This window comes from Typopeltis vanoorti, chromosome 5 (genome assembly GCF_054136105.1).
Source record: "Typopeltis vanoorti isolate ZY-2024b chromosome 5, IOZ_Tvanoo_1.0, whole genome shotgun sequence".
Taxonomy (NCBI): Eukaryota; Metazoa; Arthropoda; class Arachnida; order Uropygi; family Thelyphonidae; genus Typopeltis; species Typopeltis vanoorti.
The window spans coordinates 91,620,034-92,726,668 of record NC_143553.1 but is presented as its reverse complement, the minus strand read 5'-3'; the positions used below and the strand labels follow the sequence as shown (position 1 = coordinate 92,726,668).

Here is a 1,106,635-nt window from a genome sequence, read left to right as displayed (position 1 = left end):
AAGGAGAATATGAAAAGCACTAGTGCTTCGCCCATCCTGTCAGTAATGTTATTGGTTATTGGTGTTTTCCACATAACGATTTGGATGTGAATCGACAAAAACGTACAAAATTCATTCTTCGGAAAAAGCGCCACAGGTATTTTATATTTCTATCTGTAGAGGGGTGGAAAACGAGCTTTGATAAGAAATATATATATATATATATTTCGTATCAACGAAATTCAGCCACATTTATGTAAAATGGTCATGGAAAATTTCCACAAAAGAGTGCGTACGTGCCAGCAAAGCCGTGGAGGCCATTTACCCGATATGCTATTCCATGCATAACCATATACTGTATACTTTATGAATCAATAAGAAATTACAATTTTTAATTAAAAACCTGTGTTTTCTATCAAAATTACTTCTTGCGTGAATTTTGGGACACCCTGTATATAGGATTGGTAGCACAGCATTGTGAAAATGAACACTTTTTTTTTTAAATAGTTTACTTTCCTTTTTGACAGAGCGATTGTCGAATTGTATAAAAAGAAATGGCTACACTATGATACTTTTGGAGTTTGTAAAAGCTTTCGTTAGGCTACCAGAAGGAAGTGCATTGAGTAAACGGCCACAACTAAGATATTAAATAACAGGCATAAGTAACAACATAACAAATGCATCTCAAAAATTTTAAATCCCAGACAGCGCTAAAAACGGCCTCGCCTACTCCCTATATATACGGGAATAAAAAGGCGTTAGCTGATTTTTTTTTTAGACAACATTCAAGCCCATAAACAAGATTTCCTTGATCCTGGCTTCCACTAAAGAAAACTAATTTGGTTAACCAGGGGTGTAATATCTCTTGTTCCTGCAATCTATCCTATTTTTGACAGATTGGTTTTGCTATAGACATTAAGCAATCAGAATGCATGGATTACCTCCATGTTTTCCATGATAAGAAATCTGGAAATATTGCTAGACACAGTATCCAATGAGACAACACAAAAATTATTCCAAGGCCTTTCAAATGTGGAAGTCTTCAAAAATGTTATGAAGCTCTACACATTCCACCCAATCTTAATCGAAAAGGTGATCTACAAATTTCTAAATTCTGAGAAAAGTGAATTTGAACTTTTACCAATAATATTAAAAAATTGTATTGTAGTAAGTTTAGTTTAATCCTTTATCCAAGTGTGAGCAAACAAAGTTTGTGCCTGAAAGTATCTTCAGGACTGAGCTAAGGTGGTGCAACACCAAGCCAACTCGTGGTCAAAGGTGGAGAAAGCTATCATCACTCCTATCTCAGTATCTCCTTGCGGATATGTATAATGATATGCATTAAGGCAAGGGCCACTACCCATACCGGTTTCGACCTTTATTGAGGTCTCGTCAGTAGGAGCTAGGCCCAGTAGAGGAGACACCAAGGCAGAAGCGATGAGAGGTCATCCCCACCTATAGGAGTTACCAAAAGGTGTACAAACTTATTATTAAATTACTCTGGATTCAGAGAAAGATGTTGAGGGTTTATTTTTTACTTGGTCAGATTATAATAACAGTCCTGAAGATACTTTCAGGTGCAAACTTTGTTTGTTCACATTTGGATAAAGGGTTAAACTAAACTTATTATAGTATAACCAAGTGAAAAATAAACCCTCAACAAATTATACTGTAGTGTTTACACAACCACATTCTTCTGTACATATAAAATTTGTTAATGATTTTTATTCTCCAAAGGGTCAAGCTGATTTACTTATATAACTTTTAGAAACTGAGAGGCAGTCAAACTCCACCTTTAGTAAATCAAAATGAGTTGCCAAAGTATCAACGATATACATACACGTGTATACACCATATATACATATATACAATTTCCATACAGTAAACAATCTGTTAGGATTAGTGACCACAAGATGGCGGCACCTGTTAGCAGTCTCTGTTCACCATTTGCCGCGTATGATGACTGATAATCTTGAGCCAGCTATATCTGATTAAATACAAGTGAATATTGAACTGTCCCCCTGTCCCCTCAGTCTCCAAAATTAGGTTGGGCTAAAACAGCATCCCTTACTCCCTATAGCACAATAAAAGGCGTTAGCTGATTTTATTTGATATATATATATGGTACACATATATGCCACAAAATTAGAAACCTTTATGTAGAGGTATGTGAACGTTACTTTCAGAACGTATATACACACAATACCTGATCACGTGTCTCACCACGTGTGGTGAGACACGTGATGATTAATGACTCACTAAAAAGCATAGATGAACGTGTTATTATTTCTTATTATAAAGCCTTCATACCACTACATTTGGATTACTGTGCTCAATTCTGGTCACCCTGGGTTTCTTGGGGATGAGGAAGTGGTGGAGGGGATCCAGAGCCAAATGAACAAGATGGTATGGTGATTTGGGGAGTGTTCGCTATGAGGTTCGTGGATTGCAAAAGTTTTTGATAGGCTAAAAACGGGGAATAATATGATAGAAAAGTTTAGTTGCTTAAAGATTTTTAAAGGATTGATGTAAGGATAGGCTGACCATACGTACCGTTTTGAACGGGACAGTACCGTTTTTTTTTTCGTATTTCCCGGTCGTCCCGTTGTTTTAATGAAAATGTCAGTTTTGTCCCGTTTTTAGTAAAAACTATAAATATACTTTATAGTTTTAATATTGGTCAATCATAAATTATTCTTCCTAACCTATAATCGTATATCTATATAATGGATACCAGTAATTTGTATAAACATGGAGTCGCACTGTTCGATACTAAATATTGATATCCGCAGTGATTTATTTAGTGAAAATAAAAAATACATGCTGGCAACACTTGGCGTCTCAGACGCGGCGTGTGTTCTGCTGTAGCGTTAGTTGTTGTTTTGCCCGTATGGTAACCGCTGGCGTTGTTATTCAATGACGGTGGTTTAAAGTTTTTTAAGTCTTATTTTTTAAAGCTTTAAGTCTATCCTTGCAATGTCAAAGAGGCGAAACTGCAGTTTTAATAACCATCTCCAGGAAGAATTCCAATTTATTAAATTAGATAAGGTGTGTAGTGATGGAACAAAAGTAGTATGCCAACATTGTAATGTCCATTTTTCCGTTGCTCATGGAGACAAAAGTGACATATCAACCAACATCTACGCAGCCAGAAACATAAGGATGCTGCAAAGACTCTAGCTTCAGTTAAAAACATCAGCACGTTTATGGTGAGACATGATGGTGATAGTGAAAGCGATAAAATTGCAGCAAGTGAAGCTCCTGTTGCTTATCATACTGTGCATCACGGCCGAAGTTTTCGCGCAAATAACTGCTTGTCAACATTGATAAATAAAATTTATAAACCAAAATGTTCTTCAGCACGTGCCAAATCAGAATATTTCGGCTACAGAAGAAGGCACGAACACTGAAAATTTTGTAAAAAAATTAGAGTCAGAAAAAGTGAAGTGTTTGTAACTACTGATGTCAAAAAACAACTAAAAATGTTAGTAGATTCAGCAGAAATAAATGAGGCTAAGTTTTTTGAGGTAGTTGAGAATTTCTATGAAACCAGCTAGAATATGTCAACAAGTGGAAGTGCAGTTTAGGAAACACTAAGAAGTTCAAGTGTGTGTTACTAAGAAAGAGATACAGAACAGCCGGAACGAGGAACTCATCACACGCACAGAAACAGGAAAAACTCGTGTATTTGATCAATGGATCCTCATAATTACAACTGTGGAGGGAATTTAAGGAGAAAGGTGACCTGCAGGCACATGAACGGTATAAAGCGCAGGCCAGAAGGGTAATGCGTGTGGTAAGAAAAGCAAAAGCAGATAATGAAAGAAAATTAGCCATGCAGGCTAAAGGGAATCCAAAACAATTTTTTTGATATGTTGCAAGTAAAAGAAAAAATGCATACGGCAGAATGTTTTTGAGGAATGCCGATGGTAGGGTGGTAAACGAATCAATTAATGTGGAATTACTGAGTGAGCACTTTGCAAGAGTATATTATCCAGGTGGTGATATTGCAGGAAAGAAGGAACCGACAGCTTATTCGGGAATTGTGGTGAACGAAGTGGAGGTGAATAGTCTATTACAAAACCTCAATGTGAATACATCTGTGCGATTGAATGGTATACCAGCTCGTGTCGTACGTGAAGCGGCTAAAGAATTGTCAGTGTCCTTGGGCATTTTGTTTAATTTGAGTCTCGGGTATGGGTTAGTCCCACGGTGGGGGTTGAAAGAGGGAATATAGTTCCACTGCATAAAGGAGGTTCCAAGATTGCTGTTGTAAATTACCGACCGATCAGCATATTTGGAGTCGTTGTCAAGGTCTTGGAGAAAGTATTGAAGAGGAAAATATAGGAATGGTTAGAAGAAAATGGGATACTGTATGGGGGACAGTATGGTTTTGTGAAGGGTAGAACATGCCTCAGTAACTTGCTCACCTTTTATAACACAGTGACGGCTGAACTGGATAAGGGTAATGGGTTTACAATGATTCTGTTGGACCTTCCTAAGGCCTTTTACAGGATACCAGATGGAATTCTAATCAGTAAACTGCAGCATATGGGGATGGATATGGCGTTGGTGAGATGGATAGGAGGGTGGTTGATGGAGAGATATCAGAGAGTAGTTTATTCAGGAGTAAAGTCCAAAAGACTTCCTGTGACTAGTGTGCCGCAGGGTTCTGTTCTTGGACCACTACTGTTTAATGTGTTCATTAACGATGTAGGAAAGGATCTGAGAAGAACTATTCGTTTGTTTGCTGATGATGCAACGTTGGGTAGAGCAGTAGTGAATGCACAGGATGTCCAAATTTGCAGGATGATTTGGATAGTTTGGAGGACTTAACTAAGGAGAATGAATGTCAAATTAATGTGGCAAAATGTAAGGTTATGCATTTTGAGGTGAAAATATTAGCAGCAAATATACCATATTGGTGGAATTGTACTCCAGGAGATTGACGAGGCCAGGAATTTGGGAGTGTTGGTGGATAGGGAGTTGAAGTTTAGGTGGAACATTGTAAAAGTGGCTAAATCAGCTCATCAAATCACTTGGTTACTAAAGAATACTTTGACGAACAGAGACAAGTAAGTTATTGTTCCTGTATCAAGCCTTGATATGACCTCATCTAGACTATTGTGCCCGGATTTGGGCGCTAGGGTTTCTTCTTGATGGGAAGGAGGTGGAGAGGATCCAGAGACGAGTGACAAAGATGATCGCAGGTCTATGGAATGAACCTTATGAGAACAGGTTGAAGATTTGTGGGTTGCAGAAATTGGTCGATAGGTGGAAGAGGGGGGGGGTGATATGATAGACATTCAAATTACTGAAGGGTTTCTATAAGATTAATTCAGAAGATATTTTTGAGAACAGGACTAGTGGTGGGAGGACTAGGGGGCCATCCATGGAAAGTGGGCAAGACTGTGGTTAGCAAGGGTGTTAGAGTTAGGTTTTTTTGCACGGAGAGTGGTGAATGAGTGGAATAAGCTGCCAGAGTCTGTCATGAGTGCTTGGCTGTGAATGAGTTCAAGGCGAAGTATGATAGATGCTGTAAGTGTTGAATAGTTGTTCTTGACATGATAATAGAGCATCCCTCGAAGAGTCTAAGGACTATTTGGAGTTGCTCGTAATAATAATAATAATAATAATAATAATAATAATAATAATAATAATAATAATAATAATAATAATAATAATAATAATAATAATAATAATAATAATAATAATAATATCTATAATTGTGAGGCAGTTGAATACACGGAATAAAGAAACATTCCTGTATCTGATGAATGGTTACAACTTTTTTCTGAAATGAGCGAAAAACATCTAGACTTTTAAGACTTTTCTAATATTGTAGAGTTTATTCTTTGTCTTTCAGGAAGTACAGCACCTGTTGAGAGAATATTTTCTGTTATGAACAGTATATGGTCAAATAAGAAATCTAGATTTAGTGTTGAGACAATGAGAGCTATGTTAGTTGTAAGACAAAATCGTGTCATGGAGTATGAGAAGTTTTAAGATAAGGTGTTGAAAGACCGAAATTTGTTGCATAACATAACTTCATTGGAGAAGTATTCATTTCATGATAGTGGTGAAATACAGTCCCTCCCTCGACGTCTATCAGAATTTTTGTATGGGTTCTGTCACTGAAGAATGATAAGCTCAATATGTTTATGTAATAAATCATTTTTTACTTTTCTTACTTTTTCATAAATACAGAATATTACATAATCCCCGTTCCGTTTTTGCCATCCCGATGTCTCGATTTTGTGTTAAGGAAATATGGCCAGCCTATGTAGGGGGATTTGCTTCAACCAGTGCCGGATTAACAGATAGACATAGTAGGCATTGGCTTATAAGCCCCACGCAGTTTAGGGCCCTGTGACAACGGATCAAGATAATATTGATTTGATATTGAAATAAAATTACAACCAAGCTTTCATAAATTGTTTCCAAAAGATAGAAAAAGTAAATCAACTCAAAGAAACGAAAACTTTACATTAATGTTATCCCACTGGAGTGCCCACAAGAGAAATCTCCAGAAAGGAAGTTTTGTTTGTTTATTAAAATTAAAAATTCCTTACCTTTTTAATAATGTAGTGTAATATTGTTTAAGAATATTTAATAATTATTGTTTAATAACATAATATGTTGATTTCTTTAATAACATTAATAATTATTAATGTTTGTTTTGTGTAAAAAATTGGTTTATTAAACTTGTTGGTTGGTAAAATTAAAAACATATTAGGAGATAATTTGCGAGAGGCGCCCGAGATTTTGATTGCCTTGGGAGGAGTCTCCACAGGGTTTAATCCGCAACTCGTTTCAACTTTGGCTAGAGAGAGCACAGTTTGCAGGAGGTCATGCCTGGAAGTTGGTTTATGGTTAGCAAGGCCGTGATAACAATATTTTCTGCTTGGAAAATGGTGAATGAATAAATGAAATGAGTAGCCTGAGTCAGTTTATGTGTTTTGTCTTTTAATGATTTCAATTTTTTATTTATTCGTATGGCATGAATATCAAAACATGCAGTACAATACACTTTAATAACATAAAATTAAAAGTCAAAAATCATTTTAAAAACCAATACAATTAAAAGGTTACATCCATATTGGTCAGATAGTTCATAGCTTCGGGTGTAGCACTTAAAAAGCCCAATTTGTCTCCTGAATATGCTCTGAGATAACACTGAGTCACAATATGGTTCACAGTTTGTCTCTGAGCTCCACATCACAATGTGGGGATGGTCGTTTACCCAATTTAAAGAGCATGTCTGCACATACACCATGACCAGTTCGTATTCTATTAAGCTGAGTCCAGGATTTTCGTGGGAGGTGTGAGCAAGCATCAAAACGTTCTTGTAATTCATTGAGAGAAAATTTTGTGATGTCATCTGTATGGCTCTCCCACTGTTCTTGCCACTTTTGCTTCAAGTCAAAGTTAGAATGTAGTAGTAGTTGGGCTAATTGTAATGGTGGATGTCTTGATCTAAATCGTCGTACACTTAAGGCTGGGAGATCTAAATGCATTGGAAGGGCTGTGTTCTCCAAGATTTTCTTATACTCATGTAAGAGAGCCTTAGTCCTGCGCAGATTCGGTGGAACAGTGTTACTAAGAGCTGGAAGCCAGTGTGTGGGCGTTGATTTAATTGTGCCAGAAATCATTGTATTATTTAGTCTCATTGTATTATTTAGTTGGCTATCAACAAGTTTAACATGTGTGCTGTTTAGCCACACTGGTGAGCAATATTCGGCAACAGAGAAAACTAGACCAAGAGCAGTAATCCGCAGATTATCGGCTGTTGCTCCCCATGTCGTGCCTATTAGTTTTTGTATTATGTTGTTACGGGTTCTTAACTTAGCAGAAACGTTTGTTAGGTGTTACTTGTAAGCGAGCGTGTGGTCCAGGGTAATGCCCAAGTACTTTGGAAACTTATTGTGTCGTAGTAAACATCCTTCAAAGAAGATATGTAAAGCGACATCTGCCATGAGATTATTAAGGTGAAAGCTTGATACTTCTGTTTTGTCTGGATTGAGCTGGAGCCTCCATTTTTTATAATATTCACCTATACTTTTCAGATCTTTTGTAAGTACGTCATCAGCCTGACTCATGTTTTTGTGTCGAATGGCAATTACAGTGTCATCAGCATAACAGAACTTGCGTGAGATGGTAGCAGGCAAGTCATATGTGTATAGGTTATAAAGTAAGGGTGCCAATACTGACCCTTGTGGAAGACAATTATTAAGTTTTCGTTGTCGGGATATAACTTATATAACTTGAAAGAAACGTTCAGTGAGCATGGAGGAAATTAAGTGTGCAGTCCGTTTACATGGGACAATGCTAAGAAATTTGTATATAAGACCTTCACGCCATACTGTATCATAGGCTGCTGTTAGGTCCAAGAAGACAGCTGATGTTTTTTCTTGCTTCTGAAATCCAGTGAGCACTCGATCACAGCAACCACATTTTTCACTAAAACCAGCTTGCTCAATCGGGACATGCTGCATAATTGGTGTGGACATTCTGTTGTACAGAAGGGGCTCTAACATTTTATAGGTGCAACTCAATAAAGCAATAGGTCTGTAAATTTTTGCCTCCTGGGGTAGTTTTCCAGGTTTAAGAATAGCAACTATTTTTGACTTCTTAAACTGGCTAGGTAGTCGGCCAGTCAATAATATATCAGAAAAGAATTCATAGAGCCATTTTATAGTATTTGGCCCGCTTTAATCAGAAATTCAGGATGGACACCGTAGAAGCCTGGGGCCTTGCCTGCTTTGATATCTTTTATAACGGCTTTTACTTCATCTATAGTGAAGATTGAGGAATATTGTGAGAAAGCAGGAGCATTTATTTTTAAAGCTCTCATTCTTTCTTAACTTTCTTGGTATGTTCACGGTCCCTAGGTGCTCTTGACATATTAACGATTTCATTAGCTATTTTCTCAGGGGAGATGATTGTGCTTTTTCTTTTGGGTAGATTAGTTGCAGATAGTTGTTGGAGAAGATTCCAAGCTTTTCTACTTGATCGTTTGAAGTCAAGGTTTTCAACCGTATCAATCCATTTTGTTTTTCGAAATGCGTTCAGGCTATGTAGTAATTCATCTGCTATTTCAGGATCTTCACTTTTCAGGAACTCTCCGTAGAGATGTTCACTCTCTTCATTCCATCCAGGGACATAATCTTTTCTGTAACCTCTAGGGATATATTTTTTCGCAGTTGATATGATTACTCCTACAAATCTCTTGTACTCTGCAACTCTAGCAGGTATCCACCGAACACATTTATCCAATTCTTTCGCAAAATTTCTCCAATTTGCTTTTTTAAAATTCTAACGCGGTCGTGGAAAGGATCTTGCTATAGGTAGTGTCATATCAATTTCCAGTAACACCGGTCGATGTTGACTGTGTGGGAAGTTAGAAAGTACATATCGTTTTGCTGGTAATGTTTGCCCTTCTGTGTTTATTGAAACAAAACCTAAGTCTGGATTAGACTCTGTTTGCCATGCTGATGATTTAAAGGTGTTTCTATCTTTGGCATCAAATACAAGGTATATATTATTTATTTCTGCCCATTGAACGAGGATAGTCCCGCAGTCGTTGTTATCACGGTACTTCCATTCCTCATGATGGCTATTAAAATCACCAATCCATACTGTTGGATGTTGATAAGTAGGTATCACATCTATAGACCATGATGTTAAAGGAGGTTTATAGACATTGACTATTGTTATGTTGTGAATTTTCACACTTACAAGATGGGTATCGTTATCACATCTCGTTGTCAGGACAGAAGCATTTTCTATATCATCCTTGATATATGTTGCAATGCCATAATTCCGGTGGTATGTAGCACCAATCAGAGTGTAACCAGTTATTTTTCCTCTTCTATTAAGGTCGTCTTCGTTTTCAGCATGTGTTTCTTGAAGAAGCACAATGTTAATGTTATTTTCTTGTAGTATTTTGCAGAGATAGTCACATTTTGCTCTGTTAATTCCCTCGATATTCAGTTGACACATCTTAAGGCTAAATCCCAGTTTTTTGTCAGCATCATCAATAAAATTAGAGAAATCAGTATTGTTTGACTGCATGCCTTAGCCAGGAGAACTAATTGTTAGACTGGCTACCAAATCGCTCTAGCTCAATTAGCGTTACCCAGGGTGCACCACGAGGAGGCGAGCTAGATTACACCCCAATGATTTCAAGGAGAGGTGCAATAGATATTTGTGTTGTGTAGATCGGGTCTTCCACGATGAGACCTAGGACTCAATGGACGTGCTTATGCAATAACAAGAACAACAACAACGACAATAATAATTGACAAAAGAAAAATTAAATAATCCATTAATGTCTTTAATTCCCTAATAGGGAATGTAGATTAGGAAGTATTAATCCTATCTATGTTTTGGTGACTGTAGGAGAATTTCAATCTCCACTGGTTTCCAAATAGTCCTCCCAAGTCTATCATTAATTAATACACTCTGTTACGGTTAGTAACGCAGTGTATTAATTAATCAACTCGCTTTCCTGTGCCCGGAGATCGACTAACTCAGGGACTGGCCGAAGAAAGTATTAGAGAAAAAAAAGGTTCGTATGTTCGGCGACTATATCTGAATTGAAAACAGCTTTCAGGCAGTGTAGTGCTATATGCCGGCTACAGCCTACCTGACACCATAGAGTAGTATATGGTGAAGAAGTATTATTTTCAGGGAAAATCTACTAGGACTATGTCATAGGACTCTGATCTTAACACCTTCGGCTTACTTTGTATAATTATGGTATCGGTAGTAATTTGAGGTGGAATATGCTGTTGTTTGCTGATGTCACTGAACTGAGAGAACAATAGTTAATAACGATGATGTAAAGATCCTGTACAATGATTGAAGTGAACTGACAATGAAGAAGGATAGTGTTTAGATAGGGACCACAAGAAGGCGCTTTGTTAGCCGCATCTCTTCACCTGAGCTATCTTTGAACAGTAGCTAATCTTTGATTAGCTACCGGGCAAAACTCCTCAGCATGACTGATTAGTGACATAACTATTTTATCTGCAACATTTTGCATTATATCATTGTTGCTCATATGAATGTGGTATCTTCTCTTTGTTCCCAGGTCATTGTAATGTGTAGCTCAGTGGAACTGGCATAAAGTGTATCCCACTTTCACTGAGCTACACAAACACTTTTCCACATGATGATTTCTCGTGAAAAAGCATTAGAAATCTGAAATGTTATGAAACAATATGCCACAGATTCCAATAATGAATGTAAAAGTAATATTTTGGGCTAAATAGGAAGAAGCCAAGTAGGGTAAAAATAATCATAATTATTATTACTATGTATACTATTTGGTCATACAGGTGTGATTAGATGTATAAAAGAAAAGGCAGTGAAAATATCTTGACAAAGTTCCATCAGTAACTTCAAGATCCAATGAGGAACTCTCTCCTTTGTAAAAAGTTCAATATAGAAGAATGGAAGTCCTTAATATTCAGTTTCCATCAAATTAACCAAGTTTAGATAGTTGTATGATGTGTGTGTGTGTCGAACCACCAAAATCAGTTAAGAATATAATTTCTGGAAGTAAACTTTCAATGTGTAATTAAACAAGAGTGTGCTAAAATGATTAATAATTTATATTATTTAGAACAGTATGACAAATGGAATAAGTTTACAACCTGAATGTAACTAGGAATATAATTATTATTATCTATGTCTTCTTATGAAATTTGAAATAAGTATGGAAAAATCAAAATATGTCACAAATGTAATACGAAATGTAAATAAAACACCATTAAAAAACAAATTGGTCCAACAAGAGCAGAAATGAATTTACACAAACCATAAGGGTGTGTAGGACCATACAATTGCAAGAGGCAGTTTCACAAAATTAAATAATTGTGACCAACAGCAGACCCATTGGGGTAAAAGCAACTGTATATATTGTAAGTTTGGTGTAATCAAATAGTCTCGATGGAAGAGCTGTGTGTTCTGTCTATCTATGGTGTTTAGACCACCCGCAGAAAGAGCGTCGTATGTTCAATTCCAGTCTCCAAATAAGGTAACTTTTACCAAGTCCTTTTTCGATGAGATCGCTAGTTACTCGATCTCTGGCACTGGCAAATGTTATTTTTTTTCTTCCAGAAACTCAGGTTTTTCGTACCGTAAACTGAAGAAAAATACGTAGAACCCAAACTATTTTCTGGCAGTAAACATAGTTTTAGGATTAGGGACCACCAGGTGGCGGCACTTGACAGCTGCCTCTTCTCTTCACCGGATGCCCTGTGTGATTAGTGATAGTCTTGGGCTAGCTATGATTGGCTTCAGGGGGAGATTGAATTCCCCTCCTTAGTTTCCAAAAGGTATATATGGCTAAAACGGCCTCGTCTTCTCTGTATATGGGAACAAAAGTGTTAGCTGGTTAACAATTAGCTGATTTTTATATACTATATATATACTATATATATATATATATATATATATATGTGTGTGTGTGTGTGTGTGTGTGTGTGTGTGTGTGTGTGTGTGTGTGTGTGTGTGTGTGTGTGTGTGGAAAGTTTTTTTAACTTGGGTATATTATGTATTCATGATAACAAGTAATTTTATATAAACTTGGTTTTTAATCCTATTTCCCAATTGAGCAAACAGACAAATAAGTCAATTTTGTGCTTGCACGTAGTGCAAGTCTGAAGCAACTCATGGTAGTGCCACTCTAGGTAACTCGTGGTAATGGTGGATTAAGGTCTGATCACTTTCCTTAGTATTTTCCCCTTAATCTAAAGAACATCCCCTTGCGGAGATGTATGATGCTATGCATTAAAGGCAATGGTCACTACCCATACCGATTTTGACCTTTATTGAGGTCTCGTCAGTGGGAGCCATATCTGACAATGCTAAGGTTGAAGTAATGCAGTGCTTATGAATTTTACCTAAACAAAAACCAAATTTTACCTAAATACAGGTGCTTTGAACTTATTAAATAAAATCTCAGGATGAGAGATAGATGTAGAAAGTTTTTTAACTTGGGTATATTAAGTATTCCAGATACCAAGTAATTTTATATAAACTTGGTTTATAATCCTATATCCCAAGTGACCAAACAGAAGTAAGTCAAGTTTGCACTACGGGTAACTAAGGGTAACAACAACCCCCCCCCTCCCCCCAAGGAACCACCTAAGAAAAGGAGGCAGGAGGCTTCTCCAAAAAAAAAAAGAAAAAAAGCATAGAACTCACTCTAGGAGAAGCACAGACACAACATCCGAGACCGAAATGGAGGTGGAAACCTCTCCCCAACGAAAAGAAAGTACTAACTCTAAAATAAGCAAATACACTGACTTCCAGTTTAAAGGATATGACTACAAAACGTCTGATAATAAGATCACCAGCTTCATAATAAAAAACAGTCGAAACGAATTCGAGGTCCTCTCGAGCTCGTGTACGAAAGTGGAAGCCAGTTTGCAGAGAGCTGGATATTCTGCCTCCCCCCAACAGATCGAATCCTTAATCAAGTATGTCAAACGGCTGCAAATTAAGCTTAGGTCGGGTATAACATCGTAAAGCCTCATGATGCCGCCACCCCTTCTATGTTTCCTCACTCAACATCAGAGAGCTCCGTTTGCCATCTAAACAAGAGGAGGTGTGGAAGCTAATGCTAGCTTCATCATGCTCTTGTTCCTGCAAGAAACACACTTTTTCCAATACAGGAACTGAGCCAAAAGTACCCCTTAATATCGCTCTGGCGCTTAGACACAGCACCGGGGTAGGGGTACTTATGCTAGCCTCCTCGTCCTAGGAGCCTTCCATAACATGCAGAGGGACGCCGATGGGAGAGTTCTCGCCATCGACTGTGCTTCGAGTTGATGGCAAGTCGAAGGCGTTCAGGATGTCAGATATTGTGGTGTATGTACACCCGCCTTCACTGATGGTGGTGATAGTTCGCTCCTGTCGAAAATTGACGTAGCGCCCGTTGTAGAAAGCAGCTGATTGCCTATCTTCCGAGCCCAGGTGGAGTCTGATCTTCCTGTTCCTTTCTTCCACCTGTTTCTGTCTCTCCATTTTCATGTCGAGATTAATGTCATGGATGGCATTGTGAAAAAGGCTGACAACATCTAAACTCGCTAATATGTCTGAAGGATCTATGTGTATATCTTTTTCGTTTTCTGTGAAGTCTGCGCTGTTCTTAATGAATTGCTGATGCCGCTGAAATGGGAGAACAATAGTTAATAACGAAGATGTAAAGATCCTGTACAATGATTGAAGTGAACTGACAATGAAGGAGGATAGTGTTTAGATAGGGACCACGAGAAGGCGCCGATGTTGTTTTTCCTATATGTGGTAAAATCAAGTTTATAAGGTTGTTTGAAAAAACATATATATACGTGTATATATTGTATATATATATATATATATATATGGAGTAAAAAACCAGGTTTATATTTAAAATAACTTGGTATCTTTAACGTATATTATACTCCAGATAAAAAACTTTTTACATCTATCTCTCATCCTGAAATTTTTATTTAACAAGGTCAAAGCACCTTATGGTAACTTGTGTCGGTAAAATACTTATAAGCTCTGTATTACTTAAAATTTAGTATTTCTTGGCCTGGCTCCCACTGATGAGACCTTAATAAAGGTCGAAACCGGTGGGGACTATTATGAGTTCGCTCTCTTAAGGTTTTTGCCTTAAGGGAGAAATTTGAGTCTCCAGGGAGTTTGAGTCTCCAAGTGTTTTCCGGCACGGCACGGTAAGGGGCTTTGTCGGTGAATGCTTTTCTTCAGAATATGAGTGGTTCTGCTCGGTGGTGGTGGGTGGATCATCACTGAGTGGAGCCAAAGCTGAGATGGACGGTCTCTCTCTCCCACAATTGAGTGGCCTAGGGATCGTCCGAATTTTTAGAGACGGCTTTACTTATTCATAAAGGTCGAAACCGGTCTGCGTAGTGGCCCCTTGACTTTAATAGATAGCATCATACATCTCCTCCAGGAGATGTGCTTTGCATTAAGGATAAATATTAAGAATAGTGATCAGAGCTTATGCTACATTTACCACGAGTTGCCTTTGACTTGCACTACGTGCAGGGTCAGCTAGACTTGCAACACTTGCAGGTGCAAACTTGACTGACTTGTCTGTTTGCTTACTTGGGAAATAGAGTAAAAAACTAGGTTTATATTTAAAATAACTTGGTATCTTTAACATATATTATACCCAAAGTAAAAAACTTTCTACATCTATCTCTCATCCTGAGATTTTAATTTAATAAGGTCAAAGCACATTATGGTAACTTGTGTTGGTAAAATATTTATAAGCTCTGTATTACTCAAAACTTAGTATTTCTTAGCCTGGCTCCCACTGATGAGACCTCAATACAAGTCGAAACAGGTCTGGGCAGTGGCCCCTTGCCTTTAATACATAGCATCAGGGCCGGCGGAAGCGGGCATATAGAGCATGCGGTGTAGGTGGGCGCCGCTACGATGGGTACGCCGCCGCCAGGGAATGGTTCATAAGTTAATTTTTAAGAAACAAAATTTTTATCATAAAAACAAAAAAATTCTTAGAATGATCAATATTAAAATAAATGAGACCGTATACACTTTGTACGTATGAATAAAAATTTTAAAAAAATTTATATTGCCGCCTCTTTACAATTTTGCAGCTAGAGCAGGCTAAATGCTTGCCTGCAGAATGTTGTGTCTACTGCAGTCTATCTAAAGTGAAACGGTGAATAGTTTTTATGCGCAGAAACGAATTTTCGTACAAAACATTTGTTGCTAGTTAACCAGTCATATGGTACGCATCTCAGTAGGCAACTGACAGTAGCGCAGTGCGAACTATTGTTTCGTCTCTGTGTCGTGTTGTGTAATAATTTCTTGTGAGTATAAAATAGAAATGGAATCAAAAATTTAAAAAAAAACGTTATCCTGTGCACAAAATCATAAGCGTCACGCTGCGACAGAAGCAGATATTAAGAAACAAACTGGGACTGTTAATAAATTTATTAAAATATTCTGATGCAGATTGTAACCAACTCTATACATCAGAAATCAGAGTTGAAGAACCGTGCACATCATCCAGTTTGCATGAAGATACTATTGCAACTATTGAACAAGTTAATTGAACATGATTTAAGTGAAAAATAGTTAGGATTTAGTCAACTACAACAAGATTTTGTTGTAGTTGACCACGAAACTAACATTGTTAGTCTCTGTGAATTTAGAAGATCCAGGTGATGAACTGGGAAATACTGATGAAAAATTACGAGTTGTGTTTTAATTGAAATGGGGCCTGTTCAAAATAAAAATATAATATATCCCAGAGATACATATGGTCGTAAATTTGGCGACACGTATTATAATAGAAAAATGGAAAACGGGAGCTCGTGCCAAGAACATGGCTCATTTATTCCGAAACTTTAAATTCTGTTTTTTGCTTTTGTTGCAAACTTGTCGCACCTACTGAATCAACTGAATCACCCACTGAGTCTTGTAGAAGGTAATAACGATTGGAGAAATGTAAGTACAACTTTATATAGACATGAGACTAGTTTAACTCGCATGAAAAGTTTCTTAAAACGGAAGGAACTTGATAAAAATTTAAAAAAACAAAACTACTATTGATTTCCAGACTCAAAGCATGTATGAAATGGAAAAGAAACATTGGACGAGTGTTTTAGAACGCTTCATTTAAATTATAAAATTCCTTGGTAGCCGAAATTTAGCTTTTCGCGGATCATCTGATAAATTATATGAAAGAAATAATGGCAATTTTTTAAAATTAGTCGAACTGTTTGGGAAGTTTGATCCCGTTATGGAAAATCATTTTCAAAGGGCCCTACAACGAAACAATAGGTTACACTATTTGAGTAAAGACAGTCAAAATGAAATATTGGAAACTTTAAGTAACGCAATCAGGGATACAATTTTATTATCAATTCTAAAATCTAAATATTATTCCATAATTTTAGACTGCACACCTGATGCAAGTAAAACAGAACAAATGACCATTATTATTCGCTTTGTTTCCTGTGACAATGGAATTGTCATGATCAGGAAAAACGTTTAGGTTTTGCAGATATATCAGATTCCACAGGACGTGGTTTATGTGCAACAATAATGGAACAACTGGAAAAATGGAACATTCCCATTGAAGACATGGGAGGTCAAGGGTATGACAATGGGGCAAATATGGGCTCCAAAATTTGCTTTTGAACAAAAATCCTCGAGCTTTTTACGTGCCATGTGCTGCTCATACTCTAAATTTAATCATTAACGATGCAGCCAAAGTGAATGCATATGCAATTAGTTTCTTTGCAATTATTCAAGAAATATACAATTCTTTTCATTCTCTTACAAACGTTGGGCAATCCTTTTAAAGTTCGTAAAAAAATTAACATTGAAACAGTCATCAGAAACGCGATGGGATAATAAAATTAATGCAATCCACCCTCTACGATATCAGTTAGGAGAAATTTATGATGCACTTTTTGAAATTTTAAATAATAAAAATTTTAATAAAGAAACTCAGCATGAAGCACAAACATTATATGCTAAAATAAAGAACTACACATTTATTTGCTTTCTTATAACTTGGTATGATTTACTTAACAGAATAAACCCTGTGAGTAAAATGCTTCAAGACAAAAATATGAACATTGCACTTGCTTTAGAATCTATCGAAAACTTAAAAATATTCTTACAAGAGTATCGATCAGATACAAATTTTAAAGAAGTTCTAAAAACGGCAAAATAACTGAGTGAAGAGATGGATGGAGAACAAGAATTTAAAACTGGTACGGAAGTTTGACGACGAAAGAAGACACGACAATTTGACTACGAACATCATGACGAAACGCCACAATCGTCAGAAGATAAATTTAGAGTGAATGTGTTTTATACACTTCTGGACGTTGCAATGTGTTCGTTAATAGAACGTTTTGAACAACTAAAAGATATGATAATTTCAATTTCTCATATAGATTACTACAAATTAATAACGAAGATTTAAGAAAAATTTGTGACTATTTAGAGATTCTCTTGAAGGACTGCGACAATAAAGACGTAAATGCAATAGAACTATATGACGAGTTATGTGCTTTCCGGGATATTTTTCGGATGGATAATTTAAATATTCAAAAGCTCTTTCGATATTCTTAATTTTATTGTGTCCAATAATTTATCTTCCCTAACTTTTCAATTGCTTTAAGAATACTATTAACCTTAATTGTTAGTGTAGCGAGCGGTGAACGTTCCTTTTCCAAGTTGAAATTGATTAAACCCTACTTAAGAACAAGTATGTCACAAAAAAGGCTTGTTAGTTTGGCGTTAATAGTAGCTACTGAAAATGATATATGTGCGTAATTAGATGTTAAGACCATTATTTCTAATTTTGTGAATATGAAATCAAATACCTTAAAATTTTAATAAAAAAAAATTCAAGTACATTTATGTAATTTAATTTATTTTCTGTTATTCTGTATTTCATTTTTTGAATACTTATATTAAATGCTCTAATTATTTCTGAATTCTTTTATTATTTTCTCATCTATCTTGAGTTTCTTTTAATTACCTAAAAGATAGTTCTACTTATAAAAATTATTACAAGTTACTAAGAATTTAGTAACTTGTAAAACGCAAGAATTTTTTAAACTTTAGTTCAAATAAATTTTAACTTTAATTAAAATTCATTTTAATTTTGTTAGCTATTCGGGTCGGTGAGAAGGCTATAATTCCTGTATCATTATATTCAACGATTAAAGTGAAGTGGCTTTATCAAAATTTGCTTTAACTTTTGAGAATTTTTTGAATATATGGGTTTTTAACGATTATCCTGCCTAGTCAACACTCCGGTTCGTTACATTTAGAGAACAACGCGTGGCTGTTCTGTCAAAATTTATTTAAGAAATTTCAAATAATTAAAATATTTATTATCGTAAAAGAACTACACACTCCCGGATCGTTACAGGGACGCTTAGATAGGAATTGCATGCGGGCGTCAAAGACCCTAGCGCCGGCTCTGCATAGCATCATTTATCCTTAATGCTTTGCATTAAGGATACCAAGTAATTTTATAAACTTGGTTTTTTACTCCTTCTCCCAAGTAAGCAAAACAGTTAAGTTTGCGCATGAACGTAGTTCAAGTCTAAAAGGTAGCGCAACACCAGTGCAACTCTTTGTAAAGGTGGGTAAAAGCTCTGATCACTATTCTTAGTATTTCCCATAATGTTAAACACATCTAACTAGAAGATGTATACTGTTATACATTATGGGTGGGGGTCACTTCCCAGACCGGTTTCAACTTTTTTTGAGGTCTCCTCAGTGAGTAGCTAGACCCTGAAATACCAAGGTTTGACAATTGATAAATGACATTTATGACTTTAGGGGTGAAGCAAGATGCTTTTCATATTCCCCGCTATCTGTTGTGGTTACAGTGAAGGTAAAATTTATGAGCAGATTGCTCGCCCTGAAAGGGCATGGAGATTATGCATCACTAAAGGAGGCTAATATAGCTTTTGGTCTTCTATATTTGAATATGTCCGTTGGATCGTATGCTGCAGCTTGCTGAACCAAATCGTTGGGATGTGTGGACGTCTTTAGGAAAAACTTGGATGCTAAGGATTGCAGAAAAGAGAAAATATAGGGAATATTTGTGTTTCTGTGGAGTTGATTGTTTCTAACATACCACGGGGCGTTCAGAATCATTCTCAAGCACTTGTTCTGCACTCGCTGTATTTTGATAATGTTAGCATTAAAGGTGTGGCTCCAGGCCGGAGAGGCATAGGTGATTATAGGATGAATTGTCATCAGGTATAGTTGTAACATTGGCCTTTTTGAGAAAAGAACGGCTGAGCTTTTCTGGGGGTTGACTTCCAATCTCCACTTAGAGAACCAACCCTCCAGATTTAGAATGTTTTCTTGAAGCTTTCTGGTAATTAAATGGGGTTTGAGAGATTTGGTTAGTATTGCTGTATCGTCCGCATACAGGGCCAAAATGGAAGTCATCGGATTGTGTGGGATGTCTGACATGTATATATAGAGAACAGCAATGGAGCCAGTAGAGTTCCCTGCGGCACTCCAGCAAAGATGTGGCGCTGGGAGGATGTAGAACCGTTGATTTTTACTTGCATGGTTCTATTCTGAAGATATGAATGGATTAAGTGAACCATTTTTTACTGAGGTACCGGCTGAGATAAGTTTGTGCAGGAGTCCAAAATGTCAGATTTTGTCAAATGCTTTGGATAAGTCTAGGAAAACAGCGCCTGTGCACTGGTGCCAGTTATAGCTGGTGGTGATGTATTCCACAATTCTGTGGATTTGCTGGGTAGTACTATGGTGTTGCCTGAAACCAAACTGTTCTTTAGGGAGGATATTTAGGTCATTTACTGAGGTTTGGAGTCGTGAGAGGATGATCTTCTATGCAACCTTACCCAGATTTGAGATAACACTGATTGGGCGATAATTTTGCGGTAGGTGTGGGTGTTTGCCTGGCTTATGTATAGGAATTACGTCAGCCCGTTTCCAGGTGGAAGGAAAATAGTGAAATCTTAAAATTGCATTTATTATACTGGTCAGGTGCACTACTGCTTTTCGGGGCAGAAGTTTTATGACCCGATTAGTAATGCCGTCTGGCCCAGGAGCTTTTTTGTTCTTTAATTTTTTAATAATGTCATATAACTCAGCAGGTGATGTTGGTGCAATATGGTCAGTGCTGGAGATAGGAAGTTTAAGTAAGTGTCTGACCTTGCTGTGAATCTTATATATGTGGTCAAAGTCAAGGTTTCCATACGAAGGCCTGCATTGCTCCTCTAAGTTGTGTGCTATAACTTCTGCTTTTTCTACATCTGTGTGAGTAAGGCCCTGGTCAGAGAATATTGGGGGAAGGGATCTGTCTTTGTTTTTGATATTTTTCAGTAGTCCCCAGATGGAGTGATCAGTAGGTGAAATGGAAGTTAACTTTACATCCCATACTTGGTCTCTATGGGCTTTGAGTGCATCTCTTACTGCCCCATTTAATCTGTTTAGATTTGTTTTATCTTGTGGTGCACACGTTTTACGGTATCTTTTCATAGCTCTGTTTTTGTCTCTGATCAAGTTCATGATGTCGTCAGGCAAACGATCTGGCTTGCGGGCAGATTTTTAGGAGGAAGCTACCTTTATAGCAGAATTAATTTGTTGTGTGAGATTTGTAACTGCAGTTTCTACTTCTTCTTTTCTGCGTATGTGAGGAACAGGTCCAATATAATCCTTGGGTGCTGCTGACAGTCTTTCCCATGCAATGTAGGAGTGAGAAGGAGGACATAAGTATTCTTGATTTCCCAGCTGTAGTAGAATTGGATTGTGAACGGATGATAGTTCATCCATAGATATGATGCTGAATTTAAGTTTAATATCCTGAAGGATAGCTATATCCAGAATGTCAGCAATGCCGAACGTACTGAGATGAGTTGGTTCGGTGCGGCCTGCCACAACAGCGTTGCTTGATCCTAAGTAATTGTAAAGGGGTGCAACCATTCTTGTTTGTGGGTGTACAATTCCACTCAGGGTGCTTGGAATTCAGATCCCAGGCAACAATGGTGGGCTCTCTGGTGCATCAGATGGCATTTAGATCAGAGTGAAGTAGAGATTTTTGGGAAGGGTTGTAAGCTGAGTAGATTTTCAGTTTACCAGTGGAGCTGGTGACTACTTCCACTCCGGTGATCTCAAGGGTAGTGGTTGAAGGAATGCTCACAGAGTGGTGCTTAATGTAGTTTTAATAAAGATGGCAGTGCCACCGCCTCTGTAGAGTAGTCTATCATTTCTGTATAGGTGATAGCCCCTTATTGTAGGATTGTCTGAGGGTTTTAAATGAGTTTCACTGATTAAAATAACATCTGGTTGACAACTAGATGTGAAGTGTCGGAGTTCCAGAATTTTGTTTTTAAGGTTCCAAGCAACTATCTGAAGAGATGCTGAAATGAGTTTGTTACTATTCATTTATAAGAGCTGTGAGGATGACCTGTGTTTCACGAAGAAATCTTTTAGTGGAGGTTTCAGTAGGGTTTGATAGGCTGAAATTTTGTAGCATGTTTGCTAGTGAGGCCGTAATAACAGCTGTTAGGTTTTGAGTTGCTGTTGGTTGATTATGTTCTGGAATTGGTCTAATTTTACGGGTAACATCGGCATAGCTTCTTGTTTGCTTTCGGGTGTCTCTATTATTGGAGGTCTCCGACTGTGGCCGCTGAGTATCCGGTTTTGATGTCTGGGCCTCTGGTGTTCTTGTACTGAAGGAGGAGGGCTGATTGATTGCCTCCATCCGTCTGTTCTTTGGGTGCTGAGTACATCCTTTGTAGTTCGCAGGATGAGGGCCACTGCAGTTGGCACATTTGGCCGAGGTAGTCCTCAGCTCTGTGCGGGTATTGGTTGGTGGCTGTCTCCACATTTTAAACATCTATATTCCGCTCTGCATAGATTCTGGGCATGGCCAAACTTCTGGCACCTGTGGCACTGCCCAGAAGACGATCTTTTACGGAGTGGTTCTGGTGTGACAATGAGACCACAGACTGTTTTTAAGTTGTAAATATCCTTGTATATTTTATGAATCTCAACAAGGACTAATGTCATGGGAGTCTTGTCTGCTTTGTACATTCTACTCACTTTGGCTGGAGGAAGATCCTGAGATTTAGGTCAGCAGCTGTTTTTGCTGTGTCAATTCTTCACAGACACCACGAAAGAATACTTTTAAGTTTTTTTTCAGGGCTGAGCGCAAAGGTATGATACTGGATGCCTCTGTCGTCCAGTTGTTTGGTCAATCTTCTGCAGTATGTCGCTGTTGCTGGCTGGATCTTTATGCCTTCATCCATGTTTTTGGCCTTAATGAAGCCAATATGCAAATTGGACATTGTGGATCTTAAAGCTGCCAACTTATGCTTTTCTCTAAGGATAATCGGCGGCACCTTTTCTTTGGGAGAAATAGCGGCGTTCGAACCCTGAGAATCCTGTTCCATTTCAGTATTGTTATTGTGCGGTTCATCTGTTGTTCTTCACTTTTTGCGTGCGCGCACTTCTACAAAGACTGAAGAAGTAGAAGGCACCGATTCTAAATGATCTTCAGCGACAACGTCTGAGACACATTCAGGGGGAAACGTGTCATACAATTTCACTTTTCCCTGCCAATTATCACTCAGCAGCTTTCAAAGTCTGAGGAATTCCTTATAAACTTCCTCAAATTTGGTTTCATACACAAGTTTAGCCATTTCAAGACACAGATGGAGAAAGAGTAGAGATTTCTCAGGTGTCACAAGCAGGTAAAGATAATCCTGTGGACTTTTGAGGGTGCACTAGCAATTACCGTAGACACTCTTAGGTGTCTACCAGCAATAAAATGTCACTATAAGAAACAAACAAAGGGGATACTAGCGGCTGTAGGCCTAGCGAATCGCCCTTGTAATTACAAATGACTTACCTGGATAAAGCACTATGGAAAATAAAGTGACTGTTTATGGTAGCAAGCAATTAACTACTATTACTAATGAATAAGCATAAATATAAATCGCTAAAAACATATCAATCCAATTCATAATTCATCATCAATAATACACGACACTGAACACCAACACACGAGCCGCCATCTTCATACCAACGTTTTTAGTAATACAGAGCCTTATCAACTTTACCTATACAAGTTGCTACAAGGTGCTTTTACTTTGAATAAGAAACTCTGGATGAGATAAAGATGTGAAAATTCTTTACCTTGGGGATAATATATATTAAGGATACCAAGTAATTTTATAAACTTGGTTTTTTATATATAAATTTTTTTATAAATTTGGTATCCTTAATATATATTATCCACAAGGTAAAAATTTTTGACATCTTTATCTCATCCAGAGTTTCTTGTTCAAAGTAAAAGCTCCTTGTATAGGTAAAGTTGATAAGGCTCTGTATTACTAAAAACCTTATTTCATGGTCTAGCTACTCACTGAGGAGACCTGAAAAAAGGTTGAAACCGGTCTGGGTAGTGACCCCCGCACCCATAATGTATAACAGTATTCATCGTCTAGTGAGATATGCTTTACATAATGGGAAATACTAAGAATAGTGATGAGATCTTTACCCACCTTTACAACGAGTTGTCCTGGTGTTGCACTACCTTTAGACTTGAACTACGTTCAGGCGCAAACAAACTTAACTGTTTTGCTTACTTGGGAGAAGGAGTAAAAAAACAAGTTTATAAAATTACTTGGCAACCCTAATATATATTATCCCCAAGGTAAAATGTTTTCACACACACACACACACACATATATATATATATATATATATAATAAATTTTTTAACTTGGGGATAATGTATATTAGGGTTACCAAGTAATTTTATAACCTTGGTTATTTAACTCCTAATCCCAAGTATGCAAACAATTAAGTTTGCACCTGAAACATAGTTCAAGTCTAAAGATGGTACAACACCAGGGCAACTCATTGTAAAGGTGGGTAAAGCTCTGATCACTATTCTTAGTATTTTCCAATAATGTAAATCACATCTCACTAAAAGATGTATTACATATTATTACATATCATTATTATACATAATAACTGCAATACATTATGGGTGGGGTCACTACCCAGACCGGTTTCAACCTTTTTTTGAGGTCTAGTCAGTGAGTAGCTATACCCTAAATACCAAGGTTTTAGTAATACAGAGCCTTATCAACTTTACCTATAGAAGTTGCTGCAAGGTGTTTAGGGTCTAGATACTCACTGAGGAGACCTCAAAAAGGGTTGAAACCGGTCTGGGTAGTGACCCCACCCATAATGTATTGCAGTATACATCTTTTAGTAAGATGTGCTTTACATTATGGGAAATACTAAGAATAGTGATCAGAGCTTTACCCACCTTTACAATGAGTAGCCCTGATGTTGTACCATCTTTAGACTTGAACTATGTTTCAGGCGCAGACTTAATTGTTTGCATACTTGGGATTAGGAGTTAAATAACCAAGCTTATAAAAGTACTTGGTAACCCTAATATACAGTATCCCCAAGTTAAAAAATTAATTACATCTATATCTCCTCCGGAGATTTTTATTAAAAATATTTCCTTCAAAAGAAAGATTTTCCTTTCAAACTCATCACTGCAACGGAAAATGTTTTCGGATTTATCCCAGCAAACTGAGTGACTATGTAGGTCATCATGAGGATTGTTTGAGAAAAGAACATGACTGGATAGGGCAGATGCATGTGATCTTTTATAGGAGATGTCTCTCTTATGCTCCTCAATACGAAATTCAACAGATTTGTTAGTCTGTCCAAAATAAGGAATATTACAATCGCACCATAACTTGTAAACACCAGGATATTTCAAGTTGTGATGAATAGGCTTCGGGTGGCTTATAAGAGAACGGACTTTAGGGAATGTAGCGAAAAATGTCCTGATGTATTTTTTAAGGACTTTAGCCAATTTATTGGAGACTGAACTAATGTAAGGTATTGAAATGCTACCTTTAAAAGAAAAGCGAGAGTGCGTTTAGTAGCCGATATTCTTTCAGACAGTAGGCCTAATTTATTAGACTGTCTGCGTTGTTCATAGTCCTTTAACCCTATGTTTAGTGTTTTTTCTTTTATAATGTCACCTGAAGAAGGCTGTTACAGGCCGAAACTAGTAGTGTCTTTATATTAAAGCCTTTTTACTTAAATCTCGGTTCTAGTCATTTAATTCTTCATAAAACTATGTATGTTAACCGAGTCAATGATCATTCTGTTATCTATAACCTTCATGACGAATCTTCTATTATCAATAATAAAAGAAACTTCAACAAGACACTAAAGAGGATCGGACTAAACATCAACAGGTTGGTCTTCTTAAAACGTTGCAAATTCCATGCTGTCTTTCCTAAATTTATATGCTTTAAAGAAAACATAACAACTGAACGTGCGATGAGAATCTATCATAAAGCTAAATTAGACCTACTGTCTGAAAGAATATCGGATACTAAACGCTCTCTCGCTTTTCTTTTCAATAAAAAAAGAACCATAGCTGAAAAACTGGAAGAATCTCTAGATAATGAAAGTTGGCATACCTTTAATACATACTGTGAATCTCAAGCAGCCAGAATACAATATGATAACAAAGTAAATTTTATAAGTAAATTTGAAGCATTAAAGAGATTACAAAATAAGAGGAACTCTAAACCACACATCAATATTGACAAAGTCGTTATCAACAAATCCTCCTGTATACTTTCAGATGTAGAACAAAGCATCCTTAGTAAAGGTCTAAACTTTATTCCTTCCCCAAAATTAATACCAAAGGAGACACTACTTACAAAAATAGAAAAAGCTGCTTCTTTTCTCCCTCCACAAGATGCAAACCTTCTACGTATTGAATCAATCTTTATTATCAATAACTCAAAACCACCTGTAGACAACATTACTTCAACTGAATGCAAAGCTATTAAAAGTTTAAAAAACAACAGAGATATAATCATCCTCCCTGCGGATAAAGGAAATGCAACAGTCATCCTGAACGCTGAAGATTACCAGAATAAAATGATTGAATTACTACATAATGATACCTACTCAATACTTGAGAGAGATCCAACTCGTGAACTTCAAACTCGTACAAACAACTTATTAAAAACAACAACTGAATTATCCCGAAACGTTCGTTTATCTCTACGCTCTCTCCATCCGTTAATTCCTCGCATATATAGTGTTCCTAAAATCCATAAAGAGAACACCCCATTACGCCCAATTGTAGAAGGTATCGATTCTCCTACATACAAACTTTCAAAATATCTTGCCAAATACCTCAAACGTTTTTCAGGGAAGTCACCATCCTTCATCAAGAACACTACAGAATTTGTTACATACATCAAGGATATTACAGTTGATGAAAATGACATCATGGCTAGCTTGGACATAACTTCTTTGTTCACTAATCTCCCTACAGATGAAGACATTTTTTGGATAACTTGTCCTTGAGTAATGACAAGTTATCCAAAAGCTGTTAACCTTGCTTACACATTGCATCAGGTCCGGTTACTTCAAATTTCAAGATAATATATACAAACAAAATCATGGACTGGCTATGGGTAATCCTTTATCCCCTGTACTCGCAAATATTTACTTAGGGGATTTTGAAACCAAGGCTATCTCTTCCTTTATTTTAACACCTAAAGTTTGGAAATGTTATGTGGATGATGTCGTCATTGTTTGGAGCCATGGACATGAATCCCTTATGGTTTTCCTCGAACATCTCAATAGCCGACATCAAAGTATTAAGTTTACTGCTGAGCTTGAAACCGATAATTCCTTGCCTTTTCTTGATGTCAAACTGACTCGCTCTTCTGGTAAACTAAAAATATCGATATATAGAAAGCCCACACATACCAACAGATATCTGCACAGTCAGTCTCATCATTTCCCTCCTCATAAGCTTGGAATAATTTCCACCTTGGGACATAGAGCCCGTTCTCTTCTTGATGACCCAAATGAACTGCTTACAGAAATAAACCATCTGAAAACTTCTTTCGAAGTTAATGGATATTCCAAGAAAATCATTGACAAATTCCTTCTTAATCCTCCTAGACATCGCTCAGAAGAAACAAATAGATTCAAAGGCAATATATCCATTCCTTACACAAGTACTGTTTTACACAAATTAGCAAAAGTTCTAAGAAATTACAATATCAGAACCTTGTTCACTCCACTTCCAAAGATCAGTTCCTTAATGAGCCACCCAAAACCTTGTCATCATCAACTCAAATACCCTGGTGTATATAAAATATTATGTGACTGCGATATTCCTTATTTCGGGCAGACAGACAAATCTGTCGAAATGCGTATGGAAGAACACATGAGAGACATTACTTACAAGAGACAGCGAGCGAGTGCATTATCAAGTCATATCCTTTTCTCGGCTAATCCTAATGATGATAACCAAAGTCACAAAGTCTGCTGGGAAAAATCGACTAACATCTTCCGTTGCAGTGACGAAATAGAGAGAAAAATTGTGGAATCTAGAGAAATCATCTTCAATCCTGTTCATCTAAATAACAACTTAAGCTACAACCTCCCAGATAGTCATTCAGCTGTAATCATGTACTGGCGTTCACGTGATGCAGCAAACACGCACTCTCCCAACAATGCAACAAACGAAAGAACGGCTTCAAATACAACTACAACGTTTTCATGCTAATTATGTATAAAGACTGTCTGTGTTGTTTCATAGTCTTTTAACCCTCAATGTTTAGTGTTTTTTCTTTTATAATGTAACCCGAAGAAGGCTGTTACAGGCCGAAACTAGTAGTGTGTTTATATTAAAACCTTTTTACTTAAATCTCGGTTCTAGTCATTTAATTCTTCATAAAATTATGTATGTTAACCGAGTCAGTGATCATTCTCACATATATATATATATATATATATATATATAAAGATAAGCCAAAATTTGAAACGTTTTTCTGTTACTCGAAAGGTGGATGGTAAATCCCTTTATGTTTTAATAGCCGGGTACAAAACTCGGATCGAAATCCATGTGATCATTTATACTTGGGCCTGCCGACGGTTTTTTTTTCTTTTTTCGGCATGAAACTCTATGGATTTCGATGGATTTCGATCCGAGTTTCGTACCCGGCTATTAAAACATAAAGGGATTTACCATCCCCCTTTCTATTAACATGTTCGCCGGTAAAATAGCCTTTCGGCTTATTAAATTAGTTTTTATGTCACGTTTTTTGTCTTACCAGCCCTACCGGCTTACCAGCTTAATCAAAGCTTACTGGCTCTTACCGACTTACCAGCCCGGAACTCGGGGTGGGAGGGAGGCGGAGCCCCTCCCCCCTAGTATATATATATATATATATATATATATATTTTTTTTTTATTTAACCTCATAAAATATATATACATTAGACGATAGGTAACAAGCACTATTTACATATTATGAGTACATAAGTATATATATTACAGAGAAATAATACATTTTCCTTTCGGGTATACAATAGGGAATGCAATAAATGAATTCAAAATTTACAGTTCATTTTCATTCTTAGTTATCTTTCAGATGAAGCGTGTTGTCGTCGTCAATCCAGAAGAGCGTACCATTTGGATTCTACTCCTCTGTGAATTTCGCGACAGTCCTTGTTTCTTTGTAGTACTCAAGTTCCTGTGAAAGCCTGCTTTTTAGTTTCCGACGGAGGATATACATGAGGGTTTGTGCAGTTTCAGTGATGAATGGGGGTGCTGGTTATTTCTTGTATGTTTTAGGTAGAAGCTGTAGATGACGGTCTTAGCGCAGAAGAAGAGGAAATTGTATATTCTGTGTCTGTTTTCTTCTGTGTAGACTAATATAGATAGATACGATTTATTTTATTTTATTTTTTATTGAACTTGATAAAATATACATTGGAACATAGATAACAAAAACGGACTATTTACATATTATAACACTGTATATTACCGGAAAAAAGAATTTTGTTTTTAGATATACAATAGCAATGAAGGGGAAAAGGTACATTAGCGGTGGGCAGGATGTGTCTTTTCAGTAAGAGTCAATATTACAGTTCAGCATCACTTTTAGTTATTCTTCAGCTGAAGTGTATTTTCGTCGGCAATCCAGAACACGGTGCCAGTTGGATTCCACTCCTCTATGAATTTTTTGACAGTTCCTCTTTCTTTGTAGTAATCAAATTCCAGTGAAAGCCTGCTTTGTAGTTTCTGCTGTAGGCTACACATGAGGGTTTGTTTCAATTCAGTGATGGATGGGTGCTGGTTATTTCTTGTTTGCTTAAGGTAGAAATTGCAAATGACGGCCTTGGCGCAGATGAAGAGGAAATTGCATATTTTTTGTTTGTTCTCTTCTGTATGGACTAAATTCTAGTAGTCTTCTTGGCTGTATGCGTAGTTACAGGTGCTAGAGGCTGTATTCAGGGCGTAGGTGATCATCGCTTTGTTTGCAGGACAAATTAGATATGTGTGTTCCAAGGTGTCTAAAACTTCGCAGAATAGACACTGATCCGATTGTCTTAGCTAAAATTTGTGGAGCTTAGTAGGAGTTGGCAAGATGTTATGCCATAGCCTCCACTGTATGTCAGAATCTGGTTTGGCACACCTCGATTTATATGGAAGATTCCACTGAAAACTTGGTGGCATATGTAGCTTAGTAAATGAGGGGTTAAAGAGGAATATATGAAGGGCGAATTTGAAGGCATTGATATGAGGAAGTGGTATATTTTCTTGTAGTTGGAGAGAAGTGAGGCTTCAGATGATGCAAGATGAAAGGTAGGCTCCCAGCAGTTTCTAGAAGAAATACGGATTTCCTGAGATGTAGCGATATTTGGATAGACTTTTCTAATAGCAGCTTGCATCTGTTGGTATTGCTTTTCAGTTTTTGGGTTCTTCATTGGTAGGCTTGTGAATGTTTTCCACTTTAGGGTCTGGGTCAGGAAGTCCCTATGATTCTTATTCCTGCCCGGTTCCATGTAGGGAAAAGAAAGGGCTGGCCAGTTGTCAGACTTGCTATATTTCTTTTCGAAAACAGTGGTTCTGATATTACAGCTCACTCTGTTGATCCTCTCAATGTGATGAAGTTCTGTCTTTTTCCACCGCTGTAGAGCATCTTTGTAAAAATGAGGTAGTTTAAGAGGAGATGGTATAGAAATGGACATTCGGAAGATTGTGGAAAGTGTAAGTCCTCGGGTGGATGATTTCATGATGTAATCGAAGGTGATTACGTAAGCATGACTGGACTGAAGTGTCCTTAGGAGAAGGATTATCCTGAAGGATGTAATCTTGTTTTCAAGGGAAGTCAGGCCTTGACCTCCTTTATTGTGTGGCTTGCAGAGATCAGAGTATGTTGTCCAGTTAGTATTGTTCCAGAGGAAACAATACAATTGTCTTTTGAATGTGGTGTATAAATTCTTCAGCGGATGTGAGTACTTTGAGGGTATGCCATAACACATTCGCAGCCATCTGGTTAACTATTGGTACTTTTCCTCTAAGTGAAGGCATGGAACGAATACTGTTCCATTTACCTAGCACCTGTTTAAAATGGTTGTGCAGCTGTGTCCAGTTCAGCATGTTATATATTCTGCTGTTGCCAAAGTACACACCTAAGTATCTTTGTCCTTCGCTTGATCAGGTACATTCGATCGGAGAATAATCAGTTCTATCCTTCCATCTGCCTGACCACAAGCCAGTAGTTTTTGAAGAATTTAATTTGGCCCCTGAGGCTTGTGCATATAGTCTGTGTGCTTCCTCAGTTACTATCATTTCTTCTTCATTTTGGATTATTGCAGTGACGTCATCGGCATATGCTGATAGGGTTATTGTTTTATGAGGATCTGTTATGCTGGTTCGTTTGGAGATGATGGTGTCGTGTACTCTTTTTAAGAAGGGTTCTATGGCCAGTGTGTATAATTTTCCAGAGAGAGAAGACATCCTTGCTTGATCCCTCGAGAGTATGACAAAGTGCGAGTGAGCCTGTTGTTGATTTTTAAACAGAAGTGTGCATCTCTGTATAGCAATTGCACTGTTTCAATGATGAGATGACCATAGCCAAATGTCTTTAGAACTTCATAAAGGTACTCGTGCTCTACCCTGTCGAAAGCCTTCTCCTGATCAATGCTGACGAGTGCTAGGTTTTCCTGTTGGCTGTTCGCGATGTGGATGAGATCTCTTATTAAATAGAGGTTTTCATGTATTGATCTTCCTGGGACAGAGTACGTTTGATGTTGGCCAATAACGTCTGGCAGTGTTGGCTTTATTCGGTTTGCTATAACTTTGGAAATGATTTTGCAATTGGTATTAATTAGGGAGATTGGACGCCAGTTTTGCATATCCGTATGCTCTCTCTCCCTTCTTCGGAATCATTTGCGCTACTCATGTCCTGATGGATTGTGGGAGCCCGTTAAGGTTTCTTGCAATGTTTTGAGGAGAAGTGGTCCGAGCTGATTCCAGAAGACATGGAAAAACTCTAACGCGAGACCATCAAGGCTGGGAGATTTGTTCTTTGGCAAGGATGTGCATGCAATTTTCAGTTCATCTAGCGTGATTTTGTTTTCTAAGTGGTTCCGAAGAAAATCATGGCTGGCAGACATCAGACAATGGACTTGCATGAGCTCTGAGGGACAGTTTAGAGTGGCTGAGGATCGCTCAAAATTTGCCAAGGTGGTCGCCGACCTCCAATAAGAGATGACTCTCAAAGAAGAAGTGGTTCCGGTCTGTTACAGAGATTTTTTTTTTGTTTCTTTCAGCATTTCGTGAATGGTATGATGGGATGTTCGTGTGGAACTGTATGCATTCTTGTAGTATTGTAGGATTTCAGAAGTGATTTTACTTGGATCTTCTGTGATGCTGCCCTCTTGAAGTCTGATAGCAGAGATGAAGTTTGCTGCTTGGCATTTTTTTTTTCCAAAGAGAAAAAATATTTTGTGGGGGCATCTGAAAGATTTATTTCTGTATGCCGCGATTGATGTAGGGCACCTTTTGCCGATAATTCTGCGTGTCTTTGCATGGCTTGGAAGGCAGAATGATTGGAAGGGCTTTCTTTTGAGATAATCCTTTGAGGTGATCAGATTCATCACTGTCATTTTAAACCGTACCACTTATAGAGAAAATATGAATCTGCTGGTCTCTGACAATAACACATACAAACTAGTTAACTACAACCCAACTAACAGAACAAAAAACAAAACAGAGAAACTACTGAAATCAATTACCACATGGCCCGAAGATACAGTCAAAAAACTGTTCCCCCATTACGCGCGCTCCCCTAGAATTTACGGGCTACCAAAAATTCACAAAGAAAACACCCCGCTAAGACCTATCGTTGAAGGAATTGATAGCTCGACGTATCACTTAGCCAAAAAATTAGCGGCAACACTCAAGGAGTTGGTAGGTCATTCCCCTTCCTATATCAAAAACACACCACTTCATTAACATCATCAAAGACATTACATTAGAAAAAGATGATTTATTAGTCAGTTTTGATGTCTCTGCCCTCTTTACGAATGTCCCGATCAATGACACAATCCTTCTCCTACAGAACAAATTCCCTCCAGATATCACGGCGCTTTTTGCGCATGTATTACGGTCTGGTTACTTTGTGTTTCAAAACGCCTTCTACTTACAAAAAGAAGGCACAGCCATGGGCTCGCCATTATCCCCCCCCCCATTGCTAACTTTTACATGGAACATTTTGAGCAACTTGCCCTAGATTCTTCCCCCTCTAAAACCCAAAGTCTGTCTTAGATACGTTGACGATGTTTTCGCGATCTGGTCCCATGGCCGCCAGACATTAGACACATTCCTTAGCCACCTAAACAAACAACACAAACGCATACAGTTCACAATTGAAATTGGAAAACACAACACACTTCCATTTATAGATACACTTGTTACACGTCTTCCCTCGCGCAATCTTTCCTTCACTGTCTACTGAAAACCGACACATACGGGACAATATACTCATAAACTCATACCACCACCCAACACAAAAACTAGGTGTCATCAACACGCTAAAAAAAAGAGCCCAGACGATTTGTTCTAGTGAACAGGCACTGAAAGACGAGTTTAAAACTATCAGTAATAATCTACAAAAAAACGGATACAGCCAAAATACTATAAACAAAATTCTCTACAAAACCATAATAAAAAACAAAGACAAACTAGACTACAGTAAAACTATAATCATTCCCTAAATTAAAGGAATATCAGACAAAATAAATAGAGTACTACAAAAGTACAACCTGAAAACCACCTTTAAACCTCCTGCAAAATTAAAAACTTACTCAACTCATCCAAAGACTCACTCCCTCCACTAGCTCACCCTGGAGAATACCGGATTTATTGTACTTGCAACATACTATACATAGGAGAAACAGGATGCACTATTCCTATTAGACAAAAAGAACATAAACGACACATTAAATATAATAATTATGATGAAGCTGGCCTTTCTGATCATGCCCTGAATACCTTACACAGAATTGACTGGAAAACCACCAGCTGTCTACATCACACTAGAACATGGTATGAACGGAAATTCAAGGAAGCCTGTGAGATTATCAGCAACCACCCCAATCTGAACAACAATGATGGTTTAAAAATCCCAAACATTTGGAAGGTATATATTCGACCTTCCTCACCAAGAACAACTATAAACAGGACTGTAGAAAATCCATTATTGTAAATCAAAAATAAGAATTGTAATACTAAAAATAGGACACCAATTGTTTCTGAAAGAAAACCATCTAAAAGAATGTTTATTCCTGTCATTGTAAAAATAGAATTTAGTTTGATGTAAAAATTTATTTTTTATTTTATTTTATTTTATTTTTTTACTTTATTTTTATTTTTATTTTTTCACCAGATGTCACGCCAGTAGAATAACATGTGATCAAATCATTGTTTCTCTAGCTTACAGTTAATGGTGTAACTCAGCTTGTTCTGTATACTTATGTACGCTCCAGATGATGATCTTGATGTGAAGATCGAAACGTCAGGATAATAAAAAAAGTTTTTTAACACGGTTGTAAATTCTTTGAGATACTTGCGCTATTCTTCAAGTTGTCGGATTCTAATGTTCCTCTGTTGACTGTAGATCTGCGTAAATGATTTTATTTGGGATTTTAGGTGGGGCCACCATGTTTTCATTGGTTTTGTAACCACTTTCGAGTGAGTGAGTTTGGTTATTAAAGCTTGAATGTTTCTTATGTAATTTGGATCTTTCAGGAGGGTGTTGTTGAAGATCCAATAGGCACTTTCTGATTTGGATGCTTCCAAAGATAAAGAAAGTTGCAGCTTGATGAAGCAATGGTCTGAGATGTAGGAAGGAATGTGTGAGATGTTTCTAACTAGAGGAAAGGTGTGTTTGGAAATATAGTATCTGTCCAGTCTTGCTTAGTAGAATGGCCTATTTTTCGCTGTGATTGCTGACTTCCATGTGTAGGACTTCTTATCTTGATGTTGATGCCGAAAGACGTCGATGAGTTCATCATGGTTTACCAGTGTTTGAAGTTTGTTTATTAATTGTCTACGATGTTCAGCACATTGAAGTCTGTCTTTTTCTTGGTTAAGAGTGCAATTAAAGTCTCCAGCTATTATGATATGTTCTTGGTGAATACTAGAGAGAGAGATGGTTTTGAACGAAATCTAGGATTTGTGATGCCAGAGCATCCTGCTGTGGTATGTAGATGTTGAACACGTGCAAGGTATCATGGCTGGGTGCTTTTATGTGCGCATACAAGGCATACCCTGGTATATCAGCAATCACTTTTAGTTTGTAGGGAAATCGATGATGTACACCTAAGCTAACTCCTGCTCCATGATGTTGTTGGATTGCAGAATGCTGTAGGTCAAAGGGCCACTCTGCCCATCTTCTAGATAATTTGGATGAGGAGTTTATATTTGTTTCCTGCAGAAGTAATAGGTCTATATGATGTTTTTTTATCTGGTCAAGGACTATTCTGTTGCATACAGCAGGGGCACATCCTCTTGCATCGAGAGAGAGCAAAGTCTCAAAGATATTAGGTTTATGAAAGTTTAATTGTAGGTTGAATCTAAGATTGGTCCTGGTATTCTGTTTGTAGCCCATTAATCAGGTAGTAGATCCGCTTACTCTCGTTAACCTCTGCTCTGCCCTTTTTACATTTTAATTTTGAGTGTAGATCCTGAAGTTGAGATAGATAGATATTTTTTTTTATTTTTTTATTGTGAACATAACAATCTTATATACAGGATTAACCGGTTTTTGGTTCTCTGCAGTCAGACAGAGAGGTTACATGCTCATACTCTTGTTGAGATATGTTACATCGAAGTCACTTATAAGGCTAATTACATTTTTTTTTTTTTACATAAATTAAAGCCATTAAGAGTTATTTTAACATGATACTGTATAAGAACATAAATGTGGAAGAACATAGAAGTTACTATTGCACAATATCATCTATTAACATGAGAGTGCCAGCTGATTAATTTTCGCACTGTTAAGCACAACAATCCTTCTTTCTTCCCCCCTTCTTTGGGGTGGGACGGTTTCACTTCTATGCTGGAAAGTGGATTATAATGCAGTCGCCCTGCTCAGCCAGGAGTTGATTCCGTGGATTGAGATAGGGATTGAGATATTTTTTTTATTGTAAACATAACAATCTTATATACAGGATTAACCGGTTTTTGGTTCTCTGCAGTCAGACAGAGAGGTTACATGCTCATACTCTTGTTGAGGTATGTTACATCGAAGTCACTTATAAGGCTAATTACATTTTTTTTTAATTAAAGCCATTAAGAATTATTTTAACATGATAACATAAGATCTTATTTTAACATAAGAACATAAATGTGGAAGAACATAGAAGTTACTATTGCACAATATTATCTATTAACATGAGAGTGCCAGCTGATTAACTTTCGCACTGTTAAGCACAACAATCCTTCTTTCTTCCCCCTTTCTTTATTTTTTGGGTGGGGTAAAGGTGTCACTTCTATGCTGGAAGGTGGATTATAATGCAGTCGCCCTGCTCAGCCAGGAGTTGATTCCGTGGATTCCATTCTTGGTGGAAAAGATCTAAGGTGTTGTTTTGCCTATGGTGGTGATGCTCGTATAGGATCCGACATCTCACCTTTTGTTGGAAGGCTGCAGTGAGTTGGTCAGTTGCCTCTCTCTGTGAAGTTGCTGTGCTGTCTGGTCTTGTATGTCTGAGGTAGAAGTTGTATATTACCGCTTTTGCGGTGATGAAAAGGTAATTGCAGAATGAATGGTTATTTGACTCCACAGACGAGATTGAAATATTCCTCTTCTGTATGAAGATTACCACAGGTAAGAGCTGCCGTTTCCCGAGTCAAACTGATTAATTTAGTATTGACTGGGCATTCCAAGTAGATATGCCGGACCGTTCCTAATTGGTAGCAGAAGAGGCAGTTATCTGAGACGTTTGAGTTAAATTTTCGTAATATAGTAGGAGTGGGTAATATATTATGCCACATTCTCCACTGAATATCTGCGTCAGGTTTGATGGCTCTTGTGCGATATGGTAGATCCCATTGAAATAGTGTTTGATCAGATGATGCAGGATTTTCCAACAAAGTGCTTTGGTTCGACTGTTGTGTTAGCGTGCTGTAGATCTTGTTGGTGTTGCTGGGTGTAAGTTTTTCCCATGAGTTATTGGTTTTTATCAGAAAGATAGATAGATAGATAGATAGATAGTTTTTTTTTTTTTTTGCAACAATGACTATTTACATATTATAAGTATATATTTACAGAGAAAGAAAACATTTTCCTTTCGGGTGTACAATAGAGAATGCAATAAATGAATATTCAAAATTAACAGTTCAGTTTCAGTCTGAGTTATCATTCAGATGAAGCACATTGTCGTCGTCAATCCAGAAGAGGGTACCAGTTGGATTCCACTCCTCTAGGAATTTCGCGACAGTTCTTGTTTCTTTGAAGTGCTCAAGTTCCAATAGAAGCCTGCTTTTTAGTTTCCGACGGAGGATGTGCATGAGGGTTTGTGCAGTTTCAGTGATGGATGGGTGCTGGTTACTTCTTGTCTGTTTTAGGTAAAAGCTGTAGATGACGGCCTTAGCGCAGATGAAGATGAAATTGCATGTTCTGTGTCTGTTTTCTTCTGTGTGGACTAAATTCCAGTAGTCTTCTTGGCTGTGTGTGTAGTTACAGGTGATAGAGGCGGTATTCAGGGCATAGGTGATTATCACTTTGTTTGCAGGGCAGGTCAGATATGTGTGTTCCAAGGTGCGTGAAACGTCACAGAATGGACACAGATCCGTTTCTCTTAGCTTAAATTTGTAGAGCTTTGAAGGAGTTGGCAAGATGTTATGCCATAGTCTCCACTGTATTTCGGAATATCGTTTGGCACATTTTGATTTATATGGCAGATCCCACTGAAAACTGTGTGGTATATGCAGCCTTGTAGATGAGAGTGTTAAGGCTGAATATAAGAATGGTGAGGATGGGGACACTGACATGAGGAAGTGGTATATTTTCTTGTAGTTGGAGGGAAGAATTTGAAGTGAGGCTTCAGATTGTACAAGATGAAATATTGGCCCCGAGCAGTTTCTAGAAGGAATACGGATTTCCTGAGGTGTAGCGATATCTGGATAGGCTTTTATAATGGAGGCTTGCAGCTGTTGATATTGCTTTTCAGCTTTTGGGTTATTCATTGGTAGGCTTGTGAATGCTTTCCACTTTAGGGTGTGGGTTAGGAGGTCTCCTATGACTCTTATTCATGCCCAGTTCCATGTAGGGAAAAGAAAAGGCTGGCTAGTTGTGAGACTTGTGATGTTTTTGTTTGAAAATAGTGGTTCTGTAAGTACAGCTGACTCTGTTGATCCTGTGAGTGTGTGATGGAGTCCTGTGTTTTTCCATCGCTGTAGAGCATCTTTGTAAAAATGAGGTAGTTTAGGAGGAGATGGTGCAGGACTGGCCATTCAGAGGATTGTGGAAAGTGTAAGTCCTCTGGTGGATGATTTCGTGATGTAATCGAAGGTGGTTACATAAGTGTGATTGCATTGAAGTGTCTTTAGGAGGAGGATTATCCTGAAGGATCGAATCTTGTTTTCAAGGGAAATCAGGCCTTGACCTCCCTTGCTGAGTGGCTTGCAGAGTTGAGGGTATGTTGTCCAGTGAGTTTTGTTCCACAGGAAACGTTTGATTTCCTTTTGAATGTGGTAGAGAAATTCTTCAGGAGGTGTGAGTACTTTGAGGGTATGCCATAAGACACTCGCAGCCATCGGGTTAACTATTAGTACTCTTCCTCTAAGTGAAGACATGGAACGAACGCTGTTCCATTTACCTAGCACATGTTTAAAACGATTGTTCAGCTGTGTCCAGTTCAGTGTGTTATATATTTTGGTGTTGCCAAGGTGCACACCTAAGTATCTTTGTCCTTCGCTTGATCAGGTACATTCGATCGGAGAATCATTTCTAGACTTCCATCTGCCTGACCACAAGTCCGTGGTTTTGGCAGAATTTAATTTGGCCCCTGAGGCTTGTGCATATAGTCTGTGTGCTTCCTCGGTTACTGTCATTTCTTCTTCATTTCGTACTATTACAGTGACGTTATCGGCATATGCTGATAAGGTAGTTTTTTGATGTGGCTCTGTTATTCTGGTTCGTTTGGAGATGATGGTGCGTGTACTCTTTTTAAGAAGGGTTCTATGGCCAGTGTGTATAATTTTCCAGAGAGAGAAGACATCCTTGCTTGATCCCTCGAGAGTATCACAAAGTGCGAGTGAGCCTGTTGTTGATTTTTAAGCAGAACTGTGCATCTCTGTAAAGCAATTGCACTGTTTCAATGATGAGAGGACCATAGCCAAATGCCTTTAGAACTTCATAAAGGTACTCGTGCTCTACCCTGTCGAAAGCCTTCTCCTGATCAAGGCTGACGAGAGCTAGGTCTTCATGTTGGCTGTTTGCGATGTGGATGAGATCTCTTATTAAATGGTGGTTATCATGTATTGATCTTCCTGGGACAGAGTACGTTTGATGTTGGTCAATAACTTCGGACAGTGTTGGCTTTATTCGGTTTGCTATAACTTTGGAAATTATTTTGCAATCAAATCGGTATTAATTAGGGAGATTGGAGGGAGAATATGTAGAAAAAATTATCTATATCTCTCTCTCTATATATATACATATATCTATTATATATATATATATATAAAGATAAGTCCGAATTTGAAACGTTTTTATGCCACGTTTTTTGTCTTATCAGCTTACCGGCTTATCAGCCTGGAACTCGGGGGGTTGAGCACCCTAGACGCCAGGGGGAGGATCCCCCCCTAGTATATATATATATATATATATATATATATATACAGGGTGTTCGGGATAAATTTGACAGTTTCGTAAGGAAAAAGAAAATCTTCTTTGTATCTATTAAATTTAATGAATTGACAAAAAAAACATTACAGGCAGAGTTAATTACAATACTATCAACAAGATTTACTCAAAATAACCACCATTAGCATCGATCACAGCTTCAATTCTGCTTCGGAACCTCGAACAAGCTGATGCTACAGTCTCCCTGGGAAGGGCCGCAAAAACTGTTTTAATTTTATCCATTAACTGGGCTTTTGTATTACTGGAAGTGCGATTGGTGTCTTTTTCAACTGCGCCCCATACAAAATAATCCATGGGGTTAAGGTCTGGGGAGTTTGGAGGCCAAACATTTGGACTGGTGAAGTCGTAGAAATTTTCAGACAACCATTTTTGACTTTTCCCAGAGGTGTGGCAAGGGGCCGAATCCTGCTGCCATACATACGGCCTACCATTGGCTACCCTTGTTATCCAGGGCTTGACTACAGTTAGCAACTCCACGAACAAAGCCCGAATTCCAATGCCAGGGTTCTTCAACACCTGTTCCTGCAGATTTGCGAGGAATTCTGCTGTACGAACGCAATCAGATCGTCTGCTAGGGATCTTTCTTCTTGCTACATCCTCGTAGTCACCATTGCAAGTCTCTAGTTCATGCCTGATTGTTTTTACTGTATTCAGGGAGCATTGGGCAGCAGTCGTAATATCCTTATTTTGATGGCGGGCACGAATCATCATGATACAAGTTATTCTCTTCCATGATTCAGGTGGGTTCCAGCTATCCATCCTTTCTGACATCTTGTATATGAATGAAGAAGGGTCCAAACTTTTAAATGAAGAGAAGTGTGTGTTAATACATGTAACTTACGGAAAAATATAATTAATTATAAATATGTCAAATTTATCCCGAACACCCTGTATATACACACACAAATATATATACACAAATATATATATGTATAAATTCATTGGCAAATACTAGAGTGAGACATGGATAATTTGAATTTTGATATGATTTTTAATCAGAAATCAAGTCAGCTAAGGTTTTTTTTTTTATTCCTGTATATAGGGAGTAAGCGAGGCCGTTTATCCCTATCTAACTTTTGGAGACTGAGTGGGAAGTTCAATCTCCACTGGTACCCAATCAGAGATTGCTGGCCAAAGGCTATCACTAATTAAGTGACAAGCAGTGAAGAGAGACGGCTCAGCAAGTGCCACCACTTGTATTTAATGTCTGAAATAATGTGGGTTCTGCGGTCGATTTTCTTGAGTTTAAGGGACGAAAAACCCGAGTTTCCGGGAGAATAAAACCCGCTTGTCCATGTCAGAGATCGACTAACTCGGAAACCGGTAGAAAAAAGTTTAGAAAAATTTTTTCTATTCCCCGACTAGATTCGAAACAAGAAGTCTTCCTTCGTGCGATCAAGCGCCGTGTGTGCAAACGCCATATCCGGAAGTTGTACTAACAGGCTATATATACTTTCTGAAAGTGCGATCGCTCGACGTAGAAACGGCATACATACGCCAAAAGCTAGTACCTGCCTGGGAATAAAGGAACGACAAGACACCCAGGTGCGAACGTGATGTTAATATAATTTTAAATATGGAAAGCATAAAGGTCAAATGAATAATATGCTTCACGCACACCGTTTTCTTTGATAAAAATTCATTGGCAAATACTCGAGTGAGACACGGATAATTTGAATTTTGATTCGAGTTTTAAATACAGTCATATATAATTCACATAGAAATCGGAAAAAGTAATCACTTGGGAAATTATTATTTTTTCCGGATTGAATCAAAGAAAGGCTGAAATAACTCTTCTACTTACTTTATTTATACCCAAGTTCCAGTCTTCTGTTTATCTTTAGGAATTGCGTTAGCACATCATCATAAAATGAAGGTGTTTCATTCAGTTCCACATTCAATGTCTTTTCAATAGCGATTAAGCTTAGACCTCACAGCCTTTCTTGTGTTTGTGTTCCTCTATAACATGTATGTATTATCTTCATAGCAGAAAAAGAATGCTCGACTGTAGAAGTAGAGCGCGGAATTGATGATAAGTTCTATTATCATATAAATTTCCGTGAATGCAACCTGAAGTTGATTTTCTTCCATGAATTTTAATAGGTGATGCACTTGTTTCCTGGCAAATTCTTCAGAAGAAAATAATAATTTCAGATCATTTTTCAAGCGAATTTAGTCAAAAACTGGGCCATAGAATTCTTTTAGTTTTTCTAAAATATCATCAGGAAACGTCTTCGCATACTGACCATATCTTTCACTACAAAGGAGTTGAAAAAATTAAAGTTTCGAAAGATAAGAGTAACTTTATTCCATCAGGCACATGCAATCTACTATTTCCTGGTAAAATCGAAGGCTCATGCTCTTCTTCGTCTCTTCCGTCCTTTTCGTCTCTTAGGTCTCGACTCATCAACTGCATGCTTCTCCTTTGATACAGAAACCAAATACCATGAAATCCATGTTCCCCGTCATTCCTAAGCTGCTTCATAGTGTCACGCACTTTTTTATAACAGTACAATATATCACAGGATGCAGTTTGAAGTATATTATTCAAGACATCATTATAGCTAAATAAAACAGAAAAAAATTTCTAGCAATAAAATTGTATGAAAGTCTTGCAAGAAATGCAAAAAAGCCACGAACTTTTGAATACAGGATCCATGTCCTATTCCCCAGAATTCTCCACTATGTGTTCAAAAAATTCAATGAGTTGATTTCTGTGACATTTTACTCTGCTCGTTAAATGGGAAGTAAAGTTCCATCTGGTTGGTGCGAGAGAGGGTAATTTTTAGCAACAAACTCTTGCAAAGCATTTTTTCTTTTCGATGATTTAGAAAAATATGCCGCCAATGCACTGATAGTATGGAAAAACAATCTATATTCCTTGATATTAGAGAGGCTTTGCTTCAGAACTAAATTCAAAACGTGGGCATGGCAATATGTAAATATTGCTAAAGGATATGCCGCTGTAACCCATTAAATGGCCACTCATTACACAGGCACAATCATAAGTTTTCTCAACTAACCTGTCCTTGATATTAAATTCCTCAACTATGTTTACAACATGTTTAAAAATACCACTAGACGTTCTATCATCACCTATGACTGTAAATACGATGAACCTTTCATGTACTTGTCCATTAACATTGGAAATTTTATTTGTTGAGACTGCACTACCAGTATTTCTATATCGGCATAAGACTCAGTAACACGTGCGATAGATCTCTCTCTCTCTCTCTCTCTCTCTCTCTCTTACAGCATAAAATTCCTTTACTAAAGTTTAAGTAAACAGTCATAATTCTCAAGTATTTAAAGTATGCTTTTAATGTCTTAGTTGTTTCTCACTCACAAGTCTGTCTTTATTTAGGGACAGTGCATTGTAAAAATTAATGATCAGGCATCATTCTATTGACATATAAATAAAACACATTTATTTACATTAATATCAAAGTACATTAAATAAACGATAGGGAGGTTACTCTCTCTACCTATCCATCAGGCCTTTAGCATAAAGAAACAAACTTTCCCTTTTCAATATTAAATAACTATACAATATAATCACTCAATTACTTCTCTGCTTATTAAATCAAATTATTGAAACTCTAATATACTCACAAGGAGGTTAGCTGATTATGCCAAGTTAGTTCACAATTCTTATGCTAATTATTAACATGCCAAATGACTCTCTTATGAGCACTTCTTATTACTATTAACTTAATTCTTATCAGTCCATCTATAACGTATCTCCTTGTTTATAAAAGGAAATGTACAAAAAATATAACACACTTACAGAGGCTCTGTATCGCAGATTCAATCAAAAGTCTTGCACTAAAGTCTCTATGACCTTTGTTTCATCTCAGGTCTTAGGTTTCCTTCAGTAGTGTCTAGCATCAGCAGTATCTCATCGGGAAGTGGCGGGCTGTGGACTGCAACCTGCGATGCTCGAATAGCTCAGGCAAAAGCTTTTAGCATATGGGCAAATTCTCCGGCTCTTGAAGTTCGCTTCTGCAGCTACTGGCTTCGGTTGATCTCTGCAGCAAAAAGAAAAACTTCCAAGTGAAACTGCCTCTGGTATTTACATTTGCTGTTCTCTCATCATTCCCATTTTTCCCTCTGGCATGGACTCACAGTAACTTCTAGTCCCCTGTATTCTACTCCCGGTATTTCTGCTTCTAACTGCTGACGACGATAACTCTAACTGACTCTTGCTCTTACTCTGATTGCCGACGACGAAAACACCCGCTCTCGATGTCCGACTCAGTCCCTTTTTATTTCATGTTCCCGAACCCTTGCGCGAAGGGTTGTAACCCCCGAAGAATTCGGCATGTCTCCTTGATCTTCTTTTAACCGACCCATTCTTTCTTCTCCTCCGTGCATTCCTTTGATCGTATCTTGTCGGGCAGCAGAAACTTGTCTGAACCTTTCAGATCTCTCAGAAACTGCTGTTTTAAGGATACTTCTGACATAAGACTGAATGATATATGAACGTAACCACAAGAAAGATATATATATATATATATTTTTTTTTACACTTTCCCAGATTTTTGATATAGATATACTGTCATTACGATTCAGGTTGGGATGATGGAGCAGGGCCTCCACGCTTTCCTTGAACAAACGTTCGAACCTATGATGGGATCTATGTAAGAGGCGAGTCCTGGACCAAAAGATGCTGTGGTCAGTTTCAATCCCGTGTTGAGCCAATCCAGACTTTTCAGGTTTGTTGTGAAGAATGGAGGATTGATGTTCTTGGATTCTTTTTTTCAAAAGAACGTCCAGTCTGTCCAAAATAGGAGAGATCACAGCTGCAAGGAATTTGATAAACTACAGGAAGAGATAAAGTTAAGCGTTTGTCTTGAGGAGAAGGAAAATGAGAAGACAATTTGTTAATAGGTGAATACGTAGCTGTCAAATCATATTTCTTTAAAATTCTAGTAGATAGTAGAACCTATCCAACATCTGTTGTTGGATAGGTTCTACTATCCAACAACACATGAAACTCAAAGCCATTGAGTTTCATGTGTTGTTGGATAGTAGAAAGTTCTTTCTGTAGATAATCAAAAGTATAACAATTAGTTTTGGCTCTTCTGATGAGGTATTTTATAATTCCTGTTTTTTGACATGGATGGTGGGCTGATTCTTTAAGAATATGACGACCTGTGACGTTGGTTTCCTGTATACTGTAGTTGTAAGAATATTTGAAGGTGACCGGATGAGGAGAACGTCTAAAAAAGATAACTGGTTATTTTATTCTATTTCCGTAGTAAACTTTATACGATGATGCAAGGAATTAATACTGTTTAAAAAAGAAGGTAAAGAGTTTTTGCTGTGAGGCCAAATAGTAAAGATGTCATCTATATATCTTACCCGAAAAGATGGTTGAGGGAAAATAGATGAGAAGAGGACTTTTTCTAAATGTTCTAAATATTTGGTTAAATAAATATCTTTCTTGTGGTTACGTGCATATATCATTCACTCTCAGACACTGACTTTGAAGGTGTTTATGCGCAGAGCTCGTAAGCAACTTTCTCATACACTAAAATCGTGAACAACTTTCTTATGCCCTCATATACAGCTATTATACGAAGTTCCATTGGCAAACATTGCCTTTGTTTTTGACATTCCAAAATATTCTTTTTAAAGGAGTAAACACAGTTAATCCCCATAGGGTTATTTACTATAATATCTAGCATAAAATATACAGAGAAAAACAAGGTTATATTTGTAGTAGTCTCATGGTACTTGACAAGAAGCTAAAATCTATGCCTGGTTTCAAAGCTCTTAACGATTCTGTTAGAGGGTAATGTGGTAACTGAAACCATTTATGATGTGGCACAGTGAGATCCCGCGAGCCTTCAAAAACATTAGTATGCATACTCTTGCAGTTAATTATTGGAGCAATAAGAAGTCGTGGATGACTCAAAAATTGGTTGCGGATGTCTTAGTCAACTGTTATCGAGTGAAGTGAAAACTATTTTGTCGAAGAAAATATTTTATTAATTCTAGATAATGCTCCAGGTCATCCACCTTACATCGGTGAACTTCACCCGACGTTTCTCCCTCCGTTCCTACAGTGTGTAAGGCTTATTATCTATGGAGAACTTTTTCAAAAGCCATTTCTGCCACCGAAGAAAATGACCAGACTCATGCAAATCTGGAAAGCATTCAATATTTATCATGCTTTTAAAAATATTGCTGTGGCTTGGGACAAAGTGACCTCTCAGTGAATGAGCACCACACACACATACACACACACACATATATATATACGGATGTGTGTGTGTGTGTGTGTGTGTGTGTGTGTGTGCGTGTGTGTGTGTGTGTGTGTGTGTGTGTGTGTGTGTGTGTGTGTGTGTGTGTGCGCGCTCACTGTACCTTTTTTGAAGGGAGGGGAGGGGAGGGGAGGTGTTGGACATGATTTGATTAATGGTATCGTGATGTCTTCTTGTGATGGTTGTTTAATTGGACTGGTGGTTTGATTATAGATGTCGGATAGCGACATTTTTAAACAAATGATGTCAGATAGTGAGATAATTATTTCCAATGGATTAAGTCTGTGGGTTTTTAAATATCATTAACTTTGTTTTTTTCGAGTTTCTGTGTGTGTGTGCATTTTTTTTTAATTATCGACGAGATTAATGTCATATTGCATATTTATTTTGGCTATCTTTGCATTATAATGGGATATCGTAGTGATTTAATTTAATTTAATTTAAGATTTAATTTTTTTAATATATTTTATATTTTTATTTTATTTATCTTTTACATAGAAAATGCTGCTGCTTGATCACTAAACATGGAAGTTTTCCTCTCTTCAGGCCATCAAAAAGCATGGCAATGGCCATCCATTGGTTGTTAAAATGCATCTCATTACTGCTCTGAAAGACAATCTTGACTTTGAAAGATGCTAAATGACAAAAGTAACAGATTAGTGATAAAAATTAATGAACAGGATTGCAATTAGGTGTACATATGAAATTGAAGCATATTTGACAAAATTAACAGAACAAAAGTTTTTTCATGAATAATTTAGTTTTACAAGTGTGTGTAAAATGGGGCAAATGGTCATTTGGTTCTTCAGCTGCATGAGACTGGCGAAAAGAAAAAACGATAGCCTTTACTACATGATATAAAATAGCTCAGGACAAATATTTGAAATTGGAAATGTTCTGAATATTGAACTGAAATTGATCTACTGTTCAACAGGTCCACACACAATGCCAATTACGCATTTGCCATCCCCCCCCCAAAAAAAAACACCAATTACAATGATATAATTTCATTACCGTTTCTTGGCTTGCTCCGTGAGTTAGCTAGCTGCATCTACCTTCAGGATGCTAGCTATCCTTTAGATTATTATTATTATTATTACGTGACACCTCCAGGGAGTCCAAAGACTCATTGAGGGAGGGAACTTACTCCACAACTCTCCATCTCCAATGTCTCCATCATCTACGTGCAGCAACACCATCTACTGCACCCCCCCCACACACACACCACTAGTATTTTCACAGACAATCACAAACGTCCATGCCCACGGCTGGACTCAAACTCACAGCCTTTTGGCTGGAGAGTAGATATGCTAACACTCAATCAACCACGCCGACCATTATATAATGGTCGGTGAACGTCTTGAAGCCAGGCAGTCGGAGACCAATTTGGGACGTTAGTGTAAAGTATTACACAAAGTCCTCTCGGCACAATGGGCGCAATTTAATGATGTAGCAAACATTTCCAGGAGCAGAGACATAGGAATGACTTAGCGTTGGTGCAGTTGTCAAGGCCGCTAGTAGAAGAATATTTCACCAATTATCGAAATTCTCACACCATAAAAGACTCTTAGTTATGTATTTACATGTTTGGTAATAGTCTGGCTAGGCTCCTAACAAGAAGTGTTCGTTGCTGGCTCTAACGTAAGATTGGATTGCAAAGATATATTATCACCCAATTGTCTCTTAAGGCTTCTAGAGACATCTCGAACAGGAGACTATGTCAATACAGATCAATTCAAATGGACTCCATCAAGAAAATGAGTGGTTTGCATTCCATTAATCATAATTTACCACAAAAATACCACAAAGCTTATCGAAACTAGTGTCACGAAGAAGAGAATGAAGGGATCCTCCTGACGAATGTAGTTCATTTCTGTTCTCAGATTGTCCAGATTTAGCCTACTAATCAAATGTAATTTTTATTTCTCTTGCTCAGAAGAGAACGAAGGATGTAGTGCATTCCCTCCAACATCAGAGAAACAGACACTTACTGTGGAGGTAGTATACTCGTGTAGGGTGGGGTGGCATAATAAACAACGGCCGCACCCTTCTTTCAATTGATAGGGATACCGCAACATCGTCGAAAGCTGTGCTGGAGACTTTATAGAGGTGCAGATGGTCTGGAGTTTCTTTTTACACATGGCAATGATACTGTCCATACAGATAAAAACAGGTATCTTCACCAAGAAGATTTCCAACACCTACAATGACTAACATGATAAAAATTACTTAAATCCGGTGGAACATTTGTGTCATGCTCTTGGACATCGCACTGCATGCCGACAGCCACTGCCTTGATCATTTGGTGAGATAAGGTCTTCTCCAATGGAAAAGTGGGACTTGTTGCCACAGAATCTTATCTTCTTCTTCGCCCATATTCTCGTAGACTGTTGGGGTGGTATAAAGGTGACAGTCCTAATAATGTTAATGTCTTGGAATCTCCTTAACAATGTGGAGGATAAAGAATTAGTTATATTGACCATGATCCAGTGAAGTCAGGCCCGTGAGCCATTAGACGGAATATCACGCCATACGGATACTATGCGACGATATTTACCGATTATATGCTGGCGATTTCTGTAATGTCATTTTTATGGTAATTCTTATAGAACGCTATTTACTGTCCCTAATGCCTCTATGTAACCCTGTCTAGCCCTGCAGAAACGGAGTTTGCATTTGTAATACTAAGTTGTAAAATAGACACTATTATAAGTTCAATCCTAGATGATGATCAGATGAATTCTTTCTGAGCATTTGTTCAACTTTAGCACAGGAAATTTTTATTATTTCGAAAAATCGGATTATCAACGATATTTCTTCCCGGAAACTCAACAAAATCGACCGTATGACTCACACTGTTTCATGTAACAATATATAGTATTGCGGATCTCGAGATGCATAGTTGTTTACAGTACTCTCCACCCTGGATAACAAGTCCCAAATAATCTTGGATTGGCTAATGGTGGAGGCTAGCAGGCCACTAGTCTTCAACAGATAGTTTTGGCTAAATAGCCTCACTTACTCTTTGGGAATTAAAGATGTTAGCGGGTTATATTTCTTTCTTTCTTAATCTTTCCCTCTTTTACCTTTTCGGTCTCAAGGGTTTCTATTCCTTTAAGGTAGTTGGCCCTGTGCCCCAAGGTGTATCCTATGTCTGTAGAAGCGTTATGTTCTCCAGGTGGATTTGCCTGCTTGCAGGAGGAAAAACACCAGATAAACTAAGCAGAAAATCCCTGAAGTTCACGCCCAAAACCAGCTAACTTGGCTATGTCTGAAAAAGCTCATAAACTTCTCACGTCACCGACGAGAATCGAACCTAGGACAGTTCTTCCCCGGGCATATGGTTGCGAAGCGCACAGCCACTCGGCTAACAGCGTGAACGCGGGTTATATTAATATATTATATTATACCTGTATATTTGTCGATGTCTCCTAATTTCATTTATATTAAATTGTACAAAACAAACATAACAATTTGTCCTAATTCATCATGAACTGCACGAGTTGCAGTTCATTTTCTAAGTCCTGTATAGATTTTTTCGACCAGTATAGCGCATATCCTACTAAAACTAAAGGCAGCGAATATAAATAATAGACTCCACTCTTAGGATAAATACGCATTGTTCAGCTTTTATTGATTGAAGTGAAAAAGTAAAGAATTATTCATCATAGGCCTAGGGTTAATATACGGGTGCAAGAGAGCCAGAAAGTATTACGAGAAAGAAAAGTCATATGGATAGCAAGGAAATAGAAAAACGGCCTGAGCTATTTTATATCATGTAGCTAAAGGCTATCGTTTTTTCTTTTCACCAGTCTCATGCAGCTGAACAACCAAATGACCAATTGAAACTAATGCCCAAAGATGCCTGATACCCAGGTGGTTAGCCTTATCTAAGCGTTGATTTGGCCTTCACCTAGGATTACTCTCCCGTCATCCCTGCAATTGACTCTAAGATCACAGTAAACTAAGAGGATGGAACCATTTAAAAAACTTCTCTCAGTGAAATTAGACAGAATTTTATCTCCCACTGGTGAATGTTGCATAATGTTTTGCATGATGCAAAATTTTTTATAAATATCCAAATTCTCTATTTTTTGAAATATATATATATATATATATATATATATATATTAGGAGTAAAATAACCAAGTTTATAAAATTACTTGATAACCCTAATATATATATACAGGGTGTCCCAAAATTCACGCAAGATTTAAATTTAGCGCCATTTGTGCGGTAAAGTGTTGCCAACGAGTAAAAAAAGACAGCGTGACAGCTGACAGTTCAGGGTTATTAAAAATGGAGCGCTACTCGAAAGAACAACGCATTTTCATTGTTGAGCAATATTTTAAAAATAATGAAGGTTTGCCAGCTACAGTTCGCAATTTTCGTACAAAATATGGTTGGAATAGTGATTAAGCTTCATCAACTGTGAAAAGATTAATTAAAAAATTCAAGGAAACTGGATCAATTAGTGATCTTATACACTCTGGCCGTCCTTCAACAAGTCGTTCAACAGAAAACATCGAAGCAGTTCGTGAGAGTGTTGCTGAGAGGCCAGGAACATCAATTCGGCACCAAGGTCTTGAATTCCGCATTTCGAGAAGCTCTCTACAGCATATTCTCACGAAATATTTGCATCTTTATGCTTACAAAGTTCAATTGACTCAAGAACTGACTGACCACACGCAACGAAGAGAGTTCGTTGAATGGATTATGGAACAACAACAACAAGTGGATGCTTATTTTTCGAACAAAATCATCTTCAGCGATGAGGCTCATTTTCATCTTGATGGCTTCGTTAATCGACAAAATTGTCGCATTTGGGGTTCAGAAAATCCACGAGTGATTGTTGAGAAACAAATGCATCCACAACGTGTCACTATTTGGTGCGGAGTTTGGGCTGGAGGCATCATCGGTCAATTCTTCTTCGAAAATGCGGCTGGTAAGGCAATAACTGTTAATAGAGCTCGCTATCACGACATGATAATCCAGTTTTTTGTGCCTAAATTGCAAGATATGGATGTGGGCGACCAGTGGTTTCAACAGGACGGTGCCACATGCCATACAGCCCGAGAAACAATTCACTTACTGCATGAATCATTTCCTGGTCGTGTAATTTCCCGTAGTGATCAGAATTGGCCGCCCAGACCATATGACTTAACGCCGTTGGACTTTTTTTCTTTGGGGTTTTTTGAAGTCTAAGGTTTATGCCAACAACCACCCACGCCTTGAAGGAGGAAATTGAGCGCTGTATCAATGAAATTCAGCCACATTTATGCAAAACGGTCATGGAAAATTTCGACAAAAGAGTGCGTATGTGCCAGCAAAGCCGTGGAGGCCATTTACTCGATATGCTATTCCATGCATAACCCTATACTGTATACTTTATGAATCAATAAGAAATTACAATTTTTAATTAAAAACCTGTGTTTTCTATCAAAATTACTTCTTGCGTGAATTTTGGGACACCCTATATATATTTACAACATATATTGTTATAATATAAACAATAAAAAATACGGACTTTTTTGTACCGTTGCTCAGTTAGTATAGAACCTAGTTACTATAGAACCAGTTACTATAGAACCTCAGTTAGTAATCGAACCTAAGTCTTTCCGACCCTTTGGTCGGAAAGACCTAGGTTCGATTCCCGTCAGTGAGGTGAGGAACCTTTATCTGGTCTCTTTCGATTAAAGTTGAGTTAGCCGGCTTCATACTGGGATATGGTATTTTTTCATCCGGAAACTCGTGTTTTTCGGTCCCCAGAACAGACAAACTGTCCACATTAACATACGCTTCTACAAACATAAGACATCCCCATGAATAAGGAGTAACCAACGTATTCCGTAGAATTTTGGTTCCGAATAGCTACACGGTAAAATGTGTACGTCTATATATATATATATATATATATATATATATATATATATATATAATAGTAACTATTAGAATAGATATGATATTTACTACAGCCGATAGATAAGAAATACACACACACACACACACACACACATAGCGTGTGATAATTAGGAATGCCCATGTCGCTTCACAGAACTGAAAAGTCTGAACTAGTTTATGGCATTTTATTAAGTCTACAAGGTGTGTAGGGTGCGTATTTCTCGTTCATAGTATCCTTATGGTCCTTTTCAGGCTACTGTAGTATGCAAGATGTATTCGAAAGGTAGCTTATGTAGCATACCTGGATTGTAAAAGATTCGAGTGACCTTTCCGTTATGATTATTATATTTAAATGTGAGAGAATTAGTTGTCTGAGGTCTTGTTATCCGGTTTGTATTTCTCGCTATCCTATGGTTCACATCAAAGTAATATATCAGCAGAGCAGCATGGTGAAATAAGTGTTTTGCTTTAGTATTTTATGTTCTGACATTGCAGTATGGATAACGCCGGTATCATCTCTTTGTTTCCAAGAATTAATCAGCTTTATCATTTTGTACCGTAATAATATTAATTAATTTAGTTTGTAATGTGCACAAAACGAGTAAGTTGTTATAGCATATCTTAGTATATTTTAGCACAGTGCTTTTATATTAGTGTTTTTATGCGTGTGGGAACTCTTTTATTCTGTGCAGTTTGCTAGTTATTGTCCGGAATTTTTTTCGTAGATGACTTCTAGTTCATATGTGCATCAATGAAATTCCCAAGTATCGTGTCGTTTCAACCTGAATGATGGTAAGGTATATATTATCAAGTGGTTGATCCAGTAGATTTTTGAATATAATTAATTTTTTCTTATCCGAGTTTAGGTGTATAGAGTTTTTGGCAAGCCAGTAAGTGAGTTACATGTTTGTTTGGGCTATGCTTGAAATATTTTGGATGGATACCACGGCTGTATCGTCTGCATATTGGAAGATCTTGCCATTGAGAGATACTTGGTTAATATCTTGCATATACAATAGATCTTGGATAGAATTGGGGAGAGAACAGCTCCCTGTGGCACTCTGAAGGCTTCTAGTAGTTTGACCCGATGTGTGGTTTGTTTCCTATTTTGAAGGTAGTTTCTAAACCACATGAGCAGAAGCCCACCTATTCCAACATATCTTAGCTTTTCTACTAACAATTCATGTACGAGAGTGGTCTAAAAAGTTCTTGGCCTAACTATGAAAAAACGAATTTATAATTTCAAAAGTATTTTTATTTTTCAACATAATCTCTCTTAAGACTAATACGTTTATTCCAGCGATGCTCCAACGCCATTATCCCGTCCCTGTGGTGGTTCTCAGTAAGATCTGCAAAATACCCCCTCTACAGCTACAATCACCTCTTGATTCGAAACAAAACGCTGACTAGCGAGGAAGAGTTTAGTTCTGGGAAGAGACAGAAGTCAGAGGGCGCCAAATCTGGGGAACAGGGTGGATGTTCCAACAATTCATAGTGAAGATCCCTTAATTTTCGTATCGCCAAAGCACCTTTGTGGGCAATATGAAATATTGTTATAATATAAATAGTATTTTATATTACAACGTTATCCAATAATATGAAATATGATATTTTTTCTTCTGCAAACCGGGTATTTCTCACGAATTTTTTTTGTCTAGTCTGGTTAAAAGATCGGAATAATATTCCCCGATTATCGTTTTACCTTCTCAAGATAATTAATAAACAAAATGCCTTATTTTCAATACCTTTAGCATCCTAAAACACCGATGCCATGACCTTTCGTGCTGATGGAACCGACTTTGTCTTCTTTGGCGCAGAACAACCGGCTTCTGTCCACTGTTTTGACTGCTGTTTGGATTCTGGTGTGTAATAGTGGATCCAAGTCTCATCCATATTAATAAATCGACACAAAAATCAGTTTTATTCTTGTTAAAGCGCTCCAAGCAATGTTCAGAGATTTTCATGCGAGTATTTTTTGTTTATTTTGCTTATTTGCTTTTTGCTTATTATTTGCTTATAAAATTCATATTTTATATGAATTCTTCATATAAAATCTATCTTACACGTTCTTTTGAAATGCCTATAGTCTCAGCAATTTCACGCAGTTTGACTAACCTATCATCCAATACCATATCGTGAACGTGATCAATGATTTCTGATGTTGTTACACTTTCAGGACGTCCTTCACGTGGATCATCTTCAAGGCTTGTACGGCCACATGTAAACTCAGCAGCCCATTTCCTAATTGTCGAAAACGAAGGAGAAGAGTGTCTATAGACTTTTATGAACTTTGAATGAATTTCTTTTGACGTTAAATCTTCTTTTACAAAGAATTTTATAACCGCACGATACTGAATTTTATCCATTTCAAGGATACCGACAAGACTTTTGCGCTTCAGACAGCTGTATAAAACAAACTGCTTGATAGAGTAACTTACAGTTTCACATGGATGTTTAAGACAGATATACCAACTTAGAAAAAAAAATTTCCGATAGTGTTGCCATCTATTGTCGAGGACGAGAACCTTTCAGACCATCCTCGTACAACTGTGTCGAATGCTTGTAGTCAATTCGATATAGACTACCATGAAAATTTTGTTTTTATCTAAAGAGACATTAATCACGTCTGTAAAATCTTCCAAGATATATATATATATATATATATATATATATGCCCCTTATTCTTCAGAAAACGGTACTGTTTTGTGGATGATATGAAAGTTCTCTGTATATATAACATATACATGTTTGCTAAGCATAATTTGATTCATAATTGGTAGTGTTAATACGGGGCTGTAATTATCGATTACATTTCTTTTTTCCATGTTGCATATAGGCGTGATTATGGCAGTCTTTAACATACTAGGTGTTTGTCCGGTTTCAAATATTGTACTTATTAATTTCGGTAAGAACAGGCCTAGGCTAGCTGCATAGCTTGATATCTTGTATATGCTGTTTTGCTTGATATCTTTAGGTCTAATGCCGTCGATTCCAAACCAAACCAAACAAATGTTTGATTTGGTTTGATGGATTACAAAGAGTAGTTCTCCTTCTTTTATACTTGGGAACCATAATTTCTGTTTTGCTTGTTGTCAGAGTGGAAGATTGCATTATGTGAGTGGAGGGATTTTTCTCTGTAGTTCTTGGATGGAGTCTACGAAGTAATCGTTAAACTAATTTGCTAGTTGAAAAGATTTGGCATCATTCATGAAGTTGTGTTTTATGGTTTCAGAGGAGGTGGTATCAGGAGTATAATCTAGCATCTCGTTGATCAGATTCCAGGTTTGTTTCCCGTCATTTTGTGCAGAGGTTAATTTGTCTCTGAAGTAGTTTCTTTTTGCATTTCTTATCTCAGTTGTAAGGCGATTCCTTGTTATCCTATATTCGGATAGGATATTAAAGTTGCATTATTTGGATGCCACTTTAATTGTTTCCATAGAATATCCTCTCTGTGTATATCTAGGATTATTTTGTGTTATCCAAAGATTTTGGCTTGTCTTGGAACAAATTCTGATTTTTTTTTTTAATATTTCATCCAGAGTGAGTTTAATGTAATTGTTTAATATATCTATTGAATTGAATATAGTGACGCCATGAGTTTCCAATCAATTTCTCGCATTTCATGGTTGATCTTTTTAAGAAAGAATCCATGCATTGCATGGATTCTTTCTTAGTGTGCAGGTTAAGAGGCGTGAAATAATGGTCTGCTACTTTGCACTTTATGACTGCTGCGGTGTCCGAACGTTTATATGATCTAGACAAGAAGCAGTGATAGTATTTCCGACTATTTCTTCTCTAGTGATGACGTTATAGTTGGAATTAGATTATACATGTGCTGTACATGGTTATTCATAATAAAACTCTATTGAACAGTTTTGTTACAGTTTGAGTTTGCACTGTTGATATCAATATCATTGATTATCATTAGGTATCCAGTGGAACATAATTCTTGGCATACAAATCAATTTAGAATTTTATCAAGTTTAAGTTTGGTGGCCAGTAAATAGCATTTAGTATTAAGAAGTAGCTGTTGATTGGCAATATTAATTATTTCGATAGAAAGGCTTTCAGCATGCCCAAACTTATAGATGGTTTCTTTTGTTATTAATTTACGTTCGGTAAATATTAATATTCTACCACTCATTTTGCTTATCCGCAGGATCTATGTTGTTGAAAGCCTGTAATTTGGAAGACTTTTACTTCATCATTAGTAATGGATACTTCCGTTAAGACCAATATATCAATGACACCAGTGCAATCTTTCAGATAAGCCTGTAACTTTAACCAATGTTTTCGAATGCTTCTGATATAATTTGCATTTTGTGCAGAGGTTAATTCATTTGATCTGTGTGTTATTTCCATGCATCGAGAGAGTCAAAAGTACAATGCTGGTGCATACTGTTATTATAACACCTGTCTGATGGTTCACATTCGTTTTCTGTTGTGTTCAGGTCTTCTTTTTTGATGAAATTAAGAATCTTTTGTTTTCAAGAATATCTAAGCATCTCTGTCCATAAGAATTGGTAATTTTTTTTTTTTTTTTTTCTTGCTTGGTATAACAGATTCTGATGTAAATCAACTAACCCAAGACCGGGTCGAAAAAGAGGCTTAGTAATAGTACCTCTACTCTGCGACTAGAACCGAACTATTATGGCGATCTGGATGGCATACATCACTTTCAGTGAGTTACACAGGTGGGGGGGGGGGAATAATAATAATAATAATAATAATAATAATAATAATAATAATAATAATAATTTTTATACATTTTATTATGTCTCAGTATAAATTACATACAATAATAATATTTACAATATTTACAATAAGGTTTATACAGAATTTTTGAATTTAGAATATTATTATAATAATAATAATAATAATAATTTTTTTTTTTTTTTTTTTTTTTTTTTTATAAACGACTTATTTGTTTTTACAATGAAAATGATAAGGTTTACTATCACACAGAGTATCTTCACACACACACAATGAAAAATATATTATCTTTTCTGTACAGTACGAAAATTCGATATACAAAATGCAGAGTACATTTTATAAATATGAATATACATTTTTTTAAACTAGCTAAATATGGATTGGCACCAATGTGCACACAATTCACGATACAATGCAGTAATGCAGCATACACACACAGTTCAATAATAATAATAATAATTTTTTTTTTTTTTTACATTTTATTATGTCTCAGTATAAGTTACATACAATAATAATATTTACAGTATTTACAATAAGGATTATACAGAATTTTTTTTTAATTTTTTTTTTATTTTTTATGTCTCAGGTGAATTGCATACATAGTTGCTGTAGTAATTATATGTATATAATATTTATAACGCATTACAAGTGTGTATAGCAGATACTTGCAAGTTAGTAATTTTCTTCCTGGAAGCTTAGCAGAGCTTATCTGAGGAAGATAATAGATGACAGAGGGTGGTGGTTTCATGGTTGTGTTCCTATAGTGGTCACAAGCCAGGTGTTGATTTTACTGTTTGTTGGTACGTGCTTGAAAGACTTCGACTGCTATTACATTTAACTTTTTTTTTTTTTTGTGCAAATAGGGTTGGATTTAGACATGGTGTGTTTGTTTCTTTCTGTTCTTGTAGTGGTGGTTTTTTGAGAGGGGGGGTTGTCGTGGTTTGTGTGTGTGTGTGTGTGTGGTGGGGGAGAGAGAAACAGGAATTGCTCTAATTTTCATTCTCGCTATAATATTTATATAGTGCCTGTTTCAGCTCTCTGTATGTTCCTAGGTTTCTGTTGTCGAACCTCAGTTTGTTTATCATGTCAGGTACGTAGAAGTTTCGGGTGGCTTTGCCGTGTTGATTATTGTACTTATATGTTATGTAGTTTGTTGACTGTGGTCTTGTTATTTGATATGTTGTTCTGGTTACCCTATATGTTGGGCTGTAGTAGTGTTTTAACATGACTGTGTAGTGGCGTAAGTGTTTCACCTTAAATATTTTGTGTTTTGTCCATGCTTCCTGCATAAGAGTGGGTTGTTCCCAGAATATCAGTTTTATCATTTTATCTTGCAACCATTGTAGCCTGTTAAGTCTGTAGTCTGCGCAGAATGCATATGATGTGATTGCATATCTTAAAATGTTTTCACATAATGCTTTATAGATTAGTTTTTTTATGTGGGTTGGGGCAATGTCTAATAATAATAATAACTGTATAAGACTACCACCATTAAAATCTTTATATATATGTAATCTAAAATAGCTCCTCTTAGACGCAAATGCTGTGATTAAAACCATCATAACTAACAGTATAAAGGAAACAAATCAGCTCCTATACAGCAAGCCTATATCATCACAGTGAAGCTTGGTTGCAAACCGCAAGAGCAAAAGCCGAAGATGAAACAATACGCACCACGGAAAATTCGGTTGGAACGAAAAGTCAACAAACTTCGAGCTGATCTGAGCAACTTAAAGAGTGTTAAAGAAGGATGGCTGAAAAATAAGAACATCAAATGCAAACTGATCAACACATATAAATTGCCCAACTAAACAATTGCCTGAAATTACAGAAAAACTAAAACAAAGAATTATATCAACTGCACAGAAAATTAAAAAATATGAATCAAGAATTAACTTATATGTACAAAATATACAGTTTCGACAGAACCAACGTCAACTTTTTCAGTCTTTCCAGATAAATACAAATACAAACAATAATTCACCTGAAAAAGAAGAAACACTGACATTTTGGAAATCAATCTGGGATAATATTATTGAACATTATAAAGATGCCTCATGGATTAATGAAACGGAATCAGAAATGAAATAAAAACAAATGCAAAATGTCGTTATCTCTAAAGAAATTATCAGTGCACAAGTTAGAAAAATTAAAAAACTGTAGTACACCTGGAAAAGACGAACTACATAGATTTGAGTTAAAGCATCTAACCAGTCTACATGATCGAATGGCAGAAAAACTTAATTATTTGTTGCAGTCAGGCTCAATGGAAGACTAGATGATATCTGGGCACGCTTTCTCTTAATGAAAGATAAGGGTAGAGACCCAAGTCACTATCGTCCAATAACATGCCTACCAACTATGCTTAAGCTGATCACTGCAATCATAGCAAATTCCATATACCACTACTTATCAGATAATCAGATTTATCCGATTGAACAAAATTTTCACCAGTACAGCCGCTCTGGGTTGGCAGACCATGCCTTAGATACCCACCATAAAATTCGTTGGAAGAAAACAAAAATAATCCATCACAGCAAGTTTAAATACGAAAGATTATTCAAAGAATCTTCAGCAGCTCTAAAAAACGTTCCTAACCTCAACAAATTTGGGTGCATGAAACTGCCCCAAATTTGGGAGACTTTCATTATGAGAACTTCAGCCCAACTGCCAAGACTACCAAATTAGCCCGCAAGAGGGCACCATTAGGACTTTAGGAACAAAATTAGTTTATTACTTTCTTCCTCATTTGCTTTGTTAGTTCCTTAGTGCACATACCATATCTTTATGTTCCTGAAGATGGCAATGTGACATTGCCGAAATATAGAAGATTCATTAAAGTTATCTTTAATTAATATACTTCATATGCGTTGTTAATTCCGTAAATTAATTACCAGATTGAACAAAAGGACAATTTTCAAAAATCTAGAGGGACAAAAGACCAGATCCTTATTAATAAAATGATTCTCAGAAATTCAAAAAGATGAAAAACTAACTTAAACATGGCATGGATAGACTATAAGAAAGCATTCGAATTCCTCCCACATTCCTGAATCCTAAAATCACTACAAATATTTGGAATTAGCAAAAGCATGCGTTCATTTCTGGCTGCTGCTATGAAATCATGGAAAACCACTTTAATGTTCAATAATGAACGATTCTGAGATATCAGCATTAAACGTGGAATTTTCCTTGTCACCATTATTATTCAACATTTCTTTGATACATTTGTCTATGATTTTGAAGAAAACAAAACTTGGATATGAAATTCCTAAATGAAATATTAATTGAAAATCGACACAGCAAAAAGACTCTACTGAACACATGTGTAGAGGCTTAAGTGCTGTGAGGACATTAAAAAAAAAAAAAAACTGTTACCAAGAGAGCCCACAATCTTTGTTCCAGTGGAACCGCCCTCACTACTGAGCTTAACCACATACACAGCACTTTCCTCTCCAATGGCTACAGCGATCACAGTATCAAAAAAATAATCAGTTCCTCCACCCCATTCCCCGTCCTTCTCGTCAACAAGATTTTAAAAATGCCATCACCATACCCTACATCCGCGGCACATCCGAAAAAATAGCCAAGATTCTAAAAAAGTGCAACCTACACACAACATATAAGCCCCACCGCAAACTTGCTACCCTTATCCGTTCTACGAAAGATCAGCTCCCTCCTCTCTCTCTACCTGGAGTTTACAAAGTACCCGGTTCCTGTAAGCTGGCGTACTTTGGACAGACAGGCAGATCAGCATCCATCCGCCTGGAGGAACACAAGTCTTACATCTGTAAACACAACTATGGTCATTCAGGCATGGCTGACCATGTTTTGGACACCACCCACAGGGTATCATGGAAAAAACCACCATACTCCACCACAGCAAATTCAAGAAAGAGGGACTATTCTTAGAAGCAGCAGCAGCTCTCAGAAACCAACCAAATCTTAATAAATACGGTTGCCTTAAGCTTCCGAAGATTTGGGAAACACTCATTGCCAGAGGTCCTGTAGGTGTCCTGTAATGTAAGGTGGGACCACCTTACATTACAGGCCACCTACTACCGCCCTTAGAGGGCGCTCCACCTAGATAGGCCTTCAGTGTCACCCACGTGGTTGTGCTTAGTATTGTATGATATTTGTGTTCATGTTACATTCGTTGTTTTTGTAATCCCCATAGATGTCCTAGTGACTAGGACGAAATATAGGAGTATTAAATTCTATTTTAATCCTTTTTGAGTGTCGTAAAAAATCCATTAAGCCTCCAACATGATCTACTGAACACAGTTCGTATTTTCAGTCAGGACATCAAAATAGAATTTGGTTTAGATAAATGCGCAATTTTATCTATTTACGAGGGAAAATTAATGACACAAGCAATTTTAATTTTGATCAAGAGAAATGTATAAAAGCAATTTCAGCTGACGAACAATATAAATACCTAGGAATATTAGAAGTCAATGATATTCTCTTCTCGAAAGGTAAACAACAGGCAGCAACAAAATACACCAAAAGAGTTAGAAATATTCTGAAAACAAAACTAAATGGATTAAACACAATTAGAGCAATGAATTATTGGGCTATACCAGTGACCCGATACACAGCTGGCATAATAGATTGGACAAAAGACAAATTGGACCACAAAACTAGAAAATTAATGACTACGTATCATGCATTAAATCCACGAAGTGATGCTGACCAGTTATACCTAAGGATAATAGGTGGACTGGGTCTGCTGCAAGTGAGACAGACTATGGAAGAATAAGAAATTAGCTTAAAAGTTACATCGACAATAGCTCTGAGCGATTTCTTCAAACAATTACACAGGAGGGCATTTTAAAAGCAACAGGAAACAAATCCAATTACAAAAAAGAAACAGCAAAATAACCGATATGTGCGCTGGAAAAATAAACCCTTGCATGGCCAATTTCTTCGAGATACTGAGGGAAAATTGACGGGAGCAAGACGTGGCATGGCTGCAATATTGATATATTAAAAAAGAAACAGAAGGATTTATTCTAGCAGCTCAAGATCAGGCATTACAAACTAATGCAATGAAAGCAAAAATTTTGAAAATCAATAATAACAGCAAATGCAGATTATGCGATCACAAATATGAGACTGTATAACATCTAATCAGTACTGCAGCAAGATAGTTTAAACTGACTATAAATACCGCTATGATCAAGTGGCCAAAATAATTAATTGGCATGTATGCAAAAAATATGTCTTTCCCACTTCTGATAACTGGTGTCAGCATAAAATAGAGACAGTGTTGGAAAAGGAAACAGCAAAAATGCTCTGGGACTTTAGAATATAAACTGATCGGCATGTGGAACACAATGCTGATAGACCTGACATCAGAATTATCAACCATCGACAAGTTTAAATTATAGATATCACAGTACCCAGGGATAACAACATTAACAACAACGAACTGGAAAAAAACGCTAAATATCGAGATCCGGCAATCGATGTTGGCCGGCTGTGGCTTTAACATACCAGAGTCATCCCAATAGTTATTGGTGCACTTGGAGCAATTTCAAAGAAGCTATCCAACTATTTGCTGCAATTAAACATCAGCGAAGTGACCCCGTGTGATCTACAGAAAACAGCATTACTTGGAACAGTCCATATTTTACGACGCTACCTGACAGACTATTTTTAGATTCTTGAGTAGAATCTGAATGGTTCTGTATTACCAGTCAAATTTATTATTATTATTGTTATACATCTCCAGGGAGTTCAATGACTCCTCAAGGGAGGGCATCTACTATACATGTTTCTGTCTCCACCACTCCACCAACTAAGGCTCTAAATAGAGCCTTAGTTGGTGGAGTGGTGGATCCGAATGGTCCGAATATACTGAATAAGGACTCGTGAACCAACAGGGACATAAGGGACAATCATCTTGATTGTAAACGAGGGAGGTGGCACTCCCATATACCCCTAGCTGAATCTATCCTCTTCTTCCTCTACTTTGAGGAAGATCCACTTACTTTAATCTTTTCTATAATGCCTTATCAGCCAACTCTTCTTATTTTATGACTCTTATGATATTAGAGTACTCGAGGGCCATGGGGTCTTTTCATTTCTGACCTTACAACTATGCCCTCTCTATAAACCTTACTATAATTCTTCTGTAAGCTACTCTTTCCCCCTTCAATATATACCCTATTCCCCCTTCAATATATACCCTATTCCTCCTATGGGTTTAAATTCGGAAGAAGGCTAGTTCAGAAGCCTTATGGTAGCAGCCCTACCACTGAAATATTCCGTCGTCAGGCTAGTCGCCTGATATGCAGAACATAATTCTACTTGTAAGCTGACAGAAAAAGATAATCGTATTGAATCTATGGAAAACGACCCTGGAATGGAAAAGGTAAAACAAAAATGGAAATGACAAAATATAATACACATAGCAAACTGAAATGTAAGAGAAATAGCATATAAAGAAATAGAATTAGACCAACTATTAAATGAAAGAAATTTTAAAATAGCAGTAATCACTGAAACAAAAAAAAAAAAAAAAGAAATTAAAAGGAACTATGAGAACTGAAAATTTTAAGATGGATATACAGTGGAGTTGGCAGAGACCAAAGAGCACACAAGCAGGAGTCATGATTTGGATTCATAACTCCCTTTCAAAACAGTTAAAACATTATAAATTATGGAATATAAATTATGGAATGAAAGAATAATAGAAGCTAGAATAAAAATAGATAGAGGCTATTTAACAATAATTGGTTTATATGCCCCAGAAGAAGGAAGAGAACAGGATAATATACATTTTTATAATCAGCTACAAAACATATATAATAAAATAAATAAAAATGATTATGTAATTTTAGCAGGAGACTGAAATGCAAGAATTTGAAACACGAAAATTAATAATAACATAGGAATGCATGGAGAACATACTCTAAACAGGAATGGTAAAAAATCGATTGACTTTTTAGTTTATAATAACCTAAAAATAATGAATTCCTTCTATAAACATAAAGACATAAATAAATATACTTGGGCAGCAAGAGGATGGAAATCAATATTAGATTACTTCATATTAATTGAAAAGACATCAAAATTTTCACTAGATGTTAGAGTTCACAGAGGATATGAAATAAGCAATGACCACTTCCTTGTTAAAATAAAATTAAGATTACCATCTAAATGGCTACAAGTAACAAGAACAGAAAGAAAAATTAAAACATTTGTTTATAAAACTAGGCTATTGAATGAGACAAATGTACAATGGCTATATGAACAAAGAATTAACCAATATCTAGATAAAATAAAACAAAATGAAGAAATAAAAACAGAATGGCTTAATTTAAAAACGATATTAAATGGCAGCAAATGAAAGCTTAGGAAAGACCAAAAAATTCAATAAAAGGAAAAAACTGAAGATCTGGTATGATACAATCAAAGAAATAATCAAAAAGAAAAAAGAAGCCTATCACGAATGGTTAAGCAGTAAAAGATTAGAAGATGAAATAGAATATAAAAGAATAAGAGCCATAGCTAAAAGAGAAGTCAGAAAAAGACAGAGAGAATCATGGAACAAATTAGTTTCTAATTTAGAACATGATTTATATAAAATATGACCCAATGTATGTAAGATTTTGAAGCACTTAAATGCAGATACCAAAGAAAACATAAAATTAAACACTGAATTGAAATTAGAAGAATTTCTAAATTACTACACAAAACTGTGGACAGACAAATATTTCAAAAAAGACAACTGGCAAACAATTAACGAAAATGAAAAGGAAATAACTAAAGAAGAATTAGAAATCAGCCTGAAAGAAACAAGAAACGGAAAATGATCTGGAGAAGAAAAGCTAGGTTCAGAACTATATAAATACGCAGGAACAAGATTCAAAGAAAGACTCTCATTATTTATAAATAAAATTTATTCATCTGGTATCCCCCCAATAGAATGAAAAAAAGCAATTGTGACTCCTATCTTTAAAAAGGGTAATAGAGATGACCCTAAAAACTATAGAGATATCAGTAAACTAAATTCCTGTTACAAAATATATAGCAAAATCTTAAATAGCAAACTAATGAAATATTCCGAAAACTTTATTTTAGAAGTACAGAATAGATTTAGAAAAGGACGATCACGTATAGACCCAGCCTTTTGGCCAAAATTAATAATAGAGAAAAGAAGAGAATACAATTTAGAAACACATATTGCATTTATTGACTTTGAAAAAAGCATTTGACAAAGTCAAAAGAAACATATTATTTAACATTTTAAAAGAAAGACAAATACCAAATAATATCCAAATGTTATCACAAGTATATATGAAAATAATCAAATGCAAATAAGATTAAATCACGAGCTGTCATATACGAGAGAGATAAACCAAGGGGTCCGACAGGGATTTCCCCTTCTCAGGGGGCATCCCTGTCGGACCCCTTGGTTTTATCTCTTAATATTTACTTAAATGAAATAATAATAACATGGAATAAAAATATACATCAAGGAATTAAACTTTCACCTACAGTGAACTTAAACACCCTCCTTTTTGCCGACGACCAAATAATAATTACGAATTCTGAAGATAACTTACAGAAAACCATTTTAGATCTAAATGAGATAGCCAACGATTATGGTATGATAATATCAATCGAAAAATCAAAAGCTATGGCCTTTAAAGGACAAGATCCAGCAAGAACTAAAATAATAATATATAATAAGATCTTAGAACTGGTGAATTCATTTAGCTACCTAGGATGTATGATCACATATGAAAATGCAAAAGGTATAAACGTAAAAATTGCAAAATAGTTAAAAATAACAGGTGTAATTAACTGTATATTTAACCCAAACCTAGTTCAAAAACAAACAAGACTAAAAGTACACAGTACATTAGCGCCCTACCAGTCTTAATATATGGAAGCGAAATCTGGACAATAAAACAAAAAGACAAACAAAGATTAATAAGAGAAGAAATGAAATTTATGAGAAAAACTGCAAAGTATACCCTATTTGATCACAAAAGAAACGAAGACATTATGAAAAAATTAAACCAAGAACCAGTAATAGAAAAAATTAAAAAATATAAACATAAATGGATGGAACACATTCAAAGAATTAAAACAGAAAGATTACCAAAACAAGCCTTAAAGTACAAGCCATTAGGAAAAAGAAACCCAGGACGTCCTCATAAACGATGACTTCTAAGGCCGGAACAGGCCATGCAATCCTTGATATGCATGATGATGATGATGATGATTATAGTAAAATTAAAGGAAAGGATTATTATTATTATTATTATTATTAATAATAGGCTACTCCAGGAAGTCCTTATTTTATCGAGGGAGGCCCTAAACATCATATCAAAAACTATCCAATATGTGTGCAGTATCTATCATATTTTGATTTGAACTCATTCACAGTCATGACACTCGCAACAGACTCTGGCAACCTATTCCACTCATTCACTACTCTCCAAGCAAAAAACGTAGTTCTAACATTGTTAACTACACTCTTCTGAGTTTTTTCAATGATAGCCCTTAGTTCTTCCACCACTAGACCTGTTCTGAAAAATTTCCTCTGAATTAATCTTGTGAAAGCTCCTGGGTAATTTTCATGTTTCAATCATACACCCTTTTCCGCCTATCAACCGATATCCGTAACACACAAATCTTCAACCTGTTCTTGTAAAGTTCATTCCATAGACCTGCTACCATCTTCGCCACTCGGCTCTGGATCTCTCCAACTCTTCTTCATCACCAGGAAACCCTGGCACCCAGATCTGCACACAGATCTGGGTGCTAGGCAATAGTCAAAATAAGGGTCTTATCAAAGCTTCCGTATAATAATTACCTGTCCTCCACTTATTGAGTCTATTTGCCTACTATCTCCATCATCTTTTCTATTTTCTGGTCAAAGCAGCACCCTATTGTATATTTTGTTCTCCTGGACTCTATTACAGACCAAATAGCCTCAATTGAGCTATTTTCACTGTCCTGCAGTTGAATTTGTACTCTCTTTGGTTGCAGTTCATCTATCATCAATAAAATTCTTCCTGCCATTATTTTTTCCCTATCCTGAACACCCTTCACATTCTAATTCTATCAAACTAACTATATCATCTTCTGTTAGCCATGTCTCACTAATGCCAATGACTTATGGCCAGAATGAACTAACTAATGCCAATGACTAATGGCCAGGATGAACTAACTAATGCCAAAGTTCCTCTTTGTATAACAAAATATACAGCATCCAACACCCAACTGTATATTTTGTTCTGCTGGCCTCTATCTCACACCGGATAGTCTCAAATATGCTATTTTTAGTGTCCTGCAGTTGAACGTCTACTGTCTTTGGATGCAGTTCATCGACTGTCATCAATAACACTCCTCTGCCTTTTTTTTATCTCTATTCCTCCCTGAACATCCTCTACCCTTCACATTCTATTCCACTAGCTATATCATCTTCTGTTAGCTATGTCTTACTAATGCCGATAATCTTTTATCGGCATTAGTAAGATAATTATTTTTAGCATTGGTTAATGACCAATGCTAAAAATAATAATTTTTAGCATTGGTCATTAACCAATGCTAAAAATTTCTCCTGCTTTTTACGAATGCTCCTGGCATTAGTGTGCATAAAGTGCAAAAGTCCTGTAGCCCCGTCGCTATCCTGACGGTTTATACTAACTACCCCATTCTGGTCTGTCACCCGTGGTACTAACTTAGGTATAATATACACATTGTCACACTCAACTTCTCCACTGATGTCTGCATATCCACTCAGCAGCTCCCCTCCCCCCCCCCCCAAAAAAAGCTCTAGATTCTGTGATTCGGCACATCCACTTTCATTTCATTCGACAACACTTTTTACAGTTTTCGAATACCAAATCCATTCATATGCAAACTATTCTTCTTGTATAAGTCCTTCTGACCATGAAACTAACTCCATACCACTCCTCCTGAATAACCTATGCATTATACAAGTAAATGTTTATGATGTGACTTGGTACTAATATTGTTGAAAAAGAATAGTGAGGCAGAGTATTCCCACTAACTTCGAAATTAGACTTAGCTTTTCTGAAGACGATGGGATTAACGATTAACATAACTCTTTATTATAGCGATGGCAGCTGTGGTTACTACGTTTTAAATAATATGAACACCAAGTTTTTCAGTACTATATATGTTGATACAATTTACACAGTTCTTGCTTTCATATTCTGTAACCTGTTTAGATGTTTTAGATTATATGGCATGTTTTTGAGTAGTGTGGGCATCAGATGCCCTCATCGCCTCTGAATACAAGTTGTTATAGTGACTGGTTGTGTGGAGGGTTGCGACTGGTTGTGTGATACGTATCTGCACTTTTATGATAAGGGTTATTGAAATAATGTCTTTGTAATAACAGGTAGTGTTTTTTTTTTTCTTTTTTATGCTGAGCATGTTGTGTTTTGCATTAGGAGCTCGGTTATTGTCTGGTTGTGTTGGGCCTTGAAAGCACAGTTGAAATTATTCTTTCATGAAATTTTACCGAATTTGATGAGTGACTGCTGTGTTTGCATAGACAGTTATACCATATGTCAGGATATGTTAGTGATTCGAGGGCCACGGTCAAAGATATTTATGTTTATACATATTAACATAAATTGGAGGTGTCATCCTAATATTAATAATAATGATAATAATAATAATACTTTTTTTTAATTTTAAAACCATATAGTTTATTATCTTTCCGAGAAATTACATGAGTGTAGGGTACATTTTGTTACATGTTATTAAAATAAATATGATTAGGACAATATAATACTATAATTAATGTTAACGTTAATAGTAATCCTAACAAAAAAAAAAAAAAAAACAATTTACAGTTACAGTTTTACATTAAAACAGTTAAACAGCTATTTTTACATTTTGCCATTTACATTTTAATTTTTGAGTTTATTTTTATTCACAATTCACATTAACAATTACTTTTTTTTTGTTAACATGCAATAGATAATGCTAAATGCATTCCTTTCACAATAATATTTTTTCTTTTAAATCGACTACAACTACAATGAACAATGAAGCTTGACAACTTTGCAACTTTACAATTCTGTACTAACCATGTGCACAATTCAGTACAATAATTTTGTATCACTTTATTTTCACTTTTTATTACCTCTCAGAGAAATGACATATATTTTATAATGTTTAGGCAACAGTGTTATAATTGTCTTAATATCTTTGTAATTTGCATAATGTGGAGTTCATATAACGGAATAATAATAATCACAGTAATTGTTTGCAAATATAGTTCACAGTTACACAAGGTAGATAATATGATTACATACTCCATTTTACATTTTATTATATACATATATTTGTTTTCCTTTCCTTTTTTAAAAAAAAAAAAATTGATAAAGTGTTATATATATAATACAGGCTATTTAGGTTATTCACATGATATATTTATATTTTCGGGCTTAGAATGTTATTATAATAATAATAATGTTGTTGCAGTTACTGCAGAATGTTATATAATAATAATAATAATAATTTTTTTTTTAAATTTTATAATATATAATTTTATTGATTTCTAAAATATTTACACATATACAATGATTATCTTGAGTGACATTCTAACATATAATGTTTACAAAATTCAGCACTAAGTGCTGTATATATGATTAATTTTCTACATTGAATTTCAATTTTTGCCTCTATATTATATATTTACAACACATGTTCTTCGAATATTAACAATGAAGATTGTACAGAATTTTCTGTATAATGAATGACTAATATAATAATGTTAATAATAATAATAATAATAATAATAATAATAATAATAATAATAATAGTATTTTTTTCACACTGAGAAGATTTATCATACATAGTATTTACGTATATATACATGAGAGATATTTTCTGTACATTACAAAGATTCAGTACAATATGCAGATTTTTTTTTTTTTTTTAAGTTTGAGTGATTTTTTAAGTTTAAGTGATTATACATACAAATTTTTGCATTTGCTTATAAGGATTACTTGTAGGTGAATGAGGCAAGTTAATCCCACCTACTTCGAAGCTTGGGTTAGCTTTTATGAGGAGAGTGGGATTTAGCCTTCACTATTTGTGTTGTTGTTACTGTTTATGTATGGGATATAGGCATTGGATGCAAGTGATTTGTGATGTGTATATTAGTGGTAATGGTTTCTTAACATTGTTGGTATATTTTCCAGAGTTCGTTTTTTAATGTTCTATAGTTATCTACGTGTTTTAACTTTCTTGGTAGGTTGTTGAGTTGCGTGGGTATCTGATGTGATCTCACAAAAGAACCGTATGTGTTGTTGAAGGGTGTGGGGATGTAGAGAGTTGTTGTAGGTCGCGTTATACGATATGTGTCTCTGTTGTTTCGATAGGTGATGTTGAAGTAATTCCTTGTTAATGTCATGTAGTGTATCAGGTTTTTAATGCTCAGAAATCTGTGTATCGCTATGTGCTTGTCGGATATTGGTTGTTGCGTGTAAGGTGTCCATATCACTGTTGACACGATTTTCCTGTGTAGCGTTTCTAATTTTGTTAGGTGCTGTTTGATGTATTTGCATAAACTGTTATTCTGTATCTGAATAGGGATTCGCAGATACCGTGATATAGGAGTTTTTTTATGTTGGGTGGAATAATGTCTTTAACTTCAAGAGTTTTGCTGCGATGATCCGGAGTTTGGTATGTAGGTATTCTATATGTTTTGTCCATTTAAGGTGGGAATCTATATAGAGACCGAAGTATTTGGCGTGTGTTACAGGTTTGATTTCGGAACAATGGCAGGTATTTTTGTTGTTAATGCAACGGTATGTGTGACAATGTATCAATAGTGATGCAGGGCGTATGATTCTTGGGTTGTGTATTATCAACATCTGTGTTTTGGTGCCGTTGATTAGAATTGCGTTTTGGTGGAAGTTTGTTGTGATTTCGTTTAGGTCGTGTTGTGCTTTGCAGAGAGCTGTGTTAATGTCTGTGTGGATTGCTAGCAGTGCCGTGTCGTCTGCGTATTGAAATATTTGACTTCTTATGGATATGTTATGAGCATCGTTAATGTATATGTTGAATAGAGTGGGTGATAATATGGCGCCTTGAGATACACCGTGTTTTAATTGTATACTCTGATTGTGACATGTACCTATTTTTGTTACTTGTGTTCTGTTTGAGAGGTAGTTCTTGAACCATGTATGCAGTGTTCCTCTTATACCTATTGACTATAGTTTGGTGAGTAGTATGTCATGTTCAAATGTGTCAAATGCTTTGGTTAGGTCCAGCAGTATAAGGACGGCGTACTTGTTTCTGTCGAGAGCTTTGTTTATTGTGTCGGCGATGTCTTCTAATAAAGTAATGGTGCCTTTTGTTTTCTGAAAGCCGTATTGGTTTTGTGAGATGATCTTGTACTTCTGTAAATAGTTCTGTAGTCTGGTGTGCGTTATTTTTTCTAGAATTTTTGAGATGACTGGTAGTGTAGCTATTGATCTGTAGTTCTGAATATCGTTTCTTCTGCCGTGTTTGTATATTGGCGTAATTACTGCAGTTTTTAGTTGTTGTGGAATAATGACTGTGTCGAATATTATGTTCACGAGTTTCAAAGGTATTGGATTTATTTGTTCAAAGTGTGTTATAAGGTCTGTGAGTCTTATTCTGTTTATTCCTGGAGAGGTCTTTGGTTTTAGTTGTAGGATTGCTTCTTTCAGTTCCTGTTTTGTTATGGGTGGAAAATACATCGTTTGTTGTTGACTTTGTGTAGGTAGTTTTTTGTTGATCGTTGGTATTTTGTCTTTTTTGAGTTGTGTGATGTTGTTTGTGAAAGCATGGTTGAATGAGTCTGCTAGTTCCTCTTGGTTTGTGTCCTAACCGAAACTTTTTGCAATAAAATTTTGTGCTAAATTTTTCTTTTTTCGGGTTACTAATTCGTTGAGTGTAGCCCATGTTTGCTTAATGTTGTTGTTATATTCCATGAATTTTTGGAAGTAGTAGCGTCTTTTTTCCCTACGAATTTTTGTTGTTAGTTTATTTCTTGTGTTTTTGTATAAGGTTTGTAAATGTGTGTTACTGGGTGACTTTTTAAGTTTTTTTCCATAGATTTTCTTTTTCAGTAATAGTATTTAGTATGTCGTCATTCATCCATGGATTGTTGTCTGTTTGTCGCCTCGTTTGTGTTGGTTTTGTTGCTTTTTTGTATATTTCTGTGAACTTTAGTTGAAAATTCTCGTATAATGTTACAGGATCGTTTGTTTTAAGTAGTGAATTCCAGTCTGTATTTTTTACTTGGTTATCGACAATGCTGTTTAGTATGATCGAGTTTTGTCGACTTTTGTAGTGGTGGGAGGGGGGGTAGGAAACGTAATAAAACGAAGTTGAGACAAAGTAGTGATCGGCAATTTTTACGTTAATTACTGACGATGTATATGTATGGATGGGAGCGCGTATGTTGATATGATCAATGCATGATTGTGTTAGTGAGTATTGAGTATTTCTTCTCTTATTGCGGAGTTAATGCTAGGGTTTATGTTGTACTGACTTAGTATATCAAGATATGTGTTAGTGGTTGAAGAAGCGTGGTCAAGAGTATTTATGTCAATATCTCCTATTAGGATGAGCCTGTGTGTAGTACGCGGTTCGATGCCGCTTAGCCATGTTTCTAACTCGTGAAGAAAACTGAGTGGATTATTATCTGGGGTCTGTATATTGTGTTTATTGTGTATTTGATACTATTGTGGCTATTTGTTAGTTCCAAAATTAGTGTTTCCGCATGTTCGAAGTGAGTTTGTTTTTCTGTCACATTGTATTTATCTTTGATAAATGGCACAATGCCACCTCCTCTTTTGTTCGGTCTGCATAAGTTGTAGGTTTGATATTTATTTATGTTGTATGCGTAAATTTCTGTGTCGTTTATTGCAACTTCGGTCTGTATTAGCGCATCTATGTTTATCATGGTATAATTAAGCTGTGTTATCAATGTAAGCCAGTGTTTTTTTATACTTATGTTTGTGTGTATGATTGTGAAGTTGGTGTTGGTGGAAATGTTGTCTGACCATTTCTTCAAAGAGTCAAAGACCTTGAAGTTTATGTTGTCTGACTGGATATGTTCGCCTATGTTTGAGATCTCCATTATGTAGTTTTTAAATGAGTTCTAATCTTATTCTTAAGGATGTAAAGAGTTAGTGGTTTATATTGGTAGGCTGTGTAAGTCGGATTCACTTGTAATTATGTATACTCGAGTGTTTTCATTCTTTCTCAAAAATATCTGGGATTTCTTTGTCCACAGGAACTTGTAGTTTTTCTCTGTTTTTGTCTTCCTTGCTTGGTATAGAAGATTTTTGAAGTATGGAGTCCAGTGTTCCGTTATATAGATTGGTGTTGGGAGTTTCTTATTAGTTAGGATCGTTGTTGTCGGCCTTGTTTTCTTGCTTGCTGTAAGAATGGAGTCTCTCAGATTTCTCTTGGTAAAACTAGCAATGATTGGTGGCGGTCTCTCTTTATTTTTTTTGTGGGCCTCGGTTGATATAGGTGATATCTGTGGTTCCGATTTGAATTCCAATTTTGCTGCCGATCAGTTGCATTATGTTGCTTAAGTCTTCTGTATTTTCTTTCGTTATTCGCTGAATTTGAAGTTCTTTTTTTCTTTCTTTTTGTCGCATGTGTTCCATTTGACACTTGAGAGTGTTTACTTCTTTCCGCAATTCTTGATTTTCGCGTTGGAGTGTTTCTTGCGTTTCTATCGCTACCGTTAATTTCGTCTTTATTTCTCGCACGGTTCCTAATATTTCTTCAGAGGTCTCGTTATTGAACTGTATGTAATGTTCATACGCCTAGAATTTTTTGTTAATTTGTTCCATGTGTGCATTTGATAAGTCTTTCACCATGAGTTTAAATGAATCAAAGTTATCTATAATTTTAGGATCCGGAAGCGGCTTACCTTGAAGTGCGTCAGTGCGTCGTTACTTTTCTTTGGTGTCTGGTCTTTGTTCTTCGTTTTCTCACGGCACTGTTGACATCGCCATTCGGTCCGTTTCACAGCTCCTTTTGCTTTCCACTTGTTTTCTAATAATAATAATAATAATAATAATAATAATAATAATAATAATAATAATAATAATAATAGGATGAGTACCTCTGTTGTCCGATTGTTGATGCCATTTACCGATATTTTTAATTCTTCAAAGAAACTGAGTGGTTTATGTTTTATGGTCTGTACATTGGGTTTATTATGTATTTTGTTGTGTCTGTAGTTCATCACGATCTCCAAGAGTAATATTTCTGCATGTTCGAAAGAGGTTATGATTTTGGTTCTAGTATGTTTTTCATTTATAAACGCCATAATGCCACGGTCCTGTTTTACGTGGCCTGCATACGGTGAAGCACTAGTAATTGTTAATATTATATGCAGACTTCTGTATCACTTATGGAAACTTTGGTCAAGATTAGAATATGAATATTTCTATCGAAAGAAGTCAACAGGATGTTGTTGAGCAGTGTTGACAACGTAACTCAGTATTACTTTATGCTTATTATATTTCTGTGTAGTGTATTCCAGTTATTTATAGATTCGAAAACAGCGCAGTTAACATCTCCGGCTGAATATGTTTGCCGGAATTTATGGAATCATTCCAGCAGTTTTTGTGAAGGATGATCGTTGCCTTCTTATAAAGGGAAAAGTTATGAGAGACCTTCAATTCCCTCAATTCGAGTGAAATCAAGAGAGGAAGAATTCTGTTAATTTCTTTTTCTAACGAAAATTTTATTCTAGGGAAAAAGTTGTTAATTTTATCTAAGAAATTTCTAATTCTCTATTTGCGTATTCTCTATTTAAGTGTTTTAAATAGCGAACGCATTAATATTGTTAACATTGTTAAGTCCAAATTACCATGGATGCGAAGTGCATATCTCATAAGGAGGTAGCAGGGTTTTTTTCTCCCGGAAACTTGGGTTTTTCATCCCGCATACAGACAAATCGGCCCTTCAGAACACACGCAATTTACAGACAAAAAATACTAGTTGTGGTAGTGGTGGAGGTGTGCGGTAGATGGCGTTGATGGAGATGATTCGTAGTAGCGGTTCGGTGTAGTAGTTGAGACAGTTGTAGGTGTCCTCCCGCGATGAGTCTTCATACTCCTTGGAGGTGTCACGAATAATAATAATAATAATTTTTTTTATATATATTTTTTTTTATTTTAAACATTTTATTATGTCTCAGTATAAATTACATACAATATTAATATTTACAATATTTACAATAAGGTTTATACAGAATTTTTGAATTTAGAATATAATAATAATAATAATAATAATAATAATAATAATAATAATAATAATAATAATAATTTTTTTTTTTTTTTTTATAAACGACTTATTTGTTTTTACAATGAAAATGATAAGGTTTACTATCACACAGAGTATCTGCACACACACATGAAAAACATATTATCTTTTCTGTACAGTACGAAAATTCGATATACAAAATGCAGAGTACATTTTATAAATATGAATATACATTTTTTTAAACTAGCTAAATATGGATTGGCACCAATGTGCACACAATTCACGATACAATGCAGTAATGCAGCATACACACACAGTTCAATAATAATAATAATAATTTTTTTTTTTTTACATTTTATTATGTCTCAGTATAAGTTACATACAATAATAATATTTACAGTATTTACAATAAGGATTATACAGAATTTTTTTTTTTAATTTTTTTTTATTTTTTATGTCTCAGGTGAATTGCATACATAGTTGCTGTAGTAATTATATGTATATAATATTTATAACGCATTACAAGTGTGTATAGCAGATACTTGCAAGTTAGTAATTTTCTTCCTCGAAGCTTAGCAGAGCTTATCTGAGGAAGATAATAGATGACAGAGGGTGGTGGTTTCATGGTTGTGTTCCTATAGTGGTCACAAGCCAGGTGTTGATTTTACTGTTTGTTGGTACGTGCTTGAAAGACTTCGACTGCTATTACATTTAACTTTTTTTTTTTTTGTGCAAATAGGGTTGGATTTAGACATGGTGTGTTTGTTTCTTTCTGTTCTTGTAGTGGTGGTTTTTTGAGAGGGGGGGTTGTCGTGGTTTGTGTGTGTGTGTGGTGGGGGAGAGGGAAACAGGAATTGCTCTAATTTTCATTCTCGCTATAATATTTATATAGTGCCTGTTTCAGCTCTCTGTATGTTCCTAGGTTTCTGTTGTCGAAAGGCAGTTTGTTTATCATGTCAGGTACGTAGAAGTTTCGGGTGGCTTTGCCGTGTTGATTATTGTACTTATATGTTATGTAGTTTGTTGACTGTGGTCTTGTTATTTGATATGTTGTTCTGGTTACCCTATATGTTGGGCTGTAGTAGTGTTTTAACATGACTGTGTAGTGGCATAAGTGTTTCACCTTAAATATTTTGTGTTTTGTCCATGCTTCCTGAATAAGAGTGGGTTGTTCCCAGAATATCTGTTTTATCATTTTATCTTGCACCCATTGTAGCCTGTTAAGTCTGTAGTCTGCACAGAATGCGTATGATGTGATTGCATATCTTAAAATGTTTTCACATAATGCTTTATAGATTAGTATTTTTATGTGGGTTGGGGCAATGTCTTTTAATCTGTATAGTTTGCTTGCTATTATCCTAAGCTTGGTATGTAGGTAGTTTGTATGGCTATTCCAACTTTGATCTGCATCGAAGTGAAGTCCAAGGTAGCATGTTGTTTTCACCTGTGTGATGGTTGTGATTTTAGGTTCTGCACTTTGTGTATAGGAGGATGAATGTTTGATAGTGAGATATTTAGTTTCTATGGGTAGGGTTTGGGGGTTTTTGAATATCATTAGCTTTGTTTTTCCAGGGTTTATATATATGCCGTTTTCGGTTAACCAGTTAGTGATTTGATTGATGTCGTGTTGCATATTTTTGTAAGCGATTTTTGCAGTGTTGTGAATGGATACTATGGCAATGTCGTCTGCATACTGGAAGATTTTACTTTTTAGGGGGAGTTGGCTTATGTCGTGTGTGTATATGTTAAATAGAATGGGAGATAGGACAGCTCCTTGCGGTACTCCACAGGTTACATGTACCTCTTTGCTGTGTGCTGATCCTATACGTGTGATGTGCTTTCTGTTTTTTGTGTATGCTTTAAACCACTGGAGTAGACGACCTCCAATTCCGATATGGGTAAGTTTCGCTAACAAGGTTTTATGTGTTAGTGTGTCAAATGCTTTTGTTAGGTCAATGAATACCACTAATGTTATTCTGTTTTTATCCAATGCAGCGTTTATTAGATCTGTGAAATCTTCCAGGAGTGTTGCTGTTCCTTTATTTTTTTGAAAGCCATATTGTGTTTTGGGTATGATTTGAAATTTTTCAACGTATGTGGAGAGTTTCTGATGTACAATGCGCTCCATGATTTGATTGATTACAGGCAGCGTGGCAATAGGTCTGTAATTACTTATTGTGTTTCTTTTTCCCTGTTTGTGTATGGGTGTGATTAATGCAGTCTTCAGTGTTTCAGGTATGTGTCCTGTTTCGAAGATTTTATTTAACAGTTTTTGTATAACTGGAAGTAGGTCGGTTGAGTGTTTCTTGATGTCTTTTGGTCTGATTCCGTCTATCCCCGGTCCTTTGTTAGGATTAATTTGTTGAATTGCCAGTGATAGTTCTTCTTTTGTTAGTGTGGGGAACCACATCGACTGGGTTGCTCGTGGACCTAGTGGAGAATGTTCGTATGTGTGAGGAAAGGTTGTTTCTTGTAGCTTTTGGACAGAGTTCACGAAGTGCTGATTAAAGTTGTTCGCCAACTGTTTAAGGGATTTGGGGTCGCAGGCAAAGCTGTGTTTTATTGTTTCTGTGGCAGTGGTTCTGTGTATATTGTCCAGCATTTCATTAATCAGGTGCCAGGTTTCCTTTATGTCATTCTGTGCTGTTGTTAATTTGTTGCTGTAAAAGTTTCTTTTTGCCGTTCGAATCTGTGTTGTTAGGAGATTCCGTTTTCTTTTGTATTCAGCTTTTAAAGCGATATTGATCGGTGACTTCTTAAGTTGTTTCCATAGGGCATCTTTTCTTTGTATGTCTGTTAGTATGTTGTCTGTTATGCATGGATTTTGTTTCGTTTGGGGGCGTATTTTTATTTTTGTTAATGCTTTGTTGTATATTGTGTTAAATGCAAGTTTAAGATTATTATATACAGCTTCAGCAGAGTCTAAAGATGCTATCTGCATCCAGTCTGTTTTTCTGATTTCATCGTTCACTATTGCTTCGTTTACAATGCTATGATACTGTTTTGTAGTCTCAGTGATTTTTATGGGTTCTGGTTCAGTGTGTAACTGCAATGCTGTGAAATAATGGTCTGCTAGTTTGCATGTTATGACGGCTGCTGCGTGGCTGTTTGGAGGGGCCCTTATATTTATATGATCAATGCAGGTTGAGGTTGTTGTGTTTCCGACTATCTCTTCTCGTGTATACGACTGTATGGATGGGATTATGTTATATGCCGATAATAGGTCTAGGTATTGTTCTGTGTTGTTATTTATGTTCCTAATGTTTATATTAATGTCTCCTATTATTATCAAGTATTTTGAGGTGCCTACTTTCGTGGCTGAAAGCCATCTGTTTAGTTCTTCTAGGAATTTTGTGGTGCTTAAGTTGGGTGGTCTGTATATTGCGTTTAATATCAGGGAGTTTTCTTGTTTGATGTTTTTAATTTCGATGCATATGTTTTCTGCGTATTCTAATTTATAGTTTATTTCTGTTACTTCTAGTTTTTGTTTGGTAAATATTATTATATCACCGCCACGTTTTGTTTGTCTGCAGTGTTTGTGTTGTTGGAAGTGTGGGATTTGGTAGGAGGATGCCTCTTCGTTTGTCGTAGATACTTCAGTCAGTATTAAAATGTATATTTCGTCTATATCTTCCTTCAGATAAGCTTGCAGGGTCAGCCAGTATTTTTGAATGCTTCTGATGTTGATGTGGAGAATAGATAGTCCTTTTTGGGGGATTGTCAGTTGTTTCCATTCTGATATTGATTTCAGAATGTGGCAATTATCATGTTCCGGGGTGATTACGTCTGCTTGATGGTGTGCATTCATGTTGGTTGGGGTGCTGGTCCTTCTTTACATGTTGTCAATATTCCTTTCAATGTGACAGCCTGTTGAGGTCATCTACGGATTTTATTTCGATTGGTTTTGAGTCTTGTGTCTTTCTAAGGAATATTTTGTTGTCTCTTATCCATATAAACTGGTAATTGTTTTCTGTTTTTACTTTCCTTGCTTGGTAGAATATTTTCTGATAGTGTGGAGTAAGGTATTCAGACAAGTATATTGGGGTGTTGTCGTGGTCTCCTTTCAGATCCTTTACTACTGGATTTTTAATCCTGCTAGCTTTTATAAGTGTTGTTTTTGTTAGGCTGTTGGTGAGTCGCACTACAACGGGAGAAGGACGGGTATTATTTTCTCTTTTCCTTTTTTGTGATAACCGATGCACTGACTGGATATCTCTTGGTTCAATGGGGGAGCCGATTTTTTGGCTTAGTTGTATTACAGTGTCTCTTAGAGGTTCCGTAGCTATTTCTGGGAGACCATTTATGAGGAGGTCATTTTTGTGCTGCTGTTGGTTTGAGAGCTCGTACTGTTGCTTTAGAGAGTTTAGTTCTTGCCGTAGGTCCGTTGTCTCTTTAATTAAATTATGCTGTATTTCTGTTAGCTCTTTGACGCAGTTTTTAATTTGTCTAACGGTCTGTAACATATCTTCTATCGAGTTATTATTAAATTTAATAAATGCCTCGTATTGGTTAAATTTTTTTTGTAATTTGTGCGGTGTGTTTTTTAAATAGTTCTCCAACAAAATCGATTAAACAGTCTTTTAGGTTTTGTAATCTATTTTCAAGTAATGCATTCAAAGATGGCTCTCCTGGGTTTCCGTTGTTGTTTTCTTTGTTTTTAATTCCCTCTGTTGTTGATAGCTGCTTACTGCCTGCGGTTGTTTTCTGCGTTGGCTGTTTTCCGCCTGCGGTCGAAGGCGACGTTCCTTTGTTATCTCTGCAATGGGGACACTTCCACTCGTCACGATTCTTGTTTGATTTTCGCTGCCAGGTAGTCTCGGACAATCCTGAACATAAAAAATGCATGTTTCTTTGGCAATTCCTACATGTTACGTGGTTTTCTTCCCCCGTTAGGTCTTTTTGACATTTGTAGCACCTCATACTTCTTGTTTGACGATCTTGCTGTATTTTCTAATATGGCGTCCTCCTTTGTTCTCTTCTCGCGTAGTTGACCAACGTATACTTCGAACTTTGAATACTTATATTTAACTTATTACTTAACAGATACTTACAGTTTTTACATCTATATGTTCGTCTTGAAGAACGGAGTTCACTGATGTACTTTAAATTTTTAATTCACAAGAAAAGATCTACTTTGCAACTTAAAATATGGGAGCATCGAAATAGCGTGCTTGCGACTGCTTGCTGCTAAAGCGCCCTCTCTAATAATAATAATAATAATAATAATAATAATAATAATAATAATAATAATAATAATAATAATAATAATACCATTGATATATACATTAAAATATATGATGGATACGACGCGTATGATGATGATGTGTATTTGGTCCATAATGGCGGTAAGGTGGTTAATTGATATTGCAAGTAATCATGTTATTCAGCGCTTGTGTGAAATTAACGATTTTTATCCGTTTTATTGCGTTTTTTTAATCAGAAAATTGGAGTATTATAGTGTATTAGTTTAGATTTTCGTGTTTTTAGAGTATTAGTATATTTATAACATTTTTATTCTGATTAATGTGATATTTTCGGCATGGCGCCAACACGACGAATAATAGCGGGAAAAAAAGAAAAAAAAAAAAAAAAAAACGTCCAGCGATTTGAATTTGCGAGATATTATACAGTGCAGTGTATGCGTGGAGAAAATTAAAGAATATATAGAAGGAAGTTGAAATTGGAAAGAGAATGTGTGTGTTAAGTGTTTTAAAAGTGAGTGTCTGTTAGTTGACGAGAATGCAACAAATACCGACGATGAGATTTAATATAATTTTCCATCTTATTATTATTATTATTATTATTATTTATTATTATTATTATTATTATTATTATTATTATTATTATTATTATTATTATTAAAGGAAATGGAGTTTATATAGTTGTTAAGAGATAATTACCTGAGACAGCATGTGATGGAAGGGACAAGAGATTCTAGAGTGTTAGATCTGGTCATAACATCGGAGAACATATCAATAAGTAATTTAGTTACAATGTCTCCACTTGGGGAAAGCGATCATGTGGTCTTGACCTGGGAGATTGTAAGATGTGCTGAATATTCTATTAAGAATGGGCATATGTGGAATTACGTCCGCGCGGTTAGCCTAGTGGCTTTGCGCTTCGCAACCATATGCCTGGGGAAGGAGTGTCCTAGGTTCGATTCCCGTCGGAGACGTGAGGAGCTGAAGGATCTTCCTCAGCCATAGCCAAGTTAGCCGGTCTTGGGCGCGGGCAGTAGGGTTTTTTTCGCCAGTTTATCTGGTGTTTTTCATCCCGCAAGCAGGCAAACCGGCCCCTTGAACACACAGGGATACAGCCAAGAATACCTTGAGGCATAGGAGTGACCATTCTATCCTCGTATTTCGGTTACGAAATCCAAGCATGCTTGGAAGGTTGTGGGCCTTAAAGGCCTGTTAAAGCCATTGGGATAGATAGATAGATATGTGGAATTACAAGGCTGGTGATTATGACAAGCTGAGAAGTCAGCCTTCAGCTGTACTATGTCATGAGAATTTCAAGGGTAGAGATGTTGATGGTGCGTAGGAGATTCTCAAGGAGTATTTGAAGAAAGCTGTATCAGACTGTATTCCCACAGTCAGAAGGAGATATCAAGTAGGAGTAAAATGGATGAATAATACTATTAAACAGGAGTTGCAGATAAAGAAAAGGTTGTGGAGGACGTATAAAGAAAAAAGGTGATGAGCGTTCCAATGAGCAATACAAGATACAGGCAAAGAGAGCAACCTGTATGGTAAGGAAAGCCAAAAGCTAATTATGAGAGGAAGCTAGCTGATGAATCCAAAAGAAACCCTAAAGAGTACTTTCGTTATATGGCTAGTAAAAGGAAGAATATCCATGGAAAGATTACTTTAAAAAGTGTTGATGGTAGGGAAATTACAGAAGCTAATCAAATAGTTGAGTTGCTTAGTGATCATTTCGTAAAAGTGTACCATCTTGGTAGTGATAGTGCAGTGTCATATGTGCCATTGACCGATGAGAGTCTAGAGATAGACAAAATTGAGGTGCTTAATATATTAAAGAAAGAACCTTAATGCTAACACTGCTATTGGGTTAGATGGCATATTGGCCTATGCGTTACGAGAACGTGCAAGAGAATTAGCAACTCCTCTAACCAGGATGTTTAATTTAAGCCTCAGTTCTGGTAAAGTGCCAATAGAGTGGAAAGAGGGGATAATAGTTCCATTGCACAAAGAAGGCCCTAAGACTGAGGTTGCAAATTATAGACCAATCAATATATCTGGGGTGGTGGTTAAGATTTTGGAGAAATTGGTAAAAATTAGAATTCAGGACTGGGTGGACTGCAATATGATATTTTATAAGGGGCAACATGGTTTTGTGAAGGGTAGGTCTTGCCTAAGTAATTTGCATACTTTCTATAAGAAAGTAACAGTGGAGTTGGATAAAGGAAATCCTTACTCAGTGATACTACTTGACTTTGCAAAGGTTTTTGAGCATTCCCTATGGAACTCTGTTGCATAAATTAGAGCAAATGGGTATGGATACAAAGATGGTGATTTGGATTAAAGGATGGCAGTGGTCAGATATGTAAGGATGGTTTACAGGGGAGCTGAGTCCAGAAAAAGGCAAGTGACTAGTGGTGTACCTCAGGGCTCAGTGCTTTGTCCTCTATTGTTTAATTTGTACATCAATGATATTGGAGATACCTTGAATGGAAATATCCACTTGTTTGCTGATGATGCAAAATTGGGAAGAGCGATAATCAATTCAAATTATGTACATATATTACAGGATAACTTAAATAGGCTGACGGTATGGACTAAGGTAAATGGCTGCCAGTTCAACGTGGCTAAGTGTAAGGTGATGCACTTCGGGAGGATGACATCACATGCTGTTTACAGTATTAATGGAATTGAACTGCAAGAAGTTGACGGACGAGACAAGAGACGTAGGAGTTATTGTGGACAGAGAACTTAAGTTTAAAGGGCATATTCAAAGATTGCAAAAACATCACATCAAATAACAAAGTTGTTGAGGAACACAGTAACAAGCAGGGATAAGGAAGTTATTGTTCCACTCTTTAAGGCATTAATAAGGCGGCATTTGGATTATTGTGCACTGATCTAGTCGCCAGGATTTCTTGGTGATGCGGAAGTGGTGGAGAGGATTCAGAGGCGGATTACAAAGATTGTTGCAGGTCTGGGATGTTCCCGATGAGGATAGATTGATGATCTGTGGGCTCCAAAAACTAGCTGATAGACGTAGGAGAGGAGATATAATAGAGATATTTAAATTGTCAAAGGGATTTTAGAGGATTGATATTGATGATATTTTAAAGACCAGTGCAGGAAGTGAGAGAACGAGTGGCTATCCCCGGAGATTGTGTAAGAGTGTGGTTAACAAGGGTGTTAGGACTAGATTTTTTACTTGGGGGTTGTGAATGGGTGGAATGCTTTGCCAGAGGTGGTTATGAATGCCTCAACTGTGAATGAATTTAAGGAAAAGTATGACGGGTATTGTGTAAATAATGTTTAGTGTGTCAATGTCGGGTCTCCCGCGATGAGTCTTTTGACTCCATGGAGACACCGTTAAAAAAAAAATAAAAAATAAAAAAAAAAAAAAAAATAATAATAATAATAATAATAAGATGGAAAATTATGTTAATAATTTCGATTGTGCGGCCATGGAAATAGACTAGAACGAAATGGATATCAATAAAGGAATAGCGCACTTAAATGTTATCCTTCATAGGACAAAGCGCGAAATTGAAAACTGCAGAAGTGTCAAGAGTTAAACAGGAAAAAAAGAAAGAAGAAAGTGATCCGAAAGAACAACAAAGACCGAACGAACAAACAAGAAAAACAAGTTAAGGAGAAATTTATGTATGGAGACTCAATATCAGGAGAGTACTTAACAAAGTATGACAAAATGTCTTTCCTGGTACAAAAATTAACAATATTAGCCATGCCATCCAGAATCAAAAAGGTAAGGCCAAGGAAATTATTCTCTTGGTTGGTACCAATGATTTGAGAGCCGAGAATTATTCTATGAGGGTGGATGTAAAGGAGTTGTTAGAAGAGGCAAAACTGAAGAGAGAAAAGGTGAACATTGTCAGTCATCTACCAGGCTATGATAGAGGTGAACTGAGGAGGAAGGCATTGATAGCCATTGAATCTATACATAGATTCTGCAAAAGGAATTATGTAGAATTTGTGGATCTGTGGTCTCTGTTTGATGGAAATAAGGACTTGTACAATGCGAATGGACTGCATCTGAATGGTTTTGGTGTTAGATATCTGGAGAGAGCTTTGTTCACTGAGAATGCTGACGTAAAATTCAGAGAAATTTACGCACGCATGGTGGAAGCAAGTGAGTTTGTGTGAAGGCAGCAATGAAGCGAATGAGTGTGAGAATGGTCAAGTGAGGAATCTAGTCTCTCAAGCAAAAGTATTGATAGGTTAGGCACCCAAGAAAGTAAAGTTGGGTGGAGGAAAAAAGAGATGTTGCAGTTTCTATACACCTGATACACCTGCCAGAAGTATCAGGAACAAGAAGGATGGATTTTTGGCATTGATTAGTGTAACTTCGCCAAAAGTTATAGGCATTAGTGAGACTTCGCTAACAGCAGATGATGTAGCCACAGGGATTGAATGTGAAGTTTATTATTTCCTGGAAAGATAGTATAGGGGAAGACATACTATTGATGAAACAGATGAATTGCAACCAAAATGAATAAGAGACAGGCGGGTGGGTGGCTGTACATTTGAAGCAATCTGGTGTGAGATTAAGACCAGTAAGATAAAATATAGAGTGAGTTGTTGCTATAGGTCAGGGAATTCCACTGATGATCTGGAAGATGTGCATCGCCAAATTATGGTTGACTTCAACTATGGAGCTAAAGAGGTATAGATATATAAGGATTAGTACCGGGACCAACGCTGTGTCATTTGTACATAAATGATATAGGAACTAGCGCGAAAGGATATATTCAGTTGTTTGCTGATTATGCGAAATTAGGTAGAATAATAGTTAATCAAGAGGATGTAGACTTGCGGGATGGTTTAAATAGGCTGTCAATATGGGCAAAAGTTAATGGGTATCAGTTTAATGTTGGGAAATGTAAAGTAATGCATTTTGGGACAAACAGATTACAAGCCATTTATCATATTGAGGGCACTGTACTCCAGGAAACAGATAAAGCTACAGACTTAGCAGGGGTGGTAGACAGAGAGTTAAAGTTTACAGGACATATTTTGCTAAGGTTGCACATAAGATTACTTGGCTACTGAAGAACATATTAACAAGTAAAGATAAGGAAGTTGTAATTCTTCTTCATAAGGCCTTGATAAGTCCGCATCTGGATTACTCTGCTGAAGTCTGCTCCCCCCTGGGTTTCTTGGGGATGTGGAAGCCGTGGGGAAAATTCAGAATTAAGTGAACAAGATGGTGAGTATCCTGTGGAATGTTCTCTATGAGGATGGATTGAAGGTGTGTGTGGATTGCTGAAGTTCGTTGATAGGAGAAAAAGAGGTTATTACTATTATTATTACTATTACTATTATTACGGGCAACTCCAGGGAGTCATTAGACTCATCGAGGGAGGCCCCAAATCATATTCATCACAACTATTTGACATTCATACAGTATCTATCATACCTCGCCTTAAACTCATTCACTATCACAGCATCCACCACAGACTCAGGGAGCGCATTCCACTCATTCACTACTCTAAAAGTAAAGAACCCAGCTCTAACACCTTTACTAACCACACTTTTGCCCAGTTTCCATGGATGTCCCCTAGTCCTCCCACAACCAGCCCTGTTCTCAAAAATATCTTCTGAATTAATTTTATAGAAACCCTTCAGTAATTTGAATGTCTCAATCATATCTCCCCTCCTCCGCCTATCAACCAATTTTTGCAACCCACAAATCCTCAACCTGTTCTCATACGGTTCATTCCACAGACCTACTATCATCTTGGTCACTCGCCTCTGGATCCTCTCCACCTCCTCCCCATCAAGAAGAAACCTAGGTGACCAAATCTGAGCACAGTAGTCTAGATGGGGTCTTATCAAGGCTCGATACAGAGGAACAATAACCTGCTTGTCAACGTATTCTTCAGCAACCAAGTGATTTGATGAGCTGTTTTGGTCACTTTTGCAATGTGTCCCCTAAATTTCAATTCCTTATCTACCAACACTCCTAAATCTCGTGCCTCATCAATTTCCTGGAGCACAGTTCCACCAATGCAGAAAACTGCCGCCAATCTTTTCACCCCAAAATGCATAACCTTACATTTTGCCACATTAAACTGACATCCATTCTCCTTAGCCCAGACTTCCAATCTATCCAAATCATCCTGCAAAATTTTGACGTCATCTGCATTCACTATTGCCCTACCCAACTTCGCATCATCCGCAAACAAATGAACTGTTCCTCTCAGATCATTTCCTATATCATTTATGAACAAATTAAACAGCAGTGGTCCAAGAACAGATCCTTGTGGAACACCACTAGTCACAGGCCGTCTTGTGGACTCTACTCCCGAGTAAACCACTCTCTGATATCTCTCCGTCAACCACCCTCCTATCCATCTCACCAAATCTATGTCCATTCCCATATGCTGCAATTTACTGATTAGAATTCCATGTGGAATCCTGTCAAAGGCCTTGGCAAGGTCCAGTAGAATCACCGTAAACCCATTACCCTTATCCAGTTCAGCCGTCACTGTGTTATAATACGTGAGCAAGTTACTGAGGCATGACCTACCCTTCACAAAACCATGCTGTCCCCGATACAGTATCCCATTTTCTTCTATCCCATCTTGTATTTTCCTCTTGACTATTTTCTCTAAGACCTTGACAATGATTCCTGATATGCTAATCGGTCGGTAATTTACAACAGCAGTCCTGGAACCACCTTTATGCAGTGGAACTATTTTCCCCTCTTTCCACCCGCTCGGGACTAACCCAGACCCGAGACTCAAATTAAACAAAATGGTCAAGGGTACTGACAATTCTTTAGCTGCTTCTCGTACAACACGAGCTGGTATACCATCCAATCCCACAGATGTATTGACATTGAGGTTATGCAATAGACTACTCACCTCCACTTCATTAACCACAATTCCCGTATAATCTACTGGTTTATTCGTTTCTGCAATGTCACCACCTGGATGATATACTTTTGCAAAGTGCTCACTCAGTAACTCAACTATCTCAACTGATTCAGTTACCTCCCTACCATCGGCATTCTTTAAAATCAATCTGCCATGTACATTTTTCCTTTTACTTGCTACATATCTAAAAAACTGTTTAGGATTCTCTTTAGCCTGCATGGCCAATGTTCTTTCGTAATCCTTTTTTGCTTTACTTACCACACTCGTCACCCTTCTGGCTTGCCGTTCATGTGCCTGCCAGTCACCTCTCTCCTTAAATTCCCTCCATAGTTGTTTCTTTTTTTGCAACTCAAGCTTAATGGTGTTATTCATCCATTTAACCCCTACTTGATTTATTATTCGGACTCTAGGTATACAGTCAGCCATTGCTTCATGCAAGCACTTCTTAACTACCTCCCATGCACTATCAACTTCTAGTCCTTGCAGTTGTACATGCCATGGCACTGAACCAATCAAACTCCTAAGCTTGTCATACTTTCCAGCCCGATAATTCCACATGTACCCTGTCTTAATTGAAAATTCTACACCTTTAGCCACTTCCCAAGTTAAGACTCTATGATCACTCTCACCGATTGGTGGCAATGTGGTCATATTTGTTACAGCCAAATCCTCAGATGTAATTACTAGATCAAGCACTCTCTGACCCCTAGTATTTTCCATTACATGCTGTCGCAGATAGTTATCCCTTAATAACTGCATAAAATCCAGTTCCTTCCTCCCGTGTGTCCTCTCCTCACTCCAATCAATGCGACCATAGTTGAAATCTCCCATAATAATTACCCTCCTTCCACCCATTTTTTCTATTTGCTTGTGCATACTGTCACCACCATCTTTTCCATCACCTGGTCTATAGCAGCACCCAATTGTATATTTAGTTCTGCTAGCCACAATCTCACACCAAATGGCCTCAAATGTGCTCTTTTCTCTATCCTGCAATTCAACTTCTATTCTCCTTGGCTGGAGTTCATCAGCTATCATCAACAATACTCCTCCCCCCGTTTTATTCTCTCTGTCATTCCTGAACACAGTATACCCATCACATATGATAGGATAAGATAGATGTAGTAGAAAGTTTCAGCATTTGGCTTGAGGGACCCGAACAAGAAGTCATCCCTGGAAGTTGAATAAAGGTATGGTCAGCAGGGGTGTGATGACTAGATTTTTTTGCTTGGAGAATAGTGAGTGAGTGAAATGGATTGCCACAGTTAGTTGTGAGTGGTTTTTCTGAAAGGGTTCAAGGAGAGGTATCATAGATTGGGTCTCCCGCGATGAGTCTTCGGACCACATGGAGGTGCCAGTATAGTAATAATAAATAATAATATAACGAAACTTAGTGGAGGGATAAGGAGTGATAGTAATAAAGAGACGTTTTTCCAAGTCTATCAATGAAATTATTTGTTAAAATTGATGACAAGGGGGAGCCCATGTTCACTTTTGGGTAAAAGATTAAAACAAGTAGTTATTGGTTTAGTGGAGGGACAAGTACAACATAAAGCCCACGATTATAATGAACTAACTGCAAACGAATTTTTAGATTTTTTTTTTTAAATTACAGCAATGAGCTGAATCATGGCATCAATGTACATTGAGTGAAAGTGATGGTTTCATTGTTGAATTTATTTCTCTTATTGACATCTCAATGTATGCTCATCATAGTTTTTTTATGACTATTCATTTCATGAGTGATCAGAAATCTAATGAACATCAGTAGAATCATTGGGCTGTCATGAACCCAGCTCTAGAAACTAGATGTGTTTCCTCCCCCCCTCTCTTTTGAAGGTAATTCTCTAAGTGCCTTTAAAAATGAAAAATAAAATATACTTCTAATAAGCAAGATGATAGTTTAAGAGCACTGACATTTAAGTGACACTAGGATTTGAACAGCTAGTTGCTTGTGATTATTAATATTATTATCATTAATATCTGCCCTGCATGGATTCAAAGGACTCAACGCAGGGGTCTATACTCTCTTATGCAAAAAAAATGATCGAACTGTAGCTTAAATCCATTCAGTTTCCTCACTCACCACACTTTCAGGCAATGCCCATTCTAATCACCAATCATTCTCCCTTCAAAGAACCTGCTTCTGACTCCCCTGCTGATGCATTCCTAATAAAGCTTCCAGAGATGTCCTCTACTTCTACACTTCACTCCCTCTATGAAATATCTCCTCTGCATTATTCTGGCAAATACTCCTCAACAACTTATATGTCTTACTCATACATTCCATAGACCTGACACTGGCTTAGTAAATCTTCTCTGTATCCTCTCCAATACATCTCTGAAAATCAGGTGAGAAAATATGTCTATATTTGTGTCTAGTAGTGTCTAGCAAATATGTGACTAGTAGTCTATATTTGACTTGATCAAAGCCTTAAACAGAAACCATAAACTGTTTGCTTCTGCATCAAATGTAGTCCTCATTATTGCCATAATCCATTGGGATGTTCTTACATTTTTATCAATGTGACCCTCAATTTAAGTTTATCCATCACCACTCCTAGATCTCTCATCTCCTTCAAAATTTCTTCCTTAATTGTATACTTTATATCCGAACCTTGTCTATCAGATTTCAAGACCTTGCACTTTGTAATATTAACCTAAACCTTCTCTCATTTGCCCATTCACATAGTCTATTCAGATCCTCCCGCTAGGCCACAACGTCTGCTCTACTTCTCAAAGCTACTCCTATCTTTGCATCATCGTGAAACAGGTGCACCTCTCCAGTTAAGCTAGTCCCAATGTCATTGATAAAAGAAATTAAACAATATGGTCAAAAGCATGTTCCTGTGGCACTCTACTAGTGAACTTCCTCTTTTGGGATATCAACTTCTCCATAAACAATCTGCTGATATTTGTCTGACAGGCAATTAGATATCCAAGTTATTAGTCTGTTATCGAATTTCATCTGTTTCAGTTTTGATACTAGATTGCCATGTGGAAGTCTGTTAAAGGCCTTTGGATAAGTCAAGTAGACCACTCTATAAGCATCTCCTTTATTGAGTGAATTTGTCACCTTGCTGTAATGTTTTATGTAAAAGGTCATGTTTCAGCAAACTGTTGAAACATGACCTTCCATAACAAACCCATGATAGAATACTGCAATTATCCACTCATGTCTGAATCCTATTCCCCATCAACTGCTCTACCACTGTAACAACTTGAAACACTCAGACTGGCCTATAATTTGTAGTCTTAGTCTTATCCCTCTTTGTTAGGTGGAATAATTTTCCCATCCATCTCTTCTTTGGGACTCGCCCTGTTGCAAGACTCATGTTAAATAGTTACGAAAGAGGTACCATTAATTTCGTAGGACATCCCCTCACGATACTTGGCGATATACTGTGAAATACTGCCGTATTAACATTACGTTTACTCAATTCTTTACATTTCCTGCTCATTTACCATCAGTCTCTCCTCCATCATACCCCCACACTCCAGGTTCTGCTAATGTTGCCTTCATGAGGATGAAATGCACTGATAAACTGATCATTAAATACTTCAACTATATCCTCTTCATTGGTTACTAATCTGCCAGTGTCATCAACTAGCATCATGTTCCCATAGTCCTTTTCCCTTCTTTACCTGCCACATATCAAAAGAACTCACCAGGTTTTTTAAAGCTTGATTGATAATTTAATCTCATACTGCACATTTATTATTATTATTATTATTATTATTATTATTATTATTATTATTATTATTATTATTATTATTATTATTATTATTATTATTATTATTATTATTATTATTATTATTATTATTATTATTATTAAGAGCCTGTGTAGCTCAGTGGATGTGGCGTTTGCACACCATCGCGCTAGGCTGCACGAAGGAAGTCTTGGTTTCGAGTCTAGTCAGCGACTAGAGGAAATTTTTCTAAGCCTTTTTTCGACCGGTTCCCGAGTTAGTCGATAGCCTTGGGCCATCTGTCTCTGATTGGGTACCAGTGGAGATTGAACTGCTCACTCAGTCTCCAAAAGTTAGATAGGGCTAAATGGCCTCGCCTACTCCCGTATATACGGGAATAAAAAAAAAAAAAAAAAAAAAAAGGCGTTAGCTGATTTTTTATTTTTTTTATTTTTTATTATTATTATTATCAGAGACGTCGTGAAGAATTTTGACGCCTATGGCCAGGAAAGAAAATTGCACCGTTTTCCAAAAAAAAATACTTTAAAAATCGAAATTTTTGCACCTATGTAAAGATAGCGCCTATGGCCACGGCCACATTGGCCATAGCCTCACTACGTCTCTGATTATTATTATTATTATTATTATTATTATTATAAAAAATCAACTAACGCCTTTTTATTCCCGTATATCCGGGAGTAGGCGAGGCCATTTAGCCCTATTTAACTTTTGGAGACTGAGTGGGCAGTTCAATCTCCACTGGTACCCAATCAGAGACAGATGGCCCAAGGCTATCACTAATTAAGCGGTACGCAGTGAAGAGAGACGGCTCAAATGTGCCGCCATCTCGTGGTCTCTAACCCTAACACAATATATTTAATGTCTGAAATAATGTGGGTTCTACGGTCGATTTTCTTGAGTTTACAGGACGAAAAACCCGAGTTTCCGGGAGGAAAAACCTGCTTGCCCGTGCCAGAGATCGACTAACTCGGGAACCGGTCGAAAAAAGGCTTAGAAAAATTTCCTCTAGTCGCCGACTAGACTCGAAACCAAGACTTCCTTCGTGCGGCCTAGCGCGGTGGTGTGCAAACGCCACATCCACTGAGCTACACAGGCTCGTGAGCTATTATTATTATTATTATTATATCAGAGAGGGCGCTGTGTAGGCAGACGAATGCATGTACGCTGTATCGCTGCTCCTTGTTTTATAGGTTTAAAGTGTTAATTAACTCATGTTTCTAACTTGAAAGTGCTACTATTTAATTCTACTAGTCACACTGAAGACAGGGACGTTCAAATTACCAAAATCGGATAAGTAAGATTCAAATTTTCAGTGTTGGAAGTTCTAGAGTGTACTGCAGTCACCAGCCAACGAAGAACAAAGGACGTTGCCATTTTAAAAGTCGCACTATAGTCGCTAACGGGAAGAAAGGCTAAAGGTCACCGAGACAGCAGAGTTCAAGCAAAATGAGCTGTAACAAATGCAATAAGCCATTAAGCGATGAAGGGGACGGGCCACAGTGTTCCGGATGTAACAAAAAACAACACTTCCACTGTTCAGGGATTTCAGAAAGCACGTGGAAAGCAAAAGGAGCTGTGAAACGGACCGAATGGCGATGTCAACAGTGCCGTGAGAAAACGAAGAACAAAGACCAGACACCAAAGAAAAGTAACGACGCACATCAAGGTAAACCGCTTCCGGATTCTAAAATTATAGATAACTTTGATTCATTTAAACTCATGTTGAAAGACTTATTAAATGCACACATGGAATAAATTAACAAAAAATTCGAAGAGTATGAACATTACATACAGTTCAATAACGAGACCTTTGAAGAAATGTTAGGAACCGTGAGAGAAATAAAGACAAGCAAGCAAGAAAACAAGGCCGACAACAACGATCCTAACTGATAAGAAACTCCCAACACCAATCTATATAACGGAACACTGAACTCCATACTTCAAAAATCTTCTATACCAAGCAAGGAAGACAAAAACAGAGAAAAACTACAAGTTCCTGTGGACAAAGAATTCCCAGATATTTTTGAGTAAGAATGAAAACACTCGAGTATATATACATAATTACAAGTGAATTTGACTTACACAGCCTACCAATATAAACCACTAACTCTTTACAACTTTAAGAATAAGATTAGAACTCATTTAAAAACTATATAATGGAGATCTCAAACATAGGCGAATATATCCAATCAGACAACATAAACTTCAAAGTCTTTGACTCTTTGAAGAAATGGTCAGACAACATTTCCGCCAACACCAACTTCACAATCATACACGCAAACATAAGAAGTATAAAAAAAACACTGGCTTACATTGATAACACAGCTCAATTATACCATGATAAACATAGATGCACTAATACAGACCGAAGTTGCAATAAACGACACAGAAATTTACCCATACAACATAAATAATTATCAAACCTACAACTTATGCAGACCAAACAAAAGAGGAGGTAGCATTGTGGCATTTATCAAAGATAAATACAATGTGACAGAAAAACATACTCACTTCGAACATGCGGAAACACTAATAGTGGAACTAACAAATAGCCACAATAGTATCAAAAACACAATAAACACAATACACAGACCCCCAGATAATAATCCACTCAGTTTTCTTCACGAGTTAGAAACATGGCTAAGCGGCATCGAACCGCGTACTACACACAGGCTCATCCTAATAGGAGATATTAACATAAATACTCTTGACCACGCTTCTTCAACCACTAACACATATCTTGATATACTAAGTCAGTACAACATAAATCCTACCATTAACTCCCCAACAAGAGTAGAAACACTCAATAACTCACTAACACAATCATGCATTGATCATATCAGCATACGCGCTCCCATCCATACATATACATCGTCAGTAATTAACGTAAAAATTGCCGATCACTACTTTGTCTCAACTTCGTTTTATTACGTTTCCTACCCCCCCTCCCACCACTACAAAAGTCGACAAAACTCGATCATACAAAAGAGCATTGTCGATAACCAAGTAAAAAATACAGACTGGAATTCCCTACTTAAAATAAACGATCCTGTAACATTATACGAGAACTTTCAACTAAAGTTCACAGAAATATACAAAAAAAGCAACAAAGCCTACACAAACGAGGCGACAAACAGACAACAATCCATGGATAAATGACGACATACTAAATATTATTACTGAAAAAGAAAATCTATGAAAAAAACTTAAAAAGTCACCCAGTAACACACATTTACAAACCTTATACAAAAACACAAGAAATAAACTAACAACAAAAATTCGTAGGGAAAAAAGACGCTACTACTTCCAAAAATCCATGGAATATAACAACAACATGAAGCAAACATGGGCTGCCCTCAACGAATTAGTAACCCGAAAAAAGAAAACTTCAGCACAAGATTTTATTGCAAAAAGCTTTGGTCAGGATACAAACCAAGAGGAACTAGCAGACTCATTCAACCATGCTTTCACACACATCATCACACAACTCAAAAAAGACAAAATACCAACGATCAACAAAAAACTACCGACACAAAGTCAACAACAAACGATGTATTTTCCACCCATAACAAAACAGGAACTGAAAGAAGCAATCCTACAACTAAAACCAAAGACCTCTCCAGGAATAAACAGAATAAGACTTACAGACCTTATAACACACTTTGAACAAATAAATCCAATACCTTTGAAACTCGTGAACATAATATTCGACACAGTCATTATTCCACAACAACTAAAAACTGCAGTAATTACGCCAATATACAAACACGGCAAAAGAAACGATACTCAGAACTACAGATCAATAGCTACACTACCAGTCATCTCAAAAATTCTAGAAAAAATAACGCACACCAGACTACAGAACTATTTACAGAAGTAGAAGATCATCTCACAAAACCAATACGGCTTTCAGAAAACAAAAGGCACCATTACTTTATTAGAAGACATCGCCGACACAATAAACAAAGCTCTCGACAGAAACAAGTACACCTTCCTTATACTACTGGACCTAACCAAAGCATTTGACACACTTGAACATGACATACTGCTCACCATACTATAGTCAATAGGTATAAGAGGAACACTGCATACATGGTTCAAGAACTACCTCTCAAACAGAACACAAGTAACAAAAATAGGTACATGTCACAATCAGAGTATACAATTAAAACACGGTGTATCTCAACGCGCCATATTATCACCCACTCTATTCAACATATACATTAACGATGCTCATAACATATCCATAAGAAGTCAAATATTTCAATACGCAGACGACACGGCACTGCTGGCAATCCACACAGACATTAACACAGCTCTCTGCAAAGCACAACAAGACCTAAACGAAATCACAACAAACTTCCACCAAAACGCAATTCTAATCAACGGCACCAAAACACAGATGTTGATAATACACAACCCAAGAATCATACGCCCTGCATCACTATCGATACATTGTCACACATACCGCTGCATTAACAGCAAAAATACCTGCCAATGTTCCGAAATCAAACCTGCAACACACGCCAAATACCTCGGTCTCTATATAGATTCCCACCTTAAATGGACAAAACATATAGAATACCTACACACCAAACTCCGGATCATCGCAGCAAAACTCTTTCAAGTTAAAGACATTATTCCACCCAACATAAAAAAAACTCTTATATCACGGTATCTGCGAATCCGTACTCAGATACGGAATAACAGTTTATGCAAATACATCAAACAGCCACCTAACAAAATTAGAAACACTACACAGGAAAATCGTGTCAACAGTGATCTGGACACCTTACACGCAACAACCAATATCCGACAAGCACATGGCGATACACAGAATTCTGAGCATTAAAAATCTGAAACACTACATGATATTAACAAGGAATTACTTCAACATCAGCTATCGAAACAACTGAGAAACATATCGTATAACACGACGTACAACAACTCTCTTTCCCCACACCCTTCAACAACTCATACGGTTCTTTTCTGAGATCACATCAGATACCCACGCAACTCAACAACCTACCAAGAAAGTTAAAACACGTAGATAACTATAGAACATTAAAAAACGAACTCTGGAAAATATACCAACAATGTTAAAAAACCATTACCACTAATATACACATCACAAATCACTAGCATCCAATGCCTATATCCCATACATAAACAGTAACAACAACACAAATAGTGAAGGCTAAATCTCACTCTCCTCATAAAAGCTAACCCAAGCTTCGAAGTAGGTGGGATTAACTTGCCTCACTCACCTACAAGTAATCCTTATAAGCAAATGCAGAAATTTGTATGTATAATCACTCTTTCTCAAACTTTAAAAAAATAAAAATAAAAGAAATAAATAAAAAATTATACAAAAAATTCTGTATAATCATTGTTAATATTAGAAGAACATGTGTTGTAAATACATAAATATAAATGCAAAAATGTATTAAAAATTTTAATTGAAATCCAATGTAGGAATTGCAGCACTTAGTGCTGAACTCTGAAAAATTATAAGGTGCAATGTCACACAAGATGTTTATTGTATGTATAAATATTTTAGCAATCAATAAAATATAAAATTATTTAAAAAAATCTAAAAAAAATATTATTATTATTATTATTATTATTATACTAAGATCCCATGGAGTCAATGACTTACCTAAGATGAATAGGAGGAGACATCCAAGACTCTCGTCTTTTGCTACTTTACCAACCGAATCGCCTTATTCCATATTCGCTTCTTTCAGATATCACGATTAATTTTCTCATTCATCCAACTCTTATCTTGTTTAGCATTACCACTTTTGAATGCACTCAGACAATGCTATTGTTAAATAGCTCTCCATCAATGCCCACACAACCTGTATCCTTACCACTCAACTGCACTTTCCATGCTATAATCCCAGTTTTCTCCTAAGTTTTCCATAATCGTCAGACTTGTAGTTTCACATAAAACCCCGTCTTGTTTATAAAGGTTCTAATGCAACTCTGCAGCCCAGATGATCACTTTATGGTTAGTCTCTCTCTCTCTCTCTCCGATTGGAGGAAGATTAGTCACTCCATTCACAATCACATCCTCTTATGATATAACTAGACCTAAGACTCTTTTCCCTCGTATACCCTCCGTTATATATTGCTTAAGATTGTTGGTTCTTAAGAAGTTGAGACATTTATTCTCCATTGAAGCTATCTCTTCATTCCAATCGATATTTCCATCATTGTGAATCATCCATAATGATCACCCTTCTCTTGCTTACTAAGGTAAGTTGCAGATACATTTCTTTGTCTCCACCTTCAACATTCCCTGACCTGTAGCAAAGCCTTACTAAATATTTCATTCTATTTACTACAACAACTCTCCACTCCAAGCTCCACTTCGCACTACTGCTTCAAAACCACTGCTACTTTTTCTCCTTGTATCTCAACCTTGCGCAAACATAATTCCTTTGCTGTTATCAGCAGCACTTCCCCTCTCTCTCTCTCTCTCTCTCTCTCCTTGCCTTCCTATCTTCACGAAAAATATCATATTCCTCCATTTCTATCCCTTCCAAGATGTCATTCTTATCCAACTATGTTTCACTTATTTCAACTATTTTTGGACACATAAACTCAATCAATGCATCAATTTCACCTCCCTTATTTCTGATACTCCTAGCATTCGCAAATAAGCATAACACTTCATTTCTTGGTCTCTAACAACTTCTACTCATGCTTCCCCATCTGACTTGCCCTTACCTGCTCCCACATACCCTCAGACTTCACCCTCCTATGTATTCCTGGCTGTTCCATTCCTACTCTGACATCCACATATATGCATTCATTGACACATTCAGAATCCACTCTCCTTACACTGTGTTTCAATGACCTCCAGCCAGCTCGGTTTGGCGAATGATTAGCGTATCCGCTCTCCAGCCAAGAGGCTGCAGGTTCGAGTCCCGCCAAGGGCATGGATTTTTGTGATTGTCTTACTAACCGGTTACCATATGTACTGCTCTAACCTGTGTCCTGGTGCAGCATGACCTTTGATGTCTTTGCGCAATAAATATCAAATCATACTCCATGACTTCCCTGACCCACCCCAAACTCCTGTCCAAATTGCATTGCCGTTTTCACATTCTCTTCTCCATTCCATAATGCATTAGTGTCAAGTGATGATGAAATCTCAGGTGTTAAAAAAATTGAGTGAATATATATATATATATATATATATATATATATATATATTTCTTTTCATCAATTATCAAAACTTGGGAAATAAAGGGCGTCAGCGAATTTATTATTTACGTTATTTGGTAACTTGTCAACCCTGACTTAAGCAGGTAACATGCTTCCGGTTGTACTGCAACTTGCATCAGCCTATTCTCAGCTGGTGAAAGACTCCTGAAGATTGTTGTGACGTAATCTATAGCGTCGACATCGGTTACGAATCTACGTGAGTTCAAAGATAAGACGATACTGCTTGTAAAAACATAAAGGTAGATAAAGCTTTGTGAATTAAAGTTTTTTTAATTATCATCAGAAATGGAATGCTGGGTGTCTCATGATTATTATTTCTTACTATAATATAAATTAATTTTTATCAATGAACGCACATATTTACACACATTTTGGTATCACATTCTGGAATTTCGTACACCCTAATCCATTCATAAATTGTTAGAGCCTGAGTACAACTAATGTCGCTTTTAAAAAGAAATACTCATATATCTGATTATAATTTCCACATTATTATTTTATCATGAATCGGTAATTTTTAAAAAAAGTCGCACCACCACCACCCTGCTTTGTGGCATTTGAAACTTTATTTTTTCTAAGAAATGCTGCATCTTCTGTAGCATGTTCATCATGACATCATGCAGTGTCATATGAACACTGCTGCTCACTACTTCAAATTAGGTGAACTTTGACTTCAATATTGTATAACGTACTCCATACTTTCTGTATATCTACAGTATCACTGTATGATCCAGATGGGTAAAAGGCTTGCCATGCAACCACAGTTACTTTCAAACAACTAAGACAATGATACTTGTATTCTGAGCATCTACTGATGAGGCCAGAGATGGCTGATTAGACTCGTGTGATATACGCAGGCTTCATCCATCAGTACCCCCAAGAGGCACTAACAGTTGAGTAGTATTTGTCCAAGTGATCTGACACTTCTTATTCTTCTATTTTCAGTCTGGTATGCTGTACAATTTCAAAATACTAGACCATGTAGATAGGTCATTTCTTTATTTTAACTTACGTTTCTTTTATTTCTGTAAATTGGTTGGTGTTGGCATTTAGATCAGGAGAATGGAAACAATTTTACCATGGAAAGGAAGAGCTTGGCAATTCATCTCATTTGGTACCATAGTCATTCCAAATGGCATGAGAATGAGGATGGCAGAGTGAAGGATATTCCATGGAAAAGGACAAGGCTAAGGTATGTATCACCAAGAAAAGTAATAACTACATTGTATTTGGAAGTTGAGCTGGCTATGATAAGGGCATTAGCAGGATGATGATTATCTGATGAGTTTTCTAGTGACAGACTATTTGTGTTAGGCAATTGTTAAGAGTAAGTACTTTGATATCTCTACTTGCTTGATCCATGGATTGAAGAGGGAAGGAAAACAAAATAAAATAATAATAAAAAAAAAAACACTATTTTCATTTTCTGAAGACTCCTAATTATAGTTCTTACTTTTTAGACCCCTGTATTTGCCATTCCACAGTTACTGTATTTATGACACATGACATTGTTTAAGGAAATTGACAACATCCGTAATGCAATTTGAAGAACAGCAGAACGTTGTGCCCTTCTATTGGAAAAGATCCAAGTTCGATTCTCATTGTGAAGAGGGGGGAATCCTTATATGGGCTTTTTCATTTGAAGGTGAGTTAGCCAATCTCATACACATAGCAGGGTTTTTCATCCTGCATACAGACAAATTAGCCTTCAGAATACATGCAATTTACAGACAAAAAAATACTGTTGTTGGTGATGATGATGTGGTAGATGGTGTTGATGATAGTAGTGTCGTAGTAGGAAAATGAAGTAATAGTAGAGAGGGTGAGATGTATTTAGTAAAGTAAAGTAGAGAGCCCTCCCGCAATGAGTCCTTGGACTCCCTGGAGGTGTCAAGTAATAATAATAATAATAACAACTAAAAATTTACTTATTTTTAATATTTCATCAAAGTTAAATTGTCATCTTCATAGGATTTATATCAATATCTGTGCGCACACAGATACACTTCACTAAAAGATAATGAACAGGGAGATATATGCCACCTACTGGCTTTGGTTGAGTGTTCTTGGCCATTTAGCTAATTGTTTACAAATGTGAGTTTCCATACGAAGGGCAGTTTGATGCAACGATATTTGTTTAGGTTGGAATAGTTCATGAGGGCAAGAAGATTTGAGGAAAACCTCTCAAATTAAATTTACTTGGGTGGAGTAAGGTGATAAAAAATAGATTAAGCATTCAGTCTGAAAGAAAAGGACATTTTGGAGTCTGTATAAGATGAGTAGAAATAGTTGGAGCAAGTTTCATGCTCGTTAGAAATTAAATTACACTGGACAAGAAATTGTATTTTTGTTTTTATCCTTTATCAAAGTGTGTGCAAATAAAAATGGGCATGTGAAGCAATATCAGGATTAGTACACAAAGGAATTGTTAGGCTGTTGGTGCATAGAGGCAAACTTTGTTTGCTTACACTTGGATAAAGGATTAAACAAGGATATTATTTCTTAGAATTTTCATTTTTCTGGTAATTAGTTTACGGAATTAACAACGCATATAAAGTATATTAATTAAAGGTAACTTTAATAAATAACTTCTATATTTCGGCAACGTGACGTTGCCGTCTTCAGGAACATTCTTTATGTTCCTGAAGATGGCATTTAATTAATAACTTACTAATTACCAGTTATTAATTAATAATTAATAACTGGTAATTAGTAAGAGACAATGCAGAAACTGACAGTTTGAGACTGTGGCTGAAGAAGATTTGCATGAGAGGTTATCAATCAACCAAACTGTCCTGTTCTGAATACCATAAAGAATTTTTTGAAGAGGTTTGGGAGCACCGCCCAAAATATACAAGCAGTATTTCAAGCCTAGATGGATCTTAGATTTGCACATGGTAAGTAGCTGTAGATGAAAATTAATGTCTTGAGCTTAAAAAAATTAAAAAAAAAAAGCCAAGTTTTTCCAAAAGTTGAAAATACAGAATGTTAGAAAAGTGATGTGATTATACCAAGAAAGACTAGGAGCAAAGATATGAATTGGAGAGAGAGAGAGAGAGATCTGGTTTTGATTAAGTTAAGTATCATAAAATATGAAGGAAGATGAAACTAAGTTCTTTTTTAAAAGAAGAAAAGAGAAAACTGTGTTTTGAAATCATTGCAGGTGACGACTGTTATCTCTCCATTGAGTAAGGAAGTGAGGATCAGTGTTTAGAGCACTTATTGTACATGATTTAGAAGTGTGAGATGTTTGTGGACTGCCAGATTTTTTGCATGAGTAGGATGATGAAGTGCTATTATCAGCAAAACTATGCATGGGGTTTGAAGTCAGTAAAAGAACGTCATTTATATATATGAAAAAGAGGATGGGTGAAATACCACATCTCCATACAACACATGCATTAGTTGGAAAATCTGAAGAGCAAGAAAACACCCTCCACAATTATATGTAGTGAATGATCTGAGAGAAAACTGACAGTTACAGAGGAAGGTAGATGCCAAGTCCTATAAATGCCTTGAAAATATCAGGTGCAGCAGCCCAGATTTCTACAAACATTTCCATGGCACATTAAATTAAAGATATCAAGAAATTATATACTTGATTTAATCCTTTATCCAAGTATAAGCAAACAAAGTTTGTGCTGAAGTATTTTCAGGACTGGGGCAACTTGTATATAGAAGCTAATGACTTCACATCACTTGCCTTGGCTTTCCTATAATGCAAAGCACATATCCTTATAGACATGTATAATGCTATGCATTATGGAAATGGTTACTACCAGACTCGGTTTTAGCCTTTACTGAGGTCTCATCACTGGGAGCTAGACCCAGAGGTGATACTAAGACAATTAACATTAATGTCTTTAGGGGTGAAGCAAGATGCTTTTCATATTCATGTATCTGTTGCCGCTACAGTGAGGGTAGAATTTATGAGCAGTTTGCTCGCCCAGGATGGGCATGGAGATTATGCGTCACTACAGGAAGTAGCAACGTATATATCCGTTGGCTCGTATGCTACAACTTGCTGAACTAGATTATTGGGGTGGACGTCTTTAGGAAGAACTTAGTTGCTAAAGACTGTAGGAAAGAGAAAATGTAAGGAATATTTGTATCTCAATGAAGTTGATTGTTTCTAACATACCATGGGGCATTCAGAATCATTCTCAAGCACTTGTTTTATACTTGTTGTAGTTTGAGAATGTTGGTATTAGAGGTGTGACTCCAGGCTGGAGAGGCATAGGTGATTATAGGATGAATCATCATCTGGTATAACTGCAATTTGATTCTGTTGCTTAGCTTGCTGTTTCTATTAATTAGCAGATAGATCTGAGCAATGGCTTTAGATGCCTTTGTGCACATAGACTTGATGTGTTGGTTAAAAGTTAATTTTTTGTCGAGCATCACACCCAGGTATTTTGTTTCTGTCTGCTGGGGAATTTTAGTATTGAATAGTAATATGTCTCCTGCAGGAGATTTTGTTCTTTTCATGAAGAGAATGGCTGAACTTTTGGGGGGATTTACTTCCAATCTCCATTTGGAGAACCATCCCTTCAACTTTAGAAGGTTTTCTTGAAGCTTTCTGATAATGAAGTGTGGTCAGAGAGATATAGGGCCATGATGGATGACATTGGATTGTGCAGGATATCTGACATGTATATAGAAAATAGCAATGGAGCCAGTAGGGATCTCTGCAGCACTCCGGCCAAGATATGGTGCTGAGATGAGGTAGAACCATTGATCTTGACTTGGATGGATCTGTTATGTAAATATGATCTGACTAGATTTACCATTTTTTAGTGAGATACCCGCTGAGATAAGTTTGTGTAGCAGTCCGAACCATATTTTGTCAAATGCTTTTGATAGATCTAGAAAAACAGCTCCTGTGCACTACCACCAGTTATAGCTGGTGGTAATGTATTCCACAATGCTGTGGATTTGTTGGGTAGTGCTATGGTGCTGCCGAAAGCCAAACTGCTCTTTGGAAAGGATGTTTAGTTCATTTACTGAAGCTTAAAGTCGTGAGAGGATGACCTTCTCTGCAAGCTTACCCAAGTTGGAGAAGAGGCTAATTGGACGATAATTGTGGGTCCTTACCTGGTTTATGAATCAGGATTACATCAGCCTGTTTCTAGATGCAAGGAAAATAGTGAAACCTTAAGGTTTCACTATTTTCGTTGCATCTAGAAACAGGCTGATGTTCAGGTGCACTATAGCTCTACGGGGAAGCAGTTTGATTACCCTATTTGAGATACCATCTGTCCAAGGAGCTTTTTTGTTCTTTAATTTTTTAATAATATCATATATTTCAGCAGGTGATGTGGATGCAATAGGGTGAGCACTGGTATTAGGAAGTTTTAATGAGTGTCTGACCTGGCTGTGGATTTTATATAAGTGATTGAAATCTAAGTTGTCATATGAAGGTTTGCATTGTTCCTCGAGATTCTTTGCTATGGCTTCTGCCTTGTCTACATCTGTGCGAACGAGGCCCTGGTTAGAGAATATGGGGGGGGATCTGTTTTTATTTCTGATGTTTCTCAGTAGTCCCCCAGATAGAGTGATCATTAAGTGAGATAGAGGCTAACTTTTCATCCCAAACTTGGTCTCTATGAGTTTTGAGTGCATCTCTCACTGCCCCATTCAATCTATTAAGAACTGTTTTGTCCTGAGGTGTGCGAGTGTTGTGAAATCTCTTCCTAGCTCTTTGATTAGTTCCATAATATCTTCAGGTAAACGACCAGGCTTGGGAACAGATTTGTAGGAGGTGGCTACCGTTATAGCAGACTTAATTTGATGGGTGAGGCTTGTAACTGCAGATTCCACATCTTCTTCTGTACATATGTGAAGAACAGGTCCAATGTGATCCCTAAGTACTTTTGACAATCTATTCCACGATATGCATGAGTGAGAGGGAGGAGACAGGTATTCTTGTTCTTCCAGTTGTAGTAGAATTGGGTTGTGATCCGATGACAGCTCGTTCAGTGATTTTAGGCTGTACTGAAGTTTAATATCTTGCAGGATAGCTACTATATTCAGGATGTCAGCAGTGCCAGACATACTGAGATGAGTTGGTTCAGTGGGGGCCTGCCACAACAGCATAGTTTGATCCTATGTAGTTGGAAAGGACGCAGCCATTTTTGTTGGTGGCAGGGTGTTTTGGATTTTATATACAATTCCAGGCAGGGTGTTTGGAGTTTAAATCGCCGGCAATAATGATGGATTCTCTGACTCCTAAAATGGCATTTTGATCAGAGTGCAGTAGAGTTTTTAAGGGTGGGTTGTTAGCTGAGTAGATTTTCAATCTGCCAACAGAGCTAGTGAATACTTCCACGCGTCATCTCAAGGTTAGTGGTTGGTGGGCTGTTTACAGAATGGTGTTTGATATAGTTTTTAATGAAGATGGCAGTGCCACCGCCTCTGTAGTTTAATCAATCTGTCATTTCTGTATAAGAGATAACCCCGTATTTTAGGGTTGTCTGAGGTCTTAGATATGTCTCACTGATTAGTATAATATCTGGTTGATATCTGTAGGTGAAATATTGGAGCTCCAGAATTTTGTTTCTTAGGCCATTTGCATTCCATGCAATGAAGAGAGGCTGGAATAAGTTTGTTTTTATTCATTTATGATTGGTGTGAGGATGGCCTGTGTTTTGCATAGAACTCTTTTAGTGGAGGTTGCTGAAGGGTTAGACAGGCTGAAATCTTGTAGCATGTTTGCTAGAGAGGCCGTAATAACAGCTGTCAGGTTTGTAGGTGCTGTTGGCTGATTTTGTTCTGATGTTGATTTATTTGTGCAGGCCACATCAGCATAACTTCTTGTTTGCCTTCCACTGTCTTTGAAGGTCATCGACTGTTGCTGCCGAGTCCCTGGCTGTGGAGCGGGGTCTCTGGTGTTCTTTTACTAGAGGAGGAGGATGGTTTTCTCCATCTGTCTGTTCATTGGGTGCTGAATACATCCCTTGTAGTTAGCAGGATGAGGGCCACCACAGTTGGCACATTTAGCCAAGGTGTTTTCTGCTTTGTGCAGGTGTTAGTGGGGTGGTTCTTAGCACATTTCAGGCATTTGCCTTGCATAGTCTTTGAGCATGGCCAAATTTTTGGCACTTGTGGCATTGACCAGAAGATACCCTTTTCCGGAGTGGCTCTGGGGTGATTCGGAGTCCACAGACTGATGTTGTCATAAATATTTTTATAGGCTTTATGGATCTCCACTAACAGCAGAGGCATAGGGGTTTTGTCCACTCTAGTCATTCTGCTGATCTTAATAGGTGGCAGGTCCTGGTGGTGGATGTCGGCCTCTATTTCATCTGTAGTCATATCCTCTGTGACACCCTGGAGGACCACCTTCAGATTCTTCTCCGAGCTGAGAGAGAAGGTATGGTATTGAATATTGCTCGAGTCTAGCTCTTTTGTCAGTTTCCTGTAGTCTGTCACAGTAGCTGGCTAGATCATGATACCATCATCCATGTTCTTGGTCGAGAGATACTGTATGTCGGAGTTTGTCATGGTGGATGATTGGTGGCACCCTCTCTTTCGGGGAGGCTGAGGGATTGGAACTGGGAGTATCTTCTTCCATACTGAAATCTATGGGAGGTTCTGTATCAGCGGGTTTTGCGCTTTTTGCATGCATGGACCTCTTCAAAGTCTGAGGGAGACTGCAACTGAGTAATGAGCTCCTCACTTATATCGTCTGTGTTATATTCTGCAACTGCAGAGGATGGGAATGTGTCAAAAAGCTTAACTTTTCCCAGCCAGTTATCACTCAGCAGTTTTCTCAGTCTGAGGAATTCATTATAAACCTCCTCGAAAATGGTCTTGTTCAGAGGTTTTGCCATGGTAAAGATACGTTCGAGCAAATTACAATAATCCTGTGGACTCTAGAGGATCCACTTGCAAATCCCATAGACACACACTGGTGTCTACCAGCAGAACGATAAGATATAATTTAGTATGCCCTGTAAATAGGCTTAGAAAATGGTTTTCGATGGAACTAAGATTTTGAAAGTAAAGTATTTACTCACCTAAAACTTATAAAAACTTTGCGTAGTCAAAATGCTTTATCAACACATGCTAACATAATTCTCATCACTAAAGCATTAATCATTAAAAACATTATCAAATTCGCAATTCACCATCAATAATACACGAAACTAACACGCAAGCCGCCATCTTGCAAAAAATCAACAACCTTTTAGGTGATACTAAGGTTGAAGTAATGCAGAAGTCATATTTTCATATATGAGCAGCCAAAAAGCGTCGCACCTTATTATTAAAATACTCTGGATTAGAGATAGTTGTTGCAAGTTTTTCCACTTGGTTATACTATAAATTAAAGATACTAAGAAATTATATACTTGGTTTAATCCTTTATCCAAGTGTTAGCAAACAAAGTTTGTGCCTGAACTATTTTCAGGACTGGAGCAACTCGTATATAGAAGCTAATGACTTCACATGACTGAAGAATTTTCCAGTATTTTACTGGTACATGTGGAAAATACTGGATGATTTGGATGATCTGTGAGATCTGCTGTGGTTCTTAATTGGCAGAATGAATATTGATGGTCAGTGATTACTACAATTCTAGGAGTCAAAGAAGTTGTCTGCTGATGACTTTCTCCATTACTTTTGACAGTGCTGAGGCGAGAGCAATAGGCCATTAGTTTGAAGATGCTGTTTTCACTCCCCTTTTTTTGAATTGGTTATATATGAGCTTGCTTCCATGCTACGGATGCATGCTAGCTGAGTATAATATAGAGATAATAAAGGACAGATGTTGGTTTAGGAGTACATCTCTTGAGCACAACAGATGAGATACCATCAAGGAAAAAAAAAGCCTTTTTGGTATCTAAGTTGTTCAAGATTCTTCTGATTCTTTCTTTTTTGTAGAAAGTCACAGAAGGCATGGGATGCACTATCCAAGGTGTCAGTCATACACTATCCATATGTACTCCATATGTATTCCATATGGAATGATACATATGGAAGTTTTTTCACTTGGTTATACTACTAATTATATATTGGGTTTATCCTTTATCCAAATGTTAGCAAACAACGTTTGCACCTGAAGCACATTCAGGATTGGGGCAACTCGTGGTAAAGGTGGTATAAGTTCTCATCACTTGCTTTAGTATCTCCCATAATACAAAGCACACCAGACTGGTTTCAACCTTTATCGAGGTCTCATCAGTGGGAGCCAGACCCAGAGTCTGGATTGTTGCCCTTCCCTTAATGCATAGCATTATACATGTCCACAAGGAGATGTGCTTTGCATTATGGGAGATACTCAGGCAAGTGATGAGAACTTATACCATTTTTATCACGAGTTGCCCCAATTCTGAAAGTGCTTCATGCGCAAACTTTGTTTGCTAACAGTTGGATAAAGGATAAAACCCAATATATAATTACCAGGTAAAAGAAGTAATTTGCCTTCTTCATCTAGGCAGGAGTTGGATGAGAAGAATGATGCAAGGAGGTCAGCTTTATGTTTAGGAGATGTTGCAATGCTGTCATCTGAGTGAGACACAGAGGTGGGGGCAGATCAAGAGAAATTGCATTCAGAAGTTTTTTCAAGGAACCAGAAAGCATGACTGCCATTGGCAAGGTGGAGATTTGCTAAATTTCTCGTGAGTCAGAATTAGTTTGGGTAATGATTGTTATGCAAGTATTGTAAGCTTCAGTTTACACTGTGAGTGAGGTTGAAGTGTTTGTCTGAAGTCACAAGTTATTCCTCCTCCTTTTCCAACTGTCCTGGCACACTTCTTTGAAAACCATGGCTTGATATTTGGTGGGAATATTTTTAATAGAGTGGGGAATGAAGGCCCACATTTCAACATATATGGCTACTTTGGAAACAACAGTCTGACATTGGTAAGGAGGAGTCAAGATCTTCCCACTTGGTGGTGTTATAGTGCCAGAGGACATGGAGTTGTAAATGATTGAGGGGAGAGAGTATTCTACTACAGATAAACTTGTGTGAGATTGCAATTTGAATTACCAACAGCAGTGGTCACTTCAACATTGTGTGCTTGGAGGGTAAACTGGTTTGGAAAAGATCTGGAGTGTTGGATGAGTGGAAAAGATTGTTGGGTTAGAAGAGGAATAGTTTGTTTTAGGTAATTGCATATAGAAAATATCTCAGCTTCTCTTTCAAGATCAGTAGAATTCGAGAAAGGTGTCATTTGTAGTTATGGACATTAAAGCCACTGAGGAATATGGCTTGACTATTAGAACAGTTGCATTGTAGGAAACCAGATTTCAAGAATAAGAAGTCAAAGAGGTCCAAAGAGTTTCAGAATTGTGGGTGGGAGGGGAGGCTGTAAAGATAACAAATGAATGATACATAATGAGGTAAGGAAATTTTAAGTTGCAAAATGTCAAAAAAGGAGAAATTCATGATTAGACATTCTCTGACAAAGGAATATCAAATCAGAGAGAATTATATAGGATGTAGTTTGAATTGTTGAAATGGGCTGTGGTTACTGTGTTAGTAATTTTAGATTATTCAAAAACAAGAGATTAAGTTTCATTGTCTGCAGGTGATTTTACACAACATTTAAGTTGGTGTTCATATCACGAATATTAGTGAACTGAATGGAACAGAATTTTTTTTCATAAAGTTTTTGGAGTGTTTTAATTTTTTAAAAAACTTTATTGGGGGGAGGTTTATTTTTTATTTTAACCACAGTGACACTATATTTATTTGAGTTTACTGTCATGTTAGTATTTCAGAGGTAGAGTGTAAAAGAGCAAGAGAAATATATGGCGATAAGAGATAGCTTACTGTCTCAGTACTATAATGTGCTTGACAGTGGTGGTGTTATAGTGCCTCTTCACATATCAGTACATGGCCTCAATCCAGGCATAATTATACACATCTGATCAGCAAGACTCCTAATGTGTTATTGTCAGGTTTGGTCTTGTACACTATCTGGTGACCAGCTGGCAGAATTGCTTTGGTGCTCTCAAAGGTGAGAATGAGGTTCTGGATCTTCACGGTCTGTTTGGCATGCCCTTGAAGGGTATCATTCACATTACATGTTACAAAGCCCAAGAAGAACAGAAGCCAGAATTCCTGCTCTGGCAACCAAATATGACAACTACTTCAGGCCTTTAATAAGAAAGTTAGTGGTATTTCACTGGGATCTTACGCCTAGTAGGTCTAGTTGACATTTTCTCCAACTAAGATGATATCCAAAAGGAAATCTTGCTAGCATTGCCAAAGCCCCCCCCCCCCCCCCCACAGTGGAAATGGGCTGCATTTGAGAACATAATAAGTTGATATGACAGGAGAATAGATTTAAAGCACAGTTTGAGTTTTATGTGATTGTGTGTACCTCTGCTGATATAGTGCACATCACTAAAAAAATACTAAAAATTAGTATTTGCATCCCTTTTATTGCATCCTGCTATAACTTTAGTTATAATTAGTCTATGCTTCCTCTATCTACAACTCATTTCATGTCTGCATTGTTAATCCCTCTGTCATATAAGCATTAAAAACAGTCCAGATTGACTAGGGTTGGTAACTGGTCTTTGGAATTTGGGTTATGAAGGGAGATTGAAGGAATGCAATTATTTACAAAGCCACATGAATTTGTAAATAATTGTAAAAGGTGGGAGAGGAGGATATGACTGAGATATTTAAGTTACCTCCTTATACCTTCCAGGGAAAACGAGTTCTTCCCTGGAAGGTGTTAAAGGAGGGAGTGAGGAGCAGGTTCTTTGAATGGAGAGTGATTGGCAAGTAGAATGCATTACCTGATAGTGTACTATGTAAATGTAGACTCGAATGAGTTTAATAGTTTGATGAGCTTTGTGTGTGATGGTGTGTGTGTGTCTCCCATGGTGAGACCTTTGATTCCATGGAGAACTGTTAAAAACAAGTATCTTTAAGAAAATTATTAACTAAGATGAGCTAACTAAGAAATTCTCCAAAAATTATCATTATCGTGTTTTGACTTTGCTCAGCTGATTGTATGCAATATATTGCTAGAACTGTCAGTTGTGGAAAAGATGCAAGGGGTTGGTGTTCTAATTTAATCCTCTTAGTACCGCTAAGAAGGGAACTAAATGAACCTTCAGAGAGTTAATTGCTATTATAGAGTAGTAAAGTCAGCAGTTCTGAGTTATGTTTTATACCTTTGTATTTTTTTGATGAAAGGGAACTGGATGAAAGAATAGAGATTGATCAGTTAGGCTTGTCAAGATATCTCACCAGCTTTATTCAAATACAATAGTGGGATTAGATAGAATATTTGCATGGGTGCTGTGTAAGAGAGTTAGCAATGTCCCAGACCTGGTTCAGCTTGAGTCTCGGTACTAACATGATTCCTAACGAATGGAAGGAGAGCAAAATTATATAAGAATGGATCTGGAACTGATGCAACAAATTATAGTCCAATAAGTATATCTTGTCTGGGCATCAAAATACTGAAGAGGCTGGTTAGAAATTGCATCCAAAGTTTGGTAGATAGACAGCACTAAAATACTCTATAGAAGAAAACATGATTTATTAAAGGTAGATATTGCTTTAACAATTTAATCCCATTCTATAATAATGACTACAGAGTTGGATATATCCCAGCTTAATTTTTCCAAAGCATTTGACAGGATTCCACGTGAGGTTGTTATACAAACTCAAAAGAATGGGTATGTGCAAACTAAACTATAGAATTGATAGGAGAAGTGGCTGACTTGACAGATATCAGAAAATGATTGAGTGGTATACTTGGACCAGTGTTGTTGTTATTATTATAATAAAAACCTCCATGGAGTCAAAGACATCATGGGAGGTCCACTGTTATACACACAGTTTATCATACCACGCCTTAAATATATTCACTGTCTCTGCACTCACCACACTCTCGGGCAATGCATTCCAATCACTCTCCATGCAAAAAACCTGTTCCTCACTCCCTTGCTCGTACTCTTCTTATACAGCTTCCAGGGATGACCTCTTGTTCTCCTGCTATCTTCACCCATTCTGTGCAAAACCTCCCCGACATTAATCTGGTAATAACCTCTTAACAACTTATATGTCTTGATCATATCCCCCCTCCCCTCCTCCTTCTATCCACCAATTTCTGCAAATTGCATTTTGTCAATCTCTCTTCACTCTACATTCCAGAGACCAGAAACCACCTTAGTCAATCACCTCTGAACTTTTTCCAACGCATTTTCATCTTTTTGAAAACCAGGTGACCAGATCACAGTAATCCATATGTGGCCTGATCAAAGCCTTATACAAAGGAACCATAACATCCTTACTTCTACAAGTCAGTGTCCTCCGCATCATTCCCATTATCCGCTGTGTTGTCTTCACAATTTTAGTAACATGTCCCAAAAATTTTAGGTTTTTGTTTACAATCGCTCACAGATCTCTCATCTCCTTTACCTATTCCAAGATATTTCCACCAATTGTGTACTTTACATCCCATCTCTGCTTCCCAAATTTCAAAACCTTACACTTTGAAACATTGAATTGACATCCCCACTCATTTACCCATTCAGCCAGTGTATTCACGTCCTCTTGCAAAGCTACAGCATCCGCTCTACTCCTGATCTGATAGCTCTCCCCAACTTTGCGTCATCTGCAAACAGACATCTCCAAATGATATTTGGAGAGGTCTGAACAACTGAATATTGCCATTCAGACCTCTCCAAATATCATTTACATACAAATTAAACATCAATGGACCCAAAACAGACCCCTTGAGGTACATCACTAGTAACTTTCCTCTTCTGGGATATAGCTCCTCCATAGACAAATTGCTGATACCTATCAGACAGCCAATCTCCACTCCAGCGAACTAATCTACTGTTCTGCTCCATCCGTTCCAATTTAATTACCAGCTTGTCATGTGGCAATTTATCAAATGCCTTTGCAAAATCTATATATACCACTGACACCCTTATCCAACACATTTGTCAGTTTATTATAAAAAGTAAGCAGATTGCTAAAGCACTATCTTCCTTTAGTAAATCCATGCTGGCCCCCCAAAGAGTATTTTTTGTTGTCAACCCAATTCTGAATCTTAGTCATAACTAACTTCTCTAATACCTTAACCACAACTCTAGGCACACACACTGGTCTATAATTCAAAGCCTTACTCTTATTATCTCCCTTATGAATTGGAACAATTTTACCCTCTTTCCACTCTTTTGGAACTTGACCCAGTGAGAGACTCATGTTGAAAAGATATGCAAAAGCTGTTAACTCTCTGGCACATTCCCTCAACACATTGGCGAAATAATAAGTCTCTTATCTTTGCCAAGAATTCCAGAGATTGTAATAACATATAGTACAATCCTTTGAATGAAGATAAAGTTGCATCTAGTATTATAGATGCACTTTACCTGTTTTTGCAGTTGTCTTACATAGTATTCATGCTTTTTTATATTACAACTTCAACTATCGTTTTTGAGGTTATTAAGCTCAATTGTAGTCTACAAATGTCCATCATGTAGGAGTAGAAATCGTAATCATACACATATTCCGTTCTTCTTAGAAATCCATTCCTATGGATTTCTTTTTCCATCGCGATGTGCCCGAGACATCCTTAATGTCCTGTGGTATAGAGCTTTCTTGAACTTTAGGATACATCTTGGCAATGGTCAATTGATAAACATGAAATTAAAGTTTAATATGAATTTTGCTTCTAGTTTCAGAAATGTAGCTAACTTTAAATATCCCCTCGACCAAAGATAATTTGAAATTTAATGTATAAGAAGTTTAAATTGACTGTTATTGACATCACACTACAAATGTAATTCTGATGATAGACTATTTTAATACCCAGGTAGTACGTGTTTTTTGTTACTGCACAAACTGAGGATTTTCAGTTGTTTTTCTACATCAATATGCATATCCTTTGTTCTTCGGTTGTTTTTGGACTTTAAAAACAGCGCAGACTGAAAGATTAACTAGAGCATTTTTTTTTTTTTTCTTTTGAGGAGGGTCAGTAAGTCAGAAAGCAGTGTGCACCAACTTTCTGTGGTTTCAGGAGCTGTTCGAATACAACCAGTGATCGGCACAAAGGACTTCAATTATGGGAGTGCTTTTTATGAAAGACTGAATAAAGCTATCAACTTCATAGGAGGTAGAAAAGGCAGTGAAAAAAGGGATGAGAAAGTCAGCATCAGATAGGCTGAGACCTGAAGGTTTGTCGGACTATGCTAATACCGAAAGAAAGCTCAGATATGCGACCTATATGCATTGGGTCTATGATCCTGTGGTTATTCTGCAGGAATAAGCTTGCAGCTGTTAAGCATGAACATAGGCAAGAAGGCTTTTCTAGAGGAACTTGTTATTCAAAACGTAGTGGTCCTTCATTCCCTGACAGAAATCTGGTGAAAAGGAAATGTCATTGTGGTGAATTTTTGCAGATGTATCGAAAGCCATTACTAATACAACTGTACAACTTCTGGATTTAAATGGAGTTTACCAGGTAGTCTGTAGCTGTAACTTTATGAACAGTGGCTTTTGGAAAAGCTACCTTACTCCAAAGCAGATTCAAGTTTGATATCCTTCTTTTCAAATCAGCTGCAGCTAACTCCAACTATCCCAACCTAAACAAATATGGTTGTATCAGACTACCCCTCATATGGGAAATCCTTATTCACAGAAAGTTAGCTCAACTCCCAAGGACACCTAACCAAAGCCAATAGGTAGCGTAATTGTGGTAATTGTAATAGCATTATTAACATGTATATTCATAATATTATGCTAAATGAGAGTGATGAGAAGATTACTGTTATAGAAACCTTGAAGACTGACTTCAACAGGCCTGTCATAAGATCAAATGACAATAAATGCTGATTCACTGTGGTTAAATTTAAGGTTTTGCATTTGAGATAGAGAATATTGCAGAATATTATATTAATGATATAATATAATAAGTAGTCATTGCAGCTAAAGACTTGGGGTGTTTAGCAGACAGAGCTGAAGTTTTTGGGCTGTAGAAATATACAGATAAGTAAGGAAATGTTAGAGTATAGATGGAGGTGGGATAGAAAAACTGAGTCATTCCTGGAGGCCAGGGCTGTGAAAGGTTAGGAAGCATGATGTTTAGACTTTTCTCATGGCATAGGGATGGAGTGGACTACATGTGGAGGGGACTACTGTATGAGATGTAGTGAGTGTGTGTCTGGTGAATATGTTTAAGAAAAGATATAATTGTTATCTAAGCATTATCTAATAGTTATTTAGGCACTGTGCAACCAGAAAGAGGTCCATCCTTGGAGAGTTTGTCCTTTCAGAGTTTGCATAATGATATTAATATCAAAATGTACTAGAATCATAGGGAATTGACAATACATGTTAATATATGAGTTGATGGTATATATGGAAGTGGTGTAATTCAATTATACTCCCTTTAGTTTACATGATATACAGTTTAATTTTATTTTTTATTTTTTATTTTTTTAATGTATAGGACTTTTATTTTGAATTTAACGCCAAATCTTTATCTTTCAGATATATATGATGATGGATTCTGATTCATTTCAGCAGCAACAGACATTGACACCATCTTCTGAATCTATTCTAATAAACAATAGTGAAGAATTAAATATTATTCAAAAAAAGCATGATGAGGCTTTTTTATATATATCTCAGGGTTTGACATATGAAGAAGATGGTCAGCTATTATTGGCAAAAGAGATGTATTTGAAAGGCATTGGGCAAATCAATGTTGCACTTAATATTAAATGTGATAAACCACATTGTGTTGGTCCAAAATGGGACTCTGCACGTAATATGCAGCATAAAATGAAGAAAACTCTTCAAATGGTAAATCATCAGTTAGAAACTATGGATGCATGTTATGCTAAGAAACCATATGTTGCTCCACATCCTTTAGAAAGCCCACCTTCTTATTCTGAAGCTTTATCTGACACACCAGTCTTGGAACCAAGCTTTAATTCACTCGCTAGTTCGTCAGCAAATTTGGACTCTAATGATTGCTCCATTAAAGATAAAGGGAATTTGCTAAAAGCTGAAGTTTACTGTGAAGATATTATTCGTGATACCCAAAATGATGATGAAGTTGAAATCATTTTTAGTATCTCTGATGTTCAGATGTTCTTTGTATCATCAGATGGCACTGTAACTGCTCCATCTAGTTCTTTTTCTCTTCACATTTATAAGTTTAAAGACACAAAATCACAGTTATCTTTCAGACCTCCAGCATGGCTGCAGATTAATGGCTGGACTTATCCTTTAATACCTGGACAATCCCCTACATTTCACAGCAGTTATGGAGCATTTGTATTTCCAGATATAACATCTACTCAGTCAGGTAACAATCAGTACTTTTTTCTTCTTCTTTTTAGCATAAAACCAGTTTGCAGATATTATAATGCAAAGAAGAAATAAATCATATTTATTATTGTTATAACAAATCTTCATAATGTCAGGGAGGCCTTATTTGAGCAACATACACTATTTAATCAAAAATATCCATTTGTAGTATTGGATATGGATTAAGACATAACAGCAATTACTCATACAGGTATAAAAGGAAGCACATAATGTTACAATCTTCATAGACAAACATTAACAGTAAAATGGACCACACAGAACAGCCTCTGACTTTCAATGTGGCACCATTATAGGATGATACTTTTGCAAACAATTCAGTGTTTGAAATTTTTGCCCTGTTACAGCTGTCCAAATCAACTGTAAGTAATGTTATTGTGAAGTGGAAATGCCTGGGAGCAATAGCAACACAATTGTGACCTGATAGGCAATATAAAATTACAGAGTAAGATTGCCAACTGCTGAAGTATGTGGAACGAAATAATCTTCTGTCTTTGGTTGAAAGACTCCAAGTTCTAAAATGCCTTTGCAAGCAAAGCCAGCACAACAACTATTTGTGGAGAGCTGAAGAACATAAGTTTCTTTGGCCATGCAGCTACACATACCTAATATCAGCAAGGTCATTGCCAAGTGTTGGGTGAAGTGGTATAAAGCTTTGCTGCCATTGGACTCTGGAACAGTGGAAATATTTTCAGAAGTGATGAGTCATGCTTTTCCATCTGGCAGTCTGACGTATAAGTCGGGGTTTTGACAAATGCCATTGCTTGTTTGAATGTGTTGCCAACTGTGGAGTTTGGTAGGGGAAGCATCATGGTCTGGGATTGTTTTTCATGGTTTGGGCTTAGTTCCCTAATTCCAGTAATGGAGAATTTTAATGCTTTGGCCTCTAATGATGTTCTAGATAGGTGTATACATCCTACTTTGTGGGAACAGTTCAATGAATGCCCTTTCCTGTGTCAACATGACAATACCTTCATCCATAAAGTGAGGTTTCTGCAGGAATTGTTTGATGAGATGGGTGTTGAAGAACTTGACTGACTTGCATAGAGACCTAATCTCAATCCCATCAAACACCTATGGAATGAATTTGAACATGATTGCAAGCCAGGCCATATCACCTGACATTAGTGACCGACTTCACTAATTCTCTTCTAGAAGAATGGAAGGGAATTATTGAAAATCTAGTGGAAAACCTTCCCAGAAGATTGAAGACTGTTATAGCAACAGAAGGTAGACCAACTCACATATGCCTTTCATATTAAAGTGAGAGTTGGGATGAATAGGCATCTGTGTATTTTTGATAGGATAGTATATCTATCATATTGAACCTCTGCCATTGGCAGTATTCACATTCCTAGGACTCATTAAACATTCCAATAGCATATTTTCACTCATTCTCTATCTAAAAAAAGTTAAATCTGAAAGTTGTTCACACAACTTTCAGATTTCACCTTTGGATTTCTTCCTTTAACTCTTTGTTCTATTTATAATCTCTTCTTTATTAATCTTATAAAATTCTCTCACTATCTTTTCCGCTATTCACTAAACTTTGTAATTTGCTGCATTTCTTCATCTGTTCCCCAAAACCAACATTCCAGAATCCTGATATGTCTTTAGTCACCCCTCTATATTTCACACATTACTATAGAAACATGACAAGACAACCAAATGTGTGTACAATAATCTGTATGTGGCCTGACAAATGCCTCATGTAGTGGCATAATCATCCTTATCTTTATTATGACAACAGTGCACTGTGTGTCTTTTATAATGCTTGCAATATGTCCTCTGAACTTCAGGTCTCTCTCAGCAATCAGCTTTAGATTCTGAATCTCATCTACCTGAAACATGTTTCCACCATTATGGTACACGATCTTTGCCCTCCAACATCTTACACTTATTATCATAAAAAATAACCCCATTCATTCATCTAAGCTAAAAATCTATCGAGTCTTTCTCCTATGTAATTTTTTTTTGCCAAGTCCAAATTTTCAATAATCTTTTCTTCTCCCTTTTCAACAACTGCATTCCAATCTCTCATCAAGGTCAAGTTTTTTTGATTATTTACTCTCATCAGTACTTCAGTACTGTTGGTACTTCTATTTCCTTGTCATGGTATCCTGCTGTTGGCATGTGTATCTGTATGATGACTAGATCTCTTGGTTCTGCTGGAATCTCAATCAGGATTATTCTTTTTCCATATCCCTAAATGCTTTTAATCTTAAGTCTTCATTTTTTATTTACCAGGAATCCAACACCTATGTCATTTAGGGAAACCGAACAGATCTTTCTGTAATCTCTTCTGTTTGGTCAACGCTCTCAGAAGAGCTGGTCTCCCTTACTTGACAATCCTTTAGTTTAGCTTTCATGCTATGTAGTTTTGGGAAAATAAGGTGGTTGGTTCCAATATCTTTCCACCTTGCAGTGATGTTGCCAATAAAACCCTCTATGGTCCATGCCTACATTTGTCTGGTCTTGAGTCTTTGCTGAATTATCTTTCTTCAGCCTCATTCCTGAACTGGTAGTGCTGCTGCTCAATGCCAGGGCAAGTGCTTTTATGGTGACACTCAGACACTCTTTGTAGTAATCTATACAAGAAATTGAAATTATCATATCTTTTAGTTGTTCAAAATGTTCTATTAATGAACACATTGCAACGTCTAGAAGTGTATAAAACAATTCACTCTAAATTTATCTTCTGACGATTGTGGCATTTCGTCATGATGTTCGTAGTCAAATTGGCGTGTCTTCTTTCGTAGTCGAACTTCCGTACCAGTTTTAAATTCTTGTTCTCCATCCACCTCTTCACTCGGTTATTTTGCCGTTTTTAGAACGTCTTTAAAATTTGTATCTGATCGATACTCTTGTAAGAATATTTTTAAGTTTTCAATAGATTCTAAAGCAAGTGTAATGTTCATATTTTTGTCTTGAAGCATTTTACTCACAGGGTTTATTCTGTTAAGTAAATCATACCAAGAGCAAATAAATTTGTAGTCCTTTATTTTAGCACATAATGTTTGTGCTTCATGCTGAGTTTCTTTATTAAAATTTTTATTATTTAAAATTTCAAAAAGTGCATCATAAATTTCTCCTAACTGATATCATAGAGGGTAGATTGCATTAATTTTACTTTCCCATTGCGTTTCTGATGGCTGTTTCAGTGTTAATTTTTTTTTACGAACTTTAAAAGGATTGCCCAACGTTTGTAAGAGAATGAAAAGAATTGTATATTTCTTGAATAATTGCAAAGAAACTAATTGTATCTGCATTCACTTTGGCTGCATCGTTAATGATTAAAATTAGAGTATGAGCAGCACATGGCACGTAAAAAGCTAAAGGATATTTGTTCAAAAGCAAATTTTGGAGTGCATATTTGCCCAATTTCCATACCCTTGACCTCGCATGTCTTCAATGGGAATGTTCCATTTTTCCAGTTATTCCATTATTGTTGCACATAAACCACGTCCTGTGGAATCTGATATATCTGCAAAACCTAAAACGCTTTGCTCTTGACAATTCCATTGTCACAGGAAACAAAGCGAATAATAATAGTCATTTGTTCTGTTTTACTTGCATCAGGTGTGCAGTCTAAAATTATGGAATAATATTTAGATTTTAGAATTTATAATAAAATTGTATCCCTGATTGCGTTACTTAAAGTTTCCAATATTTCATTTTGCAATAGTACCTTCATGCAAACTGGATGATGTGCACGGTTCTTCAACTCTGATTTCTGATTTATAGAGTTGGTTACAATCTGCATCAGAATATTTTTGCCCCAGTTTGTTTCTTAATATCTGCTTCTTTTGCATCGTGACGCTTATGATTTTGTGCACCGGATAATTTTTTTTTAAATTTTTGATTCCATTTCTATTTTATACCCACAAGAAATTATTACACAACACGACACAGAGACGAAATAATAGTTCGCACTGCGCTACTGTCAATAGCCTACTGAGATACGTACCATATGCCTGGTTAACTAGCAACAAATGTTTTGTACGAAAATTCGTTTCTGCGCATAAAAACTGTTCGCGTTTCACTTTAGATAGACTGCAGTAGACACAACATTCTGCAGGCAAGCATTTAGCCTGCTCTAGCTGCATAATTGAAACAGCTGGCTGATCAAAGAGGCGGCAATATACATTTTTTTTTAAATTTTTATTCAGTGTATACAGCCTCATTTATTTTAATATTGATCATTCTAAGAATTTTTTTGTTTTTATGATAAAAATTTTGTTTCTTAAAAATTAACTTATGAACCGTTCCCTAGCGGCGGCACCTCCATCATAGCGGCGCCCACATGCACTGCATGACTGCTTCTGCCGGTCCTGGTGACACTGACTTACCATGACAGTGCTGTCAGAGTTTTTGTAAGATTTTAGTTGAGCAGAGCTGTTGACTCTGTTTCTCCACACTCTAGTTGCGACTACAGCTGTTGGTTTGTGACTGCTGGATCTCTGCTTATGTTGCATCTAACCTCCATATCTGGAGGCTGCTCCACTATCTGCTACCTGTGGATGTTTCCAGTGGCAGTCAGCTCTTTTGGGGAGAACTTTTTCTCAGGTAAGAAATTTTGTGGAAAGGAAAATTGAAGAAAACAAGCTGGATTCAAGCTAAATACAGGTTGTCAGGATCAGGTTTTCACTTTAAGACAAATAGTTGAAATCAAGGGAATATAGCATGAATCTATATTTAAGTTTATCTGGAAATGGCAAATGACAAGGTACTGAGAAAAGCTGTTTGAAACATTACAGTTATGTTGTATAAATAGGACATTCTGTTGACAATACATAGTTTATATTGGAGTTGTAAGTCAGCAGTTAGAATTGAAAGAGATACAGGGAGATAATTGATGTGAAATCAAGTGGAACACTTGCACATTATTTTCACTGTTATTCATCATCTATATAGGTCACGTTATGAAGGAAATTTGCATTAGACCTGATATCAAAATCTGAGATATTCAACTCTCTACTTTATATAGATGATGTTATACTGTTAAATAAAATCCCTCCTGTACAAATCTGCAGGATTCCTTAAATAAATTGAATAATTGATGTTTTAGGCATAATTTTTAGCAAAGAGGAAAATTAATTACAAAAATAGACAACAGAATCAGTGTTGTAAGAAGTTAATTGAATAAATTTATATTATTATTATTATCTGAGACCTCCAGGGAATTGAGGACCCATAAGAGAAGCTATAAATCTTCCAAACCAGCTGTCATACCTTCTCTTAAATTCATTCACACTAAATGCACTCAATACCCATAAAGGCAAACTATTTCACTCACTCACTGCCCTGTGAAAAAAAAATTTGCTCTTATCCCTTTCTTGACTGTGAACAAACTTAACTTCCATGGATGCCCCCCTCAGTGTTCTTTCCCACCTTCATATAATGAAAAATTTCATCAGATCCTATCCTATAATATCCATTCAAAAAGTTTATAGACCTCTATCATATTACCCCTCTTTCTGCTGTTAAGCAGAGTCTGTAATCCACATACTCGCAGTCTGTCTTCATAGTCTAAATCGCATAATCTGGATATATTCTTTGTAACTCTTCTTTGCACCCTTTCCACAGCCTCTTTATCCCCTTGGAATCTGGGAGACCAAATCTGTGCACAATAATGCAGGTGTGGTCTTATCAAAGCCTTAGAAAGAGGCAAAATGACTTCCTTATCCTTGCATGCCAAGGTTTTCTTTAACATTGCAATTATCCTCTTAGTTGTATTTGAAACTTTTGCTATGTGACCTTTGAACTTCAAATTCTTAGCTGCCTCAGTTTCTTGTAGCAGGACCTTGCTAATATAATATGCCACTGGAAATCTCATCATGCCAAAGTGCATAACTTTACACTTACCAACATTAAACTGATAGCGATTTTCCTTGCCCAAATTTCCAGCCTATTCAAATCATTTTGTAAGTGCTAAATATCAGTAGGATCCCTGATTGCCCTGCCTATTTTTACATCACTGGAAAACAATTGCACATCTGATGTTAGACCCTGCCTGATGTCAGTAATGTATAGATTGAACAGTAATGGTCCAAGGACTGAACCCTGAGGTACACCACTTGGTCACCCTAAATCTGGCAGATTCATACCCACCAGAAGTACACCTTGAACTACACCATTGTTCAGTAAATGTCAAGAATTTGATAATTTTTCTATGCATTGTAGCAAGGGTCATACACCTCCTGTACTAAAAGAGAATGTATTGTCTAGTATAAGTTACTGACATGTTCAGTAGTGATAAATTAAGATTCATTATTATTTTTTAATTCTTAATTGACCTATCCTCAGTCCATAGCTGTTACCTAATTCTTTCTTCTTCTTCTTCAATATAACAAAAAATTTCATCTTACAATATCCTATAACACCCATTCAAAGTTTATAGATCTCTATCATATCACTTCCTCTTTCTCCTGTTAACCAGAGTCTGTTGTTCACATACTCTTCAAATCTGTCCTCATAATCTACATTCCATAATCCCAATATAGTCTTCAACTCTTCTTTAAACCCATGAGACAAAATCTGTGCACAGTATTCCAGGTGTGGTCTTATCAAGGCTTCATAAAGAGACAAAATGACTTCCTTATTCTTACATGTCACGGTTCCTTTCAACAACACAGTTATCCTCTAGATTGTACATGCACTTTTTGCTATGTGACCTTTGAACTTCAAATTCCTATTCCACCATAATGCCAAGATCCCTAGCCTCATCAGTTTTTTTTGTAGCATCTCATCTTCCTTTTCCCTCTTTTACCTTGCGGTGTTGAGGGTTTATTAATCATCAGACCTCAAACCGTTCACAGGATAAGGTGATCAGCCCTACACCCAGTGTATCCTATGTCCGTAGTGTTGAGTTCTCAAGGCCAGTTTACCTGCTTTGCAGGATGAAAAACCCCAGAATAAACTGGGGAAAAAACCCTAATGTTCACGCCCAAGACCGGCTAACTTGGCTATGGCTGAGGAAGATCCTTCAGCCCCTCACGTCACCAATGGGAATCGAACCTAGGACACTCCTTCCCCAGACATATGGTTGCGAAGTGCACAGCCACTAGGCTAACCATGTGGACTTTTTTGTAGCATAACCTTGCTAATATAATATGCCATTGGAAATCTCATCATGCCAAAGTGCATATAACTTATTATTATTAAGAGAGATCTCGAGGGAGGCTATACTATTTGCACCAGCTGTCGTATCTGTTATTTAATTCATTCATGCTACTTGCACATGCAACACCCAATGACTGTCCATGCTAATCACGCACCACTCTATGAGAGAAAAATCTAGCCATCACCCCCCTTCTTGACAGCATTCATTCTCAACCTCCAAGGATGCCCTCGTGTCCTTTCCCCACCCTCCATAAAATGAAAAATTTTACTGAAATTCTTTATAACCCTTTCAGGAGTTTGTAAGTCTCAATCATATCATCCCTCTTTCTCTTGTTTGCTAGTGTCTACAGCCTGCAAATTCTCAATCTGTCTTCATAATCAGTATTCCACAATCCTGATATCATTTTTAAACTCTCCTTTGCACTCTCTCCACCATACCAGAATCACCATTGAAACCTCAATACCAGACCTGTGTACAATAGTCTTTGTTATCTTTACATGTCAAGGTTTATTTTAGCATTGCAATTATTTTCTGAGTTATATTTTCAGTTTTTGCTATGTGACCCTTGAACTTCAACTTCCTGTCTACTAAAACTCCTAGATTAGTTAACTTATCTGATCAGTTTCTTCTAGCATAGTTATTTATATAAATAACTATGCTAGAAGATTATATATATATATATATAAAACATATCATCATCATACGTATCAAGGATTTAGGCCTAGTATGGCCTGTTCCGGCCTTAGAAGTCATCGTTGAATCGTTTAAGAGGACGTCCTGGTTTTCTTTTTCCTAATGGCTTGTACTTTAAGGCTTGTTTTGGTAATCTTTCTGTTTTCATTCTTTGAATGTGTTCCATCCATCTATGTTTATATTTTTTAATTTTTTCAATTACTGGTTCTTGGTTTAATTCTTTCATAATGTCTTCGTTTCTTTTGTGATCAAATAGGGTATACTTTGCAGTTTTTCTCATAAACTTCATTTCTGCTGTTGTTAATCTTTGTTTGTCTTTTTGTTTTATTGTCCAGATTTCGCTTCCATACATTAAGACCGGTAGGGCTAATGTATTGTATACTTTTAGCCTGGTTTGGTTTAAATATAGAGTTAATTACTCCTGTTATTTTTAAATATTTTGCAATTTTGATGTTTATATCTTTTTCATTTTCATAAGTGATCATACATCCTAGGTAGTTAAATAAATTCACCTGTTCTAAGATCTTGTTATCTAATACTATTTTAGTTCTTGCTGGATCTTGTCCTTTAAAGGCCATAGTTTTTGATTTTTCCGTTGATATTATCATACCATAATCTTTGGCTATCTTATTTAAATCTAAAAGAGCTTTCGTTATCTTCAGAATTTGTAATTATTATTTGGTCGTCTGCAAAGAGGAGAGTGTTTAAGTTAACTGTAGATGAAAGTTTAATTCCTTGATGTAAATTTTTATCCTATTTTTTTATTATTTCATTTAAGTAGATATTAAAAAGAGTTGCTGAGAGGGGACATCCCTGTCGGACCCCTTGGTTTATCTCTCTTGTATATGATATCTCATGATTTAATCTTATTTGTATTTGATTATTTTCATATATACTTGTGACAGCTTTTAGGATATTATTTGATATTTGCCTTTCTTTTAATATGTTAAATAATATGTTTCTTTTAACTTTGTCAAATGCTTTTTCAAAGTCAATAAATGCAATATGTGTTTCTAAATTATATTCTCTTCTTTTCTCTATTATTAATTTTAGGCAGAAGGCTGGGTCTATACATGATCGTCCTTTTCTAAATCCATTTTGTACCTCTAGAATAAAGTTTTTGGAATATTTCATTAGTTTGTTATTTTGTTATTTATTTAATTATATAAAATGGTAAAAAAGGTAATTATATAAAACATTTAATTACCTAAATTCACTGCTTCTATAATCAATTACTGAAGGCCATTCCATGTATTTTCAATACTAACAGTAAAATTAAAGAGTTAAAAATTAACCTGTTATACATGGTTTGATGTTCTTGATTAACTTTATTATTAGTACTACTTCTAAGCCTCCATGGAGTCAGAAGACTTGTGGAAGGTTGAACATTCACAGACCACAATAACTGTCATACCTTGCCTTTAATACATCTATTATTGGAGCACTCACCACCCATTCTGGCAATGCATTCTGCTCATTAACCACCTACCAAGACAAAAAATCTTCTTTTCTCTTCCTTACTCACATAATCTTTGTACAGTTTCCAGTGGTGACTTCTCGTTCTTGCATTGTCCATTGTTCTATCCAGTAATTCACCTGTATCTGTTTGATAGGCTCCTCTCATCAACTATGTCTCAATCATATCACCCTTCTCTTTCTATCTACCAAGCACTGAAGATCACATTCCCTCAATCTGTCTTCGTCTTCGTACTCATTATTCCAGAGTACTGAGACATTCTTAGTTATTCATCTCTGCACTCTCTCTCTCCAATGTGTTCTTATCTTTATTGTAGCCAGATGACCAGATCCGTGTGCAGAAATTCAAATGAGTGTCTTATATGGTGGAACTCTCATGTCCTTATCATACATGTCAGTATTCTTCACATTATAGCAGCAATTTTTTCTGGGTAATAACCATTACAGCTTACACAACATGTCCCCCAAACTTCAGTTTCCTATCCACCAAGATCCCCTAGATTCCTTGCCTCCTCCCAAAGCAAAGTTCCTCAGATATGGTAAGCATCAGTCCATCTTCTCTGGCCAAATTACATAACTTTACACTTAGCAACATTGAAATGACATCTCTTTATCCCAAAGCACCAACCTATTCAAATCCTCTTGTAACAACATGTTGGAACTTCCTTACATTGCTCTTCCTAATTTAGTATCAGCAAACAACTGAATACCTCCTTTCACACTGTGAACTTTTTCATTGATGTATAAGTTAAACCACAGTGGCCACAGAACCCTGATACCACCCCTCGCCACCCTTTTTTGGGACACTGCACTTGCTGGCTCCTATCGTTAACTGTCCCTATAACAAAGCTTCAAAATGATTATCATTCTCCATCCTATTCAATTTCAACAGTAGTTTATCATGTGGTACTCGATCAGATGAATGTGCAAAATCCAAATAAATCTGGTATAAGGGTCTCCTCTGTTCAATACATTAGTCGCTCTGTTATAAAATGCAATCAAGTTACTAAAGCATGACTTCTCCTTTACAAACCTATACTGTTCTCTCTCTCTCTGAAAAGAATTCCTTTGTTATCGAACCAGATTTGTATTCTGCCTCTAACACCTTCGCCACTAACTACACTTGTTATACACGCTAGCCTATACATGTTAAATAACTATTAATATCTACAATTACAAAAATCTCATTATGGAAGTACACTTGCCTATAGTTTGACACTGCTGATTTGGGGTCTCCCTTATGCACTGTCACTATTTGTCTCTCTTTCTGCTCTTCTGGAATTGTTCCTGTTGCTAGACTTCTGTGAACAGTTGAGTCAAGGACACTTTTGAATGGAATATCACCCTGCAGTGCATGTGGGGACATTCCATCTGGTCCCACAGACAAATTAACATCAAGGTTACTTAATATTCTAAACGAATATTAAGTTCCCATTCAAAAAATATCAGTTTTTCTGTCCATATTGCAATTCAACACCACTCTTAAACCCCCCCCCCCATACACACACACACACACACACACACACACACACACACACACACACACGAAATATATGAGATATTCATTGACCATTTTTCACTATATCTTCAGCAGATGTAATGCATGTTCCATCTTCAGTAACTAAAGTTCCTCTGCCTTTTTCATCCTTTCTTCTACTAGCAACATAACTGTAGAATTCTCTAGGATTTTTGCTTTACTGCTTTAGCCAATCTCTTTTCCAGTTTCTTTTTCCTTAGTATACTCGTCACCTTCCTAGCCGGCACCTTAAACCCTTCATAGTTGATTCATAGTGAAGAAACCTTAAACCCTTCATGCATCTGAGAGGCATCATGTTCTTTATATCTCCTTCATAATGTCCTCTTTCTCAGAAATCAGAAATAAGACTTCATCCAGAATCAATTACCTATAACAATGTCAGATTGTATTCCTAAGGTTTAGAGGATAAATAAATATTATTGGCTAAATAAATAAATTTAGCCAATCTCTTTTCCAGTTTCTTTTTCCTTAGTATACTCGTCACCTTCCTAGCCGGCACCTTAAACCCTTCATAGTTGATTCATAGTGAAGAAACCTTAAAGCCTTAAACCCTTCATGCATCTGAGAGGCATCATGTTCTTTATATCTCCTTCATAATGTCCTCTTTCTCAGAAATCAGAAATAAGACTTCATCCAGAATCAATTACTTATAACAATGTCAGATTGTATTCCTAAGGTTTAGAGGATAAATAAAGAGAAAGAGGACATTATGAAAGAGATAGAGCACCTCATAACTGATTTAGCCACTGTACATGATCCCTTCTCTGTAATTCCACACATCTCTCTTGTTCTGTGAAGCTTGTACCAGCTAGCCCACTCCCCATGTCAAAACCACATGATCCTTCTCCTAAGTTGATGGCATCATGATGACATCTATTATCACTGTATGAGATAATATTATTAAGTCTTGGCACTAAAGTCCCATGTGTTGCTTCATCTACATGCTGTATGAGATAGTCGTCCCTAAATAGCTCAAGGAATTTGATTTTTCTTTCTTACACATTTCTTGCGTACATTCAATGCCCATAGTTAATTACCCATTCTTATCACCCTCCTGCAGATCAGCAGTCTTATCTGTCTGAGCATTTCTGAATAATCTCTCTTTATATATTCCCTATCCTGTAGCAACATCCCATCAAATATCTAACCTGGACCTCATATCAAATGGCCTCAAAGCCATTATCATTATTGCTTTCTTCAAGTTCCACACTGAGGGGACAGAATTCTGAAATCAGTAATACTCCACCATATCTTTTATCTTTTCTGTCTTTTTTGAAAAATGCTGTAACCATCACATTCTATTCCTGTGAGTACATCATCTTCTATTAACCATGTCTCACTAATACACCTTGCATTGGTGTATAAGCACAGTAGCTTTCCCACAATTCCTTGCCCCATCATTCCAGTTTTCTGACTCTGCTCCCATTAAGGCCATCCCTTTATTCCTAATGACTTCACACACCAAATCTGGTGTCTTGCACCTACAGTCCCACTGTTTAGTTTTTTGTTTCCCTGACTGGCATACTCTTCTTCTTCTTCTCTCTTAGCAATCTACAAAGATTTCACACTACCACTCTTGCCCAAATGGAAACTGTATGTGGCAAACAACTCTTTCCTACCTTCAAATTTCTCCCATACATCCACTATCTCAAGTTCTCTGTTCTTGCACATTCTAGCTATCATGTCATTTGTGATCATTGGTCTTCTCCTTAGCTCTATTATCATATCCTCACTATACACTCACAATTCTCCCTCTCACACTCTTCTGCTTCACTGTCTCTCTCTTCACTCACAAATCCTGTTGAAAGTTTTTCCACTTATCTATCCTATTCTCTCAGCCATGCAGCTGGTTGGGGGTAGCTATATGCTACCATACTAGGGAGATGATTATGAGCAAGGTGGTTTGCCATAGTATATTTTTTATGACTAGCCATGTGTGTTCATGGGACTGGTTTGACTGTTTTGAGGGATGAAAAACCCATGTTACTGGGAGAAAAACCCTCCACCACTGTATGAGACCGGTTAACTCACCTTTAGTCAAAAGAGTTCCTCAGGTCACTGACAGGAATCGAACCCAGGTCTTTCCGACCAAAGGGCTTTGTCTATACTGACTGAGCTATGGAGGCTCCTTTTTCCACTTGGTTATACTATAAATTAAAGATGCCAAGAAATTATATTCTTGGTTTAATCCTTTATCCAAATGTAAGCAAACAAAAGTTTGTGTATGAAGTAATTTCATGACTGGACAACTTGTATTTCAAGGCTTCACATCACTTGCCTTTAGTATCTATCTATCTCTAATCCAGAGTATTTTAGTAATAAGGTGTGACACCTTTTGGCTAGTTGTATAGGGAAATATGACTTCTGCATTACTTCAACTTTGATATCACTTCTGGATCTTGTTCCCACTGATGAGATCCCAATAAAGGTTAAAACCGGGTCTCGGTAGTGACCTTTTCTGTAATGCATGGCATTATACATGTCCTTAAGGATATGTGTTTTGCATTATGGGATACCAAGGCAAGTGATGTAAAGTCGTTAACCTCTATATGAGTTGCCCATTCGTGAGGTCACTTCACAAGCAAACTTTGCTTACACTTGGATAAAGGATTAAACCAAGAATATAATTTATTAGTATTTTTAATTACCACTCCTTTGCTACCTCGTTCACACTTTCTTGCAAATCATTTGTTCTAACCAGTACAATCAACTGCTCCGTCTGTCATTCTTTTTATTGTTGCTCCTCTCAGACATACTTTTGACACTTGCTCCATTTTCACATCTTTCACTATAGACTCCCCATACAGCACTAAACTACTTTCCATCATTCCACCACAATCATTAATCAGACTCTCAATAGATCCTGATTCAATCATTTGTAATAAACTGCTACATGTATGCTGTATATTCCATGAATAAACATCAGTTAAATCTCTATGTCCTAGATAAAATCAGCAGTTCCAGCTAATTAATTGATTCTCTCACTATTATGACTCATTTACTCATATATGTAGGACAGTTGCAAAGATACTGTACATGCATATATTTACCATTTAGTTGGAAAGATTTGGATTTAAATACATTTAACTTTTATGATGACTTTTCAAAAGGGAAAACTTGTCATCTATACAGAGATAGCAATGGTTGTCCTTATGGAAATTTAGGGTTTTCAAGTTGAAAATAAATAAACTTTGAAGAACAAATGTGATCAATACACTAAATATACTGCCCTTTTAGGCTTGCTGCATTAGCTATAATTCTAACTAAGCCAAATCCACATTATTACTGAACCCTTTCTGAATATCCTCAGTTTTATTAATATGTTTTATAAATTTAGATGGTTTGTGACTACACTAAACTCGAATAAGGACAGGTTTAATTAAAAGAAGCTTAATATTATCCTGTAAAAAAATGTCATTTGAACAGTTCATTACTCAACCTAGCTTCACATTATCTGGCTTTTCAAAGGCTTCTTTCTTAAACACTTAACTACCTGTTAACCAATGTCTTATAGATCACATGCATGTAGGCACTAGAGAGAGGTCTCCTGACCTATAACATGGCATGCTGTGTGTAGTCAAGTGACTAAAGAGAAGAAAAAGGGGAGAAATGGTATGCAGAAGACTATTACAAAGAACAGAAGTATGTGGGGATGAAAGAAGAGAATGAGAAATAGGTTCAGTGAGTATGGACCTGTGTTCATACATGATAAGTGGGAAGTAGAGGAATAGTGTTAGCCAGTTCAGTAGAGCAGCATCCATGGAAATACTAACAAAGACATAATGCAAACACAGAACATTTATGGGAAAGCGATTGGAGGGAGTCACTGAGTGAAAGTTATCTGTTAGTGAATAGCTTTCTTCTGGATACAATCTAGCATTTTTGAGAAAGAGGTTTTTGGTGTACTAACTCAGATGTGAGAACAATATTTTGAGGTTGGGCGGATTTGGGATTTATACAGCATTATGAAGTGGGAAGAAGAAAGAAATGCTTAGAATGAAAAAGAATGCCAAGCTTTTTCAGAGGTAGAAGAGGCTATTATGCTAACATTGGCTAAATGTGAATGTCAGTCCAAAAAGAGAGAACTCTTCTTGGCTGCTGAGTAGGGCATTATCAAAAGTGAGGGAGAGTGACATGGTCTTTCTTCTGGGGATATTAGGCAGGATGTGTTTTGGTAGCAATAAAATTTATCAAATTATATTCACTCCACTTGAGAATGGCTTAAAAAAAAAAAAAAGAAGGTGTTTAAGGCATTGGCCATAAATCTTGAAGCTTGAGTCATCTGAATACTATAAAAGTTTTATGAATGACAAATAAGATGGAGTATACTGTCATCAGCAAAACTATGAATAGGATTGGACAATGCTACTCAGAGAAGATGTATAAGAGGTGAAAGCACAGAGCCTTGGAATACTGATGGAAAATTCAGATAAGAGGGAAATGTCCACCATGACAATCAATGAATCACCATAGAGGAGGCTGACAGTCACTCACTAGGAAGGAGACCATAAAATGGCTTGAAAATAAGAGTGCAATGCTAGACTCAATCAAATGCCTTGGAAATATCAAGAGCAATTAGGTGAGATGTTCCAGATCTTTCTATGGTCTGTGTCCAAAGGTAAAGTTAGAAGGAAGAATCCATATTGATCACTAATCAAATGATGGTTCTACAGGTAGTAAGAAGCAGGTTGTGATGGCTGACTTTAATTTCACTAAAAAAGAACAGACTGGATAAAAACTTATGTTCTTGTTGGATAGATACCATCTGAGTAAGATAATTTGTAAAGGTAGTAATACAGTTATAGTATTAATACTAGAGTTGAAGCTCTTAGTACAATAACTGGATGGTTACCATTTCAGCCAGAGAAGTTATTGGCATCAAGGCTATTGTTTTATTTATTTATTTATTTTATATTGTGACAGGTCAGATACTAATACAAAATATTCGTTTTATATTATTGTGACTTCCATTAAACAGTATTTTCTTATCAATACCTAATACCCTTATTGCTTTCAAGCAGTGTTTTCTTGGAATTCTAACCCTGATGCTACCCAGTTATCATTGCTTCCCTTAATCTTAATTCTCTTTTTAAAGTCAAATAATTGCTATCACATAGAAGCCCAGGTAATTAATATGATTCATCCTTTAATGATATTCTTCTTCAGTTCATTATACTTTCAACTGCAATTATTCAGAAATACTCTTCATCCATGTTTCCAGGTTACTGCCATAAATTTTCTTTGGTTTCATTGCTAAATGTTTTCAAAATGCTATGGATTTAATGGGTTTACTCATCTTGCTGAATTCATCAGTATATTGATGATACCATTGATACAGTACCACACCATCTGCAGTTCTTAATAAACAAACAAGACCATAAATTAATAATGTCATGCTCCTGTAGAGTGCATAGTCCACTTAGAATTTATTTAGCTGTGATTGCTTTAATCATGGATTCTTTACTATTAAACCTAGACATTAATGAATGAATGAAATAAACTTTTTTTTAACTTTTATGAGCTTCTGTGGTTCAGACAGTTGTAAATGAATATCCACTGACTGGAAAGACCTGGGTTTATATATCATCAGGGATACAACCACCTTTATAATGGTGAAGCTCTTAGTACAATAACTGGATGGATACCATTTGAGCCAGAGAAGTTATTGGCATCAAGGCTATTGTTCATCATCATCCTCATCAAATTCCTGACATGTACCCTCAAGAGGTGTACAGGATGAGATAGTACTACATGAAAAATTTACATCATTACTAACTTCCTATCTACAATTTTCCTCCAAATAAATCTGTTACTTGTCAAGACTCCAACATTATCAGATCTTATATTTCTATGGTCTAAGACACTTTGTACCGTATCAATCCACCTATATCTTGGTCTTCCTCTGGGTCGTTTCCTGCCAACTGGCAGAGGACACTTGTTTTGCTAATCTTTCCTCGCCCATTCTATTTAAGTGACCATACCACCTGACATTGTTAGCATCCAGGAATGTTAACGCATTCCTGGATGCTAACAATGTCAAGTTCTTTCCTAATACCTCGTTTTTAATATGATATTGCCATTGATGTCATCTGTTCACGCCTCTAATCTTTCTCAGGACTCTCATATCTGCATTCTCTAGTCTTTGGTCAAGTGTTTTACTTCTGACCCAGCTCTCAGATCCATAAGTTAAAACTGGTTTGAACACTGTCTTGTATACAGCTAATTTAGTGTTCTGACTAATTTCTCTCTTATTCCATATGAATTTATTCAATTGACTGCCTACCCTACCAGCTTTGTTGATTCTGTTGTCTATTTCCATATTTAAGTTACCATCTTCACTAAAAATCATGCCTAAGTAGCTGAAATGTTTTACTTGTTCCACAGGCTCTCCGTTCACAACACAGTTGGCATTTTCAGCAGTTCTACCTATTTTCATTGTCTTTGTCTTTTTATTGCCGACCTTCATACCATATCTATTACAACATTTATTCAATTTAGTCAGGGAATCTTGCAAACTTGTAGCGGATTTATTTAGAAGTATAACAACGTCTGCATAAAGCAAAGAGCTGACATTAACATCTCCAATTCTGATGTCATGTTTAATACCACTTTCCTTCATAATGTGATCCATATAGATAATGAATAACAGAGGGGATAATGTACATCCTTGTCTCACACCAGATTTAACATTAAACCGTCTTCCTGTACTTCCTTCAGTTCTGACTTGCAACTCAAATAAAGACTAAGTATTGCTTGATATAATGCCCCATTGACACCATATAACTGTAGCATATTGAATAGCTTCTCTCTTGGTACCTTGTCATATGCCTTTTCCAGATCGACAAAACTTAAATACAGATCTTTGTTATATTCCCATGCTTTCTCAACTATTTGTCGTAAAGTGAAGATCTGATCCTGACAACCTCTATTTGGCCTGAATCCAGCTTGTTCTTCACCAAGCTTTTCTTCCACAATTCTTCTCAACCGTTTCTCAAGTATACTTGCATAGATCTTGCTAGGAACACTCAGTAGAGAAATACCTTAATTCTCACATTCAGTTTTATATCCCTTTTTATATATAGGTACCATTAGAGCTCTACTCCAATCATTGGGAACTTGTCCCTCTGTCCAGGCTTTCTGAACTATGCAGTGCAACCGCTGTAAGACTTTTATACCACCATAATTCAGCATTTCTGGTCGAATATCATCTACTCCTGCTGCCTTTCCACATTTCAAGCCTTTGATGGCTTTTTCTACTTCCAGTATGAATATGTATTCCTGACTGTATGCCTGTTGAGTGTTTTTTTACCACTATGTTATCACTGCTTGTTTCATTTAGCAATTTTTCGAAGTAATTACTCCATACTTCAAGGATATCTTTTTCTCCCATTTTCATGTCACCTTTATCATCTCTAACTCCTTTTACAGCACTTTTTCCTCCATTTCTAAGCTTCAACAACCTCCAGAATATCTTACCATCTTCTTGATATTTATTTTGTATGTTCTTGCCAAAATCCTCCCATGACTTTTGTTTAGCTAGTTTTACACAGTGTTTTGCTTTCTTACATTTGTCTCTGTATTCTCTAAGAGCAAAAAAGTTGACTTATTTGCCAGGAACTTTTGATATGCTTACTTCTTTTCCTTCACTGCCTCTTTAACTTCCTGTGTCCACCATGGAGTTTTGATTTTTCTATCCTTGCAGACAACCTTACCACATACCTCTCTGGCTTAATCAATCAGGGTTTTCTTTAAGGCTTGTCACTCAATCTCCAAGGTTTGGTTCTTATTCTCAAACCCTTTCATTTTTTCTTCAACAATCTTTCTGTATTTTAGTCTACAGTTCACATCTGTGAGCTGCTCAACGTTTATTTGCTTTAAAACTTTCTTACAAGTTATTGTTTTTAATATGAAATTCAATTTTATCCTGCTCAAGACTAAATAGTGATCACTTCCAATTTCAAATTCTCTGTATATTCTGGTGTCCTGCACCAGGGAGAAAACATCACTATCAAGAATAGCATAGTCAATTAGACTTTTCTTATTCCTTGCCCCTTCTCTCTCTCTCTCTCCATGTGAATTTGTGCACATTTTTATGTTGTAACATGGTGTTAGTAATAACCAGTCCATGTCCTGAGCAGAAATCCAACAGGTATTTGCCATTATTATTAGCTTTGCTCTTTTCTCCAAATTTTCCCAAAATATTTTTGTATGTCTCACAATCATTTCCTACTCTGCTATTTAGATCCCCAACAAGGTCTAACTGTTCATTTTTCATTGTGTCAGTTGCTTTTTCTAAAGCATCAAAAAATTCCTCCACTTCTACCTTAGTAGAACCTTCTGTGGGACCATAGGCACAAATAAGTCTCATTGTCCAATTCCCCATTCTGATATTTGCCCACATCACTCTACTTGAGACTGCCTGCCATTCAAGATGATTAGCTTTGTATTTTGTGTTGAATACTATGGCTACTCCTTCTTTTCCTTGATTGTCATTTCCTGAATATAAGGTTATAAGGCTATTGTTTTATTTATTTATTTTATATTTGCAACTGGGGATGAAACAATGAAAGTGGCAATTTTATTTTAATAAAACTTGATAGGCTCTTAAGCCTAGCATGTTAAGAAGGCGACGAGATGGAACTGTAAATACAAAAAAAAAAATAAATAATAAATAATAATAATAATAAATATATAAAAATCATCTTCTGAGCTTTTAAATCATTCATTCTTTAAGGATAAACACTGCAAAATTTCTTTCCTTGTCCTTATACAGATGATGCTATTTAGGTCATGTATCCTAGCTTCTGGAAAGCATACTGAAGCTATTCAAAAAGTTCAAACCTCTCTTGCCATAGATTTTAATGCTAACATCTGTAGCAGATATTTTGTCTAACACAGTCAGGCAATTTGAATTATGACCACTTTTTGTGTATTAATTGATATATACAACATTAAAATGTATTAAATAGGTGAATTCCAGTGATTATGTATTTTTTGATTAATTAGTTTTAAGTGCTACGTAACTAGATCTTTATAATTTTCACCATACAACTGTCGTGGGGGGGGGTGCTACTTGATACAATTTGAAAATTGGGCATGTATGTTTGCAATTAGGTGGAAGATGAATTTCATTGTTTAGTGTGAGACCACGATCTTGTTTATTGAAGGCCTGAAGTTGCTTTGAAAAAGTTTCATGTTTGGTCCATAGAGCAGGATTTTCAGATTATGTAAAATAAAAATATTTTAAAACCTCTTAACCCACCACACAGTATTAATGCGTATAGGGTTACAGTCTTTTGTGAATGGGGGTTACATTAAAAAAAAAAAAGAAAGTTTTTAGCAGCAAAGTATTAAATAAATATTTAATGAAAAGTGAAAATCAGTTGAATATAATTTTTTAACAGGATCAGCTATTGGAGTGATTTTACCAGCACAAACACAGCAGTCTATATTGGAAGAATTTGAACACCTTCTAGTTGAACTAACCTCAGTTGAAGAAGCACAACCACGTGAACTAGAATCAGCATCATCGCCGCCACCATCTTACTCATTGGTGCAGTATAACTCTGGTGTGTTTGATTCTGCTCATTCTATTACTAATACTATAGTATCAGGTAATTACTGTTTTTTTTATTATTATTTACTGTGATTTCTTTGGAGTTCACAAAGTATGTCTGTTATGCCATTCATTAACTGCAGGTTATAATTAGAAGTTAGTCAGTGAAACTTAGTTGTAAAATGTACTGAAATTTAAATACATTACCCCACATTACTGTGCTTCACTTTACAATTATTCGCTCATATGACATTTTCAGTTATGACCAGTGCCCATTTATATGATGTCGCATTACATCGTGCAAAGGCACTGCGGAACTGCAACACCACCCCCAATTTTTCTCGATATATAAATATATTTATTAATTTATTTATATTTACTTGTAATATTTAATTTTATCATCAACAATTCTATACAATTATCTTATTTTGTATAAAAAATAATAAAAAGGCCATCTTGTAGCACTTAGGAGGGCGAAGGACGCTAGCAGCACTGTGTTTACCACAGTGTCATATTGCTAATATTTGCTATGCGAGCAAGCATATGCACATCATAGTGAGATGCGAGCTATTAGCATAATGCAGCACTGTCCATCGTGCAGTTCCACTGTTGCAATAGAGTATTCGTACTGCTTATCGTGTTTACTCTGTCTCTTTAAATATTTGGACATTACAATTAATGTCCAAATATGATAATGGATTTTATTTTTAAGTAATTTTGAATTATACCAAACTGTATAATTTTATCGATAATAAACAATATTTTTGCATGTTTAATTTTTTTAAAAATTTTTACCGTCATTTTGATATTTTATCCAAACACGTATACACTGTACTCACAGTGTGTATATATATATTTTAAAAGTTGCAGTCCCCACGATATCAAGCCACGAGCTGCCATTGCTCGCTACATCTCTCTGTGTTTTGGTGTGAATGATAAACTGTTTATAATTATTATTTTATGGTTGTTAATAATGGTAGATGAAATTCAAAGTGAGAGTGCTGTTGCTCCAGTGAAAAAAGAAGAAAACACTTACCCACCTTACTGGCCATTATGGATTAAATACGCATCACACTTCGTATCCATCATATATTTCAATGTAATACCAATGGTATTACAATTTTAATATGCACTTCGCATTCATGATGATAACCTTGACGTTATCATGGATGCGTCGGTATTCATGAAGTTATCATGAATACCAGCGAAGACGTCTTTGCCGGTAGCGTGGTTAAACCTATTACATCATGCTAAGATTAAAATGATTAAATTTAGTGACAGAGGAATATCGAACACTAAGAGAGGCTGCAGGCTAAACTTACCTTGCACTACTGTTGTTACATTTGTTAAAAATAAAAATAAAGTTCTAATTAAAGTGAAGGAAAAGCACTATGCTACTTAATGCTAGTTATTTGTAAACATGACAATCTTATTGCTGAAATGGAAAAAAAAAAAAAAAACCCTTAATGGTGTAGATTGATGAACAAACTGGTTGAGGTATTTCCTTAAGCCAAGTTATTCAGAATAACGTTTTTGTTTGTGAAAATTATTCTACATTTTTTGTTTGCATATCTAATGTAAATAAATGTTTTATTTGCATAATTGACACACATATATGACTGCTTAGAAATTACATGCATCTGCAAGTGGACAAAAACAGTGATTCACTATATGACAGTAGTGTAGAACCTAACATGTCATATGACCGAGATATGCATGTACTATTATTAGTATGATTTTAATATCCATAGAGATATTAAAATTAAGTTAATTGGAAAATATTGTGAAATAAATATAAGATTAGATTGATACATAATGCATGCAAAACAGATATTAAATTTCTATTATTTGTTGCAGGTTTTTGACAGTGTCCAGATCATGTGCAGCAATGAAATATCATTGAGCTCCAAGTCAAATCAAGAAAAGAAAAACCTGCAGAAATTAAATAAATATTCATACACACTGAATATTTATTTAAAATATTCAGTGTATATGGTATTGATATCAACAATGTTGGATGATGGGTTAGCAAAACAAAATTAGGGAGAATGCCAGGCAAATTATCGAACACCACCAATGAAAAGCAAAGAAACATTGATGAATATATTTGTCAAAACTAGCTTGTGACTGCTAGAGACATTCTTCAAGGCTTAGAGAATTATATATATATCCAATTGATTATAGAAAGATATGTTAGGTATTGTTTGTCATAAGTTCAGAGTCACCATATTAGGACAAAATAAACTATGATTTTTTTAAATTCTCATGATGATGTTTTGCTAGATTCAGAGCATCATCAGAATGCAGATGTACTTATTAGAAATGTAGATCACTACAATCAAGTACATAATGGCAATTGAAAATCCTAACACAAAATAGTCCCTTAAAGTCCTATGTAGACTTCTTTATGTCTGCAGAGAAAAATAATTTATGCCTAATGGTGCTGAAAGTGATCTTAGAATTAACCTCCCAAATTTTGAAGAAATGAATGCATCCATACTGGTTGAGAACAGCAAACATGATTAACTGCAGTTGCTGCCTGTATTTCTGATTTTGTAGTTGCTTCTGTGTAGTGATATTTTCTTCAGCTGATCTAATGTGAAGTGATGTACAAAGCATGATCTACTTGCAATGAAGATGATGATAGCACATGTATTTCTCATATGTAGATGTTCACAGTTCTTCCTGTTGTCCAAAATAGACCAATGTCCAGGCATGTGAAGTATGGTTAAAAAGTGGTTGTATGAGGATTATATTGCAGGTTGATTTAAATAGATTGGCACTGTGGGCAAAGGATAATGATTGGACTGATTGACAATTTAATGTTCCAAAATGTAGGTTTATGCACCATCATCATAATGCCAATTACAGATATAGACCATATTGGTCTCTTTATCCATCTAATATCCTTTTTTCAGGTCTGCCTGGCCTTCTCTTTCCGATTGGTTTATATTTTATTATTTGTTTAGGATATCGTGTGTTGGTCATTCAGTTTGTGTTTCTCGTGGAAAGGCTTAGACGTTGGTTATACATTCTTATTAAATAGCTTAAGGAAATTACAATGTACAATAGAATATATGGGTAGGGGGCTAGTGGGCCAAGTGGTACGGACACGATTTGAAGAGCTCCTGATTCAGATAAGTTTTATTAATAATAATTAAGTATATATGCGTAATTGTTTAAGTAAGAGCGACTGTAAACGTTGTACGCTACCAATATTATTAGTGTGGGGGTTTTTTTCTTGCCTAAACTAAATACGAAATCGTTATTATTAGACCTAGTAACCTGCAGAGAAAAAAAAAATGGCGGTGGCATTGTCATTCCATAATTTTAATTTAGATTTCGGTCGTTTCGTTAAGTGTGAGGTCTGTTATATGTATTCCTTCGATTACATAAATGATTTGTGGATGTTTAGTGCAGATGGAAGAAGGGTGTGTGCGAAGTGTGACCTGAACGAAGAATTGATGAATGCGAACATGAAATTGATGACAGAAAGTTCTAGTACCGATTGTGTCGCGAGTGCACGTTTGAAAGAGGATGGTGAGAAAGAGAGGCGAAAAAATGTTAAAAAATCAGAAAAAAGAAAAAGAGCGATTTGACAACCGTAACGAATGTTAAAAGGGATGAAAGTGAGGCGGAAAGAAACGAAATTGAGAGAACGAATGAAAGTAGAAATGGCGTGATGCAGAAATCGCAAGTAAAAAAAATTGAAAGAATGAATGATAGCGAAAAAAGAATGAATGATGGCAAAAGTTGGACGCATGTTGGCATGAAAGTACTGAACCAAAGAAAGATAAATGACAGTAAAAGTGAGAAGAATGATAGCGAAAGTTGGACGCATGTTAGTTCGAAAGTACGGAAACAAAGAAAGATAAATGAGAGTGAAAGTGAGAAGAATGATAGTGAAAGTTGGACGTATGTTAGACCAAAAGTACGGAAACAAAGAAGGATGAATGAGAGGGAAAGTGAGAAGAGGGGGTTGAGAGTTAGAAAGTTAGAAAGATTTAATGATAGAGAGAATGTGTCGCGAGGTTCGGAAGGTGAATTGGATTGGATGAAGCAAGAAATGAAATGGATGCGGAATGAAATTAAGAGAATTCAGGTCAAAACTATTAAAATAAGTCATGATGGCATGAAAGAGTTAACGAAAGATGAGCGAGTGGCGTTGTATGGCGACTCCATTATTAAAGGTGTGCTAGAGGATAAATTGCACAAGGTATGTTTTCCAGGTGGTAAAATGAGTAGAGTGATTGAGGCATTGAATATGAGGCGGGAGCAAGCAAAAGAGTTAATTGTATTAATTGGTACAAATGATTTGAGAGAGAACAAAGAGCATGTCAAAATGAATGTCAGGAGACTGCTTGGAAAGATAAAAGAGAATAGTGTGATAGGAATGGTAGTCAGTGTGTTGCCTAGGTATGATTGTGGTGAAATGAGGCGGAGAGCAAGGATTATGAATGATATTCTGGCTGAAATGTGTGAGGAGATTGGAGTACAGTTTGTTAATGTGTGGAATGAGTTTGAGGGACGAAGTGAGCTGTATGGGAGCGATGGACTGCATTTGAGTGGTTATGGTGTGAATCGCTTGGAGAGACTGCTGCTGGAAAGTAGAGAAGTGAATACAGAGAATGAATCAGATCGAGAGGGGAGTGATGTGGAAGAGCAGGAGAGTAAGACAGCAGAGATTGAAGAAGCGGAAATGAATGGGGAAGTGAGTGTTATGAGTATAGAAAATGAGAGAATGGGTGTGCAAGAGGAGCAGGGAAACGGGGAGGCTCAGGGTGGACAGGGGTACACAGCATGAGAAAGGTGGATGTTCCAAGAGGAGGTGAGAGCAATGTAGGCAGGAAAGTAATGGGATGATCAGGGATCAAAAGGAAACAGATGGAATTGCAAAGGGTTCTAAAATGAAGAAGCAGAAAGGGAAATGGCCCCAGTCCAGCATGGAGAGATCACATCGATTGAGTGGTATCAGTGGAACTAGCTGTAGATCCAGAAATGAGTTGTTGTGTTTGTATACCAATGCTAGAAGTATAAGAAACAAGGCGGATGAAATGGTTGCACTAATTGCGTCTGTGCACCCAGAGATTGTCGGAATAAGTGAGACATGGCTAGATGAGGACGACATCCTGACAGGAATAGAGATGGAAAGGTATGATGTGTTTCGTGAGGATAGAAGGGGTAAAAAGGGAGGGGGAGTGCTGTTGATGATAGAGAAAGAGTTATGTCCATACAAGGTAGAGATCCAAGAGGGAAATAGGGCCAGTGGTTTTGAGGCAGTATGGTGTGGGATAGAGGTGAATAGAATCAAATACTTGGTGGGATGTTGTTATAGACTTGGTAATGTGGATGGTGGTGATAGTGAAATGTATTGTCAAATAAGCCAAGCAGATAAGAAAAGGTTGATCATTATGGGTGATTTTAATTATGGCAATATAGACTGGAATGAAGAGATAGCAACTGGAAGTAAAGAAAATGAGTTTCTTATGTTTTTGAGGGATAACTACCTCAGACAGTATGTAACAGAGGGCACACGAGGATTAAGGGTCTTGGATTTGGTCATCTCATCAGAGGATGTAATTATTCATGAGGTGTCAAATCATCCACCAGTTGGTGAAAGTGACCATGAGGTGATTACCTGTGTGGTTGCCAGCAGTGCAAGGACCCCTGTGAAAAAAGGGTATATGTGGAACTACAAGGGGGGTGATTATGAAGAGCTCAGGAGACAGCTTACAGGTGGTGTAGCATGGAATGAGGAGTTAGCTGGAAAAGAGATCAATGCAGCTTGGGGGATTTTCAAAAACTACTTAGTAGATGCAATGTCTAAATGTACACCATGGATGAGAAGGTTAAATAAGGTAGGTGTGAGATGGATGAATAAAGAGATTAAGCATGCAATACAGAGAAAAAGGGCATTGTGGAGGCAGCATAAGAGAAGTGGAAGTAACCAATTTCATGAGGTCTACAAAGATCATGCAAGGAGGGTGACTTGGTTGGTGAGAGTAGCTAAAGAGAGGTATGAACAGCAGTTAGCTAATGAAGCCAAAAAGAATCCTAGGGAGTTCTTTCGATATGTAGCCAGCAAAAGAAAGAATGATTATGGAAGGATGACATTGATTGGAGGAAATGGTATAAAGACAGCTGTTGCAGAATGTGTGGTGGAGATACTTAATGAGCAATTCATAAAGATCTTTCAATCTTGTGAAAGTGACTTCATGGAGAGATTAAGGGCAGTTGATGATGGGGAGGAGAGACTGACTGTAAGTGAGCAAGAGGTATTTGGGGAGTTGAGTAAACTAGATGTAAATAAGGCTGTGGGAGTTGATAATATATCACCGCGTATTCTGAAGGAACGTGCCAGAGAGTTGACACCTGCCTTGACATATTTTTTTAATTTGAGTCTTGCACTTGGTCAAGTCCCTAAAGAGTGGAAGGAGGGCAAGATTGTGCCACTTCATAAAGGAGGTGATCGAACTCAAGCATCAAACTATAGGCCTATCTGTGTGTCAGGTGTTGTGGTTAAGTTGTTGGAGAAGTTTGTGAGAACTAGGATCCAGAGTTGGGTTGACAACAATGGTATAATCTTTGATGGAAAGCATGGATTTACTAAAGGGAGGTCATGTTTTAGTAATCTACTTACTTATTACAATAAAGTGACTGCTTCCTTGGACAGAGGAGAAGGATACACAGTAATATACTTGGATTTTGCAAAAGCTTTTGATAGAGTACCTCATGATAAGTTGACAGTCAAACTAGAGCAGATGGGGTTGGATATTAGATTAGTGCATTGGGTTGGAGACTGGCTATCTGATAGGTATCAACAAGTTGTGTATGGGGATGCAATATCCAGGAAAAGGAAAGTCACTAGTGGAGTGCCTCAGTGTTTTAGGGCCATTACTATTTAACTCTTATATTAATGATATAGTTGAAGATTTGGATGGAGATATTCAGTTATTTGCAGATGATGCAAAGTTGGGACGAACCATAAAGAGTAGTGAAGATGTTGTGGCCTTGCAAGAAGACTTTAAATTGAGTGATTGGGCAAGCAAATGGGGGATGTGAGTTCAATGTTGCAAAATGTAAGGTTTTAAAATTTGGAAAACAAAGATGGGATGCAGAATTTATGCTTGGTGAGAATATATTGTTGGAAGTAGAGGAAATAAGAGATCTTGGGGTGATAGTGGATAAGGATCTAAAATTTAGGGGACACATTGCCAAAATTGTGAAGACAACATAAAGACTTCTGGGAATGATGCGGAGGACACTGATGTGTAGAAGTAGGGAGATTCTTGTTCCATTGTATAAGGCTTTGATTAGGCCACACATGGACTATTGTGCCCAGATTTGGTCACCTGGTTTTCAGAAGGATGAAGAGATGTTGGAAAGGGTCCAAAGGCGACTGACTAAGGTAGTTTCTGACCTCTGGAATGTCGAGTATGAGGAAAGATTGAAAAGATGAAATTTGCTGAGTCTAGTGGAGAGAAGGAAGAGGGGAGATATGATAGAGACCTACTAGTTGGTAAGGGGTTATTATAAGATCAATGGTGGAGAAGTTCTACAGAGAATAGTGGGAGATCAGGGGAGAACCAGAGGTCATCCCTGGAAACTGTATAAAGAGGGTGTGAGTAAGGGAGTGAGAGGCAGATTTTTTTCGTGCAGAGTTGTGAGTGATTGGAATGCCTTGCCTGAGAGTGTGGTGTCTGCAAGGAGTTTGAATGTGTTTAAGACACGGTATGATGAGATGTGTGTGAGATAAAAGGACCTCCTAGATGAGTCTTTGACTCCATGAGGTCTTGTTTAGTAATAATAAAAAAAAAATCAGCTAACGCCTTTTTATTCCCGTAAACGGGAGTAGGCGAGGCCATTTAGCCCTACCTAACTTTTGGAGACTGAGTGGGCAGTTCAATCTCCACTGGTACCCAATCAGAGACAAATGGCCCAAGGCTATCACTAATTAAGCGGTACGCAGTGAAGAGAGACGGCTCAAATGTGCCACCATCTCGTGGTCCCTGACCCTAACACAATATATTTAATGTCGAAATAATGTGGGTTCTACGGTCGATTTTCTTGAGTTTACAGGACGAAAAACCCGAGTTTCCGGGAGGAAAAACCTGCATGCCCGTGCCAGAGATCGACTAACTCGGGAACCGGTCGAAAAAAGGCTTAGAAAAATTTCCACTAGTCGCCGACTAGACTGGAAACCAACCCTTCCTTCGTGCGGCCAAGCGCGGTGGTGTGCAAACGCCACATCCACTGACCTACACAGCTTAGTAATAATAATAATATATTAAAATAAATTTTAATACACTTCCAATATTTCGGCAATGTCACGTTGCCATTCTCACAGAAACTTAAATACAAGCCAGTGCACGCAGGCACAACAAACAGTAAATGAGGAATGAAGCAGGAAGCTATTCTTTCTCTTAAAAGTCCTGATGGTGCCCCTTAGCGGGAAATGTTGGTATTCTTGGCCGATTGGGCTGAAGGTCTTCTGATGTAGGTTTCCCAAATTTGGGGCAGTCTCATGCAACCAAATTTGTTTAAGTTTGGATTGTTTCTTAGGGCTAAGGCTGATTCCATGAATAGCCTTTCGTATTTGAATTTACTACGATGTATTATCATGACTTTACGGTGTATTAACAGGGCTAAACTTATCTGTTCAAATGACAATGCCCTAACCACAGAACTAAACCACATTCTCAACACTTTCTTAGCCAATGGCTACCCCCCCCCCCAAAAAAATCCAAAACATATTGAAACCAATAAACCACAACTCCCCCCCCCCATTCTCAACAAGGATTACTCTAAACCCATCACCATTCCCTATATCCGAGGCATCTCTGAAAAAAATTACAAAAATCGTAAAAATACATGACTTAACTTCTTTTTACAGACCATATAAAAAATTGGCATCCCTTATCTGCTCCACTAAAGACCAAGCTCCCCCCCAGGCAGGACAGCTAATATCAGAATTTCAGAACACAAGGACTACATCCAGTTTCATCCGTATTCTATGGCGGGAATCCAGCGCATAGTCTTGGAGACCATGCGCTGGATTCCCGCCATAGAATACAGTGGAAGAAAGCCACGATAATACACCGTAGTAAATTCAAATATATGAAAGGCTATTCATGGAATCAGCCTCAGCCCTAAGAAACAATCCAAACCTAAACAAATTTGGTGGCACGAGACTGCCCCAAATTTGGGAAACTTACATCAGAAGTACTGTGTGTTGTGCCTGCATGCACGTGTCCTGTATTTAAGTTCCTATGATAATGGCAACGTGGCGCTGCCGAAATATTGGAAGTGTATTAAAATTTATTTTAATGTATGTTCTATTGTACGTTGTAATTTCCTTAAGCTATTTAGTAAAACAGTTTACATGTTCTATCCATTTTTGTTTATAATTGTTTAGTTCTTTTAAAATATTCTTTGTAATTCTAATAATGATGTGTATTTTGCAGTTCTTCTCATAAATCTCATTTCACTTGTTTTTATTCTTTATTTATCTTGTTTGTTTATTGCCCAAATTTCACGGCCATATAATAATATGGGCACTGCTAAAGTATTGTATATTTTCAAGCGTGTTTCTTTTCGTACTATATTTGGATTCTTCTTCTTCTTCTTCTTTGGTGCATCAATCTGAAAATTGGTAAATATAGCAGCACATCACAACATCCTGTCTTTTATTTGGATTGAGTGTTCTTTTATCAGGCCTATAATCTGTAAAAATTTTGAAGTTTTTAATATTTTATTTTTTTTCTTCATATGATATTTCACATCCAAGATAACTGAAAGTATTTATCTCTTCTATTATTTTATTATAACTATTTTTCTTCTAATTGGAGTTTTTCCACAAAATGCCATTGTTTTAGTTTCTCTGTGGATATTTTCAATCCAAACTGTTCTACTATAATGTTTAAATTATATATTGCTCTTTGTAAATTTTCTTCCTTATCTGACATTATTACCTGATCATCTGCAAATAATAGCATATTTATTTTGTTACTCCAGGAAATTTTTTTCCTGGAGTAACAAAATAAATATGCTATTATTTATTTTGTTTATTATTATCTATATCTGGATTGTTTAAGGTGTTCCACTGTATTAATGTTTCATTAATGTGAATATTGAAATGTGTTGGAGACAGTGAGCATCCCTGTCTTATTCCTTGGTTTATAGATTGTTTTTCAGACATTTTTTTCATTTATTTTTATTTCATCATCATTATTATTATTACAGGTATCTGCATGGAGTCAGTAGACTTACCGCAGGAGACCCAAACTATCAAAACAATATCTATCATATCTCTTCTTGAATTCATTTACAGATGAAGAACTCGCAACTGAGTCAGGCAATGCATTCCATTCACCACCCTCCAGGCGAAAAACCTTGTTCCCACACCTTTGTTAACCACACTTTTCCTTAATTTCCAGGGATGACCTCTTGTTCTTTTATCACTATCACACAGCTGAAACATTTCCCCTGCATCAATCTTATAAAAATCTTTTAGTAATTTAAATGTTTCCTATCATATCCCCTCTTTTCTGCTTATCAACCAACCTCTGTAATCCACAAACTCTCAATCTATCAATGTAGAGAGCATTTTTTACATCACTCACCAACTTAGTCACTCTCCTCTGAACCCTTTCCACAACCTACTCATCTCCAAGGAATCCAGGTCACCAGACCTGAGCACAGTAATTCAAATGTGCAAGTATCAACACTTTATAAAGGGGATTAATAACCTCTTTATCTCTGGATGTTAGTGTGTTCCTCAATAACCAAGTAATCCTATGTGCAATCTTGGACACCTTAGCAATGTGTCTCCTGAACTTCATCTCCCTATCTACCAACACCCCTAAGTCCCTAGCCTCATCAGTCTCTTGGAGTACCGTTCCATCAATGTAGTACACAGCTGGTAATCTTTTAATCCCAAAATGCATAACTTTACACTTTTCCACATTGAACTGACATCCACTTCCTTTTGCTCATTTTACCAGCTTAAATTTACCAGTTTAAATCATCCTGCAAACTCTCAACATCAGCTTGATTTTTTTATTGCGCTACCCAACTTTGCATCATCAAACAACTGACTATCTCCCTGTAAGCCATTTCCTATATCATTTATGTACAAATTAAACAACAATGGCACAAGCACAGAGCCCTGAGGCATAACACTGGTCACCTGCCTCATCCTGAACCCAGTTCCTCCACACCACCTTCTGGTATCTCTCCCTGAGCCATTCTCCTATCCATATCACCAGTTTAGCATCCCTATCTGCTCCAATTTGTGTAACAGTATTCCATGGGGGTATCCTGTCAAAAAACCTTAGCTAAATTCAGAAGTACCACTGTGCAGCCATTTCCTTTGTCCAACTCAGATGTCATTCTATTATAAAAAGCTAATAAATTGCTAAGGCAGGATTGACCTTTAACAAAACCATGTTGGCCACTATAGAGTATCATATCCTGATCCACCCATTCTTGAATTTTGTTTTTAACCAACTTTTCCAATACTTTTACCACCACCACTCCTGAGATGGTGATTGGTCTGTTATTAACTACCGCAGTTTTAGAGCCACCTTTATGCAAAGGAACTACTTTGCCTTCCTTCCACTTCCTAGGGACCATAATAGAGTTCAAACTTAAGTTAAATAACCAAGTAAGAGGAGTTGACAATTCCTTTGCACATTCTCATGGAAAGGTTTTTAGACGTTGGTTATGCATTTTTAACTAAGTAATTTAAGGAAATTACAACGTCACTAGGATATACATTAAAATAAATTTTGGATAATATACTTCAATATTTCGGCAACATCACGTTGTCATTTTCAAGAAACTTAAGAACAAGACACGTGCATGCAGGCACAACAAACAGTAAATAAGGAAGAAGCAGGAAGCTATTATTTCTCCTAAAGTCCTGTTGGTGCTCCCTAGCAGGCAATGTTGGTATTCTTGGGCGATTGGGCTGAAGGTCTTCTGATGTAGGTTTCCCAAATTTGAGGCGGTCTCATGCAGCCAAATTTCTTGAGGTTCGGATTGTTTCTTAGGGTCGAAGCTGATTCCATTAAAAGCCTTTCATACTTGTATTTACTACGGTGTATTATCTTGGCTTTCTTCCACCGTATTCTATGGCAGGTAATTACAGCCACTCTGGTCAGCAAGACCAGAGTGGCTGCATTGGTGAAACCGGATGTAGTCCTTGTGTTCTGAAATTCTGATATTTGCTGTCCTGCCTGTTTGGTCAAAGTAGGACAGCTTACAGCTGCAAGGGACCTGGTATACACCAGGTAGGTCTGGGGGGGGGGGAGGTTGGTCTTTAGTAGAGCGGATAAGGGATGCCAATTTTTTATATGGTCTGTAACAAGAAGTTAAGTCATGTTTTTTTAGGATTTTTGCAATTTTTTCCGAGGTGTCTCGGATAGAGAGTATGATGATGGATTTAGAGTAATCCTTGTTTTGAGATGGGGGGGGGGTTGTGCTTTACTGGTTTCAATATTTTTTGGATTTTTTTGGGGGGTAGCCATTGGCTGAGAAAGTGTTGAGAATGTGGTTTAGTTCTGTGGTTAGGGCATTGTCATTTGAGCAGATAAGTTTAGCCCTGTTGTGTATTGTCTTAGTGACTCCATATTGTTGTGAGGAGAGGTGGTGGGATTGTTGGTGAATGTATCTGCCTGCACATTCCTTTGCACATTCACGCAATACCAGAGCTGATATTCCATCTAAACCTACAGCAGTGTTCACATTTAAATTTTGCAATATACTAAGTACCTCTGATTTCTTAACTTCAATTCTCACATTAGTTATTGCTACAGGTAAAGAGATATTCTCACTTGAGTGATAGACTTTTGAAAAGTGATCACGCAGTAACTCTACTATTACATCTGAATTGGTCACCTCGATACCATCAGCACCCACTAAAATTATCCTTCCGAAGTCATTCTTCCTTTTACTTGCCAGATAGCGGAAGAACTGTTTGGGATTGCACTTAATCTCCTTGGCTAAGGTCTTCTCATCATCTGATTTAGCTTTTCTTACTATGCTGGTAACCTTCCTAGCTTGAGCCTTGTACTGCTCATAGGTGTACTGATCGCCTTTCTCCTTGTAAATTCTCCATAACATTTTCTTTTTTTGCAAATCAGCTTGACACTATATTTTGTATATAGTGTCAAGCTTGATACTACTACTCATCCACCTAACACCTACCTTGTTTGTCTTCCTGACCATAGGGACACAATCTGATATTGCCTTCCTCAGATACCCACTGATTTTATCCCATGCATTGCTAATATCTTTCTCCTGCAATATATTCTGCCATGGGACTGCTGCAAGCTCACTCTGAAGCTTGTTATAATTGCCTAACCTGTGGTTCCATATATACCCCTTCTTAAGAGAGAAATCCACAAATTTTGCAACCTCCCAAGTCAATACCACATATTTGCTCTCACCAATTGGAGGTAATGATGATATCTTACTTATGTGCAAACAGTTATGTGCTGTTGCAAGTAATTATCTCATAGAAGATGTATGAATTCCATTTCCTTTTTGCCATGTGATATTTCCTCCTTCCAATTGTTATCACTATAATTAAAATCCCCCATAATAATCACTAACCATGCACTCATTGCACTAATTTGCTGATGCATGAATTCAATATCATCCCTATACCCCCCCCCCTGGCCTATAGCAGCATCTAACTATATATTTGGTTGCATTGGTCACTATTTCACACCAGATCACCTCAAATGTACTATCATTCACATGTCTATCATCATATGTCATCAACAGTACTCCCCCTTTTTATCTTCTCTATCCTCCCTGAAAATACTGTACCCATCACATTCAATTCCAGTGACCACATCTGCTGACAGCCAAGTTTCACTAATGCCTACAACTTTTGGTGAGATTGCACTGACTAATGCCAAAAATTCTTCCCTCTTATTTTGAATGCTTGTATTTGTATACAAAAATTGCAGATTCCCTTTAGTTCTTGTACCAGCTTTAAAACTGATATACATGTCACTAATTTTAGTAGTCCCATGCTGATTTTTATCCCCTCTATTCTGCAATTTATTCCACGAATAATGATCAACAATTATACAATCACTGCTTAAGTTTCTCCCTCTTACACTCAACCTTTTCAATTTTAGTTTCCCTGCCCAATTACTTCAACTTGTTCAGAAAACAGTAACTTCAATCGCTTATGACCTTCCATGTTCAGATGCAACCCATCTCTTGCATACAGCTGTCTTTTGCCTTCAAACACACTCCAGACATCAACAAATTCCAGACCTTTTTTTTTTTTTTTTGCACATTCTTGCAATCATATCATTCATTATCATTGCTCATCTACTAAACTCATAATTGTCAAAACGAGGCAGCACACACACACACACACTATTCTCCCACTGATACTTTTTTTCTTCACGATATCTAACAATGTTCTTAAATCCTTTGCTACCTGATTTATACTGCCACTCAGATCATTTGCAACCACCATAACTATCATCTTTTCTGCATTGTGCCTTCTCTTTATTACTAAAGCCACTCTTGGGGGGGGGTGGGGGGGGGGGGGGGTGGGGGGGGGGGGGGGTGGGGGGGGGGGGGGGTGGGGGGGGGGGGGGGTGGGGGGGGGGGGGGGTGGGGGGGGGGGGGGGTGGGGGGGGGGGGGGGTGGGGGGGGGGGGGGGTGGGGGGGGGGGGGGGTGGGGGGGGGGGGGGGTGGGGGGGGGGGGGGGTGGGGGGGGGGGGGGGTGGGGGGGGGGGGGGGTGGGGGGGGGGGGGGGTGGGGGGGGGGGGGGGTGGGGGGGGGGGGGGGTGGGGGGGGGGGGGGGTGGGGGGGGGGGGGGGTGGGGGGGGGGGGGGGTGGGGGGGGGGGGGGGTGGGGGGGGGGGGGGGTGGGGGGGGGGGGGGGTGGGGGGGGGGGGGGGTGGGGGGGGGGGGGGGTGGGGGGGGGGGGGGGTGGGGGGGGGGGGGGGTGGGGGGGGGGGGGGGTGGGGGGGGGGGGGGGTGGGGGGGGGGGGGGGTGGGGGGGGGGGGGGGTGGGGGGGGGAAGTGGGGGGGGGTTTTGGGCTATCCTGGAAATTAATTAAGTTTCTCGAAATTAAAACTTACAAAAACTTACACTCACTCTACAATGGCTCAGGAACGACTCACTGGTCTAGAAACAATATCTATAGAGCATGAAATTGCATCTACAATCAATATAGATGAATTAATTCAAAACTTTGCCAAAGCAAAAGCCCTAAAGATTAATTTTTCATAATTTTTGTATTTAAGATGTAATAATTTTCTTGCTATACAGATATTAGGAGTAATCATATATGTATACAAATGTATTGGTTTTGATTAAGAAATTTTTTTAATGTTCATAATGATATTATTTTTATAAATATCCACATGTGTAGGTGTACGTGTGCTTGTGTGAGTATGACATAATATATATAGAGAGACAATGTATTAGGGGGCATCTAAATTTTCTTTGCCTAGGGGCAAAGAAAATTTAGATACTCTCGGACCGGCCCTGACCTGTTCCACAGTCAGTTTATCCCCTTCAAATTCTAGGGACCAAATCTAAGAACAATAGTCTAAGTGTGGTCTGATCAGAGTCTTATACAACGGAATGATAACTCTTTTATTTCTGAAGGTCAGCAGAAATAAAAAATACTCCTTCTGAGTATTGCAGCAATCCTCTGAGTTACCCTCACTACCTTTGCAATATGCTCCCTGAATTTCAGTATTCTATTGATCATCACCCCCAGATCTCTTGTCTCCCCTACCTCTGCCAGTACAGCTCCTCCAATCGAGTATGCATCCTCCCATTGATGGATCCCAAACCCTCAAGACTACATTTTGCTACATTGAACCGATACTCCCATTCATTTGCCCATCTGTCTAGTTTATTCAAATCCTCTTGCAGGGCTGCCACATCTGCACTATTACTGATAACCCTTCACAGCTTCACATCATCCGCAAACAACTGAGTGTCCCCTTCCCCTTGCAATCCATTGACAATATCATTGATATAAAAGTTAAACAATACAGGTCCCAGTACTTAGCCCTGTGGGACCCCACTTGTAACCTTCTGCCTCCTTTATTTTGCCCCACCATACCCAGCTCTCTGATACCTATCAGTCAGCCAATCCTGAATCCATTTGACTAATCCGACATTTAAACCCATGTGCTGCAACTTAAATATCAGCTTATCATGTGGCACCATGTCAAACACCTTTGCAAAATAAAAAAAAAATGGCAGTATATGCCTTTCCCTCATCAACTGCTCTTGTCACTTTATTATAAAAGGCAATCATATTACTAAAGCAAGAGCGTCCCTTAACAAATTCATGTTGATTCTCGCAGATAACATTACTCTCATCTGCCCAACGCTGTATATAGTCCCTCACTAATTTCTCCAAGACCTTAACTACTGATGACACACAAACAGGTCTATAATTAGACACTTCCAGTCTGCTACCACCCTTATGCAGCGGCACTATCTTACCTTCCTTCCATTCCCTGGGTACCTTTCTCGCAGCTAGACTTTTATTGAAAAGCCAGGTCAACGTAATTGTCGGTTCTTTAGCACATTCTCTCAAAATCCATGCTGAAATACCATCCAGTCCAACAGCTTTTTTACTGGTATCCAGAGTACTCAATATTCGGAACATACTCTCCTCTTGCACCTCTAAACCCTGAACCTGCCCTATCCCTCTAGTATTAAAACCTCCTCCAGGATGAAATACTCCAATAAAGTGCTCATTGACAACTGCACTATGTATTCTGCATCAATCACTCTATTCCCATTTTTATCCCACAACGTCATTCTTTCACAATCGTTTCTTTGCCTACTGGCCACATAGCTAAAAAATTCCCTAGGATTTTCTTTGGATCTTAGTGCCAATCTCTTCTCATATTCCAGTTTTGCCTTCCTCACCATTCTGGTCACTCTCCTGGCCTGCGTCTTTTATTCTTTGTGTATCTGACCTCCACCCCCTCTCAATCTCTTTTTCAACTGCAGTTCGTGTTTGATACCGTTTGTCATCCACTTTACATCAAATTGTGTCCTCTTCTTCACTCGTGGAATACAGCTTACTATTGCTGCTAACAAATATTCTTTCACAATTTCCTAAGCACTGATGATATCCTGGCTTTCCAATTCTGCCCTCCATGGAACTGCCCCTTTTAGACCATTGTTATTGTTCAGATTGGGGTGGTTGATAAGAATCTCACAGGCTTCCTTAAATTTGCATTCATACCATGTTTTGGTGTGATGTAAACATTTGCACATGTATTACGTTCTGGTTATTTTGCATGGCAAAACGCTTTCTACCTACAAAAAGACTGCACAGCCAAGGGCTCACCATTATCCCCCCCCCCCCCCCATTGCTAACTTTTATATGGAACATTTGAAGCAACATGCTCTAGATTCTTCTCTTTTTTCTAGATTCTAGATTCTTCTCTCTAGATTCTTTCAAACCCAAAGTGTGGCTTAGATACGTTGACAATGTTTTTGCAATCTGGCCCCATAGCCGCCAGACACTAGACACTTTCTTTAGCCACCTAAACAACACAAAGGCATACAGTTCACAATTGAGATTGAAAAACAGAACACACTTTCGTTTCTAGATACATTTGTCACATGTCTTCCTTCTGGTAGATTTTCCTTCACTGTTTACTGGAAACCGACACATATATACACATGAACTCCTATCACCACTCAACACAAAAACTAGATGTCATTAATACTCTAAAAAACTGGGCTTTGAAGATCTGCTCCAATGAACAAGCACTGAAAGACAAATTTAAAGTTACAGCAATACTTTTCTTAAAAATGGTTACAGCCAAAACTATTAACAAAATTCTCTACAAGACCTCAACAAAAAACAAAGATAAACAGACTACAATAAAACTATAATCATTCCTTACATTAAAGGAACATCAGATAAAATAAACTGAATACTACAGAAATACAACTTCAAAGCCACCTTTAAACCTCCTGCAAAATTAAAAAGCTTACTCAACTTGTAAAATGAAAAATGTAAATAAAAAAATGTTTAAAAATATGCCACTTGGTCACTGACATTTGCTACACAGATGTCATTTCCTTCAGTTTTGAGAATAGAGGATATGCCGCCATTGTTATAATCTGCTTGCAGGCAATTTTTATGACCCGTCATAAACAGCGATATTCCCTTTCCCAAATGTTGAAAGGTTTCGATGTGTGAAAATTAATGATACACAGATGTTATTAGGCGTTCTGGGTCTGAGCTTTTTGACATATTCACAAATATTGTTCTCCTCAGAATATTTTTACTATAAAATATTTATTCGTGAAAAGTGCTTAGAAAACTAAAATGACAAATTCCAGAACTTCTCACGGAACACAGTTTGAGAAACCCTGATTTAGGCCATGATCCTGTTCTCCCATATCCTTGTAATCAATTTATGAAACACTCTTATCCCTTCCCCTGATAGCCATAAGCAAAGGTAAATAGAATTATAATATATTAATTGGAATATTCTTGACTTTTAATGTCCATTTTCAATATGGACATTATTTCATGTGTCATGATTGAATTCTATCAGGTTTTGATTACTAGTAATAAATGAATAATTATTTCATGTATAGTGAACAAGCTTGGAGAAATGACAATTCAACTAGCTAAATTTGTGGCACCACATGTATGTGAACAGGGGACTAGAATATTGTCAAGAGCAATGAGTGAAGATCAAGTAGATTCACAGGCAAAAATTCATAATGTGATGACTGTAGCTGCAGGAAGTGTTCAAGGTAACAAATTACTTTTTATATTATTAATTGAACATTCTTTTTCTTATAATAGTATTAATTTGATCAATGTTCTGTTTTTTACTACCAGTAATAACTTAGCCATGCTTTTTGAGAGAGAGAGAGAGAGGCGCCTTGTTGTTGTGCAATATGAATGCATTATTAATAGGGGGGTGGGATGTGTATGTGGCTGAAGTTGACAGTAATTGATAAATAACTAGTGAGTCATGTTATTTTATACATGCTGCTGTAGAAAATAAAGGTAGCTGTTAGAATGGTTAAGTTAATACTTTATCAGCAGTTTACAAAATGATTTCTTAATTTCAGCTGGCAATCTCCCCATATTTCTAATAAATAACTAATAGGCATCTAACAGTCATGCTATCACACAGCAGTAGATAAGGTCTCACCATAAGTTTTATGTATTTGGTTGAGTGATTACATTATAGTATAAATTTATAGAAATATCTTAAACTTATGAAGGCTATGAGAAGAAAAAAAACTGAAGAACAAGTTTCATCCTGAATTCAGGCTAAATAGGAGTTGCCAGGATCATATTTTTATTTTTAAGACAGTCAAGAGGTCATGGTAATATAATAAGGATCATCTGTACTTGAGTTTTGTAGATCTGAAAAAAGCACATGATAAAATGCCAAGAGGAAATTTATTCAAAATCCTATAAATATATGGTATAAATGGAAAACATTATACAAAGCAATATATAGCCTGTATTTAAGTTGTAAGTCTGCAGTAGAATTGAAGATTGTTTGATGTGAAATGAGATGTAAGACAAGCCTGTACTATTTCCACTCTTATTCATCATCTACAGTATATGGATCACACTTTCCTTCTTCAGAGGCAATGTGGCATTAACCATGGTTATGGTACTTATGTGCTGTAGGTCTTGTAACCCACACAGTCCAAGGTCTGATATGCAAATAAATATGTGGGTGATCTGAAAAGTTCTCAACCATAGATGGCAACACTATCGGCAAGATTTTTTTTTTCTAAGTTGGTACATCTGTCATAAACATTCATGTGAAATTGCAAGTCATTCTATGAAGTAGTTTGTTTTATACAGCTGTCTGAAGCAAAAGCATTGTCTGTATCCCTCGAAATGGATAAAATTGAGTATCGTACAGTTATAAAATTCTTTGTAAAAGGTTTAACCCCAAAAGAAATTCATTCTAAGTTCATAAAAATTTATGGGCACTCTTCTCTTCATGAGCATAATCTTTAATGAGCATTAAATATTAGGAAAGATATTTCTGTGGAAATGGAAGAACAGCATAGAAACAAAATGCACAGAAGTAAAGAATGTGGATTAAAAAATGAAACGTGATTGAAATCTGATGCAACATGATGCCACAAAGGCAAAATATAATGAAGTGGTTAGAGTAGAAATCAAAGTGGTTAGAGGAGCATTGTGATAATATCAGTAAATGCTGTGGTAAAGATTGAACAAAGAGAAATATACAAAATGATCAGAAACATCAAGAAGAAGTGAAACCCAAAACAGAGAACCATAAAAGATGAAAAGGATGAAATTTTCATGAACAAGAAGAGAGATAGACAAGATGCTGTTCAGAGTTATATAAGACGCTGTTCAGAGTTATATAAGACATAGGGAGATAGGTGTTGATATCCAAAAAAGATTGATTAATGAATTAAAGGAATATCACCACCAAGCACAGAAGGAGAGACTGACATACTGAGGGATGAAGTTGTTGAAGTAGTAGAGCATCTGAAGAACCATAAAAGTCCTGGGAATGATGGGATTACTCGAAAGATGCTGAAACTTGGACAAGATGATGATAGACAAAATATGCCAGTTTTAATAATTTGTGTGATTAAGAGAAAATACCAAAAGAATGGAAAAGATCGATTCAATACCCATTCACAAAAAGGAAGCTAAAAGGGCTGCAAAAATTGCAGAACAGGTTGCTCTCAAGAGTAATATAGGAAAAGTACTTGTGATATTAACAAAAAGAATAAGATGACTGATGGATGAAAATCTAAAAGATGAATAGGCAGGATTCAGAAGAGACAGGAATACTTTGCACCAAATAGTAATGTTAAGATTAATTGCAGACAAAGCTATATATAAAAATACAGCTTTTATATAAAATTGGGGGGTTGCCCCTCTTCCCCCCCCAAAGGAAAAGGGAAAAAACACTAGAAAATTTTCCAAAAATCTTTTCCTAATTAATAAAATTCATTTTTTTTAAATTTATGTTGTGTCGTATCTTCTATTTCTATACTACTTAAATATTAAAGTATTAGGAGTTTCAACCCTCAAAACTCTGACAGAAGTAATAAAAAAAAATGAGTAATGTGATTTGCCTTCTTAATTTTTATGATATACCAGTGGTCTAGGGTTAATAAATATTTACTAAATGAACAACAACTTTAGGTTCATTTTCATTTAAGGTTCATTGAACTTTAAGGTGTTCAACACTTATAGCCAACTGGTGTTGGTATTATTGTTTGTGGCAATGTTGCTTGAGTGGATAGCATATCTATTTCCCAGCTGAGAGGCTGTGGATTTGAATTCTGTCTGGTGCATAAATATTTGAATATCTTTAACTGGTAGATGAATTATAAGAACATTTTAAAAATATATGGAATTTACAACCGTGTTAAAAAAACATTTTCATTATCCCGACGTTTTGATCTTCACATCAAGATCATCATCTGGAGCATACATCAATATACAAGACAAGCTGAGTTACATTATTAATTGTAAGCTAAAGAAACAATGATTTGATCACATGTTATTCTGCTGGCATGACCTCTAGTGGGGGTGGGGAATTACATCAAGCTAAATTCTATTTACGATGACAGGAATAAACATTCTTTCAGAAACAATGATGTCCTATTTTTAGTGTTACAATTCTTATTTTTGCTTTTAAGATACTGGATTTTCTACAGTCCTGTTTATAGTTGTTCTTAGTGAGGAATGTTCCGTGGGTCAAATATATACCTTTCATATGTTTGGGAATTTTAGACCATCATTATTGTTCAGATTGGGGTGATTGATAATAATCTCACATGCTTCCTTGAATTTTCGTTCATCCCATGTTTTAGTGCGATGAGACAACTAGTGTTTTTCCAGTCAATTCTGTGTAAGGAATTCAGGGCATGATCAGCTTCACCATAATTATCATATTTAATGTGTCATTTATGTTCTTTTTGTCTGATAGGAATTGTGCATCCTGTTTCTCCTATATATGGTATGTTGCAAGTACAATAAATCCAGTGTACTCCAGGGTGGGCTAGTGGAGGGAGTGGGTCTTTGGATGAGTTGAGTAAGCTTTTTAATTTTGCAGGAGGTTTAAAGGTGGCTTTGAGGTTGTATTTTCGTAGTACTTTGTTTATTTTGTCTGATGTTCCTTTAATGTAGGGAATGATTATAGTTTTATTGTAGTCTGGTTTGTCTTTGTTTCTTATTGAGGTTTTGTAGAGAACTTTGTTACTAGTGTTTCGGCTGTATCCGTTTTTTTGGAAAGTATTAAAGATAATTTTAAATTTGTCTTTTAGTGCCTGTTCGTTGGAACAGATCGTCTGCACTCTGTTTTTTAGCGTGTTGATGACACCTAGTTTTTGTGTTGGGATAATAAAAAAAAGGTTTTTTTTTAACACGGTTATAAATTCCGTAAATTTTTAAAATGAATGCTGATCACTGTGTAACTCTAAAAGAAAGAATTATAAGAACACTGCAGTTATGCTTATCAGAGACCTGAAGTGACTTAACATTCAACATATTGTGTCTAGATCAGGAGAACCAAATTATCTAATGCTTAACTCATTCATAGTACAAACATTATTGTTAACTATTATTAATATACTGTTTTACTACAATTAGTCCATGGAGTTAAAATATGCATTGCAGGAAGTTCTACTGTCAGGCAAGTTCATCACACTATTTATTTATTTAGCACGTGGTAGTGTGTATATGTGGGGTGGGGGGAAATACAAGAAATTATTTAGCAAAACTATATACAGACTGACAATTCAGTTAACCAGTTGATATCAATATCTGAGAGTAAATGCAAGTTCCTGAAGCCTCAAGGGAAGGAGCATATGGGGACAGTCATCAGTGATATGATGCATAGTCTGCATAGTCTGGAATGCAAAAGGATGAATTCCACACAGATGTAATAAGTGGGCACATCGACTTTGTCCAGTCCTAATAATTGATAGTTGAATTTGTGATCAAGTATTTGTTTATAGTTCATTCCAGTCTTCTCCACCAGTCATGGGAGAATCACCATCATCTGGTGATTCCACAAGTCATATTGGAGATCTGGAGGCAAGGCAGTGTGCTGAAGGTGAAGAAACATCTCGATGTATGGGAAATACATGTTATTTCTGATGATGGCTTCTTCTTTTCTGAAGCATGAAAGAGTGATATGGGAAAGAACAGGTAATCCTAGGAGAGGAGTAGATCATAAGTACTATAGATGGTTCTCATTGTTATGTTAAGTGATGTGTCCACGACAGTTGTGTGGTGACTTTGGTTCCAAACTGGTGAACAGTACTCCACAACAGGGAAACTAGAGCCAGGGCTGCTGTTCTAAGAGTCGAAGTATTACAACTCCAAGTTGCGCCTGTCAGCTAGTTTATGATGTTGTTCCTGGCAGATATCTTTAATTTAGTTACTTAAGTATAAAGAGCTAATAAGCTTCATTTCGGCAATGAAAACATTACTTAAATTAAGGGGATATTAAATCCCGCATAGTTTTAAAACCGAATAAGAAACTCAAAGATCAGAATCAGAGAGTTTATTGCCGAATATAGTAAACTATAAAGTATCGGCGACACTAGCATTAGCCAATGCAAGTGATCATAGTACAATACCGGGCAACTCGTTGCAAAGGTGGAGGAAGTTCAGATCGCTATTCTTAGGTATTTTCCATAATGTAAAAACACATTTCCTAGGAAATGTATGCTGTTATTACATTATGGAGGGAGGTCACTACCCAGACCGGTTTCAGCCTTTTTTGAGGCTTCATCAGTGAGTAGCATTGAGAAGCCTCAAAAAAGGCTGAAACCAGTCTGGGTTGTGACCTCCCTCCATAATGTAATAACAGCATACATTTCCTAGGAAATGTGTTTTTACATTATGGAAAATACCTAAGAATAGCGATCTGAACTTCCTCCACCATTGCAACGAGTTGCCCGGTATTGTACTACATACTAGGATCACTTGCATTGGCTAACGCTAGTGTCGCCGATACTTTATAGTTTACTATATTCGGCAAGAAACTCTCTGATTCCGATCTTTGAGTTTCTTATTCGGTTTTAAAACTATGCGGGATTTAATATCCCCTTAATTTAAGTAATCTTTAATTTAGTTTTTTCTAATTGTTTTTGGTAAGTTAGACTATGGTCAAGTGTGACACCAAGGTAACAAGGGCTACTTTCATGGATTAGAGTCCTGTTGCAGAAATATATATTTAGTTTTCTATGAGCCTCGTGATTATTTAGGTGGAAAGCAGAAACAACAGTTTTGCTGGGATTAGGAGATAGTCTCCAGCTGTCAAAGTAATTTTGTAGTGAGCTCTGATCTTTGCTCAGTATTTCCTCAAGGCCTTGAAAGGTACTATCTTGGATGGAGATAGTTATGTCATCAGCATAGATAAGTTTTCGACTAGCTGTTGGAGGGACATGTCAGTGATCTCTGGATCCTCTTCAGTATATCTTCATTCCCTTGAAAACCTTGTCAAAAGCACCTAGTATTTCCATATGGTCACTTTCCCAAATACTAACCGGGCTCAGATTTGCTTTACTTCAGTGATCAGATGAGTACTGCTTCAAATGGATCAGGTTGCTGACTGTGTAGATTTACAACTTTTGTGGCTGGGATTATGACCAGTGATTACCACTGGACATAAATTCGTTTGTGGTAAAACTTGACACCATAAAAAAGCATATTTTTTAGCAGAAATCTTCATAAGACTATAGTAATCAATCGCTCAAATTATCCAGTTGTGTTGGGAAATCACTTAGGTACAGATGCAAAAGTGAGTTCAAACAGTAACCCATTATAATAAGTTTAGTTTAATCCTTTATCCAAGTGTGAGCAAACAAAGTTTGCGCCTGAAAGTATCTTCAGGACTGGGGTAAGGTGGTACAACACCGGGCAACTCGTTGCAAAGGTGGAGAAAATTCTCATCACTCCTATCTCAGTATCTCCCATAATGCAAAGCATGTCTCCTTGTGGATATGTGTAATGCTATGCATTAAGGCAAGAGCCACTACTCATACTGGTTTCGACCTTTATTGAGGTCTCATCAGTGAGAGCGAGGCCCAGTAGTGGAGACACCAAGGCAGAGGCAAAAGGGTGTACAACCTTATTATTGAATTACTTCAGATTCAGAGAAAGATGTTGAGAGTTTATTTTTCACTTGGTTAGACTATAATAAGTTTAGTTTAATCCTTTATCCAAGTGTGAGCAAACAAAGTTTGCTCCTGAAAGTATCTTCAGGACTGGGGTAAAGTAGTACAACACCAGGCAATTCGTTGCAAAGGTGGAGAAAGATCTCATTACTCTTATCTCAGTATCTCCCATAATGCAAAACACATCTCCTTCTCTTTATTGAGGTCTCGTCAGTGGGAGCCAGGCCCACTGACGAGACCTCAATAAAGGTCGAAACCAGTATGGGTAGTGGCTCTTGCCTTAATGCATAGCATTACACATATCTGCAAGGAGATGTGCTTTGCATTATGGGAGATGCTAAGATAGGAGTGATGAGATCTTTCTCCACCTTTGCAACAAATTGCCCGGTGTTGTTACTACCTTACCCCAGTCCTGAAGATACTTTCAGGCGCAAACATTGTTTGCTCACACTTGGATAAAGGATTAAAGTAAACTTATTATAGTCTAAACAAGTGAAAAATAAACTCTCAGTAACTCATTAAGGGGATGATTACTAAGGGTTTGGTTATTTGGAGGTTGAATAATTGATTAATCATTGTAGTTTGTAATTAAACTTAGAATTTGTAAAAATGTAAACCAATTTAAAATAATGAATTATTGTTCTTTTAGGATTTTCAACTATTTACATGGGTCTTGAGACTGCTGCAAGAACCTTAGCCTATGCACTGGCCAATGAAACAGTTCAAGTTGTAAATTACAAGTATGTTTTCAGTATTGATGTTTAAAGTATTGCCAACTTGAAGTATATTTTTTAAAGTGAAAAAAATACTTAGTTCACTAGCTGTCCCTCAACTTATGTCCGTTCGAGTTACGGCCTTTTGAAGATATATCCGTGATCCCATAAGGGAATAAATAACATTTTCGGCCATATATATAGAGGACCTGAACCAAAAGCACATACCCCTGTGACTATAACCGCTGAGGCACTAAGCCTCTTCAACATGTTGAAGGAGAAATCAGAACCCGATTATGACTTCGAATTCAACGCTTCTTCTGGTTGGTTCATGAGATTGAAGCAGAGTTTTGCGCTTCATAATGTGAAAATGTATAGGAATCTGCAAGTGCTAAGAAGGCTGCCAAGAAGTTTGTGGAAAAATTGGATAAATTATTACGGAGGAAAATTATTTGCCACAGCAATTATTTAATATGGATGAGACGTCCTTGTTTCGTAAAAAAAAAATGCCCGAGTGGACATTCATCCACAAAAAAACTGAAATCTATACCTAGTTTCAAATCTCTTAATGCCCATATTACGATTCTGTTACGGGTAATGTGACTGGATATAAACTGAAACCATTTGTGATATGGCACAGTGAGAATCCATGAATCTTCAAAAACATTAGGAAGCATACTCCCAGTTCATTATCGGAGCAATAAGAAGTCGTGGATGACTCAAAAATTGTTTGAGGATGCCTTAATCAACTGTTATGCAAGCGAAATAAAAAAAGCTATTGTGTGAAAGAAAATGTAGAATTTAAAATTTTATTAATTCTAGATAACGCTCCAGGTCATCCGTCTTGTAAGTCTTATAGCGGTGATCTTCACCAAGTTCAAGGTCATGTTTCTCCCTTTCAACACTACTTCATTGATCGAACTGATGGAAAATCAAGGAGTTCTTGAAGTGTTTAAGGCTTATTATCTATGAACAACTCTTTCACAGGCCATTTCTGCCACTAAAGGAAATGACCAGACTCTAATGCAATTCTGGAAAACATTCAATATTTATCATGCAATTAAAAATATTGTTGTGGCTTGGGATGAAGTGACCTCTCAATATATGAGTGGCATATGGAAAAAGACATAAGTTTGTGCATGATTTTGGAAGTTTGTAATAGTGGGCCTAGCAAACAATCTGAATCTCGAAGTGAATGATGACGACATCATTCAACTCATAGAAAGTTCCCCTAAAGAGTTGACCAAAGAAGAGTTGGTCGAACTGGTGTTGCAGAAGAGGAAAAACGAGAAAAGGAAGAGGGAAAAGAGAAACAAGGAGAGGTAGTTAAACAATTCACAGTGAAGGGTCTTGCAGAAATGTTCTCTGCAGTTAGCGATGTTCTCAAAATGGTTAAAGACATGGACCCCAATGTTGAATGCTGCTTGTTAGTAGAAATGAAAGTACATGATGCGTTTGCTGCTTGCCATGAACAAATTTATGATGAAAAGAAGAAGAGGGATAAGCAAAGCACATTGGAATAGTGGCAGTAACACACAGTACAGTTTTATAATAAGGTTTAAAAATTAAAATGGTTAAGTCCCTAACCCCTATAACTCTGTTGATTTAATGTATTGACTTACGTCCGATTCGACTTATGTCTTGTCGAATGGAACGGAACCCAGACGTACGTCGAGGGATGACTGTACTTACAAATGCTTAAAATATGTAATACTTGTTTTTAAAAAAACTAATAAGTGAACAAGCTGCCCACCTTGTTTTTACTGATTCAACTGACTTGAAAATGAATACCAGAATTGTATCTTCATAGACTGTATCTCACATATAAATTTACTGGAAAATTTGTTGAAAAAAGTCTTCTGGGAATGCAATAATATAGAACACAGCGATAATTCAGTGTGTTTGGGAAATAGGACTTAAATGCATAATGGTTAAATTCATAAAACACAACAGAACATGACTCTAAGCCCAGTGGCATTACCTGTGTCAAATGAGAGAATTTTGTTATTGCTACAGGAATTGCCTGTTATGTCTATAAAACCTACAAACTTCATTCAGGGGGGGAATGTGTGTGGGGGGTACATTAAACCTGGAAAAGTAGTATCCTAAATTATATTAACAAATTATGTAACAGATTCACTTATGCTCAGTGATATCTCACTAGGAAAATAACTTTTTTTGTAAGACAAACTCTCAGGCTATTTGGAGAATGTTCCACTACTGTAACATCATTTAAAAGTCATCATGATGGAAATACATATCAGTGTATAATCAAAACCCCTTGACAGAGTTTTGATCATACATTTAGAAACAAATTGAAAAGGTTTTATTTTCCTTGAAGCAAAAGTAGATAGATTTGATTAATCTGAATATGAGCTGAAAGTTCTCCTGTCACCTTCCAGTTTCTCAGAATCCTAATTACATGCTGACATACTATAGTATTTTAAATGAACATTTATATAAATAGGAAAGTTACTTACAGCTTGAAAAAAGTCTTCTGATTACAGTGGGTGCTTGAATTAAAAAATTGAAAATCACTCAGTTACTATTATTCCATATAAAAACCTTAATGATGGTAGTATTCTGTTTGTCTATCACTCCTGGCAACCAAGTTGGGAGGTGAGAAATCCAAATGTGCCTGCAGAAAGGGAACTTGAATTGTGTGTGTGTGTGGCATGTCTTCTATAAGATTTCTGTAATATCCACAAAATAAAATACATTGCTTAAATTTTTGCTTAGAATTCATTTCAAGTATTATTTACTCCATCATGAGTACACATTGTTTCATCCATGAATAAAAAATGTGGACTCTAAACACACACAAGATAGATCGCAAAACCTATACTACGGCACTGTAATGTTGTAGATCTTGCAATGTGATATTTAGCATGAATTTCTTGATTTTCCACTCAAAAGGTTATGGTTCTGAAAGGAAATACAGTAATGGAGAAAGAATTGAGGAAGTCAGCAAGTTCGAGTACTTGGGATCCATTATTAATGTGAAGAATTGCTGTTCAGAAGACATCAGAAGAAGATTACGAAGATTAGAAAACTAAACCAACAGTTAGAAACTTGTCTAAAATCAGTTGCTTTTTTTCCAACAGCAACTTATGTGAGACTTGGAACCTAAAGAAGTCAGATAAGAAACAGATAGCTAGTTTTGAGATATGGTTACAGAAGGCTGTTGAGGATATCATATACTGAAAGGCATACAAATAAATGGGTGTTAGAAAAAGATCAGTAGAACTTTAAGGCTCTTTAAGGATATTGAGAGAAGAAAGTTAAAATACTTTTGGACACATTGAAAGGATGGAAGGAGGACAGGTGTGGCACATCACTGAGCATCGGTGATGTGCCACAACAGATGATGATGAAGAGCTGTTATTTCAGCCTATCTGAATTATTTTTATTTCTTCATGAATGCTTTTTTCCCCCCTAAAAAGTTAGGAAAAGTTAGAAAAAAAAAGAAGCATTCATGAAGAAATAAAATGAGGCGCACATATTCTTGTACTTTTTCTTATTATGTTCATCAATCAGATTCCTGATATGTACCCTCGGGGGGGGGATACAGGATAATTATGATAGTATACATGAAAAAGTTACATCATTACTGACTTCCAATGAATAATTTTCCTCCAAGTTAATCTATCATGTCAAAATTCCAATATTATCAGATCTTATATTTTTGTCTTTTAAGACACTTTTTTACTATATCAATCCATCTACATCTTGGTCTTCTTCTGGGTCTTTTCCCTGCTAATCTGGCCAAGGACACTTGTTTTGCTAATCTTTTCACTCCCATTCTGTTTAAATGACCATACCACCTGAGATTAGCTCTGCTAATGCATTCCTAAATGCTAACAATGACAAGTTCTTTTCTAATATCCTCATTTTTAAAATATTGCCATTGATGCCTGTTCTGATCTGTTCACTCCATTAACCTTTCTCAGAACTCTCATAACAGAAGTCTCCAGTCTTTGATCAAGTGTTTTATTTCTTACCCAGCTTTCAGATCCTTAAGTTAAAATTGGTTTGAAGACTCTGGTATACAGCTAATTTAGTGTTTTGACTAATTTCTCTCTTATTCTATATGAATTTATTCAATTGATTTCCTACCATACTCTTATTATTGTCTATTGTGATTTGTTGTCCTTATTTTCATTTTTTTTATAATGTATATATAATTCTGCTTTTTTTTGATAGTGCATTTAATTGATTCATTATTTCTTTTAGTGCTCTTTTATTTGCCATTATTACAGTATTGCCAGTGCATTGTAAATGATTTAGATTTTGACCATTGATATTAATTCCTTTATTACTCCACTCTATTTCACTTAGGGCATATTCTGATACTGCAGTAGTATCTCCTTTATTTTGAATGGCCTGCTTTGTTTATATATAAGTATACTAGCAGTTTCTCTGCCAGGTTGTGTCTGTAGAGAGAGTGAGTGAGTAGTGATACGTGGAAGGCACTGTTGAGGCCACATCGTGGCAAGAAGGTCACTCTGTATGGATGTCATGTCCAAGAATCTGTCTCCTCTCACTGTATGTCCTCACTCTATCCTTCTATCCAATCACGATTCTACTAATGATGATGCTTATAAACAATGACAGTAACACTACTACAAAATGGAATCCACCTCATAAACTAAATTAGAACATACAACACACTTGTGTGTTGAATTTTTTCTTGACTTATTTATAAGAATATTACACTTTTTTTAATGTTTGTCAAGTAACTTTATTTTATTATCCTACGTGTTTCGCCAATTTTTTTTCTATCGGCATCTTCAGGGAACTAGTAAGCTAGATGAAGGTAACAGACCAGGTTATAACTGATGGTTCTAATTCATACAAAAAATTAGTATTGAACGAGGCAATGCGCATGTCTCAGGAACGTGATTTATTCATTATGGCTCATGATGTAATTGTTATGAAAGTTCATTTCTTTGATGTTAAATGATCTGATTAAAGCTTTCCAAATTTCTGGTAAGGTTAGACCTTGATTCTTGTTTAGGTTTTCAGTTTTACGGGCAACTGTAGCTGTTTCCTTGAAGGTTCTTGAATGGTAATTATCTTCTATATAGCGCATAAGGCTCTTCCCATTCAATGTGATGGTTAGTAGAAGCAAAGTGGCAAGAAAGGCCTGAAATGTCTAGTCTGTTGTTTCTGACATATCTTATGTGTTCTTTCTTTCTCGTTTCAAAGCTTCTAGAGGTCTGACCTACATAACTAATACCACATGAGCAAGGTATATTATATACTCCAGAGTACTTGTAGAATGGATGAGGATCTTTTGGTGATCTTAAAAATTTCTGAATAGTGTTGATTGGCTTGAATGCTACTCTGATATTATGTGGTTTCAGAAGGTTAGCTAATTTTTTGGAAATTCTGCTGACAAATGGAATAGTAATAGTACTGATGTATTGGACATCATCACGTTGTCTATGTGATATATCAGTCAAGAGAATCTTGTTGTAGAGTCTTTTTGGATAACCATTTAAAGATAGTTCTCTGGCTATTGTAGTTAATTCCATTTGTAGATCATTCTTATCTGTTGTGTACTGTATAGCTCTTTTCTTGAGCATATGGATAATGCTAAGTTTCTGAGTTATATGATGCAATGACACTCATTTACCAAATTACAACTTTACTAACATCTCTGGCATTAACACCAGCATTAATGACACTACCACTTACAGTCAATCACAAGACCATACCCACACCTCTTACTCTTGACAGAAACTCAAATGGTATCTATGTCCCATACTGTCCACTTCCAAATTCCACACTTCACAATTCCTTTTGCCACAAGGGTAGTACCCATGCCTTTGTGAGATTGAACATTGCATACTAGTGAATGGCTAATTTAGAATTCCCTGCTTTTGACCTCCTCTGGCTCAAGGTTTTACCATTCTCCAAACTCGGATAACCATTTAGACTTCTCCACATTTTTTTCCATGAAACTTGATCATCTGTAATCCAGCTATCCTAACAGTGAAGTCATATTCCAAGGTGACCTCACTCCTATATTAACAACAACACTTCATAAACAAATTAAAGACACTAGAAAAAAAGTGAAAAAAAAATGTCCCAACCAGTGACACAAATTCCCACCTGATATCACAGTGCTCTTTGCTCATGTACTACATTCTGGCTATTTTGTCTGGTAAAATACTTTTTAATTGCAAAAAGAAGGCACAGCCATGGCTTCACCATTTTATTCCCCCCCCCCCCCCCCCCTCCTCAATTGCTAACTTTTATACAGAAGCTTTTGAGCAACTTGCTCTAGATTCCTACTTTAAAACCCAAAGTCTGGCTTAGATACGTTGAAGATGTTTTCGTTATCTGATCCCATGGCTGCCAGACATTAGACACTTTCCTAAGCCACCTAAACAAACTACACAAACCCATACAATTGAAATTGAAAGTTCAGAACACACTAAACTCTTACCACCGCCCAACACAAAAACTAGGTGTCATTAACACACTAAAAACAGGGATTTGAAGATTTGCTCCAATGAACAAGCACTTAAACATGAATTAAAAGTGATCAGCAATACCATCCTGAGAAATGGCTACAACAAAAATATCAATAAAATTCTTCACTAGACTCCATTTAAAAATAAACTAAATTACAATAAAACTGTAGCCATTCCATACATAAAAGGGATATCAGATAAAATAATCAGAATACTACAGAAACACAACCCTAATGCCACCTTTAACCTGCAAAATTAAAGAACTTATTCAACTCATCCAAGGATCCACTTCCTTCGCTGGCCCACCCTGGAATATACCATATTCATTGCACCTGTAATTTGCTCTATGGTAAATCTGGCCTTTCTGATTGTGTCCTCCTGAATACTCTACATAGAATTGACTGGAAAGGCACCTGTTTTTTACATCACACAAAAATGTGTTATGAGCATAAATTTAAGGAGCCCTGTGAAATTCTTATCAACCACCCTAATTTTTAGACCATCATTATTGTTAATCTAAAAATCCCATGAATATGGATGGTACATACCCTTTTGCTCTAAGAGTTAATTATAATTAGAACTGTAAGTAATCTGGAATCTTAACTCTAACAACACTCATGTTAAATTATAGATTAGGCCACCACTTTTGCTGTCTTAAAACTATCTATATGAATTTCTTCTCTGATGGTGTTATAAATAGAATATAGCTTTGATGTATTTTTATTTTATTTTTTCACTAAACACCATGCTAATGATTTGAATAACGATTGATCAAAGATCAAATCATTGTCACTTTGGCATATTATCATCATCAAATTCCTGACATGTACCTCAAGGGGTATACAGGATATGATAGTACTACATGAAAAATTTACATCATTACTAACTTCCTATCTATAATTTTCCTCCAAATCAGTCTGTTACTTGTCAAGACTACAATATTATCGGATCTTATATTTCTATTGTCAAAGGCACTTTCTACTGTATCAATCCACCTATATCTTGGTCTTCCTCTGGGTTGTTTTCCTGCCAACCTGGCAGAGAACACTTGTTTTGCTAATCTTTCCTCTCCCATTCTGTTTAAATGCCATACCACCTAAGATTAGATCTGCTAACACATTCCTGGATGCAGACAATGTCAAGTTCTTTTTTAATATTTTTGTTTTATATGATATTGCCATTGATGCCATCTGTTCACGCCTCTAATCTTTCTCAGGACTCTCATATCTGCAGTCTCCAGCCTTTGGTCAAGTGTTTTACTTCTGACCCAGCTCTCAGATCCATAAGTTAAAACTGGTTTCAACACTGTCTTGTATACAGCTAATTTAGTGTTCTGACTAATTTCTCTCTTATTCCATATACATTTATTCAGTTGACTTCCTACCATACCAGCTTTATTGATTCTGTTGTCTATTTCCATTTTTAATTTACCATCTTCACTAAAATCATCCTAAGTAGCTGCAATGTTTTACTTGTTCCACAGGTTCTCCGTCCACAACGCAGTTGACATTTTCAATGATTCTACCTATTTTATTGTCTTTGTCTTTTTATTGCTGACCTTCATACCATATCTATTACAACAGTTATTCAATTTAGTCAGGGAATCATCCAGACTTTTAGCGGATTTATTTAGAAGTGTAACATCGTCCGCATAAAACAAAGAGCTGACATTAACATCTTCAATTCTGATATCATGTTTAATACCACTTTACTTCATAATGTGATGTTCATTATCCCCTCTGTATAATGAATAACAGAGGGGATAATGTACATTCTTGTCTGACACCAGATTTAACATTAAACCATCTTCCTGTACTTCCTTCAATTCTAACTGCTGACTTACAACTCAAATAAAGACTGAGTATTGCTTCATATAATGCCCCATTGACACCATATAACTGTAGCGTATTGAATAGCTTCTCTCTTAGCACCTTGTTATATGCCTTTTCCAAATCGACAAAACTTAAATACAGATCTTTGTTATATTCCCATGCTTTCTCAACTATTTGTCATAAAGTGAAGATCTGATCCTGACAGCCTCTATTTGTCCTGAATCCAGTTTGTTCTTCACCAAGCTTTTCTTCCACAATTCTTCTCAACCGTTTCTCAAGTATGCTTGCATAAATCTTGCCAGGAACACTCAGTAAGGAAATACCTCTGTAATTCAGTTTTATTTCCCTTTTTATATATGGATACTATGAGAGCTCTAATCCAATCATTGGGAATTCGTCCCTCTGTCCAGGCTTTCTGAACTATGCAGTGCAGCCACTGTAAGACTTTTATACCACCATACTTCAGCATTTCTGGTCGAATATCATCTACTCCTGCTGCATTTCCACATTTCAAGCCTTTGATGGCTTTTTCTGCTTTGAGTATGGATATGTATTCCTGTTTGTAAGCCTGTTGAGTGTTTTTTTACCACTGTGCTATCACTGCTTGTTTCATTTAGCAATTTTTCGAAATAATTACTCCATACTTCAAGGATATCTTTTTCTCCTGTTTTCATCTTTATCATCTCTAACTCTTTTAACAGCACACTTTTCTCCATTTCTAAGCTTCTTCAACAACCTCCAGAATATTTTCCACCCTCTTGATATTTATTTTGTATGTTCTTGCGAAAGTCCTCCCATGGCTTTTGTTTAGCTAGTTTTACACAGTGTTTAACTTTCTTACATTTGTCCCTGTATTCTTTAAGAGCACAAGCTGACTTATTTGCCAGGATCTTTTGATATGCTTTCTTCTTTTCCTTCACTGCTACTTTAACTTCCTGTGTCTGCCATGGAGTTCTGATATTTCTATCCTTGCAGACAATTTCACCAGATGCCTCTCTGGCTGAGTCAATCAGGGTTTTCTTCAAGGCTTGCCACTGAATCTCCAAGGTTTGGTTTCTGTTCTCAAACTCCTTCATTTTTCTTCAATAATCTTTGTGTATTTTAGTCTACAGTTCACATCTGAGAGCTGATCAACTTTTATTCGCTTTATAACTTTCTTACATGTTACTCTTTTCAATATGAAATTCAATTTTATCATGCTCAAGACTAAATAATGTTCACTTCCAATTTCAAATCCTCTGTACACTCTAGTGTCCTGCACCAGGGAGAAAACATCACTGTCAACAATAACATAGTCAATGAGACTTTTCTTATTCCTTGCCTCTTCTCTCCATTTGAATTTGTGCAAATTTTTATGTTGGAAAATGGTGTTAGTAATAACCATTCCATGTCCTGAGCAGAAATCCAACAGGTATTTGCCATTATTATTAGCTTTGCTCTTTTCTCCAAATTTTCCCAAAATATTTTTGTATGTCTGACAATCATTTCCTACTTTGCTATTTAGATCCCCAACAAGGACTAACTTTTCCTTTTTCATTGTGTCAGATGCTTTCTTTAAAACATTAAAAAAATTCCTCCACTTCTACTTTAGTAGAACCTTCTGTGGGACCATAGGCACAAATAAGTCTCATTGTCCAATTCCCCATTCTGATATTTGCCCACATCACTCTACTTGACACTTCCTGCCATTCAAGAAGATTAGCCTCGTATTTTGTGTTGAATACTATGGCTACTCCTTCTTTTCCTTGATTGTCATTGCCTGAATAAAGATCTCACCAGGTTTTTGTCTTTTTTGTTTCAGTCACCCCTATTATGTCAATGTGGTACTTATCTAATTCCTCAGCTGGCTCCATTTCTTTGCCATTCAGGCTTCTTATGTCGATAGTACCGATCTTTAACTCTGGTGATGTTGAGTTAGGGGTGTGCTTTTAAACTTGTTCCAGTAGCTGACTTTTCACTGTTCGCCCTGGTTCCATGGTGAAAACAATGGGGGCCTTGTTTAATCGAGCGACGCCCTAGCCAGCATGAAATTTTGTCATGTTGTACCATCATTTTGTATATTGGTTTAAGCCAATAAGAATACAATTTGGTCCGCTAATCACAAATTGCCAGCCCATCCTCGCTTGTTTAGTATCCAGGTAGATACCCAACTGGGTGCACCACGAGAAGGTGAGGATTGGTCAGAAACATTAAGTCAGAAGTCCTGGTAGGTTCTTCGCATTCCTTTAAAGGCTATGTGGCCTCTCAGTTATACAGCTTTGGCATATTTGAAAGGTAATATTGCTTGTCTCTATGTGTGAATACTCCAGATGATGACCTTAATACGATGGTCGAAACATCTGGAAATTAAGTAATTATTCCTGACACGGTTGTAGTCGCCATAATTTTACTGAAATGAACGCTGATAACCTGTAACACTAAAGGAAAGAATTGTAATATAAAGGACACAAGGCTAAGATTGTTGGGTGAGGGTAGGTCAATCTGTAGAAAAAGAAATGTGAATAAGTTATGGTTGAACTTGGCTAGAGGAAAGCTAACACCTACATTATATTTGGAGTGAGTGCTGGTTATGAAGAGGTGTAGACTGTTGCTGAATGATGAGGATTATTACCACCATCAGTTATTTTTGGCTTCCATTCCAGAGAAAAGAAGCTAGTTTGCATCCATTGAAGCTTTCAATTAAAGATCATCTCAAACATCAAAATTTGTGAGCATCCAAAAACAAAAGTTCACTTTGCAGCTGATAAATTTTTTTTATTATTTTTTAAAAAAACGACAAACTTTTATGAACTTAAGGAGCTATACAAGCTCATCCAAAGCAGGCTTTCATAAATACCCATGTCCACAGTGGGACTCGAACCCACAACCTGTTGATTTGAGAGTGCGTGTGCTATCCACTTGGCAAACTGGAAGGCCAACCAGGCCTTTTTTGTAAATAATAAAAGGCAGATTTAAATATTTATCTTAAAAACAGTCATTTTAGGAATTCCAAGGCATGCAGACCATCATTGAACTTAGTCTAAGAATGTATTTGTTGCTCAAAGTATGTTATTTTTGCTCTTGGTAAAAAAAATCACTCAAGGAATTGTTTCTTAAAATTTGGTAGATCCCTCTTAGGATACCTTGTGTGTGTGTGTGTGTGTGTGTGTAGCAAGGATGTCGTGATGAGAAGTAGCTGTGTATTTGAACAGTGTTACAATAAAGTGGTTTTTTCCCCCTTAATTATATTGTGTTGATTTTTATAATAGTGCTTTTGTGTGATAGTCAGACTGGATATAATCATTGTATTGTGGTTCTACGAGCATTTGCTTTGGTTGTTATTTTGATTAACGTAGAGGTGCTAGTTAATATTGAAAAATGGTGGCAGTAAAGAAGGGTACACCAGCAATGCAGAAAGTTTCAACTCAGCTCAAGTTTTTTCCTGTACATTTTGCAGTGGATATGATGCAATAATTCTTTTATGTATGCACCCAAAAAACATTAAAGATTTAGGGAGTGTTATATTAAATATAACATATATAATGGTATCAGTTACTGAATGGAAAAAATGTCAGCAATGCATGGGAATCTTTCAAAAAGTGCTTGAATGAGGCATATCTCAATCTATCCCTAGTGTTTGAAGACTAAACAGGTTGGCAGTGAAATGGATGTGCAGCCTTATTAAGCAAGCGATCCACAAGAACAAGATGATGCAGAAAGAATATCATGAGAATAAGAGTGAGAGGAGTTATGAAATATATAAAGCTCAGGCCAGAAAACGGGTATTGTGAGAAAAGCTAAAATGGAGTATGAAAAGAAATTGGCCATTGCAATCCAAAAGAATTTTATCGTTATGCTGCAAGCAAAAGAAAGAATAAATGTGGAAGAATAACTTTATTGAATGCAGATGGTACACGAGTGTTGGAAGCAAAGGAGATTGTTCAGTTAATGAATGCTCACTTTGCTAAGATATATCAACCAGGTGTATGTAGCATGGTGCACAGTGCTACTGCTACATTGGATGAAGAGTTAGAGGTTCATAAAAATGAGATTGAAGAGCTCTTGCATAACCTAGATAAGATTTTGTCAATAAAGATAGATGGAATATCAGCCCGTTTGCTAAAGGAATGTTCAGCTGAATTGGCTAGGCCTTTCACACATTTGTATAACTTGAGTCTCAGCTCAGGAATGGAAGGAATATATGATAGTTCTGTAAAAATAATCATATTAAAATTTTGAATATTTTTACGTATTAATTATGCTTGTTAGTTTTGTTTTCATACACGCAGTGTCTGCACTTGTGATGTGCTCATTATGAAAATGTTATATTAGAAGTAACATGTAAAGAAGTAAAAATATTGAAGTACTTACTAAACTGATTATTTGTGTTACTTATAAGAAAGTTTGTTGTATTTTAAAATGTTGAATTTTGTGTTTGTGAAAGACTTTCTTTTAGCGCTGATGGATACAGCGAGTCAACCATTTTATTGCAGTGCGTAGTTTCTGACTTTTGTGAAGTGCGCATGCTCCAGGAGAGAACTTGATGTGTGATTGACAGCTGACAAGGAAAGCGTTGCGTATCCAAGTGACAGTTGTAAACAAGAGAGCATTCGGAAGTTTTTTAGAACACTGGCCGAGATATATTCAAGTTGGGAGGAACTTGATTTTTTTGTGCGGCAGTCAGAAGGAAATTTCATAATGTATTCCGAACAGGGAATAGTGAAAATAATAGGTTTCAAGCAGGAATAAGTAAAGAATAAAAAGGAAATCTTGAAACTAAGTTTTTTAAACTGGCCGAGATATATTCAAGTTGGGAGGAACTTGATTTGTTTGTGCGGCAGTCAGAAGGAAATTTCATAATGTATTCCGAACAGGGAATAGTGAAAATAATAGGTTTCAAGCAGGAATAAGTAAAGAATAAAAAGGAAATCTTGAAACTAAGTTTTTTAAACTGGCCGAGATATATTCAAGTTGGGAGGAACTTGATTTTTTTGTGTGGCAGTCAGAAGGAAATTTCATAATGTATTCCGAAAAGGAATAGTGAAAATAATAGGTTTCAAGCAGGAATAAGTAAAGAATAAAAAGGAAATCTTGAAACTGTAAGTTTTTATAAATTGGCTGGTAAATATTCAAGTTAGAAGGAACTTGATATTTTTTTGAGTGTGGCAGTCGGAAGATATTTTATAGTGTATTCCGAAAAGGGAATAGTGGAAATATTAGGTTTCAAGGAGAAATAAGTAATGAATAAAAGGAAATCTTGAAACTGTAAGTTTTTATGGTGAAATAAGTTGAGACTGTCAATTTAGTATTGTGAATGAACGGAGAATTTGTTGCTTACATTCTAAAGTGAATGTTTTTCTTAGAGAAAATATTGATAAGGAAGTTTTATAAGTATTAAGAATGCCTGAAAGTGAAAGTTTAGAAAATATATTGATTAAGAAGATTTTTAGGTATTAAAGGTGCCTGATCTGATGAGTATAACTACTAAAAGGAAAACAGGATATAGTCAAGAAGACTTTATGTGTGTTATATTGATTGATGAAAAGGATCCTGATAATGAAGTACAGAGCCTTGTAACTTCTGGAAAAGAGCCTTAACAGAAAGAGAAAAAGACTATGAACATTTTTTTTTTTTTTTTTTTTTTAGTCAAGATTTTCCTTTTGGATTCTAAAATAGTTTAGTCATAACCAATCCTGTCGTCGACCTGCGCCATTGTTATTTATATATGTATTTTTATATATACTTCCCTCTTTATGTATATTATTATTCTCTCTCTACTTATGAGGTGATTTATTATATAAATCTCTTTTACTAACAATTATTTTTATTTTTGACTCCAAGTGTCCCTATATGTTATTATATTTGCACAAAGAGTTCACTCCAATTGGTGCAATGACTTTAACTCACTCTTTCAGAATCCAACTAATCATTGACTCAATACCAAGTACAAAATAAACACATTTAATAAAACTAAAACAATATATATACACTTCTAGTAATAATACATAACTATAACTATAGATTATATGGATCCAAGGCTTACTCTTAAGACTAAACACTTTTTCTTTCACAATCACAAAAAAATGTTCATAGTCTTTTTCTCTTTCTGTTAAGGCTCTTTTCCAGAAGTTACAAGGCTCTGTACTTCATTATCAGGATCCTTTTCATCAATCAATATAACACACATAAAGTCTTCTTGACTATATCCTGTTTTCCTTTTAGTAGTAATACTCATCAGATCAGGCACCTTTAATACCTAAAGATCTTCTTAATCAATATATTTTCTAAACTTTCACTTTCAGGCATTCTTAATACTTATAAAACTTCCTTATCAATATTTTCTCTAAGAAAAACATTCACTTTAGAATGTAAGCAACAAGTTCTCCTTTCATTCACAATACTAAATTGACAGTCTTAACTTATTTCACCATAAAAACTTACAGTTTCAAGATTTCCTTTTATTCATTACTTATTTCTCCGTGAAACCTAATATTTCCACTATTCCCTTTTCGGAATACACTATAAAATATCTTCCGCCTGCCACACTCAAAAAAATATCAAGTTCCTTCTAAGTTGAATATTTACCGGCCAATTTATAAAAACTTACAGTTTCAAGATTTCCTTTTTATTCTTTACTTATTCCTGCTTGAAACCTATTATTTTCACTATTCCCTGTTCGGAATACATTATGAAATTTCCTTCTGACTGCCGCACAAAAAAATCAAGTTCCTCCCAACTTGAATATATCTCGGCCAGTGTTCTAAAAAACTTCCGAATGCTCTCTTGTTTACAACTGTCACTTGGATACGCAACGCTTTCCTTGTCAGCTGTCAATCACACATCAAGTTCTCTCCTGGAGCATGCGCACTTCACAAAAGTCAGAAACTACGCACTGCAATAAAATGGTTGACTCGCTGTATCCATCAGCGCTAAAAGAAAGTCTTTCACAAACACAAAATTCAACATTTTAAAATACAACAAACTTTCTTATAAGTAACACAAATAATCAGTTTAGTAAGTACTTCAATATTTTTACTTCTTTACATGTTACTTCTAATATAACATTTTCATAACGAGCACATCACAAGTGCAGACACTGCGTGTATGAAAACAAAACTAACAAGCATAATTAATACGTAAAAATATTCAGAATTTTTAATATGATTATTTTTACAGTTCCATTGCACAAGGGTGGTGCAAAAACTGATGTTTCTAACTACCAACCTATTAGTATCTCTGGTGTAGTAGGGAAGATTTTAGAGAAGTTGGTAAGAACTTGCATACACAAATGAGTAGACAAGCCTTCTATACTTTGCAGGGAGCAGCATGGGTTTACTAAAGGAAGGTCATGTTTTAGCAATTTGCTCATTTTATAACAATGTTACAGTGGAGTTGGATAAAGGGAATGAATACCCTATGATAATGTTGGATTTTTCTAAGGCATTTGATAGGCTGTTGTGTAAACTGGAGAATATGGGATTGGAATATAATCTATTGACTTGGATCAGAGGATGGTTGACAGACAGATATCAAAACGTGGTATACAGTGGGTGTGAATCTGCCAGATTTAAGGTAACCAGTGGGGTACCTCAGGGTTCGGTCCTTGGGCCATTATTGTTCAATCTATACATTAATGACATCAAGTAGAGTCTGTCATCAGATTTGCAATTGTTTGCTGATGATGCAAAGATAGGCAGGGCAATCAGGGATGTTACTGATAATCAACAATTACAAAATGATTTGAATAGACTGGAAATCTAGGCAAGCGAAAATGGCTGCGAGTTTAATGTTGGTAAGTGTAAAGTTATGCACTTTGGCATGATTAGCGTTCCAGCAGCATATTATATTAGCGGAGTTATGCTACAAGAAACTGAAGAGATAAGGAATCTTGGTGTATTGGTGGATAAGAATTTAAAGTTCAGAAGTCACATAGCAAAAGTTGCAAATTCAACTCAGAGGAAAATTGCTATGTTGAAGCGAACCTTGACATGTAAGGATAAGGAAGTAATTTTGCCTCTTTTATAAGGCTTTGATAAGACCACACCTGGATTACTGTGTGCAGATTTGGTCTCTGGGGTTCCAAGGGGATAAAGAAGCTGTGGAATGGGTGCAAAGAAGAGTTACAAAGATATCTGGATTATGGGATTTAGATTATGAGGACAGATTGCGAGTATGTGGATTGCAGACTCTGGTTAACAGGAGAAAGAGGGGTGATATGATAGAGGTCTATAAATTTTTGAATGGGTGTTATAGCATTTCAAATGATGAAATTTTTCGTTAAATGGAAAGGCAGGGAGAGAATACGGGGACATCCATGGAAGTTAAGGTTGTTCACAGTCAAGAAAGGGGTAAGAGCTAGGTTTTTCTCCCAGACAGCAGTGAGTGAGTGGAATAATTTTCCCTTAGGGGTAGTGAGTGCATCTAGTTTAAAGGAATTGAAAGGAAGGTATGATAGCTTGGTTGGATAATTTACAGCCTCCTTTGATGAGTCCTTGACTCCCTGGAGGTCTCAGATAATAATAAAATGAGAAGAGTGAACATATTACAGTGTGTGAAAAGTGCAATGAAAAGTTAGGGTGTTCCAAATTCGAGTTACCCCATTCCTGAACTATTTTCAGGAATGGGGTAACTCGAATGGGGTTCCAAATGTTATGAGGATCATGTTACCAGGAATAATCAGAAAATGGATGGAAGTGCTTGCAATGATAATAATAGAAGCGACATGGAAGAGCTTAGGCAAGAGTTAATGGAAATGAAGACGTGTTAAATGTATGGAGGAGGAGGAATCGAACATTTAAAGAAGAGGTTAACTGATGTAAATAAGAAACAGGATAATATGAAGAAGCAAGTATCTTAAGATGATAGGGTGGCTTTATATGGTGACTAATCATTAAAGGTGTGATAAATAATACGGTACATAAGACATTTTCCAGGTGGTACAATAGAACAAATATCAGATGCTTTGTGAAAAAAGAAGGAACAGGCATCAGAATTAGTGGTGGACACAAACGACTTTGATATTGAGACAAAGAACATGGAAAGGGATTTGTAGCCCATATATGACAGTAGTGAACTGAGAAAGAGAGCAATAATATTACTGAATGAAAGATGGCTTGTGTCAATTATAAATTAAAGATACCAAGAAATTATATACTTGGTTTAATCCTTTATCCAAGTGTAAGCAAAATAGTTTGTGCCTGAACTATTTTCAGGAATGGGGTAACTCGTATAAAGAAGCTAAGACTCCACATCACTTGCCTTAATATGGCTTAGTATTACACAAATGGCTTGTGTCAGGCAAAGAGTGTTCAATTTCTGAATGTATGGAATGAATTTGAAGGGAAGTTTGAATAGTTCAAAGTTGGTGGAATGCATTTGAATAAGTTTGGTGTTGGTCATTTGCAGTGATTGTTGTTTATTAAAAGTACACAGGGTTCATACGAAATTGGTATTGCTGAGGGTCATAGAGAGAGAGAGGTTGAGAAGTAAGTTGTCAAATGACAGGAAGAAGAGGGACACCTTACATAGTATTGACTGGAAAAGCACTAGTTGTCTACATCACACCAAAACATGGTATGAACGCAAGCTTAAGGAAGCCTGTGAGATTATCAACCCCCCCCCCCCCCAATCTGAACAATAATGATGGTCTAAAAATCCCAAACATATGGAAGGCACATATTCGACCCACGGAACCTTCCTCTCTAAGAGTAACTATAAACAGGACTGTAGATAATCCAAGATCCTAAATCAAATATAACAATTGTAATGCTAAAAATAGGACATCATTGTTACTGAAAGAAAACTATCTATAAGAAAGAATGTTTATTCATGTTATTATAAATATAATTTAGCTTGATATAATTTCTAAATAATCAATTTTATTTTCTTTCATTAGAGCATGCTAGTAGAATAACATGTGATCAAATCATTGTTTCTCTAGCTTACTGTATGTAATGTAACTCAGCTTGTCCTGTATATTTGTATTATGCTCCAGATGATGATCTTAATATGAAGATCGAAACATCGAGAAATTAAAAGAGTTATTTATAACACGGGTGTAAAGTCCATAATTTCTAAAATGAAAAAGAAAGGGGAGAGAGAGAGGTTGAGAAGCAATTTGTCAAATGACAGGAAGAAGAGGGACACAAAGGTGAGAAAGTGATTAGGGCACAGCAGAGTGATGTAGTGCAAAATGGTGTGGGTGATAAGAATATGAATGCAAATCGGTCAGGATCAGAACGAAGAGAGGTGTACTATAGCAGAGAGAATATGGAGTGATGGTGTTGGCGGAATAGTTTCAAAGAGTGGAGAATTGTTATGCTTGTGTGCTAATGTGCGGAGTATCAGAAATAAAGGTGCTGAGTTTGTAACATTGATTGAATCAGTATGCCGAAAGAGAATTGGTATAAGGGAAACTTGGTTAACTGAAGATGATATACTGTAAGCATTAGAAATGGTTGGATATAGAATTTTCCAAAAGGATAGTCATGTGAAGAAAGGAAGGGGGGGGGGGACTGTGCGAATTATGTCCTTCAAAAGTAGAAGTGGATAATAGTAGTACATGTGAAGATTTTGAAGCTATTTGGTATGAAGTTGAGATCAATAGAATAGTGTGTGTATTCTGTTTTCTCTTTTCTTCAGTAGAATAGATAGTTAGACATACCATCTGTTCCTGTTAAAAGGAAGATGATCCTAATGGAGATTTTAATTACAGGAATTTGGTTCAGAAAGAAGAGATAACTTATGATAACAAGGAGAGTGAATTTGTTGAGTTTCTGCAGGATAATTATCTAAAGCAGCATGTGATGGAAGCAACACAAGGTTTATCAGTTTTGGATTTGATGATATCCTCACAGGATGTGGTGAATGAGGTTTTAACACTGCCACCTGTTGGTGAGAGTGATCATGAGGTATTGGTTACCTATATGTAGTTGTGTATATATGGAACTATAAGGTGGGTGATTATGAAGAGTAGTCAACTTCCATAGTCAGCTGGCATCAATAAATTGGTTGATGAATTGTGCAGAAAAGATGTTGACAATGCACAGGAAATTAGAAGGCAGTATCTAACACAAGCAATGCATAATTGCATACCAAGAGTTAAGCAAATAAATTAAGTAGGATAACAGTGAGATCAAGCAAGTAGTGTTACAAAATAACTTATGGAGGAGATAAAAGACAGTTTGTAGTGAACAGATGCATGAAGAAGATAAACTGCAGGCCAGAAAAGTGACAAATATGATTAAAAAAGAAAAAGTAGAATATCCAGTCTTTTAGAAGACACATCTACCTACAAAGAGATCACGCATAATCCTACGAATTCACAGATTAAACAATTAAATAAATTTCTTGATGAGGTCATCAGTTGGGACCCAAATTATGTGGATAAATTATGCACCTACTTTGGAAGATCTCCTCGTCTCTATGGTCTCCCGAAAATCCATAAAGAAGGCCATCCAGTACGACCAATCGTGAATTGCATTGATTCTCCTACTTACCGAATTGCAAAAGTCGTCTCGTTCTTTAAGTACTCTCACTGGACATTCAAGATCCTACATAAAAAATTCGACAGATTTCCTGGAAAAAATCAAGGATTTAAAATTCAAAGAGTCTGAGTTGTTAGTCAGTTTTGACTTTGTATCTCTGTTTACCAATATCCCATTAGCCGACACAGTCAATTTATTATATGAAGATTACCCTCCAGATATCGCAAAAATTTTCGAATTTGTTATCCATTCAGGTTATTTTAGTTGGAAAAACAAGTTCTACAAACAAGTTGAAGATAGTGCCATGGGTAGTCCTTTGTCTCCACCTGTGGCTAACTATATTTTGAAACAATTCGAAGAGACTATGTGTTCATCCATTCACCCCTCAACCATCTCTTTGGTATCGTTATGTTGATGATGTTTTTGCCATTTGGTCACATACTGAAGATGAGCTTTCTACAATAGATAAATAGCCTTCATCCTCGTATCCAATTCACCATGGAAAAGGGAAATTCTAGTACTTTATCATTTTTGGACATCCTGGTTACTTGAACTTCTTCTGGTACCTTATCTACAAGCGTCTTTCGAAAGCCCACATTTACTGGCAGATACGTTCATAAAAAGTCTGGTTACCATACATCTCAAAAATTTGGCATTCTTAAATCTCTAATTAATAGGGCACATAAAGTTTGCTCTTCTCCAGAAATCTTACAACAAGAACTTTCCATGATTAAAAAGTTAATGGTATCTAATAATTACAACCCTAATCAAATCCAACAGATAATTGAACCTAAGGTTTCTTCAACAGTTCGTACAGTTCCAATCCCCTACATTCCAGGAACCTATAAAAGTACCAAAAAAGTACCAATTGATTCCCACTTATATTCCTATCAACAAAATTTCTTCCTTATTGCCTTCTACAAAAGATAAACTGTCATCTCTGTCTTTGGCTGGCGTTTACAAAATTCCTTGTGAATGTGATGTTTCTTATTTTGGACAAACTGGCCATTCTGTGGAAAAAAGAATTAAAGAACATCAATATTATATTGATTACAACAAACCTCAGAAGTTTGGTCTAGCACAACACAGTATTACCACTACCCATAATATCCAGTGGGATAAAGCTATTCTACTTCATAGATGCAGGTTCAAATATGAACGCCTCTTTAAAGAAAGTTGTGAAGCTTTTTTACACCGACCGAATTTAAATCGAAATGATTGCACCCCCTTTTTAATCCAAGCAACACTTGGCACACCTCTGATTCTTTCACCTTTAATTCTACTAATCCTTGCCTCCCTTCTACATGTCGCACAGCATCATTCACACAACTGAGATATGCACCAAAGACGTGTTCATTAAATAATTCCACTATATCATTTGCTATGATTATTCTGCTACCATACCTAATCACCAGTATTAACCTATTAAAAACAAGTAGGTCCACAGTAATAACTTTAATTAATAAATAAGGTAGATATTTTGTACTAAAAATAATAGTACATCTTCAGTGTTACAAACAGATAGGAATAGAATACAAGTAACGAATATTCAGTGGATCACCTATTAAAATACAATGTTGTCGCGAGCTGGGAAATGAAAGAAATTAATAAATAATTAATATTTAAGATAATTAGTTTTTTAACGATTACATAAAATAAAAGTCTCCCAGATCTTCGAGAGAGAGAGGCAGGGTCATCTGTCTCTCTCTCTTCATCGAGTTCATCTGAATTCATCGAGTCATCTGAATTCAAGGAGAACCGGCCTACCAGTCTGGAACTTGGGGGGGGGAATAACCCCCCTTTCGAGTCATCAGAATTCAAGGTGAACTGGCCTACCAGTCCGGAACTCAGGGGTTTGGGCATAAAGTGGCAGAACCCCCCTTTCGAGTTTCCAAAATTCGAGGCATCAGAATTCAAAGTGAACCGGCCTACCAGTCCAGAACTCTGGGGTTTGGGCACCATAGGCGTCAGGGGCACCCTAGTGTGTGTGTATATACACACACTACTGACCATATATATATGGTCAGTAGTGTGATAAAAAAAAATAAAAAAAAAGCATTGAAAATCATTTAATAGATAAACACATTTCTATATATGATCAAACAATATCAATTATAGCAAATTTACTTACTAAAAAAAAATAAAAATAAATCTACTGTTAACTCCTAATCAAAGCTGCACAATGCAGTTCTGGAAAAAAAAAAAAAAAAATTCAGTGTGTGTTAATCCAATATAACAGGATTGCTATAGTGAGAGTTGGCTGCAATACACACACACACACATTGTTGTAATTAGGATTGACTCGGGATATATACATTTATAAGATTAAAATTTAACTGACTAGAACCTGAGAAAGTATAACAAAAATCTTTAATAAATCATGACTAGTTTCATCGGTATTCCGACTTCTTCAGGTGAGTAAGAAATAACATCTTCTTTCTTTTTCTTTGGTACATCAATCCGAAAATTGGTAAATACAGCAGCACATCACAACATCCTGTCTTGTGACTTCCTTTTTATCTCTTCATAACTCTTAGTGCCAGTTAGCATCATTATGTTATTTATATATGAAATTCTTGGTCTGCCTCGTGGGCCTCTTTCCTTCTATAGTCCCATCCATTATTTCTGTAATCAGTCCCCCATGCCTCAAATGGTGTCCAATTAGACTTTTTCTTCTCTTATTGATGTGTTTCATTAATGACCGCTCTTCATGAACTATATTCAGAACTTCTTCATTACTTTTCTTTTCTGTCCAACTAATTTTCATCATCTTTCTCCAGCACCAAATTTGAAATGCCTCCAACTTTTTCATGTCTTGTTTTGTTAGAGTCCAGGCCTCACGACATATAATGCAATGCTCCATATGTATGTTTTCACTAGCCTTTTTTTGAGCTGGATGCTAAGTCCTTTACTGGTAAAAATGTTTCTTCTGTTACAGAATGCTTTTTTGGCCAGTATTATTCGTGCTTTAATATCTAATTGGTTTCTTCCATCTTCTGTGATAAAACTTCCAAGATATTTAAAAGAGGATACCTGTTGTGGTAGGTTATTTATTTATTTCCAGGTTTATTTTCATTGGATTTGCTTTACTTATAATTAATAATTTTGTTTTCTTATAATTAAGTTTTAGGCTGTACTGGGTGAAGATTTCTTCCATCTTTGTTTTCGTTATCAGCTAAAACTGCTATATCATCCGCAAACCATAGCCAGTTAATATCAATTCCATTTATTTATCATTTATTGCATCTTCAATGTACAGATTAAACAATATTTTTGCTATTGCGGTTTTTGTTGTATTGCTGGCTGCTTCTATTAGGGCTTCTTGATGCTTGTAAAGATTAAATATGAGCCTTCTATCTCTCCAATCTACCTTTATTGTTTTTAGGAGATGAAACATTTGATTCCAGTCAATACTATCGAAGGCTTTCTCCAAGTCAAGAAAGACTATCAGAGTATTTTGATTCTTCTCCAATCTTCTTTCAATAACTGTTCTTAGAGCTAGGATTGCTTCTCTTGTCCTCTGCTGTTTCCTGAATCCAAACTGGTCATTGTTAACATGTTCTTCAACCTTTTTTGTTAGTCTGTTTTGTATAATTTTGAGTAGTATTTTTGAAGCATGTGATATTAAGCTTATTGTTCGATGATTTTCACACTTGTTTGCATTATTTACTTTAGGAATGGGTATGATAGAGCATTGTGTAAAATCTTTGGGGATGATCACTGTTTCATAAATATCCTTTATGATCTTGAAAAGGTACGACTTAGTTATGTTTCCTGAGTATTTTATTAATTCTGAGGGGATGTTATCAGTGCCTGGTGCCTTGTTGGCTGACAATTCATTCAGTGCCCATTCAAATTCATCTTTTAATATAGTTGGATCAATTTCTTCCATATCAAGTCTTGTTTCATCTTCTATAGCCTTGGCATCTATATCTTTTTCACTATATAGATCTAAGTACTCCTTCCATCTTTCCGAAATTTCTTCCTTATCTATAAGTATGTTCCCCTGTTTATTTTTGATAATTGTACTTCGTGTCTTGTTTTGCTGGCTTATTCCTTTTATAATGTTATAAGCTTTATTGATTCTTCCAGTCTTTGTTAGATCTTCTATTTCTTTACATTTCTCTGTAAACTATAATAAATTTAGTTTAATCCTTTATCCAAGTGTGTGCAAACAAAGTTTGCACCTGAAAGTATCTTCAGGACTGGGGCAAAGTGGTAGCATAATTCTCTGTAATAACGCTCTGTAAACCATTGTTCTTTTGCTTCTTTACACTTTCTATTTATCATATTTTTTATATGTTTATATTTGTCTTTGCTTTCTTCCTTTAGGGAGGTTTTGTATTTTCATCTTTCGTCTATTAAATCTAGAATGTCCTGGGTGAGCCATGGTTTTTTTATTTGCTTCTTCCTTCAAAAGTCCATTTCTCCTCTATGTTTTTTTTTTCCCTCTCTCCAGTTTTAATGCTTTCATCAGTTTGCTGTTTATAGTTTCTATGGTTTTCTTCTGTTTTCAGGTTACTTATGTTCCATTTGGGCCTCTTCCTTGGTTGTGACAACTTTTTAAATTTCAGATTACATTTCAATAAAACCAAATTGTGGTCACTATCAACATCAGCTCCCGGATAACTTTTGCATGATTTTACTTGATTTTTAAATGTATTTCTTGTCGTAATATAATCTATTTGGTACCTTCCTATATCCCCTGGCATTTTCCAAGTATATCTTCTTTTTGGTACCTCATACCAGGTATTATTAATGATCAGATTGAATTGGTGGCAGAACTCCAAAAGTCTATCTCCTCTTTCATTTCGGCATCCAAGTCCATACTTTCCCACCCATCTTTGTCTTCACCAATGACTGCATTCCAATCCCCCATGACAATAAGATTATCTTCCTTCTTGGTCAGTTTGATTAGATTCTCAATATCTACATATACTCTCTCAATTTCATCATCACTGTGGTCGCTAGTAGGCATGTAAGCTTGTATTATTATAATATTTGTTGGTTTTGCTTCTAGTTTTACCATTATTAAACTGCTACTACATTTTACTGAGTTGATTACTCTTCTTCCCCATTCCTTACTGAGAACCACCACAACTCCATTTTTTGCTGTCTCATCACCTGAATAAATGATTCTGTAATCACCACTCCAAAAGTCTCCAGTTGCAGTCCATCTCATTTCACTAATTCCCAATATGACTATTCTCTCTTCAAATTTTCCAATTTGTAGGAGGGTTCTCACATTCCACGTCCCAATGCATGTACAAGGATTTCGCTTGTTTATGACCTGGGAAGCCTTGCTTCTTTCCCTGCCGTGCACAAGTATTGAGCTATTGTGCGCTTTACTATCTTTTAGAATGTCCATCCATACTGCTATCTTACTAGGGAAAAATAGAACAAAGTGGTATCCCCTTGCCTTCCTTGTCCAGCAATAGCCTTCTAGAGAGGTTCAGTATGCTAGCCGTTTCTCATTCCTCGTGATTATCCGCCTACCACAGTATCCTTTATGCTGTTGTCACTTATGGTGATCTTCCACTGATCAGGATGAAAGTTGTTGCTGCTCCAACTTCCACGGGCTGTAACTTATTTAATGGGGGTTACATCTCACCATGTCACATCCCCGTCAGTGGAAATGTGTGGCTTTTTATAAAGATAACCATGCCACTATCTATCTCACCACTTCCTGTTGGTAGATGCCATCCCATTGTCTACAACTGCTTATTCACAGGTTTTCCTGTTTATTCGCAGCTAACCTCTGTATCCAGAGGCCATTCCCCTATCTGCAACCCGGGGATGTGCTTGGTAGCATGGTACCCATGCTCCAAGAAGAAATAACATAAGACTTATAAAAATAACAAGGTAAAAAACCTGGACTTTCCATCTTAATAAAAAGAAGCAGAATAGTAACAGTCATATTTGAATAGGTGACCGCGTGCTACTGTTGGCATGAGTAGAATGTGTGTGTGACAGCTAATTTTTGAACGTCAGTATTGGATTACTGCGCTATGGGAATCGGGCAAATTGTAGCTTAGATTGTTGTTCAAGTGTGAAGGGTACAGAACTATTTCTTTTGATTCTATAATACGTCTTTCAAATTCATCCTTGTATATATATAAATTGGTTGTGCGGTCCCAATCAATTTGGTGTGGCCGTTCTTTGAGGTTAGAGTGTGCGGAAAAGAGCACATGACTGGAAAGGGCACTCACTCATGTTCTACTGTAGGAGATGTCATGTCTATGTTCCTCAGGACGAAGTGAAACAGATTTATCTGTCTGGCCAAAATAAGGTCGACCACAGTCGCACATAACTTTATAAACACCAGGAAAATGCAGTTGGCTGTGTTTTGGTCAACTGAGAAAAGAACGAAGTTTTGGCAGAGTAGTATAGTCGGTCTTTATGTTGAATTTCTTCATAATCCTAGATAGTTTTGGGGTAATAGAGCTGATAAATGTTAACTGTATATGAGTGATAGGGTTGGATTCATTTTCTTGTCAAGGTTGTTGGCATGGTTTCAAACATTTAGTGATGTTACGAGATGAATATCCATTATTTAAGAACATTTTTGAAATCATAACTTTTTATTGAATTCAAAAAAGAGAAATATTCATACAGATCGTAATCAGTATGCTTGAGTTTCATATGGGTGTAGAAACATCATCCATGTATTTATATACATAATGTGATGTTTGTGATGGTTCAACATCAAACACACACTCAATATATGCACCAGTATTAGTCAGCTCTTCTTTTAAGCGAAACCACTTAATTGTCTTCATCCCATGGCAACTTCTGGTTGCCATGGGATGAAGACAATTAAGTGGTTTCGCTTAAAAGAAGAGAGTGTGAGGAATCATTTTAGGGAGAGAGTGTTAGAGAGGATTTCGGATGGACTGGAAAGTGTACAAGATTGGTGGAAACATAATTCAAAAGTAATCCTGAGCTGTGCAATCGAGGTGCTTGGTGAGACATCTGGAAAGATTAGAGAGCAGAAGGAGGGTTGGTGGTGGAATAATGATGTACAAGTGGCAGTGACAGCTAAGAGGAAGGCAAAGCAGAAGTGGGATGAGTCAAGAGTGGAAGAGGACAGAGAGGTGTACAAAGAGAGAAAGCAAGAAGCCAAGAGAGTTGTGGCACAGGCGAAGGCCATGGCATATCAAGATCTGTATGATCAATTAGAAACAAAGGAAGGACAGAGAAAAATTTACCAACTAGCGAAATGTAGAAATAAAGCAGCTAAGGACATCTTACATGTGAGGCAGATCAAAGATGCTGAAGGAAGAGTATTATGGAGGGATGTGGACATAAGAAACAGATGGAAAATATACTTTGAGGGACTTCTGAATGAGGAAAATGCAAGGACTCACAGAGGAGATGGGCAGCCTTCTGAGGGGATGGTGCAGAACATCAGTAGAATGGAAGTGACGGAGGCCATGAAGAGGATGAGGAATGGAAAAGCGGTGGGCCCCGACAGAATTCCAGTGGAGGCATGGAAGGCACTGGGGGAAGAGGGAATTGACCTGCTGTGGGACCTGTTCATGAAAGTTTGCCAACAGGAAAATATACCCGAGGAATGGAGGGAGAGTACTCTTGTTCCCATCTACAAGGGTAAAGGGGATGCACAAGACTGTAAAAATTACAGAGGAATAAAGTTGATGTCCCACACAATGAAGATCCTAGAAAGGGTTCTTGATGGTAGATTGAGGGAGGAGGTGGAGATTGCAAAGGAACAATTTGGCTTCATGCCTGGTAGATCAACAACAGATGCTATCTTTGGGTTACGACAGATGATGGAAAAATATCGAGAGAAACAAAGGGAGCTACATCTGGTATTTATTGATCTGGAGAAAGCATACGATAGAGTGCCAAGGCAAGAAATCTGGAGGTGTCTGAGGGAGAAGAAGGTGCCGGAGAAATATGTCAGGTTGGTGCAGGAAATGTACAGAAATGTGAAGACAAGTGTTCGGACCTGTTTGGGACAGACAGAAAGTTTTCAAGTAACAGTTGGCTTGCATCAAGGGTCAGCATTAAGTCCGTTTCTGTTTAATATTGTGATGGAGGTGGTAACAGAGGAGGTGAGAGAAGATGCACCTTGGACAATGCTGTATGCAGATGACATCTTGCTGTGTGTAGATTCAAGAGAAGAAGCAGAAACTAAACTGGAAAGATGGAGAAAAGTACTGGAAGAGAGAGGTATGAGACTGAGCAGAAGTAAGACAGAGTATATGTGTTGCGCAGTGGGCGGTGGCCAGGAGACAGACCTGGAAGGAAATGTCATCAGGAAGGTGAGAGACTTTAGATACTTAGGTTCGACAGTGGAAGAAGATGGAGGAGGTGAGAAGGAAGTGGAATGCAGGATACAAGTAGGTTGGAGGAACTGGAGGGAGATGGCTGGAGTGTTATGTGATAAGAGGGTGCCGATCAATCTGAAAGGCAAAATTTATAGGACAGTAGTGAGGCCAGCTATGACATATGCTATAGAAACTGTGGCCCTGAGGAAAAATAACATTAGCAGGATGGAAGTAGCAGAGATGAGAATGCTTAGGTGGATGTGCGGTGTGACCAGAAAGGATCATCTGAGAAATGACTATGTCAGGGGAACAGTGAAAGTTACGAACTTAGGAGCGAAAATACAGGAGGCAAGGTTGAGATGGTTTGGTCATGTGATGAGGAGGGAGGACGAATATGTGGGAAAAAGGGTCATGCAGATGGATGTGCAAGGAAGGCGGAAGCGTGGGCGGCCAAAGAAGAGATGGAGGGAGCTGGTAGAAGAGGACTTGAAGATGAAGAACTTGGATGTGGCGACAGCCCAAGACAGGAAGGTGTGGAGGAGACTCATAATAAACAATGACCCCACTTAAGTGGGAGAAGCTGCAGAAGAAGAAGAAGAAGAAGATTAGTCAGCTGGATTTCTTGAGGATCTGGAGGTAGGTAGGTAGTGAAGAGGATTCAGAGACGAGTGATCAAGCTGGTGACAGGTCTGTGGAATGCTCCTTGTGAGAATAGATTGAAAGTGTTAGAGTTTAGCTGACAGGTGGAGGAGAGGGACACGATAGAAACTTATAAGTTATTAAAGGAATTCTATAAGATTGACACAAAAGAAAATTTTTATACATTGTGAGTAGGGAGAGAACTAGGGGTCACCCTTGGAAGTTGCAATAATTTGTAGGATTTTTTTTCTTGGATTGTTCAGAGAGTGATGAATGAGTAAAATTAATTGGCAGGATAGTTGTGAGTGCCCCACCAGTGAATGAATTTAAGGAGAGGTATGTTAGGCTTAGTGTGAATAATGGTTAGTGTAAGCCTCCTGCAATGAGTTTTTTGACTCCATGGAAATATCTGTATAATAAGAGTGATGTCTCTGGTGAATGCTGTAGGAGTTATCCTACAGTGAGTCAAAGTACACTCTGATGATTCTTTAATAATAACTGGAGGATTAATAAAGTGTATTTATGTTTATTTAAATTAGTTTTTTTTTTAATATTATTTTTGACAAACTTTTTTTTTTTTGTATTACAGGTATGGCAGTGAAGTTGGTGGAGTTGTGGATAATGCTGTTAAGGCTGTAGGAAATATTGCTCTTACTACCCATAACATTAGTTCACTTGGAGTCAAAGGAATTGCAAAAAAAACTGCAAAAGATACAGGAAAAACTGTTTTAAAAAACTATTTAGAAAATTCTAGTAGTCCTGCAAGTGGAAATCTATAGTGCATTTGTAATTTAAAGTGTGCAGTTCTGAATTTGATGAGAGTGAAAGATATATTTGATAATTATAGAGATGACAGGTGACATAAATCTTCATAAATATATGAAGATTTATATTTTTCTTAATATGCTATATATAGGACTATAATAAGGTTGAATCTTTTTTTGATATGTTAGTGCTGTTTAATTCAATTTCTATTTTGATAGTTTAAGTATTATTTAGCTGTTGATTATATAACTGAAATGAACGTATTTATAATTATATTGTATAGCAGCTTTTACATAATTTGAATGTTGTATACTTTTTGAGCCGTATTTGCAATGTTAAGAAAGTTTTTGTTGTTAGATTTTGAATTTAGCACATTGTTTTTATCTGTTCATTCATACTCACTACAGGTTTGGCTGTGTATGAACATTGTCTTTGGGCTTCACCATAAAAGTTATGTGATACTACTGCAGTTTAATTATAGTATAGCACACTGCATTCCTTTTTTTAAATGAACACAGATCAAGAATGACAAAAGTGTAATTAGTTTTGATCATTGCTTGTAGGCTGGTATAACCAATGAAACCTATTGTACATTACCATAGGATAAGAGTTAGATAATCAGGAAACCTTGCTCTAGAGACCAAACATGAACCTCTCAAGCCACTTCAAGCCTCCAAAGATGGAGGATTAAACTTCTATATGATATCCAGTATGGCAACAAACCTCTTAGAATGGGTTGGAAGAATTATACTTCTGTTCCAGTGCCTTTTAACTAATTACTAGTCTTTTGGCAGGAAACGTTTGTTCATTTCGCTCTCTAGTCTAGTGGTCCCCAAACATTTTCAGTTCATGGCACCTTTAGTGTATCAGGATTTTTCCATGGCACCAAAAGTCAGAACATAGGCCTATTATTATAGAACTTACCAACCTAACAGTTGGTACAGTTAGGTTGGTAAGTTAAAAAAAAATAAATAAATGAAACACATATTTCAAATTCACAAACAATTTATGTAAAAAAGTATTAAATGAGTACATATTTTGAATCAAATATTACAATCAAATCATTGAATAAATAGATCATAATTAGTGCACTGCACTAAATAAATTGTGTGCTGCAGTGCCCCAGCACACAGTTTGGAAATCACTGCTCTAATATATCAAAGTCCACTGCAACTGAGTTTTGGAGAGGAATTATATAAACAAATATCTCTTGATTTTTATCTATGCTTCTCATAATAATGGATGAGTTTCTCATCATTTGAAGTATCTAGAAGACTCACTACTGGAAGCTTTGTTTAATGACATCAGCAATAGCTGCCACAAATTCTTTACATTCGTTTCATTTTGATACTGTTCTACTACTGACCCTGTGAAGTTTTGGAAATTAAATGGTTTACTGAATTTAGCTTTATAATAGGCTTTATTAAAAAAGGCACTTCATGCATTTAAATATTTTAGAATCTCTCTTTATTTGGAAAGTAATTAGAGATGTATTACAGCATTTTTGTGAAAATTTAATGTCTCGTGAAATTTAAATCTTTCCTCTTTAAAAGGGCCTGAAAATCTTCAGCCCCAGGATGTTTTTTGTACATTACTGAATATATTTCTGTCCCCAGCCTCAGGATGTTTTTTATACATTATAAAATATAACTCCACCTTCTCTTTGAGCCACTTGTCTTGGAACACATCCTTGTTTTTAGTTGATGACATAGCTGAACTGTTTTCTCGAGTGTTTTTAATACTTTCTGGACCCTTAACTTTGCCTTTAGTTTTGCACTTCAAAAAACTTAAAAAACATATTTTGCATTTCCTTTCAGTTGTTGTCCATAATGAAGGGTGGATTTATACAAATTATCCATAAAAATAATTCAATAGGAAAGCCAAATAATGAAGTTTATGAAAACAACCAAAAATAGTCATCACCAGCAGTGGAGCCAAACTAACTTTTCACAATGTCATGTCAATAATGTGATTCGGTTTTAGACTTCATCTTTTCAAGATAACTGTTTTTTTAAATAACACTATTAAAAACCCTTTTCATCATGTAAAATGTTCAAGTATATAATTACCCCTAGCTAATTTACATTGTGGATTGTTAAAATAAGATTACATCAACTTTTTCACGGAACAATTTGAACAGCATATCTCCGATAGCATTTCACCTAGACCTACATGTTGGTACAGATTTGTGGGTGTTTATGCAATCTGGAATGGCTCTTCCTCTGAGTTGTGGCAGTTTCTTTCCAAATTAAATGCACTTCATTGCAGGATCCAGTTCACCTTAGAAGAAGTAGTAAATAACTATTTAGCCTTTTTAAATCTTCTAATTCTTTGTCAACCAGGTGGAAGCTTACAATTTTCAGTATTTCGGAACAAGACTCATACAGGCCATTGTATTCATGCTGAATCTTGCCATCCTAGTCAAAAGGCTAGAACTATTAAGATTTTGTGCCATTCTTTATGTTCTTCAGACAAACTTTTACAGAAATACAACATATTAAGTCCACCTTTTTTATCAAATGCCAGCCTGGTTGGACGAGTGGTTAGCATATCTGCTCTCTAATCAAAAGGCTATGGGTTTGAATCCTGCCACTGGCATGGATGTTTGATTGTAAGTAAAAATACTAGTGGTGGACAATAGGTGGAGTTGGTGTAGATGATGGTAGTTGTGGTTCGCTGTAGTTAGTGGATTTGAGTGGTGGAGATGGAAAGTTGTAGAGTTGGTGCCCTCCCTCGATGAGTCTGCAGACTCCTTGGAGGTGTCATGTAATAATAATAATAAAATGGTTTTAAGGATTCTTTTCAGAAAAGTTTTTAACAGTTATAGTATCTGTACTTCTGATATGGAAAATGGATACATGACACTTCCAAAGAGTCCACAGACTCATCGAGGGAGGGCACCTACTCTACAACTTTCCATCTCCACCACTCAAATCCACATATCCCTTATGTGTGGAGCATTTCTGAATGCATAGCAAAAGTTTTAAAACCACCAAATATTTTTGTTGCTTTCACCCCATCAGAAAAATCTCCAACTTTCTCCCATCTCCTTAGGACAAGCTTCCGTCTCTAGGTTTTCCAGGCATCTACTAGATTCCTTGCTCTTGTGGGTTATCTTATTTTGGCCAAACCAGAAGATCTACTTTGATTTGTCAAGAAAAACACAAGTCTTAAGTTAAATACCATGAGCTTGAAAAGTCCGGACTTGTGGAGCATGCTATCAATACTAAACATAGTTTATTGGAACAAGACGAGTCCTTTATAAAAGTTGTTTCCTCATAGAATGTCTATAAAAAGAAAGGTGTGAAACTTTTTCTTCATTGTCATAACTTAAACAGATCCAACAGTCTACGTCTATCCCTTTTGTGGGAGATAGTACTTTTTAAATCTGCTGATCTTTCCTAACTTTATGTATGTGTGTATGTATATTATTTTTTTTTTAAGTTAGGAAATTATTGACCATATTCAGTTATCTTACATTAGCTGTTTAGGCAGTGCTTTATTATAGTTTGTTAGTTTAATTGCCATTGATCCTGTACTGAAGATTCCTATGACACTTAGGTGAAAATATCATGAAAGTTTTTTTACACGAGTTTTCCTCCATTTTTATATTACTCTTGAAACAAATGAAAATCAGTCTTCTTAAATTATATATATATATATATATATATATATTTTTTCTTTTCTTTCATGGCATCTCTGATATTTATAAGAATAGTGATGACTTGCAAGTTATGCAAAATAAGATGTTTGAGAATATTGGACTACTAATTCAAAATTAATCTACATACACAGGGTGAAAGATAAACAGTGTGACTTGAAGATACTCTTTGAGAGTATCTTCATGCTCCGTGCAAACTAACTTTTAGCAGGGACAAACAGACTATGAAGGAATTAACTTATTAAATTAATTAAATAAGATATTATCTCCTGGTTGAAAATAAAACTTCTTTATTACATTCGTTGGAGACTGCTGTGATAGTGAATGAAATAATGTTTTGAATGTATTTTGAACAAGGCTGAAAATTCGCTCAGCACTTATTTCTGGTAACTTGTGGTGAATGGATTACTCATGCCCTTAAGAGATGTAGTAATTACCTAGGCCACCCTACGCCTCTTGAGCAGTCTAATTCAATAATGCATTTGATCTCTATAGCAAGCCACTAATAGCTTGCTATAGAGATTACATTGCCTTGAAATAGGCTCTCTGTAAAGCCCAGAAATATGTTGACTAATTGAAACATAAGTAGGCATAATTTTTAATAGCATAAAATTTACATGTCAGCCACACTAATGACATTTTCATACTATAAAAAAAAAATTAACTAGCAAGGGCGCTATATGAAGGAGAACAATTTCCCATAACACCTTCTGATGATCTTAAGTTATCTTCCATAAAGAAGATAACTTAAGCCCATTAGATCTATTCAACTTGGAATAGTTTAGCAAGTTTTCACAGCTCTCTTTTTGTAACTACTCCATAGAAAATAGCTTTTATGCAGGACTTTAGTCTTTTTCTACAAAATCCTGTGATTGGAGAAAATGGCATGTTCATCAAGTTCAGATTGTTCCAACTTGTAGAATCTAATATACTGTAATCAGTGATTCTCAATGGAAAGAGGAAATTAGTTTTTGGTGCAAAAAATATTAGGAATAACACCAACTTGCATGTAATGCTATGAGATGAAAGTTAATAAACAAATAGGTATCTGTTAAATAACTTTTAAAATCATGAATAAATAATAAATATCCCTTTGATGCATGCTATATAGAGAATACATTGCCTGTGGTTCATAGGCAATATAGGCATTGCATAAAAGATATACTGCTTTTTTATCACCATGTTTCATATATGTCATCTAGTAGGAATGAGAAAATCGCTAGCCTCCCCATAGTCTTGCTTTAATATAATGATTTCTTTGTTCCTAATTGATTTCATAATTGAGATGATGAAAAAAGCACAGTAAACCCAGAAAATACTATATTGATTCTAGGAAATTATAGGAGGAAAATTATAGTAAAAAAATTAACTAAAAAAAAAAAAGTCTTTTAGAGAGCAATTACTCAAGAAAGGTTGAGAAACACTAGTTCAGATGTTCATTATAATGAACAGTTGCATGGCTATCTGGCAGTTTGGCTGAAGTATGATAAACCACAAGCACATGGTATCTGATAGACACTAGGGTAGGCCAAAGGAGGAAGTTTATTAATCGAGTGAAAAGCCCATCTGAGACCAATGGAATTAAGTAATTTGGAGATTCATTCAGAGACCTTTGATATAAGAGATGGCAATATGGTTAACAACTTCTTAGGAGACCAGAGACCATGTGAATCCATAACTGTTAATAACCTTATTTACCAAAGACTGAAGCTGTTAGACAAGGTGGTTTGATAAAATCTTTTTTCTTGTATTAGAAATGGCTTAGTGAATACAGAAAACAAGCTTAATGAATAAAAGATTTAATGGTTTCCGATTTTTGCCAAGGATGGAAGGATGCCAAGGAAATTGGTGTGTGGTGGTGGTGGTATATATGGATATAAAGTCCAGTATAGGTTTTCTTTCTAAAGACAGGAAACTGAAGAATCCCATCTGGAAGTATGAAACATAAGCAGGTCAAGGAAGGAAATGCATTTACCCTTTTCAGTTTCAAGTATGCAAGGATGAGCAGAGTGATCTTGTGGAAAAGTCTTGATGTTCAGACAGAGGGAAAGAACCTTGCCATGGTAAAGATATCCATGTCTCTGTACCATGCTGAGATTATAGGATGGATGTTAGAGTAGTCACTGTTCAAACCATTCCATAAAATAATGCAGTATCAGATTCATAAGCTAGAGCAATATGGACTTGCTGAACATGCCATTACTGCCTTGTGAATAGATTCAGTGGGCTTAAGTTATCCATTTTATGGGAAATTGTTCTTCACACAGCCCTCCTAAATTTTTTTTAGCACATATAAAAATGTTCTTTGGACTTCAGAACAGTTGAATAAAAGATTAAAAAGATAAAAAAATACTGTGCTAATCTACAATCTGCCCACAGTTTTGAGAACTGCAGCTGCATAGTGCCAAGAAGAATCAATTCATGTTAAAGGAAAGACAAGAATAAGGGATGTACGAATTCATCACCAACATGCAAAATCACATGCTTTATACATAATATTTTCCAACCATCATACAAGCAAAATAGTTACCACTTTGAAAACTAGAATGCTCATAAAAGAAAAGCTAATTTTCCGACATGTAATAATAAACACTCATCCCATGAAATGGATTGATTACTCCATTATCGGAATAGATTTGCCTTCTGTCATGTACAGAAGTGTTGAGGGTTCTCTCATCTGTGGTCGAACTACACTTTATTCATGTATAGTTGACAGTTCTTAAAGTTAACTTTAGGATTGCTAATACTTATTACAAGAAATTGGATTTTAATTAGTTATTAACAAATAAAAAAACATACAAAGAAACACTAACTGGTTTAACTATCATGAAGGTATTGAATATAAAGTATGTAAACATTTAAAAAAAACATCATGTGGATGGGGGGGAGGGGGGTAAGTTATTTGATGTACATTCAGAGAGATGAAATGAAGCATAAAATAAATAAAAAAATTCCCAGTAACAAGAAATGATGGAAAATGAAAAAGTAGAATTGGTTTAAAATTTAAATATATAGCACGAGACACATCAACTGAGAAATAATATTTCTTAGAAGAATCTCTTAAAAAAACAAGTCAGGAATTTTTGTGGATGCCGGCCTGGTTGGCCAAGTGGTTAGCGTATCCGCTCTCCAGCCAAAAGGCTGTGGGTTAGAATCCCACCGTAGACATGGTTGTTTGTGATTGTCTGTAGAAATACTAGTAGTGGTGATGGATGGTAGATGGCGTTGGAGTAGTTGCAGTTAGTTATAGTTGGTAGATTGAGTGGTGGAGACAGGGCTGTAGAGTAGGTGCCCTACCTTGATGAGTCTTTGGACTCCCTGGAGGAGTCAAGTAATAATAATAATTGGTATCTTACTATTTGACTTGATTAAAAATAATAATAATAAAAATTCTCTAAAGGCTTTTATTCCCTAAAGTTTTTTGAAGTTTTGAAGATAGATAGGCAGTCAGGTCTTTTAGCCTTCAGTATAGTGAGCTGCTTTCATTAGACTAAAGCTTTCAGGAAAAGGAAGAGGGGGGGGGCAAACAATTGAGATGCAACATTAAAACCCTACCATGTATGCCATAGATTGACTAACATGCAACTTGGTGAAGAAAGCCTAAAAACAAATTCCTCTGGTAGACAACTAGAACAAACCTATAATGGTCTTTATTCAGTTGGTGTTGCACTGTGAATGAAAATACTAATCTCGTACGTAATAGAACCTATAGCACATCATTGCTATATATAGGATGCAGTCAAGGGTTGAGAAAGAAGACATCTTTCTAAATGAAACTACGTTCAGATCATTATCATGGAAAAAATATTATTTTTAACTTTATAAATGGTGTCAAGAAATGAATACAAAGTGCTCATTATAACATTCTTTTCTCTCAATTTGTAATACATAAAGTTAGTAAATCTTTCATGGCAAAATTCATTATCCTTCAAAAACATGGAGTTGGAAATATAGTGAATTTGTCTCTAAACAGTTTCATTTAGTTTTCTTCTTTTTCCTCATTATATTTTAAACATTGCTCGAGAATATCAACATAATGGAAAATTTTTGTTTCATGTTTACTAGAATAAACAAAATTTTAAACATATCATATAATATCCAAGTTTAGAAAAGTTTCAGTGGTAAGCTTTATCTGGAGAAATAGAAGATTGCTTATTTTTTATTTACATATTATTTTATTTATTTTTTTCCCAAAACTATAGTACTTTCTCTAACATTTCTGAATGCTCAATAGCTATTATTACTGTCTCTTACAAAATATTTTAATTCATTTAAAATTTTAATCTAGAACAGCCTTAAATGAAATATTAACCAGACTATTGGAAGCCTGAAGTTACTTGAAAAAGTTCCATGTTTGGTCTCTAGAGTAGGGTTTCCAGATTATGAAAAAAAAAATCAAAAATACAAATATATATATATATATATATATATATATATATATATATATATAAATTTGATAAAAATAGGGGAAAACATTTTTTAACCCACTTACGTTACAAAATGTATTATAGATTTGCAAATAACCTTTCATGGGTGGGAGCAATATATATAAAAAAAATTATTTTTATTTTGTTTTATTTTTATTTTATATTATTGTCATCATTGAAAAATTGACAAAGTTGAGGATTACCCAGAGGAAAATGGAAAGATCATTTTCAGTGTTAATATTCTAGATAGAGAGCACAATATTTGGTTAGAGCTCAGACTAGGGTGAGAAACATTATAACAGCCATTAAAAGATCCAAATGGCAAAGGGCAGTCATATTTCAAGAAGTAACACTCAAAAATGGGCAGAGTTGATATCAGAATAGTATCCTAGAGATGGGAGGATGAGATTAAAGAGATGGCAGGAACTCAGTGGGGCATAGAAAGGCTTAAGATAGGAGTGAATGGAGGACATTGGGGGGGGGGGGGGGTCCTTTCTGGCAGTGGACAGAAAATGGCTAATGATGTTTTTTTAAAAAAAATTGCTTTTTTGATGCTATTTCTTTAAGAACATCTTCATTACTCATTTTGTTAAGTCTTTTTTGCATGATGTATACAGCATTATGCTTTTTTAATAATGCAACCCATGAAATATAATCAGAAACCAAATTGATTACTTACTAATTAATCTTAAGAAACATTAACAAAAAAGGTTTGATCTAGAAAAGTTAAAAAAAACCGAAAGTTAAGAAAAAAAAACTGAGTTAAGATCTGAATCAAGAGATAGCACTTATCAAGAATGATGGCGTCATGAAGCATTTAATTTTCCCATGATGCATCATGGGAAAATTAAAATCTGTCTTCATAGAGAAATGTGCAAATATTGTCCTAGAGCAGTAAAAAAGAAAGATTGGATAATTGACACAGAGAAATTCTGTCTCTCATGGATCAACACAGATCCATGAGACACAAAAATCATAGTCCAACAAAATATAAAGAGGTTCAGAAAATTATTAAAGACAAGATCAAAGCAGCAAAAGAAATCTGGATGAATGAAAAATGTAAAGAAATAGAATTTTTACAAAAAAAACAGGACATTTTTAACCTGCACAAAAAGCTGAAAGAGACCTCAGGTATATTTAAGAAAAAACAACTATGTATCCTTCATAACAAAAAAAAAAGGAGAAATAATATCCGAAAAGGATGATAAAATACAAGAATGGATGAAATATATAGAACTCTTTACTGATAACAGATAAGACTCGGAAAATACTTAGATGGAAGGTCCATGCATTCTAAGATCAGAGGTAGAATGTGCACTGAAATCAGCTAAAAATGGCAAAATATTAGCAGAAATAGCAAAGTTATTAGAAGGTGACAATATTACTATATTAGTAAAGCTATTTAATGAGATCTACAATACATGCATAATCCCTCAAGACTGGTTACAGTCGACCTTCATGCTACCTAAAAAAGGAAATGCAAAAACTTGTAATGACTATAGAATGATCAGTCTGAGTCATGTTCTCAAAATGTTTCTGAAAATAATTCAAAAAAGAATATACAGAAAATGTGAAGACACCATCAGTGATACCCAGTTTGGCTTTAGAAATGGTTTGGGAATGAGAGAGGCTCATTTTCTGTTCTCAAATCTTATTCCAAAAATGTAGTGGCCAAAACAAGGAAGTATTCATTTGCTTCATTGACTTCGAGAAAGCATTTGACAAAGTCAAACACACACACTAAAATGATTGAATTATTAAAAAGAATTGGATTAGATGGTAACGATATCAGGATCATTGAAAACTTATATTGGAACCAAAAGGCATCTGTTCAAGTTGATGACATTATTAAAAACTCCATTAATATCAAATGGGGAATAAGGCAAGGATGTGTGCTGTCGCTTATCCTTTTTAGCATATTCTCAGAAGCAATATTTCACAAAATCCTAAAAGGAGGGGTATCAGGAGAGTTCATCGAAAAGGCAATTAATTGAAAGACAATTCATCAAAAAAGCAATTAATTGAACGACAAGTCGTTGAAAATGCAATTCATAGAAAAAAACAATTCACCAAAAATATTAACTTTTCAAAAATGTTATGATAAAATTGACCCATTTAGAACAAATACTGAACCCTGCAGAGTGAGAAAGCAATGCTACTTTAATAGGGAATAATTATAGAACAATAAGGTTTCTTATTGTCTTTCTTGTCCGATAACTGTTTCATGTCTGTTCATGGTACTGATTTGCCTATCTCCAGGAGGAAAAGCCTAGCCTATGCAGGCTCTATTATTATTATTGTTACTAATAGTAATATGCGACTTCAATACAGCAATTATTATAGGATGAATAAAAGTTTCAAATAGCGAATCTGATTCAGATTCGCTATTTGAAACTTTTACAAGAAAATGTCGAACCGTTCCAGTTTTCAGTTCAGCTATATTCAGGGCAACAAAGAAATGTGTCCAAATTATGTATTACAATAACTCTCTGACTTAGCAGAATTAGTAGAAGTTGTCGGTACAAGAAGCTGCCTGCACGGTTTAGTTTTTGTTCTAAATGGATCACTTTTATCATAACATTTTCGAAAAAATGTTCAAAGTTTATTTTTCACTTGGTTAGAGTATAATAAATTTAGTTTAATCCTTTATCCAAGTGTGAGCAAACAAAGTTTGCACCTGAAAGTATCTTCAGGACTGGGATAAGGTGGTACAACACCAGGGCAACTCATTGCAAAAGTGGAGCATGCTACCAACACTCCTGTCTCAGTATCTCCTATAATGCAAAACACATCTCCTTGCGGATATGTCTAATGTTATGTATTAAAGGAAGGGCCACTACCCAGACTAGTTTCGACCTTTATTGAGGTCTCTTCAGTGGGAGCCAGGCCCAAGTTGAGATACCAGGCAGAAGCATTAGCAGGTCATCTCTACCTATAGGAGTTGCCAAATGGTGTGCCACCCTTTTTTAAAGGGTGGCGCACCATTATATTTTATGAAAAATAAACTTTCAACATCTTTCTCTAAATCCAGAGTAATTTATTAAAAAAGGGTGGCACACCATTTGGCAACTCCTATAGGTAGAGATGACCTGCTAATGCTTCTGCCTGGTATCTCAACTTGGGCCTGGCTCCCACTGAAGAGACCTCAATAAAGGTCGAAACTAGTCTGGGTAGTGGCCCTTCCTTTAATGCATAACATTAGACATATCCGCAAGGAGATATGTTTTGCATTATAGGAGATACTGAGACAGGAGTGTTGGTAGCTTGCTCCACCTTTGCAACGAGTTGCTTGGTGTTGTACCACCTTACCCCAGTCCTGAAGATACTTTCAGGCGCAAACTTTGTTTGCTCACACTTGGATAAAGGATTAAACTAAATTTATTATATTTTCGAAAAAAGGTTTTGAAATGATATTAGCAATTCCGCTTTGGCTGGATCAATTTAATGAAATTTTAGTTAAAATTTTCGGCAAATTGTTTTTCGATGAATTGCATTTTCGACTAATTGTCGTTTGATGAATTGTCTTTCAGTTAACTGTTTTTTCGATGAATTTTCATTGAACCAAGAGGAAGGGATTAATGTAAATAGTGAAATCATCAATAACATCTGATATGATGATGACGCAGTTCTCCTGACTTGACAATATTCAGGATCTTCAAAATCTTCTCAAACTAGTTAACAAAGAGGGTGAAAAAAAATGGGATTAAGAATAAATATCAAAACCAAATTCATGATCACAAGCAAGAAACCATTTCTTGATTCAGGACTTTCTTTAAATGGGAAACAAATAGAAAGAGTGACAAAATTTAAATATCTTGGATGCTGATTGAATGAAGAATGCAATCCAGAAATGGAAATAAAAGTTAGAATTGAAATGGCAAGAAAAAATTTTCTCCTGATGAAATCAATGTGGTGCAAAAACTTGGACTTTGAAGGCAGCATCGGAAAAAAAAAATTGAAGCCTTTGAGCTGTGGTTTTGCAGACAAATGTTAAAAATCCCATGAACAGTAAAACATCCAATCGAGAAGTACTGGAACAATTGGGAAAATCACGTGAACTTTTAGATACCATAAAAAGAAGAAAAACTGCATATCTTGGTCACCTACCTGCTTTGTAATGAAAAATTATAAGAAACATCAGTTGATTAGAAAAGGGAAGATAAATGGAATAAGAGAAAAAGGAAGATGAAGAAAATCTTGGCTGGCAGACATTATAGACAGTGGACTGGCATGAACTTTGAGGGACTGTTCAAAGTGACTGAGGATTGCTCAAAATTTGCCAAGTTGGTCACTGACCTATAGGAGATGGAACTTAAAGAAGAAGAACCCGTGAAATCTCTTAGCCCTCCAAGGTTGTAAACCTTGGATGGCTAAGAGATTTTTATAATTATATTTTTGCAAAGATATTTATTATTTTTTTATCATCATCAATTTCCTGATATGTATCTTCTAGGAATGTACAGGAAACTATGACATTACATCTTTAAGTTTATATTATTATTAATATTCTGTCAGTTTTCCTCCAAATCAGTCTCTCACTTATCAGCATGCCAGTATTGTTGAAGTATTATTCAATATTATTTTATTTATAATAAATTATTTTTTATATTTTTATTATATTAAATTATATTTTTATATCTTTTGTGTATTTCAATTATTTTTTCATAATCTGTAGAGTCTGCCCTAGAAACCAAATTAAATTTTTTTCAAACTACTTTAATCATAGTGATGGTCTTACACTGGGCAGTGAAATTTATCTCTCACCTAAAGACAATTACAAACTCCATCCATACCTACAGCAGGATTTTAAACTGCAGCCTGTTAGGGACATACTAACCGCTTGGCCAACAAGGTCAGCAATTACTTACACATATTTATATGAATATTTATACAGATTATGAATATTTAAACATTATTTTTGCATATTAGTACATAATTTATTTTTGAACAACTGCTTTTTTATGCTAATTCACTATATTCTTCTTATAAATATTTATGGTTGTTTTGTCTGTTTTCTTAAGGAGTATTATAACATCGTTGCTTTTTTTTTTTACTCAGTTTATTTAAGGCATTGATGATATTTAAGCAATAAAAAATGTAAAAACCAAAATGAAAACAAAATACTAAAAAACAGAAATTGCAGCCCACCCATGCTCTTAAAAAGAAACATACCCACAAATTGACAAAGCCATAATGTTAGACATACAGAAACACAAAACAATGTTAAGAATGTTGGAAACAATAGCCATAAAATGTGACAAAGCACTATGGCTAAATGTTTGGTTAGTTTATAGGTGGTGAGTCAATACCATCTACAATTGGGCATAGTGGTCTTTATGGATTTTTGTCAGTCCATAAATATGGGGGTGGGGGAGTCTGGAATTCTAAGGTTTTAGTTTGTCAGTCACATCTGCTGACTAGGAGTGACATTTTTTAGGAGTTTATGGATGGTAATGATCTGTGTGTAAGTGGGGGTCATAATGTAGTGGGTGGTAGAGGACTGGTTTTTTAAGAAAGGTGGTCATTTTTTTTTTTAATTGTAACCTGTATAGTTCAGAACGACAGTGGCTTTACCCTTGTCCACTTTCAGGATTATTAATTTATTTCTGCAATGTATAGAGGCTTTCAATTCTCTGTTGGATAGGTTGCTTGTAGGAGGTTCAGCCTGTAACATTGTGTTGGCTACGTCAAGCTTAATAGTGTTGGCATCACTGGTGGGAAAGTTATAGATTCCATGCTCTGTTTGGAAATCTTTGGTTCTTACGTGTCTGTGCATGATGAAGTTTTGGCCATAACTGAGTGTGTTGATGACATCTTCAAGAATAGCAGTGCATAGGTTAACAATGGTGTGTTCTGGTGGTCTTGAAGGCATAAGTACATTTTTTGCTAAGTTGCCGTTGATGTGCCTACTTTTTTACTTTTTTGAATTCTTTGGCAGCTGATGCATTTGAGACATCTAAGAGGATCATTCAAAGGTTAGCATTCAGCATGGTGGAAAGCTCCTCTTTTATAGTACGGCTAACTTCATTAATGTTGGCAAGCACAGCACGCATCATGCTGATTTGCTCCTGTAGGGCAAAGGTGCTTCTCTTGTAAATGTACACCTTGTTTGATATTTTAATTTTATACAGTTGAAAATGACTTTGTTATCCCTACACCATTTAAGGAAGGCTAACCTATTGAGTTCTCTTGATAGCTTCAGTTTTTAACTTACCAAACTTATGGGCCTTGCATGCAAATAAATCTCTGTGGTTAATAGTAATCCTTGTGTTTAGGCTTATGTTGATTCTCGTGCATTGTGTTGTTTCAGGAAATTGATAGCATAGCAGCAGATTTGAGGAAAAGCCTCTCTCTCTCTCTCTCTATTTTCACTGGGCATCTACAGATGCCTTATGGTCACTCCAGTGCTCAGTGATGTGCCACACCAGGCCACGCCATGTAGTTTGCTTTTCTGACAGCCTCAACTCTCCGAAGATCAGTCACTCCACACACACCATCCATCATCTCATTGATGGTCTATCCCTTCCTCTTTTTCCAGGAACTTTACCTTCTATTACTGTTCTGAGAAGTCCTCTTCCATCCTTTCTATGTGTCCAATATGTTAACTTTCTTCTGTCAGTATCCTTAAAGTTCTACTGATCTTTTCTAATACCCATTCATTTGTACACTTTTCAGTATATGATATCCTCAACAGCCTTCTGTAGCACCACATCTCAAAAGCAGATATCCGTTTCTGACTTCTTTAGGTTCCAAGTCTCATATCCATAAGTCGCTGTTGAAAAAACAACTGCATTCAAAATCCTGAACTTTGTTCCCATGGAGATAGACCCATCCTTCCAGATTTTAGACAAGTTTCTGACTTTTCTAAAATGTTTCAGCCATTCCTAACCTTTTTTCTGGTGTCTTCTGAATAGCAATTCTGTACATTAATAATGTATCCGACGTACTCAGACTTGCTGACTTCCTCAAGTCTTTCTCCATTAAAGTACACTTGTTTCTCAAGAGCTTCTCTGTTTGTATTTCCTTTGAGAACCAAAATCTTTGTCTTGCTATAATTGAGTTGAAGTTCTCTGTTATTACTGATCTTGTTAACTTTGTCAAGAATTAGTCCTGGTTCTTCCATGTCATTACAAAGGGGTACTGTATTATCAGCATACTTCAGATTACTGATCAATCTACCTCTTATCCTAATTCCTGTCTTGAGCTCATCCAATGCTTCACGCATGATGTCTTCCGCATATACTAAACAAGTGAGGAGAAAGTAAACATCCTTGCCTAATTCCTTTTCCAACTTGAAGCCAGTCAGTCAATCCAACACCTGTTCTTGCTGTGGCTTCTTGCTCCCTATACAAGTTGGCTATCAACCTGATAGTGTGTTGAAGAAAACCCATTCTTTACATTACTTCCCACTGTTTTACATGCTCAACACAGTCAAAAGCTTTAGAGTAGTCTAAGAAACACATTACCAGAGGGAGTCTGAATTCTTTATATTTTTCTATGATCTGTCTGAGGCAAAGGATCTGATCTCGATGCCCTTAACTTTCCTAAAACCTGCTTGTTCCTCGGGTATCTCTGCCTCAACTTTGGCCTCAATCTTATTTAGCATGATCTTCAATAAAATTTTGCTTGCATGAGATATTAAACTAATAGTTCTATAATTCTTGCAGCCTTCATATCACCTTTTTTATGTAGCGGTATGAAAACCAACTTCTTCCAGGGCCATGATCCTGTCTCCCATATCCTTGTAATCAATCTATGAAGCACTCTTATCCCTCCGTCCCCTGTGGCCTTAATTAACTCTGCTAGGATTTCATCTTCACCTGGGGCCTTATTGCTGTTAAGCTGCTCTTTCAACTTCATGCCTAAGTGGAGGAGGTTCCAAATCAAAATTTTCCTGGTGAGAGGGCTCCGCATTTTCTTTATCCACTCTGATCTACGGTTCATCACAGTATTCTTTCCATCTGTTTTTGATTTCCAACTCTTCTGTTAGTAATGCTCCATTCCTGTCTTTGATGACATTCGATTTAGGCATAAACTTGTGCTTTAAGTCACGAACTAAATAAAACATTCTTTTATAATTGTGCCTCCTCATCTGGAACTCTATTTCTTCCCATTTATTAGTATAAAACTTGTCCTTGTTCTGACCTCTATGTAATCTCTTGTATTCTTCAGTCCCTGTGTCTCTTTGTTTTTCCAACTGCCTTCTTTTGGTTAGTTCCCATGTTGAATCTGATATCCATGGGTCTCTTGGGCTTCTTCTTATTGGGCTGAGATACTTCTTCGCTGTATCCTGTATTATCACCTTGACTCCTTCCCAAAACATTTCTGGTGAGTTTAAGTCCCCTAAAATGTAAAGTATGTCTCTCCTTGGTAGGCAATTCAAAACAGTTTGTAAGTTTTCATAGAATTCCTCTCAAATTTAAATTTGCTGTGGTGGAGCAAAGTGACTTTTTTCCAGCAGATATCCTGTGTTGGGTATCCAGGGCATTGTCTACTAATCTTAAGCAACCATAGTGATGGAAATACACTGGTATTCAAAATCTAAGGATGAACATTATTTTTGAAAAATATAAACACAAATTCAGATGAATCAACTTATGGCAATTTGTATTACAGTATTACTGATTTCAAGTAGAAAGCAGGTACACATTCGAATTTTTAAATTGTGCACAAATAGGTCATGTGGTAGGCACTCTCAATAGGATAAAAGGTAAAGGCGGTGCTAAGCAAATTGTGTTTGAAGGAAGCTCTTTTTGTGAAGGAATAAAGTTGCAAACTTGAATGTCATGTAATGTCTCAGACATCATCTAAATGATTTCATGTGGAAAAAATCCTTGAATAGCTTGAAGTGTCAGAATTATTACCAGAGAGTTTGGAATCTCATAATGTATCCAGGCTCTGGACAGTGTTTCAAACCAATGGAATGTGCTCCACACATTTGCTAAGAAGTACACATTTGATGTCTATGACAATAGGCCTATATGCCCAAAGACCTGCAATCTCCATCTCTTTATCCATATAGAGCATCTTTTCAGATGCTCTGTATGGATAAATGGTGTTGTATCCATAAAAATTGGACAAGGCACCAGTGGGCCAATGTACTCCTCACAGATGATTCGTTTTAGTCTTTCTTCAGATGACTCTTTATCTGGTGTGAATGTGATACTGTTTACCATTGTGGGAATGTTCTTGAAAGGAATAGATACAGTGCTGTATCTATCCCTTTCAAGGTTTCCTTCCCAAACATGGTATGGGAAGGCATTATGATTAACAGATGCACCGGGCTACAAGTGCTAGATAAAGGGACTATGACTGGCGAATGATATTGCAATGAAGTTCAATTGTTTCATGGTGCTGTAGGTGAAAAATTCATGTTTACGGATGACAGTGCCATATCATATATTGTACACGAGCAGTGGAGATACTTCTGAAGACCAAGGATGATTGAATTGAGTGACTAGCATGCTCCATAGATTTCAACCCCCATAGAACATGTTGGACGCAATAGGGAAACTAATTTCTGCTCAAAATTCCCTTCCAGAGAACAAATAAACTAGGCCTTATCCTTGCTCTGAAGAAGGAGAAGTGAGCCAGTTTGCCTCTGAATCACTTCATACTAAGCATGGTATGATATTGTGAGAGCTGCATTGCAGTTCAGGATGGACATATTCCATAGTGAAATGTTTCTCATCATAGTTTTCTGTAAGTACTGTACATTAATTCCTTTACCATGTCCTTAGGAGATTTGTAACTTTCACCAAAAATGTATTGAAATTTAATTTGTACAAAATTTATAACACATTTTTTTGTATAATATAGTTTATTAATATGTATGCTGGCACAAAATTTATGTCCACATTTGACTATAGTCATGAAAATTTTTTCATATACAGGTATAATGTAGTTCATCCTTAGCTTTTGGACACTGATGTATTTCAGATATAGAAAAAGGTTATTTGTATACTAGATAAATATATAAAAAAGTTACTGAATATCACAAATTTCTAAATATACCACATTTGTATGGCACACATCATAGTTGATATAAAGGTGTACCAGCACAAAAGCACTGGTTATTACTATTATTTAGCAGCCATAAATGTACCTGTTTACTCACAAAGTAAGCAAATTAATGAATAGCCAATATGCAGTTGCACAATAGTGTGCAAGACAAGTCTTAAATAATGGGGATATATATGACTTTATTCTCCTTGCTGTGGGTCTGCTACCCAAGCATGTTCATTATGTTGCCATATGTGTATTTTGCTGCATTTACCTTGCATGTTTGAGAAACATTTTTATTTACAATTGTATATTTTCTGAATAAAAATCATGGTTGAATGATTTTAAAAACATAAAACAAAATTAAAAAAATGTGGCAGATATTTAGACCCATTTGCACGTAGCCCACTAGGAAATTCCTGGTAGCAATAGTGTGCAGTCTTAAATAATGGGGATATACATCTAAACAAGTCTAAATAGTGGGGATATACAACATTATTTTGATTGCCATTGGGCCCAGTACCCAAACATGTTCATTATATTGTCATATATTTTGCAGCATTTGCCTGGAACATTTGAGAAGCATTTTTCTATACAATTGTATTTCCTGAATAAAAATCATGCTTGAATGATTTGAAAAAAAAGAAAAAAAAAAAACATGGCAGATGTTTAAGTTCATTTGCAAGGACAGCCCACTAGGAAATCCTGGTAGTCCATTCCTGTTCCTGGGATTTATTTATTTTTTTAACTGTTGCTTTAGACGTAGTTTATAAGCTGCAGTGTTACTTAATTAAATCTCATTTGTTCTAGACATCAAAGGCATTTTTTTTAATTAGCAGAAATGATCTCCTACTGAGACATAGTTTGTTAGTTACTTTTACCAAATTGTATAAATTTTATATATGAATAAAACTAAAAGAGGACAGTTATTGAAATATTTCATGAATTTTGAAATCCATAATTTACTGCAGGATGAGTGATTATACACCCAGTTCAGATTGTTATGTAATTTATATTATATTTGCAAAAAAAAAAAAAAAAGAAGTAATGATATTGAACTGCATCCTTTGTCTCCAAAAGCTAGATAGGGTTAAAACAGCATCACATACACAGTAAATGCATGATGATTCCAAAAAAAAGTTTTTCTTATCACTTTACATGATTATATTTCATGAGTCATGAATAACTAATGGATCTATTGATATTAATTGAGAGAGAACAATGCATCTGTATTGACGAATGTATGATTAAACATTATCAGTAATGTAACAGAAATTAAAATCCTTTTGGTCGGTTTTCCGTATGAATACAACAGAAGTTTATTATATGGGAGTTGTACCAAAAGGTAATGAGCAAATATTATTTTACCATAAACCAAATTACATAAATTAATGAAACCATTATCGCTGGTAATAACATATGTTTACTTTCAAACAGTGCAAGAGCTTCAAATTCATACTTGAAAAGAAGTCCATGCAACCTGATGAAGTGGACACTGTAGCTGGTCACTTGCCTCCCCTCAAGACTACTTATTTGGACCATTCAAAGATCACATAAGGGAAATGCACCACAAAGGTCCAAATAAGTAGTCTTGAGGGGAGGCAAGTCCTGCAAGGATGGTGGAGGAGAGCAGTTCCCCAGCTGTTCTTTTCTATTATTTCTGCCACATGCAGCCTGAGAATATGCATTGTGAGGTGAATGTATTTTTGTGAGCATCTGAATATAGTAAGCTGCAGCAATGATCCTCTGGCAGATCATCCAGTATGCATATCAGAGAACAATTCTGGTTGAGATCATTGTTTTGATCTTCTTTGGAGAACTGACATGGTACCATTTCAGAAACCAAATGACATATGCTTAGCAAGAGAACAAGCTGACATATCTGAGGTAACACAGCTATGGTCTTTTCCAATAATGAGTCTTTTTGAGTTTCACATTTTGTTAATGAGTTCTTGGTTAACCGGGGTAAAGTTGATATCTTTGATCTTTTGATCCTTCATTGTTTCATCCACCTTCTGCCTCTACTGGTAACCAAACAGATATTTCTACATCATCAAAGTTAACCATGTTTTTATTTTATTTTTATTTATATGGCTCCTACCCCACAGAGAGTTGTACATTTATAGTATGTTAGTACCATGGGAGGGCTAAGAGACCCCCCATAATTTTTTTTATTTATCACTCCTTTCTAGAAACCTTCTTTGGTTTTTAGAACAGTGTTTTCATAATCTGCAAATTCTGTTCTAGAAACCAAACATGGACATTTTTCAAGCCATTTCAAGCTTCTAGTAAGTAGGGTGGTCTCACACCAGGAATGAAATTCATTTCATGTCTATAGATACAGCCCTCCATGCCCACAGGTTGGAGAGCAAATATGATAACTGCTTGACCAACCAGGCCAGCACTGGATTCTGTAGCCACATTTTACTTCAAGATTTTGATAACACAATGATGAAATGATATGCAGAGGTTCTCAGTTGGCTGTGATCAGTGATGTCCATATTACTATCTTTAAAATGTTTCAGTGAACTTCTGTCTCTGCAGGCAAATGCTTGTGTGAACATCATACACAACACACCAGAATGGCCTGCATAAGTAACATATATAGATTGTTCTCCTTCACCAGGATGATCATAGCACAGTGAGGAAACAATGTCACTGGTAACATTTTTCTGCACTATATAGAGGTGACATGAAGCAGTGCCTGATTTGTGGTTTATTTGTAACAAACAGATGTTGCTACTACTATATATTTAGAATTCCATGATAATATTCATCTCAGTAGATGTATGCATTTGGACTCTGCTCATTACTTTTGATACCGCCCAAGTACTCGGAATTCAAACTTCGATTTTTTTTTTAGTTCTGACTGCATTTTTTTAATTGTCAGAGTTCAAATTTTGCTTTATCTGAATTGCAGAAGAAAGTGATTTCGCTAGAAAATTGACTTCTGTGCAATCATATATAATCACATTGCTACATTAATTAGAGTTCTAAAAATGATCTAATATATAAGTATGTAAAATTTGCCAGTTCATGAATATTTGATTAAGGCTTGACACTGAAATAAGTTGATAACATTTATTTAATTAGTAACACGTTTCATCCCAATTGCACTGGATTTCTTCAGGTGTATATAAACAAACTAACAGAAAAAAACAGTAAAGACTAACAAAGGTAACAGTTGTTACACAGTTATATAAAAGAGATCGATTTACTTTTTAAAAATTATTTTTAATTGTTCCGTATGTTTACCCATTCACGTGAATGTTCTTGATTAATGAAGGCTGGGATGTATTCAGACAAGCTAATGCTTTGGTTAATATTTAAATGTTTAGATCTAATGTTATTTCCAAAGATTCCTATATTTTTCTTTCTGTTGTATCATAGCAATGGTCCCATAAAACTTTATCTCATTTGCAAAGCATCTTACGGGTCAGCTGAAGAGAGAGCACATGTGATGACAAAGCTGAGGTTTTATTTCTATGGTATTCAATATCTCGAATGTGTTCTTCAGTGCGTTGTTCAATTAATTTTTCTGTCTGTCCATAGTAAGATGACCAGCAATTGCTCCATAGCCCACTTCAATATCCGGGTGTTTATCAGCTATGTCGAGGTTTTGCGGATCTTAGTAGTGATCTCATCATGATAAAGGGGATAAATACTACTTTGATTTTATATTCCTAAAGTATTTTTGCTAGTTTTATGGACCCAGAGCTAATATATGGGAACCTGATGAATCCTCTGTTTTCTTCGTCATTAGAAATTTCTGTGGTCTCATGTCGGGAGATGGCATGCTCACCATTTTGAAGGAAAGTGTTTCTTAAATGTTGAAGTTCTTTAGCTAGTTCATCCTTATCAGTGACGAGTCAGCAGGCTCTTGCTCCTAGTGTGGAAATGAGACCAATCTTTTTTAGTCTATAATGATGGGATGAGGCATGTTGATATCTGTCAGTATGGTATAGGCTTTGAAAAATATAAACATTTTTAATTTACCTGATTCCTTATTTAGTAGATCTGTTGATGATTCAGGTACTCATGAAAAAGCAGAAGTGAAGGTAGTCCATGGTTCCAGACTAAGAATATATAAAGGTACAATATCGATGTACCTTTTCCATAATTTTGGTTTATGATGGTGTTCTTCTAGGGCCTTGTTTTCAAATGTTTCCATATAAAGATTTGCTAAAACTGGCAAAAGAAGACTGCCCAGAGGATGTACAAGGGTGTCTCATATAGATGTGGAGGAAGAGACCAGAGTTCTGTTTGTATATTGTATTTTTATATTTGAAGTATCCAGATGAAGTAATGTTTGAGGAGTGCCATACCTTCTTAGAGAATTTATCTTTAACCAGTGCAAGTACATCATCAGTAGGAACATTGGTAAACAAATCGACTACATCAAAGCTTACTAAAATGTCACGTTCATCAGGGATAATATTGCTGATGCGTGAAGCAAAATGCTCGGAGTTTTTAACAAAGGATAGTGATTGTCCTGTTAGGCCCTTTAGTAGTTTGGCAAGAAGTGTTGGAGAATCTATCCCTCTACTATTGGACGTAGAGGTGTGTCTCCTTTGTGAATTCTGGGAGTCTCATATAGACATGGAGGAAGAGGATGAAGAGAACAGAGAGCTAGTTTGGTTTCTGTTAAATTCATATTCATAGGTTGTTTTTAAAAGGTTATTGTTACAATTGGAAGCTCTCTAGTAGGGTTATGATCCATAATAGAGTAAGTGTGTTAAGAAGCTGTCTAACTTTATAGTCAATCATCTGAGTCAAGGATAACCATAGCATTTCCTTTGTCTGCAGTTAAGATCATGTCAGAATTGTTTCTAAGCTTATTGAGAGTAGCTCGTTCTAAAGGTGAAAGATTATGCTGCATTTATGGCATGTGCTGATTTGAATTGAGCCAGTGAACAAAATACAGAAGATAAAACCTCATAATCAACATTTCATTGAAAAAACAGTTGTTAATAAATCCAAGCATGTCTTGTCTATGGTGGAACAAGTCGTTCTCAGCAAGGGCCTTAACTTTGCAGTCTGTCCTGGAAAGTACCTAAAGAAATTTTGATAGCAAAAGTTGAATGAGTATGTCTGTGTTATGTTATCTTAGCCTTCATTAATCAAGAACATTTACATGGATGTGTAAACATGCAGAACATTCGGAACAATTAGAAATAATTTTTTTAAAAATAACATCAAACTCTCTTATATAACTGTATAACAGTTGTCACCTTCGTTAGTCCTTACTGTTTTGTCTACCAGTTTGTTTATTTACACCTGAAGAAATTCTGTGCAATTGGAATGAAACGTTGTGTTATTAAGTAAATAAATGTTATGAATTTATTCTGGTGTTCTGCCTTATAAACCTTACACATACACACACACTGAAAAGCCAAAACATTATGACCAGTGTATCTTCATACAAATCGAAACAATTGCAGGGTAATGATACTGTGTGTGTGCAGGTCATGAAACAGTATAAATAACACAATACTGTGCTCTGTTAATCAGTGTTATTCTTGTTCTACAGATGGGAAAGGCAAACAAGTTTGACAAAGACCAAATTGTGATGGCCAGATGAATTGGTCAGAGCATTGCCATGCAGGCAAGGCTTGTGGAGTGCTCATAGACAGCTGTGGTGAGTATCTTCAAAAAGTGGTCCGAGGAAGGAAACACTACAAACAGCTGGCAAGGTGTGGGCCAAACACAGCCCATCGATGCTCAAGGTAAGCTAAGGCTATCCTGGATGGTATGAGCCAACAGGAGGGTTATTGTGGCACAACTCGCCAGTAGTTTGAATGCCGGAGATGGGTACTATGTGTCACAACACAGTGTACATCAGACCCTGCTGAAAATGGGGCTGCATAGACCCATGGTAACTTCGATTCACCATTGAAAGTGCCTCAAATGGGCACACGAGCATCAAAACTATATTTCATGAGTAGGAGGAGGTTGTCTGGTCCGACAAATCTCATTTCCTGTTGCACCATGTAACTTGTGATACAGCTGATGCATGTGTGTGTGTGTTGTTTACCTGAGGAATTGGCACCAGGAGGCTACGTGGGATGAAAACAAGCCAGTGGAGGCTGTGTAAAGCTTTGGGCAATGTTCTGCTTGGAACCCCTGGGTCCAGTCATTCGTGTGCAGGAAACTATGGCATCTGCCACCTACCTAAACATCATTGCAGACCAGGTACATCCATTCATGGCAATGGTATTCCCCTCTGGTTGTGCCTTCTTTCAGCAGGATAATGCAGCATGCCATTATCTACTACCCAGATTGTGCAAGAACAGTTTGTGGAACATGAGGAAGACTTCCGAGTATTGCTGTTGCCTGCAAATTCTCCAGACATCAATCAAGCATCTGTGGTTTGTGTTGGAACAGTACATCTGCTCTGCAGCAGCTCAACCACATAACTTAAAAGAGTTAAGGGATTTGCTGGTTACCTGTTGGTACTAGATACAAGAAACATTTAGAAATTTTATAGTGTCAACCTCACCAGATAAGATCTGTTTTGGGGGCCACATATAGGACCAACATCATATTAGGTAGGTGGTCATAATGTTTGGCTATATATATATATATATATATATATATATATATATTATATTAGTCATTAATCAGATAAAGTTCTGAAAAATTAAACTGACTACATTCTTTAATATGCTTTTTGAATAATTAAATCTATTCTAATGAGGGTATGTTTCTTTTATAATAATCATTTGTCATTTGTAAAGTTTGTTTACAAGATATATATATTTATAAATAAAGGGGTTGAATCATACAAAGGAAATATTTTGCTTTGTATGATTCTCCATATGGACATTTTTTCTATATCACGGAGGATATTGCTCATAAATAAGTCCTGTGTGATTGACATTCTTTTAAGGTGAAGGTCTAAAAATATGGTTGCCAGTCACATCATCTTAGAAAATTGGCTCCATATGCAGAAATTTTGCTATTTTGATATGATTCTGATATTGTTGAATCAATTTCAACAACTGTCCCTGTGGCTGAGTGCCATCCATGAATTGCTGGATAAAGACAACTGGATTAAAAGCTTTCTTTCAAAATTGGCTTCAGTGAAGGTAGTTTTTTTTTATTATTATTATTTTATTGGTTCATTCACTTATGAAAGCAAATTTACTTGACCATAACCAATCATCAGGCTACATATGTAAGTAGAAGATATTGATGATAACAGTTCTTCTTACAGCTACACAACGTTGTATTATTTAACTAGATAATCTTAACTGTCTTCTTCGTCCGTCTAATGTTATAACTACTAGAAAAAACTGAACACTGGAGGCATCAGACCTTGTCCCTACTCAGATCATTTTAAAAGTGGCATACTTAAAAATTAGAATCAGCTCACTTTGTAATGAATATGCTACTCATAAACAAATGTAGATAAATGAAGTACATTTGAATTATGCATGCTCAAATGAAAGAACTACAGAAGCAGAATCTGTATTAAAAAAGCGTGTATTCATTTTCAGAGATGTTTATGAAATACTCCAGTAGAAGGCTATGCCATATTAGTACAAGGTTACCTTTTTTTTTTTTTTTTTAAAATATGAAGCATTGTGTTTTCATCAATTTTAACGAAATACTTCTATCAGCTGTTTTTTTGGTTTATTTCTTTATCGACTATGGAGTCTTTCAATTACTTCAAAATCTTTGAAGATTAAATTGGGAAACTGATACAAGATAACACAATTGTATTAATTGTTGGCAGGCAGTTCAAAATCAAAGTTTTGTTAACATATGAATGCTAATAGATAACATTAGTGAACCAGTTTATTAGTGTTCCAGTTATATTTATAACTTATGACTTATTTTACAACCAAATTTTTTTCTGGCTCATATAAAGAACAGCTGGCATGGGAGGAGGGGAATAGAGGTGTCAGTTTGGAAATATTATTACACCATCATGGGAGGACACTCCATTCTATACTACATAATCCTCCATCTATGCATGCCACCACTATCTCCTTCACATTATCTTATTTTGTGTCTCTAAAGTTTGTGTATCCTGCCCATATTATAATATATAATTATAGTTTTTTGCTATCTCTTAGACAGCAACAACTCTTCCCAATTTATTAACAGTGACATAAACTGAGGTTGATAATAAATTTGGCTGATGGCATACCTTTTATGAATTTTTTGGCCTGGACTAAAATACATAACTTATACATGTTCCAGAATATCTGATTTCTGTTCTTAATGGAACAAGCTTGAAGGTCATACCAACTAATCAGTGACCAGCAGTATGGATTTCACCACTCACCTCTGGACCTAAGCCATGGAGAAATTTGGAGAAACGTGGTTGCCCTCGACATTTCAAAGGCATTTGATTGGGTTTGGCACAGGGGTCTACTTAACAAACTGCCATCCTCACTCTACAACTGGATTGCCAACTTTCTCAATGGTCACTTGTTAAGTAGACCCCTCTGTCATGGTGGATGGTCTACTCTCATCAGATTTTCCCAGCAACACAGGTGTATCTCAGGATTCTGTTCTTTCACCTACTCTCTTCTTCTTGTATATATAAATGAGCTGCTCTCTCAGACTTCCAATCCTATCTATAGCTTTGATGATGACAGTACACTCCATTCTTCCTTTTCATTTGACAAACCTTGTAGTGATCAAGTATTAGAATTCTCAAGATTTACCATGACCAGTGACATAACTGAGGTTGACAATAAATCACGTGCAGCTGCTGCTCAACATCACTTGACAGTGCACCTTGAAACCCACAGAACAAGTTTCTTCTCCTCCTTCATCCCTGCAACTGCTGTACTATTGAACAGTTTTCCCCCTGATGCATTTTCCAAGGAATACAATATACAGACCTTTAACTGCCACGATACTAATTTTTTTTTTTCCATCTTCACAGGCCACTGTGGTGAATTGTCATATTATGTTAATCTAGTGATTATATTTCACTTAACTGTGAAAACAATTTTTTGTTTTTGTTGAGACGTTTATTCAACGTGACACACCTGTGTTTCACGTGGCCTGCTGAGCAAAGTAAGACTGTGCCAACAATAAAACACCACATGGCCATGTGAGGCATGCACATTTCACATATAACCTATCTACCAAGTTTGGATTTCTTAGTATATTTGTTTACCGAGTTGCGACAAAACAAAGTCACAACAACTCGGTAAACAAATATACTAAGAAATCCAAACTTGTTTTATTGCTAGCTAAGTGATATAGTGAAACAAAAAAAACAGATACTTCTTTTCATTATGTAATTCTGATGTAAAATATTGAAAGTTTTGAGAACATCATTATTTTAGTAATATGGGTGACTACGAGATATAGCAACAAAGATTGCAAAAACTTTTGGACGAATTGATGTCCGAAGAAGAAGACCATCCTTTTGAGGGCTCATCTGATGATGCAGAGTACGAGCAGGTGGCTCATCATCTTCAGATAGTGAAAGAGACCACTCTTGAAAAAGAAAAAAACACTGCCAGATGTTTCTCCTGTTTTTCCATCTTGTTCCTCATCCACAAACACGCCTACCAAAAACTATTTTACAGACGACCACATCACAGAAGCTATTGAGAAAGTTGTGAGTAATTTCTATCTAAATTATTCCTTAGAAAAAGAAAATGAATTATCTTCTCTGGTGTGGGATGAAAAAACTTATCTGTATCAGTGTCATAAACACATCAGTTCACACTTTGTATGCATAAAACAGGTGAAACTCAGGAAACAAAAACTCATGACAAATGACAACATTCAATTGAACTGCTTCATGCAATAACCAATCACAGCCATTAACGACTTCTGGGTGCTATTGTCTCATCACACATCCTGCCTCGCCTTCTAGGCTGTCCAAAACCACTGGAATGCTAAGAATTTGACCTGCTGCACCATCTGCATGTCTGTTTAAAGGGCTCAAAAGGTATCAGTATTTCTGACAGCAATGTTTATGTGTTGAAAAGTTGCTTCTTCATGAAGGTTTAATTTTAAGAATCACGTGAAGACAGGAAACAATTAGGGGAAATCTTTAACAGGAACAACTGCCAAGAATATTCAAAGCAGAACTTTTAGCAGAACTGCTAAATTCTATTTAGAATTTAGCAGTTCTGCTTGCCAGTCACTTGTTTTTGTACTAGCAAGGTACATATATTAATAAACTACTAATAAAATAATTGAATTAACATTCTAGCAATAAAGACATACAGTGAGAATAAGCAGTAATACTGAAAACATCAACTGCATCCTGAATAAAAAAATCTATAGTACAAGGAAGACATTTAGGTACAATTTTTTTTTAGTAAGGATGGCAAATTAAATATTGAAATAGAATTAGCAAAGCTGTTATGGTAGGCAGTCTGCTTAATAAATTTATATGAAATAGAAGAAATTAGTCAAAACACCAAACAAGACTGTGTTCAAACCATTTGTAAATTATGGATCTGAGAGCTGAGTTAGAAATAACACTTGACCAAAGACCATAGAGTTCTGAGAAAGATTAGGGGAATGAACGTGGCATCAATGACAGTATCATATTAAAAATGAGGATATTATGAAGGAACGTGACACTATTAAAATTCAGGAATGTTTTCATCGTATTGTTTTATTGTTGATTTTCAGATAAAATTTATTACAGCTGTTATTCAATTTAGAGAATTTTGTCAAACTGATATTTTAATCATCTAAGGCACTTCTTCAAGCAGGTAGGGAAAAGATCCAGGGGAATACCAAGATTTTAAGTAAATATACAGTAAGAAGTGCTTTGAAACACCAAAATATAAGATCTGATAATATTGGAGTTTTGACAGTTAACAGATTAATTCAAAGGAAAATTATTATTATTAAGAGATACCTCCAAGGAATCAGGAACTCATTGAGAGAGTGGCCATACTATTCACAACAACTGACATACCTGTTCTTGAATTCATTAATGCTACTTGCACACACAACATCCAATGGCAATCCGTTCCAATCACACACCACTCTATGAGAGAAAAATCTATCCTTTATCCTCTTCTTGACAGCATCCATTCTCAACTTCCAAGGATGACTTCATGTCCTTTCCTTACCCTCCTTAAAATGAAAAATTCCATCTACTGAAATTATTTTTACCTGACACCTCCAGGGAGTCCAAGGACTCATCGTGGGAGGGCACACTACTCTAATTGGTTAAATACATCTCACTCTCTCCACTATTACTGAATTATCCAACTATGACACTACTATCATCAACGCCATCCATTGCCCATCATAGTATTTTTTGTCTGTAAATTGGGTATGTTCTCTGTATGCATGGCCTCGTAAAGAGGCAAAATGACTTCCTTATCTTTACTTGTCAAGGTTCATTTCAGCATTACAATTTTCTGAGTTATATTTACAGTTTTTGCTATATGACCATTGAACTTCAACTTCCCCAATGTCATTAATGTACAGATTGAATAACAATGGACCAAGGACTGATTCTTGAGGCACACCACTGGTTACCTTCAATCTTAGTAATTCACATCCCCATATATACAACTTTTTGATATGTCAGTCAGCCATCCTCTTATCCATGCTAATAGTTTATAATCTGATCCCATATTCTCCAGTTTATGCAATAGTCTTCCATGCTGTATTCTGTCAGAAGCTTTAGCAAAATCCAAAAGTATCATGGTGTATCTGTTCCCCTTGTTAATTCAGTGGTAAGATTATTATAGAATGTGAGCAAGTTGCTAAAACATGATCTTCCCTTACGCTGTTTGTTGCAAAGTAGAAATCCTCTGCCAACCCATTTTTGAATGCAAGCCCCAACCAACTTTTCCAAAATCTTTACCACCACTCCTGTGATACTGATTAGTCAATAGTTGGATACACCAGTCTTTGCACCACTTTTGTGCAATGGGATTGCCATACATTCTTTCTGCTCCTGTAGAATCTTCCCTATTCTGAGACTCAAATTACATAGCCAGTTCAGCTGTGAATAACATCTTATGGAACGGAAGTTTGAGCCAAGTGTGATTTAGTTTCGTCATTCTCAGTGCTAATGGCTGAAAATGAATACTACTTAGAAGTGAGACATGAGTGACTGGCGAAAAGGGGGTAGGGTTGTTACGAATGGGGAAACTTGTGTATGACAATACTATATTGACTAATCAAAACGATTAGTAGTTAATAAGTTATCCCAAGATGCAAATCATGTACATTTTCTGCAATGCTTATTTTCATTATAAAGGTTATTGATGCAACTAGGATTGCAACGGGATGCTGATGGACAGAACATTACAATACAATAGCTCCTTTTTTTCAGTAACTCAGCAATATTAAAATGATTGGATAAGATACCAATTTTCATAAATAAATACATAATTTAATAGGAACTGCCTGGAAGTTTGCATTTCCGTTGATATACAGAAGCGTACATGTCTATCCCCTCAGTTCCTATTGCAGAATTCTTATTTAGTTTGTGCAATAGCTGTAGTATTTTCTCCTCATACAAAAAAGAGGTAGTGGCAAGTTCAGTGTTGCATATGCCAGGTTGATAACTTTTAGCAAAATGGCTACTCATTACTTGAACAATCGCTTCTGCATCAGTCACCTGCATTCAGTAGAGTTATTCTTTCAAATTCATTCTTTCTTTTACTTGCAGCATAACAGAATTCTTTTGGGTTGTGGTTAACTTGAAGAGCCAGTTTCATTTCATACCCAGACCTAGTTTCCCGTATACGACACTTGACTCTTCTGGCCTGCTACTTATAATTATCACAGCTGACATCATCCTTATGCACACAGTATTTCTTCCACATCATTCCATTTCACTCCTACTCTATTTATTCTTCAAACTGTGGGGACGCATTCTGATATCGCATCATTTAAGTATTCTTTAAACACTTCCTATGAACTGTCGATATCTTCCCATCCAACAACGGATACTATGGTGCAGAACCCAGCATGCTCCTCATGTGATCATAATTTCCTGCTTTATAATTCAGGACCTCTTAATCTTCCCAATGAGATCTGTGCTGAACTCAGGGATCAGACAGCGATGAGAAGAATCTTTATACATAGGAATGGGCACCTGATTTCCACCAGGAACATCGCATCATCATTACCTTCAGTTTCTGAATGGAACATTCATAAACTTAGCCACTTTCCAAGTGAGTACTGCATGATCACTGTCATCAACCAGAGGCAGAATAGGTTAAGTCGTTAACTGAAACCTACTCTAACACTATAATCAGATCTAACACTTTGACAACGAGTTCCTTTTGTCACATGCTGATTGAGAGAATGGTAGTAAAGATGTAAACTTTTTGTGGAGTACTATCATAATTATACTGTACACCCTCTTGGGGTACATATGAGGAATTTTAATGATGCTACACAAGAACTAAAATTTTAGTCCTAGAAATACTAGAATTATGAGGAAAGCATAATAGATTGTAGAAATAAATAGGTTACAGTTCTGCTATACAAAACCTTAATCAGGCTGAAGATGGGCTCTGAGTCTAGATAGATATGGTTACTTGGTTGAATGAGAAGGATGCTTGTGATGAGCTCTAGAATATCTGGTCAGAAGATATATTAAAGTAATTGAGACATAATATGGAAAAAGTAGCAAAATAAAAATATTTATTGATCCCTTAATTAAAATGTGAGATATTTCAAAAAGAATAACCTAATCCATCTGCAGTAAAATAAGAACTACATGCTAGCTTTAGCTTAAATTTAGTATAAGAGCATGTAACAATCTGCTAAAAGCAGGTACTACACCCAGAGATGATATGCAAACAGAAAGGAATGTATTCGGGTAACACACTGTGTAGAATGAAGTTTGACTCATAAGTGTTATGCACATTAATTCTGGTGTACAGTATCTGCCATGAATGATTAGCCAGTCATTATCTATTACACCTAGAGAGGATCACTTATATCTAGATCCTCAGAAATCCAGATGATCAAATTTGTATGTAGTGGTTCAATGTGGCAATATCAAGGCCTTATAAATGGGAATAATGCGACCCTGATTATATAAGGTGTAGAAGTTGAATTATTTTTTTGCTTAAGGACAGTGTATTGTTTATACATTAACATAAAAATGACCCCCCCCTCCCTCCTTGTAGTCATAGTTTTTGTTAATTTGAACCTAAATTTCTTATCTCGATGTATGGCTTGGAATTGCCACTGAGACTATGAGATATATGTAATACATTGTGTTTGACCAGTCCATAAACTGGTAAATAATGAGGCCGGAGAAGGTAAGGGCATATATTTCACTGCTGAAAGGTCTAGAAACCAAAATTACTATAAAATTGGTTAGTTAGGAGAATTTTGTCATGCATTTTATAAACCTAGTGGTGGTGAATGTGGGAAAAAACATAGTTGATAGTAAACAATCATAATATCTGGTACATTCCTTAATTAAGGTGGAAAAGCAGCTGGATAAATGCTTCTTCTAGAAGGTAAATATAAATGCTGAACTGAATTTGTGTTAATAAATATATTCTATATTTTGAATCTTAAACTGCATTTCGAATAATTTATTTACATAGACCTGTACAATTAAACATAGTCGGAACAGTTTTTTTGCATTTTAAACAAGTCAGGTCAGGGATACTCTTGAAAAATATAAGTATATTAAGTATGTACTGTGTTCGTAAACAAAGCATTTCCGATTATTTGAGTGGGTCATTAACTGAGATAATTTCGCTTCAAAATGAAGTCTTTTTTCTGAGTTATCAGAGTCTTCATCATTACAATATTCTGCTGGGTATGACATCTTCACAAATTGTAGTCTTGAGAGAGAACAAAGTCTGGGACCATGAGAATAGATAACGTCTGATGTTAATGAGTTATATGCTATATTCAAGTATCTGGAAAAATAAAAAAACTTGAAAGGTATGTAGAAATGAAACAAATTTAATATATAAGTTTATACTCAAAGAACTTGGTTGTAGCATATTTTACATTAAAAAAAAAAAATATATATATATATATATAAACTTCTGAATTTCCTCCTCTCACAAATGTATTTCTTCAGTTTGCAGTGTAAACTGCTCCACTAAAAAACAAAAGAAGTGTCTATTTGATTCCCGTCGGTGACATGAGGAGCTGAAGGATCTTCCCTAGCCAAATTAACTGGTCTTGGGCAGTAGGGTCCCCCCCCCACAAAGCAGGCAAACCGGCCTTGAGAACTCAACACTGCAGACATAAGATATACTGGGGCGTAGAGCTGACTACCTTATCCTGTGAACAGTTTGAGGTCCGATGATTAATGAATCCTTGACGCTGCAAGGTAAAAGAGTGAAAAAGGAAGACGAGATGCATATATATATACATGCATCTCATCATTCATAAATATATATAAGAGTGAAAAAGGAAGACGAGATGCATATATATATACATGCATCTCATCATTCATAAATATATATAAGAGTGAAAAAGGAAGACGAGATGCATATATATATATATATGCATCTCATCATTCATAAATATATATATATATACATTAAAATTTCTTACTGTAAGAAATAACTGGAATACTTGCATTTCCATTACTTTTTCTAGATGGATAAGTTTTAAAAGAGGTAAACCGTGAGTAGACATAACTATACATAATAAATAACGGAAAAACTCACGTAGAAATATTATTTAATAGTATAATTTTCGCCTGTGTGTCACAGGCATCTTCAGTACAATTAGGCAAAAAAATTAAACACTAACTGACAATTCCCAAAAGCACCACCTAAAGAACCCTACTGTTCTGGACTTGCAGAACATGCCATCTTCACTAGACACAGAGTTCATTGGAGAAAGACAAGAGTTCTTCACAAAAGTCAGTTTCTCATGGAACGCCTTTATAAAGACGCATGTGAAACTCTACTTCATTCTCCTAACTTAAACAGATCCGACGGCTTACGTCTATCCCCTTTATGGGAGATAGTACTTTACAAATCAGCTAATCTTTCCTAACTTTTTATTGTATTAAAATTTTTTTTTTTTTTTTAGGAAAGTTATTGACCTTTTTAGTTATCTTACACCAGCTACTTAGGTGGCGCTTTTTGGAATTGTCAGTTAGTGTTTAATTTTTGTGCCTAATTGTACTGAAGATGCCTGTGACACACAGGCGAAAATTATACTATTAAATAATATTTCTACGTGAGTTTTTCGTTTATTTATTATGTATAGTTCTAGATGGATATTATGAGAGTTCTACTATAGTCATCAGGAAATCAGTATCATGACTAGGTCTTTGAATTCCTTAAGTACCTTCATATGTGAATGTTATGTTTCCATATTTAAGATTTCTGGTTGCAGTACTGATTTGTACTGAATATTTTTTTTTATAACTGTTCTGCCATTATTTCAACTGATTTAATTATTGTTCTAAGGAGTTACTCCAAACATATGTCAGTGATTTGTACAGTTTTTTCAACAGCTGACTTCATGACAACCTCTTTAAATTTTTGAGTCCACCATGATGTTAATTTTCTATCCATGTAACCAACTTTGTCATTACTTTCCTGGCTAAATCAGTGTTTTCTTCAGTTTGGAAGTGAGTCTCCATGGTTTGGTTCTTGTTTTTAAACTTTTCATTTTTAATAGATATACACTGCTTGGAAAGAAGTCAATAGACACATCCAATTGACAAGGTGAATCATGCCATGCAATGAGTCACGTGTTTGTAGATGGTATAAATTGAAGGAATACAATGCTCCCAAGTCTGTGCACCTGTGTTCAGGTGAAATGACCACAAGAAGGGAACTAATGGAATTTCAAAGAGGCATTGTAATAGGATGCCATGTTCCAGGCCTATCAACTCAGTAAATTGTTGACAAATTGGGCCATCACAGGTGGATAATATGTAAAAACTACCATTCACACATTGAATGAGGAGTTCGGGGCAGCGAATATTAATCTGCACTGAGGCTTACAACATGTAGCATCATCTTCAGTGATGCAAAGGGTGTTCACAGTAGGATGTGGAAACTTGGAAAGCTGTGTTATGTGCTATACCAAGAAGATGGATGAGTTTGAGGTCCAATGATTCTGAAGAGTAGTTCACTGGACAGATGCACAGTGAACTACTCTTCCCAATGTGTGTGTGTAACCCCAACTATGAAATTCTCAGGTGGCAGTGTGATGGTGTGGTTCTGTTTTGGCTTTGGACCGCTGTTTGTAGTCCTATGAACATTGAACTACGAGAGTTATCTGAAGATACCGGACAATACAATGCTTCCTACTTTGTGGCAGGTGTACAGAACTGACCTTGTCTTTCTCTCTCAGCACAATAATGCACCTTCTAAGGCTGCTGCTGCAGTTGTGTGGACACGAACATCACCAACACTTGATTGGTCTTCACAAAGTCCTAGGCTCAGCCCTACTGAACACCTGTGGGATAAACTGGAGCATTGGGTGAGGTGAAGTGGCATCCCCACAATAGTCCAAGACCTCAATACACACCTACAGGAAGAATGGTCCAAAATTGACATTGATCATTATCATACACTTGTGGAAAGTATGCCCCGTAGGATTGTTGCTGCAGTCATCGCAGCAAAAGGAGATTCCTACATCATATTAAGGTAGGTGCCATTTCTGTATGTTCCTCACACTACAGTGTCCATAGACTCAGTTTCCAAGTATTTCAGTCTACAATTCACCTCTGATTCTTTTAACTATTTTTTTTCTTCAATATGATTATTAATTTTTATTATCCTTGTATCCTGAAAAGAATGAAAATATTACAATTCATAATATAGTTCAATGTTTATTTCTATCTTCTCTCCACATATTTATTAACATATAGTACTAGCGATTAGTCCTGAACAAAAATTCGGTAAATATTACTGAATTATACTTCTATTTTCTCCACATTTTCCAAAGACATTTACAGTGGAACCTCGGTTGTTGAATGACTCTCCTTGAACAAAAAATGCACTGGTAACCACGTGCTACACGGGCTGAGATGTATGGTAAGAGAGCATCAGTTATGCTGCAGCCTCTGCTCAGTGCAGACAACTGCTTGAATTTGCAGTTGTTTTTTTATAAATTATTACTAAATAAGTTATCATGGGGTCAAAGAAGGATAGTGTTAGCAGCAAAGTGACAAGAAAAATCTAAACATGAAAATGGTGTTCATGTATCGAATCTTGTTATGGCAAAATCAGTGATGTGTACAATATTCAAAATAAAGAAACAATCAAGGGAGCTGATGTTTCAAAAGGAGTGAAAGTTCCTACTAAACAAAGATCACAGGCAATTGAAGAAGTGGAAAAACTGTTGCTTATTTGGATAAACGAGAAACAGTTATGTGGTGATAGTGTTTCTGATGCTATAATTTGTGAAAAAACGAGCTGATTGCATGACCTTTTAAAGAAAAACCGTGGTATGAGTGCTGATATTGATGTGTTCAAGAATTCAGTGATAAAGTCTGAGGGTTAGTGTTCAACTGTGATGAACTGGCCTATTTTGGAAAAAATTGCTCAGGAGGAAAAAGCATTGCCAGGATACAAGCCAATGAAAGACAGGCTGACTCTTTTGCTATATGGAAATGCAAGTGGGGTCAAGCCATTGCTTGTGTACCACTCTGAGAATCCGAGGGTGTTTAAGAAAAATAACTTGTTATGTGGAGTTCTACTAGTAGGGCTTGGGTAACCAGGTAACATTTTATTGAGTGAATCCATGAAGCCTTTGCCCCAAGTTTGAGAAAATACCTTCAAGAAAAAAATTGCCAATAAAATGCCTGCTCACCCTTCAGGTTTGGAGGACGAGTTTGATTTTATCACAGTGAAGTTCCTGCCCCTAACATGATTCCTCTAATCCAGCCCATCAACCAGCAGGTCAATTTGAACTTTAAGAAACTCTACACAAAAGCACTGTTTCAAAGGTGTTTTGAAGTTACCTCTGACCCAGAATTAACACTCAGAGAATTCTGGAAAAATCACTTCAACATCCTCCATTGCTTAAGTATCTTTGACAAAACCTGGGTGCAAGTGACTTACAGGACCATGAACTCAGCCCGGAGGAAACTGTGGCCAGACAGAAACATTGAGATAGTTTTTGTCAATGATATTGTGTCTCTGGGCAAAAGTATGGGCTAGGAAGTTCACAATGCTGATGTGGAGAACCACAGGAATGAGCAGCCAAAGATAGTGGTGGAGGAAATGTCTTCAAAGGAAGGAAGGATGTTCCTAGTTGTTTGATCAATGAAATGTGTGCAAAATGGAGTGAGGTGCAACATTTTGTGGAAAGATATCACCCTGACAAAGCTGTAGCAAACTGCATCATAAACCTTTTCAATGACAATACCATGTCTCACTTCAGAAACATTTTAAAATGCAGGCAAAAACAAATCTTATTGCACAGGTTTTTAGTGAGACAGAGGCCCAGTGTGTCTCAAGTAAAGTCAAGTGATGTCTAACAAAATCAAATATATACCAGTATTCTTACAGACCTAGTAAATCATTGCTGGTGATGACACAATGCAGTACTAAATGAGTACTCATCATGAATGACTAATTATCCAAACAATGACTGCACAGTTCAATTTCAATCTTCTCATGAGAAGAATGAAATTCAATTTATTTAGCTGTTGCAAGACAACTTCCTCAAGCAGCATATGACAGAAGGAACTCAACATAAAAAAGAGCGTTAGATCCGATTTATTTCGTATGATGATACGACAGCTGTGAGCCCCTTTTATAGGTAGGTACGGCACCATCCCAATCCTCTCCCCCCCCCCCTTATTTTGTATCTGGACTTGGGGCTGGCATAGCTGATAAATCAGGCCAATGGCTGGGTCTTAAGTATTCCTGACTGTAATCTGTGTGAGTTCAAGAGGCCGGTTTGCCTCTTTTAGAGGACGAAAAACCAGAGTTTCTGGTGAAAGAATCCCCTACCTCCGTATGAGACTGGCTAACTCAACTTTTGTCAAAAGAGACCAGATAAAGGTTCCTCACATCATGGATGGGAATCAAACCCAGGTCTTTCCGACCAAGGGACTTCATGTATATTGACTGAGCTAGGGGAGGTTCTTAGATCTGCTTATAATGTCAAAGGAAGATTCCAATGATATGACTGTTCTGCTTCCTGACAGTGATCATGTTGTATAGACTTGGGAAGTAACTAAGTTTATGGATGTCCCATTTAGGAAAAGTTACATGCTGAACTATAAAGGAAGAAATTATGGTCATCTGAGTAGTATATTAGGATTTGATCCCATGATATTGGTAGTGCATGGAAAAAAATTAAGACTTTAATTATCCAAATACTGATTTTGGAAGATTTTTTTTCCACTTGGTTAGACTATAATAAATTTAGTTTAATCCTCTATCCAAGTGTGGTAAAGGTGGCCTCGTTACCTCCCATAATGCAAAGTACATCTTCTTGCGGACATGTATAATGCTATGTTAAGGGAAGGGCCACTATCCAGACTGGTTTTGACCTTTATTGAGGTCTTGTCAGTGGGAGCCAGACCCAGAGGTGGTGATACTAAGTTGAAGCAATGGAGAAGTCATATTGACCTATATGGGTTGCTAAAAGGTGTCTCACCTTAATATTAGAGAAAGATGTTGGAATTTTTTTCCCCTTGGTCAGACTATAATAAATTTAGTTTAATCCTTTATCCAAGTGTAAGCAAACAAAGTTTGCACCTATAGTATCTTCAGGACTGAGGCAAACGTGGACCAAATCCCCACTTATCTTAGTATCTCCCATAATGCTATGCATTAAGGAAAAGGCCACTACCCAGACCGGTTTCGACCTTTATTGAGGTCTCATTAGTGGGAGCCAGACCCTGGTGCGGTGATACTAAGGTGGAAGCAATGGAGAAGTCATATTGACTTATACCTATAAGTGATGATGAGAGCTTGGTCCAACTTTTACCACGAGTTACCTCAGTCCTGAAGATACTTCAGGTGCAAACTTTGTTTTCTTACACTTGGATAAAGGATTAAACTAAATTTACCAAATATTAATTGCATAGCAGTAAAATCTCATGAGAATAATAAAACTGAATTTATTGATTTAGTTCCGTGTTTTTCTTTGGAAGGATATTCAAATCCAATCTGCGAATTTTGATGGTGCAGTCGATATAAAAAAATTAATTTTCAGAATTCAATATAGAAAGACACCAGTAGTTCAGACAAAGGAATTGGCTCCAGCCAGAGGCACTTCCTTAGTTCTAAAGTTTCATGCACGTGAAGAAGCATAATTACGGCCTTGAGAAGGGGTGGGGGGGGATTAAAGTTGAATGAAAGGATTAAATATAGGAAACTAAATCAAGCAACGTATTAAGAGCTCGGAATACGACTGTTAGAAAAAGGAGAAAGTCAAAGTTATAAAGAACATAAAATGAAAATACAAATTTTACAGTGGTAAAGATTTTGGAAAATTTGTTAGGGCTCACATTCAGAAATGGGCCAACAGTTAATTTCTACTTTGCAATGAACAGCATCGGTTTACTAAAGGAAGGTCATGTTTTTAGCAACTTGCTGACATTCTATAATAATGTTTAGATTTTGCTAACACTTTTGACAGAATACATCATGGAAGAATACTGCATAAATTGGAATATATGGGTTTGGATTATAAAATATTAGTGTGGTTAAGAGGATGACTGACTGACAGATATCAAAAAGGTTTTTTTTTTTTTTGGGGGGGGGGGGGGTGAGTTTGCAAGATTTAAGGTAATTAGTGGTGTACCACAAGAATAAGTCCTTAGTTCACTGTTATTCAATCTGTACATTGATATTTTGATTTGGATGTGACAGGCGACATACAGCTATTTGCTGAGGATGCAACAATGGCTAGGGTAATCATTAATGCTGCAGTACTTGCAGAATGGTTTGAATAGGCTGGGAAAATACTTTGGGGTGGTTAGATGTCCAGTGTTGTATTATATTGGTGGGATTACACTAGAAGAAACTGATCAGGCTAAGGATCTTAGAGTGTTGGTAAATAGCAAGTTGAAGTTCAGGGGCCATGTAGCAAAGACTGCAAATACAACTCCAATGTTGAAATGAACTTTCACATATAAAGATAAGGGTGTCAATTTTCCTCTTTACAAGACCTTGATATGGACTACTGTGCACAGGTCTGGTTTCCGTTGTGATTCTGATACATTGGAGAGAGAGTGCAAAGGATAGTGTTAAAAATTATATCAGGATTATGGAATACTGAATATGAAGACAGATTGAATTTGTAGACAGCAGACAGAGAGGTGATATGATTGATAAAAGAATAATAGAGGATTTCGATTGATGGAATTTATTTTATGGAGGGTTGGGTAGGAACAAGAGGGTATCATTGAGAGCTGAGAATGAATGACACTAAGAAGGGGATGAGATCTAGATTTTTCGCTCATTGAGTGATACATGATTGGAATGGATTGCCATAGGATGTTATGTGAATTCAAGAAAAGTATAGCTGGTGTATGTGGCCTCACTCAATGAGTCCCTGACTACCTGGAGGTCTCTCTTAATAATAAATGTAATTATTATTTGTATTGAAGATCCATATGTGGAATGCAACTTTGTGGTTTCAGGTATGTATTTTGATTTGTTTTTATAACTGCAATGACACTAGTGTTTATCTGGTTGAGCTAGTACAGGAATCTTATACAGCAAATGAAAAGAACTTGAGTACCTAAATCCCATACAGGAAGTGCTTGGTCTCCAATCAAGTATATTTCAATTCACTTGAGGTATTGATCAGTTAGAGTAAGCAGCAACAGCAAGCAGGATTATCTGCTAGTTGATTGATAAAACTTCCAGATGCATTACCATCAGTACTAACTAGCAGCTGGCCTACAAAAACCACTTTACTGCTATACCCTCAAATAGCAATGGTGCTGGCTTCCTAATAACAGTAATGGCCTTGCTGAGCATGACCAGCAATACCATCAACCACACTATGTAAGAAGAAGGGAAAGAAGACCCTATGCTGGAGACAAAACATGACATTAGCTACTTCATGTCTCTCTCTTCATGAGGAAAGTCGTCTATCATTTCCTCCTAAAAAGATATGCTTATAAGACAGCAGTGATAATGTGGAGAAGCTGTAAGCAAGGAGAGGAGGAAAAAAATCCTATGCAAAAACGTAGCTCAAATTCACAAGAAGACTCTGGTAAGAATAAAGGAGATAAATACCACAAAGGTTGGTTGGTTTGTAGTTTATTGGTGCAAGGACAGAAACTTATACTGTGCCATTCCAACAGTTACAGCAAAAGAAAGTAATCAAATAATAAACACATAACATTTATTTACTAATTTATATATAAAAATCAATTTTAAAAATTAAGCAATGTAAAAGTTACAAACTTCATGCAGTTTGTCTGAGTAAAAAGATCGGCTTGAGTGTAGCTGGCTCAACAAAATAGTGAAAATTTCTTTTGGGTGAAGCCATGTTCCAAAGAACAGAACATGGCAAATAGTAATGTGAGGATGCATTGTTTGTACACAGCTGGACCATCATCCCTCAATACACAAAAATGTGTAAAATGACCTCTCATCTGTTTCTGTGTGACCAATATTAAGCCAATGCTTTATTTCAGGCTTAATCTCATCAATTTATTTGTGAGTGCTTCCTCTAAGATGACTCTCTGTTAACTTTGAACTTATTAACTGTCTGTATAGAGAACAGATAAACAGTACATAGAAAAAGTATGGGTAGACCTATCCAGTTGCATCTGTGGTTTCATTTCCCTTAATTTCAATGTAGGTGGGAATCAAGCCAAACCAAACATCAAAATTAAGGATCTTCATTTTATTCAACAGTTATAGAGTATTATAAAGCACTGGATTTGAATTGGACACAGGAGAGGCAAAGACTGATGAGGATCTCAAGGAGTCTGTAATGATCATACATTTTTGGTAAGGGTTTTTCTTTTACACATACATACAAGGGCAAGAATGGCATGCAGCTCAGCTGTATAATTATTACATTCAAGTGAAAGATTACTATATAATACACTCAGGAAGCAATGCAGCACAATGAACAGAGATCTCAGCTCTTAGTATAGATGGGTAAGAAAGAAAGAGTGCTTGTTCTGTGCACATTTAACGACTGCAGGTAGACAGATACCTCCTTAGCCAGTATAGTGAAAAGCTGAACGATAGAACACAAATCTGCCATGAAAGAATTCTATTATGTTCAGTGTAAAGTAACTGTTGTCAACATTCACACCAACAGCTTGCATAATACAAAATAGGCAAATGCCAGTCTCATATGTAATATGATACTGAACTTTAAAACAGAAAAAAAAAATACTAGTCTGCAATCACATTTTGGAAGACTTGGGGGGGGGGGGGGCATAGTCACGAGACAACTGTTTCTGTCAAAGCAACAGAGCTGGTACTTTGAATGGGTGATATGCAAAATGCTAGTAGCTGTTCAATATACCTTGAAGATGGATAAGATTCAACTACTGGAGAAAGCTCCTCATTGCAAAACATTAAACTTGGGTGTTCCATGTTCCACAACCAAGTGCAAAATAAAGGCAAAGCAAGGAAAATCAATCCACATCCCCCATTTTGCAGAGATTGAATATTCTTCACACACACACACACACACAAATAAATAAATAACATGAGAAAGATATAAATTCTCTTTTGCACTTCCTTCTAAGATGACAATGTTCTAGGGCTATTGAAAAGTTTAGAAATAGCAGAAGGAATACTGCAAAAAGGAATCAGAGATCTCTTGGAGATCTGATTGCTTTTTGCAGTATTCCTTCTGACATTTTTGGATTAATTACTGTGAAAGACTTCAGATGGAAAAGTGGTAAAGATAAATGCAATCAGAAACCTGCAATATGGAAAGTAGTATACAGCAATCCCTTGATTAGTGCACCTAATGCGTTCTTAAAAACAGGCACATTAATCAAACATGCTAATTGAATATAATAATCTATGGGGAAAAGTATAATTCGTTCCTCAAATTTCTTTTTTGAACCTTAATTTTTTTATAAAAGAATTAAGGTATGTCTCAGAGCCTAGTTAAAGGAAAACCATGAAGCTGAAAGACAATAAAACATATTCAGAATATAAATTTTATTATTCTACTTCTTAACAAAGAATTGAGCTAACATAGTTTGGATGGGAATTTTGTTTCTTTTTTTCATACAACTGACGGTATGGCCCTATTGCCTCTTCTACAAATTTTACTGCTTCTCTCTTCATCAGGGTCAGCCTCTAAGCATTGCTGCTTAAAAACTTCGATTGTACGAAAAGTATTTTCAAATTGTTTCTGTGAAATCGCTTGGATGACTATCGGTGGCTAAATTTTCTTCATATTCTTCGGAATCTTCCTGGTGTGCATCTAAATTTAGCAGGTCGGAATCACTCACTTCTTCAGTATAAGATTTAATTAACTCTTGGACGTTATCATTGAAGGGGGAAAGAAATGAAGGACGTGATTCCAACACGCGAAATCACGTGCTTTATAGATAAAATGTTCCAACTGTTATACAAGCAAAAATAGTTACCACTTAAAAAACTACAACGATCATAAAAGAGAAGTTAATTTTCCACCATGTAATAATAAATAACTCATCCCAGAAGACAATTGATTACCCTATTATCAGAATGGATTCTTCTTTTTGTGACATGCACAGAAGTGTCTCGAATCTGTGGGCGTACTATAGCAGATGGTAAAAATTTGGAAGTAGTGTAATACTATGCCATTAAAAATAACTTTGTAAAATGTTTTAAATTGGTAATTAAATTATTTTTCTGGTGAGTGATTTTTTAAAATAGTTTTAAAATAGACATGTATAGATAGAATATTTTTTAAAATGTATATAGGTGCACTAATCGAATTTGGGTATCGAAAAAAAATGACGCACTAATTGAGGGATTACTATATATGATAATTGTTCAGATATGAAGTATAAAAGTTTTACAGTAGGCACATTCATGCAGCCTAGTTAGAAGGTTGAATTCTGGATGATTGGAGTAGAACTCTTAAATGCAAGTTGAATGGATTTGGATAAGGCATACGATAAGGTGCCAAGACAAAAAAAGCTATTGCAAATTCATAGTGTAGAATACGGTTTGGATAAAATAAGGAGTAAGACAAGGTGCACACAACTACATAGATCACATTAGAGAGGAAATGACATTAAACTTGATATTAAATGTGGAGATATTCAACCCAGCTGATGATATATATACCTACTCCTCAATAAGTATAATGCAGGCAGGTCTCTATAATCACGGATTCATGTTTTTGCATTAGCAGTTGTAAAATCATGCATCTTCAGTCTTAAACTGAGAATCATCTGACTAGGATGGCTTGTGACATTTGTGAATACCCATGGGTTCTAAAGTACATTATCAACAGACAACAGCCTAAATAAAAGAAAGTGATGACTCTAGATACATGTCAAGAAGGGCTTCATATTTGGTATCAATAATAGTCCCATACAATATGTAAGAAAACAAACAGAGGCAGTACAAACTGGTGGAATTCTTACTGCTAAATACATGGCTTACATACATGATATAGTGATGCTAAAAATGGAGAATCCACTGTTTAAGTGGATTGAACAGTGCAAAAACTTGCTTGTGAATGTTGGTATGATTTCTGCTAAGGGGTTCTTTACAGATTTAAGCAGCAAACCCCTAGTACCAGAAACCTATAGAAACAACTTTTATTGAAGGAAACGGCTGGTCCCAGAAATTCAAGAGGCATTATTGACTCCATAATGTAAAGATTACAGGCAAGCTTCAGGTGATCACAAGGCTGCTAAGGCCTACCCTGCTGAACTCAAGAAGGTCATCGAGGAAAAGGGATATAACACGTTTTCAATGACATGGCATTATTCTGGAAGAAGATACTACAGTGCACCTATATAGTTAGCACACAGAAGAAGGCTCCAAGATTTGGATTATGCTTCTAGTTTACAGCAGTCAATATGACAAAGCCTGGCCTAAATTTCACAAAAGCTCTTGAAGAACATAAGAATATATATACTACCTGTGTACTGGATGACAAAGAACCTCTTCCTGAACACTGTTCATCAAAGTTGACTTCTCTTGGTATGGTCAAAGAATACTTGGAGGGGAAAGGACTTCCATTTAAAGTCCTTTTTGTGCCGAACAGTGTTCTGGGATCCCTAAGTGATGCACATGACAATGTAGAGGTGGTCTTTCTATCCCCTCACACCATCTCCCTTATCCAGCTGCTTGACTAGGGGGTAAACAAGGTTTTTAAGACCAACTACACAAAGCGGTCTATGGACTAAATTGGTGAGACCATGGGCAGTGACGACAACATCTATCTTATTCATTTTTGGAAGCACTTCACCACAGCTGACATCAAGGGATAGGTCTGTAAAAGCTTGCTGGAAGAACTTATGACCAAAGATTGTGTGTGACTTCAGTCCAGATGAACAGCACAAGAAAGCCATTGTAGATATAAAGCTGTTGGCAAGAAGAATAGGGAGTGTAGGTTTCTGATGACTTAGAGGAGGAGGACATCAACAATTTAACTAATGAACTCAAGGAGCTTGTTTGTTCCAACTTTGAGGATGAATTAGGAAGAACCATACCAAGAGAAGTCAACTAATGCATGATGCCAAATACTTTCTATGAATATGATGATGATTCGTGTAATTAAGTTCAAGGAAAGCCTTGACAATATTTTAGCACCATACACAATGAGTTCAAGCAAAAAAAAAAAAAAAAACTTTCCATCACAACATTCCTGAAATGGAAACTTCTTCGTCAATACCTAAGGCACCTCCAAACCAGAAGTCTCAACATTAGCCAACCTATACTACTGTGGTGAATACCCTAGTGCATAACTTGTTCTTAACTATGTAATAAAATTTTGATATATGGGTCTAAAATGTTACTCATTATTGTGAAACATAACAGAAATCTGCAATGGAAAAGTTGTCTGAGAAGTAATAACTGATTCTTTTAGATTTTTAGGTGTTGAGTTCAGAAAAAATAGTAAAAAAAATTCCATCTCCCACCAATTTTACCCAATTTCTAATTTTTATCAATTCAGCGTATTGGTATTTATTTTCATTCTCCTTTATTTACAACTAATCAGTTGTTAATAAAGGATTTTTTGAAGTGCCTTTTTATTCTAAATAAAGAAATTTCCACGAAACTTCTCATTCTTAAAATAGGAGAGGGGGGGCTGCAGATAAAAGTGCAGGCAGCTACTTTGAATCTGATTTGCCAAGATAACGGATGACTTTCCTGTTGTCATAGACACATTTTCTTGTGTGATTCTTTAAGTTGAACTTTAGTCATTGACTACTAAGGTTATCATATTTTCTAAGAAGAAAGAGATTTTCTTTCTTACTTTTTCAGAGGAAGGTGATTTAGTTTACTGTAGCAATATTCCCAGACTGATAAGCAAATTCAACGTAAAACATGAAGTCATCGATTAGAGGTTGTTTATCGAAGCCTCAAAGCTGTGCTTCTCCATAATTACAATAAGTATGCTTCACTACCAGTAGCACATTCCATGCATTTGAAAGAATATGAAAATTTAGCCTTCATTCTCAGCCAACTTAAGTACGATGATCATGGATGGACAGTTTTTTTTTTTTTTTTTTAATGTTGGCCCATATACAAGAGGTTTATATACTACCCATATATAGTACTTTAGTACTGTATATGGGTAGTGGGATGGGAAAGGAGGAACTTGTTAACATTCAATTTGAAAGCCTGTATATTGTATTCCTCGGGAAATACCTCAGGGGGAAGACTGTTCCACAGTACAGCAGTAGCAGGGATGAAGGAGGAGGAAAAGAAACTTGTTCTGTGGGTTTCAAGGTGTACCGTGAAGGGATGTTGGGAGGTGGCTGTACGTGTTCCAATGGGTTTAGTACAGAGTGAGGGAATTATTGATGTTGTTTCAGATGAGCATTTTCAATGAAAATATTTGTAGAATATACAAATTGCAAAGACTAAACGTCTATGTGAAAGTGGGGTGAGTGAGTTGGTAAGAGATGGATCATTTATCAGTCTAATTGCTCTCCTCTGTATCGAGTCGTCAAGCATTTTGAGGGAGCTATTAGGAGGCTCCACTCCAAATGTGAGAACAGTATTCAATAGCTGGGCGGATTCGCGATTTGCATAAGGTTAACAGCTGTTTTGAAATGAAGTAACGTCTTGAGCGAAAGAGAGCCTAGTTTTTTTTTTTGGAAGCTGAGGATGCAATGGTTGTGATGTGTTTATGCCAGGAGAGGCCTGATGTCATGCCATAATTCCGAGAAGAGAAATTTCATCTTGTCTGGGGGATTTGAGTGTTATCAAAAATAATACTGGGGGAAAATGGTTCTTTTTTTGTGGGAAATAAGACAGAACTGGGTTTTACTAGCATTGAAGTTGACGAGGTTATCTGAGCCCCACGGAGGATGTTTTGGAGGTCTGTGTTAAGGGAAGTTGTGGCTGAAGTGAGTTGTGAAGGGTAAGGTTTATCAAATGAAAGGGAGGAGTGCAATGTGCTGTCATCTGCAAAACTGTGTATTGGGTTGGAGGTCAACTGGAGTAGGTCATTGATGTATAGAAGGAGGGTCGGTGAGAGAACTGAACCTTGTGGGAAATCAGCATTAGTTGGATAGTGGGAGGATAGGGAGCCATCTACCATTACACATAGCGTGCATCCAGACCAGACAGGAAGCTGGCAATTCATCTTCAGAAGTCCTGAGACAGTCCAAATGATGGAGGTTTGCTTAGTAAGCCTTTGTGCCAGACCCAGTCAAAAGGCGTTAGAGATATCGAGTGCAACTACTTCGGATTTGCCAAATTTTTCCATGTCATACGTCCAGAGATGGGTGATATATGAGAGCAGGTCACCTGTTGATCGGCATCGGCAGAATCCGTACTGGTGGTCGATTAATAGCTGGGTACCTTCAAGGTAGAGTAGTAGTTGAGAATTGATGGTTTTCTCCAACACTTTAGATAGGATTGAGGTGAGTGAGATAGGGCAGTAGTTAGATGGCAGCGATTTGTCTCCTTTTTTGGGAATGGGTTGAATATAGGCCAATTTCCAGGCTTCTGGATATATACCAGTGGAGTAAGATAGTGTGTACAGATGGCAAAGGATAGGAGTCAGTTCTGCTGCACAGACCTTCAGGACAATTGGAGGAATGCCATCAGGGGCTTTTTTTGTTTCTAATTTTGACAACAGGTTTAGAATCTCTTTCTGGCAAAAGGATACAGGAGGCATTGTATGTTGGGCATTTGCCATTGTCGGTTATGTGTGAAGTCAGGAGATTAGCTTTTTCTCTGGGTGATGTTGCAAATGAGCCATCTGCAACATCACCCATATTGCTGATAGGGGTGGGAGTAGTGTAGGGCAAAAGTTGCGACCAATTGCTTTGGCAAGAGACCAAAAGGCATGGCTGCAGCTAGGACAGGCTGCAAGTTTCCTGCTTTTTGCCCGTTCAAATTCTGTTTTGGAATCATTTATAATTTTTTTGCATCTGTTTTGAGCTTCAGTGATCTTAGTCTATCTATGATTTTGGGACAACAAAGAGGATACACCAAATACCCGTGCTTTTTGTGCGAGTGGAACAGCCAAGATTGAGAGCAACATTGGATCAAGAAGGAATGGCCAGAAAGAGTAACATTAGAACCTGGAAGTAAAAATGTGTTACACGAAACTTTGGTTGCTCGGGAAAAATCCTTTTACTCCCGCTTCACACAAAGCTGGGATTTATGAAGCAATTTGTCAAGGCTTTGTCAAAAGAAAGAGTTTTAAATACATCTGTGCAAAATTCAAGAAGGTATTTTTTTTTTTTTATCAGTCCAGACAGCAGGAAACTTATGAAGGATAAACTGTTGGAAGAAAAAATGGCAACTGTTGAAAAAGAAGCATGGAAAGTTTTGAAAGAGGTGGTGACTAAATTTTTAGGAAATCACAAGGACTCCAATTATAAAATGATTGTGGAAGATGGAAGACATGCTACAGAAATTCAAGGATTTGGGATGCTCCGTGAGCTTAAAAAGTGCACTTTCTCAACTCTCATTTAGACTACTTTCCTAAGAATCATAACTGTCAGCATAGAGTGATTCCACAAAGACATCAAGGAGATGGAAAGAAGGTATCAGGGCAAGCAGAATGTCAACATGATGGCGGACTATTGCTGGATGTTGCACAGAGACGACTCAGGAAAAGAAAAAGACACCACAATGAAATATAAAGTATGTACTTTAATTAAAACATTTTTTTCAATACTTTCATTCCAAAAATGTCTACAGAAAACTTTAAATACTGCTATTTTACTGTAATATTAAGATCCATTTTGTGAACGATCCTACATGATAGAGAAAAATGGAAGAGATATCAGAAACAGTTAATAGTTTCCAGCGAATTTTGCAGGCCTGTAATTAAAACCTTTTAAACACATTTCAACATTTTTCTCTTAATTGTAAATAGTTGAGTAAGTGTTTGAGCATATGTAGAAAATATTGGAGGGGTGAGAGTACAGATGTTTGCAAAAAAAAAAAAAAATGCTGACATGCTACTCCTGTAAATATGGAGACTTGACTGTTCTCTAAATCAAATATGTATAGAAAGGATTAATTGTTGTTGTTAGTTATTCATGATATAAACACCAAGAGAAGAAAAAACGTAATTAATTTACTAATATTTTATTGGTTTTCTATCCCGCATCTTTAGAGCATGAATTGCAACTGCAACAAGTACTCAACTAAACCATTGTAAAAACAATTCAAATTTTAACTGAAAATGAACTAATGTCCTAACACAGCACTCTCTCTATGGGTCAGATAACCATAAAGATAATTTGGTGAAGTCAGGTTATCTAGTCTTAGAATGATTTTGAAAAATTAAAGACAAACTTGCCAGAAAATTTCACATCATCATCAAATTCCTGCCATGTACCCTCAAGGGGTGTACAGGATATGACAGTACTACATGAAAATTTTTTTATTTTGGTTTAACCAATAAGAATACAATTTGGTCGGCTAAATCCCAAATTGCCAGCCCATCCTCGTTCGTTCACTATCAAAGTAGATACCCAACAGGGTGCACCACGAGAAGGTGAGGATTGGACATTAGGTCAGAAGCCCTGGTCGGTTCTCCGCATTCCTTTAAAGGGGCTATGCGGAGGTCTCCTCTCAGTTATACAGCTTTGACCCTTAAGCACCCCGAAAATTTCACATTTCTATCTTTAATATTTCAAAGTATGACTCAGAATGAGTCTCGCAGATCTTTAACAAATTAATACAGCCATACTTGAATTTGGAAGAGTACTTCATAGTAGAGGCTGATTTTAAAAAAAAATAGTCTCAGATCTATAGTGACTTTATGTAATACTAATGTCATCTTCCATTTAATTCTACATGAAGGAGTGTCCAGACTTGCCATAAATCTGTGATTATCTGAGGGGGGGGGGGGAGCGTTTTTCCAGATAAGGAAAACCAACCTGACATAGTTTCAATCTGTATGCTGAGATGGAGGGAAGATTAAGTAATTTGTTAATCCTGTTGGAATTGAAGATAATATATGATTAAGAAATGATTATGTTCAGCATGAGGAATGTCTGGTTAGAACAGTCTTGTTCTAACCAGACTAGCTAGGTTTTTTTTTTGTTTTGTTTTTTAAAGAATAATATACTGAAAAGAATATGTGATTAAAGTATTAGAAAGGCCAAGCCATTGCTATTTTCTTTTTACATAATAAATTGGATTCTGGGGGTGTTGCCTGTTAAACCAGACAGAAGGTTTAAGTGTGTGTTTCATGAGCATGTTTTCCAAAATGTTGCATATAGAAACTGGCAAGGGGAGATGAGAAAGATAAGCATAGCGGTATCCTATTTGTATACTTTGTTCTTCTAAGCAAAGTAATCAGCATGAATGGTAAAATTGTAGAGATCTGTGATATCAAAGAGAGAAAATTATTATTTTTTTTTTTTATTAGTGCTACAAAAGGGATATCTGGGGGCTTTCTGTAGTTGAAATATGAAAATAGTGAAGCCATCCTTCTTGGAGACTTCAATAAGGAAAATGGTCACAACTGAAATTGACTTCTCTTCCCAGGTTCCAATGATTGAGAAGGCAGGGATGCTGAGGTATTTGTCATTAACAGTGCCCTAACATAGTCAATCTATTTACCAGAAACCAAACCACCTTCATCCACTTACCAACATCCTTGACCTCTTTTTAACAAGCTTCCCTTCCAAATACACTAGATATCAGTTCTCTTGGAAAACTCGGACCATAACCTCATTTAAGTCTCTTTCGCCATGGAACAACTTGCACCCAACAATTCTCAGTTCTGAGAATTCCAATATAAAGAATGGTGGAACATGCTCTAGAATACTCTATAGAAGGCGGCAAGTATAATTGAAATCACACTTCAATTATGATGTCACATAGTTATCTTCTATGATGAGATTTTGATTTTGCAAATAATGTAGTCCTTAATTATTATAATGATGATAACAAAAATAAAGGAAAATATAAAAAAAGTAGTCTATGAATACTATGTTTCTATAAAGACAGGGGAAGGATCTGTTTAAATACTTACTGAAGATTAGTTATTTCTTTGATGTGATCAAGCAAAGTGGGAAAATGACCACATGTTAAATGGCAATTCTCTATCTCCAATACACAGAGACTTTTGCTTGTTTTTTGAAGCAAATGTAGCAAACTAAAATATAAACATAAAATACTTAATTTTTTTATATATATATATACCCCCCCCACACACACACACACACAGAAAACATTAGAAAAAAAATGGAATTAGCTTGGGTTTCTAGTTTAAGCATTTATTTAAATGAGTACTATGAGTAGAATAAAATCAGTAATTAAGAAATTATATTAAATCCACTTGAGCAGAAAACTGCTTTAAATAATTTTTTTAAGTAGCTAATAAATACAAATGCAGCAAAACAATAAGTATATTTTGATGATAGTGAATGCAAACTTCCTTAGTTATTTAAGATTTATTTCTCTTCTGTCGTCCATAATTTTTAAATGAGAACAGTATGCATCAAGTATATTATCATCACTCCTTTAGTACTTAACTTTAATCAAAGTTCATTATTACTAGTTCTCTCATTAACAATGTTCAATAAATGATTAACATTTCCAAGTGTCCAATATGGTCAGCTTTTCTGACAATACTAGAAACTTGGAAATATTAGATCTCTTTCATATCATATAGACACCGAGGGACTTCACTAGTTAATTTAATACACACATGCCACAAGAAAATAATTTTATTTTACATATATTAAAATATCATTTTAATATATGTAAAATAAAATTATTTTTTATTTTACATATATTAAAATTTTTTTAATATAAAACTTTAGGACTCTAGGAACAACTAGAATTCTACCTGCAACCCATATATTTGCCTTTAATTAATGCATTGAGTAAGTTTCAGGCTAAAGAAAAACTTCAAAAAATTACAAGCAGAAGTGAAGACAAAAGCTGAAACTAAGCTATCTCAGGAAATTAAATTCATAAGTGATTTCTAGGTGGTGCATAATAATAGACAATATTGCAGCAAAATTACTAGAAAACATGAGAAGATTATGTTCTTACAGACTCTCTGGTAAATTTTTTGAATGTGTTAAGTTTTTTCTATATTGGGCTATAAAATATGGATAGATTCATATCTTCCAGTACAATATCTCACTTATTTAAAATTGAAGCATCTCAGCTCTATACTTAAAAATTTGATAGTTATATTTAGGGAAAGCAAAATTTTATTTTTTTTAGGATTAAAGATTAATTTATTAAAGAAGATCCTAAAAGTAATTTTTGGCAATGTGAAATATACAGAAATAGGAGATATTAAAGATAATACTTGATTATTTCACAGCCAAATATATATATATATATATAAGTTGGAGAGTTTCGTATAAAGAGAGATCTTATGAAAATACAATCCTCGTCATTGGAGTTGCCTTAGCTTGAGCTACTTAAAAAACTTTCCAAGTTTCTTTAAATAGTGCATGAAATACAGATTGAACTGTTTATTTTACAATGCCAAAATGAATACATTTAGACACTTCTTCGATAAGAATTTGCTGTTTTAAGGATACTTATGACATAAGACTGAATGATATATGCATGTAAACACAAGAAAGATATTTAATTAACCAAATATTTCGGTCTGGAAATAGCAGACCATCTTCAGTGGTATTACAAGAACAGTTTTAAAAATACAAGCTAGAATACTAACGATAGATCGTTAAAAATAAAACATGCCGCATGATGTAATATCACTAAGTATCAAGTAGAGACATGATTGAAAAAAAAAAAAATTAATGAGTAATCTTGATTAGACTTTCCCAGATTTTTGATATAGATATACAGTCATTACAATTCAGGTTGGGACGATGGAGCAAGGCCTCCATGCTTTCCTTGAACAAACGTTCGAACCTATAATGGGATCTATGTAAGAGGCGAGTCCTGGCCAAAAGATTCTGTGGTCAGTTTCAATCCTGTGTTGAGCCAATCCAGACTTTTCAGGTTTGTTGTGAAGAATGGAGGATTGATGTTCTTGGATTCTTTTTTCAAGAGAATGTCCAGTCTGTCCAAAATAGGAGAGATTACAGTTGCAAGGAATTTGATAAACTCCAGGAAGAGATAAAGTTGAGTGTTTGTCTTTAGGAGAAGGAAAATGAGAAGACAATTTGTTGATAGGTGAATACGTAGTTGTTAAATCATATTTCTTTAAAATTCTTGCGATAGGTTCTGAAATACCGGAGATATAAGGAATAGGCACTCGACGTATTGAAACTTCGTTGTTTTGTGGAGGATTATAAGAATTGAGAAGATGTTGAGTACTTTTTTTAGAAAAGCCATTGAGTTTCATGTGTTGTTGGATAGTAGAAAGTTCTTTCTGTAGATAATCAAAATTAGAACAATTAGTTTTGGCTCTTCTGATGAGGCATTTTGTAATTACTGTTTTTTGACATGGATGATGGGCTGATTCTTTAAGAATATAACGACCCGTGAACGTTGGTTTCCTGTATACTGTAGTTGTAAGAATACTTGAAGGTGACCGGATGAGGAGAACGTCTAAAAAAGATAACTGGTTGTTTTCTTCTATTTCCATGGTAAACTTTATACGATGGGGTGCTTAAGGGTCAAAGCTGTATAACTGAGAGGAAACCTCCACATAGCCTTTAAAAGAATGCAGAGAACCGACCAGGGCTTCTGACCTAATGTCCAATCCTCACCTTCTCGTGGTGCACCCTGTTGGGTATCTACTTTGATACTGAACGAACGAGGATGGGCTGGCAATTTGGGATTTATCCTTGCACACAACCTCACCACATGCCTCTCTGGCAGAATCAGTCAATGTTTTCTTCAGAGTTTGCCACTGAATCTCCAAGGTTTGATTCCTGTTTTCAAACTCTTTCATTTTCTTTTCAATAATCTTTCTGTATTTTAGTCTACAGTTAACATCTGAGAGCTGCTCAACTTTTATTCGCTTTAAAACTTTCTTACATGTTATTCTTTTCAATATGAAATTCAATTTTATCCTGCTCAAGACTAAATAGTGATCACTTCCAATTTCAAATCCTCTGTACACTCTGGTGTCCTGCACCAGGGAGAAAACATCACTATCAACAATAACATAGTCAATGAGACTTTTCTTATTCCTAGCCTCTTCTCTCCATGTGAATTTGTGCACATTTTTTGTTGGAACATGGTGTTAGTAATAACCAGTCCATGTCATGAGCAGAAATCCAACAGATATTTGCCATTATTATTAGCTTTGCTCTTTTCTCCAAATTTTCCCAAAATATTTTTGTATGTCTCACAATCATTTCCTACTCTGCTATTTAGATCCCCAACAAGGACCAACTTTTCCTTTTTCATTGTGTCAGTTGCTTTTTCTAGAGCGTCAAAAAATTCCTCCACTTCTACCTTAGTAGAACCTTCTGTGGGACCATAGGCACAAATAAGTCTCATTGTCCAGTTCCCCATTCTGATATTTGCCCACATTACTCTACTTGAGACTGACTGCCATTCAAGAAGATTAGCCTCGTATTTTGTGTTGAATACTATGGCTACTCCTTCTTTTCCTTGATTGTCATTGCCTGAATATAACATTTTGTATTTATTGCTCAGAAAGATCTCACCAGTTTTGGTCTTTTTTGTTTCAGTCACCCCTATTATGTCGATCTGGTACTTATCTAATTCCTCAGCTAGCTCCATTTCTTTGCCATTCAGGCTTCTTACGTTGATAGTACCGATCTTTAACTCTGGTGATGTAGAGTTGGGGTTTGTTTTCAGATTTGTTCCAGTAGCTGACTTTTCGCTGTTCGCCCTGGTTCCCTGGCGAAAACAACGGGGGCCTTGTTTAAACGGGCGACGCCCCAGCCGGCATGAAATCTTGTCATGTTGTACCATCATTTTTTATTTTGGTTTAACCAATAAGAATACAATTTGGTCGGCTAAATCCCAAATTGCCAGCCCATCCTCGTTCGTTCAGTATCAAAGTAGATACCCAACAGGGTGCACCACGAGAAGGTGAGGATTGGACATTAGGTCAGAAGCCCTGGTCGGTTCTCTGCATTCTTTTAAAGGCTATGTGGAGGTTTCCTCTCAGTTATACAGCTTTGACCCTTAAGCACCCCATCGTATAAAGTTTACCATGGAAATAGAAGAAAACAACCAGTTATCTTTTTTAGACGTTCTCCTCATCCGGTCACCTTCAAGTATTCTTACAACTACAGTATACAGGAAACCAACGTTCACGGGTCGTTATATTCTTAAAGAATCAGCCCATCATCCATGTCAAAAAACAGTAATTACAAAATGCCTCATCAGAAGAGCCAAAACTAATTGTTCTAATTTTGATTATCTACAGAAAGAACTTTCTACTATCCAACAACACATGAAACTCAATGGCTTTTCTAAAAAAAGTACTCAACATCTTCTCAATTCTTATAATCCTCCACAAAACAACGAAGTTTCAATACGTCGAGTGCCTATTCCTTATATCTCCGGTATTTCAGAACCTATCGCAAGAATTTTAAAGAAATATGATTTAACAACTACGTATTCACCTATCAACAAATTGTCTTCTCATTTTCCTTCTCCTAAAGACAAACACTCAACTTTATCTCTTCTTGGAGTTTATCAAATTCCTTGCAACTGTAATCTCTCCTATTTTGGACAGACTGGACATTCTCTTGAAAAAAGAATCCAAGAACATCAATCCTCCATTCTTCACAACAAACCTGAAAAGTCTGGATTGGCTCAACACAGGATTGAAACTGACCACAGAATCTTTTGGCCAGGACTCGCCTCTTACATAGATCCCATTATAGGTTCGAACGTTTGTTCAAGGAAAGCATGGAGGCCTTGCTCCATCGTCCCAACCTGAATTGTAATGACTGTATATCTATATCAAAAATCTGGGAAAGTCTAATCAAGATTACTCATTAATTTTTTTTTTTTTTCAATCATGTCTCTACTTGATACTTAGTGATATTACATCATGCGGCATGTTTTATTTTTAACGATCTATCGTTAGTATTCTAGCTTGTATTTTTAAAACTGTTCTTGTAATACCACTGAAGATGGTCTGCTATTTCCAGACCGAAATATTTGGTTAATTAAATATCTTTCTTGTGTTTACGTGCATATATCATTCTTCTTGGTTAATATCACACTTAAGCACTAACTGCTATTCACTTATGAAGAATACAATTTTCTGAAACAATTGCTTTGATATTGTTTGAGGATTCTTGTCATTTTAAGATTTTTGCTGTTCTCTGATGAGACCCACCAGTTCAAAACAGCTGTCACAGCAGCCTGAGGCCAAACCAGGAAAAACAGAGCAATACTGTCACACTGCCACCTCTGAATTTCATAGTTGAGGTTATGCATTCTAGTAAGAGACATTCATCAGACAGCTGTCCATCTGCTTGGTAGAGGGATATAGCATGATTAGTCACTCCATAACACAGCTTTCCAAGTTTCCATGTCCCACCGTACATGCTCTTTGCACCAATGAATAAGACTGCACGTTGGTTCGGGTAATATGGAGCTTGTGTATATCGTGGCCCTACCATGGAAACCCACGTCATGAGACTTGTTCTGAATGTTTTTGTGCAGATTTATGTTGAAGTCAATGTCTTAAACTCTGCGTTCAACATGTTGGCCGACAATGGCAGTTTTTACATGTTATCCTCCTTAGCATCCTACAATTGTCCACTGCAGGTAGCACTTGCAGTTGACTCACTGTGCTTCCATTTCAGTATGATATCACTGATTGTTGACTTGGGATGGCCCAATCTGTCAACTACTATTTGCAAAACAGATAGATCTGCAATATGGCATCCTATCGCAATGCCTCTCAAACTCCATTTCCCTTCTCTCAGTCATTTCACCTGGACACAGTTGCATCATATTCCTTCAATTTATATCAGCTACAAACATGAGTTGTTATATGGCACGATACACCTTGGTTGAGACTGCACAAAAGTGCATTTGTTTCAACAGCTATCAAAGAGATTAGATTTGAAGTTGTGGAAACATCCTCCTTACAGCCCTAACTTAACTTTACACTTCTGGTTATTTCTTAAACTTTGAACTGGATGTCAATGGCATCCACATTTTGAAAAATCCTAGCAGAGGTGAGATAATGGTTTTGAGACCAGTATAAATAATTTTACCATGACATTTTGAAAATCTTATGTGATAACAGAAAAAATGTATTGAAAGGAAGGGAGATTAATGTGGAGAAACAACACATGAAAATGCAGTAGGTGTCAAACTGTCTTTTGATTTTTATTTCACATATTTCATATATCATATTTTTAGATAGATAGCTATCACAATAGAAGCATTCCCCTTTCTAATTTATTTACTAAATATTGTGTCTAGATAGCTGAAATGTTTTACTGTTGTTCAAGTTTGTCATTGATTTGTCATTATAGACAAAGAAAGAAACTAAGTTTCAAAAATTTACCAAACAGCTTATATGAGAATAATAAATAACCTTTGGTATTAGAGTTATCTCTGCATACACAAAAGCTCTGTCCATCAGCTTGTATGCTGATTTTGCTCACCTTTTATTAGTGGTTAATTAACAGCTGTTTTTGATGATGGGTTCTCATCAGAAACCAGGCAGGAACCAAATGTTAAAACCACCAGAGTCCAAAAACTTGTAATGGGTGACCTTTAAAAGGCCATCATTCAGTAGCTACAAACTTGTCATTACCCAAAAGGATCACTGTCAGGAATCTAGAAAACTGAGCCAAATCTCAGTCTAGCAAAACGAGAGACAAATACTGTCACCATCGGCAAGCTTCTGCTTAGCAAAAGCAGCAGGCAAACAACTAGCATGCATGGGCCTACTATTCTTGTTAGAGACCAAGCAGAAAGCTAAAGAGAGCAAAAACTGTTCAATATCTTAGCAATCCTGTGTCAGAAAATTATATACATCATAAGTAAACTCTTAGTAGAAAAGTGGATGACTGATGGATGCCAAATGAAGCGAGCAGAGCAAAAAGAAGCATACGTAGCACTCTGCTTGACTCATTTAGCATTTATCCAAAGGAAGACAATGATGAAAAAGATTTCTGTGAGACAGTGACTGAAAAGTCGCCGTGTGTGGTGGCCATGCATATATATATATATATATATATATATATGCATGGTTATAGCTGGGTTCCTTCTTTAAGGTTGGGCATAGGGCTAACAATCCCCTGTCCTGTAGAAACTCAAATTGTTAAGAAAGTCAAAAGAAAAATTAATCAGGCGGACTTCAAGGAATGACCTGGACAACAGAAAAAAGGATTATAAATATTGTTTGGAAGCTGGAATGACTTGAGCCTGAACAGACCAGGAACACTGAGGAGAGTATGTGAGGAATTACAGAGATATAGAGAGTGGATAACAGCATAGTAGAAGGCGCAATGGAAAGGAAGTGGCATATTTGATACTAGAACACATACTACCTTTTATAGCAGAGGAGATCAACAGCCTTTGGTACTGCATTCTTGGTTGATAAAAAATGGAAACACTTGGTTCTGGACTTTAAACCAGTTAACGAATGATTGTGTACTGAGAATAAAGATGTTCAATATTTCACTTATATGTGCACACGCACCAACCGAGGACTCTTGTGAAGAAGACAAGATGGGGTCTATGAATCACTAGAGAGGATATATGATCAGTCACCGAGACATGAATGCCAAAATATGAAAGGAAAAGATCTTCTGACCAACAATTAGAAGAGATAGTGCACATGAAGAAAATGGCATGAGACTAACTGATTTTGCAAGTGGCAAAAATATGATCATAAGTACAACCTGTTTTCCATATAAAGAAGTGCATAAAGTTACCTGGAGATCAGCAAATGGAATAACAGAAAATAAGATCATGTCATGATTGATAGACAACATGTGACAGATATCATTGATGCAAGAAGTTTTAGAGGAGTGGATTGTGATATGGATCATTACTTGTTGAGAATTATAAATATAAACAAAGAATAAAAATTAATAAGGTGGGTAGAGGAAGGAGACCCATCACTTTGGATATGACATCCAAAAATTAAAAGATGGAAAAATTTTTGGATGTCATATCTTGGTCTTCTTCCTCTACCCACTTTATTAATTTTTATTTGTTGAAAATATATTGAAAGAAGAAATAAATGAAGAGAAAGAGGATGATATGACTATAGATAAAAAATGGGAAAGAATCGAGAATAAAATTATCAAAGTGGCTGAAGAAGTTCTGCGATTCAGAAACAACGATAAATGAAATTAATGGTATGATTTGGAATGTAGAAAATGTGTTAAAAAAAGTACGAGATCGACACATCAAAAAGTGAAAAATTAAAAAAGGACGTGATCCTGAAACTGCAACTTCCTACCGAAACGGTAGTTAACCTGTCGTCACTTAATGTGAAACCTGAAGTACCCGATGCGCTCGCATGTGGCCACAACTTCGCCATTGCACCCAGAAGAATACCTGCTGAAGATATGATACGGATTGAATGTGGGATTCGACACCTTCCAAGCCACATCGCCAACGATATTAGACTGGATGTAGCTTGTGTTCTGACCAAAGCTAAACCACCTAAAACCAACATGCCCAGTAAAGAAATTAAATCTCTACGAGAATTAAAGAAAAACAAGAAAATAATAATCACCAAAGCTGACAAAGGGAATGCCACAGTATTGCTGAACCAAAAAGATTACACAGGTAAGCTGAAATCTCTATTGTTAGATCGGCCACTTACCTCCCTATCGAGTACAATCCCACCAACTCACAAATTAGAAAACTCCACAGGCTCCTTAAGAAGGTCACTTCTTGGCCTGTGGAAATCACCAACAAATTAAAACTATATAACTCCATACTCCGTATTTATGGACTCCCAAAAATTCACAAGGAAAATGTGCCATTACGTCCCATAGTGGATGGCATTGACTCCCCCACATACAAACTAGCTAAACATTTGGCCAAAGCTCTCTCACACTATACTGGCAACACACCTTCATACATAAAAAACTCAGCCCACTTCAAAGCCAGCATAGAAAACCTTACACTCAAACACACTGACATAATGGTCAGCTTTGATGTCTCCTCCTTATTCACAAATGTCCCACTCAAAGAATCCTTAGAGCTAATCCAAGCTAAATTTCCTCCCGATATCATAGCCCTATTTCAGTTCACAATGAATTCAGGCTATTTTGTTTGGCAAGGAAAATTCTACGAACAAATAGAGGGGACAGCCATGGGTTCTCCACTCTCTCCACCCTTGGCCAACTTTTGAAGAGAAAGCCTTAAACTATGCCCCACAAAAACCAACCATTTGGCTTTGCTATGTAGATGATGTATTCGCTATTTGGCCACATGGCTCCGATGCACTCCTCTCTTTCTTAACACACTTAAACAACCAACACCCTGGAAGAGGAAAATAACAACTGCCTTCCTTTCTTAGACACACTAGTCACCCGCCAGCCTGATGGAATCTTGGTTTTCTCAGTATATAGAAAACCCACCCATACAGGCAGATACGTTCACCAACAATCTCCCCCCCCCCTCCTCACAACAATATGGAGTCATTAAGACAGTACACAACAGGGCTAAACTTATCTGCTCAAATGACAATGACCTAACCACAGAACTAAACCACATTCTCAACACTTTCTCAGCCAATGGCTACCCCCCCCCCAAAAAAAATCCAAAAAATATTGAAACCAGTAAACCACAATCTCGCCCCCCTTCCCCTCGCAACAAGGATTACTCTAAATCCATCACCATACCCTATATCCGAGGCACCTCAGAAAAAATCACAAAAATCCTAAAAAAACATAACTTCTTGTTACAAACCATATAAAAAATTGGCATCCCTTATCTGTCTACTAAAGACCAATCTCCCCCCCCCCCCTTAGACCTACCTGGTGTATACCAGGTCCCTTGCAACTGTAAGCTGTCCTACTTTGGACAAACAGGCAGGACAGCAAATATCAGAATTTCAGAACACAAGGACTATATCCAGTTTCACCAATACAGCCACTCTGGTCTTGCTGACCATGCGCTGGATACCTGCCATAGAATACGGTGGAAGAAAGCCAGGATAATACACCGTAGCAAATACAGATATGAAAGGCTTTTCATAGAATCAGCTTCAGCCCTAACGATCCAAACCTCAACAAATTTGGCTGCATGAGACTGACTCAAATTTGGGAAACCTACATCAGAAGAGCTTTAGCCCAATCGCCCAAGAATACCAACATTGCCTGCTAGAGGGCACCATCAGGACTTTAGGAGAAATAATAGCTTCATACTTCTTCCTCACTTTGTGCCTGCGTGCACGTGTCTTGTATTTAAGTTCTTGAAAATGGCAACGTGACGTTGCTGAAATATAGAAATATATTAAAATTTATTTTAATGTATATCCTAGTACGTTGTAATTTCCTTAAATAATATAGTGAAAAAAAAAAAAAAAAATATATATATATATATATAGTGAAAAAAAAAAAAGTAGAAAATGTGTTTAAGACAGAAATACAGCTTGTCTAAAGATGCTTGAATGAAAAACTCGAGCAAATGAGAATGATAGAGAAAAACAAAAACAATGGGCAACTTGCTTGATGGAAAGGAGGACATTTTGAGAAAGTGGGTAGAATATTTTGAAGATCTCCTTCAGGATAAAACAGATTGGAAACTAACGTTCCAGAAGAAGAAGATGAGCTTAACAAATCCCTGTCAAGTATAAGAAGAGCTGAGACAGAGGAAGTACCAGAGCTACACGAGGTAGAATTAGCCCTAAAGAAAATGAAAAATAATAAAGCACCTGGCAAAGATGGAATACCAGTTGAGCTATTAAAATATGGTGGGCAATCACTATTAATCAAAATTCATGAGTGCTTGTCAGAGGTATGGAAAGCTGAGTCTAGGCCTATTGAATGGGATACTGCTATTATCTTACCTATCCATAAGAAAAATGACAAGTCCCTGTGCCAAAATTATAAGGAATGTGTAAATCACTGTTAGCAGTGATTTACACATTTTTTTTCAGGGATACTGGCAGCTAGATTGCAACCTTTCATAGAAGAAACGCTGGTTAACTATCAACGGATAGTCACCCAGCATTTCTCCATTATCAATGGATAATGAAGAAATGCTACAAGTTTAATATCAATCTGCACCATTTATTTGAGGACTTTAGACAAGCCTATGTTAACATTAATAGAGATAAGCTATTAAAAGTTATGAGGGAATTCCAAATTCCATCTAAATTGATAAGATTAGTTAAAATGACACTCAGAAATACCATGTGTAAAGTGCAAATACAGGGTGAACTCACATCAGAATTCAGGATTACAACTATCAACAGTGCTTTTCAACCTATGCCTTGAAAAGGTAATAAGAAATGTAATCATAAACAAAGGTGGAACTACTATGAATAGAAGTCTACAGCTTTTGGCTTTTGCAGATGTCGTGGACTGTATTGGAAGGATCAAGAGAAGCCTTAGAGAGGGTTATAGACAAATGAGGGAGGCGGCAAAGAAAATGGTGCTACAAACAAATGAAACTAAAATAAAATACTTAATTGCTGCCAGAGATAAACAAAAATATGGAAATATCCAAAGTTTCACTGTAGATGAAGAAACCTTTGAACGAGTACAGCAATTCACATATTTGGGTTCAGTAATAATAGAAAGTAATGATGTGTCAGTTGAAATTACTTATAGAATAGCTGCAGCAAATAGAGCTTATTATAGTATTCAACTACTATTAAAATCTAATTTGATTTCAATAAAAAAAAGTAAAATCCCAGTATATAAAGTAATCCTTAAACCCATACCATCAGCTGTGAAACATGGACAATGATCCAGAGATCAAAACCGATTACAAATATGGGAATGAAAGGTATTAAGAAAGATATTTAGCACTATTAATGAGAATAGATTTTGGAGAGTGAAGAACAACAAAGAAATAATGGAGAAATTCAATGACGTGGATATTATTACTGAAGTAAAGTGAGAAGACAGAGGACTAGGATATGTTCAGCAAATGAGGGATGACAGAGCTGTAAAAAATGTCTTCATGTTTGGACTGGGTGGATCTAGACCCAGAGGACAACTAAAAATGGAGAGGCTTGATGATGATGTGGAGGATGATTTAAAGAAAATCAGAGTAAAGAATATTGGAGGAATAAGGCACAGAATCATGAAGAATGGAAGGCTATCCTGAGACAAGCCAGGCCCAGGTCCTAAATGGATTGTAATGCCAAAGAGTAGTAGTGTCTGAAGTCACTACTACTCTGTGTCTGTTAGTGACTGGAAGTCAGTCACTAACAGACATATCACCAGTCAAATAAACAGTTCTCCTCTGGATGGCATCAAGAATTTTCAGGAAAGTTTTTGGTGCACTACCTTGAACATGAGAACAGTTTTCTAAGCTTGGATAACTTTGTAATTTGCATGAAGTCTCAGTACTAGATGACTGTCTTGAACAGAGGAGTATACTAAAGGACACATTTTTAGAGGATGTTATAATGTGATGTTTATTTTTGCAAGGGAAAAAAAAAGCAGGAATACATGCATTTAAAGTCACTAGATTGGCCTCACTCGAAAGAATAATTTTATTAGGGCGGTGCATTTAAGGTCCTGGTTGTAGACCTTGAAACTTGGGATGACTGGAGTACTGCAAAATTTTTCAAATGAGCAGAAGGAACAGAGTACCATCAAACTATGTATAGGGTTACTAGTCAGTAAGAGCTCATTTATGTATAGGGGAAAAAAAAGAGAATAGATGATAGAACAGAATCCTGCATTGATTGAGCAGAAAGAATATTGCATTCCATAGCTGATGACTTCCTCTCTTCTCTACAAAGGCTGGAAGACAGATCAAAGGATGGTGATTGGTTGAGCAGGCCATAGTGCTAGACCAAATATGTAAAGAACAGCAGCAGGTTCTCCAAACTTTTTCATGAAATGTGTTTAGCAGTAGGTGATGAGATCTGCTGGGTACATCAAAAATGGTGATGCTTTTACTGGTGGTGAGTGATCATCAGGTATGAGGAAGCTAACCGTTGATGGTCATCTCATTATTTTAGAGATGACTGAGGTGAGAATAATGGATCAATAGTTTGATTATAGATTACTGCTTTTTTTTTTTTTTTTTTCTGGAATAAACATGAATACATACTTAAATTAAGGGGATATTAAATCCCACATAGTTTTAAAACCGAATAAGAAACTCAAAGATTGGAATCAGAGAGATTCTTGCCGAATATAGTATAGTAAACTATAAAGTATCGGCGACACTAGCGTTAGCCAATGCAAGTGATCCTAGTACGTAGTACAATACTGGACGAAGTTCAGATCGCTATTCTTAGGTATTTTCCATAATGTAAAAACACATTTCCTAGGAAATGTATGCTGTTATCACATTATGGAGGGAGGTCACTACCCAGACCAGTTTCAGCCTTTTTTGAGGCCTCATCAGTGAGTAGCTAGACCTAATACCAAAGTGTATAGCGAAAAGAACTTATATACTTAAGTAACTTAATGGTTGCACCTGTTTGGAAAACTCGTTCGCAGAGTATATAAGTTCTTTTCGCTATACACTTTGGTATTAGGTCTAGCTACTCACTGATGAGGCCTCAAAAAAAGGCTGAAACCGGTCTGGGTAGTGACCTCCCTCCATAATGTGATAACAGCATACATTTCCTAGGAAATGTGTTTTTACATTATGGAAAATACCTAAGAATAGCGATCTGAACTTCCCTCACCTTTGCAACGAGTCGTCCGGTATTGTACTACGTACTAGAATCACTTGCATTGGCTAACGCTAGTGTCGCCGATACTTTATAGTTTACCATACTATATTCGGCAAGAAACTCTCTGATTCCAATCTTTGAGTTTCGTATTCGGTTTTAAAACTATGTGGGATTTAATATCCCCTTAATTTAAGTAATGTTTTCATTGCCGAAATGAAGCTTATTAGCTCTTTATACTTATGAATACATACTTTCTTCCATGTACTGTGTTAGATTCAGCTGAATGTTAGTTTCTATGTCCCTCAATTGTGTTTAAAAGTTCAAAACTTTTTGAACACAATTGAGGGACATACATGCCACGAAGAGTAGATGCTTTTTTTTTTTTTTTATCTAGGCTATTTAAGATTCTACTGATGTCTTTCTGGCAAAAGACCACAAAGCATCTTCCCCACTGTTTCTGATCTATTAGGAGGTGATTTGCCTTGGTTGTTTATGCTGGAATTGGAAGACAAGAATGATACCAAAAAGTCAGCTTTATCTTTAGTATTGCAGTAGTGCCATCTGGATGAGAAAGAGGTCAATCTTGTGTCCTTTGATGCTATTGTAGTGCAAAAGCACACAAGATTGAGAATGCCTGAGGAAAGGGCATTCAGTGGAAGAGGAGACTTGCACGAGACTGTGGGTGGTTTGCTGAGAAAAGAGGTCACCTCTACCATCTTAGAAGGAGAACTTGTTAAGAAAAGATCAAGGGTGTTGAGAATTTATTCTAGTTGATAAATAATTCACATTAGATCAATGCTAATGTGAATTTAGCAATTACTTCTGAATCTCTTTCAGCTCAGTTGGAGTGGACATTAAAGTCACTCAGATAGGACTTCACTGTTCAGATTGTTGGAGTGTAACAAATCAAGTTTCCTTTATAGAAGTGGTCAGGTTGATTTCAGAATTTGTAACCAATAAATACAGTGCATCATGAATCTAAATGAATGAGGAAAAAAATGTTTTAAGTGAGAAAAGGTCAAAAACAGGATTTCTACATTTGGCATTCTCTGGTATGGGATGTTAGATCACAAAGTCACAAGAATAATATAGTGTGGTTTGGACAATCAAGGTGTACATGGTTTGGTTTTTGTGGCTAATATTTGAAGTTGTCAGAAACAGAACATTTGGTCTTCTGGGGTGTATGTAAGCGTGAAGTACATTATTTATAAGCTGTGAATAAACAAAATGGATGTGCAGATGATTTTTTCAGGTAGTATTTTTTTTTCATGTTTTGTTATTTTTTGTGGGAGATTTTAACTGTAGACACTGACTGTTTTTCTTCTCATGGTTCATTTAATTAAATAACTGCATAGAGGACAGAGAATGGGAACAGTAGAGTTGAAAAGGGCTTAGCAAAATTTAATTTCACACACTCAAAACTAAAATGAGTGCAATGGTAAACTGCATATTGCATCTTTTGGTATTTTCAGAAAGAAAGTAGAGAACTGGGGTGCTTGAAAGTCAATGATGGATAAATGAGAGACCTCAAGGCAGCCTTTTAAGGAATGTGGAGAATTGGCCTAATGTCCAATCCTCACCTTTACATGGTACACCCTATTACATATCTACCTGGATACTAAATGAGCGAGGATGGACTAGCAATTGGGGATTTAGCCAACCAAATTCTCACTAGCTTAAACCATAATGCAAAATTATTGTACAATATGACAGAATGCCAAGCTGGCTGGTGTATGATATATCATATTATGCAATACCATTAACTGAGATTAGCTCTGCTAACACATCAAGGATGTGTTAGCAGAGCTCATCTCAGGTTAAACAGAATGGGAGGGACAAAGTTAGCAAAACAAGTGTTCTTTGACAGGAAATAGAACCCTAGGAAGACAAAAATCTAGGGTGACTGATACATTGAAAAGTGTGCCTTAGAAGACAGAAATATAATATCAGATAGTATTACCAAGTCAGTAATAATGTAACTTTTTTTTCCTGTAGTATATCATAATATCCTGTATTCCCCCCCCCCCCCAAAAAAAATTAGACAACTATTTTTTTAAATATTGATAATTATTAATGATTTGTAGTAATCAAATATTTTAATAGCTGTACTTACTCTTCGAAATAAGTAGCCATGTTATTTTCACTTAGATCTAATTCTTTTAGACTTTCAGCATATTGACTGTTTGCTATATACCTTAAATCACATCCTCGTGCTCTAGTTCCCAACAAATTCAAATACTGTAAACCTAAAGGTGCGTCATTTATAGTTATGCTGGCAGAAGAATATAGTTCAGCTTTATGTCTTTTTATTTTATGTTTCACATTACACTCTTCCTGGTTAACAAAATAGCAAGATTCAAGATCACTATTTTTTGATAAAATCCTATTAAGACATCCATTAATCTGGCTGTTACTGAGATCAAGGTGATGTACTTGAGGCAAAGCATTTAACAGACTTGACAGCAGTTCACATAAGGCTTCATTTTTGGAAAAATTCAGCCTGTTGTTTGAAAAGTCCAAAGCCGTAAGATTTCTGAATTCAGATATTTTTGGTATCAGTTCTACAATATCTTTCTGCACAAGAGAATTAAAATGAAAGGAAAGTCCTCTGATATCCTATGAAAATAATTAAAAATTATTTGTATGCATTCAAGAAAATACATCTCACTTAAGTACAGCAAATTTACCATTAACACAGATTTTTCAATAATGGTATGACTAACTGAGTATAATGTTACTCATTAGCTGCAGTATATGAATACAAGTTCAAGGTGATAAAGATAAAAAAAAAAAAAAATATCTTCTGTTGCATAAGAAAAATGTATACCTAGTCTTGCCATAAATACTGTTACAACTTCTGCATCTCCCCCCTGCTGACAGAACTGCATGAGCCTGGTTCCTCTTAGTGGCACTGCACAGCCAGCATTCATGTATTTATCAGTAGAGAGTTGTCTAGCTATACAGGTTAACATGCAGTGGAGTGATTATGAAAACTATGTAGCTGTAAAAGCACTACAAGTTTGGAATGCAGCCACCTGTTATTTTCAACATGCCAGAAACACTCAGGATCAGTAGGATGTTTGTATATCGGACTGTTAACCATAATAACGATACAAAAAACATGAATGCCAAAGAACAGGTCGATCATGCTGCATTTGGAAGCTATAGCTTGCAAGGGCTGTGAAGGCATGCCTCCATGGTAATCCTGTGAGAATGCAGAAAGTGATGTCACGAGAGATGAATGATTTGCAAACAATGATGTCATGTGTACTAACTGATAACTTGGAGGTGAGAGCCTATCACCACCAATTATGCAGCAGAGGGTGATAAAATCAAAGGCACTTCTCCAGCAGTACACAAATAATAGAGATATCCTCTTTACTGATAAGATTTTCACCATTGAAGTTGTTTAACCACAAAAATGATTGGGTATGTGCCTCAGATAGTCGCCCAATACATACCATAGCACCCAGGATTCAGAGAGGTCATCACTCCACATCAGTGATAGTTGGTTTTGTGTGTGTGTGGGGGGGGGGGGGGGGTAATCAAAGTTGCATTTCTGCTAGAAAGGGATCAAAGCCTCTGCCAAAGTGTATCAAGACACCATGCTAGAACCAGTGGTAGGGTCCCTGAACAACACCTTGTTTCATAGTAGGCAGTGGCCCCTCCAAAAGGACTTGGAGGGTCCACTCAAAGTGCTATGCATTATGGGAAGGGCAGCTAACCAGACCGTTTTCGAACTTTATTGAGGTCTCATCAGTGGGAGCCAGATGCATGGAAATAGGACTTCAGCCTTGGTATCACCTCTAGGTCAGGCTCCCACTGATGAGACCTAAATAAAGGTTGAACGCGGTCTGGGTAGTGACTCTTCCCATATTGCATAGTATTATACATGTCTATACTTTGCATTATGGGATACTAAGGCAAGTGATGTGAAGTCATTAGTATATATGAGTTGCCCTGTTCTGATATTACTTCAGGTGCAAAACTTTGTGTGCTTATACTTGGATAAAGGTTTAAACCAAGAATATAATTTTTTTGGATCTTTAATTTATAGTACAATCAGGTGGAAAAACTTCCAACAGATCTCAGATCCAACTTGTATACAGCTAATTTACTGTTTTGAGTAATTTCTCTATTATTCCATATAACGTTATTCAGCTCACTTCTTACCATACCAGTTGTTACTAATTCTGTTGTCTATTTCAATATTTAATTTACCATCTTCACTAAAAAATGTGCCTAAATAGATGAAAATATTTTACATGTTCTATAGGTTAACCATTTAGGATACAGCTGATGTTTTCAATGTTTCTGCCTATTTTCAGTATCTTTGTTTATCAGTGTTGATTTTGATACCAAATTTATTACAACAGTTATTCAATTTAGTCAAGGAATCTTGCAGATATACTGGATTTATTCAGAAATATAACATCACCTGCATAAAATAAAGAGCTAAGATTAACAACCGATTTTGATATCAGATATAATACAAACTTTCCTTCATAATGTGATCCATATAGTTAATAATAGTGGAGATAATGTGCACCCTTGTCACACCTGATTTTACCTCATGCTATTCCTGTACCTCCTTCAAAGTCTAACTGCTGGCTTACAGCTTAAATATAAACTATGTATTGCTTGATATAATGTCCAATTTACACCATATAACTGTAGTGTTTTGAAGAGCTTTTCTTTCAACTAAACTTAAATACAAATCCTTGTTACATTCCTAAGTTTTCTTAACTATTTCTCGTAAAGTGAAAATCTGATCATGACAACCTCTATTCGGCCCTGAATCCAGCTTGTTCTTCATCAAGCAAGCTTACCTTCCACAGTTTTTCTTATCCATTTCTCAAGTACACTTGCATAAATCATACTAAGAACATCGCTAGGGAAATGTCTCTGTAATTCTCACATTGTTTTATTTCCCTTTCATAGATAGGTACTAAGATAGCTAGGCTCCACTCATCTGGAATTTTATCCTCTGATCAGACGTTCTGAATTATGCAATGCAATCACTGTAAACCTTCTATATATATATATATATATATATATATATATATATATATATATATATATATATATATATATATATATATATATATCTCCATGTTTGAGATTTCTGGTCGAATTTCATCTACTCCAGCTACTTATTTACAAATTTTAGGTTTTTGATGACTTTTTCTATTTCGAGTATGGATATGTATTCCTGACTGCATTCCTGTTGGGAGTTTTCTACCACCATGTTGACAATGTCTTATTTAGCAGTCATTCAAAGTAATTACTCCAGACATCTACAATCTTTACCTTCACCATTCATGTCACCTTTATCTTCTCTGATTCCTTTTACAGAACTCTTTTCTCCATTTCTAAGCTTTTTCAATAGCCTCCAGAATATTTTGCCATCTTCCTGATATTTAAATTCTATGGGTCAAAGCTATATAATTGAGAGATCTCCACATAAGCCTTAAAAGGAATGCAGACAACTGACCAGGACTTCAGACCTAATGTCCAATCCTCACCTTCTGACAATTTGGGATTTAGCAGATAAATTGTATTCGTATTGGCTTAAGCCACAAAATAAAATGATGGCAACATAAGAGAATTTCATGCCAACTAGGGCATTGCCCAGTTAAACAAGGCAACCATTGTTTTCACCAGGGAACTGGGACGAACAGTGAAAAGTCAGCTACTGGATCAAATCTTAAAACACATCCCAACTCGACATCACAGCAGTTCAAGATCAGTACTGTCAACATAAGAAATTGAACTTGCAGAAGAATTGGGTAATACCAGATCGACACAAACTGGGTGACAAACAAAAAAGACAAAAACTGGTGAGGTCATTCTAAGCAATAAATACAAAATGTTATATCCAGGCAATAACAATCAGGGAAAAGGAGGAGTAGCTATAGTATTCAGCACTAAGTATAAGGCTAATCTTGAATGGCAAGCAATATCAAGTAAAGTGATGTGGGCAAATATCAGAATGGGAACTGGACAATCAGACTTATTTGTGCCTATGGTCCCACAGAAGGTTCTACTAAGGTAAAAGTTGTGGAATTTTTTTGAGGTTTTAGAGAAAGCAACTGACACAATGAAAAAAGAAAAGTTGGTCCTTGTTGGGGGAGCTAAATAGTAGGGTAGAAAATGATTGTCAGACATATAGAAATATTTTGGGAAAATTTGGAGAAAAGAACAAACCTGTTCGATTTCTGCTCAGGACATGGACTGGTTATTACTAACACAATGTTCCAACATAAAAATGTGCATAAATTCACATGGAAAGGCAAGGAATAAGAAAAGTCTCATTGACTATGTTACCGTTGATAATCATGTTTTCTCACTGGTGCAGGACACTAGAATGTACAGAAGATTTGAAATTGCATGTGATCACCAATTAGTCTTGAGCAGAATAAAATTGAATTTCATACTGAAAAGAAGAACTTGTAAGGAAAGTTTTAAAGAGAATAAAAGTTGAGCAGCTCCCAGATGTGAACTGTACACTAAAATACATAAACATTATGTATTTTAGTATACATTAAACAAAAACTATTGGGATCACTGAGACGTGGTTGACAGAAGAGGATATAATAACAGGAATAGAAGTCGCTGTGTACAGCATTTTTCGGCAGGATAGGAGGGGAAAGCGTGGTGGTGAGGTACTACTTATGATAAGTGATGACCTATGTCCTCTAAGAGTGGAGGCTTTGGAAGGCAGTGAGACAAATGATTTTGAGAGCATATGGTGTGAGGTAGAGGTGGGCAAGACAGGATATTTAGTGGGGTGTTGCTACAGACCCAGAAGATGGGGACCAGGAGATGTTTAGACAATTAAGTTTGGCAAGTGCAAGAAGAAGAAGAATGATTGTTATGGGAGATTTTAACTACAGTAGTATAAATTGGAGAGAGGAAGATGCATGTAGCAGTAGGGGAATGGAATTTCTAGAATTCTTTAGGGACAAATGTCTTAGGCAACACGTAACAGAGGGAACAAGAGGTTCAAGAGTTTAGGATTTGGTTATAGCATCAGAAGAGTTGATAATAACTGAGATGACATCTCTCCCACCAGTTGGAGAGAGTGACCATATGGTTTTGACTTGGAAAATGAATAGACATGCAGGAGTATCAAAGAGATGGAAACTTATGTGGAATTATAAAACAGGTGATTATAATAGTCTTAGACGTCAACTTTGGGAAGTTTCATGGAGGGAGGAATTGGAAGGGCGGGATATCATTAGTGCGTGGGAAATTGTGAAAGAATATTTGTTAGCAGCAATGGTAAGTTGTATACCACGAGTGAAGAAGAGGACACAATTTGGAGTAAAGTGGATGACAAACAATATTAAACAGGAATTGCATGCAAAAAAGAGGCTATGGAAGAGATATAAGCAGACAGGTGAAGAGAAGATGCATGAAGAATATAAGACACAGACCAGAAGAGTGACTAGTGTGATAAGGAAAGCAAAACTGGAATATGAGAGGAGATTGGTCCTAAGATCCAAAGAAAATCCTAGGGAATTTTTTAGCGATGTGGCCAGTAAGAGGAGAAATGACTGTGGAAGAATGATATTGTGGGATAAAAATGGGAATAAAGTGACTGATGCAGAGGACATAGTGGAATTGTTCAATAAGCACTTTATTGGAGTATTTCATCCTAGAGGAATCAGTTTTAATACTAGAGGGATAGGGCAGGTTCACAGTTTAGAGGTACAGGAGGAGAGTGTGTTTCAGATACTGAGTACTCTGGATGTCAGTAAAGCTTTGGGACTGGATGGTATCTCACGAGTTTTGAGAGAATGTGCTAGGGAACTGACAGTGCCTTTAACCTGGCTTTTCAATGAAAGTCTGGCTGCAGGAAAGGTGTCCAGGGAATGGAAGGAAGGTAAGATAGTGCATTGCATAAGGGTGGTAACAGACTGGAAGTGTCTAATTATAGGCCAGTTTGTGTGTCATCAGTAGTTGTTAAGATCTTCGAGAAAGTAGTGAGGGACTGTATACAGTATTGGGCAGATGAGGGTAATGTTATCTGTGAGAGTCAACATGGATTTGTGAAAGGGCACTCTTGTTTTAGCAATATGCTAGCCTTTTATAATAAAGTTACAAGAACATTAGATGAGGGAAAGCTGATATTTAAGTTGCAGCACATGGGTCTGGATGTCAGATTGCTCAAACTGGATTCAGGATTGGCTGTCTGATAAGTATCAGAGAATTGTGTATGGTGGAGCAGTTTCAAGGAGGCAGAGGGTTACAGGTAGGGGTCCCACAAGGCTCAGTACTAGGACCTATATTGTTTAACCTTTATATCAATGACATTGCCAGTGGATTGCAAGGGGATGTTCAGGTGTTTGCAGATGATGAGAAGCTGGGAAGGATTATTAGTAATAGTGCAGATGTGGTAGCCCTGCAAGAGGATTTAAATAAGCTAGATAGATGGGCAAATGAATGGGGTGTCAGTTTAATGCAGCAAAATGTAAGGTCTTGAGGTTTGGGAAACATCGATGGGATGCTGCATACTCTATGGGAGGAGTTATACTGGAGGAAGTAGGGGAGACAAGAGATCTGGGGGTTGATGATTGATAGAAACCTGAAATTTAGGGGACGTATTGCAAAGGTGGTGAAGGTAACACAGAGGATTGCTGCAATTATGAGAAGGACACTGCCTGCAGAGATAAAATGGTTATCATTCCGTTGTATAAGTCTCTGATCAGACCACACTTAGACTATTGTTCTCAGATTTGGTTCCCAGGATTTGAAGGGGATAAATTAACTGTGGAAGGGTACAATTTTGGTTATGAGGATTGGCCGAGGGAATGTGGACTGCAGAGTTTGGTGGATAGAAGGAGAGGTGATATGATTGAGACTTTTAAACTGTTGAGAGATGGTTACAGGGTTGACACTGGGGAGTTCTTTCGCTTGCTTGAACAGCGGGAAGGAGTGATGACAATAGGCCATCCCTGGAAGTTACGAAAGGAAAATGTGAGCAAGAGGGTGAGGAGTGGTTTTTTCTTTCCATGGAGGGTGGTTGAACCGTGGAATGCATTGCCTGATGGAATGGTGAGAGCGAGAATGGTCAATGAGTTTAAGGAGTGGTATGATAGACTGTGTTTCTTAGGAAGGACCTCCCACGATGAGTCTTTTGACTCCATGGAGACCTGAATAATAATAATTATTATTCAAGAAATAATGAAAAAGTATGAAAACAGAACCAAACTTTGATGATTCAGCAGGCAAGCCATGAGGAAAACATGATTGATATAGCCAGAGAGGCATGTGGTGAGGTTGTCTGCATGGATAGAAAAATCAGAAATCCATGGTGGACACAGGAAGTTAAAGAGGCAGTGAAGGGAAAAGAAGAAAGCATATCAAAAGTTCCTGGCAAATAAATCAGCTTATACAAAGTCTTGGGAAGACTTTGATAAGAACATAGAAAATAAATATCAGGAGAGCAGCAAAATATTCCGGAGGATGTTGAAATGGAGAAAAGAATAATGTATAAGAAATTAGATATGATAAAGGTGACATGAAAACTGGAGAAAAAGATATCCTTGATGTATGGAGTAATTATTTTGAAAAATTGCTGAACAAAACAATCAGTGACAGCACAGTAGTAAAAAAACATTCAACAGGCAAGCATTCAGGAATACATATCCATACTTTAATAAATTTAGTTTAATCCTTTATCCAAGTATAAGAACAAACTTTGCGCCTGAAGTATCTTCAGGACTGAGCAAACTTGTGTCAAAGGTGGACTAAGCTCTCATCACTACTTGTCTTGGTATTTCCCATAATGCAAAGCATATCTCCTTGCAGACGTGTATAATACTATGCATTAAGCGAAGGGCCACTACCTAGACCGGTTTTAATCTTTATTGAGGTCTCGTCAGTGGGAGCCAGACCCAGAAGTGGTGATACTAAGGTCAAAGCAATGAAGAAGTCATATTCACCTATACGATGAGATGAGAGCTTGGTCCATTTTTACCACGAGTTGCCTCAGTCCTGAAGATACTTCAGATGCAAATTTTGTTTGCTTACATGTAGATAAAGGATTAAACTAAATTTATTATAGTCTAACCAAGTGGGGAAAAACTTCCAATATCCATACTTGAAGAAAATGCCATCAAAAGCCTGAAATGTGGAAAGACAGCTGGACTAGATCATATTTGATAAGAAATGCTCAAGTATGGAGTATAAGAGTCTTGCAATGGCTGCACTGCATAGTTCAGAAGGCCTGGACAGAAGGATGAATTCCAGATGATTAGAGTAGAGCTCTCATAGTACCCATATACAAAAAAATAAATAAAACTGAATGTGAGAATTACAGACGTATTTCCCTACTGAGTGTTCCTGGTAAGATTCATGCAAGGATACTTGAGAAGATTTGTGGAAGAGAAGCTTGGTGAAGAACAAGCTGCATTCAGGCCAAATAGAAGCTGTCAGGATCAGATTTTCACTTTACAATAAATAGTTGAGAAATTGTGGAAATATAACAAAGATCTGTATTTACATATTGTAGATCTGGAAAAAGCTATTCAAAAATGCTACAGTTGTATGTTTCAATGGAGCATTATATCAAGCAATACTTTGTCTTTATTTGAGTTGTAAATCAGCAGTTAGAATTGAAGGAAGTACAGGAAGTTGATTTAATGTTAAATCTGGTGTCAGACAAGGATGCACATTGTCCCCTTCTGTTATTTATTATCTATATGGATCACATTATGAAAGTGGTATTAAACCTGATATCAAAATTGGAGATGTTAATCTCAGCTCTTTACTTTATGCAGATAATGTTATACTTCTAAATAAATCCAGTGCAAGTCTGCAAAATTCCCTGACTAAATTGAATAACTGTTGTAATAAATTTGGTATGAACGTCAGCAATAACAAGCAAAGACAATGAAAATAGGCAGAAGCATTGAAAATATCAACTGCATTGTGAATGGAAAACCAATAGAACAAGTAAAACATTTCAGCTACTTAGGCATGATTTTTTAGCAAAAATGATAAATTTAATATGGAAGTAGACAACAGAATCAACAAAGCTGGTATGGTAGGAAGTGAACTGAATAAATTTATATGGAATAAGAGAGAAATTAGTCAAAACACTAAATTAGCTGTATACAAGACAGTGTTCAAACCAATTTTAACTTATGGATTTGAGAGCTGCATTAAAAATAAAACACTTGACCAAAGACTAGAGACAACAGATATGACAGTTCTGAGAAAGATTATGGGTGTGAACAGATGGCATCAATGGCAATATCATATTAAAAACAAGGATATTAGGAAAGAACTTAACATTGTTAGCATAGATAATCTCAGGTAGTATGGTCACTTAAACAGAATGGGAGAGGAAAGATTAGCAAAAGAAGCATTCTCTGCTAGGTTGGAAAGAAAAAATCCCAGAGGAACACCAAGGATATAGGTGGATTGATACAGTAAAAAGTGACTTAGAAGACAGAATTATGTGATCTGATAATGTTGATGTCTTGGCAGATAACACATTGATTTAGAGTAAAATTGTTGATAGGAATTTAGTAATGATATAAGTTCTTCATGTAGTACTATCATAATATCCTGTATGTCCCTTGAGGGTACATATCAGAAATATGATGTTCTTACCAAAGTTGTCCCATTACTTTTATTTAGCTGGTTTTACACAGTGCTTTACTTTCTTACATTTTTCTCTGTATTCTCTAAAAGCAAAAGCTGACATACTTGCCAGGAACTTTTGATATGCTTTCTTCTTTTTCACCATTAGAGTTCTGATTTTTCTATTCTTGCGGGCAATCCCCACTACATGCCCCTCTTGCTGAATCAATCATTGCTTTTTTCAGGATTTGCCACTGAATCTCCGAAGTTTGGTTCTTGTTTTCAAACTCTTTCATTTTTTCTTCAATGATATTTGTATATTTCAGTCTACAGGTCACCTCTGAAATCTCCTCAATATTGATTTGTTTTAAAACTTTCTTACACACTCTTCTTTTCAATATGAAATTCAATTTTATCCTGCTGAAAACTAAATAGTGATCACTTCCGATTTTAAATCCTCTGTACACTCATGTCCTGAACAAGTGGGAAAAACATTGACATCAACTCTAACCTAGTCAATGAGACTTATTTCTTGCATCTTCTTCAAATGTGAATTTGTGCACACTTTTATGTTGGAACATGGTGTTAGTAATAACTAATCCATTATGAACATTTACCATTATTATTAGCATTGCACATTTCTCAAAATTTTACTGAAATATTTCTATAAGTTTGGTAATCATTTCCTACTCTGCTGTTTTAATCTCCAACAAGGACCAACTTTTCCTTTTTTCATTGAGCCAGCTGCCTTTTCTAATGCCTCAAAAAATACACCCATTTCTGCGAACATAAGCACAAGTAAGTCTCGTTGTCCAGTTCCCCATTCTGATATTTGTCTACATCACTCTACTTGATATTGCCTGCCATTCAAGAATAACCGGTTATCCTCATATTTATTGTTGCATACTCCCTCTTTGGGAATATAAGAAAGATCTGTATTAAGTTTTGTAGATTTTTTTGTAGATATGGAAAAGGCATATGACAAGGTGCCAAGAGAGAGAGAGAAGCTATTCAAAATGCTATATGGTTATATGGTGTCAATGAGGCAGTATATCAAGCAATACTTTGTCTTTATTTGAGTTGTAAATCAGCAGTTAGAATTGAAGGAAGTACAGGAAGATGGTTTAATGTTAAATCTGGTGTCAGACAAAGATGTCCATTATCCCTTCTGTTATTCATTATCTATATGGATCACATTATTAAGGAAAGTGATATTAAACCTGATATCAAAATTGGAAGTGTTAATCTCAGCTCTTTGCTTTATGCGGACGATGTTATACTTCTAAATAAATCTGCTACAAGTCTGTAAGATTCCCTGACTAAATTGAATAACTGTTGTAATAGATATGGTATGAAGGTCACAATTAAAAAGACAAAGACAATGAAAATAAGCAAAATCATTGAAAATGTCAACTGTGTTGTGAATGGAAAACCTATAGAACAAGTAAAACATTTCAGCTACTTAGGCACGATTTTTACTGAAGATGGTAAATTAAATATGGAAATAGACAACAGAATCAACAAAGCTGGTATGGTAGGAAGTCAATTGAATAAATTTATATGGGATAACAGAAATTAGCCAAAACACTAAATTAGCTGTATACAAGATAATGTTCAAACTAATTTTAACTGATGGATCTGAGAGCTGGGTCAGAAGTAAAACACTTGACCAACAACTAGAGACCACAGATATGAGAGTCCTGAGAAAGATTAGGAGGCATGAACAGATGGCATCAATGGCAATATCATATTAAAAACAAAAATATTAGAAAAGAACTTGACATTGTCAGCATCCAGGAATGCGTTAGTAGAGCTAATCTCAGGTGGTATGGTCACTTAAACAGAATGGGCAAGGAAAGATTAGCAAAAACAAGTGTTCTCTGCCAGGTTGGCAGGAAAAAAACCCAAAGGAAGACTAAGATATAGGTCGATTGTTACGGTAAAAAGTGCCTTAGACGATAGAAATAAGATCGGATAATGTTGGAGTCTTGACAAGTAACAGACTGATTTGGAGGAAAATTGTAGATTGGAAGTTAGTAATGATGTAATTTTTTTCATGTAGTATATCCTGTACACCCCTTGAGGGTACATGGCAGGAATTTGATGATGATGATTAATATTTGGTGCACAGTATTTCTATTTCTTCTAAACCCTGCTTGCTTATCTACCAGATTTTACTCTTTTACCTGATTGTACATCTTGTATTGTGTATGTATTGCTTAGAAAGATCTCACATGTTTTTGTCTTCTTGGTTTCAGTCACACCTATTATGTTGATCAGGTACTCATCCAATTCTTCTGATAGTTCCATTTCATTTCTATTGATGCTTCTTGTGTTGATAGTACCAATCTTGAACTCTGCTGATGTTGAGTTGGGACGTGTTCTGGGATTTATTGCGGTAGCTGACTTTTCACTTTTCGTTCTGGTTCTCTAACGAAAACAGTGGGGAGGGGGCCTTGTTTATCAGGGCATGCCCCCAGCTCACATGAAATTCTGTCATATTGTACCATCATTTTACATTGTGTTTTAAGTACAATGAATGAATGAGAATGGATAGGAAATATGGGATTTAGCCAACCAAATTGTATTCTTATTGGTTGGCTTCTGACCTAATGTCCAATCCTCACCTTCTTATTCCATGAGAAGGTGAGGATTGGACATTAGGTCAGAAGTTCCAGTCAGCTCTCCGCATTCCTTAAAAGTCTACATGGATGTCTTTTCCAGTTATACAGCTTTGACCCTTAAGTCTTCATATTCCACAATCCTGATAACATTTTTAACACACTCCTTTACACTCTCTCCACTGTATCAGAAACACTACAGAAACCAGGAGACCAGAGCTCCACACAATAGTCCATGTGAGGTTTTCAAGGCTTTGTAAAGAAGCAAAAAGAGACTTCCTTATATTTACATGATAAGATTCATTTAAGCATTCCAATTATCCTCTGAGTTGTATTTGCCATATGGCCCATGATCATCTTTTTATCTACTAAAACTCCAAGATCAATTTCTTCTAGCATAATCTCACAAATATATGACACTGGATGTCTCATGACACACAGTGCATGACCTTACATTTACTAACACTGAACAACAACCATTTTCACATGCCCAAAATGCAACCTATTGAAATCATTCTGTAAGCTGCATAACAACCATATTACTGATTACCGTGCCTATCTTTGCATCATTAGCAAATAGCCATATGTATAGATTATTGTATAGATTAAATAAAAATGGACCAAAGACTGATCCTTGTTTGTGGTAACACCACTGGTTACCTTAAATCTTGCAGACATATCTCCCCACATACCACAAAGTCATCTGTTAGTCATCTTCTTATCCATGCTGATATTTTCGATTCTGATCCTATATTATCAGGCTTATGCAACAGTTTTCCATGCTGTATTCTGTCAAAAGCCTTAGCAAAGTTCAGAAGTATCATGGCATATCCATTCCCCTTGTCTAACTCAGTGGTACCATTATTATAGAATGTGAGAAGATGCTAAAACATGACCTTCCCTTAGTAAACCCGTGCTGTTCATTGCAAAGTAGAGATTCTCTGTCAGTCCATTTTTGAATGCAAGCCCTAACCAACTTTTCCAAAATCTTCACTACCACTCCTGAGATATTGACTGGTTGATAGTTGGATACACCAGTCTTTGCACCACTCTTGTGCAATGGAATTACCATACATTCTTTCCACTCCTGCAGAATCTTCGCTGCTCTGAGACTCATTAAATGGCCTGGTCAAAGGAATAGCCAATTCAGCTGAAACTCTTTTGGCATCTGTGCTGATATCCCATCAGTTCCTATTGCAGAATTCTTGTTCGATTTGTGCAAACCTCCTTATAGGACTGAGTTTCTTCATCCAGTGAAGGGATAGCAGTGAGTTCAAGGTTGCATACACCAGGTTGATACCTTTTAGCAAAATGGACACTCATCAGTTGAACAATCTACATTCAGTAGTTATTCTTTCATTTATGCTCAACCAGAAATGCTCAAATATAGAGGTATAAAAGTTTTGCAGTAGATAAACTGCATAATTCAGAGGGCCTGGTCAGAAGGTTGAATTCTAGAAGATTAGAGTACAGTTCTCATAGTTCCTATCTCAAAGAGAATAAAGTTAAATGTGAAAAATATAGAGGAATTTGTTTACTAATTGTTCCAACTAAGATTTATGCAAGCATAAATGAGAAAAGGCTAAGAAAATTTGTAGGAAAGAATTAGAAGTTGTCAAAATCAGACTTGCACTTTACAACAAATAGTTGAAAAATCATAGGAATATACCAAGATCTGCACTTAATTTTCAGAGATCTGGAAACGGGATACAACAAGGTGCCTAGAGAAAAGCTTTTCAAAACACTGCAATTATACAATGTGGTCTATATATAAGTCATCAGTTAGAATTGAAGTAAAATACAGGAAGATGATTCAATGTAAAATATTGAGTATAAAAATAAATAGTCTCAGATTTATGGATGACATTGACTTAATAGCAGAACATGAACATCAGTTATAAGTAACAGAGTGTTTCTAAGGCACTTTGTGATTATGGATTAAAGATCAGCACTCACAAATCAAAAATGTCTTCAGGCAGTAATCCAATGAAAATTTCAGTTAATGATGGAAAACTGAAAGTAGTAGAAAGATTCACCTACTTGGGAAACTTACAACACAGAAATGGTTGTCTAAACATGATAATAAAGAATGCATTGCTAAAGCAACTGTTGTCCTTCAGAGGTTATGGCCACTTTGGAGGGACAATAAATACTGCTAACTACAAGACTATCTTATTGATGCTCTTGTTAAACTCTGCCTTATACAATGAGAGTTGGACATTACTAAAAGAAAATGAGAAAGACTATTGGCTTTTGAGATGAAGTGCTGCAGAAAACTTAAGATACTATACATAGCACATGTATAGTATATTACATAGCAAATAGTATCACATGGCAAATGATGAGGGTAGAAGGAAAATCTGTTCCACTGTCAGAATAAAAGAAAATATCATCACTAAAATGCCATCAATCAGAAACAGCTCTGATTGATGGCTGGGGCCATAGCTAGATCTGATGACTTACTTAAAATAGCACTCAAGGGCTTGACATCTAGTAAAAAACACCAGGAGTAACCTAGAATCACCTAGACAGAGAATATTAGAAAATGGAATAACTCTTCATTTTCCACCTTATTAGGGAGATTCCAAGACAGAAACACCTGGAAAGAGTATGTTATACTGTCACCTTTACATTGCCCCAATGGTTACATAGACTATGGGTGAAGAAGAACACAAGGGGGGCACATTATTTTCACTCTTATTCATCATTAATATTGATTGTATTAATAAAGAAAGTAGTATTAAACATGTTATTAGAATTGGATACATGAATCTTAGATCTTTGCTTTATGCAGATGTACTCCTCAACACATCCAGTACAAGTCTCCAGGATTCTCAACTAAACTAAATAATAAATTGGCATGAAATTTAGCAATAAAAAGACCAAAACTTCAAAAATAGGTAGGAACATAGAAAAGTCTATAGCAGGGGTCGGCAGCCTGCAGGCCACATGCGGCCCAAATGTGCATTTATGGCAGCCCATAAAAAGTTGACCATACTTACATGGCTTGTGGCCCATAAAATTTTATCATCAAGAAAAGACATTATGGACATTTCAAGAGGACATTATCTACTAGTCAAATGCTAGATTGTTAAGTAGAGGTGCTGTGCTAAAAATATTTTTTAATTTATGTGAAGAAATAAATATTTTCATGACAAAACACGAAAATACTGTCTCACAATTATTGGATAAAATATGGATTATATCTCTTGCATTTATGGTAGATATTACGTCCCTTAATGAACTTAATTTGAACCTGCATGGCCAAGGCAAATTACTAACAGAACTGTTTTCTGACATAAAAGCTTTTAAAGGCAAACTATATCTGTTGAAGAAATATCTGATGGAAGAAAATCTACATCATTATATATGCTGCAAATCGGCACCTACGGTTGGATGGCAAACACAAAAGGAAACTTTTGTTGGTATTATTGAAGATTTACAAAATGGAATTTTTCAATAAGATTTGTGGATATTGAACCTTTTTAATGTCGACATTGATGACCTACCAAACCGACTACTGATGGAAGTTTTGGAATTGCAACATAATGAAATATTAAAGAACGCATTCTCATTAGAAAATATCCAAAAAATTTGAAGGATTAATCAGTTTCGCAAAGAAGATGATAGTCGCATTTGAAAGCACATATACATTTGCAAACAAGCATTTTCTGCCATGAATTTTAGAAATTTTCATGCTTCGATTTGAATTTACATCTCAGGTTATAAAGTGGATCTAGATAATTTGGCTAAGGGAAAACAATCACAAAAGTCACATTAATAGGGAGACATACCTATTGTGATGCATAAAACTATATTACTTTGTTTTTATGTGATGATTTTTCATGCTTGTTTCATATCTCATACTTTAAATATTTCTATGTTTTTATTAAGATTGATATAATAAAAACTGATGCCTTGAGTATTTTTCATTCACTATTTTCTATTAATTAAACGCTTGCAGCCTGATTATTAAAAATAAAAGTTGAATGTGGCCCACGAGTCTGAAAAGGTTGCCGACCCCTGGTCTATAGAACAAGTAAAATATTTCAGCTATTTAGGAACAATTTCTAGTGAAGATGTAAATGAAATATGAAAATAGACAGCAGAATTACCCCCCCCCCCCCCCAACCGGCCACGACGTCTATAGACATTCAGCTAAATCTGGATACAAAGCTCTAACGCCCATTGAATAACATGGATAAGAAGTGCAATTTGGTGTCACTATGTCATCCACATCGGCCAGTAGGGAGGTTAACAAAGCTGGAATTTTAGGAGGTCAACTGTAAAAAAATTTAGATAGAATAAGAGAGAATTTAGTCAAAATACTAAACTAGCAGTGTACAAGATAGTGTTCAAACCAGGTTTAAGTTATGGATCTGAGAGTTGGGTTAGAAATAAAGCACTGGATCAAAGATTAGAGACCATAAATATGACAGTTCTGGGAAAAATCAAGAGCCTGAAAGGATGGCATCAATGGCAGAATCATATTAAAAATGAAGATATTTGGAAGGAATTGATATTGTTAGCATTCAAGAATGTGTGAGCAAGGCTAATCTATGATTGTATGGTTACTTAAACAGAATGGAAGAGGAAAGGTTACCAAAATCAGTGTTTGATGTCAAATGACAAGAAAAAGACCATGATCTAGATGGATCAGTCAAAAGTGACTTAGAAGATCAAAATGTAAGATACAACAATATTGGAGTGCTAACAAGTAATAGACTAATTTGGAGGGAAATTGTTGATACAAGATTAGCAATAATGCAAACAAACACAATCATGTAGTATTGATATTGACAAAAATCCATTTCTGAGACTTAATTTTTTTTTTTTTTAACTGAATTCTAATGCTGTACTCCTTAACATACACCTTAATATAATCTCAAAGTAGTACACTCCATGAAGTACTACTTTGAGATTTTCACTGGGTAAAGCAAAAGTGTGATATGGAAGACTTTTGTTATCCATTAATCTTGTCAGCTGTCTGTAGTCAGTGACTGAGGTTGGCTGGATTTTGACTCCATCTTGATTTTTAGCCCAGGAATATGAGATTTTGCTTTCCCTAATGGCTGATGTGACAATGGTCCATTTGTTCTTGTCCCTTAGTATAACTGGTGGAACTTTTTCAATGTTCCTCGGGACATCTGATGTTGGTATGTCTTCATCCATCTGGTCTTCTATAGTTCTTTTGTTAGAGTGCTCCCCTTGAGAGATGTTTTGACAAGGGGATTTTGGTGACAGAGCAGCAATGAGTTCATCTTGTGAGATCTCATTCTCCTCCTCTCCATCCTGATCATTAGAGTGGATATATTGTTTTATAAATCCTGGCCAGTCAGATTCTAACTTGCCTATTATGAGTTTCAGTACCTCTAGGGACTGCTCCTTATTAAGGATCTGTTCTTTGATGTTTTCCATGTCAAAGTGGCAATTTCTTGCCAGCAGAAATTGGTTAATAGTGGTATAAATAATCCTGCAGGGCTAGGGGCCTGCCAGCAAAGTATCCTGTAGACCTAGATGGCCTACTAGCAGTATATAATCCCGCAGGGCTTGAAGCCTGCCAGCAAGTGTCCTGTAGACTGAGTTGGTCTACTATCAAATTATGTCTTGTTTCAACCTACTAATTGGGGAAAAGGAGTATCAATATTTCACTTGGCCACAGTTTAGAAACCTACCTCCCTATAAAACCTTAAATCCACCACTGGTCCTCATCCAGCCATTTGACCTCTTACACATTTTGTGCAGAGGGGGAGACAGTAGGAATCACAGTGATCACCAGTGCAATGTGAGAATACTGAGAAACCTTGTATGCAATGTAATCAGGCTCAGTCTAAAATAACACGTCCGTTCTCGTCAAACCCTATTCAATCTTCTTTCTCAAATACCTTCAAGAAGTAATGCAAAAGTCATATTTTCATATAATGAGCCAAAAGGTGTCACACCTTATTATTAAAATACTCTGGGTTAGAGATAGTTGATGGAAGTTTTTCCACTTAGTTACACTATAAATTAAAGAAGCCAAGAAATTATATTCTTGGATTAACCCTTTATCCAAGTGTAAGCAAACAAAGTTTGCACCTGAAGTATTTTCAGGATTGGGCAACTCGTATATAGAAGCTAATGACTTCACATCACTTGCCTTAGTGTCCCATAATGCAAAGTACATATCCTTAAGGACATGTATAATGCTATGCATTATACGTGTCCAAAAGGGGGGGGGGGTATGTCTTTTGCATTATGGGATACTAAGGCATATTAATTACACTTGAATAAAGGATTAAAGCAAGAATATAATTTCTTGGCATCTTTAATTTATACTCCTAACATAAACAAGTACAGTTGTAAAAATACATGCAAACATTTTGGAAACTAATTCTGCAGTGAAATCAACAAAAACATTGGCCACCTTTGACTGTTCCCAGAAGGCATAGTCAAAATAAATGCTTGTTTGATATTCTATGTTAATACTCAAATTACTTTGCTTACCATGTCATCTCTATCTTTCCCAATGCCTCTATTACTGTTAGGTGGAATATTGGAATAAAAAAATGTTTTTTAATTGACAGTTGCAAATAACCATCAAATTTCTTTATTACCATGTCCAACACTTAAGTTGGAATAAACCTACTTTTCATGTTCATTACATACAAACATCTGCAAATTGTCCTTCCAAAAAAAATATGGTATAATTAAATCATTTATTGTTAAAAGACTATATCATCTGTTCATCAAGAAATTTTGACTAACAAACAAACCTTTGCTCTAAATAACTATAATCCAAAAATTGATGACAAAACCATTAACTATTTCTCTATTACCAGAAGAAGTCTGTCATTTATGATTTTTTTTCCCCCAATATTTTACATGTTACTGACCTATTGCTGGTCAGAGCAATAGGTCAGTAACTGTTTGCTTATGTTGGATCTTTTCCTGGTTTTGGGATGACAGTGGAAAATAATTTATGCCAAGAATCCAAAAAATCCTCCACAGTAAGCAATCTGTTCTTAGTAAGAGAAAGAAATTCATAGAAGTTGGTAAAAGTTGTTTTATCTTACAACTGATGTCATCAGATCCTACTGCCACGAGAGTAAAGTGCTCTTTTTTTTAGTTTCTCCTTAATGAATGTCTATTATATGGCTTTAACCCATTTGTAGAGAAGTTAAGCCACAACTTCTCTCAGCGTACTTTCAACAAACAAAAATTCATGAACCAAGGAAGCTGTTGTTGAGATTCTAGCATTCTAGGCTTTGAGTTCAGCCACTACACTTCTCTTATATTCCAGAATAGAAAAATGGTGTGTTGTACATCTACACTTCACTTACCAGATTTTATTCCATACAATTTTTGTACTGTCTCTATGATTGATAGGTAGTGTAAAATGGATCCAAGATTGTTTCTCACTCTGATGTCTAACAATACTTTGACCCAAGCATGGTTAAAAGCTGTAAGATTGGATATAGCAGAGTATCTATGAAATATATCCCATGTTGTTTCCCTCTTCTCCCCTGCCCCCCTTCTTGGCACTCAGGACTCCACCACATGGCTTTTTAAATACTGTGGAAATTGAGACTGTTTTTAGAACTGCAGTTGTTGCTGCTGGGTCAATACAATTCTGTTACATATATTATTGCTTCATTGACAGGAATTTCAATTGAGTACTTCAGCATTAATTTTTTTTTTTTTTTTTTTTTTTTTTTTTTTTTTTTTTTTTTTTTTTTTTTTTTTTTTTTTTTATAAATGAGAAGTAGTCCACCCAATCAGTTTTCCACATGAATTTTCCACCTGTGTAAGAAAGTATGGTTCATGTGAGGATCTAGTGTAAAACACAGAGATGTGATCAGCTCAATAAATATTATCTTCAACATCTCACAAGAATGGCAGATTTTAAAGTCTATTATAACAGGAAGGCATTATGAAAGAACATATTGCATTCATTATTAATGAAGAGATAGGTGGTTATTGTGAAGCATACCCTCAACAATCTTGCTTCGCCCATTCATGTTGATTATACCCCTGAGAGCAGTCTTAAAGTAACTCATAAGAAGTATGGGCTGTGGTGTTGCAATATGAGATTATCAAGATCAATTTCTGTTTAACTCAAAATCCAGTGGTTAATAAATGGAATGAACTATAATAAGAAATCTCATCGAGAGGCAGATGGTTACCACTTCTCTGGAAGTGTTATGCTGTGTGCACTGAAAATGTAGGATTGAGACGCCTCCAGGAGTAGGTTTATCTCCAGATCTGTCCTTATGGATAATGGTGAAATGTCTTAAGGTAGGGCCCTCGCTGGATTTTTAATGTCTCCTGAAGACAAAAAGGTTTGTATCTGAGAAGAACTTTGATATGAATATTTTGGCAGAGTCAATGACTGTTCCTACTGTAAGAATTTTTTTATTCTTTGAACATGTAGACTGATTTCTGAGAGGATGAGAGCTTATTTTTGTCTACCATTTCTGATTATGGATGGCTAATTCCCATCTTTTCCTCTTGAAAAGATGTTTAATAGATTATCTGATATGTCAAAGTCAGTTATGCTTAGTTTATAATTAGTAGAAACAGAAGTATCTGATTTTTTTTTTTTTCTGTATGACCATCTGGTGTCCCCCCCACCTCCATAATTTTCTTGACAATCAGGTTCTCATTGAGTGGGATCATTTTATGAGTTATTTCGGCAGTGAGACCACAATAGGCTGGACAACTAATGAACTCCAAAAAAGAAGCACTCATAATCAAAGTTCAGGTATGTTGAAATTGTCGGATGGTGGAATAGACGTAGGTGTATGTCATTTTTGATATTTTCTTAAGGAGAGGTGTTGTGGCTAGTTGACTCTCCGCATCCTGATATGAGATATTTTCTTTAGTTTTTATCTTTGGTATTTCTTTTTCATCCTTCTATCTTTGGAATGCATGGGAATAAGCTGGATGGTTGCCCTCACAGGTGACACATTTTGGGTTTCTTTGCAAAAGAAGACATCATCCTCTTTGCCACCAGAGACATGACACACGGCGTTTTTGATATTTAAAGCATCTTAATGTATTGAGGATGTAAAGTCTAACAGGACAGTTGAAATATCCTGCTTTTACCAATGCTGGAAGTTACAGCCATCACGTACCAGGATCCACCTCATACCTTTCACTCCTTGATCTTTAAATTCTGCTGAAGATCCCATTCCAATATTATCATCATCATCAAATTCCTCACAGGTATACCCTCAAGGGATGTACAGGAGATGATAGTATTACATGAAAAATTTACATTATTACTAACTTCCTATCTACAATTTTCTTCCAAATCAGTCTGTTACTTGTCAAGACTCCAACATTATCAGATCTTATATTTCTATCATCTAAGGCACTTTGTACCGTATCAATCCACCCATATCGTGGTCTTCCTCTGGGTAGTTTTCCTGCCAACCTGGCAGAAAACACTTGTTTCGCTAATCTTTCCTTGTCCATTCTGTTTAAGTGACCATACCACCTGAGATTAACTCTGCTAACGCATTCCTGGATGCTGACAATGTCGTTCTTTCCTAATATCCTCGTTTTTTAGATGATATTGCCATTGATGCCATCTGTTCAGGACTCTCATATCTGCGGTCTCTAGTTTTTGGTCAAGTGTTTTACTTCTGACCCAGCTCTCAGATTCATAAGTTAAAACTGGTCTGAACACTGTCTTGTATACAGCTAATTTAGTGTTCTGACTAATTTCTCTCTTATTCCATATGAAGTTATTCAATTGACTTCCTACCATACCGGCTTTGATGATTCTGTTATCTATTTCCATATTTAATTTACCATCTTCTCTAAAAATCGTGACTAAGTAGGTGAAATGTTTTACTTCTTCCATAGGTTCTCCGTTCACAACGCAGTTGACATTTTCAACGATTCTACCTATTTTCATTGTCTTTGTCTTTTTATTGTTGACCCACATACCATATCTATTACAACAGTTATTCAATTTAGTCAAAGAATCTTGCAAACTTGTAGCAGATTTATTTAGAAGTATAACATCGTCTGCATAAAGCAAAGAGCAGACATTAATATCTCCAATACCATTTTCCTTCATAATGTGATCCATATAGATAATGAATAACAGAGGGGATAATGTACATCCTTGTCTCACACCATATTTAACGTTAAACCATCTTCCTGTACTTCCTTCAATTCTAACTGCTGACTTACAACTCAAATAAAGATTAAGTATTGCTTGATATAATGCCCCATTGACACCATATAACTGTAGAGTATTGAACAGCTTCTCTCTTGGCACCTTGTCATATGCCTTTTCCAGATCAACAAAACTTAAATACAGATCTTTGTTATATTCCCATGCTTTTCCAACTATTTGTTGTAAAATGAAGATCTGATCCTGACAGCCTCTATTTGGCCTGAATCCAGCTTGTTCTTCACCAAGCTTTTCTTCCACAATTCTTTTCAACCATTTCTCAAGTATACTTGCATAAATCTTGCCAGTAACACTCAGTAGGGAAATACCTCTGTAATTCTCACATTCAGTTTTATTTTCCTTTTTTATATATGGGTACTATGAGAGCTCTACTCCAATCCTCAGGAATTTGCCCCTGTGTCCAGGCCTTTTGAACTATGCAGTGCAGCCACTGTAAGACTTTCATACCACCATACTTCAGCATTTCTGGTCGAATATCATCTAATCCTGCTGCCTTTCTGCATTTCAAGCCTTTGATGGCTTTTTCTCTTCAAGTATGGATATGTATTTCTGACTCTGTGCCTGTTGAGTGTTTTTTACCACTGTGCTAATACTGCTTGTTTCATTTAGCAATTTTTCGATGTAGTTACTCCATACTTCAAGGATATCTTTTTCTCCCATTTTCATGTCACCTTTATCATCTCTAACTCTTTCCTCCATTTCTAAGCTTCTTCAACAACCTCCAGAATATTTTGCCACCTTTTTGATATTTATTTTCTATGCTCTTGCCAAAGTCCTCCCATGACTTTTGTTTAGCTAGTTTTACACAGTGTTTAGCTTTCTTACATTTGTCTCTGTATTCTCTAAGAGCACAAGCTGACTTATTTGCCAGGAACTTTTGATATGCTTCTTCTTTTCTTTCACTGTCTCTTTAACTTCCTGTGTCCACCATGGAGTTCTGATTTTTCTATCCTTGCAGAAAACCTCACCACATGCCTCTCTGGCTGAATCAATCAGGGTTTTCTTCAAGGCTTGCCACTGAATCTCTAAGGTTTGGTTCCTGTTCTCAAACTCTTTCATTTTTTCTTCAATAGGTTTTGTGTATTTTAGTCTACAGTTCACATCTGAAAGTTGCTCAACTTTTATTCACTTTAAAACTTTCTTACATGTTATTCTTTTCAATATGAAATGCAATTTTATCCTGCTCAAGACTGAATAGTGATCACTTCCAATTTCAAATCCTCTGTACACTCTGTTGTCCTGCACCAGGGAGAAAATATCACTATCAACAATAACAGTCAATGAGACTTTTCTTATTCTTTGCCTCTTCTCTCCATGTGAATTTGCATATTTTTATGTTGGAACATTGTGTTAGTAATAACCAGTCCATGTGCTGAGCAGAAATCCAAACAGGTATTTGCCATTATTATTAGCTTTGATCTTTTCTCCAAATTTTGCCAATATATTTTTGTATGTCTGACAATCATTTCCTACTCTGCTGTTCAGATCCCCAACAAGGACCAACTTTTCCTTTTTCATTGTGTCAGTTGCTTTTTCTAAAGCATCAAAAAATTCCTCCACTTCTACCTTAGTAGAACCTTTTGTGGGACCATAGGCACAAATAAGTCTCATTGTCTAATTCCCCATTCTGATATTTGCCCACATCACTTTACTTGATATTGCCTGCCATTCAAGATTAGCTGAATACTATAGCTACTCCTCCTTTTCCCTGATTGTTATTGCCTGAATATAACATTTTGTATTTATTGCTTAGAAAGATCTCACCAGTTTTTGTCTTTTTTTTTTTTGTTTCAGTCACCCCTATTATGTCGATCTGGTACTTATCTAATTCCTCAGCTAGCTCCATTTCTTTGTCATTCAGGCTTCTTATGTTGATAGTACCGATCTTTAACCCTGGTGATGTTGAGTTGGAGTGTGCTTTCAGATTTTTTCCAGTAGCTGACTTTTCGCTGTTCGCCCTGGACGCCCCCAGTTCTGATTCATGATGGTACAACATGACATGAAATTTTGTCATGTTGTACCATCATTTTGTATATTGGTTTAAGCCAATAAGAATACATAAGAATACAATTTGGTCGGCTAAATCCCAATATTATACTTCAAAAAATATTGAGTATTTTATGCTGTAACTGATATTTCCTCACTAATATTACCTGCGGGTATTTTTTGAGTGTTGCTGGCATGATGTTTCAACAAGAACATCACCAAAACACTATTTTTTTAAAAATATTTTTTGAGATCCTGCTAGTTCTTCTAAACCCTTCTTGAATAAAGATGGGTAACATTTTCTCTATTAACTTTTTTTTTTTTGCCTGTTGCATGGATGATGAGAAATCTGGTATAGTTGTGTGTGTGAGAAAGAGAGAGAGATTCGTGTCTGGTTTCTGTTATCAAATTATATATCTATGATACATAATATACTTGGATGGAGCCTTGTGATGGACTTGGAAAATTTGAGGATGAAGGATTCATGCTCTTTGGTTTGGCACCAGAGATCCCCAGTCACTCAACATGGAGCCACACATGGGTACCCACTATCCAGCAAGCAATAAATGCACTCAGAAGTGGAACACTATACCAGCACTGGGTTCTGTCTCTTGACCTGAGGTAGAAAACTACTAAATGCAACACCACTTACCCTTGTAGGAAAGCCCATTACTCAAGTGATCCTTCTTGGTCCATCCAGGACTGCCAATTACTTTGGCCTCTGACAAAGCAGAGGCCAAAGTAATGCAAGTCTACTAGGATGTGCCTTTCTGGATGTTCACAAGTCTCACTACAGCAAACAAATCAGTATAAGGTGTTTACTATCCTATTCTTCAGACCACTATCACTGGTATCAGTAATAATGGTCTGAAGAATAGGAGGAAATTGGAGAAATTAGTGATCTAGACTCAGGAGAAATAGAGCAAAGAAAAGAGGAAGAATGAAAAGGATCAGTATCATCACCGGGAATTATCCTCCACCATAAACAGGCGCTCAACATTACTTAAGTATCCAAGTCCAGCACTGCAGAACATAGGATTAATAACACTGGCTATGTCATTCTTTAGAATGATGTAACATTACTAACAGAAGCATCTACCAATTTGAATGCCTCTTCAAAGATTGCTAAGGTTCTTCAACCTCATCTTAGATTGCCAAATAAGATTTATTTTGCTAAATCTCAAAAGTGGACTATCTATGTCCAAAATTGGTGAAATTATTAGCCAACATGTCATTTTATTTTTTAAGGATCCTAATAGTGTAACAGCTTAGGACTTGGTACTCTCACAATTGTATGAATAACATTGTAATGTGCTATAGCATGTAGTCTGAATGTGTTGTATTTGAATTTTTCATTGTATGCTCCACACTAAAGATAGTTTGAGAAACAGAAACTGAAATATCTTTATGTTAAGAGTTTAATTTTATTAAAATAGCTTTAGTGGGTGTTTTTTTTTTTTTTTTTTTTAATTCCCACTTACAAAATACCGTAAACTGTTGTAGATTAGTACTGTGTGGGAGGACTATTTTTTTTTTCTATTTTTGTATTTTTATTATTTTTTTTTTTAACAGAATCCAGAAACCTGGTCCAGAGACCAAACTTTGAAGCCACGCCTCCAACAAGCAAGGCAGTGGTCTCAAACTGGGCAATGAAATTAATCTCCCGCCTCAATCATCCATACCCATGGCAGGATTCAGGCCTGCCATGGGTATGGATGCTTACTGGCAACAGAATGGATATACTAACCTCAGCCAACCAAGCCCACTTTATTACTTTCATTTATAAATGGATTTTTCACAACTGCACCTCCACAAAAAAATGTATTCATCATCATCATTTTCCTAATATGTACCCTCAAGGAGTGTACAGGGTACTATGATAGTACTACATGATTAAGTTTACATTACACTAAACATTTTTAAGTAACAATTATCTCTCACAGCAGCTGTATAAATTCCATTTCTGTTCTATCTTGCAACAGATGAATCCAAATGCATTGCCTCCATGACCTGCTACTACCAGGAGGTAGTAGCAGGTCATGTTTCGTATGTTTTTCCTGAAAATACAATGTTCTGTCCCCCATGACTAAATCCTCCATCTTACCAAGTCTCACTAGTGCCTAAAATTTTTTGCAAAGCCAATACTAAAATCTCTCCCCACAATCCAGATGCTTCTGGCATTAGTATAGATGCACTTCAATATCCTCTTAGGCCCATACTATTAAACAGTACCTCTGCCCATTTAATGATCATCCTCATTTTCACATTCACCTGCCTCTCAAGGATGCCTGCACATACTTTTTACGTTTACATTTTTATAGCTTTACTTCTCCTGATTCTGCTCACCTCACTAACCAACACTTTCTCTATTCACCTAACATCAAATTCATTAATTGGAATTCAACATTCATAGTAATCTGTCAAAATCACTAAACATCTACAAAGTATACAACTCTGTTCTCACACTACCTCTGTATCAACTCATTTTCCATCATGGTCAATGTTTAATTTATTCTTATCATACCATGAACAAAATTTTCTTTATTCTCTCATGCTGGATTTCTTTTTTGTTTGCTGTTTTTGGCTACTTCTAGTAATGCTTTCATATCCTCTTTCATTCCATGAATCATTTGCATTTCCTAAAAATATCTCTGCATTCTAACAGCATCATTTGCATTTTTAATTGAAGTTCCCAGAAAACAATTTTGATTTTCATCAAACTCTTGCTAAGTACAACCCTCATTGTGGAATTATAACAAAATATTTCCTTTCTCTTCCTCTCACTCTTTCATACTCTTGTCCCTCAGATCCTTGCATTTCTTTCCCAGACATTTCAGCAGAGGCTTTGTTTAGTTAAGACACCATATAAGCATGTTATTTCTTTAGTCATTTCTACTGTATTATTCTCATTTACTTTTACCAGTGCTTCATTTATATCCAACATGGACTGCTCCTGTATGTTCTTATGTCCACCAGAAGGTTTTTTTTAAAAAACAGACAGCTCCAGCACATGCTTTTCTTGCCAAGTCAATCAATGTTTTCTCCAGATTCTGCCACTCTGTAGTCTTGCTTGTTCACAAACTACTTTTTTTCTATACAGTAACATTTATATATTGAAGTTTATGGCTGCCACCTGAGTAGTCCTGTGGAAATGGCATTTGCATTCATAGTTTTGGGCCACACAAAGAAAGACCATTCTAAATACTAAGTCAGTGACTAGAAGAATTTTTCTAATCCTTTTTTCCAACCAGTTCCTGAACTGGTCAATTTCTGGTGTGAGTACATGGTCCCCCTCCCCCATAAACTTCAGGGGGGGGGGGTTCATCGAATAAACTCCACAAAAAAAAAAAAAAAAAAAAATCAACCATAGTACTCGCACTATTTCAGACAATATATGGTGTTAGAGACCACAAGATGGCAGTCATCTGCTGTAATCTCTTCCCTGAGCACCAATCAAAGTCACCGTCAGTCTTGGGCCAGCTATTCTGTGATTGGCAAGGATGGAGGCTAGCTACCCACTAGTCTTCAAAAGTTAAGTTAAATGCCTCACCTACTTCCTTTGGTGAATAAAAGGCTTTTAGTTATATGGGTTAGCTGGATGTTGGCATCAGGAAGCCTTCAACAGAGAAAGATGGAGGCAAATGCAGGAAGCTTATAACCATAAATTGTTATAAAAAGGGCTAGAAGAAGATGGGTTTGGAATCTGAGTTATTCAATTCTTTTCAGAACTTGAATATACATATTTTTTTCCAAATGTGATGTTCAATTTCATATAATTTAATGGAATTAAGACAGCACAAGAAATGAATTAAACACAAGTTATAAACTGCATGGATAGGCTTATGTGTTCTTCACACATGTTGAATTGGATTTAAACGGTATTGATGCGAACACAGATTGATAAGAAAATAATTATTTATTAACTTAACAGCTAATATTTCGCTGGTATTATATCCAGCATCTTCAGAGCACACAAACAAGGTTTGTTACAAATGCAAGACAACCACAGTTCGGTGTAACAGTGGAGCTAGTATAAGTAATTGCAGCATGCAACACAAGACTAAAGTCCTAATGCAGTGCCATCTAAGTTTAAAAAAAAAAAAAAACAGTACTCCAAAGTTTTGAAAAAAAAAAATTAAAATAATCTTTGGTAGATTTATACAGCCATACTTGTTAAGGTTTGGAGTATGTTTTAAGGCTTCTGTTGATTCCAGGAACAACCTCTCTGACTTGTAGAAGCTTCTGTGCAGTACTTTTGTTTTTTTTTCAACTGATCCTGTGTGCTGAGGTATCCAAAGCATGGTCTGCCAGACCCGACTTGCCATAGCAAAAGTGCCGGATATATTTTTTGTGTTCACTAAGGCGGATGTCCACAGTTCTTCCTGTCTGTCTGTAGTAGGCTCAATGACCAGAACAGGGCACTTCATAGACTCCTGGATGTGATAAAGGAGTGAATCTGTCCTTAGGTGAACGAATGAGAGTTGCCAATTTCACATAAGGTTTAAATACGGTGCATAGTTGGTGTTTGTTAAGCACCCTAGATATCTTTTCAGATGTGCCTTTAATATATAGGATGGTGATAGTTTTGTTGTAGTCTTCTGTGGTAGATAGTGGGGGGGGGGGGGGATTTCTGGGTAGCATTTAGCATTTTATTCTTTTTTTTTTTTAGGGTTACACGGTGATCAGCATTCATTTTAAAAATTTTATGGAATTTACAACCGTGTTAAAAAACTTTTTTATTATCCCGATGTTTCGATCTTCACATCAAGATCATCATCTGGAGCATAAATATAAATATACATATTTATATAAGTTATTCACGTTATTCTACTGGCGTGATCTGGTGGAAAGAAAAAAAAAAAAAATATATATATATATATATATATATATATATATAAATTGCATCAAGCTAAATTCTATTTTACGATGACAGGAATAATCATTCTTTCAGAATCAATTGGTGTCCTATTTTTAGTATTACAATTCTTATTTTTGATTTACAATACTGGATTTTCTACAGTCTTGTTTATAGTTGTTCTTAGTGAGGAAGGTTCTGTGGGTTGAATATATACCTTCCATATGTTTGGGATATTTAGACCATCATTATTGTTCAGATTGGGGTGGTTGATAATAATCTCACAGGCTTCCATGAATTTCCGTTCATCCCATGTTTTAGTGTGATGTAGACAGCTAGTGGTTTTTCCAGTCAATTCTGTGTAAGGTATTAAGGGCATGATCAGAAAGGCCAGCTTCACCATAGTTATTATATTTAATGTGTCGTTTATGTTCCTTTTGTCTAATAGGAATTGTGCATCCTGTTTCTCTTATATATGGTATGTTACAAGTACAATAAATCCAGTATACTCCAGGGTGGGCTAGTGGAGGGAGTGGGTCTTTGGATGAGTTGAGTAAGCTTTTTTAATTTTGCAGAAGATTTAAAGGTGGCTTTGAGGTTGTACTTTTCTTGTACTCTGTTTATTTTGTCTGATATTCCTTTAATTTAGGGAATGGTTATAGTTTTAGTGTAGTCTGGTTTGTCTTTGTTTTTTATTGTAATTTTGTAGAGAATTTTGTTAATAGTGTTTTGGTTGTATCCATTTTTTTTGTAAGTAAGTTATTACAACATGGAACATTTTGAGCAACTTGTCCTAGATTCCACCCCTCTAAAACCCAAAGTCTGGCTTAGATACATTGGCTTTCACGATCTGGTCCCATGGCCGCCAGACATTAAACACTTAGCCACCTAAACAAACAACACAAACGCATACAGTTCACAATTGAAATTGAAAAACACAACACACTTCTGTTTCTAGATACACTTGTCACACGTCTTCCCTCTGGCAATCTTTACTTCACTGCTTACCGAAAATCGACACATAAGGGACAATATACGCACATAAACTCCTACCACCACAAAACACAAAAACTAGGTGTCATCAACACGCTAAAAAAAAAAAAAAAATCAGAGCTCAGACGATCTGTTCCAGTGAACAGACACTGAAAGACTAATTTAAAATTATCAGTAGGTACTTACAAAAATACGGATACAACCAAAACACTATTAACAAAATTCTCTACAAAACCACAATAAAAAACAAAGACAAACTAGACTACAGTAAAACTATAACCATTCCCTACATTAAAGGAATATAAGACAAAATAAACAGAGTACAAGAAAAGTACAACCTCAAAGCCACCTTTAAACCTTCTGCAAAATTAAAAAAGCTTACTCAACTCATCCAAAGAACCACTCCCTCCACTAGCTCACCCTGGAGTATACCAGATTTATTGTACTTGTAACATACCATATATAGGAGAAACAGGATGCACAATTCCTATTAGACAAAAGGAACATAAACGACACATTAAATATAATAATTATGGTGAAGCTGGCCTTTCTGATCATGCCCTGAATACCTTACACAGAATTGACTGGAAAACCACTAGCTGTCTACATTACACTAAAACATGGGATGAACGGAAATTCATGGAAGCCTGTGAGATTATTATCAACCACCCCAATCTGAACAATAATGATGGTCTAAAAATCCCAAACATATGGAAGGTATATATTCGACCCACAGAACCTTCCTCACTAAGAACAACTATAAACAGGACTGTAGAAAATCCGGTTTTGTAAATCAAAAATAAGAATTGTAATACTAAAAATAGGACACCAATTGATTCTGAAAGAAAACCATCTGAAAGAATGATTATTCCTGTCATCGTAAAATAGAATTTAGCTTGATGTAATTTATTTATATATATATATATATATATATATACACATTTTTTTTTTATGAAGAATGGAATGACTAGAACCGAGATTTAAGTAAAAAGGTTTTAATATAAAAACACTAATAGTTTATGTTATGTTAACCGAGTTAATGATCATTCTTTCATATATATATATATATATATATATATATATATATATATACACACACACACACACACATATTTTTTTTTCCCCACCAGAGGTCATGTCAGTAGAATAACATGTGATCAAATCATTGTTTCTCTAGCTTACAGTTACAGTTAATGATATAACTCAGCTTGTCCTGTATATTTATGTATGCTCCAGATGATGATCTTGATGTGAAGATCGAAACGTCAGGATAATAAAAGTTTTTTTTAACACGGTTGTAAATTCCATAAAATTTTTAAAATGGATTTAGCATTTTATCTTATGGGGATTATAACCTTTTTTTTTTTTAAACTTAGATGCCACAGTATTAAGACTTTAGTCTTGTGTTGCATACTGCAATTACTTATACTAGCCCCATTGTTACACCGAACTGTGGTTGTCTTGCACATTTGTAACAAACCTTGTTTGTGTGCTGTGAAGATGCTGGATAAAATACCAGCGAAATATTAGCTGTTAGTTAATAAATAGTTATTTTCTTATCAATCTGTGTTCGCATCAATACCATTTAAATCCAATTCAACAAGTTATAGACTGGGAAAATTGTAATAATGCACATAAACTACACACAAGAATAATTCAAAGATATTAGATTGGCAGCCTAAAAATCCTAAAAAGGGTGCCCCTATGGGTGTTGGGCAAGAGATAAGAATTATTTTTCCTAATCTTGGGAAGTCGCACACAATCATCACTCATGTCACTGATTTAAAGCAAACTGAGATTTCCATTAGGTTGCATCATGAGTATATAACATTAAAATATGATTAATGGCTTGCACTTTTCTCCCATGCCAAGATGTCATCCATTCTGAAAGCACTCCATACCTGTTGTCTTTGAAAGATATGAACCAATTGGGTGACTACTGCATGCAAAGATCTTCAACTTTTTTCGGAAAGACATTTTAAAACATCTGACTATTAATTTTATTTATGTATTCAAAATTCAAAATAAAAAATAATTCAAAATTCAAAGAGTAAACAAAATAATATGTAATCAACAAGACAGGTGACACTTGTCTTGTTGCTCAACTTTCTCAAATTAGGCAACAAGAATTGTCTTCCTATGCCATGGGAGAAGTCCAATCACCACAGCCTGTTGATTAGAAAATGGATATTCTCTCCATTCAACCAACCAAACTGGGCATCGTTATTTATAAAACATATGCAAAATACAAGTGTAAAAGTTTCCATTTTCAATTTAATTTTCATTAATTAAAATAATCGTGTTAAAAATGTTCAACACATGCACAGAAAATAATAACAAATAGTTTTAGGTGATTCACCACAGATTATTCAAAGTTTTCTTGATTTCTATAATTAACTTACCTCAGCATGAAGAAAATTTAACAGTTTAAAAATATGTTTAATTCCAACAGAAGCGATGTCCAACATATGTATTTCTAATTTCAGAGGAAAATGAGAAGCTTGACACATTCTCATGAGAGAAGATAATTCTTGAACATCAGAAACTTCATCAACAGCAAAATGTATCCGAATGATATCTTAGAGAGGGGGGGGGGAGAAATGTACACTTACAAATTTAGATTCAGATATATTAAAAACTGACATGGTTAAAATCTGACTTCTGTATCAAGTAAAGTAAATCAAAGTTAAAATAAAGGAAAACTAAAGTTAAAACTGGAGTTAAAGGAATTTTCCAGATCCTTTCAGATAAAACCAAATAGCTGAGTTTTACATTTGATAAATATTAATATAAAATAATCAGATTCAGTTAAATACAGGATGTCTGGTGACGATATCAGCAAGGATCTTATTTCTGAAACTCTTTGTCAGAAATGTCATATAAATCTCTGTCCCATTCTCAATGGTAACCACAGCATCAATGGCACTTTGCTTTCCCTCTTATCTTACAGGCAAGAATTAAAAGCACTTAATATATTATCTATCAATGCAAATTATACCTATCAGCAGAATTTTGCATAAATATGCAAATTACTTAAATGAGGAAAGTGCTTTGTGCTGGAGGTGATATAATGTGTTACTGTGGGACAGTAGCATGGACCAGCTGGAGAATATCATGTGTTCTAAGACAGTGGTCAGAAGATAATCTCTACCAGACATAAGTTACAGTAATCTGCAGCTTCTTTTTTTCAATAATATGGTTAAGTAATACATCCTGAAGATTACACCCAAACCTGTGTTACATATCTGACTTATGATGTAATACACTGTCTGAATATTTTAGTTTTACAGAATGCAGTGTAAAGTAGAGGCTCAGCAAAAAAATTCTTTTATGTTTTCAATCTTGTAATTAATTTTTTATTATTAGGTTAGCTGTAAACATTAATTTATCTTTCTTCAGTTTGCATTGCAACTGTTTTAATAAATTTTATTTCTTTGTGAAACAAAGTTGGATCTTTTGTTCAGTGCATTGCACATATCATCATTTATCTAGTGGACTAGCAGCTGTAGCTGTCATATTATTCTGTATTAATTTTAAAAAAAGTAGTAAAACATGATGAAATTTCATGTTGGTTAAGGCATATGAAAATGCCATGATTCATTGCTAAAAATAGTGAGAATAATAAGGCTCTACTGTTCTTGTCAGAGAACCAGGGTGAATGGTGAAGAGTCAGCTATGGTAGAAACTCAAATTCAGTGTCAGCAGAACTGGAGATAGGCATTAGCAACGGAAAAGAAGTGGAACTAGGAAGAACAGGAGAAGTACCATGTCAACGCAACTGGCACAACTGAAACAAAGACTCCATAGATCAATCAAGACGAAGCCCTTTGGTTGGAAAGACCTGGGGTTTGAATCCTGTCTAGGACACAAAGAACTTTTATCAGGGCTTTTCAACTGAAGGTGAGTTAGCCAGTCTCATAAGGTGGCAAGGTTTTTTCCTCCCAAAAACTTTTTTTTTTGTGAGTGCCTATTAGAACTACGGATGATGATGAAAAAAAGACTAAAATGAGATACTGTTAAATAATAGCCATAAGATGTCATTTTCAAGCAACAGAATTCAAGAAAGGGAAGGAGTAGCTACAGTAATAAACTTGTGAAGATAAACTTCTTGAATGACAGCCTATTTAAAGTAGAGTGATGTAGTCAAATTTTAAAATGTGAAATTTGATGACAGGACTGATTTGCATACAGGTCTCAAAGAAGGTTTCTATTAGGGAAGAAGCAGAGTAGAGGAGTTTCAGTCACTGGAGAGAGAGAGCAGCTGATATAAAGAGGCAAATGAAGGTCTGAGAGCATAAGAATGTACACAAAATGCCTGAGATAGTATTGCTGATAAATACTCAGAATGGGGTAGTTATTTGAAGCATAAGATAGCTGTGGGCCTAGGGGCTATTGTGCTTTATGCACACAATGCCAAGAGCATTCAGAACAAAGAAAAGGTGTGGGGGGGGGACATTGGTTAATTCTTCTTGGCTGCAGAAACAGTGACCATAGAGTAAAAAAAGGATTGGGAGAACAGACACTGTTAATAGCTGAACTACAGGCAAAAGGATTAGTAGTTCAGCTGGAGGTCAGTGAAAATAGAGAATTCAGCCTAACCTGAGGAGAAATAGAAGCCAAACAGTACAAAATATACATAGTTGATTGCCTATAGACCAGTAAATGATGTGAATTGTATGCATTACCAAACACCTTTAATCAGTGGATGGTTAGTAATTATTATGGGTGATTTCAACTATGAGAAAAGAAGACTGGAAGGAGGAAAGCTGACATGGGAAGAAGGAAATGGAAATTATGCAGCTATTAAGGAATAATTACCTGAGGAAGCATGTGATGGAGGGTATTAGCAATTTGTGAGTTCTAGATCTAGTAAGTGCATCAGAAGATTTGTCTGTAAACAAGATGACCATATTGCTGCCAAATGATAAATGACTGTGCATTCTCAACCTAGGAGGTGGCTAAATGTGTAGAATTTTCAGTTAAGGGATATATGTTGAATTACAGAATGGGTAAGCATGACAAACTTAGGAATCTGCTTGAAGAAATGCTATGGCATGAGAAACTACAAGGGTTGGATGTTGATATGGGAGATTAGTGTTTGAATGAGGTAATAGTAAACTGCATACATACTCATAACGATAACTCAAGTAAGGGTTAAGTGGATGAACAGTATCATTCCCTCCACAAAAAAGTCTATGGAGGGAATTCAAAGAGAAAGATGATTAATGGGCAGATGAGCAGTACAATGCACAGGTCAGAAGGATGACCAGTATTGTAAAGAAAGCAAAAATCAGAGTACATGAGGAAATTAGCTAAGCAAGCCTATGAACTCTATGGTAATTCCATAGAGTTCATTTGATATGGGGCAAGTAAAAGAAAGAATAATTATAGTAGAATAATTTTGACAAATGCCAATAGCAGAGTAGGGGAAATGAAGCAGATGAAAGAGTTAAATTACTAAGTGATCACCTTATAAGGATATAATCATCCAGGCAGATATATTACAGTAACAAGAGAGGCAAGAGCTGATGTGGAAATAGTGAGATGAACTGGGGTGGTGTATAGGATGAGATTAGATGGTATATCAGTTCATAAAGGAACTGCAAGACTGAGTAGAAAATTATTAATCTATCAGCATCTCAAGAATGGTGGTCAAGGTATTAGAAAAGTTGGTTAAAGGAAAATTCCAGAAATGGGTGGATAGGAATGGGGTACAGCATTTTTTTGTTAAGGTTAGGTCATGCCTCAGTAAATTTTTTTTATAATAAAATGACTGCTGAGTTGGATAAAGGTAATGGCTATGTAGTAATACTGTTAGACTTTACAAAGTTTTTAACAGGATACCACATGAAATTCTGATCCATAAATTTCAGCAAATGGAGATGTATATGAAATTGATGTGATGTGGATAAAAGGATGGTTGATAGAGAGATACTAGACAGACATTTATTCAGGAGTAAAGTGAAGTAGAAGACGTGACCACAGGACTCTGCCCTTGGTCCATTACTATTTAATTTGTATGTTAATGATATAGCAAATGATTTGAGAGGAAATATTCAGCTGTTTGCGAATGATGAAACACCCTGTAAGTAGGTTATTATACCTTTTATAAGGCTCTGATAAGACCCATCCATCTGGAACTACTATGCTCTGGTTGCCTGACTTCTTGGGGATGAATAAAAGGATTCAGAGACCATGACCAAGATGGTAGCAAGTCTAAGGAATGCTCTGTATGAAGACTGAAGATCTGAGGGTTATAGAAATTGGTTGATAGGTGACAAAGGGTGTGACATGATAGAGATATACAAATTACTGAAAGATTTTTATAAGATTGATACAGAGGAAATTTTATGTCCCTGGAAATTTAGCAAGAGTGTGGCAAAAGCATTAGGGGTATTCTTCGTTTCTGGAGAGTGGTAAATGAGGTTGGTGAATGAATGCAAAGCAAAATATAATGGTTATTGTGCAAATGCTGGTTAATGCTTGGCATAACATTTAGGGTCTCCCTCAATGAGTCTGTGACCAAGATATGGACTCCATGGAGTTGTCCATATAATAGTAATTCAACTCCAGTATATTCCCACTGAAGAGACCTCAATAAAGATTGAAACCTGTCTGGGTAGTGACCTTTCCCATATTACACAGCAATAGACATGTCAGAAAGGAAGGGTTCTGTGCATGATGGATACTAAGACAATTGATAGGAAGTCAACAGCCCTATATATAAGTAACCTAGTCATGAAAATTCTTTAATACAAACTTTCTTTGCTTAAGCTTGGGTATAGAATTAAAACAATGTAATTTTCTGTCTATGATTATTTTTTCAATAATCAAACAAAATTGCTTTCTTTTCACTCTTCTTTCTCTACTCATCTAGATATCTTGCTCTACACTGGTAATAACAGATGTCTATACATGATCTTTCATCCTGGTACATGGCTTGCCAAATTTGACTTTGGTTCTGTGTGTGATAAGTGAATAGTATGTGATAATGTATCTTTTGTGCATGTTATTTTATTTTTGCATCCATTGCTCTTTTAATTCCTAAAATGTTACTTTCTAGTACTCTTTAGAATGTCCAAGAATTGTTTAGTTTCTTTTCTAAGAAACTAAGCAATCTTCAAGTCAGATTTTTGATATTAGGGTGGTTGATTAGAATTTCACATGCCTCCTTAAATTTGTACTCATACCAAGTTTTGGTGTGATGTAACAAAAGGCACCTTTCCAGTTAATTCTATGTAAAGTATCCAGGGCATGATCAGCAAGTCCAGATTTATCACGGTTATTAAATTTAATGTGATGTTTATGTTCCTTTATCTGAATAGGAATTGTGCATCCAATTTCACCTATATAAGGCAGATTACAGGTGCATTGAATACAATATACTATAGTGTGGGTCAGGGAACCTTTGGAGGAGTTGAAAAAGTGCATTAATTTTGCAGGAGGTTTAAAGGTGACATTAAGGCTGTATTTGTACAGTATTCTATTTATTTTAAAAGTACAGAATGGGTACAGTTTTATTGCAATCTAGTATATTTTGAAGAATTCTAACCTTGTGAAGAATTTTGTTAGTATTTTTTTTTTCTGTAATCATTTTTTTTTTTTTTAGGAAAGTGCTGCTGATAATTTTCAATTCATGCTTAAGTGCTTGTTCATTGGAGGAAATCTTTAAAGCCCTATTTTTTAGTGTTAAAGACACACAGTTTTTGTGCTATGCAGTGATAAGAATTTATACGTTTATATTGGCCACTACGTGTAGGCTTATTGATAAATATGAAGGAAAGACTGCCAGAAGGAAGATGTGTAACAAGTATATCCAGAAATGGAAGTTTGTTCTAACTTTCAATTTCAATTGAGAGTTTCTTCAGGTGTATAAGGAAGGTGTCTGAAGTCTGGCAGCCATGGGGCCAAATAACAAAAACATTGTCAATGTACCTAACAGAGAACTTCAGGTTTTAAAGTAAAGGAATCTAGAGTATGTTGCTCAAAAGCTTCCATATAAAAGTTAGCAATGGGGCGATAATGGAAAAGCCATGGCTGTACCTTCTTTTGGTAGATAAAAAGTGTTCTGTCACTCAAAATAGCCAGAACATACTGAACAGGCATAGTGGACCTGTGTCCACTATGCCTGTTCCACTGACCACTGACAGCATAATGCATCATAGAAAAGGTAACAATATTAACACCTTGTGTATCACTGTAACCTTTGCTGTCCTTGCACCAATAAACCATAAACCAACCTTGGTGGATCTGGTGCTAAGTAGAAGTATATAGCTTCTATGCTACTGTAAAATTTCTATATATATATATATATATATATATATATATATATATATATATATCTTTATGATATATTTATGATGTATAATGAGTATAAATTTATTTTGTTGATGGTGTTTACTCCTCTATGATCTTATATCCTTTCCTTAAATCTTGGCTTATGCTGTATTATTTTTACTTGTTATTTCCTCAATTCTAAATTTTGTCCTATACAATTCTTACAGACTCTACCATTATTATTACCTCTAATCCTTGGCTGCTATTAGTGTATTGCCCACGTGTGCAAAACTCGATAGACAAAGGAAATGCATCTGGCTAGAGCCAATTTCTTTGTTAGAATACTAGTGTTAGCCCTGTTTCAAATTTTGGAAAATTTGTTTATGCTGTGCCACCAAAATTCTATAGATAAGAGAAATTTCTTTATCTAAGAGCAAACACCCAGTATGGCCCACTATCCTGTATCGTTTCCTTCTCTATTTCCAAACACAATAATCTAATATATTCTCATTTCGCACTGCAGTCGTAATTATCCCCAATAATTTTACGCATAGGTTTTCTTTATGAGTGGTGCATTGAGATTAGTGATCAGGCAAGTTATTTGGTTGACAAAAAAAAAATTATTCATTACTAATAAAGCAAGTTACAATTATCTTCATAGACAATAACTTAACTAATGTTGGTATGAATGGCAAAATAAGATAACTATATGTAACATGGACATTCTAGTTTCCCTTACAACATGAAATGTTATCTAATACTATTAAAATTGGATGTCCTAATTACTTAACACTCCTAGATTATTTTCACACAATTAATGGTTCAAGAACTACCCGACAATGACAAACTAAAATATTTTCACACTGCACTTTTCCAAGTTTTCTGACTCAGATCAATCATTCCCTATTCATGGTTCAACTCCTAAAGTCCTACAACGCTTCAAAAATCACAATTCTAATTAGTCCCTTTTACCGTCACAATCTAACTTTCTTTATATACAAAATTTTGAAAAAAGTTATTATTTTACCGAGGTGTCGAGATCTCACTGGCTTATACTTGAGATCATCAACTGGAATTATATGGCTCGCGTTTTCTTCATCTGGTCCCTTTTCGACGAGGTTACCTGGCTGATATGTTCCATAGGTTCTTGCTTCTGGAAGGTAGATATGCGAATACAATCACGATTCAATGCCTCCAATGTTGGCCCACGAGGTTCCACATTTCCTTCTCGGCCTACGCTGACCTTCTGCTATGCTGAGACCTATACGCACATTGGCATTCTACTTGGCCACTCTCATTCATCCCACCCTGACCTCACTGGAACTTCCTTTCTCCGGGAATGACTGGAACAGATCCGAGGCAAAAAACCTAAAGGCAAAAGCTTCGTTTTTGTGTCACAAAAAACTATATACTCCCTCGATGACCTTCACATGGCACCTCAATTCCTCTGCACCCCTGTTCCGACGCTTCTCGTTCTCATCCATGGGAGACACCCCGTGGATGAGAAAAAAGAGCAAAGCTAATAATAATGGTAAGTACCTGCTGGATTTTTGCTCAGGACATGGACTAGTTATTATAACACCATGTTCCAACATAAATATGTGCACAAATTCACATGGAAAGAAGATGCAAGGAATAAGAATAAGTGGGGTTCCCCCCCAATCCTTATATATTGAAAAGTTTCATTGACTATGTTATTGTTGATAGCAATGTTTTACCACTCATTCAGGATACAAGAGTATACAGATGATATGAAATTGGAAGTGATCACTATTTAATGAACAGAATAAAATTCAGTATCGTATTGAAAAGAAGGGTGTATAAGAAAGCTTTGAAACGAGTTGAAGTTAAACAGCTATTAGAGATGATCTGTAGAATAAAATACACAACCCCTATATTGAAGAAAAAATGAAATGGATCGATAACAAGAACTGAACCTTTGAGATTCAGTGGAAAAACCTGAAGTAAACTGATTCAGCCAGAGAGGCTAATGGTGAGGTTGTTGTCGTCATGTGGGTTTCCCCCCCAATTTTCCTCATCCATCTCTTGTGACTGGTTGAAGTGCCCTCTAATAAGGGGCTTCTTTGTATTTTTAAGTGTAGATCGGTGTGTGTGTGTAAAATCTTATATAGAAGGATTTTTGTACAAAAAATCCTTATATATTGATTGTACTGAAGAACAAAAATCCGTACAAAATACTTGTACTTAATTAGCATTTTTTTAATGTTTATGTAATATGGAAACATTTTAGAGTGAACTGTTAAATCATATAATGGCCAAATTATTGTATAACAAAAAGAACAAAGAAAGTTAAGTATAAATGAAATTGTAGTAAGGGATTTTTAAAGCAAAGATATATCCCAGAAGGATTAAGATATGACCTAAGGCAATCACTATCACAAAGGTCAAGTATGTACGGGGTTTCCCGCATTAATGCAGCGACCTAAAATGGGTGCTGTGTGAAGACCCATGAAATACCTAAGGGAATAAAATCGTAGCATGATCCAAGGTCGATGGAGTGATATAAAAGGGGGAGACATTGAGGGAGTCACGGTCGCATAGAAGTTTTGATATTCATCATTGGAAGGTGGTTCTTGCCATGGTTCGTTGTCACCACGGGCTTTTTTGTAAGCTGTAGTAGAGGTCAATCATCTTCTGGGAGATGGCCACATAAAAACAAAGGTCATATCGATGTTCAAGGATGTCATACCGATTCAAGGTCGGTGACCTACGTTCCAGCCAACAGACGCCCGAAGTGTGAGATAACTCATTTGAGTTTTCAACAAAGTCAGTTCCAGAATTACAGCCACCAAGTTTCCTGACGATCTCAGAAATAAGAAGTGACCTCATCGACCTCGGAAAAAGGTGCCTGTATGTGTAGCAAATCGGAACGTAACAGCAGATAGTGATTTCAAGAATCTATTAGTGTGAACCAGATGACTATATACAAAGTAAGGTCTAATATATTGTATATTACTAGAGGCAGAAATTATGAAAGAGATTATTCTAAAGTTTTTATATTAAATATGTTTGAGGACTGAAGACATTTAGCTAATCATTGAATTAACTTGTTTAGTTGGAATGACAGGATAGAATTAATGTAAGGTGAAAATTTAATATGCTTAATATTATTATTACCTAAGCCTGTCTATTATTTAGCATGTGTAACTTTGCTCTGTGTAAATTAGTACCTTAGACACGTTATTTAAAAGAGAATTGTTAACTTAGGAGGATTACTTATAATTCCAAGCATATTTTGCTGTAGAAGTATAGATCCTGAATCAACTTGTATATTTAGTGTTAACTTTCATTGCACATTCATTTAGCATGAATAAGTTGTTTTGTTTGTCAAATAATTTGTCTGATTCCTGCATACCAATGCACTGCTCATGAAAATCGAATCCATGTGACCTAGAGTGTTAAGTAGCCACGACTGAAAATTACTAATTTTCAGTCGTGGCTACTTAACTACTACAGAAAATAGTAATTGTGTTGCTGGATTTAGTAATAAGTATAAGAGAGGAAGTTCTGTGCCTTGCTGAGTGTTTTTCTTTGGAAGGATATTCAAACTCCTATCTGCAAATTCTGGTGACGTAGTCAGTATAAACAAAAAATTTTTCAGAATTCTATATAGAAAGACGCCAGTAGTTCAGACAAAGAAATTGGCTCCAGCCAGAGGCAGTTCTAAAGTTGCGTGTAAATGAGGAAGCATAATTATGGCCTTGAGAGCCGGAGGGGGGGTTAAAGTTGAATGAGAGGATTAAAAACAGGCAACATATTAAGAGCTCAGAGTTATGACTGTATAATAAGTAGAGTAAACTAAGTTAAAATAAAGTTAGGACAAGTAAAGAAAAGCATCACGTATAAGTTTTGAATTAATGAATATACCTCATTATCAAATTCCTGCCATGTACTCTCTCAAGGGGTGTACAGGATATGATAGTACTACATGAAAAAAATTACATCATTACTAACTTCCTATCTACAATTTTCCTCCAAATCAGTCTGTTACATGTCAAGACTCCAACATTATCAGATCTTATATTTCTGTCGTCTAAGACACTTTGTACCGTATCAATCCACCTATGTCTTGGTCTTCCTCTGGGTCGTTTTACTGCCAACCTGGCAGAGAACACTTGTTTTGATAATCTTTCTTCGCCCATTCTGTTTAAGTGACCATACCACCTGAGATTAGCTCTGCTAACGCATTCCTGGATGTTGAAATTGTCAAGTTCTTTCCTAATATCCTCGTTTTTAATATGACATTGCCATTGATGCCATCTGTTCGTGCCTATAATCTTTCTCAGGACTCTCATATCTGCGGTCTCTAGTCTTTGGTCAAGTGTTTTACTTCTAACCCAGCTCTCAGATCCATCAGTAAAAACTGGTTTGAACACTGTCTTATATACAGCTAATTTAGTGTTCCGATTAATTTTTCTCTTATTCCATATGAATTTATTCAATTGATTTTCCACCATATCAGCTTTGCTGATTCTGTTGTCTATTTCTATATTTAATTTACCATCTTCACTAAAAATCGTGCCTAAGTAGCTGAAATGTTTTACTTGTTCCACAGGTTCTCCATTCACAACACAGTTGACATTTTCAATGATTCTGCCTATTTTCATTGTCATTGTCTTTTTATTGCTGAACTTCATACCTATTACAACAGCTATTCAATTTAGTCAGAGAATCTTGCAGACTTGTAGCAGATTTATTTAGAAGTATAACATCATCTGCATAAAGCAAAGAGCTGACATTAACATCTCCAATTTTGATATCATGTTTAATACCACTTTCCTTCATAATGTGATCCATATAGATAATGAATAACAGAGGGGATAATGTACATCCTTGTCTCACACCAGATTTAACATTAAACCATCTTCCTGTACTTCCTTCAATTCTAACTGCTGACTTACGACTCAAATAAAGACTAAGTATTGCTTGATATAATGCCCCATTGACACCATATAACTGTAGCGTATTGAATAGCTTCTCTCTTGACATCTTGTCATATGCCTTTTCCAAATCGACAAAACTTAAATACAGATCTTTGTTATATACCCATGCTTTCTCGACTATTTGTCGTAAAGTGAAGATCTGATTCTGACAGCTTCTATTTGGCCTGAATCCAGCTTGTTCTTCACTAAGCTTTTCTTCCACAATTCTTCTCAACCGTTTCTCAAGTATACTTGCATAGATCTTGCCAGGAACACTCAGTAGGGAAATACCTCTGTAATTCTCACATTCAGTTTTATTTCCCTTTTTTTATATATGGGTACTATGAGAGCTCTACTCCAATCATCGGGAATTCTTCCCTCTGTCCAGGCTTTCGGAACTATGCAGTGCAGCCACTGCAAGACTTTTATACCACCATACTTCAGCATTTCTGGTCGAATATCATCTACTCCTGCTGCCTTTCCACATTTCAAGCCTTTGATGGCTTTTTCTCTTCAAGTATGGATATGTATTCCTGACTGCAAGCCTGGTCAGTGTTTTTTACCACTGTGCTGTCATCAAATACAATTGTAATAAAAAATTTACAATGGCGCAAACGACACGATTTTACAGTGATCTGGGCCAGTTTGCCTGTTCTGAGAGACAAAAAAAACGGAGTTTATGGGAGAAAAAACCTTCTACCTCCATATGAGACCAATGTAGTCAAGTCACCTTTAGTCAAAAGAAACCAGATAAAGTTTCCTCACGTCACTGACGGGAATCGAACCTAGGTCTTTCCGACCAAAGGACTTCATCTATAGTGACTGAGCTAATGGAGGCTCTTAGTGGTGATGTAGTCTCCAAGAATAGAAAAATCCGAACTGCTTGGGGGACTCAGGAAATTAGAGGCAGTCCAGGAAAAGAAGAAAGCATATCAAAAGATCCTGACAAGTAAGTCAGCTTGTATTCTTTAGATAAAAATACAGAGAAAATGATAAGAAAGCAAATCACTGTAAATCTAGCTAAACAAAAGTCACAGGAAAAATCTGGTAAGAATATAAATATCAGGCAGATGGCAATATATTCTGCAGACTATTGAAAAAGATTAGCATTGAGGGGAAAAGTACTGTAAAAGGAATCAGAGATGATAAAAGTGACATGAAAAACTGAAGATAAAGTTGTTCTAGATGCCTAGAGTAATTACTTGAAAAGAATGCTAAATGAAACATGCACTAGCATGGTGGTTGAAAACACTCAGCAAGAATGCAATCAGGAATACATACCCATACTTGAAACAGAAGAAGCCATTAAAAATCTGAAATATGGAAAGGCATCTAAAAATATATTATTAAAAAAGAAATGCTCGAATATTTACATATAAAGTAACTACACTGCCTAATTTAGAAGGCCCGATCAGAGAGTCGAATTCTGGATGATTGGAGTACAGCTATCATACCATCTATAAAAAGCGAAATAAAACAATGTGAAAACAGAGGTATTTCCACGCTGAGCATTCCTTGTAATATTGATGCAAGTATTCTTTAGAAATGGGTAAGAAAAATTGTGGAAGGGAAGTTTGATGGAAAACAAGCTGGATTCAGGACAAATATAATTTGTGAGGATCAGATTTTTATTCTAAAACTTGAATTTTAGAATGAAAATCTAAAATTCAATGAAAATTATTATTAATACTAATGAAAAGTTGAAATGAAAATATATATTAATACTAATGAAAAGTTGAGAAATCTTGGGAATATAACAAGGTAAAAGCATCTGACAAAGTGCCAAGGAGAAAGCTCTTCAAAATGCTACAACTATATGGAATATAATGTCCCATATCAACCAATACATAATCTCCATTTTAGCTGTAAATCAGCAGTTAGAATTAAAGGCAGTATCAGAAAATGGTTTGATGTTAAATCAGGTGTGCAACAAGGATGCACATTATCTATATGGATTACATTATGAAGGAAAGTGGTATTAAACCTGATATCAAAATTGGTGATGTTAATCTTAGCTCTCTAGTTTATGCAAATAATGTTATACTTCTAAATAAATTCAGTACAATCTTCAAGATTCCCTGACTAAATTGAATAACTGTTGTAATAAACGTGGTATTAAAATCAGCAATAAAAAGACAAAGACCATGAAAATAGGTAGGAGCATTGAATACAAACTGCATCTAAAAATGGAGACCCTAAAGAACGTGTAAATCATTTTATCTATTTAGGTACAATTTTTAGTGATGATAGCAAATTGAATATGGAAACAGAAAACAGAATTAGTAAAGCTGGTATGGTATTAAGTCAGCTGAAAAAATTTATATGGAATAAGAGAGAAATTAGTCAAAATACTAAACTAACTGTAGACAAGTCAGTGTTAAAACCAATTTTAACTTATCGATCCAAGAGCTATGTTAGAAATAAAACACTTGATCAGAAGGCTGAAGACCACAAATATGAGAGACCTGAAAAAAGATGAGGGGGAGCGAACAGATGGCATGAATGGTAATATCACATTAAAAATGGTGATATTAAAAAAGAACTTGGCAATGCTACATTCAGGAATATGTTGGCAAGGCTAATCTCATGACTTAAACAGAATGGGAAGAGGAAAGATTAGCAAAACAAGTGATTTGCCAGGTTGGAAGGAAAAAGACACAGATGAAGACCAAGATCTCAGTGGATTGATGTAGTAAAAATTGCCTTAGAAGACAGAAATAAAATTGTTGATCTGAAGTTAGTAATGATCTAATTTTTTTCTGTAGTACTATCATAATGTCCTGTACATCCCATAAGGGTATATGTCAAAAATTTGATGATATGAATTGCATTTGCTGCTGGCAGCCCACTGCCAAAGTCTACTCTAGCTATCAATACTGTTCTGAAGGACAGTTCTATATCCAAGAGAACTGGATACATAGAGAGATGCCGTTCACAGCTCTGCATCTCACTAAAGTAATGCCCTCCATCATTCTAAATTTTTAATAATCACATGTAAATTTTGTTTGTGCATTAAGTCACTTAACGATTGGGCTACTTGTATATAGAGGACATGTATAATGCATAACATTATACATGACCTCTGACATACTTTCTAGCAAGCTCTCATAAGATGAAACAGTTTTTTTAGTCATCACCTTTCTAACCAGTTTATTCTAATTATGCTGTTTTTAGCTGGAAAAACACTCCTTATCATATCTGGTTATGAGTCAGTGATCTAGTATGTTCAAATTCTTGAAAAGTTAAAGCGGCTTTCATCTGTTTCTAAATTTTCTAACATTACTACATTAATCCAATCATTTTGAATGAACATTTGGTTGCTAGTTGTTTTATTAATAGCACAGATGGCACTTTTCAGTATAGTATACTCACCCTCGATCAAGTGATCATGATCTTCAAAAGTTGTGTTCTGGAGCTCAGTAACAGGTGCTTACAACATATAGGTAATATCTGTGATTTCAATTTGTTTACACAGAAATATGTCTGGCTTTCTGTCTTCAAAATTTGATGGGAATCATTTTTTTTTCATTAATACAGATCATGACATAATGATGATTTGCCAGAATGGATGGCTGTCTACAAGAGAGAAGTTGAATGTTTATATCTAATGAAAGTTTCTTGTTTTTGGTTTGATTCCATCTTGACTCATTCAGGTTTGCAGCTGATAAGTATTCTGACTGAATAGACAGTTTGCAGCTTATAATGTAATAAGCAACTAATAATGCAAGGTTGCTAAAAGTTTATCAGTAGAGATTCATTTCTGTATTTCGAGAGTTTCTACCACTAACTCTGCTGCTTTCATTTTGGCAAACTGTTAGCACAGTGAAATCTTGGAAATTATAACTATCAAGTGGCAAACAAGACCAAGAAATTTTACATTTTCACCTGAGGATGCAGTCTGTGGAAGCAATTAAGCAAATGTTATATACATTTAGCTGGAAAGGTGTATCATTAATCATATGCTCTTTCAATAGCTTTTTGATGAAATTGTACTAAATGTTGAGCAGATTCATCATTTGGATCTGTTAAACATGTGCTATAATGATCCACATCTTCTGAATCACTATAGTACAATTTAAGCTTCAATAAGGATCTTAATTCCACAACATGGTAGCTGAGTTTCAGAGAGAGACAATAATACTTCTGTTCCTACCAGACAAAATTTGAACTGTTCAAGCAGTGATCCAAGTGATTATTAGTAACTTGAACTTGGAAGCTGTTATTTATTGGGAATGTAATAGCATGAATACAATTTATATTTTTGTCCATAAAGTTTCTTGTTGCTTAACATCAATTTCTCCTTATTTGCATCAGTGTGTGTCTCATTTGGGTATAACTGTTCATAAGTTTCTTGGCTTTATACTTCAATGAGGGTGAATATACCTGCAAATGTCTACTAGTTGTTCATGATTCCTTTCAGAGCTATTCCATTAGCCATAACAGTGTAAATATTTTCTGGTAGAATGCTTATCTGGCACTGGAATGCATAATTGAGCTCTGAAAGACCAGCTGACAAAAGAGAGATAACTGGAATCCATGAGAGGATAGAGGTTAACTGAAATGTATATTTCTGAACAATGTGAAGAATTTTTAGCAGAGTTTTTGGTTTTGGGTAACAGACTTTAAATGTGAGAGCAATATTCTAAGGTTAGGTGGATTTTAACATTTCATAAGAACACTGTTCATAAATTTAATAACACAATACCATAACTTATTTACTTTATTCCTGCTTCTGTTACAAATAAGTGCAAGAGGTGTTATATGGACAACCAACTGTAGAAGATGGTGAAAATGACAATCTTCTGTTGCAATGCATGCATGAATTACAGAAGACGGAAGCATGCTTCATTTCTGAATGCCAGCTGTAAAATTTCTTCACTAATGTATTCGACTGCATGATAATGCCATGGCCTATATCTGAAATGTAAGCATAAATCACTTGCAGCAATTTTTTGTTCACAGGATTTTAACTGAAGGTGTTTACCTTATTATTCTAGATTTGACACCCACTTTTTACCTTTTTGGGAATATTTAAATGACATGAATTACACAAATAGACTTCAAGATACCTGTGTCCCTTGCATGCCATATTGTCTCCCATATCTCAGAGTTTTGGGAGTGAAATGCAACCAAAAAAAAAAAAAAACTGACTAGGTGACTGCAATAGTATCAAAAAATGCTGTTCTGAGACAGTAGCATATCTTCAAAAACATTTTTTTGTGTCCAATATCAATTAACGTAATGTACCATGAAAAGGTGATTACTTCATCAGATCAGAAGCAGGATTGCAAAGATCTGTAATCAATAATGGAAGAAGTCAACTACTCACAAAAAGCAATCAGGTATTATGATGCTTTACTATTTTTCAAAAAACTTCATAGGAAGTTGATTTTGAAATCATGATCTTCACACCAATTTCTATCGACTTTTAACACAAAATGATGTAGGGTTCCTTGAATCTTAGTCACATCTACAATTGGTGGTCTATTAAAACAAGCTTCATCATAGATTGTCTTACAAATCCTAATGAACTACTTAATTATCAAATCAGATAGTGGCAGATCTCTCACTGGTAGCAATGAAACATCCATCCCTAAATTAATTCCCCCCATTATTGCTATTTATCTAATACTGTATTTCTACACCATTTTGTTCATTTACACCTGAAAATACTGAAATATGGGTAACCATTAGAAATGGTACAAAAAAATAACATAATATACAACACATACCTTTATAAGAAGCAAAATGAAAATAAAACATTTGTTCACTTGTGCTACTTCACAGACATCTTGTAGCAAGAAGTACTGTCTTCAGCAGAAAAAGACACCATGTACTTTGAACATCAAGTTAATTCAGTTAATTTCATTAATAAAACAAAACCACTAGATGCTTGTATATTTACAAGAACACTCATTCTGCTGCTTCAACAAAATAATATTTCCTGAACTTCACAAATTTCATTAATAAGACAATTTTATTAATAATTAAAATTAGTAATCACTATATTTCATTAATAAAACTATTAAAATGTCCATAATATATTTACATGTATCCTCACTCTGCACCTTGTTAAATTGACCATCTTCATATTTCTTGAGCATCACAAATTTCATTATCTTCTTAAGCATTCCTTGTGCTTTTATATTTAAGAGGGAAAAAACAGAAGTTTTATATAAATGTGATTTTAAGATAAAATTTAAAGAAATAATATATATAATTTAAAGAATTAATATATATATATATATATATATATATATATATATATATATATATATATTAACTATTATCCGGTTTTCAAACTTGAAGCATACATAGTACCATAAAAATGTACTCATGGGCCAAAACATTATGCCCACCTAATTAATAGTGTGTTGGGCCTGCTTTGGAAAAAATAACTGCTTACACCACCCTGGCATGAAGGTATTCTGGACTAACTAGACAGAATATCATTCCAGAAATCAGCAACCAATTGAGGAACTGGCATCAACTGGTGGATGATTCCACATGTTCACACACCAACGTTCAATGGGATTCAAATCAGGAGAATAAGGTGGCCAAGCAAGTATGTGAAATGCTTGAATATGCTCTTCGAACCATACTTGCATAATGTAAGCCTTGTGACATGGCACTATCTTGCTGGAAGAGTATACATACATCAGGCCACACTGTCCCTATGTAGGACAATATCTGATCTAAAAATAAATCCCTAGATAAGAATTGTGGTCAGGGTGTGTTCAGTGGAAATGAGAGAACCCACTGATGTCCACAAGAACAATTCTCATACCAGGATACTGTTTCCACTGTCTCCCATCAACTATTCAGTCCAGTTGATGTAATGTTATTCTTTTCCCATGTTTGGGAAAGATTGTTCCTACATCTACAGTTAAAAGACATAGTAAACTGTTATCAACTTCAAGCAAAGGATTCTCTGAATGGGTGCTAAACAACAGTGCAATAAGTATCGAGCTCTTCCACTTTTTTTTTTTTTTAATGTGGCTCCCACCCATGAAAGAGGTTTGTAAACCTATAGTACCTTCATACTATGCAGGGCCCAACAAATATGCTTACCTACTCACCCATGGGGAGTAGGTTTTGCAAGCTGGTGAGTAGCTACAAACTGGAAAAACAAAATTTTTTATTCAATAAAAAACAGAATTTTAAACAAAATGTTTAACTTTGTAAAACACTAATTCTGTACCACCAATCAGTTTATGGAACTCCTACTGACTTATTAAGACATAATTTTAAAAAAAAAACGATCTTGCGTGAGCACATTTTTGGCATGTTGAATAGTATTTTGCATACGTCAAGACCTGATATTGTGGGTGGGTTAAAGATTTTTTTTTGTTTCTATTTTTATTTCCATTTTTTATTTTATACTACTCAAAACAATTAGAGGATATTTATTTATCCCCTAATTGTTTTCTTGTAAATTATAAAGTTATAAAAATAATTTACAAATGTAACACAATTTGTAATAAATAGATTATTTATATCGATTATTTCTCATAATTATTAATTATGATAATTAAGTAAAAAATATTTATTCATGTATAAAGTATCCAAAAGTTATAATTATTTGTAGAAATTTATAATTATCTGACAGAAACTAAAATATCCCCTAAGTGTTTTGAGCAGTGTGTGTGTGTGTGTGTGTGTGTATTATTTTATTTGTATGTATTTTTGTTCATAGACTTGAAATCCTGCTCTAGAGAACAAACAGAACTTTTTCAAGCCACTTCAGGCCTCCAGTAAGCAAAGTGGTTGGCTCATACTGGGTTATGAAATTCATCTCCCTCCTAAATACAATTACAAACATCAGTCCCCACAGCAGGATTTGAGCTTGTTGGTAGGTGAGAGGCAGATAGGCTAACTACTCGGCTAACAGTTTGCTATTTATTTCTAATTTTCAGCCTGTATTACTAATAAGTAATATTTTGTAATGTGTGTTATGCTTTTTGCAATTTTTACTGCATTAACAAATAACAGACTTGGAACAAGTTACACATGTACAAGTTCCACTTCAAAAGCTGAAAATAAATGCTATCCACTTTTGAGATGTTAGAATTTGCTTTTGGAGAGGAAATAATGCACGTAACTCAATATTTTATGGGCTTTTGAGTCCAAAAGTGCAGAGAAGTTGAATCTGTTGTTGCTGAACATGAGGAGGAAGTGGTCCGTCAATGAGAAAAATTAGCAAAAATGTCTTTCAGATCAAGGAACATGTCTATGGAAACAGATATACATCATTACAATAACAGGATATATGAGGTAGGTTCCAAAAGTTCCAGCCTGACATAAAAAATTTGCACCAATTTTAAAACACTGTGCATAACAGATAGCTCTATCTATGGGGAGCTTAGTATACCAGTTTCAACTTTCTACCTGCATCATTCAGTTGGAAGCACTCATTTGAGTAACATGGCATGCTAAGTGGCTCTAATGTTAAAAACTGAGTACCACACTACTGTGACTCTGTGATAAAGTTTTTCACCAAAAAAAGGCTTTCTCCAAGTGCTATCAAACAACGATTAAATGGTATTTAAGGGGAAGCTTCTCCTTCATATTCCACTGTGAAGGAAGGCTAAACAGTTTTGCCTAGAAAGAGAGAGCATTGAAGATGATCCTTGTGATGGTCAGCCTGTGGAAGTATCAATAAGAGAGACTGAGAAGAACGGCTCAATGACAGATGGCTGAAACTCAAAGAAATCTCAGCAAGGTTGGAGTTTTCTATAACAACCGTCTTTTGCATAATTCACAAGAAGCTTCCCACCTTGCACTGATCTTTGTCGTGTGAGGCTTCTTGTGAATTATGCAAAAGATGGCTGTTATAGAAAACCCCAACCTTGCTGAGATTTCTTTGAGTTCCCCGACTTCTCTCTTCAATTCACAAGGAGCATTGTGTGTATACTGCTATGCATTATGGAAAGGGTCACTACCCAACTGGCTTCAATCTTTATCGAGGTCTCACTTGTTGTGTCAGAAAAAAAAAAGAGCTAACTCACTATTCGTAAGCCATCTTGTTTCCGACCCAACACACAGTGACAATCAGACCTAAGGATAAGGACATGCTTATGCCTCCAGAGATGGGGCTAAGAGAGTGTTGTATACATGTTCACTCAAAAGTATATCAAACTGACTGAGATTGTTAATATTAAATAAACTTAGGAAATCTGTATTTAGAATTGATAATGTCTGTGTAAAATAAGCAAAGGGAAATTGTGTCTCAGGACCAAAATTGTTATTATTAAATGTGCATAAGAGATCTATGTATTAGAACCATGTCAAAACAGTTCGGAGTTGGGGTGACCAATCGGCCGTAGCTAAGAGTATGACATAGTCACCGAGAGAGGGTGCTCGCATTTGTAATATAAGGCACGGCGCAAGACTCAAACGTTCTCTCGTTTTCTGTTCCTGTGTTCCCGTCCAATTCTGGATAGCTATGGAAGCTTGTCGCCAGTGCCCAGCAACAATCTCCCGGTTGCTGTTGTACCGAGTCGAATAAAGCCACCAAAGGAATGAAGTCAGAATTCCAGTAAAGAGTTGTTGGTAAGCTATGCCAACGTGAAGTCAGCAAAGGGCAACCTTCGAAGATAGTGGAAGTAAGTCGCTGATGCATAGAAACATGTGGCGAAAAAATAGGGAAGTCTTGCATATCGGAAGTGAAAGCGTGGAGCGAAGTCACGGAAACCCCATGAAAAGAACAAGATGGTAATGTACAATTTTTCATACTCATTATAGAATTGTAATAGGAATAGGAGCCAGGGATTTAAGGAGCTCCACACATTAACTTCCCCATAGTGCCTAAAAGACTGCTTGGACTGATCTGTCTGTGTCAAATAAGCTGGTGCCACTCTAAACTTGTGCTGAGAAAGGAACCTAACTTTTGAACTGTTTGTCAAGAAGCTATATGATATAATGTTAGATATTAGCCTGAATTTTAATTAAGTTGTGGGGGATAGAGCTTGAGCACAAATTAGAATATTTTTCCATGTTAAAATACAAGATGGAATGCGTCTAACATACCTTGTATAAAGTTTGTATATAATTGTGCTTAGAAAATGAGCACTGAGTAACCCTGTATGGAATAATCGAGTCTGAACATAATAATATAACAGAGATATAGGATTGTTTCATTTAAACATAAGAATTGAAATTTTGGATATCTTAACCTAAAGGGGGGGGGGGGGGGTTCAGACTCTCTAGCATTGAAATTATTACTTAAAGTGTATCTATGTAAGTGTTTACAATAAATGTATTCTCTTTATATCAAAGTTCATGAGTCTGTTGTCTCTGAGATTGAATTACCACTTATAAAACTTTCGGACCTGTATGAGTGAGGGGGGAAGCAATTTATGTAAGAAAGAAAAGGGAGGAGCCACTTATAAAACTTTCGGACCTGTATGAGTGAAGGGGAAGCAATTTACGTAAGAAAGAAAAGGGAGGAGCCACGACTGCACATCACGTGATCCCTTTGTTGGTTAGCGTTATATATTTGAGTATCAGAATTTAGTTGCCGGCTGGCGCAGTCGTTCTAAACAAAAATATAAATTTGTCGACAATGAAAGAACTGATATCATGAGAGATAAATAATACGTATAGAATAATATAACATAAGAATAAAAGTAAAAGTTACACGAGGCGGCAACGTAACACGCTAGTAACTAGACAGGAAAATACTGAGGTTGAATCAATGTAACAATTTATATATTTTATATATACCAGTAGTAAATGGTGTATCATCATATTTTTAAAATATTCTAGATCACAAGTATGCAGTTCCAGAAAGATTTTTTTTTTTTTTGCCTAGTTATCATGTAAATAACTGAAATTATTTTAAAAAAAATTTTTTTTTCAATACGCAGCCTAGTCATCAAGATTCTTCACATGCAAACTTTGCTTATTCGTGGATATAAAATTAAAACAATAATATAATTTCTTGTCTATTATCATATATTTCATAACCAACCAAAAATTTTTTAAATTTCTACATTTTGCTATTTACAAACAGGAAAATAATTGTACTAGAGAATATACAAAAAATCTTCTGACATTAGTTGTTCAGTAACGGCTAACATCAATAATAATGTTGGGCAATGTTTGTAGTGGTTATTGGCATAATGGAGATGTGATGGATTACAAAAATATATAAAAATTCCAAATATCATGAAGAATGAGGTCCTGGTTCTTGTTTAAGTGATCACATCACTTCAGAAGACACTTAAAAAGAGACCGGCTTCTGATCAACTTATCTTTCTTTTTATGAGGGTGGTCTAAAAAGTTCTCGGCCTAACAATGAAAAAACGAATTTATAATTTCAAAATTATTTTTATTTTTCAACATAATCTCCCTTAAGACTAATACATTTGCTTCAATGCTATTATCTCGTCCCTGTAATGGTTCTCAGTAAGATCTGCAAAATACCTCTCTACAGCTGCAATCACCTCTTGATTTGAATAAAAACGCTGATCAGCGAGGAAGAGTTTTAGTTTTGGGAAGAGATAGAAGTCAGAGGGAGCCAAATCTGGGGAATAGGGTGGATGTTCCAACAATTCATAGTGCAGATTCCTTAATTTTCTCACTGCCAAAACACCTTTATGGGCAGGTGCATTGTCCTGATGAAAAATGATTTTTTTCTTCTTCTGCAAACCGGATCCTTTCTCACGAATTTTTTTGTCTAGTCTAGTTAAAAGATCAAAATAATATTTCCCAGTTATTGTTTTATCTTTTCAAGATAATTAATAAATAAAATGCCTTCAGCATCCCAAAACCGATGCCATGACCTTTACTGCTAATGTCTTCTTTGGCACTGAATAACTGGCTTCTGTTCACTGTTTTGACTGCTGTTTGGATTCTGGTGCATAATGGTGAATCCAAGTCTCATCCATAGTAATAAATTGAAACACAAAAATCAGTTTTATTCTTGTTAAAATGCTACAAGCACTGTTCAGAGATTTTCATGCAAGTGAGTTTTTGATCTGATGTGAGCAAATGCAGCACCCATCTTGCACAAAGCTTTTTCATTTGCAATTCTTCATGCAAAATATATCCTATACATTCTTTTGAAATGCATATGAGATTGCTGAGACTATATAGTCTCAGCAATTTCATGCAATTTGACTTGCCGGTCATCCAATACCATATTGTGCACTTTATCAATGATTATGGTGTTGTTACACTTTTTTGGACGTCCTTCACATGGATCAACTTCAAGGCTGGTATGGCCACATTTAAACTCAGCTGCCCATTTCTTAATTGTCAAAAATGAAGGAGAAGAGTGCCCATAAACTTTTATGAACTTCGAATGAATTTCTTTTGGCATTAAATCTTCTTTTACAAAGAATTTTATAACCACACGATACTCAATTTTATCCATTTCAAGGGATATAGACACCACTTTTGCTTCACACAGCTGTATAAAACAAACTACAGGTAATCCTTGTATAACACGGTACTTATACAACGTGGTTTCGATATGACACCATCTAAAAATTGTCATCATCATCAAATTCCTGCCATGTACCCTCAAGGGGTGTACAGGATATGATAGTACTGCATGAAAAAAATTAAATCATTACTAACTTCCTATCTACAATTTTCCTCCAAATCAGTCTGTTACTTGTCAAGACTCCAACATTATCAGATCTTATATTTCTATCGTCTAAGGCACTTTCTACTGTATCAATCCACCTATATCTTGGTCTTCCTCTGGGTCGTTTTCCTGCCAACCTGGCAGAGAACACTTGCTTTGCTAATCTTTCCTTGCCCATTCTGTTTAAGTGACCATACCACCTGAGATTAGCTCTGCTAACGCATTCCTGGGTGCTGACAATGTCAAGTTCTTTCCTAATATTCTCATTTTTAATATGATATTGCCATTGCTGCCATCTGTTCATGCCTCTAATCTTTCTCAGGACTCTCATATCTGCGGTCTCTAGTCTTTTGTCAAGTGTTTTACTTCTGACCCAGCTCTCAGATCCATAAGTTAAAACTGGTATGAACACCGTCTTGTATACAGCTAATTTAGTGTTCCGACTAATTTCTCTCTTATTCCATATGAATTTATTCAACTGACTTCCCACCATACCAGCTTTGCTGATTCTGTTGTCTATTTCTATATTTAATTTACCATCTTCAGTAAAAATCGTGCCTAAGTAGCTGAAATGTTTTACTTGTTCCACAGGTTCTCCATTCACAACACAGTTGACATTTTCAATGATTCTGCCTATTTTCATTGTCTTTGTCTTTTTATTGCTGACCTTCATACCATATCTATTACAACAACTATTCAATTTAGTCAGAGAATCTTGCAGACTTGTAGCGGATTTATTTAGAAGTATAACATCATCCGCATAAAGCAAAGAGCTGACATTAACATCTCCAATTTTGATATCATGTTTAATACCACTTTCCTTCATAATGTGATCCATATAGATAATGAATAACAAAGGGGATAATATACATCCTTGTCTCACACCAGATTTAACATTAAACCATCTTCCTGTACTTCCTTCAATTCTAACTGCTGATTTACAACTCAAATAAAGACTAAGTATTGCTTGATATAATGCCCCATTGACACCATATAACTGCAGCGTATTGAATAGCTTCTCGCTCTCTCTTGGCACCTTGTCATATGCCTTTTCCAAATCGACAAAACTTAAATACAGATCTTTGTTATATTCCCATGCTTTCTCGACTATTTGTCGTAAAGTGAAGATCTGATCCTGACAGCCTCTATTTGGCCTGAATCCAGCTTGTTCTTCACCAAGCTTTTCTTCCACAATTCTTCTCAACCGTTTCTCAAGTATACTTGCATAGATCTTGCCAGGAACACTTAGTAGGGAAATACCTCTGTAATTCTCACATTCAGTTTTATTTTCCTTTTTATATATGGGTACTATGAGAGCTCTACTCCAATCATCGGGAATTCTTCCCTCTGTCCAGGCTTTCGGAACTATGCAGTGCAGCCACTGTAAGACTTTTATACCACCATACTGCAGCATTTCTGGTCGAATATCATCTACTCCAGCTGCCTTTCCACATTTCAAGCCTTTGATGGCTTTTTCTACTTCCAGTATGGATATGTATTCCTGACTGCATGCCTGGTCAGCGTTTTTTACCACTGTGCTGTCATCACTGCTTGTTTCATTTAGCAGTTTTTCAAAGTAATTACTCCGTACTACAAGGATATCTTTTTCTCCCGTTTTCATGTCACCTTTATCATCTCTAACTCCTTTTACAGCACTCTTTCCTCCATTCCTAAGCTTCTTAAACAACCTCCAGAATATTTTGCCACCTTCTTGATATTTATTTTCTATATTCTTGCCAAAGTCCTCCCATGACTTTTGTTTAGCTAGTTTTACACAGTGTTTAGCATTCTTGCATTTGTCTCTCTATTCTCTAAGAGCACAAGTTGACTTATTTGACAGGAACTTTTGATATGATTTCTTCTTTTCCTTCACTGCCTCTTTAACTTCCTGTGTCCACCAAGGAGTTCCGATTTTTTTATCCTTACAGACAACCTCACCACATACCACTCTGGCAGAATCAATCAATGTTTTCTTCAGAGTTTGCCACTGAATCTCCAAGGTTTGATTCCTGTTCTCAAAATCTTTCATTTTCTTTTCAATAATCTTTCTGTATTTTAGTCTACAGTTCACATCTGAGAGCTGCTCAACTTTTATTCGCTTTAAAACTTTCTTACATGTTATTCTTTTCAATGTGAAATTCAATTTTATCCTGCTCAAGACTAAATAGTGATCACTTCCAATTTCAAATCCTCTGTACACTCTGGTGTCCTGCACCAGGGGAAAAACATCACTATCAACAATAACATAGTCAATGAGACTTTTCTTATTCCTAGCCTCTTCTCTCCATGTGAATTTGTGCACATTTTTATGTTGGAACATGGTGTTAGTAATAACCAGTCCATGTCCTGAGCAGAAATCCAACAGATATTTGCCATTATTATTAGCTTTGCTCTTTTCTCCAAATTTTCCCAAAATATTTTTGTATGTCTCACAATCATTTCCTACTCTGCTATTTAGATCCCCAACAAAGACCAACTTTTCCTTTTTCATTGTGTCAGTTACTTTTTCTAAAGCCTCAAAAAATTCCTCCACTTCTACCTTAGTAGAACCTTCTGTGGGACCATAGGCACAAATAAGTCTCATTGTCCAGTTCCCCATTCTCATATTTGCCCACATTACTCTACTTGAGACTGACTGCCATTCAAGAAGATTAGCCTCGTATTTTGTGTTGAATACTATGGCTACTCCTTTTCCTTGATTGTCATTGCCTGAATATAACATTTTGTATTTATTGCTCAGAAAGATCTCACCAGTTTTGGTCTTTTATGTTTCAGTCACCCCTATTATGTCGATCTGGTACTTATCTAATTCCTCAGCTAGCTCCATTTCTTTGCCATTCAGGCTTCTTACATTGATAGTACCGATCTTTAACTCTGGTGATGTTGAGTTGGGGTTTGTTTTCCCTTTATCTTTTCATATATTTTTCATCGCACGACTTAAATATCAAATTTTACCTTCATTAAATTTGTGTCTGCCCGTATCGTGCATGTAGTTATAAGTAGCGAATTTATATTAGGGGAAATACCCTTTGGCATGCATGTACGTCAATTATATACCGTATAAAGTGTTTATTGTCCAAAAATTGTCTTTGTTTTTTGCCAGGAAAGCACATTAAAAATCGCAAGTGTGTTAATCTCAAGCTGAATACTTTATTTTCTGGTGAGTTACATACATAATTAATATGTAATGCTTTTTTTTATGTAAAAAATTATTTTTATAGTAACGGCCTCAAACTGCATCGAAAGGGAAAAAATCAATATTAAAAAAAAAAATTCGTCTTGAAGAAAAAAAAATTAAAATCATGGATCAGTTGAAAAATGGAGAAAAATCAGGAGCTGCAAGGTCTTTGAATTTAAATGAATCAACAATTCGAACAATCAAACACAATGAACATAAAATCCGAGAAAGTGTTTATTGCTGGATCAACGGTAAGTGCAAAGCACGTTGCTCGTGTGCGCAATATTCTAATGCGAAAAATAAAGAAATCTCTAATGATTTGGATAGAAATTGCACTCAAAAGTAAATTCCTTCGGATGGAAATCTTATTAAACAAAAAACTCTCAAAGTTTATAAACATTTATAATGCAGACCAGGTGTTCAATGAGGATGAATCGGGGTTATATTGTAAAAATATACTAAAATGCACCTACACTAGTTGCCAAAATTGTAGAAACTTTTTTCAAATGGTTTCTACAATTTTTGAGGTTTGATGGCTCATAACACCCCTTTTTTTTGGTGTAATACCATAAAATTATATATCAATGGAAATATAATTTAATCAAGAATGTAATGCAACAAAGTTTGTTCAATTATCTGTATTCTATGAAAAGTTATACCCAAATAACCAGAAAAAAGGAGCACAACTTGCTTAGGTTGATATGAAGAAGCTTTTCTTCATTATAATGTAGCCAATGAGCATGGGTGTTTAGAGAGCCAATCAGGTGTCATCTTGTTTTGGCAATGAGCCAATAAGGTCACAGTAGGATTCAGCTATTGATGTCATGTATTGGAGCTGAGAGGAGGACATTTGTCAGTGTCTTATGTGATTGTTATCAAGTTGGTCGGCTTTTTTTGTGTTCTTTCATGTAGTGAGCTTGTAAAGTGTAATAAAATTAAAGAAATGGTGCAAAGAGTTGACTGGTCAGCCAGAAAGCGATGTAAAATAGTACTATTAAGTGAACAAAGCTACATTATGAAGAAATTAGAAGAAAAATTGGTGGAAACTTAACCAAAAGTGGCATTTCTAAATTTTTGATGAGGTATAAGGAGACTCAGTCACTACAAAACTGGTAAAGGCAGGAAAAGGTGCACAACAGCAAGTGATGGTAGAAGAATTGAAAGACTGTGCCTACGTGACAGAAGAAAATCATCTGGGTGTATATAAGATGAAATGGCGCAATACAATGTGAAGTTGAGTGCAAGGACTGTTCTCTGCAGACTGCAGGAATTTGATCTAAATGATAGAATTCCATGAAAAAAGCCATTTTTATCTCTCAAACAAAGGTTGAAAAGATTAAACTGGGCTAAAACCCATGTTAACTGGACAGCAGAACAATGGGACAGTGTTATTTGGAGTGATGAGACCAAAATCTCCCTGTTTGGTAGTGATGACATAAATAAGTAAGGAGAAAAATCGGAGAAGATTTGCATCCTGATTGCATTACACCTACCGTGAAACATCTACTTAGTGTTATGATCTAGCCACATCAAAAGGTGTGGGCAGAATTTGCATGATTAATGGGAATATAAATGCCCAAAAATACATAAATGAAATACTTGAGCCCAAACTAAAGCCTTCCACACGTGAACTTTTTCAAGATAATGAAGCATTTATATTTCAACAGGATTCAGCTCCATGTCATGTTGCAGCTGTGTGCAAAAAGTGGTTTCAACATAATCATATTCCACTGCTGGAATGGCCTGGAATAGCCCAGACCTTAACCCAATGGAAAATCTATGGAGCCAAATAAAGAAACTTGTTAGTGAGAAGCAACCCACCAATAAAACCCAATTAATAGAAGCAATAATTCAATCTTGGTTTCACATTATAACAGCTGCAGAACTAAAAAACTTGGTTCACTCCATGGAAAGGCGTTGTAAGGCCGTAATGAATGCTAAATGTTACCCAACTAAATATTAACTCACACTGTGAGAATTTCTGTATATTTCATTTTTTCTATGTGTTTCAATTTTCTTCTTTATAACTGCTATTCTAATAAAAAATCCTTCATAAAAATTATTACATTACATTCTTGATTAATTATCTTTCCACTGATATATAATTTTGTGGTATGAGCCATCAAACCTCAGAAATACACTTTTTCCAAAAGGTTTCCACAATTTTGGCCACTAGTGTATATTTCAAAAAATGAAAGTTCAGCTCCTGGAAAGTTTCCAAAGATAGAATTACTCTACTGTTTTGTAGTAATGCATCAGGTGATTACAGGACAAAACCGATGTTTATTAACCGATCCTCAAATCCTCGTGAAATGAAAGATTAAAATATGCACTTTATTTTATTTTGCCTAAAACATTTATGCATTATATGCAATGAAGCATAATTACAATTTGTAATTTTTATAATTTTATACTATGTATTTGTGTCATAGTTTATATGAATTACCTGAAATAAATAAAAATATTTTTTTGTTGGATATGTCATTGTTTATATATATATATATATATATATATATATATATTTAAAAAAAAAAACGATTTCAGAACATAACCCTACTTTTTGTATGTGATCCGAGTCTCACATAACACAATTTATATAAAGTGGCATTTCCATGGAACCTAACATCCACGTTACACGAGGGTTACCTGTAATTGATAGGATGACTTGCAATTTCACATGGTACATCTGGCATAAGAACCCAACTTAGAAAAAAAAAATCTTGCCAATAGTGTTGTCATCTATGGTTGAGACCGAGAATTTTCAGACCAACCTCGTATAAAAAAAGGACAGCACAGTTCATGTCAGTAACTACAGGCCAATTAGTTTATCATAATTGTACAAAATTTTTATATCCATTATTTTAAACAGAATCACAAGATTTGTTGACACATACCATCTTTCTTTCTTAAAGAAAGCATCTTTCTTTAAAGCCTGATTGTTCATAAGCAGGCTTTAAAGAAAGATGCTTTAAAATAAATCATATCCATACTATTACACAAGCAATAAAAAAGGTAAATAATGGGGTGCTTAAAGGTCAAAGGTGTATAACTGAGAAGAGACCTCCACATAGCCTTTAAAGGAATATGGAGAACCAACGGTTTCTGACCTAATGTCGAGTCCTCACCTTCTCATAGTGCACCCTGTTAGGTATCTACCTAGATACTGAATGAACAAAGATGGGCTGGCAAATTTGGAATTTAGCAGACCGAATTGTATTCTTATCGGCTAAAACCACAAATAAAAATAATGGTACAACATGAGAATTTCATGACAGCTAGGGCATTGCCCGATTAAACAATGCCTTCGTTGTTTTTGCCAGGGTGAACAGCGAAAAGTCAATTATTGGAACAAATCCTGAAACATACCCAACTCAACATCAGAGTTCAAGATCAGTAATATAATATCAACATAAGAAGGCCTCAAATGCAAAGAAGCAGAGCTAGCTGAGGAATTGAATAAGTATTAGATCAACATAATAGGGGTGACTGAAACAAAAAAGACAAAAACTGGCGAGATGTTTCTAAGCAATAAATACAAAATGCTATATTCAGGCAATAACAATCAGGGACAAGAAGGAGTAGCTATAGTATTCAACACTAAATGGCAGGCAATATCAAGTAGAGCAATGTGAGCAAATATCAGAATGCAGAACTAGACAATGAGACTAATTTGTGCCTATGGTGCCACAGAAGGTTCTACTAAAGGTAAGTGAAAGAATTTTTTTAAGCTTTAGAGAGAGCAACTGACACAAAGAAAAAAGAAAAGTTGGTCTTTGTTGGGGATCTAATAGCAGAGAATATAACAAATATCGTATTTAAGTTTTGGGGTGCTTAAGGGTCAAAGCTGTATAACTGAGAGGAGACCTCCACATAGCCTTTAAAGGAATGCGGAGAACCGACCAGAGCTTCTGACCTAATGTCCAATCCTCACCTTCTCGTGGTGCACCCTGTTGGGTATCTACTTTGATACTGAACGAACGAGGATGGGCTGGCAATTTGGGATTTAGCCGACCAAATTGTATTCTTATTGGTTAAACCAAAATAAAAAATGATGGTACAACATGACAAAATTTCATGCCGGCTGGGGCGTCGCCCGGTTAAACAAGGCCCACGTTTTTTTTCGACAGGGAACCAGGGCGAACAACAAAAAGTCAGCTACTGGAACAAATCTGAAAACAAACCAACTCAACATCACCAGAGTTAAAGATCGGTACTATCAACGTAAGAAGCCTGAATGGCAAAGAAATGGAGCTAGCTGAGGAATTAGATAAGTACCAGATCGACATAATAGGGGTGACTGAAACAAAAAAGACCAAAACTGGTGAGATCTTTCTGAGCAATAAATACAAAATGTTATATTCAGGCAATGACAATCAAGGAAAAGAAGGAGTAGCCATAGTATTCAACACAAAATACGAGGCTAATCTTCTTGAATGGCAGTCAGTCTCAAGTAGAGTAATGTGGGCAAATATGAGAATGGGGAACTGGACAATGAGACTTATTTGTGCCTATGGTCCCACAGAAGGTTCTACTAAGGTAGAAGTGGAGGAATTTTTTGACACTCTAGAAAAAGCAACTGACACACTGAAAAAGGAAAAGTTGGTCCTTGTTGGGGATCTAAATAGCAGAGTAGGAAATGATTGTGAGACATACAAAAATATTTTGGGAAAATTTGGAGAAAAGAGCAAAGCTAATAATAATGGCAAATATCTGTTGGATTTCTGCTCAGGACATGGACTGGTTATTACTAACACCATGTTCCAACATAAAAATGTGCACAAATTCACATGGTGAGAAGAGGCTAGGAATAAGAAAAGTCTCATTGACTATGTTATTGTTGATAGTGATATTTTCTCCCTGGTGCAGGGAGAGTACAGAGGATTTGAAATTGGAAGTGATCACTATTTAGTCTTGAGCAGGATAAAATTGGATTTCATATTGAAAACAATAACATATAAGAAAGTTTTAAAGCGAATAAAAGTTGAGCAGCTCTCAGATGTGAACTGTAGACTAAAATACACAAAGATTATTGAAAAGAAAATGAAAGAGTTTGAGAACAGGAATCAAACCTTGGAGATTCAATGGCAAACTCTGAAGAAAACATTGATTGATTCTGCCAGAGAGGCATGTGGTGAGGTTGTGTGCAAGGATAAAAAAAACAGAACTCCCTGGTGGACACAGGAAGTTAAAGAGGCAGTGAAGGAAATGAAGAAAGCATATCAAAAGTTCCTGGCAAATAAGTCAGCTTTTACTCTTACAGAATACAGAGACAAATGTAAGAAAGCAAACAGTGCGTAAAACTAGATAAGCAAAAGTCATGGGAGGACTTTGGCAAGAATATAGAAAATAAATATCAAGAAGGTGGCAAAATATTCTGGAGGTTGTTGAAGACGCTTAGGAATGGAGGAAAGAGTGCTGTAAAAGGAATTAGAGATGATAAAGGTGACATGAAAACAGGAGAAAAAAATATCATTGAAGTATGGAGTAATTACTTTGAAAAACTGCTAAATGAAACAAGCAGTGATGACAGCACAGTGATAAAAAACACTGACCAGGCATGCAGTCAGGAATACATATCCATACTTGAAGAGAAAAAGCCATCAAAGGCTTGAAATGTGGAAAGGCAGCAGGAGTATATGATATTCGACCAGAAATGCTGAAGTATGGGGGTATAAGAGTCATACAGTGGCTGCACTGCATAGTTCAGAAAGCCTGGACAGAGGGACGAATTCCCGATGATTGGAGTAGAGCTCTCATAGTACCCATATATAAAAAGGAAAATAAAACTGAATGTGAGAATTACAGAGGTATTTCCCTACTGAGTGTTCCTGGCAAGATCTATGCAAGTATACTTGAGAAACGGATAAGAAGAATTGTGGAAGAAAAGCTTGGTGAAGAACAAGCTGGATTCAGGCCAAATAGAGGCTGTCAGGATCAGATCTTCACTTTACGACAAATAGTCGAGAAAGCATGGGAATATAACAAAGATCTGTATTTAAGTTTTGTCGATTTGGAAAAGGCATATGACAAGGTGCCAAGAGAGAAGCTATTTAATACGCTGCAGTTATATGGTGTCAATGGGGCATTATATCAAGCAATACTTAGTCTTTATTCAAGTTGTAAGTCAGCAGTTAGAATTGAAGGAAGTACAGGAAGATGGTTTAATGTTAAATCTGGTGTGAGACAAGGATGTACATTATCCCCTCTGTTATTCATTATCTATATGGATCACATTATGAAGGAATGTATTAAACCTGATATCAAAATTGGAGATGTTAATGTCAGTTCTTTGCTTTATGCGGATGATGTTATACTTCTAAATAAATCCGCTACAAATTTGCAAGATTCTCTGACTAAATTGAATAGCTATTGTAATAGATAAGGTCAGCAATAAAAAGACAAAGACAATGAAAATAGGCAGAATCACTGAAAATGTCAACTGTGTTGTGAATGGAGAACCTGTGGAACAAGTAAATCATTTCAGCTACTTAGGCATGATTTTTACTGAAGATGGTAAATTAAATATAGAAATAGACAACAGAATCAACCAAGCTGGTATGGTGGGAAGTCAATTGAATAAATTCATATGGAATAAGAAAGAAATTAGTTGGAACACTAAATCAGCTGTATACAAGACAGTGTTCAAACCACTTTTAACTTATGGATCCAGGAATGCGTTAGCAGAGCTAATCTCAGGTGGTGTGGTCACTTAAATAGAATGGGAGAGGAAAGATTAGCAAAACAAGTGTTCTCTGCCAGGTTGGCAGGAAAACGACCCAGAGGAAGACCAAGATATAGGTGGATTGATACAGTAGAAAGTGCCTTAGACGATAGAAATATAAGATCTGATAATGTTGGAGTCTGGACATGTAACAGACTGATTTGGAGGAAAATTGTAGATAGGAAGTTAGTAATGATGTAATTTTTTCATGTAGTACTGTCATATCCTGTACACCCCTTGAGGGTACATGGCAGGAATTTGATGATGTATTTAAGTTTTGTAGACCTGTAAAAGGCATATGACAAGGTGCCTATTCAAAATGCTACATTTATATGGTGTCAATGGAGCATTATATATCTAGCAATACTTAGTCTTTATTTGAGTTGTAAGTCAGCAGTTAGAATTGAAGGAAATACAGGAAGATGGTTTAATGTTAAATCTGGTGTGAGACAAGGATGTACATTGTTCCCTCTGTTATTATCTATATCAGTGTTTCTGAAAGTGTGGTACGTATACCCTGGGGGAGGGGGGGAGGTACGCGAAAGGTCTTCAGGGGGTACATGGTCATTTTCGGCAATGCATCATTAACGCATGGAATCATTATATTTCTCAACAAATAGTGTAATTAGAGACAACTGGAATAAAAACGGTACTAGCTAATGAATGACATCTCTCCTCAAGTGTCAAGCAAAACCACATGTTGCTGGTGCAACGTATGGTTTTGCTTGACACTACCCCATCGTGAACATGTTAAAACTAAGAAATATATAGTGAATGTGTTTCAGATATTATGGAATCCTGTTGAAGAGAATTAGCATTTCAACTCAACTGTTGAAATGCTAATTTGTCTTTGGTTCGTGATCTTTTGTTAATACTGCACCACTCATATGCACTTCTTAATAGCTGCTCTACGTATCTCAAGTCTTGTAAATTACTGATTTACAAGACTTGAGGTAATTTTTGCTTGAAATAATGGGAAAGAAGATGAAGCTATTTTGGTAGATGACTTTGACGATGTACACAAGGAAACTGTTCTCAATGCCTAAAGTAGCGAAAGCACGTAGGAGCTTCTTGGTAAGCCACACTATTTTCAGTTTTTTTCTGAAAACTTTAGTTTTCGAAAATCCCCGCATATATCTCCTACCATGATATTTTAGCTTTAATTTTGGGAAAAAAGTGCTATTCGAGTTATTAAAAAGTTATATTCGAGTAAATACAGTGTTTTTTTTAGCTTTCAAATTCTTAAGTATGGATCACTGGTTAAAGATTGGATTTATAAAACCCACAAAAGACAGCAATATAGCAAATACAAGCAACTGTAAGCAACAAGAAAACATTGCTATTGCATCTGGATCAAATGAAATTGATAAGGGTGTGACATCTCTAGAGAACCAACTAAGAAGAATGTGGATTTTCATGGATGGGAAACTAGAGGAACCTATTCCAAACTTTGTTCTATTAAAAATAAATCATTTTTTGTTTGCATGAACATATAAATTCAAATAAAATAGACATTTCAATGAAATATACTTTATTTATTCTTTGATAAGAGAGTACTTGGTAATAATGAAAATATTTATTATTTGATAAGGAGGTACCTTGGTAATAATGAAAATTTAAGAAAGGGTACGCAGATATCTGAAGTTTGAGAAACACTGATCTATATGAATTACATTATGAAGTGGCATCAACACTTTCATTGCCAAGCTGAAAATTGGAATTTCGTGTGGTGGCCAGATTTTTTTTATTTTTTTATTTAGTTAGCGACGTCCACGCGATAACGTGATCGGCCGTTTGGTGAGAACTCGCATCGCGTGATCGCGCGATATCGTTCATTGCAAAGCTGAAAATTAGAATTTCGTGTGGTGGCCAACTTTTTTTTATTTTTTTATTTAGTTAACGACGTCCACGTGATAACGCGTGATCGGCCGTTTGGTGATAACTCGCATCGCGCGATTGGCAATGAACATGTTAAACCTGATATCAAAATCGGAGATATTAATATCAGCTCTTTATGAAAATGATGCTATACTTTTAAATAAATCCAGTATAAGTCTGCAAGATTCCCTGACTAAACTGAATAACTGTTGTAATAAATTTAGTATTAAAATCAGAAATAAAAGACAAACACTATGCAAATAGACAGAAACACTGAAAATATCAAATACATCATGAATGGAGAACTTATAGAACAAGTAAAATTTCAGTTACTTAGGTACAATTTTTAGTGAGGACAGTAAATTAAATATGGAAATAGATAACAGAATCAACAAGCCCAGTATGGAAGGAAGTCAACTGAATAAATTTATATGGAATAAGAGTGAAATTGGTCAAAACAAATTAGCTGTATATAAGAGTGTTCAAGCCAATTTTAACTTATGGATCTGAGAGCTGCGTTAGAAATAAAACACTTGACCAAAGACTAGAGCTCACAGATATGAGTCCTGAGAGAGATTAGGGGTGTGAATAGATAGAATCAATGGCAATATCATATTAAAAACGAGAATATCAGGAAAGAACTTGACATTGTTAGCATCCAGGAATGTGTTAGCAGAGCTAATCTCAGATGGTATCACTGAAACGGAATGGGAGAGGAAAGATTAGCAAAACAAGTGTTCTCTGCCAGGTTGGCAGGAAATAGACCCAGAGATATAGGTGGATTGATACAGTAAAAGTGCCTTAGAAGGCAAAAATTTAAGATTTGATAACTTTGGAGTCTTGACAGATAGATTCATTTGGAGCAAAATTGTTGATAGGAATTTAGTAATGATGTAAGTTCTTCATGTAGTACTATCCTAATATCCTGTACACCCCCTTGAGGGTACCTGTCAGGAATTTGATGACGATGATGAATAATATCAATTAAGAGAAAGATGTTGGAAGTTTATTTTCCACTTGGTTAGACTATATAAATTTAGTTTAATCGTTTGTCCAAGTGTATGCAAACAAAGTTTGAACCTGAAGAATCTATCTATCTTCAGGACTGAGGCAACTCGTAGTAAAAGTGGACCAAGCTCTCATCACTCCTTGTCTCAGTATCTCCCATAATGCAAAGCAAACTCCTTGCAGACATGTATAATGCTATGCATTAAGGCCACTATTCAGACTGGTTTCGACCTTTATAGAGGTCTCATTGGGAGGCAGACCCAGAAGTGGTAATACTAAGGCAGAAGCAATGGGGAGGTCATATTTACTTATACGAGTTGCCTAAAGATGGTACACCTTTAGGCAACTTTAGGGAAGGGCCACTTCCCTTAATGCATAGCATTATAAAATGTCCACAAGGAGATGTGCTTTGCATTATGGGAGATACTGAGACAAGGAGTGATGAGAGCTTGGTACACCTTTACTACGAGTTGCCTCAGTCCTGAAGATACTTCAGGCATAAACTTTGTTTGCATGCACTTGGATAAAGGATTAAACTAAATTTATTATAGCCTAACCAAGTGGAAAATAAACTTCCAACATCTTTCTCTAAATCCAGAGTAATCTAATAATAAGGTGGTATACTTTTAGGCAACTCGTATAAGTAAATAGGACCTCTCCATTGCTTCTGCCTTAGTATCACCACTTCTTTGTCTGCTGCCCACTGACGAGATCTCAATAAAGGTCGAAACCAGTCTGGGTAGTGGTCCTTCCCTTAATGCATAGCATTATACATGTCCGCAGGGAGATGTGCTTTGCATTATGGGAGATACTGAGACGACGAATGATGAGAGCTTGGTTCACCTTTACTACGAATTGCCTCGATCCTGAAGATACTTCAGGTGCAAACTTTGTTTGCATACACTTGGATAAAGGATTAAACTAAATTTATTAATATCAATTAAATTATACAAGAAGACTTGAATAGATTGAGTGAATGGCATGGAAATGGGGATGCCAGTTCAATATTGCAAAATATAAGGTTTTAAAAAATTTAAGAAACAACGATGGGATGTAGAATTTATGCTTGGTGGGAATATATTGGAGGTGGAGGAAATAAGAGATCTTGGGGTGATGATAGTGGATAAGGATTTGAAATTTAGAGGACACATTCCCAAATTTGTAAGGACAACAAAGAATTTTTGGAATGATGCAGAGGACACTGACTTGTAGAAGTAAGGAGAATCTGGTTCTATTGTATACGGCCTTGATTAGACCACATCTAGACTACTGTGCACAGATTTGGTCACCTGGTTTTCAAAAGGATGAAAGGATGTTTGCATGGGTCCAGAGGTGACTAAGGTAGTTATAAGTAAATATAGCTGATCTGATCTCTGGAATATCGAATATGAGGAAAGGTTGAGAAGATGCAATTTACAGTCTAGTGCAAGGTTTCCCAAACTGTGTTCCACTGAAGGTGAACATGTGTTCCACGAGAAGTTCTCCTGGAATTTGTCATTTTAGTTTTCTAAGCATTTTTCATGAATAAATATTTTATAGTGGAAATATTCTGAGGAGAATAATATTCATGAATATGTCGAAAAGCTCAGACCCAGAATGCCTAATAACATCTGTGTAGCATATGTTAGTGACCAAGCCGTGTATTGAATTTTAAAATATATTTTTTGGAAGTATTCATAAATTATCGCTAATTTTCACACATCAAAACTTTTGAACTTTTGGGAAAGGGAATACCGCTGTTTATGACTGGTCATAAAAATTGCCTGCAAGCAGATTATAACAATAGGCAGTGTATCCTCTGTTCTCAAAACTGAAGGAAATGACATCTGTGTAGCAAATGTCAGTGACCAAGCGGCATATTTTTAAAATGGAAATATTCATGAATTATCGTTAATTTTCACACATCGAAATCTTTCATCATTGGGAAAGAGAATACCGCTGTTTATGGCCGATCGTAAAAATTGCCTGCAAGCCGATTACAACAATGGGTGGCATATCCTATGTTCTCAAAACTGAAAGAAATAATATCTGCATTACAAATGTTAGTGATCAATCAGCAAGGAAGTATAAAGAAAATTTTTCCATTAAAATTGAAGATCAAGGTAGTCTGTATCCGGTTCTCAAATCTAATAATACTGAATAATTTCTTCGCAAGTTCATATTGTAGGATGAAAGTTTCGAAACTGTGGTGCCGTGATTTTTAAAAGTAATAGGCCTGCATATTTAAATTTTAATATGAATAAGAGACAAAGGACTTTGTTTAATTTTGGTATTAAGAAATCTCTTATTGAAGGTTTTTGTGATGCAACAGATAGTGAGGGGAAAACTATCAGCACACAGGAGAAAAGTCTGCATTCACTCATAAGTACTTAAAATCTACTCTATAATATAAAATGATAAGGCTTTTTTGTAACGTTTTTGTGTCACATTTTTTGTCAAGTTATTTGAAATGTTTTGAAACTCAGAGCTATCCTGAGTGTCAAGTCTTCAAAATTCGAGTCATCAGAATTCAAGAACAGGCCTACCATTCCGGAACTCAGAGGATTGGGCGGCGTAGGCTCTGGGGGGAGCACACCCTTTCGAGTCATCAGAATTCAAGGAGAACCGGCCTACCAGTCTGGAACTCGGGGGGGGTCCCCCTAGTAATGATCAATTATTAATTAATAATAAAAATCAGCTGAATTAACAATTAATTATCAATTAATATATTTCAAAATAACCAAGGTGTTTTGTGAAAATTTCAGGATTTGTAAAGCGTTCCGTCGTAGGAAAAGTTGGGAAACGCTGGTCTAGTGGATAGGAGGAAGAGGAGTGATATGATAGAGACCTACAAGTTAGTAAGGGGTTGTTATAGGATCAATGTTGAAGAGGTTTTACAGAAAACAGTGGGAAATTGAGGGAGAACCAGAGGTCAGCCCTGGAAGATGTGAGCAGGGGAGTGAGAGATTTTTTGCATGCAGAGTTGTGAATAATTGGAATGCCTTGTCTGAGAGGGGTGGCGTTTGCAGAGAATTTGAGTGTGTTTAAGGCATGGAATGATGAGCTGTGTGTAACAAAAGGACCTCCTAGATGAGTCTGACTCCATGGGGTCTTAAGATAATAATAATAATAATAAAAATAACTATTGCAAAGAAATTATTCTTGTTTAATCCTTTATCCAAGTAAAAGCAAACAAAGTTTGTGCATTAAAGTAACCTAGGCTACTTATAATGCTGATTACTTCATACCAATTGTTTTAGCATCCAATAATGTAAAGCACACTTCCTTTCAGACATACACCCTCTGTTCAAAAAGAAACCGAACTTTTTGAAAATAGAAGAAACTAGTGGTGCCACGTGTTGTATCTTCTTGTCGAAAGCAGCAACCTTCATTAGTGTTGTGTCAACTGTTTATGACATTTGTTTCATTATAAGCCGAGTTAAAATGCCAAGAGTAACAGTGTATTTTGATGAATAGTTGGAAAATGAGTTTCGAACAGAGAGCTGCGATTGACTTGTGTGTAAAACTTAGTAAAAGTTTTACCAAAATGCATCAAATGCTTCAAAAAGCATACGGTGATGAATGCTTATCCCGTACTCAAATTTAAGTATGTGGTTTAAGCGATTTCAAAGTAATCATGAGATGCTTGAGGACGACGAAAAGCCGGGCCATCCAAAAACTGGACTGAGAGAAGTTAACATCCAAAAAGTGCGTCATTTTATGAAAGAAAACCCGAAATCGTCCACGAGTTTGATTGAAGATGAACTGGGGATTCTAAAATCAACTGTGCACAACATTTTGACCGAGAGTTTGAGCCTTCATAAATTGAATTCATAATTTGTTCTCCACAAGTTGACTGACGAACAAAAAAAAAATCTATCGAATTGAACACTGCAAGGACCTCATTAAAACCACTCATAAGGAACCAAACTTCCCTGAAACAATCGTTACTGGTGACAAAATGTGTTTAGAGTATGAGCCTGAAACAAAGTGCCAGTTCTGAGTGAAGACCACCAGAAGAAGGGCATCCGAAAAAAAGTCGCTTTGAGAAGTCAAAAGTAAAGACAATGCTGATTTGTTTCTACGATTCCAAGGGCATTATCCACAAAAAATTCATTCCGCCTGGCCAAACGGTCAATGGTGAATTTTAACTTGAAGTTTTGAATCAATTGATAGCGAGAATTTGTCGTGTACAGCATGAATAGCGTGATGCAGGCAGCTGGTCACTTTTGCACGATAATGCACCATCTGATTGTTCAAACACTGACAGTTTTTGAGCAAAAACCAAGAGTTTGCGTGTTGATCACTCACCGTATTCACCTGCTTTAGCACCGTGACTTCTTTCTCTTCCCCTGACTTCATTTGTCGATGAAAGGAAAGCGATACGACACCATTGAAAATGTTCAAGCAACAGTAACCACGACCCTCAACAATATCCCAAAAACTGATATAAAAAAATCATTTAACGAATTAATTGACAGTACCAAACACCATATCGAAGCTGAGGGAGAGTATATTGATTGAAATAAATGATTTGAATAATTATAATTAGCCTGTGTTTTATTTTCTATCAAAAGTTCAGTTTCTTTTTGGACAGAGGGTGTATATAATACTATGCATTATTGGAGGGTCACTACTCAAACTGGTTTCAAGCAATATTGAAGGTCTCATCAGTGGGAGCCAGAACCAGAAAGATGCCAATGTTGAATTAATACAGAAGTCATATGTTTCCTATACAACAAATAAAAAAAAAGTATCACCTTATTATTAAAATACTTTGGATCAGAGATTTTTTTTCACTTGATTACAGTCTAGGTAGTGTTGCTAACTATGCTGATTGTAAAGGCTGGTTGCAGAGGATATAGTCAAGTTTTGTAAAACATGTAAATAGAGACATGCTAGTCATATTAACAGATGAAAGATGGACAGAATTAAGCTCAGAGTGGATACCAAGGAGAACAAAGATGCATGGACGATCTACAAAGGTTTAACATAAGATAGCAGACATTAATTAAGGACAGAAATTTTAGGTGGGAGATGAATTACCATCTCGTGTGAGACCACCCCACTTATTCAAGACTTAAAGTGACTTGAAAAAGTTCGATGTTTGGTCTCTAGAAATTATTTTTTCCACCCTTCTCATATCCCTCTCTAAAAACACTGCAGTAATGCTATTACGATTCTCTATATCTTAGGCATTCTCAGAAAAAATAACCAGAACACTAAAAATATATACATAACCTTTCGAACCTCATCTGAAGCTGGTTGCCCTTATCTGCTCTCCTAAGGATCCACTCTCTCTCCTCCCTCTCTGTTTCATGCATCGTTTACAAGGTTCCTTGTTCTTACAAATTATCTTATTATGATCAAACTGGGAGATCTGCCAACATCTGCCCACGAGAACAAGAAATACATCTTCTGTATAAAATAAACTATTTTTTAAAGTTTGGTCATATTAATGTTCTATTTATATACTTACTAGTAAAAAATCCAGTTAGGTCTAATATATGAAGATTAGAAGGCTTCATAGCAGAAATTAATTCAAGGAAGCCACTTAAAAGAAGAGTTGCACACTGAATCCAATGAAGCATTCTACTATGAACAATAAAAGGAATTCTTGAAGAAATGCTGTGAAGTTCTGGGAACAGAACTGGCAGTGAGAGTGTTTCTGATGGCCATACCTTGATTAAAATATGAGCAGAAACAAAATTTCCTACAAAATACACAAACAATATATTAATATGATGTAGTATATGTACTGTACAATAATACATGCACCAGATTTTTTTTATAGGGAAAACTAATTTTCTTTCAATTAAGTTTTTCTGCTATTATCTATCAGTATGTTAATAATTAGTAACTAAAATTCAATACAGCAATTACATGCACCAAAATTATATGGATGAACTGTCATTTTGGTGTACTGATCTTTTGGCAAATGGTCAGTGCCACAGGAATGCACTGGAGCAGCTGTGAAGGATATTTTACCAATTATTGCAATTATCACTGATATATATGCTGCTCAACCAAATTAACTGAACAAATTAACTGTTTTTCATGATTACTTTATTTTTAACAATATACAATGGTGAATATTTGATTCAATAAGTATTCTGGCATGCAAATTCTGAATACCCCATTGAAATGGCTCTGTCTCTCAACAGGTACACACACACACACACACACACACACACACACACACACACACACACACACACACACACACACAATGTGAGTGCTAGTGCCTATAAAAATATGGGTTGCAAACACATCACTTCATTCTTTTTTGAAAGACCAGCTTCATGAGCTAGTCTTTCTGATTGTATGTTTTCCTTTATTATTATTTATACTGTTCTGTACTAACCAACTGTCTGTGCAATATATACTAATTTTGCTGGTGCTAGTTGAGAAAGTCATTCCCACTAGTATGGGATTCCTTACCATTATTATTATTATTGTCTACTCCATGGAGTTCTTAGACTCGTTAAGGGAGGCCCTAAACATCATACCAACACTATCCAACATTTGTGCAATATCTATCATACTATACTTTGAACTCATTCACAGTCATGGCACCCGCAACAGACTCTGGAAACCTATTCCATTCATTCACCACCCTCCAAGCAAAAAATTTAGTTCTAACACCCTTGCTAACTACATTCTTGCTCAGTTTCCAAGGGTGGCCCATAGTTCTCCCACCACCAGATCTGTTTTGAAAAATTTCCTATAAAGATATTTTTTTTACTCTGAGTATTTAGTATTTACACAAGGGTTCGATTCCGATTGGTGCAAGGACTTTTACCTATTTCTTTTAGAATCCGGAAAAAATCATGGACTCAAGACTAAAATAAAAAATATATACATTTAATGAAACTAATATACTGTATACACTTTAAATAAAATTACATAACTACAAAAATAACTGGATCTAAGGCCTTCTAAAATAAATCTACACTTTAGAGGGGGTTTTTATCCAAAAATATTAAAATCACCCATTTGCTTACTCATTCTATTGAATTTAATAAGAATTGTCTGGGTCATTTACCAGAATGAATAATTGGATAGCTATTGACTTTTGATGTGATCGGACATGTTATTATAGGCTGTACCTGAATGAATGTTCGGGAAACTCACATTGCACTGGATTTAACACAGTTTGAAAACTACTGTCTTCCCCTCGAAAAATGCACAGGGTCTGAAGGCTCTGTAGGCCCCACCCACAACAAGGACCAGTGGTGGATGAATGGTGCTTTAGGGAGGTAGGTCTCTGCACTGTGGCCAAGTGAGTTCTTGACACTCCTTTTACCTGTTTTTAGGGTATTCTAAACTATAATATTATTGTTTTGCTGGTAGACACCTGTGTGTGTCTATGGATTTGCCAGTGGACCCTCAAAAGGCCATAGGATTGTCTGTGGTTTGCTTGGGACACCTGAGTGATCTTTATTCTTTCTCTATCTGTGTCTTTACACATTTTTTCACTTATTACTATCATGGCAAAACCTCTGAATGAGACCATATTTGAGGAGGTATATAAGGAATTCCTCAGACTGGGAAAGCTGCTGAGTGACAACTGGCTGGGAAAAATTAAGCTTTTTGATACATCCTCCCGCCTCAGCAGTCATAGAAGACAAAATGGATGAATTAGTTACGAATTCATTACACAGATGCAATCAGACTTTGTACACTCCCCCAAATCTAGAAGAAGATGCTCCATCCCAAGACAGATCTGTCAGACCTTGGAAACATATACAGAATTCAAAACGGTCAAAAAAGAAGAGAAAAATCTCTACCACCACAGAAGAACCCAAAGCAACAGAGATAGAATCAGTCAGTGTACCTAAAGAAAAAGGTACCACCAGTCATCTTAAGGGATAAAAAAAATGGATTCCTGTCTCATCAGCTCTCAGGGAACATAACACATTCTCATGGACCAAAAACTCTGATGAAGGAGTTAAAATTCAACCTGCCACAGTCACAGACTATAGACAAATGACTAGATTTCTGGACAATGCAAATCTCCTATATCACACCTTTGCTTTATCCAGCAAAAAGAACCTGAAGGTGGTTCTTCGTGGAGTTGCTGAAGGTATCACCCCCTGAAGATGTGATCACTGATCTCTCCAGACGGGGCCTGTCCCCAGTTAAAGTGAGCAGGATGCTCAAATCAGATAAAAGACCAATGCCTTTGGTGCTGGTAGAAATCAGCAATACACAAAAGCAAATCTATGAACTGACAGTTGTATGCAGACTCAAAATATCAGCTGAGCCGCTTAGGAAGAGAGCATCAGCAAGACAGTGTACTTCAAACAGCCTACAGGTGCTTGAAGTGCAGCAAGGGACACCAGACCAACACAAGCCACGATCTACTCCTGCCTGATGTGCTAACTGCAGAGGACCTCACCACGCCAACTACAAGGGATGCCTTTTCAATCCAAAAAATCAAGGGTGTCAGCAAGAGTCAATATTGCTCCTCCTTGCAACGATGCCATATGCAACCAAGTAGGTCGCCAAGTCAGAATCAACTCACCTTCAACCACACAGGAAGGAACACAATCCAAAACATATCCCGAGGATGCACGAAGTAAGATTCGTACATCTCTCAAGCGAGCAAGCTCAAACCTAACATCAGTTTTAACTGCCTCGCTTGCCACCATGTTGCAGGAATTCAGCAAAACAAGCCCTTCACTATCTTCCAGAAAGAGATTCCTGCAAGGCACTCAAACAATTACTCAAACCCATCTGTCATGAGTAAAAAATTCAAACCAAAGTCAATCATGATGGAATGCAAATGGATTGATAAACAAGGTCCTGGAACTTCAAGAATTTGTGACTCGTCTCAGTGCTGATATCATCTTGATTGGTGAACCACACCTAAGACTAGCTAATAGCCCTAGAATCCATGGCTACACTATGTACAGAAATGATAGACTTGGTGCAAGAGGTGGAGGTACAGCCATATATATCAAGAGTTACCTAAATCATAATACAATACCCAATCCCCAAACCGTAAACCGAGATGACCAGTGTGGAGCTGCATACCAGTAACACTGGCAGTCTCAAGATCTATGCTGCTTATAATCCTCTGAGCATTCCTCTGCTGACAACAGATCTGGACTCCATACTCTGATCCAATGACTCCATAATAATAGCAGGCGACCTCAATTCAAAACACACAGCTTGGTACAGCTCTTCAATTAACACCAAAGGCTACATGCTATTCAACTACGCAATGCTCAACTCTGCTGTTGTGGCAGGACCTACCAAGCCTGCCAACTTCAGCCCATAAGGCAGCTTGGATGTGCTAGAAATCGTTATTTTTAAAAATATAAGATACCAATACAAATTGGAAACAGTTAATTTATTATCTTCTGACCCATAGTGCTTAATCTAAGTTCATCAGATCAATTCTCTCCCCCTGCACACATTCATACCATGGGACAAGTTAGCCCAGGTTCTTTCGGATTATATTGGCCAGTGTCCAACATCAGTAAAAAGGAAGAGATAGACTCAGCAGTAAATAACTATCCAAATTCAGAAAGCAATAGAATCAGTCAGGCAAACTACTGTCTTCCACCCAACCAACCGTATCCCAGAGAAAATCATGGACCTAATTAAAGCAAAAAACAGAGCCAGAAAGAGATTCCATAATACAAGAGTCCCACAAGACAAAACAGTACTGAACAACCTAAACAGATAAGTTCGTGAAGCCCTTCAAAAACACAGAAATTATCAATGGAAAACCAAAGCAACCTATACAAACCAAGAAAGGGATTGTTCATACAGATAAAGCTGAAGCACTAATAGATAAACTTGAATCACAGTGCAATCCATCTTATGCAAATCTAAATATTAACCTTGTACACAAGATTCAAAGTCATGTTAGGACAACTTTACGACAGCATATTGATAATTCAGAACATATCACTCCCACTACTCTGGCAGAAATAATAAATATCTTAACTCACCTAAACAGATGGCATAACCAACCGAATAATAAAACTACTTCCAAGAAAGGTCACAGTCCATCTCGTCAACATTACCAATGCTATTTTTAGGTACCAGCACTTTCCCACTGCTTGGAAGACAGCCAACATCATGCCATTGAAGAAGCCAGGAAAAAACCCTCAACTCCCCGAAAGCCACAGACCTATCAGCCTGTTGTCCAGCCTCAGAAAGGTGACAGAGAAAGTGATCCTCACAAGGCTTCAAACAGAAACAGATAAGTTAGGAATTTTGCCGAACGAGTAGTTTGGCTTCTGCAAGGCCAATAGCACAGTTCAACAAGTACACCAGCTAGTGAAGATCATCACTAAAGGCTATAATTGGAAACTCCATACAGCTGCCATCTTCATCGATGCTGAGAAGGCATTTGACAAAGTATGGCATCAAGGCCTTCTTTACAAACTCATAAAATTTAACTTGCCAATAAAGTTAACAAAAATAATCCAGTCATACCTGATATATTCAGGTCAGGATCGGCAAAACAGTTTCGTCCAAATGCAAGGTATTGGTAGGCGTACCTCAGGGCTCTCTTCTGGCCCGTCTCCTGTTCTCAATCTACATAGCAGACATCCTTCTGAATCCAAGAACAACATTCACTGCATTATATGCAGATGATACTTCATTAATGGCAAGATCTCTTAGCCCCAAAATGGCAACTAGAAGACTTCAAAGCAGTATACATATAGTAGAAAAATGGCTAGCAGGCTGGAGGATTCAAGTAAACCCCCAAAAGAACTCAGCTATACTGTTTTCTAGAAAGAAAATCCATAGTATGGAGTATATTCATCTTTTGGGAGTTAAGATTCCATGGCAGACTGAAGTCAAAATCTTGGCGTGATACTTGATAAAAAAAAAAAAAACTCCAATTCAGCAATCATATAAGACACATTGCCTCGAAGACATCCAAAGTAATTGCACAGCTCTACCCTGTGATGAACAGAAAAAGCAAACTGGATACACAAATAAAGTTAATAATTTACAAGATGGTAATAAGACCGGTCATCACTTGCGCATCTCCTGCATGGAGCCACACCACAAATACAAATATTCAAAAACTACAGAGATTACAGAACAAACCTGAGGATGATTCTAGATGCTCCTTGGTTTATTAGAAACTCCCTGATCAATAGAGAACTCAACATTCTTTACATCTCCTCCCTTTTCCTAGATCTAGCTGAGAAGTTCTTTACCAAGACAAGTAACGACCCAAACCAGTTGATCAAGGAAACTTTGGAATATAGTGAAGCAGAAAGCTAAAAATATAAAAATATATAATTAACTGAACACAGTTAATTTCACTGCCCTCATTGGGTGAGCTTATAGCTCATAAACACTCCATTCAAAGTTCTTTTTTTACATACAAAAGGGAATATGAAAAGCATTTTTGCTTCACCCAACTCGCCAGAAACGTTATTCGTTCATTATTCTCATTCTATTACTGGATTGTTTAACATATACTTATAGTCACGTCCACCAGACTAAACACCTTGTTTTCACAATAACAAAATGTTCATTGTCAGCACCTTTTCCGAAAATATAAAAATTTTCTTCTTTTCCATAGGATCATTTTTTTTTCTCTCCCTTATATAGCACACAATATTATTTTTTCTGTCTCACTGAAGTATAAATATTTCTTACCTCTTGCAGTTCTACCTATTTGATGCACAATTTTTCTTCTATAACTTCATAAAAAAAAAAGATCTAAGTAGAGTTAATTTCATTGCCTTTTCCAGTAGAAATAACAAATAGATCCGGCATCCTTAAGACAAATGAAACTTTCCAATCAACATTTCCTCAAACGTTTCCTGTTGCAAATATTCAATTAGAACATCGACTACAACATCTTCCTTTATTTACGAAATACATGACAGTCTCAACTCCTCCAATTTAAAGATTCACAGTTATACTATTCCTTTTTGGAATCTTCTATTAATATTCTTACTACGGTCATGTAAAACTTCTAAGAGCAAAGTTTCCCCAGTCTGCTTTCTTAAACTTCCATTAGTTCTCTCTTATTTTTCCTCATTACTCTCATCATTCCAAAGTTCTCTCTGTCAACTGTCAATCACTCATCAATCTCCTTGTCGAGCATGTGCACTCCATGTAAGTGAGAAGTTACGTGTAATGGCTGACACACATTGTCTCGTTAGCGTAAAGAGAAAGTCTTTTCAAAACATAACACTTAATCATTTTAAATTACAATAAAAAGACTGAAAATAACATTATCAGAATCTAGTTAAGTACATAAAATTTTAAACGTTTTACATTTCATTTTGACAATAATATCAATAAAGGGCACATCGCAAGTGCCAATAAAAGTGTTATGAAACCAAAACTAATAATACAACATAAACAATTTGTAAAAACATTCATCATTTTAAATCATGATTACTTTTATACTCTGTATTAATTTTGTAAAATACCTTCAATAATTTGTATGTATCTGTTATATTTATTAATTTCTGTAATCAGCTGTTCCAGTTATTTAAAAAAAAAAAAAAACCTGTCAGCTGTGCCATTGTTTATTTTATCATTTACTTTATCTCTGAAAAGAGATTTTTACTCCATGTGTTTATTAATTACACAAGGGTAATTCCGATTGGTGCAATGACTTAACTATTTCTTTTAGAAACCAAAAAATCACTGATTCAAGACCAAAATAAAAAATATATACATTTAATGAAACTAAAACAATATATACGCGTTAAATAAAATTACATAACTACAAAAATAACTGGATCCAAGATCTTCTAAAATAAATCTATACACTTTAGAGATTTTCTTATCCAAAAATATTAAAATCATTCATTCTTGGACTCATTCCATTATTAGCAGTGGATTGATTGATTGCGAGATTGATAACAGATTAGTGTGATTAAAGGAGGAGATTGGTATGAGTGATTGATTATGAGTGGAAGAGAAATTGATTGCCTAAGTGAGAGTGGATTTTTGAGTGTAAATGAAAAGACACACAGTTTTCATTTTCAGAGGTGTTTGGTGATTCTCACATTGCACTGGCTTCTACCCAACTCGAAACATACATTCTCCCCCCCCCCCCTCTGCACAAAAAGTGAATGAGGACAAATAGCTGTGTAAGGCCCCACTTGCTATGAAGACTAGTGGTGGATGCTAGATTTCATAGGGAGATAGGAAATTAGAGTTGAGGCCAAGTGAGAGCACAGCACTCCTACAACACTACTTATTTTCTGATTCACAGAATTTTACTAGTAGATTTTCAGGGCTATACGATTTTTGCTGGTAGGTCATCTGATCTATGGGACTTTACTAGTAGGCTCTTGGGTCTACAGGATTATTTGCGAAGAAACTCAATAATTCTTTGGAGACCGGAAATAATTCCAACCAGCAGGCACTGGACGATCAAGTATGAAAAATATTAATGATATTATTCATAACTGGAACACAGATCAAGTGCTTGACCTGTTCAAGAAGCTGTTGAAGTCTGAATCCAAATGGACAGGATTTTTAAATTTGTATGCACAAATAAATGATCCCGATGGTGAGGATGAAGACACAGAAAGCGAAATCACAACTGTTCCACCACTTAAGATTCAGCGACACTCCCAGGGAGAATACACAAATAAAAGGCATAGGACCTTAGAGGATCGAATGGAGGAGGACTCTCCAACACGAGATGTCCTGAGTGACAAGGAAAGGGTCCTTATCCCCCCCCAGTTATATTATGGGACAAGGACCTTAGTCTTGCTGATTCTCAGGGAACAAAATATCACCTACTCCTGGGCTAAAAACACCTATGAAGGGGTGAAAATCCAACATGACCCTGTCACATTATAGGCAGATGACAAAATTGATGGACAACTCAAAGTTGCCTTACCATACCTTCACTTTAACAAGAGAGAGAAATCTCAAGGTGGTGCTTCATAGGATTGCTGAGGGCATCGCTACTGATGAAATCACTGCAGACCTCATCATTCAGGGCACTGACCCTAATCAAATCAAGTAGGATGCTCAGATCCAATAAAAGACCAATGCCACTAGCAATGGTTGAAATTACCAACATTCAGAAGAGGATCTATGAATTGACAGCTGTCTTCAGACAGCTGTCAATTCATAGATCCTCTTCTGAATTCATAGAATTGCAATTCATAGAATTACAGAGTCACTCAGAAAGAAGGCTTCAGCAGGGCAGTGGCACAGATGCCAAATCTGTGCCACTGCCCTGAATTCATAGAATTACTTCTGAATCTCTTCTGAATTACATAGAATCTCTTCTGAATTCATAGAATTACAACAGAGTCACTCAGAAAGAAGGCTTCAGCAGGGCAGTGGCACAGATGCCAAATGTTTGGTGATGCTCAAAAATCAGCATCTCATGAGCGAGTAAACCCAAACCTAACATCAGTATTGACTACCTCACTAGCTGCCATGCTATATGAATTCAGTAAAACCAGTCCATCATCTGCAACAAAGAGATTCCTGTAAGGAGCACACTAAATTCTGAGAGTCCTCAGTCATGAATAAAAGGAAATTCTAAACAAACTCCTTCCTGATCACAGATTGGAATGCTAATGGTCTGAACAACAAGATCCTGGAGCTACAAGAGTTTGCACACAGATATAATCCTGACATAATATTAATCAACAAAACACACCTCAGGCCATCTAATAATCCAAATCTCAGAATTTATTCCATGTACAGAACTGACAGACTCAGCACCTCTGGAGTAGGCACTGCCATTTATATTAAAAACTATCTAAGCCATAACGTCATAACCAATCCACAAACCTTGAATCTGGAGATAACTGGCATAGAAGTCAATGCTGGCAGAATCAAAATTTATGCAGCATACAATCCACCAAGCATTTCCCTAATGATATTCATACAGTGTGGTTTAGCACCGCAATCAATAAAAACAACTTTACAACACTCAACTCTGCTGTTGTCTGGACCCAACGAGCCCCACCCACCATAGCCCTTTAGGAAGTTCAGATGTACTAGACATCATCATTCTCAGAAACATCAGATATCAATACCAACTGGAAACGATAAACGAGCTATCATAAGATCATAACCGCATTAAGCTTAAACTAGGCATGTAAAATCAACTTTCTCTTTCCCCCCCCTTGCACTCCTTCATAGCATGGGACAAGTAATCCAAAATTTTCCCAGAGCACATCGGCCCAGCACCCGTCATCCACAAAAAAGAGAAGATAGACAAAGCCATGAATAACTTAACAAATCAAATCAACAAAGCAATAGCATCAGTCACTAAAGCCAGTCATCCACTCAGCCAGTCGGATCCAAGAGGAAATCATGGACCTAATCAGAACTACAAACAAAGCTAGAAAGAGATACTACAACCCGAGCCCCCCCCCCCCAAGACAAAACATTTCTAAACAACTTAAACAGGCAAGTCAGATAAGCTCTTAAAAAACACAGAAATCATGAATGGGAAACCAAACTAACAGCACTCAACCCAGAGGATCATAAAATCTGGAAATTCCTAAGAACCCTTCATACCAAAAGTCAGCTCCTATTTCTCCCACCCCCACCCCATGCAAACTAAGCATGGAATAGCACATACAGATAAAGAAAATGCAGAAGCTCTAGTTAATAACCTGGAAAAACAATGCAGTCCATCATACGATAACTTAAATATTAACCTCATTTAAAAGCTCACCAACAGGTCAAGTGAGCCCTAAAACTACCAAAGGACAACTTGGAATCCATCACCCCCCACTACTCCATCAGAAATAATCAATATCATCAAAAGGCTCCAGGTCCAGATGGCATCACCAACAGAATAATAAAGCTGCTCCCATGAAAGGCCATAGTGCATCTGGTCAACATAACTAACACAATCGTAAGATTCCAGCACTTTCCCATAGCTTGGAAAACTGCTGATATCATACCATTAAAAATGCCAGGAAATAACCCCAAACTCCCCCAAAGTTACAGACCCATTAGTCTATTATCCAACCTTGGAAAAGTTACTAAAAAAGCCATCCTCTCAAGGCTACAAGAAACAACAGATAAGCTTGGAATCATCCCAAGTGAACAATTCGGATTCTGTAGAGAACACAGAACAATACAACAAATCCACCGATTAGCAGAACATATTACAAATGGATTTATTTGGAACCTGCACACAGCCGTGGTATTTTTAGATGTCACAAAGGCCTTTGATAAGGTCTGGCATCAGGGCCTTCTCTACAAATTTATAGAAGCTAACATGCCAATAAATTTAATAAGGATAATTAAAGCATACCTCAGTGAAAGATACATGCAAGTGAAAGTAAACGGAATAGTTTCATCCAGACGCAAAATCTTAGCAGGTGTTCTGCAGGGCTCTCTGTTGGCCCCTGTACTATTCTCAATCTACACAGCAGACATCCCACAAAACCCAAGAATAACCATCACAGCCCTATATGCAGATGACATGGCAATACTAACAGGATCTCAGCCCCCCAACTGGCAGTCAGAAGACTCCAGAACAGTATCACTACACTGGAGAAGTGGTTCGCAGACTAGAGGATCCAAGTAAATTCCCATAAAAGTTTAGCCATACTATTCTCCAGAAGGAAGGTCTCCAGCAAAGATGACATCCAGCTCTTTGGAGAAAAGATTCCATGGCAGAAACCAAATATCTTGGAGTACAACTTGACAAAAAAAACTCAAATTTAACAGCCACATCAAATTCATAGGTTCTAAGACATCCAAAGTCACAGCTCAACTCTACCCCATGATTAATTGCAGCAGCAAACTAGACATATAGAACCAACTACTGATATACTGGAATGGTAATATGCCTGGTAATTACTTACGCTTCCCCAGCATGGAGCCATATCTTAAAGACAAACATTCTAAAGTTGCAGAGAATTCAAAATAAATTATGCTTGTGGATGATTCTAGATTCCCCATGGTTTATTAGAAATACCCAGATCCATCGACAGGCCAGAGTTCCTTACATCTCTTCCCTTCTTCTCAATCTAGCAGAAAAGTTCTTCACCAGGATAAGCACACATTCAAACTACAATGAAGCAGACCACTGCAAATACAAAACACTCGAGTCAATTCTACTCCCAGCCGAACACAACTAATCCCACTGCTCCAAAAGGGCGAGCGTAAAGCTCATAACAATCCCATTCACAAATTTTCTTTTACAGACAAAGGAAAAGCACGTTTGCATCACTCATCCAGTCAGTAACACTGAACTCATTCTATTATTGCATTGTTTGCACGAATAAATTAAATAAATTGTTTGACATATACTTAATCACATTTACCAGACTAAACACCTTGCTTTCACAACAACAACAAAAATGTTCAGAGTCAGTTTTCTTGTTAGTCAGTTTTTTTTTAGAAAAGGCCCTTTGTTAGGGCCTTTTCTGAAAATATAAATTTTCTTCTTTTCCATGGGATCCTTTTTTTATCTCCCTTATGTAACATACAATATTATTCCTCCTGTCTCAGTGAAGTATAAATATTCTTACCTCTTGTAGTTCTATTTGTCACATAATTTACTTAATTTTGTATCAGAGAAAGAAGTTTCTTCTACTACTTCATAAATAACATATCTAAGCTGAGCTCTTCATGATAAGCCACTTTACAGTTTCAAATTTCACCAACTGTTTTTTCATAGTAATCTGGTGTCCTTAAGACAGAAGATAAAACTTTGTATTCTGCATTTCCTCAAACATTCAATTAGAACATCGACTGCAATATCTGCTTTTATTTACTTAACTTGTTGACAGTCTCAACTCTTCCAGTTTAAAGACTCATAGTTCTAATTCCTTTTCAGAATCTTCTATTAATATTCTCCCAACTATAAAACATAAAAACTTCCTAAGAACAAAATTCTCCAATTGCCGCTCTCAAAATTTCCATTAGCTCTCTACTTTTTTTGTCTCGTTACTCCGATACTGAATGCTCTCTGTCAGCTGTCAATCACCCATCAATCTCCTTGGCGAGCATGTGCACTGCATATAAAAGGCAAGAGGAAGTAGCATAATGGCCGACACATCTCCATTAGTGCAAACAGAATGTCTAAACAAACCACCACAAATAACAGTTAACAATTTTAAATTAAAGTAACACAACTAACAGAATCTAGTAAATATATCAATTTCAAATGGTTTAAATTTTGACAATAATAATATCAATAATGGGCACATCACTAGTGCCGATATACGTGTTACGAAACCAAAACTAATAATATATTAAAATAGAGAAACAATTGTAAAAAGATTCATAATTGTAAATTGTTTTAACACCCTTGCTCAGTTTCCAAGGATAGTCCCTAGTTCTCCCACAACCAAATCTGTTCTGAAAAATTTCCTCTGTATTAATCTTGTAGAAATCCTTTAGTAATTTGTATAGGCCTCAATCGTATCATCCCTTTTCTGCCTATCAACCAATTTCTGTGACCCACAAATCTTCAACCTGTTCTCAGTTCATTCCATCGACCTGATACCATCTTGGTCACTCGCCAATGGATCCTCTCCACGTCTTCCTCATCACCAAAAAACCCAGGTGACCAGATCTGCATGCTGTAGTCAAAATGTAGTCTTAAGGCCAGATTCATTATTATTATGTGACACCTCCAGGAAGTCCAAAGACTCATCGAGGGAGGGCACCTACTCTACAACTCTGTCTCCACTACTCACAATCCACAATGAACTGCAACTACACCAGTGCCATCTACCGCCCACCACTAGTATTTTCACAGACAATCACAAACATCCAAGCCCACAGCAGGATTCAAACCTGCAGCCTTTTGGCTGGAGAGAGAGCAGATCAGCTAACCACTTGGCCAACAAGGCCAGCCATTCTTCTTCTTCTTTCTTCCATCATCTGATGATGGTATATGATGAGGCTGAATGAACTTTTTCCACTTCTGTCTGTCCCTGGAGAGTCAGAACAATTCTGTCCAGTTTGGTGTTGCTTGTTGTAATTTGGTTTTCATGGCCTCTTTTATTTTGTCTCTCCATCTAATTCTGGGCCACCCTTTCAATCTTTTGCCTTCCATTGTTGTATACAGGACTTCAGCTGGTAATCTGTTTCCATTCTGGTCACATAGCCAAACCATCACAGTCTTCTTTCTTGGATTTTGTCTATTATTGTCATTTCTTGTTTTAGTCGTTTCCTTATGACTTCGTTTCTTAGTCTATCCATCAGCGATACCTCAAGTAAACTTTTTTTTTTTTAGCTGACCTATTTCAGTAGTTAATTTTTTCTCTTCAGCTTTTTCTGAGATTCCAGCATTCACTTCCATAGAGGTTTACAGGGAGGATCATTGTCTCATAGATTCTTTTGTTACTTTTTGATGTCTCACATTTTATTAAGTTGTCCAAAGGATTGGGATGCTTGACTAATTCATCTGTTTATATCTTTTGTAATTTCACCGTTGTACTCAATTACATCTCCGAGGTAGTTGAAGTTTTCTACCTACTCTAGATTCTTACTATCAATTTCAATTTTCAGATTGGTATTTCTTTTTCCTGTCTGCATCATTTTTGTTTTGTCTATATGTACGTTTAATCCAAATTTTATACATTCGTCCTTTATCCGAAATTCATTGTAAATCTTCTTCCATGATTGCAAGTAATTATTTTTATGATGATATAATTATTGCTTAATTTGTCAAACTGCACCATTAGTTATATTCTAAGATTTTATTTATCTTATTCTCTTTCTTATGTCTACCTTACTTCTACTCGTTTAAATCTTTCTGTTAAGTTCTCTTTACTCTTTTCTATCTTAAGTCGATTAATTTAGTCCCCGCTTGTGATCCTTTATACTACCTACAAGTGTTAGCACTGTTAGTGAAAAGACCTCTAGACTAGACAATTCACGGATCCAGTGTTAACTATTTCCCACACAATATAATTCAGGGAAAATTTATTTGTTTTTTCGACTGCACCACCCTGAATTAATGTTATGGCAGAAGAAGAATAATTGTAACAATTACAGAATAGATCACGTTCAAAAATAATACCTTAAATAATCAGTCGTGGCAATTTCTCTAATTCAAGCACACAGATTCAGTTATTTTTGTGAGACAGTGCATTGGTCAAAAATCAGGCAATAGTTTTTAAACACACAAAGCATGTTTATTTTACTTTAAGCACAATACAATATTAAACAAATTCTCTCTAATTCCTGCTTTAAACTTAAAGTCGTAAACTTACAATATAGACCTGCAATTCACAACTAAGAAAAACTTGCTTTACTGACTCTAGACAATTTCTGGCTGTCAGAATCAATATCACTGGCTAATATTCTTCTCAATAAATATATTAGCTGACTTTCAGCCTCAATTACTTCCTATAGTGACTTCACTAATTTTAATAAAGCTATGTTCAGTGGAGATACAATTCTTGATCACAACTGCAGCGTCAACATATAAAAAATCTACTCACAAATTCGTAGAAACAAATACAGTCCTACCAGTCTGGATGACTTCTGGCGGTTCTGCTGACTGCTTTCCTTGGTCCTACATCCTAGTCTTGCTGAATGGCTTTTGGCAGTCGTCTTGGAGTAGTCCTCGTCTGTGATCTGTAGCATAGATCACCGTCGATTATTGGATCTACTGTTCACACCGCATATTTGGTTTCACGTTGCACATTCCGCTACTGGAAATATATCTACGTAGAATGACCTTCTCCTGGGCTTTCTACTTCTGCAAGACGAACAAACTCCTCAAACAGCCTCCAACCTAAACTTCTGAACAGCCAGCCTCCTCTCTAATGAACGACAAATAACATTAATGGCGAGTTGGGCGAAGCGAAAATGCTTTTCATATTCCCCTTTGTCTGTAAAGGAAGAACTTTGAATGGAACATTTATGAGCTATAAGCTCACCCAGTGAGGGAAGTGAAATTAGCTGTGTTCAGCAGGATGTAAGATTGACTTGGGCCTTTTATATTTGTAGCTTTAGCTTCATTATATTGAAGCTTCTTTGATCAATGGTTTTGGATGGTTCCTTGACTTGGTAAAGAACTTCTCAGCTAGATCTAGAAGTAGGGAAGAGATGTAAGGAATGTTGACTTCTTTATGGATCTATGAGTTTCTAATAAACCAAGGGGTATCCAGAATCATCCTCAAGCACTTGTTCTGTAATCTCTGTAGTTTTTTGCATATTTGTATTCACAGTGTGGCTCCATGCAGGGAGGAATGCGTAAGTGATGACCGGACTTATTACCATCTTGTAAATTATTAACTTTTGTGTATCTAGTTTGCTTTTTCTGTTGATCACAGGGTAGAGCTGTACAATTACTTTGGATGTCTTCACGGCAATGTGTCTTATATGATTGCTGAATTGGAGTTTTTTTTTTTTTTTATCAAGTATCACGCCAAGATTTTGACTTCAGTCTGCCATGGAATCTTAACTCCCAAAAGATGAATATACTCCATACTATGGATTTTCTTTCTAGAAAACAGTATAGCCGAGTTCTTTTGGGGGTTTACTTGAATCCTCCAGCCTGCTAGCCATTTTTCTACTATATGTATACTGCTTTGAAGTCTAGTTGCCAGTTTGGGGCTAAGAGATCTTGCCATTAATGAAGTATCATCTGCATATAATGCAGTGAATGTTGTTCTTGGATTTGGAGGGATGTCTGCTATGTAGATTGAGAACAGGAGATGGGCCAGAAGAGAGCCCTGAGGTACGCCTACCAATACCTTGCATTTGGACGAAACCGTTTTGCCGACCCTGACCTGAATATATCCATCTTTCAGGTATGACTGGATTATTTTTGTTAACTTGATTGGCAAGTTAAATTTTATGAGTTTGTAAAGAAGGCCTTGATGCCATACTTGCTTAAACGCATTCTCAGCATCGATGAAGATGGCAGCTGTATGGAGTTTCCAATTACAGCCTTTTGTGATGATCTCCACTAGCTGGTGCACTTGTTGAACTGTGCTGTGGGCCTTGCAGAAGCCAAACTACTTGTTTGGCAAAATTCCTAACTTATCTGTTTCCGCTTGAAGCCTTGTGAGGATCACTTTCTCTGTCACCTTTCCGATGCTGGACAACAGGCCGATAGGTCTATAGCTTTCGGGGAGTTGAGGGTTTTTTTCCTGGCTTCTTCAATGGCATGACGATGGCCGTCTTCCATGCAGTGGGAAAATGCTGGTATCTAAAAATGGCATTGTTGACGAGATGGAGTATGGCCTTTCTTGGAAGTAATTTTATTATTCGGTTGGATATATCTTCACTATAATTCCTGATATGCTGATTAGTCAGTAATTTGCTAAATTTATACACAGTAGTTGTTTCCATAATTTTTATGATGTATTCTGATCACTGTGTAAACATGAAGGGAAGAATATTTATGGCAGAATGATTTTAATGAATGCCGATGGTGGGAGGTAAATGAATCAGTTGAAATATTAGAATTACTAAGTGAAGACTTTGCAAGAGTATATCATCCAGGTGAAGATATTATTATTATTATTATTATTAAAACAAGACCTCATGGAGTCAAAGACTCATCTAGGAGGTCCTTTTATCTTACACACACATCTCATCATACCGTGTCTTAAACACATTCAAACTACTTGCAGACACCACGCTCTCAGGCAGGGCATTCCAATCACTCACAACTCTGCACGAAAAAAACCTGCCTCTCACTCCCTTACTCACACCCTCCTTATACAGTTTCCAGGGATGACCTCTGGTTCTCCCCTGATCTCCCACTATTCTCTGTAGAACTTCTCCACCATTGATCCTATAACAACCCCTTACCAACTTGTAGGTCTCTATCATATCTCCCCTCTTCCCCCTCTCCCCTGCAAATTACATCTTTTCAATCTTTCCTCATACTCAACATTCCAGAGGTCAGAAACTACCTTAGTCATTCGCCTTTGGACCCTTTCCAACATCTCTTCATCCTTCTGAAAACCCGGTGACCAAATCTGGGCACAATAGTCCAAGTGTGGCCTAATCAAAGCCTTATACATTGGAACAAGTATCTCCCTACTTCTACATGTCAGTGTCCTCCGCATCATTCCCAGAAGTCTTTGTGTTGTCTTCACAATTTTGGCGATGTGTCCCCTAAATTTTAGATCCTTATCCACTATCACCCCCAGATCTCTTATTTCCTCTACTTCCAACAATATATTCTCACCAAGCATAAATTCTGCATCCCATCTTTGTTTTCCAAATTTTAAAACCTTACATTCTGCAACATTGAACTCACATCCCCATTTGCTTGCCCAATCACTCAATTTATTCAAGTCTTCTTGCAAGGCCACAACATCTTCACTACTCTTTATGGTTCGTCCCAACTTTGCATCATCTGCAAACAACTGAATATCTCCATCCAAATCTTCACCAATATCATTAATATATAAGTTAAATAGTAATGGCCCTAAAACAGACCCCTGAGGCACTCCACTAGTGACTTTCCTTTTCCTGGATATTGCACCCCCATACACAACTTGTTGATACCTATCAGATAGCCAGTCTCCAATCCAATGCATTAATCTAATATCCAACCCCATCTGCTCTAGTTTGACTGTCAACTTATCATGAGGTACTCTATCAAAAGCTTTTGCGAAATCCAAGTATATTACTGTGTATCCTTCTCCTCTGTCCAAGGAAGCAGTCACTTTATTGTAATAAGTAAGTAGATTACTAAAACATGACCTCCCTTTAGCAAATCCATGCTGTCCATCAAAAATTATACCATTGTTGTCAACCCAACTCTGGATCCTAGTTCTCACAAGCTTCTCCAACAACTTAACCACAACACCTGACACACAGATAGGCCTATAGTTTGATGCTTGAGTTCGATCACCTCCTTTATGAAGTGGCACAATCTTGCCCTCCTTCCACTCTTTAGGAACTTGACCAAGTGCAAGACTCGTATTAAAAAAATATGTCAAGGCAGGTGTCAACTCTCTAGCACACTCCTTCAGAATACGTGGTGATATATTATCAAGTCCCACAGCCTTATTTACATCTAGTTTACTCAACTCCCCAAACACCTCTTGCTCACTTACAGTCAGTCTCTCCTCCCCATCATCAACTGCTCTTAATCTCTCCATGAAGTCACATTCACAAGATTGAAAGATCTTTATGAATTGCTCATTGAGTATCTCCACCACACATTCTGCAACAGCTGTCTTTATACCATTTCCTCCAATCAATGTCATCCTTCCATAATCATTCTTTCTTTTGCTGGCTACATATCGAAAGAACTCCCTAGGATTCTTTTTGGCTTCATTAGCTAACTGCTGTTCATACCTCTCTTTAGCTACTCTCACCAACCAAGTCACCCTCCTTGCCTGGTCTTTGTAGACCTCATGAAATTGGTTACTTCCACTTCTCTTATGCTGTCTCCACAATGCCTTTTTTTTCTGTATTGCATGCTTAATCTCTTTATTCATCCATCTCACACCTACCTTATTTAACCTTCTCACCCATGGTATACATTTAGACATTGCATCTACTAAATAGTTTTTGAAAATCCCCCAAGCTGCATTGATCTCTTTTCCAGCTAACTCCTCATTCCATGCTACATCTGCAAGCTGTCTCCTGAGCTCTTCATAATCACCCCCCTTGTAGTTCCACATATACCCTTTTTTCACAGGGGTCCTTGCACTGCTGGCAACCACCCAGGTAATCACCTCATGGTCACTTTCGCCAATTGGTGGATGATTTGACACCTCATTTATAATTACATCCTCCGATGAGATGACCAAATCCAAGACTCTTAATCCTCGTGTGCCCTCTGTTACATACTGTCTGAGGTAGTTATCCCTCAAAAACTCAAGAAACTCATTTTCTTTACTTCCAGTCGCTATCTCTTCATTCCAGTCTATATTGCCATAATTAAAATCACCCATAATGATCACTCTTTTCTTATTTGCTTGGCTTATTTGACTATACATTTCACTATCACCACCATCCACATTACCAGGTCTATAACAACATCCCACCAAGTATTTGATTTTATTCACCTCTATCTCACACCATACTGCCTCAAAACCACTGGCCCTATTTCCCTCTTGCATCTCTACCTTGTATGGACATAACTCTTTCTCTATCATCAATAGCACTCCCCCTCCCTTTTTATCCCTTCTATCCTCATGAAACACATCATACCTTTCCATCTCTATTCCTGTCAGGATGTCGTCCTCATCTAACCATGTCTCACTTATTCCGACAATCTCTGGGTGCACAGACGCAATTAGTGCAACCATTTCATCCGCCTTGTTTCTTATGCTTCTAGCATTGGTATACAAACACAACAACTCATTTCTGGATCTACAGCTAGTTCCACTGATACCATTCACTCGATGTGCTCTCTCCATGCTGGACTGGGGCCATTTCTCTTTCTGCTTCTTCATTTTAGAACCCTTTGCAACAACATCTGTTTCCTCTTGATCCCTGGTCATCCCATTACTTTCCTGCCTACACATGCTCTCACCTCCTCTTGGAGCATCCACCTTTCTCACGCTGTGTATCCCTGTCCACCCTGGGCCTCCCCGTTTCCCTGCTCCTCTTGCACACCCATTCTCTCATTTTCTATACTCATACCACTCACTTCCCCATTCATTTCCGCTTCTTCAATCTCTTCTGTCTTACTCTCCTGCTCTTCCACATCACTCCCCTCTCGATCTGATTCATTTTCTCTATTCACTTCTCTACCTTCCAGCAGCAGTCTCTCCAAGCGACTCACACCATAACCACTCAAATGCAGTCCATCACTCCCATACAGCTCACTTCGTCCCTCAAACTCATTCCACACATTAACAAACTGTACTCCCATCTCCTCACACATTTCAGCCAGAATACCATTCATAATCCTTGCTCTCCGCCTCATTTCACCACAATCATACCTAGGCAACACACTGACCACCCTTCCTGTCACACTATTCTCTTTTATCTTTCCAAGCAGTCTCTTGACATTCATTTTGACATGCTCTTTGTTCTCTCTCAAATCATTTGTACCAATTAATACAATTAACTCTTTTGCTTGCTCCCGCCTCATATCCAATGCCTCAATCACTCTACTTATTTTACCACCTGGAAAACATACCTTGTGCATTTTATCCTCTAGCACACCTTTAATAATGGAGTCGCCATACAACGCCACTCGCTCATCTTTCGTTAACTCTTTCATGCCATCATGATTTATTGTAATAGTTTTGACCTGAATTCTCTTAATTTCATTCCGCATCCATTTGATTTCTTGCCTCATCCAATCTAATTCACTTTCCGAACCTCGCGACACATTCTCTCTATCATTAAATCTTTCTAACTTTCTAACTCTCGACCCCCTCTTCTCACATTCCCTTTCATTCATCCTTCTTTGTTTCCGTACTTTCGGTCTAACATACGTCCAACTTTCACTATCATTCTTCTCACTTTCACTCTCATTTATCTTTCTTTGTTTCCGTACTTTCGGACTAACATGCGTCCAACTTTCGCTATCATTCTTCTCACTTTTACTGTCATTCATCTTTCTTTGTTTCAGTACTTTCGGTCCAACATGCGTCGAACTTTCGCCATCATTTATTCTTTCGATTTTTTTTACTTGCGATTTCTGCATTACGCAAGTTCTACTTTCATTTGTTCTCTCAATTTCGTTTCTTTCCACCTCACTTTCGTCCCTTTTAACATCCGTTACGGTTGTCAAATCGCTCTTTTTCTTTTTTCCTGATTTTTTAACATTTTTTCGCTTCTCTTGCCCACTATCCTTTTCTTTCAAACGTGCAATCGCGATACAATCGGTACTAGCACTTTCTGTCATCAATTTCATATTCGCATTCATTAGTTCTTCGTTCAGGTCACACTTCGCACACACCCTTCTTCCATCCGCACTAAACATCCACAAATCATTTATGTAATCGAAGGAATACATATAACAGACCTCACACTTAACGAAACGACTGAAATCTACATTCAAATCATGGAATGACAATGCCACCGCCATTTTTTTTTTCTCTGCCGGTTATAGGTCTAATAATAACGATTTCGTAATTTAGTTTAGACAAAAAAAAAAAAAACCCACACTAATAATACCGGTAGCGTACAACGTTTACAGCCGCTCTTACTCAAACAATCACACATATATACTTAATTATTCCTAGTAAAAACTTATCTGAATCAGGAGCTCTTCAAAACACGTCCGCAGTACTTGGCCCACTAGCGCCCCCTTTCCGACAATCTCTGGGTGCACAGACGCAATTAGTGCAACCATTTCATCCGCCTTGTTTCTTATGCTTCTAGCATTGGTATACAAACACAACAACTCATTTCTGGATCTACAGCTAGATTGCAGTAATGAGAGAGGCAAAGACATATATGAGAACTGAGGTAAATGAAATGGAGATGCATAGCATATTACAGAATTTTGATGTGAATTCAGCTATGAGATTAGATGGTATACCAGCTCCTTTATGCAATGGAACTATTTCCCTTTCTTTCCACTCCCTAGACTAACCCAGAGCTTTGATTAAACAATGCAATCAAAGGCACTGAAAATTCCCTAGCACCTTCACGTAAAACTCGAGCTGGTATACCATCTAATCTCAAAGCTGAATTCACATCAAAATTTTGTAATATGCTATGCATTTCATTTATCTTGGGTCTCATATGCGTCTTTGCCTCTCTCATTACTGCAATATCTTCACCTGGATGATATACTCTTGCAAAGTTTTCACTTAATAATTCTAATATTTTGACTGATTCATTTACCTCCCCACATTGGCATTCATTGAAATCATTCTGCCATCAATATTCTTCCCCTCATGCTTTACACAGTGATCAAAATACATCATGAAAATTATGGAAACAACTACCGTGTTAGAGTAAAACTTTGGTTTAATATAAACCAAAATAAACACTCGACGTTTCGACTTTCACATTAAGGTCATCATCTGGAGTATACACATATATACAAAGAAATGAGCTGCACTACAATCTACATGGTATGCTAAAGTTACTGACCAATCATTACAACTATTGGCCTGACCTCTGGTGAAAAAAAAAACTTACAAAGCTAGAGTCCTGTTATTATTATTATCATCTATTAGGTTATAAAATTAAATTACACTGGAGAGCAACATGTTCACAAAAAAGAAAAATTAATTAATAAAATAAACAAATAAATAAAAAATTATTTATACAAGTATAAATATAAATTACAACTAGTTATGGATAGTGGTCTATAAAATCTGAAAAATCGCTTAGAGTCCTAAAGTCAAGGTTCGCTGGAAAACTAAGTGGGCTGAATGTGCACAAACCTTTAGGAATAAGCAATTTTTCAGCTTTTATAGGCCACTATCCATATCAGTTTGTTGTGATTTATATGTATACTTATATCAATACAAAAAGAGAATGTGATTTGTAGCCAGCCAGCATCAAGGAACAGTGACATTTCACAAACACTGATCTCAAGACAGATGGACCAAAAAACAAAGACATGACAAGGAATAGAATTAAGATCTACACTTCAAGGACAAAGTTTCAGCTACTTTCTAATACAGATTTTCCTTTCAAGAGGAAAAAACCATTACTAATATCAAAGAAGAGGGTCAAATCAAGACCACAACACCTGACATCCTAGAAACCTTCCAGAGATCCAATAAACAACTTCACTAGGATGACAGTACCACCCAAGATGATTCCTCTTGGAACATCACTACCCTCCGTGCACACATCCAAGCAGGGTTAGACCATTCCATCACAGTAGCCGAGATCAATGCAGCCTATAAGCAGTGCTATACCAGGAAAGAATCTGGATAGGACAAACTGGGACAAAGTCAAGTCTTATCATGTGGCATGGAATTTTGTTCTCCCTGTGCTCGTGGCACTAATTAACATTATCTTCCTCTCCACAAGAAATGGGCAAGGTCATGGAATGCCATACTATATTCATCCCCAAAGCTAATATGGATCTCTCCTTAATCAAGAACTGAAAACCTATATAATAATAACTGAGCTCATGTTGTCAACAACTGACTCGAGCTGGGGATGAGATATGTCGTCTAAAGTACGCAAGTGTATTATATCCAAGGCTGCTCGATAGAATTTAATCTGTTTTTCATAAGAATTTGGTAAACATTAAGAAATACTTGATGGCATTACTCTCCACAGACTTGAACTGTGTCTGAAAGTGTCTATAACTCTTTACTATTTATCCTACAGAAAGTTGGTGTTAGTAGCAGTCTCTTCTCTATTATTGACGGAGGCAGCAACAACAGCTCCACTCAATGAAATGTTTCAGCCCCAATTAACATCCAAAAAGAAGTTAAGCAAAGGTGATCCAAAGTTTCCTCCTTTTTTGTACTATCCTTGAGCCTTTCAATAACTCTTGTGCCACAAAAGGGATTCTATTCGAATATTCCATGAAAGAATTCAAAATTACAGCTTATGTGATGATGATGTGGTATCCACCCTCAGCAACAATAACTTCATCAGCAACCCTTTCATCTTGGGAAAATTCAGTGTCATCATTAATGTCAAATCCTGACATAATGCATTTCAAGATTTATAGGGTCTGGAACATTGACAACCTCTCTAGGAATCTAGTCCCTAAAGAAAACCCCTTCTCATCATAGGGATCCAACTTCTTATTATGGCCTGAACTTCACCAACTATCTATAAAGACAGTTGGGCAAGAGTCATCAAAACTATCATCTGCCCAGCCTGTCAGTATCATCAATGTCAGCAAGATCTCTTAGGGCAGTGGTGTTCAACTTTTTTTACTACGCGAGCTACTTCTCTATAAAAAGTTATTTGGCGATCTACTCTCTTATATAGATCACATTCCCCCAACCTGATATCTGATTACGCACAAATAAACAACTAAAAAAAATACACAACTAAAAATTATAGTTGTGTATTTAAAAATTTATTTATCACTTTTAATTATTTTAATTAAAAGTGATATCATTCCTATATATATATATATATATATATATATATATATATATATAGGAATAAAATATTTATTTCTCTATTTTGAAAAACCAAAGTTAGAAAAAACAACAGATTGATTACAAAACTCACAAGTTACAGGAAATGCAGGTTGATTAAAAAAAAAAAAAAGTTAATGTGAAATTTGGCATTGTTTGGACCTCACAATATTTTCATAGTCAATTTGATATGAAGAAGTGGCCAATAGCAGACAATCATCCAAATGATCATTTGTAATTTGGTTTCTTAATTGAATTTTTATGATGGTCATATTTGAAAAAGCAGATTCTGACAAGTATGTCGATCCAAAACATAACAGAATTTTTCGCGCAATATCAGTTAATATTGGGAATTTTTTTATGTGCATACTTGATTTTAAATGTAACCTATTCTAAATGTTTATTATCTCAAGTTCTACTTCAGCTTGGTTTATATCAAACAGCCCACTAATTTTATTTAAAATTTCTGTGATGTTCAAGTTTTCTTGAAATGGATTATTGATAAAAGATACAATCATTTCAGTTTTATTAAAATCTTTAAATCTTGAATTTATTTCTTCCTGAACTAATTCTATTTCATGAATAAATTCTTTTAAATCATAGCGAAGCATTTCTTGATTTTGTTCAAAATTTTTTATAAATATGGGAGATGTCTAAATTCGCGGTCATTTATATTTTTCTTTAATAAAAGTAAGTATTGTTTTTATTGAACTTAACACATCGATTAAATTTTTATCTCTACCTTGTAACTCTAAATTTAAATTGCTTAATTTCGTACAGAAATCTACTAAAAATGATAAGTGTAACAACCATCTTTTATCACTCAATTGAGGATAAATATCTCCTTTTTCATCAAGAAAAATTTTTATATCATTAATTAATACAAGAAATCTTTCTAAAAATTTACTTCTGCTGAGCCAGCGAACATTATTGTACAACAGACGTTCCCTATCATCATCTGCCTGTTATTTAAATAACCGCCGTTGCAGGGCTTTCCTCGAACAGAATTTACAATTTTAAAAGTAATATTCAAAACATCTTTTACTACACAGCACTTGTTGGTGAATAATACAGTGGTATGTTAAAAAATCTGGATATTTGTCATCGTTTTTACATAACGAAATGAAGCCTGATTTATTACCTATCGTTACAGGAGCACCAACAGTAATAGACACAAGTTTAAAAAGCAGAAGTTTGTGTTGTTTCACAAATTCATCAAATGCCGAAAAAATGTCTTCTCCCCTAGTGCTTCCCAATAATGGTATAATTTTCAAAAGTTCTTCTTTACTTGAATAATCTTGAAATGCCATGCAAATAAATACCATTAACTGAGCAATATCAGTGAAGTCGTTTGATTCATCAAATTGTAATGAAAACGCAACACACTGGTGAATGTCTGACATTAACCTGGCCTGGAAACTTTTCTCTGGCAACTGGAACTCTTACTTTCGGCAGTTTGAAGCCTTGTCTGTGGCCTAGAAGTAGTCTCTCTCTAGCGATGGCTCGAACCGAGAAGCTCCTTTCCGGAAGTGGCAAACTCCTCTCTCAAGCAAAATGGATGCGGACAGTATCTCTCTCTCTGACGGCGAATCTGGACCGGGCAGCCTCCTCTCTGACAGCAATTCTGGAACCAGGACCCCTTCTGATTGCTTCAGTCCCTTTTTATTAGGCCTCCTCTTAGACCTCACATGAAGGTTGGCAACCCCCAAAGAATCGGTATGAGTCTTTCATCTTAAGTTTCAAGTTTGGCACGCCTTTTGTTCACCTCTGCTTTCTTTTGATTGTAAGTTGCCGGCCATCAGAAAGTGGTTTGAACTCTTTCTGACTGACTTCGGAGATGTTTACACTTAGAGCCTGCAAGCCTTTCTCATACATACAAGTTTTAATAACAATCTTTCTAATGCTGCCATGTACAGCGCTTCGGCAACAAAAACATTGCCTTTGTTTTTAACACTCTAACATATTCTTAATGCAGTTAGCTTCAAAAGAGTTATTTACAAAAACATCTAATACAAACTATACCGAGACAAAGTTTATTTTTTTTTACAATATTCACATGGGACTTAACCTAAGTAAAAAATTGATGTAATGTGCTTTGGATTATTTAATATTTAAGCTACAATCGAGTTTTTACACTTTGCTTATAATCGTATTCCCTCGGTTCACTGTTTGACTTCCACTGATTCAAATTAATTCATTTACCCGGACTTATAAGAAAATTACTGATTTCACAATTTTAACGAAAAATAAATAAACAATAGCAATACACTTAAAGCGAATTAAAAATAATACAAAATAACAATAAATAAAATATTATGTTTTTAGTTTTAATTAGATTTGTAAGTAAGGAGGAACACACGAGATTGGCCAAAAATCGCTCCAGTCAATCACGATCGACGGGTTGAACACCCCCCGTCTTAGGGTTTCTTGTATAGCCAGATCAAGAGAACTGGCTGTACAAGAATCCCCTAGACTTTTTCTGAAGAAATTTATATAATGAAGTTGATATCAAGATTCAACTTCTAGAGAAGTATGAAGGCATTGGCCTCCCAGTCCTAAGTATACACTACCCATTCACCTACATCTAAACAAGATACTGCAAACTGATGATCTTAGCAGCTACTTTGTGTGGTACTGCTTAGGCTTCGAGCTTCCCCTGTTTGGGATTACAAACCATAAAGGTCCCATAGCAAAATTGTCCTGAATCTATATAACTATGCGTTTAGAACAATTCCACTCTTCAGGACAAGGCCTGGTATGAAGTTTTCTTCAAGCCATGTATACAGACATAGGAAGAACCGACAACAGCAGCATCTTGCTTTTAATCTAATCAAGAATGAAGGCTATTTGTTGACCTGACAACAGCTAGGAATTCAACAACATAAACCCTTCTGGGATATGTCAAGAGAACACTGCTCAACATAATTTCTACAAATTATCATTAGCTTCTCTGAGGACTGGAAAAAGTTGAGTGATGTACTGTGCATTTCACTTCTCGCATGGAAGCAAATCACCCACCTTCGGTTCCCATCCCCAAGTTAACAGGCATAAAATCTTTATTTTCATTATCAACTAATTAAAATATTGCATCTGATATGTTAGAAAGAGGTATGCCAACACTAAAATGGAATGTCAACACTGGTGGTCCCTGAAGTGTAATATAATGTTCTTATAAGCAAAACCTCTCAGCCTTTTCATCTCAATTCCAGATTCACCTACAAGACAGGACCTTGTTAAGCTAAGTCAGATAAATAGAAGGTGAGGTTGGTGAGCAGGTGCACACTAGAGGACTAGATAAGGGTAGTATTTGAATGCTACACTAGAAGAGGGCCTTACTAGCTAGATTATGGTCAATTTTTGTTCAACAGTGGCACCCACAGCCTCAGTAAATGAAGGATACTGTCATTCACACTTCAGAACATTGTGAGGAGAAGTGCAATATTTCACTGAAGCAAAGATAGTAACTTTTCAGAAGCACTGCCCTCCCTCCCTCCCATCCTACAGAACTTTGTAAGGCAAACCAAGGAATATTTGATGATGCAACATGGAATATTCAAAATGAGAACAAAAGAACTTTCAATTACTTACTTCTGAAAGAGTCAAACTAAAATTTAACTTTCTGGCAATATGCAAAACAAAATGATGAGCTACCCTGACTGCTGCAAAATGGAAGAATTACCTGGGTCAATCATGTCCAGGAAACAATGTTGGGAGAGCAGGATTTCGACCAAAACAAACCAAAAGCGTCTTATCTTGCAACATTTTATCTGAAGGAGTAAGAAAAACTGACTGGTCAAGTGAGCCAAAGAGAAACAATAAAAATAATAGTCTGCTACACACCAACTTCCCCAGCTGACAATGAAACAATAATTTCTACAAGCAAATAGAAGACAGCTAGACTAGAGAGAAATATGTGGGTTCATGGAGAATAGAAGATAGAAATGAAAGAGGACAGCATCTGGAAGAGAGAGGCTTTATATAATGAATACTCTTTTTGAAAAGTTCTCTAGAAAAAGCTAGATATGGAGGTCTCCAGATGGAGTAACAAGAAATGAAAGTAAATTATGACAGACTGCAAAAAATATATAAAAAACTTGGAACTGATAAAACATACTCCAATCATGGACACCATTAACAGCTATTTTTTGCATAAACAAGAGAAGCAAAAATACAAGCAATATAAAATTAAAACCAATTGAAATGCATTTACAGGAAGTAGTTTGATAAATTAATAAACGCAGAACGACTGGAGCCTGCAAGACCTATAAAGACCTGGCCAAATTCAACCAACAAATAAAATAATGTAAAAAAAAAAAAAAAAACGGGCAAAATTAGCAACTGAAAAGAAACACAGGGAGTATCTTAGTCAAGAATTCTCAAAGTGCTATATAAAAGAAGGGTTAAAAGATTCAAGTCATACTCATTTAGAATGTATATAAATATTAGCAAGTTACTAAGAATAAAGAAACAAGATTATATAAATTTAAAATAAACTAGAAGAGGTAGCAGAAAAACAAAGGAGTCTAAAAAGGGTAGAAAATAGATGAAACAATGATACCAGCTCTTTTAAACAAACAGAATATCAGGAAAACAAACAGAAGAAAATTATAGAAAATGATGAGCTACCCTGACTGTTGCAAAATGGAAGGATTACCTGGGTCAATCACATCCAGGAAACAATGGATGATTTTTTCCAATCATCCAGAATTACTAAAGTAAGCTCCACTCATCCACACAAAATATACTCCAATAACATTAACAGTATAAAGAAATGCAAAAAGTAATGACAGAAGAGGTAGTATATGTAGTCAATAAGATGAAGAATGATAGAGCACCAAGGATTGAAGAAATAAGAATAAAGGATATCAAGGCAGAAGAGGGGGAAAAAAAAATATTGAAAACTAGACCAATGTGTGTGTCCTGTTCCATCTCTAAAAATATTCACCATATTAAGTAGATTCAAAAACACTATGAAAACAGCAGCAAAGAGCAAGAATGATTTAAGAAAGAATTCTCCATAACAGATCATATACATACAATATACCAAGTGAAAAACACACAAGAATATTATCTTCCACTTCGTTGATCTCAAAAAATATTCGACGCAATAGATCATGGAGTTTTCCAGGCACTGAACAACAACATATCAGGTTAATACAGACAGAACATATATACAGGCAGCAAAATCCAGATTACTTAAAAAAAGCCCTAGAAATACCTCTAGGGAGAAGAGAAAGACAAGGGAATATGATTTTCCCAAGCCCTTTAAACAACTCCAGAAAACAAAACACTCTCAAAAGGTTTAAATATAGATCGAGGGAAGCTTAAAATAGTTCTGTTTGATGAGGTGTTTCTGATATTTCATCAACTGCCTGAACTAGAAAGATGTTTAGAAATGATAGATTTGCACTGCAGAACAGCAAGATTATAAATACACCCTGGCAAGATGAGTAGATGAAAAATGAATACTGCTGCAACCACCAATTCAATTGCAAAATAGTCAGAGTGGAGAGCTATATTTATTTGAGACAAGCAATCCAAAATTAATATGATATATTAATTGAAATAAATAAACAGATGCAAAAAGGCTGCTTATAAAGCTTTTTAACCAGATAAAACACTATTGCAAATAAAAAAATAGATATCAAAATAACATCAAACCTTTTTTTAACAATATTACTCTACCAGCAATGATCTATGGCGGTGAGACATGGAACACACACACAAAAAAAAGGAAGAAGAACAAAGTCTAATAATCCAAAGGGCAACAGAAAGAAGAGTGTAATATAAGCAAAAAAGATCATATAAGTCACATTGAAATAATAATAAAAAAAATCTTTAAAATGTGATAGAAACTATCTACAACAAGAAAGCGAGCATGACATTTATAGCAACCACAAAAGACAGCAGGTGGAATGGTATCCCAAATGCATGAAAAGAAAACCTGGCAGACTACTTAGGAGATGAGAGGATCTTATATTAAAGTCAGTAGGAGGGAAATGAAAGATACCGATTCAGGATAGAGAAATTTGGCATCTCTTTGTTCTCAGTCTTGGTTTCTCCGTGATCTACAGTCATGGAAAAACTAAGACTGAGAACATTGGTCCATCATGGAATGTCGATATCACCAATTCTCCAACAATGCTGGAAATAAAGCAGATTCTTTTACAAGTTCTCTGGCTCAGCATAGCACTTCCTGTGAGTGGAGCAGCTCTGTATAATGACAGATTTGTGTACAATGCAAACTCTGTGCACTGAGGAATGGGACGACGAAATTGTGTTTGTTACTGCTGTAAGCCTAATAACATCTTCCTATTAAAGTCATACTTTGGTCCATGGTATTCTACTGAGGTAACCTTGGAGAAGAATCTGGGCAGCGAAAGCCAACTTTAGGTGGTCAGACCACCTGGGTGCAAGTGGTCTCCATAGATATTTTTATCCTACAGATCTCTGTGAATGTAATAAAAAGAGATATCATCTGGTAGCACTGAGAAAGATGAAAATTATGAGCTAAGGCCTATTCTTCTTTCTTCCCTAGCTCCCCCATATCCCACTCTCTCCTTTCTCTTCCCACTGTTTCCCTTTTCCCAACCCTTTTTCTTCACCCCTTTTTTACCCTTTCCAGCGGTCTTGTCCTTTTTATTTTCAATAGGTTGATGATGTGACCCATTACTATTTCACTACATCTCCATCTCTTTCTTGCCATCTCCAAGAATCATTTAGATGATTCTTAGAGATAGCAAGCCATTGGATGAATTGAAGTTGGACTGTTGCAGGTGAAGATGGTATGTTGGCTTAATGTATCAAGAAGTGTCATCTCAGCACTATGGTTGCAGTTTTAGGTAACAGGAACCATTACAAGAGCTGGCCAAAGACACTTGAGGACTACATCAACCAGAACAAACCATTCATTACCTGAATCTGACAGAAATATGTTGTATCTTGAGGCTGTTTCCAGCACAGGTAAAAACATTTCCAACTGGACTGTGTTAAGCAGGCTCAATTCAAGTGGATTTGATTCTACATACGGGTATCAGTCACTAATATCCCATTAACCACAAACCAATGCAGAACTCATCAAATGGAGTACAGTTCTGTTTCTTGATGAGCCTCGTTTTAGCCTAGATGGTATTTGATATGGAAAGAATAAGGAATGCAATACCATCCTCCAACATCAGAAAAAAGGTGACACTTATAGTGGAGGCAGTGTTCTCATGCAGTGGTGAATAATTATCAATGATTACACTCTAGTCATGTTTTTGATGGGAATACTATGTAACTGTGCAGCACTGAGAACATATCTTCAAATCCTATGTGTAATTTTGTAGGTGACCCAGATTTTCTTTTCATGCATGACAATGTTCATGTTCACAGAGCTCATGAGGAAGAGGAGGATCTGGAAACTGATAATTTAACAACTTGTGGCTAGCACAATCAGTCACCAGACTAAAATCCAATGAATATGTCTGAGATGCTTTGGGCATTGCATTTCATGTCAACAACCACTGCTATGTAACTTGGTAAGCTAAGGCCTGCTCTGTTGAAAGAATGAGATTTGCTGCCATTGAATCTTGTACATTGCTGTCATGCCTGTTTAGCCATTTGAGTGAATCATGCCATACTGATGTTACATGACCATATTTTCAAATATATCATGTTGATTTCTGTAATGTGATCATTTTGGTAATTCTTATATACAGCTATATAATGTCCCTTATACTTCTCTGATGTTTCTCACTACCTCCTCTTTTTACTGTACAAAATTTTGTTCTGCTTCTCTGCAAACAGCATGTTGCACCACATTTCATATTTGTGGAGCACCATATATTATCACTATACATACAGTGGTTCATTTCTATTCAATATTTTTATTTTTGTAATAAAAAACAAAAGTGACCTAAACACATGGATAAGCTCAGGTACTGGCAATTATTCATTAAGGTTTACTAGATGATTCACAAATGCCAAAAGAACAAAATAAATCATAATTTATTTGAAAGAGAGAGAGTAGTTTATTCAGGAGTCCAGTGGAAGGCTTGTAACCAGTGATATGCTGCAGGGGTCTGTATATGGACCACAACTAGATAATTTTTAAATGAATGATATAGGAAATTGTTAGATCATGAATGAGGCCTGCCTCTGCTAGACAGACCCTCGTTCAGGATCTAACAAGAACGGAGCCTAAATAAAGAAAATACCTGTACTGCTGGTGAAAACTGTACTAGAAAGAAATAAGGAAATGGGGTGAAGTGTATCATATAATTGTCTATCTATTCACCCAATGAAGAGGAAACATTGAAAAATATTAATGTGCGAATTAAAAGGGAAATATGTGTAAATTGGAAGTGGAAAATAATATGTGTAAACAGAAACAGAAGAATAATATGTGTAAGTCACAACAAACAAGAAAAAAGGGAAATGTTGACAATCAACCCAAGGACAGATTCTATGAAACCGTGCATGCCACGGTGATGACTAAGAGCCACAAGGTAAATTTATAAACCTTGATAAACCCATTGTTGAACCTACAAGCAAGATTTCGCAAATTCTCTGGGAGGAGCACTCTCACAGGTTCGAGATGAAAATCTTCGATGCGACCATGACTGTAAGCTGTGGGAGAAAAAGGGAGTTAATGGTCGGAAAAAGGAGAGAGTGGGGAAAGAAGGTGAAAGAGGTAAGACGTGAGAAGGAGATCCAACAAAGAAAAACCTCCAAGTGCAAACCGATGAAAAATAGGCTCGGATCCAAAATGAAACCCGAATTGTGATGTCCCACCTGTAGTGCCCGGAAGTTTCCAGACAAGCACCTCAGATGTTTCCCAATGATGACGAAAACCCAGTGCACATCAATCCATGAGATGGGAAAGCAATCTGCAAAGTGAAGTGAACAAAGGTCCAACCACGTGGAGCTTGAGTGAGATGTATGCTGCAAGAAATGGTAAGGTAATTTTGACTTATCTAAAGTTCAAGAGGGAGCGTTGAATGAAAAATTCGGTTTAAGCACATTTACAGAAAGGAAAACTGAGACTATTTTGTCAGTTAGTGGAACTTTTAGGGACATTGGAGGTAGTCCAAAGAGCCATGTTATGTGATCCTTGCAATAAAATTTGTGTGTGTATGTTACCTTAGCTGTCTCCCTAAAGATATATGTCTAGACAATTTTTAGTATATATCCTCTCTTAGAAGATAATAGATATGTCATATTCTGAAATTGTCGTGTAATACTACTTAAAGTGTTTAATCTAATTTAAGGGAATTAACGAATTGATTGATTTATGTTTCATGTATACTGATAGTATAAAATAAAACATTTATGTTTATAGTTGAATCCTGGTCATCGAATTGTGTTTGAGAACGACATTGCCACTCACCAAAAGATGGACCGTGACAAAAAGGAGAAAGAGTGATTAAGTAATATTAAGGTTAGAAAAGGGCACGACTGCAAATCTCCCCAAAATCCGGACACCATCCTGCCTGATTAGAGTCAAGCAGGATAGTTATATAGATCAGGGAAAGGGCCCACAGTTTATTAAGATAGACAACTCTAACTGGCATAGAACAAATAAATTTGTTAGACTCCATGACCCAGGAAGAATTTTAAGATCCCTGGCCACAAGGAAGCAATTGATAAGTCATATTCAAAATTAAGAACCAACGCTCACGAAACACTAGTCTAACAAAATGATCTGGGAAGAAATATTCACTTGCTTGCTGATCAAAATTGAATAGAGCAATAGTCAATACAGAAAAAAAAAAAAAATTCCACATTTGACATCCATAGATGCCGTATGGTCACTGCCATACCTCATATGGTTTTTGGAAATGATGTCTTCTGCTAGAATAAGTGGTAGGGTTACAGATTCCCTTTACACACAAAGTTTGTAAGACAATCACAAACATCCATGCCCATGGCAGGATTCGAACCCACAGCCTTTTGTCTGGAGAACAGATATGCTAACCACACGGCCAACCAAGATGGTGGTCAATACAGATGTTAAAAATTGTAGGATGACTTAAACAGACTGGCAGTATAAACAAAGAAGAATGGATGTCAGTTCATCATTATCCAATTCCTGACACAAATACCTTCAGAGGGGGGGTTTACAGGATCTAATGACAGTACTACATGAAAAGTTACATCATTACTAACTTCCTATCAACAATTTTTCTCCAGATTAGCCTGTATTCTCTCAACATTCCAATATTATTAGATCTCATATTTCTGTCTTTAAAGATAGAAATATATCAATCCACCTACATCTTGGTCTTCCCCTGGGTGTTTCCCTGCCAACCTGGCAAAGAACACTTGTTTTGCTAATGTTTCCTCTCTTTGTGTTTAATTAACCTTACCACCTGAGATTAGCTCTACTAACACACTCCTGAATGCAAACAATGGCATGTTCTTTTCTAATAACCTAATTTTAATACAATACTGCCATTAATACCATCTGTTCACTCTATTAATCTTTCTCAGAAATCTTGTATGTGGTCTCTGATCTGATTTACTGTTATTTCTAACCCAGTCAGATCCATGAGTTAATGTTTTGACTAATTCCTTTCTTATTCCATATAAATTTATTTAGTTGACTTCCTATCATAAGAGTTTTGCTAATTCTGCTGTCTATTTCGAAGTTTAATTTGCCATCTTCACTAAAAATTGTGTCTAAATGGCTGAAATGGTTTACTTGTTCTATATGTTTTCCATAAAGAAAACAGTTGATGTTTTCAATGTTTCTGTCCATATTTATCATCTTTATCTACTGTATTCACTCAAATATAACTCACTTTTATCTCTAAAAATTAAAGTTAAAAAATCACAATGCGAGATATATGCAGGGATTTTTGAAAACTAAAGTTTTTCAAGAAAAAGTTAAATTGATGTTAATAATTAAATTCTCAATATTCATTATAATTTATAACTGCTCACATTACTTATAAAACGAATGCATTTAAATTTTAATTATAAACGTTATTTACACGATTGGCCGTTCACCTTCATCACGTGATATATTTGAATCTTCAGCGGCAATGCTTCTGTAATTAAATTAAAACATACAGTTTCATTATTGCTTGTCCTTTTATCATTTAGGAATAATAAGATCACCATGATTTAAAAAAAACTAAAAATGGCTATGACTTACCAAGAATCACTATCTATTTCTTAAAGTTTTAAACTTTTTTCGTGTGTGATGTATATACGAAACTTTCTAATTTCTTTTTTCGTAAAGTTAGAAGTGAGATATATACACAAGGGTTAGTTATATTCAAGTAAATGTGGTATTTAATGCTTACTGCTGCTTATCACCTTACTACTGCTGGTTTGCATAGCAAATTTATTACAAAAGTTATTCAATTTAGTCAGAGAATCTTGGAGACTGGTCCTGGATTTATTTATGAGTACAGCATCATCTGCATAAAATAAAGAGCTGAGACCAACATCACCAATCTGATATCAGGTTTGATACCACTTTCCTTCATAATATGAACCATACAGATGAAAAACAGTGAAGATAACAATACCCTTGTCACACACCTGACTTAACATCAATCTATCTTCCTGTACCTACTTCAAAATTGCTAATTTATAACTCAAATAGAGACTATGTATTGCTTGATACAATGCCCCAAATACACCATATAACTGGAGTGTTCTGACAGCTTTCCTCTTGGCACCTTGTTCTATGCCTTTTCCAGATCTACAAAACTTAAATTCAGATCCTTGTTATATTCTCATGATTTCTCAACCATTTCTCTTAAAGTAAAAATCTGATCCTGACCTCTGTTTGGCCTGAATCTAGCTTGTTCTTCTCCATGCTTCTCCTCCACAATTTTCTTAACCATTTCTCAAGAATACTTTCATAATAATAATACTTAGAGAAATTCCTCTGTGAGTCTCACATTCAGCTTTATTCCCTTTTTATTTACTCCAATCATCTGGAATTCAATCCTCTGACCAGGCCTTCTCAATTATGCACTGCAGCTACTGTAAAACTTTTATATCTTTATATAAAATAAAAGCTGGCCTGGTTGGCCGAGTGGTTAGCATATCCGCTCTCTAGCCAAAAGGCTGCAGGTTAGAATCCAATCGTGGGCACAGATGTTTGTGATTGTCTGTGAAAATACTAGTGGTGGTCAAAGGTAAATGGCGTTGGTGTAATCAGTGATGGCAAACCTATGACACGCGTGTCAGCACTGATACACTTGATGGTTTCAGGTGACATACCTTGGATGCTGAAAGATATTGGTATTCTGATGAAAAAACTGCAATAAATCGTGTAAGACCGCTCTAAGTTAAGGCAAAGGTAGGTTTCGGTTCAATGAAAGAATTATACTTTACAGTTAGCTTATTTCTATTTGATTTTGTAACTAGCCTATAAACAACGAGCGTTTTAAGTTTATGTTTTCTTTCTTAATCATTATAATTTCTGCATAGTCATATGATATTATAAAAACTTATAATTATTATCAATATTATATGATAGGAACTTATAAAAATTATTATCAATATTATACGATACAAACTTATAAATACGTGCTTTATATATTATAAACTTAAAGTTTTCATTTGACTTCTGTGTGAAATTCGTTCATGCATGCATTCCAAGTCTCTCGACCGAGTAATACAAGTTCTAAACATATTTAAAACCACTTTAACAGAAAATATAATTCGCAGCATTAAATATTGAATTTATCTGAGTAAATAATGAAAACATTTTTATAGTTGCAATAAATTCAGTAAATTTATTGCAACTATTAAATATTATTAAACAGATTAAACTATTTGCACTATTAAACAGATTAAATAATGCAAATAGTAACAACTTACGATGACGTCACAACAAAACCTACTAAATAGCTGCTATCTAGTAGCATGATAGAGAGTAAAACGTAACAAGGTTGCTACGAACGTACTGATAATAAATCTGGCAACCCTGCTGAAAGAAGTAGTGATAGTCTTGCATGTTCTGCCACTTAAGTAATTTGAGTTGCTGGTGTATAATTCATTTCCAGTAATTGTTATTTCTTATTAATAATTATTGCTTAATTACCGCTATATATAATTGTGCTCTTTTTTAATTTGTGAACCCTTTTACAATGGCAGCTGGCACTAATAAAAAACTAAAATTATCACAGAAAGGAAGCGGAAGAAATTTTCAAGATGCCTGGACTTAACAATATGGTGTTATTGATAGAGGCAATAAAGTTCTCTGTAAATTGTAATGGAATGTAAGAAGACATTTTTAAGCTAAGCATAAATGGCTCCTAGAAAAAACTTTTGAAGAACGCAAAGAATACATATCGCAACATCTAAAACTGGCAGAATCACAATCAGGGACTTTAATTAAATTTGTTTCAGAACCTTCAAATGTAGTAGCCACAAGTTACAGTATTTCACATACTATTGTTGAACATGGTAAACCACTTAGTGATGGTGATTATATTAAAGAAGCTTTCGTAAAGATGTGCACCATTTTTATTTGAGGACTTTCATAATAAGGAAGCTATTGTAAAGCGCATGAAAGAGTTACCATTAAGTAGGAATACTATTAAAGACAGAGTTATATAGTTCGCCCACAGATTAGAGACCCTTCGACACTTCTGCGCATGTGCCAAAAAGGAGAATCCATTCCGATAATAGGGTAATCAATCTATATTGTGGGATGAGTTGTTTATTATTACACGTCGGAAAATTAACTTTTGTTTTATGATCATTATAGTTAATTATATTGCTTGTAAAACAGTTGGAAAATTTTACCTATAAAGCACACGATTTTGCATGTTGGCGACCAATTTGTATGTCCTTCATTTCTTTCTCCCCTTCAGCATGAATCAACTATTCTTGGCAAGTTTCCAAGTGGAGATCTCTAAAGCGTGGGCATACAATATCAATGAATGCTAGTATAGAAAAATCAAATACGACAAGACTTGAACTCATGCCATTATTTTTCCATTTGTCTCGACAAAACTACAGATATTACGTCATCAGCTCAATTGGCTATTATTGCAAGGTATGTTCAGGGTGATTCTATGAACGAGGAATTGATAAAGTTAGAAAATTTACCTCAAAACACGACAGGTAAAGACATATGCGACTGTGTTGTTAAAGTGTTCCATGAGAAACAGATTTATCGAAAATATTTTCGATTACAACTAATGGCACGCCAAATATGGTTGGCCATAATGTCGGTTTTATCAAACAATTTAGAGAATATGTTGGTCATCCACTGATTTGTTTCCATTGTATTACACATCAGGAGACACTGTGTGCAAAATCGGGCTTAAAGGATTTGGATGATGTGATAAGAATTATTACAAAGGTAACTAATTTTATTGCTGCCAGGGCTTTAAACAAAACAAGAATTTAATTCACTTTTAAGTGAAGTTGAATCAGTGTACAATGGTCTATTAATGTGCAATAATATTCGATGGTTGAGTCATGGCCAAGTATTTGAACGGTTTGTTGAATGTTTAAATAAAATTAAATTATATTTAAATACGAAGGTCATGGAGCACGAATTTTCTCAGTTGAACAATTCTGCTTGGCTCAGTAAGCTGATGTTTTTCATTTTTCATTGCACCTGAATGAACTTGATATACAATTGCAAGGTTTCGGAAAATCTGTCGATGTTAGGTTTGGCACAATCCAGAGCTTTGAGAATAAACTCAAAATATTTCAACATGATTTAGAAAGTAACAATTTTAAGTATTTCTCAAGAGTGAACATTTTTTTAATGAAACCAGCCCCAAAAATCGTGAACAACAACCAATCTATCGAAGTTCTAAAGTCAGTGAATGAGCAGTTTTCTTCTAGATTTGAACAATTTCGAATGTTGAAACAAACAATCCAATTCATAAAGTATCCTGATGAGACAGAATTGATGGATCTTAAATTAGATGGCTTTGAGTGATTGGATTTAAAAGACCTAGAAATGCAACTAGTCGACTCTTCTACATACTCTTGTGAAACTCTATTTTCTGCCTTAAATAGTATCAAATCGAAAGGGAGAAATAGATTGAGCAATGATTTGAGTGCTGCCTGTGTAGCATTAAAATGTACACACTAAATAGCCCTTCTATAAAGCAACTTTCTACCAGTACTCAGCAACAGAAAAGTCATTAAATGTAATGTAAGTTTGTAATTTCACTTTATTAAATTAATTGTATAATATGAATTCATAGATTTTATATCAATGTCCTATTAAATAAATAGCCTAATATGATATGTATAAAGTTGCCATCTATGATTATGTAGTTAAATTTATAATCCATGTATCCAAGTGGCATATCAACAACGTCAATATTTAAAAAAAAAAAAAAAGAGAGATTTTTACCTGGGTAAAAAGGTTCACCATCACTGGTGTAGATGATGAAAGTAGTCGTTGGAAACGGAGAGTTGTGGAGTAGGTGCCTCTCTCGATGAGTATTTGGACTCCCTGGAGGTGTCATGTAATAATAATCATAATAATATGTTAGCATGTCTGGTTGAATATCATCTACTCCAGATGCCATTCCATATTTTAGGTTTGTGATAGCTTTTTCTACTTGAAATACAGATATATATATATATATATATATATATATTCCAGATGGTATTCCTATTGAGCGTTTTCTGACACCACGTTATCATTGCTCATTTCATTTCGCAATCATTGAAAGTAATTACTACATACATGAAGAATATCTTTATCCTCCGTTTTCATGTTCACTTTATTATCTCTAATTCATTTTATAGCTCTATACTGCATTTCTGAGCTTTTTTCAATAGCCTGCAGAATATTTTACTACCTTCCTGATATTTATTTTCAGTATTCTTACCAAATTTTCCCATAGCTTTTGTTTAGTTAATTTTACACAATGCTTTGCTTTCTTACATTTTTATCTATATTCCCTAACAGCACAAGGTGACTTACTTGCCTGAAACTTTCGGTATGATTTCTCCTTTTCCTTGACTACCTTTTTTGCTTCCTGGGTTCCACAATGGATTTCTGATTTTTCTATCCTTGCAGATTACCTTGCCGCTGACTATGTTATTATCGACGGTGATGTTTTCCCACTGGTTCAGGACACAAATTATACAGAGGATTTGAAATACAAAGTGATCATCATTTAGTGTAGAGTAGGATAAAACTGAACTTTATAGAAAAGAACAGTGCATAAGAAAGTTTTAAAATGAATAAAAGTTGAACAGCTATCAGATATGAACTGTAGACTCAAATACATAAACATTATTAAGAAAAACTGAAAGAGTTCGAAAACAAGAACCAAACCTTGGAGATTCAGTGACAAACTCTAAAGAAAACTTTAATTGCTATTAGTATACTAGTTAAGCTTTTGGGAGTCAAAAGTTATAGATGTCTTTGTCTGCATGGTGGGTCAGCACTCCTAACCCCCTGCATTGTTCTAGGGTTAACTACATAAGCTATCCCTTCCTTTTTATTTATTTAATAAAAATCAGTCCGCGCTATAAAAAATAATAATAATAACAACAATACTAGCCTCGTTGGCTGAGTGGTTAGCATATCCACTCTCCAGCCAAAAGGCTACGGGTTCAAATCCTGCCATAGGCATGGATGTTTGTCATTGTCTGTGAAAATACTAGTGATGGTAGTAGACATTAGATGGCAGTGGTGTAGATGATGTGGTTAGCTATAGTTGGTGGATTGAGTAGTGGAGATGGAGAGTTGTAGAGTAGGTGCCCTCAATCGATGAGTCTTTGAACTCCTTGGAGGTGTCACGTAGTAATAATAATAATAATAACCTGATATCTATAAATAAGAGATATCCTATACCTGTGTATAAGGTTAAAGAAAATAAAAATGTTCCTGTGTACATAATGCTATTATCAAATCTATAAAGGCAATGCATATGGATTTTTTTTACTTCTATTATGTTCTCAAGGCTCGCTTCTTTAATTCCCTTTCCATCTGGGAATCCAACCTTATTTAATCTAAACTAATCTAAATAATGTGCTAGATATAATATAATGTATTACAGGTCTCAAATCTCAAGCAAGTGCAACTATTATATTATTACATGACATATGCATGGAGTACCAGAATTCGTATCAGGAGACTTGATGTCATTTAGAATTAGGGGAGAAGAAACTACAACTATTAGACCTATTATTTTGCGGAACGAAAAACACTTCCATCTCCATGAGAGGCTACTTCACTATCAATTAAAGGAAACCTTTATAGAGATTCTTTGCATCCTAGACAGTTTTTCCTATACCAAATCTTTTTCGATCTAGGATATCATCATTACTATCATGGAGGCTACTCTATGCTATGCAACACTACACAATATATTATCATGATATAGGTAACTCCATGGAATCAGAAGACACATTGTCGGAAATCCATTATATACATACAAATAATTACTCACACAATACCTATCATACCTCACCTTAAACTCATTCACTGATGAAGCACTCACAACCACTTCTGGCAACTCATTCCCTCCATTCAACTCGTTCTCGGCCTTCCTGTTATTTTACTAAAAGTCTTCAGTGTCAATTTTATAGAACTTCTTTAACATTTTATATGCTTCTATGTCTCCCTTTTCTCACCTATTAGCTAGTTTTTTTTTTTGAAGCCAACAGGTGGCCAATCTTTTCTCACAGGGAGCATTCCACAGACCTGCAACAATCTCAGTCACTCGGTTCTGGATTCTCTCTGCCACTAATTCATTCTCATAGAATCCGGATGTCCAGATCTGAAAACAGTCATCCAAATGTAGACTAATATAGAGAAACAATAACTTCTCTATCACTGCTTGTGTGTTTTTCAACAACCACATAATATGATGTGCTGTTTTTGCTATCATTCTGTCATTATAATAAGCCCTCTAATACACAATTACTCCCAAATCCTTGGCCTAGTTTTTCTGCATTCAGTTCAGTTCCAGCAATACAGTACACAGCTCGTCATCTCTTCTTCCCAAAGTGCATCACAATCCAATTTATGCAACAGGGTTCTACGTGGAATCCTGCCAAATGCCTTTGCAAAGTCTAGCAATATCACTGTGGTAACGAGTCTCCGTAGCTCAGTCAGTATAGATGAAGCCATCTGGTTGGAAAGACCTGGGTTCAATTCCCATGCATGACAGAAGGAACCTTTATCTGGTCTTTTTCAAGGTGAGTTAGCCGGTCTCATATGGAGGGAGAGGGGTTTTTTTTTCATCTAGAAACTTGGTTTTTTTTTTGTCCTGCAGAACAGGTAAACTGGCCCCAAGAATACACACAGATCTACAGTCTATACTTAATTCCTCATTAGGAGGGCTCAACCCATCCTAAGGGACAGGGGGGGGGGGGACACCCAATACAAAATAAATACTGTAGTAGCTACTTCCCTTATCTACTTACTTATTTAATTCCATTGTCACTATTATAAAATGTAAGCAAAAGACAAGATGTAAGATATACCCTTCACAAAACCACGTTGTCCCTTATAGAGTATCATACTTCTATCCACCCAGTCTTGAATTCTGTCTTTCACCAATTTCTGCAATACCTTAACCATCACTCCTAAGATGCTGACTGGCCTATAATTTGCTACTTCTGACTTGGAGTTTCCTTTATGCACTGGGACAATTTTGACCTCTTTCCATTCCAATAACACCTTCTCAGTGCTGAAGTTTCAATTAAACAGTTTGGTCAGAGGAGATGATAATTTCCTTGAACATTCTTGCAATACATGGGTCAATATCCATCTAATCCAATGGCTGTGTTTGCATTGAGCAGAATTTGGAAATATTTTAGCGTCTATATTCTTCATCCTCTAATCTCACATCAATCAATGTCACATATGGCATTGTAACATCACTGACCCAGATGGTACATCCCCCACTGCAAAATGCTCACTCAGTAATTCAACTAGTTTGTTTGTTTCTGTTATCTCCCTGACATTCATTTTCTCTGATATTCATCTACCTAACTCTTATCTGATTTATCATTCTAACTCTAGGCATACATTCTGATAGTGCTTTCTTCAAACACCCCTCGACCACGTTCCATGCACCACCACCATCTCCTGCCCCCTCCAAATTCTTATACCATAACAATGCTGAAAACTGATGCCTCAGCTTGTCATAATCACCTGCTTTGTAATTACATATGTATACCATATGGAATACATACCCCCTTAGAGGAAGAAAGGAGTATACATGTATAACCCCTTTGCAAAAAATTCTGCATGTCTGGAAATCTCCCAGGTTGACCAATGATCACTTTCCCCAAATAAAGACACCATAACTAGATTGATGACTGTTAAGTTTTCTGATGCTATGATCAAATCCAGCACTTTTGAACCTTGTGTTCCTTCCCCTACATGCTGCTTCAGATAATTATCTCTCTCTCTCAATGGTTGTATAAATTCTATTTCCTTCTCTCCCTGTGACCACTCCACCTCTCAATCTATGTTCCCATAGTTGTCCCCAATAATAATAATTACTTAACCTACACTCATCATGCTAGTTTGCCAATGCATGTCATCTTGCATATACCCCCTGGTTAATTATTATCATCATTATTACACCCTCCATGGAGTTGACAGATTAATCATGGGAGGTTCATTAACTGACAACATATTTATCATATAGAATCTTAAATTCCTTAACATTCCTTGCATTAACAACACATTCTGCTAATGCATCCCATTCAATGGCAATTCTCCATGTAAAAAATCTACTCCTCACACCCTTCTTTTCACCACACTTTTACATAACTTACAGGAATGACCTCTAGTTTCCTCCCCTCTCACCTACTCTTTTTATAATCCCCTCTGGATTAATCTGATAAAATTCTCTCACTAACTTAAATGTCTATATCATATCACCTCCCTTCCTCCTATCCACCAAACTCTGCAATCCGCATCTCCTCAAACTCTCTCCATAGCCAGCATTCCAAAGTCCTGATATTGTCTTAGTCACTTGCCTCTAGACCCTCTCCAATGTCTCCACATCACACTGAAAATCAGGCGACCAGCTCTTAGCACAATAGTCCAAGTGTGGTCTGACCAGTGCCTTATACAATGGCACAAGCACTTCCTTATCCTTGCATGTTCGAGTACTTATCATAGCAACACCATGATGTGCAACCTTCGCGCACTAGCAATATGCCCTCTAAACTTCAGTCTACTCTCAACCATCACTCCAAAATCTCTAATCTCATCCACTTCCTGCAGTACGGCACCATCAATATAGTACACAGCCTTATATTTCTGCACTCCAAAATGTAACACCTTGCACTTATTGATATTAAAACTACAACCCCACTCTTTTCTTCCAATTAAAAAGTCTATTCAGATCTTACAACATATACTGGAATATTAATTAAAAGAAACTTTAATAAATACCTCCTATATTTCGGAACTGTCACATTGACATCTTCATGGGAACATATAACTATGACATGTGCACACAGGCACTACAAAAAGCAAATCAATGTTGGCTGTTGGGAAGTTCTCAAGATGCAAGCTTCCCAAATTTAGGGTAGTCTCATGCACCCAAATTTGTTGAGTTTTAGAAAGTTTTTTTAGAGCTGAGGCTGATTCCATGAACAATCTTTCATATTTAAATTTGCTGCAGTGTATTAATGTGGCTTTCTTCCAATGTAGTCTGTGGCAGATATCCAGAGCGGCTGTATTGGTGAAACCAGATGTAGTCTGTGTTCTGAAATCCTGACATTTGCTGTCCTGCCTGTTTGGTCAAAGTAAGACAGTTTACAGCTGCAAGGGACCTGGTATACCCCAGGTAGGTCTAGGGGAAGTGGTTGGTCTTTGGTGGAGCATATAAGGGATGCCAATTTCTTATATGATTTATAACAAGAAGTCAGGTCATATTTTTTTAAGATTTTGGTTAACTTTTCAGAGGTGCCCCGGATATTTGCTTCATTTGCATTCAAAAAGCCTTGTTTGCTTTTTGTAGTGTCTACATGCACGTGTCATAGTTGCATGTTCCCATGAAGATGGCAATGTGACATTGACAAAATATAGGAGGTATTTATGAAAAAGTTTATTTTAATTAATATTCCAGTATATGTTGTAAATTCCTTAAATAATTTAATAGTCATGTGTTACCAATGTATAAGCCTATCTACAAGAATATTTAAATCTTCCTGAATGGATTCAGCATCAGCAGTGCTACTTATAATTCTTCCCAACTTTGCATCATCAGCAAATAACTGAAGATCCCAAGTCAGTCCACATGATATATTGTTTACAAACAAGTTAAACAGCAGTGGCCCAAGCACAGAACCCTGGGGCATGCCACTGGTTACCCTTCTTTTTTGAGACACTGCTCCATCATATGCAATCTGTTGGTATCATTCAGAGAGCTAATCTATCTAACCAATATAATGTCTATTCCCATCCTCTGCAGTTTATACATCGACTTATCATCTGGTAATCTATCAAACACTTTTGCAAAGTCTAAGAATATCACTGTATACAATTCTCCCTTATCTAACACACACACTCGTCACCTTATCATAAAATGCAAGTAAATTACTGAAACAGGACAAGACGTATTTGTATCCTTTACAAATCTATGTTGACCATCATAAAGAATGTCATGACAATCAAACCAATTCTGTATTCTATTCCTAACCAATCTCTCCAACAACTTCATTACAACTGCAGTTATAGAGACTGGCCTATAGTTGGAGACTTCTGTCTTAGAACCATGCTTGAGTGATACTATTTTGTCTTCTTTCCACTCCTTAGGAACCCTACCCACTGCAAGACTTTCTGCATTATAGTAGCAACCAATTACATATTTCCCCCTTTGGTCTCAATCTCACACCAGATAGCATCAAATGAACTGCCCTTTGTATCCCTGTCTTCCTGATGCATTTTTAACTCTTTTTGATTCATCTGTTATCATTAGCAATCCCCACCCCCATCGTATTTCTTCTATCCTCTGTAAAGAATCTATCATTATCATCAATAGCCTTCTTAAATTCCCCTGCTGGGCGAATGCTTCACTTCTTCCATTTTAACCAGTCTCGTGCATCTCTCCACCATAAATGTCCACAACATCTTATCTCACTGTCCCATCTTACCATAGGTTTCTGATAACCAGTTCTCTGTGTCGATCTATTGTTGCACATTCTCATCACATGTTCTGCTCAGTGCCATTTATTACTAAGGCAATGTCCATTATTCAAATTAAGTGGATAATGAATCCAACATTATTTCAAAGCCAAATAGAGAAACTACAAGAGTTTCATGCCGAATATAGAAATCATAGAAGTTTCGGCGAATCCAAGTGTATGGATCCTTTATTACGAGTTGCCCCTTTCATGACAGGGGCAACTCGTAGTAAAGGAATAAGCTCTGATCACAATCCTTAATATTTCCCCCATAATGCAAAACATCTCCTATCGGACATGTATGATGTTATACATTATTGGGGAGATCCCTACCCAGACCGATTTCGACTTTTGTTGAAGTCTCATCAGTGAGTAGGCAGACACAAAAATGTAAATACCCAGGTTGTAGCGATGCAGAGGTTATACTTTAGATATGAATTGCCAAGAGGTGTCACATCACTAAAGGCACCAAGAATTACTAAAACAGACAGTCGAAAAGACTTCACTTCGGCGATGCAAAATTATTCAAATTAGGTGGATATTGAATCCAACAATATTTCAAAGCTGAATAGAGAAACTACAAGAGTTTCATGCTGAATATAGAAACTACAGAAGTTTCGGCAGATCCAAGCATAAGCAAACCTTTCATATAATGTTGGATTCGATATCCACTTAATTTGAATAATTTTGCGAAGTCTTTTTGGCTCTCTATTTCAGTAATTCTTGGTGCCTTTTGTGATGTGGCACCTCTTGGCAATTCGTATGGTAAAGTATAACCTCTGCATCACAACCTGGGTTTTTACATTGTTGGGTCTGCCTACTCACTGATGAGACCTCAACAAAGGTCGAAACAAGTCTGGGTAGTGATGTCCCACCATAATGTATAACATCATACATGTCTGCTAGGAGATGTGTTTTAGATTATGAGAAATACTAAGCATTAAGTGATCACAGCCTTACTCCATCTTTACTATGAGTAGCTTCTGTCATGAAAGGTTTTCTTATGCTTGGAATCGCCAAAACTTCTATAGTTTCTATATTATTATTACCCAAGACCTCATGGAGTCAAAGACTCATCTGGGAGGTCCTTTTATCACACACACAGCTCATCATACCGTGCTTTGAATACATCCAAACTCTCTGCAGACACCACACTCTCAGGCAAGGCATTCCAATCATTTACAACTCTGCACGAAAATCACCTGCCTCTCACTCCCCTACTCACACCTTCTTTATACAGTTTCCAGGGATGACCTCTGGTTCTCTCCCGATCTCCCACTATTTTCTGTAGAACTTCTCCAGCATTAATCCTATAACAACCCCTTGCCAACTTATAGGTCTCTATCATATCTCCCCTCTTCCTTCTGTCCACAGACTGCAAATTGCATCTCCTCAATCTTTCCTCATACTCGACATTCCAGAGGTCAGAAACTACCTTGGTCAGTCGCCTTTGGACCCTTTCCAACATCTCTTCATCCTTCTAAAAACCAGGTGACCAAATCTGGGCATAACAGTCCATGTGTGGCCTAATGGGAGCCTTATACAACGGAACAAGAATCTCCCTACTTCTACATGTCAATGTCCTCCGCATCATTCCCAAAAGCCTTTGTGTTGTCTTCATAATTTTGGCTATGTCCCCTCTAAATTTCAGATCCTTATCCACTATCACCCCCAGATCTCTTATTTCTTCCACCTCCAACAATATATCCTCACCAAGAATAAATTCTGCATCCCGTATTTGTTTTCCAAATTTTAAAACCTTACATTTTGCAACATTGAACTCACATCCCCATTTCCGTGCCCAATCACTCAATTTATTCAAGTCTTCCTGCAAGGTCACAATATCCATACTACTCTTCATGATTCATCCCAACTTTGCATCATCTGCAAACAACTCAATATCTCCATCCAAATCTTTACCTATATCATTAACATACAAGTTAAACAGTAATTGCCCTAAAACAGATCCCTGAGGCACTCCACTAGTGACTTTCCTTTTACTCGACATCGCTCCCCCATACACAACTTGTTGATACCTATCAGACAGCCAATCTCCAATCCAATGCACCAATCTAATATCCAACCCCATCCGCTCCACTTTGACTATCAATTTATCATGAGGTACTTATCAAAAGCCTTTGCGAAATCCAAGTATATCACTGTGTATCCTTCTCCTCTATCCGAGGAAGCAGGCACTTTATTGTAATAAGTAAGTAGATTACTAAAACATGACCTCCCTTTAGCAAATCCATGCTGTCCATCAAAGATGATACCATTGTTCTAAACCCAACTCTGGATCCTAGTTCTCACAAGCTTCTCCAACAACTTAACCACAACACCTGACACACAGATAGGCCTATAGTTTAATGCTAGAGTTCGATCACCTCCTTTATGAAGTGGCACATTCGGCATGAAACTTGTAGTTTCTCTATTCGGCTTTGAAATAATGTTGGATTCAATATCCACTTAATTTGAATAATTTTGCATTGCCAAAGTGATGCCTTTTTTTTTGGTTCTCTATTTCAGTAATGTCCATTACCTTTATTTTCTTATCCAAAGTTATTCTTTTTATCTAACTGGGTTATTCCCAAAATGGCTCTTTCCATTTACTAAAATAAAGAGCCAAAAGGCTTCAGATCGGCGATGTAAAATTATATAAATCAAGTGGATATTAAATCCAGCATTATTTCAAAGCTGAATGTAGAAACTATGAAAGTTTCGTAAAAACGTTGACCAGAGAGCTTTATGGGAATAGACTCGCCAACATTTACAAGTTACCCTAGTGCGGACTATATAGAAGACATGATCACTAGCCCAAGTGTCCATATATTCACCTTTTATTGGTTGGTTTTGATGAGGTTTCACTGGCCTGACAGCTGTTTCAAACTGGTTAGTGCTTCTAAGAGACCAGGCAGAAACCTTAAAAGAGCCAAAAATTTCATTCAGGACGCAGGACATATACAGCGCAGAGGGTGAAGCTTGATGCTTTTTATATTCCCCGTTGTCTGTTTCGGGAGCAGTGATGGAAGAGATTTGTGAGCTATTTTAGCTCGCCCTGAGTGGGCAGGAGTGGCTACACGTCGTTGAGTGTTAGAATGGCTTTTTTTGGTATTTTATGTTTCCAGTGGTCATTACCATCATAGTTTCCGGCTTGTTGTATTAGTTGGTTTGGATGCGTAGATGTCTTCATAAAGAATTTTTCTGCTAGGGAGCATAGTAGCGGAAAGATGTAGGGGATATTTATGTCCCGGTAGATCTGGGCATTCCTGATGAACCATGGGGCATCCAGGATCATTAACTTTCATTCAGTACTAAAGAACTTAAGATTTATTTTTCATAAGCAAACTCTCAGTCGGTGCATAAAGTATTTACTAAAATAAACAGCCAAAAGGCTTCAGTTCGGCGATGCAAAATTATATAAATCAAGTGGATATTAAATCCAGCATTATTTCATGGCTCTTTCCATGTTTCTTTGTGTTTGTTTTCAATGTCTCTAGGTGTTTTTTTCATCAGAAACTCCAGGTTTCACTACCATAAGTTATTGTTGGGAGTTTGCACTGGTTGTAGATTTTATTTTTTAACAGTTTGTTAAGTTGTCTGATTAGTCAGATAGCAAAAGTTATGTTATATATCATCCTAGAAAGAAATAAACATTAAATCAAATTGAAAATTAATGAAACAATCTGATTTTCAGGAAAATAATGGAACTAGAAAAGGACTCTTCAACATTAGAACTATTACAGAAAGATAACTGAAGAAGCAGAAAGAACTCTACTTATGTTTTATTGACTACACAAAGGACTTTGACAATATACAACATGAACAACTAATCAAATGCATCAAAAAATTAGGACTAGATGGTAAAGATATCAGATTAGTGATAAATCTATATTGGGAGCAAACTGCCTCAAAAATATCAGCAGAAACCTCGGAGGAATTTCCTGTAAAGAAGGGTGTCAGACTCTTTCTCCTATACTGTTTAACCTCTATACTGAAAATATCTTCTAGCAATTAGCAGAATTTAAAGGAGTCAGCATAGGAGGCAGAAATATAAACAACTTAAGATATGCAGATGATACAGTACTGCTAGCTGAAAATAAAAAAGATCTTCAAAACCTACTAGAAGAGATGCTGAAACAAAGTGAAAAATATGGACCTAATTTCAATTTCAAAAAAACCAAAACCATGCTGGTAGCAAGAGAAAAAGGGAAAATACCCAATATAAATATTAAGATCAGAGGAAATACCTTAGATCAAGTAGAGTTATATATATTTGGGTCAACTAATTACATAGAAAATGGAAAGTGTGAAAAGGAAATATTAAGAATAGAAATTGCTAAATCAATCTTCATTAGCATGAAAAACATTCTGACCTCAAGGGAAATTCACACAAAAACAAGAATTAGGCTGTCCAAATGCTACGTATGGTCAACACTGCTATATGGAGAAGAAACCTGGACAATATCAAAATATTGTGAAAATAAACTAAAAGCCTTTGAGATGTGGATCCTCAGAAGAATTCTTAGAGTCCCATGGAATGCCAAAAAAACTAACCCTCTCAATCTATGTCCCCATAATAATTACTCAGTATACACTCATGCTAATTTACCAGTGCATGTCATATACATTCTCCCTTAAACCCCATGAATTATACCAGCAACTAATTACTTATTTCTCCTGTTGGTCTTCATCTCACACCAGATAGCATCAAATGAACTATCCTCTCTCTCTCTATCTCATCTTTTTGGTTTTATCTGCTAATGATAGTAGATAAGATACTTTAAAGATACTATATCATTCACATTCTACTAAGTCAAATTAATCCTTATAACTGTTTGCCAAGTTGAGCTAACCAATGCCAAACACCCACTCACCCTTACTTTGAATACTTCTAATATTAGTATACATAGGAGTGCACAGCAGCAGCAGCTAGGTTCTCGTCCCTGCACCCTGTTAGTACCCATTAGAAGAAGCTAAAGCTGCTAGCAACCAAATGAAACTGATCAAATTAAAATGCTCCCAAATTCCTGCCCTAAAAGATCCCACCTGGGGCCAGGACTCAAAATAATATACTGTAATTTAATACTGAAGTTTTCTCCAGAGGGTGCTTAAGGGTCAAAGCTATAACTGAGAGAAGATCTCCACACAACCTTTAAAGTAGTGTTTCTCAACGTGGGACATGTGCCCCATGGGGGAGGGGGGGGATTAGAAAATGTACATGTACATATTTATACATTTATATTATACTTTTTCAGAACTTGGCTGACTATTATGCTGGGGGGGGGGAACATCCAAATTTTTGAGTCATTGAGGTGGGGTATGATCCAAAAAACATTGAGAAAAACTGCTTTAAAGGAATGCTGAGAACCAATCAGGGCTTCTGACCTAATGTCCAATCCTCACTTTCTCATGGTGCACCCTGTTAGGTATCTACCTGGATACTGAATGAACGAGAATGGGCTGGCAATTTTGGATTTAGACGAACAAATCACATTCTTATTGGCTTAAACCAATATACAAAATGATGGTACAACATGACAAAATTTCATGCCAGCTGGGACGTCGCCCGGTTAAACAAGGCCCCCCCGTTGTTTTCGCCAGGGAACCAGGGTAAACAGCAAAAAAGTCAGCTACTGGAACAAATCCTAAAACCCACCCCAATTCAACATCACCAGAATTCTAGATCAGTACTATCAATATAAGAAACCTGAATGGCAAAGAAATGGAGCTAGATGAGGAATTGGATTAGTACCAAATCGACATAATAGGGGTGACTGAAACAAAAAAAGGCAAAAACTGGCGAGATCTTTCTGAGCAATAAATATAAAATGTTATATTCAGGCAATGACAATCAAAGAAAAGAAGGAGTAGCCATAGTATTCAACACTAAATACGAGGCTAATCTTCTTGAATGACAGGCAGACTCAAGTAGAGTGATGTGGTCAAATATGAGAATGGGGAACTGGACAATTAGATTTATTTGTGCCTATGGTCCCACAGAAGGTTATACTATGGTAGAAGTGGAGGAATTTTTTGATGCTTTAGAGAAAGCAACTGACACAATGAAAAAGGAAAACTTGGTCCTTGTTGGGACTCTAAATAGCAGAATAGCAAATGATTTTTAGACATACAAACTATTTTGGGAAAATTTGGAAAAAAAGAACAAAGCTAATAATAATGGCAAATACCTGTTGGATATCTGCTAAAGAAATGGAATGGTTATTACTAACACGATGTTCCAACATAAAAATATGCACAAATTCACATGGAGGGAAGAGGCAAGCAATAAAAAAAGTCTCATTGAATACACGTTATTGTTGATAGTGATTTTTTCTCCGTGTACACTCTGTGGTGAAGGACACCAGAGTGTACAGAGGATTTGAAATTGGAAGTGATCACCATTTAGTCTTGACAAAGATAAAATTGAATTTCATACTGAAAAGAAGAACATGTAAGAAAATTTTAAAGTGAATAAAAGTTGAGCAGCTCTCAGATGTGAACTGTAGACTAACATATACAAAGATTATTGAAGAAAAAATGAAAGAGTTTGAGAATAGGAACCAAATCTTAGAGATTCAGTGGCAAGCCTTGAAGAAAACCCTGATTAATTCAGCAAGAGAGGCATATGGTGAGGTTGTCTGCAAGGATAGAAAAATCAGAACTCCATGGTGGACACTGGAAGTTAAAGAGGTAGTGAAGGAAAACAAGAAAGCATATCAAAAGTTCCTGGCAAATAAGTCAGCTTGTGCTCTTACAGAATACAGAGACAAATGTAAGAAAGATAAAATCTGTGTAAAACTAGCTAAACAAAAAGTCATGGGAGGACTTTGGTAAGAACATAGAAAATAAATATCAAGAGCATGGTAAAATATTCTGAAGGTTTTTGAAGAAGCTTAGAAATGGAGGAAAGAGTGCCGTAAAAGAAGTTAGAGATGATAATGGTCATATGAAAACTGGAGAAAAAAAATATACTTGAAGTATGGACTAATTACTTCGTAAAATTGCTAAATGAAACAAGCAGTGATGACAGCACAGTGGTAAAAAACACTCAACAGGCATGCAGTCAGGAATACATATCCATACCTGAAAGAGAAAAAGTCATCAAAAGTCTGAAATGTGGAAAGGCACCTGCAGTAGATTATATTTGACCAGAAATGCTGACGTATGGTGGTATAAGAATCTTACAGCGGCTGCACTGCATAGATCAGAAAGCCTGGACAGAGGGACGAATTCTCGATGACTGGAGTAGAGCTCTCGTAGTACCATATATAAAAAGGGAAATAAAACTAAATGTGAGAATTACAGAGGTTTTCCCTACTGAGCGTTCCTGGCAAGATCTGTATAAGTATACTTGAGAAACGGTTGAGAAGAATTGTGGAAGAAAAGCTTGGTGAAGAACAAGCTGGATTCAGGTCAAATAGAAGCTGTCAGGCTTAGATTTTCACTTTACGACAGATAGCTGAGAAATCATGGGAATATAACAAAGATCTGTATTTAAGTTTTGTAGATCTGGAAAAAGCATATGACAAAATGCCAAGAGAGAAGCTATTCAAAACGGTACAGTTGTATGATGTCAGTGGGGCATTATATCAAGCAATACTTAGTCTTTATTTGAGTTGTAAGTCAGCAGTTAGAATTGAAGTACAGAAAGGTGGCTTAATGTTAAATCTGGTGTCAGACAAGGATGCACATTATCCTCTCAGTTATTCATTATCTTATATGGATCACATTATGAAGGAAAGTGATATTAAACCTAATATCATAATTGGAGATGTTAATGTCAGCTCTTTGCTTTATGTGGGTGATGTTATACTTCTAAATAAATCTGCTAAAAGTCTACAAGATTCCCAGACTAAATTGAATAACTGTTGAATAGATAAAGTATGAAGGTCAGCATTACAAAGACAATGAAAATAGGCAGAAACACTGAAAATATCAACTGCATTGTGAATGGAGAACCTGTAGAAACAAGTAAAATATTTCAGCTACTTAGGCACAATTTTTAGTGAACATGGTAAATTAAATATGGAAATAGACAACAGAATCAACAAAGTTGGTATGGTAGGAAGTCAACTGAATAAATTTATATGGAATAAAGAAATTAGCCAAAACACTAAATTAGCTGTATACAAGATAGTGTTCATACCAATTTTAACTTATGGATTTGAGAACTGGGTTAGAAGTAAAACACTTGACCAAAAACTAGAGCCTGCAAATATCAAAGTCCTGAGAAAGATTACAGGCATGAACAGATGGCATCAATGGCAATATCATATTAAAAACGAAGATATTAGGAAAGAACATTACATTGTCAGCATCCAGGAATGCAATTCTAGACCTAATCTCAGGTGGTATGGTCACTTAAACAGAATGGGCGAGGAAAGAAGACTAGCAAAACAAGTGTTCTCTGTCAGGTTGGCAAGAGGAAGACCAAGATGTAGGTGAATTGATACAGTAATAAGTGCCTTAGAAGACAGAAATATAAGATCTGATAATACTGGAGTCTTGAACAGGTAACAGACTGATTTGGAGGAAAATTGTATATAGGAAGTAAGTAATGATGTAAATTTTTCATGTAGTACTATCATATCCTGTACCTCCCTTGAGGATATATATCAGGAATTTGATGATGAGGTTTCTCCAGTGTCAAGCAAGATCTCATTGAAATATTTCCAGAGATAATGACTGTGATGTACTCTGCCTGCAAGAAACTCACAGAGGGGAAGATGCCACAAGACCTTACATCCATGGCATGAAACTCAAAGAGATATCCCATGATAAATATGGTAGTGCAATATTTACAAAAGAAAACTTAATTCCATCGTCCATTGACTCAACGAACAACAGAAACACTGAGATTATTACAATCACATTTAAAAATATCTCAATCACCTCAGTTTATAAACCACCAGAAGGAGCTTCTTCCCTGACATACTCCTCAATAATAATGCATGCATGACTAATGTTTTATTAGGTGACTTTAACAGCCATAGTATTAACTGGGGTTACACAAAGTCCAACGAAGATGGATAACTTTATTATTATTATTATTATTCAGGCCTCCAAGGAGTCGAAAGACTCATCGAGGGAGGTCCTTCCTAAGACATAAAGTCTGTCAAGACTCATCGAAGGGAGGTCCCCCCCCTGAGAAACACAAAGTCTATCATACCACTCTTTAAACTCACTGACCATTCTCGCTCCCACCACTCCATCAGGCATTGCATTCCACGGCTCAACCACCCTCCACACAAAGAAACCACTCCTTACCCTCTTGTTCACAGTTTCCTTTCATAACTTCCAGGGATGGCCTCTTGTCATCACTCTTTCCCGCTGTTCAACCAAGCGAAAGAACTCCCCAGTGTCAACCCTGTAACCACCTCTCAACAGTTTAAAAGTCTCAATCATATCACCTCTCCTTCTTCTATCCACCAAACTCTGCAGTCCACATTCTCTCAGCCGATCCTCATAACTATCCTTGTACAGTCCTGAAACCATCTTTGTCATCCGTCTTTGTATCCTTTCCACAGTTAATTTATCCCCTTCAAATCCTGGGGACCAAATCTGAGAACAGTAGTCCAAGTGTGGTCTGATCAGAGACTTATACAACGGAATGATAACCCTCTTATCTCTGCAGGTCAGTGTCCTCATAACAGCAGCAATCCTCTGTGTTACCTTCACCACCTTTGCAATATGTCCCCTAAACTTCAGATTTCTATCAATCATCAACCCCAGATCTCTTGCCTCCCCTACTTCCTCCAGTATAACTCCTCCCATAGAGTATGCAGCATCCCATCGATGTTTCCCAAACCTCAAGACCTTACATTTTGCTGCATTAAACTAACACCCCCATTCATTTGTCCATCTATCTAGCTTATTTAAATCCTCTTGCAGGGCTACCACATCTGCACTATTACTAATAATCTTTCCCAGCTTCGCATCATCCGCAAACAACTGAATATCCCCCTGCAATCCACTGGCTATGTCATTGATATAAAGGTTAAACAATATAGGTCCTAGTACTGAGCCCTGTGGGACCCCACTTGTAACCCTCTGCCTCCTGGAAACTGCTCCACCATACACAACTCTCTGATACCTATCAGACAGCCAATCTTAAATCCAGTTGACCAATCTGACATCCAGACCCATGTGCTGCAACTTAAATATCAGCTTATCATGTGGCACCCTGTCAAATGCCTTTGCCAAGTCTAAGAAAATTGCAGTATATGCCTTTCCCTCATCTAATGTTTTTGTAACTTTATTATAAAAGGCTAGCATATTGCTAAAACAAGAGCGTCCTTTCACAAATCCATGTTGATTCTCACAGATAACATTACCCTCATCTGCCCAATGCTGTATACGGTCCCTCACTACTTTCTCCAAGATCTTAACAACTACTGATGACACAGCTTATGATACCATAAACCATCTCACATTCAGAAATAAAATAAACAGAATAACTAGAGATTATCACCCTGTCCTGATCCAGTCACTCTTGGGAAAACAGATACTTTTTTGTGGACCGGGGGGAAGGAAGAGGTGCTGGTATTCCCCCAAAAAAAAAAATTGCCTCCCCAGAGAAGTGTGCTATCACCATTACTTTTCAACATTTACATCAATGACCTCCTCATCTTTCCAGGAACTAGAAATTTTATCTATGCTGATGACCTTGCCATAGCTACTCAATCAAAAACTTTCAAATCCATTGAAACTACTCTTTCACTTGCCTTAAGTAGTCTAACCACATATTATAGCGCCATCAATTAAAACCAAACACCTTGAAAACCCAGACTGGTCTTTTCCACCTTAACAATAAGGAATCCAACAGGAAGCTACAGATTTCATGGGAAGGCTCTAATTTAGAACATTCCTGGAACCCAATCTACCTCGGTATGACTCTCGATCATACCCTTTCATATAAAATATACATAGAAAAAATGAAGGCAAAAGTGAATATAAGAAACAACATACTAAGAAAGTTTACCTCCTCTAAATGGGGTGCAGACCTGAGCACACTGAGAACTTCTGCCTTGGCAGAAGATCTCAGTGTGCTCAGGTGGTGCCCACTTGGACTGGAATAGTTGGAAAAGCCTCAACAGACTTCGAACAACAGGATAGCGCAAACAAAACCCTCATCAAATGGGGGCTACGTCACTGGATCAGATAATCGTGAGTGTGGGACAACACAGTCCAGGGACCACCGTCTTTCTTGTCCTCTTCTTCAATCACCTTGCACAAAAGAGGACTCTGTATCCTGCACAGAAAGAGCAGTTGATTGCACAAGATACTGAGGGATCATCTGATCAGGTTTATTGTATATAACTCATGTATAGTTTCTTTCTTCATATTTTACTTATTATTCCCTGTATAATTCACCTATCAAATGTAAGCTGTTCTCATTTGTAATGTATCCTAATTTGTTGTAAATAATGTTGTACCACTTACTACTGTACCATGTGTGTTTGGATACGAAATAAATAAATTAGTATAGATAAAAATAAACAAAATACTCGCTCAGTAATTCAAATTTTGCTTTGTAAGATTTGCTTGTTATCTCCCCCACCATCAGCACTTTTTAAAGTCATCCTTCCATAGTCATTCCTTCAATTTACTTGCCACACACAGAAAGAATTCTTTAGGCCACATCAGCTAGCTTTCTCTCATAGTTAGCTTTGCTCTTCCTTACTACACATATCACCCTTCATCCGAAATTCCAGATCCATCCAAAAAAAAAAAGTTGGATTTTAAAGTTTACAAAACTGAGAAGTTGATATAGAAATCGTGGACAGAAATAAAAATTATATATAACACTACACACATATATATATATAAACTAACCTCTTCTAAGGGCAAACCTCAATAAAAACGAATAGAGTTTACGAGGAATGAACTGTAGATAGGCCTTCATTCGTGTGCTGTCACTAACAATAACGTTGCAGCACATATCAAACAGAAGCAGACAATTGTTAATACCCGAATGGAATCCTTCAACATTTCCGCACTCACGATTATAATATATTTCACGTAATCTGCAAAGCCACATTTTAGGAGAAAAATAAACACGTCTTCAGTTATGGATCAATGTTTTATTCGGAATATAATAAATTCACTCCATGTACTTTGATACAAATACATTCATCATCGTACGAGAGTTTTCGTAACATTAACATTCGTGTAAACAAATCAAACCAAAGGTTTATTTAAAAAAAAAAAAAAAAAAAAAAGAAACAGAACGAAAAGAGGCAAAACACTGTATTTTAAGTATTATATATATCTAATAAGCATCAAATATATAATAAAATGCCTTCCTTGGTATTAATTCGCCAACGTAACTACGAAAACATCCAAGCCATTATTTGCAAGGGAACTACAGGTTTACCGATATCTCAAATCCACAAAACTAAAGCAGCATGCGTCCCCCCCACCAATGAGCAATGTATAAGTCATAGTTTGGTTATTTCAAAACGTGTTTTGAATGTTCTTATCCTTCATTGGTAGACAAACTGCTGAAAAAAAAAAAAAAAATCATTCGGATCTCACAAATATAATAAGCAATGCCTGCCTGTTTGGCGTTGGCCAAATGGTTAGCGTATCCACTTCCCAGCCAAAACAAGGCATGACCGAATCCCATCGTGAACACGGTTATGATTGTCTGTAAAAATACTAGTGGTAGATGGCGTTGGTGTGACTGGAGACAGAGAATAGTGTAAATTATGTAACCTTAGCTCACAAACGATTCGAATAGGTATACAGGAGGATTTCAAGGGTGAGTGCCACGAAAGACATTTAAAAAAATATTTTAAAAGTAATGACCATGCAAAGTTAATAAACAACTTTCATGTCAATAAGTAGCATTTGCTGACAAAAAGAATTAAAAAAAAAAAAAAATCAGCTAACGCTTTTTATTCCCGTAAAGGAGTAGGCAAGGCCATTTAGCCCTATCTAACTTTGGAGAGTGGGAGTGGGCAGTTCAATCTCCACTGGTACCAATCAGACATAGATGGCCCAAGGCTATCACTAATTAAGCGGTACACAGTGAAGATAGACTGCTCAAATGTGCCGCCATCTATTTGAATTCCCAAAGATAAGTTTATAAGTGGGACATGGTAAAAGTTTATAGAATTAAGATACATTCAACAGTGGACGAGTCGGGCAAAGGGTCTACAGATCATTCAGTTAAGTTCGACCTAACATTACTGGAATTATTGGAAATGGAAATTTGAATGGAAGATAAGAATGATGCCTCAAAGAGATTGATAAGACTGTTATCCAAACGATAAAGAGAGAAAACGCTATGATCACCTAACTAGTAGCGTGTTGATACTCCTTTTTCTGCAATAACCTTGTACCCGTTTTGACATACCAATAAACTGAAAATCTCATTAGGTATTCTGTACCACTAGACAGAATAGCATTTCAGAGGACACACATTTACACAATACGATACTTCTGAAATGGACTGTTTTGTTGCTTTAAGTGTCCAGATCCGCCATGTCATAACACAATTGCCAGATATAAATTAGATGTAATGGTGTATTCATTAAGTAGCTGCAGGAGAGAGGATCAAGGGATGGCCAGGAGAATAATGCCATGTGACCACCACACGCATGTTTCTGGTCCGCTGTGCAGTCTACTTGGATAGAAAGAGGTTACATAGTAATTCATGTTTTAGTTCATAATTGTGTGTATGAGCACGTGGGTTCGTGCTTACTTTGGAAAATTTCAAGAAATAATAGCACTAAACAGTAAACTTCCCAGAAAAGTTTTGCCACCTTTAAGTATTCAGTAATTTCAGATTTCTTTGTATACAAGGATGCAATCTACAAACAAAACTGAGTCCTGTTAATGGGAAACTATCTAGCACTCCTGATAGCAATTATAAAAACCCAAATATCCGAAGAAAGGGCTAAAGTCGCCGTTACGCCTAAGAGCAAAAATAAACATTGATTATGCTTTCTCAATATGGAATTAAAAGTAGGACACACTCCAGGTGTTCCTGGGTCATCTGCTCAATGAACAAATAAAACGTAAGTTTATGTCAAAGGTTGAAACACAATGGTCTCTATTGCTTTATTGACTTGCTTTCTATTCCAACAGTCTGAGGATTACAATATACAAAGGGAAAAAATGTAATAAATAAAACTAAAAGATCCTGACATACTCAATATCATAATTTTCTAATAAAACTTTGAGGGACCATATGTACATCTGAAACCAGACTAGACATCTCTTTAACGACAATAAAGAAAAAATAACTGAAAAACTCAGATTTTTTTCCATAGGTTTCCAAAAGAAATGCTATGACAAAAGAACATAACAGACTTTTATTCAGTTCAGAAACACTTCATGAAATTCGTAATAACCATATAAAAGGATACATTTTTATCCTCGTTGAGCTTCATTCAAAGAAAATAAAAGGGAGCATGTCTAACACTATGCTATAGTCCATAGAGCTAGGACGCAAAAAATAAATAAATAAATAACATAATAATCTATGTTTGAATCTGGACCAATAGAGGAACTTTATCTATTCCTTCGACTACTTCCCGAGTTAATTGATCTGTGGCACATGCGAGCTGTGTTTTTTTTTCCCACAACTCGGATTTTTCGTCCCGTAAACTCAAGAAAATCAACCGTACTATACACACCATATCTGACAATAATATATCACGTTAGAGTTGAGGAACTACGAGATGGAGGCACTTGTCTACAGTACTTCACTCGTATAATAACGAGTGATGGATTTGGGCTAGATATATCTGATTGGATCACTCCCACAACTTGATAAAATGAGTGTTTTTCAAAAATAAAAATAAAATAAAAAAACATGATAACCTACTTTGTACGGTATTGACTTCCTTGCAATCCCCAAAATCCATACACGGGTAAAACGGCTTCTATTACTTGGGGAATTAATATCGTTGGCAGATTCATTGGTTTATTTTATGAAATTAAAAATAATGAATAAAATCACAATTTTAAGAAGTTGAGTCATTGAAACCTGGGAAAACTGCAAAACAATACTTCATTCAGAAAATTAAATGGTAGGTGAAAATAGCACAAGATACTATCGATGGATGTTTTCAGAAAGGTAGAAAAATTGAGAAGAGGCAAGAACCAAAAAATAATCTAATTATTTAATTATATTAAATAATAATTAATTATATATAATTATATAAGAGAGTTAATATAAGGCATCAAGGTAGGGTTGGGGCGAATGAGGGTTTTAAATTCATGTACACGAATACTAGGAGTATTAGGAACAAGAAGGAAGAGTTTTTGGCCATGGTTGGCACTTCCAGACCACAGGTTATAGGTATTAGTGAAACATGGCTGACTGTAGATGATATAACTAGTGGGATTGAATGTGATGGGTATAGTGTGTTCAGGAATGACAGAGAGAATAAAATGGGGGGAGGAGTATTGTTGATGATAGCTGATGAGCTCCAGCCAAGGAGAATAGAAGTTGAATTGCAGGATAGAGAAAAGAACACATTTGAGGCCATTTGGTGTGAGATTGTGGCTAGCAGAACTAAATATACAATTGGGTGCTGCTATAGACAGGTGATGGAAAAGATGGTGGTGAGAGTATGCACAAGCAAATAGAAGAAATGGGTGGAAGGAGGGTGATTATTATGGGAGATTTCAACTATGGTCGCATTGATTGGAGTGAGGAGAGGACACACGGGAGGAAGGAACTGGATTTTATGCGGTTATTAAGGGATAACTATCTACGACAGCATGTAATGGAAAATACTAGGGGTCAGAGAGTGCTTGACCTAGTAATTACATCTGAGGAATTGGCTGTAACAAATATGACCACATTGCCACCAATCGGTGAGAGTGATCATAGGGTCTTAACTTGGGAGGTGGCTAAAGGTGTAGAATTTTCAATTAAGACAGGGTACATGTGGAATTATCGGGCTGGAAAGTATGACAAGCTTAGGAGTTTGATTGGTTCAGTGCCATGCATGTACAACTGCAAGGACTAGAAGTTGATAGTGCATGGGAGGTAGTTAAGAAGTGCTTGCATGAAGCAATGGCTGACTGTATACCTAGAGTCCGAATAATAAATCAAGTAGGGGTTAAATGGATGAATAACACCATTAAGCTTGAGCTGCAAAAAAAGAAACAACTATGGAGGGAATTTAAGGAGAAGGGTGACCGGCAGGCACATGAACGGTATAAAGCGCAGGCCAGAAGGGTGACGAGTGTGGTAAGAAAAGCAAAAAAGGATTACGAAAGAACATTGGCCATGCAGGCTAAAGAGAATCCTAAACAGTTTTTTAGATATGTAGCAAGTAAAAGGAAAAATGTACATGGCAGATTGATTTAGGAAGAGTAACTGAATCAGTTGAGATAGTTGAGTTACTGAGTGAGCACTTTGCAAAAGTATATCATCCAGGTGGTGACATTGCAGAAACGAATAAACCAGTAGATTATACGGGAATTGTGGTTAATGAAGTGGAGGTGAGTAGTCTATTGCATAACCTCAATGTCAATACATCTGTGGGATTGGATGGTATACCAGCTCGTGTTGTACGAGAAGCAGCTAAAGAATTGTCAGTACCCTTGACCATTTTGTTTAATTTGAGTCTTGGGTCTGGATTAGTCCCGAGCGGGTGGAAAGAGGGGAAAATAGTTCCACTGCATAAAGGTGGTTCCCAGACTGCTGTTGTAAATTACCGACCGATTAGCATATCAGGAATCATTGTCAAGGTCTTAGAGAAAATAGTCAAGAGGAAAATACAAGATTGGATAGAAGAAAATGGGATACTGTATCGGGGACAGCATGGTTTTGTGAAGGGTAGGTCATGCCTCAGTAACTTGCTCACGTATTATAACACAGTGACGGCTGAACTGGATAAGGGTAATGGGTTTACGGTGATTCTACTGGACCTTGCCAAGGCCTTTGACAGGATTCCACATGGAATTCTAATCAGTAAATTGCAGCATATGGGAATGGACATAGGGTTGGTGAGATGGATAGGAGGGTGGTTGACGGAGAGATATCAGAGAGTGGTTTACTCGGGAGTAGAGTCCACAAGACGGCCTGTGACTAGTGGTGTGCCACAAGGATCTGTTCTTGGACCACTGCTGTTTAATTTGTTCATAAATGATATAGGAAATGATCTGAGAGGAACAGTTCATTTGTTTGCGGATGATGCGAAGTTGGGTAGGGCAATAGTGAATGCAGATGACGTCAAAATTTTGCAGGATGATTTGGATAGATTGGAGGTCTGGGCTAAGGAGAATGGATGTCAGTTTAATGTGGCAAAATGTAAGGTTATGCATTTTGGAGTGAAAAGATTGGCGGCAGTTTACTGCATTGGTGGAACCCTGCTCCAGGAAATTGATGAGGCACGAGATTTAGGAGTGTTGGTAGATAAGGAATTGAAATTGGGGACACATTGCAAAAGTGACCAAAACAGCTCATCAAATCACTTGGTTGCTGAAGAATACGTTGACAAGCAGAGACAAGCAGGTTATTGTTCCTCTCTATCGAGCCTTGATAAGACCCCATCTAGACTACTGTGCTCAGATTTGGTCACTTAGGTTTCTTCTTGATGGGGAGGAGGTGGAGAGGATCCAGAGGCGAGTGACCAAGATGATAGCAGGTCTGTGGAATGAACCGTATGAGAACAGGTTGAGGATTTGTGGGTTGCAAAAATTGGTTGATAGGCGGAGGAGGGGAGATATGATTGAGACATTCAAATTACTGAAGGGTTTCTATAAAATTAATTCAGAAGATATTTTTGAGAACAGGGCTGGTTGTGGGAGGACTAGGGGACATCCATGGAAACTGGGCAAAAGTGTGGTTAGTAAAGGTGTTAGAGCTGGGTTCTTTACTTTTAGAGTAGTGAATGAGTGGAATGCGCTCCCTGAGTCTGTAGTGGATGCTGTGACAGTGAATGAGTGTAAGGCGAGGTATGATAGATATTGTATGAATGTCAAATAGTTGTGATGAATATGATTTGGGGCCTATATATATATATATATATATATATATATATATATATATATATATATATATATATATATATATATATATATATATATATATATATATATATATATATATATATATATATATATATATATATATATATATATATATATATATATATATACATACAGTGCCGTACGAGTAACTAGGTAAGTGCAACGGGCGCATAGACACACGGACCAGGATGAAAGAGTCCTGAAATGAGATACAAACATAATCAGTATTATATTTTCATTTTCAAATTTAAAATTTTTCAGCTTTGTGTGCCGATCCCATAACGTTTTGGTTAATATTAAAAATTAACCGACCAAGAAGAAAATTATTAAATAGGCATTGCACCAATTTTTCTCACTGGTGCAGTAAAATTTTAACTTTAATCTAAAACGTTACAGAATTTCAATTTTATCGTGTTGTTTTGTTTTGTTTTTCCAAAAAGGGGAGTCAAAAATAAAGACTGCACAGTGCCCATGAAAAGATATGAAACAATATATAAGAAAACTATATAGATTAAAAACAAAATACATAATTAGATTTATATTGCATAATATCATGACGAAAATTAGCCAGGACAGATGAACAAACATCTCATCTTCTCTGGCTGATTTTATTACATCATGTTTGTATTGAAACTATAACTCAACAAGAAAATGCAGCTCTAAACAGTGATTTTAATGTAATCGTTCGTATATGAGAAATATAAGAGACATTAAAAAAGCGAGAAAGTTCATAACTAGTAACAGATTATTTAATAGCAATCCCAGTTGATAGAAAATATGACATGTACTAAAAGCCAAATGAGCAAACACAAACAATAAAGCTTTTGGCACACTCTCCCTTGATAAGTATTTGGATTCCCTGGAGGTGTGGAATAATAATAATAATAACAAAAAAGTTAATAGCAAATATAATTTTTATGAAAGTTTTGGAGGCCCTATATCAACTAACATCGCTACGTTACATATAAAAAGAAATCATATATCAAACCATTCAATTCAAAATAGTTGAAAAATTTCCTTCAACTGGTAACATGTGGAAAGGAAAATTTAAACCCTTCCCTGTATAGGTGAAAGACACAGACAAAAACTAATGTGGAAGTATTTTACTCTATGGCAAACAATAAAAACACGGAGAAAACAATAATCTCTTTATTTTCCTATAAATAAAAATAGCAAAGAAAATGATCATCCCATCGTTCATTGTAATTCAACCTCTACATTAAAGGCATTGTAAAGGACTTAGTTGCAAAAACACAGTGAGTTGCTGATAATTCAAAGAAGGCAGGGTAGACCACACTGAAATGCAGCATAATAATTAGAATAATCTGGAATTACAGGGAAGAGATGATCTATGTCGGTTCAATGTTCCTAAATGTAAAGTTATATGTGTTAGTGTAATGAGAGATCTATTGTCATGTTATATTGGTTGTAGTATACTAAAAGAACTACTCAGGCCAGGGATCTTGGAGGCTTAGAAGTTTAAGTCCTAGGCCATATAGCAACGATTGCAAATTAAATTCAGAGGATAATGCAATGCTGAAACGAACATTGACATATATGGATAAGGAAGTCACTTTGCCTAATTACAACGTTTTCTGTCAACTCATCTGGACTACTCTGCTAAAACTCTGGTGTCGGAGATGACGAAGATACAGTGGACAAAATGAAAATTAGAGTGATGAATATGAAATCGGGACTAGGGAATGAATATGATAAGGACGGTTTGAGAATTATCGATTCTAGGTTCTCTCAAAGAGTCGTAGTTAGTGGAATGATTTTACTTTGGAGGGCGTGAATGTAGATAGTTTAAAAGAATTCAAGGGGGAATTTCATTGAGTGTGAACGAAATGTGATCTCACTGGATAAACTCTTGCTCCCAGCAATTGTCCATTAATAATAATAATAATAATAATAATAATAATAATAATAATAATAATAATAATAATAATAATAATAATAATAATAATAATAATAATAATAATAATAATAATTGCGCTGCTGGAAAAATAAACCCGTGTGTAAGCAATTTCTTTGCAATACTGAGGAAAAATTGACATGACCAAAAGATATATTGCCTAAATTTTTTAAATATTGATATATTAAAAAAAAAAAAAAAGTTTGAGTTTAGCTGCAACTGCTCAAGAGCAGGAGGTATGAAGTAATGCCGATTATGTAAACAGAAAGAGCCTGAAAAACCTTCAACTGGCTGCTCGCTGCAGCAAGATAGCCAAACTGATTATTAATACCGTCATGTTCAAGGGACTAAAATAATCATTGGCATGTATGTATGTATAGATATAGTTTTTATACTTCTGATAATCCCAGTTTTTTCTCCCAGTAACTCAGATTTTTTGTCCTGTAAACTCAAGAAATCAACAGAAGAACCGACATCATTTCAGACAGTAACACATCGTGTTAGGGTTAGGTACCAAGAGATGGCAGCACTTGTTTTCGTCTCTTCATCGGTTACAGCTTATAATTAGTGACAGTCATGGGCCAGCTATCTATGATTGGTTACCGGATGATATTGAACTGTTTACTGAGTCTCCAAAAGCTACATAAAGTTTAACTGCTTCACCTATTCCCTGTAAGGGAATAAAATGCGTTAGGTGAACATTAAGATTATTATCATTTCTTCTGGAAAACAGAGGCAAATTCGTTAGTCCCAAAGCAAAAATTCTCTGGGACTAGCAAATACAAACTGATCGGCATTCAGAACTCAAGAGACCTGATATCACAATTATTGACCATCGACAAGCATGGATTATTGACATCGCAGTAAATACAGCTGACAACATCATCGACAAAGAACTGGAAAAAATCATTAATCATCCTAATTGTTATACAGGTGTAGGTGCACTTAAAGTAATTTCAAAGAAGCTACCTAACTATTTACGAAGGAACCACATGATCAACGAACGCAAGCATTACTTTTAGCAATCAATATTTCACAACGCTGCCTGATAGACTATTTCGATTCTTGGGCAGAATCTGAATTACTGTGTATCGCAAGTCACATGGATGTAAATGATATCTTGTTTTGACCGTTGCAATTGTGTGAATAATAATAATAATAATAATATTAATAATAATAATAATAATAATAATAATAATAATAATAATAATAATAATAATAATAATAATAATAATAATAATAATCGATAACTGAATTACGAGATGAATAAAAACAAAGAATTGTGTCCACAATTGCTATGAAAGCAAAATAAATCAACACAGGCAAAACATTCAATTTAGAACTAATTAGCGTCAGTTTTTACCAAAATATTGGTGGGAAATCTGAACGCAATGATGGTGGGAAATCTGAACACAATGCACCAAAATGCAGAAGAAACACTCATGTTATGGAAGCAGCTCTGGGTTTATCCAAAATAACATAATAAATCTAACTGGATTATAGATGTTGAAAAACAATTGAAGAATTCTCAGATGAAGACCTGACATAACCGCAGAACTGATCCAAAAACAATGAAGAACTGGAGTGCAGCAGGAAAAGATGAATCGCATGGATTTTTCTTCAAATGCTTGATTAGTATCCATGCTCGATTGGTTCAACAATTTAAGGATCTATGGAAAAAATAGACTTCATTTGGGATTATATAGATCAAATTTATTTGAAACTAATTAAGAAATATCAATAAGTTTCGCCAACTTAGCTGTTTGGCTTCTTCAGGGTAAAAGAAAAAAATAATAGATACAGAACAACTTAAACAGTAAAATTGTTCATGAAGGAAATAACCGAATGCAATTGTATTTTTTACAAAAAACAGAAGAACGCGTACATCACACGCATGGAGCGTTTATGATATCAACTGTTGTTATGCAGGAACGTTCTGTAATTCTGGCATCCTTAAAGATCTTATGAGGGTCTTCCAAATATCATGCAGAATTAATCCTTGGTTTCTATTTAGGTTGTGTTTAGAACGGATAACTATTATGGCTTCTTTTATGATACGGGAGCAGAAATCTTCCTCTAAGTAGGGCATGCAGCTTTTATCCCATTCTATGGTATGGTTTATACTGGAGAAATGAAGTGCTAACCCTGAAATGTCTTTTTCTGTTATTGTTTACGTCTCCTACGTGTTTTTTTTTTTTTACTGATTTCCAAACTTCTAGAGGTCTGACCAGTATAGTTTAATCCGAACGAACAGGGTATGTTATAGACGCCGGCATATTTGAAGAAAGCATGACTGTCTTTCGGAGATCTTAAGAATTGGTGAATAGTCTTTAAAGATTTAAAAGTCACTCGTATTCCAAGATCAACTCCTTCCATCACAAAATAAAATTCACCTTAGAACTTGAGAAGGACAAACAATTACCATTTCTGGACACATTAGTTAAGAAACAAATGGATGGACGCATCAGCCTAACAGTCTATCGCAAACCAATCAACACTGGTCGATACTTGCACTTCACATATTCGTACCACATTTCCCAAAAACTAAGCATCGTACACATGCTAAAAAATAGGGCCTCTCGCATCACTACAGAGGATAAAGATCTCAAAGCTGAACTATCCCTGATATCAAAAAACCTTATAGACAACGGTTACCCAAGAAAATTGATTCATGAGATACTATTCTGTGATCCCTCACAACGACAATTCTGAAGAAGTACGTTATAATTCCACCATCACAATTCCTTATACTGGAACAGTTGCCAAAAACGATTGCTACCCTCCTCAAGCCACATAGAATACGAATGACGTTTAAACCTTTAAGGACTATTTGACAATTCTTAAGATCTTCGAAAGACAGTCATGCTTTCTTCAAATATGCCGGCGTCTATAACATCCCCTCTTCGTGCGAATTAAACTATATTGGTCAGACGTCTAGAAGTTTGGAAATCAGTAAAAAAAAAGAACACGTAGGAGACGTAAACAATAACAGAGAAGACAATTCGGTGTTATCACTTCATTTCTCCAGTACAAACCATGCCAGAATGGGACAAAAGCTGCATGCCCTACTTAGTGGAAGATTTCCGCTAAGTAGGGCATGCAGCTTTTAAGAAAAGAAGAAAGAATGGAAACTAAATAGAAACCAAGGATTAATTCTGTGTGATATTTGGAAGACCCTCATAAGATATTTAAGCATGCCAGAGTTAAACCTTGGTGGATAGTCTAATTACAGAACGTTAATTCATAACAACAGTTGACATCATATACGCTCCTTGCGTGTGATGTACACGTTCTTCTGTTTTTTTTTTTTTTTTTTTTTTTTTTTTTGTAAAAAATGCAATTGTATTCGGTTATTTCCTTCATGAACAGTTTTAGTGTTTAAGTTGTTCTGTATCTATTATTTTTTTTATCCTATTTTTTACCTACAAGTTTTGCCAAACGGCTACGTTGGCAAAACTTGTCGGTATTTCTTACTTAGTTTCAAATAAATTTGACCTTTATAATCCCATTTAAAGTCTATCTTTTGCACAGATCATTTGGTCGCAAATAACTTTTAATCAATAATTTAAGGATCTATTGCACAGAGGCTCAGTTGAGTCGATGACAACAGGAAGGACAGTTCTTATTTTGATAAGCAAAGAAAAAGAGGCTGTTCAAAGTAATTATGGCCTAATACCTTGCCGGCCAACAACATTTAAGTTACTCACAGAAATTCCAGCAACCTTGATTAGTCAATATTATCATGGCACAACTCCTGCCTATTGAACAAAAGGGATTTTACAGAAAATCCAGAGGAACAAAAGAGCAATTGTTAACTGACAATATTATTGTGAAAAAAATTGTATACATGGAAAGTCAATTTATATATGACATGGACTGATTACTGGAAAGCATCCGACTCTTTTCCACATAGCTGGATTATAAAATGTTTAGAAATTTTTGGAGTGAGTAAAAGCATCATTAAATTTCTGACAGTTGTCATGCACATTTGGAAAATTCAGTTTTTAATCAACGAAGATAATCTGGATACAATGAATATCAAGAGATGAAATTTCAAGCAGAGTCGAAATGAACTCTGTTTTCATTTGAACACTGATTCCTCTAACATTAATTCTAAGGAAAACTAGCTTTGGACATCAAATATTAAAGCATGCAGGAAACATATATCTCATTTTGTATACATAGATGTCCTCAAGTTAGAAGGGGAAATCATCCAGAAAAATTGACTCACTGTTCAAGACAGTGAGTCAATTTCTTCAGTGAAAACATTTGTATGCAGTTTGGACGGAAAATAACAGGCAAGGAAGGATTCACATTTGCAAATGGAAACAAAATTAAAAACTTTCCACAGTATGCATATTCTAGAAATATCTAGGAATATTTGAAACTGACGACGTTTTATTTTCGAAAGTAAAAATGAAAACAGTGTGTGAATATCTGAAAAAGAGATAGTCAAGTTCTGAACTCCAAGCCTAACGGACACAACACTTTAAAAGCAATCAATACATGGCCAATCCCTGTAATCAGATACATACTAGTGATAACTGAATGTATACAAGCGGATTTGGATGTAATTAATCGTAAAACACAAAATATAATTGTAGTGAATCATGCCTTGAACCTACATGGTGATGTTGTTGGTTATACATAGACAACAGAAGTTGAGGATGTCGTCTTTGGCAAGTGAAGCAAACAGTAGAAAAGAAAAGTGGACGTTGATTGATTACATCAAGAAAAGCAGAAAATATCTTTATTGAAGCTTACAAAGAGAAAGCAGTGACTAGTTGATTCAAAAAAGCAATAAACGGAGAAAGACATGGCAAAAGGTTAGAAGGTTGAAAAAATAAAGCACTCCATTATCAATATTCGATCTGTTTCTCAAGAATAAGCACTTAAAACGAATGCAGTGAAGGCGAAGATTGAAAAGATCTATAACGATAGCAAATACGGACTGTGCAAAGACAAAAAAAAAAAAAAAAAAAAAGAGAGAGAGACATTAGAGCATCCAATTGTTCTTGCACGGAAGATGGTCCATACAGACTATAAACAAAGGCATGGCCAGATACGACAAACTGTATACTCGAACTTCTGGAAGAAATATGTTTTCTTAACTTGCAAAGTCCATTGGGCACACACAGTTGAAAGACATCGAAAATGAATATGTCAAAGTATTATAGGATTTTAAAATTCAGAATACAGACAGACATCTTAAACATAATATGCCAGATATATCACTGGAGCTGAACAATAACGTATGCGGTTTATTGAACTGGCAATGCCAGAAGTATAGGAATCAGGATATTAAAATTCGACGACTTTGGAACAAGAAAGCAAAACTTCTATAGGAACAATACTAAGAATTATTGTAAAATTTCTGAAAAAGTTGAACATCGCAAAAAGACGATATCTCGTCGATCGCTCCAGCTTTAGATAAGGCCTGAACTGTACTTCTTAGCCAGTCAAAGATTTCATTCTACTATTTCATGTTTCTTCTATTCTTTGTTTATTGAATATAATGATAATATAGTGAATACGTTATTCAGAATACACAGCTAGGAAAAAAACAAAACAAAACAGGGAAGCTAACGCCAATATTCCCGTATAAGTATTTGGCGAGAACAATTTAGTCCTATCTGGTTTTAGCATCCAATGAAGAGGTTTCAAGTCAATGTAGATTTCTGTTACTAGTGCTTGTGGAGCAACTGGGCTTTGGAAAGTAGTAACAACTATGTAATGATCCCGCAATTTGTATTTTTTTTGATGATGTCTATGTTTGTAGGCGCTTTTACGTTGATATGATCGCTGCATGATTTCGCAAGTGTATCTCTCAGTATTTCTTCTCTTGTTGAAAAAACGTGTAGTCACAATATACTTACAGAGTACATATAGTTAGGCATTCGTTGCAGCAGAAGTAGGATCTAGTGTACTGATGTTGAGGTCGCCGACATCAGAAGGTCTGCTGTGCGAATGGTGATACCGTATATCCAGGTTTCTATTTCTTGGAGAAAATTGTAAGGATTTCTGTCGGGAGGTCTATATATTGCGTTAATAATGTACTTATATTTTGTTTTTCTGTTAACACAGATTTCGAACAATAGAGTTTCGGCGGATTCATAGTTCGTTGAAATGTCGGCAATTTTTCAATCTTCCTTAACGAAGACCATCATCATCTCCTGATTCACTACACCAGATATAGCGGTGAAAATTGGTAATACTGTAAGTAGAAGGATGGTCTGAAAAGTTCTCGGCCTCGTCCACAGATGGCAAAACTATCCTGAAGAATTTTTTCCAAGTTGGAATATATGTCATAAGAACCCGTGTAAAATTGCAAGCCATTCTATCAAGTAGTTTGTTTTATACAGTTGTATGATACAAACGTGTTGTTGTATCCCTTGAAATGGATAAAATTGAGTATGGTGCGATTATAAAATTCTTTGTAAAAGAAGATTTAACGTTAAAAGAAATTCATCCGATGTTTATTTGCACTCTTTTCCTTCGTTTTCATCAATTAAAAAAATGGGCTAACGAGTGTAAACGTGGCTGTACCACCTCGAAGATGATCCACGTGAAGGACGTCCAAAAGGTGTAAGAACACCAGAAATCATTGATCAAGTGCACGTGTATTACTATGGATGAGACTTTGATTCACCATTACACACCAGAATCCAAGCAGCAGTCAAAACAGTGGACAGAAACCTGTTGGTCATTGCCAAAGAAAACAAAGCCGGTTCCATCAGCAGGAAAGCTAATCGTGAAGGAAAAATGCTAAAGGCATTTTACTTATTAATTATCTTGAAAAGGATAAACCAATAACCGGGAAATATTATTTAGATCTTTTAACCTGACTACACGAAAAAATTCGTGAGAAAGACCCGGTTTGCAGAAGAAAAAATCATCTTTCATCAGGACAATGCACCTGCCCACAAGGTGTTTTAGCAATGGGATAATTAAGGCAGCTGCACTATGAATTGTTGGAACATCATTCTATTTCTCAGATTTGGCTCCCTTTGACAAAAATAAAACTCTTCCACGCTGGTCAGCGTTTTTCTACGAATCAAGAGGTGATTGCAGCTGTAGAAGGTATTTACAGATCTTATTGAAAACCACTACAGCGACGGGATAATGGCAATGGAGCATCGCTGGAATAAATGTATTAGTCTTAAGGGAAATTATGTTGAAAAATAAAAATAATTTTAAAATTATAAATTTGTTTTTTTATTGTTAGGCCAAGAACTTTTCCGACCACCACCGTATACACCTTTGCACCCTTTAAAGAAATATTTGTTAGAATTAGAATATCAGTATTAATCAGAGTGTTATTAAACATTGATGTGTCGGTGAGCCAGTGTTTCTTTATACCTCTTATGGTGGTTTGTATAACCGTGAGTTTAGGGCTTGGATGTAGATTGTCTTTTCAAGCTCTCAGTGCCTCATAAAGATTTATGAGCAATTTCTGATTGAACATTTTCACCTGGGTTTGTGTGGGCCATAACAGTAGTTGGGGTACAGAGTTATTTTATTATTGTGTGTAATGTGCGGGGTGGGGGAGTTATCGTGGAAGGCTGGTTAGATTCAGAAGCGGATGAAATTACATATACTCGACTCTGATTTTCTTTTTACTTAAATATCTGAGAGTCTTTGGTCCACAGGAAATTATACTTTTTTTTTTTGGCTTTCAACTTGCTGACTTGAAATATTGGATTTTAATGGCTTGGTGTCCAATGTTCTGTTTCTTATGTCATTAATGTAGGTTGCTGTAAATTTATCATTGCTATTATTGGCTTACATTTTTTGCATGGTGTAAAAATGCGATCCCTAAGATTTTTGATATTTACATTCCTAATGATTGGTACTGATTTGTTTTTCTTACCTTGTGGTTCTCAGTTGAATGAAGTGATGTTTGTTGCTATTACCAAGTTTCCTAGATTAGCGGATATTGTCTGAATTAGGAATGAACCTTCCTTCTATAGATAATTCTTTTTTCCCCCTCTCTTTTTGTATCATGTGTTCCAGCTGTGTTTTAGAGGGTTTACTTCGTTTCATAATTTCGTATTCTCTCTTCTAAGGTTTCCTGTGTCTCTATCACTTCCGTTAATTTGAATTTGATATCGCAAACTGTCCCAGTACGTCTTCTACGCTATGATTATTAAATTTTAAGTATTCATCAAAATTTAAAATTATTAATATATTTCTTTCATGTGGGTGTTCAGTAATTATTTTAGCATGCTTTTTTTTATCTCATCTACGCTATTGTTATAAAAATCAGAGAGTGATGCCTTGTTGAGTATCACTTACTTTGACAGACTGCCTTTTGCTTGCCGGTTTTTTTCTGGCTGTTCCATACGTTTGTTAGCACTTTTGGCCATACAGGTTGAGGATTATCAGCCCCTTAACGTGGAATTTCGGAATTACAGTATCCCATCGCACATGTACGACATTCTTAGATGTTTTAGCGTAACCTTGACTGGACTGTAGCCTTTCTTATATACTCAAGTTTCCATAGTCAGAAGGAGGTTCACACTGGAATTTAACTGAGAGCTTGTTCTTATCTACAAGATAGCAGTTAACTGTAGTAATGACCTATCGCATAGTCACCAAATTGACGAGCATTGTTCTCGATTGACCTCAATATATCCGCTATCGATAGACTCTACACTTATTTTGCTGTTAATTTTGTCAGTTGCACTTATGTATTAGATATCCCTATAAAACATTACAATTTACGAGAAGCATTCACATTAGTATACTTGCAAGCGGACTGATCCCAGTGCCATTCGCCATTTAAGAACGAAAATATCTAGAATAGTCTTGTAAAGTACAGTCATGAACAAAACGGATTAGCGAAGCTTCAAAAGAATAAAAGAAATAATTGACTTGATATTTAAAAAAAGTTCATTCACAATGAGATCAGAGTAGGTTAATATAGATAAAACATCCAGGTTATGATTTAGTAGCAGCATCAGAACTATTGAAATATTGATGGGAAATCCTTAAACAGTTAAATACTTGAATGCAGAAGAAACAATTGTCCTGCACTCAACTCTGAGATATTTCAAAAAGTAATGATAAAAACGTCAACCGGATAAAAGGTGAAAAAGAATTAAATGACTCATACGGAGAGTAGTAAGCAACGAAAATGGACTGGAGTTCACCAGGAATATATCACTTCCATTGGATTTAACTCAAATGCTTGAAAAGTACTCATTCTTGATTGACTTAACTATTTAACAAACTATTGCAAACATACTCAATTAAAAAATGGATTACAACCAGAAGAGCAATTCTGATTTTGAAAGAGAAACAAAAAGGAAATGTTTCAAGTAATCACTGCTAACAACTTGTCTGACAACAATTTTTAAATTGTTCCCTGGAGCAACTTCAGTTAGTTAATATTTATCACCATATCAATCAAATGATCACTGCAGCAAGAAATTTGATGTTTTTTTTCGGGAACTCGAGTTTTTGAAGAGTAAAGGAAGACTAAGAATGGGTGTTTGGTATACACCTCTATGAAAGAGCTGATAAATTGCCTCTGATATGATTAACGTTACCACAGAAAATTCTCCCGCTCCTTCCATTTTATATATCCATCAACTGCGTTCTGATGGTGGAAATCTGCTTGGATAATGAGTGATGAATCGATATTCATCATCATCATCATCACGAACCATGGGCTCACTGCCCGTTGATGTCCGATGCATGCTTCACTATTTTCGTCCACCTTTCTTTGTCCAGTGCACAGTTTTTGTACGCCCATTCCACACCAGTCTTTTATACCATCTATCCATTCTCTATATGATCTACCTCTTCTGTTCATACCATCCAAAATACCAAACATAAATGTCTTTATCTTCCAGTCCTCACTCATTCTACAGATGTGTCCAAATAATTGCAACTTCCGTTTTATAATCTTCTGCATTAGATTCTGTTTTGGTTGTATCTTCTGATAGAGCTCTTCATTGGTAATTTTCTGTACCCATCCTACTCTTAGAATATTCCTGTAACAAATTCTTTCAAATACCAAAATTCTTTTTCTTGATTCTTTATCTATTACCCACGTTTCAGATCCATACAGTACACTGCTGAAGATGTATATTTCCAGTGATCCTAGTTTTGTTTGCAGGCTGATCACTTTACATTTCCAGATTTTATCCATGGCCTTCAGATTTGTTCTTCCCTTTGCAATCCTGATCTTTATTTCTTTTTTTATAGTCCAAGTCATATGTCAGTTTACTTCCCAAATATGTGAATATTTCTACAGTTTCTATATGTTCCATCCAATTGTATCTTTTGTTTCATGTTCTTCTCACCAAATACCATTGTCTTCGTTTTTTCCAAGTTCATAACAAGTCCGAATTTCTTCCCTTCCTCATTTCAGTTCAGTGTTTTTTGTAGTTCTCTTTCGTCTTCTTCAATAATAAGAATGTCATCTGCAAATATCATATTGTTAAATCTCATTCCGTGTACAGATATTCCTTTGGCATCTTCCTTCAGTTTGTCTATTGCTCTTTCTAAATGTGCGATGAAAATGCTTGGTGATATTGGATCTTCTTTTCTAGTACCTCTGCTTGTTTTAAACCATTTCCCCAAATCATCACCTATTCTAACTGCTGCAACTGCATTCTGATAAGCATCTTTTAATATAGCTATTAGTTTTTTATCAATTACATAGGATTCCAGAACTGCTAATGTCACTTTATGGTCAATACTGTCAAATGCTTTCTAAAAATCAACAAAGCAAGTGTATATGTTTTTTTTCTCCTAGCTTTCTCTGCTATTAACTTCATTGTCAAAATCTGTTAAGTTGTAGTTCTATCCTTCTAAATCCTGTTTGCTCGTCTGCAAGGTATATGCTTCCAACTGTGTTCTCAATCTTTCTGTCAATATGATCATCATCACTTTACCAAGGTGACTTATCAAGGCAATTGTTCTATACTTTTAACATTCTAGCTTATTTCCTTTCTTGTATAATGTTACTAATATTGATTTCACCCACTCCTCTGGCATTTTTCCTTCTTTCAATACCATATTGCATAGTTGGTGCATTTCTGCAACCACACTTTCACCACCATATTTAATCATTTCTCCAGTAATGTTATCGTTACCATGACTCTTGCTGTGTTTTAACGGTCTATTGCTTTTCTACCTATCCTCCTAAAATGTCCATATCATGATCATTACCTGGTGTTGATACTGCTTCAATTCTTCGCAGTTTCCCCAAAGCTATCTGAATCTAGCTTTTCTTCATATAACTCACTACAGTATCTTGTCCACATCTGTATAATTTTTTCTTTATTCATCAATACTTTGCATTTTTCATCTTTAATTATGGTCTGTTTTGGTTGCCACTTTCTATTAATGGCTCTGATCATTTTATATTCCTCCCTTGTTTTATGCTCTCCATAGTACTGTTCTATATTTTTGCATTGGGCTTCTAATCATTTCATTTTATCCATTCTGACTGCTTTTTTCATCTCATTACACTTTCTTCTATATTCCTCTTCTATTTGTTCTGATGTATCCCTTCTTATCTTCAACATTCTTTTCTCCTGTACTAACTTTAGTGTTTCTTGTGTAATCCATTTCTTCTTTATCTTCTCTTCTTCTGGTACTGTTTCTTCAACTGCATCTTCTATCGCCTACATTACTCTTTTCACTCTTAAATTCGAGTTTTTTTTTTCTCCACACTTTTAAGTTTCTTTTCTAACACTGTTCTGTACCTTCTTCCTATTTCTGCTTCACTTAAGTGGATATGTTGGGATTTATATTTCTTTTTTAATTTCAACTTGATGTTTGCAATCACTAAATTATGGTCCGAGTCTCTATCCGCTCCGTGAAAAGTTCGACATTGCTGTATTGATGTTATCCATCTTTTTTTAATCATAATCATATCAATCATGTTTTTGGTTTTCCCATCATTTGATCGCCACGTCCATTTTCTACACTCCTTTTGTTGGAATCTTGTTACAGATCATCTCGTGGTCCACAGCAAATTCTAACAATTTTTCACCTCGTTCATTTCTTTCTTCAAAACCATATTTTCCCCATGACTCTTTCCCAACCATCATTATCTATTCCAACTTTGGCATTCCAATCTCCTTCAACAATTAGCACATCTTGCTTTGGTATTATTTCTATTGTCTCTGTCAGATCTTTATAGAATAAGTCAATATCCTCATCTGTGCTGTCAGATGTGGATGCATATATCTGGACTATTGATATATTAAATGGTTTTGCCTGAACTCTTACTACTATGATTCGTTCATTGAGTGGTCTGTAGCCTAACAGTGCCTCGCGAGCTCTTTTGCTAAGAAGGAAGCCAACTCCTGCTTCGTGCATGGTGTCATGTCCTGACCATATTACTTCACATCCATTGATCTCTCCAGACGATGTCCATCTCATCTCTACCAATCCTAGTATATCCCACCGATATCTCTTCATTTCCTCATGAAGTATTCTAATTTTCCTGACACCCAGGGCGTCCGCACATTCCATGTTTCTACTGATAACAGTTCTGTTAGTTTCAGTTTCTGATTCTTTTCGGTATCCCACTTTTCGTTCCAATCCACCCCGATCACTCGATTGGTATCGCGGTCCTTGTTTTCCGTGTGACTCCAGAGTCGGCATGTTGTAGCTGTTTATTGGAAAGAAAGGTATTAAATAACAATCGTGCTTTTTCTTTATGGTCAGAGCATCGACACTCATCTGACCGACACTTCCTCCTTTATCCAGGCTTGGGACTGGCATGAGACCCCTAAGGATCCCATGGCGAAGTTGAATCGATATTAGTGACAAGAAAATCAGCTAAGAAATCGGCCATTAAATGTGTATATGGTTAAGAGTTATCTAGAAGAAGCAGAATTAAATTGTATGCCTAGGGTAAGGAGGATTAATCGGGTAGGAGTGAGATGGATCAGCAATATCATTAAACAAGAGCTGCAGAAGAAGAAAATGCTGTGGAGGGTATATAAAGAAAATGATGACCAGCAAACTCACGAACAGTACAAGGTTCAGGCAATAAAGGTTACCAGCATGACAAGGAAGACAAAAAGAGATTAGAATTAGAGAAGAATTTAGTCCAGCAGGCCAAAGGCAATTCCAAAGAGTTCTTTCGCTATGTGGCAAATAAGAGGAAGAATGACTTTGGAAGATTAAATTGAATGACTGATTATGGTCACAAGAAGACAGAAGCGGATAAAATAGTTGAATTATTGAGTGACCACTTTGCAAATATACATCTTCGTAGTGAGGTTACTGCTTTAACCTATGTGACAGACACTAATGTGGGAACAGAAGTGGATGAATTGGAGGTCCTTAGGATATTATAGAATCTCAATGTAAATACAGCTGGCGGATTAGATGGTATATTAGCTAGCGTTGCAATGCCTTTCACTAGACAATGTAATTTAATTCTCAGTTCTGTTATACTTCCAAGGGAGTGGAAAGGGCAAAATAATTCCTTTGCATAGGCTGCCCATATTTCCTTGAGACAAAAACGTTACATTGGGATGGCAAAAACGGGAAGAGTGTTATGCAGTGGTGAGCTATGGAAAGTTTAACAAAGGGCTGGCATCGTCGAGCAAAAAAAAAAAAAAAAAAAAAAAAAAAAGCCGTATATCACACGAAAACTTTTATTGATACAGCTTGTGTACAAATTCCAATCAAAAAGTATGAGAGGACAATCAACCTCTAAAGGTTATCATTTTTAAACAGATATTTCATGATCTAAACATGAAATATTTGCACACAATCACCTGTGTGAATTTATCATACATAACAAAAACGTTTGTTTGCTTACTTGGGAAATGGAGTAAAAAAAAAAAAACAGGTTTATATTTAAAATAACTTGGTATCTTTAACATTTTTTGACTATCAAAATATAATAAGAATGAAATATTTTATAATCTTTTATAAAATGACAATAGTCCTTTCATCAATTCAGGTGAATATGTGCATAACGGTGTGTTGTCGGTTTCTGATGCTGCATTCACGGTTTTTAGCGGTGATGATGGTCCTTTCATCAATTCAGGTGAATGTGTGCATGGCAGTGTGTTGTCGGTTTCTGATGCTACGGTTGATTCTCACCTGTCAGTCACAAACTTGGGTATGTCATCTGAGTCAGCCATTTCTTCTGTGGTTGCTGGTGATGTCAATCCAGATTACTTTACATCTTGTGTTTCTATAGTATCCCCTCTTGAATCTGATGTCAAAGTAGAAACGAAAGACTGTGCAGTCCATTCCACATCTAATATATCAAATGTTTTGCCTGTATTAAGTGACTCGTATGATCGCAGAAGTTTTAATGTAATATATGATGATACATCTGGTTTGACTAATATCCCAAGTTTAAGTGATCATCAAGACTTCGCAGTTAGCTACCATCAGTCACATAGGGAACATACATGTTTTATACAGCCATATCCCAATGTATCGGATAGAAGCATGTGGAGTAGACTGTGTTGTGCAAGTTCTCCTGAAACAAATGAACGGACATTTTTAAATGACTGTAATATATTTTATAATTTTGATCAGACCAAATTGTATAATCTATCTTTTAGATTTCCAATATGTTCTAATATTTTTTATGGAATAGGAAGTATGGGGGGATTAAGAATGACAAAGTATGAGAATGACAGAAGTGAATATGTGCATGGAATAAATAGTGCAGAAATAGATACACACATATTGCTGAGTGATATACTAAAGAATGTGAGAGAGGTTCAGGAACAAAAACAAGCATTAGTGGGAGTAAACGATGTCAAGTTAAGAAGAAGCAAAAAAGATGTTGTGCTGTATGGGAATTCTATAATTAAGGGTGTGAAGGATGGTAGAGTAATTAAAGCGTGTTATCCAGGGTCAAAGATTAAGGATATAACTAGGGCTGTGAAATTGCAGAAAGATAGAGTGAGTGAGATTATTGCAGTTATAGGGACGAATGATCTACGTAGCGAAAGATTTTCTGTAAGACGGGATTTGAAGAATTTAATGATTGAAATGAATGCAAAAAGTGAGAGTGGAAAGATCATGAGTGTGCTACCACGATTTGATTGTGATGAAATGAACAGAAGAGCAATTATAGTAAATGGAATGGTGTCCAGATTGTGTAAAAGGTTTTGCAAAGAAATGAAACTGAATATTTATTTTATGGATGTCTGGGATGAGTTTGATAAAAGGAAGGAGTATTTTAAGAGAGATGGTTTGCACTTAAATGGATTAGGAGCTTGGCATTTAGAACATTTATTGATAAAGGACAGAGTAAAGGGTCATAAACAGGGAAATGGGATTTGCTAGGGAGGCAGGTGATAGAGTTAGCTGTAAATAGTACAAAGGTCATTAATCGTTGTGAAACTGGGATTAATTGTTCGCAGAATGTTAACAGTAGACAGAGTGGGGTAATTTATTATGGGAGGAAGGGTGTATTGCAGTTTATGTATACCAATGCTCGAAGTATTAGGAATAAGTGTGAAGAATTTTTGTCATTACTTAGTACAACATGGCCAAAAATTATAGGAATTAGCGAAACTTGGTTAACCAAGAATGATATAGTTATTGGGATTGAATATAAGGGGTACAGTATTTTCAGGCAGGACAGAGATGACAGAATGGGGGGAGGGGTTTTATTAATGATCGACGAAACATTAAAGCCAAAAAAGATAGAAGTACCTCACTGTGACAGGTATGTAGAGGGCAGTTCATTAGAGGCTGTTTGGTGTGAGATAGAGATTAACAAGGCGAAATATGTAATTGGTTGTTGCTATAATCCAAGGGGAATAAGGGAGAATATAGATAGCATGTATTGGCAAATTAGCACGATGAGTAAAGGTCAAGTAATTATTATGGGGGATTTTAACTTTGGGGACATAGATTGGGGGAAGGAATGGTCACAAGGAACAAAGGAAATGGAGTTTATACAATTGTTAAGAGATAATTACCTGAGACAGCATGTGATGGAAGGGACAAGAGATTCTAGAGTGTTAGATCTGGTCATAACATCGGAGAACATATCAATAAGTAATTTAGTTACAATGTCTCCACTTGGGGAAAGCGATCATGTGGTCTTGACCTGGGAGATTGAAAGACGAACTGAATATTCTATTAAGAATGGGTATATGTGGAATTACAAGGCTGGTGATTATGGCAAGCTGAGAAGTCAGCTTTCAGCTGTATTATGGCATGAGAAATTCAAGGGGAGAGATGTTGATGATGCGTGGGAGATTCTCAAGGAGTATTTGAAGAAAGCTGTATCAGACTGTATTCCCAGAGTCAGAAGGAGAAATCAAGTAGGAGTAAAATGGATGACTAATACTATTAAACAAGAGTTGCATATAAAGAAAAGGTTGTGGAAGACATATAAAGAAAAAGGTGATGAGCGTTCCAATGAGCAATATAAGGTACAGGCAAAGAGAGTAACCTGTGTGGTAAGGAAAGCCAAAGCTAATTATGAGAGGAAGCTAGCTGATGAATCCAAAAGAAACCCTAAAGAGTTCTTTCGCTATGTGGCTAGTAAAAGGAAGAATATCCATGGAAAGATTACTTTAAAAAGTGTTGATGGTAAGGAAATTACTGAAGCTAGTCAAATAGTTGAGTTGCTTAGTGATCATTTCGCAAAAGTGTACCATCTTAGTAGTGATAGTGCAGTGTCAGATGTGACATTGACTGATGAGAGTATAGAGATAGATGAAATCGAGGTGCTTAATATATTAAAGAACCTTAATGCTAACACTGCCATTGGGTTAGATGGCATATCGGCCCATGTGTTACGAGAATGTGCAAGAGAATTAGCAACTCCTCTAACCAGGATATTTAATTTAAGCCTCAGTTCTGGTAAAGTGCCAATAGAGTGGAAAGAGGGGAAAATAGTTCCATTGCACAAGGGAGGCTCTAAGACTGATGTTGCAAATTATAGACCAATCAATATATCTGGAGTGGTGGTTAAGATTTTGGAGAAATTAGTTAAAATTAGAATTCAGGACTGGGTGGACAGCAATATGATACTTTATAAGGGGCAACATGGTTTTGTGAAAGGTAGGTCTTGCCTAAGTAATTTGCTTACGTTCTATAATAAAGTAACAGTGGAGATGGATAAAGGAAATCCTTACTCAGTGATACTGCTTGACTTTGCAAAGGCTTTTGACAGGATTCCACATGGAACTCTGTTACATAAATTAGAGCAAATGGGTTTGGATCCGAAGATGGTGATTTGGATTAAAGGATGGCTGGCGGACAGATATCAAAGAGTGGTTTACGGAGGAGCTGAGTCCAGGAAAAGGCAAGTGACTAGTGGTGTACCTCAGGGCTCAGTTCTTGGTCCTCTATTGTTTAATTTGTACATCAATGATATTGGAAATACCTTGAATGGGAATATCCACTTGTTTGCTGATGATGCAAAATTGGGAAGAGCGATAATCAATTCAAATGATGTGGATATTTTACAGGATGACTTAAATAGGCTGACGCTATGGACTGAGGTAAATGGCTGTCAGTTCAACGTGGCTAAGTGTAAGGTGATGCACTTCGGGAGGATGACATCGCATGCTGTTTACTATATTAACGGAACTGAACTGCAGGAAGTTGATGAGACAAGAGACTTGGGAGTTATTGTGGACAGAGAACTTAAGTTTAAAGGGCATATTGCTAAGATTGCCAAAACATCACATCAAATTACATGGTTGTTGAGGAACACACTAACTAGCAGGGATAGGGAAGTTATTATTCCACTCTATAAGGCATTAATAAGGCCGCATTTGGACTATTGTGCACAGATCTGGTCGCCAGGATTTCTTTGTGATGCGGAAGTGGTAGAGAGGATTCAGAGGCGGGTTACAAAGATTGTTGCAGGTCTGTGGGATGTTCCCTATGAGGATAGATTGATGATCTGTGGGCTCCAAAAACTAGCTGATAGATGTAGGAGAGGAGATATGATAGAGGTATTTAAATTGTTAAAGGGATTTTACAGGATTGATACTGATGATATTCTTAAGACCAATGCAGGATGTGAGAGAACGAGGGGCCATCCCTGGAGATTGTGTAAGAGTGTGGTTAACAAGGGTGTTAGGACTAGATTTTTTACTTGGAGGGTTGTGAATGGGTGGAATGCTTTGCCAGAACTGGTTGTGAATGCTTTAACCGTGAATGAATTTAAGGAGAGGTATGACAGGTATTGTGTAAATAATGGTTAGTGTGTCAATGTCGGGTCTCCCGCGATGAGTCTTTTGACTCCATGGAGACACCGTTAAATAATAATAATAATAATAATAATAATAATAATAATAATAATAATAAAAATATTTGATTGGCTACTGGTTTTACCATACGATTGGCTACCAGAAGGGAGAAGGGTAAAGATGCTTGCGCTTATTTTATTTTCAAACTTCGGCGCATTCGTTATAGAGGAATTGAAACAATAATTCCAAATAATCTATACACTGCCGAATAGACTAATTTTTGTTAGGTTACAGTATGATTTTGTTGCTTAATATGTTTCAAAAAAAAATTTTTTTTTTTTTTTTTTTTTGAAACATACAAAAGTAAACAAGAAGAATTAGAGGCTCGCAAATTTGAGAAAAATTTAACAAAGGGCTCGCGCAAGCCCCTTATAGCTCACCACTGGTGCTATGTAATATTGTGCATTAATGAAAAAAGAAGACGATAAAAAAAGTTTTATTACATAAAGTTTTATTACTTATTGAGCTTACCATTATTCTTCAGTGACAGAACCCATTAAAAATTTAGCGGGGGGGGCTGTATTTCACCACGATAGTACCATGAATAATCGTACGATGAAGTGATCTTACGCAGCAAATTTCGGTCCTTCAACATCTTATCATAAAACTTCTCACACTCCATGATACAATTTCGTCTTACAACTAAGATAGCCCTCATTGTCTCAATATTTAATCTAAATTTCTCCTTTGACCGGATACTGTTCATAACAGAAAATATTCTCTCAACATGTGCTGTACTTCCTAGAAGACAAAGAATAAACTCTACAATATTGCAAAAGTCTTAAAAATCTAGGCGTTTTTCGCTCATTTCAGAAAAAAAAAAAAATCTGTACTCTTGTTCCATCACTTGTACACAGCTTGTCCAGTTAAATAAATTTTTATTCTTTCATAGACTTAAAGCTTTTAAAAAAAGGCTTAAAACTTTAAGAAATATGAAATTTAAACCACCGGCATTGAATAACAAAGCCACCGGTTAACATACAGGCAAAACAAAAACTAACGCTACAGAAGAACAGACGCCACGTCTGAAACGTGCAAATGTTGCGAACGTGTATTTTATTTCTTTTTTTTTTTTAAATTTTCTCTGAATAAATCACTGCAAATATTGATATTTAGTATCGAACAATGCGACTCCATGGTTATACAAATTACTGGTATCCATGATATTGATATACAATTATAAGTTATGAATAACTTGCTTCCGTTGCGCAATTGGAAGAACGACGGTACGTTGTGCCCTTCGATTAGAAAAGGCCTAACTTCGATGGGAGGAATCTTTAGATGGAATTTTTCAATTGAAGGTGTGTTAGCCGATCTCATTCGGAGGTATCAGGGTTTTTTCTCACAAAACTCGGCTTTTCATCTCGCAGAGAGAAAAATCGACCCTTCAGAACACACGCAATTTACAGACAAAAAAAATACTAGCTGTGGTGGTGGTGGTGGTTGTGGGCAGTAGATGGCGTTGATGCAGATGATTGGTAGTAGAGGTTCTGTGTAGTAGTGGAGACGTAGAATTGTACAACGGGTGTCCTCCCGCGATGAGTCTTCGGACTCGTTGGAGGTGCCACGAATAATAATAATAATAATAATAATAATAATAATAATAATTTATGATTGATCAATATTAAAGTATGTTTATAACTTTTATTAACAACTGGTAAAGAATAGAATTCAAGCATGGGTAGACAAAAGCGTGATACTGTACGAGGATCAACATGGCTTTTTGAAGGCTTAGTCATGCCTTAGTAATTTACTAACTTTTTATAATAGAGTAACAGCTGAGTTGGATAAAGTTGGTTACATAATGATTTTGCAAAGGCACATGCAAAATGCCAGAATACCACATGGAACACTGTTATGCAAATTAGAACAAATTGGGATGGATATGATCCTGGTTAAGTAGATAAAAGTGTAGCTGTTGGACACATACCAAAAAGTGATATATGGAGGAGCAGAATCGAGATGAAAACAGTTGACTAGTGTGCCACAAGGTTCACTGCTGGGTGCATTGCTGTTTAATTTGTACATCACTGATCTAGGAAATAACCCGAAAGGAAATGCTCAGTTGTTTGTTGATGATGCGAAATTAGATAGAGGACTAGTTAATCAAGGCGATGAGGAGTGCTTGCAGGACGATTTAAATAGGCTCTCAGTATGGGCAAAAGTTAATGGATGTCAGTTTAATGTATAAATGTAAAGTTTTGCATTTTGGGAAAAATAGATTACAAGCTGTGTATCACATTGATGGCACTATACTTACTCCATGAAGTAGATAAAGCTAGAGATTTAGGGTGGTAGACAGAGAGTTAAAGTTTAGAGGACATATTGCTAAGCTTGTTCATAAAATTACTTGGCTAGTGAAGAACATATTAACAAGTAGAGATAAGGAAGTTGTAATTTCTCTTTATAAGACCTTGACCCTGGATTACTGTGTCCAAGTCCCCTGGGTTTCTTTGGGATGAGGAAGCGATGGAGAGGATTCAGGGGAGAGTGACCAAGATAACGAGTTGCCTGTGGAATATTCCCTATAAGGATAGATTGTTGGTGTGTATGTGGATTGCAGAAGTTGGTTGATAGGAGAAAAAGATGGGGATATGATAGAACCATTTAAATTGCTTAAAAAAGTTTATAGGATAGATGAAAAGGAATTGTTTCTGCACTTGGTTAGAGGGACTAGATCAAGGGTCATCCCTGGAAGTTGAATAAACATGTGGTCAGTAGGGGTGTGAGCACTAGATTTTTTTCTTGGCCTTGACTCTTCGGACTCCATGGAGTTGGCCGTATAATAATAATAATAATAATAATAATAATAATAATAAATCTTCTTTTCTTAAATCCTGCACTCTTCGTATGAGAATAGCTATATCAACTTTTTCAATTGAAAATAAATTTTTGAAGGGTCTTCATGTGCTAAACGGCATTAGAACCCAGGTCATTTCTTCACGCCAGCAACTGTGTTGACGAACGCTGTTATTTGTTTATTTTTTAATCTGAATGAAACCTATATTCAACTATCTTTAAAGATAGAGACTTAATGACAATTATTTATGACAGGTTTACCATGATGTCTAAATAAGGGCTGGAAATGGAAATAGCCAAATTATTGCAGAATGTATGCTATTAACAGAGTTTAAAGGGACCGTTTTATAATAATTCATGACAGCAGATATTTGAAACTATGTGTAGGGGTGTGGTGATTTTAGTCCTTCATTATGGTGATATTGTATCACTACATCTTTCTTATTTATAATCAAGCTTGCTTTCTGCTTTAAAAATTTCAGAATGTCTCTGCCTTTATATATATATATATATATATATATATTTCTATATATATATAATATATATATATATATATATATATATATATATATATATATATATATTTCTAGCCGATTATCAAAATAAGTAATTACCCAAAGAATTAGATTAGCACTGCAAACGAGTATATTCCATTGCAGAAAATAAATCCTTTGATAGCAAATAAATAAAAAGTGTGTTGACCCTGTGTAGCTCAGTGGATGTGGCGTTTGCATACCACGGCGCTTGGCCGCACGAAGGAAGATTTGGTTTCGAGTCTAGTTGGCGACTAGAGGAAATTTTTCTAAGCCTTTTTTCAACCGGGTCCTGAGTTAGTCGATGTCTGGCACGGGCAAGCGGGTTTTTCCTCCGGGAAACACGGGTTTTTCGTCCTGTAAACTCAACCGACCGTAGAACCCACATTATTTCAGACATTAAATATATTGTGTTAGGGTTATGGACCACGAGAAGGCGGCACATTTGACCCGTCTCTCTTCACTGTGTATCGCTTAATTAGTGATAGCCTTCGGCCATCTATCTCTGATTGGTACCAGTGGAAATTGAGCTACCCACTCAGTCTCCGAAAGTTAGATAGGGCTAAATGGCCTCGCCTACTCCGGTATACGGGAATAAAAAGGCGTTAGCTGATTTTTTTTAAAAAAAAGTCTGTTAGTGTACACACACACAAAGTACTAACAAAGTTTTGATTAGCCTTCCTTTTGAGAATTCATTTCATTGTATTGGAAGTGAAAATTACCATTAAAATATGTAGATAAGATAGGGGATATCGAGGATACGACTTTTTTAGATTCAAATATTTGTGGAATATTTTTTGAAGTTACATGTGTAGTTCAGTGCCTCCCATGGCGCCTAAACGAACGAAGAATGAACGTCTTAATTTCAATTCTATTCGTTGACACTAGAGGAACTTTTACTAAGCCTTTTTTTTCGACCGGCTCCCGAGTTAGTTTATCTTTAGCATGGGCATGCAAGTTTTTTCTTCCGGAACTTTGAGTTTTTCATCCCGTATCTCAAGAGATCGATCGTAGAACCAACACGATTTTTAGACATGTGCATAGTGTTAGGGTTAGTGACCACTAGATCGCACACTTTGGCAGTCGCCTCACTTCACCTAATGACGTATTAATTAGTGATAGTTTTTGGGCAGATATATCTGATTGGCTGCTGGTGGAGCTTGAACCCCCCCCCTCAGTCTCCAATAGATAGGGATAAAACGGCCTCCCCTTCTCCCTGTAGGAGAACAAAAGGCGTTAACTGACATTGTTCAAATTACAAAATAGTCAATAAATAAATTCTCTTATGTGTTTTATTTTACAATCCATATTTTCTGGAAAACAGTTGAGAGTCGTCTCTTTACGCCATTCATGGTGAGGGTGAAATATTTTTAATAAAGCAATTTTTTAATATGTAAATTTATTTATTAATAAATTGGTTACTGATTAGGAAAAAAAAAATGTTATTTTGTTTTATTATGCCCCCCCCTCGCCGCTTAAAATTTTCACCGGCCGCTACTGCCTACTACCATCACTAGTGTTTTCACAGACAGTCAAAAACTTCTAGGCTTGTGGTAGGATTTGAACCCATAGTCTTTTGACTGGAAAGTCGATGCGTTAACCACTCAGCCAACCAGGCCGACATACCTTTGCTAAATACATCTCATCCTCTCCACTACTACTCAATTCTCCAACTACGACACTGCTACCATCAACGCCATCGTCACCAATAACACTATTTTTTGTTGTAAATTGCGTGTGTTCTGAAGGCCGATTTGTCTATACATATGGTTGTATGTACGTATAGGTTAAGATAACATATGTTATATGCTATCTTAACCTATTTCAGTTGTAAGTCGTGGATAAATTCATAAATTTCTTCCAACCACATGCTTCGTTCAAATACCGAATGATTAGTATTCTAAATGCACCGAGTTAATATTTTTGGAGTACTATTCAGAACATAGGTGGCCAACATCGGGGCTATTTAATATAGTTTTCATCTTGCGGCCGGCGGCAGGATGAAAACTATATTAAATTATATGTATTATCAATTTAGCTACTGGTTTCGACCGAAGATTTTATGATTGATATAATAGTCATATTCATTATTTCTGATGACGGAAACAATTTATATTCTCAACACGGAATGAAAATTGCTTTAAAAGATTACTCAATTTATAAAATGTACTGCTTCTCTGTGCGAGTTGTAGTCAGAGCCGTATTCATCGGTGTGCGAAATGTGCGGTGGCACAGGGCCCCGCGCCGTTCGATGAACGGCGCGGGGCCCTGTGCCAATAACATTAGGATAAACAGTAATTGGTATAGAGAATAAATTTTAAGATCGTAGTGCTAGAGTGATAGTATTTGGTCGTTCTATTGTTCGATGAAATAACACTAGGGTAAACAGTAATTGGTATAGGGAATAAATTTTAAGATCGTAGCGCTAGAGTGGTAGTATTTGAAACTACTCTAAAATATATAACAATATCGTATAACATTTTTAAATGCACTAAAAGAATTATTTAAAACTGAATCAAATAATACTATCAAAGTAGAAGTGGTTTCAATATATGAACAAATAGATTCATTTGAGTTTATACTAAGCCTTGTAATTTGGTATGAGCTTTTGTCAAAAGTTAATTTAGTAAGTAAAGTATTACAAAATGCAAAAATTCCCATAGATGTAGCAACTAAACATATTAAAGAGTTAGTGCAATACTTTGAAGAGCAGAGAATACCAGGATTTGATAGCCGTTTTGAGATTGCTAAAGAACTGTCAAATCTATTAGAAATAGAAATTAAATTTAAAGAAAGTCGAGTACGTCGAAGAAAAGTAATTTTTGATTATGAAACGCCTGATGAATCACATATAGGTGATAAGAAAGCTAATTTTAGGATGTGTAATGTTAGATACTGCTCTTTTGTGTAATTTTAGATACTGCTCTGCAATCTGTCAAAAAATACTTGAATTGTATGAAATACACGAAAAATCATTTGGATATGAAATTAATAAGGAAAAGGACAGAAAATGAATTAAAATATTGCTGCGAACAGCTGCATCAAAAATTAAATACAGATATGTATTTAATTTTTAATACGGTCCATATGTTACGAGAATGTGCAAGAGAATTAGCAACTCCTCTAACTAGAATTGCTTAATTTAACTTAAATATAAAGAGCTAATAAGCTTCATTTCGGCGATATAAACAATATTTTAAATTAAGGGGATATAAAATCCACATTGTTTCAAAACCGAATAAGAAACCCAAAGATTGGAATCAGAGAGTTTCATGCCGAATATAGTAAACTATAAAGTATCGGCGAACACTAGCGTGAGCTAATGCAAGTGACCCTAGTACGTAGTACAATACCGGACAAGTCGTTGCAAAGGTGGGGAAAGTTCAGATCGCTATTTTTAGGTATTTTCCATAATGTAAAAACACATTTCCTTTAATGTGTTTTTACATTAAAGTAAAAACACATTAAATGTATGCTGTTATTACATTATGGAGGGAGGTCACAACCCAGACCGGTTTCAGCCTTTTTTGAGGCTTCATTAGTGAGTAGCTTCATCAGAGTTTAATTTAAGCCTCAGTTCTGGTAAAGTGCCAATAGAGTGGAAAATAGTTCCATTGCACAAGGGAGGCTCTAAGACTGAGGTTGCAAATTATAGGCCAATCAATATATCTGGAGTGGTGGTTAAGATTTTGGAGAAATTGGTTAAAATTAGAATTCAGGACTGGGTGGACAGCAATATGATACTTTATAAGGGGCAACATGGTTTTGTGAAGGGTAGGTCTTGCCTAAGTAATTTGCTTACTTTCTATAATAAAATAACAGTGGAGTTGGATAAAGGAAATCCTTACTCAGTTATACTGCTTGACTTTGCAAAGGCTTTTGACAGGATTCCACATGGAACTCTGTTATATAAATTAGAGCAAATGGGTATGGATCCGAAGATGGTGATGTGGATTAAAGGATGGCTGGTGGACAGATATCAAAGAGTGGTTTAGGAAGGAGCTGAGTCCAGGAAAAGGCAAGTGACTAGTGGTGTACCTCAGGGCTCAGTTCTTGGTCCTCTATTGATTAATTTGTACATCAATGATATTGGAAATACCTTGCATGGAAATATCCACTTGTTTGCTGGTGATGCAAAATTGGGAAGAGCGATAATCAATTCAAATGATGTGGATATTTTACAGGATGACTTAAATAGGCTGACAGTATGGACTGAGGTAAACGGCTGTCAGTTCAACGTGGCTAAGTGTAAGGTGATGCACTTCGGGAGGATGACATCGCATGTTGTTTACTATATTAACAGAACTGAACTGCAGGAAGTTGATGAGACAAGAGACTTGGGAGTTATTGTGGACAGAGAACTTAAGTTTAAAGGGCATATTGCAAAGATTGCCAAAACGGCACATCAAATTACTTCGTTGTTGATGAACAGACTAACAAGCAGGGATAGGGAAGTTATTGTTCCACTCTATAAGGCATTAATAAGGCCGCATTTGGACTATTGTGCACAGATCTGGTCGCCAGGATTTCTTGGTGATGCGGAAGTAGTGGAGAGGATTCAGAGGCGGGTTACAAAGATTGTTGCAGGTCTGTGGGATGTTTCGTATGAGGATAGATTGATGATCTGTGGGCTCCAAAAACTAGCTGATATACGTAGGAAAGGAGATATGATAGAGGTATATAAATTGTTAAAGGGATTTTACAGGATTGATACTGATGATATTTTTAAGACCAGTGCAGGATGTAAGAGAACGAGGGGCGATTCCTGGAGATTGTGTAAGAGTGTGGTTAACAAGGACGTTAGGACTAGATTTTTTATTTTTTACTTGGGGGTTGTGAATGGGTGGAATGCTTTGCCAGAGGTGGTTGTGAATGCTTAAACTGTGAATGAATTTAAGGAGAGGTATGACAGGTATTGTGTAAATAATGGTTAGTGTGTCAATGTCGGGTCTCCCGCGATGAGTCTTTTGACTCCATGGAGACACCGTTAAAATAAAAAAAAAAAAAATCAGCTAACGCCTTTTTTTCCCGTATATACGGGAGTAGGCGAGGCCATTTAGCCCTATCTAACTTTTGGAGACTGAGTGGGCAGTTCAATCTCCACTGGTACCCAATCAGAGACAGATGGCCCAAGGCTATCACTAATTAAGCGGTACGCAGTGAAGAGAGACGGCTCAAATGTGCCGCCATCTCGTAGTTTCTAACCCTAACACAATATATTTAATGTCTGAAATAATGTGGGTTCTACGGTCGATTTTCTTGAGTTTACAGGACGAAAAACCCGAGTTTCCGGGAGGAAAAACCTGCTTGCCCGTGCCAGAGATCGACTAACTCGGGAACCGGTCGAAAAAAGGCTTAGAAAAATTTCCTCTATTCGCCGACTAGACTAATTAAGCGGTACCAAGACTTCCTTCGTGGTGTGCAAACGCCACATCCACTGAACTACATAGGCTTTACCGTTAAAATAATAATAATAATAATAATAATAATAATAATAATAATAATAATAATAATAATAATAATAATAATAATAATAATAATTGATGAATCTGAATTTTACAATGAATTAATTATTTTTAGAAATATTGTTCCAGAAGATGCGCCCATTAATATTTTAAAATTCATAAATGCAAATAATTTGTCGGATATTTATCCAAATAGTACTACGACATTTAAAATATTATTGACCGGTCCAGTTACGGTCGCATCAGCAGAAAGGTCATTTTCCAAATTAAAATTAATAAAAACCTATTTGCGATCTTCTATGTCTCAAGAACGTTTGTCGTCCCTGGCAATAATATTTATAGAGCATGAAATTGCAAAAAATTTGAATTCTGATAGCGTTATAAATGATTTTATTGATAAGCGCATTAGGTTAAATAAAATTTAATATATTAAGATTTCTTTTAAATCTTATGAGTTGTTATATATATATTTCATTCTTTATAGTAAAAACGGATTTTTTAAAAATATTTTTATATTATTATTTATATTATTAAATAAATCATTGTTCTGGTGTATTTATATGATAATCTGTACTTACATAATAAAATAATATATCATGTGCATAAGAGCCTGTGTAGCTCAATGGATGTGGCGTTTTCATACCACCCCGCTTGGCCGCACGAAGTAAGACTTCGTTTCGAGTCTAGTCGGCGACTAGAGGAAATTTTCTAAGCCTTTTTTCGACCAGTTCCCGAGTTAATCGATCTCTGGCACGGGCAAGCAAGCAGGTTTTTCCTCCCGGAAACTCGGGTTTTTTCGTCCTGTAAACTCAAGAAAATCGGCCGTAGAACCCACATTATTTCAGACATTAAATATATTGTGTTAGGGTTAGGGACCACGAGATGGCGGCACATTTGAGCCGTCTCTCTTCACTGCGTACCGCTTAATTAGTGATAGCTTTTGGCCATCTGTCTCTGATTGGGTATCATTGGAGATTGAACTGCCCACTCAGTCTCCAAAAGTTAGATAGGGCTAAATAGCCTCGCCTACTCCCGTATACGGGAATAAAAGGCGTTAGCTGATTTTTTTTTTTTTTGATATCATGTACATACAAACACATTTATTTTTTAACTAATTTTTTCCCTTTACTTAAATTGATGCTAGAGAGCATACTTGTTTATTTATGGGCATAAATACTTTTCATATTTGATTTAATTAATTAATTAACAAGATATTCTTTCATTAAAAATTTCCATACAGGTTACTTACTAACTTTCAAGGGCCCCGCTTTTCCGTTTCACGCAGGGGGCCCCCAAAATGTAGAAACGGGCATGAACTTGTAGTAGTGGGAGTGATAGATTTCTATTTATTTAAGTTCTGTCTAAAAGTGTACGGGTCCATGAGGCTACCACTCATCATATATTGGCCCTTGTATAGAATGAATTTGGCCACGCCTGATTTAGAATATATCATTATTATTAGCTTTCGATGCTGCTCTATTGTTCTGCCTGGTTTTTAGCGTTATTTCCAAAAAAGAAAAAAAGAAAAACCTTAATTTAACAGTGTGTCTTAAAATACGTTATAAAATGCGTTAAATACAATGAATTCACTAAAACCTGTAGTAATCAAAAACAAATCTAATTATTATTATTATTATTATTATCTCGGGCAACTCCAAGGAGTCGACAGACTCATCGAGGGATAGGGTAATAAGCCACAACCAGAAGCAGTAGTATATGGCAGCTGTCAAGCACCTGAACAGTACAATTAATGATAACCAGAGCATGTCAAAAGAATAGAGCTGAACAGCAGTATCTTTGGCTTCCACTGTCATGATATGGGCTATACAGATAACTATGAGTTTGACTGTCCCGTAATTTCATGTGATGATTGTTACAGTGAAAAAAAAACGGACCTCACTCAAACAGATGGTACTGTGCAGTAATTATCTATGATATACAAGGTGCACACTTGATGTACATGATAGAGAATTCCCCCTATTAAAAAAATCAATAAATAAAAAAATGCCTATTTTACAGGAGCTTTGAATTACACATGATCACACATAACTGCCTCGAACTCAGACTTCATCTTAACTATTTAATAAAAAAAAAAATAAAAGTTAATTTTCAATTTAGTAAATTTTGATAGTAAAGCATAAATGCAAGAGTGTTTGAATAAAATCACAGAAAATGTTTGAACAAAGGCATGATTTCCATTTCTTTATGTTTGGGTGGTCTGCTTGTTCAATTCACGTTGTTGACAATAGATGTCACTCGTTATTAGCGTGTGCTGTACCTCATGTAGTGTGTAGTGATTTGTGTTTTGGTGAGTACAATTATAGCATGGTAGTTAGGTACGATATGTAATTCGTGTCCTGAATTCTGATATTATGCAGTTGCAAGTATAACTTGTTAATTTATACTCGATCCAATGAACTTTATTTCCACTCGTTTGTGTGGAAATAAAGTAATAAAGTTTGTACAGATGTTTGTCGATTTTTAAGACGCCGGTTTATAAAGTGCTATATTATTATTATTATTTCGGCACTCCATGGAGTCAAAAGACTCATCGCGGGAGAGCCACTCTATCCATTAACACTACCTATCATACCTATTCGCTTTTGGGGCGCACACTACCGCCTCTAGCAATCCATTCCACTCATTCACGTCTCCGAGAAAATAATTTAGTCCACACACCTTTACTAACCACATTCTTAGAAAGTTTTCATGCGTGATCCCTTGTTTTTCCTCCCACTTTCCATGTATTGAAATTTTTTTTTCTGTGTCAGTCTTATAGTGACCCTTTGGTAACACCCACAATCTATCCTCAGGGAACATTTCACAAAAGTGTCACTAGCTTGATCACTTTCCTCTGAATTCTCTCCACCATCTCCTGATTCCCAAGAAATGCATGTGACCAAATCTGTGCACTGTAGTCAACATGTGACTGAATCAGAGATTTATAAAGTGAGATTATAAGCCCCCTATCTTTACTTGTGCTCTTCTCCGTCATTATTACCCCCAGATTCTTAGTCGCATCAATTTCCTGTAAACTGGTACCATCAGTATGATGTGAAGTGTGTAATCTTTTCATCTCGAAGTGCATCACCTTATATTTTACAACATTGAATTGACAACATTGTTTTTTGCCTACACTGCTATTTTATTTAAATCATCTTGTAATATATCCACATCACCTTTATCAACTATTGCCCTCCCTAATTTTGCATTATCGGCAAACAACTGAGTGTTCCCCTTCAAATATTTTGCTGTATCATTAATATACAAATTAAAGTGTAGTGGTCCTAGTACATATCCCAGATGCACTCCACTGTTCACCCTCATTCACCTTGATTCAACTCCACTATAGACCACCCTCTATCAGCCACCCCATCCATGCCACCAACCCCTTTTGCTACAAGTTATGTAATAGTTTTCCATGTGGTATTCTGTCAAATGCCTTTGCAAAGTCCAGCCGTATCATGGTATAGTCATTTCCTTTATCTAATTCTGCTCTCACCTTATGAAATGTGAAGAAATTACTAAACTATCATATTCCTACCCACTCATTCTTGAATTTTACTTTAAACCAACTTTTCCAATACTTGAACCACCACTCCAGACACAGTAATTGGTCTGTAATTTGCTACTTCTGTCTTGGAGCCACTTTATGTAGTGGAACTGTCTTACCCTCTTTCCACTCCCTTGGAACCCAGTCAGAGCTAAGACTTAGATTAACAACTTCGTCAGAGGCACTGCCAGTTCATTTGCACATTCTTGTAGCGCACGATCAGACATATTATTCAGGTCCACTATTGTATTCAATATACTGAGACCTCCTGTTCATCTACCTCAATGCTGACAGTAGTCTCTGTCACCTCAGTAACTGCAAAGTCACCACCTGGATCATATACCCTTGCAAAGTGATCACTTAGTAACTGAACTATATCTTCTGTTTCTGTCACTTTCCTACCATCAACATTGCATAATGTTATCTTTCCATAATCATTCTTTCTCTTACTTGCTACATAGTAATGGGGAAAAAACTCTTGGATTTACTTTGTTTGCTTAGCTAATTTTCTCTCAAAATCCAATTTAGCCTTTTTTACTATACTAGTTATTACCCTTCTTGCTTGTGCTTTATATTGCTCACAAGCATGCTAATCACCTTGTTGTTTATATTTCTTCCATAATGTGTTTTTTTTTTTTTTTTTGCAGCTCCTGCTTTATATTGCTAGTCATTCACTTAATCCCTATTCAATTTATCCTCCTGATCCTGGATATGGACTCTGATATTGCCTTGCTCAAACAATCCTTCCTATGCATCAAGTAGTTTCACATAAACCCTTTTTTTGACTGAAATTTCCACATGTTGAGCAACCTCCAAGGGCAAGACTGCATGGTTTGCGCTTTCCCCAATCCAAGGTAGAGTTGCTACTGCAGTTAAAGATAGATCTTCTGATGCTATTACCAGATTCAACACACTCAAACTCCTGGTTCCTTCCATCACGTGCTGTTTTATTATCCCTTAGTAACTGTATTAATTTCATTTCCATTTTGCCATATCTTTGTTCCAGTTTATATCACCATAGTTGAAGTCTCCCATGATAATTGCTCAGCCTACAGTCATGCTAATCTGCTGATACATGTCATCCACATTTTCTTCTGAACCTCTAGGTCTATAGCAGCAACCAACAATATGTTTTGCTCTATTGGCCTCATATCAGACAGCCTCAAATGAAACATTTCCATCAGATCTATAATTTTCTTTAACCTCTGTTTTTGTTGGTTGAAGTTCTTCAGCTATCATTAATAATACAAATCCTACTGCCCTATTTCTTCTGTCTTCCTTGAAAATACGATATCCATTGCATTTTATTCCTGTAACTACATCGTTCTCTGACAACCAGGTCTCGCTGATGTCAATAATTTTTGACCAAGCTGAGCTGATCAATGCTAAAAACTCCTCTCCTTTATTTCTGAAGATTGAGGCATTTGTGTGCATGCATTTCAACATCCTATTGGGCCCACAGTTACCTTTACATAATGTGATTACCTGCCCATTCTGGTTTGAAACTTGGGGAACTTCACCCAGCTCTCCATAATAGTTCCTGCACTCATACTTATCTATCCCATGGGTGGTTAGACACATGATTGATTGCTCCCCCCCCCTTCCAATATTTCTAATTTCCTCGATTTTGCACTTCCAAATTCACTGAAGAACACGTTCTTCAAGCACCTAACTCCACAATCATTTAAGTGCAGTCCATCGGTTTTTACGTCCTTTTTTATGTCCAATGTCTAGACTTGTGACTCCAGTCATGTCATAAAAACTATAGTCACTTCCTCCTTTGAATGTTTTTATTTTAATTTATTTTATTATTATCTACTTATCAGCTTTTATGAAATTTTGAAAATTCAGTTTAAGGGATTAAATGAGGATGGCATAACAATTGCTCTTTTTGAAATATCTAGATTCGAATCCATCTGTAATTGCAAAAGAACTTAAAGAATTTATGTTGAAGGTGAGTTAATTAGTTTCATATAGAGCTGCATTTCCCTCCCAGAAACTTGGGTGTTTCACCATGCAAAACAGGCAAGCTAGAGAATACTCAGTTAACAGATAACATACCAGCAATCATTATATTCTTATTTTAATCCTTTATATACAAGTGTAAACAAACAAGCTGTGCATGTATCAGGACTAGTCTTTTGTATATAGAAGCTGCTGACTTTACATCAGTTGCTCTGTATTTCATAACACAAAAACATGGGAAAGGCTGCTGCCTAGACAGGTTTTGAATTTTATTAAGGTATCTTCAGCAGGAGCCAGTCCCAGGAAGATCTCAAGGTTAAATTAGTCTAGCAGATCATATATTTTTCATATACAAGTAGTAAAATGGTATATCATTATATTAGAAAATGCTTTGAATCAGGGAGAGAAGTAGAAAGCTTTACCTCTGGGTTTCATTTTGGTATACTAAAGTGATTGATGAGATGACAACAGGCTATGTATATAAATAGAATAGTTGTGAAGGTACTCTATGTGCAAACTATGTTTGTTTACACTTGGGTAAATGACTAAAGCAAGAATATAATTATTTTCAAGTATAGTATACTTTGAAACCCTGCAGTAAAAATTTCTACAGCTCTCTCTGATCATAATGTTTAATAATATGGATTGACCATTTTATTATGTGTATATAAAAATATATTGCTTCTGAACTCATTAAACTATTTTCTGCTCCAGCTCCTATCGAAGACATATCAATAAAGGTCAAAACAAGTCTGGATAGTGACCCTTTCCATAATGTTTTTGCATTATGAGATATTAATACTGAGGCAATTAAGTAATTACCAGAAAAAAATATTCTGGATTTAGAAACCCAGTGGTAATGCTTTCTATAGCACATCAGCCTCATAAGCATTAAATGCTTTGTCCATAATTTTAACCATTACAGACTTTTCCATGTCATACTAAAAATCAAAATGTCTTTACTAGCTGATTAAGCTGCCTCCTCTATCTATCCCCTATAGCAGGCTAACAATTATTGTAAAGAATATGATATCTAGCTACAAATATCTCTGCCATTTTACTTTGGAATAACACAAAGTATATAAAAAACCTATTTGTTGCACATGTTCAGCATTAGAGAAACAAGTTTATAATCATTACGGGAGTCTGCTACTAACAAGTTTACTAACGGATTCCCATAATGATTATACTTTATTCTGCCCACTAATTGATCAGTTTACAAACTGATTAAGCCCTACATATAAAGTAGAATTAGTGTAGCTATATAATCTAAATGAGGATTGATACAGCATTAGACATATAAATAAAGTAATAATTATGCAGAAGAAGAAAAAGAATTAACATCAAACTGTTACCATTAATAAGTGGAATACTTTACTCAAATCATAGTTGTAAATGATAACAAGCAGTCTGGAAGTACACTAACATTGGAATGCACTGCACTGAAAATATTGCAAAGTGACGTATGGTATAAAATGATAGTTGCTTCAGCCATAATTCCGAATCATCCAACCAGCCAGCTGACTATAAGTTTGATTTTGACTTTGAATTTTGGCGTGGAGAAGGCTTGTTCAAAGGATTTCTTGTAACAAATGCAGAAAGACCAACATGTGTAGTGGATCATTATCATATATGTTAAGGTAAAGATCAGATGACGGCGCTTGCCAAAATTCAGATTTTCTAGAGCTGCATTCCATTGAACGTCACCCACGTATATATGCGCACACACCTTCCTCTACTATAAATATACTAAGACTAAAATACCAAAATATATTAAGTCTTAATAATAAATTTATTAAATTTTTAAATAATGATGAAAATGATATATCACTCTCAGATTGTTGTTGTTGTTTTGGATGTATGGATGAAACAACTAAGACCATCAGGCCAGTGTGTTGTGTGTTCTTCTTTCTGTTTTGCAGGATGAAAACCAGTTTCCAAGAGGGAAATCCCTGCCACTCCTCCACATGCTAACTTACACATGTTAACTAGGTTAACTTACCTTCAGTTGAAAAATCACAATAAAGGTTCTTTGCATCCTAGACAGAATTTGAACCTGACTCTTTCCAACCAGCTTACTGAGTGAAACCTTTCACAATGAGTCTGACTCCATGGAGGTTTGTTATGATGATGATAATTAAATATCATAAATTACTAAAGTAATTACAAGAAATAGTGCCATTTTCAAGCACCCCTGTCACATTAAGATAGATTAAAGCTTTTCACCTGAGAAAGTTAGAAGTCAGTTATCTGAAAGATTTTTTTTCATTCTTTCTTATTTTCCATTGTATCAGTCATTACTAGAGAAGAAACCTGAGGATAGTGCCTATCAAATAAAGGCACCCTGATTCTACTTCCATTCTATCATGTATTTTTTTTTACTGAAGATTTACTAATCTTGTCATTCTAAATTGAATTACAAAAATTTTTAATCAAATAGTTTTGATCTTTGTCACAAATTTAAAAAAAAAATACTGTTTTTGTTTATTAGACACACATATTCACAAGAATAAACAATAGTTTTTATTATTACAACTGTTTCAACCTAATTATTCAACCAGAAACTGACTGGCTATCATCAGTGCATCAGTATAATCACAAGGTGAAGCCAAAACAAAGAATGATAATCCTTTTTACAGAGCTGAGCTGGCTGAGTTCCACCTTATGGGTGGTTACAAAACAAAATAAGATTACAATTAAAGCCAATATTAAATTAATTGATTTGAAATAATAATTAATTGAATGTCATAGCGTTATATAAAAAAAGGGGGTGGGGAATTATTATTATTATATGATGCCTCCAGGGAGTCTAAAGACTCCCTGGAGGTGTCAACAAGGGAGGGTGTGCCACCAGCATCGAATGATTGTTCCCCTTCCAATTACTAACCATGCTCAAACTTGCTTAACTTTTTGCATGAGCCATTAGTAGCAAAGGCTATACCAATTGATCATTGAATGAATGTACTGCTGCTTGTCATTGTTGAGGATGAGACTCCCAAATTTTGAAAGTGTCTCCTACTCATCTCACAATTTATTGCAGTACAGAGGCAGTCATTCCAATTTAAGTTTGGGTGGTGTAGAAGTGCTTTGGCACTCTTTAAATAACTTCTCAAACCTAAACCTGCACCAATGTAAAAGGCAAGTAAAATAATGTTTGAATGTTTATCCTTGTGCCTGCTTCCATTTAAATATTTATACTTGTACAGGGTGATTGCAGAGGAATCTGCTGAACTTCAGGGGTCAATTCCTTGAGTGATTTTAAACCAGGAAAAAACTTTATATAAACTTATGTTTTTATAAGCTCTTCTGAATTAGCTGCTACCATTCATCCGCTTTCTTCTAACCGTGTGAGAACAAAAGTAGCTGCTGCGGAACACATACACTGTCCAACTCCAAACATACCAAACAAACTTCTCATCTTCCTTCATTCTTTGGAACAATCTCCCCGTTACTGTTTTTCCTACCAAGTATAACCTCCAACTCTTAAAAAAAACATATAAATAGGCCTCTTTCTTTCTTTCGCCTTAATCACTTACTCATGCTTGGCACCGTAGTGTTATAGGTCCTGTGACCTTTCATTTGCATAATGAATAGTATGTTGGTGAGAAGAGTTTGTAAATGTGCAAGATGCATATGAGGGAAGGACAGATTTTTACAAAAGTGACAGACATATTTAATTGGATTTGGTGTGAGTCAGCTAGAGAGACTGTTGGTGCAAGGAGGAGCAGTGAGCAATGACAGCATGTAAGAGCTGAAACAAAGGATTGTAAATGAGTAATAGCAGTGTGAAAGATAATGATGAGAGAACAAGAATGCAAAATGGAGAGGAAAATGGGGAGAGTCAAGGTGAGCAGGGAGACAGTATAAAGAGAGTGTATGTTAGAAGTAGTAGTGAATGTGTTTGAGGATGATTGATATATAACATTAAACTGTAGTCCCAGAACAGGTTTCTGTGCTATCCCACTCATCAAATATTGTGTAATAATAATCATAATATTGATTCTGTCATATAATTGTAGACTAAGAGATGATATTTAGTCTATATTCAGCTCCTGACTAAATTGTTATACATTAAATCATTGAGAGCATGTCTCCGGATCTCTTGGTGGTAGATGGATTTCATTGCTTGTTACAAAACCATCCTGCTTTTTTAATTAATTTTTTTTTATGGAGACCCCATAACCTGTAATACGTTAGTACCATTGATGGGCGATAAGAAACTTATGCCCGTTTGATTTGAAAATCTGTGGGTTGTCTTCCTTGGGAAACACGTGGTGGAAGACTGTTCCACAGAAGTAGCAGTGGAAGGGATAAACAAAGAAGATCAGAAATTTGTTCTGTGGGTTTTGCAATTGAACTCTGAGAGGGTACTGGTTAGCTGATGCACGCGTTTGTACAGATTTGTAGAGAGTGGGGAAATTATCAATGCCAGTTCTTATGAACACTAGCCATAGAAGTATTTATAGAAGAATGCAGGCTGCAGAGACTGAATCACTGTGCAAAAGTGAGTGGGAGTGTATTAGTGAGGGTCGTCATTCAATCTAACTGTTCCGTTCTGTATAGAATCCAGTATTTTCATGGAGCTCTTAGGAGCACCATCCCAGATATGAGAGCAGTATTCAATGTTTGGGCACATTTTTATATGGTTAAGAGCTGTTCAGATTTAAAGTAATGCCTTAAGTGAAGGAGAAAGCCTAATTTTTTGGATTCAGAGGAGGTAATAGTTGTAATATGTTTGTGCTAAGAGAGATTAGAGTTATTCCAAGAAGGTGAATCTCATCTTGAATAGAGATTTGAGTATTGTCAAGGGTAAGATTGGAAGAACAGAGTTTTTTTTTAGGAAATAATGCAGAGCTGTGTTTTGCTGGCATTAAAATTGATAATGTAATCCAAACTCATTGAATCTTTTGAAGATTGGAATTTAAGGTTGTAGAGGTTAGATTTCTGGAGGCTGTGGTGATTTGTACTTTGTAGTTTGTCAAATGAAAAGGACGAGTGTAATCTTCTGCCATCAGCAAAATTGTGTATTGGATTGAAAGTGAGCTGGAGTAGATATAGAAGGAAGAAAGTGTTTGAGAGAAAGAGCATTAGTTGTATAGGTAGAAGATAGGAGCCATTCACAACCACTCGAAGTTAGCATCTGGCCAGAAAGTTGGCTACTCAGTTGCAGAAGTTAGGATAGACTGAATAATGGGATTCCTAATACACCTTTTTGCCAATTCCAGTCAAAAGCTCTGGGGATATCAAGAGCAACCACTTCAGATTTGTCAAACTTTCCAAGGCATTTGTCCAGAGATAGGTGACAAAAATTAATAGATCCCCCTGTTGATTGATAGTGACAGAATTCATACTGTTGGTTATTTATTAGGTGAGTCTTCAGGTTAGCCATTGATGGTTCTTTCCATTACTTTAGAAAGAATTGAGGTTAGAGAAATTGGGCAGTACTTTTGAAAGTAAGAATTTGTCATCCTTCTTAGGAAAAATCTAAAGAATGGATGATAGCAAAAAAAGAATGAATGATAGCGAAAGTTCGATACATGAAAATAGAAACAAAGAAAGATGAATGAGTCTGAAAGTTGAGAAGAGGGGGTTGAGAGTTAGAAAGATTGAATGATAGAGAGAATGTGTTGCGAGATTCGGAAGTTGAATTGAATTGGATGAAGCAAGAAATGAAATGGATGCGGAATGAAATTAAGAAAATTCGGGTAAAAACTATTAATATAAATAATGATGGCACAAAAGAGTTAACGAAAGATGAGCGAGTGGAGTTGTATGGCGACTCCATTATTAAAGGTGTGCTGGAGGATAGAATGCATAAGGTATGTTTTCCAGGCGCTAAAATGAGTAGAGTGATTGAGGCATTGGATATGAGGCAGGAGCGAGCAAAAGAGTTAATAGGTACGAATGATTTGAGAGAGGACAAAGAGTGTGTCAAAATGGATATCAGGAGATTGCTTAGAAGGATAAAAGAGAATAGTGTGACAGGAAGGGTAGTTAGCGTGTTGCCTAGGTATGACTGTGGTGAAATGAGGTGGAGAGCAAGGATTATGAATGATATGCTGGCTGAAATGTGTGAGGAGATGGGAGTATAGTTTGTTAATGTGTGGAATGAGAGTGAGGGACGAAATGAGCTGTATGGGAGCAAAGGACTGCATTTGAGTGGTTATGGTGTGAGTCGCTTGGAGAGACTGTTGCTGGAAGGTAGAGAAGTGAATGGAGAGAATGAATCAGATCGAGTGGGAAGTGATGTGGAAGAGCGGGAGAGTAAGACAGGAGAGATTGAAGAGGTGGTTATGAATGGGGAAGTGAGTGGTATGAGTATAGAAAATGAGAGAATGGGTGTGCAAGAGGAGCAGGGAAACAGGGAGGATCAGGGCGGACAGGGGTACACAGCATGAGAAAGGTGGATGCTCCAAGAGGAGGTGAGCATGTGTAGGCAGGAAGGAATGGGATGACCAGGTATCAAGAGGAAACAGTTCGAATTGAAAAGGGTTTTAAAATGAAGAAGCAGAAAGGGAAATAGCCCCGGTCGAGCATGGAGAGATCACATCGAGTGAGTGGTATCAGTGAAACTAGCTGTAGATCCAGAAATGAACTGTTGTGTGTGTGTGTACAAATGCTAGAAGTATAAGAAACAAGGCAGTTGAAATGGTTGTGCTAATTGTGTCTGTTCACCCATAGATTGTCGGAATAAGTGAGACATGGTTGAAAGAAGATGACATCCTGATAGGAATAGAGATGGGAGGGTATGATGTGTTTCGTGAGGACAGAAGGGGTAAAAAGGGAGGGGGAGTACTACTGATGATAGAGAAAGAGTTATGTCTATATAAAGTGCAAGAGGGAAATAGTGCCAGTGGTTTTGAGGCAGTATGGTGTGAGACGAGGTGAATGGAATCAAATACTTGGTGGGATGTTGTTATAGACCAGGTAATGTGAATGGTGGTGATAATGAAATGTACAATCAAATTAGCCAAGTAAATAAGAAAAGGGTGATCATTATGGGTGATTTTAATTATGGCAATATAGACTGGAATGATGAGATAGCAACTGGAAGCAAAGAAAATGAGTTTCTTGAGTTTTTGAGAGATAACTACCTCAGACAGTATGTAACAGAGGGCACACGAGGATTGAAGGTCTTGGATTTGGTGATCTCATCAGAGGATGTAATTATAAATGAGGTGTCAAATCATCCACCAATTGGTGAGAGTGACCATGAGATGATTACCTGGGTGGTTGCCAGCAGTGCGAGGACCTCTGTGAGAAAAGGGTATATGTGGAACTACAAGGGGAGTGATTATGAAGAGCTCAATGAAAAGAGATCAATGCAGCTTCGGGGATTTTCAAAAACTGCTTAGTAGATGCAATGTATAAATGTATTCCAAGGGTGAGATGGATGAATAAAGAGATTAAGCATGCGATACAGAGAAAGAAGGCATTGTGGAGGCAGCATAAGAGAAGTGGAAATAACCAATTCCCTGAGGTCTACAAAGACCAAGCAAGGAGGGTGACTTGGTTGGTGAGGGTAGCTAAAGAGAGGTATGAACAGCAGTTGGCTAATGAAGCCAAAAAGAATCCTAAGGAGTTCTTTTGATATGTAGCTAGCAAAAGAAAGAATAATTATGGAAGGATGACATTGATTGGAGAAAATGGTATAAAGACAGCTGATGCAGAATGTGTGGTGGAGATACTTAATGAGCAGTTCATAAAGATCTTTCAATCTTGTGAATGTGACTTCATGGAGGGATTGAGAGCAGTTGATGATGGGGAGGAGAGACTGACTGTAGGTGAGCAAGAGGTGTATGGGGAGTTGAGTAAACTAGATGTTAATAAGGCTGTTGGATTTGATAATATATCACCATGTATTCTGAAAGAATGTGCCAGGGAGTTGACACCTGCCTTGACATTTTTTTTAATATGAGTCTTGCACTTGGTCAAGTTCCTAAGGAGTAGAAGGAAGGCAAGATTGTGCCACTTCATATAGGAGGTGATCGGACTCAAGCATCAAACTATAGGCCTATCTGTGTGTCAGGTGTTGTGGTTAAGTTGTTGGAGAAGCTTGTGAGAACGAGGATCTTGAATTGGGTTGATAACAATGGTATTATCTTTGATGGACAGCATGGATTTGCTAAAGGGAGGTCATGTTTTAGTAATCTGCTTACTTATTACAATAAAGTGACTGCTTCCTTGGACAGAGGAAAAGGTTACACAGTAATATACTTAGATATCACAAAGGCTTTTGATAGAGTACCTCATGATAGGTTGACAGTCAAACTAGAGCAGATGGGGTGGGATATTAGATTGGTGCATTGGATTGGAGACTGGCTATCTGATAGGTATCAGCAAGTTGTGTATGGGGGGGAGCAATATCCAGGAAAAGGAAAGTTACTAGTGGAGTGCCTCAGGGGGTCTGTTTTAGGTCCATTTCTGTTTAACTTGTATATTAATGATATAGGTGAAGATTTGGATGGAGATATTGAGTTGTTTGCAGATGATGCAAAGTTGGGGTGAACCATGAAGTGTAGTGAATTGTGGCCTTACAGGAAGACTTGAATAGATTGAGTGATTGGGCATGGAAATGGGGATGTGAGTTCATTGTTGCAAAATGTAAGGTTTTAAAATTTGGAAAACAAAGATGGGATGCAGAATTTATGCTTGGTGAGAATATATTGTTGGAGGTAGAGGAAATAAGAGATATGGGGTTGATAGTGGATAAGGATCTGAAATTTAGGGGGGGGGGGACATAGCCAAAATTGTGAAGACAACACAAAGGTTTTGGGGAATGATGCGGATGACACTGACATGTAGAAGTAGGGAGATTCCCTGTTCCGTTGTTTAAGGCTTTGATTAGGCCACACATGGACTATTGTGCCCAGATTTGGTCACCAGGTTTTCAGAAGGATGAAGAGATGTTGGAAAGGGTCCAAAGGAGAATGACTAAGGTAGTTTCTGATCTTTGGAATGTTAAGTATGAGGGAAGATTGAGAAGATGTAATTTGCAGAGTCTGGTGGACAGGAGGAAGAAGGGAGATATGATAGAGACCTACAAGTTGGTAAGGGGTTGTTATAGGATCAATGCTGGAGAAGTTTTACAGAGAATAGTTGGAGATCAGGGGAGAACCAGAACTCATCCCTGTAAGCTGTATAAAGAGGGAGTGAGAGGCAGGTTTTTTTCGTGCAGAGTTGTGAATGATTGGAATGCCTTGCCTGAGAATGTGGTGTCTGCAAAGAGTGTGAATGTGTTTAAAACACGGCATGATGAGCTGTGTGTGATAAAAGGACCTCCCAGATGAGTCTTTGACTCCATGAGGTCTTGGAGTGGTAATAGTAATAATAAGTAGAATAAGAAAGTGTAAATTGGCGGCATAAAATAGGAGTCAACTCTGGGGTACAGATCTTTTGAACAATTTGAGGAATGCCATCAGGGCCAGGAGATTTTTTGGTTATCCAGTTTGAGCAAAATTTTTCTGATCTTTTTTTTTGACAAAAGATCAAACACAGCATTGAGTGTTAGGTGCTTGGAATAGTTGGAGGACATTTACCATGATTGCATGGTAAGGCTTATGTGTTGGCAGTACATGTTAATTTACTTTCACAGCAGTATTGATTACAACACAGAATGATAAGAAAATAATTAATATTTATTAATTTATTCACTGATATTTTGCTGGTATTATATCCAGCATCTTCAGAGCACTAGAACAGTTTGTCACAGTATAAACAACAGTTTGGTATAACAGTTGGACTAGTTTAAAAAAAATTGTAACAGACAACACATGGAACTAAAGTCCTAATTTGGCACCATCAATGTGGAAAAAAAAGAGAGAGAAAACGTGTTAGTTAGATCTTAAAATGACTGTCTCTCAGATTTTTGGTAAATTTATACAGCCATACTTGAGGTTTGAATTATGTTTTAAAACTTCTACTAATTCTAAAAAAAAAAACGATCTCTCTGACTTATGACCTCTGTGTAGCACTTTTGTTTTCTTCTATTTGATCCTGTGTGAAGGGTATCCAAGGCATGGTTTGCTAGACCTGAATTGCCATAACGGTAGCATTGAATATATTTTTTATGTTCACCAAGGTGGATGTCAACAATTCTTTCCGTCTTCCATAGTAAACCAGAACAGGGCACTTCATAAGCTCCTGGATGTGATAAAGAAGAGAGTTTGTACTTAGGTGGACGGATGAGAATTGCCAATTTGACATATGGTTGAAATATGGTGTGTGTGGCTGATATTTATTAAGCACTCTAGATATATTATCAGATGTGCCTGAATGTATGGGATGGTAACAGTTTTGCTATAGTCTTGTGTGATAGTCAATGTAGGGGATTTATGGGGAGCATTTAGTATTTTTTCTATCCTATGGGGATTATGGCCATTGCCTAAGAAAGTGATACAAGGTGGTAAGAGCATTGTCATTGGAACAGATAGCTCTAACTCTGTGAATTAGTGTTTTTAGGATACCATACTGTTGAGTTGGATGATGGTGTGATTGTTTGTGCAAATATTTCCCTGTATGTGTGAGTTTTCAATAAAAAAAAAAGATAATGAACCATCAGGAAACCATGTGATTAGTGTATCCAGGAAGGGCAGTCATTAGTTTCCTTTTCCATTGTGAAGTGGATTTTAGGTTGTTGGCTATGTAAAGGCACTAAAAATGTATCCAGTGCATTTACATAATGGCCAAATAGCAAGCACATATTCAACGTAGTGTAGTCAAACTACTGGTGTGGCTGTATTCATAGCTAGCTTTTCCATAAAAAAAATATCCCCACTATTATTATGGCAAGTTGAGTCTAGCAAACCATGCCTTGGATACCCTTTCACACATGATCAAATTGAAGAACACAAAAGGGCTATGCAGAAGTCATAAGTCAGAGAGATTGTTTTTTGAATCAACAGCAGCTTTAAAACATACCCCAAACCTCAACTTACAAAAAATCTGGGAGAAAGTCATTTTAAGATCTAATTAATACACGTTTTCTCTCTTTTTCCACATAGATGTGTCAAATTAGGACTTTAGTTCCTTGTGTTGTCTGTTACAATTTTTTTAAACTAGTCCCACTGTTATGCCAAATTGTTTCATGTGCTGTGGCAAACTGTTCTTGGGCTCTGAAGATGCTGGATATAATACCGGTGAAATATTAGCTAATAAGTTAATATTGATTATTTTCTTATCATTCTGTGTTGTAATCAATACCATTAAAATAATCTAACATTTACCATGATCATTCATTCCTGGCCCAACCTGAAGAAGAAGTGGGAAGCCAAGAGGTTGGCTTTTTCTGTGGGTGTTGCAATAGCACTGTTGGGCAGAAATTATGGCCACTAGCTTTAGCTAGAGTCCAGAAGGCATGGCTGCCATTTGGGCAGGATGCAAGTATCTTGCTTTTAGCTTTCTCAGAATTTGTTTTGATGTGGTAATAATTTTCTTGCAGCTATTACGAGCTTTGGTGTAGGCTGTAGGAAAATGGTGTTTTGGACGCAAGCCAGTTGTATGTCTGACTCTTCTTTTGTAGAGCATTGGTGCCACCTGTGGGAGAATCAAGGCTTAGTTAGTAGACAAGAATTTAGGGTGGAGTGGGGAATAAATGTTCCCATGCCAATGAGTATTATTTCAGTGATTCTTTCTGCATATAGGTTTGGTTCGAGTGATCAGAAACAGTAATCTGACCAAAGAAATGAGAAGTAGAAGTTGTGAAGATCATTGCGCTTGGCTTTCTGGTAATGCCATACAACATGTGGATGCGAGTGTTTGTGTATGTGTTGCTACTTTGGGGAAGAGATCTGCACTACATGTAGTCTGAGCTGCCTAGCAGGCTGACAGTATTCATAGTGTACTAAGATGGGTCACTGGTGAGGAAGGGGTCCAAAGTGTTTGGGGAGTGGTTGGGATTCTGGTTTTCTGGTGGGCATGTGAACAATTAGTGAGAGATCATTTGTGATTGCAAAAGTGTCAGCATCTCAACCTGCTTGATCTGTGCAGTTGGAAGCCCGAGGAAGATAACTTCACTTTTTGGAGAGTTGGATTGGAGAAAAATCAATATTTAAGGAAAGGTGATGGAAGAGTTCAGGGTGGTTATTGGCATTAGGAGAGCAGTAGACACAGCATATGAATTTTGTAGATTGGAGTAGGATGATTTTTAGCTAGATTAGGTCAAAATTGGGAGGTTCCAGGTTGGATACTTTCCAGCATGGTATATCGGAGCAAACATATATGCAGACCCCATCCGTGTAAAGGCATTAGAGTGTGTAGTTGGGAAAGCAGACGGTAATGTTTGATGAGGTTGAGATTTGAATTTCTGTCAGGAAGAGCAGGTGAGGCTTTGCAGACTGAAGGTGGAAGTGAATGTCATTAAGGTTAGAACTGAGGCCACGTATATTTGTGAAATGGATCGAGAAGGTGCCGTGAAGTTTGTTTTTGAACATATATCCCACACGTTTCCTATGTAGTGTTTGGGATCAGGCTTTCACATTGGTTGTTTACAGAGTTTGATTTTCTCATTAGTATCTCTTCTTTGTAATTGATTGTCCATGTTTCTTCGCCATTTGCATTTCTCTTCCAGTTCTTTTCTTAATTGCTGCCTTTTTTTGCACAGTGCATAGGTCAAATCTTTCTGTTCTCATATGTGTGATGTTGGGCTGGTACCTTCCAACTTGCTATTATGGCTGATATGAATGTCCATCGGCTTGTTGGGTTATTACAGGTCACTTTTATTAAGTGTAGGAAGTTCTTTTCATCTCTCCATGAGATCATTGACCTGAAACAGTGACACCTGATGAGGCTGTCTCGGGGTCAAAATTGCATTGTTCAGTGAGGCTGCAAATGTCGTCATTTAGTGTTGCATCGGTTTCCAAATGAAAGCTTAGGATGATGGCATTGTACATCTTATTTTCTGCCTCAGTCGTGTCTTGAACTGATGAAGCAGTAAGATCACAAAGCTTGTTGTCGTTGTCTAGGATAGGCATGTTAGCTTCGAGATGCGATGCTGATCATGGATTGCTTTGAGCTTTTTTTTCGATTGTGTCAGTTTTCCATGAGAAAGTTTCATCGAGCATTATAAGGTGCTGTTCCTGGCCATCCACTTGCAGAGGTTTGGGGGTTGTTTAATTGCGGGGAGGTACAAAGGACAGAAAAATGGCTGGCTGCCCTGCCTGAGGGTGCTTAGGAGTTTGACCACTGGTTCTTCGATTTTGGCATGAATTGCCAATTCGTGCCAATTTTGGCACAAGTGGCATGAATCTACTGGCAACAGGAATCACAAAGTATACTCTTTCTTATACATAATGTTTAGAGTGTAGCTTTGGCATTTTAAGGCTTCAAGAGTTCTATCTGCAGCACTGAGACTCATAGTGCTTTGTTGTCACTCTGTTTTGTTTCTGCCATCTTGCTTCATGCCACAGGCATGTCTACACTTTGACTTCTAACACTTGCTATGGCCGATATTAACCTATAGGAAAACTTTTTTTGAAATGCTTAGAATACTTATGATTGGTTTAGTGACCTTCACTTTCTCAATAACCATTGCTGTACTTTCTTTTTGGACAAGAAGATAAAGTGAAATCACTTTTGAAATGTTATAATAGCAGAGTACAGTTTCCAAAGTCGTTACTTGATCTTACTGGAGTCCTCTTGGATTATCTAATCCCTAGCCTATACAATGGTACCCCCAGTTATCCAACCACAGTGTCAGATAACTGAAAGGTTGAGTAACTTGAAGGTACAATTATATGGTGCTGTACTAGAAGTCATTTGGTACGCTAACTTACCTCAGTCCTGAAGATACTTTCAGGCGCAAACTTTGTTTGCTCACACTTGGATAAAGGATTAAACTAAATTTATTATACTCTAACCAAGTGAAAAATAAACTTTCAACATCTTTCTCTAAATCCAGAGTAATTTATTAAAAATGGGTGGCACACCATTTGGCAACTCCTATAGGTAGAGATGACCTGCGAATGCTTCTGCCTGGTATCTCAGCTTGGGCCTGGCTCCCTCTGAAGAGACCTCAATAAAGGTTGAAACTAGACAGGGTAGTGGGCCTCCCTTAATGCAGAACATTAGACATATCCGTAAGGATAAGGATATGTGTTTTGCATTATAGGAGATACTGAGACAGGAGTATTGGTAGCTTGCTCCACCTTTGCAACGAGTTGCCCTGGTGTGTACCACCTTACCTCAGTCCTGAAGATACTTTCAGGCGCTAACTTTGTTTGCTCACACTTGGATAAAGGATTAAACTAAATTTATTATACTCTAACCAAGTGAAAAATAAACTTTCAACATCTTTCTCTAAATCCAGAGTAATTTATTAAAAATGGGTGGCACACCATTTGGCAACTCCTATAGGTAGAGATGACCTGCGAATGCTTCTGCCTGGTATCTCAGCTTGGGCCTGGCTCCCACTAAACTAAAATTTATTATACTCTAACCAAGTGAAAAATAAACTTTCAACATCTTTCTCTAAATCCAGAGTAATTTATTAAAAATGGGTGGCACACCATTTGGCAACTCCTATAGGTAGAGATGACCTGCGAATGCTTCTGCCTGGTATCTCAGCTTGGGCCTGGCTCCCACTGAAGAGACCTCAATAAAGGTTGAAACTAGTCTGGGTGGTGGCCCTCCCTTAATGCAGAACATTAGACATATCCGTAAGGAGATGTGTTTTGCATTATAGGAGATACTGAGACAGGAGTATTGGTAGCTTGCTCCACCTTTGCAACGAGTTGCCCTGGTGTGTACCACCTTACCTCAGTCCTGAAGATACTTTCAGGCGCAAACTTTGTTTGCTCACACTTGGATAAAGGATTAAACTAAATTTATTATATTCAATTCAATAACTTATTCAATTGTTGGCTAATTGAAGGCTCATTCATTTGATGATTCAGATTTTCAAATTGAGAGACCATCATTATACTAAAGTATATATGAGCAGAATTCACAATAATTTTTTTTTTTTTTTTTTTTTTTTTTGCTTTGTGCAGTAAATAATATTAATTTTTTTCTGAAGGGACTAATTGTACCCTTTCTCTGGAGGAAGTGAAACAGATACTCATTAAACTGTTCATTTTTGGTCTAAGCTGTTAAAACTGAGAAATTTTATTGTTAAAAGACCATAAGATTTAATGATTACAAATACAAAGAGCCAACAAGTTTCACTAGCCGCTGTCTAGCATTTTGAAGGCTGTACTGGTGTGAAAACAAATGCATTAAGTTACATGAAAACATACACTTTAGTAACTGTTAGGCCGTTACATTTGATAATTTGTGTTTGATGGCGTGCATGCGTTCAAATGCTTCAGTCAGAATCCAGTACATGACCACGTGTTGTGTAGTTTTTCGCATATTGTAGTTCTGTTGAGCTGAGAGAATTGATGAGATATTTCCATATGTCTTTAAGAATAGTACCTTGATTTCTATTTAAATTATTGCCTGTGCATGGCACCACTGCTGCTTCTTTGAAAGTTCTGTGTCTGTAGTCATTCTCGATGTAAGGTATAGAACTGTTTTTCCAATCTATAACATGATTTGATGTTGCGAAATGATGAGCTAAACCAGATGTGATGATTCTATTGTGATTGACTTCCCCCGCATGTTCCTTCTGTCTTATTTCAAAACTTCTAGAGGTCTGTCCAATGTAAGAAAGGCCACACGTGTATGGAATTTCATATACTCCAGGAAATTTGAAGAACGGGACCTCATCTTTGGGAGATCTGAAGACTTGCCTGATTGTGGTAGTTGGTTTAAAAACCACTCTAATGTTATGAGCTTTTAACATTCTCGCCAATTTTGTGGAAACCGAATTAATATATGGAATGACAGCTGTGGACACATATTGGGACTCTGTTCCACATTGTTGGGGGTTGTCTTTAAAAAGCAATTTGTTTAAAATGTTAGAAGGATATCCATTCAGAGATAGATTGTTAACTATTTGTGACAGTTCTCTCTGTACATCTCCTTCTTTCGAAATAGGCCTTAAGGCTCTATTATAGAGCATATGAATGATGCTGTGTTTTTGTGATCTATGATGGTTAGACGAATAATGTAGATATCTACCTGTATCTGTGGGTTTCTTGTAAATGGACAGTTGGACATTGTTATCTTCTCTCCTCACTAGTATGTCAAGGAAGGGTAGTTCTTTGTTCTTTTCCAGTTCCATAGTGAATTTGATCTTATTATGTAGTAAGTTGATTTTATTAAGAAACATGAGAAGGTTTTCCATGGTATCCTTCCAGACGATGAACACGTCATCGAGTTATCTCCACCAAATCAACGGTTTAGGTGAAATAGTGGAAAAAATATCCTTTTCAAGTTTTTCCATAAATAGGTCTGCACATGGTGGTGAGAGGGAGCTACCCATGGCTAGACTTTCCGATTGTTTGTATACTATGTTATTTACTTTGAAGAAATTTGATTTCAGGCAATGATGAAACAACTGGGTGATGTCCTGAGGGAAGAGATCTTTTAAAATGTTGACCACCTCTACGACCGGTACATTAGTGAATAAGGACACTACATCTAAACTAGCCATAATATCAGTTTGTGATATTTTGATCCTTTTGATTTTTTCCACAAATTGTTGAGAGTTTTTAATGTAGGTCTCTGTTTGTCTAATTTTTCCTTTCATTAAATTTGCCAGATGCTTTGCTAGTAAGTACGTAGGTGAGGATCTTCCATCAACTATTGGACGAAGTGGTACGTTTTCTTTATGAATCTTCGGTGCCTCATAAAGGTGTGGAGTAATAGGGTGTAAGGATTTAAGTTATTTTTTTAGTTCATCTGACCAACGGGTCATATTGCGGATAAGAGCATTAGTATCCAGGTGATTACTCATGATGGGATTTTTATCTAAGACTTGGTACGTGGAACTGTCTGCTAGTAACAAGTTAATCTTATTAAAGTAATCTTTCGAGTTGAGAATGACTGTTGAATTTCCATTGTCTGCTTTGGTTATTATAATGTCTTTGTTGTTACGTAAATTGCGGATTGCTTTCTTATCATCTGGAGTAGCATTAGGTGTTGGTGATTTTGCTGAGGCAAGAATAGTCATACTATTGAATCTGATAGTATTTGCTGTAGCCTCTGGAAGATGATAAAGACTTTTTTCTATCCCACATATGAAATCCATTTTAGGATTTCATATGTGGGATAGAAAATATGTGGCTACGCACAGGCAATGATTTAAATAGAAATCAAGGTGCTATTCTTAAAGACATGGAAATATCTCATCAATTCTCTCAGCTCAACAGAACTACAATATGCGAAAAACTACACAACACGTGGTCATGTACCGGATTCTGACTGAAGCATTCGAATGCATGCACGCCATCAAACACGAATTATCAAATATAATGGCCTAACAGTTACTAAAGTGTATGTTTTCATGTAACTTGATGCATTTGTTTTCACACCAGTACAGCCTTGAAAATGCTAGACAGTGGCTAGTGAAACTTGTTGGCTCTTTGTATTTGTAATCATTAAATCTTATGGTGTTTTAACAATAAAATTTCTCAGTTTTAACAGATACTCATTTTGAGAAATTTTCTCCCAGGTAGTTCAGTGTACCATTTACCATTAAATTACTGTCGTTAATGTTAAAGTTCAGGGGTCACATTGCTAAAATTGTAAGAATATCCCAACAGATTATGGAAATAAGGAGGACATTGACATGCAAAAGCAAAGAGGTTATGGTTCCCTTGTATAAGGCTTTGATCAGACCACATACGGACTACTGTGCAGAGATTTGGTCACCTGGTGTTCAGGGGAATGAGGATATATTGGAGAAAGTCCAGAGGAGGTTTACTAAGTTAGTGTCAGGTCTACAGAATGTCAGATATGTGGAGAGAGAGATTGAGGGAATGCAGTTTACAGAGCCTTGTGAATAGAAGAAGAAGAAGAGGGGATATAATTGAGACATATGAGTTGGCAAGGGGTTGTTACCAGATTAATGTGGAGGGGATATTTCATAGGAGGAGGCAAGGGTAGAACTAGAGGCCATCCCTGGAATCTGTATAAGGTGGGTGTGAGTGAGAAGCAGGTTCTTTGCACAGAGAGTGATTGGTGAGCAGATTGCATTGCTTGAAAGTGTGGTGATTGCAGAAACTGTGAATGGGTTCAAGGCACAGTTCGATGATCTTTTGGCATGAGAGAGAGGTATAGACCTCTTGTGATGAGTCCTTTGACTCCATGGAAGTCAGAGGTTGTTAATAGTAATAACTTTGATTATGATTTATTTTTTTCTAAAAGCTTTTATTTGATTTCTTTATTTTAATAAAATTTTTTTTGAATAAATTGAAAAAAGTTTTCTTTTTTTAATTTCTAGAAATCATGGATTCAGGTTCTTTAGGATTATTATTGTAGAGAAACTTTATGAAAAGAACTACATATGGGAAATGCTCACAATTGTTAATAATTTGATATCTTATATATATTGGTATTTGCGTCCTGTGATAAAATGGTTTCTTCGGCGATTTACCAAACTTTGTGAACTTCAAAGAATATGTTATGGTGAAGAATTTGGTTCTGTTCGTACCTCAAAAGTAGGTGAGTGGTGTTGTATTTGAAATAAATTCTTTATAATTGGATTATAATAATTATTTAATAATTTATAATGTATAATTATTATAATTATAAATTATTGTAATTTATTATAATTTATAATCTTTTAGTTTTCTTATCTATCTGGTGTCGTTAAGCCTTTTTAAAAGAGGCTGTCTGTTCAAAAAATTAATACTGTAATATGAAATTAAAAATGGAGATTTGGTATTGTGGTGGAATTTTACTCTTGTGAATTAGAACATCGATACTGTATAAAAAATTATAATGACAAGTCATGAAACTTGCATGTTTGGTGCTTCTGTCAGAATTTGTTAGGTGATATTTAAGGGTAGCCTCAAATGTTATCTGGTCATTTTTTGCATCCTAGTACTTTGCAAGATTGGTGTTAGAATTTTTTAAAAAAAAAGCTGCAGTTATAAATACTAACCATCACAATGTTTTTTTAGTTTTAATTTTATCCTTTGCATCAAGGTTGCCACTTGTAAGTTGGTAAGCACTAATTTTATGCATTGTGTTACTGTGTTTTACATGTTGAACACAGGAAAAATATATGTAAAAAAAAAAAAAAAAGACAGTTCTTGCTTTCAGATATTTATCTGAAATGAAACCAATAAATTCAGAATTTTGAAAAAAAAAAAAGAGTTTTTTTTATATTTTTTAACATATCTTTTAATTAGTACTTTTAACAAATGCTGCAAATAACATTCTTATTTCAGAGTTAAAAACTATCATTAAGCATGGTTCAGTTCTTTGTCTGAAACTTGGTTGACAGATATTACATTCATTTTATACTGTGCTTTCTTGACATTAACTCTGTTTGCTACTTTCTCATAGCACAATAGTGCCATGTATATATATATATGTGATTAAAGCAAAAAAAAAAAAAAGGAACTTCTTAATGAGTTTCTTGAATAATTAGAACTTATGGTCCTAAGAGTAAACAGTAAGGGAAGCATTCCCAAAGGAAGTAAGTAGATTTAATGAGAAGAAGATGGGAAGTTAGTTTAGTAAGTATGAAGCTAAGCTATATATGAATATTTACCTACAAGCAACACTTTAGAAAGCACAGAAATGATATTGACCAGTTTAGCACAATAGTACCCATGTAAATGCCTATTAAAAAGACATAAGCAGAATCTATGGGAGAATGATTGTAGTCAAGAAATCAACTATTGGCTGGAGTGCTTCTGTGCATCAGGCATTTTTAGAGAGGTTTTATCGTGCCATCCTAAATGTTAGAACAACATTCTAAGGTTGGGTAAATATGGGATTTATATATTAGCAGTTGTATCAGATGAGAAGTAATGTTTTTAACAGTATAGGACCCCAATAAGTTTTTTGGAAGCTGAGGAGGTGTTTTTGGCAGGAAAGGCTAGAGGTATAAGTTAGCCAACAAAGAGAAGTCTAATGTTGTTTGGAAATCTGGATATTAAATGTAAGAGGATGTGAAATGCGAATTTCAAATTTGCCACTTGAACTGAGAATTTAGTATTGAAACTCACTAGGTTGCCTCACCACTCTAGAGAAAGAATCATTGTTCAGGACATTGGCTATGCTCTGAAGCTTGGAACATTTATGCACTTCAAATGAACAGAAATACTGTTAACAGCACACTGTTCAAATGGACAGTAATGGACAGACTGTTAACAAGCACAACTATTAATAAGATTATTATTAAACTGTCAGAAAAAGTTATTTATATATAGTAGGAATTTCTTGGAATGAAAAGACAGAGTGACAAGATATGTGTCAGTGGCAAATGTGAAGAGAGAAACCTTTTTACTACTTGCATATGGGATATATCTGACTGCTGCATTGCTTCAACCTTGGTATCTCTTTGGGGCCTGGCTCCTACATATGAGACTTCAAAGGTTGAAACTGGTAAGGGTAGTGGCCCTTCTATAATGCATAGCATTATGCACACCCAAAATGATGTGTGTTTTGCATTATGGAATACTAACCAAATAATGTGAAGTCATTAGCTTTTGTATACAAGAATATAATTTCTTGGCATTTTTAATTTGATATATGAAGACAGGAAATGATTCACTTTGATTCATAGCAAATTCAGCCAAATGATCTGGAAATATCAAAAGTTTATCAATATTTCATTGACTTGGGTTCAGAGTTGAGTAATATTGGCTAGGAGATCTGCTGTGGATTAAGAGTGATGAAAGAATCTCATATTATGGCTATGATAGTAAATGATTTGATGCATAGGCTGTGTAGAAGGAATGGAAGTGAGTTTTTGGATGTGTGGAGTGAGATTGAGGGAAGCTTGGATTTGTTTAAGAGGGACAGCCTATACTTGAATGCATTTGGTATCAGGAGTCTTGAAAAATTAATTGATATAAGACCTAATGCCAGAGAGTTAGGGGAAACTGAACTGTATTGGGAGGAATCGTGAGAATCTGTATGTAAGCATGACAGTATTAGAAAACTATGTTAATGATGGGAATAATTTGAATTATGGAAATAATTATGAAGAGAGAACAATTCTGTGTTCATCCAATTCAGACCTATCAAGCATGTGTAACGATGTCTGCATAAGTAAAGAACTAGATAAGAACAGAGATCTGCAAGTTGTCGAACTGTGTCATGCAAAAGAGCATGCAGGTAATTTATTATGTCTGTACACGAATGCTAGGGTATCAGAAACAAAGGAATAGAAGTTTATTGTCTTGGATAATATATTGGGATCTCATGCTGTAGGCATTAGTAAGACTTGGCTATCAGGAGCAAAAGTACTAACTGGTACTTTTGCTCCTGATAACAAGTATAAAGAGTACAGTATTTTTTAGGAGAGGAGGGAACTTGCTTCTAATGATATCGAATGTCTTGAATCCAGTTAGAGTTAAGTCCTATGACTGCAGTACTAGTAACAATTTTTCATATGGCACTGAATTTGAAGCCATCAAGTGTGAGATGGAATCTAACAAGATTAAATACACGGTGGAGTGTTTTTACAGACCTGGTGGATTGGTTGCTAGTGGCGAAGAAATGCATCAACAAATAAATATGAGGTGCAAAAAGAGTAATCATAATGGGGGGGACTTTAATTATCCAAACATTGATTGGATAGCTATGAAATTGCATGAGAATAATGAAACTGAATTTATTAAGCTGTTGTGAGACAACTTCCTCAAGCAGCATGTGACAAAAGGTACTCAAGGTCAAATGGTGTTAGATCTGATTATAATGTCAGAGGAGGTTTCAATTAAAGACAACTATTCTGCATCCAGTTGATTACAGTGATCTGCAGTACTCACTTGGGAAGTGGCTAAGTTTATGAATGTTCCATTCAGAAAAGATTACATGCTGAACTACAAAGCAAGAAATTATGACCACCTAAGGGATTTGCTGGGTCTGTGCCATGGTATCAGTTATTAGATGGGGAGGATATCGACAGCGCATGTGAAATGTTTAAAAAATACTTCAATGATATGATATCAGAATGTGTCCCTTGTGTTTGAAGAATAAATAGAGTAGGAGTGAAATGGATGTGTAATCTAATTAAGCATAAGATTCATAAGAAAAAGATGATGTGGAAGGAATATCATGTGCATAAGGATGATATCAATTATGATAATTATAAGCAGCAGGCCAGAAGGGTCACAAGTGTTGTACAAATGTCAGAGTATGAAAAGAAACTGACTCTGCAAGTTAAAGACAATCTAAAAGAATTCTATCATCATTATTCTGCAAGTAAAAGAAAGAATAACTTACTGAATGCAGATGGTTTGCAGGTGACTGATGCAGAAGTGATTGTTTAACTAATGAGCAAATTTTGCTAAAAGCTATCAACCTGTTATATGCAACATTGAACTCACCGCTACCTCTTCACCATATGAGGAAACTCGTGGAGGAAGAGAAGGTACTAGAGCTGTTGCACAAACTGTACAAGAATTCTGTAATAGGAACTGATGGGATATCAGCATTGATTCTAAAAGTGTTTAACTGAACTGGCTATATAATTTAGGTCTCAGAACAGGAAAGATTTGACAGAATGGAAATAATGTATGGTAATCCCATTGTACAAGGCTGGTGCAAAGGCTGATATATTCAACTATTGACTAATCAGTATCTCAGGAGTGGTGGTGAAAATTTTGGAAAAGTTGGTTAGGGCTTGCATTCAGAAATGGTTTGATAGAGAATCTCTACTTTGCAATAAACAGCATGGGTTTACTAAGATCAGGTCATGTTTTAGCAACTTGCTCACATTCTATAAATACTGTTGCATAAATTGGAGAATATGGGATTGGATTATAAACTGTTGGCATGGATAAGAGGATGGCTGACTGACAGATATCAAAAAGTTTTGCGTGTGTGTGTGGGAGGGGGGTGATCTGCAAGATTCGAGGTAACCAGTGGTATGCCTCAAGGATCAGTCCTCGGTCCACTGTTATTCAATTTGTATGTTAATGATATTGGGAAGGATTTGACAAGTGACATACAGCTATTTGCTGACGATGCAAAGATAGGTAGAGTAATCAGAAGGGCTGCTGATATGTAGTACAGGTTTCCCTTGCTTAATGCAGTTTTGCTTAACACGGGATTTGATTAACGCAGCGAAATTAATTGTGGCAATCCCTTGATACACACGGCAAGAGTTTTGATTAACGTGCCTTTATCCCTGCGGAACTCGCAGCTGATCTGACAGATATGTGCAAAATGTTTATTATAAATATTCTTACACAATTCAGTATATAGGGTGGAGTGATGAATAGCTGTGCATTCATATGTTACGAGTGATATTCCGCACTGTTTTTGCTGTCAGTTTGGTTTAACACGTTATGGAAAGGTTTGTGATATTTGACAGCAAATTGTATCTGAGAGATACTGCGACCTCCGATGTCACTATAGTATGGTTTATTTTTTTTTATTCTTTCTTCAATAATTTCTAGATTGTAACTGAAAATAAATAAACCATCATGTATTACTGAAATAGAGAGCCAAAGGCTTATTTATCATACATGTCCTCTAGGAGATGTGCTTTACATTATGAAAAATATTAAGGAAAGTGATCTGGAGCTTACTTTTACTACAAGTTGCCCATAAGGTTGCTTATGCTTACATCTGCTGAAACTTTTAGTTTCTACATATTTGGCAAGAAACTCTTGTAGTTTCTATATTCGGCTATGAAATAATGTTGGATTTAATATTAACTTAATTTGTACTATCATGTAATTATATTTGCAGTGTTTTTTTCTTTATGTTTCATTGCTTGTTTGCCGAGGTCTGGAGAGTCATTTTGCTTGTTATCGTAGAATTTATGCCGATAAGAAAAAAACTAAAACTGTTCAAATGACTCTTGATAACTTATTTTGATAAAAAAAATTGCAGTAAATAATGTAGGTACAAGTATTTATTAAACATTTACTTTGCATTCAGTTTTTTATCTTTCCTAAAATAGTACCATATAAAACAAATTATTAATACAGTACTCGATCATGGACGAATTGTAATTTTTACCATTGATTATTAGATTTGATTAACGCAATTTTGATATACGCAGTAACATTGAGGGATTAATTAACCGCGTTAATCGAGGGATACCTGTACTTCTAAAATGATTTGAATAGGCTGGAATTGTGGGCATGTGAAAATGCTCTCATTTCAATCTTAAAAAAGTAAAGTCATGCACTTTGGTGTAATTAGATTTTGTTATATTCTGTAATTCGTCGGCTGTGTTATTGTTATATCCTTACTTTCATATAATGTTATTTCGTAAGTCGTAGGTTCAATCTTATTATACATTAATTTACTGTTTCTAGAATCTATCCTTTTGCTTACTCAAAACTTTGTACAATCAAAGTCCTACCGGCTACTCTATTGTTATGTCACTATCTCTCTATGTTATATCTTATTCTACCTCTATAATAACTCTCCTTCTAATCTATTGTTGTGCTCCTAAAATACTAATTCAGATTTTGTTTCCTCTTCGGATATTTGCAAAATTTAAGTTTCGCTGCGCAAGCCAATATCCTATAACAGAAGAGACTCTTGTTCAGGGAAATAATATAAAATTTAAAAGGATACACACAATAATTTATCTGACACTAGCGCTGTGCAGATTCAGTTAGCAGTCGTAGACCGAATCTCACTTAAACAATTATATCTAAATTCCTTCCCGCCTTCAATTTCATAAGTGGTGGTTTGAATTCGTAATCAGGCATAACTCAGGTATAAGGTACAAAGCATGTTTATTGGAAAAACATAAAACATTTTACAGTTATTTAAGTTTAAACACTCGATGGATCAAAATTCACTCTAAGTTAAGGGTTATACTAAATCACAATGAATCAGAGCAAATTAAATCCTTCAATTATGAAAGGATTAGGTTTAAGCATAATACTACTACTATATAACTCTTTTCACAAATTACTCACAGAATACTTATTGAACACTTTCATTAATACTCTATCAGTGATTATCTTAATTCTAAATTTCATTTTTTTTGCAAGTCTAGTCATTCACAAATCACTGCCTATTTAACAACTCTTCTTTGTTCCACAAAGGCTTAACTAATTCAGTCAAATTCTCACCAAAAGTTCTCTACTAATGTCCTTTAGTTACAACACACAAATTTCTTGTTCTTCTAAACAAATTTTTAACATAGAACGAAAACTCTTACATTACCGGATCCTTTCAGATTTCATGCCGCCATCTCATGTAGGGCTGGATTACCATACTGCATATTTTTCGGCTGTCTTTGTGCCTGGTGATGTACTACGCTTTTTCTTCTAATCGTTTCCGACTGTTGCGTGCTGTCTACCGCTCTGCAGGAAACTTTCTCCAATGGGACATTCTGCTAAGGCTCGATTCCACATGGGCCGTCATATCGCGATCAGCTCCGCTTGAAAATCTTCAAGCATTCTCACGAAAAGAACCTGCCGTCCGTCATTACCGTAGAAGACCCACCGCTCTCTCTCTCACAAATCCTCCGACCAACTCCTCCTAAAACTCGTATCCGGCACTCGAAGATCAAAAGGTCAAAAAGCCCCTTAAAATGGCGTGCTTCGTCTTTTATTCGCCCTATTCGGGCGCCCTCTATTCAATGCGGTTTTCACCCACGAACCCCATCATTCATGCCCCTTGGGTGATCCTACACTCTCACTAACCTGTCCGGTTACATTATTCTAGGAAGGCGCTCTGACGTCATATTTCCGCGTAGGTATAGCCTCCATCGCTACGCTCGACTCATACCGATTATATGCGATTATTCCGGATTACTATTATAAACTTTTCTCGGAATTTTGCAAAGTACTAGACAGCTTACTTGGGAATTACAAATAACCTAGCAATAACTCTCACTATATCGCACACATGGACTATATATTATTACAAGACATAAAACAACACTTTATAATTATTAGCCGATGTGCAGATATCTCCTTAATAAGTAGTAGTTTGTCATGTTAAATCCTGAATGAAGAATTTGCTTGTAAAGCTCTGCATTCAGGATCTAACAATATCCAACGTTGTATTATATTGGTGGTATCATGCTTGAAGAAACTGATGAGTCTAGGGATCTTGGAGTTTTAGTAGATAAGAAGTTGAAGTTAAAGGGTCATATAGCAAAAATTATAAATACAACTCAGAGAATAATGGCAATGCTGAAACAAACCTTGACATTTGAAAATAATGAAGTCATTTTGCTTCTTTACAAGGCCTTGATAAGACCTCACTTGGATTATTGTGCACAGGTCTGGTCTCCTGGTTTCTGTGGTGGTTTTAATACATTGGAGATAATGCAAAGGAGTGTGTCAAAAATGATATCAGGATTGTGGAATACTGATTATGAAGATAGATTGAGAATTTGTAGGCTGCATACACTAGAAAACCGGAGAAAGAGGCGTGATATGATTGAAACTTACAAAGTTGTGAAAGGGTTATACAGAATTTCAGTAGATGGAATTTTTCATTTTATGAAGAGTGGAGAATGGACGCAAAGGCATCCATGGAAGTTGAGAATGAATGCTGTCCTGAAGGGAGATTCTCTCATAGAGTAGTGCATAATTGGAATGGATTGCCATTGGATGTTTTGTGTCAAGTATCGTGAAAGAATTCAAGAACAGGTGTTGACAGCTGGTGTGAATCCCTCAGTGAGTTCCTGACTCTCTCTTAATAATAATAGTTTTTTTGTTTTTTTTTTGCAGTAATGCTCATTGCTCTGATTGCAAGTAACAAGACATAAGTAGTTCAAACTATTACAAAAGTATATGATAATTAAAAGAAACACACGTATTAATACGTGTGTTTCTTTTAATTATGATCGCACCACAGGTTTCGTTATTTAAAAAAGTATATGATATTTTTTTATATTGTTCTCATCCATAAGAGGCAGAAAGACCTATAGCAAAGAAATGCTCTGTGTGGGCAAAGTTCAGGAGCAAATAATCCATGAATATTCTTAAAACTGCTAAAGGTTATATTTTTTGGAAATGCTTCTTGGGAGAGCGTAAAACAGAATTGAGGTAGATGGAATAAATGATGAATGTTAGTAGCAGGTTTGATGAGAATGCAGTTCGACTGTAAAGAAATGTTGAGCAGATGTTGCTTAAGTTCCTGTGGATATGGCAGAAATGGAAGGCTTAATGGGTACTAGTTCTGAAATGGCCACAGAAATATCTTTATGAGAGAGACAGTGCAGAAATTGATGTATGAGAAAGTGGTGAAGAGAGTCTGTAAGAGATGCATCATTAATCAACCGAACTTTCCTTTTCTGAACAGCATCAAGAATTTTTAGGGAGGCCTTAGGTGCATGCACTATCTCGAACATAGGAGAGCATTATTCCAAGGTTGGCTGTATTTGGGATTTGTATAGTAAGTAATTGGTCAGAAAAGAACTATCATCTTGAATAGAAAAGCATGTCAAGTTTTTTTGAAAGCTGATGATGCTTATAGAAGTCATACTGTGGTGCCAGGAAAGGTTTGGAGTGAGAGTTAGTCCAAGAAAGAAAATTTGGTCTTGATTGTTTAGCTGAGCATTATCAAGAATAAGTGGAGATCTGAGGTCTATTTCCCCCCCCCCCCAAATCAAGAATACTGTGGAAATCAGTGTCCAGTGCGATTATTGTTACAGATGATCTTCAAATTTGAGATGTTTGAGACTGCTAGGCTTGTCATATGAGTAGGATGAGTGGAAGGTGTCATCATCAGCAAAACTATGAATAGAGTTTGCAGTTGGTAAGAGCAGGTCGTTTATATCAGTGCTTCCCAAACTTGTGGATGTCAAGGCCCCCTTTGGAAAAATTAAAAGATTTCATGTCCCCCCCATCGGAAAAAAAAATTCTAATACAGACATATATTATTATAATATTATTGTATTTATATTCAATACAAAACATACACACCAAACATATTTCTTTCCCGTGCATTGCCGCACCTGTGTACACTAGCAATAAAACATTTAAAGCACAAAAAACTTGTTTTAAATGAGCTCAAGATTTTGCGTTCGTAAGGTTTTTTTGTGCTTCTTATCAATACCTTTGAAATGAAACTTGTATGAATAAGCATATATTTACTAATATTCATTAAGTGCCGAAATACGCAGGAAGCAAAATTTGTGAGCCGACACCAATGTTTGAATTTTTCTATTAAAATATAAAAAAAAATAACAAAAAGAGATAATAAATAATAAAAATTAAATATGTTTCTTTTAAGATAAAAAATATCTACATAGTCTTAAAACATTTTAAATTTGTTTTCATTATTTCACAGCCCCTCTCAACAAAACTAAAGCCCCCCCCCCAAGGGGGCTGCAGCCCACAGTTTGGGAAGCACTGGTTTATATTAATCAGGAAGAGGGTGCATGAAATAACAGTCCTTAAGGACACCAGCATTAACAGGAAAATATGAAGAGAGAACACCATCCACTTATGGATTGAGCTGAGAGAAAACTGGCAATCCAGTTGTACAAGAACGAAGGCAATCCACATGATGGTAATTTTTTGAGAAGCCCTCCATGCAGACTACCAAAGCCTTGGAGATGTCAAAGTGCAATGACACAGGTTTCTCCAAACTTGTACCATTGTCTTGAGAGGTGTGTAATGTAGGCCATGAGATCTCCTGTGGATCTAGATTGGAAAAATTCATACTGGTGGTCTCATATTCCATGGCAATTCTCCAACTGTTGAAGAAGTTGACTGCTGATAACCTTCTCCAGTACTTTGGACGTAATTGAATTGAGGACAATAGGTCCATAGTGTTATGGATCACATTTATACAGTCAGTTCCTTTTTTAGGAGCTGGCTATATATAGTATCTGTATTTTTTAAGGAAAGTACAGTGTAGACTATTATATTAACTACTAAAATAAATTTAATTAATACTTCCTGTATATTGTCAAAGTCAAAATCTTGGAAGTATTAAATTTATTTTAGTTAATATATAGGGTGTTCCATAAGTCATGAAGGGGTTTAAAATGTGAATAACTTTTTTTTTTTTTTTCAGGTCTGTTTTTTTCAGGTATTGTAAGGAACATTTTAGAAAATAATCATGAGAAAGTTCACAACCCAACAATGAACCAAAATCATGCAGTTTTATTTTGAAAATCAACATTTGATTATGTAATTTTGCATCTGCAATTAATTGCCATCATTTTCTTCAGATCCCTGGGAATGCTGCTGCATTGATGGGGAAATCTGAAGAGAAATCATTCACCATGACACATAAACGACCAGTGAGAAAGTTGGTGATCCAGTTTGTGAAAGGCAGACCATAGGATGGCAGTTTACGAAGTAAGTCCCTGTGCCAAGCCTGGTCAGATGCCTTTGAGATGCCTAGGGCAACCACGTGAGTTTCTCCAAATTCTCCCATGACTTGAGTCCAGAGGTGGATGGTGAAAGCTAGATCAGCTGTAGATCACAAGTAGCCAAATCTGTACTGCTGGTCACTAATTAGTAAGTCTCTAGGTAGTTCAAGAGATGGTTGTTGATGACCTTCATAACTTGAGAGAGAACAGAAGTAAGAGCAATTGGTCAGTAGTTAGTTGGTTGACTTTTATCACCTTTCTTTGGGATGGGCTGGATGCAGGCTGTTTTCAGTGTTGTATAGTAGATGCCAGTTGAATAGCATAGATTGAAGAGGCGACACAACAGATGTTAGTTTAGGGACACAAGTATTTAACACGATAGGTGGGATACCATCAGGACCAGATGCCTTGTTTGTGTTCAGACTATTGAGGATTCTTTGGAATTCTTTCTGGCGGAAGATTATAGATGATATGGAAAGAGCAGTTCTTGGTTGAGTGGAGGGAACTTTGCCCAGGTTATCAGTGCAGGAATTGGAAGAGTGATGTGATGCCAGTAAGTCAGCCTTGTCTTTAGGTGAGGTAATTACAGTACTATCTGGATATGGTGGTGGAAACATCAGTGAGCAAAAGTCAAGCTCGATCCTTGGCAAGGGACCAGAAGGAGCAACGACCATTTGAACAGGAGGCAAGTTTTCAGCATTTGACACTTTCAAAGTCTGATTTAGGTTTAATGATGATTCTTTTACAGCTGTTGTGAGCTGCAGTATAGGTAGAGCGAGCAGCTAGAGTTTCTGGTCTTGAGCCATTCATGGTATGTTTTCTTTTATCCTGTTGGTACACTTTTCTTTTTTGAGACCCATGGCTTTGGATGGTGGCTGTGAATTTGGAGCTGAATATGGGATGAAGGCTATCATTCCTCATTCCAAAAAGTGGAGATTCAAGGTTTTGCAATCTCTATCATGGTATGTCAGTTCTGATGAATGCACAAGCGCCACCCTTTTAGTGGAAAGAACTGTGTAATGTGTAGTTTGGGCAGTTGAAATGGACAGTGGTTATTAGTTTGCCAGTTGGGGTTCTGATAAGAATAGTAATTCTGATTTAGATGACTGCTGCACATCTAAGTATTTAGGCCATGAATGTTGGTGAAGTGGATGTGGAAATATTTTTTTTTTTGGTTAGATTTTATTTTTGTTTATGATTTTTTTTTAAAAAACTATTTTGATGATCTGCAGTAAAGTCACATTTCTTTGAGTTGTTATCCATTGTATGTGGTGAAGAAGAGATAAGACAGAAATAGGGCATGCAGTGAGAGGTGACAACATTCAAACATACTGCCCATACAGAAAGAACTCAGTCTCCTGTTCATTCATTGTCTCGATAGTTTCCCCTTGCAGTTGCTGTATTTGGTCTCCCTCTAGCCACAAACTGGAAAAGTAAGAGGCTGTAGGATTTGATGCCAGCTGATTGGGAAGCCTCCAGATTTGTTACTAACTGGTTTGGTTTTGTGCACTAACCAGTGGTTAGTTTAAAGAACCATTTTACTGCTGTTCCCTCGAATGGGGGGATCCAGGCTCTCCCCCTTTAGTATGATTGGCATGTCATTGAGGGTATCACTCTCACTACGTGTGAGAAAAGAGGGGGGGGACAGAAACTGGAACCCTTTCTGGAACCAGACATGTCTGCAGTTGCATCACGTCTCTAATAAGCAAGGTGATGTTATTTCACTGGGCGATGAAAGACATCTACCACCCAGAGCTCTAGTTGGAATTTCCTTCAACTAGGGAAGATATAATTTTGTGGCATCAGTGTTTGTCTGAGTTCCATTTGTGGAAACAGGCTATACCACGGGAAGTTGGAGATGACTTGATTATGAGCGACTATATATTGCACATTGACAGCCCTTTAGTAGCCCATCTGTTGTAGATTTACTTGAAGTTATTTAGAGTGCAATTGATGGATTAGTATGATGTTATATCTTGGCCTATATTTGTTTGCCATTATGAACTCCAATAATGTGGAATATGCTATTCTGTTCAGGCCTTCTAAATTACACTGCTTGGAAAGAAGTCAACGGACACCATATTGTGAGGACCAAACAGCCATGGCACCTACCTTAATAAGATATAGCACCTCCTTTCACTGTGATGACTACAGTAATCCTATGGAGTATACCTTACACAAGCATATGATAGCGATCAATGGGAATTTTGGACATTTCTTCCCGTAGGCATGTAATGAGGTCCTAGGTTGTCATGTGGTGGATATCCCACGATCCAGTTCATCTCAAAGATGTTCAGTAGAGTTGAGATCAGGGTTCTGTGGAAGCCAGTGAAGTGTGTGACTTCATGTCCACAAACCATGTAGTTATAGCAGCAGCAGCTTTATGACATGGTGCATTGTCTTGCTGAAGGAGACAATGGTCAGTTCTGTAGAAATGGTACAAAGTAGGAAACATTGCATTGTCTGGAATGTTTAGATACCTCTCGGAGCTCAGTGCTCATTATGCCACAAATAGAGATCCAAGGTCAAACCAGAAAAAACAGGACCATACTGTCACACCGCCACCTCTGAATTTCATAGTTGGGGTTGCACACTCTGGCAAGAGGTGTTCATCAGGCATCTGCCACACCTGTCCATTTGCTTGCTAGAGTGACGTGATTTGTTGCTCTATAACATAACTTTCCAAGCTTCCATCCCATTGTTCACACTCTTTGCATTACATGTTGTTTTGGGCAATGTGGGACCCGCGTGTTGAGTACCTACCATGGAAACCCATGTTGTGAGCCTTGTTCTGAATGTTTTGTGCAGATTCGTGTTCCAGTCGATGTTCAGAACTTCTCATTCAGTGTATCCACTGAGAATGGAGGTTTTTACATGTTATCCTTTGTAGCATCCTATGGTCATGTTCGGTGAGTGTAGTAGGTCATCCACTGCAGGTTGCACTTGCATTTGACTCTCCTTGCACTTCTATATTAGTATATTATTACTGATTGTTGACTTGGGATGGCCCAATTTGTCAACAATTTGCCAAACAGATAAGCCTGCAACATGACATCCTATTATGCCTTTTTCAAACTGTCTCAGTTCCCTTCTCACAAACATTTCACTCAGACACAGTTTCACTGACTTGGAAGCATTATTCTTCCAATTTATATTGACCACAAACACATGACTTGTTATATGGCATGGCATGGCATGGGAGTGTCTGTTGACTTCTTTCCAAGCAGTGTATGTAGTATAGCAATGAAGAATGCTTAAACCTCCATTACTAGTCAGATATCAGCTATTTCATCTGTCTTTTCACATTTCAGATATCTGATACCTTTTTTCTACCTGTGGTATTGAAATGTTTTTGTGATTGCTCTGTGTACCTTTACGATTTGATGATAGTCTAGTCATGAAGAGATTTCATATATATATATATATATATATATATACACACACAGATTTGCTCATGCCTAAGTAAAATAAGAATGAAAACAAGAATGTAATTTCTTGTCAAGTGTAATCTGTGGACTTCCAGATCAAACAAAACAAAACCTTTTTTTCCAAAGTATTGTCATAATAGGTCTGCGCAGTTAGCCTAGTGGCTGTGCACTTCGCAACCATATGCCTGGGGAAGGAGTGTCCTAGGTTCGATTCCCGTTGGTGACATGAGGAACTGAAGGATCTTCCTCAGCCATAGCCAAGTTAGCTGGTCTTGGGCTTGGACAGTAGGGTTTTCCTCCCAGTTTATTCTGGGAGTTTTCATCCTGCAAAGCAGGCAAACCAGCCTTGAGAACTCAACACTACGGACATAGGATACACCGGGGCGTAGGGCTGACCACCTTATCTTGTGAACGGTTTGAGGTCCGATGATTAATAAACCCTCGATACTGCAAGGTAAAAGAGGGAAAAAGGAAGATGAGATGAGATTGTCATAATAATGTATTGATACATCATTTTGTTACTTGCATGTGGAAATATGACTTGTTCCACTGATTTAATATTGAATGATTTAACTGCTATAAAAGCCATCAAGAGGGCAAGAGGTGCTGCTTACTTGAGAACTATTGTGTGACATGATCCATCCATCCATTAATTCAGATATTAAGTTACAGTTTCAGATCAAATCCTATTGAACTATTAGTCCTGTATCCAATGTCCTGTTGAACTCTTTTTCCAACATATTAAGTAGATCTTGTGCAGTGCATTATGGAATATCAAAGGAAACTTGATGTTAGGTCATCTGCTTTCTGTATAAACAAGTAGCTTAGTTTTGAAGATATTTCATATGAAAACTGGCGTTTGGTCATGACATGAGCCCATGCTAACCAAGGAAAGTAATAGTGAGGTTTAGTATTGTTGTTGTTGTAGAAAATTGAAGTTATATGAACAATCTTCTTAGCACTTCTGCTTCTTTTTATTACTATACCATCCCTTTGCCAGGGTAAAATATGATGACAGTAATGCCTTGTCAATTGTATATAACTGAATGTTTCATCATATATGGTAACATCAATGTTAACAAAGCTACAACTTAATAAAGTTATATCTAGAAGAACAATTCTTCTCTTGAGGGATTCATAATTTATAAATGTAAGAATAAGGATGTGAAGCTAATTATTTTAGCCCTTTTTTAAATTTCTAAAATGAAATATTGATATTTGCTTAATTAGAGATATGTTCTGGCTTATGAGTGGGTGTTAATTTAATATTGTTTTGAAGATGGGATGTCTTTTTATGTATTTATTTATTTTTACAATAATTCTTAGCCTTTGAAATTAAGAGTACCATTATTCTAATTTATTTATTTTTTAAACAGAATTATCATTCCAGTTGTCACGTACTCCTGCTATAAAAAATGTTGTGGCACAGCTTTCAGCATTGGCTGATGATGGAAGGTTTACTGAAGACGTCAGTAGAAATGCCATAGAGTATGCTTTAAGAATTGTGGCTGAAGTTAAAAACATTAATGTCCAAATACACAGGCCGTTAGTATTATGTTTTTTTATTTTATATAGAGCATGCACTGTAGTAAAATACTTCAGTATTTTAAATACTTTATTTAAGCACTTGAAATAAAAATTTCTTTGTAAAATTTCAGTAATTCATAACTGAACTGAGGCATGAACTTTTGGGAATGGTGAAGAATTTGTATAAACGCATTCATGTGTATATTCTGGTATCCAGACTTAGTATTACTGTATTACTGCTACTGTTAAACAAAATTGCTTTTATTTGTTGAAAAATAATTTTGCACTTGTTTATATACTTCATGGAGAGAGAGATAGAGTTACAATAAATAAGAAATATGGCATAAAATAGATATTTTCTCTATTCATTTGGGTGGATGAAAAAATTTTAAGCATTTTTAATTTCTTGATAAAAGTGTTATAGTTTGCATAGGATATTTTTGTTATTTTTGTTTACTGTTCAATTTTTGGATGAATCTCACTCCATTATATGGAAGTCTAGTTTAGATTTGTTTTCTTTTCATTTCAACATCTTTAATATGTTCAAACTTACAGATCAGCCTGTTTTTTTCCATGTAGCATATGCCACAAGAACAGTGGATGATTTTGTAGACGAGTATGTTTTTTTTTTTTTTTTTTTAAATCTTTGAACATTGCATAGAGGTGGAGGCTGTTTTTTTGTTGTCTAAGTACTTTCTGTGGTTTTTATGTTATATGTTGGATATATGGAAGGGCTACTGTTTCTTTGTAGTTTTTGGTATTTGGCAGTTCCGTTAGTAGGCTGTTATATCATGTTCGGTATTGTTTTATGGTTATATTTGTTTTGAGATAGGATGCAATGGAATTGAGATATTTAAATTTTGGTTTCTCTTCTCTGCACTACTACCAACGAGTTTCATTATTTATATATTATTACATGACACCTCCAAGGAGTTAAAAGACTCATTGAGGAAGGGCACCTACTCTTCAGCTCTCTTCTCTACCACTTAATCCACTAACTGCAGTGAACCGCAACTACCATCATCATCTATTACCTACCACCACTACCAATAATATTTTTTGTCTGTAAATTGCATTATTTCTCAAGGCCAATTTTGTCTGTATGTGGGATGAAAAACCCGAGTTTCTGAGAGAAAAAACCCTGCTATCTCCGTATGAGATTAGTGAACTCACCTTCCATTGAAAAAACCCATATAAAGATTCCTCTCGTCATGACAAGACTCAAACTTAAGCCTTTTTCAATCGAAGTGTGCAGCATACTGTCGTTCTTCCAATTGTGCTACAGAGGCACTTTTTCTGTATTTTTTTGTTTGTTGTTGTATTTTTCGAATTTCACTCTATTGTATCCATTGTAAGAAGCATCGATGTAAAAGAAATGGAACTAGCAGAAGAATTAGATACATACCAGATTGATAATAGATGTGACTGAAACAAAGAAGACTAAAACTAGTCAGATTTTTGTAAGCAACAAATACAAAATGTTATATTCAGGCAATAACAATCAAGGAAAAAGGAATACTATAGTATTCAACACTAAATATCAAGATAATCTTCTTGAATGGCAGGTAATATCAAGTAAAGTGAAATGGACAAATATCAGAATGAGGAACTGGACAATGAGACTTACTTGTAGCTATGGTCCCACAAAGTTCTACGGAAGAAATGGAGGAATTACTTCAGTCATTAGAGAAGGAAGCTGACACAATGAAAAAGAAAAGTTGTTGTAGTTGATAGCAATGTTTTCCCACTGGTTCAGGACACAAGAGTATACAGAAAATTTGAAATAGGAAGTGATCACTATTTAGTTTTGAGCAGGATAAAATAGAATTTCATATTGAAAATAAGAGTGTGTAAGAAAGTTTTAAAATGAATCAAAGTTGAGCAGCTTTCAGAAGTGAAATGTAGACTGAAATACATAAACCTCATTCAAGAAAAAATGAAAGCATTTGAAAACAAGAACCAAACCTTTGAGATTCAGTTGCAAGTCCTGAAGAAAACATTTGATTCAGCCAGAGAGACAAGTGAGGTTGTCTGAAGAATAGAAAAATCAGAACTCTGTGGTGGACTCAGGAAGTTAAAGAAGCAGCGAAGGAAAAGAAGATAGCATATCAAAAGTTCCTGGCAAGTAAGTCAGCTTTTGCTGTTATAGAAAGCAGAGAAAAATGTAAGAAAGCAAAGCACTGTGTAAAATTAGCTAATCAAAAGTCATGGGAAGACTTTGGTAAGAACATAGAAAATTAATATCACAAAGGTGGCAAAATATTTTGGAGGCTATTGAAAAAGCTTAGAAATGGAGGAAAGAAAGTACTGTAAAAGGAATTGGTGATCATAAAGGTGTCACAAAAACTGAAGACAGAGATATTCTAGATGTCTGGAATAATTACTTTGAAAGGTTGCTAAATGAAGCATGCATTGTCAGCACAGTGTTAGAAAACTCCAACAGGAATGCAGTCAGAAATCCATACTTGAAGTAGGAACCGCCATCAAAAACCTGAAATGTTGAAATGCAGCTGTAGTAGATGAAATTTGACCAAAAACGATCAAATATTATTATTATTATTGTTGTTATTATTATTATTATTGTTCCGGGCAACTCCAAGGAGTCGACAGACTCATCGAGGGAGGCCCTAACATCATGTCAAGAACAACTATTCGACATTGACACAGTATCTATCATACCTTGCCTTGAACTCATTCACGGTCGTAGCACCCATAACAGACTCTGGAAGCTTATTCCACTCATTCACCACTCTCCAAGTAAAAAAACCTAGCTCTAACACCCTTGCTAACCACGCTCTTGCCCAGCTTCCACGTATGGCCCCTAGTCCTCCCACCACCAGTCATATTTTCAAAAATATCTTCTGGATCAATCTTATAGAAACCCTTCAGTAATTTGAATGTCTCAATCATATCACCCCTCCTTCGCCTATCGTCCAATCTCTGCAACCCACAAATCTTCAACCTATTCTCATAAGGTTCATTCCACAGACCTATCATCTTGGTCACTCGTCTCTGGATCCTCTCCACTTCCTCCCCATCACGAAGAAACCCTGGTGCCCATAACTAGGCACAGTAGCCCAGATGGGGTTTTATCAAGGCTCGATACAGAGGAACAACAACTTGTTTGTCTCTGTTATTTTTCAGAAGCCAAGTGATTTGATGAGCTGATTTAGTCACTCTTGCAATGTGTCCCCTAAACTTCAATTCCCTATCCACCAACACTCCCAAATCCCTGGCCTCATCAATCTCCTGGAGTACGGTTCCACCAATGCGATATACTGCTGCTATTCTTTTCACCCCAAAGTGCATAACCTTACACTTTGCCACATTAAATTGACATCCGTTTTTCCTAGCCCAGTCCTCCAAACTATCCAAATCATCCTGTAAAATTTTGACATCCTGTGCACTCACAATTGCTGTACCCAACTTTGCATCATCAGCAAACAAGTGAACACTTCCTCTCAAATCCTTTCGTATATCATTGATGAACAAATTGAAAAGCAGTGGTCCAAGAACAGAGCCCTGCGGCACACCACTAGTCACAAACCGTCTTTTAGACTCCACTCCTGCATAAACCACTCTCTGGTATCTCTCCTTCAACCACCCTCCTATCCATCTCACCAACCCTATATCTATCCCCATCTGCTCCAGTTTACTGATTAGGGTTCCATGTGGTATCCTGTCAAAGGCCTTGGCAAGGTCCAGTAGTATCACTGTAAACCCATTACCCCTATCCAGTTCAGCCGTCACTGTGTTATAAAACGTGAGCAAGTTACTGAGGCATGATCTACCCTTCACAAAACCATGTTGTCCCCCATACAATATCCCATTTTCATCTATCCAATCCTGTATTCTTTTCTTGGCTAATTTCTCTAAGACCTTGACAATGATTCCTGATATGCTAATCGGTCGGTAATTCACAACAGCAGTCTTGGAACCACCTTTATGCAGTGGAACTATTTTCCCCCTCTTTCCACTCCCTCAGGACTAACCCAGACCCGAGACTCAAATTAAACAAAATGGTCAAGGGTACTGACAATTCTTTAGCTGCTTCTCGTATGACACGAGCTGGTATACCATCCAATCCCACGGATGTATTGACATTGAGGTTATGCAATAGACTACTCACTTCCACTTCATTCACCACAATTCCCGTATAATCTACTGGTTTATTCGTTTCTGCATTGTCACCACCTGGATGATATATACTTGCAAAGTGCTCACTCAGTAACTCAACTATATCAACTGATTCAGTTACCTCCTTACCATCGGCATTCTTTAAAATCATTCTGCCATGTACATTTTTCCTTTTACTTGCTACATATCTAAAAAACTGTTTAGGATTCTCTTTAGCCTGCATGGCCAATGTTCTTTCGTAATCCTTTTTTGCCTCTCCTACCACACTCATCACCCTTCTGGCCTGCGCCCTATACCGTTCATGTACCTACCGGTCACCTTTGTCCTTAAACTCCCTCCATAGTTGTTTCTTTTTTTGCAGCTCAAGCTTAATGTTGTTATTCATCCATTTAACCCCTACTTGATTTATTATTCAGCCATTGCTTCATGCAAACACTTCTTAACTGCCTCCCATGCACTATCAACTTCTAGTCCTTGCAGTTGTGCATGCCATGGCACTGAACCAATCAAACTCCTAAGCTTGTCATACTTTCCAGCCCGATAATTCCACATGTACCCTGTCTTAATTGAAAATTCCACGCCTTTAGCCACCTCCCAAGTCAAGACCCTATGATCACTCTCACCAATTGGTGGCAATGTGGTCATATTTGTTACAGCCAAATCCTCAGATGTAATTACTAGGTCAAGCACTCTCTGACCCCTAGTATTTTCCATTACATGCTGTCGCAGATAGTTATCCCTTAATAACTGCATAAAATCCAATTCCTTCCTCCCGTGTGTCCTCTCCTCACTCCAATCAATGTGACCATAGTTGAAATCTCCCATAATAATTACCCTCCTTCCACTCATTTCTTCTATTTGCTTGTGCATACTGTCACCACCATCTTTTCCATCACTGGTCTATAGCAGCACCCAATTGTATATTTAGTTCTGCTAGCCACAATCTCACACCAAATGGCCTCAAATGTGCTCTTTTCTCTATCCTGCAATTCAACTTCTATTCTCCTTGGCTGTAGCTCATTAGCTATCATCAACAATACACTCCCCCCATTTTATTCTCCCTGTCATTCCTGAAAACACTATTCTGGAGGTATATGGAGAAATATGGAGATATAAAAGTTTTATAGTGGCTGCATTGCATAATTCAGAAGATCTGATCAGAGGATCAAATTCCAAGTGATTGGAGCATAGCTCTTATTGTACCCATCTTTGTAAAGGGATATAAAACTTAATGATAGAATTACTGACGTATTTCCCTACTGAATGTTTTTGGTAAGATTTATGCAAGTATTCTTGAGAAATGGCTAAAAAAATTGTGTAAGGGAAGAACAAGCTGGATTCTGGCCAAATTGAATTTGTCAGGATCAGATTTTCACTTTAAGACAGATAGTTGAGAAATCTTGGGAATATAACAATTTTGTATTTAACTTTCGTGGAGCTTGAACAGGCATTAACAAGTGCCAAGAGGAAAGCTGTTCAAAATGCTCCAGTGATATGAAAGAGACATCATATCAAGCAATACTTAAGTCTGTATTTGAGTTGTAAATCAGCAGTTCGAGTTGAAGGAGTTACAGCAAGATGGTTTATTGTAAAATCATGTGTAAGACCAGGGTGTACATTATCTCCACTATTATTCATCACCTATATGGATCACATTATGAATGAAAGTGGTATTAAACCTGATGTCAAACTTGGAGATGTTAATCTCAGCTCTTTATTTTATGAAGATGATGTTATACTTCTGAATAAATCAAGTACAAGTCTCCCAAATTCCCTGACTAAATTGAATAACTGTTGTAATAAATCTGGTATGAAAATCAGCATTACAAAGACAATGAATCTAGGCAGAAACATTGAAAACATCAACTGTATCCTGAATAGTAAACCTATAGAACAAATAAAACATTTCAGCCATTTAGGCATCATTTTTAGTGAATATGTCAAATTAAATATGGAAATAGACAACAGAATTAGTAAAGTTGATATATAGGTGGAAGTCAACTGAATAAATTTGTATGAATTAGGAAAGGAATTACTCAAAATACTGAATTTGTTGTATACAAGATTCAAACTAATTTTAACTTATAAATCTGAGAACTGGGTTAGAAATAACACATTTCATCAAACACTGGAGACCACATATGAGATTTTTGAGAGAAATTAGTGAAGTGAACAGATGGTATTAATGGCAGTATTGTATTAAAATGAGGATATTAGAAAAGAACATGACATTGTTTGCATTCAGGAATGTGTTAGTAGAGCTAATCTCAGGTGGTATAGTCATTTAAACAGAATGGGAGAGGTAAGATTAGCAAAACAAGTGTTCTTTGCCAAATTGGCAGGGAAAAGTGCCAGAGGAAGACCAAGATGTAGACAGATTGATAGAGTACAAAGTGCCTTAAAAAATATTAGATCTGATGATGTTGCAGTCTTGATAGATAGCAGATTAATTTGGAAGAAATTTGTTGATCAGAAGTTAGTAATAGTGTAACTTAACTTTTTAATGTATTACTATTATAATATCCTGTACACACTCCTTGAGTGTACATGTCAGGAATTTGATTATAATGATATTTTTTGTATGGAATGTGTGAGATGAAGCTAGGAGGCATTTTCCAGTATGGGTTGGTTTTCAGTATATGGAATAAATGAGTTTCTCTTTGAATGCTTGTAGGAACATATCTAGAAATGGCAGGGATTGGTTTTCCATCTCCAGAGGAAAGTTTCTACATGGATGTAGGTTATTCAAGTAGCTCATGAATTTTTCTAATTGATTTGTGGATCTTGGGCAGATGGTCTTATAGAATATCTCTATTTTCATTTTTTAAATTTCTATTTTAAATAACATTTACCCAGAAGTTCATGATTAATTTTGCTAGAAAAGAAGAAACTGGTCAGCCTAATGCTAAGAAAAGCTTTCAAGATAATGTTCATCCACCCATCCAGTGTAATAAAACCTGGGATTTATCTTTGATCAAGTCTGCTGTTCGTCAAAAATTCAAGCACGTTAACCTCAGATATGATTTTCATGATGCATTTAGGCTAAACGAATGCATCTTGAATATGATGTTACCATATGTATATTCCAATGAAGTATATTGCAGAGTATATGTAACTAGTTAAGATTCTGCAGCTAATAAATTTAAATTATTTTAAATCATTATTTTAATTATATATATATATATCTGCTAACGCCTTTTTATTCCTGTATAGGGAGTAGGCTAGGCTTTTAGCCCTATGTAATTTTTGGAGACTGAGTGGGCAGTTCAATCTCCACTGATACCCAATCAGAGATAGCTGGCCCAAGGCTATCACTAATTAAGCAGCATGCAGTGAAGAGAATGGCTCAACAAGTGCTGCCATCTCGTGGTCCCTAACACAATATATTTTAATGTCTGAAATAGTGTGGGTTCTATGGTTGATTTTCTTGAGTTTACGGGACGAAAAAATCGAGTTTCTGAGGAAAAAAACCTGCTTGCCCGTGCCAGAGATCAACTAACTCAGTAACCGGTTTCTCGATTGTAACCTTTTTAGTTTCTGAGCAGTGATTTGCACCACTTAAAATCCCAAATAAATATTGATAACAATTACTGTCAGTATGAATTGTTAACAGTGTAAATATTGATAAGAATTGAAGCAAATAATGCAGTTTTTAATGTTAATTAAAATTGAATGTTTTTTCTTATTAGCCTCTCCATACAAGTAGCCCAGTTGTGAAGTGACTTCACATTCAAACTTTGTTTGCTTACACTTGGATAACGGATTAAACCAAGAATGTAATTTCTTGGCATCTTTAATTGGTAGTATAACCAAGTGAAAAAATTTCAACATTATCTCTAATCCAGAGTAATTTAGTGATAAGGTGTGATACCTTTTGACTACTTGTATATGGAAATATGACTTCAGCATTACTTCAACCTTGGTGTCATTTCTGGATCTGGCTCCCACTGACTGATGAGACCTCAATAAAGGTTGAAACCAGTCTGGGTAGTGGCCTTTCCTATAATCCATAGTATTATATTATACATGTTCTTAAAGATACGTGTTGCATTATGGGATATTAAGGCAATTGGTGTTAAGTCATTAGCCTCTGTATTCAAATAGCCCAATCGTGAAGTGACTTCATGGGCAAACTTTGTTTGCATGCACTCAGATAAAGGATGAAACCAAGAATTTAATTTCTTGGCATCTTTAATTTAATTTTTTTTTTTAATTCAAAGAAAGGTTTGAAAAGAGCATGAGATTTTTGTTAATTAAAGATGTTTGAAAAAAGTTTAAGTTTTTTTTTTTTTTTTTTTTTTTTTACAAGTTGAAGAGTATGTTATTATTTTTGGTCTTCAAACAAACATAAATCCATGTAGAGTGTCATGAACTCCATCAGTTACTTCTTGCATCCATATTTATTTCTGAATACAAACGTAACTACTATGAAATGTGTTTGTGAAGTAAAGATGGGAGAGAAAAGTAAAAAAAAACTGTAGTCAAACTGCCATATGTATGTACCATGAAATTTATCACTCATGTAGGGTATCTTGTGGATGTTCACTCATATTATATTCTTCCTTTCATTTTCCTTATACCATTTTTTATTTTTATTTTAGACTTTTTCCATATATACAGAGTCCATCAAAAATATGTATACACACTTGAACAGATGTCATCTATGGACTTTTTTCGAAGTTGGATCGAATTACAGTAGGCAACGTGTAGTATGATGTTCTCTCAAAAAAAAAAGATATTGTTATTCACATGAATAATAGCATCAACAAGTGACCAATAAGACAGTCAAACAAAATGGCCAAGGCACAATTGTCATTCGAGGAACGCAAGACCATTTTAAAGTAGTATTTCAAATTTGAGAATGTTGTTGAAGTTCAATGACAATGGAGGAATGAGTTTGCAACACAATCTCCAACATGCCTGACAATTGTACGTATTCATGATAAGTTTGAGACCCATGGTACCGTGTGTGATGTGCACAAGGGAAGATCTGGGAGGTCTCACACAGCAACAAGTCTTGCTTCCTTGCAACAAGTCTAACTGTCCTACTGGTCACATGTTGAAGCTGGTATTTATGTGAGTAACAACATCTTTTGAGCGAACATCATACTACACATTGCTACTGTAATTTGATTCAACTTCGAAAAAAGTCCATAAATGACATCTATTGAAGTGTGTACATTGTTTTGATGGACTCTGTATATTTTTTCCTCATATATAATTATACATATAACAATTGACATGGACACTACCAGATTAGATAACCATTATATATATATTATATTCACTATAATATAATACAATATAAGATGAGTGAATGTTATATATATTCATATAATATTTGCATAATATAACATTCATCTTATTCTTTCTTTCATTTTCTTTTCCTTATGCCATTTCTTATTTTATTTTATATATTTTTCCATACATTTTTCCATCAAAAAAATGTATATGCACTTCAGCAAAAGAAAAACCTCTATAAAAATTGTAATACTAAATTGATACTGACATCAAGGGATGAATACAAGTTACCTTTAACTTCTACAATTACACGAGATGCTCAAAGTGGTTACATTTTTTGTCCAGACACTTATTATTACGGCGAACTACTGCTTGGGCAACGTTGGCCAAAGTGTCCAGTGGGATTGCTGCGCATGCTGTTTCAACTTTTTTCTGAAGGGCCACCAGGGTGGCTGGTTTTCTATGATACACTACATCCTTTAGAGTCCCCCCCCCCCCATAGGTAGAACTCCAAGGGTGTTAAATCAGGAGAACATGGGGGGGGCTCAAAATGGTCTTGCATTCCTCGAACGACAGTTGTGCCTTTGCCATTTTGTTTGATTGTCCTATCGGTCACATGTTGATGCTAATATTCATGTGAGTAATGACATCTTTTGAGAGAACATCATACTGCACGTTGCTAATTCGATCCAACTTTGAAAAAAGTCCATAATCCATGTTTAAGTGTGTATACATTTTTTTTTGACAGACTCTGTATATATGAATATATTCTGTCATGTTGTACTATCATTTTATATTTTGTAATGATATAAATTTTTCATGTACTACTGTCATATCCTGTACAGCCCTTGAGAGTACATGGCAGGAATTTGATGGTGTGTGCACGTATATATATACATACACACACATACATACATACATATTTTTTTTTTTGCTCCCCCATTTTTATTAATACATATGCACATAACAGCTGACATGGACACTACCAGATTAGATAACCAATTATATACAAGGGTTGTTTGAAAAGTTTCGTAAAAATATAAGTTACACATTTTTATGGAAAAATCACCTTTATTTCTCAACATAGTCTTCATTGAGTTATACACATTTGGTCCAGCGAGTTTCCAATTTTTTCATCCCATCTAAAAAGTAGGATTTGTCAAATTGTGCAAAATAGTCATTGACAGCCTTTATGACATCCTCGTTCGAAGAAAATTTTTTCCCACCAAGCAAAATTTTTAAGTTTGGGAACAAGAAGAAGTTACATGGGACTAAGTCCAGAGAATACAATGGATGTGGAACGAATTTGAACTTCTATTCGTGCAATTTTGCCATTGCGACCTCCAATGTGTGGGATGGTGCATTGTCTTGATGAAAGAGCACTTTTTTTTTTGTGCACCAATGCTGGCCATTTTTGCTTCAGTTCTTCTTTTAAAGGGTCCAACAATGATGCATAATAGACTCCTGTTATTGTCTTAACCTTTTCCAAATAGTCTATCGTGATAATTACTTCATCATCATCAAATTCCTGCCATGTACCCTCAAGGGATGTACAGGATATGATAGTACTACATGAAAAAAATTACATCATTATTAACTTCCTATCTACAATTTTCCTCCAAATCAGTCTATTACTTGTCAAGACTCCAACATTATCAGATCTTATATTTCTATCGTCTAAGGCACTTTGTACAGGATCAATCCACCTATATCTTGGTCTTCCTCTGGGTCGTTTTGCTGCCAACCTGGCAGAGAACACTTGTTTTGCTAATCTTTCTTTGCCCATTCTGTTTAAGTGACCATACCACCTGAGATTAGCTCTACTAATGCGTTCCTGGATACTGACAATGTCAAGTTCTTTCCTAATTACTTGGGAATCCCAAAAAACAGTAGCCATCACCTTCCCAGCTGACAAAATGGTCGTCGCTTTTTTCGGTGCTTTTTCACCTGGCATTGTCCACTGTTTTGACTGCCGCTTGGACTCAGGTGTGTAGTGTCGGTGAATCCAAGGTTCATCTACAGTCATGAATTGATGCAAAAAATCCTGCGAATTGCAATTAAACATCGCCAAACACTGGTGAAATGTCTTTTCGCATTCGTTTCTTATCGACAGTCAACAGTTGTGGTCCCATCACACACATAGTTTTTTCATGTGCAATTTTTCATACACCCATTCAGTTGAGATGCCTACAATCTCAACAATATCACGCACTTTCACTCGGCGGTCTTACATAACGGATTTTGTCAATCATTTCCTTTCTAGTGACCTCAATCGGGTGTTTGGAGCGTGCTTCATCTTCAAGGGACTTCAACCACGTTTAAACTCATTTATCCAAAAATAAATAGTCTTTAATGCTGGTGCAGAGTCCCCATGAATTGCATCTAACTCGGCTTTGATCTGTGTGGCCAGCCACTTCTTCAAATAAAAGTGTTTTATCACTGCACGAAGTCGTTTTTCTCCATTTTTATGAAAAATGCAAACACGGTCATTTTAAATGTTTGCCAAACGACTACGTGTTGCACGTGGCTAAAATTTTGCCAGGGACATTGAAAAGATGATATGTGCCGACACTGGTATGAATGAACAAATTGTGTCGCCATCTATTGGAAATTTACCAAACTCTTCAAACAACCCTCATATATATTATAATTAACTCATCATCCAGCCATTATAGCTATCTAATTCTTCCTACATAAATTCATTGCTTTTATAACCCACTGATGAAGGCAATTCCACATATTTTATACTCTAACAGTAAGAAATGAACTTAATATATTTATTCTCTCTCTAATAGATCAGCCAACTGCTATCTACATTGTATAGGCAACTCCTATCTACATTGTATAGGCCATGAACAAACCAACTTATTAACTTTAATTAAATCTCCTCCTTCCTTGTTTTAGATAAATTCATCAGATTACATGTAACTGATTCTTATAACTATCATGAAATAATCCCTCTACATACACTTAGCCTCTTCTCTGAATATACTCAAGAAATACAAATAAATAGAAAAAGCTTAATTGTGTTATAGTTGATAGCAATTTCTTCATACTGGTTCACAGAGGATTTGAATTAGATAGTGATCACCATTTAGTTTTGAGCAGGATACAATTTAATATCATATTGAAAAGAAAGTGTGTAAGAAAGGTTTAAAATGAATCAAAGTTAAGCAGCTTTCAGAGTGAACTATTGTGACTCAAATACACAAACATGATTGAAGAAAAAATGAAAGAATTTGAAAACAAGAAGAAAACATGTAAGAAAGTTTTAAAAAAGAATCAGTTGAGCAACTTTCAGAGGTAAATTGTTGACTCACTATTCAAATATCATTTGAGAAAAAGTGAAGGTCTTGAGACATTCGAATCTTGGAGACTCATTCACAAACAAAAACATTGATTCATCAAGGGAATCATGTGCAAGGTGAAAAATTTCAATTCCATAATGGACTCAACAAGTTAGAGGCACTCATGAAAAACAAAGCATATCAAAATTTCCTAGCTAGAAAGAATGCAGATGCTTTAACAGAATACAGAGATAAATGTAAGAAAAACCATGTATTGTGTCAAAGCTAAAAAATAAAAGTCAAGGTAAGATTTGTAAGAATATAGAAGATAAATATAAGGAAGGCAGCAAAACTGGAGACTTGAAAAAGTAGAAATTGAGCAAAGAGTATTGAAAAGGAATCGACATGAAAATTGAAGATAAAGATATTGTAGATGTGAGGACTAATTACTTTGAAATATTGTTAAATGAAACAAGAAGTGACAGGACAGTGGTAGAAAATTCAAGAGGAATGCAATCAGGACTACATGTTAGTGTACCCCTGATTGCATTCCTGATTTAAGGTAGAAAAAGAGAAAAAAATTAAGGTAGAAAAGTCAGATGAAGTATGTACTCAACCAGAAATCCTCAAATATGGAGATCTAAAAGTTTGTGCTGCACTACATAATTCAGTCGCAGTCAGAAGAGTGAATTCCAGATGATTGTAGTATGGCTTGCATAGTACCATCCATAAAAAGTGAAAATTGAATGTGAGAATTACGAAGGAATTTTCTTATGGAGTTTTCCACTAAGATTTATGCAGTGTTCCTGAAGGTTCATAGCTGTCTTTTTATTGCTGATTTTCACACCAAATTTTTTCCAGCAGTTATTCTATTTAGTAAGGCAAACATGCAGACTTGTATTAGATTTATTTAAGAGCATAACGTTATCTTCATAAAGTAAAGAGTCGAGTTGAATATCTTCAAATGATGTTAGACCTAATCTTAGAATTTTTCCTAGAATCTTCTCAAGTATAGATACTTGAGAAGATTCTAAAAAAAAATGTGGATTTGGGAAACTTCGAGAACAAGCTGGGTTCAGGTCAAATAGAGGTTGTCAGGATCAGATTTTCCAGAGAAAACTCAGAAATTGAAAATTGAGAAAACATGAAAATTTGATAAGGATCTCAATTTAAGTTATATTGATCTGGAAAAATGTTTTAAAAAAAAAATCCCGAAACACACTCCCAACTCAATATCACCAGTTCAAGATTGGTACTATCAACATAGGAAGCCTGAATGGCAAAGAAATGGAGCTGGCCGAGGAATTGGATAAGTACAGAACAACATAATAGGTGTGACTAAAACAGACAAACAAAAAAAAAAAAAAAAAAAAAAAAAGACAAAAACTGGTGAGATCTTTCCAAGCAGTAAATACAAAATATTATAATCAGGCAATAACAATCAGGGAAAAGAAGTAGTAACTATAGTATTCAGCACTAAATATGAGGCTAATCTTCTTGAATGGCAGGCAATATCAAGTAGAGTGATGAGGGCAAATATCAGAATGGGGAACTGGACTTATTTGTGCCTATGGTCTCACAGAAGGTTCTACTAAGGTAGAAGTGAAGGAATTTTTTAAGGCTTTAGAGAAAGCAAATGACACAATGAAAAATGAAAAGTTGGTCCTTGTTGGGGATCTAAATAGCAAAGTAGGAAATGATTGTCAGACATACAGAAATATTTTGGGAACATTTGGCAAAAAAAGAGCAACGCTAATAATAATGGCAAATACCTGTTGGATCTCTGCTCAGGACATGGTTCCAACAAAAATGTTCGAACATAAAAATGTGCATAAATTTGCATGTAGAGAAGAGACAAGGAATAAGAAAAGTCTCAATGACTATGTTATTGTTGATAGTCATGTTTTCTCACTGGTGCAGGACACTAGAATGTACAGAGGATTTGAAATAGGAAGTGATCACTATTTAGTTTTGAGCAGGATAAAATTGAATTTCATGTTGAAAAAAGTGTTTAAGAAAGTGTTAAAAATGAATCAAGGTTAAGCACCTTTCGGAGATGAACTGTAGACTTAAATACACAAACATTGAAAAAAAAAATGAACGAGTTTGAAAACAACAACCAAACCTTGGAGATTCAGTGGTAAATCCTGAAGAAAATTAATTGATTCAGCCAGAGAGGTATGTGGTGAGGTTGTCAGTGAGGATAAAAAAAACCAGAATCCATGGTAGACACAGGAGGTTGGAGGCAGTGAATGAAAAGAAGAACATGTATGGAAAGTTCCTGTCAAATAAGTCAGTTAGTGCTCTTAGAAAATACTGAGACAAATGTAAGAAAGCCAAACACTGTAAAACTAGCTAAACAAAAGTCATAGGAAGACTTTGGTAAGAACATAGAAAATAAATATCAAGAAATTGGCAAGATATTCTGGAGGTTGTTGAAGCTCAGAAATGGAGGAAGGAATGCTGTAAAAAGAATCAGAGATAGTAAAGGTGACATGAAAACTATAGAAAAGGATACCCTTGAAGTATGGAGTAATTACTTTGAAAATTTGCTAAATGAAATAATTAGTGACAACACAGTGGTATTAAAACACTCAACAGGGATGCAATCAGTAATATATATATATCCATACTTGAAGAGGAAAAGCCATCACAATCCTGAAATGTGAAAAGGCAGCTGGAGTAAATGATATTATATCAGAAATGCTCAAGCATGGAGGTATGATAGTCTTGCAGTGGCTGCACTGTTGTGTCTCTATCTACGATTATTCAGCTTTCTTTTATCCTTTCAAGTGAATCTCTATTTTTTTTTTCAAAACTTAACTATGCACGAGATAATACAAAATTCAAATATTTAAGCTTTTTCTCCCCTTAATGTCCCTAATATTTATATTATACTGCGCCTTTCAGGACATTTATTTCAAGATATATAATTCGAAAACAAGGAGCAAAATACAGAAATATGTCTGAGCGGGAAACTATTAAGCAGCCGTGACCCTTTATCTCGTAACTTAACACATTAATTTCCAGCGTGATTAGGTTCATACGTTTTTTTCAAGTGGTGCATTAGGCAGCAATTTCAGACAACTGTATTATTAATGAACAAAAATTTATTTAAGATCTCAAGCATAGTACAATTCAATTTCTAATATGTAAAACACAATTCAATACTAAGAAGAAAATTACAAAATTTACACAAGCAAAATACAAGTATTAGGGCAAAATTTCTATATGGGAATTTGCAATCATGCCGTCATAACGCACTTTATACATATAATTATACACATGTAATCCTGGAACAAATTAACACTTTACTTAACTTTATACTAGTCAGAATGCTCTATATTGCTATAATACCATGGACATTAATGTTTATATTCGGTTTACCTTATCTAACTTACAAAACAAGACAATATAGGTTAAACTATCCTTTCGCTATGCCCATATTTGCTTTTGACCTTTAAGACACTCTCATATGAAATACGATGCGCATACATAAATCTCTAATACATGAATGCTTATCAAATAATATAAACTAGTTTACTCTTATTCTATTCTGATTTGTACTAAAGTCCTAGTATACCTTCGACTGTCCAGTAATTAACAATGATTACAACTATATGCGATTTTAATTGATAAGATCTTACAGTACCTTTCTAGGACGAACCCTGTTTATCACGATCTATACCTTTCGTGCTTGAATAAAGGACATACACAGGATCTTCTATTCTATCACTATGGAACTCATCACGTGGGCATGGACTTCTGTATGGATTTCCCTTTCCTTCGATACGAGTACTGGATGATGAGATATGTAAACAATTTCTTTCTTCTTGTAACTATACGATGTTCCTCGTCTCTTGCAATAGGAATATGGGATCGGATTCCCGCACACTTTGTTTCCTTGTTGAGTCGGACGGAGATAACACCTACGCCGTCACTCAGGAAAACCCGTGTTACTTATACGAAAATTTCATGAAGAAATTCTGAGAAAAAAAGCCTTGTGTGTGTGTGTGGGGGGTTTCTTAACCCTTCTATCTGCATGGCCCCTTTCGGCACCTTCTTCAATTTCTCCCCCCCCCCCCCCCCCCCACTGGAGTCGATCTCATTCACCAAATTAAAGTGGCTTTTTTCTGCCCAAAACATGCTACAGTTCGCTTGCATGTGACTCTCACATGACGACATCTCACTTTGGGAATTGACCTTGAGCAATCATCATTTGTTTTAAGCTAGCCTCTATACTAAATATTAATCCCCTTATTAGAATTTACTTGAATATTTTAATCTCCTTTTTTCAAGTGTTAAACTAGCCTCTCTCATGCAAATTCTTATCACTAATCTTCTTTGTCTTACTTAACCTGTTTTTTCCATATCCTTTTTTGTAATAAGATTCCCTTTTATATTATTTAGTTAAACAATTTCTGCTATAATTATTTTACTTGAATGCAAGCATATTTTCTGTCTTTAAATATTTTGTATTAGCTACTTACATAGGATTTTATATTTTTTATTTTCATGTTACACCATGATAGAAATTTTTACATTCTTGGTTATCAGGGTGTAACAGCACTGCATAGTTCAGAAGGCCTGCACAGAGGGACGAATTCCAGATGATTGGAGTAGAGGTCTCATAGTACCCATATACAAAAAGAGAAATAAAACAATGTGCAAATTACAGAGGTATTTCCCTACTGAGTTTCCTGGTAAGATTTATACAAGTATAAAGAAAAGGAAGAAAACTCTAAGAACAAGCTAGATTAAGGCCAAATAGAGGCTGTCAGGATCAGATTTTCACTTTGACAAATAGCTGAGAAATCCTGGGAATATAATAAATATCTGTATTGAAGTTTTGTAGACTTGCAAAAGGCATATGACAAGGTGCCAAGAGAAAAGCTATTCTAAACACTACAGTTATATGGTGTCAGTATCAGGCATTATATCAAGCAATACTTAGTCTTTATTGAGTTGTAAGCCAACCGTTAGAATTGAAGGCAGTACATGAAGATTGTGTGATATAAAATCTGTTGTCAGACAAGGATGTACATTATTCCCTCAGTTATTCATTATCTATATGGATCACATAATGAAGGAAAGCAGTATTAAACCTGATATCAAAATTGGACATGTTAATCTCTGCTATTTACTTTATGCAGATGATGTTATACTTAAATAAATCTAGTACAAGTCTGCAGGAGTCCCTGACTAAATCGAATAACTGTTGTAATAAATATGGTATGAAAATTAGCAATAAAAAGACAAAGACAATGAAAATAGGCAGAAACATTGAAAATATCAACTGCATCATGAGTGGAGAACCTATAGAACAAGTAAAACATTTCAGAAAACATTTCATGGGCACAATTTTTAGTGAAGAGGATAAATTAAATATGGAAATAGACAACAGAATCAACATAGCTGGTATGGTAGGAAGTCAACTCAATAAATTTATATGGAATAAAAGAGAAATTAGTCAAAACAAATTAGCTGTATGCAAGACAGTGTTCAAACCATTTTTAACTTATAGATCTGAGAGCTGCATTAGAAATAAAACACTTGACCTACGACTAGAGACCATAAATATGAGAGCCCTGAGAAATATTAGGGCATGAATAGATGGCATCAATGGCAATATCATATTAAAAATGAGGATATTAGGAAAGAACTTGAAATTGTTAGCATCCAAGAATGTGTTAGCAGAGCTAATCTCAAGTGGTATGTTCACTTAAATAGAACAGGAGAGGAAAGATTAACAAAACAAGTGGTCTCTACCAGGTTGGCAGGAAAAAGATCCAGAGAAAACCAAGATATAGGTGGCTTGATACAGTAAAAAGTGCCTTAGAACAGTGCTTCCCAAACTTCTGGATGTCAGGGGCCCCCCTCTTTGCAAAAATGAAAATATTTCACGGCCCCCCCTCGAAAAAAAATCCTAATAGAGAGAGATATTATTATAATATTTATTGTATTTATATTCAATACAAAACATACACAGCGAATATTGCAAAAATCAAATGCATATATTACATTTTTTACCTCTTATCGTTTGGTTCTGAAGACGATGCGGGCTGTTCTGGTAAAATATGAAATACTTTCCTTTTTTTTTTTTTTTTGAGTCTGTTTCTGCTTCTTCTGATTGTTCACAGGAATTTGTTTTTATTTTTTATCAGCCACTTATCCATCTGAGGGTTAAATTTTTTAACATAGAATAGATCAAATAATATCACCACTTACCGATACTGGCACACCACAGACTGATTACATGAAATTAGTGAATATTACCTGAATAAGGGAATCCCCGGACCAGGAACATTTTTCTCTTTTGTGACTTTTCTCCCTTTACGGTAATTAAGCCTAATGCGAAACAGACAGCAAAGGCAGGTGATTGGTGCAGTATTAATAAAAGATCGCGCAACCAAAAGATAAAAGCATACCTGACAATTGAGTTGAAATGCTAACTCTCTTCAACCGAATTCCATATGTGAAACTGCCATAACATTCATTATATATATATATATATATATATATTACTTAGTTTTAACACTTTTACGAATATTAACACGTTCGGTTGAATTTTATTGCTGCCTTGGGAAATCAAACTCACACACATCTAATTAATAACAATAGTTTTTAGTTAGATACTGTGTTTGCCCATGCAACACATGCTTTTGTTTCAGTCTATACAGCATAGTTTCTGAATGAGGGGACATGTGATTCATTAATTAGTGTTTTTATCCCAGTTGTCTCTAATTGCACTATTTGTTGAGAAATATATTACACAGACTCCTCATACCTTACTCACTGGCATAATAAAAGTACTTGTTTTTATTGCCTCTGCAGTATAGTGGCTGTTAGGGAGGTCATGTTGTTTACCATTGCAAGCGAGTTACTATCTCCCCACATAAACTTGTTTAAGCTTTTTTTCATGTGTGAAGTATATGCGAAACTTTTATTGGTGACAGAAAACTAGCTCAGATGACAGTGATAATAGAAAACGAGTTTTCTATTATCACTGATTACGAACATGATTTGGAGCTTCCCTGGAGAGCATTCGAAGTAAATACAATTAACCACTGCTTTGAAATGAAACATATGAATAAGCAATATTTACTAATATTCATTAAGCGCTGAAATACGCAGGAAGCAAAGTTTGTGAACCAACACCAATGTGTGAATTTTTCCATTAAAATAAAAAGTCTTAAAACATTTTAAATTTGTTTTCATTATTTCACAGCCACCCCCTCAACAAAACCTGCGGCCCACAGTTTGGGAAGCGCTGCCTTAGAAGACAAAAATATAAAATCTGATAATGTTGGAATCTTGACAGATAACAGATTAAACCAGAATAAAATTGTGAATCAGAAGTTAGTAATGATGTGAGTTCTTCATATAGTACTATCATAATATCCTGCACACCTCTTGATGTACATGTCAGGAATTGGATGATGATGATGAGCAGAAAAAGGCACATGAAAAGGTGGAGAAGAGCTGCTCAGTTTACTATAATTATACAGTGTATGACATTATTTTATTAAGCAATACTATGTTGATTTGTAATTCAGCATTCAGAACTGAAGGAAATACAGGAAGATGATTTGAATCAAGTGTGAGAAAAGGGTGCACATTATCTTCACTGTTATTCATCACCTATATGGATTCACGTCATGAAGGAAAGTAACATTAGGTCTGACATGCTCAACTAATAGAATCAACCATTCCAGATTCTCCAGATTTTCCTCAGTTTCTGTTATGAGAGTTGTATTATATGCATATTTTATTTTTCTGCCATCAATCTTATCAATTTTCTTGCTGGGTCTTTGTCTAAGTCATTATTCTGACCACTTTTAACTTAGAGAGCTGAGTTAGAAATAAAACACTTGATCAAAGACCGATCAGCTATAAGAGTTCTGAGAAAAATTTACGGAGTGAATAGATGACATTAACTACAGAATCATATTGGAAGTGAATACTTTCTTTCATATTTGCATGATGCTCAACATTTTTTGTGTAGAATTATGGATACGCTTATGCTCTACCATGTTGATGATGATGACGATAGACTTCCAGGCAGTCAGGAACTCATTGAGGGGAGGCTACATGCTACACACACACACCATCTATCATACACAACTATCATACACTTGAATTCACTCACACTGTTTGCACACACATGTCCATTGTCAGTCCATTCCAATCACTCACCACTCAATGAGAGAAAAATCTAGTTCTCATCCCCTTAGACCACATTACTTAAAGTAAGTAAAAGAACACTCCATGTTTTGACCTATTTTACAGCCATCAGAAATACATATAGAGATGAGCTACATCAAGATATGCTGTGGTATGCTAAAGCATTACTTCTCTGGTAAACTACTGACCTTAGCCTGACCTCTGGCAATTAAAAAGAGAAAATAATTAAATACTTTAATAAGTGGAACTACATTAATTGCCACTGATTAAGGTGTAATTCTTTATAGTCCTATTGTTTTTAAGTTCTGTTTATTTCCATTGACCACTGACTACATACTGCTGTATATTTATTTTTCCTAGTTTTTTTTGTGTTAGTAGATTTTTTGAGTTTTGCAGTCCTGTTCTTCTGTTAACCTTTTCCTATATGCAGTATAGAAAAAGGACGAAAGCCTTTTTCTATAATTTAAGCCATCATTCTTGGTGAGATTAGGATTGATGGATTAGCATCCTTGCAGGCTTCTTTGAATTTACTTTCCTACCAACTTTTGGAAAGATGTCATGATTGGGTTCTTTTCTAGTTAATTCTATACCATGTTTAGTGCATGATCAGAAAATTAATCAGATCAGTAAGGAATGTGGTGTGTTATGTTCTTCTTTTCTTATTAGGATTGTGCAGTCAGTCTTCGACTTACAGCCACTCATATTTATGATGGCCATCCCATTAATATGTTCACTGAATACCATCTCATGCCTTCAATCCATGGACCAGACTGTTATTGCTGTCTTCAAGGCATATTATTTAAGTATAAGACATACAAGAGATTGGTGACAACAGAAATGTAAAAACATTTGTTGGAAATTGTGGAAAAAGACTTCATGAAGGCCTTATATAGCTAGAAGTACAGAAAGTTACAGAAGAAGGAGGGAGGAACAGAATAAGAAAAGGAAGTCCCATCAAAAAAAAAAGTTTGTAGTAAAAAAATCGAGAGAGGCACAGAGGCTTTTGTTAATAATGCAGTTCAGTTGTTTGAGGAAAAATGAAGAAATTTAGTCAAGTATAACAATAATGCAAGCTACAGTTGCGTGCAACGGAGAAACTTATTCAAGAATAGAAAAGGAAATATGTACATTATGCCAGCTTAGTATGTGCTGACTAAATTGGACATAATGTACACATTTTTCAAGAATTTCGGTCTTGCTCTCACACCATGTTTTGAAGATGAGCCTAAACTTTCCATGTCATGACCTGGTGAACACTTCAGTGCAACTGAATTTGAAGAATTTATTTTTTTGATTATTTTGCTTCTCTTTCTTCTTCTGATGAATTGTTCATTTAATAAGTTAATTGTTAACAATTAACTTAAGGTATAATTCATTAATTGTTAATTAAAAACAAATTCTTCAAATTAATTTATTAATTAAATATTAAATAATTGTTCAATTGAAGAATTTCTCTTACTCCATGTGCTTCTATCTGATTTTGTTGGTAAGTGCACATAATCATTATACATTCGTGTTACATTATTTATTACAGTGTAGTATTGCATAGAAAAATTGCTTACTTGTCAACAATTAAATTAATTATGGTAACACACACACACACATATATTTTTGTTTGTTTGTTAGATTTTTGAAATCCTTTCGCACATGCTTATTGCAAATTTATGGATATAAACAGTTGATTCATGAGGTTGAGAATCTAAGAAAGACCCCATATTCTTCAAATAATTCAGAACATGAAGCTGCCTTACTAAAAGTAAGTAATTTTGCTTTTCACAAATGGTAATATTTTTCAAAAACATTAAATAAAATCGACAGTTTACTCACCTTTAATATACAAACAATAAAAATTGGTTTTGCAAAAATGGTCACACAGCAGATTATTTTACTAATGATGATGATTTTAACTAGTTTCCAGAAATATAATTTCTTTAATGTTATTAAGTGTGTTGATATATCACTAGCTTTAAATTAATTCCTTCTTTCTTCTTGTTATCATAACTTTTCCACCAGTCAGAGTTATAATTCTGTGAGAGCTGAAGCTACCGTAAGAAGTAGCCCATAGCTCTTGGGCTAAAGATGAAATTAGTCTCCCAAATTTTGGGTAAATTAATGCAACCATTATTGACATTGAGTTTATTAGTTGGTAATTCTTAGTTTTGTGCACTGGACCTGGAATTCTGTATACATCCAGATGTTTTTAGAAGGAATTACTGTCTTTTGGAGATTGAAGTAGGTTACAGAGGATTTGGATGGACTTGCAGACAACTCTGGTATTATCACTAAGTATGGCAATGATTTTGATGGAGAGATTTCCAGTGTTATATGATAGAAACAGTGTCTAATAAATGTGAGGATTTTGGTAGTTAGGAGGAAATGTTGAAATTCTAGGAGGAGAATCAGAAAATATTATCTTCTGGACAGTGTTTCTTGAACACTGATTAAGGATGAACTAGCAGAGCAGAAACTGGAGTTATCTTTTTTTATTTTAAATGTCTTAATAAAAGGTAGTTTACTCTCTCTCTAATTCAAATGTAAACTGAATTTTTGAATGGAAGAAGTTAAGAGAATTTAGAGAGTTATTTAAATGATAAATCATGTCTCCAAATTATGAATATGTCAATATATGTTCGCCAAATGGTAAATTTTTTCCAGGGTTTTTCAAAAATAGATCTGTAGAAGGGGGGGGGGATAAAGGGCTCTCCATGGACCATGTCAGAAAGTTGTTTATAAAGATAATTATTCCCTTTTAAGGAATTGTACTGAAAACAGCACTTGAATAGTCTTGTGACATCTGGGAAAAAATTTCTGAAGTCATCCCAAAACTACCATTCTAGATGAAAGGTGCCACTTGTTACTGAGCCCCTTGTTTTAGATTGTTAACTCAAATGATTTTAGGTTTTAAATTTAATTTAATTTATCATCATGCATATCAAGGATTTAGGCCTAGCATGGCCTGTTCCGGCCTTAGAAGTCATCGTTGAATCGTTTAAGAGGACGTCCTGGTTTTCTTTTTCCTAATGGCTTGTACTTTAAGCTTGTTTTGGTAATCTTTCTGTTTTCATTCTTTGAATGTGTTCCATCCATTTATGTTTATATTTTTTAATATTTTCTATTACTGGTTCTTGGTTTAATTCTTTCATAATTTCTTCGTTTCTTTTGTGATCAAATAGGGTATGCTTTGCAGTTTTTCTCATAAACTTCATTTCTGCTGTTATTAATCTTTGTTTGTCTTTTTGTTTTATTGTCCAGATTTCGCTTCCATACATTAAGACTGGTAGGGCTAATGTATTGTATACTTTTAGTTTTTGTTTTTGAACTAGGTTTGGTTTAAATATAGTTTATTACACCTGTTATTTTTAAATATTTTGTAATTTTTACGTTTATGTCTTTTTCATTTTCATATGTGATCATACATCCTAGGTAGTTAAATGAATTCACCTATTCTAGAATCTTGTTATCTATTACTATTTTAGTTCTTGCTGGATCTTGTCCTTTAAAGGCCATAGTTTTTGATTTTTCTGTTGATATAATCATACCATAATCTTTGGCTATCTCATTTAGATCTAAAATAGCTTTCTGTAACTTATCTTCAGAATTTGTAATTATTATTTGGTCATCGGCAAAAAGGAGAGTGTTTAAGTTCACTGTAGGAGAGAGTTTAATTCCTTGATGTAAATTTTTATTCCATTTTATTATTATTTCATTTAAGTAGATATTAAAAAGAGTTGCTGAGAGGGGACATCTCTGTCGGACCCCTTGGTTTATCTCTCTCATATATGATAGCTTGTGATTTAATCTTATTTGTATTTGATTATTTTCATATATACTTGTGATAGCTTTTAGGATATTATTTGGTATTTGTCTTTCTTTTAATATGTTAATTAATTATTAAATAATTTAATTTATAATCCTTACTTGTCTATCACCCTAAAGATATCACTGGTTCTAAGTGGGAAAACCTAGTCAGTGCATATTGTATTGTTGTTACAGCTAATAAACCTTAGGTTTCATTACTTAAATTTTAGTTGAAAATTTCCGTTATTAATGCAACTGTTGAAATCAGAAGAATAATTTATTCTATTGCCAACTGCCAAACTTCTTTCTCATCTTTCCAAGTTATAATTCTGTATTAATGATCAAATTCTGCATACTCCATCACTGGGTAAGAAATAAGCTAATTACTGGTGATGTCTGCTGTGTACCTGTTTTAGGTTGTTGTTTTGCAATTACTTAGTTAATATGACTAAGCTCTCTCTTTTTTGCTAAATATAAAATGATGCATTCATATTTTGTTCTCTCATTAGTCATATTTTGTTACAACAAAATCAGTGATAATCAATGAAACAGGCAGTTGTAATTACCAGCATTCCCCAATCAATGTGATAAGTAAAGTAAACATACAAAAAAACTGTTTGACTCAGCATTACATAAATAAAGCTCACGATTAAACAGAAACTCTTCTATACTGAGGTTTCATAGTTGTAGTAATTCATGGTGAAAATTTCTGGAATAAACTATATAGTCAAAGGAATGAAATAACTAAATAAAGTATTTACAATCTGATGTTTCACTATCTCAAGCTAGCATTTTTAAGATACACATTCAGTGGAGTCTAGAATAACAATGGCTTCCAGAACAAGGACAGCCATATTGCATGGAAGGTGACATTGGTGCTCTCTACAGTTATATTTCATGGTTATTACTGATGAGTGGATAGTGTGCCAAAATTTATGCAGAATTTAGGAGTGGGGTTGATTATGGATGGATCAGGATATGATACTCTATAGAGGCTAACGTGGTTTTGTTAAAGGTAGATCCTGCCTTAGCAATCTATTAACTTTTCATAATAGAATGACATCTGTGTTCGACAAAGGAACTGGCCACACAGTGGTACTTCTGGATTTTGCTAAGACTTTTGACAGGATACCTCATGGAACACTGTTACGCAAATTGGAGCAGATGGGAATGGATACTAAATTGGTGATATGGATAGGAGAATGGCTCAGGGAGTGATACCAGAAGATGGTGTATCGAGGAGCCGAGTCCAGGCAGGTGACCAGTGGTGTGCCTCAGGGCTCTGTGCTTGGGCCATTATTGTTTAATTTGTATATAAATGATATAGGAAATGGCTTAAAGGGAGATATTCAGTTGTTTGCTGATGATGCAAAGTTGAGTAGCACAATAAAAAATCAAGCTGATGTTGAAAGTTTGCAGGATGATTTAAATAAGCTGATAGAATGGGCAAAAGGTAATGGATGTCAGTTCAATGTGGAAAAGTGTTAAGTCATGCAATTTTGGATTAAAAGATTACCAGCTGTGTACTACGTTGATGGAACAGTACTCCAAGCTATTGATGAGGCTAGGGACTTAGGGGTGTTGGTAGATAGGGAGATGAAGTTCAGGGGACATATTGCAAAGGTGTCCAAGATTGCATATAGAATTACTTGGTTGTTGAGGAACACACTGACATCCAGAGATAAAGAGGTTATTAATCCCCTTTATAAAGCGTTGATACTTCCACATTTGGATTACTGTGCTCAGGTCTGGTCACCTGTATTCCTTGGAGATGAGGAGGCTGTGGAGAGGGTTCAGAGAAGAATGATGTAAAAAATGCTCCCTACATTGATAGATTGAGAGCTTGTGGATTGCAGAAGTTGGTTGATAGGTGGAGAAGAGGGGGGATATGATAGAAACATTTAAATTACTGAAAGGTTTTTATAGGATTGATGCAGGGAAAATGTTTCAGATGTGTGATAGTGATGGAAGAACAAGAGGTCATCCCTGGAAATTAAAGAAGAGTGTGGTTAACAAGGGTGTGAGAACAAGGTTTTTTGCCTGGAGGCTGGTGAATGAGTGGAATTCATTGCCTGACTTAGTTGTGAGCTCTTCATCTGTAAATGAATTCAAGAAGAGATATGACAGATATTGTTTTGCTAGTTTGGGTCTCCCGCGATGAGTCTACTGACTCCATAGAGATACCCGTAATAATAATAATTACGCCATAATTTCTATTAGAGTTCAGAAGGTTTGTAGCATGTGAGCCACTTTTAGGAATGGTTGTGTGATTTTTTATTTTATTTATTTATTTTTTTAATGTAGCTTCCACCCACAAAAGGTTATTTGTAAACCTATAGTACATTTTGTATTCTGGGTGGGTTAGGATTTTTTTTTTCCCTATTTTTATCAATTTTATATATTTTTTGTATGTTTCATTTATTTTTTACATGGTCCTTAAAGTCCATTCTAGATCCCTAGATCCTTTTTCCTTCCCAGGTGTCTACAGTATCCTTTGTCAATGTGGGATCCAGTATTTTAGACAAATAGGACAGACCACCATTACTAGGGGGGGGGCTGTAAATAATATATTCAGTGGGTGTATAACAGGGTGTATGGGTACCGCACGAACTGTCAGAAAACAATAAAGCACAGAGACGGGTGATTTGCAATTCATTGTTGACCAGACAACAAAATGACCCTTTTTTGGAACGAGTCGTAACTGTTAACGAAAAATGGGTGCTGTATAAGAATAATAAATGCAAAAAACAGTGGCTTTCTTCAAATCAAACTCCAATTCCAACACCTAAAGATGGACTTCATCCATCTTTAGGTGTTGGAAAAGGTTCTGTTGTGCGTTTGGTGGGATATTCATGGAATTATTCATTACGAACTCATGGAACAAGGTAAGACTATCACAGCAGCCATCTACTGTGAACAATTAGAGTGACTACATCAAGCATTGTTAATCAAACGTCCTGCGCTTGTCAATCGAAAAGGGGTAATTTTGCAGCAAGATAATGCAAAACCACATTCTGCAAGAATGACTCAAGAAAAAATTAGGCAGTTAGGATGGGAACTTCTACCACATCCTCCATATTCGCTGGATATTGCCCCTAGCGACTATCACTTATTCAGGTCCTTCGAACACAGCATAAGAAATAAAACCTTCCGTTTGCAAGATGATGTCCAAAAGAGTTTGATATCATTTTTTGCCTCCAAAGAAAAAATTTTTTTTCAAAAATGGAATTCTAAACTTAGTAGATCATTGGAATAAGGTTATAATTAATGATGGGCAATTATAGAATTGAATAATGTTAATTTGTTCTTTAATAAAATTTATATTAAAAATGTACAAAAAATTGATTACTTTCCGGGGTCCCCCTTATATTTGCATATCCAGTCTATTTTCCTCTCTTTCCACCCCCTTGGGGTGGAAAGAGAGGAAAATAGTCAATCACATATTGGTATTTCACACCAGTACTTGTCAGCATTGTCAAGCACTATGTTTTTGTTAGAAGTAAATAAATTCTTACAACCTCACTAAAAAGTTATACTTACCTTTTTTTCACTTTATTTTTGCATCTTGTTTAATATCAGTTGGTTGCTATTAATAAAAGAATTAAAATTAAGAATAGAAATCTATCCTTATTTCAGCTGAAATTCTGCTATGTTTAAACAGTGATAGACATTAATATATTACCACATAGTTGAATTCAAATTTGTTGCTAAATTTTCATTATTAATTTAGACAGTGTTAACTAAACAAATAAAGCATACTACATAATTGCAAATAATAGCACAGTAGGTTTCTTTAAACATCTGTATATTAAAATGGATTTTTTTATTATTGTAATTATAATAAAAGCATTTTATTGTAATAATAACTCAATACTTCAACTGCAAAATCAAATAATTTTACTTCTTAATATCACTGAACAGAAAAGCTCAATTAAAAAAAAAAATCATGATTGCATAAATTGTTAAATTTTAATTGAACACACATTGAACAAATGTATAGCCAACAGTTTTCCTGACAGTGGCAATTTTTACAATATAGATCACATTCTCATTATGGGGTTTAATGGAATAAATACAGCACATATAAATGATGAAACAACATGTTGAATAATTCCTATATTTCATCTCACTCACTGAGACATCATCAGGGAAACAATATCAAAATTGCACGAACACTAAGTGATTAGACTGAAAGCCTAAAGTCGTATTGATGGACACCCTCTGTGGACACTGTTGGCTAACCTTAGCTGTGTTGGGCAAGAGGCCTAAGAATTTGAATTTCCCAAATTGTGGAAGTTTAATACAACCATATTTATTAAGATTAGGTCAGTTTTTTAAATTGTACTGCTGATTCTTGAAAAAGTCAAATTTGTATTTTTTGTGGTGAAGCATAGTGGTCCTCATAGGACTTTTGGTTTTCAGTCTCTAATTTTTTCCACTTAGTGTTTCTGCAAATTTGTTTTTGCAATTTTAATATTGTTTCCATGACAATGTCTCAGTGACAGATGAAATATAGGAATGATTAAACATGTTGTTTAATTATATATGCTGCATTTATTCCATTAAACTCCATAATGGGTTCAAACCAGCACATAAGTCTAAATAGTTGATAGATCACATTCTATTTTGATGAAGCTTATAACCACTGGCCTCTTCCCTTTCTAGGCACTTTGCTGTTGATGAAGTAGTCAGTTTGGAATGTCATACTTTGTTTTCTTCAGTGGCAACTCCAAAGATGAATGAAGTATATAAAATGCCACTTGCTGAAAATAAATTTCAAAGAAAGTAACAAAAATAAAGTTGGTTTTCTGCACAGTCAATCATCATAAACATTAAACATTTTGCTTCCTTTCTGCTAAAGCTGTTGGGATAAATAGCCAAAACTAAAGATAAATACAAATTCCTGTGTTCAGGATTTTAAAGTTGTCTATCAGTAAATGTAGTTTAGAGAATTTTTGAACTCAAAAATTCTGTTGTTTGCTATAGTGATTTTTCAAATACCATTCTGTTAAAAAGCTTTAGTTGAGACATTAGTATATTCACTAGCTGTTAGGAATTGCTGAAATTACTTTGTGATGGTGGCAGTTGGATTATAATCAAAATTTCTGTATATTAGTTTCAGTGTGATTTTCACATAAATAACAGTCCTTATTAAGTATTTATAATCCTTCAAAAAAATAAGAATTTTTGAGACAAAATGCATTCTTTAATTCTAAATAAATTGATATCTCAGTTGTCTGTGTTTTCATTATAGTTATGGCTGATATTGAAACCAGGTAGTCCATTAAATGGACGTATTTCCAAACAGTGGAGTGATATTGGTTTCCAAGGTGATGATCCTAAGACAGATTTCAGAGGAATGGGTATACTAGGGCTAGAAAATTTACTGTAAGTTTTACTCAGATACAGTGTGTGTGTATATATATTTAATTCATTCTCTTATAATGGGTGTTTCTTAAAGTAGAATGTTGAACATTTAAGTTGCGCTTTCCACGTCGATTGTTTTATGTTCAGTAAAGAATGCTTGAAAAATGGATTTAAACTTAGTACCATTTAAAAGTTGTGGTTGGGTTTTTTTCAACTTCTCACACATCAAATATGCAGCCTGTTTGTGTATGTGTGTATACACAGTCGAATTTTTTTGTGATGAGCACAAAAATAATGAGATCATAGCTGTAACGAGCAAAAAGCCATAACGATTTTAATTTATGCATATTCCCATATTTTTGCTCACTTTTATAATGAGTACTACATAGATAGACTGTACAAATTATATATTGGGTTTTATCCTTTATCCAAGTATAAGCAAACAAAGTTTGCACCTGAAGTACTTTCAGGACTGGGGGGACAACTCTTATTAAAGGTGGTATAAGTTCTCATCACTTTCCTTAGTATTTCCCATAATGCAAAGCACATCTCCTTGCAGATTTGTATAATACTATGCATTAAGGGAAGGGGCACTACCCAGACCTGTTTCGACCTTTATTGAGGTCTCATCAGTGGCAGCCAGACCCAGAGGTGGTGATACTAAGGTGGAAGTAATGGAGATGTCATGTTTACTTATATGAGTTGCCAAAGGGTGTCACACCCTATTATTAAAATTCTCTGGATTAGAGATAAGTTTATGGAAGTTTTTTTCCCCCACTTGGCTATGCTACTAATTATATATTGGGTTTTCCTTAATGCATAGCATTATACATGTCCACAAGGAGATGTGCTTTGCATTATGGGAGATACTAAGGAAAGTAATGAGAACTTATACCACCTTTACCATGAGATGCCCCCGTCCTGAAAGTACTTAAAGTGCAAAATTTGTTTGCTTAGACTTGGATAAAGGATAAAAACCCAATATATAATTAGTAGCATAGCCAAGCGGGAGAAAAAAAAACAACTTCCATAAACTTATCTCTAATCCAGAGAATTTTAATAATAGGGTGTGACACCCTTCGGCAACTCGGATAGATAAATGACTTTTACATTACTTCCACCTTAGTATCACCACCTCTGATTCTGGCTCCCACTGATGAGACCTCAATAACGGTCGAAACCAGTCTGGATAGTGGCCCTTCCCTTAATGCATAGCATTATGCATGTCTGCAAGGAGATGTGGTTTGCATTATGGAAGATGGTAAGGAAAGTGATGAGAACTTTTACCATGAGTTGCCCCAGTCCTGAATGTACTTCAGGTGCAAACTTTGTTTGATTTTATCCTTGGATAAAGGATAAAACCCAATACAGTCATACTACAACTTACGCAAATCAGGAGTTACGCTTCACGCCTCGTCACTAATCGTATCTTTCAGGCGCCAGCCATATTCGCCAGTGTTGCACATGCTGTGAACAAGCACTGATGTGTTTTACATGGTCTCCATTCTTCCACGATTTTTATAGTCTACAAACCTTGTGATTGTTTAATGCAGGGTTTCTCAAACTTTTTCGACGACGGAACACTTCACAAATCCTGAAATGTTTATGGAACACCTTGCTCATTTTGTAATGTATTAATTAATAATTAATTGGTAATTTAGCTTATTATATTGTTAATTAATAATTAATTAATTATAAATGATTGGCAATTAATTAATACTTAATAATTAATTAAATATCAATTAAACCATTATTAAATTAATTTGTGCTGATTTTCATTGACGTATCCCATTCTGATCACCAAAAATTTATAATATTATAAGTACTTACGAGTGAATGCAGGCTTTTTCTCCTGTGTGCTGGTTTTGTAGGTTAGGTAAATATAAATAAAATAAATAAGTAAATCTAAGTGTTAAGAAAAAACAATAATTTATTGTCAAATGTTAATTAGTAAAAACAAAACACAAAAAAATAGTAAAACGTATATTGCAAATTAAGTTCTTAATGACTCCGATGTTTTTGGGTCTTTGAATTACAAATTCGCTTGATATCAGGCACAATATTAGAAAGTTGAATTCTCATATTTGGTGTAGCATCGGATCTGTTCCTGGACTGATTTGGTTGCAGCATAATATGAAAATCCTGCCTCGCATAAATATGTCATTGTAAAAGGAAGTAAAACAAGAATAGCTAGTTTGGACACGCTTGTCCAGAAATCCTTTATTGGCAGTTCCTTGTATTTTTGTTTTAAATCAGTCACTAATGAAGTCAATTAGATTTTCATAGTCATTTGCGCTGAAGCCTGCTGGCTTAGCTGTCACTGTAAATGGATTCAAAATCCAGGAATGTCCTCACTGGATTTTGGAAAATATTGCAAAAGGGTTGATTGCAAGTCATGCAAGTGTTCTAAAATTACGTTATACTTCTTCATTTACTTTGGAATTTATTTCAGTCAAAAATTCATGCAAGGTGGGAAAACAATCAAAATTATTCTGTTCAACTGTAGAAATCTAGAATTGCAACTTCCTATAAAAAGATGCAATTTTATCTCTTGTATTAAAAATTGTAATATTCTTTCCTTGTAATGATAAGTTAATTTCATTGCACTTTGTAAAAATATCTGCCAGATACGCAAGACTCATCAACCATGAAGAATTTCTTAATAATTTAATAAAATTTTGTCCTAAATTATGTGACATAAAGAAGACCATTAACTCACTACGAAGTTCAAAAAGCCTCAATAATGTTTTTCCTCTGGATAGCCATCTCACTTCAGTATGTAATAAAAGTGTATTATGTGCACTACCCATTTCATCGCACAAAATTTTAAATAATCTGAATTGAAGTGGTTGAGATTTTACAAAGTTCATCATTTTTACGGCTTCATCCAAAATAGTTTTTAAATATGTAGGAATTCTTTTTGCTACTAGTGCTTGTCTATGCAAAACACAATGACTTTTGGTGGCTCTTGTAGCTACTTGCAGGATATGTGTTACAACTCCCTTCATTTTTCCTACCATTGCTTGAGCAGCATCTGTACAAATATCAATACACTTCTCCCAACTGATTTCCTGTTTTGTAATATAATTATTAATACAGTTCAATATATCTTCTCCGGTAGTTTTTTCTTGTAGATATTCGCACATGAGTAAATCTTCTTCAATACTTTTATCAAATATGTAACGAACAACACTAGTAATACAGAGAGTCCTGCGACATCTGTAGATTCATCCATTTGCAATGAATATATACTGCAAAGTCTAAGTCGATGAATTAGCTCTTTTTATATGTCGGCAGAAAGATCTTTGATGCGGCGTGAAACAGTATCATTTGATAATTGTACGGCATCTATTTTTCTAGCAACCTGCTCGTTTAACATGCGTGATACAATGTCATTCACACAAGGCTTAATGAGCGTCTCACTAATTGTATGAGCTTCACCATGAAGTGCAATGTGGTAACTCACGCAAAAAGACGCCTCTGTTACATTTTCAGTTGTAGCAATTGTAGCCATTTATTCTAGCGAGTCACGTCGTCTCTTAATAAAATGTATATTTTTTCCTTTGTAATCAGTGTGTTTCGTTTCGAAGTGCCTACAAAATTTAACTGGAGCCAAAGAACTGTTTACTAGTATTTTATTACACAAAACATCAGGAGCAAGTGTATTGCCAATACACGTAAATCCATAATTTAAATAACTTTCATGGTACTTCCATTTTGGTCTGTTCTTTAATATTAGCGTTTGAAGAAACCACAGTTTGCAATTCCATATCTTCTCCAATCATATGAGTAGATGTGTCAGCAGAAGTACTTGCTCCTCCTTGTGTTAAAGTTCCTGTCTTTAACAAGAATCCATGGGTATTTTTTCAATAATATTCAAATTCCAATATTTGTCAGAGCTATAATAAAAACAAATAGAATTGTGTTGTAAAGGTAACTTTAGTATGAAAAACAATAAGATCATAAATAAGAAATGTCGAATAATATAAAAGTAAATGAATAATGCAAAATAGTAAAAAAAGATTGCAACACACAAAAGTAAATATGAATTGTAACAATACTTGTAAGAAAAGTACTAAACCGTATCAAATAATGTAAAAGCAATTGTAATAAGAATGATTTGATGAAGTGTTCAGTAACAAAAATTAAACAGTTCGAAATAAATCAGATATTAATTATAAAATTAGTTAAAAGAGTAAGAAGAATTCTTTTTCTAAAAGTCGCCTCACCTACTCCCTATATACAGGAATAAAAAAGCATTAGCTGATTTTTTTTTTTCGAGGGCCCAGTCCCAAGAAATTTACTTGTAAATACCTTTCCAAATTTTTTTAAAGTTCATTCATTAACATAAGTATTAATAATTAATTATGGCATAATCATAAAGAGTATTAGTATACTTATGTATACGGTGTGGCATGTTGACAAATATAAATTACTTTTAAATTAGTTATCAATCACTGGACTAATGAAATGTTGTAGCATGTCGTAGTTTCTTCAGGGAAACATCATTAAATTAATTTGTGCTGATTTTCATTGATATATCCCATTCTGATCACCAAATACATTTATAATATTATTATAAGTAGTTACAAGTGAATGCAGACGTTTTTTTCTGTGTGCTGGTAGTTTTCCCCTCCTTTTGTACATCCTGGAGATCTTTGTAGGCTTGAGGTGGATGACTCGCTATATGTTCCGTCCCAAATACCTTCAATAAGAGATTTCTTAATACCAAAATTAAACAAAGTGCCTTGTCTCTTATTCATATTAATTTTAACTCTGTATTCCTGTTACTTTTAAAAAAATCATGCCACTCCGGTTTCAGAACAAGCACTTACACACTGCAATACGAACTTGCAAAGAAAGTATTCAGTAGTAATAGATTTAAGAACCGGATACAGACTACCTTGATCTTCAATTTCAGTGGAAAAATTTTCTTTTTACTTCCTTGCTGATTGGTCACCGATATTTGCAACACAGATATTATTTCGTTCAGTTTTGAGAACATGCCGCCCATTGTTGTAATCGACTTGCAGGCAATTTTTATGATCGGTCATAAACGGCGGTATTTTGTTGAAAGATTTCAGTGTGAAAATTAACGACAATTCATGAATACTTCCATGTTTAAAAATATGCTGCTTGGTCACTGACATTTGTAACAGACGTTATTTCCTTCAGTTTTGAGAACAGAAGATATGAGACCAATTGTTGTAATGGGCTTGCAGGCAATTTTTATGGCCGGTCATAAACAACAGTATTCCCTTTCCCAAATGTTGAAAGGTTTCGATGTGTGAAAATTAACGATACACAGATGTCATTAGGTGTTCTGGGTCTGAGCCTTCGACACATTCACTAATATTATTCTCCTCAGAATATTTTTACTATAAAATATTTATTCATGAAAAATGCTTAGAAAACTAAAATGACAAATTTCAGATCTTCTCGCGGAACACCTATTCACCTTCCGCGGAACACAGTTTGAGAAATGCTGGTTTAACGTTATGTTCTTGATAAAAATTTTATCACATAAAAAATAATAATGTCATCCAATCAAAGCAAGTCCGATTCTTCTACAGCTAGCAAGAAAAGAACAACATTGACTTTGGAAACAAAACTCAACATTATTAAAGATTTTGAAGGCAGAATGAAAATTTGTGAGCTAGCAAAGAAGTGCGATCTACAGGAATCCACAGTAAGAACAATCATAAAAGAAAGGTTTACAGATTTTGGAGGACATAGATTCTATTTCGATGAAACCATCAACATTGAAATAACTTTCTTTTTTTTTATGTAAGAAAAACTACAGTTATGATTATATTTTTTAAAAAATATAGGTGTTTTTGTAAACCTTTGGTCCCAATTGTATGTTTGTATATGTAAATTACATGCAAAATTATACCTCGAGTTATGCGAATTCGACTTACGCACTTTTTGTTGGTCCCACCTATCATGTAACTTCGGGGTTTTACTGTATATAATTAGTAGCATATATGTTAAAGATACCAAGCAATTTTAAACTTGGTTTTACTCCATTTCCCAAGTAAGCAAACAGACTAAAAGTCAAGTTTGCGCCTGCAATTGATGCAAGTCTAACTGATCCCACAGGTAGTGCAGGAACAGGGCAACTCGTGGCAAAGGTGGAACAAGCTCCGATCACTAATCTTAATATTTACCTTTAATGCCAAAACACATCTCCAAGAAGGGGATGTATGATGTTTTGTATTAAAGGCAAGGGGCCACTACCCAGACCGGTTTCGACCTTTATTGAGGTCTCGTCAGTGGGAGCTAGGCTTAGAAATACCAAGATTTAGTAATACAGAGCTTGTAAGTATTTCGCCAAAACAAGTTACCATAAGGTGTTTTAACCTTATTAAATAAAAATCTCTGGAGGAGATATAAATGTAGAAAGTATTTTTACCTTGGGTATAAATATATGTTAAAGATACCAAGCAATTTTAAACCTGGTTTTACTCCATTTCCCAAGTAAGCAAACAGACTAAAAGTCAAGTTTGCGCCTGCAATTGATGCAAGTCTAACTGATCCCACAGGTAGTGCAGGAACAGGGCAACTCGTGGCAAAGGTGGAACAAGCTCCGATCACTAATCTTAATATTTACCTTTAATGCCAAAACACATCTCCAAGAAGGGGATGTATGATGTTTTGTATTAAAGGCAAGGGGCCACTACCCAGACCGGTTTCGACCTTTATTGAGGTCTCGTCAGTGGGAGCTAGGCTTAGAAATACCAAGATTTAGTAATACAGAGCTTGTAAGTATTTCGCCAAAACAGAGCTTGTTCCACCTTTGCCACGAGTTGCCCTGTTCCTGCACTACCTGTGGGATCAGTTAGACTTGCATCAATTGCAGGCGCAAACTTGACTTTTAGTCTGTTTGCTTACTTGGGAAATGGAGTAAAACCAGGTTTAAAATTGCTTGGTATCTTTAACATATATTTATACCCAAGGTAAAAATACTTTCTACATTTATATCTCCTCCAGAGATTTTTATTTAATAAGGTTAAAACACCTTATGGTAACTTGTTTTGGCGAAATACTTACAAGCTCTGTATTACTAAATCTTGGTATTTCTAAGCCTAGCTCCCACTGACGAGACCTCAATAAAGGTCGAAACCGGTCTGGGTAGTGGCCCCTTGCCTTTAATACAAAACATCATACATCCCCTTCTTGGAGATGTGTTTTGGCATTAAAGGTAAATATTAAGATTAGTGATCGGAGCTTGTTCCACCTTTGCCACGAGTTGCCCTGTTCCTGCACTACCTGTGGGATCAGTTAGACTTGCATCAATTGCAGGCGCAAACTTGACTTTTAGTCTGTTTGCTTACTTGGGAAATGGAGTAAAACCAGGTTTAAAATTGCTTGGTATCTTTAACATATATTTATACCCAAGGTAAAAATACTTTCTACAATTAGTAGCATAGCCAAGTGGGGAAAAAAAAAACTTCCATAAATATGCATTTTTTGATTAAGTTTTATGAAGAACTTCATTGATTTGGTACAGCCATTATTTATAAATGTATTGCTATTCTTGTTTAAGAGTTTTTTCATTAGAGCAAATTGTTATAGCTCTGTTTTTGAGCATGTTAATGACTTCAAGTTTTTGTGAAGGGTGGTGATAAGAGTTAGCATGTGTATATTGGCCAGTATGTGTAGGCTTACAATAAACAGTGAAGGATACTGCCTGAGGGAAGACGTGTATCCAGGAAAGGATACACTTCCTTTTCTGGATATTTACTAGCTTAATTTATTTTTTGTAACTAAATAGATAATAATAATAACAGGACTCTGGTGTGGATGTAGTAAGTTTTTTTTCCCCACCAGAGATCAGGCCAGTAGTTTTAATGGTTGAACCAAATTAATGTAACTTTATCATCATGCACATCATCGTATAGCTTATTTCTTTGTATATATATGTGTATACTCCAGATGATGACCTTAATGTGAAGGTCATCATCTATAAACATCAAGTGATTATTTTGGTTTATATTAAACTGAAGTTTTACTTAAACACATGAATGCTGATCACCATGTAACCATGAAGGAGAGGATTTAGTTCCTTGTGTTGTCCATTACAATTTTTTTAAGCTAGTCCCACTATTATTATTATTATTAAGAGAGAGAGATCTCTAGGGAGCCAGAGACTCATCGAGGAAGGCCACATACTACACACACATCAGCTATCATACTTATTCTTGAATTCATTCACACTGCTTGCACTTGCAACATCCAATTGCAATCCATTCCAATCACACACCACCCTATGAGAGAAAAATCTAGTCCTCATCCCCCTTCTTAGCGGCCTTCATTCTCAGCTTCCAAGGATGTCTTCTCGTCCTTTCCCCTACCCTACATAAAAATTTCATCAGTTGAAATCCTGTATGACCTTTTCAGAAGTTTGTAAGTCCCAATCATATCTCATGTCTCCTAGTGTCTGCAATCTACAAATTCTCAATCTGTCTTCATACTCAGTATTCCACAATTCTGATATCATTTTTAACACTCTCTTATGTACTTTCTCTTTCTCTCCAATATATCAGAATCACAACAGAAACCAGGAGACCTGACCTGCACACAGTAGTCCAAGTGAGGTCTTATCAAGGCCTTGTAAAGAAGTAAAATAACATCCTTATCTTTATAAGTTTGTAAGTCCCATCATATCTCCCCTTTCTCATGTCTGCAATCTACAAATTCAATCTTCCTTCATACTCAGTATTCCACAATCCTGATATCATTTTCAACACTCTCCTTTGTATGCTCTCTCTCCAATAACTGGTAATTAGTTTACGGAATTAACAACGCATATAAAGTATTTAATTAAAGGTAACTAATAAATAACTTCTATATTTCGGCAACGTCACGTTCCCATCTTCAGGAACATAGAGATATGGTATGTGCACGCAGGCACTAACAAAAGCAAATGAGGAAGAAAGCAAGAAACTAATATTGTTCCTAAAGTCCCAATGGTGCCCTTTGGTGGGCTAATTTGGTTGACTTGGCAGTTGGGCTGAAGTTCTCAAAATGTAAGTCTCCCAAATTTGGGGTATTTTCATGCACCCAAATTTGTTGAGGTTAGGAACGTTTTTTAGAGCTGCTGAAGATTCCTTGAATAATCTTTCGTATTTAAACTTGCTGCGGTGTATTATTTTTGTTTTCTTCCAACAAATTCTATGGTGGGTATCTAAGGCATGGTCTGCTAGCCTAGAGTGGCTGTACTGGTGAAACCGGATGTAGTCTTTGTGTTCTGAAATCCTGATAGTTGTTGTTCTGCCTGTTTGGCCAAAGTAGGACAATTTGCAGCTGCAAGGGACCTGGTATACACCAGGTAGGTCTAGGGGAAGTGGTTGGTCTTTGGTAGAGCGGATAAGGGATGCCAACTTTTTATATGGTCTGTAACAAGAAGTAAGGTCATATTTTTTGAGGATATTGGTTATTTTCTCAGAGGTGCCCTGGATGTAGGGGATGGTGATAGATTTGGTGTAATCTTTATTGTGGAGGGGGTTGTGGTTTACTGGTTTGAGTATTTTTTGGATTTTTTTGGGGTTATAGCCATTGGCTAAGAAAGTGTTGTGGATGTGGTTTAGTTCAGTAGTTAGGGCCTTGTCATCTGAGCAGATTAATTTTGCCCTGTTATATCGTGTTTTTATAACCCCATATTGTTGTGAGGGGGGGGGGGAATTGCTGGTGAATGTATCTGCCAGTATGGGTGGGTTTTCTGTAAACAGAGAAAACCAAAGATCCATCAAGCTGGCGGGTGATTAAAGTGTCTACGAAGGGGAGGGTGTTGTTTTCCTCTTTTTCTAAGGTGAACTGGACTCTGGGGTTGTTGGTTGTTTAAGTGCGTTAGGAAGGAGTGGAGTGAGTCTGAGCCATGTGGCCAGAAAACAACACCCTCCCCTTCCTAAACACTTTAATCACCCGCCAGCTTGATGGATCTTTGGTTTTCTCTGTTTACAGAAAACCCACCCATACTGGCAGATACATTCACCAGCAATCCCACCACCCCCCTCACTACAATATGGGGTTATAAAAACACTATATAGATACCCACCATAGAATTTGTTGGAAGAAAACAAAAATAATACACCGCAGCAAGTTTAAATACGAAAGATTATTCAAGGAATCTTCAGCAGCTCTAAAAAACGTTCCTAACCTCAACAAATTTGGGTGCATGAAACTACCCCAAATTTGGGAGACTTACATTTTGAGAACTTCAGCCCAACTGCCAAGTCAACCAAATTAGCCCACCAGAGGGCACCATTAGGACTTTAGGAACGATATTAGTTTCTTGCTTTCTTCCTCATTTGCTTTTGTTAGTGCCTGCATGCACATACCATATCTTTATGTTCCTGAAGATGGCAACGTGACGTTGCCGAAATAAAGAAGTTATTTATTAAAGTTACCTTTAATTAGTATACTTTATATGCGTTGCTAATTCCGTAAACTAATTACCAGTTATGTATGACCAACGTATAAGCCTTGCTACTAGAATCTCTCTCCAATATATCATAATCACAACAGAAACCAGGATACCTGACCCACACAGTATTCCAAGTGAGGTCTTATCAAAGCCTTGTAAACAGGCAAAATAATATCCTTATCTTTATATGTGAAAGTTCATTTCAGCATTCCATGTATCTTTTGAGTTGTATTTGCAATCTTTGCAACATGACCCCTGAACTTCAACTATCTGTCTATTAACACTCCAAGATCCCTAGCCTCATCAGGTTCTTCTAGTCCCACCAGTATAATATGACATTATATTGGATATTTGGATATCTAATTGTGCCGAAGTGAATGGCTTTACATTTACTGACATTGAACTGACACCCATTTTCCCATGCCCACAATTCCAGCCTATTCAAATCATTCTGCAATTACTGTATATCAGCAGCATTCCTGATTACTCTACCTATCTTTGCATCATCAGCAAATGGCTGTATGTCACTTGTCAAATCCTTCCCAATATCATTAATGTACAGAGTGAATAACAGTGGACCAAGCACTGATCCTTGTGATACACCACTTGTTACCTTAAATCTTGCAGACTCACATCCCACTTATACCACTTTTTGATATGTCAGTCAGCCATCCTGTTATCCACGCTAATATTCTATAACCCAAACCCATATTCCCCAATTTTTGGAACAGTTTACCATGCTGTAAATTTATTTACAGCATGGTAAACTGTTGTTGACATTCTGTTAAAAGCCTTAGCATAATCCAAAAATATCATGGTGTATCTATTCCCCTTGTCTAGTTCAATGGTAACATTGTTATAGAATTTGAGCAAGTTGCTGAAACATGACCTTCCCTTAGTAAACCCATGATGTTCATTACAAAGTAGAGATTCACTGTCAAGCCATTTCTGAATGTGAGCCCTAACCAATTTTTTCAAAATCTTCATCACTACTCCTGAGATACTAATCAGTCGATAGCTGGATACGTTGATCTTTGCACCACCCTTGTGCAATGGAATTACCATACATTTCTTCCATTCCTGCAGAATCTTCCCCGTTCTGAGACTCATATTAAACAGATTGGTCAAAGGAATGGCAGTTCAGCTAAACACACTTTTAGCACACGTGCTGATATTCCATCAGTCCCTATTGCTGAATCCTTATTCAATTTGTGCAACAGCTCTAATACCTTGTCCTCATGCACCTGTGTTTCTTCATCTAGTGAAGAGGTAACAGTGAGCTCAATGTTGCGTACACTAGGTTGATGGCTTTTAACAAAATGGATACTCATTAACTGAACAACCTCTTCTGCATCTGTAACCGTCATGCCATCTGGATTTAGAAGTTTTTCTTTCATGTTCATTCTTTTACTTGCAGCATATCGATAGAATTCTTGTGGTTTGTCTTTAGCACACAGAGCCAGTTTCTTTTCATACTCAGACTTTGCTCTCTGTAAAACAGTGTGACTATGCTAGCCTGCTGACTTATAACATTCATAACAGACGTCATCCTTATGCACACAGTATTCCTTCCACATCATCTTTTTCTTACGAATCGCTTGCTTAATAAGATTACACATCCATTTGACTCCTACTGTATTTATTCTTCGAACTCTCAGGACAACACATTCTGATATTGCATCATTCAAGTGTTGTTTAAATGCTTTCCCTCAACTCATGACATCCTTTCCATCCAGTAACCAATCCTATTTCACTGAACTCAGTATACTCCTCAGTTGGTCATAATTTCCTGCTTTGTAGTTCAGCATGTGACCTTTTCTGAATGGAACATTCATAAACTTAGTCACTTCCCAAGTGAGTACCGCATGATTGCTGTCACCAACTGGAAGCAGAATAGTTGCATCTTCTTTAATTGAAATGCCCTCTGACACTATAATCAAACCTAATACTCTTTGCCCTCAAGTTCTGTCACATGCTGCTTGAGAAAGTTGCCCTGCAACAGCTCAATAAATGCATTTTCATTCTTCTCATGAGATTCTACTGCTACCCAATCAATATTTGGATAATTAAATTCTCCCATTATGATTACTCTCTTTGCTCTCATCTTTTCTATTTGGTGATGCATTTCTTCATCACTAGCAACCGATCCACCTGGTCTGTAACAACACCCCACTATGTAATTAGTCTTGTTAGATTCCACCTCACACCAGATGGCTTCAAACTCATTTCCACATGAAATATTGTTAGTAGTATTAACAATATTTCATGTGGAAATGTTGGTAGTATTACTACAAACATTGGTCTCAACTCTAATTGGATTCAAGTCATCCAATATCATTAGCAGTACACCCCATCCTCTCTATCCTTCCTAAAAATACTGTATCCTTTACACTCAATACCATTTATTATATCCGATTCTGATAGCCAGATCTCACTAATATCTACAATCTGAGGTCGCAACATACTGACTAAGGCAACAAACTCTATCCCTTTGTTTCTGATACTCCTAGCATTTGTGTACAGACAATAATCTACCTGTTTGTTCTTTTGTATTGTCTTGTCTGCAGTCTGCCTGATACCGTTGGACAACTTGCAGATCTCTATTATTCTCTAATGCTTTAGACATATAGACATCTTTGCACACATAACGATGGGTCTGAATCAGAGAAACACAAACCTGAAATTGTTCTCTCCTCATCAACATTTCCATGACAAAGCCCATTCCTCTCTCATTAGCACAGTTATATAACATCGTTGCTCTTACACTCACATTCACACCATTCCTCCCTTTATAATTTTTTCCCTGACTGTGTTAGGTCTCATACCAGTTATTAGTTTTTTTTGACTCCTGATACCAAATGTTTGTTTTTTCGTGTACTGTGACAAACTGTTCTTGTGCTCTGAAGATGTGTGATATAATACCAGCAAAATATCAGCCAATAAGTTAATTAATATTAATTATTTTCTTATCATTCTGTATTGTAATCAATACCATTAAAATAAACTAATATGTACTGCCAACACATAAGACTTTCCACTTGTTTCAAGTATATATATAGTTCCTTGTTCCTGCAAGTTAGCCTACTATGGACAGCCAGAATCCACTTGAAAGAACACAAAAAAAAAAAAACATTTGCAGTGATGACTATGGTCAATCGAGCTTTGCAGAACATGCTTTAGTTATGGCTCATAGAATCAATTGGAAGATCACCGTGTGCCTTCTAGTAATTCTCTCTATATGTATTGCTAAATTCTGTTTATACTACATTGCTAAATTTAATTTTCATCCATGCATATTATATAATAATCCCTTTTTGCCTATTTTTGTACTGCTATAAAAGCATCTATTATAATTTTACATATATGTAGATACTGCATTCCTTGGCTTAGTGTTTCGTATTTTGTGTATTAATTTATATTGTTAACTATTTTTGCAGTACTGTAATAACCTCTGACCTTGTGTGTTGCTGTGCCTTCTGCAGCAGTTCTGTTTATCTATAGATGTTGCTTTACGGAACTAGATTCTTGTAGACATATTGTTTACAAATTTCTGTAAATGCTAATGTTGTAACCTTTAATATGGCACAGTATGACCTTTGTAGTTTTTGTGGCAAATAAACTATAAACCAACCAACCAATCCATCACAGTACATTTAGAAGAAAAAGACTATTTTTTGGAATCTCCAACTGCTCTCAGAGATCAGCCTGGTATAAATAAATGTGTTTGTATTAAACTTCCCAAAATATGGGAAACATTAATACTTCAAGATCCCAGTTTACGTCCAGGCTGTTAATAAATGTTTACAGAGGGCACTGCACCTAGTTAGGATGGAGTCTTTCTTCCACATGTTTTACTTAGTTTTTGTACTACTTTTGTGTGCTTGTGTTACAAGGCAGATATTGTACTCCCTGATGATGTCTCAGTGACTGAGATGAAGTATTAGATAATATTTTTAATCCTTCTCAATGCTCTTTCAATCCATTAAGCATTCTAACATTACTTTTCAAGCAATTAAGCTTTAACATCATCATCATCAAATTCCTGCCATGTACCCTCAAGGGGTGTACAGGATATGATAGTACTACATGAAAAATTTATATCATTACTAACTTCCTATCTACAATTTTCCTCCAAATCAGTCTGTTACTTGTCAAGACTTTAACATTATCAGATCTTATATTTCTATCGTCTAAGGCACTTTGTACCATATCAATCCACCTATATCTTGGTCTTCCTCTGGGTCATTTTCTTGACAACCTAGCAGAGAACACTTGTTTTGCTAATCTTTCCTCACCCATTCTGTTTAAGTGACCATACCACCTGTTCTGCTAATGCATTCCTGGATACTGACAATGTCAAGTTCTTTCCTAGTATTTTCGTTTTTAATATGATATTGCCATTGATGCCATCTGTTCACGCCTCTAATCTTTCTCAGGACTCTCATCTGCAGTCTCCAGCCTTTGGTCAAGTGTTTTACTTCTGACCCAGCTTTCAGATCCATAAGTTAAAAATGGTTTGAACACTGTCTTGTATACAACTAATTTAGTGTTCTGACTAATTTCTCTCTTATTCCATATAAATTTATTCAGTTGACTTCCTTCCTACCATACAAGCTTTGTTGATTCTGTTGTCAATTTCTATATTTAATTTACCATCTTCACTAAAAATCGTGCCTAAGTAGCTGAAATGTTTTACTTGTTACACAGGCTCTCCGTTCACAACACAGTTGATATTTTCAATGATTCTGCCTATTTTCATTGTCTTTGTCTTTTTATTGCTGACCTTCATACCATATCTATTACAACGGTTATTCAATTTATTCAGAGAATCTTACAGACTCGTGGCGGATTTATTTAGAGGTATAACATCATCTGCATAAAGCAAAGAGCTGACATTAACATCTCCAATTTTGATATCACGTTTAATACCACATTCCTTCATAATGTGATCCATATAGATAATGAATAACCGAGGGGATAATGTACATCCTTGTCTCACACCAGATTTAATATTAAACCATCTTCTTGTACTTCAATTCTAACTGCTGACTTATAACTCAAATAAAGACTAAGTATTGCTTGATATAATGCCCCATTGAGACCATATAACTGCAGCATATTGAATAGCTTCTCTCTTGACATCTTGTCATATGCCTTTTCCAAATCGACAAAACTTAAATACAGATATTTGTTATATACCCATGCTTTCTCGACTATTTGTCGTAAAGTGAAGATCTAATCCTGACAGCCTCTATTTGCCTGAATCCAGCTTGTTCTTCACCAATCTTTTCTTCCACAATTCTTCTCAATCTTGCCAGGAACACTCAGAAGTGATATACCTCTGTAATTCTCACATTCAGTTTTATTTCCCTTTTTATATATGGGTACTATTAGAGCTCTACTCCAATCATTGGGAATTCGTCCCTCTGTCCAGGCTTTCTGAACTATGCAGTGCAGCCACTGCTAGACTTTTATACCACCATATTTCAACATTTCTGGTCGAATATCATCTATTCCTGCTGCCTTTCCACATTTCATTCAAGCATTTGATGGCTTTTTTCTACTTCAAGTATGGATATGCATTCCTGACTGCATGCCTGGTCAGTGTTTTTTATCACTGTGCTGTCATCACTGCTTGTTTCATTTAGCAGTTTTTCAAAGTAATTACTCTATACTTCAAGGATATCTTTTTCTCCCGTTTTCATGTCACCTTTATCATCTCTAACTCCTTTTACAGCACTCTTTCCTCCATTCCTAAGTTTCTTTAACAACCTTCTAGAATATTTTGCCACCTTTTATATTTATTTGCTATGTTCTTGCCAAAGTCCTCCCATGACTTTTGTTTAGCTAGTTTTACACAGTATTTAACTTTCTTACATTTGTCTCTGTATTCTCTAACAGCACAAGCTGACTTATTCGCCAGGAACTTTTGATATGCTTTCTTCTTTTCCTGGACTGCCTTTTTAACTTCCTGTGTCCACCATAGAGTTCTGATTTTTTCTATCCTTGCAGACAACCTCACCATATGCGTCTCTGGCTGAATCAATCAGGGGTTTTCTTCAAGGCTTGCCACTGAATCTCCAAGGTTTGGTTCCTGTTCTCAAACTCTCATTTTTTCTTCAATAATCTTTGTATATTTTAGTCTAAAGTTCACCTCTGATAGCTGCTCAACTTTTATTCGCTTTAAAACTTTCTTATGTTTTTTTTTTTTTTTTCAAAATGAAATTTAATTTTATCCTGCTCAAGACTAAATAGTGATCGCTTTTTATGTTGGAACATGGTGTTAGTAATAACCAATCCATGTCCTGAGCAGAAATCCAACAGATATTTGCCATTATTATTAGCTTTGCTCTTTTCTCCAAATTTTCCCAAAATATTTTTGTATGTCTGACAATCGCTTCCTACTCTGCTATTTTGATCCCCAACAAGGACCAACCTTTCCTTTTTCATTGTGTCAGTTGCTTTTTCTAAAGCCCCCAAAATTTCTCCACTTCTACCTTAGTAGAACCTTCTTTGGGACCATAGGCAGAAATAAGTCTCATTGTTCAGTTCCATTCTCATGTCATTCAAGAAGATTAGCCTCATATTTTGTGTTGAATACTATGGGTGCCCGTTCTTTTCCTTGATTGTCATTGCCTGAATATAACATTTTGTATTCATTGCTCAGAAAGATCTCGCCAGTTTTTGTCTTTTTTGTTTCAGTCACCCCTATTATGTCGATCTGGTACTTTTCTAATTCCTCAGTGTCGTGACGTTCTATTTTCATGTTATGTTCTAAATCCGCCATCTTGCTAAAAGTCACTTTCATTAAAATAAAGGAAAACTAATTGCAAATTAATCACTGATCTAAGGGTAGAGAAATTTCTATTATACTGCGCCACTCTATCCTTAGATAAGTCTATATGAATTAGTAAGATTAATTCAAAATTAGTTAGCAGTCTTTTCACTCATTCAGGCCGATGGTATTTATTTTCCTTCCTTCTGGGTTTCCCGCTAGATCCGAATTTTTGTGAACGGTGCAGTAAAAAGAAATTCAGGCAAACACAATATTTAAATTAACAAACAAAACATTTAATATATGGTTATATAACAAAATACATGTATTCCACTTTTAAATATGATAACTCAGTCAAGCTAGTACATCAGGTCAAGTCATTCACAATAAATCAATCTTCCAAACTTTCACATACAATTTCACAGTTTCAGAATCACAAAGTTCCTATACTCAACTTATTACAATAGAAATTCTTATTTAAACAGTTTCCTTGTGTCTCTCAGCTACACTCTACGATTAACTCATAACAGGCACTAACCACGGTAGATATCATTTCAATGTCTATAGTTCAACTCTCAGCCTCGATGGTAAGCTACAGTTAATGTTACAAACAGCGCAACGGAACTAATACTTAAATCTTCATACACTGAAATAAACTAATGTGACTGTCCTTACCAGAAATAATCTTCAGTACTTCCAATATTTTGTGAGCACACTTTCAATTTGTATTTATCATACTTGCGAAACACATTTATAAAAATTCTCCAAGGTTATAACTAAGCCTTATTAATCGCGCTTCAAAACTCCAGATAAAAACTATAAGGTACATTAATTATTCTTATTTTTCATTCATCAACTAGTTTAACTCCGTACAATTCCTTTTTTCGTAGTATAGAAATAAGTCGTAATTGTAGACTGACTGGATTTATTCAGAATTCTTCTTTGAATGTCCAGTTCTCCAATTATCCGATTACGGCAATAATTTCCTTTATTACTACGGCTGACTTTGCTTTCAGCCAACTATAAGATTCACTTATGAAAAAAATATCTACTCAATTCTTCCCTAAGAACCTTTTAATTACTTCTACTTCTTTAGTTTACTTCCTTGCTACCTTATAGTTCCAAAGTTCCGTTCCGACTCTCACTTACAACTACGTATCTCTTTTCTCTCTTCTCCACAAACGCTCCCTTCACACGCGCCCGTTTATTTTCACGCGTCTCCATGACAACCGATAGACGTAAACATTCTTGCGAATGTTACATTACGCTATACAACTACATTGAGTTATTACATAACATTCAGCTTTCACAAAAGGAATAAATAGAATGATCACATTTCAATAAATGCGTAGTTAAATCACAAATATAAATTCTTAGAATATTGGCAAAACAATAAATAAAACAGCTTATTAATATTTAATACAGAATCTATTTACCATTAAAACATTTCTTTGATTAAGCAATTAAATATTTGACATAATTAAGGTAGTTATATAATATCAATTATAATTTATGTTATTTACATTAAATAATATCTACAAATATAGTTCTTATGACGGAAAATCATGTTGGATTCTGAATCAAACAACATTTATTCTATTTTCTACATAATTAGAATCCAACATCAGCTAGCTCCATTTCTTTCCCATTCAGGCTTCTTATGTTGATAGTACCGATGTTTAACTCTGGTGATGTTGAGTTGGAGTGTATTTTCAGATTTGTTCCAGTAGCTGACTTTTCGCTGTTCGCCCTGGATCCCTGGTGAAAACAACGGGGGCCTTGTTTAACCGGGCGACGTCCCAGCTGGCATGAAATTTTGTCATGTTGTACCATCAATTTGTATTTTGGTTTAACCAATAACAATACAATTTTGTCGGCTAAATCCCAAATTGCCAGCCCATCCTCGTTCGTTCATTATCCAAGTAGATACTCAACAGGGTGCACCACGAGAAGGTGAGGATTGGACAATAGGTCAGAAGCCGTGGTCAGTTCTCTGAAAGGCTATTTGGAGGTCTCTTCTCAGTTATACAGCTTTGACCCTTAAGCACCCTAAGCTTTAACACATGGATTTTAATTGAGTTCATGTTAGTAGTGTAGATTTTGGTTTGTAGTTTTTATTTCTTTCTATAGCTCATAGTATTTCTCCTCAGGTTTCTGATATATATATCTCCTCAAAGTTGGGGAGGATGAATGTGGGATATCACATACTTAAGTTTAAATGATTGCTAGTTTCCTATTAACAGATTTCTTTCAAAAAATTGATTTACTTGTTAGGATTTTCATTTATTTTTTCTAAGTCACTACTGATTGCATCAGTCCATCAGGATCTTGGTCTTTTTCCTTCCATCCCAGCATTAAGCCTTTGTTTTGTTTTGCTAATCCTTTTCATTTCATTCCACTTAAGTGACCATGCCACCTTATATTAGCTCCACTCACACATTCTTGAATGCTAACAATGCCCAGTTTCTCTGTAATGTATGCCTTTACTTTGAATATAATTCTACTAGTGATATCACCTGTTCACTTTCATAATTTTTCTCGGAACTCTCATAGGCTCAGGTTTCTAAGCTTTGATTATTGTTGTTATATTCATCTCTCTTTTTAGAACCATAAATTAAAATTTAGTTTGCAGAGTCGACTCTCACCATAGTAGAGTTGTGGGAAATCTGAAATGGTTTGTTATATTCTAAGTGGTAGATGTCCATGATTGATGAAACACCACCACTGCTTTGTGGAGGATTAAATTGGCTTTGTTTTGTCTCTTGAGTGGGGTTTTGGATCCCCCTACATGCAATATAGATGAAGATCTTCCTGTTCATACTCTCCACATTCCATTCTTTTAACTAGGGAACCAGTATCTCCTTCATTCAGGGATACAGCTATAAGCAGTTTCCAATGGCTAACTGCCAATTATTATATGGGACTGAGCCTGCTGTTGAACGCAGATTCAATTCAAATTGTGAACCTGCGGAAACTTCTTGATAAATTGCAAATAATCCTGCTACTACTTACTTTGTCAGGTTGTGCTTGGTGCTAGTCAGAGTACAGCAGCTTGCAAGTGGCACTCTCAGAGACCTAGTTTGGATTGAGATTTGAGTATTCCCTGTGAGGGAGTGATGACCCCTGAGTTCTTTGCTACTGCTGCATCTCTCATTCTTTAAATTTTCCATTTTTTTTTCATTAAAAAAAATGGGAAATTTAAACTACCAAAACATCTCTTAAAAATATCAAAAAATGCTACAAAAAATTGCAAAAACATGAAAATACACCCCAAAGAATTCAATAAATTTTCAAAATTCCTCACAATAAAAATTTTGCAGATTGAATTCACTAACATCAAAAGTCTTAAATCCAATATCAAACCCCTCCTTTTGCATATGTCATGGTGAAAGCTACCTCCCAGTGATTGTCCTGGCCCTTTCTTTCTTCCTGTATTCGTTGCCTATTTCTCCTGAGCCTTTTTTTTTTTACTACCCTTTCCATCTTGCACTACTTAGGTCTCTGCTCTGGCAAGTTGGATTCTCCTGAATTACCCAATCAGGAGCAGTCGGCTGCAAGTAAGTGGCCTTACTTGCAGGAGTCAGTGGCATTGCAGTAAGTCTCTCACCCTATGGTCTGGAGTTGGGAACCCAAGGCTTGCTGTGGTGCTGGTCAGTGGGCATTCATGTGTGGCTCATTTGTTGGTTGAAAGCTCTTGAGGCAAACAGAAAACCCATTGAGCATTAATTCTTCATCCTGAAATGTTTCAGAGGCCTTATCAAAGTCCAACCAAGTACTGATATCATATGCAAACTTGGCATTCCAAACAGTATTTCTTTCCGGCTCAACTCCTGACTTTATAAAGCTCAAATCTACCCATCCTGAGAATAATTTTCACTTAAAACTTCCCTCAAAATACTTGATTGTATACAGAAGTTACCAATTCTCTTAAATGATGACCACTTTCTCACTGACTCCCTACATTTTCTTTCCCATACATGCCCTGTTATTGCATTATTTCTTCTGTAGGTATTTTCATAATGGACACTGTTCCACTGAACTGGCTGTTACCATCCCTTCACTTTTGTGTTCTCATATATGAACATGAGCAACTTCCTTCTAGGAACTTCATGCCACAGGACTTCTCGTGTGTGGGGCTGATATTTAAAAAAAAAGTTTGGTTTATTTTTATTTATATTTTTAATATCACTCCCACACACAAGAGATAGAGGTCCTAATAGCAAATAAATACCTTGTTTGGGCAGCAGTCAGGAGCAAAGTGGAGAAGATTTGATGTATTTTTTGTTTACAAGAAAACAAGTAAATATTTTGGAAGTATTGAAGTTAATTGGATTGTTTTTTGTCCCAATCAAGAATGCTGTGGAAATTAATGTTCAAGGCACTTATTACAGATGATCTTGAAGCTTGAGATGTTTGAGCAATGCAAAGCTTATTATATGAGCAGGATGAGAAAAAGTGCTATTATCAGCAAAACTACGAGGGTTTGCAGTCGATGAGAGCAGGTTATTTATATAAATCATGAAGAGGTTAGGTGAAATGACAAAAGTCCTGAGGAACACCTGCATTAACAGGTGTTCCTCAGTGCTTTTGTGTGAAGAGAGAACACCATCTACCATTCATGTAGGGATCAAACTGAGAGTAAACTGGCAATCCAGTGAACAAAGATGAAAGCAGTACATACAATAATTTGTTGAGAAGCTCTTGTAAACTCTTGTATAGAAAGAATTTTGTACAAAATTCTTATATACTGATTTTACTTAAGAAAGAAAGTCAATACAAAATATTTGTAGTTTAATTAACATTTTTTCATAAGTGTTTATGTAATATGGTAAAATATTAGAATGAATTGCTAAAGTATTTGATTAGCCCAGACAGGATTAGAAATGTAGACCTGAGGCTATCACCAGGCATGAAGGTCAGTGAGTTATGGGGTTTTCCTGGCATGACTCAGCAATTTTGTAAGGGGGGAAAGAACCCCTGGTAGAACATCTGGAGGACTTGATCTGAAGAAGTCCCAAGGTCGTAAAGGTAGAATAAAAAGGAGACAGGCATTCTGGCTCTCGCTCACTCTCTGTTCCTGACTTGTTCCAGTGTCTCTTCGAAGAGATTCCTAGGTCCATCCGTTTCAAGGATGGAGGAAGGATATCCTGCTAGCAGTATTTTGACGATGATAGGACAATTTTAACGGTGGTGTTGGCCTATTCGAGAAGCCCAATCGCAAAGTTCCTTAAGCGATCTCTGAGAAGAATGCTGTATCGTCGTTGTCATGGAGTAGTAGCTGTTTGCGGTTCTAACGGGATAGAATGTTATATTTGTGATCTCTAGGATCTTGAATGCTGAACTGGCCGAGACAGGTTTCAAGTAAGATTAATGTAGAACTGTTATGGATTGTGAACCTTAGAGCAAGGAAGGAAGGAAGGAATGTTGATTATACAGTTGCTAGCATGTTGTAAAGTTATGAAGTCAGAAAACCGTACTTCTAAATTATTGTGAGATTGTTATCTGCAGAGTGATGAGTATTTGTTAATGTTAAGAGTTAATGTTTGGAAGGGAGATTGAATGTGAAGCTTAGTTTAGCATAATTCTGTTAATGATCCAAGTTAAATGGAGTTGAATTGTGTTTGAAACTAACCACGTGTCTGATGTATATGTGAATGTAAATATTTGTCTTTGTCTTAAAGCTATAGGCCAGAAGTGCTGATTTATTTAATTTGAGAATCAGACATGTGCGTTGCATTGTTAGCTTAGCAGAACTGATAAGAACCAGATAACAATTGATATGTATGAAATCCTTTTATGTTATAATTACCATGTCTTAGTATGAATAAATTGTTTTGTTTGTTAATAACTTGCCTGATTTCGACTTACCAATGCACTTCTCATAAAAATATAGATCCTGTGTGTCCTTAAAGTTAACCACAACTGAGTAATAATAAGTTTCAAATGTTGCTTGATTTAGAGCTGAATTTTAGAGATAATTCCATGTTTTGAATGTAAGACTTTCTCTTACAGTATAGGAAATACAAACAATTCCTATGTGCGATCTTTAATGGTGCAGTCGTTATACAAATAAATCTTTAAAGATCAGTGTAAGAGAAAGTCAGCTAGTGACAAAAGAATTGGTTCCAGCCAGAGGCAGTTCCTGAATCTATACTCTATGCACGTGAAGGTAGCATAGTTACGACCTCGAGAGGTGGGGGGATGAAATTGTAGACTAAAGGATTAAAAGTGATAAGACTAGTTCAGGCAATGATTACTACTCGGAGTACGACTGATAATAAGAGAAACAAACAAAAAAAAATATTGAGATAGAACAAAAGAAGTTCAAAAGACACGAACTTAAATAAATAAATAACATCATTAAAATATTAATTATTACACTCTCAATGCCCAAGCTTATCAAAACCTTGGAGATGTCAAGTGTAATTGCACAGGCTTCCCCAACTCTTTCAATGGAATAAGTTGTGAGGTACAGAATGTAGGTTAGGGATCTCATGCGGATGAGATTGGTGAAATCGATATTGGTAGTTCTCCAAGTGTTGAGCAAGTTAACTGTTGATAACCTTCTCCATTTCTTTGGACAAAATTGAGGTATAAATTATATAGGTCAGTAGCTTGATGGTGGACATTTATTACTTTTTTTGGCGGCGATGGGGGTGCTAGCTATATATGGGCGGATGTCAGCTGAGTGCAGTTTAATGTATTGATAAAGAATTAGTGTTAGTTCAGGAGCACACCTCTTGAGTACAGTAAGTGGGATTCCATCAGGATCGGCTGCCTTTTTTTGGTATCCCATGTTATTCAAGATTCTTCTGATGTCTTTCTGGTGGAAGGTCACAGGACGCAAAAGATGCAGTGTTCTAGGCAAAGAAGAAGGCAATTTCAGGATGTCAGCCTTGTCTTTAAGTGATGAAACAATGCTACCATTAGAAAAAGGAATTCGCACAAATGGACAAAAAGTAGTGCCCAACAGCTTTGGCAAGGGACTGCCAAAGGCCCTCGCCAAAGCTGTTGGGTGAGGGACCAAAAGATGTGACAAAAGAGACTAGTTTTCTACGTGTCCTTATTAAAGTTTGACTTTGCCCTTTTAATGATTTTATGAGTGTTGCAGGCAGCTGTATAGACCACAAAGCTTTGGCAAGGGACTGCCAAAGGCCCTCGCCAAAGCTGTTGGGTGAGGGACCAAAAGATGTGACAAAAGAGACTAGTTTTCTACGTGTCCTTGTTAAAGTTTGACTTTGCCCTTTTAATGATTTTATGAGTGTTGCAGGCAGCTGTATAGACCACAAAGATAGCTGGTGTTTTGGTCTCAAGCCACTTGTGGTAGGTTGTTTGCTTTTCTTTAAATGCCCTGACACACTTCCTCTAGAACCATGGTTTAGATATGGGGTGGAAAATTTGAATCTGGTGAAGAATGGAAGCTTCCATTCCAACACAGATTATTTCTGTAACAAGATCGCAATAAGTATCTGAATATAAAAATTGAAAACAGTCTGACTGTGGAAAGGTGATATGATGAAAGGGCAGTGAAAAAAAAAAAAAAAGGTGTAAAATTTCCCACCCCACATTTTCATGGTTTAAATGTGGGGTGGGAAATTTGAACATAGCGAAAAATGGAAGAAGCTTCCATTCCAGCATGGATTATTTCTGTAACAAGATTGCAATAAGTATCTGGATATAAAGAATGAAAACAGTCTGACTGTGGGAAGGAGTAAAAGTCCCTAATTATTATTATTGGACCTCCAGGGAATCAAGGACTAATTGAGGAAGACCATACATCACCCACCTCAGCTGTCATACCTTTCTTTAAGCTCATTCACACCAGATGCACTCACTACTTCATCAGGAAAACTATCCCACTCATTCAAGGCTCTGCGAGAGAAAAATCATCTAGCTCCTACATCTTAACTGTATACAAACATAACGTCCACCTTCAATATCATGAAAAATTTTATCAACTGATATCCTATAACAACCTATCAAAAGTTTATAGAACTCACATATCACCTCTCTTCTCTTTTCTTCTGTCTTTTATGTTTGCAGTCCACATGCTCTCAATCTAGCCTCATAATCTCATACATTCCATAATCCTGACATCTTTGTAAATCTTTGCAGTCTTTCCACAGCTTCTTTATCTTTTGGAACCAAATAGACCAAATCTGCACAGTTGTTTAGGTGCAGTCATATCAAGGCCTTGTAAAGAGGCAAAATGACTCCTTCTCCTCATATGTCAATGTTCATTTCAACATTGCAGTTATCTTCTGAGTTGTATTATTTGCAATTTTTGTTATGTGACCTTTGAACTTCAACTTCCTATCCAGCATACCTCCAACATCTCTAGCTTTATCAGTTACTCCAAGCATAATCCCACCAATATAATATACTGTTGGATATTGCATCAATCCAAAGTGCATAACTTTCACACTTATTAACATTGAATGAACAGCCATTGTTTGCCCATACTTTCCACCCTATTTCAAAAGTAGTTTTTGGCTAATTTCAATCTCTTATTCTATATAAATTTATTCAACTGGTTCCTCACCTGCTTATTTTGTTATCACTTATAAATAATTGTTCACCATATTTAATCCTGTTATCTTTATATATTTAGTTTGCAATCTTCACTAAAACTTGTGGCTGAAATATTTTACTTGTTTTATAGGTTCTCTGTCGAGAATGCAGTTGATGCTTTTTCATGTTCCTATTATTTTCTTAGTTTTTTGTCTTTTTTATTGTTGCTTTTTATACTAAATTTGTTATAGCAGTGATTCAGTTTAGTGAGCCCTGAAAGCTTATGCTGGATTTGTTAAGGAGTATATTATACGAGTAAAGAGCTGAGAAGAACATGTAAAGGAATATAACATCATCTGTATAAAGAGCTGAGTTTAATATCTTCAATTTTGATATCAGGTTAAGTGCCACTTCCTTTCATAATGTGATCCATATATATGATGAATAAGTGTGGAAATGGTGTGTATCCTGGTCTTACATTTGATTTTATATCAAACCATTTTCCTGTACCTGCTTTAATTCTCACTGCTTGATACCAGTTCTAATCACTGCCCTTCAACAGTTGACCATGGATTTAGAACCCTCTAAGCATGGATATTGGTATAAGCTGGTAGTTAATTTTTGTCTCCTTGTGTCACTGCCCTGTTTATTGGAGGGTTTTAATGCAATCCCACCTACAATGCTCCACAGCACTGTAGGTGGGTTGCATTAAAAAAATAAAGTGTACGTGTAAACAGAGCATTTATGACATACTCGTAACCTTCCCCAGTTATAGACTTTTGAACAGTTGTTTGGAAAATCATAAAAGGGTAAGGAATATCCATACTGTCTAACCTTTGTTCCAAACTGCTTTCTCTGTTCAAAAAAGTTTGAGAAGTATTGCAGTAGGGATAACAAATTTATCACTTTTTCATAAATACCAGTGTACCGATAAAATTTATCAAAAATCGTACCAGTAATTTGTTACATTTTCAAAAAAGTTATACTCAAAGATAATAAGTATGAATAAACCAGAAATTATATTTAAACATAAAACATGACAAAAAATTTGTTCTAAATTAAAAAATATAACAAAAGTATTAATATAAATTATAAACAATTTTTATTTCAAAACATAAATGACAACTTTAAAGATAAGAAAAATGCAAAACATATATAACTCATCATAAACTATTATTTTATTTAGTGTCCTTTTTATTAAAATGTGAGTAGGTTGATAAGCTGTAGAAAACAGCTTATCAAGTCTTTGTGATCTTGTAAATGTGATTTAATTTCTGTACAAAATTAATCCAGCAGTGAAAAAGCTTGCTCCATTAGACATTTGTTGGTTTACTGGTCATTAGGCAATCAAAAGCCATTTTTAAATATTTTCCTCTTATTTTTTCTTCTTGAAAATGGAAGTTCCTTTCTAACAATTTGTGTTACATCTTTTGTACTTTTTTGCTTTGGAGTTCAATCTTTACAGGTTATTTCTGTTTTTTTTTTTTTAAATCACCAATCAAAGTTTTCCTTTATTTGATAACTTGGCTGATGTTGAAGAAATTGATGTTACAGCATCCTCAGACACTGAATCATCGACTTTCTGTTTTTATATTATAAGAGAATTCCACAAAATTCACCATTATCTTCATTATTGTACAATTGTTGGTTTAATTAAAAATTCCATGATCTTTATCATTTGATTTCTTGGGATCATAAAGATAATGCAAAACATCATAATAAGATGTTCATCATTCCTTTCTACAAGCTGTCAGTGCATCTTTTAAGTTTATTGCATAAAAATGTGTTCTGGTTTTTTGTTAGTCCAATGAGCATAAATTTTCATATTATATCAGCAATATATAAATTCACATTTTTTCAATATAATACTTCTACAGCAACCATTATTGGTTGTTAATATTGTATGGGAGAGCAATTAGAGTTCATTATTTGTAAAGCTGATATCTGATTTCAAATCTATTGACTCTTTTTGACCCAATTTTTAACCATTGAGAAGTGCTCTAATATAGCCAACAAACTATTCCAATAGAATAGAATGTTGAATAGAATCAAATATTAATGAAAGCTTATAATCGATTTCTTCCTTTACATTTTGCAAGTATGTCATGTCATCATTTGTTGCTGGCAATATTCAAAATACTGTGACTACATTTCATATCTTTACTATCAGAGAACTCAGTTGTATTATAGAATTTAATTAAGAATCAGTGGGTATATCATGCAACACTTCTAAATCATCAATTTCATCATCACATCAGAGTTGTTTGTTATAATCATCTGCATCACATAATTCACCATCTTTTCCTGTTTTCTCCACATCATTTTCTTGTAAATTATTTTTACTATAAAGAACTTTGATTACAACTAGTATGCCATGTGCTAGACATAATTGAGTTGCCTAATAATTTGCATAATTGATAATCAGATTTTTTTTACTACTTCATTAATTACTGTAACTCTGTCTGTTGTAATAGGATATAGTATTTCTAAAAGAAATACCAAATTCTTTCATTTTATTTTGAAGAAAAGTTAGACATCTATCAGCAGGTATAGAACCACAAATATGACACAAACCAATATTATCACTTGCTTAGACAATAATGTTCATATATCGACAGTTCTTAACAGATCCACTTTGTTCTTTTTTTTTTTTTTTTTTTTGAATAAGTTAATTTTATTCTGGCTTTTAATGTATATAAACTCCTAGTGCTTCCATGAACTGTTTTTTAAAGCACTGTTTACATATACACACAAAAAAACTAATACTACAGTGAATTTTTATCCATGTTATACAAAAAATCCCTTTTCACTAATTTATCAAATATCACACTCTTCTTCTTTGAGTGCCAGCTTCTATCAGAGGTCAGCAACCACCTTGGCAAATTTTGAGCGATCCTCTACTCTGAACAGTCCCTCAGAGCTCATGCCAGTCCACTGTCTGATGTCTGCCAGGCAAAATTTTCTTCGTCTTGTCCTCTTCTTCCATTTATCTTCCCTTTGATAATCAATTGAAGTATCTTATATTTTTCATTACGAAGTAGGTGACCAAGATATGCAGTTTTTCCTTCTTTTTATGGTATCTGAAAGTTCATGTGACTTCCTCATTTGTTCCAGTACTTCCTGATTGAACGCTTTTGCTGTCCATGGAATTTTTAACATTCATCCGAATAACCACATCTCAAAGGCTTCAAGCTTTTTTATTGATGTCTTCAAGGTCCAAGTTTCTGCACCATACATAGCATTTAACCATGCATACTCTAAGCTCCAACTTTAAATTTCGGTTACACAGTGTGGATTTCATCAGGAGAAAATTTTTTCTTGCTATTTCAATTCTTACTTTTATTTCCATTTCTGGATTGCATTCTTCAATTAACCAGCATACAAGATATTTAAATTTTGTCACTCATTCAATTTGTTTTCCATTTAAAGAAAGTGCTGAATTAAGAATTGGTTTCTTGCTTATGACCCATGAATTTAGTTTTGTTGATATTTATTTTTAATCCCATTTTTTCACTCTCTTCATTCACTAGTTCCAGAAGATTTTGAAGATCCAGAATATTGTCAGCCAGAAGAGCTGTGTCATCAGCATATTGGATGTTAATCATGATTTCACCATTTACATTAATCCCTTCCACTCTTCCTTTTAAGATTTTTTGAAATATGGCTTCTGAGTATATGTTAAAAAGAAGGTGACAACACACATCTTTGCCTTACTCCTCATTTGATGTTAATGGAGTCTGTAATAATGTCATCAACTTGAACAGATGCCTTTTGGTTCCACTATAAGTTTTCAATGATCCTGATGTCTTTACCATCTAATCCAATTCTTTTTAATAATTCAATCATTTTAGTATGTTGGACTTCATCAAATGCTTTCTCAAAGTCGATGAAGCAAATGAATACTTCCTGTTTTGGTCACTACAATTTTGGAATAAGATTTGAGAACAGAAAAGAGCCTCTCTCATTCCAAAACCATTTCGAAAGTCGTATTGGATATCACTGATGGTGTCTTCACATTTTCTGTGTATTCTTTTTTAAATTATTTTCAGAAACATTTTAAGAACATGACTCATTAGGCTGATCATTCTATAGTCATTACAGGTTTTCGTGTTTGCTTTTTTAGGTAGCATGATGAAGGTTGACTGTAACCAGTCTTGAGTGATTACACTTGTATTGTAGATCTTATTAATTAGCCCTACTAATATAGTAATATTGTCGCCTTCTAATAACTTGACAATTTCTGCTAATATTCTATCAGGGCCTAAGTCTTTGCAATTTTTAGCTGATTTCAGTGCATATTCTACTTCTGATCTTAGATGCAATGACCTTCCATTTAAGTATTTTCTGAGTTTTGTCTGTTATCAGTAAAGAGTTCTACATATATTATCCATTCTTGTATTTTATCATCCTTTTTGGATATTATTTCTCCCTTTTTCATTTTGAAGGATACGTAGTTGTTTTTTCTTAAATATACCTGAAGTCTCTTTCAATTTTTTGTGTAGATTAAAACTCTCATGCTTTTCCTGTAGAAATTCTATTTCTTTACATTTTTCATTCATTCAGATTTCTTTTGCTTCTTTGATCCTGCCTTTAATAATTTTCTGAATCCCTTTATATTTTGTTGGACTATGATTTATATATGATCTGCATTGATCCATGAGAGAAAGAATTTCGTCAGTTATCCAATCTCTTTTTTTTACTGCTCTATCAGGACACAAGGTATTGGTACATTTCTCTATGAAGACAGATTTTAATTTGTCCCATGATTCATCAACCCTCATGATGTCATCATTCTTGATAGGTGCTATCTCTTGATTCAGATTTTGACTCAATTCATATTGCATTTAATATTCTAATTCTTATCTTTGAATTTTCACTATTAGAAATAATGTGTAAACAACTTGCAGGCCTGATTGTTTTCATCAGGGAACCACAGGAAACAGTGGTTCCCAGAGCTCAAGATTGGTGCTGTAAACGTAAGAAGCATCAATGGAAAAGAAATGAAACTAGCAGAAGAAATATGTAAATACCAGATCAAGATAGCTGTTACCATAACAAAGAAAGCAAAAACAGGTGAGATTTTTCTAATTAACAAATACAAGATGTTATATTTGGGCAGTAATGATCACAGAAAATAATCAGCAACTGTAGTATTCAATACAAAATACAATGAAAATCTTCTTGAATGGCAGGCAGTTTCAGGTAGTGTGTGGCCAAATATTAGAATGGAAAACTTGATAGTAAGACTTATTTGTGGCTATGATCTCACAGAAGGCTCTTCTACTTATAAGGAAGAAATGGAAATTTTTCAAAACAATGTTTTGGGAAAATTTGGAGAAAAGAGCAAAGCTAATATTCATAATGGTAAGTACCTTCTGGATTTCTGTTCAAGACATGGACTAGTTATTACTACCACCATGTTTCAACATAAAGATGTGTACAAATTCACATGGAGAGAACATGCAAGAAATACGAAAAGTTTCTTTGACTAAGTAATTATTGATAGTGATATCTTTATGCTGGTTTAGGATGGAGGAAGTTAAAGTAGTCAGGAAAAAGAATTTAGTGTATTGAAAGTTTTTGGAAAGTAAATCAGTCTGCTTGGGCTCTGAGAGAATACACAAAAAAAAGTAAGAAAGTGAAGCACTGCGTGAAATTACTAAACAAAAGTTGTGAGAAGACTTTGGTAAGAATATAGAATAAATATCAGAAAGGTGGCAAAATATTCCAGAGGCTATCTAAAAAGTTTAAATTCCAGATGGTTGGGATAGCTCTTCTAGTGCCCGATCAGTTTCCCTACTTAGTGTTCCCCAGTAAGATTTATTCAAGTATACTTGAGAAAAGGTTAAGCAGTTGTGGAAGGGAAGCGTGGAGAAGAACAAGTTGGGTTGAGGCCAGATAGAGGTTTTGTCAGAATCAGATTTTCAATTTAAGATAAATAGTTGAGAAATGGGAATGTCCGCATGGTTAGCCTAGTGGCTTTGTGCTTCGCAACCATATGCCCGGGGAAGGAGTGTCCCAGGTTTGATTCCCATCAAAGACATGAGGAACTTGAGGATCTTCCTCAGGCATAGCCAAATTAGCCAGTCTTGGGCCCTGGCAGTAGGATTTTTTCCACCAGTTTATCTGGCATTTTTCATCTCGCAAGCAGGCAAACCGGCCCCATGAACATATGCTTCTACAGCCAAAAATATATGCCCCCCCCTCCCCAGCGGCAGACTAGGCGACAGGTCGGTTGGGAGTGGTACTAACAAGAAGTCGCATCTAAGTAACATGCGGACCCTGCATAGGAAGCGGGAATAACACATAGTGAAAGAAGAAGTTGAGAAATGGGAATATAACATGGATCTATAGATCTTTAGCAAGTTTTGTTGATCTGTAAAACGCTTATAAAAAGATACCAAGAGAAAAGTTGTTCAGAACACAGTTGTATGGTGTAAATGTGACTTGTTGAGCAGTACATAATTGATATTTGAAGGAGGTGTAGGAAGATGGGTTAATGTTAAATCAGGGATAAGGCAAGGGTGTATAATATCTCCACTCTTCTTCATGATCTGTATGGATCATATTATGAAGAAAAGTAATATTAAACCTGTAACTTCAGCTGTTTACTTTATATATATGATGTAATACTCCTAAAGAAATCCAGTTCAAGTCTGCAAGATTCTCTGGCTAAATGAACAAATGCTGTAATAAATTTGGTATGAAAGACAGCTATAAAATGACAGAGACATTGAAAATAGACAGAAACATTGAAAGCATCATTAACTGCGTCCTGAATGGAAAACTTATAGAACAAGTAAAACATTTCAGCTATTTAGGTAAAACAGTGACAGTGAAAGTGGGAAGGTTAGCAAAAATAAGTGTTTTTTTTTTATTTATTTATTTTATTTTTATTTTTTTGCCAGGATGGCAGAAAAAGACCTAGAGGAAGATCAAGATCTGGGTGGATACTGTAGGAAGTGCCTTAGAAGACAGAAATATAAGATATATTTTATATAATAGATAAAACTTAATAAAAATAAGATACTTTCATTTGGATTTGACTTTTTTTGTTGCTCTCACTCACAGAAAAATTCTTTTCAAACCTATAGTCCATTTTGTACTGCGGGTGTGCTTAAGGGCTGATGGATAAAGATATGCTTAAAGAATGTAAAGGGTGCAGTAATTTCAGAGTAGGCAGAAGGGGAAGGGAGTGTTGCTGATTATAACTGGAATTGACTTCTTTGAAGATGGGAATCTAAAATAAGTGTGGTAAATAGTCATGACTCAGAAATTACTACATGTGTGTAAACATGTAAAGTCAATATGAAACCTTCACAATGCACAATCTTCAAAGAATTTATCAAGTAACGGAAAGTGATGAGAGAAGGTAGATCTCCATTCAAAGTTTGAAATGGCCCACTGAAAGCCTGGTGTTGATGAGGAGAAAAGTCATAGTTTCAGTGGAGTACTAATACTTTTTAGGATGTTGATTCAGAGAGTTCAAGGTGGAATAAAAATCCTTTTCTCTCATATTTAGTATATGGAACTCTTTGATAAAAACAGTAGTTTTTCTAATTGTGCTAATGATCATCCACTATATTTGTTCTGGTGTCTTTTCTTTGCTGGAAAATTATTAGCTTGGTTCCTTAGTTGGTTGAAAATTTGCATTCCACATAGAATACAACTAATACCACAGCTTTTCATGCTTTTGTAGAGTATAGTCTAGAAAACAGAATGCATTACGTATGGGTTGCTCAGTCTGCAGGATTTGCAACCTGACTATGAGGCACCGAGTTATAGTTTTTATTTACTTATCTCCTTGATGGAAGAGCTGGACAGTAGCTTCTCAGTTTGTATTGAATATGCTTTCGTAATAAAAGTTATAGCTTAACTATATTGCTTTAGGAAAATAGTCTAGAAAACAGAATGCATTACGTATGGGTTGCTCAGTCTGCAGGATTTGCCTTTGGTAAGACATAAGACATAAGATCCATCTTATGTCTTAAAAGACAAACCAAGTGTCTTTGGTTTGTATTTTAAGACATAAGATGGATTTTTTTTTTTTTTAATTCTAACTGTGGGTATTTTTTGAAAGCTTCTTTGCATGTTGATATTTTAAATTGCAGTTAAATTAAGACATTTTCAAAAGTTCTGTAATGTATATGTATTCCATCCATACGAAGTTAATATACAGTTAATGTGTAGGATGGTAACATCACTCTACCCTTTCTCTTTGCATTTTGGTCTGAGCATGCTGAAATTCTCAGGAAGCCTGAAGTAGTATATGAAACTATTATATTCAAATTATGGTTTGAAATGGTTTTTACCGTGAATTCCATTCAAAAGGTTTTAAGCCTGTAATAGATTTGTATAGGGGATTGGCCAACCATTTAATGACCTGCACAATTAATTGGATTCACTACTTCAGATTTTACATTTAGTTATTGGTTGGAGAGTAGAGATGCTATCTACTCAACCAACCAGCCTGGCAAATTGATGTAATCTGTAGTAGTGTCTACAGTTGTTGTAGAAGAGGATTTTTTAGTTGTCATTACTTATGAAGTGCTCTGATTACCCTCATTAATTGGAGTTATTGCTTCAGTTTTGCAAGCTATGGTTCTGTTGAATATCTCCATCAAATAAAAATGGCAGATCAATAAACTTGCAGCGACTGATTACATTAGTTGAATTTTGAGTTTAATGATTTTTGTAATGAGAGTAATTCCAGAGTAAAGTAGCATGAGAAGCTATTATATTCCAAATTTGGTTGGCTGCTGAGGAGATAAAGAAAAATGCTTTTGTGTTACTTCCAGAATGCTTAGGTTTTTCATTAATTGAATTCGTGGAAATTCCTGAACTTTTGAATTATCGTGCCAACAAGCGCTATTAGCTGCATGCTTCATATGCTGCAGTCTGGGGGGGGGGGGGGCAACACTGCCAAATAGCCTAGCGAAAACCACAATGTTATGTTTTGCTTTTTGCTTAGTTATTGTACTGTGTTTGTGTCAACATGTGTTTGGTGCATCTAGCGATGTTTTTTTTTTTTTTTTTTTTTTTTTTTTTTTTTTTTTTTTTTTGTTGTTGTGTTTAAAATGAGTGATTTTCATGATCAATGAATTTGCATGGAGTTTTATGTCAAATTGGGAAAATCTTTCACAGAGACATTTGAAATGTCAAAAACAGCATTTGGAAATGAGGCTGTAAAAGTTCACAAAGTCATCTGTTCTAACACTGTTGTTTAACTGTTCATGAGGTAGCTGAAGAAGTCAATATTTCAAAAACTGTCTATTACAAGATTCTCATGCAAAATTTAGACATTCATCGCATTGCAGCCAAATTTATGCCTTGCCTTTTGACTGGTGATCAAAAAATAAATTCAAGTTGAAGTGAGCCAAGAACTTTTCATTCGAGCTTACGAGGATGAAAACTTTTTTAAAAATATCATTACTGGGAATGAGACATGGATTTAACTATGACGTTGAAACAAAAGTTCAGTCATCATAGTGGGTGTCAAAAGGGTCACCACGATCCAAAAATGCAGGACACGTGCAGTAAAACATTAAAATTATGATGACTGCATGACATGATGATGACAAACATCAAAGTGATGATAAAATAAAACTGTTTTTTTTATTATTATTATTATTCTGAGGGCATTGTTCACTATGAATTTCTTCCATAAAACAAGACAGTGAACATGGAGTATTATCTTGAGGTAATGCAACATCTTCATAAGGCTATCAGAAAAAAAAAAAAAAGCCTGATGCTTGAAGGGAAAAACCGATGAATGCGTCATCATGATTACTAATTACTAATATGTCAATTTTTGGTAAAACACGAAGCAACGGTCATTCCACAGCCTGCTTACTTGCTTGATCTCGCACCAGCAGACCATATTTTATTTTCCCAGATTTTTAAATCGACGTTGAAATGCCAACATTTTGAGTCAGTTGACTCAATAAAGAAAAAAATTGCTAATGGAACTATGCAGTATCCCAAAAGAAGTATTCCAGAAATGTCTTAAAGGATGGAAGAAATGCTGGTAGCAGCGTATACAAAGTGGAGGAGAGTACTTTGAAGGCAACAAGCCGAATAGCTTCTAAGTTAAACAGGAAATTTTTATTTAAAAAGTTCAGGTATTTCCCAGACAAACCTCATATATCAGTAATATTCAAATTGAGTTACATAGGTCAGAATGTAAACATTAATGATTCTTTAAAAGAGTAAGTTCTTGATTTCAGCAAAGGAAACAAACTAACAAAAAAAAAGTTTCTTATTCTACAGAATAAATTAACTTGTTGAAAATCTTAGTTGCTCTGAGACTTAATTAATACCAGCTAAAAAATTCTCAGTGTTCATTAGATATGTTACCAGTTTTCATTGAATTTACCTATCCACAAAAACTTACAAAAGCTATTTACTGTAATATATTTATTACAGTAAAATATATTTATCCATGAAACTTGGTAATTATCTGTAGTACATTTAGAATAGCGGATGAAGTAGGATTAAATGTGGAAATCCTATAATGCTATAGTATCAAGCATGAAGTTTTTTCACTTCAAGTCTTTGCTAGGGAAAAGAGATGATCTTGCACAAGATAATTAAACTTTTCTACTACCTGAAATTGAACTTAATTGAAATTAAACCCGAAGTTAAAATGTATTGAATTTTCAAGTAATTTTTGAAAATTTTTGTCTAAACACTGTATTCCATGGCTTTCTGAATGAGATGGATTATATCAATATGCTGAGAGAAATTGATTTTAACCCTTGATATTACTTTTGGGGTATGTGATGTATTGGCAAAACTGATCCCACTGTTAACTAAATTGTTGTGTTCATGTACTGTGACAAACACTTTATTGTGCTCTGAAAATGCTAGATATTATACCAGCGAAATATCAACAAGTAAGTTAAATACGGGAATACCTCAATTATCGCGGTTTCGATTATCGCGATTCTCGATTTATCACAGTTTATAATTCGATACCAAAATTCCAATTGTTGTGCTCCAAATTCGAATTATTGCGGCTGCGAGATGTAGCCCACTACATATGCAATCAGTTCAAGTCGCCACTCTCCAAGTATCGCTCTCTCATAGCGCTTCGTTTTTATATGACAGCGCCTTTACACCACTTATAAGTAACTATCTGCCCTTGCCTGAAGTATATGTGGATATTTATTTCTCTTGTTATTTACCCCTACAATGAATGCTAAAAGAAACAAGGATGATTTCAAGTTTACAGCTATCAAGAAGAAACATAGAGTGAAAGTGATCAGCTTAGGAGATAAGTTGCATATGATAAATAAGTGTGAAGCAGGCATAACCAAAGCCAAAATTGCAAGAGAGTACGGGCTAAATGAATCAACTGTTCACCATATTTTAGACCACGCTACAAACTATAAGCAACTAGGACAAAGTGCATCGACCTCGTCTCTGTCCCAAACTATGAGAAACAGAAGCCATCTTGTGATTGAAATGGAAACGCTATTGTCAGTGTGGATAGAAGATCGTAACCCAAAAGAGAATTCCTCTTAGTCAAATGACTATAAAAACAAAAGCATTGAATTTGTTTGAAACTTTAAAAAGAAAACAATTAGAAAGCGAAAATGATTCGGCATCAGTAGTGGAAGAAATTTTCTCTGCAAGTTCAGGGTGGTTTGATTGGTTCAAAATGCAATCGAGCATTCATGGTGTTCGTGTACAAGGTGAAATTGCAAGTGCCGATGAAAAAGCAGCAGCTAGTTTTCCTGGTGAATTGCAACAGATCATTGAAGAAGGAAATTATACTGATGATCAGATATTTAATGCTGACAAAACAGGCTTATTATGGAAAAAAATGCCCACAAACATTTTTAGCAAAAAATGAAAAATCACAGCCTGGCTACAAGGTTTCGAAGGAGTGTGTGTAACACTTTTACTATGTGGCAGTGCTTCTGGAGATTACAAGATGAAGCCTCTCTTTATTTATCGTTCACAAAATCCTCGCCTGCTTAGAAGTTTAGATAAAAATTTTCTCCCTGTTCATTGGAGATCCAATAGAAAAGCTTGGATGACAAAAACTATTTTTGAGGATTGGTTTAAAAACTGTTTTTGTTCTGAAGTTGAAAGGTACTGCAAGTCATTAAATCTTGATTTTAAAATCTTGTTGATATTAGATAATGCACCTAGTCATCTAACAGCACTGAATGATATGTGCGAAAATGTAAAAGTTATTTATTTACCACCTAATACCACTTCCATCATCCAGCCAATGGATCAAGGTGTAATCGCATCCTTTAAGGCATATTACCTACGAAGAACTTTTTCGCAAGCAATAGAAAAGACTACAGAAGATGAAGCTATGACTTTGACAGAATTCTGGAAGGCATTCAATATCAAAAATTGCATTGAGAATGTCAAGGAAGCATGGAGTGAAGTAACGTCTAGCAACCTGAGAGCGCCGTGGCAAAAGATTATTCCTCATTGTGCAAATGATTTTAAAGGATTTGAAAATGAAGTAACCCGTGTTATCAATGACATAACTGAGCTTGGCTTCGATCTATGACTAAAAGAAATTGAAAAAGGTGATGTTCAGGACCTGCTTCAGTCACATGATAAGGAGCTGGATGATGAAGACCTAATTAACCTCGAGAGAGAGAGAGAACATGCCTACGATGCTCAAATCGATGATAATGATGAACAAATTGACTTGGCACCGAAGGAATTTACCCTCAAAGAAATGGACAAAATGTTTAGAATTGCTGAAAATTTTAAAGAAAAAATCTTGAACGGCGATCCTAATCTCGAGCAATCACTGAATGTTCATCAGGAAATTGAAAATTCCATCCGTTGCTACCGAGTTTTATATGAAGAAAAAAGAAAGAAAAAATTCCACCCGTTGCTACCGAGTTTTATACGAAGAAAAAAGAAAGAAAAAATTCCACCCATTGCTACCGAGTTTTATACGAAGAAAAAAGAAAGAAAAAATTCCACCAGACAACTCTTTTTATCCAAGAAAGAATAATTGTATGTACTTCTTATATATAAATAAAGATTAAAGAATAATCTTGTTTTTCTTAATGAACCTTCATTTTTTACTTAACACGTTTAACACATTTCTTTTTTACTTGATATATAAAATTTAATTAATAGATTTGGAAAATCCTTGGCATTGATCACCCATTTTACACGCATTATTTATCCCAATTATTGCAGATTCGATTATTGCAGTATTTTTTGTGGCAACAATAACCGCGATAATCGAGGTATTCCTGTATTAATTATTTTCTTATTATTCTTATGTTATGAATTAATGCTGCTAAATAAATTGACATGAACTGCCAACGCATATATTCTACTAATTTTAGTAAATCATAGTTTTACGATTTCAGGTATTTTGCAACCAATTATACAGAAGCTGCAAGGCATGTATTGTCACATTCTCAACATCCAAATTATGGGTAAGTTTAGGAAGAAATTTATGTTCAGGTTTTATATTTGCAAAAATTTCTGGAAATAAATTTTATCTTCAAAAAAGATAATTATCTTCTTATCACAAAGTTTTAATATTGCTTAAGCATTACACTTGTTTACAGCTATTCCTTTGCCATTGTGGGCATTAACTTGACCAGCATGGCTTATCGTTTGCTAGTAGATGGAAGTTTAAAGAATCATTTTTATAATAGTGTCTGTGGAAGACTTTGTTTAAGTCACTTTCATCATGCATACTGTGAGTATGAAAACATTTTTTCTCTTTTCACTTTCGCTCCTTTATCATGTATATGTATGCATGCAAACACAAGTATATACTGTTATGCATGATATAATGCAATTTTTTGGTTTGATGTTGCATGTATCTATTCTCTCCATTAATATAAACTTCTGATAAGTGCATTGTGCATCACACATCAGAATAGGATGCTACACTGTAGCACTTGCTGTACTCTTGCTAAGTATAATTCAGTAAATGTAACATCACTATAGTAACCAATGCTATAGTGAATGCATACCCTGTAGCAAACTAATGGAAAGTCCAAGTCTGAAATAGTTGCTTCTTTTTCCAAATGAAACCAGTGGGATTTTTCATATATTTGTTTAACTGTTTAAATATTTCAGAATAATTCAAACTGTTCCATTTGTAATTATGATAATGCTGGTTCCACACCAACATAGATAAGACATAGATTATTAAAATAGTTTCTTTCACTTAACAATTCTGGAACCTGTTGTTTATTTTTTTGTTCAAAGATTTTAGGTCAGCAAATGAAACAAAATGAAAGTCAATTATTGGGATTTTCTGATTATGGACAAATAATAAACATTTCTTTTCCTTATCTTACTTTTCAGAGACAAAATTTGGATACTTAGCTGACTAAGTGTCTATTCAGCACATAAACTAACTGCTCTTGAATTTGTAATATGCAGTAATACCAACTCTATGCCAATTCGCTTTATGACCACTCATGTGATATGCTTTTCAGTTATAACCAATACCCATTTATACAGTGCTGCATTCACCCATATGACAGTTTTAGCTTGATGCTTCTGTGAATCAAACCATTGTGCAGTTTTCGCAAACTGTTTGATAATGACATTGCTCTCTGCATCAGTGTTTTGGTGTTTATCTGTGAATTATAACCTGTTTATCTTCTTCTTCTGCAGCTTTTCCCACTTAAGTAGGGTCGCTGTTTGTGGTGAGTCTCCTCCACAATTTCCTGTCTTGGTCTGTAGCCACATCCAAGTTCTTCATCCTCAAGTCCTCCTCCACCATCTCCCTCCATCTCTTCTTTGGCTTGTTTAATTTAAATATAATAATAATTATAACCTGTTTATAATTATTATTATATTGTTGTTAATAATGGTAGTTAAAATTCAGAGTAAGAGTGTTGTTGATTCCATAGTGAAATAGGATACATAAACCTGTTACATTACTAACTAAGATTAAAATTCTTAAATTTAGTGATGGTATATCGAACATCAAGTGGCTGCAGGCTACCTTCCACTGCTGTTGTTACAGATGTTAAAAACAGTAGTTCTTAGTGAAGTAAAAAGTGCTACAACAGTTAATGCTGCATTTATCTATAAATCTGACCATCATCATCATCAAATTTCTGACACATACCCTCAAGATGTATATAGTACTACATGAAAAACTTACATCACTACTAACTTCCTATGTACAATTTTTCTCTAAATCAATCTGTTACTCAAGACTCCAACATTATCAGATCCTATATTTCTGTCTTCTCAGGCTTCTTTTTACTGTATCAATCCACCTATATCTCTGGGTCTATTTTCTGCCAACCTGGCAGAGAACACATGTTTTGCTAATCTTTTCTCTTCCATTCTATTTAAGTGACCATACCACCTGAGATTAGATCTGCTAACACATTCTTGGATGCTAACAATGTCAAGTTCTTTCCTAATATCCTCGTTTTTAATATAATATTGCCTTTGATGTCATCTGTTCATGCCCCTAATCTTTCTGAGGACTCTTATATCTACAGTCTCTAGTCTTTGATCAAGTGCTCTCAGATCCATATGCTAAATTTGGCTTGAACACTGTCTTGTATACAGCTAATTTGTTTGACTGAATTCTCTATTATTCTATATCCATTTATTCAGTTGGCTTCCTACCAATACTGGCTTTGTTAATTCTGTTGTCTATTTCCATATTTAATTTACTGTCTTCACTAGAAATTGTGCCTAAGTAGCTGAAATGTTTTATTTGTTCTATAAGTTCTCCATTCACAATGCATTTGATATTTTCAATATTTTTGTCTATTTTCATAGTGTTTGTCTTTTTATTGCTGATTTTAGTACCAAATTTATTACAGCAGTTATTCAATTTAGTCAGGGAGTCTTGCTTACTTATACAGGATTTATTTAAAAGGATAACATCATTTGCATAAAGAACAATGTACATCCTTGTCTGACAACAGATTTAACATTAAACCATCTTCCTGTACTTCCTTCAATTCTAAATGTTGACTTACAACTCAAATAAAGACAGTCTTGCTTGATATAATGCCCCATTGACACCATAAAACTGTAGTGTTTTGAATAGCTTTTCTCTTGGCATCTTGTCATATGCCTTTTGCAGGTCTACAAAACTTGAATACAGATCTTTATTATATTCCCAGGATTTCTCAGCTATTTGTTGTAAAGTGAAAATCTGATCCTGACAGCCTCTATTTGGCCTGAATCCAGCTTGTTCTTCACCAAGCTTCCCTTCCACAATCCTTCTTCCAGCTACTTCTCAAGTATACTTGCATATCTCTTACCAGGAACACTCAGTAGAGAAATATACCTCTGTAATTCTCACATTCAGTTTTATTTCCCTTTTTATATATGGGTACTATGAGAGTTCTACTCCAGTCATTCATCCCTCTGTCCAGGCCTTCTGAACTATGCAGTGCAGCCATTGTAAGACACTTATACCTCCATACTTGAGCATTTTATTATTATTATTATCTCGTTCTCATTTTCCTTTTACCCTCTTTTACCTTGCGGTGTCGAGGGTTTATTAATCATCGGACCTCAAACCATTTACAGGATAAGGTGGTCAGCCCTACGCCCCGGTGTATCCTATGTCCGTAGTGTTGAGTTCTCAAGGCCTGTTTGCCTGCTTTGCAGGATGAAAAACCCAAGATAAACTAGGGAGAAAAACCCTACTGCCCATGTTCATGACCGGCTAACTTGGCTATTGGCTGAGGAAGATCCTTCAGCTCCTCACATCACCAACGGGAATTGAACCTAGGACAATCCTTCCCCAAGCATGTGGTTGCGAAGCGCACAGCCACTAGGCTAACCTCGTGGATATTATTAATATTATTATACACCCTCTATGGAGTTGACAGACAGATTCATCGTGGGAGATTCATTCAACTGACAACATGTTTATCGTATAGAATCTTAAAATCCATAACACTCCTTGCATTATCAACACATTCTGGCAATGCATTCCATTCACTGACAATTCTCCACGTAAAAAATCGACTCCTCACACCCTTCTTCAACACTTTTACATAACTTCCAGGAATGACCTCTGGTTCCTCCCCTCTCACCTACTCTTTTTATAATCCCTGTGGATTAATCTGATAAAATCCTCTCACTAACTTAAACGTCTCTATCATATCACCTCTCTTCCTTCTATCCACCAAACTCTGCAGTCCACATTTCTTCAACCTCTCTCTCCAATAGCCAGCATTCCAAAGTCCTGATATTGTCTTAGTCACTCGCCTCTGGACCCTCTCCAATATCTCCACATCACATTGAAAACCAGGTGACCAGATCTGAGCACAATAGTCCAAGTGTGGCCTGACCAGTGCCTTATACAGTGGCACAACCACTTCCTTATCCTTGCATGTTAGAGTACCTCTTATCATAGCAGCACTATGATGTGCAACCTTTGCAACACTAGCTGTATGCCCTCTAAACTTCAGTCTACTGTCAACCATCACTCCCAAATCCCTAATCTCATCCACCTCTTGTAGTACAGCACCATCTATATAGTACACAGCCTTATATTTCTGCACTCCAAAATGCAACACCTTGCACTTATTGATATTAAAACTACAGCCACACTCTTTTGTCCAAGTAAAAAGTCTATTCAGATCATCCTGAAGGGATTCAACATTAGCAGTCCTACTTATAATTCTTCTCAACTTCGCATCATCAGCAAAGAACTGAAGATCCCCAGTCAGTTCATACGATATATCATTTACAAACAAGTTAAACAGCAGGAGGCCCAAGCACAGAACCCTGGGGCATGCCACTGGTTACCCTTCTTTTTTTTTTTTGAGAGACTGCTCCATCATACACAACCTGCTGGTATTGTTCAGAGAGCCAATCTCTGATCCATCTAACCGATATACTATCTATTCCCATCCTCTGCATCTTGTACACCATGTGGTAATCTATCAAATGCTTTTTCAAAGTCTAAGAATATTACTGTGTATGATTCTCCCTTATCTAACACACTCGTCACCTTATAAAATGCAATTAAATTACTGGAAAAAAGGACCTACCCTTTACGAATCCATGCTGACCATCATAAAGAATGTTACGTTCATCAACCCAATTCTGTATTTGTTCCTTACCAATCTCTCCAACACCTTGACCACAACTGCAGTTATACAGACTGGCTTATAGTTGGTGACTTCTTTCTTAGACTCATGCTTGTGGAGTGGTACTATTTTGCCTTCTTTCCACTCCTTAGGAACCCTAACATCTGCAAGCCTTTAATTAAATAACCAAGTCATAACCAACCGTGGTGCATATTCCTTAAGAATACGTGGTGATATGTCATCCATTCCCACAGCCTTATTCACATCTAACCCAACCAACATCTGATACACCCCTGCTTCTTTCACTTCCAAATCTCCTAATACTTGCCTCTCATCTATATATTGTACTGGATCGTTTATACCAGCATGATATATGCTGATAAAGTGCTTGTTCAGTAATTCCATTATATCCTTTGAAGCTGTTATTCTGCTTCCATAATTATCCACCAGTGTTAATCTGCCATAATTATTCTTTCTCTTGCTTGCCATGTAGCAGAAAAATTCCCTTGAGTTAACTTTGACCTGACCAGCCAATCTCCTCTCATACTGCACTTTTTCTTTCTTTACTATGCTTTTCACCTTTCTAGCCTTCACTTTATACTCTTCATGGATCTGATCACCACTGTCTTGTACCTCCTCCATAACATTTTCTTTTCCAGCACAGCTTGCTTGATTTTGCTCTTCATCCATTTCACTCTCACTCTATTTACTCGCTTAACCCTCAGTATGCAATCATACATTGCTTTTGTCAGATACTACCTTGTGAGTTTCCCTGCATTGTCAACATCTTTTCCGTTCAGCTCATCTACCCAACATACTGATGCTAACTGACTACAGAACTTCCTATAATCACTTGCTTTATACTTCCACATGTATCCATTTTTGGCAGTGACCTTTTCTTGTTTCATCACTTCCCAAACAAGTACCTCATGATCACTCTCACCAACCGGCAGCAGCGTTAATGCTTCATTAACAACTACATCTTCTGAAGTTATCTCCAAATCTGAAACATTAAAGCTTTTAACTTTGCACCACACAGATTCAAAATCTGTGCATGCACTACCAACTTTCACACATTGTGGACACAATTCCTCTGTAATCATTAACAGCACTACCCCCCCCCTTCCTCCTTCTCTTTTCACATCTCTATCCTTCTGGAAAATTATATATCTTTCTAATTCTATTCCTGACATCACATCCTCCTCAGACAACTAAGTTTCATTTGCTCAAATTACTTTGGAGCATACTGTCTCAATCAATGCCACAAACTCAGCTCTCTTGTTTTGAATACTCCTTACATTTGTGTATAAACATAACAATTACTGTGTGTTTGAGGCCATTCTACCAGTATTCTCCAATATTCTCTATTCTAGCTGCTATATACTACACTTCTCTCTTTGGTTTTACCACTCCCGTTTCCCTGATCCTGACTGCGATTTCCATTCTTACCTGTCTCATCCTCACCTTTATCCATTCCATCACCTTGTGCTGCTGCTGCTGCAACCACATCTTCAACCTCACATCAAGCTTCCTCCTGCTGTACAATCTGTTGATTTGTGCTATTCTGTTTCACAGGTAGACTCTGATCACTTGTTACATTAACTTCCTGATTCTGTGCCTTCTCAGAAAACAATAGCCTTTCTAAGTGACCAACACTAAACCCATTCAAATGTAATCAATCAGCTTTATACCATTTGAACTTCCTTTCAAATTCACTCCACAGATTTACAAATTGTGAACCCCTCTTTGCCTCACACAACTCCGTCGTCTTCATTCATTATCTCTGCTCTCCTTCTCAATTCACTTTCCCAACAACACTTTTTTTATTTATCTGCTGCAACAACTTCCTAAAGTTTCTATCAACATTCTTCTTCTTCCCAACTACGTCATTTGTACCCACGACTACCACTAATTTTGACACCCGGTATTTCCTTTGCTGCAACGCATCAGTGATTTGCTTTATTGTTCCACCATGAAAGCACGTTGTGCACTTGATTAGTAGTCACACCTCTAATGATTAAGTCCCCATACACTGATATACAACTATCCTTTGATTCCTTCTTTATAACATTAACTGCTTCCTTCTCCTTATCATCAGCCAGTCTCTCTCCTTTAGTTGTTTAATATCATCTACCAGATGATATTAACCCCTTAACACACCAATTAAAAATCAGAAAGCGGTCGTTTTTCTGCCAATTTTTTTATTCTTTATTTTCTTTATACACAAAAGAACATTAACAAATCTTGAAAAAAAAATACAAAAAATGTCTCTTTTTGCAAAAAAAGGTTAACTAAACTGCATCTACTTCGCTAAACCAAGTTAGTAAACAGTCAGTACACATATATCTTGTTTCTTTGCCAACCCTTTTATTGTGTCCATTCCTTTTTCTTGAGCAGAGGAAACGCTGGCGAGTTGGATTTTCTTTCTTTTCTGTTGGTAGTATGAAAGATGGAAAATGTCGTGCAGATAATCTCAGTATTTTTGAGATATTCGATGGATGTCCACTTCTTGAAATGCTTATAGTTTTATATTTTTCAATGGAGAGTTCGATTACTTTGAGGCAAAAATCAAGTGAATCCATCTTACCACTAAATTTTTGGTAAAGCACAAAAGCGTTCCACAGTGCCAGGTCTAAGAGATGAAAGAAAATCTTTTTATGGTACTTCTTGCCTCTCTTTCTGGTTACACCATACGAAGACAGGTGTTGATCAACGTGATCAACACCACTCATGGTATGGTTGTAATCCAACATAAGTTGCGGTTTTTTTTTATTCTTCCTTTGTGTGTCTCTATATCTACCATTGATGTAGTTGTGAATGGGAGAGATAAGGGAGATATCCTTCTTGTCCTTCCATTTCATTACACACACTTTCCCTCTCTGAAAACCAATTACTTCTCCAGTTTTCAATTTTTTATTCTTCAGTTTGCTGGGTACTTCTTTTCGTGATACGCGTAATGTTCCATAAACATCAGTCTTATTTATTATCAATAGATTCGCTAATCCAGGTAAATTATAGAAATTGTCCATAGTCAAACAATAACCTTTATTCAGTAAAGGGTTCATCAAAGTCATCACTACTTGCAAAGACATTGGAAGATTGCTAAAATCTCTGTCCAGAATGGTATTCTTGCCAGTATAGATTATAAAATTATAAACATATCCACTTTGTGATTCACATAAGAAGTATGTTTTTATGCCGAATCTGGCCCTTTTGAGAGGAATGTATTGCACCCATCACAGACGACCTTTATAAAGCAATAAACTTTTGTCAATAGTCGCCAGTTTCTCTGGCGTAATCGAATTGCCAAATTTTCTATTCAAATCTTCATAAATTGTCCAGATTTTGTTGAGTTTTGGGCGAGGGTGAATTGCTGGATCAAATTCATGATTATTTGAAAAATGTAGAAATTGTTTTATGGCTTCGAAGCGTCTCCCGCTCATGCAATCCGGAAAAAATCGTGTATATAATAATGGATTTTTTTGTCCAATAATGACGGTATTCTGGTTTTCTTACTATACTTTGCAAAAGTACAACATCCAAAAATACTCTGATTTCGTTTGGATTTGTGTCATACCAAGAAGTCTTTTCTTTACCACGGGTACGATTCCTCGCATATCGATTTGTTTCATCCACAACATGTTGAATCAATTGATCATCAAAAAAAAAGCTCGAAGAAATTTAGGCAGTTATAATCGTGGACAAAAAATTTGCAAACGAAATAGCTGATACATGCCATTGGCAACTTTTCTCAGCTGAAAGGAAATGGGCACAAAATTGTCTAGCGTGTATATATTCGGTTGTATTTATATGTGAAACCAAAATTCACGGTCACGTATTAACTCGGGTGCATGGAAAAAATTCAGTTTCTTGGATCAGAGTTAACTCGGTTGAGTTAGTTAAGGGGTTAAACAGTGTTTTTTTTTACCACTGTGCTGTCAGTGATTGTTTCATTTAGCAATTTTTCAAAGTAATTACTCCATACTTCAAGGATATCTTTTTCTCCAGTTGTCATGTATCCTTTATCATCTCCAATTCCTTTTACTGCACTTTTTCCTCCATTTCTGAGCTTCTTCAACAACCTCCTGAATATCTTGCCACCTTCTTGATATATATTTTCTATGTTCTTACCAAGGTCTTCCCATGTCTTTTGTTTAGCTAGTTTTACATAGTGTTTAGCTTTCTTATATTTGTCTCTGTATTCTCTAAGAGCACAAGCTGACTTATTTGCCAGCAACTTTTGATATGCTTTCTTCTTTTTCTTCAATTCCTCTTTAACTTCCTGCATCCACTAAGGAGTTCTGATTTTTCTATCCTTGCAGACAAGCCTCACCACATGCTACTCTGGCTGAATCAATCAGTGTTTTCTTCAGGATTTGCCACTAAAGTTCCAGGGTTTGGTTCCTGTTCTGAAATTCTTTCATTTTTTCTTGAATAATGTTTGTATATTTTAGTCTTCAGTTTACATCTGAGAGCTGCTCAACTTTTATTCGCTTTAAACTTTCTTTCATGTTCTTCTTTTCAATATGAAATTCAATTTTATCATGCTCAAGACTAAATGGTGATCACTTCCAATTTCAAATCATCTGTACACTAGTGTCCTGCACCAAGGAAAAAACATCACTATTATCAACAATTACATAGTCGGTGAGATTTTTCTTATTCCTTGTCTCTTCTTTCCATGTGAATTTGTGCACATTTTTATAGTGGAGGATTGTGTTAATAATGACCAGTCCATGTCCCTAGCAGGAATCCAACAGGTATTTGCCATTATTATTAGCTTTGCTCTTTTCTCCAAATTTTCCCAAAATATTTTTGTGACTGACCATCATTTCCTACTCTGCTATTTAGATCCCCAACAAGGATCAACTTTTTCATTGTGTCAGTTGCTTTCTCTAAAGCCTCAAAAAATTCCTCCACTTCAACTGTAGTGTAACCTTTTATGGGACCATAGGCACATATAAGTCTCATTGTCCAGTTTCCCATTCTCATATTTGCCCACATTACTCTACTTGAGACTGCCTGTCATTCAATAAGATTAGCCTCGTATTTAGTATTGAATACTATGGCTACTCCTTCTTTTCTTTGATTGTCATTGCCTGAATATAACATTTTATATTTATTGCTCAGAAAGATCTCACCAGTTTATGCCTTTTTTGTTTCAGTCATCCCTATTATGTCAGTCTGGTACTTATCAAATTCCTCAGCTAGCTCCATTTCTTTGCCATACAGGCTTCTTATGTTGATGGTACTGATCTTGAAGTCTAGTGATGTTGAGTTGGGGTGTGTTTCAGGATTTGTTCCATTAGCTGACAAAATGCTACTATGATTGTGCCTAATAACGCATCTCATGCTGCATCGGTTGTCACGCAGAATAATCAGAGCCGTGTTCAGAGCTTAGGCAGAGGGTCCTGCTCAAGAAGTATATTACAGTCTCCATCAAAAGTCAGTGATACCGTGAATGAGCAACACAGAATGTATAAGATTAATCTTAGAAAAGAATTTTACATAGGTACATGGAATGTCCAGCGTTTACAGATGGGTAATCTTGAGATTGTCTGTAAAGAGATGGATAGGTATAAAATTAACATCTTGGGAATTACAGAGACCAGATGGAATGGAGACAGTCACTTCAAAAGACAGGATGGTAAGCTAGTTATTTACTCAGGTAGTGACTCAAAACATCATGGGGTAGCTGTGATACTGAAGACAACTCAGGCAAGAAGCTTTCTTGGTTATAACCCCATTAATGATAGGATACTCTCCATTAGACTTAAGGCTCAGCCTACCAATCTATCAATTGTGGTAGTTTATGCACCCCCACACAGATAGGCCTGAAGAAGAGAGTGAAGAATTCTATGAAAACTTACAAACTGTTTTGGACTGCCTACCAAAGAGAGACATACTGTACATCTTAGGAGACTTAAATGCAAAAGTGGGAAAGAGTATGAGACTCAGGCCGGAGTGTGGCATGTTTGGTCTGGGTGAATGTAACACCCATGGTGAAAGACTGTTGAAATTTTCCCATGCTAACAGATTAGTTATTACCAATACCTGCTTCCAGAAACATCCACGATGGACCTATACTTGGACATCCAACATTGATAGGTCAAGGCACCAGATCGATTACATCCTGGCTTTCCAGCGGTGGAAGACAAGCATCTCAGATGTGCATACTTGTCCTGGAGCAGATTGTGGTAAAGACCATCAGCTGGTAAGAGCCAAAGTAAGATTAAGACTCCGAAAACTTCCAGGTCAGGCACATTCCACTAGATTGGATGTTAGAGTAATTCCTAGTAGATTCACTGAAGAAACATCAACTTGGCTGGATGATTTTTTGGAGACCAATGAGGAAATCTCACCAGAAATGCTTTGGGAAGGAGTCAAGATGATAATACAGGATACAGCGAAGACGTATCTCAGCCCAATAAGAAAACCAAGAGACCCATAGATATCAGATTCAACATGGGAACTAATCAAAAGAAGGTGGTTGGAAAAACAAAGAGACACAGGGACTGAAGAATCCAAGAGATTATATAGAGAAATCAGAAGAGCCATCAAGCAGGATAAGGAAAAGTTCTATACTAATAAATGTGAAGAAATAGAGTTCCAGATGAGAAGGCATAATTATAAAAGGATGTTTTATTTAGTTCATGACTTAAAGCACAAGTTCAAGCCTAAATTGAATGTCATCAAAGGCAGGAATGGATCATTACTAACAGAAGAGTTGGAAATCAAAAACAGATGGAAAGAATACTGTGAGGAACTGTACAGCAGAGTGGATAAAGAAAATGTGGAGTCCTCCCACCAAGAAAATTTTGATTTGGAACCTCCTCCACTTAGGCATGAAGTTGAAAGAGCAGTTAAGCAGCTCAACAGCAATAAGGCCCCAGGTGCAGATGAAATCCCAGCAGAGTTAATTAAAGCCACAGGGGATGGAGGGATAAGAGTGTTTCATAGATTGATTACAAGGATATGGGAGACAGTATCATGGCCTAGAGACTGGAAGAAGTCAGTTTTCATACCGCTACACAAGAATGGTGATATGAAGGCATGCAAGAATTATAGAACTATTAGTTTGATATCTCATGCAAGCAAAATTTTATTAAAGATCATGCTAAATAGGATTGAGGCCAAAGTTGAGGCAGAGATGCCTGAGGAACAAGCAGGTTTTAGGAAAGGTAGGGGCACCAGAGATCAGATCCTTTGCCTTAGATAGATCATAGAAAAATATAAAGAATTCAGACTCCCTCTGGTAATGTGTTTTTTAGACTACTCTAAAGCATTTGACTGTGTTGAGCATGTGAAACTGTGGGAAGTAATGAAAAGAATGGGTTTTCCTCAACACACTATCAGGTTGATAGCCAACTTGTATAAGGAGCAAGAAACCACAGTAAGAACAGGTGTTGGATTGACTGACTGGCTTCAAGTTGGAAAAGGAGTTAGACAAGGATGTTTACTTTCTCCTCACTTGTTTAGTGTATATATATGCAGAGGACATCATGCGTGAAGTATTGGATGAGCTCAGAACAGGAATTACGATAGAAGGTAGATTGATCAGTAATCTGAGGTACGCTGATGATACAGTACTCCTTTGTAATGACATGGAAGAACTAGGACTAATTCTTGACAAAGTTAACAAGATCAGTAATAACAGAGGACTTCAACTCAATTCTAGCAAGACAAAGATCATGGTTCTCAATGGAAAAATAAACAGAGAAGCTCTTGAGAAACAAATGTATCTTAATGGAGAAAGAATTGAGGAAGTCAGCAAGTTTGAGTACCTGGGATCCATTATTAATGTGAGGAATTGCTGTTCAGAAGATGTCAGAAAAAGGTTAGGAATGGCTAAAACAAATCAGGGACCTATCTAAAATCCGGATGGATGGATCTCTCTCCATGGGAACAAAGTTGAGGATTTTAGATGCAGTTGTTTTTCCAACAGCGACTTATGGATGCAAGACTTGGAACCTAGAAACGGATATCTGCTTTTGAGATGTGGTGTTACAGAAGGCTCTTGAGGATATTATACACTGAAAGGCGTACAAATGAATGGGTGTTAGAAAAGATTAGTAGAACTTTAAGGCTCCTTAAGGATATTGACAGAAGAAAGTTAAAATATTTTGGACACATAGAAAGGATGGAAGGAGGACTTCTCAGAACAGTAATAGAAGGTAAAGTTCCTGGAAAAAGAGGCAGGGGTAGACCATCAATGAGATGGATGGATGGCGTGTGTGGAGTGGCTAATCTTCAGAGAGTTGAGGCTGCCAGAAGGGCAAATAACAGGACTACATGGTGTGGCCTAGTGTGGAACATCATCGAGCATCGGAGTGACCATACGGCATCTGTAGATGCCCAGTGAACACAGAGAGAGCTGACTTTTCACTGTTCACGCTGGTTCCTTGGCGAAAACAACAGGGGCCTTGTTTAAGCAGGTGACGTCCTCGCTAGCATGAAATTCTGTCATGTTGTACCATTATTTTTTGTTGTGGTTTAAGCCAATAAGAGTGCAGTTTGGTTGGCTAAATCCTAAATTGCTAGCCCATCCTCGTTTGTTATACCTAACAGGGTACACCACGAGAAGGAGAGGATTATACATTAGGTCAGAAGCCCTGGTTGGTTCTCTGCATTCCTTTAAAGGCTATGTGGAGGCCTCCTTTCAGTTTTACAGCTTTGATCTTTAAGCACCCAAATGTGACAATCTTATTGCCAAAATTGAAAAACTTTTAATGGTATAGATTGATGATTAAACTGGTTGGCATGTTCCCTTAAGCCAAGTTATTCATAATAATTTTTTGTTTATGACAATTATTCTAAATTTTTCATTTGTGTCATCAGGGGACATACAGGATATTATTATTATTATTAAGAGGAGACCTCCAGGGAGTCAGAGACTCATTGAGGAAGGCCACATACTGCACACGCCAGCTATCATACTTATTCTTGAATTCATACACACTGTTTGCACTCACAACATCTAATGGCAATCCATTCCAATCATGCACCACCCTTTGAGAGAAAAATCTAGCCCTCACCCCCTTCTTAGCAGCCTTTATTCTCAGCTTCCAAGGATGAGCTTTTGTCCTTTCCCCATCCTCCATCAATTGAAATCCTGTATATCCCTTTCAGAAGTTTGTAAGTCTCAATCATATCACTCCTCTTTCTCCTGTTTGCTAGTGTCTGCAGTTTACAAATTCTCAATCTGTCTTCATAATCAGTATTTCACAATCCTGAAATAATTATTAGCACTACGATAAAGAGCCAAGAGGCTATTTTTCCAGGAGCATAAATTAAGTTAAGGGGATAATAAATCCCTCATTATTTTAAAGCCGGATACTAAACTCGGAGATCGAAAACTATCGAAATCTAAGAGTTTCATGCCGAAGAACTATCGGTGAGTCCAAGCATAAGTCAACACCCGGGTAGTGCAACACTAGGGCAACACTCGGAGTGTTGTGTATTAAAATAATGAGGGATTTATTACCCCCCCCCCCTTAACTTAATTTACACTGCCAGAAAAATAGCCTCTTGGCTCTTTATCATATTAATAATAATATATGGGTACACTGGTCTGGCAATTCATTAGTAGGGGTATAGGTAAGTTCGATTCACTTAAACCTTGGTATTCCAGGTCTATCTACTCACTGATGAGACCTGAATAAAGGTCGAAAACCGGTCTGGGTAGTGAACTCTCCTCATAATGTAAAACAGTAATACATCTCCTAGGAGCTGCATTTTGCATTATGAGAAACTATTAAGGATAGTGATGGAGCTTGCTCCACCTTTGCTCTGAGTTGCCCTAGTGTTGTACTACCCAGTACAACACTAGGGCAACCCAGTGACTTAGGCTTGGACTCGCCGATAGTTCTTCGGCATGAAACTCTTAGATTTTGATAGTTTTCGATCTCCGAGTTTTGTATCTGGCTTTAAAATAATGAGGGATTTATTACCCCCTTAACTTAATTTTTAACAATATTCTTTGTACTCTCTCCAGTATATCAGAATCACAATGGAAACTAGACGAGACCTGTGCACAATAGTCCAGGTGAGGTCTTACAATACCTTGTAAAGAGGCAAAATAACATCCTTATCTTTTGAGTTGTATTTGCAATCTTTGCCTCATGGTCCCAAACTTCAACTTCCTGTCTACTAACACTCCAAGATCCCTAGCCTAATCAGTTACTTCTAACATAATTTCTTCTAGCATAATATAATACAACATTGGATATCTAATCACGCCAAAGTGAATGAGTTTGCATTTACTGACATTGAACTGACATTTTCCCATGCCCATTTTCCCATGCCCACAATTCCAGCTTATTCAAATCATTCTGTAAGGACTGCATATCAGCAGCATTTGTGATTAACCTACCTATGTTTGCATCATCAGCAAATAGCTGTATGTCACTTGTCAAATCCTTCCCAATATCATTAATGTACAGATTGAATAAACAGTGGACCAAGCACTGATCCTTGTGGTACGCCACTTGTTACCTTAAATCTTGCAGACTCACATCCCCCGTACAGTCAGCCATCCTCTTATCCATGCTAATATTCTATAACCCAAACCCATATATTCCAATTTATGCAGCAGCCTACCATGCTGTATTCTGTCAAAATCCTTAGCATAATCTAAAAGTATCATGGTTTATCCATTCCCCTTGTCTAGTTCAATGGTAACATTGTTATAGAATGTGAGCAAGTTGCTAAAACATGACCTTCCCTTAGTAAACCCATGTTGTTTTCATTGCAAAAATAGAGATTCACTGCCAGCCCATTTCTGAATGCAAGCCGTAACCAATTTTTTCAAAATCTTAACCACTACTTCTGAGATACTAATTGGTCGATAGTTGGATACATCGGTCTTTGCACCACTCTCGTGCAATGGAATTACCATACATTCCATTCCTGCAGAATCCTCCCTGTTCTGAGACTCAGAACAGCAAAGGTCATTCCTTTGACCAGGAATGACTAGTTCAACTTGAACACTCTTTTAGCACACATGCTGATATCCCCATCAGTCCCTATTGCTGAATTCTTATTCAGTTTGTGCAACAGCTCTAATACCTTATACATCTGCATTTCTTCATCTAGTGAAGAGGTAACAGTAAGCTCAATGTTGCATACACCAGGTTGATGGCTTTTAACAAAATGGACACTCATTAACTGAACAACCTCTTCTGCATCTGTAGCCGTCAAGCCATCTAGATTTAGAAGAGTTTTTCTTTCATATTCATTCTTTCTTTTACTTGCAGTATATCGATAGAATTTTTGTGGATTGTTGCATGCAGAGCCAGTTTCTCAGACTTTGCTTTCCATACAATAGTTCTGACTATTCTAGCCTGCTGTTTTTAACGTTCATAACGGACGTCATCATTATGCAAACATTCATGCTGGCAACCAGTCCACTAGGTCTGTAACAACACCCCTATGTAATTAGTCTTGTTAGATTCCACCTCACACCAGATGGCTTCAAACTCACTGCCACATGAAATATTATTAGTAGTAGTACTACAATCATAAATCTGAACTCTAACTGGATTCAAATCATCAGATATCATTAGCAGTATGCCCCATCCTCTCCTATCGTCTCTATCTTTCCTAAAAATACTATATCCTTTACACTCAGTACCAGTTAGTATATCCAATTCTGATAGCCAGATCTCACTAATGCATGCAATCTGAGGTTGCAACATATTGACTGAGGCAACAAACTCTATCCCTTTGTTTCTGATACTCCTAGCATTCATGTACAGACATAATAATCTACCTGTTTGTTCTTTTGTATCATCTTGTCTGCAGCCTGCTTGACATCGTCCTTTTCTTACGAATATCTTGCTTAACCAGCTGGTCTGGTTGGCCGAGTGGTTAGTGTATCTGCTCTCCAGCCAAAGGTTGCAGGTTCAAATCCCATCGTGGACATGGATGTTTGTGATTGTCTGTGAAAATGGTGGTAGTGGTAGTAGTCGGCGGTAGATGTAGCTGGTGTAGATGATGAAGGTAGTTGCGGTTAGTGGAGTGGTGGAGATGGAGAGTTGTAAAGCAGGTACCCTCCCTCAGCGAGTCTTTGGATTCCCTGGAGGTGTTATGTAATAATATTACACATCCATTTGATTCCTATTCTATTTATTCTTCGAACTCTCAGGACACATTCTGATATCGCATCATTTAAGTATTGTTTAAATGCTTCCCATGCACTGTCGATATCATTTCCATCCAGCAACCGATCCCATTCCACTGAACTCAGTATACTCCTCAGTTGATCATCATTTCCTACTTTGTAGTTCAGCATGTGACCTTTTCTGAATGGAACATTCAGAAACTTAGTCACTTCCCAAGTGAGTATTGCATGATCACTGTTGCCAACTGGAGGCAGAATGATTACATCTTTAACTCAACCCCCCCTTCCCCCACTATATTCAAATCTAACACCCTTTGTCATCCTCAAGTTTCTTCTGCCACGTGCTGCTTGAGGAAGTTGTCCTGCAACAGCTCAATAAATGCATTTTCATTCTTCTCATTAGATTCTACTGCTACCCAATCAATATTTTGATAATTAAAGTCTCCCATTATGATTACCCTTTTTGCTCTCATCTTTTCTGTTAGGTGATGCATTTCTTCATTGCTAGCAACTGATCCACCAGGTCTGTAACAACACCCCTATGTAATTAGTCTTGTTAGGTTCCACCTCACACCAGATGGCTTCAAACTCACTGCCACATGAAATATTGTTAGTAGTAGTAGTACTACAATCATAGATCTGAACTCTAACTGGATTTAAATCATCATATCAATAGCAGTATGCCCCATCCTCTCTATCCTTCCTAAAAATACTGTATCCTTTACTCAGTACCAGTTAGTATATCCAATTCTGATAGCCAGATCTCACTAATGCATGCCATCTGAGGTTGCAACATATTGATTGACTTAACAAACTCTATCCTTTTGTTTCTGATACTCCTAGCATTCGTGTACAGACATAATCATCTACCTGTTTGTTCTTTTGTATTATCTTGTCTGCAGTCTGCCTGACACAATTGGAGAGCTTAAAGATCTGTTTTCTTCTCTAACGCCTACTCATGTAGACATCTTTGCACATTTTTGACGAACAAAAAGCCGAAATTATTCTCTCTCTCTCTTCACCAACATTTCTATGACAATGCCCATTCTCATCATTAACAGTTATATAACATTAACATTGTCGCTCTTACACTCATATTCACACCATTTCTCCCTTTTTAATTTAGTTTCCCTGACTCTCTTTGTTAGGTCTCATTCCATATATTAGTTTTTCTAGACTCCTGATACTAAATGCATTCAGGTGTAGGCCGTACCTCTTATATATATATATATATATATATATATATATGGGGTGCTTAAGGGTCAAAGCAGTATAACTGAGAGGAGACCTCCACATAGCCTTTAAAGGAATGTGGAGAACCGACCAGGGCTTCTGACCTAATGTCCAATCCTCACCTTCTCGTGGTGCGCCCTGTTGGGTATCTACTTGGATACTGAACGGACGAGGATGGGCTGGCAATTTGAGATTTAGCCGACCAAATTATATTCTTATTGGTTAAACCAAAATATAGAATGATGGTACAACATGACAAAATTTCATGCCGGCTGGAGCGTCGCCCGGTTAAACAAGGCCCCGTTGTTTTCGCCAGGCGAACCAGGGCGAACAGCGAAAAGTCAGCTACTGGAACAAATCTGAAAATAAACCCAAACTCAACATCACCAGAGTTAAAGATCGGTACTATCAACGTAAGAAGCCTGAATGGGAAAGAAATGGAGCTAGCTGAGGAATTAGATAAGTACCAGATCGACATAATAGGGGTGACTGAAACAAAAAAGACTAAAACTGGTGAGATCTTTCTGAGCAATAAATACAGAATGTTATATTCAGGCAATGACAATCAAGGAAAAGAAGGAGTAGCCATAGTATTCAACACAAAATACGAGGCTAATCTTCTTGAATGGCAGTCAGTCTCAAGTAGAGTAATGTGGGCAAATATCAGAATGGGGAACTGGACAATGAGACTTATTTGTGCCTATGGTCCCACAGAAGGTTCTACTAAGGTAGAAGTGGAGGAATTTTTTAAGGCTTTAGAGAAAGCAACTGACACAATGAAAAATGAAAAGTTGGTCCTTGTTGGGGATCTAAATAGCAGAGTAGGAAATAATTGTGAGACATACAAAAATATTTTGGGAAAATTTGGAGAAAAGAGCAAAGCTAATAATAATGGCAAATATCTGTTGGATTTCTGCTCAGGACATGGACTGGTTATTACTAACACCATGTTCCAACATAAAAATGTGCACAAATTCACATGGAGAGAAGAGACTAGGAATAATATTGTTGATAGTGATGTTTTCTCCCTGGTGTAGGACATCAGAGTGTACAGAGGATTTGAAATTGGAAGTGATCACTATTTAGTCTTGAGCAGGATAAAATTAAATTTCATATTGAAAAGAATAACATGTAAGAAAGTTTTAAAGCGAATAAAAGTTGAGCAGCTCTCAGATGTGAGCTGTAGACTAAAATACACAAAGATTATTGAAGAAAAAATGAAAGAGTTTGAGAACAGGAATAAAACCTTGGAGATTCAGTGGCAAACTCTAAAGAAAACATTGATTGATTCTGCCAGAGAGGCATGTGGTGAGGTTGTCTGCAAGGATAAAAAAATCAGAACTCCCTGGTGGACACAGGAAGTTAAAGAGGCAGTCAAGGAAAAGAAGAAAGCATACCAAAAGTTCCTGTCAAATAAGTCAGCTTGTGCTCTTAGAGAATATAGAGACAAATGCAAGAATGCTAAACACTGTGTAAAACTAGCTAAACAAAAGTCATGGGAGGACTTTGGCAAGAATATAGAAAATAAATATCAAGAAGGTGGCAGAATATTCTGGAGGTTGTTGAAAAAGCTTAGGAATGGAGGAAGGAGTGCTATAAAAGGAATTAGAGATGATGAAGGTGTCATGAAAACGGGAGAAAAAGATATCCTTGAAGTATGGAGTAATTACTTTGAAAAACTGCTAAATGAAACAAGCAGTGATGACACCACAGTGGTCAAAAACACTGACCAGGCATGCAGTCAGGAATACATATCCATAATTGAAGTAGAAAAAGTCATCAAAGGCTTGAAATGTGGAAAGGCAGCTGGAATAGATGATATTCGACCAGAAATGCTGAAGTATGGTGGTATAAGAATCTTACAGTGGCTGCACCGCATAGATCAGAAAGCCTGGACAGAGGGATGAATTCCCGATGATTGGAGTAGAGCTCTCATAGTACCCATATATAAAAAGGGAAATAAAACTGAATGTGAGAATTACAGAGGTATTTCCCTACTGAGTGTTCCTGGCAAGATCTATGCAAGTATACTTGAGAAATGGTTGAGAAGAATTGTGGAAGAAAAGCTTGGTGAAGAACAAGCTGGATTCAGACCAAATAGAGGCTGTCAGGATCAGATCTTCACTTTACGACAAATAGTCGAGAAAGCATGGGAATATAAAGAAGATCTGTATTTAAGTTTTGTCGATTTGGAAAAGGCATATGACAAGGTGCCAAGAGAGAAGCTATTCAATACGCTGCAGTTATATGGTCTCAATGGGGCATTATATCAAGCAATACTTAGTCTTTATTTGAGTTGTAAGTCAGCAGTTAGAATTGAAATAAGTACAGGAAGATGGTTTAATGTTAAATCTGGTGTGAGACATGATGTACATTATCCCCTCTGTTATTCATTATCTATATGGATCACATTATAAGGAAAGTGGTATTAAACATGATATCAAAATTGGAGATGTTAATGTCAGCTCTTTGCTTTATACAGATGATGTTATACTTCTAAATAAATCCTCCACAAGTCTGCAAGATTCTCTGACTAAATTGAATAGTTGTTGTAATAGATATGGTATGAAGGTCAGCAATAAAAACACAAAGACAATGAAAATAGGCAGAATCATTGAAAATGTCAACTGTGTTGTGAATGGAGAACCAGTGGAATAAGTAAAACATTTCAGCTATTTAGGCACGATTTTTACTGAAGATGGTAAATTAAATATAGAAATAGACAACACAATCAGCAAAGCTGGTATGGTAGGAAGTCAATTGAATAAATTCATATGGAATAAGAGAGAAATTAGTCAGAACACTAAATTAGCTGTATACAAGACAGTGTTCAAACCAGTTTTAACTTATGGATCTGAGAGCTGGGTCAGAAGTAAAACACTTGACCAAAGACTGGAGACCACAGATATGAGAGTCCTGAGAAATATTATAGGCATGAACAGATGGCATCAATGGCAATATCATATTAAAAATTAGGATATTAGGAAAGAACTTGACATTGTCAGCATCCAGGAATGCGTTAGCAGAGCTAATCTCAGATGGTATGGTCACTTAAATAGAATGGGCGAGGCAAGATTAGCAAAACAAGTGTTCTCTGTCAGGTTGGCAGCAAAATGACCCAGAGGAAGACCAAGAAATAGGTGGATTGATATGGTACAAAGTGCTTTAGACGATAGAAATATAAAATCTGATAATGTTGGAATGTTGACAAGTAACAGACAGATTTGGAGGAAAATTGTAGATAGGAAATTAATAATGATGTAATTTTTTTCATGTAGTACTATCATATCCTGTACACCCGTCTTGAGGGTACATGGCAGTTATTTGATGATGATGACTGTGGACCTATGTGTTGTTTTTAATAACTGTTATCACCTTATTATTTGCCTTTTCCTGATATACAAAATTTAAATACAGATCCTTGTTATATTCCCATGATATCTGAATTTTCACTTTAATTATTTGTCTTAAAGTGAAAATTTGATCCTGACAACCTCTGTTTGGCTTAAACCAGTTTGCTCTTCTCCAAGCTTCTCCTCTACAATTTTCTCTAGCCATTTCTCAAGGATACTCATAAATCTTACCAGGAACATGCTATAAGGAATTTGTGTAACTGGGATAATTTTTTTTTACATCATCATTTTTGCATATATGACTGTTTAAAAATGTTCTTAAATAATTACATGCATCTACAGGTGTGGAAAGGTAGTGATATGCTATACGGTTCTTATCTGGAACCTAACCTGTCATGTATATCTGTAGTTGAGTTCATTCACATAGCATACCTTTGTTAATCTGAAATTAGCAAGCGATTATGCTAATGGCATGATTATTGCATACTAATGCCATGATCATGCCATGCTGCAGTCATTCCAGTGCTATGAGAAACTTTGTAATAATATGCTATTATTACAAATTAGTTTATAAATCAACTGCTAAACAAATAACAGATTTGTTTCATTTACAAACTTGAATAAATTGAATTTGTCCAACCAAACAAACAAAAAAAGAATATATTTACTGCTTCTTAGTATAGGAAAATAAGAGTAGAGTATCTTGAAAATATTTTCATTAGATGTTTGGATTGCTAATGTTTAAATTGCAAGAAATTAAAAAGAAAAAGAAAAATGCATACATTTATAGTGTTAAAATGGTAACTTGCTTTTCTTTCATATTAATTTTAAATAACCAATAAGATGCTGCTGGCATTATCAGTGACACTAGGTTGTAGGACTTGATTTCAGATAGTAGATTAATCATTACTAATAATGCCGTAACAAAATTACAGACATACTAGCACTGTTGTGGTATATATATATATATACCGGTGAACGATTGTTCAGATATCATCATCATCAAATTCCTGCATTTACCCTCAAGGTGTGTACAGGATATGATAGTACTACATGAAAAATTTACATCATTACTAACTTCCTATCTACAATTTTCCTCCAAATCAGTCTGTTACTTGTCAGTACTCCAACATTATCAGATCTTATATTTCTGTCGTCTAAGGCACTTTGTACCATATCAATCTACCTATATCTTGGTCTTCCTCTGGGTCGTTTTCCTGCAAACCTGGTAGAAAACACTTGTTTTGCTAATCTTTTCTACCATACCAGCTTTGTTGATTCTGTTGTCTATTTCCATATTTAATTTACCATCTTCACTAAAAATCGTGCCTAAGTAGCTGAAATTTTTTACTTGTTCCACCGGTTCTCCGTTCAAAACACAGTTAACATTTTCAACAATTCTACCTATTTACATTGTCTTTGTCTTTTTAATGCTAACCTTCATACCATATCTATTACAACAGTTATTCAATTTAGTCAGGGAATCTTGCAAACTTGCAGCAGATTTATTTAGAAGTATAACATCGTCCGCATAAAGCAAAGAGCTGACATTAACATCTCCAATTCTGATATCATGTTTAATACCACTTTCCTTCATGATGTGATCCATATAGATAATGAATAACAGAAGGGATAATGTACATCCTTGTATCACACCAGATTTAACATTAAACCATCTTCCTGTACTTCAATTCTAAATGCTGACTTACAACTCAAATAAAGAGTAAGTATTGCTTGATATAATGCCCCATTGACACCATGTAACTGTAGCATATTGAATAGCTTCTCTCTTGGCACCTTGTCATATGCCTTTTCCAGATCGACAAAACTTAAATACAGATCTTTGTTATATTCCCATGCTTTCTCCACTACTTGTCGTAAACGAAGATCTGATCCTGACAGCCTCTATTTGGCCAGAATCCAGCTTGTTCTTCACCAAGCTTTTCTTCCACAATTCTTCTCAACCGTTTCTCAAGTATACTTACGTAGATCTCGCTAGGAACACTCAGTAGGGAAATACCTCTGTAATTCTCACATTCACTTTTATTTCCCTTTTTATATATGGGTACTATGAGAGCTCTACTCCAATCATTGGGAATTTGTCCCTCTGTCCAGGCTTTCTGAACTATTCAGTGCAGCCACTGTAAAACTTTTATACCACCATATTTCAGCATTTCTGGTCGAATATCATCTACTCCTGCTGCCTTTCCACATTTCATTCAAGCCTTTGATGGCTTTTTCTAATTCAAGTATTGATATGTATTCCTGACTGTATGCCTGTTGAGTGTTTTTCACCACTGTGCTATCACTGCTTGTTTTTTCATTTAGCTTTTCAAAGTTATTACTCCATACTTCAAGGATAGCTTTTTCTCCTGTTTTCATATCACCTTTATCATCTCTAACTCCTTTTACAGCACTCTTTCCTCCATTACTAAGCTTCTTCAACAACCTCCAGAATATTTTGCCACCTTCTTGATATTTATTTTCTATGTTCTTGCTAAAGTCCTCCCATGACTTTTGTTTAGGTAGTTTTACACACCGGTTTGCTTTCTTACATTTGTCTCTGTATTCTCTAAGAGCAAAAGCTGACTATTTGCCAGGAACTTTTGATATGCTTTCTTCTTTTCTTTCACTGCCTCTTTAACTTCCTGTGTCCACCATGGAGTTCTGATTTTTTTTATCCTTGCATACAACCTCACCACTGGCTGAATCAATCAGGGTTTTCTTCAAGGCTTGCTACTGAATCTTCAAGGTTTGGTTCCTCTTCTCAAACTCTTTCATTTTTTCTTCGATAATCTTTGTGTATTTTAGTCTACAGTTCACATCTGAGAGCTGCTCAACTTTTATTCGCTTTAAAACTTTCTTACATGTTATTCTTTTCAATATGAAATTCAATTTTATCCTGCTCAAGACTAAATAGTGATCACTTCCAATTTCAAATCCTCTGTACACTCTGGTGTCCTGCACCAGGGAGAAAACATCACTATCAACAATAACATAGTCAATGATACTTTTCTTATTCCTAGCCTCTTCTCTCCATGTGGATTTGTGCACATTTTTATGTTGGAACATGGTGTTAGTAATAACCAGTCCATGTCCTGAGTAGAAATCCAACAGATATTTGCCATTATTATTAGCTTTGCTCTTTTCTCCAAATTTTCCCAAAATATTTTTGTATGTCTCACAATCATTTCCTACTCTGCTATTTAGATCTCCAACAAGGACCAACTTTTCATTTTTCATTGTGTCAGTTGCTTTTTCTAAAGCCTCAAAAAATTCCTCCACGTCTACCTTAGTAGAACCTTCTGTGGGACCATAGGCACAAATAAGTCTCATTGTCCAGTTCCCCATTCTCATATTTGCCCACATTACTCTACTTGAGACTGACTGCCATTCAAGAAGATTAGCCTCGTATTTTGTGTTGAATACTATGGCTACTCCTTTTCCTTGATTGTCATTGCCTGAATATAACATTTTGTATTTATTGCTCAGAAAGATCTCACCAGTTTTGGTCTTTTTTGTTTCGGTCACCCCTATTATGTCGATCTGGTACTTATCTAATTCCTCAGCTAGCTCCATTTCTTTTCCATTCAGGCTTCTTACGTTGATAATACCGATCTTTAACTCTGGTGATGTTGAGTTGGGGTTTGTTTTCAGATTTGTTCCAGTAGCTAACTTTTCGCTGTTCGCCCTGGTTCCCTGGCAAAGACAACGGGTGCCTTGTTTAACCGGGCGACGCCCCAGCCGGCATGAAATTTTATCATGTTGTACCATCATTTTTTATTTTGGTTTAGCCAATAAGAATACAATTTGGTCGGCTAAATCCCAGATTGCCAGCCCATCCTCGTTCATTCAGTATCAAAGTAGATACCCAACAGGGTGCACCACGAGAAGGTGAGGATTGGACATTAGGTCAGAAGCCCTGGTCGGTTCTCCGCATTCCTTTAAAGGCTATGTGGAGGTCTCCTCTCAGTTATACAGCTTTGAATAAAATATTTATTTCTCTATTTTGGAAAACCAAAGTTAGAAAAAACAACAGATTGATTACAAACTCTCAAAGTTACAGGAAATGCTGGTTGATTAAAAAAAAAAAAAAAAAGTTAATGTGAAATTTGGCATTGTTTGGACCTCGCAATATTTTCATAGTCAAGTTGATATGAAGAAGTGGTCAATTGCAAACAATCATCCAAATGATCATTTGTAATTTGGTTTCTTAATTGATTTTTTATGACGGTCATATTTGAAAAAGCAGATTCTGACAAGTATGTCGATCTGAAACTCGACAAAATTTTGCATGCAATATCAGTTAATATTGGGAATTTTCCACATGCATACTTCCAAATGGCTTCATTGTTTATTGATTTTAAATGTAAACTATTCTGAATGTTTATTATCTCACGTTCTACTTCAGCTTGGTTTATATCAAACAGCCCACTAATTTTATTTGAAATTTCTGTGATGTTCCTGTTTCCTTGAAATGGATTATTGATAAAAGATACAATCATTTCAGTTTTATTACAATCTTTAAATCATGAATTTATTTCTTCCTCAATTAATTCTATTTCACGAATAAATTCTTTTAAATCATAGCAAAGCATTTTTTGAAATTATAAAAATTCAAAAATTTTTATAAATATAGGAGATGTCTAAATTTGCGGTCATTTATATTTTTCTTTAATAAAAGTAAGTATTGTTGGAAAGTTTTTATTGAACTTAACATGTCAATTAAATTTTTATCTCTACTTTGTAACTCTAAATTTAAATTGCTTAATTTCGTACAGAAATCTACTAAAAACGATAAGTGTAACAACCATCTTTTATCACTCAATTGAGGATAAATATCTCCTTTTTCATCAAGAAAATTTTTTGTATCGTTAAGTAATACAAGAAATCTTTCTAAAAATTGACTTCTGCTGAGCCAGCAAACATTGTACAACAGAAGTTCCCCATCATCATCTGCCTGTAATTTAAATAACCGCCGTTGCAGGGCTTTTCCTCCAACAGAATTTACAATTTTAAATGTAATATCCAAAACATCTTTTACTACACTTTTACATAATGAAATGAAGGTTGATTTATTACCTATCATTGCTGGAGCACCATCAGCAGTAATAGACACAAGTTTAAAAAGCGTAAGTTTGTGTTGTTTCACAAATTCATCAAATGCCGAAAAAATGTCTTCTCCCCTAGTCCTTCCCAATAATGGTATAATTTTCAAAAGTTCTTCTTTACTTGAATAATCTTGAAATACCATGCGAATAAATCATTAACTGAGCAATATCAGTGAAGTCGTTTGATTCATCAAATTGTAATGAAAATGCAACACACTGGTGAATGTCTGACATTAACCTGGCATGTAAACTTTTCTCTGGCAATTGGAACTCTTCCTTTCGGCAATTTGAAACCTTGTCTCTACGGCATAGAAGTAGTCTCGAACCGAGAAGCTCCTTTCTGGAAACGGGAAACTCCTCTCTCAAGCAACGTGGATCTGGGCAGTCTCTGATGGCGACTCTGGACTTGGCAGCCTCCTCTCTGACAGCAATTCTGGAACCTTGACCCCCTTCTGCTTGCTTCAGTCCCTTTTTATTAGGCCTCCTCAGAGACCTGACATGAAATTTGGCAACTCCCAAAGAATCGGTATGATTCTTTCATCTTAAGTTTCAAGTTTGTCACGCCTTTTGTTCTCCTCTGCTTTCTTTTGATTGTAAGTTGCCGGCCATCGGAAAGTTGTTTGAACTCTTTCTGACTGACTTCGGAGATGTTTACACTTAGAGCCTGCAAGCTTTTCTCATACATACAAGTTTCAATAACAATCTTTCTAATGCTGATATATACAGCTTCGGCAACAAAAACATTGCTTTTATTTTTAACATTCTAACATATTCTTATTAAAGCAGTATATACAGTTAGCTTCAAAAGAGTTATTTACAAAAACATCTAATACAAACTATACCGAGACAAAGTTTATTTTTTTACAATATTCACATGGGATTTAACCTAAGTAAAAAATCAATGTAATGTGCTTTGGAATATTTAAGCGACAATTGAGTTTTTATACTGTGCTTATAATCGTATTCACTTGGCTCGCTGTTTGACTTCCACTGATCCAAATTAATTAATTTACCTGGAATTATAAGAAAATTACTGATTTGACAATTTTAACGAAAAATAAATAAATAATAGCAATACACTTAAAGTTAATTAAAAATAATACAAAATAATGATAAATAAAATATTATGTTTTCAGTTTTAATTAAATTTGTAAGGTAGGAGGAATACACAAGAGATCAACCAAAAAAGTCGCTCCGTGATTGACATGTTGAACGCCCCTGGCATATAGTATTCAGTCCCCATCATCTTTTTTCTATCTTTTGCTTAATAAGACTACATGTCTATTTCATTTCTACCCTATTTATTCTTTATACTCTAATGATACATTCCAACATTACATCATTTAAGTATTTTTTAGGATGTTTCCTATGCACCTTCTGATATATTTACCATCCAGCAAATACTTTGTTGCTAAAGGATTAAAAAAATAAAAAGTGCCACTTCTTATGTTTGAGACAGCATTGCAACAATGGAACATTGTTAAGAAGAGATGACTTGCTCAAAAATATTTTGTGCATAGAAAATAGAATATAAAACACACACTCCATGAACCTAATTTAATAGTGCAACTTCATATTTAATTCTCATGAAAAACTTTGTTGAAATATTGGACACAAAACTACAGAACCTCTAAAATTTTAAGAATCTAAACTTATGGAAGACATATTTGTTAGATCTCAGATTAGTAAAAGCATTAAAAGTTCAACAATTTGAAAAGCGTCTCAGTAACTTAGAGTTTAAAGCCTGGAAATTATTCTGAAATATTGTTGAAACGTTTTTAGTCATCATTTTAAGCTGAAAGTTATAAAGTATTAGTTAATAGATTTATAACAGGTACTATGTACCTCGGTCTGGATTTCACATATAGTCACTTCCTTCATTTACACATGCGTCAGGTTTTTTCTAGTGATGCACAAAATATGATTTGGCTGAATAATTGAATACAAATATTCAGTTCGAATTGGGTCAAAGCATACTGAATTAAATTTTTTAAACAGTTTTTTTTGTTAAATATTAATTGAAAATTATTAAAAAAATTAATGTGTGTACATTTTTTGATTCAAAACATTTGTTTATATATATATTTTTTTAAAAATTTAATTCATTATGCTTTTGCCAATGAATTTTGGGGGGGTGCTTAAATATCAAAGCTGTATAACTGAGAGGAGACCTCCACATAGCCTTTAAAGGAATGCGGAGAACCAACCAGGGCTTCTGACCTAATGTTCAATCCTCACCTTCTTGTGATGCACCCTGTTGGGTATCTACTTGGATACTGAATGAACGAGGATGGGCTGGCCATTTGGGATTTAGCCGACCAAATTGTATTTTTATTGGTTAAACCAAAATAAAAAAAAAAATGATGGTACAACATGACAAAATTTCATGCAGGCTGGGGCGTCGCACGGCCCCTGTTGTTTTTGCCAGGGAACCAGGGCGAACAATGAAAAGTCAGCTACTGGAACAAATCTGAAAACACATCCCAACTCAAAATCGCCAGAGTTAAAGATCAGTACTATCAACATAATAAGCGTGAATGGCAAAGAAATGGAGCTAGCTGAGGAATTAGATAAGTACCAGATCAACATAATAGGAGTGACTGAAACAAAAAAAGACAAAAATTGGTGGGATCTTTCATCATCATCAAATTCCTGCCATGTACCCTCAAGGGGTGTACAGGATATGACAGTTCTACATGAAAAAATTACATCATTACTAACTTCCTATCTACAATTTTCCTACAAATCTGTCTGTTACTTGTCAAGACTCCAACATTATCAGATCTTATATTTCTATCGTCTAAGGCACTTTGTACCGTATCAATCCACCTATATCTTGGTCTTCCTCTGGGTCGTTTTCCTGCCAACCTGGCAGAGAACACTTGTTTTGCTAATCTTTCCTCGCCCATTCTGTTTAAGTGACCACACCACCTCAGATTAGCTCTGCTAACGCATTCCTGGATGCTGACAATGTCAAGTTCTTTCCTAATATCCTAATTTTTAATATGATATTGCCATTGATGCCATTTGTTCACGCCTCTAATCTTTCTCAGGACTCTCATATCTGCGGTCTCTAGTCTTTGGTCAAGTGTTTTACTTCTGACCCAGCTCTCAGATCCATAAGTTAAAATTGGTTTGAACACAGTCTTCTATACAGCTAATTTAGTGTTCCGACTAATCTCTTTCTTATTCCATATGAATTTATTCAATTGACTTCCCACAATACCAGCTTTGCTGATTCTGTTGTCTATTTCTATATTTAGTTTACCATCTTCAGTAAAAATTGTGCCTAAGTAGCTGAAATGTTTTACTTGTTCCACAGGTTCTCCATTCACAACACAGTTGACATTTTCAATGATTCTGCCTATTTTCATTGTCTTTGTCTTTTTATTGCTGACCTTCATACCATATCTATTACAACAGCTATTCAATTTAGTCAGAGAATCTTGCAGACTTGTAGCAGATTTATTTAGAAGTATAACATCATCCGCATAAAGCAAAGAGCTGACATTAACATCTCCAATTTTGATATCAGGTTTAATACCACTTTCCTTCATAATGTGATCCATATAAATAATGAACAACAGAGGGGATAATGTACATCCTTGTCTCACACCAGATTTAACATTAAACCATCTTCCTGTACTTCCTTCAATTCTAACTGCTGACTTACAACTCACATAAAGACTAAGTATTGCTTGATATAATGCCCAATTGAGACCATATAACTGCAGCATATTGAATAGCTTCTCTCTTGACATCTTGTCATATGCCTTTTCCAAATCGACAAAACTTAAATACAGATATTTGTTATATACCCATGCTTTCTCGACTATTTGTCGTAAAGTGAAGATCTGATTCTGACAGCTTCTATTTGGCCTGAATCCAGCTTGTTCTTCACTAAGCTTTTCTTCCACAATTCTTCTCAACCGTTTCTCAAGTATACTTGCATAGATCTTGCCAGGAACACTCAGTAGGGAAATACCTCTGTAATTCTCACATTCAGTTTTATTTCCCTTTTTTTATATATGGGTACTATGAGAGCTCTACTCCAATCATCGGGAATTTGTCCCTCTCTCCAGGCTTTCTGAACTATGCAGTGCAGCCACTGTAAGCTCTTATACCACCATATTTCAGCATTTCTGGTCAAATATCATCTACTCCTCTCAGTTATACAGCTTTGAGCCTTAAGCACCCCGGTCTTTCTGAGCAATAAATAAAAAATGTTATATTCAGGCAATGACAATCAAGGAAAAAGAAGGAGTAGCCATAGTATTCAACACAAAGTATGAGGCTAATCTTCTTGAATGGCAGTCAGTCTCAAGTAGAGTAATGTGGGCAAATATGAGAATGGGGAACTGGACAATGAGACTTATTTGTGCCTATGGTCCCACAGAAGGTTTTACTAAGGTAGAAGTGGAGGAATTTTTTGCGGCTTTAGAAAAAGCAACTGACACAATGAAAAAGGAAAAGTTGGTCCTTGTTGGAGGATCTAAATAGCAGAGTAGAAAATGATTGTGAGACACATATATTTTGGGAAAATTTGGAGAAAAGAGCAAAGCTAATAATAATGGCAAATATCTGTTGGATTTCTGCTCAGGACATGGACTGGTTATTATACTAACACCATGTTCCAACATAAAAATGTGCACGAATTCACATGGAGAGAAGAGGAAAGGAATAAGAAAAGTCTCATTGACTATGTTATTGTTGATAGTGATGTTTTCTCCCTGGTGCAGGACACCAGAGTGTACAGAGGATTTGAAATTGGAAGTGATCACTATTTAGTCTTGAGCAGGATAAAATTGAATTTCATATTGAAAAGAATAACATGTAAGAAAGTTTTAAAGTGAATAAAATTTGAGCAGCTCTCAGATGTGAACTGCAGAATAAAATACACAAAGATTATTGAAGAAAAAATGAAAGAGTTTGAGAACAGGAATCAAACCTTGGAGATTCAGTGGCAAACTCTAAAGAAAACATTGATTGATTCAGCCAGAGAGGCATGTTGTGAGGTTGTCTGTAAGGCTAAAAAAATCAGAACTCCCTGGTGAACATAGGAAGTTAAAGAGGCAGTGAAGGAAAAGAAGAAAACATACCAAAAGTTCCTGTCAAATAAGTCAGCTTGTGCTCTTAGAGAATATAGAGACAAATGCAGGAATGCTAAACACTGTGTAAAACTAGCGAAACAAAAGTCATGGGAGGACTTTGGCAAGAATGTAGAAAATAAATATCAAGAAGGTGGCAAAATATTCTGGAGGTTGTTGAAAAAGCTTAGGATTGGAGGAAAGAGTGCTATAAAAGCAATTAGAGATGATAATGTTGACATGAAAATGGGAGAAAAAGATATCCTTAAAGTATGGAGTAATTACTTTGAAAAACTGCTAAATGAAACAAGTAGTGATGGCAGCACAGTGGTAAAAAACACTGACCAGGCATGCAGTGAGGAATACATATCCATACTTGAAGTAGAAAAAGCCATCAAAGGCTTGAAATGTGGAAAGGCAGCAGGAGTAGATGATATTCGACCAGAAATGCTGAAGTATGGTGGTATAAGAGTCTTACAGTGGCTGCACTGCATAGTTCAGAAAGCCTGGACAGAGGGAAGAATTCCCGATTATTGGAGTAGAGCTCTCATAGTACCCATATATAAAAAAAGGGAAATAAAACTGAATGTGAGAATTACAGAGGTATTTCCCTACTGAGTGTTCCTGGCAAGATCTATGCAAGTATACTTGAGAAACGGTTGAGAAGAATTGTGGAAGAAAAGCTTAGTGAAGAACAAGCTGGATTCAGGCCAAATAGAAGCTGTCAGAATCAGATCTTCACTTTACGACAAATAGTCGAGAAAGCATGGGTATATAACAAATATCTGTATTTAAGTTTTGTCGATTTGGAAAAGGCATATGACAAGATGTCAAGAGAGAAGCTATTCAATATGCTGCAGTTATATGGTCTCAATTGGGCATTATATCAAGCAATACTTAGTCTTTATGTGAGTTGTAAGTCAGCAGTTAGAATTGAAGGAAGTACAGGAAGATGGTTTAATGTTAAATCTGGTGTGAGACAAGGATGTACATTATCCCCTCTGTTGTTCATTATTTATATGGATCACATTATGAAGGAAAGTGGTATTAAACCTGATATCAAAATTGGAGATGTTAATGTCAGCTCTTTGCTTTATGCAGATGATGTTATACTTCTAAAGAAATCCACTACAAGTCTGCAAGATGCTCTGACTAAATTGAATAACTGTTATAATAGATTATGGTATATAGGTCAGCATTAAAAAGACAAAAACAATGAAAATAGGCAGAATCATTGAAAATGTCAACTGTGTTGTGAATGGAGAACCTGTGGAACAAGTAAAACATTTCAGCTACTTAGGCACGATTTTTTAGTGATGATGGTAAATTAAATATAGAAATAGACAACAGAATCAGGAAAGCTGGTATGGTGAGAAGTCAATTGAATAAATTCATATGGAATAAGAGAGAAATTAGTCAGAACTCTAAATTAGCTGTATGCAAGATGAGTGTTCAAACCAGTTTTAACTTATGGATCTGAGAGCTGGGTCAGAAGTAAAACACTTGACCAAAGACTAGAGACTGCAGATATGAGAGTCCTGAGAAAGATTATAGGCTTGAACAGATGGCATCAATGGCAATATCATATTAAAAACGAGGATATTAGGAAAGAACTTGACATTGTCAGCATCCAGGAATGCATTAGCAGAGCTAATCTGAGGTGGTGTGGTCACTTAAACAGAATGGGCGAGGAAAGATTAGCAAAACAAGTGTTCTCTGCCAGGTTTGCAGGAAAATGACCCAGAGGAAGACCAAGATATAGGTGGATTGATATGGTATAAAGTGCATTAGACGATAGAAATATAAGATCTGATAATGTTGCAGTCTTGACAAGTAACAGACTGATTTGGAGGAAAATTGTAGATAGGATGTTAGTAATGATGTAATTTTTTTTATGTAGTACTCTCATATCCTGTACACCCCTTGAAGGTACATGGCAGGAATTTGATGATGATTATGTTGCTTTTGCCAAATATTTGATGTTTCACAATTCTTTACCTAGCCATGTAACCACATGAAAAAAAAATCCTTATTTCATAACCAAATATATATATACTAGGGGGGGGATCACTCGAAAGTTGCATCCCCCTTCGAGTGTTCAAACTAGCCTAGATGACTGGTAGGTCGGTTCTCCTTGAATTCTGATGACTCAAATTTTGAACACTCGGAAGGGGGTCCCCCCATGTCGCCTAAACCTTCGATCCCCCAAGTTGCAGACTGGTAGGCTGGTTCTCCTTGAATTCTGATGACTCAAATTTTGAACACTCGAAAGGGTCCCCCCCCGGCGCCTATGCGACCCTCCCCCGAGTTGTAGACTGATAGGTCTGTTTTCCTTGATTTCTGATGACTCGAATTTTGAAGACTCAACACCTAGGGTAGCCCCTGAGTTTCAAAACGTTTCAAATAACATGACACAAAAAGGTTACAAAAAAGCTTATCATTTTATATTATACATACGCTAGCCCCCCCCCCCCCTCCCTGAGTTCCGGGCTGGTAAGCTTATAAGACAAAAAAGGAAAGGCAGCTGGAGTATATGATATTCAACCAGGAATGCTCAAATATTGAGGTTTTACAGTGGTTACACTGCATAATTCAGAAGACCTGGTCAGAGGCTCAAATACCAGATGACTGGAATTTTTAAAAAAGGAAAATAAAACAATTATGAGCATTAAAGGTATATTTCTATTGAGTGTTCCTGGTGAGATTTATGCAAGTATACTTGAGAAATGGCTGAGAAAAATTGTTTAAGGGAAGCTTGCTGAAGAACAATCTGAATTGAGGCCAAATAAAGGTTTTCAGAGTCAGATTTTCACTCTAAGACAAATAGTGACGTCATGGGAATGTGAATCTGTATTCAAGTTTTGTAGACCTGGAAAAGGAATATGACCAAGAGGAAAGTTCATCAAAACTACAGTTATATGGTGTAAATGGCATTATATCAAGCTATATATGTAATCAGCAGTTAGAATTGAGAAATTCTAACTGCTGATTACAACAGGAAGATGAGGTGTGCAACAAGGTTGCACATTATCTCCACTCTTATTCATTATCTACCTGGATCACATTATGAAGCAAAGTGGTTAATCCTGATATGATATCAAAGTTGGAGATATTATTCTCAGCTTTTTACCTTATGTAGATGATGATATACTTCTAAATAAATTCAGTATGAATCTGCAAGATTCCCTGACTAAATTGAATAACTGCTGTAATAAATGTTTTACTTGTTCTATATATTTTCCATAATGGATGCAATTGATGTTTTCAATGTTTCTGCCTATATTCATTGTCTTTATCTTCAATAAAAAGATAAAGAATATAGGCAGAAACATTGAAAACATCAACTGTGTCCATTATGTAAAACATATAGAATAAGTAGCACATTTCAGCTATTTAGGCACAATTTTTAGTGAAGAGGGCAATTAAATATGAAAATAGATAACATAATTAGTAAAGCTAATATGGTTGGAAGTCAGTGGAATAAGTTTATATGGAATAAGAGAGAGAAATTTGTCCAAACACTAAACTAGTTGTATACAAGATAGTGTTGAAACCAGTTTTAACTTATGGATCTGAGAGCTGGGTTAGAAATAAAACACTTGATGAAAGACTGGAGACTACAGATATTAGAGTTCTGAGAAGTTAGAGGAGTGAAGAGTTTGCATCAATGGCAGTATCATATTAAAAATGAGGATATTAAGAAAGAACTTGCCACTGTTAGCATTCAGGAATGGTCACTTAAACAGAATGAGAGAGCTAAGATTAGCAAAAACAAGCCAGGTTAATAGGAAAAAGACTCGGAGGAAGACAAATATTTATTTGGATAGACAGTGTAAAAAGCATCTTAGAAGACCAAAGTATAAGATCTAATAATGTTGGAATCTTGATACATAATAGAAAATTATTGATCAGATGTTGGTAATTAACTTTTTCATGTAGTACTATCATAATATCCTATACAGCCCTTGATTGTACATATCTGGAAATTGATGGTGATTAATTAGCCTTGGCATTCAATTATTTCAGCCACAGCATAATGTAAAGATTTTGCTTTGTAATCTGCATTCTATTTTTTTTTTTAGATTATTTGTTAGTCAAATAATCTTTTATTGTATTGTTGGATTTACTTTAAATTCTGACTGCTTACTTGTTCTTGTATTGTGGTTTGATATTTCATTTTCATCTTGTTTTACAAATTTATCTCTGCTTTTTTTCACATGATTATTTTATTAATGTAATTTTTTATGTATCACTCAGATATTTTGTTTGGATATTTTATATTTTCAATTTTTGCATAAATCCTGCAACTTCCAAATATATTGCATTTTTTTTTTTTTTTTATTCATGGCCAAAAAAACTGTACTCTTCTTCAATATTTGAAGACAAATTTTAATACTTAATAATATAATCTTTTAGGCCTGCTTAATATAAACTGAAATAAAAATGCCAAAGAAGGTGTCTATAGTGAACACATATGCAGTCATGCAAGATAAGGGGAGACTTTTCCTGATTTGTTCAGTTTGTTATAACATATGTCATAGAAATTTTTCTTGGTGCAGAAGAATGGAGTACTTATAAGCTATTAAATTTGTATTTTCAGCAAAGCTTGTTTGAATTTTAGCTGTCATATTTATTTTACAAAATATATTTTTAATTGGCAGTCATGCTTATAAATTTTTTTTTTTTAATTTGTGTGTTTTCTTACAACAAATCCTTGGGCACTTGTGTTATTTTGACATTCAAGTCTTCTTTTTTTTTTTTTTCTTTATAGGTTATATATTTTTAGAGTTTGACAAGTTTTGGCTTGCAGAAAAACCGCGAGATATCATGGAATTCAGTCGTATTAGGGACAAGTTTGGTATCCACTTAAAAAACTATTTATCAAAACCAAAAGCTATATTAAAGCTAAATTTAGCTGTGGAAATATTGTGATGATTGTATAAATTAAGCTATAACACATCAGGTATACATACAGTGTATATTTCATATTTTTGCAACTTTTATGAAGCTATACTCTTATATAAGAGGGAAAACATTAGTGTTGTTTGCAAGGAAAATATTTTGAGAAGTTTTAGGCAATATTTTGTGTTCATACAGTACGTTTTTATTTAGTATTGAATTCCTTATCACTTTTGTAACATACTTAAAATGTTAGTTTCTTTACATTTCATACTGTTAAATATTTATGTATTTATTATGCAAACTTTAATTGTTGGATTTGAATATTTTAATATGTTATTAATTTGATTAGCAGAGTTTTGCTGCATAAATTAAAAAGTAAACTGTTATCACTCTCCATAATCTGAAGTCGTGATTTTTTTGCAATTAATTTTATTAAGTTTAACTTAATTTACTATTTTATATTGAGAATAAAATCATTTTTGGAATGATATAGATCATGACATGTTTATAATGATTCCATATACAATTGCACATTATGTATGGTACACTATGCAATTATTTTAATTTTGTGATTGTGCTGTAACTGAATCCATAAAATTATATTTGCACTTAAAGAGCACATACTAACAACAAGAAAATTACTGATAAGATTTCTTGGAAATGTTTGAAAACAGAATAATAAAGAAGAAGGCATTGTGAAATACATGTGAAAATTGTCATTTACAAATAGTAATCAGCTATAAAGGTAGCTTTATTTAAGCAAATTCACAGTTTGTTGAAATCGCAAATTGCAAAAAATAAATTTTCAAAATCCTGCCAATATCTTGTATTTACAAAACTTATCAAACATATTTTTCTTACTCTGCAGTTTATTCTGGTTTGTATAAATATAAATCTGTCAAAAATGTTAATCATTAACATGTAATAATTAAAAAAGAAAAGTTAGTTTATATGACTGTATTTTAATTTCACTATGACATTCATCCAATCTCAAATTTCTGGATTGGAATTTTGGAAGTGTTAGTTTTTCCTCTGAGCACTAAACAGAGTTTAATGATAGACAGAAATTTACATGGAATGTATAATTATTCTTACCTAGATATATTTACTACTCCTTAATGACCAATAAAATTACTCCAGTATACTTTTACTTATTAGTATGGTTCAGTATTTAACATTTTGATGTGTAAATGAATTAGAATATACACTGTTTTTACATTTTGTACAGTTTGTTACATCACATAAGATATACAGCTGCTGGAAATATTTTAAGCAAATGTCTAATGATGTATCTAATTCAAAAATTCAATTTTTTTAAAATGGATACCAATGAATTTAAAAAAAAAAAAATCCAGTGTGCTCCTTTAATGATGCAAGAAGAGTTTTTGATGGAGCAGCACTAATTTTTTTTTTAAAACTAATCTTGCTAACCATAACTGTGTTTGAGTTTTCTTTTCAAACATTCACAAGGATTTTCCTTAATGCCAGAATGCTTTGCTTTAAAACGACATTTTATTGTAAGTCTGGTAGTATGTGGTTATCATGATACATCACACATACTCACTCACCTCACTGAGGTTGTCCCTCGTCACCAGTTGCTAATCTTGTACAAAAGCTAAATACATCTCCTATTTTCTTGATTTTGGTTTGTTTGTCATGTAACACTTGCAGTTTTTCAGCTTTTCTTTTGAACAAAAACTTATCCATCATATCTGTTTCCACAATATAAAAATATAAAATTTTCCATTCAGCAATCTATGATCAAGTGTAAATGAACTGAAACATGTATTTGTACACACACAATATGGATATCATATGATGATTGTTAAATACAGTAATCATGGCTAAATTTTTCAATATAAGAAAATATGGAAAGAATATCAGAATATATTATGGCAGCATATTACAGTATCTTTTGAAATAAAGTCTCCCCAGCCACAAATGAATCATAAGGTATTGCTTCCACACTTTCCTGCAAAAAGATTAACTGGAAATAAATATTAGTTCAAGCTCTTAACCAGTGTGCTATTGTATGTAATGTCTTGCTGAAATTTATTCATTTTCTAGAGTAAGATTATGCTGTTTATTGATTTATATATTCAAAAAGCTTGCATATTCTCCAACATGGAGGGGAAGGGGTGTCATGAAGCTCACAGACTGCTGATCTTATTTTGTCAGAAAGATTGATATTCCATGAGAGGAGTGTTATAGGTTTGACACAGAGGAAAAAAAATTTCAGCACTTGGCTAGAGGGGTAGAACAAGAAATTAAATAAGTGTGTGATTAGCAAGGGTGTGAGGACTAGATTTTTCACTTGGAGACTGGTGGAAGGGTTGCCAGTCTATTGTGAGGACTTGATTGTAATCTGTTGTGTGAATGCTTTGGTTAATGCATTCAAGGAGAGGTATAATAGTATGGATGGTGTCTGCAAAGAGTCTTCAGACTTCCCATGCAATAATATAAATTAAAGATTCCACAAAAATTATATTCTTGGATTAATCCTTCCTCCAAGTGTAAGCAGACAAAGTTTGCATATGAAGTGACTTTACATCAATTGCCTTAGTATCCCATAATGCACGGTACATATCCTTACAGACATGTATAATTTTTTGAGGCATGTTAAAGTGCTGGGATACCTCTCCAAAAACTCTGAGTGATCTATAAGATCACTCTAAATCTCATTGAGTGACTCTGGAGGATCACTTTCTAAACTCATCACTCCTGACCTAAATCATTTCAGGATAGGAAACTCAGCAGCGGCTCCATTCATTGACAGGGTGGGTTTTTGCCTATATACAAGTAGGCAAAAGGTGTCTCACCTTATTACTAACTAAAGTACTCTGGATTAGTGTTCGTTGTTGGAAGTTTTTTCACTTGATTATACTATAAGTTGCCAAGAAATTGTATACTTGGTTTATCCAAGTGCAAGCAAACGAATCTTGCATGTAAAGTGACTTCACAACTGGTCTCCTTGTATATAGAGGCTGATGCCTTCACATAATTTGCCTTAGTATCCCATAATTCCCTAATGCTTAGTATCCTATGCTCAAACTTTGTTTACTTACACTTGGATAAAGGATGAAACCAAGAATATAATTTATTGGCATCTTTAATTTATAGTATAACCAAATGGTACCAAGTGAATAAACTTTCAACAACTAACTGTAATTCAGAGCCTTTTAGTAATAAGGTGTGACACCTTTTGACTATTTGTATATGGGAAATATGACTTACATTATTTCAACCTTGTTATCTCTTTTGGGTATGGCTTCCATGCCAAAATCTGAGTTGTCATCAGATTTTGGCAAGATAAATACAATACTTTGGTTTTCTTTCGTTTGTTACTCACTTTGATTTTATTTTACTGGTGCTAGTGGTGGTTTTGTCCCCACTAGCACTGTTTTTTAAGTAAATATTAAGATTACTGGTAGTGCAGTTAATATCTGCATTACAGGATATCTGCATAACAGTATCATGGCTACCATTTTATAGTAGCTCACGTAGAGCATTTGCTGGTGGTGTAGATTTATTTCTATATCAAGGGATTATTTAATTCTCAGTCTTACAACTGAAAGTTTTTTTTTTTTTTTTTTTTTTTTTTTTTTTGCTTACAATCAAATGCAGAGGTTTTAGTCTTTTTTCCCACCTGAGATAATGGTACCAATTCCTCCGAGAGTGCAAACTCTAGGAATTGAAATTCCAGGATGTGAAGAAGCAAAATGGGCAACTAAGGTTTCAAAAGAGATAGCTGGTGCTAGTAAGAGCTATTCTTCCATCCTGTACAGCAGAGGGGAATATTTAATTATAGTTAAAGATGTGGAAACAAGGGACAAACTATTACAGGGGTTTTACTTTTAAAGGCAACACAGTTATTCCTGTAATGGTGGGAAGCCAGGTTAAAAATGTAAGAATTGAAAGATTTTCAATGGAATATATAGAGCGGTAATGAAATTCTTATACAGACATTCTCGAAATGGAGTAAAATTAGTAACATATGAAAGGGTTTAGCAGGTGAAGATCCAAACTGGTTTTCTGGTGATGTCACTTTCACAATTGATATGGAGAAGCCCATACCAAATTTTGTCAACATTGGTACAACCTGAGTTATGGTAAACTATCCCGGAGTACAGAGGCAGTGCCTGCATTGTGGTTCATATGATCACTTGAGTGGCAACTGCCCCAAATCTAAATGTTTCATCTGCATGGAGATTGGACACATTGCTAATCATTGTCTCAAACCCAGTCAGAAATGCAAAAGTTCTGAACGCTGTGTTAACACCTGTCCTTTCAGAACTTTTGCTGAAAGAGTGGGAACACTGGTAGATCCAATTAGAGCACCATATATATCAGAGAGACATAATGAAAGTTCCCAGATCTTCCAGTTCACTCTAAGATGGAACATTTAAACAAACTATACTTGGTAGAATCACCAAAAGTGCACAACCAAATCAGCTAGAAATTAGTCTCAGAATTCTAGAACTACAGAAGCCACTTTCCAGTCAAATATGGATGGAACAGCATCAGTTGAAATTACCAATAATGAACCTAGTATAACAGATGCAAGATGAAATGAAATGCAAACACATGAAATTGTTCTATAAGGAGAAACTGGAGAAGAAACAGAAAAGCAAGTAAGTCAACTGAAAAAACTTAATATGCGGAGATCATCAAAAAAGAAAGATGAATTAATAAAAAAAGATTGAGGATAAAAAAAAATTTAAAACAATAGGAACTACATCTAAAAGAAAAAGTAACAAAAAATATAAAGATAGATAAGATTGCAAATCGTCAAATGAAGACTCTTCAGGCTCAGAAGAGTTTATGGACTATGAGGAATCATCTCATGCTAATAAAGAGAAAGCAAGAGATCCAATTAAAGAAAAAATAAAGTTTATTGATTCAAAGTTTTCTCAGTACAATTATCATCTACATGTAAAGAAAATAACTAGCTTCCAAATCAAGAATGATAGGCATGAAATTGAAATAATGGAAAGCAACTGCAAAAAACTGGAAAACAGTTTACGAGAAGCAGACTACACAGTTACTCCTTCGCAGATGGAAGATCTTCTCATCAGGTTTATCCAAAAATCTAGCAGTTAAAGACTTACCAGTAACACTTTGCCAATCACAGCATCTCCTTTCTGCATTGCCTCATTAAGTGTATAAAGATTCCACAGGCAAATTAAATAAGAAAATACATGGAAACTTATGCTATAATATTAGGTTTTTGTTTCTCCAAGAAATATACTTCTGCAGATATAAATATATAAAAACTTTAACAGATAGATATCACTTCTTTCTTATTGGAGCTTTGGAAGATTTAACTGGGCTGGAGTAGGAGTTCTTATTCTTGCCCCCCCCCCCTCAGGTCAATCTGTAATATCCAAAGGGATGCAGAAGGGAGTATCTTGTCAATAGACTGGAAATAGTGTTGATGTTTATAGATATCACTTCTTTCTTATTGGAGCTTTGGAAGATTTAACTGGGCTGGAGTAGGAGTTCTTATTCTTGCCCCCCCCCCCCTCAGGTCAATCTGTAATATCCAAAGGGATGCAGAAGGGAGTATCTTGTCAATAGACTGGAAATAGTGTTGATGTTTATAGATATCACTTCTTTCTTATTGGAGCTTTGGAAGATTTAACTGGGCTGGAGTAGGAGTTCTTATTCTTGCCCCCCCCCCCCTCAGGTCAATCTGTAATATCCAAAGGGATGCAGAAGGGAGTATCTTGTCAATAGACTGGAAATAGTGTTGATGTTTAATAAGGTTTATAAATGTTTATGCTCCATCCAGTGGAACAGTTAGATGAAAATTCTTCCAGGAATTGGAGCCATATTTATGTGGTGCCCGCTACATCATAGCAACTAGAGACTGGAATTGTATTGCAAATCCCACATTAGACAAAATAGGAGGACACCCCAGTAATGGAAAAGTGGGATATGCACTGGTAAAAACATGTCTTGGCAATGCTCAACTAGTAAACTTATGGAGGATTTGCAATCCTAATCCAAGGCTTACACGTACATGAATAAAGGTATTGGTACCCATCTTGATCACATTTATATCTCTTCTTCACTTATAAATCAGATAATTGAGATAAAACATCTTGACATTGACATGTCAGATCATAATCCAGTTCTACTTAAATTCTACTGCATGGAACAAGTTGAGATCAGTTCTAGACCATGGAGACTTCCACCAAATTTTTTGTTGATCTTTTCAACCAATTCCAGACTGTTCAGATTGGAATAATGATACCTGGAATTGTGATATGTGGTTAAAATTAAAAAAAAAAGCAGTAAAACAGAATATGATTGAATGGGGGAAAGGAACAGGCTTTCCTCAAAAGGAAAAAAGTTGAAACACCTGTATAAAGAGAGAAGCTGATTTGTAGCAAACCGACAATTGTATAGAATGTAGCAACGTCATTAGAAACATTAACATACAGATAACAGTGGAAAAGCAGAAACAAGTAGAAGAAAGAAATTTTAAAATAAGAATACAGCAGCACTTAGCAGATAGCCCTTCATCTGCATTCTTCAATAGACAATTCACTAAATTTCACAAAGAAAGGACTATCACTCAAATCTGCATTGATGGTGAAGACATGTCCACCACTCAAGACATCCTTGACTCCTTTCAAAAACAATACAAAAATCTGTATGAAGACAATAGTATACTGTGGGAAATTATAACTCCTGGAACATTAATGGCTTTCCTGTTCATATTCACGATGGACTTGACAGACCCATTAGAGCATCTGAAGTTACCACAGCCTATAAAGAATGCCAAACAAAAATATCCCCAGAATCTGTATAATGATCTAAGGATAGAACTTTACCACTAGGCCTGGGATTTTATTCTTCCCATTTTAGTTATACTATTAAATTCTTTTCTCTCATCACAACACATACCAAGCGAATTTGTAGCAAGCCATACCATCATCATTCCAAAACCTAATAAAGATCACACTTTAATCAGCAGCTGGAGACCTTTTTCTCTATTTAATACTTACAAGATATTTTTCCACATTATCAGTAAGAGGTTCAAAGTGGAAATGAGATACATAATTAAAAGCATGCAGATGAATGGAGTTCCAGGCTGAGCAGTAGAATTTAATGTTTCTGCTACACGATTGCCTTTACTTAGTTAATACGAAAAGCAATCTATGGCAGTGTACTTATCAGTAGACTTTACTCAAGCATTTGATAATGTCTGGCATCCCTTTCTGTTCCACATCCTCAAGCAAATTGATGTGGGTAAAAAGCTGCTTATGTCAATTCTGCTATCCTAGTTAATGTGTTCCTGTCAGATCTGTCATAATTCAAAAAGGAGTCAAGCAAGGCTCTTAGTCCATTGGTTCTTGAACTTTCTTACAGGAAGTCGACAATACACGTACTGTGCGAGGAATAACAGTTTCTTCAACTATGAAAGGAAAATAAGAGATTAGCATATGACAATGATGTAATTGGCACTTTGAAGGATAATGATTCCATATATATCTATTTTGGTATTTTGGAAAAATTCAGCAACATGAGTGGATTAACTACTAAAGCAGACAAGACAAAATTAAAAGGTTTTGGAAAGTAGGATCTTGGAGGCATTCCTTTTGGACTAACCCATAAGAGAGAACCTCTCATTACATTTGGAATTCCCTTCTCCACTCACCCAATATTACCAGTTCAAGAACTTATATACAAGAACATTGAAACCTTAGAATAAATTAGGACCACTTTCTGTTTCTTCTAAAGCCATAGCACTCAAAACCATAATCTTTCCTACTCAGTTGTACATAATAAATATTACAGACATCACAGGAGCTGAAGAAAAGCAATTATATAGTAACCCTGTACAATTTTTTTGGTCTAGCTGATACCAAGAAGTTAAGGAATTTTTTCAACTATCAAAGAAGCATGGAGGACTTGGGCTTCCAGGTCTTAAAATTCTGTTTTATATATACATATATATTTAAGCAATACCGCTTCAAAAATCCATTAAACATTGCAGACCTTCTCCTATACTATCTAGGTTTCATCTTCCCCTGTTTGGAGTAAATGATTATAAAGGTCCAAAAGCTGAGATTGTTCCTGAATACATACTACAACATTCTGTGCTTAACTCTAAGACTCCTACAACACTTTGACATAGACATTCTTTTCATTAAAAAAAAGTAAAATTTAGTATAAAGAAATCATTAGTATCTTTTGCCACAAACTTCTGCAGTTGGTTACTAACAGCAACACTTTATTTCATAACTTATTGAAGTTCCAAGGATACCATAACAGGAGGAATCTTGCACATGGTCAAACAAACTTGCACATGCACAAGTCTCCAAGAATTGCACATGGTTGCCTTCTAGTTAATACTTTCAAATGGGATAATTTAACATCAGAGATCCAATCTATGACATTTGTTACCAGTTGGAAACAGTAGAACATACATTCTACAGCTGTCCTCTTGCCTGCTTATTTGGAACAGATTATGTAACATGTTGGGCATTCCATTACTCACCTAGAACATGTTATTTTTTTGCAACACCCACCACTTGCCAGCAATGGGAAGAGAATTTTGATTTTTATAATTAATGAATTAAAATATCATTTATAGAATGTTAGAAAGAAACATGGATTTGAAAAACAGCGATATGACATCCACAATCTTTATAATATATTATTGTATTGTGGAAATTTTATTATTCAGTCAGACAATTTATGTATTAGGTATTTAGAAAGATGCATTCTAGGAGATATCACATTTTTGGCTAGGTGATGTAGACCACCCACATTATGCAATATTCACCAAGGGGAGATAAAATTCTGTCTATTTTTATTATGAGAGGTTTTTTAAATGGTTCCATCCTCTTAATTCAGTGTAGTCTTATAGTCAATTGTAGAGATGACTGGAGAGCAATCCCAGGCAGAAAAGGTCAATCAACTCAAGGCTGTTAAGTCAGATTAGGCTAACCACCTTGGTATCAGTCATCTTGGTGTTTTAGTTTTAATTGGTCTTTTGGTCATTCATCTACATGAGATTGGTGAAAAAGGAGAATTGATAGCCTTTGGCTATATGATGATATAAACGAGCTGAGGCCTTTTCTCTATCTCATATACTATCTATCTCTCTCTTCTTTCTCCTGATACTATCAGGCTCTCTTGCACCCCTATACTTACTACTCTAGGCTTATAATGAATACCCGTTTACCCACCTCAACAAAAGTTGAAACCAGTCTGGGTAGTAGCCCTTTCTATAATGTATAGCATTATACATGTCTATTAGGATATGTACCTTGCATTATGGGATACTAAAGCAATTGATGTGAGGTCATTAGCTTCTATATACAAGTAACCCAGTTGTGAAGTCACTTCAAACGCAAACTTTGCTTATACTTGGATAAAGGATTAAACCAAAAATATAATTTCTTGGTATCTTTAACTTATTATCCTTTATTTAAGTGTCACAAACAATGTCTGTGCGTAAAGTATCTTCAAAACTGGACTACTTGTATATAGAAGCTAATGACTTCACATTAGTTGCCTTAGTATCCCATAATGCAAAGTGTACGTGCACACACACAGCCATCCTTTCAGATGTGTATAATACAATGCATTATGGGAAGGGCCACTAGTCAGATCAGTTTCAATCTTTATTGAGGTCACATCAGTAGGAGCCAGACCTAAAAGACCAAGGTTGAAGTAGTGCAGAAGTCATATATTATTGACTTCTGCACTTGTGCCTTGCATTATGGGATACCAAGGCAATTGATATGCAATCATTGGCCTTTATATACAAGTAGCCAGTTGTGAAGATACTTCATGCACAGACATTGTTTGCTTACACTTGGATAAAGGATTAAACCAAGAATATAATTACTTGGCATCTTTAATTAATTTGTAGTATAACTGAATGAAAAAACTTTTAATAACCATGCAATAATAATAATAATTCACTGTCTTGGGGGGGATGAGGAATACAGTAAGGAAACGTATAAAGAGTAGTTGATTAATCCCTTTGAAGATCTAAACAAAGGTCATATAGTTATCCTTCATAAACATGTAAATACATTTTTATGTGACTTTCTGCAAACAGTTGTCAATGTATAGTACATTAATACCAGGAGCAAGCAAGGAATTTTGTTGTTATTATCGTTAGTGTTGGTGTAGCTCAGTGGAGTGGTGTTTGCACTCCTCGGTACTAAACTGGCTGAAGAAAGAGCATCTTGAGCTCAAGGTCTGGTACGACATGAGTTCGTACCAGAGCTCAAGTTAGTCAGGCTCTGGTATGGGCAAGCAGGTTTTTTCTTCCAGAAACTCTGTTTTTTTTTTTTTGTTTGTCCCATAAGAAAATTGACCGTAGAACCCACACTTTTTAGACAAAAAATATTGTGTTAGGGCTAGGGATCACGAGATGAAAGCACTTGTTAGCCATCTCTCCACTGCATACCACTTAATTTTAGTTGATAGCCCTGGGCCAGCTATCTCTGATTGGCTACCATTGGAGATTGAGCTATCCACTCACTCTTCAAAATTGTCTTGCCTACTCCCTATAAGGGAATAAAAGGCTTTAGCTGATTATTATTTACTTTTTACATAATTAAAAAACTGTTCTTAAGACCAAATATGGAATGAATTTTTCAAGCCACTTAAGGCCTCCATTGGTAGAGCGATGGTCTCCTAGGTAATAAAACTCATCCTCTGCCTAAAAGATAATCACAAACATCCATGCCCAAGCCAGAATCCAAACCTATCCTGTTGGTGGAGACTAGGTACATTAATAACTTGATCAACCAGGCTGTTAATGTACTTTCCCTTCATAATACCCTTATCTCAGATAAGGGTGTGTTATGTTGTCCTAAGTACTTGTATGAGTCAACTTGTTCTATAGGGATGTTATCAATACATAAATGACTGTCACTTGTGTAGATGTTTTTGATCCATTTTGTTTTTTCTAGATTCATTTCTAAGCCTATCTTACTGCTGTTTGTGTATACTTTTTCACACATTTCTTCTAGGTCTTTTGGGTTGTGGGATATCAGTAGTAGATCATTGGCAAACATAAGAATTTGTAGCTTTTCACCATCTATGCTTATTCCTCTGTTTAGGTCTATTTTTTTTTCAGAATGTATTCTAAAGTGCTGGTAAATAGATCTGGGGAGATCACATCACCTTGGCAGACCCCTCTCTTTATATCTATATTTATAGGTTGATCAAATAGGGTTATTTGTGTGGTCTGATTTTTGTTAATTTCTTTTATCATGTGGATATAAGTAGGGTCCACATTTATTTCCAGTAAGGCACTGATGACTGCATTGTGTTCTATGGTATCAAATGCTTTTTTAAAATCAATAAAGAGGAAATAGAGGGATTCGGTATTCTCTGCATTTTTCTGTTAGTTGTGAAATGACCTGGATATGATCTATTGTGGAGAAGCCTCTTCTGAATCCTGCCTACTCTCTGCTGGAGTTGTCTTCTAGAGTGTTTTGGATTCTGTTCAGTATTATTCTGTTCATGATCTTATATATGTGAGAGAGTAGACAGATTGGACGATAGTTTTTTATGTCTTCCTTGTTCCCTTTTTTTGAATAGAAGTATGGTTTTTGAGGTTTTCCATTCCTCTGGAATCTTTCTTTCTTTGAAGTACCACGTGAATCTGTCAGCCAAGGCTTTGAAAATAATTGGTCCACCTTGTTGGATTTCTTCAGCCTTAACATGATCAAGTCCTGAGGCTTTACCTTTACTCATTTTCTTAAGGGCATGTTCTATTTCTCCTGGAAGTACATCTGGTATATTGCTTGGTTTTGGAATGATAGGTTCTGAAACTTGGCACTTAGTTGCATAGAGATCATTATAAAAATTCTGCACAATTTCTTCTATCCTTTTTCTATTAGTATGTTTTTCTCCATTTTGATTCTATAAAGCAGATGGAATTGACTGTTTAACATTTAAGTCTTTCTCTATTTTTTTCAGGCTGGTTTTTGCCTGCATTGTTTCTCTTAATTTTTGTATCCTGAAAGCTTTGTAGTCTTCTGGAATTCTTTTCCTTAGTAACTTACAGATAATTTTGTATTTTAGAAAATTTTCTTCAGTTCTTTTCTCTTTTTCAGTAGTTCTATAGTTTGAGGTGAGAGTCGTTCTCTTTTCTTTTGTTTCACAGGAATTTCTGATTTTTACTTGCACTCGTTGAATTTATTAATAAAGCCAATATAGTCATAATTTATGTAACAGTTTTTAATAGTCCATTCGGTCTCTTCTATGTACTTCCTGAACTTGTGGTAGTCTATTTGTGTAGGTTGTCTTTTATGGTTTGATGTTGCCCTGATATGTTGTTCTTTTTTGTGGTCTATTCTTATAATGGCTCTGAGGAGTCTGTGGTCGGAATCTATGTTGAAGTATGTTTCGCCTATTGTACCAACATTTTGTACCAGTCTTTTACAGTCTGTTAAAATGTAGTCAATTTCATTTTTTGTGTCTCCATTCAGTGATTGCCAAGTCCATCTTCTTCCTAGGTGTTTGTTGAAAAAAGTGTTCATGATAAAGAGATTAGCTGAATCAGCTGCAGCAAATTCAGCTAATCTTTCTCCTCTTCTATTTCTTTCTCCTAGGCCATGTGGTCCTATAAACTTTTTCATCTTCTTTTCCACATCCTATTTTGGCATTAAAGTCACCACCAACGAATGTGGATGTTGACTTGTAATTTAATGCCTGTTCAAGATTCATGTAAAAATTTTCTATTTCTTGATTATCAGCTACAGATGTTGGAGCATAGCAGGATATTAATTTTATTGTTATATTGTTCTCTATTCCAATTACGAGTACACCTATTCTTTCAGATATGATGTTACAAGAAAGGATCGACTTGGTGAGCTTAGATTTAACAATGAAGCCCACTCCGCCTTGTTTGCCATTGTTTGAGGATGCTCCGAGAAGTATCTGTGAGCCATTGTACCATCTTGCTGTCAGTTCTTTCAATCTTTTTGTTTCATTCACTAGCAGGATATCCAAGTTGATATTGGTTAGTTCTTTGATTAATAAATCTATTCTGTAGTCTCTTGCCAAAGTTCGAGTATTGAGGGTACCGATTGCCATTTTCATAGATTTAAGAGGCAGCCTGTTTTCATCTGCGAGATTCTTAGCATCCCTGGCCACACTTGGTGCCTTACTGCCACTGTAGGAGGGTGAGTGTGGGCCATGCAGGACTCGGGGCCATTTCTGTTGTTGTAGTGGCATCTTTGCTGTGGTTGCATATACACTTCTCCTGACCAGGGTTCTGAAGTTTTTGCCAGAGCTCTATTAGTGATGTTGGGTCCAGGTCCGATAGTGGTTAGGATTCCCAACACCTCAGGGTGCACCACGGGGAGTTAGAGTTGGACTTTGCATAAAGGAAATATGTTTATAAATTATAGTTTTGAGAAAATTAAAACTGTTAATTTTCAAATGTGCAAAAATTTGCAAAAATTTTGGCTCTTGTGAATATTGTTTTTCTCGACAATGTTACCTGCATGTGTTAAGATTTTAATATATTTATGTTTATGATTTTGTGTGTGTGTTCTGGAATTGTTTTCATATGACAAAGCAATTTCAGATTTTAGAAGAGAAAATAAAGCTGAAAATATTCTATAATTGGAGTACATGTAATTTAATGGTTGTTTTAAGAACCTCCTTAGCTCAATCAGTATCAGCAATATCTTTTGGTTGGAAAGACCTGGTTTGAATCCCATCTAGGATTGCAAGCTTTCATCAGGGCTTTTTAACTGAAAAAGGTAAATCAGCTGGTCTTATATGGTCATGTAGAGGTGCAGGTCCCCCCCCCCCCCTCTTGGAATGAAAATCCCAAGTTTCCCCTCTTGGAAACTTGAGATTTTCATCTTGCAAACTGACTAGAAGACTATGTAATTTACAGATGTAGAAGACAGTACACAGAGGATAAACCACTCTATCATATGCAATAAGCAAGTTTCTTAGAAGCCAAATTACTTGGCTATGACAGACCATTGAGCCTAACACAAAAAGGAAGATGTATATATAATATGAAAATAATTTGAAAATAAAAACATTGCTAATTTATATTCCGTGTTAATAGAAGGCTGTACTCATCAGGAATATATTTTATTACTATGAGTTTGACTGATTTAATGAGAATGATTGATTTTTTTTCGGGGTGGGCTGGTGTTGTTGAAATTTAGAGTCTGGTGGTAGTTTCAATGACTAAACTAGATAAGACTGACAGATTACATGGCTGAGATTTTCATCATCAGTCATGCCTGTGGCAGTACCAAAATTTTGTCTTCATCCATTAATAAAGAAGTTTGCTTTTGTGGGGTTTTATATCATTATTATTTATTAACTGGTAATTAGTTTACGGAATTAACAACGCATATAAAGTATATTAATTAAAGGTAACTTTAATGAATAACTTCTATATTTCAGCAACGTCACATTGCCATCTTCAGGAACATAAAGATATGGTATGTGCACGCAGGCACTAACACAAAGCAAATGAGGAAGAAAGCAAGAAACTTATATTGTTCCTAAAGTTCTAATGGTGCCCTCTTGCAGGCTAATTTGGTAGTCTTGGCAGTTGGGCTGAAGTTCTCATAATTTAAGTCTCCCAATTTGGGGTAGTTTCATGCACCCAAATTTGTTGAGGTTAGGAACGTTTTTTAGAGCTGCTGAAGATTCTTTGAATAATCTTTTGTATTTAAACTTGCTGCGATGAATTATTTTTGTTTTCTTCCAACGAATTTTATGGTGGGTATCTAAGGCATGGTCCAGCCCTGAGCGGTTCTACTGGTGAAACCGGATGTAGTCTTGGTGTTCTGAAATCCTGATATTTGTTGTTCTGCCTGTTTGGCCAAAGTAGGACAATTTGCTAAACCACATCCTCAACACTTTCTTAGCCAATGGCTATAACCCCAAAAAAATCCAAAAAATACTAAAACCAGTAAACCACAACCTCCCCTCCACAATAAAGATTACACCAAGGCTATCACCATCCCCTACATCCAGGGCACCTCTGAGAAAATAACCAATATCCTCAAAAAATATAACCTTACTTCCTGTTACAGACCATATAAAAAGTTGACATCCCTTATCCGCTCTACCAAAGACCAACCACTTCCCCTAGACCTTCCTGGTGTATACCAGGTCCCTTGCAGCTGCAAATTGTCCTACTTTGGCCAAACAGGCAGAACAACAAATATCAGGATTTCAGAAAACCAAGACTACATCCGGTTTCGCCAGTACAGCCACTCTGGGCTGGCAGACCATGCCTTAGATACCCACCATAAAATTCGTTGGAAGAAAACAAAAATAATTCATTGCAGCAAGTTTAAATACGAAAGATTATTCAAAGAATCTTCAGCAGCTCTAAAAAACGTTCCTAACCTCAACAAATTTGGGTGCATGAAAATACCCCAAATTTGGGAGACTTACATTATGAGAACTTCAGCCCAACTGCCAAGACTACCAAATTAGCCCGCAAGGGGGCACCATTAGGACTTTAGGAACAATATTAGTTTCTTGCTTTCTTCCTCATTTGCTTTGTGTTAGTGCCTGCGTGCACATACCATATCTTTATGTTCCTGAAGATGGCAATGTGACGTTGCCGAAATATAGAAGTTATTCATTAAAATTACCTTTAATTAATATTATTTATTGTTTCACTCCGTATACTTGGGCTTTTTTTTTTTTTTTTTTTTTTTTTTTTTTTTTTTTTTTAATAGCTCTAGCTTGTAATTTGCTTTGTATGTAGATTTTACCATATCTTCTGATCGTTTCTTTTTGTAGAATTTAAATCATGGTTGCCTGAAAGAAATGAATGTTCATTCATTCATTTCTGCATTCAGAGAACTGCTGATGAAAAAATTGAATCTCCCAGACATAAGTATTATAGAACTATATGCTTCAGTAATGCTTTTAGGCGACAGGTCAGAAATCACACTATAATCAGGTTTCTGTTTATATCCTATGTCTTGTTCATATAAAACCTCCCAAAAATTCTGGATGGTGTCCAGTGATTTGGCTGATAGACAATATTTCCCTCAGTTTAACCACTATTTTCAAAGATGCACTATTTGAACTCTGCAAATACTTACATGGACACTGCTCCACTAAGTGGAGGAATGATGGATGCCATTAACTGGCATCTATCATTTCCCTGCTTTCTTTAGGGCCTGTTAAAAGATGAGCAGCATCAGCCACCCAACATCCTTTTCAGTCTGACTGCAAGCACACAAAATCTGTTTCTCTTATTACATCAACCTCAGTCCTCGGGAATAGTCTTCCTCACAAAAATGATCTCTAATAACTACAGTCTGCAACTCCAAGAAAAATATTAGATTTCTTGTCCAACCTCATGCACCTTGCATGTGGCACTGATATGCTATGTGTGGGATAGTGGTTTCTCTACTTCTTTTGTATATAAGATAAATAATAAAAGAGAAGAAAGAAAAAGGAAAAATATTGTATTAATATAATCACAGAGTGAGGAAGCTTCTTCAGTAGAAACATGTCATATCCCTTGTGAGACATATAAACTTATTGCAAACGTTTTTGTGCCATTAACAGGTAAAACATTCATGGATCCAACTAATATCTTTTACATTGGAGGTGGTGTTGCCCCCTTTTTTTTGTTGAGAATTTAGCCATAAGAATTGAGGGAAATACTGTCTTACTAGAGAAAGTGTATAAACTCAGAAAAGATTTTTGCTAACCAGGATAGGATTTGGTACAAAAAAAAAAAAAAACAACTCTTCTTTTGTTTAGTTTAATCCTTTATCCAAGTGTGAGCAAAGTTTGCACCTGAAAGTATCTTCAGGACTGGGGTAAGGTAGTGCAACACCAGGCAACTCGTTGCAAAGGTGGAGAATGCTCTCATCACTCCTATCTCAGTATCTCCCATAATGCAAAGCACACCTCCTTGCGGATATGTGTAAATGCTATGCATTAAGGCAAGGGCCACTACCCATACCGGTTTCGACCTTTATTGAGGTCTTGTCAGTGGGAGCCAGGCCTAGTAGTGGAGATACAAAGGCAGATGCAATGAGAGGTCATCCTAACCTATAGGAGTTGCAAAAGGGGGGTGTGCAACCTTATTATTAAATTACTCTGGATTCAGAGAAAGATGTTGAGAGTTTATTTTTTCACTTGGTTAGACTATAATAAGTTTAGTTTAATCCTTTATCCAAGTGTGAGCAAACAAAGTTTGTGCCTGAAAGTATCTTCAGGACTGGGGTAAGGTAGTGCAACACCAGGCAACTTGCCTTAATGCATAGCATTACACATATCTGCAAGGCAGGTTGCCTGGTGTTGCACCACCTGAAAGTATCTTCAGGACTGGGGTAAGGTAGTGCAACACCAGGCAACTCTTTGCATTATGGGAGATACTGAGATAGGAGTGATGAGAACTTTCTCCACCTTTGCAACGAGTTGCCTGGTGTTGCACTGCCTTACCCCCAGTCCTGAAGATACTTTCAGGTGCAAACTTTGTTTGCTCACACTTGGATAAAGGATTAAACTAAACTTATTATAGTCTAACCAAGTGAAAAAATAAACTCTCAACTCTTCTTTTGTACTAGTTCTTATTTTTTTAAATGAGAAGGCTTCAAACTCTGTCCTATATAAACCCACTGTTTGGCTACACCTAGGTCATATGTTCTCCATTTGGCTACATGGTCTAGATGCTCTTAACATTTTCTAACCACATCTAAATAACCAACACCCCAGGACCAGTTCACTTTAGAAAAGAAAAGCAATAGCCTCCCTTTCCAGGACACTTTGATTAGATTATGCACTAGTCTAATGGATCCCTGGCATTCTCTGTCCACAGAAAACTTATATACACTGGCAGATACATTCACTAACAATCACCTCCTCCTCCTCCTTCCAGCAGTATGGGATTATAAAAACTCTAAATAACAGGGCAAAATGAATCAGTTCTGATACCAGTGTCCTTACCACTAATCTTCACATTCTCAACACCTTATTAGCCAATGGCTACAGTCCCCCCCTTTTTTTTTCAGAACATACTACACTAAATCTATTACCATTCCATATATCTGGGAAATTAAAATTCTAAAAAAAATTATATATATTACAACCACTTGTAGACCATATAGGAAATTGGCATCCCTTATCTGCCCGCCTAAGACTAGCCGCAATCCCTAGACACACCAGCTGTTTACCAGGTTTGCAGTTGCAAATTGCCCTATGGGTATGGCAGTCAATACCAGAATTGCTGAACAAGGATGACATCTAGTTCCACCAATGTTTCCACTCGGGACTTGCTGACCATACTTTGACTATTCACCATAGGATGCACTAGAAGGAAATACTGCACTACAGAAAATATAAGTATGAAAAATGATTCCTAGAATCTCAGTCCTATGAAACTATCCAAACCTCAGAGTTGGTTGCATGAAATTGCCCTAAATTTGGGAAACACTCATCTTCCAAACCTCAGCTCAATAGCCAAGAACACCCATTTAGCCCATTATTTAAGACTTTAGGCTCCACTTTGGTTGACTTGCTTCGGCCTCATTTACTTATTGTTAGTGGCTGTACACATATACCTGTATTGTGCTCTCTGATGATGGCAATTTGATTTTGCCTTTATCAGAAATATTACATTTATTATAATTAATAATTAGTCTACTAATTTCCTTAAAAATACAGTGATGTATATAGTGGATACACTGTATATGTACACAGTGATGTATAGAGCCAACATATAAGTCTTTCTACCAGAATAAATTACATTTGACTTTTAGTAGAAAATATCTGAGTTCACATTCCATCTAAGATATGAGAGGATGCTTTTTTTAGTTGAAGATGAGTTAAACATAGTCTTTTACAAATATCTCCTCTTAGTAGTAACTATGTCTGTTAATTATACATGTCCTCTGATCAATCTGACAGACCGATCACCGGACATATATAATTAGCAGACATAATATGCTTGCCTCATAACCTTACTCTGTAATTCCAACTATACCAGACCAAATATTTTATTTGGAGCAAGTAATTTTCCCACTATGCAAGCCTTTCAAAAAAATTAAAAAAGAAATTGTTAATACACTTGTCTCTATACTTAAAATAAAAATTACTATTTGACTTTTTTTTCTTTTTTTTTTTTTAAAGCCAAAGTAAACCTTAACAGTGAATTATATAAAATTTAGTAAATTTGTCTCCAAAACAAACTGCCCCTGTAGTTAGGACTGCTTTGTTTTTTGAGGAATGTTAATTCTTTTTAAATATGACACTTTAGATGTAATCACTTCCAAATATTACTTTTCATACCTATCTGCAGTTCTTACACCTGTATTTTAGGAATTACATTCTCATGTTCATTTCATAATTATACATCTTGTTTTAAATGAATAATTCATAATAGTAAACCTCACTTTACAAAATCACAAAATCTTGTGATTTTGTAAACTTTAACTACAAGTAAAGGATAGGAACAAGTTAAAATTAAAACATAGTGTTTACAGCACATTCATAATATTGAGTGTATAAAGAAAACATCCCAAATAAGTTTTTCTCATATGCTCAAGAAATATTTAGAATCATTCCATACCTGCCTGGTAATTCTGACAAGCCTCTTTCACCCACTGATATGTTTTTGTAAGTATTTTACAAAGTACATATTTCACTTTATTTTGATGAAATTGAACATATTTCATCTCTTCAGTAGTAGATTTGATTTTAAAGATCTTTTGCTTTGATGTTTTTTGCATGTTATGCATTTTTTAGGGAAAAATATAAATGTGTAGAATTCATTCACACATTAGATTCAGTCTGAGATGGGGAACTAGTCAGTATTAAAAATGTTATTATTATTATTATTACACCCTCCATGGAGTTTGCTGACTCATCATGGGAGATTCGTTCAACGGACAGCATATTTATCATACTGAATCTTAAAATCCTTGAGACGCCTTGTATTAACAACATGTTCTGGTCCGTGAATGGACCATTCTCCATGTAAAAAATCTACTCCTCACACTCCTCTTCACCACACTGTTACATAACTTCCAGGGATGGCCTTTGGTATTTCCCCTCTTGCCTTCTGCTCTTTTTATAATCCCCTCGGGATTAATCCATAGGGGATTAACAATTAAAGCACATTTTTGTAGTGCAGGGGAGGTACTGCTTATAATGAAACACATTTGGCTTTAAAATTACATAAAGCAACAACATAATAGTTTACAGAAAAGTTACTTTTAATTGCATGTTTTTTTTTAATAGTTATTCTTGATAGTACCTAATGTTTTTTGAAATCTGCAGTGGTTATTTTATCTTTCAGAAATCGATCAGCATTCATAGCCATCTAATTTATAAAAGTAAGGTGGAGCTTTAGTATACAGCAAAAATATGCATTTTTCACCAATTTACTCGAGGTTATTATTATTGTAAGTCAATCTTGCTTCAGTATTATATTACACCTTGAAAATGCAAGGTTTGAAGAACAGAGGTTATACATTATTTATTTACATTTTTCATTTGCTCCTCTACACATACACACACATGATTAAAGCCCTTTTAAGAGTATTTCTGTCTGGCTTATGTTCTGTCAGCATTTGATTGATAGATGGAGGTTTATAATACTAAAAGTAGAATGGCATGGTCTCTTCTATAGTTTTTTTTTTTTTCCCTTTGATGAGCCATTATATTTGTTTGTCTTAAACAAATTTAATGGCTCATCAAATTGAAGTGAATGAAGTTATTGGCACTAGTTTTTGGATTATCTCTTTTGTATAATAGTCTTATATGATTGCATATTCATTATTAGATAGGAACTACTAATATAAGGATTTTTGCAATATTCGAATGAAGAATTGCCAGAAGTTTAGGAAATGGCAAAATACTGAATATCTCTTTTCAAATACAATGGATATTTGCATATTGTAGCATTCACATTCATCTGATTTGTCTTTTGGAATGCATTAAAAAAATCTTGACAGTTTATCTTTTATTGTTGTTCTGGTTCAAATGACTGCAGTTTAATATCACTCACTAGTAACAACTATGTACTTGGGAGTAAGTACTGAATCTACAAGATGTCAAACCGTAGAGTGGATATTAAGAATTAATACCCACTCTAATATGATATCATAATAAATATCATATCATACACTGATTGTATTTTTGTATTTTTACAAGCCCTCCAAATTCTGATTCACTCTTTTGCATATTCATGAGTTATTTTTACTTTTTTTGTATTTTTTTAAACTGGTTCCAGTTACTTACAATGAGAAGTCTTCATTTTCTCATCTCAGTAAGATATATTGTGTGGGGTAGCACCAAAGTGGAAGAGATAAGGGAGAAAAATTCTGGTTACACATTAAGAGGTTACATACACAAGTTACATAACAGATGTGCATTTGGAATTTCAGAGTATTTGAATAATTCTTACTTTTAGTGATTTTTTGTTATTCTATTAATTGGCATGTTTAAATAATTATGAGGTACATGCAGTTTCCAAAAACTGATGCTAGTGAATCTATTTCAAATGAAAGCATAACTGGCAGGGATGAGAAACTGAATTCAAATTGATAAACGGATAAAATTGATTTTTTTTCCTAGACTTAAATGAAAAAAAATCTGGGACTGATATTTTTTGAAAAACCTAAATTGAAATTTGGACCAGAATTTTTTTTTTCTTTGGAGGTGGGGGTAAAAGCTCATATCCAACTTTAAATTGATAAAAAATATTAGTTTAAACCAAAATAGAGAAATAAGCCAATAATTACAACATGTAATTATAAACCTCTTCTGGGTAAGATTAGTTACTAATTTTCATGGGATCCTATTTCAAGCCAAAAAAAGAGTGAAATGTATTGCATCATATCCAGCATCACATTCAGGGCTCCCCCCCCCCTGCCAAAATGTGCAACTAATCACTTATTAAACAGGCAATGTTGGTACTGCCACAACAGTGCCCTGTTCAGGGATTTTGAACCCAGGGCTTCACCATTTGTAGTTTGCCATTCTAACAAGTACACCGATGCAATAAGGTGTATTTTGTGCTGTTGATGAAGCAATACAAAAAAGTTTACTGAAATAGAAAGTGAAGAAATTTAAAGGTGTAATATCTCTCATATACAAGAGCTATGTGTCTGGGTTGGATTTTTATAAACATATTAATCGCTGGCCTGGTTGACCGAATGGTTAGCGTATCCGCTCTCCAGCCAAAATGCTGCAGGTTCGAATCCTGCCATGGGCATGGATGTTTGTGATTGTCTATGAAAGCACTTAGTGGTGGTAGTCGGCAGTAAATGGCGTTGGTGTAAGATGATGAAGGTTGCTGGAGTAGTGAGATGAGGAGTTGTAGAGTTGATGCCCTCCCTCGATGAGTCTTTGGACTCCCTGGAGGTGTGATATAATAATAATTAATATTAATAGCACAGCTATTTTGTTTTAAATGAGATGCAGAATCAATTCATGTTAAATATATAAATTAAAAAAATATAGAAATCTTAAAACTGGAATCGAAACTAATTTGTATAAACTGATTGATTTTAAAAAAAATTGAATTGGAAAACATGATGAGAAATCTATTTCTGAAATCCTTGAATTTGAATTGAAACTCATATTTTTCCCTTCCCATTCCAGATAACTACTGTAGTAAATCTGAAAAGTTGATGAATTTGATTATTATACTTTATCATTGAACAAGCTTAAAAAGGTGAATATGTGACTGTTTTGTAGGCCATTTTAACAATTTTATCATTTTTTTATTAAATTTTTTGTTAATTTTCAAGTTTTTTTTTTAATAAAATAATTAGTTGTTCTTATGTGTTTTGATTATGTTTTGTTTTAAGAGCAGACAGGCTTGCAAAAAATGTTTTTCATTTAACTTTATGTTAAAAGTTTCAGCTTTTTTTGTTTTTTATATTAAAATACAATTTATTTATTTTTACATATTTTCTTCAAAAAGGATAAGTCACGAATACATTTTTTTTTACGTAGACTTTATCAAAACACTATCTGTATATCTTTGTAATATGAACAGAGAAACTATTTAGATAATTTTATTGGGAGTAGAAGAAAAGCAAAAAAAAAAAAAAAAAATGATCTCCATTGCTTTTTTTTTTCTTTTTCTCATTTCAAATGAATGAATCCAACAAATAAAAGGGACAAAGATAAAAGTGATTGAAATATTGTTACTTATGTAACTAATGCATAATGATTATTTGTTATCGATAAGTAAATGTATGTTTGGTTCATTGCTTTTGGGAGAAATGTAACTTAATCTAATGATTTAAGCTTAGTATAGGTATATAAGATGGACCATTCATATATCTTCACAAAACATGAAGATCATTACATGTAGGCAAGAATTGGCAACAGAATTGATAATCTCATAATTGTATCTTTGTCATTAAAATTAACTTCTTATCACTGTCTGCTCTTCTGTGGTCAACATTTTAGATATTTTACTGTCTCTGTCACTGAAATAAGAAGAAATTCATGAAGTTCCAGTAACAAATCACCAGTCCTTGCTTTCATAGTTAAAGTAGTTTATCATATTTCACTTTATTTTAAACTTGAATTATTGTTTTTTAAATATAGGCTATTTAGCCTTTTAGATTATTATAAATGTTTACAATAGTACCTGACTGCACCAGTTTCAGATTGATTGTATATAATTTTTTGTATCACTGACTTATCTTAACTGTTGAATTGTTGCTATTAATAACACAAATGCATGATGTAAAATTAATTATCAAGAAATTGTTTTTATTTCATTTTATATATTATTTTTTAATAAACAATAATTTTGATGAAACACATAAAATTTGATGAGTGATATGTGGTCACCTCAAACTGTTATAGGAAAATCACTCACTGTGAACAAACTCTGAAAATGTCCTGAACAAAGCTCCATATCACTAAACTATTTTAAATGAAGTTTGTTATAGTCTATTATAAAAACTATTCCTTTGGTTTTTATTGGTTTACTGTACTAAGAGCCGAATAATTTCCTCTGTTTATGAAAACTTCTCTCTCATGACCAGATTTTTTCATTAGCCCATTTGAACAGAATAGACTATTCTGTTCAAATGGGAGCCTAAGCAGACTTCATATTCTTAGTCTCTAATTTTCTTTGAGTCACATACACTACTTTCAAGAGATATTGTGGTTAAGGAAACCAGTTATGATCGTTGTTTTTGATGAGATTGGTTTATGTTAGCAGCAGAAGTCATTAAATAATGCCAATTCAAGAACTCAAAGTGAATAGCTCTGCTAATGTTGTCCTACAAAATTCAGAATGTTATCTTCTGTTCAGATTTTTGGGATGACAAATGGTGTTTTCTTATGACTCAGTATTTGATGTTTACTTAAAGAATTCATTCAGTATGTCACAGTCCATTCTAAAAGCACTTTACATAGAAGAAGCAGTGATAAGATATTGGACAAGATTTTTGCTAGAGTTTGTAGGATACCTGGACATCTTCTTTAAGGGCTTTTTTAAAATGTCTGAGGCAGAACTGTCTCATGAGAAATATTCACTTAAAATGTGTTCTGACTTCATGTGCTTTCACAACTTTCAGTGTTTGAAGCAGATATTTAGGTTTAGGTACTGACTAACCTAATCTAAGCTGATCTTCAGGTTTAATAGAATGAAAACAGCACAATGCAATAATTAAACACAAGTTTATTTCTAGTATTTTATCTCTGTCACAGAGACATCACTTTGGATACAGTATAAAAATTTTGATAACACACAATAAGTGAAAAATGTCCATAAGCCCGAAGTGGGCAGTCGAAGAATTAATGTTTCTTAAATCTTAGTAAGTTTCACACAACCATATTTATTTATTAAGATTTGGTTGTTTTTTTTTTAAGTCTTCTGATTAAAAAAGAAAAAAAAAACTTTCAAGTTTGTATTGGCTGGTGAAGTGTAGTGTTTTTTTGTGCAAGATGTCCAAGGCATGGTCATTAGACTAGACATGATCAACTCCCTCCTTCCTTCTCTCTTTCTTTATTCCAGATGTGTAGTCATCCTGGGAGATCCACTAACATCCACCTTGAAAAACATAAGTATATCCACTGCCACAACTATGATTAGTCAGGTCTAACTGACCATTTTTGTTTGATATAAAAGCAGGACACCTTCTTTACACATGAACGCCTTCCCTTCCACCAAGACATTTTTCATAATTTATAATAAAAAAATACATTTTGTAGTTGTGTGGTACAATTTAATAAATCAGTTTGTAAAAAAAAAAAAAAACTCAAATATATTAATAATGTAATACATAGATACTTGTAAAAGTTAACAGTTCTGATGATTTTATTTGTTGGAAGATGAGATCTTCTTCAATAAATCTTGGTGGTCCTTTAAAAACTTATGAAATTCTAAGCATGAGAAATGGAAATTAGATTTGACAACAAGTATTTCTTTCAGATCACCACTGATAGTAGTGGTTTTTTCCTCCTGTCCACAATTTATTCATCTAGGATAGTGGTTCCCAACACATTCCCACTTGTGTACCCCTTTTAAACCCATTTCTATAAATTGTACCCCTTGTTTTTAAAATAGCAGTGATTCAAACTTAACATTTATTGTTCCATAAATGTTAAGTTTATCCCTGACTAACGTTTTGCATTTTGTTTACTTTACTTTACTTGTTTTTCCGCCGTTACTGATTATTTTTCGTATATCTCTGAACTGCTCAGCACATACCCCCGGGGGTATGCATACCATCGGTTGGGAACTGATGATCTGGGACTCAACAGGAGCATTTGTACCTAGTAAACAAATGTATTGAAATAAGTTTGGATAGTCAGGAATGTGCTATGTTATTGTTTTTAATATTACAATATCTGAACTCACTTGGAATGGTATCTTTATTCCATTCTAATACTTCCTGTTCACTACCATAATTTTGGACACAAATAAATTCATCCAAAAGTTCTGTGTATACACTCAGTAGAAAAAACATTAGAGATACCATAATAGTATGTCAGTCCTCTAGTGCGAATAACAGCCTGTACTCTCTGAGGCATTGACTCCACCAGATGCTGGAGGGTTTCTGGAGGTAATTCCAGCCATGCCTGTTGCAGCATTGTCTACAACTGCACCTTAGACTTTGGTCCTGGATATATGGATCATTTAAAGGACATTGTACATGTGAGGCATCAAAGACTCTGGAGGAAGGGTATTAAGGAGGGATGTGGATATAATGAAGAAAATGCAAGGACTCACAGAGAAGATGGGGAGCCTTATGAGAGGATGGTGCAGAACATTAGTAGAGTGGAAGTGAAGGAAGCCATAAATTCACCATTTGCTTCAAAGAGGAACTGACCTTCCTGGAAGCAATCTCCTTTCCAATGACTGTAACCCTTGTCAACTCAAAAGTTTACATGGGTTATAGTCATTTTATGCAGTGACTTCACAACTTCATCTTTTCTCTCCTCCCATAAGAGACTGTGGCATAGCTGTTTTACAATATGTACAGGAACTCTTAGGGAAAAGTGTAAAAATTACTATAAAATAACAACCAAACCACAACTGTCATGCATATTACCATCTTTTCTCAAAATGTTCTTACAACTCTTTGTAATGAGTGCTGTACACTGGTGGATGAAACTACTATCTAGAAAATACAAATTGATTAAGCAATTATAACAAATGAGTTAAAAGGAAATCTCCAGTAGTTTGCTAATGAAGCAAATCTAGGAAGAGTGGTAGTCAGTGATGATGAACATAGAGATCCTGAAGATGACTTAGACTGATAGTGTGGACACTGGTAAATAGCTGCCAATTTAACATGGCCAAGTGTAAAGTCATGCATGTGCATTGGGTTGAAGAGATCACAAGCTGTGTACTATATTGATAGAACTGAACAGCAAGAAATTGATGATGCCAGGGATTTGAGAGTGAAGGTGACCAGAAGAGCACATCATATTGCATGTTGTTGAATACATTTCTAAATAGGGACAGGCAGATTGTTATTTCCCAATATAAGAACATCTGAACTACATAAATATCTAGTCATCTAGATTCCATGGGGAGATGAAGTGGTGGAGAGGACGTAGAAACAAGTGACAAAGATTGGCAAATCCATGGAATGCTCTCTATGAAAATAAATCAAAGATGTGTGAGCTTCCAATGATTGATAGACAAAAAAGAGGGGTATATGATATGCATAAGTTATTAATGGAGAAGTTTTATAGGATTGAAACCAAAAACCTTTTTGAATAAAATGCAGGAGGAATAATTTACTTTGTAACCAAGTGGAAAACCTTTCTACAACTATTGCTGACCTGGAGTATTTTAATAATAAGATTATGCACCTTTTTACTACTTGTAATATAAAAAATATAGATGTCTGCATTAATTCAACCTTGGTATCTTTTGGAATCAGGTTCCCACTGATGAGACCTCAATAAAAAGCAATTAAAGAAAAAATAAAGTTCACTGATGCAAAGTATGATTACTATCTGTATGAAAGGAAAATAATTAGCTTTCAAAACAAGAACAATAGCCATGAAATTGAAATAACGGCAAGTAGTTGTAAAAAAACTGGAAAATAATTACATGATGCAGGTTACACAATTGCTCTTTCACAGATTGAAGACCTCATTCATTCAAAATCTAGAAGTTAAAGACATACCAGTTATACTTCAATAATCATATCATCTCCCTTTGGCATCAATTCATTAAATGTATGGGGATTCCACAGGCCAATTAAACAAGAAGCTGTATGGCAATTATGCTACGCCATAATATCAGATTTTTGTTTCTCCAAGAAAAATATAAAAATTTTAAAAGATAGTTATCCACTTTTTTCTTTTTTTTTTCTTTCTTTTTAAATTGGAGCTTTGGAAGGTTTAACAGAGCTGGAGTAGGGATTCTTATTTTTGCCCCTCTCCTTGAGTCATGTAATATCCAAACAGATGCAGAAAGGCAAATCTTGACAATAGATTGGAAATACTGTGGATGTGTAATAAGGTTTATAAATGTATATGTTCCATCTAGTGGGACAGTCAGATGATATTTCTTCCAGGAATTGCAGCCATATTTATACATTATCCACTACATCATAGCAGCTGGAGATTGGAATTATGTGGAAAAAACAATAATAATAAATTACTGCACTTGTCATTTCAGTATATATCTGTGTTGAGCCATCTTCACGAGTATGTACATAGTCCGTCAAAAAAATGTATACACATTTAACAGATGTCATCTATGGACTTTTTTTCTGAAGTTCGATTGTATTATGGTAGCAGTGTGTAGTATGATGTTTTCTCAAAAGACGTCATTATTCACATGAATACTAGCATCAACACATGACTGGTAGGACAGTCAACACCATAGCCAAGGAAGCAGGACTTTGGGTCTTCCCTTGTGCACATCACACACTGTACCATGGGACTCAAACTTATCATGAATTTGTGCAATTGTTAGGCATCTTGGAGGTTGTGTTGCAAACTCACGCTTCCATCGTCGGTGAACTTCAACATTCTCAATTTTGAAATACCACTTTAAAATGGTCTTGTGTCCCTCGAATGACAATCGTGCCTCGACCATATTGTTTGACTGTCTTACCGGTCACGTGTTGATGCTAGTATTCATGTGAGTAATGACATCTTTTGAGAGAATACTACACATTGCTACCGTAATTTGATCCAACTTCGAAAAAAGTCCATAGATGACATCTGTTATTTAAAGTGTGTATAAATTTTTTTGATGGACTGTATATAGTATATGTATAGCTAAAAAAATTATAATATCGTAATTGGTAAACTGTGAGAATTCTATCCACCTTTCCAAAGATCATGCACATCTTTATTCCATATCCAGGCAACTACAAAATTTCACGTATCTGCAGACTGTCTTTCTATGGCCAATCAAGACTTTGTTGTAATCCAAAGAAAATGACATGCATGCATGCACGGACAATATCATTAAAATAAAGTTACATTAGCTATTTGTTTTAGAAAGAAAAGAAGAAAAAATTCCATATTTCTTATTAAAGAGAAACTGGAATTTTTCTGACAACAAACTTGACAAAAACAGTTCATCTTAGCAACAACCTTTGTAACTCTTGTGAGCATTTGATGCTTTAATTTCTGTACTTTGGTCAAAAAAAGTAATTAACTTTGCAGGTTGTGTGTGTGTGTGTGGTGTTTGTCATTATTTACAGTTTGAAGGGGGAAAAATATTATTACAAGGGCATCTCCATGAAATTGCAAGAGGACCACACTAAATTTTATTCACACAATATCTGTCATACCTCTCCTTAAACTCATTTGCTATCAGATCAGTCCCATCCACTTTTGACAATTCATTCCAGTTATGTGCCATTCTCAAAAATAAATAAAATAAATTAATAAAATAGAATAAAATAAAATCTAGTCTTCACACCCTTATTGACAACAACTTTTACCCAACTTCCAGGTTTGACCCTTGTTCTCTCCCTACTTGCCATTATTCAAAATTTTCTCCCTTATCAAAATGAGAGTATTCTTTATGCAACTTAAGTTTCTGTCTCTTATTTTTTTTTTTGCCAGTTAACTAAATTTTGCAATCTGTGCACGTGCACACACACCTATCTTCAATCTATCCTCAGAGGGAGCATTCTTTCCTGTTACCATCTTGGTCACTCATCTCTGAATCCTATCTGTCACCTTCTCATTCCCGAGTGACAAAATCTTTGCACAGTAGTCAAGATTTTGCCATATTTTTAAAGAGGGACAAAACTTCCGTATTTTTGTCAATGCGTTCTTCAACATCCAAGTAATCTTTTCAGCTATTTTTCCCACTCTGTAATTTACTTTCTGTGGCTTTCATATTTTTTTTGTATTCTTAAAGTTTTCTTAAAGCAGTATTTATTAGATGACTTGACTTAGAGTTGAGAAAAGCTGAAGTTTGTAATGTTTTTGTTAATGAATTTAATGATTCTGACTTGCTAGGGAGCAGGCTGCATGGAGGCATGCTGATCCAGGATATATATATTCTCCAGGGAACAGCTAACCAGGCCTTTACCACCTTGGCTAGCTGAGCAGATTGCATACTCTCTCTCTCCAGCCAACAAGCTGCATGTTCAAATCTGTGTATGGATGTTTTGTGAATGTCTTAAGTAGCTAGTGAGATGAATTTCATCACCCAGTGCAAGACCACTGCTCTGATTATTGGAACATGCAGTGGCTTGGGAAAAAGTTCAGTGTTCAGTCTCTAGAGCAGGGTTTCTGGATAATGTATGAATAATAAGAATGAATTAAAAAAATTTAGCCCACTCACATTACTAATGTTAATGTACATTAATATATATATATATATATATATGTATGTAGATATTTAAGTTATATACAGTAACTCATATGAGTTACTGTATAATTACTTATGATCACATATGAGTTAAATCACTGTTTGTAATATTTTTACATGGTATTAGCTCATAAAACTATAGAAGGGGAAAAAATAAACTGATGAATTTCTTAAGTTTACTGATTTTAAGCACTAAAAAATATGTGCATACTTGGATTATGGCAAGTAATAGTGACCATGCTTTGGACATCCTGTTTCATACAGGATGACTTAAAAGAAATTAATTTTACATTCATCTGTTACAAAGACTATTTTTGGCAGCAGCATCAGTAAAAACCATTTATCAGAGTGTAATTTTTAGTATTCAGTATCCCACCTTCATCTGTAGTCCTAAAGATTACTTATTATGACTTTTTTTTTTCATGTTATATGATTAAACTAAGAATGTAGCATAACAATGCTTGGTTGTTGCTGATGTGTTTTCAATTGACAAGTGCTTTGTGCTCTGAACATCCAGTGATGAATTTATTAACATCCATCAGTTTTTAATAAATTCATTAGTTTGTTTTGTCCTTTCATGACATGATACAGCAATTGAACAATAAAGATGAATAATTGCCAATTTCTACATATTTAAATTACTGTGCCATATTTATCCCTTCTGATGGAGAGAACTGTGTATGGTGGAATGCATAGCTCTTGGCTATTACTCTTTTTCATATCATTTTTAGGCATGTTTACAAGCAAAGAACATCTATTAACTTCATCATGTATGTTTTTCAGCCTACCTGCCTAAAATAACTTGAGAAATGATAAACTGATTTTTTTTTTAATATAATATTTAAGACTTTGAGGAAAAATTGAATACTTTTAATTTTTGTTAAAACTGGATAATAATGATTATCCAATATGTGAAAACCAAAATACATTTTTTACTGCACCAGTTATGCAAGTAACTTCACTTAATTGTGTGAGTGATGAATGCAGTGAAGCTAGCTTAGGTGACAGTAATTTTAATCCTCAAAATATTAATCATACCAAGTAAACATAATCTCACACTATAATCTTCTTGCCTTTTGCTTACTAAGAACATGTTTACAGCATGTTAGTAAGCTAAATAAAGAACTCTTGCTGCTTGCAAATGCACACACAAGACTATAGTTTTCATACATTTCCTAAGACTTAAGAACTTAAGAACATTTTATTATACTATTTATCTTCATTTGGAAGTAGTCGTTTTTATGTCATAATCTTTCTCTATTTTGCAAGATGTTTCCTTTGTCTCATTTATTTTATTTTTATAATTCAGAAATGAAATGATAACTAATAATTAAGGAATTGACAGCATACACTAGAAATATAAATTAAATAGACTTTAATAATATACTTTCTGATATTTCAGCAACGTGACGTTGCCGAAATATCGGAAAGTATATTATTAAAGTTTATTTAATTTATATTTCTAGTGTATGCTGTCAATTCCTTAATTATTAGTTATCATGTTTAACCAGCATATAAGCCTCTCTACAAGAATCTGAAATGAAAATATTAAAATTTGTGTTTTGTATGCTATAGAAATAACTTGCATACTGCTGCTTCAAAAAAATAATAAAAAAAAAAAAAAAATATATATATATATATATATATGAATATTAATTTAAATGACTATAACACCGAGAATAAAAAGAATAAGGTTTGATCATGAGCTACTAGTTTCGTTGAAAAAATCAACTTCTTCAGGTGTCAGAATACAAAGAATTATATAAGAACAGAAACATTACAAAATAACAACAACAGATCTAATATAAAACACTTGTTATATCGATGTTTCTATATATGATTTATTTACGCTTAATTAGTTGTTTTCTTAAATCTGTCCCTTCTTACCTAAAACCTTATACAATCAAAATCCTACCGGCTGCTCTATTGTTAATTATTTATCTGTTGTGATTTATTCTCTTTATTCACTTACTTTAATCTTATTCTTATATCTAGGATTGTTTCCTCTTCGGATACTGACGAATTTATATTTTGCTGCACCAGCCAATATCCTATAGTAGAAAAGATCCTTGCTCAGGGAGACAATACTAGATTCTTAGCTTTCTTACACAATATCTTATTTAAATTGCCGTATAGATTCAGATTATTGCAGTCGTGACCTAAATCTATTATTATATTCACTCTCTAAATCCTTCCTGCCAAAATAGGTTCTATTTTTATAAGTGGTAAGTTGGAATCATAATCAGGCATGATTCAGGTTCAGGTAAATATGACATGTTTATTGGAATATCTAAAACACAATGCAAAATTCATACACTCAATTATGCTCAATACTAAATAAAACTCGAATTAAGAGGTTAACACTTTCTAAATTAATTTAATCTTATAAAGCATGCTAAACACAGTAACTGCATATTGGGATAGATAGCAAATGATATGAAGTTAAGCTAAATATCTTTCAGTAGTATTACTCGCAAGAGAAAACTAACAAACATTCTAATGTTACTGAGATACTAAATTCTACTATTCTTATCGCATCAAGTTAATCCTATGACATACAAAATTACAAAAGATCTCTTCCAAACAATTCTTCTTACTCTCAAAGGAGGTTAACTTTCTAAATAGAGACTGTCCACAGAGTTCTTTAGCATACAGTTCTTAATTTCACATTCGTAAACAATCTTCTCTCTTCTAATGAACTTTCACACAAAATTAGAGTAATTGCACCTCACCGAGCTTTTTCCGCGTCGTTCTGTACCACGTGTATGTCTTGATACTTCTCATCTATTGGCTGTCCACCCACCAACGTAGGGGTTATCTTCATTCCTTCTGCCAAAAACAGACTCAAATCTTTGCATTTCAGAAACAACTCGATGGGACTTTTCAGTGATGGCTTGATTCTGCTAGGACAAGAATTTTTATCTTCAGCTTTGCATAGAATCCTACTTCATTTTAAGAACACTCACAGTCCAACATCTTATCACAGACTTTACCCCCCCCTGCGCAAAACTGCCCACTAACTTCCAAACCACCAAAACAGGGAAACAATACCACAAGAAAGAGTGTTCCAATACGTTATATTGGAACACTCCCGTTATATTCTTCTATAGAGTGCCCTCCTTTCTCAGTCCCCTTTTTGCACACGGCCCTTATCTTTTCACCCCTTTGGGTTCATCCTTCGCTTTTACGACGCTGTTATATTTGGATTCACAGAATACATGGCAACGTAATTTTTCGAGTAAGCTATATCCACTAGCATTACATTGCTAAGTAATAATTCCTTCCAGGAATTATTACTTAGCAACTTTTTTAGATGACTCACAGTAAATTTTACATAGCTTAAGTGAGGCTTAAATTTAAATCAGATTCTCTCTCTTTTTAGACATACTTAAAAATGAAATCTTAATATAATCACATCAGCTTACATATAAGGTTCTTGAGATAAAAAAAATACAAATTTAACATAAAGTGAAGAACTTTCACTTTTAATTACAACTGATGTGCAGGTATTTCTCTTTGTCAGCAAGTTTTTTATATGTTAGATTCCAAATGAATGATTTCTTTCCAAGTTTCCTTCATTTAGGATCTAACACACTGTAGTACAGTTTAAAACGGAAAACATGCTGAAGTTCCAATTAAAGTTGACTATGTGCGTGAGCTATCACGAGAGCGCCAATACTGTACGGTACAAATGTGTGCATCAGATAAATTGTAGCTGAGGCTGTTATTCATATGGATTGAATCGAGGGATATTTCTTTAGATTCAAGTATCCTTCTCTCGAGTTCATCAAGTATGCATATTGGACGTTTCAGACCAGTCTATGAGATGTTGGTGGCCTTCGTCGCAGTTTATAGAGAATAGAACGTGGCTTGAGAGAGCACTGGCACGGGTCTTATCGTAAGATATGTCTCTTTTGTGTTCTTCAATACGTTAAAGGACAGATTTAGCAGTCTGACCGTAGTATGATTTGCCACATTCACAAATGATCTTGTAAACTCCTGGATACTGAAGAGAGAGCTGTTTTACTTTAGGTCTACTAAGTATCGAGTGAAGTTTAGGAAATGTAGTGAAATATGTTTTAATGTTGAACTTCTTAAGAATTTTTGCCAGTTTTTCTGGGAGAGCGGGAGCTGATGTATGGCAAAGATATATATGCTCTTGGGGAAGAAGAATCTTTAATAGTTGGTAAACAATGGTGAGAAATAAATTTTTCAATGTTCTTAAGAGTGAAGCCATTGTTGAGAAAGTTCATTTTTAATCTCTGTTTCGTCTGTTAATAAAGATCTGGCTCGATGTGCCAGGGTTGAAATAATACCAAATTTCTGCGGCGGGTAGTGATGGGAGGAAGCATGAAGGTATCTGTCTGTGTGTGCACGAGCTTTCTAAAAATTGAGATTTGATATTTTCAGAGCATCTTGTAAGTTTTAAGTCCAAAAAAGCAAGACAGTTGTTGGATTCTAGTTCATAGGTGAATTTAATTTTCTGATGAAAGTTGTTAAGATGATCTAGAAAAATATTGAGGTTATTTAAACCGTGTTTCCAAATGAGGAAAACATCATCTATAAAACGGTACCAGATTTTGGGTTTAAGTGTTGAGGAATTAATCGCCTTTTCTTCGAAGTCTTCAAGAAATATATTAACGAGTACCGGTGAGAGCGGACTACCCATAGCTAATCCTGAGTTTTGTTTAAAGATCTTATCCTCAAATTTGAAGTATCCTGAATTAACAGAGTGAGAAAGTAAGGAAAAGAATATCTGGGATATTTGCTTTTGAGAAGATTGAGGACTTCTTGGGTTGAACATTCGTGAAGAGAGAAACTATATCGAAACTAGCCATTAAATCTGATTTGTTAAGTTTGAAGTCTTTGATTTTAGCTACGAAGTCAGCTGAATTTTTTATATAAAAGAAGGATTTCCCTGTTAGATTTTTCAAGAAAGATGCGAGATATTTAGACAAGTTGTAAATAGGTGAGTTGATACCTTCAACAATTGGTCTAAGGGGGCTGTGCACTTTATGGATCTTTGGGAGTCCATATAAACGTGGGATTAGCAGATGAATAGATCTAAGGGAAAGATGGATGTTCCTTGGTAACTCTGAGGTGGTTTTTAGTAAATTGTTGGTCCTATTGTGCAATTCTCTTGTAGGGTCACTATTTAGTTCAGAGTAAGTGTCAGTTTCCAGTAATTCAATAATTTTGTTATGTTAATCAGTTTTGTCTAAGATGACAGTAGCATTCCCTTTGTCTGCAGGAAGAATTATGATATTAGTATGTTTTTAATGACTAATCTTTCACTGTGAGAAATGTTGTCAGTTTTTTTTTTTTTTTTGGGGGGGGGGGGTCTTGCATGATTTATAGTAAATATAGCTTCCATACGTAGAAGGTTTGCTTCTTGGTTTGGAACTGAGAATGCAGCTTTTTCTATCTTTGTTAGGAAAAGTTCTTTGGGGTTTCGAAGTGAGGATGCAGCTTTTTCTATCTTTGTTAGGAAAAGTTCTTTGGGGATGACTGCAGGAGCGAAAACAAAATTGAGACCTTTAGCAAGTACAGTTTCTTCTGTTGATGAAAGGATATGGGAAAATTTATTTATGACAACTTTTTTTTTAAATAGAAGTATGATGAGATATGGAATGATCTTGCATACATTTTAGAGTATCTTCCCATACCCTTTCATCGACAGAAGAAACTGTACTTGTTAAAGGTCTCAATTTTGTTCTCATTCCTACAGTCATCCCCAAAGAACTTTTCCTAACAAAGATAGAAAAAGCTGCATCCTCACTTACAAACCAAGAAGCAAACCTTCTACGTATGGAAGCTATATTTACTACAAATCATACAAGACCCCCAACTGACAACATTTCTCATAGTGAAAGATTAACCATTAAAAGCTTAAAGAAGAATACTGATAACATAATTCTTACTGCAGACTTCAAATTTAACAAATCAGATTTAATGGCTAGTTTCAATATGGTTTCTCTCTTCATGAATATTCCTACCCAAAAAGTCCTCAATCTTCTCAAGAGCAAATTATCCCAGATATTCTTTTCCTTACTTTCTCATAGCTAATCCTGAGTTCTGTTTAAAGATCTTATCCTCAAATTTGAAGTATCCTGAATTAACAGAGTACTTCAAATTTGAGGATAAGATCTTTAAACAGAACTCAGGATTAGCTATGGGTAGTCCGCTCCCACCGGTACTTGCTAACATATTTCTTGAAGACTTTGAAGAAAAGGCGATTAATTCCTCAACACTTAAACCCAAAATCTGGTACCGTTTTATAGATGATGTTTTCCTCATTTGGAAACATGGTTTAAACAACCTCAATATTTTTCTAGATCATCTTAACAACTTTCATCAGAAAATTAAATTCACCTATGAACTAGAATCCAACAACTGTCTTGCTTTTTTGGGCTTAAAACTTACAAGATGCTCTGAAAATATCAAAATCTCAATTTTTAGAAAGCTCGTGCACACACAGACAGATACCTTCATGCTTCCTCCCATCACTACCCCCCCCCCCCCCCCCCGCAGAAATTTGGTATTATTTCAACCCTGGCACATCGAGCCAAATCTTTATTAACAGACGAAACGGAGATTAAAAATGAACTTAATTTACTAAAAAGGACCTTTCTGAACAATGGCTTCACTCTTAAGAACATTGAAAAATTTATCTCTCACCGTCGTTTACCTACTATTAAAGATTCTTCTTCCCAAGAGCATATATATCTTTGCAATACATCAGTTCCCTCTCTCCCAGAAAAACTGGCAAAAATTCTTAAGAAGTTCAACATTAAAACATATTTCACTACGTTTCCTAAACTTCACTCCATACTTAGTAGAACTAAAGTAAAACATCTCTCTCTTCAGTATCCAGGAGTTTACAAGATCATTTGTGAATGTGGCAAATCATACTACGGTCAGACTGCTAAATCTGTCCTTTGACGTATTGAAGAACACAGAAGCATCATATCCTATAATAGGACCCATGTCAGTGCTCTCTCAAGCCACGTTCTATTCTCTATAAACTGCGACGAAGGTCACCAACATCTCGTAGACTGGTCTCAAACGTCCAATATACATACTTATTACGATGAACTCGAGAGAAGGATACTTGAATCTAAAGAAATATCCCTCGATTCAACCCATATGAATAACAGCCTTAGCTACAATTTATCTGATGTGCACATTTCTACTGTCCAGTATTGGCACTCTCGTGATAGCTCATGCATGTAGTCAACTTTAATTGGAACTTCAGCACGTTTTCCTTTTTAAACTGTACTACAGTTTTTTATATTAGATCTGTTGTTGTTATTTTATAATGTTTCTGTTATTTTTTTCTACAATTCTTTGTATTTGATGCCTGAACAAGTTGATTTTTTCAACAAAACTAGTAGTGTCTCACGATTAAACCTTATTCGTTTTTATTCTCGGTGTTATAGTGATTTAAATTAATATTCATGACATTATTTACCGAGTAAATATAAACTCCAATATATATATATATATATAATAAAAATAAACTTTCGCATCACATTTCCTAATTTATAAGAGAAATATGATGTTTGTGTCAGTAAAGTACAGTGGTCATATTTTCTAAATAAGTGTTAACCAAATGAAAGTTTACTTCTAGTCATTATTTTTTTTTAATTGGAAACAAGGCAGTAAACATTGATTTCTGCTTAAAGTGATGTTATGTTCTATGTTGAGGAAAGGGGGGGGAAGAGACATTCAATAGTTATCATGACAGAATTCAGGTATTTATATGTACCTGATTAATAATCAAAACCAAATATAAAAAGTACTTAGTGTATGCGTTATTTGCAAAAAATGATTTGTTAACCTGAAAGAGAAAAATAGTATAATTTCTTACCTATTTGTAAAGTTCTGTAAAAAATATATTTTTGCACTGCTTTAGTTCATATAATATATTGTGAAAAAAAAAATGTCCTTCTTGCATTTATTTTTTAAATATAATTACATTGTACTGCTATTTTCATAAAGAAATGCTTCACATTGAATTTTATATTATTTAAGCATGCTGTTAAACTCTTTTTTTGGATCTGAATTAAAGATTTCGGTTATTTAGAATTGTATATTATCTGTTAATTGTCTCATGATAATTACATTGCATCTGCTAGAGATTCTCTTGATTTAGGGGGGGGGGAATATTTATAGACAGAAAGAGATGTAAATATAGTGAAAATATTAAAAAGTAATGTCCAGTGAAAAAGCTCTAAATGTATAAAGCTAGGAGAAAACTTTTTTTTTGAATAGTAGTGTTAAAAAAAAAGAAGATAAATTGAATGACTTACTAACATCCACTTTAGGCTAATAAGGAAAGAAAACAAAATAATTGCTGCAGAATAATACTCTGTACGCACAAACCACACTGGTGTCCAAAAACCAAAGGACGAACACAATTTCTGAAGATTATAACCACAAATTCAGATGAATTAGTTCGTGGCAATTTGTATAATTCATGATTTTGAGTAGAAAGAGGGTACACATTCAAATTTTCGAATTACTTAAATACCATAAAAATCAAATCAAACTTCAAAGGTTTGATTTGATTTTTATGGTACAAAGCCATCAAAGGTCATAATTTTCGCCAGGACACAGGTTACAGGTTACATATGGTAAACGGTTAGTAGGACAATCACAAACATCCATGCCCTTGGCAGAATTTGAATCTGCAGTATCTTGGCTGGAGAGCAGATACACTAACTACTTAGCCAACTAGGCCAGCACTCGCAAAGTTAATACTTTGTGACTGCCAGCTTGTGTCAAAGACATCATCCAAATGATTTCACGTGGGGAAGAATTATTGGAAAGCTAGAAGGCCAGAGAAGTACGACATGACAAAATTTCATGACAACTGGGGCGTTGCCCGGTTAAACAAGGCCCTCGTTGTTTTCGTCAGGGAACCAGGGTAAACAGCGAAAAGTCAGCTAATGGAACAAATCTGAAAACAAACCCGAACTCAACATCACCAGAGTTAAAGATCGGTACTATCAACATAAGAAGCCTGAATGGCAAAGAAATGGAGCTAGCTGAGGAATCAGATAAGTACCAGATCGATATAATAGGGGTGACTTAAACAAACAAGGCAAAAACTGGTGAGGATCTTTCTGAGCAATACATACAAAATGTTATATTCAGGCAATGACAATCAAGGAAAAGGAGTAGCCATAGTATTCAACACAAAATACGAGGCTAATCTTCTTGAATGGCAGTCAGTCTCAAGTAGAGTAATGTGGGCAAATATGAGAATGGGGAACTGGACAATGAGACTTATTTGTGCCTATGGTCCCACAGAAGGTTCTACTATGGTAGAAGTGGAGGAATTTTTTGAGGCTTTAGAAAAAGCAACTGACACAATGAAAAAGGAAAAGTTGGTCCTTGTTGGGGAATCTAAATAGCAGAGTAGGAAATGATTGTGAGACATACAAAAATATTTTGGGAAAATTTGGAGAAAAGAGCAAAGCTAATAATAATGGCAAATATCTGTTGGATTTCTGCTCAGGACATGGATTGGTTATTACTAACACCATGTTCCAACATAAAAATGTGCACAAATTCACATGGAGAGAAGAGGCAAGGAATAAGAAAAGTCTCATTGACTATGTTATTGTTGATAGTGATGTTTTCTCCCTGGTGCAGGACACCAGAATGTACAGAGGATTTGAAATTGGAAGTGATCACTATTTAGTCTTGAGCAGGATAAAATTGAATTTCATATTGAAAAGAATAACATTTAAGAAAGTTTTAAAGCGAATAAAAGTTGAGCAGCTCTCAGATGTGAACTATAGACTAAAATACACAAAGATTATTGAAGAAAAATCGAAAGAGTTTGAGAACAGGAATCAAACCTTGGAGATTCAGTGACAAACTCTAAAGAAAACATTGATTGATTCTGCCAGAGAGGCATGTGGTGAGGTTGTCTGCAAGGATAAAAAAATCAGAACTCCCTGGTGGACACAGGAAGTTAAAGAGGCAGTGGAGGAAAAGAAGAAAGCATATCAAAAGTTCCTGTCAAAAGTTCCTGCTAAATGAAACAAGCAGTGATGACAGCACAGTGGTAAAAAACACTGACCAGGCATGCAGTCAGAATACATATCCATACTTGAAGTAGAAAAAGCCATCTGAAATATGGCAAGGCAGCAGGGGTAGATGATATTCGACCAGAAATGCTGAAGTATGGTGGTATGAGTCTTACAGTGGCTGCTCTGCATAGTTCAGAAATCCTGGACATAGGGACAAATTCCCGATGATTGGAGTAGAGCTCTCATAGTACCCATATATAAAAAGGGAAATAGAACTGAATGTGAGAATTACAGAGGTATTTCCCTACTGAGTGTTCCTGGCAATATCTATGCAAGTATACTTGAGAAACGGTTGAGAAGAATTGTGGAAGAAAAGCTTGGTGAAGAACAAGCTGGATTCATGCCAAATAGAGGCTGTCAGGATCAGATCTTCACTTTACGACAAATAGGCGAGAAAGCATGGGAATATAACAGAGATCTGTATTTAAGTTTTGTCGATTTGGAAAAGGCATATGACAAGGTGCCAAGAGAGAAACTATTGAATACGCTACAGTTATATGGTGTCAATGGGGCATTATATTAAGCAATGCTTAGTCTTTATTGGAGTTGTAAGTCAGCAGTTAGAATTGAAGGAAGTACAGGAAGATGGTTTAATGTTAAATCTGGTGTGAGACAAGGATGTACATTATCCCCTCAGTTATTCATTATCTATATGGATCACATTATGAAGGAAAGTGGTATTAAACATGATATCAAAATTGGAGATGTTAATGTCAGCTCTTTGCTTTATGCAGATGATGTTATACTTCTAAATAAATCCGCCACAAGTCTGCAAGATTATCTGACTAAATTGAATAGCTGTTGTAATAAATATGGTATGAAGGTCAGCAATAAAAAGACAAAGACAATGAAAATAGGCAGAATCACTGAAAATGTCAACTGTGTTGAGAGTGGAGAACCTGTGGAACAAGTGAAACATTTCAGCTACTTAGGCACGATTTTTACTGAAGATGGTAAATTAAATATAGAAATAGACAACAGAATCAGCAAAGCTGGTATGGTAGGAAGTCAATTGAATAAATTCATATGGAATAAGAGAGAAATTAGTTGGAACACTAAATTAGCTGTATACAAGTCAGTGTTCATACCAGTTTTTACTTATGGATCTGAGAGCTGGGTCAGAAGTAAAACACTTGACCAAAAACTAGAGATCGCAGATATGAGAGTCCTGAGAAAGATTATAGGCATGAACAGATGGCATCAATGACAATGTCATATTAAAAACGAGGATATTATGAAAGAACTTGACATTGTCAAATCCAGGAATGCGTTAGCAGAGCTAATCTCAGGTGGTATGGTCACTTAAACAGAATGGGCAAAGAAAGATTAGCAAAACAAGTGTTCTCTGCCAGGTTGGCAGCAAAACGACCCAGAGGAAGACCAAGAAATAGATGGATTGATACGGTACAAAGTGCCTTAGACGATAGAAATATAAGATCTGATAATGTTGGAGCCTTGACAACTAACAGACTGATTTGGAGGAAATTGTAGATAGGAAGTTAGTAATGATGTAATTTTTTTCATGTAGTACTATCATATTCTGTACACCCCTTGAGGGTACATGGCAGGAATTTGATGATGATGATGATGACAGAATTACTGATATTACCAGAGAGTTTGGAATTTCAAATAGCATTGTATCCAGGCTCTGGGCAGCATTTCAAACCAATGGAATGTTCCAGACGTTTGCTAAGAGATCACTCTCACTCTACTATGGAGCACAAGGACAGATTTTTAGTTATAACAGTAAAATGTAATTGACACACCATGCCAGGTTGGCTTACAAGTCAGCTTCATTCAAGAACAGGTACATGGATTTCTCGACAGACTGTGGAAAGATGTATACAACAAGTAGGCCTATGTGTTTGGAGACCTGCAGTCTGCATCCTTTTTCCACAGCTCATCATAGAGCACGTTTTCAGTGATGTTGTATCTATAAAAATTGGACAAGATACCAATAGGCTAATGTACTATTTACAGGTAAGTCATTTTAGTCTTTCTTCTGATTCTAAATGACACATGATCTGGCATGAAAGTGGTACTGCTTACCAGTGTGAGAATGTTCTTGAAAGGGATAGATACAGCGCTGCTGGGGTCATAGTGTGGGAAGGGATTATGTGTGCCTAGCTAAGTGCTGGATAAAGGGACTATGCCTGTTGAACAATATTGCAATGAAGTTCTTCACTGCCATGTCCGATTGTTTCGTGCTGTAGGCCAAGAATTCATTTTTATGAATGACAATACCACACCACATTGTACATGAGCAGTGGAGATACTTCTGGAGGCCCAGGATATTAATTGAATCAAATGGGTAGCACACTTTCCAGATCTCAACCTCATAGAACATGGTTGGGATGCAATAGGAAGACACATTGCTGCTTGAAATTCCCCTCCAGAAAACAAACAAGGTCTTATCCTTGCTCTGAAGGAGGAGGAGGAGGGCAGTTTGCCTCAAGGACTCCTGAATCACTTGTTGTGAAGCATGGTGTGACATTCAAGAACTGCATCACAGTTTGGGGTGGACATGTTCCATACTGAAATGTCTCTCTGCAGTTTTCTGTAAGCACTGTATATTAATTCCTTATTACATCCTTAGGAAATTTGTAACTTTTGCCAAAAACATATTGCAATTTAATTTGTATGAAATTTATAAAACATTTTATGTGTAATATAATTTATTAGTATACTGGCAATAAATTTATGCCCACATTTGACTGTAGTCATGAAACTTTTTTCATATATGGGTAAAAATGTAGTTCATTCTTAGCTTTTGGACACCAGTGTATATTCTTATACATACTAAATATCGATATATATATATATATATATATATATATATCTTCTGACTCCAAGGAGATACCTGAATTAAAATAATAACAGGATAGGAGGTAGATTAGAGTATGGTACTGGACAGGCCTCAATGTCAGATCTGTTCAAATGCTCTGGCCATCATCAGGAGCAGCAGTGAGTGGGCTTCAGCTGCAGTGGATCAAGAGTAATGAAATTCATACTGGTGGATATTAATATGCTGGTGGGTCTCCAGCCAGGTAGTGAAAAAGTTTATTAGTATTTTGTATATATATATACAAAATACTAATAAACTTTTTCACTACATGGAGTAATGAAATTCATACTGGTGGATATTAATATGCTGGTGGGTCTCCATGTAGTGAAAACGTTTATTAGTATTTTGTGTATATATATATATATATATATATACACAAAATACTAATAAACTTTTTCACTACCTGGCTGGATTTTGTTAGTATTATTAGTATGTTGTTTATTAGTATTTTGTATATACACAAAATACTAATAAACGTTTTCACTACATGGAGACCCACCAGCATATTAATATCCACCAGTATGAATTTCATTACTCCATGTAGTGAAAAAGTTTATTAGTATTTTGAATTATATGAATAGTATGAAATTCATACTGGTGGATATTAATATGCTGGTGGGTCTCCAGCCAGGTAGTGAAAAAGTTTATTAGTATTTTGTATATATATATATATATAGATATATATATATATATATATATATATATATATATATATATATATATAGATATATATATATACACAAAATACTAATAAACGTTTTCACTGCATGGAGACCCACCAGCATATTAATATCCACCAGTATGAATTTCATTACTCTTGATCCACTGCAGCTGAAGCCCACTCACTGCTGCTCCTGATGATGGCCAGAGCATTTGAACAGATCTGACATTGAGGCCTGTCCAGTACCATACTCTAATCTACCTCCTATCCTGTTATTATTTTAATTCATGTATCTCCTTGGAGTCAGAGGATTCATCATGGGTGATCCATTTATTCACACTCTAGCCATCATTCATACAATGCCTATCATATCTTTCCTTAAATTCATTCACTGATGAAGCACTCACTACCACTCTGGCAACCCATTCCACCCATTCACTACCCACCAAGAAAAAAAAAAAAAGAAAAACCTAGTCCTAAACACTCTTGCTAACCACACTTTTACAGAACTCCCACTAATGGCCCTTGTTCTTTTCCTTCTTGCTATGTACTGAAAAAAGTCTTTAGTATCAATCCTATAGAAGCCTCTTTAATAACTTCAATGTTTCTATCATGTCTCCTCTTTTTCATCTATCAGCTAATTTTTGAAGCCTACACACCATCAATCTATTCTCTTAGGAAGCATTCCACAGACCTGCTACAATCTACTTGCCTCTGGATCCTTTCTACAACTTCATCATCACCATGGCATCTGGAAGTCCGGATATGGCCTTATATAGGGGAACAATTACCTCTCTATCACTGCTTGTTAGGGGGTTTTTCAACAATCATGTAATCTGATGCACTGTTTTAGTTATCTTCACAATATACTCTCTGAACTTCAACTCCTCCACAATCACATCCAAGTCCCTGGCTTCATCAGTTTCTTGGAGTTCAGTTCCATCAGTATAGTACACAGCTTTTGATCTCTTCTCAAAGTGCATCCCCTTGCACTTTGCCACGTTAAACTGGCAGCCATTTTGCTCTTCCCAGTTTAGCATTGTCAGCAAACAACTGGATATTTCCTGTCAGATCATTTCCTATATCATTGATATATAAATTTAACAATCCCAGTGGTACGCCACTAGTCACATACCCTCTCCTGGACTCAGCTAATCCATAAATATCCACCCTCTAATCCAAATCACCAGATTCATATCCATCCTGATTTGCTCCAGTTTATGCAATAGAGTTCTATGTGGAATCTCATGAAATGCATTTGCAAAGTCTATCAGTATCACTGAGTAGCCATTTCCCCTTATCCAGCTCCATTGTCATTTGATTATAAAAAGTAAGTAAATTACTAAGGCAAGACCTATCCTTCACAAAATCATGTTGTTCCTTATAGAGTAGCATATTCTTATCCACCCAGCCCTGAATTTTGTCTTTCACCAATTTCTCCAATATCTTAACCACCACTCCTGAGATGTTGATTGGCCTATAATTTACTACTTTTATTTTGGAGCCTTCTTTATGCAATGGGACTATTTTACCATCTTTCCATTCCATAGGCACCTTCCCACTACTGAAGCTTAAATTAAACATTAAGTGGATATTGGATACTACATTATTTCTTAGCCGAATAAGAAACTCAGAGATAGGAAAACTAATCTAAGAGTTTCATGCCGAATATAGAAAACTACATAAAGATCGGTGAGTCCAAGCATAAGCCAACACCTGTTAGTGCAATGCTAGGGCGACTTGTAGTAAAGGTAGGGTAAGCTCCAATTGTTGTTCTTAGTATTTTCCCATAATGTAAAACACAGCTCCTAGGAGATGTATTACTGTACTACTTTATGAGAGGTCACTACCCAGACCGGTTTCGACCTTTTTTGAGGTCTCAGAACTTATATCTTTACTGTACGAGTTGCCAAAAAAGGTGCACAAATACAATTACTGAAACAAGAGCCAACAGGCTTCACTTCGGCAGTAAAAATTATATTGTACAGTAAAGATATAAGTTCTGACCATTGAAACCTTAGTATTACATCTAGGTGTATCTACTCACTGATGAGACCTCAAAAAAAAAAGGTTGAAACCGGTCTGGGTAGTGACCTTCTCAATACCTCGAACGACTCATTGCAACATTGCCGTAAACTTGCCAAATCATGTCATATGTCTCTATGGCAGATTTGCCCAGTTTCACCCAGAATTTCATGTTCCCTCTGTGTTCTAACTTGCTGTTCATGATGAAATCACAGACATGGTCACGCACGTGGTCAGAATAGCACCGGTTGCACCGATGTACACAGGACGATGTCTTTTGGCACACTGACTTATGAAGGTCGGTGCTTCCTGTGACTCCCTATCATCTGTTGGGGTATTACAAAACTAGTCTTGAAACTTTTTGACACCACCTCGTATCACCCCTCTTCCTCTAAACCACTAGACTCTGCAAATTGCATCATCTCAAATTTTTCTTCATATTCAACATTCCACAGATCAAACTATTTTAGTCAATCATCTCTAGATCCTCACCAATATCTCTTCATCCTTTTGAAAACCAGGTGACCAAATCTGTGCATAGTAGTTCATATGTGACCTAATCAGAGCCTTATACAATGGAACCAGAATCTCCTTACTTCTACAAGCCATTGTCCTTTGCATCATTCCAGAATTCATTGTGTTGTCTTCACAATTTTGGCAATGTATCCTCTTAATTTTAGATCCTTATCTGCCATCACCCCAAGATCTCTTATTTCCTCCACCTCCAGCAATTATATCCCAAGAGTAAATTCTGCATCCCATCTTTGTTTTCCAAATTTTAAAACCTTACATTTCACAACATTTAACTGTCATCCTCACTCCCTTGCCCATTCACTCGCTCTATTCAACTCTTCTTCTTGAATATGAGGAATAGAGCAACATCTGCTCTATTCCTCATATTTCATCCCAACTAGGCATAATCTGCAAATATCCATAATCCCCATTCAAATCTTCCCCAATATCATTAACATAGAGGTTAAACAGTAATGGCCCTGAGGCACACCATTAGTGACTTTCCTCTTCTGGGATATTGCTACCCCATACACGATTTTTAATAAATTTAGTTTAATCCTTTATCCAAGTGTAAGCAAACAAAGTTTGCACCTGAAAATATCTTCAAGACTGAGGTAAGGTGGTGCAACACCAGGAAACTCTGAGCAAAGGTGGACCAAGATCTCATCACTCCTTGTCTCAGTATCTCCCATAATACAAAGCACATCTCCTTGCAGACATGTATACTGCTATGCATTAAGGGAATGGCCACTACCCAGATCAGTTTTGACCTTTATTGAGGTCTCGTCAGTGGGAGGCAGACCCAAACGTGGAGATACTAAGGCAGAAGCAATAGGAGAGGTCATATTTACCTATACAAGTTGCCAACAGGTGTACCACCTTATTATTGAATTACTCTGGATTTAAAGAAAGATGTTGGAAGTTTATTTTGCACTTGGTTAGACTATAATAAATTTAGTTTAATCCTTTATCCAACCGTAAGCAAACAAAGTTTGTGCCTGAAAATATCTTCAGGACTGAGATAAGGTGGTGCAACTCCGAGCAAAAGATGCACGAGCAAAGCTCTCATCACTCCTTGTCTCAGTTCTGCCTCCCACTGACGAGACCTCAATAAAGGTCGAAACCGGTCTGGGCAGTGGCCCTTCCCTTAATGCATAGCAGTATACATGTCTGCAAGGAGATGTGCTTTGCATTATGGGAGATACTGAGACAATGAGTGATGAGAGCTTGGTCCACCTTTGCTTGGAGTTGCCTGGTGTTGCACCACCTTATCTCAGTCCTGAAGATATTTTCAGGTGCAAACTTTGTTTGCTTACACTTGGATAAAGGATTAAACTAAATTTATTATAGTCTAACCAAGTGCAAAATAAACTTCCACTATACACAATTTGTTGACACTTATCATACAGCCAATCCCCAAACCAATGTCCTAGTCTACCATTCGATCCAATTCACTCTAGTTTGACTATCAACTTATCATGTGGTAATCTATCAAAAGCCTTTGCAAAAGTCTAAGTATACTGCTATGTATCCATCTCCTACGTCCACTATGCTGCTGTCACCTTATTGTACTACGAGAGTTGTTCGATAAGTCCGTGCAAAAATGAAGAAAACAATTTTTCTGGGACAAACATTTTTTATTTTTCAGCATAGTCTCCTTTGAGATCTATACACTTAGTCCAACAATGCTCGAGTTTTTTGATCCCATCCATATAGTATGATTTGTCCAACTCTTCAAAATAGGCAGTTGTTTCATCAATCACTTCATCGTTTGATGAAAATCTCTTTCCTGCCAGCCATTTTTTCATGTTTGGAAACAGATAGTAGTCTGGAGATGGGGAGAGGGGGGGGGATGCGAAAGGACTTTGTAGTGTAAATTGAACAATTTTGCGGTCGCAATTGTAGAAGAGTAAGCAGGTGCGACGTCATGGTGAAAAAGAATCTTCTTTTTCGCCAAGTGTGGTTGTTTTTCCTTTATTTCATTATTTAAATGATCCTGCAAAGATGCATAATACACTCAGATAATTGTTTTTGCCCCTTTCCAAGAAGTCTATGAAGATTATGCCACGAGCATCTCAGAAAATAGTGGCCATAACCTTTCCTGCTGAAGGAACGGTTTTCGCTTTCTTTGGTGCAGATTCCCCGCTTGCAACCCATTGTTTTGGCTGTTCCTTGGTCTCAGGCTGGTAGTGATGAATCCATGTTTTGTCCACTGTTACGAAACGACGCAAAAATTTCTCTGGATTCCGTTGAAACAGCTTCAAGCTGTCCTTGCAACAGTTCACATGTTGACGCTTTTGATCCAGTGTGAGCAAACGCGGCACCCATCTTGCAGATAGTTTTCTCACATGTAAATATTCATGTACACTATTATGTATGCAGTTATTTGAGATGCCCACAGCCTTATCAATTTCATGCACCTTCACTCTTCTATCATCCATCACCATATCATGGATTTTTTCAATTATTTCTGGAGTAGTGACCTCAACACGGCGTCCAGAATGTTTAGCGTCACTTGTGCTCATATGGCCACTTCGAAAGTTACTAAATAACTTATAAAATTCTAATCAAAGGTGCAGACTCACTCACCATAATGTTGATCAAGCTTAGCTTTGGTTTCCTGAGGCGTTTTGCCTTTCAAAAAGTAATGTTTAATTACTACATGAAATTCTTTCTCATCCATTTTTCACAAATCACGGTACTTGATCAATTCAAATGAATGCCAAACACAGAGTAATAGATCTATCTGACTGAAACTTAGTGTGTGATCCTCCAAAAGTTGCCAGCAACTAAAAATAACCTCAATACATACTGGTGGTGCCATCTCTTAGACTTTGCATGGACTTATCAAACAGCCCTCGTAACTAAGTAGGTTACTAAAACCTGACCTCCCTTTAGCAAATCCGTGTGGCCTAACAAAGAATATACCATTGTTCCGTGTGTAGAGGCTTAAGTGCTGTGAGGACATTATATTTGAGGCTTAATGGATTGGATACAGCACTCAGAAAGGATTAAAACAGAATTTAATACTATCTATATATTTCGTCTCAGTAAATGAGACATCTTCAGGGATTACAAAAAAACTAATGTAACATAAAAACAAATAACACGCAATACTAAGCCCAACCACGTGGGTGACACTAAAGTCCTATCTAGGCGGAGTGCCCTCTAAGGGCAGTTGTAGGTGGCTTGGAATGTAAAGTGGGACCTCTGGTGATAAGCATTTACCAAATCTTGGGAAGCTTAATGCAACCATATTTGTTGAGATTCGGTTGATTTCTGAGAGCTGCTGCTGCTGCTGATTCTAAGAATAGTCTCTCTTTTTTGAATTTGCTGTGGTGGAGCATGGTGGTTTTTTTCCATGAGATCCTGTGGGTTGTATCCAAGACATGTATCCCTCTCAAACCTTCTATCTGGCTAAGATATGTAGATGCTGTGTTCTCTATTTGGCCTCATGGCCCAGAAACACTAGACTCTTTCTTCAGTCACCGCAACGGCCTACATCCAAGAACCCAGTTTACAATGGAAAAGGGAAAGAACAATTGTTTACCCTTCCTAGACACCTTAGTTACACGCCTTCCCAACGGCACACTTTCCTTCACTGTATATAGAAAACCCACACACACAGGCAGATACATTCACAAACTCTCCCACCACCACCACCCCGCTCAACAATATGGCATTATTAAAACTCTTACCAAGAGAGCTCACAATCTTTGTTCCAATGGAACCGCCCTTACAACTGAGCTTGACCACACACACAACACTTTCCTCTCCAATGGCTACAGCGATCACAGTATTAAAAAAATAATCAGGTCCTCCCCCTTTCCTCGGTCTTCTCTTCAGAAAGAGTTTAGAAATGCCATCACCATACCTACATCTGTGGCACATCCGAAAAAAATAGCCAAGATTTTAAAAAAGTACAACCTACACACAGCATTTAAGCTCCACCGCAAACTTGCTACCCTTATCCACTCTACAAAAGATCAGCTCCCTCCTCTCCTAGTGCCTGGAGTCTATAAGTACCTTGTTCCTGTAAACGGGCATACTTTGGACAGACAGGCAGATCAGCCACTTCCACCTGGAGTGGAAGTGGCTGATCTGCCTGAAATCATCCGCAAACATGACTATCATCAGTCAGGCCTGGCTGACCATGTCTTGGATACAACCCACAGGATCTCATGGAAAAAAATCACCATGCTCCACCACAGCAAATTCAAAAAAGAGTGACTATTCTTAGAATCAGCAGCAGCTCTCAGAAATCAATCGAATCTCAACAAATATGGTTGCATTAAGCTTCCCAAGATTTGGGAAATGCTTATCACCAGAGGTCCCACTTTACATTCCAGGCCACCTACAACCGCCCTTAGAGGTGGCTCCACCTAGATAGGACTTTAGTGTCACCCACATGATTGGGCTTAGTATTGTGTGTTATTTGTTTTTGTTACATTAGTTTTTTTGTAATCCCTGAAGATGTCTCATTTACTGAGACGAAATATATAGGAAGTATTAAATTCTGTTTTAATCCTTTCTGAGTGCTGTATACAATCCATTAAGCCTCCAATATGAATACCATTGTTGTCAACCCAATTCTGGATTGTGATTCTCATCAACCTTTCTATCACTTTAACCAAAACATCTGACACACAGATTGGCCTATAATTTGATGCTTGAATTCTGTTACCTCCTTTATGAAGCAGTACAATCTTACCTTCCTTCCACTCCTTTGGAACTTGACCCAATGTTTAAGACTCATTAAACAAATATGTCAAGGGAAATGTCAACTCCTTGGCACATTCCTTCAAAATATGCAATGATTTGTCATCAAGTCCCACAGCCTTATTAATATCAAGTTTGCTTAATTCCCCATATACTCCTTTCTCACTCTCAGTTAATCTCTCCTCCTCATCATCCACTGCTCTCTCTCATACACTCCATGATGCCACATTCATAAGATGAAAGACCTTTATGAACTGCAGCAGTTATACAATTTTCTCCACTCACTGACATTCTAACATAATCTTTTTTTTTTTTTCTTTCGCTGGCTACATATCAAAAGAACTCCATGAGTCACTCTCCTTGCCTATTCTTTGTTTTCCTCATGCAATTAATTATTACCACTCTTATGTTGCCTTCATAATGCCTTTTTTTTCTGTATTGCATGCTTAATCTCTTCATCTATTTCACACCTACTGTATTTAACCTTCTGACCTTTGAAATGCATTTAGATACATGCTTCTACACCACAATTCTTGAATATCAACCTTTCTATCAACCTCACAGATCTCCTTTCCACCAAACTCCTCATTCTATGCTACAGCTACAAGCTGTCTCCTGAACTTCTCATAATCACCAACCTTGTTAGTTCCACATATACCCTATCCTCATTGAAGTCCTCACATGGCTGGCAACACCCAAGTAATCACTTCATGGTCATTTTCACTAACTGGAGGGAAATTTGATACCTCATTTATAATAAAATCCTCTGATGAGATGATCAAATCCAAGACCCTAAATCCTCATATGCTCTCTATTATACTGCCTAAGTGGTTGTTCCTCAAAAACTGAAGAAATTCATTGTCTTTACTTCTGATTACTATCTTGTCATCCCAATCTATATTGCAACATCCAACAAAGTATTTCATTCTGTTCGCCTCTCTCTCTCTCTCTCTCTCACTTCATACTGCCTCAAAACCACTATCACTATTCTTGTATGGACATAACTCTTTTTTCTACCATCCATAGTACTCCACCCTTTTTTTACCCTTTCTGTCTTCACAAAATACATCATACCCTTCCATTTCTATTCCTGTCAGGATGTCATCCTCATTTAACCATGTCTCACTTATTCCAACAATTTTTGGGTGAATGAACTCAATCAATGCAACCATTCCATTTCCACTTGTTTCTGATACTTCTAGCATTCGTATATAAACATAACAGCTCATTCCTGGATCTTATAACAAGTTTCACTGATACTACCTATTAGATGTGACTTTTCCATAATTTCCTTGAGCCATTTCTTTTTGCAGATAAGTGGAATGTTTTCTCTTTGATCCCTTATGGTGGATGGCTTTCTCTTTAGATTTCCTTACTAATGCTAAGGTATCCTGGGCTATATAGGATTACCTATTTTCTTCTTCTTCCTATACATGAATGATATTCTCTTACTAACCTTGAATCTTACCAATAGTTCTGCTGGTGAAAGTACACTCCATGTAAATGATTGTGCACTACTACAGGGAATAGAGAGAGAGAGAGAGATATAAAGAATTCTGATTTCCTTGTCATTCTTCAGTGGACCCTTGTGAACTTGAATGTTTATGAAAACAGTCCTGTCTTCTTATGAAGACAGGACTTTGATTGGGAAATAATTGTGAGTTATTTTCCAACAAAAATCCTATATTTGAGCCCCCCACCCCACAAATATACACCAGGTGGTGAATGCTTGAGTAGCATAGTAAATGTAGTTATGCAGGTAAGCATTTATTTTAGCATTTGTGATATTGATAATTATTGGTATTATTATCTTTATTTATGAATGCATGGTTGAGAGTTTTGTTTTTGATAGATTTATAAAGTATATCTCCTCATTAATAGTGTTATTCATTGATTGGAATCAGAGAGTTTCATGCCGAATATAGTAAACTATAAAGTATCGGCGATCACTAGCGTGAGCTAATGCAAGTGACCCTAGTACGTAGTACAATACCGGACAACTCGTTGCAAAGGTGAAGAAAGTTCAGATCGCTATTCTTAGGTATTTTCCATAATGTAAAAACACATTTCCTAGGAAATGTATGCTGTTATTACATTATGGAGGGAGGTCACTACCCAGACCGGTTTCAGCCTTTTTTGAGGCTTCATCAGTGAGTAGCTAGACTATAATACCAAAGTGTATAGCGAAAAGAACTTATATACTCTGCTATACGAGTTTCCAAAGAAGGTGCAACCATTAAGTTACTTAAATATAAAGAGCTAATAAGCTTCATTTCGGTGATATAAACAATATTTTAAATTAAGGGGATATAAAATCCACATTGTTTTAAAACTGAATAAGAAACTCAAAGATTGGAATGAGAGAGTTTCATGCCGAATATAGTAAACTATAAAGTATCGGCGATCACTAGCGTGAGCTAATGCAAGTGACCCTAGTACGTAGTACAATACCGGACAACTCGTTGCAAAGGTGGGGAAAGTTCAGATCGCTATTCTTAGGTATTTTCCACAATGTAAAAACACATTTCCTAGGAAATGTAGGCTGTTATTACATTATGGAGGGAGGTCACTACCCAGACCGGTTTGCAATGAGTTATCCGGTATTGTACTACGTACTAGGGTCACTTGCATTAGCTCACACTAGTGATTGCTGATACTTTATAGTTTACTATATTCGGCATGAAACTCTCTGATTCCAATCTTTGAGTTTCTTATTCGGTTTTAAAACAATGTGGTTTTATATCCCCTTAATTTAAAATATTGTTTATATCGCCGAAATGAAGCTTATTAGCTCTTTATATTTAAGTGTTATTCATGTTGTCAATGAGAACAAGAACAGTGGTGTCCAAGACATTGTTCTGAGGATTTGACATGGAGGATTTTGTGAGAAGTAGCATATGCACTATGTACTCTTTACCAAGGTGAAAATGGATTGTGGTATGCAAGTGAGAATGAAGAACAAGATGTGTGGAGGAGGTGTTTCATGAGCCATGCAAGACTTGTTGGAAGCTGGAAAATCAAGTGACTGGTGTCCAAGAGGTGTGAAAGCAACAGTGTTGTAGTCAAAGAGACAGTTGAAGGTGACAATAAGGTTGTGTACAAGACAATAGGCTAACCGACTGTAGAATAGTGAGTGTGAAAGGCATTGAGGAAGAAAGTGCGACTGACAATTTAGAGAAAGTGAATGTCAGTGAGAAAGTAATTCAGGATATAGAACAGAGTTGATGAAGATGAGATAAGAGATAAAGCTGTTATGGAATGAAATGAGAAGAATTACAATATATATGGAAGAGTGAGGAAAACGGGAATAAAAGATGGCAATGTGAAAGAGGTTATGAATGATTCAAGAGTAACTAGATATGGTGATTCAATTACTGAATGTAGTTAATGAGAAGGTGCACAAGGTCTACATTTCTGGAGGTGGATTCAGCAGAGTGATTGAATTACTAGATAAGAGGAGTATGTGAGCATAAAAGTTGGTAGTGGTGGTAGGCACAAATGATTTGATTGGTAATAAGGAAAATATAAGATATGGATATCAGGAGGGTTTTGAGTAGAGTAAAAGATAACAGCATAGTAGGAAAGGTAGTCATTGTGTTGCCCTGGGTATAGTGATGAGTTGAGATCGTAAGCGAAGATTATGATTGGTATGCCAGCAGTTCATTTCTGGAACACATGAGATGAATGAGGAACAGATGGAGCTGTGTAAGAGAGATGGGCTACATTTAAATGGATTTGATGTGAGTCAACTGAAGAAGCTGTTGGTATAAGAGAGAGTAATGACTGAGGTGAACAGAAGTCCTGAAGAAGCAGGAGGTGATGTGGAAGAGTGGAAAAGTAGGATTGCAGAGCTTGTGAATGGAGAGACAGGTGGCATGAGTGAAGAGAATGAGAGATGCAACACACGGTAGACAGGGAAATGAAGGAGGGGGTAGATAGGGAGACACTTTGTAAGAAGTGTGGATGTGTGAGTTTACAGGAAAGGATTGAGATGGTCAGGGTGGGCAATATTTAGGTCTGGAGAGAGAGAGAGAGAAAGAAAGATGCAAAATCAGTGATGATAGAGGAATGACTGGGGAGGGTTATGGAGTCTCATCTGAGAAGTGGTGTCAGTGGGACTTGTTATAGAACTAGAAATGAACTAGTTTGTATGTTTACGAATGCCAAAAGTATTCAGGATAAGGGAAATGAAATTGTTGCATTGGTCATTTGCCCAAAAATTATTGAAATAAGTGAGACAGTTGAATGAGGATGCATGCAATTTGGAAGAAGAAGAATGCATTATGGAAGCAGCACAAGATGAGTAGTAATAGTAATTTGCATGAGGAGCACAAAGAGCAGTAGAAAGATGATTTGCATGATAAGAGTAGCAGATGTGCAGTATGAGCAGCAGTTAGCTAATCAGGGCCAAAAAAAAATTCTAAGGAGTTTGATATAAAGAGATAAGCAAACCTTATATTTTTATAAAAGCTTTATTAAAGTCATAAGGAGTTCTTTTGATATGGGCCAGTAGAAGAAAGGATGATATTGGTTAGTGAAAATGGTAGAATGATAACCACTTGAAGTGGAGATAGTCAAGATGTTAAACGAGCAATTCATAAAGGTAATGAATGGAACATATAGAAGTTACTAAAAGTTTAGAAAATCATTACCAGCAAATAGAACTTATAGAGAAAAAAAATTACTTTATGGACACTTGATCTCTAAAAAAGGGAAGAATTAAGGAAAAGGAGACACAGAAGTAGCAAATGCGATATAGAATTTATGGAAATGCAAAAGTTAGAAAAGAAATCAAAAGTAACATCCAAAAATATAATTTAAGAGCAATTCAGAACATAATAGAAAACGAAAAATCTCTGAAAATGATCGGATAAGGGTTACATGGAAGGAAGAAAAAGGATTCCAAAATTGAAAAATCAGCAAGGAATAGTACAATACAATAGAGAAGAAATAATGGAAAATGTCTTGTAGTGCATTTTATAGGGACCTATACATAGGCAAGGAAAAGCTATAAATCTTCTACTATATTTAGATGAGGCTGATACAGAACCACCCATCATGATGGAAGAATTATGGAAAGTCCACAAGTCAGCAAAGAATAATACAATTCCTGGAGAAGATGGCATATTGAGATTCACAGTTTTATAAGATCATACTGGATATATTCAATGATATTTTAACTACAGAAAAAAAATTCCATTGCAGTGGCATAAATCCTTGATTATCTTATTACATAAAAAGGAGACAGCAGAGATGATATTAATAACTTTAGGCCAATCAGTTTGCTTTCACAATTGTGCAAAATGTTTATATCCATTATACTAAATAAGATCACAAGGTTTTTGGATGATACACAGCCATATGAACAAGCAAGACTCAGAGTAAGATTCTGTACACCAGATAATATTAAACAAGTAATATAGAAATTACTGTATTACTTGTTTAATACTATTAAACAAGTAATATAGAAAAAGCAAATGAATGTAATTAAAAAGGAGATGTTAAATCCCGTTTTAACGTTAAAACGGGATTTAACATCTCCCCTTTTAATTAACAAATTCGCCGGTAAAATAGCCTTTAGGCTTATTATCTTTGTAAAAATGTAATCTTCTTGCATATTTAGTGTTTGCAGATTTTGAAAAAGTATATTATTAAAAACTGTATACCAAAACTCACCAGCCTAAAGCTAGAACATCAGGGAAAGGAATTTGGCATTGGTAGAGGAGTAAGCCAAGGAGGTCCTGTATCACCCAAATGTTTTCTGCTACATTAGAAGTCATTAAGAACGTCTCATGAGAAGACTATGGAATTAGCATCAATGGAAAAAATCTCAATCACTTATGTTTTGCAGACGACATTATTCTTTTAGCAAAAAATAAAGAAGCAGCTCAGAAAATGCTAAATGACCATGACAGAGAAAGCAGGAAAGAAGGTTTAAAGATTATTATAACTAAAACCACACTGATGACAAATTCAGATCAAATCAAACTAAAATTAATAGATAATCATATTGAAATTCTGGAGGACTCTACCTTGGTCAGTTAGTTTTACAGAAAAACAAGATAAATAAATAAGTAGAAAAATCTTATCTGTTAGGAGATTTACGTGTATGACTAAAAAGAAAGCTCTTTAATATATGCATCATTCCAGTGTTTACTTATGGAAGTGAGACATGGGCAATGACTAAAAAACAGAAAGACAGGTTGCATGCGGCAAAAAAGAGCCTTGAAGAGAAGAGAAGAATGCTCCACATAACAAAAAGGATACAATAAGAAATACTAGAATTAGAGAGATGACTGGAGTAGAAAATATGACCATGATAGAGAAAATATTGTGAAGTGTTGTAAAGCATGTAAATGGAGATGGGCTGGCTATATTAGTAGGCTGCCAGATGCAAGGCAGACAGAATTAAGCACTGAGTGGATACCAAGAGAAGTAAAGGTCACTGAAGAACAAGATGGAGGCTTGACATGAGATTGTGGACATTGACTAAAGACAGACAGAATTGGAAAGTTAAGGGAGAGGCCTATATCTAGCAGTGGATGAAAAGAGGCTAAAGAAGAAGAAGAATGTAACATTATGAAGAACTTTAGAATTGTGGGAAGGAGGATGAGCCACTGATGGTGAGTGAGCAGGAGATGCATGATGAACTGAGTAAACTTAATGTCAACATGTAGACTTGTTGGTATATTACTACATGTCTTGAGGGAATGTTCCAAGGAATTAACAACAGCTTTGACATACTTTTTAACATGAACCTTAGGTTGGGCTAGGTTCCAAAGGAGTTGGAAGAGGGCAAAATTGTTCTACTTGTGAACAGATGAAAAGAACTTGAGAACAGGTGAAAGACAGAGCCTTCAAATTATAGGCCAATCTGTATGCCTGGAGTTGTAGTCAGAGTGTTAGGTTATTGAGGACCAAGATTCAGAATTGGGTTGACAACAGTGCATACTCTTTGATAGACAGTATGGATTTGCTAAAGAAAGACTATTTCAACAATTGATTTACTTATTATAACATTTGATAAATGTGGATTCGGGGGGGCATACACAGTGGTATATTTAGATTTTGAAAACCCTTTGTCATAAACTAAATTGAAACAGTACAGTTAGATAACATATTAGTGCACTGGATTGGAGATTAGGTGTCTTATAGGTATCAACAAGTTGTGTAGGATATGCCCCAAGGGTCTGTTTTGAGACTATTACTGTTTAATTTGTTTGTAAATGATAATGGGAAAGGCTTGAATGAGGATGATGTGTAGTTGTTTGCAGATGATGCGAAGATGGGAAGAATGTGAGGAGTATAACAGATGGTGTAGCTTTGCAAGAGGACTTAAATAGACTGGGTGAATTGGTAAATGAATGAGGTTAACACTTCAGTGTTGTAAAGTGTAAGGTTTTAGAATTCATGAAGCATAGATTGGGATGCAGAGTATAAGGTTGGTGTGTGTGTGTGGGGGGATCTTCAAAGAGATGAAGAATCTGGGATTGATGGAGGACAGGCACCTGAATTTTCAGGGACATTTTGCTAAAATTGTGAGGGCAGCACTATGGGTTATGGCAATGATGTGGAGGACATTGATATGTAGAAAGTAAGGATGTTATGATTCCATTGTATCTTTGATCAGACTACATATGGATTTAATTATGATTTTCAAAAGGATAGAGTTCATCATGTTAAAAGTTTAATGGAGTGAAGCAGCACAAGAAAAGGATTAAAAAAAATAGTATTTAATTCTTCCAATATTTCATCTCAGTTAGAAAGCCATCGTCAGGGATTACAAAATAAGACTTCAAACACACACACACACAAAGGTAGTACAAAACTAAGTGGACGAAAGACTAGAGTTCTAACTAGGTGAGGTACCCTCTGTGGACACCGATCTTAAAGTATTGGTGTGTCCCATGATTTGGGGATCACTAATGGTAACCTGTCCTTTTCAGTGTATATATATATATATATGTGTGTGTGTGTGTGTGTGTGTGTGTGTGTGTATGAAATCCACTCACACAGGCAGATACATTCACAAACTTTCACATCACCTTCATGGTTGCATAAAGTTTTATGTAACCATAATTCTTCAAATTATCCTGATTTTTAAGAGCAGCAGCAGATTCTAAAAATATTCTTTTTCTTCTGAATTTACTGTGATGGAGCATGATGATATTTTTCCATATGATTTTGTGAGCTGTATCCAAAGCAAGGTCAGATTGACCATAGTCATGACTGCAGATGGAATTTTTTAATGTTTTTCCATGCAGATGGTATCTGATCTTCCTGTATGTCCAGAGTAGGCCAACTTGCAGGAACAAGGAACTCTATATACACTTTGAACTGATAGAGGAGAGAGTTTGTCATTAGCAGGGATAAGGACAGCTAGTTTTAAGTGGTGCCAAGATTGCATTTATTTAAGATTCTGAATATTTTTTCTGATGTGCCTTGGACATAGGGAATGGTGATAGCATTACTAAAATCTTTCTGAAGAAAGGATCGTGGACTCAGGGAAGGATTGATTATTTATTGATACTGTGGGAATTGTAGCCATTAGATCAAAAACGTGTGGTGTATATGATTGAGTTCTGCTGCAAGACAGGTTTCATTGGAATAAAGATCATAGGCTCTATGAGTTAGTGTTTTTATGACACCATATTGTTGAGGGAAAGCAGGCGATGGGAAAGATTGTGAATGTATCTGCCTGTGTGAGTGGGTTTCCTATACACTGAAAAGGACAGGTTACCATTTCGAGTAGGTAGGTAGGTGACCAAGGTGTCTAGAAAGGCTTGACTATTATTAGTTTCCTTTTCCATTGTAAATTGAATTCTAGGTTGAAGACTATTGAGGTGACAGAGAAATGTGTCTGGGCCACAAGATCAAATAGAAAATGCATTATTTTCATATCTTAACCACATAGAAGGTTTGAGAAGGAGTGACTCAAGAGTTTGTTTTTCAAACTCTTCCATAAAAAATTGGCAGGGGGAGTCAAGTGGGGAGCTCCCATAGAGAATACCCTCTATCTGTTTATAAATTTAGTTCTTCCAAGAGAAATAATCTGAATGGATACCAAAGGAAAAGAGGCCAGTGGTATCAAGAAGAGATATTTTTTTAAAACAATAAGGTGTCATTTAAGGGAATATTAATGATCAATGAGGTGATGTCAAGGTTCACTAGGATAATCAGTATGATTAACAATTATATTTTCAGTGGCAGTTTTAAAATGGGAATGTTTTTTTTTTATATATATATGTTGTGGTATGACCAGTAAGAGAGACAAGAGATTTTGCTGTTTAGATAATTTATAGCAGGGAAAATCAATGGTATACTATGGGTCTTGGGGGGGTGGGGGGGGAGATTGTGTTTATGAATTTTTAGTAAGCTATATGTCCTGGTGGTGGTAGGGTACTGGCTTTAGGGTTTGAGTTTTCTTGTGATGCCAGGAAGAAATGTTTTTGAGTATGTTTTTTAATTTCTTGATTTGTGATTTAGTGGGGTCATAATCTAAAGGTCTGTAAGTTGAGTGGTCTCTGAAAATTGCTATCCATTTTCTTATTGTATTTGCTGTCATTGATAGCAGTAGAACTTCCCTTGTCAAAAAAAAAACTCAATCCCTTCATTTGCCATTCCTCTCCCCAGATATACAGCTCATCTAAAATTCATAAACCCAATCCCCCCCCCCCCCAAGACCTATAGTAGATACCACTGATTCTCCCCGCTATAAGTTATCCAAACAGTTAGTGAAATCTCTTGCTCCCCTTACTAGTCCTATCACATCATACATAAAAAAAAAAAAAAACTCTTCCCATTTTAAAAGTTCCATTCTTAATGATACTGATATCCTAATGAGCTTGGACACTCATTGTTCACTTGTTCACTAATATTTCCTTAAATGACATTCCTTCCTCAGATCAGAAGAACAATTCAAGATCTGCATCATATCCCTCTTGAATTTGTGTTCTGGAAACAAAAGCAAGCGCTGTAAAACCTTATCCTATTTCATACAAGTTCTCTAGAGCCTGATAGTCTCCATTATAACATCTTTTCACTATAACATAATACCACCTCTTCTCCATGGATCTACTTCTTTTTTGTTATAACAAAATATTGAACTACGGTTTTTGGGCTACTGGCCCAAAATTGACTTTGATTTAACATTGACTTTTCAATCCAGGAAAAGATACAAAAATTCCTGGCTGTTTTCAAACTATCTACCTAGTCATTTGCAAGATCTTGGGTTAGTTTTCTTTGACATGGAAAAGCATAGGACAGTGCTTGGAAAGTTAGGATCTTAAATGACAGTTTTAGACTTAGATGATGCTATATTCATTTTATAAAGAATTTATCCATGCAAATCTTCAAGAGTACTAAAAGAACCATCATTGTTACACATTACAATGCGACTTATTCCAACAATCAGAAATGCCTTTGATGTTGATGATTTCAATATTTACTATCATTTCTGTAGCATGGGAGGGGGGGGGGGGCTACTGAACCATAACTCCAAGACATTGACCACTTTTTTTTCTTGGACACTTACATTCAGTGTGTGTTCTCTCTTCAGAAAACAGCTTCTGTGTACAGTTTTGCTACAAACATAGCTTTCATCCTGATTAAGAACTAAAATTGGAACAAGTAATCATCCCAGTAGCAATGGAGATGATCCTGGGATGCTTATTTGACAAAAATCTTACATTTCTCGATCACATTTATCAGCTATGACCTGAATATCCCTTGTGTTCTATCATTTACTTGGAAACCAGATAGATGCATTCTCCTATGTCTAGCATGCACTTGACTGTAGCAAGCTTGACTATAGTCCTTAGTATTTAGTTTTGTGAGAGTTAGCACCCTGTGATGGCTAAACCCAGTGTATAGCAAAGCATTCATACTTCACATATTTCCCGCCTCCATGTCAAAGCAAATGATTCCCTGCCCTAGGGTCGACATACAAAGTTATCACGGCTGCAGTATATAGTTAAAGTAAAATTCCTACTATCTTGCCCTGTATTCTTAAGAATCAGGAAGTTTAACAAGACAGTCTTAAGGTAAGCAGTTGCCCATACCACAAGTAAGCGACAACCTTGACATATATTTTATTTCTGGACCTACATCGAGTCATTGTAGGAAGCTAAATTTTCAATAATACGTCATACCTAGCTTTGAAAACAAGTGTTGGAGTATTCACTATGTATGTTTCACTGTGCCCTTTCTTTCCATAAACTGAGGAACTGTTCTCTCTGTTTACCAGCAGTTATTCCATGCACTCAAATTGAAACCACATGATTACTTGCTAGTTGATGCAAATGAACTGCAATGTCATCACAGTGCATTGGATATCATGATATAGCTAACTTGATTCTTGCCAAATTCAGAATTTAAATTGTGCCACTGAAACATATAGAGAAAAGGTACCAAAAATGTATAATTTTTACCAATTCTCTGACCTTAAGTGTGAATAGGAGTAATCAAAGAATGCTTGGTGCCCTTTCTTCAGTTTCGAATCTGAATGGGGAAGTCATTAAACACTGCAAGGGTAACTGTGGGCTCACAGAGGACATTATCTTTTTATCATTGAGTTCATGTTGTCCAAAAATACAGCCTTTAATGAAATTGACTGATAGGAGAGGAGGAAGATATAGTTACAGGGATAGAATGTAAACTGTATTTTCAAGGACATTGAGAGGGAAAGAGAGAGTGTGTGTGTGTGCAATGGGGTATTGCATCATGGTCCAACAAAAGCAGATTAGCAAGAGGAGGATCATAGCTTTGTCAACAAACATAATTTACAGATGTTGCTGGGGAACAGGGAAAGATAGCATGTAGCAGAAGATTAGCTCAATAAATCTCTCATAATGACTTGCCCTGTGTTTAAATATGGGGATGTAAATTGTAAGGAAGATATTGGGGGAAGGAAATGGAATTTGTGCATCTGTTAAGAGGTGATTACTTACCTAACACAATTATTATTATTACTGACAAAACATTGAAGAAGGATCTTGGGGTTTTAGAGTGCTTGAGCTCATGATAATATTGGAAAATTTGTCTATAATCAAGATAGCAGCTGTTTCTGAACTTGAGAGTGCGGGCTTGACCTTTAAGGTAGCTAAGCATGCAGAATGAATTTTTAGTTGTTCCTGTTGTAATAAGTAGATTACTAAAACATGATCTCCCTTTAGCAAATCTGTGTGGTCCATCAAAGATAATATCACTGTTGCTAACTCAGAAACATGACAGTCATGGTTAAAAAAGAAAAAGTAAAATATGAAAGGAGTCTGCCAGTCAGGTAAAATATAATCCAAGCAAATTTTTCTGCTGTGTGGCAAGCAAGAGGGAAAAAAAAATATGACAGGTTGACAATGGTGGATAGTTATGGTAACACAGTGTCCATTGCAAATGATATAGTGGAATTATTTAATGAACACTTCATCATTGTATATCATACTGGTGTAAATAATAATAATTATTATTGTATGGGCATCTCCATGGCATCTGAAGACTCATCATAGAAGACCCAAACTATCCACACACGATCTGTCATATCTCTCTCCTTGAAAACTCATTAACAGACAAAGCACTGACTCTGGCAGCCCATTCCACTCATTCACAACACTCCAACAACAACAACAACAAAAAATCTAGTCCTCACAACTAGGGTTGCGACCTTTCGGTAAATCTAAAGAGGGACACACTTATCGAATATGAAAGTATTCCCTTCCCCTAAATGCATTCATATAATTCTAACCTTATAAAAAATTAAAAGATTGAATACATTGGTACCAGTATTAGTGATTTAATAATATTTGTATTTTAAAGTTTAATTTGTATGATTTTACCTTAAAAATGAACAAAATTCACTATAATATAACTTGAAACACTTTTAATGGGGAGAAAATACTGAGGATCACAAATCTATCTGTTCTTAAAATTCAAGATTTGAAACTGTACTTCTTATTTGATTTGGATACTTCTAAAAGCTGTCTGTTTTGTTTCACTCTCACAAAATAGTCCTTGCAAGTATCTGTAACATTTTTTGAAATGATGATTTCACTTTTTATGAGGTCAGCTAGCACTTGTTTCTTGAGTCTGTCCATTTTAAGTTCATAAGAGAGAACACCCTTTCTACAAAGGCATTACTACCAGGAATGCTTAAAACAAACCATATGAGCTTATAAAGATTGGGAATGTTTTCTTTACCAATATTTTCTTCACCAATAGTCTCTTCTGGATTCTAGATTAAGTGCCTTCACAGTCTCTTTGAGATGCTTGAAAGATGATTCACTTTGGAGGTTTAGTTCTTCAGCAGACTAAAAAGATTGTTTTCTGTGAAGTCAAATGATTTCTCCAAATGGCTTAAAGCGTTCTCATAGAACTTAAGAAAGTCTGACTTGCACCGATTGCTTTCTTGAGGGATCATGGCTTCTAATACCTCTTCAGTGGCATTTCCAAAGAACCCATCCTCTTGTCTTTTAAGAAGTTTGTTTCGTAAAATACTGACTACTTCAAATGTCTCTGACGCACTGAAATCTTCTTTTTCTAGGAGTTTAATACATTCTTCAAAAATGGTCAAAACATTTGGGAAAAATAAAAAGTAGAGTTTGGCTTGCTGTATGGCCTTCTTGTCATCAAATATTTTCCTCAGAAAAACAGGCCATTCTGGTATGCTATTGAAAGTAGCTCTCAATAGCATCCCCGTTAAGTAAAAGTCTATCAGCTGCAGGTTTCAAGGAAAGCCATCTAGTACAACATGCCTCAGAACCTCTTGCATTCTAAATCAACAAACTGAAAATAATTCTGCAACTCTTCTCTCCTTTTGGCGGAACAAGAAAAGTGATTGTAAACTTTGAGAACAACTGTTTCTATATCTATATTTAGTGCATCACATGCTTGCTCACGTGTTATGTATGATGTGGGCTGAACAATTGGCTTTTATTATTTTGTTATTTGCCTTATATAATAACTGATAATACACTGAATGTTTCTTCCCAAAATTAACACTGGTATTGTCTGCGCTGTAGCTTGTGACATTGTCTAGGCTCAAGGAATGCTCTTGAAGCCTATTTTTGATATTTAAAAAAAACTGAATCTGAAATCTCTTCTGGATCCTCATAAAAATCAAGAACCTTGCATTTAATACCCTTTTCAGCTGTGAAATATCTTACACACAGAGGCCACAGCTTTCTATTTTTTTCTGTTACTTGCATCGGTAGCTACAGAAAAGTAACCTACTTTTTTTAGGTCTCTGGTAACTTCGGTGACTGATTCAGGGGCCATTACATTGCAGACAAGCATTTCAGCCTTTGTTCTACCACATTGAAGCAATTTAAGAGTCATTAAATATAACAGGACACATTTTATTGGCACAATCCATACTTGATTATGAGAAATTATGCTTCACTGTGTGATAAACCAAACCTAATTCTGCGGCTGTTACTGATTTTCTTTCCGTTTCAGATGATACGAAAAAACTTTCTCATTTCATTCCCTGTTTACCACTGTTCTCTTTCTTTGTGTGGATGTGTGGATATCACTGTTTGAATGTTTTTAATGTCATTTTCTCCGACATCTGCAATACTGAATTCACAGAAGCAAATAATACAGAATGCTTTAAAAGAGTGTGTTCCACATGGCTTCAACCATGGATATTTCCCTTCCCAAACACTTCTGTACACACATAAACGCTTCATGTTTTTGTTTTTCTTCTCTTTTTCACTGTCACTTGAGGAACTAGACATCGTGAAACTAATGTTGTGCAATACTCCAGTTCACTATCGGTGACTAATGTTGTGCGGAAATTCAAGTCAAACTCAATGTAAAAAACAACCAACTCGTAGTGTTCATTCATTGATGTTGAGCAAAGTCGTATGTATCTAGATTCTAGAAGGCTATGATAATGTATAACATCACTGCCAGTGATTTCACTGCTGCCAGCATAACATACAATAATTATGGTGATAAATCACATAAACACATTACACAGGCCATGAATGCGCTTATTTCATATTACAAGTAAGATTATAAGTTAATCAAATCACAACTAGCATTACAATCTATGGGAATCCACATCATCTGAGCAGAATCCCCAAAAAACACAGATTTTTTGGATGGTACACGTTATGGATACAAATTTACAAATGTCACTAACACTCACTAAGAATTTCTTTTGCATATTTTGTAAGTCTGGGATAATTTGGCGTCTCGCCATATAAGTTGTCCCGCTTAGGTGTAATTCGAGATGCTGAAAATTTCCTTAAAATTCGGAAAGTTCCGCCTAATTCAGGACAGGTGGCAACCCTGCTAATCACACCTTGATTCAACTTCCACAGATGATCCCTTGTTCTGGCCCTTCTAGCCAAGTGCTGAAACATTTTCCCTGCATCAATCCTACAAACTCCTTTAAGCAACTTAAATGTTCCTATCATATCCTCTCTTTTTCTGCTATCAACCAGCTTCTGCAACCCACACACCTTCAGTCTCTCCTCATAGGGAACATTCCACAGAACGCTTGCCATCTTGGTAGCTTGCCTCTGAATATTCTCCACCACTTCCTCATCCCCCCCCCCCCAAGAAACCCAGGAGGTCAGACCTTAGCACAGTAATCCAGATATGGACATATCAAGGCCTTCTAAAGAAGAATAACAACATCCTTATCTTTACTTGTTAATGTTTTCTTCAATAGCCAAGCAGTCATATGGGCTACCTTAGGAATATTGTCCTCTAAACTTTAACTCTTTGTCTACCACCACCACCCCTAAATCTCTAGCTTCATTTATTTCCTGGAGTAAGGTTCCACCAGTGTGGTATACAGCTTGTAACCTATTTATCCCAAAATGCATACCATTACATTTCTTCAAATTAAACTGATATCCATTATCATTTTGCCCATACTGACAGCCTATTTAAATCATCCAGTTCTCCACATTACCTTGATTAACTATTACTCTAACTACTTTCGCACCATCAGCAAACGACTGAATATTTCCTTTCAGGTTATTTCTTGTATCATTTATGTACAAATTAAACAGTAGTGATCCCAGCACTGAACCTTGTGCCACACCACTATCTCCTCTTTTCACCTTGATTCTGCTCCTCCATATACCAATTTTTTTATATCTGTTTATCAGTCATCCTTTTATCCAGATGACCAATTTATATCCAACCCCATTTGTTTTAATTTGCATAACAGAGTTTCATGTGGTATTTTGTCAAATGCCTTTGCAAAATCCAGAAAAATCACTGTGTAGCCATTTCCCCTATTCAACTCAGCTGTTACTCCATTATAAAAAGATAGTAAATTAAAGTCATGACCTACCCTTCATATAGTCATGTCACCCCTTATATAGTATCATATTTTATTTCACCCATTCTTGAATTCTCTTTTTGACCAATTTTTCCATTACTTTTAATACCACATCTGAGATACTGATTGGTCTATAATTTGCTACTGCAGTCTTAGAACCTCCCCTATGCAAGGGAATTATTTTGTTCTCTTTCTACTCCCTTGGAACTCTACCAGAGCTGAGACTTAAAGAGCCTAGTCAGAGGCATTGCCAGTTCCCTTGCACATTATCACAAAACCTGAGTGGATATTCTATCTGATCTCACAGCTGTTTTTTTTTTTTTATATTGAGGTTCTGCTATATCCTAAGAACCTCTAATTCATTTACCTCTGTTCCCACATTAATGTCTATCACATATGTTAAAGCAGTAACCTCACTTGGATGATATCCTCTTGCAAAGTGGTCATTCAGTAATCCAATTATTTTATCTGCCTCTGTCAGCTTGTGACCATCATCAGCACTCATTACAGTTAATATTCTGTGGTCATCCTTCCTCTTACTTGCCTGCAACAAAGAAATACTGAGATTTCCTTTTGCCTGCTTGGCTAGATTCTTCTCATAATCTAATTGGGCCTTCCTTGCCATGCTAGTCATCTTTTTTGCCTGAGCCTTGTACTGTTCATGAGTTTGCTAGTCACCTTTCTCCTTATATACCCTCCACAGCATTTTCTTCTTCTGCAGCCTATGTTTAATGATATTACTCATCCATCTAACTCCTACCTGATCTTTACCTTAGGTATCTGCTTCAAGCAAACATCCACCCTCCTGCCTATCTCCTATTCCTTTTGCTCCAATTCATCTGCTATCCTTAGCAGTACTCCCCCCCCCCCATTCTATCTTCCATGAAAATACTACACCGTTCACATTCTATCTCTGTAATTACATCATCCTGATAGCTTAGTCTTGCTAATGCCTATAACTTTTGGCGAGTTTGTACTAACCAATGCCAAAAACTGCTCCCTTTTGTTCCTGATACTTCTGTAACTGGTATATAGAGACTGCAGCATCCCTTTAGGTCCCCACCCACTTTTACTTCCTAAAGTGACTACCTTATTCAATATTTTTGCTTGAGAGACTGGCTTCTGCACTTGGTCATTCTCGCACTTACTCACCTCATGGGTGTCTTCTCACAAACTCACCTGCTTCCACCCTAATCACTCAAGCTTTCCTGAATTTGTGCTTCAGCATGTTCAGTGAACAAAGCTCTCTTTAGACACCAAAACCATTTAGATGCAGTCGATCAGCATTATACAAATCTTTCTTTCCATCAAACAAGGACCATAGATCCATCATTACTTCTGTACAACCTACATATTGATTCATTATCTACCAATGCTTCCTTCTCGGTTCATCTCCATTATAATGTGGTAGGAGACAGTCTTAAACTTCTTGCTCTTCAGTTTTGCTTCTTTTAACAACTCCTTTACATCCTCACCCATAAAATACTTCTCACCTCTGAAATGATTTGTGCCAACCAAGACAATCAGTTCCTTTGTCTTACCTTTTTAGCACCCAGGTGGTGTGACTGATTTAGTGAATTTTTGCACCAAAAAAGATGATTTTATCACACTTTCATTAAGTACTCCCCTGATCATTTAGTCTCTATACATAATTTTCTCCTTGTTTTTTTTGTTTGTTCGCTAGGTCTTTATTTTTACTTTGGTCACTTGCTTCTTTCTCTTTTCCCTGCTGCTTCTGCAAGTTTTCAATTTCACACTTTGTCCTGTGAAGGATAACATTCAAATGCACTATTCTTTATTTATGATTCTTCTCCATATCATTCTTCTCTATTTCCATGACCACATGGTCGACATTAATTCGACATTTTCCATCCTACTGTCAATTTTGTCCATTCTACTAACATTCGCTGCATTCTTTCTTGTCACCTAATAAGCACTCACTTTGGAAACATTTATACACATTCTCTCCAGTTTCAATTTCCTTTGACATATCCTTTAATTTTCTTGATGAATACATCTCACACACACACTGCACTGCTCAAAAGCGTGCAAATTCAAATCACCTGACAACATGTCAGATAATGGTCTTTGCCGCCATTGTTCTACCACATACCATACCGACAATATCGTATTTAAACAAAAAAAGTACAGGTTTATTTACAAACTAAATAACTCAGTCAGCCACATGGCAGTTTAAAACAAAAACTATAATAAACTAATATTATCAACTAAAATATGAAAAAGTTACTTTTTCTTCAGGAGCTAATAACCATTCTACACACACACACATGTGCAATATGCCCTACAATACACACAATTATGCTGTGTAATGTAGAAGAAAGGCAAGTATTAGGAGAATTAAAGGTTAAAGAATCAGAGTTATATCAAGTGTTGCTTGGGTTAGAGGCTAATAAGGCTGGGGGTAAGCATTATTATTGTTATTTCATGGAAACCTCCATGGAATTCTAAGACTCATGGGGGGGGGGGGGACTGAAACTATCCACACAATATCTGTCATGCCTCTCCTTGAAACCATTAACAGACAAATCACTTACATCTGGCTCTGGCAACTCATTCCATTCATTCACTACTCTCCAAACAAAAAATCTAATCCTCAATCCCTTACTAACCACACTCGTACACAACTTTCAGAGATGATCACTTTTCTGCTTCCTATAGCAAAGCACTGACACGTTTTCCCTGCATCAGTCGTATAAAATTCTTTAAGTAACTTAAATGTTTCTATTATATTCCCCCCCCCCCTCTCTTTTTCTTCACCTGTCAGTCAACTTATACAATCCATAAATCCTTAATCTATACTCAAAGGAAGCATTCCACATCATCTTGATCACTTGCCTCTGGATCCTCTCCACTACTTCCTCATTCCCAAGAAACCTATGTGAAAATACCTGAGCACAGTAATCCAGATGTGGCCATATTAAGGCTTCATAAAGAGGAATGATAACTCCCTTATATTGGCTTGTGAGCTACCCTGACTATTTTAGCAATATGCCCTCAAAACTTCAACTCTCTATCTACTACTATCCCCAAATCCCTGGCTTCACCAATTTCCTGGAGTACAGTTCCTTACATGTGGTACATAGCTCGTAATCTTTGCATAACTTTACACTTTTCCACATTAAATTGATATCCATTATGTTTTGCCCATTGTCGGCCTGGTTGGCCAAGTGGTTAGCATATCTGCTTTCCATTCAAAAGGCTGTGGGTTCAAATCCAGGCATGGACATGGATGTTTGTGATTGTCTGTGAAAATACTAGTGGAAAAATTCTAGACAGAAAGCTGTAGAGTAAATGTCCTCCCTCAATAAATCTTTGGACTCCCTGGAGGTGTCACATAATAATAATAATAACAATAATAATAATACTCTTAGCCTATAAGCTCTCTACATCAACTTGATTAACTCTTTCCCTACCCAACTTTGCATCATCAACAAAGATTATGTGCTGTATAAATTCAACAGCAGTGGTTCAAGCACAGAGCCCTACGGCACACCATTAGTCACTTGAACTCTGCTCCTCTGTCCATCAGCCACCCTTTTATCCATATCACTAGTTTCATATCCATCCTCATTTGTTGTAGTTTGTATAATAGAGTTCCATGTGTCAAATGCTTTTGCAAAAATCCAGCAGTATCATCATATAGCCATTCCCTTTATCCTACTCAGTTGTCATCCTATTATAAAAAGTTATTAAATTACTAAGGCATGACCTGCCCTTCACAAAGTGATGCTTCCCATCATAATGTATCATATTATTATCTATGCATTCCTGATTCTCTTTTTGTTCAACTTTTCCAGGACTTTTACCACCAATCCTGAAATATCAATTGAACTATAATTTGCTACCACAGACTTAGATCCTTCTTTATGCAAAGGAATTGTTTTGCCCTCCTTCTACTCTCTCTCTCTTGGGACTTTGCCAAAGGTGAGATTTAAATTAATCAGCTTAGTCAAGGACATTGCCAGTTCCCCTGCACATTCTCTTAAAATGCAAGCTGATATCCCATCCAATCATACAACTGTATTTGCATTCAGATTCTGCAATATCCCAAGTGCTTCCAATTCATCAATCTCTGTTATCACCCCAGTCCTTGTCACAATAATATCTTCACTTGGATGATATACCCTTTCATAATGATCTCTCAGTAGCTCAACAATTTTGTCTGCTTCCATTACCTCTCTACCATATGCACTCATTAAAGTTATCCTTCAATAATCATTCTTCTTCCTATATGCTACATGATAAAAAACTCTTTCGGATTTCCTTTTGCTCATAATCTGATTTTGGCTTCTTTACCATGCTAGTCGCCTTTCTTGCCTGATCTTTGTACTGTTCATGAGTTAGCTGATCACCCTTTTCGTTATATACCATCCACAACATTTTCTTTTTATGCAGCTCATGCTTAATGATACTATTCATCCATCTAACTCCTACCCAATTTACCCTCCTGACCTTGGGTATACAGTGTGATATCGCTTCCTCCCGATATCCATTGACTATACCATGTGAACATCCCTTGTAGAACTGTATTATTATTATCTGAGACCTCCAGGGAGTCTATAAATCAACCAAACCAACTGTCATACCTTATTTTAAATTCATTCACACGATATGCACTCACTACTTCTAAAGGCAAACGATTCTACTTAGTCATTGCTCTGCGAGAGGAAAAATCCAACTCTTACTCCTTTCTTGACTGCAAATAAACTTAACTTCCATGGATGCCCCTGTGTTCTCTCCCCACTTTCCATATAATCAAAAACTTCATCAAACAATATTCCAATAACACTCATTCAAAATTTTATATACCTCTATCATATCACCCCTGTTTCTCCTATTAACCAGAGTCTATAATCCACACACTCGCAATCTGTCCTCATAATCTAAATCCCATAATCTGGATATAATCTTTGTAACTCTTCTTTGCACTTTTTCACAGCTTCTCTATACACTTGGAACCTAGGAGACCAAATCTGTTTCTTGTAGCATAACCTTGCTAATATAATATGCCGCTGGAAATCTCATCATGCCAAAGTGCGTAACTTTACACTTACTAACACTAAACTGATAGCCATTTTCGTTTTCCCAAATTTCCAGCCTATTCAAATCATTTTGTAAGTGCTGAATATCAGTAGCATCCCTGATTGCCCTGCCTATCTTCATATCATCAGCAAACAGTTGCACATCTGATGTTAGACACTTTCTGATGTCATTAATGTATAGATTGAACATTAATACCCTGAGGTATACCACTGGTCACCTTAAATCTGGCAGATTCATACCCACTGTATACCACTTTTTGATATATCTGTCTGTCAGTCATCTCCTGATTCAAGTCAAGAGTTTATATTCCAATCTCATATTCTCCAGTTTATGCAACAGCTTTTCATGTGGTATCATATCAAATGCCTCAGAAAAATCCAGCATCATAGTGTATCCATTCCATTTATCCAACTTGGCCATAACATTGTTATAAAATATGAGCAAATTGCTAAAACATGACCTCTCTTTAGTATACTAAACCCATGCTGCTACTTGCAGAGTATAACTTGCTTATGCACCCATTTCTCTATGTGAGTTCTTACCAGCGTCTCTAAAATCTTCACCATCACACCAGAGATACTGATTGGTCAGTAGTTAGACACATCAGTTTTTGCACACCCTTGCACAAGGGAATTATCATACATCCTTCCATTCCTGTTGTATCATTCCTGAGCTGAGGCTCAAGTTATACAAACATATGAAAGCCCTAGCCAATTCAGCTGAACATTCTTTTAGCAAATGTGCTGATATTTCATCTCTCCCTATTGACAAATTCTTATCCAAGTTATGCAACAGCTCTTCGACCTCATTTTCATGCTCTTCATCCAATGTAGCAGTAGCACTATGCACCATGTTAGATTCACCTAGTTGATATATATATATTAGCAAAGTGAGCACTCGTTAATTGGACAATCTCATTAGCTTCTGACACTATTGTACCATCTGCATTCAGTAAATTATTCTTCCACATTCATTTTTTTTTTTTTTTTTTTTTTTTTTTTTTGCTTGTGGCATAATGATTCTTTTGGATTGCCTTTAGCCTGCAAAACCAATTTCTTTTCATACCAATTTAGCTTTGTGCACAATACTCATTACTTTTCTGTCCTGTGCTTTTAAATTTCACAACTCCTCTCACACTTATTCTCATGATATTCTTTCCACATCATCTTCTTCTTGTGGATCTCTTTCTTAATAAGATTATACATCCATTTCACTCCCAACTTATTTATTCTTCAACACTAGGGATACATTCAGATACTGTCTCATTTAAGCACTATTTCAAAGATTCCAATGTGTTGCTGACATTTTTCCCATTTTGTAACTGATACCATGAGACCAAAGATAATATTCTCCTATGTTGATCATAATTTCCAGCTTTGTAGTTCAGCATGTAACTTATTTTAATGGGAACATCAATATAATTAGATTCTTTCCAAGAAAGTCATGATCACTGTCACCAACTGGTGGTAGAATAGTCATATTCTTAATACAGACCCCTTCTGACACTATGAACAAATCAATCCTCTTTGACCTTAAGTTCCTTCTTTCACATGCTCACATGCTGCTTTAGAAAGTTGTCTTGCAACAATTCAATAAATTCTTCTTCATTGTTTTCATGAGATTTCTCTTTTATCCAATCAATGTTTGGATAATTAAAGTCACCTGTAATTATCACTCGTTTAGTACCCATAAGGCTAAATTGGTGATGGATTTCCTTGTCCCCTGCAATTGAGCTGCCAGGTATGTAGCAACACCCCACAATATATTTCATTCTGTTAGCCTTCACTTTGCACCAGAACTAAATAGCCTCAAACTCACCACTACATGATTGTTACCATTGTAATTGTTATTATCATTGTTTTCTTGTGTTTCTACTCCTACTGTACCTAAATCATCTATTATCATTAGTAGTACTCCTCCTCTTCTGTCATTGTTTAAAATAGTATACCTATTACACTTGATCCCAGTTACCATATCTGATTCTGATAGCCAGGTTTCACTAATGCTAACAGTCTTAGGTCATATCGTATTCAATAAAGCAACGAACTCAACCCCTTTACCATGATACTGCTTCAAGCTGCCTCCTAAGTGTATCATAATCACCTGCTTATAATTCCACATATATATTCTTTTCTTAACTGGAATTTCCACATGTTTTGCTACCTTCCAAGTCAAGACCATATGATTACTACCCCAAGTTGGAGGCAATGTAGCCACCTTAGTTATTGACCGGTCTTCTGATCCTATATGATTATTATTATTATTATTACAGGCAACTCCAAGGAGTCCTTAGACTCATTGAGGGAGGCCCTAAACATCATGTCCAGAACAACTATTCAGCATCCACACAGTATCTATCATACTTTGCTTTGAACTCACTCACAGTCATGGCATCCACAACAGACACTGGCAGCTTATTCCACTCATTCACCACTCTCCAAGCAAAAAACCTAGCTCTAACACCATTGCTAACCACACTCTTGCCAGTTTCCATGGATGACCCCTAGTTCTCTCACCACCAGACCTGTTCTGAAAAATTTCCTCTGAATTAATCTTGTAAAAACCCTTCATTAATTTGAATGTCTCAATCATGTCACCCCTCTTCCGTCTATCAACCAATTTATGCAACCCACAGATCTTCAACCTGTTCTCATAAGTGTCATTCCATAGACCAGCTATCATCTTGGTCACTCGCCTCTGGATCCTCTCTACTTCCTCCCTATCAAGAAAAACCCTGGTGCCCAGATCTGGGCACAGTAGTCAAGACGGAGTCTTATCAAAGCTCAATAAAGAGGAACAATAAGTTGCTTGTCTCTGCTTGTCAAAGTATTCTTCAGTAACCAAATGATCCGATGATCTGATTTAGCCACTTCTGCAATGTGTCCCCTAAACTTCAACTGTTTGTCCACCAACACTCCCAAATCCCTGGCCTCGTCAATCTACTGGAGTACAGTTCCACCAATGCAGTATACTGCTGCTATTCTTTTCACCCCAAAATGCATAACCTTATACTTTGCCACATTAAACTGATATCCATTCTCCTTAGCCCAGTCTTCCAATCTATCCAAATCATCCTGCAAAATTTTGACATAATGTGGATTCACTATTGCTCTGCCCAACTTTGCATCATCAGCAAACAAATGAACAGTTCCTCTCAGATCCTTTCCTGTATTGTTAATGAACAAATTAAACAGCAGTGGTCCAAGAACAGAACCCTCCAGCACATCACTAGTCACAGGCCATCTTTTGGACTCTACTCGTGAATAAACTATTCTCTGATATCTCTCCATCAACCACCCTCCTATCCATTACACCAACCCTATGTCCATCCCCATGTGCCACACTTTACTAATTAGAATTCCGTGTGGTATCCTTTCAAGGACCTTAGTTTACTGTGATACTGCTGGTATCCAGTTCAGCCGTCACTGTGTTAAAAAACGCGAGCAAGTTACTGAGGCATGATCTACTCTTCACAAACTCATGCTGTCCCCCATACAGTATCCCAATAATATCTATCCAATCCTGCATGTTTCTCTTGACTACTTTCTCCAAAACCTTGACGACTCCTGATATGCTGATCAGTTGTATAATTTGCAACAGCAGCCTTGGAGCCTCCTTTATGCAATGGAACTATTTTTCCCTCCTTCCACCCCTTCGGGACTAACCCAAACCCGAGACTCAAATTAAACAAAATGGTCAAGGACACTGACAATTCTTTTGCTGCTTCACGTAAGACCTGAGCTGATATACCATCCAATCCCATAGATGCATTCACATTAAGGTTTTGTAATATGTAATATACTATTCACCTCCATTTCATTCACTTCAATTCCTGTATAAGCTATTGGTTCCTTCATTCCTGCAATATCACCACCTGGATGATACACTCTTGCAAAGTGCTCGCTCAGTAATTCCACTATTTCAACTGATTCAGTTACCTCCCTACCATCGACATTCCTTAAAATCATTCTGCCATATACATTTTTTCTTTTACTTGCAGCATGTCGAAAAAACTGTTTGGGATTCTCTTTATCTTGCATCTAATTTCCTTTCATAATCTGCTTTTGCTTTTCTTACCACACTAGTTACCCTACTGGCCTGTGCTTTATACTTTTTTGTATGCCTGCAGGTCACCTTTCTCCTTAAATTCCCTCCACAGTTGTTTCTTTCTTTGCAGCTCAAGCTTAATGGTGTTATTCATCCATTTAACCCCCACTTGATTTACTATCCAGACTCTAGGTATGCAGTCAGCCATTACCTCCTGCAAACGCTCCTTAACCACTTCCCATGCACTATCAACATCCAGCCCTTGCGGTACTGAACCAAGCAATCTCCTAAGCTTGTCATACTTGCCAGCCCAGTAATTTCACATGTACCTGTCTTAATTGAAAATTCCAGACATTTGCCTCTCCCCCCCCCCCAGGTAGCTAAATGTGTGGAATTTTTAGCCACCAGCATATCGAAAAATAGCCACCTCCCCCAGTTGGCTAAAAGACCTTATGATCACTCTCACCAATTGGTGGCAACGTGGTCATATTCATTACAGTCAAATTCTCAGATGCAATTACTAGGTCAAGCACTCTCGAAACCCTAGTATATTCCAATACATGCTGTCTCAGGTAGTTATCCTTAGTAACTGCATAAAATCCATTTCCTTCCTCTCATGTGTCCTCTCCTCCTTCCAATCCGTTACAATAGTTGAAATCCCCCATAATAATTGCCTGTCCTCCACTCATTGAGTCTATTTGCCTATGCATACTATTCCATCATTTATTCCATCACCTGGTCTATAGCAGCACCCAACTGTATATTTTGTTTTGCTAGCCTCGATCTCACACCAAATAGCCTCAAATGTTCTCTTTTCACTATTCTGCAGTTCAACTTCTATTCTCCTTGGCTGCAGTTCATCAGTTATCATCAATAACACTCCCCACCCCCCATTCTTTTCTCTCTGTCCCTCCTGAACTCCCTATATCCTTTACATTCTATCTCATTAGCTATATCATCTTCTGTCAGCCATGTCTCACTAATGCCAATAACCTGTGGCCAGGAAGAACCAACCAAGGCCAAAAATTCCTCCTTGTTCCTAATACTCCTGGCATTAGTATACATGAAGTGCAGAAGCCCATTACTTCCACCCCTATCTTGATGTCTTTTACTAACCATCCAATTCTGGTTTGTTGTCTTACATACTAGCTCAGGCATATTATACACATTCTTACACTCAACTGCCTCACTGATGTCTGCATATCCACTCCCCCCCCAATAGCTCTAGTTTCCCTGATTCTGCACATCCACTTTCACTTCATTCAGCAACACTTTTTCCAGTCTCTACACACCAAATCCATTCAGATGCAAACTATCCCTCCTATATAAGTCCTTTTGCCCATCAAACTCACTCCACAAACTCCACACCACTCCTGCACAACCTGCTCATAGAGTCATTCGCAGTTATCGCCCTCCTTCGCAACTCTACTCTGTCATACCACGGCAACAGACTCACTATCTTAACTCTCTCACGCTTGTCTTTTGATATCTCTAGTAATTCCCTCAAGTCCTCTCTCATAGCAAATTTTTCACCTTTTAAATTATTCGTTCCTGCCACTACTATCATATCTTTAACCCTATGCTTTTGTGACCAGATCTATAACAGATCTATGACCAGATTCTATAACCAGATCACACACTCTCATACCCTTAGTCCCCTCCATCACATTCTGCTTCAAGTAATTATCTCTCAGGAAGTGTATAAAAATTCCATTTCCTTCCTGCCATGTGATTTTTCCTTCTTCCAATCTGTCTCCAAAGTTGAAATACTCCATAATAATTACTCAACTTTCTCTGCTGATACGTGTCTTCCACATCATCTCTTTCCTATAACAGCAACCAGTTTTATAGCTCGTTGTATTGGCCTTGATCTCACACCAGATTGACTGAAAAGAACTGTCATCTGCCTGACTGGCTGCTACTCTTTTTGACTGCAATTCACCTGTCCCATCCCCCGTCTTGTTTATCACATTCTATCCCTGTAACTGTATTATAGTTAGCCCACTGTTTGTAGGTCCCTGCTTCGCATCTTTCCAAGAATAGTCGATTCATGCTGAAGGGGAGAAAGAAATGAAGGACATACGAATTGGTCACCAACACGCGAAATCACGTGCTTTATAGGTAAAATTTTCCAACTGTTATACAAGCAACATAGTTATCTACAATAATCATAAAAGAGAAGTTAATTTTCCGACCGGTAATAATAAACAACTCATCCCGCTATATGGACTGATTACCCTATTATCGGAATGGATTCTCCTTTTTCTGAGATGCGTAGAAGTGTCGAAGGATCTCTAATCGTTGGGCAAACTATATCTGCTGTTAGCCAAGTCTTACTAATGCATATAACTTTTGGTGAGGTTGTACTAACCAAGGCCAAAAACTATTCCCTCTTATTCCTGATGCTTGTAGCATTAGTAATATAGAAACTGAAGCATCTCCTTAGGTCCCTAACCACCTTTTTATCCTGACTACCCCTTTCGATATTGTTGCCTTGAGAGGCTAGATTCCTCATTTTTTGTTTATTCACATACTCATTCGCTTCATGCCTGCCTTCACACACACTTGTCTGCATCCACCTTAATTGCTTTAAACGTGTGGACAGACTTATGCGTTCGTCGTACATGTTGTTTATTTTTTAACAATTAGAACACAGAATAATAAGTAAATTATTTATTAACTTATTGCTGATATTTCGCTGGTGTTATAACCAGCATCTTCAGAGCACAAAAACACAGCTTGTCACAATACACGAGACTATAACAACATGGTATAATCAACGGACTAGTTAAACAAAATTGTAGCAGCAACACAAAGACTAGAGTCCTGATTTTGGTGCCCTCTATCTGAAAAAAAAAATTGCAGCTATCACATAAGACTAAAGTCCTAAGCAGAGAAAGAAATCGGTACTAGTTTTTTCTTAAGATGATTGTCTCCCAGATTTTAGGCAAATTTATACAGCCATATTTGTTGAGATTTGGAGTGTGTTTCAGGGCTTCTGTTGCCTCTAAGAACAATCTCTCTGACTTGTAAGAGCTTCTGTGCAGTATTTTTGTGTTCTTCCAGTTGATCGTGTGTGCAGGGGTATCCAGGGCATGGTCTGCTAGGCCCGACTTGCCATAGTGATAATGTCGGATGTATCTTTTGTGTTCGTTGATGCGGATGTTCACAGTTCTTCCTGTTTGACCGTAGTACACTTGATTACATGAGCAGGATACTTCATAGGCTCCTGGATGTGATAAAGGGTGAATGCTGTCCTTGGGTGAGTGGATAAGGGTTGCTAATTTGCTGCATGGTCTGAATGTGGTGCGTAGTTCATGTTTATTAAGAATTCTAGAAATTTTTTCGGATGTGCCTTTAATGTATGGGATGGTGACTGTTTTGTTGTAGTTCTCTGTGGTGGATAGTGGGAGGGATTTCTTAGGAGCGTTTAGTATTTTGTTTATTTTATGGGGATTATAGCCATTGGCCAAGAAGGTGTGGCGTAGGTTAGCAAGTTCAGCAGCAAGAGCATTGTCATTGGAACAGATTGCTCTTGCTCTGTGGGTTAGCATCTTTAAAATGCCATATTGTTGAGAAGGGCGATGGTGTGATTGTTTGTGTAAATATCTCCCTGTATGTGTGGGTTTACTAAAAACTGAAAATGATAAGGAACCATCTGGAAGATGTGTGATAAGTGTATCCAGGAAGGGCAGACAGTTATTAGCTTCCAGTTCCATTATAAAGTGGATTTTTGGATGTTGGCTATTTAAATGCGCTAAGAATGTTTCCAATATCCCTGGGCAATGTGGACAAATAGCAAGCACATCGTCAACATAGCATAGCCAAAGTGTTGGTTTGAGAGTGGCAGTGTTGATTGCTAGTTTTTCCAGGTGTTCTATATACAAGTTGGCTGGGGGGGGGGGGAGAAGCCCATGACTGTACCATCTATTTGTTTGTATATTTTCCCTTTCTATGTGAAATATCCTGCATGTATTGTGAATTTGAATAGTTCAAACATATTGGGGGGGGGAGTGTGACTTCAGTAGATTGAGGGTTTCTATTAGAGGTACATTTGTGAATAGTGAGGTGATATCACTTAATGGTAAGCTCAGACTTACCATTAAGTCTGAGCTTTTTAGGGTATGGTATTGTAAGATGCTTTTTTAGGTGGGCTGAATTTTTGACAAAGGAGGGAGAGTTATTTGTGAGAGTGGCTAGTAGCTTAGCTAAATGTCTAGCTAGTTTATGTGGAGGCTATTTATACTGTCCACAATTGGGCGTAAGGGTGTACCTTGTTTGTGAATTTTTGGTGCTCCATAAATCCTAGGTGTTTTAACATGGAAGGGCTTGAGTTTGTTTACTGTGTCTTTGGGCCAGGAAGTGACTTTTTTCAATAATTTACGTATCTTATTCTTTTGTGTGTTGGTGGGATTGCGATCTATAATTTCGTATGTTGACTGATCTTGTAACAGTGTGTGCATTTTGTTTTCATATTGTGTTGAGTCCATCACCATGGTTGCATTCCCTTTGTCTGCTTTTGTTATGATAATCTGGCTATTATTCTGTAGCTCTTTTACAGCAATGATTTCCTTATGCAAGATATTATTTTTGGGAAGCTTAAACTTGATTAGGATGTTGGCCACATTGAAACGTATATTGTTGGCTATTGTTGGAAGCAGGTCGTATATTCCCCATTCGATGGACGCCATTATTTCAGCTTATGGAACTTGTTTGGGAGTCATGGCAAAATTGTGCCCTTGACTTAAAGCACTAGTGGCTTCTTTGCTTAAGGTGAGCGATGATAAATTCACGACGACGAGATCTTGTTATAATTGCGGTCGTTGTATAGTGCTGCGTTGTTGGAGATTTTCTAACTTATTTTGGTGCCGGTTTTTTACTATGTTGAATTCTTTTTTAGCCGTTGCGTCGGTGATGTTATCTAGGATCTCCCATAATTCTGTATTCAGAATATTATATAGTGATTCACATAGTGCGTTGATGGTTGAATTTGATTTTGCTAATTCCAGACGAGTGGCGTTAATCTGTTCTCGTAATAGCACTACACTCGCTCGTTTATAAATGCGTTGGGCTTTGGCCGAGTGGAATGTGATAGCTGCAATTTTTTTTTTTTTTTTCAGATAGAGGGTGCCAAAATCAGGACTCTAGTCTTTGTGTTGCTGCTACAATTTTGTTTAACTAGTTTGTTGATTACACCATGTTGTTCTAGTCTCGCGTATTGTGACAAACTGTGTTTTTGTGCTCTGAAGATGCTGGTTATAACACCAGCAAAATATCAGCAATAAGTTAATAAATAATTATTTACTTATTATTCTGTGTTCTAATATATACCGTTAAAAAATAAACAACCTAATTGCTTTAGTTTTCCTGACTTTGCACTTCTACACACTCGGTGAACAAAGCTCTCTCCAGACACCTAACTCCAAATCCATTTGAGTGCAGTCCATCAGCATTGTACAAATCTTTCCATCTGTCAGACTCAAGCCAAAGCTCTACAAACCCTACATCATTCCTTCTGCACAACTTGTGTATGGATTCATTAGCTATCATCTCTCTCTTTCTCAGTTTGCCTCTATCATAGTATGGCAGCAGGCTCACAAACTTCACCCTCTGGCTCTTATTTTTTTGCTTCTTTCAGCCACTGTAATTACATCTTCCCTTATATAATACTTCCTACCTCTCAGCTCATTGGTTTCAGCCAGAAGAATTGATTCTTTCATCTTCTCTTTCTGCATTCTGACAGCATTAATAATATTGTTAATTTTTGCACCAGGGAAACAAGATTTTGTGGTGCTTTCATGAAGAACACCCCTTATCATAAAATCACTGTAAATAATTATTGCTTAAGCTCATTCTCTGAATTATTCTTAAAATTTTCATTTTGGCTTTGCACTCTTGTTTCTTTCTGTTTTCAGTTTGATTGATCTCTTACTTTTTCTGCAGCCTTTTATTCTTGTGTTTTGTCCAATGAAGGACTACATGCAAGTGTGCAATTTCTTTATTCAAGTCTTCTACATTCTCCTGAACTTTTAGTTTTTGTTGCTTGGCTGTAATCCCAGTTAACAAATTCCTCGATGTCAGACACAATCAAGTGATCTGGAATTGTCAAAAGTTTGTACACCGATTTCTCCAGGTGGTTGTAAATTAAGAGATCTGCTGTGGATCTGGAGTAGTGGAATCCATGCTGTTGGGCCTCTAAGTAGTGGAGAAGTTGACTATTAATGGCCTCTGTTAATTTGAAGAAAAGTGAGATGAAAAAAAAATGGGTGGTTGTGTGATGGCAAACTTTTATCTCACCTTTTTTTTGGCTGGAAGAGTTAAGAGACGATATATGACAGGTGTTCTGGAGCACAACTTCTGAGTACAGTTGGAGAAGTACCATCATGACTAGAAGGTTTTTAGCAATATAGGTTTTTAAAATTGTTCTGATGTCTTTTTGCTGAAAGAACCATAAATGTCATGTCATGCACCATTGCTGGTATGGTCTTTCAGCGAAAAGACATCAGAACAATTTTAAAAACAGGAGTTTGAAGGAGAAGAATGATGCTAGAAAGTTAGCTTTATCTTGAGATGCTGTAACAGTGGCACCATCTGGATGAAAGAGAGAGACCTGGAAGCATAGGTGAGCAGAAGTTGTCCCAAAGGCCTTTACAAGGGACCAAAAAGCCTGACTTCCACTTGTACAGGAGGCAGATTTTCATGACTCTTCCAAAGTCAGATTTGGAATTAGATGGAAGTGCAGTGTGTGTGTGTGTGTGTGTGTGATGCAAACAAGAGATCAGAAGTCAGAGGTGAAGTGAAAGATCAGGAGAATGGAACAGAAGAGACTGAAGGGCTCTGCAAAGGAAACTGGAAACAGTAGTATTAATAGAGAGATGAAGAGAGAGAGAGAGAATAGAAATGCAAGAGGAATAGGGAAACGGAGGGAAATAGGGAAATATATTATTCTACATATTCCCCATGAAGTGTTATACACTTGTTACAACGCTGCTGCATCATTTGCAGTCCTCTGAGAAAAAAGTCTTTCCCTTGTTGCACAAACCAGTCCTCAGTTGCAGATATGACTTCATCATCTGTGGTAAATTTTGTTCCTTTCAAGTGTTTCTTTAAATTTGGAAATAGAAAATAATCAGATGGAGCCAGGTCTGGTGAATAGGGTGGGTGAGGCTGACATTGAAAGCCCAAGTTGTATATAGTCTGTTGGATTTCATGAGCAGTGTGAGCAGGTGTGTTGTTCTGCAAGGTCAAAATACCTCTGCTCAGTTTCCCCACATTGTTTTTCCTTCAGTACCTTCTTCAATTCCTTCAGAGCTGTTGAATAAACTGCTGCTGTAACAGTTTCACTTTTTTTTCTTTTTGAGGTACTTGGCAAAGATTACACCATCCATATCCCAAAAGACAATAACAAGAAACTTCGTTGCTGACTTTTGGGTTTGCAACTTGTTTGGCCAAGGAAAACCTTTGTGTTTCCACTCTATTTAATGTTGTTTGATCTCTGGATCATAGTGATGAATCCATGTTTCATCATCAATCACAATATAAGGCAAAAATTGGCTCCTTATTTCTTAAAATGACCCAAATGAGATGACAGCACACATTCTCTCTTTTGGTCAGCATTCAAACATTTGGGGACCCACTTCACTAAAAGCTTCTACATATCCAGGTGCTGGTGGATAATGACCCCTGGATATCCCCACAGCCTTTACAATGTTTTTGGTGATATTTTTCTATCATCAAGGATCATGGCATGCACTGCATCGATGTTTTCAGGTGTGATCGCTGTGAAAGGTCTTCCTTACCTGGGAGCATTTGTTGTCTCAGGATTTCCCAGTTTTAAACTTGGCCACCCATCTGGCAACTATTGGATATGCTGGGACACAATACCCAAAACACACACTTAAAGTTTGATGAATGTCACTTGTGGACTTTTCTTCCAGCATGAAAAACTTGATGATGGCTTGCACCTCTGTGTCTTCAAATTTCTTAAAAATCTCTGGTATGACTTCTTATATATCTTAAAAGGAAAAGAACAAATTGTTACAATTTGATGAAATATTGGGGTTAAAGGGTTTTAAGATAAGTTCTTTCTTGTAGTTATATCAGTTGCTTTAATATCATTTTTGGTCTAGGTGTTTATCAGAACTTTTCAGCCACCCCCCCCTCATATGGGATAAGCAGTGATAAAGGTGGTTAGGCAAGGGCAGATCTGGTAGGGAAATTAAAAACCAATAAGTGGCTTGGATAGGACTGGTTATAGACCTGAAAGTGAACGGCTGTGTTTATTTAGAAATGCCAGAATGATATCCTGATGGGAATAGAAATGGAAGAGTACATTTTTTTTTTTTTTTTTGCAAGGATAGAAAGGACAAGAACTGTGGCGCCATCAAGACTAGAAGGTTTTTTTGGAATATAGGTTTTTAGTCTTGATGGTGCCACTGTTCCTGTCCTTTCTATCCTTGCAAAAAAAAAAAATGTACTTTTCATACAGTCTTGGCTTTTCTTGCAAAAGAGATTCCAGCTCACCTAACCTGACCCTCACCACCAGTATGGATTCTAACAAGTTGTTTATGAGGATGGGTGATTTCTCGAAAGAAGAAAGTCACTGTTGGTGTGCTACATGAGTCTGTTTTGGGAACATTGTTATTTAATTTGTATATTAATAATATTGGGATGGTTTACCTAGTAATGTACAACTGTTTGCAACAAATGATGCAAAACTGGGGAAGGTGATGAGGAATCGAGCAGATGTCGTGACCCTACAGGAGGACTTCAATTATTGGATGAGTGGGCAGAGTATGGAATTGTCAGTTCCTGTTGAAAAGTGTAAGATTCTGAAATTTGGTAGGCAACAATGGGATGCAAATTATATACTTGGTGGGGAAATTTTAGAGAAAGTTGAGGAAACAAGAGACCTTGAAGTGGCAGTGGAAAAGGATCTGAAATTCAGAGGTCACATTGCACAAGTTGTGAAGTCATCACATTAGGATAATGGCAATGATGCAAAGTACATTAATGTGTAGAAATAAAAGGTTCTGCTTCCATTTTATAACACCTTGATCAGGTCTCATATGGGTTATTGTGCACAGATTTGGTACCCTGGTTTTCATAGTGATGGGATATATTGGAAAGGATCCAGAGAAGACTAAGGTAGCAATTGGTCTCTGGGATGTGGGATATGAAGACAGACTGAGTGAATGCAGTTTGCAAAGCCTTGTGAATAGGGGGAGTAGAGGGGATATGATTATTATTGTTAAGAGAGAGACCTCCAGGGTGTTAGGAACTCTTTGAGGGAGGCTACATGCATCAGCTGCCATACTTGTTCTTGAATTCATTCACACTGCTTGCACACACAACATCCGATGGTAATCCATTCTAATCACACACTGCTGTATGAAAGAAAAATCTAGATTTCATCTCCTTTTCAGCTGCATTCATTCTCAGCTTCCAGGAATGCCCTCTTATCCTTTCCCCATCCTCCATACATACATACATATTCAAGGCCCACCTTTCCTAATTGGGTTGTGGGGGGCAACAGCTGCAAGAGGAACTTCCAATGGTCACGATCCTCTGCCACCAAGCTCAGGTGTTCTGGTGGGATTCCCAAACATGTCCACTCAAGGTTTTGGATATAATCTATCCAGCGAGTCCTTGGCAAAGAGGGCCTGCTGAGGGAGCCTCTCTTGTAGCATTCTGACCAGGTGCCCGTACCAACGTAACTGTGATCTCTCAACACGGAGAAGCAGCGGTTGAGTATTGAGGGTTTCCCCGAATTGCAAAGCTTCTGACTCTGTCGAGTCTTGTCAACCCTGCAACCCCTCGAAGGAACCTCATTTCAGCCTCTTGGATTCGTGTCTGCATTCTTTCGGTCATTACCCAACTCTCATGACCATAGGTGAGGATGGGGACATAGACTGTATTGAAGACAGCCAGCTTTGCCTTCTGGCTTAACTCCCGCTTCAATACTACTGAACGACCAAGCTCCCCCATCCTCCATAAAACAAAAAAATTCCATCAACTGAAATCTTCTATGACTGTTTCAGAAGTCTGTAAGTCTCAATCATATCATCCCTCTTTTTTCTGTTTGCTAAGGCAAGTCTACAAATTCTCAATCTTCATAATCAGTATTCCACAATCCTGATATCATTTTACACTTTCCTTTGCACTTTCCACTTTACACTTTCCCTTCACAGTATCAGACTCGCAACAGAAACCAGGAGACCAGACCTGCACACATTAGTCCAAGGAAGGTCTTATCGAGGCTTTGTAAAGAGGAAAAATTACATCCTTATTTTTATATATGTGAAAGTTCATTTGTGCATTACATGTATCTTTTGAGTTGTATTTGCAATCATTGCTACATAGCCCCTGAACTTCAACTTCCTATCTACTAACACTCCAAGATCCCTAGCCTGATCAATTTCTTCTAACATAATCCCACCAATATAATACAACAATGGATATTTAAGCACACTGAAGTGAATGACTTGCATTTACTGACATTGAACTGATATCCATTTTCCCATGCCCCACAATTCCAGCCTATTCAAATCATTCTGCAAATACTACATAGCAGCAGCATTCCTGATTACCCTGCCTATCTTTGCATCATCAGCAAATAGCTATATGTTGCTTATCAAATCCTTCCCAATATCATTAATGTACAGATTGAATAACAGTGGACCAAGCACTAATTCTTTGGTACACCAGTAGTTATTATTATTTTTTTTTATTATTAATCTTTGTACTGGTTATGGGCAGTACTACCCTTACATCACGTCCTAACATCTCATCCAGACTTGATATAGGCCTAAGCCTTTACAAGTGTTTTATCCTATGTCTGTTCTAGTTATCATTGTAGTCATTCTCTGGTGGCAATATTATGCCACCAGTGTGCCCTGTAAGACCCTCAAGAAAAGAACTTTTATATCCTTCTATGTAAGCCCAAGCTATTTTAAGTCCTTATAGCTATCTGTGCTCCATAGGCCATGTAAAGAGATGGAGGTGCTGGTAGACCTCAGAGTTGCCCCATTCTCCTCCCATATCTTACTAACTCGATCTTGGTTATTCTTATAATAGTTTACCTTATTATTATGGCTATAGGCTAGTGGGCACCCTGTTCCCACCACCTGGGCTTCAGCTATCCAAACATCACCATCCCTTTTAATCACTAAGTCTGGTTTACACAAACCCATGGAGGTCCTATAATGTGGTTCCACCGCAGTCTCCCAACCTTTGTCCTTAAAGCAGTTGTTCAGAATGGAGACCACGGCATCATGCTCTGCACGTGGACCCCATGGGTGCAGAAGCAACACTGGGCTATATGAGACAATGTCTCACTGTAGTGGCAGCCAGCCTTACAGTTTGTCATTACTACCCCATCGAGCTGTGCAGGCTCGAGAGGGCAGGGCATTGATCCTCGCCCTGATAAGGTCAATATACCGGAACTCAGGGAGGAGTCTGGTGCCATTCCTTAAATCTTGCAGACTCACATCCCCCCGTATACCACTTTTTGATATCTGTCAGTCAGTCAGTTATCCTCTTATCCATGCTAATATTTTATAATCCAAACCCGTATTCTCCAATTTATGCAACAGTTTTCCATGCTTTATTCTGTCAAAAGCCTTAGCAAAATCCAAAAGTATCATGGTGTATCCATTATCCTCGCTACTTCAGTGGTAACATTATTAAAGAATATGAGCAAGTTGCTGAAACACAGCCTAGCCTAAGTAAATCCATGCTATTCATTGCAAAGTAGAGATTATCTGTAACCCATTTCTGAATGCTAGCCCTAACCAACTTTTCCAAAATCTTCACCACCATTCCTGAGATACTGATTGATCGATAGTTGGATACTTTGTTCTTTGCTTCAACTTTGTGCAATGGGATTACCATACATTCTTTCCACTCCTGTAGAATCTTCCCTGTTCTGAGGCTCAAATTATATAGCACCTGGTCAAAGGAATAATCAGCTCAGCTGAACACTCTTTTAGCAGCTGTGACGATGTCCCATCAGCCCTATTGCTGAATTCTTATTAATTTTGTGCAACAGCTCTAGTACCTTCTCTTCATACACTTCAGTTTCTTCGTCCGGTGAACTCAATGTTGCATACACCAGGTTGATGGCTTTTAGCAAAATGGGCACTCATTGAACAACCTCACACCATCTGCATTCATTACTTATTCTTTCTTTTACTTGCAGTATATTGATAGAATTCTTGTGGGTTGTTTTTAGCTTGCATAGCCAGTTTCTTTTCATACTCAGGTGTAGCTTTCCGTACAATAGTTGTACGGAAAGCTACACCTGCTGCTTATAATTTTCATAACGGACATCATCCCTATGCACATGGTATTCTTTCCACATCATCCATTTCTTATGAATCTCTTGCTTAATAAGATTACACATCCATTTGTCTCCTGCCCTATTTATTCTTCAGACTTTAGGGACATATTCTGATATTGCATTATTTAAGTATTTTTTACTTCTGCACTGTTGATATTCTTCCCATCCACAACTGGTACCATTGCACTGAACTCAGTATACTCCTCAGTTGGATATATTTGCCTACTTTGTAGTTCAGCATGTATCCTTTCTTGAATGGAATGTTCATAAACATAGCCACTCCCAAGTGAGTACTACATGATGACTGTCAACAAACAGAGGCTGAATAGTCACATCTTTAACTGAAACGCTCTCTGACACTATAATCAAATCTAACACTCTTTGACCTCGAGTTTCTTCTGTCACATACTGCTTGAGGTATTTGTCTTGCAACCGCTCAATACAATTAACCCAGTAACAATAGAATTGTTATTGGGTTAATGTGGAAGAAATTTTTCATAGAACAGATCCCCTTGAAGCTGTATAAGGGAGGGAGTGAGCAGTGGCATAAGGAGCAGGCTCTTTGCTTGGAGAGTGGTTGGTGAGTGGAATGCATTGCCTAACATTGCAGTGAATGCAGACACATTGAATGAGTTTAAAGCATGGTTTGATGGGCTTTGTGTAATAGTGTGTGTGTGTCTCCTGTGATGAGTCTTTTGACTTCACAGAAGTCTGGTGTTAATAATAAAAAATTTTCTCAGACTGCCTTAGTGTATCTGTTGTTAAATCATCACTCAAAAAGCAGTTGGGGAATTTTGGATGGAATGGGGAAATGAAGGCCTGCATAACAAAGACTTCTGGGAATGATGCGGAGGACACTGACGTGTAGAAGTAGGGAGATTCTTGTTCCATTGTATAAGGCTTTGATTAGGCCACACATGGGCTATTGTGCCCAGATTTGGTCACCAGGTTTTCAGAAGGATGAAGAGATGTTGGAAAGGGTCCAAAGGCGACTGACTAAGGTAGTTTCTGACCTCTGGAATGTTGAGTATGAGGAAAGATTGAAAAGATGTAATTTGCAGAATCCAGTGGAGAGAAGGAAGAGGGGAGATATGATAGAGACCTACAAGTTGGTAAGGGGTTGTTATAAGATCAGTGGTGGAGAAGTTCTACAGAGAATAGTGGGAGATCAGGGGAGAACCAGAGGTTATCCCTGGAAACTGAATAAAGAGGGTGTGAGTAGGGGAGTGAGAGGCAGGTTTTTTTCATGCAGAGTTGTGAATGATTGGAATGCCTTGCCTGAGAGTGTGGTGTCTGCAAAGAGTTTGAGTGTGTTTAAGACACGGTATGATGAGATGTGTGTGTGATAAAAGGACCTCCCAGATGAGTCTTTGACTTCATGAGGTCTTGGGAAATAATAATAATAATAATAATAATAACCTGCTCAGAGAAGATGTTTGAATCAGAAGATCAGAATGACCATTGGTAAAGAAGAGTAAAAGGCCAGGGCCATCTCATTTAGCACCCATATGGTGCTAAATGGGACACAAGGTTGGGAGTAGTTTAGGAAAGAGCATTCCAGTAGGGGGGGGGGGGAAGAAAACTTGCAGAAGATTATTGGCTTGAGTTACTGAGATAAAGAGGGTTGAGAGCATTATCTGGTGTTTTGTAATTGGAAAAGGGAAGCCAGTTGGAGCAGTTATGTCACCTAAGACTTCACTGTGTAATTGGATTATAAAAAAAAAGCTGCTTCAGGGATAAGAAGTTGAAGAGATCAGAGTGATTTTTCAGAGTACATCTGACAGAATCCCCCTGCTTGACCTTTTCTGGCTCAAGGTTTGGTTTCCTTTCCCCATTTAGTACCATTTATTTGTTGTATTTACAGTCTCCAAACACTGATAACAACTGAGTTCTCTTCATATTCCTTTCCATGAAACTTGGCCACCTGCAATCCAAATAGTGACGTCAACTTCCTGGGTAACCCCAATGTTCACAATTCCAACTGGCTCCCATACTCCAACACCATCGACCAAGCAGGACAAAAAGTAGGTCTTTGCTATAAGTAATAACCTAACACAAATCATACATTTACCCACTCGAATTCCTGATAACCTTCTTCACTTTACAAATACTCTGGATCTCTTTTTGACCAGTTCTCCTTTCAGATAAACTGCAGAGGTTACCTCTCCTCTTGGCAACTTAGATTACAACCTTGTACAAGTCTCATCTCTCACAGAATGCCCCACCGCCAACCTCTGCTGACCTCGCATCCTCTGGAACCACAAAGGAGCCAACTGGGATGACCTCCAGGATTTCTACTTCTCCATTCCTTGGGCTGACTATTGCTTCCACTCACCTGATCCTAACACAATGTGAACAAGTCACAGAAATTTACTCTCACTGGTATGAAAGCCTTCATTCCACATTAGATCTATAATCCTTATCCACTTTCCAAGCTCTGGTTCAACTGAAAATGTATCAAGGCAGTCGAAAAAAAAAATTCAGTTTACTGCATGTGACTTGCATCAAGAATTCCATCTTCATTCTCTGCCTGTACGAAAGCCCTCAACATATCGACATATGCAAATCGGTCATCAGTAGATCCAAATTCATTTTCATAAAGGCCAACAGCAGAAAACTTGCCTCTGTCCAAATGAAAGCTGTGCCTTCTGGTCCCTCGCTTAGGGCCATTGGATGCAACTTCTGCACTTCCACCTCTCTCATTCTGATGGTACTTCTGTTACTTCACCCAATGATAAAGCTGAGCTCCTGGCATCACTCTTTCCTTCAAACTCCTGCATAGATGACCAATGGAAATCACCTTATACCATACTAGAATCCAAGCACCATATGCCTCTCATGATTTTTTTGACAAAAAGACATCAGAAAACTACTAAATAACTTGGATACCAAAAAGTCTTCTGGTCCTGATGTCATTTCTCCAATTGTTCTTACACATTGTGCTCCAGATGCATCATCTCTATAATTTAGGAAAATAATATAAATATACATATCTAGTACTTATCCCAATGCATGGAAGCAATCTCATATCCATCCTATTCCAAAAATGGGCAACAGAAGTCTACTGTCAAACTACTGACCAACTGCCATCACCTCTGTCCTCTGCAAAAGTAATGGAGAAAGTCATCAAATACTGTCTTTCAATAAGGCAAGGACAACCTTGTTATGTTCAATGCCACGAAAATAGTCTTGGCTTTTCTCATGCAAAGGGGATCCCAGTTCACCTATCCTTGCCCTCACCACCAGTATGGATTCTGCCATTCAAGATCCACAGCCAACATCATAACTTACATCACACATCACTTAACACGTACCATGGAATGGTTTGGAGAAACTTGTGCTGTCACCCTTGGCATATCCAAAGCTTTCAACCATGTATAGCATCAAGGCCTACTAAAACAAATTGCCATCTTTTGGTCTTCTCATCACCCTGTGTAGTAATCTTGATAGCCAGCTATCCCTCTGGTCATTCTCCTCCAGTCATGGTATAGGGCTCCCTCTCTTTGAGCTTCACCACCACTGCTGGAGTGCCTCGAGGCTCTGTCCTATCACCTACTTCTTCTGTGCATAAATGACCTACTCACAGTAATTATCCTATACACAGCTTTGCAGATGATGGCACTCTCCACTCATCCTACTCATTTGACAAACCATAACACTAATCTGACATCCCAGACTACAAGATCATCTACAACTAGTGCCTTAAACATTGATCCTTCACTGTTTAAATACTAACCTTCAATGGGGCAAGGACAACCTTGGCTTTTCTCATGCAAAAGAGATCCCAGTTCACCTACCCTTATCCTCAGAAATACACAAATCACCAGACAAGATCAGATCTCTTTGATTTGACTAACATTTACCTCAAGTCTTGCCTGGCATAAACACATCACATCAATAGCCCCTTGGCATCCAAGAAACTTGGCATCCTCTTTCATTCAAAAGCCTACTTTTCACTCAACAACTCTTAACTATATATGAATCCCAAATCTGCCTATGTATAGGATACTGCTCTAGTACTTATCCCAATGCATGGAAGCAATCTCCATGCATTGGGATAAGTACATTGGGATAATATCCATCCATTCCAAAAATGGACAAAAGAAGTCTACTGTCAAATTACTAGGGGACAGAGCACCTAAAACTACCCTTAAAATCCTTGATGCCATCTGGAGACAAGCAGTTAGGCTCATGGATGGTCCCTCTCTTATAGATTTACTTCACCTTCTATCTCACAAATGCATTGTTTTAGCACTGTCTGTTTTTCAGGTACTTCTATGGTCACTGCTCCAGTAAATCGGCAACTATTGTTCCTCCTCCTTCTGTTGCACCTGTTAATTCACAAGCAACAACTGCCCAGCATCCCTTTACTGTGCAAACACACCAAATCTGCTTCTGTTCTTTCTCTTTTATTCCATCCACCTCTGTTCTCTGGAACAGCCTTCTTCATGAAGTATTCCTATTCAACTACAACCTGCAACTTTTCAAAAAAAAAAAAGTCGATAAACTTCTATCTCAGTCCTCATCTGTACTCCAAACACAGCACTGATATGCTTATTATATATATATATATATATATATATATATATATATATATATATATATATATATATATATATATATATATATATATATATATATATATATATATATATATATATATATAATTGTAATATATATATAATTGTAATATATATATATGAAATGTTGTTGTAATTGAAAGTTGAAGTCTAGACGTCTCTAAGTGATGATGTACATCATTTATTTGGACTTATGCCACAAATGGATGTGAAAGTAATTTTAGTTTTGTATGGTTTTTGGTGTTTATGTTTGTTGGGTAGGATTTTTTGTGTTTTATAATTTTATTGGAGTTAAGTTTTGGATTTTGTAACTTGTTTATGAGAAATATCAGAAAAATGATTTAATATCTTTCTCTGATCAAATATTAATATCTCCTAGAGAATTTCAAAGTTAATCTTATTGCTGATTTAGTCAACTACATAATTGTAATTCTGAGATTGTCAAGTAGTCAAGCATCTTCATGAATGCTGTTTAACATAGAATTATATTAAAACTAGTAGGCAGAGCTGTAGTATAATGAATTGATGCTCATGTGATGACTGCTTTAGGACTTCCATGGTGTCACAAGACTAGTTGTGGTGATGTCCTGGAGACGTAGGATACAGAAATGGGTTGATAACACCAGTATTTTCTGTGGTTATCAGCATGGGTTTGTTAAGAGGAGATCATGTTTCACTAACTTATGTACTATAACAAGGTGACAAATACCTTCGACAAGGGAGATGCATATACAGTGGTGTACTTGGATTTTGCAAAGGCTTTTGATAGACTGCCACATGACAAGCTCTTAAATAAATTGAAACAGATGGGATTGGATAACAGGCTTCTGTGTTGGATCAGTGACTGACTGTTGGATAGGTATCAGAAAGTTGTTTATGGGGGTGCAGTATCTCAAAAGAGAAATGTCACCAGTGGTGTGCTGCAGGGATCAGTTTGGGGGCCATTGTTGTTGAATTTGTATGTTAATGATATTGGATTGGGTTTAACTAGTGATATCCAGCTGTATGCGGATGATGCAAAACTGGGGAGAGCAATGCACAGTCAGGCTGATGTTAATGCCTTTCAAGAGGACTTGAATAGATTGCATGAATGGGCAGGTAAGTGGAACTGTCAGTTCAATGTTGGTAAGCAACGATGGGATGCAAAGTATACACTTGGTGGGGAAACTTTAATAGAAGTAGAAGAGATGAGAGATCTAGGAGTGATGGCAGACAAGGACCTGAAATTCAGGGGCCACATTGCACAAGTTATGAAGACATCACATTGAATAATGGCAATGATGCATAGAACCCTGATATGCAGAAATAGAGAGGTTATGATTCCATTGTATAAGGCCTTGATCAGGCCTCATATGGATTATTGTACATAGATTTGGTTGCCGGGTTTTCATAGTGATGAGAATATGTTGGACAGGGTACAGAGAAGATTCACAAAGGTAGTCAGTGTCTTTGGAATGTGGAGTACGAGGACAGATTGAGAGAATGTAAGTTGCAGAGCCTCGTGAATAGGAGGAAGGGGGGGGAGATGTGATTGAGACATATAAGCTGGTCAGGAGTTGTTATCAGGTAGACATGGAAGAGATTTTTCATAGAATGGGAGAGGGGAGTAGAACAAGAGGCCATTGCTGAAAACTGTCTAAGGAGGGTGTGAGCAAAGGAGTGAGAAGCAGGTTCTTTGCATGGAGGGTGGTTGGTGAGTGGAATGCATTGCCTGAGTGTGTTGTGGATTCGATGTGTCCACATTCATCCACATGTGGACACATTGAATTAGTTTAAGACACGGTTGGATGAGCATTGTATGCAATAGCAAGTACCTCCCACGATGTGTCTCTAACTCCATGGAGGTCAAATGTTAATAATAATAATAATTACAGCAAAAAATCAAGGCAACAGAAATGATTGTAGTAATCCTCCAGGTTGCCATCATAATTTTCCCAATATGTTCCCTGAGCTTCAAATTTCTAATGACCATTAACTTCATGATCTCGTGCCTCCTCCAGTATAATACCACCAATAGAGCATGCCCTCCCATCTCTGGATCCTAAATTTCAAAACCTTACATTTAATCTTATTGAACCCCATTCATTTTCCTGCCTTTCCATTCTTATTCAAATCCTCCCTTATGACCTTTCTCCCTGATACTTGCTTCCACATATACAACTCTTTGTATCTGTCAGACAGCTAGTTTCCACTCCCATGATATCTAACTCCATATGTTTGCAACATCAATTTATCATGTGGCATCCTATCTCATGTTACTTAGCAGCACGAACACACACACACATACGTTCTGCTTGACAAATGATGATAGTAAGTCAGTAGATCTATCAGAATTTGACATGTCACAATAAGAAAATTCTTCCATTCAAGATTAGGATTTAAAAATTCATGTGATTTACTGAATCTTATGGAGGAGCAGTGCAAAAATTGTGTTAAATGGTGATAAAAAAAAGTTATTTTTAGTTTTAATAACTTTTTTTTGTAAAACGGCACTATAATAAATATACATTTTATGCATTAAATATTTCTGTTTTTATATTGAAAGACCTGGGTATTTCTGAAATGAAATTTGTATAAAACTGTTCTTTACAAATGCCAACTATTATTATTATTATTGTTACAGGATTAAGCACTGGATAAAGTAAGTTTTTAAAGGCAACTACTGTCAATATTGTAAATATTGACAGTAGTTGCCTTTACACAAGTAAAGGGTGTGCTTTATGTGATTATAGAAATACTGTCTCAAATAACATAAAGCATAGTACTTTATTTCTCATTTATATACCATTTAATTATACCACCACCATTCCTTTTCATATATTCTTCCATGAAATATTTACAATATTGACAGTAGTTGCCTTTACACAAGATTATACATCCATTTTAGTCACACTGAGGTATTAACAATACATAATCTGAAATTACTGGCAGCTTTTACTGAGCATATGTAAGGATGACTGGCAGTTACATGAAATTGAAGATACTGTAGTTATACACAGTTTAAGCAACGTTATGAAATGTACTAGACTTATCAAAACTGGAAGCATAACACATGAACATGGTTGATGTTAAAATTATTAGCTCTAAAGTCTAGGAAAGACAGTTTACTTTAGACCATAAGCAGCTTTTAAATATGATGTGATTTTGAGGTTTGGGGTAGGGGGAATAAACATGCAATAATTTTGGAATTTGCTGAATAGAGCCTGACATCAGCAAAGTTCGCTGATATAATTTACCCATGAGGCATATTCTTTAATAAGAAATAATAAATAAATGGTACTCTAAACATTTCAGTCTCGCTCATTTTAACTTAATGATGCAAATCTTAAATTTCTAAAATTCAAAAAATATAAACTATTTAATTCACAAGTAAATGATATATAAATGATTGTAGCAATGCATATATTCATTTGTTGAAAGTTTTTTCACTTGGTTATATTATAAATTTAGAAATGCCAAGAAATTATATTCCAGGTTTAATCCTTTTAAACCAAGAATATAATTTCTTGGTATCTTTAATTTACATATATTCATTACATCTTCAAAATTTCAGAAACAAGTTACAAAATCAAGTCTAATGAACCTATGTCATTATATATACAATACAAATTAATAATAGAAATTTACACATTGAGTTGTCAAAAACATCACTCTTTGAACAAAATTTTAAAAGCAATAAAACTTTGATCATCATCTAAAAACTTTTTTTAAGGAGCTGAGAGAAAATAAAGTAAAGCAGAATGAAAGAGATACAGAGATATACTATAACACAAGGTTTTATACATCATAAGTATAACATATAAAGGCTGTAAGCAAAATAATGATTATTTTGCTTTAATGCTGCAATTTGAAGTTGATACACTTTTGTGTGATCCGATCCTAATAAGTAACTATAACTCAGATTCATATGATCATCAAGTACTATACAATAAGCTTTGGAATGTTACAGTGGGAGTAAGTTATCTGTTCTTTTATTTTTTGGAATTTATTTAGGTTAAAAAATGTATCACATCTGAATGATACAGTATGCACTAAAAGTTGTCTTTTTTATATGTACTGATGTAAACAAAGCATAAGTAAACACAGTTTGCATATGAAGTATCTTTATGACTAGGCTTCTTATATATATATATAGGGAGAGCAGTATTTCCCAACATTTTTTGGATCATGCCCTGCCTCAAAGATTTTGATGTCCCCCCCCCTGCCAACAATGGTGAGTGTTTTGAGTATATCAGTGATGAGGTGACGAATGCATCATTTTCTAATTGCCCCCCCCCCCCCTGTGGGGCATATGTCCCACGTTGAGAAACACTGATATAGAGGCTATTGACATCAATTGCTTTAGTATCCCATAATGCACAGCACACTTCCTCTTTGATGTGTATATTTATATATTGTTGATTATGATACAGATCAAACCCAGACTGGTTTCAGTGTTTAGTGAGGTCTCATCAGTGGGGGCTAGACATCCAGAAAGATACTGAGGTTGAATCATTGTGGAATTCATATATTTTCCATATACAAGTAGTAAAATGATGTATCACAATATTATTAAAATACTCTAGATCAGAGAGAGCTGTAGAAAGTTTTCTCACTTTAAAGTTTTTCCCACAGTATAAAGTAAATCATACTGGACAAGAAAATTACATTCTTGTTTAATTCTTATCCTAGCATAAGCAACAATTTACACAAAGTATCTTCACTGCTAAGCTACTTTTATATATATGGAAGCTGTTGACTTTCATATTAATTCCTTTAATGTTCCATAATGTAAAGCCCACTTCCTTTGAGTGTGACGCTGGAAAGAAGTCAACGGACATTCACATGGGCACAGGTGCATCATGCCATGTAGCCAATCATGTGTTTGTAACAAGTCACAGTTTCTAGTATAAATTGGAGGAATATGATACTCCCAATTCAGTGCAACTGTGTCTGGGTGAAATGGCTGCAAGAAGGGAACTGACGAAGTTAGAAAGAGGCGCTATGATAGGATGCCACATTGCAGACCTAACTGTTTGGCAAATTGGGGCCATCCCAGATCATCAATCAGTGATACTAAACTGAGATGGCAGCACAGGGAGTCAAATGTAAGTGCTCCCCACACTGGATGACCCACTACACACACGAATATGACTGTAGTGTACTATGAAGGATAACATGTAAAAGCTGCTATGTTGAATACAGAGTTCTGGACATTGACTAGAACATGAATTTGCACAAAAACATTCAGAACTGAGCTCACAATATGGGTTTTCATGATAGGACTGCAATATAGTGAAGATAAGTTCCATGTTATCTAAACCCAACATGCAGCATCATCTTCAGTGGTACAAAGAGCATGTACAATGAGATGTGGAAGCTTAGAAACCTGTGTTATGGCTCAACAAATCATGCTACACCCTCTACAGAGGATAGACAAGTGTAGGTGTAGCAGATGTATACACCCATCCATCTTCTCGGTAGAGGGACGGGTGTGGGTGTAGAGGATTCCTGGTGAACATCTCTTACCAGAGTGTAACCTCAACTATGAAATTCTCAGGTGGCAGTGTGATGGTATGGTTCTGTTTTTCCTAGTTTGGCCTTGGACCTCTGTTTGTGGTGCCATGAACATTGAACTCTGAGAGGTATCCGGACAATGCATTGCTTCCTACTGTTTCATGTTTCTATGGAATTGACCATTGCTTCTTTCAGCAAGACAGTGTAACTGTGTGGGTTTGCAGACATGAACATCACCACCACACTTGACTAGCTTCCACAGAGCCCTGATTTCAACCCTATTGAACATCTGTGGGAGGAACTGGAGTATTGGATGAGGTCAAGGGACATCCTCCCCACAATAGTCCAGTACTTTATTATATGCCTATAGGAAGAATGGTCGAAAATTCCCATTGATTGCTGCAGTCATCACAGCAAAAGGTAGCCTTACATCGTATTAAGGTGGGCACTATGGCTGTTTGTTCCTCACATTAATGTGTCCATTGACTTCTTTCCAAGCAGGAAGAATCATGACCTAGGCCAGTTGCAACCTTTATTGAGATCTCCTTAGCGAGACCTAGACCCAAGAAGATGAGGTTAAATGATTATTATTATTTGTTGAAAGTTTTTCCACTTGGTTATATTATAAATTAAAGATACATTAGATTCCAAGAAATTATATTTTTGGTTTAATCCTTTATCCAAGTGTAAGCAAACAAAGTTTGCATGAAATAATTTCACAACTGGGCAACTCGTATATAGAGGCTAATGACTTCATTTGCTTTAGTATCCCATAAATACCTCAATAAAAGTCGAAACCAGTCTGGGTAGTGACCCTGCCCATTATGCACAGCATTATACATGTCCGTAAGGATATGTGCTTTGCATTATGGGATACTAAGGCAAGTGAAGTCAGGTCATTACCCTCTATATACGAGTTTCCCAGTCATGAAATTACTTCACAAGTAAACTTCGTTTGCTTACACTTGGATAAAGGATTAAACCAAGAATATAATTTCTTGGCATTTTTAATTTTTAGATTATTATTATTATTATTATTATTATTAAGTGACCAACAAGGAGTCTAAGGACTCATCATAGCCTACTATCTCCTCAATGCAGGTCATATCTTTCATATAGAAGTAGTGTATATACTACAAGTAACATATAAAGGATCAAAACAGGAATATAGTTTTTGTCTAGTATAATTTCCTTTGTAACCACATGGAAAGACTTTCTACAAAGAAACAGATTGCTTACAAACTCTTTCACTTTAATACCACTTAGCCACTTTTAAGTGTAGAAATTTGAGAATTTTAAAACAAATTTTTTATTAATAACAATTGCAGAAGTTAGGAATTCAAGAATCTTAGCAATGGTTTTTCATATACTCAAAAATTCACATTGCTACTAGTTTATTTCATCATTATATTCTTGAAGAGATTACTTTTCTGTTTCATCACGTATTTTTTCAGTGACTTGGGAATTGGATTCCAGATAAACATCTTGTTGCAAACACATCCAAATCTCATTATTAGAACTACTGATTTTTTTTCATAAGGTTAAATTATATAAACACATGCACGTGTGTACCTACCCACATAATTTTTTTACAAAATATGATGAACTTATTTAGCTGTAACTGCAAATACCTCTCTTTTAAAACATTGTGTACAAACTCTTTCACTTTAATACCACTTAGCCACTTTTAAGTGTAGAAATTTGAGAATTTTAAAACAAATTTTTTATTAATAACAATTGCAGAAGTTAGGAATTCAAGAATCTTAGCAATGGTTTTTCATATACTCAAAAATTCACATTGCTACTAGTTTATTTCATCATTATATTCTTGAAGAGATTACTTTTCTGTTTCATCACGTATTTTTTCAGTGACTTGGGAATTGGATTCCAGATAAACATCTTGTTGCAAACACATCCAAATCTCATTATTAGAACTACTGATTTTTTTTCATAAGGTTAAATTATATAAACACATGCACGTGTGTACCTACCCACATAATTTTTTTACAAAATATGATGAACTTATTTAGCTGTAACTGCAAATACCTCTCTTTTAAAACATTGTGAAAAAACAATTTGCAGATTGTTTGAGAAATGCTTTCCTTATATAATTTTTCATAGAGTATGTAATTGAAATTATTCTTAATATAGGCTTCCTGTGAAAAAGAAAACTAATAATCCCATCATAGAAATCCTTGATCACATAACAGAAATATTTAGGACCAGTGTAATAATTGCTTAACTTTCAAAAATAAGACACAATGAAGTGAAAAAATTGACTGACTGTTTATATCTTCTTTAAATATCTAGAAGAATGGCGACCAAAGTGCAACCATGCATGTTATTGGTACACTAATCAGCTATTTCTAGTGACAGTATAACAATCATAAATAAATTTTTTGTATTCCATTTATTATTCCTTTATATATTTTTGATTTATCATGATTTATATGTATATTAAATATAGGATAAATCTCAATTTTTAGAAAAAAAAAGGTTATTATAATTAATAAAGAAAGAGCCATGTGGCTTCATTTTGTTGACATAAATTACATAGAAATGGTGGATATTAAAGATCCAACATTATTTCAAAGGCAAATATTTGTAGTAACTATGAAAGTTTCATAAATTTGACCAAAGAGCTTATGAGAATACAATCATTGGCATCACAGTTGCCTTAGCTTGCACTAATTAAAAGAACACAACTGCTGCCAAAGTATTCGTATATTTGCCTTTTATTAGTGCATTGAATGGGAGTTTTTTCTCTCTTAAGGTTTCTGCTTGGTCTCTGAAGACAACCAACCAGTTCAAAACAGCTGTCAAGCCAGTGAAACCTTATGAAATGCACTAATAAAAGGTGAATATACAGATGCTTGGGCAGCAGTTGTATTGTTGTTAACTCTCTGGTCAAATTTATGCAACTTTCATAGTGTCTACAAACATTTGCCTTTGAAATAATGTTGGATCTTTAATATCTACATTTCCATGTTTATTATAAATTTAAATTCTTAAAATTTTAAATATGTTTTCACTGCATTTTTGAGGAAATAGTGATTTTTATGGCAGCAACATGCTAAAATCTCTTCTATTTCAAATTGGTCCTGTATAAAAATAGTTTAGCCATTTTTAATTTAAACATAGTTTCTGTAACTGTTAACTATTAGCTGATTAGGCTTTTAGCATTTTTTTTCTTGTAATTAATTTCTTCCAAGAGAATGAATCGCCTTTATTAGTTTTTTTTTTTTTTTTTTCTAGTACGGAACCTACACTCTTCATGCCTTCCCATACTGTTGATTCATTGAGAATTTTTTTATCTGCTTTCAATGATCTGCAAGTGGCAAATTGTGTTGAACAGCATTCATTCATAAATCAAGTAATGAAAGTCCTTATCTAAAGAAAAAGAAGCTTACAAATAGGTTGGTTTAAACAATGAAAAGTAACTGCTAAAGTTTAAAGCTCAGAGTAGTTAAATGCTTGTTTTATCCCTTACTTTCTAAGCATTGACTATTGTCTAGTTATTATGAACATAAGATTGATGTGAGAGTAGGGAAAGGAATTGCATCGGGCTAGTGCTAGAAGAAGAAGGGTGAACAATGATGAATGTTAAATCACTGGACTGCAGAGTTTGGTGGATAGAAGAAGGAGAGGTGATATGATTGAGACTTTTAAGCTGTTGAGAAATGGTTACAGGGTTGACACTGGGGAGTTCTTTCACTTGGTTGAACAGAGGCCATCCCTGGAAGTTACGAAAGGAAACTGTGAGCAAGAGGGTGAGGAGTGGTTTCTTTGCATGGAGGGTGGTTGAACCATGGAATGCATTGCCTGATGGAGTGGTGAGAACGAGAACGGTCAACAAGTTCAAGGAGTGGTATGATAGACTTTGTGTTTCTTAGGGGGGACCTCGCCTCAATGAGTCTTTTGACTCCATGGAGGCCTGAATAATAATAATATATGCAGCAAGGGGGCATATACCTTTATGTAGATCAAATTAAATAAACAGATATGCACCGATATATTACCTGTATTTTGGCAAATTTCACTGTATCAAACAAAGAAATCCCCACCTTAGGAAACTCCTGTGTTTGTGTGCATGCACACACACGTGGCACTCTATGAGGATATTGTAGAACATTGTTTTATACAAACGGATCCTGTGGCTTAGAAGAGACTCCATTTCTTCTTCAAGACGTATTCAGATTGTTGGATGCCTACTACAACTTGTGGTGTGGTTGAAACAGGCTGCAAAAAGAAGAAATTTGATAAATTCTGGAGTGTCTTAAGAGAGAAATTTTATGGAAGGAAGAATAAGAGAAATCTTCACTGGCTTGTCAGTTGCCTGGAAATCAAATTTTTTGAACTCTAGAGATATATTTAAAGAAACTGCCTTTTATGTAAGTTACAGATATTCTCTTGATCTCTGATGAAGTGCTGTTAGTAGGAGAATGACTGTCAAAGATCTGGTCCATTTCAGTAGGAAAATAACCACTGAGAATTATGTTATCTTTTAGAATAGATAAAATGTTCACAGTATTTGAGATGGATGACACAGAGTAATGAAGAGATTTTCCAATAATAAGAGCAGCTCTCATGTTTCCTATAAATAGTAAAGCTAAAAGAGCTATTAACTTCTCGTTTTATGTGTGTGTCAAGGAACAGAGGGACTACATTATTTTCTTTTTGTTAATATAAATTTTATCCTAGAAATTTGTTCATGATTTTAGTTAAAAATAAATTTAATTCTTCAGTACAGAATACAAATACAAAACATGTTACCACCGTAATGAAACCAGATGGATGGAGTAATAGTATTCTTCTTTCTTTCTTTCCAGGCTTATAGGCCAAGTGGCCTGTTCAGGACTCAATTCCATCTTTTTTAAGGGTCTTCCTCTCCATCGAGTACCTTTTTGGGTGATAATTTAGAATTTGTTTAGGTATTATGCTTCTATTCATTCTCAGTACATGTTCATTCCATTTTTCTTTATAGCAAATAACTGTTTCATTCAGGGAATTTTGTGATTCCAAGTTTATTTCTAATTTTGCCAATTTTCATTTTATCCGTAAAAAAAAAAAGATATTCTTCAAAGTGTAATAAGATTCAAAACTTGTGGAATAATCTGAATAAACGATAAAGGCAAATTTGTTAAGGTTGTTAGAAATTCGTCAGAAAGTAACTGAAGTGCTATCACAAAAAGTACACTGGTGAAGTGCAAATATAGCTTACCATATCAGAGTTGTGAAAGTTGATATCTTTCAATTTAGAAATGAAATCTGAAGTGATTAGTTCCATGTAAGACAAGGCTAGAAAAAAACCGAGAGATTTTACGTTCTTTTTTATCCCTGTAAGAACAGCAGATATATATATATATATATATATTTTTTTTTTTTTTTTTCTTCTGTGGAATGCAAGAATGATCAAGTACTTATAATACCAATACCAGTTGACCACAGGCTAACAGCTGTTCATGGGTGGGATTTCTATTCCCATTAAAAAAATACAACAGCTAATATAGTATCTCTGAGTGCAATGGAATGTTTTTTTTTTTTTTTTTTTTTTTTAATATATAATCTGGTGTTACTGTATGAAAAAAATCATTAACCTCTTGAATGTGTTGTCTTAAAAAGAAGTACTGGTAAGATCTCTCATGATCGATTTATGAATAGAACTATCTCCAAGAAGAAGAAGCAAAAACTTATGGTTAATATTCACTAAAATCTAAGATCACAATGGTGTTTCCTTTACAGCTTATTATATACCAGTAAGAAGCATATTTCAGGCTGTAGAGTGTTTAAAAGAAAATCACCAATGTTCTTTTCTGTCTAGCATAAAATCTGCAGAAGGCATTTTTTGTGATAGCTTAGCCTCTCAATTAAACACCTAGTTTAAATGGCATAAAATAACCATCCATTTATCTGTAGGCAATCAGAGAATGGAATATGTACTGTGTACATCCAGAACTTTCATACTTTTGAATAAGGTTCTGTTTTTAGTAAATGCCATATTCCTTACAAATAGAAACAACAATATTGTACAACTTTAGGTTTAAAGTTTCTTTGATAACATTATCTAGGTTAGTAATAGAAATTTTAATTTTGGCTCAGTCTCCTACTAACAACACTTCATTAGAATTCAAGAGAATATCCATTCTCTACATCAAAGGCATATCAGAATATCTCTAGGTTCTAATATATTGATTTCCAGACAACCTACAAGTCAGTGAACAAGATTTCTTTCATCCTTACATTAAAAATAAAATTCTTCTCTTAGAACACACTAGAATTCATCTGATTCCTTGGTTCTGCAAGATTTCTTATTTTGCCCAGACCAGTCATACACTACACATATCTTAACATATGATGCAGAATATGTTAAGATCATCGTATGATCAAAACAATTTCTACATATTCATACAAACCTGAGCATCTTTGCAAGGAATACTATGAATAAATAGCTAAATTTGGAGGAAACAGTGACATTGTAGATATTAGTAGCAGTTCAATTTTTTTTTTTTTTACATATATACACTGGTTTCCAAAAACAAAGAGAGACTTTGTTCTTTAACTCAGGTTGTGGGATATATGAAAGTCAAATACATTATGTAAAACGTGATGCTCATATACAAATGAATGGTGTTGCCAGTGGCAGATGTGAATGAGCCACAGCATAAAAGTGGTGATGAATTCATGTGGCAAGCCATTGTATGACTAGAAGCCAGCCAAGGTCAGGTGGAGGTAGCCAGATGGTTGCTTGTGAGTCTGCATGCATGCCTTTGTCCTCAAGTTACAGGAGAAAACATTTTTTGAAATGGACCAAACTCCATGTCAACTGGACCCGAGATGGGGGGGGGGTCAGTATTCTATATAGATGAGTCCCAATTTTCCCTACAGAGCAATATCAGGCATGCTCTGATCTGGAGAGAACCAGGGACACGTTTGAGTGGACACACCAACCTGTATGTGCTTCCTAGTAGAACCATGAATGCTGCAACTTGTAAGAGACAAGGTCCTGGACCCCTGTGTTCATCTAGATGTGGGTGCAATAGGGGAGACATTTATTCTACTACACATTGATGCTCATCCTCATCAAGTGAAGCTCATGGACCAATATCTTCAAGAAGAGATTATCGTACATATGGACTGGCTGGCCAGGTCTCCTGACTTTAATTCTATTGAACATGTCTGGGATGCTCTAGGTAGGTTCTAGATGTGTTGCTCCTCTTGATCCCCAAAACCTTGAGGGACTTAGGATAGTTTTGCAGGAGCAATGGTTATTACCAACTGAGCTCCTGGATACCATTATATAAAAACAGTATGAAACATTGCTGTGAACACTATTTCTGTAAGAGGGTCACACATTTCTTTCTGAGGCACTTTGACAGTCTCATTTTGACCATTGTATTCATGCGCCTATTTGTTACTGAATTAAACTATTTATTTACAATTTTTGTGGGTGTTTCTTTCACATCTCATATACTGCTTTTCACTGAATTGCATAAAAATTCATCATGCAGTTTTTGAGTTATAATTTTTCTCTTTGTTCTTTAAATTTATGGAAACCAGTGTATTTTTAGGTGAATCTCTGAGCCTTGTTGCTTATTGGCTATGTTTAAATTATTCCACAGACTCATAATACTGCTAGCTTTGGAGCAATGAAAAGAATGCACTTTGTAATATCTGTTCTCAAGCTCCATTCTTATTTCATGTAACAGTAGTTGTTATATGTTCAGTGAAGATGCAATGAGATACTCATCATGAAATATGATTTTCATACTAAATGTTTTATTTTTCTTTATAAGTTAATATGTATAGTTAACATTGTCATAACTGAGTAACAAAAGTTATTTACGACATAAGTGATTGATCAGTGATAGATATGTAGTAGATGACTTTCTTCTACCTCCATAAGAGCTTTATAAATATCCATGCCATGGTAGAATTTGAACTAACTTGCTTTCAAGTGACGAGAAATTTTATTTGATAATCTAACGTCTGTCCTGTTGCTATCCTGTCTGCCATATCCTCATTTGCAAGAAATTCACCTAACCAGATCTGTGCATAATGAGTGTATCAAAGTCTTATAAAGAGGGATTATAACTTCCTTATCTTTGTATCAATTACCAACTTTGGCCACTTTTAATATACCTTCTGAACTTGAACTATCTACACATCATTCCCAAATGTCTAGTTTCATCAACTTCCTGGAATCCAGTTCTGTCAATGTAGTACATAGGCCAATTTTTCCTAAAGTAACTTGTCAGGATTGAGACTAGTTAAACAGTCTAGGCAGAGGCAATACCAATCTCCTTACACATTCTTGTAATATGCCAGCCAATATCCCATGACTGTATTTGCATAACAATTCTTCAATATTCTAAGCACCTCCAATGTCTCTCTCTTTTCCTACAGCCATTTCTGTCGTATATCACTGGAACATCTCTGCCTGGATGATACACCATTGCAAAGCAATCTCGCAGTAACTCACCTAATGTACTTACTTCTGTGACCTCCTAACCCCTCAGCTTTCATTAATGTTATCCTTCTTATTTGGAATTTGAGTGTCCTCAATTTGGCCTCATGTTCTAGTCAGATTCCTCTTCACCTCAACAATCAACATCCATGTATCTATTTTACTATGGTATAAAAGAAGATATTAACAATAGTCTAGCCTTTCTAGACACCTTGATAAAACATCTTCCAAATGGTAACCTTTCTTTTAATGTACAGAAACTCATATGGACAGATCTATTCACAAGTTATATTCAGATATATACTCATTCAAGCAATACAGCTATCAATTTCTGCATCTCTCATTGCTAAACTTATACAGGGTTGCCCATAAGTAATGAAGGAGTTTAAACATTTAATAACTTTTATTCTTTTTTTCTCTTTTTTTTTGTTATAATGAAATACAAGAACCTGGAGATTTATTATTTTTTCTTTATTAGTTATTATTATTATTATTATTATTCTGGGCAACTCCAAAGAGTCGACAGACTCATCGAGGGAGTAATGAAGTCAAGAACAACTATTCGACATTCACACGGTATCTATCATACCTCGCCTTGAACTAATTCACAGTCATAGCACCCACAACAGACTCTGGCAGCTTATTCTACTCATTCACCGCTCTCCAAGTAAAAAACCTAGCTCTAACACCCCTGCTAACCACATTCTTGCCCAGCTTCCATGTATGGCCCCTAGTCCTCCCACCACCAGTCCTATTCTCAAAAATATCTTCTGGATTAATCTTATAGAAACCCTTCAGTAATTTGAATGTCTCAATTATATCACCCCTTTTCCACCTATCGACCAATTTTTGCAACCCACAAATCTTCAACCTGTTCTCATAAGGTTCATTCTACAGACCTGCTATCATCTTGGTCACTCGTCTCTGGATCCTCTCCACCTCCTCCCCATCAAGAAGAAACCCTGGTGCCCATATCTGGGCACAGTAGTCTAGATGGGGTCTTATCAAGGCTTGATACAGAGGAACAATAACTTGTTTGTCTCTGCTTGTTAAAGTATTTTTCAGAAGCCAAGTGATTTGATGAGCTGATTTAGCCACTTTTGCAATGTGCCTCCTAAACTTCAATTCCCTATCCACCAACACTCCCAAATCCCTGGCCTCATCAATCTCCTGGAGTATGGTTCCACCAATGTGATATACTGCTGCTATTCTTTTCACCCCAAAATGCATAACCCTACGCTTTGCCACATTAAATTGACATCTATTTTCCCTAGCCCAGTCCTCCAAACTATCCAAATCATCCTGTAAAATTTTGATATCCTGTGCACTCACAATTGCTCTACCCAACTTTGCATCATCAGCAAACAAGTGAACACTTCCTCTCAGATCCTTTCCTATATCATTGATGAACAAATTGAAAAGTAGTAGTCCAAGAACAGAGCCCTGTGGCACACCACTAGTCACAAGTCGTCTTTTGGACTCAACTCCTGAATAATAAACCACTCTCTGGTATCTCTCCATCAACCACCCTCCTATCCATCTCACCAACCCTATATCCATCCCCACCTGCTCTAGTTTACTGATTTGAGTTCCATGTGGCATCCTGTCAAAGGCCTTGGCAAGGTCCAGTAGAATCGCTATAAACCCAGTTCAGCCGTCACTGTGTTATAAAATGTGAGCAAGTTACTGAGGCATGATCTACCCACATTTATGCGATGTGGTTTTTATGAAAAACCACATCGCATAAATGCCTTATCAGATAGGTAACTCCATAGGAAGAAGTTGGGAGCATCAGATCTGGAGAACATGATGGCCAATTAATTAAAGATCTTCATGAAATTACACAATCAGATGCTGATTTTCAAAATAAAATAGCACAATTTTGGTTCATTGTTGGGTTGTGAACTTTTCCATGATTAATTTCCCAAATGTTCCTGAGAATACCTACCCCCCCCCCCAAAAAAAAAATAATAATCAAAAAAGTTATACAAATTTAATCCCCTTCATGACTTATGGGCCATCCTGTATATGCCATGCCTTCTTATCTAATGGATACAATTCCAACAGAAATAGCAAAATATTTAATCCTTCTCTCAATCCTCAACCTTTTCTACCTACAGATTATACTAATGCAATTGCTAGCTTATGTCCTAGGTATACCAGAAAAAATAGCCAGAATTTTGAAAAATACAATCCGTGCACCGCCTGCTTTTATGTGTTCCCCTAAGAAACAACTTTTTCCTCTCTCACTTCCTGGTGTGTGTGTGTGTGTGTGTGTATAGGGTTCCTTGTTCCTGAAAGTTGACCAACTGTGGGCAGACTGGAAGACCATAAAAAAGACATTCAGAATTATGACTTTGGACAGTCAGATCTATCAAGACCACTATGAATGCAGAATCAAATGGGGAAAAAAAAGTTTCATTGAGTAGGTTCAAATGTGAGTTTTTTTTTGTTTGTTTTTAGAATGTATAACTGGCCCTAAAACCAATCTAATTTAAATAAGTATGGGTGCATTAAACCTTCCTGAAATATGGAAAACTAATGCTTAGGCATCCAAAGTTACAAACCTAGACTTCCTGCTGCTACTACTACCCATAGAGGATTTTCTTCTTAGCTAGGACTCTTACATCTACTAAACTTTACACTGTGTTGCTTGCGTATGAGTTTGTTACAATTTATGTTGTACTCCATGAAGATTTCTCTGTGACAGGGACAAAACATGGGAAGCATTAAACAGTTGTATTATTATTATTATTATTATTCCTGACACCTCCAAGGAGTCCGAAGACTCATCGCGGGAGGACACCTACAACTGTCTCAACCACTACACCGAACCACTACTACGAATCATCTCCATCAACGCTATCTACCGCCCACCTCCACCACAACTAGTATGTTTTGTCTGTAAATTGCGTGTGTTCTGAAGGGCCGATTTGTCTGTATACGGGATGAAAAACCCTGCTACCTCCGTATGAGATCGGCTAACTCACCTTCGATTGAAATCGACCAGATAAAGATTCCTCCCGTCGCGACGAGGATCGAACTTAGGCCTATTCCAATCGAAGGGCGCAATGTACCGTCATTCTTCCAATTGCGCTACGGAGGCACGCTATAATTCATTAAACTTCTAAAATGAGGTCTAACCAGTACCTAAGCCTATCAGCATCTCTCTCTCTCTCTCTCTTTCGGTAGCAATGAAGATTTTTGAGAAGTTGGTAAAAACTTACGTGCAGAAATGGGTTGACAGACAAGCAAGAAACAACATGAGTTTACTAAAGAGAGGTCATGTCTGAGTGATCATATTTTATAATAATGTTATGACTAAGTTCAATAAAGGGAATGGACAGGAATGGATGCACTATGATATGATACCACTAGACTTTAGCTAAGACAGTTGATAAGATATTACATGAATGGCTGTTAAATATGTTGGATATGTATATACTGTATATACATATACAGTATATACAATAGTATATTTAAATTTTGCGGAGGCTTTCGATAGATTACCACGTGACAGACTAGTAGTTAAACTGGAACAGTGCATTGGATTGCAGACTGGCTGTCTGATACGAGGTAGGTTCCAAAACTTTCTGGCCTGACATACAAAATTCACGCCAATTTTAAAACGCTGTGCGTGACAGATAGCTCTATCTGTGAGGAGCTTAGTGCACCAGTTTCAACTCTCTACCTTTGTCAGTTGGAGGCACTCACTTGACTAACGTGTGGCATGCTAAGTGGCTGTAATGTTAAAAATTGAGTACTGTGCTGTGATAAAGTTTTTCACCAAAGAAGGGCTTTCTCCAAGTGCTCTCAAACAGCAATTGGATGGCATTTATGGGGAATCTTCTCTTTCATATTCATCTGTGAAGGAATGCTAAACAGTTTTGGGAGAGAGAGCATATGTTGAGGCTTAAGTGCTGGGAGGACATCATGTTGGAGGTTTAATGGACTATTTACAGCACTAGGAAAGGATTAGAAACTAATTTAATGTGCTATTTCGTTTTTAATTCAATATTTCATTTCAGTCACTAGGACATCTTCAGGGATTACAAATAACTTGTAACACACTCAAATACAACACGATACTAAGTGAAACATGTGAGTGACTCTAAAGTCCTATTTAGGTGGTGTGCCCTCTATGAGCGTTTGTAGGTGGCTAAGGATGTAAAGTGGGACCTCTGATAATTAATGTTTCTCAAATTTTGGGAAGTTTTATGCAACTGTGTTTATTTAAATTTGGTTGATTTCTGAGTGCCACTGCAGATTCTCAAAACAAAATGATTCTGCTGCAGCACTCAAAAATTAACCAAATTTAAATAAATATGATTGCATAAAACTTCCCAAAATTTGGGAAACATTAATTATCAGAGGTCCCACTTTATATCATAGGCCACCTACAAACACCCATAGAGGGTGCACCACCTAGATAGGACTTTAGCGTCCACATGTTTCAATTAGTATTGTGTTGTATTTGAGTGTGTGTTACAAGAGTTATTTGTAATCCCTGAAGATGTCTCAGGGATGACTGAGACGAAATACTGGAAGCATTAACATTAGCTTTTAATCCTTTTCTAGGGCTATAAATATTCCATTAAACCTCCAACATGATGAGGAGAGGACACTGAAGATGATCCATGACGAAGGTCAATGCAAGGTGGATGCACTGACTTCTCTCTTCAATTCTTCATTGTGTGACCTGTTCCTACAAGTTTTTAGAGCTTTGTCAAGGGAATCAGAGAGAAGTGCTGGAATTGTCACTGAGGATGAAACGATGGTCCTTTATTGTGATTCTCTTTCCAAAAGGGAATCCATGGAGTGGTGCAAACCAGGTGAAGCACTATTGAGAAAAACTAAGGTCACTTAGTCCACCAAGAAGATCATGGCAACAATCTTTTGTGATAGGGAATTCTCTTGATTGACTGCAAGGAATGCAGAATATTATGCTTCATTCCTGCACAAGCTGCATGACACCATAAAGGAGAAGAGACGAAGATTGTTGAATCATAGTGTTTGCCTGCTTCACAATGCTCAAGTCCATATGGCTATTGTTGTGAAGGCTGCAGTGAAGGACTGTGGCTTCCAGGAGATTGAACACCCAACCTATAGCACAGATTTAGCACCCAGTGACTACTACCTCTTCTCTGAAGAAAGCCTTTTGAGGAAGAAAATTTATTTCTGTCACCTCTAAAAGTTAGTTAGGCCAGAAACTTATGGAACCACCCTTGTAGGTATAATAGGTTGTGTATGGGGGTGTGATATCCAAGAAGAGGAAAGTCACTAGCGGTGTGTCCCAGAGATCTGTTATGGGGCTATTGTAGTTTAATTTGTGTGTCTAAATGACATTGGAAAAGGCTTAAATGGTGATGTACATTGTTTGCAGATGATGCAAAGTTGGGGAGAGTTTATGAGACGTAGAGCAGATGTTGTAGCTTTGCAAGAGAACCTGAATGGGCGAGTGTGGGGGATGTCAGTTTAATGTTATAAAGTGTAAAGTTTTAAAATTTGAGAAGCAAAGATGGGATACAGAGTAGAGGTTTGGTGGGGATATTTTGGAGGAGATGAAGGATTTGGGAGTTGTGGTGGATAGAGATTTGAAAATTCATGGACAGTTTGCTAAAATTGTGAGGATAACATAGCAGATTATGGGAATGATGCAGAGAACAATGGCATGTAGAAGTAAGGATGTTGTTTTGATTCTATTGTACAAGACCTTGATCAGGCCACATATGGATTACTGTGCACAGATTTGGTTGCCAGATTTTCAAAAGGATGAGATATTGGAGAGAGGGTCCAGAGATGATTGACTAAGTTGGTCTCTGGAATGTGGAATATGAGGACAGATTAAGAGAATGCAAATTACAGAGCCTGGTGGACAGAAGGAAGAGGAGAGACATGATTGAGATGTATAAGTTGGTAAGGGGTAATTACCAGATTAGCATGGATGAGATTTTTCATAGAATAACTGGAGACAGGGGAGAAGAAGAGGCCATCCCTGGAAGCTGTATAAGGTGGGTGTGAGCAGGGGGGGGGGGAATGCAGATTAGATATTGTGGCAGGTGATTGGAATGCATTGTGTGAGAGTGTGGTGAGTGCAGGGACAATGAATGCATTTAAGTCAAGATACGATGAGCTGTGCAGGTGAGAGTGGGACCTCCCACAATGAGTCTCTTGATAATAATAATATATATATATATATACTGGAGGATACAGGATTGGAACATAGACTATTGACTTGGATAAGCAGGTGGTTGAACAGACAATTATCCAAAAGTGGTATGTGTGTGTGGGGGGGACAAATCTAAGGTTTAAGGTGACCAGTGGGGTATTTAGAGATTAGTCCTTTGGACCAATTTGCTGATGCTGCAAAGACCATTGCAATCATGATTAAAGCAATGCACTTATTATATTGGTGGGATTATGCTTGGAGAAACCAATGAAACTTTCTCAGAGTATGGTAGACAGGGAGTTGCAGTTCAATGTTCCCAATATAGCAAAATTTATTTCATTTCAAATACAACTCAATGCTCAAATAAATTATGAAAGGAATTATTGATATGAAAGGAAAAGGAAGTCATTTTTCAATTCGTTGATACAAACACACCTGGACTAATGTGCACAGATTTGGTCTCCTGAAGCTGTGGAAGGGGGTGCAAAGATATGCCTTCTTTATGGATGTTTTCTGTTACTATTCTTTGTCAGTGAATGGAATACATTACAGCATGTGTTTTTAATGCAAAGGAGTGTTAAGAATTTTAGGATTGTCAGCTGAATGAACTTCCCATGATGAGTGTGCTGACTCCATGAAGGATGCACTAATAATAATGCCTTCTCCATGGAGTCATATTTAATCAATAGGCATATTACAAGCCGTGTAGTATGGCAAGTAAAAGGAAGAATGACTATGGAAGGATAACTTTAACAAATGCTGATGAAGCAGTTGAGTTACTCAGTGAGCATTGCAAGAGTCCATTATCCAAAATGAGAATACTGCTGCAATAGGAAATCATGCAAGAATACAGGTTGATGAACTGAAAGCACTCAGGTTATTGCAGAATCTCAATGCAAATATAGCTAACAGGATCAGATGGGATATCAGCTATTAGGAGAATATGCAAATTCCTTCTGACTAGGCTTTTTAACTTAATTCTCGGTTCTGGTAAACTTTCATGGGAGTAAAAAAGAGGACAAAATAGTTCTGTTGCATGAAGGAGACTCCAAGACTGCATTAGCAAATTATAGACTAGTTAGTATCTCAGGAATGGTGGTAAAGGATTGGAAAAAGTATGATGGATAATACTTCTGTTTACTGCTGTTTGACTTGAGTAGCAGTTCATTCATTGTATGGACTTTCAGGCTCCATGGAGTTCAGTGCATGAAGTACATGGGAAACATGCATGGAGGTTCTCCATGTACTAATAATAACAATAATAAACTCATTCCTTGATTGCCAAAGACCATACGTCTTAACTGTGGTATAAGCTTGCTATAGGTTCTGTAATCTTGCATGTGTGGAAATGATTAAAAACTGTATTCAGTATAACCTGGCCTATAACGTGGGTTTATTTGTTTTAATACTTCTTACACTGTTATTTGACTTTAGTGGCAGTTCATTTGGTTTGGAATACCAAGGGAACATCATTTCTAATGAAATAGTAACACCATCAAGTCATACGTATTTTTATCTCCCTACCCCTAAAAAAAAAAAATGAGAAACTCCTTTTAAGGGAAGCAATAATCTTCATATTGCCATCATTAAAATAGTCAGAGAAATTGTCTTCCACCTCATTAATATGGGTATGTCAACTGAAAAACTTTTTTTTTCTTGTATGCTTTGTATAATGGGAGATATATTTACAGATAAACTAAGATACAATAAAAGTAGTAACAGATTATTGTTCAACATAAACATAATATTAATAATCTCTCATTTTGCAAATGGTTCTCTGATTTAGCAGTTCTGAGAGAAGAGTATCGAGACCACATTATTGTGTAATTAAAGAGTTTAATAAAAAAAATAAACAATAAAACCTGACAAGTTTCATAAGTCATAAGACTTGCATCATCAGGGGATACTGGTACATAAAAGTTTTATACAACAAACGCCTATTAACAATTAATTACATTACACATATTAGATGTTTCTGATAACTTTACAATTGTAACATATAATTGATAAACCAGAATACAAATGGTAAATTTGTTACTGTATGTATGTTGGAACATTGCTAGTTGTTGCTGTCATGTTCTGTGTATCTGTGATTAATTGTTAATTTTTTTATTTATTCGTATAGAGTTTCCTTCCGTTTTCTCCCCTGTTCCCACTGGGGCAAGTTGAGCCCCCTCATGGGGGGTTAAGTATTTATGACTGTACATCCATGTATGTTCACTGGGCCGGTTTGCATGGTTGCGGGATGAAAAACCCCAGATAAACTGATGGAAAAAACCCTGCTGTCCATGCCCAAGACTGGCTAACTTGGCTATGGCTGAGGAAGATCCTAAATATGTTCACTGGGCCGGTTTGCATGGTTGCGGGATGAAAAACCCCAGATAAACTGATGGAAAAAACCCTGCTGTCCATGCCCAAGACTGGCTAACTTGGCTATGGCTGAGGAAGATCCTAAAGTTCCTCACGTCACCAACGGGAATTGAACCTAGGACACTCCTTCCCCAGGCATATGGTTGCGAAGTGCATAGCCACCAGGCTAACCGCGCGGACATTAATTGTTAATAGGCTTTTGTTATGTAAAACTTTTATGTACCATTATCCTTGATGATGTAAGTCTTATGACTTACGAAACTTGTTGGATTTTAATTGTTTATTTTTTTTTACTAAACTCTAATTACATAATGTGGTCCCTCATCTCATTAGCATTAATAAATCTTCCATAATTTTAGAAATAGCTTATTTAATTTTATGATTTATTTCTGAATACAGCTGAAAATCATAATCTTCAGTTTTGTTTTGCTTTTCTTGGATATACTTTCTTAAGAGTTATCTTAAGATACCAAGAAATTATATACTTGGTATAATCCATTATCCAAGTGTAAAATATGACTTCTCCATTACTTCCACTTTAGTATCACCACCTCTGGGTCTGGCTCCCACTGATGAGACCTCAATAAAGGTCGAAACCAGTTTGGCAGTGACCCTTCCCTTGATGCATAGCATTATACATGTCCGCAAGGAGATGTGTTTTACATTATGGGATACTAAACCAAGTGATGAGAAGTTATACCACCTTTGCCACGAGTTGTCCCAGTCCTGAAAGATACTTCAGGTGCAAACTTTGTTTGCTTACACTTGGATAATGGATTGAACCAAGTATATAATTTCTTGGTATCTTTAATTTATAATATTTATAATATAACCAAGTGAAAAACTTTCAACAACTGCTTTTGTCTTTCTTACCACACTGGTTACCCTTCTGACCTGTACTGTTCATAGGTCACCTTTCTCCTTAAATTTCTTCCACAATTGTTTCTTTTTTTGTAGTTCCAGCTTGATGATGATATGTATCATTTAACTCCCACCTGATTTACTTTCCTGACTCTAGGTATGCAGTCTGCATTACCTCCCTCAAACCTCCTTATCACTTCCCATGCATTATCAACATCCAGCCCTTGCAGTTTTACATCCCATGGCACCAATCCAAGCAATCTCTTAAGCTTGTCATATTCACTAGCCCTGTAATTTCACATATACCCCATCTTAACTGAAAATTCCACACATTTAGTCACCTCCCAGGTCAAGGCCATATGATCATTCCCATCAATTGGTGGCAACATGGTCATATTCGTTACAAACAAATTCTCAGATGCAATTACTAGATCAAGCATTCTCGAACCCCTAGTATACTCCATTACATGCTGTCTCAGGTAATTATCCCTTAGTAACTGCATAAATTCCAAAATATACAGCATCCAACTGTATATGTTGTTCTGCTGGCCTCACACGGGATAACCTCAAATGTTCTATTTTCATTGTCCTGCAGTTGAACTTCTACTCTCTTTGGCTGCAATTCATCAGCTACCATCAATAACACTCCACCCATTTTTTCTCTCTATCCTCCCCGAACACACTATACCAGGGGTCGGCAAAGTTATTTGCCCATCGACCCCTTCAAGCATTTCTTGACTTTTTATCGACCCCTATATTTTACTATTACGTAATTATAACAGGACAAGCAAAAAAAGACACTTATGTGAGTTTTTAGATTGTTTATTTTATAGTTACAGTGTTTATTGTATGTATAATATGGTATATATTATTATATTACTATCACTAGTAATATCACTGGTATTACTAGTGATATTAATAAACTACTGGTATTACTACCAGCACTGCTTAACTCTTCAACATAGAGAAGTTTAGTTCATGAATGAATAACGATTGAATTATAATATGTATGTTGATGAATTTTAGAACATTAACGCTCACTTGTATGTCAATGCGCAAAAATGAGACCGGGATCGAATACTTGTAAGTATCAGTAAATAAGAACCACGCAAGTGTTGCAATCTCGCTCCCACTGTGCCAGCCGGCAGGAACCACCAACATCCATTTATTAGTAAATACATCATTTTGGCCTACTTGATTAGCCTCAGTAACTATTTTCATGACCTTACTCCTCCATCTTACAGGTCCTATTCATGGACCAGTAAGATGGAGGTGCTGATCCCACGATTCACTCTTAATTGTGTTGTCATTACCTCCATGTTTTTTGTAATGGAGGTAATCCAAGTTAACCGAATTAAATATTACCCATACAATGATGTCTTATATTTTTCTGTCGACCCCTGAGCCCGAATCGACCCCTTTGGCGACCACTGCACTATACCCTTCACATTCTATCCCACTAACTATATCATCTTCTGTTAGACAGGATAAACTAACCAATGCCAAAAATTCCTCCTACTTGTTCCGAATGCTCCTGGCATTAGTGTACATAAAGTGCAAAAGCCCCTTAGGCCCACTGCTATCCTGACACTTCATACTAACTATCCCATTCTGGTTTGTTACCAGTGGTACTAACTTAGGAATATTATACACATTCATATTATACTCAACTGCTCCACTGATGTCTGTATATCCACTCAACAGCTTCCTCCACCCCACCCCTAAAAGCTCTAGTTTCCATAATTCTGCACATCCACTTTCATTTTATTCACTTTTTACAGTCTCTGAACACCAAATCATTCAGATGCAAACCATCCTTCTTGTATAAGTCCTTTTGCCCGTCAAACTCGCTTCACACCGCTCCATCTGCATAACTTATGCATTGAGTCATTCGCTATTATGGCACTCCTTCTCAGCTCTACTCTGTCATACTGTGGCAAACGACTCACTATCTTAAGTCTCTAACTCTTTTCTTTTGCTACTTCCAGTAATTCTTTCATGTCATCTCTCATGCCATGCTTTTCTCCTTTCAGATCATTCGTTCCAGCCAATATAATCATCTCTCTCACCCTACTCTTTTATGCTCTAATATCCTCACTACGTCTTCTCTGAGTGCCATTGCCTATTGGAGGTCGGCGACCACCTTGGCAAATTTTGAGTGATCCTCAGCCACTCTAAACAGTCCCTCAGAGCTCATGCCAGTCCACTGTCTGATGTCTGCCAGCCAAAATTTTCTTCGTCTTCCTTGTCCTCTTCTTCCATTTATTTTCCCTTTTATAATCAATTGAAATATCTTATATTTTTCATTACAAAGTAGGTGACAAGATATGAAGTTTTCCTTCTTTTCATGGTATCTAAAAGTTCATGTGACTTCCCCATTTGTCCCAGGGGATTTTTAACATTCGTCTATATAACCAGATCTCAAAGGCTTCAAGTTTTCTTATTGATGTTATCTTCAAGATCCAAGTTTCCATCATACAGCAGTATAGACCATACACAGCATTTAACCATGTATACTCTAAGCTCCAAATTTAAATTTCAGTTACGCAGTGTTGATTTCATCAGGAAAAAATGTTTTCTTGCCATTTCAATTCTAACTTTTATTTCCATTTTCGGGTTGCATTCTTCATTTAACCAGCATCTGAGATATTTAAATTTTGTCACTCTTTCTATTTGTTTCCTGTTTGAAGAAAGTGCTGAATCAAGAATTGGTTTCTTTCTTATGACCATGAATTTAGTTTTGGTGATATTTATTTTTAATCCCATTTCTTCACTCTCTTCATTCACTAGTTCCAGAAGAGTTTGAAGATCCAGAATATTGTCAGCCAGAAGAGTTGTGTCATCAGCATATTGGATGTTAATCATGATTTCACCATTTACATTAATCCCTTCCACTCTTCCTTTTAAGATTTTTTGAAATATGGCTTCAGAGTATATGTTAAAAAGAAGATGACAACACGCAACCTTGCCTTACTCCTCATTTGATGTTAATGGAGTCTGTAGTAATGTTATCAACTTGAACAGATGCCTTTTGGTTCCAATATAAGTTTTCAATGATCCTGATATCTTTACCATCTAATTCAATTATTTTTAATAGTTCAATCATTTTAGTATGTTGGACTTTGTCAAATGCTTTCTTGAAGTCGATGAAGCAAATGAATACTTCCTTGTTTTGGTCACTACAATTTTGGAATAAGATTTGAGAACAGAAAATGAGCTTCTCTCATTCCCAAACCATTTCTGAAGCTGAATTGGATATCGCTGATGGTTCCTCACATTTTCTGTACATCTTTTGAATTATTTTCCCAAAACATTTTGAGAACATTATCCATTAGGCTGATCATTCTATAGTCATTACAAGTTTTTGCATTTGCTTTTTTAGGTAGCATGATGAAAGTTGACTGTAACCAGTCTTGAGGGATTATGCCTGTATCGTAGATCTTATTAAATAGCTTTACTAATATAGTAATGTTGTCACCTTCTAATAACATTACTATTTCTGTAAGTATTCTATCAGGTCCTAAGACTTTACCATTTTTAGCTGAGTTCAGAACACATTATACCCTCACAATACTCTCACTAACATCATTACTTTTTACACATGGAAAGCACGATTTTGTCAATCTGTTGTCGATCACACCTTTTATGATTGAAGTGCCATACAAGACTTGCTCCTTAATTTTTCTCTCTTGGTCAAACCTTTGTCTTATCTCACACTTCTTTCTGTTATCAGCTGACCCACTAGCCAGACATTTCTGCATTCACTCCAGCTTCCGCTTCATCCTGTGTATCACCCCTGTGTAACTGAGCTATCTCCCTCATTACAGCCAGCTGTTCATTCTTTACATCAGTCATACTATTCTTACATTCAACACTTTTACTCTCTCTCTCAATCATGTCACATTTAATCTCTCTTTCAATCCTATCTGCCATTACATCACACATTTAAGTGTATTCTGAGTTCCATCCACTACTTCAGTCTTGCGACCCAAGACACACTTTTGATCTTTGCTCTCATAGCATTTTTGGCACACTTTCCCACCACTATTGCTTTCAAACCAAATTCTACGTGCCTTCAGTAATGCGTACATTTCTCAGATGTTGCACTGCATGAAGTCTCTTTGGCTAAACTGTTACTTTATTATAAAACTTAAAAATAATGATGCCTTGGATGCCATTGTTCTGCTTTGCATTGGTGCCGTGTGCTATGCTATAAGTTATTGTGCAAAAGGCTAAATTAACAATATTAAAAAAAAAAAAACTTTTAACTTAAAACTAATTAACTCTACAATAGAATCTAATTCTAATAGTTTTTTAACCAATAATACTATTTTTTTTAAAACTAAACAACTTAGCTTTCAGAGCTCTCACAGTCATACCACGATCAGTTCCAACTAAAGCCCTGCAGATATGCTATGCTAAAGGGCTAAAGCCCTGATATGCTAAAAGAAATTCACTATAACTATTGTGATCCCTATGAGTTTTGCTGTAGTGAGGGTCAACTGTATTTGGTTCTAATTTATGGAATCACATTTCACTCATACATATCTGTGACAGTGATATTTGTGAAATTAGAGTTTTTATTTATTATCCATCTAAAATTGGAGTTTTTAGTCTTGAAGGCATAATTATAATATATGTATAATGATATAATTACAATCATAACTTCTTCCATTATGTATTTCATAAACAAATATAACGGAAATCTGTTTGACATGGGATTACTGTTTCTTTGTATGAAATGGAATGTTCTTGTGTAAGTTATTTTTATTTATTTATTTTTTTGAAAAGAACAAAAGATTACTTGGAATTTTTAAAATTCACAGTAGAATATATTTGTATTATACAGAACCATAATAAAGATTTTTTTAAATATTTGATTACAAATATAATGGTAGTCAATTATAAATGATGAACTAGATGTGGTGCTAGTTGCTCTTCTGGAGAATTTGACTATACTTTAAAGGTGAGTAAATAAGTAAGTAAGGATGTCACTTTAATATGAGTAGGTGCAGTTTTAAAATTTGGGATTCAGAGAAGAAAGGATATATATATATATATATATATATATATATATTGGTAGGACTATGCTGAATTATTGGAGGAGGAAGCTTAGGGATGGTTACAGAAGAAAGCTGAAATTAAGGAGTACATACTATAAAGGCAGTGAAGATTATGCAATGATGAGATGTACAGTGACAGCAGATCTAGTTATTTCATTGTATAGAGCCTTAATCTGAATTGCTGTTATGCAATTCAGATTAAGGATACTTTAGGGATGGTACAAAATGGCAAATATTATTATTGTACGGGGCACCTCCATGGAGTCCGAAGACTCATTGCAGGAGACCCAAATTAATCCACACAATCTATCATACCTCTTCTTGAACCCATTAACAGACAAAACACTCACAACTGACTCTGGCAATCCATCTCACTCATTCACAACTCTCTAAGAAAAAAAAAATCTAGTCCTCACACCCCTACTAACTACACCTTTATTCAATTTGACCCCTTGTTCTGGCCCCACTAGCCAAGTGCTGAAATATTTCCCTTGCATTAATCCCGCAAAACTCTTTAAGCAACTTAAATGTTTCTATCATATCCCCTCTTTTTTTCTCCTATCCACCAACTTTTGCAATCCGCACATCCTCAATCTATCCTTATAGGGAATATTCCACAGACTACTCACCATCTCGGTCACTCGCACCTGAATTTTCTCTGCCGCTTCCTCATCCCCAAGAAAACAAGACGATACCTGGGCACAGTGATCCAGATATGGATGTATTAAGACCTTATAAAGAGGAATAACAACTTCCTTATCTTTACTTCTTAATGTGTTCTTTAATAGTCAAGTAATCATATAGGCTACCTTAGCAATATTATTATTACGTAACTTTAACTCTCTCTATCACAACCCTAAATCTCTAGCTTCATCTGTTTCCTGGAGCAAGGCTCCATCAATGTGGTACACAGCTTGTAATCTATTTATCTCAAAATGCATAACTTTACATTTCTCAACGTCGAACTGACACCCTTATTACCTTTTGCCCATAATAACAGCCTATTTAAATTGTCCTGCAGTTCTCCACATTGCCTTGATTAACTATCACTCTACCTAATTTTGTATCATCAGCAAACAACTGAATATTTCCTATATTGTTTATGCACAAATCAAACAGCAATGGTTCCAGCACTGAACCATGTGCAACACCATTAGTCACCTGTTTTTGCTGTGATTCTGCCCTCCATATACAACTTTTTTTGATATCTGTCCAGCAGTCACCCTCTTATCCACATAACCAGTATCATATCCATCCCCATTTGTTGTAATTTGCATAAGAGAGTTCCATGTGGTTTTCTGTCAAATGCCTTTGCAAAATCAGCAGAATCACCTTGTAGCCATTTCCTTTATCCATTTCAGCTGCTACTCTATTATAAAACATTAGTCAATTACTAAGGCATGATCTACATTTCACAGTAATGTTGCCCCTTGTAATCTATGTAATCTTGTAATCTATGGATGGATAAAAACATGGTATCATGTTTTTATCCATCCATTTTTTAATTCTCTTTTTGACCAATTTTTCCAGTAACCACACCTGAGATACTGATTAGTCTATAATTGGCCTACTGATTAGAACCTCCTTTATACAAGGGAATTATTTTGCCCTCTTTCCATTAAATTAAAGATCCTAGTCAGAGGCACTGTCAGTTCCCTTGCACATTCTCACAAGATCCTATCTAAACCCACAGTTATATTTACATTGGAATTCTGCAATATCCTAAGAACCTCTAATTCATCCACCTCTATTCCCACATTAGTGTCTGTTATATATATGCTAAAGCAGTAACTTCACTTGGATGATACATATACCCTCGCAAAGTGATCATTCAGTAACTCAACTATTTTATCTGCTTCTGTCACCTCATGACAATCACTCATTAAGATTAATCTTCCATAGTCATTTTTCCTCTTACTCACCACATAACAAAAGAACTCTTTGGGATTTTCCTTGGCCTGCTCAGCTAGATTCTTCTCATAATCTGATTTTGCCTTCCGTGCCATGTTGGTCACCTCTCTTGCCTGAGCCTTGTACTGTTCATGAGTTTGTTGGTCACCTTTTCCATAGGGACATGTCAGCATGTTAAAATTTTATTATTTTAATTAAAAGAAAAGTTTACAACCTTTCATGAGTGGGAATAATAAAAAATTTGCCGTAATGTCTTTGCTAAGAGTGCTCTCACAGAAATTCCATGGTAACTCCTTGTTCTCTCCCTTTTTGTCATATATCAGGCAATTTCTTCTGCATCAATCCTGTAACTATGTTTCTGTCATATCTCATTTCTGCCTGTCAACCAATTTTGTAAACCACAAATCTTCAGTCTCTCCTTATTAGGGAACATTTTGTAGACCTATGACCATCTTGGTCACTTGCCTGTGGATCTTCTCTCCACAGGCAAGTGGAGAGAAGATCTTTTCATCCTTGAAGCAACTAATTCTGAGCACAGTAGTTCAGATGTGGCCACACCAAGAAGAATATAATTCCCTTATCTCTGCATTTTTCAATAAGCAGGCTGATCAACTTTTGCGATATGTTCCTGGAACTTTGCATCCTGTCAACTATCACCCACAAATAATCGTCTCATCAGTTTCCTGCACAACTCCTTATACCTTGCTATATTAGAATGGCAACCAATATCCTTTGCCAATACCATTAGTCTTACTATCTATAATATATATATTTACAGAGTAAGTAAATATATATATATATATCACTACACTCCCTAAAGTCCGTTCTCTTATAAGCCATCTGAAGCCTATTCATCATAACCTGAAATATCCAGGTGTTTACAAGTTATGGTGCGACTGTAATATTCTTTATTTTGGACAGACTAACAAAATCTGTTGAACTGCATATTGAGGAGCATAAGAGAGACATCTATAAAAGATCACATGCATCTGCGCTATCCAGTCATGACGATCTACAGAGTCACTCAGTTTGCTGGGATAAATCTGAAAACATTTTTCGCTGTAGTGATGAGTTTGAAAGGAAAATCGTGGAGTCCAGAGAAATCCTCCTTAATCTTGAACATTTGAACTGCAATTTGAGTTATAACATCCCTGATAGCCATACTGCAGTTGTTCAATACTGGCGCTCACGAGAACCTGCAAGCACGCATGCAACAAACAATGGCACGTTAGATAGAACGACTTGAAAAATACAACGTTTGTGGTGTCAATTATGTATTGCATTTTTTGCCTGTAATTCTCAGTTTTTTGTAACTTCAACTTTTTATTACTGTGATTCTACCTTTAGTGGATACCTGAAGAAGGCTGAAACTAGTTGTATCATTATCATTAAAATTTAATATTTTATCTCGGTTTAAAGTCATTTAAAATTTATTCCTTAAAATGTATCATTACAACTGAGTAGAAGATCCAGAATACATATATATATATATAAAACTGATAAACATAGAAAAAAAATTCTTAGCTCACCCATGGTGCAAAATATACTATAGGTTTACAAAAACCTTTTGTGGATTGGAGCAACATAAAAAATAAAATAATAGTGGCAGCCCTTTACATTTCACTGCAAGTCACTTGTCTTCTCATGTATTCTGTTCCATATACTAATGTCTTTCCACCAACCACTCACTTATCCATGTCACCAGCTTTATATCCGTTCTTATTTGCTCCAGCTTGTGTGTAACAGTTCTACATGGTATCCTGTCAAATGACTTTGCAAAGTCCAGCAATATCACTGTGTACAGATATACAATAAGCTAGGCAAGCCACAGCTCATGGCCTCTGCCTTGGTATAGATAACCTAAAATTTTATCAGTTGGGATGGGGGGGGGGGACTTAAAAGTTATATCTTAGGGGCCACTACAACCTGAAATTCAGCTCTGGTACAGACATCTCCTTTACCCAACTCAACTGTCCTTTTCAAGTAACACAGTCATCACTTGTGAGATACTCCAGGTAAGATAGTACAGCACTATATTCAGTCCTGAAGATATTTTCAGGTGCAAATTTTGTTTGCTCTCACTGGGATAAAGGATTAAACTAAATTTATTATTATTAGTCATTCTATAACTTGTTACCTCTGTTTTAGAGTCCCCTTTAATAAGCAGTCAACACTTAAGACCAAACTGTTTAGCTTGGTCCGAGGCACTGCAAATTCCCCTGCACATTCTTCGGATTCAACTCTCAAAATACAATTACTCAGTAACTATTGCTTATGCTTCTTTCACCTCTCCACTGTCAGCATTCATTAAAGTTACCCCCTCCATAATTATTCTTACTTTTATTCATCAAAGAGTGAAAGATCTCTTCCTCTGGAATTTTCTTTGGCATGCTCAACTAATATCTTCTTCTGATTTTGCCTTCCTTGGTAAAATCTTTCCTGCCTGTGCTTTATACTGCATTTTTCCCCCTTGCTTTTTTTGTTAAATGATGCTTCTCATCCATATAACTCCTACTTGATTTATCCTCCTGACCCTGTTCCTTTCAAACACCACCTTGCCATTTCTCATATACTACTAACATCCTTCTTTTGAAGATTTTTATGATGTGGCACTAATTCAAACTGGTTCCTAAGTTTGAAATAATCGCCTGCTCTAAAGTTACATGTATATATTTTATATATAACTCATAACAAAAGTACCCTCATTATGGACAAATCCTCTGATGTTATCACCAGCTCCTGCATTCTCAAACCCTCAGTTCCCTTCATTACGTTTCAAGTTATCTCTTAGTGGTGGTATAAATTCAATTTCCTTCGATCGCATTTCTTTCTTCTAATTTGTGGCCAATACTTGAAGTTGCCCATAATAGTTACTTGCACTTATTGTGCTGGTTGCCAATCCTCATCATTCACATTGTTTTTTTTACACCCTATAGTAGCAACTGGCTATACATTTTGTCTTGAATATAAATAAGTTGCCTTGGATATAAGCTAAGCTAATGAACGATGCTTACTTAGATACTGGGGAAATTTGTCAAATGGCAGCACAAAGGGATGAGACATCAAAAAAAGTTATATCTAGTAGTTGTGTAAGGGAACAAGTACATTTTCCACATGAAACTGCCTCAGATGGTGGTAAGTGTGCAGACAGTGAATGATTTAAAGGTATAGTAATTAACTTTGTTGAATCTAGAGTGGATTTCCTGCAATGGGCCTTCCCTTAAATGCCTAACATTACATACATCTGAAAGGATGTGTGCTTTGCATTGTGAGATACTTAGGCAATTAATGTGAAGTCATTAGCTTCTATATACAAGTAGCCTAGTCGTGAAGAAACTTCACATGCAAACTTTCTTGGCATTCTTAATTTATATTTGATAGTAGTTACATACTGTCAAGGTATAAATATGAATTTAGGTAGATTTCATGACAGTATCATCCTAGATGGAATAAACTCTTCTGGTGGAGGGTCAACAATAATAATAATAAAACCATTGCCTATGATAAATACGTTGTCAACATATCTTCTGTAGTGCAAAATTTCATTAGGGAGGTGATGCACAGTTAAAGAGTCGATATGACATTAATTTTGGAAAGCAGAAGTGAAAACCCTGAGCCCATAAACTTGCTGATAAATATCATAATTAAAAGTGGAAAATTATCAGTTAATAAAATATTAGAGAAATAATATCAGATGCAAGATAAATAACTTTACTGAGTCAAAATCTGTTCATTACTAAGCAAATATAGTGTGAATGGAATAGAATGTATAAAAGGATTTTATGTCAAACAAGGCTTTTAATATTAAAATATTTGATTGTATATCTGTTTATATATATATGTATGTATGTATATAATACAAAACTGCATATGTAAAGATATGCATTTTTTTTTTTTTTTGGTATGATAAATGTAGAAGCAATAAGAAAACATTTGTGATCCAGGAGCCATATCTTGCAACTGATACAATGTTATGTTTCTTCTTCTTTATTGTTCTATTCTGTTTTTTATTTAATTTATATTAGATATTTATCTTTTTATAAGTACAATTTTTATTAATAAATTAATTTAATTTACTATCATAATCATTTCATAGCAAGTATTTTATCATCTGTAGTTTAAACTGCAATCTAAAATTATTATGATTATTATATTTACGGCTATTTTGCCTGCTTCTGTTTAGGAGTGCCCCTGTTTAAATGTCATTGGCTTTTTACTCACGGATTCTTAGGGCATTGTAGATGTATATTTACCAATAAATATATGTAGCATAAAGGAAGAGAAATTTATACATACCTTTTTCTGGGTGTTGTGGCTTTTCTTCTTTCTGCGATGTGCAAACTACTGTGTGTGTGTGTGTGGGGGGGGGGGGTTAGGCAATGTGGGAAAATTAAAATAGAAATGGAAAAAAAAACAAGTTTTTTGAATAATATATATAAATATATATATATATATGTGCATATATATTATATTATTAGGGATGGGCAGAGCATTTTTTTATATTTATATAGGGTGAGAAAGGATGAAAGGGGTTGAAAACAGCAACTGATTTTTAGAGGGGGTTATGGGAAAGGGGGGTTGATGGGGTGCGGTCCGTTTCGACTATGCTTGGTTGTCTATTTTCACCCTTTCCCACCCTATATAAATATAAAAAAAACCTGGGTTTTTTCCATTTCTATTTTACTTCTCCCACATTGCCTACCCCCCCCCCCCACACACACACAGTAGTTTGCACATTGCAGAAAAAAGAAAAGCCACAACACCCATAAAAAGGTATGTGTAAATTTCTCTTCCATTATGCTACATATATTTATTGGTAAATATACATCTACAATGCCCTAAGAATCCGTGAATAAAAAGCCAATGAAATTTAAACAGGGGGCACTCCTAGCCAGAAGCAGGCAAAATAGCCGTAAATATAATAGTTTATTAAGAGGAGTAACATGGGAGTTTTCCCAGAAATAATATGCATAATTATGATTTTTAATTATAGTAACTCTGCCACTGTAATTACAAATGCTAGTAATCTGCTGAACTTGCATTTTTTGTGTAGTTTGAGTAACATGTGACATTGTGTGAAAGTAAATTTCAAATTTTGCAATATTGCAAATATGAATTGCATGAATATTACAATAATAATTTTATATAGTGAATTCAACATTAGGGACAATTATTAGAAGCAAGCAGTTCTTAGTTTCAAGGATTTGCTAGTCAAATTAAATATAAAAGTAAAGACAAAGTTACTTCATTATGTAATATTAATAGAATACATGTTCTTTAGTAAGGAGCAAGCCTAATTAATAATTTTATTAATTGATAATAAGACAGAAGAGAGATTTGAAGAAGAAAAGAAATTATTATTACAAGAGACCTCCAGGGACTTATCAAGGGAAGCCACATATCACACCTTCTTTTCAGTCAAATTAAATATAAAAGTAAAGACAAAGTTACTTCATTATGTAATATTAATAGAATACATGTTCTTTAGTAAGGAGCAAGCCTAATTAATAATTTTATTAATTGATAATAAGACAGAAGAGAGATTTGAAGAAGAAAAGAAATTATTATTACAAGAGACCTCCAGGGACTTATCAAGGGAAGCCACATATCACACCTTCTTTTCAATTCATTTACACTATACTCACAACTTCCAAAGGCAAGCTATTCAAGTCACACACTGCTCTATGAGGGAAAAATCTAGCTGTAACCCCTTTCTTGACTGAATTCATTCTCAACTTCCATAGATGTCCTCTCCCCATCCTCTATAAAATGAAAAATTTCATCTATTGCTATCTCTGATGACTCTTAAAGAAGTTTGTAAATCTCTATCACATCACCTTTCTTCTGTCTGATAGTATCTGCAGTCTACAAATTTTCAATCTCTCTCTCTCTCCTCATAATTTGAATTCTGCAGTCCTGATGTCATCTTGAATCATCTTCACTGTGTCAGCATCCCCTTGGAACTGAGGGGACCAAATCCACACACAGTAGTCCAGGTGAGGTCATATTAAGGCCTCATCAAGAAGCAAAATGACTTCCTTATTCTTACATGTCAATGTAAAAATAAGGAAATCATTTCCATTCCAGCATTGTAAACATCTCTAAGTTGGATTCACAATCTTTGCTATAGCCCCTGAACTTCAACTTTCTATCTACCAAAATGTCCAAGATCCTTAAGCTAGTCACTTTCTACTAGCATAATCCTGTCAATATAATATGTCATTGGATATCTCCTTGCATCAAAGTACATAATGTTACATTTACTAACATTGAGCTGACAGCCATTTTCATATGCCCACAGTTCAAGTTTATTCAAATCATTCTGCAAGCAACTGCATGCTGGTTGCATTCCAAATTATTCTGCTATTTTTGCATCATCAGCAAGTAACTGATGATACAAAGATAAGTTAGGGTAATCAGGAATGTTTGTTGTTAAATGCTTCTCAATGTCATTAATGCAAAGATTGAATAACAATGGACCAAGGACTGATATCTCTAGGGTACACTACTGGTCGCCTTAAATCTTGCCAACTTGTATACCCCATACATCACTTTGATATCTGTCAGTCAGCCATCATCTTATCCAAATTTCTAGTTTATAATCTAATTTCATATCCTCAAATTTATGCAACTGCCATCCATGCTGAATCCTGTGAAAAGCTTTAGCAAAATCCAAAAGTATCATGGTGTATCCATTACCCTTGCCCAACTCCATTGTCATATTAGTATAAAATGTTAGCAAATTTACTCAAGCATGACTTTTCCTTAGTAAACCAATGCTGTTCATTGCAAATTAGATTCTTTGTCAAACCATTTCTGAGTGTGACCTCTTACCCATTTTTCCAAAATATCCACCACTCCAGATATACTGATAGGTCAATAGTTAGACATATCTGTCTTTGCATCACCTTTGTACAATGGGATTATTATATATTATTATTATTATTATCTGAGACCTCCAGGGAGTCAAGGACTCATCGAGGGAGGTTGTAAATTACCCAACCCAGCTATCATACCTTCCCTTAAATTCATTTACACTAGATGCACTTACTACCCCTAAGGGCAAATTATTCCACTAACTCACTGCTCTGGGAGAAAAACCTAGCTCTTACCCCTTTCTTGACTGAGAACAACTTTAACTTCCATGGATGCTCCTGTGTTCTCTCCCCGCCTTCTATATAACGAAAAATTTCATCATTTGAAATACTATAACACCCATTCAAAAGTTTATAGACCTCTGTTATATCATCCCTCTTTCTCCTGTTAACCAGAGTCTGCAATTCACATACTTGCAATCTGTCCTCATAATCTAAATCCCATAATCTGGATATAATCTTTGTAACTCTTCTTTGCACATCCTTTCCACAGCTTCTTTATCCCCTTGGAACCCAGGAGACCGAATCTGCGCACAGTAATCCAGGTGTGGTCTTATCAAAGCCTTATAAAGAAGCAAAATTACTTCCTGATCCTTACATGTCAAGGTTCGCTTCAACATAGCAATTATCCTCTGAGTTGTACTGTTGCAACTTTTGCTATGTGACCTTTGAACCTTAAATTCTTATCCACCAATACACCAAGATCTCTTGCCTCTTCAGTTTCTTGTAGCATAACCCCGCTAATATAATATGCCACTGGAACTCTAATCATGCCAAAGTGCATAACTTTACACTTACTAACATTAAACTGACAGCCATTTTCATTTGCCCAGATTTCCAGTCTATTCAAATCATTTTGTAATTTCTGAATATCAGTAGCATCCCTGATTGCCCTTCCTATCTTCACATCATCAGCAAACAATTGCACATCTGATGATAGACCCTGCTTGATGTCATTAATGTATAGATTGAACAATAATGGCCCAAGGACGAACCCTGAGGTACATCACTGGTTACCTTAAATCTAGTTCACACCCACTGTATACCACTTTTTGATATCTGTCTCTCAACCATCCCCTGATCCAAGTCAATAGATTATATTCTAATCTCATATTCTGCAGTTTAGCCTGTCATTTGGTATCCTATCAAATGCCTTAGAAAAATCCAACATTATCATAGTGCAGTGATGGCGAACCTTTTTACCCAGGTGTGTCAAACATCTTTTTTTTTTTTTAAATATTGACGTTGTTGATGTGCCACTTGCATACATGCATTATAAATTTAACTACATAATCATAGATGGTGACTTATACATATCATATTAGGCTATTTATTTAATAGGACATTGATATAAAATCTATGAATTCATATTATACAATTAATTTAATAAAGTGAAATTGCAAACTTACATTACATTTAATGATTTTTCTGTTCCTTTGCCTTAACTGAAAGCGATCTTACATGATTTATCGCAGTTTTTTCATCAGAATACCAATATCTTTCAACATCCAAGGTGTGTCACCTGAAACCCTCAAGTGTGTTAGTGCTGACATGCGTGTCATAGGTTCGCCATCACTGTCATAGCGTATCCATTCCCTTTATCCAACTCGGACATACATTGTTATAAATATTCTTTCTATTCCTGTGGAATCTTCTCTATGCTAAGACTTAAATTATACAGCCAGGTCAAAAGATAACCAGTTCAGTTGAACACTCTTTTAGAATCTGTGCTGAATTGGCCAATTCTTATTTAGTTTGTGAATGGCTCTAGCACCTCCACCTCATAACACCTGAGTTTCTTTCATCAGTGTAGCGGTAATATTAAGTTCTATGTTGCATACACTAGGCCAATAGCTTTTAGCAAAATGGGGATCCATTAGTGAACAATGTCTTCTACATCTGCATACTATAACACACTGACAAGTCATTCTTTTGCATTCATTCATTCAGTCATTCTTTCTTCTTCTTTTTTTTTTTTTACTTGTAACATAATGATAGAATTCTTTCTAGTTTTCTTTAGCTTGCTGAGCTAGTTCATACTCATATTTACTTTTCTGTAAAATAATTGCAACTCTTCTGATCTGCATCTTATAATTTTCAAAACTGACATCATTCTTGTGCATATCTTGCTTAATGAGATTGCACACACACACACACACACACACACACACACACACACACACACACACACACACACACACACACACACACACACACACACAACCCTAACAGCCTATATGTTTATTCTTCAAACTCTAAGGACACATTCCGATACTGATGTATTTTTTTCAATACTTCCTGTGTACTGCTGATGTTTTATCTGGTATCTGATACCACTGGATTGAATCTAGTATTCTCTTTCTCTCTCTTTACACATTTGGTCATAATTTAATTAAAACAATAACAATTTCCAGTTTTGAAGTTCAGCATATAACCTCTTCTAAATGGAATATCCATACACTTGGCCTTCCCCGGTCAGTACAGCATGATCATTATCAGTAACCACCAGAGGCAGAACAGTCACAGCTTTCTACTCTAACTGTACTCAAAGCATCCACTATCATTCATACACCACATCCTCTCCTATCCTGTCTATCCTTCCTAAAAATACTATACTCTTTACACTCAATACCAGTTAGTACATCTGCTTCTGATAGCCAGGTCTCACTAATAAATAATCAATATCAATAATCTGAGGCCACAATCCGATCTAACCTTTTTTTTTTTTGTTCCTTATACTGCTGACATACGTTACCTCCATGCTGTTTTTTTTTTTTTTTTGTATACCTCTCCTCTGTTGTGTGCATGACCCAATGTTTCACCAATACAGACAACTATACATGTAAGTCCAAACTGGACGAACACACAATCATCTTTTCATCATAATCATCTCCATTATGAAGTATATTTATATTGTTATATTATCATAAATAATAAAAACTAGACTGTATATTTTGCATCTCTTACCTTATAAGAATTTGAGTTGATATGATTTTTATCTTCTTTGTTATTGATTTTGATATTTTGGCAATATGCTATCATCTATTTTTTTTAAGTGTCATTCCCACCCATGTGAACTTCTAGTACTGGTTAAGGATTTTTTTTTTTTTTTTTTTTTTGATATTTTTATTTTCTTACCAGAAACCAGCTCTAGAGACCAAACATGGAATTAAAAAACCACTTCAGGCCTCTAATAAGCAGGGCAGTGAAGTTCATCTTCCACATAAAGACAATTACAAAACATCCATGCCCACAGTGAGATTTGAATCTGCAGCCTGTTCATTGGCCAGCAAATATGCTAATCAGTTGGCCAACAAAGCACTCTTATTAGCACATCACAACAGTTTTATTTATGTGGCATAAAGAATTAACAAATCTTTTTCCAATTTAAGGACCAACAAAAAGCCAGTTTTTGAGAAGACTTATTAGATTATTATTATACAGGCACCTCCATGGAGTTCACTCATCAAGGGAAATACAAACTATCCACAATATGTATCGTATCTCTCCTTGAACCCATTAACAGACGAAGCACTCACAACTAACTCCAGAAACAAATTTCATTCATTCACCTCTCTCTTTCTCCAAGCAAAGAATCTAGTCCTCACACCCTTACTAAATACAATTTTACTCATCTTCTTCCAGTAATGACCTATGAATACTATGCTCACACTTGGATAGTGCACCAAAATTTCTCATAACATTCTATTTCTGCATTTTGCATCACTGGTCAACTTCAAACTTACAAAACCAATTTCTCTTCCATTGAGGGACAAACTCCAGCTGTTCAAGAAACATAAGCAAGTTCCTTCTTTCTTACCACATGACACCATTGTACTGTAGGTTTTTCTGACCTCATGTGTGTTTATATAAAAAATAAGCATTAAAAAATTCAATACAGCAATTGAAAGTTTTAAAGATGCCATATATATAACTTTTAGTTATTTATTTTCTTCCTTTTCCCTTGTTATTTATAATAATTATGAATGTGGATCACTCCTTAGTAATGAAAGTATTTTCTATTAGTCTGAAATTTACCCAAGAGTACAATAAAATCTTTATCCTTCCCAAACAATCTCTGTTTTTATGGTGAAAATGATATTGTTCTGTTTTTATTGTAGATGATTATTTACGAGTAAAATATATTATTAGCAATGGTTGACACACCTGCTGGCCTGGTTGGTTGAGTGGTAAGTGTACCTGCTTTCCAACCAACAGATCATGGGTTTGAATTCCACCTTGTGTGAGATGAACCTCATCGCCTGGTTAGAGACTACCACCCCACTTATTGGAGGCCTGAAGTGGCTTGAAAAAAGTTCCATGTTTGGTCTCTAAGAGCAGAGTGTTTTTAGACTGTGTAAAAATAAATTTAAAAATTACAAAAAAATAATAAAAATTGATTTTAAAAAAAGGCAAAAAAAAAAAAAAAAAAAAAAATCCTTAGCCCACCAACAGTACAAAATGTATTACAGGGGTTTATAATAACCCATGGGTGAGAACCACACATAAAAAACATGTATAGAAAAACTAAATTTATTAACTTCTCAGTATTTCTTCCCTGTTACATGGACATCAGAGATAAAAGATCAGGTGACAACATTCAAAACAAATCACAAGATAAAAGTTGACTTATTCATGTCTAGGTCACAGCTGTGCACTTATTAGGATTCAAAGAGAAACAATAGTTAACTTTTGTAATTCAAATACAAGGTTCCATAATTCATTCATTATTACAAAATAATAATACATTAAAAAAATTGTACTGACTCTCTTGCTGACTTGCTAATTATCTTTCTAATCCTTGAAACTACTGACCACACTATAATTAAAAAACAGCACTGGCTTCAAAGAATTAAAGATCTATATATACTGGACAATGAAATAAGGTTTTCTTTTTATATGGCTTCCCAATTCACCAACAAACCTTCAAGAAATTCTTCAAACTCTTCTTACTTGTTTAAATTCACCATCAATGCAGGCTAGTTTATGTGGAAAATAAGCTGTACAAGCAGAGTGAGGGAACAGTATAGACAGTCCTATCTTGTCAGGTTTGTCTGATTATTTTATGGAACATTCTTTGGTATGATTTTTCCTTAAGCATCATATCTGGATGATATCTTCATAGTTTATTCCCCCACAGACAGAATTACTACAATTTCTGAATAAAATAAAATATGTAATCCCATATCACTACTAAACCTGGATCCAACTAGAGTCTTTCCATTCTAATACTTTAATAATCCACAAATCTACAGCCAGCATGTTTATAGAAAACCTTCCTTTACTGGCAGATAACTCCAACTGTCCTCATATCATTATCCATCACAGAAAACAGGTATTATCAAAACACATGCACAGAGTTCACTCAGTCTGTTCTTCTAATTTCCTATTGTTGGAAGAATTAAATAAAATTTTTAAAAAATCACCTTGACTAACAATGAATATAACCAAGCCACCATCCAGAAATTGTCAATAGATATTATCCCTCAACAAGACTACAATCCGATATAAGTTTCCATACCCCTACTTAAATAAACATTGGAACAAATAGCAAGGGTTCTTTGCAACTACCTCATCACCTTTCTCCTTGCCAGGTGTCAATCAAGTACTTTGCTATTTTGGATGGAAAGACTATTCTACTGGGATTAGAATCCAAGAACATCAGGACTATATCAAATTCCTGGAATCCTGATAAAGTCTTAAATCCTGATAAAGCTTACCATGCTACTGATACTAGATAAATGTTCTTTGGAATCAAACCAAGATTGTTCACTCCAGTCAATTTAACTTTGATCATTGGTTCCTTTAAACTTACTTATGAAACTTTATGACATCATCAGAATCTTAACCATTCTGATTACATGCCTTTCTCAAAGTTTTGGAAAGTAATCCTGATTAACTGTTCATGATTTTTTTTTATAATCATGAATTATGTAATTTGTATCTGAATTACAAAAACTAACCATTTTCTTTGAACTTCAGTAGTGTATTCTCCTGTTTACTCAGCTGCTGTGACATAAGCAAGTAAACACGTGCTACATGACTTGTGTTCTGAATGTTGTCAGTCAGTCTTCTTTCCCTTGTAGCAAGGGAGAAATATATGAGAGTTAATGACTTTTACTTTCCTATACATTGCCAACCATTAGTAATAATATATCTACTACATATGTGGTTATTCCTTTAAAATAATGATTTAACTCACAGTTTTCATGCATGTGTTGCTGGCTGACTGAGTGAAAAATATCTCTTCTCTTTAAGCCACAGGCTGTGATTTCAGTTTTGGTAAGGATGTTTGAAATGTTTAGGTGATAGTTTTACACAGGGCAGTTTTTACTGCCCTGTGTAAAACTATCACTCAACTGTATTAGAGGCATGACAAACTATCCCATCTGTTTTCTAAAATAAGGTTTCTGGTTTATTGTACCTTTAGTCTACTGTGGTGTTAATGTTGTTTAGGTTTATAACCTTCATAGGTGGGACTGTCATTTAAAAAAAATAATAATAATAATGGGTACTGTGCAAAGAATTGCCTAATAACAGTGACAAGCTAGTAAATAACTTAAAAATTAGAATGAAGTTGGACAAACAGAAAAATATTAAACATTAGCATTATAAGTCAGAGTCCTGTATTAAAAAAGGACATTGATTCAATTGGGTAAATGTGTCCAAAGGATAATATTAGTTGAAATTTGGGGTAAAATTTATGCATTTACATTCAGAGTACTCTGAGAGAAATAGCATAAAGATTTGAAAAAGATTTAAGTGTAGACAATCTTTGTTTCAGGCTCTTGAATCCTATGACTGGTGTTACTTCCATAGCAAACAGTAACTTTTCTTGGAGAAAGTGAACCTTATCCCTTTATTTGCAATTATTTAAATAAAGCATCATCAACATACTTATGTTGTTTTATTTTTCTATATAAAAAAGAGGCACAGAAATAAAAAAAGAATGTGTTTACACATTAAACAAATGTTCCATCCCCCACCCAATGATTATGATAAGATCCAAAAAAGGTCAGTTATAATTACTATAATTTAAGCAAAGCAGCGGGTTCAGAGTAAATCCTTAAAAAAAACTAAAGTTGCTTAATTAAGCAGGCTACTTAGAACATGTTGCTTTCATATAAATTATACGAAAGCAATATAATTATATATTATATAATTATTTTTTCTGGTGCTGATTTTGTTTGTTAATTCAAAATTGAAATGCATTTATATATACACATTCGTTTTCAGTATAGGTTTACAAACTGTGTATTATATAAAAAGTATTTTAATAATATGTATGTAGACAAAATAATGTTTTGTTTGTTTTAGTCATGTTAAAGATGACAATGGTGAAGATATAAATGCATTAACTGATGCTATTATTATTATTCTTTCACAGAATATCAAATGTTTTAGAAATGTTTCATTTCTCATTTTAAGCAGTAACTGTTTATAACGTAAAAATTACTTACAGTTAAATATTAACATCAATAATGTGACATGAAGTATTGCTGACAGAATATGACCAAAAACTTCACAAACTGTTTTTATATTACAGTTTCAATATAAATTACAGCTACAAAACTTTTATAATAACACCTGTTTCAATATATATGACAATGCTAGACTAAATTCCTACTGTTCGCTGAAAAATAGTGAGAATCATGTATGGACATGTCTGATTAAAGTATAACATTTTCTGAATGGCATAAATACCTTTCACCTGATTTATGTAAGTTGACACAGGTAAAGAAATTAATGAGCATATCAGAAAAAGTAAGTAACAGTTTAGTGCTGAAATTCTTATATTTACTAAAGATTTTAAAAGATATAATACTAAACATTGGATCGTGCTTTTTTGCTTAGCAGTATTATTATTAGTTTTGAATGTGACTTGGAATTATGAGTGGTAGCAATTTCATAACCCAGGTATGTAACTCTACATGTTGTTTTAAATATACTTATTAAATGGTTTTTTTTTTTTTTTGCTGAGAAAGCATTTTTACCCTTTCAAATGATTGAATACTGAAGATGTTTTAATTTTTTTTTTTATCTTACTCACTACTTCTTCTTTGTGTATTAAATTTGTATTATAAATACTTAAACTAAATGCAAATGCATTCAGATTCCTTTGCTTTACAGTTTTACTTTTCTATCATGTTGTGTAAAACCTCATCTCACATTTTTTGCAAATATAAAACTAGACTCATAATAAGAATTTTATAACTGGCATGTTCACAAGAAATTATAATATATTTTGTATATGAAAGTATGAATATGTGTATTGATGAGCACTATGAGGGGAGAATTTAAATCATATATGATTTATGTTCTATTTCATTCTATATTTACTTTTAGTAAGGAAATATAAAATGAAACAATTACACTTATTTGTTCATCCAGTTCTGTAAAGTGAAACAAACGTTTATATTCCCTTATCAAATGCAGCTGCATATTAGTTTTATTTGCAAATCTTGCAACAATCTTCAGTCAATAATAAAAAAATAAACACTAATATACTTATTACTTTACAGTACAATTACTAGTAAAAAACTGAAGAAATCTCATATTCAGCTACTCATGCAATATCTTTCAGTTACTTTTTTTTGCATTACAGAAAATAAAATACTGTATATATTTTTCAGTAACCATCAAGATAGTACAGTTTAAAATTAATTCATATAAAGTTTCAATAAAATTCTAAACAATATAAAAACCTGCACTTTTTTCCTTTCATTGAAGCATATTTCCTAAGGCCTGAACTCTGATTAAGAATATTAATTTACACAATCTGATTATTCCTTCTTTAGCAATGGCACACTGACTCAATGGTCCCAAAACGAGCTATAACCAGCTCAAAGGAATTTCATTATCAAACAGATGACTAGAAACTTAAATATAATTGCAAATCACACACACTTAATAACAATAAATACATAAAAATTTTTACGTAAAACACTGTGCAAAATAAATATTATTGAGGTCTGAACTCCATCCTTTAAAATCTACTACTGATGCAAAATATTCAAAGCAATTATAAAACAGGCTCTTTGTTAATTGTAATCACATCCTTGCACTAATTACACTCTGTAGACACTGGACAAAAGTAATTTGTGAATATAATTAAATACAAAAGAAACCTTCATTCTGAAAGCAATTCATCCTCACCTAAACTTGTGTCTATATTAGTAGAGTCTGTTTGTTGAAGTCCTTGGCTGGAAGTTTCTAATGATAGTGGATCGGTTGGGCAGAAATGAGCACCTACAACTTTTATTTCCTCTTCACTACTACAGTTCACATGACCAAGTTTTTCATTCTGCAGACTCGGAAGATCAGTTTGAGATTTGCACTTCTTAGGAGAATAGCAACTGGTAATTTCCGAAATAGAAAGGGAACTATCATGAATCATTGATTCTCCTGCAAGACTATGAGGCGTGTTAGTGTACAAGTGTATGTGATTAGAGTCATCTGATTCCTGAAAATAGCTTTTCAAACTGGACAGTTCTGGAGCTTGCTTTAACAGATTTTCAAATAGCTCTCCACTGCTGATACCATCAGATGATCCAGACGATGTGGGAAGATTAGAAGTTAAGGAGTGTGTTTGGCAAGATAAAGTACAATTGCTGTGCACAGATTCTGGAATAGGAGAACAGCTGCTTTTTTCACTAATATCATAGCAAATACTGTTCTCATCCTGATTATCTACTACATCTGCAATTTTTGAATCTTCTGCTTCATTATTATCACGCAAGTCAGTTTCTGTATTCCTAGCAATGTCTGAGGAACACTGAAATTGTCTATAAATACCATCTTCATTACAGTTCTCTTGCTGCATTTCTATGCTGCTGAAGACCGGTGTCTTAGCTTCACTGCTACTTTCTGGTTCTAAATCAATCAATTCAGCATCAACAGCAGAACTGTGATGATTTACAACAGGGAATGCTACTTGATAGTATTGTTTGGGATCGGGAATATCACCAAGTATTACTGCAGAACTTGTAGGTTCTTTCTCAGTGGATGGAATGTCTTTAGGCTGAAGAGTGCAGTCACTCCTTTGGCAATGGTTGTTTGTTATTTCCACATTTAAATGCCAATCTTCTTCTTCTTCTTCAAGACACTCGTTTAAATTATTAGCTAGTGGCTGTGTTTCACTTTGTAATGAATCCATCTGAGGAGAGCTATCTGCTAATAAATTCTGGAAGAAACCACCCTCATTAAATGCTGATCCTTCACTACTGGTTGATGAGATAAAATCATCGGAAGCAACACAGTTTTCTTCTTTTGTAAATTCAGAAGCATTTACTTCCACTAGTCTTGGTTCTTTACTTGGATCACCTTTTTTGAGTTTCTGTTGGCTTGTGATTTTGTGCTTTTGTGGTGACACTTTTATCTTTTTAGGTGTTCCTTTTGGAGATGATCCTTCAATGCCAGTTTTTGATTTCTTTGTTCCAGGAGATGATTTCATTCTGTAAGGAGACTTTTCTGTGCCAGTGAATCTGTGTGGAGAAGGCAATGATGGTGGAGTTGGAACAATCTTTTTATACGATGGTACTGTTCTAGGAGAACGAGGCAGTGAATCACTGTTAGAATCTTCTAAATCATCCGGATTTGCATATGTGAAAAACACTGGACGTTCTGCAAGTGATTTGGGAGACTTAAGTGGTGAGAGATCTTTAACAAGTTTTTCCAAAACTTCAGGTGAATCTAAAGCAAATTATTTTGAATTACCAAGATGCATATGCTAAACTTTCAATTATTTCTAGTTTTTGTATACTGAAAAAGGTTTAATTATGAATTACATAATAAATTTAATTATGAATGCACTTATTATATGTAGGAAAGCTATTGTACTTCAGAGTAATATGTCAAACACATGGTTTAACTTTACTCTAGTAACAAGCTCTTTCTTCTGTATCAACAGATAATACAGCCACAGGTTGAGTGCCCTTTTGTTTATGCAGCTTCATTTTTAGTCGAAAGGGATGTTAAGAAAACAAACAAATGGTAGGTGACTGTTGGTTAGAAGCAAGTTTTTATTTTAGTCAAAAATACTGAACTGTTATAGAAAACAGTGCAGATTTCAAGGAAGATTGCAGTGCACAGAAAAGTTGTAAAACAAGGATAGATGAAATGCTGGCAGGCCTTCTGTTCCAAATCAAATATGTATAATTACTATTTCATAGATAAAGGGTTTTATGGTACCAATATATCTAATTTAATTTAACCAGTTGGCCGAGTGGTTAGAGTATCCGCTCTCCAGCCAAAAGGCTGTGGGTTCAAAATCCCGCCGTGGGCATGGATGTTTGTATGTGACAATACTAGTGGGTGGTGGTGGTTGGTGTAGATGATGATGGTAGTTGCGACTGGTGGAGATGGAAAGTTGTAGAGTAGGTACCCTCCCTTGATGAGTCTTTGGACTCCCTGGAGGTGTTATGTAATAATAATAATAATAATTATTATTATTATAGAGAAGCCATTTGGTTTTTCAATATTATGTCAAAACAGTTCATTAATAGTAACCTCAGCACCAGGTGAGTAAAATTTCGTTTATTCATTCATTTCAAATTAAAAAGGGTTTTGATTAAAAAAAAAAAAAAAAAGGGCAAGGTTAAAGAAGAGGAGTGGAAGAATTGTGTTTGTGAATGAGAGAGAGAGCAAGATTTTTCATTTCTGTACCAATGAACAAAAATTATAAAATATACTTTTTGGTCATTCCTTTTATCTGAAAAAACTTTTAAACTTATTTTTTTAATTGAGCAAATATGATGGTGATTAGAATTTTTCAAGTTTAGTAATCAACAACTAAAACTAATGATGTTTTGTCCATTTTTTTCACCACGATATACCAACTTTGACTCATTCAGTATGTTGAACTTTATGCATGCATGCACACTGTTTTTTTTTACTGATAGGAAGTCAATTAGAGAGAAAGAGATGATATGAAAAGAAAGAGGAGGACAAATAAGACTCGCCTTAAGATTTAATAAGTATGATGTCAAACAAACATTCAAGTGATGCATGGAGAACTTAAATTTACTTACTAGTGATATTAATAAATGTTAAATCAGGACGTAATAAATTATATTCTTCCAATGTAATTATATATTTTTTTGAAATTTTCAATATTATAATTATATTAAAGTAGAAAAAAGAGGGGGGGGCAATTTTTTCTCCCCTTAGAGCAGCTAAGAACCAAGCGATTCTGCATATAGCAAGAGGACAGCTGTACGAGGATGGTCTGAAAAGTTCTCGGCCTAACAATGAAAAAACGAATTTATAATTTCAAGATTATTTTTATTTTTCAACATAATCTCCCTTAAGACTATACATTTATTCCAGTGATGCTTCAGCACCATTATCCATCCTTGTAGTGGTTCTCAGTAAGATCTGCAAAATACCCCTCTACAGCTGCAATCACATCTTGATTCGAAGAAAAATGCTAACCAGCGAGGAAGAGATAGAAGTCAGAGGGAGCCAAATCTGAGGAATAAGGTGGATGTTCCAACAATTCATAATGCAGATCCCTTAATTTTCCCATTGCCAAAACACTTTTGTTGGCAGATGCATTGTCCTGATGAAAGATGATTTTTTTCTTCTGCAAACTGGGTCTTTTTTCATGAATTTTTTTCGTCTAATCTGGTTAAAAGATTGGAATAATATTTCCCAGTTATTGTTTTACTCTTTTCAAGATAATTATGCCTTTAGCATCCCAAAACATCAATGCCATGACCTTTCCTGCTGATGGAACCAACTTTGTCTTCTTTGGCACTGAACAACTGGCTTCTGTCCACTGTTTGGATTCTGGTGTGTAATGATGAATCCAAGTTTCATTTATAGTAATAAATTGACACACAAAATCAGTTTTATTCTTGTTAAAACGCTCCAAGCATTTCAGAGATTTTCATGCGAGTGCGTTTTTGATCTGCTGTGAGCAAGGACAGCACCCTGCACAAAGCTTTTTCATTTGCAATTCTTCATGCAAAATATATCCTACATGTTCATTTGAAATGCCTATAGTCTCAGCAATTTCACACACTTTGACTTGCCAGTCATCCAATACCATATCGTGCACTTGTTAAATGATTTCTGGTGTGTGTTACACTTTTTTGGACATCCTGCACGTGGATCAGCTTCAAGGCTAGTACAGCCCATTTCTTAATTGTCTTAAACGAAGGAGAAAAGTGCCCATAAACTTTTATGAACTTCGAATGAATTTCTTTTGGCATTAAACCTTAACGTCACGGTTACAAAGAATTTTATAACCACATGATACTCAATTTTATCCATTTCAAGGGATACAGACAACACTTTTGCTTCAGACAGCTGTATAAAACAAACTACTTGATAAAATGACTTGCAATTTCACATGGATGCTTATGACAGATGTACCAACTTAAAAAAAAAAAAACAATCGTATCGATAGTGTTGCCATCTATGGTCGGGAACTTTTCAGATCACCCACATAGAATGCATGTTCTACTATTTCTAAAATAGACATTGTTATAGATTGGGTCTCTGACATGAGAATACTTAAATTTGATAGCATTTACTGGAAGATGTATATGATTCTCTAAACAAGATTCATCTTCAAAGCTATTAAACAGAGTGTCAGTAATGGCTACCCGTAGAATTTTATGACAAAAAAGGTTGATATTCCCATACCAGGTTCTGTTGCTAGGACAGAATGTCAGTGCCAGAATTATGAAGCAGTCTCATGGTTAGGATTTTATCTCCTATATATATTGCATAGAATGCTATGGCATTCAGGACCACATGGTTTCACGGTTATTACAAATTGTGGGAGATGAAATGAAACAGGCAGTATGAAAAAGTAGGGATTGATAGACAGTAGAAGAAATAGAAAATGTTCAGATCCTTTATATCATCACATAGCCAAAGGCTATCTTTTCCATCAGTCTTATACTGCTGAATGGCCAGAAGATCAACTGGACCAAAATCTAGGAATGACTAGATGTTTCTAAGTTAACTGCCTGAGACTGTTCTCTACTCATTCCTGCAGTTGACTATAAGACCACAGTGAGCTACAAGAATGAAACTGTATAAAAATGTCTCATAATAAGGAGTAGACAGAATTTTATCTCCTATGTATATTGCATATTATGGGTGGCTTACACCTTGCCAAAAATTTGGTATCTGCTTCTTTCTAAATGTAAAAAATTGATAGACAAAACAACAGAATCTCCATATTGTAAAGCACTTCTATATCATATTGTTGTTTTTCCAAACTATGATTTCTTTTAACTTTAACTTTCCATAAATGATATTTTAATTCATTAATTATGAATAGTCTGTTCCAGATATAAAATGCATGTTCTACTGTTTCTGATCCGTAACAGATGTCATGAACTAGAATGCCAATATTAAAGTATCCCAATTTAATAACATTTATTGGAAGGCAACCATACACAATTCTGCGAGCCAAGGTCTCTTCTACTAGGATATCCCTGGAACTTCATTAACTTCTTAAAGTGTTAATGCTCAGGTGTGGAAGAGATTGAATATTTCCATATATCAGATTTTGCTGGATAGAATGTCATTACCAGAAATGTGGCAGTCTCAGGATTAGGCATAGAATGCCATATTACCCAGGAACAAACTCAGTCCTTGGGCTATTGTAATCATTTATTTCAAATAGTGGGAGATGAAACAGGAGTACAGGAAAAAGTCTGCACATGTGCGATTGGTCTGTAATGTTTAATGAATTTTTGAAATCTCATCAGCAGTAGATAAACCTGTGGAGATACTGAGAACTGGCTCAATGGCAGAAAACCGTTTTGTAACTTGTGTTTACATGTACAAGTTACAAAACGGTGTGTCAGCATATTAATATAATATTTCAGATTAGAGATAACTGCAGCAAGCTCCTCTGAGAAAGAAAGTAAATTATACTTAAGAAATTACAGTGATAAAGTGAAAAATTTCTGAAAACAAAATGTTATTAAAAAAACTTCTTACCACAAAGATTGTTTATAATGGAGATTGCTGCAAATCCCTGTCTCCTGCAATGCAGTGATTAATGTAAAACAAAAAAAAAGTATATACTGCACAAAAAATTATTTCTTTAGAAAAAAAGAAATGCATTAATAACGTATTGTGTAGGCCATAACTACTTCTTCCTTCAAATTATGGAATATGTTATTTTATATAAATGTTAAAATTAGTTACATGAATAGTATAAAATATATATTAGAGCTGGTGCCATATGCCTGAAGGCATAGGACACAGCTACAGTTTTTACCAAAACTTAAATTTTTGCATGGTGTTCATGTTTTACCATGAGGTATAGATCACTATTTAAGATTTCCTTTCTTTAAGAAGTTAGACATGTTTCAATACTGAAAAATTGCTGTTTTGTGAGATAGTGTCCTATGTCTCCAGGGTACAGAGTTTTAACCAGGACTCTTATAAGGCTTCAATCTCAGAAATTTTAACGAAGAAGGATAAATATCTATTTTTCTTATCCAAGCCAGGCACACTAAGATGCAAATACTAGATAATATGCCTTACTTGATTTTTTTTATTTTTAAATTTACATGCAACTTTCTCCACATAGGTAAAACTGGATGCTCAATTATCAACTTCCTGATATGTACCTTCAGGGGTGTATAGGATATTATGGTGATACTACATGAAAAGGTTACATGCCATCGTATTTATGATGCCAGCCATAGTTGCTGTATTGAAGACAGTCCAACAGCTGTTTTAGGTTGTCGTAGATTTCTTTCATGTAGACAGCGTAGCGTGTCCAACTGAAACAGATGGAAACTGGTTTCCATTATGCAGCAACACTGCTTGAGACTCAATTTCGATGTCTATGAATAGTCACCATTTGTGCAGGTCATGTTTGATTCGAAGGGCATCATCAGGCCATCTACATCGTAGCAGAACAAAGGCCATCTTCCTTGAACAAAATTGTCCAGTTCTTCTTGTGTGAGAATGTGTGGGGCAGATGACACACTGTGGCTGATATCATTAGATGCTGAAGGCTCAGGAGAACCTGATGTTGGTTTGCCTCCATCCTTGTCCTCTGAATCAATGGAAAATTCTTTTGGAGGTTTGGGAATGGGAAGTCCTTTGTCGGAGATCAGATGGCATATTCAGATATGCTATTGTCCACTTCTTTTTTCTCTTTCCTCCCAAAACAAATGATACTGTACAGAAGTAGCAGCAATTTGCATAATTGCTTGGCTCCCTCCAAACCATAGGAACAGACGGTATCGACATTTTACTGCCTTTTAGCCACTTCAGAAGATTTCTAGCATGCATACCACAGCATATGTGTGGGACCCAGGACAAGGCCTGGGTCCCAATCTTACATCTGAAACAAAGCTGATAAGCTTTTTTCACTAATGGAGTGATGGCCTTTTTCTGGCTTGCAAATCACTTCCTTGTGTTAATAGTGCAAAAGTTATTTGCACTATTAACACAAGTACGATGCATCACTACTGCTGGATTTACACTGCAGGGATCACTTGTGTAGGAGATCAGTGGTATATTCAGATACTTATGATGGGAGTATAGCCCAGGAACTCCCGCAAACACTTGCTCACTATGATACTTCACTTTATACTAATCATTGCATCAGCCAATGATGCAATAGTTTCATGGGGTGTTGTGTATGATTGGCTGATGCAATGTGGACTGAGTACCTCCTAAACAAGAGCCAACTGACAGATTTTATTTCGTGTTCAGTACATTGAAATCAATGTGAGATCAAGCTTTGTGTAACTACAAAATAAAAACTAAATAAAGGTAGCATGTGTACTACCCTTTGGATTAAAATAACTTTCATTTACCTGCTAGAGAGTTGAGAAGAATGTTACTTTGAGTATTTTGTTTTAGCCTCCACACTAGTTCTTCCTTTTCCATTGACAATCTTTTGCTGCACCTGGATTCTTTTTCAAATGATTCCTTTAATATCTGATGTTCACTTGAGAGTTGCCTGATGGGGAGGGGAGGAACAAAGATTACACCTTATCCTTAAATTTGAATGTAAAAAAAAATCTAATATACAAGGTACTATTATAAAGAATTTTTCAAAAATCTGCGATCTGTTAGATAATTATAAATAAAAGAAATTTTAACAACCGTTAGTTAATATGAACATCAGAGGTTGCTTAAGAGTCAAAGGCTAGATAACAAGGGGAAAAACTGTATAGCATATAAGAAATAAGGACTGTGGTGCACACCATCACTAGATATCCAGTTACTGGCTAAAGAAATAATTGTGGCCTGACAAAATTGGGACTTAGCTGGCTGAAATGTATTCTAGATTTGATGAAACTGCAATCTACCTTATAATGGTAAAACAATCAGATATCATAAGACTATTACACTTTTTTATAAAATCTTTATCAAGTAGCTTTATTTTTATCCTCCTACATGTTTCGCCAATCTGTTTCTATTGGCATCCTCAGGGAATACAAATCAGTAAGCACAAAATGAAGGTTACAGACTAGGTTATAACCGATGGTTCTAAATCATACAAAAAATTGGTATTGTGCGTGACAATGTGCGTGTCTCGTTAACGTGATTTATTCGTGATGACTCATGACGTAATTGTTATGAAAGTTCATTTCTTTGATATTTAATGATCTGATAAAAGTTTTCCAAATTTCTGGTAAAATTAGACCTTGATTCTTGTTTAGGTTTTCAGTTTTACGGACAACTGTAGCTTCTTCTTTAAAGGTTCTTGAATGGTAGTTATCTTTTATGTATGGCATAAGGCTCTTATCCCAATGTGATGGTTAGTAGAGGCAAAGCGGCATGAAAGGCCTGAAATATCTTGTCTGTTATTTCTGACATATCCTATGTGTTCTTTCTTTCTTGTTTCGAAGCTTCTAGATGTCTGACCTATGTAACTAATACCACATGAGCAAGGAATATTATATACTCCAGTGTATTTGTAGAATGGGTGAGGATCTTTCAGTGGTCTTAAAAATTTCCGAATAGTATTGATTGGTTTGAATGCCACTCTGATCTTGTATGGTTTTAAAAGGTTAGCTAATTTTTTGGAAAGGTTGTTGACAAAAGGAATTGTAATTGTACTGATGTATTGGACGTTGTCGATGTGGTATATCAGTAAATAGAATCTTGTTATAGAGTCTTTTAGGGTAACCATTTAAAGAAAGTTCTCTGGATATTGTGGTTAATTCCGTTAGTAGGTCATCCTTGTCTGTCGTATACTGTATAGCTCTTTTCTTGAGACTATGGATAATGCTAAGTTTCTGAGCTGTGTGATGAGCTGAGTTGAAATGGAGGTAATGTCCAGTATTTGTAGGTTTTCTGTATACAGATAGGTTGATACTATTATTGGATTGTTTCTTTATTAAAATGTCAAGGAATGGCAGTTTTTTATCTTTTTCCATTTCCAATGTGAATTTGATGGTATTGTGAAAACTATTGATTTGGTTGAGGTAATTCATTAGTTCTTCTTTTGTATGATCCCAAATGATAAAGATGTCATCTACATATCTGTACCAAATTTTCAGTTTTGGAAAGATCTGGGTTAAGATTTTTTTCTCTAGATCTTCCATGAATAAGTCAGCACAAGGAGGTGAGAGGGGGCTACCCATAGCTAATCCAGTGAGTTGTTTGTAGATCGTTTCTTGCCAAATGAAATAGTTAGAAGTTAAACAGTGATTGAACAAAGTGATGTTTCTTGGGAACAATTTATCTAAGATGTTGATGACTTCAACCACTGGAATGTTGGTAAACAGAGATGTGATGTCCAGGCTTGCTAGTATATCCTCTTCAAAAATAGGGATGTTTTTTATTTTATCTATAAAATGTTTTGAGTTTTTAATATAAGTATCCGAGACGTGAATGTGTTGTTGTAAAATCTTCGCAAGATACTTGGATAGTTAGTAAGCGGGAGAATAGATTCCATCAACTATTGGACGTAATGGTATACCTTCTTTGTGAATTTTTGGAAGGCCATACAATCTAGGAGTAAGTGGGTGCATAGATTTTAATTTTTTTATAATTTCTATAGGCCAATTATTCATTCCACGTAATAATTCATTGGTGTCATTATGATTTTTAGTGGTAGGATCTCTACTGAGAACTTCATATACAGACCTGTCAGATAATAGATTTTTAATTTTTTCTTTATAATCTGAAGTATTTAATACAAGATCAGAGTGGCATTCAAACCAATCAATACTATTCGGAAATTTTTAAGATCACCGAAAGATCCTCACCCATTCTACAAATACTCTGGAGTATATAATATTCCTTGCTCATGTGGTATTAGTTACGTAGGTCAGACATCTAGAAATGAGAAAGAAAGAACACATAGGATATGTCAGAAATAACAGACAAGACATTTCAGGCCTTTCATGTCACTTTGCCTCTACTAACCATCACATTGAGTGGGATAAGAACCTTTATGCCATACATAGAAGATAACTACCATTCAAGAACCTTTAAAGAAGCAGCTACGGTCGTCTGTAAAACTGAAAACCTAAACAAGAATCAAGGTCTAATTTTACCAGAAATTTGGAAAACTTTTATCAGATCATTAAATATCAAAGAAATGAACTTTCATAACAATTACGTCATGAGTCATCACGAATAAATCACGTTAACGAGACACGCACATTGTCACGCACAATACCAATTTTTTGTATGATTTAGAACCATCGGTTATAACCTAGTCTGTAACCTTCATTTTGTGCTTACTGATTTGTATTCCCTGAGGATGCCAATAGAAACAGATTGGTGAAACATGTAGGAGGATAAAAATAAAGCTACTTGATAAAGATTTTATAAAAAAGTGTAATAGTCTTATGAATAATTGTCAAGAAAAAATTCAACACAATCAGATATCATGTTAGCTGTGGTGTTGCATGACTATACAAGGTTCCATCCCACCCATTCCTCTAATATTTTTATCACAAACCAGGGTGAATTGTAAGAAATCTTACAATTGGAACAACCTCAAGATCAGTAAATTTGAAGATGGAATACTATCTTCATAAAAAGCATCAAGGGAAAAGGAATAGAACTAGCAGAAATGTTAGAGAAGTACAGTACTGTAATAAACATAACTGGTGTTGAGTGATTCTAAAAAGACTAAAATAGATGACATCCTTCTAAATGAGTGTAAAATGATCTACTCTCACATTAGGAATCAAGGAAAGGAGCTATGGTTATTTCAACACTAAATATGAAGATTAACTTCTTGAATGGGAGCCAGTTTCAAGTAGAGTGATGTGAGCAATTTCAAAATGGAAAATGGGACAACGAGGCTTAGTAGTGTGTATAGAACCAAACCAAGGGAAGATCCTTTATGGGCAAGAAACAGGGGAAACTTTGTAAATCAGTAGAAAAGGCAGGTAATGTCAAGAAAAATGAAATGTCTTCTTGTTGGAGACCTAAGCAGAACAGGAAATAATTCCAAGACAAAGAGAAATATTTTGGAAAAATATTCCAAAAATAGAAGGTAAATCTGATAGATCTCTGCTTGGAAGAACATGAAGTGTTCATTATTGGCACCATGTTCTAATAAAAAATTGTATAGATTCAAATGCAGAGGACATATACAAAATAAGAAGTTTTATCATCTATTATAATACTATTAACAATGATGTTTTCAGAGAGGTCCCAGTATTCTATGGTTGGGTTGATTTGGGATTTATAAATAGTTGAGTTAAGCAAAGAAAGGTGATACATAGTAATCCAAAGAAAGGTAATAAAAGTTACTCACTTATGTCCAAAAAAAAAAAAAAAAAACTACGGAGAAAGTTATCAACAGGCAACTTCTATGCCCTGTTGATCCACCAGCTAATTAGTAACCAATAATATGGATTTTGCCACTATCAATAAACAGCTCATCTAGAATTCATCATCCACCTTTGGACTGAAGTCACAGAAAAGTTAGGAGAAACTCACATGATTACTCTTGATATTTCTAAGGCATTTGATCAGGTCTGACACAGAAGAGGCCTGCTCAGCAAACTACCATCCTGTGATCTGCCTTTAATCTTTTGCAACTAGGTTATTAGCTTCCTCACCTCAGATTTCTCAAACACATAAGTACCCCAGAGATTTGTACTTTTACCCAATCTCTCTTCTCTTGTATATAAATGACCTGCTCTCACTGACTTCAAATCACTCTACTCTTACCTCTCATTTGACAAATCCTGTAGTCCCAATCATTAGAATCCTCAAGATCCTCCATGATAAATTCTGATTTCCTCTCCATTCTCCAATGCTATTAAAACACAATCCTGTATAATTTTCAAGGAAGATCTCGCATCACCTCCCATTATTTTTGATAACACTCAGATATAAGAACATGATCAAATTTCTCTTTTTGGAGTGACTTGAATCTCCGGCCTTTTCTAGCACAAACACATCTCAGCCATAGCTTTTTCAGCTGTCAATAGCATCGATGTACTTTTGTACTGCTTTGTGCAGAAAATATCCCAGTCATGGAATACTGCTCATAAGGTAGTGTGCACAAAGCCACATTAGCACTGCTTAATGTTATTTAGAAGAGAGCAATCAGATTAATTGATGACCTCTTTCTCAAAGAATCACTCAAGTCCCTTTCTCATAGACATTCAGTTTCTGCTTTATGCCTCTTCTTTCATGGTGAATGCTTCGCCAAAATGGCCACTATCATTCTTCCAAACTGTAAGAACAAGAGTAGCTGCTGGTCAACATTCTTTTACCTTTTGCCACCAAACTTATCAAACTAACTTCTCCTCCTTCTCTTTCATTCCTCTCTCTCTCTCTCTCTCTCTAGTAGTGACCCAGGAATAATTTGTTAGAGTAGACAGTCTGCAATAGTGAATTTTATTTAGAACGTCATTGTGCTTACTGGATCTCTGGTTGGAACTTGAAAATAGTTATGGTGGGTAAGCTTGTTATAATGGTGCCTGCTATAGTGAAAATCAATTGTAGCAGAAGTTTGCACCTTGCTGAACCAGGTTGTACTAGAGGACATAATAAAAAGATAGTGAAGATAGAGCAAACATAAGAAGTAATTTTTTAGGATTGAAAACATGCAGAATTGCAGGTCTGCAAATGGATATAGAAACTGAATTTATACAACCTTAAGAAAGAATTAAATATTTGCTGGAATATAAGTTAATTAAAATTACTGTGCACTGATTATCTAATTTAACAATGTTGAACATGCTGGCAATGTTATGTGTATGTAAAAAAAAAAGTGAGTGTAACAAAATGAAGGAGTGGAAGAAGATAAGCTAAGTGTGGTGAATATATTCTGTGTTAAGTATTTAAGTTTAGTCATAGTGGTAACTGCTCAACATACGATTTACCTGATGCCCTCAGACTAGCTATTTTCTTCTGGATGCTCTATAGCAGAGCTTCTTAAACTGTGGGTCGTAACCCCATTATTGGGGTCGCTTAACTGAATGTGGGGATAAGCGACCCCATTATTGGGGTCGTAACCCCATTTGGCAACAGTAAAATGTTTCTAAATGTGCAACAACCAAAAAATTAATTCGGATTCGAGGCTATTGTTTGTAATTCTTTATGTATACTAAAGAGTTGTTTTAAAATAAATTTCTTTATGATTTATTATCAGTATGTTTGATTTGTATACCTATATACCCAGGATTGCGTAAAAATTTCTCAGGTGAAAAGGGGTTATGAGTGGAAAAAGTTTAAAAAGTGCTGCTATAGAGGATGTTTGGTAGCAGAAAAGTGTACATTCAAGTATAAACATGAATTTGTGCCATTACCACTCTAAACAGAGTTGGCTGAGTAATGGAAGACTGATAATAATAATTATCAACCCCTTCTAACTGCATCAATCCACTTACATCTTGGTCTTTCTCTGGGTCCATTTCCTGACAATTCTGCATCAAACACCATTTTGTTAAACTATCCACTCAGCCAAACAGGCTAGCAAATCTGTTCAAGAATTTTACAAAATCTAGATACTATTGTTATTATCTCATACTTCCAAGTCCAAATCTCTACACAAAAAGTCAAAGGTCTACTACACACACACACACACACACACACACACACACACACACAGTCCGCCATCCCCACTACTTAATTCTCCAATATATGGACAGTGCCATCTACCATCCACCAATAGTACTTTTTGTTTATAAATTGCATGCATTCTCTGGCTGATTTGTCTGTATGCTGGATGAAAAACCCAAGTTCCCAGGACCCCTACCTCCATATGAGATTGGTCAACTAATCTTCACTTAGAAAAGCTCATAGAAAGATTCCTCTTGTAAACAAGAATCAAACTTACATTCCCAATCAAAGGTACAATATTCCATCATTCTTCCAATTTTATGTACATGCATTTCCCTTGTGCTAGTAAATTATAGAAGGGAAATTCATGTACGGTAGACTGTATGTTGTTTAGTACAGTTTACCATTCATACACAGTAAACTACTGTTGCATCGTATATCTCTGATATTGATATATCGAGGCAATATAATTAACTTTATTCTTTCCTACTTCAGCCGCTATACCAAATTCTATCGCATGTACCTCTTTGTTAAATCGGTTGTGTCATTGTTATGTGATCTTCATTAATTTTAGTCTTATCGTTATGTCTCGCTTCTTTTATACCTTTCCTTACGTAATTTAATCTTTTAAGGGCCACCAGAGAGATTACCTGTTCCCTGAATTCTATGAGTTATCTTGGTCACTCGGGCAAAATTTATTTTTTATCTGCACCAGCCTGGGTCTTAAAGTTAGAGATAAACTTAAGCTTTAGGATAAACATAGATTATCAGGTGCCACTAATAATGTTAACTGAATTCTTAGAAGTCTTGGGTTCTCTGGCTTATTTTATTTGCAGTCGTGCCTACTACTTTCAATTGGGGTATTCCCGCACACACACACACGATCACAGGTTTGAAGGATCAGGGTCAGTCATCATGATCAGAAACACATGTAAGTAAGGAACCAAAATATTTATTAAACTCATGATATAATGCCATACAAGTTAAAGTAGTTATCAATTCTAATTTAATCTTCTACCTTTCTCTCACCCTTAAAACAATTATGCATTGACTTCAAAATGTTAGCAAATTCAATAACTCATAATACATTCTTAATTACAGCGCAATTGGACATTAAGGCATTTTTAGCACATTTATAATCTCTCTCGCTCGGATTAATTACGACAGAATCTCTATCTAACTGAAAGTTCTTAAAGTTCATTTCAAAAGCATAGTCATTTACATAAATCTTAGTTCTTCACTCTTCCTTCCATTACAAAGTTTAAGATGCATTCTCTTAACACTGTTAGTCAATTCTCAAAAGGGGCAAGAACAAGTGAGAGTACTTATCTATTCTTTATTGGTTTTCTTCCGTCCTTCCTTCTTTGTTTCGATTCTGGTTGTCTCGATCTTATCACCACGTGGGTTACACGTGCTCACCTGAGTTGGGCGCTATCTCTCTGCTAAGGTTTTACGTCGATTGCCCTCTCATCGACGGCCTACGGTTGATCTTGCCAAAATCTGCTGCGGTGTCATGCCGGATCCTTTCGTAAGTCAGTCCTCAAAAATTAGATCTGAACTGCGATGAACTCTTGGAGCACACGAAGAGAAATGCAGGAACAAGAAAAAACGGGGTGACTTACTTCCGTGTCGCGGGTTTTATACGCTCCCCTAGGGTGCCACCTTTCCGAGTTTGAATTTCTCTTATCGTCTCACCCATTGGTCTCAGGCTGGGTGACTTCACCGATCAACATATGGGACTTCTTGTTTCCGGGAATGTATGCGTCATGATGTCTTCTTAGAGTGATGCCCGCGGGTGCTTACGCTGCTCTTATAGTATTAGGGTGATCTTTGCCCTATGTTGTTGAATAATACGCATTCTTTCATTTATAATATTTCACTAATGATTTCTCTCATATCTGCCCCTTTTGCTGACTTACATTCATGCTAGACATATAGATACATTAATTTAAATTCACATAACTCACAGTTTATCATACAAGATGTTGTTACAAAAAAAAGCATAGTTACACTGCACTAAAAGATAAGTATGCATATATATCTTTTGTTAATTGTTAGATTCTGGAATGGTGACATCATGTAAAATTTGAAGTTGCCTATTTCAGATCTAACACTACTAAAACAAACAACTTAAAAGCTATGCTGATCCTCACAGATAATCAACACGATCATGGATTCTAGGTAATCACCCAAACTTCTACACAATTCTAGATACTCCAACTGGTCCAATACTTTGAAGGGTCTTGTCATCATTTTGTGTAACTGAAAAATGTTACCCTCCTTCCATTCCTTTGGAATCTCTTTTACAAGACACCTGTTAAAGAAGCATATTGAGGACACCAATAACTCTGTGTAATAAAGTCCCTTAAAATACACAATATCCCAGCAATGCTGAATGAAAACTTGGCATGCAGTCCCAAGCCCAGATAAATGGTGAGGGTTGAGCAAAGGGCTAGAAACCCAGTCTCAGAAAAAAAATTTTTTGCTATGCAAACTGAAACCTTCCAAAATGTGATACCAGATGAAGAAAAAAGAATACAAACTGCCAAGAATATGAAGCATCTCTGTGAAAGCAAAAGAAAGTGACAGATACCTTATCAAAACACAAATTCAGACTGGTATGTTGAAATGTTAGAACCATTGAAACTGAAAAAGCATACTAAGTCTCAAGAGTTCTAGAAAAATACAGATTAGAAATAATGGGATTAAGTGAAATGAGATGGATAGGAACTGGAAAAAAAATTAAACTCTGGTCAATACTTAATCTACTCTGGGAACCAAAATATGAATGATCACACAAAGGGAGTTGCACAAATGATGATGAAGAAAGCTCATGGTGCACTAATAGAGTGGAACCCAATACTGGAAAGGGAAAGAATACTAAATGCTAGATTTCGAGCTAGCAAGCAGAGCATCACAATAACTGTTATATATGCACCAACAAACGATGTGATCCAGGAAGAAAAGGATAATTTCTATAACATGTTACAGAGAAGTATAGAAACAATAAATAAAAAAAGATATGCAACTCATAATTGGAGACTTTAATGCTAAGGTCGGAAATTATAATACTAATAAAGAAACAATTATGGGAAAGTATGCAGAAGGAAAAATAAATGAAAATGGAGAATTACTTATAGACTTTTGTATGTTCGACCAGCTTGTAGTAGAAGGGTGTCTCTTCCAACATAAAAAAATACATAAGTGGACATGGATATCACCAGATAAGAAGACAAAAAATCAAACAGACCACTGCAGGAAATCACTCCTGGATGTCAGAGTTAAAAGAGGAGCAAGGCATATTCAGATAACTTTCTCCTAACAGCTACTATGAAAGTAAAAATATTTAAAAATAAATAAACAATGAACAATACGAAGAGATTTAGAACTGAAAAACTTAAAAATTAAGAGATTAGAAATAAATTTACAACTGATCTACAGAATAAATGGGATAAACTTGAAAAAAGAGGAGATAACATAAATGGACAAAGATATCAAAGACATACTAATAAGCACATCAGAAAAAATATTGGGATTTAGAACTAATACAGACAAAGAATGGAATCATAAAATACCAAATTAAAAATAGAATAGAGAGATAGAATAAAAGAGAAACTGTTACAGACTGGTGAACATGTTGAACAAGAACAAGCAGAAAGAAAAAAAAAATTAAAGAAATGAAAAGAAGTGCAAGAAACGATAAAAGAAAATGCATAGTGAATCTAGTACAAGAGGCAGAGGATGCTACATACACAAATGACACTAGAAAGTTATATGATATAACAAGGAAATTAATTGTAAAAAGAAATAAATGGATAGTTCCCATATACAATAAAGAAGGAAAATTATTATTAAATCAAAAAGAACAGATAAATAGATGGGTGGAATTCTTCTCGGAGAAATTTCAAGAAACGACTGATGGTGACCAGAGCCTAGAATTAAATGAATAAAATGTATCATTAGATATAAATTTGAATGAAATAACAAAAATAGAAATTACAAAAGCAATAACTCAAATCAAAACAAAAGAAGGCAGGTAAAGCACTGGAACAAATAACATACTAGGCAATATATTGATAGCAAATCCAAAACTTATAGCAGAGATATTATATCCCTTTTTAAATGAAAGGCAGAAAGAAGTTAGCCTAAGGCAGTGGTCACCAAAGTGGTCAATATCGACCCCCCAGGGGTCGATATAACATTGTTAGGGGGTCGATAGAAAAATATAAGACATCATTGTATGGGTAATATTTAATTTGGTTAACTTGGATTACCTCCATCCTGAATGACAATACAATTAAGAGTGAATAGTGGGAACAGTGACATGAATAGGATCGTAAGATGGAGCAAGGTCATGAAAAAAATAGTTACGGAGGCCAACACGACGTATTTACCAATAAACGGATGTATGTGGTTCCCACCTGGCCGGCGCAGCGGGAGTAAGATTGCAACACGTGCGGCGTTGCTTATTTACTTATACTTACACGTATTCGATCCCAGTCTCATTTTTGCGCATTGACATACAAGTGAGCATTAATGTTCTAAAATTCATCAACATATATATTATAATTCATTCACGAACTAAACTTCTCTATGTTGAAGAGTTGAGCAGGACTGGTAGTAATACCAGTATATTAATATCACTAGTGATATTACTAGTGATAGTAATATAATAATATATACTATATTATACATACAATAAACACTGTAACTATAAAACAAACAATCTAAAAACTCACATAAGCATCTTTTTTTGCTTGTCCTATTATAATTACGTAATATAATTATGTAATAGTAAAATAGAGGGGGGGTCGATAAAAAGTCAAGAAACTCTTGAAGGGGTCGATGGTCAAAGAAGTTTGGCGACCCCTGGCCTAAGGAATGGACTACTGGATTACTGGTTAAATTACCCAAAAAAAGAGAACCTATTTGAATGCAAAAATTGGAGAGACAAAAACATTGTTGAGTGTTATAAGTAAAATACTAGCAAGGATAATATTAGAAAAACAACTAAGACCAGAACAAGCAGGATTCAGAGCCTATAGATCATGCACTGACCACATTGCTACTTTATGAATTATCATAGAACAATCATTGGAATGGAAAGCAAGTTTATATTTAAACTTTATCAATTTTGAACAAGCTTTCAACTGCATAAACAGATCTTCCCTATGGAAATTACTTAGATGCTATGGATTTCCAGAAAAATTAATAAGAATAATTTAAAAATGTATGAAGATTTCGAAATTAAAGTAATACATGGAAATATCCTCTCACCACCCATGAGTAAAGCAGGGTTGTATACTTTACCCTACTATGTTCTTAATTATCATAGACTGGTGATGAGAAAACGTATCCTATGGAAATACCGGATTACAATGGTTACTTCAAAACCAACTCTATGATCTAGATTTTGCAGATGATATCTGCTTACTTTCACAGAAATACCAACATATAGAACAAAAAACAACACTTGTAGAAACAGCCAAAAAGGTTGGTCTTAGAATAAATAAAACAATGTTGATGAAAATAAATGCAAAACAAATAATAATAGAAGATGTACCAATTAAAGATGTAGAACAGTTTATATACCTTGGTTCAATCGTATCAATAAAAGGAGGAACTACTGAAGATATGAACAGAAGGAAACAGCTAGCTTATTCAACTTTCAACCATTGGAAAAACAAGAACTTGTCTATTAAAACTAAAATGAGAATATTTAACTCAAATGTAAAGGCAATACTTATGTATGGATTAGAAACGTGGATGCTAAACAAAAAGATTAACAATATCCAGGTCTGGTCTTAAACAAGTGTTTAAGAATGATATGAATATATTGGCCAATACAAATATCAAATGAGGAACTATGGCAGAGAACAAATCAGAAACCCATGTTGCAACAGATACACAAAAGGAAATGGAGGTGGCTGGATCATGTCTTGAGGAAAGAGGATAAAATAATAGTAAAACAGGCTCTAGATTGGAACCCACAGGACAAAAGAAGACAGAGAAGGACAGGAGAAACATGGAAAAGAACTTATATAAATCAAGTGGACATTAAAGCCGAATGTAAAAAGTTGATCAGAGAGTTTACAGGAATACACTCACCGGCATTTACGAGTTGCCTTAGCACGGACCATATGCAAGACATGATTGCTTGCCCATGTTTCCATATATTTACCTTTCATTGGTCAATTCTGATAAGGTTTCACTGACTTGACAGCTGTTTCGAACTGGTTGGTTCTCCTCAGAGACCAAGCAGAAACCTTAAGAGAACAAAAACTCTCATTAAGTACTAAGAAACTCAAGGTGTTGGAGAGGTGTATTTTATATGAATACTTGACGCACTGACCGAGAGTTCACTTACGGAAAATACACCTCTCTGACACTTCGAGTTCCTTAGTACTGAACGAGCGTTTTTGCTCTCTTAAGGTTACTGCCTGGTCTCTGAGGAGAACCCAGCAGTTCGAAACAGCTGTCAGGCCAATGAAACCTTATCAAAACGGACCAATAAAAGGTGAATATATGGATGCTTGGGCAAGCGATCATGTCTTCTATATAGTCCGTGCTAGGACAACTCGTAAATGGCGGCAAGTGTATTCCTGTAAGCTTTCTGGTCTTTTTTTTTTTTTTTTTTTTTTTTTTTTTTTTTTACGAAACTTTTATAGTTTCTACATTTGGTTTCGAAATAATGTTGGATTTAATATCCACTTGATTTATATAATTTTGCATCGCCGAAGCCTTTTGTAAATGAAAGCTCTTTATTTTAGTAAATGGAAAAAAACAATATTGAAAGAAATAGCAAATATTAACAAAAATTAGAACCAAATAAAAACAGAAGCAAAAAACAGAGTTTGATGGAAAATGGTGGTGGAAGACCTATGCTCCCAGGTGAAGTGAAGAGGATTAAGTAAGTAAAATACAGAATGATAGGTCATCCAGTCTTATTAACACACAAATTAACTCTTTTATGCAATTCCTTATATACCTCCAATATACTCAACCTCTAGCCCTCCATCATTCCATTCTGAAATCACACTGACTGGCATAAAAATACCTCAATGAATTACTCATTCAATACTTCAACTATATCCTCTACAGTGTCTAACTGTTTACCATTTCCATCAACTAATATCAGCATTTCATAATCATTCTTCTGCTGGCCATATATCAAAAGAACTTCCTGGGATTTTTCTCAACCTGGTCAGGTGCTCCTCATATAACTAATTAAGCGCTTGCATTGCTTTCATGTAAATGAAAGCAATGCAAGCTCTTTTTAATGGCAACACTCAATAGACTAATAACAAAACAATATAATACTTAGTGCTGGCTAGTCATATTGATTTTCTGCCATAGCCAAAACATTTATGCCACTCAAAATCACGTTTCCATGACACTGACCCATATCTTATTGTGGTTAAACCGGAAAATCTACCAACATTGACCTAGAATACAAGAAATACATCAAGCGGCATAACTATGGTCAGTTTTGTCCAGCTGACCATGCTCTGGATACCTTGTACAGAATCAAATGGGGAAAAAAAATTATACTTCACTACAACAAATATAAACTTGAAAGACTTTTTTTAGATCAACAGCAGATATATTATACCAGCTTAATCTTAATAAATATGGATATGGAAAACTAATGCTTAGGCTCCGATCTAACAACACCCATAGAGAGCACCCCTCTAGGACTTGAGGCTCTTTGTCTAATTTCTTCCACTTATTATTATTTTTATTTCTTTTGTGTGCTTATACAATTTTAGATTGTATCCCTGATAATGTCTCTGTTACAGATATGAAATATAGGATCTAGTAAACTTATATTTTATTGTTCTTCTGTGCTGTATGTATTCTTTGCATTAAACCTTATGAGTCCACTAAAGATCTAACCAGTGAATAATATTTAGGTATACTTTCATAGTTGAGAATTTGATATGTTTCTCAGTATTTTACATTAACAAACCTGTTATCTGTTTAACATGCCAAATTATAAAATTATTCATTTTAAGATTTGAGGCATTCTGTAGACTAATATTAAAAAGATAATAAAATATTACCTTTCAATGCGTACTTTTTCTTCTACCAGGGCTTGCAAGTCTTCAGCTCTAGCTTGTAACATTTTAATTTTTTCTTTTGCTAATGGAAGTTCCTCTAGCTACATACATACACACACATATATATCAATAAATTATCAAATTATTAAGACTAATTTAAAAAATTTTTTGTAAACGTTTTATCATATCAAACAGATAAGATAATATTTCTGTGAACAACACAGTATATATCTGTAGCTCTTCCCCTTAATATATTAGGCCCACTGCTGTCATGTATATTAAGAATACATAGGATACTGTATTAAGCAATTACAGAAGTACAATGCAGCAGTACTTTGGAATTCAAGTCCCCCCCCCCCATACAAAATGAACACAATTTTATTCAAATATTATTAACTGAGACCTCCAGGAAGCCAGGAACTCATTGAGGAAGGCCTCATATCACCCACATCAGCTGTTATACTTTTTCTTGAATTCATTCACACTATCTATACTCAAAACCTCCAAATGCAATTCATTCCAATCACACCATTCTGAACTTCCATGGATGCCCTCTCGTCCTCTCCCATCCTTCATAAAATGAAAAATTCCATCTAGTGACATCCTGTATGACTTTTTTTTTAGAAGTTTGTGAGTCTCAATCATATCATCCCCCACTTTCTCCAGTTTGTTAGTGACTACAATCCACCAATTCTCACTCTGTCTTCATGATCTGTATTCCACAATCCCAATATCTTTAACACACTCCTTTGCACTCTCTCTCTCCACTGTATCAGCATCAGCATGCAAACCAGGAGACCAGACCTGCAGAGAGTAGTTTAAGTGAAGCTGTACCTTGTAAAGAGGCAAAATAACTTCCTTATTCTTGCATGTCAATGTTCATTTCAATATTGCAGTTACCCTCTAAGTTGTATTTGCAGTCTAGCCCTTGAACTTCAACTTCCTATCTACTAAACTCCAAGATCACTAGCCTTATCAGCTTCTTTCTTCTGGCAAAATCCCACCAATATGACACTGGACATCTAATTTCACTACAGTGCATGACTACATTTACTAACACTGAACTGACAGTCATTTTCACACGTCCACAATTGAAACCTATTTAAATCATTCTGCAAGTAATGCATGTCAAACACATTCTCGATTACTCTGCCTATCCATCTATCAATATACTATTGATAGCAATCTGAAATGGAACTTGCATCACATTTTTAACAAATAAGTTGAGGTTCGCAATTAACAGAATATATTATGTTAAAAAATTTGTAAATGCAGCATTCTTAAGATGCTTATACTATTCTTGGGTAAACTCCTCACTTCAGTATGGTATTACCTGTTGGGGTGGAGATTACTACATCAACCTGCTTCCTTTGATATGAATACAAAATAGAATAATTAGAACTATAGCCATTACTGACTTTGCACATTCAATCAACGATCTGTTTGGCATTCATAATATTTTGCAATTACAGAAACTCTATCTTTATTGTTGTATATTATACGTAAGAAAGAACACTGTAAGAGACTCAGTATATTTCCATTGCATAAAGGTGGCTCCAAGACTGCTGTTGCAAATTACAATGACTCCTGATACTGATCAACGTATATCAGGAGTCGTTGTCAAGGTATTGGAGAAATTAGTCAAGGGCAAAATACAGGAATAGATAGATGGAAATGGGATACTTTATTCCTTTTAACAGAATAAATTCTGTTAAAAGCTTTAGTAATGTCTGGGGGACATCATGGTTTGGTGAAGGGTTGATCATGCCTTAGTAACATTCATCTTACACGTAGACTCACAGTCTACATATAAGATTTAAGGTCATTTAAGATTTGCATTGTCTGTATACTGCTTTTTGATATCTGTCAGTTAGCCGTCCTCTTATCCACACTAATATTTTATAATCCAATCACATATGTTCCAATATATGCAACAGTCTTCTATGCTATATTCTGTTAAAAGCTTTAGTAATGTCTATAAAGCATCATGGTGTATCTATTTCACTTGTCTAACTCAACAGTAACATTATTATAAAATGTGAGCAAGCTGCTCAAACATACATGTCCCTTAGTAAACCTATACTGTTCATTGCAAAGTATAGATTCTCTGTTGACCCATTACTAACTTTTGTACATCCATACAACATTTGTAACTATTCTGACCTGTTCCTTATAATTTTCATAACCAATATCTTTATTATTCAGTCCAGATATACTGATAGGTTGGAAATATCAGTCTTTGCACCACCCTTGTGCAATGGGGATTATCATATATTCTTTCCACTCCTGTGAAATATTCCCTCTTCTGAGGCTCCTATTTTCTAGCCTGTCCAAAGGACCAGGCAATTCACACTTTTAGTATCCATGTTGACATCCCATCAGCCGCTACTGCTGAATTCCTACTCAGTTTGTGAAATATTTCTACTACCACCACCTCCTCATACACCGAAATTTTTTCATTCATTAAAGAGGCTGCAGTGAGCTCAATGTTGCATATAACAGGTTGGTAGCTTTTATCAAAATGGTCACTTATTAGCTGAACAATCTCTTCTGTATCTGTCACATGCTTACCATCTACATTCACCAAAAGTTTTTCTTTTACTTGCAAAGCCAGTTTCTTTTTGTACTCAGATTTAGCTTTCCATACAACATTTGTAACTGTTCTGACCTGCTCCTTATAATTTTCAAAACTAATATCATCCTTATGCACACAGTATTCCTTTCACATTGCCTTTTTCTCGTGAATCTTTTACTTAATAAGATTACACATCCATTTTGCTCCTACCCTATTTATTATTCAAACTCTAGGGACACATTCTGATATTGTATTATTTAAGTATTTTTTAAATGCTTTCCATACACTGCCAACATTCTTACCATCTAGCTAATGATACCAAGGGATAGAACCTAGTATACTCCTTGGTTGGTCATAATTTCCTGCTTTGTAGTTCAGCATGTGACCTTTGATGAATGGAACATCCATAAACTTTGCCACTTCCCAAGTCAGCACAGCAATCACTATCACTAACTGGAGGCAGACCAGTTATGTATTTAACTAAAACCTCTTTTGACACTATAATCAGATCTAACACTCTTTGACCTTGAATTCCTGCTGTCACATGCTGCATGAGGAAACTTGTCTTGCAACAGCTCAATAAATTCAGTTTCATTCTTCTCATGAAATTTCACCACTACCCAATCAACATTCAAATAATTAGTCATCCATGATTACTCATTTCACAGCCATCATGTTCATTTGGTAATGCATTTCATTGTCATTAGCAACTGATCCACTAGGTATGTAACAGCACCCCACTATGTATTTGATCCTGTTAAGACTCCACCTCACGCCATATGGCTTCAAACTCACTGCCACATGGAATATTGTTACTAGTATTGCAGACATCTTGCTACCCTAACTGGACTCGAATCATCCAATATCATTAGCAACACATTCCTCTTCTATCCTTCCTAAAAATATTGTACCCTTTCACACCGCAACATGTTCACCCAAGCAACAACCTATCCCTTTGTTTCTAATACTCCTGACATTTGTGTATATGTTACCGCTAAAGTGCAGAAATCAGTTATTCTGCAGATTATTTAGGTATTGTGCAGATTAACTACGGTGATCCGTTAATGTGCGGAAAATTGTTTCATTTCTCAAATTACCTAGGTAATCTGCAAATTACCTACTAGGCACTCGTTAAAGTGAAAATAAGATCTTTGCTGGAACAACAGCAACGTTTCTGTACGCTTAAATTAACAATGTTATTTATTTATTTTTCGATATCTAAAGAATCAAGTTAATACAATCAAAAATCAACAAATTAGTCGATAGAATCAATCATCAATCAATTAATATAATACAAGGAATCAAACGGTTTAAAATATTATTACAAATAAGAAAAAAAACAGTAGGGAAAGGAAATGAGAGAAACAAACTTTTGAACTTTAACGATACGGAAGCCGTTAATGTGCACATTACCTAGGTAAAATGCGGAAAACTCTTGATTCCGCACGTTAACGGAGCAAATCAGTTAATCTGCAGATTAGCTAGGTAATGTGCACATTAACGGTTTTCGCACTTTAGCGGTAACATATATCCATAATAAGTTACCATAATAAGTTTCACTTAAATATGATTTTTTTTGTATACATGCTTTTTCAGATCTTTATTCTTATCTAAATGTCCTGCTAATACTGACATCTTTGCACTTGGTTAATAAGCCTGAACTGGGAGAACACAATAATTTTCAATTGAAGGCGAGTTAGCCGATCTCATACAGAAGTAGAAGAGTTTTTTCCCTTCCAAAAACTCAGGTTTTCCATCCTGTGTACAGGCAAATTGGCCATGAGAACATTGCAATTTACAGACAAAATCACCATTGTTGGTGTTGAAAGTTTTTCCACTTGATTATACTATAAATTAAAGATGCTGAGAAATTATATTTTTGTTTTAAGCCTTTATCCAAGTGTAAGCAAACAAAGTTTGTGCCAGAAGTATTTTCAGGACAGGGCAACTCATATATAGAGGCTAATGACTTCACTTCACTTGTCTTAGTTAGTCATTAGTGTCTATATTAAAGTTGCTCTGTCCTGAAAATACTTCAGGTGCAAACTTTGTTTGCTTACACTTGGATAAAGGATTAAACCAAAAATATAATTTATACTGTTGTTGTTGTTGGTGATTGGCAGTATATGGCGTTGATGGTAGTTGTCACAGCAGGAGAATTAGGTGTTAGCAGAGATGGTGAGATGAGTGGAGTGCCCTCCCACGATGGGTCCTTGGACTCCTTGCAGGTGTCGTTTAATAGCAATAGTAATAATAATTATTATTGGGCTTCAGGGATGCAGAACCCTTTTAACTCGGAAATCTGCTATGGAATCTTCAGCATAACATAATGTAATTGATGGCTAGCCTGATTTCTTAATGAGAACATTATTCTTAGTAAGAACAGAAATTAGATAGTGTACTAGAAAGTTTTTTTTTTTGCAAAATCACAATTGCATTGTTCTCCTGTCAGATGAATTACTTTGCTAAATTGGATCCATAACATACATGTTGAAAAACATTCAATCTACTACATTTTATTTTAAACTTATTTTAATGTTGTTCCTTTCTAGACAATGTTTAATTTTAGGTCTGTCCTTTTTAGACCATTCATCTGAAGATTAATGAAGAATATAATTGCATTAAAACAGAAAAAAACTGACATAATGAGAGAAGTCTGGATGTAGCAATCTGTCCTCACATTTTCATCTTTGTTATATGTGTGTGTGTGCACACGTGCACACACACACACACACACATGCAAGTATATAAAAAACCAATATCTCATCTCATCATCTCATCTTCCTTATACCCTCTTTTACCTTGCGGTGTCGAGGGTCCATTGATCATTGGACCTCACTCCATTTACAGGATAAGGTGGTCAGCCTTATTCCCCGGTGTATCCTATGGCCTGTAGTGTTGAGTTCTCAAGGCCAGTTTGCCTGCTTTGCGGGATGAAAAACCCCAGAATAAACTGGGGGAAAAACCCTGCTGTCCACGCCCAAGACTGGCTAAACCAATATATCACTATATTTTTAGCAGCCAAACTTTTGTTGTTATCTAACAGTCTTTTCAAGAATAAATAACTCCCTGTTGCTTCTCATGCTCCATGAGAAGCAACAGGGAGTTACATGACACTAACTTTATTGCCCATTTTATAAACTCATATAGACAGAAATCTTGTAAAGAAGATAAAATGGAAAAACAATTACTATCAGAAAATAAGACATGATGAAGTGGACAGGAAATTCTTTTATATTCTTAGCATGAGAAGAAAATAATATATTGCCATGATTTTTTATATATCATTAGCAGAACAAACTTGAAGGTCTTGTCCACATTATGATTACTATGCTGCTCAAAATAATTAGGGGATATTTTAGTTTCTGTCAGATAACTATAAATTTCTGCAAATAATTATAACTATTGGGTACTTTATACATGAATAAATATTTCTTACGTATGGATAGGGTGTAATTAATGAGATATTGTTTAAATTTAACAAATTATACGTTTTAGTGTGAAATAATTTTAACAAGAATAACCAAAAACGCTTTTATTATTGTAATTTTTAATAGGGCATATGGTCTCCATTAACAGCCAAAACAGCGGTACATCTTGATTGCATGGACTGGATAAGATGATCAAACACTTCTTATGGGATATTTCCCCACTCTTCTGTGAGAGCAGTTTCGAGCTCTTGAAGCGATCATGGTAGCACCAGTCGAGCAGAAACTCGCCTACCTAAAGCATCCCAGGCATGATCAATTGGATTACAATCCGGTGAACATGCAGGCCAGTCCATTTGTTTAATACCTTCTTCCTGAAACCACTCTTGTACCAAATTTGCACAGTGTGGATGAGCATTGTCATCCATAAAAATGAGTTCTTGGCCAATTGCAGTAGCATATGGACAAACTATAGGTTCCAAAATCTTATTGCAATACCTTTGGGCTGTTAAGAAAGCGTTTCTGATAAAACAGAGATCAGTATGGCCACCTATACTTATTCTAGCCCATACCATCAAACTCCCACCTTGATGTTGGGGTCTTTCACGAACAAGTGGATTATTTCTTGTTCCACTTTCATGCCATATCTGATTGTAGACTGAACCTGGACTCATCACTAAAAAGTACATGAGCCCAATCCTCATTTGTCCGATTGTTCCTGTGCCCAAATCCTTCAGGCTCTTTTGTGATTTGCAGTAAGTGGAATGCAAACCATTGGTCTTCGAGCATATAAGCCTATGGCATGAAGACGTTTTCGAAAATCGTCTTCATGTCCCGCGTCTAGAAAGTGATTCCAAAGTCACGAAATTACACTTGGAGATACATGACATGCACGAGCGACAACTTGCTGCATTTGTCCAGCTTCTAATCGACCAATGATTATCCTATGATTCTGGGATATCATGTTGCTCTGCCATTTTTAACAAAATAATGGGTGGTAGGTGACACAAGTTTATAACTGAAGTGATAATTGTGCACTGTGGAAGTGAGCACAAAAGTCACTCTTTTATGTACCCCCCCCACATGCTAATATGGTTAAGACACATTTCGACAAGTCTTAACATGATTTTGTATGCAGTTGTGTGTTCTACACTGTTGTATATTAAGAATATTTTAAAATAAATGTGTTACATTTGTAAATTATTTTTATAACTTTATAATTTACAAGAAAACCAAAATATCCACTAATTGTTTTGAGCAGTATATATAAAAGTTAAAAAGAAAGGAGAATAGTGGCATTTCTCCTTAGGTTCTTACCTCTTTTTTCATTTCCATATTTTCTTTACGAAGTGAATGCATCTCACATCTTTTCATCTCTAGAACTGCTTTTAAACTATCCACCTCTTTTTCCAAATCAGCTTTTTTTGATGAAATCCACTTAAAAAAAAAAATGAAAAGGCAAATGAACATAAAGTTAGTATGGACTTTCTAATACCATATTAACATTTTAAATATTTATGATGAAATAAACTGAATGCTATTACAAATAAAACGGAAACTAAAACAAATATGCAGTCTTTTGCAAAATCATTTCAGCTAACGTATTTTAAAAAAAATTGACCATTAATATGTTATGTGATATTTCTGTTAATCACATAACATTAATATGTTATGTGATTAATGTTTTGCTGAAAAGTTATGCATTTATTGTCAAGGTGACGTTATTTTTTTAAATTAAGTTTATATTTAGTTGGAGTGTTTTAATTAAATGCAAGATACATGAGTGTGTATTTATATAAATTTTTGATATTTAATTATAGAATTGAATATAAAATATATAAAACACATGTAGTAAAATCAATAGAGTTGTTAGCCCCTTATTTAACTTTGCTATGAGTAGCTTCAAGAAACGTGACATATGTGAAAGGTAATCATTAGCAAATGCAAGTAGCTTATGGCAGGAAGGAGAGGATATTAAGAGAGACTGTCAGAAGTATGTACTAATTAGGCAGATATAGTGTGAGTTTTGAATGCACATGAGATCTGACGGAAGATCGAATGAGACATTGGTGAGAAAGAATGCGAGCACAGATAGAAGAGTATAGCACACAACAGTGATGGCAGTATGTGAGATAGTTATAACGTCAAAGTAGTAGGGACAGTGGTTGTTCTATGATTAGGTATATTCCAGACAAGCAAATAGCAAAAGCATGTTTTCTGGGACATGAGTGAGGCTATAGGCAACAGGTAGAACAAATGGAAGAAGATACAATGAACATCAAATTATATACTAATGATGATGATGGAAAGTTGATTCAGATGATAAGGAACTTATCTCACACAGAATACTTGCAGGTTGACTTGAACAGAATAATTCTATCAGTAAATGTTAATAAGTGGCACTACAATGCTGGTAAATGGAAGATTATGCATTTTGGATTAAAAACATTGTAGGCTAAATATTTTATTAATAGGAATTTGCAGCAAGTGGCGATGACAGTGGATAGCAAGTTGAAGTTCAGAAGCCACAGAGCTAAAGTCGTTAAGTCATCACATTAGATAACTGTAACATTAAAGAGGACACCAACTTATAGGAATGAGGAAGTTATTCTTCCACTTTATAAAGCTTTAATAAACAGGATCTGAACTACTGTGTGCTTAGTATGGTTGCCTGGGTTCCACGGAAATGAAAATCCTCTGAGAGAGAGAGAGAGGTAGACTGTAAAAAAAAAAAATGTTGAATGAGGTGAAAAGAAGAGCAAAAGGTTGAGTTAGTATGCTGTGATTGCAAATGATTCAATGAATAGACTGTGCAGGAGAAATGATGTACACTACATTGCAGTCAGTAATGTTTTTGATGATGGAAAGGATTTGTACTTGTAGGATTACACTTAAGTAGATTTGGTTTAGACACTCGGAGAAACTGCTGTTCAGTGTAGATTGTCAGGTAAATGAAGTGTGACATTGTGGCTGCATGAAAGCTTGGACACATGCACTTAAGTGAGAGAGATTGTTATGACAGAGAGAGAGAGAGAGAACAACAGCATTCTGAAAATGGTGTAACTAGTTCTGTCAGACAAGAAAAGAAATGACTGTGAATGGTGGAAAGGGATTTGTTCAACATATCAACTCAGGCTGCTTATTTGAATCATATCTCATTTTAAACATTCCTTGAATATGCGTTAGCCTGGCACCTGGTTATTATGCATGTTTGGCATTAGTGATATCTGACTAACAGAAAGGAATACTCTCACAGAAATGGAATTCTATGAGTACAGTTTATTCTGGGAGGGAGTAGGAAAGAAAGTGTGTGTGGGGGGGGGGGGAGCACTGTTAATGATTGCAGAGAGAGAGAGAGATTAAATCAAACATGAGTAGAAATCCCAAATAGTAGTAGTGGTGGTGGTAGTATGAGTAACATAAGCAATGTTTGGGTGTGAATAAGAAGTTAACAGACCAAAATACAGAGATCGATGGTGCGACAGTCCAGACTTTTCTAAAGTGGGCTGTGAACTGAATAGACAGATAACCCCATAGTTGAAATTATCCATAATGATCCAGAGAGGAGTAAAAAGAAGCATGAATAATGGAGGAAATGAGTATTTATAGAATTACTAAGGGTTAACTAGATGGACAATTGCAGAAATGTCTGGCAATGGTAAAGCTGAAACAAGAGATATGTGAAGAAAGAAACTGTAGCATGTGACATAACAGGAGAAGGAGAGTAAGGAGAAAAATTTTATGGTGATTCTATAAGAGAAGTATTAAATGAGAGTGTGACTAAATTTTGTTTCCCTGGTGTGAAAATTAATATTAGTTAAGGCTGCCAGGATGCAAAAAGGCAAGGTGAAAAATTTTATTGCTGAGGTAGTCACAAATGGCTTGAAGGGGCTTAAAATATTGCATGACAGAAGAAATGAAAGAGTTGTTGGATAAAGAAAAAAAGAAGAGTGAGAGTTGGTAAGTTGCTGTGCAATGATTTCAAATGAATCAAAGTGCAGGTTTTGCAGAAGGAATGTGTATTTGTAAACTTATAGACTGTATCTGATGGATGGAATGGCTTTTATAATACTAAGAGATTGAACTTAAATGGATTTGGAGTTGAGTGTCTCAAGAAAGAAGAGTGTGGAAGTACAAAGTAAGGAACACCAGAGCTATTATAGAGGTTTCAGATGAGTAAGTGAGTGAATGAGTGTCTGTGAGAATGACCAAAAAAATATAGAATCTAGTCTCTAAAGGGAGGAAACTGAATGGGGTAATTCAATACAAGGTGTAAAGATAGTTGGGGGCCTATGGGATACTTAAGAGTTTGTGTATACGAATGCCAGAAGTATCAGAAATAAGAGGAAGAAGTTTTTAGCACTGGTTACTGCAACTTCACCAAAAGCTACAAGTCTTAGCTCATAGAGAATGATGTAGTTACAGGGAAATGTGAAGTGTATAGCATTTTTGGGAGGATAGGTGGAATAGGATGGGAGAAGGCATACTGCAGCTGAGAAAAAAAAGAGTAGGAAATAGGAAGGGCAGTTCATCTGAGGCAATCTAGTGCGAGATCAAGGGCAGGAGGACAAAATGATTGCTGCTGTATGCTAGGGGATGCAAGGGAAGATGCGACAGAAATGCATTGGCAAATTAGCACAATGAGTGCAGGTCAAATAATTATTAAGGGGGTTTAAATTATAGGTACAATTGACTAGAGATCACATTGTAGAAAGGAAATGGAATTTATTTGCCAACTAAAAAAATATTTATTTGAAACAGCATGCAATGGAAGTGAAACCAGGTTTCAGAGTACCTATTTCTAGCTGGTGATAGGACCAGAAGTTTTGTCCATAACCAATCTTGCCACATTTCCTCTTACTGGGACCATGTGATTGTGACTTGGGAGGTTGCCAAATATGAAAATTTCAGTTAAGGAGTATATGCACAACTACTGTATGCCCACAGATGTGAGACCCTTCAACACTTCTGCACATGTCAGAAGGAGAATCCATTCCAATAACAGGGTAATCAATCAGTCTTGTGGAATGGGTTGTTTATTATTACATGTCAGAAAATTAACTTTTTTTTTTAAATGAACATTGTAGTTTTTTAAGTGGTAACTATTTTGTTTGTATAACAGGTTGGAAAATTTTATGTACAAATCACATGATTTCACGTGTTGGTGACCAATTCGTACATTCTTTATTTCTTTCTCCCCTTCAGCACGAATTGACTATTCTTGGCATTCTGCCAGACCCGGTGAAGTGTGGGTGTACTATACAGGGCTGGAGATTATGGCAAACTTATGAGATAGCTGAAGCAGTGCTGTGATATATAAGCATCTGCAAGGGTAAGATATTAGCAATATACCCTTGATATTACATTAGATATTAGTGATATCAGACTGTATACCGAAGGTCAAGAGGATAAATCAGATAGGAGTTAGGGTTAAAGCAGTTTCTAAATAAATGACTATTAATAAAAAAAATCTGACTAGTTTTACTTACACTAAAACTGGTGGTTTCATCAGGATTTAAAATAAGCATAAAAAATATATAAAAAAGAGATAACAACAAAGTTATCCAAATGCTGAAAAATCATTGGAAAATAAGGCAAATTGATTTGATTTCTTCTTAATACAAATGTGAAGTTGCACGCTGCATTAGCTGTGATCATTGAAGAGATAACTGAACAGTAATCAAGGTGTTTTGAGATGATTATTTTTATTATTTAATCTCTGTTCGACTGCGCCATTTGTTTAGATAGGATAATATTATTAATTTTTATCAATCTCTTTCATTTATATGAGATTTTCTCTATAACAATTATTTTTATTTCCGAGTGTATTTATATATGCACAAGGGTTCACTCTGATTGGTGCAATGACTTTTTTTACTGTTTCTTTCAGAATCCAAAAAAATCACTGACTCAAGACCAAATACAAAATTTAGACATTTAATAAAACAAAAACAATATATATACACTTCAAACAAAATTACATAACTAACTACAAAATTAATTGGATCCAAGGCCTTTTAAAATAAACTTGCACTTAAGAGATCACCCATTTTCTAACTCATTCTATTACTGATTTGTTTAACATATACTTCATCACATCCACTAGACCATAGGTTCACAAACTTTTTCGGGCCACTGCCCACTTTGCAAGACATAAATTTTGTAACACCCCCCATTATATAAATTATATAAAATTGGGTTTATTTTTGTACAAATCAATTAGAAAAGTGGTTTTATATATTTTATATATATTTTGAAATGAAATATAATGAATATATTTGCTACTGTAAACAACCTATTATACACACATATATATATATATGCTCTATTTTCTCATTGACATAGAAAATTGATTGTGTAAGACGAGCATAAGATGAATTAAAATGCAATATTTAAATTTTGAATGATTATCTAATCGCAAAATCACGAAAATAATTAATTTTTAAATATATATTATTAATTTCTTCTATAAAGAGCCACCGACCCCTAGACCGCCTGAACATGCCCCAAACTGCTTCTGACCCCACTATACCCCCCTCCCCCCCTAGAAAGCTTTAGCGCCCACTGGGGGGGGTGGTATTGCCCACTTTGGGAACCTATGCACTAGACTAAACACTTTGTTTACACAATAACAAAAATGTTCATAACCAGTTTGTCTTTTAAAGCCCTTTTTCCTGAAGATATAAACTCTTTCTTCTTTTTCATAGGATCCTTTCTCATCACCCTCATATAGCACACATTAATTCTTCCTGACTCTGAAGTGTAGATATTCTGAATTCACCGAAGTATAAATACTCTCACTTCATGCAATTCAATTTTGCTAATTTTTGTACAAGCAAAAAGGTTTCTTCTACTGCTTCATCTAAGTTTGCTAAATTCCATCTCCTTTTCCAGCAGAAATAACAGTTAGATCTGGCGTCCTTAAGACAGATGAAATTTTCCAATCAGCATTTACTCGAACATTCCTTTAGGATGTCAATAGCATTATCTTCTTTTAATTACCTATTACTTATTGACAGTCTTAACTCCTCCACTTTAAAACCTCACAGTTCTATGATTCCTTTTTCGGAATCTACTATTAATCTTCCAATCAGCATTTCCTCGAACATTCCTTTAGAACGTCAATAGCAATATCTTCTTTTAATTACCTATTACTTATTGACAGTCTTAACTCCTCCACTTTAAAAACTAACAGTTCTATGATTAATTTTTCGTAATCTACTATTAATTTTCTTCTGACTGTTACATAAAAAAAAAAAACTTAATTTCCTCCGAACCCAAATATTTGCCAGCCTGCGTTCTCTTTTCTTCCCAAATGCTCTCTTATTACTTTCTGTTACCTCGATACTGAATGCTCTCTGTCAGCTGTCAATCACCCATCAAACTCCTGGGCGAGCATGCGCACTCCATGAAAGTGGCAAGCAAGAAGTTATGTATAATGGCAGACATGTTGTCTCCATTAGCGACAAGAGAATGTCTTCACAAAACACAACTTAATATTTTAAACTACAATAAAATTTCTGAAAGTAACAACTATCAAAATCCAGTAATTACATGAATTTTTTTTAAATGCTTCACATTTTATTTTGACAAAAATAACATCAATAATGGGCACATCACAAGTGCTGACAATGCGTGTTATGAAACAAAAACTAATAATGTACTAACGCAAACAATTTGTAAAAATATTCAGAATTTTAAATTCTGACTATTTTTACATCAGTTTCATCTTTCTCTGAAAAAAAAAAAATTTTTTTTTAATTTTAAATATTTAACTTATATCTAACAACACTTTTAATGCATATTCCTAGATCTTAAATAATAACGTGATTCATGCTGATCATTATTTACAATCTCAGAATCACTAATTTCAGAATCATCTGAAGTTAGAGATAATTCAGAATTTACATCTTCCAATTTATTATACTTACAAATTTCATTTCTGTACTTTTCAAATATCTCCTTTAAATTATTGGAATTATGCCATAAATCTACAGAATCATCACTATCAGAATCAAATTCTACAGGTTTCTGAGATTCTTTATCCTTACTAACTAAATTAGAAGTATTTTCACATCCCTCTGGTTTGTTTAACTCTAAGTTAACTAACCTATGATATTCTGCTATTATTTCATCCATGTTAGAGTCTTTTTAATTATCATCACTCTTACATTGTATATTATCTGAATTATGTATTCTGGAGTTTCTGGAATTTCTTGTATTAGGTTTTGTTGTACCTGAACTTCTTAATTTTCTCCCTTGCTGTGTATTTGTAATATGAGGTTTAAAACTATTCCCTTTTCTACTAACTGATTGTGAATGAGATGCACAATTAGTATCAGGAAAACAACCCTCATCTTTCAATATTTTATTCATATTGTCTCCTACCATAATTAAATTTCTACTCCCTAAAAAGTACCTTTTTAGCCTATCAGAGTGTACACTTATAATTTTACTAGGATTTTTGACATCTTGAATCCTAAAATTCACAGGAGAAAATTGGTCTAGAATTCTATGTGGACCTGAAGCTTTCCTTCCTAATTTTCCAACCCTTTTTATACTAGATTTATCATCTACCAATACTAAATCTCCTGGTGCAAATGACTTATACTTTCTAAAATGATTTATATACTGTCTAGTTTTCGGCAAACTTAATTTACTTATTTCACCCACTAATCTGTGTGTAATGGAGAATTTATCTACTACTGTTTCCAGATACTCATTTATGTCATTGTATCCTATATTAGGAATAAATGAAACAAGTTCATTAGGAAAGATTGGATCAAAGCCATATAAAGCAAAATTCTTTGATAGCAGAATGAAAAGCAGATCTACATGCAAATAATACTTGAGAAAGATATGTGTCCCAATCATTCGTTTTAGTTTTGTCAGATTGGAAAGTATTTGCTTTATATTTTTATTCAGCCTTTCACACATACCATTAGACTGTGGGTGGTAAGGTGCAGTAAAAATCTTCTTAACATTAAGTAATTTACATAATTGTAATAACAGCTCAGATGTAAAATTTGCTCCTTGATCTGAAAGTAAGGTCTGAGTAGTTCCATATCTACAAATTATCATATTCAAGAACTTTCTTGCAATAGTCTTTGCAGTTTGATCTACCCTTCACAAAACCATGCTGTCCCCCATACAGTATCCCATTATCATCTATTCGATCCTGTATGTTTCTCTTGACTACTTTCTCCAAAACCTTGATGACTCCTGATATGCTGATCAGTCATGTAATTTGCAACAGCAGCCTTGGAGCCTCCTTTATGCAATGGAACTATTTTTCCCTCCTTCCACCCCCTCGGGACTAACCCAGACCTAAGACTCAAATTAAACAAAATGGTCAAGGACACTGACAATTCTTTTGCCACTTCATGTAAGACCTGAGCTGATATACCATCCAATCCCACAGATGCATTCACATTAAGGTTTTGTAATATACTATTCACCTCCATTTCATTCACTTCAATTCCTGTATAAGCTATTGGCTCCTTCATTCCTGCAATATCACCACCTGGATGATACACTCTTGCAAAGTGCTCACTCAGTAATTCCACTGTTTCAAGTGATTCAGTTACCTCCCTACCATCGGCATTCCTTAAAATCATTCTGCCATATACATTTTTTCTTTTACTTGCAGCATATCGAAAAAACTGTTTGGAATTCTCTTTAGTTTCATTGCTAATTTCCTTTCATAATCTGCTTTTGCTTTTCTTACCACACTAGTTACCCTTCTGGCCTGTGCTTTATACTTTTTTGTGTGCCTGCAGGTCACCTTTCTCCTTAAATTCCCTCCACACAGTTGTTTCTTTCTTTGCAGCTCAAGCGTAATGGTGTTATTCATCTATTTAACTCCCACTTGATTTACTATCCAGACTCTAGGTATGCAGTCAGCCATTACCTCCTGCAAACACTCCTTAACCACTTTCCATGCACTATCAACATCCAGCCCTTGCAGTTTTACATGCCATGGCACCGAGCCAAGCAATCTCCTAAGCTTGTCATACTTACCAGCCCAGTAATTTCACATGTACCTGTCTTACTTGAAAATTCCACACATTTGCAGTTCTGTATGGGCTTGCTGCTTATTTCTTGCCAACTATTGATGATAAACTCATTGATGTACTGCATGTAAAAAATTACTAATACTAGCCACAGGATCCTCTGGGTTGATGCTAAATTATTGCATAATTGCTACTTCAAATTTGAAAGTCTTTTTAATGAAATTTCTGAGGTTCTTCTCCACTGTCCTTGCCTCAATCTCAATGACAGATTATCTATGACCAGAATTGGGGAAACTTATCAGTAAATGTATTTCTTTTTTTTTCTTTTTAATATTCACACACGTCTATTTTGGATCCTAATTGTATTATACTTACCTGACTTCCTGATGGCTGCACATGAAAAAAATATGCCATTCTCTATGCACTGTTGTTATTTGAATTTTCTAAGTCTATTTGTTACATTGGTGATGGTTTAAGATACTTAAACCAAAATATTTGTATAATTTAGTACAGTTAATTATACATCCGCTGTGCTCGTGTATATTTTTTACATTTCTAAATGAGGATGTGTCAAACAGTTGTCAAGAAAGTTATGCTGACCTCCATTATAGTTCCATGCTATATCTCAATAACTATTTGATAAAAATTTCAGAAGTCATCCATGTATTCTTGTTAGTACAGTACAGAACTGGTAAACTGCCCTTCTACGTCCATTAAAGCATCAATGCTTCATGGTTTTTCCAATAACCAACAGCTTCAATTTAACAGTTTCTGATATATTTGAACAGCAAGCATAATTTGTAATTACACAAATTGTTTTATTTGAACCTGACAGTGCTTATAGGTAAAATAACTATCAATCTCTTATCTAAAAACTATGTATGGCATAGCATTTCCACCCATGTCATTTGGGTGGAGAAGATCTGGGTATGAATCCCATCTAGGACATGAAGAACCTTTATTGGGGCTTTTCAAATGAGTAAGTAATATAGCCTCATATGGAGTTGGCAGGGTTTTTCTTTCTGGAAACTTAGGTTTTTTTTTTTGTTACAAACTGCTAAGGAGAACACATGCAATTGATAAACAAAAATACATGATAACCAATAGCCTTGCACTGGTTTTATAAGATGGAGCTTGTTAGCATATGATGGATAATACCATCATATGCTAACAAGCTAACTTTTTTTCTATTTCTATCAGTATGCAACATGCCTGATGTTTTTAGACTTAGGTCAGTCATTCATGATGTGTGATCTAACTTTAAAAAAACACAAAATGGCCACTAGACAGTGCAATGGATGAAATCTAATGATAACACTTTAGAGAGATTCCAAATCCGCTAGCAAATAATCTTGCTGCTCCTATTTGCCTGGAGCAGTCTATGTGGTGCATTGCTGAGGAATTGGATGAAATTATCCACATATATGGCTAGTAAAATAATAATAATAAACATTACTGAATAATCCACATCGCTTCCAATTTCAAGTCTATTTAAACAACTACTATGAAAAGTTAAATCAGAAAGATTACATGCAGATAAAGGTTTGTCTTTATCTGCATGTAATAATCTCTTTAATTTTTCATGATGCGTATGGTCTTCGTTTCACTTCAGTGATGTTCATTTCCTTATGAAATCTAAAAAAACACACTTTTTCCTAAAAGAAGTCAACTTCCTCAACATTACTCATCTGTTTTCCCAATTAAAATCTGACTCTTTACATCTGAAAGGTAACATTTGTGTGCATGTTCAATCTGATACATTGTGTCCAAGTTTTTGAGCTTAGAATTTTCTCTTTTTCATTTTTTGTGGCTAAACATTTCTCTGTCCCATTCTATTAACTCCTTGATCATAGGTCCTTAATCATGCTATATATAGATTGCTGTGAGGAGATTTGGACACCTGGTTTTCAAGGGAGATGGGGATGTATTCAAATGAGTTCAGAGATAATTACCAAAGTGAATTTTGAGTATGAAGAAACAGACTGAGGAAGTGCAATTTCCAGAGATTATGGATAGGATGAGGAATGAAGGAAGGAGGGAGAGACATAAGTTGGTAATTGGAGTTGGTTGATACCGCTTAAATATGCAAAATATTTTTCATATAATGGTAGCGGGGGGGGGGGGGGGAAACACATGGTCAGAATAAAAGGCCATCCATCTCTGGATGCTGTGTATGGAGAATAAGATAAGAGGATAGGGGTATAAGACTGTCTTTTACTCTGATATCTAATATAATGTGCTTTAGCCTGAAAGTGATGAGATCTGATGTTGTACAGTATACTCCATACTCTGTCTTACATCTCTAGCTGCTTGGCACTCAAGATTCTACCGTGGTTTCAGATAATGGAAATCAAGATGATAATGTTTTTGAAAATGCAGTTGTTTCTGTCTTGACAATACAATCTCTTACATGCCTCACTGCTTTGGTGATATGCATTTGCTTGAATATCTCAGGATTAAATTTTATAATGTGAAAAGGTATTCCAGTTAGTCTAGTCAATTTTCCATCTTGACATTCATGAAGGAGAAGTACCTTTGATGATATAGTGTAAAAAGCACAGGAAAGTGGCTGCTTCCATATAAATTCTCAACAACAAGTACAAACAGTTGAAGAATGGCAAGGAAGCAGACTGTAAAATCTAATGCCGAGTATAAGAAGTTAGGCATGAAAGAAGAAATTTTGTATCTATTATTAAGAAGAGAGGGGTCATTATTATCAAGTATACACTCAACAGTCTTTCCTCATTCATGTTGGCATTATTGCACAGAGTGTAGCCATTAAAGTTACCCATAAGAAGTATAGATGGAGGCAACTGTAATATTACACTGAGTGGCCACTTTAATACTAATAAAGTAACCACTCAGTGTAAGATTATCAAGACCTGTCTGAGCTAAGTCAGGACCATAAAAGAAACACATTATAATAAGAAATCCCATCCATATATTTCAATGTAATATCAATGGTATTACAATTTTAATATGCACTTCACATCCATAATAACCTTGACATCTATAGATGTTTTGGCCAGTAGCGTGGTTAAGGCTAACCTTTGACTGGATAGTGTTTGTCATTTGGTTTTGGGACACATGGATGGTCAGTGTCCATTTCTTCCTCTGGAAAAATGTTGAATACATAGTCTGATATGTCCTAGTAAGTTCTTGTATTTACTTTAAAGGTTAGTGGATACTGAATACCCATTTTTTTCTGTAGAAATACTGGCAATTTTTCTTTATGCTGCTCTGGTTCACGATTTTATTTATTTATTTATTTATTTTTTAATAAACACATTCTCATTTAGTAGGATCATTTCAGGAATTGTTTCAGGAGTGAGACCATAGTAGCTTGGGATTAATGTACTCAAGAAAAAAGCATATGTGATCCAAAAGTTCAGGTATGATAAAATTATCAGATGGCAGGATAAACATATGGGTCTGTGTCCCTTTTGATATTTTCTTAACTGCCACTCAGTATAAGAGAATTTCAGATGTTGTGATGTCAAGCTTCCTCTTTGTATCCTGATATGAGATGTTCTGTTGAGTCTTGATCTTGTATCTCTTTTCATCCTATCTTTGGCATGCTTGGGAATAGAATGAATGGTCTCCCTTATAGTTTTACTTCAAAGCAAGATTTATTATCAAGGTCATCAGACACAGATGGTAGAGCTACAACAAGCAGTTTCAGCACAGCTACTAATTAAGGCATCTTAATGGTCTGGTTGGTCGAGTGGTTAGCGTATTTTCTCCAGCTAAAAGGCTGCAGGTTCGAATCCCGCCGTGGGCATGGATGTTCGTAATTGCCTGTGAAAATACTAGTGTTGGCCGGTAGATGGCGTTGGTGTAGATGAATAAGGTAGTTGTGGTGGATGGATTGGTGGAAAGTTGTAGGGCATGTGCCCTCCCTCGATGAGTCTTTGGACTCCCTGGAGGTGTTAAGTAATAATAATTAATGGATTAGGAATGCTAAGCCTAACAGGACAGTTGTGATATCCTGCCTTTACAAATGTTGGACGCTTAGAAGTGTCAATGATATTTCTGGATGGAAGTAAGTCACCATTCCTACTTATCAGAATGCAACTGATACTGTCACTCTGAATTTTTAAGCTCCTAACATATCTTCTGATCCAAAATATCAAGAAGATCCAATTCTGATATCACTCCTCTAGAACAGCTCAGTATTTTATGGGGTATTACAATAATTGGTATTCTCCTATAGATTGTGTTGCTGACATGATGTGGTAACATCATGTCAGCAACACAAGAATATCAACCAGAATGTGGTTTAACTGTTTAAATGTGGCTTAATTGGCAGGTTAATCTTGCCAAACTTCTAAATTCTTTTGAATAATAAAGGTGACATTTTCTCTAGTGAGCATTCACCTGTTGTGAGAAATTGCTTTATATATATATGGATGATGTAAAACTTTTAAACATCTGCTATGTGGAGGAAAATATTTGTACCAGTACACATAGCTAAAGAAATCTCCTGTCTGATACTTCACATGGTGGCAAGTGTCTTCCCAGGAATAGTAAAAATAGTGAGAAGTGTGCAAGCTGATCACAAGTCATGAAAATTGCATGAAATTATCAGGAAAGAGACAGACAGACACTCAGTCAATAATAAGGCACCATTGTGTAACAGAATATTATAAGAATATAGGAGCAGTTGACAGGGCAGACATCATAAGTAGTCATAATGAATGTTTTCATAAGGCCTTAAATTTAGTGGTGTAAAAAGTGGTTCACTATTTCCAATTACAACAAGTAATAAATTTTATATCCACTATTTCCACCAAATTGTGGAAATAGGGCACATAAAAATTTGTGCGCATTGCTGTTTTACAATTACGGAAGTTTATCTTGAATTCCTGGAAGTTTCATGCTCAGTCATTGATGAAACTGTGGCAGAAAAGCTGGGATATAAGAAATTATGTTCCAGATGGGTCCCAAAAATGCTGACTGATATGCATAAACAGAAATGAGTGGAATCAGCTCAAAAATTTTTGGAGCATTATGAAAATGAAGGAGAAGAATTTCTTTCTCATATTGTGATGAAACATGGATTTTGTATGCAAATATCAAGTCAAAACAACAATCAATGCAGTGGCACCATTCATCACCTCCAAAAGAAAAAAAAATTCAAACATGTGCTGTCAGTCAAAAAAAAACGATGGCCACTGTCTTCTGAGACAGAAAAAGGATCTTGCCCATTGATTTTCTTCAGGTAGGAACCACAATTAATTTTTGTGTTCACTGTTTCCACCAAATCATCCATCATGACATTTGGCCAGCTACTGCGCTCTTCATCGTGAACAATGCTGTGCCCTTTTTTAAACAAATGACACCATTACCTAAGCTTATTGTCACTCATTACATTAGGCATTGTAAACCTTATACAGTCATCAATTAATTTCTACAGCACTATTGTTTTCTACCAACAAAAAAAACCTATTGTTATTGTATCTAGCTAATGAGTCACTCTATGCTACCATGCATACACAATCCCTCTCCCATATCTTATTTGGCAGCAATTTCTGACTGGACCTTACTTTCTTGGCATGCTGGAACAAAGATTTTCAATAAGTAATTTATAAATATTATAATTTTGGTTAACTTTGATTTTTAAAACAAATAGCCTAAAGTTTTTTTTTTATTTAAAATGCAAAAAATAAAAAATAAATAAATAAAAAAGTCAGCAAAGAGTTTTGGCTGGCTTCTACTTTTTAGGAGTTAATATCCAAATCACTTGATGCTGACTAGACAAACTGCTGAAATGTATGCATGACAAATATCAGTAACTTGTACAATGCAAGTAGTTCATTTAAGAATAACAAAAGTTTTAAACATAGTAAACAAACTCACCTGAATTTTTGAATCAGTGTCCCGCTGTAAAGCATCTTCTACCTGTTTTGCCTGCTGGCGTAAAGTATTGTATTCTTTTTGAAGCCTTTCAAATTGCTCATTAATACTTGCTTGGGCTTCTTTGTATCTTTCCTCAGCTAATTTCAGCTCACTTGCATGCGTGTGTGCAATTTCTATGAAATATTAAAATAATGGATCAAATTTTCTACCATATTTTATGATGATAAAAGCTAAAGAAATGCATGCATAAGAATTATGAAAGATGATTTCCACAGAAATAAAGAATTATAATGCAGTTAGTAATAATGTTAGAGGTCACTTAGAGGTTAAAGATATATAACTGAGCAAAGACTTGCACATGCAGCACTTCTGATGAGAACTGAATAGGGCTTCTGACCCAATGTTCAATCCTTACTTTCTCATGGTAAGCCCTATTATTACATATTCACTACTGAATGAATGATGACGGGCTGGAAATTTGGTACTTCTTTAAATCACGGAAAACGTTGATACACCATAATGAATGAAATGTCATACCCAGCAGATCATTACCCAGTTAAACAAAGCTCTCACTGATTTTGTAGAGAACTATAGCAATAGTGAAAAGTAAGCTACAGGAACAAACTGAACTGTAGCAGAACTGAAGATAGGCACCATTAATGTGAGAAGTATAAATGAAGAAGTGGAACCAACAGAATTTCACAATATCATGATGACATTTTACTGAGATAAAGGAGGCTAAATCAGGGGAAATAGTATGTAATAATAACTATAAAATGTTATCTTTGGACAAAAGCAATAAGAAAAAAAAGAACTATGGTATTCAATACTAAACATGAAGATAAACTTCTTGAATGACAGGCAATTTCAAGTATGATGAATGCAAATTTCAAAATAAGAAATTAGCAATGAGATTTATTTGTGCCTATGGTCACAAACAAGATTCTCCTAAAGAAGAGGTAGAGATTTTTTTTTCAAACCATTATAGAGGGCAGATGACATGAAGGAATTGGTTCTTTTAGAGAAACTTTTGCCATAGTTACATTACTTATTTATATAAAAACAAAGGGCATAGCTAAAACTGTTTTTTGTTTAGCAGACCAAATATTTTGGTCTGAAACGTATAGACCATCTTTGGTGGCAGTCACAGCTGATTACAAGTTAGAAAGCAAACAATGATTAATTTGAAACAGAAAAAGCCATGTGATGTTATACTTACAATAGCATAATGTTATAACTGAGAAAACATAGGTTAGTTATAAACGTAAAATAAAAATAAAAATATGATGTGTTATTCTAATAAGACTTTCCCATATTTTAGATAAAAATAGGCAGTCATTCCAATTCAAGTTTGGGCAGTGAAGCAAGGTCTCAGCACTCTCTTTAAACAAACGCTCAAATTTATACCTACAGTGATGTAGAATCCATGTTTCAGACCAAAAAATATTGTAGTCTGTGCCTGTGTTGAGCCAAGCCAGATTTATCAGATTTCCTATGGCAAATATATGATTGGTGTTCTTGTATTGTAACAAGTAGATAGTTGATAACACTGTGGCTAAATACTCTCTACAATGTTCATTTAATAAATATAAGTAACATCTAAATCATAAATTCAATGGCCTTATTGCTAAGCAAATCTCTTCCCACTTGGTTGCAGATAATTGGGTAGTTAACATCTCAGGATGCCCATTAACTGAAAGTGAAACACTTATTCTTTCAAAAGGACATAATTTCACCATAATGCATAAAAAGATTTCCTCTTTAACATCAAACAAAACTTATTTAGTTTTTCTATTTAAGATGCTAATAATCTCCACTTAGAAGTTTCATCCATCCTATTTAAATCCAAGCTGCCACCATCTAACATCTGTTCATCTGTTCAGCTTTCATTTCAGCTGAACAGATGTTAGCTGCCACCATCTAACATCTGTTCAGCTGAAATGAAAGCTTTACATTTCCTAAGACATAACAGTCACCTCATCATCACTAAAGTGGACGATGGAAAAGCTACGGTAGTCATGGATTCGGCAAATTAAAAAAAGAAAAATTTCTCTTTTTACTACAAGTTCATTTGACATACAAGGAACTGGATCATAATCCACCAACCAACAGCAGGCAATTTAAGAAATTAAACTCCTATCTAAACAAAGTTATAAAAGTCTAGATGCAGACACCATAGACATGCTAAAAATTTATTTTGCAAGAATGCCGAGAAGAAAGACACTTCACTCCATCCAATTGTAGATTCTATAGTTTCTCCTACTTATCACATAGCCAAATTTTTAGCAAATCTATTGATATTTAATATTGGCAAGTCCTGCTCATTTATACAAAATCTTTCAGATTTCCTAGATAAATTGAAAAATGTTTCCATACAACCCACTGGTCTTATTGTGAGCTTTGATATAGAATCCCTATTCACCAATGTAGACATTAAGGAGACATTACAGCTACTTTCTGAATCATTTCCACAGGTTATGGTAAAATTATTCGACTTCATAATTCATTCTGAATATTTGTTTGTCAAAACAAGTTTTACAGCCAAATGAAAGAAACTGCCATGGGAAGTCCACTCTCCCCTGCTCTCACCTTTTATTTATAACATCTAGAAAACATCCTTTTTCATCCATATATCCTCAACTTTCGTTTTGGGTTTGGTATATTGCTGACATTTTTGTGAAACTTTAAGAATGCTTTTTGCTACCATAAATACCTTGCATCCATATATTAAATTCACTAATGGAAATTGAAAGAGACAACAAATTATCCTTTGTAGACATTCTTCTCATCGGCTCACCATCAGGTGATTTAACTACATCAGTATAGTGAAAGCCCACTTTCAACAACCACTACATTCTTCAGCAATCAGTGCACCATTTTTCTCAAAAGACAGGAATTATAAAATCCTTATTTCGACATGTTAACACTATCTGTTCGACTCCTCATCAATTACAGGAAGAACTCTTAAATATCAAATGATATATGAAATTAAATGGCTTCTCAGAAAAAGACTATACAACATCTATTTGACTCCTACAAATCTGACCTAGATAATAAGGAAACAGTATGTCAAGTTCCAACCCATACATTCTGAGCATTTCAGAACTGACTTTCAGAATTCTGAAGAAATACAATTTAGTGGCTACTTTTATACCTATCAATAAACTATCAAACTGTTTCCCTGCTTCAAAAGATAAATGCTCATCAATGTCTCTCCCTGGGGTATACCAAGTTCCTTGTGACCGCCATCTATCCTACTTCGGACAAACTGGACATTCAATAGAAAAGAGAATGCAAGAACATCAATCACATATTTGCCACAGGAAATCTGATAAATCTGGCTTGGCTCAACATGGAATAGACAGACAGACTACAATATTTTTTGGTCTGAAATGCACCTTCTACATCTTGTTGGTACAAATTTGAGTGTGTGTTTAAAGAGAGTGCTGAGGACTTGCTTCACAGCTACAAATTGAATCAGAACGGCTGTCTATCTTCATCTAAAATATGGGAAAGTCTTGTTAGAATATAACATCATTATTATTATTTTTTTTTCAGTTGTGATTAACCTATGTTTTTCCAATTATAACATTAATGCTGTTGTAAGTATAACATCCCGTGGCTTTTTCTGTTTCATATCAATCCATTGTTTGCATTCTACCACGTAATCAACTGTGAGTGCCACTTCAAATGGTCTGTAAGTTTCAGATTGAAATATCTGGCCTGCTAAACAAATAAACAGTTTTATCTATGCCTTATGTTTTCATGTGATGTGATGTAAGTAATTTGACATAAAGGAAAAGTAGGTTCTTGTTGGAGATGAATATAAGACATACAAAAATGTTTTGGGAAAATTTCGAGAAAATTCACCATGCACCAATACAAAGATGAATACATAACTTTACATGGAGAGACCAAACGAGAAAAAAGAAAACTTATTGACTATGCTATTCCTGAAATTGATATCTTCGCACTAATTTAGATATAGGAATATATATATATATATATATATATATATGGGATTTGGAATTGGAAGTAATCTCATTTACTTTTCAGCAGGATAAAATTGAATATCTTATTGAAAAAAAAAAATGTATACATTAAAGTTGTAATGGATTTTTCTGTTTGGTTAGAATTTGGTTTGGTTAAGGGTTTAGTGGCAAAAGGTATCATACTGTGCTAATACAGGTTGTGGCAGTACACACGGTAATAATTACTTAATAATAAATAAACAGTTACAAGAAATGAATGCATAAAGAAACAAGGTATATAAGAGCAAGTGTAAAGAAGTTCATAAGTACAGATAAAACCAACCAGGAATTAAAAGACAATATACAATAACTACATTTCATAAATAAAAATAATATATATAATATGTACACAATCTATATACAGTGATAAATATTGATGTTCTGTAAAAATTTAAAAATGAAAGAGAAACTTAATGAATTGGATAAAATCTGCCTGAGTGTATAGGACTCAGACGGATTATGAATATGATTAAAATAGTAACTGGACTGATTGACAAAATGCGATTCGTGGTTAGTCAGGTGCTGCTCACACATAGGAATGTCATCATCCCTCAATAGAAAGGAGCATGTAAGATGACCATGATCTATATGGAGCTGAGCAAGAACAATTTCCTCTCAGCCCCTCGATAGACTAGACTGCCACAATTAGATTTCAGGCATGACTTGATGGCACTTGTTTTTGATCTCTCTCTCTCTCTCTCTCTCTCTCTATTCCATAATAACCACTGGGATAAAAGTTTCTGTCTACTTGTAATCAACGCAGTGGACAGTAATGAAAGCTTGACAAGAGAGCTGTTCTACACATAGTGGCCACTGAATTAAAAAACTTTATGCAGATATGTATGTAAATGTTGCTTACGCAGCATGTATGCAAAATACTTGGTCACATGCGTCACCACATGTTCTAAGCAACTATTTAAGAATGCTGCTGGTCAGTAATCATCGATAGTATTGATCTCAATATTATTGACTATTGATCAATACTATTTTGGAGTCTGATAAAGGGTTTCTCAGAAGGCGAGATATCCCGTTGTCTAATCAGTGGAAAAATAATGCATATTTCTTATCTAAAAGGCATACTGTGGTCCTAAGACAGTCTGTGAAGAACAAGATTGCTGCCATCTGAGAAGACTTGTACAAACACACAAACAGAACTTCTTGTATGCAGCAACTGACTGACGCATTTAATGAAGGCTGTTTCCAACCCATATCTCACCGTACTATGTACAGGGAATTGAAGAGAATCGGTATTGTCATTTGCATGCCTATATGGAAATACGGTACTAAATGAGTTTAAAATTCAGTGGCTGGTATGTATATCTACTGCCTCATTTCCCTTAATCCTAATGCAAGTCGGAATCCAAGAGAAACGTGTCCAAATGTAACTTCCATAACTGAGACAGGACATGCTGGATATAAGAGAGAGAGAGAGAGAGAGAGAGAGTCCCAAATGTTTCTGCAGCTCTAGAAATCATTGCCTGTAGAGAGCTTCATGAATCTGTACATATAATGAACCTTTGGTAACAGTGCAACATTGTGTAGTTTAATCCCAACTATCGCATACAACTAAGCAGTGAAGTGGTTATTACAATCTAATGGGATCTAAGCAGATATTCTGCTGTCTGGGAACAGCAGAATATCCCATTAGAGCCTCTGATTTTGAGCCACCTGTGTCAATGGGCACAAAATCAGAATATTCCATTCTATGTGCTTGAAAGAGCTGCTAACAAGAATATTTTGGTGTGCCTTCAGAAAGAAAAGATGCATGGTAGTATATATGAATGTCATGGTGGTAGAGTATTTAACAGTATTTGTGCAATGTCATCCACTTCGATATCTACAGCTTATAAGCATTTTTGTTTGCAAGCCAAAGGGTTGCATGGCACTCTGATAACTGCTGTACAGATTATCCACCTCAGGCAAAAATAGTTTTGCTGAAGATGGCTCCATAACAAATGCTCAACAGGACTACTAACAAAGTTTGATATGTTCTTAAAAACTACTTAAATGAATAGTGAGAGACAAAACTTCAGTCCTTAAATGCAGAAAACCAGATGCTCTGGAAAATGACCTAAGCACAGACTGTAAACCCCTCCTATCAATCCACTCTGAATATGGTCTAGTACACCACAATGCAGACAAAGTTGAAGCTTTTGCCAACTGTTTAGAGAAGCAGTGTGCTCACACAAATCTAGACTTCATCAGTAAAGTATACACCCACATATGCTATGTAAATTCTATCCAACCACCCTGCTGAAGTACGTGAAATCATCACCAAACTGTAAAATCCTGAATAAAAAGAGTTTTTGTAATAAAATACTTTTTATGCAGATTTTACAAATATGCTAAGTCCTTCTCGAATACTTGTGTATTAATAGAAAAACTTAGTGCAATTGAAATGGAAATAATGTTTTTTTTTTTTAATTACTGAATATTGTAATATCAGAAGTTTTGTATAAGAACAAGAGAAATTACATATAAGGTAAATTGTGTCTAAATATACTTCTAGTCAACTAAAATTCCAGACAGATTAAAGGATTAAGTCATGACCGGAGGCCACCGCAAACGTGGAGGTCGACATTACATGGGGGTTTCCCGTCTAATTGTACCAATCGACGAGTGCAGAACATTGGGGTACCCAGGGGACTACAACGTAAGAAAAACGAAGGTCATCGGAACCATATAAATAGGAGTTTGCTGAGTCGAAACGGGGCTTGCTTGGTTTAGTCTTTTCCTGGGAGTTCGAGTACGTTCTGGAGTGGAGTTTCTGTTTGTGGGGCAGGAAGTCATGTGGAGTTCCGACAAGAGAGTTCGGACTCATGATGGTATCAAGGTCACCGTAAGTCGAGGAGTTTAGAAGAAAGTACGATGCTTGTTAACAGCAGCTGAGCTTCACTAGAATCATGGGTGATGAATCGTTTTCCTATTCGGAGACTTTTATTCACAAAGCAAGGGCCAGAAGAACGATGCAACTAAGGCACGTCGTATTAGGAGGAACCAGATGCTGAACTTCCAAGCCATAGGAATTAAATTGTCTGCCGATAACAAGAAGGAAGTCTTGTAAATTATGAAAAGGATGTTCAGGTGCAGTGACGAGGCCTAATGGGAACAAGAAGGGATAATCAGCTATAGAGGACTTCATGAAAAGTGAGAACTTTCCATTATTTAGTCAGAAAGAAACTTAGATTGTGATGGTGATTTGAATTGATGGAATTGTTTTAGAAATTAGAGTAGCAGGACTTTAGGCCTTGAGCTAACAATTGAATTAATTTACTCTATGTAAGAGAAAGCCTAGCTGAATTGTACATTGAATCTACTTGTATTTAATTGCTGTAGTCATTCCTTAAGGCTGAAGTTTTATATGTTGACGATCTGATTATATGTAAAGTTAAGAAAGGGGGGAAAAATTCTAGACAAGTAGTCCTGCTGAGATTCAGATGATTGTGAGAAATGATCGTATAACTTATAGAGTTGTTAGATATAGCATACATATTAGATTTAAGACAAATTAATTTGTGTCATTTGTGTATTTGTTGCTTAGTGATGAATAAATTGATTTCTTGTCAAAATAACTTGCCTGATCTCTAAGTCCAATGCACTACTCATAAAATCGAACCTATGTGTCTTAAAGTAGATATTATCACGACTGCAGAGTAAGAAATATATATAATTTGGTATAGAGGTAAGTTGGAAAGGAAGGAGCTGAGTGTCATACTGGGTGTTCTATTCTTCAGAGGGAGATACACCTTTTATCGTAGAATTTTGGTGGCGCAGCTGACTAACAAACGAATTTTCCAAAATTTAATTTAGAATAAACACCAGCAAATCAGACAAAGAGATTGACTCCAGCCTGAGGCACTTTCTTTGTTCTTGACATCTTGCACATGTGAGCCTTACTAATTGCGGCCACAAGATAGAGGTAACGTAACTGACGATAAGTCGGACGTATAGTAAAAGGTTAAGAAGATAAGTTTCAAATGAGAAAACATAGAAATTTAAAGGCGCAGCCGAACAAGAATTAATTAATAAGAATTAGATTTAACAATAAAATGTAGTTTTAACAAAACTTTAGAACAGGAAATCACAGGTTCAGGTGGAATTTCTAACAAAATCATCAAACATGCCTGCCACTTAAAGCAATAATGCACATTGCTGCTATTATTAAAGAAATATTAAATTATCACTACTTCCCAGTGCAATGAAAAGTAGCTGATAATCTTAATCTCAAAAAAAAGGAAAAGCAGCACAATCCCCCATCCCCCAAAATCACTGCCCAATCAGCCTGTGCTTCTGCCTAGGAAATTTAGCAAGGAGGACGATGCTAACAAGACTGCAGAAAGTCACTAAAAAATTAAATCTCATCCATTATAAGCAATTCACATTCCAGCAGAACTATTTCACTGAACAACAAGTTCTCAGATTCATGAAAAACATCAATGTAGGATACAAATGGAAGCGGCATACAAGTGCGATCTTTCTGGACACTGCTAAAGCATTTGACAAAATATGGCAAATGGGATTCTTTTCAAACTCATGCAAGCCAAATTCCCACTAGGAGTGGTCAAACTTACCAAACTCTCCCTCAGTGATCCTGCAAGGAATTAGATCATCTGAATGCAGGTCTTCCCTAGGGCTTGCTCTTCACCATCCCATGTACACTTGCCACCACAATTGTGATATCCGTGAAGTCAAAAGACTCATAATAGGAGGTACATGCTGTTATTTACAGTCTATGAAACCACGCTTTAAACTCATTCAATGTATCCACATTCACCACACTGTCAGGCAATGACCAACTCGCCAACCAATTTTCCATGCAAAGAACCTATCTTTATGTTCTTTCTCACACTCTATTTATACAGTTTCTAGAGACTGCCTCTTATTCTATCACCTCCTCCCATTCTATGAAAAATTACTTCCTCATTAACCCGGTAAAAACCCATTAAGACCAAGATTCAGAATTGGGTTGACTACAGAAAAATAGTCTTTGGTGGCCAGCATGGGTTTGTTAAAGGAAGATCGTGTTGGCCACCAAAGACAATTTTTCTGTAGTCAACCCAATTCTGAATTGGTCTTAATGGGTTTTTACCGGGTTAATGTATTATGCTTATCCTATGCTTTTGTCGCCTTATTATAATAAGGTGACAAATGCATTGGATAAGCATAATACATAGACAGTGGTATATTTACATTTTGCAAAGGCCTTTGATAAATTTCCACATGACAAGCTGGTAATTACATTGGAATAGATGGGGCTAAAACAGTAGATTAATGCCTGGATTGGAGATTGGCTGTCTGATAGGTATCAGTGAGTTGCCTATGAAGGAATGCTATCCCAGAAGAGAAAAGTTACTAGTGGTGTACCCCCAAGGATCTGTTTTGGTTTCATTGCTGTTTAATTTGTATGTGAAAGATATTGGGAGAGGTGTGAACTGTGATATGCAGTTGTTTGCAGATGATGAAAAGTTGGAGAGAGCTATCAGGAGTAGAGAAGACACTGTGGCTTTGCAAGAGGACTTGAATGCACTGGCTGAATGGGAAAGTAAGTGGGGATGGCAAATCAATGTTGCAAAGTGCAAGGTTTTGAAATTTGGGAAGCAAAGATGGGATGTAAAGTACACAATCAGTGAAAATAAAATATCTTGGAAGAGGTAGAAGAAATGAGAAATCTAGGAATGATTGTGGACAAGTACCTAAAATTTCAGGACATATTGCTAAAATTGTGAGGACAGCAGAATGGATAATGGGAATGATGTGGAGGACAATGACTCATAGAAGTAAGGATATTATGGCTCCCTTGTATAAGGCTTTGATCAGTCCACATATAGATTACTGTGCAGAGATTTGGTCACTTCGTTTTTAAAAAGATGAAGATGTATTGGAAAAGGTCCAGAGATGATTGACTAAGGTGGTTTCTGGAATGATGAGTATGAAGATAGATTGAGAAAATGCAATTTGCAGAAATTGGTGGATAGGAGGAGAGGCGATATGATCAAGACATACAAGCCATTAAAGGGTTATTACCAGATTAACGTGTGGAAGATTTTGCATAGTGGGTGAAGACAGCAAGAGAATGAAAGGTCATCCCTGGAAGCTGTATAAGGAGAGTGTGAGCAAGGAGGTGTGAGAGCAGATTGGAATACATTGCCTGAGAGTGTGGTGAGCACAGAGACAGTGAACCTATTTGAGGCAAGGTATAAACTGCATGTAACAGTGGGACCTCCCACAATGAGTCTTTTGACTTTATGGTGGTTTAATAATAATATGCACTGATTAAAAACAAATGGAAAATATAAAATTCTGCAGGTCATGCATTCATAAAACTACTTGCTTGTTCTGTTCTTTAACTCAATTAGGTTGTTATTATTATTTTTTTTATTTTTATAAATAAACAAGTGTTTTCAAGTGCAATGGCTTTTTGGCAGTGAATTATTTTTCCCATATCCATCATTTCTTGCATTCCACACATTTCTTAAATTGCACCTCAAAAATGCAATTATCAGTCCTTTAGTTGATAAGAATGATAGGCTCTTCAACTGAGGAGACATAGTTTTATCTCCTGAAAAAGTGGGAAATAATCCTGGGAACAGACAATTACCAGATCTGACAGTCAGTGTAGAAGTAACCATCCTGATGAATTACAAAAATAATTATGGCCAAGAAACACAGTCACAGCCACTAGCTTAATATGTTGAAGTGAGATTCCTAGGTCAAACTTTTTTTTTTAATTATCTGCTATCCAGAGCATCTGATCTCAGTAATTTTTTAAAAAAAGTACTAATTTTCTATTAATTTCCAAATTTAGTTTTTAAATGTCACGTTTTTTTAGGAGATGATTTTGAAAAACAAAAGATTTTGCTAGAGAGTGACATTTTTAGCTTGAAAGATTTTGGTGAGTGAAAAAAAAAAATGAAAATCTTTCTCAGTAGTAGACAGTTATTGTAATACATTCTGTCAAAATATAGCTTATGGTCTTGTCATAGCCAAATAGGAAGGCCATGCACAATTGGATGGAATTAGGTCCAGTAGGTGTGAATCTGTGTACCAAATAAAAAGGGAGAAAAAAGAAGAAAAAAAAAAAAAAGCAGCAAACATTTGTCTTTATATATGACATTTTAAAAGCATAGGAACAGAGTACCCATCCTAGGTTTTAAGTTCACAAAATTTATTACTAAAATTCCAGGAAGCTTTCAATCTTGATGGACTCCCGTATTGATAAATAGCTTACCTTGTCTCTGCCTGCAGTAATCTTCCTTCAATTTTTCTAAGCTAAGGAGGTGGTTTTCTTCGACTTCTCTACATGATGTTGAATGAGATTCTCTTATTTTCAAAATCTAAATGTAATTAAAAAAAAAAAAGAGTAAAACTGTTTTAAATAAAACATACAAGTAAGTAAAATATTCATTTTTCATCTCATATCAATTTTTAAAGAAAAACGAGAGAAAGAGTTAATGATAATAACAAGAAATTATATTCTTGTTTTAATCCTTTATCCAAGGGTATGCAAACCAAAAGATTGCATACCCTTGCGAAGTATTTCAGAGGCTACCGACTTCACATTTGTTGTCTCAATATCCCATAATAGGCACAAACAAATGTACAGCATGTGCACGCAGCACACCAAGAGGAAGGTAAACACAGATTGACTGTAAAAAGTAGGTTCCTGCATTCCTAACTTGTGTCCTCTATATGTGCAATGAAGAAATCTTGCTGAAAGTCTCAAAATGATGGTCTCCCAAATTTTTGGCAATATAATATACAGTCAAATTTGTTTGTTGTGGCTGATTTCAGAAATAGTCTTTCTGATTTAAATCTGTTTGGAATACATACAAGATTGAGATAATTTTCCACTGGATCTGATGGCATGGTTTGCCATTCTGGAACAGCCATGGAGAAGATGGACATATTTTCTATGTTCTTCCAGACAGTTCTTTCCATCTTTCCAAAGTTGGTCCCAGATTATAATGTATGCAACTTACAACCACTTATACCTACAACAGACACCCATTAATATGTTCTTTGATACCAATTCACTCCTGTAACCCATGGACCAGAGTGTTATTGCTGACTTCAAGGCATACTGCCAAATATGCCCTGTACCCAAATATGCTCAGGATATTGTGGCTACTGAGAGTGAGGAAACACTCAAAGAATTTTGGAAGGAATATAACATCTTGCTTTGTACGAAGAATATAGATGCAGCAGAGTGTATGAATAGTAGTTATAAGAAACAGCTAGAAGTGATTATAAGAAAGAGTGGTGAGAAGACCATTTTACTAAATAAGGAGCTGAGTTAGAGGTTAGCAATGAAGATGTAGCGTAGCTGATGGAAGAAGGGCTCTCAAATGAACAACTTACAGAGCAGAGTTAGAATCACAGAAAGTTGCAGAAAAAGAAGAAGAGGGGAGAAAGCAAAAAAAAACAAGAAAAAATAAGCTGGGGGGGGGGGGTCTGAGCTTTTTTTCTTGTTTTTTTGCTTTCTCCCCTCTTCTTCTTTTTCTGCAACTTTCTGTGATTCTAACTCTGCTCTGTAAGTTGTTCATTTGAGAGCCCTTCTCCCACAGTTTCCATCAGCTACACTACATCTTCATTGTTAACCTCTAGCTCAGCTCTTTAGGTGGTAAAACTGTCTTCTCACCTTCAAAGGTGCAAGCTGCAATTGCTTGCCACAATTTACATATTTTAAACATGCCTACTTTTGCTGATGTCACTTCACTCTCTGAAGACATGCCTACACCTTCCACAAGTTATGCATTTGGTGAACCATCCTCAGAATGCTTTGTTGCTATCCCTAAATTTGAAACATTTGTTGTTGATAACCTAACATCTCTTGCTTCCATCCAATCAATGAAGCAGCAGCTTTGATAAATTACTTTTGCTCCACGTGTTTCTAACTGAATATTTTACTGGGAACTCACAGAATCACTGTACACAAGTTTCATTATTTAATCCAGTACAGTACTATATACAGTAGTACTTTTATGTTATAATTTGTATCATCATTATATTATTTCACTATTAAACAACAAGCAAAATCAGTTAAAAATATCAGAGAACAGACTCTATAATTTAGCATTCAGGCACATTAACTGTTAGCATAAACTTATGGTCCATAAGCAATTTTGCCTTACAGTTTATAATGTGATTGTCGGCAGTGGCGAATTCTCCATGATTGCTATGCTTGCTGCACAAGCTATTTAATTGAGAAAGAATTAATATTTATTTGTTAATAAATGCATGCATTTATAAGCACTCCATTTAGGCTTTTATTTTTGTAGACAGAAGACGTCTTAAGCTTGCACAGCAATAATTGAGCTTTGCATTGTGTATCGAAGTCGATGCTTGCTCGTCTAGTCAAAGCTACCTTGGCTTGCTTGGTTGTAGAAGCTTCCAGATCCTCGCAGCAGCACTGTGATTTCATGCGCATGCATAGCCATTTCACGTTGTCTCACTCTGTTGCATAAACACAAGCCATACGCAGTGAACGTAGCTACCAGTGAGCTTCAGCCCGCCTTTACAAGCGTGCATGTTGCTTGGGAAAATTAAGTTACAACCAACTTTTTATGATGAAGTTATTGACCAGTTCATAAAGAAGAACTAGGGTATGATTTGTATTCAAGTAGCTAAATTGAAAAAGATAGAATATCATTTGGAAAATGAATGTTGTATTTGTATAAATTTCTAAATACAATCGGGTTTATTTTTATGTGGTAGATACGTTCCACAGTAAATCGCATATAAAAAATCGCACAAAAAAAGACCTAACTTAACGTTGAAAAATTAATGAATTAAAATAATTAATGAATTAAAGCAATGAATTAAAATAAACCTAAAATCGCATAAAAAGTTTATAAAAATTCAGGAAAATAAGAATGCCTAAGTTTGTTTTATTAAAGCTTTATTCATTTAATTTTATTGAAAAGTAACAATTTTTTTTTACATCTTGTCATCAGAATTGTCATCGCTATTAGACAATATTTGGCAACGTTTGTAAACTGGTGTGAAATCACTTTCATCACCAGAAGAGACAGTCAGTGCATCAGATCTGTATGGTAAAGGCAATGGATCTTCACAAACAGAATTAGCTTCACCCTCGTTCTGTGCTGATTTTTTTCTTCTGACAATGTAATCAGTGATTAAACTTTGCGATGATGATTTTACTAATTTTTTAATACAGCTCGCGATATCCAGACATACAGTTCTTCAGCTCACATTGGAATTTAAAGGCTCGTTCAGAATTTGTGTCATTAACAAGAAAATGATTTCCCAATTTATTGCACAGTTCAAGACCTTCTCGAATTATATTTTCAGTGAGGGGGAACAGATTTTTCTTCTGCTTCACCATCGTTTTCTGGATCTTCGGCGATATCTAAAGTTAATTGATATCCAATAATATCATCATCATTTAAGGCATTATCCACAAGTAATTTGTCTACATCATTCTGGCTAAATGTATCAAAACCTCCACCAATTTCCTGTGCCAAAGTAATGATTTAAGCTGATAATGTAGATGTTTGCAACGCATCCAGGTCAAGCTGCTTTCCAGCAGGCATTTAAAGTTTGTGGTCTTATTTCAGCTATAGCGGATGCAACATGATTTACAGTCCAAAATAGAAAATTATTTCCAAATGTCAGTTACTGTTAATGATTCATTTTCTAGTTTATTCAATATAAATCTAAAAGCATGCTTAACGTAATATTTTTTAAAAGTAGCAATTATGCCTTGATCTAATGGCTGAATAATGCTTGTTGTATTGGGTGGAAAAAATACTACCTGCATATCTGGATGTTCTAAATGCGGATGACTTGGTGCATTGTCAACAATTAATAAATCTTTAAAATCGAGAGCTTTTTGCTTCATATATGTTTCCACTTCTGGTACAAAGCAATTACTGAACCATTCAGTAAATACAGCAGTTATTATGTACCAGTAGCTGTTTTAGATCTTTATCTTTAAGAGCACGTGGTCTTAGAGATCAATTTTCTAAGAGGAGTTTCAACATTCGATCCCCTGATGCATTGCTACAAAGTAACAACATTACTCGATCTTTGCTTGCTTTAAACCCACTTGCTTTTTTCTCAGACTTAAGATGTAAGTTCGACTAGGCATTTTCCTCCAAAACAATCCTGTTTCGTCAGTGTTAAACACTTGATCAGAAAAATATCCACCATCTTCAATAATTTTGGCTAACCTCTCTTGAAAATTTTTGGCTGCTTCTTCTGCTGCAATCTCGCCTGTAATCTTCACGTTATGAAGTGTATTCCTTTTTAAAAAATTGGTTAGCTATCCTTTGCTAGCCAAAAATTCTTTATCAGCCTAAGAAGTGGAAGTAGACGGCTCCAATTGAGGTCCAAATGAGGGTAACTTGTTGAGAAGCCCTTGATGCCAGACCATATCAAAAGCCATCGAATTGTCAAGAGCAAAGGCAGAGGTTTCTCGAAACCTTTCCATGGAATGGGTTCAAAGGTGCGTAATATAGACCAGGAGATCTCCTATAGATCTAGAGTGGTGAAATCCATATTGGTGGTCACTAGTTAGATAGCCGTTCTCAAGGTGTTGAAAAATTTGACTGTTGTTAACCTTCTCCATTACTTTAGATAAAACTGATGTGGTGGGCATCTACAAAATATACCATGCTCTGTTATCAAAGTAAAAGACATGACTGTTCTGCCTGCAGTTGGTGACAGTGTTCGTGTGCTACTTACCTGGGAAATGGCAACGTGTATAGATAGGCCAGTCATAGGCCACAGCAGTAAGATATTCCTCATCACAACTAGAGGTGGGGGGGGGGGGGGCAGCCTGAACCATCAAAAAACAGTCTCAGACCATGTTTTCAAATTTCCTCATTTGTTTTATGGTCCCACTTGGCACATCCAGCTGTTTTCTGAGAAATTTCATTTCTGCTGTTTGAATTGATTTTTCATCTTTCCTTTTTATGGTCCATGTTTTGCTTCAGTATAGTAGAGCTGGATTTGACAGGACATTATATAGTCTGATTCTAGTGTGTTTTTATACTACAGATGGCTTAAATATATTATTTATTATGCCATTTACTTTGACAAAGTTTGATATTTTAGTGTCTATGTCTTTTTCTTCTTTGTACGATAAATCACATCCCAGGTATCTGAAAGTATTTACTTGTTCTAATTTTTATTATCTATCACTATTTTACTTCTTATTGGGTTTTCTCCTTTGAATGTTATTTTTTTTTTCCTTTAAATATTGTCATATTATATTGTTGTGAGATATCATTTAATGCTTTTAATGATCTTTGTAAATCATCTTCTGATGTAGCTAATACTACTTGATCATCTGCAAATAGTAGTGTATCTTTTCATTTGTGGGGTTAATTGTATACCAAATGGGTTATACTGTTTCCAGATTGTTATATATATTTTCAATATATATATATATACATATTGAAAAGCAGAGGTGAGAGAGTACATCCTTGTCATACTCCTCCTGATATATCTTTCCATTCTGAGATGTGTTCTAATTTAGCTGCTTTTGCTCTCTTAATGCTTTAAAAACATTCTGAATATTGATTTTCTTTCTCCAAACATTGATTTCATCCAGTTCAACATCCCTAAGAGTGATTTTTCTTAGAGATTTTCAACTTCAATTAGCTTTTTCTAACTGTGCTGATCCAGCTGGTAGAGAGACTTTTGCTGTCACCAGTGATATTGCACACATTTTTCACATGCTTACTAGGTAATCCCAATGACTATACAAACACTCTAAATCTCTTCTTCATCGGTGAACCTTCTAAGTATTGTTTATCTCTTTACCTGTAGAATAACATGTACACATCCACAATCGCACTGTCTGACATTATAAGAATGCCAAATGAGGTAATACAAACATTTTCTTTGAATGCATCACAGAAATAATTTTTGTTGGTATGGAAACATTTATTCCCCATTCCACTTTAAATTCATGCCCCTTATCTGAGAATTGTTTCTCCAAGAAGTGTGTCAAAGCTACGCAAGCAAATCACAGTTGGCATTCAATTAAATCATATTCTATTGTTACATCCTGAATGATCAAATTTGGAAAGGAATTAATTCATTCAGAATCTAACAAGTCAAAATGTAAACAACGAGAAACTTGAACTTGGGCAAGAAAGTAAATACACATATGTATTAACCTTAAGTAGAGCTGAAAGAATGTTGATTTAGAATTGTGAAATTAATCCTGTTTACACAAAGTCATGAAAGGAATTTTGTATAAAAATGTAGTTAAAATAGAATATCCTATGCAATGTATGTGAATTAATTGAGTGTAAGCTAAAGTCTAAAGATCACGTCTTAGCCATCCAGTGTAACTTATGGCCTAAGGCAGAGAGAAATTATATGGAAGATGAAGCTTGAATGCGTTCTCGGAAGATGCCACGGGTGAAAGATGCATGGCATGTGGAAAAAACGTAAGGGAGAGAGAGGGCACCAAAGGAGGTGGTATAAAAGGGTTTTGCCCCCCTCTTCCAAGGCTTTTTTGGTTCCTGTTTTTCGTGGATGTTGGCTCTCTCTCTCTCTCTCTCTCTCTCCTGCCAGCTGGGTGATTCCGGATCGGCCATAGAAGTTATGCGTCGTCTCCCGTAGATCAAATGTCCTAGCTAGCTAACCCTTCATAGCAGGGCAGCTGAGCAAGACCGAAGAACCGGCAATGCTGAAACTGTAAGTGGTAACGGAATGAGACTAGGGCAGCGCATCGCTGTATCATTTCGGAGCGACCATATTGTGCGATCATCGTAAGTGACCATGTGGGCGAAAGCCAGCGGAAAGATCAAGATGTCTAGACAAAGCAGTGACTGGACCAGATAATTATTCCAGGGGATGGTAAAGTAGAGAATTTATTTTATGTTTCCAGTTAAAGAAATGAGTAGACACTATGTAATTTAGAGTATGTACATTTGATAGTGAACTTTTAAGAGATTACCATATTTGGCAGTGACCTGTCCCAACCTGAAAGAAATGTCTGAGAAGGAGATTGTATGTGATATAACAATGATAAAGGTGAGAAATATTAAGTAACTTAGAAATGATTGAGGGGATAAAATTATAAACTAGAAATTTTGTATTTTAATGAGCAGTTCAGTAGAGCAAGTTATTATTCATGTTCAAGGGTATTTAGCTGTGTTATCTAACTCTTTTACTTAGAATGAAGTTGAAATAACCATGTGTTTAGTGCATTCCTTGTATATAAATTTAGACCTCAATAAACATGTTTTGTATTTTATACCTGATATTGGCCTGAGATATGAATTCAAATTACCACTCATAAAACTGAACCTAAGTGGGAGGGATATAGAAGTATAGCAGAGATTTATGAGCCACGACTGCATACTAAGTTTGATATAGGTGAATTGACTAAGATTATATATGAATATAAGTGCTAGAACTTTCACCGCTGTACATTATTCTGAGAAGGTTTCCTTGGATAAGAGTTTCATCTATCCTAGGATATTGGCTGGCACAGCTTTAAAAAATAAATGTGCCAATATTTGATCAGGAGATAGTCCCAGATAATACAATTAAAGGTTTTGTTCCTAACTAAGATAAAGCCTCTAATATTTAAGGAAAACACGCGACTGGTCTAAGAAACGACTGGTCTAAGAAACCCAAATTATAGATTGATTAGACTATAGAGAGTAATAGATGCAAATTGAATTGAGTGTTAAAGATAATCGAGAATTAGAAGAGAGTTAATTATAGTATAGTAAGGAGAACATAATAGAGTAAAATATAGAGAAAAGTACGAAGAACACAACATAACACTATTTATCTCTAAGCCAAAAATTACTACAAGTAATCTATCAACATATTCAAAAGTGATTTTAAAAGAGCTAAAAGCAGAAACTTTCATTATATCCAAAATCTTTTTTGTTCTTTGTCAAAACTACTGGCCATGTTTGTCTAACCTTGTTTCTGCATCTTTTGCACTTCAATGGTTTTACTCGTGTCATTATCTACAAAAAACCACCAATCTGTTGACTACTTATTTTTCTTCAAATTCTTGTCTGGACAATTGCACAATCAATACTGCCTTTGATTTCTTGTCAGAAAGAGACCAGAATAATCTTGCTCAAAATGAATATCAAAAGTTCTCTTGATCCCAGTGATATCTCTCAGATTGTTCTGAAAGTTTGTGCTTCAAAGCACAATTCTCTCTTCTATGTCACCTTTTTATTTCATCTTTTTCCACTGATATCTATTAGGTAATCTGGAAATTAGTCCATATTCAGCCCATACCTAAGCAACATGACAAATCATCAAATGTCACTCACACTTCAGTTGTTCAAAAGTGATGGAGAAAGCCATCAATACCCAAATTCTATGCTATTTTGAAACCTTTCAGCTAATAAACAATTGTCAGTATGGAGTGCGCTACTGCCAATCAATAGGGTATTTTCTTACTTGTGCCACCAATCTTTGGACAACTGTCATTGCAAAGCATAGTGATTTGCCGTGGTCTGTCTTTTGACTTCAACAACTAGGTCGTGGCTTTCTTTCTGGATACACATTACATGTGACAGTAGATGGATCTTTATGCTCATATTTTTATTATTATTATGGGTATCTCCATGGAGTCAGAAGAAGAGCTCACAACTAAGTCAGGCAATGAATTCCACTCGTTCACCACCCTCCAGGCAAAAAACCTTGTTCTCATACCCTTGTTGACCACACTCTTCTTTAATTTCTAGGGATGACCTCTTGTTCTTCCATCACTATCACACAGCTGAAACATTCACTCTACATCAATCCTATAAAAACCTTTCAGTAATTTAAATGTTTTTTATCATATCCCCTCTTCTCCGCATATCAACCAACCTCTGCAATCCACAAGCTCTCAATCTATCAATGTACAGAGTATTTTTTACATCACTCACTAACTTAGTCACTCTACTCTGAACCCTCTTCACAGCCTTCTCATCTCCAAGGAATCCAGGTGACCAGACCTGAGCACAGTAATCCAAATGCAGAAGTATCAACGCTTTATAAAGGGAAATAATAACTTCTTTATCTCTGGATGTCAGTGTGTTCCTCAACATCCAAGTAATCCTATGTGCAATCTTGGACACCTTAGCAATGTGTCCCCTGAACTTCATCTCCCTATCTACCAACACCCCTAAGTCCCTAGCCTCATCAATCTCTTGGAGCACTGTTCCATCAATGTAGTACCAGATGTGTACCCAAAATGCATGACTTTACACTGTTCCACATTGAACTGACATCCATTACTTTTTGCCCATTCTACCAGCTTATTTAAATCATCCTGCAAACTTTCAACATCAGCTTGATTTTTTTTTATTGTGCTACCCAACAGAAGTACCACTGTGTAGCCAGTTCCTTTGTCCAACTCAGATGTCATTCTATTATGAAAAGTTAATAGATTGCTAAGGCAAGATCTACCTTTAACAAAACCATGCTGGCCTCTATAGAGTATCATATCTTGATCGACCCATTCTTGAATTTTGTCTTTAACCAACTTTTCCAATACCTTTACCACTACTCCTGAGATGGTGATTGGTCTGTAATTAACTAACGCAGTTTTAGAGCCACCCTTATGCAAAGGAACCACTTTGCCTAACTTCCACTCCCTAGGGACCATACCAGAGTTCAAACTTAAGTTAAATATCCAAGTAAGAGGGGGTTGACAATTCCTTTGCACATTCACGCAAAACCCGAACTGATATTCCATCTAAACCTACAGCAGTGTTTGCATTTAAATTTTGCAATATATTAAATACTTCTGATTTCTTAGCTTCAATTTTCACATTAGTGAAAATTGAAGCTAAGAAATTTTTGTCACCTCAATACCATCAGCACACACTAAAGTTATCCTTCCAAAGTCGTTCTTCTTTTTACTTGCTGCATAGTAGAAGAACTCTTTGGGATTATTCTTGATCTCATTGGCTAAGGTCTTCTCATACTCAGATTTAGCTTTTCTTACTCTGCTGGTAACCTTCCTAGCTTGAGCCTTGTACTGCTCATGGGTGTACTGATCGCATTTCTCCTTTGTACATTCTCCATAACATTTTCTTTTTTTGCAGATCAAGCTTGATACTACTGCTCATCCATCTAACGCCTGCCTTGTTTGTCTTCCTGACCATGGGGACACAATCTGATATTGCTTTCCTCAGATACCCGCTGATTTTATCCCATGCACTGCTAACATCTTTCCCCTGCAACATGTTCTGCCATGGGATGGCTGCAAGCTCATTCCAAAGCTCGTTATAATTGCCTAACCTGTAGTTCCGTATATACTCCTTAACAGAAAAATCCACAGATTTTGCAACCTCCGAAGTCAATACCACATGATCGCTCTCACCAATTGGAGGTAACGAGGACACCTTACTTATGCATATATCCTCTGAACCAATAACCAGGTCCAATGCTCTCACACCACGTGTCCCTTCAGTTATGTGCTGTTTCAAGTAATTATCTCGAAGAAGATGTATGAACTCCATTTCCTTTTTGCTATGAGATATTTTCTCCATCCAATTGATATCGCCATAATTAAAATCCCCCATAATAATTACTAAACCTGCACTCATTGCACTAATTTGCTGATGCATGAATTCAATATCTCCCCCTGTACTCCCTAGCCTATAGCAGCATCCAACTGTATATTTGGTTGCATTGGTAACTATTTCACACCAGATGCCTCAAATGAACTCTCATTCACATGTCTATCATCTTGATATACTACTTTCTTTGGCTGCAACACATCAGCTATCATCAACAGTACTCCTCCCCCTGTTTTATCTTCTCTATCCTCCCTGAAAATACTGTACCCATCACATTCAATTCCAGTGACCACATCTTCTGCTGACAGCCAAGTTTCAAATGATTCTCATGTCATTCAGTCTATGGAGTGCTGATATTTAATGCTAGTAAAACTGAATTAAAAAGAGACAAGAATTTCTCTAATCACATTTTTACTTCAGTTCCTAATGATATATAGAATGAGCTCTGTACTTACTTGCTTTGTCTTTTTTTTTTTTTTAATGTTATTCCGCTCCTTTTCTTAATCATATGGTTACACTGACTTTAGAATAAACAGCAGATTTAAAAACACCAACCTAATCTTAATAAATAGTGTGTGCTGGTCACATTATATAAAGCTTGATCAGACCACATGGATTTCTGTGCTCAGATCTGATCACTGAGATTTGAAGGGGATGAAGTAATCTTGGAGAGGGTGTAGAGATGGATAACAAAACTGATGTCAGGACTGTACAACGTTCATTATGAGGATAGACTGAGGGCAGGCAGACTGCACAGTTTGGAGGATAGAAGGCAACGGGAGGGGTGATATGATCAAGACATTTAAGCTGTTGAAGGTTTACTATCGTATTAACACTAAGGAGATTTCTCATGTGGTAGAATGAGGGGAAAGGAACAAAAACAAGAGGCCATCCCTGGAAGTTGCAAAAGGATAAGAAATAAGTTTCTTGCATGGAGAGTGGTAGGAGCATGGAATGCACCTAAGAGAGAGTGGCGAGCGTGCAAACTGTGGATGATTTTAAGGAGTAGTATGATGGACTTTGTATTTGTAGTATGATAGACATATATACATATACACACACATTATATATATATAAGAGAGAGGTCTCACACCAGGCAAAGAAATACACCTCCCCTCTAAAGAAAATCAGAAAGATCCACACCCATAGCAAGATTCAAACCTACAGCTTGTTGGTTAGACAGTGGATATGCTAATTGCTCAGCAAACCAGGCCAGCTCCGTGTTGTGCTGCAGTTATTCCAATAAACATTATGATCTGTTTGTAATAATAATAAAGATTTTCATTTACATTTGTAATTATTATTGCAATTAACTAAAAGTAAAATAATATCATGAAGAATGGTCAGGATATGATCAGAAGTGGAGGGGAAGAAACATCCACAATTCAAAACAATGAGCAATAGCAACCCCAAACTATAATTATTATATAAACCTACAACCGTTGGAACATCCTGAATATCATAATTGCCTAGTTTAACCTTGATGCAAAGTAAGATTGTAATCACACAGCAAGAGTTTAATTTGTTACTATATCAACACTTTTCAACTGATATGAAAACACTTGATGCCTCATTATAAAAGAAGATTTTATGAGTTGCACCACTATTTTGTTCAGTACTTTATTTAAGGACTATGTTATAAGCATAACAAGAAACTATTTTCAAAAACCAAGCAATAATAGCAAACAATTTTGCTTCTTTGATCTTATGTTTCACAAAGCACACAGTATTTACACTGTTGGATCCACAACATAAAAATTCTAAGAATAACTCACTTGTTCTTCATACTGATCTTGAATTCGTGATAGTTCATTGCTATGCCTGCTTATCACTGAAATTAAAAATAAAAGAAATATACACAGTTTTCTAATAGAATATATATACATATATATATACACACACACATACTATACTATACTTTTTGGTACGATTACAACACGATTTGTAAACATCTGGAAATTACAAATTTATATGATTAAATAATATACATATTAATCTAAACATTATTCAAAAATTTGATCAATTTGGAGTCATATATATATATATATATATATATATATATATATATTACAAGGTTCCTTATTTTTTAAAGTTTTTTTTTTATGGCACACCCTTTCATTTTGTTCTATATAATAAATAAAAAAATTCAGTAAAATGTTTAAATTTACTGAATGTTTAGGGGTTGCAACAGCATGTTAAAGTTTGCACAATGAAAGAGTATAAAAAAATAGAATAAGAAAGGGGGGTAGCCCATCATTCCATAGTCCAGGATGTTGGAGTTCTGAGAAAAGGCATGTTGTGGACAAAGTCAAATATAGAGAATGGAAAAAATCTTGTAAAGAGCAATAACAAACCAAAGATTCATATGTATTAATGAAGAAGGAAAACAAGTTGAAAGAAAGTCTCAACGATCTCAGACATAGCCCATACTGAAGCCATGGACATGATAAAAATTCCAGAAGACAAAGAATTCTTGTTTGCACAGACAGAAAATGGTCATAGAGAGAAAATGGGAAGTGTAGACAGGGCACTTACAAAGAAAGAAGCTGCCAGAGAACCAAGAAAAAATATTTCAAAAAGAGAAGGGAAAAAGAAAACAAACAGAGGGTTAAGTGCTTACAACAAGTCACTTTGATGTCTTTTCATCTGAGAGTGAGGAAAAAATTCTTGCAGTGAGGAGGTTAAGCCATCAGCTTTGGGATCATGTGGAAACATGGAAGGAAAAGCATTATTAATGATAGTTTGGTGGCTAGCTTTGACATTACCAAACTTAGTGATTGGAAAGCAGCAATGGTATTAATTAATGGAATTAGTACCATTGGAAAGTAGTACTGGTACTAATGTTATCAGTTAAGAACCTAGGCCATGATCCATTGGATTGCAATGTCAGTCCCTCCTTTATTTGCTGATAGCATATAAAAAGTAGAAAGAAAATTGCTGAAGCCTAAAGGTGGTTAAAGCAGATGTCCTTTTAATTATTCACTGGGATGCTAAAATGCTCAATGATATTTCAGGAAAAGAAATCACTGACTGCCTTCTAATTCTTATTTCAGATGAAAGAGTTGTTCAATTGCTTAGTGTTCTGAAACTTGAGGCTGGAACAGGCAAACATTGAAAGAGATGCAGCCCCTGCATCTGTTTCAAACAAAATATGGATAAAGACCTGTCATAATTTCCTTGCAATCATCATATTCTTTAAACAGTTCCTGTAAAGCTCTCACGTGGACCTTCCACAGGCCCAGAAAAAATACTTCTTTTCAAGAGGTTTCAAAAAAACATGGACAGCCTTGGACCATTCCATGATCCAAAGCTGTTAATAATTTTTTAATTTTAAATGAAGTAAGTGACTTAAATATAATGAGCCAAAAGGCTTCATTTCGGCGATATAAACATTATTTAAATTAAGGGGATATTAACTCCCACATTGTTTTAAAACCGAATAAGAAACTCGAAGATTGGAATCAGAGAGTTTCATGCTGAATATAGTAAACTATAAAAGTATTGGCGATTACTAGCGTGAGCTAATGCAAGTAGTCCTAGTATATAGTACAATACCGGGCAACTCGTTGCAAAGATGAGTAAAGTTATGATAGCTATTCTTTGGTATTTTCCATAATGTAAAAACACAGTTCCTAGGAAATGTATGCTGTTATTACATTATGGTAGGATGTCACTACCCAGACCGGTTTCAGCCTTTTTTTGAGGCTTCATCAGTGAGTAACTAGACCAAATTAATACCAAAGGGTATAGCGAAAAGAACTTATATACTCTGCTATACAAGTTGTCCAAAAGGTGCACCCATTAAGTTGCTTAAATATAAAGAGCCAACAGGCTCCATTTCGGCGATATAAACATTATTTAAATAAAAGGGATATTAAATCCCACATTGTTTTAAAACCGAATAAGAAACTCAAAGATTGGAATCAGAGAGTTTCATGCCGAATATAGTAAACTATAAAAGTATCGGCGATTGCTAGCGTGAGCTAATGCAAGTAGTCCTAGTACGTAGTACAATACTGGGCAACTCACAGCAAAGGTGGTAAAGTTCTGATTGCTATTCTTGGTATTTTCCATAATGTAAAAACACATTTCCTAGGAAATGTATGCTGTTCATCAATAAAGGCTGAAACCGGTCTGGGTAGTGACTTCCCACCATAATGTAATAACAGCATACATTTCCTAGGAAATGTGTTTTTACATTATGGAAAATACCAAGAATAGCAATCAGAACTTTACCACCTTTGCTGCGAGTTGCCCGAGATTGTACTACGACTACTTGCATTAGCTCACGCTAGCAATCGCCGATACTTTTATAGTTTACTATATTCAGCATGAAACTCTGATTCCAATCTTTGAGTTTCTTATTCGGTTTTAAAACAATGTGGGATTTAATATCCCCTTAATTTAAATAAACGAAGTAAGTGAGCCTCCGTAGTGCAGTCAGTATAGACAAAGCCTTTCGTCAGAAAGATCTGGGTTTGATTCCCCGTCAGTCTCATACGGAGGTAGGGTTTTTTCACCCAGAAACTCGGATTTTTCGTCCCCCAGAACAGGCAACCGACCCCATGAACACACATGGATTACAGTCACGAATACATCCCAGCCATATGCTGGTTCCGAGCCGGAACCAGCATATTGGGGGTTGGGGAAAGCAATTGTGAACTACCTGTAAAAATCTCACCAGGATTACTTTATGGGCAATGTCTACAAAGTCACCTACAGTCGGAAACGACTGAAAGGGGAAATCAGATCAGATGAAGTAAGTGAAGAGACTGGCCTGCAAATAAATATGAACAAATTAAAAATAATGTATAGTGAAAATCCTCCAGAACGAAAACAAGCAGAAATAGTGATTCTATACAAATATCTAGGACACATCATTACAAATTACCATAAACTTGATAATGAAATTTTAGCTAGAATAACAACAGGACGGGAAGTTGAAGTACCCATTATGGAGATATATTTTTTAAGACAATTTATCAAACTGCTTAAAAAGAAAGAGCTACAACCAGTGTGTACTCCCAACAAATACCTATGTAGTGAAACCTGGAGCCCAACTAAAAAACAGCTAGAGAAATTGAAAACACCACCACAAAACATGGAAAGAGCAATTTTAAGAATAACACGGTTAGATAAAAAGAATAAGACTTGGATAAGGATGAAAACAAAGGTAATGGACATTGTATTAGTAATAAAAGGCAATAAATGGCACACTGGACAGGATATGTGATGAGAATGTCTGACAATAGATGGACAAAAAGAACAATAGAATGGACACAAAGAACTGGTTATTGGAAACCATGTAGATCAGCGGCAAGATGTCATGCAGATGTATAGTGGAGGGAGGCATAAGACCTGTCCAAACAAAGAAGCATAGATAGGTATTCATCCAGGTGTAGACTGAAGAAAGTTATTGTTGATTATTGCAAAAACAACGAGCAGGCACCTCATATGAAATTCAAGCCATTTAAAGTTTGCTGTTTTTAAGAAACATCCTAAAAATGATAACAATCCTGGAGCCGCTGCCTAATACACAATACCTGGACTTATCTTACTTTTTTTTCGTTCCAAAATTCAATTATATTGTTTTGAATGGCTTAGATGCTGGCAATTATTCATTTTTGAATGGCTTAGATGCTGGCAATTATTCAATTGGCAAATCGGCATCTTCAGTGCAGTGCACAAAAACATTTGTCATTATTTCCATAATCAGGTAACTATGGAAATAATTAAAACTATAATGGTGAAAAAAATAATTACTAGAATTACTGTCTTATCAAGCTACCCTCTAGAAGAGATAAAGATGTTTATTCACATCTTATATGTTAGAGGTGATCTCTAAAAAAAAGAACAAGTTTGGACTGAATACATTAAGGCACTATTTTCTGATAATAGACAAAAGACTTAACAAATTCAAAGAATATAGTCACAGGCCCATGTATGAAGATGATCAAATTATCAAGAAATGGTAAAGCATGTGGATCCAATGAACTATCAGCAGAAATTATTAAACTAATCAATGGCAGTAATATTGATAAAATTGTAAAATTATTCACAACAGAATTTTTGATACCGGTTAACTACCCTCTGACTGGATGAACTCAATCTTCATTGCATTGTCTAAAAACCTAATATAAAAACTTGTGATGATTTTAGATTGATTAGTCTAATGAGCTAGACTCACATAATATTCCTAAAAATTATTCATAACAGAATATACCAAAAAGTTGATGATGATCTCATTAGTGAAACTAAGTTTGGTTTCAGAAATGGCCTAGGAATAAGAGAAGCACTTTTCTGCTCACATATCTTAGCAAAACTGGCCTTTATATTTATTTTATTGATCTCAAAAAAAAAAAGGATTCTGATAAGGTCCAGCATAATAAACCCATAAAAATCTTAGAACAACTAGGCATAGATGACAGAATTATTTAAAACCTCTACTGGGACCAGATGGCATCTGTCCTAACAGACAGTATAGAATAAGCAATATCAAAATTGAAAGAGAAGAGAGACAAGGATGTGTACTATCTCCACTTCTGTTTAACATCTACTCAGAAGTCTTATTTTGCAAGGCCTTAGAAAGGAAGAAAGGAAGGAGTAATTATAAACAGCCAATTAATAAATAACTTACACTATGCAGATGATACTGCTTTAATTAAAACAAATATTCAAGATCTTCAACTACTCCTAGAATGTGTCAAGAAAGAAAGCACAAAAATGGCCTGAAAATTAATGCCAAAAAAAAAACCCTATGCTAATAAGCAACAACAACCCTTCCATAAAACAGCTAACTTAATTCTAAATGGAAATAAAATCAAACAAGTGAACAAATTCAAACACCTGAGATCCTGGCTAAATGAAAGTTCAGAGTATGAAATGGAGATAAGATCAAAAATTGAAATTGCAAGACAGCCTTTATCAACATGAAACCCATTTTATGTAACAACTTAAACATTGAAATTTGAGTAGGAATGACAAAGCATGGAAGTTGAAACATGAAAGTTAAAGGCAAACACAATCAAAAAACTGGAAGCCTTTGAAATGTGGATATTTAGAAGGATGCGCCAGATCCCATGGACAGAAAAGGTGAAGAATGGAAAAGTACTGAGAAGAATAGATAAAAATCAAGAATTAATCAATATCATGAGAAGAAAAAAAACTACTACTTAGGACATCTAATGAGAAACCATAAATATAACATTCTCCAGGTAATACTGAAAGGCAAAATCAATGGAAAGAGAAAACTTGGAAGAAAATATCATGGCTAGACAATATAAAAAACTGGACTAAACTGACAACACAGAGCCACTAAAGACAGAAGTAAATTTGCAAAGGTAGTCAGAAGTGGTGTCGGGAATAACAGGTTAGATAAAAAGAATAATACTTGGATAATGATGAAAACAAAGGTAATGGACATTGTACCTCAGGGTTCAGTCCTTGGGCCACTGTTGTTCAATCTATACACTGATGACATTAGGAAAGTCTGCAATTGTTTGCTGATGATGCAAAGATAGGCAGGGCAATCAGGGATTCTACTGATATCCAGCACTTACAAAATGATTTGAATAGCTGGAAATTTGGGCAAATGAAAATGGCTATCGGTTTAATGTTAGTAAGTGTAAAGTTATGCACTTTTGGTGTGATGAGATTTCCAGTGGCATATTATGTTATGTTATGCTACAAGAAACTGAGGAAGCAAGGGATCGTGGCATAATGGTGGATAGGAATTTAAAGTTCAAAAGTCACACAGCAAAAGTTGCAAACACAGCTCAGAGGATAATTGCAATGTTGAAGTAAACCTCAATATGTAAGGACAGGGAAGTCATTTTGACTTTTTATAAGACCTTGATAAGACATGGACTATTGTGTGCAGATTTGATCTACCATGTCCAGGGAATAAAGAAGCTATGGAAAGGGTGCAAAGAAGAGTTACAAAGATTATATTCAGATTATAAAATTTAGATTATGAGGACAGATTGCAAGTATTGGATTAGAGACTCTGGCTAACAGGAAATTGTGGGTAGTATATTGTCCATCTCTCTCTCTCTCTCTATCCTATGTCTTCTATGTTCATCAAAATTTCATACTTCTTATCTTTTATGATTCTTTGCTTTGGGCTCCAATTCTTGATGTTTCTGATCATCTTGTACTTAAGTATCCATTATAACAGTGGTGTTCAACCTTTTTTACTATGCGAGCTACTTTTCTATACTAAGTTATTCGGCAATCTACTCTCTTATATAGATCACGTTCTCCCACCTGATATCTGATTAAGCACATGCAGTTAAATGCGCTCATCCACTCTCCCAGCCCTAAAAACTTTAAAGAAACTATAATAAATTTAGTTTAATCCTTTATCCAAGTGTGAGCAAACAAAGTTTGTGCCTGAAAGTATCTTCAGGACTGGGGTAAGGTGGTACAACACCGGGCAACTCGTTGCAAAGGTGAGCAAGCTAACTATAATCCTATCTCAGTATCTCCCATAATGCAAAACACATCTCCTTGTGGATATGTATAATGTTATGCATTAAGGGAAGGGCCACTACCCAGACTAGTTTCGACCTTTATTGATCACTCTTGGATAAAGGATTAAACTAAATTTATTAGAGTCTAACCAAGTGAAAAATAAACTTTCAACATCTTTCTCTAAATCCAGAGTAATTTAATAAAAAGGTGGCACACTGTTTGGCAACTGCTACAGGTAGAGATGACCTTGCTAATGCTTCTGCCTGGTATCTCCACTTGGGCCTGGCTCCCACTGAAGAGACCTCATTAAAGGTCAAAACTAGTCTGGGTAGTGGCCCTTCCCTTAATGCGTAACATTTGTCACCCTGATCCGGTTAGAAGAACACAAGTCGTATATTCAGTACCTTGAATCTGAACAGTCTGGACTTGCAGAGCATGCCATCAACACTAGACATAGAGTTCATTGGAAAAAGACAAAAGTCATTCACAAAAGTCGGTTCCTCATGGAATGGCTTTACAAAAACATGTGAAACGTTACTTCACTCCCCCTAATCTAAACATATCCAAAGGTCATCTTCCTCTCCCCCCCCCCCTTGTGGGAGATAGTACTCTATAAATCAGCAAATCTTTCCTAACTTTTGTAATTGTACACACATATATATATATAAAAAATTTTATTTATTTATTTTATTTAATTTTTATTTTTGGAAATAAATTTAGGAAATTTAACCTTAGCTACTTAAATGGTGCTTTGTGAATACATCAGTTACTGTTTAATTAGCCTTTGTATTTGTACTGATGATGCCTGTGATACTCAGGCAAAAATTCTACTAATAAAGAATATTTTACATGGGTTAATTCCATTATTATAATAGTAAATAATATGTCTACTCACAGTATTTGCTTACTGAAACCACCTTGATTATTAGGGACCTGACCCGGCTATTGTCATGTTTGGTTCCTTGAGGGGGGGGGGGATATCACTCATGAAAGATGACAGAGGACAAAATCCAGAAACCCCTTCTCTGGAAACAGAAAGCATCCAGTCTCCATATGGGCAACATATCTACGAGTCCACTCCTCTTACTATATTTTCTCCTGTTCTTTTTTTCTTCACTTTGTAATACTTACAAGAGAGTAAATAAATACAATTGCTGTGGTTAAATTAAATAACCCATCTCCCTAATAAAAAAAAATTTAAAAACTCACCAAAACGTACAAAAAAAACTCATTCATTTCACTAACATTTGCATATATACAGTAACCTGAATCATGTAAATCATTACCTGCAAGACATCCAAACCAAATCTCCTGTTTTTGAATGAATGCCAAATCTTTCCCACAGCAATTGCATCTCATCTTATCTATCTGAACTACACCCTATATGACTCCTGCCAGAAGGGTGGATGGTACTTGTGATTTTGGGTAATCCAATATTCCTTGCCAGAGGATGTCTAGTTTTGAATATCCCTTTTTGACATTCTATGGTTTAAGATCTTTTGGCCTCAATTATATCTCATTCATTTGCTGTCTCTGTTGTTTTCCCCAATTCTGAAAATCATTCTGACTAAATTCTTATCCTTCAAGCTTGATTTCAAATAATCCAAATCCCTAATAGTGCAGTTATTCTCTTTTGATGACATTAATGTGCAGAATTCTAACTGGATCCCTTTTTCCAATTCTATTGACCAATATGGAAGAGAAGCATATGTATTTGTTGCAATGATTTAAAACAAATCATTCATCTCCTGACCAGAATTCCTGATAATCCTCTCCACTCACTCAATCAGGATCTTTTCTGGATACAAGAGGCTTCTGGTTCTGAGAGAATCCTGCCAGTTGCACTCAAGAGATGTGCTCCTGAACTAAAACCTCTTCTTTATCATCTATACACTATACTGCACTCAGCTGGAATCCATCCTACAGTATGCAAGCAATTCCCCCCACATGCATGTAATTTCAAAAAAAAAAAAGAAAAAAGGAGTGATAAGGGTCTACCATAAAACCATTGACCCATTATTCTCACCTCAACATTGTAAAAAAAAATTCTATGGAGATGGTCATCAAGTAATGAACTTCTTCGACATTTGGAGAACTATCAACGACCCACCAACATGACTTTCACCAATCAAGATCCACAGCAGGTTTCCTGACCTGCATTACCCTCGCTTTCACATATACAAATGATCTACTCTTATTGACCTCAAACCCTATTCACAGTTTTTCTGATGATGGTACTCTCCACTCATCCAAAGAAAAAACATTTCAAACTTCAATGCTTCCAAAACAAATTTGTCTGTTTTCTTGCAAAAAACGTATTTTCCACTTCCTTTTGATACTGCTCAACATAAAATATCTCTCTTCTGACATTGACTTTAATTTCTAGCCTTTTCTGGCATAATCACATCACCTGCATAACATCTTCAGCTTTCAAAAAACTTAGCACCATATTTTACTCAAGATGTTCCTTCTCTTCTAACTAGCTGCTTCCTATGTAAAAATCTCCAGTCCATCCATATCTGGAATAGTGTTCTCACATCTGGAGTGGTGCACCTGAGATTTCTCTAAAAATTCTGGATGCTGTTCAAATGAATGGTTCAGTTAATTGATAATCTCTTTCTCTTAGACAGTCAATTTCCATATTCTGTGTATAGATATTTCCAGAGGTGCTGTTCAGCAGAACTGCAGACTTTTCTTTCAAATTGCACATACCTACTATCTCTCTCTCTCTCACTGCATGTTCAGGATCTTGGTCATATCTTGAATCTTCACTCAAAAAAAAAAAAACATACCTTTGTCAAATATCACCTGTAATCATCAAATATCTATAAAAATTAATAAATAAAACATAAAACAACATTGCATTACTAGCCCACTTACATCCTAAAACTTCTTGTTGATGAGCTTCTTTAAGTTTCTGTGAAAGGATAGCTATTTCTGTACCATGTTGCCGCTTTAATTCTTCCATTTCTTCTTGGTAACATCCTATGTATAAGAAATAAATAACAGAACCAAATATTATCAACATCATAGAGAATTTATTTTAATATTAAAATTCTGAATACTGATATTTAATTAGCATAGCATGTTTTATGAAGTACCTCTTACATCTGATGATTTTTTTCGGATGGGCTATTTTTGAAGAACATTACTTGAGAAGGCAGGAGATTTAAAAACCAGATTTAAACTCTGAGACCACAGATAGAGTGTAAGGATAAATACAGAGTATATTTCAACAGGATATCATAAAAGTTTTTGTAGAATTAAAGCTTGCTTAAGTAAAAAGATGGATACAATTTTAGAGTTTTAAAATTAGAACCGATTTAACACTGGAATGCCATTTTGAAGACTATAATTGCATGTACATATGATAAAATTCAAGGAAAATACTTTGGGATCCTGTGATAGCATGTAAGCTGTCTTAGTAAATGTCCTCATATGCGAATAAAATAAGTGAACATTTTTGTGAGGGAACTGCACTCTCCTGATGAGTAGAATCAAGTGGAAAGTGTTTTGACTGGTTAGAAAATAAATTTGTATTTTACTTTATTTAGATGTCATACTGATAAGATTATGAAAGATTTAATGAGAATTTACATTTCATTACATTTAATGACTACAGTCTTTAAGAGTTGGCTTTATTTTATTATTTTTCTTTTATATGTTTAGTATACTGGTTTTTCCAACATGCTTTATGACCACTTATTAATATTGTAAGAAAATGTGATGTATTACTGCTTATGGAAATTATAAAAATTAGATAAAAATACAACTGATTAATTTCATTACTCCATAGTTGGTAGTTTCTCCGCTTTTATTTAATATATATATTAATGACATTGAGGTGCATTTAACTGGAGATTTGTATCTGTTTGCAGATGATGCAAAATTGGGGAGATGATGAGGAGTCAAGCAGATGTTGCAGCCTTACAGGATGACTTTAATAAATTGAATGAGAGGACTAGTGAATGAAAATGTCAGTTCAAAGTTGCAACGTGTAAGGTTCTGAAATTTAGGCAATGATCGGATGCAAAGTATACACTTGGTGGGGAAATTTTGAAGAAGGGATCTGAGGGTGGTAGGCAGAGACATGAAGTCAGGGGTAACATTGCACAAGTTGTGAAGTTATCACATTGGATTATGGCAATGACAATGTCAGATCCATAGGACCTTGACAAGCAAAAATAAAGAAATTATGATTCCACTGTATATAAGGTCATGATCAGGTCTCATATGGATTACTATGCACAGATTTAGATGCCCTGGTTTTCATAGTGATGAGGATGTATTAGAAAGGGGGCAAGAGAATGACTGACTTAGGCAGCAACTGGTTCTATGGAATGTGAGGTATGAAGAGACATTGAGGGAATGCAATTTTTCAAGCTTTGTAAATAGAAGAGGAGGAAAGGGGGATTGAGACATATAAGTTGGTGCTGGGTTAAATGTAGAAGAATTTTTCATAGAATAGATGGGGGGGGGGGGAACAAGACTATTCCTGGAAACTCTATGAGGAGGGAAAGAGCAATGGAATGAGAAGCAGGTTCTTTGCATTAAGAGTGGCTGGCAATTGGAATTTTCATTATTATTATTCATCAACAGATTTTCATGGAGTCAAGAGATTCATTGTGGTAGGTCCCACTCCCACATGCACAGTTTATCATATCTTGACTTAAATTCATTCACTGTCCCTGCACTCTTAGGCAATGCATTCCAATCACCCACCACTCTCCATGCAAAAAATCTGTTCCTTATTCCCTTGATCACACCCACCTTAAACCACTTTTTAGGGATGGCCTCTTGTTCTCCCCATTTCCAGATAGTCTATGAAAAATCTCATCCACGCTAATTTGGTAATTACCCCTTATTAACTTAAATGTCTCGATTACATCTTCCCTCTTCCTTCTATTCACTAGGTTCTGTAATTTGCATTCTCTCAATCTGTTCATCATATTCAACATTCCAGAGACCAGAAACCATCAACATGAGGGGATAACAGGGGTTATGATAGTACTACATGAAAAATTATATCATTATATCATTACTAACTTCCTGTCTACAATTTTCCTCCAAATCAATCTGTTACCTGTCAAGGCTTCAACACTGTCAGATCTTATATTTCTATCTTCTAAGGCACTTTTTATCATATCAATCAACCTATATCTTGGTCTTCCTCTGGGTCTTTTTTCTTTCAACCTGGCAGAGAACACTTGTTTTGCTAATCTTTCCTCTCCAATTCTGTTTAAGTGACCATACTATCTGAGATTAACTCTGCTAACGACTTCTGGAAGCTGACAATGTCAAGTTCTTTCCTAATATCATCGTTTTTAATATGATATTGCCATTGATGCCATCTGGTCATGCCCCTAATCTTTCTCAGGATTCTCATATCTGCGGTCTCTAGTCTCAAGTGTTTTACTTCTGACCCAGCTCTCAGATCCATAAGTTAAAACTGGTATGAACACCGTCTTGTATACAGCTAATTTAGTGTTCCGACTAATTTCTCTCTTATTCCATATGAATTTATTCAACTGACTTCCCACCATACCAGCTTTGCTGATTCTGTTGTCTATTTCTATATTTAATTTACCATCTTCAGTAAAAATCGTGCCTAAGTAGCTGAAATGTTTTACTTGTTCCACAGGTTCTCCATTCACAACACAGTTGACATTTTCAATGATTCTGCCTATTTTCATTGTCTTTGTCTTTTTATTGCTGACCTTCATACCATATGTATTACAACAACTATTCAATTTAGTCAGAGAATCTTGCAGACTTGTAGCGGATTTATTTAGAAGTATAACATCATCCGCATAAAGCAAAGAGCTGACATTAACATCTCCAATTTTGATATCAGGTTTAATACCACTTTCCTTCATAATGTGATCCATATAAGATAATGAATAACAGAGGGGATAATGTACATCCTTGTCTGACACCAGATTTAACATTAAACCATCTTCTTGTACTTCCTTCAAATCTAACTGCTGACTTACAACTCAAATGAAGACTAAGTATTGCTTGATATAATGCCCAGCTTCTCTCTTAGCACCTTGTGATATGCTTTTTCCTGATCTACAAAACTTAAATACAGATCTTTGTTATATTCCCATGACTTCTCAACTATTTGTCATAAAGTGAAAATCTGATCCAGACGGCCTCTATTTGGTCTGAATCCAGCTTGTTCTTCACCAAGTTTCTCCCACAATCCTTCTCAATTGTTTCTCAAGTATACTTGGCATAAATCTTACCAGGAACACTCAATAGAGAAATACAGATACAGTTTTATTTCCCTTTTTAATTATGGATACTATGAGAACTGTACTCCAATCATCTGGAATTCATCCCTCTGTCCAGGCCTTCTGAACTATGCAGTGTAGCCATAAGACTTTTATACCTCCATACTTCAGCATTTCTGGTCGAATATCATCTACTCCTGCTGCCTTTCCACATTTCAAGCTTTTGATGGCTTTTTCTTCTTCAAGTATGGATATGTATTCCTGATTGCATGTCTGCCGAGTGTCTTTTACTACTGTGCTGTCATCGCTGCTTGTTTCATTTAGTAATTTTTTGAAGTAATTACACCATTCATCAAGGATATCTTTTTCACCAGTTTTCATGTCACCTTTATCATTTCTCTAATTCCTTTTACAGTACTCTTTCCTCCCTTTCTGAGCATTTTCAACAGCCTCTTGATATTTATTTTCTATGTTCTTACCAATGTCTTTGCATGCCTTTTGTTTAGCTAGTTTTACTCTAAGAGCACAAGCTAACTTATTTGCCAGGAACTTTTGATATGCTTTCTTCTTTTTCCTTCACTGCCTCTTTAACTTCCTGTGTCCACCACGGAGTTCTGATTTTTCTATCTTTGCATACAACCTCACTACATACCTCTCTGGCTGAATGAATCAATGTTTTCTTCAGAGCTTGCCACTGAATCTCCAAGGTCTGATTCCTGTTCTCAAACTCTTTCATTTTTTCTTGAATAATGTTTGTGTATTTTAGTCTGCAGTTCACATCTGAGAGCTGCTCAACTTTTATTTGCTTTAAAACTTTCTTACATGTTCTTTTCAATATGAAATTCAATTTTATCCTGCTCAAGACTAAATGATGATCACTTCCAATTTCAAATCCTCTGTACACTCTAGTGTCCTGCAGAGAGAAAACGTCACTATCAACAATAACATAGTCGATGAGACTTTTCTTTTTCCTTGCCTCTTCTCTCCATGTGAAAGACACAATATTAAATGATGGTACAACATGAAAGACCAGAAACCAACTTAGTCAATCGTCTTTGGACCTTCGGACCTTCATCAACATATCATCCTTTTGAAAAACTGGTGACCAAATCTGTGCACAGTAATCCATAAGTGGCCTGATCAAAATCTTGTACAATGGAATCAAAACATCCTTACTTCTATACATAAGTGTTCTCCACATCATATAATAACATAATCGGCTGTGTCGTCCTCACAGTTTTAGCAAAATGTCCATGAAATTTCACATCCCTATCCACAACAACTCCCAAATCCTTCATCTCCTTCAAAATATCCCCACCAATCCTATGCTCTGCATCCTATCTTTGTTTCCCAAATCTTAAACCTTACACTTTGCAACATTAAACTGATATCCCCACACACTCGCCCATTCAGGCAGTCTACAGCTGCTCTCCCTAACTTTGCATCATCTGCAAACTGTATATCACTATTTAAGCCTTTTCCAATGTCATTTATATACAAATTAAACAACAATGGCCCTAAAACAAACCCCTGGGGCAATGATACTAGTGACTCTCCTCTTTTGGGAATATCTGTTCTCCCATACACAACATGTTGATACCTATCAGATAGCCAATCTCCAATCCAATGCACTAATCTACTAACCAACCCCATCTGTTCCAATTTAACTACTAGTTGGTCATGTGACAATTATTGTGGGAATGCATTGTCTGAAAGTGTAGTGAATGTAGTCATGTTGAATGAATTTAAAGCACAGTCTAATGAGCTTTGTGTGTGTGTGACACTATGTACCTATCACAGCGAGTGTTTGGCCTCTATGAGGATTGGGTTAATAATAACAATAATGATGAGGAGCAGGTTCTTTGCATGAAGAGTGGTTGTAAGTGAAATGCACTGTCTGATAGTGTAGTGAATGTAAACATGTTAAATAAGTTTAAAGCATAGTCTGATGAGCTTTGTGTGTGTGTGTGTGTGTGTGATGGTATGTACCTCCCATGATGAGTGTTTTGACTATGGGAGTTGGGTTAATAATAATGATAACCAATGTCAGTCATCTAGTACTTTGGTAAAAAAAAAACAAAAATGCTTTATGTTAAAAAACGTTTCATTTTCTTGACCAAAAAGCTCTGGAAAAACTTTTATTGGGATTATATTGATCAAGTGTATATAATAAACAACTAAGTTATACCAACTAGTTTCACCAACTAAGTCTGTTGGCATCTTCAGGGTACATAACTGATGTAAGGCACTAAAAAGTAAAAAACTGTTACAAACTAAAATCAACCAATTCCAATTATATTAAACAAAGAACAGAGTGCGTACAATACATGTTCATAGAGCGTGGATGATCTCACTTGTTGTTGTTATTAATAACGTTCATAATGTTATTATTAATAACGTGGATGATCTCACTTGTTATTATTAATAACAACAAGTGAGATCATCCACGCTCTATGAATGCATTGTACGTGCTCTGTTCATCCACGTTATTAATAATAACATTATGAACGTTATTAATAACAACAACAAGTGAGATCATCCACGCTCTATGAACATGTATTGTACGCACTCTGTTCTTTGTTTAATATAATTGGAATTGGTTGATTTTAGTTTGTAACAGTTTTTTACTTTTTAGTGCCTTACATCAGTTATGTACCCTGAAGATGCCAACAGACTTAGTTGGTGAAACTAGTTGGTATAACTTAGTTGTTTATTATATACACTTGATCAATATAATCCCAATAAAAGTTTTTCCAGAAATGCTTTATATTAATGGCCTGGTTGGCCAAGTGGTTACCATATCTGCTCTCCAGCCAAAAGGCTGTGGGTTTGAATCCTGCCATGGGCATGAACGTTTGCAATTGTCTGTGAAAATACTAGTGGTGGTGGTGGGCAGTAAACACCATTGGTGTAGATGATGCAGTTCGCTACAGTTGGTGGATTGAATGGTGGAGACAGAGAGTTATAGAGTAGGTGCCCTCCCTTGATGAGTCTTTGGACTCCTTGAAAGTATCACGCAATAATAATAATAATAACATAAACATAACTGTTTTGTAAGGAATTTCAAGGTAGCTTCTGAACTTCTGCATCCCTTCCAATACTGCATCATGTTTGATCTTCATTCATTAAAAATTAGTCATCAATGGGACTAGCCTATGACATGCATTACCTTCTAGAATGTGGCAATACCAACTAGTTCTCTTACCTTCATATGTTCATTGTTTAATTAAAATTTTTGATACACTGTATTCTTTCATTTACTAATGTTATGCGTTTACCCTCTCTAGGTTTTTTTTTTAACCTCTTTTGTGACATCAGTAAGCTCCTAACAAAGTGAGTCTGTCTGGTCATGAAACTAGTAGAGACTTCTAATTAAATAAAGTATACACATATACATACTGAAACTACAATGGATGTCTTCAAAACCACAGAAACCTGAACCTTGCAAGCCTCCATGGAGACAATAGGCATTCTGAGAAGTTCTATGAATCACTGATAAATATAATATTGTATCCTAAACATTGAAACTCTTCACCTTCACAATACACTGCATTCCACTTTCCAAGAAAAAGTATACACTTCACTTCCATGTTCACCACACTATTATACAACTTTCAAGGAATGCCTTCTTGCTCTCTGTTCTCCCTCCACTTTACTTATAATTTTCTCCATTTTAATGTAGGGAAACTTCCATCACTAACTTAAAAATTATCATATCACCTTTTTTCTGCCTAATCTGCAATTTATATTTCTTCTATCTCTCATAACAACATTAGAGGCCTGATTCATCTCTTGACCACTGCCCTCTACTCCAGAGTTTCTTTGCCATCATGGAAATCAGATAACAAATTTTCACATAACAGTCCAATGGTCTAATCAAGTCCTTACAAAGTGACTCAGTCTCCCTGTCTACTTATTGAGCACTCCTGATCTCAGGGGTGCCTGATCTTCAAGTCCATGTTTGCTATTATTCCTAAATCTTAAACTCATTCCCTTTGCCTTCCTCAAGCACAGCTTGACCAATATAGCATACAACATTACACTTTTGCACTCAGAAATACAAAAACCTTTTACTTATCAACATAAAAATCCTAACTGACAAGATATCAGACTATTCAATCTTCTTAAGGGACTTGGCAACTCCCTCATACTTGATATCTGAAGTGAAATCATATTTGCATATATGATGGATGGCAGTAAAGATAAAAGGGGAGAAGGAAAGTGGCCACTTGCACCTAAAGACAATGAAACAAAAACAAGTTTTAATACAAATGAGTTGTAAGGAAATTTTTAAGCAATGTATACAGTTTCATCATGGAGTGGGGGGGGGCTTAAATAATAAATAAAGTGTTGATACATTTAGATAATCAATGTGCAGAATATGAAACTGGTAATTTCTCTCTTAAGCAATAATAAGCCATCACTTACGTAACTGGCATTCAGCTTTGTTGTGTTCTTTTCTCATCTGTTGAATTGTAATCAGAAGTTCTGGATGAGAGAGGGCATCCAACTGAAAAACATTTTTTTTTTTTTTTACAATTACTAAAATGTTTTTAATGCTTATTTTTCATGTTTTTAAGTAAAATTAAATCTTACATTTGTTATATAGGGAGACTGCTACACATCATTACAAAAGCAAATTTCTGAGACAAAAGCTGCCTTCAATAGTCTCATCAACAAATGGAGCAAGACATGATCCATAGCAAAAGCATGTTAATAAATTACACATTTGACTTCTTTTTTTTTTTTTTTAATGTGAATCCCATCCACTTGTAAACCAACAGTACACACTGGTTGTTCATACCTATATTATTTAAATAAATTACAACCTAGACTATATATTAATTAGATTAACATTTAATTAATATTTCTGATATTTTGGTGAAGTCAAATTACCACTTACACAGACAAAACAATAAACAAATTGATACATGCATGCAGACACTACAATGAGTAAACAAAACTGAAGCAAAGTAACAAAAGCTAGCCTAAAGTCTTACATAGTGGCCTAGAATGGTGATCTTGCTTGTTGGGCTGAAGTACTAAGGGTAAGTGCTTCTCAAATTTGAGGCAGTTTCATGCACCTAAATTTGTTGAGGTTTGGGTAGTTCCTTAAGGCTGAGGGAGATTTCAGGAATAGTCTTTCATATTTAAATTGGTTCCTAAAGAGTAAGTATTTTGTAGTACCCATCCAAAGCATAGTCAGCAAATTCTGAGTTGTGGAACTGGATGTAGTCAGTGTTTGGCAATTCTGACATTGGTTGAAGTACTGTATTGCCTATTTGGCCATTGTAGGACAGCTTACAACTGCATGGTACCTGATAGACACCCGGCAGGTCTTTGGGATGAAGATAAAGGATTCCAATTTTTTATATTGTCTTCAAGTGGATATTTCTTTAGGATTTTTTATTAGTTTTTTCTGGTGTGCCTCAGATATATGAGATGTTGATAGATTTGCTGTAGCCTCTGTTTCAGAGAGGGAGTGGTGGTATTGGGGTTTTCAATATTTATTTGATTTGGTGGGAGTGTAGCCTTTGGCTAAGAAGGTGTGAATGCATTGAAGTTCCATGATAAGAACATTATTATTGGAAATAATCAATTTCAAGGTTACCTTAGAACTAAAACCATAGTTCTGAAGTTCTAAGAAATAAAATTGTTAGAACTTCAGTGCAACAACAGAACACCTATCCTAGCCCACTGGGAGAGGGAGCAGTATTTAGGACTTTAGGCTTGACTTTGTTATTCTGCTTTGGTCTTACCTACCCAATGTAGCAGCTCAATGCATGTATCAATTTGTTCATTATGCCTGAATACAGCAATTTGACTTTGCCGAAATATCAGAAATAATAGGCTATTCTAATTAATACATAATCTACATTGTAATTTCCGTAAATAATATAGTTAAGCTACTATTGCAACAACCATGCTACTTCCAAGATAATTACCATATTTGCCAGCGTATAAGACGCACCCCCTTTTTGTACATAATTTTTTTTTAGGAAAAAAAAGATTTTTTAGATCCTCTTCCTGATTCCACCAAATAAGTTCGTATCATTTTCTCAGTTGGGGGTGGCCCGAAATGCCTCTTTGCAACCCTGTTTCCATTTTCTTTAGCATACGCAATCACATGTAGCTTCTATGCAATACTGTAGCAATGCCGATGTTTTTCAGCCATAATTTGCCAAGAAATCTAGAGAAAATTTAATGGCAGAAATTTATCACCATTCACAACAACCACAACAACAACTGGAAAGTTTAAACAAACAGGAACACAGCTGTGATCGTCGATGACACCGCATGCGCATCCACTGGACTCTATGTAACTGGAATGCTCTCACACACTGCAAGGAAGCAAGAAAGAAACTGCGTAACTCAGAACAGAGAACATTTCCAGAAATGAAAGTTAAAAAAAAAAATTTTTTTTAATAAAAAAGTATCGGTGTATAAGACGCACCCTGTTTTTCAGACCTATTTTCAAAGAAAAAAAGGTGCATCTTATATGCTGGCAAATACAGTATATGAATTTACACTGCTCAAATTTGATACTATAGTTAAGTAATAAATTCATTTCCTGAATGAAATAGTTGTGTTAAATGTAGTTGGCACATGTCTTCAACAGTTCCTCTGTTGATTTTATGTTTGAGAAATAGCTTATTTGTGTATTTATTGTTATATATTTTGCAATATTTTGTGCAACATGGCCCCTATATGCCCAATCAAAAAACCTAATGAAGAATCACAGATAAAGAGGCTAGCAATTGATCTTGAAACGAAATTGCAAGTTATAAAGCAACATGAAGCTGGTAAGCCCATAAATGTGACCTCCTGCACATGACTTTGGATGGTCTCATTCTACAGTGACAATCATTTTGAAAAATAAGGATAAAATCATAGGGACTGTGAAAGGATCTACTTCCATTAAAATAGACAATAGTGACGAAGCAACGACAAGGTCCTATCGTTGATATGGAAAAGTTACTTGCATCGTGGACAGAGGACCTGAACCAAAAGCACATGCCCTTCAGCACTATGACCATAACCGCTAAGGCACTAAGTCTCTCTTCAACATGTTGAAGGAGAAAGCAGGGCCCAATTACGACTACGAATTCAATGCTTCTTCTGGTTGGTTCATGAGATTCAGGCAGTTTTGTGCTGCATAATGTGAAACGTATGGTGAATCTGCAAGTGCCAATGAGAAAGCTGCTGCCAAGGAGGTTGTGGAGAAATTGGATAAAATTATTTGTCACAGCAAATATTTGATATGGATGAGACTTCTTTGTTTTGAAAAAAAAAATGCCCAAGCAGACATTCATCCACAAAAAGCTAAGATCTATGCCTGGTTTCAAAGCTATTAAAGAACGTATTACGATTCTATTAGGGCGTAATGTGGCTGGATATAAACTGAAACCATTTGTGACATGGCAGAGTGAGAATTCACAAGCCTTCAAAAACATTAGAAAGCATATTCTTCTAGTTCTTATCGTTGTGGATGACTCAAAAATTGTTTGAGAATGCCTTAATCAATTGTTATGCAAGTGAAATGGAAAGCTACTCTATGAAAGAAAATGTGGAATTTTAAAATTTTATTAATTCTAGATAATGCTCCAGGTTATCCACCTTGCATCGGTGATCTTCACCCCAAGATCAAGATCATGTTTCTCCCTCCAAACACTACTTCATTAATCTAACTGATCAGGGGATTCTTTCAGTGTGTTTCAGGCTTATGATCTATGGAAAACTTTTTTACAAGCTATTTCAGCCACTGAAGGAAATGATCAGACTCTCATGCACTTCTGGAAAGCATTCAATATTTATCATGCTATTAAAAATATTGCTGTGACTTGGGGACGAAGTGACCTCTCAATGTACGAGTGGCATATGGGAAAGAAATTAAAAAGGTTTGTGCATGATTTTGGAAGTTTTGAAAAAAATGAAGACCTTTGTAAATTGAATGAAGAAATAGTGGGACTAGCAAACAATCTAAATCTCGAAATGAATGATGATGATATAGTTCAACTCATAGAAAGTGCCCCTGAAGAGTTGACCAATGAAGAATTAGTTGAACTAGAGGACCAATGTGTTGCAGAAGAGGAAGAATGAGAAAAGGAAGAGGGAAAAGAGAAACAAGACGAGGTAGTTAAACAATTCACAGTGAAGGATTTTGTTGAAATGTTCTTTGCAGGTTAGCGATGTTCTCAAAACGGATGAAGACAAGGACCCAATGTTGAACACTATTTATTAATAGAAAGGAAAGTACATGATGCATTTGTTTGCTATAAACAAATTTATATTGAAAAAAAGAAGAGGAATAAGCAGAGCACATTAGACATTTTCATCAAAAAAACAAAAGGTTACACCAGAAGAGCCACAGTCTAGTCCTTCACATAGGGAAGGTAATGAAGATATGATTGTGGAGGAATATTTGGGTGATTATTCTTCTGTTTTATAGTGGCAGTAAGGATCTGTTTTCTAGTGGCTTAAGTTTTATAAGGTTTAAAAATTAAAATGACAGTATACTTATTATGGTTAGGTCCCTAACCCCCTATAGCTCTGTTGATTTAATGTATCGACTTACATCCTGCTGGATGGAACAGAACTCCAACATAAGTCGAGGGATGACTGTGTAAATGAAGGAAGACATGTTTCCCAAGTGCAAAAATCAAATATGTTAGTGATGCTGTTAGTTTGCAGAAGGAAGAAGTGAAAAAGATAATTGTTATGGCAGGAACAAATGATTTGAAAGGGGAGAAATATCCAATTAGAGAAATATGAAAAAGTTGTTGCAAAAAGTAAAAACTGAGTCTTCTGTCATGTTATGACAGGATAGAGTTGTTGAGAAGAAGGGCCATTATTGCCAATGAGTCAATGAGAAGATCATGCAGGAGGAATGGTGCTTATTGATCTATGGAGTGAATTCGATGGACAAAAGGGCTTATATATGACAGATTACATTTAAATGGTTTTGGAGTTAGATGTTTGGAGAAAGTGTTGTTTAGTGAGAGTTGGGAAGTGCACAACCAGGGAAACTAGAGATATTAGGGAGGATGCAATTAAGCATATGTCAGGCCACCCCTGTGATAAATGAGTGTGTGTGTACAGAAATGATTATACAATGCTGAATGTGATTTCACAGATATCTAATTCGAATGGGTTCGTAATGACATTATACTAGGGTAATTGTGGATACAAGAGGATGTTGAAATGCATGTCCATGAATGCAAAAAGTATCAGGAATAAGACAGAGGAGTTTTTGGCATTGGTCAACTCTACTTGGTCAAAAATTATACGCATCAGTGAGACCTGGTTGACAGAAAATGATATAGTTACAGGGATAGAACATAAAGGGGAGTGTATTTTCAGGGAGGACAGGAGGTGGTGTATTGCTGATGAGAACTGAAGAATTACAACCAAAAAATTATAAGTTAAAGAGAATTTTAGGCATGGGGGAGATGGTTTATTTGAGGCTGCCTGGTGCAAGATAGAGGCCAACAGGATAAAATATGTTGTTGGGTGCTGCTGCTGCTATAGACCAGGAGAAGGGGGGGGGGGGCACAGGAAGATCTAGATACCATGTATTGGCAGATTAGCACAATGAGTACACACCAAACAATCATTATGGGAAACTTTAATGGGGACGTAGACTGAAGTGGAATGGAAGTGGAATTTATACAGTTGCTAAGGGATAATTACATGAAACAATATGTAATAGAGGGGACAAGGGGTTTTAAGAATGTTGGATCTGGTAATAGCACCTGAAAATATATCCATAACCAAACTCCCTAACTGCCTCCAGTTAGGGAGAGTGACCATACAGTCTTGTTCTGGGAAGTTGCCAAACATGTGGAATTCTGTGTTAAGTAATTATGACAACTTAGGAGTCATCATGGACTCCTAAGTTGTCATAATTACCAGTACTGCAATTTTTGATTATTAGAGAACTAGACTTTAGAATTATTACAACACACACACACACACACACACACACACACACACACACAATGGAACAAATTTTGCAGGATCAGTTTACTCTAAATACAATACCTGTCATACCAGAACTTCAATTCACTATCATGAAAGGTGAATGAATTTAAATTGCATTTAATGTATTGCTTGCACATAATACTCTCAGGAAATGCATGTAATCAGTCACTACCTTTATACAATTCATCTTTCTTTCCACCCTGGAAAAAGTCCTCCCTTACCCTCTGATATCTGCCTGGCAAGGTTCTCTGAATAACTTATGTTTCAAACATATTACCCTTCTCTGATATACTAGGTTCTTCAAATTTAAAGTCTCTCATTGTATCCTGTTAACTTACATTCTGCAGCCCTATATTTACTTTCATTACTTGGTTTTGCACACTTTCTAAAATTTCATATTAAAATGGAAGTCAGTCAATCAAATCCATACAAAGCTTTAAAGAAGGAAACAATTATCTTATCATCTCAACTTTTTAATATCCTCTTCACCAATAGAGAAACAGTTCTCCAAGTTGTTTTCAAAACTTTTGCCATGTATCTAACCAAATTTCACCAACTTTTCCACTATCATTCCACCATCTTTTATCTTTCTCCCTTATTCAAACACAATATTCTAAATTCCAAAGAAAGACCTCACATTTAGTTGATATTTCTGATATTTCTACTCACATGGCTAATCAACAATCTTCAAATCATACTGAAAGGCTACCAATCAGTCACAATTCTGATAAACTCTCCTGAGCTTTGCTTCAACAGCAAATATGGAATCTCTCTCTCTTTCTCTCTCTCTTTTTCCCCAAACAATACAGAATCATTTACAAAGAGGATGAATATCAGTAGACCAAGAACAGAGGAGTACTAAGGTACCCTATTCATCACTCTTTTCTTTTCAAGCTCTACTTCACTGTTCTTCTACTAACTAATTATACAAACCCATTTGTTACATTATGAACATTTATTTTCATGTGACGATCTAACAAATGCATTTGCAAAATCCTGAACTACCACAGTGTATATACAGTAATCAGTGTTGTCATTACTCTATTATAAATGCAAGTGAATAAACTAGTTAAAAAATATAATTTTATTCAGGTGGTAGTGATGTCCATCACCCAGTATGAGACAACCACCCTTTACTTATTGGATCAAAATTACTTGCAAGAATTCAATGTTTGGTCTCTTGAGCAAGGCTCCTAGATTATATAAACCTTTTATTCCACTATACAACTAATATTTGCTATAGATTCCCAATCTTTTGTGGGTAGGACTACCAAAAAACATGACCATCCCTTAACAATCTTTGGGTAGCTCTCACAAATAATCGTGTTTATATTTATTAAACATGCAACTTGATTTTAAAATTTTGAATATGGTTTAATTTGTATATGTGCCCTTTAAGTTATTTTTATTTTATTAATTATCATAAGTATCTTTTTTTTTTTATTAAACACTTGTGGGTTTGCAAGTAATTTTTTTAAATGAGAAACATGCCAATGAATTTTTCCATGATTAATTTTCTGGCAAATAATTTTCCCACAATGAACTGCTGCCAAAGAATTGTGTAAACACACCATATGCTCTATTAAAAAGCATTTCGATTACATCTATTTTTAGAAACAAATAATGGTGCAGTTGTGTTGTATGTATTGGCCTATGAAGATATTTGCAATAAACTGAAATTGTCAGTATGCCAGATGGAGAGTGAAAGAGGAATATGTCCAGGAATGCCAATTTTTTCATCTTTTTTCTTTCTCTATGGTAAATTTGATATAAGGGTGTATTTTGATTAGAAAGGAGGATAAAGTAGTATCAGAACATGGCCAAAGCAAAGTGATATAGCATCCCTGGAATGACAGTTGAGGTTGGAGGCAAATAATGAGTTTTCTAGATGTGTATGGTAATAATTTGCTAAGAAATGAGAGAGAGAGAGAGGGGGGGGGGGCTCCCAATGTGACAACTAAAAGGTTTCAGTCAGTGGAACAACATGAATAAAGAGAATATTTGAAACTGACCATAATATCTGTAAGTTATAAGGATAAGTTTATTTTTGCTAAGAGATCTGATGAAATTTTTTAAAAAGAAAAAAGAATAGGAATGGCCAGTAAGAACACATACCTAAGGACAGAGAAAGAACTTTTGTTAAGCAGCAGGAGAGGCAAAAAGTCTATGACTGGTCTAAAAGGAACACCTTTACAAATTTTGGTCAACTAGAAATGAGAGGGTTCTAACAAAATGAGTTTATGAGTCTTCAATGTCTTGATGGTATCCTTCTCCAAGCTAAAAACTTTGTAAAGTAAAGAATTTAATTTCTTGATTTGGCTCTTATTGAGACTGTGCTCAATTTCTTGGTAAGTAGTTCTAGTGCATAAGATAAATTCATTTCCTGTTACAATCAGTGATATCCGTAACTATTATGATAGTTTGGCTGGTTTTTGTAACAATCAGATGGCTGTTCTGATTGTTACAAAATTTCATCTGAGATTTTAAGGCTTTATACATAGAACAAGATTGCACATATCTGTCTCAAAAACCAGGCATAATTACACAGCTGCCCTAATTTAATTCAAACTTGATGCTATATAAGGAATTAATAAATAAATAAATTAATAAGGAAAAAATAAATAACAACAACACACACACACACACACACACACACACACACATATAGATATTTATTATTATTTTTTTTTATTGTGAACATAACAATCTTATATACAGGATTAACTGGTTTTTGGTTCTCTGCAGTCAGGCAGAGAGGTTACATGCTCATAATCTTGTTGAGGTATGTTACATTGAAGTCACTTATAAGGTGAATTACATTTTTTTTTTTAGATTAAAGCCATTAAGAGTTATTTTGACATGATACTGTATAAGAACATACAATCTGACATGCATGTGGAAGAACATAAGAGTTACTATAGCACAATATTTTGCACTGTTAAGCACAACAATCCTTCTTTCTTTTTCTCTTTCTTTTTTTTTAGGGGGGGGGGGGATGATGTCACTTCTATGCTGGAAAGTGGATTATGATGCAGTTGCCCTGCTCAGCCAGGAGTTGATTCTGTGGATTCCAGTCTTGGTGGAAAAGATCTAAGGTGTGATCCTGTGGTGGTGATGCACGTGTAGGATCCGACTTCTCACCTTTTGTTTGAAGGCTGCAAGGAATTGGTCAGCTGCCTCTCTCTGTGAAGTTGCTGTGCTGTCTGGTCTTGTATGTCTGAGGTAGAAGTTGTATATTACCATTTCCCGGTGATGCAGAATGAATGGTTATTTGACTCCGCATGGACGAGATTGAAATACTCCTCTTCTGTATGAAGACTACCACAGGCGAGAGCTGCCGTTTCCCGAGACAAACTGATTAATTGAGTGTTGACTGGGCATTCCGAGTAGACATGCCAGACTGTTCCTAATTGGTAGCAGAACAGGCAGTTATCTGAGACGTTTGAGTTAAATTTTCGTAATATAGTTGGACTGGGTAATACATTGTGCCACATTCTCCACTGAATATCTGCATCAGGTTTGATGGCTCTTGTGCAATATGGTAGGTCCCATTGAAATAGTGTTTGATCAGATGATGCAGGATTTTCCAGTAAAGTGCTTTGGTTCGACTGTTGTGTTAGAGTGCTGTAAATTTTGTTGGTGTTGCTGGGTGTAAGTTTCTCCCATGAGTTGGTTTTTATCAGAAAGATAGGTGCTGGATCTTCTGAGTTAGGAGGACTAAGCCCCTCTTCTGTTATGCTATCAGGCATAGCGGCTTGAAAAGCATCCTTTACAGGGTGTATCTGCTCAGACTGATTCCCATATTCCAGGTTTTCGAGCGATTTTGGAAAGTGCCAGGTGAGGCTTGGAGAAAGAATGTCACCCAAGATCCTCACGCTTCGCCAGCTCCATGAAGGAAAGAAAATCTCTTTCTGAGTGATCGGGCTTCTTACCATCATGTTGTGGAAGATGGGTTCCATGAGAATTTCAGGTAGGGATGCCGTCTTCACTGTGTGCTGGAGGTTTAGCTTCTTCCATCATCGAAGGGCATCTTTGTAGAAGTTTGTTAGATTTACTGGCATGTGAGCTGTTGTCATTCCTAAGGTTGTGGAGAGAGAGACCTCTAGTGGCAAAAGTGAAAATATATTCAGTGGTGCATTTGTGTGATATTTCCTGTTCTAGGGTATTAAGGAGAAGTCGAGCGTGGAACGTTGTTATCCTGTTGTCAATGGAGGTCAAATTTTGTCCTCCATCTTTGAGAGAAGTACATAGCTTGGAGAGTAAGTTTGTTTTGTTCCATATGAATCGATAGATGGTTGACTTTATTTGTTTGATGAATTGCACTGGTGGCGTGAGAATCTTTAGTGTATGCCAAAGGACACTGGTGGCTATTTGGTTAATAATTATTGTTCTCCCTCTTGTGGAGGCAGAGGCTCGTATTGCTGCATACTTTCCTAGTACTTGCTTGAAACATTTGTTTAGTGTTTCCCAGTTCTTATCCACATAAGAGGGCATGTTTCCTAGTTAAAAACCCAGGTATTTGTTTCCCTCTGCAGATCAGGTACCAGACATTGGGGAATCCGTCCGGTTTGTCCATTTGCCACACCACAGTCCTGTGGTTTTATGTGTGTTTAGTTTGGCTCCTGAGGCTGCCTGATATTGTTGGTATGCCATTTGTATGTTATGGAAGTCCTCTTCTTTGTGGGCTATGATTGTAACATCATCAGCATATGCTGTCAGGTTTATGGTTTGGTGGGGAAGTTTAGGGCGGGATGCCCTAAGCAACATGCTGAGTCTACACAAAAAGGGTTCAATGGCAATTATGTAAAGAGAACCGGAAAGTGGACAGCCTTGTTTAATACCTCTACTGTATGGTACAGTTATGGTAAGCCTGTTGTTTATTTTCATGCAAAAGTGTGCCTTGGCGTACAACATCTTAATAGAATGAATGATGCCTGAGCCAAAGCCAAAAGCTTTCAAGCAGCTGAAGAGGTATAGGTGTTCGATGCGGTCAAAAGCTTTTTCTTGGTCTAGTGTTACAAGACCCATTGTTTCACTATTGTTGTTGGCTATGCTTATGAGATCCCTTATGAGGTATAAGTTTTTGTGGATAGATCTTCCAGGGATGGAATAGCTCTGATGCCTATTTATTATTTCGCTCAGAGCGGGTTTAAGTTTGTTGCCAATGGCTTTTGATATAATTTTACAGTCAGTGTTTATGATAGAGATGGGTCTCCAGTTTCCTAATTTTGTCGCGTCTCCTTTCTTTGGAATGAGTTTAATAACAGATGTTGTCATATTGAGTGGGAAGCCATTGGTATTCACGTCGATAAATACTCTGTAGAGGATAGGTCCAAGTTGTTCCCAGAAGGACTGGTAAAATTCAGTGGTGAGCCCGTCTATGCCAAGAGATTTATCTTTGGGTAAGGAGGTACAGGCAGTTGTCAAATCGTGTAACGTGATGGGGAGTTCTGTGTTACACCTTGTTGTTGGCGAGAGTCTTTTCACATCTGAGAGAATTATATTCGTGGTCTCCATAGATGTTGAGTTGGCTTGGTATAAATTTTTGTAGTACTGCAAGGTATATAACAGGATTTCATCATGATTTTCTATGATATTTCCTCTATCTGTTGTTATAGCAGATATAGTGATGCACTCTTGTTGGCATTTTTCTAGTGAGAAGAAATACTTTGTGGGTGCATCTGTGAAGTTAATGTGTTTATGTCCTGCTCTTATTAGTGCTCCTCTTGCAGAGTGCTCTAGGTGTGAGCGTATGGTGACTTCTAGGGACTGTATTCTGGAACATGCAATTGCTGTTGTTGTTGTTGCAGATTTTTAAAGACTGAATGCTTATTCAAATTTCTCTGGTGACCATATTTTTGGGTAAATACCCTAACTTTGGATTTAAAGAGTCACCACCACTCGGAAATTGATTTGGAATTAGGTATATCTCTGATAAGAGTTTCAATATAGCTTTTGGAGGTTCTGAGATATTCTGTATCCTGTAGTAGGCTGTTGTTAAATATCCAGTATGCTCCTCCTTTGTGTCCGGTGTGTCCAGGAATGCAAATGCTAAGAAGGATGGAATCATGGTCTGATGCATGAGATGGATGGTATGTGACTCTTCTGATGTAAGGTATTGTGTGCATCAATGTGTAGTATCTGTCAAGCCGTGCCTGGTATAGGACACTGGAGGACCACCTTTGGCTCTCCAGGAGAACACTTTCTCATGTGGGTGCAAGTGTCTGAAGGTGTCAGTCAGCTCGTAGTCATTTATTACATCCTGGAAAAGCTGAGCTAGTGAGTGTCGATGTTCTTGGCATTGCTGTCTGTCCATTGTACGATCCAGAGTACAGTTGAAATCCCCTGCCAGTATGATGTGATCATTGACCTTGCTGAGGTGGTTTCGGACAAACTCTAGTACCTGCATTGCAAGCTGTTCATTTTGTGGGAGGTATATGTTAATGATATATATTTTCTTTCCTGCCCGAGTTGTAATGAGTGCATATATTGCACACCCAGGAAAGATATCGATTATTTCTAATTTTATAGCGCTGTTTTGGTGAATTCCAATGCTGACTCCTGATCCATGAAGTTGTATGGCAGGACAGTGGTGCATGGTATAAGGCCAGTTCTTCCAGTGTTGATATGAAGCTTTGCTGTTGCAATGGAAGTTAGTTTCCTGCAGCATAACTATTTCTGGCCAGTGGGCAAGGATATGCTGCAGGACCAGTCTGTTTTGCATTGGTGTGGCACATCCTCTAGTGTTTAGTGAGAGAAGGTTTACTGAGGTGCTCATTATTTTATGGTTTAGTTTTATTTTGGTGCAGTAATCCTCACTTCCTTTATGGACAGTTACGCTGCCGCTGGGATTCAAGCCCGTTTATCAGGTAGTATATCCTTTTCCTGAGATTGGTGGTTTTTCTCCCTCTTTTTCCTGCCAGAATGGTTCTTAATTCTTCCAGCTGGGTGATAAGGCCACTGATATCAGTGGTGTAGTCAAAAGCTGTTAGCAGTTTTTGTGAAGAACCTCAAACTTTTTTTAAGAAAGCTCTGAAGCTGCTCATTTGTAAGTGGGCCTTCAGTGTGAGGAAGACCTGCATTTCCAGTTTCCTCTTCATCATCTGAGGACTCAAAAAGCTCGATCTCTTCATCCCCCCACTACAAGCTGTTGGGAGGATTCCGGAATGCTTGGAGGCAAAGGTTCCCTGTTGCAGCTGTGCTGGTTTGTCTTTGGCTGTTTTCCGTTTTTGTTTCTTACTCCTCTTCGTTATTTTTATCTTTGTCAGAGTTGGTTAGTTGTCTGTTTTCTGTTTCCTTTTCTCTAGGGTTGCTTTTAATTGGTGTTAGTGGAGGTTCTTCTGAAAGTTGGGTTTCGTTAATGCTACCACTTAATTTCGTCTCCTCGGTATTTGATTGAGAGTTGTTTCCATGAGATTTTTGCTGTTTGTTAGGGATGTTCTGTTTTTTGGGGTTGGCTGCTTGCTGCTTCTGATTCTCCGATCTGCTAGGGTTGGTAGTATTGTTAACCGGTTTATCATTTCTGGGTATATATACGGGCATAACTTCCTTACACGACCTTCTTCGTGGCAGTAAAAGCACTGAGCAGCAACAGTAATATAAAAGGTGTAGGGTACTCAGTCTATTTCTGTGTTTTGATTATTTTGGGTATGGAGCCGATTGTATTGTCACCAAAGTGCATTAGAGCCTGTCTTCTAAAGCTCTTGATGTGAGCAAATTCAGGCCTAGTTGTAGAGACGCGTAGCGTTCGGATTTTACCTGTTACTGTGCCGTATTTTGATAGTAATCCGTGAAGCATTTGATGGCTTATTTCCGGTGGAACATTTAACACTGTTACTGTTGTGGGAGCAAGTGCGATTGGGGAGACATTCACGTGGCATGCTCTGATGTCCATTCCCTTTTCAATTAATGTCTCAGACCAAGATGCATTGTTAAAGTGCATTTGTATGGTTCCAGAAACTCTTGAAATGCAAGTTATATTTTTTGGGGTGGAACATGCTGAACTACTGCATCTAGATACTTTTCTAGTGGGGTATTGTCGATTGAGAAAATTATAATTCCATTGTCTTGGGAAACGCGGTTGGCTAGCTGAACGTTTGCATGCGCAGTGGTCGTCGTCCCAGTATTAATTCGCACGGAGGTATTAGCTACTATGTTGGCATAAGAGAGAGAGAGCGTACTGACCTTTGTCCGTTGTTGTCTGGGGGGGACTGAGATTGATGTCTTTTCTATCTCTGGAGCTGTGGCTGTCGTCTTTTCTTTGGTTTTCAGAATCCTGCGACTTTGGACCGATTCCTGCTGAGCTCGGGTGGACGCTGCTGGTGGTGATATGCTGGGGATTTTACTGGCCATTACTTCGGGCAAATTCGGGGAAACATCAGCTATCACAATTTCCCAACACTTGAAGGCATACCGTTGTAACAATAAGCAAACGAACAATAAAGATTTAAAAAATTTTAAATAACTTTTCCTAGCTTCGCAAATTTAAAAACCTAATTTTATAACACGATAGAGCGGGTGCTTACGATTATGTAAGTATAAAACTTGAAGTTGATTGAAGTATTCAACTGCATAATATTCAACTTTAGGCAGGAGCGACCTTGGACACGTCTGCACCCTTCTGCATTGCGACAAGATACACATACAGATAGATAGATATTTATATATATACATTCTTTCATAGTTTGGAAGAGGCTGGAATCCAATATCCTCCTTAAAAAAAAAAAAAAATCCTAAAAGCCTGATCTAGCACAGAGTAGAAAGATATGAACCATAGAATTTTCTAGTTGAAAACTATCTTTTACATAGATGGCACATTTTAATTTTCAGTGCTTATTTAAAGAGAGTGTCTGAGCACTACCACATTGCCCTAACTTGAACCAGAATGACTGTGTTTCCTTACCAAAAATTTGGAAAAGTCTCATTATTATTAATTCAAAATAATAACTTTTTTAAAATTGCATATATCAATCTTATATCTAGCACACAGTTGATATCTCTTAAAATCTATTGCTGTAATTCTACCTTTTTGAATCATCACCTACAGTGAAGATGATTTGGTGTGGTTCTAGACCTTAGTAATAAACACTCTTGTATCTATGTGTTCACATAATGCATTTGTAAAATTCACCTGAGAGCTTAAGAGAATACAATCCTTGGCATTTGAGTTGCCTTAGTTTACACTACTTAGAAAACGTGAGTGCTGCCCACGCATCCATATATTCACCTTTTATTAGTGCATTTTTTTAAGGTTTCACTGACCTGACAGCTGTTTCGAACTGGTTGGTTCTCTTCAGAGACCAGACACAAGCCTTAAGAGTGAAAAAATTCTCATTCAGTACTGAGAAAATCAAATGTCAGAGAAATTTATTTTTTGTAAATGAATTCTTGTGCATAAAAGTAAAAAGTACAGACTTTTTTTTTTTTTGGAATTAGTAGCAGTTTAAAAAACAACCCAGCTTCAATAAATGTGAATGGGTAAAACTGAAATTGTTAGTTGCTGTTTGGATTGACAGACAAAGTAAATGAACTGAGGGCAGTGTATATTTTCTGTTAATTGCATGTGTTCTTCTGGCCATAATTTCCACGAGGGAAATCCTACCACCTTCATGTATGCTGCAATTCTTAGACCTTCTGCCCAATAATTAAGGGTGCTATTCCTAGAATTTGAGACTTTCAGTCTAATTCACTTCCACTTATTTTTGAGTGTCTCATGCTACAGTTCTTATACTGTATCCCTAATGATGTCCCTGTGACAGAGGTGAAACATCAAAGTTATTAAACTATTATTATCATTATTGAGCATCTCCATGGAGTCAAAGCCTCATTGTAAGAAAGAGAGAGAGACATTCTAACACAATACTTTCATATAATGCCTATCACACCTCTCCTTGAACTCATTCATCAATGAAGCACTCACAATCACCACTAGTAACCTATTTACCACCATCCAAGTAAAAAATTCTAGACCTAATACCCTCGCTAACCACACTCATATAATTTTTGCAGTGATTCCGCCTGTTCTGTTCTTTCCAACCATGTATTAAAAAAGTCTTTGGTGACAATTCTATAAAATCCTTGGAAGAGTCAGTTTTAATGCTAGAAGGATGGGACAGGTTCAAGGTTTAGAGTTACAGGAGGAAAGTGTGTTTCAAATACTGAGTACTCTGGATGTCAGTAAAGCTGTGGGACTGGATGGTATTTCACCACGAGTTTTGAGAGAATGTGCTAGGAAACTGACAGTGCCTTTGACCTGGCTTTTCAATGAAAGTCTGGCTGCTGGAAAGGTACCCACGGAATGGAAGGAAGGTAAGATAGTGCCATTGCATAAGGGAAGTAGCAGACTGGAAGTGTCTAATTATAGACCAGTTTGTGTGTCATCAGTAGTTAGTAAGATCTTGGAGAAAGTAGTGAAGGACCATATACAGCATTGGGAAGATGAGGGCAATGTTATCTGTGAGAGTCAACATGGATTTGTGAAGAGTTGCTCTTGTTTTAGTAATATGCTAGCATTTTATAATAAAGTTACAAGAGCAGTAGATGAGGGAAAGGCATATACTGCCATTTTCTTAGGCTTAGCAAAGGCATTTGACAGGGTGCCACATGATAAGCTGATATTTAAGTTGCAGCACATGGGTCTGGATGTCAGATTGGTCAACTGGATTCAGAATTGGCTGTCCGATAGGTATCAGAGAGTTGTGTATGGTGGGGCAGTTTCAAGGAAGCAGAGGGTTACAAGTGGGGTCCCACAGGGCTGAGTACTGGGATCTATATTATTTAACCTTTATATCAATGACATTGTCAGTGGATTGCAAGGGGATATTCAGTTGTTTGCAGATGATGCAAAACGGGGAAGGATTATTAGTAATAGTGTAGATGGGATAGCCTTGCAAGAGGATTTGAATAAGCTAGATAGATAAGCAAATGAATGGGAGTATCGGTTTAATGCAGCAAAATGTAAGGTCTTGAGACCGGGGACACATCGATGGGACGCTGCATCTATTGGAGAAGCTATACTGGAGGAAGTAGGGAAGACGAGATCTGGGGTTGATGATTGATAGAAACCTGAAATTTAGGGGACATATTGCAAAGGTGGCAAACGTAACACAGAAGATTGTTGCAATAATGAGAAGGACACTGACCTGGCGAGATAAAACAGTTATCATTCCGCTGTATAAGACCCTGATCAGACCACACTTAGACTATTGTTCTCAGATTTGGTCCCCAGGATTTGAATGGGGATAAATTAACTCTGGAAAGAGTACAAAGGCGGATAACAAAGATGGTTTCAGGACTGTACAATGAGAGTTATGAGAATCGGCTGAGGGAATGTGGACTGCAGAGTTTGGTGGATAGAAGAAGGAGAGGTGATATGATTGAGACTTTTAAACTGTTGAGAGGTGGTTACAGGGTTGACACTGGGGAGTTCTTTCGCTTGGTTGAACAGCAGAAAGGAGTGAGGACAGGAGGCCATCCCTGGAAGTTATGAAAGGAAACTGTGAGCAAGAGGGTGAGGAGTGGTTTCTTTGCATAGAGGGTGGTTGAGCCATGGAATGCATTGCCTGATGGAGTGGTGAAAGCAAGAACAGTCAATGAGTTCAAGGAGTGCATGATAGACTTTGTTTCTTAGGGGAGGACCTCCCTCGATGAGTCCTGATAGACTTTGTGTTTCTTAGGAAGGACCTCCCATGATGAGTCTTTTGACTCTATGGAGGCCTGAATAATAATAATAACAACAATAACTTATGCTTCTATCATGTTCTCTCTTTTTTGCAGATTGTCCAGTTTTTGAAACCTACAGACCTTCAATCTATTCTCATAAGAAGCATTGCACAGACCTGCCACAATCCTTTCCACCACTTCTTCCTCCCCATGGAACCCAGGCAACCACATCTGCATGGAGTAGCCCAGATGTGGCCTTATTAAAGTCTCATAAAAGTGCAATGGTAACCATGCTAGCTCACCTTGTCAGTGTGTGTTCTTTAACAACCATATAATCTGATGTGCTATTCTGCCATCTTTGCAATATTCCCTCTAAACTTCAACTCCTAGTTTACATCACCCAAATCCCTGAACTCAGTTCATTTTTCAGCAATTCAGTTCCATCACTAAAGTACACAGCCCATAATCTCTTCATCCCAAAGTGCATGAACAATACACTCATTCACATTAAACTGGCAGCTATTTACTTATGTCATACTGCAGTGTCTATTTAAGTCATCCTGCAGGAATTTACTATCAGCAACCCTTTTATCCCAGTTACTAGCTTTGTGTCCATCCTCATTTGTTCCAATTTATACAACAAAGTCCCAAGGATATGGCTACTCAGTGCTGGACATTTCCTTTATCCAATTCAATTTTCACTTTAAAAAGTAAGCAAATTACTAATACAAGACCCATCCTTTATAAAACTATGATGAATCCTATAAAGTATTATATTCCTGTCCACCAGTTCTGAATTCTGTTTTTTTACCAACTTCTTCAATACCTTAACAACCACTCCTTAGTTACTGACTAGCCTATAATCTGCTTCTGTTTGAAGCCTCCTTTATTCAGTCTACTCTCTTTTGAACTATTTTGATCTCTTGCCACCATCTCCAAACTGACTTACACAGCTTGGTCAGAGGTGCCTCATCCTTTGCATATTCTTGTAACATATGGTCTGATACAGCATCTAATTCAGCTGTGTTCACATTAAGGTTCTGCAGGTTCTTAGAGGTGTTTATGCTATTGCATAAACACCTCTAATTCATCTACCTCTATGTTTCTATTAGTCAATGTCACATTTGGCATGCAATATCCCTATGCTTGCAAAACACTCACTCTGTTACCTCCCTACCATCAACACTTGTTAAAGTCATCCTTCTAGTCATTCTTCCCCTTATTTGCCACACATCAAAAGAATTCTTTGAGATTTCTCTTTGCCTCATCAGCTAACTTCCTTTCATAATTAGCTTGGCCTTTTTTACTATATAGGTCAACCTTCTTGTCTATTCCTAGTACTGCTGATGGGTTTGTTGATTGCCTTTTTCTTTTTTCTGCAACTCCTGCTTCATGATGCTACTAATTCATCTAACTCCAATGTGATTTATCCTCCTGTTCTGGGTATACAGTCTGATACTGCTTTTTTCAAATACACCTTGATCATCTACCATACACTGCTAACATCTCTCCTCCCTTCAAATTCTTATGTCATAGCATGGCTCTAAGCTGACTTCTCACTTTGTCATAAACATCTATTATGTAATTTCACATAATTTCCCTTCTTAAGTGAAAATTCAGAATATCTGGCAATTTCCCAGGTCAAGATTACATTGACTGATCTTCAAGCAGAGGATGTGTGGCTACATTGGTTATTAGTAGTTCACTGATGGTATGACAAGATTCAGCACTCTCAAACCCCTCCGTTATATGTTGTCTCAAGTAATTATCTCTTAGTAGTAGCTGTATAAATTCCATTTCCTTCATTCATTTATGCTTTAATTCATTCCTAATGCTGTCATCATTCTGATTAACCAATAAATGAGCTTCAATCAACACTTAAGTCTAAACAGATGGGAAATAACTGAAGTTTATAATAATAATGTTACAGCTGAGTTGTATAAAGGAAATGGATACACTATAATACTGTTGGACTTTTCTAAGGCACTGGATAGGACCCACATGAGAGACTGTTGCATAAACTTGAGAATATCAGATTGGAATGCAAACTATTTGTTTGAATAAGTGGGTGGCTGACAGACAGGTATCAGAAAGTGGTATATATGAATGTGAATCTGCCAGATTTAAGGTGACCAATGGTGTGCCCCAAGGATCAGTCCTTGGACCATTGTTGTTTAATCTATACATTAGTGATATTGAAAAGAGGCTGATAGGAGATCTTCAGTTGTTTGCTGATGATACAAAGATAGGCATGACAATCAGAGATGCTACAAGGTGATTTGAATAGGCTGGAAGTGTGAGCAAATGATAATGGCTATTAATTCAAAGTTATACATTTTAGCATAATGTGATAACCAACAGCATATTATATTGTCAGGATTATGCTTGGAGTAACTGATGCAGCACTAGAGATCTTGGAGTTATGGTGAGACAGAATGTTGAGGTTCAAATGTCACATTCAAAAATTGGAAATATAACTCAGAGGATAATTGCAAGATTGAAACAAACGATAACATTTAATGATGTGGAAGCCATTTTGTCCTCTTTACAGGCCTTGGATTGCTGTGTGCGTCTCCTGGGTTCCAAAGGGATAAAGAAACTGAGCAAAAGCTGCAAACAAGCATTACAAAGATGATATCAGGATTATGGAATGTAGATTACGAGAACAGATTAAGAGTATGTGGACTGCAGACACTAGTAAACAGAAAAGAGGGGAGGATGCTATGATAGAGGTCTATAAATTTTTGAAAGGCTTTACAGGATATCATTTGATAAAATTTTTCATTATATAGAATGTGGAGAGAGCACAAGGGAGCATCCAAGGAAGTTAAGTTTGTGTGCAGTCAAGAAAGAGATAAGAGCTAGATTTTTCTCTCACAGTGCAGTGAGTGTGTGAGTGGAACAGTCTGCCTGTTGAAGTAGTGAGTGCATCTAGTGTGAATGAATTTAAGAGATGGTATGACAAACTGATGTGGGTGATGTATGGCCTCCCTCAATGAGTCCTTGACTCTCTGATGGTCTAATAATAACATTTGCCAGGAACTACTACATGTTGCTTCAAACTTCAATGATATTCAACAAGTGGTTTTAAATGACAATACAAATGTCTCAATGTTACATTCATAACTAACTCGATGATACACTGTTATAATAATTTGTTTTTTCAATTACCTCTTCTGTCAAGTATTTCACAAGCACAGCAAAAGCATCAAATCCAAGAGCTGCATGCCTTAATTTCAATTTTAGAAGATTTAATTCCTTTGTTCTGGCTTCACAAAGACTTCCTAAACGTTGAATTTCCTGATTTAGTTCTGTACGACTAATATAGGATGAAGCTGGTGGCCGATTAGTAGTCCTGGAATTTCCAACATAACGTTGTTGGGATAACCTTGCAGGATTTTGTTCTATTAAAGGGGAGAAAAAAAGCACATTATATGTATATTTTCATTAAATAATAATTTTAAGTATATATATTTCAAACACATAAAAGAACAGCCATCACTAATTTATTATTTAAAACTTTTAACCAGAACAAAATAATTAAAACTTCTAACAGACAGTGTACATAGAAAAATGTTTTGCAATCATGACCACAGAAATTATTATGATAAGAAATATAAATAAAATATAATACATTTTCAGCTAACTTCCATGTTTTTTTTTATCTGTTCTCAATAGGCAAAATGCCATAATGCCAAAAAGTGTGAAAATTGAACAAATTTAGTACATCAAGTAAAATGTAATTCCTACCCAGCAGGATATGATTAGAAAATCTATTGTTTAGGATGACAGCAGCAGAGAACACCACTAGAGACTCTGTATTTGAACCATCTCTCTTTCTCTTAAGCAAGGCAAACCTTTTCTAGCATGGTGGCCTGATTTCAAGTGAAAATAATTAGCACCATGTCCATATACATAACTGGAGGTGGTATGTGAGGAATGGGACAAAGAAGACTGGCAATCAAATACAGACATAGTAAAAAAAGTATCTTGAGTGTTTTAATATATTAAAACCCTGCACACAAGAGACTGCAAATCTAACACATCAGTGTGTAGGGACAAATAGTTCAGAAAAATATATTTTGTGAACAGTTAGAGGTTTCCAGGGAAAGCATCCAAATGAGCAAAAGCAACAGATTCAGTAGGTTTGAAGATGAACAATAAATGGATGTTGACTAGCAGCTACTTGTGCTTTAACAGACTTAAAGGAAAAGAGAAAAGTTAAGTTCAGTAAAAGAGTGATCAGGAAAATAACTACAAAAGAATGAGACGGCAGAAAAGAACATCCATGAGAAAGTGATTAGAGCAAGTCTATGAGACAAAAGTCATCTATTTACTAGACTGCTCTTTTTTAGATAGCATCAAACATTTTTAAGAGAGATTTCTAGTGCTGCACCATCCCAAATGTGTGAACTGTACATTAATAAGTCCACTTTGAAAGTGTTTTGTTATTTATTAACATCCCCTTGTCTGAAACTATTTGCCTTCTGTATGATTACTTCCCTCCATATGTTGTGTAGATATTTGAATTTGTTATACAATAGGATATTTAGGTTGAAATAAATAAATAAATCTATAAACACACTGAAAGTGCAGCACTATTGGGAGCCCTTATTTCTTATAATTTATCATTATTTAAGAGAGCCTCGTGAATAGGAGGAAGGGAGGGGATATGATTGAGACATATAAACTAGTCAGGGTTTGTTATCGGGTTGATTTTCCAGATTTTATTCCATATAATTTTTGCACCGGTTGTTTGATTAATCGATAATGTAAATTGCATCCAAGACTGCCATGGATTCTGACATCTCGCATAACACGCTTTGGCACCCCAGTCAGCCATGATGTCTATAGACATCCAGCAAAATCTGGATACGATTCTGTAACACCTATTGAAATAATATGAATAAGAAGTGCAATTAGGTCTCACTATTTCATCCACCAGAGACTGGTAGAGAGGTTAAAAGCAGTTAGATTTGATGTGGTAGGATATCCATGAAATATACTTCGTGTTCTGTCTAGATCTGTTTTGACTGCTTGGCACTCTGCATTCCACCAAGGCTTTAGATATTGTCAAAATCAAAATAATGTTTTTAGAATTATGGCTGTTGTTGTTTGAACAATACAGCTAATTCTCTTTTTACACAGCTTTTTTTATGATTTCGAAATAACACGGTTTAGAAAACAAAAGCAATTCTCTTTTTACACAGCATATTTTGATTTAACATGGTTCAAATGGTGCTTAGTTTTAAAATGTCTGTTTGAATTCAGTTCTGTTAAAAAGGGTATTTCCATTATAATTATCATTTCCTAGAACAGTACATATGTACTTAAATTTGAATTTTGGGGAACTCCCTCGATGTTTTAAATATCAGATATTACTCTACACTACAGAATGTAGACAGTTGTGGAGACAACAAAAAAATCAATTTTTGTAATTACGATTCCCCGACGTTAAGCCAACAGATGATCCATTATATTCACTTACAGTTGGTTCCTGGAACAGAAGGGGTGCTATGCTGATTCCTCGAAGTTAAGTTGGTCCGCCACGGGAGGCCCGCCTAAATACAGCTGCTTGGAAGGAGTTAAGCTGTTTGCTAAACAATCATTTCTTGTTTACAATTCAAAATGTTATCCTGTGTTTTGTTTGTGCAATAGAGTTCGTGTCTAAGACCATTGACAAGGCAATGAATTATTTTACCACCTACCAGTGCACTGGAAGGCAAACAAAAAAGGTTGGGTTACAAAAGAAATTTTTAATGAATGGTTCCATCAGCGTTTCGTTCCAGAAGCTAAACGGTATTTGATGGGGAAAAAAAAAATCTGGCCTTTAAAGTTTTATTGATTATAGACAACGTGCCTATTCATCCTGTTTTAGAACACCCAAATGTGGAATTTTGTTTTCTTCCACCTAATATAACATCCTTAATACAACCACTAGACCAGGGTGTGATCTCTACCTTCAAAACTTACTAAATAAGAAGAAAATTCCAATAAATTTTGGATAAACTAAATAAGGATAATCTACTGACAGTTATTAACGTGTGGAAGAAATTTTCTATTTTGGATTGCATCAAACTTACTAAGTTGGCATTATCAGAATTGAAACCATCAATTCTGATAATTAAATGCATGCTGGAAAGCTACTTGGCCATAATGCATGAAAAAGATAAACCCTGTACCTTTGCATACAACTGAATATCCCAATATCATCAGATTAGCACATGCAGTTGACGGAGAAGGATTTGATGATTTTCAACTGCAGATATTGAAGAATTGATGGTCGACGAGGCTGTTAGTGATGACGAAATAATAGAAGCTGTCCTTGAGAATCTCAATGAAAAAGAAAAAAAGTGATGATGATGATGAAGAAGAAGAGATTCCACTCACTGCAGGATTAATTAAAGAAGGGCTTCAAATGGCTAGTAAATTGCAAAGTAATTTTCTTACACATGATCCAAATACTGAACGAGCTGAACAGTTTAAACGTGAACTGAAGTCATGTATAGTACGATATGAAGAATTATAAAAAGATCTAGTCAAAACAGGATATCAACGAATAATTACACAGTTTGTGATAAAAAAATAAAAATAAATTTAAAAAAAAATTGACCTTCAGAATTATTGGAAATTAGTGTTAATTTAGTTCCTTTTACTGAAGAAAATGTTTTGCCATTGCAGTACGAAGAGGATGGCCAATGTGTTTCAAGTGATGGATGCGATTTAATTCCAGTCTCACACAAAAGAATGCGGCTACTATCAGAAAGTGATGGCAAATAAAATTTAACTAATAACCATATGCGCTGGCGTATTTGGGCCTTTTTGAATTTCTGTTTTATTAGTGACACACTATTTTCTTTAAAAAAAAGATACATACGTACAGGGTGGTCATAAATTAACTTTCCCTCTTTGGAGCTATCTGTAGCTAAAACTAATACACAGAATGAGACCACATTTTATATTGAGACTTTCGAAGGAATGGGGAGATGAATTCTGCGAAAAAAAGATTTAGTACCAAAAGTCGCCAATAGGGCAATTTTTGGCGCTGGTGAAGCCAAAGCAGTCAAATATTTGCAGTAAACGCAGGTAAAAAGGATTATGCAAATTTTACTGTGTGTATGTGATAGCAGCACTGATGAATTGTGCTCACTATGAGTCCTACCTTGCCTCAGCATGCTCTACTTAAATGGAAGTTGTTTTACCTTAATGCTGTAGCAGCCCTTTGGGAATTTAGAAAGCTTCATAACCTGCGTACAGGTCCTATGTCAGCTGTAACACTGAGAGCTATGATTAAGAAGTTTGAAGAAACTGGATCACTAGGAGTTAGACCTGGCAGAGGATGGAAAGCAGTGCAAGAAGAGACAGTAACAGACTTTGCTACTGCAGTGCTCGACGACACAGGGACCAGTACTGGTCCATGTGCTCGTGACATAGCATGCAAACTTGATATGGCTTATGATACAGTCTGGAAAATCTTACGGAAAATGCTTTACTTCTATCCGTATAAGTTCAGTCATGTGCAAGCACTAACTACCGCAGATTATGATAAGCGCATGATCTTCACGCTAACATTTCTTGCCCGAATGAAGGTCGACAATGACTGGCCTTGGAGAATATTGTGGGGTGATGAGGTTCATTTTTATCTGAATGGGTCAGTCAACACTCACAACTGCAGAATTTGGGCATCTCAACATCCCCAAGCGATCCAGCAAGTACCACTGCATTCTCCAAAAGTAACCGTGTGGTGTGGTTTCACAGCCAATTTCATAATAGGCCCATACTTTTTTAAGCGTATTACCCCTACAGGTCCTGTAACCTGCTCCATTACTGGAGAGATTTATCGACAAATGCTGGAAAATTTTGTCATTCCGGCATTGCAGCAAAGACAATGTTTGGACTCCATAATTTTTATGCAGGATGGAGCACAGCCACACGTTGAACGTTCAGTACAGTGCCTTTTAACTCTGCCATTGCAGGTCCCAAACCCAGATGAAAAAGGAGGAGGGTTGTACTTGTGGCCAGCAACCATAACATAGAAAGAACATATTGCTACAGAAACCTCAACCATTGTTGGAAAACTGACACAAAAACCAAGAGGGAGAAGTACTAGGAAAAGAAGCAAGCCAGTGAAAGCCCCATTGGGAAGCTGACAGGTGGAAAACTCCAAGAAAAAACCTCTTTAGCCGAAAACTTTTAACTAAAATTGGATGCTGGAATATTAGGACTTTGTATGAAAGTGGAAAAGCTAACTTACTAACCAGAGAAATGGAAAGATACAAAATAGAAATACTAGGTCTAAACGAGACAAGATGGAATGGTAGCAGAGAAATCCAACTAACAACAAACAAATACATTTTATATTCTGGAAACCAGAATGAAGATGACACACATAGCAAAGGTGTAGCTTTCATGCTAACAATAGATGCTAGAAGAGCACTAATTGAATGGAAACTGGTTTCTGAAAGAATCATCAAAGCTAGATTTAAAACTAAATACAGAAATGTGACTATAATAAACATATATGGACCAACAAACAATGCAAAAACAGAAGAGAAAGAAGACTTTTCTGCAAAAAGAAGTAGATGAAGTCAAAAATAAAGATATGCTTTTAATTATAGGTGACATGAATGCAAAAGTAGGAAATAGTAATATGGGATATGAACGAATAATGGGAAAAGAAGGTTTAGGAAACTGTAAAGAAAATGGGGAAATCCTAAAAGACTTTTGCACTTTCAATGATATGATCATAGGAGGAACCGTATTTAAACATAAAGACATCATAAACAGACTTGGATATCACCTGATAAGAAATCCAAAAACCAAATAGACCATACTTTAATAAACAGACCTTGGAGAACCTCTTTGATGGATGTTAAGAGTTTCAGAGAGGTGCAGATGCCTTTACAGACCACTTATTATTGATTGCAAAAATAAAAATGAAACTAAAAAAAATATTTAAAGGCAAAAACCAAAGAATTAAATACAATATATCCAAACTGAAAAACAAGGATATGAAAGACAAATATAAAGTAACATTAAGGAATAAACATGAAAGCCTTGTAGAACAACATAAGGAAATAGATATTGAAGAGAACTGGGAAAAAATAAACAATGTATTTATTAGTACTGCCGAAGAAGTTCTGGGAAGGCACAGTAGGAATCACAAACAATGGATCTCTGAAGAAACCATCAAATTATGTGAAGAAAGGAAAGCTTTATGGAATACACTTCTGCAAGTAAAATAAAAGAAATAGGATAAATGAAAGATATAGGCTTAAAAATGGACAGGTAAAAAGAAAGTGCAAGGAAAGATAAAAGAGTTTTCCTGGAGGAAATGTGTAAAGAGGCTGAAGAAGCAGCAAGTAAATTTGACCCAAAGAGATTGTTTGAGATAACAAGAAAGCTAGCTGGGAAGAGTTTTAAAAGAGAAGGGCCTGTAAAAAATAAACAAGGAAAGTTACTCACAAATGAAGCAGACATAGAAAAAAAGATGGGTAGAACATTTCCAAAAAATTTTAAATGGAGAAATAGAAAACCTAGAAGAAGAAATACCAGAAACACCAGAAGAAGAAATACTTAAAATAAATACAGGAACTATAACTAAACTAGAAATAACTCATGCAGCAAAGAAAACAAAAAAAACAATAAAGCAGCTGGGAGTAACAATATACAGGCTGAACTACTTAAAGCAGATATAAACACTACTGTTGAAATGCTACACCTGCTATTTAATCAAATATGGGAAAAGGAGGAATGGCCAGAAGACTGGAATACAGGACTCCTGGTTAAACTGCCAAAAAAGGGAGATATAACACTTTGTAAAAATTGGAGAGGGATTTCACTTCTAAATGTTGTAAGTAAAGTATTTACTAGAATTTTGCTAGAAAGAATGAAACAAGAAATTGAAACTAAACTGATCTTGCCAAACAGATCTTGTATTGATCAGATAATAACATTAAGAATAATTGTTGAAGTCAACAGAGTGGTAGAGTAGCCTATTTGGGATTCATAGACTTTGAACGTGCATTTGATAGCATAGACAGAAAAACTATATGGAAGTTAATGAAGCACTATAGGATTCCACAGAAAATCATAAATATAACAAAGAAAATTCATGAAAAATACAAAATCCAAATAATAAATAATGGCAAACTATCAGAACCATTTGCAACAAACACAGGAGTAAGACAAGGATGTATACTCTTCCCGACCATCTTTCTGACTGTCATTGACTGGGTGATGAGGAAAACATCTGAAGAAAGAATTGGCATTCAATGGGGATGGTCAAATAAAATCAGTGACCTGAATTTTTCAGACAATATATGCCTTTTGGCACAAAAACATCGACACCTCCAAAAGAAAATAGATAATTTAAACCAGGAAGCAAATAAATGTGGATTGAAAATAAATCATAACAAGACCAAAGTAATGAAGATAAACCCCAAACAAGAATTAGTTATTGAAATACTAGGGCACTGGAACAGGTAGATAACTTTATCTACCTGGGATCAGTGATCAGCACACAAGGAGGAACCAAACAGGACATACAAAATAGAATCCAGAAAGCACAGATTGCATTCAATATGATAAAGAAAATTTGGGGATCCAAAGAAATAAAATTAAAAACCAAAATTAGGCTCTTCAACACTAATGTTAAACCAGTTTTACTATATGGAGCTGAGACGTGGTCACTAACAAAGGAAAATATAAATAAAATACAGGTCTACATAAACAAAATGCTTGAGAAAGATACTAGGAATATACTGGCCAAATAAAATAACAAACATAGAACTTTAGGTTCTATGTTTGTTATTTAGTGATTTCATTTCTGAAATCACTAAAAGAAAATGGACCTGGATATGTCACACAATCAGGAACCCAAATAAAGAAATAGCAAAAATTGCACTAGAATGAAATCCCCAAGGCAAGAGGAAAAGAGGCAGACCCAGGATAACATGGAAAAGAGAACTAGAAATAGAGGTAAGGCGGCTGGAACGTTCCTGGAAAGAGATAAAAAAAGAAGCATTGAATAGAGTCAGATGGAAGTCAATGGTTGAGGCCCTATGTTCCGCAGGGAGCAAAGAGGATAGGTAAGGTAAGGTACAGTGCCTTTTATGCCAGCATTTCAGTAATGAGAGGGTTATCGGTCAGTTCTTTCTGACAGCATGGTCGCCTCGATCCCCGGACATCATTCCATGTGACTTTTGGCTGCGGGAGGGGGGGGGGGTATTTGAAATCTGTTGTGTATGTTGGTAGCATTCCCAACTTGCATGTCTTGAAAGAGAACATAAAATGGGCTGTTATGAACATCCAATCCGACTCCTTATGCTCAGCTGTAGAGCATGCTGCACACCAGATGCAATTTGTTGTACACAAGAAAGGTCAGCACACATTGGAAATCATATATGTGGTCCAGGGGATCCTGATTCTGATGAATAAAACATTATTTCCTGTGAGTTCAATCACTACTTTAATTTCTGCGTCTCTTGCAAGTTGTTGTTTTAGTTTAATTATTATTATTATTATTATCATTGTAATGCGCCACATATCCAGCTGGAATGAGTGACGTGGCTGTCACTTACACCGTCGAAATGTTATTATTCCATTTTTATATGCCTTTAATGTAATTATCCACTTGTTTTCAGCTCTGCCAGCGCCAAAATTTCTGCTATCGGCGACTTTTGGTACTAAATCTTTTTTTTCACGGAAATCATCTTCCCATGCCTTCAAAAGTCTCAATATATAATTTGGTCTCATTCTGTTTATTGGTTTTAGCTACAGATGCCTCCAAAGAGGGAAAGGTATTTTATGGCCACCCTGTATATACATTAAATAAGTATTGAAAATAAAAAATATTCCATTAAAATTAAATAGCATTTTATTCTATGATTTTCATTTGTTTTGTTTGAAAATAACTTATTGTTCGTATTGGGTTTTCACATCTGGAACCATTCTTCCATTTTTTCATATGCACTGTATTCTTTTTTACACGGTTTTCATTTACATGGATTTTTTCTGGAACCAATCTACCATGTAAATGGAGAATTGGGTGTACATACTTCACGACTTCGTTGATAGCTGTTTGACTGACTGCTTTAGTATTAAATTTTGCAAGAGAGAAGAAGGAAGCTATTGATATTATTATTATCATGACACCTCCAAAGGAGTCCAAAAACTCATCGAGGGAAGGCACCTACTCTACAACTCTGTCTCCACTCAATCCACCAACTACATCTACGCCATCTACCGCCCACCACCACTAATATTTTCACAATCACGAATATCCATGCCAACGGCAGGATTCCAACCTGCAACTTTTTGGTTGGAGAGCAGATACACTAACCACTCAGGGCAACCAGTGCGGCATATTTTTCTTAAGAAGCTGGAAGTGCTAGTTGTAAAGGAACACCTCATCAGGAGGGCTGTTCCAGAGAACAGAAACAGATGGTATGAAAAAAGAATAGGAGAAGGAGGTTCAACAATCAAACATGTGCCACAATAGAAAATTATTTATTTCACAAATATTTCAAACACACTGAAGCTCTTCTTCATTGACCAAACCTTAATCATAACAACTGCTTTACCGTCAAAAAATTTTGGAAAATGAAAATTGTTATAATAAATTTATTTAACACAATTGAGTATAACTAATTAACTGAATTAATTATAATTTGTAGCACAATAGTTTTTAACTTAATAAATGTGAAACTACATGTACAGAGAGATTCAAATTTGATACATGCATTGTACTGTTCTATGGTTCAAATTCCTTACTATTCTTCTTCTCTCTTACTGATGATGTCTTATGATACATCATCAGTAAGATGAAATATTTGTAAAATAAATACAATTTTCTACTATGGCACATGTGTGATTGTTTAATTATGGAAATTCCACATCACACTATACAAGAAAGGAAGGTTAATGAGTTTGCAGTTAAACAGTAAAAGGCTGCTAAGAGCTGATGTTCTTTTTTTTTTCTTTCTTTAAACAGGCCCAATGGAAAATGGAAGATGGATAGATGTCAGTTCAGTGAAGCAGCATCCATAGAAGTACTTGTAGAAAATATAGAGCTGAAAATGGATTCTCCGTGAGATGGAGGTTGAAGTGTATTATTGAAAGAGGGGTTATAATTTGCAGCACAATAGTTTTTAACTTAATAAATGTGAAACTACATGTACAGAGAGATTCACTAAAGAAAGAGGGGTTGTCTATCAGCCAAATCACCCACTTCTGGACTGCATCAAGAATGTTTAGGAAAGTTTTTTGTGCATCCTAAATATGCAAACAGTTCTAAGATTTGGCAGATTTTGGATAGGTACTAAATTAAGTAACTGGATGAAAGATATTAACATATTGAATGGAAAAGATGCCTAGTGTTTCAGAGGCTGAGAAAGCTACTGCCGTGATGTCTATGTCAGGCTAGAGAGAAATTCTAGAGATAAATTTTAGTCAATGAAAAAGAGAGAGAGAGAGAGAGAGAGATCTGATCCTGTGTAGCAATTCTGTGTATTAATGAAGGCAAGAGAAAGTGAACTGAAATCTTTTTTGTGAGAAGAGAGCTAAGCTGCATTTTGGTATCAGGCATCACGTTTAAGATGCAGGTTGTAAAAGACTTTGAAAGCCTGGCATGTTTATGCACTGCAGAGTTTGTCAAATGATTAGGAATGAAGTACCATCAACAACAAAACTATGGATGGGACTACTGGTCAGTAAAAGAAAATGGCAGAAGAGGACTGTGAGGGACTCCTGCATTGGTGAATTTCTCCACCAAAACGTTTTCTTTCTCTTTATTAACTATCATATGATGATTTATCATATCAGTGAATTTATATTATATACGATCCAACTTATTCAAGTTATGAAAAAAGGGCTATTAACAGAGGTCCAGCTTCCTTTAATGCAGTTATTATCATTACACTACTATTATCTTTTTCCACTTGTTCACATTTAGCACAAGCAAATTGGTCTCTGTCTGAAATTATTTTCATGATAATGCTTCCATAATAAGAGCAATGACCAGTGGCAGTTCTCTGCCACAATAACAAAACTAGTGATGTTTTAGACACGAGTTACAGAGAATTTATTAATTATAGTATTTATAAATGGTTATAATATATGAATGCAGCATATCTTAACATTATAATACCATGTTATACTGCTGTAATACATGTTTTCATTACTATAATTCTAACAGACAGTACTTAATGCTATGGTGAGTTCCTTCTTCAGACTAACCTTCCAAACCAGCTTTTCTCTCTCTCTCTCTCTCTTCCCCCCCATTTTTTTTTTTTTTATGAAACTTCTTCTAGTTAAAGTATATTCTCAAATAAGGTACATCGTGATTGTCCTTTTCTTGTTTTCTCTGCTATCTTCACTTCTAATATGTCTGTATTCCATTTGTATTCTTAATGTATTCCAGGAATTGCATCTTCCTTTCTAAGATCATTTTCTCTTTTATTTCATGTGAGATTTCTTCATGTTTTCTTCCATTCTACTGTAGTCGCTGAATAAATATTTTTTGAAATGGTTTTCTTATTCTACTGCTTGTATGTAATAAATGACCTCTTTTCTTTTAACATTTCTTTTGCCATAGCAATACTACTTTGTATGTGTAACAAAAATCTTCAATCTTTTTTTTTTTTTTGAATAGCCCCTATGAAGATACAATTTTACTACTTTAATATTTTACTTCCAACCTCCATTTTTCCATCTTATTTTTTCTGCATTTATATTGCATACATATCCACATGTCCTAGTAATAAATCTGCCATCCTGTATATTATGTGCTTTAACTCCTGCTCATTCTCAGCAATAATAGCTATATTACTGGCAAAATACTCTAAACACATTTCATTCCTTTCTTCTTTTACTACTTTGCATTTATACTAAATAATTTTTGCAATGTGACCTGGAGATTTCATTCCTTGTCTGCAATCGCCATCAAGGTCCCTTATTGTGAGACGGATGAATAAAGAGATTAAGCATGCGATACAGAGAAAAAGGGCATTGTGGAGGCAGCATAAGAGAAGTGGAAATAACCAATTCCATGAGGTCTGCAAAGACCAAGCAAGGAGGGTGACTTGGTTGGTGAGGGTAGCTAAAGAGAGGTATGAACAGCAGTTGGCTAATGAAGCCAAAAAGAATCCTATGGGGTTCTTTCGATATGTAGCTAGCAAAAGAAAGAATAATTATGGAAGGATGACATTGATTGGAGAAAATGGTATAAAGACAGCTGATGCAGAATGTGTGGTGGAGATACTTAATGAGCAGTTCATAAAGATCTTTCAATCTTGTGAATGTGACTTCATGGAGGGATTGAGAGCAGTTGATGTTGGGGAGTAAAGACTGACTGTAGGTGAGCAAGAGGTGTATGGGGAGTTGAGTAAACTAGATGTTAATAAGGCTGTGGGACTTGATAATATATCACCACATATTCTGAAAGAATGTGCCAGAGAGTTTACACCTGCCTTGACATATTTTTTTAATATGAGTCTTGCACTTGGTCAAGTTCCTAAGGAGTAGAAGGAAGGCAAGATTGTGCCACTTCATAAAGGAGGTGATCGGACTCAAGCATCAAACTATAGGCCTATCTGTGTGTCAGGTGTTGTGGTTAAGTTGTTGGAGAAGCTTGTGAAAACTAGGATCCATAGTTGGGTTGATAACAATGGTAGTATCTTTGATGGACAGCATGGATTTGCTAAAGGAAAGTCATGTTTTAGTAACCTAGTTACTTATTACAATAAAGTGACTGCTTCCTTGGACAGAGGAAAAGGATACACAGTAATATACCTGGATTTCGCAAAGGCTTTTGATAGAGTACCTCATGATAGGTTGACAGTCAAACTAGAGCAGATAGGACTGGATATTAGATTGGTGCATTGGATTGGAGACTGGCTATCTGATAGATATCAACAAGTTGTGTATGGGGGAGCGATATCCAGGAAAAGGAAAGTCACTAGTGGAGTGCCTCAGGGGTCTGCTTTAGGTCCATTGCTGTTTAACTTGTATATTAATGATATAGGTGAAGATTTGGATGGAGATATTCAGTTGTTTGCAGATGATGCAAAGTTGGGACGAACCATGGAGTGTAGTGAAGATGTTGTGGCCTTACAAGAAGACTTGAATTGATTGAGTGATTGGGCACGGAAATGGGGATGTAAGTTCAATGTTGCAAAATGTAAGGTTTTAAAATTTGGAAAACAAAGATGGGATGCAGAATTTATGCTTGGTGAGAATATATTGTTGGAGGTAGAGGAAATAAGAGATCTGGGGGTGATGGTGGATAAGGATCTAAAATTTAGGGGACACATCGCCAAAATTGTGAAGATAACACAAAGGCTTCTGGGAATGATGCAGAGGACACTGACGTGTAGAAGTAGGGAGATTCTTATTCCGTTGTATAAGGCTTTGATTAGGCCACACATGGACTATTGTGCCCAGATTTGGTCACCGGGTTTTCAGAAGGATGAAGAGATGTTGGAAAGGGTCCAAAGGAGACTCACTAAGGTAGTTTCTGACCTCTGGAATGTCGAGTATGAGGAAAGATTGAGAAGATGCAACTTTCAGAGTCTGGTGGACAGGAGGAAGAGGGGAGATATGATAGAGACCTACAAGTTATTAAGGGGTTGTTATAGGATCAATGCTGGAGAGGTTCTACAGAAAATAGTGAGAGATCGGGGAAGAACCAGAGGTCATCCCTGGAAACTATATAAAGAGGGTGTGAGAGGCAGGTTTTTTTCGTGCAGAGTTGTGAATGATTGGAATGCCTTCCCTGAGAATGTGGTCTGCAAAGAGTTTGAATGTGTTTAAAACACGGTATGATGAGCTGTGTGTGTGTGTGTGTGTGTGTGTGTGTGTGTGTGTGTGTGTGTGTGTGTGTGTGTGTGTGTGAGAGTGAGTGAGTGAGATAAAAGGACCTCCCAGATGAGTCTGACTCCATGAGGTCTTGGGGTGCTAATAATAATAATAATAATAATAAATTTCCTTTGCTTCCTCAAGCTGAACGGATGGTATCTCACTTTTGCCTTCTAACGTTCAAAACCTTACACTATGCAACACTGAATATGTGGTCCCACTCGTCAACCCATACTGACAGTCTATTTAAATCTTCCTGGAGATCCACATCAATCTCACTTCATCATAGCTATCCCCAACTTTGCATTATCTGCAAACTTCACATTTCCCACTTAAATCACTTTCAGTATTATTAAACATATCTCCACCTTAAAAAAACTGATGCTGATCTTTAGTCTGCTGTCAACCCAACAATAGATACATTATAATAAATGAATTCCTAAATTACAATATTTAGCATATAACCAGAGTGCTAACAAAATACTGTCAATTAAAAGCAAATTTTGTTTACTTATGATCTGAAAATGTTTATTACCTTGAGTGTGTTTAAGCAGACACAGATTCTTTGGTTATAAAAAGAATATGTGTAATTTAATATTTAAAAGTAATATGCTTCATGATAATGCACTGTAGAGTATATTTCCAAAAAAATATACTCTAATTTTTTTTTGTAAAAAAAAAAAGTATATTTCTAAAGATAAATTACTCTTTTAAAATAAAAAAAAAACTAATTTAATTAAAAATTTGTCAGAACAGCAACTCAGATACAGGGAAATATATATAAATGAATAACATAGTTATATATTTGAAAGGGACAAGGAATGGAGGAGAGGACCTTTAAAAAAATATATAAGTATCATCCATCTTAGATTATATTTATGCATATACTATAATTTTATGTTTTCTAAATTTACTCTTTTTTGTAGGATGTTTTAAGAACTAAAATTTTTTTATATGACCTTTTTATATCCCACAACAAATGCATAAGTACATGTAAGTATTTATATTCATTTTGGTATAAATATAACCATTTGTCACTTACTGCTGAGACATTAAACTGAATCAAATAATACAATTACATCATTAAACTAAGCAGCAGTATAGTCATGTGTAACTTTTATGGCCCACATACAGTCCTACGTTCTTTCAAGAATGTATTTTTGGCAAGTTCGTCCCTGTCAGACCTTGGACTACTACACAGTTTCAACATTTACCTGATTTTAGAAACTAATTTGAAAAAATTAATTAATTAGTAATAATCACATATAGCATTTAAACTCTGGAATGCTTTCAAAACATTCATATATAAAATTGTGAATTAGTAAAGAAACACTAGTTTCTATCTTTTTTTGTGATAAGCTGATTGTATTCTATAAATGAACAACTTAAAGAGGATCATGTTTGAGGACCCTTTCCCCTTTGCGTCATCTGATTGTATTATACCTTTAATTGTGTTTGAAAAGAAACACTGTCTCTAGCATGTTAATCACAGGAAATAGCAGTTCCTATTCATTTCTTTTGATGGATTAAAACAGAAGACATAAGTGAGAGGAGGGGGAGGGGAAGCTGAATAAGCTGATTTTCATATAAAATATAACTTGAAATAATATATAAATATATGTCATATGACAAACCTGAGTGCAGCAAATTGTTTATTTTGAAGTATAGAAATATGTTAATAAACCTGCAACACGACATAAACAAGCAAACCTTTTACTTTCCACCACTCCAAAACTGAACCAAACAATAAAATTATATTATTAAATTAAATTCTATTATTGTAAATAAAAATGTATCCTTTTTTTGATCCCTTTTTCTTAATAATTTGAAGGTGGTTGTAAGAAGGGAGCTCTGCTTACAACCATTTCCAAATTACACCTTCACTGGAAATAATTCAGGTATTATGAAAACACCTGAAGTATTTACCGGCCTGGTTGGCTGGGTGGTTAGCGTATCTGCTCTCCAGCCAGAAGGTTGCGGGTTTGTATCCTGCTGTGGGCATGGATGTTTGTCTGTGAAAATACTAGTGGTGGTGGTGGGTGGCAGATGCCGTTGGTGTAGATGATGGTTGTGGTTTGTTAGAGTTGGTGAATGGGGTGGTGGAGGCACAGAGTTGTAAATCAGGTGCCATCCCTCGATGAGTCATTGGACTCCTTGGAGGTATCATGTAATAACAATAACAATTTACAGTACCTATTATTGCTTGATCAATAATATTTAATGAGAAATGATTTCTTGTTTTATTCTTTACCGAGACTTAAGAATTTGAAGTAACATCATGATAGGCTACTTGTACATGGAGGCAGATGACTTCACATTAAGTTGCATAGTATCCCATAATGCACAGCACACTTACCTTATGAATGACCAGTTCTAACTTTTTTTAAGCTTATTATTATTCCACCATTTATCAATGGTGAAATAATGTTTCCACTGATGAGACCCCAGTAAATGTTGAAACTGGTCTGTTAGTGACCTTTCCAATAATGCAAAGCATTTGCAGATGATATGTTGATTTGGACAAATTCAGAAGAGCTACAGAAGAAACTTGACATATGGAACAGTGTGATAGAACTATGAGTTACATATCGAGAGAGAGAGAGAGAAAGCGAGAGCAAGCATGGTTTTAAATTGCAGGGAAAATGTGAAGGTGAATGGTCTCGCTTCAATGAGTAAGTCTTAAAGAGCAGTAAAAACTTCAAATATTTGAGATTTAATTTCATTGGGCCAAAGTTTTTCTTTTTTTTTTTAAGCAGTGTAAGTAGCCCACTGTGGAATGGTGAAGTCCTACTGAAGTGGGACCTTTTGATTAAAATAAGTTAATTTTTGTCTATTTTGTCTTATGCAGCAGAGATATGATGAGACTAACAGAAAGAGACATAAGCAGAATACAAACAATGGAAATAAAAGTTTTCAGGACAATGTTCACTAAAAAAACAAGGAAAGACAGAATAAGAAATGTACTTCTATCTCAGTATGGCTTCACTGATTGTTGACCTGGAATGACCCAATTCATCAACAATTTGCAGAACAGATAGGCCTGCAACATAGCATTCTATTACAACTCCTCTTTCAAACTCTGTCAGTTCTCTTCTTGCAGCCATTTCACCCAGACACAGTTGTACTGACTTGGGAGCATCATATTCCTCCAATTTATAACAACTATAACATAACTTGTTACCCGGTGCTATTCACTTTGCCCATGAAGATGTCTGTTGACTTCTTTCCAAGCAGTGTATTACCCATATACAAGTAATTAAAATTTTTAAAAAGTAATTTATTTAAAAAAATAAAAAAAAAAAACATATACAAGTAGTCAAAAGGTGTCACACCTTATTATTAAAATACTCTAGATTAGAGATAGATGTTGGAAGTATTTTCATGTGACTATACTATAAAGAAGATACTCCATGTGCAAACATTGTTTGCTTACACGTGGATAAAGGATTAAACCAAGAATTAAACTTTAATTTATAGTATAACAAAGTGAAAAAACTTTTAACATCTCTAATCCAGAGTATTTTAATAATGTGTGACACTTTTGACTATTTGTATATGGGTTATAAAGGGTGTCCCAAAATTCATGCAAGATTTAAATTTAGCACCATTTGTGAGGTAAAGTGTTGCCAACGAGAAAAAAAAGACAGCGTGACAGCTGACAGTTCAGGGTTATTAAAAATGGTGCACTACACAAAAGAACAACGCATTTTCATTGTTGAGCAATATTTTAAAAATAATGAAGGTTTGCCAGCTACAGTTCGCAATTTTTGTACAAAATATGGTCAGAATAGTGATTTAACTTCATCAACTGTGAAAAGATTAATTAAAAAATTCAAGGAAACTGGATCAATTAGTGATCTTATACACTCTGGCCGTCCTTCAATAAGTCGTTCAACAGAAAACATCGAAGTAGTTCATGAGAGTGTTGCTGAGAGTCCAGGAACATCAATTCGGCACCGTGGTCTTAAATTGGGCATTTCGAGATGCTCTCTACAGTGTATTCTCACGAAAGATTTGCATCTTTATGCTTACAAAGTTCAATTGACTCGAGAACTGAAGCCTACTGACCACACACAGCGAAGAGAGTTCATTGAATGGATTATGGAACAACAACAAGTGGATGCTTATTTTTCGAACAAAATCATCTTCAGCGATGAGGCTCATTTTCATCTTGATGGCTTCGTTAATCGACAAAATTGTCGCATTTGGGGTTCAGAAAATCCATGAGTGATTGTTGAGAAACAAATGCATCCACAACGTGTCACTGTTTGGTGCGGATTTTGGGCTGGAGGCATCATCGGTCCATTCTTCTTCGAAAATGCGGATGGTAAGGCAATAACAGTTAATGGTGCTCGCTATCGCGACATGATAATCCAGATTTTTGTGCCTAAATTGCAAGATATGGATGTGGACGACGTGTGGTTTCAACAAGACGGTGCCACATGCCATACAGCCCGAGAAACAATTCAATTACTGCACGAGTCATTTCCTGGTCGTGTAAATTCCCGTTTTGACGATCAGAATTGGCTGCCCAGATCATGTGACTTAACGCTGTTGGACTTTTTTCTTTGGAGTTTTTTGAAGTCTAAGGTTTATGCCAACAAGCCCACGACCACCCACGCCTTGAAGGAGGAAATTGAGCGCTGTATCAATGAAATTCAGCCACATTTATGCAAAACAGTCATGGAAAATTTCGACAAAAGAGTGCATATGTGCCAGCAAAGCCGTGGAGGCCATTTACCCGATATGCTATTCCATGCATAACCCTATACTGTATACTTTATGAATCAATAAGAAATTACAATTTTTAATTAAAAACCCGTGTTTTCTATCAAAATTACTTCTTGCATGAATTTTGGGACACCCTGTATATATATATATATATGTGACCTGCATTACTTCAACCTTGGATACCAAGGTTGAAGCATCCCTTCTGGGTCTGGCTCCCACTGATGGTAGCTTGCTTCCGGAGGAGTAGATAGGTTATGCTCAGTAGCTAGTTTTTGCCTGTCATTGAATGGAACCACTGCTGGGATTTCCTGTCCTGGAGTCATTAAGGTCAATGAGTTTAGTAGTGATCCTTTAGGGTCACTTTGAGATTTAGAATATTCCTGTAGATCACTCAGAGTTTTTAGAGATGTATCAGTGCACTTTAACATACCTCAGTAATGGTTGAAACTGGTCTGGGTAGTGGCTCTTCCCATAATGCACTGCACTGTACACATCTGAAAGGGTGTGCTTTGCATTATGGGATACTAGGGCAACTAATATGAAGCCAGTAGCCTCTATATACAAGTAGCCCAGTCATGAAGATACTTAATGCACTTACACTTGGATAAAGGACTAAACCAAAATTACAATTTCTTGGCATATTTATTTTATAATGATCACATTATTGGAGTAATTCATCCTAAAAAAAAAATATATATATATTACTAGAGGGTTCAAGATTTAGAAGTGCACGAATAGAATGTGTTTTGAATATTAAGTACTCTCTGGATGAGAATAAGGCAGGAATGAGGTACTGGATTGGATTTCACCATGTGTTTTAAGGGAATGTGCTAAAGAACTGACAGCTCCACTGATCTGGCTGATCAGTGAAAGCATTTAGCTACAGGAAAGGTACCCAAGGAATGGATGGGAGGATGAAATAGTTCATTGCATAAGGATGGTGGTAGAATGGAGGTGTTAAACCATAGACAGGGGTGTGTATTTCTTCTGTTAATGTTAAGATTTCGGAGAAATTAGTATGTGATTGTATACAAAATCGAGCAAATGAGAGTAATGTTATCTGTAAGCATCATAGGAGGTTTGTTAAAGAGTACTTTTATTTTGGTAATCTGAATGCCTTTTATAATAAAGTAACAAGTGCAGCTTATGGGGGAAATTCATATATTGTCATTTTGTCATGATAAGCTAATATTTATGCTGCAACATATGGGTTAAGATATCAGGTTAATGAAGTGGGTTCAAGATTAGCTTCCAATAAATATCAGAGAATTATGTATGAGGAAGAACTGTTCAAGATTAGCTTCCAATAAATATCAGAGAATTATGTATGAGGAAGAACTGTCAAGGAAGATGAAAAGTGGAGTTCCACAAAGCTCAGTACTGGACCTACTGTTTAACCTTTATATCAATAACACAGCTGGTTTATTGCAGCGAGATAATGTTTGCAGATGATGTGAAACTAGATAAAGTTATTAGTGATAGTCCCTTCAGAAGAATTTGAATAAGTTAGATAGGTGGGTGAATAAATAAGGATATCAGTTTAATGCAACAAAATATAAGGTCTTGAAATTTCAGCTCCATCAATGGAACGTTAAACTTTGACTAGTTCAATGTTCTACTTTCTCCAGTATAGTTCCACGGTTGAATGGTGAAACCATATTGGAAGAAGTAGAGGATGCAAGGGATTTTGGGATGATGATAGATAGAAATTTGAAGTTTAGGGAACATATCATGAAGGTGGTGAAGTAACCTAGTGGATTGCTCCAATAGGACATTCACTACTCTAGATAAAAGCATGGCAATCCCATTATATAAAGTTCTGATCAGACATCTGCATTCCTGTGCTCAGATCAGATCAGGAGGATTTAAAGGGGATACAGAGACAGATAACAAATCGATTTGAGGATTATAATGCAAATTCTTGTAGATAAGCTTATACATTGGTTAGACATACTTCAATTTTTTTAGGAAATTAGAACTAAACTCATTTATTAATTACAACTTTAATAACTACCTCAGCCTCATTTGCTTAGTGTGTGTGTCTGCATGCATACATTATTTTGTGATCCCTGAAGATTACAAAAAAAAAGTTAACGTTTTTATAATTAATAATTGGATTTATGTTGTCATTTCCTACAAGAATTAGAAATTTATAATGCAAATTATTAAGATGGACTGCATACTCATGGCAAAGTTTGATGGATAGAAAATGAAGAGGTAATATGATCAAGACATTTAAACAACTGTTGAGAGATCATTATAGGATAGACAGTAAGAAAACATTTTAGAAGAACATGGGGAAGGAGCAAGGATGAGGAGAGGGATTATTATTATTAATTTTAACATTTGACCTCCATGGAGTCAGAGACTTATCAAGAGAGGTGCACACTATTGCACAGAATGCTCATCCATCCGTGCTTTAAATTGATTCAATGTGTCTACACCCACAACACACACTCAGGCAATGCATTCCACTCACCCACTCTCCATGCAAAAAACCTACTCCTCACTCCTCTGTTCACATCCTCCTTATACAGTTTCCAGCAATGGCCTCTTGTTCTACTCGCCTCTCCCATTCTATGAAAAATCTCTTCCATGTCGACCTGATAACAACCCCTGGCTAACTTATGTGTCTCAATCATATCCCCCCCCCTTCCTCCTATTCATGAGGCTTTGCAACTTACATTCTCTCAATCTGTCCTCGTACTCCATATTCCAAACACCACTGACTACTTTTGTGAATCTTCTCTGGACCTTTTCCAAAATATCTAAGTCACATCTGAAAGTTTGCAAATGGAAGTGGTGAACAAGAGTGTAAGTTTTTTTTTTTCTCCCCCATATAGGGTGGGTGGACTATGGAATGTACTATATATATATATAAAACAGTGGTGATAAGCGTGCATGGTGAATGACTTGAACCTCCCTACTGACTGAGGTAGATGAAATAGTGAGACCAAATTGCACTTCTTATCCATGTTATTCAATAGGTGTTACAGAATCGTATCCAGATTTAGCTGGACGTCTATAGACGTCATGGCTGGTTGGGGGGGGGGGGTTTGAGTAATGGTCTGATAGATTCTGTGTCTATGATGGGGGTCTCTCACAATGAGTCTTGTGACATGCCAATGGCAGGATTCAAACCTGCAGCCTTTTTGGCTGGAGAGTCAATACACTAACCACTTGGCCAACCAGGTCAACAATGCATAATTATGCTATGCACTTGGAATGAATCAATATGACAGCTATTTACTCAACAGGGAAAAAAAAACATTCAAATAAAAATGGTTTTAAAAAATAGAATTCAAATATATTATTAAAAACAAATTGATTAATCAGCTTTAAATAAAGAAATTGAGAAGTACTTCAATTAACTTTTTAAAATTTCTTACTTCTAGGGATGAGAGATCTATATTGATTTATTTCCTTTTTCTTGACTGGAATAAGGCTCTTAGAGTGCAAAGCATTATCACAAGGAATATCATGTTGTGAAGAACTACTCTTATTTTGCATACTGCACAAAGGTTCCTTTATATTTAATGGTTTATTCAAAATATGTGATACGTTATCTAGAACTGTAAAATTTTGATTACGTGATTTTATACTTTTACTGCATTTTTCTTGACACACTGTAACATCTTCCTCATAATTTCTCATATCTTTAGCTTTATGGTATGACAAAATTGAGCCTCTGTGCTCATTAACTTTACGTTCCAATCCACCTTTTGTATACTTGACTGTTTCTTGCAGTACATCAGGCTCTTCACCTACAATTGGATATTTAGAAAATTCACAAGTTTTATTAATTTTAGTCACATCACTGTTTAACAGTTTTATATCATGTGAACTAGATGCATTTGATGTATGCTGAATATTATTTGTAGAAGCCGCTTCATCTTTGGAGAAATGCTGAACTTTTTTCAAACAATCCTTTTCTTCAGTCTTTTTCTTCCATTTTTGCTCATTTTCAGCACTTAATTCATCATTATTCATGGTGATTATAGTGCAATCTGATGCATTCAAATTTAGATTTTCAGATGACATGCACATATTTTCTTTTGTTACCACATTTTCAAACAAATGCCTGTTACTTTCTTTTATTTTAAATTTTATTTCAGAATCGCTGAGTACATTTACAAATGCATTCATTATATCATCCGATAATCTTTGTACATTAATTTCATTTAAATATTGTACTGATCTATTCTGTTTATGAAGACTTAAAATCACATGCCTCAAAATTTTACACAAATCTCTGATTATGTTATTAATTATAGGATTTTGATTTGAATGCATAATCCAAGACGAATCATGAAAAATTTTTTCAATAAAAATTCTCTGAAAATATGACATATCAGTTTTAAGTTCATAAAGTCCTCTTGTGTTATTTATTACTTCTGAATTAATTAAAGAGAATGTATGGATTCCAGAATTATTCATTATTTTCTCATTCTTATTATCATTTTCCACATGTCGTATATATTTCTGTTGTTGCAACATACATATTTTTCTCTTCTTTAATAAATTGGCATTATTTTTATGGTGTATATTTTCAAACTTTGCATTATATAGAGAAGATTTAACAGCTTTTGTTATTTTACTTAATGATCTCTGCATCAAATGCATATCCTCTGATTTTTCCTTACATAACACATTTCTGATGTCATTTTTAAATTTTTCAAATATATTAAAAATTTCAGGCTGCAATTCCACCAATAATTTTCCTTCACTTTTTGAACAAAGTAAATTACACACAGTTATTAACAGTTGCTGAATATTTCTCTGAAATTTAAAGTCATAAAATTCCTTATTAATATTTAGATTAGAATATTTAATGATGAAATGCAGAAAATAAGGTAGGCATAACTCCCCACTTGATGTATTATTTGTCTGGTGTCTGAAAAAGTTCAGCAAAAATAACTTGAAAATTTCTCCAAATTTTTGTTCTTTGCACTTTTTTTTATCTTTCAATATTAAGCTATCATAATTAACTTCAATATTATCACGATGGCAATGACACTGATGTAATATAGTTGGTTCTTTATAATTTGCTATATAATTATTACATAATGATGTGCATACGGTATTTGAAGGAAACATAACTGCAACAGGCTCTAAAGTGCATAATGATTTTGATTCAGGTAAATGAATAATATTATGAATATCAAACTGAGATAACCAAATGTCAACACATATTTTGGAGAGATTAATATCTGATATATGTGAATTATTCTCCATAAACTCAATGGCAAAAACATGAGAGCCACACTTGATAAAATACTTGGCAATGCTTTCATCATGGAATTTCAACCAAGAAACATTTTCCTTCTTAAATGCAGAGATGTTATCATCATCTCCAAGTGATTGGAACAATAAATTCCATCTGTAACATCCAAAAGAAGCTGTATCACCTATATCCTTGAATGCAGTTGTACTGAACTTCAGTTGCTTATTATTATTAATAGATAGGATCCATTCCTGTTGATATAAACATTCATTATTTTCAACTTTAAGCATAGATAACAGTGTGGGTTCAACTGTACAGCTAGAGATACACTTTGCCTCATTTTCACCAGCCTCAAAAGATAAATGACCTGCATTGTTGGTTTCACATAAATAAGAAACACTTTCTGCTTGATACAAATCAACTTTGGGATGATTATTTTTATGCTGAGACAAATGAAAGGTATTAATTTTAGCTAAATTATCAAGGAAATACTTCTCACTACATGTTACTAAACTAGCACTACTATCAGTCTTATGAATGGCATGTTCAAAGAAATATTTACAAGTGGGCAATGAGTTAATACTATGTGTGGTGGATACTGTAGAGCTATAGTCTTTGGAAATTTCATGCTCAATATGGTTAGTAATCTCTGCACCTTTCATCATAACTGGAGAGATATTTTTCATATACAGGGTGGGATAGAGTTCACAGTTACTTTTAGATGTATGGTGAGCAATATTTCCAGCTGAATGTATTAATAAATTATCACAGTTTTTTATATCAAGTAAGGGAAAATTATTCCTGAATAAAAAAAAAGAAGCAGCCTCTTTGAGCATGCCCTGAGATATAATCAAACTGCTTTTACCACAATTCACAGAATCATCATTTTTGTTCAATACTCCAAACTTATTTCTGTTTTCAAGTAGTAGCAAGCAAGCAACATTATGAGACCCTATCATATATGTTGTAATATACTTAGAAAAATGTATATTGTTATCTTTAGACAAAGACAAACAATTTATGTCTGGAACACTTGAATTTCTAATGGCAGCATATCTTTCATCAGTGGAAAACCGTGTTAAAAGTGAATGACGAACTATCCTCTTTCTTAAATTCAAGTCAATGGTATTAACAGTTTTGTCTAGAACCATGCTGCCTCTATTTCCTATAAGAGATTTATATTTGGATTTCTTTTTATCCTTTTTTTTAAGCCCATGATCTATTACTACAATTTGAGATGGATCATTTAAGTTTTCTGCTAATTTTCCTAATTTATTTTCCTGGAATGTTACTATAGTAGGATGTGTTTTCTCACAGCCTGGACTGCATAACTCATTATTTATGTCAACTGACTGGAATGAACTGAATACTGGTTTTGATTTGGGGGATAAATGCTCTTTTATAGTGCAATTATTGTTACCAGTTGAATCTGTATTGTTTGAACAAGCATCAAAAATCATTGTTTGCATATCTAATTCAATCAAATTTTTGAAAAATGAATGTAGATTGCTTTCTCTATCAAACTGTATCACATGTTTATTTTCCTGATCTTTGTGTATAAGATGAATTTCTACATTGGTATAGGGAAGGTTATTGTAAGAATGGAAATCTTTACTTACAACAGGTTGTCCATGTTTGACCAAATCATCCTGTGTATCATTTTCTTTCATGTTTTGACTTGTACTACTTTCATGGACAGTTTCTATATCCGAAGTGCAGCTATTTAAATATTTTGCATCATTTTCTGATGCTTTTACCTCTAATGTACATGTTGGCTTTACATTTAAGTTTCTGCATTCATCTGAAAAGGAATGTTGATTAAAATGTAAACTGTTATGTATTTCTTTAATATTCTCATTTTTCAACTTAGGTAATATATTTTCACACAATGAGATCCCAGAGAAATCATCTGCCTGTTGAGAATTTTTTACTTTATACACTGTTTCCTGTATTGACTCATCTTTCTGCTTAAGACAAGAAACTTTCTTTTTGTGGATCCTTTCATGTGTTTTTAATGCATTTGAATTTGTAGTAATTCTGTAACTATCACTTTTATTACCAAATTTGGTATCTTGTGTTATGTGAGAAAATAAATACGATTTACTTTCTTCACCAGTAAATGAATTGGTATTATCAACTTGAAGACATGTTCTCTGCTTACCCTTTTTCTTCTCTTTCAATCCTTTATTTTTCTCTTCCACTACAAAATTGCTTTGTATATGCAATACTCTTTCCACTTCAGGTTTCCCAGAATTTTCAGTTAATGTGGAGCGTATTCCTGGTGAACCTAAGTATCCAGTGCTGCATTTATGATTTTGATGATTCAAATTATGTTTACTCATTAGTTTGCTACACTCAGAAAAGCCATTATCTGGATATGTTTGTTTTGGCACATCAGCTTCCAACCCAACTTTGCCCTTAGTTCTAGATTTTTTTGTCCATTCCTCTCTACAAACACAGTCCATTACTTCAGTTGGTTTGGTGGGTAATTCTAGGTTATTTGAAATTTCTAACTTATCTGCAGCATTACGATATGTGGATTTTAAACTTGGAAAATGTGAGTTTGTTAATTCTTTTGCACAGCTCATCTGAGATGTATCTTCTATACAAAATTTTACTTTTTTACTATGCTTCTTTAATTTCTCCTCATGACCATCTAATTTTATCCTTGATTTCCTTCTCTCTTTTACATGAAGTTCTGAATCACTGTTGACCTCCACACAGTTTTTATTTTGCTTAGGAGCCATCACCTGAGATTTGTATTGTTTTTCTATATCCTTCTGAAATGGCCTATCCAAACTATAAATGGTATTTTCCATTTCTTCCTTTGAAAATAGTTTTCCATTCTTTGATATATTCCTGTCTCCCAGGGAATAAATACCTACAGAAGGTTGGTATATTTCAGTCTTTTGTTTTTTACATCTGGAAATATCATGCTGCTTCGTTTCAGCTTTTATATCTGAAATTAAACAATATTTTTCAAGTTTTGGTTCTTCAGCAATACTTGTATTCCGTTTTACATAAGTATTATTCTGTCCAAATATACTTTTATTTTGTGATTTCCTTAAACTATCATATATACGAGATTTTAGCTTAGCTCCTCCGCCTAATTTTGCTAAACCTTTTACGGGCAGTGTGTGGGGATAATTATTTTCTTGTGAACCTTTTGTCTCATATGACCGTTCTGAAGAAGTATCTGACTTTAAATTATATCCTCTTTCACTGTTACTACGATAATATTTGCCACTGGTATCATATAAAGTAAAAGTCTCTTCCGTTCCGCTAGATAATCTTCCATCTTTTCTCTTTCCTAAATCACTTCCGCTTCTGTACAAACTGCAACCACTTACCTTGTTACTAAATGAGCGTAAGGACTTTTCTCTATGATTTTCCACTACTTCGTATTTATTTCCATTTGCCTTTAAACAGATCGCTGAGCCACTATCTATGTTTTCATGAAGAGATTCAGAATCAATACACGTTGCTCCCTCTAGTATATCACATTCGGCACTGTCACTACCAACACCTGACTTTGCGCATTTTAAAGATTTCGGATGATTATCAACAGCGGCAGAATCGGTATGAGGATACGGTAACACATTATCCAAAACACTGTTTACCAGAAAACCACAGTCATTTTCTTTATTCTTGTTTTGGTGAAATACAGGTTTATTTTCCCTTACCGGCAAAGGTTTCTCTTCTGCACTAATAGCCACAGGAACGTCGTTCGGTGTTGATATTTCATTTTTCGTTGGTGTGTTACTAATGGGTTCGTGCGCTCGCAGATCCCTAGCGCTCACAGAGTGCTTTGGATGACTACTTTTCTTACTTTTAAAAAAACTTAAAAAACTCCTCTTTTCATTCTTCTTTTCATACTTGACCAAACTTTGTGAAGAAGGCCTACGTTCGTTTAAATTGTCACACGGCGGTGATTCCGGGGTTTCCACCTGATGATCATCTTGTCGGCTACGATCGCGAGTCGGAACATCTAAGGAGCGATTCCACTTAATCCTCATGATGGCACTATAGCAATCAACATTAGACACTGAATTTTTGCTATCTTTCCAGGTTAGTTTTCCCAGGTACGATCACGTCGGGTTCCATTTTCGAACTGTTCCTTTCCAAACACTGTTTGGCCTATATGGAGTTTCGATACTTCCGTAACATACGAGCGACACTAAAAATATATTCATCTGACATAGCAAATCGCCAAGGTCGTCGGCTGCCTCGTGTATGAAACTGTCGTACCACTGCTTGATCGACACGGCCCGCTTACCCAAGAAGCCGCGGGATGTGGGTTAAAGGAGAACCAAGTAGTCACTTCCTGCTATCTACAAGCAACTTTCGGCGTAGCGGGGAAGCGGGCGCCTACTAGCAATGAACTGCTTGTATAAATCGAGAACGTGTATAAATATCAAGCGGAGGAAGAAGATAAATAAATACATAAATCGGACTTCAAGAAACATTCAGAGACAGATTACTGCATTGCTTGAACTTCGATATAGTATTGGCGTAGTTCACAAAATTAATTTTACACATAAACAAGTACAAACGTGCGTAAGGAAAACGGACGGAGACGATCCGCCGAAGCTCACCACTGCACTGGCAATGTCACTGTGTAAAGATGCGTGTTACCTAACTTCCCCCCCCCTCTCACACCTGTACTACCAACTAGAAAAGCGGGAAAGAAGTGAAGGGGGTGTTAAAAACTAGTCTTGTGGGTTCCTTAGATAGCATTTACAAAAAAGAAATACATGCAAGTCGAAAATAACCTAAAAATTATATACAAAAACTGTAGTTCCGAGTGAAATTGATTATATTTTTTTTCCAGTAAAGTATGAACTACCGAAAAACAAATGTCCACTAAAAATTTTGTGACAATGACATTTTCGCATTTTTATATTTGTTATTATAAATAAACAAAAATGGATATGTTCTTCAACTTTATTTATCCCAAACTGAAAGAATGATTGTTAATAATGAAATATTGTCATTACTCTGTGCATTTAAGTATAAGGCAACAACTCTGTGTTTTCTTTTAAATAATCAATAAATGCAGTGTGAGTAGTCACACTGCATTTATTGATAACATAAATAGAATATAATTCATGAATGGTGATACATATTAATTTGATGTCATTTCCTTCCATCGTTTATTTTTTTTTTCTTTCCCAGTCTCTCTCTCTCTCTCTCTCTCTCTCTCTCTCTCCTGGATTGTACGTACTAAACAAGACACACAGATATGTGAGGAAGATATGAGGGAATAAAATACATCTCATTACTGCAATGATAAGTACGGAAATTATCACGGTGTGTGTGTGTGTGTGATGGGTGGGGGGGGAATCATTAAAAATGTTTCATAAATAGCATTCCTTTATTTTTGATTCATTCATTATCAATGTGTGTATATATATATATATATATATACACACATATACACAGAGCCGGCCGCTGGGATCTTTGACGTCCGCATGCAATTTCTATCTAAGCGCCCCTGTAACGATCCGGGAGTGTGTGGTTCTTTTACGATAATAAAAATTTTAATTATTTGAAATTTCTTAAATAAATTTTGACAGAAGAGCCACACGTTGGTTCGCTAAATGTAACGGTTTTGAGTAGGCAGGATAATCGTTAAAAACCCGTATATTCAAAAAATTCTCAAAAGTTAAAGCAAATTTTGATAAAGCCACTTCACTTTAATCGTTGAATATAATGATACAGGGATTGTAGCCTTCTCACCGACCCGAATCGCTAACAAAATTAAAATGAATTTTAATTAAAGTTAAAATTTATTTGAACTAAAGTTTAAAAAATTCTTGCATTTTACAAGTTACTAAATTCTTAGTAACTTGTAATAATTTTTAAAAGTGAAACTATCTTTTAGAAAAATAAAAGAAACTCAAGATAGATGAGAAAATAATAAAAGAATTCTGAAATAATTAGAACATTTAATATAAGTATTCAAAAAAATGACATCTTTACAGAATAACAGAAAATAAATTAAATTACATAAATATACTTGAAATTTTTTTATTAAAATTTTAAGGTTTTTGATTTCATATTCACAAAATTAGAAATAATGGTCTTAACGTCTAATTCTGCACATATATCATTTTCAATGGCTATTAACGCCAAACTAACAAGCCTTTTTTGTGACATACTTGTTCTTAAGTAGGTTTTAATCAATTTCAACTTGGAAAAGGAACGTTCACCGCTCGCTACACTAAGTTAAGGTTAATAGTATTCTTAAAGCAATTGAAAAGTTAGGGAAAGATAAATTATTGAACACAATAAAATTAAGAATATCGAAAGGGCTTTTGAATATTTAAATTATCCTTCTGAAAAATATCCCGGAAAGCACATAACTCGTCATATAGTTCCATTGCATTCATGTTTTTATTGTCGCAGTCCTTCAAGAGAATCTTTAAATCGTCACAAATTTTTCGTAAATCTTCGTTATTAATTTGTAGTAATCTATACAAGAAACTGAAATTATCATATCCTTTAGTTGTTCAAAACGTTCTATTAATGAACACATTGCAACGTCTAGAAGTGTATAAAACACATTCACTCTAAATTTATCTTCTGGCGATTGTGACGTTTCGTCATGATGCTTGTAGTCAAATTGTCGTGTCTTCTTTCGTCGTGAAACTTCCGTACCAGTTTTAAATTCTTGTTCTCCATCCACCTCTTCACTCAGTTCTTTTGCCGTTTTTAGAACGTCTTTAAAATTTGTATCTGATCGATACTCTTGTAAGAATATTTTTAAGTTTTCGATAGATTCTAAAGCAAGTGTAATGTTCATATTTTTGTCTTGAAGCATTTTACTCAAAGGGTTTATTCTGTTAAGTAAATCATGCCAAGTTATAAGAGAGCAAATAAATTTGTAGTCCTTTATTTTAGCACATAATGTTTGTACTTCATGCTGAGTTTCTTTATTAAAATTTTTATTATTTAAAATTCCAAAAAGTGCATCATAAATTTCTCCTAACTGATATCGTAGGGGAGGATTGCATTAATTTTTACTTTCCCATCGCGTTTCTGATGGCTGTTTCAATGTTAATTTTTTTTTTACAAACTTTAAAAGGATTGCAACGTTTGTAAGAGAATGAAAAGAATTGTATATTTCTTGAATAATTGCAAAGAAACTAATTGTATCTGCATTCACTTTGGCTACATCGTTAATGATTAAATTTAGAGTATGAGCAGCACATGGCACGTAAAAAGCTCGAGGATTTTTGTTTGTTCAAAAAGCAAATTTTGGAGCCCATATTTGCCCCATTGTCATACCCTTGACCTCGCATGTCTTCAATGAGAATGTTCCATTTTTCCAGTTGTTCCATTATTGTTGCACATAAACCACGTCCTGTGGAATCTGATATATCTGAAAAACCTAAAACGTTTTCCCTGATCTTGACAATTCCATTGTCACAGGAAACAAAGCGAATAATAATGTCATTTGTTCTGTTTTACTTGCATCAGGTGTGCAGTCTAAAATTATGGAATAATATTTAGATTTTCGAATTGGTAATAAAATTGTATCCCTGACTGCGTTACTTAAAGTTTCCAATATTTCATTTTGACTGTCTTTGCTCAAATAGTGTATCTATTGTTTCGTTGTAGGGCCCTTTCAACATGATTTTCCATAACGGGATCAAACTTCCCAAACATTTCGACTAATTTTAAAAAATTGCCGTTATGTCTTTCATATAATTTATCAGATGATCCGCGAAAAGCTAAATTTCGGCTACCAAGGAATTTTATAATTTCAATCAAGCGTTCTAAAACACTCGTCCAATGTTTCTTTTCCATTTCATACATGCTTTGAGTCTGGAAATCAATAGGTTTGTATTTTTTAATTTTTATCAAGTTCCTTCCATTTTAAGAAATTTTTCATGTGAGTTAAACTAGTCTCATGTCTATGTAAGGTTGTACTTACATTTCTCCAATCGTTATAACATTCTACAAGACTCAGTGGGTGATTCAGTTGATTCAGTAGGTGCGACAAGTTTGCAACAAAAGCAAAAAACAGAATTTAAAGTTTCGGAATAAAGGAGCCATGTTCTTGGCACGAGCTCCCGTTTTCCATTTTTCTAATATAATACGTGTCGCCAAATTTACGACCATATGTATCTCTGGGATATATTATATTTTTATTTTGAACAGGCCCCATTACAATTAAAAAACTCGTAATTTTTCATCAATATTTCCCGGTTCACCTGGATCTTCTAAATTCAGAGAGAGACTAACAATGTGTTAGTTTCGTGGTCAACTACAACTAAATCTTGTTGTAGTTGACTAAATCCTAACTATTTTTCACTTAAATCATGTTCAATTACCTTGTTCAATAGTTTCAATAGTATCTTCATGCAAACTGGATGATGTGCACGGTTCTTCAACTCTGATTTCTGATGTATAGAGTTAGTTACAATCCACATCAGAATATTTTAACAAATTTATTAAGAGCCCCAGTTTGTTTCTTAATATCTGCTTCTTTCGCAGCATGACGCTTATGATTTTATGCACTTGCTAACTTTTTTTAAAATTTTTGATTCCATTTCTATTTTATACCCACAAGAAATTATTACACATCACGACACAGAGACGAAATAATAATCCGCACTACGCTACTGTCAGTAGCCTACTGAGATGTGTACCATATGACTGGTTAACTAGCAACAAATGTTTTGTACGAAAATTCGTTTCTGCGCATAAAAACTGTTCACCGTTTCACTTTAGATAGACTGCAGTAGACACAACATTCTACAGGCAAGCATTTAGCCTGCTCTAGCTGCAAAATTGTAAACAGCCGGCTGATCAAAGAGGCGGCAATATACTTTTTTTTTTCAATTTTTATTCGGTGTATACGGCCTCGTTTATTTTAATATTGATCATTCTTTTTGTTTTTATGATAAAAATTTTGTTTCTTGAAAATTAACTTATGAACCGTTCTCTGGCGGCAGCGCCCCCATCGTAGTGGCGCCGCATGCTCGCTTCCGCCGGCCCTGTGTGTGTGTGTGTGTGTGTGTGTGTGTGTGTGTGTGTGTGTGTGTGTGTGTGTGTGTGTGTGTGTGTGTGTGTGTATATATATATATATATATAAAAGGTGGTTATGCAGTGCATGTATCCCTTGCTTAACGCGGGATTTCATTAACGCAGCGAAATAAATTGTGACAATCCCTTGATATACGCGGCAGGAGTTTTGATTAACGCGCCTTTAAATTTACCACGCAAAAACATGCAACCCTCCAGGAGTGTTTCCTGGCCGAGAGAATGAAAGAAAGTCGTAAGCAGATGACGTCATTTCTTCCATTAAGCATTAAGAGTGGGTATATTACAAGCTCCAATTGTTCTGGTGTATTTAAAAAATACAGCAGAACTTTGCGTTTAGATAACGCACCTGGTCATCCAAATTCTCTTAATGATCTGTGTGATGTGAAAATTTTATTTTATTTTCTACCAAATACGAAATAATTGCTACAACCCCATGGACATGGGCTTCATTGCAACTTTCAAAGCCTATTTTCTAAAAAATACATTCCCAAAGGCAGTAGAAACAAAAGCGGGAGAAAATGCGATTACGCTACAAGAATTTTCGAAAAAGTTTAACATTAAACATGCAATTGAAAACATTCATGACTCGTGGAAGCAAGTGTCTTTTAGCTGCATGAGAGCTGTTTGGAAAAACCTTTTGCCAGAATGCGCTAATAACTTAGGTGGTTTTCAAAATCCTGTGAACAACGTGGCTGAAGAAATCGTTGCAATTTGTGAAGACCTTGGTTTTGATGATGTTGATGCAGATGTTAAAAAATTATTGGATTCAAACTCAAAAGATTTAAGTGACAACGATCTTCTTAAAATTGAACAACTCGCGTATGAAGACAATGAACAAATGGAATTTTCAGATGAAGTTCCAAAGGAGATTACAATCAAAGAACCGGATGGAATATTTCGCAGTTTAGAATCGCTTAAACAGCAAGTAATGGATATGGATCCAGATGTTAATCGAAGAATGCTTGTTTGCCGAGGTCTAGAGTCATTTTGCTTTTGAATTTATGCTGATAAGAAAAACTAAAACTGTTCAAACGACTCTTGATAACTTTTTTGATAAAAAATTGCAATAACTAATGTAGATACAAGCATTTATTAAACATTTACTTTGGATTCATTTTTTATCTTTCCTAAAGGAGTACTACATAAAACGAATTATTAATACGGTAATCGATCATGAACGAATTGTAATTTTTAACATTATTATATTTGTATAACGCGATTTTGATATACGCGGTAACATCGAGGGATTAATTAATCGCGTTAATCAAGGGATAGCTGTACTTTTTTTTTTTTTTTTTGTAATATACATACATAATAATCTACATTGCTTTATGTAGAAAACAAATGGCTAAGTCCACCGGCAGTGCATGGCAACAATTCAGTGTGCGCGAGAGTATTTCAGTTAGTTCGCCGCCTCTCACCCCAGGACACACTGATTTGAGTAAAGCATTTTGAGGAAGAAACAAACCGCCATCAGGTTCGCTTTGGCCGTCGGTGTTTCCGAACACAAGTTATTCTTCCTGGCTCGGACTGGACGATTTTACTAAATTTCGGTATTTGGAATCATTAAAAAAAAAAAAAAAAAAATGTAGCACCAGTTTATTTTTTATTTTTTCCCTGTCGAACTATTTGCAGGAGGACACAAAGAATCAAAACGTTATCGAAATTATATACTGAAACACCATTACATTGAATAAAATTTGGTATATAGTATGTACACCCATCTATAGTTCAATTTTAATTCGATCTGATCATTTTATTACTTTTCGCATTTGCAACAAAATTTAGAAAAAATACACGAAAGTATATTAAAGATTCTGCAAAGGCCATCCGGCAGTTGCAAAATTTTAAATAAAATTTTGCATCTCGGACGGCTGCTAAAATTTGTCCAATAGTTTTAACTGGGCTATTCGTAGTGGAAAATTCGACAAAACAAAATTATATCGCATATAATAACTATAATACCTAGATAATATCTAGAATATAATGAAATGAAATAAATTCTCTAATGTTATTATTCCCAAAGTATGCGAGACAGTTTAGTCGTCCCAACCAACTTTTTTGAAGATTGCTGCGCTGCCAACTCCACTCTTAACTATCACTGACTGTTAGCTGGCTTGAGGTTATCAATGATTTCATATGAATACGGAGAGGAGAGTATGAAAAATAACTGTCGCCATCTCGTTAGTGCCTAACATTACGTATTATTGCCCAAAATGGCGAGTTCTAGAGTCGATTTTCTTGAGTTGCAATGTTAAAAATTAGAAGTTTTTGGAAGAAAACCTTACTTCCCTGCGCCGAAGATCAGCTAAGTTGGGACGGACTAACTCCAAAATCAGCTGAAAAGAGACCTAGAAAAAGTTCCTCTAGTCAGCAACTAGAATCGATTTATAATGTCTTTCTTCTGCCACTCTAGAGAGAGAGCTATGGAAGCAAATCCATTTTCCACAGACCCACAAAGCTACCTAGGAAACAATCATTTAAAAAAAAAAAAAGGGGGGGGGAGTCTTCTAGAAGAACACAACTTTCTTGTACAGTGACAATATTCATTATTACAACTGAACTTAAGAGTAATTTTATGCATATTTACTATGCACATAATTTTCTATTAAAATGGTCCAACTGAAAATTACTCGACTGATTGTAAGAGCGACCTAAACACTAAATGCCATTTATTTCTCTCAAATCCAGTGCCGTAACGAAGGAGTGGTGAAAGAGCCGCCCCAACGTTTTTTTACGTTTTACGCCCCAACCCTAGTTGGGGCGTAAAACGTAAAAAATAAAAATAAATAAATATAAAAGTCCGCTATTTTATATTGTATTTTTAAATTTCGGCAATACACCTCTTTAGACACACAAATTCTGCAACTCATTTTGATGGGGTTAATAGTAAGTATTTAACATATTGCATTTAGTAAAACTGAACTTGTTCCATTTAAATTTTTCTAAATTTTTGTCATTTTTCGGTTAGGGAGCTTAAGCTAGACACTTGCCACAGGCGCTTCATACCTTCGTTATTGTACTGCTCAAATCAGAAAAGAACTGATTGAAGAACAAAAATTACTGCTCTACAACATATCCGACAACATATATAATACAATAGCATTATAATTATTGTTGTTAAGGTGTATCTCCATAAAGTCTAAAGACTCATCGCGGGGGGACCCAGAAACATCGTTCACAATATACCTATCATACCTCCCATAATGTAACCAAATTTACCATGGGAGTAAGAAACTAGCGATTATTAAGCACAGTGCCTATCATACCTCTCCTTAAACTGATTCACTGACGAAGAACTGACAATCACCTCAAGCAGCCCATTCCACTCATTCACCACACTTGTAGGAGAAAAAACAAAACAAAACAAAAAAAAATCTAGATCTCCCATTCTTGCTAACTGAAATTTTACTCAACTTTCAATGATGATCTCTTGTTATGTCACCACCTGCCATATAGAGAAACAGTTCCCCTACCTCTATTCTATAAAATCCTTTTAGCAGTCTGAACTCAAAAATTTTTAGCAGTTTTTCTCTCACTGTTCTGTGAGAGAAAAACCTAGCTCTTACCCCTTTCTTGACTACGAACAAACTTAACTTCCATGGATGTCCACATGTTCTCTCCCCCACTTTCCATATAATGAAAAACTTCATCAGACGATATCCTATAACACCCATTTATGTTATATGCCTCTATCATATCACCCCCTCTTTCTCCTATTAACCAGAGTTTGTAATCCACATACTCGCAATCTGTCTTCATAATCTAAATCCCATAACCTGGATATAATCTTTGTAACTCTTCTTTGTACACTTTCCAAAGCTTCTTAATCCCCTTGGAACCCAGGAGACGAAATCTGAGCAATAATACAGGTGTGTCGTATCAAGGCCTTATAGAGGCAAAATAACTTCCTTATCCTTACATTTTAAAGTTCGCTTCAACATCCCAATTATCCTCTGAGTATTTGCGACTTTTGCTATGTGACCTAATGGTAAATAGGAATTTGAAGTTCAAATTCCTATTCATCATTACGTGAAAATCCCTAGCTTCATCACGCTAAAGTGCATAACTTTATACTTACTAACGTTAAACTGACAGCCATTTTTGTTTGCCCAAATTTCCAGCTTATTCAAATAATTTTGTAAGTGCTGGATATCAGTAGCATCCTGATTGCTCTGCCTATCTTCGCATCATGGCAAACAATTGCACATCTGTCAGACCTTTCCTAATGTCATTAATGTGTAGATTGAACAACAATGACCCAAAGACTGAACCCTTTCACAACCACCGTATACTACTTTTTGATATATGTCGGTCTGATCCAAGTCAAGAGTTTATATTCCAATCCTATTCTCCAGTTTATGCAACAGCCTTTCGCGTGGTATCCTATCAAATGCCTTAGGAAAATCCAACATTATCAAAGTGTCCATTCCCTTTATCCAACTCGGCCGTAACATTAAAATATGAGTAAATTGCTAAAGCATGATGTTCCTTTAGTAAACCCATGCTGCTCCGTGCAGAGTATACTTTGTCCGCCCATTTCTGTATGCCAGTTCTTACCAACTTCTAAAATCTTCACTACCACACCAGAGCTACTGTTAGGTCGGCAGTTAAACACATCACTTTTCGCACCACCCTGATATAATGGAACTCTGATACATTCTTTCCATTCCTGAGCTGAGACTCAAATTATACAACATGTGAAATGCCTAGCCAATTCGGTTGAACATTCCATTAGCAAAAGTGCAATATTCCATCTGTCTCTATTGACAAATTCTTATTCAGGTTATGTAACAACTCTTCAGTTTTCATGCACTTCTAACTCTTCATCTAATGCAGCAGTAGCACTGTGCAAAATGTTACACACACCTGGTTGATATATCTTAGCAAAGTGAGCACTCATTGATTGAATAATCTCATTAGCTTCTGATACTAGAATACCATCTGCATTCAATAAAGTTATTCTTCCACATTCATTCTTTCTTTTGCTTGCTTGCGGCATAACGATAAAATTCTTTTGGATTGCCTTCAGCCTGCATAGCAACTTTTCATACCCGATTTAGCTTTCCGCGCAATACTCGTTATTTTCTGGCCTGCGCTTTATATATTTCACAACTCCTCTAACTCTTATTATTATGATATTCTTCCCACATCATCCTCTTCTTGTAGATCTCTTGCTCAATAAGGTTGCACATCCATTTCACTCCCAACCTATTTATTCTTCGAACACTAGGGACACATTCAGATACTGCCATTTAAACACTTTTTCAAAGATTCTTATACATTGCTGACATTTTTCCCATTCAAATGTTCCAAATCCAGAATGTTCAGACACCTCTTGGAGTTCAATGTTCGTGACACCACAAACAAAGATACGATGCCAAACCAGGAAAACAGGACCATACCACCATCTGAGAATTGCATAGCTGGTACACACACACTGGTAAAAAGACATTCACGGGGCATCTGCCATACCCGTCCATTTGTTCGGTAGAGGATGTAGCGTGATTCGTCACTTCATAACACAGCTTTCAAGCTTCCACGTCCCACTGTACAAGCTATTTGCACCACTGAAGACGATGCTGCATGTTGGTCTTGTGGGACTTGCTTATTGAGTCCTACCATGAAAACCCCATGTTGTGAGCCTCGGTTCTGAATGTTTTTGTGCAGATTCGTGTTCCAGTCGATGCCCAGAACTCTGCATGCAACGTGTCGGCCGACGAATATTGGTTTTAATATATTATCCTTCGTGCTAGCATCCTACGTCACGTTCGGTAAGTGTCTACTGTGGGTAGTACTTGTAGTTGACTATCTGCACTTCTATCTCAGTATGGTATCACTCATTGTTTGACTTGAGATGGCCCAATTTGTCAATAATTTGTCAAACAGATAGGCCTGCAGCATGGCATCATATTACAACACGTCTTTCAAACCACGTCAGGTCCCTTCTCACAGCCATTTCAGCCGGACATATTTACACTGACTTGGGAGCGTCATATTTCAATTTATACCGGCTACCAACATGTGACTCGTTACATGGCATAATGCACCTTACCCATGGGGCTATCAGTTGACTTCTTTCCAAGAAGTGTACATGTTGTGCGTACAGTGATAGAAGTAAAGATAAGGACGTACTAATTCAATTGTGAAAGACTTCAATCACACCAAAACATCTGGACTATTGTATACAGATTTGGTTCCTTGAGTTTTGAGATAAATCCTAGAAAGAATTCAGAGGTGCATCACAAAGGTAATATAGCGTGTAAAATGTATCATCATAGCCAACACGATGAGGAAATGTAATGTAATCTATATTACATAAAAAACAAAAAAAAAAAAAAAAGCGATGATCCCCATTGCTTCGTAAGCAGGAGGAGAAGGAATCGAGATATATAAATTGCCGAGAGGAATCTTACTATGTTTGGAATATTTTTCAAAGAATGGAAGAAGTGTGAGGATAAGGACAAGGAGCCATCCCTGCAAGCTGTATGTAAGTGTGGTGAGTAAGAGAACTAGGCATCGTTTTTTCTACTGAGAGTGGCGGGTGAGTGGGACTTTGCCAGATGAAATGGTGTGTGAACAAATGGTGAATCAATTTAAAGAAAGGCGTGTTGCTAGAGGATGTAAGAATGCGAATCAATTTGACATACAGTATGAAAAGGATTCATCTCATTGTAGTTGTAGTAGTTAGGGTGAACTTTCGCAATCCCTTCTATAACTCCATGGAAGTTTGTAATAATAATACAGTGGACTCTCTCTTAAACAGCTTTCCTGCCTTTTATTCCCAAGATACAATAATTTGCGAACCATATATCGACCCAGTTTTGTAACTACGATTTTTCATTTTCCTGCAATAAAAGCTTTTAGTGGATCCCTTCAGAGCTTCCTTGTAACGTTCAGTCTCGCTTTAGTTTTTTCGTCAGTGAGCTGTTTATATCTGTATTTTTTTCTATTTCTCAAAATGATTTAGAAAAGAAAAAAATGTTTTATTGTCTGTGGATCATAAATTAAAAACTGCACAAAGATGATGAAAAAAAGACCTACTGGCAACAACCGTTCGTGATTTTTCAGAGGAAAAACTTGAAATAAATAGAAGATAAAATAGGAATCGGAAGAATTCTAAATTCTCGAAGAATTTAAAGCACAGAACAAATAGAACCGGTCTGGTCAGCCAAATAGTTAGCATATCGTTCTCCAACTAATAGGTTGTGGGTTTGAATCCTGCCATGTGCATGGGTGTTTGTGAGTGTCATTAAGTGGGAGATTAATTTCATCAGCTGGTGTGAGACCACCTTCCCACTTACTGAAGGCCTGAAGTGGCTTAAAAAAAGCTCCATGTTTGGTTTCTAGAGCGGGGTTTGCGGATTAACGGTTTTTCAAAAAAAAAAAAAATATATATATATATATACAGAGAGAGAGAGAAATTTAGCCTACCCACAATACGAATGTACTATAAGTTTACAAATAAACTTCTTCGTAGGCAGAAGCTAAAAATAAAATAAAAATAATAATAAATTTCACACATTCTTTCAGGGTTCGGATTAACGGTTTTTCAACCACCTCACCATTTTATCCGGCTGAAGCGGTAATCTACTCCAATAAATAATTAATAATCATATAAAATAATAGTAAGAGTTTCAGTGGCGACTATGCATGAGAAAAAATAAAACGTGTTTTCTCTACGTTATCTCCTTTATGAGCTACGGTCAATACAACAGTTATAAATTCTTACGAAAACATTTCATTCTCTGTGGCAGCTTAAAAGGTATTCTTGGGCTCTCTATTTACAGCCATAGACACTGGGCATTGTGCCTGTACATGAAATGCAGTCATGACCGCCAGTGTCTCAAAAGGCTCTACTATTTTCACAACTATCTAGAAAACTAAATACAGCACAAACTCAAACTGGAAACCTGCGGCAGGGAACACGAAATTTAGCCTCAGAACAACTTCTATTACATCTTGCACAATGAGGATTATATTTCACTGCTCATTTCTGCAGCTTTGAGACTGAATGAATAACTGTCAGCATTTCATGCTAAATGCAAGCTTTATTTTATAACTGCAGGCAATATTTTTATTTCCTGTGATTTTAATCCTCTCATGCATAAGGGTCTCATATGAGGACACAAAAAGGATCATCTGAAGACATCATTTTTAACATATATATACAGGGCACAAATTTAGCAAAATTAATAAATTCATGGTAATACTGTAAGATTAAATGGTACTGTATCATCATTATAATTTTTATACATGAATATAAAAATCCATGCATGAGAGGGTTAAGCATTAATTAATTGGAAAAATCCCACTTTCCTACATGATTTTTCCAAAATATGAAGCCTAATTTGGACTGACATTTCGAAGATTTTTTTATCATTTAGCTAAGTTTACAGCTTATTGTTTATGATCATTTTCGTAAACGTTTACTCCCATTGCATAACTAAGTACTTTCTACTATTATTGTTAACCATTATTCACTCATGTGAAACTGTTATTCACTCCTCTTATTATCTACTATTCGCTGTTATGATGTTCCTTAGCGAAACAGTTGGAATATCATCAGTGATGTGCAGAATGGCTTTCGCTGACTGCTAATTAACAGGTAATTGTTGTCCTAAAAATCCTTTTTTTTTTTCGTAAGCTTATTTTTGGTTTTCGTCATGAAATCTTTCTAACTCTAATTATTCGTGCTTTAACTAAATAAGTAATATCTCTTTGATTCTTACATATCTATTCACAGTCGTGTTCAATCTCATGTTATAAATGCAGAATAATGCAAAGTAAAATGAAAACTACAGATGATGAAAATTTAGCGTTCAAATATGGCCTGCAATGTTTTCATTTAAAAGGGAAGGTCATAATTTGGTGGTAGTGTACAAATTTCAATAAAGGATATAAACACACACACACAAAACAATGAAATATTATACACCCTATTATATTACTATTATTATTATTATTATTATTACGTGACACCTCCAGGGAGTCCAAAGACTCATCAAGGGAGGGCACTTACTGTACAACTCATTGCCTCCACCAACTATTATATATATATATATATATACAATCAACTCACACAACTACATACTGTCGTTGGCACATGGAGAAAATATTACGGGCTTCGAAAGAAGTGTAATCTTAGAATAGCATTTGATGACATATCAGAAACCTACTTGTTCGTGACATTGGTAAAAGATCTCATCACCCAAAATCAACATTAATAGCTGATTGAGACGTCAGGTTGTCATCCCGAACAGACCTCAAGAAGGAAGCCAGCCTCAAGAGATCACAGGCTGCACAAAAGGGTAATACGAAAAACTCGAAGGATGAAATTATCCTAAACGATCAACTAGAGGTTCAAAGGTCTACAGAGGTAGAGATTAATAGTAGAACACCTGTAAAAAACTGCACAGCCCTCGATTTTACGAAAAGACAGATGCTAACCCAAATATTAGCTCTGATAATCGTGTAGGCTACACTGGTGTAAAGAACATAGTGACTAGTCCATAAAGCGTTAGTGAAATCATGATATAGAGCGAAGAATCACGTTTCCAAACAGTGTAGGTGTGGCGGATGCTTGGTTACCCGCCACTTTATACACTTGTATGAGACCCACTAACTCACTTTCAGTTAAAAACAAAATACAGGCTTCTCAAGTGGTAGACGATATCTGGTGAACCTTATGTCGAAATGCATCATAATGATCTGGAACCGTTTCTGTTGGTATGAACTCGGACTTCCGACTGTGATGCTTAGACCACCTAGAGGAATGAATGCCAACGGATATTCAAAACCTCTGGATAATGCAATGCTTCCTGCACTATGAAAAATTTACGAACAGAACCATGTCCCTCACGTCATACTGGCCATGCTATTGTGCCATGGTTTGAGAAAAATTATGGGAAAATTTTGACTGGGCGCAACATTTCAATCACATCCCAACAGAACACCTCTGAAATGAACTAGAACGAAATGCAAAATTGTCCAGCAATACATCTGGTATATTGCCGGACATATTAAATTTTTCAAATTTCTTGTCATTTTTGGGTGGGGGGGGGGCGCAAGTTAGACACTTGCCACAGGCGCTTCATACCCTCGTTACTGTACTGCAAAAACTCAAAAAATTGGTAATCCTGCAGTACACAATTACCACTGATAATAGGAAAGGATGAATGCATTAATTCTCTAATCTCTGTTCTTCGAATAAATTACTCAGGTAAGCGTCACCTGGAATGAACAGAGTTCTTGGCATTTTGTAACAGCAGTTCGCAGCAAGCAATTCTAATTTAATGTGGAGAGGAGAGGTTAACAATTATCGCTGGTGAAAATAAAATCCACTTCCAAATAGTACAATATACGGAAGCTGAAAACCGACACCTAATGAAATAAATTATTCTAACAAGGTTATCTTCACTTCGTTTATTATTAATTTAATATTTTGCGTTGAATTTATTAACAAACTATGGCTGAAATCTGAGATTTATGCTAGCATGAATGCAAATTGCACTTATGAGAATTTATTTATCTGGAATTTATAAAGATCAATATTTTCTAATATAGCAGCCGTTGAAAGCTTAGGCGCTACACACAGACTAATCTTTGGTAAACTGTAACAAGCAATGAATAAATTACTGAAATAGCCACCTAAACTGCTATAAAACATAAAATAAAATAAAAATAAAAATAAAAACGAAGACGACGAAGGGAAAGAATTGGCAAGTTTAACTGAAGAAATGTAAAGGACTTTGAACTTGTTATTTACGGAAAATCATAGTAACAGATATGTTGTAAGATCAAGCCACCATTTTTTTAAAGTATCTTGTTACACAAGCGCTATTATTATCATCGTTAAAGACGGATTTAAACAGACACATTTCTATTCGAATTTGTAGTCCAAATAATTCTTCTGAAATCTGTTATTAAACTACACCTACAGCCAGAATCTAAATGATATTTGAAAATAGATTTGTAAATTGCAATATGCCACTGTTATTTCAGCTGAATTGTACCGACGAAAAATCCGATTTATATATCGCTTTTTTTTTATTTTTTAAAGCTAGTTCTCTACAACCTGCCGTAGATAATTTCGCTTTTCATAGCTAGGGCATTTTTTTTTCATTGTTTTAAAAGAGTTCTGTTGAGATTCTAAACTTCAATAAACTGACCGTTGTGCTTATTACTCTCAAAGAACTGATTCCCATTTCTCCCGTTCCATATTTTCCTGTTAGGCATTTCAACACTGTTATCAAAAATTTAGTTTCCAGTTAGATAAAAAAAGAACATTTCTTTCTCTTTTTTTAAATATTACTTTAACTGATTTCTCCCCAATCAGATGATGATCTTTTCTAACTTGTCTTAGTATGGAAAAACAAGTTGTTTTATGTTAAAATCCTTCCTGGTGAGAATGCTAACGTGTAATGGTCATGAATAATTGATAACGATACTTCGTAATTGGGAAGACAATATAAGGATGCACAAACATCACTGACCTAACCTAAAAAAACATGCTATTTTTGCAAAATAAAAAATATTTGATGCTGATTTTCATTAACATCCCAAGTATATGAATGAGTAAAATACTGGAACATGGCACTACTTTTCAAACTTATTTTTTCCTTACAAGGGAAATATTAGATCATGGATACTAAAAATCATGCATTAAAATCAGAACAGGTGGCTGTTGACTATTTCGAATAAACAACAACGGTTGCTTGTATTCGTTAGTTTCTCAACAAGTCCAGTAAGTCACGACGAAAACCAGTACTACACAGCTGCCAGCTTGATCCTCACGCAGCAGACAGCCGTTGCACGAGGGTACATATCACACGTGAGAAACAGTCACGATATCGTGAGATTTATTCCCAATGGTAGTCTAATTCTCGCATAAGTTGGCAAAAGTTATAGCCAATCTTCTTTCTTTATAGGTGGGGAAAGGTTACAGGCTAACTCATACCATGTAACTAGGGATGTCTTAGAAAGGGATACTAGTGTGTCATAATAACTTCTCAAAAAGTTAATTAGGTTACTCTTAAGCTAATTATCAAAATTCAATTTATGACAAAAAAATATCGGACATACGTTTAAATTTGATTTTAACGTGCAAATAGCATAGATAAGTCATCTTAGAAGTTCTACTAATCTAAACGATTAGGAGAAATTTACTAAGAATATTGTTTTAACAGAAGAATATGGGGGCAACCTGTCACAAGGTTCATAAGTTTTTTGTGTTTTTTTTAATTAGTTACGTATATAACTGCTGTATATTTTGTATTTATATTTACACGTAAAACTACAAACACAGTATGTAATTATCATTATTACAATATGACATCCCTATGGAGTCCGCGGACTGACTGCGGTTGACCACTCTGCACTACACACAATCCATCAGCAAAACATCATGTACTACCACTAGATGGTATTTATGTCAGTTAATTATGTATTCTCTGACCGATTTGCCTGTTTTGCGGGACGAAAAACCTGAGTTTCCGGAAGAAGAAGAAGAACAACACAAAAAAAAAAAAAAAAAAAAACGCTACTTCCGTATGAGATTGACTAATTCACCTTTAATTCAAATAAATAATGATTCTTTTCGTCAAGACAAGAATCGAACCGCATGATTAGAATGCAGCTCGCGAGCCTCTTGTTTAAAATTTTTTAACTCTACCTGTTTGAATTGTTTCTCTACACTGATGGTAGTGTGTAATAATGAAAGTAAAGATTACCAAGAAGTCATCCTAAAATGCTATACTCTTGGAGAAAGAGTTGGGCAAAATGACACACTGACCGAGGAGGATATCTTAGAATGACGACACATCGCAAAGAAAACGAAGAGAATTGTATATATTTTTCTTCAAGTTTATAGAGATTCTTAGGGTAACCCTAAGAATTTCTATAAAAAACATAGGAACTCAAAAAAAGTTACACTTACACACTGGTATAGAAATGTTACACACTAGTGTTATACACTGTTTTGGAAATATATATGTGGGGTCTATCCCTGTGACACCTTGCAGTAAACGAAATTTACACAGTAACAAAAAAGTGACAAAAGTAACAAAAAATCAATTAAAAAAACCATGCTGCAATTTGCGTATACTTTTATTAAGGTCTAAATATTTTCATAGGCTATCATTAAAGACGAATATATATGATTTTACTTTCCTGGCAAATTAAACAGTGCAATTTCTCGCACGTTCCTTGTCATTCTACTTCACTATTAACGATTTTAAATTCAATTAACGATCGTAATATTTGAATCTTAATATCAGCTCTAAGAATATTACAATGAATATTTATAAAATTAGCACCAACGCAGCAGGATCATTAATAAAATGATCAGAGAAATTACGCATAAGGTTTACAATATCTTGTACAAATAAAAATCTGGGAAACATTATATCAAATAGTAATTGTATAACTTTTCTTTATCAGTTCTTCCCAAACCTTCCAGCCGGTCTTCCTGACCTCACTACCTGTAGTAGCAGGATGTATCAAAGAAAAAGAATAAAGGACTCAGTAGACACCGGTATATCAGAAAACATATACAGTTCGCAGGACTGCCCGGGGATATGGGAAAAAAGGGGTCAATAACATAAGCGTGCACCGGATGTGCCTTTGTCAGCTGATTTCTCAGCTGTCGGTCAGAATGGTTCCCCGACTTACCGTCAAAGTGACCTTATCGCTAGACGCTGTACCTCGAAAGCCTGAAGGCCATGCGATATACTTTAATGACAACAGACGATGGCATTGGTGTGGAGATGGGGGAAGGGAAATATTGCATAACATATTCATCTGAGAATATTACAATGAATGTTTATAAAATAAATAACGTTAATAAAAATGGGTCAGTCTGAATGCAGAATAAAACTCTGCTCCAGTCAGAATAGATAATGTTAACAGTGCGGGATAATTTCATTCAAGTCAGGTAAACAATATGAAGTGAGGAAGAGGGAGAAGAGAGTTTACAGGACGATGTGCTTTTGGATTTGAGTTGAATATTTTTATTGCAGCTATAGCATTAGTGTATCACACATCAGTACAGTATAATGTGCAAGTGTTAAGATAAACGAAGGAACTCACTGATGTTTTTCTTGATTTTACCAAACATGTTTTCGGTTTTTATTTATAAACACTACATACTTTAGGTAGATTTTAAGTCAATTCCATTATGTTATTACATTTATTTCAAAAGCATTATTATGAAATCCGAAATATAGCACATTATTGTGATCGCCCACTGCATACATTTAACCCAATAATTATGAGTTTATTATTTAAAAATGAGTGTTGATATTGAAAGATATTTTGCTAAAAAATAGATCAATAAAAAAAAATCTTCTTCTTCCGTTATTAAGCCCAGTTGTTTATAGTGCCACTGTTTGCAAGACCATTCGGCCATCTTCTTCCCGATCGTTCTCTACTTCTCATTTCCTTTGTTATTTACTTTCTTTGTCCATCTCTTATCGTGTATTCTTCTTTCCGTCTTTTTTTTTTAATCTATACTTTTGTTTACTTATATCTTCAGTTCTTCTTAATATTTTCTTCTGAGGTGATTTCATTAATTTGGTTAATGAAATTACTGCACGTGTTTCTGCTGCAAATGTTAGTAATGGTCCGACAACACTTTTACAGATTCTTACTTTTGTTTCTTTACTTATGTTCTTATTCTTTCAGATGAGTCTGTTGAAGACGTCTAGATATTCTACTAATTTTTATTCCTTGTTCTCAGTTTTATGTGATACCATATTTATTTATTTCTATTCCTAAATATTTAATCTTACTAATTTATTCGGTTATTTCCCCCTCGATTTCTAATTTGCATCATGGGTTCTCTAATGCCTATCATATCTTTTTTTTTTTAAATATATATATATTGATATATTCATATTTTTCTTGTCTACATCATTAGTGAATTCATTTAGCAATCCTATAGATCACATTTATGTTTTTCTGGTAAGATTATAAAATCGGCCTAATAAATCTAACTATTATTATTATTATTAAATTAATTCTAATAATTTTACCATTCATTGTGTTATAAAATCTCATATGTTTGCCTACACCGAGTATGATCCTAATCCTAACCTACAAAGCATTTAGGATCGTGGATAAGTTAGATGTCATGGAAATTCTACTCAAAATCAACGATCCTTCACAGATTTCCAATGTAGAAAACAGTGGTCTTACACAGTAATGAGACAGGCTACAAACATCCGTGCCGCAGCAGAATTCGAATCCTACAGTCAGCAGGATCTCTTGTGTTCATGATAATGATTACCATAAACATTTGAGGAATGTTTTCTATGTTGTCGGTATTAATTTCACAATACCGGCAAATTTTGCGATTAATTCATCTATTTATCTGTGGAAACTACTATTATCTCTAGAAATATCTACTATCTCGGCACTGAAGGAGAACCACGAAAGTTTCTGAACATCATCGATGGGAATTTGAATCCAGACCTTTGAACTTTGCATTCGAATAAGCCCAGGAAGATTCATATATATAACAGAGAGTCATTCTCAGAAAGTAGTCCGTCGCTCTCTGAGAATAGTGTCAGACCTGATAAAATGCAGTTCTTTTTACATGAGGAATGACATCATCTCCAAGGTTATTGGACCAGTGTCAAGTAAGTAATCGAAACTGCAGCTAACTCTTTCACGGATTACTAAGAAGTAATAAATTCTAAAGTAAGAACAGATACATTTCTCTAAGAAATCGATCATAAACTACTCACAAATGCAAAAGATTGATCTGGAAAGCAGCAAATGGAAATTTTAAAAAGACACAATATTGTTTGTGGCATAATGGGTACTAGGCAAAGTATTCATTTTATTTTATTTATTTTTTTTTTTACTCCCTTTTTACCCTCCGAGGGACGCTGAAACTTGGCCAAGGCTAGCGAGAAAGCAAAGCCAAGAATCTTTTAACTTAAGGACGTCTTAGCAGCTGAAGTTTTCTCCTCGACGGCATGGTGCCTTCACGAGGGCTACATTTAATGACCTTCATATCGGTCGCCTGATCGTTGTTCCTGGTTATTCGTGTGAGGTACTTGGTGATGAATAACTGGGATACCGACTCAAAATTCTGACTTCCTTCCAAGAAAATCTGTCCAAAATCAAAACTAGAAACATTCTCAAGTTCGAGGATAGCAAAAGCATATACTAGTACAAGAGGCAGTTGTGTATTTATTTCATCATAAATAAAATCACAATAAAGACGTTTCCCAATGCTGGATTAAATATTTGCTAAACATAGGCACTATTTTTAATACATTTATTTTATTTTTACCGATACAATACTTCAACAAGTATTGTAGACAAATGTTATGCGTTGTATAGATATAATATTAAATAACAAAAATGCATTAATGTTGTATTTATTATACATAGTAGCTTTATTTATAAAATCAGGGAGGGGATTATTTTTCCAATCAATGAATCTTTTTTTTTTTGTTTTAGATGCAGTTACTCGTAACAAAATGCTGCTTCGCATTTTGTTACGAGCAAACCTATATGATTGGTTTCTTTCTTGTGAAGGAATGCAAAATATAATAACTGTGTTCTGTGTGAACGGATTTTATTGAAATCTGGTATCGTTACAAAAATTTATTATCTTACATTTCGTTTATACACTGGTGTCCAAAATCTAAGGACGAACTACATTTTAATCTGTATATGAAAAAATTTTCATGACTATAATCAAGTGTGGACATAAATTTATTGCGAGTATACTAATAAATTATATTACACAAAAATGTGTTATAAATTTCGCAATTTAAATTGCAATACGTTTTTGGCAAAGGTTACAAATTCCTAATAATGCGGTTAAGGAATTAACGTACAGTGTTTACAGGAAACTATGCGGAGAGACATTTCAGTGTGGAATATGTCCATCCCGAAATACGACGCAACTCTCACAACGTCGTATCATGCTTAGCACCAAGTAATTTAAGAGTTCTTGGGTCAAGCCAGTCCATTTCTCCTCCAGAGCAAGGATAAGTAGATAAGGAGATGCACTGCTGCTCGAAATTCCACTCCAGAAAATTCGAGCAGCAGTGCATCTCCTTATTGTGTCTCAAATGTGAACTATGGGATTGAGGTCTGATTAGTGTGCTGGCCACTCGATTCGATTAATATCCTCGGCCTCAAGAAGTATCTCTACTGCTCGTGTACGATGTAGCGTGGCACTGTCATCCATAAATGAATTCTTCACCTACAGCACCACGCAACAATCGAACATGACGTTCAAGAACTTCGTTGCAATATCGCTCACCAGCCATAGTCCCTTTTTCCAACATTGTAGCTCGGTGTGTGTGTCCATCAAGTATAATGCCTCCTCACACCATGACTCCCAACACCACCGCATCTATCCCTTTCAAGAACATTCTCGAGATGTTCCTCTTTCCTCCAATTCTAGAGGATACTTGATCTGGCGTAAAAGTGGAACATCTCGAGAATGTTCTTGTACACTTTTAAAACGACTCTTATTTGAAAGTGTACATTAGCCCATTGGTGTCCAATTTTTATGGATACAACTAAAAACCTGCTCTTACATGAGTTGGATAAAGGGACGCAGATTACAGGCCTTCGGGCGTATAGGCCTACTTGTTGAAGACGTCTTGCCGGTTTGTTGAGATATCCGCGTACCTGCGCTTGAATAAAGCCAACTTGTCGTGGTGCGTCGATTATGTTTTACTGTTATTACCAAAAATCTGTCTTCATGCTCCATAGTAGAGCGAGGGCGATCTTTTAGCAAACGTCAGGAACACATTCCATTGGTTTGAAATGCTGCTAGAGCCCGGATACAACGATATGTAAGATTACAAACTCTCTGGCAATGTCAGTAATTCTGCGGCCTTCTTCAAGCATTCCGATAATACTTCCCCGCATGAAATCATCTAGAATCTAGATGATGTCTTTGAGATATTACAAGACATTCAAGCTTGCAACTTTATTCCTTTACGAAAAGAGCTTCCTTCAAACATAACCCGCTTAGCGCAGCCTTTTGCTTTTTATCCTATTGTTACCACGTGACCCCTCGGCGCACGATTCGAAAATTTGAATGTATACCAGCTTTCTACTCGAAATCATCAGTTATACAGATTGCCCCAAGCGGTTGGTCCAAATTTGCGGTTTTAATCTTCAGAAATAGTGTAATATGTAATTTACAGAAATTTACATAATAACATATTCTACCAACATTAAGAAAAATCATAAAAATAAGACCGAGAAATACCTTAGGAAACCTATCCACAATAGACTAGTCATTGACAAATAGAAACATTAGGCCTGAAGAAATAATTGATATCACATCAGCTGATATAGGGAACGACCATGCACTACTTATAGGAAAACTGCGATTCCGAGGAGGAAGAAATTTTTAAAAAGTTACATACGATTAATAAGCTTAAAGAAAAAAAGTTCAACGTTGACTTGTTGGCAGATGAATATCTTCCATATACACGTATTTAATAATTTCTTTATAAAATGATATATTAATAAATTTATAGCAGAAATAAAGAAATACTTCATATCTATCCGTTTACTAAAGAAAAACGCAAATACTTTACAGTATAGTCCCTAGAAGTGTGCAAGGGAATGAGAGAAACGTTTATTACTTAGAGAGTAGTATTAATTGCCTGAATACGTTATGAAGGGTAAGTGGATTTAAAAATTTATGACATATACCAGGAGTGTTCAACCCATCGATCGCGGAGCGATTTTTGGTCGATCTCTTGTGTATTCCTCCTTAAAAATTTAATTAAAACTGAAAACATAATATTTTATTTATCATTATTTTGTATTATTTTTAATTTGCTTTAAGTCTATTGCTATTGTTTATTTATTTTTCGTTAAAATTGTCAAATCAGTAATTTTCTTATAAGTCCGAGTAAATGAATTAATTTGGATCGGTGGAAGTCAAACAGAGAGCCGAGTGAATACGATTATAAGCAAAGTGTAAAAACTCGATTGTAGCTTAAATATTAAATATTCCAAAGCACATTTACATTGATTTTTTACTTAGGTTAAGTCCCATGTGAATATTGTAAAAAAATAAACTTTCTTTGTCTCGGTATAGTTTGTATTAGATATTTTTGTAAATAACTCTTTTGAAGCTAACTGTATTTTTTTAAAATTCTTTTTAATCCTTTCTGAGTGTTGTAAAAAAATCCATTAAGCCTCCAACATTATATCCTCACAGCACTTAAGCCTCTATACACGAAGCTAACTGTATATACTGCTTTAATAGGAATATGTTAGAGTGTTAAAAACAAAGGCAATGTTTTTGTTGCCGTAGCTGTACATGGCGGCATTAGAAAGATTGTTATTGAAACTTGTATGTATGAGAAAGGCTTGCAGGCTCTAAGTGTAAACATCTCTGAAGTCAGTCAGAAAGAGTTCAAACAACTTTCCGATGGCCGGCAACTTAGAATCAAAAGAAAGCGGAGGAGAACAAACGGCGTGCCGAACTTGAAACTTAAGATTTCAAGTTCGATTCTTTGGGGGGTTGCCAAACTTCATGCGAGGTCTCAGAGGAGGCCTAATAAAAAGGGACTGAAGCAAGCAGAAGGGGTCCCGGTTCCAGAATTGCTGTCAGAGAGGAGGCCACCCGGTCCAGAGTCGCCGTCAGAGAGAGTGCCCGGATCCACGTTGCTTGAGAGAGGAGTTTCCCGCTTCCAGAAAGGAGCTTCTCGGTTCGAGACGTCGCTAGAGAGAGAGTACTTCTAGGCCGCAGACAAGGTTTCAAATTGGCGAAAGGAAGAAGAGTTCCAATTGCCAGAGAAAAGTTTCCAGGCCAGGTTAATGTCAGACATTCACCAGTGTGTTGCGTTTTCATTACAATTTGATGAATCAAACGACTTCACTGATATTGCTCAGTTAATGGTATTTATTCGCATGGTATTTCAAGATTATTCAAGTAAAGAAGAACTTTTGAAAATTATACCATTATTGGGAAGGACTAGGGGAGAAGACATTGTTTCGGCATTTGATGAATTTGTGAAACAACACAAACTTCCGCCTTTTAAACTTGTGTCTAAACTACTGATAATGCTCCTGCAATGATAGGTAATAAATCAGGCTTCATTTCATTATGTAAAAACGATGACAAATATCCAGATTTTTAAGGTACCACTGTATTATTCACCAACAAGTACTGTGTAGTAAAAGATTAAACACAAAGATGTTTTGGATATTACATTTAAAATTGTAAATTCTGTTAGAGGAAAAGCATTGCAACGGCGGTTATTTAAATTACAGGCAGATAATGATAGGGAACTTCTGTTGTACAATAATGTTTGCTGGCTCAGCAGAAGTCAATTTTTAGAAAGATTTCTTGTATTAATTAACGATATAAAAATTTTCTTGATGAAAAAAAAGATATTTATCCACAATTGAGTGATAAAAGATGGTTGTTACACTTATCATTTTTAGTAGATTTCTGTACAAAATTAAGCAATTTAAATTTAGAGCTACAAGGAAGAGATAAAAATTTAATTGACATGTTAAGTTCAATAAAAACTTTCCAACAATACTTACTTTTATTAAAGAAAAATATAAATGACCGCGAATTTAGACATCCCTCATATTTATTAAACTTTTTTGAACAAAAGCAAGAAATGCTTCGCTATGATTTAAAAGAATTTATTCATGAAATAGAATTAGTTCAGGAAGAAATAAATTCAAGATTTAAAGATTTTAATAAAACTGAAATTATTGTATCTTTATATCAATAATCCATTTCAAAAAAACTTGAACATCACAGAAATTTCAAACAAAATTAGTGGGCTGTTTGATATAAACCAAGCTGAAGTAGAACTTGAGATAATAAACATTCAGAATAGTTTACATTTAAAATCAATAAACAATGAAGTCATTTGGAAGTATACACATGCAACATTTCCAATATTAACTGATATTGCGCGAAAAATTCTATCGCGTTTAGGATCGACATACTTGTCAGAATCCGCTTTTTCAAATATGCCCGTCATAAAAAATCAATTAAGAAACCAAATTACAAATTATCATTTGGATGATTGTCTGCGATTGGCCACTTCTTCATATCAACTTGACTATGAAAATATTGCGACGTCCAAACAATGCCAAATTTCACATTAACTTTTTTTTTTAATCAACCAGCATTTCCTGTAACTTGTGAGTTTGTAATCAATCTGTTAATTTTTTTAACTTTGGTTTTCCAAAATAGAGAAATAAATATTTTATTCCAATATATATATATATATTTTTTTTTTTGTATTAAAATATTTGTTGTATTAAAATAATTAAAAGTGATAAATAAATTTTTCAAATAAAGTTTTTAGTTGTGTATTTTTTTTTTAGTTGTTTATTTGTGCGTAATCAGATATCAGGTTGGGGGAACGTGATCTATACAAGAGAGTAGATCGCCGAATAACTTATATATAAGAGAGTAGATCGCCGAATAACTTTTTATAGAAAAGTAGCTCGCGTAGTAAAAAAAGGTTGAACACCACTGACATATACGTTGCATGTAGAACAGATCTTTCGTAATGAGACTCTTCTGCTGAAATATTTGATGTCGGAATAAATATATTATATTTGATATGAAAATCTCTCTTCCAATGAATCTTCGACTCCATGACACCTTCTGATTTATCTTAAGTCTTTCAACTTAAGTCCTTATAAAGTTACTCAGATCCTAAACAGAATTCACCGGCACAACGTTCATTTACGGTCTTTGGAATTTTCTGTATGAATCATCTGACATATGTATATCTCAGTTCCTCGTAAGTTTAATTCCGAGAATAATGGAATTAGCTATTCTTTTGCGATCTACAATCACACGAGCATTTTCTCATTCTAAAAGGCATTTTTATATATCTAAACTACAGACGTCATACCAAATGAGTGATGTATTAATAAATCATTCAGATTTATTAATACATCACTCATTCAGAACGCTTCTTATGTTATTACAGTATACCTTTAATGCTGATTATTTGCATTATAAGGTTAATTATTATGTTAATATCCTAACATTAAATGTCAAGTCAGTAATGGGTGCAGCCTCGAAAAATATGAGCTGTCCACTGTCAAATTAGCGGAACGGTGCAGCAATAATAATAATATTTAAAAAAAGTAGAATCGTTCTAAATATTTAATATGCACCGACTAATTTTAAATAAAATGTAAAACTCTTGTTTCTGAATCCCTGGGAAGAGACTTGATCAAAAGTCGCGACTCTTACTTCTTGGTTGTAAAATGAACTGAAAAAAAAGTTTAAGAAAATAAAATGAATGGAGACGATAAACAGGTATTTAAGGGTTTATATATCTATTTAACATCCCTAATAAAACAAAAATCATTGCTTTTAAAGGGCCATCTCCAGTCAGAAGTAGAATCATGATTAAAAATAAAATTTTCCAGCAAATTAATCGCTTCAAATACTTTGGATGTATGTATCATATACAAAAGAAGCTGATATTGATATCAAAATTTCAAACTTTCTAAAGATAACAGGAATGATCAATAATATTTTCAAACCTAACCAAGTTCACTCCAATAAGAATAAGAGTTGATACATTTTTGGCAAGACCTCTACTGTATGGAAATGAATTATGGACCATGAAAACTGCAGAAGAAGGGAAAAAAAGAACAGAAACTGGAGAAATGAAATTCGTACGAAGAATAGCAGGCTATAACGCTATGGGACAAAATAAGAAGCACAGAAATGTGTAAAGAATTAAAAATTGACTCAGTATTGGACAAAATATACGAATACCGAAAAAAAGTGGATTGAACATATTGAAAGAATAGATAGTTCAAGACTACCCCCCCCCCCAAAAAAAATAAATAAATAAAATAATTTAATAAGCCGAAAGGCTATTTTACCGGCGAATTCGCCGGTAAAATAGCCTTTCGGCTTATTAAATTAGTAATTAACAATAAATATAGGAGTACACCACTTCAGCAATTCGATAGCAGAGGTATGTAAGTTTTTGTTCACTTAAAACCTTGATATTCCAGGTCTACCTACTCACTGGTGAGACCTCAAAAAAGGTTGAAACCGGTCTGGGTAGTGACCTCTTCTCATAATGTAAAACAATATATATATATCTCTTAGGAGCTGGGTTTTACATTATGAGAGAATATTAAAGTTAGTGACGGATCTTGCTCCACCTTTGCATGGAGTTGCCCTGGTGTTGTACTACCCAAGTGATCATTTACACTTGGGCTCGCCGATAGTTTTTTTCGGCATGAAACTCTATGGATTTCGATCCGAGTTTCGTACCCGGCTATAAAAACATAAAGGGATTTACTATCCCCCTTTCTATTAAAAATAAAAATAAATAAATTCTCCGATACTACCTCACTCCACCCAGTTGGAGGACAAAGAAGTCAGGGACGACCAAGAAAAAGGTGGAATGAGACCGGAGCAGGCCACTGGGCCTACTCCGGTCTTATGAAAGCTCGCGCATAAGTCTCAATTCCTGATTCAAAAATATGATTACTGTAATTAGAAAGCATGCAGCCTGTTGGGATGGGGCGCACATATAAATAATAAATGTAAATGTATTAAATTTTAATCATCGGTATTGCTAAGACATGACAATCGTTTGATTTTGTTTTTAAAAAAAATGTTATAAATTCATGCAAAGTTTTTATTTCCGCCAGTTTTTATTATATTAGGTGTTGATCCGATCAGATTTCAGCAAACAGACAAACCGTTCAGAATACACACGTTACAAATAAAAACTGGATTAATACCCTTAGTTTCTTCAGCCGTAAATTCAAAACAACAAGCATTTCGACCACATTTGGACTAGTGTAAATAGGTACGAGTACCTTGGTTGAAGGGGAAGGGAGAAAAAAAAGATACTTAAAAGAGTTTGAACGCGAATAATTAACATGATTTCAGGACTGTCAAATATTGACTATGAGGACGGATGAAGGGAATGTGGAGCATAAGTTGATGAAAAGATTTTATACGCTAGACACAGAGATTTTTCAGTACATGGTAGAAAGGGAAATAACTACAGATTACTCGTGAAAATTAAGTAAGAGCTCGCTTAGCACGGGGTAAGGAGCATACTTTTCTGATGGTGAATAGCGAGTGGGTGCATCTTGTCGTGGGAAGTGATGAATACAACAGCAGAGAATGTTACGTACGGACAAGCATTGTGTAAACTAGCGGGTAATCCTTGAAAGTTGTTACTTTTTATTTTAAGCAGATAAGCACTAAGAAATAAAAAATAAAATAAAATAAAATAAACTGATATTACTGTTTAAAAGAAGAATTTCGGCAAGTGAACTTCAATACTGAAAGTAACTGATAAAAACATCAATCAAGGGTAGTCTTCTGTCACTTTCCATTACCAAAGTGAATTTTATTTTTTGGTGAAATGAGTTAATTGGAAGCTGCTGTCTTCGTCATATGGAAACGCAGTGAGTGCTGAATTAAACAACTTCGAACCTCAATTAACTCATTTCGCCAAAATATAAAATTCACCCTGGAAATGGAAAGTGAAGCAATACGGGGAAGACTGTACCCTTTCTAGATGTTTTTATCTCTCTCTCTCCCTCTCTCTCTCTCTCTCTCACACACACACCCATACCCACACGCAAATAAGATAACGGTTTTACACAGTGCCAGCGCTAGGCTGGACGTCACCCGCCTGAAATGGGCGCCCCCAAACAAATGGCAATTTATGTATTTATTTCTATTTTTGTCATAATCATGTGGAAAGAATTTACAAGAATTTTTTGTAAATTTGTAACTGTAACTTTGTAAATTTGCAGCAATTATATTGACTTACCTAATTATTATTACTTAATTCGTTTACAAAAATTTAAAGAAAGAATGAAACTTCATACTAACACTTCGAAACGGCGCCCACCTTGTAGTGGCGCCCGCCTGCAATGCAAGCCCACTTCCGTCGGTCCTGGTTCTACACTTATGTCTACTGCAAGCCAACCAATACCATTCATACGCTTAAAAAACCATTTCCATCTTAATAAATGGCGAGAAAATAAATGAAGACCTACAGTTCTACTTTACCAACTAACTCTCAACGGATATCCAAACAAAACTGGTCCAAAAATTGCTTCCCCCCCCTGCAGCACAATCCTGATATGCACTACAAAGACTCTGTTTCCATTCCTAACATCGGTATACTTTACCTTCAAAAAACATCAGGGATTTACAGAACTCTGCTCTTGTGACCTTCTATATAGTTCAAAGTTTTGAGATAGGAAAAAACATCTTGGAGATGTAGCTCACAACAGAGAAGATAAATCTCGTCTAGCTTACAAATATTCTCACCCACCCACACACACACACCATGACATCCACTGGAACAAGAGCTTGATGCCCTACTTAGAAGACAATTTCATTCATTTATCGTCGGTGGCACGAGTCGGCTGCTATCCCGCAAACATGGATACCGGTTGATTCGTGCCAGCTCCTACTCCTCCAAGTGTTTCCATTATTTATACTGTAATGGTTCATCAAGCTTCACTTGTTAGTCTTTTTAGTTTGCTAACCTTACATTTATATCTTGTGTTTACCCTGACAAAGCCACACATTTTTTAGTAGTTTAATTTATATATTATAGGCTAATTAAGCTTAATAAGTACAGTTGTGAACAAATTAATCCGAACAAGCCGAATTTTTGTAAAGTTTTTAGTTTTTGTTGCTCTGATTTCTGTTTTAGTTCACTATTTTGGTTGAGTGCTGCATGTTTTAATAATCCCTACAATGTTTATTAATAGTGTTGTGCGTTTTTAATAATGTAAGCAAGTTGACATTTGTAGTGTTTTATTCATTCTGTGTAGCTATAAAATGGATACATCTCCAAGAAAGCGTTCAAAAATCGGTACTCATTCTTAGCATACATCCATGACTCAAAGACAAATTGCAAATGAGTGTGGTGTTGGTTTGGGTAGTGTTAATGCGATTTTAAAGAGGTTTAGGGAGACAAGTACCTTTTCTCCTGACAGAAAAGGAAAATACACTTATTAGTTAGGAGAAGCAAAATGAGTCCAAGATATTGCCTGTTGCAGACTTAAATGGAGACTTGGCGGCTAGTGGGATTAATGTTTCTGACATGATAGTTCGTTGAAGATTGTTGGAAGCAGGTAGGACTACCCACAGACCAAAAAAGAAATAACTGTTGACGAAAACTATGCAGAAAATGAGGCTCCAGTCGGAAAAAGTGTACAAAAATTGGACCGTTGAGAACTGGAAGAAGTTCTCAGTTGAGAGCCATTTTCTTTGTCCAAGGAGAGCGAGTACCCTATGTTCGCAAATCGGCAGCCGGGAAGACTTCTTCCGCCCACCTTCAACAAGCTCCTAAACACCCAGCTAAAAAGATGTTCTGGTGTTGTTTTACACATGACGGTCCGGGATTACTTGTGCCTGTTGACGATATGATGAAAAGTGACCGATACAAAAAAATATTGGAGAAAAGAGTGGTCCCACAGAAAGACAAAGAACTCATCTTCCAACAGCATCTCACCATGCCACACTTCAAAATAGTTCCTCAAAAATCACAACATCCAATTGTTTCAGTGGCCAGATAACTCTCCTGACGTTATCCCAAAAGAAAATTTGTGGGATATAGTGAAAAAGAGACATGGAAAATTAAATTGTGATACAAAGGATAACTTAATACAATCCATTATAAAAGTATGGTTTCGAGATGCGGAAATAAGAAAAAAGGTGTTCTAGGCATGGACTCTACTAACGTAGAGTCCATGCCTAAGCGAATTAATGAACTTATTAGGAACAGAGGAGCACATATAAATTATTAGGTAAAGTTGGGGTTTAATTGTGTACTTATTTTCTTGCGAAATTAAAATGTTTCTTTAAAATGTAAATGTTTGGATTAATTTGTTTGCTACTGTACGTTAATTTATATATTGTACTACTACTACTACTAAGACCAATAAAATAACTCAGTTATTTTCAAAATTGATGATTATTATGATTTAATACGGAAATTAACTAATATAATGAAAGAAGCTGATATATGCAAAGTGGTCTCCTATGATGAGTCATATGGAGGCGCAATGTAACAAACAACACCAAAAAATGATAAAAATAAAAAAATGACATGAAATTATTCACATTAACTCGCAACACTGGTGCATTCCTTCTGGCTAGAAAGACAGTGATTCAAATCCTGTTAAGTATGCGAGATATGTTTTATTGGGCCTTATCAATTTAAGCTGAATTATTTAATCTTAGAAAGAGGTTCGATAACTTCGACTCCCAGAAATTCTTTTTTTTTTTACTTTTTCCTTGTTCGAGAAAAACAAGATGTACAGGATTAAAAAAAAAAAAGTTCCGAAAATAGGATTCCCCCCCCCCAATGCTAAATAATCCAAACAATCCAAGGATTTGAATTAATTTATATTAAAGAAGATTTGCTTGTGTGATTCTTGTTATATTTCTTTATTTATTCCTTTATATATGTTTTAGTTTATAGATATATGTTTATAGAAATACATGTTTAAATGGGAGGGGGAAGAACTTCAGAAATTAGAGAAACGCCCGTTCAACGAAAACTAGCGCTTTGCAAATTTCAGCATGAGTAATTTTCAAAAGAAAGCATGTTGTCCAATAACCAGCTTTTCGATAGTTTTCCTATGTATTTCTATTTCAAAATGCCCTTTACATTTTGAAACTACAGAAAGATATGCCATCAGGCATACTTTTACACTTCACCAATGCGATGTATTTTATTTCTATCCAAAATAATATCGTAACTCTAGTCAAGGCCGTATACATTGGTGTGCGAACTGTGTGGTAGCACAGGGTCCCCGCAAAGCGCAAAAATTTGAAAAAAGAAAATCAATTAATTTGTTTTAATTATTATATAAATTAATATTGTAATTATTATATAAAAATATTATTATATATAAAAATATATGTATATAATTTTACAACCAACCATTGTTGTTATAGTAAGCGAAATAAGATCGTAGCGCTAGAGCGGTAGTATTTGAAACTACTCTAAGATATATATCAATATCGTACAACATAGTGTTAAATAGGGAAAAGTGCATTTTAAAACAGTTGTTTTTAATAATTTTAAGGAGTTTTTTGATTTTAGTTTACGATTTTATGAACAAGTATATACACGTAGTGTCATGGCAATTTTTTTATGTGACATTACTTGCAACCAGTTTAAAAAATATATTTTGTAAACTGGTTTTAGGTTATCCAACATCAGAATTTTTCTTCAATAGCAGTTTTCAATCTATATTAGATTTATTTATTTTGCCTCAACTTCATGTTGGGACGGGACATATTAAAGAAATTTGTTAAACAATTAACTCCAAAACTGTTATGTGATACAAGATGGGAATGTAGAATAGAATCAGTTAGAGTTGTACGTTTTCAAATTCCAGAATTTTTAAATGCACTAAACGAATTATTTAAAACTGCATCAGATAATACTATCAAAGTAGAAGTGGTTTCAATGTATGAACAAATAGATTCATTTGAGTTTATACTAAGCCTTGTAATTTGGTATGAGCTTTTGTCAAAAGTTAATTTAGTAAGTAAAGTATTACCAAATGCAAAAATTCCCATAGACGTAGCAACTAAGCATATTAAAGAGTTAGTACAACATAGTGTTATAAGAGCACAGAATATCAGGATTTGATAGCTATTTTGAGATTGCTAAAGAACTGTCAAATCTATTAGAAATAGAAATTAAATTTAAAGAAAGTCGAGTACGTCGAAGAAAAGTATTTTTTGATTATGAAACGCCTGATGAATCACACATAGGTGATAACAAAGATAATTTTAGGATAAATTTCTTTTTTGTAATTTTAGATACTCTCTACAATCTGTCCAAAAAAGATTTCAATTGTATGAAATTCACCAAAAATCATTTGGATTTCTTTATGATATGAAATTAATACGAAAAATGACAGAAAATGAATTAAAATTTTGCTCCAAACAGCTGTATCAAAAATTAAATACAGATATTGATGAATCTGAATTTTACAATGAATTAATTATTTTTAGAAATATTGTTCCAGAAGATGCACCCATTAATATTTTAAAATTCATAATTGCAAATAATTTGTCAGATATTTATTCAAATATTACTACGACATTTAAAATATTATTGACTAGTCCAGTTACGGTCGCATCAGCAGAAAGGTCATTTTCCAAATTAAAATTAATAAAAACCTATTTGCGATCTTCTATGTCTCAAGAATGTTTGTCGTCCCTGGCGATGTCTACAGGGCATGAAATTGCAAAAAATTTGAATTTTTATAGCGTTATAAATGATTTTATTGATAAGCGCATTAGGTTAAATAAAATTTAATATATTAAGATTTCTTTTAAATCTTATAAGTTGTTATACATATATTTCATTCTTTATAGTAAAAATGGATATTTTTTCATTTTTTTATATTATTATTTATATTATTAAATAAATCATTGTTCTGGCGTATTATATGATAATGTGTACTTACATAATAAAATAATATATCATGTACATACAAACACATTTATTTTTTAACTAATTTTTTTCCTTTACTTAAATTGATGCTAAAGAGCATACTTGTTTATTTATGTGCATAAATATTTTTCATATTTCATTTAATTAATTAATTAAGAAGATATTCTTTCATTTAAAATTTCCATATATGTTACTAACTTTCAGGGGCCCCGCTTTTCCATTTCGCACAGGGCCCCGCAAAATGTAGAAACGGCCCTGACTCTAGTTTTGAAAAGCAAATAAAATTAAAAAAAAAGAAAAATTATATAAGTAAAATATAACTTTTACATATAACATATAATTTAGCATTTTAAATAGATCAGAATATATTTCTAAAATTATTTTTACAGCGCGTGGCTTTAAATGTTTCATACCATAACGTTAGAATTATAATAATAGTCTACGTTTTTGTTTTTAATAACGTTTAATGTTCATTACAGGTTCATTTCATTTTTGAGTTTCAGGAATAGTGTTCACACATATCGGACAATATTTAAAGAAATACTTTTCCTACAGATTTTCACTGATACTCAAACTTTGGTTTAATGTTATTTTAACGGAAACTGCAAATAAGACTTTGTGAACAATTTTATTTACGCATACTTCAAGTTCAACGCAGAGGATTATAGAGGAATGAACTCTAATAAAACACTAATGATTAGCATAATTAGGTTAAAAACTGAAGGAATCTTTTAATAACATTTTTTCTCACACTAAAATGCTTGTTCTCGATTTAATTTTGTATAACACCGTGAAATTAAAATTTGTAGGTCGAGGACGGATTTCGACTTATAACAAACACAGAGGCGTCCTAGAAGTAAAAAAAAAAAAAAAAAATTACATAATAACCAATGGAATTCGAAACAGTGGGCTTGTTTAACTGTGTCAAGATCATAAACCTGTCTGCTTGTTATAAATAATGAATATCCTACTTAATTTCGTGAAGAATTTTTGATGCCTACACAAAGGGGATATCAAACAAAATAACAAATCAAAAAACAAACCTGCACTAATTTCAGATTTTGAACAATGGCCATTGAATTAAAACTAAATTTCCTAGAACGCTAATGTTAGAGGAAATGGGAATTCCAAAATGAAAGAGCAACTTTTTCTGCAGCAGCAAGCATTCATTCTTCCTTTTTCTAGTGTTGTGTTAGTAATTTATACTTGTACAATGAAAGTTTATGTAAGAGACTGTGATTCTTCTTATTAAATGCATAAAATATCTGCGTTGAGATTGATGAGAAGACTGCGATGGTATTACAATCTTTGTTTTCTTTTTTTTTTCTCTCTCAAGATGTAAATCTTGAGAGAGAAAAAAAAAATAATAAAAATACATGTGCACAATTACCAACATTTGACTGCAAAGCCATCTGTTGTTGTTATTATTCTAGAATTACGATAGAAACAACTAAAGCTATGAGGCCATATGCATTATGGCTGCTAATTGCATATGTTCTGGTCAGTTTGCCTGATTTAATGGGTTAAAAATCAGACTTTCCGGAATGATGTGAAGCCAGAAGTTTCATACTCACGCCGGTTATTCAAAAATGACCCTCGCATATATAAGATAATTCAAGAGTGGTGTGCAAAATAATTCTCCTGCCTTTCCTCCGACATCTTCCCTATTAAGTGATGGGGGAAGAGAATTATTATATAATAATATTAAATTAAAATCGTGCACCGCCCACGTAGGTCAGCCACTTAGCATTTCCTTATATAACCTTGTAAAATGTGCCAAACTGAACAGATTAATATATTTACACTGATTAAACGCATTGGACGATCAAATTAAAATCATTACTTCAAATATAGTTATGCTTAGGTATTCGGGTAATAATTTCCAATATGCTTTAACTAAAAAAAAAAGATATATAAAGATAATATCAAATATTCATGATAACATATTCTTACTCTACATGCATCTCATTCGAGATTTCGTTTCCTGTTAATTATTCACGAACCATTTTGAACACCGTTTCATTGCCATTTTAAACGCGATACACGTGCAGCTAAAGCACACATGACAAAAACGAGTATTAAGAAATTCGTTACGAGGTTATAGAAGGTGAAACTGCAGCTGGTGCTGTAATATCTGTTGTAAAGATCCCAACAGAGGTCAAAATCGTGTAACGTGCAAAAACTGAAAATATATAGTAGAATTCCTGCATAATGATTTTCTTTATAACTAGTAGTTTATTGAAGCGTTTGTAATTAATTAGCTGTAATAAGTTGCTAAAGCTTAACCTAATTCATAAGTATTTTATTTGTTTACAAGCATAGTCACACCATTGATATCTAGTTTTGAGAAGAAAAAAAATCCATTACAATCGTGAGCAAAATAAGGATTCTTGCATGTATGCGATTATGGTAAACCTATTATTAATATTATTTAAAACATTTAAGAAAAGAGATGTTTTTCTTTTTTTAATAACCGCCAGAGAGAGAGAGAGAGAGAGAGAGAGAGAGAGAGAGAGGATGAGTGATTTCCTCGCACCTAAATCACGAAGATTTAATTTAAAAACGAAACGTGTTAATCGAGCCAGAAGAGAGAGAGAGAGAGAGAGAGAGAGAGAGAGATGACTTCAAATAATGAGAGATTCAACTAATCGTTGGATCAGCACTGATTACTTTTACATACAGGAACTAATCAGCTCAACAAAACATGGCGGATCGACTTTCATTCTATCTTGTTCCTAAAACATATGCTTCTGTGATGTACCAACTGCAAGACAAAGTAAATAACTGAATAACTTTGCAATAACGATTTAGAAATGCAAACAGACAGGCGGGTAAAATTTTGTCATTTGCAGGCTAAAGGTTTGAACCCCCATAGTTTACTGCTTGTATAATCTAGTCATTTGGTTGTGCAGGAGGCGAATTTTAAAAACATGCATCACAGAAACACGCATTACTCCACTGCAAACATTATATTCCTTGTATAAGAAATAATATATATCAGTGGCTGAGCAGACAACGTCTCCGTTCTTTTTTTTTTTTTTTTTCCCTCCTCTCAAAATGACCCAAAATAGTTGTGAATTTGGATTCTACTGTGATATGACGTTTATGAAAGTTAAACAATCAACAGAGCTAAAAAATTTCCAACCTTCTATGGACGAGACTAACATAAAATAAAATAAAACAAAAAAAGCTAACCCTGTCTCGTCATATCGAATAGATCGATTCTCATTCTTATATTTTTCTCTCGGTTGATCACGGACACAAAGATTTCCTATCAAAATAACAATAATAATAATTCGAAAACAATTAAAGTCTGCCGCTAACGATCTTTTCATGTTCAGAAAAAATATAAAAATAATCAACTGGAACTTATTTATTTTATGGAGTTTTCCCCCTTTCCTTCCCCGTCCTTTAGGATGAGTTGAGCCCTCCTAATGAGGGATTAAGCATGTATTTTATGACTGTAGATCCGTGTATGTGTGTGTGTGTGTGTGTTCACGGGGAAGGTTTTCCTGTTCTGAGGGACGAAAAACCCGAGTTTCCGGGTGAAAAAACCCTCCACCTCCGTATGAGACCAGCTAACTCACCTTTAGTCGAAAGAGACCAGATAAAGATTATTCTTATTCCTGACATGTACTCTCAAGGTACATGTACAGGATATAATAGTACTACATGAAAAATTTACATCATTACTAACTTCCTGTCTACAATTTTCCTCCAAATCAATCTGTTACCTGTCAAGACTCCAACATTATCAGATCTTATATTTCTATATTCTAAGGCACTTTTGACTGCATCAATCCACCTATATTTTGGTGCTCCTCTGGATCTTTTCCCTGTCAACCTGGCAGAGAACACTTGTTTTGCTAATCTTTCCTCGCCCATTCTGTTTAAGTATACCACCTGAGATTAGCTCTGTTAACACATTCCTGGATACTAACAATGTTAAGTTCTTTTCTAATATCCTCGTTTTTAATATGATATTGCCATTGATGCCATCTGTTCACGTTCCTAATCTTTCTCAGGACTCTCATATCTGCGGTCTCTATTCTTTGGTCAAGCGTTTTACTTCTAAAATTATTCTATTTCTTTACATATAAACACACACACACATATATATAAAGAAATAGAATAATGGTTTCAAAATAGCTTTTTGTAACCTCCATGTAAGTTATTAGTGAAAAGGTTATGAGATTAAAACTTCTTACTATTCCAAGAATTACGGATCTTGTTATATCTTTCATTTCTCGATTACTTTTCACAATATGAAAATTTGGATTCCTCCCTTCCAAACATATAATACCCAAGGTAAAAAACTTTTCACATCTTTCTCTCATCCGGAGATTCTTAATTAATAAAGGGCAAAGCACCTTGTGGCAACTTGCATAGGTAAAATTGATAAGTTCTGTATTACTTAAACCTTGGCATTTCAGGGTCTACCTACTCCCTGATGAGACCTCGATAAAGGTTGAAATCGGTCTGGGTAGTGACCCCACCCATAATGTATAACATCATACATCTCCTAGGGATATGTGTTTTACATTTATGGGAAATACTAAGGAGAGTGATCAGAACTTAATCCATCTTTACCATGAGTTGCCTTGATGTTGTACTACCACCATAAGTCTTGAACCACGTTCAGGAGCAAACTTGACTTACTTGTCTGTTTGCTTACTTGGGAAAAAAAGGATTAAAACCAAAGTTATAAAATTACTTGGTATCTTTAACATATATACACACACAAATATATATATATATATATATATATATATATATATATATATATATATATATATATATATATATATATATATATTTATATATATATATATATATATATACACACACACACAAATATATATATATATTTGTGTGTGTATATATGTTAAAGATACCAAGTAATTTTATAACTTTGGTTTTAATCCTTTTTTTCCCAAGTAAGCAAACAGACAAGCAAGTCAAGTTTGCTCCTGAACGTGGTTCAAGACTTATGGTGGTGGTACAACATCAAGGCAACTCGTGGTAAAGATGGATTAAGTTATATATATATATATTAGAATTCCTAGCTTTGTCAAAGATGTCAGTGGATTTTTTTTTATAGGATTGAACTGTTTGCTAAGTTGTTTATTCCAATTAATGACACTTAAAAAATTACCGTTCATTGGAAAGTGCCACTCTATGAAAGACAGTTCATCAGGGAAAAAAAAGCAATCCATCGGACTAAACAACTTATCAAACAATTCAATCCGATAAAAAGTTTTTTTTTAAATCCACTGACATCTTTCATTCCAGAAAGAGCGGATGGCTATAATCGAATGTTGCCGAATAACAATTTATTAAAAAGCAAAACCTTCCCGATAATCTTCGGGAAGGTTTTGCTTCTTTTTTTTTTTTTTTTTCATTCAGTCTTAGATTTTTTTGCCTTTCTGGGGTACTGTAGATGGCCAATGACCATGTCTTCCTCCTAAGGAAATATATCCAATGTATTATAAAATTGAACTCTATTCAGTACGCATGGAATTTGAATGATACATTCAAATTTGTGTGTGCATGTGCAATTATTCTGTTATTAAAGGATTTTCGTGTAATGACATTATTTTTGGTGTGCGTTTATGGTCATAATTCATGAGATTTTGAAATTCCAATGAAAAGCAAAATTAGGCCATAAGTTCTGGGATAAAGCAGTTGTGAAAAGATGGGGTAGAAACGTGGGTTAATGTCTCCATAGATACATTTTTGCTGTTATCTTTTCAATGTAAGAGGGCTTTCCATTAGATTTTGTGTAAACTTACTCTTTACCTTCTGATATACGGTATGTTTTACTTTGTCCTGATCTGAATCGCTTTCTCATCCTTCCGCCTTAGATTAAGATTAAGCTGGATACACACACACACACACACACACACACGCACACACACACACACACACACACACACACACAAACAAATTGGCGCTTGAGTACGTGCAGTCTTCGGTTTCAATCTCCTAACTGCGCCGTCAGATACAGATGGCAGAACCAAGACAGGCAGTTTAAGTATGATCATATTTCTTACACGTGAAGCTTCTCAAAAGGATTCGGAGAGACCGATAGAGCATGAGATAATCTGCTTTCAATGATGTTGGAGGTTCGGGGACAGTCAATGTAAGGGTATTAAATATTATCCTAGTTATCAGGGTTCGTCTTGTGACTTTCACGCTTTGATCTGATAATACTCTCTTATCATTCCTTTTAAAAAGTTACAGTTTTACCTGGGGGAGGGGATTAGAATAATTAGCATTTCCGAATAATGTTGCAAAGGAGTTGCTCTGAATATTTCTTACATCATTTCCTGAACATTTTTTTTTACTGATTTTGGGGATCCTGCCAACCTTTACAAACCTTTCTGGATAAGGAAGGGCGACATCAACAACTACAATTATTGAATAAGTATGGAAAACGTGATACATTGATAGAGATATTTGCTTTCTTCTTATTATTATGGACATGGTTCAGGCTTTGTTAAGGTCCCTGATTTACCTGGGACACTAACATATAGAATAATAATCCATGCTCAGGGTGGAATATTCAGCACCTGTGATCCCTATCCATCACGGAGGCAAACATGGATGCACTGTAGCTAGGAAAGGAATGGCTGCACTTAGAAGCGGAAGCCATGGCTATTCTGGATGACGTATCAGCATCACCGCAAGCCTTGTACTCTGGCCCCGAACCGTGGAGAAGGCGATTTACGACACCCCTTAACTCTTGCAGGCAAGCTCACTAGTTGACTGATACTGGAGTGGCTATCGACCATCCGTCTCTTGCTGGAACTGGGGTCAAACAGTGATGTATTATCACCAAGATTCCCCCTTTTTATGGATGTCACAGGGTCCCGTCTTACGGCAACCATGGTGACAAGACAAGTGATTAGCACCCAGCGATGGTGGTTTGGGAAAAAAGGAAAATAAACTCGGAAGAAACTGATCGAGAATGCAAAAAAGTAGAGAGAAAGAACGAAGGGACCAGCACCATAAGTAGTAGGTTTCTCTCCAGTGCGAACAGGAGGGAAACTTGTATGTACCGGAAATTAATAAGCCTCGTCTAATTTGCTTCAAGACAACAACAAAAAAAAAAAAAAAAAAAAGGTTTAAACTTATTATTTTTCAATAAAAATTGTACGAATAAAACTGTCAACAATCAAAAACAACCATTAAATTAAAAGTTTTAATGTGTTTGTTATTTTTGAAATTCACCCAATGTCCTGTGCAACATGGCGTAAGCAAATTAATTTTCCTACACGCATAAAGGCACAGTTTCCATGTTACTATCATTTGCTGGTGTGCACCAGATATCATGATAGACCAAAACAATCAATATTTCAAGAATACTTTGTTATCAACAACAGGTGATATTTCTGTAATGATAACCATTATTCAGAATCATGATCCCAAGGAAAGTTGGTTTTGTTTGAAAACGGTGGTGTAAATTGTGTTACAGTCGATTTTACAGAAGTTATAATATTAATCTGAAAAGCGCATGCTTTTCATAGCTTCGCACAAACGTTTCTCTAATGATTCAATCAGTTATTAAAAATTGAATCTTCGGTAATTAAAAACAATCATAAAAAAAAAGAGTTTTAACCTCAATTTTGTTATTTTTCAACTACACTCGTGTTTTATAACCTGGTATAGGAATAATGGGCTTCTTAGATAGCTTGATTGTGGAACTATAAGGGATGATAATGTAGAATGTGTGGTTACACCCTTCCATAAAGAGTGTATAATACTATATGAAGATGTAGTTCACTGACTTTGTAAACCATTAGTGAATTTCAATTTTACAAATACATTTCTAATTTTGTTATAGTTATTGTTTTCGTTTAATTGAGCCATTTTAGGTTCTACTACGACTGAATTTAGGATATAGATGGCTGGCTGATCCCTTGTCTTTCTGGTAGGCAATGCCCAAAACGAAATTTTAGTACTGAATATATATATTTTTTAAAGTCTCAAAGAATTTATTAAAACAAACCCTATCAATCAGAGACGGATATTGAGAATAATGCTAATAAACCAACGTTTTAAACTAGAACTGCCTTTAAATGACTGGCTACTGAAACATCCTACTAATTATTCAGAATAGATGATAAACGTTTTGAAGCCGTCTAGTCTAGTTCAGAAACATTTCAAAAACTTATGTCTTTTAACTCTTCAACGTCGCTGTCTCGGATCACTTCCTGATAAGGAGTTATCAAGGTGGTTACCATAGGATTACTTTAAAGTGACTTTAAGTGGCATTTTAAATTCATCACCACACATTTGCAGCCATGTGGTAATGGTATAACATATCTCCCTGAAACATATCATTTAAATTTTGCACTCTTTCACGCAATTCCTCCCTTTCGAATAGTGATTTACTCAAAGCACATCCGATGTTTTTTTGTTTTTTTTTCAAATATACAACACAGCTTTTTTTTCCCATGATAACTTACATAATATTACCAGAAGATAACTACAGTATTATAAAAATACCTGACACCCACAGACAAATGTTACATATTTAAATAAATCTGCAGAACAAACGTCGGTACTAATTCATATGCAAGATTATTTTTAGATCTTCTCCCCTCTTCGTTTTGTCACGAACTACAAACATTCAGAGCAGAAATCCTATCAGGTAACATGGTGGAAACCTTAACCTACTTATGAACCACAATTTTAGAAAGGGGAAAAAAAAAAGAAGAAAATTATCATATGGTAGTTATTATTATTATTGTTGTTACAATTCTACAGTAGTCAAAGACTCATCGAAGGAGACGTTTTCAAATCAAATATAATATTGCTATATCAATTACAACAGAAGTGTCTTGATATGACAGGTTACTCTGCTTGCAACATATTTTTGATAATAATTCTTAAATTTATATATCACCGAACTGAATAACAAAAAAGAATACTAAAATAATAAAGTAACACGTAAAAACCACAGTGAAATCTTTAATTAGTAAAAAGACAGATATTTCGTACTAAAAATAATAGTACATCTTCAGTGTCTGTAACATTAGTATGTCTTTAGTATTCTATAGAATACTAAAATATGAACCAAAAGAAAACAGAAACAGAGGTAGATTTAAAAAGATGAAGTGAGGCCGGAAGGACTGATACCGTGAAAGGAAGAAGATGATTTGTAAATTCATTCACGCCTTTAGTAATCACACTACATACAGGCAATGAATTCCGCTCACACCACTCTCCATGTAAAGACAACTACTCACTTTCTTATTAACCACACCCTTGCACAACTTCCAAGCTAATTTTATTTGATAATTCACATTATACTTTATAATGTCTTTTTTTTTTCCCCCAAACTGTTAATATATTAAAATCTGGGCAACATAAATTTCAGTTGTTACAAGAATATTAGAAAATCAGCTAAGACACAAGATCGAAACCGATAGTAACGAATCTAAAGGCTTCATTATCATCAGATACTACATGCTAGCATTTTGCCAATTTCTGTGCCTGCAAGAAGGTTAAATGGGGAGGGGGGGCTGTCGAGGCCACACATGGGCAGGAAACTTGGTCCCATACTCTTAACGTTTTTCTCTTCATACGAAGGACAACTTACTGAAATAAGGTTTAACTGTAGATCGCAAAAATCTCCCCCCCCCTGCAAAAAAAATACAATCAAAATTCAACCACAAAATTAAAAAAATAATAATGGTAATTCTAATAAACTGTGATGCATATCATTTATTATACTGCCTTTACAACAATACAAACGCTGTGCAATACCACATACAATAATCAAACCAGACATATTATTCCTAGCTGAACCTCAACTGATTCAATTAAGGAATTGTTACATTCATCAGAAATGATGAATGAAACTTCCCTACCACTCCATGTTGCATTCATTTGCTGTCTCTTGTTCCTAAATTCTGATAACCGCTCTGCTGTCTCTTCACATGCCAGCTTGACTTTCTGCAGTCAATATACCCAAACAGTGAGATCATCTTCCCTGAGGTTTTCAAGGTCCATAACTACAACCGGTTGCTCTTCATCCCCATTGATCAAGCAGGGAGGGATGTCGGATTATTCGCCATTAGCAAAGATAGTCCATTTTCCTAAGAGAAATACCAGACAGCCCTTATCATCTTGCCAAAATCGAGCATAACATTAATAACAAGTTCCCTTTCCAAATACACCGTGGATGTCAGCTCTCCTCTTGGTAACTAAGAGGAGAGCTGACAACCTGATCTAAGTTTCTTTACTTTAGAACAACTTACACCCAGCCATTCTCAGTCTCGTGTCCTCTCGCATTTCAAGAGTGCTAAATGGGACGCTTCTACTCTTCCTCCTTTCCATGGTCTGATTAGTACTTCAGTTCTGCTGATCTAGACATCTGCTCAGACCGAATTAATAAAATTGATTATAATTAAAATGAAGGTCTCCATCACAGCTCATAACAATCGAAAGAAGAAAAAAAAAAAGAAGAAAAAAAGGACAATTCAATTTTGAAAGTGCAAATGCCGTAAACTTGCCTCATGTTCTAATGGCAGTTGTAGTCGAGCCTTCTGGTCTGTAGTCAAGGCCATCGTCTCACTATTCTTCAATGCAGTTAGGATGACTTTGTGATCTTCAACGCTAACCAAAACAAAAATTTCGCGCAAAAAAATCTGATGTCGCTTCCCTTTACTTTCGATAGCATTCAAATATTTAAAGATATCTGACCTTCACCTCCAGCCTTTCCTGGCACGGCAAGAACACAGCAAAATAATAATAATAATAATAATAATAATAAGGTAAAGTCGCTTAAAGGGTCGAAATTATCTCTGCAGTGTACAAAGAATTTAGGGACCAACGGGAGATTTACTCACTGTCCAATCTTTACTTTTCATTAGAGCTCAAGGATACTGAACTTAAGTCAAATCTGAGACTTAGCTGATCAACTTCTATTCTATAACTGACTTTAATAAGTTTATAACCGACTTCAAATTCAATAAGATACATTATATTGAAAAAATATAAGCAGATATCACACAGGCGTGGAAACTGCTCGAGGATGAACAATAAAAAGTCACGAAACCTCAATTTTGGCAGGATCAAAGATATGATACTACCAATTTAAAACGCATCAAACGGAAAAGAAGTGGAACTAGCAGAAGGATTTGAGAAGTATCATGTTGACAAAATTGGTGCTACTGAGAACTAACAATAATGCAATAGTTCAGAACTGATCTATACTGCTCAAAAACAATTAGGAGATATTTTGGTTGTCTTGTAAATTATAAAGTTATAAAAATAATTTACAAATGTAACATATTTATTTTAAAATATTCTTAATATACAACAGTGTAGAACACGCAACTGCGTACAAAATCATGTTAAGACTTTTCGAAACGTGTCTTAGCCGTATTAGCATGTGGGGGGGGGTATAAAAGCGTGGCTTGTTGCGCTCATTTCCACAGTGCATAATTATCACTTCAATTGTAAACTTGTGTCACCGACCACCCATTATTATTAAGATGATGATTATTATATGACACCTCCATATATATAATTATTATGTGACACCTCCAGAGAGTCCAAAGACTGATCAAGGGAGAGTGTGCCGACAGCATCTAACGAGTGACCGCCTGCCAACTACTAACTGCGCTCAAACTTGCTTAACTTTTTTTGCGTGAGCCATTAGTAGCAGCGGCTCTACCATTATTTTGTTAAAAATGGCAGAGCAACATGATATCCTGGAAGCCATAGCTTGGAGAGCCACTGGTCGATTAGAAGCTGGACAAACGTAGCAAGTTGTCGCTCAAGCGCGTTTATACTCTAAATAATGGAGCATAAATTGTCTATTTAATCAGTTTGCATTTATCGATATATTCATCAATTTTATTATGCACCACATAAAAGGAAACTTTTACGTGGTGCATAAAAGCGTCTGATTTAATGTTATTATCAATGCAGTAACTAATTCAACCATGAATGAAAAACTTGACAGCGCATTTGTATTTAATATGTACTCGCTCCTTCTATATGATGATTAAGCAGAATTGTTTACATTCACAATGTTTCGAAATGGCAATTCAAACAGAGGTTCTCTAACGTATAATAAAGGAGTAGAGATATTTTTTCATTGCATCACGAGATAATGGTGTTATTATGGGAGGTGTTATCATTTTTTACATATTTTTTTTATAGAAACGTTACGTACTGAAAAACTGCACGTTTAATTTAAAATAAAATATAATTTGCATTTATTAGATAACAGTTATACTTTGTGTGCGTGTATGATATACTTTGCAATTATTCAACCTCAAATTATTCATAAAATCGAGAAATCTCGCTCAAGTTTCATCAAAATTTAACTCAGTGCACAGTTTAATTTTTTTTTCTTCCGCCATCAAGTGAGTTTTCCTGTAATTCCAGGTATTACTAAGCATTGAAAAAAATCCTCTCAACATGTGGGTTGCTGATAAAAATTACGAGGATTTAAGTCTCAAGTTTCGACAGCTCTATAAAGTTACTGCAAATTACAAAGATTTTATATTCGCCTTTTATCAATAAGCACATTAAATGTTATTATATATAGCACATGAGATTATATCATAACATCAAATACTGATGCCATGATATAATGAGGGGATCTTATCTGAAACAGATAAGATCCCCTCAATCTCATCTCTCTGTACAAACAATGATACAGATTAAGAGGATTTTTGTGTCTTTCGACAGCTCTATAAAATCACCGCAACTTGGGGAAAGATTTTTACATCTGCCTTTTATCAATACGCATACTAAATGTTATTTTATATATATATATATATATATATATGATGATTAAGCAGAATTGTTTACATACAATGTTTCGAAATGGCAATTCAAACAGAAGTTCTCTAACGTTTGTTAGAGCAGCTTGCAAAATTACCCTGTTTGGTCTCTAGAGCAGGGGAGGGGATCGGATTATCACACTCTCAGCTACCATGCGACCAAGACTTCATCTTCTACGGTCTAAAATAGTGTGAGCTCTATGACAGATTTTCTAAATATCTTTAAAAATCCGAAATTCTGAGAGAAAAAGCCTAATTGTCCGTGCTAGAGATCGACTAACTCGTGAAATGATCGAAGAAAGATTTAGAAAAAAAGGTCCTCTAGTCGGTGATTAGAAGAACCTATGAAGCCATGGAAATGCCATTTCATCAGGGCTACGCGGATCTTGTGTGGGCATAATACACATTAAAAACATAAATAGATAAATAAAAATAACTTGGACAATGCAGGATATGTAGCACTGTAGTTAAATTGGGCAAATATTGCTGCAATAAGTCGTATGAATTTCTGATGAACGGGATGTTCACTCTTTAAAGGATCTTCTGGTTCTTCCCATCTGCCATACGGCCGCGGGAGGGTAGCTAAATGCTACCATTCTAGGGAGAGATGATTATGAGCAAGGTGGTTTCCCGTTGCCTTCCTTGCCGTAAGTATTTATGACTGTAACCTGTGTGTTCACGGGGCCGGTTTGCCTGCTTGCGGGATGAAAAACCCCAGATAAACTGGCGGAAAAAACCCTGCTGCCCACGCCCAAGACCGGCTAACTTGGCTATGGCTGAGGAAGATCCTTAAGCTCCTCACGTCGTCGACGGGAATCGAACCTAGGACACTCCTTCCCCAAGAATATGGTTGCGAAGCGCAAAGCCACTAGGCTAACCGCGCGGGATCTTTAAAGGATAAGAGAAAAATATTTAAATAGCCAGCTTCAAGGTTCGTACCATGTCTTTAAGGTAGCGGCTGTTTGCAATAAGATATCTGAACTTCATGTCTTGGTTTTTGTTTAATTTATTTCCCAAATGAAGATATTTTAAATTTGATTTACTCTATTCTAAATAAATTGAGTCTGAATTCAAGAGTGGCCTTTAATTGCACACATTATATCGTATATTTCAGAACTCAAAGTCGCCTTTAACATGTTCATTGCCAAACACGCGATGCGAGTTCTCACCAAACGGCCGATCACGCGTTATCGCGTGGACGTCGTTAACTAAATAAAAAAAAAAATTTTGGCCACCACGCGAAATTCCAATTTTCAGCTTGGCAATGAACGATATCGCGCGATCACCCGATGCGAGTTCTCACCAAACGGCCGATCACCCGTTATTGCGTGGACGTCGCTAACTAAATAAAAAAATTAAAAAAATTTGGCCACCACACGAAATTCCAATTTTCAGCTTCGCAATCAAAGTGTTAATATTAGAACATGATATTAATTCATGAAATGAAGAAGTAGGCTTTGATATTACGTAGGTCTCGTCTTCTTGATCGTTAATCGAAATTTTAAATTACACTGGTGTCCAAAACCTAAAGACGAACACATTGTGGCAATTTGTATAACTGATGATTTCGGGTAGAAAGCGAGAACACATTCAATTTTCGAATCGCGCACAGAGGTCACGTGGTAGCACTGAACAGTATAAAAGGCAAAAAGGACCTCTAAGCAACCCTCTGAACTCAAGAAAAACATTCACTGCATTATATGCAGATGATACTGCACTGATGGCAAGATCACTGAGCCCAAAACTGGCAACTAAAAGACTACAGACTAGCATATACACTTTAGAAAAGTAGATGGCAGACTGGAGGATCCAAGTTAACCCCCAGAAAAGCTCAGCTATATTGTTTACTAGAAAGAAAATCCATACCATGGAGGATATTTATTTATTGGGAGTAAAGATTCCATGGCAGACTGAAGTTAAATATCTTGGAGTGATTCTTGATAGTAAACTCCTATTCAGCAAACATATTAGTTACATTATCTCAAAGACATCCAACGTCTTAGCACAGCTCTACCCTATGATCAACAAAGTAAACTGGACACGCAAACAAAATTAACAATTTACAAGATGGTAATTCGACCGGTTATCGCTTACGCATCCCCAGCATGGAGCCACACCGCAAATTCAAACATTCTAAAACTTCAGAGATTACAGAATAAGTGCATGAGGATGATTCTGGATGCCCCTTGGTTTATAAGAAACACCCAAATCCATAGAGAAGTGAATATCCCTTATATCTCTTCCTTTCTCATAAATCTAGCTGAGAAGTTCTTTATCAAGACAAAAAAAAAAAAAAAAAAAAAAAAAAAAAAAAATCAGCTAACGCCTTTTTATTTCCCGTATACGGGGAGTAGGCGAGGCCATTTAGCCCTATCTAACTTTTGGAGACTGAGCGGGCAGTTCAATCTCCACTGGTACCAATCAGAGATAGATGGCCCAAGGCTATCACTAATTAAGCGGTACTCAGTGAAGGGAGACGGCTCAAATGTGCCGCCATCTCGCTGTCCCTAACCCTAACACAATATATTTAATGTCTGAAATAATGTGGGTTCTACGGTCGATTTTCTTGAGTTTACAGGACGAAAAACCCGAGTTTCCGGGAGGAAAAACCTGCTTGCCCGTGCCAGAGATCGACTAACTCGGGAACCGGTCAAAAAAGGCTTAGAAAAATTTCCTCTAGTCGCCGACTAGACTCGAAACCAAGTCTTCCTTCGTGCGGCCAAGCGCCGTGGTTGGCAAACGCCACATCCACTGAGCTACACAAGTAACCATCAAACCCGTTAATCAAGGAAGCCTCGGAATATAATGAAGCATAAATCAACAAATATAAAAGACCAAAGTCTATCTTAAGTTCAGCTGAACACAACTAACTTCACTGCCCTCAATGGGCGAGCATATAGCTCACAAACACTCCATTCAAAGTTCTTTCATTACAAGGCAAAGGGGAATATGAAAAGCAATTTTGCTTCACCCATCTAGCCAGAAATGTTAATGTTAAATGTAAGCAAACTGTATTTGAGGAAGCTCCTTTCGTGAATGAATAAGGTTGCAAACTTGGATATCTTGTAATGTCCCGAAAACATCATCTAGATCAGTGTTTCTCAACCTGTGGTCCGTAGGCAGACTTAATTAAATTAAATTAAATTAATTAAATATTTTTTAAATTATCCAAACAAAACAAATTAAAATTGAATAAGTAAGTAAAAATTATTGAAATTATTAAAAAAAACAACAAATAGCGTCAGAATGTTCAAAGACGGAAGCAATAAAACTATTGTCATTCTGCAGCTAAATTTGTAGCTGCAGAATGACGAATAATTAAAGAGGGGTAAAGTGAAAAACAATATAGTTTTATTGCTTCCGCCTTCTTGCTGTTTTGTCAGATTTGAAGCGAAAATGTTATCCACATTTCAACCAATTGCTTGTTGTGTATTGATTTTTATTATTGAAGGTTTCCTTCAAACAAGGCTCAGTATATCTTCAGAAGTGCTAAGTGATACTTGAACAAAGTGTGTCATGAGTTAACCCCGGTATTTATATATTTTTCGGAAACGTTTTTTTAATAATGGAAAAGTGGCTTAAGAACTAGGACTTTGAAAAGAAGAGCAAATGAAACAGGTAATGCCAACTCTAATTGTAATACACGTGTTGTAACGGCCAGTAAATCTGATACTATTAAAGTAGAAGAAACAAGCAGTTCAAAGAAGAAATACAGTAGGAAATATAACAGTTCATATTTGGAATTCGGGTTTACTTGGTGTGGAGATGAAAGTGAACAGAAACCTCAATGTGTTTTGTGTTATGAAGTGTTGTCGAACGAGTGCATGAAACCTGCGAAACTCCGACGACATTTAGAAACTCAATATTGTGATGTGAAAAATAAGCCAATTGAATTTTTTCAGTGACGCTAGGAGCATTAAATCATGGGAAAGATATAAATTCAGCCTTGGGTTCCATTAATAGCAAAGCACTGGTTAAGTTTGCGCATAGTAAAAACAGGGAAACCTCATTCTATCAGGGAAAATTTGCTGCTTCCAGCTATAAAAGATGTGGTAAGAACTATGTTTGGCAACAAGTTACTAAAATATGTTGATTTGATTCTTCTTTCAAATGACACTATCGGTCGCAGAATTAATGATATGGCAGATGACATAGAATCTCAGTTAATCGAAAGAGTTAAGAAGAGCCCTTATTATTCGTTACAAATAGACGAGACTACCGATGTTACAAATGATGCGCAGTTAATATGCTACGTAAGATATGCGCATGATAACAACATTCATGATGATATTCTGTTTTGTAGAACTTTGCCATCCCAAACAACTGGAGAAGAAATATTTCACACTCTCAATAATTACATAATACACAAAGGGATCCAGTGGGAAAAATGTATAGGCTTCTGTTTGGGTGGAGCTCGCGCTCTTACAGGCAGACATAGTTGGGGTTGTTTCTAAGGTCAAAGAAGTAGCTCCGGATATGAATTGGGTGCAATGCTTTTAGATTTATTATGTTATAAATGGCACAGTTTTTCCGAAATGTTGGTAATTCCTACATAGGTTTTTAAAAAAAAAAAATACAAAAAGTCAAAACGACGTATAGGGAAATAAATTAAAAACACTATGTTTATTTTTTAAGTAAAACTTTAATTCCAACATTCTAAAATGTTATTTTTCTTGCTTTTCTGTTCGCAAAATCGTCGATCACATTGTGGAAGTTTATTTCACTCAGTTGCTGTTTTATAGACAGTAAAGCAAGATTTCATAAACATTAAAAAAGGTGCTGCCAGGGGCGGATCTGTCCCCCCCCCCTCTCCCCCAGCTACGCCTCTGTAACTTAGTGGTCCGCAGAATTGTTTTAGGCATTTTACTGGTCGTTGGGCTTAGAAAGTTGAGAAAACGCTGATCTAGATAATTTCACGCCTGGAAGAATTATTGTAAAGTTTGAAGACCACAGAATTACTGATATTGCCAGAGAATTTGGAATCTCACATAGCGTTGTATCCAGGCTCTGGGCATCGATTCAAATGAATGGAATGTGTTATAGACGTTTGCTAAGAGGTCGCCCTCGCTCTACCACGGAGCATGAAAACAGATTTTTGGTAATAGCAGCAAAACGTAATCGACGCACCACGGCAGGTCAGCTTGCAAGTCGGCTCTATTCAAGCATGGGTACGCGGATATCTCGACAAACTGTGGCAAGACGTCTGCGACAATTAGGCCTATATGCCCGAAGGCCGATAGTCTGAGTCCCTTTATCCACAGTTCAATGTAAAGCACGTTTTCAGTGATGTTGTATCCATAAAAGTTGGACAAGACACCAATGGGCTAATTTACTCTTTACAGATGAGAGTCATTTTAGTCTTTCCTCCGATTCTAGACGACACTTGATCTGGCGTGAAAATGATACTGCTTACCATCGCGAGAATGTTCTTGAAAGGAATAGATACAGCGGTGTCATGGAGTGGAGAGGCATTATGCTTAATAGACGCACTGAGCTACAAGTGCTAGAAAAAGGAAATATGACCAGTGAACGATATTGCAATAAAGTCCTTGAACGTCATGTTCGATTATTCCGTGGCTCTGTAGGCGAAGAATTCATTTTTATGGATGACAGTGCCACACTACATCGTACACGAGCAGTGGAGATACTTCTGAAGACCGAGGCTATTAATCGAATCGAGTGGCCAGCACGCTCTCCAGATCTCAACCCCATAGAACACGTTTGGGACGCAATAAGAAGATACATTACTGCTCGAAATTCCTCTCCAGAAAAGAAAGAAAGCTTATCCTTGCTCTGAAGGAGGAGGAGTGGGCCAGTTTGCCTCAGGAACTCCTGAATCACTTGAATCACATCGTACGACGTTGTGAGAGCTGCATCTCAGGTCGGGGGTAGACATATTCCATACTGAAATGTCTATCCAAATAGTGTTCTGTAAGCACTGTACGTTAATTCCTTAACCACGTCCATAGAACATTTGTAACTTTTGCCAACAATATATTGCAATTTAATTTGTATGAAATTTATAACACATTTTTTGTGTAATATAATTTATTAGTATGCTGGTAATAAACATTGTGCTATAGTCATGAAATTTTTTTCATATATAAGTAAAAATGTAGTTCGTCCTTAGCTTATGGACACCAGTATACCTGTTCTTCTCCTCCTTGCTGGCTTTAAGAAAAATAATCTGATAGCCAAAAAGTAAAAACACATTCCAAAGTTCTGAACAACAATAATCGTATTATTATTACACGGTGAAGTACATTCTCAGATTCCTTTTCTAAAAATTCGAAATATTGCTTTAGCATCGTGATTTTTTTCACTACTTGAAATATCATAAACTACTGATATAAATTAATATTTCTACATTACATATTATTTTTTATAACATGTATTTCTGGTAGCATTGTAAATAACATGACAATTACAGTTACTTAATACAAATCGGCAAATTTAGTGCCGAGAGTTTCTGAAAACACAGTTTTCAGAAAACTTTCGTTTTACTTTGTGTTTACCACAAAGTAAATACACTCATGCATTGTCTGCTATACTGTATAAACACCTAAACAGATGTTATATAAGGTGTTTTTAGGTGCTTTTATTTATCTCACTCACTCTCCTACCTAGAAGTTGTGGCATGGAGGAATTTTGACCGAGTTCTGGAGAAACCCCCCCCCCCCGTATGAGACCGGAAAACTCACCATTTAATCGAAAACACCTGATAAAGGTTCCTCTCGTCACAGACGGAATTTCAACCCCTTCCAACCAAAGAACTCGTTTATACCAACTAAGCTACGGAGGTTCTCCCTCGTGTACATCTATAAATAGCGAAATAAGACTGATTATGAGAATTACAGAAGAACTTTCCTATTGAGTGCTTTCGGTAAGATTTATGCAAACATACTTGAGAAAACGTTAAGAAAAGCTGTGGAACGCAAGCTTGCAGAAGAATAAACTGGGTTCAAGTCAAATAGAACTGTCAAATCATATTTTCATTTTACGACACACAGTTGAGAAATCGTTAGAATATAACACAGACTTAAGTTTTGTAGATCTAGAAAACACGTGTGACCAGGTGCCAAGAGAAAAGCGTTTGAAAATGCTACAATTACATGGGATAAACAGAACATTATATTAAGCAATGCATAGTCTTGATTTAAGTTTTACGAGTTTGATTTAAGTGTACTTGATTTAAGTTTCTGCAGTTAAAACTGCAGAAAGTACAGGAAGATGGTTTGATGTAAAATCAGATGTAATAGAAGGGTGCACATTTCTCTCCACTTTTATTCATCATTATACTGATCGCATTATGAAAGAATGTTGCGCTCCCAAACAAATGCAGTGCAAGTCGCCAGCATTCTTCAACTAAACTGAATAACAGCTGACAAATTTGGTATGAAAATTAACAATAAACCATGAGAATAGACAGGAACGTAAGAGTTACAACTGCATTCTGAATGGAGAATCTATAGAACAAGTAAAATATTTAATCCATTGAGGAACAATTTTTAGTGAAGATGGTAAATTAAATACGGAAATAGAAAACAGAATAAGCAACATTATGATGGGAAACTCGTTGAATAAATTTATACCAAATTAGTAGTATACAAGCCAGCAAATTTTAACTTATTGATCTCAGAGTTGGATTAGAAATAAAGTAGTTGATCAAAAACTAGATATAAGAATTTTGAAAAAAAAAAAATAGAGGAATGAACAGATGGCATTAATGGCAAAATCTATATTAAAAATGAAAATATTTGAAAGGAACATGACACTCGGTAATGTGTGAGTATAAATAACCTATGGTCACTTAAACAGAACTGGGAGAGAAAAGGTCAGCAAAACAGGCATTTGATGCGAAGATGGCAGAAAAAGATCCAGAAGAAAACTAACAATTAGAATTAAAGCCTAGGGGAAATTATTATAATCATTCCTAATCGTTTTGCCAATAAAATGAAATCATAGCAAAGACATTTTTTCATCAAACAGTCGTGAGAAATATTTTACAAAAACATTTTGCATTTCAAAAACGCATTTATTTTGCAGTGCAAAATGTGTAGTCTCACTGCAGATAAATAAAGTGGCAGGTGCATGGAATACGAGGGTGGTTGGTCTGAAAAGCTCTCGCCCTAACAATGAAAAAAAAATTTATAATTTCAAAATTATTTTTATTTTTCAACATAATCTCCCTTAAGTAGGTTGACCATACGTACCGTTTTTTTTTTTTAATATATTTCCCGGCCGTCCCGTCGTTTTAATAAAAATGTCAATTTTGTCCAGTTTTTAATAAAAACTATAAATATACTTTCATATTGGTCAATCATAAATTATTATTCATAACCTCTAATCGTATATCAATATCATGGATACCAGTAATTTGTATAACCATGGTCGCATTGTTCGATACTAAATATCGATATCTGTAGTGATTTATTCAGAGAAATTAAAAACATGCATGTTGGCAACACTTGCGCGGCTTAGGCTCAGATGTTCTGCTGTAGCTTTAGTTTTCGTTTTGTCTCTATGCTAACCCGTGGCTTTGTTATTTTATGCCGGTGATTTAAATTTCATATTTTTTTAAAGTTTTAAGTCTATCCTTGCAAAGTAAAAGAGGTGAAACTGCAGTTTTAATGGCGATCTGCAGAAAGAATTCAAATTTATTTAATTAGACAAGCTGTGTACAAGTGATGGAACAAAAGTACAGATTTTTTCTGAAATGAGCGAAAAATGTGTAGACTTTCAAGACTTTTGTAATATTGTAGAGTTTATTCTTTGTCTTCCAAGGACGTACAGACCTGTTGAGAGAATATTTTCTGTTATGAAGAGTATGTGGTCAAAGGAGAAATCTAGATTAAATGTTGGGACAATGAGGGCTATGTTTAGTTGTAAGACAAAATTGTATCATGTAGTGTGAGAAGTTTTATGATAATATGTTGAAAGACGGAAATTTGCTGCGTAAGACTGCTTCATCGGAGAAATATTCACGGTATGATCGTGGTGAAATACAGCCCCCCCCCTCTACTTCTACCTAAATTTTTGTATGGGTTCTGTCACTGAAGAATAATGGTAAGCTCAATATGTTTATGTAATAAAACTTTTTTCATTATCTTACTTTTTTCAGGAATACAGAATATTACGTAACCCCCGCCCCGTTTTTGCCATCCCAATGTCCAAATTGAGACAAATTCCAATCTCAATCCCAATTGAGACAAAAACAGGTAGATATCTACATATCTTCCCGTTTTTGTGGCATGGAAATATGCTCAGCCTACCCTTAAGATTAATGCATTTATTCCAGAATTGCACCAGAGCCATTATCCCATCCCTGTAGTGGTTTTCTAAGATCTGCAGAGTACCCCTCTACAGCTGCAATCATCTCTTGATTTTAAAACAAAACGCTGAACAGCGAGGAAGAGTTTTAGTTTTGGAAAAAGATAGAAGTCAGAGGGAACCAAATCTGGGGAATAGGGTGGCTGTTCTAACAATTCATAGTGCAGATCCCTTAATTTTTCCATTGCCAAAACACCATTGTGGGCAAGTGCATTGTCCTGATGAAAGATGATTTTTTTTTCCCGGCAAACCGGGTCTTTTCTCACGAATTTTTTCGTCTAATGTGGTTAAAAGATCGGAATAATATTTCGCGGTTATTGTTTTGCCGTTTTCAGGATAATTAATAAACAAATGCCTTTAGCATCCCAAAACATCGATGTCATGACCTTTCCTGCTGATGGAACCGACTTTGTCTTCTTTCGCGCTGAACAACCGGCTTCTGTCCACTGTTTTGACTACTGTTTGGATTCTGGTGTGTAATGGTGAATCCAAATCTCATCCATAGTAATAAATCGACGCACAAAATCAGTTTTATTCTTGTTAAAATGTTCCAAGCACTGTTCAGAGATTTTCATGCGAGTGCGTTTTTGATCTGCTGTGAGCAAGCACGGCATCCATCTTGGGCAAAGCTTTTTCATTTGATCAATGATTTCTGGTGTTGTTACACTTTTTGGACGTCCTTCACGTGGATCATCTTCGCGGTGGTACGGCCACGTTTAAACTCGGCAGCCCATTTCTTAATTGTCGAAAACGAAGGAGAAGAGTGCCCATAAACTTTTATTAACTTCGAATGAATTTCTTTTGGCGTTAAACCTTCTTTTACAAAGAATTTTATAACCGCACGAGACAGACAGCTGTATAAAACATTCAGACAGCACATTCAGACAGCTGTATAAAACAAACTACTTAATAGAATGACTTGCAATTTCACATGGATGCTTATGACAGATGTACCAACTTGGAAAAAAAAATCTTGCCGATAGTGTTGCAATCTATTCTCGAGGCCGAGAACTTTTCAGACCATCTTCGTATATTTGCTTTGCCTGAGATAGCGGTGAAAATGTGAGACAATAAATTAGTTTAAGGAGTGATACAACAGACTTGGTGGTGTCAAATCGGACCTCATGGCTCAATGGAAATTTTTTGTACAAGAATCGACAATCCTTGTCGATTCTTGTACAAAATCTCTCATCATTGCTGAGATTGGAATACATTCCCATGCCGAACTAAATAATAGAGGATGATTCTAATGCTATTATTTATCTGAATGTATATTCGTGTGATGCATTTTCCTAGGTCGATCCTGGTCAGCTACGGGACTAAAAACCCATTCTTCCTGGAGGGGAGAATAAACTGAAAAAATGGTCTAGAAAAGTTCCAAAGTTCTTGTAGCCGTGACCAGAATCAAAGTACCGCAGACCGTAGCTTCATGATGTAACTGAGGTTACGCAGGTCTCTTAATCTTTGTACATAAGACTGTTATTCTGATGAAAGAACATATCTATTCATAAAATAACTTTCCAATATAAATTTTTTTTTGTGTGTGTGTGTGTGTGTATGTGTGTGTGTGTCGCATTTTAATAATAATCTCCATACTATTTCTAATTATGAAAACTTTGATTTTGATCATATATGAAAAACTAAGAAAAGAATATTTCCCAAGCATGGAACTGGAACTGCAAGAACAAGAACGCTCAATACACACGTATGTTTTTTTTTTTTTTCCCTCCGCAACATATCTAGAAGTCAGCACCATAATTATGCTGCTGTTTCAATGACCTCTGACATCATCCACCTGTTTCCTCTGCTCTAACTAATGACGTTCTTTTTGACAAGCTGGTTGAATCAGAGGAAAACGTAACAATGGCCTACATAAATCTATAAAGTGTAATCTTGCCTTCAAGACCGTTCCACATGTAACTCTGTTTTCTCTTGATATCTACGGTAGAAGTTATATTTATACAGGCAACAGTACCACATCTTACACACACACACACACACACACACACACACACACACACACACACACACACACACACACACACACACACACACACACACACAGATTCTTTTTAATCCTATAAGATTGAAAATAATAATAATAATAATAATAATAATAATAGTGAGTTTAAATTTCTCGTTGGGATGCTGCAATAAACGAGATCGTACTTCCACTTTCTAAGGTACCAAGCTATATTAAATTTAACTGGCGCCAGTAGCGCACCCAGACGGGGGGCCCTTTCCCCCCCCCCAAAGAAAAATGAAAAAACACTAGAAAATTTTCCAGAAACCTTTTCCTAATTAATAAAATTCATTTTTTATTGTTGTGTCTGTTTTCTATTTCAATACTACTTATGAATTGACGATCATTGCAGATGCTCAGTCATGGGTCGTATGCGATGCGTAGTGTGTATTCTGAAATCGTCTACTCAACTCTCCCCACCCAAGATTAAACCCTGAGTGAGCTACTGACTGGCGCTGACAACAAAAAAGATTCATAACATACGGTTTGAAAGACAACAAGAAAATTTACTATTTGAAAAAAAAAAAAAAAAAAAAAAAAGACAAAGTTATACTTGTTGGTTTCTTCAACTAAAGCAATTAATGTATTTTTAGTGTTTAAAAAAGATCGATCTTTTTAATATATATATATATATATATATATTCCATTATATAGAGTAACACAGTCTAAAATACATTAAGGTCCTAACTGCGCAAATTTAAACAAGAGAACAATTATTAATTAATTACTTAAAAAAAACTACTGATTACCGAATGTTTAGAGAAGTGCCCTATTATCCCATAATAGGGATAATTTTAAACCATAATTTCCAAATAGATTTTGATGACACAGGTTTCATAATTTCTTCGTATAAATAGTGTAAGAGATAACTAATTTTGTGAAGATTTTTTAATCCTTTTTCAAAGGATGACTCCATGTCATCCTTTGAAAAGGATTAAGGTCAGTCAGTCTGTTCAAGTAAGCGAGATAGTAATCGCAGCCGACTACCAGTTTGGCTGAAATATCGTAATATGGCATGAAATTTGAAAGTCATACTGAAGAAAGGCAAAAATTTTATGCTAAATAACGTCTAAGTTATTCCATAGTTGTTAGTAATCCAATTCACAAAATATACTGTTTGGGCAATTGTAATGAAGAATAGTACATAATCCTTCCATGCTATATACTCTACACCAGGGGTTCCCAACCCTATGCCCGTCGATCAATTTGTGTGTGCCCGCCGCTGTTCAACCGTGTGCCGTATAGTTTGAAATAATCACGCAACAATTCATGGCATGCTATATGACGCATGCGTTAATGACACATGACGAGTATTAAACGCATACAATGTAAAGTAGACGCATATTCGAAGTTGTTCATTCCACTTTAAGAACTGGAATATCATCATATTCTCCTAATTACGAAGCACTGGCCAATGAAATGCAATGCCAAAGATCACACTAACTTACACACACACACACATATATATACAGGGTGTTCGGGATAAATTTGACATATTTATAATTAATTATATTTTTCCGTAAGTTACATGTATTAACACACACTTCTCTTCATTTAAAAGTTTGGACCCTTCTTCATTCATATACAAGATGTCAGAAAGGATGGATAGCTGGAACCCACCTGAATCATGGAAGAGAATAACTTGTATCATGATGATTCGTGCCCGCCATCAAAATAAGGATATTACGACTGCTGCCCAATGCTCCCTGAATACAGTAAAAACAATCAGGCATGAACTAGAGACTTGCAATGGTGACTACGAGGATGTAGCAAGAAGAAAGATCCCTAGCAGACGATCTGATTGCGTTCGTACAGCAGAATTCCTCGCAAATCTGCAGGAACAGGTGTTGAAGAACCCTGGCATTGGAATTCGGGCTTTGTTCGTGGAGTTGCTAACTGTAGTCAAGCCCTGGATAACAAGGGTAGCCAATGGTAGGCCGTATGTATGGCAGCAGGATTCGGCCCCTTGCCACACCTCTGGGAAAAGTCAAAAATGGTTGTCTGAAAATTTCTACGACTTCACCAGTCCAAATGTTTGGCCTCCAAACTCCCCAGACCTTAACCCCATGGATTATTTTGTATGCGGCGCAGTTGAAAAAGACACCAATCGCACTTCCAGTAATACAAAAGCCCAGTTAATGGATAAAATTAAAACAGTTTTTGCGGCCCTTCCCAGGGAGACTGTAACATCAGCTTGTTCGAGGTTCCGAAGCAGAATTGAAGCTGTGATCGATGCTAATGGTGATTATTTTGAGTAAATCTTGTTGATAGTATTGTAATTAACTCTGCCTGTAATGTTTTTTTTTCAATTCATTAAATTTAATAGATACAAAGAAGATTTTCTTTTTCCTTACGAAACTGTCAAATTTATCCCGAACACCCTGTATATATATATATATATATATATATATATATATTTAAATTTTTATATAATGTAAACTTTTAAGTAATAAAACATTTGATTATAATGTAAACTTTGTATGTATTCATTTAACAAAAGAATTCAAAAAATTTGCTTGAAAAAATAGATGATGCCCGTCGCCCTGCCGGTATTTTAGAATGTGCTCTAGGAAACAAAAAGGTTGGGAACCCCTGCTCTACACTATCTACCATCCACTAACTGTATTTTTGTCTTAATTGCGTGAGCTCTGGCTGATTTGCCTATACGAGGGATGAAAAACTGCTATACAGCACAGAAAGTTTATTCACTTGGTTATAGGTTGAATTCACTTGCCAAGGAATTATATATTCTTGTATAATCCTTTATCCATCTGTAAGCAAAGTTCGCACGTTAATATCTTCGCAACTAAGCTACTTGTATACAGAGGCTAATGATCACATTAATTGCCTTAATATCCCATAATGCAGAGCACATATCCTTTCAAGTGGGCATAATGCTATGCATTATGGGAAGGGCCACCTACCCAGACCAGTTTCGACCTTTATTGAGGTACCGTTAAAGTGTGTGGACACTTTAACGGTAACTCTGAGTAATAAAAGATCACTCTAACTCTCACTACATAACCCTAAAGAATCACTACTAAACTCACCACTCCAGGACAGGAAACTTAGCAGTGGCTGCATTCAGTGATAGTTAAAAACCTGTCACTGAACAGAACCATTCTATTCCCTAGGAAGACAAACATCATTCAATTCATCAGTGGGATCTAGACCCAGAAGAGATACCAAATGAAGTAATGCAGAAGTCATACATTTCCGACATACAAGCAGTTTTCACTATTTGTATGTGGGAAATATTGTAAAACTAAAGTACTTACACAGAAGATACTGTTTGTGGACAATTGTTATGAAGAATACTATGTAATCGTTCAACTATCATCCATGCTATATACTCGTACACTATACTATCTACCACCAATGGGACGAACTTCCCGCAGTTAATAAAGGTGACCTTCGATACCCTGTCGTTCAAATTGGCTATGAACAGCAAGTTGAAAGGCAACAGTCCTGCATCATGTGTATGAGCCTGGCCAGATCTGACCTATGCATAGTACGAAAAAGGCGGCAGTTACGATAAGAACGGAAGAGAAGCGTCAAAGTGGAGAAGATGCATGGACAGTCAATTATAAAGAAGGGATACTAGCAAGAAAATCAAACTGTGTAAATAACCAGTTTGGAAACCTGATTCCTGCATAGGGAACGTGTGGGACCCATGCAAACTTCACAGAACCTTCCAGATCCATTTCACATATATACGTGGCCTCGGTTCTGACCTTAACAATGTTCACTTCCACCCTCATTCCGCAAAACCTAATCTGCTTCTAACAGAAACTCAAATCTCAACTTCCTCACACACTACCCAACTCTGCTTTCTCTTTGAATGATGATCTTTGAAACTTCTATTCATTTCCTTGGTCAGATTACTGTTTCCGCCCACTTGAGCTAAACCTATGTGCAGAAAGAATCAGCAAAATAATACTCATTGGCATGGAAACATTTATTCCCAGCTTCACCCTAAATTCTTGTTCTCTATCTAAGCCTTGGTTCTCTCACAGGTGTGTAAGGTTGTACAAAAGAAGAGTTGTGCATACCACAAACTGCTTGCACCCAAAACTGCATCCTTAGACCACAATGTAGTGCAGATCTAAGCCTTGGTTCTCTCAGAGGTGTGTAAGGTTGTACAAAAGAAGAGTCATGCATACCACAAACTGGCTTGCACCCAAAACTGCATCCTTAGACCACAATATATACAGCTTACACCAAAGCTCGGAATAGCTGCAAGAAAATTATCACCACATTGAAAACTTATTTCAAGAGACCTAAAAGCAGGAAACTTGCATCCTGCTCAAATGGCAGTCATGACTTCTGGGTTATAACCAAAACTATCAGTCGTAACTTCTGCCCAACACTACTCCCATCACTATTACATTCCAGATGGTATTGTTGCATCATCATTACCCAAAGAAAAAGCCAATCTCCTGGCTTTCTACTACTCCTCCAATTCTTACATAGCTGATCATAGTAAATGTTCCCCAACTATTCCAAACACCCAATCAATGTTGCATTTGACCTTTGGCCAGAAAGACATAAAAAAAAAACATTCTACTCAAACTGGATGCCAAAAAATCTGCTTGCCTTAATGGCATCCCTCCAATTGTTCTAAAGGTCTGTGCCACAGAGCTAACTCCCACTTTCTTATTCCATTGGTATCTATCCTGCAGGCTGGAAACTAGCCCATATACAACCTATTCCTAAGAAGGGTGACAAATCCTTACCATCAAACTACCATTCAATTTCTCTCAACTCAATTCTCTCTATAATGGAAAGAATCACAAATGGCCAACTCCTACACTACCTTGAAGACTTATCAAGACTACTAATCTATATCACCCACCTCTGGACAAACACAATGGAAAGGTTTGGCGAATCTCAAGTGGCTCTTGATATCTCCAAGGCTTATTGACTGAGTTTGGAACAGATGTCTGTTAAGAAAACTCCCATCATTCAGTCTTCCCTCTGCCTTCTGCAATTGGGTAGCCAGCTATCTGGCCAGATGCTCACTTTGAGTGATGGTGGATGGCATTTTATCTTCTATCTATACAACTAACACTGGGGTCCCACAAGGTTCTGTTCTCTTACCCACTCTCTCTCTTCCTTCTATACATAAATGATCTACTCTAGCTGACTGTCAATCCAGTACACAGTTCTGTTGATGATGTTGCACTCCTCCTTTTTTTTTAACAAACCCTGCAAAGCACAAACCACTACAACCTTCAGAACTCTACTACCTTAAATTCCAATCTCCAAAGTATTCATCAATGGGGTTTGGATAACATTATCTTGATAAGTTGATAACATTATCAATTTCAATGCTAGCAAAACACAGCTTTGCCTTATTTCCCACAAAAAAAGAACCATGTTGTTCCAATCTTATCCTTGGCAATACTCAAATCTCTATTCAAGATAAGATTCATCTTCTCAGAATAACTCTAACCTCTAATCTTTCTTGGCACAAACATATCACAAATATTGCCTCCTCTGCATCCAAAATAATGGGCTCTCGCATTCACTTGAGGCATTATTTTAACTCCAAATAGCTCTTAATCCTATACAAATTACAAATATGTCCAACCATTGAATACTGCTCTCATATCTGGGATAGTGTCCCTAAGAGCTCCCTGAAAATACTGGATTCTATACAGAAAATAGCAGTATGATTGATGACCCCCTCTCTCACTAATATGCTCATTCACTTTTGCACAGGCATTAAATTCAATCTTGGCAGCCTGCATCTTCTATAAATACTTCTATGGTTGCTATTCATCAGAATTAGCATTAATAATCCCCCACCCCCTCTTGCAAATACATCCATATGTATGTATGCAGCAGCTAATCAACATCAAATCACAGTTCATCTCCAAATCCACCAAATTTCTCCTCTTCTTCATGTATCCCTTTCATTGCTGCCCTTCGAAACAACATGCTTCCCAAGCAATACAATCCACAGTTTTTCAAATCAAATGTGAATAAGTTCCTTATTGCTCATCCACAGTATTAGTGTACTATAGGTTGATAAACCTATTGTGAGTGGGTTCTCCATGAAAAAAAAAAAAAATCATTGACACTGCATCAGGAAGGTGTGAAAAACTGGTTCTTTGATTGGAAAATAGTTGATCAAATGAATATAATGCCTGAAAGTGTAATGAGAAAATATAAAGGAGAGACAGATTTTGATGAACTTTAGCAGGCCACACATGGATTAGTGGATACAGATCCAGTTGCCTTTCCTCTTTCTGGATGAGACTCCCCCATACATACAGCAGCAATGCTGGTGATATCAGTATAACAACAAATCACCTAACCCACTAATCTGTTATGTGACCTCATCTGTAAATAATTTATCAACTTGCTGTGTAGCTATATGTCAAAGGCTTTTGAAATATAATTTAGCTTCACATTGATCAGAGGAATGTATTGCCTGAAGGTGTAATGAGTAAGAAAATGGTAAATTGGTTTAGGCACAGTTTGATGAATTTTGTGTGTGACAGTAGAGACCTTCTGAAATGATAACATAATTGCTTATTTCTGTTGCATTAGACAATATCATCATCAATTTCCAGATATGTACCTTCAAGGGGTATTCAGGTTACTATGACAGCCCTACATGATTAAGTTGACATTATGAATAATATCCTATCAACAATTTTCCTTCATATTAGACTATTACTTGTGAGAAATCCAATATTCTTATATTTAATATTTCGTACTTCTAAGGCACTTCTGACTGAATCAATTCACCTAGACCTTGGTTTTCCTTTGAGTTCTTCCCATCCTATTTAAGAAGCCATATCACCTTAGATTAGCTCTGCTGACACATTCTTGAATGCTAGCAATGTCAAGTTCATCATCATTATCATTAAATTCCTGAAATTACCCTCAGGAGGTATACAGGATATGATAGTACTAAATGAAAAACATACCTCATCGCTAACTTCCTATCTACAATTTTCCTACAAATCAATCAGTTACCTATTAAGACTCTAATATTATCAGATCTTATATTTCTGTCTTCTAAGGCACTTTTCACTGTATCAATCCACCTACATCTTGGTCTTCCTCTAAGTTTTTTTTTCCTGTCAACCTGGCAGAGAACACTTGTTTTGCTAATCTTTCCTCTCCCATTCTGTTTAAGTGACTATACCATCTGAGATTAGCTCTGGATGCTAACAATGTCAAGTTCTTTCCTAATATCCTTGTTTTTAATACGCTATTGCCACTGATGCCATCTGTTCATGCCTCTAATCTTTTTCAGGACTCTCATATCTCTGGTCTCTAGTCTTTGGTCAAGTGTTTTATTTCTAACCCATCTCTCAGATCCACAAGCTAAAATTAGTTCGAGCACCATCTTGTATACAGCTAATTTAGTGTTTTGGCAAATTTCTCTCATATTCCATATAAATTTATTCAGTTGATTTCCTACCATACCAGCTTTGTTGATTCCGTTATCTGTTTCCACATTTAATTTACCATCTTCACTAAAAATTGTGCCTAGGTAGATGAAATGTTTTACTTATTCTATAGGTTTTGCATTCACAATGCAGTTGATATTTTCATTATCTTTGTCTTGTTATTGCTGACCTTCATACCAAATCTCTTACAACAGTCATTCAATTTAGTCAGGAAATCTTGCAGACTTGTACCAGATTTATTTAAAAGTATAACATTATCTGAATAAAGTAAAGAGTGAGTTTAACATCTCCAATTTTGAAATCAGGTTTAATACCATTTTCCTTCATACTGTCATCCATATAGATAATGTACCTCCTCGTCTGAGGAGGTACATTATCTCCACTAGATTTAACAACCAACCATCTTCCTGTACTTCCTTCAATTCTAACTGCAGACTTACAACTCAAATAAAGACTAAGTATTGTTTTTCTTTAAAGGTACCTGTGGCATGACTATAAACAATAAATTACATGATAACCAGAGTAATTAACTTTAATGAAATGAAAGTACAGATATTTTGTACTGAAAATAACAGTACATCATCAATGTGTAGAAACAAGCAAATCAAATGAATGGGAATACATGGTACATACAGCAGTCGCTGGTTTACCAATTAAAAACTGTTGCAGTGTGCCAGAAATTAATATTAATAAATAATATTATTAAAATATTATTCAAACTATTTTTGATGGTTACATAAGAATCTCTCAAACTTTTGAGAGAGAGAGACACACAATCGTTCAGATTCAGATTTTATTATTATTATTATTATAATTATTATTCGGGCCTCCATGGAGTCAAAAGACTTATTGCGGGAGGGCCTTCCTAAGAAACACAAAGTCTATCAAGACTCATCGTGGGTGATCCCTCCTAGGAAACACAAAGTCTATCATACCACTCCTTAAACTCACTGACCGTTCTCGCTCTCACGACTCTATCAGGCAATGCATTCCATGGTTCAACCACCCTCCATGCAAAGAAACCACTCCTCACCCTCTTGCTCACAGTTTCCTTTCATAAGTTTGCGACAAAGGTTGGTCGATTGGTAGAGACTCTGCTACTAATGGCTCAGTTAAGTAAGTTTGAGTGTGGTTAGTAGTTGGAAGGGGACCAATCGTTCGATGCTGTTGGCACACTCTCCCTCGATGAGTCTTTGAACTCCCTGGAGGTGTCAAATAATAATAATAACTTCCAGGGATGGCCCCTTGTCATCACTCCTTCCCACTATTCAACGAAGTGAAAGAACTCCCCAGTGTCAATCCTGTAACCACCTCACAACAGTTTAAAAGTCTCAATCATATCACCTTTCCTTCTTCTATCCACCAAACTCTGCAGTCCACATTCCCTCAGCCGATCCTAATAACTAACATTGTACAGTCCTGAAACCATCTTTGTTATTAGCCTTTGTACCCTTTCCACTTTGTATCCATTTATCCCCTTCAAATCCTGGGGACCAAATCTGTGAACAATAGTCTAAGTGTGGCCTGATCAGAGTCTTATACAATGGAATAATAACTCTTTTATCTCTGCAGGTTAGTGTCCTTCTCATTATTGCAGCAATCCTCTGTGTTACCTTCACCACCTTTGCAATATGTCCCCAAAATTTCAGGTTTCTATCAATCATCAACCCCAGATCTCTTGTCTCCCCTACTTCCTTCAATATAGCTCCTCCAATAGCTGCAGTGTCCCATCGATGTGTCCCAAATCTCAAGACCTTACATTTTGCTGCATTAAACTAACATTCCCCATTCATTTGCTCATCTGTCTAGCTTATTCAAATCCTCTTGCAGGGCTACGACATCTGCACTATTACTAATAACCCTTCCCAGCTTCGCATCATCTGCAAACAACTGAATATTCCCTTGCAATCCGCTGACAATGTCATTGATATAAAGATTAAGCAATACAGGTCCCAGTACTGAGTCCTGTGGGACCTAACTTGTAACCCTCTGCCTCCTTGAAACTGCCCCACCATACACAACTCTCTGATACCTATCGGACAGCCAATCCTGAATCCAGTTGACCAACCTGACATTCAGACCCATGTGCTGCAACTTAAATATCAGCTTATCATGTGGCACCTTGTCAAATGCCTTTGCTAAGTCCAAGAAAATGGCAGTATATGCCTTTCCCTCATCTACTGCTCTTGTAACTTTATTATAAAAGGCTAGCATATTACTAAAACAAGAGCAACTCTTCACAAATCCATGTTGACTCTCACAGATAACATTACCCTCATCTACTCAATGCTATATATGGTTCCTCACTAATTTCTCCAAGATCTTAACAACTACTGATGACACACAAACTGGCCTATAATTAGACACTTCCAGATTATAGGGATCACTAAGACGTGGTTGATAGAAGAGAATATAATAACAGGAATAGAAGTATGCATTGGCACTATCTTACCTTCCTTCCATTCCATGGGCACCTTTCCAGCAGCCAGACTTTCATTGAAAAGCCAGGTCCTGTCAGTTCTTTAGCACATTCTCTCAAACCTAGTCATGAAATACCATCCAGTCCCACAGCTTTACTGACATCCAGAGTACTCAGCATCTGGAACACACTATCCTCCTGCACCTCTGAACCTCGAACCTGCCTTTTACCTCTAGTATTAAAATTTACTCCTCCAGGATGAAATACTCCAATAAAGTGTTCATTGAACAATTCCACTATGTCCTCTGCATCAGTCACTCTGTTCCCATTTTTATTCCACAATGTCATTCTTCCACAGTCATTTCTTCTCCTACTGACCACATAGCTAAAAAATTCCCTAGGATTTTCTTTGGATCTTAGGGCCAATCTCTTCTCATATTCCAGTTTCACCTTCCTTACCATACTAGTCACTCTCCTGGCCTGTGTCTTATATTCTTCATGCATCTGCTCTTCACCCGTCTCCTTATATCTCTTCTATAGCTTCTTTTTCGCATGCAGTTCCTGTTTAATATTGTTTGTCATCCACTTTACTCCAAATTGTGTCCTCTTCTTCACTCGTGGAATACAGCTTACTATTGCTGCTAACAATATTCCTTCACAATTTCCCAAGCATTAATGATATCCCAGCCTTCCAATTCCTCCCTCCATGAAACTTCCCCAAGTTGACATCTAAGACTATTATAATCACCTGCCTTATAATTCCACATATGTTCCCATCTCTTTGATACTCCTGCATGTCTATTCATCTACCAAGTCAAAACCACATGGTCACTCTCTACAACTGGTGGGAGAGATGTCATTTCAGTTATTATCAACTCTTCTGATGCTATGACCAAATCCGAAACTCTTGAACCTCTAGTTCCCTCTGTTACATGTTGCCTAAGATATTTGTCCCTCAAGAATTCTAGAAATTCTATTCCCTTATTATTACATGCAGTTTCCTCTTCCGAATTTATTCTGCTGTATTTAAAATCTCTCATAACAATCATTCTTTTTGAACTTGCCAAGCTCAACTGAATAAACATCTCTGCTCCTCACCCTCTATGCTCCCTAGTTTGTAGCAATTACTCTCCACTAAATATCCTGTCTTGCCTCCCTCTACCTCACACCATATGCTTTCAAAATCATTAGTGTCACTGCCTTCCAAAGCCTCCACTCTTAGAGGACATAAGTCATCACTTATTATAAATAGTACTCCACCACCACTACTCTTTCCCTTCCTCTCCTGCTGAAAAATGCTGTACTCTGCTACTTCTATTTGTTATAATATCCTCCTCTGTCAACCAATGTCTTAGTGATCCCAATAATCTTTGGTCAGGCTGATGTTATCAGTGCCACCAATTCCTCTCCTTTATTCCAGATACTCCTGGCATTGGTGTAAAGCATAAAAATGCCATTGTTTCTATACCCAGCAATATCCCCTCTAGAGTCCACTGGGCTCAGTGTTATCTGATGTCATCTCCCCTTTCTCCCAAGTACCCATTCCCACAAGAGGCCACCCCTGCTACCATCCACCCTGTGATGCACCAACTCGTTCAGAATAGCAATCTCTCCAGATGCCTACATCTTCCTCATTCAAATGCAAGTATATTTCACTTTAGGTAAATTTTTGTGGCCAATGTTAAAAGCTTTGAAGGATTTAAAACAGATGAATCATAAGAGGTTATAGCTAAGATTTTAAATTTGCTACTTCAAGTTGGAGTAGCAAATTCCTTCCTTCTGCAGTTAACCTCTATTAACTACTCTACCAACAAGGTGGAGTAGTTAATAGAGGTTAACTGCAGAAGGAAGAGGAGAAGGAATTATCTAATGAACTTATTGATTTGCAAGCAGTGATAGTGAGAGAAGAAATTACTGATGAGAATCAAGATGAACCAAATTAAGAGCTGGCATTTTGTGAAATGATGGAATTTATTGCAATAGCAATGGGAATTCTTGAGAAGAGGTGTTTTTTTTTTTTTTTTTTTTTTTTTTTAATTTGCACAGTGCTACTGACATTGTGTATGATAAACTGTATGTTTCAATTATATAGTTAATTAAAGGGTATGGACTGCAGTGAAGAAGGAAAGATCTGTAGACATTTCTCCACACAAAGAGTATACATTCCCCTGTCCATTATATAGCCTTGACAGTGTACCCCATGCAAACTATTATACATAGACTCCCTCAAGGCATGATCTGGCATCATAAGCTGATTTATTGTCTGGCTAATCAAGAGGCCTGATCTGTTACCATAAGATTTAGTCCCATGCACAATATAGCAGCCAACCTATTGCTTTACTGCTGTACTTCTGAATGGGGAGAGGAGGAAACCTCAAGGTCTCCAATAACACATTTGGCATGTCTCTGTAGGGTGTCATGCACAAACATACTCAGGGCTGGCGGAAGCGGGAATGTGGGCGGCGTTGCCAGGGGAACGGTTCATAAGTTTGTTTTTAAGAAACAAAATTTTTATCATAAAAAAAAAAAAAATTCTTAGAATGATCAATATTAAAATAAATAAGGCCAGATACATCGAATAAAAATTAAAAAAAATTGTATATTGCCACCTCTTTGATCAGCTGGCTGTTTACAATTTTGCAGCAAGAGAGCAGGCTAAATGCTTGCCTGCAGATTGTTGTGTCTACTGCAGTCTATCTAAAGTGAAATGGTGAACAGTTTTTATGCGCAGAAACGAATTTTCGTACAAAACATTTGTTGCTAGTTAACCAGTCATATGATACACATCTTAGTAAGCTACTGACAGTAGCACAGTGTGGACTATTATTTCGTCTCTGTGTCATGTTGTGTAATAATTTCTTGTGGGTATAAAATAGAAACAGAATCAAAAATTTTAAAAAAGTTATCCGGTGCACAAAACCATAAGCATCATGCTGCAAAAGAAGCAGATATTAAAAAACAAACTGGGGCTCTTAATAAATTTATTAAAATATTAAAATATTCTGATGCAGATTGGTTACAATCTGATGCAGATACATCGAAATCGATACATCAGAAATCAGAGTTGAAGAACCATGCACATCATCCAGTTTTCATGAAAGTACTATTGCAACTATTGAACAAGATAACAAGACGCATGATTCAAGTGAAAAACAGTTAGGAGAAGATTTAGTTGTAGTTGACCACAAAACTAACACATTGTTAGTCTCTGTAAATTTAGATCCAGGTCAATGGGGAAATATTGATGAAAAATTAAGAGTTGTTTTAATTGAAACGGGGTCTGTTCAATATAATATATCCCAGAGATACAAATATTCGCAAATTTGGCGAGACGCATTATAACAGAAAATGAAAAACGGGGAGCTCATGCCAAGGACATGGCTCATTTATTCCGAAACTTTAAATTCTGTATTTTGCTTTTGTTGCAAACTTTTCGCACCTACTGAATCAAGTAGTCTTGTAGAAGGTTATAACGATTGGAGAAATGTAAGTACAACTTTGCATAGACATGAGACTAGTTTAACTCACATGAAAAATTTCTTAAAATGGAAGCAACTTGATAAAAATTTAAAAAACAAAACTACTATTGATTGCCAGACTCAAAGCATGTATGAAATGGAAAAGAAACATTGAACAAGTGTTTTAGAACTCCTGATTGAAATTATAAAATTCCTTGGTAGCCAAAACTTAGTGGATCATATGATAAATTATATGAAAGGAATAACAGCAATTTTTTAAAATTAGTCAAACTGTTTGCGAAGTTTGATCGTGTTATGAAATATCATGTTGAAAGGGCTCTATAACGAAACAATAGAGTACACTATTTGAGTAAAGACAGTCAAAGTGAAATATTGGAAACTTTAAGTAACGCAATCTGGGATACAATTTTATTATAAATTCTAAATTCTAAATATTATTACACAATTTTGGACTGCACTCCTGATGCAAGTAAAACAGAACAAATGTCCATTATTATTCGCTTTGTTTCCTGTGACAATGGAATTGTCAAGATTAGGGAAAACTTTTTAGGGTTTGCAAATATATCAGATTCCACAGGATGTGGTTTATGTACAACACTAATGGTACAACTGGAAAAATGAAAAATTTCCAGTGAAAACATACGAGGTCAAGGGTATAACAATGGGGAAAATATGAAAGGGAAAAAATATGGGCTCCAAAATTTGCTTTTGAACAAAAATCCTAGAGCTTTTAACGTGCCATGTGCTGCTTATACTCTAAATTTAATCATTAATGATGCAGTCAAAGTGAATGCAGATACAATTAGTTTCTTTGCAATTATTCAAGAAATATACAATTTCTTTTCATTCTCTCAAAAACGTTGGGCAATCCTTTTAAAGTTTGTAAAAAAATTAACGTTGAAACAGCCATCAGAAACACAATGGGAAAGTAAACTTAATGCAATCTGCCCTCTACAATATCAGTAAGTGGAAATTTACGATCCACTTTTTGAAATTTTTAATAAAGAAACTCAGCATGAATCACAAACATTATGTGCTAAAATAAAGGACTACAAATTTATTTGCTGTCTTATAACTTGACATGATTTACTTAACAGAATAAACCCTTTGAGTAAAATGCTTCAAGACAAAAATATGAACATTACACTTGCTTTAGAATCTAACAAAAACTTAAAAATATTCTTACAAGAGTATCGATCAGATACAAATTTTAAAGAAGTTCTAAAAACGGCAAAAGAACTGAGTGAAGAGATGGATGGAGAACAAGAATTTAAAACTGGTATGGAAGTTCGATGACAAAAGAGACACGACAATTTAACTACACGCATCATGACGAAACACCACAATCGCCAAAAGATAAATTTAGAGTGAATGTGTTTTACACACTTCCAGACGTCAATGTGTTTGTAAATAGAACGTTTTGAACAACTAAAAACATATGATAATTTCAATTTCTTGTATATATTACTACAAATTAATAACGAAGATCTATGAAAAAATTGTGATGATTTAGAGATTCTCTTGAAGGACGGCGACAATAAAGACGTAAATGCAATAGAACTATATGACGAGTTATGTGCTTTCCAGGATATTTTTCGGAAGGAAAATTTAAATATTCACAACCCTTTCGATATTCTTAATTTTATTGTGCCCAATAATTTCTTTCCCTTACTTTTCAACTGCTTTAAGAATACTATTAACATTACCTGTCAGTGTAGAGAGCAATGAACGTTCCTTTTCCAAGTTGATATTGATTAAAACCTACTTAAGGTTTGTCACGAAAAAGTCACAAAGTTTGGTGTTAATAGCTACTGAAAATTATATATGTGCGGAATTAGACATTAAGACCATTATTTCTAATTTTGTGAATATCATCATCAAATTCCTGACATGTAGCCTCAAGAGGTGTACAGGATATGATAGAACTACATGAAAAATTTACATCATTACTAACTTCATATCTACAATTTTCCTCCAAATCAGTTTCTTACTTGTCAAGACTCCAATATTATCATTATCAGATCTTATATTTCTATCGTCTAAGGCACATTGTACCGTATCAATCCACCTATATCTTGGTCTTCCTCTGGGTCATTTTCCTGCCAACCTGGCAGAGAACAATTGTTCTGCTAATCTTTCCTCGCCCATTCTGTTTAAGTGACCATACGACCTGAGATTAGTTCTGCTAACGCATTCCTGGATGCTGACAATGTCAAGTTCTTTCCTAATATCCTGGATTTTAATGTGATATTGCCATTGATGCCATCTGTTGACGCCTCTAATCTTTCTCAGGACTCTCATATCTGCGGTCTCTAATCTTTGGTCAAGTGTTTTACTTCTGCCCCAGCTCTCAGATCCATAAGTTAAAACTGGTTTAAACACTGTCTTGTATACAGCTAATTTAGTGTTCCGACTAATTTCTCTCTTATTCCATATGAATTTATTCAATTGACTTCCTACCATACCAGCTTTGTTGATTCTGTTGTCTATTTCCATATTTAATTTACCATCTTCAGTAAAAATCATGCCTAAGTAGCTGAAATGTTTTACTTGTTCCACAGGTTCCCCATTCACAACACAGTTGACATTTTCAAAAATTCTACCTATTTTCATTGTCTTTGTCTTTTCAATGCTGACATTCATACCATATCTATTACAACTGTTATTCAATTTAGTCAGGGAATCTTGCAAACTTGTAGCGGATTTATTAATAAATATAACATCATCCACATAAAGCAAAGATCTGACATTAACATCTCCAATTCTGATATCAGGTTTAATACCACTTTCCCTCATAATGTGATCCATATAGATAATGAATAACAGAGGAGATAATGTTCATCCTTGTCTCACACCATATTTAACATTAAACCATCTTCCTGTACTTCCTTCAATTCTAACTGCTGACTTACAACTCAAATACAGAGGAAGTATTGCTTGATATAATGTCCCATTCACACCATATAACTGTAGCGTATTGAATAGCCTCTCTCTTGGTACCATGTCATATGCCTTTTCCAGACTGACAAAACTTAAATACAGATCTTTGTTATATTCCCATGCTTTCTCAACGTAGATCTGATCCTGACAGCCTCTATTTGGCCTGAATCCAGCTTGTTCTTCAGCAAGTTTTACTTCCACAATTCTTCTCAACCGTTTCTCAAGTATACTTGCATAGATCTTGCCAGCAACACTCAGTAGGGATATACCTCTGTAATTCTCACATTCAGTTTTATTTCCCTTTTTATATATGGGTACTATTAGAGCTCTACTCCAAAATCATCGGGATTTCGTAGCTCTGTCAAGGCTTTCTGAACTATGCAGTGCAGCCACTGTAAGACTTTTATATCACCATACTTCAGCATTTCTGGTTGAATATCATTTATTCCTGCTGTCTTTCCACATTTCAAGCCTTTGATGGCTTTTTCCTACTTCAAGTATGGATAAGTATTCCTGACCGTATGCCTGTTGAATGTTTTTTTACCACTGTGCTATCACTGCTTGTTTCATTTAGCAATTTTTTTAAGTAATTACTCCATACTTCAAGGATATCTTTTTCTCCCATTTTCATTTCACCTTTATCATCTCTAACTCCTTTTACAGCACTCTTTCCTCCATTTCTAAGCTTCTTCAACAACCTCCAGAATATTTTGCCACCTTCTTGATATTTATTTTCTATGTTCTTGCCAAAGTCCTCCCATGACTTTTGTTTAGCTAGTTTTACACAGTGTTTTGCTTTCTTACATTTGTCTCTGTATTCTCTAAGAGCAAAAGCTGACTTATTTGCCAGGAACCTTTGATATGCTTTTTTCTTTTCCTTCGCTGCCTCTTTAACTTCCTGTGTTCATCATGGTGTTCTGATTTTTCTATCGTTGCAGACAACCTCACCACATGCCTCTCTGGCTGAATCAATCAGGGTTTTCTTCAAGGCTTGCCACTGAATCTCCAAGGTTTGGTTCCTGTTCTCAAACTCTTTCATTTTTTCTTGAATAATGTTTGTGTATTTTAGTCTACAGTTCACATCTGAGAGCTGCTCAACTTTTATTCGCTTTAAAATTTTCTTACATGTTCTTTTCAATATGAAATTCAATTTTATCCTGCTCAAGACTAAATAGTGATCACTTCCAATTTCAAATCCTCTGTACACTCTGGTGTCCTGCACCAGGTGAGAAAATATCACTATCAACAATAACATAGTCAATGAGACTTTTCTTATTCCTAGCCTCTTCTCTCCATGTGAATTTGTGCACATTTTTATGTTGGAACATGGTGTTAGTAATAACCAGTCCATCTCCTGAGCAGAAATCCAACAAGTATTTGTCATTATTATTGGCTTGGCTCTTTTCTCCAAATTTTTCCAAAATATTTTTATATTTTGTGAATATGAAATCAAAAACCCTAAATAAAAAAAAAAATTCAAGTATATTTATGTAATTTAATTTATTTTCTGTTATTCTGTAAAGATGTTATTTTTCGAATACTTATATTAAATGTTCTAATTATTTCTGAATTGTTTTCTTATTTTCTCATCTATCTTGAGTTTATTTTATTTTTCTAAAAGATAGTTCCACTTATAAAAATTATTAAAAAATTTTTACAAGTTACTAAGAATTTAGTAACTTGTAAAATGCAAGAATTTTTTAAACTTTAGTTCAAATAAATTTTAACTTTAATTAAAATTCATTTTAATTTTGTTAGCGATTTGGGTCGGTGAGAAGGCTATAATCCCTGTATCATTATATTCAATGATTAAAGTGAAGTGGCTTTATCAAAATTTGCTTTAACTTTTGAGAATTTTTTGAATATTCGTGTTTTTAATGATTATCCTGCATAGTCAACACCCCCGGTTTGTTACATTTAGTGAAAGAACGTGTGGCTGTTCTGTCAAAATTTATTTAAGAAATTTCAAATAATTTAAATTTTTATTATTGTAAAAGAACTACACACGCCCGGATCGTTACAAGGGGCGCTTAGATAGAAATTGCATGTGGGAGGCAAAGACCCTAGCGCCGGTTCTGAACATGCTGCATATAAGAAAGAAAGAAAAACAAAAATCAGAGAAATGGTACTGAAAACCAAACATGATGAGCCATTTCAAGGCACTAATGAGCAAGGTAATTGCATTTCACAAGGTAATGAAAGTTGTCTACCACCTAGGACAGATATGTCCTAGGTTATCCTATTTTATTTGATGAAGTGTAAATAACATAAAAATGTGTGAATAAATAATAAAAAAGTTTACGTTAATCAGGTAATCATTTTTAGAAATGAATATGAATATTTATAGAAAAATATACTGACCTCTAGAATTTGGACTTTTTTGTAGCGGAGAAGGCACTGATCTAGGAAGTTGTGTATATTGAAACCCAGTTTGACAAGGAATACGTGAAGTAAAACCAAAGGAATAAACTAATGAAATAAAAAATGAAGCAGTAAAAAAAAAAACACACGCAGCATGCTTCAAAATAAAGATATACAGTGAACACAGGCAACATTTTTTAAAATCATAAACAAAATAAATAAAAAGAAAATAATATTTATAATTACATGCTGGGTTTTAAAACCTGATAACATAAGGACATAATAAAATATATTCATTATATTCTTCTTAAGGCACACAATAATGTATTCTTTCTAGTGGGTAAATTAACTTGCATATTTGAAAGTTTAATGGACACTTAAAACACCTTTTTCAGAAGCAGATTTAAATAAACAAAAGTTGCTTAATGATTCAATCCATATGTTAAAGTCATCATCAAAAGCAAAAAAGCAAATATGCCATCTCACTAGTTCTCCTCCTTTTTGAGATACTGCTTTCCAATACTATTATTGTGTATTGAAAAAGAGTGTTGCTTACATGCTTGTATACAATTCTCTCTTATCTACTATTTGTTATCTCTCATCTCTTATTTAGCATTTGTTACTTTATCAAAAGATGCAAGTAATCTTGTATTCTGATACTCACCGACCCCCCCCCCCCTCTCCAATAACTTGATTATAGTTGCAATTATGCAGGAAAAGAATCTTTTGCAAGAACTATTTTATGTTCTTTCCACTCATCTTGGATCCTTGCTAGAGCAAAATGCTCATTAAAGAGCCAAGTCAACTCCTTAGCACATCCCTAAAAATGGATAGTATCTCTAGCGTTTAGCACCACTAGCCCAATTCATTTCATTCATTCCTAGTCCTAGTATATCTTAACCCTCTGGGCTTTAAACTAACAAACCGGCCATTTAATAATTTTACTACCTCTTCCAAAGTGATCATTTTGTCACCGTCAAATGGGATCCTTCTGTCCTTTTATTTATTACAGAAAAAACTGTGATTTCCTTTGATTTCCTTGGATTTCCTTTAACCTTCATGACTGATCTCTTCTCATACTGCACAGTCTCTTTTTTTATCATAAATGTTGCTTTTCTAGCCTGCATCTTATACTGTTCATTGATTTGGTCACCACTTACCTTTATACTTCTAGCATAACTTTTCCCTTTTTACTCATGTTTTATCAATATATGTAATTCTTGGTATACAGATGTAACCTACTTCTTTCAGATGCATTCAAATCAGTCACTAACTCTCCCTCACTGGTTTTCATCTATTATATTGATGTAATTACCCACCTTTATAATTTCAGATATATATTATTTTTTACTGAAATCCTAACCTGTCAAGCTCTCCAACATCAAAAATTGTCAAAAATTCAGTACACCTAAAAAGCATCTTACAACACCTTACCCTAAAAAGCTCAGACTTAATAGTAAGCTTTGGCATCACTTCACTATTCACAAATGTACCACTAATAGAAACCCTCAATCTACTGAAGTCACACTTCCCCCCTGATATATTTGAACTATTCAAATTCACAATACATGCAGGATATTTCACATGGAAAGGGAAAATACAAACAAATTGATGGGACAGCCATGGGCTCCCCCATTCCCCCCCCCCAGCCAACTTTTACATAGAACACCTGGAAAAACAAGCAATCAATACAGCCACTCTCAAACCAACACTTTGGCTACACTATGTTGACGATGTGCTTGCTATTTGGCCACATGGCCCTGAGACATTGAAAATATTCTTAGCACATTTAAATAGCCAACATCCAAAAATCCACTTTACTATGGAACTGGAAGCCAACAACTGTCTGCCCTTCCTGGATACACTCATCACATGTCTCCCAGATGGTTCCTTATCATTCTCAGTTTTTAGAAAACTCACACATACAGGTAGATACTTACACAAATAATCACACCATCATCCTTCTCAACAATATGGCATATTAAAAACACTAACTCATAGAGCGAGAGCAATCTGTTCCAATGACAAGGCTCTTACTGCTGAACTGACTCACTTACGCCACACCTTCTTGCCCAACGGCTACAATCCACATAAAATAAACAAAATACTAAACACTCCTAAGAAACCCCTCCCAACATCCACCACAGAGAACTACAACAAAACAGTCACCATCCCTTACATTAAAGGCACATCCGAAAAGATCTCAAGAATTCTCAATAACCATAAACTACGCACTACATTCAGACCATGTAGCAAATTAGCCACCCTCATCCGCTCACCCAAGGACAGCATTCCTTCTTTATCACATCCAGGAGTCTACCAAGTACCCTGCTCATGCAATCAAGCCTACTACGGTCAAACAGGAAGAACTGTGAACATCTGCATCAGCGAACATAAAAGATACATCCGGAATTATCATTATGGGAAGTCGGGCCTAGCAGACCATGCTCTGGATACCCCTGCACACAGGATCAACTGGAAAAACACAAAAGTACTACACAGAAACCCATATAAATCAGAGAGAGATTGTTCTTAGAGGCGAAGAACAGAAGCCCTAAAACACACTCCAAATCTCAACAAATATGGCTGTATTAACTTGCCGAAGATCTGGGAGACAGTCATATTAAGAAAAAACTAGCACTTTTCTAGGACTCTAGTAATATATGATAGCTTTTTTTTTTTTTCAGATAGAGGGCGCCAAAATCAGGACTCTAGTCTTTGTGTTGCTGCTACAATTTTGTTTAAGTACACCATGTTGTTTTAGTCTCGCGTATTGTGACAAACAGTGTTTTTGTGCTCTGAAGATGCTGGTTATAACACCAGCGAAATATCAGCATTAAGTTAATAAATTAATTATTTACTTAGTTTCTGTGTTCTATTATACCGTTAAAATAATAAACAACATCTCCAACATCAATAACTTGTGAACACTCTCAGTGGCTAGTGACAGTGGCAATTGTGATACCTCATTCATAATGTCCTGTCCTGTCCTGAGACATCATCAAATAAAACAGTCTGAAACCACACACTGCTGGCATCATATGCTGTTTAATTGATCTCCAGGACAATGATAGCATTATATTAACCTCTGGTTCTATTTATCTCAATCAAACATGATTGAGTTCATAAAATAATAAATAAATAATAATAAAAAAAACGTATAATTGTTATAATTGTTATGCTGTGCCTAATTTATAAATTAAACTTTATCATAGGTAAGTATGTATAGGAAAAAACATAGTATATATAGAGTTCGTTACTATCTGAGGTTTCAGGTATCAGCGGGGAGTCTTGGAACACATATATAATTACTTTCTTCTATCTCTGCTTTGAGCAAATAATTCCTGTGCTAGCATTATTCACTTAATTGTCCATTCTATCCTCCAAGAAATTTATACTGCATATCATTCCATTTGTATTCCTGCTTTGGCTATAATCCAAAATAACAAATCCATTTCTGTTCCATTCTATATATTATCTTCAGCCATCCAGTTTTATTGGAAAATTCCTAGAGCAAACTGAAATTAACTCAGCCAATGTCAATAACTCATGACCCTTATTTCTTGATACTCCTCAAAAGGAAACAGATATAAGCAATCCATTGAAAGACAAAAATGACCACATGCTGTTATTATTTTGTACTGACTCACTAGGCCATAATCTCACCTTCCTTGCTTTCCCCATCAGAATAATTTCTACCTTATGTGTAACATGCTAGCAATATCAAATAGTACTCTGAGATTCATGCACACCATTTCTTGTAATGCTAGTTACTCCATTCTCTATGCTACAGATCTCTCATTCCATTCCCGGTATGCTTATTTCCTGATCCATTCACTCCTTCTTCTTCTTGTTCATTTTCTTTATCCATTTGTATATCTTTCTTTATCCATTTGTATGTTCTCTCTCTCTCTTTTCATTCAACAATAAATGTTCCAAATGTCCAAAAATTAAGCCCAATCAAGAGCAGTATATTATTATGATAAGTAATACTGCCAAGGAGACCAAAGACTTGTCATCACAGGTACTCTACTCCACACAACTACCACCATCCACACTTTTTAATCCTCTATCTACACACAATGCCACTGCTACCATCTACATACCGTGGCATCTATTGCCACTAACAGTATTTTTGTCTATATGTGTGTGTCATGAAAAACCCTGCCTACCATTGTATGAAGTTGGCTAACTCACTTTCAACTGAAATGCCACATAAAAATTCTTCTCATCATGGAGAGTGAAACTCAGGTCTTTTTCCTTCGAAGGGCACAACGTCCTGTCATTCTTTGAGGTGCACTATGGAGATGCTAAATCTCTCTTAAACCACTGTAATAGTTCTCGTATTCATTCTATATATTTACAAACTACTCAACACTCTTTATCTTATACAGCTCAGCCATCATGTCATTCATCACCTCTGCTATATTCCTCAGTTCATTACTGTCATACTTAGGCAATGCACTGAATGCTTGCTCAACTACATTATTATATTTCTAGAAGTTTAATAGAGAGATGCATGTTTTAGACATAATATAATTTTTAAATAATGGCTTCATGCTATATTTTTATTTTAATAATGGAATTATAATTTTTTACTTATAGTTATGGTATTCTTAAGGCATATTTCATCTTTTTTACTCTATATTTCTGATGACAAATTATTTTGACTATCATATAATCAGGTAAATACAAAAAATATCTCTTCATATGGTAACACAAGTCTACTTGAGAATGATATCTAAGAAGACATTAAATTATGAGAACTAGAACTAACCTTTCCAAATGCAGAAAAATGAATAAAAAGTAATTAAAACAATGCAACCTACCTTTCCCAGGCATTCTGTTTTTCTTAAGTTTACTTTCAGGACTTTTATTTATAACAGGTTTTTTTGATGAAACAGTTTGTGCATTTTTATTGTTGGGAATTGGCTGAACAGTACTTGATACTCCAGATGCTATAAAAATTGTTGAAATGAAATGGAAAATAAATATACTCGAACATAGTCCACTTAAGCATTACATGGTGTCTAATATAATAAATCCTGAATTTTCCATTGAACAATTGCAATTTGTGAGTTTAAACAGCATTTAAACATAAAGGTGCAACAGACAACATAAGTATCATGCAGTTGGTAATATTCCAGACCTCCATAGAGTTACAGGACTCACTACTGGAAACTAAACTCTCTGAAGACCTCTCTTTCTCCAATCACCCATTTCCCATGCAATAGTTGTCTGTATGACATACTCCTCTCACTAACTTATATATCTCAATCATATCACCTCTCCTCTTATCTATCAAGTTGTCTCAGAGTATAGAATTTGGAAGCAAATGGCACTATAGGTCAAGGAACACAGAGGGTGATGAGCATGAAATGTTTAGGCATATTAGTTTGGCAAATGTTAAGTGAGTGATATTAAAAGAAATTGTAACTATAGCAGTACAAACTGGACAGAGAAAACAGCATACAGTAGTAAGGGAATGGAATATCTTAAATTCTTGAGGGATAAATGTCTTAGGCAACATGTAACAGAGAGAACATAAGGTCAAGAGTTTTGGATTTGGTATTAGCATCAGAGGATCTGTTTGCAACTGATATGCCATCCTCGCCTCCAGATGATGAGAGTGACAATGCAATCTTGACTTGGAAGATGAATAGACATAACAAATATCAACACATGCAGAAGTATCAAGGAGAAAGGAATTTATGTAGATGAAGAATATGTAGATTTTTGACCAGTAAAATCAAATTATAAGAAGAAATATATTGGGTTTATTTGGCCTTGTTAATACAATTAAATGAAACCAACTAGTTTCACCGAATATACTTGTAGCTTCTTCTGGGATAGGATTAGAATGAACAAAAAAAATTATGGCTAACATGAACCATAATATTACTGAAAAAATACTGAAACATGTAGGAACCATTACAATAAATTAAAAACAGAAACATGGGGCGTGGAAGCTTGCATGGGTCAGCTATTGTTTGGCTGACCGATAGTTGTGCGATAGTTGGATGAAAAGTTAGTCTGATGTGTGAAAAGATCTAATGAGCGATTTCCAAATATCATATAGGATCATTCCTTGGTTTCTATTGAGTGTGCCTTGTGAGTAGATGACCATAGTAAATTCTTTTATGTTGCAGGCAATGAAGTTGTCTGCTATAAAAGGCATGGAGCTCTTACCCTGTTCAATGCTATGATGCATGTGGGAGAGTTGTCTTCTCGATAACAACAGAGAAGACTTCTACAAAAGTTCTGTTTCCATCCCAAATATTTATTTTATTATTTTATTATTATGTGACACCTCCAGGGAGTCCAAAGACTCATCGAGGGAGGGCACCTACTCTACAGCTCTCTGTCTCCACTACTCAGTCCAACTACAACTACACCAACACCATCTACCGCCCACTACTAATACTAGTATTTCCACAGACAACCACAAACATCCATGCCCACGGCAGGATTCGAACCCGCAGCCTTTTGGCTGGAGAGCGGACACACTAACCACTCGGTTGAAGCTTCTACCATCTAATAGTTTTCCCCATTAATGACATTCCAGTGATTTTTCTATTAACGCTACACCGTCGAAGTTCTCTGGTGCATTGCAGCTTGCTTCAGTTTTTCTCTCAAGATCACCAGCCTCTTCAAATCTCATGACATAAAAGAGTGGCTTTCAAGGCTATTTTGGCTAATAAAGTTTATTACATTCATCTAAAGACTACAACCTTTCAACAAACATCCTAGAATTTATAATATTCCATGTTCTTGTGATCTTTCCTACATAGGGCAGACATCTAGAAATTTGGAAATCAGACAAAAAGATCATATTGGAGATGTCAATAACAACAAAGACAACAACTCAGGCCAAGCTTTTCATTTCTCCTAAACACATCGTAACAGTGAATGGGATAATAGCTCAATGTATTACACAGAGGACAACTACACTGCCACAAAATAAAAGAATCTACTATGATCATCTGCTCACAACGCACAGTCAATAGAAGCCAAGGAATTATCCATGTGATATTTGAAAATCACTCATTAGATCTTTCACATGTGTCAGACTTTAACTTTCCAGTCAACTATTGTACACAAATCACTGAACAATAGTTGACCCATGCAAACTTCCACGATCCATGTTTTCTTTTTTAACTTACTGTAATGGTTCCTACATGTTTCAGTATTTTAATAATGTGATGGTTCATGTTAGCCATTTATTATAATTTTTTGTTCATCCTAATCCTAACCCAAAAGAAGTCACAAGTAAATGTTGCAAAACTAGTTGGTTTCATTTAATTGTATTAATACAATCAAATAAACCCAATATATTCCTTCTTAGAATTTATGTGGAATTATTATTATTATTATTATTATTACCCCAAGACCTCATGGAGTCAAAGACTCATCTGGGAGGTCCTTTTATCACACACACACAGTTCATCATACCGTGCCTTGAACACATTCAAACTCCTTGCAGATATCACACTCTCAGGCAAGGCATTCCAATCATTCACAACTCTGCACAAAAAATCCCTGCTCTCTCACTCCCCCTACTCACACCCTCTTTATACAGTTTCCAGGAATGACCTCTGGTTCTCCCTCCCGATCTCCCACTATTTTCTGTAGAACTTCTCCAGCATTGATCCTATAACAACCCTTTACCAACTCATAGGTCTGTATCATATCTCCCCCTCTTCCTCCTGTCCACCAGACTCTGCAGATTACATCTTCTCAATCTTTCCTCATACTTGACATTCCAGAGGCGCCATTATAATGTAGGTGATTATAGTAATCTTAAAAATCAGTCTGGGGAAGTTACATGGATAGAAAAATTGGAAGGTTGAGATATCAGCAGTGCATGGAAGCTATTTAAGATCAACAGCAATGGTAATTTGCATTCAAGTGAAAAACAAAGATGGTATAGTACACCCACAGATTCAAGACCCTTTGACATTTCTGCGCATGTCACAAAAAGGAGAATCCATTCCGATAATAGGATAATCAATCCGTCTTCTGTGATGAGTGGTTTATTATTACATGTTGGAAAATTAACTTCTCTTTTATGATCATTGTAGTTTTTAAAGTGGTAACTATTTTGCTTGTATAACTTCTCCAGCATTGATCCTATAACAACCCTTTACCAACTCATAGGTCTGTATCATATCTCCCCCTCTTCCTCCTGTCCACCAGACTCTGCAGATTACATCTTCTCAATCTTTCCTCATACTTGACATTCCAGAGGCGCCATTATAATGTAGGTGATTATAGTAATCTTAAAAATCAGTCTGGGGAAGTTACATGGATAGAAAAATTGGAAGGTTGAGATATCAGCAGTGCATGGAAGCTATTTAAGATCAACAGCAATGGTAATTTGCATTCAAGTGAAAAACAAAGATGGTATAGTACATCCACAGATTCAAGACCCTTTGACATTTCTGCGCATGTCACAAAAAGGAGAATCCATTCCGATAATAGGATAATCAATCCGTCTTCTGTGATGAGTGGTTTATTATTATATGTTGGAAAATTAACTTCTCTTTTATGATCATTGTAGTTTTTAAAGTGGTAACTATTTTGCTTGTATAACAGTTGGAAAATTTTATCTATAAAGCACGTGATTTTGCATGCATTCTTGATTAGGTGACATATGCATAGTAGTGCATATGCGGCCTAATCAAGATGTGGTCACCTGGTTTTCAAAAGGACGAAGGAATACTGGAAAGAAGCAATTGAATGAGGTGGTTTCTGGTTTCTGAAATGTTGAATATGAAGGAAGGTTCAGAAGATGCAATTTACAGACTCTAGCAGATATGGAGATGAGGAGGAGTGATATGATAGATGTACAAGTTAGCAAAGGGTTCTTATAAGATTAAAATCGAAGAGGTTTTTCACAGAATGGTGGAACAAGGGATGAACCCTGGCAGCTGTATAAGTAGAGTGTGAGCAAAGGAATGAGAAGCAGATTTTTTGCATGGAGAGTGGTGAATGATTGGAATGCACTGCCTAAAAGTGTCAGTGACTCTAGAGAATTTTAACGTATTTAAGGCATGGTATGATGAACTGTGTATATGACAGAGGGACCTCCCACAATGAGCATTTGACTCCATGAAGGTGTGAGGATTATTTATTATTATTATTATATTTATTTATCCATCTGTTGAGGCTTAAGTGCTGTGAGAACATCATGTTGGAGGCTTAATGGATTGTATACAGCACTCAGAAAAGATTAAAAACAGAATTTAATTCTTATTATATTTCGTCTCAGTCAAGACATCTTCAGGGATTACAAAAAAACTAATGTAACATAAAAACAAATAACAAACAATACTAAGCCCAACCACGTGGGAGATACTAAAGTCATATCTAGGTGCCTTCTAAGGGCAGTTGTAGGTGGCCAGGAATGTAAAATGGGACCTCTGGTGATAAGTGTTTCCCAAATCTTAGGAAGCTTAATGCTACCATATTTGTTAAGATTTGGTTGATTCCTGAAAGCTGCTGCTGATTCTAAGAATAGTCTTTCTCTTTTGAATTTGCTGTGGTGGAGCATGGTGGTTTTTTTCCATGAGATCCTGTGGGTTGTATCCAAGACATGGTCAGCCAGGCCTGACTGATCATAGTCATGCTTGCAGATGTATGACTTATGTTCCTTCAGGCGGATAGTAGCTAATCTGCCTGTCTGTCCAAAGTATGCCAATTTTCAGGAACAGGATACTTTATTGACTCCAGGCACTGAGAGAGGAAGGAGCTGATCTTTTGTAGAGCGGATGAGGGTAGCAAGTTTGCGGTGGGGCTTAAAAGATGTGTGTAGGTTGTATTTTTTTAAAATCTTGGCTATATTTTCAGATGTGCCACGGATGTAGGGTATGGTGAGCATTTCTGAAATCTTTTTGAAGAGAAGACCGGGGAATGGGGGAGGAACTGATTATTTTTTTAATGCTGTGATCACTGTTGCCATTGGAGAGGAAAGTGTTGTGTATGTGGTCAAGCTCAGTTGTAAGGCCGGTTCCACTGGAACAAAGATTGTGGGCTCTCTTGGTAAGAGTTTTAATAAGACCATATTGTTGAGTAGGGTGGTGGTCGGAGCGTTTGTGGATGCATCTGCCTGTGTGCGTGGGTTTTCTATATACCGTGAAGGAAAGTGTACCATTGGGGAGGCGTGTAACTAAGGTGTCTAGGAAGGGTAAGCAATTGTTCTTTTCCTTTTCCATCATGAACTGGATTCTTGGCTGTTGAGGTGACTGAGGAAGGCTTCTAATGTGTCTGGGCCATGAGGCCAAATAGAGAACACATCATGTACATATCTTAGCCAGATGAAAGGTTTGAGAGGGACTGAGTCTATGGCTCGTTTTTCAAAATCTTCCATATAAAAATTGGCATGGGGAGTGAAAAGGGGGGGGGGACCCATGGCAGTTCCTTCTATCTGCTTATAGATTATGTTCTTCCAAGAAAAAAATCCAGAATAGATGGCAAAGGAAAAGAGATCTAAGATGTCAGAAGGAAAAACGTTTTTTAAGAGTGTTAAAGTATCAATTAAGGGAATATTAGTAAACAATGAGGAGATGTCAAAGCTTACCAATATGTCTGTGTTATTTAAGGTTAAATTTTCTATGAGGGTTTTGAAATGGGTATAGTTTTTTATATAGGATGTGGAAAGTCCAGTGAGGGGGGGGGGGTGTCAGAGAGTTGGCCTGCTGTTTTGACAGTTTGTAGCAAGGTGAGTTAGTGGCATCTACTATAGGTCTTAGTGGGAAACTGGATTTGTGGGGGACGGGAACAGAAAGGTTTGAGTTTTTTCGTGATTTCCGGGGGCCAGGAAGACACTTTTTTAAGTAAGTTTTTTAGTTTTTTAACTTGTGTTTTTGTGGGGTCGTGTTCTAGCAGGGTGTAGGTAGAGAGATCTCAGAGGATAATCTCCATTTTTCGATTGTATTCCGTGGCATTAAGAATGACTGTGGCATTACCCTTATCAGCTCTGGTGATAACGATACTTTTTTCTTTTCGTAATTTCATGAGAGCAGTGCATTGGAAGGACGATTATTTCCCAAAAGGCTCAGCGACGATGCCGTCAGTGTCCTAAGCCTCGGCCACAATTTCGCGGTCGCTCCGAAAGAAGTGCCGGTGCTTAATGTGATGTTTAACGTCGAATGCGGGATCTGTCGCTTAGCGCTGGAGATAGAAAACAACATCAGACTTGACGTTGCTAACATCCTCGCCCAGTCTTCGCCTCCTAAAAGTAATTTATATTCCTCCCAACGCACTGCTCTCATGAAAGTACGAAAAGAAAAAAAGTATCGTTATCACCAGAGCTGATAAGGGGATGCCATAGTCATTCTTAATGCCATGGAATATAATCGAAAAATAGAGATTATCCTCTATTTTTCGATTATTTTTTGTCTGTAAATTGCATGTGTTCTGAAGGGCCGATTTGTCTGTATGCGGGATGAAAAACCCAAGTTTCAGGGAGAAAAAAAAACCCTGCTACCTCCATATAAGATCAGCTAACTCACCTTCAATTGAAAAAGTCCACATAAAGATTCCTCCCGTCACGATGAAAATGGAACTTAGGCCTACTCCAATCGAAGGATGCAATGTACAGTCGTTCTTCCAATTGTGCTACGGAGGCGTTATATTACAATTTATTATTATATATTTATTTATTATGCACTACTAAAGGGCTGTTTATGTACAATATATAACCTCTCACAGTCAAGTCATCCCCACCTTCCAGTGGTATAGCCTCTTTCTACAAACGGGGCTCTGGCGAACCTGGCGAGCATTGCAGCTGAAAAGGTGTATCCTCCCTAGTCAGAGGAAATCCCAACTTAACCTTTTTTTTTTTTTTTTTTTGTTGAAAGTTTATTTTTCACTTGGTTAGAGTATAATAAATTTAGTTTAATCCTTTATCCAAGTGTGAGCAAACAAAGTTTGCGCCTGAAAGTATCTTCAGGACTGGGGTAAGGTGGTACAACACCAGGACACTCCTTGCAAAGGTGGAACAAGCTACCAACACTCCTATCTCAGTATCTCCCATAATGCAAAACACATCTCCTTGCGGATATGTCTAATGTTATGCATTAAGGGAAGGGCCACTACCCAGACTAGTTTCAACCTTTATTGAGGTCTCTTCAGTGGGAGCCAGGCCCAAGTGGAGATACCAACAGATACTAGTGTTGTACCACCTTACCCCAGTCCTGAAGATACTTTCTATTTTCATACTTTTAGTTTAATCCTTTATCCAAGTGTGAGCAAACTTTGTTTGCTCACACTAAATTTATTATACTCTAACCAAGTGAAAAATAAACTTTCAACATCTTTCTCTAAATCCAGAGTAATTTATTAAAAAAGGGTGGCACACCATTTGGCAACTCCTATAGGTAGAGATGACCTGCTAATGCTTCTGCCTGGTAAACTAAACTAAACTATAAACTAAATTTATTATATCCAACTTAACCTCTATGTGGTACGTCTTTCATCACCTGGTGAAATACCACCATCTTGCTTGTGGCTGCAGCTATGTTTGGTTGCTAGAGCAAAAGTTTCGATTTCTGTCCCTCCCCCACTCTTCCCACATACAGTGAGAGTGACACCTCTCAAAGACATGCCAATCTCACTGTAGGGGGGGGGGCTCGGATCCTCCCCATTCGAGGGGTATAAGTATCCCAATAGTGAGGTCATTCTTCTTGGGGGGGGGGGAGACTTCAATGTCCACAACTCATATTGGCTCCTCTTCTCCAGTTTAATTGACCAAGAAAGCAGGCAGGGATGCTGAGGTGTTTGCCATCAGCAATGACCTATCTTAGATCATCAATCTTCCCACAAGAATACCAGAAAACTCCCTTCAGTTTGCACACACACACACTTGACCTCTTCCTAACAAGCTCCCCTTCCAGGTATACCATGGTTCTCGGTTCTCCTCTTGGAAACTTGGACCACAACCTCATACAAGTCTCTTCTGCTGCAGAACAACCTACACCCACTAGTTCACAGTCTTGTGTGAACTGGTGGGTGTAGGTTGTTTCCACTATCCAAGCCTTGGTTCTCAAAAAAGTGTGTCAATGCTGTAAAAGAAAATAATCTCTGCTTATCACAATTGGCTCAAGACCAAAACCCCAGCTTCCTGCTCTGCCTGTACTGCAGTCCACAATAGTTGCAAAAGAATCATCACCAAGTCCAAGTTAGACTTGGAAAGGGACAAATGCTGCAAACTCAACTCCTGCCCAAATGACAGTTGCTCCTTCTGATCCCTTGCCAAGGCCATTGGGTGCAACTTCTGCCCACCCAGTTTTTCACCACTCTCACCTTAGCACTTACCTTTTGTTGAGTCATCTCACTAAAAGACAAAGCCAACTTACTTGCATCACTCTTCTCTTTCAATTTCTGTACTGATGACCTAGGCAAAGTTCCCTCCCCTCCACAAAGAATGGTGCCCTCCATGTCTCCCACAGTCTTCTGAAAAAAATAAATCCAAAGAATTCCTGAAATCCAAAGAATCTTGAATAGCCTGAACACAAACAAGGCATCTGGCCCTGATGGTATCCCACCTATTGTGTTAAAAAATTGTGCCCCAGAGTTAACACCTAACCTGTATCATATCTTCAATCTATCCTATTCAACTGGCATCTACCCGACAATATGGAAACAGGTCGACATCCATCCCATCCCAAAGAAAGATGATAAAAGTCAACCATCGAACTACTGTCCAACTGCTCTCACTTCTGTTCTCTCAAAAATTATGGAGAAGGTCAACAACAACCAACTCTTGAACCACCTAGAGACATACTAACTAATCAGTGACAAGCAGTATGGATTCTGCCACTCGCTATCTACAGTTGATCTTCTTGCTTTCACCACCTATCTATGGACACAGGCCAAGGAAAAATTTGGAGAAACTCACTTGGTTTTCCTCGACATCTGAAAGGCATTTGAACAGGTTTGGCACTGGGACCTACTCACCAAACTGCCATCCTAAGGTCTGCCTTCCTCACTCTGCAACTGGATCACCAACTTTCTCACGGATCACTCACTACATATCATGGTGGATGGCTTACTCTCCTCAGATTTCCCCCACCAATGCAGGAGTACCCAGGGTTCTGACCTAATGTCCAATCCTCTTTCATGTGGTGTATCTACTAGGTACTTAATAAACAAGGATGGGCTGGCAATTTGGGACTTAGCCAATCAAATTGTATATTGGCTTAAACCACAAATGCATATGATGGTATAACATGATGAGATTTCATAATGGCTGGGGCATTGCCTGATTAAACAAGGCTCCCACTGTTTTCATCAGGGAACCAGGGTTAACAGTGAAAAGTCAGCCTTTTCACTGTCCACTGAACAAGAAGAAGAATAAACACAATGTCAGAAGAACTGAAGCAAGGAATCATCAATATAACGAAGATTAACGAAAAGGAAATCAAACTTGTAGAAGAATTGGAAAAGAACCATGTGGACATAATTAGAATTATTGAGACAAAGACAAAAACTTACTAAATAATAAGTATAGAATGTTATATTTAGGCAATAATGATCAAGGAAAGGAAGAAGTAGTGATAGCATTCAACACCAAAATTGAAAATTTTACTTGAAACTTGATTGAAGTTTCAAGTAGAGTGATGTCAACACACTTCCAAATGGAGAAATGAACAATGAAATTAATTTGTGGCTCCACAGAAGGTTCTTCTAAGGAAGAAATTTTCAAGACCTTAGAACAGGCAGCTGACATAAAGAAAACTGAAAAAGTAGTCCTTGTTGGAGATCTAAATAGCAGATTCAGAAATGAATTCCACCAGGTATGTAGAGGAATGCATTGGAAAAATTTGAAGAAAAGGGCAAAGCTAATAATAATTGAAGTATTTGCTGGATTCCTGCTCAGGACATGGACTAGTCATTACTAATACCTTGTTCCAACATAAAAATGTACACAAGTTCACATGGAGAGAAAACACAAGAAATAAGGAAAGCTTCATTGCCCACATCATTGTTGATGTTGGGTCAAGATACGAGAGTATACAGAGGATACAAGCTTCATTGACAACATCATTGTTGATGTTGGTTCAAGATACAAGAGTATACAGAGGATTTGAAATTGGAAGTGACCATTATTTAGTGCTAAGCAGGATAAAAATGGATAACACATTGAGAAGAACAGTATGTAAGAAAGGTTTTAAAAAGAATCAAAGTTGAGCAGCTTCTACAGGTAAACTGTAGACTCAAATTCAACTACACAAATATTAATGAAGAAAATTTGAAGCAGTTTGAAAATGAGAATCACACGTTAGAGTCTCAGAGGCAAACTGTGAAGAGGACACTGATTGATTCCACTAGGGAGATATGTAGTGAAGTTGTCTGTAAGGATAGAAAAATAAGAACATCATGGTAGCCACAGGAAGTTAAATTATTATTATTATTACACAAGACCCCAGGGAGTCAAAAACTCATCTAGCAGGTCCTTTTATCAAACACACAGCTCATCATACCGTGCTTTAAACACACACAAATTCTCAGCAGACACCACACTTTCAGCCAAGGCATTCCAATCGTTCACGACTCTACATGAAAAAAACCTGCTTCTCACTCCCCTACTCACAACCTCCTTATACAGTTTCCAGGGATGACCTCTGGTTCTCCTCCAATCTTCCACTATTTTCTGTAGAACTTCTCCAGCATTGATCCTATAACAACTCTTTACTAACTTGTAGGTCTCTATCATATCTCCACTCTTCCTCCTGTCCACCATCTTTCCTCATACTCGACATTCCAGAAGTTAGAAACTAGCTTAGTCAGTCACCTTTGGACCCTTTCCAACATCTCTTCATCCTTCTGAAAACAAGGTGACCAAATCTGGGCACAATTGTCCATGTGTGGCCTAATCAAAGCCTTATACAATGGAACGAGAATCTCCCTACTTCTACAAGTGAGTGTCCTCTGCATCATTCCCAGAAGCCTTTGTGTTGCATTCACAATTTTGGCTATGTGTCCCCTAAATTTCATATCCTTATCCACAATCACTCCCAGATCTCTTATTTCCCCCACCTCTGACAATATATCCTCACCAAGCATAAATTCTGCATCCCATTTTCGTTTTCCAAATTTCGAAACCTTACATTTTGCAACATTGAATATCCCCATTCCTGTGCCCAATCACTCAATTTATTCAAGTCTTCTCGTAAGGCCACAACATCTTCTCTACTCTTCATGGTTCGTCCCAACTTTGCATCATTTGCAAACAACTGAATATGTCCATTCAAATCTTCAGCAATATCATTAATATAAAAGTTAAACGGCAATGGCCCTAAAACTGGAAAGTTACTAGTCATATGCCCCTGAGGCATATGACTAGTAACTTTCCTTTTCCTGGATATCGCTCCCCTATACACAACTTGTTGACACCTACAGTATCAGATAGCCAGTCTATCTGATACTGATACCCCCACCTCTGACAATATATCCTCACCAAGCATAAATTCTGCATCCCATTTTCGTTTTCCAAATTTCGAAACCTTACATTTTGCAACATTGAACATCCCCATTCCTGTGCCCAATCACTCAATTTATTCAAGTCTTCTCGTAAGGCCACAACATCTTCTCTACTCTTCATGGTTCGTCCCAACTTTGCATCATTTGCAAACAACTGAATATCTCCATCCAAATCTTCACCAATATCATTAATATAAAAGTTAAACGGCAATGGCCCTAAAACTGGAAAGTTACTAGTCATATGCTCCTGAGGAATATGACTAGTAACTTTCCTTTTCCTGGATATCGCTCCCCTATACACAACTTGTTGACACCTACAGTATCAGATAGCCAGTCTCCAATCCAATGCACCACTCTAATATCCAACACCATCCACTGCAGTTTGACTATCAACTTATCATGTGGTAATCTATGAAAAGCCTTTGCAAAATATAAGTATATTACTATGTATCCTTCTTCTCTGTCCATGGAAGCAGTCACCTCATTGTAATAAGTAAGTAAATTACTAAAACATGACTTCCCTTTAGCAAATCCATGCTGTCCATCAAAGATAACACCATTGTTGTCAACCCAATTCTAGATCCTAGTTCTCACAAGCTTCTCTAACAACTTAACTAAAACACCTGACACACAGATAGGTCTATAGCTTGATGCTTGAGTTCTATCACCTCCTTTATGAAGTGGCACAATCTTGCCCTCTTTCCACTCCTTAGGAACTTGACCGAGTGCAAGACTCGTATTAAAAAAAATACCAAGGCCAGCGTCAACTCCCTGGCACATTCCTCCAGAATACGTGTTGATATATTATCAAGTCCCACGTTGCATCCAGTGTGCTCAACTCCCCATACACCTCTTGCTCACTTACAGTCAGTCTCTCTTCCCTATCATCAACTGCTCTCAATCTCTTCATGAAATCACATTCACAAGATTGAAAGACCTTTATGAACTGCTCATTAAGTATCGCCACCACACCTTCTGCAACAGCTGTTTTTATATCATTTTCTCAAATCAATGTCATTCTTCCATAGTCATTCTTTCTTTTGCTGGCTACATATCGAAAGAACTCCTCCGGATTCTTTTTGGCTTCATTAGCTAACTGCTGTTCATACCTCTCTTTAGTTACTCTCACCAACCAAGTCACCTGCCTTGCCTGGTCTTTGCAGTCCTCATGGAATTGGTAATTTCCACTTCTCTTATGCCCTTTTTCTCTGTATCGCATACTTAATCTCTCTATTCATCCATTTCACACCTACCTTATTTAACCTTCTCACCCTTGGAATACATTTAGATATTGCATCTACTAGATAGTTTTTGAACCCCCCAAGTTGCATTGATCTCTTTTCCAGCTAACTCCTCATTCGATGTTACACATGCAATCTGTCTCCTGAGCTCTTCATAATCACCCCACCCCCTTGTAGTTCCACATATACACTTTTCTTACAGAGGTCCTCACACTGCTGGCAACAACCCAGGTAATCACCTCATGGTCACTCTCACCAATTGGTGGGTGATTTATAATTACACTTCATTCATAATTACATCCTCTGATGAGATGACCAAATCCAAGACCCTCAATCCCCATGTGCCCTCTGTTATATACTTTCTGAGGTAGTTATCCCTCAAAAACTCAAGAAACTCATTTTCTTTACTTCCAGTTGCTATCTCATTATTCCAGTCTATACTGCCATAAATAAAATCGCCCGTAATGATCACTCTTTTCTATTTGCTTGGCTAATTTGATTATACATTTGATAGTCACTACCATCCACATTTCCTGGTCTATAACAACATCCAACCAAGTATTTCATTCCATTCACCTCTATCTCACACCATACTGCCTCAAAACCACTGGCACTATTTCCCTCTTGCATCTCTATTTTATATGGACATAACTTTTTCTCTATCATCAATAGCACTCCCCCCTTTTTTTTACCCCCTTCAATCCTCACGAAACACATCATATCCTTCCATCTCTATTCCTGTCAGGATGTCGTCCTCATATAACCATGTCTCACTTATTCCAACAATTTTTGGGTGAATAGACTCAATTAGTGCAACCATTTCATCTGCTCTGTTTCTTATGTTTCTAGCATTTGTATATAAACACAACAGCTCATTCCTGGATCTACAGTTAGTTCACTGATAACACTCATTCGATGTGATCTCTCTATGCTCAACTAGGGCCATTTCCCTTTCTGCTTATTCATTTTAGAACCCTTTTCAATTCCTACTGTTTCCAAATTGTACTCCCTTCTCCTCACACATTTCAGCCAACATACCATTCATAATCCTTGCTCTCCGCCTCATCTCACCACAGTCATACCTAGGCAACACACTTACTACCCTTCCTGTCACACTATTCTCTTTTATCTGTCTAAGCAGCCTCCTGATATCCATTCTGACATGCTCTTGGTCCTCGTTCAAGTCATTCGTTCCATGCTCTTTGTCCTCGTTCAAGTCATTCGTACCTATTAAAACCATCAACTCGTTTGCTTGCTCCCTCCTCATATCCAATGCCTCATTAACTCTACTCATTTTACTGCCTCTAAAACATACCTAGTGCATCCTCTCATCCAGCACACCTTTAATAATGTAGTCGCTATACAACTCCACTCGCTCATCTTTCGTTAACTCTTTTGTACCTACTTGATTTGTTTTAATTGTTTTCACCCGAATTTTCTTAATTTCACTCCGCATCCATTTCATCTCTTGTCTCATCCAACCCAATTCAACTTTCGAATCTCACATCACATTCTCTCTATCATTCAATCTTTCTAATTTTCGAACTCTCAACTCCTGCTTCACACTTTCACTCTCATTCATCCTTTTGAGTTTCTGTACTTTCGGTCCATGCGTCCAACTTTTGATTTCATTCATTCTTTCCATTTTTCTCACTTTCGATCCTTTTGTCACGCTATTTCCAGTTTCTTTCATTCTCTCAATTTTGTTTCCTTCTGCCACATTCACCACACTTTCATTCTTTTTACCATCCATTACGGTTTTCAAATCACTCGTTTTCTTTTTCAATGCTTTCTTAACAATTTTTCGCTTTTCTTTCACACCATGCTTCTCTTTCAAATGAGCACTCATTCTTCCTGCAACATTCTCGCTGCCAACACTTTCTGTCATCAAATCCATATTAGTATCAAATACTCGTTTAGCTCACACTTCACACATATCCTCCTTCTATCAGCCTTAAATGTTCACAAGCCATCTATGTAATCAAAAGAATACATGTAGCACACCTCGCACTTCATGAAACGTCTGAAGTCTAAGTTAAAGTCATGCACTGACAAAGCCGCCACCATCTTTCCTCTGCTGGTTACTACTCTAAAGGCCAAAAACAATGAATTTGTAATCAAGTTTAAGCAAAATATCCCACACACCAATACTAGTAATGCACAACTTTTATAGCAGCTCTTACTCAAACAATCACTCATATACAATTAATTATTTCAAGAATAACTTATCTGAATCCAGAGCACTTCTTACACACTGCCGCTACTGTTGCCTCACGAGCACCCTCTCTTATTATTATCACCGAAGACCCCATGGAGTCAAAGACTCATCTAGGAGGTACTTTTATCATACACACAGCTCATCATACTGTGCTTTAAACACACTCAAATTTTCTGCAGACACCACACTCTCAGGCAAGGCATTCCAATCATTCACAACTCTGCATGCAAAAAACCTGATTCTCACTCCCCTATCAGCTAGCCAGTCTCTGATCCAATGCACTAATCTAATATCCAACCCCATCTGCTCTAGTTTGACTATCAACTTATCATGTGGTAATCTATCAAAAGCCTTTGCAAAATCTAAGTATCCCTCTCCTCTGTCCAAGGAAGCAGTCACCTTATTGTAATAAGTAAGTAGATTACTAAAACATGACCTCCCTTTGGCAAATCCATGCTATTCATCAAAGATAATACCATTGTTGTCAACCCAATCCTGGATCCTACAATAGTTTTCACAAGCATCTCCAACAACTTAATCACAACATCTGACACACAGATAGGCCTATAATTTGATGCTTCAGTTCTATCACCTCCCTAATGAAGCGGAACAATCTTGCCCTCCTTCCACTCCTTAGGAACTTGACCCAGTGCAAGACTCATATTAAAAAAATATGTCAAGGCAGATGTCAACTCCCTGGCACATTCCTTTAGAATACATGGTGATATATTATCAAGTCCCACAGCCTTATTAACATCTAGTTTGCTCAACTCCCCCATACACCTCTTGCTCACTTACAGTCAGTCTCTCCTCCCCATCATCGACTGCTCTCAATCTCTCCATGAAGTCACATTCACAAAACTGAAAGACCTTTATGAACTGCTCGTTAAGTATCTCCACTATATCTTCTGCAACAGTTGTTTTTATACCATTTTCTCCAATCAATGTTATCCTTCCATAATCATTCTTTTTTTCACTGGCTACATATCGAAAGAACACCATAGGATTCTTTTTGGCTCCATTAGCTAACTGCTGCTCATACCTCACTTTTGCTAATCTTACCAACCATGTCACCTGCTTGTCTGGTTTGGCTGGTCTTTGTAATCCTCATGGAATTGGTTATTACCACTTTTCTTATGCTGCCACCATAATGTCCTTTTTCTCTGTATCACATGTTTAATCTCTTTATTCATCCATTTCACACCTATCTTATTTAACCTTCTGATCCTTGGAATACATTTAGACATTGCTTCTACTAAATAGTTCTTGAAAATCCCCAAGCTGCATTGATTTCTTTTCCAGCTAACTCCTCATTCCATGCTACACCCATAAGCTGTCTCCTGAGCTCTTCATAATCACCCCCCCCCCTTGTAGTTCCACATATACCCTTTTCTCACAGAGGTCCTCACACTGCTGGCAACCACCCAGGTAATCACCTAATGGTCACTCTCACCAATTGGTGGATGATTTGAAACCTCATTTATAATTACATCCTCTGATGAGATGATTAAATCCAAGACCCTCAATCCCTGTGTGCACTCTGTTATATACTGTCTGAGGTAGTTATCCCTCAAAATCTCAAGAAACTAATTTTCGTTACTTCTGGTTGCTATCTCATTATTCCAGTCTATATTGCCATAATTAAAATCGCCTATAATGATCAACCTTTTTTTATTTGCTTGGCTAATTTGATTATACATTTCATAGTCACTACCATTCACATTATCAGGTCTATAACAACATCCAACCAAGTATTGAATTCTATTCACCTCTATCTTGCACCATACTGCCTCAAAACCACTGGCACTACTTCCCTCTTGCATCTCTACTTTGTATCGACATAACTCTTTCTCTATCATCACTAGCACTCTCCCCCCCTCCCTTTTTACCCCCTTCTATCCTCATGAAACACATCATACCCTTCCATCTCTATTCCTGTCAGGATGTTGTCTGCATCCAACCATGTCTCACTTATTCCAACAATTTTTGAGTGAACAGACTCAATTAATGCAACCATTTCATCTGCCTTGTGACACTGATACCACTCATTCGATGTGATTTTTCCTTGCTCAACTGAAGCCATTTCCCTTTCTTGAGGCATTGAAAATGCTTAGAAATGGAGGGAAGAATACTGTATAAGAAATCAACGAGGATAAAGATGACATGAAAACTGAAGATATGGATATTCTAGATGTTGGAGTAATTAATTTGAAAGACTTTTAAATGAAACAATCAGAGAGACAGAACTATACTAGGACATTTTCAAGATGAGTATGTATCAATACTCGAGGTAGAAAAATCAATGAAAACCTGAAATGTAGAAAGGTAGCTGGAGTAGATGATAATTTACTAGAAATGATTAAGTATGAAAATATAAAAGTTTTGCAGTGGCTACACTGCATAATTAAGAGGGCCTGGTCAGAAGGTTGAATTCAAGATGATTGGAGTACAATTCTAATAGTTCCCATCTATAAAATGTGGAATAAATCTGAATGTGAGAATTACAGAGTAATTTTGCTACTAAGTGTTCCAGGTAAGATTATGCAAGCATACTTGAAAAGAGGTTGAGAAAGATTGTGGAAGAGAAACTTGGAGAAGAAGAAGCTGGGTTCAAGCCAAATAGAGGTTGTAGATCAGATTTTCACTTTAAGACAAATAGTTGAGAAATCATTGGAATATGACAAGGATTTGTACTTAATTTTTGTAGATCTGGAGAAGGCAAATGATAAGATGCCCAGAGAAAAGCTTTTCAAAACTCTACAATTATATGGGTTAAATGGAACATTATACAGAGCAATACATAGTCTACATTTAAGTTGTCAGTCAGCAGTTAGAATTGAAGGATGGTTTGAAGTAAAATCAGGGGTAGGGTAAGGTAAGGATGCATGTTATCTCCACTCTTATTCATCAACTATATGGATCATGTTATGAAAGAAAGTGGCATTAGGCTTGATATTAGAATTGAATATACATCAAACTCAGCTCCTTGCTTTATGCAGTTGATGGTGTAACACATTATTATTATTATTATTATTATTAATCTAACAGATAAGCTTAGGTGTTGATGGTTATTCATGACTTATTTTTCACGGTATTAACAACACCACAAACACTTTTATCAACAAAGATGTTTTATTAATGCTTATATTTCGCTGATTTTCAACTCAGCATCATCAGAGAACAACACACTTGTAAACGCGACAGTGACTCACTCACTCACTGTCGCGTTTACAAGTGTGTTGTTCTCTGATGATGCTGAGTTGAAAATCAGCAAAATATAAGCGTTAATAAAACGTCTTTGTTGATAAAAGTGTTTGCAGTGTTGTTAATACCGTGAAAAATAAGTCATGAATATTATTATTATTATTAACCCGAGACCTCATGGAGTCAAAGACTCATCTGGGAGGTCATTTTACACTGCTGGAAACCACCCAGGTAATCACCTCATGGTCACTCTCATCAATTGGTGGATGATTTGACACCTCATTTATAATTACATCCTCTGATGAGATGACCAAATCCAAGACTCGCAATCCTCGCGTGCCCTCTGTTACATACTGTCTGAGGTAGTTATCCTTCAAAAACTCAAGAAACTCATTTTCTTTACTTCCGGTTGCTGTCTCATCATTTCAGTCTATATTGCCATAATTAAAATCACCCATAATGATCACCCTTTGTAACACATCTAGTGCAAGTGTTCAGGATTCTCTAACTAAATTGAATAAGAGATTTAACAAATTTTGAGTGGAGAGTATACAGAACAAGTAAAATATTTCAGCTATTTAGACACTGATTTTAGAGAAGATGACAAGTTAATTCTGGAAACAGGCAACAGAATAAGCAAAGCTGGTATAGTGGGTAGCAAGCTGAATAAATTTATATGGAATAAGAGAGAAATGCCAACGCACTAAACTAGCAATAAACAAGACAGTGTTCAGTTATTGATCTGAGAGTTGAGTTAGAAATAAATTGGAGACTGCAGATGGTGAGAATAATCAGAGGAGTAAGCAGTTTGGCATCAATGAAAAAATCATATTAAAATGAAGATATTAGAAAGAAACTTGACATTTTTAGCATTCAAGAATGTGTCAGCAGAGCTAATCTAAGGTGGTATGGCCACTTGAATAGGATGGGTGAGAAAGGCTAGCAAAACAGGTATTTGATGCCGAGATGGCAGGAAAGAGACCTAGAGGAAGACCAAGGTCTAAGTGGATTGATTCAGTTCGAAGTGCCTTAGAAGCACAAAATGTAGATATGACAATACTGGAGTGCTCACAAGTAATAGACTAATTGAAGAAAAATTGTTGATAGGAGATTAATAATAATGTAAACTTAATCATGTAGTGCTGTCACAGTAGCCTGAACACCCCTTGAGCGTACATATCAGGAAATTGATGATGATGATGATGATGATGATGATGTAACAAAGACAGTAAGAGATTTACTTAGATCTTTACTCTAAGATAAAGATCTAAGTAAATATAGAAAATGAAATAAAGAAATCATTCAGAAATGTAAAGAGGCAAAGCAAATACAGTTGAATGGGATTTCTAGAAACTGAAGACTTATAAACAGTTGCCATGATTTTATAAAATGGAAGATGAGCAATCTGAAAGAAAAGAGCAAACAGGAAAGAAAAGGAATTCAAATGTACAAAAAGGGAAATAATATATTAAAGACCTATATTCAGACAATAGGGAAAAATCTAAAAATCAGTAATAAAAATGAAATGGATGGATGGTCCTTCAATTCTAAGTGAAGTAAGAAATGCACTTAAAAATTTTTTTTAAATAAAGCACCAGGTCCAAATTTAATTAAAAATTAAATGCTAAACATTTAGAAGATAAAGATATCATTCAGAAGAGGAAAGATATCATTCCAAATGCCAGTTATCATCTTTCTCTGGATCTTCTGGACTGTCTCCCTTGGAAACCAAGTGACCATATCCATGCATAGTGGTCCAGATGTGGTCTTTGACACATCTCATTGCGGATATATCTAATGTTATGCATTAAGGGAAAGGGCCACTACATGAAGAGACCTCCCACTGAAGAGACCTCAATAAAGGTCGAAACTAGTCTGGGTAGTGGCCCTTTCCCTTAATGCATAACATTAGACATATCTGCAAGAAGATGTGTTTTGCATTATGGGAGATACTGAGATAGGAGTGATGTTATCTTGCTCCACCTTTGCAACGAGTTCCTGGTGTTGTACCACCTTATCCCAGTCCTGAAGATACTTTCAGGTGCAAACTTTGTTTGCTCACACTTGGATAAAGGATTAAACTAAATTTATTATAGTCTAAAAAAGTGAAAAATAAACTTTCAACATCTCTCTCTCTAAATCCAGAGTAATTTATTAAAAAGGTGGCACACTGTTTGGCAACTCCTATAGGTAGAGATGATCTTGCTAATGCTTCTGCCTGGTATCTCCACTTGGGCCTGGCTCCCACTGAAGAGACCTCGATAAAGGTCAAAACTAGTCTGGATAGTGGCCCTTTCCCTTAATGCATAACATTAGACATATCTGCAAGGAGATGTGTTTTGCATTATGGGAGATACTGAGATAGGAGTGATGTTAGCTTGCTCCACCTTTGCAACGAGTTGCCCGATGTTGTACCACCTTACCCGAGTCCTGAAGATACTTTCAGGCGCAAACTTTGTTTGCTCACACTTGGATAAAGGATTAAACTAAATTTATTATAGTCTAACCAAGTGAAAAATAAGCTTTCAACATCGTATATGATGGCACAATTACTTCACTTTTCACAACACTTGCAACACATCCCTTCAACTTCAGGACTCTGCCAACCATCATCCCCAGATCCTGTTTCTCACTACCTCCTGAAGCACAGTACACAGCCTCTATTTTTAGTCTATATAGTATCACTGTATTCCAAAGTGCAATAAATTTGAAAGTGTTACCAAGAAAATGCTGGCTTAGTTGGCCGAGTGGTTAGCATATCCGCTCTCCAGCCAAAAGGCTGTGGGTTCGAATCCCACAATGGATAAGGATGTTTGTGATTGTCTGTGAAAATACTAATGGTGGTGGTGGGCAGTAGATGGCGTTGGTGTAGATGATGATAGTAGTTGCGGTTCATTTTAGTTAGTGGTTTGAGTGGTGGAGACTGAGTTGTAGAGTAGTTCTGCACTCCCTCGATAATTTTTGCCAGCCTGGATGGCTGAGTGGTTAGCATTTCCGCTCTCCAGCCAAAAGGCTGCGAGTTTGAATCCTGCCATGGGCATGGATATTTGTGATTGTCTGTGGAAAAACTAGTGATGGTGGTGGTCATCCTAGATGGCATTGGTGTAGTTGTGGCCAGTTAGTGGAGAGAGTTGTAGAGCAGATGCACTCCCTCGATGAGTCTTTGGACTCCCTGGAGGTGTCAAATAATAATAATAAAAAAACTATATCCTGTAATCTATACCTATAATGAGATTTTATAATGTGTGTACACCACATCAGTAAACTGAACAGCAGGAAACAAACATTTATATGTAATAAAATCTTCATATTCACAGTACAAAAAATCTTACCAATTGTACTAGTGGAACCCCTGTGATTCTGATGATGCACCGTTACTCTTGCTGTTGGATGGGACCCTCGAGATACTATGGACCTTGTAGATGCCTCACTTGGTGCAACAGGAGATGTAGATCGAGAAGAGCATCCCTCTGTTTTTTGAGAATGTGATTTATGCTGTGAATGCACTTTATAAGAAACAATACAAAATAAAGTCCCAAAGAGGAAAAAATGAAAAAAAAAAATATATATATATATATATATATATATATATCCAAATCAAAGCAAATACATTCATGTATTAACTGAATATATCAAAAATACTGTTTCATTATTTATATGAATAAGGAAACTCATATCCAAAATATTTTGTCCACTCTTTTTCTGTCCACTGTGTATAAGAAAAGGCAAAAATGAAATAAACATCTGAAAACTACAAATGTGATATTATAAAGTGCACTTCTAGTATGATAAATCTACAACAAATTATTTTTAATTTAACTGTTTTTTAATTAAAAGTTATTTCATTATTGAAATATGTTAGTATAAAATCTGAAACTGAAATCTGAATCTGTCTTGATTAACTACCCCTGAAGTTTCTCTATTACTTCCTCATTTTTACAAAACACAGATGACTAGATCTGAGCATTGCAGTTCACATGTGATTGAGAAAAAAAAAAAAAAAAAAAAAGATAAAAAATACTGTCTTTATTTCTACTCATCATATTCATTCCCAACAATCCTTTGTGCTGTTTTTACCATATATTTGCACTAACATAAATAAACTTCACAACATTATTTATTTATTCTTAGCTGCTGCCTTGCTTTAATATACACACGTTATTGTTCATCTCTAATGTATAGACATATACTATTAACATGTTTTGGTTAAAAAGATCTGATCTGAATCCTGCAGAAATATTTATAAATATCTTTAAGTCAGTTAGCCTCTTTCATTAGGTGTCATGATTAGATGTCATGATACAGAGATTTTCCTCCTACTTTGGAAGGAGAGGTTGAAACATAAACTGACCAAAAACACATGGGTTTGTTTTTGTCAAACTAGACATAATGGCTTTCGTTTGTTTTGAAACATCCCAGATGTGCTTGATAGTATTATTATACAGGAATCTCTATGGAGTATGAAGACCCATTGCAGCGATAATAGTTATTCACACTATGCCTGATTCTATTATCACGAAATATATGACTTCTTTGTCAACCTTTTAGGTGTCCACTGCTAGAATAGGACCTCCCCACCCAAAGTCCTCCAATCTCTCCTATCTCAAGCATTATCTATATCACTGATTCCTGCCATCTCTTTAAATCTTATCCTCCAAATATCTCTTTGATTTTTCTATAGCTCTCTCTATCTCTTGGGTAGCATTCAGATCTTATCTTTGTCCAATTTTGAGTGTTTCTTCTTGTAAAACAACCTGATATTGGCACTTGGATCTTTCAATGGCTGTTTACAATGCTTCTTATCCTAAGGTTTCTTTGCTTTAATCCAATGCTTTAATTCACTGCTTTAATCCAATAGTGCACTTTCTGTTCTGAATAGTAATGCCAAACAGTGACTTATCCATTTTCTTTTTGGTAGTCTTCAACTTGTTGGATAATTTTTTTAGTCCATCTTTCATTTCCATATGTCATGACTGGAAGTATAAAACTATCAAATATTTCACTTTTAAGACAGATTGGGATATCAACTTAAGTATTTCATAGTGTTTTTCAAAGGCTATCTAAAAAAGTTAAATTCTTCATATAACTTTTTCAGAGCATCTCTCTACTGTGATCTTTTGCTCTAGGTAAACAGAGGAAGCTACTACATCAATTTTCCAATGTTCCAGCTATATTGGCTTTTAAGTCATAATGTTGGAGGTCTAATGGAGGATTAACAGCACTAGGAAAGAATTAAAAACTAATTTTAATACTTCCAATATTCTGTCTCATCACTGAGACATCTTCTGAGAGTGCAAATGACACTTATAATACACACAGCACAATACTTAATGAAACACATGGGAGACTCTAAAGTCCTATCTATTTGGCTAACAGTAATCATCAGAGGTCCCAGTTTACATTCTAAGCTGTCTACAAATGCCTATAGAGGGTGCATTTGTAGACAGCTTAGGATGTAAACTGGGACCACTGATGATTACTGTTAGCCAAATTTTGGTAAGTTTTATGCATCCGTATTTGTTTAAATTGCATTGATTTCTGAGTGCTGCTGCAGATTCCAAAAACAGCCTTTCCTTTTTAAATTTACTATGGTGGAGCATGGTGGTTTTCTTCCAGAAGACTCTGTGAGTTGTGTCCAATACATGGTCTGCAAGGCCAGATTGACCATAGTCATGATGGCAGATATAAGATTTGGAGCATAAGTGGCATCTACTATAGGTCCTAGGGAGAAATAGTAGATGCCACTGATGTTCCATGCTACAAATTACAACTGACAAACTCTCTTATCCCTCCCCCCTCAGTGGACTTACCACATCCTATATAAAAAAAACTCTACCCATTTTAAAACTGTGATTGAAAATCTAACTTTAAATAATACAGATATACTGGTAAGCTTTGACATCATCTCACTGTTTACCAATATTCTGTTAAATGACACCTTAATACTCTTAAAAAACGTTTTTCCTTCTGATATCTTAGATCTCTTTTTCTTTGCTATCAATTCTGGTTATTTCTCTTGGAAGAACAAAATTTACAAACAGATAGAGGGGAACCCATCTGATCGGGGAACCCATTTCACCCCCCTCTTGCCAATCTTTACATGGAAAATTTTGAAAAACGAGTCCATTCCTAGACACTTTAGTAAGATGCTTTCTGAATACATAATCTTCCCTTCACTGAATATAGAAAGCCCACTCACACAAGCAGATACATCCAAAAACTTTCCCACCACCACCCCTCTAACAATCCACATCATTAAAACTCCACAACACCTTCCTATCCAATGGCTACAGTGATTAGAGAATTAAAAAAAATAATCAGTTCCTCCCCCATTCCTTGACTATCTCTCCACAAGGATTTCAGAAATGCCACCACCATCCCCTATCTCCGTGGCACATCGAAAAAAATAGCCAGGTCCTTAAAAAAAAAAAAAAAAAAAAGTACTAACAAACAACACCGACAAGGTTCGTTAGTCGTCAGACTAACATCTTCAGGGTTAAAGAGAACTAAAAGTTTAAAGCATAAACTACTAGAAATTATGAAAATTAGTTCATTTGTTGGTTATTGTGACCATCTAAACAGTTCGTTAAAAAGCTGAATAACAGATCTATACAACTGTTAATGCATGTTAGTTGGAGACAATGCTATTTGTTGTCGCGTTCTGTGGTTCACACTCACTCTGTCCAAGGTCTGAAATTGGTAAATTTTTAATAAATGATGACCAAACTTGATTTAAAATCAAACCTTGGTTGTTGTTGTTGCATTGCGTAGGAATTTTAATCATATTTGCTGCCTCTTTGAATTTTCTTGCGAAACAATTCTTATCTATATAGGACATGTTTGTTCTATCCCAGAGTATATCATGACCGATAGATGTTGTGTGAAATGCCAATCCTGATTTATGTTCTCTCTTATTTTGTACATCCTTTTAATATTCGCTCATGCAGATTTCTCCCAATCTCCCCGTCCGGCCAGATGCCACAGGAACAGTGAATATTAGACACCCCTGGTTTTTTCATTGGGTGATGTGGAGGTTTCAGAGGATGAAGAGATCTTGATATTTTTTAAAGTGGCAGGAAAGTCACTTTTATGTTGTATTTGTAGAGAAGTTGGCTAATTTATCTGTTACATTCTTGATATAAGGAAGGGTGACTGCGTTCTTGAAATCTTATTTATTTAAGTTTCTTGTAGGTGCTGTATTGAGAATTTTCTTAATTAACTTAGTATTGAAACCATTCAGTTGTAGGATCTGTGTTAAGTGTTGTATTTCTTCTTTCTATTTTTCTTCTGTACTGGGGATGTTGAATGCTTTACATCAGTACTAACTTCCTATCTACAATTTTCCTCCAAATCAGTCTGCTACTTGTCAAGACTCCAACATTATCAGATCTTGTATTTCTATCGTCCAAGGCACATTGTACTGTATCAATCCACCTATATCTTGGTCTTCCTCTGGGTCGTTTTCCTGCCAACCTGGCAGAGAACACTTGTTTTGCTAATCTTTCCTCTCCCATTTTATTCACGTGACCATACTACCTGAGATTAGCTCTGCTAACACATTCCTGGATGCTGACAATGTCAAGTTCTTTCCTAATATCCTCATTTTTAATATGATATTGCCATTGATGCCATCTGTTCACGCCTCAAATCTTTCTCAGGACTCTCATATCTGCAGTCTCTAGTCTTTGGTCAAGTGTTTTACTTCTGACCCAGCTCTCAGATCCATAAGTTAAAACTGGTTTGAACACTGTCTTGTATACAGCTAATTTAGTGTTCCGACTAATTTCTCTCTTATTCCATATGAATTTATTCAACTGACTTCCCGCCATACCAGCTTTGCTGATTCTGTTGTCTATTTCTATATTTAATTTACCATCTTCACTAAAAATCGTGCCTAAGTAGCTGAAATGTTTTACTTGTTCCACAGGTTCTCCATTCACAACACAGTTGACATTTTCAATGATTCTGCCTATTTTCATTGTCTTTGTCTTTTTATTGCTGACCTTCATACCATATCTATTACAACTGTTATTCAATTTAGTCAGAGAATCTTGCAGACTTGTAGCGGATTTATTTAGAAGTATAACATCATCCACATAAAGCAAAGAACTGACATTAACATCTCCAATTTTGATATCAGGTTTAATACCACTTTCCTTCATAATGTGATCCATATAGATAATGAATAACAGAGGGGATAATGTACATCCTTGTCTCACACCAGATTTAACATTAAACCATCTTCCTGTACTTCCTTCAATTCTAACTGCTGACTTACAACTCAAATAAAGACTAAGTATTGCTTGATATAATGCCCCATTGACACCATAAAACTGCAGCATATTGAATAGCTTCTCTCTTGGCACCTTGTCATATGCCTTTTCCAAATCGACAAAACTTAAATACAGATCTTTGTTATATTCCCATGCTTTCTCGACTATTTGTCGTAAAGTGAAGATCTGATCCTGACAGCCTCTATTTGGCCTGAATCCAGCTTGTTCTTCACCAAGCTTTTCTTCCACAATTCTTCTCAACCGTTTCTCAAGTATACTTGCATAGATCTTGCCAGGAACACTTAGTAGGGAAATACCTCTGTAATTCTCACATTCAGTTTTATTTCCTTTTTTATATATGGGTACTATGAGAGCTCTACTCCAATCATCGGGAATTCGTCCCTCTGTCCAGGCTTTCTGAACTATGCAGTGCAGCCACTGTAAGACTTTTATACCACCAAACTTCAGCATTTCTGGTCGAATATCATCTACTCCTGCTGCCTTTCCACATTTCAAGCCTTTGATGGCTTTTTCTACTTCAAGTATGGATATGTATTCCTGACTGCATGCCTGGTCAGTGTTTTTTATCACTGTGCTGTCATCACTGCTTGTTTCATTTAGCAGTTTTTCAAAGTAATTACTCCATACTTCAAGGATATCTTTTTCTCCCATTTTCATTTCACCTTTATCATCTCTAACTCCTTTTACAGCACTCTTTCCTCCATTCCTAAGCTTCTTCAACAACCTCCAGAATATTTTGCCACCTTCTTGATATTTATTTTCTATATTCTTGCCAAAGTCCTCCCATGACTTTTGTTTAGCTAGTTTTACACACTGTTTAGCTTTCTTACATTTGTCTCTGTATTCTGTAAGAGTAAAAGCTGACTTATTTGCCAGGAACTTTTGATATGCTTTCTTCTTTTCCTTCACTGCCTCTTTAACTTCCTGTGTCCACAAGGGAGTTCTGATTTTTTTTATCCTTGCACACAACCACATGCCTCTCTGGCAGAATCAATCAATGTTTTCTTCAGAGTTTGCCACTGAACCTCCAAAGTTTGATTCCTGTTCTCAAACTCTTTCATTTTATTTTCAATAATCTTTCTGTATTTTAGTCTACAGTTCACATCTGAGAGCTGCTCAACTTTTATTCGCTTTAAAACTTTCTTACATGTTATTCTTTTCAATATGAAATTCAATTTTATCCTGCTCAAGACTAAATAGTGATCACTTCCAATTTCAAATCCTCTGTACACTCTCGTGTCCTGTACCAGGGAGAAAACATCACTATCAACAATAACATAGTCAATGAGACTTTTCTATTCCTAGCCTCTTCTCTCCATGTGTATTTGTGCACATTTTTATGTTGGAACATGGTGTTAGTAATAACCAGTCCATGTCCTGAGCAGAAATCCAACAGATATTTGCCATTATTATTAGCTTTGCTCTTTTCTCCAAATTTTCCCAAAATATTTTTGTATGGCTGACAATCATTTCCTCCTCTGCTATTTAGATCCCCAACAAGGACCAACTTTTCCTTTTTCATTGTGTCAGTTGCATTTTCTAAAGCGTCAAAAAATTCCTCCACTTCTATCTTCTTAGTAGAACCTTCTGTGGGACCATAGGCACAAATAAGTCTCATTGTCCAGTTCCCCATTCTCATATTTGCCCACAGTACTCTACTTGAGACTGACTGCCATGACAATCAAGAAGATTAGCCTTGTATTTTGTGTTGAATACTATGGCTACTCCTTCTTTTCCTTGATTGTCATTGCCTGAATATAACATTTTGTATTTATTGCTCAGAAAGATCTCACCAGTTTTGGTCTTTTTTGTTTCAGTCACCCCTATTATGTCGATTTGGTACTTATCTAATTCCTCAGCTAGCTCCATTTCTTTGCCATTCAGGCTTCTTACGTTGATAGTACCGATCTTTAACTCTGTTGATGTTGAATTGGGGTTTGTTTTCAGATTTGTTCCAGTAGCTGACTTTTCGCTGTTCGCCCTGGTTCCCTAGCGAAAACAACGGGGGCCTTGTTTAACCGGGCGACGCCCCAGCCGGCATGAAATTTTGTCATGTCGTATCATCATTTTTTATTTTGGTTTAACCAATAAGAATACAATTTGGTCGGCTAAATCCCAAATTGCCAGCCCATCCTCGTTCGTTCAGTATCAAAGTAGATACCCAACAGGGTGCACCACGAGAAGGTGAGGATTGGACATTAGGTCAGAAGCCCTGGTCGGTTCTCCGCATTCCTTTAAAGGCTATGTGGAGGTCTCCTCTCAGTTATACAGCTTTGACCCTTAAGCACTCCTGCTTTATCACTTAAGGTTTTTATTAGGCCTATTTTTTTGCTTGGGGTGGTGATGTGAAGTAGCATGCAGAAATCTTCCTGTGTTTGTTGGTTTTCTATAGATGGAGAACAATAACATGTTTTTTCTTTCATTTATTTCTATAACGATGTCTAGGAAAGGAAGTTTTTTATTTTCTTCTACAGTTCCAGAGTGAATTTTATGTTAGGATGTAAGTTACTAAGATAGTCTTGAAATGTAGTCAGTTCTAGTGCTGTTCCTGGCCAAATGATGAAGATATTGTCCACATAACAGAGCCATATTTTCGGTTTTTTGTGCCAGTTTTGTAAAGCATTATTTTCAAAATTTTCCATGTAGAGATTTGCTAGAGCTGGTGAGAGGGGTAAACCAATTGCTAGTCCTGCTTTTTGTTCCCAGAGTTTGTCTTGGTAAAGGAAGAACATGTTTTTTATGCAATGTTTGTAGAGCTGTACAATGTCTGGTGGGAAGAGATTTTCTAGGATGTTTACTGTTTCATTTCTTGGAATCTTTGTGAAAAGGCCGACTACATCTAAACTCGCTAATATGTCTGAAGGATCTATGTGTATATCTTTTACTTTCTCTATGAAGTCTGTGCTGTTCTTAATGAACAATGGTGTTTTTCCTATATGTGGTAAAATCAAGTTTGTAAGGTGTTTTGCCAGATTTGAGGTAGGAGAGTCCCTTCCATCCACTATCGGTCTTAGTGGTATATCTTTTTTATGAATTTTAGGGACTCCATATATTCTAGGCACTAGCGGGTGTTTGGATTGTAGCTTTCTTTTGGGTTTCTCAGACCAATCTGGTATATTCTTGATAAGTTCACTGGTTTTGTTGTGAGTTCGCAAAGTGGGGTCTCTGTCTAATGTTGTGTAGGTATCGGAATCTTCAAGAAGGGTTTTCATTTTGTTGTTATAATCTTCTGAGTTTAAAATAACTGTTGCATTGCCATTGTCTGCTTTTATTATGACTATGTTTCTGTCTGATTTGAGTTTATTAAGGGCTGCGAATTCTGTTTTTTGTAAGTTTTTTGGTGGTAATTTTTTAATAGTAATGTTGCACTTTGAATGCGGATCAGATCTGCTATATTTCCTGGTACACATTTCTTATTCCTTTTTCAATCTGGACTATGATATCAATTTTCGGGACTTGTTGTAGCGTTACAGCAAAATTAAAGCTTTTCATAAGAAGATTTGTTTCATCCCTCGTTAGAACTCTTGAGGAGAGGTTAATTACTACTTTGGAGTGATCTAGATGTTTCCTTTTTTTTTTCCTTTTCTTTTAGAAGAGAACTGAATTTTTTGATTAGGTTGCATTTTTTCTTTTCAGACACCATTGTAGCTTTATTGTATGTTATAGTGTCTATGTTATTGATTAGTTATGACGGCAGTGATGTGGCCAGTTCGTTATGTATATTACATGTCCTGATTAATCTTGGACAATTCTGCTCTAGTAGCGGCAATTCTAAATGCACGTTTGATTTTTATGAGCTTAGGAACAATTTCGTTTAAATCAAGTTTGGTCATTGTTTATTAAATATTTACCAATTTCAGACCTCACAGAGTGAGCATGAACCAAAGAACGTGACAACAAATAGCATTGTCTCCACCTAACACACATTAATGGTTGTATAGATCTGTTATTCGGTTTTTTAAATAACTGTTTAGATGGTCACAATACCAACAAATGAACTAATTTTCATAATTTCTAGTAGTGTGTACTTTAAACTTTTAGTTCTCTTTAACTATTAAGATGTTAGTCTGACGACTAACAAAACTTGTCGGGCATCATTTTTTAGTACTTGTTTAGTTTTAAAAACAGTTTTCTTTAATAAACATGTGGTCACAAAACTGGAATAATTATATTGAACTTCTTAACCCAGAAACCTCTGCAGGAATTTCAGAACATTGTTAGATATCATGAAAAAGAAAAGTGTCAAAGGGAAGATAGTGTGTGTGTGTGCTGCCTCATTTTGACAATTATGAGTTAAGCAGACAAGTGATGATAATGAATGATATAATTGCAAGAATGTGCAAAAAAAAAAAAAAAAGAGCTCTGGAATTCTTTGAATTCTGGAGTGTGTTTGAAGGCAAAAGACAGCTGTATGCAAGAGATGGGTTGCATCTGAACATGGAAGGTCATAACTGATTAAAGAAGTTACTGTTTTCTGAACAAGTCGAAGTAATTGGGCAGGGAAACTAAAATTGAAAAGGTTCAGTGTAAGAGAGAGAAACTTATGCAGTGATTGTATATTTGTTGATATCCTTATTCACGGAATAAATTGCAGAATAGAGCAGATGAAGATCGCATTGGGATTACTGAAATTAGTGACATGTATATCAGTTCTAAAGCTGGTACAAGAACTAAAGGGAATCTGCAATTTTTGTATACTAATGCAAGAAGCATTCAAAATAAAAGAGAAGAATTTTTGGCATTAGTCAGTGCAATCTCACCAAAAGTTGTAAGCATTAGTGAAACTTGGCTGTCAGCAGCAGATGTGGTCACTGGAATTGAATGTGATGGGTACAGTATTTTCAGGGAGGATAGAGAAGATAGAACAGGGGGAGGAGTACTGTTGATGATAGCTGATGAGTTGCAGCCAAAGAAAGTAGTATATCAAGATAATAGACATGTGAACGATAGTTCATTTGAGGCGGTCTTGTGTGAAATAGTGACCAACGCAACCAAATACACAGTTGGTTGCTGCTATAGGCCAGGGGGTACAGGAGGTGATATTGAATTCATGCATCAGCAAATTGGTGCAATGAGTGCAGGGTTAGTGATTATTATGGGGGATTTTAATTATGATGATATCAATTGGAAGGAGGAAATATCACATGGCAAAAAGGAAATGTAATTCATACATCTTCTAAGAATTACTTTACTTGAAACAACACATAACTTGATAATTACTTGAAACAGCACATAACTGAAGGGACACGTGGTGTCAGAGCGTTGGACCTGGTCATTGGTTCAGAGGACATATGCATAAGTAAGATGTCCTCATTACCTCCAATTGGTGAGAGCGATTATGTGGTATTCACTTGGGAGGTTGCAAAATTTATGGATTTCTCTCTTAAGAAGGGGTATATATGGAACTACAGATTAGGTGATTATAGGAAGCTTCGGAGTGAGCTTACAGCCGTCCCATGGCAGAACATATTGCAGGGGGAAAATGTTAGTACTGCCTGCGATAAAATCAGCAGGTATCTGAGGAAGGCAATATCAGATTGTGTCCCCATGGTCAGGTAGACAATCAAGGTAGGCATTAGATGAATGAGTAGTATCAAGCTTGATCTGCAAAAAAAGAAAATGTTATGGAGAATTTACAAGGAGAAAGGTGATCAGTACACCCATTAGCAGTAAAAGGCTCAAGCTAGGAAGGTTACCAGCATAGTAAGAAAAGCTAAATCAGATGATAAGAAGACCTTAGCCAAGGAGATCAAGGGTAATCCTAAAGAGTTCTTCCGCTATGTGGAAAGTAAAAGGAAGAATGACTTCATAAGGATAATTTTGGTGGGTGCTGATGTTATTTGTGACAAATTCAGATGCAATAGTAGAGTTACTGAGTGATCACTTTTCAAAAGTCTATCACCCAAGTGAGGATATCTCTGTACCTCTAGCAATAACTAATGTGAGAATTGAAGTTAAGAAATCAGAGGTACTTAATATATTGCAAAATTTAAATGCAAACACTGCTGTAGGTTAAATGGAATATCAGCTCGGGTGTTGTGTGAATGTGCAAAGAAATTGTCAACACCTCTTACTTGGTTTTTTAACTTAAGTTTGAACTCTGGTATGGCCCCTAGGGAGTGGAAGGAAGGCAAAGTAGTTCCTTTGCATAAAGATGGCTCTAAAACTGCAGTAGTTAATTACAGACCAATCACCATCTCAGGAGTGATGGTAAAAGTATTGGAAAAGTTGGTTAAAGATAAAATTCAAGAATGGGTGGATCAGGATATGATACTCTGTAGGGGCCAACACAGTTTTGTTAAAGGTCGATCCTACCTTAGCAATTTATTAACTTTTTATAATAGAATGACATCTGAGTTGGACAAACGAAATGGCCTAAGTGGTACTTCTGGATTTTGCTAAGGCTTTTGACAGGATACCATATGGAATACTGTTGTGCAAATTGGCACAGATGGGGATGGATACAACACTGGTGATATGGATAAGATAATAGCTCAGGGAGAGATACCAGAAGGTTGCGTATGGAGGAGAGCAGAGTCCAGGATGAGGCAAGTGACCAGTGGTGTGCCTCAGGGCTCTGTGCTTGGGCCATTATTGTTTAATTTTATTATTATTATTATTATTATTATTATTACGGGTATCTCCATGGAGTCAGTAGACTCATCGCGGGAGACCCAAGCTAGCAAAACAATATCTGTCATATCTCTTCTTGAATTCATTTACAGATGAAGAGCTCACAACAAAGTCAGGCAATGAATTCCACTCATTCACCACCCTCCAGGCAAAAAACCTTGTTCTGACACCTTTGTTAACCACACTCTTCTTTAATTTCCAGAGATGACCTCTTGTTCTTCCATCACTATCACACAGCTGAAACATTTCCCCTGCATCAATCCTATAAAAACCTTTTAGTAATTTGAATGTTTCTATCATATCCCCTCTTCTTCGCCTATCAACCAATCTCTGCAATCCACAAGCTCTCAATCTATCAATGTAGGGAGCATTTTTTATATCACTCACCAACTTGGTCACTCTTCTCTGAACCCTCTCCACAGCCTCCTCATCTCCAAGGAATCCAGGTGACCAGACCTGAGCACAGTAATCCAAATGTGGAAGTATCAATGCTTTATAAAGGGGAATAATAACCTCTTTATCTCTGGATGTCAGTGTGTTCCTCAACAACCAAGTAAACCTATGTGCAATCTTGGACACCTTAGCAATGTGTCCTCTGAACTTCATCTCCTTATCTACCAATACCCCTAAGTCCCTAGCCTCATCAATCTCTTGGAGTACCTTTCCATCTATGTAGTACACAGCTGGTAATCTTTTAATCCCAAAATGCAAGACTTTACACTTTTCCACATTGAACTGACATCCATTTTCTTTTGCCCATTTTACCAGCTTATTTAAATCCTCCTGCAAACTTTCAACATCAGCTTGATTTTTTATTGCACTACACAACTTTGCATCATCAGCAAACAACTGAATATCTCCCTTTAAGCCGTTTCCTATATCATTTATAAACAAATTAAACAACATTGGCCCAAGCACAGAGCCCTGAGGCACACCACTGGTCACCTGCCTCATTCTGGACTCGGCTCCTCCATACACCACCATATGGTATCTCTCCCTGAGCCATTCTCCTATCCATATCACCAATTTAATATCCATTCCCATCTGCTCCAATTTGCATAACAGTGTTCTATGGGATATCCTGTCAAAAGCCTTAGCAAAATCCAGAAGTACCACTGTGTAGCCAGTTCCTTTGTCCAACTCTGATGTTATTCTATTATGGATAGTTAATAGATTGCTAAGGCAGGATCTACCTTTAACAAAACCATGTTGGCCTCTATAGAGTATCATATCCTGATCCACCCATTCTTGAATTTTGTCTTTAACCAACTTTTCCAATACTTTTACCACTACTCCTGAGATGGTGATTGGTCTGTAATTCAATACTGCAGTTTTAGAGCCACCCTTATGCAAAGGAACCACTTTGCCTAACTTCCACTCCCTAGGGACCATACCAGAGTTCAAACTTAAATTAAATATCCAGGTAAGAGGGGTTGACAATTCATTTGCACATTCACGCAACACCCGAGCTGATATTCCATCTAAGCCTACCGCAGTGTTTGCATTTAAGTTTCGCAATATATTTAATACCTCTGATTCTTTAGCTTCAATTCTCACATTAGGTATTGCTATAGGTATAGAGATATCCTCACTTGGGTGATAGACTTTTGAGAAGTGATCACTCAGTAACTCGACTATTACATCTGATTTTGTCACCTCAATACCATCAGCACCCACTAAGGTTATCCTTCCGAAGTCATTCTTCCTCTTACTTGCCACATAGCGGAAGAACTCTTTGGGATTACCCTTGATCTCTTTGGCTAAGGTCTTCTCATAATCTGATTTAGCTTTTCTTACTATGCTGGTAACCTTCCTAGCTTGAGCCTTGTACTGCTCATGGGTGTCCTGATCGCCCTTCTCCTTGTAAATTCTCCATAACATTTTCTTTTTTTGTAGTTCAAGCTTGATACTACTGCTCATCCATCTAATGCCTGCCTTGTTTGACCTCCTGACCATGGGGACACAATCTGATATTGCTTTCCTCAGATACCCGCTGATTTTATCCCAAGCACTGCTAACATCTTTCCCTTGCAATATGTTCTGCCATGGGATGGCTGCAAGCTCACTCCGAAGCTTGTTATAATTGCCTAACCTGTAGTTTCGTACATACCCCTTCTTAATAGAAAAATCCACAGATTTTGCAACCTCCCAAGTCAATACCACATGATCGCTTTCACCAACTGGAGGTAACGAGGTCACCTTACTTATGCATATAACCTCTGAACCAATAACCAGGTCCAACACTCTCACACCACGTGTCCCTTCAGTTACGTGCTGTTTCAAGTAATTATCTCGTAGCAGATGTATGAACTCCATTTCCTTTTGCTACGTGATATTTCCTCCTTCCAACTGATATCACCATAATTAAAATCCCCCATAATAATCACTAAGCCTTCACTCATTGCACTAAGTTGCTGATGCATGAATTCAATATCTCCCCCTGTACTCCCTGGCCTATAGCAGCATCCAACTGTATATTTGGTTGCGTTGGTCACTATTTCGCACCAGACTGCCTCAAATGAACTCTCATTCACATGTCTATCATCATGATATACTACTTTCTTTGGCTGCAACGCATCAGCTATCATCAACAGTACTCCTCCTCCTGTTCTATCTTCTCTATCCTCCCTGAAAATACTGTACCCATCACATTCAATTCCAGTGACCACATCTTCTGCTGACAGCCAAGTTTCACTAATGCCTACAACTTTTGGTGAGATTTCACTGACTAATGCCAAAAATTCTTCTCTCTTATTTCTAATGCTTCTAGCATTGGTATACAAAAATTGCAGATTCCCTCTAGATCTTGTACCGGCTTTAGAACTGATATATAAGTCACTAACTACCGTAGTCCTATGCCGATTTTTTTCCCCCTCTCTTCTGCAATTTATTCTGCCTATAAGGATCAATAAATACACAATCAGTGCTAAAGTTTCTCTCTCTTACACTCAACCTTTTCAATATTAGTTTCCCTGCCCAATAACTTCAACCTGTTCAGAAAACAATAACTTCTTCAATCTCTTATGTCCTTCCATGTTAAGATGCAGTCCATCTCTAGCATACAACTGCCTTTTTCCTTCAAACACACTCCAAACATCAACAAACTCCAGAGCTCTTTTTCTGCACATTCTTGCAATCATATCATTCATTATCATTGCTCGTCTACTTAACTCGTAATTGTCAAAACAAGGCAGCACACACACTATTCTCCCATTGACACTTTTCCTCTTCACAATATCTAATAATGTTCTTAAATCTTTTCCTACCCGATTTATACTACCTCTCAGGTCATTCGTACCCACCATAACTATCATCTTGTCTGTTTCATGCCCTCTCTTTATTGCTAAAGCCACTCTTTCTATTGTACCATCAGCCAAGCACTCCTCATGCATACCACTCTCCATACCCTTAATCATAGAATCACCATATATTTTACCACTATTAACTTCATTCAAGTTCACACTCATGGACTCATTCTCTACACTATTCAGCATGATTCTCCCAGCTTCATTACTCAACTCTCTATTACTTACCCCCCCACTCTCACTACATCTCATTTCTTCTTGGCCACTTGTGGTTTTATTATGTTGACTCCCAATCACTCCCATACTATTTATTACTGAATCATTCACCAAAGACTCACCCATATGTAATCCTGTTCTAGTTACTTCAGCTAAAGTAATCTCTATAGTCCTAATTTCTCTGTTTAACACATTAAACTCAGCTTTAACTTCCAGTATCTCCTTACCGATCACTTCCACTTCCTCATGAAGAAGATGAAGGTCATTTTTCATTTTCATAAACTCCCGCCGAAGTTCTTCCGCTACGGTCCCGATGTCAGCTTCCATTCCTAAACGCTCCAGCCTATCCCGACACTTCTCACATACGTCGACATTTGTACATAAATGACATAGAAAATGGCTTAAAGGGAGATATTCAGTGGTTTGCTGATGATGCAAAGTTGGGTAGCACAATAAAAAATTAAGCTGATGTTGAGAGTTTGCAGGATGATTTAAATAAGCTGGAAAAATGGGCAAAAGGTAATGGATATCAGTTCAATGTGGAAAAATGTAAAGTTATGCATTTTTGGATTAAAAGATTACCAGCTGTGTACTACATTGATGGAACTACTCCAAGAGATTGATGGGTCTAGGGACTTGGGGGTGTTGGTGGATAGGGAGATGAAGTTCAGGGGACACATTGCTAAGGTGTCCAAGATTGCACACAGGATTACTTGGTTATTGAAGAAGACACTAACATCCAGAGATAAAGAGGTTATTATTCCCCTTTATAAGGTGTTGATACTTCCACATTTGGATTACTGTGCTCAAGTCTGGTCACCTGGATTCCTTGGAGATGAGGAGGTTGTGGAGAGGGTTCAGAAGAAGAGTGACTAAGTTGTGACTAAGGTGAGTGATGTAAAAAATGCTCCCTACATTGATACATTGAGAGCTTGTGGATTGCAGAGGTTGGTTGATAGACGGAGAAGAGGGGATATGATAGAAACATTTAAATTACTAAAAGGTTTCTATAAATTGATGCAGGGGAAATATTTCAGCTGTGTGATAATGATGAAAGAACAAGAGGTCATCCCTGGAAATTAAGGAAAAGTGTGGATAAACAAGGTTGTGAGAACGAGTTTTTTTGCCTGGATGATGGTGTATGAGTGGAATGCATTGCCTGACTCAGTTGTGAATTATTCGTCTGTAAATGAATTCAAGAAGAGATATGATAGATATTGTTTTGATAGTTTGGGTCTCCTGCAATGAGTCTACTGACTCCATGAAGATACCCGTAATAATAATAATAATAATAATAATAGTATTTACTGTGTAAAATTCCTTCAATAGTGTGCCCTCCCACAATGAGTCCTTAGACTTCCTGGAGGTGTCACATAATAATAATAATAATAGTGTCCTCATATTATTATTATTATTATCAAGGAAAGCCACATACTACATGCACCAGCTGTCATACCTGTTCTGGAATTCATTCACACTGGATGCATATACAATATCCAATGGCAATCCATTCCAATCACATGTCCCTCTATGAGAGAAAAATATAGATCTCACTCCTTCTTGGTGACATTCATTCCCAGCTTCCAAGGATGCCCTCTCGTCCTTTCCCTGCCCTCCATAAAATAAAATCTTTTAGAAGTCTCAGTCATATCATCCCTCCTTTTCCTGTTTGCTAGTGTCTGTACTCTACAAATTCTCAATCAGTATTCATAATCATATTCACAATCCTGATATCATTTTTAAGACTCTCCATTGCACTCTCTCCACTGTATCAGAATCACAACGGAAACTAGGAGACCAGACCTGTGCACAATAGTCCAAGTGAAGTCTTATCAAGGCCTTGTAAAGAGGCAAAACGACATCCTTATCTTTACATGTCAAAGTTAATTTCAGCATTGCAATTATCTTTTAAGATGTATTTGAATCTTTACTACATGGCCCCTGAACTTCAACTTCCTAGCTACTAGCACTCCAGGATCCCTAGCCTCATCAGTTTCTTCTAGCATAATTCCACCAATATAATACAAATTGGATATCTAATCGCACAAAAGTACATGACTTTACATCTACTGATATTGAACTGACATCCATTTTCACATGTCCACAATTCCAGCCTAATGAAATCATTCTGCAAGTGCTACATATCAGCCACATTCCTGAATTACACTACCTATCTTTGGATCATCAGCAAACAGCTGTATGTTGCTTGTCAAATTCTTCCCAATCTCATTAATGTAGAGATTGAATAATAGTGGACTAAGGACTGATCCTTGTGGTACACCACTGGTAACCTTAAATCTTGCAGACTAACATCCCTCATATACAACTGCTTGATATCTGTCAGTCAGCCATCCTCTTATTATTATTATTATTACATGACACCTCCAGGGAGTCCAAAGACTCATCGAGGGAAGGTTCCTACTCTACAATTTTGTCTCCACCACTCACTCATTCCATCAACTACAACAAACTGCAACTACACCAATGCCATCTACCACTCACCACCACCACCACTATTAGTATTTTCACAGACAATCACAAACATCCATGCCCACGGTGGGATTCGAACCTGCAGCCTTTTGGCTGGAGAGTGGATACACTAACCACTCGGCCAGCCAGGATGGGTTGTCTGGGTTATCCATGCTAATATTTTATAATCTGATCCCATATTCTCCAATTTATTCAACAGTCTTCCATGCTGTATGCTGTCAAAACCTTTAGCAAAATCCAAAAGTATCATGGTGCATCTATTCCCCCTTGTCTAGTTCAATGTTAACATCATTATAGAATGTAAAAAAAAAAAAAAAAAATCAAGTCGTCGTGTCCTTCGTAACCATGCTCATTCACAATCTCCATGGAGAATTCCTTGCCATAAATACTGAAGAAATGATTCATGTACTGGAATAATTTCTTCAGTATTTACTGTGTAAAACTCCTTCAATAGTGTGCCCTTCCACAATGAGTCCATGGACTTCTATCCTGCCGTGGGCATGGATGTTTGTGATTGTCTGTGGAAACTCTAGCAGTGGTGATAGGAGTAGATGACAGTGGTGTAGTTGCAGTTAGTTGTAGAGTAGGTGCCCTCCCTCAATGAGTCTTTCGACTCCCTGGAGGTGTTATGCAATAATAATAACTGATTGGTTGATACATTGGTCTTTGCACCATCCTTGTGAAATGGTATTAACATACATTTTTTCATTCCTGTGGCATCTTCTCAGTTCTGAGACTCAAATTATATAGACTGGTCAAAGGGATAGCCAGTTCACTGAACACTCTTTAACACCAGTGCTGATGTACAATTGTCTCGTCTCTATTGCCGAATTCTTATTCAGTTTGTGTAATAGCTCTATACCTCCTCTTCATACACCTGAGTTTCTTCATTCAGTGAAAAGGTAGCAGTGAACTCAATATCACATACACCAGGTTGATAGCTTTTAACAAAATGGGAACTTATTAGTTGAACAACCTCTTTTGCATCTGTCACCCTTCTGCATATTCAGAAGAGCTATGCTTTCATATTCAATCTTCCTTTTACTTGCAGCATATTGACAGAATTCTTATGGGTTTCTTCAGCTTGCAGAGCCATTTTCTTTTCATACTCAGGCTTATCTTTTATGTACAACAGTTGTGATTCTTCTGACCTGCTGCTTATAATTTTCATAAGACATCATCCTAATGCAAATGGTATTCCACATGGCATATTATGATAATAGTAATAAAATGACATTCTGCCTATTATTGAATTAAAAGCTTTGTGGAGTTTTTTTTTTCTTCTATTGAATTAAATGCTCCATGGAGTTTTCTATCATACTGTGTCTTAAACTCAGTGATTATCTATATATGTAGAGAAAGGCTTAGGTGTTGTTCATTGTTAATATTATTATTATTTTTGAAATTATTATTTTGAAATCGTTCTGAAGGGATGGGCCAAGGAATGGTGAAAGGATTGATTATTTTTTTTTTAAATTCTGTAAGAAATGTAGTCACTGGATAAGAAGGTGTTGTGTAGATGGTTGAGTTCTGATGAAAGAGAGGTTCCATTTGAACAAAGATTATAGGCTCTATTGGTTAGAGTTTTAATGATGCCATGGTCAAAGGGATAGCCAGTTCACTGAACACTCTTTAACACCAGTGCTGATGTAAAATCGTCTCGTCTCTATTGCAGAATTCTTATTCAGTTTGTGTAATAGCAATATCCAGGAAAAGGAAAGTCACTAGTGGAGTGCCTCAGGGGTCTGTTTTAGGGCCATTACTATTTAACTTGTATATTAATGATATTGGCAAAGATTTGGATGGAGATATTCAGTTGTTTGCAGATGATGCAAAGTTGGGACGAACCATGAAGAGTAGTGAAGATGTTGTGGCCTTACAAGAAGACTTGAATAGATTGAGTGATTGGGCACGGAAATGGAGATGTGAGGTCAATGTTGCAAAATGTAAGGTTTTAAAATTTGGAAAACAAAGATGGGATGCAGAATTTATGCTTGGTGAGAATATATTGTTGGAAGTAGAGGAAATAAGAGATCTGGGGGTGATAGTGGATAAGGATCTAAAATTTAGGGGACACATTGCCAAAATTGTGAAGACAACACAAAGACTTCTGGGAATGATGCGGAGGACACTGACGTGTAGAAGTAGGGAGATTCTTGTTCCATTGTATAAGGCTTTGATTAGGCCACACATGGACTATTGTGCCCAGATTTGGTTACCTGGTTTTCAGAAGGATGAAGAGATGTTGGAAAGGGTCCAAAGGCAATTGACTAAGGTAGTTTCTGACCTCTGGAATGTCGAGTATGAGGAAAGATTGAAAATATGTAGTTTGCAGAGTCTAGTGGAGAGAAGGAAGAGGGGAGATATAATAGAGACCTACAAGTTGGTAAGGGGTTGTTATAGGATCAATGGTGGAGAAGTTCTACAGAGAATAGTGGGATATCAGGGGAGAACCAGAGGTCATCCCTGGAAACTGTATAAAGAGGGTGTGAGTAGGGGAGTGAGAGGCAGGTTTTTTCATTCAGTTGTGAGTGATTGGAATGCCTTGCCTGAGAGTGTGGTGTCTGCAAGGAGTTTGAATGTGTTTAAGACACGGTATGATGAGATGTGTGTGAGATAAAAGGACCTCCTAGATGAGTCTTTGACTCCATGAGGTCTTGTTTAATAATAATAATAATAATATAGTTGAGAGGGGTAGTGGTGAAAAAACTTTGTGAATTCCTTGTGTGAGTGGGTTTTCTATATAAAATAAACGCATTAAAAAGTATAATACTCTGTGGACATCTAAATCACAACTGCAAATTCAACCTCTCCATGTTGTGTATCTATCTTCAAAAAGGCTCAACAAGGATGCTATCAGTATCCTAACCCTTGACCACAATTTCACCGTCACACCAAAAGAAGTGCCGTGGCTAGACCTAATGTACAACGTAGAACGTGGAATCTGTTCTTTAGCTCCAGAAATAGCCAATAACATCAGACTTGACATTGGCAATATCCTCTCCCCGTCATCGCCTCCTAAAAGTAATCTATCTTCTGTTCAACTTGCTGCTCTCAGAAAGGTTATGAAAAGAAAAAGGTATTGTCATCACCAGAGATAAGGGTACTGCCACAGTTGTCCTTAATGCCATGCAATATAATAGGAAAATGGGTATTATTCTCCAATATCATGCTATCTACAACTCAATAGATAACGACCCCACCAAAAAACAGGTTAAAAAATTAAAAAGCCTACTTAAAAAGTATCTTCCTGACCACCAAACATTACAAAAAAAACTCAAACCCATCAGTTCTCATCCCCCCCCCCCGATGTATGGTTTGCATAAAATCCACAAACTTAATTCCTCCCTAAAATCTATAGTACATATCACTGATGCTCCATGCTGCAAATTGTCAAAACATCTGGCAGACTTTCTCATCCCTCCCCATGGGACTTACCACCTCTTATATACTTTTTTCCTTTGCTATCAGTTTGGTTATTTTTCTTGGAAGAACAAAATTTACAAACAGAGTGAACCACTAGGGATTCCCCCCCCCCATTTACCCATACTTACCAATTTTTACATGGAAAATTTTGAAAAACAAGCCATACACTCAGCCCCTCTCAAAACTTCTATCTGGTTAAGGCATGTACATGATGTGTTCTCTATTTGGAGTCATGGTCCAGACACATTAGACTCCTTCCTCAGTCACCTCAATAGTCTACATCCAAGAATCCAGTTTACGATGGAAAAAGAAAATAACAATAGCTTACCCTTCCTAGACACACCATGGTAACTTCACCTTCACTGTATATAGAAAACCCACTCACACAGGCAGATACAATACATTTACAAACTTTTGCACCACCATCCCCTACGTCAGGAGCACACAGGAAAAAATAGCCAGGTCCTTAAAAAAAAAGTACAACCTCCACACAGCTTTGAAGCCCCACTGGAAACTTGCTGCCCCTATCTATCCATTCTACCAAAGATCAGCCCCTCCTCTCACAGTGAATGGAATATATAAAGTACCCTGTTCCTGCAAGTTGGCTTACTTCGGACAGACAGGTAGATCATATGCCACACATTTAGATGAACATAAATCTTACATCCAATCATAACTATGGTTAATCTGGTCTTGCAAATCATGTATTGGACACAATTCGTAGGATCTTCTGGAAGAAAACCACCATGTGCCACCATAGTAATTTAAAAAGAAAACACCTGTTTTTGAAATCTGCAGTGGCACTCAGAAATCAACGTAATTTAAACAAATGCAGATGCATTAAAACTTCCCAAAATTTTGGAAAGAATAATTGACAGAGATCCTAGTTTACATCCTTGGCTGCCTACAAATGCCAAGGGAGGGATCGCCAACTAGATAGGACTTTAGAATCACCCACATGTTTTATTGAGTATTGTGTTGTCGTTGTGTGTGTGCTCCCTGAAGATGTTTCAGTGACTGAGATGAAATATTGGAAGTATTAGGATTAGGATTAGTTTTTAATATTTTCTTAGTGCTGTCATTACTCCAACATGATGTCCTCCCAGCACTTAAGCCTTAACACATGGACCACCATCATGGATTCCGTCTAGGCATTAACTGGCAGAGTTAAGTGGCAAACAGGTTTTATCAATAACTAATCAGAAAGCCTCTGGATTTGTTACTATCAGGTTTGGTAGTATTCCATGTACTATAATAGTTCTCAGCCTGCAAAATTGTTTAAGTGCTGTATCCTAAAATGGACATGGATCAGGATCTCTGCAGTGAATTCAGCATGTTCTACAAGGGTGAGAAGGGGGAATAACAAGAAACTGGAGCCAATGCTCAGAAGAAAAAACAGGTCAATATATCACTTCATGCTTCCAAATATACTAGGTGGTCGGAAGTTTTTCCACTTGGATATACTATAAATTAAAGATATCAAGAAAATATATACTTGGCTTAATCCTTTATCCAAGTGTAAGCAAACAAAGTTTGCACCTGAAGTATTCTCAGGAATAGGACAACTTGTATATAGAAGCTCATAGCTCATAAGTTGTATACCAATATTTACTGGTATACAATAAAATATTACCACTGTTAAATATTGCTTGAACATTTCCAAAGCAATATCAAACTGTTTTACCCTTACTGCCCCATTCTATAATTACTTCACTAATTTAATCTTCTAAACCTTTCATAATTACTGTATGTGTGCTATAAAACTGTATGTATCCCAAACTTGAACTGCGAAGACATTCTGCTTAGTCATAAACTTTATAGTTAAAATCAATACAATATGAAACATTATGACAGTATTCAAGTGATGATCCCTAGTGAAAATAATTGCACACAAACATATATGCATGATTTGTTAAAAGTTTATTTTTCACTAGGTTAAACTATGATAAATTTAGTTTAATCCTTTATCCCAGTGAGAGCAAACAAGGTTTGCACCTGAAAATATCTTCAGGACTGAATATAGTGTTGTACTATCTTACCTGGGTAAGTAGTACAACACCAGGCAACTCGTAGCAAAGGTGGAGCAAGCTACCAACACTCCTATTCCAGTATCTCCCATAATGCAAAACACATCTCCTTGTGGATATGTATACTGTTATGCATTAAGGGATTGGCCACTACCCAGACTAGTTTCGACCTTTATTGAGGTCTCTTCAGTGGGAGCCAGGCCCAGAGTTGGAGATACCAGGCAGAAGCAGTAGTAAGGTCATCTTTACCTATAGGAGTTGCCAAAAGGTTTGCCACATTTTTTTTTTATTAAATTACTCTGGATTTAGAGAAAGATGTTGAAAGCTTATTTTTCACTAGGAAACACTATGATAAATTTAGTTTAATCCTTTATCCCAGTGAGAGCAAACAAAGTTTGCACCTGAAAATATCTTCAGGACTGAATATAGTGTTATACTATCTTACCTGGGTAAGTAGTACAACACCAGGCAACTCGTAGCAAAGGTGGAGCCTGGGCCTGGCTCCCACTGAAGAGACCTCAATAAAGGTCGAAACTAGTCTGGGTAGTGGCCAATCCCTTCATGCATAACAGTATACATATCCACAAGGAGATGTGTTTTGCATTATGGGAGATACTGGGATAGGAGAGTTGGTAGCTTGCTCCACCTTTGCCTGATGTTGTACTACTTACCCAGGTAAGATAGTGCAACACTATATTCAGTCCTGAAGATATTTTCAGGCACAAACCTTGTTTGCTCTCACTGGGATAAAGGACTAAATTTATCATATATGCATGATTTGTTCTGAGGTTATGGTGTCAGTTTATATGTGCAATGAAAAAGGTAATGATTTTTTCTTTTTTTTTTTTTGTAATTTGATGCTTCATTATTTTTATCATCTTACCTCCATGGAATCAAAAGATTCATTGTGAGAGAGAAACCATCAAACACAATGCTCACTACAATCACAGATAATACATTTCCCTCATGAAAAATAAAAATCCAGCTCTCCTTCTCTCGTGCTGACATTCTATTTATGCAACTTCTACCCATTCGATAAATTTCTTCTTCATTAATTTTGTACAAACATTTCATACTAACTTTAAATATACCTCAGTCATTTCATCTCTCTTTGTATCCATCCAGCAGATTATATGAATGGCATTCCGCAGGATCATATACTGTCTTGGCTACTACTGCTACTACTCTACTCTGACCTCTTTTTAAAATCTGTTCATCTCTTGAAAACAAGGCAACCAAATCTGCCACTATGTGGCCTAATCAAGGTGCTGAACAGTTATTGCATAATTTGTTGTATTGGCCTTACAATTCTCACAATGTAGTCCCTAAATTTTAAGTTCTTGTCCACCATCACATTATGTTCAATTATGTTCTCTGTCTACTTCAATAACCAGTATACAACATCCAATCCTTGCTTTCCAAATTTCATGAATTGTACATATCGCATTATTCGTTGTGTTGGCAACACATTAATGTGTACACACACAACCAGTTTATCCAAATCTTCCCGGAGAGACATCTATTCCATGTGTAAAAGCTTGCCTTAACTTTTCTTTATTGATTATTATTATCCCAACACCCTGTGGAGTCAAAGACTCATCTAGGAGGTTTTTTTGTCATACACACACAGTTCATTATACAGCACCTTAAACACAATCAAATTCTCTGCAGACACCACTCTCTGGCAAGGCATTCCAATTATTCACAACTCTGCAAGCAAAAAACCTACTTCTCAATCCCCTGCACACACACGCTCCTTTTACAGCTTCCAGGGAAGACTTTGGTTCTTCCCTATCTCCAACCGTTTTCTGTAAAACCTCTCCAACATTGATCCTATAACAACCGCTTACTAACTTGTACATCTGTATCATATCATCCCTCTTCCTCCTATCCACTAAACACTGTAAATTGCATCTTCTCAACCTTTCCTCATATTCAACATTTCAGTAATCACTGGACCCTTTCCAACATCTCTTCATTCTTTTGAAAACCAGGTGGACAAATCTGTGCACAGTAGTCCATGTGTGGCCTAATCAAAGTCTTATACAATGGAACAAGAATCTCCTTACCTCTATACATTAGTGTCCTCTGAATCATTCCCAGAATTATGTGTGCTGTCCTCACAATTTTGGCAATGTGTCTCCTAAATTTCAGATTCTTATCCACTATTACAGCTCACTTATTTTCCCCTCCTCCAACAATATATCCCCACGAAGTGTAAATTCTACATCCCATCTTTATTTCCCAAATTTTAAAACCTTACATTTTGCAATATTGAACTCGCATCCCCATTTCTGTGCCCATTCACTCAATATATTCATGTCTTCTTGTAAAGCCACAACATCTTTTCTACTCTTCATAGTTCATCCCAAATTTGCAACATCTGCAAACAACTGAATATCCCCATCCAAATCTTCACAAATATCATTAACATACAAGTTAAACAGCAATGTTCCTAAAACAGATTGCTGGGGCACAGGTTAACAGCTGTTTTGAGGTGAAGTAACGTCTTGAGCGAAAGAGAAAGTCTAGTTTTTTGGAAGCTGAGGATGCAATGGCTGTGATGTGTTTATGCCAGGAGTGGCCCGATGTCAAGATAATTCCGAGAAGAGAAATTTCATCTTGTCTGGGAATTTGAGTGTTATCAAAAATAATACTTGGGGAAAATGATTCTTTTTTGTGGGAAATAAGGCAGAATTGGGTTTTACTAGCGTTGAAGTTGACGAGGTTATCTGAGCCCCATTGGAGGATGGCTTGGAGGTCTGAATTAAGGGAAATTGTAGTTGATGTTCTGTGGGTTGAAGTGAGTTGCGTACGATAAGGTTCATAAAATGAAAGGGAGGAGTGCAATGTGCTGTCATCTGCAAAACTGTGTATTGGGTTGGAGGTCAACTGAGGTAGGTCACTGACATACAGAAGGAAGAGGGTTGGTGAGAGAAATGAACCTTGTGGGACCCCAGCATTAGTTGGATAGTGGGAGGATAGGGAGTCATCTATCATCACACATAGTGTGCGTCCAGACAGAAAGCTGGCAATCCATCTGCAGAAGTCCTGAGACAGTCCAAATGATGGAAGTTTGCTTAGTAAGACTTTGTGCCAGACCCAGTCAGAGGCTTTAGAGATATCAAGTGCAACTACTTGGGATTCGCCAAATTTCTCAATAGCATATGTCCAGAGATGGGTGATATATGAGAGCAGGTCACCTGTTGATCGGCATTGGCGGAATCCATACTGGTGGTCGCTTAATAGCTGGGTACCTTCAAGGTAGAGTAGGAGTTGAGAATTTATGGTTTTTTCTATCACTTTAGATAGGATTGAGGAGAGTGAGATAGGGCAAGAGTTAGATGGATGGCAGCAATTTGTCATCCTTTTTAGGAATGGGTTGAATATAGGCCAATTTCAAGGCTTTGGGATATATATATACACCAGTGGAGTAAGAGAGTATGTACAGACGACATACGATAGGAGTCAGTTCTGCTGCACAGACGACCTTCAGGACAATTGGAGGAATGCCATCTGGGCCAGGAGGTTTTATTGTGTCTAATTTTGACAACAGGTTTATGATCTCTTTCTGGCAAAAGGATACAGGGGGCATTGTATGTTGGGCAGCTGGAATGACTGGGGGGGGGGACATTTGAGGCAAAGTATGAAGCCAGGAAATTAGCTTTTCTGTAGGTGATGATGCAATTGAGCCATCTGGGTTATGATAGGGGTGGGAGTGGTGTAGGGCAAATGTCACGACCAATTGCTTTGGCAAGAGACCAAAAGGCATGGCTGCCGCTAGGACAGGACAAGTTTCCTCCTTATTGCCCGTTCAAATTCTGTTTTGGAATTACTGATAATTTTTTTGCATCTGTTTCAGGCACTGAAGGAGGATGGGGTTCTTAATTTGAGCCAGTTGTGGTATGCCTAATTTTTCATTTGTACAGCCTTGGCACATCTTTTGGAGAACCAGGGTTTGGATAGGGGATGGCAGTTCAGAGAAGTGTGGGGAATGTATATTTTCATGCCAGTGAGGATTACTTTGGTGATACGTCCGGTGCATATGTTTGGATTGGAAGACTGCAAACAATAGTCCAACATGGAAATGAAGCATGGTAGTCTTGGAGACTGTCCCATTTGACACTGTTATAATGCCAAACTACTCTTGTGTGGGTGTGACTGTGTAAGTGTTGCATGGGGCAGGAGATGATCACTAGGTCATCTCCTGTCAGAATTACCCAGGGGGCTTACTACATTCACTGTATATTTGGAGGGGTCATTAGTAAGGAAGAGATCTAGGGTATTTGGGGAATGATTTGGGTTATCTGGTATTTTGGTTGGCTTGTGAACAATTTGTGTAAGGTCGTTGGTGATGGCAAATGTTTCAGCATCTCTGCCTGCAGGATCTATACAACTAGAAGAGGAAAGCCAGTTGGTGTTATGAACATTAAAATCACCTAGGAGGATGATTTCACTATTAGGAGAGCAGGACTGGAGAAAATCAACCTTTAAGGAGAGGAAATTAAAGAGCTCATAGTGGTTGGTGGTATTAGGAGAGAGCAATAGAGACAGCAGATGAATTTGATTGAATGAGGGAGGGATATTTTTAACCAAAGAAGGTCAAAGTTAGGCGATTCTAGGTTAGGTGCCTTCTGGCAGGATATGTCAGAACGGATATATGCGCAGACACCACCCTTGGGTTGAAAGGAGTTAAATGGTGTATAGTTTGGATGGTTGAGATGGATAGTGCTAGGGGGAATGAGAGATTTGAGTTTCTGTTAAGAAGAGTAGGTGGGGTTTGGTTGACTGCAAATGACAGTGGACACTATTAAGGTTGGAGTTGAGACCACAGATGTTGGTATAGTGGATATGCAAGGTTCTGTGAGGCATTGCTTTGACCGCAAGGGTCTTGCACATTTCCTATGCACTAGTTTGGTTTGTTTGTAGCCTATGGTCCAGCTGTTGTCTCCATTTTGATGTTTTTCTTCTAACTGTCTTTGGAGTTGGCATCTTTTTCCCTTTGTGCAAAGGCCAAATCAGGTTGAGCATGTACATGCGATTGGGGGCAACTGTCCTTTAGCTTGCTATTTATCACCATTATTAATTCGGATGTGTTTGTCAGTGTATCACAGATCACTTTCACAAGACGTGGAAAGTTCGTTCCATCCTTTCTTTTGTTTATGGGTCTGAAACGATGGCATTTGACGATATTTCTGGGATCGAAGTTGCATTCACCTGCTAGTTTGCTGACGTCTTCTTTTAATGATCTACCGTTTTCCTCTGGAAAGTTCAGAATAACGCCATTGAGAATCCCCAAGCAACATGGCAAACTAACCTCCATGGCAAACTAACTTACCCTTGCATAATGTAATTATCCACTAATCTATTTAGATTCAAAAACTGGGAAATTGCACTCAGCATAGTTCCAGGAATAGTCTGACTCACACTTAACTGCATCTCTCCCCAATACCTCATTTTCCTAATTCTACACTTCTAACCTGAACAACAAATTCTCCAAATACAATCCACTGGCATGTATTAATCCTTCCTGTCATCAAATTCACTTCAGGCATCTAGAAACTGCACACCATTCCTCATTCACAATCTTCTCATTGAGTCATTTGCAATCATGGCCCTTCTTCTCAATTCATTTCTATCATACTATGACAGCAGACTCCTAATCTTAACTCTCGCACTCTTCTTCTTCCAGCTACTCCTTCATATGTTTTCTCACTGTATATTTCTCACCTTTTATATTTTATATAATTTTAAAATATAAAAGGTGAGATGTCCATATGTTAAAATATGTTAAAGTAGTCCATATGTTAAAATTTTTTAAAAATGTTAACATATGGACTACTGTATGCTGATCTCTTTGCATCATTTTCATGGGTGATAAGGATCCAGAAAAGATTCACTGAGGTGATATTGAGTGCTCTGGAATTTTCAAATATGAAAGCAGATTGGGAGAATGCCATTCACAAAGCCTGACTTCTGGAATTGCCCTATATGACTACACCCATACATTTCCCTTTCTGCTTCTTCATTTTAGAACCCTTTTCAATTCCAACTGTTTCCTCGTGATCCCTGGTCATTCCATTCCTTTCCTGCCTACACATGCTCTCACCTCCTCTTGGAGCATCCACCTTTCTCACGCTGAGTACACCTGTCCACCATGTGCCTCCCCGTTTCCCTGCTCCTCTTGCACACCCATTCTCTCATTTTCTATACTCATACCACTCACTCCCCTATTCATATCCACTTCAATCCCTCCTGTCTTACTCTCCTGCTCTTCCACATCACTCCCCTCTCATTCTGATTCATTCTCTCTATTCACTTCTCTACCTTCCAGCAGCAGTCTCTCCAAGCAACTCACACCATAACCACTCAAATGCAGTCCATCACTCCAGTGGAACTAGCTTAACTAAATTGTAACAGATAACACAAGGAACTAAAGTCCTAATTAGGTGCCATCTATGTTGGAAAAAGAGAGAAATAACTGTCTCCCAGATATTTTTGGTAAATTTATGCAGCCATACTTGTTGAGGTTTGGAGTATGTTTTAAAGCTTCTGTTGTTTCGAAAAACAATCTCCCTAACTTATAATGACTTCTGTGAAGCACTTTTGTTTTCTTCCAATTGATCCTGTGTGAAGTGGTATCCAAGACATGGTCTTCTAGACCCGACTTACCATAATGATAGTGTCAGATGTATTTTTTTATTTTCACCATGGCAGATATCAACAGTTCTTCCTGTCACCAGAACAGGGCACTTCATAAACTCCTGGAGGTGATAAAGAAAAGTCTATCCTTAGGTGAACAAATGAGAGTTTCCAATTTGACATAAGGTTTAAATACAGTGCACAGCTGATATTTATTGAGCACTCTGGATATCTTTTCAGATGCGCCTTGAATGTATCAGATAGTAACAGTTTTGCTGCAGTCTTGTGTTGTAGGCAATGAAAGAGATTTCTGGGGAGCATTCAGTATTTTTTCTATTCTATGGAGATTATAACCTTTGGCTAAGAAGGTGTGACATAAGTGAGTGAGCTCAAATAAGTTAATAAATATTATTTTCTTATAATTCTGTGTTGTCATCAATACCGTGAAAATAAATAACATGTACTATGAACACATAAGTCTTTCCATGCATTTCAATATAGATATGTTTAGAAGGATAGGTTATTATTGTGAACAATGTGTTAAACACCCTTCCTCCTGATGTTAGTGCTGTGCACTGCCTAATAGAATGTTATGGCTATTTAAATCTCCATTAATGATGGGATAGTAATGGTAAAATGAGATAACAAAGATTGTCCTGGGAAAATCTTTACCAAGTGGTAGATAGATGTGGCATACTGTAATAATACATCTTATTTAGAGACAGAAGGCAATCCTCTATTCTGGTATTAAGAAGGAATTTTCAGCATGACGTGGATTATCCACAAGGATAACATCTCCTTCATGAGCAGGCCATTCATATCCTGTCCTTAACAGATGATACTAACATAACATAATATAGGATTCTCACCAAGTTTCAAAGAAGTCTCCTGTAGGCAAAAGCACTTGGCTTTTGCAGTAATGCATTAATTATTTATGTGTGGTGGATCCATCTGGCTTCTGGTTTGGTTTCAAGAAGTCTTGTTTTTATTAGTCTTCGATTTTTTTTTTCATTTTTTTGAGGAAATTCAGATAGCCAGTGTCCATGTTTTCCTCCAGAGTGAGGCTATATTTATTAGAAAACAACTTGATATGTTCTAATGAAAATTATAGCATTGAGAGATGATGTAATTGTGAGAAGATGGGACAGTCATATGAGTTATTTCCCTTTAGATACTTTTTTTTTTACTTTACCTCCTCGGTGTATGGAGGTGAACTTCAATAGTGTGTTGATGTGTAATGTTTTGCTCTGTTTGATCATTTCAGTCTCATCCTTTCATTTTTGATAATCTGGGTGATCTATCCTACAGATAGCATATTTGGATTTTCTGACAGTTCAATCTTTGGTTTTATGCTCTCTTTATTGCAACATTAGGCACAAATGGCAGAGCCAAGACATGCAGCATGAGCAAGACTGTATTTTTGGTCCTCAAAGAGAGGATTCAGAATATATAATCTTAGAGGAATGTAGGAAGTTTGTTTCCTCCAATTCAACCACCTCTGTTCCCACATCAGTCCCTGTCATATATATCACAGCAGTAACCTCACTTGGATGATATACCCTTGCAAAATGGCCACTCAGTAATTCAAGTATTTTATCTGCTTCTGTTAACTTGCTACCATCAGCACTTGTTAAAGTCATTCTTCCTCTTACTTACCACATAATGAAAGACGTCTTTGGGATTTCTTTTGGCCTACTTAGCTAATTTCTTCTCATAATCTGATTTTGCTATCCTAACCATGATGGTCACATTTTTTGCTTGACCTCTGTACTGCATGTGAGCTTGCTAGTCACCTCTCACCTTACATACCTGCCAACAACACTTTCTTTCTTTCTTTGTAGCTCCTGCTTAATGATACTATTCATCCATCTAACTCCTACCTGATTAACTCTCCTAACCTTGAGCATGCACATCTGGTATTGCTTCCTCCAGATGCTTTAACTATCTCCTATGCCCTACTAACATCCTACCCTAGCAGGTTTTGATGCCATGACACAGCTTCAAGCTTCCTCTTAAGTTTGTTATACCCACCTGCCTTGTAGTCTCCCATATACTCCTTCTTCACAGAATATTCCCTATGTTTTGCAATTTCCAAGTCAAGACAGCACTCTCTTCAATCAAAGGCAATGTGAACATCTTGGTTATGGATAGCTCTTGTGAACCTATAACAACAAGTGATCCACTTGGTTGTTGAAAAACTATTTTTCCCACTTTTGCAATGCACCTCTTAACTTCAACTCCCTGTTCATAATCAACCCTAATCAAATTCTAGCATCTTCCATATCTTGCAATTCACTTCCATAAAGTTTAAACCTTAAACTATGAATTGTTATCTTGGAAAGAATTAAACCAAAGAAGTAGACTACAATGTGTCCTACTACAATCTATTTAATATATATTTAAATGAAATAATAAAACGGAATAGAAAGAACCACGTATAGAACTAGATTGTGACGTGAATATAAATATACTTCTTTTTTGGTGACAAGATAATTATTATTATTATTCAGGCTTCCATGGAGTCAAAAGACTCATCGTGGGAGGTCCTTCCTAAGAAACACAAAGTCTGTCAAGATTCACCGAGGGGAGGTCCCCCTTAAGAAACACAAAGTCTATCATACCACTCCTTAAACTCATTGACCGTTCTCGCTCTCACCACTCCATCAGGCAATGCATTCCATGGTTCAACCACCCTCCATGCAAAGAAACCATTCCTCACCCTCTTGCTCACAGTTTCCTTTCGTAACTTCCAGGGATGGCCTCTTTTCATCACTCCTTCCTGCTGTTCAACCAAGCGAAGGAACTCCCCAGTGTCAACCCTGTTACCACCTCTCAACAGTTTAAAAGTCTCAATCATATCACCTCTCCTTCTTCTATCCACCAAACTCTGCAGTCCACATTCCCTCAGTCGATCCTCATAACTATCATTGTACAGTCCTGAAACCATCTTCATTATCTGCCTTTGTACCCTTTCCACAGTTAATTTATCCCCTTCAAATCCTGGGGACCAAATCTGAGAACAATAGTCCAAGTGTGGTCTGATCAGGGTCTTATACAATGGAATGATAACTTTTTTATCTCTGCAGGTCAGTGTCCTTCTCATTATTGCAGCAATCCTCTGTGTTACCTTCACGACCTTTGCAATATGTCCCCTAAATTTCAGGTTTCTATCAATCATCGACCCCAGATCTCTTGCCTCCCCCTACTTCCTCCAGTATAACTCCTCCCATAGAGTATGCATAATAATAATTAGTGATTCAGAAGATCAATTATTAATGGAGAAAGACCAAGATTTCAGAATAATAATCTCAAAAAAATGACAGTTTTTAAAGCTCGATGCCCAACTAGAAGTTCAACACAAATAAATAATAAAATTTTGGAAAAATTTTGGAATTGGAAAGCTGGTGATTATGCCAAAATTTGGAGACAGCTTGGAGCAGTGTGGGATTGTTTGAAGAAAGTATCAGTTCAGAAAGATTTTTTTTCTTTTGTTTTTTTATCATTTCATGATACCTCCAAGGAGTCTTAAGACTCATCGAGAGAGGGCACCTACTGTATAGCTTTCTGTCTCCACCACTTAATCCACCAACTACAGTGAAACCACCACCACTAGTATTTCTGTCTGTAAATTGTGTGTGTTCTGAAGGCCAATTTTTCTGTATGCAGGATGAAAAACCTGAGTTTCCAGGAGAAAAAAAACTGCTACCTCCATATAAGATCAGCTAACTGACCTTCAACTGAAAAAACTCATATAAAGATTCCCCTCATCATGATGAGAATCAAACTTAGGCCTTTTCCAATTGAAGGGCGCAACGTACCGCTGTTCTTCCAATTGCACTACAGAGGCACTTAAAAATAAAAACAAAGTGGGAGTTAAAGGATGAGAAGCAATATAAAGCAAGAGTGACAAAATAAAAAGAAAACATTGTGGAGGGAATACACAGGAAAAGTGTGATAGCATCGCCACAAGCAATACAATTACAAAGCGAGAAGGATGACCAGTATGCTGAGGAGGACTAAATCAGATTATGAGACAAAATTAGGCTAAGCAGGATAAGAAAATCTTAAAAAAATTTTTTGCTACTTAACAAGTAAGAACAATAATAATTATGGAAGGATAATTTTAATCATGGCAATGGTAGGTATGTGACAAAAGCAAAAAGAAACAGATGAGTTACAAAGTCATCATTCTGCAAGGGTGTATCATCCAGATGGAGATTTTTCAGCTGGCAATGTGACAAACACTGATGTGAGTACTGAGGCATATGAACTGTAGGTGTTTAGAATATTGAAAAATATCAATGCAATTATACCTGTGGGATTGGACTGCATATTGGCCCATGTCATAAGAATGTGCAAGAGAACTAGAAGTGCCTCTAATGAAGTTTTTTAATCTAAATCTTAGCTCTAACTGGTTCCAAGGGAGTGAAAAGAGTGCAAGATAGTTCAGTTACATAAAGAAGGCTCAAAACACAGAAGTGGCAAATTACAGACCAAATAATCTAAAGTGGTGGTTAAGGCATTGGAAAAGTTGATTAAAGGTAAAATTCAGTAAAGGGTGGATAGGAATATAAAACTTTGTGATGGGCAAGCATGACTTTGAGAAAGTTATGTTCTACATGGAAATTTACATTTCATAACAGAGTGACAACTGAGTTGGATAGGGATAATGGAAGCACCATGATAAATGCTAGACTTTGCCATGGTAATTGACAGAATACTGAATGGAAAACTATTGCATAAGTTGGGGCTAATGGAAATGAATAAAAAGTTGGTAGCATGGATGGGGAGGTGACATACAGACTCCACAAACACCACAGGGTGGTATATGGTGGAGCAAAATCTAGGAGAATAAGGATGCCTAGTGGAGCATCAAAAGGCACAGTAATAGAATTGCTACTGATTAATTTGTATACTAATATACAGGGAATGATTTAAAAGAGGGAGATATTTAGGTGTTTGCTAATGATGCACAACTGGGGAGAGCAACAGTTGATGAAGGTGATGCAGAATGATGTGAATAAATTGGAAGTGTAGGTATAGGATATTAGGATGTCAACTTAATATTAAAAAATATATGCATTTAGGCATTCCTTAACTGATGGTACTGGATTGTAGGAAACTAACAGGGCTAGAAATTTCAGAGATTTGGAGGTAATGGCAGACAAAGCTAAAATTCAGAGGGCATATTGCAAAAGTTGGAAAAATAGCTCAAAGGATTATTTAGATGTTGAAGAACATATTGACAGGTCAAAAAATATTCATTGTGACAGGAGGTACACAGTGTTGCACACAAAGTTCATCAAAATGTGCTTCAAACTCATTCAACGTGTCAGCATTCACCACACTCTCAGGAAATGCATTCCACTCATTAACTACTCTCCATGTAAAGAACATGCTCCTCACTCCCTTGAAAGGAGATTGTTCTTTCATGTCTATGTTCCTCATATAGCAATAACATACTGTTCTACTCCCTCTTCCATCCTATGAAATATTTCTTCTGCATTAATGCATTATAAACCCCTGACCAACTTTTAAATGGTGATTCCATGATATGAGTTATACTTATTTAGTGTGAGACAAATTATATTTTCCAGGTGTGAAGATGAAAGATGTTGATGATACTGTTAAAATGTAATGAGGGAAAATGAAAGAGTTGATTGTTTTGGCAGTATAAATGATTTGAAGTGAGACAAGCATGGAATGAGAGACAATATCAGAGAATTACTGGAAGAAGCAAAAAAGTTAAGTGAAAATATTAAGATTGTAAGTTAGTTGCTATAGTATTATTACTATTATTATTATTATTCAGGCCTCCATAGAGTCAAAAGACTCATCGTGGGAGGTCCTTCCTAAGAACATAAAGTCTGTCAAGATTCACCGAGGGGAGGTCCCCTTTAAGAAACACAAAGTCTATCATACCACTCCTTAAACTCATTGACCATTCTCGCTCTCACCACTCCATCAGGCAATGCATTCCACGGTTCAACCACCCTCCATGCAAAGAAACCATTCCTCACCCTCTTGCTCACAGTTTCCTTTCGTAACTTCCAGGGATGGCCTCTTGTCATCACTCCTTCCCACTGTTCAACCAAGCGAAAGAACTCCCCAGTGTCAACCCTGTAACCACTTCTCAACAGTTTAAAAGTCTCAATCATATCACCTCTCCTTCTTCTATCCACCAAACTCTGCAGTCCACATTCCCTCAGCCGATCCTCATAACTATCCTTGTACAGTCCTGAAACCATCTTTGTCATTCGTCTTTGTATCCTTTCCACAGTTAATTTATCCCCTTCAAATCCTGGGGAACAAATCTGAGAACAATAGTCTAAGTGTGGTCTGATCAGAGACTTATACAACAGAATGATAACCCTTTTATCTCTGCAGGTCAGTGTCCTTCTCATTATTGCAGCAATCCTCTGTGTTACCTTCACGACCTTTGCAATATGTCCCCTAAATTTCAGGTTTCTATCAATCATCAACCCCAGATCTCTTGTCTCCCCTACTTCCTCCAGTATAACTCCTCCTATAGAGTATGCAGCATCCCATCGATGTTTCCCAAACCTGAAGACCTTACATTTTGCTGCATTAAACTGAAACCCCCATTCATTTGCCCATCTATCTAGCTTATTCAAATCCTCTTGCAGGGCTACCACATCTGCACTATTACTAATAATCCTTCCCAGCTTTGCATCATCCACAAACAACTGAATATCCCCTTGCAATCCACTGGCAATGTCATTGATATAAAGGTTAAACAACATAGGTCCTAGTACTGAGCCCTGTGGGATCCTACTTGTAACCCTCTGCCTCCTTGAAACTGCTCCACCATACACAACTCTCTGATACCTATCAGACAGCCAATCCTGAATCCAGTTGACCAATCTGACATTAAGACTTTAAGCTGCAACTTAAATATCAGCTTATCATGTGGCACCCTGTCAAATGCCTTTGCTAAGTCTAAGAAAATTGCAGCATATGCCTTTCCCTCATCTAAAAAAATATTATTTCGTGACACCTTAGTCCAAGGACTCATCGAGGGAGGGCACCTCCTCCACAGCTCTCCACTACTCACATTCCACCAACTACTTTTCATCTACACCAATGCCATCTACTGCCGACCACCAGTACTAGTATTTTCACAGCCAGTCACACACATCCATGCCCAAGGTGGGATTCGAACCCGCAGTCCTTTGGCTGGAGAGCAGATACGCTAACCACTTGGCCAACCAGGCTGTTGGGACTGTTGGTGATTGTTGTTCAACTTTTATATTAATATTGGGACAGGTTTAACTGGAGATATCCAACTGTTTGCAGATAATGTAAAATTGGAGAGACAATGTAGATTTAAGCAGATAATGTGACCTTACAGGAGGACCTGAATATATGTATGATTGGGCAGGTGAGTGGAACTATCAGTTCAATGTTGCAAAGAATAAGATTCTGGACTTTGGTAAACATGATGGTATGCAAAGTACACTCAGCGAGGAAACTCAGTAAGCAGACAAGGACCTGAACTTCAGGCACTACATTACACAAGTTGTCCCTATTGGATAATGGCAATAATGCAGAGGACCTTGGCATGCAGAAATAAAGAGTTATGATCCCATTGTATAAGGCCTTGATCATGTGTCATATTGAATATTTTGCACAAGTAGCTCATCTTTGGAATGTGGGATATGAAGTCGAGGGAATGTAATTTACAAACCTTGTGAACAGGAGGAGAGGATATGATTGAGACATGTACGTTAATCAGGGGTTGTTATCAGGTTAACATGGAAAAAAATTTTCATAAAATGGAAGAGGGACAGAACAAGAGGCCATTCCTGGAAACTGTATAAGGAGGGTATGAGCAAAGGAATGAGAAGCAGGTCCTTTGCATGGAGAGTGACTGGTGAGCAGAATGCATTTCCTGAGTGTGCTGTGAATGCAGAAACACTGGATGAGTTTAAGACATGATTTGATGAGCTTTGTGAGTGACAGAATGTATCTCCCGTGATGAGTCTCTGACTCTTTGGAGATCTGATGTTAATAATAATAATCAGTTGATACATAGCTTTCACAGGAGAAACAGTGTGCAGTTTGTAGATGTATGGAGTGAATTTGATGGAAGAAAGGACTCGTCAAATGGATGGACTTGAATGGATTTGCCTGGAGAAAGTGTGACTGTGAAGTGCCTGGAGAAAGTGTAAGTGTTGTTCAGTGAGAGAATGGAAATGCAAAATTAGGGAAGCTTGAGCTATTTGTGTATCTGTATGTGTGGCACCTTTGAAGCAAGTAAGTGTGGGAATAGGAATGAAAAAAAAAAAAAAAGAAAAGCCAAATATAGTTTCTCAAGTCTCAAATATGAAAGCAACAGATTTAACAAGACACATGAACTGTTGTAGGTGAAAGAGGATATTTCACCTACAACAAGCTATTGCAGATTGTTCTAGGTGAAATACAACAATCTTCTTAGCCAAAAGTTATTGGATAAGAGGACTGTTATTTGTGAATTGTTAATGAAGAAGAAGAACGTTATTGGTATTGATGAGACATGATTGAATTCCATTGTATTTTCATTTTCAGGGAAGATAAACAGAATATGATGAAAAGGAGATATATTGCTTATGACATCAGATGAATTGCAATCACAAGAAGCTCGGGTGAAAGGCAGAGGCACTGAAGAGAGTGCATATAAGGCAATCTGGTATAAGACAAAGGTGACTATGGCAAAATATATTATCAGTTACTGCTATAGAACATGGATGCATCATAAGATACAGAGGACATGCATCAGCAAATTATGTGGGAGAAGGAAATGGAAAATTTATGCAGATACTGTGTGTGTGGTGTGTGTGTGTGTGTGTGTGTGTGTGTGTGTGTGTGTGTGAGAGAGAGAGAGAGAGAGAGAGAGAGAATTATCTGAAACAGCATGTGATGGAGAGGTTTGTGAGTGCTGAATCTAGCAATGTCCTTGGCATGCACTAATGAGTAAATATTGTGATTGTGACTTTGAATGATGGAATGTAAGCAGCTAGACACACTTATAACAATATCTTGGAAACAGCTGTCCTATTAGGATGGTCCCACAAAACAGTATGTCAAATACACCAAAATGCCAGTTGGCTGAGTGAATAACCTACAACCTAGTGACTCTTCTATGGTTCTAAATCTCACTATGGCATAGGTATTATCTGAGACTATCTTCAGATGAGAGATCACCACCATGCTTATATAATGGAGTGCCTTACAAACATACCATGTTTAGCATCTAAGCAGAGTTCCTAAGATGATAATAATTATATACAGGGTGATTCTAAATTATTGTTGGGGTTTCCATGACCCATAATTTTTAAACTGGAAAGAACAAAATAAAACTGCAGAGTATGAAAGTGTAACTCAAAAAGTTTTATTTGGCAATGTCATACTTGCCACATTGATATCTGGGAGATAATATGACATTATACTTCAAAATGGCAACTGTTCAACAGAAAGCAATGTGCATACTTTGGTTTTTCGAAACAAAGTCCATTATCACAATGCAATGTTAAAAGTTTATTTTGCACTTGGTTAGACTATAATAAATTTAGTTTAATCCTTTATCCATGTGTAAGCAAACAAAGTTTGCACCTGAAAATATCTTCAGGACTGAGGTAAGGTGGTACATCCCTTAGCAACTCATAGCAAAGGTGGACCAAGTTCTCATCACTCCTTGTCTCAGTATCTCCCATAATGCAAAGCACATCTCCTTGCGGACATGTATATACTGCTATGCATTAAGAGAAGGGCCACTACCCAGACCGGTTTCGACCTTTATTGAGGTCTCGTCAGTGAGAGGCAGACCTAGAGTGGTGATACTAAGGCAGAAACAATGTAGAGGTCATATTTACCTATACGAGTTGCCAACCTGTGTACCACCTTATTATTAAATTACTCTGGATTTAGAGAAAGATGTTGGAAGTTTATTTTGCACTTGGTTAGACTATAATAAATTTAGTTTAATCCTTTATCCAAGAGTTTGAGCAAAGAAAGTTTGAGCCTGAAAATATTTTCAGGACTGAGGTAGGGTCGTACATCCCTTGGCAACTCATAGCAGTATATACATGTCTGCAAGGAGATGTGCTTTGCATTATGGGAGATACTGAGACAAGGAGTGATGAGAGCTTGGTCCACCTTTGCTACGAGTTGCTAAGGGATGTACCACCTTACCTCAGTCCGGAAGATATTTTCAGGGGCAAATTTTGTTTGCTTACACTTTGATAAAGGATTAAACTAAACACAATGCAATGTCATTACAGGATTCAGTATGGAAAACATCCACCTTATCAGATAATGCTATCTGATGTCACAATATCAGATAATGCTATCTGATATTGGTTAAAGCAATTTCAAGAGACTGATAGTTTTCAGCACCAGAAAGGAGTGGGAAGGCAGAGTACTTTGCATGAAGATCTTGATCAAATTTAAGAAACATTTTATTGAAGCCCACAAAAATCAACTAGATGAGCTTCTTTGCAGTTAGGTATACTTCATATGACTGTTTGGAGGGTTGTTCATAACCACCTTCAACTCCATGCCTACAAATTGCAGATTGTGCAGGTTTTACAGTAGGATAATAAACTCCACCACTTCCCATTTGCCCAAGACATTTTGTCAAAAGTAGAAGCTGATGAAAATTACCTTCGAAGATGGACATTTAGTGATGAAGCAACATTTTGTGTATCAGGGAAGGTTAAATGTTCACTATTGTTGAAGTAGTGCAAAGTTCACTACTTCAACATCCACAGAATGGAAGATAAGCACCATCAACATAAGATGCGTCAATGGAAAGGAGATGAAGATAGCAGAAGAATTACAGAAGTACCATGTCAACATAGCTGGTATTAGTAAGACTAAGAAGATCAAAAAAGATAAGATCCTTCTAAATAATAAGTATATGATGATTTAATCAGGAACCAGGGAACAGGAAAAGGAGAGAGTAACTATAGTATTCAACACCAAAGATAATAATAAATTCCTTCACTGGAAACTGCTTTCAAGTAGAGTGATATGGAAAATTGGACCACAGGAGTTTTATGCATCTGTAGTCCCATTGACTACAAGTGCATATAGAAGGGAAGAAAAAAAGAAAGTTTCTGATTTTTAAGTTATTAGAGAGGACAGTTGACATGGGGGGATGCCACAAGGGGATGCACTGTATGTGTTGCACCATTAGTGCTGCTGAAATATAAGCCATTTTTTTTTATAATTTATTTAATAATATTATGTTTAACTCATTGTGGGTATGTGATTTTACTGAGTTATTTAGTTTTTAAGACACCTTGTATTTTTTGTTTAAATTAGATATTGTTGGTATGGCAGCAATGGTAAGTTAAGAATCAAGATCACCTGGTCAAACGAGAAAAACAAGGTAAGGAGAAAATTATGTATGGAGACTCTATGATCAGAGGAGTACTTAATGAAAGTATAACAAAATCATGTTTCCCTGGTGCAAAAATTAACGATATTAGTCATGTCACCCAGAAGCAGAAAGGTAAGGCAAAATAACTTAGTCTTGGTTGGTACTAATGATCTGAGGAGAAGTATTCTATGAGGAAGTAAAAATGAAGAGCAAGAAGGTGAAGATTCTATGTCTCCTACCAAATATGATAGTGGCAAACTGAGGAGGAGGGCACTGATAACAAACAAATGAATATACAGGTTGTGTAAAAGGAATAATGCAGGATTTGTGGACCTATGGTGTGACTCTGATGGATATAAAGATCTGTAAAATGTTGATGGACTGCATTTAAATGGTGATAACTGTCTAGAGAGAGAGAGCTTTGTTCACTGAGCATACTGAAGCACAAATTAAGGAAAACTTAAACAATTAGGATGGATACAAATCAGAGAGAGAGAGATAGTGTGCGCGCATGAAGGCACCCACAAAGCAAATGAGTATGAGAATTACCAGCAAGTGCAGAATCTAGCCTCTCAAGCAAAAATATTGAATAGGTTAATCAATTCAAGAAGTAAAGGTGGTTGGGGGCCTAAATTCTATTCTATTCTATCTATTATTGCCAGAAGTATCAGTACAAGAGGGAGGAGTTTTTGGCACCTTGCCAAAATTGGCTAACAGCAGATGATGTAGTTACAGGGATAGAATGTGAAAGGTTTAGTATTATTTTCAGAGAGGGTAGAGAAGATGGGATAAGGGGGGGGGGGCATGGTTACTGATGGTGACAGCAGATGAATTGAACCCAAAAAGAATAGGTATATGATATGGGTGTTCATTTGAAGCAGTGTGGTGTGAGATCAAGGCCAATAAGACAAAACATATGGTTGGTTGGGAATTCCAGGGATGATCTGAAAGACATGCATCAGAAAATTAGTATAATGAGCACAAGTCAAGTGATTATTATGTGCAACTTCATTTATGGTGATATAGATTGGAAGGAATCACATGGTAGGAGTGAAATGGAATTTATATACCTACTGAGAGATAATTACTTGAGGCAACATGTGATGGAGAGGACTCAGGGTACGAGACTACTGGATTTGGTCAAAGGATCACAACAGCTATCCATGACTAAAGTGACCCAACTGCCTCGATTGGGGAATGTAGCCATGCAATCTTGACTTGAGAGATTGCAAAACATGAGGAACATTCGGTCAAGAAGGGGCATATGTAGGGGCATGTGATTATGACAACTTTAAGAGGAAGATGGAAGCTGTGCCATGGCATAAAAGCCTACAACAGAAGAATGTTAAGCGGGATTTAGAGGAAAGAACAAAGGTATATCATTCAAGTGAGGTTACTGCTGTAACTTATGTGACAGACACTGATGTGAGAACAGAGGTAGATGAAATGAAGGTTCTTAGGATATTGCAGCATCTCAGTGTAAATACAGCTGTAGAATTAGATGGGATATCAGCTTTTGGTTTTGCGAGAATGTGCAAGGGAACTGACATTGCCTCTGACTAGGCTCTTTAATTTAAGTCTGATCCTGGTAGAATTCCAAGGGAGTGGAAAGAGGACAAAATAATTCCTTTACATAAAGGAGGTTTTAAGACTACATTAGCTCAGTATCTCAGGAGTGATTCTAAGAGTACCAGACAAGTGGATGAAAGATCAAGTTCAGGAATAGATGAATAAGAACATGACTTTGTGAATGGTCAATCAGGTCTTAGCAATTTACCAACTTTTTATGACATAGTTTAAGTTGAGTTAGATAAAGGATATGGCTACATGATGATTCTGCTGGATTTTGTAAAGGCATCTGACAGAATAATACATGGAACGCTATTAAGCAAATTAGTACAAATGGGGTTGGACACGACACTGGTTATGTGGATAAGAGTGTGGCTGATGGACAGATATCAAAAAGTAAAGGAGCAGAATCCAGGAAAAAGCAGGTGAGTAGTGGTGTGCCACAAGGTTTCATGCTACGGGAACTACTGTTTAGTTTATACAGGAATGATATGGGAAATAATCTGAAAAGAAATATTCAGTTGTTTGGGGATGATGCAAAACTACATAGAGTAATAGTAATCAAGGTGATGTGGAAAGCTCGCAAGATGATTTAAATAGGTTGTCAGTATGGGCAAAAGATAATGGGTAGCATTTTAATGTAAAAAAATGAAAAGTTATGAATTTTGGGATAAATCAGATACAAGCTGAGTATCACATTGATGGAACTATACTTCAGGAAATAGATGATGCTAGGGATTTGGGAGTGGTGGTAGACAGAGAGTTGAAGTTTAGAGGGCATATTGCTAAGACTGCCAAGGTAGGTCAAAAGTTACTTGGCTATTTAAAAACACATTAAAAAGTAGAGATATGGAAGTTATTATTCCTCTTTATAATCCTAAAAAGACCACATTTGGATCACTCTGCTAAGGACTGATCTCCTGAGTTTATTGGGCATGAAAAGTGGTGGAGAGGATTTAGAGGCTAGTGACTAAGATGATGAGTGGTCTCTGGAATGCACCCCATGAGGGCAGATTGAGGGAGTTTGGGCTGCAGAAAATTGGCTGATAGACAAAAAAGACTGGATTTGATAGAAACACTTAAAGGGGTTTTATAGGACTGATGCAGGTGAAATTATTATTATTAATTATTATTATTAAACAAGACCTCATGGAGTCAAAGACTCATCTAGGGAAATGTTTCAGTGCTTCTAGAAAAGGAAGAACAAGAGGTAATTCTTAGAAGTTGAGTAAAGGTGTGGTTAGCAGGGGTGTGAGGACTAGATTTTTTGATTGGAGACTTGTGAACGAATGGAATGAGTTGCCAGAGCCGGTTTTGAGAACTTGTCTGTTAACAGGTTCAAGGAGAGGTGTGATAGATTGTGATAGTTTGGGTCTCTTGTGATGAGTCCTCGGACTGCATGGAGGTCCTGTGCAATAATAATAATAATAATTATTATTATTATTGTACAGGTACCTCCATGGAGTATTAAGAATGATCATGAGAGACCCAAAAATTAACAGACAAAGTGCTCAGAATTGACTCAGGCAACATTCCATTCATTTACCAGTCTCCAACCAAAAAATCTTGTCTTCATGCCCTTGTAAACACACTTTTATTCAACTTCCAGGGTTGACCCCACTAGCCAAGTGCTGAAAATCCCTCCCCCCCTTGCATCAATCCTATAAAATCCTTGAAGTAACTTAAATGTTTCTATCGTATCTCTCTGCCCTCCCCTTTTATTTGCATATTAATCAACTTTTGCAATCCACAAACCCTCAATCTATCCTCATAGGGAGCATTCCATGGACCACTTACTATCTTGGTCACTCATCTCTGGATCTTTTACACAACTTCCTCATCCCCAGGAAACCTAGGTAACCAAACATGAGCACATTAATCCAGATGAGGTCATGTCAAGGATTTATAGAGGAATGATAACTTCCTGTTCCCTGCTTGTTAGTGTATCCTTCAACCAAGTAATCCTGTGAGCAACTCTGGCTACTTTAGCAATATGTCCTCTAAACTTCAGCTCTCTTCTACTGCCCCCCTCCCAAGTTCCCTATCGATGGCTTCATCAATTTCCTGGAGTACAGTTCCCTCAATGTGGTATACGGCTTGTAATCTTTGTGTCCCAAAATGCATCACTTTACACTTTTCCACATTAAATTGACATCCATTATGTTTTGTCCATACCATCAGCCTATTTAAATCATCCTGCAAGCTCTCTATATAACCTTGATTAGCTATTAACCTACCCAACTTTGCATCATCAGCAAACAACTGAATATATTCCTTCAAATTATTTCCTATATCATTTATGTACAAATAAAACAGTCAAACAGCAGTGGTCCAAGCACAGAGCCCTGCGGCACACCACTAGTCACCTACCCTTTCCTGGATTCTGCTCCTCCATATACTACATTTTGGTATCTGTCCATCAGTCGCTCTTTTATCTGTATCACCAGTTTCATATCCATCCCCATTTGTTGCAGTTCGCCTAACAGAATTCCATGGTATCCTGTCAAACGTTGCAAAATCCAGCAGTATCCTTGTGTAGCCATTCCCTTTATCCAACTCAGTTGTCACTCTATTTCCTTTTGCCTGTTCAGCTAATCACTTCTCATAATCTGATTTTACCTTCCTTATCATGCTGGCCACATTTCTTGCCTGATTCTTGTACTGGTCATGAGTTAGTTGGTCACCTTTCTACTTATATACCCTCCACAACATTTTCTTTGTTTACAGCTTATGCTTTATGATACTACTCATCCATCTAACTCCTACCTGATTTACTCTCCTGACTTTGGGTATAGAGTGTGATACTGCTTCCACCAGATACCTCTTGACTATCCTTATGCATTGTGAACATCCTTCCCTTGCAGATCTATATGCCATGGTACTGCTTCAAGCTGTCTCCTAAGTGTATCATAATCACCTTGTAGTTCCATACATATACCCCTTTTAACTATAATTTCCATGTTTTGCTACCTCCCAAGTCAAAACTACATGATCACTTTCCCCAATCAGAGAAAATGAAGCTACCTTAGTTATGGACAGGTCTTCTGATCCTATAAGTAGATCCAATACCCATGTACCCCAAGTTCCTTCCATCACATTTTGTTTCAAGTAATCATCTCTCAGTAGGTGTATAAATTTTACTTCCTCCCTGCCATTGTGATCTTTCCTTCTTTCCATCTATGTATCTGAAGATGAAGTCTCCCATAATAATCACTCATCTTGCACTCATTGTATTAGTCTGGTGATGTAAGCTGATGTAGATCTTCCACATCATCCCTGACACCCTTAGCCTGTAGCAGCAAACCAATTTTATATTTTGTCCTATTGACCTCAATCTCAAACCAAATTGACTCCAAAGAACTGTCATCTGATCAACTGACTAATACTATTGTTGGCTGCATTTCATCTGCTATCATCAGCAGTATCCCCACTCCTATCCTGTCTACTCTACCCTACCTGAAAATACTAAATATATCAAACTCAATCTCTGTAACTAATTCATCTGCTTTCAGTCAAATCTCACCAATGCCTATAACCTTTGACAAGGTTGCACTAATCAATACCAAAAACTCCTCCCTCTTGTTCCTGATATTCTGACATTAGTATATAGAAAGTGCAGCATTCCTTAAAGCCCCCAACGACCTTTACTTTCTGAATTGACTATCCTTTTCAGTATTTTTGCTTCACAGACCAGATTCTGCACTTCTTGGTCATTCTCACAGTCATTTGCTTCATGGGTGCCTCCTCACACACTCATCTGGATCCACCCTAATTGCTTTGGTTTTTCTGATTTTGCACTTCCACACTCTCAGTGAACAAAGCTCTCTAGACACCAACTTTGAATCCATTTAAGTGCAGTCTGTCAGGATCATACAAATCCTTATGTCCATCAAACTCAGGCAATGGGTCCACAAACTCTAAATCATTCCTTCTGCACAATCTACGTATTGATCCATTAGCTATTATTGTCCTCCTTCTCAGTATGCCTCTATCAAGCTTGGGCTTACAAACTTAACCCTCTCACTCTTCTTTTTTGCTACTTCCAATAACTAACTCTTTCACATATTCCCTCATGCAATACCTCCCACCTCTGAGGTTATTGGTTCCAGTCAAAACAATTAATTCTTTCACTTTCCCTTTCTGCATTCTGACAGCATTACTAATATTCATTTTTGCACCAGGGAAAGAAGATTTTGTAGTGCTTTCATGAAGAATTCCCCTTATCATAAAATTACCATAAAAAATTATCTGCTTACACTCTTTCTCTTATTTATTCTTACAATTTTCTTCTTGGCTTCTACCATACCAGCTTTACTAATTCTGTTTTCTATTTCCATGTTTAATTTACCATCTTTACTAAAAAGTGTGCCTAAATAGCTGACATATTTTACTTGTTCTACAGATTCATTATTCAGGATACAGTTGATGTTTTTTCTGGCTATTTTCATTGTCTTTTTATTGCTGACTTTCATACCAGAATTATTACAACAGTTATTCAATTTAGTCAGTGAATCTTGCAGACACCATCCTCTCAGTTCATGACTTCAATTGGATTTATTCAGATGTATAACATCATCTGCATAACGTAAAGAGCTAAGATTAACATCACCAATTTTGATATAAGATTTAATACCACTTTCCTTCACAATGTAATCCATATAGATAATGAATAACATACAAGACATGAATGAATAATGAATAATAAAGATAATGAATAACATACATACATACATACAAGTTAAGGGGTTATTGTTGTTGTAGGATTAACATTGAAAAGTGTTTCATTAAATGATGAAGGTCAGGGAAGAACGACAGTTCATCCCTGGAAATTGTATAAGAATATTGTGAGCAAGGAATGAGAGGCAGTTTTTTGCATGGAGAGTTGTGAATGATCGGAATGCTTTGCCTGAGAGGATAGTGTCTGCAGAGAATTTGAGTGTGTTTAAGGATCGGTATGATGAGCTGTATGACAAAAGGACCTCTTAGATGAGTCTTTGACTCCATGGAGTCTTAGGGTAATAATAATAATAATAATAACAGTGAAGATAATGTGCATCATTGTCACACACCTGATTTTACCTCAAACCATCTTCTTGTACCTCCTTTAAGTCTAACTGCTGACTTAAAACTTAAATAGAGACTATGTACTGCTCAATATATCCCATTTACACATATAACTGTAGCATTTCGAAGAGATTTCCTCTTGGCACCTTGTCATCTGATCTGATTTGATCAAATCATCTGATTTGAGTTTTGTAGATCTTTTCCAGATCTACAAAACTCAAATACAAATCCTTGTTATATTCCCAAGATCTCTCAACTATTTGTCGTAACGTGAAAATCTGATCCTGACAACCTCTACTTGGTCTGAATCCACTTTGTTCTTCACCAAACTTCCCTTCCACAATTTTTCTTAGCCATTTCTTAAGAATACTTGCATAAATCTTACCAGGAACACTCAGGAGGGAAATACCTCTGTAATACTCGCATTCAGTTTTTTGTTTTCCCTTTTTATAGATGGGTACTATGAGAGCTCTGCTCCAGTCATCTGGAATTTGACCTTCTGACCATGACTTCTGAATTATGCAATGTAGCCACTGCTGTAAAACTTTTATACCTCCATATTTGAGCATTTCCGGCTGAATTTCAGCTACTACTCCAGCTGTCTTACCACATTTCAGGTTTTTGATGACTTTTTCTAGTTCAAGTATGGATATGTATTCCTGACTGCACTGGGAATTTTCTACTATCATGCTGACACTGCTTGTTTCATTTAGCAGACTTTCAAAGTAATTACTCAAGACATCAAGAATATCTTTATCTTCAGTTTTCATGTCACCTTTATTATCTCTAATTCCTTCTATGGTACTCTTTCCTCCATTTCTGAACTTTTTCGATAGTCTCCAGAATATTTTGCCATCTTTCTGATATTTATTTTCTGTTCTTGCCAAAGTCTTCCCATGACTTTTGTTTAGCTAGTTTTCCACAGTGATTAGCTTTCTTACATTTGTCTCTGTATTCTCTAAGAGCACAAACTGAGTTACTTGCCAGGAACTTTCCATATAATTTCTTCTTTTCCTTCACTGCCTTTTTAACTTCCTGAGTCCACCATGGAGTTCTGATTTTTTTTTTATCCTCGCTGACAACCTCACCACATGTTTCTCTGGCTGAATCAATCAATGTTTTCTTCAGGATTTTCTGCTGAATCTTCAAGGTTTCGTTGTTGTTTTCAAACTCTTTAATTTTTTTTTTTTTTTCAGCATTTGTGTATTTAAGTCTACAGTTCATCTCAGAAAGTTGCTTAACCTTAATTAATTTTAAAACTTTCTTACAATATGAAATTCAATTTTATCCTGCTCAAAACTAAATAGTGATCACTTCCTATTTCAAATTCTTTGTACACTCTTGTGTTGTGAACCAGTGGGAAAACATCGCTATCAATTATAACATAGCCAATGAGACTTTTCTTATTTCTTGCATCTTCTCTCCATGTGAATTTGTGCACATTTTTATGTTGGAACACAGTATTAGTAAAAACTAATCCATGTCCTGAACAGAAATGCAACAGGCATTTACCATTATTATTAGCTTTGTGCTTTTCTCCAAATTTTTCCAAAATATATCTATATGTTTAGTATATATGTTTAGTACTCTACTGTTTAGATCTTCAACAAGGACCAACTCTTCCTTTATCAGTGAGCCAGCTGCCTTCCCTAATGCCTCAAAAAATTCCTCCATTTCTTCCTTGGTAGAACCTTATGTGGGGGGGCCATAAGCACAAATAAGTCTCACTGTCCAATTCATCATTCTGATATCTACCAACATCACTTTACTTGCCATTGCCTGCCATTCAAGATTATCCTCATGTTTAGAGTTGAATACTATGGTTACTCCCTCTTTTTTCCTGATTGTTATTGCCTGAATATAACATTTTGTATTTGTAGCTTAGAAAGATCACACTTATTTTTGTCTTCTTTGCTTCAATCAGGCCTATTATGTCGATCTGGTACTTATCCAGTTCTTCTGCTAGTTCTATTTCTTTTCCCTTGATGTTCCTTATGTTGATAGTACCAATCTTGAACTCTGTGAATGTTGAGTTGGGATGTGTTCTGGGATTTATTCCACCAGCTTACTTTTCAGTTTGCCCTGGTTCCCTGGTGAAAAAAACAGGTGCCTTGTTTAACTAGGATACTCCCCAGACAGCATGAAATTCTGTCATGTTGTATCATCATTTCACATTGTGGATTAACCCAATAGAATACAATTTGGTTGGCTAAATCCCAAATTGCCAGCCAATCCTCGTTCGTTCAGGTATCCAAGTAGATACCTAACAGGGCGCACCACGAGAAGGTGAGGAATGGACATTAGGTCAGTAGCCCCAATCGGTTCTCTGCATTCCTTAAAAGGCTACATGGAGATCACCCAGTTATACAGCTTTGACCCTTAAGCACCCTGCTTGTTCTCATTAGATAATTAAATAGTATATTAGGGAATCAACATATATGCAGAAACATTTTAAGAAAATAACAGTATTGGCAATAATGCCAAGTACCTGCTAGATTCATGCTCAGGATATGGAGAGAACACCTTATAAAACCAAAAAATTTTTGCAAATTACATTATTATTAACAATGATGTCTTCAAACTGGTCCAGGATATAAGAGTGTAAGAGGATTTGAAACAGGTAGTGACCATTTTCTATTGTTATTAATATTAATAATCCAAAACTGAATTATTTGGAAAGGTTTGGAATAAACTAATTTAATAACAATATTTACCACCAGACATTTTGCCAGGCTCAAGCATTATCAAAGGCATTTTTAAGATATACACTCAACTGAAACTAGAATTACAATTATCCTCAGAACAAGGACAGTCACATGCATAGAAGATGACAGTGACATTCTCTGCAGTGATGTTTCATGATTATTGCTGATGGATACGACAGTGTGCCAAAATTTACTGAGTTACTTGCTTGGGGCACATGAACCACTTCTATGAACATTCTCTATGATTTAACCTGGGATCTCCATGGTAGCTTCGCATTTTCCCACCTAATGATATGGTATTCATCCAAGTTATGTTATGCTAGTCTACTTTTTGGTTGTCCATACTGAATATATCTTTTATGTTCGTTTCTTCTGGTAATGGTGGTTCATCCTGTCTTCAAGGTACTGTTTCACACATTGACAGGGAATACTATAGACTGCTGGGAAAGAGAAAGGATCCTGGTGGTCTTTAATTTATTTCAGGAAAGTGGGGACTTTGTTCAGAGGTTTGTAAATTGTTCTGGTTTTGTGTTGCTTCAGGAGTGAGCCCAGTTCATCTATTGTAACTTTGATATAAGTAAGGATATAGTGTATAAATAGTTTGGTTGGAGGGGTGGGGATATGTTCTTTTTTAGAACTTTAGTGACTTTTTTTTTTGTTGTTGTTGGAACTATTTTAATATGTTGTCTCTTTTCAAGATGAAAAGAGACAACATATTAAAACTTATTAAGCAATCATTTAGTTTAGTAATTATATTAATTATATGACATATTCACCTTGTTATTAAATATATCCAATATGAATTATCATTGGGCTGATGGTTTCATAACAACAGGCTCCAGATTTTTAGTTGTAGAGCTGTAGTGGATTCCAAAAACAGCTTCTCATACATAAATTTGTATCTCTGTACTACAGAAGTTTTTTGTCCACTGAATATAATAATCTAAATCATTGGCATGGTTTGCAACCCCCCTAACTAGTTGTTGTGTAGGTACTGGATCTAGATGTACATTTAATGTTCATCGTCATCATCCAGTAGGTGGCCAGTAGATGGTGCTGATGTTGATGATTGGTAGTAGAGGTTCGGTGTAGTGGTGGAGACGGAGAGTTGTTGTTGTACAATAGGTGTCGTCCCGCGATGAGTCTTCGGACTCCTTGGAGGTGTCACGAATAATAATAATCATGCTTGTGAAAGATTTAGGCCTAGAGTGGCCTGTTCAGGCCTTAGAAGTCATCACTGAATCTCTTAAGACGACATCCTGGTTTTCTTTTTCCTAGTGGTTTGTAATTTAAGGCTGGTTTTCATAATCTTTCTGTTTTCATTCTTTCAATGTGTTCCATCCATTTATGTTTATATCTTTTTAATATTCATCTAGGTGAATATTAGCAGCCATTTCAGTCTAGCCAAAGTAAATTAATTTAGTAAAAAGTAGATCATGTAGATATGGATGTTCTAAGTCGCGCTTCCCAAACTGTGGGCCGCGGCCCCCTTGGTGGCCGTACGTTTTGTTGAGGGGGGCCGTGAAATAATGAAAACAAATTTCAAATGTTTTAAGACTAAGTGTATTTATTTTATTTTAAAAGAAACGTATTTAACTTTTATTATTTCTTTTTTGTTATTTTTTATATTTTAATGGAAAAATTCACACATTGGTGTTGGTTCACAAACTTTGCTTCCTGCGTATTTCGGCGCTTAACGAATATTAGTAAATATTACTTATTCATGTTTCATTTCAAAGCAGTGGTTAATTGTATTTACTTTGAATGCTCTCCAGGGAAGTTCCAAATCTTTCTGTCCCTTTCATAACGCGTTCGTAAGGACTGTTGATATTGACTTTATATACATATCAAAACTTGTTTTATATTATCACTGTCATCCGAGCTAGTTTTCTGTTACCAATAAAAGTTTCGCATATACTTCACACATGAAAAAAGGCTTAAACAAGTTCATGTGGGGATAAAGTAACTCGCTTGCAGTGGTAAACAATATGCCCTCCCTAAGAGCCACTATACTGCAGAGGCAATAAAAATAAGTACTTTTATTATGCCAGTGAATAAGGTATGAGGAGTCTGTGTAATATATTTCTCAACAAATAGTGCAATTAGAGACAACTGGGATAAAAACACACTAATTAATGAATCGCATGTCCCCTCATACAGAAACTATGCTGTATAGACTGAAACAAAACCATATGTTGCATGGACAAACACAGTATCTAACTAAAAACTATTGTTATTAATTAGATGAATGTGAGTTCGATTTCCCAAGGCAGCAATAAAATTTAACCGAACGTGTTAAAATTCGTAAAAGTGTTAAAACTAAGTAATATATATATAATGAATGTTATGGCAGTTTCACATATGGAATTCGGTTGAAGAGAGTTAGCATTTCAACTCAATTGTCAGCTATGCTTTTATCTTTCGGTTGTGCGATCTTTTGTTAATACCGCACCAATCATATGCACGTTTTAATAAACAGACTGCCTTTGCTGATTGTTTCGCATTAGGCTTAATTACCGTAAAAGGAGAAAAGTCACAAAAGTGAAAAATGTTCCTGGTCCGGGAGATTCCCTTATTCAGGTAATATTCACTAATTTCATGTTATCAGTCTGTGGTGTGCCAGTATCGGTAAGTGGTGATGTTATTTGATCTATTCTATGTTAAAAAATTTAACCCTGAGATGGATAAGTGACTGATAAAAAATAAAAAAAAAAATCCCGCGAACAATCAGAAGAAGCAGAAACAGACTAAAAAAAAAAGGACAGTATTTCATATTTTACCAGAACAGACCGTATCGTCTTCAGAACCAAACGGTAAGAGGCAAAAAATGTAATATATGCATTTGATTTTTGCAATATTCGCTGTGTATGTTTTGTATTGAATATAAATACAATAAATATTATAATAATATATCTCTGTTACGATTTTTTTTTCGAGGGGGCCGTGAAATATTTTAATTTTTTCAAAGGGGGCCCTGACATCCAGAAGTTTGGGAAGCACTGTTCTAAGTGACAGAGAGGATCTTTTAGTGAGCAGATAAGAGCAATTCTTTGTTAAGGATTAAACATACACAATATTAAAGATATAGATGGGAATGAGGAGATAGCATTTCGAAATAAAGAAAATTAATATCTCAAGTTTTTGAAGGACAACTACCTTAGGTTGTATGCAACAGAGGGCATGCAAGGATCAAGGATCTTGGATTATATTGTCTCATCAAAGACATTATAAAAGAAGTGCTGAATTGTCCTCCAGTTGGTGAGAGCAACCATGAAGTGATTACCTGGGAGGTTCTAGCTATATGAGGACTTCTGTGAGGAAAGGATATATGAATGAGTGGAATGTATTGCCTCAGAATGTGAGTACCTTTAAGGCATAGTATGATGAACTCTGTGTGTGTGTGAGTGAGTGAGTGAGTGATAGAGGGAACTCCAATACATGCAGGTCTGATGATAATGATAATCATAACAATATAAAAGGGTACAGATGATTTATACTTTTTAAATATGATAAAGTAACTGCACTTCTTGGTTTATAACAAAACTACAGAAAATTTTAAAGTGTACTGTGTGAATCAGAGAACCAAACACAAGCATAAATCATGGTTTCTAACAAAAAACAAAAAAAAAATGTCAGCAATAAATATATTTACTTAATCTAAAAACCATGTTTTTGATACCACTACATATGGAACTTTTAATGAAAACATTTGTTAGGACTACTGATCAAAATGACAATTGGCCTCTGCTTGAAACAGAAATTTATGAGGATCAATGAAGCTAAAATTAAAAATCAAATATTTGTGAGTGGAAATGTGTTAGCAGAGCTAATCTCAGGTGGTATGGTCACTTAAACAAAATGGGAGAGGAAAGATTAGCAAAACAAGTGTTCTCTGCCAGGTTGGCAGGATAAAGACCCAGAGGAAGACCAAGATATATTATTATTACCCCAAGACCTCATGGAGTCAAAGACAAATCTGGGAGGTCCTTTTATCACACACACACACAGCTCATCATACCGTGCCTTGAACACATTCAAACTCCTTGCAGACACCACACTCTCAGGCAAGGCATTCCAATCATTCACAACTCTGCACGAAAAAAACCTGCCTCTCACTCCCCTACTCATGCCCTCTTTATACAGTTTCCAGGGATGACCTCTGGTTCTCCCCGGATATCCCACTATTTTACGTAGAACTTCTCCAGCATTGATACTATAACAACTTCTTACCAACTTGTAGGTCTCTATCATATCTCCCCTTTTCCTCCTGTCCACCAGACTCTGCATATTACATATTCTCAATCTTTCCTCATACTTGACATTCCAGAGGTCAGAAACTACCTTAGTCAATTGCCTTTGGACCCTTTCCAACATCTCTTCATCCTTCTGAAAACCAGGTGACCAAATCTGTGAACAATAGTCCATGTATGGCCTAATCAAAGCCTTATACAACGGAACAAGAATCTCCCTACTTCTACAAGTCAATGTCCTCCGCATCATTCCCAAAAGCCTTTGTGTTGTCTTCACAATTTTGGCTATGTGTCCCCTAAATTTCAGATCCTTATCCACTATCACCCCCAGATCTCTTATTTCTTCCACCTGCAACAATATATCCTCACCAAGCATAAATTCTGCATCCCATCTTTGTTTTCCAAATTTTAAAACCTTATATTTTGCAACATTGACTTCACATCTCCATTTCCGCACCCAATCACTCAATTTATTCAAGTCTTCTTGTAAGGCCACAACATCTTCACTACTCTTCATGGTTCATCCCAACTTTGCATCATCTGGAAACAACTGAATATCTTCATCCAAATCTTCACTTATATTGTTAATATACAAGTTAAACAGTAATGGCCCCAAAACAGACCCCTGAGGCACTCACTAGTGACTTTCCTTTTCCTGGATATCGCTCCCCCATACACAACTTGGTGATACCTATCAGATAGCCAGTCTCCAATCCAGTGCACTAATCTAATATCCAACCCCATCTGCTCTAGTTTGACTATCAATTTATCATGAGGTACTTATCAAAAGCCTTTGAGAAATCTAAGTATATTACTGTGTATCCTTCTCCTCTGTCCAAGGAAGCAGTCACTTTATTGTAATAATTAAGTAGATTACTAAAACATGACCTCCCTTTAGCAAATCCATGCTGTCCATCAAAGATAATACCATTGTTGTGAACCCAACTCTATAGTTACCAACAATATATTTGGATTGATATGATAAAAAGCGCCTTAGAAATAGAAATATAAGATAATGTTGGAGTCTTGACAGGTAACAGATTGATTTGGAGGAAAATTGTAGATAGAAAATTAGTAATGATGTAAATTTTTCATGTAGTACTATCATATCCTGCACACACACCTTGAGGGTGCATGTCAGGAATTTGATGATGATGATGATATTTGGGGGTCCATAAATGACAGAGACTGCATGTTTAATAAAATATAAAGTAAACTGAAAAACAGACTGGAGAGTAAAATTTCATCAGAAGCATCAGAGAAAAAATTAGGCATATCTAGCTAAAGAAATTCTCAATGTTTTACAACAAAGTCAAATATGCTTAATGTCACTGAAAATTCATTTTCTGCATTCATATTTCAAGCAGTTTTTTCCATTTAACATACTTGAGTACAATTGCGATAATAACTGCTGGATACTGGCAAGAGATGCCACAGAGGTGAAATACAAGTGTAAATTATCAGCAAGTTAAATTCTTGGTGATTCAATATGCAATTTGTGCTTGATACTGCTAAGTTTTAAAATCAGTCCAAATTTTATTTTTGGTTTACTCAAATTGATGAATGACAATCATATACTAAGGTTATTTTGAACTCAATGTTAATAATATAAAAAATATACCCATATTTGAACATAAGGCATAACAAAATTCCATGTTTGTTAGACATTATTATACATTCCATACTTAACAGCCATTGGAATTTATTCAGTTGTGCACTCAGTAATTGCAGTTAGTGGCTTCATATCAGCAAATACTGATCTCATTACTTTTCAAAATCATTTTGTTATCAGCATGGAAAAACATCCAGTGATTATCAATCCTTGTGCCAGACAGACTATTATAATTTTAATTTCTTAACTTTTGTCACTGCATTGAACAATGATTACACACAAAGGAATGGCAAAACATTCTGTTGCTTCTTTTCCAATCCTTTCAAAGTAATTGAAAGGAATGAAATACTGTAAATTCTTTGAAGTGTAATTTTTTCTGGATGTTTTGAAGATTTATGTATGCACATTTTAAAAGGCTTTGAAATATTTAACCTTTCTTACATAAAGCTTAGTCACAGACTTTAAGTGCAAAAAAAAAAAAAAAAAAAAAAAAAAAAAAAAAAAAAAAACAGAAACAAGTTCAATATCCATTCAATAACAGATAAGACTGTTATATTTATTGAGAACATTCTTTTATAAGTTATTAAAATTTTTGTAAGATTCAAAAATAATATATGATTGTGAAATAAAGCAATTAAAATATAGTTAATATATACACTAACTGGCCAGTTTATTAGAGATAAACATCTGACAGTGTGTCAGATTACCATGCTTTTCAAAACAGCCCCTTGACACACTAAGGCATTGACTCCACAGGATTCTAGAAACACTTCACAAGGATTTCACCTGAAGTCGATATTATGAATACCTCTAGTGAGTCCAGGTTAACATCTAATTCAACTATATCTCACAGATGCTGAGTGGTTGATTGAAGGAATAATCTACTAAGTGACAGGTCACTATCATATTCCTGTAACTATTCCCAAACAATTTGTACCCTACACACAGTATGTTATCCTTGTTGGAAAGATACCAAGAGGTATATACCATGTTACCCTTTATATGAAGGGTAACATGGTATATACCTCTTGTGAGTCCTCGTCATAACATCTAATTCAACTATATCTCACAGATGCTGAGTGGTTGATTGAAGGAATAATCTATTAAGTGACAGGTCACTATCATATTCCTGTAACTATTCCCAAATGTACCCTACACATAGCATATTATCCTTGTTGGCAAGCTACCATGTTACCCTTTATATGAAGGGTAAATGGTCAATATGAATGCAGTGTACTTGGTAGAGCAACAATGTTTAGGGATATCACTCAGCCTTTATTGATATCAAGGGCCTAAGTAGTGTCAGAAAAGTCCACTGCCTTGTATGTTATGACAGAATAAAGGGTCTGGTTTTGTGTTGCTTTTGCCATATACTGCTCCTTTTGAGGGAACAGTGTATGGAGAAATGAATTCAGGAATCAGGATTTATTGTTCCATACAATATTATTTCCAGCTATCTAAATGTCCAATGGTAATCTTCTCCGAGTTATAACTCCTTTTTTTTGTTGTTGTTGTTGGGCTGGCATAGTACCTTCATGACACCATCATAAATTTTTATATCTCATTTGGGATAGTGTCCAATGCATGGTATACTTAGACAGTAGAAATTGTGTTGACTAAGAATAGCATTTTAATTAGATTTTACACACCTATCAATCTTTCATCTGCATCTTATATTGATCAGCTGTTTCCAACCACATGTCCAACACTCACATGGTTTTAAAGATATCCTTAACGGTCATTACTGTCATACACCCCCCCCCCCCATTTAAAGCCACTGAAACAGATCCTGCCACAATAACATCTCTCAGAAAGAATCTACTGTCTATTTACAGCCAGTAGCTGGCATATGGCATTTGTTACTGATGAATTTGATTCAACATATGGGAATGTCTCTAATATTCTGGTCACTGAGTGTATATGTACCCAATACTGGAATCATGATTTAAATAAGTTGTGAAGGATCATGTGATATACACATGGACAGACAGAGTATGAGAGCAGCATTAATAACTTTTCAAGAACCCCTTGTTAAGTAATTATAGAGAATAATATCAACATATAATAAATGAGAGAACAATTATGCACATGTACAGGCATAAACAAAAATAGTAAGCTGCAGTGCAGGAGTATCTTTGTAATAGGTAACAATTGTATAACACTTTACAATTGTATAATAAATGTATAACTTAGAGGAAATATATTGTATTATAAACATTCTTAATTAAATACATAATTAATGTAACTTGTAATGGTAAAAGCACAAATGTATTACATAAATCTGTAAAGCAATTTTAACAATTAACAAAGTGAAAGAAGCAAGGGAAAAAATTAGAAATTTAATTAAATACAATTAATTAAATTATGAGAAGGATGAATAGTGATAAATAAGATGATGATGGTAAGCATGCACACTAATGAATAAATAGTTTTTCAGTGTAAGTTTAGCTCTTTTTGTTGTTGTTACTGTTTCCATTTTCTGTTCTGAGAGATTGAGAATGTTTGGTAAAATGACATTTGCAAAACAGTCACAAGAAGTGAAAAAGGAGAACCAAAATGAAAATAATTATTCGTTATAGAGAAGTCAAGCCTTTGGCACAATTGATTATTATAGATATAAGTATTCAAAATATTATATATTCTGAATACTTATTTTTCTCACTGCTTTAATTTTAAACATTTTAACATATTACAATTAACAAACAAAGTGAAAGAAGCAAGAGAAAGAAAAATTAGAATTTAATTAAATACAATTAATTAAATTATGAGAAGGATGAATAGTGATAAATAAGATGATGATGGTAAGCATGCACACTAATGAATAAATGGTTTTTTTAGTGTGAGTTTAGCTCTTTTTGTTGCTGTTATTGTTTCCATTTTGTGTTCTGAGAGATTGAGAATGTTTGGTAAAATGACATTTGCAAAACAGTCACAAGAAGTGAAAAAGGAGAACCAAAATGAAAATAATTATTCTTTATAGAGAAGTCATGCCTTTGGCACAATTCATTATTATAGATATAAGTATTCAAAATATTATATATTCTGAATAGTTATTTTGCTCACTGCTTTAGTTTTAAACTTCAAAATAAAAACATAAATTTTATCATTATATATACGTGTGTGTGTGTGTCATAATAAAAATGGAAAGATTTACTGTATTTTTATTAAATAAAATACAATTTTTAATTAGAAAATTGTGGCATAATTTATATGGCAAATAAATGTGATGAGTGTTACAGTCACACACATAGCTGTGGAAACTGATTTAAGTAGTTTAAAATATCTTTTTTTTAATATATATTTTTTAACATGTCACTTATTTGTACTGAATTTATATCTTATCCATTCATAGTATCCAGGAAATATTCAAGAAAAAGATATAAACCTATCTTGCTTAATGTGTTAGGCCCAAATGTATCTAAGTAACTATGTATCTTATTAACCACATTTTGGTAATGATAGGGTGGTTAATCTTATTTCCATAGTTTGCTATGGCTGTCATTGTGTGTGATCTGACTGTTTTTGCAGAAGGAAAATGCTGTCACCTGGATTGGTAGAGCTTCTGCTACTAATGGCGCATGCAAAAAGTTAAGCAAGTTTGAGCGCAGTTAGTAGTTGGAAGGGATGTATCGTTCAATGCTGTTGGCACAGTCTCCCTCGATGAGTCTTTAGACTCCCTGGAGGTGTCAAATAATAATAATAATATGAGCTAGCATGTCTTCAGATAAAAACTCTCTATACATCTTCCTTAAATCCTAATGCAGTAGAGGCACTTGAAAATATATAATTTATATATAATTATACAAAATATAATAAAAAAATACTGTAAATAAATATTTTTCATTGTGCCATACAGCCTTTACTGAAACAATTTAAAACAATTCAGTGCTCTTTTCTTATTCATCTACTTTACTATGTTCTATTGATGTGAAGGCAATTAATGTATACCTCTATATACGAGATGTGGCTATTAAATAACAAGACTGGTTGCAAAAATGTGGTTTATTAATTGTACAACTTAATTGTTATCCCCTTCAAAAAAACTCCCTTCTCTATCTATACACTGCTGCATACAAATTTTCCATTATTGGAAGCAATGCTGCAAGTCATCAGGTGTTATCTGCTTCAGTAGCGCAGCCATTTTCTCCTTTACCTCATCCATTGGCTGAAAATGGGTGCCCTTCATTGCGGATTTCAACTTTGGAAAAAGGTAAAAGTCACATGGAGCTAAGTCCGGTGAGTAAGGTGGATGGTCCAACACTGGGATCTTCTTATCGGCCAGGTACTGCTTTACAGACAGTATCTGGCTGATACTGTCTGTAAAGTGTCTTGATGGAGAATCCAAGCGTTGTTCTTCCACAGTCCACACCGGGTCTCTTCTTCCTCACTTGTTCTCTCAGCTTGGCCTAAATCTCAAGGAAATAATGTTGGTTAACTGTCTGACCCTCTGGTACCCATTCAACTATGAAGGGCATCCATTTTCAGTCAGTGGATGAGGTAAAGGAGAAAACAGCAGTGCTACTGAAGCAGATAACACCTGATGATTTGCAGCACTGTTTCCAACAATGGAAAATTCATATGCATATACAGATAGAGGAGGGGGAGTAGGTTAAAGGGGATAACAATTAAGTTGTACAATTGTAATAATAAACCACATTTTTGCAACCAGTCTCATTATTAAATAGCCACACCTTGTAATTAGCTTAGCCATGAAGAGACTTCACATACAAACTTTGTTTGCTTCACTTGGATAAGGAATAAACCAAGAATATAATTTTTTTGGCATTTTTAATTTAATTTATAACCAAGAAGTGAAAAAAAACTTTTCAGTGAAATACTTAGTCAGATGTTGCTATAGACCTGGTAATATGGATGGTGGTGATCATGAAATGTATAAGAAAGTTAGCCAAGCAAATAAGAAAAGAGGCAATTATTATGGCAATACAGATTGAAATGACGAGATAGCAACTTGAGAATGAATTTCTCGAGTTTTTGAGGGATAACTATCTCAGACAATATGAAACAGAGGGCACATGAGAATTGAGGCTCTTGGATTTGATTATCTCATCTGAGAATCTTTATAAATGAAGTATAAAATCTTCCTCCAGTTGGTGAGAGTGACCACGAAGTGACTACTTTGTAGTTGCCAGCAATGTGAGGAAAGGGTATATGTGGAACTATAATGCTAGTGTTTATGAGAAGCTCAGGAGAGAGAGAGAGAATGTAGCTGTAGCATGGAATGAGGAGTTGGATGGAAAGGAGATTGGAAATGCTGCTTGGGTGCATTATGGGATATTCTAGAACTATCTCATAGAAGAAATGTATTCTGATGGTCAGAAGGATAAATAAGGTAGGTGTGAAATGAATGAATGAATGAATGAAGAGATCAAGCATATAGAGAAAGAAGGCATTATGGAGGCAACATAAGATGAATGGTAATACTCAATTTCATGAAGAACACAAGAAACACAAGGTTGGATATCAGACTAGTGCACTGGATTGGAGATTGGCTATCTGATAGGTATCAATATCCCAGAAGAGGAAAGTCATCAGTAGTGTGTCTCAGGGATCTATTTCAGGGCCATTGCTGTTTAGCCTCTATGTTAATGAGGAGAACATTTGAATGGGGATATTCAGATGTTTATAGATGATGCAAAGTTCTGGAAGGACTATGACGGGTAGAGCAGATATTATGGCTTTACAAGAGTACCTTGAATAGACTGAGTGAATGGGCAAGGGAATGGAGATGCCAATTCAATGTTGCAAAATGTAAGGTGGTTTTAAAATGTGGAAAACAGAGGGATGTAAAATTTACTCTTGGTGGGGATACACTGTTGGAGGTAATAAGAGATCTTGGGTGATGGCGGATAACGATCTAAAATTTAGAGGAGAAACTGCCAAAATTTTGAGGACAAGACAACAAATTCTGGTAATAATGCAGAGGACACTGACTTGAAGAAAAAAGAGATTATGGTTTTATTGTATAAGGCCTTGATTAGGCCACATATGGACTACTGTGAACAGATTTGGTCACCTGGTTTTCAAAGGAATGAAGAGATATTGGAAAGGGTCTAGAGGTGATTAACTATGGTAGTTTCTAGTCACTATAATGATGATAATAAAGAGAGGTTAATTATTATTATTATTCAGACCTCTATGGAGTCAAAAGACTCATCGTGGGAGGTCCTTCCTAAGAAACAAAAAAGTCTATGAAGACTCATCGAGGGGAGGTCTTCCCCCCCTAAGAAACACAAAGTCTATCATACCACTCCTTAAACCCATTGACCGTTCTCGCTCTCACCACTCCATCAGGCAATGCATTCCATGGTTCAACCACAGATGCAATTTGCAGAATCCAGTGGATAAGAGAAAGAAGGGTGATATGAGAGAGAGAGATGCACAAGTCAGTAAGGGATTGTTATAGGTTTAATATTGAAGAGGTTTTTCATAAAATGGTGGGAAATGGGGAGAGAACAAGAGGTCATCCCTGGAAACTGTATAAGGGCATGAACAAGGGATGAGAAGCAGGTCTTTTTGCATGGAGAGTTGCGAATGATTGGAATACACTGGAATAACAGAGAATTTAAATGTATTTAAGGCACAGTATGATGAGCAGTGTGTATGACAAAGGCAATGAGTTTTTGACTCCATAGGTGTCTTGGGATAATAATAATTATTAGTATTGTTACCACCCCAAGACCTCATGGAGTCCAAGACTCATCTGGGAGGTCCTTTTATCTCACACACACACAGCTCATCATACCGTTCCTTGAACACTTTCAAACTCCTTACAGACACCACACTCTCAGGCAAGGCATTCCAATCATTCACAACTCTGCACGAAAAAAAACCTGCCTCTCACTCCCCTACTCACACCCTCTTTATACAGTTTCCAGGGATGACCTCTGGTTCTCCCCTGATCTCCCACTATTCTCTGTAGAACTTCTACACCATTGATCCTATAACAACCTCTTACCAACTTGTAGGTCTCTATCATATCTCCCCTCTTCCTTCTCTCCACTAGACTCTGCAAATTACATCTTTTCAATCTTTCCTCATACTCGACATTCCAGAGGTCAGAAACAACCTTAGTCAGTCGCCTTTGGACCCTTTCCAACATCTCTTCATCCTTCTGAAAACCTGATGACCAAATCTGGGCACAATAATCCATGTGTGGCCTAATCAAAGCCTTTTACAACGGAACAAGAATCTCCAAATGCGATGGGAAAGTAAAATTAATGCAATCCTCCCCCTACGATATCAGTTAGGAGAAATTTATGATGCACTTTTTGAAATTTTAAATAATGAAAATTTTAATAAAGAAACTCAGCATGAAGTACAAACATTATGTGCTAAAATAAAGGACTACAAATTTATTTGCTCTCTTATAACTTGACATGATTTACTTAACAGAATAAACCCTGTGAGTAAAATGCTTCAAGACAAAAATATGAACAATACACTTGCTTTAGAATCTATCGAAAACTTAAAAATATTCTTACAAGAGTATCAATCAGATACAAATTTTAAAGAAGTTCTAAAATGGCAAAAGAACTGAGTGAAGAGGTGGACGGAGAACAAGAATTTAAAACTGGTACAGAAGTCCGATGACAAAAGAGGACACGACAATTTGACTACGAGTATCATGATAAAACGCCACAATCGCCAGAAGATAAATTTAGAGTGAATGTGTTTTATACACTTCTAGACGTTGCAATGTGTTCATCAATAGAACGTTTTGAACAACTAAAAGATATGATAATTTCAGTTTCTTGTATAGATTACTACAAATTAATAACGAAGATTTACGAAAAATTTGTGATGATTTAGAGATTCTCTTGAAGGACTGCGACAATAAAAACGTGAATGCAATAGAACTATATGACGAGTTATGTGCTTTCCGGGATATTTTTCGGAAGGATAATTTAAATATTCAAAAGCCCTTTTGATATTCTTAATTTTATTGTGTTCAATAATTTATCTTTCCCTAACTTTTCAATTGCTTTAAGAATACTATTAACCTTAACTTAGTGTAGCGAGCAGTGAACGTTCCTTTTCCAAGTTGAAATTGATTAAAACCTACTTAAGAACAAGTGTCACAAAAAAGGCTTGTTAGTTTGGCGTTAATAGCTATTGAAAATGATATATGTGCGGAATTAGACGTTAAGACCATTATTTCTAATTTTGTGAATATGAAATCAAAAACCTTAAAATTTTAATAAAAAAATTTCAAGTATATTTATGTAATTTAATTTATTTTCTGTTATTCTGTAAAGATGTTATTTTTTGAATACTTATATTAAATGTTCTAATTATTTTTGAATTCTTTTCTTATTTTGTCATCTATCTTGAGTTTCTTTTATTTTCCTAAAAGATAGGTCCAGTTATAAAAATTATTAAAAAATTTTTACAAGTTACTAAGAATTTAGTAACTTGTAAAATGGAAGAATTTTTTAAACTTTAGTTCAAATAAATTTTAACTTTAATTAAAATTCATTTTAATTATGTTAGCAATTCGGTTTGGTGAGAAGGCTAAAATCCCTGTATCATTATATATTCAATGATTAAAGTTAAGTGGCTTTATCAAAATTTGCTTCAATTTTTGAGAATTTTTTGAATATACGGGTTTTTAACGATTATCTGGCCTAGTCAACACCCCCGGTTCGTTACATTTATCGAACCAACGTGTGGCTGTTCTATCAAAATTTATTTAAGAAATTTCAAATAATTTAAATTTTTATTATCGTAAAAGAACCACACACGCCCGGATCGTTACAGGGGTCCTTAGATAAGCATTGCATGCAGGCAGCAAAGACGCAAGCACCGGCTCTGGGTACAGAGATATCCTCACTTGGGTGGTAGACTTTTGAAAAGTGATCACTCAATAACTCTACTATTATATCTGAATTTGTCACAATACCATCCATTAAAATTATCCTTATGAAGTCAATCTTCCTTTTACTTTCCACATAGCAGAAGAATTCTTTGGGATTACTCTTGATCTTCTTGGCTAAGGTCTTCTCATCATCTGATTTAGCTTTTCTTTCTATGCTGGTAACCTTTCTAGCTTGAGCCTTGTACTGGTCTCCTTGTAAATTCTCCATAACATTTTCTTTTTTTTGCAGATAAAGCTTGATACTACAACTCATCCGTCTAATGCCTACCTTGTTTGTCTTTCTGACCATGCGGTTACATTCTGATATCGCCTTCCTCAGATACCTGCTGATTTTATACCATGCATCCAATTTTATCCCATGATGAATAATGATCAACCATTATTCATGTGATGACTGTAAGCTCACTCTGAAGCTTGTTATAATCACCTAACCTGTAGTTCCGTATATACCCCTTCTTAAGAGAGAAATCCATAAATTTTGCAACCTCCCAAGTTAATACCACACAGTGTTGTAGCTAGAGCTGTTGCTGCTCGGGGCGGTCCCTGAGCTTGCCACCCCTCTCCATACACACCAAAAAAAAACTGCCCCTCTCCATACAAAAAGTGAAAACAATGTATAGGGAAATAAATTAAAACACTACATTTATTTTTGAAGTAAAAAGTTAATTTCAACATTCTAAAATGTTATTTTTCTTGCTTTTCGGTTAGCAAAATCGTTGATAAAATTGACTAAGTCTATTTCATAGTAATGTAGGTAATTCTTAATCAAAATGTATATATTAATGTGTATACTAATGCCAGGAATATTAGGAACAAGAAGCAAGAATTTTTGGTCTTGGTTAGCTCTTCCTGGCCACAGGTTATTGGCATTAGTGAAACATGGCTGACAGAAGATGATATAGTTAGTGGGATTGAATGTGTAGGGCAGGGGTCACCAAACTTCTTTGACCGTCGACCCCTTCAAGAATTTCTTGACTTTTTTATCGACCCCCCCTCTATTTTACTATTATGTAATTATAATAGAACAAACAAAAGTGAGTTTTTAGATTGTTTATTTTATAGTTACAGTGCTTATTGTATGTATAATATAGTATATATTATTATATTGGCTTAACGTCAAAGGGATACGTTTTTTTTTGACGTCCTTCTTAACATTACATATTTGATAGGAGGGATAAATAATATATAAAATATAAAATTTAATTTAGATAACAAAATAATAATACATTCTACCTTATATATAAGAAAATAAGACTTTTATTAAATTAGTATACAATTTACTAACGTTGTCAATGTGAAGGGTAGTGCTTCGTGACTCTTGACAAGATTAGCAACGTTGGGTTCAAAATTAATAAGTTTCAGCCTTATTAAATCGCCATGGAATTCTATATCTAGCTTATATCTTTGTTTTGTTAAAATGGAATTAACATGGCTGAAACCAGCTTCAACCATGTACGAGCTTGGAAATGCAAGCAAAAAGGGAAGTACCACTTCAGAAAGTTTTGAATATTTTTCTACGACATTTATATTCGTCCAAAAGTAACTTAAAGTCCTATTTTTAAAAAGCGTCTTAGCTTCAAGATCAACTGACAATTCAATAAGTTCATCTTGTAAGTTATATTCGATATTTTTGATATCTGCAGAAAATGGCGTGCTAACCCAATCTGGAATGTGCATGTTTTCAAAATCTGCAAAGCGCAATTTAAAATCATCGCTCAAATTTTGAAGATGTTTTGTGTATATTTCTAAGTCTTCATCTTTTACTTTCAATTGCCATAGATTCGAAAAGTACTGAAAATCTTTTCGTAACAATGATGATTTAAATAAGGCTAATTTAGCTTGGAAGCCTAAAAGAATCGTCGAGCTTGAATAATCGTGCCATCTTTACCTTGTAGACAGGTCTGTATGTCATTAAATTTTGAAAATAAGTCCACCAAGTAGAAAATATGATTCTTATTTCTCTTCAGTTCATCACTCAAAAACAAATTAACATCTGTAAGAAACTCTAGGGTTCAGTCGAACAACTCAACAAATCTTTGTAGACTTGCACCTCTGGACAACCATCTTACTCAGTATGCAAAAGTAATTGGTTTGATACTTCATCATTTTTTTTCACAAAGTTTGGCAAACAATCGCGATTTAAGAGGATGAGCTATAATTTGATTAATAGATTTAATACACACTCTTAGAGTATCATGCAGTTCGTCACTGAGAGAGTTTTTGCCACCAAATGGTTTCGGTGCAACACACAGTGAATAGTATGTACACTTTGAACTTTTTCCTTCAGAAAGGCAGCAAAACTTCGATAACGGCCCACCATTGCAGATGTGCCATCTGTGGCTACTGCTGTTATATTAGTAAATGGAATATCATACTTATTTAAATATTCCTCCAATCGCTCAAAAATTGTCAACCCCATTCCATCACTTTCAAGATATTTTGCAAATAAAAATTCGTCAATAATTTGATGTTTGTTTTACTATAATATCTTACATAAGCCATAAGAATAGAAGAACTATCGAATGTAGATTCATCAAGTTGGAGAACTTACTACTTTTGAGTTCTGATACTAGAGTTTTTTCTGCATCTTCAGCCATTTCACAAATATGTCTTTTCACGGTATTCACACTCAATGGTTAAGCATTTTAAAACAGGGCCAGAATCTTTTTTCATTATGGTTTCCAGAAGGGTAACGAGTGTGTGGTAAGAAAAGCAAAAACGGATTATGAAAGGAAATTAGCCTGCAAGCTAAAGAGAATCCCAAACAGTTCTTTCAATATGCTGCTAGTAAAAGAAAAATTGTACACGGCAGAATGATTTTAAGGAACGGCGATGATAGGGAGGTCACTGAATCAGTCGATATAGTGGAATTGCTGAGTGAGCACTTTGCAAGAGTATATCATACAGGTGGTGACGTTGAAAAAATGAAGGAACCATTAGTTTATATGGGAATTGTGGTGAATGAAGTGGAGGTGAATAGTCTATTACAGTACCTTAATGTAAATATATCTGTGGGATTGGATGGTATATCAGCACAGGTCTTACATGAAGCGGCTAAAGAATTGTCAGTGCCCTTGACCTTATTGTTTAATCTGAGTCTCGGGTCTGGTTTAGTCCCGAAGGGGTGGAAAGAGGGGAAAATAGTTCCACTGCATAAAGCAGGATCCAAGACTACTATTGCAAATTACCCCGATCAGCATATCAGGAGTCGTTGTCAAGGTCTTGGAGAAAGTAGTCAAGGGTAAAATACAGGAATGGATTGATGAAAATGAGATACCGTATGGAGGACAGCATGGTTTTGTGAAGGGTAGATCATGCCTCAGCAACTTGGTCAGGTTTTATAACACAGTGATGGCTAACTAGATAAGGGTAATGGGTTTACAGTGATACTGCTGGACCTGCCTTTGACAGGATACCACATGGAAGTCCAATCCGTAAACTGCAATATATGGGAATGGATATAGGGTTGGTGAGATGGATAGGAGGGTGGTTGATGGAGAGATACCAGAGAACAGTTTACTCAGGAGTAGAGTCCAAAAGATGGCCTGTGACTAGTGGTGTGCAGCAGGGTTCTTTTCTTGGACCACTGCTGTTTAATTTGTTCATTAATGATATAGGAAAGGATCTGTGAGGAAATGTTCATTTGTTCGCTGATGATACTAAGTTGCGTAGGGAAATAGTGAATGCAGAAGATGTCAAAATTTTGCAGGATGATTTGGATAGATTGGAGGTCTGGGTTAAGGAGAATGGATGTCAATTTAATGTGGAAAAATGTAAGGTTATGCATTATGGGGTGAAAAGATTAGCAGCAGTATATCACATTGGTGGAACTGTACTCCAGGAGATTGATGAGTTCAGGGACTTGGGAGTGTTGGTGGATAGGGAGTTAAAGTTTAGGGTGCACATCGCAAAAGTGGCTAAATCAGCTCATCAAATCACTTGGATGCTGAAGAATACTTTGACGAGCAGAGATACGCAAGTTATTGTTCCTCTGTATCAAGCCTTGATAAGACCCCGTCTAGATTACTGTGCCCAGATCTGGTCACCTAGGTTTCTTCTTGATGGGGAGGAGGTTGAGAGGATCCAGAGGCAAGTGACCAAGATGATAGCAGGTCTATGGAATGAACCTTATGAAAACGGGTTGAAGATTTGTGGGTTGCAGAAATTGGTTGATAGGCAGAAAAGGGGAGATATGATTGATTGAGACATTCAAATTGCTGAAGGGTTTCTATAGGATTAATTCAGAGGATATTTTTGAGAACAGGACTGGTGGTGGTAGGACTAGGGGACATTCATGGAAGCTGGGCAAGAGTGTGGTTAGTAAAGGTATTAGAGCTGGGTTTTTTACTTTTAGAGTGGTGAATGAGTGGAATAAGCTGCCTGAGTCTGTTGTGTGTGCTGTGACAGTGAATGAGTTCAAGGCAAAGTATGATAGATACTATGTGAATGTCATATAGTTGTGATGAATATGATGTTTAGGGCCTCCCTCGATAAAAAGGACTCGTGGAGTCGCCCGTAATAATAGTAATAATAATAATAAAATTTATTTAGAAAAACTCCTCCCACAATTAGCAACACTTACAGCAGTTGTGAGGAAAAGTCGCAGTAGTATTACAATATTTGGAATTAAGTTTTTGAGATTGTATTTTAGAATTAACTGTACAAGTTCAAAAAGGTTCAAAGTGCCGCTCGGGGCAGACTGCCCCCCCAGCTACGCCACTGGTACTGCATGATCGCTCTCACCAATTAGAGGTACGAGGACACCTTACTTATGCAAATATCCTCTGAACCAATGACCAGGTCCAACACTCTCACACCACGAGTCCCTTCAGTTATGTGCGATCATCAAAATTCTTATTTCGAATGCTTCTTGTATTATGAAGACTACAACCACGTTATGAATAATTGCTTTAATTTTCCAATGTCTTGACTTTCATATTAAAGTATCATCTGGCATATAAACAAGATATACAAAGACAAGCTATATTACATTTCAAACAGTATGCCAAAGTGACGATTTGATCAACCATTATTCTACTAGACTGACTTCTAGTGAGAAAAGAAAATAACATCAAATATATATCCTATTTATCACACAACAAATTCATATTAATACTTTTAATACAGCTAAGATCCTAGATTACTACAGTCCTAATTATAATTAGGATTATTATTATAATATAAATACTCACAATAAAAGGTTATGGGGGTAGAATATGTGCCATCCATATTCTTGGGATTTTTAGACAGCCATTATTGTTAAGATTATAATTATTATTATTATTACCCTAAGCCCACCATGGAGTCAAAGACTGATCGAAGAGGTTCCTTTGTCATACACACAGCTCATCTACCACACCTTCAACAAACTCAAATTCTCTGCAGACACCATGCTCTCAAGCAAGGCATTCCAATTATTCGCAACTCTGCATGCAAAAAGCCTGCTTCTCACGTCAACTGAGAAGCAGGCTTTTTGCATGCAGAGAACTAATTTCTCTCTTATTCTATATAAATTTATTCAGTCAACTGAATAAATTTATATAGAATAAGAGAGAAATTAGTTGGAACACTAAATTAGCTGTATACAAGACAGTATTCAAACCAGTTTTAACTTATGGAGCTGGGTCAGAAGTAAAACACTTAACCAAAGACTAGAGACTGCAGATATGAGAGTCCTGAGAAAGATTAGCGCTAACAGAGCTAATCTCAGGTGGCTAATCTAATCACTTAAACAGAATGGGCAAGGAAAGATTAGCAAAACAAGTGTTCTCTGCCAGGTTGGCAGGAAAACGACCCAGAGGAAGACCAAGATATAGGTGGATTGATACGATATAAATATAGGTGGATTGATACGATATAAATATAGGTGGATTGATACGATATAAATATAGGTGGATTGATACGATATAAATATAGGTGGATTGATACGATATAAATATAGGTGGATTGATACGATATAAATATAGGTGGATTGATACGATATAAATATAAAATCTGATAATGTTGGAGCCTTGACAAGTAACTGACTGATTTGGAGGAAAATTGTAGATAGGAAGTTAGTAATGATGTAAATTTTTCATGTAGTACTATCATATCTTGTACACCCCTTGAGGGTACATATCAGGAATTTGATGATTTGATGACATTGATCCTATAAGCCCTTACTAACTTGTACGTCTCTATCATATCATCCCTCTTGATCCTTCCAACAGACTCTGTAAATTGCACCTTCTCAACCTTTCCTCATATTCAACATTCCAGAGATCGAAACCAGGTGACCAAATCTGTGCACAGTAGTCCATGTATGACCTAATTAGAGCCTTATACAACTGAACAAGAATCTCCTTATTTTTACAAGTCAGTGTCCTCTGTATCATTCCCAGAATTATTTGTGTTGTCCTCACAATTTTGGCAAAGTGTTCCCTAAATTTCAAATCCTTATCCACTATCTTTCCAAAATCGCTTATTTCCTCCTCCTCCAACAATATATCCCCACCAAGTGTAAATCCTACATCCCATATTTGTTTCCCAAATTTTAAAACCTTACATTTTGTAACATTGAACTAGCATCCCCACTTTAGTGCACATTCACTCAATCAATTCAAGTCTTCTTGTAAGGCCATAACATCTGCTCTACTCCTCATAGTTCATCCCAACTTTGCATCATCTGCAAACAACTCTATATCCCATCCAAATCTTCCCCAATGCCATTAATATACAGGTTAATGCTTAGACATTTGTAAAAAGTGCAGAGATGTCAAAACTGACTAATAAATCACTTTTTTCTAGTGTGATGTCTTTAATTTTGTTTACAAAGTGTTGTGTGTTTTTAATAGGAGGAGGAATGATCTACCAACTCCTTGAGTATTGATGTTAGATGATAATTGGGGCTGTCGATATCTTCAACTATCAGCTGAAGCATAATGTTCTGCTTGTGAATCTTGGGAAAACCATAAATTCTCAGGGAACAAGTACAATGTGGAAGTAGTTTTTTAATTGCATCCATGGGCCAGGATGTGAATGGTTTAAGTAATTCTTCTGTTTTCTTTTTAATCTGATTAAACAAATAACACAAACACATACAATTCACAAATGGAATTGAAAGTCAGAGCACACTTCCCTTTCTATATACACTTGTCACATGCCTTCCTTTCGGAAGTCTTTCCTTCGCTGTTTACTGGAAGCCTACATATACTGGCCAATATATACACAAACTCTTGCCACCACACAAAACAAAAACTAGGTGTCATTAACACACCAAAAAACAGGGCTTTGAAGTTTTGCTCCAGTGAACAAGCACTTAAACATGAATTAAAAGTTATCAGCAATACCTTCCTGAAAAATTGGCTACAGCAAAAATAATATCAACAAAATTCTTCATAAGACACCACTTAAAAACAAAAATAAACTAGATTACAATAAAACTGTAGCCATTCCATACATTAAAGGGATATCAGATCAAATAACAAAATACTACAGAAACACAACCTTAATGCCACCTTTAAACCTCCTGCAAAATTAAACAACTTATTCAATTCATCCAAAGATCAACTTCCTCCACTAGACCACCCTGGAATATACCATATTCATCACACCTATAATTTGCCCTATATAGGTGAAACAGGAAGAACAATTCCTATCCAAAAAAAAGGAACATAAACAGCACATTAATTTTAATAACTATGATAAATCTGGCCTTTTGGATCATGCCCTGAATACAGATACTCTAAGAACATACTCTACATAGAAGTAACTGGAAAGGCACCTTTGTTTACAACACCAAAACGTGGTATGTACATAAATTTAAGGAGGCCTGTGAAATTCTTATCAACCACCCTAATCATAACAATAATGGTGGTCGAAAATCACAAGAATATGGATGGCACATATTCTGCCCACATAACCTTTTGGTCTAAGAGTTAATTATAATTAGGACTGTAATTAATTTAGGATCTTAACTCTAATATAACAACACTCATGATAAATTATGGATTAGGCCACCACTTTTATGTATTAAAACTATCTATATGAATTTGTTCTCTGGTGATGTTAAATAGAATATAGCTTGGATGTAGTTTTTTTTTTTTTTTTTAGCTAGAGGTCAGGCTAGAATAATGATTGATCAAATCATTGTCACTTTGGCACACTGTTTGAAATGTATATATGTCTTTGCTTGTCTTTGTATATATGTGTGTATACTCCAGATAATGACCTTAATATTATTATTATTACTATTAATATTATTATGTGACACCTCCAAGGAATTCAAAGACTCATCGAGGGAGGGCACCTACTCTACAACTCTCCGTCTCCACCACTCAATCCACCAACTACAGTGAACCACAACTAATATCATCATCTACACCAATGCCATCTACTGCCCACCACCACCACTAGTATTTTCACAGACAATCACAAACATCCATGCCAAGAGCGGGATTCATACCCACAGCCTTTTGGCTGGAGAGCAGATACGCTAACCACTCAGTCACCAAGGCTGGCATTATATTATATGAAGGTCGAAACATTGGGAAATTAAAGTAATTATTCCTAATATTGTTGTAGTCTCCATAATTTTACTGAAATGAATGCTGATCACCATATAACACTAAAGGAAAGGATTCTATTCAATATATACATTGATCAGGTTATTAAAATATGGAAAATGATTATTATTATTATTATTCCTGATACCTCCAAGGAGTCCGAAGACTCATCGCGGGAGGACACCTACAACTGTCTCTACACCTAACCTCTACTACGAATCATCTCCATCAACGCCATCAACCGCCCACCTCCAACACCACCGCAACTAGTAATTTTTGTCTGTAAATTGCGTGTGTTCTGAAGGGCCGATTTGTATGTATGCGGGATGAAAAACCCGAGTTTCCGGGAGAAAAAACCCTGCTACCTCCGTATGAGAAAACAAGGCGTCCAGTTAACCATAAGAACTGTTATTAATACAGCAATGTATGCAAATAATCAGATTATAGGCCTGGGCACCTACCAACCAGCCTGGTTGGCTGAGTGGTTAGTGTATCTACTCTCCAGCCAAAAGTCTGAGGGTTTGAATCTCGCCATGGGCATGGATGTTTTTGATTGTCTGTGAAAATGCTAATAGTGGTGGGTGGTAGATGGTGTTGGTGTAGTTACGGTTCATTGTAGTTCATTGAGTGGTGGAGACAGACAGTGGCCCTCCCTCAATGAGTCTATGGACTCCCTGGAGGTGTCAAGTAATAATAATAATATTACAAGACAATTTTCAAAAATCAGTTTATGAATTAAATAAAACAAGTTAACAATACAATTTAAAGCTTTTGCAAAAAAAAAAAAAAAAAAAAAAAATCATTACATTTAAAAGTCAAGATCATAAATAGTCACAGAAAATAAAATAATAAATCAGGTGATATAGTTTAATTATTCAGATTGCATAATAACATATTTAAATAACAAAGATGTAGATAAAAAAAATAAATTTCAGGAAATGTGTGCAACAATTAAAAGGATACTGAATAAAAAACAAGACAAGAAACCTAACTTAAAATTTCAAAGTAATGGCCATTCCCACTCTATTATATGGCTTGGAAATGTGGGCTGATAAAAAGAAAGATCAAAGGAAGAAAACACAGGCAGCAGAAATGAGATTTTTAAGAACAATTAAAGGATGCACAAAATTAGACCACATAACAAATGAAGACATTAGAAGAGAGTCGGGTATTCACAACATGAAAAAATCAAGTAATACAAAGATAAATGGAAAGAGCATATTTATACAGAATGGAAAGATATCAGTTAACAAAAGAAGCAGATAAATATCTGCTTCTTTTGGTAGCTGATATCTTTGTGGGGGGGAGGGAGGGGGGGGAGAAGAGAAAGACCAGTTGCAAGGTTGACAGACCAGTGAACCAAGAAGAGGCAAATGCCTAATTCTTGATAATAATAATAATAATAAGAAGAAGAAATGAACATACCGGAGTTTCTCAAAGTACTATTGCAGCCTGGTTGGTCCAGTGATTAATATCTACTCTCCAAAGAACAACCTGGATTTGGATTGGAATCCTGAACTTGGGTATGGATGTTTGTGGAAGTCTTTACATGGGATATAAATTTAATTCACTTCACTTCAATAAGTGAAGTTTCAGCCTGAAGTTGCCACTTTCAGGCTTTCAGTCCAACTAAGGCTATGAAGTCATATTATGCCAGTTAACTGCTCGTGTTCTCAAGCTGGCTGGTCTATTCTGCAGGATGAGAAATCCAAGTTTTTAAGGAGAAAAATCCTTCCACTTCTGGGTGAGATCAAGTAACTCACCTTCAAATGAAAAGTCCTTATAATAGTTCTTACATCCTAGATTTGACAGCATTCCATATGGAAACTTATTACACAAACTCAAGGGGAATGGTTTATGAAATAGGCTTGTGGCATGGATAGGAGAGCAGCTGAATGACAGCTATCAGAGAGAGAGAGAGAGAGAGAATGATGTACGGAGATAATGAGTCTAAGAAAAGGAGGATAATGAGTGGTGAGAAGGGTTCTGTGCTTAGAACCCTTGCTGTTTAACTTGTAAATAACACTGAGCACAGTGTGGGGGAAAATCCAATTATACACTGATGATAAGTTGGTTCAGGTGATAAGGGACATATCTACAGAATATTTGCAGGCTAATTTGAAGTGACTAATTCCATGGAAAATGTTAATGAGCATGTTTAATATTAATAAGTACAAGATTATGTGCATTTTAGACTGAGGACACAGCAGCCTAAGTATTTTAATAATAGAAATTTGCTGCCAATGGCTGATGAAACTAGAGACCTGGGAGTAATGGTGGAGAGTGAGTTAAAGATTAGACACCACATTGCTAAGGTAGCTAAATTATCACATTGGATAACTGTAATGTTGAACAGAATGTGAACTACTAGGAATAAGGAAATTATTTTCCCAGAAGCTGAGGAGAGGTGTGTGGCTAAGAGGCATGTGAGATCCTGGTTTTTCCTATAGCATGTGGTGAAAGAATGAAATAAGCTACCAGTGTGAACGCATCTTCAGTGAAATTGTTTCAAGGTTAGGAGTGATATGATTGACATTTTATGACCTGTAAATGTGTATCCCTTAATGAGTCTCTGGATGTGGCTATATATCATAATGATGATGATGGTGATGATGATATTCTTTGAAATTTGTGGGTAGTAGTTAGCATAAATTTTCAGTAATGTGACCTCAAAATTTTCAGATACACCCAGGATATAAGGGATGGATATAGTTTTGTTATGATCATGTGATGGGAGAAATGGGGGGGGGGAGGTATTTTATCTATCTTATAGGAATTGTAGCCCTGCTACAAAGATGCTGTGAAGATAACTAAGTTCTATGGCAAGTGCTATGGCATTACAACAAATAGCTCTAGCTCAATGTGAATTATTCAAATTTACCATACATGCAAAGAAAAAATATACAAAAACTAGATGGGATAATAATGGATTTCCCTTCTCATTCCCCCCCCCCCCCCCCCACACACACCAGCTGATTTCTATATAGAGAACCTAGAGCAGAATGTTGTACTACTGGGATGGATAATGGCATGACTGCTTATGTAAGTACCTTCTCATGTGCATAAGTTTTCTATAAGCAAAAAAAAAAAAAAAAGATAATGAACCATATGGAAGATGTGCAAGTAATGTATGTAGAGAGGGAAGCAGTTGTTATTTTTGTTTTACAGTGTCCTTTTGGATGTTGGCTGTTAAAAAAAATTATCTGATGTTTCTTTGCCATGAGGACAAATAGCAAACACATACCTGCATTTGGTAGCCAGATGATTGCCAATTTGAGTATAGCAATGTTGAGCTTTATTCTCTAGATGTTCTACATAAAAATTGGCTGGGGGGGGGGGGGGGGAATGAGAGGGAACCCAATGCCATCCCATCTAACTGTTTGTATATTTTTTTATTTGCATATAAAATAACTTGAATATATATGATGAATCTGAATAATTCAAATATATCAGGTGGAAATGGATTAATTAAGCAAGGAATTTTGTAATTAGTATACTGGTAAATAAAGAGGTAATATCACGGTTAATCATGATGTCTGAATTTTTGAGAATAAGACTTTCTTTATTAAAATTTTAAAGTGAAGAGAATTTTTAATAGAAGGGGAGGAGGAATTTGCTTGCGAGGAAGTAGGAAGTCTGTAATTTGGTTTGTCTTTGCTATCAACTATACAATGAGGGGGGAGGGGGGGGATATTGAATTTGTGAAGTTTTGTTGCTCTATATATATCCAAGGTGGTTTAACATAAAGTAGATTTAGTTTTATAATAATTTCTTTTTGCCCAGAACATAACTTTTTGTTTTACAATTAGTGCACCTTTTTCTTTTGCAAATGAATATAATCTTTATCCATAACTTGGTAAGTACTGCAAACTTTTAGCAAATTATTCTTTCTTTCTTTCTTTTTTTTTTTTTTTTTTTGCTATATTCTGTTTGATCTATTATGACAGTTGCATTATCCTCATCAGCTTGATTACAATAATTTTCTTGTTACTATATAAGCTTTTTATGGATGCTATTTTTTCTTGCAGAATGTTGCACTTAGTGGATTTTATCAGGATATCAAAATGAAAATTATTAGCCAGTGTGGTTGTGGATCTCACAACCTGCCTCCAACACAAACTACCTCCAGCAACAATACTTGTTGTCATTGCTTCTGGACAAGGGTACTTGTCTAGAAGTGATGACAAAGCTATGACAATGAGTGAGGGAATTGACCGCATCTTTTGTAAGTGATAGTGATGAAAACTTCATTATTACATGATCCTGTTGTAGCTGGCCAATTTTTGCTATTGGATGGAGATAGTTTTTTATGTGACCTTTTCTTTTAGGGTTACATGGTGATCAGCATTCATTTTAAAAATTTTATGGAATTTACAACCATGTTAGAAAAACTTTTTTTATTATCCCGACACTTCAATCTTCACATCAAGATCATCATCTGGAGCGTACATAAATATACAGGACGAGCTGAGTTACATCATTAACTGTAAGCTAGAGAAACAATCATTTGATCACGTTATTCTACTGGCGTGACCTCTGGTGAAAAAATAAAATAAAATAAAATAAAATAAAAAATAAAATAAAATAAATAAATAAAATAAATAAAAATTAAAAAAATTAAAAATAATTAAAAAATAAAATAAAATAAAATAAAATAAAAAAAAATTTTTTTACATCAAGCTAAATTCTATTTTACAATGACAGGAATAAACATTCTTTTAGATGGTTTTCTTTCAGAAACAATTGGTGTCCTATTTTTAGTATTGCAATTCTTATTTTTGATTTACAATACTGGATTTTCTACAGTCCTGTTTATAGTTCTTCTAGGTGAGGAAGGTCGAATATATACCTTCCATATGTTTGGGATTTTTAGACCATCATTGTTGTTCAGATTGGGGTGGTTGATAATAATCTCACAGGCTTCCTTGAATTTCCGTTCATACCATGTTCTAGTGTGATGTAGACAGCTGGTGGTTTTCCAGTCAATTCTGTGTAAGGTATTCAGGGCATGATCAGAAAGGCCAGCTTCACCATAATTATTATATTTAATGTGTCGTTTATGTTCTTTTTGTCTAATAGGAATAGTGCGTCCTGTTTCTCCTATATATGGTATGTTGCAAGTACAATAAATCCGGTATACTCCAGGGTGAGCTAGTGGAGAGAGTGGGTCTTTGGATGAGTTGAGTAAGCTTTTTAATTTTGCAGGAGGCTTAAAGGTGGCTTGAGGTTGTATTTTTGTAGTACTCTGTTCATCTTGTCTGATATTCCTTTAATGTAGCGAATGGTTATAGTTTTACTTTAGTCTGGTTTGTCTTTGTTTTTTATTGTGGTTTTGTAGAGAATTTTGTTAATAGTGTTTTGGCTGTATCCGTTTTTTTGTAAGTTATTACTGATAATTTTAAATTCGTCTTTCAGTGCCTGTTCACTGGAACAAATCATCTGAGCTCTGTATTTTAGCGTGTTGATGACACCTAGTTTTTGTGTTGGGTGGTGGTAGGATTTTATGTGTATATATTGTCCCGTATGTGTCGGTTTTCAGTAAACAGTGAAGGAAAGATTGCCCGAGGGAAGACGTGTGACAAGTGTATCTAGAAACGGAAGTGTGTTGTGTTTTTTGTGTTTTTTTCAATTTCAATTGTGAACTGTATGCATTTGTGTTGTGTGTGTTTCAATTTCAAATTGAAATTGAAAAACACAACACACCTCCGTTTCTAGATACACTTGTCACATATCTTCCCTCGGGCAATCTTTCCTTAACTGTTTACTTGCAACATACCATATATAGCAGAAACAGGACGCACTATTCCTATTAGACAAAAAGAACATAAACGACACATTAAATATAATAATTATGGTGAAGCTGGCCTTTCTGATCATGCCCTGAATACCTTACACAGAATTGACTGGAAAACCACCAGCTGTCTACATCACACTAGAACATGGTATGAACGAAAATTCAAGGAAGCCTGTGAGATTATTATCAACCACCCCAATCTGAACAACAATGATGGCCTAAAAATCCCAAACATATGGAAGGTATATATTCGACCTTCCTCACCAAGAAGAACTATAAACAGGACTGTAGAAAATCCAGTATTGTAAATCAAAAATAAGAATTGCAATACTAAAAATAGAACACCAATTGTTTCTGAAAGAAAACCATCTAAAGGAATGTTTATTCCTGTCATTGTAAAATAGAATTTAGCTTGATGTAAAAAAAAAAATTTTTTAATTTTATTTTTTAATTTTTTTAATTTTTATTTATTTATTTCATTTATTTATTTTATTTTTTATTTTATTTTATTTTTTTTTCACCAGAGGTCACGCCAGTAGAATAACATGTGATCAAATCATTGTTTCTCTAGCTTACAGTTAATGATGTAACTCAGCTTGTCCTGTATATTTACGTACGCTCCAGATGATGATCTTGATGTGAAGATCGAAACGCCAGGATAATAAAAAAAGTTTTTCTAACACGGTTGTAAATTCCATTAAATTTTTAAAATGAATTTTTTATGTGACAATTTTTGACATTTTCAAATTCTTTTGTTTCCATGGCTTTGGAGATGTCTTACAGGATAGACCACATCTAGGATTTAAGATTTTAAATAATAATAATAAATAAGTAAATAAATAATAAATAAGATTTTGCAGAGTCTGGGACAGGAGGAAGAGGGGGAGATATGATAGAGACTAAGTTGGTAAGGGATCAATGCTGGAGAAGTTCTACAGAAAATAGTGGAAGATCAGGGGAGAACCAGATGTCATCCCTGGAAACTGTATAAAGAGAGTGTGAGTAGGGGAGTGAGAAGCAGGTTTTTTCATGTAGAGTTGTAAATTATTGGTTTGCCTTGCCTGAGAGTGCGGTGTCTCCAAGGAGTTTGAGTGTGTTTAAGACACAGTATGATGAGCTGTGTGTGTGATAAAAGGACCTCCCAGATGAGTCTTTGACTCCATGAGGTCTTGGGATAGTAATAATAATAATAATAAATAATTTCTTTAGAATTCAAGATGCTTGAATTCATGAAGTCTTGGGGTAGTAATAATAATAATAACAAATAATTTCTTTAGAATTCAAGATTCCAACAGCATTCCTAAATGTGTAAAATTTATGCAGAAGTATTATTCTTCACAGGCAAGTCAAGCATTTATTTGGAATAGATTGGCATACCATTATAGATCTTTTCAAAATCAATACAGTTAACACATCTTTTCAAGAACTTTATGAAATCTTAACTCCTAAACTATTACCTATTTTCTATATCGTTGTAGAGGGTGTCATGGTAGAACATTATTTGTTTTTACAGTTATATTCATTCAATGTACCTGTAACCTGCCATATATATATATGGCAGGCAGGTGATATATATATGTAATCTTTCACTTCTATTCGGTTGTTGTGATACATTTTTAAAAAATAGATTTAATGACTTAAACCGAGATAACTTATAAAGTTTTAATGAGAATAATACAACTAGTTTCGGCTTATAACAGCCTTCATCAGGTATTCATTAAAGGAAGAGAATAGTAATAAACATTGAAGTATCTAAAAAACTGGGAATTACAGGTAAAAATTGCAACACATAATTGAAACAAAAAACACTGTATTTTTTAAGTTGTTCTAACTAGCGTGCCATTGTTTATTGCGTGTGTGCGTGCAGGCTCTCATGAACACCAATATTGAATAACTGCAGCATAGCTATCTGGGATGTTATAACTTAAATTGCTGTTTAAGTGTTCAGGATTCAGGATGATTTCCCTGGATTCTACAATTTTTCTTTCGACATCACCACTGCGAAAAATATTTTCTGATTTATCCCAGCAAACGGAGTGACTTTGGCGATCATCATTAGGGTTGTTTGAAAAAAAGAACATGACTGGATAATGCAGTTGCACGTGATCTTTTATAGGAGATGTCTCTCGTTCAATACATTGTTCAATAGATTTGTTGGTTTGTCCAAAATAAGGGATATTGCAAACGCACCATAATTTATATACACCTGGATATTTTAGGTTGTGAAGATGGCTTATAAGAGAACGAATTTTTGGAAGTGTGGTGAAGAATGTCCTGTTGTTGTATTTTTTAAGGACCTTAGCCAATTTGTTAGAGACTGTGCTAATGTATGGGATGGAAATGCTACCTTTAAAATTATTATTAGTTTCTGTGGTGCATTGCCTAGGAGGAAGAAATTTCTTAATCGTTTTTTCGGAGTATCCATTTTGTTTAAAGATAAGAGAGAGGTGATTTATTTCTTTTTGGAGTTCATCAGGTTCATTTAAAAGAGAGCGTGCTCTGTGTCCTAAGGTAGATAACTATATCTACCTTAGGACACAGAGCTTCTGTGGTGGGAAAAGATGAGAATGACTATGTAGATATCTATTGATACGAATAGGTTTCCTGTATATAGAGATTTTTAATCTTTCTGAGCATCGTGTAATCATTACATCCAGGAATGGTAAGGAGTTATTTTGTTCTAGATCAGCAGTAAATTTTATATTAGGATGTTGGTTGTTAAGATGATGAAGAAAATCTATGAGAGAAGTGCATCCGTGACTCCATATAATGAAAATATCATCAACATAATGTTTCCAAAGTTTTGGTTTAATTGAGAAGGAAGATATAACTTTCGTTTCAAAATCTTCTAGGAAAATGTTAGCTAGAACTGGTGCTAATTGGTTGCCCATTGCCAGGCCTTGATTTTGTTGGTAAATGGAGTCCCGATATCTAAAGTAACCAGAATGAATGCAATGTTGCATTGTTTTGGATAATTTTTCCTTTAGTAATGTAAGTACTTCGTCTCTAGGAACAATAGTAAATAAAGAGATAATGTCAAAACTTGCTATAATGTCATTTTCATTAATGGAAATATCTTTGATATGAGAAACAAAATCTGTGGTGCTTTTGATGAATGATGAGGATTTATTGGAGAAACATTTGAGGTGCTTTGCTAGATATTTTGAAAGATTGTAAGTAGGTGAATCAATTCTTCCACGATTGGGTGGAGAGGGATGTTTTTCTTATGTATCTCAGGAACTCCATAGATGCGTGGTATAAGAGGATGTAGAGAGCATAAAAAATACAACGTTTTTTGTTTTTTTGTTTTGGCATTAGTCAGTGAAATCTCACCAAAAGTTGTAGGCATTAGTGAAACTTGGCTGTCAGCAGAAGATGTGGTCACTGGAATTGAATGTGATGGGTACAGTATTTTCAGGGAGGATAGAGAAGATAGAACAGGAGGAGGAGTACTGTTGATGATAGCTGATGTGTTGCAGCCAAAGAAAGTAGTATATCATGATGATAGACATGTGAATGAGAGTTCATTTGAGGCAGTCTGGTGCGAAATAGTGACCAACGCAACCAAATATACAGTTGGATGCTGCTATAGGCCAGGGATACGGGGGGAGATATTGAATTCATGCATCAGCAACTTAGTGCAATGAGTGAAGGCTTGGTGATTATTATGGGGGATTTTAATTACGGTGATATCAATTGGAAGGAGGAAATATCACGTAGCAAAAAGGAAATGGAATTCATACATCTTCTACGAGATAATTACTTGAAACAGCACGTAACTGAAGGGACATGTGGTGTGAGAGTGTTGGACCTGGTTATTGGTTCAGAGGTTATATGCATAAGTAAGGTGTCCTCGTTACCTCCAGTTGGTGAAAGCGATCATGTGGTATTGACTTGGGAGGTTGCAAAATCTGTGGATTTTTCTATTAAGAAGGGGTATGTACGGAACTACAGGTTAGGCAATTATAACAAGCTTCGGAGTGAGCTTGCAGCCATCCCATGGCAGAACATATTGCAAGGGAAAGATGTTAGCAGTGCTTGGGATAAAATCAGCGGGTATCTGAGGAAAGCAATATCAGATTGTGTCCCCATGGTTAGGAGGTCAAACAAGGCAGGCATTAGATGGATGAGCAGTAGCATTAAGCTTGAACTGCAAAAAAAGAAAATGTTATGGAGAATTTACAAGGAGAAAGGCGATCAGGACACCCATGAGCAGTACAAGGCTCAAGCTAGGAAGGTTACCAGCATAGTAAGAAAAGCTAAATCAGATTATGAGAAGACCTTAGCCAAAGAGATCAAGGGTAATCCCAAAGAGTTCTTCCACTATGTGGCAAGTAAGAGGAAGAATGACTTCGGAAGGATAACCTTAGTGGGTGCTGATGGTATTGAGGTGACAAAATCAGATGTAATAGTCGAGTTACTGAGTGATCACTTTTCAAAAGTCTATCACCCAAGTGAGGATATCTCTATACCTACAGCAATACCTAATGTGAGAATTGAAGCTAAAGAATCAGAGGTATTAAATATATTGCAAAACTTAAATGCAAACACTGCGGTAGGCTTAGATGGAATATCAGCTCGGGTGTTGCGTGAATGTGCAAATGAATTGTCAACCCCTCTCACCTGGGTATTTAACTTAAGTTTGAACTCTGGTATGGTCCCTAGGGAGTGGAAGTTAGGCAAAGTGGTTCCTTTGCATAAGGGTGGCTCTAAAACTGCAGTATTGAATTACAGACCAATCACCATCTCAGGAGTAGTGGTAAAAGTATTGGAAAAGTTGGTTAAAGACAAAATTCAAGAATGGGTGGATCAGGATATGATACTCTATAGAGGCCAACAGGGTTTTGTTAAAGGTAGATCCTGCCTTAGCAATCTATTAACTATTCATAATAGAATAACATCTGAGTTGGACAAAGGAACTGGCTACACAGTGGTACTTCTGGATTTTGCTAAGGCTTTTGACAGGATACCCCATAGAACACTGTTACGCAAATTGGAGCAGATGGGAATGGATATTAAATTGGTGATATGGATAGGAGAATGGCTCAGGGAGAGATACCATATGGTGGTGTATGGAGGAGCCGAGTCCAGAATGAGGCAGGTGACCAGTGGTGTGCCTCAGGGCTCTGTGCTTGGGCCAATGTTGTTTAATTTGTTTATAAATGATATAGGAAACGGCTTAAAGGGAGATATTCAGTTGTTTGCTGATGATGCAAAGTTGTGTAGTGCAATAAAAAATCAAGCTGATGTTGAAAGTTTGCAGGAGGATTTAAATAAGCTGGTAAATTGGGCAAAAGGAAATGGATGTCAGTTCAATGTGGAAAAGTGTAAAGTCATGCATTTTGGGATTAAAAGATTACCAGCTGTGTACTACATCGATGGAAAGGTACTCCAAGAGATTGATGAGGCTAGGGACTTAGGGGTATTGGTAGATAGGGAGATGAAGTTCAGAGGACACATTGCTAAGGTGTCCAAGATTGCACATAGGATTACTTGGTTGTTGAGGAACACACTGACATCCAGAGATAAAGAGGTTATTATTCCCCTTTATAAAGCATTGATACTTCCACATTTGGATTACTGTGCTCAGGTCTGGTCACCTGGATTCCTTGGAGATGAGGAGGCTGTGGAGAGGGTTCAGAGAAGAGTGACCAAGTTGGTGAGTGATATAAAAAATGCTCCCTACATTGATAGATTGAGAGCTTGTGGATTGCAGAGATTGGTTGATAGGCGAAGAAGAGGGGATATGATAGAAACATTCAAATTACTAAAAGGTTTTTATAGGATTGATGCAGGGGAAATGTTTCAGCTGTGTGATAGTGATGGAAGAACAAGAGGTCATCTCTGGAAATTAAAGAAGAGTGTGGTTAACAAAGGTGTCAGAACAAGGTTTTTTGCCTGGAGGGTGGTGAATGAGTGGAATTCATTGCCTGACTTAGTTGTGAGCTCTTCGTCTGTAAATGAATTCAAGAAGAGATATGACAGATATTGTTTTGCTAGTTTGGGTCTCCCGCGATGAGTCTACTGACTCCATGGAGATACCCGTAATAATAATAATAATAATAATAATAATAATAATAATAATAAAGAAAGTTCACTCATAGTCTTTAACAAGTTGTTCATACGGTTTTGTAATTCTCTTGTAGGATCTTCCTGAAGAATTGAATAAGTCATGTTGTCTTCAAATAATTGAAGCATTTTGCTGTGATAATCTTCAAAGTTGAGGACGACCATGGAACTGCCTTTATCTGCAGGTAAAATAACAATGTTATTATTCTTTTTAAGTTTTTTTAGGGCTAGTCTTTCAGCAGGAGAAATATTATCTGTTGGAGGTTTAGCATTATTGATAATGAAAATCGATTCAATATGGAGAAGTTTCGCTAAATGATTAGGAATGAGAGAACTTGCTTTTTCTATTTTTCTAAGAAGAGATTCTTTAGGGATAAATTTTGGTGAGGGAATGAAATTGAGACCTTTGCTTAGAATATCTTTTTCCGCATTTGTTAAAATATGAGAAGATTTGTTCACAACAACTTTGTCTGGATTAATACGGGTTGTAGTACGACTAGATATATTTTGTATTCTCTTCAGAGTATCAAATTTCTTGATAAGGGTATACTTACGAAAGCTATATCTTCCTTCTCAATTAAATCAAAACTTTGGAAATGTTATGTTGATGATATTTTCATTATATGGAGGTCATGGACACACTTCTCTCATAGATTTTCTTCGTCATCTTAACAACCAACATCCTAATATAAAATTTACTGCTGATCTAGAACAAAATAACTCCTTACCATTCCTGGATGTAATGATTACACGATGCTCTGAAAGATTAAAAATCTCTATATACAGGAAACCTACTCATACCAATAGATATCTACATAATCATTCTCATCATTTCCCACCACAGAAGCTCTGTGTCCTAAGGTAGATAACTATATCTACCTTAGGACACAGAGCATGCTCTCTTTTGAATGAACCTGATGAACTCCAAAAAGAAATAAATCACCTCTCTCTTATCTTTAAACAAAATGGATACTCCGAAAAAAAAAAAGATTATGAAATTTCTTCTGGATCCTCCTAGTCAGTGCACCACAGAAACTAATAATAATTTTAAAGGTAGCATTTCCATCCCATACATTAGCACAGTCTCTAACAAACTGGCTAAGGTCCTTAAAAAATACAACAACAGGACTTTCTTCACCCCACTTCCAAAAATCCGTTCTCTTATAAGCCATCCAAAACCTATTCATCAGAACCTAAAATATCCAGGTGTATATAAATTATGGTGCGATTGCAACATCCCTTATTTTGGACAAACGAACAAATCTATTGAACAACATATAGAGGAGCATAAGAGAGACATCTCCTATAAAAGATCATGTGCAACTGCATTATCCAGTCATGTTCTTTTTTCAAACAACCCTAATGATGATCGCCAAAGTAACTCCATTTGCTGGGATAAATCAGAAAATATTTTTTGCTGTGATGATGAGTTCGAAAGAAAAATTGTAGAATCCAGGGAAATCCCAGACAGCCATACTGCAGTTATTCAATATTGGCATTCACGAGAGCCTGCACGCACACACGCAATAAACAATAGCGCGCCAGTTAGAACAACTTAAAAAATACAACGTTTTTTGTTTCAATTATGTATTGCAATTTTTACCTGTAATTCCCAGTTTTTTAGATACTTCAATGTTTATTACTATTCTCTTCCTTTAATGAATACCTGATGAAGGCTGTTATAAGCCGAAACTAGTTGTATTATTCTCATTAAAACTTTATAAGTTATCTCGGTTTAAGTCATTAAATCTATTTATTAAATATATATATATATATACTGTATATAAGATGAAACTGGATGCACAATTCCTATCTGAAGAAAATCTGAAGAAAAGGGATGTAAACGACTCATTAAATTTGATGACTATGGTAAACCTGACCTTTCTTGCACTGGATACTTTACATAGAAATTGCAGAGGCACCTGTTCATTACACCATATCAAATCTTGAATCAGATGAGTGCAAATTTAAGGAGGTCTATGAAATTTTAATCAACCACCCTAGTAACAATAATGATAGTCTAAAAACCCCCAGAATATGGATGGCACATATTATTATTATTATCATTATTATTATTATTTATATGGGCACACCATGGAGTCAAGACTCATCACAGGAGACCCACTCTATTCATTAACATAATACCTATCATACATCTCCTCAAACCTATTCACTGTTGGGACACTCACAACCACCTCTGGCAACCCATTTCACTCATTCATCTCCAAGAAAAGAACCTAGCCCACCCTTAATAACCATATGTTACACAGCTTCCAGGTGTGACCCCCTTTCCCCCCCCTACTCCCCATGTATTGAAAAATTTCTTCTGTGTCAATCTTACAATATCCTTTTAGTAAAGGATAGTAAACTTATGTTCCTCATAGGGAACATAAGTTTCTATTGTTTATTTCTTATCATTTTTGATCTCTATAAAGAGACTGTTTTGCACTGAGTGTTTAGCAAACACACAAGAGTTCATTCCGACTGATGCAATGACTTTTAACTATATTCCTTTTAGAATTTGGAACATTATTGACTCAAGTACCAAATAAAAATTATATACATTTAATGAAACTAAAGCATTATATATATTTTAAATAAAATTACATAAATAACTACAAAGATTACTGGATCCAAGGCTTTCTAAAATAAGTCTGCACTTTAGATATTTCTTTATCTTAAAATAATAAAATCATCCACTCTCTGAGTCTTTCTATAACTGGTTTGTTTAACATATACTTAATCATGTTTACCAGAATAAACACTTTGTTTACACAAGAACAAAATGTTATCAGAGTCAGTTTTCTTGTTAGGCTCTTTCCTGAAAACACAGAACTACCTCTTCACTTCCATGGGATCCTCTTTTTAAATTCCTGATTTAGAATACGATTTTTTCAATTATTCCTCTTGTTTCACTAGAGTATAAATATTTTTACTTCCTGCAGTTCAATTTGATGCACAAATTACCAATTTTTGTACCAGAGAAAGTTTCTTCTTGTAATTCATAAACAACAAATTTAACTAGAGCTCTTCATGTTAAGCCACTTTACAGTTTCAGATTTTACTCATTCCAATGCTTTTTCAATAGAATAATAAAATAGATCCAGCATCCTTAAGACAGAAGATGAAACTTTCCATTCAGTGTTTCTTCAAACATGGAATTAGAACATCATTTCCAATATCTTAGTTTTTGATAAACACCACCTGTTGACAGTCTCAATGCTCCCAGTTTAAAGATTCCCAAAGCAATGATTCATTTTTGGATTCTTCTATTAATATTCTCCTGACTATCACGTCATCTTAAAAAATTCCTAAGAACAAAATTCCCTGGTTGCCGTTCTCAAATTTCCATTCTCTCTATATCTCTATACATTTCCATACTTGTTTTCCTTGTTACCTGGATATCGAATGCTCCCTCTGACAGATGTGCTCACTGAGGAGATTGATGGGTATCAATCTCCTCAGTGAGCAGGTACACGTGTTTTACACTGATGAAATTTTCATTAGTGTAAAGAGAATGTCTTTACAAAATAACAAATATCTCAACACTTAATTTTAAATTACAATAAAGAAGATTGAAATTATTACAAACTATCAGAATCTAGTAAGTACATCAATTTCAACTGCTTTACATTTCATTTTTACAAATCAATAATGGGAATATCGCAAGTGCTGATCATGTGTATTCTGAAAGCAAAACTAATAATTTACTAATTTAGAGAAACAATTGTAAAAAGATTCATAATTTTAAATTATGATTATTTTTACAGTATCATATTCTCTCCTCTGCCTGTCAGCTAAACTCTGCAACCCCACACCCTCAATCTATCCTCATAAGGAACATTACACAGACCTGTCACCAGCTTGATCACTCGTCTCTGAACCTCTCCACAACCTCCTGATCCTCCGAAACGATTCTACCCACATAACCTTTTGTTCTAAGAGTTCATTATAAACTATAATTAGTACTATATTACACCAAGGTCTTAGCCTTAATATAACAAACACTTATGTTAATTAGATCACCACTATTGCTATATTAAAAGTATAAAAGATAATATGAATTTGTTCTCTGGCCACGTAAAAATAGGATCTTTGGAATGCTGAATATGAAAAAAGGTTGAGACAATGCAATTTGCAGACTCTAGTGGATAGGAGGAAGAGGGTTGATATAATAGAGACATACCAGTTAGTAAGGGATTGTCATAGGATTAACGTTGAAAAGGTTTTTCATAAAATGGTGAGAGATTGGGGGAGAACAAGAGGTCATCCCTGGAATCTATATAAGGAGGGTGTAAGCAAGGGAGTGAGAAGCAGGTTTTTTGCATGCAGAGGTGTAAATGATTGGAATGTATTGCCTGAGAGCGTAGTGTCTGCAGAAAATTTAAATGTGTTTAAGGCATGGTATGAGGAATTGTGTATATGATAAAAGGGACCTCCTAGATGAGTCTTTGACTCCATGGATCTTAGGATAATAATAATAATGCTAGTAGCATAAGAAATAAAGGAAATGAAATGGTTTCACTTATTGAGGTTATCTGCAAAAATTGTTGGAAAAAGTAAAACATGGTAAAAAAAGGTGATATCCTGAAGGTAATAAACATGGGCTGGCCTGGTTGAGTGATTAGCATATCCTCTCTCCAGCCAAGAAGCTGCAGGTTCAAATCTTGCCATGGGCATGGATGTTTGTGATTGTCCTATTAGCTCTGTGTGGAAAGGAATTCTGTGACTCTACCACTTCTTCTAGTAGAAGGCTCCAGTCCCAAAACCCAATGAGGTATGGGAGTGACTACACAGTGTCAAACTGACGTCAAAGTTTATTAGTTAATAACTAACTAACTAATAAACATGAAAGCATATGATATTTTTCATGAGGGTAGATAGGAAAAAAAGGGAGAGAAAGAGTGCAGCTAATAATAGTAGATAAACCAAGAGAAAAACAGCAGTTTTTCTCTTGATTTATTTAGATTTACGACCGAACCAACTCATGGGCTATGAGGCCAGTGTATTTTGTATGTTAATTGGCGTGTGTGTTCTAATGGTCAATTTGCCTGTTCCAAGGGACGAAAAACCCGAGTTTCCAGGAGAAAAAACCCCTGCCTCTGTATGAGACCAGCTAACTCACCCTCAGTTGAAAAGCCCTGATAAAGATTCTTCGCGCATCCTAGATGGGATTTGAACCCAGCAACAATGGTTTTTTGTCGGTATGGTGTGAGATGGAGATTGATAGGAAGACATGAATAGTTTATAACTGCCAGTTACCTTAGGCAGTGTGTAATGAATTACTTTATGTCCTTCATTACATATTGTCTAAGATAATTGTCCTTCAAAAACTTAAGAAAATAATTCCCTTATTCCCAGAATCTGAGTGGGCAGTTCAATCTAAACTGGTAGCCAAACAGAAATAGCTCGGCCTAGACTATCTCTAATTCTAAGCAGCATCCAGTGAAGAGACAGCAAACAGTGCTACCATCTCATGGTCCTTATCCCTAACAAAATATGTTATTATCTGATATAGTGTGGGTTCTATGGTCGATTTTCTGGAATTTACAGGAAAAAACCCAAGTTAACCTCTTGATGCAAATGCCACCTCCACTGAGCTGCACAGGCCATAATTAAAATCAGTCATAATGATCACATTTCTCCTGTTGTGATTTGCCTACACATTTCTTTGTCACCACCCTTCACATTTCCTGGCTTATGAAAAAATCCAATATCTCATTCTGTCCATCTTCACTTCACCTTATGTTGCCTCAAAACCACTGCCACTATTTAATTCATTTTTTTTTTTATTAGAAAAGAAAGGAAAAGAAAGGCCACTATTTAATCCTTGTATCTCCATCTTGTGAAGGCACAATTCTACTACTATTATCAACAACCTTTCCCTCACTCATCCAATCATGTTTCACTTTTTTTTTTTTTTGACGACAAGCTTTATAAACTCTAGGAGCTATGATGCAAGGTCATCCAGAACAGGCTTTTACAAACACTCATGCCCACAGTGGAACTCTAACCTATGACCTCTTGGTTGGAGAGTGGTGTGCTATTCACTAGGCCAACCAGGCTACACAAATAAATCACTAAAACAATTTTGCCTCCTTATTTCAAATACACTTGGCATTCATAAACAAACACTGTGAAAAAAATATTTCTATTATTACCCTACCATTACTCTCAGCTGCGACTTCTTTACACCTGACCTGGGTCCATCCTCTCCTTCCCCACATATGTTTTTCTCCCAGACTCAAATACTCCTCTTGCATCTCAGATAATCCCCATTCTTATATATTGATCACCCTCTTACGCAAATTCACCAGTGCCTCCCTGCATCCAATATATATCTGAATTACCCCTTCCCATTTCCCTGTCCAGCTTGCATTCCCATTCTCTCATTCTCATCTATCCCTGTACTCTATTCTCCTTTACTGTCACAAGCATTTATGTAGTAGCTAGCCCCAGCTATTTTATGCTTCAGTCTTTTAACTTCTGATTTTCTTTGTTCATCCCATTCACTATAATGACCTATATTGACCACCTTCAAACACAAATTCACTACTGCTTCCTGCATCCAATATATATTTGAATTCTTCCTTCCCATTTCCCTGTCTGGCCTGCATTCTAATTCTTATATATTCCTGTACTCTATTCTTCTCTACCATCAAGCATTTATGTAGTAGCTAGCCCCCCCCCCCAACTATTTTATGCTTCTGCTTTTTTAATTTCCTCTGATTTTCTTGCTCATCCCACTCACTACTCTACCTTCCAACAACAGACTCAAGTGAAATGTATTTAAATAATGAAGTGATTTTATACAACTCATTCATCCCACACATTAATAAAGTGTATTCCATCCTCTTCATAGTTCTTCCTACATACCCACCATGATTTTTCTTTCCCCATCTCAACTTATTATTGTCAACCTGGACAAAACACTGACTACCTTTCCTATCATTGTTGTCATTCTCTTCAATAATCTCCTCATATCCATCCTAACATTATCCTTCTGTCTGTGTTATAACTTTCAGACCATTCTATAAAATGTGATCATTGCTATAAAGCTTTAACTTATATCAGAACATTACTTAGCTTTTTTTGTTTATCTATTTTAGATAAACTACTTAATAAATTAATTGAATTTGTTTGTTGGAAAATAAACTGGGAAAATTATTTGAAAATACAGTATCAAAGCAGGTTTCTAGTTTAATGCTGGCTCCACATGTCTCTTAATAAAATCAAAAGTAGCCAGAAATAGAATGAGCTGTGTGAATGAAAAATCATATTTAAAGAATTAACTAGAAACAAATTTCTAGTCAAAACCACCTTATTATCCTTATTTTAAAATTTAGATATAAAATCAATTTTGGGGAAGTGAGTAACATCTTTTATTTCAACCTATATTTGAATTACAAATCAGTTCAATCCTTTCATTACCAAAAAAAACCTGATTAGACAAATTTTGTTCTGTTATGAATATTAAATCTTTTTAAATTAAATTCCATCTATGAAACTTACTCTTTGCAGTATGTAAACTTTTATATATAAAAGCTTGAATAAATCCCTGGATTTTTGTGGCTTATCAAATTATCTGTTCATTAAGTCCATAAATGAAAATATGTTAATGGAAAAAAAATGTATGTGAACTTATATGGATCAGTGATTTTGGATGGATGATGTGTAAGAGATGGTGATGATTCTAGCTCCATGCACTGCAGCTTACCTGGAAAGTCTCCAAGCATATGAAGCATTCGATTCACAGGTGTGCATCCAGACATGCATGAGAGTATTGCTTTAAAATTACCTGGAATTAATTTACATTCATGTAATCACTTGGAAAAATTCAAATTTAATTACATTATATTTATTCCTTTACCTAATATTTCTAAATTTAAAAATAAGCTCAATAGTTCTTAATAAGAAATTCATAACTATCTGTACATAATTGAAAATCTTTAAACATAACTTTCAAAACTTCTAATAATAAATCATCAAAAAAAAGTTATAAATACTGAAAGAAAAGTATTTCTTCTTAAGCTAGTAGTCAAAATAAAAAAAAAATTCACAAAGCACAATGATGAAAAAATAACACATTCATTTCGAAAAGTACTTGGTTTCAGATATATAACAACAATTCTTTTTTAATGCAATTTCTTATTTTCTCAGAGATTCTCAATTTGAAATTCATCAATGGTTGGCATTTTTTTATTAAAGAAAGATTACATAGTAACCTTTCTATACTTCTATACTGTATTTTAGTAAACTACATAATACGGGGCTTGACAAATATGCTTGCTCACTTGCCGTGGCAAAAGCAGATTTGGCCAGGTGAGTAGCAATAGACTGGAGAAAAAAAAAAAGAAAAAAAATATATATATATATATATATATACACACACACATTATTCATGCTCTCACCATTCTATCAGGCAATACATTCCATGGTTCAACCACTCCATGCAAAGAAACCACACCTCACCCTCTTGCTCACAGTTTCCTTTTGTAACTTCCAGGGATAGCCTCTTGTCCTCGCTCCCTCCCCCCGTTCCACCAAATGAAACAACTCCTCAGTGTCAATCCTGTAACTACCTCTCAACAGTTTAAAAGTCTCAATCATATCACCTCTTCTTCTTCTATTCACCAAACTCTGCAGTCCACATTTCCTCAGCCTGTCTTCATAACTAACACTGTACAGTCCTGATACCATCTTTGTTATCTGTCTCTGCACTCTTTCCATGGTTAATTTATCCCCTTCAAATCCTGGGGACCAAATTTGAGAAAAACAGTCCTAGTGTGGTCTGATGAGGATTTTATATAATGGAATGACCAGTGGTGCACCCAGAGGGGGGGGGGGGAAAGGGGCCCGGGCACCCCCCAAAGAAAAGGAAAAAACACTAGAAAAATTTCCAAAAATCTTTTCCTAATTAAATTTATGTTGTGTGCTACTTATAAATTAGCGATCACTGCAGATGCTCAGTTATAGGTCGTATGCGATGTGTAGTGTGTATTCGCAAAACGTCTACTCAACTCGGCCCCCACCAAAAGGTTAAATCCTGAGCGCTCGGCCCCCTCCAAGATTAAATCCTGAGTGTGCCACTGGGAATGACAACTCTTATCTCTGCAGGTCAGAGTCCTTCTCAGTATTGCAGCAATCCTCTGGGTTACCTTCACTACCTTTGCAATATGTTCCCTGAATTTAAGGTTTCTATCAATTATCACCCCAAGATCTCTTGTCTACCCTACTTGCTCCAGTACAGCTCCTCCAACAGAGTATGCTGCCTCCCATCAATGTATCCAAAACTTCAAGATTTTGCATTTTGTTGCATTAAACCGATACCCCCATTCATTTACCCATCTGTCCAGTTTATTCAAATCCTCTTGCAGGGTTGCCACATCTGCACTATTGCTAATAACCATTCCTAGCTTCATCTGCACACAACTGAATCTACCCCTGCAATCCACTGACAATGTCATTGATATAAAGATTAAACAATACAGGTCCCAGTACTGAGCCCTGTGGGACCCCATTTGTAGCCTTCTGCCTCAATGATATTGCTCCCATATACACAACTCTCTGATACCTATCAGATAGCCAATCCTGAATCCAGTTGACTAACCTGATATCTAAACCCATGTGTTACAACTTAAACATGAGCTTTTCATATGGTACCCTGTCAAATGCCTTTCCCACATCAACCACTCTTGTCACTTTATTATAAAAGGTAATCATATTACAAAGAAAGTGCAACCTTAACAAAAGACTCTCACAGATAATATTACTCTTATCTGCCCAATGTTGTAAATAATCCCTCACTAATTTCTCTACTAGACCAGTTTGTGTTTCATCAGTCACTCTATTCCCATTTTTATCCAACAATGTCATTCTTCCACAATCATTTCTCCTCATACTGGCCACATAGCTAAAAATTCCTTAGGATTTTCTTTGGATCTCTTCTCATATTCCAGTTTTGCCGTCTGCTCTCCACTCCTCTCCTTGTATCTCTTCCATAACTTCTTTTTAACCTTCAGTTCCTGTTTGATATTGTTTGTCATCCACTTTACACCAAATTGTGTCCTCTTCTTCACTAGTGATATACAGCTTGCTATTGCTACTAATAAATATTCCTTCACAATTTCCAAAGCACTAATGATATCTTGCCCTTCCAATTCCTCCCTTCATGGAACTGTCCCAAGTTGATATCTAAGACTATTATAATCCCCTGCCTTATAAATTCACATACATTTCCAAGTCAAATACATCTTCACATACCAATTCACATACATCTTCCAAGTCAAAACCACATTGTCACTCTCTCCAACTGAGGGCAGAGATGCCATCTCAGTTACATTCAGCTGTTCTGATGCTATGACCAAATCCAAAACTCTTGAACCTTGTGCATGTTGCCTAAGGCATTTGTCTCTCAAGAATTCTAGAAATTCTATTCCCTTATTACTACATGCAGTTTTCTCTTCCAAATGTATTCTGCTGTAGTTAAAATCTCCCATAACAATCATTCTTTTTGAACTTGCCAAGCTGAATTGCATAAACATCTCTGCTCCTCACCCTCTATGCTCCCTGTTTACAGCAACTCCCGCTAAATATACTGTCTTGCCCACCTCTACCTCTAACCATATGCATTCAAAACCATTAGTGCCATTGTGCTCCAAATTCTCCACTCTCAGAGGGCATAAGTCATCACTTATCATAAGCACTACTACACCACCACCACGTTTTCCCTTCCTATCCTTCCAGGATAGGAAGGGAAAACGTGGTAGTGGTGTAGTAGTGCTTATGATAAGTAGTGCTTATGATAACCTTGTCGAAAAATGCTGCAACTTACTACTTCTATTCCTGTTAGAGACATTACAAGACATCTAAGTTTGCTACTTTATTCCTTCATGAAAAATAGCTTCCTTCAACACACTTTACTTAGCACAGCCTTTTGCCTTATATCCTGTTGAGTGCTACGACATGACCACTTTGTGTGTGATTCGAAACTTTGAATGTGTACCCTCTTTCTATTCGAAATCATCAGTTAGGAAAATTATCACAAGCTGATTCATGTGAATTTGTTGTGGTAATCTTCAGAAATGGTGTTCATCCTTAGGTTTTGGACAACAGTGTATAACAGATCCTCCATGTAATCAGCAGACTCACCACAAATAGTCTGATTTTAGTACTGCAAAGTATACTGTGAAACTCCTTAAATTAATTCAATGTTGATTCAACCAATTCAGGCAATGAATTTCTTGTAAAAAGAACAATGATTCTTCTTCCAACTATGGGAATGGTACTTGTCCTTTCCCCTCAGTCTGCCGTTGGTAAATGCTCATAGAGTTCATCTTGCAAATATCTTTCAACAAGTTATATATATGAGGGTGGTCTGAAAAGTTCTCGGCCTCGACCATAGATAGCAACACTATCGGCAATTTTTTTTTTCTAAGTTGATACATCTGTCATAAGCATCCATGTGAAATTGCAAGTCATTCCATCAAGTAGTTTGTTTTATACAGCTGTCTGAAGCAAATGTGTTGTCTGTATCCCTTGAAACGGATAAAATTGAGTATCATGCAGTTATAAAATTCTTTGTAAAAGAAGGTTTAATGCCAAAAGAAATTCATTCGATGTTCATAAAAGTTTATGAGCACTCTTCTCCTTCATTTTTGACAATTAAGAAATGGGCTGCTGAGTTTAAACATAGCCGTACCAGCCTTGAAGATGACTCACATGAAGGACGTCCAAAAAGTGTAACAACACCAGAAATCATTGATCAAGTGCACAATATGGTATTGGATGACCGGCGAGTCAAAGTGCGTGAAATTGCTGAGACTATAGACATTTCAAAAGAATGTGTAGGATATATTTTGCATGAAGAAATGCAAATGAAAAAGCTTTGTGCAAGATGGGTAACCTGTTTGCTCAAACCAGATCAAAAAGGCACTCACATGAAAATCTCTGAACAGTGCTTGGAGCATTTTAACAAGAATAAAACTCATTTTGTGCATTGATTTATTACTATGGATGAGACTTGGATTCACCAGTACACACCAGAATCCAAACAGCAGTCAAAACAGTGAACAGAAGCCAGTTGTTTAGTGCCAAAGAAGACAAAGTCGGTTCTTCCATCAGAAGGAAAGGTCATGGCATCTTTGTTTTGGGATGCTAAAGGCATTTTGTTTATTAATTATCTTGAAAAGGGTAAAACAATAACCGGGGTATATTATTCCGATCTTTTAACCAGACTAAATGAAAAAATTCATGAGAAAAGACCTGGTTTGCAGAAGAAAAAAAATCATCTTTCATCAGGACAATGCACCTGCCCACAAAGGTGTTTTGGCAATGGGAAAATTAAGGGATCTGCATTATGAATTATCGAACATCCACCCTATTCCCCAGATTTGGCTCCCTCTGACTTCTTTCTCTTTCCAAAACTAAAACTCTTCCTCACTGGTCAGCATTTTTCTTCGAATCAAGAGGTGATTGCAGCTGTAGAGGGGTATTTTGCAGATCTTACTGAGAAACACTACAGGGACGGGATAATGGCGCTGGAGCATCGCTGGAATAAATGTATCAGTCTTAAGGGAGATTATGTTGAAAAATAAAAAATAATTTTGAAATTATAAATTCGTTTTTTCATTGTTAGGCCAAGAACTTTTCAGACCACCCTCGTATCTAAATTTCATTTCTCTTCTTCCCTGTCTTTTATCTATCAATCAAAGCCTGTAAAATACATGTTTCCAATCTAGCCAAGAATCAACAGTTTTTGATATGATTTACTTGCCTTTTTGTACACTTTAAAGTTTTAAACTTTCACTCAGAAACCTGAGTTTCTGAGTGAAAAGTTTGTTCATGACTATGAAACCCAACCTAATCTGTACAATCTACATGTGGTGATTCAGTTGTGTAAGGCACTGATCCGATCACTGAAATCCACTGGGTTGTCTTAACCACCATTGCAATATGTTCCTTGAAATTTATTACTTGTCAATAATCACTCCATTTCACTTGTGTCCTATATTCATTCTTGCATAGTTCAACCAGCACTATACAGCCACATCAGATTGGTATTCCCATTCATCTGTACACTTTTCTGGCCTATTCAAATCCTAAAGAACCATTCCATCAGCACAAGTTATAAAAAATCTCCTACAGTTTTGCATCAACTGCAAACAACTGATTATCATCTCCAGTTCTTTACATCATCAATGATATAGTGATTAAATAGGAATTGTTTCAGTAGTGATCTGCAGGAATCCGTATTTGTAATCTTCTGCTCTGTTTAATTTTAGTAAATGTATTCCCCACATTAACTGCCCTTGTTACTTTATTATAAAATGACTGATTTATGAAATAAACTTGTTCCTTAACAAATCCATCCTCACCTGCAGAAATATCTCACACTCATTTGTGCACTTCTGAATATAAGTTCTTACTAATTTTTGCAAAACCTTAACAACCACAGAAGGATTGCAAACTGATGTAAAGTTTGATGTTTACATTTAGGGATGTGTCCACAAAAGTGGACACATCCCTAACAGTACACAAGAAAGTCTTTAGGGAATACAAGGCATGTTTCTAAAATTGTATTTATTTTTTATTTTATATTTGTTTGTGGTATTGTTGCAGATAAGTATAGGTCTATTCTATAATTAAATTTTCCATAATTAAAAATTCTAAAGGAAGTTTTAAATGAAATGTCTCTTGGCATATATATATTGACTGACCTCCATTAAGACTGCATCTGATTTGACAGCACAATTACATTTCAAACCATGTGGTTTGTTCTTTTTACATTAAAAGTTTTTAAAAAAAATTAGTTCAGACCATGCGGTTGGAACTCTGTACTAAATTTTGGAATTGTCCAATCTTAAATTATAACAGTCCTCAGCTATTGTTTCACTGCCTGTGCATTCATCTATACATGTTTAGTCATGTTTGTGTCACAAGTTGTGATGGATGCACAAATTATAAACAAGCAGATATTTCTCTTACTTTTTTAGCAGTTGTGCTGTTGGTGATTAACAAATTTTGAAGTGTAGTATTATAACAATTAATTTTAAAATATTTAATTAATAATGATCTCTATCTTTTGTATTCTTAAACCCTCTAATATGGATCACTGGTTAAAAACAGGATGTTTGAATTGCACAGCAGAATATAGTGAAGGAAATGAAAATGTTTGTGGTAAATGTGAGAAAGAACATGTTGATGCATCAGGGTCAAATATTTGTAATGAAAGCAATGAGTGTGAGAATAATTTATAATAATGCAAATGTTAAAAAAATTATAATTATAAATTTTTTTCCTTTATAATTATTTATGTTTGCATAAAAAATTATTATAATTTCTCCCAGTTTACCTGAGAGGCAGTACCCAGTGTTACTAAAATTTTAAAAGGGTACATGGGAACTGAAAGTTTGGGAAATACTGATCTAATCTACTTTTTTTATTTTATTTTATTTGTATGGGGGTTCCCCCCATTACTCCACCATCCCTGGACTGGTTGAGCCCTCCTAATGAGGAATTAAGTATGTATTTTATGACTGCAGATCGGTGTGTGTGTTCATGGACCTGTTTGCCTGTTCTGAGGAATGATAAACCTGAGTTTCTGAGTGAAAAAACCCTTTACCTCTGTATGAGACCAACTAATTCACCTTTAGCCAAAAGAGACCAGATAAAGGTTCCTCACATCATAGACGGGAATCAAGCCCAGGTCTTTCTGACCAAAGGGCTTCATCTATACCGAATGAACTACAGAGGCTCATCTAATCTACTACCACTGGCTTAATATTATGAATATCTATTGCATTTATTTAAATTCCTCAACCAACTGTTTTGGTAAAGAAATAAAATTTTTTGTCAGAATGAAATATCCTAATAAAGTGATAACTAAACATCTACTATGTCATTTGTGATCATCCAATCATTTTAATCAGCAAGGTTTTTTTTTTTTACCCCTAAGTTCACCATCATTTGTCCTCCTACTGTCATAAAATAAAAGAATTCCATAGTATTTATTATTATTTCTTGGACATCTCCACGGAGTCAAAGTCTCATTGGAGACTCACTCTAACCATTGTTCACACAATTTTCATACCTCTCTTTGAAATCATTCACCAATGAAATGCATAACCACTCTCACAACCCATTTGACCCATTCATCATCCTCCAAGCAAAAAATCTAGTGCCAATGCTAATACTTTTCTAGCCACAATCATACAATTTCCATGGGTGACTCCTTGTTCTCTCCCATCCCATGTACTAAAAAAAAAAAAAAAAGTCTTCAGTGTCAATCCTATAAAATCCCTTTAATAACTTAAAATTTTCTATCACATCCTCTCTTATTTGCCTATGATCATTCCACAGACCTGTCACAATCTTGGTCACTTGCCTCTGGATTCTTTTATCATCAGTATAGTAGCACAGCTAGTGATCATCCCACTCTGTGAAGCAGTCTAGATGTGGCCCTATTAAAGCCTCAGGAATGGGATAATAACCTACTTATTCCTGTTTTAAGTGTTCTTCAACAATTACTGTTTTGGCTACCTTTGTAGCCAAAACAGTATTGTTTTGGCTATTAAACTTCAACTCCCAGTTTACAATAACCCCCAAATCCCTAGCCTCATCAAATTTCCTGCTTCCTGCAGTTCAGTTCACCAATATAGTAACACAGCTTATAACTGCAACACCCCAAAGTGCATGACTTTACACTTGGCCATGTTAAATGGCAGCCATTTACTTATGCCATAATCCCAGTCTATTTAAGTCATCCTGTAGGAATGTCCATCAGCTACCCTTTTATCCCAATTACCAACTTTGTGTACATTCCCATTTGTTCCAATTTATGCAACAGAGTCCCATGGATATGGCTACTCAACACTGGACATTTCCTTTATTCAACTCAATTTACTTTTGCCCATATTGCCAGTCTATCTAAATTATCATGTAGGATCTCTACATGATCTTCATTGACTACTGCTCTTCCTAGTTTTCTCTTCAGCAAACAGCTAAATATTTCCCCTTAAATCATTTCCCATATCACTGATGCACAAATTAAACAGCAGAGAACTGATTACCAAGCCTTGTGGTATTCCACTAGTCACCTGCCTTCTCCAGGACTCAACTCCACCATACACCATTCTTTCATGGCTGTCCATCTGCTACCCTCTTATCCAAATCACTAGCTTTATATCTATTCCCATTTGCTCCAATTTATGCAACAGAGTCCCATGTTGAATTTTACTGAATGCTATTGCAAAGCCAATCAGTGTCACTGAATAGCCATTTCCTTCATCAAATTCAACTGTCACTTTCTTCTTGGGCCCCTGCTGTTTAAATTGTTTATAAACAATATATCATGTGTACTGACTGGGGATCTTCAGTTGTTTGCTGATGATGCAAAGTTGAGAAGAATTATAAGTATCACTGCTGATGTTAATTCCCTTCAGGAAGATTTGAATAGATTTTTTACATGGACAAAAGAGTGGGGTTGTAGTTTTAATATCAATAAGTGCAAGGTGTTGCATTTTGGAGTGCAGAAATATAAGACTGTGTACTATATCAATGATGCTACACTGCAAGAAGTGGATGAGATTAGAGATTTGGGAGTGATGGCTGACAGTAGACTGAACATTAGAGGGCATATTGCTAGTGTTGCAAAGGCTGCACATCATAGTGCTGCTATGATAAGAAGTACTCTAACATGTAGGGATAAGGAAGTGGCTGTATAAAGAATTGGTCAGACCACACTTGGACTATTGTGCTCAAATCTGGTTTTCAATGTGATGTGGAGACATTGAAAAGGGTTCAGAGGCAAGTGACTAATACAATGGCAGTAGTTTGGAATGCTGGCTATGGAGAGAGGTTGAAGAGATGTGGATTACAAAGTTTGGTGGATATGAGGAAAAGAAGTGATATGATAGAAGCAGTTAAGTTAGTGAGAGGATTTTATCAGATTAATCCAGAGGAGATTATAAAAAGAGTATAAAGTGAGAGAGACAGAATCAGAGGTCATCCCTGGACGTTATGTAAAAGTATGAAGAGGAGTGTGAGGAGTACATTTTTTACATGGAGAATGATCAGTGAATGGAATGCATTATTAGAATGTGTTGTTAATGCAAGGAGTGTTAAGGATTTTAAGATTCTATATGATAAATATGTTGTCAGTTGAATGAACCTCCCACAATGAGTCTGCTGACTCCATGCAGGGTGTAATAATAGTAATAATAATTATTATTTTATCATTATTATTTGACACCTCCAGGGAGTCCAAAGACTCATCGAGGGTAATTAATTATTATTATAAAAGCAAGCAAATGACTAAGTCAAGACCTACACTTCACAAAACCATGTTGGCCCCTATAAAGTATGATATTCCTGTCCACCCAGTCCTAAATTCTGTCTTTTACCAACTTCTCCAATACCTTAACCTCACTCCTGAGATAGTAATTGGCCTATATAACTTATAACTTCAGTCTGAAACCTCCTTTATGTAATGGAACTATTTTGCTCTCTTTCCTGGGAAGTAAAACTCAAGTTAAAAGCTTGGTTAGAGAAGCCAATTCCCTTGCACATTCTCATAATACATGAGTGATATGTCATCTAATTCAATGGTCATGTTTGCATTAAGGTTCTGTGAGTTTGTTAAGTGCCTCCAATTAAATCTTCCTTCATTCTCCAATCAATCAATGTCACATCTGGCACTGGAATATCTCTACCTGGGTAGTATGCAACTATTTCTTTTGCTATTGTTACCTCCTTACCAGCTTGTTAAAATCATTTTTCCTTTTACTTTCTACACAGTAAAAAGAACTCTTTGAGATTAATTTTGACCTCATTAGATAGCTTCTCTGATAATTAGCTTTGGCCTTCTTTACCACCACACAGGTCACCATTCTTGCCTGTGATTTGTACTTCTCATGGGCTTGCAGATCATCCTTTCTTTATATACCCTAAATAACTTTTCTTTTCTTGCTCCTGTTTAATAATGCTATTCATCCATTTAACACCCACATGATTTATCCTTCTGACTCTGGGTATACTGCTTTCTTTCAACATACCCCCCCCCCCACAACCATCTCACATTCCATATTATCACCTTCCCTCAAAATTCTTATACCATATTACTGCTCTAAGATGGCTCCTCAGTTGGTCATAATCATATGTTTTTTAATTCCACATATATCCCTCCTTAAGAGAAAATTCTGCATGTTTGTTGTTTTTCCAGATCAAGACCAAAAAGATTGCTTTTCCAAGCAGAGAGAGAGAGAGAGAGAGAGAGAGAGAGAGTGGCTACATTGGTTACTGCTAAGTGCTCTGACCAGATCCAGCACTCTCAAACCTAAAGTCATCCGTTACATGTTGTCTCAGGTAATTATTTCTTAGCAGCTGGCTGCATAAATTTCATTTCCTTCCCTCCCAGTGACCATTCCATCTTCCAGCCTAGTGCCGTCATAGTTAAAATCCCTCACCACAATTGCTAAACTTGCATTCATTGTGATAATTTGCCTGGAATAATTTGTGTTAATTTGTTTAGGTTGCCTGGACCCACATTCATCTGCATTCCTGCTAAACATTTTAGTTTCCCTTTACTCTGCACTTTCAAACTCTTGCTGAACAATACTTTCTCAAGGCACTTAACTCAGAAATTAATAAAAGACAGGACAATAGCAATCCATCCAGATGCCAACTATCCACCTTATATAAGTTCTTTAATCCATCAAACTCATTTTTCACACATTCACAAACTCAACACCATTCCTCCTGCACAACCTGTATTACTGACTCATTTACAATCACAGTTCTTCATCTCAGCTCACCTCTATCATACCATGGCTGCATTACTGACTCATTTACAATCATAGTTCTTTGTCTCACCTCATCTCTATCATACATGTATTTTCTAATCATGGTGTTAATCTCTTCTCATATTGAAATTTCTGCTTTCTTACTACACTGGTCAGTTTTCTAACCCAAGGCGTATTTCTCATCCAACTGTTCTCCATCTCTCTTTATACTTCATTTCTCTATAATTGTATTTATATGCATGTATATATATATTTTCCTTCAATTAGCTTATTTGGGATAATTCTTAATAAGAACACACACACACACACACACACACACACACACACACACACATTTTAAAATAATCCAACCTGTTCTAATCTACTGTCTGTGCAATTAAAAAAGAATACTGTACATAACTGGTAAAATGTGGTTCAAGAATTCTAAAACTATAAAATTAATTCAAAAATCTGTATGAGAATAATGTTATATCAAGGGTCTCTTTATCAAACGTAATTTGTTCTGAAAATCATGAATTAACAGACTGACAAATTCTTTTTCAATAATTAATATTTCTAATTTGAAAATCTTTGCAGTTGAAAGTAATATCTCATACTTTTTGAACTTATTTCTATTTGTGTTACAAATCTCAAGGAGGAGAAAATAATATATCCATGAATGATATAGTTTACCTCCTGATTTCTCAGCAAACTTCCTTCCTTCTTTCTTCAAAGTAATGGCGATGTTTCTATTGTCTAGCAAAGACAGGAAATTAACAGATGTTATTATTTCCTTTCAGGAAATAATTCTCTGTTTGGTCTTACAACACAAAATATAACATGAAATATACAACTGGAATATTCCCATATAAGAAAATGAAATTTCCTTATATGGGAACCGCAGTTTGCATTAAAACGTTACGAGAAACCACAGTTTGCATTACAACCTCATGTACAATGTTCAAAACTAGTTATTCTTTTTTAATGATTAATATGAATCATTGGAAAGTTAGCATAATACAAAAAATACTAATTTTCCTTACTTCTGATATGAATATGAAATTTCTGGATGACTATTTTCAAATAATATCCACATTTACAGCTTTCTAAGTAGCAATATAGCTTTCACTAATAGAAATTAAATATAAGGTTCAAAAAAAATTTTTTTTTTTCCAACCGGGAAAAAATAAAATAAAAAGTAACAACTGTGGGATAGGAACAGAAATTTTTAGGAGATCTAAATAATTTTTAGGCATATATTTAAAAGATGTAGTTTTTTCACTGTAGTGGAAAGTAAATATGCTTGACATGAAAGTATATTCTTGTTTTCAACCTTATTTCACTGAAGTGCAAGCAAACAAAAGTCTGCACATAAAATATCTTCACAACTAGGCTTCAGGTATAATAAAGGCAGATACTTTTAAGTTGCTCTATGACGTTACAGTATACTTCCTTCTCAAGTATCTATAATGTATGGCATTATGAAAAGAATAGCTGCTCACACTTGTTTTGACCTTTACTGTGGTTTCACCAAGCAGGAGCTAGAGCCATTGTGATATTGAGAGCTAATTCAATTTCAGAATTAGTTATTCAGTGGATTCTGATTAATTGAGCCACATCATGAACACCATAATTTGGTCCAATTAAGTGGCTGTCCCAATTAAATGAAGGTGCATGTCAAGAGTTTAAAAGGTATATACATAAGAAAAATATAACTTAAGAGTTTTTTTTGTTTATTACACAGCAAAATTACTGACTTATAGATAAACTTAAACAATTGGCTTTAATTGAAGTAAATTATTTTCATTTATATATGTATTAAACATGCATGCAGTTCCTAGGAGTTAATGGCACTGTAGGAACTGATTGAGCATAGCCTGTAGGTTTTTTTTTTATTATTATTATTATTTTTTATTGACTGCAGTTAAATAAAATCAGTGCAGGTATCTAGTTTAGATACCTGCAGCACTGTCTTCTAGCATGAAACGGAGTCATAATCTAGTAATAAATTTCTAGGGTGCTGGGTAGTCATCCCGCATTCAATTTGGAAGTATCATTCTCATCACTTTTTTGCTCTTCTAATGTCCTCTGATGTTTGGCTGCAATTACCTACACAATTTCCTCCTGAAAATCTTAATTTTCATTATAATATTAAAGATTATCATCAATGTCCTGTACACCCCTTGAGGGTACATGGCAGGAATTTGATGATGATGATGATGATGATGATCAATGGATGCAAACTCTTCATAGTTTCTGATGTGGTTCACATCTAATGGGAAGGAAGTCATTTTCACTAGCTATAAGATATAGTTGAGATATTTAGTGAGCAATTTCTAAAGGTATTTCATTCTTGTGAATGTGGCATCATGTAGAACTTGAAAGCAGTGAGAAAAGAGGAGGAGGAACTGTTAGTAAGTGAACAGGAGGTATATGAGGAATTGAATAGACTTGATGTTAATAAGGCTGTGGGACTTGATACTCTTTCACCACGTGTCTTGAGGGAATGTGCCAGAGAGTTAACAACAGCTTTTGCATATCTTTTCAACATGAGTCTCTCACTGGATCAAGTTCCAAGGAAGTGGAAAGAGGGTAAAATTGTTCCAATTCATAAGGGAAGTGATAAGAGTAAGGCTTTGAATTATAGACCAGTCTGTGTGTCTGGAGTTGTGGTCAAGGTATTAGAGAAATTAGTTAGGACTAAGATTCAGAATTAGGTTGACAACAGAAAAATACTCTTTGGTGGCCAGCATGGATTTACTAAAGGAAGATCGTGCTTTAGCAATCTGCTTGCTTTTTATAATAAAGTGACAAATGCGTTGGATAAGGGTGTTGCACATACAGTGGTATATTTAGATTTTGCAAAGGCATTTAATAAACTGCCACATGACAAGCTGGTAATTAAATTGGAATGGATGGGGCTGAACAATAGATTGGTTCGCTGAATTGGAGATTGGCTGTCTGATAGGTATCAGCGAGTTGTCGAGGAAGGAGCGATATCCCAGAAAAGGAAGATTACTAGTGGTTTACCTCAAGGGGTCTGTTTTTGGGTCCATTGCTGTTTAATTTGTATGTAAATGATATTTGGAGAGGTCTGAATGGTGATATGCAGTTGTTTGCAGATGATGCAAAGTTGGGGAGAGCTATCAGGAGTAGTGTGGATGCTGTAGCTTTGCAAGAGGACTTGAATACATTAGCTGAATGGGTGAATGAGTGGGGATGTCAATTCAATGTTTCAAAGTGTATGGTTTTGAAATTTGGGAAGCAGAGATAGGATGTAAAGTACACAATAGGTGGAAATATCTTGGAGGAGGTAGAGGAGATGAGTGATCTGGAGTAATTGTAGACAAGGACCTAAAATTTCGGGGACATGTTACTAAAATTGTGAAGACAACACAGAGGATAATGGGAATGATGCGGAGGACATTGACTTATAGAAGTAAGGAAGTTATGGTTCCTTTGTATAAGGCTTTGATCAGGCCACATATGGATTACTGTGCACAGATCTGGTCACCTGGTTTTCAAAAAGATGAAAATGCATTGGAAAAAGTTCAGAGGCGATTGACTAAGGTGGTTTCTGGTCTCTGGAATGTAGAGTATGAAAACAGATTGACAAAATGCAATTTGCAGAAATTGGTGGATAGAAGGAGGAAGGGAGATATGATTGAGACATATAAGCTGTTAAGAGGTTATTACCAGATTAATGTGGGGGAGGTTTAACACAGAATGGGTGAGGATAGCAGGAGAACAAGAGGTCATCCCTGGAAGCTGTATAAGGAGGGTGTGAGCAAGGGAGTGAGGAGCAGGTTTATTGCATGGAGAGTGGTGAGTGATTGGAATGCACTGCCTGAGAGTGTGGTGAGTGCAGAGACAGTGAATATATTTAAGGCGCTGTATGATAAAGTGTGCATAACAATGGACCTCCCACGATGAGCCTTTGACTCCATGGAGGTTTTTATTATAATAGTAATAATGAATACTTTCAATTGCAGATGATGTGAAGCTGGGAAGAGCTATTAGTAATAGTGCAGATGTGGCAGCCCTGCAAGAGGATTTGAATAAACTAGACAGATGGGCAAATGAATGGGGGTATCAGTTTAATGCAGCAAAATGTAAAGTCTTGAAGTTTGGGATACGTTGATGGGAGGCTGCATACTACTCAATTGGAGGAGCTGTACTGGAGGAAGTAGGGGAGACAAGAGATCTGGGGATGATGATCGATAGAAAACTGAAATTCAGGGAGCATATTGCAAAGGTGGTGAAAGTAACCCAGAGGATTGCTGCAATAAAAGAGTTATCATTCTGTTGTATAAGACCATGATCAGACCACACTTAGACTATTCTTCTCAAATTTGGTCCCCAGGATTTGAAGGGGATAAATTAACTGTGGAAAGGGTACAGAGGAAAATAACAAAGATGGTTTCAGGACTGTACAATGTTAGTTATGAGGATCAGCTGAGGGAATGTGCAATGCAGAGTTTGGTGGATAGAAGAAGGAGAGGTGATATGATTGAGACTTTTAAACTGTTGAGAGGCAGTTACAGGGTTGACACTGAAGAGTTCTTTCACTTGGTGGAACAGCGGGAAAGAGCGATGACAAGGGCCCATTCCTGGAAGTTACGAAAGGAAGCTGTGAGCAAGAGGGTGAGGAGTGGTTTCTTTGTGTGGAGGGTTGTTGAACAGTGGAATGCATTGCCTGATAGAGTGGTTCAACTATGGAATGCACTGCCTGATACAGTGGAGAGAGCAAGAAAGATCAATGAGTTCAAGGAGTGGTATGATAGACTTTGTGTTTCCTAGGAAGGACCTTCCACAATGAGTCTCTTGACTCCATGGAGGCCTAAATAATAATAACTGTTATTATTATGTGATACCTCCAGGAAGTCCAAAGACTCATCAAGGGAGTGCATCTACTCTTCAACTCTCTATCTCCACCACTCAATCCACCAACTACAACGAACTGCAACTACACCAATGCCATCTACTGCCCACCAGAACCACTAGTATTTTCGCAGACAATCACAAAGATCCATGCCCATGGCAGGATTCAAACCCACAGCCTTTTGGCTGGAGAGCGGATATACTAACCACTCGGCCAATCAGGCTAGCAATCAGCCATATTTGGCATATCTATGCCTGAATACTAAAAACCACAATGAGCACAAAACAGTTTTGTTGCTTATTCCTCACAATTACCCCTTAGCAACTGTCAAGAACCAGTAAAATTTTCTCCATTTCCGTTGTAATTCCATGTCCCAACTCATTTTCAATTTTCAAAACATTCAGATGTTATCCATCCATTTTTGTTTGCATTGTACCAAACTAGTAAACTCTCCATTCTAAGCTGTTTAAAGTATCTAGGCTGGCTCTTTTTCCAATAACTAACAGCTTTCATTCACCAGTTCCTAACATATTTGGACACCATAATAGTGTTACACAATTCATTACTTTTACTGATCAAAACAGTGTAGCACTAGTGTTTATAATACAAGGAACCATCCAATGTGGCACGATTAAATAGCTTTGTTTTGTTAGGATTGCAGATGTCATCAGCACCAAATTTTTGAAGCAAGATTATGCAATTTTTCTAACACTTCATGTTGTAGAGGTTACTGATAGGCCCAATTAAACACCACTGTGTTCCAAATAAGCAAACCAAATTCTTGTTATACTCTTATTTTGTTTTTGTTCTTTCAGACTTGTCCCAAATAACCCAAATCTATTGTATTTGGGTTATTTGGGACATATATAAGCAACAAAATGGCATACCACATTATTACAATACATCAGAGATAGTTGTTGTATGTTTCTTGATAGAAAGGAATGTAAATTATACTCTAGCTCCCACTGATGAGACATCAATAAAAGTTGAAACTGGTCTGAGTAGTGATCCTTCATATAATGCTGTGCCTTATGGGATACACCATAATGTTCAGCTAGTATTCTATAACACTATGTAATGGTATACTTATATGAAAATATTTCTCAGATATTTCAGACATTCTGAAGATATATCACCTGCAGACTTTTTTTTTCTTATGGCTGGATAAAATAAACATGAAAACAAGAAGGTAATTTCTTGTCGAGCATAATTTATTTAAAAGATATAAATACATTTAAGAAATTGAATCGATTTTGGCTATCATTCCTAAACACATAATGGATATTTGAATTGTCCACAATGACTAACACAAAGTAGCACTACAAAATCAATTTGATTCCATATTAGAAAAATTATGAAGAGAAAATTGTGGTTTCTTACTCTTCTTGATTAAATGGTCAAATGGAATAGGAACAGGGTACTGTGAGCATTGAGTGCACAGAAACAGCCATTTCCAGCTCAAAAAACAGATTCCTTATGTGACTATATTGCAGTTATGCTTTAGAGTTATTTCTGGGTGAATCTGATATGATTTGAAAACATAGTTGCATCATTTTTGTAATTTAAATTCAGTTACACCAGTTTGATATGAGAGACAGCTTAAGAACACAAGATAGCTTGAATAGTTTTTAATCTTCATCCTTATCTCTTCAGTGACTTGGTCCTTGACTGCTACCACCAAGTGGTGGTAGTGGTCAAGGACCTGTAGTCATAAAAATGTTTTCATATACAGGTAAAAATGTAGTTTGTCCTTATCTTTTGGACATAGTGTACATTCAAAAATGGAATCGAATATTGGTGACTTGAATAAGAGGATGGATGATGGATAGATGTAAAGAGTATATGGGGAATTAAATCCAGGAGAAGGTGGGTGATTGATGGTGTATTGCAAGGTTCAGTACTTGGTCTGTTGTTGTTTTGTACATCAGTGATATAGAAAATGATTTTTTTTGTTTGCTGATGATGCAAAGATAGGAAAAGTGAAAGTCAATGAAGATGATTTGGAGATCTGTGTGATTTCTTAAACTGACTGGCACAATGAGCAAAGGATAACTGGTATCAATTTAATATAAACAAGTATAAGGTAAAAGACTTCGGGATGAAGAGATCATAAACTATGTATTACTACATCAATGCAACTGAAACTGCAGGGAATGGATGAAGCCAGGGATTTGAGGGTGGTTATTGGCAGGGAGTTGAAATTTAGAGACTATGCTGCAAAGGTGGCCAAAATAGCATATCAGATTATATGGTTGACGAAGAAAACACTGACAAGTAGGAATAAGGAGATTATTATTCTCCTTAATAAGACTTTAAATAAGGCCACATCTGAACTACTGCACACAGATCTGGTTGCTTGGATTCCATGAGAATGAAGAGGGTGGAGTGGATCCAGAGGCAAGTGACTAAGATTGTGATTCTATGGAATGAGGATGGACAGAAGATCTGTGGATTACAAATGCTATTTGATGGGCAGAAAAGAAAGAGTTATGATCATGTAAGTTATTAAAGGAATTTGACAGGATTGACCTTTTTTCAATACAATGATTGGCAATCACTAGGAGGATGGTGAAGGAGTCACTCTTAGAAACTGCGTAAAAACAGTGTGATTAGCAAGCATGTTAGGAGTAGAATTTTTGCTTGGAGGATGGTGAAGGACTGGAATATGTTGCCAGAGGCAGTTGTGAGTGCTTCATTGGTGAATAAGTTCAAGGAGAAGTAACAGGTAGTATGGGCTTCCCATAGTGAGTCCCTGAAATGCATGGAGGTGTCAGAGAAACAATAATATAAATCAACTGGTGGAGAGTTAATATCATTAATTGTTTGGCACCACATCCATTGGATTTTAGGGGGAATGTTCCAAAGACTTAATGGGACCCTTAAATTATTTTTTTATTTAATTTATTTTGTGTTTTATTTAATTAATTTTTTTTTGTTTATATGAATCTCATTCACAAGAAAAGTTGTGGGACTACTTGGTTGCATTGCTCATATCAGACAAATTTCACTGTTTGCTGTGAGACTACCACCCTGGTTATTAAAGGACTGAAGTGGTTAAAAGTACTATGTTTGATCCCTTAAAGGAAAGCAGTTTTCATGGATTATCGATTAGATAATCCATGAAAACTGCTCTTCCCAAACTGTGGGCCGCGGCCCCCTTGGGGACCGTAGGTTTTGTTGAGGGGGGCCGTGAAATAATGAAAACAAATTTAAAATGTTTTAAGACTAAGCTGATTTTTTTTATTTTAAAAATAACGTTTTTAACTTTTATTATTTATTATTTATTTTTTGTTATTTTTTATATTTTAATGGAAAATTCACAAACTTTGCTTCCTGCGTATTTCGGCGCTTAATGAACATTAGTAAATATTGCTTATTCATATGTTTCATTTCAAAGCAGTGGTTAATTGTATTTACTTCGAATGCTCTCCAGGGAAGCTCCAAATCTTCCTGTCCGTTTCATCACGCGTTCGTAATCAGGGACTGTTGATATTGACTTTATATATACATATCAAAACTTGTTTTATATTATCACTATCATCCGAGCTAGTTTTCTGTTACCAATAAAAGTTTCGCATATACTTCACACATGAAAGAAAAAAAGCTTAAACAAGTTCATGTGGGGAGATAGTAACTCTCTTGCAGTGGTAAACAACACCCCTCCCTAATAGACACTATACTGCAGAGGCAATAAAAACAAGTACTTTTATTATGCCAGTGAATAAGGTATGAGGAGTCTGTGTAATATATTTCTCAACAAATAGTGCAATTAGAGACAACTGGGATAAAAACACACTAATTAATGAGTCACATGTCCCCTCATACAGAAACTATGCTGTATAGACTAAAACAAAACCATATGTTGCATGGGCAAACACAGCATCTAACTAAAAACTATTGTTATTAATTAGATGTGTGTGAGTTCGATGTTGCAAGGCAGCAATAAAATTCAACCGAACGTGTTAAAATTCGTAAAAGTGTTAAAACTAAGTAATACATATATATAATGAATGTTATGGCAGTTTCACATATGGAATTCGGTTAAAGAGAGTTAGCATTTCAACTCAATTGTCAGCTATGCTTTTATCTTTCGGTTGCGCGATCTTTTGTTAATATCACACCAATCATATGCACGTTTTAATAATCTGCCTTTGCTGTCTGTTTCGCGTTAGGCTTAATTACCGTACAGGGAGAAAAGTCACAAAAGAGAAGCATGTTCCTGGTCCGGGGATTCCCTTATTCAGGTAATATTCACTAATTTCATGTTGTTAGTCTGTGGTGTGTCAGTATCGGTAAGTGGTGATATTATTTGATCTATTCTACGTTAAAAAATTTAACCCTGAGATGGATAAGTGGCTGATAAAAAATAAAATAAAAAAAATTCCTGCGAACAACCAGAAGAAGCAGAAACAGACTCAAAAAAAAAAAAGGACAGTATTTCATATTTTACCAGAACAGCCCACATCGTCTTCAGAACCAAACGGTAAGAAGCAAAAAATGTAATATATGCATTTGATTTTTGCAATATTTGCTGTGTATGTTTTGTATTGAATATAAATACAATAAATATTATAATAATATATCTCTCTATTACGATTTTTTTTCGAGGGGGGGGCCGTGAAATATTTTAATTTTTGCAAAGGGGGCCCTGACATCCAAAAGTTTGGGAAGCACTGATCTAATCCATAGCCTCAAAAGAGTGGCTAAAAGATAAAATATTATCACTGCACAAAAGAAAAGGGGTGGGGGAAGGAAGGGACTTAAAATTCCAGGCTGATTTGTGTCTGGAGTAGCACTGATGGATATTCAAAGATTGGCAATCACTAGGATTTGCCAGTGGCTCAGAATGGAGTTGTTAAGGAAAATCATGGGTTTAGCCATTTACTTGCACACTACAACAGGATGGCAGAGTGATGAGTGAAAAAGAGGAATGCATATACAATGATATATATAGCTTTTGCATAGGCTTTTGACAGACTGTGGTATGTCATGTTGGTGTTTATATTGAGGTCACCAGGTTGAATAAGAGATAAGTGAGCCATATGGCAGTAATTTGTGCATGAGTTGAATAGTGTCCCAAAAAAGGAAATTGACTAGTGATGTGTTCTGTGTTAGGGTTCTATTTTATGGCTACTATTTAATTTACACATTAGTAGTAGTGGGAGAAGTTTAATGAGAGATATGCAGTTTAGTCTGAGGATGATGCAAAGCTGAGAAAAGAGCAATGCGAGTGAAGGCAATGTAGTTCAATAAGAGACAACGAATGGACTGTTTGTATTGGCAGGTTGAGTGGAAAATAATTTCAGTAGTGTTAAGCAGAAGACATTACTAGTTTGGAAAGAAAGGTGAAATGCTGTTTATTTGACTGATCAGAATAAACTGAAGGAAACAGAGAAGAGATGTCCTCAATTCAATTTCTTGTGCAAGGTGGACAGGTAGACAAGGTGCTAAAGTGTAGGGTACCCATGGCAAAAATTGTGTGACAGGATAACATAATGGATAAAAGCAATATGACAATGGCAAGTAGAAATAAGAAGGTAAATGTTCCCACTGTAAAAAGCCATGATGTAGTCACATGTGCCTGACTGGATTGTCTGTTTTTTTTAGGTGAAGAAGAGATTCTGGAATAGTCACAGAAAATAGTGACTAGGATGGGTATTGGATTTCTAGAACATTGGAGATAAGACAAATCCAAAGAATGGCATCTGGAGAACCTGGTAAATAGGAGGAAAAGGTGAAATATGATACAGTATAATATGGTGAGAAGTTTGTACAAGACTGACAGTGTTAAGTGTGGAAATGAACATTGTATTTAGATAATGATACACTTGCTGAAAAGATTAGTATTGCAACTCTTGGAAAGTATGATGGTGATAATAATAGGAATAATAAATGCTTATATTTTAACACAAGATTTGTAAATGAATACCTGAAACAAGTACATAGTTAAATGAATGAACATCTATTTGAATAAGCAAAAAAACTTTTCAATAAATTTTGATTAGTTAAATTACCATGACCTCTAATATAGCTACCTGTACTTTTGGAGCTTCTCTGGTAATGATCAAAACAAACATCATGGCGTCCATCAACACTATCTCCAAAAGTAGAATTCCTTCCAGATATATCACTGCAGATATTGAAGAAAAAGAAACAGGATCAGCTAATGATATTCTGTGTACCATCTCTTACAAGAAAGACAATTTTATTATCAATTATTAAATAGCTAAATAGTTAAATAACTTGACAAGCATAATATATATAAAAGAACTCATAATTTGTTCAAGTAACAACCTATAGTATTTATTTTGCTATATCATCAAAAATCACAACTAAAAAAACAAGTAAATTTCAATCTTAAAATGCATATATGCAATAAAGCAATGTTTCTTAAACAATTGAATATGAAGAACTGGTGGAACATGAAGGCATATCACAGAGAGGTATGGCAAGATTTCAAAAAAATTATCAAGTATTCTTCTTGTTATTACGATTCCAAACTTCCATGGAATTAAAGGCTTATCGCAAGAGGCCCATCTTTGACAATGCCAAATCTATCATACCACTCCTTAAACCCATTCACCAGTCTTATCAGACAATGAGTTCCATGGTCCAACCAACTTCCATACATAAAAGCCACTTCTCAGTCTCCTACTCACTGCTTCCTTTTGCAACTTCTGGAAAAGCTTCTTGTCCTAGTTCTTCCCTTGTTCTACTATATGAAAAAAGAAAAAAAAATCTCCCCACTGTCAATCTCGTAAATATCTCTCAACTGTTTAAATGTCTCAATCATGTCACTCCAACTTCTCTCCACCACACTCTATAGTTTGCATGCCCTCAGTCTATCCTCATAACTAACATTTGAGAGTCCTGATATCAGTTTAGTTATCCATATACCTTCTCCAAGGTTAATTTATCCTCTGCAAATGATGGTGACCAGATCTAAGAAGAATAATCATTATCTCTACTTGTCAAAGTCTTTCTTAGTATTGCAACAATTCTCCAGGTTACATTCACCACCTTTACAATGTTTCCTAAATGTCAGATTTTTACTGACTATCACCTGAAGGTCCCTTGCCTCCTCCACTTCCTCCAATATAGACCCACTAATCGAGTGGACAGTGTCCCATCGGTGAATCCCAAATTTCAAGAATTTACATTTAAATGCATTAAATTGATATTCCCATTCACTTGCTATCTGTCCAGTTTGTTTATATCCTCCTGTTGGCACTATGACTAATAATCCTTCCAATCTTCACATCATCTGCAAATAACTGAATATCTCCCTGCAACCCAATGATAATATCATTGTCACTGGGATGCAGGGAGATCTAAACTAAGATTCAGTACTCTGAATCTTAGTCACTTGTCTCTTTTCCCTTCTCTGGACGTTCAGCATTACAATGGAAACTAGGTGACCAAATATGTATACATAAAGAAAAGTTTAGATATTGTTCATTATCCATAATAAAACCTAACAGCATAACTAAACATTAAGAGGAAAAAAACATTTATTAAACTCACTAATATTTCACTGGTTTTCTACCCAGCATCATCAAAACACAATGATAATTGTGACAGATAGACAGCACTAAACCAAGTAATTGTAGAAACAATTTAAATTGTAACTGACACCTAGCATAAGGATTCATACTCCATAATTCAGAGGAGTATGGCCATTAGGTGTTAAAATTATAGCCTCCCAGATCTTTAGTAAATTAATGCAACCATACTTGTTAAGGTTGGGAGAGTTCTTCATAGTTGATGCTGATTCTAAGAATATCTTCTCGGACCTGTAATGACTTCTATGTAATAAAGATGTTTTTCTCCATTTGATCCTATATGGAGGAATATCCAGAGCATGGTCTGACAATCTCAACTTGCTATACAGATGATCTTGGATGTAATTTTTATGTTCTTCAAGGCATATGTTAGCTGATCTACCAGTCTCTCAAAAATAGACTAACTTGCAGGCACAAAGAATTTATGCACTCTTGGATGTTCAAGAGAATGCAGTAAATTTTTAGGAGAATGTACAAAAGTAACTAGTTGAATGAAAGGTTTGAAAGTGGTATGGAGATCATATTTACAAAGAACTTTGGATATTTTTTTCTGATGTACCCTTAACGTATGGAATGGGAATGGTTTTGCTGTGATCCTGCGTGTTGCGTATATTATTATGGGTATCTCCATGGAGTCAGTAGACTCATCGTGGGAGACCCAAACTAGCAAAACAATTATCCGTCATATCTCTTCTTAAATTCATTTACAGATGAAGAGCTCACAACTAAGTCTGGCAATGAATTCCACTCATTCACCACCCTCCAGGCAAAAAACCTTGTTCTGACACCCTTGTTAACCACACTCTTCTTTAATTTCCAGGGATGACCTCTTGTTCTTCCATCACTATCACACAGCTGAAACATTTCCCCTGCATCAATCCTTTAAAAACCTTTCAGTAATTTAAATGTTTCCATTATATCCCCTCTTCTCCACCTATCAACCAACCTCTGCAATCCACAAGCTCTCAATCTATCAATGTAGGGAGCATTTTTTACATCACTCACCAACTTGGTCACTCTTCTCTGAACCCTCTCCACAACCTCCTCATCTACAAGGAATTCAGGTGACCAGACCTGAGCACAGTAATCCAAATGTGGAAGTATCAATGCTTTATAAAGGGGAATAATAACCTCTTTATCTCTGGATGTCAGTGTGTTCCTCAACAACCAAGTAATCCTATGTGCAATCTTGGACACCTTAGCAATGTGTCCTCTGAACTTCATCTCCCTATCTACCAACACCCCTAAGTCCCTAGCCTCATCAATCTCTTGGAGTACTGTTCCATCAATGAAGTACACAGCTGGTAATCTTTTAATCCCAAAATGCACGACTTTACACTTTTCCACATTGAACTGACATCCATTATCTTTTGCCCATTCTACCAGCTTATTAAAATCATCCTGCAAACTTTCAACATCAGCTTGATTTCTTATTGCCCTACCCAACTTTGCATCATCAGCAAACAACTGAATATCTCCCTGTAAGCCATTTCCTATATCATTTATATACAAATTAAACAACAACGGCCCAAGCACAGAGCCCTGAGGCACACCACTGGTCACCTGCCTCATCCTGAACTCGGCTCCTCCATACACCACCTTCTGGTATCTCTCCTTGAGCCATTCTCCTATCCATATCACCAATTTAGTATCCATTCCCATCTGCTCCAATTTGCGTAACAGTGTTCCATGGGGTATCCTGTCAAAAGCCTTAGCAAAATCCAGAAGTACCACTGTGTAGCCAGTTCCTTTGTCCAACTCAGATGTCATTCTATTATGAAAAGTTAATAGATTGCTAAGGCAGGATCTACCTTTAACAAAATCATGTTAGCCTCTATAGAGTATCATATCCTGATCCACCCATTCTTGAATTTTGCCTTTAACCAACTTTTCCAATACTTTTACCACTACTCCTGAGATGGTGATTGGTCTGTAATTAACTACCGCAGTTTTAGAGCCACCTTTATGCAAAGGAACAAATTTGCCTTCCTTCCACTCCCTAGGGACCATACCAGAGTTCAAACTTAAATTAAATATCCAAGTAAGAGGGGTTTGACAATTCATTTGCACATTCACGCAACACCCGGGCTGATATTCCATCTAAGCCTACAGCAGTGTTTGCATTTAAATTTTGCAATATATTAAATACCTCTGATTCTTTAGCTTCAATTCTCACAATAGTTATTGCTACATGCACAGATATCCTCACTTGGGTGATAGACATTTGAAAAGTGATCACTCAGTAACTCGACTATTACATCTTATTTTGTCACCCCAATACCATCAGCACCCACTAAAGTTATCCTTCTGAAGTCATTCTATCTTTTACTTGCTACAAAGTGGAAGAACTCTTTGGGATTACCCTTGATCTCTTTGGCTAAGGTCATCTCATAATCTGATTTAGCTTTTCTTACTATGCTGGTAACCTTTCCTAGTTTGGGGGTATACTGATCAACTTTCTCCTTGTAAATTCTCCATAACATTTTCTTTTTTTGCAGATCAAGCTTGATACTACTGCTCATCCATCTAATGCCTGCCTTGTTTGACTTCCTGACCATGGGGACACAATCTGATATTGCTTTCCTTAGATACACACTGATTTTATCCCATGCACTGCTAACATCTTTCCCCTGCAATATGTTCTGCCATAGGATGGCTGCAAGCTCATACCGAAGCTTGTTATAATTGCCTAACCTCCTAACCTGTAGTTCCATATATACCCCTTCTTAACAGAAAAATCCACAGATATTGCAACCTCCCAAGTCAATACCACATGATCGCTTTCACCAACAGGAGGTAACGAGGACACTTTGCTTATGCATATAACCTCTGAACCAATAACCAGGTCCAACACTCTCACACCACGTATCCCCTCAGTTATGTGCTGTTTCAAGTAATTATCTCGTAGAAGATGTATGAACTCCATTTCCTTTTTGCTACATGATATTTCCTCCTTCCAACTGATATCACCGTAATAAAAATCCCCCATAATAATCATTAAACCTGCACTCATTGCACTAATTTGCTGATGCATGAATTCAATATCTCCCCCTGTACTCCCTGGCCTATAGCAGCATCCAACTGTATATTTGGTTGCATTGGTCACTATTTTGAACCAGAACGCCTCAAATGAACTCTTATGCAGATGTCTATCATCTTGATTTACTACTTTCTTTGGCTGCAACACATCAGCTATCATCAACAGTACTCCTCCCCCTGTTCTATCTTCTCTGTCCTCCCTGAAAATACTGTACCCATCACATTCAATTCCAGTGACCACATCTTCTGCTGACAGACAAGTTTCACTAATGTCTACAACTTTTGGTGAGATTGCACTGACTAATGCCAAAAATTCTTCTCTCTTATTTCGAATGCTTCTTGCATTGGTATACAAAAATTGCAGATTCCCTCTAGATCTTGTATCGGTTTTAGAACTGATATATGTCACAAATTTCAGTATTCCCATGCCGATTTTTTATCCCCTCTCTTCTGCAATTTATTCTGCATATAAGGATCAATAAATATACAATCAGTGCTAAAGTTTCTCTCTCTTACACTCAACCTTTTTAATATTAGTTTCCCTGCCCAATTACTTCAACTTGTTCAGAAAACAGTAACTTCTTCAATTGCTTATGTCCTTCCATGTTCAGCTGCAGTCCATCTGTAGCATACAACTGTCTTTTTTCTTCAAACACACTCCAAACATCAACAAATTCCAGACCTCTCTTTTTGCACATTCTTGCAATCATATCATTCATTATCATCGCTCGTCTACTTAACTCGTAATTGTCAAAACGAGGCAGCACACACTATCCTCCCATTGACACTTTTCCTCTTCACAATATATAGCAATGTTCTTAAATCTTTTCCTACCCGATTTATACCACCACTCAGGTCATTTGTACCCGCCATAACTATCATCTTGTCTGCTTCATGCCCTCTCTTTATTGCTAAAGCCACTCTTTCTATTGTCCCACCAGCCAAGCACTCCTCATGCATACCACTCTCCATACCCTTAATCATAGAATCACCATATATCTTACCACTCTTAACTTCATTCAAGTCCACACAAGCATCACTCATGGACTCATTTTCTGCGCTATTCAGCATGACTCTCCCAGTTTCATTACTCAACGCTCCATTACTTACCCCCCCCACTCTCATGACATCTCGTTTCTTCTAGGCCACCTGTGGTTTTATTTTGTTGACTCCCAATCACTCCCATACTATTTATTACTGCATCATTCACCAAAGACTCACCCATACATAATCCTCTTCTAGTTACTTTAGCTAAAGTAATCTCTATAGTCTTAATTTCTCTGTTTAACACATTAAACTCAGTTTTAACTTCCAGTATCTCGTTACTTAGCACTTCCAATTCCTCATGCAGAAGATGAAGGTCATTTTTCATTTTCATGAACTCTCACCGAAGTTCTTCCGCTATGGTCCCAATGTCAGCTTCCATTCCTAAACGCTCCAGCCTATCCCGACACTTCTCACATACGTCGACATTTTTGTTCTTCTCATTTAGCCAGACCAACCACAGATCCTTCATATTCTTCGGTGCATACATGTAGCAGTTTCTGCAATGCATCCATTGCGAAAAATCTAACGCTGAGCTAGCCTTTCATGTAGAAGTAGAAGTCCTGCGTGCCGCTGACGTATGTTTCTTGTTGGATGCCATCTTTACACACTGAAGTAGTGAAACAAATGGCAGTAAAAACACAATATATACAACACAGTTCCAAACAATAACACCACTGAAGGACACTTGTATCTAATTGATGCACACTGCAGCACAATTTGAGACAAAAAGCCACACTATTTAAATTTAAAAACACTTTTTCTAGACTAACTAAACACAACCGCCACATTCACCAAGAACACTAGCGCCGGGAGTGCATGTAATGTTTTATCTCTTTTATATGGGCTGTAGCCAATGGCTAAAAAAGGTGTTCCGAAGAGAAAGTCCCGAAGAGTGAGATACAACACAAATCTCATTCTTGTTTGTATCTGTCTTCAGCAATCTATTTCTGTTTCTCAAGCTCTTTTACCCTTAGCAACACTATCTTCCTTCTGTGTTCACTCTCTCTCTCTCTCACACACACATTAAATAGAGGTCACTCTCCTGCTTAATGCCATATCCCATTCAAATGTAACTGCAGTCCATCAACCTTAACCATTCAAACTTCCTTTCAAATGCATTTCAACACATTCACAAACTGCTCACACTTTGTCTAAGAACTCAGCTATCACACCATTCACTACTTCTGCTTTCTTTGTCAAGTTACTATTATCACTACAGGCATAATGACAAACCACCTTTTTCAACTACAGTATGATTCTTCACCTTTAACAATAACTTCCACAAATCCCTTTCAACATTTTTTTTTTCATCTTCCATGTCAGTTGTGTCTACAATCCCCACCAGTTCTGATGTCCATTCATTTCCATTTGTCCCATCCCTATTTTGATGCCTTATACTAACTATCCCATTCTGATTCGTGGTCTTTCCTACTCGCTTAGGCATACTACACACATTCACATACTCAACTCTTTTTGTGAAGTAATTTATGAAGTAATAAATAGTATGGGAGTGATTGGGAGTCAATAGAATGAAAGCACGAGAGGTTCAGAAGAAAGGAGATGTCGTGAGAGTGAGGGAGTAAATAAAAGATCACTGAATAATGAAACTGGGAGAGTCATTCTTAATAGCATAGAAAATGAGGCCATGAGTGATGCTTGTTTCGACTTGAATGAGATTATGAGTAGTAAAATATATGGTGATTCTATGATTAAGGGTATGGAGAGTGGTATGCCTGAGGGGTGCTTGGCTAGTGGAACAATAGAGAGTGGTTTTAGCAATACAGAGAAGGCATGATGCAGAAAAGATGATTAGCTGTATCAAATATTCACAACGTTTAGCAGTACATAACAGCAAAAGTAGCAGCATATACTATAAGTGCAATATGTATTTTATAATAAAAATGATGATTTTTTTAATGTTTTTAAAAAAAAGTATGCAAATCCTATTCATGAAGTAGTAAACTTATACTGTAGGTGAACAAAAGTTAGATAATCTGGTTCCTGGTCTGGAGACTAAAAATTTTACTTTTTTCCAGTTATTTCAGCCCTTCAATAAACAGAGTAGTAGTCTCAAACTGGACAAAAAAAAAAATCATCTTCCATCTAAAGACATTCACAAACATTCCTGCTTATTGTGGAATTCAAACTCACAGTCTGCTGACTGGATTGTACCAATGCTATCCACCTGGCCAACCAGACTGTCTGAATTATATACATGATGTCTCAAGAAATACACATGCAATTCATTTTAAAATATTTTATTTGAAAATAAAGAAAACATTTGTGGAATATGCCAGAACAATGGTTTAACGTGATTTATTATCTCAAATGTTCAAAGTGTTCATCTGCAACATTGAGCACTATTAATGACATTGGACAACTAAACAATTACTATTAGCTTCAAACTTATTATGAATTTATTATTATTAGATGGGTATTGTCATGAAATCAGAAGACTCATTGTAGGAGACACCATTATATACACTAACCATTATTCACATAATATCTATCATACCTTTCTTTAAACTCATTTACTGATAAAGTAAATAAGTTTAAGGAGAGGTATGATAGATACTGTGGCAACACATTCCATCCATTCACCACCCTCTAAGCCAAAAATCTAATTCTAATAACCTTGCTAACCACACTTTTATACAATTTCCAGGGATGATCCCTTATTCTCCCTCTTCCTGCCATGTGTCAATCCCATAAAATCCCTTGAATGCCAGCAAAGGTTGGTCGATTGGTACAGCCTCTGCTACTAATGGCTCATGCAAAAAGTTAAGCAAGTTTGAGAGCAGTTAGTAGTTGGAAGGAGCCCAATTGTTCGATGCTGTTGGCACACTCTCCCTCGATGAGTCTTTGGACTCCCTGGAGGTGTCACATAATAATAATAATAAAAACTTATATACTTCTGTCATGCCCCTTCATTTTTGCATATCAGCTAGTTATTGAGGCCCACAGAATTCTTGTACAGTTTTAGTTGTACAAGACAGCTGTTTTTGTCCACATTGCATTGACGTAACTATAAGCTTTGCAATCCTTCATTAAGAAATGAAAACAAAAAAGTTGTAAATTCTAAATACACTTCTCCATCTTTGTATAGCATGCACATTCTTACATTTACAGTACCAATTAGAAACTGATTTATGTTGCATGCAGGTCAAATTAGTGTGCACCATTTTGTTATGGTCTGATTCATAAGTAACATGAACACTGAGACTATATTATCAGGTCTAGCATGTCATGTGAAAAACACATATTTAGTGGTACCAACAAATAAAATATCAATAATTTGATATCGGCAATTTGGGATTTAGCTGACCAAATTGTATTCTTATTGGTTAAACCAAATAAAAAATAATGGTACAACATGACAAAATTTCATGCCGGCTGGGGCATCACCTGGTTAAATAAGGCCACCGTTGTTTTCGCCAGGGAACCAGGGCGAACCGCGAAAAGTCAGCTACTGGAACAAATCTGAAAGCACACCCTAACTCAACATCACCAGAGTTAAAGATCGGTACTATCAACATAAGAAGCCTGAATGGCAAAGAAATGGAGCTAGCAGAAGAATTAGATAAGTACCAGATCGACATAATAGGGGTGACTGAAACAAAAAAGACAAAAACTGGTGAGATCTTTCTGAGCAATAAATACAAAATGTTATATTTAGGCAATGACAATCAAGGAAAAGAAGGTGTAGTCATAGTATTCAACACAAAATACGAGGCTAATCTTCTTGAATGGCAGGCAGTCTCAAGTAGAGTAATGTGGGCAAATATCAGAATGGGGAACTGGACAATGAGACTTATTTGTATCTATGGCCCCCACAGAAGGTTCTACTAAGGTAGAAGCAGAGGAATTTTTTGAGGCTTTAGAAAACGCAACTGACATAATGAAAAAGGAAAAGTTGGTCCTTGTTGGGGATCTAAATAGCAGAGTAGGAAATGATTGTCAGACACACAAACATATTTTGGGAAAATTTGGAGAAAAGAGCAAAGCTAATAATAATGGCAAATACCTGTTGGATTTCTGCTCAGGACATGGATTGGTTATTACTAACACCATGTTCCAACATAAAAATGTGCACAAATTCACATGGAGAGAAGAGGCAAGGAATAAGAAAAGTCTCATTGACTATGTTATTATTGATAGTGATGTTTTCTCCCTGGTGCAGGACACCAGAGTGTACAGAGGATTTGAAATTGGAAGTTATCACTATTTAGTCTTGAGCAGGATAAAATTGAATTTCATATTGAAAAGAATAACATGTAAGAAAGTTTTAAAGCGAATAAAAGTTGAGCATCTCTCAGATGTGAACTGTAGAATAAAACACTGAAAGATTACTGAAGAAAAAATGAAAAGAGTTTGAGAACAGGAACCAAACCTTGGAGATTCAGTGGCAAGCCTTGAAGAAAACCCTGATTGATTCAGGTAGAGAGGCATGTGTGGTTAAGTTTTCTGCAAGGATAGAAAAATTAGAACTCCATGGTGGACACAGGAAGTTAAAGAGGCAATGAAGGAAAAGAAGAAAGCATATCAAAGTTCCTGGCAAATAAGCCAGCTTGTGCTCTTAGAGAATACAGAGACAAATGTAAGAAAGTGAAACACTGTGTAAAACTAGCTAAACAAAAGTAATGGGAGGACTTTGGCAAGAACAGTAATTATTTGTATTACTTTTTATTACAGAGTAATTACTTTGAAAAACTGCTAAATGAAACAAGCAGTGTTGACAGCACAGTGATAAAAAACACTGACCAGGCATGCAGTCAGGAATACATATCCTTAATTGAAGTAGAAAAACCCATCAAAGGCTTGAAATGTGGAAAGGCAGCAGGAGTAAACGATATTTGATCAGAAATGATGAAGTATGGTGGTATAAAAGTCTTACAGTGGCTGCACTGCATAGTTCAGAAAGCCTGGACAGAGGGACGAATTCCCGATGATTGGAGTAGAGCTCTAATAGTACCCATATATAAAAAGGGAAATAAAACTGAATGAGAGAATTACAGAGGTATTTCCCTACTGTGTGTTCCTGGTAAGATATATGCAAGTATACTTGAGAAACAGTTGAGAAGAGTTGTGGAAGAAAAGCATGGTGAAGAAGAAGCTGGATTCAGGCCAAATAGAGGCTGTCAGGATCAGATCCTCACTTTACGACAAATAGTTGAGAAATCATGGGAATATAACAAAGATCTGTATTTAAATTTTGTCGATCTGGAAAAGGCATATGACAAGGTGCCAAGAGAAAAGCTATTCAATATGCTACAGTTATATGGTGTCAATGGGGGCATTATATTAAGCAATACTTAGTCTTTATTTGAGTTGTAAGTCAGCAGTTAGAATTGAAGGAAGTACAGGAAGATGGTTGGTTGTTAAATCTGGTGTGAGACAAGGATGTCCATTATCCCCTCTGTTATTCATTATCTACATGGATCACATTATGAAGGAAAGTGGTATTAAACCTGATATCAAAACTGGAGATGTTAATGTCAGCTCTTTGCTTTATGCAGATGATGTTATACTTCTAAATAAATCCGCTACAAGTTTGCAAGATTCCCCTGACTAAATTGAATAACTGTTGTAATAGATATGGTATGAAGGTCAGCAATAAAAAGACAATGAAAATAGGCAGAATCATTAAAAATGTCAACTGCGTTGTGAATGGAGAACCTGTGGAACAAATAAAACATTTCAGCTACTCAGGCACGATTTTTAGTGAAGATAGTAAATTAAATATAGAAATAGACAACAGAATCAACAAAGCTGGTATGGTAGGAAGTCAACTGAATAAATTCATATGGAATAAGAGAGAAATAAGTTGGAACACTAAATTAGCTGTATACAAGACAGTGTTCAAACCAGTTTTAACTTATGGATCTGAGAGCTTGGTCAGAAGTAAAACACTTGACCAAAGACTACAGACCGCAGATATGAGAGTCCTGAGAAAGATTAGAGGCGTCAACAGATGGCATCGATGGTAATATATCATATTAAAAACAAGGATATTAGGAAAGAACTTGACATTGTTGGCATCCAGGAATGCGTTAGCAGAGCTAATCTCAGGTGGTATGGTCACTTAAGTAGAATGGATGAGGAAAGATTAGCAAAACAAGTGCTCTCTGCCAGGTTGGCAGGAAAACAACCCAGAGAAAGACCAAGATATAGGTGGATTGATATGGTACAAAGTGCCTTAGACGATAGAAATATAAGATCTGATAATGTTGAAGTCTTGACAAGTAACGGACTGATTTGGAGGAAAATTGTAGATAGGAAGTTAGTAATGATGTCAATTTTTTATGTAGTACTATCATATCCTGTACACCCCTTGAGGGTACATGGCAGGAATTTAATGATGATGATAATTTAATATCAAATATCAATCGCCGGGCTGGTTGGCCGAGTGGTTAGTGTATCCACTTTCTAGCCAAAGGGCTGCGGGTTCGAATCCCGCTGTGGGCTTGAATGTTTGTGATTATCTGTAAAAATATTAGTGGTAGTGGTTCATTGTAGATTGTGGTTGGTGGAGATAGATAGTTACAGAGTACATGCCCTCCCTCGATGAGTTTTTGGACTCACTGGAGGTGTCAAGTAATAATAATTTCTTTATTTTACACAATAAAATATTTTTTAATGAAATGTGCACCTAATTTTAAAATATCATGTGCATGATAACTATTGGTATACATGTATTGGTTTAGGTATGTGTACTGAATAATTGGTTATAGTGACCATGAATTTGGTAATAACCTGGGTGATTGTCAGCTATGAGGATTTCTGTGAGAAAATGATATATGTGTGAACTACAAGGCTGGTGATTAAGAAGAGCTCAAGGAAAGCTTGCAGCTGTATCATGGATGGAAAAAATGAGGAATTGGGTGGAAAGGAGATCAATGCTGCTTAAGTGCTAATTCAAAAACTATCTAGCAGAAGCTAGATAGTTCTTGAATGTCTAAATTTATTCCCAGGGTTAGGAAGCTGAAGAAGGCAGGTTTAAAATGGATGAATGCCAAGATTAATTATGCAGTCTGAAGAAAGAAGACATTATGAAGGTAGCATAAGATGAGTGGTAATAATTAGTTTCATAAGGAGTACAAAGAACAGTTAGAGAAGGATGTTAAGAATAGCAAAAGTGTCGTATGAACAGAAGTTTATCACATTTACAAGTTATTTCATCCTTATAAATGTGATATCATGCAGAGTTTGAGAGCAGTAGAAGAGGAGGGGAAGGAGGAGAGACTAACTGTGAGTGAACAGGAGGTATATGAGGGTTTGACAACAAGTGTTCTCTTTGATGGAAAGCATGGTTTGCTAAAAGAAGGTCATGCTTGAGTAATCTACTTAATTATTACAATAAGATGACATGTACATTGTACAAGGAAGGTGAATACATAGTAGTATAGTTAGATTTTACAAAGGCTTTTGATAGATTGCCACATGATAAGTTAACAGTTAAACTAGAATAGATGGGGTTAGATATTAGGTTACAGCACTGGATTGGAGATTGACAGGTATCAGCAAGTTGTGTATGGAGGAACAATATCCTGGAAGAGGAAAGCAACCAGCAGTGTTTATCAAGGATTTCTTTTAGGGCCACAGCAGTTTAACTTGTATGTTAATGATATTGAGAAAGGTTTGAATGGGGATATTCAGTTTACAGATGATGCAAATAAAACTATAAGGAGTAGAACAGATGTCATTCAGAAAACACATACACACTTTACAAGAATACTTGAATAGACTGAGTGAATGGGCAGAGGAGTGGGATTGCCAGTTCAATGTTGGAAAGTGTAAGGTTTTAAATTTTGGAAAACAAAGATGGGATACAGAGTATACAACCAATAAGGATATATTGGTTAAAGTCATAAGAGATCAAAAGGCAATTGACTAAGGTGGTTTCTGGAATGTTAAGTATGAAGAAAGATTAAGAAAATGCAGTTTGCAGTCTAGTGGATAGGAGGAGGAGAGAGGATATGATAGAGACTACAGGTTGCTTAAGGGATTTTTGTCGGATTAATGTGGAAAGATGGAAAGATTTTTCACAGAATGGCAAAAGGTGGTGTGGGGGGGGGGGAGGAACAAGATGTCATCCCTGGAAGCTGCATAACTAGGGTATGAATAAGGCAGTGAGAACCAATGATTGGAATGCATTACCCAGGAGTATGGTGACTGAAGAGAATGTAAGTATATTTAGGGCATGGTATGATGAGTTGTATGTGTGACAGAGGGACCTTCCACTGAGTCTTTAATTCCATGGAGGTCTGATGATAATGATAATAATAATTAAATACATATGTAGGTAGGTATGCTATTGTATATATTTATATTCAATGCAGAAAACAAATCTACTACCTTTGGTGATCCATACTATTTTTCCAGTTTTTTGAATTAGGTGACATGCATATCAATCCACTATCACTTCCTGCAGAACAAAATGGTCTTGAATCAAGTTTCGGTGATCTCTTTACAATCACCTGTCTGTTACCAACTAAGTTTGTATCAATTCGGCTTCTAATTTCTTTTTTTGTTTTTGGTTTCATCTTTTCCTCTGCTAAACTAGCTGCAATTTTAGATGTCACAGCCTCCCATCTACTCTTTTTAGGCAGAGCTATCTTTTTTGGCTCTTCACTATCAGATTTATTTCGACTTATTGTTTTACAGGATGTGGCTTCAATTATAGCTTTGATTTTAGACATTACATTCTTCTTGGGTGGTTTTCCATTGCTCTTTTTATTATCAGTTTGTTCCTTGTGTTTCATTTTTTCATCTGCACTGTCTTTTTTATTTTTTTTGTGTGTGTCTTGTTTTCCTTTAATAGCTTTCTGAGATTTACTCTTAGAAAATAGTCCAGAAGGACTTTCCTTTATTGTTCTAGAATTTTTCTCTAATTTGTCTTCTTGCAATCCAATCGCATTACTCTCTGTGATTTCACTATCTTCTTTTGTTTCATTATTTGTATTTATATCCTCCATTTTCTCATCTGCATCTTTAAATATTTCCCTGTCTTGTTCAGTCATTAATGAACTATCTAAACGATCATTTTGCTTTTGACATAACTTATTTTCAGTTAATTGTGTTAATACATTTTGTGGTTCTGATATATTATTACTAGTTTCTTCACTCTGGGAAGCATTTAAAATAATTTTATCAGAGCTCTGTTCTTGTGTACAGTCCATTTTTAAATCATCCTGAGCATCTGACACAATTTCTGTATTTGATAGTAACTCTATATTTTTAGAAATTAAATTACAATTATTAGCAACTACTGGAGAAATTACTGTGTCAGTGTTAGTGTGACTACATTCATTGTTAACATTATCATGACCATATTCATTGCTAACATCAATTCTTTCTGATGCTCCAACATCACTTAAACCAGTAGAATATCCTGATGTACTTGCACTTTCTGGTAGCTTTTCTGGTTCAACTTCCTCTGCTACAACACAACTATCTCGACTAACACTTGAAAATCTTTTTAATCCATCCTCAGAAAAAGCCATTGTTTCCAGGGTTCCAATATCACTTTGTGTATCAAAATCACCATCTTCGTGGTATCCAGTATCATTACTTCCTACTGTGTAGAGAGATTCTGGCCTGTCATCTTTCAGGCCTTCTTTGCCAGATTTTACATCCTCCCAAGTCACAGTTAAGTGACCTTTATGAAATTCAGTTTCTTTCACACCACCCAAAGTAGCAGTTTCAGCAATATTATCATGAAATAACACCTTGTCTTGTGTCAACTCTTGATCCAGTTCATTCTCCAAGAGTAGGTGATTATCCACCAAGTTTGGACTGTGTTTTATTATTTCATTTTCTTTGACAGAATCATTGCAGACATCAGTTTCAGTGTTATCAAAATCTAACATGAAATCAACAAGTTCAGAACACACACCTGATTCATTGCATTTCTTTGTAACAACATCAGATGAAACTTCGGTTTCACCTGTGGAAGACAACATGGTAATTTCAGCAGGATTTAATACAGTATGAAGACCTGTATTATTCTTTTCCTCATCAGTAGTTAATAATGCAGTTTCCAAATGATCTTTGTTTAATGTTTCACTCACATTTTCTATTATCTGAGTTGGAAGGTTATTAGCAAAGCTGCTTTTTACTAGGGCATTTGAAACTGTAGGACTACTTACTAATTCATTTAATTCAGGAGTTTCATCAGTAAAAAACAGCTCATCAACACTATTAACTTTAGCATTATTTTCTATCATTTCTGATTCCTGGCCTGTTTCTTGTATATCTGAAGGAACACTAGCAGTCCTTGTCATTGTAACAGAAGGCACTACAGGGTTAGTTTCAGAATTTATAAAACATATAGTAATATCTTGAACTTCTTCATGTTCAGGAATATCATTAATATCATCAAATGATTCTGAACTTGGAAGGGTTATTGCTTCCAGATCACCACATGAAGTTTGCGTATCGGCACAAACAGTGAAATCATTCATTTGGCTTGGAGTTAAAAGTCCTAAGCTCTCATCTAAATCTAATGAAACTTGGTCATCCTCACAATCTTCATGATTGTCAAGCAATCCAGAAGATAAAACATTACATAGCAATACTCCTTCCTTTTTGCGTTTTAGTTCATCAAATGAAAATGTTTTGTTCAAGTCTATACTCTCTAGGTCATCTTGGGGAAAATTTTGTGGTGGATTAGTAGGAGTGGATGCTAATGAAGAATCTGCATCAAAGTTATCATGCAAGCTATCATTACTGAGTGGAAAAGAAACACTGTGTTTGATAATTGTTTTTTCACGATCGAAACTTGTTTCAAAACTTGTCACATCTCTTCTGCTAAACATTTCATGTCCATTAGTATCTGTAATGCAACAAGCTGAACTTGAGTGAATTCCATCATGTTCTAAGTTTGGGGAGAATTCATTGTCTGGTAAACACCCATTTATAATTTGATATTCAGAAGGCAGCACATAATTTATCCCTGAGGTATGAGTGGATGGCATAACAGAACTTTTTTCTTCATGCTGTGAAGTCCTACAAATTGGTTCATCCTTCTCAATCATATTTATATCTGAGCATTGTTTATCCCAGTCATCTATGCTTAGTTCATTTTCAGGTGTACATGCATTGCTATGCAGTTTTGCCAAAATATCTTTTGCTACCACTTTAGGTGGAGGTACTTTAGATTTTATGCTAGCATTTAGAAACCTTAACTCTAATCCATCATCCTGCTTGCTTCCTGTGTAAGAATCTTCACATTTTGGCGAATTTTCAATAAACTGAATTTTTGTGTAAGGAGCAAAAATACCATGGTTAGATTTACAGTTAAAATAGCGCACTCCTTTTACAGATCCGTCATTTTTACCTACAGGATCATCAAGTTCAACACCACACCAAAGCCCATCCGCAAATTTAGTTTCACCAAAATACCTCAGCATGCCTTGTTTAACACCACTGATAGATACCCGGCATCCAATTAAATCTTTCCACCTACTTATTTCTGTACATGCTGAAACAAAAGACTCCTTAGAATTACACCCATTAGAAACAGAGTTTTTTTCTGAGCATTCCAAGTCAATTTTTTCTGTCACCTCATCTCCTTGAGGAGCACAACCAGTTGCCATTAAGATCAAGGCACGTGGCACTCTGGATTTCTGACGTATCCCTCCTCCACCTGGAATATTTGAAATTTTTGAATCTAGCCCATCATGATTTTCTAATTCCTAAAATGAAGAAAAAAAATAAAATATTTAAGTTCTCTGTGTTTATAAAAGCTTATAATTAGGATTTAAATCTACAAAATAAGACAAAGATTTTATATACAAACAAAGTAAAAATAGAAATACATTTGAATAAAAATAAATGCATCTTTATGCAATTCCTTCTATTAGAAACTGAAGTGGTAGTAGTAAAAAAAAAAAAAAACTCTTCCTGCATCAACTCATATAATACCTTGCTATACATTTTCCAGTTAGTCCTATTACCTGATGACATGCTTGCAACTACTAAGTCTGCCATCAGGTAACTGGTTCAGAGGTGACCAGTCTGTGTGGTAAAATATCATGTGAATTATTGTACTTCCCTCTTGCAAGTTTTGAAATCTTTACTCTCGCTTTCTCTCTAGAATAATTTTACAACTCAATGTTTCATTTTATATAATGAATATTTAAAAAATCAAATCAGAAGAGCCATTCCTTGGACATGCACATCACATCGCTAGCCTCAAAAAAATTAGACACTTTTTTTTAAGGCACTATTTCTCATTGGTACAACTTCTAATACTGAATAAATTCCAAATCTGCCAAACCATAGAACACTATTCTCACATCTGGAATGGTGTGTGCATGCATGTGCCATAATCATCCTAAAAATTATTTGATGCTGTTCAGAAGAATGCAGATGCTCAATAGATGAACCTTATTCCAAAGATAAGGTTCATCTATTGAGCATCCAGTCCAAGCACTTTGTTTTGTTTTGTTTCTGCCTTAGGCCTTTTTTTTAAATAAGTATTTTCATTAATGCACTCTACTAAACTGGTCCCTATTATTCCTCCACTTTTTTTTGTAACCTTGTAAAAACACAAAGAACTGTAAGTCAAGACACAGTTTAGTTTCAAATTTATCAAACCAATTTTCACTTATGCTCATAAAATAAATAAATAAATAAAAAGAAATAATAAAAAAAGAAATGGTACTACAGTGATAAAGTAGATAATTTAATTAACTAAATTAGTTAGCGGATGTGTAACTCAAAATGCTGTTAGTACATAAAACAAAGAGAACAATAGGCACTTCAAATGCAGCTGATGATATCTATATAATGTAATAAATAGTTATCTTTTAAGTGCAACTGTATGTATACCAGGTTCAAGCTATAAAACTATTATACAGCACTACTTCAGCTAGCTGTTAATACATGGATTTGGACATGATGATAGCACACTGGAAGAGTTTTCAATCAGCTGACTAATAATTTTACTACCATCTACTCTGTCAAACAGCATCTACATTGGGGTTTTGAGCAATGTAGTGTAAGATACGCTGTTGAGGTTTATGAAAACTGAGTATTTTTTTGTATGGGCTCCAAAGTTCATAGCCCATTCAAAAAGTCTTCCATCAAACTCTTAATTAAAAAAATAATGGTGATAGTCATTAGTAGTCCTCTCCTGTAGAAACTTGTTTGTTTTTTGACTGTCCTGTTCTACTATTATTTGTCCTCAATCTTGAAAATCCCATATTCAACCTACTCCTAAGAAAGAAAACAAATCTTTATAATCCAATTCCCATTCTGTTGCTTCCGCTGCCATTCTTTCGAAATTAATAATATAAAAATCCATGAACAGCTGGCTTCAATTTTAGCTGACCAACAATCACAGCTGATTCTGCCAATATCCATCTGGAAGGAATCTTCTTGTTTAGCAAAATTTGGGGAAAATCAAGTTGATGCCATTAATTATCTCTGAAGTATTAAATTAGATTTGGCAAAAAGCCTATTAAATAAGCTCCCATCTCACATTGTCTCTTCTGACTTCTTCCAGCTTTCTCTCAGGTCATATATCATGTATAATAGTGGATGGATCTTTAACCACAGATTTTGCAATTAATGCCTGAATACCACAATACTCCATGCTATCATCTATTCCTTTTATATATCAATGATCTTCTCCAAATGACTACAATTCAACAGTTTTGCTTATGACAGAGATATACAAATGGAAAGGTATGGTGTCTTTTATGAGGAAGACGAAGGATATGTTGTTAACAAAAACCAGAAGAATTTGGCCTGCAAAAAGTAGGAGTTACAAAGGAGGAAAGAATGACATTGCATTTGCAGCAGCATGGCATAAGGTGAAGGTGGGCAGGATGATATATGTAGTTGAATATTGCTATAGGCCTGGAAATGTGAATAGTGGTGACAGGAAAATGTGCAGGCAAATTCACCTAACAAACAAGAGAAAAGTAACTATTATGGTAATCTTAATTATGGTAATACAAAACTGAAATGAGATCTGGAAAAAGAAAAAAAGAATTTCTCAAGTTTTTGAGGAACAAATACTTTTGTTGGCATTCAACAGAGGATAATAAGAATATCAGATTTTATACTTTCATTCTAGAATGTCATTTTGAAAGAGGTTGTTGAATCTCCAGCTGAAAAAAATGAGAGACTGTGAAGTAATAGCTTGGATAGTCACCAACCATATCAGGACTTCTGTGAAGAAAGGATGTGTGTGAAATTACAAGGCTTACAATTATAGCAGCCTCGGGATACAGGCTTGAAGCAATAGCATGGAATGCTACCTGGATACTGGTTAAGAACTACTTAACAGTAGCAGTGCTTGAATGCAGCTGCTACTAAACAGTTAATGGGAGGACTTCTTTTAATAAACTAAGTCATACCTAATTCCTCACACATCCTTCCTGCTCATTCATCACTAGTCTCATCTCCCCTGTTCCCTCCTCACTCAAGTTTTCTGAATAGCATCATAATTGTAATACTAAGATATCAGTCTACCATTTCCATCAAGTAACATGCTCCTCCCATAATCATTCTTTCTTCTACTTGCTCATATATCAAAAGAACAACAGAGTAACAGACATACTGGATAAAGGAGTTAAATATATGAATATACAGCATATCCAACAGTCCATTTAGATTTTACATAGGTCCTTGACAGACTGCCAGATAAATTGGTAACTAAACTCAGACAGATGGGATCAGATAACAGATTAGCTAGTGGCATAAGAAACTGACTGTCATATAGGTATCAGCAAGTTGTGTATAGAAGAGGGATAGCATTATCCTAGAAAAGGATACTAGTGGCATGTTGTCAAAGTACATTTTGAGGACATTACTCATTAACTCATAAGCTAACAATATTGGAAAATACTTAAAATGGTAACATAACAGATAATGAAAAGTTGAGGAGAACATATGTTATAGTTTTGCAGGAGGATTTGAACAGACTGCATGAGTGGGAAACAACTGCATATTACCATTCAAAAATATCCCATTATTATTAACAAAATTAAACAGCAACAGCTCCAAAACAGGTCCACAATGCACACTGCTAGTGACTTTTCTCTTCTAGGATATTGCACCCTCCATACAAACTTGTTGATACCTATCAAACAGACAGTCTCCAAACTGGCAATTCACTAATCAACCAACACTAATCAATTATCTAACCCAATCCTTTCCAATTTAATTATTCGCTTGTCATGTGGCAATCTGTCATATTGCATCATTATAGACTCATAACGTTTAGGCTCATAGACAAAGCATTATGACCACCTGCCTAGTGTAGTGTTGGGTCTCCTTTGGCTGAGATAACTATTTACACCCATCTTGGCATTGACTCCGCTAGACAGTATAACATCCTGGAGGTCAGTGACTAAGCAAGGCACTGAACAGTGGATGCTGGTCAGTGACTAGCTTAGTCATGTGACCCAACAAATGTTCAATGGGATTCAAATCAGTAGAATTAGATGGCAAGGAAGCAGAAATGCTCGGATCACATGATCTGAATTCTTCTGGACCACACTCTCACCATCTATACCTGTTCCCAGGTAAGAATTAATGGTCAAGGGATCTTCAATATGGATAAGAACCAGTCTTACATAGCATTTTAGTTGTTTTGTGTAATAGTTCTATCAAAACTTAAAAAAAAAACATTTGAAAACGAAAGAACGGTATCAGAATAATTTTTAAGATTAGTATTATGTGTAGTAATGTTATGCATCATATATTTTCTTGATTAAAATATATTTTGCACGTAACCCTTCATTGCCATAATTTCCTTTCCCATCATTTTTTTATAAAAAATATCGTAGGAATTCGTAGTCTCAAAAAAAAAGCTCAAGCTTAAGAAACGCCCTAGTCAGCATATCTAAAACAGCTGATAATGACCTTAAGTTAAAAAATACTGTTGACACATATTCATCACCCTTCTTCACTTTGCATTCGTTTGTGCTGCCATCTGCTGGAATTGGTTGAAACAATGTCAGAAGTGTTTCGTCGGTGCCGTGGACGGAAAAGCTGAAGTCAGTTCTAAGCATCTTCATACCAATGATTAATGGAAGTGCTAACATCCGTAAAGAGGGCATACCACCATGTTCGACTGTTGACGTAATTAATGGAGCCAAGTACTAATTATTTAAACATTATCACATCAGCCGCTATGAAGTCAGAAAACTCATTGTGGGAGGTCGACTTAATAATATATTTATTACAATGAACTTTAAACTCTTTAACACTTCTGTCATTGACAACTCATTCTGGTAAATGCGTTCCAATCACCCACAATTTTTCATCTAAAAATTATTTATGACATCCCTCTTCACCACACTTTTGCACAACTTCCAGAGATGCCCCGTCATTCCTTCCCTCTCATCATCCAACTCTTTCGATAATCCCTTTTGTATTGATATGATAAAATCTCCTCACTTAAACATCTTTATTATATCACCTGTTTTTCGCCTATCCGCCAAATTCTGCAATTTACATTTCCTCAATTTCTCCCAATAACCAACATTCCGGAATGCTGATCTGCCTTGGTCACTCGTCTCTGGACCTTCTTGAATGTTTCCAAATTACAATAAAATTAAATAACCAAATCCGAGCACAACGGTCCATTTGTGATCTGGCCTATATTTACTATAGTGGCATAACCGCCTCATTATCCCTATTTGTCAATGTACTACTTCTTATCATAGTAACAATGAGATGTGCGGTCATGAAAACACAAGTCGCCCTCCAAACTGCAATCCACAGTCAACCATCACCCAGAGATTTCGAATCTCACCCACGGAGGGAGAGGCGTAGCAAGGGAGGGGCGGAGGTGGGAGGTCCGCCCCGCGCAGCACTTTGAACCTTTTTGAACTTTTGCAGTTCATTCTAAAATACAGTCTGGAGAACTCATTTCCAAATATTGTAATCCTACTGCGAATTTTCTTCACAATTGCTGTAAGTGTTGCTAGTTGTGAGAGGAGTTTTTCTAAATAAAATTGATTAAGAATTACTTACATTACTATGAAATAGACTTCGCCAATGTCATCGACGATTTTGCTAACAGAAAAGCAAGAAAAATAACAGTTTAGAATGTTAAAATTAAAGTTTTACTTCAAAAATAAACATAGTGTTTTAATTTATTTCCCTATATTTCGTTTTGACTTTTTGTAGTATTTTTGGTGTGTATTGAGAGGGGCGGCAAACTCAGGGACCGCCCTGGACGGCAAAAGCTCTAGCTACATAACTGCACGAAGCATAGTTTCATCAATACAGTACATTCTTATATCTCTACACTCCCAAGTGCAACATCCTGTACTTATTAATATTAAAACTATAACTCCTCTCATTTGTCCACGATAAGAGTCTATTCAAATCTTCCTCGAGGGAATTAGCCAGCAACACTCCTTAAAGTTCCCTGTTTGTAAATGATATATCATTTACAAACAAGTTAAGCAGCAGGGCTCATAACAGAACCCTGGGACACACCAATGATTACCTTCTTTTTTGGATACACATGCTGTCCCAACATACACAGCTTGTTGGTGTTGTTCAGAGCGCTCAGTCTCATCCATGTAACCAATCTATAACCTTCACTTCCAAGTGTCTTTAATACCATCCCCATTTCTTTATTGCTTCTCCGTTTTGCCAAGATTTCGAATCTTAAGCGTCAAATGATATTCTCCACAGAAATTTTCGATTTGATATGTTATAATGACATTCTGGTAATAACGGAACAGAGTAGTACATAGTTTCTTCTAGATTTAGTCACATCCAGTTACCCAGTTCATAAGAAGGCACTTCCTTTTTCCCAGATTACCTTAACTTAACAAAAGAAAATAAATAAATAAAAAAATACTAACATTATCAACTTTATGGCAAGTCAAATCTACGTGAAGTGTAGAATATTTAGGAGATTAAAAAAAAAAAAAAAGAAATCAGCTAACGCCTTTTTATTCCCGTATATAGAGAGTAGGCAAGGCCGTTTAGCCATAGGAGATTCTAATATTTAAAAAGATTCCGGTGTATATTTTTAATGTGCTCCCAGAAATATTGGGACAGCTAAAATATTACAGCACACAGTTATGTCAGTTGTAAAGAATTCTGAAGAATAAGAACTACAAAACATGTTTAAGTTATAAGGGATATTATCCCATATTGTTTCTTAGCCGAATAAGAAACTCAAAGAGTTTCATGCCGAATATAGAAACTATATAAAGTTCGGCGATTCCAAGCGTAAGCAAATACCTGGATACTGCAGCAACTGACCCTTGAAGGTAGCACAAGCTGAGGCAGGCAACTCATATAAAAGGTGGGGCAAGCTCGAATCACTATTCTTGATATTTACCCATAATGTGAACTTAACTCCTAGGAGCTGTATTATTGTTCAACATTATGAGAGAAGGTCACTACCCAGGTCTCATCACATTATAGGTAAATATCAAGAATAGGGATCGGATCTTGCTCCACCTTTTATATGAGTTGCTTCAGCTTGCACTACCTTCAAGGGTCAGTTGCTGCAGTATCCAGGTATTTGCTTACGCTTGGAATCGCCGAACTTTATATAGTTTCTATATTCGGCATGAAACTCTTTGAGTTTCTTATTCGGCTAGGAAACAATATGGGATAATATCCCTTAACTTAAATATGTTCATGTCGCCGAATTGAAGCCTTTGGCTCTTCATTATCATAATTAGTATAAAACACGTATTCTCAAGGAATGGCTGGCTACAACCAGAGGATATATATATATATTTGTTATTTAGATGAACAGGATTGAAGATGATTTCTCTAGATCCCACGATTTTTCTCTCTAGTTCGTCACTGCAACGGAAGATGTTAGTAGATTTTTCCCAGCAGACTTTGTGACTTTGGTTTTTATCATTAGGATTAGCCGAGAAAAGATATGACTTGATAATGCACTCGCTCGCTGTCTCTTGTAAGTAATGTCCCTCATGTGTTCTTCCATACGCAATTCGACAGATTTGTCTGTCTGCCCAAAATATTTTAACAGCTAAAGTTTGGAAACGTTATGTGGATGATGTCTTATCCCTTATGGTTTTCCTCGAACATCTCAATAGCCGACATCAAAGTATTAAGTTTACTGCCGAGCTTGAAACGGATAATTCCTTGCCTTTTCTTGATGTCAAACTGACTCGCTCTTTTGGTAAACTCAAAATATCGATATATAGAAAGCCCACACATACCAACAGATATCTGCACAGTCAGTCCCATCATTTCCCTCATAAGCCTGGAATAATTTCCACATTGGGACATAGAGCCCGTTCTCTTCTTGATGACCCAAATGAACTTCTTACAGAAATAAACCATCTGAAAACCTTTCGAAGTTAATGGATATTCCAAGAAAATCATTGAAAAATTCCTTCTTAATCCTCCTAGACATCACTCAGAAGAAACAAATAGATTCAAAGGCAATAAAGCTATTCCTTACATTAGTACTGTTTCACATAAATTAGCAAAAGTTCTAAGAAAATAGAATATCAGAACATTGTTCACTCCACTTCCAAAGATCCGTTTCTTAATTAGCCACCCAAAACCTTGTCATCATCAACTCAAATACCCTGGTGTATATAAAATATTGTGTGATTGTGATATTCCTTATTTTGGGCAGACAGACAAATCTGTCGAATTGCGTATGGAAGAACACATGAGGGACATTACTTACAAGAGACAGCGAGCGAGTGCATTATCAAGTTATATCATTTTCTCGGCTAATCCTAATGATAAAAACCAAAGTCACAAAGTCTGCTGGGAAAAATCTACTAACATCTTCCGTTGCAGTGACGAACTAGAGAGAAAAATCGTGGAATCTAGAGAAACCATCTTCAATCCTGTTCATCTAAATAACAACTTGAGCTACAACCTCCCAGATAGTCATTCAGCTGTAATCATGTACTGGCGTTCACGTGAGGCTGCAAGCACGCACTCTCCCAACAATGCAACAAACGAAAGAACAGCTTCAAATACAACTACAACGTTTTCATGCTAATTATGTATAGAGACTGTCTATATTGTGTTCATAGTCTTTTAACATTCAATGTTTAGTGTTTTTTCTTTCTTTTATATTGTCACCTGAAGAAGGCTGTTACAGGCCGAAACTAGTAGTGTTTTTATATTAAAACCTTTTTACTTAAATCTCGGTTCTAGTCATTCAATTTTTCATAAAACTATTATGTTAACCGAGTTAATGATCATTCTGTCATATATATATATATATATATATATATATATATATATTATGGCACGGTTTTTGTCTATTCATTGTTTTGAGCCGGGTTAAGCCGATTAAGCCGTTAAGCTGATAAGCCGAAATTTGAAACATTTCACGTCCAACAATGTTTGCCTTCATGAGACAACAATTTGTTGGAGGTTTCAAAACAATGGAGAACCGGCTTACCACCCCGGAACTTTTGGGCGCTGTAGGCACTAGGGGGAGAAGATCCCCTATATACAGTATATATATATATATATATATATATATATATATATATATATATATATATATATATATATATATATATATATATATATATATATATATATATATATATTCCTTTGATCAGACGTACAGATGGCGTAGTGAGTTAAATTCTTCGCAAGCACAACGCATAACATTACTGGCTGGATGGGTGAAGCAAAGATGCTTTTCGTTTTTCCCTTTGTCTGTAAAGGAAGTGTTTTGAGTGGATTGTTAATGAGCTTCAAGCTCGCCTCGTGATGGCTGTGAGTTTAGCTGTTTTCAGCTGGATGTAGGATGGACTTGCACCTTTTGTATTTGTAGTTTTCCCTTTCATTATAATCTGAAGCTTCCTCAATCAACGGGTTTGGGTGGTTGCTTGGCTTGGTGAAGAACTTCTCAGCTAGATCTAGGAGTAGGGAGGAGATGTAAGGAATGTTTACTTCTCTGTGGATTTGTGAGTTTCTAATATACCAAGCGATGTCTAAGATCATAGAGTTAGGATATAAAGTGGCATTCACACCTATAAACCGAATAATATTTGAATAATCTGAGTTTTTGAACTGGGTGAACATTTAGATAATTTGTTAGGAAGAACTCTTGAGGTTAAAAAAAAAAAAAAAGAACATATAGCGAATATTGCACATTACATGACCAAAAAATAGTAATATCCTCGCATATTATGGAAAAGTCACTTGAAGTAAACAGGAATTCATCATACTTTATCGCTGCATAAACATGAAACTATTTTCATGGAGGAGGTACTGAGAAAAAATTCCAGCAGAAAAACATAATAGAAAGGGGAGAAACTATCTTTTAAGGAATAACAGCAGACTGTACTCTCTGAGAAGCCTCCATAGCTCAGTCAGTAGAGACAAAGTCCTTTATTCAGGAAAGACCTGGGTTCGGTTCCCGTCAATGACGTGAGGAATCTTTGTCCGGTCTCTTTCAATGAAAGGTGAGTTAGCCAGTCTCATACGGATTTTGGGTTATTTTTTTTTCACCTGCAAACGTGAGTTTTTCGTCCCCAGAGCAGTCAAACCGGTCCCGGATGGATGAGTAGATACGATGATGATACTCTCTGGGACGAAAAAAAAAAAAAAAAATGCGAGGACACACGTAAAGAACTAAACGTAGTTTCAGTATTGAACAAAATATATGAATATCGCAAGTGGATTGAATACATTGAAAGAATGAATAGTTCAAGACTAACCAAAAAGATACTTCGATACTACCTAGAAGTTGGAGATGACCAAGAAAAATATAGAATAAGACAGAAATTTTGATTATGATAATGGTGTTGATGCTGGTATTGAGAAGATAATGTAGATTGTAGAACACTTAATAGGAATGATGAGTTCACGCTTAGAAGCATAGCTAATTACTTAGGTCCTATTTGGCGGGGAATGGTTTTTCATTCTAGTACAAGATCTGCTTTTCACATAACAGAACTACTCCATAAACCACGGGATGCAGCAACCTTAAGTCGCATCGATTGCTTTAAAACTGCATTTTCCTAAGAATTGTTATTCACGTCTCTTTGACTATGAGCTGCGTAAAAAATTATGGATTTAATTTTATATGTATTTAATTAAAATCTTTCGGTTTCTTGTATTTTTCATAAGAAATGTAACTGTATTTGACCACCGAAAATTGTAATATATATATTAGCAAGAATAAAAGGGGAAAAAGTGAAATACGGAAGGCTGTACAAGGGAATATAATTTGATTCTAAAATGATCCCGACATTCCCTGCAGCTTACTTGAGATAAACCACGTGTCACAAAGCAAGGTGGCCTGCCAACTAAATGACCATAACGCCGTGTAGGCCCCCCCCACCCGAAAAGAGGACCAGTGGTGGATGTATGGTATTTTAGGGAGGTAGGTTTCTCTCTGTGGCCAAGTGAGTTCTTAACACTCCTTTTCCCATTTATTAGGGTACTATAAATTGCTATTACTTCGCACGTTTTCCAACGCTTGGTTTTGCTGGCAGTCTTTTGTGGCTGGGGATTCTCTTTGTGGGCAGACCACTGATTGGGACTACGGGATATCTATGCAGACTCAATGACCCACGATCTTTAGCAGTGATTTCGCACCTTGTTCTCTCGGTATGAATGAGATTGACGCTGACGCCCTGGTAGAGTCACTGGACAAAGGACTAGCCATAAATATACTAAAAATGATCCTCAAAAAATTTGAACTTAATATGTATTCTATGTCCGGGGATGGCGATGAAGATGACGACAATGCTCCAGCTGATGAGAGGCGAGACTTGGTGATTCTGCCCCCTCAGACTTCACGGAGGTCCGCGCGCGTAAGAAGTGCAAAACCACAGCCTCAGAACCACCAAAAGAGGATGGAATGGAAGAAGATGGTCCTGTTTCGGACTCCTCTACATCCACTAGAGAAAAGACACCTCCGATTATTCTCCGCGAAAAACAAAAATGGATGTCTCTATCTACAGATCTCTTATACCTACGCAAAAAATGTCACGGACGGCATTAAGATTCAGCCCGCCACAGTGGACTACCGAAAACTCACATTTGAAATGAATGCCAGAGGCATTCAATGTCACACCTTCTCACTTGGTTCAGAGAAAAATCTCAAGGTAGTGCTCAGAGGAGTGTCTGAAGAAGTATTCACAGAAGTGGCTGCTGATCCATACCAGCAGGATACCACCCATTAAGGGAAGCAGAATGACCAAAAAAAGACAAGACTCCGATGCCACTATTATCAGTAGAGATCAGTCAAGCTTACAAACATATATATGACCTGACGTCCATTTGTGGTCTGAAAATCAGCCCAGAACCCTTAAAGAAAAGGGCTTCAACAGGTCAGTGCCACAGATGTCAAAAATTTGGCCATGCTCAGAGACTCTGCAAGGCAGAGTACAAATGTGTCAAGAGCCACCCCACTAACACCTGCACGAAGCCAAAAACCACCATGGCTAAATATGCCAATTGCAGTGGCCGTCACACAGCCAAATATAGGGGGATGCATTCAAAACCCAAAAAACAGAAGATCGGAGACAGACAGACACTCTTCCTCCCCCAGTAGATCCATGTCAGAGGCCTCAGCTTCACGGCCACTTAAAGACCAACAAACATTTTCGGAAGCCCATCTGCCACAGCCAGAGACCTTCAAAAAAACAATCAGCAACGACAAACAAGGGCATATGCAGATCTGGTCCGTTCTAAACAGATAACCAATGAACAGGATCAGCTAGCACCACACTCAATACTGACAACTATTATCACCTCTTCTCTGGCAAATATGCTACTAGACTATAGCAGATCCAACCCCTCACCATCCTCTACCAATAGATTTCTAAAGGATATACAAATCATCATTACAGCGCTCACTCACAAATAGGAATAAACTAAATCCAGTCTCACTGCAGATTATTGCGTGGAACGTGAATGGCCTCAGAAATAAGATCTTGGATCTCCAAGAGTTCACCCAAAGACATCAGATTGATGTAGTTTTGTTCAATGAAACGCATTTAAGACCAGCGGACAACCCCAAAATCCGAGGATACCAGCTATACAGAACTGACAGGCTGACCACACAGAGGAGGCGGCAATGCCATTATAATAAAGAATTACATCAGTCATCACACTGTCAATATCCAACCTACTACTAATTTAGAGATTGCAGGTACAAAGATTCTCACGAGCTCGGCTGGTAGACTAAAAATCTTTGCAGCATACGATCTTCCACTAAAATCATTACTGTCCACGGGTTTGGACTCCATCTTGGGCATCACAGAGCCTGTTATCATTGCCGGTGACCTAAACGCCAAGCATCCCACCTGGAACAGTCGAACTACCAATTGGAATGGCCACATACTTGCTAACTATACAGGATCCAAAAACGCGGTTGTGACAGGTCCCACTAAACCTACCAATCATAATATGTATGGTACTGCTGATGTCTTGGACACTGCCACATTGCAGAATGTGAGACTCCAGTACAGTTTAATGACACTTAATGATCTTTCATCTGATCACAATCCAATACTGTAACAGTTGGGAAACTAAGAAAAACTGTCTGAGAAAAACTGTCATTCATATCTTGGAAAATGTTGACCAAAGTATCCCCGAAATATATTGGTCCAGCTCCTCTTAAATATCCAAAGATGAAATTGAAGCAGCTGTTATAGATCTCACTCAACAAATTAGCACAGCCTTTACAGCAATCATCACTTCCACAACTACCCTCAAGCCCAATCACTTCCCAGAAGATATCATGAACCTGATCAAGGAGAAAAATAAGGCTAGGAAGAGATTTCACAATACACCCACGCACCCCAAGACAAACGAATCCTGAACCAACTCAATTCTGCAGTGAGAGATGCCCCTCAAAGCACATAGGAGTCAACTTTGGGAAGAAAAATTGACTTCTATCTCTCAGGAAAATCATTTCATTTAGAACCTAATCAGAAAGATCAAACACAAAAAACAAATCTTTTCCCCCACTCCAAACGATCTAGATCTAGGCCTCATCCATACTGATGCAGATAAAGCTGAAGCAACAGCAGAAAACATAGATAAGCAATGTAAACCCTCATATGAACATCTAGACTTCAATTACATGTTCAAGATCCATCGTCATGTCAGATGTTCATTAAAATCTTCTGTAACATGCTCTAATCAAATTACGCCCACATCACGAGCAGAAATATATGATAAAGGCTCCTGGACCTGATGGTATCACCAACAAGGAGATAAAGTTACTGCCCCCTTGCAGCTATTGTACATCTGACCAACAGAATACATTCCATCCTCCGTTTCAAACATTTCTCTTCCTGCTGGAAGGTGGTGGATATAATTCCAATCCATAAGACCAGAAAAGATCCACACACCTGCCTCAAAGTTATTATAGACCAATCAGTCTCATATCAAATCTGGGTAAAATTGCAGAGAAAGTTATCCTTACCAGACTCCAAGCCTTTGTACACAAGCTAAACATTCTTCCTGAAGAACAGTTTGGGCTCTGTCAATTCCATAGTACCACACAACAGACACATAGATTAGTCGAATACATCTCCACGGGATTCAATTGGCATCAATGCACTGTTTTCTTTGACATAGCCAGTGCATTCGATAAAATATGGCGTTACGGACTACTATATAAACTGATCTCAACTGGAATACGATTAGAAATGGTTCACTTAATTAAACCATACCTTTCTGACAGGTGTATGCAAGTCAAGACCAACGGTGCGGTATCAGCACAGAAACACATTTTGGCTGGAATCCCACAAGGATCCTTACTGGCACCGGTTCTGTTTTCCATATACATGTGTGATATCCAGCACAGTCCATTACCATCTATCAAAGCTCTTCGCGGATGATACAGCGATATTGGCAGATCTCTACAGCTGCAACTTGCTATCAAGAAACTGCAAGAAAACCTGCTACTCATCGAGAAATGGTTCGCCAAATGGAGACTGCAAGTGAACCCCCAGAGGAGCACAGCCAAGCTGTTCTCCAGAAGACCGATGCTTCCTAATGGGGACATCTTCCTATTTAATATAAAAACCCCGTGGCAAACTGAGGTAAAATAACTTCGTGTACTGCTGGACAAAAGGCTGACCTTCAGTTGCTATATCAAGACTCTCTGTGTAAAGACATGAAAAGCTCAGCTCTATCCTCTAATCAACAGGAACGGTAAGCTGAACACCAGAATCAAATTACTCATCTACAAACTGATAAACTGATGATGCATCCTATACGCTTCTCTGGCTTGGAGCCATACCGCTGATACTAATATTCTCAAGTTACAACGTGTGTAAAAGAAATGTCTACGCATGATTCTAAACGCAATATTGTTCGTAAGAAATGCGCAACTACATCGTGACACAGATACCCCCCCCCCCATATTTGCACTTTCCTAAAGACTTTAGCAACAAAGTTCTTTTCAGAAGCATCTGTACACCCCAACAAATTGGTTCCACTAGCTGCAAATTACGACGCAACAGATGACTTCAAATGTAAAAGACCAAAACCCATCCTAATTATCTCCAATTCTGATGTCTAATCTTCAAGCCGCTCAGGGCGAGCAATTGGCTCATTAATTTTTTTACCATATCACCTGTTTATCACCATATCTACAGTTCTAACACTACCAACAAAACTGGCTTTGGATTAAGAAAATATCAAACCTTATTTCACTTTTTCTATTTTAAAACGTTCACAATCACGTTCGCGGTTTAAAAAAAAAATACCTTTCCTACAACTAATATTTAATTAATTATTATTTTTCTTGACATTTAAAATTAAAATTAACAAAATTAGGCTAACTGTGTGTGTGTGTGTGTGTGTGTGTGTGTGTGTGTGTGTGTGTGTGTGTGTGTGTGTGTGTGTGTGTGTGTGTGTGTGTGTGTGTGTGTGTGTGTGAGGGAGAGAGAGAGAGAGAGAGAGAGAGACAGTAGTTATAGCTAGAATTTTTATTCTTCCTGTCTGCACGTTGAATATATATGAACTTCATTTTTTAAATTTTTTCGAGAAATACAATGTTATAAAAATAAATTACAATAATTAGTAAAGAATAATATTTATTATGGTGAAATAACGCAAATGAACAAGACAAAATAACATTATTATTCATATGTTTGAGCCCATCTTCTTTCAAGAAAAGGTAATGTTTAATGACATAAACATGTTCATTATGGTAAAAACTCTGTATAATAAAGTGCTTTGTTTTGAAATGTAGGCCTGTCTTAAGCATTGCTAATCATTACGTAAGCTTGCAACAAGTACAGTTGTGGGCATTCGCTTTCCAAGAGTTTTGATTTGATCTATTTGTTCTTACGCTCATTTCGGTTGTTTCTTTGGCAAGGATAATCCACTGTCTTGTCTAAATTTTTGTGTAGCATCACCGCAACGCAGCTGGAAGTGCGATGGGACATTGCGTCCTTCGATTAAAAAAGATCCGCGTTGGATTCTAGTCATGACGAGAGGAATGTTCATTATAGTGTATAGGACCTTTTCAACAGAAGTGAGTTAGCCACCTCATACGGACGTTGCAACATATTTTCATCCATCATACATGTAAATCCACTAGAAATCACACGCAATTAACGGACAGCAATGCTATCAGTGTGCAGTAGTGTGGACCAGGGGGTTGTGTGGTAGTGTTCTTCCCTGATGAGTACTTGGATTTCTTCGAGGTATCACGTAATAATAATAATTATTATTATTATAATAACAGCAACAATAATAATAATAAAATGTATTTTGTTTATATTTTTTTAAATGGAGTAAGGTCAAAAATGGAATTGTGATGGTATAATTGAATAAGTGCAAATTAAATTTCCGGTAATAAACCCGCTAACGCTTTTTATTCCCTGAAGAGAGTAAACGAACCATTTAGCCCTAACTCTTGTAGATTGGAGAAGCCAATCTCTGACCGTAGCTATCTCGTGATTCATCATCTTAAACTTATATATATATATTATTGTCTGAAACAAGCATGAGTTCTATGGTCGATTTTCTTAAGTTACGAGATTAAAACCCAAAGTTTCTGGGAAACAAACAAACAAACAAAAAACTATTTTTCAGTGGCAGAGATTAACTAATTCGGGAAACGTTGGAAGAATTCCTTAGAAATGTGTCCCACTAGTGGGCGACTAGAATCAAATTTAATAAAGGTCTTTGGATAGCCTTTCATTATAGATGTATACATCGTTTCCAAAGGGTTACATGAGGCTAAGAATGAAATTTTCACCAATTAAAATTTATTTGAAAGTGAAAATTTTTTACAATTGCAATTTACGCCATAATCAAATTAATGTTTTTTAAAATTTAGTTGATGAAATAAAATAATTTATGTATTTTTTTAAAGATTTTTTAGATTCGAACTCGACTTGGACTCGTCGAGTCTCAAAACACCGATTCCTTCCAAACCTACTCGGCACAGAAAACAAACTCAAAAAACAAGCAGACAGACCAAAAAAAAAAATCACGGAATGGAAGATGCAGTGACGACGGGCCCGTCAACAATAATGAAAATGATCACGCTATGACGAGATGAATCTTCTTTGAAATATGACGTCATTGGAGGCCTAGCCTCTAATGACGTCATATTTAGAGTCCTCCTCTAAAAGGCCTCCAAATTTCGGGAAGTTGCTAGCCGATAACACTGAAGTGATCTACCAAAACTGTTATAACAGAAGCTGAAGTAAATTTTAATCGTAATAATAGCGATTATGACGATAAAGTCCCATAAAGCTTAATAATAAACCAATACAGTTTTAATCAATAATTGTAAAATTATAATTGTAAATTTTTATAATTAATAATTGCCAAGGATTGCAAATATTTATGCTTTTATTCAGACCTTAAAATTATGTTTCGCTGAATGATAGCATTTAACTGACCTAGTTATATGACAATTTATTTTGTTAAAAAAAAATAAGCGTTTAACTTTTATATTTCTTAATTGTGAATAAAAAAATACATCAATTTCTTCTTCTTTTTTTCTAAATTTCTTATATTGTATAATTCAATTTTAGTCTTACCGAGTGAAATAAATATTTTATAACTGACATCCAATAATTGTGGGTGTAGCCTCTGCAAGAAAAATCACTAGCAGGATTTTCTCAATCAGAAATTCACTGTTGTTGCAAAAAGGCCCTGTTATAAAAGCCAAACTGTACCTCAAAACAAGGCTAGGGTTCAAACTGCGTGGTACATAGCTCGTCAACTAAATAAAGAGAAAGCCCTTGTTCGAGTGACAAATCATGATACCTTTAAAAACAGATGAATGCGTACCGACAATGGCGCATTCCAAGTGACGGATAATTTAATAGAATGTATCGTTACATCCGTTAAGTGAGGTGAAGATGGCGTAAGGATACTTCTCCAGGTTTTGAAGAAATATCTCTTTTCGAAGTACCCACAAAAATTAACACTGAATGTTATACTGATAATTTGAATAATTCCGTGTTACTTGCCTATGTTGTGATGATTGAGCGGAAGCGGATAGAAACGATAGATTGATGGTGTTCAATTCAGAACAGGTAGAGTTACAATAGGTCGAATCTGACCATAATGATTTACGCAGGAAAGCTATGCAACTAGGCAATGCTATCTGCTGTGGGCTGCGAAACAAAAGGAAAGTGTCATTTTGTGTGTGTGTGTGTGTGTGTGTGTGTGTGTGTGTGTGTGTGTGTGTGTGTGTGTGTGTGTGTGTGTGTGTGTGTGTGTGTGTGTGTGTGTCATCCTCAGCTTCAGATCTAACTGCTTAGTCCAATCCCAATTCAACAGGTTTTACGCAATATTATTATTATTATTATTATGTGACACCTCCAGGGAGTCCAAAGACTCATCGAGGGAGAATGTGCCAACACCATCGAACGATTGGTCCCCTTCTAACTACTAACCGCGCTCAAACCTGCTCGTATTTGGTTATTGCTGATTCCCATATCATGAACAAAATACTGACACACTGCCCTAAGGACCAGGATTCCAATTCTGCTGTGAATTCTCTCCATCCCCGTCAGCACTATAAAAATGGTCAGTCACAGATGTGGTGGTTTTGATTATGATGTCACATGAAATTACTGGGTTTTCAGAGAACTGTTATTGTTCAATCGACTACTCCACCACTTGGCATGAAGATTATACTGTTTATCCAGAATCATGCCAAAGCAACTATGAGCGAATATATCGTCTATTTTATGGGGAAAATAAAAAAAAAAAAAAAAAAAAAACTAGTTTCCAGGAAGAAATATTTTGCCGCTTCCACATGCAACCAACTAACTAACCTTTAGTTGAAAGCAGATTGCACTGGAGAACCAAAACTAAAACAGAAATGCAGTCACCTTTCATGAAATGTAAATAAAAATTATACAGGCACACCTGTTTGTATAATTGATATAATTGACATAATGCTACAAAAACACGAAAGGTGACTAACTGGTTCAGACCTCTCTCTCTCTCTCTCTCTCTCTCTCTCTCTCTCTCTTTCGAGTTTCTAGGCAGCCCAGAATTTTGTTTCAAATATTCAAAATATTTTCATTTTAACTTTAAAAACAAATAGCATGTGAGGGTACAGATTTGTTATCTTTTTTACACCTCACTGATTTCAGTATGTCCATTGCTGGTATCATTTGCAGCATGGTTAAATACAGCAGCAACGATGTCAAAATCTGTCGAGCCGTAATAATTGCTATGGAATCAATAGAAGCACGCATGCTCAGCAAAGGCAACTTTATCAGTAAAAGAATTGCAATGCTGAAGTACATTCAACGAATTTTCTTCAGAGTAAGATCCCTAAAAATTGACAAAAAATCATCCCTTATATTAGCTTTATTGTTATAGATTAATAAATCCCACTGACTTGTAGCATCGACTTGAAAACGCGCTGCTTAAAAGATGAATTGAATCATGCATGTCCAACTTAAATGGAAATGATATATTATAAGCAGCTAGTCACTAGAGCTGAGTTGACTATGACAACATGGTTAAGTTTCCGTACTGTGGTGTAGATTGGCTCAAATTGTACCAATCAGTGCGTGTTAACAAGTCACGCTGTTCAATTATTTCTAGAAGGATCCCTGATACTTTATGACACAATGCTGATAAACACCATTGTTTTATCCAATAATTGTTTGTTTTGGAGGCTTAATAAATATTGGTCACATTTATAATTCCGATAATCTACATTTAATATTCTCGATTTTTTCACTAAAAGCAATAAAACTACAGAGCAACTGTTGTGCCAACTTGCTTTGAAACAATACACGTTAACTATTGTGAGTTACGATGTGTTGTGGAAAAAAAAAAACATTTTGAAAAATAAAATCATTATAGCAGAGTTAAATTGTTGTTTAGGGAATAACGCAGACAAAAAGTCGTGAACACATAAACAAAACGTCTTTATTTTACTAAGAGAAATTGATAATGCGTTTTCCTGTCTTTGACAGTAATTACTTCGAATGTAGCGTGAAAGCCATTCTACTAATTTCCGAGAGAAAGTTGGTGACGCAGTGCTTCGCTCTTCTTTTAAAGTATCAGTAAGTGCCTCTAATAAAAAGGAGCGTCTTGGGCGTGTCTCAGTTATGCGTTTCCAGTTCATCTTGCAAATGTTCTGTCGGATTCAGGTTGGGACTTTGTGTTGGCCAATGCAATGTTCCGATGTGATTCTTTTAAAACTGTGCATTGCTTTGTGACTTGAAGCGTTAATCGAATTGGAAGGTGTAAGGGCAGGTGTCACAAAAATGTCACGATAAAAAACGTGTACAACTTTAAAACAGCAATGTAGGACCTAGCAACCATTACTGCATGCACTGCGACTAGTCACTAGTGCATCTAGTCCATACCACGAAGAGGAATGGTGAGAGTCTGTGCGAAAGAGCAACCATGTAACTGTATGTAGCTGTGTTAATGAGAGAAAGATGCTCATGGAAACGATTATGAGAAAAGAACAGTTGTGTGTTAGTCTAGTTTGGACTTATTAAGTATGTGCAAGGATGCCAGCACAAATAAGGCATTAGATAAGAATAGAGATCTGCAAGTTGTCCAACTGGATCATGCAGACTACAGAAGTGAGTGTACAAAAAAGCGTAGTATTATGACCATACACGAATGCCAGGAGTATAAGAAACAAAAGGGCAGAAAAGGCCCTTGATTAACACGTTGGGACCTGAGATTGTAGGCATTAGTGAGAACTGGCTATCAGAGGCTAGTGTAATGGGTACAGCGTTTTTAAGGATAGGCAGGATAGGAGAGGAGGATGGGGAGCTGCTAATAACATTGCATGATTTGAGTCCAGTTAGGGTAGCAAGCTATGACTGCAATACTAGTAACAATTTTCCATGTAGCAGTGAGTTTGAAGTGAATCCATCTGGTATAAGGTGAAGTTTAACAAGAGTAAATACATAGTGGGGTGTTGTTATAGACCTAATGGATCGGTTGCTGGTGACAACAAAATGCATTCACAAATAAATATGATGGGTGTGAAACGAGTATTCATCATGGGTGATAACTTTAATTCTGATTTCTGATATTTCTCGAGATATTTCTGACATCTGTCTATCACAACCACCACCATTCACTTATCCAAGCCAATAGTTTATATTCCAATCCCATATTCTAAGTTTATGCAACAGCCTTTCATGTAGTATAATAAAAAAATGCCTTATCAAAGTCCGGCAGTATCATAGTATATCCATTCCCTTTATTTAACTTAGTCATAACATTATTATAAAATACGAGTAAATTGCTCAGACATGACCTTCCTTTAGTAAATCCATGCAATTTTTTGCAAAGTATAGCTTGTTTGTCCACCCATTCTGTATGCGACTTCTTACCAACTTCTCTAAACTCTTGACAATCAGTCCAGAGATACTGATAGGTCAATAGTTAGACACATCAATCTTTGCACCGCCCTTGTGCAATGGGATTATCATACATTCTTTCCAGTCCTGGGGGGATCTTTCCTGAACTCATATTAAATTATACAAAACACGTCAAGGTCATAGTCAGTTCGGCTGGACATCCCTTTATCACACGTGCTAATATCAAATCTGCGCCAACTGCCAAATTCTTATCCAGGTTATACAACAGTTCTGGAACCTCTTCATCTCATGTTGACCATCACCAGGTTGACAGATCTTTGCGAAGCGAGCACTCATTATTTGATCTATCGAATCTGCTTCTAATGCAAGGGTATCTTTTGCATTCAATAAAGTTATTGTTCTGCATTTGTTCTCTTTCTTTCTTTTACTTACAGCATGACGATAAAATTCTTTGGGATTGTCATTAGCCTGTACAGCCAGTTTCTTTTCATACTCCAACTTAGATTTCCGTACAATAATCTTAACTTTTCTGGACTGAGTTTTATATATTTCGTAACTCCTCTCACTCTTATCTCACGATGTTCCATCCGCATCGTTTTCTTCTTTTGAATCTCTTCAATGAGAATGCACAGCCATTTCACTCTCATCCTATTTCTTTTTCAAACTGTAGGCACATATTCAGATACTGCATCATTTAAATATCTTTTCAATGCTTTCCATGCACTGCTGATATCCATCCATCCCATTCAACAAACGATACTATGAAACCAAAGATAGTATTCTCCTGAGTTTTCCATAATTTCCAGATTTGTAGTTCAGTATATAACCTGCCCTGATTGGAACATACATATAATTGGTTTTCCCAAGTCAGTACAGCATGATCGCTGTCACAAGCTGGTGGCAAAACAGTCACATCCTTAACTGAGACACCTTCTGACGCTGTTATCCAATCTAACACTCTTCATCCTCGAATTGCTTCTCTCACATGCTGCTTGAGAAAGTTGTCTCGCAACAGTTCAATACATTCTCCTTCGTTCTTATCATAAGTTTTCTCTGCTACCCAAACAATCAAATTTTCACTCCATTATGTCAGTCAATTGCATGTGTTGTTCTGGGCGTTTTGTCTATTTGCGGGGGGGGGGGATGAAAATGCTAGTTTCTTGTAGGAAACTCTATCACAAAGGAAGAAATTCGGGCTTTTAATCTAGTAACTTATCAAATCGACCACAGAACTCACATGATTTCACACCATGATACTTAGGTTTAGGAACAAAAGATGACGGTGATGGTCTGCCATTTTTAGTCATTCCTCCTGTACAAAACATTTGTAGACATGAACCAGATGAACCTCTAGTTCATCTGGTTGTTTTAAGGAATATAAACGTGCAGGGAGATTTTTGCTTATTTTATTTATTTATATTTATATGTATTTTATTTTTGTAATTTAAATATGAAATATTGTAAAACATGTTACACAACAGCGTATGTAATATGTTTTTAATACGTTTGTAAAAGAGTAACTAAGTAGAAAGACCAACTCTTCTAATATATGCTTCTTGAACGGCTTAAGGTGGAAGTCTTTTGGGAAAAATAGTGTCAGAAGAAGAAGGTTATTCCAAAGGATAGAAGTGGATGGGATGAAAACTTGGTTCGGTAAGTTCACCGTGTAGATATAAATTATTTTTAATTACTTCGTACTCTAAAAATAATTTTCGCTGTGTTTAGAAAGTCCTTTTGAAATATGAATAACTGTATTTCTTGTTCGAACAGCTTATTACAAATTACCTGCAAGGTTTAACAGCAACGACAATAAAAAAAAAAATTTTGACGATCCCTCCACTTTGTAACGACAGCTACTAACATTCATTTGCTTGCGCCTCAAGTGGTTTAATTCAGCAGGGTGCGTAGGATTAATTGTCCTCATCTGCAGTGGCCAATAACGTTAAGAACAGCTAAACTGATTATAAAGGTAAGCTCTTATAATCTTATAATCGAATGGGCTACCAAGTAGTCTTTATTCGTAAGTACAGCTGCACACAAAGTATGCAGTGGGAGAAAAAAAGTGCAATGGAGATTTAAAACTTGTACATTTAAAAACTTGTACTATAAAAGCCTTATATAGAAAAAAAAATTAATTCACAGTCTGACTTGGAATTATGCTAACTTCTAAGGAAGAGCAATTCATTAGAAGAAAAAAGAATTCTGTTAGAAGAACTAAGCCTGTTGATTACGAAGTAAGTCGTGAAAGAAGTTAAAAGTGGAAAGTAATTTTTCGTTCCAATTTAATAACATTTCGCATTTTGTATTTCAACTAAAATTTGTAAAGTTAAAGTCATCTCAATATTGGTTTTCCCCTGACTTAAGTAGTAACATTTGACAAAGTAATTAGAAATTAAAGATAAGTATTTGCTACGAATGGCAATAACTAAACTGTCTAAGATGTGTGTGAATATATATATATATAAACTAAAATAACTTATAGTCATCATTATATATAGTCATCTATATAGTCATCATTATATATATATATATATAATGATGACTATATAGAAAATAATGACTATATATATATATGTGTGTGTGTGTGTGTGTGTGTGTGTGTATATATATATATACACACACACACACCTTAGTCATTATTTTCTATTATGATGACTGTATAGACATTATAATGATGACTATATAGAAAATAATGACTATATATATATATAGTCATTATTTTCTATTTTATTCAGGTATATAGTCATATAAGCAGGGTCGGCGCTACTATTTAGGCAAACTAGGCAATCGCCTAGGGCGCAAGCCATGAAGGGGTGCAAAACTTCAAGCTATGCTTTATTCATACTTTACTAAAATATCAAAATTAAATACTGATATATGATTTAGGTATCGATTCTTTTTCCTTATCCCTCACACATCACACTATTTTACTATTTAACTCTTGGTTCTTTTTTGTTCCTTACCTAAATGATTTGAACTTACGGCTATTTAAAATTGAGTTAAGATAAATATTTTAAAACGTTAACATTTTAAATATTAAATTTCGATATTTTATAACTTTTTTTGTAAATGAATTATAACAGAGAATTTTCAAATTAATTAAAAAAAGAAAATAAAAAAGTCCTATTAATTTAACGTGAAAGACAATTTTATTTTATTTAATGTCAATTAGAAACATTTTAGTTTATGAAATAAGGGGCGCACTTGTAAACTTTGCATAGGGCGCAAAATAACCTGGCACCGACAGTGCATATAAGTTATTTTAGTTTATATATAAATAAATAAACAAAAATGACTTATATGACTATATAGCCGAATAATAAAATAGAAAATAATTTATTTCTGAAGACACTACTAGTTTCGTCTTTCTAGAAGACATCATCGGGTGTATAATACATGGAAGAGAAGAAGAAGAAAAAAAAAGAAAGAGAGAGAGAGAGAGAAAATATTACTTGGATACATCGCCAAAGTTCTAAATTATGAACAGATTTCTCACATTAGAGTGAATTCTCGGACTAGCTGCGTTGTTCTCGTACATGAGGACGTTGTCTGGAGACCGCCATAGCTGAATAGTAGAGGAGTAACAATCAGAAATGTTGTGGCTGAGGTTAACATTAAGGTGAACAGGATTTAGTGCAATTTCTAAATGTTGATTCTAAGATTTTTCTTTCAAGTTCATCATAGCATTTGTGAATGATTTCGGATCTATTCCAATTTACTGAGCGCATAGCGGATTAATGGTCACTGGAATCAAAAGACTTAAGCACATCAATGGATAAAGCCGTGGCCCTGGTTCTACCATAGATTCTGTAATTTCTGGAAATAAAAGAAAATTCACTATAAGCACAACAACTCTGTGTTTCCGAGTACTGCTGCGAAAATATGACGAATGAATAGACACGTCATGAAATTATGCTGAACCAGTTTTAGGGTGTCACCTGTGAAAAGATTTTTGAAGCCACTGTTCTAAATACTCTTACCATTTCCAGTCCCGTGCTTCACTCCTTTTTTTAAGGTTTTGTTTTAATGCTGTAAGAATTAAGCAAGTGATAAAAAATACATACGAAATGCAAGCAGTCATTCGTTATGCCGAAGACAATGAAGTACCAGCTAGAATATGAAGATGTAAATCCTATTAAAAAAGCATACTTGCACGAATCTACACTGGCGAAATTATGCGGAAAGCTCTGTTCCGTGCAGTTTGCGTGTCGTTTTTGTGCAATTTAAGAAATCCAAATTCATAGGTTATTGAAAGTGAACTCATTGATGTGAAATGAAACAGAAGAGTAACGTACCCACTGGAACATTTCAAGAAAATAAGCAGGACAAAAATTTTAAACGGCAGAAGATGTATCCGGAAATAGAGCGAAAAACAGAACGCAACGCTTCAGTTGTAATCATGTAATAATAAATTGGTAATACCCGTACAAAGCAGTGTAAGAAACCTAGCACTTGATCGGAGTCAACAGAAAAGTAAGAATAACCTTACTTCAGTTTTAGAATCTAAAACTGATATAAAGAAAAATCATTAAATTTATTTAATCGAATGTATATTGAATATAAGCCAATAATTAATTGGCTGCTGAAATGAAATTTAATGTGTAAATAAGCATTAAACTTTCTGGAGAACTAGTAAAATAACAAATTAAATCATAATAATCTTTACCGTGGTAGCAGCTCGTGAGCTTCTACACAAGGTAACTGAAAAGAAAAGATGATAATGTTTGCCACTCTTTTTTTTTATTTGTTATTTTTTGTAGTATGGTAATGATTATTGAGTAATGAAAAATGTCACACAGATGCTTTGGGTGGGTGGGTGGTTGGGGGAATTACATCTATTAATTACGTGTATTCTCCAGTCGTTCTGACTGTTTTTCGGAGAGAAGTTAATATTTCTCTTGCGGCCTGGTATACAGTATTAAATTTGTCTTTATCTTCGTTTAAAAATAGTAGAAATCCATTTCATTTCAATCCATTCCATTTCATCATCAAAATGAGTAATATCTATATCGTTCTTATAGATCTCTTTTTAATTTAATTTCCCACATCGAAGCTCCTGACTGCCGCCAGGTCCAACACCCGCTTGATCCGCCTTTGCCTGTAAGGACTTTTCAGCTGGTCGTCTCCCAGACCAGTGCTTCCCAAACTTCTAGATGTCAGCCCCCCCCCCCCCATTGGAAAAATTAAAATATTTCACGGCCCCCCCCCTCGAAAAAAAATCGTAATATAGACATATATTATTAGAATATTTATTATATTTATACTACAAAACATACACAGCGAATATTGAATCAAATGCAAATATTACATTTTCAGCATCTCATTGTACATACACATTTGACATGCCACGTTATCTCATATTTTTATATAGATAGATATATCG

At 36.0% G+C, this 1,106,635-nt stretch overlaps 4 protein-coding genes across 17 annotated transcripts; 2 read left to right on the top strand and 2 right to left on the bottom strand.

Annotated features, from left to right (window-relative positions):
- Positions 1–98,101: 98,101 nt before the first annotated feature.
- spartin lies at positions 98,102–191,564 on the top strand. The gene is made up of 6 exons (XM_090393449.1): positions 98,102–98,231; positions 114,464–115,286; positions 135,540–135,749; positions 154,310–154,483; positions 161,532–161,622; positions 190,894–191,564. The coding sequence occupies exons 2-6, from the start codon at positions 114,470–114,472 to the stop codon at positions 191,081–191,083; spliced, it is 1,482 nt and encodes a 493-aa protein (XP_090249575.1). The 5' UTR covers positions 98,102–98,231; positions 114,464–114,469; the 3' UTR covers positions 191,084–191,564.
- A 32,099-nt stretch (positions 191,565–223,663) lies between these two features.
- Positions 223,664–391,816, bottom strand: LOC150106651 (leucine-rich repeat-containing protein 14-like). 6 transcript variants are annotated; one of them, XM_090392606.1, is made up of 8 exons: positions 391,013–391,143; positions 338,253–338,428; positions 332,653–332,886; positions 307,864–307,953; positions 290,997–291,172; positions 258,469–258,971; positions 242,658–242,780; positions 223,664–224,011 (listed from the first exon to the last, which is right to left on the bottom strand). In XM_090392606.1, the coding sequence occupies exons 3-8, from the start codon at positions 332,762–332,764 to the stop codon at positions 223,741–223,743; spliced, it is 1,275 nt and encodes a 424-aa protein (XP_090248732.1). In that variant the 5' UTR covers positions 332,765–332,886; positions 338,253–338,428; positions 391,013–391,143; the 3' UTR covers positions 223,664–223,740. The 6 variants fall into 6 exon arrangements, with proteins under 6 accessions (XP_090248732.1, XP_090248736.1, XP_090248734.1 ...); XM_090392610.1 differs by lacking the exon at positions 338,253–338,428 and adding an exon at positions 368,062–368,118 and having other exon boundaries at positions 391,013–391,033; XM_090392608.1 differs by lacking the exon at positions 391,013–391,143 and adding an exon at positions 368,062–368,078.
- Positions 391,817–428,389: 36,573 nt separating this feature from the next.
- On the top strand, positions 428,390–712,725 carry LOC150106650 (ELMO domain-containing protein 2). Of its 4 annotated transcripts, XM_090393249.1 has the most exons (9): positions 428,390–428,421; positions 449,957–450,177; positions 465,753–465,921; positions 488,379–488,508; positions 495,805–495,938; positions 534,994–535,062; positions 535,198–535,331; positions 594,086–594,158; positions 712,598–712,725. In XM_090393249.1, exons 2-8 carry the CDS (start codon positions 450,027–450,029, stop codon positions 594,142–594,144), a joined length of 846 nt encoding a protein of 281 aa, XP_090249375.1. In that variant the 5' UTR covers positions 428,390–428,421; positions 449,957–450,026; the 3' UTR covers positions 594,145–594,158; positions 712,598–712,725. The 4 variants fall into 4 exon arrangements, with proteins under 4 accessions (XP_090249375.1, XP_090249373.1, XP_090249376.1 ...); XM_090393247.1 differs by lacking the exons at positions 594,086–594,158; positions 712,598–712,725 and adding an exon at positions 571,347–572,427; XM_090393248.1 differs by lacking the exons at positions 428,390–428,421; positions 594,086–594,158; positions 712,598–712,725 and adding exons at positions 431,591–431,620; positions 571,347–572,427.
- LOC150106649 (uncharacterized) lies at positions 710,589–1,076,902 on the bottom strand. 6 transcript variants are annotated; one of them, XM_090393240.1, is made up of 17 exons: positions 1,076,846–1,076,902; positions 1,062,878–1,062,972; positions 1,052,654–1,052,716; positions 1,040,899–1,040,979; positions 947,593–947,766; positions 925,942–926,070; positions 921,113–921,220; positions 816,153–816,385; positions 795,768–795,849; positions 787,984–788,088; positions 778,407–778,462; positions 766,332–766,437; positions 755,073–755,245; positions 740,518–740,637; positions 733,201–733,298; positions 718,963–719,108; positions 710,589–712,849 (listed from the first exon to the last, which is right to left on the bottom strand). In XM_090393240.1, the coding sequence occupies exons 1-17, from the start codon at positions 1,076,890–1,076,892 to the stop codon at positions 711,288–711,290; spliced, it is 3,378 nt and encodes a 1,125-aa protein (XP_090249366.1). In that variant the 5' UTR covers positions 1,076,893–1,076,902; the 3' UTR covers positions 710,589–711,287. The 6 variants fall into 6 exon arrangements, with proteins under 6 accessions (XP_090249366.1, XP_090249371.1, XP_090249370.1 ...); XM_090393245.1 differs by lacking the exon at positions 925,942–926,070; XM_090393244.1 differs by lacking the exon at positions 1,040,899–1,040,979 and having other exon boundaries at positions 1,076,846–1,076,901.
- Between the last annotated feature and the right edge of the window lie 29,733 nt (positions 1,076,903–1,106,635).

Excerpts from the sequence above, each read along its gene's own strand:
- spartin (XM_090393449.1), top strand. The coding sequence starts at position 114,470 with ATGATGATGGATTCTGATTCATTTCAGCAGCAACAGACATTGACACCA. Across the intron at positions 115,287-135,539 it reads TATAACATCTACTCAGTCAG|GATCAGCTATTGGAGTGATT; the intron begins GTAACAATCAGT and ends ATTTTTTAACAG. Across the intron at positions 161,623-190,893 it reads GTTCAAGTTGTAAATTACAA|GTATGGCAGTGAAGTTGGTG; the intron begins GTATGTTTTCAG and ends TTTGTATTACAG.
- LOC150106651 (XM_090392604.1), bottom strand. The coding sequence starts at position 391,217 with ATGTGGCTTTGCAGATTACGTGAAATATATTATAATCGTGAGTGCGGA. Across the intron at positions 332,887-391,012 it reads GAGGTTTGCCCTTAGAAGAG|GAAATTTTGTTTCTGCTCAT; the intron begins GTTAGTTTATAT and ends TGTATTTTGTAG. Across the intron at positions 291,173-307,863 it reads GGTGCAGAGTGAGGATACAT|ATATCATTCGGATACATTTT; the intron begins GTAAATATATTA and ends CCCCTCTCTAAG.
- LOC150106650 (XM_090393247.1), top strand. The coding sequence starts at position 450,027 with ATGCTCACAATTGTTAATAATTTGATATCTTATATATATTGGTATTTG. Across the intron at positions 450,178-465,752 it reads TGTTCGTACCTCAAAAGTAG|AATTATCATTCCAGTTGTCA; the intron begins GTGAGTGGTGTT and ends TTTTTTAAACAG. Across the intron at positions 465,922-488,378 it reads AATGTCCAAATACACAGGCC|ATTTTTGAAATCCTTTCGCA; the intron begins GTTAGTATTATG and ends TTTGTTTGTTAG.
- LOC150106649 (XM_090393240.1), bottom strand. The coding sequence starts at position 1,076,892 with ATGTCACCTAATTCAAAAAACTGGAAAAATAGTATGGATCACCAAAG. Across the intron at positions 795,850-816,152 it reads TGAAATACTTGACAGAAGAG|TTGGATGCCCTCTCTCATCC; the intron begins GTAATTGAAAAA and ends AATGTTTTTCAG. Across the intron at positions 755,246-766,331 it reads TTACTGCAGGCAGAGACAAG|AAATTGCACACACGCATGCA; the intron begins GTAAGCTATTTA and ends AATATTTCATAG.